At 41.7% G+C, this 1,153,433-nt stretch overlaps 30 protein-coding genes, 4 long non-coding RNA genes and 3 other non-coding genes across 87 annotated transcripts; 21 read left to right on the forward strand and 16 right to left on the reverse strand.

Annotated features, from left to right (window-relative positions):
* The first annotated feature begins 2,667 nt into the window (after positions 1-2,667).
* On the forward strand, positions 2,668-18,088 carry syngr3b (synaptogyrin 3b). Its single transcript, XM_035400746.1, has 4 exons — positions 2,668-3,089; positions 10,440-10,674; positions 12,016-12,161; positions 14,554-18,088. Exons 1-4 carry the CDS (start codon positions 2,988-2,990, stop codon positions 14,755-14,757), a joined length of 687 nt encoding a protein of 228 aa, XP_035256637.1. The 5' UTR covers positions 2,668-2,987; the 3' UTR covers positions 14,758-18,088.
* A 1,010-nt stretch (positions 18,089-19,098) lies between these two features.
* znf598 (zinc finger protein 598) lies at positions 19,099-29,938 on the reverse strand. Of its 2 annotated transcripts, none has more exons than XM_035400723.1 (12): positions 29,591-29,938; positions 27,087-27,199; positions 26,838-26,967; positions 26,367-26,578; positions 25,898-26,115; positions 25,625-25,739; positions 25,306-25,484; positions 25,044-25,149; positions 23,470-24,269; positions 23,153-23,306; positions 21,377-21,521; positions 19,099-21,209 (listed from the first exon to the last, which is right to left on the reverse strand). In XM_035400723.1, exons 1-12 carry the CDS (start codon positions 29,762-29,764, stop codon positions 20,853-20,855), a joined length of 2,703 nt encoding a protein of 900 aa, XP_035256614.1. In that variant the 5' UTR covers positions 29,765-29,938; the 3' UTR covers positions 19,099-20,852. The 2 variants fall into 2 exon arrangements, with proteins under 2 accessions (XP_035256614.1, XP_035256624.1); XM_035400733.1 differs by lacking the exon at positions 29,591-29,938 and adding an exon at positions 28,295-29,094.
* A 7,107-nt stretch (positions 29,939-37,045) lies between these two features.
* Positions 37,046-140,308, reverse strand: LOC118218207 (voltage-dependent T-type calcium channel subunit alpha-1H-like). The gene is made up of 35 exons (XM_035400708.1): positions 139,995-140,308; positions 139,309-139,625; positions 86,341-86,452; positions 85,410-85,543; positions 83,925-84,022; positions 77,273-77,432; positions 74,798-75,113; positions 72,146-72,238; positions 70,938-71,739; positions 68,917-69,311; positions 60,288-60,439; positions 59,578-59,763; positions 59,209-59,326; positions 57,628-57,783; positions 56,901-56,988; positions 56,258-56,466; positions 55,667-56,023; positions 54,867-54,967; positions 54,587-54,710; positions 54,261-54,329; positions 53,067-53,251; positions 52,597-52,723; positions 51,287-51,412; positions 51,107-51,196; positions 50,130-50,322; positions 47,643-47,794; positions 47,029-47,138; positions 46,094-46,227; positions 45,545-45,615; positions 45,231-45,309; positions 44,407-44,528; positions 43,992-44,291; positions 42,411-42,579; positions 42,086-42,258; positions 37,046-41,922 (listed from the first exon to the last, which is right to left on the reverse strand). Exons 2-35 carry the CDS (start codon positions 139,599-139,601, stop codon positions 40,711-40,713), a joined length of 7,206 nt encoding a protein of 2,401 aa, XP_035256599.1. The 5' UTR covers positions 139,602-139,625; positions 139,995-140,308; the 3' UTR covers positions 37,046-40,710.
* A 48,484-nt stretch (positions 140,309-188,792) lies between these two features.
* b9d1 (B9 protein domain 1) lies at positions 188,793-193,410 on the forward strand. The gene is made up of 7 exons (XM_035405144.1): positions 188,793-188,999; positions 189,990-190,058; positions 190,704-190,815; positions 191,033-191,129; positions 191,210-191,272; positions 191,803-191,870; positions 193,032-193,410. The coding sequence occupies exons 1-7, from the start codon at positions 188,937-188,939 to the stop codon at positions 193,172-193,174; spliced, it is 615 nt and encodes a 204-aa protein (XP_035261035.1). The 5' UTR covers positions 188,793-188,936; the 3' UTR covers positions 193,175-193,410.
* Positions 193,329-213,913, reverse strand: LOC118220826 (epsin-2-like). Of its 2 annotated transcripts, none has more exons than XM_035405142.1 (9): positions 213,643-213,913; positions 207,960-208,816; positions 203,633-203,745; positions 201,323-201,424; positions 199,968-200,067; positions 198,895-199,053; positions 198,318-198,404; positions 197,712-197,936; positions 193,329-196,681 (listed from the first exon to the last, which is right to left on the reverse strand). In XM_035405142.1, the coding sequence occupies exons 2-9, from the start codon at positions 208,552-208,554 to the stop codon at positions 196,335-196,337; spliced, it is 1,728 nt and encodes a 575-aa protein (XP_035261033.1). In that variant the 5' UTR covers positions 208,555-208,816; positions 213,643-213,913; the 3' UTR covers positions 193,329-196,334. The 2 variants fall into 2 exon arrangements, with proteins under 2 accessions (XP_035261033.1, XP_035261034.1); XM_035405143.1 differs by lacking the exon at positions 213,643-213,913 and adding an exon at positions 209,814-209,982.
* Positions 213,914-215,375: 1,462 nt separating this feature from the next.
* Positions 215,376-232,207, reverse strand: LOC118220637 (transmembrane protein 94-like). Of its 6 annotated transcripts, XM_035404643.1 has the most exons (31): positions 232,113-232,207; positions 231,000-231,133; positions 229,619-229,824; positions 229,280-229,407; positions 228,243-228,379; positions 227,690-227,886; positions 227,159-227,310; positions 226,724-226,826; positions 226,376-226,462; positions 226,072-226,188; positions 225,876-225,980; positions 225,395-225,535; positions 224,991-225,276; positions 223,109-223,282; positions 222,632-222,734; positions 222,385-222,539; positions 222,005-222,192; positions 221,498-221,627; positions 221,249-221,346; positions 220,873-220,972; positions 220,651-220,759; positions 220,313-220,499; positions 220,033-220,110; positions 219,620-219,705; positions 219,243-219,324; positions 218,857-219,005; positions 218,522-218,619; positions 218,254-218,347; positions 217,781-217,951; positions 217,141-217,147; positions 215,376-216,204 (listed from the first exon to the last, which is right to left on the reverse strand). In XM_035404643.1, the coding sequence occupies exons 3-31, from the start codon at positions 229,814-229,816 to the stop codon at positions 216,178-216,180; spliced, it is 3,687 nt and encodes a 1,228-aa protein (XP_035260534.1). In that variant the 5' UTR covers positions 229,817-229,824; positions 231,000-231,133; positions 232,113-232,207; the 3' UTR covers positions 215,376-216,177. The 6 variants fall into 6 exon arrangements, 5 of the variants coding, with proteins under 5 accessions (XP_035260534.1, XP_035260533.1, XP_035260532.1 ...); XM_035404642.1 differs by having other exon boundaries at positions 215,376-217,147; positions 221,249-221,343; XM_035404641.1 differs by having other exon boundaries at positions 215,376-217,147.
* Positions 232,208-232,390: 183 nt separating this feature from the next.
* Positions 232,391-246,607, forward strand: LOC118220640 (GRB2-related adapter protein-like). Of its 2 annotated transcripts, none has more exons than XM_035404650.1 (5): positions 232,391-232,783; positions 233,124-233,221; positions 234,221-234,340; positions 241,344-241,515; positions 245,404-246,607. In XM_035404650.1, exons 1-5 carry the CDS (start codon positions 232,706-232,708, stop codon positions 245,581-245,583), a joined length of 648 nt encoding a protein of 215 aa, XP_035260541.1. In that variant the 5' UTR covers positions 232,391-232,705; the 3' UTR covers positions 245,584-246,607. The 2 variants fall into 2 exon arrangements, with proteins under 2 accessions (XP_035260541.1, XP_035260542.1); XM_035404651.1 differs by having other exon boundaries at positions 241,347-241,515.
* On the reverse strand, positions 246,600-271,918 carry slc5a10 (solute carrier family 5 member 10). 2 transcript variants are annotated; one of them, XM_035404648.1, is made up of 15 exons: positions 271,775-271,918; positions 271,136-271,207; positions 270,234-270,338; positions 269,359-269,418; positions 268,755-268,859; positions 264,778-264,883; positions 264,155-264,235; positions 262,675-262,880; positions 261,463-261,598; positions 252,472-252,579; positions 252,140-252,290; positions 251,705-251,873; positions 249,365-249,580; positions 248,383-248,488; positions 246,600-247,914 (listed from the first exon to the last, which is right to left on the reverse strand). In XM_035404648.1, exons 1-15 carry the CDS (start codon positions 271,883-271,885, stop codon positions 247,721-247,723), a joined length of 1,926 nt encoding a protein of 641 aa, XP_035260539.1. In that variant the 5' UTR covers positions 271,886-271,918; the 3' UTR covers positions 246,600-247,720. The 2 variants fall into 2 exon arrangements, with proteins under 2 accessions (XP_035260539.1, XP_035260540.1); XM_035404649.1 differs by lacking the exons at positions 271,136-271,207; positions 271,775-271,918 and having other exon boundaries at positions 270,202-270,270.
* On the forward strand, positions 252,518-263,902 carry LOC118220638 (protein FAM83G-like). The gene is made up of 5 exons (XM_035404647.1): positions 252,518-254,167; positions 254,801-254,968; positions 259,301-259,425; positions 259,678-261,088; positions 261,837-263,902. The coding sequence occupies exons 1-5, from the start codon at positions 253,709-253,711 to the stop codon at positions 262,251-262,253; spliced, it is 2,580 nt and encodes an 859-aa protein (XP_035260538.1). The 5' UTR covers positions 252,518-253,708; the 3' UTR covers positions 262,254-263,902.
* A 1,677-nt stretch (positions 271,919-273,595) lies between the features above and the next one.
* On the reverse strand, positions 273,596-289,982 carry LOC118220874 (phosphoribosyl pyrophosphate synthase-associated protein 2). 5 transcript variants are annotated; one of them, XM_035405251.1, is made up of 12 exons: positions 289,864-289,946; positions 286,099-286,203; positions 285,645-285,805; positions 283,040-283,092; positions 279,427-279,493; positions 278,834-279,006; positions 277,959-278,074; positions 276,533-276,588; positions 276,208-276,356; positions 276,012-276,082; positions 275,629-275,775; positions 273,596-275,355 (listed from the first exon to the last, which is right to left on the reverse strand). In XM_035405251.1, exons 3-12 carry the CDS (start codon positions 285,725-285,727, stop codon positions 275,197-275,199), a joined length of 1,074 nt encoding a protein of 357 aa, XP_035261142.1. In that variant the 5' UTR covers positions 285,728-285,805; positions 286,099-286,203; positions 289,864-289,946; the 3' UTR covers positions 273,596-275,196. The 5 variants fall into 5 exon arrangements, with proteins under 5 accessions (XP_035261142.1, XP_035261141.1, XP_035261140.1 ...); XM_035405250.1 differs by lacking the exon at positions 286,099-286,203 and having other exon boundaries at positions 289,864-289,982; XM_035405249.1 differs by lacking the exons at positions 286,099-286,203; positions 289,864-289,946 and adding an exon at positions 289,544-289,846.
* Positions 289,983-296,062: 6,080 nt separating this feature from the next.
* On the forward strand, positions 296,063-382,995 carry caskin1 (CASK interacting protein 1). 4 transcript variants are annotated; one of them, XM_035401258.1, is made up of 22 exons: positions 296,063-296,984; positions 339,237-339,288; positions 350,022-350,119; positions 350,481-350,626; positions 352,108-352,203; positions 352,352-352,482; positions 358,135-358,243; positions 358,410-358,518; positions 359,609-359,703; positions 360,269-360,386; positions 363,767-363,985; positions 366,786-366,890; positions 367,205-367,323; positions 367,536-367,617; positions 369,453-369,556; positions 371,233-371,343; positions 373,072-373,173; positions 373,811-373,949; positions 374,348-375,540; positions 377,280-378,003; positions 378,271-378,673; positions 378,925-382,995. In XM_035401258.1, the coding sequence occupies exons 1-22, from the start codon at positions 296,891-296,893 to the stop codon at positions 379,019-379,021; spliced, it is 4,446 nt and encodes a 1,481-aa protein (XP_035257149.1). In that variant the 5' UTR covers positions 296,063-296,890; the 3' UTR covers positions 379,022-382,995. The 4 variants fall into 4 exon arrangements, with proteins under 4 accessions (XP_035257149.1, XP_035257158.1, XP_035257168.1 ...); XM_035401267.1 differs by lacking the exon at positions 371,233-371,343; XM_035401277.1 differs by lacking the exon at positions 363,767-363,985 and having other exon boundaries at positions 296,064-296,984.
* Positions 382,996-383,533: 538 nt separating this feature from the next.
* On the reverse strand, positions 383,534-398,384 carry traf7 (TNF receptor-associated factor 7). Of its 5 annotated transcripts, none has more exons than XM_035401319.1 (21): positions 398,268-398,384; positions 395,906-396,035; positions 395,571-395,628; positions 395,311-395,402; positions 393,080-393,196; positions 392,590-392,682; positions 391,240-391,273; positions 390,780-390,963; positions 390,425-390,559; positions 390,087-390,304; positions 389,787-389,860; positions 389,626-389,674; positions 389,413-389,540; positions 389,180-389,262; positions 389,045-389,084; positions 388,817-388,933; positions 387,321-387,443; positions 386,182-386,301; positions 385,913-386,044; positions 385,672-385,791; positions 383,534-385,398 (listed from the first exon to the last, which is right to left on the reverse strand). In XM_035401319.1, the coding sequence occupies exons 2-21, from the start codon at positions 395,996-395,998 to the stop codon at positions 385,384-385,386; spliced, it is 2,025 nt and encodes a 674-aa protein (XP_035257210.1). In that variant the 5' UTR covers positions 395,999-396,035; positions 398,268-398,384; the 3' UTR covers positions 383,534-385,383. The 5 variants fall into 5 exon arrangements, with proteins under 5 accessions (XP_035257210.1, XP_035257202.1, XP_035257192.1 ...); XM_035401311.1 differs by lacking the exon at positions 398,268-398,384 and adding an exon at positions 396,800-396,882 and having other exon boundaries at positions 395,311-395,399; XM_035401301.1 differs by lacking the exon at positions 398,268-398,384 and adding an exon at positions 396,800-396,880.
* A 693-nt stretch (positions 398,385-399,077) lies between these two features.
* On the forward strand, positions 399,078-402,062 carry LOC118219557. Its single transcript, XR_004763796.1, has 6 exons — positions 399,078-399,199; positions 400,309-400,394; positions 400,586-400,667; positions 400,876-400,909; positions 401,126-401,159; positions 401,374-402,062. It is a non-coding gene; the product is annotated as an uncharacterized LOC118219557 (long non-coding RNA).
* Positions 400,705-400,792, forward strand: LOC118221962. Its single transcript, XR_004764226.1, has one exon. It is a non-coding gene; the product is annotated as a small nucleolar RNA SNORD60 (small nucleolar RNA).
* On the forward strand, positions 400,955-401,042 carry LOC118221963. Its single transcript, XR_004764227.1, has one exon. It is a non-coding gene; the product is annotated as a small nucleolar RNA SNORD60 (small nucleolar RNA).
* LOC118221964 lies at positions 401,205-401,291 on the forward strand. Its single transcript, XR_004764228.1, has one exon. It is a non-coding gene; the product is annotated as a small nucleolar RNA SNORD60 (small nucleolar RNA).
* A 5,337-nt stretch (positions 402,063-407,399) lies between the features above and the next one.
* Positions 407,400-413,247, forward strand: LOC118220063 (guanine nucleotide-binding protein G(I)/G(S)/G(O) subunit gamma-13-like). The gene is made up of 4 exons (XM_035403664.1): positions 407,400-407,798; positions 408,172-408,177; positions 410,626-410,800; positions 412,176-413,247. The coding sequence occupies exons 3-4, from the start codon at positions 410,703-410,705 to the stop codon at positions 412,279-412,281; spliced, it is 204 nt and encodes a 67-aa protein (XP_035259555.1). The 5' UTR covers positions 407,400-407,798; positions 408,172-408,177; positions 410,626-410,702; the 3' UTR covers positions 412,282-413,247.
* chtf18 (CTF18, chromosome transmission fidelity factor 18 homolog (S. cerevisiae)) lies at positions 413,169-443,635 on the reverse strand. Its single transcript, XM_035403662.1, has 22 exons — positions 443,040-443,635; positions 442,547-442,777; positions 442,311-442,434; positions 442,025-442,214; positions 441,820-441,912; positions 441,631-441,683; positions 441,374-441,524; positions 441,078-441,293; positions 439,822-439,919; positions 438,757-438,880; positions 438,488-438,639; positions 437,841-437,934; positions 437,463-437,561; positions 436,907-437,037; positions 436,326-436,452; positions 435,819-436,043; positions 432,211-432,360; positions 430,070-430,200; positions 422,889-423,033; positions 420,119-420,232; positions 414,473-414,539; positions 413,169-413,661 (listed from the first exon to the last, which is right to left on the reverse strand). The coding sequence occupies exons 1-22, from the start codon at positions 443,125-443,127 to the stop codon at positions 413,528-413,530; spliced, it is 2,937 nt and encodes a 978-aa protein (XP_035259553.1). The 5' UTR covers positions 443,128-443,635; the 3' UTR covers positions 413,169-413,527.
* A 1,351-nt stretch (positions 443,636-444,986) lies between these two features.
* ern2 (endoplasmic reticulum to nucleus signaling 2) lies at positions 444,987-460,817 on the forward strand. Its single transcript, XM_035404235.1, has 23 exons — positions 444,987-445,569; positions 449,181-449,298; positions 449,396-449,429; positions 449,608-449,680; positions 449,788-449,860; positions 449,982-450,104; positions 450,218-450,319; positions 451,353-451,614; positions 452,042-452,120; positions 452,513-452,663; positions 452,806-452,927; positions 453,024-453,200; positions 453,350-453,360; positions 453,531-453,739; positions 454,060-454,150; positions 455,293-455,482; positions 455,589-455,688; positions 455,866-456,065; positions 456,202-456,349; positions 456,971-457,098; positions 457,195-457,318; positions 457,438-457,505; positions 458,828-460,817. Exons 1-23 carry the CDS (start codon positions 445,504-445,506, stop codon positions 459,014-459,016), a joined length of 2,838 nt encoding a protein of 945 aa, XP_035260126.1. The 5' UTR covers positions 444,987-445,503; the 3' UTR covers positions 459,017-460,817.
* A 47-nt stretch (positions 460,818-460,864) lies between these two features.
* plk1 (polo-like kinase 1 (Drosophila)) lies at positions 460,865-465,582 on the reverse strand. Its single transcript, XM_035403663.1, has 11 exons — positions 464,798-465,582; positions 464,179-464,347; positions 463,959-464,103; positions 463,570-463,663; positions 463,261-463,480; positions 463,113-463,173; positions 462,822-462,922; positions 462,636-462,713; positions 462,376-462,530; positions 461,891-462,073; positions 460,865-461,541 (listed from the first exon to the last, which is right to left on the reverse strand). Exons 1-11 carry the CDS (start codon positions 465,158-465,160, stop codon positions 461,350-461,352), a joined length of 1,761 nt encoding a protein of 586 aa, XP_035259554.1. The 5' UTR covers positions 465,161-465,582; the 3' UTR covers positions 460,865-461,349.
* Positions 465,583-470,106: 4,524 nt separating this feature from the next.
* Positions 470,107-471,350, reverse strand: rasd3 (RASD family member 3). The gene has a single exon (XM_035403190.1). The coding sequence runs from the start codon at positions 471,153-471,155 to the stop codon at positions 470,517-470,519; it is 639 nt and encodes a 212-aa protein (XP_035259081.1). The 5' UTR covers positions 471,156-471,350; the 3' UTR covers positions 470,107-470,516.
* An 8,566-nt stretch (positions 471,351-479,916) lies between these two features.
* dctn5 (dynactin 5) lies at positions 479,917-488,359 on the reverse strand. The gene is made up of 7 exons (XM_035406387.1): positions 488,142-488,359; positions 487,777-487,845; positions 487,429-487,547; positions 484,313-484,424; positions 481,610-481,712; positions 481,124-481,258; positions 479,917-480,774 (listed from the first exon to the last, which is right to left on the reverse strand). The coding sequence occupies exons 1-6, from the start codon at positions 488,187-488,189 to the stop codon at positions 481,161-481,163; spliced, it is 549 nt and encodes a 182-aa protein (XP_035262278.1). The 5' UTR covers positions 488,190-488,359; the 3' UTR covers positions 479,917-480,774; positions 481,124-481,160.
* Positions 488,360-488,383: 24 nt separating this feature from the next.
* Positions 488,384-495,887, forward strand: palb2 (partner and localizer of BRCA2). Of its 6 annotated transcripts, XM_035406383.1 has the most exons (14): positions 488,384-488,433; positions 488,592-488,648; positions 488,890-488,941; positions 489,098-489,157; positions 489,304-489,406; positions 489,565-490,920; positions 491,140-492,908; positions 493,180-493,329; positions 493,796-493,881; positions 494,036-494,197; positions 494,367-494,483; positions 494,600-494,687; positions 494,800-494,948; positions 495,120-495,887. In XM_035406383.1, the coding sequence occupies exons 3-14, from the start codon at positions 488,894-488,896 to the stop codon at positions 495,340-495,342; spliced, it is 4,311 nt and encodes a 1,436-aa protein (XP_035262274.1). In that variant the 5' UTR covers positions 488,384-488,433; positions 488,592-488,648; positions 488,890-488,893; the 3' UTR covers positions 495,343-495,887. The 6 variants fall into 6 exon arrangements, with proteins under 6 accessions (XP_035262274.1, XP_035262275.1, XP_035262273.1 ...); XM_035406384.1 differs by lacking the exon at positions 488,592-488,648 and having other exon boundaries at positions 488,385-488,433; XM_035406382.1 differs by having other exon boundaries at positions 488,392-488,433; positions 488,592-488,941.
* A 960-nt stretch (positions 495,888-496,847) lies between these two features.
* LOC118220894 (acyl carrier protein, mitochondrial-like) lies at positions 496,848-498,694 on the forward strand. 2 transcript variants are annotated; one of them, XM_035405327.1, is made up of 5 exons: positions 496,848-497,054; positions 497,639-497,761; positions 497,894-497,981; positions 498,216-498,324; positions 498,595-498,694. In XM_035405327.1, exons 1-4 carry the CDS (start codon positions 496,887-496,889, stop codon positions 498,305-498,307), a joined length of 471 nt encoding a protein of 156 aa, XP_035261218.1. In that variant the 5' UTR covers positions 496,848-496,886; the 3' UTR covers positions 498,308-498,324; positions 498,595-498,694. The 2 variants fall into 2 exon arrangements, with proteins under 2 accessions (XP_035261218.1, XP_035261216.1); XM_035405325.1 differs by having other exon boundaries at positions 498,216-498,693.
* A 558-nt stretch (positions 498,695-499,252) lies between these two features.
* On the forward strand, positions 499,253-511,343 carry si:ch211-14k19.8 (mucin-5AC). The gene is made up of 11 exons (XM_035405324.1): positions 499,253-500,008; positions 500,220-500,594; positions 501,963-504,629; positions 504,887-504,990; positions 505,108-505,166; positions 505,261-505,421; positions 505,719-505,881; positions 506,156-506,347; positions 507,413-507,634; positions 508,851-509,004; positions 510,831-511,343. Exons 1-11 carry the CDS (start codon positions 499,963-499,965, stop codon positions 510,903-510,905), a joined length of 4,218 nt encoding a protein of 1,405 aa, XP_035261215.1. The 5' UTR covers positions 499,253-499,962; the 3' UTR covers positions 510,906-511,343.
* Positions 509,186-609,562, reverse strand: LOC118220891 (trinucleotide repeat-containing gene 6A protein-like). 14 transcript variants are annotated; one of them, XM_035405322.1, is made up of 29 exons: positions 609,403-609,562; positions 606,959-607,061; positions 596,573-596,648; positions 595,472-595,540; positions 566,472-566,542; positions 543,371-543,418; positions 539,170-539,260; positions 538,671-538,692; positions 534,129-534,452; positions 531,570-531,617; positions 526,128-528,881; positions 523,758-523,964; positions 521,040-521,212; positions 520,758-520,835; positions 520,553-520,601; positions 520,309-520,451; positions 519,537-519,707; positions 519,274-519,408; positions 519,042-519,161; positions 518,807-518,881; positions 518,156-518,360; positions 517,233-517,370; positions 516,305-516,466; positions 515,517-515,657; positions 515,175-515,282; positions 514,651-514,866; positions 514,474-514,544; positions 514,118-514,257; positions 509,186-513,754 (listed from the first exon to the last, which is right to left on the reverse strand). In XM_035405322.1, the coding sequence occupies exons 4-29, from the start codon at positions 595,535-595,537 to the stop codon at positions 513,379-513,381; spliced, it is 6,132 nt and encodes a 2,043-aa protein (XP_035261213.1). In that variant the 5' UTR covers positions 595,538-595,540; positions 596,573-596,648; positions 606,959-607,061; positions 609,403-609,562; the 3' UTR covers positions 509,186-513,378. The 14 variants fall into 14 exon arrangements, with proteins under 14 accessions (XP_035261213.1, XP_035261200.1, XP_035261201.1 ...); XM_035405309.1 differs by having other exon boundaries at positions 517,919-518,360; XM_035405310.1 differs by lacking the exon at positions 606,959-607,061 and having other exon boundaries at positions 517,919-518,360.
* Positions 550,176-552,757, forward strand: LOC118220895. Its single transcript, XR_004764029.1, has 3 exons — positions 550,176-550,254; positions 551,911-552,073; positions 552,504-552,757. It is a non-coding gene; the product is annotated as an uncharacterized LOC118220895 (long non-coding RNA).
* Positions 609,563-612,020: 2,458 nt separating the features above from the next.
* On the forward strand, positions 612,021-645,403 carry LOC118217201 (probable helicase with zinc finger domain). 5 transcript variants are annotated; one of them, XM_035399035.1, is made up of 31 exons: positions 612,021-612,080; positions 612,718-612,936; positions 613,078-613,114; positions 613,428-613,552; positions 613,771-613,830; positions 614,590-614,635; positions 614,893-614,974; positions 615,285-615,483; positions 615,601-615,708; positions 616,199-616,499; positions 616,913-617,180; positions 617,590-617,926; positions 618,945-619,075; positions 620,500-620,673; positions 621,240-621,338; positions 622,643-622,824; positions 623,121-623,239; positions 623,506-623,651; positions 627,304-627,442; positions 627,773-627,956; positions 628,769-629,024; positions 629,124-629,328; positions 632,426-632,480; positions 633,321-633,499; positions 633,591-633,849; positions 634,430-634,476; positions 635,005-635,239; positions 635,477-635,675; positions 638,742-638,859; positions 641,642-641,858; positions 644,347-645,403. In XM_035399035.1, the coding sequence occupies exons 2-31, from the start codon at positions 612,727-612,729 to the stop codon at positions 644,496-644,498; spliced, it is 4,869 nt and encodes a 1,622-aa protein (XP_035254926.1). In that variant the 5' UTR covers positions 612,021-612,080; positions 612,718-612,726; the 3' UTR covers positions 644,499-645,403. The 5 variants fall into 5 exon arrangements, with proteins under 5 accessions (XP_035254926.1, XP_035254931.1, XP_035254938.1 ...); XM_035399040.1 differs by having other exon boundaries at positions 641,642-641,825; positions 644,344-645,403; XM_035399047.1 differs by having other exon boundaries at positions 641,642-641,825.
* A 147-nt stretch (positions 645,404-645,550) lies between these two features.
* Positions 645,551-687,645, reverse strand: LOC118219764 (voltage-dependent calcium channel gamma-3 subunit-like). Its single transcript, XM_035403154.1, has 4 exons — positions 686,343-687,645; positions 659,876-659,959; positions 651,555-651,695; positions 645,551-650,058 (listed from the first exon to the last, which is right to left on the reverse strand). The coding sequence occupies exons 1-4, from the start codon at positions 686,551-686,553 to the stop codon at positions 649,553-649,555; spliced, it is 942 nt and encodes a 313-aa protein (XP_035259045.1). The 5' UTR covers positions 686,554-687,645; the 3' UTR covers positions 645,551-649,552.
* An 18,146-nt stretch (positions 687,646-705,791) lies between these two features.
* LOC118220309 (protein kinase C beta type) lies at positions 705,792-826,965 on the reverse strand. Of its 2 annotated transcripts, none has more exons than XM_035404115.1 (17): positions 826,595-826,965; positions 825,990-826,021; positions 781,354-781,436; positions 768,558-768,669; positions 765,600-765,728; positions 756,227-756,383; positions 755,312-755,446; positions 752,467-752,563; positions 745,898-746,041; positions 739,964-740,137; positions 737,533-737,624; positions 733,953-734,015; positions 732,962-733,100; positions 730,055-730,135; positions 729,096-729,203; positions 723,770-723,910; positions 705,792-706,735 (listed from the first exon to the last, which is right to left on the reverse strand). In XM_035404115.1, the coding sequence occupies exons 1-17, from the start codon at positions 826,765-826,767 to the stop codon at positions 706,583-706,585; spliced, it is 2,013 nt and encodes a 670-aa protein (XP_035260006.1). In that variant the 5' UTR covers positions 826,768-826,965; the 3' UTR covers positions 705,792-706,582. The 2 variants fall into 2 exon arrangements, with proteins under 2 accessions (XP_035260006.1, XP_035260005.1); XM_035404114.1 differs by lacking the exon at positions 705,792-706,735 and adding an exon at positions 712,516-715,694.
* A 4,462-nt stretch (positions 826,966-831,427) lies between these two features.
* Positions 831,428-833,475, reverse strand: LOC118220091. The gene is made up of 3 exons (XR_004763915.1): positions 833,384-833,475; positions 833,157-833,264; positions 831,428-831,623 (listed from the first exon to the last, which is right to left on the reverse strand). It is a non-coding gene; the product is annotated as an uncharacterized LOC118220091 (long non-coding RNA).
* A 7,883-nt stretch (positions 833,476-841,358) lies between these two features.
* socs1b (suppressor of cytokine signaling 1b) lies at positions 841,359-852,820 on the forward strand. Of its 4 annotated transcripts, none has more exons than XM_035398209.1 (2): positions 841,359-841,441; positions 852,080-852,820. In XM_035398209.1, the coding sequence occupies exon 2, from the start codon at positions 852,154-852,156 to the stop codon at positions 852,763-852,765; it is 612 nt and encodes a 203-aa protein (XP_035254100.1). In that variant the 5' UTR covers positions 841,359-841,441; positions 852,080-852,153; the 3' UTR covers positions 852,766-852,820. The 4 variants fall into 4 exon arrangements, with proteins under 4 accessions (XP_035254100.1, XP_035254087.1, XP_035254096.1 ...); XM_035398196.1 differs by lacking the exon at positions 841,359-841,441 and adding an exon at positions 845,643-845,883; XM_035398205.1 differs by lacking the exon at positions 841,359-841,441 and adding an exon at positions 850,994-851,289.
* A 30,839-nt stretch (positions 852,821-883,659) lies between these two features.
* Positions 883,660-886,209, forward strand: dexi (Dexi homolog (mouse)). Its single transcript, XM_035406805.1, has 2 exons — positions 883,660-884,629; positions 885,136-886,209. Exon 1 carries the CDS (start codon positions 884,187-884,189, stop codon positions 884,454-884,456), a length of 270 nt encoding a protein of 89 aa, XP_035262696.1. The 5' UTR covers positions 883,660-884,186; the 3' UTR covers positions 884,457-884,629; positions 885,136-886,209.
* A 1,496-nt stretch (positions 886,210-887,705) lies between these two features.
* On the forward strand, positions 887,706-894,922 carry LOC118221589 (Golgi apparatus membrane protein TVP23 homolog A-like). Of its 3 annotated transcripts, none has more exons than XM_035406803.1 (8): positions 887,706-888,420; positions 888,508-888,587; positions 888,848-888,992; positions 892,372-892,461; positions 892,883-893,014; positions 893,189-893,317; positions 894,013-894,083; positions 894,651-894,922. In XM_035406803.1, exons 1-7 carry the CDS (start codon positions 888,412-888,414, stop codon positions 894,037-894,039), a joined length of 612 nt encoding a protein of 203 aa, XP_035262694.1. In that variant the 5' UTR covers positions 887,706-888,411; the 3' UTR covers positions 894,040-894,083; positions 894,651-894,922. The 3 variants fall into 3 exon arrangements, with proteins under 3 accessions (XP_035262694.1, XP_035262695.1, XP_035262693.1); XM_035406804.1 differs by having other exon boundaries at positions 894,013-894,079; XM_035406802.1 differs by having other exon boundaries at positions 887,707-888,420; positions 894,013-894,088.
* Positions 893,009-896,531, reverse strand: LOC118221591. 2 transcript variants are annotated; one of them, XR_004764151.1, is made up of 4 exons: positions 896,204-896,531; positions 895,727-895,868; positions 895,166-895,493; positions 893,009-893,360 (listed from the first exon to the last, which is right to left on the reverse strand). It is a non-coding gene; the product is annotated as an uncharacterized LOC118221591 (long non-coding RNA). The 2 variants fall into 2 exon arrangements; XR_004764150.1 differs by having other exon boundaries at positions 895,166-895,868.
* Positions 896,532-924,615: 28,084 nt separating this feature from the next.
* On the forward strand, positions 924,616-941,016 carry LOC118221119 (epithelial membrane protein 2-like). Its single transcript, XM_035405853.1, has 5 exons — positions 924,616-924,769; positions 938,080-938,185; positions 938,583-938,679; positions 939,079-939,219; positions 939,524-941,016. Exons 2-5 carry the CDS (start codon positions 938,108-938,110, stop codon positions 939,691-939,693), a joined length of 486 nt encoding a protein of 161 aa, XP_035261744.1. The 5' UTR covers positions 924,616-924,769; positions 938,080-938,107; the 3' UTR covers positions 939,694-941,016.
* A 23,178-nt stretch (positions 941,017-964,194) lies between these two features.
* Positions 964,195-1,082,673, forward strand: LOC118221120 (glutamate receptor ionotropic, NMDA 2A-like). Its single transcript, XM_035405854.1, has 13 exons — positions 964,195-964,948; positions 970,046-970,453; positions 1,028,213-1,028,805; positions 1,035,745-1,035,859; positions 1,056,737-1,056,939; positions 1,065,915-1,066,083; positions 1,066,170-1,066,323; positions 1,066,753-1,066,878; positions 1,067,692-1,067,921; positions 1,070,543-1,070,703; positions 1,073,012-1,073,199; positions 1,074,898-1,075,136; positions 1,076,880-1,082,673. Exons 1-13 carry the CDS (start codon positions 964,931-964,933, stop codon positions 1,078,689-1,078,691), a joined length of 4,416 nt encoding a protein of 1,471 aa, XP_035261745.1. The 5' UTR covers positions 964,195-964,930; the 3' UTR covers positions 1,078,692-1,082,673.
* The last annotated feature ends 70,760 nt before the right edge of the window (positions 1,082,674-1,153,433 follow it).

Here is a 1,153,433-nt window from a genome sequence, read left to right on the forward strand (position 1 = left end):
GAGATCTTTCGCGACTTTGTGGATGAGTTGTCACTGCCATCTTGGAGAAATTTTGGCAGGCTAGCCATTCCTAGGAGGATTCACCACTGTTCCAAGTGTTCTCCATTTGGAGAAAATGGCTCTTATGGTGGTTCAGTAAAGTCACAGAGCCTAAGAAATGGCTATATCGCCCTTTCCAGACTGATGTACAGTACAACAACTTTTTTCGTATCTCTTCGGGAATTTCCTTTGATCATGACATAGTGTGTGTCGTATTTGTGTTGGTCACACCTACTGGTGGTGAGAGCACACGCACCTGGGTTGCGTTAGCTAATCAGGCCAGGTGCTTAACGGTGTGTTCTTCTCCACGGTACAGGGCCACGACCGGGAGTATAAAAAGAGAGAGCAGGTTTCTGAGTTTTGTTTGTTAGAGCGCTAAAATACGAAAAAAGAAAGTGGCAACTGAAAAGCTGGCCAGCTGAGAGAGCTGAAAAGTGGCGAGCCTAATAGCTGTCACTATATTTTGCTTTCTTTTGTCTTTGTTATTTTAGTTTATTGCTTTTGCCCGAAACCTGTGGTGGGGAAGGGTGAACGTGTTCGTTCACTTGTTTTTGAATCTAAAGATCTGAAACCATTCAGTGTGACAAATATGCAATAATAGTGGAAATCCAGAAGGGGGCAAACACTTTTTCATGACACTGTAATTGAAAAAGATCAACTGGTAACTGACTTTAAAAGGTATGGTTATATGTTGTTTGAAAGTCACATTAATGCTGAATTTTGGTAACATGATAACCAAACTACTGTAGATGCTGTACAGTCTAGAGGAGCAAGAATGTGAAAGACAAAAAACGCATACAGCAGCACAGCTTTGTATCAGTGAACAGGAGAGAGGCATGGGAAGTGACATCAATAGCAAGATGAAGAGAATTTTGCCTCAATACCTCAGGTGTTGTTCAGGTAAACCTGACATATATCTGCCCGGAACAGATGAGTAGGCAGGGCCAGCCCGTCTATTAGGCAACTCTAGGCGACTGCCTTGAGCGGCAAAAGATATGGGGCGGAAAATAGGTGACACTAGGACCTGGGGCAGAAAGCAGAGCCTGGCCTGCTGCAAAGAACAATGACAGGAGCTATTCACACATTAAAACTAGCTTTCCATCAGTGTTCGTATTTTGTTTAGGCTACTTCAGTTCTAAGGTCATTCAAAACATTCATTGTAACACACGATAAGGCTAGGCTACTATGTGTGCGCATCTTAATAAACCTTATTCTTTTGTAAATGAACAGTTTGTGGGGTTCTACTAAACTTATGTCAGATTTTATTTATTTATTTATTTCTGTGAACATTCATTTATTTTCACATTTTTATTCCATTTATTTATTTATTTATTTATTTATTCATGAATTTATTGACTCATTTTAAATTTTGGTCATCATATTTTAATTTTTGGTCCTCCATAACTATCTCTCTTCTTAGGCAGGGCCAATTGGTGTTAGATTTTCAAAATGTTTACACAAAATTGCAACTGTTTTGACAGTTTCCTGCTGCAGCTTTATTTCAAATATTCAACCTTGGATGTGCAGTGAATAGTTTTTGAGATATTGACACTTTTGAGACAAGTGAAAACTAGGTGAAAATTGTCCTAGTGGGACATAGGGTTAAAGTCTGCCTATTCGTTCTGTTCTTCCAGATTATTTTGGAAATATGTTTATATGAGAACATTTATAATTTAACACAAATGTAGCTAATGATAGCAATGATTATTAGTGTAGATTTTTTTGTTTTAATTTCATTTTGGTCTTGGGTTTTTTCATCGGGCCTAAGACGGCAAACTGATGAGATCCGGGCTTGAGAGAATGGAAATTTGTGTTTTACTTTATCTAGGACTGGCTAAGGAAACTGTATGCTTTAGGTTTGCTACCCATGAATTCATTCACTTAAGAACTCACCATAGATCTCAGAAAACGGCAGATGTCTGATAAATAATGGAAATGCTTATTGCATGACAATTTTTCATACTGTACACTATTCTGTGAATTATCATCACAATACTTGAATGCTGGACTTTATCACTTTTAATATTTGCTGTTTTGATTAATTATGTTTTTGTAGGAATGCATGTGATACAAATGGGATCATATGGAAAGCCGTGCAATTGAGACTAGTGTTTTCAAAAATTCTTACACTATGTGTATACCAGAAGTGCTGTGAGTGGAATATACATTTTGGTGGTGGTCACATTTACATAGCTGGGGTAAAGGAAACAGCAACCAACACAATGTAGAGAGAAATTAGCAAGGAAAACGAACTCTTGCAAATAGGTAGCCTATAAGGGAGAATGCATGATCATTGCTAAAGATAGCGCAGTTAAACACCACGCAATATGCTTGAATTGCAATACGCATGGATATGAACTGAAAACGTTCATTCATCTCTACTTAATCTTTACCTCTGCCTTTCTATTAAGCCAACTCAATGTGCGGTGCTGACTGAAGCGTTATATGGTTGATGATGCTGGGCTTAAATTTGATGACCGTGAAGAGGCTACGCTCGCGTAAGCAGAACACATCCCACTGACCAATTAAGTCGTCAGCTCACCACAGCATTCGATTGTATGGACGTCGGTAGGCAACTACGGCGCTTGGATAATAATGTATTCGCTTTCTGGTGTATCGCTACGAAAAGTAGGCGGAGATACAATACCATGCCACAAGCAGAGACTTGTCTCATCAGGGCTATCTTCTGACCGGGTCGCAAGGGAGAATGTTTTTAATTTTTTTTATTCATGAATCACTGTTATGATTATTATTCCCTATCTAGCACTGTTTCAACCTACCACTGTATTCAGAGCTGTCATCGAGTAACTCCAATGCTGCGCGCGGACTCGCTAGTCTTGTGCACGCCACTGGTAAGCAGTGGGTGTGTACATGACAGCTCCTACCTATCAGTGTAAACGCCGAGCCCGGAGCCTGTGCACCATAGCTGAAGTGCAGAAAGAATAAAGATGGAAGGAGCGGGGTCCTTTGGAGCTGGCAGAGCTGGAGGGGCTTTAGACCCTGTCGCCTTTGTTAAACAGCCACAGACTATCCTTAGAATATTGTCGTGGGTAAGGAATAATTTATACCGTATTTATGTTACAGGTGTTTGCATTTGATTTTTAAACGACTGCCATCAAGTTAAAAAGTCTACTGATAATGTTTGGAAATGTATCCTCCAACCGACGTTTGTTTTCTGTAGATTATATACATTTTGTTTCAATTCTATGAAGAACATTTATAATATACAAGCATTACCTTTTGTCACTAAAACGACGAAATATATTTTTGTCGGATCACCTCACCCGTTTAACCCTTCCCGAACCATAACCTAGCTATTTGTTGTATATGTTGTCAAAACGTTTAGCCTACAGATTAACTTGCATGTGATTATATTTTAAGATTTCAGTTCTATTCTATTTGGCATTTTCTGTTACCGAAAGAAAGGTGTATGAGCTCATCAGTGTTTTTTCTTACATGGGAAGTGTAAGCTAGCGTGCGAGCACAGGTCATGTGTTTATACCCCAATGCATGATTTAAGTATGTTGTTTGTTATGAATTAGGAAATGTATTGTCTCTCAGCCGAAGAACAGACGCTGAATATCAGTTTTTGCCCGATATTTTATAGGCGATATTTTCGGCATCGTCCCCCAGTGGGATTTCTTTCGTGTTCTATTTGAGGGCATTAGTCACGAAGACTATGGTTTTCGTATATAGCTAGCGTACATTGTGATTATGGTTTTAGAACGGTAAACCTTTAAACTGAAAGTTACGCTTAATAGGCCTGTCAAATGCAAAAACTTAAGCTACCTCTATGCCGTCATCACCGACTTTCACTTCCATCATGACTGGATGCGTTCACGAGTAACATATCTTGTTGATGTTTGCAAGGAATTGGTCATAGGGAGCAAGTCCGATACATGTTGATTTGCGTACCTTCATGTACTACCCTTACCCTTTTCTTGATGGTTAGAACCCCGATAGAATGCATCAAATTGTACATGATTTATAACAACATAGGTTATTCTGTCACTATGTGTGACTGATTAAACACGACAGAATTAAATTGCCCGGGCCTGTACATGTTACATTAAGTGTGACATGCACAGATTGTTCTCTCTACTCAGCTTCTCTTCTGCTCTCTATATTGCACTTGTTGAAACAAAGGAAACCGAACACTTCCAAGTTAGACTATTCGAAGAGCAGTAGGCTATGATTTAAGCACTGACAATCGCTAAATCACCCGTAGGTTTTGAGCAGACATTTTATTTATACGGAGAATTATCTCAGATCTGGATAGCAAGTTTGTATAGGTAACGCGTTTAGGATATATTATGATTCCTCTTTTATCTCAGCTGGCTTATGTCCCTATCTCTATTTAGGTTATGTTTTGATCTGAGGCCGTATTTATAGCCTATAAGAAATCAGTGACCACTAATCACATGCCTGGAATCTGGTGTAGCTACTCTTCTATAGATTCCAGTGATTATTCAATGATTGGTTCACCTTCCATGTGGCAATTGTGATTGTAGTTTTACACTGTAAGGAAATGTTAAATTTAGTATGTATTACAGTACTGCTGTCAAATTCCAGTGCTAGTAATGTAAATGTATGTAGATGTTGATGTTTTTTTTTTTTTTTTGTACAGTATATAAGTGATGTTAGTATCTGTGTCCACTTTGTCAGTAATTGATCAAAACAGATGATTCTGATGATTAGATTATATTTGCAAATGGAACCATGTAAAAGGTGAGGAAAACCCAAGGTGTGCAATGCTGCAAACGATGTTCCCTAATTGCTTCTTGGAGTGTGTTATCTATGACACAGGAAAACTATAGAACTATAGAACTGTCAGAATAAGGAAAAAAGGGCTTAATCCAAAAAAAAATTCACATTGAGAAGAATGCTCAGAGCCACTCATCCTGCTTAATGGAAAGAGAAGTCATTGTGAATTGACAGGCGGGGACAGATTCCTTTCTCATACCATATGCCTATGGGCAGCTTTAATGGCAGTGGAGCTTTAGAGCTTTTTGCTGAATACATCTGGACCAATAGTGAATGAAGTTGCAGAACTCATATACTGTGATGTCTATCTGTTTATTCTGGGCTCAGGACAAGCATACACTCCTTCATGATGGGTAGGATGAGGTAATCTAGCAGTTAACTGTGGCCCTCTTGTCCCCAGAGGGTGATAGCACTATGCCTGTCTACCTGCCAGCATTATTTAGGGACAATTCAAACCAGTCTGACATTATTGTACAGGCCAGAAACTCTACTACAACATGTCTTTCCAAAACAGATTAAATGGGAAAGACAATGTCTTCATCAGTGGTCAACTTTTGATTAATTAAATAATTATTGCCCTTTTTCACTCATTAATTTTTACAGTTAATGATTTACCACAGTTAACAAAATTATTCTACTATAGTAGCCCGTAAATACTATTTATGAGTATTTCATATGCTCATAAGATGATAATTGCCATATATTTAAGTCTGCTTACAAGGCCAAGAGAATGCTGACCTGCACAAAACTGGAATTCCTCACATGGGTACAAAATACTGTCAGATGCGTGTCAATCCAGTGATTCATGCACTCACTTAGTTAAGTCAGTACGATCTACTTCAGAAGCCAGAAACAGTTATCTGTCACAACACTATAAAACTACAGAATTTACAGAACCATTAGAACTGCAGTATCACAGACACTGTGTGCACAGTCTGTTAATGTCCCAACACAACACACACATGTATACAGTATATGTTTTGTTTAAATGTGCATCACATAGCCGGAAGTATGTGGACACCTGACATCCAACATCTCATTCAAAATTATGGGCATTAATATGGAGTTGGTCCACCCTTTCTTGCTATAACAGCCTCCACTGTTCTGGGAAGGCTTTATAGGCATTTCTGCAGGGATATTCATCCATTCAGCCTGAAGAACATTAGTGAGGTTGGGCACTGATTTGGCGATTAGGCCTGGCCATCATAGTTGGCCATCCAATTGATCCCAAAGACGTGGGATGGGGTTGAGGCCAGGGCTCTCTGCAGGCTAGTCAAGTTCTTCCACATAATTCTTGACAAAACCATTTTGATATGGACCTTGCTGTGTGCCTGGGAACATTGTCATACTGAAACAGGAAAGGACTTTCCCCAAACTGTTGGGGAGGCACAGAATCATCTAGAATGTGACTGTATACTGTAGCATTAAGATTTGCCTTCACTGCAACTAGGGGGCCTAGCCCAAACCATGAAAAACAGCCCTAGGCCAAGGGGTGTCCAGATGCCTTTGGTCATATAGTTTATTTTTAAGACTCTACAGCAGTTCTTCACAGGTATTGGATAGCTAAATGTTAAAACTTTTTACTGAGCTGAAGTTATTCTGTTGAAAACTCCGTATCTATCCTCAATATCCTCAGTGGTCATACAATGGCAGTTAGTGTACTTTTCCAATTTGTTATTTAAAAGTTTGTGAAGTATTAATGTTTTTTTGGAACCTGTCTTCTGCAATGTTATTCAACATGGTTTTTTCTTTGTCTTTTATGTTTTACATATAATGGAATGCTATTGAAGTGGCTGAAATGAAACATGAGAACAATGGCATATACTGTCTTGTACTTCATATCACTGGAGCAAAATATATCTAAGGTAGCTACATCAAGGGGCACTGAGACCTTTTTATGAATCCAAATCAAAATATACCATTGATATAGGTTCCACTTCTTAGAAAAGTTTTTTAATTTCATTCTGCTGCTTTGTAAGCACATGGCGATTATATTGATCTGTGACTCTCCGTCCCAGGCTTACAGGACCACTGCTGTCAGGGGTACAGTGGGACCCTTGGGATCAGATTTCTCATTCCAGTAACATGGAAGCCAGGAGGTTTATTCTGCTGTTCTCTGTGAGACCCTTGCTGTGTGTGCTGTGAGGACAAAGCTTGAGCAAATAGGACACAGCACTAAGCACCAGTTTCCCATCATGCCACTCAAACTCACTATGTATACCTAGAGATACTATGAAATCCACTGAGGATTCAAAAAGTGATAGTTCTCACTCTATGATTGTTATGCTTATTGGTGCTCTATGATGCCACTTCTACTCTGATTTCATGTTAGGTGCACATAATTTAGTAAAAACTACAGAATTATTATTAAAAAAGGACAGAATTATTGATTCCAGTTCTGGGAATAATGTATCTGGGGGATATTTTATGACCTAAATAAACCTCTGCAAAACTGTTACTAGCTATGAGTGTATCGTGGGACTATCTTTAAGTATTGCGCTGGGCTGTAGGTTGAATGCTTATTTTGCATTTATCTGTGTTTCTAATGATTGGGTGTATGCCACACCATGCATCATAATATTCTGTAGTTAGTAAGTATATTTCTGAAATTGTAAATATACAACTACATATGAACTGCTCCTTTGAAATAAAATTTTAGGAATACTGCAGTAATCTGGATGTGAATATTCAAAATTAAAGGTGTGGAAGATTCTGTTAATTTTCCTTCTGAATTAGAATTTTAATCATGCCATACATGAGAAAGCTTGTTCTCAAGCAACCCAGCCGAGGTATCTTATAATTACAGTGCTATGTGCAGATTGAATAAAATATGTGATGCGTAAATGTGTTCATATTTTAATTATTAATTAAGCTTGTATTTTCAAAAAGCAAGTGCTGTACGTTTTGTTGAATCTACAATACTGGTTTATACAAACATTGAATTTGGAATGTTTAGACTGAGTGTTTGGCCAATCAAGTGCATGTGTACATTACACAAATACAATGATCGAATACCATGAGAGCAGTTTTATGTTGTGTAAGTCATTGACAAACAAGGATTATGGATTAAAACTAATATATTTTATCTTGTGATGTGTATTTCATACAAGTGGTCTAGGCTTCAAATTTGTAGTGAAAGTAATATTTGAACAAACAGTTTAATGCATTACAGTTTTACTTTATGACTGGTATCATCAAGAGAATGACATGGAATGTACTCATGAGAAACTCATTCTTACTCAATACCTGCTTGTAAATTCAAATTAATGTTAGTTTCTAGAAAACAGTTAAAACACTTAAAAACATGAATAATTACAAAGTACATATATTCAGTGTATTTCATGCATGTAACATGGCTATTATGTTACATTGACTGCAATTCTAATGCTCTTTCTAATTTGCTTTGAAATTGGTAACATGTCATTAGTGGGTAACTGAATTTTGGAAGAATCAAGAGTTGAATGTTAATTTATACAAGCGATATTTGCTCATTTTTCTAGTTCATTGCAAAAATATGTTCTGCTGTCAAGCATTGAATGGAGTGACATATTTTAGAGTATCATTGATCTGCACTTGCTGTCTTGCGTGCAGGAAATCTTTCCAATGGTTGGATAGCTGCTGTTTCCATGGCTACAGAGAAGTCTCATTTACGTCATTTTACGGAGTTCCACAGCTAAAAATAGCTTATTACTCATCTGATGCTTAGATAGTATCACCAGCTCACTCCTTCCCGTATATATATATAGATAAAATAATTATCATCAGATATATTCATTTTTGTACAAATAAAAGGAAGGAGGAACAACTGTGTCTAAATGGTTGATGTTCTCTTCACTTCTTACGTTCATGGATGTATTTCATATTAGTATTTAACCATTTTATCATTATTGACATGGGCATGACAAGGCATACATACAAAAAGCACACATTCATTAAGTAAATAGGAGTGCTAACGGTATGGGGTTAAACTCTTGAGTGTTGTGTGTCTTTTCACTCACTGGTTATGCAAACTTGCATGTGGGTGTGACATATAACCATGAGAAACTAAATCTGGAGCATATACATGATGACTTTAAAGTTAAAGTATCAGTTACAAAGCTCTGCTGCAACACAATTACACACTTCAGTTCTGTTTTCATGGTGAGATTTCATAGAAAATGCACCATGCCTGTAATTTTGTATTACTTCCTGAAGGTCAATCAGGAAGCACCCACCAAAATAATGGATCTACTTAAGATACGCTGGCTTTCTTTACCGGGAAAAGCTGACACTAAAAAACCATAATATGCCTACTTAATCCTTTCCATCACAGTCCTTATATTTCCCAGCACAGTTGAACCACAAATAATGGCATTATTATTTTCTGTAATATGTGGCATTGCACTTGTCAGTAGAAACAGTTCTTTCTACTGTACTAAAAGCTTGTCGGTGTAGCGCTCACTCATTGTGTGACACAGGGGCTCGAAAGGCCTGTGTTCATACCCTGGTGTAAATGAAAACATTTTCAAGTCTCCCTGCTAATAGGCGAATGTGATTGTCGCTAGGCAGAATCAGAGAGGGGAAAGCCCCTGGCTTTTCCGTGTTTCAGTCACTGTGTAAATAATATGACCTTATTCTGCCAGTGTGAATTTGTCATCTGAACAATGACTGAATGAATATACACAGGTTTCATTGAAAGGCACAGAAAGGTGCTGAAGTGCATTGATGCCAAAATGGAGCTTCACTTACAGATTCCCCAGATTTGTTAAACCAATAAAAAAAAAATTAAAAATTAACGTTTGCTCAAGGGTGGAAAGCCTTGATGTATGATGTGCTGTGTCCATTTGTATGTAAAATCTTGCGGTGAAAGATAACTGCTGTGATAGTAAATGGTAAGATATGAGAGCAAAATGGCTGCTCTGGTGTCTCTTGTCAAAGCCAGTGCAAGCGAACCAAAAATCAGCATTTCATAGAGTCTATTTAACAGGAGCTGCACATATTTTGCTCAAATGTAGAGAAAAATACGAATAAAAACGAATAATAATAATATAATATTAATTCAATATTAATAAAGTATTAATATAAACAAATGATCATAGTATGCATTATCTGTGCATTTCTGAATAGGGTATTGAAATTCTGATTCATCCATACCTTCTACTATCAGTTGATTATCATACAATTGTAGATTGTACCTATACCAATTATGGAAGTTACAAGCTATTTTCTTGAGATGAGTTCTTATAGGTCAATTTATCATGTAAAATAATGAAAATGCACAGTGTAGATAGAAACCATTGCTTGAGGCTGTTTACAAATTAGGCACACATTAACGACAAACCCCAGTGCATAGTCTTGTATCATTATGGCTTCTGTTGAAAAGTTTTTTGTCTATGTCTAGTGTATGTACTGCATTTTCTTTGCTCTCATAGGGCTTATGGCTAACATTTATCTTTCAAATGTAAACACTTCAGGGAAAAGCATCTTTGACAAGCATACACTATGTGCACCGACTATATTGTTTTTGTGAAGAGGTTGACAACACACAGAACCCATTACTTCAGTTTACAATGCAGAGTTATCAGCCTCCTGTTAAGTGTATACTTTCAGACAATGCCTCCGCAGTGCTTACCCCACTCTCCTCTCTTCCATTGCAGATCTTCTCCATTGTGGTGTTTGGCTCCATTGTGAATGAAGGCTACATTAACAGTGGAAGTGAAAGACTGCACTGTATTTTCAACAAGAACAACGATGCCTGTAACTATGGGATTACCATTGGAGTCATTGCATTTCTCGCTAGCATATTTTTCTTTGCCTTGGACATTTACTTCCCACAGATAAGCAGTGTTAAAGACAGGAAGAAGGCTGTCCTCTTGGAGATGGGGTTTTCAGGTAACAGTAATAGCCATTTGCTCTGCACTGTGGGCCTGTGGAAATATGCAGGGGATACTCCAGATCCGCTAAAAAAATAGATGGGGTTTTGTACATTCACTCTTCAGATGCAAACTGGCATGTTTTCCAGGAGAAAACTGCAATCATGCCTTTAGCAAGGCTTTGGTTTCAAACACTGGGCACATTACAGACATTGGATCTCTGCATAAGCAACAATATTATTATCGATCAGAACACATTCAGGCATGCAGCAGGAAGCCAAATGGAGCAGACATCAATGTGAACACTTTAAATTGACCTCACCAAAGATACAGTTTGTACATAAAGTAGAGCACCTGCCAGAATCCATTGTTTGTGGGACACTTCTATTCAGGGGTGCGATGTTGGTGTTCCGTCCTGGGCACAATGACGATGCTTCCCTGAAATCCTGAAATTCAAACATCAACCTTCTGGCAACCTTCTGGCATGTCAAGTGACCTAATCACTTTGCCACACTGCTGCTCCACTAGAATGAGGTGCTTCACTAGCTCCCTAGACCACCACTGTCCAATTTCCTATCAGTACTGATTGGGTACTGCAGCATCTCTCATCTCACCTTGCCAAGTATATCTCCATTGTCCCTTGAAAAAGAGATTTGTAATCTCAATGGGACCTTCCCTGGTTAAATGAAGGTTTACATTAAAAAAGTAATTCTAGGAAGCAGAAAAGAGGAAAACCATCCCAATTAGGACTGACTTATGAGAGTGTGAACTAATTTACAAGGGGATGTGAAGAGCAGACACAAACCTTCAATTGTTTTAACTGGAATTTAATTTTTCCTTAGCAGTACTGGAAAACAAATAATTACAGACTGATTGCCCTTGTCTTTGAATGCGAGCCAATGTTCTGATTAAGAGATGATTTAATGGATTTAATAATACTTAATAGTCTAATAATACAGCTATGAATCACTGCGCCCAATGGATGATACATGGTTATTTCTCAATTATAGTTCTGAATTTAGCTGCCTCTAAAACAACTAAGATCTTGTTTTTTGTTTTCTTTTTTTATTTTACTAGTCATAAATGCACAATCACAACGTGCAACCTGGAGATATTGTCTAATATTTTTGTATCAGTCTTATCATCTAACTATGGGTAAGATAGCCAAAAAGCAAATTTCGCAAATAGTTGGACTATTCCATTAAAAGCTAAAAAAAAATGGCAAGTGGTAAAATGGAGTTTACAGATGAAGTACATTACACAATGAATAGTGATCATCAAATCATGCTCAAACTCCAGTGAATAGGAGTTCTGTAGGGCATTTTTACCTGCTGTGAGATGGTCTCCCTTTTCATTGCAGGTTTCTGGGCATTTCTGTGGTTTGTTGGATTCTGCTTCCTGGCCAATCAGTGGCAGCGCACCTCCCCGAGAGAGCTGCCCCTGAATCAGGGTGCAGACGCTGCCAGGGCTGCTATAGCCTTCTCATTTTTCTCCATCATCACCTGGGTGAGTGAATGCTCCTCCTGTTCCTCTTGTGAAACCAAATTATGGAGAGTATAAGAGCAGTATATGGACCCCATTGGTTTTCTCTGCACAAACACTGACTGACAGAAAGTTAAACACCTCAGGGGTAAGTTTGGGCCAGTGTGAAGGTAAAAGCTGGTTGAGGTGAATAGATGAGTTGCCTGCTGTAAAGCTGTCCAGATGCTGGAATTACCCATAATGTCCACAGTCAGTTCCCACTTCATAGTCTGCCAGTCCATTTCTTTCAGACCCAGCAGCCCCAGGGCATGATTGGAATTGACAGGGCTCTAAACAACCTTGTATGTGTTCTAAAGTGGTGAGCCGAGTCATTTATCAAAGTGCAGACAGTGCTGCCATCAGGCTCAGGATAAGTCCTGATGCCCTGGTGACTGACCCACAGTCATTGTCCCAGTGCAATAAAGAACAGGACAACTGGAGATGATTACTTCAGTTGAGGGATGCCATGCCTGCCCGTTGCAAACGCATGGGTTTCCATCATGGGTGTTAAAGAGATGGAGTCACGTTATGAACCTACCTAATCTTGACAATAGTTAACCAAGGTGTACATACTAACATTGAGTGTTTTCTATTGTCTTCAGGCTTTGTTGTTTTAATGGCAGTTGTCTGTTTTGTATTTCAGGGGTATCTGTGTCTCTTAACCTTAGGCAGATTTAAAAACATTGCCTTTGTGGAGGACACAGAGAGACTGCTCTCTAAACAACCACCCACTTCTTCTGTGGTGTAGCCAGCCATCAGCACTAATTGTGCAAATGGGGAATTTTATAGGCCTTTCCCCACAACTAACTGCCTAACTAATGCCTTTCCAGATGACGTAATGTAATGACTGCAAATTATTCACAGATTTTTAACCAAGTTAAGGCTATTTCCTAAGCATGCGAAAGTAACACCCAGAATTCCACATGCTCCAGTTTGAGTTTGACACTCCTCTTTGTCAGGAGTATTCTTTTTGGTGTAGTGATGACTGAAGTTCAAATATTGTCCATTGCAGAATTTTGTTATCATAAAAGCTTTAAGTCCTACTCTGAAAAGTGTAGAATGGAGTGCTGTTCATTTGGGCTGCTGGGTAGCTCACTCAGTAAAAGTGCAGATTGCAGTGCATGAGTGAGCACCAAGGCCTTGGATTGAAACCAACCCGGGCCAGTGGCGACTATGGTTGACAGCCGCACAGTAGCAGCGCTCAATTGGCTTCACGCTGCCCAAGTGATTTATGGGAGGGATTCAGTCAGCGAGGATTGCAGTGCTCACTGCTTGAGCTCCTGTTGTCCATCTGGGTGCCTGTGGCTTGCTCTCTGCCCACGTGTATGATTGGGTCTGCTCCGCACCTGTGGCATCTGGCTGACACTGTGTTTCGGAGGAGAACTTCCGAATTGTCTTCACTCTCCCAAGCCAGCAGCAGGGGCTATATATGAATATGCTTGCACATAGTTTGTGAATTGGACATTCTAAATTCAGGTGGGTCTAGAGATGCAAGATTTTTAAAAAAGAATGGAAAGTTGTTTGAACAGGGATTCAGGAGTTAGGGTCCATAACCTGGCTCTCTTTATATATATAATGTGTTACAGTTGCTCACAGATATTCTGCCTAAATCACCTATTTAACTGCTTCCAGATAACAAACACGTAATTCAGTTTTCAAGGTCGCAAACCTCGATCTAGGAGATGGACTATGCACTGGTTAAAAATAATATTGGATGTACTGTCAGCTGAGTCTTGTATGGCACTCAACTGACATACAATACAGCACAGTGGCACCTTTTATTTAGGGGTTGCCATTGTTACAGTGCTCCATTTGATGTGTACTTTGAATACTCTATAGTTAACTGGGTATCTGGGACTGCATGCTGTACAATGCACAAAACTGACAGCACCAACTTCCATTTCCAAAGATTATATTTTAACTGCAGTTCATTTTTGACATGTTGTTGATCGGAGGACTTTCACCATCTGTGGGCTCTTTCTGTGAAGGGTCCTGTCACTTTTCTAATGCAGTTGTGGCTGAAGGTCCCACAGTTAAGAGCTGATTCCCAAATTATCCATCTACTCTTTGCAGTGAAGAACCAGAGAGTGCCTTGAGAAAAACTTACTAAGCCCATTTACCTCAGTTTAACAGCTGCTAAAATGCATACACCAACATTAAGATATCTATCAAAACCACATTGGCCCTACTCTCCCTTTACACGAACAGCATATCTTTGGGATACAGATGTATGTACTGAGCACAATTAAATTCAGGCTAGGTAATTACTGCCCACAGACACACAGACAGGCGAGCATGACTCAACATCTTTGACTAATCAGACAGCTCCAGTCTGACGCACATAGCCAGTAGCACTAACCCATTAATCCTGTTGAAGGCTGGGCTGACTGTGAGGGCTGTGCAGAAGTACCTGTTGGGCACAGACATGACCCTTTTTACCACGGACCACGTCGATGGCAACCCCACCATCCAACCCTACCCCACCGGCACCACTATGGAGACGACCGAAACCTACCAGAGCCCTCCTTTCACCGAGAACCTCCAGACCAGCCCCAAGGGCTACCAAGTGCCAACTTACTAGATTGGTGCTGATGGGAAAGTCTGTCACAATTAAGAAGAAAACAAAAAAGAGAATAATGCATCTGATCTGAGTGTGGTACAGTGCTGTTTCACTGGGTGGATGTCTACTGTTTACCCATGAAGTCAGTTTCTTTATGTAGCTGCCCAATAACCTTGGGCAGTGTACTAGTGTTCATAGGTAGTTGTGCTGTGACATTCTGTACAGGAGCAGTATGTTGGTTGTACTTTCATGTCTGTCCGGATAGGTGGGTAGCTAGGTAGGCCCTAGCTAAATCTTGGGTAGTGGTGCCCAGCAAAGTAATCCATATACAATACAAGCACTGAATGAAACCTGTAGTGTTCCTCCTGTGAACTGGACTTGTTTAATTTTAGTGAGTAGAGACAGTCTCTGTTTTCTTCTATTTTCACTCAATCCAACATGTTTCTGCTATAGAACCCGAAACAGTATGTGGTCAAATACACTTACATGGTTTACTAAGGCTCCTCTCTGTGTTATCTCTGTCAGACTTATTTTCCTTTCCTTTATACAGGAAATTGGAGCATCATGTGTACTTATTTAAATCATTTATTTAGTTTCATTTAAATCCATTCAAGCACAAGAAAGCCTTCCACTGATAGTGGCCCTAACTGTGCTTCATTTGAAAAGAGAATAGAGGCCATAAAAAGTAATACAGCAATTACTTTAGTAATTACTTTGAGGAATAAAAAATATTTTTTTGTTATTTCAAGGGGTGACCCTACGTGTCATGAGATTGGCAATGGCAGGTTTGCATTCATGTATATTACATTTTATCGGTTGCGCTTGGAATGGATTATATTACCAGTTCCAGTATTAAAAATGAACACAGTGCCATACATTATGGATAATGACTTGAAAATACGAGATTCCTATATGCTGTAAATTCAAACACTTTGCAACAAAATGCAAATATAGGCAAAAGAACCATAAAAAATAGCTAAAAGATCAGCAGAATGTCACCGTATAATGAGTGTTCTAATTAAATATCTTTTCTTATTATAAGCTGTCAAACTTTGTCATGCAGTGATTTCTGTCAAGCCAAGTGTTGTCTTTAGGTAAATTTTGAAGTTGTCTTCAGTGAGAGCACTGGGTAAAAATTTATGCAGCTTAAAGACACCTCATTGTAGATAGCTTTGTTCAGTGTTTTAATGATGATTCATATACTCCTTGTGATACAAGCCAATGGCCTGTCTGGTTTGTAAAAGTTTATGTATTAGGTATTCTAGGTCTGTATAAAAGTAAAAAGATTATCAAGAGCAAGTGTTACCCCTGTCTACTGTAAGTAGATGTAAGATCTTGGTAGAATACAGTATATTAAAGATTGTCAAATTCAATGGTGTTACAAAGTGAAAATCTGTATCAGTGTGAATGTAAGCACACAATGCCTACATTGTATTGCATACCACTTTTTAACCAATGGTACTATCAAGGGATCCTCTCAAAAGTTCAGTTTAATCAGCCTCGAAAAGAGAAGAATTTATGGCAGTGGTCCCAATCTTCTGGACCAAGTGTAATATTAGAAACAGCACACTATACTGGTGGTATCCTGTATTAAAATAAAGTTAATTAGATATTAACAGTATTGTCCATAACTAATAAAAAATTTTCAAATATCAAATGCGTTTCTTTTTTGCAAATTCTATAAGTTGACATAATTGTTCTGGTAGCATTTCTTATCAAAACTGTCATATATATTTGTACATTCCATGGGAACACCTAGCAATGTCATTAGCTAGTCCTATTTCAGTTTGTCATTTTATACTGTAAATCATAAATCTATGTATCATTTTATGCCTCAAAATTATGTCAGATTAAGATTTTGATAATTGGTCCTTGTGAATGTATTATGGTTCTAAAGCTACTGTTTGTATTATCAAATCAAAATACACATTATCAGACATGTCATTGACTTAAACTACTGTATCTCTTGATTATTTTAATTTTTTATTCCTATTGTATATCTGTATTTATAAAAGAAACATTGCAAGTTTCTGGCTGGGTACCACTGGTTAAATATAAATGTGATTGATGCATAATGGATCATAATGTATAATAACTGCTTTCAGTCAAGCAAAATAAACAAAAAATGTAATGGAAAAATAAACTTACAATTGAGAATGAAAATGAAAATTGAGACTTATTGTGACTTGTGACTTGTGACTTTACACTGTACACTGTATGCCCAGTTAGACTAACACTGGTCAAGGATTTTAACTGATTTTACAATCAAAAGGACTGTTGCTTGTCAAAAGCAGGTGGGGTGCTGCTGTTGTACACCTGTGTGTTTCCACTGCCTTGTTTCTGAAAATGTCTTAATAAATGTGATTCACTATATTAATGAAAAAGGAAGCTGATGATATATAACAGTAAACCAATGAGTGCTTCATGGCTAAATATATATAATATATATAATAATATATATCATTTGGTCCTCCCAAACAATGCATCCCGCTAAAGCACTCATTTTTGATTAATTAATTCATCAGCATATATGTGTTCATTGATCCATTGGTTCAGAATCAAATCGTGACTGTGCTGTGGGGCAATGCACAATTGGCTAGAGAGTGATGCAGCAGAGAGGGTTTTCCTCATCTCGTCCCACAACAGCAACTCTTCAAGTTATACCTTGAGTCTGCCTGTGTAATCTGCATGAGAGTGCAGTCTTGGTGCAAAATCTGTGCAGATGATGAGACAGTGAAAGGCCTTGTTTGGCAGTAAGTTCTCTGAACTTACTGATGTATTCCTGAACTTTCCCAAATTTTCTGGAGCATGTTGCAATGCTTGGAAAGGCCTACAAACACAATAGAATATATGAAAACAAACGCTGTATGACAAAAAGTTGACTGTATTCCTGAAGTTCTAGGTGCTACTGTTAGTAAAATCTGTGCTTTAAAAGAGTTTATTCTTTATACAGGGGGGGAATGAGCAAGGTGTTCTTTTTGTTCCTCAAATAAAATACAAAAATCAGTTTACCTATGACTGAATTCAACCTTAGCAAATTATGATAATGATTAAAAAATAATGCAGTACAGAGAAATCTTGGAGCTGGAACCTTTTTTCTTTTATCTTATAACATTTGAGATAATCCCTGGCTGGGAGCAGGTTTGGGAGTGCGTGACAGTTCCTCTTAACAGTTCATAGTGTAATCTGTGGTAACACATCCCTAATGTATCTGTACGCTGTGAGATAGGGTCATGTACTCAGTGATATTGATTGTAATTCAGTATATCTTAATGGACTCTGTTTAAACTGTTCAAGGTCGTGTGTTTCCTGTACTGATAATGCACTCATTAAAATACTTGGACCAATTTTACAGCATGGGTTATTTTTTCCTTAAGTATAATGGCCAGTTTTTTTCTGTAGAAGGTATGGTTAGTAAGCACCACTGCTTGTCAAACTGCATTTGTTTAGATTGCACTTGTCTTTCAGGTCATGAAAATAAGCACTGATGCATTTCATTGTAGCAAGATTGTGTGAATTAGACTAAATAATTGCCATTTAATATGCAGCATTTAAAATTTGCATCCCCATTTCAAGATTTGAGGCAGTTGCACAAGGATCGCATTAAAACAGTCTCATCAGACTCATGGCCAAATAAATAATCAAAATGGATATTTTAGACCAGTAAAAGCATTACATTTAATTAGCAGACGTTTTTATCCAAAGTGGCGAACAAAGCCTTCCGATTGACCAAATGTGCTCAACTGTACTTTCTTCCTTGGCTACCCAGGGAAAACTGTCATCACTGAGAGACACAGAAACATCATGGCTGTAATATATAGCTGTAAATTTCTGGTCCAGCTGGGTGCCAAGCAGGAAACTGACAAAAATGGCAGAAAGACATTCCATAGTTTGAAGTGTAATCAAGAGGATCAGCAATACTTAACAGAAATTTTAAAATTATATTATAAACAACATACATGACCATCCCCCCCCCCTTCCCCTTCAATTCAACACCTTTTGTTGCCTTTGGAAATTGTGAAAGCTAATATTTTACCTTGTTTATGTTTACCTTTCACATTTGAGTGTAAGTCAGTGTTTCAGGAAGTCTATAATCGGACACATTGCTTTAAATGTAATTGTGCAAGTACTGCTTGCAATATATTAACACAGACAAAAAGCAAACAACATTTCTACCTGCATTCAGAGTTCCCCGTGGCCGAAAGACTCATTTAAAAGCTAGTTAGAGGGAATTAATCAAGTTAAGAGCGAACATAGTGGCATTACGAGACATCAGAAGGACATGGTGAGTTCTAAATAATGAAGATCAATAACTGGAAAAGTGACCATATGGTAAAAGGATTTAGAAGTACTGACCACAGATAATGATGTAACCACTTTTTATTGGAACTCTTCTTTACAAAATACAAATGGTTGGTTTTGCTTCATCTAAGCAGTTTCAGTGGAAATCGGGAAAATGAACCTGAAGGTTTCTGAAAATGGGGAAAAACTGTGTAAATGTGTGTGAAAAGCAGCAAACCCCACTGTATGACGAACTGAACAGATTTGAATACTTCACAATATGTAAAAGAATTAAAAAAAACTTGATTAGAGAATTAGAGAACTTTTTCTGCCACTCCCAATTGGATCAAATAACAGATTTTACTGTTAGCTAAACCTTGTTTTTGGAATGATGCCACACAATAGACCTCATAACCAACTGATTCAGTCAATACAAAGTTACAACTTACAATTCCGAGTCAACATAGCTGAAATGCTCTACAAACCATAGGCTTTGGTGTCTACTGCAGGGCTTAGGACCAGGCTAACAATATAACCATCTGAATTTAAGATATGGAACTCCCTGCCCCCCCCCCCCCCCCAAACAATCATAATTATATTTTTAAATCTGCAAAGAGTTGAATGTAACTGGCTAAGCTGAACTGGGACCAGAGAACAATGGGCACAGACTGGCAACCATTTTGATTATCTGCAGTACTACACACATTTCCCAGATGTAAAGAGCATCACTGCCAGTAGTTTAAAGCCGCACTTTGATTTTCTAAAAGAAATAGAAATGTAATAAAGCCTAATGCGGAGAGTATCCTACTTCCTGATAGTAACACTAATAACTTTATAGTTATGACTTCATCATATGTGAGATTTTTACTGTTATTAGTGTTGAGGCTATAAGGAAAATAATGAGTTCTGGAAAGTAAGATTTCAAAGACAGGACTGACAGCTTCCCATATGGTTTAAGAATCACTTGCACAAAGATGTAATCCAGCAGTCTGGCCTTTTTTTAATTTGCTCAAGTCCATCCATTTAGCAGAAACCAGTTTGCAGACCCAATATTGGATGCATACATACCCATTTTGAAACTGGGTAAGTTACATGAATCAAAAAGGTAAACTGAAACATATACTTTTAACTAACTTCAAATTTTCTTATTTTAAATTAAGTTCAACATTTACTCTAACATCTTTCTAATACTGAATTTTTTATGTAACATTACAGAATTGTGTCATCTACTCGCATTGTAAAGAGCATTGGTAAGAAATAACTGATCATTGTAAAAAGAAATTAACTTAAAGAAACTCGATTATTGATTCCTAAAAGCCTAGCTTTCAGCATTAAATCATGTTTGTTGCACCAGACTTGCAATGAGTATTAAATATGAAAAGATATTGAATAACGATTTCCTTTTTACAAGCAAATTTACAAGATTCAGGTTCTAAATCAAATATGCAAAGATGTCCAGGCTTCAAACAGGGGAGCGGAAAAAAAAAAAAAATAATAATTGTGACAACTTAACACCTTCAAGTAAATAACTCCTTTTAAAACCTGAAACCTTCCAGCTCTCCTAAAAAAAATTACTAGAACCTACTTGAAGCAGCTGTGACAACCTCTGCAGTCAGGTTTGTTTGCATTGTTATTCTTTAATTGATCAGCCACGTTTCAGAAAAGCTACTTCTGCCCAAGCTCCGTCACACACACCACATACTCCCTCACTTTCAGAAGCACTCTTTACCACTGATTTCAGAGATCTCTTCTCTGGCACTATTTACCCTGAAAAAGTGCTTGTTCCTATCCCACAGGCAGACCTGGCCCCTAGCAGGAATCAGTGTGGCTATGGGCTAGCTGATAATTTTGCTGATGGACTGCAGGGAGGGAAAGTCATCGTCCCCCATGTGCAAGGTCTTATGGGCGCTGAAGTCCTTCTGTGCCACCACCTGTCTACAGGTGGGACACACCTGGCATTCTAACTCCAGGTTACAGTTGGTGGAGCCTGTTTGCCAGGCATTCTTTTTGTTCTTCTTGGGCTTGCTACCACTCTGCTTCTCCAGGACCCTGTAGTCACTGTGAGCTGCCAGGAGCTCTTGCTGCTTGTCTGTGTCAGGGAGGAGAACGAGCAGCTCATTGAAGACCTTCTTGAAGTTCTCTCCCAGCAGATCCCTACAGCTCTTGTGGTACTCGGCTGCTGAGATCACACCCTGCAGAAGCAAGACTAGTCAGAAAAACCTCTACACTGAGCAAATATGGCAAGGGCTTACATTTAGCCCACCACAGCAAAATGATTTAAAAAACTGAATTAATAGTGACAAAAAACACAAATACACTATCGCCATTCCATTCGCTACCAATGGGGAAAAATAATCACCTGTCTAAATTGGCCTGAATAGGTTTTGAACTCATTGAACTTGGACTCATCATTTTGAAGGAAGTTTTTTATGGACTGTATGAGTTCCATATTCCTCTGCTGGAAGTTCTCAGGTATGAGGTAGGTCCCAGGTGACTGTGTCGGTCTGCAATGTAGAAAACAGAGGTTCAAACATATTTTTCTGGAATATTAAACACTAGTGAATGTGATTGGCCATACAAATAAGCCTCACACAGTTAGTACAACTTCAGTTTCAATGCAATTTACATTTACAACTGAAAACTGACTGGCTGACTACTGCCCCCCCGTGGACACGTCTATGTAAGAATGTGTAAATAATACCCTTTTCTCACCTAAGCAATAATCTGGGTAAAACCTGTGTTTGCTGTTGGTGTGAATGGGGTCCATAACTCTGGTCACAACCTGGGTTTTGCATGGTATCAACACAGCTCGGCTTTGGTGGGGGGAACATGGGCTTCTCTGTGCAGATTTTCGATCGAGGAACCTCACCGGTTACCATAGGAGGCGCATATCTGTGTCACCGTGCCAAGGCTCACTATAATAGGCAATGAGGACAACAGAAAGCCCATTCTCCTCCATAGATTCTGGCTGTGACTTCTAGGCCCCTCAGCCATAAATCCTGCTCATATCGATTGCAAATATTCTTGAACACAATGGCAGACCATAAGTAGTGCATTAAGCTTACATTAGGTGATTGAATAAAGAAAAAAAATTCTATGAAGTGTAGGATTACCTGACCAAACACCAGTTCCTCTGCATTGTTGAATCTCCAATGTAAACAAACTTTGAAGCATCAGCTTTTAATGACGTTGAAATGTGACAACCGTGCTCAGCACTGACATGTAAGGAAGTAAAATAGCGGATCTGGGTCTTATTTGAACAGTGAAGACGCGGTACTTATACTTGCCCGTGACCATAGTGTGAATGGGTCAAATGTGGGTTGAACTTGTGTTTATAGGCCTCAGAAGTCTGACGTAATGCAGAGCAAAAACCTCGCCCATATATGGAATTCCGGTTCAAAGGGAAATTTCTCTATGGAAAAAATGAATGGATTTTCACATAACCGTCCCTGTCACAGTCTGTGATTTAAGCTGGTGTTTAAAACTTGGACGTTTTTATCCGGACACATTTCTCTCTTAAATGGCACTGGATCCGCTGAATTCCGATGTCGTTTTCCAACTGAAACAATTATTTTGCTAACAAAAAGCTAACACTGCTGCGCATGTTATTTACGTCACAGCTCTTGCTGTTCCCTGGCAACACTTGTGAAGCACAAGTAGCCTAGTTATATTAAGATGTTTACAACGATATATACAACTGTAAAAAATTGAAAAATGTATCATTTATTACACTAACGGGAAACAACGAGAAGAAAACGGTTTTCGCGTGCGGAAACAGCTCTGTCTGTGATGATGTAATTGTGCGACGGGTCATCTCGGGTGGCTAACCACTTAGCCGTTAGCAATTGGCTTTTTAAAATGACACAAAATTTTTTTAGATTATAAAAAAACGGGTAAAAATAATTATTTTCTCATATACAAAAAAAAAAAAAAAACGTCCAAATGTCATAATTTATTTTAAAGGAATTCGGAAATCGCCGTTCATTTGTCCCATAGGGGTGTCTATTTTTTGAACTGGAAGTCTCGAAAATTCTAACGAACGCAAAGGGAATGACGACACGACTTCTGAGGCCTATTATGCCATGTCAACCCGGGCCTTTGTGTGTGAAATGGGTGTAACGCCATATTCACTTACTCACTGACTGCTGGAACGGCAGGTTCCACCACATTGGCATTCAGTGGGATGCCAGTGAATCCTGGAGGTGGTTTGTTGAAAGAGCCTGCTAACCCAGGAGGAGGGCAGGGCACACTGCTCTGGGTACTCTTCATCGGAAATGCACTTTTGAATCCTGTAATACCATATATTTGCATGTATTAGACAGACACGTTTAAAAAGATTTTAATATTCAAATCCTCAGACAAATGAAAAGGCTTCAGTCGAACAAAGTGTACTTGTCCTCTAAAATGTAAAAAAACATCAATAGATAAAATTTGAACATTTCGTAAGTTTACCTGGAGGTGGTTTTTTGGATATCAAGGCTGGAAATTCTTCCTCTTCTGGAAGTGGGCACAAAGAGGCAGACTGCTTCTCCAGTCCAGGGGGCTCTTTGGGAAGAGCAGGGGTATTGTTCTCTGACGGCTTATCTATATGTCCATTCAAAAACTGATTTGTTTTCGAGGTGGCTGCAGGTTTGGGAATGTTGGCAGGGAGTTGCTTAGTTTCTGGAACGTTCTCTTTTTGGGCCACGCTGGACACCGTTTCCCCGGTGAGGGTGGGTATACCTGGAGTGGCGGAGGTGGGCTGTTTCTTTCTCTTGCCAGCCTTGGGCCCTGGCTGTGTTGAGCTCTTCCCCATCAGCAGGGATGAAATGTCCAGCATGGTGGGAACGCTGCGGATTTCCTGAGTGGTCTTCCCGATCTGGGGGTCGTCCTCCTCAGATGATGAGGTGGACCTGTTTTTGGGAGGGGCCTTTCTGCCACCCCCCACAGCAGACTTCTTCCTGGGGTGGGCAGCGCCAGCAGAGGACAGAGGGGGGTTAGCAGACGCAAAGGAGGGCGGGGCAGGAGCAGGGACAATGTTTGGTGTCTGTGGTGTGTTTTTGTTGCTGCCCTGGGACCAGGCAGAGGTGGTGTTTCCCAAAGGCTTCTGAGGTCTGATTTTGGAGACCAGTGCTGGGAAATCCTCCTCTTGGAAGGATGAGGGCTTTCGTGATTGTGCGGTGTAGGCTGGAGTCATGGGTGAGGACACAGCGGCACTGGACAAGCTGGGGAAATCATCCTCTTTCAGTTTGACGGGAGTTGGTTTGATCATGCTGCACAGAAAGGTATAGAAAAGGAAATGAGCTACTTCACATCAATTATATGCTGACGTTACGCTCAAAAACCAGCATAATCCTTCAGAGGTATAATTACCTCAAACCTCTGCAAAAGACAAGTGTAATTAAAGGCAGAAATCTATTCCTCAGTTCTTACGCGAGAACACTGTTCACACCTGCATGTTTTCTGATTGAGGGACTTATAATGCTGTTACAGTGCCGTGAAAAAGCATTTGCCCCCTTTCTGATTTCCTCCATTATCGCAGATTTGTCACACTGAACTGGATCGAGGCATAGTGTGCTTGTACAGACTTTGTGGTGACTACTTCACTCAGACGGTAAGGTTAAATATAAGTGAGGTTCAACAGGGCTTGCTGTGTTCAGTCAGATGAATCCAATTATCAATCTAATTGAGTAAATAAGGGGACAATTACTATTTCACACGAGCGATGTGGGCATTTGATAACTTTTTTCATTAAATAAAATAAATTTTTAAAAAAAGGTTTGGTGCTTACTCAGGCTCTCTCTGTCTAATATTACATTACCATGCAGTGTGACAAATATGCACCGAGGCAAATACTTTTTCACGGCACTGTAGTTAAACTGTTTACTACAATTGTTCTCCTCTAGTGATGGAAGAGATGTTTCTTGAAACTCATAGCGGGTAGAGCTACTATAATCCACCAGTAGCTTGTCGTAGCTCTGCCCATTTCTTTTTTCGTGATACCACACTCTGCCATCAAAACTTTCAACAAAGTGAAAGGGATCTACCTTGGAATGGGCGTTGGCGGTGCAGCTGCAGTAGCCCCTAAAGCTGGAAAATCGTCCTTCTGCAGCGGCCCACTGGGATTGTGGGGTCTTAGCACATCCTTGGGACCTGAAACATAAACAATGCTGGGATTTATCAAATGACAGTTCTTTATCAAAAGCGCTTGGTGGGCACAAACGGGACATTTAAAACATAATTCCATGGAGTGCATGCTCTATTCACATTACTGTTCTAAACTCTGGAAACTTGAGTCCTTTCTCCTACCTAGAGCTTCACTCAGAGGCTTAGTGACGCTCCTGTGGTTTCGACCTTCATCGGTGTCCATGGTCTCCTCTTTACGGGGCTTTTGGCTTTCTCGCTCCTGGAGCTGTCTCTTCTCCTCCTGTCTGCGGGCAGCTACAGATGCTCTGACTGCAGCCGCGATCTCCCGGTCTTCTTCCTCCCTGCGTACAACTCATTATGTCAGTAATATTGAGCGATCACAAACGTCACAGCTATGCAACAGTGCATACCCTGTCTCTACACAACAGGAATGCAGGACCAAGTAATGCAGTATTTTGCACGGACTGTTCAGAGGCCATACCTGTTGTATCTCCAGCTTCCTCTGCTGTTCTGCTGAGTGCCCCTGGCCCCTCCTCTTCCTGTCCTCCCGTGTCTGTTGAAGCGATCCACTTCTTCGTAGTCATCCCCCCCAATACCTGAGGGCATGCAATCCACCACACTCTCAGCAATGGCTTTTAAACATTCCACACTATATGTACTTTTTTGCCTTATGATCAGTCAGGACTGGTTCAGATGCCTTTTAAATCCAACAGAAACCCGCAGAGGATGGAAAAGTCAGCGCTCATCTCCTTACCGTCGTTTCTTCTTTGGTGCCGGGGTGCGTAGCTGAACTGCAGGTCTATGTGCCGGTTCTGTCGAGCTTCAGCCCGGCTCTTGCTGTGGGCAGCAGCCTTGTGGGCCTTGTAGTCTATTTCACTCCGAAAGGCATGGGTGAACTGCTCGGTGCTGCAGCTGCCCTCTTCACACAGATAATGGCTTTCTCGGAAATGTTCACGAAGGTAATGATAATCGCTGCAATGGAAAAACCATTCTCAGGACCCAAAAAACATTTTGGATACTTTCATCACAGTAAGGAACCACTTCAGTCATTCAGCTGGATTAATTCAATATTACAACAACAAAGGCTGATTCAGATGTCAGTCTAGATTATGCTATTAAGACATCAGCCTTTTACTGTGTATGTCAACAAATTACAAACCTAAATCACATCCCGTGCTTTTAGAGGTTCCAATCATTAGTAAAAATGTAGGTCACTTGAATACCTGTAGTATTCCTGAGCTCCATCAGAGTCACAGAAATGGCAGAAATAGTGATCTCTTCGCAGGTGTTTCAGTAGCTCGTCATTGTCCAGGTAGCGGTCATCACAGAATTTACAGAGGGGATGACCACGGTGAGAAGTGTCATCTGGATCCCCTTGTGTTCGATGCCGGGCCAAATCTTTCCTGTTGTACCATTTTCGCTCATGGGTAAATATCTGTGGTGTGGAACATAAAATCAAGAGGGAAGTTCCAAAAAGCTTCAGAAGACACTTATTTACCAAGTAACAAGGAATTGCATACCAATATGTATTTAAATAACTACAAAAAGATTTTTAACACACATTCATTTAAAAAGTACCATCTAAATAGTGCAGGCATGCAACCTGTAGGCTATATGGTGAAACAAAAAAAACATTGGTTAATTATATGGTGCGTGCCTCCATTCAACAGGATTCATTTAATACAAATAATTACCCTCAGATGTTTTGCACATAATTTACAGCAAAAAAGCTCATGCTGTTTCCTCATATGTTGTTCCAACTCCTCAAATTTATAAAAAACTCTTGGTTCTGGACACTGCGGGCACTCAGACTGCAGAATCCTCCTAGATTTAGAGAAAAGGTAAAAATGAGAGCTGGAACATGCAATAACATAAAAATGCATTTCATTTTTTATTTTTATTTTTTGCCAAACAATCATTGCAGACTCTTCAGCTGTTCATACCTGAATTGGGCATAGATCTTGCCATCACTAAAATAAATATCATGTTTCTTTTCACACTGGAACTGCTGGAAGGGTATTGTTGCAAATGGTTCCAGTTTCTTGACAAAAATCACCTGTACAAAAAAATTAATGTAAGAGTCATACTTCAGGCAAATAACTGAATAAAGAATATCAGGTTTGCGTGCAGTGAAGAGAATGACCCTGAAATATCACAAAATACCAAGGTTCAATGTTAAACACCTGATTGACATTGAAGTTTTTTAATATAGCCTACATATAATTTTCCAGGAGCATATCTCCAGAATATATTATAGATGAGACAAATTAGGTAAATATTCAACCATTCTGACCACCAGCATCATAACATTTGTAAAATGCCATCCCATCACCATACAACAAAAGATTACATACAGTACAGCACTGAAAAAAATTAACTAATTCTTGGAAGGACATTCCTCTTTATAACTGATCAGATTCAAGTGGCTTAAGCATGCCTAAAAAGTTCTCTTCATGAGTACCATTGAGGGAGGGTTGGATTTTAATACCCAAACAGGTGAACCCACTGGGACTGATTAGGATTGGACCGTTGGGAGGGGACAGTCTTTGCACATTCATTAAGAGGCAGAGGTATAGGTTTCCCCAAATTATTTTATAACCAGAAAGTTTTCTGTAGTAATGAACAACCCCCAGAGCTTGTGGCAGAGAATTTGACACATCAGACATAATCTGTCTATATGCATTATGATAACATTAAACCATAGCTCAGACAGCTTCAAAGTGACATCAATAATGGTAAGTGTTCTGTAAAAATATGGGACTTGGTAATTACAAGTACATGCATAACTATGAGAATTAAGATATATCCTCAAAACATTTCTAGTTCTCAAATCTAGAACACAGGCTTAGAGTAGAGGTGGAAAATGTATTGGCATTCTTCCCTCGGTGGTTGTCATTTGATTAAAAAGCAAATACTAACTCCAAGCATAAAAGTTCATTTACATCTCCGTTAAATCACAACAGGTGAGATCACCTGATTATTATTCACTTTCATGTTAAATACTATTTGCAACGGGATTAGTCATATTCGTGACACCCACACTCCACAATGATAAGTTACTATGAATGCAGCAAGAAACTGTTTTAATGATGACAAACTAGCAAGGTTAAGAAGTATTTTAACTAGATCTCTACTAAGTAGCTAGACTAACCAGTTCCGGGTTCCGGGTTCTGATTGGATAACAAAACGGTCCTCATGCTACCGTGTTTGTGGTCACAACAAAACACAGCCAGCAGAGTTGCAAAAAGTTTAAGAAAATCTAAAAGTGGCAACAGTGTTATACATAACAGCAACTGTAGCTATTCCTTGCTGGTCAAGTGTCGCTTCACGCTGTTCCAAAGCCGTATAATTAGCGTCAGCGAATAAATAAGCCAACTAACGTGAACTTGTTAACGATGGACTACCTAACATGCATGCTATGCAATTGAGGAAAGTGATTGATGTGCAAGCAGTTCATTAAGTCCAGGTAGCTATGCTACTGTAGCGGTTGAAACCTGTAAGGTATGGGTAGGTAGCACTATAATATCTAGCAGGTAGCTAGCTAGACAGTTCTCTAAAATGCTGACGTATTGGCGTAGCAATACAAGCTGGTTGCCAGTCGTTGAACGAAATCGCTAAGCAATGTATGTAGCTAGCTAGCTAACAATACATATGACTAACTAGCACAGATCTACAGCTAACTGGCGAACTAGGTAGTGGCAAATTAACATGGTCATTCAAGCTACATACAAGGCCACCATTGAATCTACATTAGCTAGCTCGGCCACCAAATAGCTACACTCACTTAACCAGTGCTAGCTAGCTATCAAATAATTGAGACGAAGTAGATTTTGGTTGGCTTGTCATTTAGTATAGCTACCAGGTGGCAATCTAACGCAGCCAGACCTAGTTAGTTAGGCCAACTGTTCATTTGTTTTTATAATTTATAGTTCATGTGTAACTTTGGGCCATCGGATTTATCCTAGCTAGCCAACTAGACCATATTTAAACATGACAATAGCGATTTCATTACAGCAGGCCCTGAAGTGAAAGTCATTAGCTAGCTAACAGAAGCCGTTGTTAGATAAATTGCTTCTGAATTAAGTAAGTTAACTGACAGTTAACCTATTTACGATTACTATAGCCATCTAAACTGGACAATTTTACAGCCGATGGTGAATCGTTCTACTTAGCTTGTTGGATAGTTAGCTACATATGTACAGTATAGCAAGCAAACCAACGAGTGCTAGCTATATTAGCTAGCTAACGTTAATATCCCCTAATATTCTGTTACAGCTACCTTACTGGTTAGCTACGTGGTGGTCTATTCTTGCTTCCTAGTTGGCAAGTAATAAAGAAGTAAACGCCACTAACGTTAAATAATCGCTAGCTTGGCTTAATACCAAGGAAACTAGGCCTGTTCCGTCATGCTTTCACGCCACGCTTTAGTACAAGGAAGCGAGCGCACCTTGTCGAGCTCCTCCCGGCAGACGGCGCAGTACTTCTGGTCGCAGAGGACCCTCATCTTGGTGGAGCAGCAGTAACACACCGGGTGATCGCATTTACCCAGCGCGAAAATGTCGAGGTCCTGGCAGCATAGAACGCAGGTTCGCTCGGTATCCTTGATAGATTTTGATTCCATAGCACCGTTTATGAACAAACTGTTGGGCTTTTGCTCTCCTTGTCCAGGCAATTAATGTGCTGTATAAGCTCTAACTTCACACCGTCTATCTGTTTCGTTTACGTAATAACGCACACCAGAAAGAGTTGGCCCGACTGCGTGCGTCGTTGAACTCATTTTGTGAGTGAAAGCGCCCCGTGCGGCACTGTACATTTACTCATCACACCGGAATTTTAAATCACAATATACTGTAATCGGAAACATAACACAAACTACACCGCCCATCCTAACAGAAACATTGTTTTGATTCGACCCGAACTCCCCCACCACAAATATGTTGTTCACGTGAACAAAACAGTGTAGGCTACATTCGTGTACATTTTATTCAAAGTCTGTATCACATGCTTTCAACAGATGCACTTATCCTGCATTCACCTGATTAATGAGCAGTAGTGCCACACAGACTTGGTCAACAACGTTCCCAGACCAGGAAGTGCAACATCACGAAAACAAAAATGTAGGCTACGTTAATTATACGAAGCAAGAATCAAAATACAAATTGATTTATTGGGAAAAGTATGTTAGCCCATACTGTCTAATTATGAAATTGTGTAAATATGAGTGATGTTTTGAGGTCTAAATGTCAGCTGGCCTATTGTTTTAAATTGAGAGGTGAGCCGGAATTTGCACTTCGGGGCAAAATATAAACTATTTAGGTTGGACAGGTTGAAAATTAATAATGAGACAGCGCTGTAACTGGACGTTGTGGGAAAAGTAGGATGCATGGTGCATGGTCTCGAGAGCTTTCCAACAGAAAACTGAAATATTTTCGGTCAATATTATCTCTAGGCTAATCCAGAAATACGCACGTTTATTCACCAATGCTTGCTGATCATATGCATTCCAGGGAAGAGCCTGGTCGATTGGGGAGTAGCCACTTGATTTGGAAAATAAGATAAGAGAAAAATAGATATTTGACCCATGCTGATTATTGAACCCTTAAGTATCCTAAAGTAGGTTATATTATTTCATTCTCTCAAAATTAACAAATAAAGGAGAAACGAAAACAAATACATTGTTTCTGGATTGTGGATTAGGCACAGTCTAGGCCTACTTTCAGTAGGCTACTGTAGGCCTATTTGCAGTGTCAACTTGGAGGATGTGAATCTCATCTAGTGAACGGAAACGACGCAGCGTCGTGTGAAACGTTGGCCTAAACCACAGTTCAGTGGCCTAATCAAGTAGGAACGGTGAGAAAAAGACCTTTACCCATGGATTTTCGGATCAAAGGAGAAAATGAATGGAAGTTTCACATAAGCGTCCGTTCCACAGTCTGTGATTTAAATTGGCGTTTTAAACTTGGACTTTTTCCGCATACATTTCTCTCTGAAACGGTAGGCTACTGGATCCACTTAATTCCGATGCCGCTTTCCAACCAAAAACATATTTTGCTAACAGCAAGCCAACAGCTGCGAATGTAATTTACGTCATAGCTACATCAGTGCAATATTTTTGATCCAGAAGTCTTGAAATGCCAAAGAGCCTGATGGAAATGACTACACGATTTAGTTCTGAGGCATTTTGACCAAGAAGCTAAAACCTATGCTAGATACTGGCAGAGAGGAAGATACAAATGCAACTTCAGATTTACCATGCATCAATAAACAATGGGGCTGATCAACGTAATCAGTGTATTGACTACTTCAACAAACAATGCTCTATAGCTACGACCACAGTTCAGAAGTTGTCCCTGTTTCCAGAAAACTTTTGTAGCTAGGTCTGCTCCGGTTTGAATTCCTTTTGGTTTTCATCGTTTTGAATAAACGCAAATTGCTCCGCTTGGTTAGAAAATGGTGGGCAGGGTATACAAGAAAAAACAGCGTTCCCGGTATGGGTCCTGTGTTATGACGTTTGAAGGGTTTCTCCGTAATTGCACTCGTAGGATTCAAGTTCTAATGCGGAACATACATGTCTAATTTTCCACGCATCTGTGGTAAAATATCCTTATTCGAAATTAGTGAAGGTCTAATTTCCATTCTGAAACTAAAGCGAAGTCATATCAAAATAATTCCGAATTCAGAACTCCTGCGTTTTGTGAAATATGTTAAATTGAAACTTCATGTTGTGAACGGGTATCGTTATTTAAATGTTTCTGCAGCTCCTCTGTGGGTGTTGGAGTTTAATAACAATAGATTGCTGACATTTTGCCCCATGACCACTAGATGTTGCTGGTATTGCAGCTCAGACATAGGCTGTTCTTTCCCAAGGATAGCAGGTGTGCTTTTAAGCATCCTTAGTCTGTAAAACAAGTCCCTCCTGATAAGCATCAGCTAAGTCAGTGTAATGTTGTGAAACAGATGATCACATATCCAGATTACCCACATTGAGTGGTATTCATAAATGTAATAAAATGCAACCAGATTATATACAAAAGTTTAAAAAAATAACTTGATGTTTAATATAAATCATTTTTAGTGAACCTTGAGGCTGAAGCTTGACTTCAAATCAGGGTCATATAGAAGTAACTGTTTGCAGGAATGGTTAAAGACAGAAGAGAAGGGGGCAAAGCAACTGCAAGATGAAGTCAACAGGGAAGACAAGTTCACGGGCAGTGTAGTCTGTTGTGCTGAAGCACGGATAGTGAGAACTATTGCGCAAGAATACACTGAGTACCCTGCAAAGGGACGAAGGAGAAGAGACAGAGACTGTATATTGCAACAGGCTGTAAATGCTGAACACTGCTTTCCAAACCATGGTATTTCACAGAGCAGCACTTTTGAAACTGCATGCTTTTGGAACCATGGTAATTCGCAGAGGGACGCTAGAAACTGCTCACCAAAAAAATGAACCACAAAGCAACAGGGGGGTGAAATTTTTAGAAGACCAACTCTGGCCAGCCATCTGAGAAACAGATCTTTGCTTCAATGATACAAAAGGAAGGTAAAAAACAGACTGGTTTTTATTTTATACACTTGTGTTTATTCTTGCTTTAAGATTCATAGAAACGTGCTTAGCCAAAGATTAACCTTCTGGACAGGTGATGGATATAACCTGTTGGAACTATTGTTGCATCTTACCTACCTAGCTGTGAATGCATTCTGATTGTACTCACATAAAATTTAGCCTACTTAATACTCTAAAAAAGAACTTGCTTTGGATGGTGTGTTTAAATGCCAACTTTAAATGTTCACAGATCTCATAAAAAGCATTAAGCCCATTAACCTTGAAGTAAAGCCCTCTCTATACTATGGTGGAACCACACCAAGAACATCTCTCCTCCATGCATAGCAAGTGAAACATGTTCAATTGTACATTAACATAATTATAGTTGGTTAGGAGAGGTTTACCTAGTGTGATTAAGGAGAAGGGTCTTTACCATGTAATACTATTTGGAGAAAATGTAGCTATTGAACCTCCTTTGAGCCATTGAGTCTGTGGTTCATTCATTCTTTGAAAAAGCAGCACCACTGGGGCTTGAGTATAGTGTACTGGAGTGGAGGCTGAAATAGGGCATTGGTTTTACTACCTGAGTGAAAGTGCAGCTGAAGGTTTTGAGGACAAGGGTCCAGAGACCACTACAAAAAGAACAGTGGCCTTTTTTAGGGATGAATTCCTACATATAACACCTACAAAAAGCATAGCAGTTTTGAGGAGGGAATCCCGACATGAAATAACCAGAATAATTAGAAGCGTAGCAGTTTTGAAGGCAGAATCCCAACATATAATCACTGTAAGAGATATTTCAGTGCACACAGGAGAGAATCCTGGAAATATCTAAAGGAGGCATAAGAAAATGGCCTCAGTGTTAAATAATTTATCATGTATCATGTATCACAAGGTCATGTATCAGAGTACTAGGACTGTACAACAGCGGCAGAAGGTGCAGGGAGCACCCAATCCATCTACGTTTAGATATTTATCGGGAAAGCCTGTTAAACAATGGTCCTACATGGCAGACAGTTGTATTTTCTAGATTTGTGCAATAAAAACCAAAGAGCACTGGGAGGCATTTTGTCAGCAATTTAAGGTCTAGTAGAACCAATCTGGCAAACCAGATTGCAACAGCTGGCTCTAATAGAAACTGCATTACAGGTCACACAGACAGCTTTCTTTTGTGAGGGAGAATTAAAGCAAGCAATTATAAAAATCTGGAGCCTACGCCCACCAAGGTGCACAAGAAATGCTGATCATGGTAGAGAATTGCTTTTGATGTATTATGAAAAAATATTAGAAACAGCTGTAACTAGAGTAAGAGGGTGGGGGGCAAGTTGTCACAGCATTATGCTAGTGTAATTTTGGTGTGATTCCAGAAGATAGTTTTAGGGCCTTAACATCTACTATTAACATATTTCAAAGCCAAATAGAAAAGGAAAATTGTGGGAATGTATTATTGTTGAATAGGCCTAATGACAAATTCTGAAACTTTTTCTAAAACCAGACCTTTTAGGAAAAGGGATATTAGAACAATGTCATACTTTTATAATGGAGAAGGAATGGCTAATGCAGTGGGACTACAGGCATGATGAATAGCATGGCCAGAAATGGAGGTCATTCAGCTGTTGGAACCTATGATGCTCTGTCAGGAAAGTCAGAAAGAAAGCTACCAAGTGTCAAGTCAATCTAGGTCAGTGGTTTTTTCAACCATAGGTCCCAACCCTCGGATGGGTCGCGAGACTTTAAAAACGGGTCACCAGAATGGCTTGGGGAAAAATGAATAAATAAATATTTTTTATTTAAACCTGCAGACTCATATACACTACATGGCTAAAAGTATGTGGACACCCCTTCTAATTAGTGGGTTTGGCTACTTCACCCATTGCTAACAGGCGCATACAATCAAGCATACAGCCCTTGCAATCTCCATTGACAAACATTGGCAGTGGAATGGGTCATACTGATGAGCTCAGTGACTGTCAAACTGGCACTGTCACTGAATGTCATCTTTAAGTCAGTTTGTCACATTTCTGCCCTGGTAGAGCTGTCCCGGTCGACTGTAAGTGCTGTTATTGTGAAGTGTAAATGTCTAGGGGCAACAACAGCTCAGCCGTGAATCAGTAGGCCACACAAGCTCACAGAATGGGAGCTCTGAGTGGTGAAGCACATAGTTTGTAAAAATAATCTGTCCTCGGTTACAACGCTACTGAGTCCCAGACTGCCTCTGGAAGCAATATCGTCCAGAGCTTCATGAATTGGGTTTCCATGACCGAGCAGCTGAAAGCTTTCCCAGATGCCTGGAGGCTGTTATAGCAAAAGGGGGATAAACTCCATATTAATGCCCATGGTTTTGAAATAGCATTTAGCCTATTTGTGGATCAGCTGCATTTATTCGAGAATCAATTGCATTTATTTGTGCATCAGCTACATTTATTTGTGGATCTGCTGCATGTATTTGTGGATCTGTTACATTTACTCCATACATTGTGTCACATCGACCCCTTAGTTACATACACTTGGCATTGTATCCAATATGTGCTTATTCATGTAGGACCTGCGTTATTATTATGCTGGCTAAATGGCTATTCACACTACGGACAGTAGACTGCAGGGCGAAACCAGATGACATTTCTTCAACAAGAAAATCATGGCAAGATGGCGCTAGACTGCAAAATCACAGACAGCAGAACGATATTGCCGTTGGGATACATTTATTTACTTCTTTTTACTGTTCGCCGCTCCGCTAGGGTCACATGCTGGTGGAACAGAAGTGGTATGTTTTAAAATGGTTAACAACAAAATTGTGGTAGAGATCAAAACGCGGGAGGAAATTTGGAACCACAAACAAAAAATTTATCAAGATCTTGACAAAAAGGCTGCAGCATGCAGTGCTGTAAGCACTGAAATGCAAATTCCAGTTATACAATATTGCTATTATGTTTTCAGAAGCTTTTCAATGTATGATTTTCGGTGTAGAAAATGTTAATGTTAGCCATCCCACCCAGCAAACAAGAAATCGGGAGTAGGGTCATATAAGAACGATTTATAAAGTTTTGCTTTGTTAATTGTCTTGATGAAAATCATGCTGCAGGACCAATGTGTGTGATATGTAGGGAAAATGAAAGTTTGAAATCAGCAAATTTGGAAAGACATTAGGCCCATCATGTCGATCTGGTGGATTAGCCATTTTCCTTTTTCAGAGGAAGGCTCAAGAAATTCAGTCATCAGCCCAGGTACTCAGCAGAAACGTAACACACAATGACAAATTGTAGCTTCTTGTAAAGTTTCATATCGTGTTGCATGAGAAAAGGCACCCCCCAAATCACAAAGAGATGAATATTTCTCACTGCACTAAACATAGTTAGTACGATCCTGGAAGAAAAGCCTGCTGAAAAGCTCAAACAAATTCCTCTGAGGGACAATAGTGTGTCATGGTGAATTGGGGGTATTGTCCAGAATTTGGGAGATAAGTTCATAGCTAGATTGCAATCAGCTAAGGATTTACCAATAAGCTACAACTGGACGAAAGCACTGTTGTCATGTGCTACGTTTTTAGTTTATGTTCGGTGCATTTGGCAAAGTGAATTTGTTGAAGATGTGCTGCTTGGCATTGCCGTCGAGCACTTTAGGTGCACAGGTATTTAACTCTTGAAAAATCTGTGCACTTCATTCTTTAAGTCGTAAATTTCATTAAAAGGAGTGCTCTTAGCAGCCGGCTTTTCGAGGCCCTGTGTACTGAAATGGGAGCTGAGCACACATGTTTTGCCTACTACAGATGTGAGATGGTTGTTGAAGGATAGGGTTGGTGTTTAGCCGAGTAGGCTACGAATTGAGGTATGAAATAGGCCTACATGCTTTCCTCATTGAGAAACAGTCACCTCTTGCAAATTCAGAGAACCTGGAGAATAGTGATCAATTAGAAAGCATTGAATGCACTGTTTTATTGATGTCTAATAAAGCAAACACTTGGTTAACCATGTATTCTAATATAGGGCTGATGTCAGTTAATAAATATTACTGCTGCTGTGGATTAGGTATTCATAATAATTTGGTAAAGCATCTTAAACCAGCAGAGCCAGTATGTCCTCATACATTGCAACTGTACTGTAACTGTGAGTTCAAAAATAGGTAGGCTATAGCTATGTATAGCTATGTTCTTTATCTTTCACCCTCATTTCTTCACCTTTGATTCACCTTCACCTGATTGCAGAAATTTTATTTATCTACGTTTATCTAGTAGTTACTCAGAAATCTCTTGCGAATGTCCTTCCATAGGGATCAACGTAAGCCATTGTGTTTTGCATGTAAGGAGTAAAAGACCCATTCAAATATATGTATGTGTAGATAGTAACTGTTAGATCACAAAAATAACATTTTTACACCTTTTTCCTTTTAATAATGACAGAGTCATTTGAGTTCCTGTACACATTGAAGCAATCATTTAAATGATCAATAACATTAATAAAATATGTTTGGTATTATCTAGTTGTCAACAAGAAACCCAAATTTTGTACAGAAAGAGACAAGCATTTCAAATTTAAGTTGCAGGAAAAGTTCAACTTCTGTTTAACTGCACCGTCAGAGGTGTCAATCTAACATCAGCTAGATACACTATGACATGCATGGTCTAGCTTTTCTTGTAATCCAGTTTATTTTTTAATATTTAGGTTAACCAGTGTTTAAAACCAGAGGCGTAATGTCAGTCTCATCAAGATGTAAGATCTGCTGCTGTCACATAAAGAGTAAAATGTCAACATATTTAAAATCAATAGTACTGCATAAGGTATTTAAGTTGAAATAAGATGTATGCTACCCAATATTTGCATGAAAGATTTATTACCATGTTACCTCAAGTTTAGGTACCAGATAAACCAGACAAACAAACCAAACCATGAGAAACATTCAGCAATTTAATTTGTAAGGTTAATTAGGCCTAATTGCTTGAATTAATGAGCAATATATTCTTGAGCAATATATAGCAGCAGAGAAAAGTTTGTAAATACAATTCAATGATTTTGATACTGATTTTACATCATTGATGTAGTGATTTAAGATGAATGGTAAAGACCTGAGTGGTTTTATACTGACAACTTACATTTCCAATAGATAATACAACACATGGGGCTCTTGAAGCCATTTTCAATTACAGTGAGCCATCAAGACCAAACCTTGTATTAAAGTAAAAGTTTGGCCAAAATTAAATTGAGATCTAGATGGGCAAATAATGTCTAAATGTTCTGAAATCATAGCTTACTGAGCTTTGCAAGGGCCTCATTTATAAAAATGATCTTGGATTTAAATTTAAATGTAATCTTGAGGTAATTTCTCAAGTTGTGCTTGTGCTTGATTTTTAAACATAGCTGAGACCAAATAAAGTTGTTTTGTTAGTTTAAAGTGCCGTATCAGTATCTTATGTACTTCTCATATTTAAATCAAATGAACTTCATTTTGAACTCCAATACTGAATAATGCAGCCATGACTGAATAGCTTTTCTCACGTAGCACACTATTTATAAGACATCATGTCTTAAATAAAACACACCTGGGATTGATCATGATTCTTGCACTCTTCATGCCTAAAATTGATATTCAGTTAAATTGTATTCTTGAAGCGTGCACACAGATCACTTCGGGTATTCACGTGCAGCCCTCAAACATGCAGTATCTCCATAACCATAACCAATTAACTCACATCTAGTATAAACTTTACATAGAGATACGATCATATCCACATCAAAGTGAGATTTTATAAACAAATAGTCATGCTTTGCTGTGTAAGTCACAATTTAAGAAACAATTTGCTCGCAAGACCATTTATAAATGAAGCCCCTGAGCTCTAAGCAGTCTAAGCCATCTGTCAGGTTCTTTGTCATCTGCACCATCATAGACAAAAAACTTGCCTAATATTCATTATCACTTAAAAATACATTTCATACACTGAAGTGTTGTAACTACTCTACTGTAGGCAGAGTATAGTGACTGTGTTGATTTTTGTATGTTTGGAGGAATGTTAATAAAAACATATAAAAGATCACAAGCTATGAGAAGACCGTTGATAAAATAGCATATTGCTCATGCATGTGGTTCACTGTTTCAAAATAAAATATATAGCTTCTGGCGCTATTCATGCAGAGTTCTCAGTTGGTGTGTATGTCAAGTCTCAATGTGGACTCTTGTTTTGACAAAACAAATTGACAACTGTGCTCTGAAACAAACCACTTTATCTTCCGAACACAGTGAAAATTACTTAGAACACATCTTAAATTGTTACCTAATAATAAGTAATAATTTAAATGTAAAAATACAATTTTTAATGCGACTTCAAAAATCCCCGTTCACTTCCCATTTACTATATTTGTGAAATTATTGCAGAGTCACCTGATCATTACACAAGAGTCATTATTATCTTTTCTATTTAAGACTAAGGTATGGGTTTAGTAAAGGCTGCTACACTATAAATAGAAATAATCCGTTTTTGTGGAAAAGGCGGATTCCCATAAGAATACAATTCTCTAAACGCCACTACGTTTAAAAATGCTTTTCATTCATTTGACCTTCAGTCACTGACCTCAAAATACATAGGGTATAAGACAAAGAAGGTTGTCACCTTGAATACCATAATCATGCAGCAGCTTCATTACATATAATAATTATTTTCCACTATCCTGAGTCCACAAATCCTATATGACTATTTCCAAACAACTGTGTCACACATGAGCCTTTGTGTTTTGTATAAACCCATAACAATTACTCTGAATGAGAGAACACGACAAGTTCATGTCCTGGTTATAATGGAGCCAAATATTAATTATATTGTATATATATCGGCCACTGAATCACAACCTGATAATATTACAGAAGTAGAATCAAAAGGCACCATAACAAGGTTGACAATTCTGGTTAGGAGGGAAGTCCATGAAACCATGTTCCCTTAAAAAAGACTGTTTTTGGGTTTAACTACACTAGCTCTCCTTCTAGGGATAAATCAAGATATCTTTCAATATCGGTGTATAATAATTATAGATCATAAAGCCCTTTAAACATTCATTCTCTTCAGTTCAATGAGTTCCACTCTTCCATCTGAAGTAAGACCACAAAATGATGTCTTGCTCTTCTGTCCAAAAAACTAGAAACACTGCAGAGAGTGGACAAGGACCATAAGTGATTCATTAAGGTCTAAAAGCAAGTTGAGCTCATTTGAACAATATACATCTAATTTCAAAATATGCAATGATGATGACACTGAACACATTATTCAAGAACTCTTCTCAGCAACATTAGTTCTCTTGAAAATGTTGGTCATTATTCCAATAACTGCAATCATTATGGTACAGTAATGTCATGATATATTGACAACATTTTTCATAAATCCAACCCTGAACCTCATTTATTGCACACAGGCTACAGTTAATTTGTAGTTTGGTTCTTATTGGATTACCTCAATTGACACACTCCATGCCCATCCCCCCAGTAAAAAAATAAAAATAAATTTCACTATGTATCAGTAGGTTGTGTAGGCAGGCTACAATTGAACGAGCTGCTGTTAAAACAAAAACTATACATTCACAAGAAGACAATAAAACACCAGCCAACTTGTAATTTAAATTGATGTGTGCAAAACATTACAGATCTCTATAAAAATATGTGCATATGAATACAGCTATTTTTTAAACTAATACAATATTTCCCACTATTTACACTACAAGATATACATCAAATGTACAGTTGTTATCTATTAATGCACCTTACCATACTGTGCTTTCACACAATACAGTGCCAATAAGAAAGTGGATGTCAAACAAACAAATCCATTTTATTAAATACAATAAACATCCAAAACCCGAATCAATGTGATTGAGCTAGGGGCATAAAATGTAGTGTTCCATTTGAAAGACTGAAATTGCATATCCCATGTAGAAAACCTGACTCCTGGGTTTTTTATGAAAGAAGCTTCAGGGTCCAGTGGTCTGCTGTGGCCAATAGTTGTGGGCTTACTCCACTGGAGGCCAAATACTTTGCCTCAAACACTTTGGCTATACAACTGAATCCTCAACGTCCTCCTCCCTTGTGCTTGCCATGCGTATCAGCCCTCTCTTCCTCAAGGGGCTCCTGGAGACGCTGAGCAAGGTGGGACTGCTGCCCTCCAGAGCTTCATTTGAATGAATCTGTAGATGATCTAGTTTACTTAGCTCTGTGCTAGCCATGCCCTCCAGTTTGGTGTCAAAGGAGGAGTGAGTAGATTGGTCACTGTCTGACAGGATGTCTGACATACTGCTCAAAGAGCTCAAGTCCGATTGGTCAAATGAGAACTGAGGAATGGACAGGTGTTCATTGCGGCACATGGGGCGTCTCTCCAGTTTTGTTGGTGGGTCAGCGAGGGGTGGTGGTGGTGGGGGCTCCATCATGTCCAGGGAGTCACGCTGCATGGTGGCCTCGCAGGAGGGTGTCCTTCTACGCAGTAGCATGCTGCTCTCAGAGATTTTGGTGAGGGGCGACACTGGACCCGAGAGCTCAGCATCCAGGGGTGGCTCTATGGAGATGCAGGGAGGGCTCATCTTCTTCTTCCTGTGCACAGACAGGTGTCCAGGGGACACAGATACTCCACGTAGGGAGGGTTGCCTCTGCTGCTCCACTGGTAGCTCAAAGACTGGGTCATCGTCAATGGAAGGGCAGATCTCAATGGAGTGCCGACGGGGGTCATTGGCCCAGGAGGGCTTAGCCAAGAAGCCCTCGGTGTCCACGCTGTAGAACTTCTTCAGGTCCTTCTCCTTGCTGCCAGGGCCCAGAAGATTGGTGGCACTGCTACAGTTCTTCAGCGGGATGGGGAGCTGGCCAGTGGGGGTGGCGTAGGGAGAAAGGGAGTGGCTGCGGACCTCAGGCTGGCCTCCGGCCCAGTCTTTGGCAGAACTGTTAATGTGGCGAACCTCCTCGTCTGCCGGGTCCATGGAGTCGAACATGGAGTTGCCCGGGCTGGCGCAATTGCTGCTGCTGCTGGCCTGGCTAGAGGGCCGGCTGGAGATGCTGTGCTGGCTGTACACCTGCTGGTGTGTGTGCACACTGGAGGAGCGGCCACGGGGCAGCAGTGGGGACGCCGGGGGGCTGCTGGGGGCTGAGATTCTGGGCACAGGCAGGATGCGGTTACCCAGCATGGGCACTTTTAAATGCAAGCTGTCACTGGACTGCCTTTCGAGGTTGTCTTTGGAGTCACAACTCTGCATATCAACGGAGTCATTCTTGATAGCCTCCTAAAACAAACAGGCAAGTCTGAGAATCAGGAGTTAATGCCTATAGACTTACAAAAATAAGCATTCCCTTAACATATTGTTCACGGAAATGGAGAACGACATGCAATTACAAATACAAAGAGTAAGTTTTAGATTCAGCAGGCTGTACTAATCTCAGCTGTACCTGTCTGCGAAGCGGCTTGCTGATGCTGTGGGCAGGGCTAAGACAAGGTGGGGGGATCTTGGGCAAACTGCTGTTCTCATACACAGAACCGGGGCTGGCACGATAAGACACCCCTGGAACTCGCAGCAATGAGCCTCCCTCACAGGGCTGAGAACTCACTGAAGTAACAGATCCTGGACAGAAAGAGGAATCATACTAAAATGTAGCTGCATATTTTCATGTTGGGAGCAACTATAAAATCTGGGAGTATGCACATTTTCCAGAACAAAGCCTGTTCATATAATATACTGTACATGTTGCATCGTACAGGTTTTTCTCAAAGTACCTAAATGCAGGTTTCCTTCATCAGAGTCCACCTCTGGCAGGGGGCAGGGGGAATTAGCTGGCTTCACCGGGCGGAACATGTAGCTGTCATTGGGCAGGGAGTGCATTCTGGACACAGATGTTTTCCGCACGGACAGCAAATTGTCTTGAGCACTCAGCAATGCTTCGTTCTACAAGCAGACAGAGCCACATATTCTTAGATACATGTGTTATGTTTCGGAGAATATAAACTTATATACAGTTATAAAGAATATGAAATATAAATAATATAAAGTTGTGCTTTTCTACTCATATAGATTTTAATGTGTGTACATTATATGGCATGCAGCAAAAACGCAACAAATACTATTTAAGCTGACCGATAGATGTGATTTGTTTTCAAAAATTTAAATATCCCACTGTATGACATCCATCTCCATCTACCACATCTGAATGCTGTGTCTTGTTAATCTCTGAATTAGCCAACAAATTGATTATATGCTATTAGATTTAAATTTAAATATTTATCTAAATAACGTCTTCAATGTGAGATCCATTCATTCATTAAGGTGTTTCAATGCAACAGAGTGCTTCGACTGCTCCTCTTTTCATAGAAATGCAAATTGGAGAAAAACCCTGCATCTAACCTCAGACCAAATTAAAATCACAATAATCTAAAGGGTTCATGTTAGGAAGACTCCGTGCTAACTTAGATTTAAGTGATATGTTTTGCCAAACAATAATTTTTGAAAGAGGCTACTTAACTATAAAAAAGCCCCTTAATGAGAAATAAGATTAGAGCGTATCAAGGACTGGGATAAGCTTCCCTTTCTTTCACTAGCTCTCTTGACATAGGAAATGAAGAGATAAAGCAGATTTTCTCTTTCCCCTGACGGCAGCACAAACAGGCTCAGAACGCTGGACTTGCCGGGGCTGATAAACTGCAATGTGACTTTTCCAAGAAACTTAAACAGTGCCTGTGGCTTACTTTCCTAGCCTCCTAGACAACTTCCCCAACAGGCTCAGAGGCTTATCTCCTGGCCAAGGATTGCTCTCCCTATCCCGCTATTGCACACGCATGCATGGGCTCAATATTCACCCATTCGCATCAGTTCGGACATATTTCACGCCAGCAGGCCAGCCGTTTTGTCTGATGCCGGATTGTGAATTTATATGCCAGCGCTCTATTGATACTTACTACTGACCGTGTCTTGCAGTTGGCAATAGGATTTTGATGCACTGATGTACATGCCAGACTTGAGCAAGTGGGGCCTGGATGTTTGCTAACAGTCATTTCTAAATTAATAAATTTCTTAAATTATTTCAGCAATCAACATTTAAAAATCATTTTGTTCCCGTACACAACATCACAATGCTCATTGTTTGCTGTGAGAATGACATTATTTCCTGACAGTCCTTTTCCAATTTGCAGATGGGACTGTCCAGTCATGCCACTTCACTGAGAAAACATGTTTTGAGGGCCATTCCACTTTTATATTGCATCATCTCCAACGGGAACGAGTTTTCTCTGAAAAACATCCTTCCTCTGGAATATGATGATACTCTCTGTGTAGAGGGAGGAGACTGCTGAGCAGCACGTTACCTGTCCAGGTGAGTCTGGGTGTGGCCCCATGTAAGTGGCCCTGCTCTCAAGGCCCAGGTTCATCCCCCCAGAGGTGGTGCTGAGGCGCCGGCTTAACTCCAGCTCGATCTCGGCGTCCATCTCGGCGTCCTCCTTGGCCTCCTTGTTGCTCTCCTCCAGGTGCTTCATCAGCACGGCCACCACCACGTTGACCAGCACAAACTGGGCGATCAGCACGAAGGTGACGAAGTAGATGGGTGAGATCAGGGGCAGGTAGCTCAGGCAGTGCTTGTCCTCGCTCCTGCACTCCCGCAGGGTGTCCTGAGGAGAGCCGAGGCACAGTGAGCGCTCCCCCTCAACACCCCGTCCCTCCAAGGGGACAGTCTGTTCAGTGGGGCTGTAGTCTGAGCAAGCCGTCAGTTTGACACTAACTCACCTTCATGATGCCATTCCAGTTGTCTCCTGTGGACACCCTGAACAGAGTCAGAAAGGCCATCCCAAAGTTCTCAAATGTGGCATGTCTGCTCAGCCCTTCACAGGGGTTGTCTTCATTACATTCTACAGACAAAACGACAACCGTGGAAAGACACAAAACAGGAGTTAGGAGTTAGTACACATTTAGTCATATACAATTTTATGAGTGGGACAGGTACAACCTTGACTTCTGTAATGCCAAAGAGTAAAAATATCAGAGAACCACATACTTCCATTTAGACATAAATCTGTTAATTCAGTGATACTAGCCAGTTTAACGACTATGAAGAACTCATGCAGCTTAAAGAGTCTATTTTGTCATTTGTCAGAGGGTACCTGTACACCCTAAACTACAAACTATGCTATTGTATTGGGCCACTTACAGATTAACAACTAGAAAGATAATTATTATGCACCTATTTTATAAGGGATTCATGTGACCATTTCCAGGGTTCTCTCATTCAACCTCCTCATACGAATCACATACGTACATAGCTCAAGACAAACATACTGTACAGTATTTTGAGTTGACAATTACTTGATTTATATTGTAATATTTATTATTTTCAAATACTGGTTATCTCTATGGCCAGACAGAGAAAAAGAAGTAAGTCTATTTTTACATGCAGTACTCGGGACATTCTCGGAATTCAAGATACGGTAAATGAGTACAGGACAACCACAAAGCCTAAAAGGACATAGACAGGCTTCTAAAATGACCAGCACAGTAGTGCACTAATGCAAATCTTTAACACAGTTGAAAATGCTTAGGAATGAAGCACTGACCAAGTTTCCCAAAAAGCTCTACCCCAAGGGCGGCATAGATGAAGAAAAGAAGCATGAAGAGCAGGCCAAGATTTCCCACCTGGTGATAGAAGGAATGCACATAGCAGGTTACACACGTGCACACCACACCAAAAAACTACTGCAGAATATTGGGAAACTTACAAGAGCCGTAAGTTAGTTGTTCGGCATATTGAGCACACACCACAAACACACGTCAAATATGGAAAACATACATGATTTAATGAGCCTGCAGGTTGGCTGAATATCTCTTGTTTGTATATCACTTGTCGGAGCCTATGAGGCTGAGCTGTTACCTGTGGCAAGGCTTGTACCACTGTGTCCAGCAGAGCTCTCATGCCCGTTGCCATCTTCAAAAGCTTTAGCACTGAGAGGACACAAAACAACTCAGACACTGCAGGAAATCAAATACCAGTCATCCACTTTCACATGGCTCTCTCACACATCCCACAGCAGCCATATTCATTTAGATGAAGAGAAAGGGAGATAACATTCAGCCAGCTATGCCTGTACGCCAGTCAAGTCAATATGATAACTGTGCAGATTAACTAGTATGGGAATTACCTATTGTTAAAACCTCCATTTCCATGCAAGGATTATTTATGGGTCCACAGAAAATCTGGTATTTTTATATAACAGAAATAATGAATGTAAGAGAGGCTTTCTGAGAACAGGAACCCTTTGCATCCCAATTACAGAACAACCCAGGGGGGCTCTGTTCACTTCAGGATGATCTGTGAACTCGCTGCTTTCAAAACTCAGCAGTCAAAACGTGCATTCCTTACTAATAGGACACAACACATTTCCCCGTCTTTGAAAGCATCACACTGAATGTCCATTTCTACCTCTGGCTATCCTCAGCACCCTCATGATGCGGATGATAGTGGGGTTTATGGGGAGAGAGGCATTGATCTCGATTTCCTCCAGTGTGATCCCCATGATGGAGAGCAGAACAATGGCCAGATCCAGCTGGTTCCATCTGGAGAAGAGAACAGAGTGTTTATATGTGTACTTCATCGCCCTGGAACAGTATATGGCAGTGTATTATGTAAACATATGCATTACAGTATACGCTCCACTCCGGTACACGCACATAGACAAACACACTTTTAAAGTGTTAGGGGAAATAATAAATTTAACTGAAAAGTAGTTTATACTCGGTGGGAGATGCTCTCCTTGCTGCAGGCGTAAATTAATTCAACTGAGAATTTAGACATTGCACACACTTTCTGTGAAAAAGCACCCTACTGACTCAGCAATAAATAGCTTACATCCATACCTAAGGAAACAATAGGATGTAAGAGCATACAATGGATGAACAATGCAATGGATTCTTCTAAATGGTCTTTGTGAATCTTGGAAACAGCACCCTGAAGAACAGATTCCCTGGAGGGCAGTGGTAAGGTGACTTTGTTCATTCTAGGCACTGAGGCCGACAGAAATCCCAGCCCTCTAGGCCGTTTGGCCCCGTTTCTGTCATGGCCTGAAAATGCTTGTCACTTCACTTGAAAGCAGCTGAGCGAGTTTAACAGAGACACTTCCGAATAACACTTCAATGTGCAGTTCACACTTTGGATGAGCAAGCAAACGGCGTCTACTTCTTACAGTGGTGTGGCTGCTAGGAGGGATAAGTGAACAAGGAAGTTTCAGTCAGCACGACCGACAAATCCTAACAACATTCCCATCAAGACATGTTGCGCCCTTAAAGCTTAAATATGTATAACTGTACTGTGGACTAACTTTCAGCCAGACCCATGCTCCTCAGCCAGATTGACTATACCTCTCTTTGAAGAATCTTCGAAAGCCAAAAGCGATGAGCTTGAGCAGAGACTCAAAGACGAAGACAATTGTGAAGAAGTAGTTGCAGTATTTCAGAGCCTCTTCAAGGTACTGTGGAATACATTAACACCATTTCACCGAACAGTCCACTGAATATACACAATGCAGTGATCAAATGTTTTTGTAGTGTTGCAAACGAGCAGTTATTATTTCTTGATGCTGAAAAACTTACTACAGGTTTTTTCTAGACCTAAGTTCATTCAATGTACTTACATTGCTTACAGGTTTGTGTGATTGTGCTGTTTACATTAGATGTCATATGAAATGGGTAGAGACAAGATTATTCAGTTTTTAATTGCATCAGATGAATTAAATATTTTCAAACATATTTGAATATTTCCATATCAATGGAGATGTGAAACCATTTTAGGAATCAACATAGCTGTAGTAGTGAGATAACTGACGTACGCTATTTGTTGCCTGAAATCACCTAATTAATGTTGCTGATGCATTATTCCATACGAATGTGAGGTGACAGTCAGTTGAAGGTGAATTGAAATGACTCATGGCCAGGTTTAGGTTAAATCTGGCTTAAATGTTTTGAGAATAGCTTACCTTGGGCTGATTGTAATGCTCCATGGACATAGTGATCACGTTGATCCCAATGATGCAGGTGATGAAGAGGTCCAAGTAGTGGTTGGTGCACAGTGTGTGGATGTAGAGGCGGGCAGGGGAGTAGTCTGCGTAGTAGGGTCGCTGCTGGGCTTCTGAACACAACAACCACACAACACACAGCCATTAGTGCACCTAAAAATGCTTTTTAATTGCGCATGTTCACTGGCATTAGAAAGCAGGTCTTGCATTACACATTACATACTGTGTGTAAAATGGTAAAGTATGAGCAGTTTACAACTTTACAACAAGCTCTAAGATAATGATGAAAAGTAAATCCTGGATATATTTGTTTAGAAACACTACACCGATGAAAGAATGAGGTGCAATGGTTGTCTTCCTCTCACTTTCTGATTTTCAGTAACTTTACTTCCACTCTTATCCAGAATGGTAACATTCCTCCAGGATTAATATGGATCCTGAATCAATTTGGCTACCTGGCTGAATAATTTGCTCTTTGTTTCATAGGTCCCTTGAAATAATTGCTGGGTTTGGCTTGTCTGTCACTTAATGGAGAAACTTCAGTACTGAATAAGCAATAGCTAACAGGGAAACACGACAACCAAGGAGAACCATGGATTATCTATCAATTACTGAAGCCCCGCATAAGCACATTTAAATTTTATGAATAGTAGCCAGATCAACTCTCTTATTTATTCCCCGCCTATACAAACAAAGAGTAGAACCTATAGGCATTCTTTATATTCTTCTACTCATGCAGCTTCTTCATGCTTTTACTGCCGTCAGACATGCAATAACTCCATATCATGCCCTTGTAAACATGGCCTTATGTGGCTGAAACAAACAATGTGCGATATTTCCATTTTTCTGGGTTGATTATGGATCACATTTTTGCATTGTGTGAGCTTGTTCAATGTAATTGAGCCAATACAATTGAAAACTGCAATGGCAGATTAGCATACTGATCAATGATCATTGATAATAAAAACTATTGTATATGATACAGTCATTAAAATTATGAGTCAATTAATATCTGCAAAAATGTATCTAAAAAAGAGACATTTTCAAATTTGCATATTTACAGAAGAGTAAACTTATGCATATGAGTCTGCCATTTTGATGTTTACTACATGTAACTTACCACATAAGGAGAGAACCACATTTTTGACCATGAATGAGAACGAGAGATTTTGTATTTAGCAAAAGGTTTCATTGCCCTTCAAGCTAACTTTCAATAACTCTGTATTTCATATCATTGGGCCTCTTTTGAGATGATTAAATAAACAAATCATATTCTATAATAAAATCAAATAGTGGCCTTTGCTACTGTGCTGTGAATAAGATATGGCAGCAAGCAATATATTTTCCTGCTATTGGTTATCATATGGACCTTGGATTATGTAAACGTTGTTCTGAAATAAAAAAACTAATTTAATAAGCTGTCAGTCACTCTATCTGAGGAACCAGAGACTCACTTATTCACAGAGGTAAGGCTGCCCTCCTGACAGTGACAGACCGCTCATACAGTCATTACTCTCCTCTCCTCAGCCTCACTTTTCAATTTAAACAAAGACAAGAGCATCACAATTGCCCAAGAACATTTGTGTCATTGGCTGATCCTGAGAGCTTCAGTGAAAAGCTGGTAAAATATAAGAGTAGAAATAAGATAGTGGTGAACACGCTGACCTGCTTTTTCAGTTCAATGATAAAAATGCTAACACTGCATCACCAATATGATTAAGTCTCTGCCCAAATGATAACAGAATGGATTACCCTAAATTCTGTGCATAGATAGAACTGTCAAATTGCATGTTCCACATCATCAATCAAGTGGGATGACACTTCAAGGTGTAAGTGTCTTTGTGCAGAATGAATGCTATTCACCCTCACACACTTCCATTTTAAGAGTTCAGTGAAGACAAACTGTGATTATACTGGAATTTGATGCATTTACAATTCTGTACTGCACATGAGCTGCCTGGTAAAGGCAGTGGACATGGTTAGTAATAGTATGCACATAAATAATGCACACAAGGCAATATGAAGTTCTGTGTGTGCTGGGTGCTCAGAGGAAAGCTTAATTCAGCTTATTTCTAATATTAAAGGGAGCAACATTTTTATTGCATTAATATAGCTGCTGTGTGTACTCTTCAGCGGTGACCCATATGTCATCCAGACTGGGGGTGCTGGGAGGTCTGCCCAGCCCCTCTGTTCACTGATGTTCCGAGCCATTGCCTGTCAAGCAGACCGACTTCTCATGCCCTCATGCAGCATTTGGAGGAGGCATGCAGAGGCATGCTGTGGATTAGCAGCACAACCAAAGACATTTGCCATTTTACTGCCTTCTCGGGTTGCATGGTGCATGGAGTTTTTGTTTCTTTGCTCTCTCGTTCTATCGTTCTCGGTCAGACTGGAAGCAGGCAGGGCTCAGAAAGATAGACTACCGACCGGACCCGTTTTTCTCCTTACTCCTGCGCCTTTTCTCCAGCCGCTTCAGACGCTTCTCCTCCCTGATCCGCGCCTCCTCCGCCTCCTGGTGCTGCCGGCACTTGTGGAAGTTCTCCACCACCACGCCCACAAACATGTTGAGCACGAAGAAGCTGACGATCAGCAGGAAGGAGATGAAGTAGAGCAGCATCCAGGGGTTGTGGTTCCGAATTGGCTGGGGAGGGGGGGAGGGGGCAGAAAGAGGAGAGTTAGACATGAGATTAGAGTACAAGTATGTCCAGAGAGAAGATGAGGCCTAGCTCTTAAAGGCATCAGTTTCACCCACAACATGTTTCACATCTACAACATAAAACCTCTTCTTCAGTGTTTGCATTTGCATAATGCTCTGACGAAGGCCTGCTATTTTAGCCAAGGAATCCTCCCTCACCACCTCAAAGGAGCATCACGACTACTAGCCTCTCGAGGCCTTCTATCCCAGTTCTCTACGCCTGAATTTTATCTGCAAGATGAATGCACAGCTGTGGCGGTAAATACAGTAAGGGAGCGCTTTGGAGCAGTTTTGTCTTGGAATGTAGGTTAAGCTCCAGAGGGAGACTTGTCGGGGATGGCCTTTATATTTTTAAAATGAATATATATTTTTAAAATGTGAAACTACATTGAATGTCTGTCAGCAAAAATAAAATATATGCTGTTTTATAAAGAATGGAACTATCAGAGAAACTGGGCCAACTAATTAGCCACCTGGGGACTGCAAGCTGCTGGAAGGGGCTATATAATGGATTTAGCTCGACAGGGAACCTGCGAGGAGGTGCACGGGTGTGACCAACACTTCATTTGAAGTAGCTGGAAATATCTTGTCAGTACAGATGGGCAAAACAGTGAAAACGCACGGGATGCACCACGAGCGCCTGGCGGTGGGGTCCAGCTCACTGAATTAGCAACGTGATCTCTTTGTCAAAGACTATTCTGCTCCTCTGTCACGGAGCTGAGGGACATACTTGCTGGTCCACAGCCACAGCGTCCAGACCGTCGTACATTATATTAACCCAGCCGTCCTTGGAAGACAGAACAAACAGCGACATGAGGGCCTGGGAACACAAAGACAGGAGGAAGACGTCAGTCCCCAACACCTCACTACTACTGACTGACTGCTGTCCTCCACCAAGACTCTATCTCACCTGTCCAAGATTGTCAAAGTTGTATTTTCTCCTTATCCAACGATAGTTGGCTTGCAGGCAGTTGGACTTGTTGGTGATGTTCCTTGTGTCGAATCCCTCACAGTGGTAGAACTTTCCTTTGAAAAGCTGCAATTTACAGAATGGTAAGGGCTTGTTTGATGAGCTCTCTTGGGAGCAATATGCATTAACTTTACAGAATCCCCAGCACGTGGAACCTAAGCCACAGCACTTGTCTTTGCTCAGAAGAATAAATCAGCATCCCGAGCAAGCAAAACACACCCAGTGGCTTTGAACTCCTCTTTTTTATATCACTACTGCTGACATAATTGTTCCCAGAATGACTCCTGGCCAGCTGTCCATATGGTGAAAGCACTTCATTTCGCTATATGGCCTAATGCTCTTTCGCATCAGTTGAAGTGGATGGATGGGGGACTGAGAGAGGGAAGCAGTCTCGGACCTGTTTGCGATGCCTCAACACCCACATGTGAATGCGCTCTCACTGCAAAACAGTCCCCTAGAGGGGCGCCGTGTGAAAGTAGGTCGAGGCACCCGTCACGGTCCCTTAAATCAAGAGCGACCATCCCAGGGAGCATGGTTAACTGTGACTTGCAAATGGGTTTGAGGTGGAAGGAAGCTATTAGGATTTGTGAATCTTACTGTGCCCAGGACTCCCATACATGTCGTGTACAGGAGGAAATAATTTCTGACACAGTGATATTGGAGAAGAGAAAAAAACTCCCAAACACGTTTTGGAAACAAAACATCTTGAGGGGATGTGGATATACCTGACCTCAATTAGCTCCTCATGAATTATCTTTTATATCTGTAAACTCTTTAGGTACACAGATTTTCTGAGCATGAGCCTGGAGCCCACTCTTTCATCCTCCGCCAGACGTAAGAAAGAGAAACAACAACAGTGCCAAGAAGTTAAACTGCGCTGTTGTCTGAGGCAAGAGGCAGAATCCAAGACATCAGCCTGCCTGGACCGACTCCAGCACCTCCCATTGTTACACTTTAATGTCATTTTTTATTCTCAGACCTTTTAATTTTTACTGCCTGTTTGTTTAGACCGAAGACATTTGGACACTTGCTTTCCGCAGCCAATTTACGGACTTCTCTACTGCAGGGTTTTTCGTCAATGTCTGTTCTCTGCACTGTTTGTTTTACCGGCGGTTTCTCTGTGCTGAGGGGCTCTGGAGGGCTGCCTGCCTGCTGGTGAACACGCTGCAGCGCCGCGCGCTCGGCTGTCACTGCAGTGCTCTGACAGGTGCAGCTGCAGGCCCTGCAGCAGGGCCGCGGTGAGACTTTACCTGCACACCCAGAATGCCGAAGACGATGAAAAACGCGCAGCAGATCAGCACAATGTTGCCGATGGGCCGGAGGGACGTGATCAGCGTCTCCACCACCAGCTTCAGGCCCGGTGCACGGCTGATTACCCTGGAAACACAGACAAAGGCAAAGCCGTCTTACTGGGTATAGGTGGAACATGGGTTTCTGTCACTGCATGAGTCTGTGTCCCTTCAGAACTCTCCGACGTAGAGAGTAAATCTTCACCTTTTGCACCATTAAATGCATATACATATGTGCAACAGCCATTATAACTGCAGCACAAACTGTGATTGGTCAAATTCTAAACTAAAATAAGAACCATGAATATGACACTCCCATGTGATGCGCAAGGCTAATAGCCCTCAGCTACAGCCCTCAGCATAATGATGTAGGATCACAGTGTGCCAGTGAGTGTGACACTGATGGTCTCCTCTGTGAACCTGTGGCTGACCTCAGGGGTCGCAGAGTCCTTAGCAGACGCAGCACTCTCAGGATGCCCAGTATCCTGTTCCCTCCAGCAGACGCCAAGGAGACGATGATGTCCACGATGGAGACAAACACCAGAATCCCATCTAGGATATTCCAGCTGCTCTGTAGGTAGTTGTTGGTCCCATAACAGAAGCCCAGAGCAACCACCTGTAATAATGTAGGATATAATTGAGAGAGCCCCCTCCTGCAACAATACAGCATGTAACTGATGGTGTCACCAGCTCTGACAGTACACTACAGACTGTAATTGAGTCATACTGGAAGGCTCAGACTAAATGAGTGCACACTTAAGCATTAGGGCTCTGACTGAATACACACTCACACTGATAACTATTATTTACTGAGTGCACACTCACACTGCAGTGTTCTGGCTGAGTGCACACATATTGATAACTATGATCGACTGAGTACACACTCACACTGTAATGCTAGGACTGAGAGCACACTCATACAGAAGCCCTGCCCCTCCAGATCACCCAGCTTTGATTCACTGTGTTGAACATAGTGTACCATTGGAAACTGGGTAAAAAAAACTAGAGATATATTGCCATAGGAAAATGAGATACCTCTCATTTCTTTCATGTTCAAGTCATAATTATTTCAGAACCAAGTTGTATTAAAACATAGGTACAGAAAAAATGCCAATGAAATAAATTTCAGCACTAGGAAAATATCACTTTGAAATCGACATAATTAACATAATTAGTCACTTCAACTTTTGGTAACCACGGAGCACATGGCATATCACAGCCAAATCACATCTATTTAATCAAATATTTATAACCACAGATCAAATATGTATAACCACAGGCCAGAGATCTACAGGGATGAGAATAATGAATATGATTATATACCGGGTACACGTAAACCCATACTCATCCTCATTCAATCATATCTAAAATTTCTAAAACTGACTAGGCAATGCCAAACATCTAGGCTTTGGGACATTGTCAGAATTCATAAATACATTTGTACAGCCAAGTGTATTACCATGAGACAAACAAAAGCAGTTAGGCTCTTAAACAGATACTGTATTATAGACTGGTACATAAACTCGCAAGAAAGAATCATCTAAAGATCAATCAAATTCATTCCTGCCATAATCCCGTTGTTACCCATTAACTAAACGACACACCCCATAAAAATAGATTGTTACCTTCACAGTCATTTCAGCAACAAAGATCACAGTGAAAATGTAGTTGGAGACACTCAGAAACACACGCTCCTGAAACAACAACAAAGAAGAACAACTTCCATGTGTAATCATTTGCATAAAACCACTTGGCTAACATCTGTGCCAACTCTTGGCGTCACTAAACACTGAATATTGCACACAAGGCATGTTGTGTTGCACTGCAGGGCTATGAAGTGAGACTGCTAAGAGCTAGTATCACACACACTTTCTTCCCCATTAATCCAAGTTACATTGAGTAATGAGAGCCATTCAGCGGGCTCTCCTTGGGCTGGTGCTGTTGGGCTTACTGTGCTGTGAGGCATGATATCTGGTCTCTCCAGCGCTATGGTGATGCAGTTTAGGAAGATAAAAACCAAGACCACATGGTCAAACATCTTGTGTGCAATTATTTTCTGACACGTCATGCGAAACCTGCCAGAGAGACAGTGAGAGATAGACGAGAGAAAGAAGGAGAGAGAGAGAGAGAAAAAGAGAGGGGGAGGGAGAGAGAGAGACAATGTCAGGGAAGTGCAGCAGATTATTGTCGATTGCGTGAGCATTCAGAAAAAGTGCTGATCGGGTACTCACTCATTCTGAGGGGAGAACAGATACAGGGACCAGTCCTCATGATCCCTGCACCACTGAGGCTTATAGGGCTCCAACATCCTCTTGATTCGGAAACAGTAGCTCTGCGAGTGAGCACAGTAAAGGCTGTGAGCAGGCTGTCTTTTCACCGTCAAGACAGACGGTCATGCCAGAAATAAGGACTTCAATCACGGGCAGTATTCCACACAAAGCCAAAATTATGCAGAACCATTAGCTCCCTGATCATTTCTCCCACTAATTAAAATTAAAAGCCCAAAATGTACTGGGACAGCATACCTGACAGGCTGCCAAAATTATGACCCTGTTTCCCCACTGATAAGGTCGGTTTCGTAATCAGGTGTACATGCAGCTCACACCTGGCTATGTTCCCTCAAAGCACACGCCGTTAGCTGTGCGTCTGCATTTGTCTAATCCTGCACACAGTGAACAGCCAGACGCTGACTCCAGCCCCAGTCATCTGAATGATGCAGGCCATTGTTTCTGACAGGGCTTCTTACGAACGCACAGCTCCTAAATTTGACTGTGGGTGCAAAATGTCCCGAGTGATCCAATCCCTTTCCACCCAGAGAGAAAACACTTGCTGCCAAAGAAGCACGGTGCTGAATAAATTATGACACAAAAATCTGTCTCATCACAAGTGGGTGAACAGGAAAAATAGCATAAGAACAGTGAAGTATGGAATTTAAAAACCACGGTTATTTTTCCTGATGACAGATGTGCACAAGGCTCTGGAATGTAATGTGTAAAGAGATGTTCTGCCCCCCCACTCACTGCCTGCTCACCTCTTCTATGTCCTCTTCAAAGTCGGGGTCATCTTTGTGCAGGTAGTCGGGGGGCAGACGGAAGCTCTTGCCATTGCAGTCATGGTGCTCCCCCGGGGGGCGTAGCATGGGCACCTGCAGCAGCTCCGGGAGGTCCAAGGATTCGGCTCGGTTCTGCAGGGAGGCCCCACTGCCCGTCTTGCTGGACCTCCCGCCGTCGGAGTCCTCCTCCTCGGAGCTGCGCCGGCCCTCGCCCGACAGAAGGGACTCCCGCTCCCCGGACTGGCTCTTCCTCTTCAGGCTGGAGGCCCGGCCGAGGCTGTTCCAGCTGGAGCGGCGGCTGCTCCAGGGCTGACAGGGGGAGCTCCGCAGGCTGGACTGAGCGGCCGAGAGGAGGGTACCGGATCAATACACCCATTACACCCTGTCAATCTGAAAAACGCTCACATCCACTTCGCTCTCTAGACTGACACGGAAGACCATCTGTCATCAAGGGAATGGCTCACAATGGTGATGGAGGGAAATTCCCTCAGATGGATCAATGAAAAGGAAATGCACTCCACTCCATCACGGGTTTGGATCACTGAAGGAAGGGGAGCAGGCTGCACTCACCAGGGACCTCTGGTCGTAGGCGTTCGGGTCGATGGAGGCGCTGCTGCCTCGGCGAGAGTCGCCGTAGGCATGCACTGCGTCCATGTACGGGGAGGTTTTGGGCGTGGGCATGGGCGTGGCGGCCGTGCGCATGATGATGGGTGGGGGCATGCTGGCCCGCGGGTCCATGTGCCCGTTGGGGGTGAGCGTCAGGGACTGCATCTTCAGCTCTGTGGGGCACAGCAGGGGAAGGGAAGCAGTGCTGCTTCCAGCTCAACTACACCTCGCTGATAATGCCTGCTCTACAGTACTCCACAGCAGGGAGGGAATGTGTCTGAAACTGGGGCTCATAAACAGACATTATGATGTACAATAAAAATGAAAACTGAGGGCTCCTGTCAGTAATTTAGTGCTGTATAAAAGTGGTAAGAGATGGACATTAATTTGGGCTCTGAGGAACCATTAATGTCTCTTTTATGGTTAATCATCACAAAGCAGTCAAAACAGGTGGCACAGTCGTCTCCTCTGGAGCATGCACTGGACACTGACAGTTGGGAAACCATATGCATCCACAAGACATCAACAAGCAATGACCATTCAGAGGGGGAAGCAGTAAGTAGTTCTCCCTCCCATGTCCACATAGTCGTGAGAAGTCCATAATCACCTGAGGTGTGAGGCTCCCTCATTTTCTCATCTTCTTCAAAATTTGCAGACATTCTCTCGTCATCTGAGTCCGACCTATTTGCATCCCCCTGCAAAGCACAACGGACATTTGGGGAAGGGTGAACAACAACAGAGCAATAAGAGAGAGCCATTGCGCGAGACAGCCGGTGGCATTTCAATAACCACAAAGGAATATTAATTACAGTGCAGCTGCAAGTGATATAATCCACTCAAGTGGGGGGAAAACAAAACTGATGAAATGCTCAGGCTGTGAACACGAAACTCAGGCCTTGGATATATTCTGCATTATGCCATCAACAAAAAAACAAGCCCGCGCCCAACAATGCATGCAAATGGTCCCGCACAGTTCCCTGGAGGGCTCCCATTCTGTAACCTGTGAACTGGATTCACCCTGCCAAACAGCCTGTGTTCTGTCTCAGGTGCACATGCCCTGGAATGACACCGCTGCAATCCGACAGAGTGGAGTAACATTAAAGGCATGAGAGGCTGTGTTTGCATCACACTGACAGTACGTGTGGCAGAATGGTCTGGGCTTTCAGCACCAATGATGATTGGTGCAGGCAACCTGTGCAGTGCTTCAAGAGCCAATCACACTCTCTCCTTCTCTCATTCCTAGGACAGGACAACATGGGAGACACTGCCTGCATTTTACCAGATGCCAGCAGGTATTCATTTTTTCAGTCAGGAATCAATGAATACTGTCTTACCTCTGCTTGAAAGCCCTCTACCAGAATAGCCACCAGCAAGTTGAAGAGTACGTAATTTCCAAAAGTCATCAAGGCCACAAAGTAGAGTGCAGCCAAAGGGGAGGTGGAAGCCATGCCGTTGTACAAAACCACATTCCAGTCCTCCTGTGTTAGGATCTGCAAAGTCAACAGTTACAGTGAAATGAACCCTAAGGCAGTTCCTAACCATCTGGATAAGACTGTGGTTGGTGAACTAATGGCACTCCACTTTATTTACAGTGCAGACCGAATGCCCCACCCCAATACCTTCAAATTGAGTACAATGGCCTCATGTTATAGATATTGAATAGCCCTATGCTCAAAATGTGAGGATCCTATAAATAATACAGTGGCACTTATTGATCGTAAAGAAAGTTAAAGTGAAAATCACTGAACTCTCAAGGCTCTAAATGCCTCTAGTATATGAGGCACAAATTAGTGCCTAGAATCTTATGAAAAAAAAAACAGTGATTCATTACATTTACTGCAGATGAGCAATATGATGAATAACTTCCTCAGTGCAGTTCAGTAGAAAGGAATACCTAACTAAACTTTAGATTCAAGAGGGCAATTGGCAATATAGCTATCACACTTCATTTAACAACACATTTTCCTTATACAGTATATATGCATGTGTTTGCACTGCACATTATCTGACAACAACTAATCCATACTTTCAATGATCTTAAGCTTGATTGCACATAACTAACCACATGGTGGTCCAGGCTGTGGATTGCTATGGGAAGGGTTTGGTGGTCTGGGATTAGGCGTTACTATGGGAGAAGCTTTGTGTCCGGAGGAGAAATTTAATGCTTTATAGTGAGGAGTTTAATGGCTTGGAGGGAGCAGTGTCATTAACTCATATGTCCACAATTTTTAATCAAGAGTTCACATTAGACCAGAATCAGATATATGAATTTACTGAAGTAAGATCAGTAAAATCACATTTAAAATACAAGAAAACACACTGATCAGATAAATACTTCATATTAAATTTAACAAGATAGATGCCTTCCTTATACCGACTGATAAATTAAACACAGAGATTGGGAATCATGATAAATCCCAGCCTAGATGACCCCCATCTTATCATCACCTCCAGAGTGAACAGAAATGATTCACAAAATCTATCCCCCCATGACCTCATCGTGTTAGTAATACTGAGCGACAGGATGAGATGGCCGCAGAACTTTTTTGGAAGCCCATATTTGCCAGTGGCAGAGGAGTAAACACGACTTAAGGTTATCATTGGATTTCAGCTGTCTGGAAAGCAACCAGACAGGCTGCTTACCTGCAGCTTCCATCTCCCTGAAACAGCCAGCTTGTCTACATCACAGCCCGTCCCTACAGTTGCTATGGAGACTGCCAGCTAGAGCTAACGAGCGTTTTCACATAGCTGGTGAGAAGGATGACAGCGGTCATCACCATCTGCTCCCTCGGGACAAGGGAGGTGATAATCTCCGCTGAGGTCTGCACCTCTAGGTAGTGTGGCTGCCAGCTCCATAGCGACCTCTCACTCCCACCCACACCAGATCGGGCGCATTTTAAACCCACTGCACTGACCTGGAAGACTGTGACAATCGCCCACAGCAGTGAGTCAAAGTTCTTCCTGTCTGGGATGGTGTCTCCATTCTCCATCCTCAGGCTGAACTTACATCCAAACAGGTGCATTCCCAAAATACTAGGAGTAACACAGAAACAAGATTTACTATTAGTTTACTATTAGTCAGGAACCAAGATCATGCATGCCATTGTGTGAATACATTCACATCATTAGGAATTTGTCTGCTCCCGCTCAGTATTGTTCTTATGTTACCCGTGTTCAATGTCTCAAATCTAAATTTGTTTTTCCTTTTTACTTCTATCCACATCACTTTCAGTATTCTCAGTGAGCCTGTTCTGGTGGTGTGGCCCTGAGCTCACAGCTCAGACCTGAAGATGAAGATGAAGAGCATGAGCAGCATGCAGAAGGTGGCCACGTTGTCCATGGTCTTCATCAGGACCACCAGCTGCCTCCGGAGGGCCGGCAGGAAGCGCACCAGCTTCAGCACCCGCAGGAGGCGGAACGTCCGCAGCACAGACAGGCCCCCGTCCGACTGGCCTATGATCTCCCACACGCTGCAGAGACGGATACACAGCGCTCAGCTCCAGACTGTCGGGGGGGGGGGGGGACAGAAGTCCCTTCATCTTTCACACGTCTTACACAGAGGAGAGAGCTCAGCAATTTTAACTGATACTGGAATGAATTAATGTGAATCCTCAATCACCAATGTATCTTATTCCATCAGCTGCAAATGATAACAGCATGAAAATAATAGCAAATGTGGGAAGACCCTGGGTAAACAGAACAGTGACATTATGAGACATTTAATCCTAGTGTAAATGCTAGAATATCACATATTACACATCAGATGCTCCATAAAGAATCATTTAGTTATAGGTTTTTGACCAGGGAAGATGGTTTCCTTTCAAGCACAATTTTCCTGGATAAATGAAGTTCCATTGTTTTGCTAGTAGCTCACGGGTAGTGGCCCCAGTGGACTAGTCTCATTAAGTCCTCAAATTGACCAGAGAGAAAGGTGAAAACAGAGAGGTCGAGAGAACGGGGAAAGGAGGCAAACCAGAGAAAAAAGGAAGAGAACCTGATGACAACAATGATTCCATCAAAAATGTTATAGGGGTTCTTGATGTAGCCGAAGAGGCCGAAGGCGAGAATCTTGAGCAGCATCTCCAATGCAAACATGCTGGTGAAGACGATGTTGCTGATCTCCAGGACATCAGTCAGCTCCTCCGGCTGTTGGGGAGGAGGGGGGGAGAACAACAACAGACACTGAGCTCACGATTGCCTTGCACAGCTCTCATCAATCACTACACATCTATCCACTGCTCCACTGAGACCCCGTTAATGAAGGAGGCTGACAGTCATTATAAACTCCATTGAGCTTTTATTGGAATGAACAGCATTTCAACACCCATTCTAAACCTACCTATGGACATACTGTATTAATGCTGATGACCATGATCCTGTTTCCTTAAACAATCTAAATGATACTCTAATGTCATCAACTTCCTGTGTGATTACATGTGTAACAGCAAACATCTGTCTTTACTGTATTTCATTAAGGGTATCAGCATTAGCTCTAGAAGGTGCTTTGGTGGTCTAGGACAGTTTACATCCCTAAAGAATATCCAGCAGTATTGCTGCAATCAATTGATCAAGAGACTTGGTAGGTCCATGTATTTCCCCTCCTTTCCCAAAATAAGAAAGACTACATCCAATACAATTCACTAAAAAACTCAACATGTAATGAACAAAACCAGGAATTATTATGCTTAATTCTCTTGTAAAAATCAATTGGCAGATTTCTAAGAATCCACACCAAACAATAGCCTGATACAAGAAGCCTCTCAAATTGATTTCAAGATTTAACATAAACTGAAAAAATATCCCTAGGTAAAAATAAATATTTAACATTGTCAATGCGTAGAGCTAATGGGCTGTACTCAAGCTTTGCTCAGCAAAGTCATTTTAAGAAGATATATATGTAGTAAGAATACAGTTCAGTCTGTAGTGCCTTCATTAATGGCCATGAAAAAATATTTGTCCCAAATCAAAAATGTATATACAATGATTACAAAATGGGTTCTATTAAATGACATACCTTTAACAACATAACAACAAAGAAATTGTTCAGGATCATATAGGTTTGTGTACACCTCCATTATTTGTCCCCTTTTCAGCCATATATGTATACACACATATCTACATCACCAAACTGAGACAAAATAAAGAATGTGTGCATTAAAATGTAACCACCAGGGGGCTCTGTGTCTTTATGTAAGTACTGGACACAAGCTAGCACATCACTGGAGGTCCACTGTAGGTTTTCTTCCTGGATCAATGTCAGCTAAGACATCATGACGTTGCAATACTGCAGTAAAAAACCATGCCATGCAAAACAGTATGTACAATACATACACACAGAAATAAACCCATTCCGCAATAACTAAATGACTGTACTTATTCCATCTGGGAGAAGAGAAGGAATAATGGAAAAGAGATATTCTCTGGGTACTCTGTCCTTTTAGACAGACTGGTGATGAACCTACTGCCACAGACCTGGGTGGAGTCTCATAGCATGTCTCTGTCCATGTCCAGCTCTGAGACTGAATGGCGCTGACGCTGCTGCTCAGGAGATGAGTGAAGAGCTCTGCTGTCCTATGGGATATGGCAGGGATGCGCAAATCTGGCCCTCGAGGCCAGTTGTACTGCTGCTTTTCATTCCACCCTAAGCAGGGAGTTAAGCCTAATGCACCAGGTGAGTGTAATCTCTGGCAAGTCAGTGAAACTATTGGACTACGGACTATCAACAGAAGAGAAAACCAGCAGTAGTACTGACATTAGCAGTAGTACTGATTTTGGTATCCATGGGTTATTTGTTTGTATCAGCTTTCCCAAAGGCACTAGTCCACGCCTTCCAACCCTATTCCTGGAGATCTACCATCCTATAGGTTTTCATTTCAACCCCAATTTGGCACACCTGAGTCCACTAATTAGCAGCTCACAAGATCTCTAGCTGTTGAATGAGGTGTGCTTTGTTAGGGTTGGAATGGAAACCTACAGACCGGTAGATCTCCAGGGACAGGGTTGGGCAGCCCTTCCCTAGTCTGTCCTCTGAGTGAAGACTGAAGGAAGCTGTGGGCAATGAGACAAGGGACTGATAGCAGATATGATAGAGGTATGTGTACCACTTTGGCTCCATCCTCAGTGAAGGGAACTCCTTAGAACTCCACAGACATAGCAACTCTAGGCAACTCTTCCAGCAAAGTGACTGCCAAAAAGAAACAGGATCCAGACAATCTGTTAGACCCCTGGCAACTAGAGCAGAAATCACAACACATGGAGGACATCAAAGTTCCTGCTTGAGAATCATTGTCACGACTTTCTGACAAAAGCCACAGCTATACTCTGGCACAACAATCTCCAAAGGCTTAACAGAACCAGACATTAATCTACCATTACTATTTTCATGTAACAAAAACTAACCAAAATCATAATTTATTTGGGTTCTTTTATCGTTGAGATACTCACAATTTCCCTTTACCCTATATTACCTGGTGTTTTCAGTGCCATTTAGACATTGTTTCCAGCCTGCACACTTGTCTCTCACCACCCAGGGCAACAGTCATATTATGAGCTGCATTAAAAGCCCACACAAAATGGCCCATATTATATGGTACAAAGCTGCTACTAACTGAATGATGTGGCATATCTACAACATTATTAACCTATCTACAGTACCGGATGGGAATGATTTGTGGAAATTCACAAGGTATAAATGTGGTTAAAGGCCTGGATTGTGATTGATGGCACCATGCTGAATAGGCAAGGGGTGCTGTGTCTGCTGCAAAGCAGTGCTGCTGAGGAAGGAGAGCACTATAAATCCCTGCATACAACTTCATTCCATTCACGATCTGTGGACAACCAGCCATAAAGTTTTGTGTGCGTTTAGATCACATTTGATGGATTATTTTATGCCAGCACTTCTGTATTTATGTAATACAGTTCACAAATCACTGCAGGTGTTAAAATTAAATTTACCGTGTGATATGTTTATATTGGCTAATGATTTTATTATTATTTTTTGTACCAGAAGTACTGTCTTATGCAAATATATCCCTTGATGGTAGATAAGGCACTGCAGAACTGGGTTTATTAGTAGTGGAAAACTTTATCTTCCAGTGGGCACTCACACACACACATGCACACAGACAAAGGCAATCTTTGGCAAGGACACAGTATGCGGAATATTCTTTATACCGGAGGCAAGGTCATCTCTGAGCAGCTTTAATAACTTTAGAGAAGAAGGAAGACAGCAAGGGAGAGCATTTTTCAACAGTGAAAGACCCCCACCCCACAAACGGAAAAATAGAGAGAAACAAAGGGAGACATTAACGAGAGATGAGCTGGTGAAGCAGAGGGAGAAGCACCCCCTAGCTGTCTTTTTTCACCAGCACATACAGTCCTAGGAGACTGGGGCCACTGTTCCTATGCCAGAGGTTAGTTATCTGTACCTCAGATCCTCAAATATCAGGACAGACCCAATAACAAGATGGAAACATTGCGGTGAAACTAGCCTAGCACAGGGCCATGTTTCACTGACGCAGTAACAATGTGTGGGCATCTCGTAATTCAAAATCAATCTGAGCCTCACAGCCTGTCTTAGGCCCTTAACTGATATACTATTATTTACAGAAACAGGATCAATGCCACGTCTACAGGCTTTCACCGACACTTGGTTAATCGGATTATCTTACAGATCGACTTCAAAGATCTACTGTACTCAAGTGGTGACTGTATTTTTTAAAAACCGTCAACAGACTATATGTATAGGGCTTACAGAACACAAATCAATAGAGGGAGTCCACTTCATTAAGCATATGCCCTTTTGGTAGGTACTTGTATTCTTACTGCCATTGCTGTGCAGCGATGTTTATAAATCTCAACAGCGCTTAAACAGACAAGCTATAATAACTTCTATAACAACCTAGTTCAATGTGGTCAACTTGTTTAGGGTAGTGCATTCGGTATCACATTTAAAATGACTAGGTTGAGATAGAAATATATCTGTATTTATACCTGTACTATGGTATATTTTATATGCATTTTTTTCTTTTCAGGGATTTGAATACTTTCTCTTATATATGTCCTTCTGTGTCATTTAAGTACTGACTTAGTTACTGTATGTAATGGGTGCTAAAGCTGAAATTTAATTAGTTATTTTAATTAAAGTATTTAAATGACTTAACTAACTGTAAATTTAGGAAATAGCCAAAGATTTATCATCAATACAACACAATGTTGTACTGTCACAATTTAACTCAAATGGTACATTCAGTAACAATTTATTACCAAATACGCAGCATTTTTTTAAATGGGCAAAATAATGACATAATATGAACTGCGTAAGCACAAGGCCAAACAGTTATAGCACATGTAACCGGGTTTTCACTTATTATTGTTAAAAAAAACAGTTATTGTTTTTCCTTTTTCTTTTTTTGCCAATCCCCTTTTATCCCCTGACCCTTAGATCAAAATGGACAATGCAAAGAACAAAACAGTGGCAAGGGGGGGTTTGCAAAAAACAGCTTTAAAATGACTCGTAAGGTTGGCGACAGTGTACACAGCGCTAAACGTAGTGCACTTGCCCGATAAGTAGTGCACTTTGCCCTGAGCTCAGTGCTGTGATCTTTGCACATTCTGATCGTAACAATGCATGTAATTAGTTCCTCTGAGAAATTCCCCAAGCAGGGCAGAGGAGAAGGTCACAATCTCTCACCCAATTGTTGCAGAGTATGCCCACGAGAGCTCTATCTGCACTGTGGGGCGAAGCTGAGAGTGGAGAAAACCTTCCATCAGATTATCTCTCTGAGAACCAAGAGGGAGGGAGCACAGCCAGCTATCCTCAGAGAAAAGCGCACTGATAAGATAAGTGAATAAGGCAATGCTACCCCTGCACTGACAATAAAGTCACAGGGAAAACAATCTGTAACAAGCTGATAAATATGTATGCATTGGCAATACACCATACTCGGAAAATACATCCAAAATAAACACTGCTGTCCTAAATAAATACATTCAGCATAAAGAAAAAAATAATACTTTCGTAATATTGAGTTTCACATCATCGTGCCCAGAGGTGTCATACCGAGGGGAATAACAGAACTGACTACCCAGGGCCCCAAGGCATGGTGGGGGGCCTCAAATGGCCTGAACTAAAATGCTTGCTTTGGTCCACAATTTTAAGGGGGCCACAGACACTGCATTTTCACAGGGCCCAGAATTTCATGCCACACCCTTGACTGTACCGTCAGGTTAGTACCATCAGTACGGCTTAATGAGATTCACTTTGACTTTTATATTTCTTCCAATGCATTCAGGAGAAGGTATTATGCAAAATGAAATGGGGAAAATAAGAGAGAACACATAAAATCATTACTAGACTGGCCAATGCTCGGTGCAGCGGGGAATGAAGCTCCGGCTGCACTTCGGAGCACTGCGGTTTCCATGGCAAGATTATCTGCTGCAGTGCGTGAATCCTGGGGTGTTTTTTTCCTTCTGTATTGAACCCCCTGAGCTGAGAGGAGCGTGGTTCAAGAGAGAACGAGCTACTCAGTATGGATATTTCCAGTGTTCACTGTACATGTTCCCAGATAAAAGAGCCTTGTGATAGTAATAACAGTACCAATGCAAACAATGAAAGGTAAATAACAAAGGTAAAAGGTAAAGCCAGAACCTGACTTACAATGAGTACTGACTCAGCAAGAGATAGAGTGGAACCACTGTGAAGAGATACAGTATAAGTTATGCATATAATTATACTTTATATGAGTTCATTTTAAAGTTTTTTTTATAAGTGAAAAAAAAAACTTCATCCATTTAATGACGTGTATTTTACAATTTCCCTTACCAACACTATTATTAAAATGGCATAACGGCAAGAAAGAGAGAGAGGGAGAGAGAGCCCTGGGTTCTTTGGATATTCAGATAGGCAGTCTCATTCTCACCTCTTGCCTCATGTTGACGTGCCACTGTCACATGAGAGATCTCAACACAACTGCATCTGTTCTGACTAGTGGGGTGTTGATTAAAATCTGTGAAGCACGGGAATCTGCAGCATCTGATTGCGGACCTGCTCTGTCACAGCTCAGGTTTTTAATTAAAATTCAATCTTGCACCAAAATGATTCCATTTAGGTCACGCAGCCTGTGCACTACCACTGCAGGTGTGTTCAAGGCCAAGTCACTCACTCCTCAGGGGATCATCATGTAAGTACTTTCTCAATTTGATTAAAATGCTTCAGTCATGTCTTTAGCACATCTTCAAATGAAACAGCAAAGTAAAAATTCATCTGAACTGCGAATATTGGTTACACGCATCTATAACCTCACTCACCAGGGATTTATATGCTCACCTGGCAGAGAGGTCTTTAAACTTGCAGTGGCTGTTTAATTAGAAGAAACTGTAGAAAATGCTCAGCAAGCAAATCTAAGGTCCTAGTGAATGTGTGTTCATGCCCTGATACTGTCAAAGGTTTCTTATTGTTTAACAGAAAGAAACAGGCAGATTGGACACAAATGCAGATGTGCTGGTGACACAACTGTTTTTCATGATAAATCATTTATTTTCTGTGAAAAAGAGTGAGTGTGCAGTTTCGTCTATATTTTTTGTAGAATATGCATGGTTGAAAAATGAGGCTCTGGAGAGTTTAATTACAAGTTTGGAGGATTTCTGGTACTCCCTAGTATTTTTAGTTGCTTTTACAATATCTTTGGACTTGTATCTGTTTTAATGGTCGGGTGATAAAGGAGCATCATGGGAAAGATCTGTTCTATAAGTCAAATTCCATTATGTAACTTTTTACAATTAGTGTTCTGGTAAATGTTCAGCGGATGTGCCTATTCAAAAAGTAAAAGGTGAACAGATTTATCTGCAGCTCCAAAACATTTTTTTTAGTGGCATACAATTTCAATTTTAAATACATTTTAAATACATTTAATGACCATTTTAGACATTTTTTCCCCTCACCAGTCATACATATTATACTCGTGGCATGCTAATGTACATCCCATTTTCTGGACTGTGGACCCCATTGACTGTCCAGCTAATCAATATAGAAACATAAAAGGCAGATCATGCCCACTAATGTACACTCATGCCTGCACAGATTCAGAGGCGCAGTTGGGCTTGGGTGGGAATTTCATTTGTCCCAGCCTACATCATGTGACAAGAGAGAAAGGTCAGCAGTTTTACCTCTAAGAGCCTGAGACATATTGTGATATAAAACCATGCATTTTTCTGGAGGCAAGAGTGCAAAGCTACAATGCCACGAGGACAGGCCTTGAAAGATCAAAGCTGAATGATCCTGTGTCAGTGTTTAATAGCATTTCCTGTTGCAGTCTTGCGGAATTAGCTTCATTATTCCATGTACAAGCCTCACAGCTGATTGTCTGTCACCATTTCACCTCAAAGTCCACCATGCAGCATCTGTGTCTCACCACTCTAGTCTATCTAACTTACACACAATTTGAAATACTCTACTCAGAAAACCTGTCTGAATGTATACTTAACTTATTAAAGAATGCACAATGAATTAGAGTCCTGATGACCATAACAGCCACTAAGGTTTTTGTAATGTATGAGCTGAGCATGTGATGTCTACAACAACTAAGCAAAAACTCTTCCACTTCCAGAAGTCACTGGCATCACATCTGGAAAACCTCAGACAAAGACACATATAAAATCACTCAAGAGCATCTGTAACAGATACAAAGTCTAGTGGAAATGCTGTCCTGTCCAACAAGGCACTGAGTAAGCCCAATAAGGCAATGTTTTATTATTAGAACCCTGACATTTATTATTAAGACCATGGCTTCTTTTTTTAGCCTGTAGTTACATCTGTAAACACTAAGAGGTCAATGCAGGACTTCCTGAAGCCACTTTTTATACGATCAACATTTTGTGGTACCTTAATCGCCTTAATCATCTGGTTTCCACAGGGATGTCCAACCTTATCCAAAAAGGGCTTGTGTGGGTGTGGTATTTTGTTCTAGGCCATCTTTACGACGCCTCATCTAACTAATGAAGTGTTTTTGTTCAAGGCTTTTTTGGATAACTTTGGACACCTCTGGCTTAGAAACTTGTACCCTGGCACCAACAAGGTCTTCTGTTGATCCTTAATTGCATAATGTGTCATGTTTCTTTGGGTGCTTACCACTGATTACTGCAATTAGGGTGCCTACAGTGACATCCTGAGGACTGAAATTTAGGTAAAATGTTTTCTAGCTCCCTTGTTCAGGATGAAAAAACTTGTGGCCATTACACTTGAACCACTAATAACTAAAAAACGAATGGAATTCTCAGTCAGTAAGCGATAATTTATCTGTGCCAGATTGTCATTTATAACCATCCCATATTGAGTAGCACATGCTTATTACACAAATACAATGTTTGTTCATTCTTTACCCAGAATATACACTTATGCAGGTTCACAGAAATCCCCATCTTAAGGTTAAAATAATATAGAATCTGCTGTAAGCACACAGCTCTTGCATGGCAATGAAGCAATACAGTGAATAACTGTACTAATCACTGCTCCTTCTTTCAACTGAAAGGGGAAACACCAAATAAGTCCTTTTGCAGCAACAATACTTGATGACAGGTAATCAGATCATGCAACCTTCATGCCAACCAAAAACAGCCGCCCTCACCTGCTCGTGGTACTCAATGCCCATGCTCAAGGTGTTGATCAGAATGGCAATCATAATTCCACGGTTGAAGTATTTGCTGTCCACTATCCGTTTCAGTTTGTCTCTGAAGTTCTCCCAGCACTGGACCACGCGATTCTTCTCTTTGAGTCTCCTGTGGCGCCTTGATTGGCTGGCCTTGCCCTCAGCGCCATGCCGCAGGTCCCGGGGGAACTCGTACACGCCGTCGGCCTCTGAGCCGGCACTGTCCGAGTCGCTCAGCTCCAGGTCGGGGTTCTCCAGCGCCCTGACGCAGTAGGGGCAGTTCATCAGCTCGCAGGACAGGCTGCTGGGCACCATTCCTGCCATTGGGAAGGGCAGGCTTACGCCAGAGAGACGGCTGGAACCTGGACACAGTCCTAGAACATAAGAACACAAGGACATATGATGATGGTGACAGGTGATTCAGCCCATCCAGGCCTGCCATTTGCCTACAAAGTAAAGTTTCGAATAAAGGAGTAGGTTGAGATAAGGTACAGGTTGAGATAAGAGTGTAAAATGAGATAAAGGGCGGGGGCATGGGGGATTTAAATAAAGTTTAATTAAGTTGATTATACATGATACTTGTACTCTTGAGGTTGCCTATTACTCGTGAGGAGATATATCACATATATATAGAACAATAAAGAAACTACAAAGCCAGCTCTTGCAGGTGAGAATGGATGAGGGTAGCATGTGTCTGCATCTTTAAGACCCATAGCCAGCTCTGGTGGAACCAATTAACTTCTCCACTGACTATAATATTTATGTGTGTGGGGGTGGGGGGGGGGGGGGGGGGGGGGGGGGGCTGGGGAGCAAATGTGTCCTGACTCAGATTCTCTCCTACGCCCCTGGTACAGGCTGCAATAAGGGTGTAGAATGAGATAAAGGTTCAGGCTGAAATAAGGGTGTACTGTAGAATGAGATGAAGGAAGAAGTTGACATGAAATTGCAGGGTCACATGCAGTTACAGCTTATAATAGAGGTACAGGTTGAGATAAAGGCATAGGCAGGGAAGAGTACACGTGAGATAAAGGTGCAGGTCTTCATATTGGTGCAAGTTGAGATAAACCTGCAGACTGGAATCCTATAGACAATTCTATCACAGTCATTCCTCTTTTGCTCATCTACAGAGCGCGCCTGGTTGGACTCATTCCAGGGGCCTCTCAATTCGGATCGATAAGGAAGAATGCAGTTTTGCCACCATCGCTCAGTTTATGTGTTTCCCCCCTGCCTGCGCGCGTAATGCATTTCATCCCGGCACCTTGTTCTATCGAGCTGATTTGTGCAGCTGTCCACTTCTTCCATTTAACATGCCTTCGAGAGTGAATCATGTCCTGAGTCTCCATCACCATCTTGTAATCAGTTCAAGTGTAGGAGATTCCAGTCATAACAAAAATGCGCTCCTGGCCCAGAACTACTGGCACAGACGGGATGTTAGTAGAGTAAAACGGCCTCTCTCTATAATCTTTCCCCAGCGACAGGAATTAAGGTTTTTCCTTGGATGTACAAATGCTGAAATATTACAACACCGGTTGGCAGATGAAAGGAAATTGGCCTACTGAAATGCAAATTAAAAGTATTACAGTAAAAAGAGATATAATAGAGGATTTCTAGCCAAGTACTGTATTTACTGATATCCGTGGAATTAATTAATCTTGAGAGGATTGCCTAGATCCTGAAACAGCATGCTTCAATTCTTTGGTGCACAGTTCTAACCTTTGAAATAGAGCAGTGCTATACCTTTGAAAGCCTACTCACACAATAACATTCTCATTTTAATGAAATGTATTTTTAACCTTTGTGAATCAACAAAGTAGGAATGAAATGTCTTATAAAACACCCGTAGTGCTGCGATTGTATTTGTTTTGCTCACAAAAATCTCTGAATTAATTTAGAATTACTGGAGGAAAGTGTGCTGTAAGATTTACAGAACCCAGCCTGGCTCTGAAGTACTCGAACCTGGTCGTGTGACGTGAACACAGACGGAGGCGGGCAGGTCTTACCGTGCTCCCCCACAAATTGGTGTAGTTTGCTGTAGGGGTCTGGGATACTGAAGCCCGCTGAGGCTCGATTCAGTTTGTGGGCGTGGGCGTTTGCCCGCTTGCCCTTTCCCCTGGTGGTGCTAGCACGGCTACAAACAACAGAGGGCATGATGGTGGGGTAGTTCATACCGCCATTGAGCCCGCCCAGCACCCGCAGGCCCCCCGACATGCTGGAAGACTTGTGGCGGACCTGGGGGCCCTGACAGCGGCAGTCGGCATGATAGACACTGTGAAACGACTTAGTCCCACGCGATGGGCTCGGCAGGGGGGAAGTCAGCAAGAGCTGGGCCCCAGGCTTCATGGTCTTCATCTCCAGCGAGTCGCAGATCTCCGAAGGCCCTGGCCCAGAGCAGGGACTGCCATTGCTGATGTGGTAGTGGTGGTGGTGATGGTGGTGGTGGTGGATGAGGTGGTGGATCCGCCTGGTGCTCCACCGTCGGCCGTGTCCATTCATGCTGCCGCCGCTGCCCCCACTCCCGCCGCCGCCGCCATTGCCATTGGGGTTGACCTTCTTCCTGCGCTTGTTCTGCCAGGTGCTGTAGATGCGTGACACCCGGCGCTTCACCTTGCGGTACAGGTGGCTGATGTACTTCAGCAGCTCCTCGTAGCAGCTGCCCGGCTCCGAGAAGCTGGCCAGTGTGCTGTCATTGGAGAGGTAGCGCGCTCGCTGCTCCTGCATCAGCTGGTTCTCCCGCTGCTTGGTCTCAGAGAACTGCGTCGCAATCACAACCAGGCACAGATTGATCATGAAGAAGGAGCCCACCTACAGAATGCAGGAGCAAGCCCTGTGTTACCCACTTTAATAAATCTACACCCACACTCACATTTTCATGTTGTGCTGGTTTGGTAACATCTTTAAAGCCTATTGAACCACGTGACAGCCTTCTGAGGCTCTGCATCGATCCTTCTCTCCAGCATTGGACATTTTATCATTCTAAATTGCCGAGGTTCCTTGTTTATGGGATTTGTGCAAGGCCTCCATGGTATGCACCTCATTATAGTCAGTCTTTATAAAAGGTTACACAGTGGGAGAGCAGAGTGCATCACTCAGTGCTGTACCAGGATTACACTGTCTAGAGGAAACAATGCAGCGCAAAAGCTTGATAACTCCTACACAGCAGTATCAAAAGCCTGTCTGGAAACAATGAAAAAAAATGGAGCATACTTACTATAATGAGAAATATAAAATATATAAAATTGTAAAAGGAATGTGCATCCATGACATAATACATAATATCCACCCATCCTTCCAGAGTGATCACCTGCAAAACAGAAGAGAGGAAGAGCAGAATGAGAACTGGTCGAGACAGGTCCCTGTATTCCTCCAGGTACGGCAATAATTACTTCAGCTCTTCTGAGGAGCTACACTCATCCCCACCTGAGCACAGTTCCATTAGAGTGAGCTTAAGGTGGGCCTATGAGCAGATACCGAGCCTACCCTTTACAAACATTCATCTCTCCCTGTCTGCTCTGCAGACAGCTGGCAGCTTTAATGCTGCATTCAACTTCTGTGGAGAAATACGGAGGACTATAAAGTCTCGGCAGTCCTTTCATGTTGTTACTTCTTTCTGAAGCCAGTGTGATTGGCAAACATGAAGGTAGCAGCCTGGAGTTGGGGAGCAGAAACCTTGGATAAAATTCCCTCAATTATTTTAGTTAGTCATTCAATGTTATGCTGAAAAAGGAAGGCAACAGTGCAACTGTCCTTAATGTCCTTCCATTAAACAGAACATTTTTATACTTTTTCTGTAAATATAAATACATTTTTAGCAGAGCCTGTGTTGTACTGGGGAAATGACCAGTGGAGGATTCAGTGATTGGCAGCTTCCTCCTGGGAGTGCCCCCACCTACACGTCACTGTGCACCTGGCATACTGCTGCTTCATAGCCCTGCACCTGAGAGCTCTTGTACCCACTTTCTAAAAGCTAGGACTGTACTACAAACCTGCCCAGACAACAATCCTGCATGTTGAACACACTTGTGTATTACTGCATGGCTTCCAAGAACCAAATACATTGCTTCTTTTCCTCAAAATCAAATCCATGATGTGTGTGGCCTGTATTATAATTCGTTCACGGTGTTTACTTTGCCGGGTCTGTCAAAGGGGAATACCTAAAGCCCACTAATTCATGCTTTAGCTGTTCTAAATTAGCTATTTAAAAAAACAGCTGTTCAGTCACATTGCTTCGAGTACTTCAGTCCAACACAAGTGTGCTTCACTGTAGATTTAGTCATTTCTCATTTATGAAGAACAAAATCTGTCCTGGGTTGTAAGTCAATTGAAGACATCACTCTGAAGTGCTACTCCAGACAATGTCACAAGTTCAGTCAGCATTGACGTAACCTAATCAAAAGGCACTCCAATATGATAACCAGGAAGACGCAAAGCTATTACGCACAGCAGTCTCAATAGCCACATCAGATCTCATTACATAAGTGCATGATTAATCATACTCCCAGGGACAGATGCATTTGTCATCAATGAAGCAAGATGCTCTTGTGCCCACTGCATTGATAATCCTATGTTTTAAAGTATAGCAAACAGTCTGTCCACCTTTTTTTGACTTTATGCTGACAGGAAGAAAACAGAGATGGTTACAGATTAGAGATGCGGGATCACAGTACAGAATGTGCCATGGCAGGGAAACAAACGACCAGCTGCACAAGGTTTTGTAAATGGTTTGAGAGTCAGTTTCCCAATGGACTGTGCCACATCTCCTTGGAAATCCTATTTATTTGCCTATAAATCAAAATTCAAAATCAAAATCAAAATTCAAATCTGTGGATGAATAAATGCAATTTAATTAAATGCAAACATATGTTAGACAGCAATCTGTTACAGCTGCTAACTGCAGCAGCAACAGAATTCTCTGTGAGGGTTACTACAGATTGCTGCACTAAAGTGGTGGTGCCCAAGGTGTAAGAACAACGTGGTATTGATAATCCCCTCAATCAGCTGATTGCATATGGCATGTTGAAGTAGTCCAGGGTCTAAATCACTTAGCTCCAATCACGTTGCAGTCTGTTTAACGGACACCTGCGGACAAAGCATCCTGGCCCTGCCCCCTGCATTACCAAGCATCCCGTCCTGTCATTAATCGGAGATAACGGCTGACCTGCCCCACTCGCCTCAACTCCCGCTCCGATAGCAGTGACCTCGCCGGGGCGAGGGTTTACCGCACTGAGAGGGTAATTCAGCCTCTTCACTTATTCAATCTGCTGCCCCTTCGCACGGAGCCTGCTCTCATCACCATCTCTTCTCTGAGACCGCCTGCGCAAATGACTTTAAACAGAGTCCTGGGCAGCCTCTCACGTCCTCAGCGATGCAGCGAGGGCCCAGGCGCAATCAATCGGAAAGAGCAATAATGGGAACTGAAGAGAAACACCTCGCTTAAGAAAAACTGTTTCATTTCAATCATCCCCAGTCTTGCCATTACACAAAAGCTAATCTCCGCCGCGCATGGGGCAGAAGGTGGGGCTGAAGTTACAAAGACAATAAATGTTCTCTCAGTTTAAGTCCGTCACTCGCATGCTATGGAAGAGGAGACCCAATCACTGATGTGTGCAAATGACGCTCTCATAATAAATATTCTGAGTCTCGTTCATTAGGGTTAACTGACTCAGATTGTGATGAGGGCAGTACTTTGTAAGAGCTGATTTATGACAGGCAGATATGTACTAATGGCCACAGAAATCCCTGTTTGATTCTTTCCGGTGACATTACCGCAGGCATATAACAAGTAAAAGCACTGGGGGTACATGAACTCGCTTTAACCTTCTTAAATCGTCCACAACAGAGCAGGGCCTCAGAAGGAACCTACCTGGAAAATAGCAATCCAGGCGTAGCCGATATTATCGAAATTAATAGCCCCTTTGTGCGGGTTGAGTTCCCCGGCCTTGCATACATTATAATATTGGTTCCAGTTGATGCAGCCGTTCTTGCTGGGCCCTTCTAAGCCGTAGTAGGCGTGGCTGAAGTGCTCCGCGCTGAGCTGGCACTCGGCTCCGCTCACTCTCAGCCGGGGAACGTTGCCGCAGCGCAGCATGCCATTGTCCCGGTTGGTGGAGCAGATGAAGGGGTTGTCCTCCGCCTCTTCGTGCTTGTAGTAAGGATTCAGGAAGGACAGGTTGTACATACTGCAGGGAGGAGATGGAGAAGACACAAATTACTCATCATCAGAATATTACTCTGGGTCACTGCAGTGGGACTAAGGCCAAAGAAAATGTCAGCCCAACACAGAATTCAGGCATGTTAGCAACGTTTCACAGCACACAATAATCTAACATTTGTCACACTTCTCCGGAGTCACACCACACATGACAAATTGCAAGCTTACTCTTTCGTCAGGCCTAACTATGGTAAATATGTTGACTGTAAATTATATTTTATATCTATCTATTTATTTCGTACAGTTTTATGTGACATATTTTACTATTACTCACAGGGTGATATAAGTGACATATTAAGTACACTATAGCAGAAACAAGAAAAACAGTATTATAATTACTGAGCACCCAGATTTTGTAAATAGGCTGTGAGCTTATTGCTCCATGATGAAAAGTAAAATAATGTATCAGGGTGTTGGGCCACTATTTCCCATTATGTTATGCTCACTGTTGCCCATTGCTGTCTTTCCCTCCCATGCCTACATATTTTGGCTTAGACAGTATTGCTTGGGAAATATCAGCATATTGAGCTGCCTTGTTCATTGAAGAGCCCTGCAAACATGCACCAGCAATCACTCCTCTTTCAAACTCACTGAGGTCTCCTCTTGGAGCCATACAGCTATAATTGCAGGCAACTAGGCCAGTCCAGCATTTCTATGCTTGACCCTATGCCTGATGGTGCGTTATTTGCTTAATGAACGGAAGAGCTATACCTGTGAAGTAACCTTTGCTCTGCATATACTTCCATATATATCTGTGACATTTGTGGTTCCTCATTAACACAAGTGTTTCCACTTCTTATAACACTTCCTATCTTTATTTATAGTATAGCCATACACACATGTATACAAACATACACACAGACACATAAACACATAGTCCTACATAATTTTATGTCTTTCTTTAACTGCATACAAACTCCTGATTTCCATACCTACTTTCTTGGGTTGAATCAGTATATGACCTGTCTTATTCCATCAAAGTGCTATCAATACAAGGAACGACATGATTTGAGAAATGAAAAAATACAGGATATGGCATGAAAGGCATTTTTTGTAACCAAAAGTGACAAATTGTCTCTTGTGGCCATGCTGAATGCTTCATGTTAATGGGATTGACAGAATTGACCCGTTATGTCTTTAGTCATGGAAAAATTGCTGCTGCTCTCTCGATAAAGTAATATAGTACTTGACAGATGCATTTCTTTCATCATTTCCAAAGTCTGTGAGAGCGACAAAAGAAAACAAAAAAATTTAATTGCCAAGGAAATCTTTTTTTCTTGTTTTGTTTATATCTCTATTTAAGAGGCAATGATTTGTTCTAAGCATTAACTTCAAAGATTGAAATGCATCACACTTCTCCTTTAATGGGACATTCATTTGGACGCCGTAAATAACTCAGGCTGAAGACAACTGCATTTAGCTGGATGAAGATGAGCAGGCTTTGATTTAGAAAAGAGAGTGGGGAAGGAACAGCAGAAATCTGTGATTCCCATGATATTGCGATTCATAAAGGGATGACAGCCATCAGCTGCACAAAGCAGATGTTTATAATCTGAATATGAAACACAAAGAGAAAACAAACATTATGTCACGCAATCAGTCAGTGACTCCTTTAAGTGATAGGTTCATATATGCTAATGTCCCACTAGCTGTAGCTGACATTCTCAGGCTATCACTACATACCCAATTTTCCATTATATTTATTTACCCGAACTACACCAATATTCAGTCCATTTTGAGGCTACCTGTTTTAATAACCTAGCCTGTTTATTAAATTATTTCCCGTAGTATCAATCAAACAAGTGATTGGGGATATTGTTGAAATGCACTTTAATATACCACTAGCATTTCTTGTATAAAAAAATAACTCACACTCGGAACATCTGGAAGACCTATTGCTTATGGCATGTGTGTGCGCATACATGCATGTGAGTGTGTAGCTCTGGAGGACAGTGTTCTGCAGTGTTTCTCTTCCAGAATGGGGTGTCCAGGTTACAAAATGTCCAGGATACAAAATATCACTGCTGCCAGGCACAGTTGGCTGCCACTTTGTTTCGCATCCTTTCCGCCAGCTGTATTCCAGAGATAGATGCCAGTCTACGTATATGAGAAGGGCCAAATACTTACGTTTTGAAATTGTCCTCCAGGAAACACCTGTTCCTCAGAAGACCCGCCCAGAGCTGGACTCCAACGATTCCAAATATAAAGAAGACAAAAAAACACAGGAGCAGGACATTGCCTAACATAGGCAGAGTATCCAGTAGCAGAGTCACCAGTATCCTCATACCTGTAGGGACAAAAATACTTCAGCACACACATGTCTCAGATCATTCATCTACAGTAAAAAACTTTCACAACAACAGCTACAACATTACACTTTTACTACATTTAGTGTTTGCCATCCTGAAAGTATGCTGTGGATTACTAAAAAATAAATGGCATGTGCATTGATGGATTTAGCATGATAAAAATAGACTTTGATAATTGTGGTTTCCACCAATGCTGTAAAATTCAGGTAGTAACAACAGGTACAGTATTATAAATCAGGGTGTGTAAAACCAGCCTTTTGCTTTGCTATTTAGTTTTTTCTGGGTTAAGCTGATAGTTCACATTGCTGTACTAGCTGATTCCGAATTACCCCAAGTGTATTTTCTAGCTGTAAACCACAAACCTCTGAATGCCCTATATCTGCCAGTGTAAATTGGAAAGGTCATGAGAAACCTCCTTAAATATCACACATATCTATTATCCACAAGACCTACCTGAGCTGGTCAAAACATTAAACATAAAGAAAGAGAACTATCCCTTTACAAAATATTATTTTGAAAGAACATATTAGTAATACAATGGCTGCTAATTCATTTCCCTGGTGTGATAAATCTGAACACCATTATGATTTCAGTGCTTTGGTTCATTTTTCTGCAAATATTGAGTTTCACAAATACCAACCAGGCCTTAAATCAATAGAAATGAACGTTCATTTCTATTGGGGTATACATTTGAGTGGATCTTAATCTGAATACCATATTGAAATGAACAGATAATACAGACTTTTTCTTCCCAAAGTCGACCAAAGACATTCAGAAGATAGGAGTAGCAGAAAAGGTGAGCATTAAATGGAACATAACAATTGTAATGTACTGAGCACAATAAAACACGTTTTAATGAATTTCTCAGAGCATCGACAGATGCATTTATTAAAAAATAGTGCAAGATCAACAGAACCCCACCCTCTCACTTTCTGAGCACTGTTGGAGGCCATTTTGTTAGTTGAACAGATACAAACACACAGTGTCTCTGTAAGCCCTACGTGCAGAGACAGCACAAATCAACTCAGGCCTCAGTCACAAAGTCTCAGAACTGCAACAAACATGTTTAATATCAGATTAAAATAGCGCATATGCATGCTTGAAAAAGCATGAGAAATTCTATCTTTGTGCTTAACTAACCAGACTTCATTACGACCACAGGGCCTTTCTGATTGTTACTCCAGCTGACAGCCAAAGCAATCAAAAAAAAAAAGAAAAAAAAGAACTGGACAGTTAAACATGGTTGGCATCATATGCAGCTGCACTCACCTCGATACACTGATCACAGTAACAGTATACTATTTTCTGTATTTCTAAAACTAAAGCAGGGACTTGAAATAGCACGAGCTATGCCTCAGCTCTGAGTATTAAGTCACACAGATGTTGCAATCCAACATACTGTCCGCTTTATGCTCTATTTCTGCACTGTTTGCTGCTCTCTATTAACATCCATAATGTTCTGAATTACACAATTAATAATGGCCTAAGACTAACGCTTGATTTGATTTTAATTTCTGCTAGCTGGAAATACATTCACAAGAAAGCAATTACTTAGATACAATGAAAAGTCAATGAGGGTGCTCTGCTGAATAAATATATAAATTCTTACTGCTCGAGTGACTTTCAAATCCGCCACTAAATTAAAATGAAAAATGCACACCTTACAATTATTGAAGTTTGAGGCAAATTTTTTTATCCTTGAACACTTAGGAAGCTGATATATGGACTCCTTAATGTTGGGATAATAAAAAATAGTAAACTGGAATCACTCAAATCATTGCAAATTTCTAAAGCACTGCATCAGCACAATTGAGTACAGCTAGAGGAAGAAATGGCAATTGTGCAAGAAGAATAATTTGCACTAAACTTTTCGGAAAACCTTTCGTGAACTGAGAATTATCTTTTTCTTCCAGCATAACTTTCTATTCTCCTACCAGCTGCAAATACAGACAGGTAACAAATTAATGGAAAAAACAAAATAAAGTGTCTTAGTGAGGTGTTGGGCCACTACGAGCCACCAGAACAACTTCAATGCACCTTCTCTGGAACTCTATTGGAGGGATGGAACACCATTCTTCCAAAAGATATTCCCACATTTGTCAAGTCACAAGTCACTTAGATCTTTTCCTTTTGCCATTTTGATCCAAAAGCATTTTTATACATGCCACAGAGCATGATACGGATGTTAATAGCTTAACTGTATCATGAAGTACACCTGTGTGGAAGCATCTGCATTGTTATGTTTCTACACTCATTTATTCAGGTTTTTCCTTTAATTTGTCACTGTGTGTCTTCAGACATGCTGAGAGAGTGGCCTTGTATGGGTAATCACCATGGCAACTCAGGGCTGCCTGAGTTGCCCTCCAGGCAGCAGGGCTTCTTGCACAAAAATCAATTTAATAATCAAGCAGGCAGACCCAGGATATGGTCCTCCTCTCCTCCAGGTGCTAAAACCTTCCCCCATGCAATTCAAACCAGTGGGACTAAACACCACAAAAAATGGAAATATGTTCTTGGAGATTTCATACAAAAAAGACAACATATTTCAAACCTTACTTTTTATTTCACAGTATAACAATGTTGTGGCTAGCAAGGGCAAATTGAGATGATTGTGGGCTGGACCAATTTAATGGTTACTAAGTTTAATGAGTGAATGGCTTTTCTAATCAATAATTCACTATAGATAAAGGGAGGTTATGTGTAAATGCATAAAATAAAAGGAAAATGAATTGCAAGTATAAGCATACAATTTGCATAAAATAAAACAAAATAAAACAAGTTTTCTCATACAAAGTGAAGAATTCCTCCTCTCTGTCCAAAGAACCCAGGGCTCTCTCTCTCTCTCTCTCTCTCTCTCTCTCTCTCTCGCTCGCTCGCTTGCTCGCTGTGACAGCACAACACATATCAAAGCAAATGAAGCCTGGAAAGAATAATGGTGAGCAAAGAGGCTGAACTGAGGAAAAATAAAGACCATAGACTTTTTTCCATCTCACTGCAATGAGGTGTCACCCCCAATTTCTCTTTCTAGTCTGTCACTACCTGTTACACATCAGGGTAGGTGGTGTGAGCTGTAGCAGACAGGGTTTTTCTGGCCTTGTAAGGAATCAGACTACTCTTCCTTGGTTGATCAGTATCGATTTGCTCTCAAAGTTCACATTCCATTTCTGTCAACAATTCCTGAAAAGTTATAACTCCTGTTGGGCAATGGCACTGGACTCAAAGAATGTGCTTATTATCTTTTTTTTTGTGTAAAAAAAAAATTTGAATTGAAACTCATTGTTGGAAAACTGCTACTTGAAAATGAATGCTTGAATGACTAAAAGAAAACTTTTAAGCCACTCTCATTTGAAAAGGCAATTATGTAGACAATACGTTGTTTTCATCTGTGGGTTCTGGATTGGACGACTGCCTGTGGAAAGTATCCATAATCGATTCTGTGAAACCGAGTGGGTGACCCTCCTTTCTCGAATGTCTGAACAAGACTGACGGCAATTAGTCACTGGCAGTGGCATGTCCTGGTTTACGAAACGTTGATTCCTCAAACTATGGCTTCACACTTTCAATGCAACTAGCCTCAGCACACAATTGCGGCTGTCACTGTAACTGTTTGTGGGAGTGGATGGGGCCCACTGTTACCCGGGCAGTGATGTGATTACTCACTCAGCTGCCTGTGAGAGCACAACACTCAAAATCATCTGTACTGTGAGGGGCACAGTGTGGAAGTCAACAGAGCACCTCAGTGACTTTTTTTTCACAGCAAATATTCACATGTGCAACTCCTTAAAGTGTGCAATCACTTTTTCACCTTTAAAGTGTACATTTAAGCCATATGTGCTATGTATACAAACCTTTCCAATTGTATAAATAATCACATTTTCTTTTGATGTAAAGTAAAATATTTATGGAGAGGGGACAGTGGACTGAGGGTTCATGTTCTTTCTGTAATGAACATTCACATGTGAACTTTAGACAGCTGACTAAAAAGATTCACACTATGATTTATGAGGTTTGCATGCAGAACATGGAGATGTACATGAAAAAAATATCAAAACTGAATGACACTGAAAAGGGCCAAATCAGTGGCCGGATCTGATCAGTTGCACTGGACAGTGCTAAAACAATGATAGGAACATCACTGCTACCTGTGCCACCTTTGCCTCCAGAGTGAGAAGCTGACAGTCAGGCATCTCAGGATGTGTCAGAATGTTTACTAACACTGTCAAATTTCCAAATTTAAAATTCAAGTTAGCTTGCTAGCTACAGTAGTTTGCTTAATTTAATCTGACAACATACAACTTTTTTTTTAACTTTTGTGACATTGCTTTGTTGCTTGCCCTGTCTTGACACAGAATTGAGCTAGCTTAGCTTGTCTTTCCACAATTAGTTCCTCAATGCACAGCTATATTTTACTTTAGCTACTTAATTCTGACATGACCATGAAGATGCTTAAACAGCAGGCCATAATGCCTTAACGGTCCCAATGGTATAGTCAGTACTAGTAAAGTGACAAGCAAGCACTTTAACATATTTGTATAATGATCCAGTTTGCCATCACTGCTGATTGGTTAAAAAATGGTGCCATGAAGAACAAAAAGACCAACATCAAATCCTCCAGTTGTGGGCAGTGTAAGAAAAATAAAAATAAAATAGTAATTCTCCTCAGGATGGGTAGGATTGCACACAACAAGGAAACATCAGTTGGCCATTATTTGTGAGGTAGGAGAATCTGAGAGGGGCTTTGGTATTGTTCAGCATCCTGGAACCTCCAAGCTTTTCCCCATTGGGGCAGGAGGCAGGATCATCCCAGCCACTGAGCTACACCGCACTAGCCTGAAACAGTACCATCAACAACAAATTGGGGAGGGGGACAAACAAATGCAGCGTGGCCATACTGAAACCTCCTGAAATGGTTCTGAAACTGTTCTGAATCACTGGGCCGGAGCAAGAAACGTGTACCCCAGCTCCCCGAGCACTCCAACCCCCTCCCATAAGACGAGCAGTGGAAATGAGACCTGATCCGTTTCCACGTGTAACCATAACATCCCATAATAAGACTGTGATACACTGATGGAAAATAACTGTAAAGTGTATGAGCTAGTGAATAACTCATGCCTACTCTGAAGCAGAAGCCCCATCATTTCAGACTAGCAATAGATCCCGTGCAATAGAGCTCAGGCTCACAGATAAATCAACTCCCCTCCCCATCGGCATCACAGCAGAGCCATTACAGCTCATGTGGAGGGGGAGAGCAGACTAATTGCTAAATCTTCACCACATTCAAGCCTGTTGAAAAGAACACAGAGTGGATCCTGACTACACTAAGCTGCAGCTCAAGCACCGAACAATGTCAGGGCGCAGTCACTCTTACACTAAAACCCACATAGAAGTTGCCATAATCTTGTTTCTTTCACCACTTAAAATGGCATGGTACATAATAATACAAGACAGCCATTAAGACTAGGGGTTTGTTCAGGCAGTACATACTGTATAACTAAGATGGCTGTTTGAAGGTGGCAGCCCTTTAAAGCATAAAATTGCCTCGCATTCATTAAAAGAAATGGACATCAAGAAGGCCAGGCTAAGTGCTGGAGTTTCAGAAAACCCCTGATTTCTTTGTAAGGTCCACATTGCTCAAATGACATGTAACTCATTTTCTTTCTGTTCATGTTTTTTCCCCCCATATTACTGTCCATACACAATTGCCCATCCAAAATGCACTGTTACAGAAATGGAGTCATCAGGGATAAGGCCTCATGCAAACCAGCACTGAGAAGTGAGAAGTGTTTCAAACAAACTTGCTGCTTATTCTGCTCTCTCCATTCTCACGCACTCTCTTGCTTCTGTTTCTCTCGCGACAGAGACAAAGGCAGCAAACTGTTTACTCAAACACTTAAGCCAAGAAATTAAACATACAAGAGCACATTCCGTCTCGCCTGGGCACTTCAGAAACACCGTCCCGCAGCCCGTGGTATTTCTTTGCCTGAGACTCGCAGCCGCTTTCTTATTTACGACTGCCTGTGCGGTTGGGACGGCGGTAGAAACACACTTTGGTCTCCATGTTTTTGGAACTTGCTGTGCGGCAGCACTGCGAGTCTCCTCTCACGAAACCCGGACACACTAGAGCATGCCAGCTCTAAACACTGCATTTATTTTCAACTTTTTTAGCACATTGTATACAGTGGAATCCTGCAATGTTCCCACAGCCTAAGAGTAATATAAATACAGATCGTCTGCATGACCATTCATGCAGAGACTGCCCGATGACCAAGACCAATCTATTAGCCTGCACAAAGAAGCCTCCATTTTGTGCCTGATGTTCCACAGCAGATTATTTTTTTCTGCATCGGTGCTCAGATGTGTCCAGGCGTGTGTATGTGCCTCTCTATAAATATGTCAGGCAGGTCCCTCTTTCCCCCCCTCACTCCTGATCGATAAGTGAGCAGCAGGCCCACGTGACACGGCACACTCACTGGGCACTCTGTTGATGGCGCGGAGGGGCCTGAGCACGCGCACAGTGCGGATGGCGGAGAGGCTGACGTTGTGGCCGTCCAGCGAGTATTCCATCATCCTGGGGAGAGAGGAAGCCGGGGAGCGGAGCACAGCATCAGTGGCATGAACACAACTGGGACAGTGAAGCTTACATTTCAACTTGACCCCTTGATGGTTTATAGGTGCAGACCATGAATCATACCTTGATGATTATGGGTGCAGACCATGAATCATACCTTGTTCAACAGAGGATAATAATAAAAAAAATAACTAGAAAATATAACAGTTCCATGCCCCCAAACCAATCTATTGAAATAAATGTAATTTATTCTAAATGGTTAGATAAATAACAACTAACTTTGACCTTGGTATTGTAAAAAAAAAAAAAAAAAAAAAACCCAGGGAAATTTTTGGTTGTGTGAACAAGCATTTAACATCTGCTTTGTAAGGACCATTTGCTATTTGCAAATTCAGGTTGTCAAACTGAACACTTTTCCTATAAGTTACTGTAAATGTCCAACACTTACTGACATATTGACCTAGTGTGAGTCTCAAATCAGACTTGCGATGTCAAGTTCTCATTTTTGAAAGCACACTGCATATGGTGTATAAGAGTGTTATTTAAATATTATCAAGGAAGATGCTGCTAGTGACCTGAAGGAGAGCAATGAGGTCAATTTTTATTTTTGAAGGTACAACAGGCTAAGAAAGTGCGGGGCCCAAACGATTGGCATTCCTATGTTGTGTGCTGAGATGCTGACGTGATATTAGAAGTGACATTAAACATGCCCTGACTAGACAGCCATCTGAGACTAGACTGGAGGTGACAGGGCTGAACCTCGCCCCAGAGCACAGCGTGGACTCCTCCTCCTACTCCTCCATCTACTGAAAACCTCCATACGCTCTGCAGGGACATCCACTCACACTGCCCGGTGCATGTGTTTATGGTGCATCGTTTCTATACACATTAAACCTCTATTTGCTGAGGGAGATGCAATGCAAGATAGAGGATAAGTGAATCTCCTTTGGACCCCTGGTCAATGTAAAGCACAAAGTGGTTAAGTGAAATGCATAATTGCTGATTTCCGTTCAGAGAGCGATAGAACAATTTAATGAATAACTCAAGGCTCGTAATGATGTGAACTTGACATTTTGCCGGCAGCTACCAAATCTTCTTGCTCATTAGCGAATGCCTAGATCTGCTTCACAATGCATGTACATCCTCTCAGCTCTGACAACCGTATAAAATATCATACAAAGACGCTGTGACCAACATCTATTAAAATGCATTTTACAAAGGGACATGCTTATCTACTGCTTCCATTCTATGTCTACTGGAAACACAAGTGCAATGTGATGGTACTTATCTTTCAGCATTTATTGTGCTGAGGCGATTATTTAGCTGAGGGAAATGTGTGAGGTGGGTGCGGAGGTGTTTTTTGAGTTAGTGCCGGATAGACACTGACCCTGCCATGACTATGAAGAAGTCCAGACGGTTCCACGTGTCACCAAGGTAACACTTCTGCCCGAAAATCCCCAGAGCTATCATCTTGATAACCATCTCCACAGCGAAGAAGGCGAAAATGAAGTCATCAAATGCCTGCAGACAAACAAAGAAAATGTAGACTTGATAGTTTTCTGACAGAACACCACCACGCTGAGCCTCTGCTGTTTCTCTAATGGTAGCTTCAGCGAGGTTTGTGCCTTCACCACAAGAAAACAAATCAAACAAGTCGATGGTGATTACAGCTTTGTGACTGCAGAGAATGACATAAAAAGCCAGTGTTGTTTATAAACCGAGGCAGTCTAAAATAGATGCCCTTTTGCAGGTGTGCTGCCATAACGTTCTCCAAAAACCAAACAAAATTGAGACCAAGTAAAGCACTACCCTTGGGGAGCTGCAAATATTTTCCTCCCCTCTTCCCTTTTCCCACCACAGATGCCTCTGACCTTCTCCTAAATCCCCCCTGACCCTGCTGGCACTGCCTCCTAGACCAGACTGCTTTTCCCACAGTCCCAGCCACTGGCCCAGAAACAGCCATGTGGGGGTGGAGCAGGACCATCAGTGAGCTGCCAACAGCTCCACAAACATCGGTTGCTTTCCGATAAGTGGAACCAGTTGATGGTCGCCATCACCTGCACTCTGCACTGGAGTGACAGTTACAGGGCACAGTTTAAAGAATGCACAATGCTCTGAGATTGTGAAGGCTGTACTGAAGAAAGATTTTTCCCCCCCCTTTTTTTATTTGATAGGAACAACCGCAGCCACACATCATACATTTATTTAAGAGCACAGGCTGGGGAAAACAGTTCTGCGCAGATTTTGTCTGTGTAGACCCCATGGGTCACAGTTTGCAATGTTCTACATCCGAGAGGGCACTTAAATCTGTTACTCACCTGCAGGATGATGCACCAGTCAGACTGGCACTTGACGTCTTCACAAGGCTGGAACATGCCCAGGGTCACACAGTTCAGGAGAATGACCAGCATGCTCACATGCTCGAACCAAGTAGGCATGAGTCAAGGAGAGATACAGTGCAAGAGACAGTGGCAGTCAAAATGGCAGCTAGAGCACTGAGGGTTTTTGCATGCTTGAGTTTCCGTCCTGCCTGGTCAAAGATGAACAGCACGATGCTTCTCATTAATTACGCATTTTCCAGACTCCCCAAGCGAGCTTTTTTTTTAGGAATTGTTGAGCAAAAACAAAAGATGATGAGAAGATGAGATGATACCACCCTCTTCAAAGGAGGAGAGCCAAAACAAAAACAGACTGATAATTAAATCTTTTTGATGTATCGAGAACATGGGTGCTAAAGAACTCAAGACAGATGAACAACCAATTTCTATTCCCCAGTCATTTTGAATTTTAATTAGAAAGTTCTGACAGAGTATTGAAAAATGGAAAATATGACTTTACACAAGGACTTACATAGTCATTTATTTGTATTCCTGTACTTGGAAATTGGATTAGTAGAGCCTATAAATCGAACACATCTGAGTGTACCCAATATAGTTTTGTCAATCAGTTGTGATAGTGTGCAAAAATACTGTGGAATTATTTAGCAAAGCAAAATACATCATACATAGAACATTAATGCTTTTTTAAAATAATTTATTTTATTTTATAATCAAACTTGTTGAGCTCCCACTGCAACCCTTCCTGCCAACGTCAGGAGGAGATGACTGACACGTGGCTCCTCTGAATCACATGATGCCTATCTTGCTTCTATTAACACTGTAGATGCACCACCAATTATACGCATTGTTTCCTTCATACACAGCAGACAAAATGACTTGCCTCATTCTTTCTGTTCATAACCAAGGCCACTGTGCCATCATTCTTATTGTCCAGTTCTGGCTGTGTCTTCAGTGACTCATTGACTGTTACTGCTATTGATATGCACTTCTTGTGATTTAGAGTTTATACATGATGAGATTCATGGCATGATATTCATGCAAGCACTATGGTGCCTGTTAGGTTACAGGTACAAACTGGCACCCCTTTAGCCTCTACTGCAACTGTAACTGCACCATTGACTGCATACAGTACAAAGCAAATTATTTACATGCACAGTTTAACAAACATCAAGTGCCTCCCATACAGTCTGTCATGTAAAAGCACGCTGTTTGAGCTGCACAGATGTAAGGAGAGACTGCCTGACCAACCATGTGACACCTCAGTCACCTGCAGGCAAGCTGGTGGTCCATGTGACTGCTTCCTGGTTCTGGAATGAGTTCTAATCCTGCTGGGGCTACCGCCTGTGTCTGTAAAATCGACCAGATAGCCCACTGAGCCTGGGATGGACTTTCTCCTCTCTTTGAATCCCATCCCTAAATCCACAGCTATTGCTATGCTTTGAGCTGTGTGGCTGCACATGCAGCATTGATTGTCAGCCTTACACAGACAGAAATGCACACAAACACACAGATACAGAATATGACAGAGAGAGTGTAAGTAATGGGGGTGCTGACCTTTCTCATTAAAAAAAAATCCTGGAAGCCAACTAGCATATTAGTATTTTATGCTAATCCAACTCATCAGATGTGGCCATTTGCTGCAGAGACTGCTCACCTGGCCTCCACCTGGTGCAGTTGGAAAGGCCAATTTCCCAGCACCGCCTGGCCAAATGGTTCAGAAAGAAATTAACCTCCAAAAATGTACATACAGGCTTTAAAACCCTGTGCAGATTAAAAATGTTTATTGGGAGTACAGCATTAAAAAAAAGAAATCTCATCAACAGTATGAATTTTCTCAATAAATGGCATCTCATAGCAAAACAAGGTACTTCCCACATACAGTATATTTTTTTTTCACTGAACTCCTTCCATTCCACCACTGCTGCATGTCTCTTATTTTCTCAGCCTTCATGTACCATACGTTCATTTGATGGTTCTGCACTGCAGAGCAGGAGAATACAAGACAGGCGGAGGCTCCCGTCAAGAAAGGCAGCATCTGACAGCGCTGACTGCGGAAGAAGTCACTTTAGGGTTGGTTTGGAGGGGAGGCTGGTGACACGTGATGCTTTGCCACCATCTCAAAATCACCATTGTAGGAGGTCACAATTGCTGGTATACACTTGACACATGTCCCACTGTTCCAGCGCCTGGCCCAACACCGTGTCCCATCATGACCCTGCACAGAGATCGCTCCTGTCAAGACAATCTGTTCTCTTCCCTGAGCCTGAACTGAGGAGACCCGGCACACAGCCAATCAGAAAGCGGCCTTCAGCTCCCATTATTTCACTTCACTCTGCAGTGAGCTTTGAAGCATCTACACTTCATCCTTCAAGGGGGATACAAGCTTTCTCAAGGCTAAAACAGCAAGCTTGCAGTTAGAGCGGAACCAGCACCACATGTTTTATACATGGCCTACTTTGTTATTAAGTGGTGCATATTATAAAGCACATTGTGAGCTATCCATAGACACAAATTTGAGTAGAATGGCAGAGACTAATTATGAAAGCCATCACAGAGAGGCCTGATTCGATGTTTCCACACTGTGTCCCTTTCACCAACTGTGAATCCTACAGCACCTTTCTGAGGTTATCAGGAACAAAATGCGGTATGGATCTTTTAACTTTTAAGTCATGTTATGTCTGTATGAACCACATGAAAACAAGACAGAGGAATAATAAAACACATTGCAAAAAGGCATTACCAAGTCTCTGCTTTAGAGGAAAAGAAAGAAGAGTCCCAAAGAGCTTGAACATTCAGTGACTGCAGTGTTAAGCCTTCACCTACAGGGCTGGTTCTCAGCCGCCTGCTTATAGAGAACAATATGGATGATCTGTCATATCGGTGCTGATAAAATGGCGCTGCAGGCTGTAATCCACAGGTTGGTGTTATACGAAACACCAGGAGGGTGTTTCACACAGGCCTAACATCCCTAAACATTGCACAATAAACTAAAGGAGTCTTTTGTTGGTAAATTATGACACAGGCTACAGAAAGTGAGAGAAATACACAGCTCCTGAATGGGGTGAGAAGCAAAAGAACCTTGAGGGACATAAGTCACACAGGAGCTGCTGCAAATTCCGATCCATGTCCAGAAAATAAATCTATTTTCCCTTCAGCCATTTGCACCCACACAGCTTAAGCTGCCCCTGGGCCAGGACCGCCCCCCCCCCCCCCCACCTCTTTTCGTTCCCATTAATCTACCACTCTCCATGCCATGCAGAAGCAGGGGTGGACCTCAGGCCCCAGGCAGAATAATTGACACAGATGAGCGGAACGATGACACCAGCTTCTCTAAAACAACACAAATAACTTTTATATGGAATACAATTTAAAAGAAACTTGTGGCCTTTTGGGAGAACAAGACTGGGAGCGTGCCAAGCAAACAAGCAGTGCCATGCCGTGATTTGGTGTGTTCTTGGTACATTACATCCAGCTAAAAACACTTGGGGCTACTTTTCCTAAAGATTTGTTGACTCTAAGCTGAGATGAGTATCAATCTCCAGGTGGACACACACTAAATCATACCTGTAAGGTAATCTATCAATCCCTCTTTAGAGAGCAGCTTCAGGTTCTCCACAAAGATTGCTGGTTTTCTTTAAAATGAATCCCTCTTTCCTCTGAGGTCTCATAGCCAGCAATTTCCCTTTCAACCACTGTGGACAATTATGAATGTTTTTCCCATCCTGCTTGCTGATGTGTGACCATTTTGTTTAGTCTGGGAATGATCGTTGTGTAGATTTTATGCTTCTTTCATACAGTGGGAGGAGTGGGAGAATAAGCACACACATTCCTGTGGATTTGCAGGACTTTCAATAATTCGCTGCTATTATTATCTGAAATGTATCTATTAAAGAATAAGCCCCTTGAAATGACACATCTTGTTTTCAAGGGGGGCCCTATTAGCTGCTGAAGTATGGATGATACCTGCCTTGTCTTCAAAAGCTGCATTTAAAGAAAAACAAGATTCCTAACATGTGATTCTGATTTTTCCCAGAAACATCATTGAATGCAAAGGTACAAATAACTTGCTTTTTTGTAAGATAAGTCAGCATTATAGCACTAAGCACAAAAATGAGTCTCTTTTTACAGAGGACAAATATGACTGATTTTGATTTTGGTTTGATGTTTGTTTTTATTATGCATGCATGTTCAGTCTGCTCAAGATAAAGCCAATGCCGGTGAATTCTGAAGTGATGGCTTAATTATCTCTGAGGTGGTAATTAGAAAGGCTGAAGCTGAGGGCTGGGAGGAGAGTGGGAGGAGAGTGGGGGGAAGACTCCAGGGATATTCAGGAGGTCATCACTACATGTACCGCACTGCAGGGACAGAACACTTACGAAACCCTCCTTCAACACCAGTGACCTTTCTGCTCAGCAAATTTCCCAATCTTACAGTGTTCCTTGACATCACGTCTTTTGTTAGGATCTATCCATTATGACTTAAACATGAGTGCAGACAGCTGTTTTTAAATTTTTGCCAAAACGCTATTTGACTGTGCAGCACGGACAAAGGTCTCATTAGTGACGTGACTTTGTTTTCTGGAAGGAATAAATTTCCATTCTTTAAGAAAACAGGTCTGACCTCACTGGCAACATGAAGCTGTTGAGAGGCTGAGAAGTAGGACAAACCCATACACTTTGAGAACAACACGGTTAGATTACCCTTGTCTCTGGTGACCCTTGGGCTTGTGGCACAACCTGGGTCTTTTAGCCAGGATGTTCTCCCAGTTTGTAAAAGGACAGGAACATATCCTCTAACTGAATGATCTATAATTAAAGAGTGAACATGTGACTCAGCACTATGTGAACAGCACTATGTCTGGGAAGTTGGCTTAACCCACCGTAGACCATGCATGGTTACTTCTCATAAGAGCACTGCAATGATCGGACCATGTCGCCCATCTTAACTTGTTATTTTGCATACAAAATAGCCCATGTCAATAACGATGAAGAAATTTGTGATATGACAGCCAGCCGTAGATGTAATAAATGCAATCCATGGTGGGGAACAGGTAGCTAATATAGCTGACTGCGTTATGCACAAATGTCCACATTAGCTGCGTATTAATGCATGGCTAAAGAATATCTGCATTACCCACATTTTGTAAGGACAGCACAGAGTATATCTGAGAAACAGAGAAAGTGAACAGATGAATATGTGATGAGATGACAATGCCTCTTCAGTGGCCTTGTTGAATGCTTGGAAACTGAAAACTGGAAAATGAACCTTGTTTCATTCTAGTTTCTATTCGAAGAGACATTGCCAGGTGATGTTCCCTAACACAGTAACCACCGGAAAGCTAAATTGCGCTGAAGAAAATATTTCACCAGAGCCCTGTTTAAAAAGATGGAACTATAGGTCACGTCCCTCAGGTCTTAAACAGCGCTGTACTTACGCAGGTACCTCAGTGTGTTGTTTGCATTGTGCTTTCGACACGGGTCTTTGGTTGCTCTGGGCTGTCGCTAAGGTGATTCATTGAAACTGTGTCAGTGGAGGGAGTCTCCACTGTCTGCATCTGTGACGTTCACAGAGAACAAGGCGCCAGAATCTCTATCTTCTTTCATGCTTTACAGAGTTATGTTTAAATAGTAAAATGTATATTTGCACTGGGGGTTCTATCTACTTATTGACATCATAATAATGCATCATTTGTTGGCTTTACTGCCTAGCAGAAGCCAGCCTTCAATATCTAATGAATATCCAAATGTACATAAGCTCCCAGAGATGTGTTATTGCTTTTCTGTTATTCATGCCTCCTGCTTCTATTTGGAAGCCCTTTGCTGATGTAAATTTAATGACAGCATCATGATGCCAAATTATTCTTTTTAGTTTGCATCACTACTGCACAAAGACATCACAGGCAATGTCAGGAGAGACTTGTTATAAGTCTGATACATCTTCCACTGAACACACTCAATAGCTTGTTTTTGTTCACAATTTGTTCAGATTGTTATTTTTCTCACTAATTGTGATTCATGTGGCCTATTTCTTATATCTATCACTGAAAACCTTGAAACAACTGGTATATAGTCATGGCATACTAACCTTAACCAAAAATTATCCAGTCAACATTCAATCTAACATGGGGATTTTTTCTGTACATTTTAATGTATTAATTGTACTTTATTTACCATTATAATGCGTGTATGATGACCAGAGTCATGATAACCATAATCAGTAATACATTTATTCAACAATAAAAAATTTCCTGGGTCAAGAAAATCTAATTAGACCTTAAATTGGATAATAGTCCAATCACTTCTTCACAGTAACACATATTCCATTGCAGAATGTATTGTATATTTCAATATGATCTGGCTTTATCTCTGCATCTGATATTAGATTATACCGAAATATCCTTGAAAGTCACCCTCAATAAATATAAGCTGCATTCAGCTCTCAACTCAAAGGCATCTCATAAAACAGACACAAATTTTACAGCTGTCAGCTCAAGACTCACTGTCTTGGCAGATCTCAAAGACATCACAGGGCTCCTCTCTGCTGACTCTCGGTGCAAAGAATTGGATTAATTGTCCAGCACCTGCCTGGGAAAAATGGATTAATGAAGCCATCTCATTGATTAAATTAGGGAGACTGTCACAGCCTGCCACCTAGACGAATGCGCCTCTCTGACACGGGGTGACTGGATCAGGAACACTTTATCATCAGGTAACCCATCGGGTCCAAGCGCTCACGCACTTTTAATATGATTTGTTCTTATCCCCTCAACTAGGAAGGTAAATTCCTGAGATTTGAATGTTTCCTGGCTTGGGCTCCCTCAACATGGGGGCAGGCGTCCAATCCTCACTTTATAAAAATTACAATTCATCTTCATCTCAGGCATCTTTTGTCAAACACAGTTAAGTGTGAAGTGGTGTGTAGAACCATCTAGAATTTCCCCGTAAAGCAGGACCCAAGCTACGCTCAGGCTTTAGACTTTTATGCACGACATTGTGATGCTGCCATTACTGAACCACACGTTCTGCAGCACTCTGCATAAAGAGGATCTCCTTAATACAGTACTTTGGCTGGCAGCTATTTTTCATGTGTCAGCATATTGCTGTATTTCTGCCATAACAATACACGCATATTAAATGAAAAGGAGGCGTCGATGACTCTTCTGGGAGAAAAAGCAAAAACAGGAGTAGCGTTTGGCTGAACATAGTGTAACAAATATGTAACGCTACAGAATAAATTTGTTTTATATCGACCTGTTCATTACACCACACATGGCATCTCACAAAGCAGTTTTACTGGGTTCCATTTTGTAATACCTATGCAATTATTCCTTTAAAAATGTTCCAAGTTCCAACTTATTCAGATTGACTGGATAATAATATGTGAAAGTGACATGTACCCTTGGGGCACTTCAAATAAATTATACAGCCAGACTTATTCCATAACAACTGGAGTGTGCAGTCTGTCCATAATGAGAATTTCTGAGGAGAAACAAGTCCTTCAACTAGCTTGCATGAGACTGGCATGTGCTTTAAGTGACTTTCGCTAGCATTTGCGCATGAGCCACAACTTCACCATTTTACTGTGCAGTGCTGTCACTGAGACAGGCTACACACCATTGCTTTGCCACATCTGCGCTCCCAGAAACCATGCTGATTATGTTAAAACTACTATTATCTCTTCTTAATCAGGACAATATGCAATCTCTTATTCAATTAACATTTGGCCAAGAAAACCTTGGAGCAAAACCAGTTACAGTGCAGAAAAGAGAGCAATGCAAATATGATTTAAACGTCTTTAAGTGTCTCCAGAAGCGAATCTTTTATGTGGAACGGAGACAATGACTGCCATATTGTGCAGAAAACAGCTGGAGGGGTCAGCAGGGCAGGACTGATGGGGAATATTATTGGACTAGCTTGCATTTAGTATCTGGGAGGTATCTGAGAGCCATGCCATTTAAAAAAATGCTCTCTTCGCATTAACAGTTAGAGGATACATTTAATTCTGAGCAGTCAACATGCTGAATTGAATGGCCCCCGCTGCTGGAGTGAATCCCTGATTTATTCTGTTGGATTCTGTGACAAATTGACACTGCCAATATAATACAGTATCACAAGTGCTGGCCAAAAATCAGTAGAGCTGGAGTTGGCAGGCAATTGACAGTACTGTATACGTCAATGACACTGGAAATGACAAATAATTCCTTTTAAGTTATACATTTGGTTCTTCAGCAAAAAAAACTCTGCTGTGTTTTTAACAACATTTAATATTGAAAAATTAAAGTATGGTTAATGGATAATATAAAAGCACTACAACATGTATCAACCTTATTTTTTCATACAAGTATTTATATAGGATTTTCAATACCTTCAGTAGTGAATTTGATACACACAATTCTTAGAGATAGCAAATGGATATGAGTGGATGGATTTTTAAAATATATAAAAATTGAATATTGTTAAACCATTGTTCACTGCACTGATGGTGTATTAGAAGAATTCTGGAATTCTTCCAAATGAAGACAGGGAACACTCTTAGTAAACATGGGCCATGAAAAACAGGAATGGATGACAGGTGCAGTGATGTCCCTTGCGGTGTTGAACTGGCCTCCACATCCAAGATCCAATTAATCAAATTGTTTCTATGTCGGAGGGAAAGTGGAAGTCCATTGTCACCGTTCTGAAACTCAATTCTTCAGCTAAACAATACAGCAAGCAATTAAAAAAATACACACAGATGTTGTACTCATGTCCTCGTGATGCTGCCCAAGGCCCATCTGCTTAATTTTCCTTATTTCTAACATGACTGCAATGAAAAAGAGAAAAAAACAAGCACGGCCATGCCCGACTTATCCCTCCAGTAGCCCACAGAATGCATGTGACTCAGACATTCCCAGGGCCCCGGGGCGGGACTTTTAGGGAAAGTATGTGAGAATCTGCAGACTCAACTTTTGAGTGCCCTGAAGTGCCCGGGAACAGGGTGGCATCTGGAGGCATTGGCTGCCTCAGCTGGCTCAACTCCGACATGGTCGTCATCTCTAATGCACTGCAGTGTTTACTCAAGTCACGGCAAATGCAAGGAGACACGTCCCAAGTGAAACCCGTCTGCTGCGCCCTTGAACTTAGTTTGGTCCTTTCGCTAGACTGCTGCAGTAAAATCTAACCATGAAAGCAGACATTGAGAGGAAATGCAAATGCGTTAAAGGAAACCGGAATATGTACAGCAATAAAGAAAGATGAGGGCCACTATGTCATATTGACAGGAGTATAACCTTGAAGCCAGTTTCTGAAATTCAAAGAAAGTGGTATCCCAGATTTAACAATCCTGTCCCAAACGTGAATGAATAGAGCCTTTTATTTTTATAGCACTGAACCAAGTGAACCAGTTTCCAGGGTGAGCCATACAAAGTTACACACAAAATTATTTTTTAGAATGATTAACACAACTTAAGAATGTGCTCTGACTTAAAGTGTGAAGCACAGCTAACATCTAGAATCAGATGAGCCACAACTGCTGTACCCAAACTTCTGCCTGTAGAGGACGAAATAATGTGAAGCATTTTGTGCATGCCAGTCAAGTGACTGCCCTGTTGGGGGAAAAAAAATGCTTATGCTGATAGCTGGTAACCACCAACTAGAGTTAGAAGCTGGTAACCAGCTAGATCTGGGATTGTGAGAACAGCAGCCAGCTGAGGACCAACTAGAGCTAGGTGGAATAGCTGGAGTCGAGTTCAAGCAAATTCACCAAGTATGTTAAATCTCAATAGCAGTCAAGAAAACTACACCTCAATATATATTTGCAAAGTTTATTGTCAAGGTTTGAAATGCCAGAACTAAGTAGCAGTTTTTCTTCAAACAAGCCACAGGCACAAAGCTCTAAAACACACAGAACTAAATGTGCGAAAATATGCAACTCAAGATTAATATCAAAACTAAGAAATATCATTGAAATGTGATTCATTGAACCGAAATGACTAAGCTACAGAATGAATACTTGTGTCTTTATGACAGAAAATTGTTCATAGCATAATCAGATCAGCATTTTGATGTCATCATCACATTCATTTTATGCTGTACCGTATTTCCAAATGTGATTTTATGCTTGATAATATGTTGGCAGTACCACTAAATTGGCTTTTCTTTGTGTTGGCATTGATCTGTATCTGGCAATAAAATTGCAGTACAAAGCCTTATCTATCATATGTGTATAGTCTGCACCACTGAATATACTAAGATAAATCCTCCTTTAATTAGGCAAACAAATGTTCTACATCTAAATGAAAACCAAACACTATAAGCTTGTGATCAACTGAGGGAAAGAACTTAAACATATATTGTTCCAATTAGAGATTAATGCAAATTTATCAAACTGAGCGGCTTCACTCATGAAATTCAGCAAGCTGGTTGCCAACTCTTACTGGCATGCCTAACTGGTTCATCAGTTCCATGAAGCTTGTCTGCCAGTTAAAGCCAGCTCAACCAGGCTGGTAAACAGACTCAGCCAGGCTTTTTTTTTCATTTTGTGCCCACCACCACCCCCCATGTAGGAGGTCAACATTACTATGATACAATCCATGAGCCTTGAATTTCTATGTGACCCCCCTCTTGCCACAGGTTGCAGCCTTCCCCTCCCCAACTCACACCACCAACCCCCCCCCCCCCCCCCCCCCCCCACCAACCCCCTCCCCCTACAAGTGGCATAGAAAAGCATAATAGCGATGATAGCAAAAAAAAAAAAGACTGTGATACATAGGATGACGAAGATAATAATAATAATAATATATAATAACTGAATAAAAGAGGCTATGACCTAATGTACTAATACTAATTATATTATGAATGAAACTTCATGGTTCAACTCATCTTTGACCAACTTGACCAGGCTGGTACAAAAGCCCAACTTAACTCGACCAAGCTGGTACTTTACACCAGCTACAACCAGCTTGACCAGGCTGGTACACCGGCTAAAACCAGCTGACCAGGCCGGTACACCAGCTAAAACCAGCTGACCAGGCCGGTACACCAGCCCAGCTCAACCAGGCTAGTAGCCTACACCAGTCCAGCTCTGCCAGGCTGGTGCTAAAACCAGCTGACCAACTACAGTACATTTCGAAGCTGGTCTTAAGATGGCCTTGGCTGGGATTTACACCAGGGTGAACTTGGGCCTGCAAAGATCTTACTGTCAGTGGTTATTCATTGTGATTCAGGTGTTCAGACTCAGGGTACAGTAAACCAACTGCGTCTGTGTTAGCTTCCCTGAATCTTCGGCTGTCTAGGGATATTCAGAAAATCCTCTCTCTCCCAGGACAGGACGTTTTGATGATGTTTATTTTCTCAAGGTGGATGATTTCAGCAACCCCTGCAAAAATCTCCTCTTCTCCATCCTGTTTGATAAAGTCTGTCAGCAGAGTTCCAAAACATGCTCACTTGCCCTGCATCTTATATAAAGTATTCAGTTAGATGGTCTTTGTACAAGTGCATTTAAAAAGGCACCTTCTTAGTACTGTAAGGAACACAGTCGTGCATTTTGCGCATTTGAAATTCACACAAACCAAAGCACTTGCAAATAACTGGATTCAGTTATGCAAGTGATCCAATTTCTTAAAGTGAGCTAATCAGAAATTTAAAATCTTTCATGAGAAAAGAAAGTCAAAACTATCATTATATTTGCTGACAAACATAGTCAAATGGCTGTCAGTGACCATAAAAGTAGAAGCAGCATTAGCCTTAATTTTCTGTGCTCAAATAAAGCTTGATAAACCATCCTATGGCTTAACAATTCTATGCTTGATTAATTTATTGCTCACCAGCAATACACTCACAGCATGATAGCAGGAAATGAGTACTGAAGCTTGCAATGAAATTCAATTGAGGAACACACACATATTTGTTTAATTATGCTGTCCTCTGGAGAACTGAGTGACAAGCCAAAAGCAGAGGAGGAACTGGAAGGAGAGGCAGATGTCAGCCACATGAATTATCACTGGTCACCATGTGCATGAAAGGACAACAGGAGCTGCCCCTTTACTCCCCCTCCAATACCCTGAAAGTGCATGTCTTCAGAACCCTTCAATTAACGTGTGAGATTAATTGGAATAAAAATAATTAGCATCCTGGGGTGGGTAGACGTTTAAATTGACTTTCTGTACCAAGTGAAAACCAGGCTCATTAACGTGCCAACAAAAACTGAAAATGCAAGGGACACTCCTGTTGACAAACAAACCAGATAATGCCAGTGTTCTCTTGTTAGTGAACCTGCTCATAAAATATCACTTGCGTCTGACATCATTATGCAGTTTCCTGGTTGCTAAGTAACAGCTGGGCAGTTTTTCAGTGCAGAGTCCAATGGGCTGCCGGCAGACACAGGCAAGCCGAATGATTAATGTGGAGCAAAGTGAGGAGAAACACAGAGTGACACTCAATTACTGCCTTTCTGAATAACTACCTGGGATCTGGCTGACAGAGATAACACTCAACAACTAGCTCTCTCAGCTAGATAGTCCTTTTATGGAGTTGTCTAAAGACGGGTTACGGCTTTCTTTAATCCACTCACTGATTAGAAGTCATGTTGCTCACAGGAAGTATGCAGCACAGATGAGAACAGTATTGTAATTAAAAGACAAATAAATCAGATTTCCACACTCAAGTCGGAAATACATATTTAAGTAAGCACCAATGCGGAAAAGGTTCTGTAAGAAAAATGAAATAGCGTCTACACCAAATGGAGCGTCTCTAAGGACATTCACAGACATTCCTTTCTTTCTGGCTCGACTACAAGATCAGCATTAGATCTGAATCTCCGGTTAATGTCAGCAGACCTTCATATCAACATGACTAAACTCAAATGTTGCCTCTTGACAAAGAAGCACACAAGCCATTCTGGTTGTAACCGAGCCACATGTAAATCCAACAATAGATTTGTTTGTAATACAAAACTATTTGCAACAATAGACGGCAAGCACCTTTAGCCTGACAAATGATATATCTTTTAAATGCAGTTAGTACACTCCTAAATTCAATGGGCAAGTGCATTGTCAATAAGAAAGCTGTATATATCAGTTAAAGCTAATTAAACTGTATGCCTGCTTGCCACACATTTTAAAATCACTTTGATGAGAGAAAGCTTAATGAACTCTCATTAATCAAAGGGGATAGATATTAAAGTCTCCCTAGAAAAGGGATTATTAAAAATCTTCTCCTTGCTCGTAGTGGCCAACCATATTTTACTTCATCTCTTATTGCTGAATGTCTCATTCTTTATACATAATTAATTTTTATTTTTCTAAAAGACGCTCAATGGCGTAACCTCCTGGCAGTCACTTCCAGGCCATAACGTTTCTATTTAAATTCTAACCCAAAACCTGTTCAACAATCCCTGTATTGTCAGCTCTGAGTACTTAGTGATCCCCTTAACCGCAGCCCAGAGTGAACAGGAGGGATTCATTATGGTCCCCGTAAATGCATGGATTTGGTTTAATTACTCCTGTATTGGTGGTGGCATTGGGATGAATAAGCAGGAAAAACAGAGGTGTCTGGGGCTTTGGAACAGGGATACAGAAACAATCTCTTTCTACTGCCTTTCAGCGCAGGGACAATAAGCACATCCCTTTATTGTGTCTTTATTGTGTTTTCCTGGTTCCGCAGCCAGTGTGAATTAGAACCCCGCACAACTCAGCAAACACATCACAAGCAAGTGTAAATGATCGACCCCAGTGAGAGAGAGAGAGAGAGAGAGAGAGAGAGAGAGAGAGAGAGAGAGAGAGAGAGAGAGAGACAGAGAGACAGAGAGAGAGAGCGAGAGAGAGAGAGAGAGAGAGAGAGAGAGAAAAGCAATTAAATTCACTTCCGTTTCCTCTGTCTCCATAGGAACCCCCTCTCTCTGAGGGAAGATGATAGCCTTGGTCTGCAGTACTCAGCTGAGCCCTTCCACCTACCCACATGCCTCAGCTGCGGAACGCATTTCATAAGCGCAAGTAGTTATCATTGCACTGGACTGAGATGAGGACCTTCAGGCTGATACTTCAGAATTGAAAATGTTTAAATGTAAAAATTACAGTTTTTCTCATGAATAGAGAAGCATAGGTCTATTAAATAGAAATTCTCAAAAAGAAAGTATTTTCAAATGGCGAGTTATTCCCTGCTTCACATGTTGTGCCTGTACTTGTACTAAAAGTCTCAGAGATATGGCACAGTATGCCTTATCTCAGCACAGCTCTGTCCTGACTGATTGTGTGACTGTGTGGCAGTGTTCCTCAGCATTCACAGGATGCTTCTGCCTTCAGCCACTGACATGCAACTGATATCAGACCAATGACCAATGAAAGAGACCATATACAACAGCTCAGTAATCCCCTCTTATGTTCAACCAACAATCAGCAAACTCTACAATCGCTTCATCTACTGCACCAGGTCCCCTATAAAATCCCTACAAGATCAGTATGACTGCATCATAGTAACCAACATGTTGCTACTAAGAAAAAGACCATTGAGCAGAGGGTTGAAACTTATCTGGTGAGCATATCTGGATCAGAAAGAAATCTGGCATAGAAGAGACTTAAGTGGAAGACCCCCAATGCCCTATGCACCAGTGCACTGGAATTGAGTTAGTGAGATTTATCTGGAACATGGGATGAACACACACACACACACACACACACACACACACACACACACACACACCATTTGTGTATTAACACAGGTACATTCCTATATATATAATATTATATATGTAGGAATATAACATACATATTTCTACACGGATCACCTGACATGGATGTAAATACCCTCAAATTAAAGCTGACAGTCTGCACATTAACCTCATATTTATTGTTCCATTGCAAATCCAATGTGCTGGAGAACAGAGCCAAAACAACAAAAATTGTGCCACTATCTCAATACTTTCACATTTAATACAGTACAAACATAAATCTATATTTCACTGATTTCGATCCTTGAACCAAATATCATGCAATCCTATTAATACAAAAATGATTAGAAATACATATTTTTTCATTTAAATATAATAGAAGTATACAATGTATAATTTGTCTGGGTTAGAAGCAAACATTGCTTTTACATTTTCCATGCCTTCGCTTGTTTCAGCTGTAAACCTTGTTTTCATTATTGAAACACATTGGCCACTCTTCCGAATCTTGCACATCGAGCGTTCAGAATTATTATTTACTCCAATGATGCAGTATGCTGTGATGGATTATTACATAAGCAAATGGGATCATATGCAAACATCTCAGCTGGGATTCCCCAAAGGCTATAATTTTAAATAACTGGTCTGTAATCTTGAGTGCTACATGTATTATCCCTCTGTCATGGTTTGGTTATTGTTTGATGCGTTGCTTTTTGAAAATAGATATAATACTTTAGCCCTGATAAAGGACAATGAAAACACAGGCACAAAGGAGCTCTACAACTACGCTTAAAAAAACATCATTCATTATTGAGAGGAACAGACGGTCATCTATTGTAAGCTGCAGCTCAGCATCTTTCAAACTGCAAGCAAAAACACATCTGCGGAAACCGACAAGCCACAAACACAATGCTTGGGAACAGATAGGGAAAGAGATGTGCCTTGCACATAATTCAGTTCTGATCTCGCCACAGATTTGTTGCACATTTCCCCTATCTGATGAATGCCAGAACAAAAACTGTGACTGAACATTTAGAGAGGGGACATATTTTAAAAAACCATAATATATACCATAAAAATGAAAAACTTCTAAACCACCAACTACAATGCAGTGCTGTTGTCTTCACCTCATTTTCATTATCCAAATTTTGTTGCCTATCTCTTTTTCTAGCAAATAAATGGATGAAAATTATATACGCCATATGTCATAGAAGACATAAGCAGTGCACCTATCTACATCCAAATTATACATTATAGTGAGCAGTTAGGGGAACAAAGCCTTTCAAAAGAACTGAATGTATATTTATAATAACATGTAATGGACTTTACACCTTCATTTGCCAGGATATACAGAGGCGGTCTTGAGCCAGCTTGTCAGTGAGACCCATGCATCAGAGGAGAGGAGGGGGGTGGGGGGGCGTGCAGGTGGGCCCTCCCCTCCCCCTCTCAGCAGGGTGGGAACACAGTGGGTCAAGGCCAGCAAGCAGCGGCTGATGAATGGGACAGAGGCGCTTGCCACGGAAGTGCCATCGCTCATCGACGTCCCCTCCCAGCGCATGCTGGAAATCCCCTCACAGTGAGCATGGCATCGTGCCTGCTCAGGGACTGTCCTCCCACATGCCTTCCCGCCCTTGAAGAACCGTCCCAGCATCCTCAGCGCCATGCAAAAGCCGAGCCAACGCCTCCGACCGCCTTCAGCTCAAACACTTCCGACTTAATAACGCAGCGGCGGGAGCCTGCTCTGTGGAAAAAAGAATTTGAGAACGGGAGAGACACCGCAAAGAAGGGGTGCTAATTTGGTCAATTGGTGTCACCAAGTTACATGAGTGGCTTGGCCATTTCCGAGGTGTAAGGGAGGTCATCAAATTTTAAATACTGCACAGCAAGGCATCTTAATGCTGACCTGGCCAACCACTGCGGCTCAGGTAATCAGCCACTTCCCACTTTACCTCCTTTCCAGTATATGAACCAAGCTCTGTCCTTCAGTAGCCCTTAAAGGAGCTGAGGGGAAAGAGGGGGGTTGCAACCAGTGTAGCTCCAGGCAGCCATGCTGCATCTGTACCAATGATTGCACACAGTTCAGCAGGTCATGCCCACACTTTCTTCCTGAGGCTCTAAATGGCCCCTGGCTCCTCCTCCACCCTTGTTGCTCAGTCATGTGGAATCATTGACCACTGACCTGGCCCTTACTTCTCCGCTGTAGTCTGGCCACATAGCACAAGCTCCATTTGTTACCTCGCCTTGTGTCTGCAGTATGTGCTGTTTCCATATGGGGCTGCATCTTAGTGGAAAACTGGAGACAGGTCCACTTTCTGCAGCATGAACTCATTTATCAGTCAGTGGCACCCAAACACACAGAATGATCAGATGCATCACAACAGAACATGCAAATTTAAAAGATACGTACTCCCTCGTCACTACAGTATGTAGTTCAGCACCTTGTTTTGCTTTTCCGCTGAATGATTATCCTTACCGATTGTTTTCAATAATGGCCTTTCAAAGTACAACAAGGCTAAACACAATGCCCAGTGAATTATGACTCACTGGATTTAAAATCAAGGAGCAGTACGTCCTCCTAATGCCTTGGGGAAACACAAGGCAAGCCTTTGGCCTTCAAAGCAATGATTTCTGCCAGCAGTTCTTTCCCTCACTGTAATTCACAAAGACAATATCTTAAAGTGATTCCATTACTCTGAGCACTGCCGTGACCTCTCACTTAGCATTGGTACCGTATGTCTACTGTAGCCGCACACAAGTCTGTCTCCCAGGAGTGTTCCCTCTTATTCCTTCTATGGCAGTTCTCAGTCCTACATTAGCCCATTCCAACAACTCCACCCGTCTGATTTAGATTTACTCATTTTCAAACAAAAATGCCAGCCCTTTCACATTGTATTCAAAAAAGAGTGACCGTTCTGTAATCAGCGATGGTCAGGGTGGCGGTGGAAGAAGGTTAAAATGACAGGGCCTGGCACAGGAGAGCCACGCCCTGCCCTGGTGGCACAGCCAGTAGTTCTCATCTGCTTTTCTGTGCCTGTCAGGATAAATGGGCTTTCCCTGTGGCCCCGAGAGAGCAAGCACACGGCAGCGTGTGGGGTTTCCAACAGGCAGCGTGGAAACCAGGGCTCTCTGTTGCATGGAAACAGTGGCTACTACAGCGCAACCCCTAGCCACGTTACATTAGCGCTTTGTCTTGGGAGAATCTAGGACTTGAGAAAGGCCGGATTTGTTTGAAGATGTGACAAAGACATGTTTGCCTCCAAATACAAGCATTTTCCTTTCTTTCCTTTCAACCAGTTTTTACACCTCCACTTATTCTACCCAGGCAGCCATTTGGTGGGCTGTGCTTGTAGATCAGACAAAGAGGGCAGGATAGCATTGAACTGGCAGAGCGGTCTCACACCTCTACACCCTCACCAGCACATCCGCTCCACCTTCAGACCCCTAGCTCCTCTTCATCAATCACAGTCCGGGCAGGGTCTCCGGGAGGAGCTCATTAATAACAACGTGCTAACACACGCCATGTGGCACTTCCACAGTACATGAGGTTTCCACATGTGGAAGTGTTGTTTTACATCGCATATTTCACACTTTTTGATCCAAATACAGTCAGCTTATACCGCGGATGCATTAATGCACTGTGAAAACAGTCTGGAATACAGTCCCTGTATTATGAATGAGGCCAGAGGCACTTCATTTCATTTTAACCCTCTCTTGCAACACAATGACTCCTTCTTGGCCCTCCCGTACCTCTTTCGATAACATATTCAGTTCATGAAGAGCTGTTGTGCAGTCTCAATCACAACGAGAGCCTGGGTTTGTTCAAATATTTTGCTATACGAAATCAATTACTAATTAATAAAAGCAAAGTACTGAAGCACTCACAGAAAAATGTACTGGAGCACTCACATCAAAATTGCCTCTCTGATGGCACTGTGGCTAGACACATTAAACTGTCCACAGAAAGACGACCATGCAAATAAACTCTTGTCGTACACGCTAGCCTGGCCACCCACGCACAGAAGCCTGGGAATAAATCTGCCCAGAGAAATAGATGAACATTGAACTCTATCCCCTGGAGAATGGACCCTCCAGGTTCCCTGTAGTCCAGCATCCACTTGTCATCCATCTCTCACCCATACATAACAGGATACATAACATTCCCAGTGACAAGCCTCACAGAACTGTTCATGGTGCATTATGACTGACATCATATTCCAAAGCGCACGGCTCTGCATCGCAGATGGTGCTGCACTTTGCTGAAATCCCCCTCGCGCTCAGATTTCTTAGATGCAACGCGGCAAGATGTGATATAGAAAATGCAAAGAAGAGAGAAGAAGCCACAGAGGGTGTCCTTTATTTAAGCCCACGTCAGATCCGCTGCTGTTTGTGATGGTGTCTCTTGGAAGAAGAGCTTTGTGACATCAGAGGCACAGGGGAACCAGCCTTGCCTGCGTCTGCCAGGGATTTCGCTTGGCTGCCAGAGCTGCGGCAAGGCAGGGCCGAGGGAATGTTTGGGGTGGGGGGGGGGGAGGATTTACTGGTCGGCTGGTTGTGGGCTGGCCCATCTGGTCCACTGAGGGTGGGAGGACTCTCTCACCAAACAGCGCACAGAGGGACACGGCTTCGAACAGGGGAGCAGCTTGAGGAAGGATGCATTAGGCCCGCTGTTTGTTTGTTTGTTCATGTTTGTTTATCGCTGAGCTCTAATCGGCAAACAAGCTGATGAAATATCCAGCTCCACAGGCCTACCTTTGGCCAATTAAATCATATTTGGTCATCTAACATGAGACAGGGCATTTCAATCCCTGCAATGGTTACATGTCCCCTTCCTGCATTATAGGAGCAGAGCTTTATAACTGATTCTGAGCCTTCACCTCAACGGTTAGCCCCCAACAGTTAAATCGATTAATAGCCTTTGTAGCGAAACATAGGACATCTGTCATGTAGGAGCGCAATATGCCAAAGGTTATTTCCCCGTGCTGAGTAGCAATGATAACAACTTCCAGAACCCACCAGACACATCCATAACTTCTCTTATTTAATCCTGTTGGATTTCCCTTTCTTTAACTTTGCTCAAAGTTTAATCCGTATGGGAATTAAATAAGATATGTCCTAATTATGAAACCTTTCGGAATCAAAAAAGTTAATTAAAAACTGCACCTAAATGTCATGGAATATTAATGTGTAGCAGCTGGAGGTATATTGAACCAGATCGCAGTCCTATGCAGTGGATGTCTCGATTGTGTAGATACCGAAACTCGTGAACGCTCGAGTAAGAAAATGGAAATCCTCTAGGGTCAGAATATTAATGTGCACAAGCGGCACAGAGCTCCCAGGGAGGAAAGGAAGGGATTGGGGTGTTTTTGCTCCAATTCTGTTACAGTACAGAGTACCCCAGTGTCGCATGCATTCATACAGCTGCCTGGTTAAAGATCTTTAGCTGGAAAAAATCTTGTTTTTTCTGTGGACAGGTGGGGGTTGACTTTTGACAAGCCTACATCATAGAGATTCTACAGACAAGTTTGCAGGTAGAGAGGTGATGTGATGTGCTGGAAGAAGGTGCCCCTGAATTGTTTTTTCAATTATAGTCAACAATAAAAAAGTTATTAAAGGAGAGATTTATCAGCCTATTGCGCTACGTGACAACAGTGAGCAGAACATGGCTGTTTGGCAACAGGCTGAAAGGTACTGAACCACGAGCGTGACAAAGAGGTGCTTTGTGTTCAATGAGCATGCGCACCACTATGCTGCACAGGGGAATCCCGACTGTTCCACCCCAGTGAATCATGGGTACCAGCGCCTACGCAAGAGGCTCACTGACACAGGAGGCTGGATTAGAGCTCAAGCTGCAGCTAAGCCTCTGCAGATGCCTGGACACAGCATTTCTGTGGGATCAGCTTGCAAGCAGAGGGAGAGATGAGTCCAGATCGTTTGATTCTATTAACATTTTCCCCCGTATGATCCCTGTCCCCCGTCTCACTCTCGCTCGCCCTGTCTACACTGCACACCAGAAGGTAAAAAACAAAACGTCAAAGCAAAGGTCACCCCAGTTTAGTGTCCAAAAGCAAATACAAAAAACGAAATTCCTGTCTATGTGGCAGCTAAAACAACTTAAATGCATGTTGTAGTGGACCGTCACATCACACAATGCAAGTCAAACAAATACCAAAATTGCAAACCCTATGCAATTTTAAAGCAAAATGGCATGAGACAAGCAAGAAAAAAACAAGTCAAATGGTAAAACAGCATCCTAAAGTTACAAAACTTTTTTCCAAGGATACACATCTCAGGATTAAAAAGGATTAATTGAACTGTGATGCAGTACAGGATGAGCAGTGTTAGATGAGCACCATGCAGGAAGAAAATTATCACTGAGTAATCTAAGTGTAAAACTTCTAGTAGTGTGAGATGAGTGTAAGTAGGACGAGTGTTGAGGTATTTCAGTAACACTGCATGTACAGCATAGCATTGACTGCATCACGAAGAGTTTTCCTGTAATTCCTCTGAAATCGGTTGTGTTAAACTTCATTCCCTGCTGTACTGTAAAACATAAACCAGCAGAGAAATGGGCCTTTAGGACAGTTTGCAATGGAATCAATCACCTGTATGAGGAAAAACCCCACCAGGGTATATTCTTTTAGAATGAACAGAGAAAAACAACCTTAAATCTTGTTCATTTTTTCCAAAGGTGTCACTGAAAGCCTAATGGTGGTTTATTTGAAATTTTGAAGGCATTTAAGCAGTTGAAAACTCTGCATCCTCCAGTCTCTCTTCTCTTGGGGAGGAGTAAACTATTTCTCATCTGAGCAGAGGCTGATATCTGGCAGCATGTCTTGTCCCGAATTAAACTAACTAGATTTGGGGGCTTCCCTCTTCCCACACTCACAAGATAAAACCACATACTGCTGGGAACCTGGTGGAAAGCTTCACTAAAATGCAAGGGTTCACAAGGTGCTCCCAGGAACATATGCCATTAATGTTCAGCTAATCCTTTTATAATCCATTATTTACCCTTTAACATTGTTTTATTTGGTTTTAAAACTATGCTGCATCACATTAAAATAACCTGTCAGAATTATGGGTACATTCACTAATGTACGGCTGAAGATCTATCTGAAGAAAGGGTACTTCATTAGATGTCAGTTTCAATCCATCACTCAATTTTTTTTCCAAACATTTTTCTGTACGGTAAATCTTAACCATGCACAAGCATTCTCCATTTTTCAAAGTATTTAAACATGTACTGCATACATTACACAGGCTTCTTTAAATTGAACCATTAATAATTCCCGGCTTCTAAAGCTGCAGTCAATCGTTAATCAGGTAACCAGAAAGACTAAGAGCCTACTACAACAAATTAACTAAATTGAATGCAGGACAAAGAAAAATTAACGGCTAATATTTCACACTTTTTTTTCCCAAATAGGCCTGCCTCTTGATAGGGCTTGAAACTGAAATTACATGTAACATGTCAGACAATAAAACAACGGCTCTAATGAAACACACCCATCACAACAAAAAACATGGAACCACAGGGTCTTTGTGCAGCGCTTTATGGTGGTAATTGAAACAATCATTTTCCCTTGTCAGCTCCTGATGGAGGTACTTTTGTGCTTTTGTCGAATATACGGCGACCGTAAATGTATAATGCACAAAGAGCAAATTGGGCACCACAGCCCTGGGATATAAAACACTTGAGGCAGCATCATAAAAGTGAAATACATCGGCCCGTGTGGAGAATCACCAGCAAACGAGATACACACGTGTCGGAAATCGAAGGGAAACCCCGGCGAAGCTGCAAAACTGACAGTATGGCGGCTGAAATAAAATCAATGAATCAGAATGCACCGCCATGACATTTCTTTTTTTTAGCAGACGTGGGCAAAAGATCTTCGCTTAGAGACACTCTGGGATCATAGTCCAGTCTACCACCCTGTCAACTCACAACAACACTGCTGAATAAGAACATGACATTTCTGAGCAGGACTCACAACGCCACCATGCACAGTGGCATGATGGGTTTCCTGTTCTTGTGTTTGTTGCTAGTGTTAGGGAGGTCTGACATCTGGGTGAAGCTTTTCTGAGTGCCTTGCAAATCCTAGTCTGATACCTTGACCCCATGCAGTGAGATCTCTTTAATCTCCACTCAGTTCACTTTCACAGAGGAAGGTTATTAAATAAGATGAGCTCACCCAAGTCTGCCCTTATTTGATCCCTCCATTCTCCTATGTCTCATGAACCATCATAAAAAAATGTGGCACAGCAATTGTTAGGAAAAAGATGACATAGCCAAAAGATCATTTGAAACCTTAACTTGAATGACAGTTTCAAGAATATGAATGAGTTCAGAATTCAGTGTTATTCTAGGCCAGCTAAGGGAGCTCCCAACAGTGTCCATGTGGCAGTGACACCAACCTTCAGAGACTCTGTCTACTTTAACTTTAGTGATATAGCCACTATGGCCATTGCTTGACTGTGAAGACCCAGAAGACTTATCCGCAACTTATCAATGTAATTTCTATCCTACTGTAAATTGCCCATCTTATTGGATAGTTTTCATGTGCTTTCTTCATATATGAAATATATGAATTGGTATGAGGTGTAATGATCACAGAAGGACCGTGTTTCATTCGCTTTTGATTCTCATCTTTCTGTTGTGTGGTGAAACCAACATTAAGTGAGAACAACATGAACACAGTCTTAATTCCTTGATTCCATTCTTCTATCAGTTCCATAGGGAGTATGACCTCCAATCAACTGACTCAGTCCATCTGTTTTATTGAAACTAGCGGGTGGCACAAAATAGTAGACTGATCACTTAAACCTAGAGAAAGGGTCATGTAAAGTGTCTTGAAGTGGAAGGTTACAATGTATATTACAACGCTGTAGAGATGTTGAAGAGTTTGAGGAATGATTGCATGAGTGTATGAAGGTTACCACCTGAGCATAATTTTCGGTGGTTTTCAATCTCAACATGCTAAAAACTTACAAGACTTAGTGTGGGCTGCTGCAACACACACATACATGCAGACATGTAATGTGTGAATCTTTTCATTATAATCAGCCAAGTTTAACTTCATTTTCACTTGGGTGGATGTTGCCTTGGTTACGAACCCACTGACAGACAGAGCAACTGTGCAATGCCCTAACTGTTTGAACCCAGGGCTTCTTGGGCTGCTGTTGCCTAGGGTCCAATTAAGATTGTTTCCTCTGTGATTTTCAGGGAGCAGAGAATCCCCTGTCACAATTAGAGTCAGTTCTGTTCCAGGGCCTGACAGTGGCGTCGGTGTGGAACAAACGGGAGCACTGAAGCATAGCGCAGCCACAGGAAGCTCTCAGAGAGTGGGTCTGCCCGTAGTGAAAAGGCTCACAAGTAGCACTCTATAAACAAATCTCTCGTATTGGTACTGTCATTAAAATATTTCACAGCTATACAAGCTCTTTAACCCTGACTGCTGCTCAGGCCTACAGCAAAGAGTGTGTTTGTCAATGTACAGTCACATGCTGTGTTCCCAAACAGACTCTTTTCTTCTGGGACTTACACCCCCATCTATTTCCCTGTTAATAACTCTTTTTTCTGCTTTATACATTCATGTTAGCTTTGTACTTGACTGTTTTCTGGAGAACTCAATTATTTCCATCAGAGTGTAGAGCTGGAAATCAGCCTTTGGGGAATTGATGGGTCTCAGAGACTTCTCTGTAATTGTCTCAGAGTTAGAGAGAACGTAAAATGTCAGGAATGGGTTCCTCCTGCCTGCATTCTGACCTGAATGACCCTTAATATATTTCTGCTATTTTCATCCATTCTACTCTATTCTCATGCATCAAAACAGGATATTCACTTTATTGGTATTAACACTATTTATAAGTGTGAATCCTTGTTCTATCTCAAACTGTTTGTCCTGGGTACTTACTGAGAGATTGGTCCTCAGCCGCAACTTACTACGATCCAGTACACACTTGTATTATTGAACAGCGGTATTCTTCTGGCTAGGCACAAGAGTTTTAATGAGCAATCTTTACTGGAAGTCAGAGATCACACAATGTGCTGAACTTACAAAAGCTCCATACAAAAGCATTTCTGATATGTAGGTGCATGCATGCTCTACGCCGCCTGCAATGCTAAGGCAGGCCTAAGTCCCACACTGAGCCAAGTTAACCTTTCAACCAAATTACTTCTATTTTGGGAGCAATTAAGCTGCTTAGATCATACACAGAGCAGCAAAGTTAGGAATAAAAGGCACAGAGGAGGGGCAAGCTTCTGAACTTGATTCACTTTTAGTGATAATTACCTAGCAAAACTATGTGATTGGTTGAATTTGAAAACAAAAATTCTCTACAATTTTAGATTTGTAATCATACAATTCACATGTGGTTACAGTGCAGATTCTCAGATTTTATTAAAGGGTATTTTTACTCGTCAACATTATGGTTCCCTGAAATATGAGGGGTATGTATAATAACTGCTCCAATTTCTACAAGGTGATACCAAAGTGTTTAAAAAAGGTGAAAATGCACGCTATAACCACATGTAAATAGTCTGATTACAAATATAAAATTCTGTAGTACAGAGCCAAATCCAGAAAAGAAATGTTTTTGTCCCAAACATTATGGAGTTCACTGTATATAGGTAGCTGGGACTAGAATGAGATGTAAGGGGGCACTCCCATATAGCACTTCAACCATAACGTACATTTTGAAAAAAATATATATACCCATAGCTCAGATTCATTGTGAAGGACAGTATATCAGTATCAATTCATCTTTGAATGTTTTATGATCTTTCAGCTATGTACAATCCCTATATTCTGATGATATATTAAATGCTAAAGAGCAAAGTAATTACACTCATGACAGCACAGCATTCAAGCAGCAGTAAATTTCCCTGACTGCCATAGTTTAACATTTAAAACAGTATTATTTCATGCTTTTATTTCAATACTCCTTGGACCTGCAGCTAAAGGAAATGAGCACAAACCAATAAATAACTTAACTTAATCTCACTGTTTGTACTGTATGACAGAACTCTGATATTACAGTCAGCATTTCATAACACTGAGCTCCTACACTTGCACATTAGTTAAAAAATATTACTGTAATCTCTCTAGTGAGTTCACCCACTGAGTCAGGTATTCTAATTTAACTGGGCCCCTGCAATATTGCACTGCGGTATTTCTGAAAAGGGAAGGAATGACTCCGACTGTGTCAGTACACAACAGATGATATATCTGTATATCATATTGAATACTACCTTTCCTGCTCTATACTGTCACTATCAACTATTTATTTGATGACATTGGGAGAGTGCTTGATATAATTAGGACAGATGGAATTGATCTTTTCACCCTCAGATGAAGGCAATCTTATGAATGTTTTATCTTGGCGTTAAATAAGTCAAGGCTATTGTGAAACAGTATGGTGTCTAATTAGGATAGTGGCTAAACACATCTTGGAGGGAACATCGATGCTGGCCAACCCAATTCTCTGCCTTGCTCAAAAAAGCCCCCTCCTGCACCTCCCAATGCTGCCCAGAGCAAACCAAGAAAACCGTCTGATCTGATATTCTCAGAAATATTGATAGGGACTACTAAAGCATGAAACTTATTTTTCTGTACATAATATATTCAATTTGTGTTTTCATTTTGCTTTCCACATTGCTATCATTACTGACATTTTATCACATAATGGAGAAAAAAACCATCACTTCAACTATTCTATTCTGCCACAAACTCTAAAATGGCTATAGCAAACAGCATTCCTCTGAAGGGATTCTGAATTTTAAAGGAGAGCTATCTTTTTTTATTTTGACAAGTTCCAGAAAGGACATTCTCAAACACGTTCCAAAATGTAACATAACGTGTAACCGCTGGGAAGTTATCCAAGCCATAAGAGGTGCTCAGTAAATCACTGAATTAAAAGGAAAAGCTGGACAATAGGAATCCCAGCATGCTGCCTTGGCAGTGAATAAAATAATAATGCAAATAATATGCCTACTGTGTTTATTTATTTTTTAGTTGTTTGTTTGTTTGTTTTTTGTATGTATGTATGTATATGTGTGTGTGTATGTATGTGTACTTGTGGATTTGCGTGTGTGTGAGTGTGTGTGTGTGTGTGTATATTTGTGGATATGCGTGTGTGTGTGTGTGTGTGTGTGTGTACTTGTGGATTTGCGTATGTGTTTGTGAGTGTGTGTGTATTTGTGGATGTGAGTGTGTGTGTGTGTGTGTGTGTGTGTGTGTGCGTGCGTGCATGTAGTCCCTCATCCCTCACTTGTCTTGACAACGTGGAGAGACTACAGGGCTAGCTGCAGGATGAACTGTATTTACAGAGTTGGATGGAACTCTATTTGAATGTTTAGAGGAAGAAATGTTCTCAACAATAACACTCTCACCCTAGCACAAAAGAATGTATAGCGCTACAAACATCTCAGAGAATTCCTCTACGATTCTGCGCCCAAAACCAGCTTTACATAGTTTACATCATTAATCAAAAAGATATATGGAACAAGAACCTGTATAATATCATAAATCTCAGAACAGCAACCCCCTAATCATGCCAATACTCATGATATAACCTGGGTTCCAATTCTACACTACTTCTGTAAAACAGCTTTTGAAGATCAAGATAGTGGATGGATTCTTGCTTTTGAGATTTTTTGCTTTTATTATGGTTGGCTTACAATTTTTCCATATGAATATGTTTATGTCAGTGGGAGGTGCAATGATCTTAAAATGATCTATTAACATACTATTTAGACATGCTGTATCACAAACATCGGCACTGCTAGGCAGCCTAGTTGACCAATGTGTATCCTGGACTGGAAAACTTAATTCCATAACATATTTAATATTAGAGTTCAGTGTTATGAGCAATTTGGTGATTCTGTCATTATATAAATGAAGCACACCTTGCAGACTGACAGAGTTAGGCTATAGAATGAAACAGCCTTTTATGGGAATTTTTTTTTTACAGCAGCATGATGCTATTCCTGGTGTACAAACAAAACACACCATATTAAACTCTCTTCTGGGTACATGTTAGAAGCACAGACTAATGTGCCTCCCTTCCCTCCTCCTTGCCAAAGCACAAGGCTCCTCTAAGGATCAGCTGATTGATTTGTCTCCATTAGACACTTCCTGTTCATTCATTAGTTGCAGTCACACCATATCAATTTGGACATTACATCAAATTAAGACCCTTCATTATCAAATATATCAGTGTGTGTCTGCTGTTTTACAATCTTTTAGCCCATTTGCTATTATGTAATTATACTCCTCTTATTGGCAGTGGCATATTCAAGCTGCAATGCCCCACCAAACACTTTAGCAAAGCTAAACCTATTAAAATAATTGTTAAAATAATGTTTTAAAAATACATTAAAGTAATTTATTTGCTTACCAATACAAACTCCTTTATCAGGGGGTGCTTACAATCTGTGCAGTTTATGTTTTATATGCCTGTATACGGCTTAATATGTATAGTACCCAAGCAATTCAAGTTACTTGAAAGTACTTCACTCCAAGGAAAGAAATTCGACTTGCCTAACCACTTAGTCATGCAGCTACAACGACGCACAGCCAAGCTTACACAAACACAACAACAGCAGAGGACACACAGATAGAGCGTGACAGCACACAGCCAGACACAGCGTTGCTCAGAGAGCCAAAGACAGTGCTACATGCTGCACAGTAGCACAGCACAGTCTGGTGCACCACTAATGAGCAGAGCATAAGGTTACAGATGCCCTGAGGTGGAAGAATGAGGGCACGTCCATTAGCACAGCCTGCCCTGAATATGACTTTTAAAGTTTCCCTTGCCATCTTTAAGTAGCTGTCTTTATCCTGAATAAAAAAGTTTAGTCAGGTCTCCCACCCTCACAATGACGCTGGATTTAGGACTTAGCGTCACTCTCACCAAGTGAGGAGGGTTCTCGATCTGCAGTATTTTGATTAGTTTTAGTTTGCAAAATTTATATTCGTACTCATTACATCTCTGACTGCTGCTCATCACCCAAGACAGTGTATTTACGAACCCAATGAATTCCACAAAGTGTCCGCAAAGGGGCTTTTGCCCACTAAGAAAGGTAACCTCACTATGAGGGCAAAGGCTGACATTCATCTCAATTGTTAACAGCAGATTGAGTAATACTGAGGCTTTGGCTGAAGTGAGCAGAAATATGCTATTCAGGACCCAGATTTTGATTGTTTCATATTGAATTGATTTCAGGGATATGGGCTGGAACGAATGAGCTCAAAGCAGAACACACTAGAGTGGCCTGATGTTTGCAGTGTGAACAATGTGCTAATGTACCATCTGTTGTACCGGTTACATTACGTCTATGGTCTGTGGTCTCTTTTTATAGATATTTTATTAGAAATGTGAGTGGTACTTTGGCTACAAAAGTACTTCTTAAAATGGAGAAGAAGGGTACTTGACCTACTGTAAAATATACCTATTTCTGAAAGTAAATGATATACAGTATGCTCGCTGGGCCTATAATTTTAAAAGGTTTTTAAAACTTTAAGTGTGTAGCATGTAGTTTGATGAGCAGTATAATAGAAGCTTTTTAATTGAATGATAATAAATATCCATCACACAAAGGAAGAACGGTGTTGCATCAGCATTCCATTGTCACCTTGACAACAATGAATGCGATTATCTGTTTCAGAATTTAAACAGTGATTAAGAAAAGCATTGTAAAATCACTGACCCAGGCAATTAAGCCTTATTATTATCTGTGATTACAACTCTCAAGAATCACTGCCATGCACATTATTTGAAGGAAGTATTTAATGTTTATATAAAATGTGTTAACTGGTGTCTAAATGGTGTAGAATAATCTCAGCCAACGGATGCGAAAATGTACTAAGACAGAACAGTTCAAAACAGCAGCATTCCTTATTGTCAAGATACTGCGGCCCTTACCTGGCTTAACTGAAGTCAACAAAAACGATCACTGAAGAGGGAATCAAAATTCTTAAAATGTAAATATGTATATAGTTAAATGCAGAAGTACTAGTACCTCTGTATTCCATCACATTGTATTTGAAAGAAAACAATGAATACTGAAACTGTAAATTTGTGGGTATTTGCATCCATATTAGGTGATCTATACATAGTTCCCCCAGTATAGGGGATGAAAATAATTGAACAATTGGCTGGTCAGCAGTTTCTCGGCAGGCTGTGTGTCATTGAAACGTTAAAAATCATGTACAAAAAAGCAAGCAAAAGGTCTAGAGTTGATTCTAAGCGTGACATTTGCATTTGGAGTCTGTTGCTGTTGTCTCTCACCATGAGGACCAAAGAAGTGTCAATGGCAGTACAGCAGGCTATCATGAGGATGACAAATCTGACAAGTCTGACAAGTCAAGTCAATCAGAGTCATAGCCAAAGCAGTAGGTGTGTTAAAATCAACTGTTTTATACATTGTTAGGTAGCAATACTGCATTGGTGAGCACAGCAATAGCAAACAACCAGGTAAACCACTGAAGACCACTGTAGTGAATGGCCAAAGAGTGCCTTCAATTGTAAAGAAAACCGTTTTTCACCTTTTGAACAGATCAAGAACACCCTCCAAGATGTAGGCATGATCAAAGACCACCAAGATAGCCCAAGACTACCATAAAGAAAAGACTACACCAGCATAACCTCAGAGGGTAAGTTGCAAGATGCAAACAAGGGGCTAAGACCATGCTTGCATGTATGCCTTTTATGACAAAACAGTTGGCTCTGAGGCTGCAGCCAGGTAGGCATTCCCCCCGGCAAAATTGGGCTACTTCAAAAATGTTCCCACAGGTTGAATTTTTTGTCTGTGGTCTGGGGGTTGGATGTTTTGCATTCAAATTACATTATATATATATCTGTCTGTCTACCCTGTTCCTGCCCCTTGCTCAACTGCCATTGAATTCGACGCCTACTCTGAACCTTGCAGGTGGTGGGCCCACACGTTTGCCCCACGTAGTCTTTTCAGGCTGAGCCCGGCCAAGTTACATGGGCTGCCTGGCCACCAGGTCCTCACCTGCAGACACCACCCCCAGGCCTGATTTGAGGGATGGGTCCTGGTAACCTTATTCTGTGAAGGGTAAACTGAGCTCTGTGTTTGTTTACCATTAGTAGAGGTCAGTTGTATCATGTTCGCTTGGGTCCTCACCCCAGACCTGTTCGCCTTGGGAAACCCTATCGGGGGACATATAAGCTCCCGACGATATAGCTCTGGGGATCATAAAACCTTGCAAGCCCTTCCATCATGACAAGGTCACAATCCAGGAAGGAAGGAAGAGATATTTCGGAGTGGCAGACCAGGGTGGTGGTCCCCTTTTTTAAGGAGGACCGGAGGGTGTGTTCCAATTATCAGGGAATCACACTCCTAAGCCTCCCCGGAAAGTCTATGCCATGGTGCTGGAAAGGAGGCTTCAACTGATAGCCAAACCCCAGATTCAGAATAATGCGGGTTTTGTCGAAGCCGTTGAAAGTTGGCAAAAGTTGCTGGTGAGAGGGACGTCTGGCCTGCTCAGCTTGCCCTTTTGCCGCCACAACCCTGATCTGGACTAAATGATTAGAAAATGGATGGATATATATATATATATATATATATATATATATATGATTGGGCAATTTGCCCTGGCTTGCCATTAGATGTACAACTAATCCCAAAGGTGTTAGATGGGGTTCAGGTCAGGGTTCTTTGCAGGTTAGCCAAATCCATCCACACCATTCTTGACAAAACCATTTCTGTATGGACCTCGTTGTGTACCTGGGGGCATTGTCATGCTGAAGCAGGAAAGGGCCTTCCCCACACTGCTGAGGAAGCACATAATCGTATAGAATGTGATTGTATGCTGTAGCATTAAAATTTGCCATCACTGGAACTAAGAGGTCTAGCCCAAACCATGAAAAGCAGCCTCAGACTAAGAGGTGTCCAGATACATTTGGTCATATAGTCTACATAGACACAACATTTCCAAAAGCATGTGGACACCTGAACATCACACCCATACATACTTGTTGAACATCTAATTCCAAAACCATGGGCATTAATATGGAGTTGGACCCCCTCCCTTCGCTCCTGTAACAGCCTCCAATCTTCTGGGAAGGCTTTCCAGTAGATTTTGGAACATGGCTGGATAATTGGTTCCCTACTGCGCAGTCTCTGGCTCCAATTTCTATAACACAATGTAACATATGTCACAAAAACTGCACTTGCACGACTTGAAAATGCTTTTCACAAGCTCATGGAAAGTTGTTGTCGATATTTTTTTACATTCTATGGATGCAAACTACTGGTAAGCTTCAAGAACAGAACAGCCAGGTCAGAGTTTGCTTAAAAGTATATGAAAAAAACTTGATGACAGAGGAGACCTAGATCTAAGTATTAACCTATACTAAAGTGAATAAAAATGGAAAGTGTGGAGAAATAAAGTTACAAAGCACACCCCTTTTTTGAAACATGGTTGTGATATGGCTTGGGCATGTATGCTATTAGAATGGTCTTACTTGTCTTCCTAGATAATTTGACTGCTGATGGCAGCAGCAGTGTACAGAAACATGTTATTTGCTCATGTCCAAACAAATGCATCAAAACTCATTGGGTGGGGCCAAGGGCAAAAAAGTGGAAAGTTTTTGACTGGCCAAGTCAATTAGCCAAGCTGAGTCCAACTGAACACGCATTTCACAGAAAGCAAAACACCCCAGAAACAAACATGAATTGAGGATGGCTGCAGTACAGGCCTGGCAGGGCATCACCAGGGAAGATACCTAGCGTGATAGCTATGGGTTGCAGACTTCAGCCAGTCATCGAATAAAAGAATTTGCAACTACTGAATACAACTTTATTTCAGATTATGTTAAGTTATCCAATTACTCCTGCCCCCCTAAAATGGGGTGGCTATGTACATAAAGGCCTGAAATTCCTATATGGAGCAATAGATGTGGATGTAAACACCCTCAAATTGACAGGCAGCCAGGTCGCTATTTAACATGATTTCATTGTTTTATGGTGATGCAGTGGGTAGTTCTGTTGCCTCACAGCAAGAAGACCCTGGGTTCAAATCCTGGCCTGGGCCTGTCTGTGTGTAGTTTGCATGTTCTCCCCGTGTACTTTTCTCCGGAGTATCTGGATTCCCACAGTCCAAAGACATGCAAGTTAGGCTAATTACCCATAGTGAGCCAATATTGTGTGTGCCCTGCGATAGATTGGCAACCTGTCCAAGCTGTATCCCTGCCTCTCGCTCAATGCACATTGGGATAGGCTCCAGCACCCCATGCAACCCTGCCCAGGAATAAGCAGGTATAGATAATGGATGGATGGATGGATGTCCCAGTACTTGTGAATTTAACTATGTATATACATATGGTTGATTCAATGTGTATGTTAAATGATAAAAGTCCTTATGATACACCCTAACAGTATGGTAGAATCCAGTATGACAATACAATGTACAATGTAAAAACAGCTATATACATTTTCATGGCTATGCTAAGATGCCTGTGTTAAATCTACTGTTATACCCTTCACAAAAGACACATGCCATTATTGCACAATGCAGGCTTATGGTTTTACTCTTTGGTTTCAGCCTTTACAAGATAGCAGACATACAGAATTTGGAGACAGACTATGGTTTTCAACTCAAATACACAGAAACCCACTGGATTGTCCAGCTCTCATGGCTCATAAACTGTCTTCATGTCCCACAGTCTTAGCATGACTGATGGCCAAAGCTCTCTCCTCATGTGTCATCACTGACACATTCCAAGACAAACCATTCTAAGTCACACCACTCCGTTCAAATTGGAGGATTACAAAATTGCATCAAAAGCAGTTCATCAAGGTTACACCATACCCCGATCCCCTTTGCCCCACAAACACATTATTCATGAATAATGAATGGTATTGACTTGGCAAAAGCATGCTCAGGAGATAACTGGTTTCTACTCTCCAGTGAAAAGTGAGGGGTTTTCACAAGTCTGTTGCCAGGCAACCAGGTGGTTCCTTGTAAGTGCTTTTCCTCAGAGAAATCCCCTCACTCTCTAATTTACTACAAGAATCCATGACTACCAGCCAGATTTCCACGTCTGAAAGCTAGATTTCATCCTTCTTAGCCTTGTGCAATAACTCTGTGCAAACCCAACTGAGTACACATGAAAAATGGTGACCTTACTCAATACGTATATGAATAAATTCACCTTCATAATTATGGTTAGTTAAGGGTTGCAAGATTCCTGATGTACCAAATGCCAAAGGAGAAAATGCGATTGTGACTGTGATCGATTAATATACAGCGGCAGCCTCTGAACTGATACACTGATTTTACTGTTCCCCATATTCTCCTTGAAGGTGAGGATGGGCAGATATCATAGGAAGTGCCTGCAAATTTATGGCTGATGCACAAAGTGGAGCAGATGCAGCTTTGAATGGGGCCAACATCGGCATTGCCATGACAACCTCCACTTCTCACTGACGAAAAAACTGTAGTAGTCTTTTCCTCATGCAGCTTCTTATTTATTCAGTAACGTATGTATTCATTATGAGGTGTAGCACTTCTTCGGCACTGGGCTGGGGGAGGGGCTCAGTGCACTACACTGTACATTGTGGCTGCAGAACAAAGCAAAGACCCCAGTAGAGGTAGGCCAGCCTTCTACTAGGGAAATTACCCTGTGAGAGACAGTTATTGAGTTGCTGTAAGCACATGTCATGGGCGCTTTGTTACACGAGGAGATGAATATTGAATTTTGTTCACCATGTGGCCCATTAACGTTACAGGGATTAGAGCTTCAGTAATTTTTAATACAATTGGTTTTGACCTTTTTCACATAAAATAATTCTATATGTACAGTTGCATGACTCTTTTACATTGCCAAATCAACCATGATTGTTTTCATTAGGAAGTGCTTATCTTATTCAGTCACACTTGGACGCACCATTTCAGACTGCAGCAATTTGTATTCTTGTGTTTATTATTAGTGTGGACTATGACCTCACCCTATCGGTGCATTAAATTATTTTCAAACCAAAATTAGATTATGCATTCCCTTCAAATGAGCTTCCAACAGCTACAAACATTCTTAAGTCTAAGATACTCACAAAAAGGAACCAGTGTAAAATGTACACTCACTGTTCAAAAAGAACAGTGAATAACACAGAAAATTATCTGTGGGGGCCCACCCGTCAGGAAAGTAGTCACTTTCATGCAAACAAACGAGACTCAACACCCAGGATACACATCAGGCTGACATAAGACTAACCATGATTACGAACTGCAAAGAGCTGCTATCATCAGAGCTTTGTCTCAGCCTTCACGCTGGCACCCTGTTATTAACTCTTCACCTTATCTGAGACAAAATACTCATGCTCATTTGTGACGTAGGTGAATCAGCAAAGCCTGTATCACCACCTGGATCAACATTACAGCATCAGTGCTCTCAGAATGAGCATAAGTGTTACTGTACTTGCGCACAAATGCATCAGGAGAATATGTTGTTTTTATCATGCAATGCATTTTAGACACTCCACAAATACTATGGTACATGTGCTGCTTGCATGAGGTTGTTTTTTCTGTTTATGTTCATTGGCCTGGTACAAATCAGGGTTTTAGAACATTTAGAATTAATGAACCTTGTGTATTTTAGTTTCAGAAAATCGATGTCTACATCACAATGAAAGCTAACATGACATGTAACAAAGCATTTTGCGTTTCGAAAATGGGTATACAATAAAACAACAGACCTTGGTGTATAAAAAATAAATGTGGGTCTTCCACTGACATTTTGCCTTTGCCTGAATATACGAGCCATGTCGACTATTGAAGACACAACATTTTGGAAATGCATTCCCCTTACACATCGCAGTGGAAAACTTGAAGCAAACCGGTGGATGATGGCTAAGCGATTAGCTAATGCATTAAGGTCTAATGGCTCTAAAGCTCTACTCCTCCATAACAGTCAGCATTAATTGGGTTATATAATTTCCTTGCGGGAAAATGTAATGTCGTATTCCTGCTCGTGCAGATGCTGCTCGATGAAAAATGTTTTCAGAATCCATTATTCTTTGCTGGGAAAAGCAGCATCGACAGCATTATGTGCTAGTGCAAATAGTTGATGGTAACATCGGAGTCACAGGAGGGGCCTGGAGTGCTTTGTTCTGTCTGCTCGGCAGTTTTGTGAGCTGAAATGCTCTGTATGTTGCAGCACTAAGCATGATCTGATGTGTTGCACTGCTTTGGGTTCTTGACAAACGCTGGTAAAGACATCAGAGGTGACTGACATTGTTATACTTTTTCTGTTCTTCACCTTTAAACTTTTATCTCTAAGATATGGCTTTATTCTTAGGAAACCAAGAATGCAAAAATAAGGGGTCTTGCAGTTGTAAAAACAACCAGAATCAGGGATGTTTGTTAACATTTAATTTTCTTCCTTCCAGTTAATAATTCTGTGCCACTAGTTAAACCTTTTTATATTGTAAGGTTCATGTCATTTGTGCCCCCAAAAAATCAGCATAAATAATGCTGCACTTGTGAAAACTGGGGAACGTTTAAATTGTCATTTATCATTTGGTAATATACAGCATATCTGTTCAACTCAATACAACTGGATTGTCTTTGAGAAGCTACAGCTGGGACAGCCTAATCTACTTTTGCTGGTAGCCTCTCACTGAACTCATTTCATATGGCAGGCTAGTAGTATTGTGTGCATAACTATTCCATCTGTCATTGTCGAGGAAAAATATGTATGTAATCCATCTTCCATAATGATATAGAATTTCCCTTATCATAAAATGGATGCTAGACAGACAGAAAAACAATGTTTGTTGTCATCATAGTCATTACAATTATTATTCAGACAAAGGCCTCTGCAACAGTAATTTTGTAGTTTCAATTGAGAATGAAACTATTTGGCACATTAAATGTTTGTTTAAGGAGTTTGTACATTGCTGTTGATATACAGTCCCCTCCAAAAGTATTGGAACAGCAAGGCCAATTCCTTTGTTTTTGCAATACACTGAATACATTTGGGGTTGAGATAAAAAGAAGAACATGAGACAAGAGTTCAGAATTTCAGCTTTTACTTCCTGGTATTTACACCTAGATGTGTTAAACTACTTAGAACATAGCACCTTTGGTATCAGACCACCCAATTTTTAGGTGAGCAAAAGTATTGGAACAGAGAGTATTTAAGTAAATGAAAGCAAATAACACTTAATATTTGGTAGCATATCTCTTGCTTGCAATAACTGCATCAAGCCTGCGACCCATTGACATCACCAAACTGTTTCATTCTTCTTTTGTGATGCTTTTCCAGGCTTTTACTGCAGCCTCTTTCAGTTGTTTGTTTCGGGGGATTTTTCCCTTCAATCTCCTCTTCAGGAAGTGAAATGCATACTCAATTGGGTTAAGGTCTGGTGATTGACTTGGCCAGTCTAAAACCTTCCACTTTTTCTCCCTAATGAAATCCTTTGTTGTGTTGGCAGTGTGTTTTGGGTCATTGTCTTCCTGCATGATGAAGTTCTTCCCAATTAGTTTGGACGCATTTCTCCGTAGGTTGGCAGACAGAATGTTTTTGTAAACTGCTGAATTCATCCTGCTGATACCATCATGAGTTACATCATCAATAAAGATTAGTGAGCCCACTCCAGAAGCAGCCATGCAAGCCCAAGCCATGACACTTCCACTTGCTTATATGTTTTGAATCATGAGCAGATCCCTTCTTTCTCCACACTTTGGCCTTTCCATCACTTTGGTAGAGGTCAATCTTGGTCTCATCAGTCCATAAAATTTTGTTCCAGAACTTTTGTGGCTCATCTCTGTACTTCTTTGCAAACTGTAATATCGTCTTCCGATTCTTACGACTGATGAGTGGTTTGCATCTTGTGTTATAGCCTCTATATTGCTGCTCTCTCTGAAGTCTTCTTCGAACGGTTGATTGAGATACCTTCACCCCTGCCCTGTGGAGATTGTTTGTGATGTCACTGACTGATGTTTTGAGGTTTTTCTTCACAGCTCTCACAATGTTTCTGTCATCAACTGCTGTTGTTTTCCTTGGTCGACCTGTTCGATATCTGTTGCTCAGTACGCCAGCGGTTTCTTTCTTTTTCAGGACATTCCAAGTTGTTGTACAAGCTATCCCCAATGCTTGTGCAATGGCTCTGATTTCCGATTTCCCCTCTTTTCTAAGCTTCAAAATGGCTTGCTTTTCTCCCAAAGACAGCTCTCTGGTCTTCATGTTAGTTTATCTTTTATAACACAAATGCAGTCTTCACAGGCAAAACCCAAGGCTAAAACCAAGAGTAGACATTCAGAACCATTTATTGTTTAACCAATCAATCTAACAGGACACATCTGGGCAACAAGAAACACCTATCAGTCACATGTTCCAGTACTTTTGCCCACCTAAAAATTGGGTTGTCTGATACAAAAGGTGATATGTTCTAAGTTGTTTAACAAATCTAGATAAAAATACCAGAAAATAAAAGCTGAAATTCGGATCTGTCATCTCATGTACATCTTCTGACCTCAAACTAAATTGTCTTCAGTGTATAGCAAAAACAAAGGAATTGACCTTGCTGTTCCAATACTTTTGGAGGGGACTGTATGTCATCCCACTCTCACACTCAACACTACAACAGCTGTGAGTATTGGTGTTGGCTACCAGTCTATTCAGTACAGACTGTAGATCAACATTTTGGTTACAGAAAGATATGAGGGACAATACCAGCACATTACATTTTGATATAATGTTATGTTAACTTGAAAAAGGTCATAAATTTGAATGTCCTAATTACTACTGATTATAGTGGGCACATTCGATTTGAGTGATATTGCCATTTTTAGCCACCTTGATATAAATGTTTATTGAAAAGGTCAAAGTCAAAACACAAAGACAGTTGCCATGTAACTGAACAAAATTAATTATGGCACTTTTTGACTGACATTATATGACATTAAATTTGTATCAGCATTAGGTCTTTGCACATTGATATTCACTATTTTCTGTCAGTTGTACCCTCACTGTCAAAATACATCACTACAGTAAAAAAAACAAAAAAAAAAACAAATGTGTGATGTAGGCTACATGAGAGTCTGTGTGAAGCTCATCATAATTCATGTAGAGAAAGTACAAATATGGACATCACTTCACCTAAACACATTACCAAGACATTATACTAAAAGACTGCTGAGCTGCTTATGTACAGTAATGTTTTTAGATATATTCAGGTCAGATGTTTTCTTTATTCTGCTTAAAGATGCACGGCTGAATGCGCTAGTAGGTTACGTAAGCTCAAACTGCAAGTAAGAAGGCAATTTTAGAGAAACCAAAGGGTTTGGAAATAACTTGAAAATTCCAAATTGTATCCATGGCGATAATGCAATAGAGACCTACAGTAATACAGTAATATACAAGTAAAGTGATTTTTTAGGACAAGATTGTTCATGCTTTATAGAAACTGTTTCACATCCCCAAATAGAATAGCAATGCAGTGATGTTCACTAGGGGCTAAATAAACCAGTGTTTTGGTAGTAAATTAAAATGTTGACATCAGAGGGGTATAGAAGCCTATTTTTTTTTTCTTTTACTTTGAGGAAAAATAATACATTTTGGACCTCACTGAGTGTAGCATATCCCATCTCAGAGATAGTTTTGTGATTTCCTTGATAAAGACAGAAGGGACTGAAGTTTTACAATAACAATAGAAGTTTATTGAATTAACTATTTTCACTTTATTTTGAGTTTTGTAAGAATAATACCAGGCTTCGCAACAATATCTTAATGTAGCTATGAAGAAGGAAGAACTATGAAGGCAGATTTGTTTTATACTGATGAGGCTATAAAGCTAGAAATCAAAAATAAATGCTTAAACATAATGGGAAAAACTGATTACAGAGAATAAAAATTGATCAAAGAAAATGCAAAATAGTTAAAACCTTAAAAGGTATGCAATTAGCTACTGTGTCTGTCGGCAATGGTAGCTCTTCATCTTTGTTAGACAGATAGCTAGCAATCTGTACAGATGTTGAGAAAGTCCAGCAAGATTCAATCCGTTATTTGGAAAACTACACCTGCCATTGAAGTCTGTAGGGCTATCGGCCCCTTCACTTCTCATTGCAAGTAGTTACATGACTTGTCATGCGATGGCAGTGCCAGTTTCATAGACATAGAGATGTTTCCTATTCAGTCCTATTGACTGAAGCAGGGCATGCAGTTATCTTATTAACTACTGGCAATGCTTATGACTATAATTATAGCCCCCTGCTCTTCATCTCACTACCATTACAGATGCATTGCAGAGGACCCCACTTACTGATTTCATCTCACTAGTTTGTGGAACTGATTAAACCTCAAACTTGTTCAATCCTGTTCTAATCTGCTATGCATGCCATGTATCTTCCCCATATCACAGATGTATCGATTTCCATTGGTGTCAATATCAGCCACATATTAATACACATATTTTCAAAATAAATTAGAAGGAATGTAACATAAATGAATGCACAAGCTTCATTTGAATCCCTTCCCCATTATTTCTGATGTCACAACAGTACCAAACAGAACCCCTAAAACAATTATCAAAGGCTGAGCAGGGCTTATAATTGTGGAGAACAAACAAGGATAAAGCGCTGTCCTTGTGCTCTAAAGCCGCTCTCCTGTAGCTTCCTACTAGAGCTCAGCACATCTTCCCATGCAGCTTCTTTCCTATATCTGTACCGCTCAGCTGGGACACCCCGCTGCACACTGGGGAAGTCTGTCCCCAGCGCCTGCAGCCCCCCCACCCCCCACCCCCTTCCTGCTGAGAATGGAAATGCCATCCTTTGTACTCAGACCCCCCCCAGGGAACTTCATAGAGCCCAGCTACAGAAGAACATTATCTGAGGCTGGTTGGGGAGGTGTACAGATGCCAGTGCAAACTAAGCGATGCCCACCTCATTTTTCAGTTCTGCTTTCAATTTCTCCGTATTTCTGTGTATCGTCGAGAAAAAAATAAGTTTGGCCAGTTTTACAGCACAGAACATGGGCCCAATTGATACACATCAGGACTGAAAATAGCCTGGGAGTTTCTGCTCTCAACATGTCAGATGTCACCTCACAGCAGGCAACTAGGAAATATTTAAATTCCTCAAAAAACTATTATCTAAATCCAGGCAGCCAAACTCATACAACCAGCCCTAGTCTATCAGAAACTCAGAAGAACGAATACGTCAGATAGAAATGAAAAACTGTTTTGAATTTAAAGAAGAACAAAAAATATGAACAAAAGATAAATCAGGAAAACTGCTCAAGCACGAAGAGCTTCAAACACCTGATGTCTGAAATGATTATGTGTTTTTATGAGCAATTGTTTGAATTTTACTGCTTTCAAATTCAAGTCAGCATAAATCACCACAGCTCAATTCTGCTTTTGCACTCTTTAAGGAGCACTCCCTCCACAATGCAAAAATTGGCTCTATTGTGTGACTGACCTTCAAGAACAATTTCTCTCGAAATTGCTAAAGCTGCGCTCTGTTTTTAACACGATGTTTAAGGAATGAGCTTCTCCAATGATGCAGAGACTACTGCAAAACTACACTGAATCAGAAAAATGTTTGAGCTCAAAGGCTGAAACAGCCTTATGCATTACGGAAACATTAATCTCAGCTGCTAAGAAAAAAATGCTTTGTGATCTGTTTTACCCCCAAAGACAAATGGACCAGCCTATGAACAAAGCGTTTCTGCTGATGAGGTTAAATGGCTCCAAACAAGTGGATTTGTCTTCAATTAGAGATACATTCCCACACGTGTCAATATCAAAGTTTCTGGTCCGCTGCCTGACCTCTGACATGGATGCTGTCAAGACCGCTATGCTTGTAGCAGACAAAAAAAATTACATAATCAGTCACACTATGCATGTAAACTGTCATTACAAGCAGAAGTACATGGTCAACGCATGGGATAGGTGAGGGTGCTTTACGAAGAAATCTGTTCCTGATGTTCCTTTATTGAAATACGATTATACAATATATTTAGAATACATAATTTATCTGAACGAGTAGATCCACAGCAATCTGAAAATTGTATGTGTGTGCGCAGTACAGTGTGCAAGCAGGTGCATCCCCACATTCTGCTGCCTGTCATTAAAATCTCTGTTTTCAGAGCAGTCACATTTCATTATGGTTGCATTAACAATGTGCACCATTAAAAGTGAAGCTCACTGCTAGTCTGCTTATTTATTTACAGAGCACAGGCAGCACCTGATCCTTGTGGTCCAATAAGCAACATCATTCTGTAATCATGGGTAACCTGAATCAAGCAGATCCACAGTCAAAACTGAGGGTGAGATACAGCTGAGAGTCTTCTGTCTTTAATCAGTGACCGTCACTCACTCTGATAAATGAAGAAGTGTGGCTAATGAGGAACTACACCAGGGGTTACGTGGGTGCAGCCTGCCTGGGTATTAGTGACTCTTGTTGCCAAGGCAACTGCTGCTGGTACCCTGAGATGCTGCAATGACAGGCAACAGTAACCCTGGAGATTCATTAGTGACAGCAGCTATGACCACAAGAAAAAAAATCCTCTTTTCTCCCTTAGTCACAAAATTGGGTGACCGGGAGCAAGGTGCAGGGTTTCTGTGTATGTACCGTGTGTGAATTTGTACTGTATGAGAGTTGAAATGGGTGTAAAAATGCAGGCCCCAAAGATAGTCTTTACAGATTCTGGAATAACAGCGTGAGTTCGGTCACATCTTCACATGAAAAAGGACTGGTGTTAAAAACCAAGGAGGATGAGACTGCACAGCTGATGAAGAAAAAAAATGAAGATACAAACTGTCAAATATTAGATAGCTCCTTTGTGTCTCTCTAACCTGAAAACTGAAAGGAATAATCCACTAAGGATTAAATCAATCCTCATTGTCTTTCTGAACAGTGTACATATAAATGTGCACAGCTCCCTTGGCCAATCATCTGTTCTCCACTGTGTTTGAGCTGAGAACTCCCTCAATAAATACCACACAACCGCCCACTAAAACAGAGTTGGGTATTCCACAAAGTAAAACTCCTTCCCCTCCCCCTGCCTGATGGGAATTGGAGCCAGGAATGTGAATATCAAGCGCAGAGCAGACTCCTCCACCTCAGCATACCGCAATCTTCTTCTGCGTGGGTGACCCAAGGGGACCACTGTTTAATTGGGGAGTCAGAGTCACGTGACTCACAAGGCCCACTGCAGCAGTTGCATATGTCACAAGCACAGAGCTGCGCACTCGCACCAAGGTCCACTCATTCTTTTCCTGCTCATACGGCAAGCACGCTGAGACAGGAATGCATTTGCAGATTAGAGAGATTCTCGGAGAGATCACTTGCCACTTATTTTAATGCGTTTTTACAAATGATTCCCCTTGATCACCCATTTACTAAGTAATTGTAGAATCATTGCAAAACAAAGAAGATTATGGTGCATGGCAACCTAATGAATTTATATAATGGATGATAATACTTCATCCACTCATTTAGAATGTGGCTGTCAGGCTATATTATTTTGAGAATGCATTATAGCGGTACAGCTCTACAAAGAAGCTTATGATGCAGTAATATGCACGGCAGTATAAGAAGAAATATAATACATACAAAATGTAACTACATGTGTTTTACACGGGGGCTCTTAATCAAGTTTAACAAACTGCTACATGGTTTACATTTATCACATTCTTTCAGCTATTCCATATATTCACAAATGCACAATTTTTCTCATCTTTCACATGAAACCAACCATGTTCAAGCAGTTATGCACATATAGCAAAAAAAAACTGTGAAACTGAAGAAGATTCTGAAAACTCTGGGTCATACTTCATCTGTTTAGATCTTGAAACTAAGATTTACAAATTACATGATCACTTGACATAAAACAAAAACCTCTAAAATTTGTTCTGGGGAAGAACATTAGAACATTTCTGGAATATCTAAATCATATAGTATAGGAAGAATATGCAATCATGCATTTAGTCAAATAATGGCATTCTAACAAGCAATTTAAAATCTCAAAATATCAAAATACAATTCACTAAAAATTAAAAATAAGTAAAAATAACCCTTGTGTTCTGTTAACTTATTAGCACCCGTGAAACTGTTACCCTGGGTCAAATATACCCAGGAAATTATTGGGATTTTTAAGCAATACAGAAATAAAATTTATGCAAGAATACCCTATATTATCTCAAGTCCAAACAATGTAAATGATATACACAGTTAATGGTTTTAATTCAGGCTACCAATTCTAGATCACATTTAACAACTAAAGTGTCATTCATTTTTTGTGATAAAGATGTGATTTATATAAATCTAATATAACAAAGGCACGGGGGGAATAAATGATGTTCATCTGTAAAAAATTATAATTGAACACAATTTTCATGAAGTTTATTATTAATATTAATTGTTTAGAATATTTTTATTTTATATAAAAACTTTTTTATATTCAAAGAAATCATAGAGGTTAAATGACATTAAGCAAATACAGATTATAAACAACACTTGTTTTGGTCACTGGTTATGAAATACATGTCTCAAAAGTGTCATTTCTCTTTTGCTAAAGGTTTATAAAGGGACAATTTGACCCAGACGGAACACAGGAGTTAAAATAGCTATTTTTGACAGTGATGTCCAGCCTGTTCTTATTTGTGAAGTGCTGAAACCAGTAGGAATGAAAATGAATACCAGAAAATGTCTATTGGATGTATGATGAGTGCATTGAACTTATTAATTAAACTCACTGGCTGACAAAAATAACAACAATAGTATAACATTGTTAAAATTAGGAAAATAAGTAGCTTTTAAATATAAATAAATGTAAAACTTTTAGTACTTAAAGTTGTAGGTAAAATGAATATGTCAGAAAATGTGCATCTGTTATAAAATGTATATTGAATAATTATGTTGTTGTTTATATTTAAAGTAGTTTTTCCACTATGACTTTAACTCAATGCTTTTCATCCAAAAATATTCTCCAGCCATCCATAAAACCTTTGAAATTACTGTATTAACAAGTATTCAAAGCAATATGCAGAACCCAAAACTTAATTCCAAAATCAACCTGACAGTATCCTCATATCTCAATCCCAAACCAAACCCTAACCTACACAATTACATTACTTACTGCAGCATTGACACTGGCATATTGTAACACTTAAATATCACTACATACAGTATTACATACTGTAATGTCCATATAAGTCTACAAAAGTTTGACCATATTGACCAATGGAGTGATTATTTAAGTAAACCCAGGTTTTTGAAATGAGCGCAGTGTGATTTTAAGAATAAGTAAATTACATTACTTTTAAATTAAATTACTTGTGACTATTTATCTATTTCCAAGGCCAATGCAGAACATAAAATTGTGATTCATTTAAATTAAATGTGTTCACAGCATTATCCATCCAACCATTATCTATACTGCCGGAGCCTATCCCAGCGTGCATTGGGCGAGAGGCAGGATTACACCCTGGACAGGCTGTCGCAGGGCACACACAATATTCACTCACTACGGGCAATTTAGAGTATCCAGTGAGCCTAGTCTGCATGTCTTTGTACTGATAGGAAACCAGAGTACCCGCAAGAAACCCACGCTGACACGGGGAGAACATGCAACTTCCACACAGGACCTTCTTGCTGTGAGGTGAGAGTGCTACCCACTGCACCATTGTGCTGCCCCTCATTGCATTACATTGCATAAAAACTGACGCAATATAATGTAATGAACATGTATGATGATGAAGAAAAGTTATGCAATATTTGCTTGATGATTTGACGAATGCATGTTTTGGTGACCTATGCTGTGTGTCCACAGTTAAAGAAACGGCCAAATAGCACTATTCTGAAGAGTAGCTGCAGTGGAATACTAAGGGAGTGGAAATCATTCAATCCTCTAAAAAACTGTCAAGGAGAAAATGTAAGTTTGGTGCACAAGCAGAGCATATCACAAAAAATATACATTGGGACTTTATGGCTTTTTGTGATGTATTTCAGTCAATATGAAATCATGAAGTTTCAATCATATGTGCTTTAAATAATGAATAATCAAATGAATAAGTCAAATGAATTTCTCCTGACAGCCCCAGCAACAATGTGGATAGCTGGCTGACAACAGTAAACTAATAATGCAATTTAACAAACAATAAGAACACTTAATGAGTATATCAATATGCTTAGGAGTACACTGGTTAATTTCAAATAAATGTATGTACTGAATATAATAACGGTAAGTAACTGTATTGTAGGCAGCACTGTCAAAGCTTCCAGTAGAGAATACATTGGGAAAATGGTGCCTCAATATACTAAACATACTGTATTGAGGAAACAAATCATTTTAATTTCTAAATATCATTGACAGTCTACACTTCAAAAAGCCAATATACTTACAATGAAGAATAATCTTCAGTATCCTCATTTAAGAAAACGTTTAACATAAATGACCAACATGCACACATCTATTGATTGTGTAAATAACAGCTCCACCTATAATGGCGTTCATCCAGCCTCACTGTCCCATCATTAATAAAAATCACATGTTTGAAGACCTACAAAATATGCGGTGAAGGAAAAACCAAGGGTGTCTTCATGAACTGCAACATAATTACCACTTGAAAAGCTGATAAACAAAGCAATATCACCCAAAGAGATTACTTCTACCACACAGAATGCTTTAAATATTGATTTATGAAAAATAAATAAGAATAAAGAAGGGAACAGATGCAGTAGACAGTGTAAACAGTTATATAACTAACAATGATAATCCATATGGATATACACTAAAGGCACACCAACACAAAGCACTTCATAGCACAGAATATTAATTGACCGGAACGGCTTGATATCAATGTTTTGATTTAATGCACAAGGTGTGAGTTTAGTACAGGAAACCTTAATTTTGGTTGTTTTGGAACAGGAGACATTTTTAAAAGGTACCATTAACATGTGGTCCAAGAAGACTGAGTCCCAAATCCCATGTGATCCTTGAGTACACATCTTGGAAATATATCCTTTCTCAGTTTTACCAATAAAAATGTCTACTCTTGGGTATCACTGGCAGAAAACAGATCCTTTTAAACTGAACATGAGAGTTTCTCCTGACCAAAACTATAGTTAAATGAGGTAATATCGTACTGCACAACAGGAAATACCACATATAATGTCAGATGAATTCCATTAAAATTTGAAAAGATGGATGACCCTTGCATTGATTACCTCCTTTCAATCAATACTAGAGTTTTGTAGTAGCCTATGTGGGAGGAGTAAAGGTTAGTCTGTGGGGAATATTATTTAAAATAGGATTAAGGTTACTCCTTTCTGCAGGGTGAACCAGAGCGGCTATTTTCTCTTTTTATTTTGTTTTTTATGTAAAGGTGGGTGGGGATGTTTGTATTAATTTTGATTTAAAAAATTAATTCCATGGCTGTACAGTAAAGTGCAATGCAAGTACAAGGTCGTGTGCTGTTATTCTATGGATTATTTTTTTCAAAAGTATAGCTGATGTAAAAATTCCCTATTCAAAAAAATTACTGAAATTTAGGCTTTGTACACAACGACACACAATAAGTAGATAAGAAGATCATACTATCTCCATGTTCCAGCATCGGCCTCATTTTACAGAGGAAGAGTCACATCCTGACACAGCCTCATTCGCACAGAACTCTTAATTTATTGAACCAATCCAAAACCGAGTTTTAAATTTAAAATGGTTCATGAATATTCAGTGCACAGAAATTTCCTGTTCCTTAAAAAGGAAGAGTGAGCGTTACGGCCTGTGAGTGAAGCGTCACAGCTGCACTGAATCAGCCCAGAACGCCGAGGAGCAGCCCCACTCGGGGAGAGCCCTGCAGCAGTTGAAGTCTGTTGTCTCAGTCTGCTTTACAGGGAAAGCCGTAATTGGCACTGATGAAAACTGCACACGTGAGAACCAGGAGGGGGGTGGGGTTCTTACGTCACACAGAGAAATACAGTCCTTTCAGTGGCTCTGCAAACAGGCCCAGCCCTGCCTGAAGCACTGAGAAGGTCCCTTTGTGATGCAGTATTTGACCATAGCGCTACCCACCCTGCCAACAAATGATTGTGACATTTTACAGGTTCTCCCTGATGTCAATCTCACCTAATCACTTTGCAGATTAAAGGGATACTATGCAGGATTTTTACCTTGAAAATGTTTTTTAAAATAACCATTCAGCCATCGTTTGAGCACATTTTCTAAATCCACGCTTCTCTGCCTGTATTTCTTCTTCTGAGATGTGTTTGAAATGTTTCAGGGCATCATGCTCTTTTCTGTGTGGCGAGGGGTGGGTGTGGCCACAGAGCCTGGGCGTTGATCAGGGCTGTGTTCGAATCAGTGCATGAGCCTACTACTGAGTATGAGAGTTGAGTATACTTTTATAAAAAGCTGTTAAGTATGTGAAACTTCTGAAAATTGAGTGTACTTAAAATATGAAAATGAATGAAATACTTATTTCAGTATTTTCATTAAGTATATTCAGGAAGTAAACATTGGTACCTTAAATATGACGCACAGCTTGATATCGTATTCCATCAACAAACAAACACAGATGGCTGCAGGAAATTTAAATACCAGTAAGGCGATTAAATGTACGCGGATTGTTTACTTTCTAATGGTACATTGTTAAAACTGACCTCACGCTGTTTAAAGAATAGCTTCAAACAGCTTATTGTCACCCCCGACTGAATCGGAGTGTATATTACACAGGTGGGTGATGATTTATGACACTCCCATAGTACGGTTAGAATAGCATGGTAATAATTTTTGCATACTGCCCATCATGTTCTAAACAGCATGCAGCATGCTAAGCAGACAGCACACCCTTTTGATCACTGTATTAAAGAAGGTTGGTTTTTTAACCTTGCATACATTCTTTTTCAGTACAGAACACTATGACTGTAACACAGTAACCCTACTGTAACACTCCTGGGCCAACACCCTCTGGACAACAGCCTCATACATCTAGTCAAGTAGTGAAGACAGGTGTAAAACCATGATGTATCCCAGAGACACGTGAGAAAGAAATACGTACAAGCAAAAGGTGGTCACAAGCCGAAAAGCCACCAAGTGCTGACATGCACAAGCACACACCCAGTACTGACAGACAGACAGACACACACACACACACCCAGTGCTGACAGGTGCACACACACACACACAGCGCTGACAGGCACACACACACACACAGCGCTGACAGGCACACACACACACACACACACACACACACACACACACACACCCAGTGCTGACAGGCATACAAACACATCCAGTGGTGACAGGCACAGACACACTCAGTACTGACAGGCACACACACACACATCCAGTGCTGACAGGCACACACACACACACACACACACAGTGCTGACAGGCATACAAACACATCCAGTGGTGACAGGCACAGACACACTCAGTACTGACAGGCACACACACACACATCCAGTGCTGACAGGCACACACACACACCCAGTGTTGACAGGCACACAAACACACCAAGTGCTGACAGGCACACAAACACACACACACACACCCAGTGCTGACAGGTACACAAACACACACAAACACACCAAGTGCTGACAGGCACACAAACACACACACACACACCCAGTGCTGACAGGTACACAAGCAAACCCAGTGCTGACAGACACACACACATCCAGTGCTGACAGGTACACAAGCACACCCAGTGCTGACCGGCACACACACACACCCAGTGCTGACCAGTAAACACACCCACACAGTGCTGATGGACTGAATTCCATCTGCTGCTCCCGCAGTCACAGACCACACCATGCTCACGCCAGCTACAGACACAGAGCAGGCACCACTGGCGAGGGGCATGCTCAGCTTCCCATCCATTTTGTTTCCTATCACACCTCCAGCCACACTGTCCTTGAGGTTTCACAAAAAGAGAGAGAGCGCTCCCACTCAGGGCAAATAGCTGATATTTGCCACAAAGATAAGGAAGCAGAACTACAGCAGATTTTGATGTGCGACAAAAAGAATCTGAGTTGAGGAGTATCTGTAGCTCAGGAGGATATGGCATTCAGCAAGGCAGCAGAATACTGTGATAAATTTGACTTTAGACTTTACAGTGTGTATGTAGTCTGAGTAAGGTCGGACATGGCTCAATGCCTGATTCAGCCTGTGCAGGGGAAAATCCTATTCGCACAGAGCCTTTCGACGGCAGCACTTTAGAAGGTCTCTCCACTGTGATAAAGACCACAATTTCAAAAAGAAATAGTCACAATAATGCTATGCAAGCTATTCTAAACCAATTTCACCACTTGATCCCACAACATAGCCTTATCAGGTCTCAGCTGAGAGCTTCCCTCAGGATACGTGGAAACAACATGCTATCAATTACGAAGAGTAATTTGTGATTCAGTGAGTACCCACCCTCAAAATGTACTATGGGCTGCTTAGATTGCACACCCATTATAATCAGAGCACTGAATCAATTCAATCTCTCTAATTCCAGCACAGATTCCAGAGTCACTAGCACACCTACTGGAAGGGACATGTGTCTGTGGCATGTGGGCTTTGATAATGCAGACATGTAACCTTTCTGAACATACAACAAAACAATGTAATTCATGTGAGCACCTGCAGTATTGCTCGCTCGTAACGGCAAGAACACAAGGCCGGGTTCTTTTGCTGCAGATCCTTAATGAGATGCAAAACGCTTTCTAACAGCTCTAGAGTAGCTTCCTGCATCTCCATTTTCTGGTTTCAGATGCAAGGAGGATCCCCTCTTGATGCTTTTTTTTCAACATATGCTACTTACACAAGATATATAGTTATTATGTATATAATCATTATTTCATGAATCCCCTTTAAGAGGGGAACTGACATAAAGGTTCTGATCACTAGTTGCCTGCAAGTGAACTCCAGTCAAATGGCATATAAAATGGTAAACATAAATTACTAATCATTTTGGGAAATATGTGAGCACAAATGTTAGTTGGGTGTTAGGGGATGTGTTTACGTTCTCATCTCAGCATCACTGCTGTCAACATGATACTGAGGGCAACCCTGATGCTTGAGCCAAGATAAATGGGTTTGCACATAAATGCAAATTAGCTCAAATCAGTTATCAAGACATCCTGCAAAATAGCTGCAATTACAGGGAGTTTGAAAATTACACCAATCATTAGTGAATTCTAGACTGAGTCCATGATGTTATAATGATGAGCTATATTCTTTTTAATACAGTCCCTGCTTGGCTAATGGACTGATCAGCAAGTACAGTTGCCAGTTTGTTTGCACATGTAGCCACAATGGTTTTTTATTTGTTTACTATTTAATGGGAAAGTAGTTATTGTAATTATAAGGGCATCATTTCAATGATCAATGCAAATATATGGGGGATATTCTTGAACATTGAAAATGATGGACTAAATGTACAGAATCTATTTTTATGATAAACATGTATAGAAGAAATCTGTTCTGTACACCTGCATATGGGTGCATATCTGAGCTGCACAAAAAACTGCATTTCACCCATCCCTTTAGAGAAGCAGTCTGGGAGCTGACAGAGAACGCCTGGAAAAACTACCCAATGGAATAACTCAGATTCCCTTAATGTGTGTGGTGCCATTCAGACCATGCATCCATCTGCCGATCCCCATAGAAAGAGTGTTCTCTCTAGAATGATTGCGACTGATAACAATCATCTTTCCTCCTGTTAAATAGGAGACAGTTACTGGTGGATCCAGTCAGGTAAACTTTCCTACCCTAAACTATCAGGGGAGGATCCAGAGGTGCCCTTGGAAAAGGAGGTAAGACTTCACACACAATGAAAAACAGCTGACCAATTCAATTAAAAGATGCAGTTCTGCACACAAAGCTCTGTCACAACATTAAAAAGGCCTTAAAGTGCCTTCAACGCAACATGATTTTCTCTGGTTTACAGGAAGGACCATCTTGCTATTCAGAAAGCAATGACAAAGGAGCTGGAACCTGACAGTCTGAATATGGCTCCATAAGTACAATAAAATGAGATGTTTATGAGAGAATACAAAAACCAATGCTAATACTCTCAAATGCTGATACAGCCACTCCTTTCAAAGGCACTGGAATTGGTGGAATGTATATACCCCATAAATATTATGCTCCCCAAGTATGCACACAAATACCAGAAGGTACAGCTATTTTAAACAGAACTAAATTTGTACAACACGAAATATTTATTCTGACCACATCCAGACCACCAACAGTGGAGTAAAAACACACTCAGTATCATTATAATAGCCAGTCAGTAAGCATGACTGAAAAGTACAAATTTAGTGGTGCACCCTAATACAGATAAAGAGGAATCCAAAATTATGTATCAATTCTTTACCCCAGGTGCAGATGGGAACTCTTTCTGAATCATCTCATCTTTTTATTATTAAATCAAGTTAAATAACAACGACATATACTATATCTATTTCAAATGTGCATCAGTATTGCAACAAAAACCAACAGTCAATTTTGTTCTTTTAAGCAATGCGTCCATTTTGTGGAAAGCTGATTAAATTGGACCCCTTCTACTTGCTTCATTGAGAAAAGACAGGTTCATGACACTCAAATTACAGAAATAAAGCCAAATTCTCCACACACAACAAATCCAACACATTTGGAAAGAAATGAACTGATTTTAACTGTGTACCTCTCAACTGCAAATTCTAGTTACAATTCAAGTAACAATGAGAGCCACTATAGCAGCACTCATAAAGGAATCAGCACACATCTGCAGTTGCCCAAATATCAAATTATTTATAAACTACTTCAATTGCAACCTTATCTCGAGGCAGAAAAACATAATCTCCGGGACAGGAAAAGAAATAGAAAAGGAGGGCAGAGAGAGGGGGACACGGCAGCCACATGTATGCCATGGTTTGTCATGGTTCAGCTGAAGCGTTTGCACGCACTTCAAGAGTGAAGGTCTGAGATAGGATTCTCATTTTTACTAAGTCCATTTATCACTTTCTTCGCAAAAACACGTATTACTATGAACCCATTTAAGAAGTAAATACCAGATCCATGTTATTCATGCATTGGGTCTCACCGAATCATCATAAAGAAATATTGCGAAGTGATATTGGCCTAGGTTACCGTACACGAATAGCTGCAGCAGCTATTTCTAATAAGCAATTGCAGATTGCCAGTGTTCACTCCACGCCAGTGTTCACTCCACGCTCTGAGATCAAACTACTTACGTGGTACATCAAGCAACAAGGACATATTGTAGTACATGTTTAAACAATTGTATAAACTAAACAAAAAACAGAGAATGTGTGTTTTAGTGGACTGCGCAAAGGATATGGGTTACAAACCAGCCTGAGACACCAGTTACGAGGTCGAGTTGACTGCTTGAGGCAGAAAAAGACCACGGGCGCAAGAGCTGGGTAAGGGGGCTCTTCCTCGTCATCTGAGGCCAGGTCTGGAGCTGGATCACGACCACTGGAGTCCCGTGATCCAGTACTCCCCTGAGTTGGGTTTACGGTGCTACCTCCCTCATCCTCATCACCCGGGTCCTCGCCCGCTCCCGAAATCGGTACCCTCACCTCCTCGTTCTCCGGGCAGTGAAAGTGCTCTCTTCCCTCGCCATCAGTCATGATAGCGCGACTGGCAACGGGACCCTACGGGGAGCAGCAGAAGTGAGGCTAACTTTAGGTGAAACCCAGCACTGGACGGAAGCATTAAACGAGTGGAGAAAACATTATTTAACTGTTAGTTATATATGCGTGAAAATGACTGAAATCCACATTTTACGGACTTGTCTCAAACATCGCTTGGTTTTTGCTGTAAATGAGCTAGAAGCGCGTTTAATGTAACATTTTTACATTTTTATGCACACAAATCGTTTAAACATGGTAATATACACAAGAGGTCCACAATAATTAATTAGCCTATTTTGCAAAGGAATACTCACAAATATTTCTACTCAGACGCGTAAAATGAATTGAAAAGTAGAAGAAACGCTGATAGAATTTTATAGATTAAAATACCTTATAGTTGCGGAATTAGCTCCCATAAGCATCGCCTCTACTTCCAATGTGCAATTGGCAAATTCTTCATAGAGCAAAACATTATTTTATTCCAATCCATCAGCGTACTCCCAGTGTAAATTCTCTTGACAAATCCAGCACTATTGTCAATGAAGTTAATTAATCAGACGAAAAAAACAAACTCTAAATATAAAGTGATTATTTCCTTGCAAGTGCACGGGACTCCTTCAAAGTATGGACATTAATATCAATACAAACAGCCGGTAACGACAGAAAAGCGCCTGCTTTGGTCGAGGATCTGTGTAGTTCTGAAACGACAAACTTCTGGTTTGCCGGGAGCTCTGTAACACGTGATGCTAAGTCTGAGACCGAGAAGACGCTTGGAGTTCCCGCATCAGCACCGACAGCTTTGTGTAACTCGATCGCCTCGCGGCGCTGGGTATGTTCCAGCGCTTCTTTTCTCAAACAACATTGAAATTGTTGTTAATTTAACCAAAACCTATTTATTTCGACAAGTCGGCGACTTTCATTGAATAACAGAGCACAAGAGGAAGCAACATCCGAAGCATCATTTGTTCCATCTTTAGCATAATTTGTTCCACTACCGTTTACAGTAGCCTACTCAAGTAAGCGTATAGTCCAGGTTTGTAATACATTGGTGAGTTATTTTTCTGATTAACGGTCGTTGACCTTAAATAATGGGGCGACAGCATAATTTGATGTATCCGAATCTCTTTGGCACTTTTATACTTTCTAAAAATCCTTCAAATGGCAAGTAAAATAACCGCATATTCTTGCTGAAAGTCTATATCGCATTAAGCATGAAATTAACTTGTTTATTATGACGAGAACATTCAAATAATTAAAGGAAAGCATGATGAAATAGTTGCCATTCTTTTTTATTATTCAATATTTAGTTTCCAAAATATGAACGCACAGATATTTCTTCATATTTATTTGATAGGTCGGCCTGTATAATTGTAAATATACCGTTTACTGTTGTCCGTTTTCACGAATTATTTACAGTATTATCCGCAAACTTGAACGTTGTGCGTTTGCAGTGCACCGTGGTTCCAACCCACGGATTCCCAGCTCTGCACTGGCAAGGAGTTTCAATTCAGTTTCGAAGAGGCTGTGCGTAAAAGGGCTAGAGATGCAGAACCGTTAAAATAAACAGCATGATTTCATTTTCACTCTGGGTATAAAGAAAATAATGACTATTTGACTGACAGGGCACTGTGCGATGCATTTTTGAAGAATGGTTCACCAAGACTCGCCGAATTTCTTCCCTCTGGATTGCATACGCCCCCGGTTCTGGAGACGAAGCCAAGTTGCAGCAGCATAGCTTGTATTGACATCAACAGCAAATTAGGCACGCTTACGTGGGAACAAAAGTTGATTAATATTTAATTACCGAGGCAGCTTGTTAAATCCGGTCACTCTTAGAGCATTTACTCTGTTATTTATTTTCGGGTTTTTTAGGTCTTAATTGACATTTATGTTGGAAAAATATTAGTGAGATTAGAATGTGAGGAAATGGCAGTCTTATTTTATTGCCTTCATGCACAGTTGCGTACTTTTCTTTGGTTTATGATATAGGCTACCCATTTTACTGCTGCACGCTCATTATTAGGTTCTTACATTTTAAATGTAACGTCTGTACTTTATCATAATAAAACATTTAAAAAACTTTCTATTTCTAAGCATTCAATCATAACTATGTATATTAGGCTAAGAAATTCCATCTATGTTCAAATGATATAGTTCTGCATAAAGGTTGTCAGCCATTACTGTAACCACCCACTGAAACCCTGCCACCTCAGTCACACAGTCGCCTATTTCACATCTTGTTGTAGACTCTGATCTTCTTCGTAAAGGTGCGCCTTTTCAGCTGCTAAAGCATTGTGTTTTTTGCTTCATGCTGGACAAGTAAATATATTTTGTGTGGAAAGGTCTTCTTGCCCATATAAGTTAGTGGACCATGTTTGACATTTGACCTTCCCCACAGCTCTTGTCAGTGACAGTGCACCTCCCATTACCTCTCATGTGTGCTGTCATGCTCTATGAAGGGTCCGCAGGAAGCGTCACAGGAGCACATTATTGAGTGGGATCTTCAATTTCCCAATTCTCCCTTATATGCAATAAATACAGTGCACACTACAGAATAATAAAAACACATGTGCTATCCTGATTCAGGGAACTGAGCAGTAATGGGAAATAAACTCAAAATGCAGAATTATTTATGCTCTACATGACAAATTCATGCAAGATTAAAGAGCAAACTAGATGTATCAGGCATGACATCATTCCTATTTTCATCAGATTCGGCTACCAAGTCAACAGCATTTGAGCCCCTGATCAAACCATTCACAATAAATCAATAGTTTGCTTCCATGCACAATCTGTATAATTTCACTGGGATAGATTTTTGTTAGAGATGTGAGCAAGAGAAAAAATCCTCTAGATTTCTGTAGGGTTTTCCCAGATTAATGCAGTAAACCATTCATGCAGCAGACAATGGTGTTGAAATATGAATAACCTAATCTATTATAGAGGCTGAGTTTCAAAGGGGGTGGATATTTGTTCTCCTCAATGCAATGGAACTATTTTAACATGACTGTGAAAATTGTTAAGAGGAAAAAAAGGATTCACGCAATATCACAATGCAGCTAATTATATTGTCACTGAGATCTGGAGAACATGTAATATTTAGCACAAAGATATATTAAATATGTACGATCTGAAAAGATATTTGAAGTGAAGTGAAGTGCTTTGAAATAATAAATGGTGATTATAAATATAAAAATATTATTTATGGGATTGGCATCTTTTGCAAAATATTTTTAATAATGCTGAATTCTATATTGTCATTGTTTCAAGTGCTGGTCTGTATAATCAAAAGCTTGCAACAGCCACAGTCTCGTATTTAATAAAAATCTTAAAGGGGATTAATTACCTATTCATATAATAAGTTTGTGCTATAATAGGGCCTGATTTTATGATATGATTATAGATTGAACAATATACCTACTGCTCACTCCTTTCTGCTTGGTAGACCAAAGGGGAAATTATTTTGTGTACAATTTTAAACCATTCTATAATCCTGAAGATGTCATTTTCCATTCCATTAGAAACCTAACCTAAACTCCTGACTTCTTTCCTTGGTCCACATGCTCTTTAGCACATTGAATACTGGATTTCAATTCAAAACTGCTATCTCAGAATCTGACATTTGGGGAAGAAATAGAAGAAACAAACTTCTTTGCAGCCTTTGTCGTGTTTCTGGGCTATGTTTGCTCTTCCTCAACTGCCATCTGTCTTTTGCTTTGGAGGCTAACTTACACAAAGCCTGGGAAGCACCCAATCAGAGTCCCAACAGTAATCCTAATCAAGGCCAGCATGAGCAATGCGCCAAGGGATTCATCTTTGAAGTTAAAATATGCAAAATATCCACTGTATATTTTTATCCTCGTTTTTTTTTTTTTTTTTTTTAAAGCAAGACCAAAAAAAGTCCTGGAAAAATTAGATTGGGGGGACAACATAATTGTCTGAGGGCAAAATTATCCATGTTGCAGATTATTATTAGTGCCACGAAGACATGACATTTTGGTCATCAACACAGCAGAAAATATCAAGGATTGTGTTTTATAAACAAGGCCATGCAAGTTCCAGCAGACGTCACAGGCAGCTTGTCAGGCATTGTACTCTGCCCTGATTCTCACATACCCTCTGTCTGCCAAACCCTCTCTTCTCTTTCTCTCCGTGGTTTTGCTGTGTAGTCTTTCCTGAATTATTTAAATTGCTTTCTTCTGTCTAACAACTTGGTGTATGCACAAAGAAGGATAAAGAACATTCTTCTTGCTAAATAGTAATGAACAAACAACCAATAATCCTGCTGGGGAACTTTCAAGAAAATTCAAGTCCATATTCGTGACAGATACAGCCAGTTCTGTATCTAACCATCTTAAATGTTTCAGCTGGGGTGAATCACCCAAGCACTGTTTTTATTTTCATTGCTGGATCTTTAGTATCTGCAGAACAACTACTGCAGTACACCGTTCCAGTGGATGAAGCATATCAAAATTCCCCATGTGAAGATGAAAGTATGTGTCAAACATTTTTATCAAGCAAAGGCCTTAGTTTTCTGTGCAATATAACACTGAAGTCTAGGAGGAGGCATCATTTGGTTAATTCTTCTCATTCCATCAAAAATTATATCCGACAAAATCTAGTGTAGATTTAGTAACTTGATGTTTTTCAGGTCCTTGACTATGGATCCTTCATTTAATTACATTTTCAGGCACATTATGACCATGTCCTTTATTATTTTACCATTTAGCATTTTCCAAGTGAGTAAGCTATATTCAACAAATAGACCAAAAAATAGACAATACTGGGCAGTGTACCACTATCAACGTAAATATTTCACTCATATACCATAGATATTTAAAAATTCCATTATTAGTCTGCATTTCTTCAACTACATTCTTCATGCTACACACTAATGTGAAATTATGTAGACAAAGTGGAACAATCTTGCTTTCTATAAACCAGCTTATAAAGCACTGTTGACATTTCTGAAATAACACTACTTGTCATTTAAGTGGGGGAGCAGTTTTCAAAAGCCTGTGGCCTTTTGGGATCAAAAGCCAAACCAAAATCATGTTTGAAATTTTTTACTGCCCTACACAAAATACCAGAAACCTCATTCTGTGAAATAACCATTCATTCCATCTTTACGTTATTGTAGTCAGCCATAATTTGGCTGAAACAAATGTGCATTGCAATCTGCAAAGCAGCTTTATGCCCTGTACCCTCATATTTCATGTATAGCTCATTTTACATTGACTACCTCTTTGGATTGTGCAAGGCACCTCTTGAATACCTCTGCTGATTTAGCCAAGACTGATGCAAGCTAGCAATAGGGTTTCTTGTCTCATAGTCAGCAGTTAGTGTGTACTTGGAGCCCTGTGCATGCCAATGTTGAAGGCAGTCCTCCTGGCAACTCATATACTGGACACTGATCTCAAGAGAAGAGCAAAGCTTGAATGTATTTGGACATGCAGGTACATCCAAAGAATATGGTTAAGTGGCTTAGCAATTTATTTCTGGGAAACAGAGTATAGAGCTCTGTCACCAGTTGGTACAAGTTATTTTGTGTTGGAAAAAGAATATACAATAATACTTGGGCAGCAAAAAAGAAATCTGGATGTTTTCATGTCTGGTATCAGGCCTGGAAAGGCTTAGACTCAGCTCTTTAAAAAGGCACAGTGGCCTTTGTGTTGGTGGACTACACAAATACGTTCAGAAAAGCAATGGCCCTTTTATAATGATTAACAGCAACATACCATTGATGCACTTACATTCACTTCAATCCCACACTCTCCCTTATCAGTGCTGAAACAAATATTTCTTCTCCTTGCCAGGCAACTTGATTGATTTGTGTCTATTAAAACTCTTTATGACACCAAATCCAAGGTTTCATATTCTTTGTCACCCTTATAAAGACAGCTCTCTGTATTTTGGTGTTTACAGTGAATTTCTTCCTTTTAGGCTGCCTGGTTGTTTCGTGTGCCCTCAGAGGAAGATTCTGCACTGTGGTTGTTCGCAGAGTCCAAAGGAACTGGTTTTCAGCCTCGCCACTGGTGACATGGCGCGGCTGATGAATGGAACCTTGACTCAGTAAATGTAATGGAACAGTTCTCTGCTGAATGCATGATCCAACACTGGCTTCTGTCCATGCCTTTGCCTGCCAGTGTAATCCTTTAGCATGGGGGTGGGGGTATGGGTCATTTTCTATATTACAGGAGCTGTTCAATAACCTTCTGAACATACGGTATTCTCTTTCCAGTTGTGTTAAAATGTGTAACCAATATGCAAACAGACAGATAGACTCTCTATACAATCTGTGCAATCTTTTCTATTAAGCAGACTTCATTAGTATTACTTCACAGCAGATTTTATTAGCCTCTTGAGAAAGCAGCTTTATCCACTAAATTTCTGAAGGTGTGAGATCTTGGGCATTGGACGTGCTCTTTTGCTGTTTTATTCATGAGCTGTGAAAAACTGGGCTATCTACATTATTTTATCCATGAATGATGCACTGCCTAGAGTGAGTTGCCATAGCGACCAATTAAAGCACATAATCTATGAGAAAGCATTTTATTAGGTCTCCAACCAAACAAGCAAATTGAAATTGGGAATCCCTGCCAAAGTAATCTAAAGAGTGAAGGGGAGGGGGGGGGGGAGCAGGCAAGAGAACCTTCAGAGGTATCCTTTGGCATCCCTGGGGAAGAGAATGACTGAAGGTGACTGCTTTTTTCCAAAACAGGAGTTCCGCCTCCTGTCTACTGCACAGTTCCATTACTCCACACATGAAGTGATCAGGCCACTGCACAGAAATGAATTCCACCAAATGATAATGGAGATTATGTTTTTTTGCGTGACAGAATGATTATGAGCAATATAACTTTGTTTCAGCTCTGGTCTGGTTAATTTACTTGCCCTGCATTACCCTGCAATAACACAAACACACATGCATGTATACACACACACACATACACCCACACACACACACACACACACACACACTCACACACTGCTCATACACTTTATGCACGCTATGCAGCAAAGAGGGGTGTTCTATCATGCAGTATGTAATCTACCACATAATGTTGTAAATTCACGAGATATAAGAAGTATAAGGGTTATATGGATAGACAGTCTATTTTCTTGATGTTTTCTAAAGGCTGTTACCAATCAATAAATGACATGCCTGATCAAATGTCAGCTACCTTCCATGTTACAACAGAACTGCATCAACTGCCACCATACTATAGCAGTCATTCTGAAACTAGTCACCTGGAAATTTTGCCTTAAACAAAATTTGCAGCTCCTGCCACACGTGCTAATGTCGCATGTCTGTGATGCCCTTATATGGATCACATAAATCATAGGTCAAATGCAGGTCAGGCCTGGTTCCTTTAGTCAGGAGAACGGGGCAGGGCTACGTCCCAGCACTGCTGCAGAACTGTAATTAAAGAACAGCCACGTTCATTGGCCCAGTAGAAGCAACTCCTGGGGAAACATGAAAAATGGTTTGAGGGCTGCAGAGTAACGCCCTCAGGAGATTAGTGCTGGACAAGGAGAGGTGGAGGATGGAGAAGAGCCAGTAGTACAGTGGAGTGTGGAAGAGCTGAAGTTGCATGGGTTGCTGGGGGGCTCTAAATGTAGTGGGGTACAGGGGGGCTTTAAGTGTAGAGGGGTACAGAGGGGCTCTAAGTGTAGAGGGGTAGAGAGGGGCTCTAAGTGTAGAGGGGTACAGAGGGGCTATAAGTGTAGAGGGGTAGAGAGGGTCTCTAAGTGTAGAGGGGTACAGAGGGGCTCTAAGTGTAGAGGGGTACAGAGGGGCTCTAAGTGTAGAGGGGTAGAGAGGGGTTATAAGTATAGAGGGGTACAAAGGGGCTCTAAGTGTAGAGGGGTACAGAGGGGCTATACGTGTAGAGGGGTACAGAGGGGCTATAAGTGTAGTGGGATACAGAGAGGCTATAAGTGTAGTGGGGTACAGAGGGGTTATAAGTGTAGAGGGGTACAGAGGGGCTATAAGTGTAGTGGGGTACAGAGGGGCTGTAAGTGTAGTGGGATACAGAGGGGCTATAAGTGCAGAGGGGTACAGAGGGGCTGTAAGTGTACAGGGGTACAGAGGGATTATAAGTGTAGAGGGGTACAGAGGGGTTATAAGTGTAGAGGGGTACAGAGGGGCTATAAGTGTAGCGGGATACAGAGGGGTTATAAGTGTAATAGGGTAAAGTTTGCTGTGTTTGATGTAACATCTGGGCATTAGCAGGCAATACATTTGGTATACTAGAAAAAAAAAAAAACCATAGAAGGGTTGAGGAGATTTATACATATTTATCATTAAAATCTGGATCATGAACACCTGCTAAAATCTCCAGGAGAGTAAAAAAAAAAGGGCTTGCGGTCATCTATGCTTATATTTATTCTTTTGAAATATGCTTACAGTGCATTGGACATTGAGGGGTTGTGCCAGCAGGTAGAGCTGGGCGGTGGCAGGATGTGCGATAACTCTTTTGCCCTTGTTGTTGGCAGTAATTGTTTCGCTGCAGTGTAATGCTTTGGAACCACTGGAACTGCGCTCCAAATCAATTCTTATGGAGTTAGATATTTAGTGTTTCCTCACTGCTGCTGTGTCCTTAGTTGTCTGCAGCTTACAATTATGGCCCTTCAACACCAGAACACAGCGGACCTTCCTGCAGGGGAATGAGGCCTGTTTGCAGCAGGGGTGTGCATGGCAGCACTGAGTGAGGTTTCTTCACATGAGTCTGTTGGGTGTGATGAGACACTGCACCATCACACATCATTTTAAACCCTTTTTGAGTCAGTTACATTTTTGCTAGGTCTCTGTATGGTAACAGAGAAACAGGCAAATCATTTTTTCAGAGTGTATGAAGTATCACAGCTTCTTTATATCCACACAATTACATGTAGAGATCAAGAGACATACCAGTCAACTGAGAGAAGCTCAGGTCAGCTTGTTAAAATGTGTGTGCGTGTGTGCGTGTGTGTGTGTGTGCATGTACACATATGTATCAGTGTTTGTGCACACTTGAGTGCACGTGTGTGTAGGGGGAGGGGGTTGTGCGCATGTGTGCACACATGCATGCAGTATATTCAGTGCTCCTGAGACCATTTTATAATTTTTTTTAGTGTGCCCCAGTTTTTCCATTAGAATTATGGATGCACTTTTGAACATGAATATAATGAATAGTAAATGATTTGCAATTAACAGTGCTTGAAATAAGATATGTACAAGTAGGGGCATGGCAGCAGACATACTGAGAAAAAGACTAGTCAAATGGTAACTTGGCAAGGCATCATACAATTGAAGGAGAATGGTACTTGCAAGGCATTTGCACTGCAAGTACAACTTCAGCTAATATACCAAATCCTCATTAGGTATACACTGGGTATTTCCGTCCATAGAGAATTCTAAGGTGGCCCCTTTGATCATTCTCTGTGCCACCTTAACAACAATGTGACCAGTGTTGGCTATGATAAAGCCTATTTCAAAAGCATAGCAGATTACTATCATTTTAACATGCAGTGTCGGGACTAGTCCAGAGTGGCGCTGGCAGTGTAGCATAATCAACGCTAATGCACCTTGGGGACAAGACCATGATGAAATCAACTGTACTGTGCTGCTGCAAAGATCATAGAATGTACAGTATAAAGGAAAATATGTTTATGTAGGTAAAGCTCCATGAAGTTAGTGACCATACAGTTCAATGTTAGCGACAACGAGCCACAATAAGACTGATTTTAGGCTGCCGGTTTGCACCTTTCTACCAAAATAAAAGCAAGTTCTTGTTCCATTGTTTAAGAGATTAGAATTCTAATCACAGCCAAGGCTTCACATTACATTATACTATATTTAAAGAATATAGAATTCTATAGTATAGTATACCCACTTTAAGTCTGATGGGATTTACAAACTTTTTGTTTATTAAACTGTAGATTACCTTTTGCTAAATTAAACAACATTGCTACAGCCAATGAAAATGAGTAATCAAAACTATTTTGAAAAAAAAAAACTATTTTTGATACTTATACAATAAGTTATATAATGAATTCATGTTTATTTAAATTATTTTATTATTAACTATTTAAAATGTTATTTTAGAGAGCTGTGGTAGAATAAAACAGCAGCAGTAAATTGTTAAATGGTGTATGCCCTGCTTTGAGCAAACATTGCCTAAATACGAAAAGAAAATTCCAATATGTGCCTACAGACTGTAGGGAATTCAAATTATTTTTACAAAAACACAGATACTAAATAAATAGAGCTGAGGTGAATCTGCATATTCTAGTTTCTAAAGGAGGAGAGTCTCACACAGATGTTTTATCATACGTATTATTGCTGGGGTATAATTATTACATGGACATCAAAAGTTGGGTAATTTGAATATAAGGCAATACAAATCTCCATGAAAATATTTTTTTCCTGCAAAAACAAAGCACTTTAACTCAGTAAAAGGGGGTGAAATTCCCTCAGAATGGCTCCAATATATATCAGATATGTTTCAGACAATGTATTTACCCCATGTATTTAATTGTGGCTTGGGTTTAACCCCTGTACGCCCACCCTAATTTGCATATTAGGGATCAGAAATCTTGTTCCCCAGTGAAGGAAAAGAATTCTAACTAAATGTAGGGTGAAATGGGTTCCTCAGAATGTTTACTCTATGAATGAGATGAGTTTCAGGCAAGGGATCTGCCCTAAGAATTGTGATAGGGGTTTACCTACCACACATACACCCTTACTTTCATGGGTTTGGGTTAACCTACCATACATTGCACTCCTGTGAAGGCAAAGGATTCTAGGTCAGTAAAACTATGGTGAAATGGGTACCTCCGGATGTCAACTATAACAATATGATGAGTTGCAAGAAATGCATTTGAAAATGTGACAGGAGTTTAACCCCTGCACTGTTTTGGCTGAGATAGCCCCTTCACCTGATTTTGAGCCAGAACAAACCCTGTTACTGTATATCCACTAGGCAGACTCGTGTTCTGTCCTGTTAACTAATAGCCAGGTCACTCCCCTCAACGAGTGCAATATGCACCATGTGAAACTGCTTACAGGGAGCAATCTGTTTCTTTCCCTATACACTCCAGTGGCATAAGTGACTTACAGCCCATGGCAGAAGGGGCACATGCCTTTCACCCATTATGCTTTTACACTTCACCAGACTCCTTTAACATGAAGACACCGCAGAAGGGCGAGGTGCAGAAGTGAAGTGGTCATCTCTCTCCATACTATACGCTGGGGAAAAGGGCAAAAAAATCTGTCATCTGAGAGCCTTCTTCCCTCCCCCTTAAAAGTTAATGGAATGAGAGACCAAAAAGCATGGCAGCCTGATAAATTGTGCAGTTTTATTGCAAGTGCAATTACGTCAGCCTCCTGCAGCTTAATTGTGTTTTATACATCTATTTTGCCAACACCGAGTTCAGGAACACTAATGTAATATTTTCCCTGCTAGAGATCACAGCTACATGGCCACTCAGCTGTGGAACAATGCTCTGCATGTACACTAAATGACCAAAAGTATCTGGACACCACTTGGTCTGTTCCTGTTTTTCATTGTTTGGGCTAGGCCCCTTAGTTCCAGTGGAGGCAAATCTTAATGCTACAGCATTCTATCACATTCTAGAGGATTCTGTGTTTCCCCAACAGTTTGGGGCCAGCCCTTTCCTGTTCTAGCATGACAATGCCCCCGGGCACGCAGTGGTTTTGTCCAGAACGGTTTGGAAGAACTTGCCTGGCCTGCACAGAGCCCTGACCCCAACTGCATCCAACACCTTTGGGATGAATTGGAAAGCCAACTGCAAGCCAGGCCTAAACGCCAAATCAGTGCTCAGCCTCACTAATGCTCTTCTAGCTGAATGGAAGCAAATCCCTGCAGCCATGTTCCAAAATTTAGTGGAAAGCCTTCCCAGAAGAGTGGAGGTATTCATAGCAGCAAAGGGTGGACCAACTCCACATTAATGGCCATAATTTTGGAAGAGATGTTGGATGTCAAGTGTCCATATACTTTTGGCCATGTAGTGTACTTTCATTTGTTTCACTTGTGAGAGTTAAACATAAACTAACATGAGTGACGTTAGAAATAACTGGGAAACCTGTGTAATTATGTATTAACACAGTATGTATTTTAGAATTGGTGTATTATAGGCTTATAATTCAACCCACCCTTATGTTCGGAGGAGCACACAAACCTACATGAACTCCTGTTGGATCTGCACTTTAGTCTGGAGACATAGTGGATTATTTCAAATGAGGAACAGAGAAAATTAAGGAGCTATTGAAAGAGTGCAGTCATATCGTCTTCTCCATCTATCCAACAGGAGCACTGTCAGCTGCGCAACCCCAGGACCTGTTACGCCATGTATCTCCGGCCCCTCCCCTGACCGCCCCACCGCCCCCTCCTCCAAGGGCTCAGGCTCACATTTGTCTCTGTGCCATCAGAGATGCTCCATTACACTGCAATGAGACAGAAAACTATGACACCTCCATCCCATTGTTTCTAAATGAGGCCGGAGCGGGTTCACGCTCTCTTCCTGCTCCATCAATGCCTCAGAAATAGGTCACACATACAGTCAATCAATCCACAGCCCTAGGCCTCTGCTTCGGACTATATTAAATGGTATATTTCATTGCCACCTATGAATCATGTGTGAAAAGATATGAAATAGTAATAACTTTGGTTAACTATCTTGGATTAGGCGGAACCATCAGTCTTGTAAAGGTAGCAATAAAACAGGGAGGCCTTCTGGCCTGAGCTGCAGCAGTGAGCTGGTTTCATTTTCCATCTGACAGAGACCATGTGTCTCTTTTAAACCCCCCATGCAAGCATGGCCATTTGTCACTGCACTAATTTGCTTCTGATGAGTGCATTTACACTGCCATGACTTGGACCAGCATTCTCTCTGAAGTGTTCTGTTTCCCAGTCAGACCTCTCCGCTGACCAGGAGTTTACGTGGCGAGGAAATAACAGATGTTCCCTCAGACAGGACCGTTGATTGCTGAAACTACATTACCACTCAGACCTGATGCTTGAAAGAAGACGAGGCGCTCTAAACGATACACTGTTTATAAAATGCACAGTTGCAGTGCATTATGCTATACATTTGAGGCTGGATTCGGTTTACAAAGACAGAAAGTGGGGGACACTCCCATCCCACCACCTGCCCTTTATAGCCCTTCCATGCTTGTCACCAGTGGAGATAATGCCTGCCACATCATTGCTAATATTTACATGACATTTTGTGTGTTGAGGAGAAAGAAACCGAAAGCGTATTTCAAACATAATAAAGAGGTGACTTTAGAATTTTAAAAAGCATGTGATGGTTGTTTGGGCTCAGAAATATTTCATAAAATATGGCTCATACATTTTCTATAAATTGTCTCCCCATTCCAGGGCATAATAATGTTTGGGACAATTGAGGTCACAGGTGTTTCCGATTAGTCTGGTGTGTTCAGTTGCTTCCTTAGTGCAGGTATAAGAGAGCTTTCAGTATATAGTTTTGATTCTAGCCTTTTGATGGCCTGTGGAGTCTGTTATTGGTGTTTGTTAACACGAGGACCAGAGTTGTGCCAATGAAAGTCAAGGAAGCCATAATGAGGTTGAGAAACAAGAAAAACACAGTCAGAGACATAGGCCAAACCTTAGGCTTACCGAAACCAATTGTTTGGAACATCATTAAAAAGAAAGAGAGCCCTGGTGAGCTCAGAAATCACAAAGAGTCTCTCCATTACCAATACATTACTTTATCATTGTACCATCATGGGTATGCTACTGTTGAATTAAATACGTATCTGGAGCAATGCTCTGTAAGTTAAAGTGCAACTAATCATAAAATACATAGGCATTAGTTAAATGACCTATTGAAGTGATTCATATATATGATTGTTTTGATGATTGACAGCAACATCTTACCTCTGGAAGACCAAATTAAAATGCTATAGAAAACATATGGCCTTACCCCATAGCACAACATTTTGGTATATATTTTAAACCATTGTAAGTTAGGAAACATGCCAGATTAAATGCCTAGTAGTCTTCAGAAGTGTGCATGAACATGTTTTTTTATGTGGTCTATCTTTCTGGTGCATCAATAGCCATTTTTTGTAGACATTTGAGGGACATGGTGCTTTAATGAAAAATTACACACTGTAAATCATTTTGGGATACCACAGCAGAGGTACAGCTCAGTTTTAATATCTCTTTGAAGCTGGCTGTTGCCTTTTCTCTCCCCTCTCTGCTGCTTTCACCTGGTCTACAACTATAGTAATGAAAAGTTCATCCTTATTGTGCAAATAAAATCATAATGGCACTCCTCTAGGGATGAATCATTATTGAGAAATCTTGTTACAACATGCAATAATAATACAGTATTTGAGTATGTGTACCACTTAATTAGTCATGCAGCTCTGTAAAATGCAATGATTTGCTTGAAGGCAGAAAAGTAGCACAAGCATAGGCCCAGGTGGGTGTGGCTGGTATTAGACTTCCAACTGAGCTGAGACACCATGCATGACTGTGATCACAAGCACAATATACTATTATAACTTGAAACATTATTTTGTCTGCAACGACAAAAGATGGATTTCTCTCCTGAAATGTCTATATGCTTTATATGTTCCAGCACCAAGCTGGCCTCCTTTGATGTGGTCTCTGCACTCATGGATGTATGATGTTTATATTACAATATGCGACTGGACTTTATGCCAATGCACTTCAAATATCATTTTAGCGAGATCAGAGATTGCAGTGAAAACATTTCTTTGACATTAATTCAATTTCAATGTGGGAACCTTGGGAAAATTGGAATAATAATGAATAATATAATGATGCATTTTATTTACAGAGCATTCCGGTGTTATAAAGAGACACTGAGTAATAATGGTAAATTACATACAAAATAAAATAAGTTCATAAAAATATTAAAAGAAAATGGGAAAATTATTTTTCAGCTGAGACTAAATTAACAACAGATGAAGCTTCTCTTATTTTTTGGGGCACACTGCTCCCAGAAATGTGGTACATACACAGAAAGGGACTCTTCACCGCAAAATACATAATGCAGCTTTGGAACACATAAGAGCTCTTTGCAGAAAATGTTTTCAGGTCCATTAAGGGCTTTAGAAACAAGTAAAATAGCTGGAAAAATCTATTCTATAATCCAGTTGCCAATGAACTGTGATTTAAATATTTGAGAAATATGTGCTCTACCTTTGATACGGGTAAGCATTCTTGTAGCTGAATTTCATAGAGGAAAGTTTCAGGTATTCTGTTACATTCTTTGCAAGGCCAAAGACAAATCATTACTGTAGTAACTGGCTAGTGATAAAAGCATGAGCAATACAACAGAGTGATATTGCACTATGATCAAAGGGGCAGTTTTGGATGCCATTTAAATGTAATGTAATGTACCCAGCGTGTCTATTTTTATTGCTGAGAGCATGGCTATGGAGCCCCCAGATTGGCTATGTGTCAGGCAGTCGGAAAGGCAGAGGAAAAAAAAAAGATTTGGCTGTATGAGTGACTGTCTGACTCTCAGAATGCAACAAAAAGTTCAACAGAGGCAGACTCCCAAAAGGTGTGTCATTTTGGCTGAAGGAAGTGCGATGAAAAATGGCTGCAACTGTTGTGTTCTCCCATATTACTGAGCAGTGATTAAAAGCCACAGAAGCACAGTCTATGGGAATGATTTAAAATGCTTACCTCAGTTCAGTTTGCAGCAATAATAAGCCACTTGGTATGTTGGTTGTCTATACACCCTTGGATTGACCCCACTTGCTGCAGAAGCAGTTTGTCATTGCCCCCTACAAAATGGCCATCTATGGGATATCAGAGTATGAAACCTACACACAAGGTATAGAAGCTCCTATTCAGCAAGTGGTCTCCAAGGGCAGATTTCTCACCCTGCACTTTATTACATTATATTTCAAATCTCAATTACACAGGATCCCTCTTGTTTTACATTCAAGCCAATAAAACATGCTGTTTGGCTCATACAATTGCTGAAAGCTGTGAAGGTGATGGTTGGCATCTGAAATAAATTTGAGTGGTACAGAGTAATGACGATGCATGATCCCTTTTACTTTTATCTTTTATCTTGCTAAAAGAACGGCGTTGCAGTCTTGCGTTTATCTTAATCTCTCCTCAGCTATGACAAGTCCAGGGACAGCTACAGCTGTCAGAGGAGGCAGCACACCTGCTTACACTCCAGCTATTGAGATGTAACACGACAGGTGATACTGACCCTACGCACCTCCATTTTGTGGATGTTAGTTCTCAAGAGCACACCATTGTGTTTCCAAAAAGCACGCACCTTGTATCACAGAGTAACATTACATGTGATAAAACAGAGTGCTTGTTTATTTTCAGGTCCTCCTCTGGATGTCTTAACACACAGCACCTTTGACATCTCTCATTGGCCCTGTTTATACTGGGAGCTGAGTTTTACCAGTGTTAGTGAAATAAATATGGGCAAACTGGCATTTAAAAGGGAGGGCCATTACCGGTGGGGCCACACTGTTTTCCATTAACAGTTTAAAATAATCATCCTAATTCTTGCTTGAAGTGCATACACCGTTTCGCTTTCCTTCTCCCTGGAGTACACCTTTTCCTCTCGGCAAGCCGCTACTGCATACATTTGATTACATCATTATAATCTCTGACACTGAAACCGCCTCCGGAGCTGGAGGGGTGCCACTGTGCTGCGGTTAACCTCATGATTGACATTTACTGATGCGGCGTAGATGCATTCGCTCTCCTGTCTTACACATCTCCTATCTTTAATGGCAATGCTAATTGGCCCCATTTCCATGGAAATATCAGGCACTCACCTTCCATCGCATTGCAAGTCACACAGGCCACTCACAAAAATTTGTTGGCAGCAAATCAAAATGGCTAATGCAAGTCATCAACAATCTTACTGACATAAAAGAGGGTTTTTCCGATGCTCACCTTGTCCCAAATAGAACAGTGATTCAAGGCCAGTGGTGGCTGGCTAAAAGAAAAGGCTCACAAACAGGAGATACAATGAACAAAAGCAATAGGAGGAAAATAATGCCTAGTTTGCTCTAAAGATTGAGAGGAGTGACCAAACAAAACCACTCTTCACACGAGCTTCTAAACGCACGGCTGGAAGGATAATCACATCCTGCCAGTCCCGAGGGGAGTGAAGCATTTCTGCACTGATCTGAACACAGAGACCACTGAGATTCAAACTCAAATCCTACTGCTGTTGACTTATGACTGTGCAGGTTAGAGCTATTACCCTTTCCATGTGCTGTAGTCCCGTTTATCCTTACATATAGGGCAAAATGGCCCCCTTTCCCTGAATGTTCATTCCCTAGAGATTGTTCTTTTTCTTGGATATCTTTTTGAGCTTTTGGGAAGAAACAGAAAATAGCAGCCGAGGCAGCTGCCAGGTTACAGTAGTGGGTGCTAACTCCAGACACAAAGAGAATAAGTCATGACTAAAACGTTCCCTACATTTGAACTGCCAGTAGCTCCGTACCCTGATTAAATTTAGCGCTGCCCTATGACAGGCTTGAGCAGGTGAAAAAATGTTGAATTAATGCAGAAAGTCGCCTTGAAGGTGAACTGAAAAATGGGGAGTGTCGGGCTAGTGTCGAAAATGTCTCTCGATTTTGCAGAAAATGTATTAATAAGATGTGCAGTTTAGGCAATTTAAAGCCTATGAAATAAATTGGCTCACTCTGAGAGTCTCCAGCTGTTTTGGACCCTTGGAAGGAGGATGGCAAGTACCTGAACAGGCTGTTTTAGAGTTAAGGCATCTTAAATTAACGCTCTTTAGCAAGGTCACAAAAAAATCTGATCCTTCTTTGTGTTTGAGTCAGATATACTGTAACAGGAGGGCCAAACAACCGAGTAGTGGCTTTATGGGAAGGGGGGTGGGAGTTCACAGGACCGGGGGCGGAGCATCCGGGCAGCATTTAATATGGAGATGTAAACAAGATATTCCTGCAGCTCCTACAGTCTGCATGCCTCCCGCGCCTGTGTCAGCCCAGCTGAAGAATGCTTACAGGGATTCTCAGGCTTCCTCTCAGAGAGAGAAGGGAGGGCATTCTGTAAGGAAGCAGCTGTCACGCATGGCCATTCTAAATCACAACCAATTTAAATCCACCGCCCATGTGATAAATTATTTCATGAAAAAAGGCCTCGTCTATCATAAACTGTGATATGCGGAAAAAAATATTTTCTCATACTTCATAAATTACTGACATGGTTTTACATATCATTCAACACAATAAATGCTAGTGTCCAACAGTATCTAAAAATGCTGGTAAAGAAATATTGCCTTTAATTGCAAATAACAGACTCAATGAAGGAATTCCAATGAAACGGAGAGCAGTCGTATTTTCAAGCTTAAATGGCCAACAAACTATCTGATAGAGTCTTCAAAATAAAAAAGCTAGACTGAGTCTCATTGTGGTGTAAGTGAGTTTTTGTCATGTGTTTTTACATAGTATATTTGAGTTGACTAATATAAATTTGAGAAGAAGGCACAAATAAAGCACAGCAAACTGTGTCTGTAAGACTTTACTAAAGGTACTTTTGTAAAAGAAGCCTTGCATTGTTTATGCCTTCCCTTGGGATAGCAGCAGTTCCATAACAACCACTGCCCAAGATCCACACACATGTACTGACACACTCATGCACATGAGACATGCGCATGCATGCACACACAGAGACACAAACATACAGTACAAAATCACATGCACTCATGCACACATTTGCATGCACGTACACACACACACAGGCAACTGCATGGACACACAAACATACACACACGCACACATGTAAGCACATACACACACACACACACACACACACACACACACACACACACACACACACACACACACACACACACACACACACACACAATTCCACCACCTCTTTAGGTAATAAAGCTTGCCAAAAGTGACCCAAGGTCAGGTACACATTATGCTAAAAGGAGATGCTTATTACCTCTGAAGTAATGATGAGTGACTGGAATGGGGAAGCGGTGTTAGTTATCAAGAAAACTAGGCTACCTGTCATTTAACCTTGGCAGTTCATATTACCCTATGGGAGAGAACAACATACACACTGTGGCTGAGAGCTGCAGAGCTCTGCATATTTATAATTTACCTTATTAGCCTTTTTTTTAACCATATTCAGGTCTGCAGAGGACATCTTTTAATGTTTATCACTTAATGCAGCGCCGTACTCCTTCACATAAGTGTGTCACTTGAAAGCCTTTTCGTAGTACTGTATTGACATGAATGAAGTGTTTCAGTTCAATGGGTATCGATTACTCAAGTTTTAGTTAATCACTAAATTGTGTTTCATGTCCTGGACCATACTTGCTTAAAAGGACTGGCTCTACATTGGATAAATAGCCTCCTGTCCAATAATTATGCAAGACACCGATGTATACAGCATTTATATTTCTCTGTGAATATACATTCATAAACTTTAGCTAAAACCATAAAAGGGATGAAGCTATCCAGTTTTTATCACCTCATTGTCATGGTACAGTACATCAGTTAGCCTTAGCGTTAGCCTTAGCTACTTTGGCTCCAAACAGCCTAAACCCCAGCGCTCTGCACAATGCAGAACTCCCGATTTTCACAGGAGGCCAGCTGACCTCCCAAAATGTCTCACTCCTTCAGTGGTAGCCCACCTTCCAGAGCTGTGTTGCAAATGAGCTGTTCATCAGATGCCATGAATGATTGTCATTTCAGCTGCTGCATCATCCACTAAATTACTTACACACAATTTCATGTGCTGATACTTTTACCGTTATTAGTATGCAACCAATGGCCAAGTTTATGTGCGAAACAGAAGAGGGCAGATTTTCAGGATGGCAGCAGGTCTCTGCTGACCTGCATTGTAATGTCTCTATTAAAATGGGGAGTCACGCATCCACAGTGTTAAAGAGTCTCAGCTCCCGGGGTCAGGTGTTACTGTGTGACAGTGAGTAATGCTCAACCCTTATGTTTATTCATTACTTCACAGTAACAAGGACAGTTCTGAAGTTTGCACAAAGAATAATGCATTAGAGGGACTGTTTAATCTCTTCTAAACTCTTAACTCTTCTAAAGAGTAATTCTGGGAAAGCAAATATGATATATGCTCAGAAAATAGAGAAAAAGACCATGGACTGGGTCACGATGGATGCCTGCAAGGTAGGATGAACAGTCGCATCCAAAAAACATTATCTTTGTGAATGTCCCAGAAAAAAATTTAAAATGCAACACATTAATTTTATTTTATATTTTATATAATTATATTTATATTATAATAGTGGATTACTACAGACTGGCAGTTAAACTGTAGACCATTGCAGCTTTAGTTTAGGATTTTCAGAGCTAGCTGTCTTTAGAAATTCACCAGTGTGTCAATGCACCAATTTAATTTAGCCTTTCCTTGTGGAGAAACTCCAAGGGAGGTAAGATAAATTGCATCAATATTTACTTGACAGGGATTATTTGCCAACAAAAGGCCCTGTGAGTGTATTGCAAAGCTTATGATGAAATACTCTCCCAGGGAAGTGCCTGACAGGGGGATGCTCCCTGGAACAGCTGCCCTTGGCCCTGGGGGGAAACTCCCCCACCCTCAGCCGTGTAGAATGCAGCCCTGGTCCAGTCATGGAGCTCAATGAGGCTGAGGCCCACAGTCATGCCTAAGCCACACTAAGCTTTGAGTTTTCTCTGACCGGAGAGCTGTCATATTTCAACATGATGAGTCACGTTTGGCAGGAATCAGGAAAATCTGTCTAATGCCATAGCAGCACACAAAATGCATTGTCAAATGTGTTCACCACATGCTCATTGTTCACCTAGGACTGATCCACTGCGGAGAGACAGACTGCTGCACTGGCGTGACGGGGGGACCAGTCACTCCTCTGGATGATTCTTCCCTGGTCCTCCCCAAGATTCTGTTCTGTTCTGTACATGGATTACAAAAGTAATCTCAATTTAATTTAACAGTAAATGTAATGGTTTTTATTATTCAATAAGCGTCTTAACGCAAGTACTAAAAGGCATACCATGCAGGATTTTTTGCCTTGCTGTAGTTCTGTGTTTACAATAAAATAAGTCTCCTCCTCTGTCTTCCACCCCGCCCACTCTCCCTGAGGACCCGACTTCAGCAATCTAGCCACCTAACGTAGCTATCTGGACTGCCAGAGCGAATGTTACTTACAGGTCCAACAGAAAGCATGCCAACTCTGCATCACTTTTCATCCCCTTAGTGAACTTCAGCTGTTGCCATTGAAGAAAAGCCATCCCAAGGTTGACTCCAGTTTTTGAACAGGCCGTTTCAGGCTGTCGGTTTTCTTCACTGCACTTGCGCTTCTTCATCGCTGCCATTTCAGTAGCTTGCTACAAACGCTCTGCTGAAGCCTGATTCTACCCCACAGGCTCTGTAGCCACACCCTCCCCTCCCCACACAGAAAAGAGTGTCATGCCCAGAAATGTTTCAAACACATTTTAGAAGAAAAAATACAGGCAGAGGAGCACAGATTTGGCACAAAGACAGAGACTGTGCATCATAGATATGACAAAATGTGGTTATTTTATATTTTCAAAGTAAAAATTCTGCATAGTATGCTGTGGTGTGGGGATGGCTGGTTTAAGCAGCCACACCTGTCCTGGGTCAAGCTAATTAGACCTGGCTAGTTGTCTAATTGGTTAGGAATTGGATAATTGGCCAGGCTGATTGGACCCAGGAACAGGGGTGGCTGCACCAGTGCGCAGTGAGGCAATCAGTGCGCACAGGTTAAATCTGCCATCCCCAGCCACACAAAGGAGCCTCGGTCATGAGTGTTTTACATCTGCTCACTTTGGCTGTAACATCTTGCCAACCTTATAAATAAATGTGGACTGGAACATCATCTCCCTGTGTCTCTGTGCTGGAGGGCCCCGTGGAAAGCCACTTCGGTGGCCTGTGGCAGGCTTGTTTGCCACATATGCCTTTACCTAATTCTACATGTGTAACAGGACTATTTTAAGGCATTTGTGTTTCCCACTACTATAAAAGCTATTTCTGCTCACCAATAAGCTTGCAGAAACACAATCTGGTAATAATAATACTGGTCCATGAACAGTGCGTCAAAACCCACTGTTGCTGTAACTTATATATAAAGGAGTAAACAACTATAAACCATGAAGAAAAAGAGAGAAGGGACATTGACAGTAGAGAATCATTTTTCTGTCCACTCAGATTAATGTAACCTACTGTATGATGCAGATCATCTGACTCCAGTTACCTTACAATTAACATGGATTCTCTTTACAGAGAACCTACAGGTAACTCAGATGAGAAATAATCAATAGCGGATGTTAGTAGCATTGTTTTCAATAAGGGGGCTTGGACCTGCATACGGTATGTGCTCCTATTCACGTTGAGATGACCTGCTGTCCTCACTGATTGAGCAGACAGTCAAGAGAACAATCACTGCTGCTCACCATGTGTTCTCATGCCATTTCCTTCCCAGCAGTTTTCTCATAGCTCTGCCAATTACACTGTAATAGACAGCTTGTGTGTCCTTCTCTTAAAAGGTATAAAGACAGGACAAAAATGTTCAGGACAAAAGAAAAATAAAACAGCAGTAGGAATAGCATTAGCTCTTATGTAAGGCTTAAACAAGTTTATTTTCCCATTTGACCCTCTCCCTTGACTTCTCCCTGCTCATCGGCCTGGTCCAGAAGATCCTCTACATCTATGTTCCTTTTTAGAGAACCTATACTGGCAGCAAAAGCACTTTCATTGCATCTCTCCCACAGGACTAGTCACTAATAGGCGCTTTTTAGCAATGTAAGTAAAAAAGAAAAGAGAAAAAGAAAACACATGGCAGGTCCAGGGCAATCATGCAAAGGTTCTGCACTCATCTGCAGTTTATGCTTGCCCTGCACTCAACAGTACTCATCTTTCATTTTTTTTAAAATAGCCCAAATTGAATACATAATTGAAGCTCTGCTTCTCTGCTGATCCTAACGAACCATTACTATGGGCAAAACAGGAGCCTGTCTGCCTAACCCCTGTTCATGCTTTACAAATCACCTTGATTGTGCATTGCTAATCAAACAATTCTGTTTTCTCTGTGGCTTTAGACCCTGGCTTTATTTGCAGACTTCCCCTCATGGGCAAACGGGAGAGAGATATCAGTGGGGATTTTTATCATAACAAGCCAAGCCATCTCTCATCATATGTGACAAGACAATGTGTAGGCGTGCTGGGGGCCAGAGTTTCACAAGCACGGCTGCACTGGCAGGCTTCCCCCCCCCCCCCCACTCTTCCAGGCAGAGTATTAGCTTTGATGGAACTGGAATGAAAAGGCGAAAATAGAAAAAAAGGTGCCAGTCGATTTCAAAAGACCCTCATTAAAATTCTCATACAAACAGTTTCGCTGGATCATTAACACGGCAGCAAAATACCCATCTTCCCTCTTATCCCAACAGAAAAAAATGGAGGTGTTCCTCTTCCCTTCCCTTTCTGAATTCCTTCAAGCACAGGGCACAGCCTGTCTGAGACTGCAGCATAGCTAATGAAGGAGGAAAGCAGTTCCACGCTATTGTGATTCCGTCATACAGGAGCAGAGGTGGCTCCCCGGTTTAAAATAAATTCCTGGGGGACAAGATTCTGAAAGACACACAGCTCACCGGACCTGAGGGAGCATGGAGAAGTGTCTATTTTAAAAAAGGGTGGAGTGGGGGGGGGGACTGTGCAGATGGGAAGACAAATGGGACAACTCTTTATTTAACTTTAATTTAAACAAATAGAAAATTCAGAACTCTAAGCAGAAATGACTCATTTAATACTATTTTTCTTGGCTGTCCTTCTGAGAGCGAGATCTTATCATACTCTTCACTGGAAAAATATACCGCTGATTAACTCTCGCTGCTTCAAACAGGGGTTTCTGTTTGCTGTACCATACACATGAAAACGTGTTTCTTTGGGAAAACACTAAATTAAAAAGCCAGAAGCAATAACTAAACCCTCAATATTGTTCATCTGTGCTTTACCTGTGGTATTGATGCTTTGTCCTGTGCCTTCCTCTAAACAGGCACTATTGATCTGATTCAATATGACAATACAAATCAATAGTGGTTAAAAATATCCCACAGCTGGGAAGAGTATATTAGACTGTGGGCAATGTGCTGTGAACTGAAACACAGCACAAAGCACATTGCACATGCAATTATACAAACGCAGCATCTCAAGCGTGAAAAGCAGTATACATTACCTGCATTGTTGACTTCTTCATTCATAATCCTCTGATGGAATTACAAGTTGAAAACATATTGTTTATATATATACTATGCAGATTGCACATATATAAATATTGATATTGATACAGATGTAATGAAGTATTTTTATCCCAGTCATATCTAATCACCATTGTCTCATTGCTGAAAGCACAGGAGAGTTTGCATAAGAGCAGCACACGTTACGTGCAGCTGGTGTGAGCAGGCTGCAAACACCTAGCTGACCAAAAATGCACGATGACAAGAGTAGAATCCTGCTGACTGGTTATCTCCTTCCCTGAGCAACACTGATTTCAATTATATGTCACCTTTTAGGGGACAGTCATGACTGGCACAGCTAGAATATGATACCAGACTGTGGGACATGTCATAAACTACCAAATGTTTAGCAGGGCACATTCCAAATGTATACTCATCTATGCTTCAAAATCACATATAACATGGAAGGCTGGTGACCGGTGTCTGGATGTTTTTCATGGCATCAATGCCATCAGATTTGTCCAAAAGAGTCTACTCTGTGCAACCTCTGCGGAGATTCCCTTATCTATACATTTGGGACTTTAAGGATTGAGGGCAGTGGAGATGGCCGCAGGGACCAGAAATAAATCTGTGCTCTTCTGCACATGCATGAACTTCACTTCCTCCCATCTGCCACTGTAGCCTGCTGATCTACTGTGTGAAAGCAATGTGAGAGGACAGTGTGCATAGAAAATGAGATGAGCCCATCCAGATAATGCATATTACATCAGAGTACTACATCTGCATGAATACAACACAGATTAGAACACACTTTCTTTTAAATCTCTCTTCAGGGGTTAATTTCTCATGGAGATGAACAACAAAAGAAAATGAAGACAATTGTTTGAAGGCTGTCAGCATAAAATATGAATGTCATTTTGGCAGATGTGTTTGTGTTTACTTTGGCTGTTAAAATCTGCGGTCTGGCTGCTCCAGCAGGACATTACAAATGCTTGGTTTAATGCTACATCCAATGTAGAACAGAGCTTTAAGTCAGATGTAAGATTGTCCAATTAGTCAGCAGAGCTTGTGGTAATCAGTATCACATGGTGCCACGATTCCATGATGATGCTGTTGAATTTACATGCGACATGAAGCCGTTTGATTTGAAGACTTACAGGTTGCCTTGCAGATTGACTGAAAAAACTAAACTGATACACAAATTATCTGATAAAGTTTATATGAGTAGAGTTTAGCATGAAAACAAATGTCCTATAGAACTCAATTGGCAATGAAGCCTCAGTTTACTCCTGTTCTTCACAGTACTCCAGTACTGGCCACACAGAGCAGTGCTGAAGTGTTTTTATCTGAGTATAACAGGTCCAGGCTATTGTGTCCACACTGGCTTTCAAGAAATGGTAACCTGTTGAAAATGCCATGTTGATCTGCTCCTGCAAAACAAGGAAACAGCTCTGAAAAAATGTTATATCATGTTATCGCTGATCATCGGGAATACAGCTCAAAAAATATTTTCCCCCTTCCTGATTTCCTCTATCATTGCATATGTCACGATGAATGGTTTCAGATCTGTAGACAAAATGTAATCTTAGATGAAGGGAATTTTTTAAATGATTTTTTATTTAATGAAAAAGTTATCAAACACCCATATCACCAATGTGAAGAATTTTCTCCTTAAACTTATCTCGCTGCACCACTTTCAGCAGCAATGACAGCAACCAAACGCTTCCTATAATTTGATATCAGTCTTTCACATCACTGTGGGGGAATTTTAGTATTAATTGAGTATTAAGCACTGCTTCTGGTAGTCAGGAAAGATGAAATAGGACACTTTATTAATAAATGTGAATGACAGTATGCTTTACATGTCAAAGTTAGTACAGAATGTGTAGATTTTTGCCCTACATAAAAAATGATGTATATACATATATATATATATACACATTATAGTAATACAGAAAATAGTATGATATAGCAATTTCTCAGCATCAAAGTGCATCTATACGGACTAGTGATTCCACACAGCTTCATCTGTTTGTATTCTGTTAGAGGACAAAATAAATCGATAATAGCAATGCAGCAGATATTGGTGTTGGCACAGAAAACGATGAATTACAAATTGTATTTAGTTGTATTTTTGTTTGAGGATGTTATTACTTTTTCTGTTTTTCAGAACCTCCAAGCACCCAGACGGGGGGGGGGTGCTGCTGCACCTACAGCACCCTAATTCTCACGTCTATGTCACTGGGTGGCTACAGTGTGAAGTGCTAAAGGGAATGGTTTAAGAGATTATTTTTATTTATTTATTTATTTTTACTGGTAGTTTTATGGTTTGGAACAGTAATTGCTTGAAAAATGGAAAGTGGTACGTCATTAACCCCTGCGAGGACCTTTCTTTTCACAAGGACAAACCACTGTTCCGTTGCTGGCTCTAAGATGTGACCTTGGTGGCTTTACCTTGGGCTACCAATTTTAAATCTGTCATTCATGCTTCGTAGGATAAAATGGCTACCCTTTTCCTAGTATGACTGGTCATTTTTTAAATTGTCCTCCATTCTGGGGCAACAATACCAGAGCTTGCTTAGAATGATTCTGTCATTGCCTCTAGGTATCTTCCTGTGAGTACGTTGTGGACAATGAACAAATGGAGTTAGCACATGAGGAGCATCAGCCTGCGTCCTTGGGAACTAGCAGTAAAGCACATACACATGCATGTCACAGAGAACGGAAAAAAACCTCACCCTAACTATCCCCCCCCCCACATAAACACAACTCGTGTACAACTCATACACACATATCAGCCCTGCAATGTTCCTCAGCTTTGTTTGCTTTACAAACAGCAGCTTGCAGCATGAGAGAGCTCCAGAAAACCCTCTGCATGCTGATTATCTAACAGGAGAGACCATAACCAACGAATATCGTTTCAGTGTTTATATTCAAATAGGGGTGAATCAATGATTAATGATCTGGCTCATGCTACAAAACAAATATAAATATTCTGAACAGCACCATGTCAAACATTTACACATACAGTATATGCAATATCAATACAGTTAAAACCGGACCATCCATCTTTATGAGGGAGAGGGTACAGTGTGTATGTTTATTAGTTACGTGTTGGTTACCCGAGCTAACCATGCCATCCATATCACCCCCACCCTTCCCTCACTGGCACACACACTCACCTCAGCCCCCTATGACCAGCCCAGTTCCTGCACCCCTTTGGTCTTTGGGGTACACTGTTACTTATTTGAGAAGAGCAGAGAAATAAATACTATGACAATGCCAAAAATGAGGGTGAAAATTTGTATACTGCACTTGTATTGTTGATCTCTTTACTACACCGGAGCATGAATAAGCACTTTAAAAAAAACACATTTCAAAGATTATAGACTCTGAAAACTGACTTATATTATTTGCTGTACAGTGTTTTGTTAGAGTAACACTGAACAAATCAACAAGAAAATTCTGGGGCATCAAGGCTCTCTTTGAAGTGTGTTTGGTGCACACACAAAAAAGAAACAGCTGTTGCAAAGTAAAAATGACTATTTCAAAGGTTATGAAATTGAATGCCATTCAATTTGTTCTCCTTAAATTCATCTTGATTTGTTGTAGTTCAAACAGTATGTGGAAGGCTGGGAGGTGAGGGGCAGTGTGATAAGTCAGTTGCTATGCAACCAGGCAGGGCTGTTTGGAAGCATTAACATCATCCATGTGCTATCATCCGCCAGAATAAAAGCTCACATCATAAAACACGGAGATAACCATCCTATGTGAAACACATACTTTGTTAGCCATTAAACAGAATTTAATTTCAAACAACTTCCGAGGACATTATTCATGAAAGGAGCACCCATCATTTCTCTACCCTGACTTTGTCACTTGACCACTGTGGTGAGAAACAGTACTGACCAAGTGTGGAGATGGAAAAACCTAACTGTCATAGGCCTTTACTCATACAGGATGTACTTTATGTGATCAATATATCGTTTTCCAGGCCAGTGGTATCAAATGGAATGGAACAAGATGGAGCCTCTGGGTGAACCCATAACATTACTGACTTACCGATACATTCATGTTTCACTTTTTTTGTCCATTAATAAGCACCAGTAGAATCCTTCATACAAGAGTGCACATGGCTGACCAATCAGTATCATTCAGAGTTCTACTTAATGATCTCTGAAACACAGTTGAGGCTGTGCAGATACATGGCATCCATCCACAGTTTGGCAGTTTCACAGTATGCGATAATAAAGTTAATCACAAGTTACTTTTACTTAAAACACTTGAATCTTAAAAAGTACCCTTACAGTAAGTTGACCTATAAGACATTACATAAGAGAAGTTTCTCAGCAATCATCCCCAACTTCCTTATATGCTTGGTATACACTTGCGTCTCTTAATGAAATGGACAACTTATTGGAGAATCATTAACTCTCACAAGGTAAGCATGCCAATTAGACCTTGGTCCTGCAGAAATCATGATGGAGATTTCACAGGAAATAAATCAGACCAGAGTTACATCACTCTCCCATCCTTTTCCTTTTCTTTTTTCCTGAGCAATAGACTTTTTACATTGTTGACCTCCAGCAGCCTGTCTGAAATGAATATATTATGTAACTGTCCTACTTTCAGTCTGTTTGTAAGAGCATTGTTCCTCACACATGTCCTTCCCCATTGTTCTACATTTTTTGTATTTCTATGATGAGGCAATAGACATGAGTTTGCATCAAATAAAGGACTCCCTTGATTTGAACATGGCTATCCATTTATTGTTACGTGATACAGCATTGTGATCCAATACCATTTTTGTTTTCTGCTGTTCTCAATATGATAACTTCATACATCATAATGTGTTACAAGTAATATAATGGAATATGTTGTGTAATATGATGCATGCTATTTGTTATTCATGCCTCAGATGGTTTTTGTTGAAATGTTGTAATATAAGCCTGTGTTGAGAGAAGAATAGATGTTGTGTATCTTTGTGTAGAGGGAGTTATATTGAGTGATGGGCACTGTGGGGGTTGCCAGAGAAGTAATTGTCTGCTTGTTTGGGAAGCTTTTAAGGTCTCTGTTTATTGAGCCAGTGTGAAACTCAGCATCTATGAGAAAAGAAGCTGAAACACTGATGCTGCTTCAGGGGAATATTCTCACCAAAGACAATCTTGCTGATTCCTTCACTACTAACAGAATAGGCACACACCACCACACAGCTCATGCACACACACGCGCACACACGCACACACGCACGCACGCACACACACACACATGCATGCACACACACGCATATGTATGCACACACACACAGGCTCACGCACACAAATGCAAATGAGTACACAATCCGTGGTGGTGCTGTGCATTTAAGTCCCAAGACAACAGAATTTTTCTTATTAGCATTTTTCATCATTTTTTCACATGATAATTTTACCCTCAGAATGGGATTCCTTCAGCCCCACCAGGTATTGGGTACCCACATAGCCTCATCAATATTTTATTGTTTACATTACAGAAACATATCCAACAATACAAAAATGATATTTCACAATATTATTCCTCCAAAAATGTTCAGAAGGACTTTTTATTGAATGATGGTCCTCCCAGTAGTGTACCCCATCTCCCTATGTCTCTGCTCTGTGTTTCTGTAGGAAGCTTCAGTTTCCCTCCATACAGTTAGCATTCCCTGTCTCGCCCTCCTGCTCATCAGACACATTAAAACAGTGGAACATGCAGCATCCCATGGTTCTTTCCATATATACTGCATCCCTTTATTGGCTAATTTGTTCATTTTACATTCATTTTATTTTCATTAGCTAGTCAAATCACAGGCAGGGATTCAATTTATCGTCTGCCCATCTCTCTCTCTCTCTCTCTCTCTCTCATGCTAATCTTTAATGTAAATTTCTCTCTCACTCCCTTTATTTGTCTTGCTTGCTAATCTTTCTCTCTTATTCTCCCTCTCTATGCACAAAGCCTCGGATATACAATCGATGAGACTGCAGTTGCTGTTTGAAATTGGGATGGTATAACTCAAGGAGAACAAATGCACCAGGAGGAAAATAGCAGCTTTCATTACAGAGGAACAAATTTCCAGCTCCTGAATCCATAACTGTGCAAGTTAGGACACAGTGTGTGAAAGGATTTCTAGCAGAAAAAGAGGCAGAAAGCTGTCTCCACCACTACAGCCCTTTCAAAGCAGACGGCCTTTCCATCTTCCAGTACCCAGGCTTCAAAGAATGCGGGCCACGTTCAGTGCATGTGCTACAGCTCTTGAAATATAGATTTTATTGCCAATGGGATACTGCCTACTGCATTTCATATTATGCAGTTCCCCCGTATTCACCTCGGTTGTTTCAGTTGTTCTGAAGATTTTCTTTTTTCTAATAAAGTTTATCCTCAGGCAGTCTCCCAGTCTTATGAAATTTTTTTATTGGTACACCTCCTACTGTACATTGCTGCTGTTTTTGGAGTAAAAAACATTCCTCACAGCCCGGACTCCATCTATCTGCCTGTGTGTCTCTGATAAGCATTGCAGATCTTTTTTTTTCTTTTTTCTTCTTACATTGAAACTATCCTCAAAGGCCTGAACATACATGTTCCTGGAAGAATGTGGTGTGACTTGGAGCTGGCTTTGCCTTTTGATAGTTTATTATGCAGTTTTACACATTAAGGAATCACCGGACTATGAAAAAGCATCGCCTTATCTCATTTACAAATCTATAATATATTTAATCTTTGCACATGATCAGCAATGAATGTTCAGAGTCATGGATGTCTCAGTTTGTTTCTGAAGATCTTAAGAAAATATTCACATTTTAAATTTTAAATATCAGGGACTTAATTCAGTAAACTACTGAAAATTGTGGCTACAGCTAGTTAATTCTAGTTTTTTTTTTTTTTGTAGTTTACTAAAATGCTGTCTTTGTCACCAAAGAGATGTAGATGTGATTTTAAAAATTGCTCAGTTACAAGCTACAAGGTTTTCTTAGTACCAATCACAAAAGCTTCACAGGATCATATATAAAAAAGCTTCACAGGATCATACATAAAATATGTTTGGTTGTTGGACATTACATTTTATGAAAAACTATTTAATGTAAAAACTACAGTTTTTAAAATACAAGAAAATGCAGAAGCATAAAGAAACTCCATTATGTGCTAATGTCCCTTTGGTCAGTTTGTGCCTTTATCTGTTCTGCAGCTACTCCTGGATTTACACAGCCAATACTAAAGCACATCAGGGCAATTACAGTATATCCTTTCATGGATCGATAGCCAAAGACCTCATTTTCAAAAGACATCTCTCACTTCTTTTTCCATGAAGGTGTCCGTAAGCCAGTATCTAAAAATATGTTTATGTTAGAATGTGCCATCTATCACCTCTCTCTCACTGGGTGGTATTTTTGTCTGAAATTAATATTGTGGTATGAAGAATAATGGCATTTTATCTGTGGCTGAATATGACACACTTTTAAAAACCTTCAACTTTAACACATTTCAATCATTTGCAAAGTATATTAACAAATAGAGTGTAAAAGGGCAGTTTCTGTATTTAGCTTTGATTCTTCACAGATTACCAAATTAAATTACACATTTTAATTGGACAAAATTACACTGTGCCACCTCTGACAAAAACAAAATTGAGAAGTCATTTGGGATAGGAGGAGTTTTTATATTCTTGAACGTATAGACCAAGCCTTTAGTTGTATAATAGGGTCTTTTGTCAAGGTACCAGTCACATGTTAGGGCAAGAGTGAAAAAGTAGGCTTGACAACAACATCCATTGTGGTCAATAGTTATCTAAATATTACACAATTGAAAAGTGGAATTCCACTTCACTCCACTTAAGCAAAACCACAGAACAGTTAAAGCAATCATCAATAACTATGTTTTTCGAATGTAGCTAATGAGACATTCAAAGTGGCCGTGGAAGAATGGCTCTTGGGCTTGCCTCTGTGGTTCCTGGGGCTCTCTTCCTGGGCAGGACAGCAGGGAGGCCAACAGTGGGCTGATGTTTGTGTGATCAACTGTCATTGGTTCCTTTGCAATGCACAGCTGACAGGTAGACTGACATTTCAAGTTACTGGACTGTAATCGTCAACCATTGCGAATTAACTTCACCTCAAACTTGATGTCAACAGTCCTCTCTGGGTAGGATATCCGATCTTTACTGAGGCCTTGTGGGGTTAGTATGTGTTACCCGCGTGGTTTTTGTTTTTTGTTTTGTTTTGTTTTGAGATCCTTCATAGCAACAGTTGGAGCCATAGAGAATCGGAAGAAAGACGGAGAATGTTGGCGAGCAAATACGCAGCTAAATGTCTACAATTCCGAGGACAGACTGTGCTCTAACCTATTTTTATACAGTCTATGGCTCGAACCCTGTAGAGAACCTACAGGTGGGATCAACACTGGTGTTTCTCAAAGGGTCGTCTCCAAAGCTGGAATCTCCATGTCCTCACCAATTCTATGCAGAACTTTGAGGGAAGCTGTGAGTATGCTGATCACAGGTGCTCCAACACCGCAGGGGGGCGCTAACTGGGTTTTTTTTTTTCTTCTAATGGGCATTTTTGGATACGTGAAGTAAAATAATTATTCTAAAACTTACCTATGGGTTATCTGATTTTTGGGTTTTGTGATATATATGGGGGCTCGTGTATTTTATTTTAATATCACGGGAGTTAACTATATGATGACTTATTGCCAAAGGGTAGCTCATAGCGAATTTAACTTCTCCATTGCTGGCCCAGGCCTCTAGATATATGAGTCATAACGGGAGTGGAGTTTGGATGTATGATAGCTGTCTCGTTAGTTAAACATTTGTTTTTTATCTCTGCTGGCACCCTTGAGACAGGTGTTACATATGAAACCTTCAAAATATATTTTCAAGAAAGTAGCCTAGACACCGCTATTAGTAAGCCAGTGGTTTAATAATTGTACAAAGTAGTTTGTACTAGTACTTCCCATAGTAACAATTTCCTGGTATTGATAGTCCTTTAAAAATAGCTTTAATTTTTAATTACACAAAGCTTGAAATGCTTCATTCATTTTGAGTACGTTGTGATGATGAAATGCCACACTGTGTGGTCTGTGTGAGTATATAGTGCAAGAAACTTTATCAACTGTCCAAAAGTTGCTGGCTAAAATCAACATTGGTATACCACTTTAAATCTCAGCACTATCTATGAGCACTACCTGTGGCTGAAAGGTGGCATATAATATGCAATCCATTCTCAATCTCCTTCAAAAATGTACTTTTTGATGAATAAATCATATATTGTACAAAAGTGCCATTCATCCAACAGTGACAACTGCAGCTTCAAACAGAGGAGACCAGGAATGTACCTTTTTGCTAATTATCAAATCAATCAATCATTCACTGAAGATAAAGTAAAGTCTTTAAATACAAAGGGATCTTCAGAGATCGATTTAGAGAGACCGACAAGAAAATGGCAGCAGGAAACCCCTGAGACCATTGCGGCAAGCAAGCAATGGAGGGAGGTGTTGAAGTTGAGTGCTGAAGTTAAACAGTAATGTAATAATAATGGTTTCACTTTTCTCTAACCGCTTGCCTTTGTGATAAACATTAAAGCAATCTTGCCGAAACAGGTTCGCTAATATAATGCAAGTAACCTTTTATTGACATTCCTGCCATTTTCTTGCACAAAGTTGTCCCTATAGGCTACTCAGTACACATTGCGTGGTTAGGTTCCTGTGCATAAAATGTCATTGAGTGGTAATTCAATCTTTGTTTCACTTGTTACAAGGGACAGCTGTGGAACTATGTTAGTGCAGCTCAATCCTCCAATCGATTGATGTTCTCAGCAACAATGTTTTGCTGACCACTGGCATACCCTTCCTGAATTTATCACTCCAGGATTGAAAAATAATGTAAAAGATACAAAATCAAATACTTAATATAAGATGAATCTTCATCTAAAAATTTTTTTCCTAATAATTTTTTTAAATTTCTTTAAAAATCTGTAAATAACAGATAAATAGTAAATGACAAAATTGGCAGGAAAAAAAACTATAACACAAAATACCCCAAGTTTGGGGCTTTATTGTGTGGATATGAGAAGTTGTATCTGAATTCTGTGTTTACATGAGGTCAGAAGGTACAGAAGTTAATGTTCTTAAGGGCTGAGAGCCTGTGGCCATTTTTTTTTTGCTCATGGCATACTTGTTTTTGTAGAGATGCTATTTCCCAATGAGGGACAAACAATAAATTATTCATTGCAACAGATGGAAGCCAGACATACATACAGTTACCTATCTTTTTAAATTCCTTGAATAATATTATAACGCAATGGCATCCCCTCTTTCATTTTGATACCAGCTGGGCTAAATATGCAGCTAAGGTATAAAACAAATACATTTGGGTCTGAAAGGAACTGGGATAGAATAATCAATTTAGAAAAAGGTTGGGGGCATTTGGGCTCAGTTGAGATATAATTCTTGTAAAGTTCATTTGATTGATTTCATTAGGCAAGCCCTGGGAGGACAGAAGGACCTCCTGTGTCTGTGGACAGATACGCTGCTGCGCATTCATTTAAATCAGAGGCCCAGAAGCTGAACAGGCTGTTCAGATACCCCTCCCCTCCAGCAATGGCTTTGAAGCCTGAACTTATTCACTGAATCCACCTCCCACTGACTCTGATAAGAAGGCGCAATGGCAGGAGACTCTTCTAAACAACCCACCTTTCGTCATTGGTTTTTAATGATGGTCGGTTGCTCATGACAAGAAACAGTGAGTCTGTTGTGAGTTGTGAGTCTGTTGTGAGTCTGTCTCAGATCCAGTATGACTTCAGAAGTTTTTTTTCCAGGCAGTATAATGAGAGTAAATGACAGTTAAGCCAGCAGTCAAGTAATTCCCCCATAAACATATCAAACTATTTATGTGTAATTTAACAAATGCCCCGAAACCTTGAAAGAGGAGCAGAGTTCAATGAGGCTGAATTTATAAATGTGCATTTAAACAGAAACGTACCATATGGTGGAATGTTAGCTGAATAATTTCTGTATTTGAGAAAAAATAAAGAAATTATTCACCCAAAAGCACAAGCGTTTACAGAGAACAGTTTTCCCACACTCACAAGAGAAACAGTGACATTGATCCCTGTAATTTGGTTGAGCTGATTACTCAATGCTTACATTAACTAACACTCGATAGTGACTTAGGGCAATTTCCTCTTTGGCCAGATTGCCCATTGCAGTAAGGCAAAACAGCCAAGCAGACTGTACAGTATATAAGGGACACTTTTTCCATACAGGAACATTCATAATGAGACAAAAGCAGCAAATATGGGAACCTACCTTAATACATGACATTGACATTTAGCACACCATCTTAGCCAGAGTAACTTAAATAAGTGCATTCAAAAAGATTTTGCCTAATGTCAAGTCATTGGGGCCAAAACCAGTAGTAGCAGTTAATAAATTACTTAGAAGTAGCAGATACATAAACCTACAGTATTTTAAGTGCAATAGTAAGTGCAAGAGGGAAACTGAGAATGTAGCAAATGGGATTGTATGTAGCAAATGATATAGTTTTAGATGTAGCATACATGATATAGATGTAGCATAGGTGGGGCTAGTAAAGCCCTGCCTATGCTACACACTTACATGTAGCATTAGGTGAGCTGATTTACAATTTAGGAGTGTTTTCAGTCTGAGGCAGAAGATAGACAGTGACAAAGTCATAACCATGTGGAAGGACCTTTAAAGGACAGGACACTAGCAGATCCAACAGATGCAGCGTGGGCTGATCTAGAAGGACTGTAAGATTTTATAACTGATTTCAGGTAATGGGTTCCATTCCTCTTGCTACACCACAGGCCTGGGCTAGAGCATTGTATTTTATTCAGGTCACCATTGGTAGCTGGTTTTGCAGATCTGAGTGCTTCTGTGACACAGAGGAGAGCTGTCCCTGTTGAGTGGTTGGCTTTGAAGCCAAACTGATTCAGGTCATTCAGAGGTTATGTAACATGTAAGCTGGGGGGATGCAACCCTAACTTGGGTTTTAGATGGAAAAGGGAGACTGGTAAATAGCTTTGGACTGTGGCTAGGTCCAAGGTTGGTGTTTTGAATCGGCGTCTTACTCGGGCTTACTTGAGTTCACTGGGGATGCACCTAGTGATCAGCAGGGAGTTGGCCATGACAGAGATGAATCGCAGAAGTGCTAGTGTAGAGTGCTGCAGAAGGCTAGAAGGGATGGGGTCAAACGGACAGATAGGTGCTTACAAGTTAAGAACTCCTGAAGATCAGCACTGGGACCATGTAAATGCTCTAGATATGCAGGGAAGATTCCCAGCCAGAACAGTGATTTTTTGGCCATAGGCATGTGCTGGCATAGAGTTACAGATATCAGTGATTTTGTAGTGAAAGTCAGAAGCGAAGTTGACTGCTGTAAGAGTGGAGGGGTTGCCCAGGCTTAGAGGAGAGAAAGGGGAGAAAGTTGCAAATAGATTATATGGGTTGTCTGTAGTGGCTTCATTTTTGTTTTGAAAAAGTATGATACCTTAGCAGATAAGACAGCTGAGAAAATGCCTTGTGTCAGGCTCCTAATTGCTCATTGGTTCAATGGTATGGAAAGGTTCTAAGTTTCTTCATTTCTTTGTCCAGACCTTTCACCTCCCGTCTTAGTCTAAAACTAACAATGATCAAGGTCATTGTGCTAGCCTTTCCTGACTTCTGATTAGTGAGAAAACCTATTTTCCAAACACGAGTCAAGGCTGTAGAGTGGATGGGCTGGGGGATTGACCTCACTTTGTACATCTGCATCCAAGGCAAAGAATATCAGCATTACCAGTTTTTATCTGGCCTGGGATTTCACTCCCCACCAATAACATTAACATCTACACAAAGGTCATATGGATCATGTTCTTATACATTAAATTTTTTTTTTTTTTTTTTATAAAAGCCTTAGAGAAGCCACTTACTCTACACATAACTAATGAAGGCACATGAAAAACTACAGCTGCTACAGGGTGTCTACACAACAGAAGGACATGGTGTTCCACACACTAACTCAAGTTCAGATCAGTATGCTCAACTGGCTAGTGGCTCGCACAGCTACTATTGACATATTGCTGTATTTCATGAAGGGCTATTACAGGTACGCTCTTGCTTTCGATTTCATGGAACAATTTACAACCAAATTATACCTAAGGTTAATTTGACAGTTTACGGGAGTTCTTCAGTAATTGTTACCACAAATCCCATCTCTGCAAAGACTCATTCATTAATGTGTCATTGTAAAGTGCTGCCAGAATGTACAATGTGAAGGACACAGGGGATCTAATCATGACCATGTTGTCAATGTCCTAGCGAGACTGTATTTTTCATTCATTTTGGCACATTGCTTTTAAGTTTTCATTCAAACAACCAGAACGTAACTACTGGAAACAGTAGTTGTAAGTGCTGAATTTCTGTTTATGAATCTTGCTGCTTTCTTACTGTACTTTGTTAATGATTTTAATTACTTAGGCTCTTGCATGTGTAGCTCCTCTCTCTGTCTTAGCTATTGATTACTAGATTACCTGCTTAGTGATATTTTGCTTTTAACAATAGATGCCTGGTGCAGTGGTTTAATATGATGACATAATCTTGTCTGTAAACTTGCCCTGGATACAAGCCCCTGTCAAATCGATTAAGTAAATAGTGCAATGTCTATACAGCTATTTTATTAACATTGCCAAGTTCAGTCATATTTAATATTTCTGTTCCTTGTGTGACTTTGGGAATGGTTTGTTGCAGCAAAATAAGTAATGACTGTTTTTCAGCATAGATTACCATTTACTTGCATTAACACCTAGAGCTTTTTTTTAGTACAAAATGGCAATTTCAGAAGAAATAAGTCGTGGATCAAAATCTGGTCATAGTCATACAGCTCATCACATTTAGTTTTATTTCATTTTTTGATGTGGTGCACATTTGAGAATATTTTTGAGACTGAAATGAGACTCAGAAATGTAAAAACGTAATTCTGCTACAATTATTACAGTTCTGATATATTTCATATTTACAAATGTCTTTGTAGGGTTTCGTCAAACGTTTCTGATGGTGTCTCATGAAGGCTAATGAAAAAGAAATTGAAGACTAAACAGCACAGAACAGACTCCATGAGAACATTTCATGCAAGTTAATATGACACTCAGATCAGGTCATCTATGTCATCTGCAGTAAACACAATCATCTCTGCGTGACTGCAACACAGATGATAGAACTGTTAAATTATACACCACTTGCAACATGCTGAGTAGACCTTCATCATTAATGTCAGCAGTGTTGTATCCAACACTGTGCCTTTGCTCCCTAAAGAGGCGTGATAAGAATTATTCAAACTTCTCCCTGTTATTATGCATGTTTAAAGGGAGGAATCACCAATCAGCTTGCCACAGGCAGGCAGTGAAATAAATGGGATTCATTTCAGCCTCATTAATTTACCTTATAGCAGTTAAATAACAGCGTCCTCTTAATCCCTGAGTGACAGGGCCGCTCTGAGTCCCCTGGGGCACGTAGCTGTGTGACAGCACAGGTGTGGGAGGAGGCTGGAGCTGCCACACTGTCCCCAAACAAGACAGTCCACTTTTGGAGGAGGCCTCGAAGGTCAAGCTCTCAGCCTTTACTCAGGCAATACAGTCTCCTGTGCTGAAATATTTGTGATTTAGTTTCTAGTATTATTGCATAGTGGCTTGTGTATAATGAAAATGAGAGCTGCACCATTTGCTTTCATTTCAGAGACCCAGAATTCAGTTTTGAGTGGGAGGCTTGGAAAGGAATGGCTTCTTAAATGTCTAAGTCTGTGTTCAGGACCTATTGCCATGCCGTAGGGATTGCACCCGGGCTTTAATGCTTCAGTGCCACTAATGAAGTAAAGCCCTCTGCACAAATGCATTCGTTCAAATTCGATTGAAAACTTCAGCCATTAGCAGCACTGGCTGTGGCGCACCAATCAGGATTTGGTTTTGGCTGTGCCTTTTGTCTGGGGACCGTGGACTATGGGAAGGAGTGTAGGGGAAAGGGCCAGTGTCTGAGGGTACTGTGAGATAAGGGCACGGGCTTAAGATCTGCTTAATTGCTCAGACACAGAATGACAGAAATGACATAGGCATTCTACACATACATTATGCATTTTATGACATATGCAACCCATAAGGAGCTGGATCTTGGTATTTGCCCCATACCTGATTAAACTGAATTGCTGCAGTACCATCACAAGGAACAGCCACAAAAGTCCCTTTATTTTCGTAATTCTCTTTAATTTATAATTATTAATTAAGATTTACATTACATTTCAGTACTTAATTCCCTTTAAATGATTATCTTTTTTATTTTCGCGCTTCTTTCCTTTCCTCGTCACCCTTTTCTTTCTTTGTACTTTATTTCATTTCCATCTGAAACTGCAAAGAAATCTCTTGTTTTCCATAAGGTAGGCCTATAGCTTATAAGAGCCCATTACCAAGCTAATGACAACCAATCATTTGAAGGTGAGTATTTTTAAAAAATGTATTTAGATTGTATTAGATGACTTTCATTGGGCCTGACTTTTAAGCCTGAGACTTACCTGGACCTAAGTTAAAACCATTTAAGTTTTTCTGTTATTCGTTGAATGTATTCATACATTGACCTTTTAAGTCTCATTCTGGGAATGTTTAGCACAGGCTTTTTAATAAAATGCACTATTTTTGGTGATCAATTTTCTCAATAAGAATAATCTCATAGACTAATACTGTACATCCATTTCATCAGAAGTTACATTATGCTGCTTCTCACCGCTCTTTGCTTTTTGACAAATATTCACCCTCACGTATGTCTGTTTCAAACTATTGTATTTGTGTGTGTTTTTTCTACTGAAATCTTTGTCCAGTGGTCTCAAGACAAGTTGCAGAATACATTAAATCTGCCGGTACACAATGTACCAGTACGATGTTATTGAACGTATTTGTACACAGTTATCTGTAACAGCCTGATTTTATTGTTCTGCACTGATGAGTGCCTCATAAAGAGTCTCTAATTGCATAATTAGTCACATGTCTTTGCTGACTGCCAAATTACTGCTGAACTCAGAACCTACTCAATACCTACAGGGGCACCTGGAGGATAACTGCTGAAATTCAGGTTGAAAATCTAGATGGCCACATGCTCAGTTATTTCTCTGGGCCCTAATTATTTTTTATAAAGTAACATACCAATCATTTTACTGTGTTAGAAGAAATAACTCCAAACTGACTGCATTCTTCCTTCCATACCAGCAAAGCTTAGTTAAACAACTTACTATGCATTATTAACAAATATGCAGGAAGCTGTTAGGCTTCATGTGTGTTTATTGTATTTAGTGATATGCCTACAAAGTGCAAATACGGACACAATATAGACTAAACAAAGATGTTATACAAAGCTGATGAAATAGGAATATTGCCCAAAGCAACACAGGTTTCCTCTTGCATATAACCAGCACTCAAGCATGAAAAATGGCACTGTACATAAATGAAATCATAAGCCACTTCCATGGAAGCAGAGTTCTAAGTGACAGCCAAACCTGCTTATGCCTGACCCCTAAAAAATAATGACAGAGCTGCATGGCAGGAGCAATCAGACTGAGCGTCCATATCAGATGGAAAAGCTACGCAACCACTGCACCCAAAACACAGGGGGCAGCCACAGGCACATGACATATTCTTGACATTTATTCGTGGAGAGGACAGTTGGTAAATGATCTAGAGATGTCTCTGGTAAATGTCAATAGATGTCAATGAGATGGCAAAATGCTTAGACTAGCTATGCTACGGACAGAGCATTAATTTACCAAACACTCCAAAACAAGAACCAAAATGGATACTTTCCAGAAACAATGACCAGCAGAGATCAGAGATGGGCACAACTGGAGCAGTCAAGATCTCATTTCTGAAAGCTATATGTTAAATCCCACAGAAGACTTTTAAAGTAGTGCAGACAAGTTGACGTCTATTAATAGAGGCTGAGTTAGAGGCCCAGTCCCACAGAGGGACAAACAGCACAACTGGGACAGCTCAAATTGGGACACTATGAGGTTTGCAGTGACAGTTGCTGTTCTATGACATTGAGAGACTTGGCCTCCAGAAAGGAGAAGGGAAGTGCTGCAACTTCTTTATACTGTACATGAGTCATATGAATAAACTATGCAAGGCTGGTTGCTCAGGAAGTAATAACAAACAAGTCTTTACTTATTAAAGAGCACATTTGTAGCCCCAATCTCCTGCCTCATCTCCTTTTAATTGCTGCGTTGTGTGTGTTTTGCTTGGCAGTGCTGAACTGATTGCTAGGCTGAGTCAATGCAGTTGGTGGTCTCAGTGAGAGAGCTGTGCGGCTCTGTCTTCTGGCAGGCAATCCTATGGGATGGGGAGGCAGTGCAGCCATCTGATATTCCTCAGAGCAGTGCAACTGCAATTCAACTATCTGCGGTTTTTTTCTTGCCAGATTTGAAAATATTGGCTTGAAATATTGGAAAGCCATGGAAAATAATTTCATTAATGAAACATTCATTGCATGATTGAGGTAGGAGCTGGCTCATTCACCGATATTCCTTGTTACTATCAGCCTAATTTGTTGTGTGTGGGTGCGGACATTGTGACTCATCCAGTGATAAAAGTAGTTCTGTACATGTTGGGCAGGAATATCTTCTGAAGAAAAGCACTGTGCAAATCAGAAAGTTGTGAAAAATGTATTTGCTTTCATTTTGAATTCATAGAGAAAGGAAAGAGGATATTTCAGTGGAAAGGAAAGACATATTTATGTGTAGGATATGCTGTAGAATTTAAATCAAGAACAATAATAAAAAAATGTTCAGGATGTTTTATCTCACACACATAGTAGCATTCTCTGTGTTCGTGCCAAAGTATTTTAATGATCAGAGTGCAATTTTGTAAACACTTAATCATCATCAAGATAAAGATATTATCTTGAAGTAACAACAAAACCCAGCACCCTCCTGTGATAGACACACATTTGCTTTTTTCCAGAGGAATTAGTTGTATTACTGTAAATTTACTGTTAAGAAAATACAAAAATTTAAAGATTCCTTCAGTATTTTAGCTAATTAAAATATCTTCTATTTTCCGCTGCAACAGAATAGAACCAGCGAAACACCTGAATTTAGCAATTTATGCATTTTACATCAGGTCATGTGTATCTGGTATTTTAGATCAAATAAGTGTATAAACTATATTTATAAATTATAAAATTATAAAACCTGTTATGAAAGGCATAGATATATTGTAAAGCATTTCAAAAGCATTTTCAGAATCCTGACTGAAAAACAAGATTATACAAGCTTACTGTATGTGAAACAATATAGTTAGTGGTGAATTTCAGAGATGTCCTTAACATGGTTTTTTTTAGGATACTCTAATGTATTCCATGTATACATGAATATCAGTCACAATCCTATTTCATGGTGTAAGTGAACAGCTTATTTAGAATAACATCCTAACCAGAATATGGACCATTAATCACAATATTGTGTGCATGTAAACATAGTGTACTTTTATATTCACATGGTATTCGGGATAATGGTCCTTGGTCTGGTCATTTACATACACCATAAAATAGTGCATTATACTGCTGGACACCCCGCATTAGTATTTACATGCTGGTCATTGATTAACTGAACCATGGCTGTCTCAGTGCTGTCCTTTCAGAAACCTGACTGAAATGGCTTATATAAGCAAGTTAGCTACCGATTAGTATGGGCTAAAACTGAATTTGTGATCCATGCCCACATGGATTACCACGTATGAAGAACACCTAAATACCAAAATAATCATAAAACCCAGAGAGCCAATTTGGTGCACCCAAATCTGTTCCCTTGTCCAAATCTACACATTTCAGATTTTCTGAATGACTTTCCTGATATTTGTGACAGGTGCTGGTGTTTTGGTCCTCAAGTAGGGCAAGGTCATTTTTCAGTTTTTTTTTTTAAAATACAGATTATAAACTTTCAAATGATGTGTCATACATTGAAATCTGAAAATAGTTGAAGAAGATATGCTTATTTGAATGTTGGTACTCCTAAAATCAAGTAGCAGAGAAAATCCCCTTGAAAGATCTTGAACTTTTCACACTTCTCACAGGGAGAAAATGGGTGGGAACAATAGCTAGTTAACTCCACCCCAACCACTCCCCTGCTAGAGTACCTGTAAATCCTTGTCCATTTAGGGATTACCCTATTTAAAGCTTTATAACTCCAGATGTGAACACCACAGAGACTAGAAAAATGTCTTAAATTAAGCAATACATTTGTACCATTTATAATACTAGCTTAGATTACTTTATATTCATAATTTTGTAAGAAATTACAAAATTATGAATATAAAGAAAGTGCCACAAATGCAATGGTCAAGGCAAAAAATCTAAAATCTAAAATCTGCTCCTTTTTTAGTTCGCAATGAAATACTGTGAGATTGCGGGTTAAAGTATACATGTCCTGGATCAAAAACTTCTTGACCACAAGTTCATAAAATCTAAGGGTGGATATGTAGAACTACTAAAGATCTATGAAGCAAAAACTAAGCAGTGTACCCAGCATCTCCAAATCTACCCATAAATTATTAACACTGGTCTAAAATAGCTAAGGGTCCAGAAACAAATCCAAAATCTCTCCAAAAAGGAATATAATTCTTTTTTGTCCATTGTAAAGCATATGAGCCCCTTATGAAGGTTTAAGATGAAACATAGATATAATTTAAACATTACATAATACCACTAACCTATTTAAAGACACTCAATTTCTAAAATAACGTATATAACCGAAATATTTTGAGCAGTAATACTTACATAGCAATGATGAAATCTTATCTATGTTCAGTAGATGGAGACACAGACAGTAAATCAATGACAGTTCTATCCGCTTCTGTTTTGCTCCAGAAAACGATGTCAGATAGGTCTATCAGCAAACATATGGCTTAGCTATGCCCAGAAGTCCTCAATAATAATGGTATTTTCCAAGGAATTACGAAAAATCGTTGACAATGTTTCGTTAGGTGCAACGTCTTTTAATGCTACCGATATAGCCTATAGAGCGAATGCCATGGTAAGAAAATGTTCGGTTACGCTAACCTATAAAACGCTATTCCAAAAGAAAAATTAGACATGTTATACATCGTTAGAAAGCTTATACTCTCACCTACTGATTGAGCATCCGCCATTGTAGCAACCTCACAGAGTAAACAAAGTGACAATAGCCAACGAAATCAAACATGCTAATTAAACTGCACCCCCATCACGCCTCCAAAACCCGGCTGTAAGAATCACTAAAACAAGCCGACTTTGCTGACAAATTATAAGTATTTAGTGACCCTAAAAATGTTGTTTATTCTATTGAGTGACTTCTTCAACACTTTAACTTTCGTAATATGAAAAAAAGGAAAACAGTAAAAAAAAAATTAAAAAACCTTTTTTGCCTCCTAGAGCGATTTCAAGATTTGCGACTTGCGGACATTTTCTCCAGCACCCGTCACATTTAGAGACCTCTAAAATTATTTAAAATCGTCTACATAGATGGGCAGTCTGTTTCTTTCAAGGAAGTGGGTGAGATTCACACATGGATGCATGAGATTGTGACTTTCGTATTTTAAGAGAGTGAGTGCACTCACTGCACTTGGGATTGTAATGACCATCTCCATCTCCACAAATATAGTATAAAACGTGGCAGTACTCTGGAGTAGATTACTAAATCCCACATCTGGTTTTCCATAGCTCACAATGTTTTACCATGTCTACAACCTTCTTCTTAAAAATGTGCGTAATTTTAGGTCATCTGTTTTTTCAGTTAGTATATTGGTACAGATCAATGCCTCTATTAGATCATACATGCTCTGTTCTCTCACTGTTCTCTTTTCCCTTATGCCTGTTGACACATATGTCTGCCATTTTCTGGTGTTTTTGTGTTTTAAGTGACAATCTATTGGAATTTTTGTACTGTGGTCCAAGTAAAGTTGTATGATAAATTAAATTCAACAGTATTCAATAAACCAGTAGAATATCATTTTACTTTGTCATCCCTATGTTGTTTGTGCATTCATGTTTAACGCCCTCCAGCCTCACCCATTACAGCGTCTTTTTATTGTTTTTCTTGAACATTTTATTATTTGTAATTAGTTCCTAATTGCATAATTTGTCACACTTCTATGCCAATTGCCAAACAGTAGCTGAACTTAAAGGGCCTCTAGGGACACCTGGAATATAACTGCCAAAATTATACATTTTCTACCAGGCCCTAAAGTATGCTATACTTTGTATATTCTACAGTAATAATTTTTTGTCAATTATTGTACCTAATACACCTAATACACACAATTGCTCCTTTTTAAAATGAATTGCTCCTTTTTAGTGAAATATGATTAAAAGCTTTCAAGTGTGCAGACAATTGACAAACCTCATCACAGTGACCTCAAGTAATAACTGGCAGGGTCTTTTCAATGTCAACTCAATATTTCAGTTTCTGGTTGCATCTTGCAAGCTAATTACAATGAATGGCACAGGTTAATCAGGAGACTAATCCAAAAGTTCAAATTCAATAATGAGTGCATATAATGACACAATAACAATGATTCTATCCAAGAAATTCAATTTTATTTTTAAGACCGCATGGTAGTTCATTTACACTTTGATTGGGTATTGTAAATTAACAATGCATTAAAATTTAAAAATGGAATTCAAAAATTTATAAGATAGAAAATATATATGCAAGATGGACATATTGAACGTAGACTAGATTCTCCTTTTCTCTGGAAACCTGAACACATGGATGTGACTTTTGGTTGTATTTTGTAACTTTTTTGTCTACTTAGCCTTTATGTTTTATTGTGTACACGCCATTTCCATTTCAATCACCTTTCCAAGAAGATATGGGGGCACTGGCAATAATTAAAGAAATATAATAATAGATGACTGAGAAGATGCTAGGGCCTGGGGGCTCCATTTTGTCACATAGTCATGCACCACTTACATAGTCCATTCTGCTCACAGACAACAGAATGGGGCGTACGACTGTCCTCAGAGCGTCCTCTACATCTCCCTATCCCCCATGGGCACCCTCTTAACAGCAAAGCGACACTTGGGGCACATTGGAGAGTTTCTCTAACAGGCTACAGTACATAGGTGTACTGCTCATATTTTACATTCCTAACAAGAGAATTGATTCCTTGTTCATACATCATGTCTGGATTATCAGAGGATACAAGATTTTCAGAAGTGTTGCAGAGAGCTGTGTTCAAAGCCATGTATGTAACAAACTGCTCCATCATGAATTTCTCCCATCACCTCTTCATTCATGATATAGCCAAGTGTTGCTTCTACTGAAGGCAGCACAGTTACTGAGAGGAAAGTCTGGCCATCTCTGCTTGCTTGGCAATCTTTGCAGCTGTTTAAGGGACAGCATGCACTCCTTACTTTGATGGACAAAACATATATCAGGGAGGACATCCGGCAGTGCAATGGCTAATAAAGATCTCTATGTACAGAGCTAGTTGTCAACCACCTGCATTTGCATTGTGGGACTGTACATTGGCCATGTAGAACATTTGTACATTCTTCACTGCAGTGTATTACTGTCCTTCAGTGCAGGAGGTTTCTATTTGTAACCCAACAGTACAGGAATAATTTTGGGTCCTTGGAACAATTAAACAGTAATACGTAAAATACAACATGCACGTAATATATTCAATTTGTCAAGGAAGCAATATTATATAGAAATAACACATTGTTAATTATATTCTATTAAAAACCACTGGTTGTTTTGTTCAAACTAAACTCTTTGAAACTGTACTTTGAGGAACGGCTTTCATGTGTTTGTCAGTATGGATTCCAGACTCACTAAAAGGTTTATCTGTTTCACAACATCTGTCTGAACAGATGTGGAGGCTGGAATGCAAGAATGGGTTGTAGAGGGTGATCTACTCTTCATGTGCTGATGCATCCATTTGCACAGCTATGCTGAGCAGCTACTTTATTCACTGACTTTACTTTTTCCTCGAGTGCACTTGCAGCATGCTGAAAATGGAGGGGTTTGTTTATGAATCCCTTCCTGTAGCTAATTAAGATAAAGCTCCGCAAAACAACCTCCTGGCCTCCCTGTCTAGAGGAAACCAAGATAATAAGACACCAAGGATCTTTGTAGGGGTGCAAAAATAAGGCTGAACATTCCCATCAGCTCAGATTACTGCCTGGAGCTCCAAATATACATTGGACTCTCCACATTATTGCATGATGTCACGGTGGAGACCACATCAACATTCACTCTTCAGAAACTCACATAACACCTCACCATTAACAATACAAAACGCCAAAGTTAAGCACACAAGCATCACTTCCTAGCATTATCCTATCCTGACCCTGTCTTTTAAATCCACCCAGGGCTGTTCCAGTTCTGCCAAGAGCTCTTCTTTCCAGCAGGTCCATGTGACCATGCAAAGAAGCAGCACTAGATCTGAGGACAAGACCATGACAAGGCACCACAGAGCAGACCCCTTCTATTCTCCTTCTGGTCTGCCTTCTGTAGTGCTCTGCAGTCAGCATCTGTCACACATTGTAGCCGTCTGTGCCACCCTAGCCAACCCAATGCACTGTTCTCACAGGCAGTGGGTGACACTAATCCATGATAACGGTACACAGACATTCACAGGCCATCCTGGCAGACCTGTCTCACACCACCTCTGGGGCAGAAACCATTCATCTCCCCTCGACCACCACAGTTCTCAAGGTCAGAATGAAAGTGATAGCAGCTGAAATCACAGATCATCATTCATGGCTACCATGCAAAACAAAGCATAAAGTACCAATCAAGGGAGAGGGGAAATTATTGCATTAGTCTTACTTACTTGGCAAATGCCGTTTTGGAGGGTGGCTTACGTCTATCATTTTTACAAATTATCCATTTATACAGCTGGATATTTGGGCGCAGTTCAAATTCAGTAGTTTGCTTACAGGCACAATGGCAATTTTCAAATTAAATCTTAACAATATCCACACAGCCAGTCTATATTTTGTCGTACACAGGTCATCCCATGCATGCTCAGCCAGAAAATGGGACATTTTTCCGAGTTGGATTTTCAGGTATTTTTCATTTTAAAAATCTATTTTTTCAAATTTCTTATTTGGCCTGTGACCTGACAAATATGAAATTGACCAAGACCAGTACTATTATCCTGAAAACAGGTTGAATGATGTAATCATTTTATCTGTGATTTAATTTTTTTTTTTTTTAAATACCCAAAACCTCTAAGTAATTTTTGCCAAGATTCCATATTAGGGCACTGTTGTCTTTAAAAAATAAATAAATAAATAATTTTTATAATTTTAACCTTCAGTCCAATCCTTTATCTGGTAGGAAAGGATTGTTGAATTTGGACTGCAGTACCTGCAGATATTTGTGATATTTGCCAATAATTTGTAACCAATTGAAACTTTGAAAACAATGTGTGTTTCTTAAGCTAATCAATGTCTTCAGTTAATCATGGTGCTAAAACACACTAAAAATCAGCTAACAATGTAGCCCTCCAAGATGGGATTCTGACACCTGTGTTGTAGGAGATGTAGGTTGTAAAATGTTTACATTTCAATACAAGCCTTAGGTAAAAATCATACTTGAGTGTGCATAGCCCTGTAAATTATATATGAACAATTTTGGCAGGCATTTCATGCATTCCAGCATTACGATTTGAATTGGAATTGTGAGCGGATTTTTCTAGGGTACATAAAATATTAGCCAAAGGAGAATGCATTTTGAATAATGAATAGTATTTTTGAACTTTTTGAGCATACCTGAAAACCTTTTTGAAGCAAACCGTGAAAGGGTTGGGCATGTACGGGTGACATGGTAAGTGTTCGTTTTCCATTGTCAGTTACTACCATCTGGCGGTGGTTTATTTATTTATTTATTTATTTCAAAAACGCCTTTCGTATTTTGGTCCATATAGGGAGCCGTACAATCTTGCGTCCCTAGTATCAAAAAGAGATGTTAGCTAGCAACGAGAAGAAGGGCGTTAGTAAAACTTTTTATGCAAATATTGTTAGTTGGCTCGCAATAGCTTTTTATTTTTATTTTTAAGACCACAGATATGGCTACGAGCAACCCATCGGTGTTTCTTCTCATGATCAACGGGCAAATAGAAGAAGCTAACGTGAGTAACTAACCAGATTAGGAGATTACAGCTAAATTAATTTTCTAGCTAGCTAGGTAAGGCATATGATCTTGATTGTCAACCGTAAACAATCTTAAATATTCAGTTAGCGTTAATGTTAGCTAGCAAGCTACTACTGGTGTTTTTTCTAACAAGAACTGGTAGCTAATCGAATTCGGTGGGAAACCATAGCTATTATCCAGCGTACAAAAATGCCTAGTTACGCATGCTGTGTTTTTTCATTTTACCATCTGAAGAGAATGTGGTCATTCAAACTTTGTCTTATCAAAGCGTGAAATGACAATCATTTATAGTGGAAATAAATTAGGTTATATTTACAAAGATTATACAGCTGTAAAAGCAACCGTTTTCATTTTTGGAATTGCAATTGGCTACTTTCATCATACTGCTAATAGGTCAGGTGTTATTTGGTAGATGTAGCTAAATGTCCAATGGGGAGAATTGTTGATTGTGGACCTGGCATTTGTGATCATGAAATGCAGAAAAAGGAGAAAACGCAAGTTCGGGGCTTTATTGTGAGGACATGTGAAGTTGTATCTGAATTCTTTGGTTACGTGAGGTCAGAAGGTACAGAAGTTAAAGGTCTTAAAGTATTTGAGTCTTTACTCATTGTGGTTATTTCTGTAGAAAAACCCTGAGTGCCAAACTCTTGATGCTGTAGGTATATGCTGTAGAGATATGTCCCGCTAAGCCGTGATTTGGCAGATGACATAGCTAGCTACTTGGCCAGAATCTTGCTGCTAGTTTGTTATCCATTGTAAATAAATAGTAAATAGTAAATAGCATTAGTTAACATAATGCAAGTTTATTTGTTTTAATGGTATGACCTAATGTTGGCTCAATGACAACACATTTTAGTGTGGTTTTTCCCAACTAGTTAACTATGTAGGAATTTAATGGCTACTCATGGCTAATATTTTGTGTAAATGTCAGTTATTTAATGCAAATAACCATTTCCCCTTGAATTAGTTTCCAGAACACGATGACCTGTACTGCAAGTTTTGTTTTGTTTACGGACATGACTGGGCTCCGACTTCGGTGAGTGACAAATACATCCCACTGAAGTGATTCTGTCGTATTAATTGTAGTGTATTTGGGAATCTCTACAGGGCCAGTGCAATGGATTTTGTGTTTTATTTGTCAATAAATGTAGATGGTATTTACTGAGTTTTGAAGCAGGTCCAAAAAGCAAGTAGGTAGTGCGATGAAGATGGTTAACTGAAACTGAAATATTAAACTATGAATGTTAAAGGGGGTGAAAAGTTAAAATAACCACAAATTATCATAGAGGGGTGTATCTACTACACATCTACCAAATATATATTCAAAGTAATATCAATAAATATAACGGTATATTTCAAGTCAGACAACAAATCTGTATTGAAAAAAAGGATTGTATGGGCGTGGTCCAGATCACCCTTCCACCCCACCTCCCCCCTCAACTCTTCCCAAAACAACCAATAGCTCAGTCCCCACATAGAAACAGATGTAAATTTAAGTTGATATTGCGTTGTAGTTGATTTCTCGCACTACTGCTGATGCTTAATGCATACCATAATAACGCCACACAGCGTAGTCTGAAGGTATTCACAGATTTACCTTTACAATAACTTCAAAAAGAGCAGTTAGGTCTAACGAAATGTCCCTGACAAGAGAGAGATCATCTTGTTGCTCTGTCTGCAGGGCTTGGAGGAGGGCATTTCACAGATCTCATCCAAGGGCCGAGGCTCTGTGCAAAGCATTGTGTGGAATTTCCCCCTGGACATCACCTTTAAGAGCACAAACCCCTTCGGCTGTGAGGACTTTGCTCTCGTCACACTTCGTACACTCATCACTAGGGGCCATTTTCTCACCAATCACATAAGACCTTGAGTGCAAGATCACTGACTGTACTTTTATCACTACACATCGATACATCAGAATAATTTGGGCCTGGTGCAAATATGAATTTAAGTACTAGGGCATTAAAGATTAGCATGTCCGCTTCTGCGTTAACAGTTTTCTCTTTGCAGGGCCACAAATAGTGGTGTGTGTGTACGGTGCGGACACCTTTGGGAATGACGTAGTACGAGGATATGGTGCCGTTCACATTCCCTTCACCCCTGGAAAGTGAGTTAATCCATACATTAAAATACTCTGAACAATAACCCTTAATACAACTGATAACAACATAATTGTTTTCCTTCCAGGCACAAGAGAACTATTCCCATGTTTGTTCCTGAATCCACTTCAAGGCTACAGAAATTCACAAGGTAATGTCAAACACTTTGAATGTCAAACACCTGAGAATGGCAGAGCCACTTCATCTGCACTTTGAAAGCTGACCCAATTTTTAAATAGTTTGAACATGACTTTCCAGTCTAGTGGCTGTTTAAAAATAGTTGAAAGGGGCAGTAGGTTTCATCCTATAAAGGTGATTCTGATTTGCTGTGAAAACCTACAACTAGTCATATGTACTTTGTGCCCTTTTGTGATGGCCCTGTAAGTCACTGGACAAGAAAAAAAAAATTGAGTAAATAATGTGTAAAATATTTTTAAATATTTTAAAGGGGGGAGTGCACATTAAACAAACATGCAAGCAAAACCCAAACTCCAGATATCACCTTAAATGAAAATCAATGTCTGCGCTGCATGCTGGTCAGCAAGATCAAGTCACAAGAATAGTCCTCCCCTATCTGAGCACATCTCTGCGAGACTGCCGTCTATCTAAATGTCTACTTTAACTGTTGGCCTGATGCAAGTGGGCCACAGGCCTATAAAATAGATCTGCTCCTGTTTTCAGCTGGCTGATGGGAAGGCGACCAGAGTTCACAGATCCAAAGGTTGTTGCCCAGGGCGAAGGAAGGGAAGGTAGGTCCACTCAGTCTCTGCTCATTGGCCGCCTGCATTCACACCGCTGACATCACGTCGGCTCACCACGGCTCCAGGCAGGAGTGATGGTCTGGTTTGCTTTCATCTCTGGGCACCTGTTGTCATCACCTCTTGTTTGCAATGTCAGCACCATTAATGTTGCATTTATTATTCTGAATCAGAAATGAATAGTCATTTCAAAGCTTAATTATCATAATTGCTTTTAATTGCATAACTAGCTTGCTTACATTTGCTTATGTCAGCTGGCGAAGTAATGAAAAAATATACTATGGCAACATGCGTAAAGGCAGAGTAGAAATGTAAACATGCTGTAAGGCATTTTTGTGCAATTGCTGTTTTCAGAACTAAAATTAACTAGCTAAATTAATCCAACCTCAGTCTCTTGAAAATAGCCAGTTGTGCAACTGTGGATTCGGGTTCTTGACATTGTTAATCGGCAGCCACATGACAAATATTCTGAAGGGTGAATTGAAAAGCAAAGAGCTTGTGCATTATTCTTATTGGTTCTAAATGACTGAAGCAGGATACATACGACGTAGAGACTTTCTAGTTCCATACTTATGCCAGACTGGGTAATAAATGAGTTGCAGTGAATGTCCTGGTGTCCTGAGACCATGGAGACAGACGAGATGGAGAAGCAGACACACAGGAGATTGGAGGGGAAAACTGCTAATAGATTGGCGAGCTCTGGATGGGTACAGACATGGAAAACGGATGAGTAGAGGACCCGGGCACAAGACAACGACAGAGAGGGAGATGAGACCGGCAGCATAGGCAGAGGGGAAAGTGAAAGGACCGAGATGAACAAGACTGCTAGTCATGCAGAGAAGGTCTGAAGCATCAGGGGAAATGCATGAGAAGTCGCAGACAAAATAGCGTTAAAAACAGGCACAGCCTGATACAGGATTCAGAACTTTAACCACTGCTGCTATTATTAGGTTTTATTATTTATTTTTTTTTAGATCACAGGTAATGTCACTTAAGGCCTTTGTTCCCTTCAACCCTTTTCACTTTCATCTTTTTCCAGACTCATGCTCATGTTTTGGGACACTCACAGTATGCAGTGTGAAAATCGTGTTCGGGCCATGTCATGTGACTGCTAAGTCTGGATTTTTCTTTCTTTTTTTTTTTTTCCCCCAGTCACCAGGGTGCGATCTCAAGGCTTCGTCACGCTCTCTTTCAACATTGTGACCAAGGACATGAAGAAGCTGGGCTACGATACCTCATCATCAGAGGCACAGCAACCCTCAGGCGTCCTCACAGAGCAGACCTACACTCTATGATCATTACCACCAGCGCCAGTCCTCCCCTGACAGGCTGTCTCTGCATTTCACGTGTGTTTATGGAAAAGGCTCGCAAGTACTGGAACAAGTCTTGGTTATAAACAATACTTGGTCTACAGACAGACTAACGGCAGTTTGTACACAACTGAAAATATAAATATGCTTGTACCTTTATTGTAGGTAAGAATACATCATTTTTGATATTTATTACAATTAAATTACTCTTCTTTCCTAAACAGTGTGTTCCTTTTATGCAATAACACACGGCTCCTCATCACCAAATCCAAATCTCCTAAGTCCCATAGAACTGTTTAACTACTGTATTAACAAATCCACAGCTCTGCTTACAATACATATTTATTGATTCTTGCTGACACACGAATCTTAGTTATTATTGATTTGGCAGCATTGTAAAATAACTGCAAGCAAAATCTGTAATACATTTAAACTTCTGCAGCTAATAGCTTATCATTTACTGCTGTTAAAATGAGATTTCCTGTAAATTTCCTGCAAAACCCATTACATAAGAATAAAACAGTGTTTTACAAAGTACAAATGATAAATTATATTATACAATTATGTCAACAGGTTGGGCACATATCCATAAAAAGCAGCCTGCTCCCCGCAAGATGAAAGCGTTGTAAATATACAAATAACGTGAAAAAATAGATTATGCTTCACAATGAAAACGTAGACCACAGTAAATGAATGAGTACATGAAGAGAATGCTAGCAAAGTACAAACACAGTGAAAAGGCCACTGACAAGTTGAGCTAGATAACGTATGTAGTTAAGTTTGTTTCTGAGCATAAACCTGCGTATTTCTGCAACACTCGGTACTGTTTTATACAGGAACATGTTCACCCCCTCTGTAAAATCAGATCGAAGTTCATGAAACTGTTAAAAGCATCCTTCCCCCCTCCCTATTTATGCCTGAGTATATGTCTTGGTTATGTGGGTATCATAACTACTACAAGAGTACACCAAGGGTTTGTAACAAAGCTCTATACACGCTGCTATACAAAAGGTCCAGCAGAGGGCACTGGCCAACAACCGTCTTCAAAAAAAAAAAATAATGGCAGGTTGGCAGCGATTTCAAATAATACATTGAGCTTCATGTGTTTCAACACAAGTCAGAATCAACATAGTAATACAAATAGGTGTAATATCACAAATCCCATTTGAATAGATTGCTTGTACAGACTTTGGTAATCACATTTCTGAAAATCTCTTTCGGAAAATATATTTTCAAAACTATGTAATATTCCCCAAACATACTTCCCTATCAAAATCTATTAATTCCACATCCATTTCTTCCAGCAGTTTGGAAGTTAGACTTATTCTGATAACTAATAAAGTCATGTGACCCCAAACACTGTTCCTATAACACAAGATATTCCACTCTAGCTCCAGCATATCTACCAAAATATCCTACAATTTAAAAACAATTGACCCATAAATGTAACATAAGTTTACCTTGGTATTTATTAGAATCATGGGCTGTGAATAAAACTAGCAAGGAGAGAACCTTGTTCCCACCTGATAATAAACAGACGGTTGGATCACATCAGAGATACCACTGCAACCATACTGGTGAGTAGAACACTCAAAGCTTGGGCTCGTGCTTTTACTGCCTCAGTCATCCACAGAGCAGCTGTTCTGCTATCATGATGACACGTCACCATGAGCAGTCCGAACGACTGCTTGTGGAGGAAATGTTCTGACCGCATTAATTAGGTTTTTGTACATCACCGTGGAATCCCCCCACCTACAGCACTGCCTCAGCCACAAACTGCAGGGGCACTAAAGCTCCAAGCACCTCATTTAAAAGGCTGCTCTAACCCAAAGGGATGCCTTCACACTGTATCTGACAGAGAAATGGCAGGCCTTTAAATGTTCCATGTAGTACCTACTTTGTGTACATATGTTGGTTTTTAATGTGAACGTGTGCATATATGGACAGATCCTAAGCAAGCAAGCTTAAAGGCTTTGAAAATGATTGACATGCATAGGAAATTACAGAGCAACAGTTAAGACAAGTAATACTGTTGGTGATATAATAATACCAGTAAGAGGATACAGCAGTAACTACCATTTGATGTGGCGTTTATATTCCCTGGTTCCCTTTGTTCCTTTTTGACATTTGATACATTTTCTGTGTGTAAATAATTAAGAAAAGAAAATGTAAGATTGCTTGATATTTCTTTGTAACAATCTGACCTAAGAGAGCAAGGCAGAGGAGTTCTGCTTCACTGTTCAGCATTGTCTGTCCATACAACGCAGTCACTATAAGAAGAGATGCGCAAAGAGTGAGCACTATGATAGACCTGAATGAGTGAAATTTCCCCCAAAAGTATTTCTCTAAACTGGTAGCCATAAAAAAACATTGTAAAGAAGCACCAGTTCCCTAACATTCCTTAAAACCTATCAACCTGAAATCACCAAGTTCACCTTCTAATGTGGCAAGACTGGAACCAGTGACAAAGTGCAGACTTCTCAATGTCAGACAGCAGTAATAGCACATACACTTTCTTGTAGTTTTTTATGCTTATTACAGATGTAGCTTCATTAAGAACAGCTGATCATTGCTTCTCTTTAGGACACACGGTGAACCTACAGTCAAAACACTTGAGCCATGTGCAAATCTTTTGTTTAGGACACTAAAAATGTTGCAGGTAAAATGAATGAATTCCCTAGGCTGGGTATACCTATGCATATCAAATACAGTGTTCATAAAATAATGTAAAACATTTTGGGTAATGTACGCATAAAAAGTAGTTTTGAGTGAATACGTTGTTTTAAAGACATAAAATAAGAAAATAAAATGGAGCACGATTCACATTCTCAAATCCTGATGAGGATAAAGAAATATAACGTAACATTAACTAGGTGTATAAAGAGATGGCTAATCTGTTTCATGGCAAGAGGGCAGAACACACCAATTGCAAAATTAATGTCAGGAGAAACAATGGCAATTAATGCAGGGTACCTACAGCCAGTGACAGGAGAGCGCGGATAACCATCTGCCTATTAAAATCTGTAAACACTGCAGCTACTCACACAAGTCTTAATAAAACAGCACGCCAATCTGAAAATATAAAAGGTCACTGTGTAGCCGGGTTAAGTCGGGGCGCTCATTTCTGATTAGTAAAGTCAGTTTTTCACAAGAGGAAGGGGTTGGTTGTGCTGCCAGTCTGCGCAGTCGTGGCTGCAGGGGGCAGCCCCGTGCTCATGAGGGGCTGCGGGATGGGCACGGGGGCCGGGATGCCCACGCCCATGGCGGGCACCATCATGCCCATGGGGGCCAGGGCGGGCATACCTGGCATGGGCACCTGCACCATGGCGATAGTCCCAGGGTGAGGCATTGAGAGCACCAGGGGCTCCACACTGCCGAAAGCCTGGCTGGAAGGGCCCATCATGGGGCTCACCCGCAGCTGGTTGAGGGTGGGAGGCTGGGGCTGGCTGACCTGGAACGGGTTGATCTGGGCTATGGGTGCAGGAGCAGCGCCTGCAGGGACGGCACAGTGAAATCACACAACCCGTACGCTTAGCCACAGCATCCACAAGCCGTCCACAACGCTCAGCTCTAATGAGTTAACCGTGTTCACAGATTCACATAAAACATGCACCAAGGAAAAAAAACTGCAATTGATTTTTAAATTAAATTATGTTCAGGGTCAGTTTTGAAATCCTGACCAATACAGAAGTCACAGTTAATTAAATCTGCTGGAAACTCATAGGAAGACTGGTAAGACAAAATACGGTGGCAGTGGTGGCAGGAGCAATCATTCAAAAGGAATTATGTGTTACACTACCTCATTTCTCCTACTTCTACTCAATTTGCACAAAACACAGATGCAATATGAGTCACAGTGCCCATCAAAACTGGAAATGTTAAATATGAGGGCAGGCTTTGCTGAGTGGGCTGACAGTCACCCGGCTGCAAAAACATAGACTAAGGCGTAGGACTATGGAATTAAGAGAACAGTGGCAGATATCCAACTGATGTTAAGCAGGGAAAATAAGAAAGACACCTACATGTATACATTACATTCACATTACAGGCATTTAGCAAATGCTCTTATCCACAGCGACTTACACAACATTTTTCACATAGCATTTACATTGCATCCATTTATACAGCTGGATACATACTGAAGCAATGCAGGTTAAGTACCTTGCTCAAGGGTACAAAGGCAGTGTCCTAACCGGGAATCGAACCTGCAACCTTCAGGTTATAAGCCCAGTTCCTTACCCATTATACTACACTGCTAGAATGCATATTGGAAAAGACATAAGACATAGACATCACTATCAAAAAATGTATACAATTTGGGCATAGAGAGTACAACCACTGCATAAAATTTAATCTATTTTTTAACTGGCTGAGTTAAAGAATATTGCGAGGGACAACTCAATGACCCAATATCCATTTCAACAACTCAGTCCCGGATCACTGAAATGTGGAACAGAGATTCAGACATGGTTCATTTGTCCCATACTCCAGCCAGACTACATTAACAGTGAAGTGGGCTCACCTGCTAACAAGAAGGGGTTGGAGGTGGAGGCGGATTGTGCTGGCTTGCTGACCAGAGATTCCAGGTTGACCAGAGCGGCGTTGGGGCCTAGGAAAGACTCAGGGGTTTTTCGGGAACTGCTGCCCATGCCGTTCTGGGCGGGGCTTTCCAGCTTCAGGTCCATCAAGTCCGGGCTGGCAGAAGCGCTAGGCCGGGAAGGCAAAGTGGAGCTTCCCCTGGCATCGCCTGTGAACCCAGACAACAGTCATCCACCCTGTCACTAACGCACCATGGACCATAACCTGGGTCTTACCTGCAGGTAGGAACACCTGCCTCCATTTTAACATCTTAGAAAACAAGCACAAAAGGTGTAGGGAACAACCCGGTTGGATTCACAATATTTCATACAGTACATCTAGTAACTGCAATGGGAAAACAATGTTTTTCAATGGATAACATCACAAGAGGGTTTTACTTATACTAGTGCCTGTACAGAGGCCAACTGAAGACGTTGTCTATGTGAAGGAAAACCCCTTAGTTCTGATTCTGAACACAATGCATGTTAAGAAATGAGAAACCCTGACAAAATAAAAATTTGCAATGAAGAAGCCACGCTGGGCTTTTCACCTGTTGTGTTGGAAGATCGAAGGCTGTCAAAGCCTAAGAAGTCATCCTTGGAGTTCCCATTTAGTGTACTGAAGGGATCAAAGTTACCTTTAGGGAAAAACAAGTTAGAAATGATTTTTTGCTTACTTACAAATTAACCGAGCGAAAATATCTCAAAAAACACCGAGTCACAAATCATTATGAATTGGACCTAAATCAGCAGAAGGCTGTTGCTGTGATTTACAAAGACTGGAGTTTAAGCGTGCTTTGGGGAAACCACAGACAATTAAGTAAAGAGATGTCTTACTTTTAAAACAACAATAACTGCAGCTTCACAGCTGCACTGTATACCGCAAGACCTGCAACATGGAAATATCCATCAACTGGTTTCTGGCCTGTGCACGCAATCACCTTCACATACATTTCACGTGGGAGCTCCACTGCCTAATAAGTGGCTGAATCTGTTAAGTCAAAGAGTGCATTAGACACACTCCCTGGCCTCACTGTACAGTTGTCTTAACCTCTTGAAAAGAAAGGCGTTAGCATGCAGTGGCCTCATGGTTCACACCCTCGCGCCTGTGAAGAGCGCGATTCTCACCAGTGTCAGGCGCCTTGGGGCAGGTGTCGGTCCCGGATGCCCAGGGGTCGGGGACGGGTTGTGCCACAGGGGCGGAGCCGGTGGAAGGGCCCCAAGGCTCGGCGCATTTCACGGGCGCGGCTGAGGAAGTAGACGGCCCCCACGGATCCACGGGTGGAGCTGCCCCAAAACAACAGAAGTGAGGCCCAACTACAACAGGGCTGGAATACAAGAGAGAAAGACCTCTACAGAGCATGAAGTCAAATTAAAAGCTGAATTAAATATCTGCAGGGCATATATGCAGTCTGTACACTGTAGGGTAAATATGACTAATGAAAAATGCTGTCACTAATGCAAGACAATAATAATGATTTACCATTTACCTTGAACAAGTAAATGACCATTTATCAATTAATGTGAAAAGTTGAAAATAATGAACAGTTTAGAAATATAAACAGTAAAGGCAAATACAGACAATCAAATAAAGGAAACCAGGCATCTACAGACAACCCAGTGGAAAGATGGAGGATCTGTTTTCCTAAATATTCAATAAACTTGAATCTGGTCAGTTATTGACAGAGAGAGTATTAACTACCAAGCAAATCTAAGAGCCAGCATTCCACATTAAAGAATAAAGGGAGCAACTGCGAGCTATTCTTAAAAAAAAAAAAAATCAATAAAAAATAAATCAAAGGCCCAAATTATGTTTGGCAGATCTCCTCCCAAAATGAAGTCATGCCAGTCATTGTATGACAGAAACCGAAATATAAAGGAAAAAAAATATTTCTCATCGAAACAGCACTGCTCAAAATCGGATCATTTTCAACGGCAATGTTTAGTTTCAGCACACTTCCTGTTATGAGGGGATAAAATAGAGATGAGTAACCAAACACTGAGCGGGCTGCTATTCTTAGACTGACGCGAGCGCCATCAGACGAGCAGAGCCCACGTTGTGTCTGCCAGCGGCGGTTGGTGCAGCTGAAGGGTACGGGGCTGGGGTGCGGGCTCAGCTGTCAGGTCCTGCTACGTTCACACCGCGCTGGGCCGCGTTATCATACCAGCGGCGGAGGGTGGGGGGGTCCTGGGGGTCTTACCAGGTAACTGCCAGGGGTCTGGAGCGGCAGCGCCCCAGGGGTCTGAAGCCTGAGCCGCTGGGGCTTCGGGCACCGTGTCCATCAGGTCCATCAGCGCCGGCTGGAAGGGACGAGAGGGCCGCACGCGCGTGAGGACCAGGAGGGGAGCGCTGCGCGCCAGCAGTGGCTCGGCTCACGTGTCCGCAAAAACCCAGCCATGCTGAGCCAGGCTTTGTCAATGTAAAAAACCGTACTGGGATTTTGAGATGTTAATTCAGAGTGGAAAACGTTAATATACAAAATTATTCAGCGATCATCCCAAGGGAGAACAAATGACTAATCCAAACAAAAATGAATAAATAAATAAAAATGCTGACTGGACTACAAGCTGAACCCTTACCCTTATTTTTCTTCGTGAAATTGAAGTCAGAAGTCACAGAACAATCAAGCCACAGGCCCCTCTGGGAACTGGCCGTCATTCCGCCAAAGCCAACACAGCTAAGAAATGACTGAAGTACTGAAATAGTCTACTCAAGTCCCACAAGACGTTTCTGAGAGCGGGAAGGCTCAGCCAGGCTGTGTGACTGCATGGGAAAGTCACAGTCCCCTGCACTTCACAGAGCGCTGACAGCTGGGAATTTGAGGAAACATGACAGTTTACGCTACTTTTGCCCTAGATCATTTCCTGAAGTTCATCCAACAAAGACAAGACCAGTTTCTCTCTGTGGAAGAGGTCACGAGTACTCCCTTCTTGTATCCGTCACCAGGGTGAATTTGAAATAACTGGATGCAAGTTCACAGGTTTCTGACCAAACCGATAATGTGTTCTCAGTGTGTGTCCAGTCTAAAAGTGATAAAAATGTGACTGAAAATTTCACCTCAGTTTAATTTCTGTTCCTAGGTTATCTGGACAAATTCAAAATGACCAAAATTAAACATTTCTACAAAAAATGTAAAGTGGTAAATTGATCATTATTTTTAGCTGATGAAGTTTCACATAAACTAAACAAAAATTTAGTTTCTTTAAATCCCTAATATTTTTTATTGGTTAAGCAATAAAAATTAACATATAAGACTAGGAAAAATTACAACTAAAAACCCACTTTTTTTGCTTAAACTGAAAGGAGGAATCAAAATTGTACTTTATCTATGGCTATTTTGGTCATCTTTTATTGGACACAGTAAAGGCACCAGGCCATTAGCCCACCTTAAGATGAATCATATGACTGCAGTTTGATTGAAATGCTTTAACTGATATTGCATGTGGACCATGCTATAGTTCTAGTGGTTTCCCCAATAGTTTCCCATTGACGCGAAAGCACATCCCCAGTAATAAATATGAGCGCATTCAGAACAGAAGCGGTCTGTGTCCACACCTCTTTTTTCTTCTTGACCGCTGTCCCCGGGCCAGCCCCTTTCCGACTCTCCTCGAGGGCCATCTGCAGCCGGAGGTCATCCCCACGCCGCATCCGGTCCTCCTGGGTTCCAGCAGAAGCACACAAGGGCAGACAGACGCACACGCACAGCCTGTTAGCGTAAGATGTGAGCACGCACCTCCACCTGACCAGACTGGGCAAGGAGTTCAATACAGAACACTGCACTACACTCATGGAACAATGCTCAGGGGATGAAGTCTCTGGTGCACTTCAGGCGTTTCACAACCATCGAGGATGGAGAACAGATACAGAATCATGAGCATCACAACCTGTGGATCAATCTTTCAAAGCAAAGTTTTACTCAGTGCATGTCAGTGTGTTCCATTTCCCGATCATTACATATTGAGACTGTAGATACACAGCAAAAACCCATTAGAGTTCAGTGTGAGGCGCTGCAGTTATCCCCCCCCCCCCTTTTTTTATGGAATTTTTTCTCTCTCATGTCTCTTCAGTTTACTCTCAGATGAATGACTGGCAATCTCCTGGTTTGCATTGATCTACTCTAGTTCTTTACAAAACAGGTAATTACTATTATCATTCCAAACACCATTAGACCAGGTTTGAAGAAGTAGTAATAATTACATTTTATAAGATGCATGTACTGCAGAACCATGGTTAATGAGCTATGACCGAGTCACGGAGAATTCAGCTCTTGCATCCTGTGCTTGGGTCTGCAGCTTGTGATCAGCACTTGCGTGGATAACTATGCGGGTTTACTGCCTGATGATGCAAGGCTCTTCAAGATCTCTGAGATCCACCTCTCCCTTCAGAACTGGCGGATAGCATTATAAAAATGTTACTGACGTTCTGTTGTTGGTTCACCCTCACATTTCATGGTTCACATACAGATCATCGCAACATAACACCAAAACCTCCAAAACAACCTCAGCCACATTTGGAAAAGCAAAGCCAGAGACCTTGGATGACCCGAAGGCAATGTGCTCATACGTAGCAAATAAAACAGATATTTAAATTGCAGTTCAGCTTGCGTGAGTTTAGCCACAGTACATTTCTGTCTTGCTGGTAAGAAAAAAACGGAGTAAGATTCCCCTGCCCTATAGCTCTCTTTGAGCACTGTGCAGTTATGGCAGGTGCTACTTTGTCATAACAGGACAGCAATACTTTCAGTGTCTTCAGGATTATAGATGTACTGTCAATGTAATTGCACAGACACATCAGACACAAAAACCAGGACAGTCAATAACAATGAATTAAATCACCAACAAGTAAATATGCAAACTGCCTCAATAAAGATAGACTTATGTGGAAAAATTACAACTATGCATTACAGCACTTTTGTTTTTACAAGCATAGCCTACGTACAAAAACCAAAATTGCAAAACACATGCGGCCTCTTTCTGAAAAACTGTTTTATTGGCAGGAAATTAAACTGCCGCAAAACATAAACAGGCGAACGCGAGCGGGCGTCAGTGGAAACGCTGCTGAGTAAGAATCTTCACACGGGCTAATGTCCTGTGCGTCTCCACCAACACAAAACACCACCCACTGCCAGTCAGAGTACCCTCAGCGCACACATTTCCTTCTGTCTGGTTGTCCTCATTCATGGTCATACGCATGCGCTCTATATAAGCTTTAGACTTTCCACACCGCACTGAGGTTGAAGGGACTTTTTTCTTTTTTAGCTTTGTCTTCTGATGACTTACCAGCTCAATGACTGTCACTATTAATAGACATGTTTTAGAGCTCTCTGTTCTATATAAAATACAGGCTGTACACATGAGATGTCTTATACTTCATATAGCCTATGACATCTCAGCATGAGTGATAATTATAGTTTCCTGGTCTGATTTGATGCCCAGCTGCATGTTGCTGACAATTCGCTGCAACAAACCCTTTCACAACAGATAATTAAGCTATGTTGTCTCTCTGTTTATCTGAACTGCACAAACCGCTGCAATTTGTTACATTCAATGGCCATCAAAAACCATTTTCACAACAAAAAACAGAACCAAGGGTAAAGCACATTTTACCCAGCAGGTGGGAGGTATTACCCGCACACCTAAAGATGAGACCAAAACATGATGATGTGATTGGTTTTTAAAACTTTCTAAATATCAGGACCCAACTTAAAAATACTTTTCGATACTCGGACCCAAATTTGAAAGTTTCCAATACACATACGAGCACACATCCGGGACCCACCTCATACACTCCCACGACTCACAACCCATTTTGGGTCGCGACCCATGGTTTAAGAAAAGCTGGTCTAGAACCCAGCTGGTGCAGTACCTGCTCAGCTGCCTCTCTGCTCATGGCCAGGGCCAGCTGCAGCTGCAGCTCCTCCTCCCCGCTCGTCTGGGGCCGGGCCTGCTCCAGCTCTGAGGACGCGTGTGGAGAAGTGGCTGAAAGACACACAATATCACCGCTACACACCACAAACCACACGGACCGTATGCTAACATGCTGCAGCAGGGCTCTCAAGGGCTTTACACTTCACAACATCACATGCTGGATACTTCCCATCATATGCAAAAATTGTGTAGGTTCATTACAGGGCTGTACAATGACCACTGTTTTGGAACATTGGAAGTTAGGAATGTGTGTATGCTGTTCCAGACATGTGGGAGAGCAGTGGATGGGATGGGATGGGAGTTTGAGAGACTATTTTTCATGATATTCATTAGCCATTCCACACCACATAAATCAAAAAAAGAGGCACTCCCAAGACCATTCCCGTTTCTCCTGTATGTGTATGCTATGGGTTTTAAGTCCTTGCAACCCTATGCACGATAGAGATTAGGACTGAAGATCCAATTATTCATGTCAAATACAGTATCACTACTCTGTCTGCCTGCCAAAAGGGAGCTTGGGTCTTATGTTATTTTATAAAAGCACTATTCATTAAAAGTGGAATAAATTACATGACTGTAGCATCTACATTGAGACAAGAGTGATTTCTATGGTCAAGGTCCCTTTTAATCTTTGGCTGACCTTTACAAGGTCCAAGACTGAGGAGCTTTTTAAGCTCAGCAGACCTGAAAATCCTTGGGAAAAAAAAGGCTTTTTGTCTACAGCAAACCCAATAAAAAAACTAGATGTAGCCTAGCTCTTATACTTCTCGTCATTCAATTCAGCACACAACAGATAGAATTGCATAATTCACCATTATATTTACCTATGCCATTAGGAAACTATTTTCTGTCCATTGTGTGGAACGGTGGTTCTCTAACTGAGTCAGACTTGGAACCCACTGGTGGGCTGAGAGGTTTAGATGGGTTGCAAAATGACACATGAAAACATAATTTGCTGTACATAACACACACTGACATTCACACAAGTCAAAGAAAATGTAGTGTAGGACAGTGTACACTTGTATAAATTGAGCATGAAGTCTGTATTTGATCATATGTCAAGCCATATTTTATTATATTTATATTTTTAATAAGAAGAGGGTCAGGTGCTCAGAAAGTCTGGGAATCACTGGTATGAGAAAAAAAAGTAAAAAACAGAGAATGAACTGGAATTCTGTTTCCTAAGTATAAGCATTGTTTTTAAATTAAAGTCCAAGTTTTGATCATGACTACTCGTACTGGAGAAGGATCTCAGGTGGAAAAATAACTCACAGTGGCCGATGTCAACCAGCTAGCCACTGTGGCCAGGATTTTTTTTTTCCTGCCATCTGTGCCTGTCCTCCAAAGGTGAAATTTAAAATATACAGCAGCTCACTTGTCTCTTCCTCGCTGCCTCTTCGGCAGTCAGTGTGTTAGCGGTTGGTTACGCTCGAGCAGTTGCCATTTATTTCAGGGCCTGCCAGCACACGGCTGCTCTTAATCCAATAAGTCCCAGAGGAAGTGGCTCTCCACGGCTTTAACCGACACAAGCCTATAATCAGCTCCTGCAGTGTGTGGCCACTGCCCACAAGCACCTTGGCCTATCCTGTCATTCATATTCTCCCGCCGGTCAAGAGAAGGCTCTGCTTAGTGTGCCTGGAACTGCCACGTCCTTTACACTCATAATGCATCTACCAAATACAGGCTGCAATGGTCTGTGTACAGACAAACATTTTTTTAATTAGTTCAGTCAACAGTCAGATCGCCATTAGAGGTCCTTCTGAGCTCTTCCTACATTCATCTTACATCCTCTTCTATCACCGTTTTCACATAAGGGATGAATGTGATGTCTTTTCATTGTTCTCACAAGTGAAGAAAAATTGCTCTGACAGACTGCGTGGCGAGTGTTTTCGGTACGAGCGACTTGAGAATTTGAAACCGCACAGTCATCAGAAAAGTGCGAGCTCACTTTTTTCCATCAGCTGTTCTGTTCACTGCAGAACGTCAGACTGGGAGGTAAGAGCACAGAGCACAGCCCAGGCCAAAGGCTAAGTGAAACGGCATTTGCATTTTCCTGTATGAACAATGATGGGAAACCTCCACAGGAACGTAAAAAAAGTGCCCTCGTTAGCACTCTGGTCGCACATTAAGCCTCGGTCCAGACGGATTTACGCAGAGCGCAATAAATGCAGAAAAGCCTTTCCTCCTTTGGAAATGATTCAACCGTTTGCGCGTCCGCTATAACCACATTACGTCTCCTTCTGAGAAACACACAGACTAATATAGTAACCCCCTACGGTCAGCTCCTGTCAAATAACACTTAGGCGCCATTTTACAAGCGCTCAATCACCAACGCATTATTGGAACAAATGACCAAAATGTGTTCCCACGGAGACGTTTGGTGGAACGTTTGACTTGGTGTTAACTTAGAGGGATTAAAGGCAGAAAGCAGACACGGCATAGTCTTGGGAGACCTGCCGTGGAAGAGACGTAAAGATCATCACAAAGGGAAGTCACGGGTTGAGCCAGAGCAGCACAGTCACGAGCCTGCCCTATCAGCGAGGCTGCGGGCCTACAGGGAGCCTCCTGGCATGTGCTCTACCTGACGCACCAGCCACCAGAACCTTCAGCTGGGGAATGCAGGGCTCCTGATACAATCTGCCCGTACGAACGCAGGCCCCGCGTGGGCCGCATGACTGCATGCATGCGCGGAATGCGCCGTTGTTTTCTTTACATTTACACCCCACCCCCCTCCCCCCCCCCCTTGCTCCGGCCCACGCTCGCAAGCCCGAGTCCACAAAATGACAACTGGGGTATGAGAGCAATGCTTTACAATGGTTTGTTGAATAGCTGGGGAGAAACAATAACAGGTCCATTTACCGTCACTGGGTTCATGTCATTATGTCAGCGTTTTTTTTCCCACTGCGGCTCACGGAAGAATTTAAAGGATGTCAGATGCCTTTGTGAAGATTATCAAATTCTTTTCGTCATGTGTGGGAGGCGGAGGAAGGGAAACGCAGCCCACTTCCTCCTGCTAATGCACTGACATTGAGCGAAGGACATTCCTGAGCAACAGCGGAATGCGGCTTTAAGAGACATTGGGGGGGGGGGGCTCAAAGAAATCTCCACTGGTGCAAAAGGCAGAGATTACGGCAGAACAGCGGCGCCGGTGTGACCTGTAGCGCAGCTGCAGCAATGCGGCTCCCTAGACTGCAGATGAAGGGATTAGCCCAAGTAGCTTCAGTTATAGCTTTGGGCTCCATGGTGAAGGTGCTGCGCACAGGGCACACACTAATCCAGAGAGCTAGACATCCCACTGTGCCCTGCCCGGCAGGAGCCAGCCAAGCTGGAGACCTCCCCCCACCACCCACCACCCGCAGCAGAGCAGCACAGCACTAGCATTCCCCGCTCACGGCTACCAGCTGGGTGATACAGTTACACAAGACGGGGGTACGGAAAATTAGTTGCTCGTTTACAACTGTTCAAATGCATGTGCCACTCGGGAATTGCAGTTGTCTTCCCTCTCTATTAAAAAATGAGAGGAAGCAATTATGAACGCATACGAACCACAGTCACAGAGTGCTAATTTTACTCTTCCAGCAGAGACTCAGGGGGGACCCATCAGGACCATGAAAAAATGTAATATGTCTGGTTTTAATGAAACAATAATTATTCTGGGTTTTTCATGCAGTGCCACTGCACTGCAGTGTACATGTAATGTAATTTGCCACAAAGTGATTTCAAAAGTCTGCATTTCAACACATATTTTAATAAGAAATAAGTCACAGAGATGGTTTGGCTAATTAAGTGGGCAATGGGCTCAGAAAGTTGGAGAACTAGTGGTACGGAACAACAGGAATTGTCCTCTCTCCTTGATCTTTTTCCACGCCGTGACAAAACTGTGACAGGCGTCAGCAAAAATAAATCCCAATTCAAAGGTGTTGTACACAGTGGATTACTGTCTTATGAACACACAACGATGACACTACTCCAGCGTGGCACTATAGCATGAACACTAACCCACTGCAGGGACAAGACAATGACGATGAAGAAGAAAGCTACGATGCTGCTGTAAAGCCCTGTGGACACAGAACTGTTTTATGATGGCTTATATGGGCTCATATGTGATTAATACAAATGATCTGTTGGATTTATAAAAGCCAAACTAGCCTGACATAAAGACATTAATCATTTAATACCAAGCTAGCACGGCTCTTATAAATCCAACAGATTTATAGGAGCGTGGAACTCCCTCGGCAGTGAAAGTAGTCCCGCCGTGTACTTACACCCATGGTAGGACGCCGGCGAGCCCCCGGACTTGCCGTACTCCTCCGAGTAGCTGGTGGACAGGTTGGGCTGGCTGGAGCCGCGGCCGAAGCTGATCTGGTTGCTGCTGCCCAGGCCGGTGGCCACCTGCGCCATGCGCTCCTTGGTCTTCAGGGCCTGGGAGCGCTCCCCCTTCAGCCGCTCGTCGTCCTTCAGCAGCACCACCAGCTGCTTGGACTTCTCCCGCACGTTGATGCCCTGGTCCTTGCCGTCGCGGTCGATGTGCTGGAAGTCCTTGAGCGTCTGGATGGCGAAGATGTTCTCGCGGCACTGCAGGGCCACGCGCTCCGAGCCCGTCTTGATCAGGTAGTCCAGCAGCGTCAGGGCCTTGTACACGTGCCGCCAGTTCTTGCCGTGGTCGTTGAGGCGCCTCCAGATCATGCTCATGATTTCGGAGAAGGCCACCACGTTGTAGGTGAGGTCGGCGATCTCCGACATCAGCGAGCTGGACGGGCCCCAGGAGTCATTGGAGGTGGCCTCCCTCACCTTCTTCTCCGCCTCAGAGTAGTTATTCACAATGTTTTTCACCTGGCGCCGAATCGAAGAACTCTGCATGTTAGCGGTTTGAGTGCCAACTTTCTTTAAGGTATGAACTAGTTATATAGTGTTCGGTTTATTTAGGGTTTTTTTGGTTTTTAAAAAAAATGTAAAATTAAAACAGGTTTTTGTTTTTATGAAATGTCCTTAGCGCAATCACAGTGTTTTCGTTCACAGGCTCTGCCTGCCAAAACCTGTCCTCCAGGGACCAGTAGAGCAGTGCTTGTCAAAAGCATGTCAGCACATCGAGGGTGTTCAGCACAGGTAGTTCCTCCATTACCTGGAACAAAAGACCAAAGTGTTACACAGTGATGAAAGAAAAAAAAAAGAGAAAGGTAGAGCGATCACCTGGATGAATTAAACGGACATCTTTTACCAGTATACTGTGACTTATAATATGAGAGAACACATACACGAACATTCACACCAAAGGCAAACACAGGTTGTACTCAGGGTATTACTTTGATGTGAAAGGGGTATTAATAAATGTTTTTCCACATCAACTAAACCACCAAAATAGCTATACAATCACAGTTGAATGTGAGCCCTTCTAAAATAACTGGAATACGGTTTCCATATCTCAAGAATTCAGGAAAAAATAAATCCATGACTTAAATGTACTTCCATCAAAAAAAATCAATACATCCATTTAAACAAAATAAATCCAATCCAAGCCATGTCAGGTCACCTAACTGGTGGATCAGAAGGAGGTAAGACACCACATGCCACTGCAATTCTGAAAAACCAGACAGATTGAAAAACATACTGAGTGACATGGCTCTTGTGAAAAAGATATTAAATCTAATATCTAATTCAATCTAATAACTAATATCTTTACATTTAAGTCTAGTCATTCTCCAAATACAAACACTAACTACAAAGGTGCTGCTCACAAAACTGTCTTTGCTAGCAAAAAGGTATTGCATCAGATCAAAACAGGCCAGCAAATGACAACTGAAATGGAATATAAAGAGCAGCTATATTAAGTTGTGTTGCACAACTGCTTTAGTGCACTTGTTCCAAAGAGTAAGTCTAATTTTTCTAGCACAACACCTTTCTGAGAGCAAACCCATACCGATATAAAGACATGTCCCTTCGGATTCTGCCAAGTTTGAATGCCTTTTCAGCACCCGCTCCACATCAAATGGAGCCTCTCTTTTCACCTGCTTGTGAATTTCAGCACATCACCCCAAGCTATGGCAGGAAATACCTAAAGTGTCACCTGTTGCCTGGACATAAAAAAGGCTGACGCCAATAAAGCAAACTTAAGAAGTTACCAAAGGTTGGCTAGCGACGCATCCGGTGGCTTGGTGTGTGGGCATGGTGTGTGGACAACAGGGTGCTTCTGGACATTCCACAGAGGATCAAGGGCCTGGGGTTTGAGTAACGCTGCTGGGGCCATGACTACACTCCCCAAGTGCCCATGTAGAGACATGTTACACAGACACATAACAGCTCTACAGCATGCAACTCTAATTACTCAATGTAAAAGACAAACCAAACAAATGAGTGACCTGCCATTCTGCCAGACAGGAAACACTGCCGGGAGAAATGACTGGATATATTTACACTGAACGTCATTAATATCAGCAAAGGTAATGTAGTTAAGCGAAGGAAGCATGCTCATTTGCCTTATTAAACAATGGGGCCTGTAAGAGCTTAACCTCAGCTCCAAGGCTTTTCATATATGCTGATGGCTAAATTTAAACAAGGAATATTACCTGCGTCATTCCTAAACACAAGAGCTGGAGATGTGACAAGATGTCTTTTCTGTAATGGACCACTTCAAGTGCACTTCTTAGGTGTAATGGATCATCAGAAAAAAACCATAGAAAATCAGATCAGAACCTGAACTGAACCTTAAAAGTGACCAAGTCTGTCTCCAGCAGAACAGTCACAGAAATGTAATTCCTGAATTTATGCAGCCCCGTTCTCTGACACTGTATTTTCTTAAATAAAATGATACAGTAGGGCTTTAATGAAATATCTGCTGCTTTAATCACCTACTCAAACCGATCAGACTAGAGGAACAGGATGAATGGTATCACACTAGGAACAAATTGCCACAGCTCCCACCACTGAGGGCCTAGTAGCCCTCATGCAGGAAGCATCAATCATTTAATGTTATGATTGGCACACCACAGCCACAGGAAGGTAGCCATAGAGCGCCACCACATTAATAAATAAACCAGACACATGTATGGCGCAATATCTGATGACCAAAGAGCCCAGCTATGTTGAGGCATCCAAGTGTCCAGTGTTGAAATCAAAAAAGTGATTGGTCAACATCCCATCTGAATACCACTCAGAGATTGTTTGTCTGGATCATTTCCTGCTTACCAATCAAACCGAAACTCTTTGATGGGAAAAGGGATTTCCATTGATATAAATGTAGGCTTAATAAATCAAAAGTTTTTCTGCACAGAACACAAGCGTAAATATACTTGTTGAATCGGGAAACTGGTATAAAGCCAAATGGAAACACAAGAGAGCATAAAATTAGCTTAATGTAGCCTTGTGATTTCCACTTTATTTAAAAAAATATTTAAACTAAAACATTTTTTTAAACACACCAAGAATAGCAAGCACTTTTGTTTGCTACTACACCTTTAAAAGATGCTCCACCCTCTTAAAGCATGCCTTCATACATTTACCTTGTGGAACAATCACATATCAGATCAGAAACTGTTCTTTTTCCTTCTTTTAAGGCAAATTATTTGAACTCAGTTTCTCACAGGAGGGAAGGCATAAAATTTATTTTGTGTCAAATTATAATTTGAATGATATTCCGGAGAGCTGTGTAGCAAAATCCAGCATAGTGCCTGAACAATAAGTAATAAATTATCACATAGAAAGGACCAAAAATGATAAATGGTATAACCACACTCAACTACGGTAATACTGTGCAAACTGTCCCCATATAATCAAAATCTTGCTACTTAAAACACAAATGTGAAATTTACAAAGTTACTGACATACTTTACCTAAAACAAGTAGGCCTATAAGAACTAAATAAAAAGTTAAAATGGTCTACATAACACACTGAATTATAGTTCTGTAAGGCTGAGCATGCTGTAACACAAACCACCACAGGATACTGTACTATGGTGCCAATCTGCAGATTTTGCTGCTTTTGCACTGACTGGAGTTGACGGCAAGCACTGACAAGTCCTGTAAATCACACAAGTGTCTCTGTGTATTGTGGCGAGGAAGAAATTGGACTCTGTAGCACCAGAAAAGGTGCAAAGGTGCGATGCCTCTACTGAGGAGTAATCAATGAAGGCTACAAGCGAAGACCAGTCTATTGTATTCGCTTTAACTGCTTTAGATATAGTCTAGCAGAATTTGCGCATGATTTCTCACTAGTGCCGTTGTACAATGCAGAACATATAAAAGCTGTCTATACACGAAAATCAGTTCCGTAATTATATAGATAACTCAACTCGTTTTAACCCCAGAAAGTACTTTGATATTAATAAATCCCCCAGCAAAAAATTCTTTTGACAAGAAAGTTAGTTACATGTATGCATGTTTTCAGTTTCACGAGTCAGTAAGATTGTATGATATTAGTGGCATTCCAAAATTAGTGGCAGATTTTTTTCCTTCAAAAAATGCAATCAGGCCAATGCATTAAGTAATTTATATAATATAGTAATTGGAGAGGTTATGTGACGTTAGAAAACAAAATACAAGTTCACAAGATCTCCCCACTAACAATAAAACCAACGGATTTGACAAAAAAAACCTCTCCATCCAACCGCCACTTGCTGTGCTGTTTCAGACTGCTCCAGTCAGAGCCCATCCCAAGACAAAGCCGGGTTAAGGAAATAGCTAGCTACACGTCTGTCATGGTCACCACTGTGGTCAGCATGCGTGCATCTCGGAAGTTCGGAATCAAAACCCTCAAAGAAGAAAACTAACACGATGACATCAAAACAACTTGCTAGCTAGTCTGAATCTGAATTATGTTAGCTATTCTAAGTAACCTACAACATTATACTCTAACGTTATAGCAAACGCCAGAACAGTTACGAGAGAAAATCCTGGCAGCCATAGAATTTTGCAGCGTTAGTTGCCTCCAACACAGGCAGGGAGATAGCAAGTTTGCTGACGCCAGTCAAGTTGAATTTCAGTGGACCACTTTTAAGCTAGGCGGGCAGGCAAGCTAGCCAGATGACTATTCATCTGTATCTCACTAACGTTGCCCAAACATAACTAGTCGTTAACTTTTAGTCACATAACGTTACATGTATCACATATCAAGCGGTTTAGACTACTTGTATTACTCCGCCAAATAATATTCGTTTGAGTACTTTTGAGATGCTAGATTTGATAACTTTAAAAACAAATCATTAGCTAGCAGGTAAAGCAGCCACTGTTCTGATACGCTCATTTGCTCTCCTGCGTTACCGTTATCTAGCAAACGAGATCTGCCTAGTGGCTAACAACAGATTTTACTACTAGGAGCAATCGACAGCTATCCTAACTCTACTTAGTTATGCTTTAGCATTAATCACGCTAGCCAGTGCTATTATGACTGTCGCTGTAAAGTTAGCTAGGGCTTCTAGCCCGCCAGTCACATTTGTAAACACTTTCTGGGCTTAGTGAGCAAAACGTTGCACAACACAGGTCATACGTCTTCTGTAGCACTGCTAGCACAAACATGAAGCACCGAAAAATCCGAAGAGAAAAAGACTAGATAAGTGTACCTTCTAGCAACATATTACCATGTGATGCAACGACAACCATCTAACTTATTTAAACGAGACACCGGTTTTAAAAACGTAGCCCTAAGCCATAGACTACTTTTTTTGGTCAAAATATAGCTAACTGGCGCGATATAGATGAGAACTTGATAACTTTTTGTTTTTAAATCTATATTCTGTGCTAATACTTGGTGTCTTGTCTTCACGTTTACTCGGAAACTCAATAGGCCGCCGCTGCATTTCGAGCTGTGCTAACTAAAGTTAAAAAATTAGACAGCTTGCTAGCTTGGTAACATTATTCTAGTGATCGCAAGTCGGTTAGCTAGCTTGCGCCAGTGATGGAGATGTAGCGGTGTTGACAAATCAAAGTCGACGCCAAAAAATCAAAACAATGACTTACCATTTCTAGAGTTTTTGAATGAGTCGCTTGTTTTTCCTCCCCGGGGTAAACGCTGTTTAAGTCACAGCTTCTGGTGACGAAGACTGAGTATAGAATAGACAACTTGGGGTCCAAGTTATTCTAAAACGTGCAGCAAGCTGAGATCTATTTTGATGTAGCTAGCTACGCGTCTACCGTTACACACGAGTTTGTGTCCGTGCGTGACACCCATAAGCCAACATGGCGGACACTCAGATGCACCACTCAGAGGAGCGGATGGCGGGCGCAGGGTGTGATTGGGGGACTGACTGACTGGCCGGATACAGCAATCCCTGTTTCCATACTCTTTCTTCGGAAGTTACCAGAATATCTGATTATGACATGCCCTTATATGTGCTTAAAATACTCATTTTGGACCACATATCCCATAGCATCATAGTGTAACCAAAATAAAATTATTTAACTATTGCATTTCGAACTTTCCCTGTGTTCAAGCGTAAACTTGGTTTACATGTTAAAATGGTAGCCTAGCTATAATAGTCTTCTGATATTGTATGCTTAACGTAACGCCCATGACACGTACTGTCGGTTGTAACTAAATGTTCTTGCTAACCAATTTGCATGCACATTGAGAGCGTTAGCTGTATAATAAATCGGGGTAAATCTAATATCCAAAAGTAAATATCAGTCGTTTAACTGGTCTAGAAAGTTCACCTCCTGCCTTCTATTCCTCAGTAAATCTCCACAAAGCAGGGCCTGGGGACTGAAATAAGCTGTTGAAAGAGCAACAGTATTGTGACAGAAAAAAGGCATCGATTTTGAGGCTCAATTTCTGGGATGTCCATTTAATTTATTTTCGGCAAACAGTGTCTTTAATAATCTCTCATTTCAGAGAAATGTGCAATGGTAGCAGAGCAAGTCGATTACATAAATAGCCTGTGTAACACATCAAACAGCCCATACACATACAACGAAAAGCGTGCAAATTATGCCAACACAATAGAAAAGCTAAAACAGTCATTGAAAGCAAAAAGTGGGTAGGTCCATTTATACTTTAAAAAATCTGACAGACTGGAGCAATAGTGTGGTATCAGGTTTTGGAAACGGGGCTTGTTGCTCAGGGGGTTTGGGTTTGATTCCCAGATGTTGTAGCCTACCCTTAAGCTAGCTATTCAATTAGAATTTCTTCAATAAAAGTTTCCAGCTGTAATGAATAGTGATTTTATTAAATAATAAAAATGGAATCTGTTTAAGTTTCTCTGGATAAGAGCATCTGCCAAATGCCGTGACTTAATTAGACATATGCCAGATTCTGTATCGTCATTTAAGTTGTATGGTGTTCCATGACCTTGGAGCATTATAGCTGAAGATAGAAAGACGGGGGCCTGCACTAAAATAAGAACTTTATGTATTTACTATTTTGGCAACTTAATTCCTTTTCATCGCTTTGTTTTGGACATTGAAGACAAACTTGTTTGTTGAAGAGAAAAGCATCACAGGACATTTACAAGAAAATGTTAAATTTTACAGTTCACGTTCTTTCAACTTAACAGTGATTATTCTATTATCAAAGTTCACATTAGCGATTTGACAATTTTAATATTAATCAATTTAGCAATTATAGATATTCACATAATCCCCTATGTAGCAAGATGCACCCTAATTAGGTGAACGTACATTAAAAACAAAAAAAATATATATATATATATATATTTTTTATTTATTATTATTTATTTTTTTTAATGTACGTTCTTTTGTGAATATCCTGTGACATTCATTTCCTGAGCGGTTCGTAGAGACACTGAGGCTGAAACATATTTGTCTTTAATGTCCAAAATGAAGGGCTGAAAAGGAATTAAGCTGCCAAGATGCTACTGTAAATACATAAAATTTGTATTTGTTTTGTGTGCTGGCTCCAGTATTTCTATTTTTATAAATATTTTGAGCAGCCAACGCATCATGTAATTGAATTTATTTAGGTTGTTTCTGGAGCGTGGGTTGGTCACTTTTATTGGCATTATAACTGCAGCCATCTTTTTTTTTCATTTTGATTTTTGTTCTCGGGACACAGAAAATTACAAGATTTATTGTAAACAAAGACTGTAATTCAGGTAACATTTGTTTAGAGAGTGCTAAAAGACAATCTTGACATTGAGCCTGAGATACTCTACATTGCACATTCTCCACACTGTCCCTAAGGATAACAAAAACTATTGTCAATAAGCTACTGCAGCATGAGATACATACATAAAACTGAAATAAAACAATCTCCTGATTACAAAATCTGATCAACAGGTTCATGCTCAGTTCACTATGGTAGGTGCAATGAGCAGTCGTCCATTGCTATGTGAAAAGACACAGAAACAGAACTCGAAGCAGTCCGCAAGGTCGTGCAACAGGACCTCACCCACTGGACAGAGAGGCTTTATGTGGTCCAGCGGGTCAATGATAAGAACAAGGAATGCCAGTTTTCTCCCTTAGTCCCTGAAGCCTTTGAGTTTGTACATTTCTCCACCTAGTGGCTTTGAAATGCCACTACCTGCTGAATAGTGACGTTCAGGTTTGCTGGGTGTGATACAGAAGCTATGATAAAGACCAGAAAAATACTTTTGAATTTAATTTACATTTTTTTCTATTCAACCCTTGGATTCTGGGAAGACTACCTGCATGGCTGAAACATCAATGAACATTTTACCAGTATTTTGACAAGGAGCTGCACCACAGCGTGGTTTTGACAATTAAGTACAATTATTCACATTCTGGAATTTAAATTACACTTAATGGGATAGTTCACTTTCTTGAGTTTTTGTTATTATTTCAGTATTAGCGTGTGTTTTACATTACTGCCTAATGAAGGATATTTTAGATATTTCAGAAATATCTGATGACAAGCTAATTTAGACTCAAAACAATGGCTGGTATAGAAGCAATTGGGGGTTTATGGTCTAAAGCTGAAACAAAAACCTGAAAAAGTGAACTCTCCTTTTAAACCATAGGACATTGGTGCACAGTCGGAGCTCATCTGTTTTAGAATTAGTTCCTCTTATTTTTTTAAATCAGCCAAATCACTTAATCTGGAATTTTTTATAAAGTCATGAGCTCCGGTATCCTTGGTGATAATGTTTCACCGCATGAGTGAACCATCATTTGTGTTATAGGGCTGTTCAGAAAACTGTACCAGAAATAATTGGTAAGAAAAAAGCAGCATACACACAGCCTTTTGAAAATGGAGTTGTACACCACTGCCATAAGCCTTTAATTATTAAGAATTAGTTATTGATCATGATGGGACATAGGCATATACAGTATACCTAACTGTTTTTGGAATACAGTCATTAATGTTGCGCTCATCAATATCCTTGTATTTATAAACTCACCACACACCAGCACACTTTTTTTGTTTTTAAACCTTAAGATTGTGTAATCTTCAAGGTGTGTCTACAGAATCTTATTTCAGAAAGGGGAATTCATTCCTAACTTGGTGTCAAACTGCAACTTTTGTCTCTTCTGGTATCTCACCTTCATCCTGAAACACAGTATGTCATAGGGGGATAAATAAAGTTATAATCCAGAGCAATACCAGGGAGCAGGATTATCGCTCTTGCCAGTATCACTAGTGATTCACATTTTATTATATCAGGAGTGCCCAATCTTATCAATCTTAAAGGGCCGATGTGGGTGCAGGTTTTTTGTTTAAGCCCAGCTCTAAGACATGTGATTCTACTTATCATGGTTTTGGTTGAATTAGTTGAATCAGGTGTCATAGTGATTGGCTAAAACAAAAAACCTGCACCTACACCGGCCCTTTTCTGATAAGACTGGACACACTTGCATTAGATCAGGGGTGTCAAACTGAATCCCAAGACAGCTGAGTGTCTGCGGGTTTTTGTGGTTTCCTTTCATTCAGCTGCCAATTAAGGCATTGAGGACAAGCTTTGTGGATTCCTTAGCCAATCAATGACTTGAATTAAACACCCCAAAAACCAGCACACACTGCGCCCCTCCAGGACTGGAGTTTGCCCACTGTGCATTAGATGATCAGTATGCAGCAGTTTAACTTCATCTTTTTCCTGCAGAATGCACCAACTTGTGTAACATTGTGACTTTGGATTAATTACCCCCTTTTGTTCTTGTCTGATGAGAAGCAATTAACACTCACCTGATCTCATGAAGTTTTATACCCTCATTGATGCAGATCAAGGGCAGCAGCCATAGGAAACCTAGAAGCCATGTGGCAACAGTGATGTTCGTGATGAAGAAAATGTGGTGTGGAGTGGGGTCATGCCATAGGAGGCGAGATCCCGTTGCTATAGAAACATTGAGAATGGGCCTATGAAGAAATGAGAGAATAGTTTGTTTGAGCACATCCACCAGTCACCATAGGTTTCAGGCACATGTATGCAGATGAACTTGCATTTTTTTAGTCTGATGAACTTTAGTCTGAATAAAATTGATTTTATTTACAGCATATTAGCATTCACCTGACATTACTCCTTGGACTGGAGTGATGACATAGCTGACATGAATGAAATAAACACACCCTCCCCTCTGTTCCAAATACAGAAATACTATTGGGATATTGAAACTGCTGAGCTGACTTATGGGTGTGAAGTGAGTGACAGGGAGACCTACACAGTGATGAGTACGGCACACCAGTAGCGATTACTGAATGGGCTCTGCTTCCACATGGGGACTGAGCGGTGTACATGGCTCACAGATATGCACACTGGAACACAAAACACGCATTAACCCACAGAGGAAGGAGTGTATCACGGAACACACACAGACATGAGAGCAACAATAGAGTGAGCCTGGAAACTTGATAACTTATCATTCCTCAGAATAAACTGCAGAACTGTGATGAATGGTTGGTCAGAGCTGTATAACCTCTCTCACTCACTGGCATTCAGCAAAACGAAGAAGGCAATGACCTTCTGGGCCAGAGCAAGACCATCAGAGTGCTTTCCAAACCAGTCAGGAGAGGAGTCACTGGAGTTCCTGCAACACATAAAATGGCCTATCACTGGGTGCTCGTTCTCTGAGTAATGAAGGACTGCTACCTACGGGAGTGTGCTACAGACTTCGTACTGCGCAGCGCAGCTGAGAACTGATTAATGTCTGAAGAGGAGTATAGTATAGATACATTCATCGTGTCTCTGTGCACTAGCACAGGTAATGTACAGTATGTGCTGTAGTATACCCTCATTCACTCTTCCTCATATGAACACAGCTCACATTAGCAGGGCCACCGGGTGACACAGTGAGTCATCTTTGTGGTTAATCTCCAGACAGAAGCCATGAAGCATGAAGCCGAAACAGGCCAGGTAGGTGCAGACAGTCAGGCCAAACTTCACCAGGAAGTAGAGCACAAAGAAACGCTGAGTCTGTTAAAGAAGAGACAGAAATTTAAAGTTTTTACATCAGCTAGATAATGCCCTGCTCATCAGTTGTTTACGTGATATATTACTAATTTGCCCAGTTAAATTATATTTGGCCTTCCATTATAATTTTCCATTGTTCTCAGAGTTTGCAAAATACTTTCTCTCTGGACAGGGTTATTAAAGGACACCAATTATTATGTGTCAGCAAAGTGTTCTCCCTCTCTGTGAATGATGCATTACCTTCTTTGGGAGGAAGCGCAGATTTTTCCCAGTTGGCACCTTCATAATGGTACTATCTGAAGGCTTGCCCAGAAGGGACACGCTAGAAAGACAGGAAGTCAGGCAGGGATGAGAAATTTATAGGAAGGAAGAGGAAAAGAGTGGAATTATGGTGACAGAGTCTTATAGGGATGCATACTCAAGTCTTTCAGTCATACATGAAATGCAAAAAAATCATGAAGTAGTTGGGTGGGGATGTGGTGGACAGTGGAGATCAGTCACATTTCCTACCTCTCATGAAAGTGCATTCAAATTTTTCTGGATGTTTCTGAAGATTACATAGCACACAATAATAAAAATCCAAGATTACTGAATGCCTTTAAGTGCATAAATCCCACCTGATTAATGGGAAGTGGAGGCAGGAAAGAAAAAGAACATCACTAGTGCCAAGAGGAGGAGGGAGCTGGCACACACAGGCAAGGACCTGTCCAGAGACAAATTCAGTTCAGCACAGGAGAGGATCTGTACAGAGATAAACCTAACTCATTGCAGGTATACCATATAAATGCTATGCATTTGCTAAGCTCACTGACTGCTGAAAATGTATATGTACATTGATCAGCTACAGAAGCTTATGCGGTAGTTACACAATTTGTTTGTCTTTATCTCTTAATGTCATATCTGCTCATTGAAATCACACATAGCTATTTCACAGAAAGGCAATGCACATTAAAGTTTTATAGAAAAGTAAGAGAGTCACATTTCTGAAAGGCGTAAAAACTTAAAAGCTCAGTGACGATGCGTGTCAGACCTGGATAAGGACGACGGACAGCTGGCACTGCAAAAGGAATAGGAAGCATTTCCTGATGCCTGCTGTTGTATGGCGAGCCTGGGTATAGCAGAGAGGGGAAAGGACCAATAATAAAATAGAGGATAACTGTGTGTGCATGTGCGTGTGTGGCTGTGTCTGTGTGTGCGTGCGTGTGTGACTGTGTGTGTATATGTGTGTGTGTGCGTGCGTGTGTGACTGTGTGTGTGCGTGTGTCAGCCTGATTTTTGTGCATGTCTGTGTGTGTAGAGGTGGCTCTTACCTGTTTGATAAGTCGGATGATGGCAGTGTTGTCCTGTGGGCCTAAGTGGACCGTACAGGGCAGCCCACAGAGAGCACTTGAGAGGTGGGCTGGGGAGAAGGGGGTGCAGTGGGACTGTGATGCCGGAGGAACAGGTTTATCTGGACTGGTCCAGCAGCAGGAAGGGAGGAGAGGCTCAAGAGCAATACTACAGATTAGAGAAGGTAATCAGAACCGCAGTAACATCATGCTAACAAAATGTGTTCTTTTTCCTTAAATGACAATTGTGATTGACAGAATGCCAGCCAAACAAACAAAATAAATCTACATGCTCACCATTGAAGAAGGCCATGTGTTACCTGACATCACTCTGCAGGAACACAGCATTGTTGTTAATGTTCTGGCAGCTTCCCAGACAGCAGACCACCTCTCCATACTCCTGCATGATCTGCACCATCTCACACATGGCTGTACACATTCAAAAATATTGAGTCAAAGTGGGTACATGGACCGACACAGTTCAGATATACATGCAACATACATCTTGTACGTGAAACAGTAACTCTGTGAATCATCCTCACTCTGAGAGGTGCAGTCAGTGAAGAGGGGGACGAGTAGAGGTACATTGTCAATGTTCTTCAGGTGAGGGCGTACATTCTCAATTCCCTTAGGAAGCTTTGCCTACAGACACAGAGTACACAGAGAATTATGCAGTGGGGTGGAGCAGTAGCTATAGGTTCAAAACCCAGTAGGGATACTGTTACTAGACCCTTGAGGGGGGTACTCAACCTGAATTGCTTCAGTAAACATGGGGCTGCATAGAAGCGAGTCATGCACTGCAAGGTTCTCTGGATTTAAGCTTTCACTAATGCAGTTGTTCTGAGGGTGAAAGTAGTGAATACATGTGCCATTGAACACAGCAGGGCATGCCTCTGCCTTTAGTGAGGTCTCTCTCACCCTGTTCAAGTCTCCAAGCAGGCAGGCCCCCTCACTGTCCAGAGTTCTGGTGGCTGTCCGCTCCACCTGCCTTGTCTCTTCACCAAGGTGACACTCTTCTGGAGATGGTTACAATTCAAAGATTTACCACTGTCTTAAAGTTATCAAAACTGCGGATTCCACATCCGCTGTTCTTTAATTGAGCTTTAATTCTGGGAAAACACACATGCTTTTCAGTGAATGGAGACCGCAGTCTCACTGTAGACTCACCTTCGCCCTGGTCTCTGCCCCACTGTGTCTCATTCTCCTCTAGACTCTCTGGGTCCAGGGAGAAGTGGTCTGACTGCAGAGAGATGTGGCAGTTCCAGCCTGTTTCCAGACCCATCTTCTCAGCAAATACCTAAAACCCATCCACAGAGAAGATCTGAACACTACAGGATCACTTCAGCACTGAACCCAGCTTGGCACTGCAAAACCAAACCTCCAAAATATCACCATCAACCACAACAATTAGTGCTCTAAGAGATTAGTGCATTTAAATGACACTACTCAAGGTAATTGGACTAAAATAGCTTCTCACCATGAGCACGTATGAATGTGAATGAGCTGTTGGATTTCCATTGCTTTGTCCTTTTTATAATTAACCATATGGGGGCAGCAAAGTTCTTTTACAGCAGAAAGCTGCTTAATTCTGGTTTCTTACAGACTGCACACTTCACAGCTTCCTCTTCCAGGAAGAAAACACATCCTGTCTCATACTTTTTCGTGAGGCCTCACCTTGCTCTTGACCTCTTCCTCTGCAGAAAAATATACAAAGCGGATGCAAGCACTGTCCAGGCCAGCGATGAGCCGAACCATGTCAGGTCGGGCTTGGTACTGGGAGGACACCAGGCCGAGAAAAATGTGCTGTCTCAGGGAGAGCAGGAGATCCTGTGGGCCTGTATGGTGCTTCTCTGTGTCTTCACCTGCACGTCATAGAGCACTCAGCCTTACTGCCAGCACTGTCCACTCTGCGTGATAGTTTCACTCAGTCACCGCTGATTCACAATGGCACCTGCTGTTATGAGAGAGCTGAGAAGTGTGGGGGCAGCAGTAGGAAGGATGTGGTGTGCAGTATGGAGCCAGATCCCTCGCAATATCCTCCTCAGCAGTCTTACCTGTTAATAATATGGTTTCAGGATGTGGGTTATGTGTCAGCTCTACACACTTGCCATCTATTTCTGGGTCCTGGGAGTCAAGAATGGGTTTGAATGACAGGGCCAGGCAGTGACCCGCCATGCAGGACCGCTGGTAAATATCCAGGACCTTTTTCCTGCAGGTGATGAAAGTCATTAATGAATGAGCTCTCACTTAGAAAGACAGAAAGCACTGAAGCTGTGTATGAAAAGATGTGAGGTTGTATACCTGTCACAATCTGTGAGAGGCTGGAGGTCTTCGCCATCCCAGAATTCAGCGCATGCTCCCAGGACTATGTCAGCAGAGCCATAGGAGAAGAGCTGCAGCAGTCCTGCAGAGTGAGCAAACACAGACTGGCCGTTTGCAGCAAACATCCTGCTGCACACACTCTCCAACCACAAGCACTGACAATGCAGCACGCTGCTCACATCTGCAGAAACCATCTGCAAATTCAGAGAAATTCTCTAAATGTGCAATTTGACTGAAAGGAAAGTCCACACAGATTTTGCTACTGCTTACTCGGACTTATCTCAGGTAAAATCTTCAGAATCAGCCACGGTAAAGTTCCCCAGATGGTGTATTTCACAGAAAAATATCTGTGTGAAAAATATATGGAACATGACAGCAGAGCCTTGTGCCCCAGTGACCTTTAGATACGTCCTCACGTCCAGGAGACGTAGAGACTGAAGCGTCAGGGGAACACACCTGAGTGGTTGTCCTGCACCAGGAGACCCATGATGTGAGAGAAGGGCTGCCTCCTCATGGACACAGGCTGGGACTGCCAGGGGGCAGTGTCCTGGGCGCAGGGCGTGGTGGGCAGGGAGTACGCTGCCACGCCCATCCTCTGCTGATAGGGCTCCTGGGCCGAAGACCTGAACCCTGAATCATACACAGCAGAGCACGGAGACAGCAGCAGATGGAGGGACATTTCCACAGGGAGTCTCCACAAGGGGCGCAGTCAACACTGAGGAACTGGCCTAACCAGGATGTTCTGGGATTAAATCCAGACAGGCACAGTACTGTTGTACCACGAGCAGGAAACTGAATTGCTTCAGGACATATCCTGCTGTAAAGCTGTACAATACTGTGTAAAAACTATAAATGACACTATATGGATAATGCCCTTAGCAAAGTAAGTGAGTTAAACAAATTATGACTGTTATCATTTTAAAGTGGGCTACAGTATAACATTACAGAGATCGGCTTTCAGCAGTCTTTATGTATCCTCACACAAAGCCGCATCATGCACAGACAGGAACATGGATATCCAAGGAGCCCAGTGAGTGAGCAAGCTTATGATTCATCAACTACAGCCTCTGGTTGCAATAAGTCATTGGTTCAAGTCAAGATGAATTCCCATAACTGGAAATGCTGATTATAGCTGATTTCACTTTCAGTACCATCTGAGGTGAAAAAATGACCAATCATGACTGAAGAAAAGCCAAAATGGCCAACTCAGAGAGGATATTCAGCCATTGTCTTGAGTCACTTTGTTGGTGGGAATAGTTATGTCTGAATCAGAAATCTGGTGGGATTAACATGTCTAATCATCAGGAAACGCCTGTCCATTATCCTGAGGAACATCCAAGTTCATTTTAGGCTACAGAAAAAGAATACATCCCTGCTTACTCATTATCCTGCCCTCCCACCTGTGCGGTTCTGGCCCAATATGACTTATTACAGCCCTAAACGTAAATTCACTGCTGGTGCTGCACTGGCATTCTCTAAATGAGAGCACTGTTAAAGGTCTCTTCCATTGGACCATATCAAGGCCATGAAAGTTAACAATTAATGGCCATTCTTAGCATAGTGCCTTTTTACCGTTGGTACATATGTTACTTTCTAGAATAAGAATAAGGAGACTGTGAAAATGAGGTTTATTAAGTAGGTATATTTTTGCTAGCTAATAAATGTCTGTGTTAATTGTGCTGCACTGTTAGCCAACACAAAAAAAAGAACAAAAAAATGCTGCCAGCAACAAAGTTGGTTGCCTGTATGAAACACTGGTGCGTGGGGTTGTGCCCAAAGAGGATATTCTAGCTGACTGAAAAACAAGTTATTAAATGCTAAAGGCATTTTTATGCCTTTCAGTGATATTTTTTTTATCCTTATGCATCCTGCTTGTGTGTGATGATTGCAGATAATAGTCTATGGCATATTTACATTTTTAACCTTTTGGTTTTGTTTTTTCACAAACCTTTTGGCTTTCTGCCATCTTGTGTCCTGTGGGTAATGTCATAATACAATGTCCTTTTTCTTTTGGGCGTCAGGACCATGACAGCAATGATTTTTTAGTTGTAATTTAGTTTTTATAGGGTAGTCTCTTCACTAATTGCAGCCAGCCCTAACAAAGTTTTTTTTTTGGTGGATTGCATAATTGCCTTTTCAGTGTAATAACTAATTTAGTGACTTAAACAGAATGCCTAGCTTATTGCAGGCTGAGTTGAGGCACATAAAGGCATAATTAATTCTTAGTGAATTCACCCCTGAGCACTACAAGGTAATTGTCAAGAGCATTAATTTGGTCAAGCATTTTATCCAACTGCATGAAGGGTTCTCGGATATGGAGCCCAGGTCTTGTCATTACCCAGGACCCTGGCCAGCTCGTAAAGCCCCCAGGGCGGGTACACAGGCTGGCACTGCGGGCGGCTCTTCAGCAGCGCTGCGTGGGTCAGGTGGTCAGACTGGCGCCACAGCATGGCCACAACCCCAGGGTCGCACGTCGCCAGCTGGAGGGCCAGACCTAGGGGGCGCAGGGAGCTGTTGTGGCGCTGCCAGTGGGAGTCATCAAACTGCACCCGCGTGTCCATCCCCCTGCCCAGTGACAGGCTCAGCAGCTCCAGCACACTGGAGCCCTGGGATGGGGATGGGGGCTGCGAGATGGGAAAATGTCCTGTCATCACTCAGGGAAAGCGGTCTGGTGTCAGTTGGACAACTGCTTGGTCAGGACTGTAGTCCACTTTCAATCCAAGGGAGCAGCACTACACTCACCTGCTGAGTGCAGTTTTTAGGATCCATTCCAGCTTTCTTTCCACTGCCTCTGTGTTTCAAGGACCCGCTGAAGAACAGGACTTTTTCTGGGTTTGGGCTGGGCCAGGAAAGAATACCCTGCTTGTCCACACAGCACAATACCTGAGCATACACATGGCACATGCACACACACACACACACAAACACACGCACATAGCAAGTGAGGACTCTAGAAACTACTGGAACATTAAGAGAATGAGCACTTGTCGTAACAGTGAGGATGACAGTGCAGCACAATGGTTAGGGAACTGTAAAGTGGGGCACTGCCGCTGTAGTCTTGAGCAAAGCACTTAACCTGAATCGCTTCAGTAAATATCCAGCCGTATACATGTTGTGTATGTAAAGAACGAAAGTCGTGCCAGTCACTCTGGATAAGAGTGTTTGTTTAATAATGGAAATGCAAACATAACAACTGCAGGGTGTTAAGTCTGCTTGGCCTTACCGTAACTGAACCCAGGCTGTGTAGGAGGCTGGCAGTGTGGCAGAGTGCAGGGGATCTTCCACACAGCACTGCTATGAATGCTTGACAGGTCAAACCCCACACCTCCTGTGGCACAGTGACATCACGCTGAGAGAGGATCTGCCCCAGCACACTGCTGAACTGCCCCAGGGTCATTTTAATGACAATTGTGACTCACCCTCCAGCCTTGAGGTTGGGCACCCAGTTGAGTCAGCACCCAGATCTCACCATACAAACTGACTTTCAGCCAGAGGAGGGGGAATGCCAGGGGCAACAGGGGCAGAACCCCATTCACCTGTGAACAGAGAGGGACGACAGCAGGAATCCTCATCGCTGTCACCATCACGGTACTTCAAAGCATTAAACATTTAAGGCAAGTGTCTGATTCTATCTGTGCTGCATGACGTGCGTGTGTGTGGGTGTGTGTGTGAGAGAGAGAGAGAGAGAGAGAGAGAGAGAGAGAGAGAGAGGGAGAGACTCACTGGCAGCTGCAGCAGTGTGACAGGCCAGGGTCCGACACCTGGGGCACCCAGGAGGTACCGGGCCAGATTCAGCAGTAGCAACACCACCTGCACAGGACAGCACTGAAACTGTGGCATGATACACCATGGGAAACTTCACAAGCATATCAGACTGCACAGGGGCTATCCATTAAAATTAACAATATAATAGGAAGTATTCTAATATGGCACACCACTGTCATATATTATCAGATATTAATACATGCATTCCCATCTTGATCTGTTCATGTGATCGCTGATCTGTCATGTATAAATGAAAAGATGTAAATTAGTATGTTGTGTTGACCTAAGGTAAGTAGATAGGCTCACCAGAACCAATGGAGCCAGCCCTCTCTCCAGCAGACTCTGCACAGTATAGCGCTCATTGTCTAGAACTGAATCAGGACGCTGCTCCCCCAGCTCTAAACATCGTCTGAGTAGAGACGTGCAGAGCTTAGTTGCACTGACCTGACCACACATCCACGACCGCATTCACAACACACATTACATTATATTTAGCAGATCAGATAATCTTATGTAGAGTGACTTACTTTTACATTTATGCAGCCTGATATTTTACTAGGACAATTCAGGTTAATTAGCTTGCTCAAGGGTACAATGGTAATGCCCCAGCTGGGAATAAAACCTCCAAATTTGATTTATAAGCCCAGTTCCATAACCATCATGCTACACTGCCACCCCCACACACACAAAAACGCACATACGCAAACAAGCAAATACTTTCTTCAGCTGACTGAGACTCACTGCACAGTGTCCACTGCTGGTGTCTTTGTTACCCTGAAAAGCTGTGGTTGGAGCAGATGGTGTAGACGAGGCCTGTCGCTGTCCAATGGGGAGGGCGGAGAAGAGAGGTGGCTGAAGACGTCACTGTGGGAGAGGACCACATGCTCCTCCTCCTGTTTATCACACAGATCTCAGACAGAGGCAGGCCTGGGGCCTGTATCGCGAAGCAGGATTACTGAGTTGGCTGGATAACTGCACTAAAAGTAAGAGTAAAACCCTGAACAGATGTTCTTGCTTAAGTCCATGTTTCAGATTTAGGAGGCTTCTGGGTTTTACTCAGTGAGGTTATCCACCTAACTCAGTAATCCTGCTTTGTGATAAAGGCCCCTGGGAACTTACCATGCAAATACTTAAACGTTCAACGAATCTGTGCTTTAAATTATTGGATTTACTTAAGGGTGAACCAGCATGAATTCCCTTCTCTTGCAACATTAGTTTGTTGCAGAGTGCTGGTGATATGGATTCCCACAGTGGGCAAGGCTCCACTTTCACCTGGATGCCCCTGAGCTCTGTGGGCGCTTCTGCCCCAGGACGCAGGGCGATGATGTCACCCTCCACCAGCAAAATCACTGGCAGGTTGACCAGGTGGCCATCTCGATAGGTCCACTGCAGGGAGATGGCTGGGGAGGGCTGGCAGAAGAGCTCTACGCAGGCCTGTGTCCAGTCTGCCTGGGGATGTCGCAGGTAGTCTGAAACACAACAGGTGTCTGTCTACTGTGTGTGAAGTATCAGGTATCTGTATACATTGCTAAAACATACTGAATATACTTTAATTTGTTCTTAACGAGCCTTTAAAAAGCACTTTTTCAACTCAGGCCATGGACTGGTTGCCTGCTTGCTCTTTATGTGGTCTTTACCCTTTGTACACATTTTTTGGGCAGCCTTCCCCTTTATTTTTGCTCTAGGAAATATAATGTTTAAATGTTCAATGTCAAACATTAAATTTAGCTGGGGGTTATCTAACATAACGCCTCCTCTCAACAACTTCCTCCCCTGTCTGTAAGTTTGGTTCTTGGAAAGGGAGAGGCTTCTTTGGGAGGCTGACCTTGAATGGTGCACAGGATGGCCTGAAGCCGGCGGGGAATCTCCTCCCTCTTCACCCACTGCAACTGTGCCATGGCAACCAGCCCTGCCAGCAGGAGAAGCAGGAGACTGCAGCCCCCTACCAGAGCTGTCCCATCACTGCAGGAGAGGAGGATGCACAAACACTCCGATCCGTGTGATGACACCTCACATGAAAAAGACCAATAGACTACTGCACTGCTTAGGGCATGGATGAAAGCTTAGTCAAGGATCAGTCCACTTAAGGTTTAACAGTCATGAAGAGTGTAACAATTCCTTGGTTAACTTTTGGCATTTTTCTCTGCCACAAACATTCTATTCTGAAAGAGGGCAAGGTGGATCTAACCAGGAAGACTGAGTGGTTCGGCAGATGTTTAATTTGTTTAATTAGGCACATGCCTAAATTGTAGTATGTATTTTCTACTGTACACTATTTTCCACTTGAAATTTGAATCATCATATTTCTGCTACAAGCTATGGAATCAAATACTGTATATTCATATATTCAACAGCTTTCCCTCAATAGGTATTTTTCCCCATTTGGATTATGGCTAATATTTTGATATATATATATTCCCTGCGGTTGTGGCTTTGTATTTTACCCCTCTATTGTATTTTTGTCTTGCGCAGGATGTTCTGTTCTCACTGTGGCCTGGGCTGTTTGTGTCTGTATTTGTATCACTGTGACTGTGTGAAAAATAAAGCCTCCTAGCCACACCACAATGACCCTGTACTGAAGTGTTAGAAGTCCCTTTACTGTGTGTGAACATTCACTCCGCATATAATTTTATTATCCATTATTTAGTTTCATTTATTTGTGATGTTTGTGCTCAGGGGTGCTGTTGCCTCCTCCTGGATGTCACTGTGTAGATGTGTGCTAATGTGTAGGGCCATGTGATGAGTCATTACCTGGGGGCGTTGTGTGAGTGCGCAGAGGTGTACTGTTACTTAATCTGCTCCACCATGCCCGTGTGTAGAGGTGTGTCGTCGCCTGTGGTGATGTGTTGAAAGACAGCATACCTGTGTGGGAGGAGCAGGGTGTGGCAGCCCAGCAGAGCTACGGCACACAGCAGCATGAGCAGGACGCTGGGCCAATGCAGGCAGGACCAGCGCACAGAGTGATGCAGGAAACTCCGCCGCCATGCACTCTGGGAGACAACAAGACCCATAAATACATTAGCAATGGCCCTGAATTTCCTTTTATTTTCAGTTCTCTTCATCTCTCTCTCTGCAAAGATCATCCGCAAATTTGGGGAAAAGTAAATGTATGTCTTGTGCGGCTGTATTTTGTGAGCTGTTGCCTTAGTGTACATCGCTTGTGCCTCTCCTGCCTTCAGGCCCACTGATCCCCAGCCTTGCCTGCCAGGTGCCCTCTGCCTTTCTCTTCCTCTTGAACTGCTCCAGGGTAGAGGCCAGCTGGGTGTGCAGCACAGACAGGGCCTCTGCAGAGGTCAGGCCCAGCTGTCTGTGCACATGACTCTGCATTACAAATCCACATCCAGGGGGTTTCCTTCCAGATTGGGCACGTCCTGCTTCACCATGTGTAGTCCAAGTCATGTGTCTCACTGAACAAAGATTCACAGAAAACAGCATAAATTCCTGAAAAGCTTATGTGTCCATACAGAATGAAAGCCTGTTGCTACCTTCCAAATCAGTCAGGTAGTGCATTCCATACAATTTTCATAGTATTTTCATTGAACACACATCCTGTGTCATGCACACCAACTTGCAGGTGCAAGAACAAGTGGCCATGCAATGATTCTCATGTATATATCTGCATAAAAGCTCAACTGTGGAGTGTGATTATTAGGCCCTGTTATGGCTTATGTAATACATGGGGTTAAGGGTGACAGGTGAAGTGAGTCATCTCCCACCTCCCACCATTGTAAAAACAATTATGAAAAACACATGAAATGGAAAAATGGTATTTGAACAGACATATTATGATGATGATGATGATGATGATGATGATTATGCAATGCCAATTGGGATTAGTATATGAAATGGTTGGACATGTCCTCAATATTATTGTATTTTTCAGTAGTATATCCTGCATTATCACTTACTGTTAAAAAAATTAATTGTAGTTACAGTAACATTAATATTTTTAGTCTTATCCCGGCAGCAATTTCATGTTTATCATCAAATCTGCTAAACATACCTGTTCAGGTATCAAAAGCTCTCAGCAAGTACAGTCAATAGTAAGATATTTTATTCACCCAGTTTTACTTTCCAGGAACTGGTTAAATTCCTCAGCCTCTGTTCTAAATTATGAATTGCTCTCAAAGTTATTATAAGTTCCTCATAATTGCAGTCTGTGTTTTTAATTTCCTTGAGCTCAAAGGAATTGTAGGCAGTAAGCCCAAATGGACAACGTCACACCTCCACAAGTGTTCCTCTGTCCCACAAGTCCCCGTAGGAAGAACGCAGCAGGGTCAGGTTTGGCCCATGGGGACCCTCAACACAACGTAAGTGCTCAGTGCTCTCTCTATTGAATAGCTTATGCCATAAGACCTTCAACGAGTATAATGGGTAGTTTTATTTCAGCAACAGAGACAAAGGAGAGGGGAACAGCTTTGTCCTTCCAGCTGTCTGAAAACAAAAGCACTTTTTTCCCAAAACACAAAAAAAGTGAACACGGGTATTTGCTCAGATCGCTTCTCATTACGGTTCCTGTCACCATCTCTTGCTCTTCAGCAGGTAAGCACCCTTTTGCAGATGAGAAGATAGCAGCACTTACCGCATCACATTCATTGGTCCAGCTTGCCTTCACAGGGGTATTTTACCGACAGATCTCTGTCATTTCTTCAAAAATCTCGCCACTGAAATGATAGCATGGTAGCTGACTTGCTCAAAATGGAGCAAAGGAAAAACCTGCAAGGACACGCAATCCCATGTCATCTCCAAATGTGCCAGGCAACACACTCAAGCTGTCAGGTGCAGACGGCTTCCTGCAGAACCTACTGCCATTCTTTACTAATGCATTACAATGCTTAGCTGGGTGCAGAGCTTTGTTTCATTTTCATCAATAAAAACAGTGATGACCAAAAGAAAATAACATATTCTCACTTCTTGGGTGAGTTTGAAAAGGAGATTTTTGACAAATACAACCTCATAGGCATTTCTTGAATCATGAAGGTGCCATAAATAATTTTTTTAAATTCTCATATGATGAAAATCATTTTATGTTTGCATTTCATCATTCTTTCTTTCCTGAGCCTATCAAGATGGGAAACAAGCAGAAGTTTCAAAAGCTGCTCTTAGGCAGGCCAGCAGGGTATTAATTAATGTATAATTGAAAGGGGATTATATTTCCACTGTTTTAGTCACCCTAGTGGAACTGCAGGTGTGCAGCTTTCTATAGAAGGTCATCAGAGACCTCCCCTCTCACCCAAAGCCCCAGAGACTCAGTTAACAACAAACGGCTCCCATCAGACCCCTCTCTTTATTAACTAATGCACAGAGTATAACTGCAGTGTCAACCTTGAGCCAGATCTTAACAGCACTGATCAGAGATTATTTATTAAAGAGGTCCCATGAATTAAACACCGTCACTTAAGGATTCTGCGCACTCGTCTTTATGACTTTTATCTGCATTGGGAGTCCAATCTTCAGTTATATTCACACTTACAAGGGTTATATCATTCATGTTTGATATTCTCCAAGATGTGCTGCTCGGAGTATTGTGAATTTTTAATCCTCTCTGGTAATTTATGAAATGTAAATACACATGCACACACAAACACGCAAATGCATACACACACACACACACACAAACATACACACGCACACACAACACACGCATACGCACACACACATGCATGCAAGCACACATCCTCATTGATGTACTCACTGGTGGAAAGGTAACTTAAATGGCTTGAACTCCTCTGCTCAGGGGACGTTTTAAAGCCAAAAATATATCACTCTCGTTCTGGTTTCCTGTTCCTCAGTTCTATGTGCTCTGTTCGCAAAAGCAGCTGCCCCCCCATCTCTCTCTCTCTCTCTCTCTCTCTCTCTCTCTCTCTCTCTCTCTCTCTCTCTCTCTCTCTCTCTCTCTCTCTCTCTCTCTCTCTCTCTCCCTCTCTCTCTCTCTCTGTCTGTCTGTCTCTCACTCACTCTCTCTCTCTGTCTGTCTCTCACTCTCTCTCTCTCTCCCCCCCACTCTCTGTCTCTCTCTCTCAGACACATGGCCGTGCATTGATTTGAGCTGCGCAGCTCAGCTTCACGCTCACAGACGAGGCTCAGCACAGCTGCAAGGAAGTAGCACTCACTCCTCTCTTCCTGCCTCGCCATCAGCACCGTGCTCCGCTTCTCAGAGACACAGAGACCTTCCACTCAGACAGCGCTGGGGATTCTGTACTTATTTTCTGACCTCCCTCACTCTATCTCGCACTCGTTATCTCCCTCCCTCTCTCTGGGTCTCCAGTGCAGCACTGGGGCCACAGGATGGAGGCTCTGGCTATCTACACCTTTCGAGCCACGGAGAGAGATGAGCTCAGCTTCCAGAAGGGAGACATACTGAAGGTAAGAGACTGGATGACTGGTGAATTTGAATTTGACTGGTAGTATGCCATTTTCCTCCTTTGATACTTCCACAATGATGTCCTTGGTTAAACTCAGTTTCAGTGATAATCTGAGCAAAGATCATATATATCCTTCAAAACTTCAGTTCAGGTTGTTCTACAACAAGCTTTATATTGACAATTTGACAACCTGTGCTTGTTGTAGGCTATATATTGTACATTCATGTTAGTAGTTAGTTAGTACCTGTCACAGAGATAGCAGAGTTAACAGTTATAGGAGATATGTGGTCTTGTAGGACAGTCAGAGCTGACTACTGACAGCTTATCTTTTTCAATTCCAGATCACAAATATGGAAGATGACCCTAACTGGTACACTGCTGAGCTTATGGGCAGACGGGGCTTTGTGCCCAAAAATTATATCAATTTAAGGCCCCACACGTAAGTATCCACATCACTGGACACATGCCTACACTGCTATACAGAGTCAGTCATCTTCAGAAGGTATGTCTGTTGCAGAGTTGGATATGGCTGTGTGTGTGTCGTAGGGTTGCCAGATATCCAGTTTTCAACTTTTTTGAATAATTAATGAATATTTGTGTTGTCAAATTATATGAACGGTCTGGTTTGTGGTCCCGATCAGACAGTGTAACATCCATAATTGACGAAAGAAATGCGCCGGAGGTTTGTAAGTGTGACTGTGCGTATGTTACAGTGTGTATATGTTAAACTGGGTGTGACTGTGTGTTGTTACAGTGTGTTGTTACACTGAGTGTGACCGTGTGTTGTTACACTGAGTGGGACTGTGTGTTGTTACAGTGTGCATATGTCACACTGGGTGTGACTGTGTGTTGTTACACTGAGTGGGACCGTGTGTATGTCACACTGGGTGTGACTGTGTGTTGTTACAGTGTGTATGTTACACTGAGTGTGACCGTGTGTTGTTACACTGAGTGGGACTGTGTGTTGTTAAGGTGTGCATATGTCACACTGGGTGTGACTGTGTTGCTACAGTGTGTATATGTTAAACTGGGTGTGATTGTGTGTTGTTACAGTGTGTATGTTACACTGAGTGTGACTGTGTGTTGTTACACTGAGTGGGACTGTGTGTTGTTACACTGAGTGTGACTGTGTGTTGTTACAGTGAGTGGGACTGTGTGTTGTTACAGTAAGTGGGACTGTGTGTTGTTACAGTGTGCATATGTCACACTGGGTGTGACTGTGTGTTGTTACACTGAGTGTGACTGTGTGTTGCTACAGTGTGCATATGTCACACTGGGTGTGACTGTGTGTTGTTACACTGAGTGTGACTGTGTGTTGCTACAGTGTGCATATGTCACACTGGGTGTGACTGTGTGTTGTTACAGTGTGTATGTTACACTGAGTGTGACTGTGTTACAGGGTGTGTATGTTATACACTGACTGTGACTGTGTCCTCAGGTGGTTCGCCGGGCGGATCTCCAGAATCGTGGCTGAGGGGCGGTTACGGCAGCGGGAGTGCGGGGCCTTCCTGGTCAGGGAGAGTGAGAGTGCGCCTGGCGAGTTCTCCATGTCTGTCAGGTAAACCCACCTGAATCAAGGGTGCATAACAGTAGTGCGCTCAATTTCCTTTAAAACCAAAGGTGCAATAGGTTTTTTTCTGCAGTAACTCGTTGAGAGAAACAGTGTGCGAGGGATAATAGGGGGCTGATTGCCGGTTGTTCACTCGCTATGCAACACTGTTTCTGCGTTGCTATTCTGAGGATATGATGTCAACCTTGGGGCTTTTTTTCATCCACAGTGCATATCTGCCAATTAAATATGGCATGAAATCTAATTGGAAAAGGGATTATGTATGAATTTTGCCAAAGGCAGATCTCCAGTCTGCTCCAGTCTCCAGACTCCTGCTATTCTCTGGATTGGTTAAGCCTTGGACGCTGACTGAAGTGTTTTGGTTCAGGAGAGACGGTACTCTGGGTAGGGACACGTTGTCCACAGCAGCAGTCATATTGCCTGTCTATCTTTGTTACACACTCCTGTAGGCCGCAGGTGTGGAGCCCTGCCTTCACACTGATGTGTAATTATAACAAGAGGCAGCTTAAACAAGGGAAGAGTTTCTCCGTCTGATGCCTTGTTAGACCTCTGCCTTTGTAACAAAAAGCTCCTCTATTCTGTGTCCTACTTGACACCTATTTTCTGTGAGTCCATGGCTGAAAGTTTTTTCCTCTAATAACCAGCATAACACAATGGATGCGTGGTTTCTACAGAGGCACTTATAAATACAGTATCTGCCACATTTATCACTAATGATTTTAGCTTTGTGCCTGCACAATGGGAATAAGTGAGTCAGGCCTGAATGCATTTAGTGGCAGGATGTTCACATCAGCGCAGTCATCTGAGTGGGCTGTGTCCTATTTGGGTATGTGAGGCCAGAACTGTCCTGCACTATGTTTAAATTGTAGATGGCATATTCATTAACTGTTCATTTATGCCTGACAGAACTCAATTTCTTACGTTTGATTTAGTGGATCATTTTTTGTGTTGTTGTCCTTTACTCTTTGATTAAATTTGGCCATTACAGAGGAAGCCAGATTTTCAGCATTCACCAGGGAGTTAAAAAATCTACACTTATAAGAGTGTGTATGTAATACACAGGCTCTCTGTATTCTGGACAGCAGGATGCTGTCATCTGATTTAAAGCTCACATATGAGGCTAGCAGGCAAGCTTGTGAATCTGAGGGGAATATGTCCATCCAGTCAAGAGAATCATCTCAAGATTATTCAGGGTGGTTTTGTATATATATATATATTTTTTTTTTTTCCCTCAGATGAATGCCTCTGCAGGGTGTGGTTTTGCCCCCTGGGCCTTTAACTGCTGCTTGGTTTGTAATGTTCAGTACATCTGCATATTTACAAGCCTGTGAATGCCAAGTTAAGGTTTAAGAAGCAGAACAAAACACAATTTGAAGCTATTTAAAACTGTCGCGCTGAAGCTGAGCAGCTCTTTAAGTCAGAGCCATTCAGTTTTCTGTGAAGTTATAAATAAAACAGCTGCTATTATATTAATGCCTCACTGGAGATTGGAATACAAAGTTCAGCGCTTGTCAGCTTACATTTTTCTCTCTCAGCGTGCTAAACACATGTTCTCCTGTAGTTGCTACAAGCATTACAAGGAGTGCACTACTGTTATTCGTTTGGCCAGATCTGATATGCAAGGTGTATATGCACCATTCCCTTCATCATTATTGAGTAATTAATCCTAGAAATCACAGACAACATGACTGAAAAGACTACAGAATAAAATTCCTTGTAAGCTTGTCTCGCAAGGTCAATTTTTGAAGTGATTATTATGTGTATTAAATAATTTTGAACATTATTGCTGATGCTGTCCCCACTAATGTTTTCATAAATCAGCTCCTGTCAGATTCTCAGTCCAGCTGGCAAAAATAATTATATTCTCCTGCAAGGAACTTTTCATTTGGACTAACATGATGTGGTTGTGATACATTATGTGCATGCATTCATATCCATTATGAGCATTGTACACATCCACAAATCATACTAAGCACTTGACATCACACAGACACAGTGTGTTTGTGTAGCACTTTGCTTGGCAGGGTGAATATGAATCTTTCTTCTTTTTTTTTTTTAGTAAGCTGCAAGATTCTAAGAAAACCATCTGCTTCTTCAGAATTGGACTTAGGGGCTTCTGTGAGGAAAGATGTGATTACAATCACAACTAAGTTTCTATACTTGTGCCTCCCAGCAGATGGCAGTACTACATTTTAAGGTCTATTTGTATTTTGTATCAAGCTGCTGTTGAGGTTTGCTTTGTTTTATACCAGGAAATTCTTTCTTTGGCTGAATTTGTTGTTGTTCGTCTTACTGATTGCACACCGAGAGAGAGAGAGAGAGAGAGAGAGAGAGAGAGAGAGAGAGAGAGAGAGAGAGAGAGAGAGAGAGAGAGAGAGAGAGAGAGAGAGAGAGAGAGAGAGAGAGAGAGAGAGAGAGAGAGAGAGAGAGAGAGAGAGAGAGAGAGAGAGAGAGAGAGAGAGAGAGAGAGAGAGAGAGAGAGAGAGAGAGAGAGAGAGAGAGAGAGAGAGAGAGAGAGAGAGAGAGAGAGATGGGGGGCAGCTGCTTTTGCGAACAGAGCACATAGAACTGAGGAACAGGAAACCAGAACGAGAGTGATATATTTTTGGCTTTAAAACGTTTAAAGGTTGTATTTATCCTGTACCAGGTCTGTTTCTCACGTTCACTGAGAGAAAGCTCTGCGTCCTCACTGAGCGGCTGATGCTGTTACAACAGGCGTGTGACCTCAGGCTCTTCTGGTAAAACCCAGTTGAGCCCACAAAGGAAATTTCCAGGTGCGGCTGCTATGACAAAGGGGCGAATCTGTGGGCTGATGGTGTGTGATGTCATATCAGCCCCACGTTTCGCTGTCTCTGACTAACGCACCTACTGCACATTTGTGCAGATTCTTCCAAGTGGAGCTCAGACACACAGAATGGCTATTCTGTCCTAGAATAGCAATGGTGTTATGCTCCTAGCAAGTAAAGGCACCTCTGTGCAGGGTTGCATCTGGGTGTGCTTAACATTCTGGGGAGTCATTCATCTTTGCCCTACCAGACAGCATGCTGATATTGAAAGTGAGGAAAAGTAGGTCAGCGGTAATGACAGTACGCGAGCTGGTTTGCGAGATACAAGCTACGAACGGACATGCACATTCCCTAGAGAAAAACACTCAGCACATGCCTGCACTGAGAGTGACAACACAGACAGAGCAGCCAAGCAACAGCGGCTATAGCAGGGATCCACCCTCCGTATAAGTCAATGAATCTGTCCACAAAATGACATCTGACTTTCTCCTGTGATTCTGGGAGGCGACTGTAATCACTGGAGATTGAAGCTGCTCCACAGGATCAACCTGCTACTATGTGGGCTGTCAAAGTCAACTGTAAGATCTGAGGGATGCCAGGCTAGGGAGTGACAGTTTAACCTGTGAGGAACCACTCCCTTCCGCTTCGTCACAACCAGCAGGCTCAGTGTGACCTTTTAGATTGTGGCAGCACCGGAGGAACACCCTTCTAAACCTACAGCGTTCACAAAGCTTTAAGCCCTCTAATACAGGCCTCCTCATGTCACCGCTGGGGAGATCCGTCCGCTTTGTTTAATTCTAGGAGGAGAAATGCCATTGAAGACAAAAGCCAACTAGCACACACCAAAGGTCAGCTAAAACAGCAGACATGATTTATACTTGAAAGCTGCTTGTTCAGGGAGGGCTTTCCAATTTTAGACAGAATAGGGGTAAGGGTTTTTTTCAGATTCAATTTGCTTAGAATTTGTTTTAATTCTAATTGTGAGAAGAATCATTACATGCCTTCACTGGTGTCTGCAGATATTACTTCTATTTGGTCAAGAAGAGGACCATGTATATAAGGAGTTCTATGTACGTGTGTTACAAGCCTTTTTATAATTTACGTTACCAGTAGATTGAATTGCCATGAGAGGCACCAAAGTATTTATTCTTGTCTCTAAGAATCAAATATGCTGTTACTAGTGTGCTGCTTTTTGAGGAGCCTTTGATATTATCCACACAATTCTTGTAAAGACATGTCAGTATTCATCAAACTAGGCTTCACCACTCTGAATCTGAAATGAAAATTAACCTGGATTTTGACATCCTCTCAAACATGGTAAACATGGGCTGAGCTAATAAATCATGTCAAGGAAGATTTTGAACTGGATCTGTCTCATTTCCATTTGGCCTCCAAATCAAATTGAACAAGACCGGACATATTATAACTGTTAATGCAATAATTATCTAAATATATTCAACATTTTTGTTCTCTGTTCCCTTCGTCACACCCTAATCTCTCTTTAACAACCCTCAGCCAGTGACGAATCATAACAATTCCGTTCTCTTTTTCCCCTACCAGCCCAATTACCTCTGCTCACTTGAGCACAGTCCTTGAGAAAACTCTTGTTGCTGTCATCAAATAATTTATTTAACAGGGGTGCGACACCTTTGTTGTGTTTCATGTGCTTTAGCCTGTCTGATGTGAACCGTATTGATCTGCCAACAGGTCTGGTCCAGGAACAGTACAAGGCCAGATAATCTGTTTTACACCGGAGAGACGTTTAAACCACAAGGCTGTTTCAGGCCAGATAACAGACTTTACACCTGACGATTGGCGCAGCTGCAATTTGAAACATGGCTCCCTCTTCACAATCATGATCAGCAGACAGTACTGTCTCTAGGAACCAGAAATACAAGTTACATTGTCTGTGCATCAATAACTTTGGGGACGCTAACAATGCCACTGACCTCCACCAACAAAAAAAACAAAGATAATAGTAAAAGGCGGTACGGTGTCACCTTTGATTGCCAAGGATTATTTTAGCTCAGGCATATTTGTGTGTGTTGTTTGGGTAAAGATAATATTAGAACTCAGAGAGCTGGCTGAAGTGTGCTGTCCTCTCAGTGAATGGAGCAGTCTTTAATTGCAGGAATTCTAGAATTCAGCCACAGCTACAGTGCCAGACACTAGAGTCCCTTTCACTTGTTTATTTTGAAAAATGCAGTCAAGCCTCTTTTTGAAATCACACCAGACGGGAAAGCAACAGAAGGGAACAAAGCCAACAAATTCCACTCCAGCATATCAATGTCAATCTAAACAGGCAATCAATCATATATAATCACACAGTAAACTAATTATATGGAATACAACGAGATGCCTATGTCAGCTGTGTGGTATTTTCTTATTTATGAATTGTTTATTAATTTATAAATTTAAGATTTTGCTGGCCCCATTCCCAGGTTTTTAGTCTAACTTTTTTATTTAAAATGGTGTTTGTTCTGTCTGCTCAAAACAGCTGGGTATCTATTTCAGGTTGTCTTGTAGAAACGATGAATGAGTCGATGAATGGCCCTGACCAATGCCCCATGGAATCAGCACTGCGGGGCAGTGCAGAGTCAGCTGATAAGCCACAGAAAGAAACCTTTGATCATTCACTACTGGCACACAGAGCGCCCAGTCAAATTCAAGCGCAGATGCTTTCCCTTTCACCCTGTGGGTGGTGTTTTAGCTTGGGATTATATTTGAATAGAACACCATCACACAGAGGACAGTGGGACTGTCAGACACCTGATGCCACATACTTTGTTAATGGAGCGTTGCTAATGATCTCAGCTGCCCTTAGACACAGTGCACATGAGAATGAAGCCCCATGAGAATGGGTGTTACAATACTAAAAAAGATTCCGCTACTAAAAACATAATAATAAAAAAGAGTACTGTGCTAAGACAGCACAAAGTAAATACGTCAGAGAAGTGTTTTTAAGGCTAATGCACATATAAGGCTAACCCATATGCATATTTTTTTCAGCCTTCGGTGAGCCTAGTGTCATATAAAGAGAACTTTGTACATAGGTCCACAAAAAATGTTAACACAGCAAGGTACTGTGTTCAATTAAATTGCAATAGAAAATGCAATCTATAAATTTATCACACTGAGTTTAAGACTGGGGCTTACGATACACTGATTCATTACCCTGATTACATGAAACATATCTATCTTACAAGTAAACACCAACCTGAGAATATAAATCTTGCCCAAACAACGTCATATTTACATGGCTAATCCACCAGCCCCAGGTCTCTGAGCGTTCTGTGATCTCTCTGGAATAATTGGCGTCTGCACCTCTTCCCCGGTATTGATTTCATAGAGCCAGACAAGGAATTGCCTGGCAAACATTACCTCAGCGTGCGGCATTGTTAGAGGCTGTTGTTTCCTGGGAGGGATCTTGGAGATTAGAGAGCTTTCAGAGCCTGTCGCTCACACTGAGAAGGCGATGCAACCTGCCCTGACAACACAGGTGCAATGTGATCTCTGCTCACAGCTTCTCCAGCCAGCAACCGTTCCCATTCTGTGGAATTAGACACGAAACATCAGCTGTAGTTCATGCTTATGGGTGCAAGACAAAACATAGGCTTTGCATGCAGTGCTCTTGGTCTACATCCTCTCTGGGGCAGAATAACACATGGGATTTTCTGGCCGGTTTAAGTGAATATTTATAGAAAAAATGGGCGTTCACTTATAAATGATTATAACACAAAACAAGGTGTTGAGAAGCATAATTGAGGTCAAATTAAGTTAATGACCAACTGTACAGCCTTTGTTATGAGATACTTTCTTTGTTCTGTTGATTTCCCTGAGTTGATCCCTAAAAACAATTACTCAAATGCATGTCTATACTCATTCAGACATCTGACATCTGAGTCAGCTTCTGTAATTAGAATTCAGGTTATTCAGTTCAAGCAATAAAATAACACTGGCAAAGATTCTGGATTTAATGATCACAGACACTAATTGATGTACAGGGTATTGAAAGGATATAGCAATTTCAGTTTCAGTGGATTTGCAGGAATATCTCTGTATCATCATTCCACCTGGTGATACTGAAGTTTATACTAGAGGTCAGGCCTAAAAAGGGACACGAGTGCATCATTCATCCAAACATTTCTGTCCCCTGATGTATGATATCCTCCCCACCCCCCACCCCCTCAATATCTCCTGCTCAGAAGTTATGGGGACCATGTGCAGCACTTTAAGATCCTGAAGGACAGTACTGGGCAGTACTATGTGTGGGACGAGGCCTTCGGCTCCCTCAACCAGCTGGTGGACTTCTACAAGACCAACAGCATCGCCAAGGAGAGGACAGTCTTCCTCAGAGACAGGGATCATTCGCTGGGGGTAGGTGCTTATCCTTTGTCTAATATTATACATAACTCATTCCCATCCATGCCTGAATACAGGACTTCATTTCCTCTGCATTCTTGTGGTACTGAAAGATTGAGTTGTTACATTCAGTGCTGATTGCATTGGATACCAGGTTAACTAATCTGTCCGAAAGCATGACTGAAGCCCACTGTACCAAACTCAACACGTAGGTCCTGCAGAATAGCAGGGAGGCAATAAAAGTTAATAAAAGTCTCCAGATTTTAAAAATGTTATGTTCTCAGAGATTTTAAAATGATATTTTTGTGTTCCCAGAGTTTCATTTCCCAAAGGTGAAAAACTTCTACAGCCAAGCAAAGAATGCGATTGTTTTTTAATTCACAGGTGCTTGTCAATTTTGGGTTGTACATATAAGTAAAATCATTTGAAAATAGAACTTCAAACAAAAGCAAATACAAAACAAAAAACAAGGGGAACCACGGCAGAGAGCAAAACAATATGGCCATATTCATTAGATTGGCTGACAGCCAAATAAGATCTGTGGCAGACGTAACCAGAGTCGTCCCTATTATCCATACAGCCAGTCTTGGTAAGGGAAATAGAAGAGATCATCAAACTCTAGACATATTTTTAGGTTTGAATTAAGTGGAATTACTGAGTTATTAAGCTTCACCCAGTAAAATTAATGTATTTTCAAAATGTAGTTTTTAATTGTGCATCTGAATTTGGATTCTTCTGTCGTATAATGATTTATTTAATACAGAAATGTGTACTATGCCTTGCTCTGTTGGTCTGCCCACATGCTTATTTGTGGAGTCTAAAACACCTGCTTGAGCCTGCTTGACATGATTTCATAATCTCTCACAGACATGTAAAAACAGACTGTCATTGCATTGGACCCTGAAAATGTTATCTCAGCTTAACGCTAAAAGCCTCAGGCCAGCTCCACCTAGGGACGCACTTGCAAGAGCTCCACAAACCTATTAAACCCAAAGGCTTCCTTTGAAAATGTAACTGCCTCATCATCCCAAAAATAAGAAACTTGTTTACTGAGTGCTCTTATCATACATCTTTTAGGCAAATGTTGTTCCTCCCAAAAGACATCATTTTCTTATAACAGTTGGTCAAGAACCAACCCAAATAGTATTTTGGTAGTATCAGTAGTATTATCAAATTCTGAAAACATTATACTTTCAACTCTACTAATCTGTTTTGGATAATTATATTGTTCAGAGATCTATTTGTGGCCAGGTTTGTGCTTCCTGGCAGAGGGAACTAGATTTTTTGGCTAGAATGGCTTGGGACTTGAAGGAATTCAGATTAACTTTCACAAGGGCCCAAGGACCAGCTGAGGCAAAACTCCATAACAGCAAAGATCCACCACCATATTTCACCATATCACATTCATTTCAACATAAGCATCCTTCTCGCGACACCAAACACACCATTGGTGTGCCAGGCCAAAAAGCTCAATGTTGGACTCAAATACTCCAGCTGAAGGTCCCATGCTGGAAGAAACTGCAGATGCTTATTTTTGTTGATTGCCCTCAAAAAAGGCTTTTTTTCTGGCAACCCATACAATAACCCAATTGGCATGGAGGTGGTATCTCATAATATATTTAGATACTTTGCATCTCCAAAATGCAACTGACTTTGTAAACCATCATTTGGCTCATGAGTTTGTCTTTGAGCCCCAAATATCACATGTTAAACGTGAACATGTATCAGTATAAAAGTCTATAATTTCCCATTTTTTAGACATACAATATAGTTTGGTACTTGTATTAATTATTTTACAGTCTTTCTCGTTAATCTTTATTTAGGGGTGAACGATTCTGTTGAGCACTGTATATACATTGCTAATACCTGACAAAGAATTTCCCTAAGGGCAGCAGCTCCAAAAACCATTTAAAGGCATAGTATGTTCAGGTATGCTGACTTGCTGAACAGTATGCATTATTCAGAACATAACTCCTGGATCCTATGACATTTCAACAGAAACTACAATTAACAAATCTCTGTGCCAAAAGGACACATGAAATACACTCAAGTAGGATGTGTTGAAATACTGCAACCAAAATAAATGGTTATGCAAGTAATGCCCCTTATATATACATACATACAGTGTATAGGTTGTGCACTGGGGCACTAATTCAACATTAATGAATTTCTTTTGCTCTTCAAACTGACAAATTAGATTAAGGGAGTTTTCTAAGGAAGGACAGATATCAAATGAGCACCCATTTTAGCTGCTTTCATATAAAACTCACGGTAAATGTAGCGCCACATGTAGGCTGTCTTTTGTGGTATATTTGAAAAGGATCCCTTCTTGATTCAATAAAAAAATCAGTGATGTCAGTGATACAAACCTGCAATTTCTGGAGCATTGCTTCACACTTCAGTCAGGACAACTCGCGTATTTACTTTAAATATATTGGTTTTGGTTTGGCGCTGAATGGATCTGCTTTAGACACTTCTGTGCATGCACCAGCATGCACTAACCTATCAAACAGTGAGCACAATACGCCTCCCCAAATAAACGGGAAAAACATTAAAAAATCCCCCCAGTACCCAGAAGCAGACACAAACAACAGTTCAGAGCTGGGTGGTGGAGGGTGAGTGTAATTCTGTGAGCAGCAGCAAGCGAAGCATGCTAAAAACAGCACTGGAAGATCTGATAGCCGTTTTCAAAAGGCACTCCATTAATGATGTGTGTATATGACTGGTTGAGTGTGAGAACATGCAGTGATGTGTGTATATGACTGGTTGAGTGTGAGAACATGCAGTGATGTGTGTATATGACTGGTTGAGTGTGAGAAAATGCAGTTACTGAGGCCGACCCAAGGTCGGCTGCAGCATGAGTTTCCTGACCGAACTTCCTCTGCATATTTTATGTGCTGTAATCACAGAAGAACCCTGCTCATTTACTGGTGTTAGCTATGAATTATGAATAATTTCCACAGTCAAGCATTTCACCATTTTTCTTTTTCTAAATTCTCAGAACTTATAACTATATCCCTAAACAAATAATGTATTCTGTTAAACACAACAATGCCATGACAGGCTTCTGCACTCTGAACTTAGAGCAAAGAACTTAATTGTGATGTGCTGGAATTGTTTTTTTTTTTTAATGAGACTAGTTCTGTGATCAGACAAAGCAGAGTTGGGAGTGACGCTGTAGTTATGTGGGGGCATGGAGCAGGAAACAGTTGCAGACAAATGCATCATTATTGGAAAGTCAGACGGGCCTGAGACCTGACTCAGAATGTCGGAAGCAGTCCTAGAAGCTACAGCTGGTTTGTGTCTCATAAAAAGGAAAACATCATTCTGTGATAAGTGTGTTTCATATTGGTTCTCAAGGTTATCAGACCAATTTGGTGTAGGTGTTAATCTGAGAACGGGAAAATACTGAGTTTTGTCCAGGAAAAGTGGACAGATGACAAGTCATATTAGCTTGTTCTTTCGCTTGGGCTCTGCTTGCCAACTAGGGCACCAAATGTACTTGTTCAGGATATTTTACACTCAAGAGGTTTTGCTTGAAGAAGGCAGAGCCATAACAAACTGAGACACATTCAAAAAGCATTTATGTAAACTGGATCATTATCTATGTCAAAAATTAGACTGATTTGATCAAGCAATTATTGTGTTCTAATAATGTTTTGACCTGATAATTGCTTTTGAGAGAGGTTGAGAAAGACAGACTATAAGTGTGTTACTTTATTTAATGCATAAAATAACTGTCAGAGGGCTCACATTGATAGTTCATAAAAGACTGAGAGGATGGCTCTGCTGCACTCTGTAAAGTGCTGTAATGTAGCTTTGTCAAGCGAGTTCCATTAAGTAAAACTAGACTAATAGGTGAATTGATGCAATCTGATTGGTTGTTCCTTGTGTCCCCCTCAGCGAGCCCGTCATGCCCATGCTCTCTTCGACTTCAACCCTCAGCACATCTCCCAGCTGCGGTTCATGCGTGGTGATGTCATTGACCTGCTGGACTGCTCCGACTCGCAGTGCTGGAAGGGCCGGTGTCATGGCCGCATAGGCGTCTTCCCTCCGGAGTACGTCCAGCCCATCTACCACTGACCCTTCCGGCCTACCCCCTCTTCCCCTTGCCCAAAGAGGCACCAAAAACAAGGTTGGGGGGAACTAGAGGGTGGTGGTGCAGACCCAGTACCAACAAACACCCACAGTACCATGCTGTTCATTCCAGACTCCTATGCTATTACACAGTGGACCGTCAGATCAGCACTTAGACACGACTCAAAGTGATCGGCACAGAGGACAGTGGAATTCAGAACTAGTGGGATACAATCTGGCATTATAGGGTAATGTACAAATTATGTACAGTAATGTCAGGCTGTGGGGACTGGAAACATTTTGAGAGTACTATAGATGCAAATGAATAGCCTCTTCTGTGTCTTCACTTCTACAGTGTAAATCTTCTCATTCCATAAAAGCAAACTGATGGCTTCACAGGCCATATGGTCTCGAAAGTAACTACTGTGACACAAATAGGACTGTGAAATCTTGGCTTCTAGAAATCTTGTACTTGTATTTAAACAAAGAGACTCACTGTGGAAATCATAAACATCTCTGGGGGGAAAAAGGACTACACTGCTGTTACTAAAAAAGTCTTTCATACACACTAATGATTTGATTGGGGTTTGAGGTCTGAACTGAGGACTGGCTGAAAAGTCGTTTTTAAGTTCTGTATTTTGCGAAATCCCAAACCTGCCAGAAATTAAAGACCCGATTTCCAGGTCAAAGTTATAAATAAGACCCCTGCACAACAAAGTTTCTAAAGTTAGCACTTTCCATGACTTTCAACCAGTCCACAGTGTCCTGCACCTCCTCTTTGATTTATTCTTCATTTGTATTTTTTTTTTTTTGTAATTCTTAATATTTGTTCATACAGTAAAAGAGAGACACTTTCCCTAAATGGCAGTCTCATGTCTATTACTGTTATAAACAGGCACTCAATATATGTACAGTAATACAAAGAAATGTCACACTAGCTACTCATAATGAAGAATCTGTTCCCTTGTTTCCTGTTATTGAGACATGTAAAGATGTATTAACACCAAACTCCAATAAAGATGTAATTTTACCTCTCATTGGTTTATTGGAGCCATCACATTGTCCAATCACTATTTCAAGATAACAACAACAAAAAATAATACTTATCTACCTTAGAACAAATGGATGTAGAGAATCACAATTTAAGCTAGTGAGTTTTCAGGAACAAAGTTAGGAATTCAAAACCTTCAAATTATGATGGGCGCAGTCAAAAATCTCAAAAATGTATGAAGACCAGACAAAACCATGGGAGAAACATCTACCCTCCAAAAACCATTTCACTATAATCTCACAATGCCTCCCTGGTTTGTTCCTGCTGCATTCTACATTTCTGACATTTTAGTCAGGAAAACTCATGTATTTAAATATTTTTATGAAGATGCAGAACAATTATTTAAGTTTGGTGCTGAATGGATCTGATTTAGGTATTTCTGTTACACACACCAACAAGCACTAAATCTATCAAAGAGAAAGCACAGTATACCTCCCCTACTGAGTAGGAAATATACCAAAACCTCCGAGTACACAGAAACAAATCCAAACAACAGGTGGAGGCTGGGGTGGTGGAGAGTGAGTAGCAATTCTCAGAGCATTTATTAGTGCAGCAATTGTTTTAGCAGCACAAACAATGAGCAGCATTGGAGAGGTTTTTAATCTTGGTTTAAAACGGATGCTCCACTAGTGATGTGTGCATGTGATTGGTAGAGTATAAGAACATGGTTGCTGAGGCCGACCAATGATCGGCTGCAGCGAGAGTTTCCAGCCCAAACTTGCTCAGCACATTTCATGCGTGTCACTCATTTATCTGCATCTTTGAAAACTGTTGTTATACACATCCAGTTATCAGTAAAGGGAATAGCTCCCTTTGAGTTTTCAAACATGTCTGCAGTTTTTTTTTTCTGTGACTGGAGGACCATCAGTGCCTTTCCAAAAAGGTAGTAAGCACAGAGTGTCAAGTCAAATTTTTATGATTTAACAAGGAAATGTTTCTTTTCTTGAGAGTATATTTGACAATTCCTCTGATGTAAAGCACTTTGATAATCATCAATAAATAATAGTTAAAAATCAAGATATTTTAAGTACATTTGACATTAAGAGAATGCATTCAGTGTAATCCAGGAGGGATTGAAATGGTTTGTGGAGGTTATGCAAAGTATGCATAGAGGAAGATGTTGACGCACATGAGGATGATGGCATTAACGCAGCAGAATCTGGACCAGAAGGGATTCTCTCTGGTGCTCTGGACGGTGTTTAGTGGAGGGCTCGTGGGTCCATTGGCCCGGGAACTGCAGAATGCAGCACCACGAATATATTTCCTCCGTCGCTGTGGCTCAGCACCTACAAGAGAGGCAGCGAAACAGAACAGGGCACTGATGCAGAGCTCTGGTCACAGACACTTCTACACATCTGAGGGGCTTAGTTAAGCGGGGAGGGTCTTTATCTCATTTAATGTAATTCATTTGTTGTTTGTTTTTTGTATTTGTTATATTTATCACAAATAATATTTTAACACTAGAGATACATTTTATACCAAGTCTACTGTAGGTGAAAACATCCCCAAACAGGTAAAAACAAACATGTATGTTTGTTTTTCATTCTACTGTGCCTGTACAGTACCACCTCCTCTCTATTCAATGCACGCAGGAACATGACAATCAGCCACCCACCCATCATCTGCAGGGCACAGTCAAAGCAAACAGGGTAATAAACATACCCCCTGGGACAATATCTACTGGACACACAGGTGCACACATAATGCAGTACTCCATAATAACTGGGTGTGTTGGGGTAGGAGATCTCCATTACCTTCCGTTCTTTGCTGTGTGTGATCACTCACAGAGGACACTTTCTGCAGAGGGATTTCACGGTCTATATTCTCCTGGCTCAGTGTCCACCACGTCAGGCACCGCACCTGAAAAGACAGTTCCCAGAATCACATTGCATTTGGATGATTATTTCAAGAATTTCAAGAGATAGTCAGGGGATATAAATGGACGCTTCCAATGAAACCAGGCCTGAGATTTTAATAACTTCTAGGTGCCACTTGCTGTCATACACAACTTCATAGCAAATTCTCTCTATATTATCAGAACAGAAATCCCATTATCTTTCCCAGCAGGTCTGTGTCACTCTGTACATGGGTCTGCATTTTTATAGGTGCAAGTGTATGTGTGTGAATGTGAATGTTATTGTCTATACTCAAATGTTCATGTGCATGCGTGTGCTAGCAAGTGAGTCTGTGTGTGTGTGTGTATGTGTGTGTGTGTGTGTGCATGCGTGTGTTTGTGAGTGCATGAGGGAGAGATAGTGTGTGTGTGTGTGTGTGTGTGCGTGTGTCTGTGTACACACCTATCAGCCATGTATCCCTCAATTTGGTATTCGTTTTATTATCACACAAATTTCACAAATCAGGACACCATACCGACAAGGATATGTAATTTCAAAATGGTTCTACTTCAACCATTTTAAACTGCTCACAAAAGCATTACCTGTGCACATACACACAAGCTACAACACAAGCAAAAATACTAATCAGAAGAAACACGACTATAATTGCATTGATAACTGCATTTATTATACTCATCATTCTGACTACAGGGCTGACTACTCAAAAGAGACAGCCCTCCTTGCCATCAGCAAGGTGCTCCACTCCTAACCACCACCTCCTGTTATCTTCCCTGATTACATTGGGGATCTGTAGTTCAGCTCTCAACTGGTTTGTGTCCAGCCCAAGTCTCTTGTGTGTGTGTGTGTGTGTGTCTGCCGGAGTTTGTAGAGCTGCACTGACCTGCTCTTCCAAGGGTGGAGGTGTGAGCAGGCTGATTACCACCACGACCCCAGCGGTCAGCGCGCACAGGATGATGGCAAAGTGGAGGTAGTGGACGCTGCGCAGCACGGCAGGGCGGGGGTCTGGCACACCGCAGCGGGGTGGAGGGTACGCAAACTCCAGGATCATTCGGGCGAGGCCCACCACCAGACCCACCATGAGACCCCAGAATGCTCCCTGCCAACAAAGAAATGCCAAAGATTTACCTCCTTCTACTGCTGCTACTGACTGCCTAAAAACTGTCTGCAAAATGCCATCCCACTCCTAGGGTTGGCAAGCAACTCACTTTTAAAAAATGTCATTAGTGCTTCACACCAAACGCAGTGAGCTGTGAGATCAATCTATTATAAGCTGTCTGAAATATCCATAAAACAAGCCACCCTATTTATCAGCAGACAGATTAAAAAATAAAACACCATTACAGTAGATAAATTATTTGGCCATAGTTAGCTCAACTGTACATTCAAATACTCTGCTTTAATATCCAGCGCGTGCATAGGGACGTATAAGCCCCAAACCTGTTGCACAATACAGAAGAGACAAACAATCTTTCCATCTCATAAACATGCCCTCAGCAGGATGTCAGAAAATATCACTGCACATCAACAAAAAAAAAACAGACTGTCTCCTCTGTCTTAAAAAGAATGCTATTTGGGCGGTTCATTCAGACGTTCCATAACCATTCTGCAACATAGGCAGGCCTCTAATCACTGCTAAAAAAAAACAGCATGTCAAGGTAACGTCCAACAGGAGCTATTATACTTCAACCTTCAACCATCGTCTACAGATGCACACTTTCATTTGCAGATATTTTATGCATTGTTGTACTAGAAACATTCAGCCAAATGTCAGGATTTAAAAGTAAATAGTTTACTCATACATTATTTTTATTTTGTTTAATTATTAATTTATGCATTTCAAGTAGACCACACAGAAAACTTGGAGAAAACAAAAACAGCCAAATAAAGGTGTGCAACTTTGAGACTCAAGCAACTCAGTGGTATGTATTTGTTGCACTGTAAGTGAAAACCCTGTGCACTATTATTTCCAAAAAATGTATTTTGTCAACAGATTGGCATGTTACAAAAGATGTTGATGACTGAGCTGCAGCATTTGCTCAGGGGGTGCCAGAGTAGATGTGGGTCAGGCCAGCAGGTGTCTCTGAGTTGATAATCAGGAGCTTGTGCTGAGTAATGTTGTGACAGGGTGCTTCTATTGTCCAAACAGCAGAACCTGGGAACTGCTGCTCTGAAGCACAGAACAGGGGCATACACAAAGAATAAACCTGTTTCTATCTCACATGCCCCGAAGCTCATATCTTCTATAGACACAAGGCATTACGTGCAAGAGCACAAAGCTTGTGGTTACTCCCAAAGTAATGAGGTTCTCAAACAGGCCTTTCACATTCTTGAGTAAAACACATGCATATGTTCATATTTCAAAAGAAATAAATCTGCCATCTACCTTCACAGGTGGAAATATGAAAACTGAATCATAATCGCTGAAGGGAGAGATTTAAAAAAACTGCACAAGAAAAAAAGTGCGTGCAACCGTTTGCAAAGAGGAACTCATGACAGCCATATCTGGTTCCCTTTCTTTATTAAAGGAGGGTGTTGATGAGATTGGGACAAAGAATGAAATGCGAAACCTCACTGCAGGAAATGCAAGTTAATACAGGATACGTTAGAATGCAGAAATAATTAAGAAAACGTCAGACAAAGTAAAAATGAGTGCACGCGTCTGGTCGACGCAGGAAGCATACAGGGATGGACACATATATCTCACATTGATATCAGCTCTGTTTCATTTCAGAGGAGCGTCTGTATTAGGACACATGGGCAGAGAGTCGTATGCCACAACATATATCTGCTCAGACAGGTCAGCAGATTTACCAGTGATAAATACATCACAGCACTGTGAGGAAAGGGAGGGAGGTGCCCACAGACAGACGTCACCTACCAGAAGCCTCTGACTCCTACCTATTCCTAGCACATACTAATAAGACACAGTTGAAACATCTGGTATTCAAAAGCATGCATGTACAAATAAACAAATGATTACAGCACCACACTGCAATCAGAGGACTGTTCTGCTGAGTGTGGTATGGGGGTAATGGCTGCTAATGTGCTAAGCTGCTCGGCCATAACTGCACAAACTCCTCATACCCTTGCTGTCCCTCTGCTAACACGCCTTCATTTACAGCTGGTGACAGTCCTGTTGCCAAATATCTTCAGTGATTACAGCTGTATTATGTTTTTAATTTCACAAGCAGACAGATTGAGAAACAGACTGCAGGCTCACCGCCTCGTTGGTCCTCTTCCAGAATACAGCAAGCACAAAGATGGCAGTGACGGGTGGGGCCAGATAGCTGGTGACAGACTGGATATAGACGTAGAGCTGCCCACTGTTGGCGCTCTGTAAAATTGGGATCCAGACCACGCTAATGACCACCAGGATCACTGTCACAATCCTACAAAACACAGACACTGATCATTTCACTGATGAAGGCAGTATCATCTTTTTTAAGAAAAAGCTTCATTTGAGTGAAGATATTTTACGAATGTAGACATTAAAATGCTGATGAGATCTTTTTGATCTAAAGGCTGCAAGGCCAACGCAATGGATTTCTGTTGATAGACATCACACGACCCATAATTGTGAAAGGAACGCATAAATAGTATGCATTAAGGTCACACCCAGACAGTTGCTTGTGCGTTTCTCTCCCTGGCTGCCCACCTGCCCACCAGCAGCAGCTCCTTCTCGCTGGCTCCTCGACGGTACTTCTTCCAGATGTCCATAGTGAAAAGGGTGCTGCTGCTGTTAAAGATGGAAGTGAGGGAGGACATGAGGGCAGCCATCATCACTGCAATCATCAGCCCTCGCAGGCCTGATGGGACGGGGCGAGATTGATGTCCATGCGAGAAAGATGAGGGAGGGGCAAATGAGCACAGAAATCATCGGTCAGATACAGACATGTGCCAGCACATCATTTTATCATCCGCCAGAGCAGCCGCAGAAGCAGCATATAAAAGAAGCAGGTGTCATATCTTGCTAAAGAAGGCTCTTACCACTGGGCATTAGATCAATGACCAGTCTGGGGAAGGCAATGTTGGAGCAGCCCACTTCTAGTCCACACACCTTAATACACTCTTCTGGATCCACGCATCCTACTGAATCTGGAGACAAAAGATACAACAGTACAGGCTAACACGTTCTCGGGCTAGTTTTTACAGTCACAACTGCATGCCAAATTCTAACTGAGGTCGTTTCCTTGCAGTCAAAAGGCGTTTCATTTGATTTCAGCAGCGCATGGAATCCGGACACTCCACCCACATTCTAGACCGTGTGAATGCAGTGGACAGACGAGGGTAAAGTTCACAATGAACTTTCTGGTCCCGACGCTTGCTTGTTTTTGCAGTGAGCGAGTCGGTTACTTTCTTTTTATCCAAATGTCGGTCACAACCCACTTTTTTTGTTGGGCTATATGTACTTCAATTCTAAAACGGGACTTCAAATGCGTAAATATTTTACAGAGGAGTTTTATAACATTGAGATGGTTCTAGTAAAGCGACTGGTGACTTGAAGACAATGTTGTCATTTAGCTAACTTAGCTAAACATTAATTTACTCAGAACACTTTTTAAAAGTTTGTGCACTTATCTAACTTGATTTTTGTGTAGCTGCCCAGTTAGCAAATGAGTGGCTCTGTTTTACAACAGCAAAAATGAAACAGGCTATAATTTTGTGCAGTTGTACAAATGTCATTTGAAAACTTAGCATTTGGACGGTGAGGCGTTTTAAATTAGGCTATTTATTAGGATGCAAATATTTTTTTTGATCGAGTCAGCTGAACAAGGACAGACTTGTCCATTCAGCACTGACTCGGGAATTGGGGAATTTGTGCCTCATTCACGTGATTAAGGTGTGGCGCGCACAGACGAGTGGGAGGTCCAGTGTGCCGGAAAGTTCTTTGCCCCGCAGTACTACTGGAACGACTTTTCAAACTGGCTATATGGGCACACGTCTTTTCATAATAAGACGTTAAATGGCGAGAAAGCAATCTATGCTTGGGGAGGAATTTATATGCAGATAATCATGATTTGAAGACAATACAAAAGAATAGACGCCACGTTGGAGTGTAGCACAATGGTCGACGTTTATTCCTGAGGAAGGAGAAAAAAAAACTTTTTAGCATCAAGCCGCTTCGTTTAACGTTGTGGATCGCATAGCCTTTTTAAAAAAAATCTTTTTATTTACACATACGGATGTTTATTATTTAATTTGTGTTTAAATAAGCAAGAACGTGATGGCTTTTTCTCAGATCCAGTGCTTGGATGACAACCATATAAACTGGCGCATGAACGAGTCTAAACCTGAGTTTTTCTACAGCGAAGACCAAAGACTAGCCCTGGAGGCTCTCATTCAGGAAGGTCGAGATGCGTTCGAAAAGTACATCCAGACATACAAAATTCGGGAATTTCTGTCAGAACTCGAGTTGGAGAAGTTGTTAAGAACCGCGGAGGAATACATCCCGGGATCCGAACATTCGAAAGGAGAAGGGGTCGCAGAGGGCGAGGACGGAGCAGTGTCCCTACAGTATTGGCCGGAGCGTTCTGACATCTCGATTCCGGATCTGGACATGGGATGGCCAGACTCCACGTCCTACAGAGGAGTGACACGGGTCAATGTGTACACACAGCCGCCAATTGAGGGACATACCCACATCAAGGAAGTGGTTAGGAAAACAATCGCTCAGGCGCAAAAGGTATAGTTTATAGATTTCATTGCCTTTCTAAGATTTGGTAGTAGGCTGTAGTATTGATAGTACCCTATATAAGGGAAGTACTATATATTATTGTCTTATAATTCATTTTGTTGTCATGAGCTTATTATTTAGTAACAGTTTAGTGGTTATTTGTTTGGGAGGAGTGAAATAGTTGCCTAGAGGTAGGCTACAATACCGGTACATGATTTAATTGCTTTAAAAAAACATTGAAACATTAAAAGTAAATCAGCATATTTTTATAGACCTCTGTAGCCTAGTCTGTTGCCAAAGTAAATATGTATGTTGTACTACATTAAAAACAATAATATTATACAAGATATAGATCACAGCTCACAGTATGCGTCAACCGATCTGACATGGGTAAGCCACGTCTCCCTTTGTTATATCCTTTTTATTTTCCTGACTCTCTTTATTGGCCTGCTAAAGGGAGTCTCAATGCTGTAGTAAGGACCTCAATGCATTGTATATAATTTGTCGTGGTATTCAGTCCTTTTCAGGATGGTATCAAATTTTTTAATTCACATTAATACGTTTTAAAATTTTACAAAGTTAAAAATATAAGGGTTGAAAAAGGAACAAAATTTTAATATGAGATTGCTATTTCATTGACAGGTTATTGCAGTGGCTATGGACATGTTTACGGATGTGGACATATTCAGAGACCTGCTTGATGCCGCTTTCAAGAGAAAAGTGGCCGTGTACATCATCGTGGAAACTAATGGAGTGCCACACTTTCTTAGCATGTGCGAGAGGGCTGGGATGCACCGGGGACACCTAAAGGCATGTCACACCGTCTCTATTTTAACGGTCTTTTCACAGGCCTCTGCGGTAACAGCTGGCTGCAGAATTCTTGGGGCCCTGAGCAAAATTGTATTGTACCTACATTTATGCATATACTCAAAGCTAAATTCATAGCCAGCTAGTTATTTCTTCAAGTACACCGTTCTAGTGAAAAGTTGTCGCTGATTAGCATAACAGGATTTTGTAACCGTTCTTGGGTATTGGCACGCAATCTTAGCGTAGTGTTTACACTTGTTCATGGTCCAGAAATGTCTCCTTACTGTGTAAACACATATTAAAATTATTTTCCATAGAAATGTTTTGTCCTTTAGTAGAGGATAAAATTACATTCTTGGATGAACACCTTTATGATTATGATACGGTATATTTAAAAAATATTTAAAATATCAGCATAAACATGAAATGTTTATTTCAGTTTTTTAAATTTTATTCTATTTTATTTAATTTCAGTACACACAACATTTTGAACACTTTTCAGAGCATTCTGTTTTCTTTTAATGGATAATTGTTAGCCTATATTTCATTCTTATGATTTTTTACAAATTATAACTGCACAAGCACTGGGAAACCATGGCAACTGGATAGTTTACTGGTAATAGGTAGAGCACAGTTGATTGGCAAATTTCCTGATGCATCCAATGGGATATGATTATGGGATGCGATACAACTTTAATGCATAATAGAAGAGGAAATATAAGAATTATAAGCAGTGGGGAGGGTAGAAAATAACATTTTTACACATGGGTGAGTGACTAAACCACCACTGGATGGTGAAAATTATTTTAAGTTATTTGCTCTGCGCAGTTATGGATTTTATGTAGTTCGGTCAAGCAAAGAACAATACTTTTAAAATATAGTATATTGGTAGTTAAGTTTAATTGGTGGCAGAAAGGTGGCTTCAGGTAAATATTTCATATATTGAATTGGAGGTTGGGACATGAAAGGCCTTAGGGGGAGGAGGAGCAGTTATAAACATATAACTAGTTGGTTTCTATATGACATCAGGACGAGAATTGTGCCTGCAGTATCCTAAGACACCTGCACCCGTTAACCCTGCAACAATAGATCAGAAATAGATAATTTCCTCTTGATATGGTATTTATTATTTAATAGTGAATAATAATTTTCTTATTGTAGATTCTTCAAGTCGTAACCCAAAAGCAATGAACAATTTTCTAGTAAAACAACAGAAATGCAAAGAGAATTTCACTTTCAAACGGGAATTTTCAGAATGGTCAGTTGCCTCTTTTCACTGGAGGACATCTGTAGTCATTTAGTAACAACCATCAGATAACAAAGATTCCATAAACATCCCAGCTGATGACGTATCTGGGGCACGGCAGCACATGGTAGAAAACCCTGCTGTGCTAATGATAGTCAGAAAGGAAGGCTTAAATATTCTGATCCACATATATGGAGGTTTTAGTCCTGGCAGTATAAAAAAATGTATAAAAATTAAAAAATGTGAAATAAATACTAATAGAATTTTAATACAAGTGAAAAGTATGAACTGGAAAAATAGAAATCAAATCAGAAATTCCATTTATTTATTATTTGGCTTTCTAAAAGGTGTAATTATTTTTGTAGGGAGCTACAGCGAGCTAGAAAGATAAAGAAGGATTGGACAGGCTAGCTAGTTATATTTTCTTAGTTTTGAGGGACTCTACACGTAGGAATTAATGTATTCATGTAACATTTACATTGTACATATGTAGACATGAGGAGGACAGAGAGATTATAGGTCATGTGACATCCAGATTTTAAGATTATTATTGGTGCAAGAGTTACACAAATATGCTGATATGCTGGTAAAGATATGGTACTGATCCTTGAACAGGGAGAAATTAGATCAGACAGAGTGAGACAAGCTTTTGTCACCTTTAGAAATTGAAAGATTTTTTTTTTTATTTGGTTCCATACTCCACAATTTTAGGTTTGTAAGCAAACAATTTACACAAGGTTAAACTACATTCTCAGATTTAATTTAAGGGTATTTTATACACTGGTCTCACCATGTAAAAATTTCTGCACGTTTTATACATAGTCCCCCATTTCAGGGCACCATAACATTTGGGACATATTAATGTTATGTTAATGAAAGTAGTCATGTTTTGTCGCATATTTTTTTCATGCAATGGCTGCTTGAAGTCTGTGACCTACAGACATTGCCAGGTGCTTAGTATCTTCTCTGGTGATGCCCTGCCAGGCCTGTACTGCAACCATCTTCAGCTTCTGTTTGTTTCAGGGGCTAGTCCAAGTAGGTTCCTGTGGCAGCCATACATGCCAACACCATGTTTCACAGATGAGGGTTGGTGCTTTGGATCTTGGGCATTTACTTTTGGCTTGCACACTTTGCTTTTGCCATCACTATGATACACTACATTCCCAAAAGTATGTGGACACCTGAACATCACACCCATTTTTACTAGTTGAAAATCTCATTCCAAAACCATGGGCAGTAATATAGAGTTGGAAACCCCATTGCAGCCTGCACTCTTCTGGGAAGGCTTTCCAGTAGATTTTGGAACACGGTTGCAGGGATTTGCTTCCGTTCAGCCACAAAAGCATTAGCGATGTTGGGCACTGATGTTGGGCCTAAGGCCTGGCTCACAGTCGGCATTCCAATTCATCCCAAAGTTGTTTTATGGGGTAGAGGTCAGGGCTCTGTGCAGGCCAGTCAAGTTCTTCCCCACCAAACTCAGCAAACCATGTCTTTATGGACCTTGCTTTGTGCATGGGGGTATTGTCATGCAGAAACAGGAAAGGGGCTTCCCCAAACAGTCACCACAAAAGCTCACAATTCTCTAGAATGTAATTGTATACTGTTATGGTAAGCCTAAGGTTTGGCCTATGTCTCTGACTGTTTCTTTCTTATTTCTCAGCCTCATAATGGCTTACTGGACTTAATTGGCACAACTCTGGTCCTCCTGTTGTCAAACACCAATGACTAACTTCAAAGGCAATCAAAAGCCTAGAATCAAGACTAGATACTGAAACCTCCATTATACCAGCACCAAGGAAGCAGTTGAACACACCTGACTAATCAGAAACACTTCTGAAGCCATTTGTCCCAAACATTATGGTGTCCTAAAATGGGTGGGCTATGCATAAAAACCTAAATTTAAAATTGTGGAGTACAGAGACAAATCAAAAATATATGTATATACAAACATTGTGGAACTCACTGTACATATAGAAGGATTCCTAATGCATCACCATGAAGTAGTATTTCCCTTGAGTTTCATTAGAGAAGAGGCTCTAAATGAACTGATAAGTGATTTTCCTTCAAACCCAGACAGCACACTCAGTTACTATGCTGCCACCTTCAGTTGTTCCTCCCTGTTGAAAGTGATTTTTGTGACGAGTCTACAAACAGACAGTTAGTGACATACAAATCATTCTATGAGAATCCTATTTGTCTGCCAAGTCTGTTTGTCTTTGACAATTCCTTAGTTTGACAGCTGCAGTAATCATTAGTGTGTCTGTAAAATCCTTAGCATCTTTCTGTGCTTTACCGGTAATGAACTCATTTCCTTGATTTTATCAGCATTTCCCCTTGACAGGAGAATTCTTGGAATCCAAATTACTCAAACAATTTGCCTGTCATGTGCTGTTGAGCTGTTATAAAATGCGAGATTTTTGAAGCAAATGTACTTCTATGCATGAACATTTTACCATTACACAAAGCCAATGAAATATGATACCACTCTTCACAAATTCTATTGGTGGATTTTTCTGCCACATCGCTCAGTGTTCTTAGAACTCCAAATGAAGCATTCAGTTCTTATGGTTTAACAAGTTATTGTGCAGTTATAAATGCATGCACCAGTTATTGTATTATAAGATCACCTACTTGTTAAGTGCCTTAATGTGCCTTTAAAGCCACACCTCATATCAAGAGGCACTAAATAATTTTTTACGTCAACTGGTAAGGAATGTGTTGTATTTCCTGAAACAAAATAACTTCAACAGAACTATAGAGCAGCATGAAAACTATAAGCCATCAGGGAAAACCATAACAGCATTTACATATACACAGTGTGTGCTTTTAAGAGCTATAATTAAACATCACTGCCAGACTGCACTGGTGTGGACCATACGACTATTGTTTCAGCTTGATTAGTTTTCTTCATACACCCAGAGAGCTAAGTGTTTTAGTATTGAACTACTGAAGTTATTACTGAAGGGCAGTCCAATAAATTCAGTTATGATTAATTCCACAGCAACATTAAATAAAGACATTTAATAAAAACACTGGTTCGCTGGATTAAAATAAAACATCATCATCTTGTTTCCTGTTAACTTTTTCAGAACCTAAGGGTCCGGTGCCTGAGTGGAACAGGGTTCTACACACGGTCATCAAGGAAAGTGCATGGGTCCCTGAGTCAGAAGTTCATGTTTGTAGATGGAGACCGAGCTGTGTCCGGGTCATACAGGTGTGTGTATGTGTTATGGAAAAAGAAAAGCACAAAAAACATAATAATCATGGATTGTATTCAATGGGAGTTTTTACAGGAGGGCAAGATGCGCAGTTCTTGTAATAATCTATACCTAAATATATGTCCATTACCTACCCTTGGGTTCTAAGTTACTAAATGGCAATGAAAGATAGCAAACAAGATTTTTAAAGTGTTTTGTTGAAGTAGCCCTGCCGAGACTGAACCTGTTTTGTGTTCTCTGTCATTTAGTTTCACCTGGACTGCCTCCAGGCTGGACAGAAACCTAATCACTGTGCTCACAGGCCAGGCAGTGGACACCTTTGACAAACAGTTTCGCGAACTTTACCTGGTGTCCAGGGGTGTGAACCTCAGCAAGATCAATCTTGAGGATGAGCCTGAGCCCGAGCCCATCCCACAGGCCACACCTAAACCTCCCCCTTCCGCCGCTGTGGCGCGCAAAATGATCAACCCCAAATATGCGTTGGTCAGCAGCAATGTTGCTGAGACCGGCAGTAAGACATCCTCAGACAAGAACAGTGCTAAAAATAGTAGCTCCCTGAACCCTATGGGAAAAGTCCTGCGACGCCCAAAAGAGAAAGTGGAGGCCCCCCCACTTCATCCAGGGCTTATCCATCTGGAGCGAGCTTACTTAATTCCCTACCTTCCTACCTGGCCTGAACCTGACCCGCCCAGTGATGTCATCGGTTTCATCAACATCCGCGACAATAAAAAGCCAGTGCAAGTGCACCTGATGCGCTCAGAGATGTTTGAAACCTCACAGGCTATCCGATTCAAGGATCCCTTTGATGCTCCCAAGGAGGATCTGCCTGAGAAGGCCAGGCTCAGAAAGCAATCTGAAAATTCCCCAGTCGACGCCCCAAACGTCCAGATACAGCAGAACACACAAATCGACCCCCAGAAGACCCAGGATGAACCAAGGGAGAACCTGCAACCTTTGGACGAAAAGCGAACCCCACAGAACAATCAAGGAAGGGAGGATATAGTATCCCCACCGGTCCCAAAACCCAGAACTGTTCAGCTGGTCATCAATAGCGCTGACTGTAAAGATGGACCCAATGTCACCCTAGTGAAGAAACCCTCCATGGAATCTACAACACCACCAACTCTGCAAGTCCAAAATCCTGATCCTACCTCAGACTCAAATGAGCACACAGATTGCCCTGGCAATGCTCCCATCTCAGTCACAGTGTCATGTGAGCCACCAGCAGAAGATGCAGGGGAAGGAGGCACAGATGAGGATGATCAGGGGTTGGAGATGAGAGCTATCGGAATGGATGCTTACAGCAACGAGGCCGACAGCACTAAGGCAGCCCACGGCCATTCCCCCAGGGCCAACTCCAATGGCTCCACACCATCAGAGGAATACTTTGAATGCAATGATTCCGACAATTCAGAATCTAGGCTTGAACTCCTAGCTAATGGCGGGACTACTGGTTCAGGGCGTTTTGAGGACCACAAACACTCCGATGGGCTGAATGTCATGGCCAGGTTTTCCCAGTCCATGCTGGACTTGCGGCCAGAGGAACAGCTGCAGCAGGAGAAGACACACCGCCAGCAAGAACCAGCAAATTTTCAGTTGCCACTGAAGAGGAGCCAGATGCAGGTGCACCAGAGCATGCCTTTTGGCAATGGAAGGAAGGTATGGACTAGGCCAGATATGCCCACTAATTGTATTGATATAGTTCTAATATAAAGAATTGCAGATTGGCCACAATCTTTTCTGTTGTGAAATATCCATACATACAGCAATATCCAATTATATGTTCTGAACTAAAGGTAGACCCTTGCATCCCTAAGGTCAAATAATGAACATGTTCTAATCATTATATAATCATCAGGAATCAAGTCTGGCAAGCAACTCATCATTCAGCTCAATCAGAGCTGAATGATGGGTTGCTTGCAAAAGGTGCCTCCCTCAGTGTATTGACACTATATCCCTGTTTACAACAGAGCAGTAAACAGGGATATAGTGATATAGTGTAGGCATTAGAGCATAGACACAGAGAACATTACCTGGGTACAGAGCTCTGCTGATCATTCCAGGTAAGATGATGAAGATCATGGGCAGCATCTTCAGATAGCTAGCCAAGATAGAGGCGCCCTTAGCATGGCTGAGGTTCTTGGCTGACAGTGACCTTTGGACAATCACCTGTGAAAAAGAAAGCTCTACAATGAAAAATATTGACTATAACACAAGATTTTCATTATAGCCCCTTAGCGTCAGTTTTTTAAGATCAAATTATACTTTGTGTCAGTTTAAATTTGTTGTGAAAGCTATTCAACAGTGGGAGTATTTCTCCACATGCTAGCTCCTCGGTCGTAGGCTCCTTTCATTCTCATACAGTGTGTCTCAGATCTTAATGAATGCTGTCTTCTGCTTTACACAGATGGATCAGACCGTATCCAGATCCCCAGCCAGCATCCTTCGTAACAACTGGGAGAGCCAGGGACGGGCAGCAGCTAAAGTTGTGATCGCCAAGCCTGGAAGCTTCCACCGCCCCAGAAAGACTGCAGGGCTTGTGATAGGAGGGCACAAGTACTGGCAGGGCAAGCTGTTGAACCAGGACAAATTTCCCGCCAGGCACAGCTCCCCAAGCAGACTGGCTCACATGCAGCCGGCCCAGTCTCGGCCTAGCCATTCCCCCAGCCGCCACAGCTCTCCACACAGGACAGAAGCCCTCCCGACTCTGGCCAGCCAGACTCCCTTTGGCATCTCCTTTGCCAAGTTGTCCCAGGTCAAACACCTGAAAGGGAAGATCTCAGGGAGCCCGCTGCAGAAGAAGACGCAGCTGGGACATAAATGAGCTACGAGCCCTCTCTGCATGACCCTTCCACCTCTCCAGAAACAAACCAATTGCTTGAATTGCTTGAAGCTCTCTCATGTGCTATGATAGGGTATCTACTTTTTCTTTACACAGTGGATGATATTTATACCTTAAGATTTAAGGTGTGTCTTAAATTTCCCTCCTTTCAGAGGGGTGTCCTTTCCAGGCTACCATATTTACACTGCCTTGACTCATAATGGAAGAGTGTGGCCGTCTAAATTGTGGAATCTCTTTACGTGCATAGCACAAATGCTGCGGGACTCATGGAGGTCTCTCCCTCTAGCCTTGGGAGACCTTCTCTTAATGGGTGCTTTTTAATTTAGCAAAACTATTCCCCTCTTCCATAACCCACAAAAGACTGGATATAATTAATGCAGGATTTTTGTAAGGATTCTCTTGCCTGGTCAGTGCACCAGTACCACGTTGCAAGGATGATGAGACCCAAGGTCATGCCAGGCCAGGGCAGGTCTCCCACCACTGGGTCACGGAAGAGATGCATGGCATCAGCACGGGGCAGGTGGCATGTGGTATTGGGGATGATCTTTGTTGGGATGGCCTGCAGGTATACCCCCTCCAGGTTGCTGTAGCCACCAATCTTGTCAAAAGCTGTAAAGGAGAAATACTGATGTATCACAGTAAAATGTGGAAGACCATCCTTAGCAAGCAGGATAGGACCATGTGACGTTGCTTTCACATGTATTTGAAATAATGTTTTCTTCTTCATCGCTTTTAATCTTAAGATCATGCTCAACTAATTAGATGATTAGTTTTATGCACACAGAGCTCTTAATGAGGTCAATTGTGACTCTGGGGGACAGTTAATCTTAAGCAGAAAGTGCAACATTTGAGCTTTTACATCATGGTGCATTGTGGGTAAATATTTCCATTACATTTATATACTGTGAAAGGATTGTTTGTCCAGAGGGAAAAGTTGTTTTCATAAGATATTAGTGAGATATGGACATTAAGTGTGTGTAATTGACGTTATCTTACCTTGCCACGGGAATTTTCAAATAACCTCTAATCTAGTTCTCAAAGCCACCAAGAGGGAATGTAGGCTGGTTAGAAATAAGAGGCTAATTTCTCAATTGGGGCAGTGAAACATGTTGTGAGATGAGCTTGTTTGATGAGAAACAGCCAGCTACAACCATTAGATTATGCTATGTTGCTGTATTTTAATACCATATTAACTTTCCATGGAAGGAAAGCAGAGAAATCAGGGAAAGCCTCTGTTACTCAAACTCATTTTTTTATCTAGAGCAACTGACAGAAAGCCTAACATTCCAGACACCACTCAGGAAATAATCCTTTAGAGTGCCACTTCTCCATAGTACAGATACTGTATTAACCTACTAACATTAATCTCCTGTTTGACCTGCGGTACTTCTAAAGTACAGCGTTGTTGAAAGGGTGTGTCTGCCCTCTGGTCATTTAACCACTGTAAAATGATAATCTGAGGCACACCTTGGACAACTTTCTCAAGCCAAGGTGACGTTAAAAGAACCAAATGTTTACAGTGCAGTTGCTGCAGAGGCAAACATTGGCAGCAGAAAAGTCTTATTTAAAGTTCAACAAGTTTTGTTACTCTTTGATGTTCATATCATGTTAAATAAAATGTGATGCTGAAATTTTGTGTGATTTAATTATGTCTGCATAGTGAATCTGAAACAAAAGACAAAATATAAATGCAACTGATAGAAGAAAATCATAATGATGAGTGAGACCTTAAGAATAGTTGAGGACCATTCATCTTAAACATGACAACTATAGTAAAATAATTAGTTTCAAAGAATCAATTTCTGGATTCATTACTCTTTACTCAATGCTAGCACCTATCATGTCAGCAAGCGTCCCATGTAAATTTGCCTGTGAGTGAGTACCTGTGATAGTCAGGATGATCGCTCCAGCGATCATGATGACAGTCTGCAGGGTGTCTGTGTAGATCACAGCAGCCAGGCCACCTTAAAAAGACAGGGAGTGTTTCTGAAATCAAGGATTCAATTTTAAGTAGTTATAATTCAAATTATTGATATCAATAATGAAATTTTAACTAGCTATAATCCAAATTTTTGAAATTAACAATTTAATTCAAAGTAGCAATAATTTGAATTCTTGGTATGAACAATTCAATTTTAACTAGTTATAATTAAAGTGTTTTTTTCCAATTCATTTTCAATGGGACCTTTCATTTGATATTAGGAATTGTTTCTAGTTAAAATTGGTAATCTTGATATGAAGAATTGAATTCTAACTAGTATATAAAGGAATTATTGATATCAGTTAAAATTTTTAATTTGATTGATTAATTTGATTAATTTGAGTTTTTATTTTAACTAGTTAAAATTAAATTTGTGATATCAATAATTTTTATTTGAACTAGTTAAAATTCAAAAACAAGTTGAATAATAGCTTGAAGGGCTTGCCATACGAGGGAAGGTGAATACTCCTGCAAAGACTGCGAATGATCAAAAGCTTATGGGTTTAATGCACAGGGGAAACACACCTGCAATGGTGTAGAACGCGGTAACCACCAGCATCAGCACTGTGGACAGGTAGAGGTTCCAGCCTAGACACACTTGGATAAACAGTGCCCCAGAGTAAAGGTCTGTCTGCAGGGGATGATGAAGAGAGGTTTGGGATAGCATGGATGAATGCACTCAAACGCAGCCTCATGACAGGGTTAGCTCACATGAGACTCAAAATAAAATGTATTTTTGTACATTTGTTTCCCTTGCGGCAATTACAATGTGATGAAAGTATAATTGCCACTTTTTTTTAAAAAGCACAGCACTCATAAGTAGGGAATATTTTCTAGTCTAAATTTAACTGAAAGCATGATATGAGTAGCTGGAGGAGGGATATATTTGCTTCTCATCATAGAAGTCAAACCCCTTGAGCCATTTCTATGGAAATGTAAGTGGTTGATACTCAGCCTAAAGCTGAGAAATAACTATACTGTGGGCCTGATTGAATCCCGGCATCGAAACCATACATTATTCCCTACAAGCCCGTTTTCACTGGAGCTGCACACGAAACAATCCTTGCAACATGAAATTTCCGGTTGTTCTGGTCCAATCCTATCCAATCAGACATATTAACTTGCACTCTTAGGATCAAATGGTGTCAACTCTTTGAGAATACTGAAAACTGGTCTAACTCAAATACGCCAAAAGAACGTCAAATATGATTTATGCCTTAATTAGAGTCCTTTGAGCAGGAGCCACAAGCATGCTGTGTTTTGATATGTGAAAATGTTAGTTTAATGGGTTGAACTGAGGTGACATGAGCCCAGAGGCTGCTTCAGAGACCGATTTTGAACAGCAGAATTTGGCATATTTACATGGGCAACCCATTCAATACAGAGCGGTAATTGCCCCAGCTCAAAACATACGTACCAATGAATATTTTCAAATGAATTCACCCTCTCACAAGCATATCAGTAGACACACACCTTTCAGTCAAACACAGAAATAAAACTCATAAACATGCATAATTATTTGCGCACTTTCAGTTACAAGTGGAATAACAATCTGAGCACAAATTATAATCATTGACAATACATCTGCTGGCAAGTGTGAAAAGTCTAATTGCATTAGCCTTGTGAATGGAAGGTAAGAGGCTGGAAAGAGTACTTTACGTAGGTACACACAGCATTATGCATGACTCTGGCCCCAGAGGGAAATGTGCTTCACAGATTTGGTTAATCACTTATAAATGGCACAAAAGACTGGAAAGAGATAATGACTGCAAATAATTCATTATTATTGTAGATTAAAATATTTATTCCCCACTTAATCATCCTTTTACCAAATATAGCCTTGCACTATCAATCTTCCAAATTACTACTGAATGGGAGGATATTATTAAGATATTACTATTCATTTGAAAGTGCCTTTTGTCCCAGGGGGACATATTGTCCTGATTTGCAGTTTCTGTATTGGTAATAGGTTGTGAAAGATGCAGCAGTTCCAATAGGTTCAGTAGACCTCTTCACATGTACTACAGACAGACTTGGCTGCAGTGTTGTAGTGGAGCAGAGGAACCTGGCTATTCACTCAGTTGATGCTAACATCACCAAGTAAACCACACAGGTGATTACACACCAGCACCACAGCTGGCCTGCAGTTGAGCAGAATGCCCAGATTGAACAATGGTGCCAGGCCTGGTCACACCCAAACAGGAAAAAACGACCTCACCTGTAAACAGCACAAGCTATGCAAATAATGCAACAACCTGGAGCACCATCAATGTAAAATGTTACAGTGCAAGCTCTAACCTATCATTAAAAACCATCAGCTATTTACAGGAATCATTACTTGTTCATAGTAGTGAACCCTTTACAGGAATAAGGCCAGTATATTTAGGCTGGTAATTATTATTATTATGCTAAAATTCCTCTGTACAGCTTAGTAACCACATGAGCTGGCTCCTCTGTAAAGCTTTGAGGCCTGCAGGCATGTTGCCCGGCTGGAACAGTACAGGGGAATTAGCAGACACAAGGCCAGTCGACACATTTTGACTATGGAGAAAGCCAATACTGCTATACCTCAGGCAGATCTGGATGGCTATAGCTGTTAACACTTCAGACCTCAGCAAACAAAACCAGCCAAACAGCTAACTCCTCAAACCTGCTAATTATATCACCAACAACAGAAGCCAAGAAGTCAACTATACTCTACTATTCGGTAAACACATTAAAATGTATAGCTGCTTCCCTACTAATTACCCCGAGGTCTCTAGATACAGCTCCCCCCCAAATTGCAAAGTGCTTTCCTTTTGTTCTTCCACAAAGCAATTCATAGAGGAACAACTTTAGGTTACACAAACAAACAATCGCGGGAGTTACAGTACGATGGATTGCTTTGGACCTTTACCTTAGCAACAAATGATCTCAGCCCCCCTTTCGCACACTCAGATTACAAGCTAACCAGATTTCTATTGTTAATATATTATCACTGTGGAAACCTCACAATGCTTCTGTATGCCATGGGACCACAAGGTGATGTTAGAGGACACCAGGATAAACTGATTCACTGTGGTGTATGGCTTCCCTTCACTGTACCATTGGTAGAAGTAAAGACAGTGTGGGATGCCAGGAAGGTAGTTTGAGCACTGTGCACCAGCGGGCACCACTGGCCCTACACGAAGGTATGACAGCAGTTGTAACTCATTGTAATCATTGCAGCTTCCGCCCATTACTTATAAAAGGCCTTATAAAAGAGGTCTGGTTTTCAGACATGGTTTTTTTCCTGGAGTTTTTTGGTTGCTAGACTGCTCTTTTCCTTTGTTTTGGAAAGATTTGTCATTTTTGAGTAAAAACACAATTAAAAGGCAGCAAGCCAAAGCTACTGATTGTCTTTTTATGTCTATTCATCAAGTGATGCCAAGGCCATCCAGAGCCATGTATCACAAGATATAGATTGTAGTCCTTCTCTCCTGAACTGCTCTCTTTCATCTCTCACATGTCGGAAGTTATGGGAGCATAACTAACTGACTGTCAAGAACACAGCAGTCAATCTCCTTCCATGTCATTTTGCCATTTAATCATATACAGTGAGCTCCATAATGTTTGGGACAAAGTTTTTTTTCTTGATTTGGTTCTCTACTCAACAATTTTAGATTTTGTAATAAAACAATCCACACGTGTTTAAAAGTGCAGATTCTCAGCTTTTTTTATGGGTGTTTTTATACATTTTGTTTTCATCATGTAGAAATTATAGCACTTTTTATACATCCCCCCCCCCCCCATTTCAGGGCACCATTATGTTTGGGACAAATGGATTCACAGGTGTGCCTGGTGGGAAAGGGTCTGGTGGGCCAAGGAAGATATCTATAGTAGACAAAAAACGAGTGAAGAAAAACCCCCAAACATCTGTCGGACAGATCAGAAACACTCGTCAGGAGGCAGGGATGGATGTGTCTTTAGTCACATGTGAACTGTTTGTGATTATAAATCTAAAATTCTGGAGTACGGAGCCAAATCAAGAAAAAATGTCTTTGTTCCAAATATTTTGGTGCTCGCCGGCTATGAGAACATTTTATGTAATGTAAATGACAAAGCTCCTTTGAACAACTCAAATTCTATGTTACAAATAAAGATGTGAGCCACTGACAGCAGTGGGATGGAGGTGGAAATGAGACAGCAGTTGAAGTAGAGTTTATTGCTTTTTATTATTATGATTTACCTGACCTGTGATAAAAAACAACAGTAATCCTGGCCCTTGCTCCTGGCCTAGCACTGATAGCTACAAATAAACTGTCGACAGGAGCTTCAGATCTATTTTCTGAATAGGGTCAATCAATCAATAAAATGGAAAGATTAGTATATGACTCCAGACCCCTCCAAGTGTGTTCATTTCTTCTCCAGCATTGCCTGATTACTTGCTCCCTCAAGTTTTATTGCTGCTGCCATGAGACTGTGGCATGAGGGATGTTACTCCCTCCTTGACTCTGAGCACGTGCTCAGATGGCTTTACTCACTGAGATCTTGGTGAAGACGGACAACATTAGGGACAACGCTGACAGGTACATGCGGATCCGTTCCCCTCCGAACCGCCTGCCCAAGTACTCCGGCATGGTTACAATCTGACCGGAGAGAAGAGGAGCACCACTTCACCATTAGGGTCACAATACAGCACACAGCACTCTCATACGCAGAGCCAGTCACAGTTCCACTCCCAGCACAGAGTCTCAACCGAGCTCTGGGGGAGTGCCACGCGTTTCACTATCGTGTAAGATCAGGGGAGGTCATTTCAGGCTGTCCTCCCCCCTCTCATAAGTGGCCAAGGAACAACACAGGAATGACACAGTTTCCTTTGCATGCCCATTCAGTGCAGTGGCCTTAATCTGACACTGATCGGCTGTGAAACCATGTTTAATTCACGAAACGGGCGATTGGTCGCACCCTTTCTGGGAATACTCATGGAGCACTGAGCTTTATTCTGCAGTCTAATCTACGTCAGCTCTCAAGACAGGGAAGATTAGCAGGCCTTAACAAGTTCTGTTAGGTAAACATGGTGGGTGTGCCTGTGTTTATAGACATGGCTGGGCAGGTGAGCTTTGGGTGGTGCGGTGGCAGGCTCACCCCAGAGGAGATGTACACAGGAACAAAAACCCACGCCAGCGCAAGCAGTACGTAGGTAGCCTACAAAACAGACAGTCAGAAAAAAAGACAGAGGCAGACATGATATTCTTATAATTGTTCCCTGAAACCACAGCTTAATACATAGCAATTCATAGTCTGTTTCACATGAGTGATAATCCTTCAAAATACACTAGGAAACGTCTAGAAAAAATGAAAACAAGTTATTTACTGCCCCCTGCTGAACTGCTAAAATATTGCAGAATGTCTACTTTTTAATATTAGTAAATACACTTTAAATGTAATCCACCTTTTATATAAAGTACACCATTCCTTGATTGATTAATCTCTCATTTATCAGTGCTGAAGATGACAACAGTGCAAAGACATATAGGCATGATCTGCTAAGTGAGGTCCAGGCAAGCTTCATCAATTTAGTATGAACATAAACATAAAATTTCAGACCTAACCCATTAGTGTCACAGACAGTGAATGGGCAAGTACATACATGCACATCAACAGAAAATTGGCATTGAGTACATAATATGCTATTTTTTAACTTTTTTTAACTAGTAAATGTCTGATATCTACATAAACAAAAAGATTTGATGGTGACACTTCTGAGAACATAAAACAAACAATGAAGTGATAAAATAAGCACCTAACGGTGACCATGCTAAAATGGTAAAAGCTAAAAATGGTAAAAGCTTTCTTAGTAGCGAGAGTCTGAAAAGAGATTACACTGGTGATATGGCTGCTAAGCTGGAGAATCACACTGGTCTGGACGCGCTGCAGCCATGTGCAGTCATGATTATGATGCATTGTAGATCATCCATTCAAACACACCGTAGGAAATAGCAATTTCCAGGCACACTCACGCTCCACTCGAACCCTGCCACAGCAATGCCCCCAGCTGCCCCTGTGCCAGCCAGCCCAATGAAGAGCCCTGAGCCCTCACTGCTGGCAAACAGAGAGGCTCCAATCTGGAAGAGAAGGGAGAGAGATGCACAGACACTGAGCAGAGCCGCACAGACACCTTCTGAGGGGCAGGTGCTCAAAGTGAGAAAAGGGCACACCTACCTAGAAAAATGTTTTACTACACCCAGTTTTTGTACAGAATCTATTATACCAAAAATGAATGAATTAATTTTAATGACAGAAACAATAATAATATTGGTTTTTTAATCAAATCAAAGGGGCACATCAGGGACTTGGGCCAAAAGGGGCAGGTGGCCCCCCCCCGACCCCACGATGCCTGATTGTGAGTACACTACAGCCTTTAAGCATATTTTAACAAATACAAATGTAGGTATGTGCATGTGTCAAATGTAATATCTGTATCATACAGTTCTAAAATAGGAACTGTAACAGCAATGTTGCAGATCTGTTACAGTAAGGGGCGACATAGCTCAGGAGGTAAGACTGATTGTCTGGCAGTCGGAGGGTTGCCGGTTCAAACCCCGCCCTGGGCATGTCGAAGTGTCCTTGAGCAAGATACCTAACCCCTTACTGCTCTGGCGAATGAGAGGCATCAATTGTAAAGCGCTTTGGATAAAAGCGCTATATAAATGCAGTCCATTACCATGTTTGGTTTTTCAGCCCATAAGAGTCGAACAGACAGCAGACATGGCTTAATTAATTTTGTATGTGCATGAGTTGTACCCTACTGGTACAGTATGTGTGTGCTTGCATGAGTGACTGTGCGTGCGTGTGTGTGTGCGTGCGTGCGTGTGTGCGTGCGTGTGTGAACTGCTGCTATTCTGTCTAGGTGTGGGCTCACCGGCCACCATGCCATGTCCCGTCCAGCCAGGAAGTACCCGCTGAGCGTGTTCCTGCTCACCCTGCAGGATGACTGACAAGAACAGAGAGCAACAATGAGCCCCTCAGTTAAAACCCACTCAGATTCTCGCAACACAGATGCAGACAGAAACAACAATCAGCATGTACAGTTCACTTGGCCGAGATCTTTCAGAATCTGAGATGGTGGTTTTCTACCCTTTTACAGACTATACAGACTATAAAGCAGTTCACAGACATCACCAGCTAAGGATTCAGCGCCAACTCAACTCTAAAAGCTTCCGCACTTTTATCTGAACTTTTACTTAACCTCTACAATGGGAGATCAGAGCTGCCTCTGCCCCACTGTTAGTTGTTTATGATTAATAAATCTGCGTTTGGTGAATTTGCGATATTTATCACAACAATATCATGCTGCCATTAACCCATTAAATGTTGCACTCAAAACTCTCTCCAGTGTTTCCATTTGTTCAAGTGAACTTGTCTGGACAATATGTTTACAGTTGCGACTTAAAAGAGACTCAGAGGCTGGACCCCGCAGAACAGCTGGCCTATCCCTCTAAGTATCGGAAGTTTCCAGAACCCTCAGTGCTACTGTAGCCCAGCAAGCCTGCAGACTTACCCAGATTCCCACGGCGACATTCACCAGAAAGTAAACTCCAATAACGGTGATGTCAGACTCAGTGAAGGACTGCGTGCCGTTGAAGTAGTTGCTAGTGTAGTTGCTGGCCATGGCTGCTCTGCTGTGAGAGATGGCAGTGGCAGGAGAGACAGGGAGAGAAGAGGAGAAAAAGAAAGAAAGGGAGAGGGGGCAGGATAGCACTGGAGGAATTGATCATTAAACGCATCAGCTTAATGAAGCACCAGTGTGCACGAGTGAGAGCTGTGGCACCTACATTTGTTTGCTCGCTGGAGGAGGAGAGGTAAGGAGGGCTACATAGTGACAAAAACCATTTCCTCACATGTCCACGAGCGAGCTGAGCTGGAAGAGAGATGTTTCAGAAAGCAAGCACCTGTCTAACAATGCTGGTTTAATTAATCTGATACTGGCATCCTTCAAGAAATTACATTCCAGGCATTTTGGTTTACTGGGAAAGTAAATTATTCACTTTCAAACATGGGACAACCTAGGTGGTTCATAATCATTAGCTTTCTGCTAATAAACAAAAAAGCCTGTATAAACCAACACCACGGCCATGGTTAAAAACTATGACCCCTGTTAGATTTTAAGCAATTTGTAATGTTTCTGGATGAGGCAGATCCTCCTCTTTATGGTGACACAACAGAAACACGATAGTAACCATGTTCCAGCAATTCCCGACTCTGGGATAGCAGGTATTGTTTGGGGAGGACGCTTTGAGGGACGGTGTTTGGCAGGTGGCCCATCAGACAGAGGGCTGTGTTTGCATGGTGTTCGCAGGCTGTAATGGCTGAGCGGGTGGAGACAAACAGCAGCCTGAGAGAGGCGGAGAGGCCTCTGGCCGAGCAGGGGGTCACATAATGGACGGAGGACGGACGTGAGCAGGAACTACGTGTGCCAGAGGAGAGACGGCTTTCACCCATTAACGATCTTTCCCTGCAAGCCGGCGTGGCCAGTGGTAGGAGCGATGAGGAACATCCACTCAAGCCCCTGCAGTCCAATATTTGAGCTCTCCTTCAGTTTCCAAAATTTATGACCTTACACGCACTTCAGAAAGGGTGCAATCAATGCAGCTGACACACAGAGGATATGTATAGATCAGCCTATTGTGCCACCATTGAAAATATTCAATCTACATTTTTGAATTTAGTTTCATCCAATTAGTTATTCTGTACGTTCATAGATGGTTGGATAGGCAAGACGAGAATGGTGTTACTTGGTCCATACAATTGGAAGGCATGGGTTTGATTTTGTTTTTCTGCACAAAATTAGGCATAACATCCTGGAGGAGCAGATGGCAGTGACTGCACTGACGTCAGGCTCAAGTGGCCACTGTCAAAAAAAAAGGAGTGCAATTACCATTAATCTCAATCAACTAATAACTCAAACAAGCCAGGGGACTAAAAGCAAAGGGCCTGCACTCTCCCACAACAAGGATCCGGCCAGAGACCGGGAAGATGAGTCAGCAGCTCTGACAGGACACAGGAAGAGACTAATTGCACATGCTAAGCGCTAATTGCGCTACCCCATCTGATCAGGGAACAGGGCTGCCCAAATGGACATCCTTAGAGAGTGCACATGTTCTTCCCCAGTCGCATGGTGTCCCGGTGATGTAAACGGATAGCACAGCGAGACTTGGTGTACAGGGTACATCCAAAACATCGAGTCATCAATTTCATCCACAATGGTCACACAGGCTCCTCAGCATGCAAGCCCTGTAGAGGATGGTGTAACCCAGAAATGGGAGTCATATGACTAACAATTCTTCAGACATGTCACTAGAAGTAAAAACACAACGTCAAGTCAGAGGAAATTTGACCGTTTTTATTTTTTATCAGTCGCTGAAAATAAATACAAAAGCTAGGGCTGGGGTAATTGCTTTCATCTGGTGTTTCTTTTTTTTCCACTTTAATTGGCCTTAAAATGATCCATTAAAAATGCAAGGAAAGGTTTACAATTCAACCAAAAACAGGTGTCGGGTGTCTGCTCCACACCCACCCACCCCCCACCCCCCCAGCCTTCAGCCAGCAGTCCTGGCTCTTAATGTGAGACAAGTCCTCCCAGTTTTACATCATTCTTCACTTATATTCAACAGTTCTCCTGAGAAACCAAATTTAACACTCAGTGACACCACCTAGTGACAAAAAGAATAAATAAATAAAAATAAATATATTTTTAGTTTTTGCTCATTGTCTTCTAAATTTAAAATATTAATATCCAGTACATTTACAGCCCCGTAATTTAAGGTAATTAAAAAGTATTTTTGTCTCCGCTAAGCGGTGTGGTGTTCCAGGATCAGCTTTTGAAGGCATACGGCCTGTGTTTACAGAAAGGACTGAGTTATCAGAAAATAAATGGAAGCAATTAAATAAACACCAAATCTTACTCCCAGATCATTTAAACATGGGATTACACTGAAAAGTCAGAGCAACACCCAGGGTCACAAGTACAGAGTTAACTAGGAAGCCTGAGGGATTCTGGGGGAAACTGGTACCTCGTAAAAAGTGGACACGCCTTCACGGTGAACAAACAAAGACATTATTTCATTTAAACTTTACATTTGGGTTGTGATGTTATTTCAGGCATCTCTTTCCATCTACTAGAGTATAAAAAGATTTAAGAATAGATAACCATTTTGAAGTGTATTATACCCTGTTTTACACTCTGGGACAGCTATCGTATTTTAGACAGATAAAAAGTACAAAAGAGAGAAGCTTGAGGCAAAATGACATGATTACACAGTCAAGTATAAACTGCTGTAAAGCTTTCGGGCAGTGGAGGTATATGCCTGCCCAGGGCGGCTTCAGGGAAGAAGCCAGTCACATTACAGGTAGGGAACGTCCCACAGCAAATAAAAATAAGTGTAGGACAGGGGAGATGGGACCCTGTGATTATGACAGAGGGCAAAGAGTGTCACTGTACATACAGAGCCAGAAAATGAAGAGGTCCAAGGCTGCTGCAAGGTGCTGACAATCGATTCCCAGCTGTCTGAAATCCCTGGTTTGGCCTTTAACTGCAGTGGGTTTTATAAAAAATGACTAAGCTTCTACCTGCCATTTGAATTCATGCTGCACTGCACAACCATTACCACCCTCCCCTTCAAATTCACTCACAGATCTGCACATTCTGGCAACGGCAGCGATCCACGGACAACCGACCGTACATTAGCAAGCACTGATTCAAAGACTACGTTTGCTTCAAGCGATGGAAACAACTTCAATAAAATAACGAATCCTGGGCCCGAAAGGTCTACCGGAAACGGAGAATTAAAATCTATGGCGTACAGCTTCAGCTTCGGAGCACGGAGTCCCCGCAACACTGAGGCAAAGCGAGCGCACCGAGCGAGACTTGGCCACCGTGCAGCCGGGCGCCGGGGGGACGGGCGAGACGCCCCGGCCGCGCCGTCAGTCGTCCACGCCGATGTTGCGGAACAGGTAGGACATGGACTCCCCGTTGTGGATGCGGCGGATGGCCTCGGACAGGATCATGCTGATGTCCACCGTCTTGATCTTGGGGCACTGCAGCTTCTGGATCTCGTGGGGGATCGTGTTGGTCACCACCACCTGGAGGGGAAGGGCATCACCGCATGAGCGCCTTGACGTGCTGACCGCGCGTCACTGACCACAAAAACCAGGCCCAGAGAACGGACCGCATCACGTGACCAACTGCCCACTCCAGAACCTGAGACACGGTCCATCTGTAACAGACCTACCTTAAAATAGGCCTGGAAATTTTGTACCAGCAATAAAAGCTTCATTTATTCAGCATCGTTTCCACAACAAAATCGCAGCCTGAACTGAGCACCGAGCCTCATTGTTCACAACAGGATGTCTGACCTCATCAATGGCTGACTCCTCTATGAGCCGAGGTGCGTCAGAGGACAGGATGCCGTGTGTTGCCATTACGTAGATTTTGTAAGCCCCTCTCTCTTTCAAAGTGTCTGCTGCTGCCAGGAAAGTGGCCACGTCATCAATGATGTCATCCTGGGGGGGAACAAACAAGGACAAGCAATTTCAGTGACATACTACAGCCACGCACAGCTGAAGGCAAAAGTGTTAATATACTGCTGACTTTGAGAGGGTAGAGATTTACAGTAAACTGCACCAGCACAGAAGCTGGTATCAGTCTCTCAAGACTTACATGGGTACCTCAAAGATCCTGTTCTTCATGTGGTTGTTCTCAAACTGCATTCAAATAGGAGATTGGCTCCAAAACTCACCACAATGATAGCGATCCGTCCCCCGACATCCCCAACCACGGTGATTGGAGGCTTTTCTTTGGGAATCAGCACTGGTAACACATAGACAAAGCTTTAAATCTTAGAATGTCCCGTTAAGTCACATTTAACAATACACAAGCAGCCGCATACAGTATGTAGTGCTAATGTGTCTTCCTCAGCTGCCGAGGGTACTTACAGGGTATCTCCAGGCTGGGGTGTATGGCGCCGATGTTTTTGACAGTGGGAGGGGAGTGCCGGCCATCCACAAGGTCCGACTCGGCGTCCTGCGCCTCGCCGTGGATGACCGCGATGCCCAGCCGGAGTCTCTCAGCGAAAGACTGTGCCCTGTGGGAACAGCACGCTACAGTTCAACTTGCCTGCACCTCAGACGCTCTACACCAGCTCAATTCAGCAAGCCGTCAATCACCCACCGACAAAGACTGGCAAAGACATAATGTGGACAAGAGACTGTAGAAATGGGGGGGAAAAAACACAGAGGAGAAAGAGAGGAGTGAACATACCTTTTTGCAGAAGCCGGAGATTTGGCCACAATTACTGCATTTCTATAGTCAGGAATCTGCAGATTTTAAACACATACACCCAACCCTCATTTGCAAGCCTCACTGCAGGGGCACATGCTTTCACACACCAAGGACGCTTTCACACTCTTCAAGGGGAAGCAAGCCAGAAAAGAGAAAGGAAATTTGTCTTCTCACGAAAGTACTTAAATGCCTTATTGGTCCTTATTTCCCAAAGCAGGGAGCAAGACTTCTGGAGACTGAGAAGAATCGTGCACACCCTGCAGACTGAAGAGAGAGTACTACCGTTTACAGACCCAACATAACAAACATACCAAACATACCCTCATTTTATTAGTCTGTAGAGACAAGTTTTCTAATATGGTTACAAAGCCTCCTGGCTTATTCATATGAATATTTAATTTTATTCACTTGCATAGATATTAAATACTAAAGGAGAGGATTTAACACTTATGAAGAAAAAATTTAATTTGTCTGTAAAATGCCAAAGGAAGAAAATACTTCACCATTTAAAAAAAAAAATATATATATATATCTACCTTTCTAGTTTTAAGAATTCTACATGTTTGTCAGCAAAGACACCAACATAAGAATTGCCAGAATTTGGGTTTAATCATCAAAGCCCAATAAAAGAGTCCAACAGAAAAAAAGAAGGGGGGCCAGACTAGAAATCCTATGGTGACGCACACACCATGAGAAAATAACATATTAGAAATATTAGAGTTTTTTTTTTGGAAGTTGAACAATGAACACATCACTGTGGTGCAAGGAATGTGGTGCAGGGCACAAACGCAATGTCAGCATTTTCAAAGCTGGGAAACTTTCATCAATAGAAAAACAAATCAAAGCATTTATGCAACAAACAGCCTAACTTCTAAAAGCAATAAAATAAATGTCAAGGCATGAGTTGGAATAATTTCAAGTACAGCCCATAGCAACACTAAACTGTGCCAGATTGAACAATGAAAAAGTAAAGCCTTTATTAAAAGTGAAAGTGCCAATAAAACTCCATTTCAATTGGGGAAATGTACAATGGCAAACAACACAGACCAACTGAGATATTAATTTGGAATTTACTTTCCTTGTGCTTCACTCACAAAATCTTATATCTTTCCGCAGGATTATCATTAGAATCGCAAAATGAACAGGCCCTCCTCAAAGACAAAAAGGTTTTTGTTGAATGGCCATTGTTCCAAGCCTAACATATCTGTAAGTTCACGAAGCAGTACACTTCAATTCCACCATCTTGTACTACAGAAATTATTATTAATTGTAGTTGAAGTGTCACAGCCAGCGGCAGCCATTATGGGGTTCCCTAGGCTGCCATTCAAAGCCACTATGGGTCATAAGTGTCACCTACAGGGTTTGTCTGCGTGAGCTTCCTGTGCATCGCTGTAGCCAGGCTTACCTCCTCTTGGATGTACTGCAGGAGGAAGGGGGAGGCACGCAGGTTATCCACAGGGATATTGAAGAAACCCTGGATCTCCTTCTGGTGCAGATCCATGGTGATCAGATGGGTCAGCCCTACAGGGAAATCCACAGAGACTATGCAGTCAGAGCCTGGTGATCAACATTATAAAAGGGCTTCACGGGTAAATTACTGATAAAATGGGTTTTAAACAACTTTAAAGGAATGGCTATACACATTCTTTGAATCAATGACCTCTGCAAATAGAAATTTTAATCTGTCCTAATGAGGGTAGAGTTTCTAATTGACTGTCACAATCAAATTGCACCCATCACAACTTTAGTAGACATTTTGCACTTTAATCTTACTTTTTCCATTTAATATTTAAAACATAGCCACCCAGCTTTCTCACTGCCTCTTTGAATGTAGGTGAAAATTAATTGGCCAGAGATTTAAGGAAAATATCTTAACATAGATCAATAGTTTTTAATGCACCTGCCCTGTTGAGAAAGATAACGAGGGTGATACTAAATGAAGGAGAAACAGGAATACTGCAGGTTAGGAAAAGGAGAAGATGAGAGTGTGTGTGTGACTGTGCGTGTATGCGTACATATATGAACATATGTGTGCACATGCAGATACTATGCACATACTAATTAAATTGTCTTTTACATGGGCAGGTGTTAATTAATGACCTGAAACATATATTATATTATTGTCTGTCCAGAAAGAGTCTTCTTTTCAATCCAAAATTTGGCAAACAATGGAGAACTTGTTGGTAAACAGATCCTATTCCATAATGCACCGGCATGCGAAGACGAGTCACGCTGGTCTGCGGCTAAGGGTGATAGCGAGCGCTCAGCGTAGAGCCTCACCTGCTTTACACATCATGGAGGCGAGGAGCTTGGACACAATGGAGCCCCTCTTCCTCATCTTACACTGCTTGCTGTAGGGAAAGTACGGTATGACCCCGATGATGCTGCGCGCACAGGAGGTCCTGCAGGCATACACCATGATCAGGAGCTCCATGACGATCGTATTCACGTCTCTGCGGAGAGACAGATACGGAGCGAGAGTGTGAGAGACAGAGGGCGTGCAAGCCGGACTGCGGCAGACAGAGAGACGAAGGGCAGGTGGGACAGAATGAGAGACATACGGATGAGCAGACAGGGTGAAGCTAAAATGGCCACCTAGACCACACTGCCAGCCCTTTGCTGGGAACAGCACACGTATTTCTGCCAATCAAGTGCGAGCGGGTGCCCTTCTTTCCCTACCGCATTAAAGTGAGCGGAAACTGAGCATGAGAGACTTCTCACTGTCGCACGATCTGAACAACACATCTTTCTGGCCAATTAACATGTCAGGCTTTCTTCTGTAGCAGTTCTCCCGTGCTTTAATCAACATTCCCTAGCAACAAGTTGTTACCATGCTTCATTAATCCCATCAGGCCTCCTGTGAGGAGACTTACTTAGAGACCGTCTGGATGATGAAGACATCTTTTCCTCGAACAGACTCCTGAATCTGAACTCGTGTTTCTGTGGGGACAGAGATATTGCGCAGTGAGCAAAATGCCAAGGGACCTCCTCCATTTACTTCAAAACAGCAGATACAGAGAACTGCCTCAATGATGCAACGTCAAACAAATAAGTGTCCGTAGCAAGTAAAACACATGCAGTGAGTCTCTGCTTACAGAGAATCAGCACGTGAAGGAAATTAGTCTCCTCAGCAGTTCTCTAACCCCCCCACCCCACATAAAACTAGACTGAAAACCATAAGCCTTGGCTATAAAACTGCCCATGCCTCCCATGTATTAAAGTTCATTCAAAATTCAGCAACCAACATTTAAATTCTATCTATATGCAAACAAATGTGAATCTGCCTTGAAAAAAACACAAATTCTCTTCCATAAATATCCATTTTTAAGCCTTTTCTTTTTGTTTGTTATTAGCTACATTCTTCAATCGCTAGTTTATTTTTTTAAAGGAATATGCTAAAACCACTGGCAGTAAATTTCAAAATGAAACAAAGTACTCCTGTTTATTCCAATAACCGTCTTCATAATACTGCACAGCAGTCATTCAGCTCAGAATTAAATCATGAACCTCCGATATCGGCAGAAACTTTTTGAAATGTATTTGACGGGAGAGGTGCGTAGTGTAAATAATTACCGACACCGTCAAAAGGTGTGTCCACCCTTCACCTTTTGTTGGTTTAACAAACTTTGCATTTAACACCTGCATGACCTCAGCAGCTGTGCATTAGATTCCATGACCATGTGAAATATACAGTGCCCTTATAATCTTATGAAATCATTTTCCTTTCACCTCTGGTGTTTGTGGCCAAAAAGCTCCACTTTTTATGCAATCTGACCATACAACACGCTCCCAATCAAAGTTTGGGCATCTGCGGTTAGACAACTTCTGGAAAGCCTTCCAAATAGCTTGCTAGCATTGCGGTGGCATTGAATTGCAGTTTTAGAGACTTAGTGACCTCAAGATGAAACCAACTGCTGTAAAAAAAAAAAAAAAAATTTTGTCTCATTTAATTTTTTTGTTCTCTGACCTACCACACATTGATGGATGCCAAATGAAGCCCTCTTACAGTATAAGTTCCTAAAGACTCAGATGAACTGGAAAAAATAAAATATATGGAAATATACTTCTATTAGATTAGAATTTCTAGGGGTGACACAAGTTTCTGACATACTTATTCCTTTGAACAATTTTACCTTAGTTAAAGGTTAGGCGTGTCTCCTATTTTGTCTCCTATTTTGAGTGCAATAAAACAGTAAATAGTAAATGCAGTAAGTAGTAACTAAAATAGTAACATTTTAACAGGAGTTTTTTTTGCTCATCTTTAAGAAGGATACCTACAATTCCACAGGGCAAAGCTTGGGAGTGCATGATGACATTCAGAAATGCAAATATGAACTTGGGAAGGGAAATTCTGTTTCCAAAGGGAAATTCAGCATGGCTCACATGACAAGCCAACAACAAGCAGGGGGAAGCCATTCCACACGACTGCCTGTGAACAATCAGGGGACACATCTCTGGCCAACCGCAAAGACACACCATGATCTGAACGCACAACTTCCCTACGCCGCCCACTCATTCATTGTGTTAAAGTCCTGCTTTCTAGTTCCGTACGTCACGCTCGCCAGCGCACACTCTAAAACAAACATCTGAATTCCAGCTAAATTCTTGAAAAGAGGGAACCAGACTGTCAGCTGAAAGTGTTTCCGTATTAAAAAGCATTTTCAGACACCAGGAGGTCAATTATCATACAGCCAAGCCATTATTTTATACAGTGACTGCAAGGAGATATATGAACATGCGTCCTTTTAAAAAAAAAAAAAAAAAAAAAGAGGAAACCCTTCAACTCAGATAGAAGTAAATGGTTGAGCAACTTCACCTCAACAATGGTTGAAAAGCAAGAAAACAAGATCAATCTGAATTGACACTACTGTAATGTAAGTTGGTAATGGTGGTTATTTGTGCTATATTTGTGTTTGGATTGTGCAAATGTATTTCAATTAATTATTTAGATCCTTTTAAGGTAATGTTTATGGTGCTTTAAAAGGGATCCTTTAGTTGTAGATGAAATAAATTTCACTTCAACAGAAATTCATTGCGAAATGAGCTTAATCCAATCAGGGCACTGATATGAGAACACACCTTTTGACTAAGCCCTGCCATAGGTTCATTAGACTGCCACACAAATGCATCACCTACCTGATTAACAATGCAGGTATCACCCATACTGAACCATATTGAGAAACAAATGTTAGCAACTTAATTCATAACCTGAGTGTGTGCACTTCAGCTAAAAAGAGAAGCAAAATGTTCAGTCACTATAGGAAGAACAGACACAGTGGTACACACAGATCTATGACTGGATCTGAATGCAGAGCTGAAGGTTAAATAATCATTACCTAAGAGGGCAGAGGATTTCCATATGTAGAACAAATGCCAGGAGGCATAAAAAAACACACATTTCCAAAAGAAGCAAAGAGAACAGTATAAGAGTTACATGTTTTTATCCATATCATTATTATTATTACTACATGTATAACAGGTTATATAAAATGATGTCCTATAACTCCATTGCTTGTATCTTCTATACGATGAGGGCTGATGAGTCAGACACCAATATATCACAGGCCAACATTTTCCTCCTCCGGGCCTTGAAGAACATTACATTGACATTGCATTTATTCCACTGACGCTTTTATCCAAAGCAACGTACAATAATTGCATACTGAAGGTCACTGGAAGAAAAAGCAAGGAGGGAGTATGCAGCTGGACACTGGGAAAGTTTTACTTTTCAAGCTAATGAGGCGATTGTCCTTGGTACAGACATGCACAGGGGTGCGTAGCCTCTCTCACAGAATATAAAGCATGGGTCTGCAACCCTGGTCCAGGACAGCCACAGGCTCAGCTGGTTTTTGTTGTTACTCTGCACTTAATCTAGTAGAGCGGATGATTACACAGTTAACTCACTTCACATGGTTGCATGGGTCTAAACTGAGTGCAAATTTTAAGATGAAAACAAAAACCAGCAGAGCTTACGGCTCTGCAGGACCAGGGTTGCAGACCCCTGGTTAAAAGGATTGCTGTAAACAAGGCTTTTTTTTTAGTACGGTGTTAACTCTGTCAGCAGGCGTACTCTTTCTGTAGAAATAAAGACCCTCATAAATCAATAAAATGTCAAGTGTTTCCCTGCCTGGATTGCCGCTTCATTGCAAGAGAAGGGTGTTTATTTCCTTCTCAACAACACCACTCAAGATTCATGAAGAAATTAGTCAGTGCCATTTCCCAAATACACGAATATATTCAACGCTCATCTAAACAGCAGCCACAAGGAGTGCAGCAACAGCAAAAATGGAGCAAAAAAGGTTGATTATCAAAATACTGCAATCCATATCAAGCTCATAACTTCCCCTTTCAAACTCCGAAAGTTCTTACATTCACTTTCACAAGACATGACCTTGAGAGTTCCAGTGCCATTGGGGACCAGAACCTTTGTTTAGTGAGAAATGTCCAGTGAGTGGAGATCTCTGTGGCCTTCAGGGCTAAACTCACCTCGATTGGCCTCCTGATACACCTGCACTTTCCCCAGCTCCACTCCGAGGCGCCTGCTCAGGAAGACAGAAACACTGCCATTCTGATACATTCAGAAAATAAGTCACACATCAGTAAGGAAGACCTGGCATCACACATGGAAGCACAAGTGAAGTGAACACTGGAGAGTTGGGCTTTACCAGTGCAGACGGCGTGGTGACAAACAGTGCCGAGATGATTTAACGATTCAACCAATGCTTCATAATTTGCAGTAATACAAGCATGCAAATCATCCAATCCAAAATATTAGATTGCACTACGAAAAATGGCACAGTTCCGCCTTATTTCTTTTAGCTAACGGGCCATTTCCATCTACAGACCCTGGACAATGATATAAATAGTGGTACAGAACAGTGGTTCTCAACCTTTTTGCGCCAAAGACCCCCCGTGTCCATGGAAATATTACAGCCCACCCACATCTCAAAGCAAAAATCCTTCTTAATCTATAGAAAGTAAAAAGGTTATTTTATATACTATTCATTGCTTCCTTCGTGTTATTTATTTAGCTGAATAATTACTTATGTCTTGAGTTTTTTTGCAATTAAAGTTTTCAATAATTTGCCATCATTTCAAGGCCCCCCTGGCAGCTCCCTGAGAACACACACGCAAATGCAACCATAAAAACATGGAATACAAATACAAATGCTGCACCAAATTTAAAGTAATGCAAACTTGTCTGGTAACATAACATCTATTATTTGACTTCACAGGAAAAAGTCTGCAAATGTCCAGATCAGTGGGAAGCTCATTCCATTCCTTTAAAGCTTAAAAAGAAAAAGACTTTGCGAAGGCAGTACATCATTTAGGAACACTAAACTGCCCCCTTCTAGTTGACATTGTAACCCTGCACATCCACCCAGAGCAGAGTTGAACAAAGGTATTCAAGGGTGGAGGAGCAGCTTCATTGATCACCTTAAACACCAAACATCTCAGTACATAATGAGGTTCTCAAAATTAAATGTTATATCTAGAAAATATATGGCAGCGACATTATTGTCGCAATTTCCAATCAAACATTTTGAGAGCTTGTTCGTACAATGACTCAAGTGGTTTCAGTGCTGTTTTGCTCACCTGCAACCTGCATGACATCCAGTAGGAAAAATGCAGGAAAACCATGGCATGCAGAAATGTCTCAACCAATGCCTCAACTGTTAAGGGTTTCTCATATATCTGAGGTTGGCCAAGTTACACTTCAATGTATGTATGTATCTGTATCTATTTATATCACAAAAGGAAGAAGTCTGAAGCACACAGATGTTCCATCTTTTTATATGCTTCTTGAAACTAAAGGCAGGATCCAGTATAACATCCCAAAAAATTTTTACATTTCGATTTTTTTGTCTATCAATGCAAATGTCACTCAATATAGTACTTATGTTTTGGTTTATAGGTGAAATACATGCTCACCGTTTTGCTTCAATTCAGAGTGAGACAGGAATCGTTGAGCTATTTTGCAACTTTCTCCATGGCTTATGAAGTTTCAAAATGGCTCAACGATTCCTGTTTCACTCTGAATGTTGAGTTACATCTTTAATTATGAGGGTGAGTATGCACACTCCGTTCACAATACTCAAATGTCTCATGTGAGTGTATGTACTCACTGTCGTAAGTAAAGATCTAACACGAAGCATTCCACTTAAAGTCCTCTCCAGCATTGAAAAAAGAGCTTTACTGCTCGCTTTAGCAAGACAACGGACATCCAGGCATCAAGAGTAAAAAGAGTCAAAGATAGCAGTTTTTACAGGCTAATTAAACTAGCTAGGTAGCCAAAATGCTCTGGAGATAATATACAAATAACAACGGTTAAAAAACTGGCTGAACATTAAATAGAAACAAACAACAGATACTATAAACACTATTCACAATGGTATATAGAAACTAACTGTTTAAAATGTCAGTGAAGTACAGGAGGCAACCGAAGTGAGCATATGAATTTCTGAGGTAGCAAACTAACCAGAAGTAAACGGACACGGGTCCTAAACTGAAAGTGCATCATACTTCATTGTTCAAGAGGACAGGGCTATGGTTTTAGCACTAGAACGTTTAGTCAGTGTCATGCTAAAAATATAACCTATAACGTAATGTAATAAAAATTTTGAAACAGGCATACAAAATGCAATAAATCAAGAAAAGAAATGCACATAGGTTTGGCATGAATATGCCCCCGTTTCACACTAGGACTAGTAGTGTATTTGCTTTACTGCATGAACTTAAACGTTTGCTTGGCAGATCAACCATATCCAAATTAATGAACATCACTGTAAAAGCATACCTTTATCTGAAACGTTAAAAGGGTAGAAAGGGGCCTTGCCTCAGGCTCATACTGAAAAACTACTCATTTGCTTGAGATGTGCTTCAGCTAGTTTTGTAAGTTTAAAAAACGGTGCAGTAGTTAGAACAGCAGTTTTGTTCCTTGGTAAAAACTTTCATGGACCGTAGTCAGCTACACCTTGTTCAATGAACAGAACGTATTTTTTGTATTGGGTATTGCATGTATTGCTTGTAATTAAAGATTTCACAGGCTTTTTTCAGCAGTGTGGAATCCCATGGTATTCACCAAACTCACTCTGCAATCCTCTTGCCCAGCTCCATGCAGGATGGATTGGAGTTGGCCGTGAAGATGACCAGGCCTCCCTTGGTGGCATTCATATCTGGCTGACTCTTGGTGACGACTTCTTGGGACTCAGGCAATGGCTCCCTGGGCGCCCACGCGCTGCTGAACCCTTCCTGCAACAGCAGGATGACCAGAGTCACTCAACCATAACACACAGCAAGCTTTCATGGCCCACCTCTATGTCCACAGCAGCACGGTCTGGTGCGAATGTGGACAACACTTTGACAGAAAACTTAAAGCACTTTATTGAAAATGATTTTCCTTGGAGATCTACAAACAGCAATGTCAGCACTGACTAGTTAGAGACTGCACAAGGACCCTGGTTCCCAACCACTTAGGGTCTGTGATCCAGTGAGTCCTCTGTTCTGAAGCAGTTTTACAATGCCAGTCGTTAACTTTACTGTACCTGCGTCGCTACCGACCCCCACAGTATAAAGAGAATTACAGAGCAGCAAACCAGAGTCCAGTCCACAAGATTGACGCCAATGACTTCCCGCAATCAAAGAAGTGTCTAGAACAGCACCAAAGGAACATCATGTACAGGACAATGGAATAACACATCTGAGCATGCAGTATTTTACCTTATTTGTATTTCCATGATGTGGAAACTAAAGCACAACAAAGAAGAAATATGACATTGTTTATCTAATATTAATTGGAGAAAGGGTAGGTTATTATCCCCATACCAGTACCAACAGTATGGCCAACAGACTTGTAGGTCTAATTATCCATTTCAAAGAACCTTTGGTTGTGTTGAATGACAATAAGACCTACTGACTGACCACTGTTGGTACATCTGCTGTGAACCTTACACCAATCAATCCCTGTTGTTTCTTTGGTGTGATATTTTGGGTTTTATTCTAGCTTGTAGTTAGGTACTAGAAATGCACTTAAATTGCAATTACCTCTGTACTAGAAAAATCTCTCGATGTTGATCATTCAAAGATTAAGCAGTGAACAGTATATTGTTTATTAAATTATTTGTTTTTCCAACAATTAAGAAATTAATTTCAGTAATTTCATTAACCCTTGGATTGAATAACATTACTTGGCAGTAGCAGAGGTGTTTGGTGGACAAGGAGCTAGATTTATAACTGGTAACGTTCGTTTTATTCCCAAATGAGGATCAGTTCTTCGGTTCTTGAGTAAGGAATTAATTCCATTCAAATTCAAGTTCAATACCAACTTTATGGTCCACGTTGGTTAAAATACAGACATTTGTCTTTGGCTCAAAGACCCAATTACAATACACAATTAAAAAGATGGGAAAACACTGAATAAATAATGAATACACACATTGCATGTTTAAGATAATACTGTAGACCTCCTGCAGTTGACATTCTTGTTTGCATTTAAAGCATATCTAATAGTAACTATAAAACTATTTGAAAAATGACAGTAATGTTAAAAAAGGGTAGCCTATGCATGTACTAATGTATCCTGGAAAGGAGGGACTTGAAAGGAAACGCATTAAAACGCTATGAACGCTTAAATCTGATGTAACTATGGTCATTAATTAAATGTACCGCATTGATTAGACGGCTCGTAGAATAAAAACCTCACGTTAGCCTGTATACACGATTAAAGTAGTGGCTAACAACGACGCGAAAGTTTTCTCTCGATTCGAAAATGCCAGTCCACCTTAAATAGTTTGCGTTATGCAGCTGTATGCTTGCATTCCTCGCGCCGTTGCAAAGGCTCTAATGTATTTTGAAATGCGAGCTACGGCTCAAAGGAGAAATTAAACAATAGTAGGCTAGTAATGTGACTAAATTTTTTATTTACATTTTTACTTCACGCTACGTTCACTTTGCATGTATTTTACTACAAATAGGATATACCACTCAGTGTCAAACGCTATTTTTTCTCCCCAAAATATAATTGTATTAGGCTACGGGTGCATGAGAGAACAGAAACTAATGTAGGCTAAATCTGAAATAGTGTGCATGAAACATTACTGCACCATTTTCAAATAACACTCCAAATTGTATATATGAACCAAAACAGGAATATAAATCTGTTGAAAATTGACATATTGGATTGTAATTTATCCCTGATATTTAAAGGTCACAAACTTTTGATACTTGATGACAGAAGAGATCCTGAAGAAGCAGTGACCTGATTTATGTGAAATATTACTGCGGCGTTCACAAACAATCCCAATCCAAACGGTCTATGTAATCCAACAGAGTCTTATTTAAAAATGTTTTGTATTGCAATTTCTCCCCAAAATTAAAAGTGTCAAAAATTAAATTTTTGACACTTATGACAGAACAGGTACGGAAGTAGCTCTTACCCAATTTGGGAGAAATTTTACTGTAGCATTTTCCAAGAACACCACATCAAACTTTGTGTAATCCAATGCAGGTTTATGTAAAAAAAAAAAAAAAATTTGGATGGAATTTTTACCCGAAATGAAAATATTACTTTTTGTCTCTTTTTTCAATATGCTTGTACTGTAATGGTATATATTGACAGTTTGGAATGTTATTTAAAAACGGTGCAGCGATATTTCTTCCACACCATTTCAGATGTACATTAGTTTATGTTCTTCTCTCATACGTACGCGATTCAAGGTTGAGGCAATAAGATTTTGGGGAAGAAGAAAATTGCCTGTGACACTCGGGTATCTTATCTCTCCATATTACAGCCTTTAAAATATAGGTGAATTAAACGTAGCCTAAAATAAAATATAGATAAAAGAATTTCACATTGTCGTAATAGTTCCATTTCTCATTTGAGTCGTAGCTCGCTTTTAGTAGCTAGCGTATAATCACTGCAAACGCGCAAGCAACACCGTGAAAGCGTACAATCGCAGAAAGCAACCGATTAAGGTGGGCCGGTTATTTGGAAATGGGTGACCCAGCGTCGTTAGCCGTCCCGGGCGACTTCAAATACTGAAATGAATGCGTTTAGCTATCCAGGTGATGGGACATTCTGTCACATAATCACAGATGGATTCTCCTATTAATACTTAAGTGTAAATGTGACACGCGCCTTCATGTACAATTCCATGGCATCAAACAGCGAAATTGCATAAGCACAACAACAGAAAGCAATGCTATCTTAACTTGCCGAGTCGTAGCTACAGCTACGATACAGCTAGCTATGGTTAACGTTATGCAACGAACCCTGGATATATTGTATCCTACTAGTCCCGGTTACGTGTAACCAGTGGCTCTCTAACTTAAAATTTGAAAGTTAGCGTCGTAAACGTGCAGGAATTTAGTCCATAATGTTGGTCAAGTTTCAGCCACACGAACAGGCACCAACTGCATAATGAAGCACGAGGCTGAAGAACGTAGTAGTGAACAACCATTAAGTTTTTGTCTGTTTTAGTTGTGTGAAATAATGAAATGGCCGTATCGGTTGGCTACACGATAACGTTAGAATATATCATAAAGAAACCGCTAGCCAGCGGACGTTAATCAACGTTCGCTATAGCTGTCTTTATTACTGCAACCTTAGTGTTTCCACCAAGTCGATGTAAATGGATCTTTCTATAGAAAATCGAACGATAGCGAGATGACGTTAGTGAAAATTAACATTATCTTTCCTAAACCCCAGTGTGCTTTAAGGTAGTCTAGCTAACTCACGTTGCTAACCATAGGCTACCTATTAGGTGCGTAACAATTAGCTAACGTGCTTTTTTATCTCGCAAAAGGCTAGTTAGCTAACTAAACATTCTGAAATAACTGCTAGCATTTTTGAGAGTTGGCTGTGGGCAATCCCATAGGTCATACATGTTGGTTTCTAGCATGCTTGCTGATTTGGCTGTCAAGTGGTGTCATAGAGCACGCTTAGGTAAAATGGCTATTCAGGTAGTGTGACTAGGAAGCGAAAGAGCTAACCTGGTCTGTATTTTTCTGTTCCGCTAATCTGATGTGAAGACTAGAACAAGGGCTGTGGACACTTGATAAACACAATTGGCCACCTAGCAAGCCACCATACATCATGTGATGACCTTTTGCATCCCTGTCTGCTCCTAGCTACAGTAGCTAACGTTATCTTGCTAGGTCCTTCCACTACTGAAATTGTGTTGTTCCGCTTCAGCTTCACGTGAAGCTTTCAAATGTAGACAGTGATAAAAACCTGCAAGGCATGCCTAGTTAAATAAAACCATACAATAGACGACCACCGTGGCAAATCACGAAAAAATTATTATTCTTACCAGTTTGGTGTTCTTTGTTCAGTTCCTAGCCAGGCCAGTCAGTACCACTCTCTTCAACTAGTTAAACCTAACCCCCTAAAATGATTGACAGCACCATAACCAATGGAACGCATAGATTATTATGACGATCTTCTGGCGAAAGGGGCCGCCATTGTAAACGGAACTAGAGAAGACAATACTCTCAGTTTCTCTGTTCCGCCGTTAGCTGCGTCGAGGTTGAAGAACATGCACCCTTCTTTGGGTTTGAGTTCTTATATGAACCGTGAGTGAGCCGGACATAATGTCTGGTTGTCGTGCAACTACGCCCACAAGAATAACCCGCAACTAGCTTCAAGAAATAATAGCCTACTAGTGTTACGGCAACATTATTTTGAGCCACTGTGACACTCTATAAGTTTCCAGTTTATTTGTCATATGTGCAATAACAACAGCAGAGCAGTGTTATGACGATGAAATGCGTTGGCTCCAGGCATCCCCAAATAAATATAGACCTAAGTAAAAATTAGTAAAAATATATAAAAAATTAAGGATAAACTATAAACAATAATAATGACATATTACTATAAGTAATAAAAAATATAGCCTACAATAAAAACTAACATCCAGTGAGTTGAGATAATAAGTGAAATAATACTCCGTAAAGTAAAAGGTGTACCAGTGCAGTTCCAGTAAAGTGTCTGTGTAAGAGAGAGAGAGAGAGAGAGGGAGAAAATACTCCACAGTCCAGGGATGCAAGATGCGGGAAATACATTTGTTTGTGAGTAGATATTAAATAATAAAATTTGCCGTACTGCCCTTGGCAGATAGAAATAATTATATGGCAATACCCAAAAAAGGTCGGTAAGGTTAGTTCCCAAGTGGTTGAGGCCTTTTTGTAAAATACGTTTTGGATTGCTACTTCTCTGGCTCCAAGGACTTAATTTTAACCTGTTTTTTGGTATCCAGATCGTGGAGTTATCTGATTTTAAACCGAGGTATTCATCCATCCCATGTATACCCGCTTCTTCATGGTCTGGGTCGCAGGGGCTTCTGGAGCCTACTACCCAATGTGCATTGGGCAAGAGGCAGGAGTACACCCGTCAAATTACCGCAGGGCACGTACACTATTCACGCACTCAGACATATGGGCAATTTAGACTCTTCAATTAGCCTAGACACCAGACACAGAGAGAACATGAAATGCCCAGGCTGGGATTCGAACAGAGTTCCTTCTTGCTGTGCACCGCCGCTTCCTAATGCACCATCGTGACGCCCCCGAGATATTTAGTTGAATGCAAATATATTAATACAAACCGACAGCAATGAAAAACAATACTGCGCATGGCCATTCAAAATGGAAAATTATATCGCTAGAGAACCAGCAATCCCATAGTGAATGACTCACTTGTATTTATAACCAAAGGCCACTGCCTTTTTTAAATCAAATAACAAAAAGTAATTTTGAAACGAATCACATTAGATACCTTTTTAATTGCCCTTTCTCTGCATGTTGAATTCATGATTTTTCCCTCCACAGCTCAACAGATATAATTAGTCCTTTGAGCAAAAGATCACAATGAGGCTTTTAAGCTGGGATGGGATCAACTGATGTTACAAATGTGATTTTTTTCTTCTTTAAACTGGTAAATTGGCTGGCTAGGTATGCTATAGAGCACACAATAATTGTGACAGTGTAACAAAACTATGAACCCCAGTTTTTATACGCTCACTGTGTATTGCCCACTATATTTTGATCTATACTAGAACAGTGATATTACGGTCTATATAAAAATGAATGTTTTTCAAATTTCAAATTGATTGCCTTCGTGGGCACAAACAGTATTTGATTCAGTAAAAGATAGCTTTCTGTCAAGTTTACAGTATGCATGGTTTATCCAAGTCAGTTAGGTAACATTTGTTTATATCATAGCAAAGGAAAATGCTGTCAACACCAGGCATATTTATGAGCAAATTATTCAACAATGAACTAAGGAAGAAACAAAAATCAGGATGTATGAAGTTTCTTTCCTTCTTGACAATCCAAACTTTGTCGTGGTAGCATTAGGCCTACCATCGCTGAAGACAGAATTTGTGATTTTAATGGCCACTGGTCAGCTATTACATAGTGTAGTACAGGTGCAGTACGTTTTTTAACCCTTGGCAGTAATTGTGGTGGTGGCAATCCTAACATTCTTTGTGTCTGCTCAAAGGTAACCTTTATCTGCATTCTACTACGTTTGTTGAAATAATTATGGGAACAGTCCTGTCAATTATTTTTAGTGCCACAAGGAGGCGTTGTAGACTGTCTCTAAATACAGTGCAGACACAAACCGTGTTTTGGACCGTTTGAATCGTTGGTTGAAAACGTGCGCATCACTGTAAATTTACGCTTGAATGTCATTTTCAAAAAGGTGATAGCTCAACAGCAATAATACGATGCTGGCTGTGTTGCCAAACCAATGATTATATATTGTTTCATGTCCTTTCACGGTATGAAACATACACACCAGTAGCCTAGTTTAAATGTGACTTTATTATTTAAAAGTAATAGCATTTGATATTCTGCATCAACAATATATGTAGGCTACATGTAAAGTAGACTACACACTCATATTACGTTTTGGCTTCTCAAAAAATTTCTGTTGATTTCAGACGATTGTGGAACAAGAGAGACTTTTAGTAAGAGTAGGCTACAATTTGGTGGAATCTTAAGATATTCACAAAAAAGGGACAAACTTTAGACAAGAGCAGTAAATTGGTTTACTTCAGATTTTGGTCAGCATCACCCCACTGAGTTTCCACTTCCGTCAATTTATTCAGCTGAGAATTGCAATGATATGGCACCAAAAAACAAAATAGATTTCCTGTACTTTTCCAATTCATTGACTGTGTGTAGTTCTCATTATTATCACAACAGCCTACCTAACACAGAAAGTTCATCCTTATCACAGCGAGTTCAACAACCTTACACAACAGATTCATCCTCATCAAAGAAACCTACTGTAATACAGAAAGTTCATCTTTATTAGAGCACATGAATCAATTTCCGGCATTCTTATCACAACAGACCTAACACAGAAGATTTTTTCAAAGCAGACTAATCTTTATCACAGCATACACAGCCGATGCACCCCTATCACAGAAGATCAAACACAACTGATTAACAACAGCAGCATGACAAGTTTATCACCGCACACTGAACACTGGACACAAAACATAGCCACATCCTTATCACATTAGATCCAACACAGCAGACACAGGAGAATAAAAACAGACCTAACACAGCAGATTTAACACAGTACACACATCCTTACACTAGGGTACCTGACACAGTCGACCCATCCTTATCACAGTAGACCTATCACAGCATCCTTTTCCCATCCACTGCTTCTGCTCTCTTCACTTATCATGAGAAAATGACTTGTTATGGTGTTCGCATTGCTTTTGTATTTTTGGTTTGTATGACAGAGTAATCATATAGTACCCTCCCCAACAGTATTCACAGCCTTGTGATGAGCAAAGAAGGCTGTATAAAATAAAACAATATAGGAATATATCTACATTGTTTGCTGTAACAATAAGAAAATTATATTTTCTATAGTAATACAATCACTCAGAGAAAAAGGTTTTAACCATTTTTTTTCCAAAAGGATTGTTTAAATTTACACAGCTAGTAATAAAAAAAATAAAATAAAAACACTTTCATCAGTTCATCTCAAGCTTATAGGAACTGTATTATGGCCTCCCATAGCTTCCTGTTTCACTGAGGTATAAAAATAAGGTAACGTCCATGGCCAAATCCACATGCAATCTGTAATTATGGGGAAAGGAACACACTTTCCACTATCAGGTCATTTTAACAATTTAATAAATTAGCAAATTTAAAACCACTGGGACAATGGTAAACATGTCCGGTAGAGGATGAAAGTGCATCTTACTTCCACACATAATGAGGCAGATGGTTTGAGAGCCAAAGAAATTCAAGGGTTAGCATAGGTTAGGTCAGAGTAATGTTTACTGTGTGAACTAGACTTAATGTGTTCATGGCTATGAATAACTGTACAAAATGAGTATTGTACAGTACCGAACCCGTGTTTTGTAGTTGCTCCAATGACCTTCGGTATGCACTTATTGAACATCACTTTGTAAAGTGTCTGCCAAATAAATGTAATGTAAAATGAGTGTAGACTGTATGTCTTAACAGTATGTGACACATTTCTGAGATGTTAAGAATTCATGAATTGAACTTTATTTTGCAAACAGTATGTACGCAACTTTCAATAAAAGGAATTAGTTGTTTTAAATGTATTATAAAGACAAGCATAATTTACATTGACAGTCTATCTGCTCTCTATAATTCCAGGTTTCACAAAACCAATGATAATTTATGAGAGGCATTGTTGAGGTGGTGCATGTATTTCATCACCTTATATCATTCATAAGCTTGTCCCAAGTTCTCTGGAATGGCTTGCAGTAGTATCTTGCTTGAGGTTTATACTTATGGTGTTCTAATTTTTTTCTCAGAATAAAATCTTTGTTCCCCAGTAGAGTGAAAACTAGGTCTTACAGCTCATCACTTGAGAGAGGCAACCCAGTTGAGTTTCTATTCAATGTCAAGGTGATAAATCTAAAATCAATATACTTTAAGGGACAGTGTTTTGGTAGATCCATTCCGAGATGACCAAAGTGAAAATTCACCAACCTGCAAAATAAAATTTGTGATATATAGACAGACAAATAAAACATAATTTATTTGGATCTTCTTCACACAGTATCACCAGCTTTAATACCAAGTATTTATGCTGCAAGAAATGAATTCTGCTCCTCACCCCCTCACCCCACACACACACAAGTCTATGGAGACAGAGAATGAGAGAAGGAGAAAGGAGAGAGAAAGAGACAGTGGATTGTAGCTGTCAAGGGCCACTGGCTTATGAAAATGTTGCAGGTTGCTATGGTAACATAGGCACCAAGGACATAGGGGTTTTGAGTGAAGAGCAAATGCACCATGCTGCACTAGCACCTACATTCATGCTGATCTTTCCAGCTACACTGAAAATGGGTAGTAGTCTAATACAAGGCCACATGGCCCTCATTCTGAATGTAAATGATGGAACTAGCTACAGACATTTGAAGAAGAAAACTATTCATTTTAATCAAAGGCCTTTTTAGTTTGTCAACCCTTCAGAGTACTGTTTATATTGTTCAAGTGCAAATGTAATTTTGACTCATTTTGGTCATCCTAGCTCCTTAGGTATATGTATGTGCATAGTTTGTACAGAGTTCAAAGGTTAAGGCAATCTACATGCCACTTTTAGTCAAGAAGAGCAGGTATGTCAGAATATAATGCATTTAATTTATATATTTTTTGGCAGTAATTTAGTACGTAGGCTATGCAAGAATTAGCATAAGATCATCTGTTTTTTGTTTATAGGTTATATGGACAGCTTCTTCCTTAGAGGTAAACAAACTTGGCTCTTTGTTTTTTCTATAGTTTGGGGGTACATGTTTTTGTTTCAATCAAACAGTAGCACACATAATTCTACTAAGCAAGATCCTTAGCAAATACTCTAGCAGTTGATTAGTAGAATCAGGTTTGCTACTGCTTGGTTGGTACAAAAGCCTGCACCCACACTAGCCCCTTCCGGATAAGATTGAGGACCCCTGCCTTTGTTGGTAACACAGAGTGAAACTGGCAGAAAAAGATGAATGATATAATTTATTTAAGTGTTGTGACTAACACATACTTTGTCATTTTTTGTGTCATTGTCTGTGTTGCCTTTGGAAGTTATGATGCAGTTCAAGCCAATAGAGTGCTTCAGTCCCTTATTTTAAATGTGAGGAAGAAAAGAAAAGACAATGCATACAGGAGCTGTAAGCTTGTACTTTTTTTTATGAATTTACGTTTGAAATGTAAATATTTTTATCGACTATGCTAGCTACTCGAATTCAAATGCAGTTTGGATTGTACAGGCCGATGACTAGGAATATTATATTTGCTACTCGACGAAAGCAAAGCTATTCGTTGTAGGGATACCTCTAAATTTGTAACATTCATTAGACTACTGTCATAATCTGTTTTGTATGAGAGGCGAAAGAGGTCGAAGTAGATTCACGGCCGCTTTCGTTTATTCTTCGTTTATGTGTCGTGCAATAATCTAATAGTCCTCCTCTGTAGGCTACAGCAACAGTGATTTTTTGTATCTCCCAGTGTTGAAACCGGCAAACCGGCGCTGAGCCCGAGTCGGACTGCCACCTCCATCTGTCGAGTCTGAGAGCAGAATAGGGATGGCATTGAGCTTTGGATCCGCCTTCTGGATACAGCGGGGCCATTTAACATTGCGTTTCAGCCAAACTCTCACGACAGGGGGCATCGCACACTACGGGGATACACTACACAGCAACCGCGAGCTTAGAAGCGGACTGTTGCCTGAATTGAGAACATACAGCGATGGCACAGCTGGTTCATGTTTACCCAGTGCACTTTCCCAAACCTCTGGACCAGCAGTCAGTGCGTCACTGATTGCACATACTGACATTATTTCTGCGTTTTTTGCATTTTTATTTTGCCATTTTTCCGTTTTCTTTGGAGCTATACCTTTCTGCCTCGTGCATAAATCCCTTAAATCTATATGCTTTTATTAAGCAGATTTTGCACTTGCGTTGTTTTTTTTCGAGGTCGCATTGCTCGTTCAGAAGAGAAGACAAATTGTCGATCATAGCCTACTTGCTAATATCTAATATCCGTTCGACTGGAAACCCTATCAAAACAGTTAACTCTATTGCGGGCATCTGTGTCAAATCGAGCTCGAGTTCTCTTGTTGGATGAAACCGATTTGGGATAAATTTTGCTGTTGTCATCATTGCACAGTGTGCACCAGCGCTCCGAAATCTGAGCATCCTCCTTCGGAAGGTACAATTGCGTCCGCTATGCACATTGTCGTAGCTTTGCAATAATTTAGAAGATCCGCAGTTGAAGGCTGGGACGACAAAAACATACAGACAGAGGATGTTTTGGATGTGAAAATAAAAATAATAAATAGGCAAGATGGGGAAAGATCAGGAATTGCTACAAGCAGTGAAAACTGAAGACCTTCTTACAGTGCAGAAGCTCTTGCAGAGGCCCAAACCAGGGAAAGCAAGTAAGTAACATTAAAAATCATTAAGATGTTTGAGGGAATTAAAGCTGATAAATTCACCAAATCGATGAGAATTCGATCTCTCGAAGTGCTTTGCATGGATCATAGTAAGCCACTGTCACCTCCGTGTGTAAGCCAGTTGGCTATATGCTGTTGGTGTAGCTGTGTATTATCCGATGGCTCAATCTGAGATGTGATTAGCGATGTGTTTACTGTGATTCATTGTACGTTATGACTTAATCAAATACCATATCATTCCTTTAAGTGGAGTTGTAACTACTGAATTTAGGTATGAACGCTGGTGTTCAGCTGACGATATAAGAGGACGAGGCGGTGAAAGAAGGCGAAATAAAGCAAATGCGAAATGAAATAAGCGAGCTGTGGATTGCCCTGTGCGATTTTATTGGAACACACACACACACACACACACACACACACACACACACACACACGTTGGTAGTGGAGTTGGTGTGTTGGTTTTCAATTGGTTTGGAGAGAAATGTAAAAGGTCCTTCGTAATGATTTAACAATGTGAGTATAATGTCATTGCTAGTGCATGCACATTGATAAAAAAAGACATATTGAATATCCCCCCATTTGTGGAGTAATCTATGCAATACTGTTCTGTATATTAGTGTATCAGTGATTCTGCCTAGTGTGATAATGATGAAGTTTCTATCTTTGACTACATGCATTACACCTCAGTTGCTCCCAACAGACCTCACCATGGCATCACCTTTCCCAGGTGTGCAACGTCCATTGTTGATCAAATGTCCCAAGGCTGTGTCCTGAAGGTGTGCCTGAAAAACTTTCATAACATATGCTACAACATCTGAAAATATGTGTATTACTTTTACACTAAGGGACTGATTTACTAAGTCTTTTAGCACGTGCAGAACCTCTTAGCACGCGCCAAACCAGTAACTGGTCGTGGTATTTGTTTTACACCAAACATTGGTTGTTTTATTAGTTTTGCATGTGCTAAAGGTCTTAGTAAATCAGGCCCTTAGAGTATTATATTTATGAGTGTCTGGTGTCTAGGTAAATGATAGATGTCTGAATGGCCTATTCATGTCATCACTTTGCATTGTTATTTTCTTATGTTCTTAATGATCTGTCGTGGATTGTCTCTGGATATGTCATGATACTTAGATATCTTTAATGTGTATATTTTTTGCTTTATAAATGAAGCTGTACAATTATCATGCAAGTCACTCATTGTAAGATGCACTCATTGGTAGCGTATCTGGATTTTTGTTTCACCACAATGAAATCATTTTCATTTTTATCTGCAAATCACATATTTTTATTTCCATTAGAAGATTTGAGACACAGTGCCTTGCATAGTACCAGCAGTTCAGCTGGGAGGGTGATAACTGAACTGATATCAGCAGGGACTTGAAGATAATTGCATTTCAGTTAGGTCACACTCAGTTGCGCTACTATCTTTTGGTTCTGCAGTGCTTCTTCTAGAAGAGAGGCCTGGCTCTGAATCTAGAAAAGCTCAATTGTATGTGATGGTTAGTCCAGATCAGCTATCAGTCAAGGTATTCTGTCTCTACAGTTAAACTTACTATGATTCAGTTGTATGCCATGATGGTTGAATTCAACCTGATGCTGAATAAAATGATCTTATAGTCCATTGGGTTTGGAAGGGTTATTTTATGATTCTAGGCAACTCTTATTAACTAGAGAAGGAGATTGAGAATGTGCAAGCATCAGACATTTGTGTCTCGTTTGTGGCGTCACCTGTCCGTAGCTACCTATGCTCTCAGTTCAGATAGAGCGCCATCTAAAACTATAACATTCTGCTCTTCCCTCACTTGATTCGCACTCTGGCAGAACATTTCTTACTCTGTAAAAAAAAAAAAAAAAAATTTAATGACAGAATGAATCACCTCGGAGATGCATTCATGTCAGTGCACATTCACAAAGATACATTCCTCTTGTAGCTTTGTAGTATAAGAATACTATATCCAGAGTGTTTCTAATATTTATGCTCAGAGTAGATGCCCTCCCCACAGAGTAGATGCTTTGACCCTAGGTGTCCACTGTTGTAGTTGGGATGTGTAAAAAGCCATAGTGTTCAGCCAGAATTGTATAAGGACAATATAAAAGATGGCGGATGTTGTTGTAATGCTCATTCATCTCCTTCTGCAATTGGTCATGCATTGGTCCGATGTTGCTTAACAGAGACAGTGCTCTGGAAGGGATTTGTCACTGCATTGCTTGAGATCAGCTTGTGACACTATAGTGGTATCTGTTGCTGTGGCCTTAGCTGCTGACAGCGAGTCTGTGCGTTTGGAATGCTAGGGTTGCTGTGTTGGGGTGTACCCACCATGAAGCGACTGGGCATTTCCAGTGATCATCATTAAGTTTTTGTTCTGGGGGGCAGGGGGTGCAGCTGGTCCTGAGTGGCTGGCATTAAGGAGAAATCGATGTGCTAATCCACAGGAAAGCTGGCACAAATTAAATCACCTGGGCATCATTGATCATAAGTGCTTTATTAATATGCTCGAAAAGAAAACATTTTAAATCCATTTTTAATGTGTTCCCAAGAAAGATGTTGAAGGGCAGGTTCATCCCCTCTGCTGCCCTGCCTACTAATATTGCAGTTCAATAAGGAAGAGTCATTGTTTGTGCCAGGACTGTCTTTAGTGCCAATGTTTGAGGGTTGCAAATCAAATGTGCAGTTCTGCTAGGATTACAAATAAGCAGTCTGGTCTTAGGAAATAACAGAAATCAAATGACTAACATAGTCTGGACAAAGAACACATGGTAGTAGGCTATAGCTGGGATTCAGTCAACATTTGTCCTTAATTTTCACTTGAAATTAAAATGTTGTTTTTTCCTTTATAAACATGGTTTCACAAGGTCAGCAATCACCCAAATGAACTTGTCAAACTATGTTTGTAAAGAGATCAACACTTTCATGAATTTGTGAGTGACAGTTAAGAGCATATGTTGATTGAATTCAGGTCTATGTCTGAGATAAGGAGGTAACACAGTGTGCAGTGAAGGCTAGGTCTAGTTCAGCATCATTCTGTTACGCTGAAAACAGTAATTATTCACTGTCACAGAGGCCTCAAATATCCATGGAGGATCTAAAAAGTTTGTGATGCAGGTGTCTCCAATAAAACATATCACATGGTAATGGGAAGTTAAAACAATGAACAATTATTTATGTTCCACTCTAAGTGTTAGACCTTTTTTGAAATATGTTAATACTTTTAGGGTAGCACTTGAGCACAAGCCTGCTTTTGCTCATTTAATTACAGAAAATGATTTTAAAAAACAGGGGAGTAGTTTTCAGTTGTACTAATAGCTACCTTATGATTTATGAACCAAATAGCAATGATGAAAAATAGCCCATTTATGCATCCAGGAAAGATGGTTGAGACTACTGCCATAACCAGCTGTATGGAAATTTGGTAGCCCATATAGGCTACATAGTTTTGGTCAAGCTTGGACTGACTGTTCGACACAGAAGCATCACACGCACTTGAAGACAAGAGCACTTTACTTCTGTGAAGTGCTTTTCTGTTGTAATGTTAATCTTACATCTTCTCTAGGAAAGCTTTAAGTGGGAGACAAACTTAATGTAATAGGCCTACAAATAACATCCACATTTGGAATCATGGAAATTCATAAAATGATTAGACAAGCCTAAGCTGTCCCACCTATGGAAAATACATTCTCCATATGCATTGGTATGTCTGGATGGAAGTCCAACACAGTCCCTTTGAGCAAAGTATTTCTCATTATGTTGAATTTTTAACAACACAGCACCACTTGTATTCTGTTCATGTTTACATAGCCGTGTGATATAAAAAATGCAAAACCAACAGTGAAACAGTCATTAAAGCTACCTTTTCAGATGATCTCTACTGATTAAATTTTATACGGCCTTGATTAAAATTTTTGATTAAAAAAAATAGTAGTTGGATTTGTGTGCAACCAGGGTCATTTACCAAGGATAATTCCATTTCAGTTTCATTAGCTTATTTCAGTTGTATGAAGTGACTCCACAGAATCACTTCCATTCTTATTGTGGAGTGTGGTGTATGCATGAGTCAGACTGTGGGTTGAATACTAGTGTCAGACAGCCGGCTCACCAGCATCAAAGCTTTGTTCCTAATCCAATCGCATGAAAAATAATTTAGAGGCTGTACTTCATTTTTGCTTATACATGTCCCCTGGTATTAATGCTTCCAGGCATAATGAGAGTTATTTGAAGAGGAAATGATACATTATACTTCTACAGTAATAGTTTCATTGATGTTCCTTTTTGGGCCAGGGTAAAGGTTTGCTTTAGACACTGTCTTTGGTTGCCGTTTGTGTTACAGGCCTGAATGTGACTGGGGTAGAACGGCTGAGAGATGGAGTTTCAGGAGGCCTGGGGGGGAGGGGAGGGAGGTGGGGGGAGTCCCAGTTGTAGCTCACCTCTTAAATATATTCAATCAATATGCGTGCTGAAAATAGGCTGTGGTCTCTGTATTTGATCCAGGGATTCATGCCTCCCTCTGGTTTGTCAGATTATTGAATTACTGAGCAGATGGCAGAGGCTGAGTGATGGTGAGAAGGACAGGCAGGAAGGTGCAGTAAGGCACCCTATCAGTAGTGCAGGGACAACTGTCACCACTCAGTCACCACGTCTTGGGGTTGGACAAGCAGATTCATAGAACTGTTTTTGCAAAACCCTTACACAACGTTCACTGCTCTTTAGTGGTAAATCTGCTCAATTATTGATTTAAAAAAGTAACATATTGGAACTGGCAGTGAATTTGATGCTAGAATGCATATGGAGGGCTTGTTTTGTAAAAAAAAAAAAAAAAACTGAAAAACTTACTAACACTCACCTGCAAGTACTCTCAAATTTCATAATCTTTTTAAAAGGACAAAGGGTATCACATTTTTCCTTTTGCAAAGCAAGGAAAATATGTGCTGACCAATGTAATACTCATTTCACTGAGTCAATTTAGCCAGTGCAAACTATTGTGCCAACCCCTGAACTAGCCACAGTGCTACACTACCTGCCCTGTTCCTCCCTGTAAATAATGTAAGAAAAAACGCAATCAGGTGAACTCCTGCATGGCCTCTTGTGTGCTTATTGCATGTGCCAGGGTGAGCACTGAATCGAGGAGAGTGTCATTTAGGTTTCAGTTGTCGTGATTAACACTCAGGGTGACCTATGTGGTCCCAAGCATTCTAGGCCGTGCAGAGAGCCACAAGGGGAGAGGGTCAGATCCAGGCAGCTCGGAGTATCTGAAGAGAGCTTCTGTTGGGCTGTGGTTCGGTGGGAGAGCAGGCTGGGAGGGGACCATCAGTAGGATGAAACCGGTGGAAAACGCCGTTCTTCCCCGAGACGTAACGGTGGGCTCGAGAATACCACCTCATCCTGTTGTAGCACCAGCAGATCTGATCATTGTGAATCCACACACGACTGGGAAGCCCAGTTCTGGGATAAATTGTTTACCTCCACGCCTGCTTCTGCCCCGCTGCTGTTTGCTACTTTTCCTGCCCCAGCTCAGTTACTCTTTTCAGTGAGAGCCCAGTCACTGTTCCCCTGTCACTATTGTTGAGCTCCTCCCTGCCTCAGGACCTTTGGAATCAGTCATGTGTGTTAAAAGTGGGGAGAGTAACATCTGTGTTGCTTTGGTTTGGCATGTACCTCTTTTTTTGCTTCTGAGCACGTGGTTACACCATGACTCCCACGTAATGTAGCAGGATGTAGGCTTGACGACTCTCTGTTCAGCTCTCCTGACACAGACACACACAGACGCCACTACTGTCCTCCTCTGCTGAGGCGTCCGCCCGCTGTGCAGCGTTTCCTGTGTGACTGGCTGCCAGCAGATAACAGGGCCCCTTAGTCCTCTTCTTGCCTCTGTGGCCCGCCCTGCTTTCCCAACTATTGGTGAGTCTGCGGGTGGATAATGGCAGGATAAAGTAAAGCTGCTTGTAGACCTCTAAATCTAGGTTGAAAACATGCACATCCCTGGCGCGTGTACTGTTCACGTTTATTTCCGTCGGGTGAAAATGGATTTGCTGTCAGGTTCCTTTTTTTGCGGCTCGAGCGTTCAAAGCCGAAATCTGACTGAACGTGTGCCAGACCGTCGGGTGCACTGTATACGGCGGGGGGATGGTGCCGGTCGAATCCGTGGGGGAGCGTGGGAGGGTGTGTGTGCGTGAGCTCACGCTGGGACTGGAGGCAGGGGGGTCAGCAGGCAGGATGTGTGTTAAACTGCAGCTCTCCCCTCATTGGCTCATGCGGGAGTCACCAGCAGATGCAGGAGCAGGATCCTGTGATGCTGGTTACCATGGAGACGTGGATGGAACATCTGGGGTTGGCCCAGTGCGGGCGGGCTGGCACTGTATTGCCCTGCGCTTTATCCTCTCTCTGGCAGTCTGATCACAAGGAGGGCTCTAATCTGCTGGGGGGGGGGGCTGTGCCTTGTACAAGATAAAAAAGAAGCACACTGAGTATTGAGGACAGAATCATCAATATTAGTGTAGTTACCCAGCAGCAAATCACCACAGAGGTAAGACCTGGCCAGGACCCTGGGGCAGCCCCAGGTTCTGCTAAAATGACTCAGGACCAGTGTGATCCTCTGTGTGGGGAATGCAAGTGTCATCACACTTAGTGTGAACAAAAAGTATGGACTTTCTATAAATTACCAGCAGAATGTTGAGAACGTTGGAAATAAGCTAAAGCTAGCACCGGCTTGCTTGAATTAAATTTGAGCAATTACCAGACCGATCTTTATAACATAAAATAGACCTTTGTGATATTGCAGCTATTCATAAATGTATTTATCTGTTCTTGCAGTCACACCATGTACCAGACAGCAAGAAAAAAAAACTTACTGGGTAGTAAACATGCTGACTTAATGATCAGTGTGAGATGTTAAGCTCTCCGCACATAAGAGATGGAATATATTTAGCACGGCAGTAATGCTTTGTTTTTTAGGGTGAGAGCATTTCTTAACTGTGAAGTTAAGTGAAGCCTTTACATGAAAGAGCTCCTGTGTAATCCCAGTCTTTGCTGCAGATCCATACCCAGGCATCCTGGCACAGACACAGTGCTCCATACGAGCTGCTTTGTGTGACCTCAGATAAACAGGGCTGGTTGCCTGGGAAATCTGAGGGAGCCCTGGGAAGTGGTAGGGCAATGTGTTGATCACCTCTCTAATGGAATTTCTGAAGGGGGCTGGCCTGAGGAGGGATTTATCCCCCTGAATTATTCATGTCATTGCCTTCGAGTCATTTAAAGTCAGGCTGCAGGGTATTGCCACCTCCAATTGCACTTGGCAGTATGGGGGGTGAGCTTTTGTCTTGGGAATACGGAACAAGACGCATTCCGAGAAACTGACAATGCATAACTTCCCAGAGTGCCTCAGCTCACGTGTATGGGGCTGTGGTTGTGCACAGAGTGATGTCTGTCTGCGATGTGGTTTCCATGTGTTTGAGCATTCCAAAGGAATGTGTTGTTATCCCTGTCTGGTTACTGAAAAGGGAAAACCCATAGGCCACACACTCTTATTTGACTGCCATTGCCCAGTTTCTCAATTCCTTTGGGTGTTTCAGACCTATGAATGCAATTCTACCAGCTAGTTTCTGCATGCTGTGGGTCGGTATTGCACAAATTGCAAAACAACCACAAATCCGAATGTTTCAGGGTCAAGCTCAGACCCGTTATGGCTGTGGGAGTTGTATGCAAGTAGACAGACGTTGTTTTTCCTCCACACCCATGCTGTGGAAGCGGTAGCATTTGTAGGACCGACAGTCCATCTGCAGCCGGTCCTCTGGCGGGGAAGCGCGTGAGATGTGCGGTGGAGGAGGGGCTGTGCAGCGCAAACACACGGCGCCGAAGAGCGTCAGGAGGTAATTCAGCCTGGAGGTCAGCTGACGCTCTGCTGTATGAGCTTCGTCGGTCTGTTTTCACTCTTCATCAGGCACCGCGCGAACCCCAGCCCTTAATCGCGTTCCCTCTGTAGGAAACGACACGTGGGTGCCGTCAAAGAAGCCATGAAATTGGTTTTGCGGGGACTTCCTGCTGTCTCTTCTGCCTCTTTACTGGTGCTTCTATATTGAAATGCAAACCTTTAGACTTTAAGGCTTATGTTTGTTCATAATTTGTTGAAAGGACGTAGTAGATGGTAGTATATTATTTAATCCTCTCTGCTCCATAATCCCGATCAGCATCAGTCAGTGTCCTGACTGTGGGTCCTACGCATGACTGCACTCCCCTGTGTGCTGGTGGAGCTGTGTCCATGTGTGGGGAAAGAGACGGTGAATTGGGAATCGCAGGCACCCGTGGACACATCCGGCCTCCGAGCCTTGGCTCCTGTGTTCTGGCCTTCCTCGAGGCCTCGTGCTGAATGTTTATGTTGTTGTTTGTCTGACGGCTGAGCTCTTAGCTTCCTGCATAGTCACGTGTCTCTCCCCTGGCGGCGAGGCAGTGGAGCCTTTGACGCCTCTTTGGAGGAAATAGTTGTTTTTTCCTTTCTCTCTCTCTCTCTCAAAGGAGTGTTCCCATTTAAAGCAGCTCCAATGTTTTTTTTCCATTTCCATCAGGACAGGGGGATTGAATAGTTCCACTCCCACATCCATTTGTTTCATAATAAAGCATATCCCGTCCGATTACTACACGTCTGAAAAGGTGCAATCACTAACAAATTAATCTTTAACTCCTCTGGTTTAAGTTAAATTGGGACCTTTGCAGAGGAAAACATCTGTGCCTCAACATTTCCATTGGAAAAATCTCCAAGAATCTCTAAGTTGCTTTAGTTAGAACATTCTGCAGTCTCATTCCTAAAGTCTCAAGTCAGGAAAAGGAAAAGTCTTTGGCATGGACAAAGCGGTTTTTATTTCCCCAGGGAAATTGAGGCAATTGCCATTGTCATTTTTTGGGATTGAGGAGGAGCAGTGAAAAGCACTGGCAGAGGGAGTCCTCTGTCAGTAAACCTTTGGATGGCCTTGACATAGACTGTGGAATGTCTGAGTAAGTTCCTCCACAGAGAGTGGAGCCAACCTGGCTTTTGGGACCAGGCAGGGTCCCGGCTCTGAGCGGCTGGTGCAGAGCTTGTTTGTCCAGATGAGTGAGTATTTATGTGGGTGGCGAAGAGCAGAGACGTAGTCTGATACTGCTGCTGTAGGGCTGCCAGGGGATCAATGCTGGCTGCTGGCCTTGACAGAGCTGATGGAGAGTAAGTCGCGGAATCTCATTGTGTTCCCAGGACCAGTTTTCTCAATGCCCACTCCACCGCTTTCCCTCCCATTGAACCTTGCCAGGCTGAGCCGTGTTAGACCCTAGTTGAACTGGCTTGCAAGGAATGATTATTATTCAATTGGAGTGTTTGGGCCATGATATGCCATGGTTTGAAGGAATGATGTATGCTGTTGGTGGAGAACAAAAATATATATATCCATAAAGTTTGAGCTTTTTTCACTCAAGCTGTTGTTAAACTTAGGTTGTTAGGTAATATGAAAATAGTAAATAAAATTAGTAATAATTTGTACGTATTTTGCTGTTATGAAGGTGCATTAGTAGAGTAGATAAATACCATTTGATAAGAATGAACAAATGTTCCAGGGATTTTGGAGGTGCAGTATTTGACTGCTGTATCATGTGCATGAATCTTCATGTGTACATCATGGTAAGGTGTCCTATATTCATGGCTGACTGGTATAATGCCATTCCACAGTTCATTGACCCCACTCTTGGCCTGATTGCAATGAGGCCAGCACACAATAGATTACAGGAAGGCCAAACTTTCACAGCTGGTTTGTCACCCAGCCAGAAAAAATGGAGTAGAAATCTTTGGACGCCAGTCTGGTTCTAGTACAATGGTGGTAAACAGACTTACCACAGCCAGCCTGTTGTTCGCTCTACAGTCCCAGAGCACCTTCACAATTTCTCTTCAAATGAAACTACTGTTCAACAACACCACAGAAGAGGCCTGGGATTTCTAATGGTTTGCTACTGTGCGTTTATTTAGCTTAATGTACTATCATTTGGTTGTTTTTCTGGTTTTGAAAGGATTGCTCTAAAGCAATTTGTCATGATCTTGCCTTTAGATATACCAAAATAATCTCAACATTTTCCCTTTTTCATGGGTAATTCCACATGGATCTTTTTTTTTTTAAGTCAAATGCGGCATAAACTGTAAACTTTAATCAGTCTGTAATCAAACATTAATGACAGTAAAACAGGCACTGTATGGAGGGTAGGCTACATACAGCACAGAAGGCCTATCATCTATCCAGTGACACCCACCTCTGTTTACTCCACGTACACTTCACTAATGACTCTCAGAATATTGCACAGGCTGAAAATATATCTGTGCCAAAGGCAAGAGACACAAACCCTCTCACTGTGGAACAGGAGGAGCGGAGAATGTAATTGCCTTTCTGATTAAAAACCAGAGAGCAGTAAGATTAATTGTACAGACTGGGCCCACAGTTTGCCACAGGCCCTGTTGACTTTAAATGCATTGTCTGGCTCTGTTCCTCTGGTACAAAACCAGAGAAGAGGTCTCCTGCTGAGATGAGACCCCAACTTTACTTGCCGTAGCACTTCATGGATGACCATCAGACCTGGCCTTCGTACACTGTGAAGTCTCTGTCTGTGTCTGTATGTGTGTGTCAGGGAGGGTGGGGGAGATAATGAACCAGGATGGGACAGAGATGGACAATGTGATGATTTTAAGACATAAAAGAGCTAACTGTGTGGTTGTATGGGGTCTGCTGTGAAGAGCAAACTGGTGCAGAGTGGAGGATGCTATGGTAACCATTACTAATGCCCACCATTGGACAGAAGATCCTGATTGACTCTCAAGCAGAACCGCTCTTGCCCCATTTCCAGTGTTTACTGCATTGGTATGTGCAGCACACAGCCCTCTACACTGCGTTTCAGTACAGCACTCTCCTGCATAACCGCTTCCCGCATGAGCGAACCACTGGATTATCCAACGGCCTCATTTAAATGTTAATGTCAGTTTCTAATCGAGACTGACCGCCTGGCAAAGTGCCAACATTTATGCGAGTGCAATATATTAATGGTATGTCCACAGTTGTGCTCTTGGTGCAAGCTAGGACTACTGGATCTCCCCCATATGTAGATGGATTTTTAGATACTGTTTGGTTTCCAAAACATGCACTAATTCACCTCATATAGCGTAAATACTGTGAGAGCTTTCAACTTCTTGCCTCTTTGTTGCATTTCACATCGGCAAATTCTGGAATGTTGATGACTGAAACAGATTTGCCTTTTTCCCCACTTTATACTATCTATACCATGATACTTAACAATACCTAAGCACACTTTTTTTCTTCAGAAAATGTAACCCTATGATTTATTGTTCTTTTACCTTTTATGAGCATATACACTTCATATTTAAAAATAATATTTAATTATATTTCATACTCAAAAAATTCATACTGTAGCCAGTGAGATCAAATATGGTTGTAATTAAGCCTTTTGAAGCAGTTCTTTGAATAAATTCATTTTTTGCATATTTTCATTCGTAAACTATATCACCTGCCATGCTCTGGTCCCATTGAGGTTGGTTATGTGAAATTTTTTTTACTGTTCCAGTCACTGTCCTAAAAGCAGTAGCTGTCCTGCACTTAGGAGTCTACAGTGCCTAGTGCTTATGATGTACAAGAGCTGGAGACTGAAATTGAGGATTTTTTCCATGTTGGGCACATGTGGTTTCACTTAACAGTCGGCAGGACTTTGTGCCAAATGCCAAACTATCGTGACACATCCAGGCAATAAGGGCTCTGTACATTACAAGAGTCCTATTCTCCCTTTCCGTGTCAAATTCCCCTTAACAGGACTCAAGTGGAAATTCCTGTCCCGAGCTTTCATGTTCCTCTAATAGGCAGCCAAGGGCACCAGAGTCTTGGAAGCAGGAGAAAGGTGTTTTGTTAGAATCTGCTGTACTATATTTTATTGTCCAGCTGTGCCATTACACACATGATGAATAATTATCTACAGCAGGCTGTTAGAGATTATGTGCCCTGTTGCAGTGGCAGATTAAAACACAGTGTCCTGTCAAAACTTGAGGTGGGTGCAGCTCCTGGTTAGTTCTTGTGAACTGCCATTGCTCTGTGTTTGTGCTTGTAACGCAAAGGTAATGGGTGCGATCAGCTGGTGAGTCCAGACAAGAGGTGTTTGGGTAGCACAGTCAAGCAGCCATCCCATTGGCCCTAGAGGCCCTCTTTGGCAGTGGTGCTCAGTGGGAAAGGTAGGAGATGCCCCACTATGAGTTGACCTCGGACCTGCTGTGGAAGGTATTATCATCTTACTGATTCAGAGCATAGAATATTAGCCTCGTTCATCACGGTGCCAGCGGTCTTTGTCATGGGGAATTGCTCTGTTTTATCTGGATGGGTTCAAACGGGGCATGCGATGCTGAGTTATTCTCATTCCGGGTCCAATTTCATGCTGCGTTTGTTTTAAACTCTGCTGCGTCAGAGAGTCTCTCTCGCTCTCTCTCTCACACACACACACAATGGTTTCTGCCCGTGCACCTGGCCTTTCCTGCATGACTTTTGCCCGGGCAGTCAGAGTGACAGTGGCCATGTACACTACTGGTCAGCTTGTCTGGGCTGCAGGGATTGGTCCCTTTTCCGTGACAGTGCAGGTATGGTCTGAACTGTTATCGTCTGTACAGAGACAGAGTCACGGTGCACATCGGTGTCCAGTGTTTTACACCGTGCTTCAGCAGAAAATACAGTTGTACATGTCTGGGAGCAATAACACACTTTATATATATATGTATATACTGCAGTTCTACATTTAATACTGTACAGTTGACTGTATTTAATACTACATGCTACAAAAGAGGCTTTGAAGGTCTGCATGGGTGTGTAATTGTTTCCACATGGGGGGCTGGGGGAAACTGCTGACTGGAGGCAGGGGTGCTCAGTAGGACCTGAGGCTCAGCTGGTGAGTCTGAGAGTGCTCAGGACTGCAGTGCACTGAGGACAGCAGTGAGAGATCTGCTGCAGTGGAACCACAGGCCTGCAAATAAGAGAATCAATGTGACCCTCTACAGAATTTCAATGACATTCTTACCAGGTACTGCTTTCTTATTTAATATATCAGCAAAACTTCAATAAGCCATGACTGCATGGTGATTTAGTGCGGGAGGTGGCGATTTCATGAGAGACTGCGCTGCCCGTGAACACTACCTCATGCTGTTACCATCAGAACATCTGCTCCAGGTAGTCTTGTAATTGGGGGCTGTCAGGGGAGTTATGTGAAGGCCTTAAATGATGCATCTACATGTGTGTATGTGTGTGTATGTGTGTGTGTATATATATATACATATATATATATATATATATATATATATATGTGTGTGTGTTTGTATGATTGTGAGTATGTGTGTGTGTGTGTGTGTGTATGCATCTGTGCCCGTGTGTGTGTTTGTGTGTGTGTATGTATGTGTGTGCATGTGTATGGGTGTGTGTGTCCGTGTGTGTGTGTGTGTGTGTGTGTGGAGACTGGGCCTGGGAGAGCAGTGTGGCGCAGCAGGGTCAGGTGAGGCAGAGCACACTGTCATATCTGAGATGAGGCTCATTTCATTGTGGTGACTGGGAAGGCTGCCGGAGCACAGAGCCATTTGCTGGTGTCGGTCACATGCATGGATAATTACTGCTCATTAGAGATAGTTCCTGCTCTCTTCATGCTGCAGTGGGAAAATTACCGTTTCTTGGGCAGTTGACAGCCCTCCGATGAGGATACCCTTCTGAACATTTTAATCATATCAGACTGTGAAGTGGGGGGGGATTGGCTGGAGAGAGTGGCTCCCTACACTGATATCCACAGCTCACCACCCGGAAATAATGTGCTGGGAAAGGCCGTTCTGAAACGGCTCTAATCGTAGCCACAGACACATAAAAAATCTCTATTAGTAATCTATGTGGTGTTGGTGGTCTCTATGTCACATGTCACCAATCAGGCTCGATCTGAAGACAGCCACCCTTAGAGTCACACTGGCAGGCCGCGAACCAGTGACCTAGGAGATACAGGTTAATCAATTGCCTTGATCAATACATTCACAGCGGTAGCTTCCAGCACAGCATTGCAGTGCATGACACGGCTGACTGGTTTTACATCGCTCTGTTATCATCTGACCCAGAGGAATTTGCTTTAATCCAGCTCTCTCACTGGGCCTCCCCCTTGCTCTGTGGCTTGTGATCATTTGCCGATTTTCATTTAAAAACTGAGGTGATCATGTCCTCTGAAGTTATAAAGCCTTTTTTGGTCTCTGGTTACTGGGAAGAAGGGTTTGTCGCCACGCTTGTGCAGACCATGACCTGGAAAGGTGACAGTTCAATGACATTGTGCGTGTGGAAGTCATTTCCTCAGACCGTAAATCCCTCTTAGGTGTTTACCATGTCTGGCCATATTTCACCAGTTTGCCTCATTCGTTCACTGACAGGACAAAAATAAGTGCAGTGGCTGTTGTGATGTGGTGAGGCAGCTCTCCCTGTTTCCGCGTGAGCAAGCGTGCGGGAGTGTGCTCCTGTGTGTGCGTGTTTATCTGTGGCGCGAGTGGAGAGCAGGATTCTAAGCACCCGGTGACAGATTGTTGTTCGTTTTCTTCTGCGTCTCCCCGCCCCTCCCCCTCACATTCCACCCCCTCCAAACAGCACCCGGCGCAGACAGAAATAGGCCGTGTAACTGTAATACAGTGAAATGGATCTGTTTACTGTCGAGCAGGGTGCTGACAGTGGGTTTGTTAGGGCAGGGCTGGAGACTGTACTGGTAACCGTGACAAGTGCACCAGTGTGAAAAAGCCTTAACCCGACTATATGCTTTTCCTACGCTTCAGTAACTGCTTTTAGTTTCCTCCTTTAAATCCATGACATCACAGGGCCTGCTCGCCAGGGTTTGAGTCTGAGGACTATGAAGCCGTCACTCCCTCTCACAGACCTGGCAGGGGAGAAGGAGGCATGTAAACATGTTTGGCCTGGCAGCTCCGGGGGTGGAACGTGACTCAGGCTGCCATCTTGCTCGCCGTTCTTCCAGAAACGTGTCACATAGTGACGTGCTGTGGTGGCCCTCAGCCCGTGTCCTTCGGTGACACCCCAGTGCACCGTCGCTGTAGTGGGGCAGCGTTCGTCGTTTGTTTTCTGCTGTTCTTCTATGTCAGCGTGACTGTGAGGACTGCCCCTTTTCAGCCTCCTGCTCTTTAGGTTTTCTTGTTTTTCTTCCATGGAACTTCATCAGTATGGCCATTCTGTTTTAGACTTTGACATCCTGCTGACAGATTAATTGGCAGTAGATTTAAGTGTTTGATTCTAACAACCTTATTAATATGCTTATTGAATGACCAATGATTATACTGTTTGTAAATGTAATTACGGAATCATGCAAGGTAACCTGTTCTCAGCGGTGCCGATTAATAGTTCAGCCGAGCATATAATTTGGTGTTGCGTAAGGAAAGCAGAAATGTCGCCAGAACGTGTAATATAGTTAGAGTTCCTAATTACAGTGTACTGCACGGGGAGACAAGCAGAAAAAAATCAGCATCCGTAAAAAAGTGGAGACTCTAGGGAGGGCGGAGTAAGCGGTAGCAGGGAGGTTTAGAAGCCCAATCCAGCGCAAATATGTTTTTATCATTCAAATATTTGACAGGTCTGTTGCGATGAATAAGTGAAACCAGACGCTGGTGCAGCGAGAATTCCAGCGTGACAGAGCAGCCCTCTGCTGGTTTCCTTTCCAGCCGGTGACTCTGCCTCTGTAGAGGAATATATAGTGAGGCTGCAGATGCGAAGCCCGTTCATTTTCACATCAAAGGCGAGTGCGCTCCCTTTATGCCTTTATGGCTCAAGCTGCAGCAGTCATATGAGAACAGGGATCTCATATGTCCATCTCCGGGCAGACCACAGGGTGATCAGCTGACTTGGACAAAACAATAGATTTCTGCAAATAATCTGGTGTGAACTCAACTCACTCAGTTCTTTTGATCTGAAAAATGTGCTTTATTAACTGCCTTGCGAATGTGCGGCAGGCAGGCATTTGCTGCGTTTTTGGTACGTTTCTAAAATGGCGCCCTTTCCATCCCCCCATTCAGCCCTTCAGTCATTTTCAGGCACAATGTTAATGATCCTCAAATCAGTGCTGCCATGGTGTAGTAATTCACACAGTGTCAGCAGTGCAGTTTAGCTTGATCATGGAGGCCTGGGGACACTCACCCCCCACATCACCTTCAAATGTCAGGGGAGAAGGTTGGGTTTTTTTAGAATGCAAAATCGGCACAATCTTCTTTCAAATCATACATAAGTATATAAATAAATAAATAAGTACATGTATTGCTGTTTTTTCAGATTACGCAGTGAGACTGAGATTACTTTGCACTATCGTGAAGATTAAGCGTTCTCTGTGAAAACAGCCGGGTGGTCAGATAAGGCCTTGTGCATCCTATGGGACTTGTTGGAAGAGGGCCGGGTCTTAAATGTTGTCATCCAAGCATGGCGCTGCTATGTTCAGCCTAAAATAGGAGGTCCAGCAGTCTCAAATATTGTCTGAGTAAAATAAACACAGTTCAGCTGTAGATATTATGAAATGTCCCAGCCGACCAGTGAATGTGGCTAATCTGGTAATGGGCTTCTATAATAAGACCTGTGTTGACTCTTCACAGTCGCTCAGAGCTGGTCCCTCCCCAGGTGCGTACAGTGTGTCTTGTGAAAGAGCTTTGTTGGTCCATCTCATTTAATCTGTTTTTTTTTTTTAGTGCAGAATCTGAATAGGGATGATCTTTCGTTGCTGCAGTGAGAAGTCAGTGTGCTCGATTTGATTTTTGGGTTGCATTAGTGTCTTCCAATCAACAGAACTACTTCAGATTCAGATTCACACAAATAGACAGTAACGCCCGCCTATTGCAGCCTCTGAGAATGACAGGCCGTAATAAGCATTAAGAAAGAGAAAACCATCACTAAGATGGCAGCCATAATCTGGTTTGATGAGCTCTCCCAAGAACACATTCCCAGGCATCTCTGGTCCAGAAAAAGGGGAAGGCTGCTTGGATTGCGGCCATGCTTCCAGAGTCTTTCCAGGTTGATCTCTGAGAGAGCTCTGGCTCTCTGGGGGGGCCAGACGCGGTCTGCGCAGCCTTATAAGGCGTCTGCTGCACTGGAGACAGTGTCAGTGACAAAGCGGCGGCGGTGGCCGTCCCAAATAAGGCAGGCAGGCATCTGCGTAGCGGGAGGGAGCGCTCGTCCTGAGCCTCGCCGCGCTCGGCGACGCTCCTCTCATTTCACGCCATCTCAGCTCAGCGGCGCGGCGCGGGCCTAGGGACCGGGCGCCAGAGCGCGTAGCGTCTCACGTTCCGTGCTTTTAGCTGTTCTGCTACTCTTCTGTTAGACCTCCCAGTCTGCCATTTTGTGGTCGCTGTCGACTGTTTCTTACGATTCTGGCTAGCTGTCCTAAGCCACTAAATGACATAAGCAGGGATTACTTGAAATACTTTTTTTTCTCCTCCTCTTGAGCGATTTGCCACCAACCCAGATCTCTCTCTTGCAAATCCACACTTGTGGACCACATGGCTGCGGTTACATGTCATGCAGGGTGAGGCATTTAGAGGGGCACTGCTATCTTGCATGCTGATTTGCACAGCAGTGACAAGTGTGCGTTCATCCAATGAGACAGCCTCTGGCTGCTGTGGCCCCCGCCCTGTGGGATGCTGCACTGTATGATTAGTGTAATAGGCTAAGGCAACAGTGCAAGTGCAAGTGTTCGCTGGCTTGCTCTTGATCTTTGGAACACTGCAGAAATGCTGGGCTCTAAAAATGTAAAAGATCAAATTAGTTCAAACGTGAGGCATGAGAAGTCTTTCTTCTAGCTCTGCGCAAGTTATGAATGTGTACTTTGCCTGATGTTCTCATTTGCTTAGTGTTCAACCTGTTCTAGGAGGTGCACTCGCTGCAACAGAGAGCAACTGCCGCTCTTCCAGCTTCTGCTTCTTTTCTGTGCGTCGGGTCCTGTGCCTGTAAATCAGATGTGTTTGTGATCAGTCGAATGCGCTCTGAGCCCTGCAGCAGCAGTGCAGGACAGTGACATGAAGGGGGCTGTTTTGCTGTCCGTCCTGCCCTAGTTATCCCTGTGGCCTGTGCACCCCCTCGATTCATCCTGTCCGGGGTGTGTTAAATGAGGACAGCGCTCTAATCCGAATGGTCGGTGGATGGGAATGTTCCAGCTGAACGCTCCCTTCCCTCAGCATGCTGTTGAAAGGCGTGCGCAGAGCGCGGCCACTGGTGTCCTGGGCAGGAGTGGCCTTGCCGTCAGCAGAAACCTGGGGAAGCTGCATGCAGTGAGAGGCATTGGCCTTCACCTGTCCGTTGTGCTGTCAAGTTCCCTTGGTTAAGTTATGAGCGTGTGGCATAAATAATATGTATTGCAAGTGCTTGCCCTGGTCCTTGCACACTCAGTCCCTCATGTTAATTAAACAGGAATGTTTTATTTTGCATGGATGCAATGAAGGTGCTTCCTTTGCTTTAAGCCTTTAGACTAACCTTCATTTCGACTCACTGAACATATTATAGATCATTTCACAGCCTATGGTGTTGATTCAGTACAGAATTGGGCCCACAAAGGAGCTCCTGTCAGAACCTAAAATTGATCATAACAGATCAGTGCAGAAACACCCTGAAATGTTTGACAGCTACCATAATCACAAAGCATACCATTGTGGGACAGCCTTCAAAGAGAGAACATATCTTTCCAGTTAATCATCTTCCTGGCAGTACGTTTACAAGCTACTTTTTCTGAATGAACGCGTGCACTAGGTTTCAAACGTAGAGGTCTTTATCATGCCTCCTGAAGAATAATGCAAAATGCAGTTGCAGTTTTTAATTTAGGAATCAAATAGATCCTATTAATGGGATTGCAAAAAATCATAAGCATTCTAGAATGTGTGGTTCGGATTTGATCCAGCCGGTGGAGTCGTGGTGTTGGTCACTCTCTCTCTGCTGAATGTCATATTGATGCAAACAGTGTACTTTCCCTCAGGTAACTTCTACCTGTGCTGGAAATGCCCTGGCTCACAGGTGTTTCCAGTGACCTCAGCAGGACGTGGATGTGATGCATTGACACAATAACGTGCCTAATGGGGACTCACTGAAGTGTCCCAGAAGAGGTCCTCTTTACCCCTGTGACCCCTCACAGATACACAGGAGTAGGGTCTGTCTACAGCACTGAAACACACAATGTGTTTCCCTGTTCTGGGCCCAAGGACGAGGCTCTGCTTCTGCAGGTTTGGTCTTACTGCACTTCTGCACAGATTGCATGCTCTTTCCTGGTAGCACTGAGCCTCCCCATTGCAGAATGGGTTTCTTTATGTCCACTGGATTTAAAGGACTAGTCTTCTGAATGGGACGTTTCTGATGACAGGAAGTGCTTTAAAAAAGCTTCTTGCATCGTGGAGATGGAGACCTGTGTTCCTTAACAGACCCTGACTCTCTCTAGTCTGCACCACACTGCAGTCCTTGAGACTCATATTCTCACCCATAGAAAACTCAGCGAGACACTGATACTCTCACTGGACCCACAGCCCTATGTACTGATACGCTGAGGCTCGCTAGCCTACAGTTGTCTGCACTGGAAAACTGAGATCAGATCGTAGAACTCTGCCACACTGAGACAATGAAACTACCTGCAACCAGCAGTCCTCATGAAGATGTCCGAGCCCTCATCTTTCTCCAGCACAATTAACTTCCTTTTCCACAAGGTCTCCCGCGCTGCGGGTCTAGTATTTACCTGCCACAGTCAGCACTGCCAGGGCCATGTGCTGTGTGTTTGCTCAGCAGGACTTACGGGCCAGGCCTGCGAGAGTCTGCACTGGTGTGTCACCGTCACTCTGCTCCAAAACCAACACCAAAGTCAACACGGTAGAGTCTGGACACCTGGCAATATTCAACAGCGGTAATAATGAATTCACTGGTGATTATTCCATTGTGGATAATTGTGATTGGCATATTTTTCTAAAACTTGCCTTTGTGGTGGATTGTCCTGTTCTGCAGCTGAACACAGAAGGAAGATTACAGCTCCGCTCTCTTTTGTAGGCCCCTTCTGCAAATGAAATATGAATAAATTATGCAAATGTCATCGTGATGATGATGAGTGCGGCCTGTGTCCCGTCGCCGTGGGACTGCAGCTGTGTGAGCCCGCTCTGGGCTGTGATTGACATTGCGGGGGTGTGGACTGCTGCACCGTCTGATCCCTGTCGCTCCCGCGTGCGCGGCATCACAAGACGGGAGCGGCGGGGTGCTCAGGGGGGGGAAAGGTCGCGGCGGGGCCCCAGCAGGGTCCTCCCAGGCTGTTTGTTCAGCGGTAATTGAAGTGCATGGCCCGGCCCGGAGTGCCGGGGCTGAGGGGTCCACGCCTCCCCGCACGCACCCCCCCTCGCCTCCCTGCGCCTGCCACTGCTCTCCAGGAAGGAAGGGGGGGGCCCAAAGGCAAACAAATGACCCCAGGCCTCTCTCCGCTCTGATCTTTTTAACACACGTCTGAATAAACAAACCCCCTCTAAGTCCCGCCCAATCAGCACATTGCTGTGATAGTTATTTCATTGCTTGTTTAAAAAAAAGGAGTAATTTGCACCCTTCCAGTGCGGCCCGTATGTCTTTTTACGGTTAAACAATATCCCCTGGGTGATTAAACCCCGTTGGCTCTCGCTTGTAGGAGTTTGGCAGATGCAGATGTGGAGGACACGCTGTGTGCCCGGCGGATAGCGAGGGCCTTCTGATGGAGCTGCTGGCCTGTCCATTAAAAAGCTGTGCAGGGCCGTGTGTGTTCGCAGTGCCTGGAATGTGGACTTAGGCAGTTGGCTCCTACTGCTGACATTTCATTAGTGTGTCGTTCCGGTGTGCACGTGGCAGTGTTTTGTTTGCACCTGTTTGTAGAAGTTAATTGGCCAGGCGCTCTCTCTGTAAATATGATACGCTAATTGAAGGAGTAGGGGGGTGTTTTGGAGTTAATAGCATGCATTCATACCCCTGATCCATCCACTGTGGACTCTCTCATCACCTCAGTATGAGCAGAAGAACTCTATCTGTTCCACAGGGCTGCAAACAGGAAAATGCTCTTTGGTTTCAAAGGCTCTGAAAGCTCACTTTGAAGTCTGCATCAAGGCCCTGTCAACCAGCCTATCAGCTTTTGATGGGCAAAATGAGGAAAAACACAGGAGAAAGGATTCTGGGAAATTCTGTGTGTAAATTCCCGGTTTTGTGGAATGAATGTCTCTTTGTTTGTCGTGCGATTGCGGTTGTTATTTTGCGCCTTTATTCGGAGCTAAAACGTCCCATTAGTGTTGCTTGTGGTCGTGCCATCCCCCTCTCTCCCGCCCTCCCTCCCTCCCTCGCTTTCTGCTTTTGAAATACGGGGGAGGAGCCTGCAGGAGAAGAGCTCGGGCTGAGCTGTGGGGTGTTTATACATATATAATTTGAAATGTCAGTGTTAATAACAGCAAGGATCCCAGGGGCAAGGAAACCGAGGAAGGCACACAAATAATTATTCATGCCTCGCTGTGGGATGCCTGGCAGCGTGTTCTCCATTTGCTCACAACAAATCACCGCACATCTGCTGTCCGCCTCAACTTCACGTTCCCCTTTATCGGGCGAAAAAATCCAAATCGTCCTGTTTGCTGGGTTCTGAGGGCAGAAGCTGACTTCACGGGGCACGTGGAATTCTCATTTTGTCCACGAGTGCTTGCATCTCGGGACGTGTTACTGCAGGCTGAGTGACTGCTTTCAGAGCGTTCTGGTTCCCTTGGTTCAGTACCTCCCTTGCTTTGCGCAAAGAGGGTTTTCTCCATGGCATAGCGTGTGGCTAGAGGCTAATGAGTCAGCAAGTGTGAGCAAGGGTGTAAGGGGGAAAACGTGAGCGTTCACGAGTAGCGGAATCATTCTCATGGAGTTGCAACCGTCTGAAAAAAGGTTATGCAATGAAATCAAGGACCCTGTGGGGGGCGGCCTCATCTTAAAATGAGGCGAAAACTGGCACTTTTGGCAAAAGGTAATACTACCTCAGTGTCCCTGAAAGTCAAATTGAGTCACTTCCTGTGTGTATTAGAGCATGTGTGCACGTGCGCATTTTGCGTGTGCCTGTGCTAATGCGTCGATTCCATTCTGCCATTTTCATTCATCATGTGCCAACCGCAGGACATCAGGGTTGTTTTGATGAGGCGCCGCTTCGCACGTGCTCAGAATGTGATGAATCGCAGCCCTGTCTGTATAAACCATCCCTTTCATTTCTGCCCGATCGCAGAAGGTTACGAGGATTTCACCTCTCTAATTTCTTTTAGAGCATTCCGAAACAGAGCACCTTTCCTGACCACTTTAGCTGGGATGTAATGAGAGATCTGAGGGAATGATTAAACTGTCTTTCATTTCATGTCGCTACGGCGGCAATGGGTGAAAATTCAGGTCTCTGTCTCAAGGTAATTTTGGATTGCTGTTTGTGTTCCGCCATGTGTGTAGTGGCAAGGTGGGGGGGGGCGGGGGGGCTACTAGAACTGGGGATGGGAGGGGTAGCAGGGGGTCTAACCCCGCATTGTGCAGACCATTGTGCCATGTGTCATTTCAGTAATTGCTCTCCGTTTTGAAATTCAGAGATGCTTTTGTTTGTTTACAGTGAAACGGCATACTGTACATGCTTAACTGGCATGAAATGGCAGCCATTATCGCTGTGCGCGTGCTGTACATAGGCCCTTTTGGATGAGCGGCGCATGCTTTGTGCTCACCATGATAAGTGTGAAATTGGATATGCGACCGTGTGCAAGCACGCCGGTTTATTCATGACGATGAGAGGGTTTGAGGTGGGGTGGGGTGGGGGGGGGGAGAGTGGGGAGGCGGTGTCGCATCAGTGACTCAGACAGATTCTCTCTTCAGAAGTGGTCCATAATGAGAAAGTTAAACAATACTCCGGCAGCCAATCTGCAGGGATTGCTCAGCGGAATGGGGGCATAAAATATTCAGCTTTCTTGCGGCGTGGGGCTGTGACTGATGAGGCCCCGGCTCTCCCGTTCCTCCCGTTCCCCCGCGCTGCGGAGGAGGGCGGGTGCCGTCGTGCCTGAGCCTCCTCAGAAACGCGCCGGGCCTCCCCGAGCCGTCTCCGCCATGCGCGCGGCGTAGCCTCCCGTGATTACGAGCTTCCCGTCTACTTCCCAAACGTGAGCCTCCTACAGTCTGTTTTTCTATCTGAGTGGCTCATGAAAAATCGGCGTCCTCCTGTTTAGCTCCTTGCCCGACTGTCAGGGAAAAGAGCAAACCATAGAAGGCATGAGGCACGCATCCGCCCACAAATGCTCGTGGTGTCCCACCCTCCAGCCAATCAGAAAGCAGGCTCCTCTTTTACGCCCACTTAGAGCATAGAGTTCCTGTTACAGGTGGTCACATCTGTTTCAGTGGGGGTGTGGAGGGGTCCTCACCTCACCTTACCTCACATGCAGGTTCTCCCGGGGGAAGCTGGCCCAGAGCCAGGGCGGTATCGAGCGTGGCACTGAGTGCCCAGTGACGTGGACCGCCTTCCCTCTGGTGACTGTTAAAGCGAACAGCGCCTTAACAGTTACCAGAGTGTGAAATACTGGTAATCATTCAGTAATTCTTTGATCAATGTTTCCTCATTATCAGAAGCTGGGTGGGGGAGCTCATCGATCTCGCTGCGCCTGTCTGCGTGCCTTTGTTGCGCTGCTGTTTGTTGCGGCCCAGCGGGACGCGGGACCGGTGTGGATCAGCGGGCCCAAGGCCCTGCGTGCTGCAGTCAGTGTAGCAGGGGTCCTGAGTAAAACAGACAATGATTGAGTCGAGGAGAACAAATTACCGACCCTGGCTGTATACGTCTGCATCATGTGCAGCTCCTTTCAGAAGAATGCATGTTTGTGAGATCATTTGATCTTCACTGACTTGTGCTGAGGCAATCATGGAGGTACATCTGGTCACCTAGTGCCTGAAGATGTGGAAATGGAGCTTAGGGGTTACTCTGGTGTCTGGGTGTCTAGGAGTAGGGAGTCTGTCCTTCTCCTGTGAATTTGTAGGCATTCTTCATGGACATTCCAAAGGTAGTGTTTGGCAGGCCAATCATAACCTTTGACCTTCAGATCTTAACCACAAATGGAGCAAGGTCTTTTATTATGAGGGCAGATTGGCTTTATTGATTTCTTGTTTAACTCCATAGCTGCTGTTGTTGTTATGACGAAGGTCACCACCGATGTGGCATTGACTGTCCCCCTCCGATATTAGCTGACCCATTGCTCTCGGTGATCATCCACAGTGATGAATATTGATGACCAATGCTGTGGATCGAGGCCTTCATCAAATCACTCAAATCAAAGAAGGACATTCCATCCTGCTCAACAAGCATCTCTCTTACAACTTCAGCAACAGGGCAGCTGTACTTAAAGATGTTGTTGCTAGGAGACAGGGCTAATGCTTTTTTTTGGCAGACGCCAGGAAGCACCGTGCGTTCACGTTCAAGGATCCACGGAAGTCAAGTTATTAATGAGATGATTACAGCTCTTTCGCAGCATTTTGAAACGCCTAATTGATTTACCCTCTGATTCACACATTATATTAAGTTAAGCTGCTCCTAATCACAAAGCAGGCTGGCTGATGAAAGCAGGAACACTGCATAATCCCATCCAAGTCACTGCCTGGGTCCCATTTCCTTGCAGACACAGGGAGCCGTCAGCCTGCTTCAGGTGCCACTGAGAAATGTCTGCACATGTCCGAGTTCATCGCAGATTAAGGTTTCTATCATTGAGAAAGGGTTTCACAAAGGGAATGAAGGGAATTAAGATGAGGAGCTGTGTATGGAGGGCTACAGCAGAGCTGAAGGAGCCCATGCTGCCCTATCAGGCATGATGGGATCAGAGGGAGAGAGCGGTGTCTGGAGCGTGTAGCACAAGCTGAGCCGCGGGCAGCGGCCCCCTGCCTGTGGAGCTGTAGGTATGGATGTGCCGTGCCTTTCTGTCAGCGGTGCATGCATTATGGCGGCTGAAGGCTCAGTCTCCGGCACACAAACAGAGAGGAGACCTCCAGGTCATCAGTGCAAAAGCACAAGTGTGCTAATTAAGAGGCAGAAGGTCCAGCGTCTCCCTCCAGCATCCCCAGGGATGGGCACAGAGCAGTGTAGTCCTGCAGGCTCAAACTGATTTTTGTTTTCGACTTGGACTCATCTTTCCGAGCTAATTCCACCATACTGATTAGTATTGATAATTTTGTCACATCTTTCTTTCTGGAGCTTTGGTCACCCTGAGAACTGCTCTGCTCTGCTTTGCCATGCAGTCTAATGGGGCCACACAGACTAGCCATGAATGTGGTTTTCCACCTGATAAAATTTTGATAAGCCTTTACAAGTGAATTTATTAGATAACCGTGAGCAGTTATTGCTCCAAACTTAAATAACGATGTTCATTTTCAATACTTTTTGCTCTGTCGAAACATTTTCTTGCTTGCACTGTGGCTGGCTGTATTCATGTGCACAGGGGCACATGGGGTGTGTTGGTAGAGTTATTCAGTACAGTACCTTCCTTGGTGGTGCATCGCACACTTGTTTGCTTGCCGTAGTTCTCACTGAGAACAATGTGTGCTCCCACTAAAACAAAGTAGTCTGTCAACTGAAACCCAAACATCCTGGTAATGGACTGATGGAAAATTGTGTAAATGTGTGTCCCCTACAGGCTATGCAGTTATTTTTTTGAGGGAGGTTATTTTATGGGCATTTCAAGACTCGTTTGTGCGGCCCCATTAGACTGCATTGCAAAGCAGAGAGGAGTGGTTCTTGGGATGACTAAAGCTCCAGAAATAATGATGTGACAAAATTATTATCATTACCGATCAGCATGCTGGAAATAGTTGGGTCCATGTAAAAAAACAGTTATCCTTTAAATAGATAGGGAGGAAACAATTGTCTACACTTTTCACTTTGCAGGCAAAGCTCTGAGAGAGATTGCAGGCATTAAGAATCCATGTTTTGATTTGCATTTGGAAAATGGTGTATTACATTTTTTCTGTTTCATTGTCTCACGTTATTATATGGTGTCTTCATAAGATAGCTACTGATATTGTGAATGACTGTTCTTTGATTGACTAGTTTAAAGATATAGTGAGCTCTAATTAGCTGGATATTTGAGTGTTGGCAGTCTACACTATACCCTGCATGGTAAAATGCTAATTATCATGGCCCTCAGATCAAGGAACCACTTCTGTAACCATGGAAACTGCTTTCTATAACAGGAGATATAACATTTGGATTTCAGCATGCATCTAAATACCTGTGGACACACTTGTTAAAACAGTAATTTAACAAAGCAGTTCTTTAGTCTTCAGATAAACATTTCACAACAAGTATACCCTCTTCTAAACACTTTCAGGAATTAAGTGTCTGATGTCTAGCCATATAAATTATCAAAATGATTTACTGTTTTATTATTTATTAACAGGCAATTTATAAAAATGCATCACTTGTCACAAATTAAACTGTTGACTCACATTGTAGACCAAAGGCTAGTAGCAATCCTTCTAATAACAGCCAGTATGTACATTTCACAGTCAGCCATAAATTATGCAACATCAGTGACAAAGCACAGCTGATGGAGTCAAACTGATGGGGAGTCAAGGGACGCCTTTATGTATGAAGAGACATGGATGTTCTGTGAACAAGATAAGAACAAGATAATATTTTTATTTTTGTTACCTATTGAATTATTTCAAATGGCCAGTCGTGTCTAAAAATATAGGGCCTGCATGTCATTTGAATATTTAGAAACTTATTTTTTCTCACATTGTATTTCATTTGACAAAACATTGATCACAGTCCCCGACGCACAGATGTTGATTTTGGTGGAATTAATCATAATAAAATCTTAAGTCAATAACATTGGCAACGAACAGGCCTAGCTGCTTTAGGCCAGCTATTTTTACTGAACATTTTACTCATTCTCTGTGGTCACCATTTGACCTGAGGATGATTTTCTATTCCTGGAACTAAAGGTTTGCTTTGGGCACCGCTGTGCTAAGAGCTAATACAAACATGTTCCAGAGTTAAAATCCCTTCCATTTGGTCGATTGCTTGACTGGCATATCAGGGGCAGTGAGAGTGAGAGGGGGTGTGGATGGAGACGCGTGGGGTGCATCTGTTTTTGCCCCTGATCTGTAACAGATGTGTTTACTTATGGAGTCCAGGGGTGGGGGAGGCACAGTCCTGTGCAGCAGCTATCCCAGGACACACATTACAGAGCCGTGAGATGCATCTGTGCTCCAGCCAGCCAGAGGATTACTTCCTGGCTGGCATAGAGTAAGATTTCAGTGCTTATAAATAGCAGTGGATGATAGCATTGCTTCATAAACAACAAACAGTGCTGCAGCAAGTGAGAGTGTGTTGGATCACACATGCTTCTCAGGCCCCTTGGGACTATGGGGGCCTGTATTAACACGCAGAATGGAGCCGCTGACCCAGTGAGACCCTCTCCTCACATAAAGGACAGAGAAGCCAGCAGCTGCTGTAGGTCTCTGCTTTAAAGGGGGAACAATCAGTAAACAACATGTCAGAGAGGGACATGTGCATTTCACATGGGCAGGAGGCAGTGTACGGAGATTGCAAACACATGCCTGTGCACATACGCATGTGCACTGGAAAGCATACATGCTCATTCGCATGTAGGCACGCACACACACACACACACACACACACACCTATGCAGGGACACACACATACACACACATGCACAAGTGCACACACACACACACAGGCACCCCTTTAACCCTCCCAGCCCCTCATTGCTGCAGGGAAAGGCTGCTGCTGGCCCAACTCCCATTGAGATGTTAATGAAGCCCCGGCCACTTTGTGCCGGGTTCCTGAGGGAGCGGTCAGAGCTTTGTTTCAGAGGACAGCCTCCAGTGACATTATTCACCTGCCCTGCTCTTTGAGAACTGTCCTGCTAATTAGCTGCAGCAGCTAGGCATTTAGGAAGAGTAAGGGCTTTAACAAAGCGTGCTCCCCAGAGTGCCTTTCTGTACCTTCCAAGAAACCAACTGCTTGTGTTACTTGCATGTTGAATACATTTTGTTGAGACACTCATTACAGCCTCCACTCATTATAACATTCATTAAAACATTTGTCTGAGGTTCTGTTTCTCCAAGGAGATTTGTAAGCCTCCTCGATTTCTCCAACTGTTGGTCTGTGTCTCTGAGTATTTTATCTTTAGAAACAAATGAATCAGTTACCTTTATTTCAAGGTGCCCTGCAGAAGCATGTGTCTGTGAGGAAGTCCCTTCACTGAAAAACCTTGTTGTTCGAAACTGTTTTCAAATGTGAATACAGAGAGAGTACAGAGAAAAAGACTAAAGCTCCTTTTTCACACTTTACTTCTGTCCCATTTAAATGAAGTGTTAAGCAGGCATCCTGCGCAGACGGTGACTGTGCTGCACGTCAACCGCTCATCTGTTGGCAAACAATGACATGTGTAATGAGGCTGAAATAATTCATAGTGCATTCTTTAACAGCTTTAAATCATGCTGATATAATTTAAAGTGTATTATAGAAATATTACATTCTGCTGCACTTTGTTTTATTCATTTTTTGAAAGATTTAGCGGTACGCAATATTACGCATGCATTAACTGCCATTGCTAATTAAATAATACTATTACACAGATGAGATGTGTTTATGTGCAATAAGATATTGACGATTAGTTGCGGTGCCTGCTCTGAGGATGTCTTATGTGCAGAGGTGCGTATCAGCGCCCTCCAGATTCACACTAATTTGCACGAACGCATATGGCAGACTGTACGATCAGCAGAACTTGTGCGCGCTTGCAAACCCGCACGTGCAGCGGCTCCTCCCTGGCCTTAACTCTTACTCCGTGCACCGAGCGGCATTGACAGGGCAGAAAGAAAAAGCGCACTTATTTATGAGTCTGCCCGACCGCAGGCCTGATTAAGAGCCCCATTTGCACAGCGGTACATTTGACGGCGGGCAGATTGAGTTGGAGGAGTGAGTGTGGGCAGGAAGTGAGGGAGGGATAGGGTGGGAGGCTAAAGGAAATGTGCAAAGTGCATGCCTCTCTCCGCATCACCTGTGGAGGAACAGGACTTCACAGAGAAAGCAGACCTGTGTTTCCCCTCTCCTCCTTTCATTATTGACAAATTGATTGGTGGAGGTGGAGGGAAGGCGGAGCAGCAGCACTGGTGCAGGTGCTACAGTATCAGTTAGAACTGAACAGTCTCTCTGTCATGGTGTCATTCAGCCCCGTGTGAGTGTCTAGGTTGCCTACCTGTACTGTCTCTCTGGCCCATTCAATCCTACTGTCTGGGTACCTGACAACAGGAGACCACCGGCTGGGTGCTGATGAGAGGAGACCCCCCACCTGTGGGCCTTGGGATGTTTTCTTCTGTGCTGCCGAAGAAATATCGATCACTGGCTCGTTTTCGATCAGCCTTGTCTGCGTCTTGTGTCACTACACTGCCCTGTCCAAACAGAGGTGTACAGGATGAACTGCCAAGCCAGTTCCCAGCGGAAAAGGGGACCTTTAAAGGTGCAGAAGACACACCTCCCTTCCAGGGCTAGTCAGACATCTTGAAAAATGTGCCTTCTGTAAAATGTACAACAATGATGCTTGTTTCAGGAAATCATGCTGATAATTAGGATGGAGCAGAACTGAACTGGAGACCTGGTCTGCCGATGAGTCAGATGGTGGAGAGACTGCACCCTGGAAATAATCCAAATTATCTGCGGTACGCAGATGTGTGGTGCTCTGTTAGCTGAGGAGATGGAGCCAGAATGTGAGCGTTACACATTTAATTAGGAAGGAAGCATTGCACTGGTTGGAGGCGGCAAGATTGTTAGTCCTCGTTTAAATGGCAACATTATGTATCCGCCTTGAGTTGTGCCAGTGCCACCGGACCAGCCCACTCTGTTTAACTCTGTTTACGCATGGGCTGACTGTTGCAGCAAGCAAAACATACAAGCTGAAATAATGTGCGATTGACCTTTTCAATGGGGTCCACATTCTTTTATAGGCTTGTGAACATCCATCTCCAGCATCCTCATAATGTAAGGAAAGACATGTGCATACCTGATGTGCATTAGCTTGAAGTCTTGTGATTAGTTTGGGGGAGGGTCACTGTTTCTCTCACACACCTCATGGAGGATTTCTGTTGACCTCCACTCCATTAAAACTGAGCCCTACTCACTTGCTGCAACACATAGGTGTATTTACTGTCTGCTGTCTTTAAAGGCAAGGTAAATCATGGCTGTTTTTCAGTCTGCAAGCTGCCACTAAGTGGAGGATTCATGCTACCTTTGGACCTCTGAGCTAACCCTAGGAGTCTAACTTATCACCCTCATATCTCTGGACCTGTCGGGGGGAGAGTAACTTGGGATTGGACCACTGTCCCACAAGTGTGATGCAGAGATTGAAGGGGGTGGGATGTTAAGTCGGAGCAATGTGTTAGTCACATATCTCCTTTATTTCCTGTGAGTATCGCCGGTCAGAGAGAAAGTGCTGCATGGCGCAGGATGCGCCAATACAAGTGGCCAATACAATTCAATTTAGCTAAATGTAAGGTTCTACTTTTGGAAAATAATAACACGAGGTAGGAAGTTCTAGGCACTGTGTTGTAGCAGTAAAAAGGTCAACAGGATGCTGGGGTATATAGCCAAAAGTATTGAGTATAAATCCAAGGAAGTTGGATCTTATACAATACATTTGTTAGTCCTCACTTGGAGTATTGTGTGTAGTTCTGGGGACCATACTACAAGAAAGATATACAGTAGAGACTGTGGAAAAGGTTCAAAGAAGGGCAACCAAATTGATTCCTGGGATGAAAGATAAAAGATATGAGTAAAGGCTTAAGATGCTTAATCTCTTCGAACTTCATTAAAGGAGACTTAGGGGTGATTTGACTGAGGCTTTTAAATTCATAAAGGGGATTAACAAAGTGACCTTCAGGAGATTCTTCAGGTTGAGTTCTGATAGTATAACGAGGGGACAATTAGCAAAAGTTAAATGCTGCACAGACATTAGGAAGCATTTTTTAATGCAGAGAGTAGTACTAGTCAATGTGTGGAATATATTGCCAGGTCATGTAGTCAAGGCAGAAACTCTGGGGGGTTTTCAAGACCAGGCTTGATACAGTGTTAGATACTCTCTAACTTGAAAGTAATCAAAGCACCAGCTACGATTTAGTTAGGAAAATGGCAGGCATTGTTGGGCTGAATGGCCTGTTCTCGTCATTATGTTATGTTAATACCTGCGTTCTCCATGTAGACGTGCCCCTTTGCCCTCTGACCCCTCAGCCTTGGGAAGATTGACGGTTGTGTGGGAACCCTCTGAGTACCGGCTTCCTCTCTAGCAGAGTGGTGTGGGAGGAGAGGGTTACTGGGACGGCTGAGCAAGGAGGAGGAACAGATTGTGTGCCAAAGCGGCGATGATACACCACCTCCTCCCCGCTGCCCCCTGACACAGTCTCTCCTTACTCCTCTCCCCTCCAGGGCAGCCAGTGTGTTTCTTACATCAGGGCAGCAGTGGGAGTGTCCACTGGGATTTGTGCTGAAGTCAAGAATCTGGGCCACAAATGATTTGTCTTCATACAGTGGTTGTTTTTCAATCGCCAGATCTCTTCATATTTTTTCTAAATGACCCGCAATCAATTCTGTGTTTTAGATAAAAGGTTTCATATTTATTTTTGAGTAAATAACTGCTGTTCCTTACTTGTGTGCCTTCAGGAAGCCCCTTAGTGTTATCAGATTGCATATGATAGCGTGTGTCAACTCTGAAGGCTTAGCAGCTGTAATGCCATTAGATTGAAAGTTTTCCCAAAGAGCCCTGTTGGGATTGAATCACGACAACTGTGCATTTCTTCAGATTCACAAGCTGGTGTTCACTCAGCAGCACATCCGAGAATCAGGAGAGGAAGCTGTAGTAATGTGTCTATTTTGAAGCAATCGACCACATTTTTAGTAAATGAATCGGCTGGTTTTTTTTAGATGGCTCTGAGTTTCTTGGGCAAGGAGAACAATGCAGTCTCTGTCTGCGTGTCAGCCTCACAGCTATGGGCTATAAAGAGAGCTAGCCATCCATGGCTGAACAGACGGATGCTTTTCCAGACTGTGTTATGAAACATCCTTACAAACGCACATCTGTGACACTGTCAGCACTGTCCTGCCTCCACAGGGGGGCTTTCAGAAACACTGCTTCTTGCTATATTTGAGGGGGTCCCTCAGAGGGGAGGGGTTTTAAGGGGGAGTCTCTCTGTACTTGCAGCCCCTCAAAGAGAAGTACCCATGCTGGAAAATGCTGCAGTTTCATCTAACGTCTGCTCTCGGAGACAAGGCTTGGAAATGTGTCTGAAAATTGGCCAACATATGAGACATCGAAACTAACTCTATTATGTGAGGCAAAAATATGAGACATAACTCAATTGTGACTGGCTAGAATTTGAGACACGAAGGCACACAGTACTATAACAGGTTAACACGAGACACAAAATGTTGACATGAGAGATGCACTCTACAACAACAGGCTAACATATGAGACTTAATGTAATTGTAACAGGCCAACATATGAAACTGTACTGTAACAACATGTAACATCATATTTTCACTCATTGAACTGTAGTGCGTCATGCCTATGTAGTCAGATGCTGTCCTGTATGATTGTTTTTGAAAATGTTTTCATTTAATAAAGCATCTTGCTTCAGGTCAATTGCTGTCTGCACTGGCACAAAAAGGGGTACGGAAGGGGTCCATTTTTCTTCTCTAAGTGTTCCCTCACTGGACCATGTTTGTATCTTAAAATACTAATCTAAAATGGTAAAATGGGTGTACCTTTGAAGGTACTGCTCTAGTGACAAGCCATTGTACCCCAATAGACACGGTCTTTGCACATTTTCTCTGACAGTGTGTGTATGCGTGTATTTATGTATCACTACATTGTTTTGTTTCCTTGTCTGTGTGTTTGTTTGTTCTTTCATAAAAATGGAAACAACATGAGATTGAAGTAGTAGGGTGAAGGAATTCTGCAAACAGCAGTCTCCCAAACCCAAATGCACCATGTTAATTGGTGGGTGCATGCACGTGTGCATATGTGTATGTGTAGGAAGAGCGGGACAATGCTTGTTGCCTAGCAACTGTCCCCACTTCCACCTCCAGCCCTCGTTTACAGAATCTGGGGATATGCTCACAAAGTGACAGATTACAAGCGGTGCTGGCTAGGCTGTTGCTGAATTATTCATGAACCACAGTGTGCAAACCTGGAGCCACCATTATCCTCACTGCCGCACTATTTCCTTCAAATACCATTTGTGACACATACGAATATAGTTCAAATTTAGGATGCTAAAATAAAAAGCGCAAACCGAAGTGTGTCTACACAACCCTTCGGGGTATTAGAAGGTGAACTCCTCCTATACAGATGTGCATGGTAGTAAATGGATAATATAGGTTGTTGTGATCTACCTTGAGGTGAATGTCAGAACAGAGACAGAAGGAGAAGGGAAGAGTGATTGAAGTAGATACTCTGTATCTGCACATACTCAGTATTCTGAAACTTTGACTCAAAATATGAAGTACACCCCACTGTCAGTTAGGAAGACAAATTGCCTAAGGCTGTGTGGGCTATTCTAATGTCTTTGTAGTAAGCAGCATTTTTTATTATATGAACTAAATAGGCTGCTCATACTATTTTTGTGCAAAAGTGTGGGTAGGGCTGTATTCAGAATATTAGAGGGTCAAGGACTATATTAAGTAGAATTCTAATTATCTGTACAAACGCTTATGCTCTGAAGTGTGAGATGGTGGGCTATATCACCTCTTGCTAGTGATAAATTCATGTGTCAGAAGATACATTTGACTGTGTGTTCTAACTTAAAGCTTTGAATACATATTTAAATATGACCTTTCACTGTTTTCTGTGCAGATTGAAATATTCCAAGTTTTTGCATGCAGGCAACAGAATGAGTCAAAATGAACAGTGTCTTGCTTTCTACCCAACAGTGGCTTTGGACTATGTGGACTTAACATCTTTGTCAGCTGAAGTAAATGAATAATCCTGCAGATATCAGCTGTCGGTCTTTTTTGCCTGTTGCATGTTTAGCAGCTGGCCTCAGTATTTAATCTACAGTCTGTATTATTGTTTGTAATCTACAGGCTGATGACATACTGTATCATGATGACAGCTCGGTGTGCAATTTTTTTCTATCGCAAAGCAGAAACAAACGAACTGGCTTTTTTATTGCAGTGTTAAGTGGGCCATATGAGAGCACGACGGCTCTTATTCCGCTCTCTTCGTTGAAGTGGAGCCATTATTACATTAGATAAAAACTGATGTGCTGCTACCTGGATTTCAGGCCTGTTATTTGCAAGCTTATTGCTTTTCCCCAGCGAGATAAGAGCAAACGCCTCGGAGGCGTGTAGGAAATCGGGATGTCGTCCAGATGTCCTACAGGGAGTAATCAAGTGAGGAGATTTGGAAACGCACACGTGAAGCAGCGGAAGGGGTTGTTGAGGAAAAAAGCAAAGGTCTGGCGCACGGCGGGGGAGGGAGGGAGGGGGGGCGTGCTGTCTGGTGCTCGGCCATGGGAGCTGAAGAGGAAGGGACCAGGACGCGGTGCCCGTGCTTTACTGCCCGGCCTCCATGTGAGGTATCACCAGTGGCTGCATTCTCCATTGTTCCTTGCCAGTTATGTGCTCATTACCGTCATTATCTCGCAGCCTCAGATTCGACTGCCAGGAGGGTTTCGGGTTGGACTCGGCCCAGCTCTTAGTGAAGTGATCATTCCAGCTTCTCTCCCTTTTCTCCGGTGAAGTTTCTGCGTCTGCACAGGCACAGACGCCCACGGGGACGTGTGCTTGAGTGGGAGGAGGTCTGAGGGGAGAGAGACAAACAAATGCGCTCTCTGCATGGGGTGTCTGCAATCAACTGAGTGAACTGCAGCTTTTCCGGAAAAGTCTGCGAGTAATTATTGTGAATAATTCTTGGGCAAACACAGACGGGCAGTTCCATCCCTATCTACAAATTACCAAAAATGACAGTCCCCTCATCTTCTCCACTCTTCTCCCTCTTAACTGCCTTGTGGCCACTCACCCAGGGAGTGACAACAGCAGAAATAAAGAGACAAGGCAGGTAGCATTCACAGGACGTTGAAAGCTAGAGGCGAGTCCAGCTGCTCATTCAGTACAGGTCCTTATTTGAGTGTGTGTCCTGTGCCACCAGAGCACTTAGGGCCCCATCCTGGGAAAAGTATGTCATTTTAATGCAGTCTCGCCTAGAAGGAACTGCATCAGAGATACTAATTCTCAACTGAGATACATATTGACTCTGAGATGGGCGTGTGTCCTGAGTTGCACTGAATACAATTCAGTCCTCTCAACCCAACACATGGCTACAGATTGAAATCTGAATTTCCATTCCACTGAATTAAAAAAATTACCATTTATTGGTTATGGATTAACAAATGTGGTGGTATTCAAATATTTATCTTAGACATAAAATTGCATTGATTCAAATAAATTCCATTCTTATTGTATGCAAAACCATTGATATTCTCTTGAAAAATCAGCTGAGCTGTTATTTCATAAACTGGCCAATAGTTTTGCAGGATTTATAGCACCCTTTTGTGTGAGCAAAGGCTGTACAGATAAACCTGGCATGTTTGTAGGTCTCAAGCCAGGGTTGGCATAACGTAATTCAATGGGACACACCTTCACAGAGAGACTCCACTCATGTATCCTTCATATGTCTCCTTAAGTCCCACAAACCAGGATGTATGTAGGGATTAGTGGTTAACTGTGGAAGTTAAAGCTAAGTGTGAATGTCTTAAACCAGGATTGAGCCCTTTGTAGATTTTCATATGACGGGTGGGATGCCACCTCCTTCAAAAGAAAGCTCCATGAAGACAGGAAGGGCTGCAGTGAGTGTACATTGCTCATTCACTGTTGTCAAGGAGTTAGAGTGGTGGCTTGCCGTAGTACCCAGCATGCTTTTGGTACGTGCATTCCAGGCATGTACAGCCACTGGGTCTGGCTGTGCACAGGAGTAATGTGGGCAGATGTTGTGGGCCTGTTCTGTCTGAGGTTTATGAGTCTGGGTTGCCACTTTATCTCTCCCTTACCCAAGGCCCACTCTATCAGCTGAGGAGAACCACCTGCAGCAGTGCACTGATGTTGTCTAGCTTAATGACAAGATCTGCAGATGGGCTGGATTTCATGTCACTCCCATGGATGAGGATGAATGTGATCAGCAGCACCAGATGTCTCTGCAGAATCCCTGTACTCCCAGACTGAGGGGTGAAGTTCAGATAAGGCAGTGTGGGGGTGGGTTTTTGGAATAGCAGTAGCCCTGCGTATGCTCTGTATGTGATTTCTGTGGAGAGGTCAGCTTCATGTACCATGTTTTATTCCTCTGTGCTCCATGGAGTCCCCTGAATTGCACATAGGCCTACATGTAGGACCATAGTAGATTCTGTAAGACGGGATTGTAATGAACTATTGACTGACTGAAATGTGATGAACTGACTATTCGAAAGTTATTAATTCATGTTTTATTAAAAAGCAGTTTAATCATTGGCCAGTTCACTCATAAAAGGGCTATAAGTTGACAGATCACTGCTGTTTGATCCAACAGAGGTAAAGTTTCTCTGCATTGATGTCTTCATGCATGGAAAGCCCTCTGTTAGCTTGGAGTCACATAATTTCTGAAATTACATTTAAAATTTAAATGGAGGCTTATTTAAGTATGGTGTAAGTCTTGTATATGTCAGCTCTACTGTTGTTTCTTAAATCAGTTCTCTAATGTTTTTAAGTGAATACAAAGGACAGAGCCCACACATCCTTCACCTCTGTGTTTAACCAGCAGGTTTTTCTGCCAAGTCCAACAGTGGTATATTATTGGAAGACTACTTCAAGGTCTTTGCACATTCTCTGGTCAGCCATCTGAGCAGACTGTATCCAAAGGCAGTCTGAAACAATTAGCTCTTGCATCACTATTTTACACAGCCTTTCCCTTGAATGTAAAAAGGATTATTAAGTAATTCTGCTGCATGTGATTGAGTGTGCAAAATGTAAGTTATTTTGTATTTGCATGTTTGTGTGTGTGTGCATGTGAGCACACATGCCTCTTTGTGCACATGCGTTGTGTAGACTACATGGGTTCTGTGGACCAAGCATAACTGCATGCATGGCAGATAAATGCAAGACGCAAATTTCCCAGATGTGCTGGGTATATGAGACCCCAGGCATCCCTGACCTTCAGGTTTGCCCTCTGTCCAGCGCTCCTCCCCTGTGCACTGGACTTAATACTCATCCTGTGCGGTGACTCACTGCTGCTTCACAGGGATGGACATCCCTCACGCAGTCACTCTCCTCAGCGCCGCCTTGCTCGTCACCTGTAGCGGTAAATAGTGAGCCCGGGTCAGGGCCAGCTGGGTGACTCAGAGTCAGCGGCCCGAACGGAGAGACTGCAGAGAGTATAAAGCCTGAGTAGGAAGCCTGCTGATATCCCAACCGCGGGCCATTGCACGGTGGATTAGCCCAGATCCGGCATTCGCGTCTTATCAGCACGCCAGCCAGGGGCCCCGCTCATTGTCGGAGCCGCTCAATTCTCATCACCTCTCCTTTTTTAAGACGCTCCCTCTGCCGGCCGAGGGCGAGTCGCCCTGCTGAGGCTTCAGTCGCTCGGCGAGAGGGTGGCTTTTGTGGAGGAGATTAGGGTGGCGGGAGGGTGCCGGGGCCCCGCGGCTCGAGAGCGTGCCTTTGCACTGAGCGGTGGACCGGTGCGGGCTGTACACATGCCGTCTGAAGCGAAAAGCGCTGAGGTAGAGCGTGTGTTCATCCTGACCCACTGCAGTCCCCTGTGACACTCAGCAAGGGATAATGCTATAGACAAGAGGCAGTGTGTGTTAGTGAGAACCATTTTGTTATTCTCCATGTCGTAGCTACATTTCAGCAAAGAATGCCAGGCATTGAGGTCACTGGCAGCCATTACATCAGCATAGACTTGCAATCGGTCGAGAATTGTGATCTTTCAATGGTTAAATGGTCAGTATGAAGTTTCCTGGTTTGTAATCGAATTGCGTTTTACCTGCCGTGCTTGCATTTCCTTTCTCCACCCCTCATCTCTACCTGCTTTCCCTGAACCTGAGAGGAGGGGATGCCAGATACTCTGCCCCCTGCCCTGAGCCTGCTACAAGTTAGGCACACTAAATAACAGTGCATGAGTGGGAGTGGTGGGGGTATGTCAAATGTCATAGTAATTTAATTTCAAAGTAAATGATTTACATGGTTTCTTAAATAGCTGGAATGTTTGGTTTTGCATTTCCTCCTAAGGTTAAGTTTAGTCTCTGATTCGTTCTCCAGAAGATCCTCTGATCATCCATTTCCACATCTCTCACAATATTTGGGAGGTGATATCCAGATTGCCATGTAGGCTGTACTATACATAGTGCATTGTGAACTCATTCTGTGGTGGGAGTTATATAACCTTTAATTTTGTGCCTCACCTCGTAGTGTGGAGTCTCTTTCTAGTCTTCATGTCTCTGTTTTTGATTTAGCTATCTCTCCTCCCAGTCTGTCGCATAATGCGTCCTTCCTGTTGAAGCCTATTGACAGTTTCGCATATGGCCGTGACTAAGCGGAGAGTAATGTGATGCACCAGCGATCCCGGTTCTCTATTGCACTGTATTAATCTAATTTGCATAATTCAAATAATTACTTGTATTGAATTAATGCCATATTGTGCGACGTGCTCATTTGGCATATGGAGTCATTTAATTTCCCTCTTTGGAGTTAGGCTTTCTATTGAGAGGGGCTTTTACCTTCCTGTTCCTAGTCAGATCTGACTGATCAAAGGAACCTCACAATAGCAGCCGGTCAGATGAGGCAAACACATTAACTATGTATTAAGAAATACTGCCACCAGGAATACTGTGCTTCCCTGAGAAACCTGAATAAGTAGAGCAGCCTAAGCTCCGCAAATGTTTGATGAATTTTTCATGAATATCTCCTAATAGAAAATGCATATTCATGTTTGTCTTTACTAGAGACCTACTGATCTTCTGGACTTTGACACCAGTTCTACTATGACTGTGCTGTGCTGCATCATGGTCACAGTTCTACTATCAACAGCTATCAACCAGTGTAGACAGCCATCACAGGATGAACCAAGAGATCTGTGGACGAGAGCCTTGCGCACCATCTGTCCGTGATCTTTCTGAAGAGGAATGAATTCTTTGGTAGTGACAATTGTCAATATTTTAAACGGTGTCTGGGATGCAACTCCTCTGGAATGCAAGTCAGCTAATGAAAATTCCCACTCCCCTCTAAGCCCCTCTGTGGGAGTATCATATTCCAAGCTCTGCTCCAACTCTGATATCTCTCTCTTTCTTAAATAAGGCCTTGCTCCTCCAGAGACCTGTGAGAGCAGGCTTCCAGGGGTAACCCAAGGGCAGGCCAGGTAGTCCTTTTGCGGGGGAGGCGCTGTAATATATCCGAGAGAGCCGCTGAATTGCTTTACCATGGGGCAAACAAGCATTAGAGAAACAGTTGCTCTAGCTGCACTGAACAGACTACACTGAGACGGCTCTAGAGATAGGTGCAGACCTGGGAGCTGGGATCCAAGTACACCCATGTGTTCAGTATTAACGGACTCAGTGTGAGTCTCTCGTGGTATCAGTGATTCAGATAAGGCTTCCCAACAGTGCTCTAAATGCCCAACAGATGGAAGAACAAGGAGTGGGACCAGTGCTGGCAGTGTGAGTGTGCCTAAATATGATTCTACATTTCTAATAGATCCTGAGGGCAGGAGAGAGAATGATTTAGAGATAGAAAGACACTCTGGGAAGAATCATGGCTCATTTATTGCCATAAATAAAGTATTGATACTAAGCCCACCGTTGACGTGTTCTTTCATCCCACTGGGGAGTATTATGTTTTTTTTTTTGCCTCATTTGCTGGTTTTTTGGGATTCAGACACAGCCTTTCCAAATTTTCCCTATTTTTCTGTAAAGCGTCTTTGTACTTTGATAGTGCCTCTGTAAAAAACCAATACAAATAAAATTGAATTGAAAATGGGAAAAATTTAAATCTGTTATGTTTCAGAATGTTTGATTTGGCCCTTTGAGCCAGCGGCTGGTCATGGCACATTGGATTGATGGTCTCCTGGGATGCTTTCACTGTGCTGTGGAGTCTCTGGCTTGAGACTGAAGGTCACACTAACTATACACTAAGATACATTCTAATGATGTTGTATTTGTAAGGCTCACAACGTCCTCTGCAGTGATAGACAGGCAAGATAACTTGAATGAGCCTATTTGTAGCTTAGAACAGTCTATTAAGATTTTGGAAAGTAGTAGATTTTCTGTAGTTCTCTCTGAGTTTTCATTTACTGTGCTTTATATGAGCTGACTGCCAGGGCTCTGAACATCCAGAAAGTCCCGTTCTGTGAACTCCCTGCTGTCCACTCTCTGTATTCTTTGGATCCAGTCTATTTTGGACACAGTATCACGCTTATTCAGTAGCCTCCATGCCCAGAGTGGGACACGGTGGGGGTGCTCTGATAGCCCTGTAGAAGCAGTCCTCTCCACCTGGGGCTGTCCTCACTTGCCTTTGACAGGCCTTTTCTTTGGGCTGTCAGGCAATCCCGGGCTCACAGCTGAAACGCGCCGGCACCGTTAATGATCAGCTCACACGCTGCTCCATCCCCCAGGAAAGAGGAGAGAAATCACACGGGTCAGACTGACAGATGGACTGGAATGCGAAACTGAAGATTTGCTAGTGCAGCCTGCGTCGCTGTCCAAAAAGCACAGCAGTCCACATCACTCCTTCCCTCTGTTTTGTTTGGTTTCTATGGCTGATTCAAGCTGTTGCTCTGCACAGATGGTTCTATGGGCTGAGGCTCAGTCTCTGAATCCAGTCATACACTGAAGTAAAAAGGAAAACTAGGCAAAGATGGGAATTGACTCAATAGGGGAAACTTGGAACTCAGAGAGGCCAAAGGTCACTGAGAGTTCATGGCTGGTAGGAGGGAAGCCAGTAGACATAACATGCTTTGCATTATTGAGTGTTGAGAAATTGAATTCCAAGGGGTGCCTTCACTACAAAGCACATTAAATAGTTTTTAATTTGAAGCTCATTGAGAAATTAGGCCTAGGGTTTCTTTCAACAGTTTTCACACTGGAATTTCAACCTCAGCTGTGACGAGAGCACAGTACAGGAATGGATCTAAAGACAGATTTCAGTAGTATTGAAGTAAAGGCTTTTTATGACTTGAGGCACTTTTGTAAAGATCTAATCTTCTACATAGTTGAGAGATTCTGGTTTGACCCTGCATGTATAGGCCGTTAAACTAATCTGCTGTTTAACTGACAGTGTGTCAAGGTCAGCATACTAGTGTGAAAGAGACTATAGATCAGAGGAAAATGGAAAATGTGCCCCCCGCTTTGCCTGGAGGCTTACCCCCTCTGCATACTTATGCTATCTAACATGGTTTCCTAAATGACTTATGAGTCATCTGTAATCACGCTCTTGTCTTTCGTTTGTTGTGAAGAGGTCTCAGATGAAGTGTCTTTGATTTAAGGCCGGGCCCGGTCAATGATCAGATGCTGAAACCTCCGGAAGAATTCCAGTCCCAGCAGCAAGGCTAGCGGATGTCTTTTCAGTGTGCAACAAAAGGCCGTGACATTTTCTATATGAGATTCTCCAGAGCGTTGTAGTGGCAGAGTTTCTGTTGTGGTGTTCATCGCTTCATCGTGTTCATGTTTTCTCTGTGTGGTCGGTTTTGCTGTTGAAGTTAGCGGCTGGTGGAGGTAGCTGCGGTGCTGTGGGTAGCATTAGCTCTCTGCCGGATTAAGAGGGCTGGGCTCTGCTTCCCCTCATTTTTTCCAGTCTGGTGGTTCTTGGCAAAGTCCGGTTGGAGAGGGAGGAAAAAGGTCTGTCAGTGCTAGCTCCAGCTGCACACGTGGCCGTATCCACGCTCTCACTAGGCAGGCAGCTAGCAGCAGCAATTCAATCATCGGTCCACAGCACCCAAAGAATGCTCCCTCCTGCAGAGACTGCAGGATCAGAGAAAATGTGATTTGAATTTAATGTGACTCCTAAGTCATTTTGAACAATGCTACAAAGTGACCTAAACAATGACTGTGGTAACATAACATGCTGTGATGCACACATATATGTGTCAGTGTTAAACTGTTGAAAAGGCTTGCTGTTTTTAGTTTTAAAACTGTCTCCTTCTCTGTCTCTTCCAGAGTTGCTGGGTTCTGCCAAGAGGGTGAACGTCAACTTCCAGGATACAGATGGGTGAGTGAGAGGCAGTACACAGTGAGTGAGTGAGTGAGTGTTGTAGGCCGTGCATCTGCCAGTCTTTTTGGGTATTGGTGTGTGTGTGCACGTATGTGTGTGTGTGTGTGTGTGTTTGTGTGTGCACTGCATGTGCGTGGGTGTGTGCGCACATAACTCATACGGATGCACCTATGTTCATTGCATTAAAATTCACTCTAAAATCACATCTGCAAAATGAACATAATGCAATGTTCAAGTAGCAAAAAGTAAACGCCCTTTCTCCAACCCCACGGTCTCTCACTGAGCCACTGCTCATTAATTTGAATGGCACATTGAATTAAATATTTTCAGAGTGAGACTCCATCATTAAGTGTTGAGGAATTAACTTTTCTGCTCTGTCAGATGAGTTATTACACAAGGTAGCAGTTTTCAGAGAGGACTTTGCCGTGCCTGACATATCTCTGCACTGAAAGCTCTGATTAGCAAGATCAACAGGGGGTGATGCTGCATTACACGTTTAACTGACATTTGCTCTAATGTCACCTGACATTTTAATATCAGCGCAGCTTTGCTGCAGCGAGTGAGGAGGTGGCAGATGGCTCGGGTTCTCTTGTGAGGAAAGTCACATAAACATAAAAGAAATGTTTGAAGAGTTTGCTGAACAACCGTCACTATTTGGAGATTCAGCTGCTTTTGAGCTGTATTTCACGATAATGCAGGGTGACTGTTTTACAGCCTGAAGGAGACGCAGCCCGGTTGGTTTTCCAACGCATTTCAATTGCCAACTCTTTCAGAACTGAGGAGGGAATGAGTAAGGTATTGTCCTCACAGTGACTCAAGCGGCTAATGGCATGGCTAGAGCTGAACCCCATAGGGACTGCTTCCTGGCTGTACTGCATAAAGGATGGTTACATATATAATGCACAGGAGGCTGTGGAGGCTGAGTGGACCCATGGCCCTGTGCTTTGGAGCTGCTCGCCTACAGGCTTCAGCTGCAAGACACCAGCAGCTCCCTGTAAGAAACCATCATCAGCTGCATTGAGTGGAGAAGGCCCGTGTCATACAGCACATTATGGGTGGATTAACTGTTCAGGGTGGCAAATTGCAGAACAGAAGAGACGGAACAGCCTGGCCCATTTTCCACAGCACCTCGCGAGATCAATTGTGACGCACGTCCTTTCTAGAGGGCAAGGAGCTGACAGAATAGACACATTGGGAAGTAATGAGTGTGTGGTGCAGTGGGGATGCTCCAGCCACATGCTACCCGGTCTTGGAGCACCAGGTCCTGTATTAGCGACAGAAGCTGGACCTGGATCAGATGGATGAGGAGACAGAGAAATCCACAGCAAACAGGGCCAGATGGAGATGTGATTAAGTCAAATCGGGCAATGGGCCTGGGGCCTCTGACTGACTTGCACTGCTGTGAAGGTTGTAGATCTCACTACATGCTATGCGATGAACAGTTTTTTAAGGTAATCATGAATGGCTCTCTAAAAATGTAAATTGTTAACTAATATAATCATTCATTATTTAAATCTGTGCTTGAGCTTGCAGGGTGGGTGTTTCACAGCAGAGCCACAGTAAAGATGGCCTTAATAAAGGTGACTGGTCTGAGCAGAAATAGAAGCAGTGCTCCTGGGATTGTTGGGTAATGTAGGACTGCTTGCCTGGCTGTATGTTCACCACGCTGCCTAAAGACATTTAGAGGTGAATAAGATTGCTCATTGTTTTTTCAGAGGGGCCTTTACAATGGCCTGCAGACAGCAGCAGGAAGCACGAGTTTAGCCGGTGGTGTCTGGGCTGCTTCTTTTATTAACATGCAGATCAGGTCCCCCTGTGACGCAGATGTGCTGTGACATCACTGAGGCCCATGGCTCACTGACGAGGGCCAATCAGGCGCAGGGAGCACAGACTCATTCCTCACTCTGCAGCGCGCCTATGGCGGAACAAGGTGACAGTGCAATTACTACAGCATCACCGATGCCTCACACGGCTGACACTGAGCTGCTGTGAAGGGACAATAAAGGCCATTTATTGCATGCACACTCCACATTGCACAGCAAACTGTCCACAATGGGCTTTAACTGTCTACAATGGGCTTTAATTTCTTGAACTGGGCTACATTTACTTACATTCTGTAATGTTCATAGCCGGACAATGTTGTGTTCATTCATCCTTGCTGTACAGCGACATATGAAAAATTTTCAGCCGCTGTTTTGCTGATCTGTTCTATGAGCTCAGTATTACGAGGGATCATCATTCACAATGAGAGGCGTTTATACTGCAGTATTTAAAAAAAGACAAGTACCAGTGTAAATGTGCAGCTGCCCTGGAAATGTGTTGTATATTTTCTCGCCTAAAAATCAGAACCCCCTCAGCGGCACCTCCCTCCGCAGTGGCTGAAAAAATAGCATCAGTGTGGCGACGATTGCCCGCCCACGAGCTGGCACTGCCACTGTCATTAAAGCTAGCGTAGAACTGCGGTCTCATAGCCCAGATATCTGTCTACTCTCGTGGTCTAGTGGTGCCTGGAGTTCTCTGATGGCATGTGGTTTCATGAACAGAGGAGGTAAGAGTCTCTGTGATGTTAAAAATGCAAATAAACGTAACTGCAGCTATGCTGGCTTGGTTTGTTGGTGGCTGAGGAAGAAGCCGCTGGAATGAACAGCAAACTCGGTCTGAATAAGCACTTTAAAGCAAAGATTTTCCACAGGAGAGGGGAATAAAGAAAGTCTAGAGAAGAATAAAGAAGAAATCTTTTGTTGGAGTGCATGATGATTAAACAATGTTTGTACTCACCGCATTTCCTTTGGGTTGGTTATTTTTGGTCAGGTAATGGTCAGATGATTTTTATTTGTTTTTTCAAAAATTACATATTTCTGTATACTGTAAGCTACCTGTTTTTGTGCTTATGTGGTGTCTGTGTGCTTTTGTTGTGGAAAAATAGTATAATTTCACCTGGGTTGTAGAGGGGAGGACTGTTATCAGTATGGAGAAGAATGAGCTGCTTACTATCTGGCTCCAACAAGGATGTAATTGGTTATGGAAAGTTGAGGTCGATGGTGCCTCTGTTAAGCAGACAGAAAAAATCAATGCAGTGGAACTTGGTATTACAGCTGCTGGACACTGGAAGACATCTTGAAGGTCATCAGATAGCAAGGAGATAGAAATTCCCTGGTGTGTGAGCCATTGTAGAAATGCAGAGCAGTGTGGGTTCCTTTGTGTTTTTGTTTCGGGAGTGCTAGGTTGAGAAATGAGCCAAACAGGAGGTTCAGAAGAGACTTTCACTGTTGCAGTTATAAGATCTTTTTAATTGCAAAGAGCCTTAGTGTAGAGTAGAAGAGAGATGAGTAGCTTCAATCAACCCCCCAGGGCACAACACTACGGTCGCCTTCCTTTGTCGCCCTGATCATCATTCTGGAGAATCTGGAGCTAAGATAGTCTCATGAAGGTCATAGGGGTCATATGCAATCTACACACACTACCAAGCAACCCACTGTGCCAATTGCATGTGCAGCAGAGATGTTCACTGTGAGGGCCCTCAACCAGCCCAGGATTATAAAAAAACCTTCATTTTCAAACCTCCAGGCACATGCCTCTTTATCTGTAGAGCTGTGTTTGAGCTGCAAACACAGAGAATATCATTTTTGTCTGTGCAGTTGCTCAGAAAAACAGTACAGAGCCTCATAGCTTGAGCTTTGTCTTTGTAGTTTGGAGCAGTACACACATACACACACATACGCACACACACAGGCCAGATCCTGCTAATTTCAAGCAAATCTCTGGCTAGGATTCTGCAAATACCTCTCAGGTCTACTGCAGTATTATTATTAAGGAACAGACCCTTCTCTGGGCCAGGACAGTGGAAAACACATTTCAGTGAATGAACTAGTGATGGTCCAAATAAACAAAATAATAAATAGTAAAATGATTTTTAAAAAGTTTAATGTCCATGTACTGGCTTCCAAAAGGATTGTCTCTCCCTCAGATTGTGTCTGAGCTTTTTAAAAAGGAAATCAATAATCCCAGCTGCAAAATGGTGTGCCCTCTGGCACTCAGATTCCATGTGCTAGTATCTGCACTGCTACCGTCAGCTCACGAGGCCTTGTGATATGCAGCCAATTAATATGCAAAACATTATGCATATTTGAAACGTGACTCTACCCTGTCAGAATGTAGTTGTTGATGATTGATGTCTCCTTCAGTAGATGTTAAAAAGGCTGTCCCCACAGAGTGATTGTTGCCATGTGGTAATGAAAGGCGTTCCTTGTAAACAACAGAGCAGATGAAAAAAATCTACATGTACATTTGTTATATTCTGCACAGAGCTGCCCCAGAAGGTTGCATACTGAACTGATTTGCCACTTGTGCATGTTTAAAATACAACGACCCAGGCTTCCCTGTAATCTTTGAATGACAGTCAGTTCTAGTCATTGTAAAGGGATGCTTCATTAATCCCACAATGGGTGGGGAACCCTCAATCACAGGTGAACATGAACTTTAAGCTTTTGCCCTCTGTGAAGCTACTTAATGAGTCACTGATGCCCTGATGTATATAATGACTTTACTTAATGATGCAAAATATTTTCTTCCAGTCTCTTCCATCGGCTAACCTTTTCCTACCTGTAAAGAGGAATGCGATGATGACACAGCAAGCATGTCCCTGGAGTGCTCATTTATTTGATTCTGTGGGCCCTTCCAGAGTAATTACCAAGTGACATTCAAAACACTGGAATAAATTAAGCACTTTTTAGATATGATTAATGAAGGCAGTGGCGGCTGTCTGTCACCTGTAGCAGGCTGCCTTTGTTGGAAATACACTCACTGGCCACTTTATTAGGTACACCTTGCTAGTACCGGGTTGGTCTTCTGCTGCTGTAGCCCATCTGCTTCAAGGTTCAACATGTTGTGCGTTCAGAGATGCTCTTCTGCATACCTCGGTTGTAATGAGTGGTTATTTGAGTTACTGTTGCCTTTCTATCAGCTAAAACTAGTCTGGCCATTCTCCTCTGACCTCTGCCATCAACAAGGCATTTTCGCCCAGAGAACTGCCGCTCACTGGATATTTTCTCTTTTTCGGACCATTCTCTGTAAACCCTAGAGATGTTTGTGCGTGAAAATCCCAGTAGATCAGCAGTTTCTGAAATACTCAAACCAGCCCGTCTGGCACCAACAACCATGCCACGTTCAAAGTCACTTAAATCACCTTTCTTCCCCATTCTGATGCTTGGTTTGAACTTCAGGAGATCGTCTTGACCATGTCTACATGCCTAAATGCATTGAGTTGCTGCCACGTGATTGGCTTATTAGATATTTGCGTTAACGTGCAGTTGAACAGGTGTACCTAATAAAGTGACCGGTGAGTGTATATCGTACAGGTATCTCACACACACCAGGCTGTGTCCCTGTCTAGACTGGGTTATGCCCTTACTATAACAGATATGGCTGCAACTAGACTGTGAAGTTATGATATTTAATTGATGTATTGCTGTGCGCTCACTGTAGAAGCTGCTCTATAATGGATATTGCTGTTAAAAGGCTCTGTCGTTCTCCTTCAGCAGTGGCAGGCATAGTGTCAGAGGCAGGGCATGCTGTACACCACCCTGGCAGTACTAGGAGCTTGCATTACTGACCACACCACGGTCTGATATTGAGCAGGGTGTCTGTGAGTGAGCGCCGCCTGTCCTCTCTGGAGATCCCTTGGCAATGATCCGGTTGATGATCCAGTTACAAACGAGGAGCCGGAGATGCATGTTTCCCCCGTGGAACGGCACGGGCGTGGCCTTCCTGATGGCAGGGCTCTGTCTGGGGATGGAGTGGCGTGGTCGAACCATTGATATCCCCCGAGACGGGGCCCACGGCGCCCAGCCGGAACAGGCCCGGAGCCGCGGGGGACTGACGGCTGCCGTCCACCACACATCGCACCGCACGTGACCGCCTGGGGACAGAGCCAGCGTCTGACGGCGGCCCCTCATTGCTCATGTGCAGAATGTACGGCTGAGTAATTGAAGAGCGGTGCCGAGTTGACTCCCGCTAGCACTGTAGAACGGCTACAAAGATCGATCCGGGCTCCTGGGCAGACTCAGAGCAAAAATAGGCTCGGTGCGAATGCCTGAGTAATGTTTTCACCAGTGTGTTAATGTGCCATCTACTCTTGGACAGGCTGGCTGAGAAGTATGGGGCTGTGTTCCAGGAGGCCTGCATGCTGTGGGAGATTGAGTCTCAGGAGTCGAGGAGCAGGTTGGCTTTTGTCAGTGGGGTTTAGCTTAAGAGCACTTTTGCAATGATAAAACAGACAGTAATTTGTTTTGAATACTCTCAGTCTGGCCAGACATCTGCAGCACAGTGAAATTATCCACTCTTTTGTTAAGTATGCATCTGCACTGGTCGCAGTGACACATGATTGATTTGAGTCTGCATGCATGCATGCAAATTTGAGGGAAGAGATAAATAGTCTATTCCAGGTAGTAATAGAACAGCAATGCATTGTTTTAATCCACACTTTAATCCACACTGCGTTGAATCAGATAGCACACCGCCCTCTAGCCTTCTCCAGTGCTTCAGTGCAGTTGTGAGGACATTGTGCCATAAACTGTGCTGCCGTTCCAATGAGATGTTGAAACCAGCAAGCTTTTTTGAAATAGTAGAGTTATCAACTCCAGAGTCCTGGATCTATCTGTCTATTGGGTATATAGCTGAATGGCTGTCACATGTCTTTGTCACTTACCTACAAGGACCTTGTTCTTTTGAAAATATCTCTGTAACAGCAATGGTAAACCATCCTGGCATCATCCCAGGCATAGCCATGATGATAACATATGATGATGGACATGCCACAAGGCAGAGCACTGAGCAGAACCATCGTAGAGGGGTTAACTTTGTATCAGTGTGTCATTTCACACTGGTGTAGATGTGGGTGCTTGGGGGATGGGGAGTTACCTCGCTGCCTGCTGCTCCCCCCCCCCCCCCCCCCCAGTCCTCATACTATAATGAAGAAGATAACATTGTGAGAGGTATCCCAGATCCTCATCAGAAATGAATAAATAACCGAACCAGTTACTCTCCTTGGAAGATGCCTGAAGGGGAGATCACTTATTAATGAAAGTAGGTCAGGCTCCAGGATGAAAGTAAAATTTGGGCCCTCGGTTAAAGTGACAGGCGCGAATTGGAGGCAGTAGATAGTTGGATGAAGATGCTGCCTTGGCACAATTCACAGAACTCCATGGGGACAGTGGGCGAGCACACAGAGAGACGAGGGTGGGGTGGAGGGGGCGGGAGTGAGGAAGACGTGAATAATGCATGCCGTCTGATTTTACTACTCCAGAGCAGAGCTGGGCTTCCCTCTCCACTCTCTCTCGCTCTCTCACATACACACACACACAAACACACACATATACACACACACATGCACACACGCATACACACACACACATACACACACATACACACACACACACATGCACACTCGCATACACACACACACACAGATGCACACACGCATATACACACACTCACACACACACACATACACAGACACACATGCACACACACACACGCATACACACACTCACACACACACACACACACTCACACACACACGCACACAGAAACTCATAGACACATACACACAGGCACCCACACACTCACACACGCTTCCCTCTACCCAGACTCCTGCTCTGCAGTGCTGTGCATTAGCCCAGAGGCAGTAGTGAATGGTGTATACAGTAGAAGCAGCCAAGCAGGTCAAGTAGGGTTTGTAGTTTAGTATTCCAGCTCTCACAGGATGAATCCGTCCCCACTGACATCATTTTCTGGCCTCTTTCTGTGCTCCTTTTATGAGCGTTGTGAAATTATTTGCATTTTTAAAAAAGACGGATGCTGCTGGATAGTGAAGGCTTCATTTGAGCCTTCACCCTTATATATTTCTACGGCAATTAACGTTTCCTTGAGAATATCAGACACACTAATAAGATCATTAAGAGAATGCCAACATTCTTACCAATGTTTTTCCCTGAAGGAACAGAATTATACTGGAGGCGTTTTAGTAGTATTTTTTCAGGAACAGACATAAGTTTTTCTTATCTTTGAGCTTATTGGTTGGAAACGTCCTGTTAGTGCTGCTTAGAGTGACTGCTTCATTTCACAGGTAATTGAATTTTCAGAAGCAGTCACATTTTGAAAGGATTGCGAGAAACGCAGACCTGAAGTTATGGGTGCTGTCTAAACAAAAGCCTCACCCCAGAGCATATTAAAGGACAGTCTATCAGTGCGGGTGACAGGGGGACGTAAAGAGAAGCGAATAGCCCCGCTCCAGTTCCTGGAAACCCTTCCGGAGTTTGAATCACAGCTCAAAAGGGGAGACGCTGCAACTTTTGGGCACGGTGTTGAAACCCGTCCAGCAGTCCTAAGAAAGACACAATGTGTATCCCACATGACAGGAAACCTGCCAAGCTAACAGTTACAGGAATGGAAAAAGTGTAAAGCATTGACACATCCCAGTAGAGTGCTGTTTCCAGTTGACTTTACATAGCAGTGTTCCTGTTTATTCCAGTCAGTGCTGATAACGTTGAACACACTGAACACATTGAACTGGAGAAAAACATACGTCCAGTATATGGATGTAACCGGATGAAGCCGTAGCCTTCTCTCTGCTGAACTGTATTGTGGTACGGCAGTTCATGGGTCCCTCTGCCTTCTGTAAAACAGACACCAGGCAGCAGGAATGGGCGTATCTCTATTCTGTCCCTTTACCTTGCTTCTGTGGAGTCAGATTCTGTCTGACATCCCATCATCAGAGTGAAAGGTCTTTTAGAAAATGTTAGTAGTAGTGCTCTGCGGGCTGAATTCCTCAGTTAGCAAACTGACAACCGAAACTGGTCTGTGTTCAGGGTGGGGGGGGATCTGCAGACAGGTTGAGAGGTCATTTGAAATAACAAGAGATAGAGAAGGATGCAGTGTGAGGGACTGGAGCAGGGTGGCGGGGTGTGGAGGAACCTGTCATTTACACTAATGATGTGAGCCTTCCAGGAAGCCGTCTGAAGCTTGCATCACCTCTCACCCCTTCACAGAGATATCTGTCAAAACGGATGTCTGATTCTCATTATTCACTGTGCCAATACAGCAGAGCTGGGCTGTGTGTGTGTGTGTGTGTGTGTGTCTGCGTGTGTGTGTTTTACCACTTTCTTTTCTTCCCCTCTCTCATGCCCCTCTCTCTCTTTAGCAGTCCAGTCACATCCCCAGTCTCCACCCATCCCTGCAGACCAACAGGGATATTATCTAAAGTGCGAATCCAGTATTTCACTGGAAAATTGGCTCTACAGGAGCCCATAATCGGGACAGGCAGATCCATCCATTGCAGACTCACTCTCCCCACTCACAGAAACCTCTTCAGTTTAGGTTTTCATGAGATAATGTGTTAAAAAACAGTGTTCAGTGTTCGCCAATTCAGTACGAACACAATCAATTTATCATTTTTATTTCTTGGGCTCAAAAGGATTTATTCTTTATGTGTGGTTTTGAGAGAGAACTCGGATATTAGTTTATCATCGGGTGTACGCAGTGTCCCAATGTTCTGACTGCTAGGAATGGCCTTTCACAGTTGGTATTGTCATGCGTATCTAATTCCATTTGAGAAAGTAGGTTAAAGAGTGCCAGTTTTGGATGCTTGGAGACAGTAGCAGTATTGGTGGTATAAGTGAGTGTGATGAATCCATAAAAAATTACCACAGCAGCTCTGATGACAGCAGGGCGCCTTGTAACCCCTCCCACCCGACCAAAGGGATCACAGAGTTTCTCCACCCTAGCTCCCCAGTGGTGGAACAAACTCCCCGTCCCTCTCCGAACCTCCCCCTCACTACCCATCTTCCGCTGTGGCCTGAAGACTCATCTCTTCAGACCATACCTAGACTAACCACCACCACGCTGTACATTTCACTCTAAATCCCCCCCCCCCCTTTTTTCACGGCACTTGTTACATGTTGCCCCACCCCAGTACTTTTTGGTAATTTGTATTTGTCCTAATACTGTAGCTTATTCTTCTGCCTAGTTGGCTTTGCAGAGGTTAGGTCTGAATAGTGTTCACTGTGTGAACTAAACTGTGTTCTTGGCTAGAAATAGCTGTACAAAATAAATATTGTATCTTACTGAACCTGTGTTTAGTAGTTGTCTATGACCATGAAATGCACTTTTTGTACGTCGCTTTGGATAAAAGCGTCTGCCAAATAAATGTAATGTAATGTAATGATGGACAAATCACCAAGGTAACGATGATAACGCCAACAGTGCTGTGTGACCTCATCACCATTTATAAAATACATATACTGTCTGGACAAGACCGTTTTCTGAAGTTCTACAGTTTACTGAAAATTACTGAAATATATTTAGCTTGACATATAGGATATATTAGGACACTCACAGATTGTGTGATGCAGTTGCCAAAACTGTTTGATTAAAGCTTATTGACCAGAGAAGTGGGTCTACACAGAGGAAAAAAGCCAGAGGAGAGTGATGTTGTGGAAGTGCTGTTAGTGGACTTTGTGATGTCGGCCAGTAGCCTTATACCCTGTGTGGATATGACATGTCGGCTGGTGTCTCCAGCTTGGGTCTACATGAAAAACAGCTGTACAAGTGTCCCGCACTTTGGGGCTTACTTTGTGTCTGGGACCTGGTGGTGGAAGACGCTCTTCCTTGTTTGTTGTTTGGTGGCGGTCTCTGTGTCGGCGCATTGCTGAGGGTCCTCCTGTGTGTCGCAGGTTCGCCGCGCTGCACCATGCCGCCCTCAACGGGAACATGGAGCTCATCTCCCTGCTGCTGGAGTCCCAGGCCACTGTGGACATGAAGGACCAGAAAGGTGCTTTCTCAACACGGCCGCTCACCCCCATCCCTACTGCTCACCCCCATCCTCGCTGCTCACCCCTAACCCTGCTGCTCACCCCCAACTCTGCTGCTCACCTCCAACTCTGCTGCTCACCCCCAACCCTGCTGCTCACCCCCAACTCTGCTGCTCACCCCCAACCCTCTCTTCACTCACTCCCAACTCTGCTGCTCACCCCCAACCGTGCTGCTCACCCCCTACCCTGTATCTTCACTCACCCTCTTGCATTCATTGGCTTCATATAGAACCGTATAGTCTTGGTAAATATAGTAACAGGGTAACGGTAATGGAGGTCGTGCGCACTTTGTAAGTTGCCCGCTGTGCCCTCTTCCTGCAGGAATGCGCCCGCTGCACTACGCGGCCTGGCAGGGGAAGTCGGAGCCCATGAAGATGCTGCTGAAGTCGGGGTCCTCGGTGAACGGGCAGTCCGACGAGGGCCAGATCCCGCTGCACCTCGCAGCGCAACACGGGCACTACGATGTGGTGAGCGCTCCGTCTGTCCTGTGGGAAAAGAAAGCGTCCGGGGAATCAGAATTATAAAAATCCATTGCTTGGCTGCATTCGTGGTAATTGCATTTATCTTTTCCTACTATCAAATGCTTAAATTATCATTTTTAATCTAGTTTTAAAAATCAGTCCTTCTGCTCCAGTGTTCATTTTGCTCAGTCAGAGGACCCATTGGCATTGTGTGGGCAGTCAGAATATGTCAGTCCTGTACGGTTATAAAACTCTAATTTATCCAGATGAACAAGCAGCCCATCAAACCTCCATTAGTCTCGGTATGCTACTGGCCTAGAGCTCATTCTGACCGTTCCATAGACAAATTGAGTGACCCTCCATTTCACTCTGGTGTATTCATTTAAATAAACCTATATTTAGAAGATTAAAGGAAATTTGCATCCATTTCATTCAGCTATTACCTATGGCCTGTAAAAGTTACATGCTTTTTAATGCTCCCGAACACTTACCTCAGAGAAAACTCTACCCCGGACTTCAAGCACTAACAGGTTTACATCTGACTGTGGGCTCATCCAGTCAGGAGACATTAAGGAGCAGGTTGCAGATGTAAGATACGTGCAGTGTCCATTAAACAGAGCAGGGCAGAGTTGGCAGTGGGTGAATATGCACAGATCTGATCTGCATTAATGTGTCCAGTGAAACAGCTGGAGAGATCAGAGCAGCACAGTGCTTATCCCTTCCCACCGTGTGTCATGTGACCCTTAAACAGAGGCAGGCGTGCATGCAGGGCGCTACGGAAGAGCGCCAGGGAGTTTTACAGTAGTGCATATGCAGGGCCCAGCACAGAACGCTGCGGTTAGCCATGTTGGTGTGAAAGATGCATTTGCATTCATTGGGAAGGAGGAGGAGGGCACTCAGGTGATTACTTTCATTATCTGAGGATCTAAAGCGTGTTTCCAATTACAGAAAGGGAACACGCTCACACACATTAGCGTGCAGGGAAGTTCTGCCACTGTCATTTCCACGCCGCTGTGCTCTAAGTTTTATTGAAAGGTAGGCCGCCCTTATCGAGAGAGATATCTGAGAGCAGGGGAGGTCTTTCTGTCGAACTGTTCAGGGTCAGGTATGGCCTTTCTCTCTGTCTGATCAGTTCACTGTAGCATTCTGTGCTCGTACTATCTGAGACAAGCACTTTGAGCTGACTGACATTGTGGAAAAGAGACACAGTCTCTCTCCTGTATTTGGTGATAACCTTTATACACAAACAAATATTTTCTTTGTTCAAGTGCACTGGGGAGTGCAGAGACTGCTGGAAGAGCTGTGGCTTCAACAGGGCATCCACAGAGTCTGACTGGCTTAGACAAGACATACAGATTAGTGTGTCTGCACCAACATCCATCTCTCACCTCTCTCTCTCTCTCTTTAACTCTCCCTCTCTTTCCCCCCTTTCTCCCCACCCCCCTATCTTTCTGCCTTTATCTATTCATTTCTGTCTCTCTCTGCAGTCAGAGATGTTACTCCAGCACCAGTCAAACCCATGCATTGTGGACAATGCTGGGAAAACCCCTCTGGACCTGGCCTGTGAATTTGGTAGAGTGGGCGTGAGTGACCTTACATTGTTTCTATGCCAGCTATGTGGTATATGAGAATGACATAATAAAATGTGGTTAGCCTTTGGCTGTGAGGCAGACAGTGGTGAGTGCACTAAAGAGCCCGTGTGTGTGTCTGCGCTGTGTGGCTCCCCCACAGGTCGTTCAGCTGTTGCTCAGCAGTAACATGTGCGCCGCCCTGCTGGAGCCCAAACCCGGCGACGCCACTGACCCCAACGGCACCAGCCCCCTGCACCTCGCCGCCAAGAACGGTCACATTGACATCATCAGGTCAGAGGTCACTGCAGCCCGAGGGGAATGGAGAGAGGCCAGGATGAAGAGTGGAACCAGGCATTGATGTCACCATGACTGATCATTTAGGGAAAGCGTACAAACTTCTTTAGCATCAGACATGGTGTCACATGTCTGACTCTCTCTTTCTCTTTCTGACGCTACTTCTCTTTCACGTGTAATTCTTCAGAAGTTTGACAGGGGGCCATTACTGTGCAGCTTAAAAGCAAATGAGAGCAAATCAGGTCATGGTCTGTGGCTCCGTAGAAGAACTGCCCTCTGTGAAAAAAAAAGGATTTCAATTCTCAGGGGTGTTTGAATGGGAACATTTTTAAGCAGTTTTTTGAAGATTGTAATATCAGAGACAGAGGCATTAAATGGGAAGCCTTATCACCCCAGCTCTTCAGAAAAAAAAGCCGGGTGTTCAATGTCCTCCTTGCTTGGGAGATAAGACACCCCGCCTCAGACTGGCTTGTAAAGATGTCCTGTGGGTCATAAGATTGCGAAACTCTCTACTTCATAACACTGGTGCTGTCCACGAACGCAGAAGCCTGTCTGATGTAGTCAGGATCGCACCGAGAGATGGCACTGAGAAAGGCATGGGAGGATGTGGAGGAGAGGCGCGAAGTGGTTCTCAGACCTGGCGACAGGTTTGGGAAAAACATCCGTGCCGCATGCGGAGGGCCGTCCTCAGGTTTGATGTGCCGTCTGACACGTTTTGGGGAAAGAGGCCCCGGGGACCCAGTGCTGTCAGTCTGGGATCAGCTGCGTAAGCAGAGTCCCAGAGGAGCCTCAATTGGGTTTGCACTGTCAATGTTCAGTGACATCAGGGCGCTTCAATTAAGATGGGTGAAACACAGAGGAGCATAGGCCTGCAGGTGACAGGAAGCCGCTAGTCTGATACCCATGTGTTATTTACCAACGCAGTTTGACGAGTAGAGCGAGGGAACACAGGGTCTGAGAAATTGAATTCCTGCACACGGCACCCGATGACCTGCACATTTCGGTAATTGAAACGGAACTCTGGCTTTAAAGTCACGGCGAAATCAAAATGAGCTTTTTCAACAATTGAGTCCATTCTCAATGACCACACGAACATGTCAAAGAGTACAAATTCCAAAAAATATTTAAGTTTTAATACTTGTGTTTTTTTAATCTGAAGCTTTTTTCTCGCCACTTCCTGGAAAATGATTTTAATTGTGATTTTATGTCATCGAGTACCAGTGTATGTCGATCAAATGTCTGGCAATTTTTCCGTTCCCCTCCAATCACCATCCTTCACTCAGTGGCACGCATTCCATCCCGTCTTCATTTGACGTCAATCTAATCTACTCCCCACCGTCTGAAGATTCTTCCCTAAAGATTTGTTTCGCTCGCGTATACGTCATTTCACAGAAGCTACTGTTGCTCTAACATCTGTTGCAGTGTGACTTCAAAACCTCCTAGTGGGATTTCATTCAGAGGAGAGAACAGAGAGGAGCACCCATTCAAGGCCAAAGTGGAGGAACTGGGTGGGAGGAGGTTCCTTCATAATAACTGGCAATGTATTCTCTGGTACTGCAGTGAAGACCAGCCTCGCCTTGAGCTTGGATGATCAGGCCCACTGCCTCGGTGTGGTACTGCCCCTCTGCTAACCCACATAGCCCTCCACTCACCCAACGAGACCGTAACCTGGGCCCAGTGAGAACGTCCTGTGGCAGTACCTGGGTCAATTTTCCCTGCATTGCAAAAATGTGCAGTGGATTCACCCTGATTAAATTCAAAGGCCTGAGTACTTCCATCTCTGTAACAGCTTGGGTGAAGTTGTTTGTTTTTCACAGCGCACTTCTGTCTCTCTGCTGTAAGCTTTTACTCTTGGCTTGATTGTGATCTTTATTCATTTTGCTTTGATTTTTAATGGTAATGTGGAGGTGTCAGGTGTAGAGGCGGCACGCACAGAGCAGGAATGAGGTGAGAAGTGCAGCCTTGATGAGTCTCTTTCAATATGCGCATCCTTCATGTGATTCGCTGCCAGAAGCAGGCTGTTTTTAGCAGCAGTGCCGAGAGACATTTCACCAAGAGGCACCGCCATCTTCCTCAGCTCCCAGGGATCAAGTGCTCTTCATCTGTTGTTGCTGGAGTACAGAGCCTCAGACATTGGTCCAGGCTCTATAACTGTTTTTTCACTCATCTACCTCAGCTGTGGGTCAGCTGTACCTGAAGTGAGTCAGAGGTGTTTCCACAGAGCTGGCAGCTCATTGGATAACACCAAGCACAATAGGCATTTGCCCAGAGCTCAGCAGGGTGAATTTGATTTGGGCATATTAGTCTAAAACACCACAGCCAGAAGGAGTTTTTGATACCTTTGATACTTCCAGCTTGTACAGTAGCATGGACTTTTCTTACAATAATATCCACAATAGGGAATTACGTAAAGAACAGGCTGGGCCGCTACTTGAGGCTGTGTTGCACGGCCAGACAAAGTGAGTTTGAGTCAAGTTCAGTATGACAGAGAACCATCACAACATTTCACTGAGGTACTGATATGAAGGGAAGTTTCCCAGCACACTCTGTGGCCTCTGCTTCTGCTTCCATTAGCACTGTTAAAAATCCTGATCAGCATTTACCTAATGAACACAGCCCTGCTGAAAAAGAACAGTGCTCGGTCACATGCATGAAACAAAGAGGCATTGGATAAAAATGAACTAGTTTCCTGTAAAGCATATATCACACATGCTTGAAATGCCAGGTCTTATAAGATAAGATTTTACACATATTATACCAAAGTTCAAATCCTTTTTCAAATTGGGCTGGATTACATGGCAAATAGGAAGGAAAAGACATAAGCACCAATAGTTACCTTCTGGAATCCTGTCAAGTAAAACAACCAGGGACATGATACCCCAGCTTTTATTTCACTTCTGTGTTTTTTTTATTAGGGGACACATAATAAAATAAAGCATTTCCTACCAATGCTAACTAAAAGCTAAGGTGTTTAGCATAGAGGTGTTTAGTCAGGTGGGCACACCAGAGCCCCACTCATATGGAGCATGTAGGTGTTCATGACGTAAATGTGCGCATGTCTTAGTGGTTTTGCTGTTTTCTTTGGCTGCAGGGGCACCAGAACAGGAACCCATAGCAACATTACCGAGAGCCCTGCCTCTGGGAGGGATGGGGGGCTCGCTCTGTTTAGCACACGTCCCAGTTCCCCACAGGAATCTTAAAGTGACTGCAGACGCTTCCTGTGTTGGCTGCGGTCCTGGCCCTCACGTGCGGCTCCTCGCTCCTGTGAAACACATGTAGCTGAGCCCAGTGCAAAGCACATCCTCCCCCTCAGGCTGAGGGCTGAGGGGTCGCTAACTGCGCTCTGCACTGTACTGTCTGAATGGGGAGGGCAGGCATAGGGGGTCACTGATGACTTGTGCGTGGACAAAGGAGATTTTCACCTGCCCGTCTGGACGAGAACAGATGTTCTGGTTGGGAGATATTGCTTTTGAGATAGAAATAAAGAGGGAGAGATAGTGAGGAAGGGATAAGGGAGTCTGGAACTACATAGGTGGGGGAGGGGTGAAAATTGAATTGGGAGGGGGTTGGGGGTTGGGGGTTGAATATAGAGAGAGACCTCTACTAGCAGCCTGCTAGTAGAAGTCATATCACCATACACTTCCTGGAGGAAATGGAAGAGGGATTTATACTTGCTGAGTAACATAAATCTAGCTAGCTCACTCTCTGCATCTGAGCTTCCCCTGTTCACGCCCCCTCCAAGCACTCATGCATGGGTTCACATGCACGCACGCATGCACACACGCACACACGCACGCACGCACACATACACACACATGCATGCACACACACACACACACAGAAACACACATGCATGCACACACACACACAAACACACATGCGCGTACACACACAAACACACACACACACACAGACAGCTCACATTCTCTACTCAAGCTCCTCTCCCTTGACGGACAGCCCTGTCACATAGCGGTGACACGCAACATTAATTAATCCTGGATTCTATCTCCGCTCGCGATAACGCGGCGCTGTGTGCCGATCGGCAGTGACCTGCGCTCGTAATTATAGTGAAGGGCACTGCTGTCCCCGCTCCCCCTGCCAGGGGTGCGGGGCGGACCCAACGCTCCACACACCACTGTGCAAAGGTGGAGCCACCTGTCTCCCCTAGGTCGCAGCCCACCGCAGGGCTATTACAGGGCTGCTAATTGTATACCTTATCCATTACAGTGGGAGTGGAGCTCACAATGTTGTGACACCAGCCACACATAAATTGATTGGAGCACCTCAGCCTGCCGATTAAGTTGCAGCATTAACTAACCTCTTACTCATTATGCAGAGTCTGGACGACTCCAGCACTCACAGCCGAGACCGTATGACCTCGGCTGTGTCTACAGATACAGCACCTGTAAGGGCACTGTGAGGGTAGTGTGAGCACAGTAGTCCCTCAGACACTCAGAGCTCAGTGCGAGCTTCCAAAATGTTTACCGTATTTCCCAAACAGACCTTTTATTGAAACAGATTCATTTTCTTTCTACAGTACCGTGAATAAAGGCTCCCCTATATCAGAAAGCCAGTCAGGAGTCTGAGAACAGCAGTCATTGCTCTACAGAGTGAAATGAATGTGGCAATTATGTAGCAGTAATGTACATTTTTCAGCCGTTTGCCAGTAATCACAGAAAGCACTGCCAGTGTATCCTGCTGGTATCCCTCTGCCTCTGTTTCAGTGCAACTTAACAAACTGGCTCCCTTTTTCGTTCCAAGATAAAAATAAGCATGAATACTGATGCACGGTGGGAGAGAGAAGGAAGGAGTGAGAAACACAGCGAGAGTGAGAGGGAGCACCTCTGGGTTTATATTACTGGTAACAGGAAAGGGAAGGAATTTCTCAAAGAGGAAAAGGCTGCCAGACCTTATTAAATCGTATTCTTTTACTAGTTTTTTTACAGTTCTTTCACCAGAGGTTGGGACTGCAGACTTCTCACTGAATAGAATAAGACTGCAAACCCTGCTAAGTCCTTGGTTTGTGTTGACAGGCATATGTGTGTGTGCAAAGTGGTGAAAATTTAATTTTAGCCCAAATAGATATCAGTACTGTACCGGACATGGACCTGTGTTTAAGTGAATCAAGGCTTGGGTGGCATCTTGAACTGCTGGAGTCTGTATTAAATTAGATTCCTGTGTCTGGAAAAGTGAAAGTAACTGGCTATCATTATACCATGTCACATGAAAAAGGATTAGGAAGGAACACACTGCAACAGCTGGTTCCTGTGTTTTGTTTGATAATTGGTGTTCCCAGACAGTTGGGAACTTTTGATCTAAATAGTAAAGCATGTGTAAAGAATCTTGCAGTTTAATTCAAGAGTAAAATATTTAACAGTGTTGGGTGGCCCCTTCAGAGATGGTATAAGGGATTGTATTGTGTTTCTGTTCATGTATTGGAGTGACATGTTATATGAAATGAATGAAAGCAAGTACTAATGAATCTGAATTAGCTCATTTTTATAATTTCTCTTTTTGTTTTGATTTGAGAGATGTGTCATTATCAATGAGTGACTGAAGGCCAGACCAGCACTGATTTTTAGCTGTGAAATCAATGCTGCCCCCCAGTGGTTAATGCACATTTTCCTCTCTTTTCTTTTATGTGCATAGGCTGCTTATCCAGGCTGGCATCGACATCAACCGGCAGACCAAGTCAGGCACTGCCCTGCACGAGGCGGCACTGTGTGGCAAAACTGAGGTGGTGCGGCTGCTGCTGGATGTGAGTGTTCCCTGCCCGAGAGTCAGGGGATATCTGGGCCAAGAGAGCCGTTAAACGCAACAGTCTTTTAGCGGCTGAGCAAGGGTCTGGAATGAGGAGCGCAAAGTGTTCTCTGGGCGCCTGACCTCTGTCCTTTGAACCTTGACCTTGTCACCTTTCTCTTCAGAGTGGCATCAACGCCGGAGTGAGGAACACTTACAGCCAGACAGCGCTGGACATTGTAAACCAGTTCACCACCACTCAGGCCAGCCGGGAGATCAAGCAGATGCTCCGGGGTGAGAGCGAGAGAAAGAGAGCGAGCACATTTCCTGTCTTTGCATGTTGTGCCCGGTTTTTCATAATTATGTTTTACCAAAAAAAATTCTGTTATCCTGTGTCACTTACGTGGATTTCAAAATAAAAAAAACTAGACATAACAAATATAAGAAAATAAATATTCAAACAAAAACATTCTGTTTAAACCGTACGTATCCTCAGTGCATGGTGTATATGTAACAGGAGTCTAGTCATGCCAGTGGCTCTGTGAATAATCCACCACTGTAGATCTTCTGATTATTTTGGTGAAGAAGATTTATAGAGAAATGACCTGCTACTGAAAATGATGGCACATGATTAAGAAACTCTAACTGCTACCTGCACCCCCTAACTTACAGCGATGCTGAGCCATTGTGCTCGCTGTCTAATAACATTTTGATACAGAAAACCTTTTTTAGATACAAAAACTATGAGAGTAAGAGAGAGAGGCAGAGAGGGAGAGTGTGTGAGAGAGAGCACGAGGGAGGGAGAGGGCGAGATAGAGAAAACAAGTAAATACTTCTCTGTCTTTTTTCCCACTTTTGTGTTTTAGACAAACTTTTAGTTTTATTGCAGTAAGCAGTGTGACTCCTTTTATGCCATTTTAATTACCACCGTAAAGTTAGCTGAAATTGTTTGTGTGCTATAGCAACACAAATGTTTGTTTAGAAATGTCAATAAATCCACTTGAACTGAAGTGAACTGATTTTAGAGGAAAGAGAAAAGTTGGCATGCGTGTTAAAGGGAGAACGAGAAAAGTGAGTCAGAGCTTCTATGTTTCTTGCCTTTTCCCTGCATCTTTGTTTTATTTGTGTCTATCCCACTCTTTCAGGGCACTGTATGGCTTTTTTTCATTGCCTCTTTTAAAGCCTAAGCATTTCCTTGTGTATAACGTGTAGAACATATTTGTGAAATATGTGTAAAATGTGTGTCTGTCAGTTTCCTAGTTTCCCTTTGTGCATAACTGTTTCCCTGCATCTCCCCTTGCACAGGAGTGAATGTTGTCCCCGTGGTGAGTGTTTTTTTTCTCTGATTCTCCCTGAGTGCAATGGATTCTGTGTCATTCTTTAGATGCCTCTGCAGCCCTGCAGGTCAGGGCCCTGAAGGATTACTGCAACAACTATGACCTGACCAGTCTGAACATAAAGGCAGGCGATGTCATCACGGTGAGGGTCTGCTCTAGCCCTAGCATTGCATTTACACTGCATTTATTTGGCAGACGCTTTTATCCAAAGCGGTGTACAGTAAGTGCATACCGAAGGTCATTGGAACAACTACATACACGGGTCCAATGAGGTACAGTTGTGGTCTAGCAGTCACAGCTGTTCTGCTGTTAAATGCTGTCCCGCTCGAGAGCTTAGTTTGTATGACCTCACACAAAAAAACAGAATCAAACAGTGGCTGATTAACACATGGACTGGGTACTTCAATATTGAAACATGACTAACAATATCCTCTGCTCTGTGCATGTGTGTGTGTGTGTGTGTGTGGAGTTATGTCAGATGAGTCACTCTCACACAGCAGCAGATTTCAGTACAGTAGTATGTTTACGATCTGTGTGGAGGGCAGTATTTATCCTTGCCCTCCACATAGGATTGCTGGTGAAGATGCCCTTTGAATTCAAAGACAGTATTTTGTTTTATTGCTTTGCCTTTAAGTCGTTTTTAATGGCCGGAGGCATTATGACTCATGTTGCTGTGATTGATAATGTTCTCTTCCCATTTCTTCAAGGTGCTGGAGCAACACCCTGATGGCCGGTGGAAGGGCTGTATCCATGACAACCGCACAGGAAATGACAGAGTGGGCTACTTCCCCTCCAACATGGTGGAGGTGATCAGCAAGAGGGCAGGTGTGCTGTCACATGACCTTGAAAAGCAGGGGTGTGGGGTGCTCTGTAGAGATGCAAAGCCCTCTTAAATCTACTAGCACAGAACAGAGACGATAGCTGTCAGATTCAAAGCTGAAGGTCAGACGAGATAAAGGGCTTTCCATCAAGGCCTTTTCAGGGGAAAAGGCCTCAGTCTCCAGTGACTTGATGACTCCAGCACAGAGCTTTGAGAACACAAGGCTGGGTTTGGGGAAGTGCAATGCTACAGTTTCATCTTAGACATAGGGGGAATATAGGATGCTTACTGCAAAGAGCACATCTTATTGTGCTCCTCATAACCTGTGGGGCAGAGGAGTCATGCGGTCAGGAGGCACAAGGCTAATGCTCCAGAGTGACATCATCCTCAATTGCGGGAACTGAGTGCTGCATGGCTGACACTGCGAGGCATGTTAAGGTGATCATGTGATGATGGCTGCTGAGGCTCCCATGAGGGGGGGGATGCGTGTTTGGGGAGTAGCCCGCACCCCCGGCGTGCAGAGAGCGAGGGCCACTGAAACAGAGCTGCCCCTCAGATGGCTGGGGAGTAGGTGGGGCCCCTGTGTTTCAGACCACCGTGTCCCCTGGCCGGCCGTGACGTGCCTGGCTGGCACCGTGGGTGGCATGACGTCCGGCCTCGGCTTGGCTCAGCTTGGCTCAACTCATGCTGCTGTACCCCGCTGGCGGAGACGGGCACAGCGCTGCCACACTGGCACACCAGGCTGATGCCTGCTGCCCCCACAGCCTGTTGGAATCGTCTATTCTATTGGTGGGCCGCTTTGTCAGGAAGGAGGTACTTGATGAAGATTAAATCAGGTAGAGGGGTGGGGAGCTTTTTTGTTTGATAAGCTGTGGTAGTAGTCTCCTTATGCCCGTGTATAAGGAGGTGTGTGTTTGACTTCGTAAGTGTTTTGGGCATTCAACAAAAAAGCTCCTGATGTCTGCCCCTACTCCCTCCTGAACTGAAATTGGCATCCAATAGAAAAGTCTTCCTAATGATGCATCCAACAGATTGTCTGGTCATAATGTCTTTAAGTGAAAATCAGCATCTTGTTCGGGAAAACGGAGAGAAACCAGGCCAGATAGCTTCCACCCTGAAAATCCCCATCAGTCTCTCGAACACCATTGGGGGGCTAGCACCATGCACAATGAATCACAGCCAGGGCTCACATTAGTAGTCCTTCTAGCAAACGCTCCGTACTAATGCTGCAGGGCCACACTGTCTTAAGTTAGCACCTTTTCCTTTTCTTAGCAAGTTGGTCATGGCTTTATATAGTCTCTCATCAGACCCTCCTCATTAGCATACATCACACCTCTCTGGAGAAGACAGCAGGAAACGTTTTTGATTATGCGGGACTCGGTTTCCTCCCTAAGTCTAGTTTTTGCTCAGATCTGCTTCCTGTTCTCGATATCCATATTTAGCGGAAACATATGGCATCGCAAGCTGTTTTGGATCACCACAGTCGAAATGCCTTGTTTGTGCTGTTGAAGCAAAGGAGAGTCGATGTGGTAATTTTCTGTCAGCCAGTCACTCATTGATTCTCGACTCTAATAGCTATTGCTAGGCAGCTGAACCATATCACAGTCTGGCTCTACATTTGTACGATATATGCTAGCTAGAGTCCCTGCTAGCTCTAACTGTGCCGGTTTAGTAATTTGAGACCTGGGCTCCTTGTCATATCTCAGGCCCCTGGTCACACGTTGCATGCAGAAAATCCTGAAAGCTCTCCAAAATCGGGAAGGATGCGCGTGAGGGTAGGCTCAGTGCAGTCTGCGTGGGTCTGCGTGGGTCTGTGGCGTGTAGCGACGGGTAGCAGCGTGTCAGAAACTCCAAATGCCACTCCAGTGATTTTAATTAACGCAGTCAGTGGGAAGCCAGCGGTTAGACAGCCAGTATTTCTGCACGCGGAGCAGCGACAGACAGACCCGGAGCGGCTGGCTTCAGACGTGCTCAGCATCGCTGGGAGGGAGGAAGAGTGAGCAATTACCGGGGCCCGGAATGGTGATTTTCCTTCCTCCACAGACCTGCCAGCGAGATGGAGGAGGCTGTTTACAGCACAGCGCAGCCCCCACACTCACCAAACCTGAGGGAGATCAATTAAGCACTGACTATGACAAATGCACCTCCCGTCCGACTCTGATTGGAAACTTTTCTGGCTCAAAAACGGAGGCAGGTGCTCTACCCTGAATGGATGCTCCACAGCTCAGCACGGATGATTTTTCACTGAGGAAATAGTTATCAATTTCTCATAATTTTGAAATTATAGAAAAGTTGAACGCATACACTTCTGACAACACATTTTTCAGCAGGTACTGCTATCCTTTTGGAGTGTTAATTGACAGGCTGCCCTGGGTGCTGAAGGAGCAGTGCCATAGGGTGGTTGTGCTACTCGTGGCTGAAGAATCTCTCGCTGTGTGTGGAGCGCAGTACCGTTAGGACAGAAGGCTTGGGCCTGGTTTCAGGGTCATTATTGTCTTTGATCTGTCTGTCCTCTGTCTCATTTGCACTTTCAACCATTCAAGCCATCTGTGTCTTCATCCCGTGCACCTGCTCAAAAATCACTGGCACACTGAATAGGCTTTTTCTTACACTGACTTTTCTCATAGACTTGTAATATCTTACTGCCCTCAGTACTATTTTATCATTCCCCTCAGCAAAATCTTCCCTTGACCAGTTTTAACTTACTTTCAGGTTTTCAGGTCTAAAATAGCGCAGTGTAATTTAGAGGAAGTATGGCTGCAGAATTCTGTTCAGAATTCTGAGAACGCCCAGCTGTTCTCACACGTAATTACAGAACTCTGCCTTTGAGATGGGAAAAAAACTGGTGTCGGTATTTTTGAGTATTTCAGCGGTGTGTAGTGCACGAGTCATATCACACACATTGCAGGGCTCTAGACCGAAGACTGCAGCCGACATCATTACACACGGTGGAGAGCAGACGGGTGCTCATCCACCTGAGACCACTGGAAAATTTAGCACCGGGTCCGTTGCTCACCCTAAACAGGAGTAATGAGCACATTCACCACCAGAATACAAACACGGAAATATACCAAGTACAGCCACATTTATGCCCTTCTCATTTTGTTGATTCTAATATATATATATATATATATATATATATGTGCACACATATATATATATATATATATATATATGTGTGTGAAAACACCACAACAATCACAATATATGGCGTGCCTTAGGAATGAGGAATGAGGAGAAAGAAAATGGTTCTACCTGTTGCTTCTTAAAGAATTTCAGTTGACTTCCTTATCCTTTGAGTTGTCTTTAATTTGTTGGTTTTGTGTTGCTTTAATTGGTTTCCCCTCTGCCCTTCTCTTATACATGTCTCTGTTGTCGTATCCAGGTTCATGGAACACAGTCATTTGTAGCCAACAGTATCAAACGATACAGCTCTGTGCGCCGGCGTGCGGCCCTGCCGCCGTGGTGAACGGGGACTCTTACCATCAGATCCATATCCTGCCGCCTCCTCCACCTCCGCCACCACATTCCCATCAGCCACTTTTCACTTCCTTTGGCTATAACAGGTCCCAGAGCACCTCAGAAGAGCTGCACTGTGCAAAAGGTACAGGCCCTGGCACTGCCTCTGCATTCCTTTATTTATTATTATTATTATTATTATTATTATTATTATTATTATTATTATTAAGTTGTTATTTGCCTGCTTTCACAAAACTTTAAGGAATGTGTTCATTATTTTTCTAATGATTGGATATGTCCACCAGATTAATGCAAGAAGCCCTTACTTTTGCCTTTGAGCGAATCCTTCCCAGTGTGTTTCGGTTAGGCAGAAAGAACATTCCTTTAAGTTTTCTGGAGGGGAGATATTATTTTTTTGAGCGTTTGTTTTTCTTTTTATGTGCTTAATTACATTTCTGTTTTGTTTTTCTTCAAGCAATCACAAATCTTATACACATAATATACACACTGAAAACAATATTCAGCTGTCAGCCATTGCTACATTAATTGCTACATTAAGTCAATGCTAAAATGCTTTTTACTTTGGCAAACAGAATGGACTGTGTTGATCAGGTTCTTCCAAGGTATTTTTGTTTCACTTTTTTGTTTTTGTTTTTCACTTTTGTTGAGATGTAAACCTGATTCCCAGTGTGACTAACTCAGATACACACCGGCACATCAAGCATTTAATCCAGCAAATGAGACCCCGAGCAAGAGATCTCTCTCAGATCACATAACTTATCTTTTTTATGCTGCATCTGTCACCCTAGCCAACAGCACTGTGTCAACACCTTGCTAGCACCAACACTAGATAAGGCTAGTTAAAAAAACAAAATCAAGCAGTAGCGCATCTTGTTCTTGCCGCAGTCCCTGCAGGTGATCTGTTAGAGTTTGTGACGAGTCTGTATGATGTGTCACTTCTGTCATTCTGTGCCTCTCTGCGTCTGTCCTCACTGCTCTATCTGCCCTCCCCCAGTACTGTCAACATTACCTCCATCATCATACGCTTTTACCTGTCAGTGTGCGTACGTATGTAGTTTTCCATAGTTATTCACCTCTCAATGTCTGGGAAATCAATTCCCCTCATACTTCCTGTCTTGGTGAAAGATGACAGCACGATTGTCCCTAACAGTCCCCTGAAGCGCCCCTTCTAAGTTAATGGGTGTATGGATTCCTCAGAATGTTTGCAATCTGATTCAGCAAGGCTTGTCTGCTCTGTGACATCTTACAGTTTTCAGATAATCTCATCAATTCAAAGAAATGGAAAGAGCTTCCCCTGCCACGGCTAACAAATCAGTTGATAATGTGTGCTCCACGACAACCCTGTCACCCTCTGGGCCTGGGTGAGACAAAGTGCCTACTCCCATCAGGCCAGAGTCAGCCTGAAGTACTTTCAGTTAGCGAGAGACCTCCACAGTTAAGACAGTGCCTAGGCTTTGGGCGCCTAATGGCAGTGAGCTATTAGCCGCCCGTGTTCATACAAAGAGCGGGCTATCCAAGGCTTCTTCCTGAGTTTAAGGATCAAAGCCTTTCTTCCAAGCTGCTGCAGTACCAACAGCTTAACCTCCTTTCCTTCCTTCAGATGCCAAGGTGCCTTTCTATCCTGGTTACTCTCAGTGCCTTTGACCAGCCAAGCTCAAATGCAGCAGCATCAGCACAAAATCAGATCCAGCTGACTGGAATTTGGTTACAGCACAAACCCCCCTCCATCTCCTTCCTTACCCACGCTCTATGCTTCTTTTCCTCATTTGTTTTTCATGGGCTTTGGTGCAGCCCATTCCTCAACTTGCCACTGGGATTAAATATTTCTTTAGAGGCATCGGCTCTCAATACCATAGTGTATAGGTGGGTGGGTGTTTGACACTGCCTCAAAAGATAACTCTTCCAAGCAGAAAAGGAGTTGAAAATACTGCTCTTTTAAGAACAAAAATGTCTGAAGACAAACACCACTTATAAAGCATTTTTTTCCCACAGAGGAAAGTCAAACAGTAGACATGAGCAAAGCAATATAGCCTTGTGGTGAAGGTAAGGTTGTGTATTAAATTCCTGTGTTAATATTGATGCAAACATACTCAGCTGTGTAATATTTATGTCTTGTGTTTCCAAGATTCCTGGCCATTTATAAACCACTAAACCTGCTCTTGTGGTTTATGAAGACCTTGTAATCTCTGTTGTAATATTTTGTTGTAATGCACAGCAGTTCATACTTAAATGTTTATATGTGTAATCATATGTATTTATACACACACACAGAATATGAATGTTTTATATATGTATGTTTAAATGCATATGTATGTACACAGATGTATATACATATTCAAAATCTGTGTACTATTGTATGTAAGTGTACCCACATATATTAGTCCCTTGTGAAAAAATAATTCTGCAAAATTTTGAGAGCTCTGCAAATGTGTAGCCTGAAATTCCTAATAATTTTCACTGTTTCTAAGGTAGAGCTGCTCAAAATACTTTTTATGTCAGTTGTCAAAGGACAATAAAATTTTATTCAGAATAACTTTTGTGAACTTTATGGTTGAAAGCATGACTCTATTGGTTGTATGTAGTTAATTTGCATGTTCTGAAGCGCAACACACTAAGTAAGCCCCACGAGCACTTATCCATGAACATTTTTTTCACAGGGGACTTGCAAACTATATGTTATATATGTGTAAGCACCTCAGTATTCGTGTTTGCACTGGTGTGAGGCCAGCTGTGTCCTGGTCAGCTTTGCACTGGTCGGACTGAGTCTGCTGCCAGGGATTTAGCGGGGGCAGCAGGTAGGCAGCGGCAATCTGAGGCGGAAGACTCCGGAACTCACCTGAGAGCCAGCTCCCCTAGCGCCCTCTCCCTCCCTCCCTGGGATGCTGCACCCCCCCGGGGTGTTAACACTAGTTTCTGTGTTGAAGGTTCCAGAGGCTCTGAGTCCAGCCCCCACGGCTCCCCCACCCCAGCCAGCGGCACCCAGGGCGGCGCCAGCGAGGAAATCTGGGTGCTGCGCAAGCCCTACGCAGGTAACCGCCGGACAGCCCCCTGTCCTGCTGGCGGAGCTGCCCCCACCGTGTCCATGACTTATCCCCGGTGGAGAGCTCTCCCACGGGGGACGGCGGCCCCTCCTCTCAGCAGTTAAGCCCATTGATCCCAATCCATCGCAGTCGGAGTGCCAGAGGAACAGCAGGCCGTGTCTGTGACAGTGTGATCTGCACCCCCCTCACTCACCTCTCACTCGCTGTGTCTGTGGCCCGTGTGCTGTCTGTCCGCTGCGTCCGGCGCGTTGCCGTGGAGGCCGGGCACGCGTGCGCTGACGCTGTGTGTGTTTGCGGCCCAGGTGGAGACCGCAGCAGCATGGGCAGCTCGGGCAGCGTGGCCAGCGCCCGGTCCTCGGGGAGTGGGCAGAGCGCTGGCACCAACGCGCACATCCTGCACGCCCAGGCGGAGGGCGTCAAGGTGAGGTCTCCACACCGAGGAGTGTGTCTAACGGGCGCCAGAGTGTGCGTCCCCAGACACTGAGAGATTAAGGAAGCGGCATTCTCAGTGCCTCAGTGACTCTGACTGATTACTGGGCCTGTAATCTCAGTGAATCCACGACTCCCTGCTTTTTCCAGTCTGGCTTCAGTGGTGTTTACTCTGATGGTGTCCTGCTGCTGTTTGTATTGCAGCTCCTGGCCACAGTGCTCTCTCAGTCTGCGAAGGCCAAGGAACACCTGCTGGAGCAGTCAAAATCTCTGGAGCAGTCCACAGGTACAGTACTTTAACAGGACACTTCTGATATATAGTAGTCACTGAGAACATTTCCAACTCCACGTATAGCATTAGTGCTGAAGCCCAAACTACAAACTGCCAAAATGCGTCTCTTATGACGTAAAGACTTGTTATCCATGCACTGCTTGAAACTAAATCGATTGTACAGGTAATTCAAATATATGGAAGAAGAAGATTTAGGTGCTTAGAGTGCTTTGACTAAAGCTTATTTTTAAAGCACTCTGTTTAAAAAGATATTGACTACGCTTCCCCAACTTTAAAAGTTTCTTAGGCTGTGGGCCTCAAGCCCAAATAAAATATTTTACTGAATAAAACCAGGTAATGCTGTACTGCTTCTAGGACTTTACACTTTTAAAGTTGTGGATTCTGGACAAATGGAGGCTATAAAAATTTAGGACTAGATGGGTCTGAGATTTGCTGATTTATTTTTGAGCAAGTAACTGTTGATTCGCTGAAAACCTGACTATATAAGTGGCTTATTGTGTAAGGTGTGGATGTTGCTGTTGTACCCTTGAACAAAGTTCTAAGGCTCATATAAATTATAGCAGTGTAAATGAACTATACATGAAATATATACCATGTATACTGCTAGCCACGTGTGCTGTTTGTGAAACAGTGATTCAGTGAATTACTGGGCCCCGGAATGTTTGCGCTCACGTATCTGTGATGTTTTGCTATTAACCAATTATTTTTACAATTGTAGCTGCACTTCATGTTCATATTTGTAAATTGTCCTTATGAGTGTTAATATTAATTCATTAATTACCATGTGCATGACGGGGGTCTGAAAATTGTGATTTTCTAGCGACTGAAAGTTAGCTCCTATCCTTACTGTCAACCCCCCATGACGTTATAGTGATACACACCTCTTAGCGTGACGCACCAGACACGGTTTCACACAAATTTTTTGTTCCATCCATCAATGCATCAATTATCTATATTCGCTTATCCTGGTCAGGGTGGCGGCGTGTTTCTTCCCTATTAAACAATAAAAATATTTAATCATTGTAGTATGTATCTTTACACTGGCTGGTTTTACTTGATCCACAGGGTGGTGCTAATGGAACTGAACAGGGCGGGCAGATATTTCAGATCTTTGAGTCATCAGTATTCCCTCAGCGTGGTACAAAGAGTACACATTTACAAAAGTAATGTATAGGCAGAAGTGAGATATATAGCCACAGGTAAAGGAAGGAATAGGCAGTGGTGCAGTATAATGGTTGGGGAACTGGCGCTCTATCTCAGAGGCTGCAGTGTTAATTTCTCAGTGCAGTACTCTTGTTGTACCCTGAGGAGGGTAATTTATCTGAATTTCTTTACAAAATAATGGCCTGTGTAAATTGGACTGGATTCTATGTGTGTGTGTGTGTGTGTGTGTGTGTGCATGCGTGCGTGTGTTTGTGTGTGTGTGTGTGTGTGTGTGTGTGTGTCCCTGTCACGGTCGCTCTGTATAAATACATGTAAAAATAATTCTACTACTATCTGGAATTGGCCTTAGCCTACCCATTGGTATTGATTATTCTATTAAGTAATTGCTTTGTTGTTAGGCAAGGAAAAGAAGGCAAGGAGCGACAAATGGTTCACAGGTAAAATTTCCCCCCATTTCCAGCTCAGTTCTCACCACTGTCAGCAGCCAAACATTATCATTGCAGTACATTTGCCGGCCGGTCAATGTGACATAATCAGATTTTTGACTGTAACTGGGTCAGGTTATTCCTCCAAGGGTCAGGAGTTGATGAGGTCTTCCACGATGCCAGTAAGGCATCTCAGTGCTTTGGTGTGGCTCTCTCCTGACGAGTGCCTGTCTCTCTCAGGCTCCTCCTCCCGCACCCCGAGTTCATCAAGCTGCCCCTACCATGAGCCGCCGTATGGGGAACCAGTGTCACAGCGGAAGGGGGAGGTGCTGCCTGATGGGAAGGTAAGCCCCGCCCAGGTAATCTCTGTCACGTCACCCCGTCACTGCCCCTCACTTCATTCTGCCAGCCGCCGGCACCGCCTCCAGCACACCGGGACTCCGCCCAAACACCGCCTCCTCTCACAGTCAGCCGTGTCTCTCCTGAGGGTGTTTGGGTGTGGCAGGTGACGGTGAGTGTGCAGCATTCTGCTAGGCGTGCACCTTCTCAGTCTCCAGGTCTCACTGAGGATTTCGATCAAGCTGTGTGGGGAAATTCATACTTATTTATTTATAGCTTCCATAATTTGATGCTTTGTTGCTTTATTTTTATTGTTTTGTTTTCAGCAAGTACCCGAAAATCGAAACATTCAACTTGACTAAATAATCTGAACAAATGACAAACAGCCATAGACACTATGGGTGCTTGTTTGATTTGTGCAGTGTTGCGCACAGTGGGTAAAGCCGTAGAGTGGCTGTGGTCTGCAGTAATTAATGATGTGCCATGAGTACACTGCTACTGTTTTTTAGAAACTGTCACAGAATGGTGGCAGTATGTTAGGGTTTTTCAATTATCGCTGAGCAAACGAATCCAGTGTCACCACGCTCTCAAGAGTTCTCTAGAGTATTATATCTCTCTGAATGAGTTCCCACAGTTCATTTCCTGCAAGGTTATGAAGAAGTTCAGACTGCTTTTGAGACCTAGCAATGATGAATATGGTCCTGGATTCAGCTGTACTAAACACCTGTGATGGAATGGATTTGCAAGAATTGCTTATGTGTGACAAGAAGGCCATTTTTCACCGGAGGGTTCCAGGGATCAATTTTATGAAGCTTGTAAAACCCTGAGCTTGTGAATCACTCGTCAGGAAGAGCTCATGGACATTTTCCTGTGCTGTCCCTCTGTCTGCCTGTCGTTCTGTCCACCTGCCTTTTCCATCCCTCCTCTCTCTCTCTCTTTTATTGCCATTACCATTCGTGCAAGGAGTGCTGTGGTGATTTTGACAAGACCTGCTTTGTATGCTGTACAAACATTGGGTAGCATTAGAGTAGCATTGCTTTGTCCAAGATTGCCCAAAGTTTTTGGGGCATCGCACTGGTACTATAGGGAAAATTTGGCTGCTCTTTGGAGCATTCAAGTGGAACTGTTTGGTTGAAATTGCCAAACATTTATATAATAGGTGAGCTATTTGCACATTAGTAAGGGTCATGTACTATATGTAAAAGACAAATGCCAGTTTAAATATATAGGGGCATATCAATCTTTCCGTGACCTCTGTGGTGTTTCATAGTTTCCGCTGCTGCCAGGTGCCATTATGTCTTCCACTTTCTACTGCTGCTATTCGATTGAAATGGATCAGAACCCCGCTTTCCTACAGCGCTATAGTGAGAGTGGCATCCACACCACAGTAGCCTGGCCGGGTAGTTTTCACTAAGCAGAGAGTCACTCTGCTCTGTGCTCTGGTGCAAGAAGCTTGAAACGAGCAGTTTCAGTTGAGCTAATCAAGTATCGGAGTGTTAGGCTTCAGGTGATGAATGCTGCAGCAGTGAGTCCTAAGCCTGAGTACAGTAGGCCCTGCTGCGTTGTGCCTGGACGCAGCCGGAAAGTGGAGTCTTGCGGACGCGCCCCTCACTAAACCCCAGAAGAGGTCTGGCCTCCAGGACAGAGACAGTGACGGAATGCCGCATATCTTTTCTTCTAGAGCTCAGAGGCTGTTATCCAATGGCTGAGCGAGTTTCAGCTGCAAGTCTACGCTCCAAACTTCATCAGCGCGGGCTATGACATTGCCACCATTAGCCGAATGACCCCCGAGGTAAGACCAACCCCCACCCCCCACCCCCACAGTGACCCTAAAACAATCCCAAAACAATCCCCCTACCCACCCCTGCTCACCCCATCAGCCAATCCCCTCAGTGTGCCCCCCGTGACCTCGTCATGTCCCTGAACTCTGACGGGTTCTGGCTGAGCCCCTCCCCCGTGTGTTGTGGGCGCTGCGGCCACTCGGTGAACGCGCAGACGGCCCTGCGCATGTCTGCATGGCTGGAGCCGCAGCAGCGCAGCTGCATGTCTCTGTGAGCTCATAGTGGGAGGGTCCTCAGGTCGGAGAACTTTGCCCTTCAGCTGTTCTTCAGTGCCACTGAGGTCCACCGATCTCTTGTTAGCCCCGTACCAGGCATCGACACACAGCTGTGTGGACATTTTGCTGTGTTTGCAAGCTTCTTTTTCCCCCGGGAAGAAAGAAATGGAGCCGTCAGTGTCGCGAGAGATCGTGCGGACGTCCCTCACAGCGCGTGCTCACCCCTCTCTCCCCACCACATGAAAGACATGACTCGCCCATTGACTCCATGGCTTGTGCGTGTTGTATCTGTGTACTGTACATGTGTGTTAGAGCCCACCTGAGCTCGCTGTACACTTGTGGGTCGGGGGGTGGGGAAGCACTGGGAGCATTCGCTTGCTGGTGAATGCCTGTCTGGTTTGCACTCACCGGCAGCTGATGCTTAATTAACTGAACGGAACCGGAATCGTTTCTGTGGTGAGACGGCGTGTTTGAAGGAGTGCTCACGGTGTTGTTTGTGTAGTCCGGTCAGGTGTTGACACTGATAATGCCATGCTTCCCTTTATCAGTGTCACATGCACCCCTGTTGTTGGCTCCTTGTTTGTGGAGTCTTGTGCTGCCCCCCCACCCCCCCACACCTGACACCCCCCCCCCACCCACCACCCCTCAACATTGTACTCATAGATCGTCACATGTGCCCCAGTCCACACTGTGGTATGTATAGCTGATGTCACAATCTGTGGTCTGGAGAGGTTACTCTGGGACACCTTCCATGCCCATGTTCACCATGTCTTTCCGGGCACCCCACAAAGTGGCATGCACCTTGCAGTGTCTCTCTGTTCGATTAGGGGCTCAATAGGAAGTTGACAATTAAATGGCCTGCCGCCTCGTGTTCGATTTTTCCTCTCTACTGCGATACTTTCTCTGCCTTTCGAAACAAACAGCACTTTATTTTCAAGCTCAGTTAATTTTCTTTTTTTCTGACGTGTCACCGTGTGTGTGCTGAATGCACCTTTGATTTGCAGGACTGCTAAATAACACCCAGAGCAGCTGAGTAGCTAGGTTTTCTGCAAGTGAAAGACGTTCATCACACTAATGTGAAAATGAAGAGAAGGGACCTGCGGACAGCACCCAGCCATCCACTATTTATTGTCCACTGGGTTTTGGGGTACTCTGAAAATGCTGCTGAATTATAGCAAATTTTGTTTCATTTCAGCCATTTTTATTGCACATTATGAAAACCATCCAAGCTTTTTTTTCAGTGACTGTCTGGTGTCTTTGTCCTGGTTCCCACAATATTTCTGTATGTGTGAGTGTGTGTGTGTGTTTATGTGCCTTTATGTGTGTGAGTGTGTGTGTTTATGTGCCTTTATGTGTATGTGTGTGTGAGCATGTTGGCTGTGTGTATATGTGTGCGAGTGTATAAATGTGTATGTGTGTGTGCGTGTTCATCTCTGATGTGGATAGTGCCTGTGTGTCTTACAGGACCTGACTGCTGTTGGGGTGACTAAGCCAGGACACCGTAAGAAGATGACCTCCGAGATTAACAAGCTGAGTGTCACGGAGTGGCTCCCGGACCAAAAGCCTGTGAGTGAAGTCCATTAAACTTGCCTTCACAATCATTTTGGGGTTAAAATAGTTATTTAGCCAGTTTGTGGTTACATTCACATCTTATACATGCACACACACACACACACACACACACACACATACCCAAATTTCATTTAGGATTGGTTAGAACATTTTTCTTCTTATGGTTTGTGTTTGTGTCCATGGGTCCTGGTTTTCCTGTGGCATATTTGTTCTTCTGAGAGCTGAGCGGCTGATGTTGCTGTTACCCTTCATCAGTCCCTCTGGGACTTCTGCCATAACAGTCACCATGTATCTGAGGGTTAACTGAACACAAAAATATGAGTGTTGTAAGAGTAATTTTCTGACACTGGCATAAACTGGCACTGACATAAAGCAATGCAGTTCAGCCTATAGATTATCCATCAGATCAATTATATTAGATGGTTACAAGGCTCCTTTTATATTGAAATACAAGCACAAGTCCAAAGGCTCTTTCAGGAGTCTAGTATCAGATGTCCACTAGGGGTCCCCACTTGGTTTTAACACAGGCGTGTCAGGAGATATTTTTGTTTTAGCTCTGTAAGATCTCTAAGCAAAGGTCAGGCCAAAGGCTGCTGTGGGGTTACAGTCTAAACATGTTTGTCTTCTGCAGGCAAACCTGGCAGAGTGGCTGTCTATGATTGGACTGACCCAGTATTACCAGATTCTGGTCCAAAATGGCTATGAGAATATCGACTTCATCACTGACATCACCTGGGAGGATTTACAGGAGATTGGAATTACAAAACTTGGTAAGAATACAGGACAGCAGCGGCAAACCCAACATTGGAGACTTATGGAAATAAGTATTAATAACACATTTCTGTTCTACTTTTTATTTATTAAGCAATGTGGTGAGAATACTCACAGAAGCAAGATTTATTTCCTTAGGAAAGTCTCTTTTCCTGTAATAATATGTCTCCTTCATCTCAGCCGTGTACCTGCTTCACCTAATGGGGAAATGGTTGATTTCCCAACTCTATCTTATCCAGGCTAGCTAGGCATTAGCATTTTGGACTAGAGGAACTTCAGTTTTGTGAGGATTAGCAATATCCTGTAACTTAGTGGATATGAGTAGTTCTGTGCCATAGCTTGTCCAGTTACTGTGTACTGCCTGTCCATGCCCATCCTCCCCCTCACCCTCCTCCAGGGCACCAGAAGAAGCTGATGCTGGCTGTGAAGAAGCTGGCAGAGATGCAAAAGGCATCAGAGGGGCGAGGCACTCTGCGCAAGAAGCCGCCCCCTGCCCAGGAAGTGATGGCCATCGAGAGCCCTCCCCACGACAGCGCCGAGTGCATGTCCCCCAAGATGAGCTCCTTCCAGGACAGCGAGCTAAGCAACGAGCTGCAGACGGCCATGAACCGCGGCGGGGAGGTGCAGGAGGGGGCGGAGGTCCGGCCGGGCGGGGGCCAGATGTCCCAGCGCATGCGCAGCATGCACGAAAACAGTCTCAGTAAGAGCCGGGATGGGGACGAAACCAGCGGCCCTCCAAGGAAGGAGGCCCGAACTGCGCGGCAGGGCAGCCACGCCCAGGGGCTGCAGAGGGCCAATGTCCCGCCTCCACTGGGCAAACCACGCCCAGCACCCTCCTACACCCCGCCACAGACTCCCACCAAGACCAAGCCATCCTCCCCGCAGACTATGGGGCCTCCACAGGCCTCTGCCAAGGTGAAGCCCACCCCACAGCTCCTGGCCCAGACAGAGCGGCCCATGTCCCCCCGCTCCATCCCACAGTCCCCCACACACAGAGGCTACGCCCACGCCGCGCCGCAGCACATGGAGAGCGTGGAGGGGCCACCGGCCCAGCAGCCGCCCGTCTCGGTGCCCCTGCTGTGCCTGCCCCCGGAGGGGGACGAGTACGAGGAGGACCAGGGCCTGCCCAAGAAGCGTGCGCACAGCCTGAGCCGCTACGCCGCGTTTGACGGCGAGCGGGAGCGTGATGAGCTCATGGTCCCCGACACCACCAAGTACGCCACCATGCAGGCCCGGGTCGGCCGCAGCAGCTCCGTCCGGGCCCAGTTGGACAAGAACGTCAACCGGAGCCAGTCCTTCGCCCTCCGGCCCAAGAAGAAGGGGCCCCCGCCCCCTCCGCCCAAGCGCTCCAGCTCCACCATCTCCAGCACCAACCTGGAGGATGAGGCCAGAGACGGGGGCGGAGGAGACCTGCTGGGGGTCACCTACCACGAGCGGCGCCGCGCCAGCGACTTGGGCGGCATGGTGGACACGGGCAGCGCGGGCAGCGTAAAGAGCATCGCGGCCATGCTGGAGATGTCCTCCATCGGGGGTGGGCCCAAGGCCCTGGCTTTTCAGAGGTCCCTGTGTGGCAGTGGCTGTTACCTGCAGGTAATGCTTCATTAGGCATTGAGTAGCATCAGTGCTCTTTATTTAAATATGTGGTTTGCAAAATATAAACCACATTGAGCCAAAAAAATTCTGTGGGGTAAATCAACAAAATTAAATATCGTCAGTAATTGATAGTGCCGTGTAAAAGTATTTGCCCCCTTCGTGATTTTGTCTATTGTTGCATATTTGTCACGCTGAATGGTTTCATATCTTTAGACAAAATGTCATATTAGACAAAGAGAACCCGAGTAAACACAGAACACATTTCTTTTATTATTATTTCATTTATTTAACAAAAAAGTTGTCAAACACCCATATCACCCGTGTGGAAAAATCAATTGCCCTCTTAAACTTAATTACTGGTTAATAACTTAATAACCACTTTTAGCAGCAATAGCTGCAACCAAACACATCCTATGATTGCAAATCAGTCTTTCACATTGTTGTGGAGGAATTTTGGCCCACTCTACTTTGCAGAACTGCTTTAATTCGGACAAATCGGTAGGGTTTTGAGCAAGAAATGTTCCTTTAAGGTCTTGCCACAGCATCTTTACTGGGCTTAAGTCAAGACTGTGACTAGGTCAATTAAAAACTTTAATTTAGTTTATTTTTGGCCATTCAGATGTGGATTCAGATCATTGTCTTGCTGCATGACCCAATTATGTTTCAGCTTCAGGTCGCAGACTGATTACCAGGCATTCTTCTTGAGAATTTTTTATGGTTCCTTCAATAATGGCATGCCGTCCAGGTCCCGGGGCAGAAAACTTTCCCCAGCAAAGTTGTTCTTACTGTCAAATGTTGTATTTGTTTTACGCCAGACATAATGGAACCCGTGTCACCCCAAAAGTTCCACTTTTGACTCATCTGTCCATAGAACATTGTACCAGAAGGCTTGAGGATCATCCAGGTTTTTTGCAAATGTGAGATGAGCATTGATGTTTCTTTTGGTTAGCAGTGATTTACGCCTTGCTACTCTCCCATGAATCCCATTTTTACCCAGTCTCTTTCTTATTGAGTCATGAACACGGACCTTACCTGAGGATAGAGAGACCTGAATGTTCTTCTGGGATCATTTGTGACTTCCTGGATGTGTTTTCAATTTTGCCGACCAAACCTGGGAAGATTCACCACTGTTCCAAGTGTTTGCCTTTTAGAGATAATTCCTTTTACTGTGGTTCTGTGGAGTCCCAGAGCCTTAGATATGGCTTTTTAATTATTTCCAGACTCATATATTTCAACTTTTTGTATAATCTCTTCTGGGATTTCCTTTAATTGTGGCATAGTGTGCTTTTATAAACTTTGTCAGGACTGCGTCACTCTGATGGTAAAGATCAATATGAACAAGGTTTAGATTGGGTTGGCTGCAATCAAGCCTGGCTGTGTTCAGTCAGCTGAATCTAATTATGAATTAAATTTGGTCAATTGCTTTATTGAGTAACTAAAAGGGCAATTCATTTTTCACATGGGAGGTATGGTTCAGTGTGACAAATATGCAGTAGTAGAGGAAATCGGAAAGGGGATGAATACTTTTTCATGACACTGTAGTTAGATCCAAAGAGCATTCTGTGTCTAAACATCTAACTAGAGTTTCTTTAATTGAGATACATTTTTTACATTTACAACTTTTTTCTAATAGCCTAAAATAGTTTTTCAGCCTCTCAACCCGTTTCAGTTTTCAGAGTACTTTATATAGTGGATAACTTGCTGATAGTGACTCTGGCGTCCTTCCCTCCTTGCAGGTCAATCCAGTCCATGGGAAGCATCGTGATGGCATCGGGCTGGACGGGGAGGTGGTGAACCGCCGCAGGACGATCAGTGGACCAGTGACCGGGCTGGTGACGGCCGCGCGAAGAGAACAGGGCCCCGAGTCGCCACGAGACAGGCTGGCTCCAGAGCCGCTGCCTGGCTCCGCCAACAGCTCGGCAGAGAACCTGCCTTTCGCTGAGGACGGCAACCTTACCATCAAACAGAGGCCGCGGCTGGGAGCAGAGGGCGACGGCCTGGCGGACAGTGTCTACTCCCTGCCTCAAGAGGAGCTGTCCCGCATGGACGCCACGGCAACGATGAAGAGGAGGCTCCGGCCCAAGCACCACCCAGACAGCGTCAAGTTCCAGCTCATCGAATCCAACACCGTCAAGCGCCGACCCAAAAGCAAAGATAAGGACTCGTTGGAGATGCCGGAATTACCACCCTACCAGAACGGCACCAGTACGGTGAAGAGACGGCCGGTGTCGGAGATGAGCGTAATGGAGCAGCCCCGCCCTCAGGACAATGGGGAAGGGCCCCCCCGCAGGGACAGTGCCGACTTCAGCTCTCACACCGTCCAGGCTGAACCCCGGAAGCCCATCAAGCCCCCGGTATCCCCCAAACCTGTGCTCGCCCAGCAAATGAAGAAGCAGGGTCCCCCAATGCCCTCTGCCAAGAGAGTCCCCATCCCTGGACCGGGCGGCCCTGGCAGCCCAGGTACTCAACTTGTGTCTCTTGCTTCTTTGTGCTCTGTGTGTCAGGGCTCATACCTCCTGTATTTGGTATGGGTGAAAATCCTAGAAAATCCTGAATAAGCCTAGATTTAAAACTTTTTTCATTGGAGAACTTCATTGAATTTTTCTTTAAGTCTAGGACTAAGCTTAATCCATGTCTGGGAACCCTGCCTTTAATGTGCTGAAATAAACTCAGATTTCACTCTCCCTCTTTTCTTTATCCCTTTGTATCTGTCTGTCTCTGTTCCAGATGTGAAACGAGTGCCCCCTCCGATTTCACCAAAACCCAGCCCTCCTCCCACGGCTCCCAAACCAGCCAAAGTGCTGCAGAACATCAGCGTGACCCCTCCATCCACCCCCACCCCTGGCAAACAAGCCGCCAGTACGCCCCCTTCGCTGTCTGCTGGCACCACCAGGCCCCACACTCCCCCGACCCCCCAGACCCCTGGAACCCCTCAGACTCCAGGTTCCCTCACGCCGGGCCCCACACCCCCGCCGGTCAAGCCCCCTCGCTCCTCCATCAGCGGAGTGTCCGTGGACATCGCAGGCCCGGTGGAGTCGGCACAGCAGAAGCTGGAGGAGACCAGCGCCTCCCTAGCCGCTGCCCTGCAGGCTGTGGAGGAGAAGATCAAACAGGAGGATGGGCAGAAAGAGTAAGTCCCGCCCCTTGCAAGCACAGGTTGTCCAATAAGATTGTGTTCCTGATGTAGGTCTGCAACAAATAAAAACTCAACAAATTCTGTTTTATTCTTGTAAATATTCTCATAATTCAACTGCATGCACATTTGTTTGAGTTAAAGAATGCATAAAACAATTGTTAGGCGCAAAGCTGTAGTGAATGTATTGATGACACAGCAACACAACGGAAGACTAAATCTCCGGGTCTGTGCCTACTGCTCCACAGCTCGGTAGCCGAAGACAAGAGCACAGTGAGCATCCTGGATGACATTGGCAGCATGTTCGACGACCTGGCTGACCAGCTGGACGCCATGCTGGAGTGAAGAGCACAGTCGGCGCCTTTGCGGCACAACCTCAGGGCTCCGCGAGGGCAGAAGGGCACAAACGACTGCAGGACCCCTCCCGCTCCCCTCTGGCCTCTCTGCTCCCCCTAGCCTGTCCAGCTCCTGTCACAATATTACCTCTCCCGAAGCCACTCCTTCTCTCTCCCGCTCCTCCCTATTGGGTTGCACAGCTGACCAAGTCCTCCAATCCCCAGAAGAATTACCTCAGGATTGGCGGGAGAAAAAAGCGGGAGACAGACAACAAAAAGCAGAGGCAGAGGGTTGGCGAGTGAGTTTTGCAGCAGAAAACGTTACAATCAATTTTTTCTTCTTACATTGGATTATTCAAGCTATTGTAAAAAAATAAAAAAATAAATAATAATACAAAATGATACAGTACAATACTATATGTGTAAATTGTAAGCATGAGGAAAGTTTATATATTAAAAAGTCCCATAGTGAGAATAATACATTAGTCAGTACAGTGATATACATATATATAAATAAATTATTTTTATTTGACTTTTTTGCCAAATAGTATAAGTGTGGTTATGAGTCAGTTGTTTGGAAAAGATGGACAAAATATGAATTTTTACTTGACCAAATTGGGACAAAAAAAACACATTTTGAGATTGTGTAATGTGTGAAAGTGAGTTTTGGTTTCTCGGTGTCTGTGGACGACCCTTGTATTGTGAGCTTGACGTGGGCTTCCATGTGGCTGCACACCTAGCTACTGTGCTACCGGTGCAGGGGCTAATCCTGAATGCAGAAACTTCCAGGTTCTCGCCAATCAGAGAGCTGTCTCCGTACATTCCGTGACCCTGTTCCTTAGCTGCGGGGAACGTACGCAAGCACAGCCCCCATTGTCCACCCACCCCTCTGGTGCCCATGGGCCTTGGCCTGGGACCTCAGTGGTGCTAACCCACAACTCTTAGTCCACTTGCAAACAGAGCCAGATGAGCACTGCACACATCTTACTCGAGTTGGCAGCAAGTGATTTGGTCTAAAATAGACCAGCAACAAGCTGCTTCAGGGCTCACATCTCAGACCACACAACTGTGGTTCACATGCATGCACACACACCCACACACACACACACACACTTATTGAACTGTAGCTCAGTTAGAGTCAGTTACAGCAGCACATCACCCTAAATTCTCAATGAAAGGCCAGGTTTACATGGCAGCCCAGGACAAGCACAAAGATGATCCTCCTTGTCTACATTTGAGCGAAGAGGTGCACAGGGCCAACGGCTCCCCCTGCTGGTGCTGTAAGGCGCGGCCCCTGGGCAAGAAGGACCCGGCTCCCGCTGAACCTGTGCCCAGTGCCAACACCTGACAGGTTCCCACATGACTGTTTTATAGTGGTATACTGCTTCTAAAATGGCACATCAAGAAAACAAATAGTCAATTTTCATAGTGACAATAGTCATTTTCCTTCATTTGGTGATTTGGCATTACTGCTTGAATTGTAAAAGACTGGTTGTTCTGGCTCATGCTGCCACGCTGTGTTTGATTCCGATTCCCATTACCGTCCATGGTGGACCTCTGTAGGTGTTGTTTTTTGCGTGTGTATGTGTATGTGTGCCATTTTTGTGAGAGTGCTGTGTGTGTCTTGTGCTCATCATATGAACAGCACTTGAAGGCTCGTGAAAAACCGTGGATTTTTTTTAAATGAGCTGTATTTGAACTACAATGCAAAGTGTTTTCAAGGTGTTTTTTCCTGTCTTCGTACATCAAAGGCACAATTATGGAGCGTTTGAGAGATGTTTTATACTTCACCAGTGTTAACAGCTGTGCAAGTCAGCAGTGATCCTTAAACCAAAATGGTTGCAGAAAGTGTCAAACCGGAATCAGTTTTACTACACAGGAGCTAAAAGCTTGTGCATTTATATTTTAGTTTGTTGCTGGCAGTTCAGTTGGTTTGAAACTTGCTTGTCATTGGCATGTCTGCTGCGACATCTTCAATCACCAGCAAAGAGACTGATGCTTGATGTTCACATCACAGCAGAATCCTAGATATGAAAGACAGACTGTCATTTCCTGGCCCACCCCTTTCCCTGTGGCTTCTGTTGAACAAGGTAACTTTGCTCCAGTCATTTTACTCCTTCATCCCTGACCTATGTGTTGATGCTGCAGCCGTGCACACCATCAGTGTGGTTGTTTGATGGATCCAAATGTAGTGGCCCAGACCCCCCAGTGCCGCTGCACTGTGCTGCAAGCCTCTTTCACAGAAGGGGTTTTCTTTTGGATGCCCATGCATCAAAGCTTAACAGCAGAACTAACACCACTACCCAGTTTTTTCTATTTTTATGTTAAGTTCCCTTATCGTGATGACATGCATTGAGGTGTAACTGCTGCAGTATTGACGGGGTGTTAAACGGGGCCAGTGATGACTTATAGTAGAGCCTCAGAAGTGCATACTTAGTACCTGTCTGCTGCTACACAGGGCTAGAGGAGGAAGGGTGGATGACTCCTGGAGGCATTCGAATGGAAGAGTAGGGGAATACCCTGTGATCTTCGCCCCATCTTATCTGAAACACCTTTAGCCCAACTGCTTTCATAACTGTCGTAACTCTCTGCCACGTACCTGTTTTCTCACAGTTTGCTTATCTCTGTTACTGTCAGAATCCTTATAGATACTATATTTCTGTTATTGCTGTGTCATTTTGACTCCCCCCCCATTGCCATGACAATCTCTGTGATGATTCTGAGCACTGCCGCTGTATCCAATAAATGAGGGCTGTCACACTGAGGCCCCAAGAGACTTGCAAACCTGACAAATTTCAAAATCAGTACATTTAGTATTTCATAAATATTTTTGTTAAGATGCATATCTTGTTTTTCTTACATTGATGAAGCTGTGTGCATAAGCCACCGATCACTTAGACCTGCTCTTTATTATGACTTTAGCTATGAAAAAAATATTTAATATAACTTAATTTATAAATAATCTATAATTAATTATTTCATGAGATTTCATCTGGAAAAACATTTATTTAAACTGACTTGTAGAACTCAAAATGAATAAGAATTACAATTTTTATATGCTGTATGCTCCAAAAAATAAGACCATTGTAAAATCTAATTTTCTATTCATGATTCATGCTCATTTGCAGATGTATGTTCAGCTATGACATGGTTATTTTACGTGTACTCATTTAGATTATTTTAATTTGTTTCACGTGACGTTACTTTTTTTTTTTTTTACACGTGCCTTGCTTTGTTTTGTCATTTAATCATTTAGGGAAAAACCTTGTTTTGAGAGGGTTTCTCTGCGTTCCATAACAGTAGAAAGCAATGTCAAATCTAATTTTATTTATATGGCGCATTTCATACAGGAAGCAGCGAATGTCACTTATAAAAATGTTTTTAATCGGTTACAGTTTCCACGAATGCTCGTAACTGTATTTGCTAAATTAAGATCTCCTGTGGGCCATTGAAGTACAATAGTGAGGTCACCTGACCTTGTGCTACGTTATGGAAACACAGGGGGCTGCTCTTCCCATGAGTTTGTTGGGTTCCTCTCCATTATGCTAAAGCCTTGCGTCCCTGTGTGTCCTGTGCTTAGATCCCTGTCTGTATAGCTGGATGTTTTTATGGTGATGTAAGAGATCCCTTTTGTCCCTTTCCTAAACATGTTTTTTTCCACTTTACTTTTTTTAGTCATAGTATTCATTTATTTCCTGGAAATAAAAGAAATAGAAAATAGAATCTTAAAATTTATTTAAAGAAAATGAAATATATTAAAGAGCAAGGTACATCTTTAAAAAATGTAAAAAGTTTTATTTTTATCCTCTACATACACACAGAAAGCTGAAGAAAAACCTAGGAGAGCTCCATATAAGCAGGCTGTTTATTGTGTTGACATTCTGCCATTGACTTGTATGATACCTGCTGTGGCTGGCAATGGGACAGTGCTGTTGACTGCATCAACAGCCATCTGCTCTAAATAAATGTTATATACGAATACAAGTCTGTCGTCTTTCTTTGAGCGTATTTATATTTGGAGTTTTTTAATGCTCATGGTTTTCACACCTTCAGAATCAAAGATTTAGTTGCCATGGCGTGGACTGTATAATGCATCACACGTTTGGATATTTTGTTGACATGCATGGATCTGTTTCCATGCAGCAAATAGGCATCGGTAGTATATACATTTTTTTGAATAGATTGCTTGATTCAGATTTGTCCAGAGAAGGTAAAATTGGTACAAATCCCAATCCCTAGAAGCTGGAGACCATAAGAATTTCTCTTACCATTTTATTCTCTTACCATTCTGTCATATATTGCACTGAAGAAATTGTGTATTTGCATTCCAGCACTCTTTTGTTCCCCATAAATGATTACAAACTAATAATCAACTGCAACATACTGAACATTTTAGCTTAGAGAATACGTTCAAGTCGTTCATGCTTAAGTTTAAACAGAAAGTACTGTCCACATATTGAACAGTGTTGAATACTGATAGGTGATCGATACGGCAGGTGAAAAAGAAGAAAACAACCAAAGCTACCAAAGTGTACACTGCTTTAATGGTAAAATCAAGCTTAACATAATGTATACAAGTGAGCGTGATGTATATCACTGCTGTGGGAGAAAGTCCTCTCCCACCCTCCCCCGCACTCCACGTCGTACCTTTTAACATCTTTCCTCCACAGAGCTAGGGAAAAAGCCTGAAATTAACCATGCGCTTGCTTATGGCACCATTGGCACTGCAAATACACACTGCAGTGTACCCTCACAAAAGAGTTCTGCTTATCTCAAATTCAATCAAAGGCCAAGTCAATCACAACTTCGGCATTATGACTTTTAAACCAAGTTTTAGGAGTTTATTTGTTACCATGATTTAAATGAGCTGCCCATCAACAGGATGCCCCAAATTAAAATCTAATGAAAATTAAGCTCTGCTCAGTGCTGGCCAGGACATGAGCGGCACTGCCAGCTTTCTGCCCAATGAGCCAGGCCTACAGAAGAAGGAAAAAAAAAAAAGTATTGAACCTTTTGTAAGGAAACACCGCATGAAGCGTACAATGGGGTTAAAAATATAGTTTACAGGACTATTTTACACATATAAAAAAGGCCTATCTAAAATAGACAGCAGCACTTTAAGTTTAAAAATGCGTCAGCAATCACATTAAAGCAGCGGTTTGGAGTTCTTCACTAAACCAAGAAGGTGAAATGGGCACAAGACACTTTTTTTCTCCACACTGGCAGCTCAGCTCGTGTGACTTTCGTGTGCATAATTCTGAACTCGTCTTCCTCCTCTCTTTCTTTTGAACAGCTGCCGTGTGGAAAAGGTGATGCAGCTATAAAGCATAAAAAGTCAAGCGCTTGACTCGAAAACGCATCGGTCGCAGCTCCTCCGCAGCGATGAAGAAATGAACTGGGGTCACTGATGGCTGAGACTGCCCACCGAAACCACGTTCCCCCAACCTGGCGGGAGCTTCCCCGGCGGAGCTTCCCCCGGCAGCTAACGGGGAACAGCAAAGCAGCACATCCCAGCAAACAGAGGCCCCCTAACTATGAACAAGGGCTAGACGGCTTTATCATCACACCACAACTTCAGGAATTGCCAACCGTGAGGGAATTCTGGCCTCAAAGCAAGGAATGAACCATTAAAAAACCGTATCAGCACTTTGCTTTGTTTCAGACTTGAGTGCAGACACGTACAAGCACGCAGTTTCTCCTTTGTTTCTCTACTTTTTTTTTTTTTGCAGTGTCGGTCAGCCCCGCCTGCCGCATCCCCGGATTACAGGAGAACATTGGCAATACAGTATCTTCATGTTCCTCCACACTGCTCAGCTTGAAAGGGGAGGGGTTTGGCTTCAGCAGGGCCAGAGGCACCCTCTCAGATGTGGGAATGTCATTGGAAGGGGGGTGGAGTTTTCCATGAGGCTGCGCCAATGCTGCGCATTCACATGCTCAGATAAGGCAGATACTTCAGTCTGGCAGCTCTGTGTACCCAGTGTGTGAATACAGCCCTGAAGGTGTGAGCTGAGGGGTGCTCTTCCACCGGTCCCAATCGTCATGGCACTCATAGCGGGAAGAAGAGGCACCCTGTGTGTCCAAGGCGGTGTCAGTGTGAAAGGCTCCAGTGGGATCCAGTACCTCCACTGCACTGACTCTACAGTTGCATTAAAAAAAAAACACCTGGCCCCATAGTGGTGTACAGAATCACAATTCAATCAACCGAGAAATTTTTTTTTTTTTTTTTTGAACGAAGCAACATTTTCGAGCTTGGCGTTGTCGATTCCTTATCATCATTACAATAACCGTGAAAGCAGTCTGAAATTAAACCGTCTCCTGTCATGTGACACTTCCCGGCTGCACCCTGGCAGGGGGAGCAAACCACGGATGGCATTAGCAGGTCCACACCTGAGAGACAGAGGGCAGAAATGAGCTGTGAGGATACTGGGCAGAAAGTATCAGCCTGACCAAACACATGGCAGGAACAAAGCACCTGAGCCTCAGTCACAAGGAGACTGCCAGCTTAAGTCATTGACAGGGAAAGGCCCTACATGGAGCCTATGTGTTAAACTGTAAACTTGCCTTTATAGAGAAGACTGGGAAATTAGATTACATTTGAAAAATATGAAGGGAAAGAGCTAGAAAGTGCAGCAAATATAGCTGGAATGCAGGAGGACACACCTTGACAGTGCTGTCCACAGCCCCAGAGAAGAGGCGCCCTCGGGAGACAGCCAGCGCCGTGACGCTACCCTGATGCCGCAGCAGGGTCTGAGTGCAGATCATGTTGTCCATACTCCACACCTGCAGTGGGAAGACTTGGGTCAGTTAAAAGGGCCACAATCGTCAACCATCAACCATCCCGGACAAGCCCCCCTCCACTTGAAACACGGAGTGATAGAAACTCAGGTGAAGGGTCCCTTACCCTGAGTGAGCGGTCGTAGGAGGCACTGAACACTTTGGTCTGGTCTGGCGTAGAGATGACGGCCAGGGCGTACACAGTGCCCACGTGGCCAGTCAGCGTTCGCACCTGCTCCTTGGACTCAATGTCCCACACCTGCCACGCGCAAACAAAGTATTCACGTTAGCTACCAAAACCAGCATGAGTATGTTAAATGCTAACTGGCAGCCAAATCTGCCCCGTTGTTAGAAGTTCCCTCCAAATTTCAAGTGGCAGTGGATCGGGGTTCTTACATGGATGAGGTTCTCGTAAGTTCCACAAACGATATGGTGGTTGGTAACAGCGATGGAGTACACACTGCCACCAGAGGTCTGAAGCACGTGAACACACTCCAAAGAGCGAATATCCCAGATCTGAGAGAGCAAGAAAGGAGTAAGATTAGGAATCGTTTTTTATTCCCCTTTCACAAAAACAAGTAATCCATTATTTTAATAAAAGCTTTTCACCATCTCTGTGGAGCACCTTCTATATAAAAAAATAAACAAAGCATCTATGTATCTATCAGACCACAAGGCAAATAAGTATTTCTATTGTGGAAATAGGCACATATAGAACCGGAACATTTATAAAACAAATCAGCATAACATTTCATGAGAGGGGCCTCTAGGCCATCCCCTCTTATCAGCTGTGGAAAAACTGAGAAACTCCACAACTGGAAATCATCAGCCACATCTCCATGGCAACAGTCTAGTGTTTATGACATCTGGAGCCCTGTACTACCAATCACAAATACAGACTCAGCTCCACCCTCGCACAGCCCCCTTGCATGCGGAGGAGGGGAGCGGCTAGAATAGAAAATAGAAATTCACTAAGAGGAGGATGATGCAAACCTTGGTAACCAACCCTGCCCTGTTCTATTCTCTCTCTCTCTGCCTTCCTCATTCTTGCTTTCTTTCTCCCTTTTCTTCTCTCACTCTCTCTCTCTCGCAGCTGAGAGGAAGAAAGCGCAGGGCTGCTTGCTGAAATGTAGTCTGGTTCCTGTCTAGTGTCCCCAGGGCTTCAATTAAACAAACTTAAAATGACACAGGGCTTGGCTGTCACAGTTTCCGTCTACGCTATTTAACAGTTTCTCAGCCGTTCCATTATATAGAAGTATATTATATAAGTACATACATAAACGCCTAAAGTTTTATCATAACAACCTACATTTACAGTATTTTTATCTAAAAATAAAGACAAAAGAAAATCATGATATAGCATATAGTATGACATGTATTTGAAAATCAATTTCTGCTTCAAAGGTTGGTAAAACATTAGTTGTTCAATTCTAAATATTTATACTCAGGTTCCAATGTAATATAATCTAATATACATGATAAAGTAGAGTACTTCTGGCAGAATCGTGAGCAACCCTGAGGGTCTGAGCCCGAACCTTTATGGTCTGGTAAGAGCCACTGTACAGGTGGTTTTGAGACGCGACCAGTGCCCGGACCCAGTGGTTCAGTCCAGTCAGCTCCTTCTTCAGCTTGAGCTCCGTGCCCACGATGTCCCACACCTGGAACAACACACAAACCCAGGCACCTCTCAGGAGAGTCACAAACCCGCACTTTCACCCCTCCTGTGGCTGCATGCAGTCACACACACTGCGCACACTGCACTTTTGCACAAGAAGCCTTAGCATTGCCAAGGTCTTTGACATTTGGGGAACAAAAGGGAGGATGTAATCAGAGGAAAGTCCCCGAAAGGAGTGAGCTCATGCTGTACTAGAGCCCTCCCCCCAGCCGACACCGCCGGAACAGTCGGCATGGGCTGTGTGAAAGAGTCTGCCATTATGATCTCCTAACAGTCAGTAAGGGCTGTGTGAAAGAGTCTGCCATTACACTCTCCTAACAGTAAGGGCTGCGTGAAAGAGTCTGCCATTACACTCTCCTAACAGTAAGGGCTCTGTGAAAGAGTCTGCCATTACACTCTCCTAACAGTAAGGGCTCTGTGAAAGAGTCTGCCATTACACTCTCCTAACAGTAAGGGCTCTGTGAAAGAGTCTGCCATTACACTCTCCTAACAGTCAGTAAGGGCTGTGTGGAAGAGTCTGCCATTACACTCTCCTAACAGTAAGGGCTCTGTGAAAGAGTCTGCCATTACACTCTCCTAACAGTAAGGGCTCTGTGAAAGAGTCTGCCATTACACTCTCCTAACAGTCAGTAAGGGCTGTGTGGAAGAGTCTGCCATTACACTCTCCTAACAGTAAGGGCTGTGTGAAAGAGTCTGCCATTACACTCTCCTAACAGTAAGGGCTGTGTGAAAGAGTCTGCCATTACACTCTCCTAACAGTAAGGGCTGTGTGAAAGAGTCTGCCATTACACTCTCCTAACAGTAAGGGCTGTGTGAAAGAGTCTGCCATTACACTCTCCTAACAGTAAGGGCTGTGTGAAAGAGTCTGCCATTACACTCTCCTAACAGGCACTCAGTGCTAAGGTACGACCCTGGCTGTGGAGGAAAGCGGTCTACCGTCGTCAAGCCTCACATCGCCCATCAATCCACACAGCTTGTGTTCCAGGCCTGGAGCCTTGCCAGGCACAGTGCAGCCATATACTAAAAGCTCAGAGCAGACAGCTAACAGCTGGTTCAGCTTAAAGCCGTTATCACTAATAAGACTCGCACTTGTGTAATGAAGCTAACAGTTCTTAAAGTCTCCTTTTAATTTACTTTTTTTTAAATAAGCCAATTTTAAAAAAAGGAAAGCGAGAACAACATTGACTCGCAAAAGTGGAAACCATGCCGCAAGTGTGATTACCAACTCACACATAATCTAATTTTTTTATCTTGTTTGTTAACTGTACCTTTCTCTAGAGAAAATCAAACCACCATGAACACGAGCGTTCAACCAAATGCACAGCAGACAGCGAGTGTGTGACGGGTAGTCCTGACCTTAATGGCCTTGAGGGAGCCACTGAAGAGCATGTTGTGTGAAGACACCAGGGTGCAGACTGGGTTGTCATGAGCCCGGATAGTGTTGACTTTCTGTAGTGTCTGAATATCCCACACCTAAATACAATAATCACACGGAGCAGCGCGTCAGGGAAATTCACTGGACTGGAGCGCTACACAACACCAACCTACAAGTCAACCTACGACTACAGCAGCAGAGAAACTTACAATGATAGTGCAGTCTGCTGATCCGCTGTACAGCTTGTTCCTGCAGGGACACAGACACAGGGCTCATAAGCTATATCAACATCACCGGAGCCAAGAGGAACTCCTGCTGCTGTGATAGGCCGTTGCCGTGCTTACCCTTGAATGCACAGAGCCAGGACAATGCCATCGTGGCCCTCTAATGTCTTCTGGCACTTGTAAGTGGTGCAGGTGTCCCAGACCTGTGAACGGGGGAGCAGAGAGGAAATAATTTGAGAACAGAGACAGGAAAGAGGAAGAATGAAGAGGAGGACGGAAGCAGGGGGCAGGGGGCAGTGGCACAGGCTCGAGCTGTGCAGCCAGCTCCAGCAGCGGCCTGTGAGCTCTCCTACCTTGATGGTTTTGTCGGAGGAGCCGCTGAAGAGCAGATCACCGGTAGAGTACACACACAGGCACCACACGGGGCCCTGGTGGCCCACAAAGGTGCCCTTGCACTTGAATATCTGCTGGGGGTCATAGGCTGTAAAAGACGGAGACACCAGAACGTCACATCCAGCACACCAGGGCACCGTAAAGGAGAAAGACTGAAGAACGGAGACACTCACATCCCAGGATGCCCATATTGAGCCTGGCGTTTATATGAGACAGTTCATCCTGCAGAAGGAACAGAGAGAGGGGGAGAGAAGAGGGAAAAACACATTAAAGCCTGTGGTTTGTGGGCACTGTGCTCTGACTGTGAGAGGGAATGCAGGCCCAGCGCACTTACATTGAGCATGGAGGCATCCCTACGGAACTCCATCAGGTCCTCACTCAGCTTGCTCTGGTTCTCGTCCAGAACATCTGCCAGGCAGACACAGCGTAAGCACCAGCAATGGAAAGTGCAACAGTTTCCAATGGCAACAGAATCAACTGTTGACTAATGACCACTTGGACCTCACATCTGAATGACCATAAGGCAAACACAAATGCTCTCGCAAGGAAAACACTCCCTTGCTACAGTATAGTCCAACCACAATGCCAGTGTATGGTTTATGCTTCCGGCCACGCAGACTGCCGCCTCCCTCACCGAACTTCAGCTCCAGGTTCTTCTCCAGCTGGTCCAGTTTCTCAGAGAGCTTGCCCAGCATGGAGCGCAGGAAGGCGATGTCCTGGTCCTTCTGCGCCAGCGCCACCTGCATCTCGTGGAAGCGGTCATCCGTCTGCTGCAGGAACTCCTTCAGCCCCTCGAACTTGCACACCTCCAGGTGGGTCTCGTACGTGTCCTGGTTCCCGATAAAGGTGCACCTGGCAAAGAGAACGGGGGAGGGGTCTACATTTGCACACAACCCTGCGTCCCGCAATGACTCACAGGCGCTCTGAAATTAGGTGAACCCGATTGGAGGAGGGAGGCGGGGTGCGCTTTACCCATATTTGGAGTGGGGGCATTTGATGTGCTCACACTCCTTCAGGTGGGCTTCCAAGTTCATGGTGAGCAGAGGGGGGCAGTTGGGGTTGTTGGGGCAGCGGACAGGCCGGTAGTCACAGCTCGCTTCGTGATCTCTGCAGAGGGACAGGGGTGAGAGGAAACCAACGTAAGGCTCATTTCCCCTCAGCCCCTCAACTGCTCAAACAAAAGAACTCCAAAACCCTGCACTTTGAAACTTCAAAAATGGCAGGCAAAACTGAAAAGGCATTTGCATTAGATGGCCGCTGTTGTGCTGTCAATAATACAAACAAAGCTAACGGGGTGCATGACAGGAGAACGAGCGAAGGGCCTCACTTCCTGGTGCTGAGCTTGATGGTGAAGGGGCAACCCAGTGGGTCCACCTCAAAGGCACTGGGCTTGCCAGAGGCGGATGACTGGCAGCCGTACTTGCAGTGGATGAAGAGCTCACCGATCTGTTCGGCCACGGCAATGTTATTCACCACCACAGTGAGCTTGGCATTGTCCACCGGGCACTTCTCTACAAAGACAAACAGGACCACAGCACTGACACTTAGATCAAGGCTGGCAAGCACAGGGGAAAAGGGGGAGGGTGGTGATCGTAAAACACAGAGAATAGGGAGTTCCAGACAAAACCAGATCAGGGAGGCCCAGAAGAGGGAACACAGGATAAATTACACTGTGAACCAAACTGAGCTATTGCTGCCTTTCATCCTCTTATTCAGAGAAAGCATGACACAGAGTAGCTACCGAAGGCAAAGCAAACAGACACATAACTGTGGATGAACCCTCCTACCTGAGGTCAAGGCGCATCGTCTGCAGAAGGTGTGCTGTGAGAGAGAAGGCAGTTGTTAAAATGAAGCAATTGGCGTGCTGCAGAGTTAAAGTGTCCTGTGTTCACAGTCACTGGTCTGAGAGGGAGACACACACATGGCTACCCCTGGTGCTAATTTCCGGTTTCCCCATAGGTCCACACTGAACGTTTAGAGCGCTTCACAAGAATGATTACTCTAGCTGAGTAGTACCATTCCAACCGGAGACTTTGCATTAGAATGGAATAACTGCGAGACACTTCAATGCTTCAGTGCTCAAGGAAAGCAGTTAATCGGGCGTAAGGGATGCGACAGACAGGAAATCAATGCATTACGAAGATACAACAAGAGCCTTCATTCTTTCCAACAGTACGCTACGGGTGGTATGGAGAGGGACAGAGAGACTGCAGAATGCTGTAGAGAGGCATAAGGAGACAGCTCAGAAAACTAGAGTGCGATTCAGAGGGAGGGGGAGGTGGTACAGTGGAGCTGGGAGTTGTGTAAAGAGGGACTGGAAAGATGGCAGAGCTAATTTTGGGGTGATGTAGGCAAAACAGAGTGCAATGCTAAGGGGGTGATTCCGATTGCAGCGCTGAAATGGAAGTGTTGTAGACAAGGACAGAGATTGTGGCGCTAAAATAAATGGTAATGTACTGTAGACAGGGACGGAGATTTTGGCGCTAAGATAAATGGTAATGTACTGTAGACAGGGACGGAGATTTTGGCGCTAAAATAAATGGTAATGTACTGTAGACAGGGACGGAGATTTTGGCGCTAAGATAAATGTTGATGTGCTGTAGGCAGAGACAGAGATTTTGGCGCTAAGATAAATGTTGATGTGCTGTAGGCAGAGACAGAGATTTTGGCGCTAAGATAAATGTTGATGTGCTGTAGGCAGAGACAGAGATTTTGGCGCTAAGATAAATGGTGATGAGCTGTCGACAGAGATGGAGATTTTGGCGCTAAGGTAAATGGTGACGTGTTTTAGACAGAGACAGAGATTATGGCGCAGCGTTAATGGTGACGAGCTGTCGACAGAGACAGAGATTTTGGCGCTAAGGTAAATGATCACGAGCTGTCGACAGAGATGGAGATTTTGGCGCTAAGGTAAATGATCACGAGCTGTTGACAGAGATGGAGATTTTGGCGCTAAGGTAAATGATCACGAGCTGTCGACAGAGATGGAGATTTTGGCGCTAAGGTAAATGATCACGAGCTGTCGACAGAGATGGAGATTTTGGCCCAGAGATAAACGATGATGAGCTGTAGACAGGGACACAGATTTTGGCGCTAAGATAAACAGTGATGAGCAGAGAGCGGGGCTGCAGACTCACCCCACAGGTGGTGATGACAGGGTCCTTGAACACGCTGCAGCAGAGCTGGCAGCACAGCTTGACCGAGGGCTGCTCTGCAAATACCTGGGGCTCCTGGGAGATGGAGAGGCATCAGGACCCACTCACACATGAGTGCAACACTCCACACTCTATCGCACACTGACATCCTGTTCCACTCTCACATGCTGACTGACACTTTAATACCAGGGGGCTGTCAGAACAGAGGAGCAACGCACCGATTCATAAAGCGCAATAAGAAATACCTTATTTTAGCTTACAGTATCTCTGCTGCAATAACCTGCCTTGAACCTTTGGTACCAAAACATTCAGTAACACACAGCTAGCACAGATCATATCAAAAGCCTTTAAATGAAAATGGTACAGTAGCTTCCTTTAAGTCAACACCTGAGAGACGTTAAAGATGACACACAGGTGAGAGGGGCGTGAGTAAAGGCGGGGCGAGAGAGAGGAGGAGAGATGGAGCACTGACCGTGTCCTCCTCCTCCTCGTGCAGGGAGAAGGTGGAGCGCAGGGACATGTTGGACTCGGAGTGCAGGGAGCGCACAGAGATGGCCGAGTCGGAGCGGCGGGGGGTGCTGATGGGGGGCTGCAGGAGGACAGGGACAGGCATCAATCGGTGCGCGTGGCACAGTGTTAGAGCACCAGGTCTCCCAGAGTACAAATGTGCTGCTTTTCACAGCTGCTCGCTACAGACCCCGGGGATCATACTCAAAATGTTGCTGATCACTAGATTATGGTTCAATGTAATTACACTCCTTAAATCAAATTTAATGAACTAGGGTGTCAATACGAAAATATTTCTGAACTGGTGCATCGTAATCGAAATAAATTTCTGATTTAACACGTAAACACATCAGTTTAAGTTGAAGCAATTATTAAGAAAAAGAAATGCCCTCAAGTACCTTTCTATTCACAGAATCACAATCCTAATTTGCCAAGCAAATAAAATAATTTCACTGTAAATGTAATGGATTGTACACTTATGTAATCCATTTTTAGTGTCTTCATTTTGAAAGCCTCTACACTTCACCAAATGCTGAAATAAGACAATACAATTCACCAAGTCATAAGCAAACATACATAAATCAGGACACAGATTTTACCTCTCTTCAAATCACTATTCCTCAACTTTACAAAAGCATAATCTGTTTGTTTAGCAGATAAGTATCTGTTAAACTGCAATTCTATTGTGCAAACCACTAGTTCTGCCTCTTGGGAAATGTTCCGTCTTTCTCAATCAAGTTACATCCTCCTTTACAGCAAGTGCAGCATAAAATACTGAATTTTTAAACAACGCCAATTAGACTACCTTCTACTGATATGGTTTAACAAGTGTAAAACATTCAAATATTAGAAAGAATGCATTCTCACAAATAATGTCGGTTCCAGTTAGATTTAGCATTCAAGAATAACCAGGAAATGCTTTTAATAATGCTTTAATGCTTTATTCAGTCCAAGAAACAGTCGTAAGAAGAATATCATAATTACCTCAAATTGAACAAAACCGCACTTCACAGGCAAAACATTGCCAATTAGTCAAATGTGTCCTGTCCAGTCCACAGCAATGGAAAAAAGGTTAGCTATTTTCAATATCTCAATTGTCTAGCCAATGCCACATTCAAAAAGTGTACGTGACACACAGATCCTGCCGTGCGAGGTAAAATTTCCAGGTTTTGGTGAAGGAACGACGGTTGTGCGCTCGTTTTCTCTCGCTCCGCAGGAGCCTGGCCCCTTCGCGGCCCTCGCAGTGGAGGCGCGTCAGCAGCGGAAGACTCAGGGACGCCGTAAGTCTTACGGGGTCCCACTTCTGCTTTCCCTTACGCACTTCACCCTTCTGTCCCGCTCAAATAGTCCCACCAATTTTGGTGAAAACTCCCGAATTTCTCAGGCGCACTCGAGCCCTGCGCAGTCTCATCTGTGCTCATAGTCACTTGTTGTTCCACCGCTGCTCGCTCCCAGTGCCAACTCCACCGCGCAAACCGGGGAGAAGGGCCGGCGAGGGGGGGCTTCCTGCTATTCAATTAGAGCTGAATGTTGCCGCATGATTTCCTGTGCTCTGCGCGTATGTGTGTGTGCGCGCGCGCGCATGTGTGTATGAGTGTGTGTGTGTGTACGTCCTAGTGTGTGGTAAGTGCAGAACGAGGGCTACCAGAGAAACAATCTAGGAATACTAGTAGTGCAAAACCAGACCTTCATTAGGGCTAAAAAAAAAAAAAAAAAAACAACCTAGCTTACTGCACTTGAAAATGCAGCCAGGTCTTTGCAGTAATCAAGGAAGCCCAGGCACAGTATTGTGATTCATCAGCAAAACAGATAGAGAACAACGGAAAAGGATGGCTGACAAAGCCAGATGGACAAAGACAGAACACACAAATGACGGCTGTATTCAAATGTGAAAATGAAAGATAAGGACTGTTTTTCCAGCCAAAATGTCGTGGAGACTGCAGCTTTAATAGTGCCTAAAGTAGTACACATTTCATCTGAAGGGGGAAAAAAAACTATGCCACTAACTTTAAAAAAAAAAATCTTCGCAAATTGATTGCATTTCCATGAATGTGCATTGGCAGGGAGACAATATAAACATGATTGGACGGCCTGCCAAATTCAGCATGCTGAATGTGAGATTTTATAAGGGGAGAGTGCTTTATGAATACACCCTTTGGGATGAGCTAGCATGTGGGCGCAAGTGGTGATGCTTACCATGCTGTCATCTTCGTCGCGTGGGGAATAAGCCAGGTTGCTGGAGGTGGATGGCGTCCGACGATGTTGCTTGTAATTACTGGATGCATCTGCTGGAATTAGAGAGCCAGGCTCCATTAGCAAGTCTGAAATACACTACACTGGCATTTTGTTGTGGCACTGAAATCCACATAATTTTGCTGAGAACGGCTTAGTCATTTCTCCAGAACTTTGACTATGTCTGCGGTAATAATTAAGGATGCCGTCTCTCACAGACTCACCTTTAGCGACGGTGGTGACTGTGGAATATGCTGATCCAAAAGTAGTCTCCATTCTGGTCTATTTGAAAGAAGAAAAAAATTGATTTAAATACCAAATTTATACCCTTTGCCATAAAGATGACAAGCAATTGGTTAAATTAATAGTCATTCAGATGAACTGGCACATGAAACTGAAAAATACTGATCTGATCAGAAAGTACATGCAGGCTAGCCATTATATGCAATTAATCACTGTCCTATGAAACAATTTTTGCCAAGACTGCTTTGCTTTTACTCTGTCCAGCAACATCTCTCCCCCAGAACAGAACTGCTCTTGGCTACCACCCCACTCTCACCCCGTTGGTGCTGTCTGCTGAGGGGATGCTGCTGGTGGGCACTGCTGCTCCTCCTGAGAAACGATTGTAGCGCGGAGTCTTACTGGAGCTCATAATCCACCACAGCCTCCCTGAACCTGACAGCTGTAGCCTGAGAAGAGAAAACACTCTCAGCCCCACTGGTCAACCTCTTAAACATACCATCACCTGATATCCCAATGCATTTTGCAGTGGTCACCCCTATCTCACTGCTGGGGGCAAATGACCATACCACCCATTGCAATCTTTCCTATCTATTTTTAAGATGCATTACAATCCTGAGCTTAACAAATTAGGTGAGTAGATGAGACAGCCCCCATATAAGCCAGGCATCTGAAACAATAGGTAGCCACAGGACTGGCATAATAACGTAGATCAGACAGATAACACAGACAAACCTAAAACCTACAGTACACAAGCAACCTTTAACGTATAGTGCAGGTCAAAAACATCAACAATACACTTAAATGGCATTAAACAACTTAAGTCAATCTGGTTTTATTGGTATTACAACATCATGATGCAGCTGCATGGATTACATTATGATTCAGATGCAGGGATTACAACATCATGACGCAGCTGCATGGATTACAACATTATGACGCAGCTGTAGATAATGTATAATTACAAGGTCAGAACTCATACCATAATACTTTTACGACAGTGTTCACATGATATGTGTATCTTGAAACACTGACGGTATCTTATCTACATCAGGAACGTTAGCTCCGGTAACATCCAAGAATCCATCAACTGTGTGTGACGAATGTGGCTAAAAAGCTGTTCCAACAAAGAAAGAAAGAAAAAAAACAGAATGTGTAACATTCCCAATCTTCATTCTTGCAATGGTAACAGCTAGTTAACTAGCTACCGTACCTGTTGCAATGCCAATATTGTTCAACCTCCATACATAACATAAGCTAGCGACCAGGAAGTTAGAGAAGTAATTTAGCAAGTTAACTAACTGTTCAAGCTAGCAGTCAGATTGAGCTCGTGCTGGTTCGATGGTTATATTGGCTAACTAAGTCAGCTGGCGTTTACTAAGCATCGGCGACGCTCTCAAACGTCATGTGCTAGACTATCTAATCCAGTTCCGCTGCGCTTCACGTCAACAGACAGCCAGGCAATTTGAAAGGCCAGGCAGGCAATAAAATCGTGATACAGAACTACAAGAATACCTGCTGTTCGCAAGCTAAAATAAATGTTTGCTAGTTACAGTAACCTATACACCGCCGGCATTATCAAGCTAACCATAATCACTAATAACAACCGCACAACCATAATAATCACTGACTCCGGTTAATCATACAGACAGAGGATCGGTGTGGTTCATGACAAATTCTCAAACGAGTCAACCTTGACTAATTCGCCAGCTAGATAATGACACCGATAGCTGGCTAACAGTTACCCAGCTAGTAAGATAAGAATTTCCGTGGCTAACTTTGAAAGCCAGCCAATTTGAGAGGCAACGTTATGGCATTCTCCGCAAGCATTATACGCTAGGGTAAGTGTTTCGCTACGTTAGCTAGTCAACTACACGCGTAGCTTGCTAGCCTATCGAAACTAGCGCCAAACATCTAACATTAGCGTGCTAACTAGACATTTACTTCTGTATTTTTGTTGACAGAATGGTAGCAAGTCATATGTTGAAGACGAGGCGATTTTTTTAAGGTTAGCTAGTTAACAGTAACATACCGAAATCTTAATCATTATGAGAACGCCAACTAGCTAATGGTGGTGTTTATTGACTTATTTGCTAAAATAGCTCATGCTAATTGGCTACTCGTTTCTACAGTGGGTTATACTAGGTTCTGCAACGATTCGGTACCTAAGCGCTAGCAGCTAGCAATCAAGAGTTGCTTATTTAGCAAACTAGCTAGTTAGTTACTGTAGTAAACTTGAGACATTCAGGTATTATAAAATGGGCTCGCAAATTAGCTAGACACGTAAGGTTATAGGCTATTGCTGTCTATCTGATTACAAAATGAGACTTTAAACCATCATCTGATAACCATTTCCAAACAATATGCTCGGGTTTGCACGCTAACTGGTTAGCTCTACATGGCTATTATGAAGCTACATTACATTTCACATAACATGGACCGTAACAAGCCAGCTAATATGTTAGTAACGTGCCTAGCTTTTTTGCTTCTTCTGCTTGTTTGTTCGCAACAAGGTTAGGATAGCCATCGCTAGCAACACAGACTAGAATACAGCAAGGCTAAATAATCATCCAGCTTTTTAACCATCAGATATACCATGTCGATACCTAAGTGTCGAAGCAAAATAAATTCGTGTGTTTCCACTGTGTTTGTGATATTTACATAACTGTAAAATCTCTTACCAGAGACGACACACTCAGCCTGCTACAGAAATCCACATCTTCCTCCCTGACAGTCGCCAGATTTTCAGGAAGGGAAGATTCATTCAGAAGAGGGAGTTATGGGAGTTGTAGTTGCAGTGATGCAGATCTTTTCCATCTCCCAAGCGCTGTGGTGTAGCTTAATTTTCAATGGCATTACTTTTCCAGATTATTAAGTAAATCTGAGAACTATTGTTTTTTGTTTATAATTTGTTCATGTTTATTAGCCTGTTTCCCTGAAGGCATGTTACGTAATTTGACTAAGGCCTACTTACTTTTAATTTAGCCTGATTAAATCCTCTCATTCCCTCTGGCTGCTTCAGTCGCTCCGTATTACAAGAACTTTCAGCAGTTAGGGTCCCACTTATTTACCTGTATATATTGCAATAAAAAGTGAAGTCAGTGAAATTTGATCTTCCTTAGTAAAACACGTTTAACTATATTGATTTGCTGACAGAATACGCCGGTAAAACGACTTCCCTCAGACGAATTGCTTTGGTGGCCAGTGAATGCGTGCCGATTATTGCAAAAGATTTGCGATCTACAAATGTTTATTTCCCACCATTGTGAACTTCAACTACAACTGGTGATTCCTTACAACAATCTCCATGATCCTTCATTGATTGGTAACAACAATCACAATCAAATTTCACTAACCTATGAGTAAACCATATGTGATTTTAAGGGGCGTTTCTACTTAGATATACGTGTGATTCAACCAATAGCCTATGCTTGTAGTGTGCTACTCCTTTTGACTGTATCCAATAGGATTTCTATATGCGTAAGCAACATGGTCGGCACTATAAATACTACGGGCAATCGTCTCGCCGACCTTTTCATACCATGAGGATTGTTGTTGAATGTGCTAATATAGTTTAGGAGCAATTTGTGACGAATTACTCAGTTCTTGACAGGTAAGGTGAAGTTTTTGTCCATTATCCACGTATGCGTGCTAATAAACAAATGGGTTCATCCACGCGAGGTGCTGGGTAATTTACTAACATGGTACGATTTTGCAGTTTGCAGCAGTGCGGGCTGTCCATTTGGGCTTATACGCTATCCAACCTTTAATAGCTTTCAGCATGGGGTTAGAAGTTGGGTAGTTATCAGCTTTTGCGGTGTGCCAGGTTTTGGTTTGGATCTGCGTTTTTTCTGGAAACGCACATCTGGTTAAGCCGTTGCCTTCATTTCAAATTGACTTTGGAGTTAGTTCGTGGCGTTGCAGAATTGCAAAGTTAACGTTGGGTCGCCAGAAAATGCATTCTAGCAAACAAGGGCCCAACTTCTTATACACTGACGAGTTATTTTTGGAACAACTTTTTTTATAAATTCATCGTCTTGTCATGCGTGCCTGAGAATTAAGAATTTAATTGCTGAATATAGCCACCCAAAAGCCACGCGGCTACCACGTGGAAGGGTTCTACTGGGACCTCACGTAGCTACCGACGTATGGCAGTGCTGCATCGTGTTGAACAGGCATGGCAGCCATTCTATTCGCATTGGTTGGATAGTTATTTTACCCCAACATTTTTCGATAAAAATGATTAATTGTACTAATTGTAACGTCTGGCTTTGAAGAGCAGGTAAACTATTTTCGCTCTGTAGTTTTCTTCCTCTTTTGTGGAAACGAATGTAAGGGTTAGTCATTTCATGAGCCAGAGACGATTGCAATGTGCTAGTTACCTTAGAGCAGGGGTGTACTGTCTAGTCTTATCTGGAAAAAGCCCGGTGTGGGTGTAGGTTTTTTGCAGCGCCACGATGCCTGATTCAAATCGGTAACTAATCATGACCTTGATAAATAGAATCGTCTGTTTGGTGCTGGACTAAAAGAAAAACCTTCACCCACACGGGCTCTTTTTGGTTAAGATTGGACACCCCTGCCTTAGAGGACGTTGGACTGCTGTAAAATTAAATAAGCCAAGGGCCGCCTTCATTTATTTGCTGGCTAAATTTTAAACAACCTGTTGTCATTTTTAAACGTCTATTTGCATATTTATGATGATTGTTTCCTTGTCTCCTGCAGGATAAAACGTCAAAAGGATGTGCTGGAGGAGAAAATGGCAGTTGGTGGATGGGAGGAGGGAGTTCTCAGTAACCTGAAACTAATCGGTATGTGTTCTCACAGGTTTTAGTTGCATGAATGTAATCCATGTCTTTATTTTTAATGATTGACTTGCCATTTTTTGGACTCCTAGCTAGTAATGGTTGAGGCTATGAATATAATATGGTGCCTGTGTGGAATTTTTAGAGCATGATGAGGCTTACCAAAATCCAATTTCCTTGTATTTTTGTAATTTCAGAAACCTGTTTTGGCAAGTGCCTTCGAGTAAGGTTTTCATAGCATTGGTGGCTGTTGAGCTATGACATGGTGGTGCATTATAGGTGAGCAAAGTTTGTTTATTTATTAAAAAAGAAAACTAGCCTGTGATGACACTTGATAAACTTTTCTGACACCTCGTATGAACGCTGCTATGGCAGTACCTGATTACATTTATTCTCTGAGGCTCATGCACTACTATAAATATGAAGGGTCATATTTCACCTTTCAATAAATATTAATCAACTGTTTCTTCCCCCTCCCCCCTTTCAGGATGTGCATGTATTGGGAGAACAGAATTCCTGAAGTGAGTATATGCGTCTTCAAATGTAACTTGGATTGGAATGAACTGAGCCAGTGATGACACATGATAAACTTTTCTGACACCTCGTATGAACGCTGCTATGGCAGTACCTGATTACATTTATTCTCTGAGGCTCATGCACTACTATAAATATGAAGGGTCATATTTCACCTTTCAATAAATATTAATCAACTGTTTCTTCCCCCTCCCCCCTTTCAGGATGTGCATGTATTGGGAGAACAGAATTCCAGAAGTGAGTGTATGCGTCTTCAAATGTAACTTGGATTGGAATTAACTGAGCCAGTGATGACACTTGATAAACTTTTCTGACACCTCGTATGACTGCTGCCATGCAGCATTTGATTATGTGTTCTGTCTGAGGCTCACTTGTTATTCAGTGGCATTGTTCAGTGTCTAACGATGTACTTGTCTAACAGTGCTCTCTGATTTTGACTGTTTATTTACAGGTGTCCCAGTGGTGGCTCCATAAATCAAGAGCATGTGCTGTGGCGGTTGCCCTACGAATATAAAATTCTTCATCCCACCATCTTTCCTCTTTGTCATATGCAGGTTCACTTTGAAGCAGAAGGGGGTGCCATTTGCTTATCAAAATTAGTACTGCATATAGATGGGAGGTGCTAACCAGCTTTCATACAGACTGGTGCATTTTCACTTTTTTTTTTTTATTTATTTATTTTTTTTTTAAAGCCTGTCTTCTATCCTAAATCCATTGCTTGCTCACTTTGGTAGGCCTGTGTATCTAATGCTGATGGGCAAGGTACATTTCTAAAATCAGCTTTAATACAGATTGACTTGGAAATCGCTTTGCTGGCTGTTCTGGATTATAGTATCCAAAAATAGATGGTTTAAATTTGGCTATTCTCAGCAGGCTGAATTGTGGTTGTTTTGGTCAGATTGCCATTGCAGTCAGCTTGGTGCTGGAAAATGCATGGATGTTCTGTATGCTGCAGTCACAATGAGTAGTATACTGCTGGGAATTGGTTTGTTGACTGGGTTGAGTTTCGGGTTGATTTATAGCAATTGAACTTGACGATAAAAGAGAAATTCCCTGAAAGTGATGCAGTACAACCCTGACCCCAATGCCATGTCTGATTTGAGACTGAAGACATGTTGGATAGATGAAGTTTGAATTGCATACAATAAGTAGCCAAAACGGTTTAGAATATTCAATGCAGTAAAATGTTTGTAAGTAGCCAAAATCAAGATATGGGCTTGCTTTGTGAAGCTTCAAGACCCTTACAGGAGAATGGAATGTTTTAAACTTATTAAACCTTATTCTCTTTTCTCCAAAAATGCCTTGATGTTTTGGAAATGCTAATTATTCCAGGTTTTTTATTTATTTATTTATTTATTTATTTATTTTTATTTTAGCGGCGACCGCAGCTCTAGCTCTGTCTGTGGGTCGGTCGGTTGTTCCACAAAAGTGTCCCACCCCGTAGCGGCCACAGTTTTCGCCCCAGGAGGCTAAGAATTTGGCATGGAGGTTGGTCATGACTGAAGGTAGAGCGGAGTAACTTTCAGGCCGATTGACAGAGGGGGCGTGGCGACGGGCGTGGCCTGTCACAAAAAGGCGCATAACTCCCGAAATGGATTCACAGATTTGCATAAGATTTTGTGGAAAGGTTGGTCATGAGCCAAAGAAGTCACGTGTTTGTGTGAGGATGTGTGTGTGGATGCATGCACACATGATGCATGCGCGTGTGCGGTTGCAGCTATTGCTTGTATCTTGTTGCTTGTACTGGGAGTTGTAATGGAAGAGAATGTGTTGAGCACTCCAGTTGTGAAAGAGTTGAACATGAATAAAAGTATCATTTTCTCTGACTTGAGTCTAAAGTTTGGATCATTTCAACATTACAGTTTTTCTGTAGCATTCATTTTAGCCTACACCTAAATGTTTGTCAAGCTGCTTTTCCACTCCTGTCAAGAGGATGGATTGTCCCAGCAAAAAGCACAAGCTGTTTTCACTGAAATTATTTTTTAGTGATCAGTCTGCTGTATTGTACTGGTCACCTTTTTAAATTTATTTTGTCTGATTAAGCCCCTTTCTTTTTATATTACAAAACATGAGTAATTGGTCTGAAAATGTGGGCTAGTGGAATTTGAAAGTACTGCATAGTCTTGATAGGCACATCTAAATGACATTGGATAATCCTGTATGGTGTGTGCACAGGAATTGAACTTGCAGAATTATACTGAGTTTTGATTCTACCCACTTCAGTGCACCAAGATGACCTCATTATTTCCCTTTTAATGGGTAGCCAAGAGCATTTGAACTGCACTAAATTTATGTTCACAAAAACCATTAACCTATTTTGTATACCCTCTAGGCATAAAGGGTGTTGGACTTGATCGGGAGATGGGTTAAGACCTGTAGTGTTCTTTTGAATTTGCCGTTTATACAGGTCCTCATTAGGGTGGTTACCATAATGGTTTTTCACTTAACTGGTAAATGGTCATTGTATTGGCACAGTTCACTCCAATGTAACTCCTTCCTGAAGAATGCAGAACCTTGATTAATAGTGTAACTTATTTTTGTTCATTTCTAAAGGGGTTTCCCCTACAAAACTCTTTAGACAGATTTTTTTAAAGGAAAGAATGTTCAGTAAAATGATGTTGATGACTTCACTCCCTGTTCATTTTTATTTCTTGTTAATTTGGTTCTATTTTGCTTGATTCAAAATCCTTGCCTTGTAAGATTGCCCACGCCCATGCTTGTTTGATAATATTTGATTCTCTTTTCTTGTCTTGCATGGAAATGCCAAATAAAGGTAATTTTGAGAGGAGGGAAGCTTTTTTCATTAAATACCTGGCTGTTTATGCAGAAATGGTTTAGCCTCTAAATGCTAAGAATGTGTAGTTCTGTTTGAACGGTAACCAAGACCGCATTCAGTTGGATGGCAAAGTCCACTTATTATACACATATTTAAATGTGACTCATTGAGAATATCTATGTTGGAGGTATGCCATCCGAGGTGTAACGGAAGTGGGGGAAAAAAGCTTGTTTTATTGCTGAAAGAGTTCCAGTAAAACATGTCCATTACAGAAGAAATAGGAAAGGATCCGATTAACATTTAGAATTATTTGGCTGGATTTAATCTATATTCTGCACCAGTGCATCATAATATACTAAAGTGCATGCATGTTGGTAGAATTCATTCGAGCTGAGATTTTCTCTTATCCGTTTCCTTTACCCCCCCCCCCCCCCCCCCCCCCTTTGGCTCAAGTGTCTGCTGAGAACACACAGCTCTAAATCCCTTTGAACTCTGGCTTCCATTAACTGCTGTCTTGCACTCCAGCAGTTTCACAGACTGCTTTCCACAGCCATTGAAAGGCCCTTGCGCCCATAGTAGAACTGCTTGGAGCTCATCTTATTCACAGCATCCATTAAGACTGCTTTTCCCACAAGGGTTTTTTCCTCCTTCCTGCTGCAGAATAAACAGAAAGGGGCTGAGTTTGAACCCTTCCTGCCAATAACGGCAGGACAGGGGGGGAGGGGATTGCCTTGTATGGGAGACTTCAGAATTATTTTTGCACAAGGCTCAAAATATCTTGCTTGATATGACTTCCACAAAGTCTAATTACAATTTTGAATCGAAGGCTTCCGTGATTCTGGTCATGAATTAATGATCACTGCTGAGTGGGGGAATAAAGATTGTTCTACTGAATACACTTACAGAGGATGCTAGCTGTCCAGCATGTACATTTTTTAATTGTGAGATCCAATTACCTGTACTGTACAAAATGTTGCAATTGCCCCATTAGCAAAGCAATAATGTATATGGTTTGGTTTATACATACCCTAATTGTAAACATTTTTAGCATACAATTAATCATTTACAAGTTATGGCTACTATTGGTAATTGATTCATATCAGATCGGCTGTGTTAATCATATTCACTATTTGAATACATCTAAAATTACATGTAGATATTGTGTACAGTACACAAAATTCACCAAAGGTTTCAGCAGTATATATACATTACATTTTAAAATGATCAACACTGAAACAAATGACTGAGCGCTCAATCCACAGCTGTCTTCAACCCCTAAAACACTTTAATGGAGGCTCTGTAATCATATGACACCATCTCTAATCCATCCTAGGATTACAGGAATGTTAGCCAACACCTAATTTATAGATCTACGTCATGAATCTGACCTAGGCTTCAATACATTCGAGCCTAAACTAATCTCTCATCCAAAGATAATGACAACACTGGAGTAATTCATTTATAGCTCCAGGTGTTGCCTGTAGACTACAGTACATTGCTAGGACATAAACATCCAATTAGAAGAAAGCAAATTTGACAGTGGTCATTTTACTGCACTTTCTGCAATCCCCTGTGAGATCATCTGTTTTAGTCCTGCCCTTTCCTCAGCGTACACTCAAATTTGAATGATGAATGTCCAACAAGTAAATCAGTGGTGCGCTTGTGCCTATTTGCATGTCTCCTTGCCGAGATTTGGTGCCTCCATCATTTTCATACAGGTGCAAATTTGTCCTTTGTTGCTGAGAGTGTGCGTTCAAATCAGAGTTTCAGGCTTTCTTCCTGATGCTCCCTTCTCTTGCTTTAAGGGGGAAATCCTCAATATTCTGGGATGAAATATGGCGGCCACACCAAAGGGTGTTTGGTTCCAATTTGTGAAGCAATATTTCAATCCCTTGTTTTTCCTACCTCCCAAAAAAATGTAAGCTTCCAGCAAGAAGGGAATCCCACCCTGTAATGCTCCACATGAAGAAGACAGCATAGGGCCATTCAGTTCCGTTTTAGTTGGTTCCTCATCTGTCTTCCCTTGCAGAGCACCTAAATTCACTTGTTGCAAGTCACAAATTTTGTCACAATGTAGCTCATTCGCGGAAAGAGACAAGGGAAGGGAATGTGTTCAAGTGGATCCAAACGCAACCAAAAAGTATCTGGAGAGTGAGTGGAAATCAACACTGGCCTCAGGCCTGCTGGACCTTCTGCTGCTCTGCCGCCTCCTGGGCTCTCCCCAAGGTGTGAATGCAGAAATGGTTTTAATCAAAAATGGTGAAAGCTCTGCAAATTGGACAGATGGCTCTGTGTGGGATTTCCTTAAGGACAATGCTTGATGCCATCCCACCTCCATAGCCAGCAACTGGGTGTGGAGGTATGTTTCATCTGTTTTTCATCTTTCTTTTGTTCACAAATGACCCCCCTCCTCCCAATGATAACATATGAACAGAAAGGGAAAAATTATAACAATTAGTCATGTATGAATAACATCTAATGAGAAACACATAGTTCTATTGTTTGTTAATCTGTTTAAAAAATTAAAAAACATTAATTTTTGTCCAGAATGTACATCATGAGCCTCTATAAGTATACAGAAAACAAGCCCAGATATATGCATAACTCCTTATTAATATTTGTACATCAGTATGCTGTGCTTCACTCAAAAGACAGCAGCTCAGTAAATATTAAGTTCACAGGCAAATCTACTGAACAAATATCGGTTTTCAACTGAGAGAACCATGTAATGGAGATTTTTGAAAAGCTATAACAGCACTGCTAGTTCAATTAAACAATTGTGTAATCCTTCACTGAACTGATTAAAACAGAAAACATCTGATCATTCTTACTTTGAAATTACATTCTGACGTGTCCCTTATCAAGTTATAGTCATTGTCCCCATGGAGTGAGAACAAAATGCAGGTGGTCACAAAGCAGTGCTGTAAGTGCTGCTATACACAAAGTGAAGATATGACAGTAGTTCAGAGCACTAACTATTGTCATATAGTTGGGGGGGGGAGCCTATCCCTGCATGCAATGGGTGAGAGGCTGGAATATGCTCTGGCTGTCACCAATCATAGGTCATCTCAGAGGTCACCAATCCATCGCAGAGCACATACATCATTTACTCACACACTCATACCTATGGGCAATTTAGACTTCAATTAGTATAACCTGCATGTTTCTGGACTGTAGGAGGAAACTGGAGTATGCAAAAGAAACCCACAGGAGACCGAGGGAGAACATACAAACTCCACACAGAAAGGCCCTAGACGGGATTTGAACTTGAGTCCCTCAGTCCATTCAATTAGTTTCAAAGACCAAACACCACTCAGTGGTGGAGGCTGAAAATACAATGGTAAGAAAATTAAATGAAGAGAAATGTTGGTATACTTTATAACTTTACCGGGTGTAAAACAAGAATCCTATCTGTACCATAAGCCATACCCTAAGTATATTAACATTAAATAGTGGGCAACCAACACTGGGCTACGATGATGTATGCTTAAAAAGCTACAGCAAAACCAAAAAAATAAGGTGGAACAGCCGCTTGTGCATCCGTTTCACCCACCTTGCCACAACCACCTGCAAAAAGATGGCACCCCTTCAAAAAGTCAATTGGGGTGCTAGTTTCTGGAACTGCAGTCATCACAGCGAAAAGAAAAGCTGCGAGTTTAAAACGCGCATCCCTGTCGGCTTATCCGCCAAACCAGACACACATTCGCGCGCGCGCACACGCACGCACACAGGACCTCAATACCGGCAGAGAGCGGCACACAGGCACCATTCAGCACCACTGCTCTCACAACCACAGTAACAACAGCATCGCAACCACTCACACTGCAGCAAAAGCCAAACTAGACTTGAATACACCGTGGTACGACACGCAGATAACCGGTTAAATAAAACTATACGTATCGAGTTTTTTCAGTTCTTGTAAAGGAACGGCAACCGAATACATTTACGGTTTTTTTTTTATTTCACGGAAATTCAAAAGAGAAAATTGTAAGTGGTACCCTGGGACAGCTGGTAGTTTCTAAGGAACACATCCTAAAGAAAACCCGTCTCTCCTCCAAAACGGACAACCAGGCTACCGATTTAGCCTACTGCACCAGATAAGGTAAGCAATAAACAGAAAACAAGAGAACAATGTTCTTGTAATACTGAAATGGACAGATTTATAAAATCACGACAGCGAATTTTGCACTGACAGGTATTTTCATGAAACAAAAATAAGAAAAACATAGGAAATAGGCCTATGGTGTTTTAAGGGGAAAACATTTGTAGGCTGTTGAACGGAAGAAAGAAAAACCATCTTGAATGTCGCTTGTCTTTGGGCATTGCTGTTTTAAGGTGTGGGAGAACACTATCTAATGCATAGCCTATCCCCAACTCATACCGTATGATTCGGGTGGATAGTTACACATGAGGATTTGAGCTTAGCCTACCATTTCCCCGTTAACAGGGAAAGAAGGAGCATTTAGCCCGGCGTTCACTCGTTACCAATGCATAGCCTAATTACTGAAAATGCAGTTACTGTTTTATCAGAACTATGTTTTCTCCGATTCTAATTAGACAGACTGTCTTACAGTGCGTTGCCTATAATGCGTAGACTACTAAAGCGAAATTCTTGAAGGCATATCAATTATCTTTTAAAGACTGCCTTCTATTATTGGTTCTCTGGGTTCGTTTTAATCATTCAAGTTCATGTTACTAGACTGTTAGATGATCACCCTAAATGTGAACTCGCATTATGCTAAGTAAATGGTTAAATAATTCTGAAACGCAGGTCACCTTAACACTCAGTTACGGTAGCTTATTAATTGATTCTGTACATTCATTAGTTAAGGACTAGATACCTCTGTATAAGTGGAATCGTTTTCGTCTACACAGAACCACTTCACTTCTAACCCCGGGGGACAATCTAAATTGATCAAGTCTGGGAGTATTGACGAAGACCTGTATAGGCTACTCCACCCCAACACCATAAAGATCAGTCAATAGTGTCGGCATCCACATGAAAAAAATCAGGTGTAATTTCTTAAAGAAGTATAACCAACGGCGTGCTGTAAGATAAGCACAAAATTTACCTCAGAAATCAGGCCCACAAACCGAGTTTCATGAAAGGGTGGAAACAGAAAATAGCGGGCTATAAATAGGCTAGATGGTGATGGTGCCGTGGAACATAACATTTTATGGCAGATGAACAATTACTGTCACAAAAAGATATGTCAATGAAACTAAATAGGCGAGTATAAATGGAGCGGTAGCTGAAATAATCAGAAGAAAATTAATTGGCGATTCGTATTAACGTAAAAAAATTTTTTTTTAAATCGTGTATTTTTCACTTTTTATATTTTCATTGAGATATATATATATATATATATATATATGTGTGTGTGTGTGTGTGTGTGTGTGTTGCACTGCTAACCTAAATCATCGGGCGACCTACTTCTTGTCCTGGACCTGTGCTAAAAACTTCGCCCCTGAAGTGTCGCATTTGGGCAAACAGTCCTGTGTCGCGTCTGTTCCCGAACAGAGCGAAAATCCCTCCGGTCAGACGCCCTCAAACTCCATGTGAACATAAGGCGATGTGAAGCAGATTCCAAAAATAGATCCTATACAAGTTGTACAAATTATAGTAATAGCCTATAATAAACCATCGCGATTCGAAATACCCTGCGTGAAACAAGCTGGTATTTTCCAGAGTACAGGAGGGGGGAAATTTTTGGCCACATTTCCTAGGGCCAACCATTTTTATTAATGTATTTTGTAACAGACTGAAAGTAGCTACTCTAGTCTTACCATTGTCTATGAGCATCCGTCATGCTGACAATGCTGACACAGTATAGCGTGAGGTAGAAGCTTAAACTGTTTACATGGGAATAAAGAAATATTTTGAATGATTATTGTTTAAAGTCTACTAAAATACATAGGGTCTACTTAAACTTCTTTATGTCAGTGTTTCAGTGCTGCACAATGGTAAGACTTGACTTGTTTTATGCTTGTAGAGAAACAAATCAATTGGCATGTTGCATATTTGTTAGAAAACTAGAAAAGGCTGTTACTAGCACAGTGGTATAAAACCTGCATATGTCCATGCTGTTTTTCTATTCCAACAACAGCTGGAATAATTGGTATATACTTACACCTGCACCTTTCCCAAAATAAATCGCAGTAAAAATATTGCTATATGGTGCAATCATATCCCAACAAATAATTTACAAAACAAATGTAACCAACGGGGTGAAACTAAGAAGGGGTTGGGCTAATTAAGTAAGGATGGGAAAAAATGGCATACACACACCCCTGCAGGAATTGAGTTTGACACCTCTGTGCTAGACGCTTCCAGGAGAAGCTGAAACAGGTCTGAACACGAGAAGCTGGCATCTCAGCTGGAGTTGTAGCTATGGAGGGCAGGGCAGGGAGGGGTTTACAGATAGGTTTTAGCTACTTTGCATCTGGAGGCCATTTTCTTGTTGTCTAAGTACTGGTGTCACGTTTCCACTGGCTGCCTGGCTTCACAGGAAGACACTACGCAAATTAATGCAGGAGCAGCAAACAACCAAACGAACTGAAGCCTCCATGTGTGTATAGTTGCCCTGGATCTCCAGTCATAGGTCGTTATCGCCCTGTGGGCTCCCCTCGGGCAAAGAGGATAGCAGTGTGCCAGCAGAGTGAGTTTTTGACTTGCTGCTCCAACTGAGACATCACAAGCAGCCCTAGTCATGCCCAAGGACAAAAGTCATTTATCAACTTGTCAAAGCCTATTTATTTTTGGATGACACCCTTAATTGTGGTAATGTGAGGTTATTGAAAGGTCAGGAATTTTCTGTAAGTTCTGATCCTAATGGTGGGATACCATCTCTTTTGCCAAACAGGAAATGCCTACCTGGTCATAGTCTATTAGACCGATAACAAGAACGGGTCTTTGTGTATCAAAAAAAGTATGCATTTCAGCAGCCTTTTCTGTGATTTACGACGCAGCACCACCCTAACCAGCTTCAACCACGGCTGCCGAAATGGAAGAGATGGACCTGCCCCAGATGCAGAAGGAGGTGGAAAGCCTCAAATACCAGCTGGCCTTCAAAAGGGAGAAATCCTCCAAAACAGTCACTGAGTAAGTGCCTTTCCTCTCTCCTTTATGCAGTGCCACAGCTGCTTCCATACAGACACGCTGCTTTACCAAATATGCGCTCGGCCATGCCGGGGATCCCTTTATAAGGATGGCAGCATTCTGCTGCTCTCTAAACTTGGTCAGCTGTCTCACACTGCAGCAACACAGGTCTTCGGGATCATTCTACCGCAGTGCCAAAGCCTCACCAAAGCAGTGCTCACTCACTCCATCACTCCACTGTGCTGTCACACTCTGCTCATATAGGGAGGGAGGGGGGGGGGGGGTGCTGGGATCCATTTGTCCAAATAGGTTATCTCAGATGAAGGATCTTCTCCCAGGAATTGAATGTACTTAGCGAAGTTGATAATGGGTTATGCAGATTCCCTGTCTTTTTTTCTTTTTTTTTGGCTGCAATGCCAAGGTTTTAAAGCCGTCCGTCACCCAATCATAGTAATTACCTCTGGATTTGTGTGACCTCTGGCGAATCTAATGAGTTAGTTGAGCAAACCCGCCCTGTGGTCTGGGAAATGAGCAGGAGAGGAAGACCCTGTTCTTCAGCATTTACCTGAGTTCACTCTGTCCCCTCTCTCCATCACACCAACGTGTCAGATATCAGTGATATAGTGAGGGTGGGCACACACATTTCTCAACAGACATAAAGTGTAAAGTTGTACCCCCATTTGTATTAGACAAATCGGGAGTATACAGCACAATCCTACCTTAATAGGCACCTTTAAAATAAAGCCATCCTCTCTGTAATTTGCAGTTGACTGGAAACATCAGCAGTGATATATAAAAGCTCCACTGCTCAATGTTAAAGACATTCCAGATTGGTAATCGTCTTGATGGGAGACGAGGATGGGAATTGAAGCACATTTATTCCTGGCAGCAGTGTGCTCTGCCTGCTCCCTTCTGAACAGTTACATCCTGGCAGAGAGCACTATCAGCCCGAGCATCTGATAGGCTCCTCTGGAGTGAGCAGTGGTAGCAGTGCCGGGCTCTTGTCTTGTGCCCTGGTGTAATGTGGCCCTTAGTCACTGTCTGTATCCCAGCACCCACATGTACTCACTCCTCACACTCACACACACAGCCACATCCAAGCACAATGAAATATGATCCTGCTACATCCTCCTAAGCCACAGATATGGACACCACACCTTAGCACACATGACCTCTCACACGTGCGCAAGATTTTTAAATTTAAAGAATGGGGAGCATTCAGCTTGGTGTTGATGACGTTTGGTCTCGCACTGCCTTCGTGTGAAGTTTGAGTGTGCAGTTTTATAAGTAACAGAAATGTCTAAAGAGATCACAGGTGGAAAATGCCTGGAAAATCAACCAGGTACAATGGTGACCATTCTTCCCCTCTGCCACCCAGCCTGGTGAAATGGATTGAGGACGGGGTGCCAGAGGATCCCTTTCTGAACCCTGAGCTGATGAAGAACAACCCCTGGGTGGAAAAGGGCAAGTGTGCCATCCTTTAACAGAATGGCCTTGTCAGAGCAGCACTGCCCCTCCCCCTCCACCCCTGCTCCGACACTGTGCTGCACCCCCATCGCAGGACAGCGCCCCCTTCTCTCACTGCGAATGTACAACATCTGACATTGACATGAAACAACACCAAGACAAATCACGCTGACTCATAATCATTGTATAGCCATTGCAAGAATTGGAAAATGAGACTCCTTTTATGATATACTTATGTCTATATATGCAGATCATAGTTTTATCCTCAATTCTACTTTGTTGTTGTCGCTGCTGCTTGCGCATTTTAAAATTTATAGCGGCGACTCCACACTGCCAGTGATGGGTGTTTGTTTTCCCGCAGCCAGATGCACGTGACGTGATGACATATAGCATATTCACTGAAACACGGATTTGTGTGCAAGTATCAACGCGTTTTAAGTTTTAGACTTATTTATTTATTTATTTATTTATAGACTGACGAACCACTTAAGTCCTTTGGGCTCTGTCTGATTTTAATGTTACTGTAAAACCTTCTGTTTTGACCTCCGCTCCGTCCCTCGTTTGGAAAAAGTTAACTTATTTTTTGCCATTTCACCATCAAATACTGCCTTGTACACTGGTTCCTTAAAGAGAATGTATATGTACTGCTGGAGGTTAGACAGCTGTTAGCAAGCTCTGCACTGTCTTGTGTGTGTGGGGTAGTGGCAGTAGTTGCACACCGGCTATACCTAGGGTCGAGATGTTCAACAGCACAACCTGTCCACTGCTGACACTTCAGAAGAAAGGCAAGACTATGGTTTTAACTCTTGTTTGTTATAAAACTGTCTATCTAGCTATGTATAACTTGATAACTTGTAAGAGTGCTTTGAGAAATTATGCATAAGATCAAGTACTAGTTCAATGATGATGAGCAATAAATGACAATTTTTTATTGAATGTTTTACAAAAACGTTTGTCATATTGAATAAAGTAGAGGATTTTTAGACAGCTTGAACCATGTTATTTGTGTATGAGGTATAAACATTGTTTGAAGGCTCCACATTGTACAAGTTAACCAACAAAACCTTGGTGAGAAAAACCTACTAAGGACATCCTAAATCATTCCCCTTGTTGAAGGCATCCAATCTTCAGTTATTCACTTGCAGTACAATTTACAGCATACAAAAGTCATTAAAAAAAACATAACTAACATTTTCTTGATCCTGGACAAATCTTGTTTATGGACCCATCTTCCTTTTTCCCCAAACGTGAACCGATGTTGCATCACAGCAGGTCCTTGATGTAGACGTTTCGACGAACCGCATTCGACACGCCCTCGTTGAAACGGAACCACACGTCACTGTTGCCCACTGCTTTGCCCATCTGCAGCTCCACACTGACTGCTTTCCCCTCTTCACCTATGGATGAGAATAAGCCACACAGGCCCAAACAGCAAGGCCACCGTGAGTGTCCCCGGCCCCTCTGGAGCAGCGTCCTCCACGCTGCTTCCCAGTGTAGCTCAGCGCAAGGATAAAGAATGGCAGGTGTGACGCGCTGCTGGTCTACAGGGAAAAGAATTTCACATTTGCCCTGGGGGGGTCGGCGCCTCATGCATTCACACTTCCCTTTCCTCCCCGCGGCGTCACGCTGTGATTTTGATCAGCAAAGTGAGCCCAACCCCCACCACGCCGTACTCCTCGCCACCCAGACCAGTCAGATATCAAACTAATGCAGAGGGTAAAAGACAGGCCGTTCCAGTCTTCCTCCATTCACTGTGGGATTACGGCTCTTAATCCAACGGCCCGTCGCCACAGCCCTGTCCGGCCACACACACACACACACACACACAGAGACACACACACACACACACACACAGACACACACAGAGACACACACACACACACACACACACACACACACACACACACACACACACACACTGCTCTCTGCACTGCTGGAGACCCACGGCGGATGACATTTAATCCACCCGTAATAATCCGCTCATTTAGCCCCGCCTCACGCAGCTATGCTCACAGATGCATGCAGGATCACAGTGCACTTTCGCATGCACGCTACCCCGTAAGAAAAAAAATCTTCCTACATTTAAAAGCTGATCTTATTAGAGCTGATCTTATGGAGCACACGCAGGAGAACTGAAAATTTTACATTCACAAGCATACAGATAAAAGGAGGGGGAGGACTCGTGGAATCCTCCCTGGTCTGCATTACCCGACGCTGCAGTGGACACCGGCTTCTCCTTCGGCACAAGAGCTCGTCCAAAGAAGTCCATCTCCGGCTGGAATAAAATTGCAATTAAAAGGACATCAATGACAGAAAGTGCTAATGATAATGTTCCAGTCTTGGGCAGCCCAGCTCAGTCCCAACAGAGAGCCTGCAGACAAGAGTTTCAGAGACTCCAACCTGATCAGCACTAGCCAGGATACTCACAGAATGGCCACCACAACCTCACAGTTAGGGCTGCCTGCCCTTTTAATTTGTGAGAAAGCAAAGACAGGCATTTATTGGCGTGCACACAACCACAAGAACAAATGGGCACCTATTCACACGCATATACCCATACAAATCTGTATGTAGTGGCAAATGCATGGTCTGTTTCACAAAATAAAAAGATTATCTGTCAAATATAAAAGAATTCCAACCCCCCCCCCCATTTCCCAATAAAAATTAGGACACAGAAAGATGCTCCAACTTGTCATCAAATATTCTCAGAAGCATGAAAACCCTAATAATTTCCCAAAGCAATATAAATTCTTTCCGCCGCCAGTGGAACCTGGTGTGTAAACAAACCGGTGGCAGTGGTTCTGTGCTGACATTGTGTGGCATTATGGCACGGTCTCCTAAGCGCCAGCGTTGGCCTTCAAAGCGGATCTGCACGCTGGCATAAGGCTAAAGCCAAGCATCTCCCATTAACCTGATTTCTCTGCGGCGCTGGGATTAGATGGCAAAATCCTGCCACATCACTGCAGCTCCAGCGTCTCCTGCGTCCTCCCTCTCCGTCTCTGTCTGGCTGCTCGCCGCACAGCGTGTGGACGACCCTCACAGCCAGAGGGCGGGGGGTGGGGGTTGGGGGGGGGGGGGGGGTACTGCCGCCTGCTCTGGTAGAGTAGTCCTCTGGAGCTCAGCCAGGAGGGGCATTAACACGTTAAAAGTCTTCCTCCAGATAGGAACAGACGGCCTCTTAGCTCAGCTGCTTGGGAAACCATTAGAGCTCTTTATCTGGCCCGTGTGAGTGTAAACCTGAGAGAGGGTTATCAAATAATGAGTCACATGCCGCCATGCTTTGGGCCAAAGGTTAAACATGGTGGTCGGTCTTTGAGACAGGAGCCTCCACTACGGCTGGCCCAGAGCTCCATACAGGCCAGATGGGGGAAGGGTGTCCCCATGTCCCAGATATTTCTGACCTGGCTCCAAAGGACACGCATGTATGAAACTCAACAGCATAAGGCATCTCTCCTCAGCGCGTTCAACGTGCTGTTCCCATTCATTTCAAATCCCCACTGGGCCAGGATGGTCCAGTCCCCAGACAGGACGTGATCCAGTTCTGTCAAAGAACTCCCCGGGAGTCTGGCCACAGCAAGAAGCTCTCAGTGCTGTTCAGCACCTGCACGTCTCTCACATTTCCTCTACTTTAGTAGCAGGGGAATCAGGTGGAGGTAAGAGCATGCATTAAGGGCTAAAATTAGAACACAGGAAAGATTCCTCACACCTCTTCTACCGGTTCTGCTCTCTGCTAATTAGATTTTGCGCAAATTTGCATTGGATGCTGGGGCTGAGTTTAGATTATGCTAGAAACAGTGTTTAAGAATGCTTGGGATGTTCCAGATGGCTAATGTCTGAATATTATCGGGCAGTTAAGAGAATGACTGAGATTAAATGTCCGTGATGGACATAAAGCGAGTGTTCTGGAGACTGCAGTGTGAGATCTGCAGAGAATGCAGCTGCAGTCAGGAGTTTTCCATTGCCTTACAAAGAAGCCCCAGCCCTAGAGCTTGTTACGCCCATGTAGACTCATTACACTGCTGATCCGTTCCCTGTGGGCCAAATATGTTTGCGTTCTGGTAGCTTGCGTGTCACCCTCCAGCAACTGCCTCCTGTCTGAACCGAGCCAAGGGACAGACTGTTTCTTCACTTTAACATCGAGGCTCATCCCTCCAGCAACTAGCTTCAGCCAACTCGCAGAAATCTACCCTACACAGCGTGCCAATTGCTGTCAATTAGTTAACATGGCATCTAATTGGCACTTTACAAGATGAAAGAAAAATTTAGTCATTCTGACTGAAAATGTAGATATTAATAGCAGCAACACTTCTACCTCTCAAACGGAGATCTCGCACACACGCGCGCATAATCTTGCAGTTGTAAATGAATAGACGGGCAGGCTTTGTGCTTTGATGAGGCAATGGCAGAGCCATGCCTTTTTTGGAGATTAAAGCCTGCAGATGACAGCTCTCTAATCTCCTGTGCTTTGTTAGCAGACCCAGAGGCGAGGGAGCAGCAGCGCCCCACATGAGAGGAGTGGCCAAGAGCAGTGGCCCGGCTGTCACCTCACACAGCGCTCCCTCAAAGTGGGAGTGGCCACAGCTGCTCAAACCATGTGCGCATGCATTGCAGGGGTCCTCTGCTCGGGTCACTAACGAGGAGCAAGAAGTGGTTCAGACAAAGTTTATTACAGCAGGGCTGGCGCTGGCTCCGTTCCAAATAAATTTACAGTACGAGAGTTAAAAAAAGAATGAGGCTCAAATATAGCCAACGGTTACATTAGAAGCCACTTCCCACACTACCCGCCTACCTTCAGAGATTTGGATTCAAAGTATGAAATCTCTCTGCAGGAACACATTTATTTTTTTTCAAAAATGGAAGGCAACAAGAAAACCATGAGGAAAATGTTAGTTTGTATCAATCCCGTTTGCCTTGTGCGGCTAACCCCCCTGGTTTAAGCAGTGTATCACATTACAAATGCACTGTTCAGGAGTCCATGATAAAGTTTAATTCATACCTAAACAGGAATGCATTGTCTTTGGGATAATAAGATGTTAGACTATCCTTAAGCATATTAGGGAATGTTTATGCTGAACCAGTACACTGCAACAAAACCAGACCTACTCAGAATGGCATATAAGGGAAACGGTCAGTCGGTCCTTTTAGCTAATGACTTCTTGCTGGAAGCCAGACCATGCCAGCCAGCTACAGTGCAGTCCATAAGTATTTGGACAACAACAAATTTCTTTTGTTTTTGTTCTAGTACTCCAGCACACTGGATTTGAAATGAAAACAATGAATATGAGGTTAAAGTGCAGACTGTCAGCTTTAATTTGCATATATTTACATCTTAATTGGGTGAAACGCATAAGATTTGCAGCCCTTCTTATACACAGTCGCCCATTTTGGGGGGCCAAAAGTAATTAAACAAATTAACATAATCTTAGTCGTCATATTTAGTACTTGGTTGTAAATCCTTTGGAATCAATGACTACCTGAAGTCTGCAACCCTTAGACTACATTAAATTAAAGTTGACAATCTGCACTTTAACCTAATATTCATTGTTTTATTTCAAATCCAAAGCGCTGGTGTACAGCGCTAAACAAAATTGTTCACTGTCCAAATACATACAGACTGCACCTGCTTATACCCCTCAGAAATCTTAAAAGCCATCTTCATCATCAGTTGACTGGGTATGACATTATGACATTATGTCACTAAGAACTTAAGATGGGAAGGAGGGGCATCTCCATCCTATAATGTTCTCTTTGTAACACATTTCTGTAAAAAAATTTTTAACTTTGGCCAGGCCACCCTGGTGATAGTATTATGATTTGTATATGGTAACTTAGCATTCTCAACATTATTTTATATAAAATGTATTTATGAAGTCTGTAATTTTGATGCATAGGTATCTCCATAATCCATCAATATCTCAGAAATGTGGCTGGAATGTCACAATTCTAGTCAACAAAGACTGAAAGGGCATTTAGTCGATTTTTTTGTAGACAAAAACTCATTAAAGTTTCATGAAAAAGAAAGTATATTTTCAAGGTGTTTTAGTCAACAGATTATTGCTAAATCAAATAACGTAGTCAGAAATAAGAATGTATGCTCTGAAAGGTTCTCTTAGAGTCAGTCAAAGCTTTGTAAAAGCTTTACTGTTCTAATTACATACTGTGGGACCCTGAAAATGTCTCTCATTACCAGAATGTTTTGGTTAGCATGGACAGCACAAGAGCACTCAAAACAGCATTTCCCTCCTGTAAGACGAATGGTACAGCAGTGTAGTGCCAAAGAACCAACCTTCTAACAGAGGCCTAGAGGACGGGCACCAAACAGGCCTTGTCCACACCATGCCAATGCAGCTGGCACCGGGCACAGGCACAGCAGAGTCTAACTCTGCCCTGGCATCTGCAGATATTAAGCTGTAGACAGGTGACCATTAAGTATGGGAAGTCAATCACCCGCACCACTGTAATCATACCACTTATGACAGGGCTGAGAGTGAAGCCCACTGCATCATACCTGAAATATCAATCCACCACTTTTATTTTATTGACTTAACCTAACCAAAGTAGGTCAACTGAAAAACTCAATTGTCTTTTGCAGTGAGGACCTGGGGAATTAATGTAGGTAGGATTGTGTGATGGATTTTGCAGGCAGTCAGATGCAGGGGATGATTAGGTGGCCAGATGTAGAGAGCCAGTCTTTTTGTTGGAAATTCACCAGGATCCTGGGGCAACACCCTTACAGTATCAAAAATTGTCATAAGACATTTAATGACCAAAGTGAGTCAGGAGCTTGGTTTACTGTCTCATCTGAAAGATGGCACCTTCTTTAGCACAATACCCCTCACACTGCGCTGGGACACTGGATTTATATTTAGTCCAGAGGGAACTATGCCCCCTACTGGCCCACTGACACCTCTTCCAGAAGCAAATGAGTTTTTCCAGACCTCTTTTCCAAGTGCTAGCTAAGTCCACACCTGCTTAGCAGCAGGGAGAGCCATGAGAAGGCTACAGGGTGCCGGCTACGAGAAAAGGAGCTGCAACAAGGTGTATCATTTACACCTCCGTTTTCCACTGAGAAAGCACATTTATTCAATTATCGTCAGCATAATTAATGAGGCAGGTGCAAGCTACGATGAGAAGTGTCTCAAGTGTAATGGTGTAACGGACTACCGTGGAAGAACACTAAAAAAAAACACTAAAGAAAATATTTCAACTACACTTAATCACACCTCACTTGTCAGTGTGGTAAGAAACATTCTTCGGTCTGATTGCACATTTGGGAGATGTGCAGGTTCCAGTTCACCCCACTGATTTCATTTCCACCCCGCAGCCGTTGCGGTACCGGCTGCGGGCGCCCGACGCCTCTGTCCGCAGGCGCGAGATACGCCGCCTGTCCGCCCTCGGGGCGCGGCAGCGCAACGCACCGTAACCAGGGCCCATCCGAAAGCAGGCCACGCTGCGGCAGCTGCGCCCCAGCGCCCTGGACGTGGACCAGACCCTACTTCACAGCGCGCATTACTCTCCCAGAGTGCCGTGCGATCAGGCCCACTCAGCACTCAAATTATGTCTTGCGGCATGAACGCAATCACCCTTTTTTTTAACTGTGGTTGTATAAAATGGGCATTAATTAGGGTAGCGTTTCCACCCCAGTCCAAAAAAAAGCTCCTTCTGTTACTCAAGAGGGTGCGGGTAAGGAGTATGTGACAGGGAAAGATGACAGACGCATCTGTGCAGGAGAGGCGCTTTTCCAAAGATCCAGAAAATCGCACTGATTAAATAGACCATTCAACCAAATGAGTGCTCCTTGTTATGCAAAGCCTTTTCCAAAGATTGAAATGAAGAGACTGAACAGGGGCTTACCCTGGTCTCCACCACTGTCTGCTTCACAATGTTTTCCAGTCTCTGCTGGTGGTTCCTGGCAGCTGGTTTGAGACTTCCACTGTGCTTGGCGGTGTTCTTCTCCTCCTCATTCCTCTTCATTGACATGGAAGCATATGGTCAGAGACACACACAAAGCAAGAACAAATCACACAGTACAGAAATGTCCACATGTTCAGGTAATGATTACAGAGGTTCCCATAATGGGGTACACTTCCTATTAAAATTCCCCTTCCAAATCACCCAGAGCACTGAAGCCCAACTACTCTCCAAATTCTGAGTGGTCGAGCTAGCCAATGGAATACTGTGTCTTTAGAATCAGGACATTTCAAAACTGATGTTTTACACTAATTCAACGGCGTTTTTATAAAATGAATTATTTTTCCCATAATTCTCATAATGAACCATAGGAGTGATTTCCATTTTTATTCACTCATGTTAGCGAAACCATAACATCTGGTTTTTCAACTTTTCATTAAAATTAAGCACCTTCTCTTTCGTTCTCAATATGCTACAAACGGCTGCGTAAATATTATGATCAATAAACAATACAAATGTCAGACACCAAAAGATGATTGGTTCAAAGAAACAGGAATAACTATTTTGTTGTGGTTCAAGTCTGGGTCATTGGCAGTTGTAATCTTTAAAAAAAAGACCTCAGAATATCTGCATTTTTTCAGAATTCCACATCAACACGACCGATTCTCCTCTGTACGAGTGTTATCCACTTCAAACCTTATATAAGGCACTCTCAAACACTTTTCTCCTTCATCTGACCCCTTACTTCCCTACTCTGCATTACCTAAAATACCGAATGGCAAACTCACCATGTTCTGTTACCTTTAAAACTAAACTGTCAAGGTGATTCAAATTAGTGGTGGTCTAATTTGATCCTGTTTAACTGGAATGAGTCTACTGGACTACTCAAGCATGTAAACGGACAAGGATTGTTTTAAACAGTGCTGTTAGCTTGTGGGAATTATTTTGAACAGCCTGGTCAATTACCATTTGCAGTATTTTAAAATAAAATTTTGAATGTATTGGTCCCCATATCTACTTGCCCTCTGGATATGAATAATTATAAATAATAAGTACAGTAAAACCACATAAACTTCTAAGCTGCAACATAGCTGGCAAACTTGCCATTAATTGAAAAGGTCTGGTGGCATGTTGGACTGTGGATTTGGCCCCTCTAAGGCAATATTTGAAACGGATGAATAATCTGGTCAGTTAATGTTCATCAAAGACTTGTATCCACAGCTGAATTGTGGCTCTGATGTGACGTGCGAGTCTCCTCCTGTAAAAGACCGGTCTACCATATGCTCAGTTCCAAATAGCCTGAAGTGATCAGACACCTTTCCATTGAAAATAAAATCAGAGCAGCAGACAGGAGGGGGAGACTCATCTCTGGGGCCGGTGAGAGGAGGCCCTTCCATCGCTGATGCAGTTATTGATACACATTTTACGGCGCGCCAGGATATAGATTTTGAGCGGCCCTCCGCCCATCAGGCCTCAGGGTGCGGCAGCTGCGTCTCCCGTCAGAACGGGCGGCGCCGCCCGCACCTCACCTGCGGGCTCTGTTTATCCAAAACACTGCGCAAATGGGCCGGTCTCGCAGGAGCAGCCTTCTCCCCCAACTCCCTGCCTTGGTGACACCACCCCGCTCTCCTCTCTCCATCCTTCCCTCTCTTTCTCCCTCTGTCCCCCAGGCCTAATTAACCAGGAGAAACTCAGCAAAGCGCAGCCAGGCAATCCACAGGCATTAACAATTCATGGACAGGCATTACAGAAATAACCAGCCCCTCTTCTCCGCATACTTTGAGGGGAGAGGAAAGAGGGAAGACAGAGTGAGCGATGAGGTAATCCTTCCCACTCTCGGGAAAGCTTTGAGCTGCAGAGAAGTGGCTCATCCTGGCATGCATGGTCTACGCGACTGGGGCAAACCATACAGGTAGGGTACTGCATTTCCTCATGAAATCATTACGACAGAAAAACTTTTTTTTTTGTTTCTACTCAAAGAAACAACGAAACAAAAAAATCGGATTTTTTGCTGAAGCAGAATTAATATATATTTCATGGCTAAAAATACATAAATCTGGACAAAACACATCCTCTCCAATAAACTGTTCTGTCTATGTGAAGTGTGTGGCCTAAAGTGAAATATTTACACCTAAAGTTTGAATATGATAGTTGAACATCCATCGAGACTATTCTCTGCACAACATACAGTACATCTGAGATTTACTTCTCATGTTTTGTCAAGAACTGACCTCTGGGCACTTTTCACAAGAGAGAAATACAAAGTCCCATCCCTTTCCTTCCTCTCTACCAGCCCAGTAAATGCTGCTTAATAAAACATGGTTCTCCTAATAAATCTTTAATGGACGTCTAGGGGAATTAGCTCACATGAACACACAATTCCTCCTTAGAAGAGATGACTGACCATAAAGACCCCCTTACAAACAGTGGAACAAATTTATGTTTTAAAAAAACAAAAAACATGAACATGTGTACTGAGGGGTAAGAAGAGGGGTATGAAGTATGCTGGCTTAAGGGCTCCATTAATTTTGAAGCACCGCAAGGATGAACTGCAACCTGCTTTAGTGTGTTAAATATGTTGTGCGCGTGTGTGTGTGTGTGTGTGTGTGTGTGCGTGCACATGTGTACACAGTGTGCCTCTCTCTCTAATGAAAGCCTGCGACAGCGCACGCGTCTGTCCTTCCCTGCGGCGTCGGCGCAGCGTCTGTCTCACCCGCTGCGGGTTGCGTGCCTGCAGCACAGCCTCGGCCCGCCTCATCCTCTCCAGCTCGATCTCCCTGGCGATCATCTGCTTGGCCTGGTAGGTGAGCTGCCGGCGGGGGGGCAGGCCCGGGAAGCGCGCCGCCTCCTCCACGTTCCTGCGGGGCCAGAGAGAACCGCAGCGGTTAGCCTCCCCCCGCCCTGCTCCCCATCGCATCGCATTCGTGCACACAGGGCCTCCGTCCGAGCATCAACCGCGATGGAAAATAACAACACGTGCGCCTCCAGTGCGGATAGCACATTCGGCAACAGAGGGGCAGAATTGAAATGCATTGACTGTACACAGAACGTGTGGTTCGGGGACTGTGTGAAGCTCAGTCCTGCCCTCTCTTCTCTGAGAGAGAACACAGAGTGTGCACTGAGCACGCCTCACAGCGACGCTGGCTGAGCAGTCAGGGAGATAATGACAGGGATTTAACTTTCAGCTTGTCATGCGTCGGGCATCAAAATAAAATGGGACCTAATGGAACAACTTCTACGTAAAGTGGTTAAATCAGCTTACTTGGCTGCCAAATACAACAAAAAGCAACAATCCCAGAAACCCACTGGATGTCTTCAGGGGTTCAGGGGAGGGCCATACATCATTCCACAGTGACGGGACACCATACACTAAGGAGCTTACATATTCAATTTGCATATTCAATTCTGCAATTTGCTGGGAAACCTGCTATTTCAATAACTGAGCAGGTCATGTATAATCACTGGCTGAATAAACAGACTGAAACTATCACGATATAGGAGCGCTTTCCCTGCAGTTACGCAATCCTTATGAGATTATCGACCTTGTCCCCAGTGCATAATTATCAGCCCTCTTCCATGACTTTACAAAGGAGCACTCTGCTCTCGCACCATTATAAAATGATCATTTTGTGAAAATGCAATATCATAATGCGAGATTTGTCCTGGTCTTTGTGTAGCCACTAATGTCTATGCTGAGTGGGGGAAAAAATATCTACAATCTTCCCGTCAGTGGAATTTCTGAGTAAATTTCAGCACAATGTGACACTTTGGATTAGAGGTGCACAGCCTGTACAAACAGATCCAATAATGATTCTCTGTGGATACAAACAAAGATGCTTAATGCTTGATAGACATTTCCATTTCAATAAAGGGCACGCACGCACGCACGCACGCACGCACACACACACACATTTGCCAGTTTAAGAGAGCACATCCACACAGACATTGTTTGTACATCAGAGAGTGAAATATTATAATTCTGAAAACACAGGTGTTCCATTCATGTAATTGGTCCAAAAAGAGCATAAACAGACTGACATAAACATCAAAATTAAAACTCTCAGCAGGTGCTGGGGGGGACTGTACAAATTGCAGACGCTGGAATAAAATGGACGCAACCTGTCTTATGTCACACTCTACTGTACGTTTTCCGCTGTGTGTGTATTCCAAAACGACTTCCTCTGCAGATGACGGAAAATGGCAAAGAGGATAAGGCGAAACGTGCTCTGGACCATGTTAACAATCTCCAGATTCCACTCTCAGGAGATCTGAGAGCGACAACAGGCTCCAGCGTGGCGGCAAATCCCCCTGCCCCCAGCGCTTCTAATTAACACTCATAAGGGCCAGAGCGGATACGCCGCGCTGGCGGCTCGGCGAGCGAGCGGATGAAGCAGGCCTCAGAGAGCCTTACGCTCTTAAAACTGGAGCAGCGTCTAACCTCTCACAGAGGCCCTTCGCTCTGCTGCTAGGTTTCCTACAGTCTAGATAAACAACCGATATTTGGTTAATCACCAAAGTTAAAATTAAAAAATTTCATTAATCTACATTCATTTCAACCTCGTATTGATGAAAATAAAATGCTCAGAAACACCAGCATTCAGCTAAAACCAGAGCAATCAAGATAATCTTTAATCCGAAGTGTTCAAATACAAAGCGCGAGGATTAAGTCAAATGTTGCACGATAAAATGACAGCTAAAATAAATGGCCTGCAGAATAAGAGCTTATGAAGGACGCTGGATGTGTTCATTTGAAGAGGTGTTTCAGCCATTTTGACAAACTAGCTGAATATGCTGCTAATTTCCTTTGAGTGAAATCTCCAGCACAGCAGAAAACAGGAATTCTAAAAGATTATTCACAGCCCCACTGAAGAGTTAGAATGAACCAAAACACAAATGCACACAAGTGCACAAATCACCCATTTTAAACCTAAATTGCAGTAATTTTGCTAGGACTAAATACAGTCATTGCCTTAATAGTTGAAAGAGCATATTTCAAATAAAATAAGTCTATATGCTTCCAGATTGAAGATATATAACAATAGTAACATTAACAGCAACAATTTATTAACCATACAAGTTTATGTATGGACATATTTTGATCCATGAATAAAAAAAATAAAAACGCATTTAGGATTTTAAAAGCCTATGAAGCATCTCTTCATAAATGTCTCACATTTTCCTCTGACTCGGTAACAAAATTCCACACTGTATGGAATCCAAGGTAGAGATGCTTTTCAATTTTTGAAAAATGATTTTATCAGATACAGATTAGGTCAAAAATAGAATTATGTTTTAAAAGCATGCAGTACATCTCATTTCCTAAAGCACTAAAAAGGCACACATGTTCAATACATGTTTCAATGGCTGTATCATCTTGTAATAACATTTTTTAAAAATTATTAATATGCAGGTTTCAGTAGTTGAGGTGTAGATCTGTAAATTATCAGACGCTGAAGAACATGAGCAGATGCAAGGCTGTACACATAACGCACATACAGGGAACAGACAAGCAGCAATCATGGAGGCTGAACGGCACACTCCTTTCCCCTGCCAGTTTAGTAGTGCTGGATGCGCGTCTTGGAGGTATGTCTCCTGTACACAAGCGGCGGGGTGAGTGTCGTGACTGTTATGAGCTCATCACGGCGGTCAGATTGGAAGTGGTATCAGGCAGAGACGGCCCCTCCAGTGCCCAACCCCCCAACCCCCCCCCCCGCCCCCATCCGCAGTGGCGAAGTGGAATTCCTCCATTTAACACAGAAATACCCTTCTGTACAGCAACAGCTGAGGGGGTGCTTAGCAACCGTTGCAGCATCAGCGAGAGAGATGATCTCGAAAGTGTAAAAATAGGCAGGCGCTGAGCAGGCTTGTGCTGCACCACGGCTCACCCATCCTCCAGTCCCCAGCGCGCCGCGTGCCAGGAACGCCGTTCAAACGCAGGAGAGGCTCAGCCAAACCAGGGTGAGCCAAAACAGCCAGGCCAGGCAAAATGGTAGCCAAAACATGCCGGAAACGGAAGGCTACAAAACAAAATGCTGCCAGGTTCCATGTATGCACGCTGGCATGTTGGTGCAGTTTGCGAGGTAAGCGTAGGGGTGTTGCCGCAGTGCCGCCTCCAGTGGTCAGTCAGTTCCTTTGAACGTATGGCGACGCCCACTTTACGCTCAGTCGTGGCTGCCAATCTCCCAATCGGAGGTCACTGTGTTCTCCTGGCAGCAGCTGGAGAAAGGACTGCTGCACGGCGGCCAGTGGCGGAGGAATAGAGGGGAGGGACGCGGGAGACCGACCGCCTTCAGCGCCCCCCTCCAAACCCGTCCGCTGCGCCCTGATCCCCTGACTGCCAGCGGCTGTGTCTGCCTCAGGGCAGCAGACCTGTAGCCCAGCGGCGGTGGCAGAGAGCACGCCTCCGTCCCCGCAGCGAGGCCAAACCGAGAGCCCCAGCAGCGTCCCCACAGGGCAGGGCCACGCTCCTCTGCTTTAAACAGAGAGTAATGGAGGGCAGCGCAGGAAGCCGAGGTAGCGCAGGCAGGGGGGAAAAAACAGTGAGGAACTAGGAGCGAACCAATGAAAGAAGCACATCGAAGCATCGAGAGGGGAAAGCCTTTCCCAGACAACGATGAGAACAGTTCACGCAAGTAACCAGCGGGAAATAAATAAGGTCAAGACAATGCAGCGTCCCTTCATTCCCACATCTGTTATGCAACAGCGTCCAATGAACAGCACACTGGACAAGTATAAATATCCCATGCCACACTCCCCAGTACTAAACACTGCAACTCCCCCCAGACAGTGGATAAGGAGATTGTGTTCATTCCTTGTAATTCCATGTAATGACAATTACATAGCATGGCTTATTGAATTCGCAACAATATCATCATCATACAACCATTCCTACCCAAAAAAACTTCAGAGGGCATCTGGTTAAAACAATCAGTCAATATTAAAGAGTAATCTTACCCAAAAATCATATTTTTAAACTCACTAAAAAAAAATCTATATATGTGTGTGTGTGCCTGTGAAAAAATAATATAATTCACCGTAACACTTCCTTAAATGTCATATCAGCAAGTTCCAAATTTAAAAAAACCCAGCATCACTACCATTCACTCCAGCAGACAGACCAAATGGGGTTCAGAGCCCAAATGCAATACAGTCTCTCGTAACAGGTGCACATGGCTGTCCTGCACATATGAAGCTATTGAATTTAAGATAAATCTTTTAAAAAATGAACAGTGATCATTATTTTCTTTTCGCTCACTGCCTCATTTTCCCAGACTACAATGCTTGCCTTTAGCATTGCCGTGGGCAGGAGGAAAAAAATGCATTATGAGAGAATGTAGTTTCAGTAAGCTGAACAGGAAGTAGTAGATAAAGACAGTATGTCTTTTCATTTGTTTTAGCTGGAATAATATAATATATTGTAATGTAATGTACAAAAAACAATAAAAAAACTCCAAGAATCTGACTTCAGGTAGAATTCTAATTTTGTTCTAAATAATAGCTATTCATCACAAAAAGCTGTTTTTTTTACTCTGATATAAAATCAAGGCATTTTATTGGTACATCAAGGCGAGAAGCACTACAGGTGAACTAGCTACATGCCCTACGATGCACTTGGCTGGGAGCTAGTGACCATTTTCCACACAACAGGCTGAATTTCACCACGGGGAGCTAGTACCCATCAAAGAAGCGCCACATCTGTCACTAAAGACAACCAGGATGAACATGCAATGTCTAAGCTACGGGACACAGCCATAGCTGCACTCCTCAAAAGCACATAAACACTAGATCCTAATAGGCAAATAAATAACAGCAACAGCTGCAAGTATGACCCACCCAGCACTTCACAGTTAAGGTTCAGTGATCGTTAAACTGATGAATGTCTTCACAATTCAGTCACTTTTCATTCTCGGAAAAAACGCTGTCTGCAAGATATAACACCCTCACGTACTGTGGTGGGACAACACAATATTATCATCGTAGGAGCATATGTGCCCAACATAACCAATGATGTCAGTAGTCATATACTGCAGTGTCGGCGTTGTCTTCACCATCAGTCATGGACTGGCAGCATAGGTTTAAACAGTGTAGACTTCCGCCACTTGCACATCCATCCACTCTTTGATCATGTTTAGATTGCCCCTTTGAGTGCCTGGCTCTGTTCCCATGCGCTTCTGGAAAGCTTTGCCAGCAAACAGAAGTGAATTTTGTTGTTGGCACAATTGCAGCGCAATTTCAGTATAAAATCCAACAGACATCCAATGATATCAAATAATAGCCTACTACCTTTTGCTCCCATCACAGCCAGCACACACATTGACAGCAATGCCATGTTTGTTAGCGCTGGGATTTTGGTAACTTTCAGTGCATTGCGTTCCTTAAAAAGTTCAATTTCTTTCTAATGAAAAATAGTCCCACCATATGTGCATGTTACCAGCAACATAATGCAAGTGTAGTTATCCGTGCTTCTCTGCCAAAGCATGTGGTGTCGCCAGCTGCTTCTTTTCACACCGCAGACTACAGCTAACCTCGCAGAGTGGAGCCAGAGGAAGACCTTTCATATGCAGCTTTAGCATGCTGTCCACGAGCACCTGACTGACCAGTGGGGGTAACCAGACAGAGAGGAAACTCAAACTCCTAACCAACGAAAAGCCTCCCACTGTCTGGGCGATGCAATTGTCAATTGCACATCGCCTTATGAAGCTGCCAGTCACAGACGGTACTGGCCCAATCTGGATTCAATCAAAGATCATGTGACTCATCCATGCCTCACAGCATGGTGCCTTAACCAAATGACCCACCCAGCAGCCACATCAATGGTTTTTACAATTCAGTGGACAGTTTGTCCAGTTTGACCAGTTAACACATTCTGATATATACATACAATAAAACAAAAATTATTGAGTGTAAAAACTGGACAAACACAATTTTCAAATGCTATTTAAAGTATTTAAAAGTTGCAGCAAACTTTAGCCTATATCAAGCCCAAAAATTGAACAGGCTAAGCTTCAAACACTAAACGGAGCATCTGAAAAAGTAATTGCATAAGAAATTAAGCCATTCAGCTCACTCGAGAACACCTGGGACCCAAATATAGCAAGACTGTTAAAAAAAAACACACATGCCTCTACCACCATACAAACCTGCACCCAATCCCATATGTATATATAGTCTCCTCAAATAGAGGCTCTGTCAGCTCACCTATGAAAGGCTGTTTGCAGTAAGTTGTCTTTCATTGCTTTGCAACTCCCAGCAAGCACAGCGCTTTAGCAGTAGAAGGCAGCTGAGTACACGAAACTGCGCTGCAGAGCTAAGAGCCACGTACAGAGAACAGGGCCGATCTGAATTATTCAGCAAGACAGTTCAGCCTTACCTCAGCTTAGAACCGTTTTGAACCATAGTGGGAGGAAAAGCAGGTCAAATCACTACAATGTTCTGACTTTGAATTGGTAGCAAGATTTACTGGTTACTTAAAATAGAGCCTTCGAAATGATAAAGAGGTAAAATGTTATTACTTAGAATCAACAATAAAATACTGCTCAGGCTCAAGTGAACAGCATGTAACTTCACCAGTGCATCAAGACCAAAAGTATGTTCACTCTGTGGGGTGTGGGAAGTAAAAGAACTTGGGGATCTTCCTGGCTTTAATATGTGTGGAGTGCATCATAAATCCACCCTTCCCATGATTCCAGCCATGTGGTTACGGGGTTTTATCACATTGCATAGATCACAGAACATGCAGGTTAACGATGCACTCTGCACATACAGTATTAAACCCAGGAAGATCCCTGATGTATACATGGGGCAGGACTTGTCGAACAGCTAGCCTCCACTCCCGAGCGGTGCAGCGTTGGCTGTGCGACTGGGGCAGCTTCACTCTGTCACTCAGGTACTCACGGCTCCAGCAGGTACATGTACTGGCCCTCCGGAGAGCGGTCCTGGCGATAGGTGAGGTTGTAGGACAGCATGGTGTCAACCAGCTCTACCAACTGCTGCTTCTCCCGCATGCTGTACAGCTGAGGGTTCACCTGGGAGGGGAGAGGTCTCATTAGCGAGCGACGGGTGCACACAAACACACAGACACAAGCCCGCTGGGATCCCTGCTCAACGGCAGGCTTAATTCGCTAATCATATTCAGCAAACCGAGGCCTGGCCAGGACTGAGTGCACTCAGAACCCGCTCTGATTAGAGCTCGGGTGCAGGGGGGCTCCTCAACCAGCACAGCGTGTACCGGGGCCTGGAGGGAGCCAGACGCAGGCCATCGCACATGCCCAGACGGGAGAAAGGAAGGCTGAGGCCGACCAGCTCAGCGGATACGGCGGACAGACTCGGGGATGGGAATCCTGCAGTTTCCTCTTCCCTCTGTCTCTGACGAAGGCTGGAACGAATCATCCTGACGCACTGGAGCCTGACGCACCGGTGCCTGACGCAGCGGTGACTCGCTCTCCGCTTCCCGTAACGATGCGCAGTCGCTCGCCCACAGGCACGGGGGCCGGCTGCATTATCCAGCGCCCTTCAGAAGAAGGCCTTTCGGCCCCTGAGCACGCGCACCGCGCCGGGCGGTGAAGGGAGCCCACGCGCTCCTCCCTAAACTCCTCCCCTGGGCACACACACCGCCTCAAAGCCGGCTCCTCTGCCTTTCATCTCAATCGTGGAGGACTGGCGAGGGAACGCCAGGCCTGGAGCGGCTCACAGAATGCCCACATAGAGAAGTGGCGACAGAGCTGAAGTTACGCAAGACGCAAGCCTGTGGGAGAGGAGTCGGGAAATTTTCACGCGCGCGGCCAACGAGACGTGCGCCAAAGGCGTTTTCAAAATGGCCGATCGCTCAGCCTCCTTGCGGACGAGCGCTCGGAGAGGGCGCGGCCAGCGCTGCTCTCGTGTGACGGCCGACCTCACTCCGCTCCCCTCTGCGCAGAAGAGTGGGCCTGAGGCTGCGCAGATCTGGCGAAACTGCCTCTTTTCAGGAGCGCGAAGAGTAATTATAAAGGAGAGCGCTCTGTACTTACGGCGTGAGGAGAAGTGATTCAAAAATAAAAACAAAGCCTGGGGATTTTCTGTGTGGGTCAGCCTGCAAGCCGCTGCGCAGCCCTGCTCCTGCAGGTGCTGCTGGGAAAACGGATTAACTCAGGTGTGCGGGACGGAAAGTCGGGGTGCCGCTGTCTCTTTAATTACTTCCACACTCATGCTGGGAGGCGTCTGATTACAAGTGACTTTAGATCACCTCCACCGGCGTGCCGGCGTCTGCTGTTACGAGCACCTCGGCCCTTGATTTGCTTTGCAATGGCCTGCGAGTGCCCTCAGGAGATTTGCACATCTGAGAAGAGGTCCGCAAGTACATCGGCTGGACTAATCCCAGACTGGGACAAGACATGCTTCCGGGTCTCAGCAGGCCTACCATAAATGTGCGTTATAGCCTAAATAAAATACAACAGGGAGGACAAATCTCTATGATTAATGAACAAATGCAAATATGCAGCATTACCAAATACTGTCAAAGGATCTGCTCAGAATAACCAGCACTCTAACTTCTAAGACCCCCAGTGTATTTAGCTCTGTTACATGGATTCATCATTGTAATTTATTCAAAGTTTCCGCAAGGGACTCATTGCATGCACGTGCATAGTTTCTATGATTCTTTAATGCAATTTATACGATAAGTGTTATACAAATATTAAAAATATTTAGTATAATTTTTATTGTCGCACTACACAAACAGGGGCAGATTAGCATATGAATTTTTTTTACAGAAAACTGTATAACCCCAATGATAGAAAGCTATTAAGCCAATTTGTTAGATGTATTAGCATACCGTCACTGCAAGAAAGACAGGCATATCCAACCGTAAAAAAGTGTTCTACCGCATTAGGGCCATTTTCCATTAATAATCAAAGACATCTGAACACTTCGCATGATTTTTTTTCTCAACAAAAGAACATGAAGGATTTTTAATATGGGCCATGGGAAGGCATCACATGCAGGCAGACAGATGGACAGACAGACAGACGGAAGGACAAAGGGACATGGGCATGGCGTACCGGCCGCAGCTTGGGGCAGATGACCTCCAGCAGCAGGCCGAGGACGTCCAGGGAGAGGCAGAGCACGCCCACTCGACTCCGGATGGAGGGGTGGATCTCCGCCAACATGGCCACCAGCGCGTTCCTGGTGTGCTGCGTCCGCGTCAGCGCCTGGACAGGGGAGAAAGGGGTGGAACAGCTGTGAGCTCGGAGTCGGGCCAGAACCCAAAATGCCGTACATACTCCGACTGTCCCGCGCTGACCAGGCCGGCGCCCAGGTGGCTCAGCAGCTGCACCCCGCCCGGGGAGGACTTTCAAACACACACAGGTCTTGGATCGCATTGCTTTGATGTGCTTTTGTGCTTCTTTTAATCTTCAACTCTTTTGAAAAGCCTGGACTGTGCACACCGGATCAGCACTCCGCTGACCATACAAAGACATCACTGATCTCCCCGCTCCAAGGGATGGAGAGGCAACCCCATACTTGGTCAAACCATTACATAAAGACCCAAGGCATAAACATCCCATTCAATCCAATTAAGGTAACTATGAAGGCAACATGTCACAGTTCAGTGAAGGTTCTCAGATGCTCTAGACCAGGGCAGAGCAGAGCCAAGCATCGCTGGCCAGTAATGATAATGGGAAAGGTGGGCAGACCACTATTACGTACTGCTACATCTTTCAAGCAAGCAATCAGAACATTTTAATTATCTGAGGCTGAGGTCTAAAGACTTGCTTGTCTATGATCATCTCTTAGCGGAGTTCAGACAGAGGCTGGCTAGTGGCACAGTTAGATATTCCACTGGAGGGAGCTCTGATTGGGGCTCCTGAGTTTAAAATCATTAGGTTCATTTGTGCCATTTTATGTAAGCACAGATCCTCAGACTCCTCTGAAACACAACTGGGGTGCTTAGTCTCCACAGTGAATGAGATTCACATAACAGTCAAAGAAAACTCACACTTGCCTGTCAATTTTTAAATGTAGCACCAAGATCACAATAGCAGTTACCAGTCATCCGGTAATAGACACGCAGTCAGACAGCAACAGCTTATACCAGGGCTCCATAAAGCTGCAACTCACTGCACATTTGTATATATTTCAAATAATAAAGAGATAAACGGGCAACGTGTGATTAGCCAACGACCTACCAAAGTGTATACTACGACCTTATGAACTTTGTCCTGTCATTCACTGAGAAAATATTATCACACTCTATGCCGTTAACTATCAACAACAAAGTTCAGAGACTTACAGCAAACAACTTTCAGTCAAAACAAATCCTGAAATAGTGATTGCTTGTAAAGTATATTCTTTAATGTCTACAGCTTCCCCAAGCCCTGCAAAGTGAAGCATGCCTAATCTACCCTTTAATCAAAAGAGGAGGAGCAGAGAACGAGCACTAATTGGCTGGCCAGGCTCTGTCTAGTTCAAGGACAAAAGACGATAAACACAGTCACACTAACTCTTCAGCATGCTAACATCAGGGCGCTGTCTGTGCCAGCAAGTGTGACTGACAGGAATCACACGAATGACAGGGGTTCTTAACACAAGTTGATTATTCTTAGCACTGTTACCCCACCCAGGCGTACACAGGGGCATGCTATTAATTTTCATGACATTTCCATCTACGGTAGCTAAACCACAACATGATAAAATGGATGATGCTGGCAATTATAATTTTAATAATTATTTGTACATATTTTGGAACTGTTTTGAGGATTTACTGGTAAAAATGCATTCTCTAAGTGTTATGAGATGAATAGAGTGAAACCTTTTGGTAATATAACAAAGGGCTTACTGTTCTACTGGATGTGGGAACATTATTGTCTTAACATCAGACATGCAATGTGTAAAACAGTAGGCTGTGTGTTGTGCTGAGGTTAGAGGAAGACAGCAGAGGGCAGGGACACCATTTCCTTTTAATCACCCTGCTCCAAGAACCCTTTGACCACTAAAGGTCACTATGAATTTACACTGAGCTTCCAAGAAGACGAGCTCAGGTCAGAGTTTCTGGCTCTCATGAAAGAGTCTTTTCTGGCACTGTCGCTGGGGTGGTAAGCTGCTGAAGAACAGATGGAAAAGAAATCTTCTGATGATGTAACCATGGCAATGGAGCAGAAGAGTGTGGGTGAGTCAGCGAAGCAGGAGGGAGATCAGAGACAGACACGGCTCAGTCAGCTAGCTCAGGTTCACACACAGCTTCAAGACTCAAGAGCTAATGACATGATTTCTCTAGTTAGAGGTGACACCTGCTCAGCAGTGGCCAGCCAGAAGAACTTCATCCTGATGTGCGATTTAAATTTAAATGTGACCACACACAGGGCCCTCCAAGCCTCCTTCTCATATATGATAGCACATGCTGGGGGGCTGAAGAAGCCAAGACTATCGTGATGGATGTCACAAAAAAAGCGAAGCTGTCTTCCAATATTTTTCACTCAATTTGGAACGGCCAATCATATTCATCAGCACTCATTACCTCAATCACCTCTATCAATTTGGGAGAGCAAAACCAGGTGAGGTCTTTCACACTGCAGTCCACTAGGTGAGCTTGCACAGAGTCAGAGGAAGACACTTCCTGTGCAGCTCTAATAAGCAAACAGTGGTCATGTGATTCACCGATAGGGAGCAATGAGACACGACCAGCCTGCCGACTGAATCCCGCCCATCCTGGGTGACCATGCGTGGGCCTGCAGGGCTGCCAGAAAGACCACGGGGCCCATCCATGTGTGACTGTATTTGGGGGTGTCAGGTACCAAATCACACTGCCATTATTAAAAATCTACATTGCTCCATTTTCAATTTGTCTTAAATATATGGCTAAAAAAATCTGTGGTAAAAAAAAGAAAAAGAAATAATAAATCTAACCATCGCACCTAACCATCTGAGCTAGGCAGAGCCCGCTAGTGTCGCATTGTTCTGATTTGGGGGTGTGAAACTCATCAAAACAGTCATTTGATGGTAATGTGTGAATTGAAGCTAGAAACCATAGCCTGCTAATTACAGAATAATTACGAGATAAAATGTGATCATTTGTACTGATTTATCATAAAAGCCATTCTACTGCACGCAGACTCGATTGTATGAAGTAAATTTCACAAAAACCTACTATAATTCAGGCATAATAGATGGGTGAACTGTATAATCAAAGCAAATTGAAGCACAAGACACACTGGCAATGCTTCTACATTTGGCTTAAAAGGAGTCATTTATCCACACTTTTGTTTCTACCAAATGCCATCGTTCCTATTTGCATAGCGCATTCATTATGCTATTCTCAGTGTGAACACACATTTTTTATTATTACTACCTGTCCCAGTAAAGCAAAAAATGAAGGAAGGGCAGACCGTCTGCTCTTTATTTAACATTTTCTTGTTATTTTAAACGTTTTTTTGTGTCTTCCATTCTGCCCTCCAACATGCCTAAACAAAACAAATGTGTTATTTTTGCAGTAGTAAGTACTACATGGAGTAATCACACTGTTTAACATGCAATGCTACAAGGTGCCACCTGGCCCAATGCAGACTGTGCAAAATGGCAGCCAGTGGCCTCCAGTAAAGGCAGGCTTAACCCCGTCCCTCTCACCTCATACTGGCTGTTGGGGTAGCAGGATTAACCTCGTCCCACTCACCTCATACTGGCTCTTGGGGTAGTTGATGCGGGGGACGCTGGTGGCAGCAAACAGGAGGTGGAAGGCGGCTGGCAGGAAGGGCAGGTATCTCATGAGAGAGAAGTTCTGGCCGTGCATCATGGTCTCACTGAGGATGTCGGAAAAGCCCAGCCACTCCAGGGCTGAGCACACGCCCCTCAGGCTGGGGTCCTTCAGCTTCATGCTGAGAAAGTTATCATACAGCCCCTGCACAGAGGAAAGGGGGGAATAGAGGAGGAATTAAAAAATAGAATGAGGAGGTGGCACAGAAGAGGACAGAAGGAGGCAATGAGAAAAGCGTGATTCAGGGGGCAGGGGCAGACAAAATGGTAGAGGGGGCATATGGCGAGGATGGTGAGAGGGAGCCGAAGCGAGGGAAGACAAACAGAGAAAGGGAGGAAGAGTGAGGGAGAGCGTATGGAGAGGAGGCCACCAAGCTGAGGCCGCGCGGCGGAAGACGGCGGTAATGGAGGGGCGGTGCACGAGTACCTGTGTGAGCTTCTCGTGCTCTCCGCTGGAGGAGGCCAGGTGCAGGATATGCTGCAGCCTGTGTGCCGCTGTGCTGGACTGGCCACCGTGATCCATTCCGGCAAAGAGCTCCTCACCCACGCGCTTCCTGCAGCACGACACAAACCCGCCTTTCACTCGCCACCGACAACCTCACAGAGCCCTGCCCTGCAGTGCTCACCCAGGCTTTCACAGAGCATTCGCTTTAAATAGAGACAACAGGAATCAAGAGGAATCCGTTCATGAAGTTCACTCATCTGTGAGAGAGAGTCTTAGGTAATGAGAAAATCAGGTACCTTCACGGAAAGGACTGATGATCTAACAACAGATCAATAAAGTTCAGTCAGTGACGCACGGCCCTGGATGCCCACTGTGTAGCTTCTAATATTACGTGGCAGATGTGAATACAGGGGGATTACAGAACGGTCTTACACAACACAGTGACCTCAAAGCACTTAGTAATGCTGATCTGCCTGCAGGTGTGGGAACTCACACACGTCACACACTTACTTTACAGGTGTGTGTGTGCTGGGCCCACTGCAGGCCTGTGTGGGGTCACATACCTCTTGACCCTTGGCAGCTGGAAGATCTCCTGCCACACGGAGAACAGGCCCTTGTTCTGGTCCTTCAGCCCGATGGTCATGGATTGCACCATGCGCTGATCCAGCTGCTTCTGACCTCTGCGGTGCAGGAACTGCGCACAGTTGCAGCACACACACGGGCGTCAGGTGACTGGCGCGGCAAGGGCACACGCCCCGGGAGAGCGCGCCTCTGCCTCGCTCACTTCTCTACTGGCGCTAATTCAGAACGCCAGCGGTTAATTCCTCTGTTGCTGGGCGACTGTCCTTTCCATTTTTACTACGCTCGGCGGGAAGGGCCACGTGTGTACTAAATTTAAACATCAACTGCCCTCAGACAAATGAAAGGCCAACAGGCCACTATTCAATTAACCTTCTTGGCCAGGAGAAAGCCCTCTGAGGGAGAAGGAGGAGTCAGGTGAAGAGAGCTGAGCAGTAATGCAGAACAGCCCCACAGAGAAAAAGGGGGCGGGGGATGGCCTGAGCGTCCTATCAGGCAGCGGCTCTGGGGCTGAGGGCCAGGGAGAGGGAGGAGCCCCACCTGCAGTGTATTGATGCAGGAGCGGATGTCGTTGTCCGTCTTCTCACACAGGGCCATCAGGGCCCCCGTGTCCACCTTCATGTCTTGACGCCTGGAGATCTGTCCGTCCAGGACGAGAGAGAGAGAGAGAGAGAGAGAGAGAGAGGGAGAGAGGGAGAACACGTGGGTGGTGTTCACAGATATATTTTGGTCATGTGATATTCTTTTTATACGTGTTCATTTTTCTCCACAGTTCGGAAACACCCAATCACATTTCATCAGCACTCGCCGCTCACTGCCGCAGCCTCTGCTACTAATTCTGGAGAGAAGCAAGTGCGTGATGTCAGCCGTCACGCCGTAGGTCATAAGTCAGAGTCTGGGTGCGTGCGCATTATTTACCTCAGCAAGCCTCTGGACCAGGCGGGAGGACTGTGTCGGAGGAAAGGTAAGAAGGAAGGCTTGTTGGCGTAGCTGCCGCAGAGCGGGAACATACCTGCGGGACACAGAGTCAGATCTAAACCTCAAGCCGAAGCTAACATCATAGCCTGCACGCTCTGTATGCATGTGCCCGTACACCAAAACCTGCATCAGCAGCCACTGTTCTACAGGACAGTTGTGACCAATGCATTGTCACTGCAGTCCTTTTATGCACATTCATGCTCTTTCTACATAACATTTCAATAGTTCAGGCAGAAGGGGTTTGTAAATAAACCAAAAAAGGCTTCATTTTGCTACTGTGAGGACACAGGACTAATCTTTTGAACAAAACCAGTTCTTAACTTTACATTTTTTATTTAATACATTCAAATAGAGGGGACAAGTCTGGAATGAAAATTAGGTATGAAAAAAAAAACGTCTGAGATGATGATGAGCCAAGGACAAGGCCCTGACAGGGATGATTTATAACTGTTCAGTACTTCCAACAAAACACTTTCAATGCCTTTTATTGTCTCTCAGAATAATCCCAGGTGACTCTGAAGGCTGATTCAGACACATGACTGCATTATGATCCGAGCAGACCTTCTCAGGCTCACGGCGCCACCTACAGGTCATTGCAGATACAGATGATGGGTCTCAGCAGCACCGACTCGGTCTTTCTCTTCTTCTTCTTCTTCAGCGAGCCGATTCCCGCCGTCTCTGCGTCCGTCTCACGGCTCTCCTTTCGGTTCAGAGTGGCCAGGAGCACGTTAATGGCGGCCTTGGTCGACGCAAAGAGAGAGAGCGAGCAACAGAGAGATGATTAAATAGAGAAACAGCAGGAATCACAGGACAGTGAAGATACGGGGAACGGAGACTGAACTCCCCCGTGACTCACAGTGGGCGCGCCGTCGATCTCATCGATCACCAAGCAGTTGGGCTTCTCATTGGCTCCCAGCACAGACTTCATCTGTGTGGCCGTGTCGATGCGCTTCTGAAAGAGCTCGGCACTGCGGTCGTCACTGTGGGGCAGAGACAGAAGCGCTGGCAAATATTCACCTTAGAGTTCCTGCTGTACAAATTCCACAGACAATGCAAAGTCAACCAACATGCTTCCACACCAGGCTGCTAAATTTAACTAAACCCAGCACACACTCTTCCCATAAGGAACACCGACACTTTTCTTATTTTATATGAGCGGTCCTATCGCGTACAAAGTCTGTTTGTTAGACTAGACGGCAAGTATTTTATGTTTCTGTTTAAATTACCATTTAAATACAATGCACTCTTTAATTAAGAGCATTAAAATACAAATGTAATACTATAATGTTATATATACCACGACACATTATTATGCCCCATATATTTCAAGTATTCATTTCTGATAACATGCTGTTTCCCTTAACGGCAAGTTAGGCAGAATGATTTCTTGAATTACATTGATTATTCCATTAACTGGGTCATTAACTTCTTTACAATAATGAAATCTGAACCTGAACAATGCCTGACTACCTCACATGCCGCAGTACAACATTTACATTAAACATGCCTCAATCTCTATTTTGACATGTGAATTAAAGTGGATCTCTGAGATAGAATCAGCAGAAAAGATTACTTTCACGTGCTCTTGAGTTCCCCTTGTAAGCCTAATATAATCTGAAAGAGGGTTATCTACAGCTGTGCACTACTGAAGACATCTTTGAAACAATTACAGGGATCGGCAAGGCGGAACGCTCCATAAATTGGTTGGCTGTGGGGCCTTAGGTTTATGCACCTCCGACAGATGGGAATAACATGACCGTGATGCCAAAGGAGTCCCATTTTTAAGGTAAGTAATGGGATAAATAACCAAAACTCAAATCAACAGTACATGCATCCACATATATATATATCACTGCATAATGTACAAATATTCCCAAAATCTGGCAAAAGAATTAAGTAATAAAAAAAAATACAAGCCCACCTGGCATTCATCTCCACCACATTGTACCCAGCGTGTTTTGCAATAATGTGTGCAAGAGTGGTCTTGCCCAGGCCGGGGGGTCCGGATAGCAATGCCACCTGAAAATGCAAATGTGAAACAAGCAATGAATATATCAGTCACAAAGCAGTGAAAAGTGCCCATCTGCATTCCCAACTGAAATACACTATGTCGTACAGACATTTGCTTTGCATCACAGCTTGCATGCCTTTCAGTCACAGTAAAGAGCAAAAACACATTTACAACAAACAAGGTTATAAAAGACAAACGGGTAAATATATGATGATAAGTTTACTGTATCTCATTAAGCCCAGTCTTAACCAAATATCATCCAGGCTATAAGTCTGTGTGACTACAATTTTACAATTTAAAGTGTATAGCAGCTTAACAGCAAATACCTTAACAGAAGGCATACTGGGGGAGGAGAGGATATACACATAGAAAGCAGTTTAAACAGGAATGGAAAAAATTCATTTTGTAAAGATTCGATTAAAGAGGGAAACAGAAAGAGATGTGATCACCTTTGCAGAAAGGCGGAGAATCAATACCCCGAGCAGCTCAGGGAATTCGTACTTGGGTTGAGTCAGCTGTCTGTGTTCTGCCCATTCCTCCTCCTCGCTCTTTGAATGCTTTTAACACCTTTGTATACTCTATTTTTGTTTAGTTTTTCCCCAAAATTTGAAAAATACAACTGAATTTGTAGGCCCATCCCATCTGTCCTTCGCCTTTTTGAGTGAGCACAGAGTACCTTAAACATCCTTAAAATAAGTGCAGCTCTCTCCTGCTTCTTTTCACTGCCCAGTCTGTCTGCTGAACGAGACGGTCACTACAGCAGAGGACCACACCACTTATGCGTCTAGCCTGCAGGCACCTAATCAATCAGACAAGCTGGTGCTGCATAACGAGGCAGAGTAATCTGCCAAATAAACACCACCAACCCTGGGGTATGTTATGGCAAATTATGCACTGGCAGTCAGAATTAGATTCTGGACCATAGCACACGCAATCTATGAGAATGACAGCTTCAGCTGGACATTACAACTGAAAAACTACAACAAACAGTTAAAAAAAAAAAAATTATAAGCAATCACTTGTATGTGTTTTAGGAGCAAGTTTCGGTTTCAGCTGTCAGTTTCTTTGGCCAGTTTGAGAGGATTTATTAATATCTGCTAGTAACGTCCAGTATCTAGTAACTTTCTTCGTTTTTGTTCATTTCAGTTTTAATCGTCTCCACACACCTTGTACTTTGGCCTTTGGTACTGATCCAGCTCAGCTTCGAGGATCTCTTCTGTGATTTGGATTTTGGTCTTGAAGCGTGGGTTCTGCTGGTCCTTCTGCTGAAAGGACAGCTTGTTGTCCGGCTGCGGCAGCTTAGGCTTCTTGGTGGGTTTCTCCCGGCCGAACACCACGGTGTCCCACAGCTTGAGCCACTTCAGCAGGCAGCGGTTGGTGAACTGTGGACGGACACCCGGGGGTTAGAGAGAGGGCTGCCTTACACTGTTCACGCGAAGGACACGCTGTCCCGCTAACTCACGTCATCACTGAGCAGCTCGGTGTAATGTCTGGGAGAGAACCTGTCCACCCAGAGCCGTGAGGCAGTGCCATCCTGGTCCTCATCCATCGCCGCCTGCTCGTCTTCTTCTGGCTCCCCGCCATCCAACTCCCCAAACTCCTCATCTATACGACTTGTAGAAAAACAAAGTTAGAAAAAAGATGCAAGCGGGGTCTACTAACAAACTCAATCTATTTGTGATTTGTTTGAGATGCTTTGGAAACGCATGAAACAAGTACCTGTTGAGCATCTCAGTCAACCTCTGTGACTCCTCAACCACCTGCCGATGACGCTGTTAAACGAAACACAGAAAAATACATCATGAATTCACATCTTTGCTAAAGTTCCACAAATATAAACACATGTGTGTGTGTGTGTGTGTGTATATTCTGGACTCCTTGTGGACACAAGGAGAGGCAGAGCCCTACCCTCTCTGCCACCTGCTCCATTAGCACCTCGATGGGCACAGACAGTAGGCCCAGCGAATAGTGAGAGTTCCGCAGTGCCCTGCTATCCACAGCCTGCAGATGGACACAGAAATATCAGCACACATATACACACTGCTGTGGAAGAGAAAACTCCAATGGTCGCTAGCACATCCTGCATCCTGGATCCTGCTCTCGCCAAACCTACCCTCACTGTGTCCTCGTCCTTCTTGGCCAGGTAGACTCTACTTCCAGAAGAATCTGTGACTGAGATATAATCTCCGGAAGCAGGGGGTCTGCGGAGCACGTGCGGCGTTGCTACGGTAGCTCTCCGGGGAGATGCCTGTAATTCTCCCAGTCCACTGATATCCAAGGTGCTGGCAGGCACAGCTTGAACACTTAGAGAGAGGAAAAAAACAATGTCTCAGAGTGTCAGTTCTATAAAATGCACATAGAATGTAGCACCATTTTCAGGTTTGTTGTTCAGTCTCTACCTGTTGCTTGTCGACCTGCTGTAGTCTTCCGGGGAAGATGGAGGAGTAATGTCATGTCCACCATCTGACAAACCAAACTTAAGCTTTTTGGCCACATCCTGCCGACACCTTTTGGATTTTGGACCTATGGAGAGAAAATATAAGCCCCAACAGTGAGGCGTAGCAGTTATTGTACAACATTCCAATTCCCACAATAAAACAAAATGCACACTAAGTGGTAATTTCACTGAACTCACTATGAAACGAATCGCTGTCCAGAAAATGCTCTGGGAGTTCACTGCCATCCAGAGCTTCAGGTAGCAGGCTGGCAGGTTTGTGAACAGAGCTTTGCTGAGAAGCAGAACACTCAGGAAGGCTGACTGCACCCTGTTTTTTTAGGATAAGGTCCCCAGAGACGAGAGCATCTTCAAATGACAGTGGCTTCTTGTTCCTTAACTCGGACACCTTTGTTTGCCGAGGAGGTTCGTCTGTAGGGAATCAGGTAGAAACAAGGCACTGAAGACACACATAATATTTGTATCGAAACTGAGGCTTTACTAGCCTACTTCGAGTAGAAAAACTATCAAAACGGTTCACCATCATCCACAAACTAAAATAGTCCATGCGCCGGCAACTTCAGACATGGTTAACACATTTAAGTAATAAATTCAAAACGTGGCTTTCAACTCGCTTGCTTGCGAGCAAAACCGTGCCTATACATCAACGTTAGCGGGTCGATACCCAACTTACAGTCAATCTCAGCCATGACTTCAAGCTCGTCCGCGAACTGCTGCTCAAATTCATCTTCAATTCCATACATTTCATCATATTCATCCATTCTTGCGATCGGCAGGTTTGCCGTATGATTTATATACTTTTATTTAAATGTCTTATTTACAGAATTATTCTCGAACTTTCAATTACACCATTTCAACTGTATACGCAGTCGCTGACCAGCAAGCAACATTTCGCGCAAAAAATTTGTGTGCGGTAAAATATTTCCGGGTCATGTTGAGCGTTTAGACCCACCCCTGTGGCCTTCTGATAGGAAATGCTCTATGGTTGGTATGGTTTATTGGTTAATGCTGCTGTCTATCATGGTACGGCATTGTCAGCAGCTCTACATTTGTTTGGCTGTGATAATTTCTCAAACGTCAGTCAGGCGTTTTGTGTGTTTGCGTTATCTGTGAGGCTAGCTACGTTAGGTATCAAAACAAAAATATATATATATGTTGCAAACTTGGAAAACAGTAAAAGAATAGTAACAAAAAATAAAAGGAGCAGAAATTACGAGAATTACTGTTCCGTTCATTTCTGGTCCCTCAATCTGGCAAAAGCGTGGAAGTGCAATACATTTTTCTGTTGTATTTGTTTATTATTATTATTATTATTATTATTATTATTGACAGTATATTTTAAGAACATACACCACAGTAATAACAGACATACTAAATGCTACACAACTTCACAATGTCAACCATGGAGTTAACAGTGCAGGGAATCATTTTGAATAATAAGCGCCATTATTCAAGAATAAATTGAAGGAGGATGAGCAAAATAAATAAACAAATAAATACTTTTTAAAATAAATTTCCTTTTTCTTTCACCAGTGATTCAGTTCAGTTAGTCATACATAAACACTTCATCCGGTCTGGGTTTAGTGTATTATAAATCTTGTCAACAGAGTTCAAGCCTCTGAACAGCAAGATGTTTTCTATTTTTATCCCAAAGATATTCACAATATATGCCTTTTTAGCCAGTTTATACTGGTTAAGTAAGTGAATTGTTCATTGAAATTTTTCATAAACTCGAAATAAATTGAATTCACATATACCACAATATTGCAGTGTATCAATACATTATGGGTATTTTCCACTTCATTGTAAGTAATATTTATATAAAGTTTGCAATCATACAGTTTTCATCTATATTTAAATTTCAAAAGAAGAAGAGTTGCTAAAAGAACAAGGCACAATTGTGAAGAAAGAAGTGCGTGATATGTTCAGTTTTGCCACTGATTGGCCTGTAGTGTTTCCAGGCTCTGTATCATGCCTTGCAAATCTTCACAGTACTTGTGGGTATTATAGGCAGAGCTTCAGAACCAGTGTGAATTTAAAGTGTAGCCTACACCTTATGAAAATATGGCAGCAGCATCTGAGAGGAGGCAAATTTCACTGGCCTTGTACAGTTCAACCACTCTCAGTGGAGCAACAAAAATAATTCATAAGAAACTTTTAATTTTCACTTTTGTGGATAATTATTCAATTAAACATCGACTTCCTCATTGTAATTTCCATAATTTAATTTAATGCAGGTCAGCCAGAACAATCGCACAATCGCAATCCGTGGCAGTAATAAAAGTTAAATGGCAAACCAACATGCTCAAAGCAGGAGAACCAGCCATAAAAATAGTCGCACGTTTTAAAGAGTTTTGTAAATTCAGCCGATCAAATGACTTCAGTGTTAAACTATAATATTTCTGCACTTGCGCGTTCCATAATGCTGTTTGTAAGCCTTCAATTCAAATTCAAATTAATATTCCGCTTTTGCTATCTAATTAATAGTCCCTATAAATCTTTAATCAATGTTGTATTTCTAGTATGGTGACCAGGCCAGGGGTCACACACATGCGTATTTGAAGGTTGCAAAAAATGAACACGAGAGGACTTCCTCTTTCTGTTGCAATCTCTATTATCATCCTTAAATAGACATTTCCCTCATACAATGTAATGTATAAACATCTGACAGTGTTGTTACACGTGTCTCAAAATGACATCGAGCTCTTTCGAAAAGCCCACCCCACGTCCGTGTTTAGATTGCCCTCCCCCGGATCTGAAACTGTTATTTGCAGCGTTTTCTGTCATTTACACAAGTGGGCTTGTCCTACCGTTTTGACAGTTGTCTGTTTAGCGTGAGTGACATCACTGGTTCCGTCCCAACACGGAAATGAAAGATGGTTGTTGTGATCCCGTGGATTGGTGTGCCGCCTCCTGCGTGGGTAACCGTACCTGCTGTACATGCCAACTTAAAAGTTGTAATGTCGAGTTGAAGAAGGAATTATGCACAGTAATTTGAAATGGATTCCGTACCCAGACGTGTAGTAACAGTTAGATTTCGGTTTTAATGTTGAATATACGATTGCTGATTAGCTACTTTATTAGCTATAGCCTATTTAACATAACGTTATATTACATAAAGGACAAACTTTTGGAAAATGAAGGACTGGAGACGATTCCTACTGTTACTCCTGTTCACATTTCTCGGGGGAAGCGTTCTTCAGGTAAGGAGGTCTTTATGTATTTAGTTTGACTAGCTACTGCGCCCGTGTGGAGCACGAATTATCTTGCTGGCTACAGTAGCGATCAACTAGCGCTGCGTAAAGTCACAGTTCGTCTATTTATGGAGCCGTGAAGGGAGGGATAATATCAAAAGTGCATGGAGCAGTGCAATGTAGTAGCTACCTTGACAGATCGTTTGCTAGCTACTCTGGGTGTCTTGTTGGAAATAACCCATAATGCATAAACTTCGATATAGTTTTAAAACTCTGAACCGTGGCTAGCCATGACGGATATTAGTGAATGGAAGACATTTCTTTCTGTTTTGCATTTATTTTACTTCACGTCTGCTTTAAATGTAATGGTTTCATGTTTTATGATTGCAGGAAACACACCATTGAAGAATTTTTAAGTATCTTAGGAGGTATAATTGAGTTCCCAGCACTTTCTTGTCCTATGGTGTCATTTATTCCAGGCTTTGACGTTATAGGAATACATTTGGCATATAGCCCATGTTTGTGCAACTGGATGCATACAGAAGCTATTGGAGGGAAGTACTTCTCACAACAGAAGTTGCAACTTTCTGGTTGTAGGTCTGCCTTAACATCTACACCGTTGTCCTCTCCACTATGCAGTGTGAAAGAACATTTCACAGTTCTCCCACTTTCTCTGGTACGGAAAGCATTTTGCAGAATTGACCCCACATCATGCGGATTCAAAATCCAATGAAATGGTTGAGTCAGTGGGCCTGTCATGTTCGTTGCACTTTTGGCACATTCATTGCTATCACTCTGAAGGCGTTGATACTGCTTCAAACCTCTCTTTGCAACGGTTGGTTGCTGGCCTTGCAGTCCTTTTAGCAGGAGGCTTTGTGAATGGGAGGGATGCTGGAATCATGGCTGCCTGGCAACAGACAACAGGGCTTTGTCACACTTTCTTTGTGGCAGTGAGCATTAGTGAATGCTTTTGTCACCTGTGTGTGTATGTTGTGCACGTGTGTGTAAAAGAGGTGTTGTGTTCTGTGTGATTTAAATCTTGCCACAAAAGGCAGCTGTGTAACTGTGATATTTTCGCTCAAATAATTCAAATGCGCCTCTATGTCTGCAGGTAATTTCCCCTAAACTTATATAAAATTCCATCATTCATTCATAGTGTGTCTGCTTTTAATTGATCTGTGGAAAGATCAAATTCATTTTGACCTCGTTTTATCAAAGGTTAGGCTACAATTTTGATAAGAGCCGTGCACTCCTTCTCTGGTTGCTTAAACTGGTTGCGTAAACAAATGAAAAAGGTGGTGCACAGAAACACTACCACCAAGCTACACTCCATATAGGTTTTGTACATACATACTTTCATTAGCTGTAGCTGTAGCTGACAGTTGGACTTCTTTGGGGGGTAACGAAGCAGCTTGTTGACGAAGAGAGTTAAGTTTGGAACCAAAAAAAAAAATTCTAATGTGTTATACAGGATGGGGTGAAGCTGAGCTGCGACTGTGTTTGCCAAAAGCACACCCTGTGCTGTGTGCTGTGTACTGTCCAAATGCTGGACTGATATTGCCACCCCTTGGTAAGTAAATATGGGTGCGGTAACTTCCAGGGGTTACAGGCTATATTAGACATTTGGCTGTGATGTTACTTCAGCCACTTTGGCTTTGGCATGGACACTGGCTCTCTAGCATGTGTCATGTGCTCAACTCCATTTTACATATTAGCATAATACTCACACCAGACTGACCAGGGCTGGTTTTATTTCAGCGCCTGTGTACTTGCATGTCTCCAATGAGCAAGCAGTTGTTATAAGAGGAAGTGAGGGCTCACCCATCCAGGATGGGTCACTCGGATTAAAGAGGGGAGGTCATTTATAACTTTTCCTAGTTTGCTTACTGGTTACTCCTTGAAAGCGCATTCCTAAAGTTACAATCCAGCGCTGGCAGAAGGCCTGTATCTGAGCAGCTGGTCCTGCTGTCAGGACAGCCAGTCAGTCACACTCAGCCAGCTGAACTGTTGGATGGGCAGCTGTCTTTTTCTGAAATATGTAGTAATCTCTCTCTCTCTCTCTCTCTCTCTCCCTCTCTCTGTTACTAAATATCTCACGCCCCCTCTCTCTCAGCACATTTAGGCTGTCTTGTGTGAGTGTGGTAATGTGGTGCAGTATGTAAATAAAAGGCTTAGCGATGATGGGTCTGTATGTAGATGGCGTGAGCAGGACTGTCAAACTGAGAGTACTAAGGTCTTGTATTGATCTCATATGAGCACCATCTCCCCTTCTTACACTTCCCTTACTGCATGCTGCACATGGTCAATAGCAGGTAAAAGCTAAATTAAGAGTATTTGACTTCTGGACTGGTCGGAACAATAGGCTGTTAAGAAACAATGTCAGTTAAATATCTGATGTGGTTTACACACTTCTTATCATAGGTGTCTCATGCATGCTTTAACATCTATTGTTCAGAGGTATATTGGAAATGGAATTCCACTTAGCCTGAAGGATTAATTCTTTGTGACATAAATGGAATGCAGCCAAAGGTGTGCCCAACCGCAAACTTTTTCTGTTTTTGGCGGCACCAGACAGCGAGGAAATTTCTCATTCTGTTAATAAAATAGATTAAATAAATCTTTGATTGATAATGGTTTCTTTTGGCGTGTAACATTCCTGTGTTATCACACATTAAATATTGAATTAAATGTAATTTGTTCTTCTTGAGGATTGGAATAGCGTCACCAATGCTGGAGCTGCTAGATGAGTTACGCATTTTCTGAGTCAGGTGTGTTACAGTCAATGTTTGACACACATTTTTCAGTTGAAGGATGAAAGCGATAAAGTGCACCTGTGTGTACTGGCCTTCACTGTGAGTTTAGACTAGGGTGCTAATTGGCCACTCCCAGCCCAGGGGGGAGGGAGATAACGGGCCTGAGATCCAGGATATCCTGCTCACTGTACGCACGCTGCCAGTAACGGCTGCGCACGTAGCAGCATGCCGCGGTTATCCACCACGAGAGGCTCGGTCTGGCCTGGTCATTCCAGACCCAACTGTCTGATGACATGGTGACCTCTCATCTGGTGCTATTGTACAGCACAGCGTGGCACAGCTGGTTCTGAGGGGTGTGATTATAATCGATTGGTGTCTGAGATATTCCCCTCTGCATGGAGTTCTGCAGCCTCTGGTTCTATTTCAACAGTGTTCTGAATTCCCCACAGTTACATAAGCCATTTCTTTCAGTGTGAACTCAGAATGTAACTGTTGTCTAAATCTCACACTCTAAGAGCAGAAAGTGACTCTCCAGTTTAGCTGGAAATGTGAGGAGCGTTGTGATGGAAAAGGCATTTGAATACTTCAGGCAGCCAGAGGCGATGCAGCCGAATTGGAGGTTTTTACTTCAGACGGCCGAGTTGAGAATTTCTGTTCAGAACTGGCACTTCCTCTTTGTCGCTCCTCCTCAGAGTTGCTCGACGGGTGAGACCAGGTTGTGCTCTGAGCTGTCGGAGACAGCAAATATTTGTTCAGGCAGCAGAAGTTCAATAATGTGATATTGAGATGAAGTCATGCTTTGTCTTCAGCACTCACAGATCTCTTCTCCCCCCTCCGTCCTCCCTCCCTCCCTCCCTCTCTCCCCAGTGTCAGGCGGGCAGCTCGGTGACCCTGCCTGAGTCTCTGCTCTTTGTGTCCACTCTGGACGGCAGCCTGCACGCGGTCAGCAAGCAGTCTGGGGACATTAAGTGGACGCTGAAGGAAGGTGAGCTCATGGGCCAGGGACATTCTCAGTTGTGTAAAACAGTTAGCATCAACCCATCACTCTCTATAATTTTGGGATTGTCTCATCTCTGTTTCAGACCCCATCATTCAAGTGCCTGTCTACCTGACTGAGTAAGTGTTTCTGCGCCGGTATGCTAGCACAGCAGCTATGGCATGCCCAGCTGAAAGAGAGCTTTCCAGGCCTTGATGTTCATAGCAGTATTGACAGTATTAACTTGCGATACATTGATAACAGCAGCAGCAGTTGTGTGGGCTGTTGTCTGATGGGAACGTTCTGTACTCTGTCCAGACCAGGGTTCCTCCCAGACCCCAATGATGGCAGTCTCTATGTGCTGGGGGGCAAGAACAAGGAGGGTCTGATGGTGAGTGGTACCTGGTGCTACATGGCAGCGTGGGGGAGGGGGGTCCTGAGGTGGTCTCAGGCGAGGAGAGAAGCTCATTGTGACCTGCACCTGCTCTCTCTGTGCAGAAACTGCCCTTCACTATTCCAGAGCTGGTACAGTCCTCTCCCTGCAGGAGTTCAGATGGAGTTCTCTACACCGGTGGGTATACCTAGGCACCTTTCCGTGTGTCCTTCTGTGTGTTTAGAGTATCGGTGCGCATAAATGTGTATGTTTATGAATGCGTGTGTGTGTGTGTGTGTGTGTGTGTGTGCGTGTACAGGGAAGAAGCAGGACACATGGTTTGTGGTGGACCCTCAGACGGGAGAGAAACAGAGCAGTCTGACCACCGGCTCTTCAGAGTCCATCTGCCCCTCTGCACCTCTGCTCTACATTGGGCGCACAGGTCAGCCCTCCTCTCTGCCACTGCTCTCCATCTCTCAGCCATCAGCGTGTGACGTCCTCCTGCCCCCCCCCCCGTGTCCTGACCGTCAGTGTGTGTCTGTCCCCGCTCCACAGAGTACATGATCACCATGTACGACACCAAGACGCGGGAGCTGCGCTGGAACGCCACCTACAACGACTACTCTGCCCCTCTGTACGACGACAAATACGACTACAGTACGTTCTGAGGGACTTCAGCCCGCACAGTGTGGTTAGGGTGTTAGCCCCGTGCTTTAGCTGTGTTGCATGGAGTGTGTGAGTTTTTGGGTGGGATTTTGGAAGGGTTAGGGTTAGGATCTCAGTGTGGATCTCAGTGACTAAGCAGTGGTTGAAGCAACAGTTGCTAACTGTGTCGTTTGCTGAAGGAAGTGTCATGTGTAACTGACCTCGCAGTGGTTTGAGGGGCTGATTGGCAGTGATGATAAGGGAGCAAGGGAGTGCCAAGTTTCAGAGGTGCAATTCTATCCTGAAGTATGTGTGTGTGCTTGTGTGTGTGTTTGTGTGTATGGCTGCTTGTGTGTGTGTGTGTATACGTGTGAATGTTTGTGCATGTGTGCGTATGTGTGTGCGTGTTTGTGTGTTTACATGTGTGCTACGTGTGTGCTGTGTGTGTGTGTCGTGTGTGCTGCGTGTGTGCATGTGTATATGTGTGTGTGTGCATATGTACATGTGTGTGCTGTGTGTGTGCATATGTACATGTGTGTGCTGTTTGTGTGTGTATATGTATATGTGTGTGCTGTTTGTGTGTGCATATGTATATGTGTGTGATGTGTGTGTGTGCATATGTATATGTGTGCGCTGTGTGTGTGTGCATATGTATATGTGTGCGCTGTGTGTGTGTGCATATGTGCATGTGTGCTGTTTGTGTGTGCATATGTACGTGTGTGCTGTTTGTGTGTGCATATGTACATGTGTGCGCTGTTTGTGTGTGTATATGTACATGTGTGCTGTTTGTGTGTTTATATGTGCATGTGTGCTGTTTGTCTGTGCATATGTACGTGTGTGCTGTTTGTGTGTGCATATGTACATGTGTGTGCTGTTTGTGTGTGTATATGTGCATGTGTGCTGTTTGTGTGTGCATATATACGTGTGTGCTGTTTGTGTGTGTATATGTGCATGTGTGCTGTTTGTGTGTGCATATGTACATGTGTGTGCTGTGTGTGTGTGTGTGTGCATATGTACATGTGTGTGCTGTGTGTGTTGGGAGCAGAGATGGCGCACTTCACGTCCAGCGGGGACGGGCTGGTGGTGACTGTGGACAGGGAGACGGGGGACGTGCTGTGGATGCAGAACTACGGCTCGCCAGTAGTGGGCGTGTACCTGTGGACGCAGGACAGCCTGCGGCGAGCTCCCCACATCAACCTGGCCATGGAGACCCTGCGCTACCTCACCTTCTCCTCCCACAACGTTCACACCATGAAGTGGAGCTACCAGTTCGTCAAGGAGCAGGCCAGCGCCAAGACACAGCTTGTGTAAGACACACTGAGTCAGACAGGGGCAGTGGGACACTAAATGAGCAACAAGGCCACATGTGTCCCTGAACCATATCTATAACTGTCAAAATGATAAATGATAAGTATCATTAACCACCTATTATTTAGTCTGTCATTAAGATTATTATTACTGTAGCATTTGCAGTGTGAGTGGTACATTATAAACATACCATTTATGTTATTGAAAAAAATATGACAAAAATAATAACAGTAATATGATTGATTTTACACTCTTTTTAGTTTGATGAAATACTTATTTTGGTAACAGACTGCATTGTCATGGCACTGAAGTGTATCTGAGCTGAACAGTGTGCATGTGTGAGTAGAGAGTGTTTAGCATGTTAAATCCTAGCAGGAGATCAGCAGAAGGCTGTGCTCAAGGCCTTGTCCTCTCTGTCTCTGGCAGGCCTACGCTGTATGTGGGGAAGATGGACTCCCATTTCTATGCCTCCACGTCACTGGTCCACGAAGGCGTGTCTATCGTGGTGAGTGTGGCTCTCTCTCTCTCTCTGTCTCTCCTGTCTTCCCCCCCTCTCTCTCTCTCTCTCTCTCTCTCTCTTTCTCTCCTGTCCCCCCTCACTCTCTCTCTCTCTGTCTCTCTCTGTCTCTCCTGTCTTCCCCCCTCTCTCTCTCTCTCTCTCTCTGTCTCTCCTGTCCCCCCTCACTCTCTCTCTCTCTCTCTCTCTCTGTCTCTCCTGTCCCCCCTCTCTCTCTCTCTCTCTCTGTCTCTCTCTGTCTGTCCTGCCCCCCCCTCTCTCTTCGCACTCTTTAGCTGTCTTCTGTGAGTGTGACGTTGTGGTAAAGAGCAGTCTGAGTGAGGGTTCTGTATGTAGAGGCTGTGAGCAGCGCTGTCAGACTGAGCGTTTCTTCCCCATAGCCACGCGGGCTGACGCTGGCCAGGATTGAGGGGCCAACGACAGAGGAGGTGACGGTGAGGGACACGGCCGAGTGCGAGATCACTCCCAGCACAGACGTCAAGTACCCCCCAGGCACCACGCAGAGCCTGCACAACCATTGGCTGCTGATTGGTATGCCCCTCCCCACCCCCTCACCCCCTCAGGGAGACGCTGCTCATTAAAAGAGGGGGAATTTAAAAAAAATCATGAGAAATTTCTCTGTGTAACAGGGCCAGTGGATGTGAAGCGCTCACTGTATGTGTATGTGTCCCAGGTCACCATGAGATACCCCCTGTGGCGCACACCACTATGCTGCGGGAATTCCCTGAGAGCCTTCAACGTTCCGGGGATGCTGTGATCCCGCCCCGGGCCTCACCACGCCCACCATACCACCCTGTAAGTCCCCCCCCCCCCCCCCCAATTATTTAGATCTTGACGAGAATCATCATCACATTCACCTAATCCGTGACCGATGCGTGTGTCGCTCCTCAGTTCGTGGCAGGGAGTAAGACCCGGGAGCCCCTGCCTGTCAAACAGGATGCCCCGCCTGTGGCCACGCCCCCTCTGATGGCCATCCTGCCTGAGAGCCTGACCCAGGACCCTCTCACCCTGGTCGTGCTCACCCTGCTGCTGGGCGGCTGGCTGGCCTTTGTGTTCACGTACCCTCGGGTGAGTGTGTGTGTGTGTGTGTGTGTGTGTGTGTGAGAGAGACGTGTACAGCACCTGTATGATCTGTGTTTGTGTTATCAACGTGTGTCTGTGTGTATGTTTGTGTGAAATTGTGTGTGTTAACATGAATTGTGCGTGAATGTTATCAGTGTTGTCATCAGTGTGTGTGTTTTTTTGTATGTTTCTGTAAGGGATGTGTGTGTGTTACCTGTGTGTGTTATCAGTGTGTGTGTGTGTGTGTGTGTGAGTGAGAGAGAGATAGACATGTGTGTTACCTGTATAACCTGTGTGTGTGTGTGTGTGTGTGTGTGTGTGTGTGTGTTCCTGCAGCGCATGGCCCATCAGGAGAAGGTGCAGAGGCAGCAGCTGGAGGAAGCTCTGGAGTCCAGGCTGCAGAGGCTGCAGACTCAGCAGAGCATGCCCCCCCCCCTCTGACTCTGGGCCCCCCCGAAGCAGCAGTGACTCTGCCAGAGATGGCATCTCCAATGGCTCCCCACCTCAGGGGCCCCCACAAACTGCAGAGCCCCTACACACTACAGGTGAGAGGAGAGGTGTGTCTGTCAGTCACTGTACCTGTCTGTGCGTTAGTCTGTCAGTCACTGCACCTGTCTGTGTGTGAGTGTGTCAGTCACTGCACCTGTCTGTGCGTGAGTCTGTCAGTCACTGCACCTGTCTGTGTGTGAGTCTGTCAGTCACTGCACCTGTCTGTGTGTGAGTCTGTCAGTCACTGCACCTGCCTGTATCTGTCAGTCACTGCACCTGCCTGTGTCTGTCAGTCACTGCACCTGTCTGTGTGTGAGTCTGTCAATCAGTGCACCTGCCCTTTTGTGATGTCACAGTGGTGGTCTCTATGCTGCAGATGGACAGCCACAGGAAGTGGAAGTGGGGAAGATCTCTTTCGATCCTGCTGAGGTGCTCGGACATGGGGCAGAAGGCACTTTCGTCTTTAGGTCAGCCCTGCTGAGGCGGCATAAGCCTGCATTTTCTGTGTGTGTGGAGGTGTACTTTGTGTCAGTAACTTCTTGTCACAGCGATGCTGTGTGTTAACCAAAATGTGAGCATCCTTTCATTTCATATTCTGCTTTGTGTTGTGTCAGTCAGAATACACTTGGGTGACAGCCTTTTTATGCGTGGTCGATTGAATTTCCATTCTCGTACAGTTGTGTTTTTTCGATTGTGTGTGCATATCTGTCAGTCAAGTAGTGAGTCTGTGTCTTAGGTTGTTTATGTATCTGTTTGGCAGTCAGGTTTTCAGTCTGTGTTTGGGTGTTCATGTATCTCTCTGTGAGGTTGTGAATGTGTGTTTGGGTGTGTGTATCTGTCTCTGAGTTTGTGAGTGTGTGTTTGTGAGTGTGTATCTGTCTGTGAGGTTGTGAGTGTGTGTTTGGGTGTGTGTATCTGTCTCTGAGTTTGTGAGAGTGTGTATCTGTCTGAGGTTGTGAGTGTGTGTTTGGGTGTGTATCTGTCTGAGGTTGTGAGTGTGTTTGGGTGTGCGTATCTGTCTGTGAGGTTGTGAGTATGTATCTGTCTGTGAGGTTGTGAGTGTGTTTGGGTGTGTGTATCTGTCTGTGAGTTTGTGAGTGTGTATCTATCTGTGAGGTTGTGAGTGTGAGTTTGTGAATGTGTATCTGTCTGGGAGGTTGTGAGTGTGTTTGGGTGTGTGCATTTGTCTGTGAGGTTGTGACTGTGTTTGGGTGTGTGTACCTGTCTGTGAGGTTGTGAGTGTGTTTGAGTGTGTGTATTTGTCTGTGAGGTTGTGAGTGTATTTGAGTGTGTATTTGTCTGTGAGGTTGTGAGTGTGTTTGAGTGTGTGTATTTGTCTGTGAGGTTGTGAGTGTATTTGAGTGTGTATTTGTCTGTGAGGTTGTGAGTGTGTTTGAGTGTGTGTATTTGTCTGTGAGGTTGTGAGTGTGTTTGAGTGTGTGTATTTGTCTGTGAGGTTGTGAGTGTGTTTGAGTGTGTGTATTTGTCTGTGAGGTTGTGAGTGTATTTGAGTGTGTGTAATTGTCTGTGAGGTTGTGAGTGTGAGTTTGTGAGTGTGTTTCTGTCTGTGAGGTGTGATGCAGTGAGGTTATTCAGCGTCTCTGCGCAGGGGCTGTTTTGACGGCCGCCGGGTGGCTGTGAAGCGGATCCTGCCGGAGTGCTTCGACTTTGCCGAGCGGGAGGTGCAGCTTCTGCGCGAGTCCGACGAGCACCCCAACGTCATCCGCTACTTCTGCACCGAGCGCGACCGCCAGTTCATCTACATTGCCATTGAGCTGTGCGCTGCCACGCTTCAGCAGGTGAGGCGGGGCTAAGCTCGCACTGTACCGCTGACGCACGCTAGCCTCCTCCTCCCTCCCGCTCCTGTTTGTGTGCTCATTGTGAGGTCCTGTCTGTGATCTGCAGTTTGTTGAGGACCCAGAGTGCCCACACTCCAGCCTGGACCCCGTGACCCTCTTACAGCAGACCATGTGCGGCCTGAGTCACCTGCATTCTCTAAATATTGGTGAGCTGCATTCCTGGATGTGGGGTAATAGGTGTTCCGTCGAGTCTGCCCATTTACTTCACACTGATTTCATTAGGACACATTCAAATCCGGACTCACTTAGACCCCAGTGCATGCAGTAGGTTTGGGTGAACACTGCCCTGGTCCTCAGCTGCTGGTTTGGTTTTTCTCCCATAGTGCACCGGGACCTGAAGCCTCGGAACATCCTGCTGTCCATGCCGGGGCCACGGGGCCGGGTGCGGGCGCTGATCTCTGATTTCGGCCTGTGTAAGAAGCTCCCGGCGGGGCGGCACAGCTTCAGCCTGCGCTCAGGGATCCCCGGCACGGAGGGCTGGATCGCCCCGGAGGTGCTCCTGGACCCGCCCAAGGACAACCCGGTGAGGGGGCGGGGCCGTGACACGCAGACAGGCAGGCAGGGGCCGCCCGTCGCCGTGAGCTCAGACACTCCTAAGAAATGCGTTTCCAGGCAACAGAGAGTGTGGTGCTGACTGATATGGCTTGTGTTTCCTGCAGACCAGTGCGGTGGACATCTTTTCTGCAGGATGTGTTTTCTACTATGTGGTCTCTAGGGGGCAGCATCCGTTTGGAGATACCATTCGGCGGCAGGCCAATATCCTGTCGGGAGCTTACAACCTTGAGCACTTCATGGATGACCTGCACGGTGAGGGAGATTTACCATTCTTCCCTAATTCTTCTTTGCGTGTGAGCATGACTGAGAACTAGAAATGAGATGTAACTCTGTGTTGGCTTATTTATATAGAATGTGTTCTGCAGACAACTAATGAGAATAATCATAAAATTCATCATCACCTTAAGTGGAATAATAATTGTAATCAAGTTTGAAATTAATCAAACTTAATTATATCCTTTATGTATTTAAAGAGGGATTACATCCATTATTTCTCATTGATAGGCATTGTAATTATAGACCATTCATGTATACAAATCTGAATGGTATAGTGAGACCACATAGCCAATTAAATGGAAAACTGGCCCATAAATCATCAGTCCCATTTAATATTACTGACAGAACTGGTCTTTAATACCTAATCCCAGGGACTGAACAGGAAACATGCCCCCTGGTGGCCCAACTCCCAACTACAATTCATAATTTCTTTTTAAAATTGCAATAATAACTATTGGAATTAAATCATTTTCTCTTTATATGTTTTGATTCTGCCTTTATGTTCACCTTCCAAAATAAATGCCCTCTAGTTGCCTAATGGAGTTAGCCCAAGGGAACATGTTAGCATGTGTCACCATGTCGCTCTGTCTGTGTCAGATGACGTGATTGCGAGGGACCTGATTGAGAGTATGATCAGTGAGGACCCGCAGTCTCGCCCATCGACAGCCTGCGTTCTTAAGCACCCCTTCTTCTGGAGCCCCGAGAAGCAGCTGCAGTTCTTTCAGGTGTGTGATCTGCTCTGCGTGACGAGGCCTGCGGGCGCCTGTGCTGCTGTGTGTGTGTGTGTGTGTGTGTGAGCTGTGCGTGTCTCTATGTCGCAGGATGTGAGTGACCGGATAGAGAAGGAGCCACCAGACAGCCCCATTGTGGTGAGTCTGGAGACAGCGGGCAGAGCGGTGGTCAGGACCAACTGGAGGATGCACATCTCTGTCCCTCTGCAGACAGGTGGGTACAGTGGCACAGCGCGGCACAGGGGCGTGGGCGGGCGGGCAGGGGCTCAGCCGGGCGGGTTGGGGCACAGCCGGGTAGGCAGGGCCAATCTCATATCCTCTCTATCCCCACAGACCTTCGGAAGTTCCGCACCTACAAAGGCAACTCAGTCCGGGACCTGCTGAGGGCCATGAGGAATAAGGTCAGTTGGGTAATTTCACACGCATGCTCATTTATTAGCAGTGGAATATACGATTGTCCCAGTACAAGAGTATTAGACCCTAAGGAGCCCATTATCCAGGCAGTCGTTCAGTATTGTGACTTCAAAATAAGGATTCTAACAATAGTTACAGTAAGCAACAAGCACATGAATTTGAAGTGTCCAAAAAAGTAAATAAACCCATACATTATGTTCCAAATGCTTACACTCTCCTGTAACATAAAACAAAAAGTACAGGTTATATTTCAAGAATATGTTTTATTTAGCCACAGTAGTGGAAAAGCAGTCCACTTCATGTATACCTTTTGTAGAGTCACCATTTCCAGTGTTGCTAATAGATGGTGCCCACAGCACCACTGAAAACTGTGAAAGGGGCAGTTCACCCAGAAATGAAAATAAAGTATGTTTCCACTTACCCACTTACCTATCCATCCAGATAGTTTCGCTGAGAGTCTTCAAGATTTGACAAGTTTTCTAGAAGCAGTTCACCGTAATACAACAAACCTCTATAGACCCATATTTCTGTGGCACTCAATTCGGCATAAATTTATATATGAAAAACTTGTCTCTTTGCAAATATAATGCAATGGTTACTCACGAACATCCAGTAGTTCCCATTTTTGGAACGACTTCTACTGAAGTACGCCAACCGTGTATTTCAGCGAAGTTTCACACAGGAGGACTACTATGAAACTTGAGTGGCGGTGACGTGACATTGGTGGAATTATTAGTTTCAAAAGCAACTTCTTAGCAGCTTACTATACTATATTAAAGCACATAACAGTTACAAAATGCATGGTTGAGATTAACAGGTGTCATTTATGTCATGAAAACAAAACATGAAGGTCGCTTAGACTTATGTTAATTACACAGCTTATTTTCTGCATAGGCCTAAATCGAAAACCCTCTGGGAAAGAAAGCATTGGAATTCTGCAGAGGGAACCTACGGCTCAAAAATGCTAACTCACTTCCGAGGTTTATGGTTTAGGTTTACTCTATGGCATACTTCAGTAGAAGTAGTAGTTCTTGATGATACTGAGCACAAATTAAGCTCTGTGGATGTTCATAACTGTCACATTATATTTGGAAAGATGTTGCTGATGGGTTTTTCTAATGTCCATTTTTGGCACATTGAGCACCAGAAAAAATTTGGGTCTGTAGAGTCTCAGTCTCAGCAAAACTATCTAGATGGATCGATAGTACTCCAAGTATGTGGAAACATACTTTTATTTCATTTTTGGATGAACTGGGACACAACCTAATGTGTTTCATTAAAAGTTTCTGCCACTTCTTGTGTCGAACAGAAGCACCATTACCACGAGCTGCCTGCAGAAGTGCAGGAGACACTTGGGGAGGTCCCAGAAGGTTTTGTGCAATACTTCACCTCACGCTTCCCTCGCCTGCTGCTACACACACACAGTGCCATGAGCTCCTGTGCCCACGAGCGACTCTTCCACCCCTACTACCCTCCTCCAGACCCTGAGCCCCACTAAGGAGCAGCACGGGCAGCCCCTGGGGGGACGGACACTGCAGATCCCCCTAAAACCAAGACTACCCCATCACACTCCATGATGAGGGAACGGCGCCGCCCGTCTGCTCTAACCCAACTCTCCCTCTGTGAAAACCCAAACCTTTGGACGTCAGTGGATGGACTGACTCGCACTGTGAACATGGTTACACACACTGGAGATAGCCCAGTCAAAGGGGCACATGAAGAGTTGCACTAAGCTGTTACTGTCCTTTGAAGACGCCAGAGCCAAAAGTGTCTCCTGGAGAATGCATCCGTTTTGTAAATTATTTTTGAAAAGTATTGTATTTTTTAAGTATTTTTATCAATGGAACGATGGAATCACTGTTTTTAAAACTTTCATTTATCTAACAGAATATTCAGCCAGATGAGGATAGGAATGATTTTTACACTGGCTAGGGTGAGCAATGAAGCCTGTAATGATCCTTAAGCCTGAGAACGTCCAATAGAGGCGTGTGTGTATATGGCTGAATACGTTACAAGAAAAAAATCTTTCCCACTTTCCTAATGTGTCAGACAACTATTTCTTACACCTAAGCAACCACCACGTAAAGAACTGAAATGCTGTCATTTTAAGTTCGGGCACCCCTCTATGCATTTCAGCCAGCCAACTGGTTTACCTCAAAATTGGAGGTAATGTAATATGCTGGTTAGCTTATCCAAGTCTGTGAGCATGTGCTTTTTAAGTAATGTGGTCCTATTAATGTACTTGTTTCACGGGTTATAAACACAAGTTGAGATACCAGTTGGCTACTGCCACCATTCGTCTAGAAAATATGGCAGCACACTTCCTGGATGAAAAGTGATTTGATTGGATGCATACAAGTCATGAATCTTTTATTTTTCACTAAGTGGAGAAACAACACTATTGTGTTGTCTTGGTAATTGGATCATTTAATGATTTTTAACTATCCATTTACTTATATGATGCAAGACTTGAATTCACATCCATTATACTTACTGGCCTGCATATCTTATCCATTGACAGAAGTAGGAAAAAACATAAGATTTTTCTTTATTTGGTGCTTTTCATGATTATAGGGATTATATACCATTTTAGGCCACTTTGTCAGAAATAGCTGTGTATGCCATGAAGAATGAAAGCCCAGTGTCCACATTGTTGCATATTGCGCTACACTGCAATTACATAAAGAGGTGACAGCTTTTTAACTGAGCAAATATGAGTCCAGTCTCCTGATTTTTTTCCCCCTTAACCTTAATACAATGCAGATTTGGCTTATTTGCTTTGTCTTTGAACTCTTGATCTACAAATGGTTAGAATTAGTCATATGTCCACTTTCACCAATTAGGAGCCTATTGATTCCTCGGTCTTTTATTTGATCAGTTCAAATATTTTTACCTCTTAATGTAATTGATTGCAATATAGAACAATGTGAATATGGGACTTTTATTCTTCATGGCATGCATAGCCATTTCTGAAAATGACCTAAGAGGGTAAATCATCCCACTAAACATGAGGTGTAATCAAGAAAAACCTAAACCAAACTTGCAATTGCAGCTGGAATGAAAACCAGCAGTGGTACCCCCTGGACCAAGTTTGAGAACCACAGGTTTAAAAATGGAAATTTTCTTCATAAATCCCAGCTGACCTTTAACTTTGGAAATATTGTTAATCAACGGTCCAGGATGCAGAAAGGGGTACATTTGCTACCCGGCTGAACGGAAAGGATTTTCTTTTGTAAAAGAAGATTGAATGGCACTGGGGACACTTTTATACTTATTTTTGGAATAAATGTTTCAAACCTTAAAGAAAGACAATGACTCATTCTGGTTGAGGAGCCAAATGGTCTTAAACGTTCAAGAGGGTCTTTATTTACTTGGGATATATCAAAATTTAAAAACACATTTTGTAAACATACAATTCTCTCTATTCAGGATTTTGTACACAAGAGCTTTGTACAGAAGACAAAAGCAACATTTAAAATAAAAACAATTATAACTCCACACACAAACAAAATGCTTACACATGATAAGATTCCACACCCTACTGTCTTGATTGGCACAGTAAATTTGTTCATTTGCCCTTAGAACCAAGAATACGCAAATACAGTGGTGCACTGAGCAAATCAAAGTTCTGCATTGTAAACTTGCTTCCTACATAAAACATTAATTTTAAAGACATTTTAGGGGGAGCGGGGGGAGCAAGAACCCTTTGGCCAAGCAGTTACATTGTAGACACCAGTAGGGGTATAAAACAAGTAAAACTGAGGTTGACGTGTATATTTACAGGACATGCAAGGAGCTCAGGCATCAGACACAATATGGTTCTTCCAGGGTCTAGCGAGAACCACTGGATTTACAAGCCAACAGTTTATCCAGCATGGTGCGAGCGTAGCGAAGGCGGCTGGCCAGCTCCTTGCAGCAGCCGTACTCCTCGATCATGCTCATTTTGTAGGTGCGGAACTCCCTCTTCTCGTCAATGTACGTCACCGCAGCCATAAGAGGGCACAGGATCAGTTTTGTGTGATCCTGCATAGGGGCAAGAGAGTGAGACCAAATCTAGCTCCATGACTAAAACAAAATTTGCAAAAGTGCTTTAACCCAAAGACCCCAAGGAGAGACAACACGACTAAAGGCTTCCTCGCGACAAAGTCAGTCATATCTTTCTGTGGTTATTGTACATGAACAGGCTTTTCCATGCCTTCACCGTGTGTAACAGCATGATTTACTGGAATGATAATACCACAATATCCTTCAGAACACCCATCTGAGAAGAAGCTCATTTAAACTTTTCAGATTAAGACTTGGTCTAAAATTAAAAGCGTGAAGCTGGCACTGCAATGCCAAATCATTCAGTCAGCTAGGAACATGACATCACCTGGAAGAAGTTGATCTGCACTGTGCCATTGCTGAGGTGAAGCACGATGGCGCTCTTGGTGCGGAACCAGTTACGAAGGTAGGGCAGGCGCGCCAGCTCATCGCCGTCCCGCGGGGTGATGTTGGCTCCAGCCTTCAGCAGGTGCTCACTCATGTAGTTACGGAAGTATTTCAGCAAAGTGATCTGAGGAGTAGAGGGACAGAGATCAGCTCGTGCCAATAGACTAGAGAGCTAGCAAAGTTATGACGGGGACACGTGAAACGAGAGAGTACATCTTCGAAGTAAGATTGCTTACTAGTCATTTCAAATACACAGATAATCCGAACGCAAGATGTCGGTAGCAAAAAAAAGTGGGGGGCAATCTGAAACCATCTGTAAGACTACATTTTAGTAGGTCAGGACTTTGTACCCAAAGTATCAGAGATAAAGTTGTACATTAGTCATTGATAACCATTGGTAACCATTGCTGTGTTTTCAGAACTGACCTTCTTGGAGAGCATGGAAGGGTAGGAGCGCACACTCATATAGGACTCTACAGTGTTCTTGTCAATATACTGCAGGCTGTCCCCGTCGTCATACATAATGAGCCTTGTGGAATCATTGAAGAGAACACCCACACTGTTGTCACACAGCTGGTATCCTGTCAGAACAAGACTTAAGTTAAAGACAAGCTAACTGTTACACTGTAATTTCGAGAATGTCAAATCACTTCATGCTGAAGCATCAGTAACGAGGCTAATCATACCCAGGCCGTATTTATCAGAGTAGTCCACCCATTTGCTGATCCAGAAAATGGGAATGCAGGCAGGATCTTCAGCTTCCTCTACAAGACAAAACAACAATTGGGAAATTATTTACAATGAAGTAAACAAAACACGCCCTTTAAAACGCCAATTAATTATTTAGCCTAATTGGGGGAGCTTTTGATTACCTTGCCGAATGAGAGCCCTCTCTGAGGGTTTGGTAGCATTAACACTGTTGAGCTGTTGGATCATGTCAGTCAAATGGCAATCCACAGGCTCTGCTCCTTCCCTAGAAGAAAGGAAAAGTTTTTCAATGGTCAATAACCTCCAAGTCTCAGAAAACACAGGTACAAAATTCATAAAATGTTCTCAGGGACAAATCAAGATATGCTTATGCATAGTGCTTAGGCAAGTTCCAATGTAATGAGTGACAGATTAGGCCCAAGCAATAGAACCATCATGCAGTCTGACAGACTCACCTGACTTGGGGTTCCTCCTTCGGGTCCATCTTACCCATCTTCTCAATGGGACTCTCTGTTCCTGAAGGGAAGAGCACATTTGATAGTCAGTGAAGATGCCGACAGACCCACTGAGTAAAACAAGGTAAGGAGCAGTGAACGGATGTACCTTTGTTGAGAGCAGTCAGGGGTCGGCGCTGACTGGCCTCCAGGCTGCTGGGTGCGATGGAGAAGCGAGGAGGCACCGTGAGACAGGTGGTGGGCAGGCGCAGGGGGATGTAACCAGATGTGAAAAACTCATCTGTCAGCAGGTCACCGATGGTGGGCCGAAGGGAAGGGTCAGCATGCAGCATCTTCTTAATCAGGGAAGCTGCCACTGGGCTGATGTGCTGATGGTGGGGGCAAGAGTAAGGTGAGAACTGAGGAGAGGGGACATGGCAAGGGAGTTACCACCATTACGCAATATGCCACAGCTCACCCGTGGGACAGTGTAGTCATTTTTCTTGATTCGGATGTACGTCTCCTTCAGGCAGGACGTCTCAAAGGGAGGTTTACCCACCAGCAAAGTGTATCTAGCAGGAAAGGAGTGTCAGGGGAGTTATGTTTAGGGCACAAGTTATACATTGCAAGTAACTTCACAATAGCGAACACCTCCAAACATAATCTTCTGAGTCATAAAATTAAATCGGGCAAATAAAATTAAGCCGTTGGACCGACAGCCCAATAGACAGTAGCTAAAAATGCTAATTAAGCCTTCAATACAGATAAACCTTGCATGGGCATTAAAACTACAGTACTAGGTTTGAAAAGTAAGAAGTCACACAGAACACATTTGCATTCCCTAAAGCCCACATTGCCCATGCTTACAGGATGCATCCCAGTGACCAGATGTCCACCTCAAAGCTGTGGCCCTTCTTGCACAGCACCTCTGGAGCAATGTAGTTAGGGGTCCCGCACAGTGTCTTCTTCCTCTCACCATCAAACTCAATTTTAGTAGCCAACCCAAAGTCACCTGGTGAGAGAAACGGCATGTTTAACTAACTGAAAACAAAGGGAAAGAGCAGAGGGAGGTTGAAAAGGCCTTTACCGATCTTAACTTCCATGTCATCATTCAGAAAGAGGTTTCCCAGTTTGAGATCCCTGTGGATGACTCTGTTGTTGTGCAGATACTGGCATCCCTGAATGGTCTGTCTCATGTAATACCGTGCCTCTGGTTCAGTCACAGCCTTCCTCCTCTTGTGCAGCTCCAAAAGAGACTAGCAGAAAAAAAGATGCAAAAACTTAACGAGACTTATGCAGTTCGTCTTCCACTAAATACCTTGGCATTTAATAAGTTTAAAATTTTTTAGTTAACAATTAACTGAAAATTAACTGTCCCAATCAAGCATGAAACCTATGCGGGATTGAGAGCAGTGAGAATGACCGGAAACAGGACGACAAGTAGCTAGCTAGCCACATTTAAATAACACAAGAATGCTGACGCAAATGTAACCAACTACGTAGAAGCTGGTTGTTGCTGACCTTGAAGCACACTGAACGCCACTAAAATGTCAAACATTTACATTAACAGCTAAGAAAGTTAGCTTGCGATCTGACGCTTGCGATTGCGTTACTGAACTAGAGTACGTTAACATGTGAAGTAGCCAGCTATGCTGACTACGCTAGCAACCAAGCAAGCCACTAACGTTACTGATCATTTCACTTACCCTCCGGCGGCAGATCTCCAAAACTACGAAAACAAAGTCGTCGTCTTCGAAAAAGCCGTGAAATCCTACTACATGCGGGTTATCAAGGCTCTTGTGGATAGTGATTTCCATGGACATTTTCTCCTTCTGGTGAGCTTTTAGAAGCATGGATTTTGGGACTACTTTCCCTGCGAAAACCTCTTTAGTGTCCATATCTGTGATTTCGTAACATTTAGCAAATCCTCCTTTTCCAAGAAATCGGCCCCTCATGTACCTCTTCATGGTTCGAGGATCCACCAAAATATCAGGGATCTCTTTCAGAGGTGCAGATTTAGGATCAACGTGTGACGACGGCTTCGCCACCTTTGCAATTGCTGCGCTCATTTTGAAGAGAAATAACTCCCTTCCGTTAACGTAATCTTGCAACTAAAATAAATCCAGCGACAAACTTAAAAAAAAAAAATAGATAAGGTGTTGACTAGGTTTCCAAACTTAAAATAAATAAATTACAAATGTACGTGCGACTTAGTTTACCGGATTAGTTTTTCTCTTCAGTTTAGAAATGCACTGAATTCGAATCAAAACTCGAAATAACAGCAAAAATGAAATCGTTTGGAACACAGATATACTACAAGTCCCTCTAATGTGCCTCATAAATAACCATTCCCTATGCGGCAAAATATGAAATTAAATAAAATAAACTCCACAACTTTCTTTCCGACACAGCTCCGTCTGGCCCTTCTTTCTCTCTGACAACACTGCCTACTGCAACATTTCAAATCCAGCTCCGTTCGTTACAAGCTCGTATGATTGGTCCACTCGATTTGAATTCCAAGCCGCGGCTGCAAAGGACCATGGGAGCATAAAAACAGAAACGATCAACCATATGTGGGATACATATACGAACACAACTTCCTTGCTTTCTACAAAGTAGTTCCGTTTATAGAAGTAATTACACGAGAAATGTAAGTTCCGGTACTGCAGAATATAACCTTCCATCGACGAGAGAGGGTTTCAGTGTATAACATAGAATCTTAATACAACAATTACTATTTAAAGATTTAAATGTCCCATGCTTTGAAACAACTTTATTGGTATGCGGAAAAAATTAAAATAGAATATGAAAGCTCGCATAGTTGGAAAGCTAACTTTTTACAATAACTACACTCTTAAGTTTCAGAGGAAAGGGACGACACACACACACACACACATTTATTTTCTTTTTCTATATATGCGCGTGTGACAAATTAAAGGAAAACCCTGAACAGATGAGCGGAAAAACTTAAAATGCTTCCATAAAGGTGTACTGCATGATACAGTTAAGCAATTCACATCCTTTCATACTGTACTCTGTGGCATATATAAAAATGCTGAGCTGGCCCATTTAGCCTGAATTTTGTCTCAAGATGCCAAGAGGAAAAGATAAAAAAAAAGATTCAAAGTGACTTTGAAAGAGGGTTCATTGTGGGGGCACGGATGGCAGGAGATTCAGTCACAAAGACTGCTCAACTGGTTAGTGTTTCAATAGGAATAGTGACTAATGGTTGAATGGGAAGGGTCACTGCAATCAATTGTGTGGTGTAGCATTAGAGAATGTGTGTGGGTGTGCAGAGATGATCTACACCAATTGTCTGCCTGATCGATCACATACACAGCTGTTGAGAATTATTACAGTACTAACCTACCTGTAGTATGCCTCATAAGCCTGACAGGGACTCTCTTAACAGGGAGTCACCCTGTCAGGTCTCCTGTCTCATATCACTGGCTACTAGTAGGGGCCAAGTCAAAATACAATTTTCTAGTCCTGGGCTATGGTGCAGCAAGAGGAACAGCACCCTCTTATGTGCAATCTTATATCAGACTTTTTCTCCTGCCAGGCCTCTGTGCTTAGCATGCACTGGCCACCTTGTCATCCCCTCACCTGCTAAAAATTCCAGCTTAATCCAGCCTAAACTGGTCAAGCTGGTTTCAGCTGATCTCCCCACTACAGTCAGGACAGTACTGTGAATATCTTCCACCACAGTTTGAAAACCCACCTATTTACATGGCTCATCTAATGCTGAACTCAAAACATTTTGTGTGCCATTACTAGAGTAAGGCTGTTTATTGTCCCATGGAATGTCAGAACTAAGAGTAGCCAGAGTGAAGTGGTCTTCAGGCAAAAACAAATGTCTGAACTCTTAAAGGTCTGTCCTAGTAATTGACAGGTAGCAAAACTGCTGGGGAGAGAGAAGAAATAAATTTAAAAGACAGGACTTCTGACATGTAGAAGTTTCTAAACATATAACTAAATATCCAGAACTATGTACACATATCCATACATGATTGCATCATATCTGGCATGCTGTTTATGAATTAGTCTGTCTGGACACATTTGTTAAAGGTTTCTATCCCAAATAGAGGGCTACAGAATACTTGTTATGGATCAAAAAAGGAACTGGTCAGGGGTGTGACTGTATTGCAGAAAAAAAAGTGTATCAGAGGGGTAGGAAACAAATAACTATTAGCTTAGATTTAAGAAAAGTGCAGCTTAAGGAAAAGTGCAGCATGCAGATAATATTTGCATGCAGGAATGGATTTTTGCAGGGATTCTTTTGAATCAAATGGTTCTTGTATATTGCCTATAGTGTCCTACATTTTCTTAAAATAAGATTTAATCATTGAGATGTTAGTTGAATTTGGGAGTTACATGTTGTTCTTTTACAATGGGAAAGATATGAATGATTCTTTCTTTTGCTTGAAGTGTCTCTGTCTACTTTTGTGATTCTGGAGCACTGTTTTGCATATATAATACCCTTGAAAGAGAACCAGCTCTGCCCATTGTTTTTATCAGCATTTTGAATGGCCTCAGTCTGGGCTACACGTGAACACATTGTTGAAATTAATGTTGGCCTGAATACAAGCATCACATGCAGAGAGATAAAATACTAACTAGCACAGCTTTCGTTGATAACAACTGTGGAAGCCAGAGGTGCATATCTGAATTTTCTACAGTAGACTGGCCAGACACTTCCTCACCCACATTTCCCACGTAACAGCAGTGCATTTCCCAAACAAGCTTAAATGTTGAATGAGGTTATTATTGTATGTCCATTTGTTTGACCACGTGTTAGAAAGAAAGGCAAATGAAGCTTTGAGATACAAATAAAAAAATAACTAAAATATTGAAAAGCCCTTTAAACTGCTTTTAATAAAATCATATATTTTTATTTTGTCACAAGTGGATCATTGAACCTATGTTGTAAAAGATATTATTTGTCTTCAACCCTGTGTCATCATCCAACAATCCCTCTTTTTAAAAGAATACTTGAGTTTCTGGTCTCTCAGTTTTGCTAAAATACATATCGTAGGAGGAGAACCTTGTTTCACTGCATAAAGACTGAAAATAAACTTGAGCTGGAAGTAATACCTGAAGTAGTATAAAACAGGTAAGGAGCTTCTAAGCTTTCACTATCGGATATTCAACTTGGGCATCTGCAATAATAACTCTAGAAAAGTGTGTAAGATTTCACTATCAGCTGTTTTCCAGTTAATTCTGTGGGTTTGATAATTCTGTGGGTGGTCACTGTAGAAATGGATGGCCTTGCTATGCTATTTTTGAACAACAGGAGTAGGGGAGGGTCCACATGTTTGTCTACTCAAGTGGTCATGCAGTGCTTTACCTCACAGTTCTTTCCTCTTTATTCAGAGCCTGTGATCCAACCAGTGCTCCAGAAATGTTCACTTGAATTTGAGCACATCCTATTCTGGCCAATGATGCTGCTTAATCAGCATTTATTTTTAGAAATAATGGAAAGGTGGGTGTTTGTTTGTTTAGTCCCTCATAAAGATGAATAGGCATGGAATGTTTAATGAGGATATGCGTGGGCAGCTTTCCCACTGGGGAATAATCAGTTAATATCTTGAATATATTCCAGGTCTCTAAGTGCACCCACCACTGAGAACACTAAAGGGAGAGGAAATATACTGAATTAATGTAGTAGATAAAGAAAAACAAATTCAACAACCAACTGTCACTTCACTTCCTGTCAGTTTTATGCCCTTATATAATCTGTGTTTACCATGAAAAAAACAACATTTTTTCATCCACTAGTGAAAGAATTAGGGATTACCATAGGTTGACTCTGGATTAACACTGACATCACCTGACAGTCCTTTGTTTTTCAGTAGAATTGTATATATCATAGACACTGATGACACTGTTTTTTTCCCCCTCAGTTCCAAAATGCTATTTTTCACATGCAAGATAGGGGAACAGTTCAGTGGTGCCCCACAAGGCACATTGCCTTTAATACTCCTGTGCAAATTTGTACACGTTCTACTGTTTGACACCATGTGGATGGGCATTTCGTGCTCAGTTGTAAGAATGAAGATAATGGCAGGTGTGGCTCTAAGCAGAGTAATCACACTGTGTGCAAAGTGCAGCACTGTATAGACAAGGCAACAGTCCTGTTCCATGTAGACAAACAGTGCCACCCCCTTCACTATTCACCACTGCAGCAGTATTATGTGTAATGATAGTTTGTCTCTAGTCCAGTTTTCAACATTCAGTAATATACATCTGATCAATGTATGGTAAATATACTAGTTTTAGCTATGATAAATGTGAGATATAAGATATAACGAACTGCATTCCCACTACACAATCTGTAGTGCATTTTGTTGTGACTAGTTAGCAAAGCAAATGTGTAGAACATGGACTAAAATGTAATTGTCACCAATAAGCTTGTCTTTGGCGCAGTATTTGTTCTTAATACAATGTTTAATTAAAGTAAATGAAACTTTTGCAGTTGTGAATATTAATAAAGCAATTATTTGACTTCTTGTACCCTCAGCTCTTGGTGCCCACTGGGGCTGACATTTGCACCTTGATATCATTGCTGTGCAGTATAAAGGGATTCAAGAGAACATGTCTCTTGACCACAATGAAACACTATCAGTGTTTTTCCTTTTTATGTAGGTATCAGTGCTCTGCATTAAATCACTTCCTTAAGCACATGCTACTGATTTTACCTTTACTGGCTGTAGATAACATCAGCTAATGCACTCATATCTATGAAACTTTATTTGAATGGAAGTATTTATTGTTTGGTGAAACATCCTTGAAATCATTCATGACTGTTAAATAATGTACTTTGATTTAGAGATATGATGAAAGTACTTAGCTGGCACAAGTGAAGGTGTCTAAGTGGAATAGGGAAAAACTCAAAATCAAAACATGAAACTAATATAAATGCTTTTAAATTTGAACACCCAATGCTAAACAAGACTTTAATTACAAAATGTGAATGAAGAAATTAAGGAATATAAACAATTACCAAACTACAGTCTGGAGACAACCAGTAAGAGTCTGATGCCTTTATTGCACTTTTTAAGTTTAACTCTATACAGTCAGTATCATGTGAATGAATCACTGTACATTTTTATCTTCTCATTCAAGAATTACCATGATTACTCCAATTTGGAGTTAAAAAGGCAATTTTACTGTCTTTTCTGTTCCTCGGAGAGCACCATTTCGGCTACTACTCAAACACCCAGTCCAAATTCGATTTGTTTTCAGGCGCACAGCATTGCATGTGCAACAGGTGCACCTCAAGTCACCTTTTTCTTTCTCCATCTCCTGGCCGCGACTGTCCTGCTTCTCCAGCTTCAGTTTCAACTTCACGAAGCTCAGGCTGCACAGAGCTCAAGATAGATGCGCAGATACAGAAATGATGTCATATTTGCATTATGAGTCCAATTATGACAGAATGCAGCTATTGGTTTTTTTCATCGGCGGCTTTTTCCTGACTCCAACATTGTCCTTCGGAATGGTCTCTCTACGTCTCCGCAGTGCAGGGCTAAGGCGACTGGGCAGATTGACCTGCTGCAGCAGCTCCTGGAACACCCCCATCACGTTTTCGCTGCTCTTTGCAGAAGCCTCAACAAAGCTGGCGTTCCAATCCAGCTCGACAATTGGCATTATCTCGCCTGTAGCCAGCAGTCTCTGGTTCTCCAAGTCAATTTTATTGCCCACCACTGTGATAGGAGCGAACTTTTCACCCTTTAGTTCTAGAATCTCTTCTCGCAGTCTCTGCACCTCCTCGAAGGACTCTGGATCATCTATAGAATAGACCAAGGCGAAAGCATCACTGTTAAGGATGCATAGCTTTCGCATGGCCGGGAAGGAGTAGCTGCCGCTCGTGTCCATGATCTCGATACGGATTTTTGCTCCGTCAGTGTTGTATTCTCTGCTGTGCAGCTCTTCAACTGTACGTGTATACTTGTTTTCAAACCTGTCTTGTAGAAATCTCTGGATCAGCGCCGTCTTTCCAACCCCCGCCGCACCGAAGAACACCAGGCGGACTGTGGTCTTTTCCTTCACTGCCAGAGACGACATGACTGCGGTAAAGTTCTGAAATCTGGAAACTTGCAGAAACTGGCTAATAAGAGAGAACAATTCTTTCCGCCTTTCAGTGATTGGATATAGACGGGAAAATATAACGCCGTCTCAATAGCTCGAACTGTCTGCTCTCTTGGTGCGCTATCCCGTTTACCAAGATTCTCTTAGTTTAGGTATCAGACCTTTCTATCCCTCTGCCACAAGTTACAGGTATTTATTCCATCAACATCCTGCGTCAGTATCACCTATATCCAATGATAGCGCAGGGGCGTGTTTAGCCTGCTCATACCCTTTTTTGATTTGATGCTCTTTAAAAATGCATTACAGCATAGTAAATAGCCTACTCTGTAATATTCAAAACCACGCACGCACACTCACACACGTAGCCTATACTTAGATTTCTTCCGATTCATTATTCATTATAATTATGTTGATTGCTAAATTAGATCGGCTAGGGTTAGATAGATAGGCAATGTGTCATGTTTCCCACGTAGCCTACTATATTGTATGAGTTTAACAATTTTTAAAAGGACATGTCCCAGTATCAAATTTAGTCGATTGCCAAATGTATTGCTTCAGCAACAAAATTGTAACAAAATATTGATTACGTCGCCGGAAGTTGCCTAAGCGGCCATCACTGATAAACATGCATTATTAGACTTTTTACGTATGCATTATTTATTTTTTAAATTTGTATTTCTATCGGCTCAGAGTAGGCTACTATTGAATAGCTATAGTTACCATCATAGCACTATCTTTAAATGACTTTGTCATGCCCTGTTGCTTTCCCTTTCAACCAGAGGGGGGAGCAGATAGACCTTTTGCCCACAGCGTTTACCCCTTATGTATTGGTAATTTTACTCCCAGTCTGAGCATTAGTTACATTCTTAACACATTGATGACACCTTGGGTGTCGCTGTACTCCTCATCCACAATCAGACCTTATCCTGAATTAATTTTAGCATATCTCGAAGTTATTATTATTTTTTAAAAATCGTATTTGTTTATGAAGTAAAGGGTTTTACATACAGTAAGCGTTTTTTCATACACTTTGGTTTCACCATGCAGAAATCATAGCATTTTTTATGTATAGTCCCCCTTTGTTTGGATTTCAGGCAGTTCCTTTTGGCCTGCACACTTTGCTCTTGCCCTCACTCTGATACAAGTTAATCTTGATCTCATCTGTACACAAGACCTTTTCCAGATCTCTGCTGGCTCTTTTAGGTACTTTTTTTTTTTTTTTTTTTAGCAAACTCTAATCTGGCCATCCTGTTTTTTGCAGTTAACAAGTGGTCTGCATCTTACAGCCTCTGTAGTTCTGTCTAAGTCTGCTGCAGACAGTAGTCACTGACACATGCATCTTGAAGAGTTGTTTCTGAGCTGTCAGGCCAGTGTTTTTTGTTATTGTGGTGAGAATTCCTTAGTCATAAACTGTACAGCTCTTTCTTAGCCTACCAGGCCCTTTGCAACCACTGAGTTCACCAGTGCTCCCTTTCTGATGTTCCAAATGGTTGATTTTATTAAGTCTAAGGTTTGACCAATGACTGGCAGTTTTTTTTTCTTTTCTTCATATTTTTGAGCCTCATAATGGCTTCCTTGATACAACTCTGGTCCTCATGTTGACAAACACCAATAACAGACTCCAAATTCCATCAAAAACCTATATGCTAAAGCTCTCTTATACTTGCATTAAAGAAGCTTGCACTGATGCATCTGCAGTGTAGGTGCCTTCTCACTCCTGCCACAAAGCACTCAGTGTCCTTACTTATGTCCAGAAGCAATGTTTAGTTTAGGCTCTTTAATGGAACATGTTTTCTGAGGACCTGCTTTCCACCTTCAGGCATTTTTATTCTTAGATAAGATCATGTTTGTTCTTTCAGTAGGTGTTTGTGTTTGACGTGTAATCCCTTAGAGACAGCTACATTTAAAAAATATAATAGGACCATAGATATATAAATCATTCAGAAATGGTATCATTTGGAAATTGAAAGTGAAGTGAAAACAGGCCAATTTAAATTAGAATTCTTTTTTGGAATATTTATTACCATTTGCCCACTCTAGCATTATTTTTACACAGGCTCTCATTTATATAAATCATTATTTAATCAAGTTAATAATGAATAATCAGAATAACCTTTCTAGCTGGCAATTGCAAGCAAAACTGTTACACATCTTGTGTTCTCAAAAATGAAAACATTTCAAAATGTGATTAATGTCATGAATAATGTAGCCAATGTGTGTCCACTACAGAGAAACAAAAAACTACTGACCTTGAAAAACACTAGAAGTAACCTGTATGCCTACATGAAGTGAAATGCAAGTTCATAGCAAGCTCAAGATGGCTTTTGTGGCATCCTAATAGACATTGCACCAGTGAAAGAATATTAAAGAGGAGATGTAGGCTGTGAACGCTCAGGCAGCTTATACCCAGCTCAACCTGAACTGCTGAACGTAGATCTAGCACTGCTACCTAATAATGCATCTGTCAATGTGTCGATTAACATGTTAAAATATGTTTTATTAAACCCGAGAAAGTAATGTTGTTTTAATATTGTTTGCACTTTTGGAACCTTGCTCCAAACCGCAGCTATGAAGCCAGAGGTATAGGCCTGTTTCCTGTTTCCTGTTTTATCTGCGGAAAATCAGACTCGTTTATGTTTAGGTTGCTTCTTTAAACAGTGATTGTACCAAGGACAATCTAAGTATTGTCTAGTATGTATTTTGAAAAGGTATAATTACCTGTCATATGTCCAGGTTTATATCCTGTCCAGTTGAGGTTCCTATCTCTGAGTTTCGACTGTACATACAGTAGATGTAACAGATGTAACACGCCCACAAATTAATTGGCTTACTACTGGCATGTTTGTAAGCATAGTAACTTTTCTTATGCTAGGATTTTAGATATTCATGAGTAGAATGATATAGTCCAAGTTTTGTGCAAAGATGTCAAAGCATCTAGGAGGAGATAGATTTTAAGTTTAAAATACACAAGAAGGAAAATCTAACCACACATACTTTTTTGTTCTATGAGAAGAGAGGAATCAAGAAAAAAAAGATTATAGGTCAAAGGGTTCAGGAGTTATCACCTGTCAAAGTTTGGATTTTCAACCGTTTGCTGCATTGCCACCAAGTGGCCACCTGGGCCAAAATTGCTCAATCACCATTTTGAGTACTCCTCAATCAATATACAAAGTTTGGTAAAAACCGACCTGGTTTTGCCCAAACGACAAAAAATTGTAGAAGAAGATAATAATAAAATAAAATAAAACAAAATTATACAAAAGAAAACAAAAGGGTGTTTGCCCCCCTAATAATAATAATAATAATAATAATAATACAAAGGAAAACAATAGGGTGCCTTTGGTGCTTAGCCCCCTAAATATGTCTGCATGGGCAGCAATCAACTGAGTTCCAGAGCAATGCTGAAAATTGACAAAATGGTGAAAAAATATTGGTGGACCTTGTTGGTCCTAGTGGAAAATCCTTCACCATAGTGCTATTGAAGTAATGGATGTGTTATCCCAAAATGCTTCAAATTGACATGACATGACATTTCACCAATGTACCTTGTTTGACAATTCTAGGATGGACTGGATGATGAGGCCCATCCCCGTAATGGACAACTCATGCCGTTTCTTATGTCCAGGTTATGCATGGCCTGTACTGTTTGTGAGCCAAAATGGACAAAAAGTTACCAATGTTTGGCCAGGTTATTTGACAAAATAGAGGAGAGATAATAATAATAGAAATTTCAGCCATTACAATAGGTTTTCCCTGCTTCTCAGTGGAAGTGTAAAAATAAGTGCTGCTCAAAATGCAGTCTATTGGAATATTCAGACAATCAGTTATGTTTTGCAATTTACTTTTCAGTTTCATGTTTTTTCCACTACTATTACGAGTTATGTTATACATATATGTATTATATATTTACTATCTTGAAGTGGCATTGCCAGCTTGCTAATGTTCAGACAACTACACAACTATCTAGGTTAACAAGTGACACAGAAAAATTATTGAAAAAGATCAGTTCTTACCATAACACATGCTCTAATGTCATGCATGTGTCCTTTGATGCCTTCAGCATCCTGTACAACCTGTGACTTCCTTTCATTTAAACATCAAACAAAATGGTGTAATTACCTTTTCTGTTGTTAATGTCAAATTCTGGTATGTGTAGATAAAAGCTAACACTAACTGTTTCCCGGTAGTAAGAGATGCAGCACGTAACATGGGCACAATGGAAGGGCGATGGAAGCCAACAAAGATAGCAGTGACAATGTCTGGTAAACAGTGATAGCTCTTTTCCAGATAGCTAAGCTAATACATTTTCAGGAAAGGCAGTAAAATCGTGACTGAGTGCTGAGAGCACACACACATCATTGTCATTGTGCAATGCCGCGTACTGCTGCTGCTGCTGCTGCTGCTACGTGGACAAAACATAATAAATGTGATGATGCCGTTCCGTTTCAGAACTGGTAAATGTAGTATGCATCTGATAATAACAAGTAGAATCCAATTTTACTGTAAACCACAGTTCTTGTCTGGACGCAGGAGATATTTGTGTCAGCACTGTCAACATTGTCCAATGGCTCTTGGTATCTCTTAGCTTTTCCTCTTTGCACACTCCTCAGTGTGATAGTGGGCTATGGCTGTGTGCAGTTAGATGGGTCATCTAGTATGCTCCACCCTCTGTTCTGGATAAAGTAGCCTACTGTGAAGCTAAGTGTTTAATATATGAAGTAGATTGTGTTCTTTAAATATTTCCAGCTTTTCAATGTGGACATAAAAATATTGCTCTCTGGATAGGGTCTGTACATTGTGTTTTGTGTATTGTTCTGGTGGTTTTAGGAGGAAATAAAAATTTGATTTGGTTATTGTACAAGGATGCTTGTAATTATGTGCCTACCTACTGAAAGCAATCAGTAGTAATCAATGTCTGGCTAGTTTTCGGTCAATTCCCTGACTTGATGCAGTCAGTATTCATTTCTAGAACAAATTCCATGTTGTGATGTTCGTGATGTAGATCGATGTCGCACATATAAAATTCACTAATTACCTCGGTTACATGACTATTTGTGGAAACGTTTGAAATTTGTTTTCAATTTGGCTGAATCAGTTTCAACAGGCCACAAGTCTGGATCACCATTGTAATTGAATGCTTGCTCACAGACAGAAAGTCAAGCAGAGAGACAGAATGCCAGACACAGTGGGCTCTTATCTCTGTCTCTCCTGTCCTGTCCTCTCTCTCTCTCTCTCTCTCTCTCTCACACACACACACACACACACACTCTCTCTCTCTCTCTCACACACACACACACACACACACTCTCTCTCTCTCTCTCTCTCTCTCTATCTCTCACTCTCTCTCTCTCTCTTTGTTTGGGGTTCTCTTCTGCTTTGCCTTGGATTTTGTATCTAAGGTTACCAAAGCAGAAGTGTTCATAAAGACTCAACTATTCGAGCACAGTTTCCAGGAAATCTAAATGGAGGGAGGCAATGAGGTGAAAGAAAAAACAGCACTGGATAGTTGGCTGGCTGAAGCACTGCATGTGGGGAAACTGCTAATGGCAGTTTCAGGCAAAAGGCAGGCCCTTCATTATCAGCACATCATTTAGCTATTTTATCTGGCTTCTGTTTGCTATTTGTAATTGTTTCTCGTCAACTTCACACAATTATATTGATTTGTTTTCAAACTCCTAGAAATTATAACTGCTTGTATGACAGTCAGAGTTCCACTTGCCTTTCAGGTATTCATTAAGTTGTGGAGTGGTCGATGTTGGACTTATGGGGGCATTGTTGTATTAGTGCCATGCTCTATATGTATGCCTTTGAAATCTCAAAGTTCAGAGGGACACTGATTCTAAGAATACATGGAAAGGCAGCTGTACCTATAAAAGATTGCATATACACAGAAGAGATTTGATTCCATTCCCTACATGTTGGCTATTGTAGCCTTTGTACAGTATGTGCCATGAAGTAGCATAGAAAACATTTTTATCCTTATGAGGAAAGTTTCAATCTTTTTAACTTCTATGTGGAATCAACTGTTTCAATTAAAGAAACAACAATTTATCGCTGTTAAAAAGTCACTGAGTACTGGGCTAGATTACGGTGCAAATAAACAAAGTAATATGGCGCTGTTATTGTTTTTTGGGCAACACTGTTGAATGACATCACTTGTGTCAGGAAGGTGAGCTATAAAACATGTTTTTTTCATTCTTTCCCGTAAATACACCCCAATCATCTGCTGTTGCTATTTGTTCTTTGTAATGGTCATTGATTTTGAAGTCAGACACGTGTATGCAGCTAATCTCTTCCAAAGCCTGAGAATGTAAATATGAAGCATGCAGTGTTATTACTGCCATTTAAGCAGTATGCATATACATAGCAGGAACAGGCCCTTCACTTACCCAGTACAGCTCAATATGAGACTGACAGCCCCCCAAAGTGGATATAGGACCTGGCTCGATACCATGCGCATATGCATCAGTTCCCCCACCCCCAGTTTTGTCTGGCCCCACAGTAAAACACTTCTTGAGCCAGGAGTGCTTGTAGGCCTGCTCTCCTTCCTTCCCTCTCTCTCCTCTGTCTCCCCTGCTAACTCACTAATGGACATGGAGTAATGTACACAGTCTGGCCACTGGGTCAACATTAGTTTAAGGTGACACGGTTTTGTGTGTCAGGGTTACATATGGGAAGTTTTGCCATCATAGGAGAAAGGCTGCCATCAACATGTTTTACTATGAAAAACAGGTGAAGAGCTAGGAGGGCATTTTCAAGCTCTTTTAAAGCGTTACAGTTCACCTAGGTTCACTTATTTTCAGCTTGATTAAATTATGAATTGTTTGTTATTTTTCCAAGAGATAGGAAACTGGGTGAAATGGACAAGAAAACTGGAACAGCCACTAGCCACAAATATTGTGCTCCTCTCACCTATTCAGCAAAGGATATAAATGAGCCACTAGCTCTCAAGATGGGAACTCATTAGAGCATTATTAAATGTTGATAAAGGAATGACTTCTTACCTTTTGATTGTTTACGAATGTATACACTTTATTACACCTTGGGGGTTTGGGATGTGGCTCTTCATCCGTGCCTCTGTAGGATGGCATATTCAGGTTTGGATTTGTTGGAAGGAACACGAATGCAGTGCTGCACGTTTCCTCTGGTTATCTCTCTCTTTACTGTACTCCTGGTCATGCAGCTCTGGCAGAGTAGCTGCTGGGGTTTTATTTGAGTTGTTTTTTCAGCCTGAGAAGAATGGCTCTATTGTGTCGAATGTGCCAATATCTCGAGCCACAGTCAAGGACTGAACATTACAACAAGAGGTGCATTGGTCACACCATGCACGACATATGAGTTTGCAGTTGTCTTGTTAGTTTTTGTGATAAACCATTTGCTGGTATCTATTAGGTCAAACCAACTTAAGCAAACAGTCTGTCCTGGCTGCTTTTGGGTAAAAAAAAGTGGGTGACGAAAGTGTCTTTCAGTAATCTGCACTGTAACACATGATAGGAGGCCAGCTTGTCTTTGCTGTTTACCGTCTTTACTGAAAAAATTGACCGCGGATAAGATAATTTTATTGCATGGCTGAATTTTCAATAGAAAGACTAAGCCAGGTGGAATTGGTATAACTGTACATAACTTATTGTATAATTTTAGGGTAAATCAGTTTTATTGCGTATGATTTTATGCATAGTTATTCATTATTAGTTATTAGTATGAGACATGCAACAGGACAGAAATTATATCACCTCCCCAATTTCCATGAGGACTATAACTCAAGACATAATTTCATTTTGCATGAACAAAAGACAATTTAATACTGTTTAAAATTATGAATGCAAGAATCTTAAAGAACTCTGGCCCATCTACAATGATTACAATTGCAGCCAGGTGCTATAAATATATTTGCTTATTAAGCAGAGAATATAATTTGCTTCCTCTACCCCCTCTACGCACTTTCCAGAGGGTACAATATAATTAACACTCGTAAAGGTGACTCGTAGAACAACAGCACTTGTCATACTGTGCAAAAAAAAGGTGTTTGTCTCAAATGGGTCACATGCTGCAGACGTAGTAGTCTCCTCTATTTACTGCTATTCATTCTGAGATTAAAAGCATCAGGTAAGTGGGTTTCACAAAACAGATTAAGTGAAGTTTTGGATAGCACGCTTGCACAAGGCGTCTAAATGATTCAGTTTCATATGTTTACAGAGGATTAAGAAATGATGTGAAGCAAACATGTTTTTTTAAACAAGTGTTTCTCTTCATGGGTTATTTAATGAGACATTTGTTATGGACCACAGCACAGATGCAACGGGGCCTACTGTTCAAACACCCTCGAGTGTTTCTGACACTAAGCCTCGGGCTAAACACAATGTTCCTTTAATGCGTTTCGTTTCGTGCCTAAGTGTTTCTGAGTCCCTCCGCGGACACCAAAAAACACAGCAGGAGTGAACACTTCGGCGAGAAAGCAGCGAAACGCGGAGGGTAACCTCTGAACAAACACGGCCGGGGACTGGGCTCCTGCCAGCCCATTTCACCCGAAGGGCAACGCAGCGGCTCTGAACGTTGCTCAGCAGCTGGGAGCCAATTAGAAAGGCGGTGGGGAAGTGGGGAACCGCGGCAGCACGTACAGCACGTACTGTCCCCTACGGCACTGCACACCGACTCAGGAGGTCTCACTGCTGCGGGTCCCTGGCAGGCTTCCCAACAACACTCGGCCACTGAGAACTGCTAAATATGACACAACACGTAGCCTTTCCATCTTTAATAGAATTTATATTTTCAGTACGCTGTTGACATGTTTTCTCTGGCTCACCACAACCGTCACACCTGACATTTTGGCAAGCGTGCAAAAGCCTACTTTTATGGTCAAACACATTGTTTGCAGTGTTATGAGGAAGAGTACAAGGTTTAAAATGTAATGGTGTGGAGAATTATCAGCATCTGTAATTACTGAGAAATGGTTCCCAATCATTGACTAAAGAAGCATTACACCATACACTTATATCATATGTGTCATGCTCCAGCAGTGGCTGCTGTTCATTGATTTTGTATTGACTTTTCTGCTGATTGTTTAATTATGATACACCAGATATTAAGCTAAAGGTCTTTTATCTAGAGTGCCATGGCCATTTTCCTTGGTGCCGCACCTTTTTTTTTAGTTTAGTCACTTTTCAGAGGCAGTTTCTTCCACAGAATTACTGTTTAGTGTTTGCCTGCCTGTCTTACCAGCAAGCACCTGCTGTTCCTAGATCCAAGCAGTGCTTTCTTTTTTCAGTTTTTTGAGTTCCAATGACAGGACCCTGTTTTTAAACAGGCATTTATTTGGAAGAGCTCACATCTGTTACTGTTCTAGAAGTCAGACGTCACAACAGCAACGTTACACTTGCAAGACTGCGAAGGAAACAATGCATTTTAAAAAAGAAAAGAAATAAATACTGGATTTAAATAAATGCGGCGAGTTTGAACGGTGGTGGTATGAGGATGTCCTTTTCTTCACTGCTCACGGGACGAGTCTGCGGTCTCATGACAGTCCTTGGCCTGTGTGGGCGGGGCCCCCCTCGGGGTGAGTACGTTCTGAGATTCGCTGGGACAACAAATAGGGGAGCTGGACAAACACAGAGATGTGGAAAGGGAGAGAAACAAAGCACTTCATTGAGAAACTCAGGGACGTGAGGGATGCAACCAGAGCACAATATCTAGAGATGACTGCATGGTAAAATTAAGCAATAATCTGTGGAAGTAGCCCAATGTGTGCTAAGGCAACATTAAGTAAACAGGGCTGGAAACCATGCCATGGCTCACGTCCCAGCCTTTCACTAACTGAGAGAAGTCAGTAGACACACATGTCAGGCGTGTCCTTATTGAGAAGTACTGTGCAAACTATGAGTAAGCGCTAGTAAACACAAATTATGTATAAGCACCAGCAAAGATGTGAAGGGAATGTTCTCACTTACTCTAGATTGGTCCATAGTAAGCGGGGTGCTGGTGGCCTTAAATCTGGCTGAGAGGGAGGAACTTCTGGTAGTAGCTCTTGGTGACATCAATCATGAGCTCCTGTGTGCACTCAGGCAGCTCTCCTGAAAACAGGCCTGAAGCACAGAGACAGGGAGAAGTGCAGCATGGGAAGCACCAGAGCTGAGCTGTGACCCTTCACTTTCACACAGTTTTTATTGTCACCCTTCATTTGGAAAGTGCTTTGAACGGCTGTATGAAGCACAGCACGAATAAAATTATTTTTGAAAAATGTTTCTGAAATTATTGTGCATTTTTGCACAGTGGAAGGCCAATCTTGTATGTTGGAAATGTGCGCACTGTACAGTTAGGTGTTCAAATGAACAGTATCTATGTTACATTGCATTACGATCGCTTAGCAGATATTTACACAGCAAACAGTTCATAAAGCAGCACCAGCAGGTCACTGTGTCCAGCCTTTGTCTTACCTGGACAACCAGAGAATACTGTGAAGGGAGGGACCACTGTCTCAGGTGGGAGGACCGTGTTGTCCAGAATCTTACAGCAGTCCTTCAGAACACACCGTCGCCCCTGGTGGAGAAATGCATTATGGGTAATCTCACTTCTGCCTCATGAAGTCTAGGAATGCTGTACTGTGATGGGACTTGCAGCTGCAGTCTAAATGCACAGTGGACTACTGGCACATTGTTAAAGCTCTACTGTGACAGCATAGCCCAGACAAAGCACAAAAGGAACACCGCTCACTGTGGGATCGCTAAGCCACTGAGACTCACTGTATTTGAAGTATCAAGTCCCAAGGTTGAGGTGTGGTGAAGTGAAGCCACTTTGTGAAGCACTGTGTCAGTGAAACCTGTTCTACCGTGGGTTCAGCTCAAGCAGGTTTGACACATCATTTGGGACAGTGTGTAACACTGGAGTCTGTACTTCAGTATCTACCTGTACCCATGTCTGTCACTGACATGCTGGCTGGAATCCTAACCAAAAAGTGTGACTGCCAAAGTAAACTACTTAAACCAGGCCAGACTCAAAGAAAACAAGCTACAGGAACTACTTTAACCCTTTTGTTCTAAAACAATATTGACGTCAGTTCGGGAGATATTCCTGATATGCTTATAGGCCTATATACAGTAAAACATTTTATAAAGCATCTGGTCACATCGTTGAAGGCTTTCATTAGTGGAAATATGTGCAGACTACATTCTGCTCCTAGATTAAACTCATTATTATGGGGTTATTGAGTACCTTTATTGAGTAACAATTGAGTACCTATTGGTTTTCAGGGTGCAGCTATATACTCTTGTAATACCACATACAGTCATACAGGCAAGACACTCTGGGCTACACACCAGCTGGGGCAGATCTGCCTGTCGGAACGTTTAGACCAGGGCTGTCAAAACCAAATCCTGAAGGGCAGCAGTGTCTTTGGATTTTTGTGGTGTCATCCCAATCAATGAAAACAGTGTTAGGACACTTTAACCAATCAGAATTTAAGTATTGAAACGCACCATAACCCAGCAGACACTGTGGGCTGGATAACTTATACCACTGATTTAGACAGATTGAGATGGCCCAGTATGACCGGCCTGTCCGAATTATTAGATGGACAGATGCACCACAGCTCAAGCAGGCACTAGTGTTCGAAAGCAGCCTACAGCTCTGCAGAAAGCACATCATGCCATTGATAGTTTTTTGACACAGTTTTTTGTTTTTTAATTATATGAGTATGTAATTACTGAATTGAGTGCATGAAGAGGATATCAGCAACCCGTTATTCCGCTACCTCAGGTGCCCTGTAAGCCAATATGAAAACAGTACATATAAATGGCAGATGCTAGGATGTACAGGGTTTCTAGTTTCTGAATTATTAAACACTGTGCTCCTGAGTGTCCAAACAGGCAACGCACGGTTCCAGAGTGATTGACTATTTTCCAAGCGAATGCTGAAGTAAGCTTTTAAATGAGCCCCCGTGCCTCTCTGAGGGCTTTAATCAATGTGTGGGCTTTTATGCAGCTCACTTCCACTGCCGGGTATTGTCAGGTGAGCCTGAACTGCACTGATAAGCAGCTTTGTGCTTGAAAAATAAGCAGCGGGGAATTTAATATGAGCAATAAAGCAAATCACAGGCACTCCGGACCCGTTTCTTTCATTTTCCAAAATTCAGGAAAGACCCTCAGCTAGGAAGCCTAGACAGTATATGGTTACAAAGACTCTGAGTAACCATATATTGAGCACGAGAGAGAGAGAGAGAGAGAGGAGGGAGATATGAGGAGATTCGAGAGAAAGAGGGCAGGAGAAACAGAGATAAGAGCCCACTGTGTCTGGCACTCTGTCTCTCTGCTTGACTTTCTGTCTGTGAGCAAACACTCAATAACAATGGCAATGCAGGCCGCTGAAACCTTGAGCAGATGCAGCCTCTGATAACGGCCCCCTCCAAGCCTGCCAGCACCCGCGTGCCCAGGAGCAGAGGGCCACGGCAGGGCCCAATTACACCGCAATAAGCACAATACGGAGCTGTAAAGTCATTACTTCAGGCCCAGTGAGGGCCCATCACCCAAAACACCACCGGGTGGGAGACAGGCGATGTTCCAAACCGCTCTCCGATAAGCATTTGTGTTTTTCTGTGACTGTGACTTGAAGAGATGGGGAAAGATTGTGTTTATGATTGTTTTTGTCAGGAGTGTCCAATTTCATCCGAAAAGGGTTGGTTTGGGTGCAGGTTTTGTTTCAGCCCAGCAACACCTGATTCAACTAACTGACTGAACCCAGTCTTCAGTCAAGACCTTCACAAGTAAATGGTAAATGATAAGTAGAGTCAGGTATCTTAGTGCAGGTCTGAAACGAAAATCTGCACCCACACTGGCCCTTTTTCAGAAAAGATTGGACACCCTTGAGTCACATGATTATGTGCAGCTCACTGGTGACAAAGTGAGTTCAAATCCATTAGATGAAATGTAAAAGTGAATTAAAGCATTTCTGAAATGGCTTTGATAGTTCACTCGTTAGTAAAATTGATCTGATTCACTGAAATGACAAAACAACAGTAGAGCAAACAGCCGACAAAGTTGATTAGCCTTACGGACGTCAGGAAACATTCCACAAGAACATCCAGGGTGTCACTGGGCCAACACGCTGCAAGGAAGAGGAAATGGAAGAGGGCTTTCCTCACTCACAATGACGCAGTTTTTCCCTATGTGGACGTAGGAGCCAATCTGCGCTGCGTTAACCACACAGTCCTCCTCGATGAACACGTGATCTCCAATGTGCAAAGGGAAGAAGGCCACACTGTGAGGGAAAAGCACAGCACAGGGCAGAGATGAACGGACCTCGTTACCAATGCCGTTCTCCACACACAAATAGTCATACGTTACCACATCTGCCAAGTGAGTTTGTAGCCCAGGCGCCAGTTCTCAAAAGGGACCTGGGAAATAGAGTCTTTTCAAAAACTCACTACAGAGAAAGTATTTATTTATGTTGTAGTTTTGGGATGTCCCTGGAACAAATGTTAACGAACAGCTGCAGTGGAGGGTCAGCACAAACTCAACGCTCAAAGGCCAAATGCATTGTGGGACTCCGGCAGTCTCACTACTGGCACACGTGGCAGCTGTAGTACCAGACAGAACAAATAATGAATTTTGCTGACACACGGGTAAAAGATTGTCACATTTACTAAACATAAATATAGACAAATTTCTATAGTTGTAAAACATATTTTGACTATACTAGAACTATATTATGGAACAAAAAACTGCACTCAGTAAACAGGAATTGAATTGCTCTGTAAATAGAAATTGGATCGTCGTTTTTCCTAAGAACAGGACAGACGTCTTCTGCATTTGTGTCTAATTTATGGCCTCACTAGAAACAGATGAGTTGTCCAAAGCATATCTGGGATCGGTGCAAGCCATATTTACACTTCAGTGGGGACACCGTTCGTATCGGCTTCTAGTGAAACCATAAATTACACACAAAACCAGAACACTGACACCACTCTTCTTTCCTATCTGTTGTTAGGAAAAACGATTTCAATTTCTATTTACAGAGCAGATTTCCTTGTTCTCTTTCAATGGTGTAACAACTCTATCATGTTCTCATGTCTAACCAGGCAACAGGCTATTGCAACAATTCCAGAATAATCAGGTCAATGGCAAAGGCTGAGGTCCTTCCCTGATGGTACCAGTCTATTTGCTCTACTCTCTCAGTGCAAATGAGCACATCAGCATTTCTGCAGGGCTTCGACTCACTGCTGATCACCCCACTGCCTGGGTGAATCTAAACTGGTGAATTTCTGCTGTTTTATTAGAAACAAAGTACATGCCTATGATGCTGCTCTGTACTCATCTCATGGCAAACTGCTGAAGCCAAGCAGGTGCGGGCTTGGTTAGTACATGGATAGGAGACCTGATGTTAGTTGCCCAGTAGGGGGCAGTCTTCCTACAGAAACAAATAACTGGGGTCCCTGGGGTCACTACGCTGTAAAGAGGTGGTCCTTTGGATAATAATTTTAACAAAGGTCCTAACTTATCGGTTATTAAAGATTTCATGGCACCACTCAAAAGAGTAAGGGGTGTCCTGTCCAAATTCCCATAAAAATCCTCCTCCTGCATTAAGGGACTGACTATACAATCCCTTACATTTCCTACTCACATTTCTCGGGTAGAAGGCGCTAAAGAGCTGTAAACTCTTAGTTGACCTATCCAGCTAGAAAAGTTTAAAAAATAATACAGTAAGGTAAAGCACTGCTCTACACGTCTGTTTGGGACACCTCAGTTTTGTATGGGTGAATGTAAGCCCTGTGCAGTGTGAAAAGGAAGTGTACACACCAGCACAGCACAAAGCTGTGGGTTATTTTAGGAATAATTCTCTCCCTGTACCTGACTTTGTACAGAAAAGGAAAGGAGCGGACCATGGATCTGACCATTAGTGAGCGTGGGCAGTCAAGACACTCACCTTAAAAAACTTCGCTCAACACTTCCGAGAAAGACATTTTGCACTCATTTCAAATTAGTCCTGCATAAGAGCAGTAATTTTCTATGCCCAATCCAATTACCAATCTGACAAAGAAAAGCTAAATTTAATTTCACAAATCTTGGAACTGCACTGCAATGCTGGCTGAGCAATTTCTGAACCTCACTGAGGCAGCTGCAGGTCAGGCTGATAATGCATCTCTGGTAAATACTGCAGACTGTACACATGCTTCAAGTAGTTCTTTTTTACCACATTACTAATGATAATATTAAACACAGAATTGAGCACTTAAGAGCAGGCCTTAATCACCGAATGTACAGACAGAGCAGGGGAAAACCAGCTTCGTCTTTCACAGCTGTTCAGCAATGCGCGTGCCGTGGGCATGGCAACGGGCACCGAGCCCTTGGGATAATTACAGCGGCTCTAACTGTAACATGTAAAGTGGGAAAACGAAGGCCGGCTGTTTATTTTTTAATAAGCTCTGATTCCCTGCTCCACCAACTGAACTTCCCTATCATAAGCGATCTCAGTGGAAGGACTAATCCCGCGACCTTCTCTCCAGGCGGACCGGGATTAGCCGTGTGATTCCCCGGCAGGTGAACATCCTTCGCTCCCCTCAGTCACCTGCCGACGGCGCAACGACCCTGCTGCCCCTGAGCAACAGCAGGGCAGCGTGTCATGTCAAAACCGCTTATTCATCCTGGCCCACGAATGAATATAGTCATCAAGCATTACGATTGGTATTTACCGCTGGCCCGATTTCACCCCAAGGACACTGGCAGAAACACAGGAACTGATGATGTGCGCCGTAGGGTTTGTGTAAGGGCACATATATGGAGTCATTAGCCAGTGGTTATGCTTTATACAGAGTTCTTTGCATCTTCTAATAGTAGCCAGGGTCCATATTCTAAGTGTCTCAGAATAGGACTGCTGATCTCGGTTCAGTCTGCCTTGTAGTTCATGTCAGAATATGGGCAGGGGAAACCTGATCCTAGAACATCACTCAATTTGGGATGCTTTATGAATATTTACCCAGGTTTTTTTATCTTTTATATTTGCCAGATTTATAGGCTGCCTTGATTAAAAAAAGTATAAAATAAGGCAAATGGGAGAAATTAATTGGTTTCCTCTCAGACAAACCTCTGAGAAGAGACTTTAACCGGTACTTTGAGACATGATTACCAGGCGACCTCTGGTGGTCACTTGTTTAATTAATAGCATATTTTCCCATTGTCCTAGTATGGGGCAGAAAAATATTTTAGTTACCTGCACTGCTTATCTAATGTAAAGGACTTATGTAGTCACACGACAACATACTTACCCTTTGCTGAACTTTTTGAATGGCGGACGAATCACACTGCGGCTTTTGATTACACACTGCCTTCCAACTCTGACGTTAGCAAGATCCCCTCGAATTATACAGTCATTCATCACAATGGTCTAAAATGAGACATTAACACATACAAATATTAGCTTTTAACGTTCGTCTAATAATTCAATGCAAGTGAAGGCGATAAACTCGCACTGTGGAATTGGTTAATTGCTACAACCTGCCAACGGTTTTACAAAATAAATGATAATATTTGGAGCTAAAGTACAAAACTTTTCAATGTATGCAGAAGTGTCGCGTTAAGACACACGTTTCATGACAGCCGGCTGCACTACTTACTTTGCCATTGAGAACAATATTCTGGCTTCCACACAGCACAGACTGCCTGCTGACCTTGTTACCAGAGGCCTGGGAGAAGATGAAATATTATTTAGTGTTAATGGGAGATTGTGTAGAAAATATACCAAATTGCCAATGACTGGAAGGGAGATGAAGCAAACGTATAACTAACTTTTCAGATCAGGTTATCTACATTTTATTTTACATAGCCCCACAATGAAAAACAACAGGCAACAAGATACGCAGGCAGAAATAATGGTTTGGTAGATGACTACAGCCATTCCGTTAGCTAAATGAAGGAACAACAATAATGAAGGACCGTCAACTTGAAGCAAGCTAGCTAGCTGACTAAGAAAAAATCATACCGTTTCGATGTATTCAGCTTTGTTGTACAGTATTTCACACAACTCCATGTCTAAAGCAATATACTGTATACAAATTTTAGATTTATAAAGACACGTATCAATCAATTGATGGCAACCTAGTATTCTACAAAAATATCTTTGCTATTTTGCTTGCAGTTGTCACTGCCTGCGCCTCCTCCCTTACTTCCGGTCTCTCCAGGAAAGGCTTTCCCTAATTCAGACTATTCGTGTAGATTACCGATCAAATTTCCTTTAGTCTTCAACACTACACCTCAGCAGCACCTACATTAAAGTAAAGTACATTAAATTACTTTTGCAGCTTTTTTGTACAACTGTTTTACTATATTATTCCATTCCAATGTACGCCTTCAGCTCAGCTTTCAATTCTGAGACGATGTTTAATGTAGAAGCTCAAACACGCCTGATATCGATTAATTGTGCCTCTTTCAGAAAGTTGCGGGAACATGAAAATCTACACGTCTCCCATAGAAACATTGCGAAGAAGTTGTACGTTTCTGCTATAATTTCCTTGTCTGATATGTCTGTTTGTGGCGTATGACCTTTTCGTTATGCTCGCGAACTTAGTACTTTAAGTTACCTGAACTGAATGTAGTTTCCAGCGATGTCATTGATAGTTGGCTAGCTGCCTTTAGTAGTCGCTATTTAATGTATGTGGTAAATAGGCGCTTATAAAAATCGCGTTCGTCTGTTTCATAAGTAGTCACCCGATTCACATGCTGCATTTTAGGACGATGGAGGAGAGTCTGAAAACTATGCTACATTGCGATGACAAAGAGAAGGTGACTGTGTTTTTTTCTCTTTTTTCGTTTACACAAATTGGCCATGTTTGGGGAAGTTTTTGCTAGCTTGCTTTGGAGGTTGATTATTATTCGAAAGCAAGTGAGCAGTTCGTGTGTCATTTTGAACATTCTTTCGTGTTGTATATTATTTTTCAGCTTAAGGAAAGGCTGGCTATATTACAAAGGGAGTACAACAGAACAGTTCAAAGATTGAAGGTAAGAATATTTCTGGACCCTCGCCCTGCTCAATGGCTCTTCAGTGGAACTTAATACTTTGCTGTCATGTATTGTACTGGAGAATACATCCTGTATCCAAATTCCACCTCGTCAACACGCGGAATTGTTTTTATTTCCGTTGAAAGCGGGCTGAGCGATCTGAGGCTGTGCGGAACCATGTGAGAAGCAGACTGGCTGAGCAAAACCTGCGTCAGGAGGGACACGACCCTGGCGGCCCCTCTGATCCCTGTAAGTTTCTCCCAGTCTTAACAGCGATGGATTTAGCTGGATATTTGGGGATTCAGAGGAGATGAACTGTAAATGAATGGGTGCTTATGGAATGGGGACTGAGTGGGACAGTTAAATCAGACGTTTCTACGTTCATTTATGTACCCTTTCGCCCTCAGGTGAAGCTAAGGGGAGAAGACAGTGTTCTGTTAACCAGAGTGTCCCTGAAGACCAGAACCGGAGCCCATCTGTCCGCTTCAGTCTTCCCCATGACGTCTTTGGGCCCTGTGCCAGCCCAGGAGTGACGGCGGGCTCGTCCGCGTCCTCTCGGCTCTCTGACACCCCGCAGGCCCGCAGCCCCGGTCGGCATGGCGAGAGCCCGGCGCCGGCTCAGGGTGAGCGGCGGCGCTCTGTGCACCGCCTGCGCTCGCGACGGAGCCGGCTGCGCTGGGAGAGGAGGGAGAGGGCCGACTCCGGGGTCTCGGACACGGAGAACAGCGAGGACGGGCGGGACCCCGCTGGAGACGGGGAACGGGTGAGGAGCGGCTCCACCCAGATCCATTTTGGTACCGGTTCATCTGAGGCCATCTGCAGTGGCGTTGCAGTGGGCGGGGCCGATACTGAGCATGCACAACACCAGGGGTCTCAAACTGTGCCAGCCTCAGCGCACAGGGCAGAGGATGGGGACGGCAGGGTGGCATGTGACGCACCCCTATCAGACATTAGGACAGCTCCGGTCCTGGAGCCTCTAGAGAGCAGCGGCACGGCTGCCACGCCCTCCCCCTCCCTCTTGGACACAGCGGGGACTCCTCCCAGACCGGTGAGCGAGGCCTCCGTGCTGGAGCCAGAGGCTCCCGCAGAAGAGAGCCCGCAGTCCAGTGTGGCCCGCCCCACTCTGGGTCCTGATACTCCTGAGGCGGGGGGCCTGGGCTCCTGCACCCTAATTGAGGGGCTGCTGTTCCCGGTGGAGTACTACGTCAGGACCACTCGGAGGATGTCGGCCGCTCAGAGCAGCGTGGACCTGGGGGCGGTGATTCAGAGTCAGCTGAGCGGCGGGAGGGCGGGGAGAGGGAGGGGGAGGCGGGGTCGGGCGAGCTCCGCTGCGTCCCGTAGCCCCGCCCCCGGCTCTCGTACGGCTGCCTGTAAAGACACGGACAGCGTGGGCCACGTGACTCCAGAGTCTGAGAGCAGCTTGACTCCATGGTCTTCCCCTGCGGCCTCGGGTACCGAGCCCCCCAGACCAGTCAGAGGCGGGAGGCGGAGAGGGAGGAGGAGTGGGCGTGGCCAGGGACGGAGGAGGGACCACGCCCCTCCAGTGGCGTCTCCGCTTGGCATTGATCCCCCGACACCAGAGTACCTCAGAACTGACGCTGTGCTAACTCCTGACACAGACGCCCATTGCAGACCGGCTGAAAAGGAGATGTATCCCATTTTCTGCACTAAGAGTCAGCAGATGGAGAGCAGCAGTCCAAAAATATCTCCATTTCCTTTCAATAAAGAAAGTTCACAGAGCAGTGAAAAAGAACGTCTCAGAGGTAGGGTAATGATTATTATAATTTTTTTTACTGTATTTTAGTGCCACTATGGCACGTCTGCACATTTAAGCTAGCTAACGTCATTATTAAATTATTAACACAATGAAAATCACAATTGATTATAATTATAATTAGTATTCACTGTTTGAAGATTGGAGGCCTAGTGAGGTCAGAGGTAATGCTTGTGTGTGTGTGTGTGTGTTTGTGTGTGTCTCATAGCTTCACACTGCTCCTCCACAGGGGGAGTGAAGTGTGAGACCCTTCTCCTGCGCTCCAGTCCTGCACCACAGCGCCCCCATGTGTTCACCCCGGGAGGAAGCCATCCCAGCCTGCGCTTTCTCCTCTCGCACTTCGATGCCGAAGACTTCCACCTTCCCGACGACCAGTTCGGCACACTGAAGCGGCTCAAGCTCCTGTCTGCCGCCGGGGACCTGGAGTCCTTTGTCCCTCACCGCTCTCCGTACGCCACCCGCCAGAGGGCGCTAGGAACGCCGTACGGCGGGGCCTACAGGAGGAGACCCCGTGCTGCCAGGGGCCTCCCCCCCACAGACGGCCCACTGAGCGCACAGCCTGATGGGAAGCCTGCTGGGCGTGCCTCTTGCACCTCAGACCAGACTGATCTGGGATCAGACAGGGATGCACCCGAGTCACTCACTCCCAGCCTCACACCTCGTGAGGTCACGCGTAAGGAGGGCTGTGATTCGCTGCCTCTGGGGAGAGCAGATGAAGCAGAGCGAATAGCTGGCAGGTGCGCAGCACAGGAAGAAGGCTTGGGGGCGGGGCAGGAGGAGGGCTCAGCAGTCAGAGGTGCAGATGTGGCTGCAGGGCCGTCGTCTCCCTGTGTTCCGAATCTGAGCCTGACCCCGACTGCCCCCCAGACTCAGAAAAGCACCGCTCTCGCTCTCCCCTCATGGGGGAGCCCCGCGTTCCCCTCTCTCGGGGTCACCCCTGCCGTTCCTCTCCAGTCCAGCCCCCCCACACAGGACTGCACGCCCCCCACCCCCACGAAGGCACAGAGCCCCCACAGCCAGCCCACCCCACAGTGCACAGCGCTCCCCACTCCTTCCCAGGGCCCCGTTATCTCCTGTGAGCTCAGCGCACACACACCCTCTCTCTCCCGTACGTCCAGCGCAGGTGGACACACTCAATCCCACAATGCCCCCTGCGCTGCCCAGGACGAGGCAGAGCCGCGCGAAGCTGAGGCACTCGCTGATGGAGATCAGAGTGCAGCTCGTGCACCGTCTCCTGATGCCACGGAGCTTTTGGTGACCGACTCGCTTTCCTCGCTCTCTCGCTGTGGAAGCGCCTTTCCTCTGAGCTGTAACCCTGCCCTCTCTCCCGCTGTGGAGCACGGGTGTAATAGCTCCTCCCCCTGCCCTCCCGACCCCGGCGCTCCCTCCCCCAAACCACCCGAATCACCCTGTGTTCCCCCTCTGCCTCCCCCTCCGGAAGGTGAGGGAGCAGTAATTGACGGAGCTGACGTATCCTCCAGCGCAGAGGCCACGCCCTCCACATGCCTGACAGACAGGCGGGGTGAGCCTGTGCAGCAGTCTCAGACTGCTGCTCTCGGCCTGTCTCTCCCGGGGGCGGGCAGACGGGGCTGCGCAGACGCAGGTGCAGATGCAGACGCAGGCATGGGGAGTATGCCCATGGCCGATATGGGGGAGAAGAACTTTACTCAAGGTGCAGACCCACACAAACCAGCGCAGGACTCTCTCAGTGCAGCTCAGCTCTCAGGCTGTCCAGCCCCACCAGGCCCAGATACCCTGCCGTCCTCCTCTCTGAGGTCAGAGCAGGGGGACAAAGACCTGGACTGCTACTTCACAGACTCTGCCTGGTCCCGTGGGGTACAGACGCCGCCTCAGTCTGGACACAGCGCCTGGGGACAGAGCCCTGCAGAGAAGAGGCTCGACACACCCCCTCAGTCGCCCCTCACTGTGCAGGACGGCCCTCTCTCCAGCAGCCTGAAGCTCACACACACGCTGAAGGTAACAGTCCCTTCCTCACTTTGCTCCTCAGACTGCGGGGCTGCCCTGTCTCTGCTGTGATTGGTCGTTCTGTGTGTTATGGGTCGGGCATTTGTTTTCTGCAATTGGTTTGTCTTTGTTGCAGTTGGGGTGTTTGTGTCCTGTGACTGGTTGGTCAGTGTTACGGATGGGGTGTTTGTGTCCTGTGATTGGTTGGTTAGTGTTACATGTTGGCTGTCTGTATCCTGTGATTGGTTGGTCAGTGTTACTGATGGGGTATTTGTGTCTGTAGGCCCCTGCAGATCGCTGCCTGGTGGACGTGTGCAGTGTGTACGGAGCTGTGGGCTGGTGTGTGGTAACGGCAGAGGAGTGGAAAGTGTGTGTGTGGAAACAGAGCTCCTCCCAGCAGTGGAGTCTGCTGCACACCTGGACATTCACAGAGGTACTGTCACAGCTCGAGTGACTACACGTGAACACAGCAGACGACAGTATCTTTCACAGAAATAGAGTTCAGTCTTTTGTAGAATAAAAGGCGTCTGTCAGAATGAGAGTTCTGTCTTTTGTGGATAGAGAAATATGTCAGTGAGTCATCTTTCACAGATTAAAGATGTCTTACAGAATGCGTTGCCTTTTACAGAAGATTTTCTGTCAGAATGAGACTTGTCTTTTTCTGAGAGAGACGTCACAGTAACAGATGTATGTGTCACATAATAAAGATGTCTTCAGCAGTGAGTGGTCTGTCTTGTGAGTGATGTGCCTTATCCGAATGACAGATACTATATGCATGTATTTGTTTGGCTATGGTCCTTACGCAGGATGACTCTCCGAGCATTAGAAAGCACAGTGCAGAGAGCTGTGTCACACCACTCACGTGTTCAGTAATGGATTCTTGCGTGTGTGCGTTTCAGCACCCAGTGATCTCCCTGCTGTCAGTGCCCGACTCCCACAGCCAGCTCTGCGTCTCTCTGGGCAAGCTGGAGATCAGAGAAGCCAGGTACAGGAGAACTGGAGCTCTGTTCACCACCTCACTAAATGCATGAGGGAAAGAGATCATTCTCAATGTGGAAGGGATTAAAAAGGAGAACATTGCGTGTGTGTAAAGAGCACATTTTGCATACCCCTGATGGCTGTGCACCGTGTGTGTGCAGGATCTTGTGCTGTGCGGGTGCCGCGGGGCAGCTCTCCCAGTCGGTGCTGTGCACAGGGGAGGTGCAGGCTGTGCTGGGCGTGTCTGGGGCCAGGGTGGCCTGCTGCGCCACCTCTGCGTCCGCACAGACCGTGCAGGTGTTCACGCTGACCGAGGACGGCAGGTACGACTCCTTTCCTCCACACGGGTGTGCGGTGGAATTAATCACTTGCACAAGGATCTGGGTTGTGTATCATTTAGGTTTATTGCTGGTGATGTTGCTTTGTGTTGTTGCACTGTATGTCATGTTTTCACTGTAACGAGTAGTGCTGGATGTTCGCCTTGTCTGGCAGGCTGGAGGACTCGCTCTCTCTGGTCTCTCCTGGGCAGTCTGTCCAGGCGCTGGCTGCTGTGGATGGACAGAAGGATGCTCTGATTGGCTCCACAGACTCTAGCCACCTTGTCCTCTGGTGAGAAATGGTTCCAGCTTTTAACCGTATAATTATCAGTGTCATATAAATGCCTCCTAGCCCTTGTTACAGTATAAACATTTTATGAGGATGAACGTGTGTATGTGTGCTCTCAGGAATATGAGGACTGGGCATCTTCTGCAGAGATTCGCTCTGGGGGAGAGTCTTTCAGGGACCGTGTGTCTGAGAGGATACTCACAGAGCGTAAGTCTGATTGCATTTAAATTAGTTACTAAGTGCAGCTCAGTAGTTTTACAGCAGATGCTGGGCCATGCTGGCAGCAGTATAAAAGTGTTCCTCTGGGTCTGTCCTGCAGGGGGTGCTATTTCTGCTGCTGCAGCATCAGTTTCTCCATCACATTAACCTGGATGAAGGGGCACCCTTCTCTCTGATCGCCACCAACCCTGTCACTGCCAAATCTGTGCTCGTGCACCAGCTGACTCAGCCTTCGCAGTGCGTAGGGAGGTAAGGTACAGCAGACTGTGCTGCTAGTGCAGAGGCGGACTAAAACTGTGCAGATTGTGTCTCACTGTGAGCAGTCACAATGTGCTGCTAGCACAGAGGCGGACTGTGACTGTGTGCAGACTGTGTCTCAGACTGTGAGGGCTTACCCTGTGCTGCTGTGCCTGTGTGCAGGTTCACAGAGGGGGACGTGTGGGAATCGGCAGTGCTGGGGGTCTTCCAGTCGGGATCCCTGGCCGTGTGGGACCTCAGGGACAGTGACTGTGTGGCCAGGCTGGCCCGGGGGCCTGAGGAAGGGTGCCACATAGCCCGCTGGGGGGGCCCCAGCACGCTCCTCACCGGACACCTCAGTGGAGACGTCTTCCTTTACCAGTACACGCCGCTTGGGCTGTCGTAGGGCTCCTGGACCACAAGAACCATCTCAGAAAACACAGCTGGCTCAGTCACACGCAACCAATGCGTCAAATCCTTCCCAGTGCCAATAACACATATACAATACAAGCGTGAACTCAGAGTCATATAAAACACTGTAAAAATGCCTGTATGTATGTTCTTATCTGTTTTTGCTGTGTCATGATCAAGAGAGCCAGCACAAATGCAGGCATGCATATTGGAAAATGCTTGTGCTAGATGATGGATTATGGTACCCTCCCTATTTTAAGAATGCAAGAAGAAAGTTAAATTCTGAGTGATTTTAATATAGTTTTGTAAAGAACATTTTAACAAAATGAAGAAAGTCAAAATGTCTGCTGGAGGTAATGATTGAATTGAGCTGAACCCAGAAAGCTAATTAATATGTTTTGGCTTTCCTCCTCTTAAGTTATTTGGAAGAGAATGTCGTTCCCTGTTCATCTTAACAAGCAATCCAACCAATGCATATCTGCTCATTGTACAAAGTGTGGCATTTCATGTGATTTACAGGTATAAATTCTGATGATTTCACATTTCAGTCAGAGGTGTTTATTTTTTACTTAAACATTGTTTGTTTAATGTTCTGTTGTTAACATTTCATTTTAATTGGTAAAAATAAGTACAGTTGAAAAGAAAATGGTTTGTATTGATGAAATATTAAAAAATTGTATCACAATTTAGCTACAGTTTTAGCAGTCAGTATTTTCAAAATATTACATTGTTAACCTGTGATTCAGGCTTTTATTTGAGTTATTACACTAAAGTGATTAACTAGTTGTTTAAATATATATTATATATAATGGCACAGTATTGTATTTGTGTATTTTTCCCATTTAGCTAGCCATCTTACAACTTTCCCAGGCCACAGGGCTTATTTGTGGACCCCACCCTCACTTCAGATTAGGGGTTCTCAAACTTGACCCTGAAGCACCCAGTGTATGTTGGTTTGCAATCCAATAATTTACACTAAAAATGGAGGATGATTTACCTTTATAAAATTTAGTAAATTATGTAGGAAATAGCAAAGTGTATCATGAACAATTAATATAAGGTCAGTTATTAGCTTTTCATGTTTTCTCTGATGGGATACATGGCAATTGATTCCTTTGGAAAGAATATTACTTTTTTAACCCATCAAATTATAGACAAGTGAAATTAGTGTTCTAAGTGCTGCACGTGTGGAAACCTTTAGTAGAGTTCAAAGGTAAATGACGAGCCAAACATGCTTCGTCTTATGTATAAAAATATATTTATTCAAGAATCTAGGCATGTGTTCAAATACCTTTTACTGATTTTTAAACTTATACCAGCATACACGGTGGTACCCCAGGACCATAGACCGTAAAAATATCCCTGCGTCAGACGAGGCAAAGCGTACATCAACAACCCCCAGGCTCCACACGGTCTGCGCCTTCCCTAAATACGAACAAGCAGGTCACTACAATGTTAAGCGTCTCTGTGAATCAGGACATGCGCATTTAGAAGTGCATCTTTGCACTGCATTGTGGGATTTTAACTGAACTCACAATCATGGCGTCTCGTGTCCTAGCCAAATGTGTCCGCTCGGTAGCCAGGCAGTCAGTGAAGTTAAGCCAAGGTAGTTTTGCAGTGAAAGCTGCAACGGGAGCACGACCCATACAGCATCCATTCTCCGTCCTTTCATGCAGCAAAAAAACACGACAGAACGATCTCATATGGGTAACACCTATTGACAATGTCTTGGGACTATTGCCATTGGCCTATTTGGCACTAGCTTGCCGGTCTGTGGTGTGTGATGTGTGATGCAGCGGGCTACCTGTCCCGTGTGCTTGAAATTATGCGTGTGTTGGGGTTGCATGAATTAATGAATGGGTCGCTAGCTGTAGCTGTGGTGCGAGTTTATTGCTAGGTAGTTTACATACCATTGCTAATGTTCTGCTAGTGTTATTTTCATCTTAATAAAATTAGCCATGAGGTCATCGTAGCTTGTGTTAGTATGATTGTCCTTGATAACTTGGATGGCAAATGTATCGTATAGGCTAACAAACTGAAATTCAATCTAATGAGAATACTAAATAATTCTAATATTTTTTATCTGGGGTCTTGATGTTTGCGAATGTATTTCAGACGAAAACAAACAAATGACCCTGCGACCCTTAACGACTTTATAAATCGAACGAAAAAATAATCGCTTAATTCTACATTATACCTATGTAGAGTGTCATCCAAAGATGCGCTTCGACAGCCCTTGCTACATCTGTATAGTATGCATCCCTTACCAGCCCAGTGACTTCTGCTCACAGGTGTCCAGCTCACAGCTTCAGCCCTGTAGACTGTATGGAGATTTGCCACCTCTTACTCTTGAAACAATCAAGGATCGGGTCCTTTATGTGCTGAAGCTGTACGACAAGATAAACCCAGAAAAAGTAAGAAAACAGTTATTGTGTTTATCAGTGCTTTTACTGAACCAAACTAAGCATGTGTTGACCTGATTCATGCACACAATTATGATTCACGACTTAAGTGCACTTGTATCTTGCATTGTATTTTTTTTTTAGCTTGAAACCACATCTCATTTTATGAAAGATTTGGGGTTGGACAGCTTGGACCAGGTGGAGATTATTATGGCCTTGGAAGATGAATTTGGTGTGTATAATTTTTATCTTTGTGTTTCACAATCTACCAAATATGTTAACAAAAAATCTGTAAATATATTAAAAGAAATGAACGTGAATGAGATAAATGCTGCAGTGAACACGTAAACACCTTGTGAATGAATAGATATTTAGTTGCACGTTACAATTAATAGAGAAGTTGATCAAATAGAGTATTATTCTGAAAGCAGTAAAAACATATTTCCCACTTTCCTCTGTTTTGCAGGGTTTGAGATCCCAGATGCAGAAGCTGAGAAGCTGATGTCTCCTCAGGAGATTGTACATTATATTGCTGATAAGAAGGATGTGTATGAATAAAGGAGCTTTTGCCTGTAGTAAGATATTTTCCACCTCTTTGTCTGCTCAAATTTAATGTCATTTTCAGTATGTTACTTTGTGATGGAAAGTTCAGACACCACCTGAAATCCATTCAGTGTAATATCTATGCTGTTTTTGTGAATACTAATTATAGGTTTGAATATAAAATATCTTGTGAATGTGGAAAATCTGTCTGTATGGTGCAGTTATTTTTTGAAAGTCAGTTTTGTAGTGTGGCAGTTTTTTTTCTCATGCAAATGCTATAACTGTATTTCTTTTAACTCCAGATGGGTAGATGTCACCCACCCAACCCCTCAATATGACTTGGCTCTAAAGCAAATGGATCTGCATTTATGTTTAAGTTTAATAAAAAATAAATAAATGGTGTTATGCCTCTGCTGCATTTTGAATAGCCCAATATGTTGAAGCATTGAGTTCAGAGATCGCCTGGTGACCCTGACTTAGTGCATTTGTCCCCACCTGGTGGTTGCAGGGTGTATTTGCATCCATGCCTGTGAAACTCACCTTGACCTAGATGAGTTTTCTCAAAATTCATTATCCTTGGGCCAACCAGCAGAGCAGTAATGTGAAGCTGTGATAAAGCAGCATGTGCTCGGAGACTGCAGGGTTAATGAGAGGGGAGACATGTCTGCTGTATGTCATAGCCGTGGGCCTTCCTCTCTCCAGAGCAGCTTATAACTGGTCATCTCCTGTCTGAATCTCCCTCACACAACCTGTTACTGTTGCTGTCTGATTTAAAACACACATGCTGCTTTTACATGCTCCAACCTTGAGCATTGAAAGAGAAGGTTCATGTTCTCATGTTATATTTCAGTTTGTGTACATGCCATGCCAAGTTTTTTTAATGCCCAGCTATCCCTGTTAAAATTAAATTATAGTTTTGAATTTCCATTACTGTATGAAATCATTATTACAGAATGAAGTGAGGTTGATTTAACTGTGATAGAGGTGAGAGAATATATACATTTAAGCTGTATATACAAGTTATTCTGAATAAGCAAAAATATGTATTTTAATTATTCAGGTTTACAGCATCTAAATGTGCAATCACATTTTGAATAAATGTATCACTGTATGTCCAGTGTCCCATTCAAACGTGGAACTTTGATACACTACTTATGTATGCAATATCAGTTCTAATTGTACCTGAGGTCTCTTTCATGTGTACATTTCCCATAAACACTGATTATTTCCTGACCACAATTTTTACGCTATCATAACCTAAGTAACACGTGAATGGAGTAATTACTGAAGTCCAGCGCGCTACAGGAACTGCCGCAGGCTATGGATAATATAATTCAGATGGTCAGGGCAGGGACGCCGTGTCTGTTGCCTATATTCTACCGCCTTTTGAAAACACGTGTGTCTCATTTAGAGTAACGCACTCACACTGTCAACAGTGGGATTTCCTTTACAGACCAGAGAAAAAGAAAGCGCTAAGAGGATGGGGAGGGAAAGTCCGTTAGTCTCGACTAGAACGTAGATGATTGGGAAAATAAAAAGTAGCCGTTGTTTGTCTGATGTGGACGTGTTTCTTATTGTAATTCCATATTACCCTCAGTAATTGATCAAAAGCTTCTGTATGGAATTGAAAAAGCTGTCACATTTTTTTGTGGGATGTCTAAAAACGCACAATGTTCCAAACTATTTATTATCCATTTCTTTTTATTTTCAATACAGGTAAGCCACACGTTTGAAAACTTTTTCAGTTATTAAAATTATATAGGCTATGTCTGAACGTGTTATGAAAGCTACAGTAAAAATAACAACGTGATGTGATTACTACTTTGTGATTCCCTTGATTTCTTAAAATTTTCTTAAAATCTATTAAACCCGCTCATGTTTTTATTTTATTTTTCCATAATATGTGGATGCCATCCACTTTTTTCAGGTTATCTTTTTGCCTTGGAACACCATGACTGTGGAGGAACGATAGACATCCGTCAAGAGAAAAACGGTTGCATACGCTATTCCTCATTAGCAGGCCAAGTTGATTCAAATAATGTCACTTTCAAAAGGCCAGGACATTCGGACACAGAGTGCATTTGGGTTATCGATGCTCTCCGTACTCAAAAGGTACAATTAGAGGTAATTTCCATCGACAATGTGTCGCGTGTATGGGTGCATTTTGAGAGTAATGGGGAACAGAGGGATTATGCACTTGAAGAATCCTCACCGGTCTCGGCCATGGGCAGGATCATCATTACCTGGAGAGCAAAAAAGTATGCCAACTCGCTACAGTCCATAAATCTCTCCTTCACTGCGGGTAAGTAGGCTATTCATAACTCTTGCTTTCTTCAATGATGTCTTTTCATTGAGGCGACCTTTTTAAAAATCGGATGAAAATGGCCATTTTGTTAATTGAACATACAGTAAAAACGGCATAAATGAAAAAGCTCCAGAAACGAACCCAGCATACTCAAAATTAATATATGATTATTAAGAACATATTAGACCACACAATCATTTGTAGGATTGTATTTTTTTCGCGATTGTTTTAACAGAAATCGTCGTTCTGTTGTTCGCATCAATCGAATTGAATGAAAGCAAACGACTATTTCAGTTACTTCTGCTCATCGTTTCCCTCGTAACAATTGTGTTGGCTAAACGTAGAAACGTGAGCAGCAATGTTTGTAGTACAATTTAAGTTTTAGCGTCAGCCAAACTTGTCAGTCATAAACATTGCTTTTGACAAGCTGAGGTATTGTACCTCTTAGATTTCACATCTTTTTTCTTTACTTTATAGGAAAACAACAACTTATTCTAAATGACTAAAAATAAAGGGTTGTGCTATATAGTGACTCTTTCTCTGCTTGTAGAGAATGTTCTTCTCTTCTTTTAAAATACACTGGACTTGTACCCTAGTAGAATGTGTATTAAAATGTGTCTATTTTTTACAATGCGTCATGATTGAATGGCAGAAAATATCATCTTATTGCGAAAATTCAGTGTCATGGAAAAACACCTGGTTATCTTTTTAAAAATCTTAATATTGAGTTGTTGAGTTTGCTATTCATGTCATGCTATCACTTATTTAATATCATTTTGTCAATGTTTCTTATCCAGTTTTTAATTTTCATTTGAAATCTTACCCACATTCCTTCTTATTTTGTCATTACATCTTTCTTTCCCCTGTTATCTTTCTATTTGTATCATTCTTTTGATTGACATTTTTCTACTACTACCAATATGACCTCTTAAATATTGTCCTTACAATTTTTTAGAGGTACAAAAATATATGCAAAAAGGTTGTTTAAGCTGAGTTTTGTTGATTGAAACGATGTGTTTACATTGATCATTAAAATAAAACACAAATTATTTTCATTGTCTAATATAATACTTTATTGAATTATGTGTGTGCTAAATTATAGGTAGGCTTCAAGTATTTTAAAACCAAAGAGTATTTCTTGCAGTGAATATTTAAAGCCTTGGGAAGTTGAATATAGAACCTTAAAAATGTATTTGTTTTAGTCCATAGTGTATTAAAGCACTGTACTGTCAGTCTGCTTGTGTGTGTCTGTTGGAGATTTCCCATCTGTGAGTAAGAGGCAAGGACCTTGACCAGCAGCACTGCTTCTGTCCAAATGCTCCTATCAGTAGTAAACACAAGAACTGTTTTGTTTTTCCTTTCGAGATTGGAAAGACATTGGGAATTCCTTTGAGGGTCAAAAGGGGAAGTCAGCTCAGACAGAACCTGCCATACTACTAGGGACCTCCTCTCCCAGCATCTCAGCAGCTCCCAGAGTTCGAAGGAAGTCCTGGCTCCTGGGGTCTTCAGAGCCAGCCCTGGGCAGCAAGGGCAGCACTCATCACCCCACTGGGCTGGGGGGGCAAGGGTTGGGCCATGGGACAGTTGGTGCATTCCACAGCCTGACCTCAGCCCCCGCCCACTGGCTCAGCCCCGACGCGTCTGCAGCATCTGATAAGGAAGTGCCCCCCCTCTCTCAGGAAACATCGGACAATAACCCGGACACGTCTGGCGCTGCTCTCGCCGAGGCCAAAGTGCAGGGGGCGGACGCCGTTGCCCTGCAGCGCTCGGAGATTCGGGCTGAAGAAACCAAACCAGAGCCACCTCGTTTCCCGGGCACACCCACGGATTCTCCGGGACTTGCCACCACCACTGTCCCTCCCACGCAGGGCCTGGACTCCATTTTCCCAGGGCTGCTGAATGTTCGAGTGCCAAGGACTGCAGCTGCTCCTCTCTCACACACTGATGCTGATTCCTCTATGCCCCTCTCTCAGATCAACACCCTCCTGCCTACTCTCCCCCCTCATGGGACTGCTCCTGTCCCTCCCTCCCTGGCCCCAGACCAGCAGGCAGAGCGGAGCGGGGATACTCCTTCTCACACAGACACCACATCAGGGAGTCCTCAGAGCAGTGTAGCCTCCCTGTCCCTCAGCAGCATCTCCCAGCTCTCAGGGGAGGTTGAAGCTCACAGCTTGGTTTCTACTGTGGTGAACTCGCCACCAGACCTCACACTCCCAGACTCCAGAAATCCACCCGTGGCTTATGTCTCCACAGCTCATACAGGGGTTCCCAGGGGAAAGGATTATATACACAGTTACTACCAGCCCAGTTTTATAAGCCCTTTTCCTGGCACAGGGGGGCAGGAAGTAACTGAAAGGCAGTCTGCATTCGACTCTTTATCCGACAGCACCCTCGGGCTGTCTCAGGGGAGGAGCGCATTCCCAGAGTCAGAGGGAACTATGGGTAGGGACTCCTGGAGTGTCTCTGATCTGGTGCCTCCTGCAAGCTCCTTGCCTGAGGACACCACAGGCACACAGCAGGCCTTAAAGGCAAACGGGAGCACTGAAATGATTCCAGGCTCTACTGAAGCTGAGGGGAACCTCAGGATCTCCCCTTTAGTCACCAGGAGCCTATCTGAAGATAAGAGATCTGATGTCCCTGGTGTTCTGGAGGACGTCTCTGCTTTGTCAGCTTCCACAGTCGGGCCCAGTGGTACTGCTTCCCCCTCTCTGGACAGCAGCACTATGGAGGAGGTGGCAGTCTCTGTTCTCCGTGTTGATCCAGGCAGCTCCCTCGGGCAGGTGCCTTCCATCTCTCCCCCTGTAGGAGTGGACACAGAAAAACAGGTCAGCACAGTCGTTCTGGGGTCCTCCGACCCCTACACTGCCACCCCTGTTCCAGAGCTGGGTGAGAAGGCCGAAACTGACTTCACTGTATCAGTGCCGCTCACTGAAGCGCCAACTCACAGCTCTGTCTCTGCTGATCGGGATTTCACAGAAATGCTGACCGAGAAGCCAGAGCTCAAAGACTCAGCGTCGACACACAACGATCACGTAAGCTCCGCCTCAGCGACCGCAGTGTCAGAGGTTTCCTTGGGGCCTGAGTGTGAGACAAACCCGGCCCATGAGTCACAGAGCTCAAACTGTGCCTCACACCCCCATGTCCCCGTGGAGGCAGATGGTACAGGCCCTGTGCCAGCCGTCTCCACGGCGTCCACAGCCCCCACCCCTGCAGGACCGCGGCAGGAGCCCACTGTGTCTGAGGACCTCTCTAGTGCTCCTCCCATCCACAGCACTCCTGACCACTCCCTCACAGGAGTAACCACAGCAACCCTTCTCCTCACGACATCGTTTGCGGAGAATACCCAGGGGAGGCGGAGGCCCAGAGGCACACAGAGTCCTGAGGAGACTGTTCCTCATAGCAGGAGGGGGCATTCTGAGAGCACAGCAACCAGTGCTGATGGGTCCACCTTCCATTCCCACACAGTCACACCTGGCCCTGTAGACTCCAATACCTCTCAGAGTGCAGAGCCCGGGTCTCCCACCTTGACCCCTCCCTTAGCGGCGAGCAGCACAGCGGGGAGCAGCACAGTGGCGAGCTCTGTCTGTTCACTCCCCGCCTGCTCGTCTGTGCCTCCTCACACTCCTGAAGGGCTGTCCCCCTCAATACAAGTTGGGACGGAGGGACCGCGGAAGGCGGGCTGTCCCAGCTGCACCGCCATCCCCTCAACAGCAGGGGGAAAATCCAGCCCTCCAGTCACCTTCAGTCCCACTGTAACCGTGACCACACGACTGACCAGCAGCAGTCCCAGCAGCAGTCCCAGCGGAAAGACTCATCCAACCACAGCGACCCCCTTCCCCTTCACACCCCGGCCAAGGCCAACGTCTCAGACCCCTGGCCGAGAGACAGTCCCTCCCCCTCCCTCTCCCCGGACAGACCAGTCCACCAGCACATTATCCACGCAACCAGCCAATAGCAGGGCTCCCAGCTCCTCTGCTAAACCAGTCAGAGGCAGAGTATTCATTGTGGAGAATCAGCCTGCCATCATAAAAGGTCAGCCCTACCTGTGTGTGTTTGTGCGCGTGCGTGCATGTTCATATTTGTGTTCTTATTTCCCATCTGGTCACATTCTTAAGGCCAATTTTCAATTAGTCAATCAGTCATTCAACAGTCATTTGTCATGCTTTATTACAGGATATCACAAATGCTGTAATAATTTTGGGGTGAAATTCATATGGAAATGAGAATTTTACATTTTATAAGTGATTCTTTTATGTTACCAAGTAGCCAGATTTCTCTATGATTTCCAGAAGAAACTGTCCAGCTCCTTCTGCAGATGGTTCTAGAAAGTGGGTCTCCTGGGGAGCAGAAATCTCCACAGCCTGAGAGCATCAAAGAGGATGTAGTCAATAAGGTAAGGCAAGCATCTGGGACGCTCTTAAAAATTTACGAGACAAGGATGGCCTGTGGTTGGGAAACTCCATTTATTGCATGTTATCATATATTCCTGGCTGCTTTTGCTGTGCTGCAGGTGGAGCCGCTCTTGCAGAAGGCTCCTGGGTATGAGGGACTACGGGTGTCATGGACAAGGTAAGGAGAGACATGGACACATCGTACGTTTGATATGCCTGACTCGACATGCCTTCTCCAGTAAGCTCTTGTGTGTGTGTGTGTGTGTTTGCAGTGGGAATGCGGTCGTGCAGGGTGTGCCTGTGTTCAATACCGCGAGGGCGCTGTCCTGGCTGGGGGCCCCTGGGGGTCTTCTGGATGTGACTGGGCTGAGGGAGAACGTGAGGCGGGGGCTGTATGTCGGTGGGGCCAAGGTGGCGAACATCACTGTGGGTGGTGAGTGAGCTCTTACGGTGAATAGTGGTTAATGTGTTCATGTCTCTCACCATGAGGGGGACTGTGTGACTATCTCTAATTCTGTAAGCACAATCGCTCTATGTCTCCTTACGCTAATAGTGTAGAGCTTCACTAAAAAGCCACAGCTCAGTGCTGTATCCTACTCTCCACGATGCTCTTCATTGCTGCACTCCCCTCCGTACTCTCCTCAAAAATTCCACATCAGCATAAATTTTTCTCCATCCTTTTATTACTGGCTCACTCTCTCTCGCCCTCCTCCCTCTCCTCCCCTGGCAGGGCTGCAGCCGGAGCTGTGTTCGTGGCTATTCCTCTGCCCCTCAGGGTTCCAGTGTGTGCCGACCAGCCTGGGCAATGCCAGCTGTACCTCCCTGTGCCACACAGACTACTGCAAGAACAGTGGAATCTGTACACACCACCATGGCCAGCAGCCAATGTGCCAGTAATTAATCCTGTTGCTTTCTCCTTTCTCTGCAGTCACAGGCAGTGTAGGGCATGGCATATGCTGAACTAATGATGCTGATCTAAGTAAATATGACGATGATACCGTAACTACATTTCAATATTACATATTGTACAATGTATGCGCAAATGAGCGTAAGCAGAGCTGGGAGGTTAGCGCTGTTACAGAACTGTTCTGGGGCCCCGTGCTGGTGCCCTGTGCTGGTGCCTATGCTGGGGCCCTGTGTGTTAACGCTGGCTCTCTGTTGGTGAAGGTGCCCAGTGGGGGAGGATTTCTGGTACATGGGCAGGTGGTGTGACTTCCGCATGACACGGCAGAGGCTGGTGGGCGTGTGTCTGGGCGTCCTGTTCACTGTGGCCGTGCTGATGGCCACCCTGTCCTACCTGATCATCCGACGCTTCAAAGCCATGCTGATCCAGGCCAAGGTGGACCAGACACGCAGCAGGTAGCGCACGCCCAGCCCTACACAAAGACCCAGCGCTGAGCTGAGAACGCTACGCTAAGCGTTACATCATGTGGATTTCAGTGAGACGCGGCTCCCACCGAGTGTAGAAACAATCCCACGACCACCTGATGGTTTGGCTGTGTGGGCTGTAACCAGGGCCAGACTGAGATGTTATTGTTGAATGGCGGGAATAGCCATGGCGCCAATGAAAACAGGCTGGGGGTGCAGATAGCGGAGCTCTGATGGAAACACTGGGGCTCCGGGGATATCGGGTCCCCCTGGAGCTCCAGGGAGGAGACTGTAGTGGGTAGAGCTCAAAAACACACCGCACACAGCACTGCATTCAAACGCTCAGTGAATTGTGCATGGAACACATTTACACATTTCTAAGATGTTATCTGAACTCTTCACAAAGACAACGTTGGGAGAACATGACAAAAATGCTACACCAGTGGCTCCCAGATTGACCGCAAAACAAAGCACCGTGCAGTAGACTTTTAACACAAATCATTTTACGTTTCCATTGACTGTAGAAAATGCGTAGTGAGAGAAAGAGGAAAAAGCTGCCCGTGTGTGTGTGTGTGTGTGTGTGTGTGTGTTTCTGCTCTCCATTTCCTCCTTACGTCAGAGAAGGTCACATATCAGGGGCAGGAGCCTGAGACCCAAGAGACATTCCCTCTCCGTCTACGTCTCTATCTTCCTCCGTTTCCAGGCGACAGGAATGAGACGGCAGCCTTCTCACACTTCCTGATTGGTTCATTCCTGTCTTCCTGTTTCTGCTTTGGGAGTGTATGACGTGCCTGCCTGTTGAAACTGGGCCAATCTCTGCCCTCCGCACCTCACTTTACACATCCGGTGTTTAGGAAAGGTCACATTTTAAAATGGAACATTAAAGTTGTACATTGTTTACAGTGAATAGTTCAGGTTGGCACAGGGAATATATATATATAGTGAAGTTCCAGCATTGACAATGGAAAGTAGTGGATCAGTGTGTGTGTATTTAGAGGTGATGTATGGATTACTGATGCAGTTTTGACTAATCTGGCCTGTCTTCCTTGTGCACAGCTATCGAAGGTTCAACCACTTTGACGAGCTGTCCAGTAGGTTCTGGCTGCGGTCTTGGCCGGGCTCAGCGGACTCCCTGGAGAACCCAGCCTACAGCCGCTCTGACGAGCTGCTGCACCTCAGGGCTCTGGATCGAACCTGCTGTTACCACGATGACACTCTCTCCATCGCCTCCACCTACCCGGGTAGTGGAACACACGTGAACACAGTCTACGCTCATGGGTGAGAGACACCAGTACGAACAAACTATCTCATAAACGAAACTTATCTGATCAATACAACCAGACTATTCTGCACCGAGGGACACATGATGCGTTAACAGTGGGTCACAAAAACATGACCTCCCCAAGCCGCTAATTTAACTGGGAAAATAAAAAACAGTCTTATCAGGGCTTACTCTTTAGGGCCGGTTTCCTGTTTCAGCAAGAGGTATAGAGCGGTCCATGTAGAATCCAGAGGTTGTGATTATGGCCTAGATTATGGAGAGACGAACGACTCCACAGAGGACTGTAGGTAGAGTGAGCTTGTAGTGCAAAGCGTTCAGACCAGAAGTGACCCTGGGGACGCAAAAGGAAAACAGTAAAGTGGCCTGATGCGTGTTATTCTCCAACTGCCCTTTCCTCTTTCGCCTGTTTGCATGGCTGTGCGAACGCAAAAATATTTTTGAGATATCTGGACAATGGGTATTCATCGCTTCAAAACCACATTATTTCAACACCACAACCTCTCATTAACCACTGGTAAGCTCAATTTTAAATATCACACATATAGATACTTAAAATTTGATTTCCCAAAAGTGGTTTACATTTATTATAGGGAATGAAGTGCTGTACAATACTGCCACCTACTGGCAAAATGGCATAATTCAGCAAGCCTTTCACCTCAGGCTTGCAGAGTTAAGTTTTGATATAAAAGGTAAGGTCCATGGCCTAGCCTAATGGTGAAAGGTAAAATGTAAAAAGGGCTATTTAATAAGCATGCATTACTTGTTTACTGCACCACTGCTTGAAAATATTCAACATTCCTGGATTTTCTTCCAATTGGGTCACAAAAACACATGACTGTTGAAAATGAAGTTAAGGCTTCAAAAAAGTCTTGACTAGTTTGCTAGTGTTAATAGTCAAAGCAACTTTGTTCCAGTAGAAAGTATTAGAGTGGAGATGTTTGACAGTAAAGATTTTTAGTTAAAGAACCTTCAGCCTGGTTAAAAATGAATATGATCTAAGGGCTTTGATTAAGAGTTTTTGCCACTTCAAATGTGGGGGTTCTTTCTGTGTTTGATGCATTAAGGATAGAAACATCAGTATAGAAAACCCAAAAGTAACCCATGTGAGTCGATGCTCTACTCTATTCGGACATTTTCCACCATGGACCACTCAGGTGTACTCCCAGCTTGTTTGGTACTGACACACTGGGCTCCGTATGCTTTGGTCCGCAGCTCCCACTACAACTGGGACCTGAGTGACGGCAGCATAAACGAATGGATCGCGGACTCTGGGAAGGCGAGCGACCTGTCTGTGTGCAGCTGGCCCATTGAGCCCATCCAGTGGACGCCCTTCCCCCTGCTGCAGCAGCTGGGCATCAACAGAGCAGTGAGTCCGTCACATCAATGCCCCATTACACCTGGCTTATTAGCAGTGTGTACGGATCTGTATAATACACCCAGATCTCTGAATGCCTCAGTGGCCTTACATGTCAGCACTATCCATAGGCAAACTTTCTGATGCACCATTTACACACAGAAGCGGGGAAGAAAAAAACGGCAAACGTGAATAACTGTTAGGATTTTATTGTGGGTTGCACCCAAGTTATACAGCTTTGTATTCTGATGCAGAGATCAGCATAACCTTACAAACAGTAATCAGTCTACAAGTACAGTCAACAAAAGACCTAATATCTAATCTATTTATTATTACATATTAGCACTAAAATTTAAACGCAAGCAACACAGAAGAAAAAAAGTTAAAATGACAGCATCAATGGAAACATTCATCACACAATTGACAGTTTCTACCTTGTATTACTTATTCTTTAGTCAAAATGTATACCGATACAAATAAGGATTGTCCTTCAAAAAGTGCAGTTCCCCAAGATAAAATTCTCAAATGATCCCAAGAAGACACAAAAAGGTACTTCCTGCTCATTTAAGTAGGTAAATTAGACGTATTGTTTTCTATACATTGTTCAAACAGTCTACCAAAGCAATGTGCATAAGTTATAAGTGAGCACTTCAACCTTTTCCCCCCCAACATTTGATATATTTATTATTTTTAAAAAAAGGTACATTTGCCGTCCCAGTCTGGCTTAGGGGAATCTGTGAACAATACATCGCAAATGCTACTACTGGCCAATTTTTCAAAATACACTTTAATGGCACATGTTCAATGACCTTCTCAATCCTGCTTTTACTAAAGGATTGTTTAAAGCAAAATGGACACAGCGGCCTTTGTTACCTTCACACTGCATAGACTGACTTCTAATGGAACTTCTCAAAAAAAAGTCCAGGCTATTTTTGATTTTATTGTTCTGGTTCTTTGTGCTGCTTTCACTAAAGCTTTTACAGGGTTTATAAAAGGACAAGACGGCAATGCTCACAGTATGAAAAGTAAATAGCCTCAGCACATTGTTAAACAGTAGGAACCATGTAAAAGAGGGCTGTTTAAAATTCACTCAGAGGATACATCAGTAAAGAGTCACATTTACTTAATACAAAAGTAGAATGTCTGGCCAACCCTTATTCCTCCACTTTGACATGGCGATACAAAAGAACTGCAGAGCAGCAATGGGGATTGTACATTGCTCATTTTTTTTTGTTTCTTCATCACAGTAGCTATTTGTAGATGACATTTCAAGCATATACATTGTCCAGATTTGTACAAAATAACCAATCCCTCTGCCCCCATCCCTCCCTCTCCCTCCCCAATTTGGCATAACAGTGGGTTTTACACAACATCCCTGGGAGATATTGTCCAACATCAACAGCTCTACATAGGTGCACAATAAAGCTGACAGAAAACCAAAGGCCAAAAAATAATAATATAATAATCATAATAATAAGGTAAAAGTAGAAAGCAGGGTAGATACAACTGGCTTTTCCCTACTCTACGTCAGTTCACTCCAATACAGAACAACATAAGCAATTGGGGGCAGGGAAATGATATATACATACGCCTGTGTCTGCAATCAGCACAGCTACACGAACCCAGACCTGCGGTTAGAGTGTTGCACACCTTCAAGATGGTGCACCTCAAGATTACAAGGAACAGAAGTGGCTACCCTGGTCAAGTAAACCCCTCAGAGCAAAGCACCCGAGCCACTTGTAGTCAGTACGAGAGGAGCAACGAGGGCGTTCCAAAATAATCCAGCAGGCCCACCGAGACCCGCAATAATGCCTTATTGGCGTCTGCTTATTTTCCAGGCTAAGACACCTCGTCCTCACTCCTACTGTGAAGGAATGGAGCTGGTCGACATGGAGAAAACCCGGACTGCCTGAACACCACAACCAAGGAAAGCAAAGTACATGAAGAACTGAACACGACAAGCCTACAACAAAGCCAGCCACCCAAGAACCTTCTCCACATCCATCGCAATGCTCCTCCCCGTTTAGGAAGCATACACGTACCATGTACAGCGGAACAATTCTATACATATATATATACACACACCAAGTGCAAATCCAAGGCTTTTTGTCTCAATATCTTATTATACATTTCTAAGATCAACCTGGTTTAAATGTTCAGTAAATTGTTTTAACAAAATGAGAAATGCAACATCTGGAGAAATCGTTTGATTCATATTTGGTAGAGCATGTACTTAACAGATCAACACTGGCATGCCTCTATGAAGTCTGGGTAATACTCAATGTATTTTTTAAGCAATGCTTTCAATTTATCAATATGGACAATTTAACTTAAAAAAAAAAACAAAAAAAAACAACAACAAAAAAAAATCTAAAACAATAATAAAAAAACAAAATTAAGGTCCATGGCTTAGCCTAATGCTGAAATCTTTCTTTGAAGCTTTTATAAATTGTGCATCATTGTAGTAACTAAACAATCAATATTGTATATATCGTTTGTATGTAAATATACACACATTGTTTTCTGTATGTATTTGAACTACCAGCAAAGGATTACATTCACCACTGTTCTAGCCTTCCCAAGCCTCCCTATGATAGAGGCCCAGCATTTCAAAAGACAAACCAGCGTTCAAACAACAACGTACTGAGCAGCCAAAACGTCATGATTTATTAATATTGAGGAACTTCAGATTTCAACACAACCAAACTGTACACATTACAATCACATTCTATTTGTAAACAGTTAAAAGCCACTTGACTTGTTGCATCTTCGGACACAATTTAAATCAAGGCAATGAAATGTGGGCGACTTTTGCACTGTTAAAATGTCAATCTCGTTTGTCTCTGAATGACCAAACAAGACATTCTCTTACTCTTATAGAACACCATTTGTGGCAAGGAGAAAGGTTTTGCAAACAAAGCATTTGCAATTTAACATTTAAAACATTTTGAACAAAACAAAAATGATTCCGTAAGCCAGATATCTGGTTACAGTATGCATAGTTACCGATTTCCACTTGTCTTTTTTAAAGTACAACAATTAAATCTGACAGTCACAAAGAGCAAAACATTGAGCCACTCCATAATGGGAATAAAGGGAAGGAAAATGACAAATATAGCGATTCAGCAAAACCATCTCCACTCACTGATAAAAAGACAGCATTTTTCAAAGCAGTATGTAGAATGTCTCCAGCTTAAAGCAGTTATTTGGCAGAGAAAAACTTACAGAGCTATAAGTAGTTTCAGTGCTAAAAGTTGGATTTTCCTACAAGGAGTTTCTACTTGGGGAAACTGGGTATATTTCCTGAGAACCATGCTCGTTATTTAGCAGACGAGAGTAATAGATTTAAAAACAAACAACAAAAAATCAAAACAAAAAAACAAAAATAAAACAAAACATGGCCAAACACTGATCAGTATTCCCAGAGATAGAAAGCTTCGTCTTCATCCTCAATATACATTTTTAATTTTTTTCCTTTTTTTGCATTTTTGTCTTTTTTTAAAGTACTTTTTCATTTTATATTTTTTTTGTTGATTTTTTAAATATATTTTTTTATTTTAAAATGAAGGAAGAGTAAACACTTTTTTTCCTCAAAAAGTCTGTAAACAAGAGGGCACAACGGTGGCACCTCCAAAACAAAATTGAAAGCCTATTTGAAAGTGCTGTTCCCCCTGGCTTGCAGGTCGGGTTTGCAAGTCACAGCTGTGGCTACAGTTTTTTACACTGCAGAGCTAAACTCTTTAGTTTTAAACAACAATTGGTGCAATACTTATTTCTTTAATATTGTCAAATAGTCCTAAGTCAGCATTTATATCTTGATCTTGAACTCCACAATACCACAATAAGGTAGGCGTACATCAAGGCATAGTAGAGCGCACGCTTCTTAAGAACATCCTTGAGTAAACAACTACACTGGAACTGTGGGCTCCCTCTATATTGCGGATTATACTGAGAAATACCACATTCAGTGCAAAGTTAAAAGCTCATACTCCAACATTGTCAGCAAACAAACGCAATAAAAAGAAAAAACTGGAATTCAAATAAACATGATGAATAAACAAATGAGCTCATTTGAAGCATTTTTTTCCATGAAGAGCACTACCTGGAAGTGTAAATATATCCTTTTCACATTATAATATTGGCCTGCATGATTCAAGTATTCAAACTGATATGTTTTGGGCTAAAAGAAAGAGGAAAAATGTGCAGAAAATAAGTAACTTGCTTCCACAGGGTGACCCCGTTTTTTTTTTTTTTTCTTTTCTTTTTTCATAGGTGGGAAAAAAGTCAAACTAGTGCCATTTGTTTCCTTATTCTAATTATTAGGATTACGGTTAATATTATTACACACTGAGGTCACAGTTCCTAAGTCAGAGGGTGAGAGGTGTGTTACATGGTATCCCCACCTCCCGCCAAGTGGTCAACAGGGAGGAAGGAGTTGATGGGGGATGGGCTGCTGAGTCCGCGGCCCTCGCTGCTGCTGGGGTTCCCCCACAGGCTGGAGGAATAGTTAGGGGCGCCCCAGAGAGAAGTGCCATGGAGGTCTCCGCTGCCAGCTCCCGACAGCCCAGCACCGTTCCAGTGGTTTGGATCATTGCGGTTGGGGAAAGGGTGGGAACCCTCGATGGATCCGATCCGATTCTGAGAGGAGCCCAGGGTCTGCCAGCCGGGCGAGGCAGTCATGGACTGACCTTGTGCAAAGAAACGGCTGATTTCCTCTTCACTAGCAAACTCAGCAAGAATAGTAGTGTTCCCTAAAACGCACCTGAGGACAAAGCATTCAGAAAGCACGGGTTAGTACCTACAGAGGGGAAGCTCTTCAAACAAGTAGAAACTGAGCAGGGCAACTCTCCCACTGTCTACTACTGTGGGGGCTGTGGAGCTGCCAGATGTGCCATGCTCTTGCACTCCGGGCCTGGTGACACTAAAGGTTGAGTTCAGTCTTCTTCAGGCCTTCTGGGACGCAGCTGTGCAGCAAGCGCCTTCGCTAAGCGACGGGGAGCCGCACGGCCCCGCCCCTTGTTCTGGTCTGTTCTACACGTGCATTGGACGTGCCCTCGTCCTCATGTCAGACCTCCTCTGGGAATTAGCCTAGCGGTTTCAAACGCAGAGGTTGCCGTGTACTCACATGTGCAGAGATTTTTGTGCCTTGGCCGCCTCCTCCTTTGAATTGTAGCAGACTACAGCGTTGCCGTGCGGCAGGTTCAGGTGGAATGTTATCAGGGGGCCGTGCTGCATGCACAGGGTTCGCAGGGTGGAGCCGTCAATCTGGGGAGCACACACAGAACGGCACTGAGTCGCAGCGCAGGGCGCTATGGAGACGGACCGCGTCACGTCTGTCGCACGCTAACTGAAAATAACCGACGCCAGCGGAACTGCTCAGATCTGTAATATTTCATGTGCACAGTTCAGGACATTCTGGCACAGCACTTTTCTCTGGCAAGCAACAATGAGAATGTAGAAGTGAAAAGACATTATACCAACCTGAGGTGTGAGATTTTTGAGAACAAGCCATTTAGTTGTTCTCCCTGAGCTGTTGTCGCCCCAACTGGAACCTGGGAATAGTGAACACAGGCCCTTAAGAACGCTGGGCGCCAAACACCAATCGAAAGGCTGATTTCTTGCAAATGGAATGTGGACGGCAGGCACGCGTCCCCTTACCAGGGGTGAATCTGGAGTCGGAGCCACCCCAGCCCCCCAGACGCAGAGAGTTGTTTTCCCAGGACGACGGGGGCTTCTGGCCTGTCAGGCCTGGGGGTGGGCGGGACGGAGCAGTGATGCCTTTCGGTGGCAGAGGAACCTTCCACAGCTCGTGAGCCAAAGAGGTGTTTGTGACCGGACCAGGGGACCAAGTGTATTTGGAGTCACTGTTTCTGGCTGTTGAGGGAAATAAAGGGATACCATTACAACACACAACTAGCAGACCATCTGTACATATGCAGTCCCTAGAGCCCTGTTACTCAAATCACAGCCCTGGAGGTCCGGGAACTGCTGGTTTTCCCACCCTCCCTTAAACTGGGAGTCAGGTGTGAATATAGCCTGGCCAATCAGTAGCACTAATTGTTCAGCTAATTACCCGGGGGAAAAGAAAACCAGGGTCGGATTTCAGTTTGAGGCCCGGTTTTGAGTATCCATGCCCTAGAGCCCTTGACTTGCTGAGGAATGAAAGAATTTTTGCGACTCGCCTGAAGTGCTTTGTGCTGTACTGCTGAGGGAACCACTGTAGTTGGAGGCACGAATGGATGACCAGGCACTATTTGAAGGCAGCGTGGTGTTCAGAGATGAGGTTGACCCTGGATGATCAAAAAACAGGAGGATAAATCCAATGTGCACCAAGTGCAAAATCACATCTTATTATCAAAAATCAGCTACTAAGTGGGAATGAGCTCTGTAGCAGCAACTGTATTCTTAAAACTATTCCAGCATTTAAAATGCATATGGGAATAAGATACTTAACCTCAAATTAAAGGGCCTTGTTGAGAAATTATTGTTATTCTCGTCAGAGCGAATGCGAGTATGTCACCTACCATTGTTCCTGTCCCTGAGGTGGTCAACATCCCGGACAGTATTAATGGAGAGATTATTAATCACACTGCCAGGAGTGACATAAGGGTCAGTTTCAGGGTCAATGTTTGGATATCCTTTCCAAGGCTCACCAGGGCGAAATTCTGAAGTGAAACAAAATGTTCAACAAAGCGTTACTTTCTAGATGACACATTTGCGTTTCTCACAAAATCTTTTAAATTTAACAGCACTAAAGCTCGTCTCCTTCCAGGAACTGCAGTTTCACCCATTTCTCTGAGGGTGCATGAAAGCACCTGGGCTGTACTGGTATTGGCTGATCAACTTTCCTGCATCGGCCCCGATGCCAATTATGGACGCTACGAACGAGACGAAAGGCGTGCATTTGACGCGCCTCTGATGCTGTGAAGTGAAAACGTCCCGCTCAAAAGCAGCGGAATCATAATTATCTAAACTTTAGCATTTTCACCAGCCAAGCTCACAAGCAAAGGTATAGAGAAACTTCTGAGCTCTAAACTCATGCTACCTGCTTCAAATGTTAAGCAAGTCCAAATATTTGGTTATGCAAATAACATTTGTTCCTTTTTTTTCTAAATATGCAGTTTGCATTTGTTGTTTAATGTAAAGAAGAGAGGGATCAGCATTGGTCAATATGGACAGACAGCCACAGGTTATTCAGATTGTCCCAGTATTTCCCATATTTCCCATACATTTACCCAACAAGTCGCCCGTGTCAGCAGTGATACAGTGAGGAGCTTTTAAGCACAATGATAAAAGCAGAAGAACTGCCCACCTGGAGGCCAGTTGACATTGCTGGAGCCATGTGGCGATTTGGCACGGTTGGGCCAGCCGTCCCCCACAGACCCAGGCGGGCTGACAGGGGAGTTACTGGTATTCATGAAGTCATACGGACCAAAGGGGGAATCTTCAAGCCTCAGTCCAGAGGAGATAGCACCTGTTCAGCAAAAGGGCATTTCATCATCCTATTAGTATTTCAAACACTTTCAACCTTCTCCACCCCCCCCACCACACTCTGCATCAGTCCAACTTTCCTTCTTCAGTTCCTGTATCAGCTCAGTTTCCTTCAATAAGAAACACAGCTCATATTCTTTAAGGGCACCCAAACTTGTGGCTTTATAACAAGAACAATATCCTTACTGAACTGAAACACAATGTCATACATAGCAGAAACAAACAGGCTTGCTTCAAAACCTTTGGAGTCCACATAACACATTTTACATCTCAGCACATAATGATCGGTCAAAACTTCATACAGCTGAATAATAACAGAGATTGCAACAAAGTAGTGATAAGACCATATTCAATCAATATAGACCACATGAAATTTGGATGACAACCCAGGTTGACATTAACGATGATTAAATAGTTCTTAGGATAGAGGGGATCAAGGGAGTGTATGTTTTTCCACCTGATACAGACTCCCTGCAGTGATGCTGCAGAGTCCAGGGTGAGATCATTGCCTTACATGGCCTGCATGCTAAATGGTAAAAGGACTGCATTTCTATCAGGCTTTTTTCAGCAACTGCAGCTACAAAAAGCACTTCACAATTAATGTCTCTTGTTCACGCAGCCAATAGCGAAAGGCAGCCATGCATGGTGCCGAGCAGCTCATCGGGAGCAATTACGGGTTAGGTCTCTTGCTCAAGGACACTTAAACACTTTTTTTTTTTTTTCCAGCCACTGCTGGTGGAATTACTTACCAGGTTTGCCGGAGTTTTGTTCAAGTGGTGAGTTAACGGAAATGTCCAAGGCAGTCCATTTCTTCAGCCGGGACTGGGGCTCTTTGTAGCTAATACTGCCAATGTCCAGATTGATTACATTCATGTTTGAATTCAAGCCTGGAGGAGGTGAGAAGGGGAGAAATATTTGGACCGTGAGACAATGTAAAAATATCTATGTGGGGCAGGGAACATCAAGCTTAGCACATTCTGTCCGTGTCAACTTGACCTCAGCTCGCCGACGGGTGGAGGGCCGGACCCATGGAACAGGGCCCAACACCCAGATCAGGTTTATGTTGCCAAGACATCATAAAATGTGAAGGCTGGCCCCAGTTCAGCTTGACAGGCAATAAACTGGACTATCAAAATGATATTCTGAATTGCCCGCAGATTGCTACCCGACAAATTATAATCACTTGCTTTGTTAGGAGGGGGAGACATGCTCACTATTGCCGAGCTACATGAAAGAAGAAGCACAACACATACCTGCAAAATAACAGTTCCATCATAAAATAAATATTCTCAGGAAAAACAAAATCTTATTTAACAGACTCAAAATGGGAGAGACCAAGACATGACTTCTGAGTAACTTTTTTTTCTGCGGTTTTTTTTTAGATGGGGAAGGGTTGCAGTGCAGTTATACTGGGAGTAAAAGCAGACTTATTCACCTCTTGCTGACACACAGTTGCTTTCATGGCTGGCAAACGTCCTCCCAGCCCGGGGGTGGATGGGTGAGCCCGGCGCGGCGTGGCCGTTGCTCTGGGGCGGGCTATGGAAGCTATGACTGTGATTACTGCCAGCTGGGGGATAGCCTGACGCGTGCGGCGCAGGAATCATGGGGTGCTTCGCAGCTTGGTGCAACAGAGAGTCGCCATGCCCTACGCTAGGAGGGGGAGCGAACCCACCTAAAGGGAAGTTACTGAATGAACCGGGAGCACTCTGCTCTTTCTGCAGCTCTGGCGCGTTTGGGGGCATGAAGTTCTCCAGGTAGGACTTGAGGCCCGACTGGTGTAGAGACGGCGGCAACGGGGAAGGTTGCGGTTTCATTGCGGAAGGGTCCATGTGGCGAGGGGGCTGCATCATCTGCTGGGAGGAGCCCAGAGGGCGGCCCTGCAGGACACAGGCACTGACAGTAAGCACGGCGCACAGGCGCTACACAACACCAAACAAGCAGCCTGCTTAAAGGCATACTATGCAGGACTTCTCTCCTTCCAGAACTATCTTCTGTGTTTCTACTTAACCTTTTAAGTGCGACTCCTGAAGTTCTGTTGCGCTTCTTAAAATGAAGTGCCTAGACCTGGACTCAATATAGTCTAAATGTCCACGCTGCATTTTTACTATATATGCCAGCATCCTGTTTGGATTTTTCCCTGTTTCAGCATGTCTACCTACCCAAACCCTCAGCCCTGGTATTCTACCCTGAAGTGAATTTTCAATCAAATCTGAGGCAACTACTACAGATTTTTGTTTTTAGTTACACATGATATATTCTTTCACAGAGAGAAGTGGGGACAGAGACACAGGGAATGAGAGACGCAGGAGACTGAAAGTCCTACCTGGTGCTCCTGCTGACGCCCACTGATGGGCATGTTCCTCTGGTTCTGCACTTTCTGCTGCTGCTGGAGGAGGCGCTGTGAGACAAGCAGAGGCAGGAGCTTAACGAGGCTAACATGGGCAACCACCAACCTACCACAAACAACAGATCCTTAAGAAAAGACATGCAAACTACCCATCGGTGACACACAAGGGATATGACTTTCCTCAACGGATGTGCAATGGAAAAAGCCGTACCTGCAGCTGGGAGAGCTGGTTTAACTGGGAAATCTGGTTCAGCATGGCAACCTGCTGGGGCCCAAACAGAGGATTCAGGCCGCCGTTATTGGGGGGATACTTCAACAATGATGCGGGAACCTGGGGAGACAGGGGGTGCCCACAGGTTATCAATTACGCCCAGTGAGGAACCCCCTTGGCAAGCAGAGTGGCGTTCAGGCGGGGGGCTTCATTAGTGAAAGGTGTGCACTACCTGAGGGGAGAGCAGCGGTGGAGGCACTTGAGTGCGGAGATTAGGCTGTGACGAGTTCAGAGGTTGTGCTGGAGGCTGCTGGGTGCTCCTGCCTTGTGCTGCTGCATTACTGCTACTGAACATGGGATTAACATTCTGAAAGGAGAGGGTCAGAACCGTTAAACCTGCCAAGAAGGAACTCAGGATGGAGCTTACCAAACACACGGCACAGGGGGCATGCAGCATGCATTCTCCAAACACTTACAAGGGCTGTCAGGACTCACCTGCCTGACCAAATTCAAGTTCTGATGGCTTGCCGCTGGCATGGAGCCAGGGCCTTGATTAGGTAGTGTACTGTTTGAAGGGGGAAGCTTCACGTTTTGATTAGAGGAGTACTGTACATTTTGGGGCTCTTCTGCTACAATGCCATCTTGAACAGACAGGGACAGAGACAGCTGCAGCACGCCAGCCAGCAAGCAAAGAGGGCAGCGAGAGAGACAGCAACGGCCAGAGTGGGTCGAAAGAAACCGGAGGAATAGCCAGGATCGCCACCAGCAGAGAAAGACCAAGACAGGACAGTGGAAAGGAGAGAAGGGCAAAGTTAGACTGATCAGCTCATAACTACTGAGGCTCAAAGCTGCAGCGCCCATGACTCATGAATGTGCCTTTATTTCAGCTGACTGACTCAATTAACATGAAACTATTTTAATTGTTCAAATGCCCAATTAAAGCCTGCTAGCACGGAGGAATTTGTGCACAGTGGTTCGCATGAAATCCCAAGAACCCTGCAGCTTTGAAGAGCTACAGAGAAGAGTAAGAAGAGGACAGTAATTCTCAGGGGCCTACATCTCCTTTGACCAAACGTCATTCCCTGCCCCTTGGGTGGAAAGATTCAACCCAAGATCAGAGTGCAATGTTCTGATCTCTGATAAAGCAGATGAAACGCATGCATTAATGACTAAAGATTTACCCCTTTTTGGTGGTGGGGGTGGGGTGGGGTGTTACAAATAGAGGACAGAAGTGCACAAACCAATTTACATTAGCTGTACTACTGACCTTATCAAAATAGGGGCTTCGCTCCATGGAAGACTCTTTGGACATCTGATGGCGTGATCCAGGGCTCTTTCCAATCACACCGTTGTATTCTCCCATATTTGGAACAGGTTTGTCTACCTCCATGCGCTTATCCGCCAACATCCCTGCAAAGAGCGCCACCCCAGCTGTCAGCAAATCGAGCACAAGGAAGTACTTTTTCTAAAGCTACCATTATAACAGATAGAAGTTACAATAAAAAACTCACCGCCAGACATATCCATCTTACTGTTCTTCATAGTTTCTTCAGATTCCCTCTGTAAGAGACGCATATGCATTTTAAATAATTAGCATATTCCCAACATGTTCTTTCAATTGGTTTAATTTTAGCTAACAAAAGTAGGCTTCCAAAAAGAAGCCACAGAAATGTAAATAAGCCCTGAATGACCACACAAATACAAAAAGATGTTTACCGTGAAATTCATGTTGTTGAACTGCTTCACAAACTGATTCATCCATGCATCATCTTGTTTGTTGCCTCCTTTATTGACCTAGAAGGAATCGAACAATACACAAAATCACAAAGAGAGATCTGCTTTATGTATTTTAGGAGCACCACTGGTAGCTTGTGTGCACAAAAAAACTGTCCACAATAAAAGGCCATTGTGGATAAACAATAATGATTTGACTGTTTTCTAGTGCGCTTCCACTCCATTGAAATGACATGTCACAGCAGAGACCCTTTCCTTCCCCACCTTTGGAGGCATCTTCTTCATATAGGACCAGTTCCCGGGCTGGTTCATCTCCTGAGATGGGGTATTGTTCCACATCCCGATTTCCACCTCCTCCTCTTCCTCCCAGTTTTGATGGCGTGTTCCCGACATGGACGTCTCCTCACCACACCAGTTCTCTTGCATAGGTTTGGGTCCTGTTACCCAAAAATAAGATAAAATGCATGCTTATTAAAGTCATCCCAGGGAAACACTCATCCAAAACCCCTGTCCTAGAGATAAGGAATCAGTAAGTGCAGGGGCTGTCACTTTTTCCAAAAACTAAGTTGGAACTAAATCTCATAAGAGAAATTAGTTTGAAATTCCGACAATAAAAATTTCAATAAACCATGGCCCAAATGTATAATTATAGCCCAGTTTTAATGTCCCATTAAATCTGTAGCTAAATAGCTGAAACATGCCAGACTATAACTAAGAAATAATGACAACAGTATATTTAAGTTTTATTAAACAAAATAAAACTAGGAAGATCATACCAATGCCAATGATGCCATTCACAGCAATAAAATGACTTGGATCAATGGTTACTCAAACGAAAGAAAAAAATTACAACACGTCCATTAATTCACAATAGTGGAATATCTTAAACTAAGCTTAACTGACCAAGCTCCTTCGGAGAGGAAAAAGTTGTCAGCCTTTGCAGGGTTATGCTGCTTGCATACCTTACAAACAACTTTCTCCTTGATTATTATGTTGTCTCAAATGGCTGAGAACCCATAATACTTCCGAATGGCACCTCAGACGTGCGGTGGAGTTACAATTTGTCTTGGCTACTCCTACAGGCTACACGGAAAGCATAACCCAGACATGACCTTTATTTTGAGGCTACCCAACAGCCTGTCCTCCAGACAAAACAATAACATAGCTTTGTTGTTTACCCTTCTCTTTGATATTGAGCACAACCCACATGAGTGCAGAGTGCAGCTGGGCTCCTTATTTTGCCTAAGCAGCTGGATTACAAGTTCAAACACTGAATTACATTAGGGGTGTGCGATGTGACAATCGAAGATTGTGAAATTTTATGTTCTCCATGATCTGCCTTTACAGAGAGATCGGAAGTATTGTGCTCAAGAGCTACTGTGCATTCTATTGCAACAGTTGCGCTGACAACGCTGCTTCCATACTTTACTAGCCCGTCCCACCCCATCTCTACACCAATAAACCAATAGCATTATACATAGTATGTGGCACCTTTAAAAATGCAAACCTGGACTGGATACCTGTTTACTTGAGTTGCATTATTTTCTAATTCCCCTCTAACTTGAAAACAGGACGCGGCATAGCTGACGCCGATGGTGAGTTTAGTTTGCAAAAAAAGTTCCAGTTCAATAATACAGAACCGGTTTGGATTTGGCAAGTCCAAATATCTTCCAACTTGTGTCCTGTCATTTAAATGAATGTGCACTAATTTGTACAATGTATACATATTTGTGAATACAAAGGCAATTTTCCCTTCTGCACAAATACCTCATACTTTGTATACGAAAACCAAAAATATGTTCCCAATTTCCACGTGTATTTTTTGCAATAAGACACAGTAAAATTGGCTTGTGAAGTGTTGAACCTGCATTTGCCAATCGAGAGATGTGTCTACATTCAGTTATGCAAGTCTGTGAGTTTCTTTATTTTCTTGATTTTGAGACTTTTCTCTGGCAGTTCTTTCGCTCCGATTCACACAAAGATTGCTCCCGATCCACACACAAATAACTGGCTGTCATTTAAATGACAATTTACGAGACAAGTTTAAAGATATTTGTTTGTGGATAGTAAAACACATTTATGGATCATGGTACATGCGTTTGTCAATAATATTGAGACTAATCTCTCTCCATAGAAGCGGGTCGTTTCAAACTAAATGTTTTTTTTTTTCTGAGAATACTGGCACAGTTAAAGGTGTTCAGAAGACTACTTTGGTGATCTGTGTTACAACATGAACACCGCTATTCCACGTCTGTACTTGGAATGTCACAAAGAGATAGAAAAGAAAACTCAAAACGTCAATAATTTTTTCCCCCGACAACTGATGTATGGTCTAGTCAAACTTTAGAGTCCTATTTCATTCTCATTATTCACTTCATTCTTGACTGGAAGCTGCACTTTTTGAAACTGGTTTATTTATTAAAATCCCTGGCTCAGAATTCCTGCCATTTCAGACTTTTTTTTGACTGTTACTGTTTTGCAGAATGCACGTTTACATTTTGAAGCAGGTGTCGTTTTATGAAAATATGTTTGGGAAAAAAAACAATGTAGTTACCAGTTTGGTTGTACAGTTCAGAAACTTGCACAATAGTCTTAAAAGGCAACATGAAAACAATTGTGATTCATATTGTGAATCGTGATATCCTAAAAACATTGTGATATGATATTTTGGCTGTATCACACCCCTCCCCCCACACACGGGGGCGACATAGCTCAGGAGGTAAGACCGATTGTCTGGCAGTCGGAGGGTTGCCGGTTCAAACCCCGCCCTGGGTGTGTCGAAGTGTCCTTGAGCAAGACACCTAACCCCTAACTGCTCTGGCGAATGAGAGGCATCAATTGTAAAGCGCTTTGGATAAAAGCGCTATATAAATGCAGTCCATTTACCATTTACACACACTTACATATTCACAATTTTCCATTATCCAGAGATTTTGAACAAGTTTCCAAACAGCCCAGGTTACGTGCTGACCGTAGACTCACCAGGTTTGTGTTGTGCCTGCTGTCCCACTGTGGGGCCGCCCCAGCTGCCAGCATTGGCATTCTGCCTCCCAGGCTCTTCCCAGCTTGCCCCTGCGTCTACAGGTTTGCCCCAGGCTGATGTGCCGTTGTCCACAGAGACAGGGGGCCCCGCAGGCTCACCCCATGAGGACTCGGATTTCTGTGTGGCTCCATATGGCTCTCCCCACCCTGCAGACAAGAGGAACACAGCTCAGAGCTCGTAGGATACACCTACTGTTCATTTTAACATATTTTGTACACCTCCCCACTGCTTATGTTATGCAGGGCACACATCCTACGGACGTTTTAAGCACCTATTGTAAAGGCTTGGATTCTTATGCAACTGGGAGGATAGATACACTTTAGGAAAACCAGGGCTGAAACATGGTTTTGAAGTGTTGTCAGGAATATCAGGGCTCAAATTACATGCCATCATCCAGCCACTGGCATGGATGCACTGGATTTTGGCCTTAATCACCTTTAATAAAATAATTACTGTTTGGTCCCTGTCCTTAGGCTAGCTTATGTTAATGTAGCCACAAAGGTGGTGGAAGATTTAAAATTACAATGAGTAGCAACAGCAGGCCTAGAAAAACATTAAGCGTGGACCTGGGCTAGGGAACAAAGAAGAATGATCAAACTGCACATAGCAAAGTCTGTGTTATGTGAAATTCACATGGTGCTAGAAGCTCAGAAAATTAAGACAACTAATCTGATTTACTACCTTGCCCCACTGACTACAATCACCCCACTGTGCAGCGTACATTCTTCAAAATGACAGGAAACGCTCAGCTGCCATTTCATATAGCCTATAAATAAACAGATCCACGAAAATATGGAGTCATTTGGGTTCTCAGAAATGAAGAATCATAACAAATCAAGTGCAGAGCATTAACGTAATACAATTTATTGCACAGGCCAAACAGAAATTTTCTTCAAGCATTTCAAATGCTTAATGATACAAAAATCCAATGTTCACTCAAGACAGCTGGATATTTACAGAAGTAATTCCACTTTGGACTTGAGACAACTTCCAAATTACAAGCCCAGTTCCCTAAGGAGTATGCGCCACACTGGTAGTTGAATCTGGAATTCCCAGTTCTGGATGCACATGAAAAGCACTACGACACACTACGAGGGCTGAGGCATGCATGTAATTGACACAACTGACAAATCCCTACCACTAAATGGACATACTTCTTACTGGGCGATACAATTATAATTATTAGAATTGTTGACAATTAAGTAGACACAAGAGTGCTCTCTCCATCTCCCAGCACTGAGGAACAAATGACCAGCTGGCAGTGGCTGCAGTATTGGTATTACAGTGAACCTGGATAAGGTCACAGTCCTTAGCCATACATGCATGCTTGTGTAAGGTTTGTTTACTTGTACGCTCTGCTGAAATTTCAACCCAACTTTTGCTCATAGAAGTTTTTCACTTTCATGCTCCAACTCATGCTCTGAATTCTTATTTTAAAAATAGCCCTGTTCCTCTGTATTCTGCTGCTCATGTTCCCACCATATGACTGCACCATCAGCTGGGATGAAACTCAAGTCTCTTTCCCTGTGCTGTTTGGCTGGAACCAATTTCTATGCAAGCACTGTCTTTTCTAGAAACTGCATTTATAGACTGGGTACACCCCTTTACGCTGCAAGCTAAAACTATTAAAAAGCTACAGCTACAGTTTAGGGTAAAGAACTTCCCGGGGTATAAACTATCAGTGGAACACCGATTTGTCCTTGAATTTTCTCAAGTAATCTTTTTTATTTATTTTTACATAAAGCCTGTTTTACAGCAGCAGATCCGCTTAAATGCATAACAGAGCATTTTCTCCGGGGTAGGCTAGCCCACATAACAATGCCGTTTCATAATATGAAAGCTTGTTGCGAGTCATTACCAGGCTCTAGGCTTTCTACTGCCCCTTGGTCCGATTGCGGAATGGGGTGGGTTAAGGGTAACACGTAGGCTATACATGCTTTCAACCCAAACTTTGCTGATTACTTTTGAAAGACGCAAAACAAAATATTAAAATAAATATTTTCCAAAGATTTTCCCTGATTACATTTTTTCCCCTCAATGTTCAAGAATCTCCTGGCAAGTACTCATTTACTTCAGTAAACGGTTCCACCCCTAGTATAAAGACTGTAAAATAACTTTTCATTCATTGCCAAGGTTCCAAAGACTGGCTCCAAATATTCTATTTAGCACATTTTTTTCATTCCATCTACAAGTATGCACCATATTTTGGATTCAAAACAGCATATACAGCCATAGGGTGACTAGTTTGCACCCATATAGGACAGTGTGAAAAGCACAGAGAATAGACATTTCTCCAGAGGAGCACTTACCCAAGTTACAAGTCTTGTCCTTGCTGGGCCCTGCATTTGGGGGTAGGACAGGCTGAGGTGGGTGTGGCTGTGGCGGGTGTGGCTGTGGCTGCGGCTGCTGCTGAGGAGCCATTGGTGCTTCCTGCTCACCCCCGCTGTTCTTGTTCCACATGTTTACATTGTTGTACCTGTACTTGCCGGGGTCTCCCCAAGCTGAGGTACCATCATCGATCTCCATTTTGCGCCTGACAGATTCAGGTGAGGGTTCTTCCCAGCCTGTAGATTCCTCCTCTTTTAGGGTAGATGGCATTGGGCCCCCCAGCCAGCCAGAGGATTTGTTAGGACCAGGGGCCCCAGGCTGCGAACTAGTGACTCCCCATGAGGACGGCCCTGTGGGGGCATCCTGTGGCTTGCCCCAGTCTGGGGCATCGCAGGGTTTAGTGGAGTCACCCCATCCTGAACTACAGTGACTGGGCTTTGGAGGCTCTCCCCAGCCTTGGCTCTGATTGCTGGTTTTAGTAGGTTCTCCCCAGCCTTGCTTGTGATTTGTCTTGGTAGGTTCACCCCAGCCAGTTGGGCCACCGCTGTTGGGAGTGTTGCTCCCTCCACTACCGCACCAGGTGTTGCCTGTGCCGCACCTGCCTTGCTCACTCCAGCCAGACCCCGAGCGGTCACTGTCACTGTCACAACCTGCGGATCCTGGCTTTGGGGGATTGCCCCAGTGATTTCCTTGCGGGGGGTCTGCTCCCCACCCCTCGCCGCCAGATGGAGCACCCCAGCTCTGGTTGGACTTCTGTCCTTCCGTCCATCCCTGTTTGACCTTTTGTGCATCGTTCCAAGTAGAAGCTTTCTCATCCTTGACGCTTCCCCAAGACTGATTGCTCTTCCCTACTGCTGTGGCAGCAGCATTGTCCTCCCAACCTCCATCACCACTGGGGCCTTTGGCTTCTCCCCACCCAGGGTCAGGCTTTGGATCTGCCCACCCAGATACTGATGAGGAATCTTTGCCGTTGGTGCCAGGCCCATCGCCCCACCCTCCTGAGTTAGGTGCCTGGGAGGTTGAGCTGCCCCAGGTGTCTGTCCCATTGTCACCCTTTTTCTCAGAGTTAGAGGCGGGCATAATGTCCCAGGTTGTGTTCTGCCGGACAGGGGTCTGACCCCAACCAGTGTTGGAAAGGACTCGGGGGTCCAGGTCAGGCCTGGTGAGGACGGTCTGCACCAGGCCCTGGGTGTTCGGCTTCCTGCGGTTGCTAGTGCGCTGTCCATCTCTGTCCCCACGGCTGCTCTCGCTGCTACCCTCACTGCCGGTGGATTTGGCCCACGTGACGCCCTGATTGTTTATTTGGGACACCTGCCCGGCTCCCCCTTCACCCAGAGCATCGTCCTCCAGGGACATCCATCCATTTGTTCCCTTCCTGCTCCCGGTTATGCCTTCATTGGAATGCTGATTGTTGCTAGGCAGAGTGTTCCATTCCCCATTTGAGATCTTAGTGCCAGTGTTTGAAGAGGAGGAGGAGGATGATGAAGACGAGGATGATGACGCACTACCCCAAGGGCGAGGGATCCCTGTGGGGCCGACGCCATTCCCTGCTCCCCATGGCAGATTTTGGGAGGCTGTAGGCCCAGAGCCCCACCCTCCACCACGCACCGCCATGCCATTATTATTATTATTCTTAAAAGTAGCGCTTGCAGTTGCTCCATTCACCCCAGACTGCATTAGAGTTGCATTCACAGTGTCGCCAACAGTCTGGCCTTTAGGGACAGAGCATTTGTCTCCAGAGTAATTGGTGTCTTGTGGAGTTCCCCATGCTGTGCCATAAGACCCGCTGTTTATTCCCTCGCTGTTGCCATGCTGAGAAATGGAAGTGCCATTAGAAACTGAAGAGGCCTGGAGCTGAGGCGAGCTCCCAGTACCCACGTGCCAGGCTCGGTGCCCTGTGGGAAGTTCATTCATCTGCATTGAACCAGTAGAGTTTGGTAAACTAGAGGTCATCATGTTAGTAGTGTTATTTGGTCCATTCAATTCAGTGTTAAGGTTTTGAGGTTGCCCGTTTAACGAAACCTTACTTGTACCATTGACTTCAGACTCTGCATTGTTGTCCTGGAGGCTTCCCCAGGGTGTGTGGGTAGAGAGGCCCATCTTAGAGTTAATACTCTGGCTGCTGGGCGTTTGACCTATGGTGCTACGTTGAGTATTGGTGCCGCTGTTCCCATTCCCAACAGGCCCATGTGGATTATGCCCACTGTTTTCCAAAACAGGCCAGGCACCATGGTTGGCATTTGGGTTCAAAGTGCTTGGATTTATACCTCCATTGGTTGAGGAACCTAGGGTGCCCCATGCATTTAATTTACCATGGCTACTTTCGGTTAATTTGCCATTGGGACTCTCCCCAGGGCTTTGACATGTGCTTAGCATCGAGCCATGGGATAAGCCCCAGGGTCCCTTAATACTCCCATTGCCCACATTATTGCTGCCATTTGCAACCATAAAATGAGAACCATGTCCATTTCCTTGTCTATTGCCATTGCTGTCACCGCCAGTGCTCCCAGAAGCCATTATACTAAGGTTTTTCTCAGGCCCAGAGCTTGAGGCAGAGTCAGCATCCATACATTCTGTGGCTAACTCTGGGTCACTACCAGTGATAGAAGGCCAGGCTTCCTTGTCGCAGCCGTCTACAATAACTTTATCCCAAGTGGTGTTTGAATCGCTGCCAGGTGAACCAGAACTCCAATGGGAATTTTCATAATGAGAGCCAAGAGCACTGTGATTTAATTCTGTGGAGGCAAAAAAGAAAAAGAAAAAAAAGAAAAACATGTTAATTCAGCATTTTGCTCTGTAAAAAATTAAAACAGCAACAGAACAACAATTCCAAGAAGGAAATTAAATAGCTGAGGTGTAACATGTTACATGATATGAAAGCCATTAGAAGTAGCCTTGAGTACAGTGATCCAATATGCAATGGCAACAATCCAAATAACAATCCAAACACTTTCACTTGGTCAGTATTCTATGGCAGAGGAAAAGGATACAAAAATATGCAAAGGGAAAAAAAAAAGGTGCAAAAAATAATGTACTCAAACAAAAACACTTGATAGTCTATCATTAAATATTTGTGTTTGCTCAAATTCAAAGTTATCACGATGCATTTCTCCATCTGCAAACGGATGCGTGCCACTACAGTTACTGGGAGACACAGCCTGCTGATCTACGGGCCTTCCACTGAGCCCGTGCCAGGTCGGCACTACAGCGCAGCTGTCACCATTTTGTAGCAGCGGCGTGGGCTCTGCTATGTGCACAAGGGGGAGGGGGGAGAGGGAGCAGCAGCCAGAGAGCTTTCCCTTCCCAGACTGCTATCCTCACAACTCTGCAGCAGGGCTTTCTCCCAGAGACGCCCTCGTCCACAGCGGCCGGACCTTCACACGCCGCCTTTTCCCTCAGTCCTCTGACATTACTCCCATACTAAAAGCCTCATTTCTGCTCGTCTTCGCTCGCATTTCTCTGAGCGCAACAAGATGGCTGCCAAGGTGCTCCAAAGCACACCCTCCTGCCAAGCCTGACATTCTCCTTCTCCGACTCATTGAGAGCTGAAACTTCAAGCCTTTACTGCCAAATCCTGCCTTGCTGATCAATGACCAAAACTCAGTGCTACGCGTACATATGTAGATGTAAAAAGGGACGTTTAAAACTTCCCAACATATCATTTTTACTGAAAAGTATAACGGCAGCCACCCTAATTCCTTGATATTTTTACACCTCACCAAGAGAAATCACAGCAACCATCACCAAACTACGATGTACAGACATGTACGGGTTGCAGCAGGAAGTGGGGAAGATTCTGTTCGACAAATGCCTGGAGGAGTGCTAAACATTTTAGCACACAATTAGCTGCAACAGATGCTTTTCATCTCCGTCATAATGTCTGCGTAGCTCGAGGAAACATGCCAAAGAACAACTGCTCCACCCACTGAACATAACACAGACACACATTATGCTTCGCACAGCAGACTGTCTGCATCAAGCTGGCAGCGCTAAAGCCTCCTGCAGTCTTCGCCTCCTTTTTTTTGTCATTCAGGATCCGCACTGTTTTGGTATTCAGCTCACGCGCTCTAGCCTATGCAGCAGTCTGTGGTGACTCACAGCAGAGGGTGCTGAAAGCCGCAGTAGAGCAGGCCAACTCAGACACAACAGGGTGCGTGCTTAGAGGAGGGCCATTACAGCCTGCTCTACAACCTGCCAGAGCTGCTGGGTTCAGGACACATTAGATTAGGATGCACTCAGACTGTATGTCCTGAGAAAGGAGGGACGCAGCACCCACACCGCACACACCTGCATTTAAAAAGGACCATCAACCAAGGGACTACGATGTTGAGAATTAGCTCCTTAGCTCTTGTCTGAGTGAAAAGAAGCTTTCCCTTTCAAATGAGACCTTAATTCTCCTCAGCCCTGACCACACTGTTCGTAGATACAACTTCAGATCAGGGATGACTCGGACGGATATACATATTTAATCCTCAAGGAAGGAGTTGGATTCAACAGTGGATTTTAACATTGTTCAACTTCTAGTTTCTGGTACCATGCCAGTGTCACGAGCACTGCCTTTTCACTGAAATACTAAACTGCACTGATACAACAAGAAATCAGAAATTGAATAAGGGTAAACCCTAAGGGAAGATTCTCCTCTAAAGGTCTGGCTGTAATGTATATGCAAGCCGTAATGAATGTAGCTTCAGTTCCATATCACAATAATGATGTCATTTGACATATTACTCATCCATCAGCACTGAAAAAAAAACATTAAATGTTAAATGCATTAAAGTAATATTCGAAGCTTTCTTTTTTTACAATGCACACCATCACTTCTGTACACAATCACAGATCAAATTAGATGTATATATATACACAAAAGAGACACGCATCTACGCTTGAAGACAAAAACACCTATATTGTTAACTGTACCATCACTTCACTCTCTCTTTCTGCAGGTAAATCTGAACAGACTCAAGTTACTCCATGCTAAACAACAGCCTGAATGGTCCCACTGCTGTTGCTTATCAAGGCTTCCGCTACTCACGTGGGTACTCCACTAAATGCGACAAATGATATTCAACAGTAAGGGGCTGTTAATCACAAGGCAGTCACATCTACACTGTGACCGAAACCAGCATGGCGAGAGTTTGCACTGCATCAATGGCAAAAATGTGTTGCAACCCATTTTTACTCAGAAATCACACCAATTTTCAATATTCATTTTAAATTACAAGAACTTGCCAGGATCTGCTACAACATCAAACTAACTTAGTGCAGGCACAACAATCCGCCAAAACCTGGTTAATTTGTCAGTAATTCAAGCCGCTTCCCCATCACCCATGCATACAACACAGCAACAACCCATTAAAGGACAAATCACACGGCACTGGGAAAACCAAGCCAGAGAATGGGGTGAAAATAAAAATCGTAATCACCTGTCTGGTTAGGGGAGTGGCTGGCCAAATCCCGTATGGGAGGCATGCCTAAGAAACAAAAGAGCAAGACCACAAGAGAGTGATATGAGATTTGGGTAGTCGACTTTCTCTCAATGGGAAAACGTAATCGGCCAGATATCACGCATCTATAGTTCATGACCTCATCAACTCAAAGACAGAAGACAGGCTTTAGAAAATGAGAGGGGGGGGGGAGAGATATCTATCTACATATGCCTTTCAGGACCACATTTTCTGCTGGACTTGAATGAATACTGAAGAGGCAGCAACTAAAAATGCAGTTACCATAACTCTGAATATCTCCACAGGAAAGAATTTACTCAAGGATGTTGATAAGTAATGTTTCCCTTAAAAACATATTTTAGGGAATGGGTGTGAACAAAAACTCCAGTTTGCTGGGCATACAAGGAAATTGAATGCATGAAGGAATATGAAAAAACAATGCAAATAATATTTTTCCCACAGCTGCACATTGGTTCTATCACTGTATTTGGTCGCTGGGTGTGGTAGAAAACTTCCAGGCTGTACTCATTCAGGTGCTTCTTGAAAGGCAACATAGCATTTCCATTTCATAAGTTACTGGAATTTATGCCAAGGCACTTCCGACCTTCATGGAAAATTGAAAGCAGTGACAGCATTTCTGTTCACCAACAATTATCCAACATTTACTGAATGAACTAACATCCACCTGTCATTTTCATGGACAAGAAAATGAATGTGACCAATGACAAGATTATGCTGTGAGCAGTTGTGACCAGTAATGACAAAGCACTGGATGTGTGCTGAAGCTTGCTTGGCACCCTTCAATGTAGCTTAGAACATTGAAATAATCTCTAACTCTTAATATCCCACTCAAATGCACAACAGCAACAAAAGCACCACCAGAAAACAATGAACAGACCTTTTTACCACGTCTACTAATATCTAAGAAGCATCTATGTGGAAACCCTCATTTACATACAGCAGCAGCCAGGTAAAGGTTTGTGATCACCCAAAGCTGCATGCATCCTTTTATGCTTTTTCTTGGTCAACAGCTTTTAGTCTTTGTGCATTTCACATAGAGAGGATAGATTCTTTTTGACATTAATTTAAAAGCTTGCAATGTTTTCAGTATATTACACTGCCGTAATGTAATCAACTGACAAATTAGATCATTTTGATGAAAATATTTCTGCTTAAATGCGCACACAGCACGCACGCCCATGTACGCACGCACATACACACACACAAATACTTGTTTTAAATAGACAGTGAGATAAAGGTCATTCAGTAATTTAAGTTGGAAGGAAACTGAAGAACTTCAATGATCTGCATAACCTGCCAGCCAATGAAGATGCAATTATGTCAGAACAAAACGCATCCAAACCCAGACTAATTTGATAGGACAATTTTCCACAATGTTGAACAACTTTTTGGGAAAAAAAAAAAAAAAAAGTTAAGATTTCCATATATAGCATAACACTTAAATCTCTACATGATTTTACAAAAATGTGAGTACAGTGGCAGCTGAGAGGCTCCGCAGGTGAAGTGCTGAGCCAGTATGTTGCAGGTTCATGGGACTAGCTAACCAGAGCATGACCTGTAAGTGTGGAGAACAGTCACAGGCTCACAGGCAAAGGAATGTGACTATTCTATTACTGAATGTGATTTTATGACAGAGAGCTCTCATGTTCACGGTTCTAATGGTGCAGCAACACAATTGAGGCTGCAAGGCAGTACTCAAGAAGCAGCAAACAACATTTTTCAGCATGACTGAATGACAGATCAGACAGACCATTAGACAGGTATGGTTCTACATAGATTCACGAGGAATGTCTGCAAATTCTAAAGAGGATTCAGAGCATAGCATCGTCTAAGTATTCCATATCTTACTTGTATTTGGTATTCTGGCAGATCTTAAGTATGCAATTCTAGGTAAAATGTTCTTAAGATTCCAGTCATATTCACATTGAATATTCCAGGTCAGGACATTGGAACACATGTAAAGGTAACAGTTGAGCAGGAGAAAAATTTTGCATTGCAAAATTAAAATGATTTATCTATAGCATTGCATAGCATCAAAGATGATTAAAGCTGACAAACACAACTGGCAAAAACATCTTTCATGTTTTGTAGTTATTGGTGCTATATGATGGTTCACAGTGAATACATGCAATGCATTTACTTTTTTAGGACAGATCACGTTTTATATAATGTGTGTATGCACCATCCTTTTCAACTGCATACGGGGCACAAATCTCACACACCCATGGGACCCTTCGGATGCACTATTTTAACAGACCAGGGTGAATTGTTAACAGTCACATATATAAATAACATAAAGCATAAATAAGAGCACCAAAGTGCATCTGTCATGCAAGTCATCAACTGCTATGCCTTCCACTAAGAGAACTACACTGTACTATAGTAATGCTGGCTCTCAGCACAGCCATTTTAGCCAATGCCCCTGGTTCTAAATTATAAACCTTGGGGATGGAAAGCACGGCAGATGTGAGCTACGGGAAGCGGCAGGCTGATGACGCAGGCTGATGATGCAGGTACCTGGGAGGTTGCTGTTGGTGCTATTTTGGAAAGGCGCCTCGCAGGCTAGTACAGCGCCCCCTGGCTGGGCGGTGGTGAGCGGAGCTCGAGATCCCAGGGTGGCAGCAGGAATGGGGAGAGGCTGTCCGCGTTTCAGCAGCTGCTTCTGCTCGTGCTGGCGGAAACGTGGCGGAACTTCGCGGGGCGGGTATCGAGGCGGGACTTGCGGGTGGCTGCTGGCTTGGGCCCGCTTGGCATTGCTGACGATGCTGGTTACAGTGGAGGCGTCGCTCTTCGGGTTGGCAGGCTGAGGCTGGCTTAAACTGGACTTGATATGTTCTGGCACTGGAGACAGAAAGGTAAACAGCATTCAGATTACAGAAGCTCGACATCAAAAAGGGTTTCATTAAAACTACAATGTCCTGCACAGCCCTTAGTAGAACAACATTTCTACAATGACAGAAGACCGACCTACAAATCAATCTTTTCCCCTTCCCTTTAAACCTATTCCATTATTTTCAGACGCAGCCAAAACAAAATTCAAATCCTTAAAAAAGATGGCATTCTCTGCGAGGCAAGAGAGCAAGCACACTCAGACATTAACAGGAGTGGCTTACAGCAAAAAAGAAACCTGACACCACTGTATCAGGAGACACCGACTGGCAGTGGAAAACAGAGACAGCGAAAATCAGTATTGGTTTCAAGGACACAGAAAATGCGTATATATTTCAGCCTTCTGCTGCAAGCTTAGCCTAGCCTTACTGATCCCCCCCCCCCTCCCTCCTCCTAACTCTCTCTGCCACAGCAGCATCCTAATTCTACTCAATTTCACAGATGAATGGAGGCTGACAAGCAGAAGGCAGCAAAATGGCCCAGACAAACATCAGCTCCCAAGCACAGAGACCAGGGAAGAGGATCCCTTTAATTAGAAAACCCTTCAGGAAGCAAACGAGTTGATCAGCTCAGACCACTGCAGCGCAACGCAGCCCACAACGTCCTTGAGGAAAAGCCTGTTAGAAGGCGCAGAGGAAGCCTACACAAAATGTAGAGAGTACTATGTCTCTGGTGAAGTGAATAATCCGTCTCAGGCACCAAACACCCAGTGTGATGCCAACAGTAGACGGCTGCTAAACGGTTTGGTGGTCTTCACATCCAATTTAAAGCCAAGAAGACAGCCACGAAAAGAAGCTCTGTGGACAGAAAGCCCTAGGTCACCTACAGGCGGGCACTTGTTCATGCATTTGTTTTCAGCGCCACTGTAAATGCTTAAAAAGGAGCGTTTAAACACATTATCCCAGAACGAGTGCAGGAAGAGCTCCTCCAGCTGCCGTTCTTCAGAGGAGCAAAACTGTTAAAAGGTTAAGGAGGAGCTGAGCATGTCTGTTGCCAGTGGCTTGTTGTGGAAACGACAGGCCCATTAATAATACTTCAAAAGGCTGGGGTGCTGGGGCTTTTTTTAAACGGTTTTGGTTCAAAAATGTTTTTGTTAAATGCCATTAAGGTTGTATACAGAGCCTATGTGGAGCATACACTTTAAATATTTTACAAGCTTTAACATCAGCCTCCAAAACACACAATAAAACAAAGTAAAACAAAAGATTTTCAGTTTACATACTGAGAGCTAAGACAGAAAACTTGCAAGTCTAGAAGTCTGACTTGCTCTGAAGTTAATCTCTCGTTTATTCAACATAACCCTGAGGTCACAAAATTCCTCATTTTTATGCCAACTTTTGCAAATAAGCATGCAATATTCATATTCAGTATGTGTTTGAATCACGGTAATGTCAGTGCAGAACACAGTACCATCTCCAACAGGCAGCAAACTAATTACAAGCAGTAACAAACCATGACCCCAATTATACCCACACAGATTTTCACTTCAAGTTCTCTCTTACTGTTTTCTTTAAGAATGAGCTCACTCCACAGTAATGCGATTCACTCTGACACTATAGCAAAGAAAGGCTACAAAACAAAGATCTCTCATTGAAACTTTGTGCAAGTAATCCTCCGTGAAAAACTGTCCCGACCTTTCAAGAACACATCCACCCTCGAGCTCGCTTTCAGTGCAAGGTGCCAATGTAAAACAGCATTTTCTGAAGCTTTACTCCAGTCACGTCACACAGCTCTAGACTCTGCCCAACGATTTTTTAAGTTTCTGAAAAATGAAAAGCCCCTACAAAGCGGCTTGGCTTTCACAGTGCAGCACACGAGGAGCATGAGCAAGCAGATATTCTGGCATACAAAACAAACCTGAACAATTATAGCCGAGGGGTGTATTATCCCCAAAAAAAAAAAAAAAAAAAAAAAAAACACCTCACAGTAATGCAGGAAATATTTCTTTCTTCTTTTGTATAAACTCCAGACAATTCTCAGAAAAACATGCCGATCGTGGCCACTCAGCTTCCAGCTTCTGTTGTGTTCCCACTCGGCAGATTTCATTAGAAAATGGAGGAGAAGTACGGTGTCATTTTACTCCTTCAAGAGTGAGCCTTGCTCTCTTCAGGGCGGAGGGACAGAATGTGACGGGGGTGGAAGGAATCCTTTCTGCAGCTGCCCGAAAAGATCTTCAAAACATTAGGCACCATGCCTTCTACAAGCTACCGTTCTCAGTTTCTCTGTTCCACACACTGAAAAATGTGCAAAGAGTACACGTGCAGGGTGTTTGTGTTCTAATTTTGCTGTTAGCCACTTCCTGTTCAAGCAGCACAAAACTGTCAGTTGTGGAATGTTAACAGGAAAGCACAGGAAGTAGAGCCTTCGTGCTGCTACACGTTCACAACAGAGCTCCTAAAAGCTGGTTGTGCTCAAGTGTCTACAAATGGAGAAAAAACGAATTGATGGCTTTTGCCCCATCACTAGATTTACATCAACTTCAAATCACGCTATGCATTCTCCACAGCTGAGAAAGTGTTAACCATTTGCCTGCATAAATGGCAGGATTTTTCAAAACCTTTCAAATTTTACCTTTTTACTTGAACGTGCAAGCTTATAAACTCCACAAGCATCATCTGTTCCCCCTGTAGCCAACGTTTATATAAGCTGATCCATGTCCTGGTACTACTGTAGTACACCATCCCTAGAAATGTCTGTGTATGATTTTCTTACTGCCGGTTATTTATTAGTCAGCTGTGTAGTGGCCACTTTGTGCGTGTGCGTGTATGTGGCGTCTTATGAACTCAACCAAATACAGTACTTCTAGTTTTGATCATGTCCTACAAAGTAAGACTTTAAGAAATAAGTTTCCACACTATCTGTCGTTAAATTGTATTTTAAATGATTGCATGGAATGCTTCAATTTGGACAAATATTTTGCTCAGGTCAAATTCTTTTTGTCAGGTTCTTTAATAATTTGCTGAAGAGAAGTATGCATAATAGGTACAGAAAAGTTGCTGAAAGACAGCTTTCATAACTGGCCCTGCTCATATTTTTATGCGTTTGAGTCTTTTTCCCTGGGCCAGCACTCAGCAGTGGTTTTAGTCACAATACACAAAGACACAAGTAACTGATAGTGTCCCATAACAGCAACAGGCTACACTGCTTGTTCGTTTAGATTAAAACTGAAACAATAACATTACAGGTAATGAGTGGTGTTTCTGATTACTGCTACCCTAGTATTTTTACTGAACACCGAGAAAAAGTGTCAGTAGAAATGACACCTGAAGCATTTCAGCATGCATGACTTAAACATGATGTTCTTCCACAGTCTAAAGAAAAAAAGGTTTTCACTCCAACCCTAACAAAGCACACCTTATTCAACAGCAAGAGATTTTGCTGAGCTGCCAATTAGTAGAATTAGTTGCATCAAATTATAGTTGAAATGAAAACCTTCAGGACAGTAGATCAAGGGGGAAACGGTTGGGCAGCCATGGTTTATGGCAATCTGAATGTGCCGTCACTGCTGTAAAAAAGAAGTATCCATTCACCACCACAAATTAGGCTAGCTGTTCATGAAATAAGGTGCCATCTGCTACGATGTCTGCTGCGCAGAATTTTTGAAAAATGAAATCCAAAAGCAGCCCTATGGCCACTTGCTACATTTGCAATGCCAGGGTGTCAAGGGGTGGCATTAGCACAGCTTCTTACGATACAATGAATTTGGATAAAGCATCTGAAGAATCACCACCACTCAAAGGAGAATGGAAACTTTTTTCACGTTTTCACTGACAATGTTAAAAGTTTTTTTTTTTTTTTTAAAAGACTAAAAGACTGCACAGCACCAGGACCCAGAAGAAATGTGTTCAAACTGAACCCACTGAAAAAAAAACTGATCTACCAAAACATGAAGCTGAAGTATCAGAGCTAAGCACCAATTTGGTGCTAAAAAGCAAACAGCAGAGCAACCCTGCCCTTCACTGCTACTGTAGTGTTTCTCAGCTTTCTTGCCTGTTGAAACATCAGTCACACAACTGGATTCACTACTAAGCCACTGATACGGAGAGAGGACAAGGTCGAAGATAAATGTTCTGAGCTATCTGGCTTTCCTTATTACTCACTGGAAAAACTATCCGCTTTACAATAGCAAAGCATCAGAAAAACTAAGCGAACGAATGTCAAGCTGCCTACCTTTGTTTTTTTGTTCAGAGGCCTGAAACAGAAAGGGAAAGATCAAGAAGAGAATATTAATGAATGTACGCAAAAAATTATTGTATGTAAACCTCACAGAACCATGCATGACCCTTGCGTGTGTTCACTTTTACTCAGAATTGTTAACAAACTGTCAACAAAGATAGGACGGCAATGTTATTTATTCAAAGTGGTATGGAGCAGACCCATGCGTGTTCTGGGAAAACACAGCAAATGTGCATTATATAGAACACACAATATTTGTATGTACCAACTGGTTCATTTGCCTATAGCTGGAGTAAGCCACTACATAGCTTAAACTCAGTATACCAAAACTCAATTCATCCTGTGGATTCAGACAAACAATGTTCATTAGCAGCATATACCATGAACAGAAAACAGCAAACATTCATAGGATCCCCTAACCATTCTACCAGAAAAACAAATTCATAACTAAATAATTCACTTTCAAACTGCAGACTGGAAGTACAACCCCTACCTTCTTTAAACCAGCTTCCTTCTTTTTCTTCTCGTCTTTCCGCTTTTTCCTTTCTTCCATCAACTGTTCTTCCTTTTCTTGCACTATATCCCTGAGGAGGGATGTTAAATAAAGTTAATATATTCTCTGAACAGGCTTCATGTTCACAAATATTAAAGGAATCCTCTAGCCCCCTTGTATGCGCTTGCAATTTCCCTTTTTGTATAACAAAGTACATGATGCAGTAACGCAATTAGAAAACAGAAGAAAGCTCTAACTAATCTCCTTAAGGGATTACACTACTGTGAACTGCTGAATTACTTCTCTGTAAACAACCTCTTCAGTGGGGCAGCCTATATCAATGATTTCACTGAACAGTTTAACTTGCCATATACTGTAGATTAACCACATCATCTAATAAAATATCCTCTGTCTATTTAATATTTTCAATTTGTGAATTTTCCTCAAGGTATATTGAAAATGTGTGCCACTTAATTTAAACATCTCAAACGTTCGGAAGAATCATTGGTAACCAGAGGCTATTAAACTGCCTGAAGAAAATACAACATAAGTGGTGCTATTTAATACATTCCTAATGCTATCATCTGCAGTACATTTACTTCGCTTTCGTATGTAGCCAGTGTTTTCACAAATACATCAGTCAAAATACCAGTAACATTTAGAATTAAACCTCACAAAAAAAAACAAATGTATTAACTATATCATCTGCAAGTCTATGACTTTAAAAAGTGACCACATTGTTGATTATTCTGCACTGAGTGCTTGTGAACAAAAATATCATGAGAAACAATAACACATTCTCTGAATAAAACGAAAGCAAAATTAACTTAAAAATACAGCCATTTACATTTGCTATATTTCATCAAATAGTTGGAAAGACTAAATTATCTTTTAACAAATGCTACACTCCACAAATTTTGGCTTCCATTACTTGGAAAAAGATACCATACAGATTTCCATTTTTGTAATCACTACGCTTTGTCCACTGCTTGACAATTCTTTCACTGTAAGGCTCATGAACACTCATGGCTAAAAATGGCAGAGAGAGCCTGGATCACGCATTAGATTAATGAGTTCAGAAAATGAATGATTAAGGATAAAAATTTCAACAAATCTAAATCTACAGATGTCAGATTGCCATGTGGATTTTGTGGTATCCTATAGAAAAGACCTACTTAATAAGTCTCGGATGAAGATGAAAATCCCAAAAAATCGATGTGAATGAGCTTTGAGGCATTTGGTTACTCCCAATATACATGCAAGTATAGGGCTACCTTATTAGTCATAAAACCAGTGGTACATAATGAATACCCACTTCCACATTTAAAAGATGAAAAACTAACAGCAATGTTTTTTTTATATAGCATACCTGACTTGCACAGGGTACCCATTGTCATTAGTGAGACATACGAATGTCCTCAAACTTAGGATGTAATGTACGGAAGTCACTACAGAGAATCAAAAAAACCAGTGAAATCTGTCCTTAACATGTACCTGTATTACAACTTCATTTTCTGACCAAAGGCTAAGGACAGAGAATCAAGAGTCTTGCTTCCTGATACTCCCCCTCAATAATAATCTCTCAGTTAAGTGTTAAACCAGATGGACACATCATCAGCAGGAGCCGCTCAAACAATGGGCGAGACATATGTTCATGAGTGAGACACAATGATCACAGGTGACTCCACCAGTCAAAATCAATCGCTCCACTCCAAAGGACACGCTCAGGCAGACAACATCCCAAAGAAGCATAAAATTCACAGCACGCTAGATTACATTTCAAACCTGCACTGCAACCAACAGAAATGCACATTAAAAATTATATTCTCAATTTATTCTCAAAAACAAATTGTTGGAATCAAAGTCAAACTTCAGGAAAAAAAGATTGGAAATAAATTAAATTTCATGTATTAGCATTCTGGAAAACTGCCATTCAAGATGAGTCATTACCAAAAGGGATTTGATACTGAATACATTATTGTGCAGTAACATCAAGCAAAGTAGACTGCCAATTTTCTGGTGAAAGCAATATTTGTCACATTCAATAAAAAAATTTTAGGCTATTTTATTGCAACTTTGGAGAGGGAATGGTTACATTTACAGATGCAACAGAGAACCAAAGACACATGCTTTAGGTAAAAAAAGAGACTCATCACATTTTACAAGGATTTTATTCACATACTAGGACTTAAATAGGGAATGATAAGACCTCTACGGTGATAAAGCAAGCTTAAAATAATTGAACTTAAAATATTATTTTCAGGACATTAAATGCAGGTAATGGAGTACAACAAAAACTGTAGCCAATATCTTCGAGATTGTCCTAAACAGTCTACATGCTAAAATACTCAGTTTCTAATACATTTAAGTTAAGGCATACTACGCAGGATTTATTTCCTTGATTCACTCCTGTGTTTACAATCAAAAAATGTCTCCTCCGTTCTCAAGCCTGCCTACACACCCAAGATGATGAAGCTCATGCACCAAAAAAAATAAATAAAAAAAAATTGATATTTTGCGCTGACCAGCTATGTCAGTAGCTTTATAATGTTGTATTGCAGACTGTTAGAATAATGTCACATTCAAAAATACAGAAGTAGCTGTCTTCATACCAGTCGGGCAGTCACAAGCATGCCAAAAATGCTCAACTGATATCTGCTAGCAAAAACTCCCACTTTGCTGTCATAAGCAGCAAAGTTACCGGGCAGCAAGCTTTAGATTAGTGGTGATGGACCGGGCCTACACCAGCCACTGATAGCACAGCACCAGCAGGTTTCAGTCTTCCCTAGCCTGCCTGGAAGCATGGGAAAATTCTGTAACGAAGCACGTATATTCAAACAAATCAATTTATTATCGCCTCTATTTTTATTTATTTGTTGTATCTTTATTTATTTAATTTAGTCAAAAATGCAGTGTGTCTCCCTGACCATGGATTTTGGTCTGTAGTGGCCAAACTGCAATTGTATCCAGAAAAACACACCTAAATTGTAAGGGATAGTAGATTTTCTGACTGGTGGACTCACCCCTATTACCTAGTTAATGATAGCTAGCTAGCCTATATTAGCCTAGAGAAGTGGATTGGAATCTTATTCTGCAACCTTAAGCGAATTCTCAGGCCATCATGGCCAGCCAGCTAATATTGTCAAACATAATTGAACTGAATTATCTAATAACAGCAACAGCCCATGTTACCAAATGCCGAAATAATACTTGGAAATACAATGTGTACTACACCAAAGGGCTGTTAAACCAACCAGAAAAAACATCTTCCATTGGCAGGATATGATATGGAAATGATAGGAAATGAAATGATAATTATATTCATGACACAATTATGTATATATCTAGCCAACATGACAGAGAGAAACAGGAAAAATGGGCCTTTAAAAAAATTATGTACTTTGGCGCAAATGGCATGGTTTTGGTCTCTTCAGCTTTTGCAAGTGCCTCTGATTTAGAATACATTGAAAGACTTTTAAATCCATTTTCACATGATGAAAACAAGCTTTGTACAGCAGTAAAATCATTAAAATATGACTCAGCCATTCATAACAAGCTACGTTACAATAAATGATCATTATAAGTATTACATAAGTTAGCTTGCATGAACAAGTCCAGTACGGCTACAATCACATCAATCCAATGTATGCCCTGGAAAAATACACTCAAGATGGTGGACATCTACCTTCACTATTAATTAGTTTCCATTTTTACAATATTTAAAGATGATTGTTGGATTTCTGAAGCACTAAATGGGCGAGATCTTCAGCACAGACAAAATGAAGAGCCATTTCACTGGCTCCAATTCACATTGCCACAGGAAGGCCAGGAGTGGGGGGTTGAGGCAGCATTCAGGGCTATTGTTTTTGCCCATTCAAACTTGCATACTGTATTACTACAATGAGCTACACAAACACCGCTCAGAAAGGGCCACCATGGGTTTCGTAGAACTTTATGAAGGCAGTGACTGACTCAGCATTCTAGATCTCTAATTCAAACGGAACTGCATATGCTTGCACCAGCAACAGCTGCTGTGACCAGGGGTTTGCTAGTGATGTCTAGCACAGGGGCACACAAACAAAAGAAAAGGTCAGAGATGAACGGTCAATTTAAGCTGGACAAACTGCCTGAACATTGGTACAGTAAAATATAGCGGAATTTTAAACACATACACTGACCTGACAAAGATAAAGGAACTGACCTGTTTTGCTTCTCTTCAGCTTCTTTGGTGGCTATAGCTTCCAATTCTCTATAAAGACAAAACATCAGACAGAAATTCTAAATTGTCCAGTTTTATCAAAGGTTAATTTAGCTCTACTGACCGTTAGCCAATGAGTAGTACAACTCTTACTAAACTTTGGGTTCCTAATCTGAAAACTGGTGTTGGGATACCATCTCTGCAAACAAAACCAAGTTACATTGAGTACATCTGCCGATAGCCAGCTAAAATTCGTCAAAAGTTTAAACTAAAAAAATCTTTCCTTATAGCTGAAATATTCAGGGTCAGTTGTTGGGATACCATCTCTTCAAACAAAACCAAGTTACAATGAGTACATCTGACGTTAGCCAACTAAAAGTCGTCAAAACTGTACACAAAAAAATCTTTCCTTATAGCTGAAATATTGAGGGACAGTTTTTGGTGTACATCAATCAATAAAAAGCGGTACGTTGGCCAACCAGGCAGATGTTAATGTTAGCTATTTACCTCGCACTGTGTCTACTTGCTTGTTGCTAGCTAGGCGAGCAATAACACATGTTAGGATGGCGTTGGTTTAACTACGGAAGCAGCAATGAACGACGTCCACGTCTGCTTGAATTAACTTTAATTTAGACTCACGCTAAAACACACGTCAAGTACGTGTGCTGTAATGGGCCAAGTTACAACGAACTGGGTAATTTGGGATGGTTAGCTACTGTTACCATCAACACGCCGACAAGACTTGGTTAAAAGCCTAAAATTCCACAAGCAATAAAACCGTAGCCAATTCGTTTGTTGCCTGGTCGTGCGCAATGAACCCTAGCGCAAACCAGTTAGATTGCTAGCTAGCATCACCCACCTAACTAAGCGACAACGTTATGCCCAAACATTAGACTATGTCTAACTAACTTAGTTAGTAACTAACAGTATCACCACCACAATCGAAAGTTAAATTTTAGTAGTTGACTACTTGTAGCAGCACTTTATCGATCCACGGAGCTAGACTAATGTTAGCCAACAAATATGGAGCGGCCTTGCGTAACGTTTGCTAGCCAGTTAACCGGAACGTATACATACACTAATACCGTACGATAAATAAAAATACAGAATAACGTTTAACTGCAAGATATTTTTGCCCATGGAATTTACTGGGCAACGCCGTCAGAACAAGCAAGTTACGGACAGCCAGCTCTAAGGTAAAACATTCACTGGCTGACAAGTAAGGCAACGATCGGCGTTAAGATTCATTTCAATGTTACTAGTCTAGATACATTAGCTACGAACGAGTCAGTCATTAGCTAACGTTAGTCTAGCCAAATAGCTCAGCTAGTTCATACGATAATCTTACATGAGCTACTAATGCATTATAAACAGAGTTTTGTTACCTAGCTAGTTGGTATCATTTTAAAATGGCGCACAGCCTGTTCGTTTCATCTAGCGTTGACTTGAAAATACAGTACATCGTATTTTGCGTTTTTGTCAAGCTTTCGGGCATTCAATTTACAGCACAGCCGGTCAACGACAACTCTGCGGTCCCAGCTAGCTAGGACTACGGCATGAACATATAGTTCGCTGTACCGGGAACTCAGCATTTCATGTAGCAAACACAACGAAGGAATCTTTTTATTAGTCGACTGGAGAACGATATATGCCCAAATCACACGCTAGGATATGATAACCAGCAGCAAACCGGGTCGGTCGTCGACAGCTTGGCTGCACTTTCGGCTAACATACTTAGCCGTAAAAGTTAGCAACTGTAAAGTAGCAACCTAAACGAGTACAAGCTATATTCAAGTTCAGAATGAAATATAACGATGCACTTACCTCGTGAATATAAAGTGCAAGAGAGCGAATATGGAAGCCGGTAATAAGGCTACAGGAATTCAATGTGTTTGCAGCATTTAGGAGAGACACAGTCAACCTGCACGCCCGCCATTTTCTTCACTCACTAACCTCCCTCTCTCCTCCTCCTGAGTTCTGTCCCACAGGAAGAGAATGTGAGCGCTATCGACTGGTAGGACCACTTCCTCCTCTGTCCGCGAGCAAGTACTAGACCCAAAATGGTTGCCATTGTGTTGTTTAGTAGCGGTAGCAGAAACAAGGTACCTTGTTGTATTTTGGTGCGCTCTTGTATTGTGCGTTGCAATTGCATGTTTCTTTATTTAGAAACCTCGTACACTAAGTTTCTGTTACACTTAGTGATACCCACATTTTAAGTTGCATTTAATTCTTTTTCTGTTGCCGTCATCGTCAGGATAGCAACCACATACTACAGTCCGTTCTAACGTTTGCTATAATCTCAACCAGCGTTTGGTGGAAGTGAACAAACTCACCACAGCATATAGATTTTAAGCAAATATATATTTGAAATATGAATGCAATATATATTAGGCCATATAATTTGTATCTGCAATGAAATATATTTTAGATGCAGTTATTACAACTCGTTGACTCAACAATAGCTGGTATGGTGGAATTTAACAGTTCGAGATCTTGACAATGAAGAATAAGCAGGTAATATACACTTGTCCAGGCCCTAGATCAGGGGGTCCAAATTCAGCCCTGGTTTTCTTTCTGGGTAATTACCTGAACAATTAGCGCTATGGTTGACCAGGCTGTCTTATACTTGTAGGTAAAGGTAGAAAACCAGCAGTTCTCTGCCCTTGAGGACTGTGATTTGGTGATCTCTGCTCTAGAGCCATAATGTCACCCCATGTCCTAAAGGCCCTTGTAAAGCTGACAAGTTCTGTATAAAATTAAACATAATTGGCTTTCCCAATCAACATACAGAGGGACTGGGACGTTTGTTACCATCAAGGAAAGATGGATGGAGCAAATACAGGCAAATCCTTGAGGCAAACCTGCTTCAGGCTAGAGGTCTGGCAAGAGATCTGAATTTAGGCCAATAAATTGTGTTCCAACAGGCCAATGACCCATGGGGCACAACCAAAAGCACAAAGGCTTTAAAACAAGGTCAGTATTTTGGAAAGGCCCAGCCAAAGCACAGACACAGACTTAAATCCATTGACAATCTCTCATATGACCTGAAAATTTATTTCCACAGACTTTCTAGCTTGGCTGAATTGGAGCAAATTTGCATGGGGAATGCACAAAAATTCCAAAATCTAAATGTGTAACGCTCGTTGAGACACTTGAGAAGACTCATAGCTGTAATTGCTACCCTAGGGGGATGGGAAATGTACTGTATGTTGACTTTAAATAAAATATTTAAATTTTGTTCTGTAAGAGGTTGAAATATATATTTATGTCACTGCGAATCCCATTCAGTAAAATAAGTGAATGTGAAAATAAGTGCAACCAGAGCAAAAGAAAGAGCTAAAATTAAAATTCCTGACACATTCATGGTGTTCCCAGTATTTATGTCAATCTGAACATGCCCACAATGTGGTCTTTTACTGAACCTTTAAAAAGGACTTCGATATCTCTGCCAATTTGAAATTCTTCCTGCACTACCAAACAGGAACTGCATGTCATCCCTGTATGCTGCTTTTAAATACAGACTTAATAATGTAACCAGGCCACTGGTCTCCTGGGTGACAGTTTGGCTATGGAAGGCAGCCAGAGCAGACAGGCCAATTGGGACAAGGTCAGAGGCCCTGCTCTCAGTTCTCCCTACAGCTCCAATCCTTCATTACGGTCATTTTCCCCTAAACCTTCTCAGATTGAAACTTTGTGTGAAGAGACAACAGAACCATCAGAAATTAAATGTCACTTTATAAATTAGATGATCGTTTCCCTTCCACATTACAGTGAAAGTGTACAGTTCTTGTTTTTGAGGGGTATTTGGAGCAGTCAAAATTTGTGTTGCATGTTGACCTTCAAAATAAAAACAATTTTAATTCAGTCATTTAGTTGGTTTCACTGCCTCCAAATATAGTGAAGTCACTTGTTTACAACATTATCCCTTGTGCAAGGATCTCGATTCTTTCAGTGCAGTCCACAAGCTGATACATCAATGATTCTGTCATCAGCAACCAATGATGATCTAAAAAACCCTCAACAAATAGGTAACAATGTAAATACAGTTCAGCTTCTGTTCTGGAATTTGCCTACGTTTTAACTCTGCACTGAACAAGCAAAACAAAGCAGTGGCACAGAGATGTTAAATGGCTCAGCACTGTTAACTACATTAACCCTTTTGAAGAAAGTATTTCTGCCTCAGCTGGCAGACACTTTTGTCATAACTAACTATTGTGCTGCTTAGCGGAACATCTTTCGCTCACAGTATTCCTAATCACCTTTGCCCTGATTATGTACCAACAAAATAGTTCCTAGTGAGAAGGAGTATATCCCTGTCATTTGCTATGATATAAATCCCAGTTATCCAATTTTCACCCTTTCAAGGGTATATTAGTTCTCTGAACAGCAATACTGACGTTACAAGGGAGATTGAGAAAGCCATTTCTTTTAATGGGCAAAAAGCTTTTAAGTAGGAAATTCCTCAGCTGGCAACCTGGGTCTTGCAATTACAGGATGAAAATGTATTCTGTACACACATGTACGTGTCCATTTGTGTTAGGAACTCCTTCAAATAAAATTCCCACAATGCTACACAAGGTTGTACTTTTTATCTGTTTGACAAGGTCTTGCTGCTGAAATCTGTATTCACATTTGTCAGTTGTGAATAAAGGGCAAACCGATGTAACTACTTCCCGAATTGAATCATTGCATTCCAGGCCCTAATTCACATACAAGTTTATGGAAAAAAAAAAAATATATGTATGTATGTATATATATATATATATATTTTTTTTTTTTTTTTACAGATTTTGTACAAGATAATATGTCCAGAGTGTGTTATAATGTTTGCTCACTCTGCTAAACCTGTGTTCTAAGTACCAGCGGAGGTAATGCTGTAACAGTGTTTATGAGAGGCTCACAGAACAGCCTAGATGGAACAGAAACAGGGCCACACGTGCCGGTGCGGAGTTCTGGCCTGGGCACATTCCACAGCTTTGAGGTTGGAATCTGAGGGCGAAGCCTGCAGTTGCAATTTCAGGCTCTTCTGTTTCATAATCCAAACATGCTGCCCAAAGCTACAGTGGATGAGAGAGCTTTTTATCTAACATATCTAGGTGCACTGTCACCAGACCAAGATAGCTTCACATTGCAAACATGAAATGGCTGAGTTAATGGTTTTTTTTCTGTCATTATTTTTTATTGCTATATTGGGTAAGTTTTAATATTTTAAAAAATTACACTGATGTCCTCATCTCACATATCATCATTAAAGCAGTATTACGGCACAACAGTTTAAAGTGTAAATAACTACATCTTTGATATCCATTTTGAAATGATCATATTCTACACTCACATCATAATTAGAAATTCCATTTAATGCTGTTGTCCCTTTACCTACTGGAGATCTCCACATACAGAAACTCAGCTTTAAATATAAATAATTGGGTGAAATACTGATAAGTGACGGCTGCTTCATGACCCTGTGTGTGGGTGTTTCATTTTTCTTCACAGAGGAGAGTATTAATTCAGATACCTCATTGATTTTTATGTTTCGGTCATGCTCTGATTAGAATTTCAGCAGAAAGACATTGAAAAATATCCAACAGCAACCCTTCCCCATCTTTTTAATTTGCATCCTGATAAAGAGAATGCCAAAAATGATGTACAGAGATGTACTTCTTGATGTCCATGATGTGATATTTCACATTAATTCACAAAGTTCCCCGTCTCATCTTCCCTTGTGGAGGTGAAAATAATTTTTGTCTTAATGATGAATACTAGTGGAGGAGCCCAGGGCTTTTGATGCGAGGGCCCCTATATGGGCTCGGCTTGGTGGTGTCTGAGTGAATGAGCTCACTGCACTGAGACAGAGGTCATGGCCTGTCAATACCAGTCAGACCAACAGGCTGCTCCCCCTCAAAGCCGAGGCAAACACGTTGCCTGGGAAAATGTGCTACCCCATTGTGTGCAGGCAGACAAGGCAGGAGGTGGGGAACGGCTTTGCATGACAAGTACTGCGGGACCCAACTTAGTGAGATTAACACAGGGCAATCTCACACATTCTTGCTCATAAAAGCAGACATAAAAATGCACAGACAGACATGCCATGAGCAAACACATGCACATATGCCAGTGTGATAACCACTAAGAGACAATTTATTCAACTGTACATTCAAAAGGGAAACAATTCTCAGACTCACTTAATCTTACGCCATATCTATGTATGTGCGAAGGACTGTACATAGAAATAAAGCCTCTATTGAATACTGTTTCATACAGTGGATATTCCCACTGTCACACTCCAAGACACAGGGATGTCCTTGCTGTGGGATTAGTGTCATTAAGGGATGGATAGAAGTATATCTAGAATTCCTGGACAGAACATTGTTCAATTGCAGGGTCATCATTTCCAGTCCATCCCTGTAATGCTGACTACCAGTCAGAGAGAAAATGCGCACCACGTTTAGATAGTTTGGTATTCACTGTACTTGAACCGGCAACATTCTGGTGACGTGTCACGTCATAAATGTGAAATTTCACAAACCCACCCAATCTCTGCCTGTCTGTGAAAAGACAAGAGTTTGCATATGACCAGCATTGAAACTACAGGTAAAATCAGCTTCCTAAGTGATGGAAAATTGCAATTACTTCCTTCCTTTGAGGCACCGTCATAGAGCAGTGCCTGTGCTCCCAGGGCGGCTGATTGCTGTTTACCTCACAGTCTCAGGTGCTGTCAGTCAGCAGGGACTGAACTATAATGAGAGCCATCCTCAAAACAAGAGCCCTATGTACTGCTCTGCACTCCCGATAAGACCACTCAGACTCTGCCACCTCACACACAAACACTCAGCAGCACAAGTATGCAAGCAACCTACACAATGTGAGGATAAACATGCAATTTAAAGGTAAACATGCTTATAAAAATCTTATTAAACTGCATTATTCCACACAATATTAAGTAAACAGTAAAACTTGTGAATATTACAAAGGTAGCCATTAAGGCAGCCACAAAAGATGATGGAGTTGATGAAATTGTCTGTTTTCATTCAATACTCTGTTGAAAAAAGTTTTTTTAATCTGCAGGGTATTTCATACTATACATCTAATGTTATTATGACAGGATTGTAGTCTCCCCTTTACATGCAATATTGATATCTGTTTTTCATGTTATCCATGCCCATGTTTTCAGATGTACAGTCTCTTTAAAGTACTTAAAGTATCGTGTTTCTACACAGTACACAATATAAGTTAATTAGTTATAAATATATTAAGTTACAATGAATAACAATTGGTTTTTAAAACACATGCAGATTTGTATACATATTAAATTAATATTTTATTGCATTCATAAGTTTCATATTGTCGGATCTGTATGAAGAATGGCACATACAGAAATTATTTTCATTTATGTAAAAAGCAAAAACATTGGAATTTCAATAGGGTGAGGCCACACAGCAGTACTCCTACTATAGATAACTATGAAGTACACAAATATTATTTTAAATCCCTATGCATGCCCATGTCTTCTTTTGAGGAAGGCATTGCTTGAAGTGCCCATTTCCTGGCTTGTGTTGCAATGAAAACACTATTTATAAACATGCTTGGAATAAGAGTTCCTCAATTCACAAATTGCCATTTAACAAACAGGCGAGGCAACCAAATTCAAAACTGAAACTGAAACAATAAAATGAAAATGAAATAAAATGTTATAACACATACAATGTGAAATCTGTGTGTGCACCTTTAGGACTGTATGTAAGTACATGCAAATATATATATATATATATATTTATATTTATATATATATATACTCTTATACAGTATATACCTATTTCCATAGCCCTTTGTTTCCTATCAACAGCTTACCTTTACATAAATACCGCACGTCCAAGTCATGCATAATTCATCTGCCCCCCATGGCAAACACTACTACAGCACTGCAGGGGTGTGCTAGACTTCATTTGATCAGAGTATATAATAACACCCCTAGCAGATGCACCTCCGCTCTAACACTGGGGAAACTGCTAGAAAATAGAGACTTTAATGAAAAGGATCCAGCTACAACTCCAGCTCTCAGTCTTTGAAACCCCTGTTTACGGTACAGTATGACTGCTGCAAGACATATTTATTGAGATGACGTTAGAGGCCTGGATGGACTTTCATCTGCCCTAAGAATGAAAGAAAAGCGGGATGGCTATATATCTATAGTTCGGCTGTGAACAAAAATCACCGATTCATTCACAGACATTTGGCACCTGAGAAGGTACCTGGAGTTTCCCATTTCTCCTTCATCCCACCTCATCTCTGTACACTATCAGTTCTCAAACTCAGGCTTACATGGCTGACGAGATCCCTAACCAAAAACATTCTGCTTAGTTCCCTCCTTAGTCTTCCACTTACACCATATTATTCACACCCCACCCCCATTCCCTGTACTCTCTCCCACTCTCATTTTCCCTTATATCCCCCACCAACTTGCATTCAATCTCAATCTGTCTCCCCCCGCCCTCCTCATCTCTGCTCTCTGCCCCCCCCCCCACCCCACCCCCACTCATTCTCAGTCAGGGTGGAAGAAGTGGGAAATCTGCCAGCTGTGAAATGGATTTATTGAGGCTGAATTACACTCGGCATCCAACCAATTACCTGTCCAGCTGTCTCCGCGGGCCAGCATGCCCTGCCATGTAGCGTGGTGCGCAAGCTTCCAGACTCCAGAAATTTATCAAGGTACCATTTTGTGGTGGATTTATCATTTTCACACAGACCTGATTTCTGTCATTTACAGATTTTAATGCATTTCACTGCAGCGGCAAGAAGGCCCTATCCCCTCTGCTACTGATAACCTCTTTAGGGATTAGAGACAGGCCTTTTGTTTGTTTTCGCTTCCATGCGGCGTGTGAGAAAAACACAGTTGGACAAGGACATTCGCAGACACACATGGGTGTGGGACCAAACACAATGACAATGTGTGCGGTATACAAATTTCACCAAACAACATGGAGACAATTCATTTATAAAACATTTCATATGTAGGTAATAACGATAAGCTGTTACTGAGCAGCGATGTTCCCTGATATTCATATACAGCGGGGTCAGTCTCTCTCCCCCCCCCCCCCTCTCCTCCTCCCCCCCCCTCTCTCCCTCCCTCCCTCCACAGCAATGACAGGAGGGCCAGCACTGGAGGGGGAATACATCTCCTTAATCACAACTGAAGGAAACAGATATCGCTCGCCTCAGCCTATTATAAATGTCATGCTTCGCCTTTCCTTTAATGCACAAACCTGGAGTGCAGAGATGAGGTAAAGGCAAAACAAAAAAGAGGGGGGAGGGGCAGAGTGAGAAAGGAAGAGAGGTAACCGAACTCATTGTACTCAGATACAGGACAAATTTCACATCACACAGATAAAGGCTAGCTGGCTGTCATATATATATATATATATATATATATATATATATATATATATATATTATATATTTTTTTCAATTCATGCCTCTATGATAAACAAACCTTCATATACTTGTGAGTGATCTGATGGAAATGTTCTAGAACTCTCGTTCACTGCAAATTAGACAGCCTTACGGGGTAGTAGAGGGCAAGATGGGTGATGCCTTTGGGCATCTGCCCACTCAATCATCAATGTATTATTCTGTTTGGTAGAAACCACAAATCATTAGAAGTCTCTTCATCTTACCTAAGCTAATTGTATCCCCCCCCCCCACCCATAACTTCCTGGAATCTGGCAGCTGCTCTTCACAATGTACATTGGGCTGAGAGCATTTCTAACACTGAGTCAGTCTTCAGGGGAGTAATGTGTAATATGTAACCTGAATTGTGGTGTCACACACCTAAAATAAATCTCTCCATTTTACCATTAGGGCTACCACTAATTGACTCCCTGAACTGGCTTCTTCCTAACCTATTTGCATGTGATAATTGGTGTGCTGCGTGAGACGTGTGTTTGCGTGTGAATCTAGGGACTTAGTTGCAAAGCTCAATTAGTGTTTCCATGTCTAGCATGTGCACACATGACTCTTGTGTGCATCTTCTCTGTGTTTGCAACCTGCATTTGGGGAGACATATCTCACTTCAGTGTGCTGCTATATAAAAACAGCACCCTCTCTTCAGTAATCCCTGCTTGTTTGTGTGCGTGTGTGTGTGTGTGTGTGTGTGTGTATGTGTGCAAAGCTGACTTGTCCCCATGTGGCACACACAACAACAGCTTGGCAAGACTGGTCTCTGCTGCTTTGTGGATAAATTAAAGAGACGCAGAAAAAGAATTCAAAAGGTTATCACTAAAGGAGAGGAGAAAGAAGCACAGAAAGCTTCAATGGGAAAGCTAAACACAGAAGATCCCTGGCCTGCACTTATAACTCTGCATTGAGAGCAGCTGAAATGGTGTCTCTGGGGACAGTGTGAGGAGGTAATGAGAAAAACCATATGTTCATAACATACAGGATAGTTAATAAACACAGAGCACTTGATGCTATTCATGTTATTGATTTTCATCTCTTAATGTTTTTGTATTAATTAAATATATTATTTGAAATTACAATTATCCTCCAAGTAATGTGATGGATCTGCCTGGCAATCCATCTTTTCTATGTAAGCCAAATCTTTCAAATTATATGCATATATATTCAGTACATGTACAGCAAAAATAACTCACCAAATGAAAGGGGGAATGAATCATCCCTTCTACTCAGTCAAAATAGATTTACATGCTGTTCATTATGGATAGGCAACACACACTGGCTAGCCAACAATGATCATCTGTATCAAATATATGCAAGTAACAAGCACAGTGGGAGTGATGATGGTTCATCCATACAGCTCTCATGTCTGGAAGACACACACACACACACACACACTGTAGTTGTTATATGGAGTGATAAAATCAGACACTCTCACATTGCCCTGCATATAAGGACAGATGCTATTCTGATGACAGCATTTAGGAGAGATGGCAGCCAGTAATAACAGAATTCTTGGTCCTCACATGCACATTGTAGCAGTACAGTGCTAGCAGATGACTGCATAGGTCAGGCCAGGGAAAAGAAGATGACCTCGGGTCAGAGTGGAGAGGATAGGAGGGCCCAGCGAATTACAATATTGATTTGCAGGCAAAGGAAAGGGAAAGCAACAGAAGCTTAGCATGGGCTTGGTAGTAATGGGGGTGATATGGGGCCCAGGAGCGTGGTCTCCCTTCTGCTTAACCCTCAGTGCAGGGTGTCTGGCAAGGCGGCGTTAATGCTCTCGATTATTTGCACACTGCCTCCTCTCTGCACAGTACAAAGCCAACAGCACATGAGAGGGTCAATGTAAGCAGCATGGCTCTCAACCATGGGCCACATTGGTCATGAGAATTAGTGTGCCCTCTAACTAATATGAGCCCACTCCCTTATCCACTGCCTGATGTAATGTACTGATCTTCACAACTTCCTCTCATAATTTTAAGCACGGGACAACATTTCTATGTCACTTTCACCACAAATGAATGCAGCAACCACTAATATCAATAAATGTAATGATATTAGCAAATGAAAGTGGTGACAAGACAGTAATTAAAAATATGGGTTCATTATCAACATGGTGACTCAAAATTATTGACCATGATAAGTACTGTAAATACCTTACTCAGCCCACACAGAGGTTATATGTCCAATGGGCAGATTGCTGATTATAGCAAAGAAAAACATTGCACAGAATTATTGCAATTAGAAAATCAGTTTTGATGTGCACTTATAAAAATTACCTTTCTGACATGTCCCAGTTATTCTTTCTTTTGATGATTGGAAATGCATCTAAATGAGGTTAAATTACGTTGCTATCTCGGAAGCCTGGATATTGACCAAGGGGGGCTGATTGTGGGAGGCTGAAATGTGAAAAGGGATAAATATAGCTTCAGCGAGCAGCAGTGCACAGGGCGGCTTCTACAGGACTGTCAGACTGCCTGAGCTCCCTCTGGAAGCCATTATCTGCTCCTTCATCTCTCCTCTCGTCATCCCTTCACTCTCCTTCCGCTGTCCTCTTTCTGCCACCTCGGTTCTACACCGTCCTTTCCGATGCACGCCCTTGACAAGTGGGAATCAGATACAAACATATAAAATAAAATGTTTGCCTGTAGGCTGCTCCAGTAGGCTTGTGTGATGGAGGGTACGGTGTATCTGGAATAGGTGGGGAGCGAGGGCTGCTGAGGACTGCTCCCTGCAGATGTGCTTAAAAGAAAAGTTCCCACCATATCGTATGTCAAGGGCAATTCAATGCCCAGCCATTGAACCTCATTGTTAATTTACACAATTAGTAAAACACCACCGAGAGAAAGTCCATATGGAAGACAAAGGACTTCAACAATAACAAAAAAAAACCACCACAATTCATCTGGAACTGTACTAATACTGCTAAATCTGTAGAGAGTCTGAGTAGCTACGAAAGCTGTGGAAGCTTTACCTATGCAGAGTGCTCCAGTGAGTCCAGTCTATTAGAATCCTTGCGGCGGCCTCAACGGGACGGGGACAGGGCCACCTCGAGGTTTCGCACCTCGTGTTCCTGGGGCTCGGGCTCCAGCCGCACAATTACGGGCCTTTTTTCCCCTCCCAGCGCGACCCCCATTTAAATCCTCATCACTTATTCATTTAGGCTGCGACTCTCCTGAAGGCACAAAGGAGGCTTCGCAGCGCCATGTGCAAATCAGTGGTCAAAAGGCCACACGTATACCTTTCTTATTGTCATTCATATATGCCATACATATTTCACGTGGTTACATTTCAAACGGCCACCGCTCAGTTAAGGAACTTTCATCCGAGCGCAGATGAACCTAATCTGCATGCAGTGATCCCTCCCTCTGCTCAATAATTCACAGACATTCTTTTTCCCTCCCTCGCTTTGTCCTCAGCACAGAATGCACCTAAATTTAGATTCCTAGAATATTCCCTCTTTCACATTATAACCTCCCTTTTTTACACTAAGGATCATGCCTTTGCGTCTGTGTATGTATATGAGTGATAAAATCAGCGGCTTTTGCACGAGCCTACAATGTTATAGGAAATGAAAGCGGGGATCCTTAAGACTTGATAAGCTCTGTTTGTTGTACCTGAGAGACACTGTCTGTATACCACAGGGATTCTGCAGATCTCCAGTTTTGCAAATCTATAGCTTTGATCAGGCAAAAGCTTTAAACACAAGCCTCCCCAAAGATGAGAGATGATCAAGAGATTAGATTAATCCCAATCCAGTTCTCTTCATCATTATTAAAGATGTTCTCTTCTGCTTCCTGCGCAAGATTTGGCCCAAAATAAAGGGCATTGGAACGCAATGACTGAATCCAGGAATTTTACCCAAGACCTGCACATTGTTTTGACTGTTAATGATAATGATTAAAAGAAACAGACACTTTGAAGTGCCCCCATACACATATTTAACATTGGAATAATAAAAATAATTCAATGAAACTCAGTGATCATGTTTCATTTTCTTTCTACTGTAAACGCTAGAATATTGCATGAACTGCTCAAGGGATTTAAGTGTACTCCCATATAACACTTTGAAAAGAGTACTAAACAAGACCTCTTCAGCTCCAGAGGTTCGGATTCCAATACAGTTTGAAGTTGTTTATGACAAATTGTTCTCTGTAAATGAAATCACATTGTGCTCTATCATTTAATGTGGCAATGCCACCATCATGACACCACCATTGTAATGGTAGGCATGCAGATAAACTCCAAGTCTATGTCCATATAATACAGACAGACGTCCTGCTCTTTCTCTTTCACTCGCTGGCTTTTCTCTGTCCTTCCCACTCTCTGTCCTCTTCGTCCCAAGGCCTCGCTCTCCCTGCTATTGTTTCCCTCACAGCAGGGGCACCTTTATCCCAGGGGAGCACTAGTGGGAACAGGGGAGCGGAGGAGGGGAAAAGGGGGCTGTGAGGTGTGGGGTGGTGTTCAAGACCAGTAATCCAAGAACAATAGGCCACTTGTCCTCTAGCATCAAAAACAGGGCTGAGATTAAGTCAAAATGCTAACACAATCACTAATTGTTAATTACAATACATAACCCTGATACCATCTTGCATTTGTTTCCCTCGAAGGAGGCTCGGCCTACGGTGTGTCTCTAGATCATGCAGTGCTTTTCAGTTGAGAGACTAAGTACAGCAGTACCCCCAGGCTTGCCCCTGTTAAATAGGCAGTTAAGAGGCAGAAGTCTTTCATATTGGTAAAAACTCAGGGGAATGGTGGGCAGCACGGACCCAATGTGAGACTATTTAGCTGATTACCAAACAGTAGAATTCTATCAAAATTCTATCAGCTCTAGTTTTGTGGCTGCAGGAAATAACTACAAACAGTAACACTGAAAATAATGGGTACAGTTCACAGCTCAAAATTCAAGCCTTATCATTCTAATGAACACCAAGATCTATTATCTACCTATCTATCTATTTTTAAGGTAGCTGAAACCCCCTCATTTGATACCAATAAAATCAATGGTTACATTGAATAAAGGGCTTTGAAAGAAGGGGGTCAATGGTTTTGTGTATGTGTGTGTATATGGTGTGCAAGGGTGTATGTGCTTGCATGTGTATGTGTATGTGCAAGTGCACAGGTAGATTAGAGTGGTGCACTATACACAACACACACAGAAAACACAAACACATGCGAACACACAAACAAATCTCTGAGTAAAATCATTCTCCCCCCCCCCCCCCCCAAACACAACAGATAGCGTGTCCTCTGAGTCTCTGCTCCCCCCATTTTTCTCCTTGAGAAGGTTGGCATTTGAGGGCAAAAGGAGAGTGGGAGGCAGACAGACAGAAAGAGGAGACAGAGGAGGGGACTCTAATGAGACCTCTACCGAGGCTCTTCGGAGGGGTGCAGCCCTCTCGCTGCTCCTAATGAGCAGTCAGCCTGCCTGCACCATCCGTCTCCATCTCCCGGAGAAAAACAGCGCACCCGCTCTCCCACCGCTCCGCCAGCGCCAGGGAGCGCCCATGATAAAGGACCGTCAGCTTTATTGCCGACTTTTGCATATTATTCTGCATATATGCATTTTAAAGAGGCGCAATATTTAGATACTGGCAATCAAACGGCAGCAGAGAGATAGACGCTCGCTTGTCACTCCGCCGACCCAATATTACCATGCGGGAGAATTCCAATCTGGTGAGTATGCAAATGGAACCGAGCCCAGCAACCACTCAGACGGCAGAAGACAAAAAACCTATAAAAGCGGCCACATAAAAAAGGGGGCTAAATGTACCGAAATAATGTGATCTGGGGGTTTTGTTTGCTTTTCGATTTATTTTTCAGTCTCCCCCTCTGCCCAGTTTGTGCTGGGGGGGGGGGGGGGGTGTTTTGCACCGGAGCAAGATGGGTTCTCCTTCTACCTCCTTCAAAAATTAATGAATGATCAATAATGCGTTTGGCGGCAGCTCTCATGAATCTTTCATTGCACGCAGGTGCGTTAGACAATAGCGCTGGCTCCCAGCAGAGAAGCATCGGAATGTCAGGTATCGGCCAGGCCAGGGCTCTACCCGCTGCCCCGAGTTCTCTCACGGAACACTGAAACCACATTTCTCATTTCATCAATACACAGAAACGCGAAATGTTTGCCTTCACACTTCTTTGATCTTCCCTCTTGCATCATTTTAATGAACTTCCCACAACTCCACTTACTATATTAATAAGCAACTCATTTAAATGGAGGAAGAACTTTGTCCTCTTGGAATATGCCTGGCCTTAACATTCTAAAAGGGACCACACCTGACTATGACTGAAAAGCACAAAGATAATAGCGAGAACACTTGGTTTGACCACAACAAGCGATAACTTGAGAGAGAGAAACAAGGGAAAGAATCAAAAGAGACAACTGACTGCGGACAAACACACAGCAGCAGAGGCTTTTCTATGCTGAGATGAGGAGGAAGGTTGGGTAGATAAATGAAGACATAACAGCTGACAAAACCACAACCACAGTGGGCGACTGGGCTGGAGCACTGAGAAGCAGACAGACAGAGAGCAAGGAGGGGGGAGAAACAGGGAGAGAAAAAGAGAGGGAGAGAGCAAGGCAGGCGAGGCAGAGGCTGTCCTGGCACCATGCCAAATGCTCATTAGTAGAGACGAGCGCGCTGCACAGCAGGCCAACACGATGGTCGTTACCCTGGCAACAGCAGAGTGGGCTCAAGACATGATGCATCATCTGTGTGTTAAAGAACACAAGTTCCAGCACAGAGACGTATTTATCCAGCCCAACTCAATTCACCTTCCACAAATTCAATATGCTGTCTTAGTGCATATGAGCATGTGTGTGTGTGTGCGCGTGTGTGTGCGTGCATGTGTGTGTTTGTGTGCGTATGAGTCTGGGTGTGTGTTTGGCAGAGGGGGGCGGGGTAAGCACTGGGGAGTAGATTGTCAGGAGACCTTGAGGATGGCATGCAGATTTTTTTTATTGCTTTGGTGAAACATTAATTTAAATATTCATGCTTCTTTCTTCTCTCATTTTTTTCTTTTTTTTTCAAGGGTGAATTTATTGCATCCACAGGGCAGTGCCTTTCTGGCTGCTACAGCCTGCTGGAAAAAATACTGTGTGGGGCAATAAATAAAACATAATTCCAGCTAATCTCATTGCTGATATTTTGGCTCATTCATATAGAAATTTGATTTATCAGTGGAGTTCTTTCATTACGCTCCTCTTCCGCGGGGTGACTGATTGTCTTAGCCTGGGCTCGTGAGGACCCCATCGGAATCCAGCCTCCTCCTTTTCTCCACCATTCCATTGTCTTTCATTTATCCTTTCTTTATTGATGTGGTGAAGGTGGAGACACTGGGCAGAGTGGCAAGACTGTGCACGGAGGCTTTGTCCCTGCTGTGCAGATACCAGGAGTAATAAAGAAATAAAGTAACAATATGGGAAATAAAGAGGATTTTCACATTTACAGATCATTCAGTTCCGGTCTCACTTAGGCTATTTTTCTGGTGTGTGGTGAAATATCAATATCCCATCTATACAGCTCAAAGATCATCCAGCTGTGTGGAGATAATCTGAATTCTAATGATGACTGCCAGATTGGACTGTTGTTGAAATTGTTAGAGACCTGAGATATTTTTCTGACTTGGTCTATTTTTGTATTTCTACATCCATTTCAAACAAATAACTACGCTGAGCTCCAAAACACTGAACACAAATCTCATGCCCCCTGTTCCATAAGATACCTCAGGAGTGTCAGGTATTTGAATGAAAAGGAGTGTAACTTTAGTTACATTCTTAATTAATGCATCATACAAAATACAACATGCTAAACTGAATTTAATTAAATATTATATCTTAGAGCCTTAACTGTCTAGAACCTGTAAGAATCAGATTATTTATACAGAGCATGGCCAGCCAGTGAATGAAAATGATTAGGGGAGAAGTAGGTAGGCTGTATGCTAGTTTCTTCACCACCTGCATAGCCACATGAACCTGCCACTCTTCAGGTGGTAATTATTAATCATATTACCCAAGAAGTTCATAACCCATGCTCTCATTATTCACATTCTTTTTGTTGCATGCTACAGCTGCTACTAATTTTTTTAACTGAAATATTCTTGCTGTGTTGAGGACAAAGACTCTCATGAAAGCTCCCTAAATTTTTCCAAATTAACTTCCACTCAAGTCAAACCTGCTGATCTGGGAGCAGTCTGGGGCCACCGCTGCTGTCCTGTCCAAATATCGCCCTGCTAGTCGAGACACAGTCGCTGCTGCGAACATCACAGGCGGGCGTGATGCCCGAGGGACGGAGTGCGACAGACGCTGAACAAAGTCCGCAGCGCTCCGCGGGCTCGGCTCTCTCCGGGGGCGAGGCAGATAAAGGTGATGAAAAGGGCTCAGCATTTACATCACCCCCTCGCAGCCCGGCGCCTCAAAGCCTTCCTGGCGAAGCGGGATCCTCGTCCCGTGATCCCTCTCCTGGCAGGGCTCTATCAAGCTGCCCTGCAGCATTGGCCCCCAGCGCTCGCCCTTGATTGAGCTTGCCGACGGGCTTCGCCCGCGGAAAAGGCGAGGGGTCTATTAATAAACAAGCTGTCTGTGCTCAATAACTGGCTGGTCTCCCAGCAGGCTGCAGCTACAGCCTTTTTCACAGAGGACATTTCCTCACTGCTGGATGAGGCGGTGCAGGGGTCAGCTTTTGGATTTAAAGATATTATGCTTCTGTGGATGTGTGAGTGTGCCTGCATATGTATCCACGTGAAGGGAGAGGGTACAGAGACATATGCGCATCACTGCTGATTCACACGAGCTATTTACATCATAAGAAGCAGAAACACATCATAGCAAAGATTTTTGACAATTACCGCTCTTTTTATCTCACAGAGAGGCAGAGAGAAAAAAGGGAGAGACAGAGGGGGAGAAGACAAGGAGAGAGAGACAGGGAGAGAAAGACAGTGACAGAAAGGAATGGAGAGCAACAGAGGTCTGGACACGGTTAATTTATTTTAAAATGGAATTACTGCTCTTCTGGAGGGAGGCATTTAATTTACAAACATAAAGACTGATAAAAAAAAATACAAAAACACAATCTTTTTTTTCAGAAGCTTAATTTCAATTAAGACTCAAAATTACTGGAGCAACGGTCCCTGCTAGCTAATGACCGCTTTACGGTAATTCATATTTAAAATGGTCCCTATTGAGAAAGAACTGTCAGCCGCATGCTGGCTGTGAATGAAAGCCCGGCTGCAGATGGGTGGGAAGCAGCGCTTAGCGAGCATCCACTGCACACTCGTCACTCTCATCCACATTTATGTCTGAAGCACCAAGAACAGGACCGTCTGATTACACCTCCCAAACGATGCTACACACGCCTGCGTGAGCTCTTCCACCGCTGTTGCTCAGCATAATGTACTTTTGTAATTGGACCATGTAGGTGCTTCCAATAATGTTAATCATGACTAGTAAAATAAACCACTCAGCTGCCGGAGCTAAGCTGAATATAACAGGCCAATAAAAAACATTTAATTACTGCGTGATTAAAAGAGATGCGGTGGGGTGAGTTAATGTGCATGTGTGCGTGCGCGGTAGAGTACGCTAGGTTCACTTCTCTTGGTTACCTACTTTGCTAGCTTTTATTAAGGAAATCGTGAAGAATAAATCAATGCCATTTAAGACAGATGCTATATAAACAGAATCATCCATGTGTGTTCTTTGTAACCCTAGCAATTTTTTTTGTAATTGTTGTACCTTTTTTGTGCTTATGTGCCTGTCCCTCTGTCCATAGTGTTTAGCTCTTTGTTCATGGTGTACTACTGGTGCACAGAATGGAGGCGGGTGAGTGTGAGGGCTTGTACTCAGTGGGTTATGGAATGTGAGGGCTTGTACTCAGTGGGCTATGGGGTTTGAGGGCTTGTACTCAGTGGGTTATGGGGTTTGAGGGCTTGTATTCAGTGGGCTATGGGGTTTGAGGGCTTGTACTCAGTGGGCTATGGGGTTTGAGGGCTTGTACTCAGTGGGTTATGGAATGTGAGGGCTTGTATTCAGTGGGCTATGGGGTTTGAGGGCTTGTACTCAGTGGGCTATGGGGTTTGAGGGCTTGTACTCAGTGGGCTATGGGGTTTGAGGGCTTGTACTCAGTGGGCTATGGGGTTTGAGGGCTTGTATTCAGTGGGTTATGCTGTGTGAGGGCTTGTACTCAGTGGGTTATGGAGAATGAGGGCTTGTATTCAGTGGGTTATGGAGAATGAGGGCTTGTATTCAGTGGGTTATGGTGTGTGAGGGCCTGCACTCAGTGGGTTATGCATGCTTAATTACACCAGAATGCTATGTGGTGATTAACGACCCTAAATGAATTACACATGCTTCACCTTTTTGTAATTGATATGCCGCGCCTCCCTCGGCAACTGGCTGACTTGCCATTCAATCTCTCCTTGAGGCCTCCCGGCATCCTTGTCTCAGCAGACACCCACTCAATATTCTATTTATGCAAATTCAAAGAGTGTATATGGCCATAACATCCATCTATCTATGATGAAGGGCCTTGTTCATTGCATGGCATCAGTCATGAATGACTCCACTCCATGGATCTTGTGCCTGGCTTCCTGGCGGCTGCGTGCGCAGGTGGGGTCTGTACTGTACTAATGGCTCTGGTGCAGGAGGACCCAGGCAGGGCGCTAGGCTAGACTAATCTAATGGCACATTGTTGTGAACAGATCTAGTTCTCCACTAGAACCCCTTCACCATCCTGTCTGCCAGCCATTAAAACCAGATGGATTGTCCAGTAAGGTTCAGAGCTATCATGAGCTGTTCACCTGCACTGATACTTTCCCCAGGCTGATTATGTCCACATGCTTCCAAAACCCCAAGCAGTCAGCAAAAAGCTTCACTGCTTGCGCCTGACCAGACTAAGAATTATGTGCTATGAGTGACACAGAAATGGAGAGTTCCCTCCTATTTCTGGTGTGGCTGGTTCACTGCCCTAAAGACCCACTGGCGAGATTAGTGGCTGGCCTTGGGCTGGGGAGTCTGAAGGCTGTGCAGCCGTGTCTGTGCTGCAGCAGATGGGGCTGAAGTGATTACAAACGCATTTTGTAATTACGCCATATCCTCCCGGTCAGCCCCCCCATCGTGACAAGGGGCTGTTTGATCTGATGCTTCACCGAGTCCAAATGACAGTGGGAAACAGGGGCAGGGGACTGGATGCATGCTTGTCATTCTTGTGAAAAGCAGCTGAAATGGACACAGACCTGTTTGCTCAGATCCCCCCCCCCCCGTGACCATGTGCCCTGTATCATGACCTCTTTATCCCCTTAAAAAGATAAGGAGGAAAGGATTAAAGGACGGGCCAAAAATGCTTTGAGAAAAACAATGCCAACCATGAGCTCTCCAAGATTTTCTCTCAGCACTATTTAATTAGCCCCGTCCTTGGGGAGAACCTATTAGCACATTGCTGGTGCTAAAAAGTTTTGCCACTTCTGTGCTATTTTTGACTTCTGGAGCATGGGGTTCTACCATCTTAGACAAGATGGGCTCTACATAGTAGGCCTCAGCCTTTGAAAGGAATGTACTAAATTTGAGTGTGTGCTTCGATGCTTTTGGCCTTTTTAGCCTGTAGCCCCTAAGGCCAGGTTTACGAGCCAATAACGCCTGAGGTCATGGACTCCCTGTCTGTCAGAATAAGTGAGCATTTTAGCATCATTCTGGACCGACACAATACCCAATGATTCCTCTCACTGAGTCTGCAAAAGAAGTCCAGAAAGAACATTGTGATTGACCTCTTGAATTAAGTTTTTGCTTTTTGAACAGCAGACAATGGCCAAATAGCCATTTATCTTCTTGTTTCTTTTCCAATTGGCTTTCAATTAGCACATGTTCATAAGTAAACCATCTTCTTTTTCATCCATCAAAATATTTATCATTTATCCACAATACAAGCACAGAAATAAACTACTGATTTAATGAACTGAACACAACTTCAGTTCCATGTCTCTACACATTTACTTTCCATTGCTGAGATTGGAATACTAAGTCCCAACCCACATACACATGTCTTAGGTAACCCATGAGTACCAAACATCATTGATTTAGGCAGAGATTCTTGAAGTCTTCAGGATTGCAGATGTAAAATTTTGGCAGACGGGTTCCCTAATATCCAGCTTAGTTCCAAATATTTAATTGCTGGATCATGTCCAAACAATTCCTTACAGGGGAGTCATCTGATTGGTGTACTCTCACTGTAAATGGTCTAGAACACCCAGCTGAATAGACTGGGTGCCGGGGTCACTGGGATCTGACTGATCAATGTCAAAGAATAATTTAATGTGAATGGGAGATGATGAGAACAGCATGACACAGGCTGGCCATCTTCAAGCCAAACAGAGATGCAAAATGTGTGAGTGGTGCCAATAAAATGGATATTACTGAATATAACATGCAAGGAGGAGTTACCATTCAGAACAACTATTACTCAAAAGCATAACACACAGTATCGCTCAAATTATGCATTGATATTTATTTTCTGCAAAAACAGACAGACAGATGTTAGGGAAAATGAGCTGGAGGGCCAGATTTAAATCCCAGGGTGGAACTACAGTACTGAGACATAAAACTGCCATTCGACTTGTTCAAGGCCAAATGACTGTTTTATAGTTCAATAACTAGTGGAACTGAAGAAAGCCATGGAATTAGTGTTAGTTAAATTTGTCTTATTCTTTTTCATATTCTTCAAAATGAAAGTAAACAGGAAGTCTTTCAAAAATAAATCCTCTTTGTTATTTTAGTTTTTCACAGACACACAAAAGACGCGCTGGGAATGTTAAGGTATAATATCTCCATCCTGGATGATAGCGAAATGCTAAATTGCCCTAATAAAAAGCAGTCCACAGAGTTTCCGCTAGTCAGCATGATACACTGTACAAGAGCAGCTCCCCAGGAGCCTTTCCCATCCACTCCAGCGCCCCTCACTCTCTCCACCCCCGTCCTCGTGTCCTGCCATGCACTCCCCATGCTGTTAACCGCCTGCCCCGCAACTTCAAAGTATAATCAAAAGCATAATTATTTACATTTACTGTGTCTGCTGTAATAATCCCACCAGCTGGGATCTATCAGCGCTCTGAGCTTGCATATTAATGATGGCTGGATCTGTGGACATTCTATGCATATAATGAACTTAAATGATGGCGAAATAGTCTTTTTTTCCCCATGTGAAGGTATTCCTGGCAAGTCAGGAGTCCAGCAGACCCAATTATTTCTCTAGGCGCCTACACGGGAAATGTTAATGTCCTGTTACACAGAGGATTTTCAATACTACAGCTCGGCTCACTCTATATGTATAGACAACCACACTTAAAATATATTTTCATGTTTCAGGAGAAGGTTGTTATTTCTATGGTATATTCCATAGTATAAGACTTGAGTTATATTTATGAAAAAAAAGCTTAATTGTTCATCACAGTGACTGACGTTCTCTCCGTCAGCTGCCGTAGTTTCATATACAAATTTCATTTGTTAAATCAACTTGGGTTTAATCTCCCCAATAGTCTCCTGCTAATCAAGAACAGAACCGCTTTTTACGCTGTTGGACAAGCAAGACACAACGCAACAAGAGAGCACAGACAGGGTGTGCAGGACAAACAGACAGATAGACAGTCAGACAAATAGTCTACATACCGGTGGGATCCTGATGGGCTGGCAGGGAAATGATGCTCCTTGAGGCAGCAAGAGACCGTGTCTCTTCTTACCTGTGGGGCAAATCGAGACTTAGATTTGGCAAAGAGTTCCAATCATTCGCTGGGAAAACAGGCAGACACGAGTAGAGGCACAACACAAGGCTCACAATGGCACATGACCACAGAGTTCGAAGGGTCAGACACCAATGACCTCTGGAGAAGCATGCCACACTTGACCTGTGACACAGGAAGTAAATAAAACCACTTGACAACAAATTGTAGTGAATTCACTACTAATGTTCTACGTGGTTTTTCTGTTGCGGCTGAGAGAGAAGCCTGTATGACTGCTCACTGCCTGACGGGCACCAGTGGTACAGCAGTCTGCCCGCCAGGGCGTGTCCCAAACAGCGGCCATGCCCTGCACATCCTCCCAGCCAGCTGTGCGCTGAGCTGGGTGTGCTGCCCTTCTTTCCAGGGCCAGGCTGCCTCTGTACAATTTCAGGACAACTGAAAAATCAATTTCCGCCTCACGTAGCTGCTGTGCTGCAGTGACTCATGCCTGCCCTGCTCAGTGTGAGCTGGGCCATCAGGCAGCTACCCCATACAGCACCATGGCATCATGCCTCGTTCTCCGGGCACTATCGCCATTACGATTTTAAAAAAAAACCCCTAGAAGTTTAGTCGACCTGAAACATCATAGATCGTTGCGCATAAATTATGACGTGACAGTCACTTCATGGTAAATCAATGTGAAGGAAGCCTAAGACTTAATTAGTGGTGCTGATTGCGGTAATGGATGGGCTCAGGGGCAGCTCTTCACCTCAGTCAAGTGGCGGAGGTGCGGGGCTCGAGAGCCATAGAATCCTGACCCACATTTCACACCGGCTCTGGATAAGGGCAGCTGCTAAATTGCTTAATAATAATAACATCCTCCCATGTGTCTCCACAAAGGATGACAATGTATCGCTGGTAATTAAACTCTATCAAGATGGACAGAGGAAATGTCCCATTACTCATCTATCATGCCATGCATTAGGACCTGTCAACACACAAACCTTCAACAATGTGCACGTGCGTATGCGATTTAATATATACATGGTATTGCGTATGTGTGCACTGCCATCTGGCTCACATAGTGCTTAAATAAAAAAGGAACATACAGTTTTATGCAAATGTATTTTTTTCTTCAACTTTTCTATGTGTTAATACCTGAAACAACTACTTGATGTGCATAAGTGTGGATGAGAATGGCTTTGTGTGTGTGCGTGCACATGTGTGAATGCGTGTGTGTGTGTCTGTGTGGGTGGTGCATCTGCATCTAAATGTGCATGTTTCTATACAGCGTTTGTAACTACACAGGGGGACGCATTACAGTTAATTATAGATGAGAATAAAAAGTTGCGCGATGAATGAAGACACATTGTTACATCATTATCTGAAGGTTCTCTCCCCCAAAGGTTTTCAGAAAAGGCATAATAGCCTCCAGAATACAATATTGTCTAGCGCACTTGTGAGACATACAGCAATTTACTATCTTTAGGTATGCCTTTGTGTAAATAAAGCTGTGCTAATGAATAAGCTTTATTTACGCACAGAGAGGCTGGCTCCCACTTAATGACCCGGTGCCTTTATGTCTTTCCCCCTTTGTCTCCCTCTCTCCCTCTCTTCCGGGCGGCTCCTTTGTTGTCTTTTGTGTTTGACTTTTTTTCACGAACGAGCCAGTTTATTTATGTGATTTTTTTTCTCCCTTCACCCGCTCGCCATGCCCGACATGCCCGGTGAAACGCGGGGAGCTGCGGTCGCTCTTCGATTCCGGGGACAATGAAACGGGGGGTGGATTTGGGGGGGGTGGGGGGGGTGGCGGCGGCGATGGTGCGGCTAGGCGGAGCGTACGCCGCAGAACGGGGCGTGCTGCAGCGCTGCTGCCCTGATTGCTGCTCGGCGAGTGATAGATGGGAGCTAGCGCCCTGAAACTAATTCCTCCCTCGCTCGCTTCCTGCTGAAATGCCCTTGTCACGCGGGCGCCATAACAAACAGCCGCGCTCCCTCAGACTGCGTCCGTTTCACGCTGAAGGAGATGCATGTGCACAGTTTAGCGGGCTCGCCTGCTCGGATGTCTCGAGTGACACACGTAATGATATTTAAAATATATAAATATATATATATATGGTGAGGATATTTGCTTGTCCTCCCTCTTTCTTGGGGGAGGGGTGGAAGAGGGGGTCTGTAATGAGATTTCCAGCCTTTTCCGTGGCTCACCTGCTCGAACCTCTCTCATTACACAAACCGACGGGCGCAGGACTCTGAGAGCTGGCGCTTGGGGTTGGGGGATGGGGCTCCTGGCTACTGTCCCCATCCATCACGGCGGACAGCAGCTAAACCACTCTGACCCTGACCAGCCCTGCAAACATCGGAGCTGCAGTGGGCTGCTGAAAGCCTTCTATTTGTACAGCGTCGCTTATATATGCATGAGTGAGACACTGAAATGAGAATATAAATAAGGTTGACTTGCATCTTAGATTGCTCCATATATAACCTCCCCCCCCACCCTTCCCCCTTCCCCCCTCCCTCCTTCTCAGTCCCCCTCACTTCTCCTGACTGCTGGGGAGGTGGAGAATAAGGCACAGTGGTGAGCACGGGTCAGTCATTGTTTCTGCTGTGGGAACACTGCGCACACACCCTGGACAATGGAGGAGAGCACTTCTGGGGCTAATTATGAGTGGAGCTGGATAACACCCTTGATATGAGTCTAAATGTCAAGTGTGTGATTAAGTAAGAAAGAGCGGAGGCGGAGAAAGGGGGGAAAGACACAAAGGAATATTCACAAAGTAGCTAGGATTTCTCTCCTTTTTTATCGACAGCTTGTCTATTTCTTGAAACAGCCCTTTTTCTTAATACGGCAATAACCTACTAGATACCTGTAGAACTGGTGAAGTCAATGAGATATTCAGATGTACAGTTAGGGTGCATACACAATGTGCCTTCGACAAAGGCTTGCTCATAAAGTCAATTAATCTCAAATGCACAACCATATATGGTCAGTTTGATTGTTCCTACAATTTTATTTAGGAACTTCCCAACTGGGAGTCAGACACTAAGAAAACAGAAAACACAATGGATGTATTTAAATTCACCTGACACCGGTACATTATAATAAGACATGACAACCTGAAGTTAATAATTCACAACAAAATTCACATAGCAAAAACATAATTTGACATTAAACCGCCAATTTAGCACGGTATTATGGTCTGGAAAACGTTTCACACAGGCAAGCTGAATAACCTCTGAACAAAACCTGTGACTTAAAAATATGTCCAGTCTTCAGAACTAGAGGAAGCCTGACACGTCAGGATTTTTCAGGTTGTAACGGTGTGCACCCAGCTAATACTGGTTTATCAAATCCGTTTAGATGAATTGAGTCCAGATTTCTGGAGTGGGGCTCTGTGGTGGAGGCTTAAGAGCTTTAAACCAAGAGAGCACCAAGAGCACAGGCAGTGCAGCAGATACTGGTCCAGAGCCCTTTCACTGGCCACTTTCATCATGTGCTGAAAGACGTGAGTCTCAGCACACTCCAGGGCATTCTGGGAACGCTCAATAACAAACTCACATTTTATGTTCTTTTTTTAAGGCTACTTTAATGGAATAGAACACAGGACAAACACTTTCCAGCAAACCCCTCAGCTGCGACACTGTGATGCTTGTTTATCAATCTCCACCATTTTTATCAGCCTCAGTTCTTATGCTGTTTTATACAGAGATTTTGTGATAATGGTAGTATGAACTCACTGCTCTTATTGGCAGCAATAAAACCTGACAATTGGCTCTCTGGTGGACATGGGGAATTAGAAGAGCAATATCATGCTGTAAATGAAACCCTCACTGATGTAGCATCTGCAGGAAGTGCATTGCTGCTGGACATGGCTGAATTACTGGTGCGGGGCTGAGAGTGAGCTGTTCAGCACAGCCCCTGCCTTCTGTGATCTGCTACCTGCTCAGGGAGGAGGCCAGCCAAATGAGCTCAATCTAGCCCTATCATTTATCAAGGCTTCAAGTGTGCCCATTTGGTAGTCATTTGAGGGCGATTAGAGGTGGCCTTATCTCCCTGGTGCTGCTGTCTTAACACTGATTAACTGAAGGTAGTCATTACCACACATTCTCGTCTGGGCTAATTCAGAGACTATTCCACAGCCGATCAGTGGGAGAGCAGCGATGGTCTCTCCTGCTCCTGACATCAGCGGTCAGCGGGCTAGCTCTCACTGTGCAAAAAACTGAACACACCCGCACGCAGACAAACAACACATCCACACATACACATGTACACCCCGCTGTAAAAAGTTGGCTCTGAATCCTTGAACTCGGGGCTACTGGTGCAGAATTAGTCACCATCTCCACAAAGGCTTTTTCTGAGGTGTAATTAAGGGCAGTGAAGCCTCTCTCTCAGCTCCACCGGCGGAGCTGAAGCGCGAGCCGCGCCAACCGCGGCTCAGCGGCCCGCCGGCCAATCAGAGCCAACGCTCCAGGAACAGAGAGGGACATCAGGGCTCCATTATCCCGCCATCACTTTCCATAATGAGGGTGTCACTAAAAGACATGAAACCCTTAAAGTACTATTTTCATTTGAGTTAATCTGGCTCATGCAATATTAAACCTTCTGACCACACAAACTGTTCATCATCTGTATCAATGTCAGTTCGCCGCTCGAGACCCACGATGATTGCAGATCAAACTATTTTCAATGAATGAGAGAAGGGAAACTTCAGGAGCTCATGCAAAGAGGAACAATCTATTTAACCGTTTACAAAGGAAAGACTGTAGTAAATAAACCAAAGGTTTAACACATTTTATCATTAGTTTTCTATCCAGAACAAATTCACAAGGTATCGCAATAACATATTTCTTCACTATTCTATCCCACCCACGGAACAAGCTGCGAAATATTCAAACACACGCAACACTGAAAATTAAGTTAATTAATTCCCGGTGGCAGTTAGTGGATGTGACTCTCTGAATGCACATCAGTATTCTGTGAGGTATTCCGGCTCAATCTGAAGATATTTGAAGCTGGGGAGCCTAGGAGGACCATTCCTCTGAATAAAGCGACTGCCCATTCAGCAGGGTGAGAGCAAGGCTGATGAATAGTGTGAGAAAAGAACGTCAAATCTGCAGGGCTCTCCAGAGCACAATAGCGCTGTGTCTCTCTGAAGGAGATCTGCTGCAATCAAGAACATGCCTCTATAAATATTCTGTCCCACTACCAGCTTCAATAAAAACGCTTCCCATTTCAAAGTGATTCATTCCAAACAGCGACCCTGAAGTCTATAATGAATGCAGTTCCCAGGCATTAGAATTCTTTATTGTTAAGGACAGGAGAGGTGTTCGGCTATCTACAGTAGCTGAAGAAAGGAAAAACATCAAAGAGCCTGCACATGGTTCTCCAGTAAAATAGAACCATTCGGAGAATGGATTATTAGCACGCAAACTGCAAACTTTCGGTCTATAATGAATATAGGAACAGTTAATTGCCATGTCTGTGCCATCATTATATAATACATGTCAGTTTACATTACATCAATCAATAATGAGGAACTGGGAACAGTGAAAAGGAAATTGCTGACTCCTGTAATACCAGGGACATACTTCATCATCGTAGATAAATTGAGTTTATGAATGATATTTTATCAGAGGTCTGCACTTTGTAAACATCACACAAAGCGTCGCAAACAAATGAGACGTCCGCCCTGTCTGTAAGAGTGCAAAGAACCCTGGAAAGAGCCGGCACTTCATCAAACGGGAAAGGCCGTAAAAGTGGCGGCATTTTCATTACAATGGGACGTGGCAGACAGCCCTCCTTTGTGATGCTAATCAGCGCCGCGCGCGGTGTCTGCCGGGCCGAGACACGGAGGGCGCCGTCCCGCGGTCCGCTCGCTGCACGGGAACATCTGCGGGCGCGGTGCCGCACACGCACACGCACCGCAACACGCCACGCCAACTTCCATATGCTGACAACATCACACACCTGACTGAACAAACAAACCCCTTCATTCACCAAAGCTTATGCCTCAAGGTGCACTTAACTGGATGAAAGCAGGAAAAACAAACCTGGGATATAATTATGCAGCAAAAGACTGAAGCATGATGAAATGTGTTACCCATCTTATTCATTCATACTTTTGTGCATCAGGCCTAGCTGGCCATATAAGTTGCCTTGGATAAAGCTGTCTGCAAAAACTTATAAATAAGGCAACAAAAAAAAAAATCCAGATATTTGTCAAAATTCCATTCTATGTATATTCGGGTGACCGTAAGAATACAGAGTCTCAGGTTTCTACAAATATCATAAATTAGGGTGTAACATACTTGAGCAGAGAAAAACAAGAGAGTAATGCTCACATCAATATTCCCCACCTCACATCACATGCTGCATGCCTCTCTTCACTCAGCTATCCAATTAGTCCTGAGTCAGACCAAAATAAACAATCCCTGATGCACAAAACAAATAAAGCAATCATTAAACGATAGCGCCACCTGTTCCGTCAGTTATCTAACACCGCTCTACTCTGAAAATGTGAGCATACGAGCAAATGTTTGCTTTCACAGCCCCGCGGTAAAGAAGAGAGCGGCACTCTCTCTGGTTCAGAACTGCTCGTTAACTACTGCTCAGACTTGTCAGCAGTGCCATAAAGTGTCCATTATTCACTTATCAGGGCCAGTTGTGTCAGATTCAGGCCAGTGCATGCCTCCTGAAGATGTGCACTTGCGTGCAACTGAATGGCTCTGCTGTGGCAAGCGTACAGGGCTGTTCGGAATAATAAAAGCAAATCCTGTAGGCACAGAGGAAGTAATAACACAGACAGAAATCACTCTGCAACATGTCCAAGGGTTTTCTTTTTTAATATACCACCGCTTCCATAATATGGACGTCATTATGAAGTGACTCTCTTCCCTGCACCCCCGGTGGGCTGAGGAGGATGGCGGATATAGATCTTCATTAGAGTCCCCTGTAAGGCAGCTCTCCTCTCCCTAAGGGCCTGGAGTCTCAGCAGGTGACAGGATTGCATCAGGCAGGCAGCAACTCTGCAGCCCCCTCCTGTGGGGGGACAGTGACCTGCACCAGGACAACAGGCACCCTCACCCCTCAAGCCAAGCCGACTGCCCAGCATTCAGTACAAACCACAGTAGGGCTCCAGCAAATACATATATAAGTACTGTCATATAAGAGTTATTTTTAACAATCCAGCATCCAACACATGCCCCCACAAGGGTTTAATATTGAACAGTCATTTGCAGTCAGACATATGCCGCAGTTATGACTGCAGTTAATAGATTACAGTAGCTAAGTGGACAGAGTCATAACAGGTTTCCATTAAAACCAAGGTCTTTCATTCCTGGAAGTTCCTTGTTTTGTGATTTTTACGCAAGGCTGGTGCTCTACTTGTGAAGTACCTCCCACAGGTCTGTGAGATGTGATCTGAAGAAGCATTTCAAGAGTGGGCTGCTTGCCAGAGCTGCATCAGCATGCACGTAACCAGCATCTGTCACTGTACAAAATGTACTTGCTGTGCTTTTATGAGTGTGAAATATGTCCATACAATGGGCAGACAAAAAAATACAGTACAGTTTATTAACAAGCATGCACAAAAGGCAACATCCTAGCTAACGTCCAATAACACCTTTGCTCAAAATGAATCAAAAATTAAAAACATGAATCCTAAAAAACTATAGGGTGTAAACCCTTAAAATGCACTGAGAAAATGTCTTTGTATTTAATCTTTGCATTTAATCAATTTGTCTAGTTGAGGGCAATGAGCAGATATGTAGCTATTCAACTGACCATGCTAACCACTACAATGAAATTTTAGAATCCCCATCATTCTAGCTCCACCTACCAATTTTATAACTCCACCCACCATAATTATCACCCCACCTGCCAAAATCATCATCCCCTCCTAAATCCATCAAGATTATTGACAATAGACATGACATGTTGATTTTATATGGAAGTATACGGTAGTAATGTAAAAATTAAAACCACAAAAGAGCACACACATTGAACATCAGAGCATGCCTCAAAATAATTAGAAATGATATCCTCTGTGAGTGTGTTGTTTCCTAACTGCCAGTTTCATTTACTTGCAATGCCTAATAATATGCTGTTTCATGTAGTAAACAAGAATGTATTCCACAGGTGCTCAAAACACTTACAGAATGCTATGTATTATTCTGAAACAACTTGCCACAGAACACTAGCTAAATCAGCTTGCTAGCTATGATGTGTGCACACCTTAGAAGCAAGTTATTGACCTTGTAACATTGCCTTAACAGGGTTACAATGAAGTGGTAAGAAAGCGAAAGGCGTGGTACATCATAAATCCTGAGATTTTTAAGATGCCACAAGGCGTAACTTAGTAAGTTACCTTCAAAAAGGATTAGAAGAAACCTACTAGCTATTTGGTATTTTAAAAAGAAAACTGGTACCAATTGAGTATGTCCACACTTTCACTTGAATCACTTTAATTTGAAATTCAATTTGAGATCAAATTAAAAGTGTTCTTTTTTATTTTTTGTTAATGAGTTGAATAGTAGATATAATTAGTGTAGTTTGAAAAATGTATTCATATATGTACCATGTGTATCTCAATGAGAAAAAGCTTTTACATTCTACTCTCTAGTACACAAAGATATGCAGCTTGTACACATAAGCCTGTAAACACAACTCACACTGCAGCCTGTAAACACAGCTCACATTGTAGCGTGTATACACAACTCACACTGCAGCCTGTAAACACAACTCACACTACAGCCTGTATACACAACTCACACCACAGCCTGTAAAGACAACTCACACTGCAGCCTGTAAACACAGCTCACATTGTAGCGTGTATACACAACTCACACTGCAGCCTGTAAACACAGCTCACACTACAGTCTGTAAACACAACTCACACTGTAGCCTGTAAACACAACTCACACTGTAGCCTGTAAACACAACTCACACTGCAGCCTGTACACACAACTCACACACTACAGCCTGTACACACAACTCACACCACAGCCTGTAAACACAGCTCACACTACAGCCTGTAAACACAACTCACACTACAGCTTGTAAACACAACTCACACTACAGCCTCTAAACACAACTCACACAGCAGCCTGTACACACATCTCACACTGCAGCCTGTGCACACAACTCACACAGCAGCATATACACACAACTCACACAGTAGCCTGTAAACACAACTCACACTACAGCCTGTAAAGACAACTCACACTGCAGCTTGTAAACACAACTCACACTGCAGCCTGTAAACACAACTCACACTGCAGCCTGTAAACACAACTCACACACTACCGCCTGTAAACACAACTCATACTGCAGCCTGTAAACACAACTCACACACTACAGCCTGTAAACACAACTCACACTGCAGCCCATAAACACAACTCACACTGCAGCCTGTACACACAACCAAAACAGCAGCCTGCCTGAAAAACAACTCAGACTGCAGTCTGTACGTAATAAAAACTCGCATTGGATCCTGTGCAGTGTACAGGTGAAGAGAGCAGAGATACGACACCGCCATTACACTGTGGACTTACAGAGCACATTCAGCATGGGACACAGTTTACCCCCTGGACCCAGACTACGCATGCAGAACTCGACTACCTCACCACTTCCCACAGGGAGCCTGATGCACTCTCCAGACACACACACGTGCACGCAAATGCACGTACATGCACACACATACACGCACACACACGGACACGTACAGTCACACGTGCACACGCACATACAAAAAAACACGCACCTAAGCGCACACATGTATAAACGCACACGCTCACACTCACCCACACAGACGAGGCGTAACGCGAGATAAACCCGAAAACGGCGCAGCGGCGGTAAGCGACGGTACCTCGTGAGCTCGGCGGCGGACGCGAGAGAGAGGGGGAAAACCCCGGCGGTAGCGAAATAAAAAAAGGAAGAAGAGACGCGCCGGGGAGGAGAACGAAAGAGGCGGCGGCGGGATCGGGCGGATGTCCCAGTCACGGCGCAGTCGCGTCAGCGGCGTGCGGCAGCCGGCTGTCTGTCTCTGCAGTGGTGCTAGGGAACTCACAGCTCAGCCTGGGCCAGCTCCCCCACGAGCTGCTCTGCTCTGCTCTGCTCTACGCTGCTCTGCGCTGCTCTACGCTGCGCTGCCATCCCTGCCCAGGGCTCCCAGCCCCCATCCCCCTCGCCGCCGCACCCTCTCCCCGCTCCCGCTGCACCCACAGCCATTTTCCCCCGCCGCTCGCTTTTTAAAATTCATCTTCGCGCTGGAGAGGGAGTCCTCCTCGCCTCCTCCTTATTGCTATTCTTTTCCCCGCTCATCAAGAGCCGCGCGGTGTATTAGCAACCACAATAATAATTTTGCAGTTTCGAGCTGCGGCGATACGGCAATCAGCCCCTCCTTAGTGCATTCTGTGTTAAATAAGTAAGGTTAATTTGATTTGATGCACCACTTCATTATCATAAATAGCTCACCGAGTGTCAGTCCTGTGTAATTACAGTCTGCTGCAGCCAGCGTCTCGCAGCCTGCCCGGAGTGGTACGGCCGGTCTGGCGCTCTGCGCCGCATCGTTCTCCGGCTCCGCCGCGATTCGGACGACCTCGTAATTAACCGCCACGCCGTTTCCCGCAGCCTCCGTCAGGCGCCAGTTCGAATAACGTAACGCACGCGGGTAATACTGGCAAACGTGGGATCAGTGTCTGCACGGCACCATGGGATGTACCTCTCTCACTGAAAGCAATGAAAGCAATACTGTCCCATGGACGATATAAACACACCGTCTGGAATCACCCCCGTGATGAGTAATCAAAATAATACCGGCGATTAAAAAAAGGGGGTCAGCGCTACAACGGTCCCCTGCTTTCACAACGCCATCGCACCTTAACGCAACAGAGCCGGTCTGTTAATTGCCTGGGTGCACGCCGGGTCACTGACCTGGATGTCACTTTGGACTGAGTGGCACTGGCGAATAAATGAACCGATTGTTCCCCCCCCGTGCAGGAGGACGGGGGGTGTGGGGCGGGGGGCGGGGGGAGGGTGGGGCCGCCGGAGCGGCGGGGGCAGGACACGCGGATCAGGGCCGTAATTAGCAGGTACTACGCCAGGATCACACGGCTCAGCGGCAACCTCCTCCACCTTTCCCAGGCGGTCCCTCAATTCACAGCCAAAACAAGAGAGGGTGAAAGAAAAGCAGCGAGAGAGAGAGGTGGGGGGGGGGGGGCATGACATTTCATCACACTGAAGCGACCATCTGTCTCTGTCCATTCCCAGACTTTCTGGGCTCCTCTTCCCCTTTCTCCTGCGGCGTTGCAGGGGTCTGTCTGCACGGTGTGATCAGAACCCAGACGCAGCAGAGGTTAAACCGCAGGAAAAAGGGGGGAATTATTCTGCGCCATCGCAGCCGTTTAACATGAAGCCGCTGCTCCTCCACAGACTGCAGCTCCGCCTCAGCACCAGACGCTCGGCTCTGGGCTTTATGAAGTGCTGGTTACTTGAGTTCATTTCATTATGGTAACTGGGTTACATTAAGCGTGCACAGCTGCAGGCGCGGCCCCCCCAGCCCCCGCCCAAGCCCACCCCCATAACGCCAGCCCGGGATTCCGCCCCCTCCTTCTAATTTAATCTCCCTCCATCCTTGACCTGTGTCCAGTCAAATCTAATATTGAACATGTCGTACGTGCTCTAAATCCAGACTGCTATTATGGTCATACATACCACACACACTGTCACACACACTGGCAAGTATGTATGCTGGAAGATACACACAAACACACATGGTGGCATGCACACACACACGCTTGCACGATCACACATACGCATGCACACACACACACTCAATGGCACACACCAAAAATATTAAACAAGAATCCCTGAACAATCTACAAATTTATGATGAAATGAAGACAGAATCATTCCTTTTGTTATGTTAATATGGAGTTATCGCATACATTTATATTATTTCTTATCTATTTCATTTTACATACTACGGCTGAATATACAACTGGAATAGAGGTGATATCATAGAAGCAGAGAGACTATACTTTTACACAAAACACTATTTGCAAAAGATGAGGAGCAAACTAAATACTATTAGTACACAACTAAATTGGACAAGGAATAAACCTAGCCAAGCCACTTCCTCCTCACAATAGGTGGAAACATTCAGACATTTAGGCATTCATAGAAAGTGTGGAGGATAAATATGTAGGCTCAGCACTTCCCTCAGTGTCTGAGGCTGTAGCCTTTTTCATGTTGGCTGGTGCTGTGATGAATTTTAACTTACAACCTTGACAGTACATTACAGCAATCCAACCTTGTGAAAAATGCTTACCAGCAGCTCTGCTCCAGCAGGTCCCTGAAGACAGACTGCAAGCCCAGAGCCCTCACCCCAGCATCCGAACCCTTACCAATTCTGCTTAGACTATCCATAACCTGCGTGAACTCAATTACCCGTGCCATTCGGGCTCCCTCCAACATATTTATCTCCCAGTGATATTTTATTAGGCTGGCAGTAATAATCAAGATCCCAGAAATCCCAGCTGCAGCACTCGCCCACAAAATGGCTGTGCAACTCAGAGGGACGGGGGCACACTGTAAAGGTCAACGCACTGAACTCAGGAGTGAATATGTCTGTATCACAGGTGGAATGCCACTTTTGCGCTTTGGAGCAAGGCACCTGCACTACAACCTTCCGATGAAAATATTCAGCTTTGCAAATGAGCGGCAAAAAGGTGTCATTTATAATTCAGAATGCACTGTAATTCAGCTACATATGCTCCGAGCATCACTTCAAAAGTTGCAAGTTCACATCCTTGAATGAATTTTCGAGGTCCTGTACACACTCCCTGACACATCTTTCGGGTGTGCAGGTGTGTGAGAGATCTGGGTTATGATGTGATGACAGAAGCAGAATATGGAGTTTCTTAGGAAAGTACCTGACACTCCATGTAAAGTGATATTCCCATCAGAGCGCTCCCTGGCTTGCTTAAATAAACCAACACTCGCGTATTTCGCAGCTTCGGTGTCAGTTCTTACATAAAATTGCCAAGAATGTCATCTGTATGCCTTTTTAAAGCCTGGCTGTGAAAGCAATGATTGCATTCAAAATGAGTAGTTATTTTCATCACCGACAAACGCATAAAGTTAATTCGTTTTTTTTGTCTGCAGTCTAGTAACACTTGCTGGGCTTTGTACTGAATAAAACAGGAGTGGATAAAATAATTAAACCAACGGATAGCAAAACAGAGGGTCAGGTGGTTGTCAATAAAGGTTTGAGCAAAGACATAGAAACACGTGTTTCCAGTAATCAGCACTTTCATACCATGTCAGTTATCATACTACGATACCGCAAGATTAATGAGCTGAAAGCCACGGCTTTATTGTCCCCACTTCCATCTTTTGCTTTCCTTAATGAATGCCATATTGAACCAAACAATGGGGCAGCGGCTGTCATGCGAATCCTCGGGATGATGCATCGCTGCATAATGAATATAATTAAAAGCTTCCCCCGCCTCGCTGTCTGTCTTTATTGACCCTTTACAGCAGCTCTATGTTGCAGCTGACCCAGGCCTTTCTGGACTCCTCCCCCACCCGGCCCTCACGCCTCACGTCTGGGTACACATGACCTCTCGTCCCTCTTTACCTTTAGCAGCCGTACCCACATATCATCAGCACCGTTTTACGCTGCGCAAATAATGGCCTGTTCGGACGCTCGCAGATTTGCACCAGTAGACTTTTTCACTCACAGATTTTCAGGGCTGTGGCTTGGATCCATGCTTGCTGAATGCGTCCTGCCATTACTGACGGTGCTAGCAAGTTAGAAACCGCAGAACATCAACCTTGAATATGAGTCTGTATTTGTGCAAGAGGGCAACATCCCGCCTTTTGTTCGGCACAATAATACCCTAAGCGCACGATGCACACAGTTCCCTCTTGATTTAGCTTCATGTTATGCATGAAAACAGCACGCGTGCATGCATGCACACTAACACACGTGTGCGACAGGGACAGACAGTGAGATAAATCACAGTCCCACTGCGGTGCCATTCCGGCTCTCAGCTCAGAGCCGCATTAATGAGAGCTTTCAGCACGCTGCAGGAAGAGACTGCAAGACGAAGGCCAGCTAAGCACCTCATTCTGTCCCACGCACACCACACACTGTCCCACTGAGGCTGCCCAGGCTACAGTTTCAAGCTTGGAGAACATCCTTCATTCCCACATTCCTGTGAGGTTTATTTAGGCCATCACTAGGCTTGTTTTATAGGCATTTTCAGCGATAAAGTTTTTCTGAGCTGGAAGGACAAGCACGCATAAAATAATGTATCACAGATGTAATTTATCAACAAAAAAAAAAAAACAGAATTTCAAAAATGGCTGCAACTGTAGCACTGTAACTGTCCTATTCACACCCACACCTGCACATAAGATAACGTAAAACAAAGAGCACTATGCAGAATAATTATCAGGTCTGTGAAGAATAACACAACGTAATACTGAACATACAGACAACAGTTTATTTGTTCCACTGAGAATAACATTCCCCTGTGCGGCCCTCTGCACTGTATTGAATACCCTGAAGGTGTGTATGGGGATGAGTGTCCTGGGAGATATAAAGGAAAGGACAGTTAAGAGAATGAGAGCTGGCTGGTGAGGTCAGTGTTGCTAAGAAATGAGTGCACTCCAAGATCGCCTCAAAAATCCCCTTTCTGAGAACAAGAGGCCAATTTTCTCTACTGCCTGGCCAGCAGCACAATGCCAAGGGCCTTTCTGTTCCTGCCTTTGTGCGTAGCTCAAACCTTCCATCGCCACCAAAATAATTAACGTCTGTGTGTGGCACATTCCCTTCTGTCCAGGAAACCACACTGAACTATCCGGGCTTCTGTGAACAGGCTGCCGGTTCAGGTTTGGGCACCAGCAGCTCCTCCTGGCTCTGAGTCCAGGAAGAAAGGCCACACTGCGAGCTCTATCTGGCATCCAAAGCAAACCCCATTCAGCCAGCCTCGGTCTTTCAAAAATAAACACCCGTCAGAATTACTGTTAAATAAATGAAAATATACGAGTACAGTCTAGGGGGGGATGCACTTGCTTTCTACTGTTATTTACTAATGCGATCAATTTGCATCTGGCGATGAAACTCATGAATCATTATGCAGAATTAATGACGGCGTTTAGCCGGGGAAAGTGGAGAGACTGGCCGGGATGGAGGAGGTGTGGATGAAAGGGCTCTCTGTGCTGCGAGCCTCAACCTGGAGTCACGCCAAGCTGCAATCAGCTCGTGTTCAGAGAGGAACAAAAGAGCAGCACTGCCTTTATGCCGCGCAATGAAAACATAGGTCTGAGGAAGGCAGCCGCTCAAAGGCTCGTGTGCAATGTTTATATGCCGGGCAGGAGGACAGAGTCAGATTCATCAGCTCCAATGTGAATGTTATTCGTCGCCCTGACGCAAAAACTGCTACGCAAATATGCAGGAATATTTTTTAAAGAGCAGGCTGTTCCTGCAAGTATAGCAGTACCTCATGTCAGAACTGTTGTACTGACAATGGTGATATGATTAGTGCTGCTGTTTCCTCTTAGTTACATCCGGACAAAAATGCATCTCTGGCCAAGGACTACCAAGGTTAATGCTGTTATGAGCATTGTGGAAATCCTGGCAGTCGCTGCTAGTAGAAATCACAGTGGATGAAGCAGAGCATAAACACTCCACCCTCTTAGTCAATAAGAGGCACCTTCACACAGTACAGGCACTGTAGTATTAAGAAATACCAATACATTTAATCATCAGCAAGGAGTCACAGAAGTGCTGCTTGACAATATTTCCCAAAGCTCATTTTCCACGCCAACTTTAAACTTGCCAAAGACAACAGATTTCAGGGATTCATTGCTTGTCAAATGACTGATATAGGGCAGAGTGTTATTAAATTTTCATTTCTACAGCTTAGGAGCACACAAGATGAAGCTGTTATTTTAACAAAAAAAACAACAGATACATTATGTAATCAATCCTATGAAAAGAAGCTAAATAAATATTCACTGCATGATGGATGACAACTGAGCCTTTCTTTCTTTGTATTGCTGTCTGATCAGAAATGTCCAATCAAACCAAACATCTACTGTAATTCTCTGCTTGCAAATGAAAAAAACCTGCGTGTACAAGTCCGTTCACACAAAGGAGAAAATAGCAGGCTTGATTGCACGGGAAGAACATTTCAAAGGAGAAAGGCACCAAAATTCTGACTGGTGGAAAAAAAGGGGCACAAAGAGGCCTCTGCAAATAAACACAACAACAAAAAAAGGCTGACATATTTCATCATGTGCAATTAACATCTCACGCCTGCTTTGACATTCTCCCCTAACAGCCTGCCACGCAGGGACATGATAAAGTGTCGGAACTTTTTTCTGCGAAAATGAAAAATCATCAAGTCTGGAAAATAAATGGAGTGGAACAACCATCAGCATGCATTTGTTGAGCTATGGAAAATGACCCGCCTTAATATTTCAGCATAAATGTTCATATTTCTGTCAGTTGAGAAGAAAAGCTATTTGGTCAATATACTGTAAACACAGACACACATGCACATAAGTCTCATGTGTGTATATAAGTCCATAAATCAAGTATCATAGGTATGTGAAATGTGTGCACACACAAACGCGTGTGGGCTTGTTACTATTTCAGTAATTGTGCAAACTTTAGTAAATTCAACAGAACACATAATCAGCCACACTTATAATATCTCTGCCTGTTATTTGCATGATCCTTCCTTAAATGTAGGCTATATGCATTAAGGAGAGAAGCGCACTGTATAATGACACATACTGCATTTCCAGCCCTGTGCGCCTGTTTGGTGCATACCACATGTTTCTGGGGCAGAATCTGGCCCATTATCCACTTAAGTTTTAGTAAGTCTTAAATATGTTTTTAATTAATGGAAAAGATTAACACCTAAAATACTGTTTAGGGACTGGATTCACCATGCACACCCTACTGCTTTTGAAATCCGTTTTCATGTAAACAGGGAGGAACAAACCCACCAAAACTCGCAATACAATAATAGGTAAACAAACAAAATAATCATCAATAAAAAGTTATATGAATTAAGGCAACGTTCATATTCATATTTATAACCTTGCCATTCATCTATACATTTAATTTTCAGTTATTTCTTGCTTTATTTATTGCCACTGCTGACATGCTAATGACTGCACTCAATCAAAACCACAGTGGGTGGCATCAGGCCTCAATGGCAGATGGAAGAAGGGCAGGATTTCATATGCGTAATATAGGAAAGATACTTCACTATCTGGAGCTATTTTGCGAGATGGGTATAATTTAGTATTTTACTTCCATTCTTCTGATGACCTGGTAACAAATTTTTCCAATATCATTTCCCAAAGCTGTCGTGGTAAGCTTGCCGCAGACACACGGGGGGTGGTATTTTGTAGTATTTTGTTTTAGTTACATGCTTTGCTAATAATGACACAATAGTTTGGGTTTCTCTGTCCACTGTCTTAACAGTACAATAAATAGCTACAGCAGCTTTCAAAAATGTTCTTACTTACTGTATATTTACACTTGAACTGTATTGTGTGTTTGTGTGTGTGTGTACGTGTGTGTGTGTGCGTGTGCTTGACTGACATATAAAACCTAAATATTTCACAGAACATTGTCCTAATTATCCGTGGGGGGTGGGGGAGTGGGAGGTTTAGATGGATTGGAACCCCCCCACCCCCCCACCCCTCAAATAAGCAGCGGTGGTTTGAATTACATTTTAAGTAAACTATAATTCTAGGCAATATATTGTACATGTGCAGTATATAACCACAAGTGTACAACTATCTGACTCAACCTGTTAGCAAATTTCTACCAAATAATCACTTGAAATAAAGTTTACACAGAATCCTTTCCAAATCATTATTATCATTATCTTTTCTCAAATAAATGAATAAAAATATTGATTAGTTCATTTCTGCATGTAATCTCAGTCATTTGCAAACATATTACTGTTCTGCAGATGGTAGCACTACTACACACACTGCTTCCATTTATCAATTAGAATTCATGTCATTCACAGTGGTTCTCACAGGAAATATTCATTCGGTGTTAGCAAGTGACAACATATTAATGGAGAAGCAAACAGAATTAAACAAACCAATTTTTTAAAAACCTGGATTAGCATATGTATTATTTACTTATTTACAAACTGTGTTATACATTGATTTATTACTCCTTTGTAAGGTTTGTTCTCTATGTAAAATAACCACTCATATAACACTGAAATAGTATTTAAAACATAGAGTCTGACAGAATTGTAACTGAAAAGTAAGGTTGGCTCAGGTACAGACAACTCATGCATGCACCTGTGCATGCTCTCTCTCTCACACACACACACACAAAACACAAATATACTCCCATCTTGATCGTGGTTTGGCTACAGATGTAATTTGCCATTATCTCCCTGCAGTGCCCTTAAAGTCTGCCATCTCATCTCACACACCTGCAGTCACCCCGCCAGGGGAAATGGCCGCTCTGCCTCCACAAATAACATTCTTTCACCAATTACTCCCGACAGCTTTCTCTCTTCCGCTTGAATCCCCGGATGTGGCAGAAAAAGGCCAAGTGACAATATGAGTGCATCTCACTCAGCCCAACATGTTTTCATGCACACAGAACACAACACATACACCATGACGAGAGGCTCTCCAGCGCACAGAGCGAGGGCGATGCCAAGGCAGCTGGCAGTATTCCACAGCTGTCAGGAGAGAAACGTATATATATAGAAACCAACACACTCTCACGCACATGCGCACACACACCAGAGACGCTCCAGTCCTTCCTGTCTACTTCCTCTTGCACATGGCAGAACTCCCTCATGTACGCATAAGGTACACACTATTTACCTCTGAGCGATTTCGTGTCTGGAAATCTCTGATAGGGAAATCGTCAGGCAGGAAAGCAGGACTATTGCAAAGGCTAAAGAAGAAAACAAATGATAACAGAGGGAAGAAATTCTCAAATAGTCAAATCCAGCACCTTCTGCCCAACATAAAGGCACATGCAAGCACACACACGCGCACGCAGAGACACACTCACACAAACACACACACATGCATGCACGCACACATGCACGGCAAGCTGGCATGTGAGCAGACCACAGGACCTATGGCCTCGGCTTAAGTCAACGGTGCCAGTGATTGGCTGTCTCATTAGGGACTGGCTATTTGGTAATACAGCTTGACAAATTGGCTTCTAATTCTAGCTGATAATCAGTGCGGCTTTGTTCTGGTGCATGCGAATGAGTACGGATTCACACTGAGTTGGGCACACTCCTGAGAGAGAGAGTGAGAGTGAGTGAGAAAGAGAGAGAGAGGGGAGGGGGGCTGGGACACCATTACACCTGCCCGTGTGACATTCCAGCAATTGGGAACAGCAGGGAGACACACAGGGATGAAGGCCAATTTTCATTCAAATCCAGGGATTAAATCAGCCCCCTAGCTGCTCCCTTACAAAAAGGTTCATTTCACAACCCCATGAAAAAGGCCATTACTTCAAACCCAGGAGTTCCTCTCTTATAGGCTGATGCTGGTGAGATAGTCTCTCCTTTATTCTTCACATGGAAATGGAATGCAACATAATCTTCAGGACAAATCATTTCATAATTTCTATTGCATCGCATTGTGACACTGAGCATGTTTCCGCGTGAGTGACATATTTACATGACATAAGCCCATCATACATTTTACACACAATGTAGTGTGCACACATTTTGCAACGGTGACATGCAAGAACAATTAATTTTTCACATAGTCAATGCATCTCACCATATCCTTTTGCAACATGAAGTCACAAATTAACCATTATGTTCACTGCATTAGTCTGCATTAAACTGCATTAGTCTTTCAAATCACTTAACTCCTTGTCTGTATGGTAGACATAACCTGAACAATATAGCTAATAGCTGCACTTTTCAGACCCATAAAATGGCTCCTCCATCTGAAATGCCTTCTGGTGTAATGCAACACTCCCTAAAGGTCTGCAACTAAGAACTGATGGGGGAAAATTTAATGTTGTGTCAACCATGGAGCACAGGCACCTGTGCTGACAAAAAAGAATCTAACTCATTGGTAGCATGTCCATAAAATGGTTCCTATTGACATATTTTTCCTTGCCAAACAAATCTTTCCTTCAGAACATGCAATCTGGATACACCCCTTGCTTAATTTCTACCCACCTCCCTTTTAAACTCACTAGCTGTGTTTCCCAGTAAACCCTTTTAGTGCCATGTAATTATCTTATTATCACCTTTTCAGCTGTTAATGCTCTGCAGCTTCTTTTAAAGCTAATACTTAATTACTTCTGACTGTAGTTCCAGAATTTATTTCGTGAAGCCTGTTCTTTTTAAAGCTATTAATAGCTCACGTTTCATGCTGCTGGGCATAGACCTCAACATCTCAGAGTTTGGTATGATACTGAATTATATGTTTTTTAAAAGACTAATAAATTACTAATTACAAAAGAAATTCAATACATCATGCTCACCTTCAAGAAAACTGAGTCATTTTCATTATATTTTGTAGTTTTTGACACCTCTGCATTAGTAGCCTTCTCCATAGGCATACACTGTGCTGGATCTGTTGATTAGAGCAGGGCGTGAGCCCAAAACCCCATTTCCATTCATCCTCTAAAGGCAGAAATCTCAGGTGTAGCTCAAAAACAAACATGAAACAAGCTTTTACACTGAATGCAATTTCTGCAATCATTAGGACATCTATGATTGTCATAATTATTTTAAAAAATGATTATTTTACATTTAAATATAAACAAAAAGATTATTCAATTTTAATCTATTAAAATAACGTCTGGACACTTAGAGGGTCCCTGTTTGTTCTATGGATATACACAACATATGTTAGTGTTATGCATGATGTTAAAGGGGAATTTCACTTTATAACACTTCTGGGGTCATTTTCCACACCTACCCGGGCTTTTGTGTGCAATGATATGCATCCTCGAGTTCGACACTAAACTGCCTGGGTCTACTTCCTGCATTTGTAAAGGAAAGCAACAAAACAGCGTAAAATATTAACATAATGACATAACTAATCGAAAAATGAAGGGTGACATTCGTTAGAAGGACAATATCAGCCATGAGAAGCAGGGACGTGTATTTACAATGAGTCTAACGTGGAGTTTGATGTTCAATGGGCTTCTATTGGATTGGGGGGGGGTTTGCTTACATGGGTATATCAAAATATCTAAATATCTAAATATTGAAGCAAGCAACCTAAAAACTGTCTAGGGTGCACACAAAAGCCCGGGTAGGTGTGAAAATTGCCCCGGAGGTGTTATAAAGTAAAATTCCCCTTTAATGTTAAGGCGGTTCATACCTATTGTATGGTTTGGGCTCTCCATAACGTGCCCAGCTAAATCAGTCTTTCTCATGCAGCGAATGGGATCCTAACCATGGCAGCGGTGGCCAGAGGCCCACAGTGCTACACGTAACTCCCATAGCGCCACCCAGGGAGGAGAGCTTCAGTCATCAGCAGAGTACTGCCCTGCCTCTTCACGCAACAGCAGCTCCCTTGGTTAATTGGATGCAGGCAGTTTGCCTGCAGCAGCTACAGTGTGGCCTTTTCAGTGCAGCACCTGCACAGCTCAGTAATACAGTATCGTGTTTTTGATTAAAACCTTCTCTTTGGCTTTGCCATAGGGAAGCATATGTTTAAAGAACTGGCTGCGATGCGGTGGGAATGTTAAGCAGATTGCATTACCATATTAGATAATTAAATAATATGAAATATCAGCCTCATTCGGTTTCTCTAAAGGTCAACAGAACCACTGAACAGTTTCACTGAATTGCAAAGGTAATGTGTTGATTTGGAAAGTGTTGCCCTAAACAAATATGATGGATACAACACCTAGAACACAATTCTATTTATATTATAGCGTATGAATCAAACTGCATGTTCTTGTGTTATTCACACATTTCATTATGAATAATATCATCAGCAGAAAGTCTGATTTTCATTCTCACATTTCTACACTCACAAGTACTTAAATTAAACAATATGTGAATAAATCCCACTGAAATGCTAGCTTTGTAGCCTGATTAAAAACTGGCCATAAGAGCTATAAATCAAATAAAACTGGATTACAGTGATAATGAGAGGATTCACTTTAAAAAGTAACAATCCAAAAATGATCCACATTTAAAATTAATAAATGTATGAATGAGTATATATGAAGTCCGTACATGGAGACACTACAGAAGGGTTAATTTGACATTTTAAGCTTTTTCAGACTTTTCGCACAGCACACAGGAACGAATGTGAATTGCGTTTGGAGAGAAAACGAGGGCATGAGGTGCAGAGATCTGCTGCTCTCCTCCCAGAATTCCGCTCTGACCCCTCATCAAGCTACACACGCGGGAATAATAGCCTCTAATAGAGCCCGATTCATTCCATTTTTCACGCTGATTCCTCGCCAGACTGTGCATAAGGAGGGGGGTGGGGGGTGGAGGTGGGGGGGGCGCCGTGGCGACAAAGGACCGGGCGCCCCTCGTTCCAGCCAACCCAGGGAGGAGCGGCTGCCCCGCACAGCCACACAGCCGCCGGAGCCCCGCGCTCCCGCCCCCCCCCCCACCCCCCCCCCCCAAACCTCCCTCACATCCCTCACTCCCGACCTGCATTCTAATCACCGCTCCACGCCGCTCACAGCACTGCGGGGCGAGACACAGACGGGGAGGGAGGGAGGGAGGGAAGGAGGGAGAGGGAGAAACGGGGAGAGGAGGTAAGGAAGGGCTAGCCGAGAGGTCCAAACGGTAAACTGGGAGAAGGAGAAGGAAAGATGACGCAAGGTTTGTTCGCCTAGAGAAGAGAGGGAAGTGGACAGTTTTGTGTTCAGCTCTTGCAAAGAGGAACGACACATGGAGTGGATGAAGCAGGTGAAACCCATTTGAAGGCGGAGAGAGAGATGGTGTTCTGTCCATTTGGGCTCTGAATGGTGCCTCATGACAGCTGGTGCCGCAGTACAGTTGGCATCACTGGCATCACTGGCAGACCCACACACGGTACATGAGCCCATGCCCTCTCCGGAGAGGGCATCAACGTGGCTCAGCCCGGTCGTCCTGCATTGGGCACGAAGACTTCCATATCGCGCCCTCTTTCCCTAACAAAACACCGCACTGGCCCACGACTGTCGCCTCATAACCCAAAATCTGCATGTCAATGCAGAGGAGACAATTAACAGAACTGCACGCATGGGGCCGTGGCAATTGTTCAAGGGGTATCGTTCCGTAAACAAAAGTCCAACTTTTCGCTAACGTCGCCTCCACACCCCTTCGTCCGTTTGCACGCGACGCTTTCGCAGTCCTTCTCAAAGCCGCTTTCTGCCACTTACACAACTGCAACAATAGAGAGGCGACTCGGCGCCTCGCAAACACACGCCGTATTGTTTCTGCGTTCGGAAAACGGGGGGCGCGCGGGCGGCTCGAAACTGGCACAAACAGAAATAAAACGCGAGCGCAAACGCGGGCGAAAACCCGTCCCCGCGAACGCGGCACAGAACAAGAGAACAAGAAGAGTCAAAATTCAAATAACACCCGAAGAAAAGAAAAGGAAAAAAAAAAAAAAAACATTGCACGCTTAGCGCATTAATTACAAAAGGTCGATCTTGGGAGGAATATGTGAAGTGCCCGAATTAAAGTATGTCTGTGCGTTCCCGGCTTGACAGCAGCCCCTATTGATAGCGCGCCGTCCCATTTATTTGATGAAACTGCACGCGTATTTACGCCCGCCCTGCGCTGTGCATGCTAATGAGTTACACTGGGAAAGCTGCGCAAATTAATTGCCCAAAGTATCAGTTAACTCACCAATTTGGATGCGGCGGCGCGGAAGCAGCCGGCTGTCTGCTCCAAGGCTCAGATCTTGTGACAGGCTCTCTCCTCCAGCTTCTCACACACTGTGCTATGGAGCTTTTAAAAAAACCTACCTTCCAACGCTAAGGTAAGAATAATGCTGAGATAGGGCAGGTGAAGGAAGGAAGGAAAAGAGATTTTTTTTTTTGTATTTCAGATCTTTTTTTTTTTTTTTTACCCACTTCGCGTATCAGGAAAGGGTCACATGTTGCCGTGAGCATCGGTCCACATTGTCACATGACCAAGGTCATGAATCACATGACTGAGTCCTGAGTCCGGAGACTCCGATGCCTCTAAAGAGGAGGAACCTAAGAGAGGGGGGAGCGGGGAGTGAGGAGCGGGTGGGGTGGGTGGGGGTTCAGGGGGGTGGCAGACCCTTAAGAATGGTGCCGCCGCTGCCAGTCACATTGCAAACCCGTTAATCTAGTGGCTGAATCACAGTGCAGGTGGTTACAATGTATGCAAATGAAAACATAGTGGGGGCAAGAGAAAGGGAGAGGAGCGGGAGAGCGGGAGTGGGGGGAGAGGAAGAGAGAGCTCTGCCGTGAGAAAGCTCTGCAGAGATGCCAGGATTTTAACGAATATTTATCACCCCTGCCTGCCTCCTATGAACCTGCCTGACTTGGAACAGTGCCAGCTTCATTTGAATGCGCTCCTTTGTTAATGACTAAATCAGAGCGGCTGTGTGCTGGTCCTGGGCTGTGGCCGGACACACACTGCTGGCTCCCGAACACACACACTTGCGCACGCACACACACACACACACACACGCACACACGCCCACGCACGCGTACACACACACGCATGCACACGCACGCGTATATATACACACACACACACAGAACATGAACACACACACACAAACACAGATGCACAGACACAGACATACACACACAGACCCCCCCCACACACACACACACAGACCCCCCCCACCCCTCCCCACACACACACACACACACACACACACACACTCAAGCACAACGGGTCCCCGCAAGCCAGCATAGCCGGTCCTCCATTCCGCTCCTAATCCAGCAGCTTGACGCAGGAGACAGACGCATCCTCCATTGTGTCTATGCTGAGAGAGAACAGTGGCACCACCGCTCTCTTCAGCATGCGCCTCAAACAACCTCCAGCATTTCCCACCATTTCACTTTCAAATAACCCTGCAGTGACTCTTCCCTCATATTCTTTTCAGCCTTGCCCTTGAAAGAAAAGAGAATTTACATTATTCCACGTGAAAAATGGACTTGGTAATCATGGAATTTGATCAACTTCATCAATGACCATTCCATACAAAATGCACACAAGAGAGGAGGGTGAAAGCTGAAGACGTGTTTGCTGCTGTTTTTCGGCGCGCTGTGTAGTTTGCCTTTGTTGCCGTGGTAGCTGCAGCTCTGGCACTGCCTTGTGATAACTGTGCCTCACTCTCAATTAGCCCTGGAGAAGAGACAGGTTCACAGGCAGCCTTGCTCCAATCACTGAACTGCTAATTGCTTGCATTAGCAGACAAATATAATTTGGGGCTTACTGGGAAAATAAAGCCTATGAAAGCCCTCCCAATAGTCCCAGAGCCCCCCTTTGCGTGCACAGAGATGCACACACACAGACCCACAGGCCCACACACACATATACAAACACACATAGGCAATCACACACACACACATACACGCACCAGGACACATACATAAACACACACACTCACACATACACTCCATATACACTCACACAGGCACATATACAAACACACGCTCACTCTTTCACCCAAACGCTTATACAAACACACACACGTACACGTGCGCACACACACACACACTCACACATACGCTTATATGAACATACACATGTACACGTGCACACACACGCACACACTCACCCATATGCTTATACAAACACACACACACAAACTCTTTCTCTCTCTCTCTGAGACACACAGATCCAGACACACACACACACATGCACACATGCACACACTCACCCATACGCTTATACAAACACACACACACACTCTTTCTCTCTCTCTCTCTCTCTCTCTGAGACACACAGACCCAGACACACACACACACACACACACACATGCTCACACACACTCTTTCTCTCTCTCTCTCTGGGACACACAGACCCAGACACAAACAGGCGCTCTCAGGCGCACACACACACACATGCACACACTCACCCATACGCTTATACAAACACACACACACACGCTCACACACACTCTTTCTCTCTCTCTCTCTCTGAGACACACAGACCCAGACACACACACACACACACACACACATGCTCACACACACTCTTTCTCTCTCTCTCTCTGGGACACACAGACCCAGACACAAACAGGCGCTCTCAGGCGCACACACACACACTCTTTCTCTCTCTCTCTCTCTCTCTGAGACACACAGACCCAGACACACACACACACTCTTTCTCTCTCTCTCTCTGAGACACACAGACCCAGACACAAACACACACACACACACACACACACACTCTCTCTCTCTCTCTCTCTGAGACACACAGACCCAGACACACACAGGCGCTCTCAGGCGCACACACACTCACGCGGCGGAGCTCATTGATATTCCGCGCACAGCGCTGGTCACAGGGGGGCCAGCCAGCAGTGATGAGAGGCGAGATGGAACACACAACTCTGCTCTCCTCAGGCGGCACTGCGGCGGGAAGCGCAGCCCACAGCTCGCGCCGCAGCAGCAGGCACACACACACAATGCTGCTGCGCGCAACGCTGCTGCGCCACGCCATCCGCATGCACGATCCCACCCACCCACAATCACCAGAACATTTCTCCAACGCATACACCGCCACTCGGTGTACTTAAATTACCCTGTTCTGTTTTAGCAGAACTCAGTAGGAGTGCATTCTCCTTGGTAGTTGAAAATAAAACAGACAATTAAATTTTGAGAAAAATAAAAATGGATCATGGATGTTGCCTTCTAGACCCATTTCGACAGTTTAAAATAACAAATGATAACTATATATTGACATGTTTTTTGTCTGTAGCACTGTGAGCAGTCAGTCTACCAGGCAGTGGCATAATTCCCTGAAGCCTGTACATCCACAAACTGAACACTAGAAGTCGCCAAAAAAGGCATTTACAAGTCCTATAATCCTACAGTCTTGCGAAGAACTGTACTAAAGCTGTCAGAACAAATTGCACAGTTCAAACATGTCAATGTTTGTGTTTCAAATGTGTTTCCTTCAATAAAAAATAATGTTGCTATGTAAACAAAGAGCTACATACATGAAATTGTGCACTTTCAACCTTTTTTGCCTCCGGAAAACATATATTGCCATTCTCACATAATCCCAAATTTATTCCCCTGTAATAGTTATGTTTACAATTGAGTCATCGTAAACTGAAAACTGTCAAGGAGGAGACTCCTGAACATCTAACAACTAACATTTTGTAAGTTTCCAGATTCCAAGCAGCTCATAGGAAGACTCAACAAATGGACCCAGTATTTTGCCGAATTTGCAAAATATAGCTCAGATATCACATAATAACTAGCAATCTGAGGGTCTACATGCAAAATCTGCAGAGATAATGGAGGCACCAGTGTCTGATTTTTACTACATGTAAATATAATATCACTGAATATATTTCAATAGCTACATTTTTAGGGAAATAGTTTTAAATGCATTACCAACACTAAAACTGTAAAGATAATCCATTTAGAATTTTTGGGTATTGGAGAAAACTATAACAAGATAGAAATTAAAGCAACATCAAACATGTTCTTATGCAAAATACACCATAAGACCTGGGATGGTGAACTCAGTTCTGTTTTGAAGTAATGACTGTGCAAGCGCCCGACATGATATAAACTTACATAAGAACTACACACCTTCATATTATATAAACATAGATATTCATGTCAGCTGACAAAGCAGGTCATGAGTTGTGCAATGCCACCATCCACATCACAAGAGGCATCATGATATTCTGACTTGGTACGTACAGTAATAGTGACATGCACACTATAACATGCTGGCATGAATTTGTATGAAACTTATGCATGAAAGAGAATGTGAAAATTGGTTGTCTGTTGGAACCTTGTTGGTATGCTGTTGCTGTTTACATTTTTTAATCAACGACAAAATTGCAGGTTGTAGAAGTACCAGAGATAGTTCTAACGGGAGCACACAAACCCAGGGTTGGGGAAGGACATCCACGTTTTCAACCACAGGAAGCCAGTCCAGGCAAAGGTTTTCTATTCGATTGATAATGATGCACTGTACAGAGCAGGCCAGTCATAGCCTGAGGACGGAGACTGCTAGTGACCTCAGGCCCTGTATCTGCTGCTCTGCAGTCCGTCTCTGCTGCTCAACTTTCATAAGCGGCATTTCATTAGCCTCTCTGCTATTTGGTAATTCCGCATGCGTTACAATGTCTGTAAATTAGTTTATGGAGGATGTAGATTACATGCCTCACACTCCGCAGTCTGCTTCATATGATGGGAGGTTCTAATTATGTTACAGCTCACCCAGTTTTCATTGTAACTCAATCCAAAAACATTGCATTAAATGTACATGGGTACAGAGAACAAGACATGTTGAACCCAGGAGGAATATGCATGCATGTGTGTGTGTTTGGTTGTGTTGAGGGGAGCGATGCTGAAAGATAAAAAAAGTGTGAATATGCATGCTTGTATAATTGTGGTATGTGTATATGGAAGTGTGCATACATATGCAGACATGCATGTCTAAGATTGTATGCACATTTGAGTGTAGGACCCTTTTTTGCCCATTTGCAATTTCCAGTTGAGTAGAATTCAGACAGTGGTAAAACAGTAAGCATGAGTGATGAGGTCTATTTGTAATTGTCCCATTAGCATTTTGTCTTCTTCACATGCCTGTGAAAAATGTCAGCAGGCTGTTCCATCTGTGCCAAAAGCAGCATGGTGCCCAGAGTAGATGTTGTTTTCAACAGGACACCAGTAAAAGCAGGTTCCTCAGCAGAGTCAAAACAGACCCATGAAATTCCTGCTGTACAGAGGACCCCACACAACCATGAACACACCTGCCTACCTGTGCACTTTCAGAGTCCGCCCTGCCAGTCACATGTTCTGGTGAAGAGCAGGAGCTCCTGTTCATAATCTGCAGAGAGAGAGAGAGAGAGAGAGACGCTACTGTAAGAGCAGAGCAGAGCAGAGCGGGACTTCAGCATTACCACACAACACATGACATCACTGCCAGGGACACCTGCTAGGGCCCAGGGAGGAAGAGAAGTGTTTGTTTGGGCTGGAGGTCAAACAGGCTGTCCTCTGTTGAAAATGGGAACCGAGGATCGCAGGGCTGCCAATTACTCAGGCAAGGTGAGGGATGGTCCCTGAGGAGCGGCCATGACCGAGACAACGAGACAGCCATGTCCCCAAGTTGTTCATTACAGCGGAGGACACACACAGAGACTGTGTCAGAGCAGGGAGCAAGGAGAATGGTGTGTGTGTGTGTATGTGTGTGTGTGTATGTATACAGAATTTATGTGTGTGCATGTGTGTGTATTTGTATGTGAATATGTGATATGCATGTGGCGTGTGCACATGCATGCATGTGTGTCATTCTATGGTTGGGTGTGTGTGCATACATGCATGTGTTTACATTTGTGTGCATGTTTATGAGTACACGCTTGTGTTTTTGTGTGTTTATACATATGTGTGTGTGTGTTAAAAAAGAAGGGCCACTGCACCTCAGACCAGCTCACAAAACATATGGAAGATAGACGTTCTCTGATGTGGACTTTTAATTTACCTTACTAGGGAAACTTCAAACATACTAACCGTTAAGATCTAATTTCATTGGTACTATGTCTTTGTCAGGTCTGGCAGCACGTGTGTAGGTGTGTGTGTGTGCGAGTGTGCGAGTGTGTGTCTGCTTGTGTAAGACTGTGTGCACATTTGTAAATGTGCGGCACTAGTTTAGCTGTTAAACAGAGAGTCACATAGAGCAAACACAGCAGTGTGCCTTACAGAACCTTCTATTTTCCGCTGAAGTAGCCAGAGTTGAATTTACTCAGATAATCCATTAATCAGATGAAATATTTATGCATCTCTGAACATGACTGCTCTGTTTTGTGTGTGTGTCTGTGTGTGGGTGCACGTGTGTGGAGTATTAAGGAGAAGTGGTACTCACAGGCTGAGCACTTTGTGGGGACAGAATTCTTTCTTCTCACTGTCTGGGCATTAGATTGCTATTCAGAGCACAAGGTCTAGATGGAGACAGAGCAGCAGTTAGTTTGCTTTATAGAGACACATTTTACCATCTGTGGTGCAGGTGGTGGGATACAGAACAGCTTCTCAGTCTGAGACACCCAGAAAACTACTAATCACATGGCACTCATTAGGTACAGTCATGTTTCACGGGCTATGTGTATTACTGAATAACCAAAAGGACTATCTACCATAGTCCTGGAATCAAATGCTTTCTAGCACCATTAGCCAAAAGAACAGCATTATTTGTCACATATTTTCTTTGCTTATAATAATAACACAAGAATTTATACCATATTTTCCTATTACATTTCAAAGTATTTGATGTTATACAATTAATTTTAAAAGGAAAAATTAAAAAATAGGTTAACAGTGAAATAGGTTAACAGACAAGGTGTACATTTGTGTATGAGTAATTGTCAAGGTCAATTTAAGGTCACTGAAGAAACCTAACTGATTGCCATTAAAATCTGGCATCATCTCCCAACAACGGTGCTTACAGAAAATGTTTGTATTAGTCTCAGTTCACACATAGTCACCTCCCTGGATCAGATCTACCATGAAATCATGTAAAAGTCTAGCACATGGTAGCAGGCACACTATTTTAGAATATTAATTAGTTTGCACATCCTAATCTCCAATGTATTCAGATACTCTCAAGTACAATGTATTTGAACAGTGCTAAAGGTGAGTAGATATATAGAAATCACAAAGGGATTATTGTTATTGCTGTAAATTAAAAGACATAATCTGGCAACCAGGCATGTCCAGGCTTCTCCAAAACAAAGCTCATACAAAAATCACCTGTGACAAGTGGCCTTCTGAAAGCAAAGCAAAGCATAAGATCCCATGCTGTTATAGGCAGTGAGGCAGTTATGCTCCCTTGGGGCTCTGTTTTCCAGAAGCAGTGTCACATGGCCCATGGGCACACCATGTGAGCACACTGAATGTTGGTATTTTCATGACCAGAGGTGAGGAGCACACAGCTCATAGCCCAGGACACAGGTGAAAAATGTGCTGGATTATGCTGAATATTATTATCAGTGGGTGTGTTGCAGCTGGATTCATGCAGCCAGACCTCTCTCCATTCCCTTTAAAAGCTACGCACTTTGTGCAGGGTGTGCTGTCAATTTCCACAGTTTACCACTGCAGTGGAAGATGAGAATAATCATATACTAATCAGACATTTTTCCCAAGACGTTCTTTTGCAGGAGGTGCAGAGTAGGGCTGTCACTTTTTTCAAAAATTGAGTTCGAACTAATCTCATAAATAATAGAAAATAGTTTGAATTTCCATCAGAATTTCAATGAATAATTGCTTAGACGTTTTTTTATAAGCCAGTTTTAATTTCCCATTACACCTGTAGCTAAATAGCTTAAACACGCTACGCTATAACAAAAAAATAAAAACAACAATATCCTCAAGTTCTATTAAAACAAAATAAAACCAGGAAAGACCATGCCAGTGATTCAATTCACAACAGTAAAATGACTTGGTATGAACTGATGCTCAAGCAGAAAAAAAAAATTGTGCATGATTCCATCATTAATTCACAATGGCATGGCTTAATTAAACTAAACTGAGCTATTTCCTTTAGAAGGGTAAGCCTTTCAGGAGGGTAGCTGCCGCTAGTATATATTGCAGGCAACTTTCTCCTTGGTTATTATTCTGTCTTCACAGATGTTGACCCACATATGAACTTTATTTTTAGGCCACCTAACAATATACCCTCCAGACAAAACAATAACATGGCTTGTTGTTTATCGGTCTCTTTGATATGGAACTCCACCAGATGATGCCAAATTAGTTTGGGAGGAGATAACTAATGCAGTTAATGTATGTTGCTTGCATATACAGTACTGGCACAAATTATGGAAACAATGTTCAGTTAAGTTTTTCTGTTGTTGTTTCTAGGAGCCATTTTCATCCGTGAAATTTATTCAAAACAGTTATCATCTTGGCCACGATTGGTAATGACGTTCAGTGATCATCAGTAATTTGAAATAAATTATACAAATCAAAAACATCTTTCTTTCTTTGCATTAATATGATCATTTTATGTAGAAAAATACTCAACAAAGAATACATGCTCAAGCAAGACTGTAAAATTTCTAACAGTAAGATACATTAGACTGCTCAGTTATGTTGGTATGAACTAGGCTAATACTAACTAAACTAATACAGGAAGGTGTAAGGATTATTACATGTTAAACACGAAGGGTCATTCTTTCTTCATTTTTGTTTTATGATGATATTACATTTATTATATATTACATTTATTATGCCAAAAAGAGAAATTGTTGTGAAATACTACATTAATCTTCAAACTTTGTTTATAAATGCAGTCTATCAATAATTTGTGCCAGTATTGGAGCTATAATTTAAACTACAGTCACTTAATTTAAATGAAGATTTTTCAGGTTGTGTTTATGGTTATTCTTCTCGTTACAGATGGTTGTAAAACAAAAATTTAAATGCATTACCACAGGGACCACACTGTTGTATAAAAACAGTCACAAACAATTAAAATCAGGAATAAATGCATGAATACAAATTATTAAAAAAAACTTTTCCTGCTAGTGGGAAAAAGTCAAATTGTACAGCAAATTATCCATGAAAATGGATGAAATTATAAATAATCCATGAAACCCACTGATTGGCTTTTGAATAGGCTATGATCATGCCTGGACCGCAATGGAAAGCCCTGAAATTAGCAGTTGGCCCTACTATGGACTGCAACTTGCACCGTAGACGTGCTTTGAGCAGATGGGAAGTGAGACTGACACCAGAATTGCAATGAGTTGCACTAAAATTGCAGTGCGCTGCTCATTCTTGCCTGATACAACCTCAGCAGCAGCTCTCTTCTATGGGGTATTATTGTCTCAATAAGAAATAAATTAAACTGATCCACAAATAAATGTAACTGATCCACAAATAAACGCAGCCAATTCACAAATATGTGCAACTGATCCACAAATAAATGCAGCAGATTCACAAATAAATGCCGGTGATCCACAAAAAATGCAGCTGATTCACAGATAAATGCAACCGATTCACGAATAAATGTAGCTGATCCACAAATAGCCTAAATACAGCTGGTTTGTGCATCGCCCATGGCTTGCTTTTATTTCTGGATTTTTGAGACAATCTGAGCAGCAGGGTTTATTAAAAACACAAATAGGTTTCTTTTTCACAAATAGTCCAGCCAATCAGATTTTAAGACATCCTTTTGCTAATGCCCACATTACTTCGAGCAAGCACAGCACATGTACAGTTCAGAATTGTATTGTGGAACGACAAGACAACTGCTCGGTTGAGAAGATTAATGTAATGCCTATGTCTTTGATCAACAAATGAAGCATTCATGAACCAAAGTGAAACCACATCATCTTATATTTTTACTATCCTATTAGTTTTGTAGAAGGGCTGACGAAAAACGCCAAAACATATTCTCAACATGGCTGCCAGTAAAGACTTGCAACCCAACTTATTTTTAACTAGGTAGCTTTCTTACTGTAGGCCCTGCACAGTAATTTACAAGCATAATAGGCTTGTGTCACTATAGTGCAGAAAGCAACAATAGGTAGAAAACCACAGCTTTGCAAACACTAATGTTAGCTAGTTAACTGCTGCTGGCTAAGTATGTAAGCAATATGTTATTTGCGGTACTTCACTGTGGGACGTAACTCCAGCTAGGATTGTATTCAATAATTGTGCTAATTAGCACACTAACTAGCTAGATAACTAGTTAAATATAAGAAGTTGTGATGAGCAAAATGACGGCAGGGTGGTCTGAAAGAGGAATGCTAAGCAGAGACAGTAGGTTTCTAAGCAGAAAAGAATCAGAGGAACATGTTGTCACTTGTCAATGCTGACAGCATCATTTACAAATGTTATTAAATTATCATTATTCAGCTTTTATCAGTTTTCTTCACTTGCGCTTCCCAGTTAAGATTAATTTTCATGCAGCATCTATGCCCACTCTTCCACAAAGCCTTGCAAGCTGACGCAGAGCCACCTCAAAATTACATTTAATTACCAAACCCTGTAATTTAGACAAATTAAGCACCCACTTAGAAATACAACATTTATTGAAGATACCCTAATTGCAGTGGCCAAACAGAGTAAAATGAATTCCTTTTTTGAATTAGTCTGCATGCAGAATAAATCCTGCATTAACTAGGAAAGGTGTCCTTGAAATTTCACAGATTTGCCAAGACCTGGTCTTGCTTAATGTGTGCATTCAATCTGTGCTTCATGGAGAAATACGTGTATAGCATAATAGTTCATAATTGTTAGTGATTTTTTAAATTTTGCCTTCAATATCCAATTTACACATGGTCATCAATAGCAATGTGGAATAGGAGGTAAATTAATAGGTTTTTGGATTGAAATCCAATTTTACATCTACTGAAAATCACTCATTCATTTTGGCATGGCAAATGTTGAAAATCTGCTTCAAGTTATATGCACAACCAAACTACTTTCTGTGTCCCAAAATGGTGGCAACAGGCACCAAGAAAGAATTCTCTCATGTAGTTGCACATTTTACAGCTCTGAAGGACCAGACAATTGGATGTGTGCATTATTGGCTGCTGGCAGGACAGACATATGGAGCCATGTCGCTGTCATTTGGCCCAGTCTCAACCATACGGTGCTGGGCCTGGGGAAGTGGGATAAAGCTGTTTACACACAGGCAGGTTAATTACCGCCATGGCCTTTGATCATGCGCACAACCCCTTTCTCCTCACTAGGGGAGCTGTTGAACACTGATAGATAGTGGTAACCAACCCTGTTCCGGGAGATCTACCATCCTGTAGGTTTTCATTTCAACCCTAACTTGGCACATCCTACTCTATTAATTAGCAGCTCAATAAGATCTCTAGCTGTTGAATTGGGTGTGCTTTCTTAGGGTTGGAATGAAAACCTACAGGAGAGTAGAAAACCAGGAGCAGGGTTGGTTACCACTGTTCTACAACATGTAGGCTGAAAGGGGCTCTCATCTCATTAACTAAGCAAAATTAGACTGTCTCATGATTTTTTTCCATGTTATCTCTCAAGTATACTGTCATTGCATGTACTATTAACAAGTTTATGTACATCTGAAACTAGAGCAAACTACATTATATATTTACAAAATTGTGACTACATTGTCCAAGCTGTACTCTCAGCAAATTACTGGCAATACACAAAGAAAACCACATCATGGAATTTTTTCAATCTACGATGACACAAAAACAGACGAACAATCTCAAAAGACTGGGAAAATAACACCTTACTCCTCAAGAGAACCACCAGAAATATAGGCGGAATAAACAAACACACCGGAAGAAATAGCACAAGAAGCTTAGCAAGGTATGGCTTTGCAGCGAACAATATGCTCCCAGTCTCTATCGACTCTCCTCACAATGGCCAATCTGCAGAGCCCAGGGCAGGCATTGTTTCAGCTGTGGTCTCAGCCTCCATGACTAGACACCGTTTGTGAGAACTCTTTCCTCAAGGAGACGAGCTTGGATATGTGCCAGCCGTTAAACAACAGAGGTTCTGGGTCTGAGCTGCGAAATCAGGAGCTCCTGTTAGGGAACCGCGGGATCCGAGCCTCGCTTTTGGCACCGGTACACTCGAGGGAAACCCGTCCGATGAGAGCATTTTTGGTTATCAGCTCAGCTGGGAGCAGAACAGACCCCTGGAAACCCTTTCGACACATTTGTGACACAAACACACACACACAAACAAGTAAAAAGGGAAAAAAGACTGATGTAAACAAAACAAATCAGCCCTCTCATTAAGATTGCTTTAGGAAACCCAAATAGCAACAGCCACAGTTCCTCTCTACAAACCTCCCAGTCTAACTGTAACACCATCTGCCAGTGCCAAACACCCCGCCCCCCCAAAAAACAACCCGTGAAAAACACACAGACACCAATGACTGCATGCTGGCTCTTTCTACTTCCACAGAACCTACAGTACTATGAAATGATCACATTTAAACACATTCAGACCAGCCATGTCTGTCTGAATAACCCACATTTCAGGAGAAAAACAAGATGACATATACACAACAAACGCATTTACGCACGTACAAGCCTGAGAAAGCGGAACTATCCAATGGCTATCCCTTCACCAATCAACAATCAGCAAGCATGACAAACAATTGTTTGCAGCTGTCATTAGCTGAAAACAAGGCAAATCTGCATATGCTTAATCTTAATTAGAGGGACTTGGCACAGTGCCTCTGCGGCAGTACCAAGCAACGTTCTCACAAAAGGAGACGAAGCTCAGACTGGGAGGAAGACAAAACAAAGATTCTCCAGCAGGCTGCAAACGAAGGGTGACAAAAGGGTAAGGCAAAAAAGGGAGTAACACACTGACGAACAAATAAATAACACCAGTTAAGGGCAGAAACGACGCCAAGATTTCCTTACGGCGGTGTCCATTCCCACTGGCTCTCCCTTTGTGCCGCATCCCAGCCCCAGCAGCCTCCTCAGACAGCCGCCTGGGCCAGACGCAATGCCGCAGCACTGGAACTCACACACATTACTGGCACAGGATTCTCTTTAATTCAACGCTGTCGTAGCTATTTGCAAAACAAAAAGGCATCCGACACTCACTAATCGCCTCTGATTTGCGTTTCTACCGCGCGGGCATTGATCGTCGTCTCATTTCCGTTCGGAAGGACGAAAGAGAACAAAAAAGGAGGGAAAAACTGGAATGAACGAACTGACAGTTTTGTCTTTTTTCCTTCTCAGATATTATTTTGTTTTTTGGGACCACGGTTCAGAAAGAAGGAACCTTTCAACTACACAAGGAAGCAGAGACAGATCACAGATTCTGCAATAAATTATGTGCAACCTGCATGCTGCAGAAGTGTTCACTGTTGCCCAGACAAGTCTGACGTCATTCAGACGCTGCAACTTCGCGAGGCGACATGCACCTTTCATTACAAGTTTGCTGTGGAAAAAACAACAACAACTGTAACCATAAGCAACAGCAGTCAAAAAATCTGGAGGGCGAAAATCAACGAGGAGAAAAATCACCCCACCCAAACCTTTGTCTTCAGACAGGTGAAGGTGGAGGACAGACAGTATGGGAAAGGCGCTAAGGCGAGGGAAGCTCGGCTTTCCCTGTTTGCCTGTTGCTCCCGGGCTGTCAAGGGGTACCCCTGACCCAACGAGACATGGCATGGTAACCAAAGAGAGCGGCGAACAAAACACCCAAACAAAAACAAAAAAGGAGCGACGGCAAAAGTGTTGGAAGCCTGCCACCCCTTCACCATCACGAGCCAACACTTGGACAGCCTTCAAGGACTAGCACAAGCTGCACAGCATCTGTACCCATTGGCATGCGGGCATGTTCGCCTTTTTTTCTCTCCCTCCTCTATTTCCCCCCCCCTCTCCCGCTCGGCTATAGCCCTAACTTGTGTAAACTGAACAACAATTACCCCCGAAACTAAAAGAGGCGTAAGCGGGGCGATTTTTCGCCGTGTTTTTCAGTAAGAGTGGAAGGGTGCGGATTTCTCCTTACCTGGCATGTAGCAGAGAGGAATGCCAGAGTGGAACGAGTGGCGGCAGCCTTTAGCAGACCAGCACACTCAGCACACACAGGGAGAGAGGAACCAGACATGGCGGCAGGGGGAGATTGGAGGTGAATTAAAATGTCGGCGTTCAGACTGGGGTAAAGACAGCCCCCTCTCTGTTAGGACAAGTCTCCAACTGAAACGGCAAAGAGTCCGAAACTTCAGATCTGTACCAGCCCCAATCGCCGCTACCATCCACCCCTCCCATCAAAACTGGGCACAACCTTCACAGACTCGGCTTTATTTGAGCTTTTTGTTTCAATAAGCAGAACACAACGCTTTTTCTTTCTTCTTTTTTTTGAAGATTTGATTCATTCAAAAATATTTTTGTGTAATCACTTATCTGCCATTTGTACACATTTTCATTTTTTATATTCTTTTTTTTCTGAAATATTATCAATTTGTGTTGGTGCAGTAGTATAAAATAACCATATTTATGCTTACAATGCCTACAACCGTACAATGCTTACATGTTAAAAAAAATTATTGCTGCAATATTCTGATGCTGACATAAAATCACAGTAAGCTTCCAAAACATTCGAGTTGCACCAAATTAATTTGGCTGGGCTGTCTGTTCATGTTGAAGTGGAGTAAACACCCTTTATCACGCTACAACTGCTACTCAAATTTGCAGAAATAAGGCAGGAACTTTCGTCCTAGTTTAAACCCAAAGCAAAACGAAAATCTCTAAAGCAAACAGCAGGTTAAAAGTATTATTTTGATGAGGCTGCAGCTCATCAAAGACAAATAGCATTCGAAGGCATATGCCTGGGAGGGCTCTGCACACAGCAGAGAGCCCATGGCAATAAAAATCCATTCACGCCAAACAGTCAGTGCACTGTTAAATACCACTTAAATACTTCAGCACCTTCATATCAATGGCAGAAAGTAGCAACTGCAGCAACTATATCATCAAGTGATTAATACTGGAGAGTGAGCCCCTCAGTGCGAGGGTCTCTTCACAGACTGCTGAAAGGAACAATAAGGGGTTACAAAGCCATGAGTGAGTAATGTGTGGAGCCCGACATTGGTAATGGAAACGTCTAAACATGTGCAATTGTGTAATTAAACAGCAGCGGCATAAATTAACGAGACTGGGAACTACTCGCACAATGGCACAGAAAATGATGACAACCAAACAATAACACAGGACTGCTGGAATTTAATTAATTTGACGATTAGAAACAGCACTATTATTCTCAATTTGGTTGTTTTGTGATAAGCACGCTCCTTTGTAGGTGGTACACTCAACACTGAAGGATGATATTAGCCATGTCAACTATATTTTATATGACACATTTGCTAAATTAAAACATTAACTGGGAGTCTGGTTTAATGTAGTTATTGCCAGTGATTGTGCAATGTTTAACAGCTAATTTATTGGCATAAAAACCAATAAAACCATTTTGGTTCTATAAAATCCAATCAATAATTACAGTAAGTGTACGCTAGGCATAAAAATGCTCTTCCCATCCATGTGATCAACTCTATATACCGCAATCTGTTCTTGATTCCCTTTAATAAAAGCATTCTGATCTGTAAATCTGATACAATATTATTATCAGAGAAAACAGTTAATAATGTAAGGCAATGTGTGAAGGAGCGGCCCTTCACTAGCCTGTTAATTATTTAATTGATTGTATTTATTGTTTAATTGATTTTATTTAATTGTTTAATTGAATGTAATTTGTTAATTTGAGGCGATTGAAACCAGGTGCAATTGACTGGCTCAAGCTATTTAAGGACTGTCAGTAGGGGCAGAGGGGGAGGTGAGCCACAATGATCATTTGTACCGCTGGTGTTTTTAAAAATAAATTATCTTGGTTTACGCTGTTGTTTTTAAGCCTTTTTACACAATGAAAAGAACATGATGCATGAATCAGTGATTCAAACCCATAATTTGGGAAAAGGTGATAAATGGTTGTTTCATTAACTTTGGAGGTTTTGTGAACAACACTAGCATAATATCAACTTCTGTACAAGCCTGAATGTGTGAGACTGCTTCTCTGTCAACTTTGTTTAATTGGGGTGACTTCCTGTGCATTTTCATCAGCACTAAGTACAACCGACATATTCTGGATATACGGTCACCTCCAAAATTATCTGGACCCTTGGGGGAAAAAAAGACTGTATAAAATAAACATAAATAACAAGCTATGTTTTATGATCATACATATGGGAAAACTACATATGTTCAATTTATTATCCAAAAATAGAGGTGTCAAAATTATTGAAATCCCTTTTTCAGTGCTTACGCACCCTCTGCAAGGATGATACAACTCTGTTGTCTGCTATAATGATTTATGAGATTTGTGGGGGATATCTTTGACCATTCCTACAAACAGAATCTTTTAGGAACCTTCAAAGCCTTAATTCTATAAAAACAATTAATACTCTAAAATCTAAATACAAACTTTTTATCCAGTTTAAATTTTGAGACTGAGGTGGCCATTACAAAACAGTAATTTTGGAGTACTTTTCAGCCAAATGTTTCTTGGCTGATTTTGAGGTATGCTTTGGATCAGTATTTTGCTGAAAGATGCATTTCTGGAAGGGGAAAATTATGACAAATGATAGCTTTTTTGCTGAAACAAATTAATTATGTTATATGATGTTCATAAGATGTGACCTGCATTATATCATCTAGCTTATTACACATCTAAATAAGACACAATGACATATTCTATTAAAATGAATTCCTGTAATTCCGAATGTCGGAGTCTTACTATGTACCCAGCAGGAAAGAGATAAGATCTCCAGTAGTTCTCAGGCTGCTGACCAGCTGTTCCTACAATTCAGCAGCTTTCCAAGGGAATCTTTCTTGACAGGAACTCAGCTGGGAGGCCATGCAGATGCAATGCACCAGCCGTGCATCGAAACCAACAAGAAAAAACAACATAAAAGTGAGTTGAAGTTCCACCTGCACCATCAGTCATATCTGATACTGAGTCAACACAATGGGACATGAAAAAAAGTGTTTTGCCTTGAACCACATTTGTGTTATATCTGCAACACCCCTTAATGTCCCCAAAGTTACAGGGAGCTTGTATTAGTACATGTGGATGAAACCAAGAACATATCTTAAAATTAAAACTTGGCTGCAAACAGCCACCTCTGCACATCGGCTACAAGTCCTAGCATTGGTGCAGACAGGCTCTCTGCAGAGCGTGGAACCATCAGAAATGAAAAACATCACACTTAGAGTGATTACTGTTTATGACACACGGAACGGGAGGGTAAGAAGGTAGATAGCGGTCTAATCCTTAGAAAGGAATACAACCATTTTTTATGACAGAATGCAATTTGTCATAAATGGAAATTAAATCAAGCACGATTAATACAATTTGATAGGGCATTATACAAGTGGAAGACCAAGTAACATATCTCACGCACCTCTGTGTCCTATTTTACTGTAACAAGTATGCGTTAACATCATACTTACTTAAAAACATTTTAAATACATTATTTATGTGGCTTATCAAGGAATAAACGGTAAACCTGCTTCATTCAGATTAGCAATGGAACCCACGTTGGTTAAAGGAAGTTATCCAAGGGTAGGATTGAAATGAAATGATAAATGATATGGGGAGATTAAGAGGAACATATTTATAACAATTTTATTAATACAGCAGAACGGACCAACATGTACGTATTTCCAATTTTCCTAAAATTGGTAGGCTTAATCTGAACCTCAACCGCAATGTCAATATTCTATTTAGCTACAAAATAAATGTGAATTAAGTTATTATAACATTTACATTTTTAAAAACATAAATTCTATCGATGACTTCACAATTAAAGACAGACAGACATGCTTAATTAAACAATACACGATCACAAAACGAGTGCGTGTCTTGCGTGCAAGTACACTGCCATCTGCAGGGAATAATCGCAATCGTCTGCAATATTCCTCTCGTGGTAGTTTCAGAGAGAGACACTGCATCAGGCATGCGGAACTCCCGGCTTGGAGGGCTGATCTGCGTGCTGGTTTTTGTTCCAACCAGTTACCTAAGTTTTAGTTTTCTGGCAGCTAAACTACGCTGGTTCGCTGCAGTATTTGAACACAGTGAACTTTAGGATAGGCCACACTTGCAGTGTGCTACTATAGCTGGTGCCTATGCAAATGTCAGATCAAACCATGATTGAGCTAATTGATTAATTAAGAGCAGAAATCGGCACAGAATCCTGAAACGGATCGGCCCTTGTTGCTTGTCCTGCAACATAAATCAGAACATGATTCTAACATTCCCTTTAACTCCCCTTTCGCCAATCGGTGTGATCGTGTGTTCCGTATCTTTTAAGGTTGGACATGCACGCCTATTTAGCTTGATTGAAGTCGGCTTCAGTTAGTGAGATCACGTGAACCTAATTAGGTGTGAGAGCATGACCGATTTGCAGTTGGCTAAACCTGGAATTGGCAACCATTTTCGTGAAATATCCGTCACATTTCTCACGCCATGCTTCCAATTATTAAACCCATACAGTCTGCGTGCGCCACATGATATAGCCTAGCCTATAATCTGTTGTTTAACACCTGCAACGGATAACGCATATAGTGCAATATGCAATCCTTAAACACAATAAAGTATAAATTATTTTTAAGTTTTTCACAGTTCAAAATATCATTAGCAAAATGCCTTTCCTTCTCCATCCTACGCATGCCTTTTGACTGCACTTGCATTACATTCATTGAGCAGTCACGCTTACCCATGGCTTGCAAGTGCCTACATTTGATATATAGGCTGCAAGAGCAATGATACTGGCCTGTTATGCCAAACAATAATCCCAGGCTAGAGAGTGTACATGAAACTTAATTTAATGACTGATGCAAATGAATCGAAATACTAATCCTGAATAGGTTTACATATTGCATCCATAACATGTAGGCATGCAGAAAACGGAAAGTGTGTCGACAACCGATTTCGGTAGACAACAAATTACACGGCACCGAGGGTAGGCTATTTGGTTGATCTAGCCTAGTTAGAAGTAAATATTAGGCCTACACCATGGCCATGGAGAAGTGCACCGAATCTTCAATTGTTAGCACAAGATTGGCATAGGGTACCAAAATGTAATAAGACATTTCTTGCCTAGTTTTACTTTTTTCGTATAATTTATTTCAGTCACATCTAATTATATCTCCTATTGTTCATAGAAAGCTCATATTCCAACTTTACCTTGGAAAGTGCTGTTTGGCTGTGGTATCCCTCCTGCAATGCTTGCACCAAAACAAGTCCGTTCCTCTGTCTTTGAAAACTCGTATTGTTTTTGCAATAGTGTAGTCATGCGTCTACACTACTTTGGCTCCATCTACAATTTACTGTAGGCCTGCTAGCGTCCATTCGTTATGGCTCGTTTGGCGCCAGGCAGACGGACGTCACGAGCCCAACACAATCGCATTTGACTGACAACGTAAAAAAACAGATTATTCTCACTCACAAAGCATATGATATGATTCTTTAATTTACAAATCCCATAATGCAAAAAATGTCAGTCGACCAAATTATTTATATCAATGCCAAGTTGCAGCTAAACTTTCACTAAAGCCAACTTCGTGCCGAGGATTTCCTATAGGCTATTTATGTAACAGAAGAAGATGAAGTAGCCTAGAATAAAAAGATAAAGAAGAAACACAATAATCAATTTGTGACTGTGAAGATTTATTTGAATCTGGGACATGCATAGAACGGTCGTGGGCAGAGATTTGATTGTAAATTGTGCGCACGCCGAAATCCAGGTCAATGTTGAGATTTAGAAACCTTGAAATTGTCTGAAATGTGGGTGCCTCTATATGCAAGATCCAGACCATGGATACGACCTATTGTGGCTGTTCAGCAGCATTATGGGCATGAGACACGTTTTCCTGATTTCTCAGCTGTCATGATACTGTATTTGAAGAGCACAAAGTGCCACTGGAATATGTGAATATGGGCAAAATCCCAGCAAAAATACATGCCAGTAATGTAGGTTGTGTCAACATCCATAAACACAGTACAATAATAAAAATGCAGCTCCTGAAACAGGCTAACATTCACATTTAAAAAAAGCGAATTCCTTTACAGTTGTGAAATATTAACGAATTGTAGAAATGACTATGAAAACCTAATGGTGGAAAACCTCTCGAACAGATCTGTGAGGGTTTTTTGGGTCCAGACAGATTTCTTTGCACATGTCTATGGCTGTAAAGTTGTAGCAACCTGTGCATGCTGTACTTCCACCTGCATTCTCTCCATAGCACCCAACTTGTGCTGCAAGAGCATGGGCAGCGTGGGGGACATGGGGGTCCCGACGGAACCTTATTAGCGGTGCAATAACGCGCTGACATGGAAGTGTCACGCACATGTAGAACCATGGACCGTCTCTGCAGTGCCCCTATGCCTCATGCCACCCGGCCTTGCCCCTCTGTTACTTCAAAGTTCAGAGTTTCAGTCCTCATTAGCGAGTGGAGCAGCAGGACTACAAAGTGCTGCAACACCAAGACCAGAGTCAGTGTGTCTTTTGTAATTCAGAAGTTTCTCTGATATCCATGAAGGATCTCTATGAGTATAGGCTACTCCATGGTTAATTCCCAGCTGATCATGTTAGAAAGCACGACATCAGCTGCAGATCTGAAGGGCTATACATGCAAGAAACACACTCATGATGAACACAACCCACAAAATAATTTTTTTTTAAATCACATCTGAAAAATTGTTTTATATGAGGCCTTTCAAATTTTTATCATGCTGCATTCAATTATCTATTTTGTTTATTTCCATTTTGCAATGTGTGTTTTATACAAAATTTATATACTGAAACTGAATTATTGCTGGGTTGTTCTTTTTTATTTTTATCATCTTGCTGGCACTTTTTAAACTTTTTTTTGACGATTCCATTCATTGAGATAAAAATGTGTCATCTTTTGTTTGCTTTGATGAAATTTCTTGTTTTATTCTGACATAATAAGCTTGTTTATCATGCATTTCATTTTCACGCATTTGACATGGACTCATGCCACACTTGTAGTTTCTACCAGATTTTAATCTAAATTTTGTGAATGAAAGTGATACTGAACCAAATCTTTCATATCTATGTTTCCATTTGCTACAACACTCCCCTGTCCTGTAATTGAGCTTGATTTGCAAGAAGAGCTTGCAAGCGTACTTGTAATAAATTACATTCTTTCCAAATCCCCAACTCCACCAGTAAAATTAATATTTGGCCCCAATCTGACAAATCTGATCTTTTGTCAACCCTGTGTTTTGAATGATAATATTTCAATTTACACACTATCCTTGGTGAACACTGCATATAACAAAATGTTTGGATCTCAAGATAATGAACAAGATGCTAAACTTGTGTAAATATTCTGCTGTATAAATTAACTGTGCATATGCATTCTAAAAGTATTTAGGCTCTATAAAGATGACTTGCAGCATGAATATAATACAGGATAACAGCAAGATATAAAAAAACTAAAGAGCTCAGATGATAGCAGACTGTAAGGGATTATAGGTAAGTGGTCAAACAAGTTGCATGTGCTTTTTTATGAACAGAGTTTTATGATACTAAACACAATCTACATGTTGCAACTGAAATAAGGTCATAAAACCCATTCCACATATTTAACACAACAAACTATTTGTAAAAAAAAGAAGCTATATTTCATATAAAAAAGATGGGGGAAATGTTCACAGAATTTCAACTGTTTAATTCACCATTCATCTATTCTGCCCATCGATGTTTCACCTGTCTACCCCCCTCCCACCCACTCATCTTTTCAGGTGCGTCGTTTGAGAGTGACGTCACGCCAAATGAAAGATTTGCGTTAACACGAACTGTCCTGAATTCCAAGATGGCGTTGCCCTGAGCTGAGGTGGGTTCTGCTCCTTTCGGTGTCTCTATGTGCATGCTGTAGATATATGTGTGTATCACGTTGTGGTGGTGTTCATTCACGTAAATAACTGAACTGTATTTGCCGCCGGATGCATATAAAATTATTAGTACCGTTATGCTGAGTAAAAAGAGGAAATACGTGAACTGATATCAGATGCCTGCGAATGATCCACTTGCAAACGCAGTATTTTTCCGATGGTTGGCACGCGCAACGCTGTCTCCTCCTCCAAGATGTGCGCGTGCATATGAGCATCACTCAGACACTGGAAACTTGGACCAAACTTAAGCACATCCTCCCTCATTCACCCTGTCGCACTATCTTTGGCAGCTAATACAATGCCATCCGGGAGAAATGTTGCTTATTTGGTTGTGATGCAAAGAATTCCAAAAAATAACTACTAAGCAAAACTGGTGGTACTTTCTGATTCAGTATGATTTGTTGACATGACAGGCTTCTTTGCCATGTTTATTCAACGATCATGAATGTCATTAAACATTTAATGAATTGTCAAATGAAGTTCTGAGAGGCAGGACTGATGAAATATTATTCAGGTAAGGATGGAGATACTTTTTGGCATGATTTGCACTGTTTGCCATATCTCCCTCTAATGCAACAGCGGCGAGGTATGGGTGAGAGCGAGCCTGATGTCGTATGTGCCCAAGTGTGCGAGCACCTCAGCAGGCAAGAGTACCACCTGGCTCTTTGTTGCTGTGATGAGGTACTGGCCGTGCCACCTAGTCCCACCACCTCCTCCACCGGAACCACCACCTTGCCTGAAGACCACTGTGTCCATGTGCTGGCACTGCTGTGCCGAGTCTCTGCCCATGTTCAGTTGGTAATACGCTGCCCGTTTTACCAACCCTTACTCACTCATCTCATATATTCAAGATTGTTATAGTTTGATTGGTATTTTTTACATTTTTGAAATTTCATTTAGTGACACAGCATTTTTTTAAAATATTTTTTTCCGTTGTAGAAAAAATTCACAGCAGCTGAAGAGGACAGCAAAAATGGTACGGAGAGATTGCGTTTCAAATCAGTATTGCTTGGGTGAATGTGGTACTGGAATTTATTGCTTTTCATGCAAAGCTCTTTATATGAAGTTCACATATTTCGGGAGAAATGCACGTTTCTTCCTTGCAGACTGGTTATTGCAACCCTTAGTTTCAATGTTATATGCACTAACAACCTATTCATGCATCTGAATAACAAAATCTAAAGAGTATATCCTGTATAGACTGTTTATTGCGGGATGAACTTGTATACAATTTTCACACTGCATGGGATTGTATAAGAACTGTATCTCTGTTCTTCCCCTTTGTACAGTAATGTGCCTGCAGGAGTTGCTGGGAGACGGGACTCTGAAAGATCTGCTGGTCAGTATGTTACTGGATGGCAGGCTAACAGAGATTTGCCAGGCTTTGTTCAACTGTGACAGTGAAGAATGGAAGGTAATTATGTAAATCAATGAGATGGATGAAATTGTGAACATTCAGGTTTTGATTTCAGTGTCTCTGGATACATACAGTAAATGTGCCCTCTTTCTGTGATGATGCAATTTGTCTGTAAGTAAATTTAATAATACTTCTTAGGCTCCAAGTGACTCACCACTTGCAATAGAATGTGCTGGAATTAGTTTACTTACTCAAGACTTTTTCATTTGTCACAGGAGAATGAAGGTAACATGAAGTATTTCAGGCAATTGATGCTACTTTTGACAGAATCACAGGTAAGCATGCAACCTTGTCATTTCTAAGGCAAAATACTGTCAGATCTCAAGTAGTAATGTTGCATGTCAAGTGTTTTGCAAGTGCTTCGATAAAGATGACTATAAGTAATTCAGAGAGGTTTCTTAAGTCTTAAGTCCTTTTCATTTTCTTTCCCTGTAAATTAGCTTAATGTAAATTTTGTGGTTAAGATTTTCTAATGTATATATTTGATGCTTATGGAAGTTTCAAGTACCCTAGGGTTTCTTATAAACTGGGATCATTTATAAATTTGAGTTTGCAGTCATGGTTATGGAATATGGAAAAACTAATTAAATATTAAGTAATTCCTTCATTTAGTCAGTCAGTCTGTTAGATAGCAAACATTATTGTATGATGAAATACCTGATGCATATTTTGTCTTGTACTATTTATATCTGTGTGTTTGTTTTTGTTGAGGTGCGATTTCACAACCATGACTTCCACCTTGAATAAATGGAGCAATCAGTATGTCGATAAACATAATCACAGATTGAAATGCATATTTATTTATTCTGGGAGGAGTCCTTTAATAATGATCTTGGGACATATTTTTAAGGAGCGCTGAAGGCCCAGTTTACATTCAGCCAGCTGTCATTGGCGGCGCTGTCCTGGGCCCGGCATAGAAACGTGCTTCTTTTATAACCGTGCCATCCTGATGCCTTTTCTCTGTGCTCTATTGATCAGCCTGAGCATGACCTAGCAGCTCTGGAGCCAGTTACTTATTTAGAAATCTCCTCCAGGTGTCCAGTAGTGCTGCTAGAGTTTCGGAAGAGGATGGCAGGGAAGGTTTGTGGCTTGTTTTTCCCTCCCCACCCTTCCCCACTCCTGGCTGCTTTCTGGCTGTAGTGTAGTGGGAGCGGTGCTTCTCTTGTGGCTGAAGGATGACTGACACAGTGGGGCTGTTCACTTGTTGCCTTGTGTACCGTTTGAAAATGTGTTGCAACCGCGTGAGTTTGGCAGAGCTTGTCGCCCCTTCAGAACTGGCACTCCAGCCCTGGCCAGGCCTCCCTTGTTACTCGCTTTGCACACCTTTCTCCTCTCAGGGATTCTGGTGGAGCGACGCTGGAAGCACAGAGCCCCTCCCCGAGGTGTACTGGGAATCGATGAGTATACCTTATGTCTCAGGTGCACATTCCAGTAGTGATGCTGAGCTTCTGTCAACTAATAGCAGACACAGGACAACAGTATTGGAGCTAAGTATGTACAACTGCATTCTAAATGGCATAGAATTGTTTTTCATTTAAAAAAAAAAAGAAAATATGTATTTTTAGATTAGCGCACACACCTTTCTTTGATGTATTAAACATTAGCATTTTTTTAACAGGAAATGGAAATATGCTTAGTCACTGTAGTTTTCTCGAAGGCGGCTGTAGTTCTAGAGGCGCTGTGAAATGGCTGCGTTTCGGCTGTTGAGCCGTTTGACTCCGTGTCCCAGGTTCCTTCACGGCGGCGAGTGCCCGCTGGGCGAGCTGTGCGTCTCGGCCCACTCCCACGGCGAGCTGCTGGAGTGGCGGCAGAGGCTGCTGTTCGGTCGGCTGCAGGGCCAGCGAGCTCGCCGCGCCCGCGATCCCGCGGACAGCTACGGCGAGAGCCTGGTGGAGAAGTGGATGAGGAATCCGCTCCCGCACACTGTGGTCAGGTCCCTCCCCTCTGCTCGGTGGCAACCATCCATCTTAGGAATGTTAGCGGCCCTTGATCTTTCTGCTGTAGACCGTGTTTCTGTGGGGCGTGACACGGTTTGCTGTGCGCAGGTGAGCTCCAGCATGCTGGGGGTGACTGTGGACTGCGTGCCGGACCTCCACCAGGCTATTTGCCAGAAGCACTGCTCTGTCAGCTGGACCCTGCGGCTGGACTGCAACGTGAGCACCGCACGCTTCTGTTAGGCCGGAAAAACTTACCCCACGCAAGTACGCGAACGCAAACGATAACGCCAGGCCGACGCACAGCAAACGCATGTCCCGGTTGTGCATACTCATCATGCGTTCTTATGTCCATGTGGAGATAATAAACCCGAGTCCTCAAGGGGGCGATGCAGTACAGTTGTGAAAGCAAGCTGAAAACAAGCAGAAATCCTGTTGTTACCTGCTATAGCGCCCCTCGCTGTAATGCTTGAAACTGCAGCTTGCGCTTGCGTTGCATTAAGAATTTCAGGTGACACGTTTCAGAACGCAACAACGCATGAGCCTGACTTTGCGTAGCTCGAAGTGTCTGCGATCGCGTGCTTACATAGGGTATGTTTCCGGCCATAGACCTGAACCCCGCACGTTCGTTCAGGTGAAGTGTGAAAAGCGAAGTGTGTTGAGCCGATGCTGTCTGCCTGTCTGTCCGTCTGTCTTTCCCTCTGCGCAGCCCCCTCGACCGCTGCGTCGCGTGGCCCTGCTCAGCGAGCTGCACCGCGCCCTGTTCCGCATCGCGGGCGTGGCCGTCGGCGGCTCCGACGGCGGCCCGCAGCCCCGCCCTCCGAGCCAGCCGCAGCAGGAGTGGAGCTGCGACGGCGGTGGGCGGGGCCTAGCGGCGGAGCGCGTGTACCAGGTGACCCTGCTCCTCACCGCGCACGCCTTCGGCAGCTTCCAGCAGACCGTGGTGTTTGACTTCGGCTCGGAGCCCGTGCTGCTCCAGACGGTCTCGGCCGAGTTGGCCCCGCCCACAGGTAGCCTTCTTCTTTCATCTCACACTTTAGGCCCATCGCATTGCACCTCTGAGTACTACTGATACAGGAAATTAAAGTATTATTAATAAAGGAAACAAAGTTCACACTTAATATCACAGTAACTGATATCTTTATTTGCCAATTTGTATTTCTGATGAAGAACAAAATCTCATCTTTCTCAAATCTCATGTTTGTAAAATCAAGAAAAAAAAACATTCAATTTTTGTAAGTGTTTTCAGATTTATACCTTGTAATAAAATGTGAACTACATGGAATCATCTATAAAACTTACATCCAGGAAGTTGTTTGTAATTTTATTTGAGAGTAGTCTGCGGTGAGCTGTGGCAGTGTAGAAGGCCGGTGTAATGGCGGCAGCAGTCGGGCTCTGTGGTGCTGGATGTCTCTCCTCTCAGACCTGGCGCTGGAGCCGCAGCCGCGGGGCGCGGTGTCGTCGGTGCGCTGGGACTCCGGCTGCAAGCAGGTGACGGTGGTGGGCTTCCTGCCCCGAGACGAGGCCCCGCTGGACCAGTCCCTGCTGCAGGCCTACCAGATCCCCGCCGCCGCCGACCAGCTCTTCACCCGCTCGGTCCTGGACCGGAGCCTCACCCCCCACAACTACCGCTCCCGCCTCCACGACCTGCTCTACATCGAGGAGAACGCGCAGTACATGGAGCTCAGCAGGTCTCGCGCCCGTCCCTAACGTGGCCCAGGTCACCTGCTCCTGCAGCACTCCGCCACTCTGTTCTCTGTTTAAACCCTGCTCCTGGCTCTGACCTGCTCCACATGACACTTCCGCTACCTTCAGTATTCTGAGCTCTGCTATTGGCTACTTTAGATGAAAGTGAAACAGTTTAGCACACTGAAGAGGGCAGTTGCTGAAATGTCTGCGCTCATCGTACTTCATGCATTCCTGTAATAAATCAGCAGTTTTATGTTTTCTAGAACGTAATGTCTGTGTTTCTCTCTGTTGTACACTTTTTGGGATTCAGCACCCGATGACTAACAGCACGGGGTTGAGTTGAGCGTGTTTTATTCTTTATTCATTCCTGTGAAGCCGTTGTTTCCCCGCTCTCACCCTGACTGCCCGCAGGTTGAGCCTGCAGACGTCCCTGCGCCTGGTGACCGCTCCCACGGTGCCCGGGCTCCAGGACGGCGCGGGGCCCCTGCTGCCCGGCCAGCTCTTCGCCCAGATGGGTCTGAGCGGCACCGGGGTGCGGCGGGACACGGCGGGAGGGCGGCTGGTTTGGGACACGGTGGACAGCGTCCTCGTCCTGCCCGCGCTGGGCCAGCAGGCGGGGGCGGGGGCGGGGGGCAGGGAGCGGGTGTACGAGGCCCAGGTGGAGGAGCGCCGTCCGGAGTGCATGCTGCTCAGGCTCTCAGAGGACTGCTGCCGCGACCTGAGACTGCAGCCAGACCAAGACCTGCAGGTCAGCCCCCTGTGTGCGCCTCTGCCCTGTTTCTCCAGCGCTCTCTCACTACTGCCTCTGGTACATCACACACCAGCCCCCTGTGTGCGCCTCTGCCCTGTTTCTCCAGCGCTCTCTCACTACTGCCTCTGGTACATCACTCACCAGCTCCCAGTGTGCACCTCTCCTCTCTTTCTCAAGCGCTCTCTCACTACTGCCTCTGGTACATCACTCACCAGCCCCCTGTGTGCGCCTCTGCCCTGTTCCTCCAGCACTCTCTCACTACTGCCTCTGGTACATCACACACCAGCTCCCTGTGCGCCTCTGCCCTGTTTCTCCAGTGCTCTCTCACTACTGCCTCTGGTACATCACACACCAGCTCCCTGTGCGCCTCTGCCCTGTTTCTCCAGTGCTCTCTCACTACTGCCTCTGGTACATCACACACCAGCTCCCTGTGCGCCTCTGCCCTGTTTCTCCAGTGCTCTCTCACTACTGCCTCTGGTACATCACACACCAGCTCCCTGTGCGCCTCTGCCCTGTTTTTCCAGTGCTCTCTCACTACTGCCTCTGGTACATCACACACCAGCTCCCTGTGCGCCTCTGCCCTGTTTCTCCAGTGCTCTCTCACTACTGCCTCTGGTACATCACTCACCAGCCCCCTGTGTGCACCTGTGCTCTCTTTCTCAAGTGCTGTTTCACTACTGGCTCTGGTACAATATATATCACACACCTAAAGGCATGCTAGATAGTTAAAGGTGTTTTAGATGCTTAAAGACAGAGAATACTATAGGGTATTAGGACTGGTAGAAAGACAGCCTTGCAAAACTCTTTGTTGCAGCAATGTTACCTTGTGTTTGTCCTTTTAGAAATTCTTGTTTCTCAGCATTTTTTTAGTTAGCATTTTTTAAGTCTAATGTAATTAAGTATTGGATTAGTCATTCTCAGTTTGGTTATGCTGTCTGAATTTTTATTTTCTATGCGTGATTCATTCTGACAGAAGACAAAAACCCTTAGGTCACTGCCCATTTCCCCCCACTAGGTGGAGCTGCAGTTCCAGCTGAACAGGCTGCCGCTGTGTGAGATGCACTTTGCTTTGGACTCCCTGCAGGACTGCTGCACCCTGCTCTTTCCAGAGCCCCCCTCTGCTGGAGCGCCCCCCTCTTTCTCCAGGTACCTGCAGTGGGAGTGCCTGACTGGGGCGGCGTCTCAAAAGGGACTAGTTATTGAGAGGCTGCATGATCAGAATGTACATGCGTGTGTGGCTATGATGTGTTACCACGGTGTGTCTGTGTGCAGCTCTAGTGTGTGTATTACTACGGTGTGTCTGTGTGCAGCTCTAGTGTGTGTATTACCACGGTGTGTCTGTGTGCAGCTCTAGTGTGTGTATTACCACGGTGTGTCTGTGTGCAGCTCTAGTGTGTGTATTACCACGGTGTGTCTGTGTGCAGCTCTAGTGTGTGTATTAGCACGGTGTGTCTGTGTGCAGCTCTAGTGTGTGTATTACCACGGTGTGTCTGTGTGCAGCTCTAGTGTGTGTATTACCACGGTGTGTCTGTGTGCAGCTCTAGTGTGTGTATTACCACGGTGTGTCTGTGTGCAGCTCTAGTGTGTGTGATCACTGTGTCTATTTGTGTGGGTGTCTGTCTGTATTTTGCTGAAGTGTGTTGATCGCTGTCTGTGTCTGTATATGGCTGCAGTGTGTGAACGCTGTGTCTGTGTGTCTGTACATGGCTGCAGCGTGTGATTGCTGTGTCTGTGTGTCTGTACATGGCTGCAGTGTGTGATCACTGTCTGTGTGTCTGTATATGGCTGCAGTGTGTGTGAATGCTGTGTCTGTACATGGCTGCAGTGTGTGATTTCTGTGTCTGTATATGGCTGCAGTGTGTGTGAACGCTGTGTCTGTACATGGCTGCAGTGTGTGATCAGTCTGTGTCTGTATATGGCTGCAGTGTGTGTGAACGCTGTGTCTGTACATGGCTGCAGCGTGTGATCACTGTCTGTGTGTCTGTACATGGCTGCAGTGTGCGTGATCGCTGTGTCTGTACATGGCTGCAATGTGTGATTTCTGTGTCTGTACATGGCTACAGTGTGTGATTTCTGTGTCTGTGTCTGTATATGGCTGCAGTGTGTGATTTCTGTGTCTATATGGCTGCAGTGTGTGATCGCTGTGTCTGTGTTGTATATGGCTGCAGTGTGTGATCGCTGTGTCTGTGTGTCTGTACATGGCTACAGTGTGTGATTTCTGTGTCTGTGTCTGTGTATGGCTGCAGTGTGTGTGATCACTGTGTCTGTGTGTCTGTACATGGCTGCAGTGTGTGTGATCACTGTGTCTGTGTGTCTGTACATGGCTGCAGTGTGTGATTTCTGTGTCTGTATATGGCTGCAGTGTGTGTGATCACTGTGTCTGTGTGTCTGTACATGGCTGCAGTGTGTGTGATCGCTGTGTCTGTGTGTCTGTACATGGCTGCAGTGTGTGTGATCGCTGTGTCTGTGTGTCTGTACATGGATGCAGTGTGTGTGATCGCTGTGTCTGTGTCTGTACATGGCTGCAGTGTGTGTGATCGTTGTGTCTGTGTGTCTGTACATGGCTGCAGTGTTGAGGGGATGGATGCCAGGTTGAACGAGCAGCAGAGGGCAGCCCTGGGGGTCATCACCGCACCCCTTTCCCTGCAGCTGCCCCCTGTCCTGCTGTGTGGTCCCCCTGGCACAGGAAAAACCTTCACTCTGCTCCAGGCCACAGTGGCACTGCTGGGAGAGGACATCAACAGGTACACCTTCTGTATTACAGTGTGATACACCCCGCACACAGGACTGTATGCTTTGTGTTTATGGCTGAAAGTATGTTCAAGGTGAACATATTTGGCTATGCAATAGTATGCACGGTACAGAGAAAACACTCCCTGTTGTATGGGAGTGGGAATTTGTATCGATTCTCTCCTCTTTCTTTTTTTCCAGTCATGATGTCATCACAGCAATACTGTTTGCACGTTGACGTTAATTTCTTGTTCTCCAGGCATGTAATAAGTACCATTAAGTTAGAAAGTATTTGATTGGCACCTCTAGTGCACCCTCCCACACCAGTTGACCGGTTGACCCTGTGCATCCGGAGGAAGACCTTCCATGGAAAATGGTCTCAGTATTTCTCCATTTCAATGCAAATGTGCATTTCATCAGATGCTTGCATAGTCATTGACTGCAATGCATCCATTGTAAATGTAAGAATACAGTTTCATGCAGTGTGGCAAACATGTTCTTGTGAACATACCATGAGAGTGTTGATTAGAGTGGCACATTGTAATCCTCGCTTTTTGTCTCCACTGCCTGTTACTCACAGGGTGTTGTTGTGCTCACAGTCGGAAGCAGCGGCTGACGCGCTCATGAATGAGCTCCAGATTATGCTGGGGCATTCCACCTCTGAAGACTGGCTGCTCAGGTAACCACTACAGAACTGTCACAGACTGTGCTTGATCCAAAGGGAAATGGCTGAAAAATCCAGCTGGCTCCAGATGTAGCTGTGCAGGGTACACTGTGTTCATGCCCTGTTCTATAGCGTAGCAGTGTGTTATTTCTCAGTGTGATGGTGTGGTGTGTGACTGTGTGGAGGCAGTGCTGAGATGGTGTGTTGTGTGACTGTGTGGAGGCTGTGTGTGATGGTGTGTTGTGTGACTGTGTGGAGGCTGTGTGTGATGGTGTGTTGTTTCTCAGTGTGATGTTGTTGTGTGTGACTGTGTGGTGGCTGTGTCTGATGGTGTGTTGTTTCACAGTGTGATGGTGTGGTGTGTGACTGTGTGGAGGCTGTGTGTGATGGTGTGTTGTGTGACTGTGTGTGATGGTGTGTTGTTTCACAGTGTGATGGTGTGGTGTGTGACTGTGTGGAGGCAGTGCTGAGATGGTGTGTTGTTTCACAGTGTGATGGTGTGGTGTGTGACTGTGTGGTGGCTGTGTGTGATGGTGTGGTGTGTGACTGTGTGGTGGCTGTGTCTGATGGTGTGTTGTTTCACAGTGTGATGGTGTGGTGTGTGACTGTGTGGAGGCTGTGTGTGATGGTGTGTTGTGTGACTGTGTGTGATGGTGTGTTTCACAGTGTGATGGTGTGGTGTGTGACTGTGTGGAGGCAGTGCTGAGATGGTGTGTTGTTTCACAGTGTGATGGTGTGGTGTGTGACTGTGTGGTGGCTGTGTGTGATGGTGTGGTGTGTGACTGTGTGGTGGCTGTGTCTGATGGTGTGTTGTTTCACAGTGTGATGGTGTGGTGTGTGACTGTGTCTGATGGTGTGTTGTTTCACAGTGTGATGGTGTTGTGTGTGACTGTGTGGTGGCTGTGTGTGATGGTGTGTTGTTTCACAGTGTGATGATGTGGTGTGTGACTGTGTGGAGGCAGTGCTGAGATGGTGTGTTGTTTCACAGTGTGTTGGTGTGGTGTGTGACTGTGTGGTGGCTGTGTGTGATGGTGTGTTGTTTCACAGTGTGATGGTGTTGTGTGTGGCTGTGTGTGATGGTGTGTTGTTTCACAGTGTGTTGGTGTGGTGTGTGACTGTGTGGTGGCTGTGTCTGATGGTGTGTTGTTTCACAGTGTGTTGGTGTGGTGTGTGACTGTGTGGTGGCTGTGTGTGATGGTGTGTTGTTTCACAGTGTGATGGTGTTGTGTGTGACTGTGTGGTGGCTGTGTGTGATGGTGTGTTGTTTCACAGTGTGATGGTGTGGTGTGTGATGGCGCATTGTTTCGCCCTGTCCGCAGGCTGCAGGGGTGCAGCAGGCCGGGGAAATATGCCGTGGCCGCAGCGCAGTGCTGCAGTGGAATCGCTCACAGCACCGCCGCAGAGATCCAGCAGCCGTGGAGGGAGGAGGTGAACAGGAGCAGGGTGGTGGTCTGCACCGTGCGCCAGGCCAAGCATCTCATCCAGCTCAGGCTGGACACAGGTAGCACCAGGCCAGCGCTCCATCCTTTTAGGAACAACTGGCACCTTTACACGCTCCAGTTATACAGTATTATGCCAGAATCCTGCCTCTTCTTTACTGTTATGAAATCATCTGTTATTCCCACATTCGCCACCAGATGGCAAGCTAATATTATTTCCGGGTCTGAATTTGATAACACTTTTAAAAGAACCTTATTATTCAGTGTTTCCTGTGAGGTGGAAAGGTGGTTGCGGTCATATGTTAAGTGGTGTAAAGGGCTGACCGTGGTGGTGCTCGGTTCATGTTGCTCCTGCCAGGGTGTTTCACTCACGTTCTGGTGGACGAGGCCTCGTCGGCGCCCGAGTGCGAGACCGTGATGGCGCTCTCCTTGGCCGGCCCCTCTACCCGCGTGGTGCTGGCGGGGGACCCCGCCCAGGTGAGAGAGAGCCTCTGCTTCGTCAGGACAATCACCATGGTGTGAATTCGGTCAAAAATCCATGTAACGCATTAAGAGTCTCAGTGGGTTCTAACGGTTTGGCTCTTTGCTTTGATTTAACCTTGACATTCGATAGCTGTTACTGGTGTGTTCAGTTTCTGCACACAAGAGGGCAGTCTGCCTTCGTTCTGCCTGCCAGTGAATTGTGCAGTGCGTGGTTGCGACACAGGGAATTCTCATGGGTCCCTTCTCTCTGTTATCCAAAGCTCCCACCATTGGTGTACAGTGAATTTGCCCGTGAGCGAGGTCTGCAGCGCCCCCTGCTGGAGCGGCTTTCTGGGCTTTATCCTCAGGACAGTAGCTGTTGGGTGAAGCTCACTGAGCAATACCGCTCACAGCAGCACATCGTCAGGTGAGTGTTTAACTACGTTAGCCCTGTGGTGACTAGTATGTATTTAAGCTACAAACATTCCACTTTTCAGCTCCTATAGAATACATATTCCAGATAATGGGCAAAGCCTTCTGTATATCCTACCTTCTATAGTGATCTATAGCGTTTCCAGATTACGCGCTGTTTGTTCTGTAGTTATTGCCATGATGAACCTGGGAAACGCATGTGCCGTTGTCTACTGGTGATGCGTATGGCTATTGTGCAAAAAGACAATACTTAATATGGGGTACGAATACATGAAATTATGTATCATAGTGCACCGGGGCTAGACAGCATTTTAAAAAGTAGTAAATGTGATTAAGTTGTTACTATTCACTGGTCAATCAGCATTACCTTTAAGAAGTGAGGGGAATAAAATGATTTACAAGGTGCCTGGGAAAGCCCTCTTATAGGAGAGATCAATGGATGGGCTGTGCTCCATTTCACTTAGCACACAGTTTGACACGTGTGATGACTACTGTCAGTAGTATTGCGTTTCTGAACTGAGACGGCATTTGTAACTGTATTACTATTACGGCTATGTTACATGATGTGTGATACAGCATGTTTTACATTGTATCAATGAACTGATAGCTAATTTCTTTGAAAATGTAATATAACAGTGTGTAAATATAAATTTAAGCACAAATGTATATTGTCGAAATAGTCTGTTGTATCCATGACTCATTGGAATGAACATCAGGAATTATTTCTGAGTTGGATCCAGCTTACACATTTTAAAAATACATTTACCTCCCTATTTATTCCTATCACTGTAAAATAAAAACAATCAAAACTACACAGCGCTCAGATATTTGAATTACTGCTTCGTTGTTCCTGGTTTTGTCTGTGAACTACCTTCATTGACCTTTACTTTAATGTTAACAAAGAAACTTGGACCAGAAGACATAAAACACCTCAAAAGTAAAATCTTGACAGCTTGTAAACTTCAACGAGGGTTGTGCGAATTTATTTCTCAGGACTGCCCGATCATGGCTGTGCATGCTGTGTGTAATATGACGGCCCATTACCAGCAGGTGTGTTTCTCTCTGAAGCACACAGGCTGTTATCTCCATTTCATGCCTGGATCGTCTCGTAATGCACTGGACACATACGCACGTTCATTAGGCTTTCCTCTGTCTTCTTTGGAGCCCTCCCAGATTTGTCCAATTGGCCAACAGCGTCTATAGGCCAGTACCACACCCCAGCACATGCTCAGTGTGGTGCGTACAGACCTGTCTCTCAGAATGTTAATGTGTCCTTCACGTGCAATATTTTGCATTTTTTTTTACCTATTGAAAAAGGTTCAGAATGTTAACAGCGCTGTGTATTTTTATAACCATGCCTTGAAATATCGAACCATTTCCCATCAGTCTCCTGTCCTGGATAAATTCTAGATTGATCCGGATGAAAGTCGCAATTTCAGCGCTAGTGTCGATTTCAGGGTTGTCAGCAACAACTGTGACGTCACTTACTATATGCTATTGTGCACCTAGAACTGGGCCCATAGATTGAATAAAGACACAAAAGAGCCGTAAAGCTGACTGTGCAGGGATATGCGGATAGTATTTTCACTCTTGGGGAAAAATAGACCAGAGGCAGTCTTTACTGTTATATGCTACAAGCTATGTTGACAGCTAATGTTCTGGATACAACTGATATTTTTTCATTCTGACAAAGCTGTGAGCACGTGTTTGGGCTGACAAATTGTGGGAAATCAAAGATAAATGCTACATGTAAGAGTAGACATTTCTCCAAGAATAACTATTTAGCTTTCAGGGCTTGCACTGTAGAATATCCACTGTCTTGTTAAAGTAGTGTCAGTATGGCAATTATTGAACGTGTTTCTGCCACAAAGCACAGCAGAGAACTATAAATTTGAACTGTGTAAGTATTCAAATTTGAACTTTGAAGTTCTGCAGGGGAATATCCGCACCTCTTTCACCTCTGACCTAATCTTTATATTGAAGGTAATGGCATATCTCCCAATTCTGTGTGATTATGTTTCTTTGCACGCACATTTTTAGTGCTGTTAAATATGCTGGAAAAATGTCTGGCAAGAGCCAGGGAAGGATCTGCAAACAGCAGCGGATTGCTTTTAAAATGACATGAAGTGCCGTGCTATACATTCACATTTGCACTCTTCACATTCAGGAGAATCTGTAAATTTGTTCAGCTTTGTGGAGCAGTGGCAGAACCTGATTCTGTTGATTGGAGTAGTATTGGAACGAATTGAATTAAGGAAAAAATCACCTTTACTTGAGGCTTAATTTTCCAGGAAGTAGCCGCCTTTCAGAAGACTGTTAAGGAATTGAGGAAAATGATTTGCCTATGACAGGATTTCTGCTTAAAACTAATTTCCTAAAATGTTTCACGGACGGAGGAAAGGCGATGACAAGCACGGAACCATGGCGACGGACAAAATTAGGGCAGCAGAGGCCATTACAAGAGCCATAGCTAACAACCGGAAAAACACAGCATACTTTTTACTCACTGAAGTATAATATTGGCTAGTCAATTACTTTAATGATGTGAGAATTATATAATTTACTTTACTGAGTGACTGCTATTAACCACAAAAATGTGTAATAGTACAGGTCTCAGCCTCGTCCCTTCATGCTCCACATAATAATGAAAGAAATCTTAGGAAAGTAAAAATGGCCCCTTTTTTATGTTTGCCATCTCATTAAAATTTAAGACTGTTGATGTTTAGGATTTTCATGGAAACTCATTTCAATGTGAGGTTTCAACAATACTTTTTCCATAGTCAACTGAAATGAATTTGCTCTTATGTCTATAGCTCAGTTAAGGAATGTTAACTGAATTACTTGTAGGCTTGTACGCCATTTAAAGGCTTGTGCTTTAACATAACATCCTCTCTTAATTTGAATGAGTACACTAGCACAGTGGTAACCAACACCTGTTCCTGGAGATCTACTGTCCTGCAGGTTTTCACTCCGAATCTGACAAAGCACACCACGTTCAACAGCTATAGGACTTGTTGAGCTGCTAATTAGTAGAATCGGGTGTGCCAAATTTTTGTTGAAGTGAAAACATACAGGATGGTAGATCTCCAGGAACAGGATTGGTTACCACTGCTCTAGCTTATGTTCATCCCAAAACATGTGCAGCCAAACTACTTCTTTTCACTTTGCGGTCTATGCTGCGCAGCCATTGCACTGGAGGACTGTACTGTTTGCGCAGTTGGTGCAGGCAGACTGCAGGTGCATCATGGGCTTGAGGAGGTGCTGAGACATGATGTAGTGGGGGGAATGCCTGCTGACTGAAGCCTTTTCTGGGCAATGTCATGGCCAATTAGGCATTCTGTGGGACTCCAAATGTCGGTTTCTGAATAGGATAGTGTTTCTGAACAACCTCACAATGTTACCGTGCCAAGTTTTATGCAAAACCGTTTAATTCTGTTTCTACATATCCATTCCACTTGGATTTCCACGCCATTATATTCTAAGGTCATTTTTGTGTTTCCAGCAATGATTCTGTCATTACAGAAGTCAGTTCTGTGGAAAAGCTGGGGTCCTTGAAGTGGAGATTTGCATTAACCTGCGGTGGCTTTGATTATTGTGGTAGTGGAGAATCGGTAATGTCTGTGCGTTTCTTTGTGCGCTGTGTATAGGCTGGTCTCTGAGCTGTTCTATAAGGGGGAGCTGAGGGCAGGCAGCAAACAGCCCGTCCACAAAGACTTCTTCCCCCTCTCTTTCTTCGTGGCGTGGGGGACGGACAAGAGCGGCTGTGGGTACCTCAACTACGCAGAGGTGAGGGGGACTCCCTCTGCATCTCTGATGTCACAGAGTTCCACTGTATCAAGCTCAAGACTCTTATCCATACGCTCCTTAACAGGCTGGGTTTAGCTATGAAGGGCTGAGCTTTTTCCAGAGGGAAATGATTATCTACACTACATGGATTCACATTAATCAACTCATCTTAGGGAATTAACTGAATAGTATTTACTCTTAGTAAGCATTTACCTTTGGAAGCATTAGGAAGTCAATTTGAGTCGTATCAAAGTATGTTTCAGTGTATTGCATGGTAATGCAGTGTGTGCTGTGCCCGTGAACGTTAGGCTCATGCTGTGGTGTGCACAGGTGTTGGAGGTGGCGGAGCAGGTGGAGAACCTGTGTAAGAAGTGGCCGGTGTCGTGGGGCAAGCTGGAAGAGGGCAGCGTGGGGGTGCTGACGCCCTACCCCAGTCAGGCCCTGTGCCTGCGCTCAGAACTGCAGCGCCGCAACCTCAGCTGCGCAGCTGTGCAGACGCTCGTCACCCTGCCGGGTCAGCCTGCGCTCTCTGTCCAGGCCCTCACCGCCATAGTTACTGCACGTGTCACAGATTGCACTGTTCCCATTGGTCACCACTCCTGCTGAATAATCACTGCTATTAGGCCCTCCACTACATTGCTGCTCACAGAATTTCCACTTCTATTCAAGAGATAGCTAATGGATAAAAATGGGTAAAAAATAGAATCAACCGGGAGAGAGACCAATGAGATGCATGGTTCCAATGAAAACAGAGCCTATGTTACAGCAGGGCTGATTAAAAGCCTGCCTCATTAACTCCTACTCAATGTACTCTCTGTATGTTTACTTCCTTTTCCTTCTCTTGTAGTTGTAGTTACCTTATCTTTGTTGCACACTTAACACTCATTCTCACATGCACACACACACACACACACACACCTATGCATGTTCTCGCTCTCTCTTGTTAGCTGTTCAAATGCACTCTGTAAATGTGCCTGCCTCTCTGACCCCTCTGTACTATTAATACCCATCCTTTTATTACTGTACCTCATTCCTTTGTCCTGTGGCATCAAGCAGAAAACCATGTGCGTGTAAACCACAGGTTACTGTTGTGACTCTGTGCTTTTATTTTCTTTCGGATGTTTTCAACTGTGAATTTTTTCAGGACCTTATTTGCTTCACGTTTAGTCCACGTCAGTGGACCACAAAGAGCACAGTATGAGCTACATCTTCTGACATGCATGGCTATTAATAATGCATGCGACAGGCAAGATGCATAAGGAAAGTACTCTTCTCGGCACCTTTTTATCTGGCCGCTTGTCTCACGCTCTCCTCCCCCAAATCCAGGGCGCTACTTTCGCGTGCTGTTCCTCAGCACCGTTCGGACGCGCCACTCCCTTAAGCAGCAGGTGGTGGGCGGGGCCTCGGGCGCCTCCGGAGCGCGGCGCAGGGAGGCCGCCCAGGAGGAGGAGGAGTCTGTGGAGGACAGGGAGCTGGGCTTCCTCTCCTCGCCACGGGCCCTGCGCTCCGTCCTGCTCTGCGCTCAGTCCCTGCTGGCCGTGGTGGGAGACCCCGTGGCTCTTTGCACCATGGGGAAGTGCAGGTCGGTCTGGCCCTCCTTGCGACCGTCCGCACGCGTGCCACACGGCCGCGTGTGAGGATGTTCGGCCGCTCCCATTTCCCTTTTGTCTCCGCGTTCCAGAAGGATCTGGGAGCGCTTCCTGTCCGCGTGCGCCTCCGAGGGGAGCCTGCACGGGGCCACCCTGCCCGGCCTGCTGGAGCAGGTGGACGTCGTGGAGTCCAGGTGCGGCGGCGTCCTCAACCCCCTGGCGCCTGAGTTTGTGCCCCGCGGGCCCGCCAGCCCCGCCCTGACCCGCCGGCTGCCCGCCTCGCTGCCCCGCATCACGGTGCGTGCCGCCTCTCCTGGACCCCCGCGGTCACCGAGCACGAGCATTAGAGCGGGCTGGCTTAAGCAAGCGTAGCATGCGGCAGCAGGGCCTAGCTAATCTTGGCATGGCTTCCTTCAGCTTATCCATGGGATGGGAATGCTAATAGTGTGAAATTAGCATTAAAACGGAGTGATGTCATCACATCACATTCTATGACAGGTAGTCGATTGGCCCTTTGGTTTTGCTGGCAGTCGGGGGAGGGCGGTTTTTGTGATGCGACGTGCCACGCCCTCACTTCTCTCCTCCAGCGCGCGTCACCATTAGTACAGGCTGCTCAGCGCTGGGACTCTTTCACAGGCGTGTTGCGCTCTGAAGAGAGATAATAAGGATGAAAGGGAGCGGGAGGGTTTCTCTGTTAGATGTTTGTGCGAGCGGCTCACGGGAGAGCGGCGGTGAGGAGATGTTTCTGCGGCTCCGCGTTCCCGCCGGTGTTTGCTGTTGCGCGCGGTCCCCGGGCTCAGAGGAATCCTGTGCACACACGCGGTCTGACTGCGTCTGTCCCGTCCAGCGCTCTGTACTCTACAGCTTCACAGGCTGCAGGTCTGCCAGACGGGCCTGTGGGGAGAGTGAGAGAGAGAGAGGGGAGGCGCTGGCTGCCCACTGCAGGCTGCTGAAGCTCCCCGTGCTCCCCGTGCTCCAGAGGAGCAGGGTAGGGACCTGCGGCTGGCTGATTCATGCCGGGCAGCTCAGGTGCGCAGTCTTGCGGACGGGCACGCTTGTTTTCTGACCCATGCGGAAGGGCGGCGCCTCTCCCTCAGTATTCCCGCCAGGGTGATGTCAGCCCGGGGTCTGAGCGCCGGACCCCCCGCAGACGCAGAATCGGGTGTGGCCGGTTCTGATGAGCTGTGAGGGATGGCGGGGTTCGGCTGGCGGGGCGTGCGGTCTTGAGTGAAGTGAAGTGGGCACTGACAGGGGCGGAGGCAGCTTGGGACTTCTTTAGCCTGCAGCCGCGTGTAAACACTTTACAAATCTCCCTTACTCAGGATGCGTGATCTCATTCTGTTCATCTCTCTGCCAATACTGCTCATGCTTCTCAGCCCTCCGTATCGTCACATCCAGGATCGTCCCTAAACGTTGTCACTGCCTCTGGCCCCGGTTCCGTGAGCTTGGCTCACGTGAGGAAGAGGAAGGCTGGGAAAACAGGCGGAAGGTGTGAATGATCTCCGATGGGGACTTGACCTATTCCCCGTTCTCCTTCCGTGTCTCCCTCTCTTTGTGGCAGTCAGCGCTCTGAGGCCTTTTCACACCGCGGCAGGCCAAGGCTTTCCCTTCAAAAGCTCTTCTCAGGATTGCTCTGCACTTTACCCACTTAAGGATCAAGTGTTCTTTAGCTGGATTGCCCCTGTGGATTTGTTTCCTTTCGCTAGAGTTGGACACCCCCTCTGCCTGGAAACGTAATTCTGTTGCTTTGACACATTTCTTGTTGTATGATGGCTAATCATTCCCGGAGCAAATCGTTCGCAGGGCACTCTGGCTATGAGTCCGCTTCTTCTCCTGTTTGCAGTAGTGGCAGTGTCACCGGGCGCTCTGTTGTTCCATATGGCTGCGCGTTCGCTTGTGGGCGGGAACTGGCTCTGGCTCGGTTTCTGTAGCGCGCTGTAGCTCTGCTGTTAGCACAGGGGCTCTGAATGCAGAGACTTACTCAAGAAAAGGACGAGCTGCAGCTTTAATGCCTGCATTGCCACAAAAGGCTGCGCCAGGCGCCGCGGCTGTGCTGCGCCCGGTGACATCAGTAGTCCCGGCCATCCTCCCCCTCGGCGGAAACGTTCCGGAACGTTCCGAATGTAACCCTCGGAAACATCCTCCGAGCCATGGCATTACGGCGAGACACAGCGAGTAGAGGCAGAGGACGACAATAGTGAAGTGCAAAATGGAACCCGTTTCTCTGGGTGTCTCTAATGGCCCTGTCAGTATTTGAGAAGTCTGATGAACACAGTTGAGAGGGTCGCAGTGGGGGCTCGGTGTGGGTGCTGAGTGATGCCAGTTTCTTGTAGGGCCTCCCACACTCAGTGCGTCATGTGCTTAGCGCTCTCTGCATGGTCATCATGGGTCAGAGGAATGGACACTTTGGAAAGGCCTTACAGTGGAGCAGCGCAATTAAAATTCCCAATTAGAAGACAAAGCCCACCTCTGCGTTAAACTGTGCGCTCTTGAGCCAGATATTGAGCAGCGAAGGTTTCCAGCTGTCTGTAGCACTAATAAACTAGTTAATTAACAACGAATAAATACTGCTGCTTATTTATTTGCTCTCCCTTGGCTGTGTGGACAGTTGTGTACATACCAGGTGTAAGAGACTGTTTGGTTGATTTTGGGCCCTGTTTGAATTCTGTCATATTGAGTAGTCATGTTATGCCAGCGTAGCAGCACTTGTCGCTGCAGTGAAATTAAAATGTTAAGATATGATTAAAAGTAATGCTTGCTTAAATTCCAAATTTCGGAGACAAACTGCAGTATGGACTGTAATGTTTAATCAAATAAAAATAAATACATTGCTCCAGGCTCTCTTGTGTCTGGTTTAGTAAATTGAATTAAATTTCACTGGAGTTCACTGGAGCAAAGGACCAATTGCTGCTGTAAATCATACTTACAGTATGCTAAATGTTTTCACTTTGCTGTCTGGCATTCCACATGCTAGAAAGACTGATTAGAGGGAGGCCGCCTTGATTGACAGGTCGGACTGTCCACAGTCAGCCTATTTATTGTTCTTTTTTTTTTTGGTCATTCTTTCCATCAAACCTTGCTGGCAGGTTAGGGGAAGTTGCTGTGGCCGCTGTTATGTGGCAGTCTTACCAAGTTCAGTCCTTTGAATTTACCACATTTTAATTATGATCTAGTGAAAGATCATTAGGATCTGTCGTCGACGTGGGCACGTGCGCATGTGTGTATGCTTGTGCACACACGTGTGCGCCTGCATGTCTCCGCCTGTTCGTGCTGTCAGATGACACACAAATGACCCTGAACATGTCAGGAGAACCTGTTATGAACTCCTTGTTTGACACAGGGAGGACCGTTTGTATGGTTTTCATCACCCGCACTTTTCCATTTTTCCTCTCAGGTGAAGCGGTCATCTTCACAGCCCTTCAAGCAGCCGCTGCAGAGGGAACGTTACGGTGAGAGCGGCCGAAGTTCTGCGTACAACAACGCGACACCGTCGTAGTTCTCTGTCTGTTAAATGGGTAACGTGTAATCGTTCGCGTGCCGCGTGGCAGAGGATGCGGTGCGTTAGAGCTTTCCCGCTGTGAGCTCCTCTTGCTTCCCCGGCTTTGTCCACACCTCTCTGAGGTGCCGCTGTGAATGGAGCTAATGCACGCCATCAGGCTTCCTCCCGGGCCTTTGATTGGGGTATTCATTTCGGCACAATGTTGAAAGATGCAGGCAATATGATTAACATTTAAATCCTTATTGTGGGTTTTAAAAATTAAAATGGGAGACGGCACTCTGATTTACTTTGGTGTTTGCCACAGTGCCTGTGCTTTATCTGAAGGTATTACTTTTTTTATGAAAGAATCAATGAAGCATCTACTTTGAAGCTTTTTAAAAATCAATCTCTCATTGAGCCTTTATAATAAAATCTAGTCGGAAATATAAACAATCGGCGCTATTTTCCCGTTTTAAAATGACTCTTTATGAGGCTATCTGAATAGAGCTGGCTCTCTCTGCCTCGCACCGTGGAAGAGCGCTGGGATTCTCTGGCAGTAGATCACAGGCTTTTATGAACAGCACTGAAATTATTCTACGAAAATTATTCTACATTCACGGATCAGACCGAAATGCAAAGCAAACCACTGCCCCTGAAACACGCAGCACTCCCCTATTTCATGCTATACACAGAAGCTCCATTTGTGTCCTGAGGTGTAGCCAGCGCTGTAGCGGTAATGGTAGAGTGGCACTGAAAGTGTGTAACTGGGACACGGCCGCGTGTGGGGCGCGGTCTGCTTTGTCCTTCCCAGGTCAGGTGGGCCCCTGCGTGCCTCAGGGCGCCCCGCCCTACCTCCTGGCCCTGTCCTCGGGGCGGCCCTGTGTGTACGGGAGGAGCCCCAGCCCCCTGCCGCGCCTCGGCCCCCTCAGCAGGACCGGCCTGGTGTGCGACCCGTACCGCAGCCGCCTGCTCGTGCCCGTCCCCCTGTCCGTAAGTACCGCCGCTCGCCCCCCCCAAACCCCCTGCCCCCCCCCACTCTGAGTAACGCGAGCGGGGGGCCCTGTCCTCTTCCGCGCTGCAGCTCTCCTGCTCCGGCTATGCCAACCGCGTGCCCGTTGACCCGCGGGTGGTGGCGTGCCAGGCCGCCGTGGCCTACAACTTCAACCTGCTGCAGACGCCTGCCAGCCCAGCGTCCACCGGCCTCAGCCCCCGCCTTCGCTCTCCCCCACAGTCCTACAGGAGCCCCACCGACAGCAGCCTGGATCCTGGGAGAGCAGGTGCGGATTCTGGGAGAGCAGGTGAGGGTCCTGGGAGAGCAGGTGCGGATTCTGGGAGAACAGGTGAGGGTCCTGGGAGGTGGAGGAAGGCACCTTCTCTCTAGACATTCCACTAACAAGTGTGAAATGTCTAGAGACGTAAACAAGTGTGATATATTCAGGCAACCCACCCCAATTTTCATCTTTGATTTATTAAATAATTTGGGAAATGCCTTTGCAGGAAGTGGTCCTGAAAAACATGACCTTATCTTTCACGTCTTAGTTTCCTCAAAATTGCAAGTTGTGTACAAACGACAGTCCTTGTTCTCTCCTGCCTCTTTCTATTTCTTTAGTTTGGGAATTGAGTAGAAATGTGGGGTCTATATTTAGCTTGATGGCTAGGGAGGGTTCCATTAATCCTCAGTATTGCCGTACTCCTCCGCTCTATTTGCCAGTCACTCCCTTAGCCCGTAATGAGCAGTGCCGTTTTCCGTGGACCTCACTGAAATGTCAGGTCATCGGAGCCATTATTCTGATTACAGCCATGCTCTGTGACCAACTCGCACATCCCGCTTCCTTTTTATTCAATTTCATTAAAAAGCTGCAGAAAGTCAATTGAGCGGCTACGTTTGTCTAACACCGTGTGCGTGGCTGTGCCTCTCAGGTTTGGGGACCCTGTGTCTGTGGCCGGAGTCCGAGGGAAGGGAGCAGGTAGGACTGTGCGCCCACGCTCAGATATGGGCCTGCTTTGGGTCCCCTCAGCAGTGTGCCTTCTGGCTGAGTCACTTCCATTTCAAAGGGCAGGGGGCCCTGTAATACAGTGCTCTTGTAGCTCTTTGAAGATGGTAGTCAATCATGAGTGGCCAGAAACTTCAAAGCCATTCCTCCCATTGTACCTTGCTGGATAGGATGGTTCTGACACACTTATGGCCTTGTTTAGCCTTTGCCACAAAATGGGTGATTTACTAGCCTGACCATCTGATACAGTGCGTCACCCTTTATGGTGTGTGACCCAGATTTTTGTGATTACCTTGAACTGGTGACATTACGGACTGCGGTACAGATAATGACTCCTGATGTTTGTTCTACTTCAAACATGCCAGCTGTTATGTACATGTTATGTACATATGTACAACTGTAATCAGGCTGTTTGTTTTTTGTGTGTTTGATTTTGTGCGCGTTCTTCCTGTTGTCTCACCTTGTGCGCTCTCTGGCGCCGCTCTTGTGTTCACGTGTCAGGTTGCGGGAGGCTTGGGATTCCGGCGGAGCCGATCCCCGGGGCTGCCTCATTTGGAGCCGTGCTCCACCCCCACGCTTCCCAGCTCCCGGCCTTACTCCAGCCCCTCGCCCCCCCCGTTCGGCCGCGACGGCTCCCCCCCTCCCTTCAGAACGTCCCCCGAGCTGGGCCACCCCTATTGCTCTCGCCTTCCCGGGGGCGGCCTTTGCCACCCCTCCATGCAGAATGGAAGCTACGGTAAACAGCAAATAGGCACTTATGCTTTTGCAATTGACTTCTATTACAGTTGCTTGCGATTACACAACTAAGCACCTCTTCTCAGGCTTTGTCATTACACTATTTTTGGTTGAGCTTTTTTTATTTTAATGCTCCATGCTGCGTGCTGCTGTGTTTGTGCAGTTAAATTATCAAGGCACAGCAGTTCTGTGTTTCTGTTTAGCTGGCGTGGCTCAGACCTGTTCCCTCTCGTCGCAGGGAGCGGGAGATGTGGAGACGAGGAGCCCTCCGGGTACTCCCCGTGGGCAGAGCAGAACAGCCTGCCGCTGTCCCCTCTCCTGCACAGCGCACAAACATCGCCGTTTCCGCCAGGGGACTCCCCCCTTCACTCGCCAACCACCAGCCCCGGCAGCTCCCTGGGGTACGGGACCGAGGACAGCTGGGCCTCCCTGGGAAGGTGAGGCCTGCACTCTGAGAGAGCGTTGTGTCTCCACATATAAAAAAATAATCCTGTTGATTTTGTCTATGAAGAGCCTAAATGACCTTTATTGGACATAGATGTGAATTTCTCTATTTATCTGCCTCGAACCCGAGTTTCCACTGGAGATTTATTAAATCAAAGCCGACACACAAAGGCCCGACGATATTAATGAGCCACTGGAGTTCAAAGGAAATGATGGTGGCGCTGCCGTGCATTGTGGTGTGCGCTGTGTACCACGGCACTTTGTTTTTAATTCAGGGGAACAGCACAGGGACTGGGAAGCGCAGCGATGTAAATAAAACAATAACCACGGGGAATGCTGCTTGAAATGCTTCGTATGCTGAGATGTAACACCCCTCACCCATCGCTGCTCTCTCTCTCTCTCTCTCTCTCTCCGCTCCGCCTTCACGTGATCCGGGTGAGGCTTGAGATAGTGATGGATGCTCGCCCAGAATCCCCTCTGGTACCACGGATTCCCTTTGCAAAGGCCACCCATGTGGCACTGCTGTCTCGGGGGCACCTCGAGTCCCCGCTGATTTAACTAGTGCAGGTGTGCGTTGCATAATACCTTCACATTAAAGGGCCCGATTACCAGCTGTGGATTTTTTTTCTCTCTCTCGTTTCACTCAAACTGCATTCAGAACAGCTCAGAAATAAAGAGGCGAATGAATCTTGTGGAAAATGACGCGCAGATGTTTGCAGAGACAAACCCCAAACTTTCCCTGCTGTGCGCCACACACAAACTCGCCATTCACGCGAGGTAATTACAACAAACGCTGTCATTATATGTTTGGAGAAGCGCTCTTTAGGCGAGAGGACGCACTTGTGCTTGATCAGAGAGGAAGCGAATCATCTGCAATTGTGTATTCTAGCCCCTCCCTCCTTTCTCCTACATAGGTGCATTTTTAAAAATCGTTAATTTAGTGAAAGGTGTAATGGTTATTGTCGTAAGCTTATCGTAAAAATAGTATTATCAGTAAAGCTTAAAACCGTTGTATAAAAATAAGCTTTATTAGTAATCACTAATAAAGTACATAAAGAAAATGGTTGCATGATGCACTGCTTAAATCCGTGCCCATTACAGCTTAAACCTTATATGCATTCAATGATATTGAATAAAAGTAGCTTTTTACTGTTGGCAAATGTGACTGCCACTAACAAATAATGACATCTCTTTATTGGCACCTTGGATATTTAAGTGCAATGTTCCTATAGATTTAATTGTATTTAATTAGGAGGATAGGCCTGTCATAGTAAATTTAATTATGTCATGCAAAATTATATTAATCTACTTATCTCGCTAGTTCATAATAGGGTGAAACTTGCACATGAAAAATGAATAGTGCTGCATTCATATTGCTACAGGTTTAGTTCATTAAAAATGGATAAAAACAGCATTTCCTTGACCGTTTTTATTTAAATAAATATACACTGAAGTTAGATTCTTTGAGGAAGGATTGCTGTGTGAATTCAGAGGATAGCAGGCACAGCTCAGATTATTGATTTTATGCAGAAACTGTGGGGGGAGTTTTTCCCAGTCATCCTCTGAAGCTATTTGTGTAGTGGTAACAGAATATTTAGGATGTACAACTGCAAGACACAGAGAGGCTAAACTTGCCTCTGAGAAATGTTTAAGTCTCTCTGGATAAGAGCGTCTGCTAAATGGCTGTAATGTAATGTAAAATTGGAAAACAAGTCCAGTATCTTGGTGTACATAGACTGTACTAATCACCAGGCAGTCAGATTACCCTTATAGCAGAAGAGGGGAGTACTCTGCTGTGCTGGCTGTTGGTTTTTGAGAAGGGGAGGGAGGGGGGAGGAGTGCCCTGTGGAAATGAATCAGGGCACTGGGAGCTGGCAGATGGGGCTGAGTTCAGGCCCCTGGTGTACACCTGGGGACTGTCTCCTGCTGTCCCCTGCTCAACCCCACAGGGGCTTCTCTGGTCTCCTGACAGTTGTTACTTTTAAACCGTCCCCCCAGGAAACTTCCACAGCTTCCGAAACTTCCATTATTTTCAAAAATAGTTCTGTTACCAAAATATAAATTTAATTTAATTTTAATCCCATTTTTTCCCTCATATAAGTCATTCTCTTAACCAGAATTTTGTTTTTATTCAGCAGGGTTGCTTTTACTCTGAAGTAAAGCGTAAATGTTGTTATAAGAATAGATTTAAGTGCATCTCTCTGGTCCTGTGGTGGATTTGGAGCGAGGCCCTGGCTGTTTGCGTGTGTGTGGCGAAGCCCAGTAAGTGGCGATGCTAATTGCACGGGGAGCCGTGTCTGTGTGTGATGAGGGATGACTGGCAGGCAGGCTGGCTGGGCCACCGTGGCCTCTGCTCTCTCATTGCAGTCTAATGAGGAGCAGCTGAGCTCCATTAGCCCGACAGTGTGGCACTGGACTCAGGTGCCACCTTCATCTGCCACGGCGCACAGATTGCCTGCATTCATGGGGGAGGGGAAGTAATGGCGAGGGCATGTCTGCTCTTTGTTCCTTTGCTTTGCTCATATGTTTTTTAGATTTTTAAACCAGTTTGCACAGTGATTTAACCCATAACACATAGAAACTGTGGTGTTTTAAAAGACACCAAAAACAAACAAAAAAAACAAGATGTAATTTTTCAATAAACATTTATGGGGCAAAAGCTTTTCTTGAATTAGTTTATTTTCTCAATCTGACATTATCAGTATACAAAAATGCCAAGTTACTCACACATACAAAGCACTGTCTATAATACCTGCCATCCCAATATTCTGTAAAATGGTCCAGAATAAAGGTGTCTTCCAAAAATTATTGATTTATTTTGGGTTGTATTATATAATATACTAATTAGTAGGAGTATGAATGTGAACTGTGTTGAGTTTCATAATGCACTGTGATCTCACGGAATCTCATTAAGGACAGGGAACCTTCCTCTTGCATCCCTCAGTGTGCTTGATGTAGAACCCAAAGACCATCCCCCACCTTTGCAGTGCATTCTCTTCACTCTCTTCGCCACACATTAATTCCCTCTCTGTCCCCTTCCTCCTGTGTCCTCCCTGCAGCTTCTCCTCCTCCGCCCAGGCTTTCCAGCATTCGCCCCTGGAGCAGCGCACGCGGAGCGGGCCCGAGCTCTACTGCAGCCCCAGGCCCAGCCCCAGGCCCAGTCCTGCCGAATGTGCGGTAAGGCGGGGCCACCTGAGGTCAGCCACCTCAGAGGGAGAGGGGAGGGGTAGTGTGCTGTGTTAGCGCCGGGTGTACCCAACGCAGAACAGGAACATCGCTGACCTCGGGGGATTTCCGCGAGGGTATCCAGGGCCACGCGCTGCACTGAACACAGGTGTTACCCTACTTGCGTACCTGTGTGTTCAGCTTGGTTTTGGGGCTTTTTGGAGAGTTGGCTACTGGAGCTTGTTGGGACCGCTGCGTTGTGTGAGAGTTCTGGGATTGTGAGTTTCCGTGCGTCCTTGAGGATTGTGGGTCCTGAGAATGAGGCTCTTGCCTGGGCTGCTTTCAGACGCACGGGCGAAGTGCTCCGGACGCGCGCGGCCTCGCTGCATGCTAAGAGGCTTTACCGTTGTAACCTTGGAGAGGTGCGGAGTTGGAGGGTGGCGCAGCCGTAAAAGTGATGTATATACGGAGTGGTGTCCGGCTCTCCCGGCCGCCGCAGGGACAGAGCCACTCCGCCGCGCGCTTTTAATTGCCGTCTCCAGCCGATCCGTCTCACGCTGCGATGCCGGTGCTCCCCGGGCACGGAGCAGGCCGTATATTACGGAGAGGGAAGCCAGCTCGATCATTTTTATCTTTTAAAGGGACCATTAAGAAGAAGAATAATTTACCATGATTAAATGTTTAGCCTCGTAGATCAGCCTTCACAGTTTAAATTAATTGGTGTTAACTAAGCATTTTAAGTTACTGCTGTGAATTAGGGATGTTGGTTCCCGTGCCCAGCTGGAAATTCAGAAGACAGAGTGCCCGACTTCATTAGCTCGGCTGGGTAGAAGGTTCAGACAGCTGTTAAGCCCATTCCACTCGGAGCCTCCGAGGACAGCGCCACTTGGCTCTGCCCTCCCCTCTTCCCCTTTCTCCTCCTTCCCTCGCTCAGTCGGCGTGTTCTGTCCACTTCTTCCTCTCTCAGTTCTTCCCTGTCCCGCCCTCTCCTCCTCTCCCCCTCCTGCTCTGGTCCCCTTTCACAGTAAGAGTCTCTGCCGTCTCACGTCTGCCTGTGGTCTCGTGTCCTCTCTCAGGAGTCCTGCCTGGTCTCCCAGCACCTTGTAACACACGTGGCGTCCCCCCCTTCCTCATCGCTCCAAATAAGAGGATATAAACAGTCCTGAGGGCGCCGATGGTCTCTCCCCAGTAAAAGATGTCGGTTGCGATGTTGAACACGTCGCTGGTGTGTTAGCGCGCGTCCTGTCTTCCCGGTGCTGTTTGTTTTACGCGTCCGAGCAGCGTACACCCGTACCGGCTCCACTCACGGGCGTCCTCTCATCGCCGACGTTGCCAGGACGCGCTGATGCTTTCAGGGCCGTGCGAAACCGCAGCACGACGACCGCGGACGAGACTTCATTTCCCGTGTCGACATTAAACGGTTTTTGAACATATATTTTGGGACGCCGAGATGAATTTGTCCTATTCATCTGGGTTATTAATCGCTGCCTTAAAGCTTGTGTGTTATTTTTATATGATCCCTGTAAGAGCGCTGTTAATGCATGCGCTACACTGCTCCCCGCATGTATTTTAAGCAGCTCTGCAGCCACTGGCTCAGCCATTATCTGTTTACACCAATTGACTCCGCCGTTTTCTCAGCCCCTTATCTCCCTCCGAAGCAATCCAAGCCAAGCGCGTATGAAATTATTTCGCTGGTTATGAATAGCTGCTCAGAATCTTTTGACTCGAACCAGAGGAAGCCTTTTTTTTTTTTTTTTTTTTTAAAGGAAATGTTCAGCTGTTTCTCGCACGGCTTGTCCTCGAGTTAAATAAATAAACGAAGGAGAAACGTAAATAGAAAAAGGCAAAGGACACCGGGAGAAGTGTGGCTTGATGGGAGGACGGGAAGCAGGGCCGCCTCGGGGTTTGGGGGGTTGCGGAGTCTGAATGCATGCCACGCTGCACTCAGGGTTGGGGGGTTGCGGAGTCTGAATGCATGCCACGCTGCGCTGAAGTAATGAGCAGAATCTGTACGGTTCAGTTTCCCCCTTTCTTTCCGCAACAGAAGTAAAGCGCCAAAAATTGTTTTCACGTTCATTTTGGAAAAATAATTAGTCAAATTGCCTTCTGACCTGCAGATGACATGAAAGCCTCTGTTTATTTGGAACCGGCACATATTGACAATTACTCTCACTTAGGTCACTAATATTGAAAATAAACAAAAACAAACAGACGCTGTGCAGAAGGCTGATGATCAGTTATCTTCCTGCAGTTGCAGTGGTGCCGCTTCTTCCCTCTCTACCCCTTTCAGTGATGTCCAGGAAAGAACCTGGGGAGGAATTTGTGATGTGCCATCTCTTCTTCTCCTTAAAATGTATCCGAGCGCAGAGAGAGATAAGGCTTTTTTGTATTTCTGAGGTAGGAGTGTAATTTAAAATCGTCGACATAGCGGCTCAGATTGAAATCTCTGCGAAGGCCCGCATTGTCTCTGGCGGGTGATAACGGCGCACTAATTTGTTGTGATGAAGTGTTGAAGATAGCAGGGCCATGTGTCTGCCTCCTAATGACGGGACTACTTGAGGGTACAGTGCGCCGTGCTATTTAAAGTGCTCTGGTGTATGTCAGCCCTTCCCCGTGAAGCATTTGGAGCGGAATGCGCTGAAATGCGGAATGGAAAACAAATAATTTTTACGGCCGTTGGATCGCCCCTGTTCACCTCTGTCAAGATACTGAAGCTGTTTGTTGTCACTAAGCTCCCTTTCAGCAGCCGGCCAGTAAGGATCATCGCCCCGCCTCCTCTCTCTCTCTCTTGCAGGAAGGCGAGTGGATGGGTGGGCGGAGGCTGTACCAGCGGAGCTCCTCCTCTCTCTGTACCACGGGGGCGTCTCCCCCGTCCCGGGCTGACGGAGACCCCAGCCCCCCCAGCAGCTTCTCCGTGTGGGCCCAGGAGAGACAGAGCACGCACCACGAGGAGAAGGCTTACCCCGCATCTGGACCTGGTGAGACCGGGCGGAGCGGGGAGACAGGTGGAGGCACGTTGGGCTTACACCATTTACCAATTCTAGAAATCACTCCAGACTCCAAATGGCTGGAGAAGTTCTCCTCTTTTGGTGGTCTTGTGTTAGCTTCTTTTTTTTTGTGAAATCCACATTTAATTGATCTTTTTAAAAACAGCTTTTCCCAGAACTGGTGTCCCACCCCCCACCCCTCTTCTTTCCCTTACATGCTGTAGGATTTGCCCCCCTTTGAAGGTGGGGCTGTATCTCCTGAGCTCCTCCTGTCTTCAGTGGCAGCCTGAACTGAGGCAATCTGTAGGCTGCGCGCGCTCGTGCAGATAACGCTCGGGATGAGTCATCAAAGCCCGTGTAAAAGGCACACATTCAAACGTTTTTCTCTTCCCTCTCCTGGGCTCAGAAACGAGGCTTTTCCGTATTCTCTTATTTTAATCTCCGTCCTTTCTGATGAGCAACGCAGCGGTCTGAAAATAGCATTAGATTTATTTTTTTGTATTAATGAAATAACATTGTTAATTAAATGCTTTACAGTCTGCTTAGTTGTCAGGCGGATTAGAGAGCAAAAGTGCAGGGGGGAGGAGGGGGGTTCTGGTGGGGTGGGGTGGTGTGTGTGTTTGTGTGTGTGTGTGTGTGTGTGTGTGTGAGAAACGGCGGAGAAGGATGACCTTTCTGTGATTGCTATGTGGTTGCTGCTTGGTGGGAGAGTGGGCGTGTCTGCCCTGAAGGAATGGCAATGTTTTAATTGGTAATCACTGCGTGGTCGCTGACCTGACTGTCCTGTGCTCTGGGTGTGACTCAGATCCCCCTATTTCCACACTCTCTGCCAATATAGGTTACCTTATTGCATGTTTGTCTCTCTCTGAAGGCTCATGAAAGGTTATCAACTTAATGATGGTGGATTTATGTGGTGGCTGTAACCAAAGCTGACACCCCCCCCCCCCCCCCCCCCCACGAAAAAGAAAATCAAAGAAAATAAAAAAAACCTGCACCTGCGTCAGACATTCAGAGACTCCGTCTTGCTTCCTGTCTACCCCTGCAGTTCTTATATCTGTATCTGTGTGACAGAGACGAGCAGACAGACTCCAGCATTCCTCCCCTCCGCCCCCGCTCGCTGCTCTGTTGCTCTGATGTCCTCATATATTCATCAGTCTCAGCCTCTGGCTCTGTCACCCCCCCCCCCCCCCCCACATCCCCCATCCTGTGCCTGTGGTTTCCCCACCCCCAGATACACAGCAATCAGTGCTGACATCTCCCAAATCCAACCATGCTTCATTATTGAAGGGAAAAAAGCAATACCTGTAACTCATACATTAGAGACTGAACACATATTGATTTTATAGCACAAGCCGCTGGTAAGCTGTGTTCTCTCTGGCATACTAAATTTCTAGCCTTTCCGGGAGCCTGATGAACCACCCAGATTGCTCTCATTCATCCCTCTTGTCAGAGCCCATTACGCACAGTGAATTAGATTGTCTTTCTCATTGAACCCCGCCCCCCCCCCCCCCCACCTCTACTTGTTGTTGGAATGTGCCATTGATTAGAGCCCTCTGTTGGTTACATTTAAGAGAGTTTATGAGTGGTATGGGACCTGTGGACGAATGTCCTGTACCCTCTTAGCTGCCGGCCTTCTCTTGATGTCGGTAATCATTTTTCAGCTGAGGCTTGTCTAAATAAGGTCTTCTGCACTACGGATTACTGGCTTTTCTGTTGTTTACCATTAAGTGGTGGAGCTGAAACCGCCACTGTACGTTAGTGGGTATGATACCTCATGTAGTCATAACCCTTGAAGGAAAATTATAGGTTGAGCTTCAAGCTACTGTTTGTGGAAACCAAACTGCAGTGGGATTCAATTCAACAAATGCTTAGTAATAAATGCCTAGTAATAATAATGTCCTTTCTCTCTCTGGCTCTCTCCCTTTCTCTCAACAAAATTCGAAACAGTGGGCATATAAATTTAGTGAGCATGCTGAAGGGGGTTATCTTTGTGCCCCTGAGGTTTGAGTTTTGAATTTTACAAGCTGAATAACAATATAGATATGTTTTGTGGAACTTGGTGTATTGGGGGTGCAGTTTGTGTGGCTGATGAGGAGGGTTGTGTAGGGGGCAAGGTCAGTCAGAATAATTGTATTGATTGTGACTAAAGTTTTTTTTTTTTTTTTTTCCTTTTTGGTTTAATATTGTTTGTATTGGTGGTTTTTTCCAGTTGTTCTTTATTTTATCTTTTATTCTAATGTAATGAGAATAATTGTCAATGATGTGCTAATAAAGGGCCATGAAAGTCAAAGTCTCTCTCTCTCTCTCTCTCTCTGTCTATCTGTCTCTCTGTCTCTCTCTCTCTCTCTCTCTCTGTCTCTCTGTCTCTCTGTCTCTCTCTCTCTCTCTCTGTCTCTCTGTCTCTCTGTCTCTCTGTCTCTCTCTCTGTCTCTCTCTCTCTCTCTCTCTCTCTCTCTCTCTCTCTGTCTATCTGTCTCTCTCTCTCTCTCTCTCTCTCTCTCTCTCTCAGCAGAGCTGGGTGGGGTTCAGTCCAGTGAGGTCCACCTCCAGAGTGCCTGGGCGTGTGCCAGCCAGGTGCAGCCCAATGACCCCCTGGCCCTGCTGCAGGAGTTGGGCCGCAGGGGCGACCAAGAGGACAGTGCATACTACTCTTACTTCCACTGAATGCAGCGCTCACTGCTCTGGGTCCCACAGTGCCTGTCTTTCTGTCCTCTTTTTCTCTTGTGCCGTTTCTTTTTTTCTTGATATGCACATTTGATTTGTTTTATTACTTATCAATGCACTTTTTTGTTTATAAATGTGGTATGCATTTTTTATGTTCTGGGGGAAATTATTTTGATAGAGGTTTTCAATGTCTTTGACAAAGGGAGGGTTCTTTTCTGAAATGTGGGTGGGTAAGTTTGTGATGGTAAAGGGATTATTTTTGTTTAATTTTTTAAAAATGAAAAAGCATGTAGTTTTGAGGTAGATGGCCATCTCAGTGTAGTGGAATAAATGTGAGCCTACTGTCAGACATTAAGAAATATGACTCATCTGGATATACCCCACATATTCATAACCATCATACCATGTCATGCAGCTGTAAACCCTTCACCTCCATCATGGAACATTGAATGATAACGTATTGTCAAATCATAAATCAATTCTTACTTCCCTGACTTGTACCATTACATATGAAATAAAAATAGGGAATTAAAAATTATGCATATTTAATACTTTATTTAAATGTTTTTTTTTGTGTTGTGAAAAATACACAGAATTAATATCAGTATATTTAAAATATAAAAATAATTTACGTTGGAGTGTTGACTGATGAAATGGATGTATAATATTTTGTTGTGTTAGATACAAAAATGCATTTGTTATTTCATAATCTTTCATGTAACACTGCACTCAGATGGCTCTCTCTTTGTTATGTTGATTTATTTATTTATTTGAAGTGTGTTTGGTTGCCTTTAAAAGAACAGTTTGGAGAATAATGATTGATCTTTTATTTTTGCTATTTTGTGGCTTTTGTTGATGAATGGATCCTGATGAAAAAGCAGAAAGTAAATATTTTGGTGAACAGAGATAAGGCTCTGTGATTTATTGTTTTGCTCAGCAGATACTCGGCGTTCTCATGCCTGGTATAATTGAAGATTTTAAGTGAAAAGAAATTCAGACAAGCATGTTTCAATTACATATCAAGCTCTCAAAGGAAGCACAAACACAAGGTGTCATTGTCATGGCTTTTAAATGAGCTTTTATTAGTGCTAATATTCTCTTTACAACTTCTTTTAAGTAAATGAAAAGGTGTGCTTTTCTACTGCATTTATTAAACTAAATTGCTGGCGTCGTTGAGAAGTCACATGGGTGATGTCACTGGCCTCTTGTGCCATGGGGGCCTACGATTTGTGTGCTGTGTTGCTGATTCGATAACAGTCTTCATACAACACAGAGCAGCAGCTTGATTCGATGGGTAATGAGACAATATCACAGCTTGTCCTTTTTATTTGAACACAGTGAGGCCTCCACAGAGCTCTCTTCCCCCTCAATTGAGGTGAGGAAAAGGTCTGTCCAGATCAACTCAGATGGCAGTGACCATGAGACAGGAGAAATGGCTTGGTATAGATTTTAAAATCTCGAAAAACAGACTCATCGAACAAACAAAGCTCATAATCCTACGGACTCTTGCCTTTCCGATAACCACAAACATATACAGAACCTCTTGGAAGTAATACTCTAATGAAGTAGATCTCAAATATGGTACATTCCGACTATTTTGTTTAACAGCAAACTTAACATTAGCTTTACAAAATGGCAGGTACACAGCTAACAGATAACAGCACCGCAAGTGTTGGAAAACCAATGGGTGTGACTTGTGAAGAAATACAGTAATGTGCATGAGAGTGATGCAGATGGTCACTGTCAATGAACATGAATATTCATAAATGGAATGCTTTGGGGTTTGAAGTAGTGGCTCAATGACAGTATCCAAAAAAATAAAATGTTAAACTGTAGTTCAGATATTTCTAATGAAGTTGGGTACAGTCTGATTAGACTCTCGAAGGACAGAAAGACAAATGTCACTGAATTTATACCAATTCTAAATGGCCTGAACAAAAATGAACTGTGCTTGCAAAATATTTACTGTGAATTTAAATCTAGCAAGTCAAAGCCCTTGTATGTTCAAGTAATAAAAACAAAATTGAAGCCCTTAGGTAAAATATGAGCTAAAATCACATCAAATAAAACTGTAACCATACTACTGTTTCTTTATGAATCATACCAGTGGGATAAATACCACATAGGTATGTATGTGGGGGTGTGGGGTCCTTGCAACTGAATCACAATAATACTGATTCAGGACCAGGATCACAATGATACTGATTCAGCACTGGGATCACAATGATACCGATTCAGTATGATACTGATTCAGCACCGGGATCACAATGATACCGATTCAGTATGATACGGATTCAGCACCGGGATCACAATGATACCAATTCAGTATGATACTGATTCAGCACTGGGATCACAATGATACCGATTCAGTATGATACTGATTCAGGACCGGGATCACAATGATACTGATTCAGTATGATACTGATTCAGCACCGGGATCACAATGATACTGATTCAGTATGATACTGATTCAGCACCGGGATCACAATGATACGGATTCAGTATGATACCGATTCAGTATGATACTGATTCAGCACTGGGATCACAATGATACTGATTCAGTATGATACTGATTCAGCACCGGGATCACAATGATACCAATTCAGTATGATACTGATTCAGGACCGGGATCACAATGATACTGATTCACTTCTTTTATCACAGAGTAAATCACAGCATAATAATATGAATTATACAAATACTTTCAAAAGGCCTTTATTAGATCAGGGTATTTTCAACTTGCTGTGCTGTGACAAGACAAAGTTGGTACCATTTTATAAAGTTGTCTTGTACTGCTGTCCAACTTTCCTGACAGCTTCACCTTGAAAACATACACCACATTAGATACTGTGAATGCACTCCAATTTCACTCTCTATCCTAATACTCTGGAAGATTTTAATTATTTATTAGTTTTGGTGCAAAACTGCCCAAAGGTGGTCTGTTCTCTCTACAGCTTTGGCGTGTAACTTTGGGGGGGACCTGTGGCTGTATTTAGGATGCAATGAGTAGAACCAGCCAGAATATTTTGCTGTTGGCAAGATGGTTGTCTGACCAGTGGGCACTAACCCACAGGACAGAATTTTGACATGCTGGGAAACTCACACATGCAGCCTGGTGGAGACTATGTCACTGCAGAAAAGTCGCACTCCTCCTCAGACAAACAGTGCAGGCATACACAGAGGGTACCAACTGAAATCAACCTTTCTGCTCTCTGCACATGGCCTGCCTTTCTTCTACTTTATAAAGAGGATTGATGACTATTCAGCACTTATCCAGACATGGGATTGGGTGCTCAGGTGAAATCTCGCACCGGATTGGCTGGCTGACACCAAAGGTCATGGAGCCACAACACCAGAAAGAGGAGCTGAGGCATTTCACTGGTTGAAACCATTCCACACAGACAGGACACCACACATTAATTTGAAACAGAAATTATTAAAAAAAGGTTTATATATGTTACACTCTCCTAGCTGCTACTCCAGTTTGATTCAATATCTTCGTATTGAATGCAAAGCAATGTCATTTGCCTTTGTAAATGGCTATTCAGGCTGTTACATGGGAGCAAATGGGGCCCAGGTCAAGATCTTGGGCACCTTAAATTTTAATGCAGTATATTTCAGCTGTACTATTCTGTGACACAAAGACTGATCACCAAAATTAGTTGAAAGAAAGATGCTTGAAAAATGTATCTCTATCAACGTCTAGCACTTGATATCCTTGAATTTTCATAATAAAATTCTGTATGTGACCTTCATTTAATTTTCCAAGGATATACATGTGAGTAATTTGAATAATTCAGAGACTTTTAAAATATTCTTTCTGATATATGTGACTATATATGTGCCCAAGTGAACATTTTGCAAGGGAGTAAAAAAAAGTGGGCTGGGTGTAATGCTACTATACACCATATGGCAGTGCCCAAAAAGATGCAAATATCTTGGAATTTGAAAAAAAGGTTTACAGAATTAACAAGATTAAATACCCATGTTGTTCAAAAATGCCATTTAACATGCAAATGTCTACTTTCAGTGGGAGGATTTTAAGTGGTTAGGCTAATCTCTTAGCATTCTCTTGCTCCTTCAAGCAGGTTCTCTGAGCATCACAGAAAACATTGTGTTCCATGTGTTTCAGAGAGGCTGCCTTTATTACACTATTCTTCAGTTACATTGTGTTTCTGCATCAAATGATGTTACTGATGTGGAAGAGAGCAAAATGGCTTTAACATCTAGGCATTGGAAACATTAAAAAGGTTCTGCAGCCCCGGTGACGAACGCAGAGCCCCGCCGCAGATGGGAATGCTGAAAGGTGAGGGGAGGAAAGAGCACAGTGAAAAGGGAAAAGATGCAGAGATGAAGGCCCCCGCAGGTGGCGGACAGCGGGTGCGGTGCCGCGGAGGGTGAGGTGCACAGGAGGCCGCACTCACAGGGTGGAGATGAGAGCGGCAGAACAGAGGACAGTGGCGCAGAGTTTGGAGTGGAGTCCAGACCACCGGGGTCAGCGCAGCACGGGGGAGGGGGGGGGATTGGTGGGGGCGCTGTGTACAATCATCTCAGCGTGACGCGGGCGAACTTGGCGGTGACGTGGGGGGGGAGGGCAAATGACAGAGGAGAGAGAACTCGCTGCTCTCATGCAAAATCATGAGCGCAGATACCCTGACCTCCTTTATTCCTTGGTGTGCTTTTGAACTGAATGCTGCCGAACCTCCCAGGCTGTCACACGAGGAAGGATACTTTTTTAGATGTCCTCTGCTTTCTGTGTTGAGTGCTGTCAATGAAAGGACTCTGGTCTCTCCCAGCAGCCTGCCTTTGGGGGATATCTGATTGCAGATGGGGGTGGAAAGAAAACGCAGTGACTAGAATAGACAAATAAAAGGAAGCACCAATGATCTAACAATTATTCTATATATTTATAGTGTTATAGAAAGAAGTTCCAGCCTAGCAGGCTCCTCCCGTCTCCTGGCAGCTGAAAGGATCTTGTCAGTCCTTGGTTGTACGTCTTGACGTTGGCGCTGCTGATTGTGTCCCCTCACCACCTCCTCCATCTTTGTCTCCTCTCACACAGGGGTGGTCCGCCTGTTCGCTGGGTTACTGTGCAGGGTGTCCTTGAAGTCCTTGGGGATGGAGTTGTGCGCCTGCAGAAACTCCCTCTCGGAGTTGAGCAGCGAGCTCATGGCGGCCTTGGTGGGGTCCCGGGTCAGGGTGTACATGGAGATGTCGGCGGCCGCCGGGCCCGTGAACACCTTGCCCATGGGGGAGGCGTCGCGGGAGCGCGGCTCGCTGGAGCGGCAGGACGAGCGCCGGCGGAAGCGGTAGCGGTAGCTGGGGATGCGGCCGAAGGCGGTCTTTTTCAGCAGCTCGCTGCGCGACTTGGCGCGGAGCTGCCGGTGCTTCTCGATGAACATGTGGACGGCCAGGACGCCCACCATCTCGGCGATGATGAAGGACAGCGCCCCGAAGTAGAAGGACCAGCCGTACGAGTAGCTCTTCTTGGAGTCGCTCTGTCCCGGGTCCCCAGAGTTGGCCGATATGTACACTATGATCCCGATTATATTACTCAGGCCTGTGATGGAGAGAGGGGGAGGGGGGGCAGAGACGATGAGTGGGTGGGGGTTTATACCCAGCAGCTAACACTTCTGACATTCTTTACCATTTACTATTGTGCATATCCTATATGCGTATGTCACAAATTTGTCTAATGGATTAAGGACAAACAAAATTTTTCAGCAAGCGATATGGCTGAAATATGGATGTTCCCATGAAAACTGACCACTGTTATTGCAGTTGGTGAAGATTGAAGGACCAGCACATTTTGTACTGTTGACTAATTGATGTAATGTTTTCTCAAGTCACACACTGTTTCAGCATAATGGAATTTCAGTCAGACACATCCCTCCATTCCAACTGTCTGTATGCATGTCATACTGCAAGTGTGCAATAAAGATGCTTACCACCTGTCACCCAATCGTGGGCAAAATCCCTCGAAGGGGAGAAAGTTAAGGCATTTACTGTAATTGCTTTCCCATTGTATTTCTTGAATTTGTTGTTAATTACCATCCATTTGAGTCTTTAGCTAATCATCCAATTTTATTTATGTAACTGACATGGTGAACTGGGAAGGAGTAGCTATAACTTGAGCACACTGGTGCATGCACGTTCATTACACAGTCATACGGCATGAAATTTGAAAATGTCACAGGGGATCCAGCATCAGAGAAAAAGCATTTTGAATACTACTTAAAGGGAATTGTACTTTAAAGATGTTGTATGCATATGCATAAAAGTATTTGTTGCATGTATACCCAAGCTCTTTAACCCCTGTGTCCTGTTAACTTATTAACTGTTACACTGGGTCAAATTTACCCAGGACATTATTGGGATTTTAAAGCAAAACAGAAATAAAATTTACGCAAAAACACTCAATATATATTATCTTCATCTGAATTCCAATATAAACAGTATATGTTGTTAATAGTTGTTAATAGTTGCCATTTACCTCTGCTAGATTACATTTAACAATGATGTCATTCATTTGGGATAAAGATATCTTTTATATTTTAAAAACCATATCTGTCTATGATAAATTCAAATGAAACAAAGTTTTACATATAGTATAGTATTGATATTATTGTTTAGAACTACATTCTCAATTATGTTTCATTATCTTATATTCAAAGCAACCACACAGGTAAAAAGACAACTACAGATGATGAACAACAAATAAAAACACACAAAAAAAGAATAAAATCTACACTGGTTTTGACAATGTTTATGAAATACATATCTCAAAAGTATCATTCCTCTTTCACTAAAAGTTTAAAACAGGCCAATATGATCCAAACTGAACACAAGGGTTAAATAATGATCCCATGCGAAGCTTTTGGGTAACTTTGAACTACTTAAAGTCTCTGTTTCTTTTTGCTTGGCGCAGAATGTTTTGAAATAACACTTGCGGCTCATTTTCATTCCTTCAGAACAAATAAGTAGTGTCAGTGAAGACGGGACATGGATATTGAAAACATTTCTTTCATACATCACTCCCCGAAGAGCGTTTCTCACCAGCAGACACAAAGAAGATCCCGGCGCTGAGAATAACGTTGTGCCGGCTTTTGTAGAACTCGCTGGCGGCCACGCACAGCCCTCCCATGAACAGCAGCCCCACACTCAGGATGGGGAAGATGCTGGACGCCCTCACTGCACCTGTAGGACATATGTGCACACCTCCAATCAGTGGCAGCTGTGCCTTCATGGGTGGTAACTGTGCTTACGTGGTAACAAGGGCATTGAGGACATTAGTCAGTAGTAAGTTGACGTTCCTTGATCTGATTATTTATACTTACGTGGTACCTCAGAGGTATCTTATGTATGTTATTTCTAATGTTTTCACTATCTTGATTGTTGTGAAGCCATTGTTGTGATTATTAGCAAAATGTATAAACAAGTTTGTGGACTGTTTAAGTCCACAAACTGTGGACTTAAAAAGCTAAAGACTTCATTCATTTTAACTAATTGCCTTTGTCTTTTGTATTTTTGGGGCTAAGCTACCAAGCCACATGCTAGCTAGGCAGAACTCTGACTGTACTACTATACCTAGGGTGAGCAAATCTCATGCTATTTTTTGGTCTTTAGTAACCTCCAAATAAAGGGCACCCATACAAAAAGACATGCAGTACAAAAGGGTTTGATTGCAAAGTAATTTGTAATGTAAGTGTTTAATGTGACTGAAAATGTACCAAACAGTATTCTTACAGGAGGCTGCAGAGGCCTATCCTTTGAGCACATTGATAGAGGAATAACGTTAATGATCTCAACAAAGTATTTGCATGGCAGATGTAATGCAATTACCTTATTGCACAGCTTATCTCTGACATATTGTGTCGTTACACATCAAGATATATTAACTCATTTATGAATACTCCTGGGATTTTGGCCCCACCACACCTGTTGTATCAGGGCTATTCTCTCAAAATGTATTTCAAACCCCTGACCTCAGCTTGTCCTGGGAGGGAACGTGGTGGTTGGGGTCTGCTCTTCCCAGAGGCATTGATCTTAGCTGCGAGTAACTCAGGCTTCACAGATTACACACAGTGCAGCAGACCACATCTGAGCCCAGGTCCACACGCACACGCCTCTCTCCAATTAGCTCCAGACCACTTGGAGCAGAAGAAACCGCACTTGCCACACATGAGGCATCTCCAGCTCAGTGACCTGACAGTGGCAATCTCAGTCAGATCAAGACCAAACGGCTTGATGGAAACAGGACACCCAAACCACAGAATCGACACTTCACACGACTGTGATCAACATCTGCATGCTGTACCGACTCTCCTCGCGACCTCGTCATGGACCTGTGGGTTGCCATGTGTTGCTTAATGTTTGAAATTATTTCACTATTTAGCTTTCTAACTAAGAAACCTGTTAATTGTATCAGAAATCAAGAGAAAGTTAAATATTCAAAGAATTACTAACTACTGTATCATAAACAATTCACATGTTCTCCTGGTTCACATTGCAACAAGCACACAATTACAGTGAAATCCTGAAAACTGCTCATGGAATATTAAATCCAAAAGGAAGATAGTCATGCATTATGTGGATTGAAAAATCTGGCCAGGAACAATCAAAGTGAGGACCATTGGTGATTACTGACACGGAACGTAACTATTACCCTTTTGGAAAAAAAGGTACTGCAGACCTTTGATGTAGAAAGAGATAAAAGACCACCTTAACTCACTTGCAATAATAAATTCCTCATAGGGATCCAAGTAGAAATTATCATTCATAGGCATTATCAATTCACTTTGTATCCGGCCTTTCTACAAAGCTGGTTATATCTATTGACGTACACATGCCCATTTCCATATCTAAAGTGAACAATCTTAATGCATATCATTGACAGGCTTCATTGAGAGGCAGCACTTGAACGGCGATTTTTGGACGTGCGTGTCTTTGAAGGTTAACACTTCCACTCTGTCTGGGAAAGAGCAGCCAGTTGATTGTTATTCAGACGTGCCTCCTCTCTCCTGGGGTCGAGGAAGATTCTCACCTTCTCATCTGCCCCTTATCTCCTCTCCCCTGCACCCCTCCGCCTCCTCCTCTATCTCTCCCTTTCTCTCTTTCCTTATTATGTTTTTCTCTTTTGAGGATAAGCAGCCTCCCATGGTGCACTTCATTAATAAATCGGACCCTGGGGGGAGATTAAATATTCCTCCGTCTTCTTGTTTTCGTGCTATTGTTGGTAATGTATCACTGGCCAAACAGCCCGTGATTACATATTGAAATTGCGGGTCTCCATTAGCGGGACATGGATAGCAGCCGTGCCGCGCGGGAGGAGTGATTGCGGCGTCGCAGGCAGGGCGAGGTTCTCAGAGGGGCCGCAGCCATGCGGAGAGCAGCTATCGCTCACGTCCCCATCTCTCCTCTTAGAGAGAACAGAGCAGGATCACTTCTCTTAGAGAGAACGGAGCAGATCACTCCTCATATAGAGAGCGGAGCAGGATCGCTCCTCTTAGAGAGAACAGAGCAGGATCGCTCCTCTTAGAGAGAACAGAGCAGGTTCGCTCCTCTTAGAGAGAACAGAGCAGGATCACTCCTCTTAGAGAGAACAGAGCAGGGTCTCTCCTCTTAGTGTAAATGGAGCAGGATCTCTCCTTTTAGTGTAAATGGAGCAGGCTCGCTCCTCTCACAGAGAGTAGAGCAGGATCTCTCCTCTTAGTGTGAATAGAGCAGGATTGCTCCTCTCATAGAGAGTAGAGCAGGATCTCTCCTCTTAGTGTAAATGGAGCAGGATCTCTCCTCTCATAGAGAGTAGAGCAGGATCTCTCCTCTTAGTGTAAATGGAGCAGGATCTCTCCTCTTAGTGTAAATGGAGCAGGATCTCTCCTCTCATAGAGAGTAGAGCAGGATCTCTCCTCTTAGTGTAAATGGAGCAGGATCTCTCCTCTTAGTGTAAATGGAGCAGGCTCGCTCCTCTCACAGAGAGTAGAGCAGGATCTCTCCTCTTAGTGTGAATAGAGCAGGATTGCTCCTCTCATAGAGAGTAGAGCAGGATCTCTCCTCTTAGTGTAAATGGAGCAGGATCTCTCCTCTTAGTGTAAATGGAGCAGGATCTCTCCTCTCATAGAGAGTAGAGCAGGATCTCTCCTCTTAGTGTGAATGGAGCAGGATCTCTCCTCTTAGAGTGAGAGGAGCAGGATCTCTCCTCTTAGAGTGAGAGGAGCAGGATCTCTCCTCTTAGAGTGAACGGAGCAGGATCTCTCCTCTTAATGCGAGTGAAGCAGAAACGCTCCTCTTAGTGTAAATGGAGCAGGATCTCTCCTCTTAGAGTGAGAGGGGCAGGATCTCTCCTCTTAGAGTGAGAGGAGCAGGCTCACTCCTCTTAGAGTGAGGAGAGCTGGCTCGATCCTCTTAATGCGAGTGAAGCAGAAACGCTCCTCTTAGTGTGAGTGGAGCAGGATCACTCCTCTTAGTACGAGTGGAGCAGTGTGACCCCAAGAAAACAGATCGGCAGAAACAAAAAGAGACATAGAGTCCCTCCATCCTGCAGCACCATTTGCAAGACGAGTCTGGGAAGAGGTCCAAATGTACCCAGTCCATTTTCCATCACAATCACAATATGTTATAATCAGAGTTATTTTGAAAATGACTATCTGTATTTCCTGTCTACAGAATGTCAGTGTGTATGTGCTTAGAGGAGAAAAAGCCAAAATACTTTTTTTATCCAGTTTTATTAGTATTGATACTAATTGATGAAAACTCTCTTCCATACTTGTTCCTGTGTTCCTGCCCTGCCACTTGTTTCTGGCTACTGAACATCTGGCTACTGGCATCTCCACAGAGATTCCCCTTGTAGGTTGCATGTAACAAAATAATACATTTGGATATAGATACCAGAAAAACAAACAAACAGAACGAAACATTATTTTATTCCCTCTATCCTATAATGTGCGACTGCATGACAAACATGCAATATACATTTAGTTATATTTAGAGACATACATATGCTGAGTAAGAGAGGACTAAGGTGGCATCAGTCCTGGACTCCAGCTCAAAGAGGGACCAGCGACACACAAACACATATAAGTTTGGACAAAATAATGGAAACACCACATGAAAGAGACTTTGAAGTAAATAAATCACAGTTACAAAGGCAGCTGCACAGATGAGTCACAGTACTGTATGTTGAAAACCAATCAGCAGTATGTTCCAGCTAGAAAAGGTCTGGCAATCAGAACTTTGGCATATGATTTGGTTTCCAAAGCAACATGCAGTAAGGCTAACTAACAGAGTTATAAGTGGCCCAAATAGTCAGTGCCTGAATTGCAGGTATATTGGTCACTACATTAAAAAAAAAAAAAAAAATTATTTGATGTGTTAAGCGGAGCAGAATCAAAAATTATGACATTTGTGACAAAAAGTATATGCCAAGCACAAACTGCATCGGTAAAGAGGTCACGGTAAACAGTGGTCAAAGCTCACCGACTTAAACAGATGGACACAAGATAGTTGCTAAAGACCCCAAAACTATGGTCTCAAAACGACTACAATTCTCAAAATACCACAGAATCGAATCTCTCTGTGACCCAGTCTCAACAGAAGCTGTATATCATGACCTTCACAAAGCTGGTTTTTATTCAGGGCTGCCATTGTTTCCAAGGCTAATGCACAAAGATGCATGAACTGGTGTAATGAGCACAGCACCTGGGCTTACACAAGGAGAAAGCCATGGGAAGCCTTGAACCCACAATGACTGTGTAAACACTCTGAAACATGGTGGCAATCTGTAATGGTATTGAAGTCACTGATAGATCTGCATGGTTGTATAATGGACAACAGCCATTTTACAAGACGCACAGACACACACACAATATCCTCAGAAAATGATTGTGAGAATGAAGGCTGAAAACACCAAGGAATGTGAAAATTCATCTAATAGCATGGATGGCACTTACTGGAACTTCTGACAGAACTACTGTACCTTCAGTGCAGCGAGACTCAAAGTGGGTCACAGAGAGAGCGATTCGTATTACAGCACAGCGCTTGCAACTGAGCTGTTAAACCAGGCTTCACTAACACTGATTTTGTTTATCGTGCCATGTTGAAAAAACAAGGAATTGAAGTGAAACGCGGAATATGTAATGTGCGAGACCCTATGACCTTATAATAATTGTTTATGTTATAGGCATCCATGCATACTGGTAAAATATATAGCATTTCCCCAATTTTTGCTGAAGATAAATCCCATAGTGTTTCAAGCTTCTATGGCTTGATTGTTACTGCAAGGATTTTATTTTTTAGGTCACATCTACCTTATTATACAGGGCAGCTATCATCCCATACAAGACAGGTAATTTTTGGTCAAATTACAGGGTCAGCATTATTCAAAATGTCTTTATTATATACTGTAAATTAATTTTAGCTCTGTCCTCAGCATTCTTATTGAAAGTGTGCTTTAGGTGTCTAAATATTACATATTCTCTGGAAAATCTAAAAACTAGACTACTAGATTGACTTACTTCTTTCATGCAAACTAAGTGGAATATTGTTGGGCAAATCACATAGTACGTCACTAGCTGCCATTACTGTACACTTACGATAGACTGGATTTTAATTTGATATTTAAATTTTGGATCTGGCCATTGTGATTCACAATTCACTGTGGTAGCTAGATTTATTCAACCATACATGATTACAACATAAATAATGTTACGATCATTTCTATCCTTTAGAAAGGGGTCAATATATTCTTGTATCTTATGCAAAATAAATGGACGATGTGAGGTTTAATTTCTCATGTTTGTTCGGCATGTGTGTGCGTGTGTTATGACATTTAAAAAAATGTTTTCTCCATTTTCTATTTTGCATAATTTTGATACTTAGACTTGATGAAAGTAGCTGGTCTCTGGTTATTAGAGCTCAGTGTTGCACCACAGGTCATTTATTGTCCATGAGAGGTGCATTGTAGCTTTGCCATGTTGAAGCACAACGCACACTTGCTTAACTTGGAGGAACTTTGGAATGGGCATGAGGTTAATTTGTTCCCTGCAACTGTGCTTCAATGGCAAAACAATCCAATCAGTGGCTGGAAGAGTAGGGATATCTGCATAGACAAGCATGGCTCTTCTCTGAAGCATGTGACATCAGCCACCACTTCCTTATCACAGTTTGCAAGTTGGACTCACACGAACAAAGGAAGACACTTCATGTGTAGCTTCACAGATGGACCTGCTGACACCTGATCAATCAGTGGCTGCTGGTGTGCCATGAGAAGCTATGATCCCATCCGACTGAAACCCTCCCACCCCTGGGCGATGTTTGGGCCATGTGTCACCAGGCAGGGCTGCCCGGCACAGCTGGCACTGGCATGCTCCAGAATCAGAACATTGCCCTACCTGGATGAGCCACCCAGTATTCCTTCCTGTCCAGTTTTGATTGATGTGATCCATAACACTCCCAAAAATGTGAACTCCCTTATTTACCAAAAGCTTGTTCCTGTAATGATTGATTGGCTAAAGTCATTACCCTGAATAAAGCAGTGTGAAGGCCTCTTCCTCCGAGAACCAACACATTATACAACACACTGTAAAATGTAGTATAGCCTGATTGCAGAAGACATGTAATGCACATGTGGCTTCAAGGAAAGTGACCATGTCAGTGAAGCAGACCACTATGATGAGCACAGCTGTGTGTTGGGAAGCTAACTTCACTATGGGGCGGCTATCGGTCTGAATGCATCCAGGTTTGTGCTAGTGCACTAATTAACACAGTCTGCTGGGGGTGCACATCCTTACCAAATACCGCTTCATCCTGAGTCTATTCTGCACTCTCATCTTCAGATGGTAAAGAAAGAGTCTCGCTCCTGCTTGTCTCCAGCCTCGTCAGTAACAGCAGCTCGTAATGAGTTTAGCTGTGAGCAAATCACCACCAGCCATTCCCAGATGGGATCACTCAGCCTCAGAGGCTGCAAAAAGCTGCCCCACATGGATATTTCCTTATTTTCTGCCTGCCTGCTTTGTTAGACATGAGGGCCAAGCCCGGATTTTAAAAGACATTTTCTGTTTACAGGTCATTCTGTGCCAATTTTAAAACTTGTCCATTTCATTTTTTTTTCTAGAAAATTCATTGGATAGAGTTCTGACTGAGTCCAAGGCAAAGTTTTTGTATAGAGATAAGCATTTTCCAGAGTGTAAAGGGAATTTATAATTTGATTAAAACTATGACCTCTTCATGTAGAAGCCCAAATGAACATTAGAGATATGTTTCGAGGAGCCCTGTGAATCAATATATAAATCGAAGGAAATTAATGCAAGGTGCTGTACGTGATGATTACTACCTTGCTGCTAGAAGCCCTGGCAATTAAAAAAAAAAAAAGTATATTTCTGTTTTTGACTTCCCTTTGACTGGTCACAATTTAAAGGTGAAATGGGAAAAATGCTAAATGAAACGAAATGTATTTTTTGTAGCACCCACAAGCCAACTAATGAAAGGGAAAGCTGAATGGAAAGGCACACATGATCCCTATATCTTATCTAATTTAATGCTCCTCTCTGCCCCACTATTTTCAGAGGTCTGATCAGCAGATCCTGCCAAGGCATATGTGGCTTATAGCCGGTTGACATCATCCCAAACCCAGCTCACACAACACAACATGCCACAACACCCGAGGAAGGGAGGAGGGGTCCCTAGAGATCAAAGATTGTGCACTTTTCAAGAAACACGCCACTGAAAAGGATGCCACTGAAAACAGAGAAGATAAATCTCAGTTTTACGTCCATGTCAGTTCTTACATAACTATCCAGTACGTCAGAGGGGTGTAATGTGGGTCCTTGAGGGCGATTGCTATATTTGTCACTGAGCTAACTTCATGATATGCTTGATTGGATGTATCTAGTGTTTCACCCAGATTTTATGCAACATTCAGTTGCCAAACAATTTAAAGGCACAGAGAGAGAATGGTCTAAATGGCCGTGTTCCTTGTTCTAATACAGGAAATTTAGAAGCATCAAAAAGTGAGAAAGACCTCACCCGTTTAACCACCCTTTTTTATTTATACTGCTTGAGAGATATCAAGAATATCAAAAAATAAAATAAATAGCAATTTTGTCTGATTCAATGTCTGGTTCAAATTTAAAGTTAAAAACAAAGCAGAATATTGCTACCCGGGCTACACACTATAATGCTCATGCCGGACTGCAAAATTCAGTAAGGATACACTTTAGCGACACAGTTTCTGTGTATTTTCGAGTAATGGCGTATAGTGGCAGGTGTGTGAATCTGTGTGTGTCTGTGTGTGCGTGCGTGTGTGTGTATGTATGCGTGCATGTGTGTGTATTGCACGCGTGCGTGTGTGTGTTTGTGCGGGAAGGGGCCGACACACTCACGTAGTAGGTACTCGGCTGCGTCCTGCTCATAGTCGGCGTCCTCTAGAAAGTGGTCGATTTTCTTGCAGACTCCTCTGAATGTTCCTGTGGCGATGAAAGAACACAGACGCACACAGCTGCTGTTAGCCTCCCACTGCGCGCTCAGAGTCGGGGATGGGGGGGCGGGGGGGGGGGGGGGGGGGGCTCACCGTTTCAGGGCGTGCGCCACTGCCAGGTATAAAGTTTATAATCAACCCCGTGTGCCAGCGAGGCCGCTTCGTCCCGGAGACCGAGGTGCGGAGCGTCTGTCAGCTAACGCGCAACGCAAGCCCCGCGCCCCCTGAATGTGCGCACGGCCTGTGTGTGCGGATGTGCACGCGCGCTTTAGCATGTGAGCCTGTGTGTGCGGATGTGCACGCGCGCTTTAGCATGTGAGCCTGTGGGTGCGGATGTGCACGCGCACTTTAGCATGTGAGCCTGTGTGTTTGGATGTGCACGCGTGCTTTAGCATGTGAGCCTGTGGGTGCGGATGTGCACGCGCGCTTTAGCATGTGAGCCTGTGTGTTTGGATGTGCACGCGTGCTTTAGCATGTGAGCCTGTGTGTGCGGATGTGCACGCGCGCTTTAGCATGTGAGCCTGTGGGTGCGGATGTGCACGCGCACTTTAGCATGTGAGCCTGTGTGTTTGGATGTGCACGCGTGCTTTAGCATGTGAGCCTGTGGGTGCGGATGTGCACGCGCACTTTAGCATGTGAGCCTGTGTGTTTGGATGTGCACGCGCGCTTTAGCATGTGAGCCTGTGGGTGCGGATGTGCACGCGCACTTTAGCATGTGAGCCTGTGTGTTTGGATGTGCACGCGTGCTTTAGCATGTGAGCCTGTGGGTGCGGATGTGCACGCGCACTTTAGCATGTGAGCCTGTGTGTTTGGATGTGCACGCGTGCTTTAGCATGTGAGCCTGTGGGTGCGGATGTGCACGCGCGCTTTAGCATGTGAGCCTGTGTGCGCGGATGTGCACGCGCACTTTAGCATGTGAGCCTGTGTGTGCGGATGTGCACGCGTGCTTTAGCATGTGAGCCTGTGTGTGCGGATGTGCTTTTTGTGTGCATGTGCACTATACCATGCGTGTATCTGTGAGTGCGTGCTAATACGACTGTACGCAAACGTAATATGGGATACCAGTCAGTCCCTTTAATTCTGTAATTGAGCACATTCCTGAAAAGGAAAAAAAGAGCATATACACTCTGACACTGTCAGGAGATAATGACAAATTAAAAAAGAACATTCCTGCCCTCAGGCTTAATATGAGACACATTACATGTGCAGTACATGCTTTTTTCATTCCCCACCGACAGTTCCATCATCAAACCTTTTCAGTTTCTGACAGCCAATCAGATTTGTATCACTGAGCCCAAGTTGGCCGTAAATTACATCAATTGCCATTTTAAAGAAGCGTATATCCCTATGGTTTTATACCCAGTGGTAGCGGGATAATGAAGGAACTACTTAGTATTGCACATCAAAGGAATTAAAGATCATGGCGTGAAGCCTATGGAATACATATCTCTATCATGGCAGCAAAAAACCGCCAACAGGGTGACAGAAGAATAGTAGCCCATGTTATGGCAAGCCATACTGTTACCCACAGCTACCTTCATCATGCGTGAGACAATGTCACAGTTTTTAAATAATGACTCCAGATGTGGAGAAAGAATTTTTTTAATCTATGGCAATGGGCATGAACATAACATAACACAGGAGTAATAAGCTAGACAGTGGAAAGACAATCCCACCAATCAGTGCACACCATTCATCCATTAGACTATTTCAAGAGTCATACACAAATAAGTATGACTTATCTACTATTGCACTATTTGTGCAAATTCCAATGAGTCCAACACATTACCAATAAAAAATCGACTGGATGTGCTGAATTTCCCCTCTTAGTTGTCCCACAATGGACACTACAATCTACCTCTACATGTTAACAATACATCGTACGTATAAGACTACATTATGCATAGAAGAGAGACATTTTTAATGAGCTTGTTCATTAAAAAGATTTACTCAGACTATTACAGAATCTAAGGGGGAGAATCAAAAAATAATATGCTGGGCAAAGGCAAAAATGTCTTTGGGAAATTTTAATCTGAGTTACGCTAGGATCATGTGAAAACCCTTCTTGTGTCCATAAAGCTTTTTATATTTTAATAGTTTGTTCTTATACATTGTACCAAATGTTTAACAATTCATTCTACTTTACCACAGGGTCAAATTCTATGTTCACAGGAAGTCAAACAGTAAAAATGGTCATGCTGTACTGATGCATATGAAATATTTAAGATGGCATTAAAGAAACATACATAGTGAATTTAGTCTATCTCCGTCTTACGGAAGCCTCTGCTTATAATATGAAGAGAGAAATATGCTGTAAAGCGGGGCATCTCCATGAGTTCATCTCCAAACCGTAATTTCTACATGTTCACTGAATGCTAAAATTCAGGGCACACTGCTGCCTAGCACTAATCAGCTCCTTTTCTGGTAGCTATAGCTGACTGAGGTGGGAGAACTCAAGGAAGAAAATAATAATAACTCTTTAATCTGTTCATCAGCTAGCGGCTAAAATTAGTCTGGTAAGGTCTGGATGAACGTTGGGCTGCTGGGGTTCTCCCCACTTATGTGCGATAAACTTGAATTTCTGAAAAGCTGAACACTTTCTTCCCCTCTGCACATCCTGGAATATGATATATGTGTGCTTTGGGTGGAGTCTCGCTGAAAAGACGATGTGTCCCATTGAATTGTTAAGTGCATTCAGGTTTGAGATAAATGCACTTTTAAAATCTGGTTTGATCTATGCAGCCTTTGCCTATCGGCCAGCGTGTGGAATTACAGCTCAATCACTATTTAAATGAACGACGTGTAGGAAAGCGGAATAAAGCCAAGAGTTCCCAAAAGGTTGATCATATGAATAAAACACAACAAAAAAGTTGGGAAACCACTTAGGTACTGAAACAAAAAAGTAGATTTATTAAGCCCTTAACACACAAACCGAGTATCTAGCGCTGGAGCAAAGGAGGCTATCTGCACTGCTGACTATGTGCTGGTGACACGTTTCGAGCCCAACCTCTTTCCTCAAGCAGCATTCACTCCCCAACTAGTTACATGCAAATATCCTCCCTCTCTGAAGTACCCTGAGGAAATACATTATTATCATTTTTTTTTTACTTCTATTGATTTTATATATTGATTTTTAGATTAGTTTACTGTTTTGAAATTATTACAATGCAAAGCCACGACTTGGATTTCCATGTATCAAATTCTGTCTGTACTGAACCTCTGTGACATGATATTGTCTTATAAAAAATCTAATTCGATAATAATTAGGTCTAATATGCTCATTTGGCTCATGGACACAGTTGTATATAATTTTAACTGAAAAAGTGTGAGAAAACAGGTATAGTGAGAATTATTGTGCTCATTATAATAATTAGCTTGTTGCAAAAATGAGAAAAGAAAATTGATCTTTGCTGTTAAGTGTTAATTGTTAATGCTGCTGCCTGCCTTACTCAGTACATTATTCATATGCACCACAGACTCCATACATACATTATCATGTTACCTATCTATACATCTGTACTGTAGGCTTATGCGTTTTTGTAACTAGTCTATGCACCTTGCTCAAGGGTATAACTACAATGTCCCATTTGGGAACTGAACACACAACCATCTGGTTACAGCCCCAAATCTTCAGTCTGCAGCTTGTTCATTACAGAAAACACTGCTTCAGCCGGAACCCCATGTGAATGTACAAGCCACCTACCCCAACACATGACACCCCGTGTGCGGAACATACTGACTTTTTCCAATTCAATTGACGTTTTCATAATCTCATTTCTTATTGGCAGGACTTGATCGCTCTCTTTCACGTTTTCTAGAACCTACTCTGTTTCACTGTTTTCTGTTTCACTTCAATTAAGCAGTGAAGATATCGATGCATTAGAATGAATCCCAGCAATGGCTGTTTAGCATGACGCAGTTTGATCTGCATTGTGTGAGGGAGGTGAGAGAAGAGGAGCCGCAATTACTGAGCCCACCAGCCTCAAGGTCACGACTCAGTGGAACAAGCAGAGCTGCCTTAACAAGGAAAAGAGGGAGCAGGAAGACAGATCAATGAGAGACATGCCACTCACTGTGTATGTGTGTGTGTGTGTTTGTGTGTGCACGTACGTGTGTGTGTGTGTTTGTGTGTGTGCGTACGTGTGTGTGTGTGTGTGTGTGTGCGTACGTGTGTGTGTGTGTGTGTGTGTGTGCGTACGTGTGTGTGTGTGTGTGTGTGTGCGTGTGTGTGTGCAGTGCAAATTTGTGCATTTCCAGTCCAAAGGGTGACAACAGCCATAACAGAGCATCACAATTTAAAGACCCCAGCCAGAACAATAGAACACAAAACAGAACACAAGACCCCCTTGCCTGTCATGGTATTGTTTCCCTTTAAAAAATGAAATAAATTAATAATGTTCACACATGAACAAAAAAGAACAAACTACTAACTCTAGCAACAGCTTTCAAATTCTTACCAAACTCAGCAAGAAGAATTCAAAGACAGGAGATAAAAAGGAACAGGCTATTCTTTAAAAAATAAAAGAAAAACCTGTCTCTTGAAGTATCTTAAAGTCAAGATGAAGCAGGAAAGATTTGGGCTCTAATTAAAGTAGCTCTGTAGAAGCATGCAGCCACAATCACAGAAGGGCAGCAAGCAGCCTTCCCAGATCTCTGGGAAGTGGCTCCACCTAATAGGCAATTAAAGGGAAGTTCTGTGCGTAGACGTGTGTGTGTGTGTGTGTGTGCACGTATGTGTGTGTGTGTAGGTGCACGTGCACATGCATGCATGTCTGTGTGTGTATGCGTGTGTGTGCGTATGTGTGTGTGTGTACGTGTGTGCGTATGTGTGTGTGTGTGTGTGTGTATAAGTGTGCATATGTGTGTGTATGTGAGTGTGCATTTGTATGTTAATGTGTATATGTGTGTGTGTGTGTGCGCGTGTGTGCGTGTGTGCGTGCGAGTGTGTGTGTGTATACAGGAGGAAGGGGCATGCATCTCCTTATTCCCACAGCATCAGTCAAGAGGGTCGAGCTGTTAATAACTGCTGTCACCTGCCATTTGCCTCCAGATCCCTCATGCACAGGGTGCTATTGCTCTCTATCCTCTTGTAGCCCTCAGTGGATTGTACATCACTGGTTTGTAGTGAGTAAAAACAAAATTGTTTTTTTTGTTATCTTGACCTGTTGGTGTCACACAACTACCTGTGAATGGAGAAATTACATGATCCGTATTTACACAGATAATTAATCCATTCATCAGCCCATCCATTATCATTCACCAGTAATGCTTTTAAGGGGTCTGACTGAGCTTGGCTATTACAGATCTATGCAAGACAAACCACAGCCTGGGGAGGAGAGTAATACATTCCTGGGCATAGACAAAAACACATATGTTGAGTTGGACGGAGCACGGAATAGACATTTAATTTAACCCAGACAGCATGCATAGATGATAGGAAATGTACTTGTTAGCTCCTGTTTTATGGCAAAAAAATGATTAAATATCAAACAATATTGGCCATCTGAATATGAAACTGCATAGGTAGAAGAAGCACAACATTGTTTAGAGCTATGTATTACAAACCAAAAAAACCCCAAAAACAACAGTAAACAGTAAAATCATGCAGCATATGGCTGCTTTTAGAATCTATCTGATGTGGTTAGGCATATGTTTCCATTTTAATAACCCAAACTACCAAAATGCAGCACTTTACCATAATGACAGATGCAGTGGTGTCCAAACTGCTCCAAAGAGGGCCTGCTACATTAAACAGGAAAATATTTAATTGTCTTTTATCTGTCCACTACTCTGCTGCGATCACTGTAAACACTCTTTCAGTAAATAACCTCTCTTTTTAAAGTGAGACACGATTATCCTCTTAACAGGAAAGCTAATGTCATTATCTCATTAGTCCCTCGAGAAAAAAGAACACAGCACCCTTCATGAAAGAATTTATGATGCAATAAAGTCGTTTTCATCTTAAAAACTTTTCAGTGCCTTTGAGGAAAAAGATTAAATATTTCTAGAAAGCATATCTTAAACCTAAAGTTGGTTCTAATGAATAATGGCATGTTTAAAGAATATTTTAAGTGAATATGAGATAACAACGGTTATGTTTTTATGTGTATAAATAATTGATTGTATATACCGTGCTCAGTATTGGCCAGATCCTGACTCCAGTGCTTTTTACATACTCCTATCTTCACAGGATTTATGTGCATCTGAGACATGCTCACCCTCACTTGAGCTAAGCAGGTGCTTAACTCCAAAATGGCTGATCCATGCAGAGCTGCACTGAATATAGTTAAATTAGTTCATCCCAATCCGCACCCGCAGATGGACAAAATGAATTTGCCCAGAGCTCCCATTCCAATTCCATTCAGTTAATAAACCCCTCTACTTGGTGCTGCAAGGTATTTGCATTAAAAAGTGGGAACATATGTGTTGATCGGATTCTATTTTAAGGAGGACGCACCTACATTTCAATGAGATGCCATCCCAAGTGTGCATCTCCCATGCTTATCCTACCTAAGAGACCCAAGCCAGGATGCACAGAGGGAAAATAAGTGTTCACAAAGGGATGTTAAGCACACATATCTCAAGCCAGGATCATCTATATGAATGGGATGCACTCATGAAATGAGTGACTCACTGATATTCTTCCTGGGGCATGTGAGCTTTAGATTGGGTATAGTGAGGAATAACGGAAGCCCGATCTAGCCTCAGCCACGGTGACATTATGTGTCCTGGAAATCACTTAAAACAACCAGACACCTCGGCATCTGCATCTCACACCAGGGCTAATGGAATAGGACGAATGTCCTGCTGTTGATGGAGGGAGAAGGAGAGGGCTTGTAGGAAGAGGAATTTTCAATTAATTCCAGCCTTTGGACTGCGCCACATCTTGTCCGTTTCTATAGCTTTAGTTCCTCCTAGTGAGCAAAGGGCAGGAAGCCGCTCCTGGGCATTAGACCTTTCAGCCGAAGAAAACAGGCCGCACACAAAAGCCACTGGAGTGAATAATTCAACAGAGATGTCTTTAAAATACGACAGCTTTGCTGGGGGTTGGGGGGGGGGGGGGGTGGTCTGCGGGGTGGAGGGGGTGGGGGAACTCACAAGATTAAATGTGCACAAATCAGATATCCTTTGCCAGAGCTGCACAAGCCTCCTTCCTATTGCTTCCCAAACCTTTCCCCATGCAGGGACACAAAGGAAGAGAAAGGCAGAAATGGATAAAATAAAGAGAATGTTTGGCAAAAGGAAATGTATTATTAAACTTACTGAAATGTATTCTGCCATTTTTATTCAATCTGTTTTTCTCTGTCTTTCTACAAATGTTAACAGCCTGACTTTCAAGGGGAACAAGTGCGGAAATTGACAGAGCGTTCGGTGCTGCAAATAAGCATCCTTATGAGAGGAGTGTCTGTGCCGTCTCTAAGATTATATGTTCCTGATAGGAGTGGTTTAAAAACCTTCTCCCACCGTTCTCCTCAGCCAAAGCAGAGGGCAGTCATTTTCCCCACTCATCCTTAAGGGGAACTCAGAGAAATGCAGGAGCAAACTGCTCAAGCTGTAATCTTCTCTGTGCTACTCAAAGAACACGAGTCGTGTCTTCAGAGGACATATTTGGGTAGTCCAGACTCCAACAACGCCCCTATCATGGAGAGCTGGAAGTTAACATGGGACCATTAATGGTATAGACACTCTCTCTCTTCTGGAGCCCAGAATGAGCATAAGTGTTAAGCCACACACGGCCCTGAAGCTAAATTCAGCCTTTTCACCTATAAGATGCCAAGTTCATTCATTTGGGTGGGTAAGAATGACATGTTAAAAAAGATCCTCAGTAAGTAACTGAAGTAATACGACAATGAAACAGGAGCGGCGAGTTTTAAAGTGTAAGTGAAAGCATTTGTACTTATTAGACAGTTTTATAAACCTGCTCTTTTAGAGGGCCTACTGGCTTTATTTCATTACAGCAAATTCAATACAGAATGGGTAACGTAGGATGTATCAGAAAAGACAGCACCTTATTTCTCCCATCATCAGTCTACAGCCATGATCTTCAGTCTCTACCTCCAGCTGTTCCAATAGTGACCCACTTTCCGACCCTACTGTTAAATCAAGTGCAGCTGTGCATTACTTTTTCTGTTTAACGTATTATTTTATGAAACATTCTGTACATCTCAAGATCTATCCAATGCCTTAATAGGATATTTCTGTAGCGATAGCCATGACATGAGGTTGGAAATGGTGCATTTTTTTTGTTCTTGCATGACAGCAGCGAGCGATAAAACCACTCCCTCCTCATGGATGCTTATTCTTCCGCTTGAAAGATTAGCTTCTAGTACAGTACTTGGTGCATTTTGTTCCACAAACAAACACTGTCTGAAGTTGAGTGAATCGATAGGAGTGAGGAGCAGTGCTGGCTGCATTGCATCCTTCATTGCTGCCCTGATGTTTAACGGTCAGTGCTCAGCTTTTAGCCTCAAACACACGGATGTTTTTGTTTGATGCCCTTAATGTTTCAAAGAATATCTTCATTGTGCCGTTGAAAGCCCATTGGTATTGGTTTTTTGCACCATGCGTTTTAAAGATTACTGTCAAAGCTGTTCACACAAATATGCTGCCAGCTTTGCTTTACCCTGAAACAGTGAAAACCTGGCAGCACTTTAAAATACAAATTAGAGAGAAAGAGGCAGCAATAGCATGGATGCCTTGTGGAAACCAAGCTGTTTTTCGCCAGTTCCTGAAATTCTTTTCCCCATAATAGTGGGACGAGTCACAGAGCTAAAAAAATGATTCGTTTCAAGCTTTTGACACGGCAAGCCATGCATATTCATCAGGGCTTTGTTTTAATGGTCTCTAAAGAACACGGTTGTTATCCAAAGTCTTCATCTAGATATTAATCCTCCTGGGATTTTTTTCTTTGTGCCTTGGGATTAACTACCCTCTTCATAATTTAACTAAATGCTACAAGTATGAGGAAATCTTTGGTAAAGCCATGTTACCAGTGCAAATTTGAGAGTGCCAGTTTTTACATTCAGCTCGGCAGCTCTGAAGTATATTATCATAAACCTATAATCTGTAGTGTCAAACAATGTGCAGGGGGGAGCCAGGCAGCTATGACTTAAACAAATTCATACTTCATCACTGCTTCAGCTCCCTTCAGACATGCACTGTACTGCACATTCCTGCAGTTATGTGCACATCAATGTTTTCTCAAAGGGGAGGTGTCATTCCTTTTAAGACAAATTCAAATGCGTTTGACTTTGATTGCTTCCACTGAAAACATTCCTCAAATGGGAATTAATACCCACACAACATCTTACAAAACCTACATGACATGATTACCATATAGGTTTTGATAAAGAGAGTTTCAAAATATCACTGTCTACGCCACATGGCCCAATAGCACAAAATAAATTACTATCATATATAAGCACTTTCATCAAAGTTGCATGCCTCACCTACAAACACACGCTCCTGCAAGTTAATACGTGAGAAGAACTAGGGCATGAGGCCGAGGCATGAGACTGTTTTAGGAATACGTCAAAGTCATGGCTATTTGTTCAACCAACAAAACAAAAAAAAGTCTTTCACAAAATGGCTGCCGTACATCACCCAAATGGGTGTTGCTTCCGATCTTTACATAACAACAACCTACCTGGTTGATCTAGCACCTGCAGAGTGAAAGCATCAGCTAAAAGCAGGTACATGCATGCACTAGCCGACTCTTTCCCATGTTCACAAAGGATACTGCAGAAATGGGATGGGCCAAAAAAAAAAATATTACTTGGAAATTTCAAATTAAGGAAAAAGTAAAATAGTGGAAAAGTGCTGCACTGAACACTGGGTAATGTATGATTAAAACTGCGGTATCTTGCTGCCAAACCTTCAATTTAATTTCACTTCAAAAGTCAGCAATGCATATATACAATTCCTATACCCCTCTACAAATGAATGGAATATTGATATGATGAATCCAGCACTGACCTCAGTCTATGCACCGAAAGTGATCATTAAATTTGTATTCTAGATATTATGTGTTTATGTGTGATTAAATTTGTGATTAATCACAATAATTATTTTGTAATAGCGTATTATTTATCACAATAGATTCCTGAAATCATTTAACAGCCCTACTCATTACACATTGGGGAATCACACACTGTGGCATTGCACATTTTCCTGACACCACTGCTGTCGTACTCAATGGCTGTGCAGCTGATCGTGGAGGTTGTACAGTCATGGCTGGCAAATGCAGTTATTCAACATTAGTCACTACTGACACTGAAATCTGTTTGATAGAGAGCACTAATAGCAGCCTGGTCATTTGGGCATAGAAGAGCAGAGAAGCCCTCAAGGTCCAGGTCCAAGGTCTGTCTCTCTCTCTCTCTCTCTCTCTCTCACACACACACATGCACAGACATACAGAATGATCGTTGTCACATCAATGTCCTTTAAGGCAGGCATCATGCTTCATTTAACTTTCCATTAAAACACTTTTATGCGGAACTGTGCAGGAGAATGCGATATAGGTCACCCAAAGAGAGCTGCTGGCTCTCACCAAAAGCCCAGGCCTGATCTCCACAGAGAGGCCGTCCACAGTTGCAGGCAGTTCTCTCCAGCATGGGTTTAATTGAATTACGTGCGGGTTTGTTACCCCCACAGAATGTGGTCCAGCTGCACTGCGGTGTGTGGTCTGCATTCAGCCAGCATTGTGGCTGCAGAACAGAAGACAGCCACCGCCTTAGAGGACTGAGTGACTTTAGCTGCATTATAATCCCTGCAGCACTCTGGTGGTCAGCTCTTAACTACCTTCCTTTAAGACATCAAGACACATTCTTAATATGGGACCCAACACCTCCACAGGCGTGTGGCCTGAAATTGAAATTTTCCTACAAAGAGGCACAGCACATGTGGTATCCCATCGATCTGATGCCTAAACCACAGCATCCTTGATATTTTATCTGAATGTCTCCTTGGTCTGGGAGATGCTATGATCAATCTGATCAATCAAAAGACTGAGAATTCCCCTCACATGCTGGGATCCAGCTTTTAATGGATTATGAGTCACTGGAGAATTCTTTGCGCCAACCCTCAGTGCTGACAGATTAGCTAATAGAGAAATAACCGGTTGTGCTATGCAGATCTACAGCTGTGCTCCAACCACTAATATACACTAAAAAGAGTACAAATTCTGTGTATGACGACAGTAAACAGAACCAGTACCATGTATTATGGGATTAAACTGAATGCAAATATATGAAGCCTACCTGCATAGACATACAATATTGCAATTATAATTGTACTGACCAAAACTATTGAAGGGTCTTCACCAAAGCATAATTATACTGTGGGAACCAGAATTGTGGTTCAAGGTTGTGCAATATAATTACATACATAAACACAAAGAGATATTTCGACAGTATGAAATCTAAAAGTATCATTAAGAAAAAAAGCTAATGGAAAACACCAATGCCCTCCAGGAACCCAATGTCATGCTGAGTTTTCCTCTCCAGAACTAGCCAGCTAAGTATTGGCAGGAAATACATAAATAAATAAATAAATAAATAAATAGTCACCCAAGAAAAAACCAAGATATGTACAGGTTCAATATTTAAGGGGCTATTTTACTTTCTGGGGTTTCTGATATTATTTCAAGTGTATGCTATTGATTGGCCCTGACAGTTTTTGTGTGTGATTAAGGATATTTTAGATGCTTAGCGAAGTTTCTGATGCCAGGTATAGGACATTTGAGGATTTGTGGTCTAAAGCGAGAATATCGACTTTAAGTAACGCTAAAGCAGCTTTTAAAGCAACATTATGCCTCCAGAGTTTATATATAAGCATATTACTTGATAATTCTTCAAAACATGCATTTAATACTATTTTGCTTTGGGCCTATTTTATCCAGCACACACACCCTGAGACCACTGTAGAAAAGAAGTACTGGCACAATATAAAAACAAGTACATATGGCAATAGCTGTGAATGAACTCTGTCAAATCAACCTGGTCAAATATTTTCTGTTCCATCCCTGAATGTCAATACCTGCCAATGCAAATCTGATAGGTCATCTGAAATTTTCCTGAAGTCGAAAATATACACAAAAACTGTCTTTGCCAATCTGAAACATACAGTTAAATTGCAGTAATATAAAAACCCCAAAACTATTAATTTATTCAGTTCTTTATTTACAAAAAAAGTTCCAGTACAGAAATAAGGTCAAATACAAAAGGCAAAAACAACCACTCCCCTTGCTTTTCCTACAATACTACTACAAAAGCAGTATGCTTGTGGGAAACAGCCATGATTCAATCAACCCTGAGATGAGCGTGTCCCAGTAGTCTGAAAGACTTGGTGGGAGGGAAAGTGAGAAAGCATGTATGTATGTACATGGGCTATCAGTTAGCATCGTGCTATGTGTGAAGAGGCAGTAACACATCGCCCCCGAGTGACAGCCAGAACACAGCACTCTGACCCTGCCATGAGCACTTAGCCATTTAACAGGAGCGCAGAGCCTCATCTCCGCTCACCATGGTGCCTGGCAGGGTTACTGCTGCAATCTGAAAACATTCTGCCACTTCAAGTCCCCTTATTGCCAGGCGGACACTATTTCTGCCATACAGGCCAGGGACTGAAGGACCTGCTGTCGCATACCTACTGACACAGCATTCTCAGTACTGTTTACTCAGACTCAATTAGGTATCATCAGTCTATCAGGGATGATCAGAACTGTCCTGTGAAAAACACACTGTGTATTGAGTGTATTAATCTGATCGTATGCACTCAGTGACCACTTTATGAGGTGTACCTATCTAGTACCAAGTAGGACCCCTTTTTGCTACAAGAATAGACTGAATTATTTGCAGCATGGATTCAACAATGTGGTGGAAACATGGATTTTTCATCCCAATGGTGCTCTCTTGGGTTATCTGGTGACTGGGCAGGTCATTGGAGTAAACTGAAGGCTTTGATGCATGATTTGTGACATGGCACATTGTCCTGCTAGGAGTATCCATTTGAAAAAGGTAGATTGTGGCAATAAAGGGATGCACATGGTCAGAACAAAGCCTGCCCACTGTAGCATCATCTTCCTGTTCTTAGCTGACAGGAGTGGAATCGGCATGGTCTTCTGCTGCTGTAGCCGATCTGCTTCTAAGTTCAATGTGTTGTGTGTTCAGCGATGCACTTCTGCACACCACTGCCTTTCTGCACACTTCTGTTATAAAATGCCCCTATCCATCTGTTAGTGTGAACAAGTCTCCTCAGGCCTCTTTCATGTTGTTTTTAAATGTTTCTAGTTTATCATGCACAAATGTAAACTAGAGACTGTAGTGCATGAAAATCCCAGGAGGGCAGCTATTTCTGAGATGCTTATGCTGGAGCCACCACATCTGGCACCCACAATCATACCATGGTCAAAGTTGCTCAGATCATGCATCTGGCCCATTGTCTTGCCCTCAAGATTGATCAAACAAAAACTAAAACCTGCATGGTTCACTGTTTTGAGGAGTAGTCTATTTGCGTTAACGAGCAGGTGCACCAAGTGGCCACTGAGCGATTAAAACACTATACATTTACATCATTTCAAAAGTTTTGGTTGATTCCAATGAAACATTATTAAAATATTATATTTTCCAAGTTTGAGTATTAAAATATGCTTTTGAAAGGCACCACATATGACCATACCTGGTACTGTGTGGTTGATGTTTGACAACTTCAATTTTCAGGCCACTGTTCTGTTGTTTTGGGGTAGGAGGATGTAAATGACCACATTCATAAAACACCAAACAGCCTTTATTTCCGAACTTTCTTTGAGGGAATATAACTGCAATCTTTCAGGTGCTTCAGAACTATCCTCCACTCATTCATAGCCTCACTCACACATGCGATACCTGCCTTTAATCATACTTTATTCAGTGAAGTATTGCGCCATAAAGTTTGATGGAGATTGATCACACAATATGTGAGGAATGTAGTGAGCAGTTTCATGTTTTGTGTAACAAGTGCTAAGCAGACAGGAACCATCAGAGTGCTGTGAATTGGCAGATTCAAAATGTCTGCCAGTAGTGATGACTGCACTGACCATATCACTCATATGTTTTGTGCAGATAATCCTCAATTTATGAACCTAAAAATTGGAGCATTGTATGTGACACATTTTCACTATTTCACAATTGTTCCTACTACTCTATAATAATAATAATAATAATAATAATAATAATAATAATAATAATAATAATAATAATCGTCATCGTCATCGTCATCGTCATCATCATCATCATCATCATAATCATCATCATCATCATCATCACCATCATCATCATCATCATCATAATTATCATCACTGGGTTTCCATGTGGGTCAGCTGTCACAGTGGTCCTGTGTCATTACATAACTGCGGGAGTGGGAGTCAGTGGGAGTCAGCGATGGGTTGGTTTAAGCTGGGCAACATTTCTGAAGTTACTGTTGTCATACCAGATGTCTACAAGTGCCAGTTGTTCTTGATGACATATATAATTCTCCTCCGTTTGGAAATAGCTCTCTCCTGTAGTATTGTGTGCCCTCTGGCATGGAAAACAGTGAGTGTCCCATTAGTCTGCACATCAGAGGGGGGCATGCAGGTCAGCTGCAGAGCTCTTTGTGTGGGTGAGACAGGCAAAGCAGTGACTCAGTATAAACAACTGCTGATTACAATGTCTAAAGAAATAGGGGGTGGGGGGGGGGATTAAAATAAATAAAATGCAGAAATGAACATATATATATATATATATATATATATATATATATATATATAAAATTAATGAAAACACAGATAGTTGCCATGAGTAAGAGAAGTACAATGTAGATTCTTATGAAAAAGCATGTGCATCAAACTCTACACACTATACATTATGATTACGCCATGAACTAGAAAACCATTGAAAAATATAATACAATACTCAGCAAAGGACCCAGAAGATTAGGACAATTATTTCCTCTGTTAAAACATTGCTGATCAGTACTCACACATTTATATGCTATAGCAATACAATGCACAGTATAATCAAGACCAAGCCTTTTCAATTAGACCCAATAACACAGGGCAGTTCTTAGTACCGGTTTTAATAATCAAATTGGTCCAATTGCCAATTCAATAAAAATACAATAAAGTAAAAGTAAAAATAAAACAATTAGAAACATGAATTAACAGAGCAAGTTATGTACATTGATGTCAGTGACTCATAATAGAGATAACTAGCCTTTGGATTTTTAAAAGAAAATTGTACAAGCAGTATTTGAGTTATTAAATATGTATCAAGCAGTATTTCAATATAAAATATGTATCAAATTAATTTGCGTGGACATGTGAATATAAACTGGCAAGCATGGTTCAGCAAAATCAGAGATTATGCAGCTTGCCAACACTACCTAGTTTTCCAGCTTTTTAAATTATTTTAAGCATTTAGAAAAATAATACAATTTCTGCATTATAAACTTTGTGATAAAATATGTTAAAATACCAGAATCACAAAAGCCTTCCTAGAGGAACATTGGTTCGACAGAGTAAGTAGTTGACATTGCTATAAGTAGCTATCAAATCACTTTGATGCAACAGTTGAAAGTAACTGAAAAGAAAGAAAGGGTATGATCTCATTTGTTTGTAAACTGTGTGTTCGAATTCCAAGAAATTTTCAGCATTCATCATTTTTTTTCTTATCTCTATTTGTTCACGGCTGTTTCCTTATGCTAATTACATGAACAGGATTGCGCAGAAAATGTGCAGACAATTTAACAGTCAACATTCATCACTTCAAACACCTATGCATAAAAACAAAGGTCTGCATGCCGTGAATCCCATTTTGGATTTTTGTGGGAACATTTTTAAGAACAAAAGTAAACATAATATGAGAAAAGTTTTGTGAATGAGGCCTAATGAATAGGTTTATGTACAAACCAAAACACTACAAAATAACATATTTTTTAACTGGTTTCAACTAAGCTGCCCCATGCTTAGAGGATTTAAAACGGTAATGCTAAAAGGTGGTCTTAAAAACGATTTAAATAATATTTACGCTATCACAGAAGCTTTGAAACAACAACAAAATCTCTCTCTGTCAGAAGAAGAAACACAATAAACCATATAATGGCCAACATATTCATGAATGATGATTCTAGTTCTTCATCAGACACTTTGAAATTAGCATACTGCCCAGCATGCAATTTTGAAGAAAAAAAAAGAAGAAAAAACGCTGCTGCAACCCAGTACTTCCAGGGTATAACCTAGATGCATCTTAAATATTTCAGAACATAATTAATGTAATGTGTATTCAGTAATCATAACCTGCTCACACAAAGCCAAGATCACAAAACAAGCATAAATGAAACAATCTCTATAAAGAATGCCAAGCCAAAAAGTACATTGATTCAGATATAATTTTCACCAATTACTTCAGAGCAAGGAAATATTTTGTTTAAATGAGTATTGCACAATTGCATGTGAGAAATAAAAGCTTTAAATTAATTTCTGAAAATCTCACAAAACACATTTCCACAGTTTATGATGGATAATATTTAGCTTATACCTAATGTAAATTGTTCGGGTATGGCAATTAATTTGAATGGATAAAATGCTCTTATTAAACTATTTTAATCTGACAATGTTGCATGCATGCTTGATACGGTTATATATTTTCAATTGAGGTTAATTAAAAAATCCTATTTATCACTACTTTTCATGTTTCAGAACACACAAATAAAGTATAAATATTTTTTCTTTTGGCAATGTGCAGCACACTCATTTTGGTGTAGTTTATTCCACTGTAATGGTGCAAACCAGCATAAAATAGCTATTTATTTGTGCATGGGAACTCAAACAAAAACATAAAATGTTCTAAATAAAAACAGCATCAACAACAATAGTAATAATAATAATAATAATAATAATAATACTAATAATAATAAGCAGCGATGTTGAGGGTTGGGCACAGAGGGTTCTTGTCTTTCTGCCTGTCCTGTCTTGCAAGTGAACATGCAATGTGAAATGCAAGTAAAACACTCTACTCCTAAGTGAAACATCTAGACAATAGATTATAATTAATATCCCCTGGGTTCCGCCACAGTTGGTTATGCTGCACGCACCACTCAGTGCACTCAGAGACAGTCACTAGTGCTGAATACTGTATGCACTTCATTACAGCCTTTCTGAATGCATTGTATGGCGGTAACTTGGTAGCAAACATCACAAATATGTAAATTGTTTCACAAATCTGTGAATGGGGTTTCACTAATATGTAAACAGCCTCACAAATATGTAAACAATTTCACAAATATGTAAATGGTTTCACAAATTCATAAATCTGAATGCCCCCACCAAAGTGTTTGCATTCGCACAACTGCGACTTGCATTTCACATATTTGTGAACCCAGTCTACATATTTGCAACTCACATTTTACATACATGTGAACCCATTCTGCATATTTGCGAATTCTTTCTACATATTTGCCACTTGCATTATACATGTTTGTGAATCCATTCGACATATTTGTGAAACCATTTACATATTTTTGAAACCCCATTTACATATTTTTGGAACCATTTACATATTTGTAAAACTGTTTACATATTTGTCAAACCGTCTACATTTCTGTGAAAACCCATTTACAGATTTGTGAAACCATTTACATATTTGTGACTTTTGCTACAAAAATACTTCCATAGCATTGTATCTCTAGCCTATATTTAGTGCAATGGTAATGGCGTTTATTGGGAATAATCCCCTTCCCCATGTTGGTCTAAGATAGAGAAGTGAAGCTGTGACCAAGATGCTATGAATTATTTATTTATTCAATGGTATCTCTTTGTGTTTACAAAAGTTGACCTGCATAGAAATTTAAAACAAGTCATCTTACAGTTTTTGCAGTAATTTGGTGGTGGATGAGGTGAGCTCCCACTTATCACTGTAAAGCACTTTGAGCGTTCGGAAAAGTGCTATATAAATGTAAGGATTCATTCATTCATTCATCTGTACAGTTATAGCACACCATGCACGCTTTCCATGGTAATTAGATAGTTTCAAGTTAACTAGCTTACAGCCAGCTGCTGGGAAATAATTTAATGTCATTTTTTACATGGAAGTGTTTTAAGAAATGTCTTAGCCTAATTAATATAGAAACATCAATATTGTTATTTTGATGTTATCCAGGGGTCAGGAATGTTTTTTTGAACAAAGAATGAAACCATTTGAGGCTGTTATACGTGTAGAAAACATAATATAGCTTTATATATAGCTAGGATATAGCTCAGGAACTGCACACTGAAGTTGAGCTTGTGTGTGTGTTGGGGGGGGAGGGAGCTTTTTAGGGGCATGACATTGGTACACATGATCTACATGGGTCCCTTTCCAATTTGTATTTTATCCAAATTTGAAGAGTAGTTGGACTTAAAGGAGCTGTGGTCAAATATATTCTCCACAAGTTTTGCATGGTTATATTTGATATATATTGGGGGATGTACTTCTTAGGGCTGTTGGCTGTCAGGCTTAGGGCTTTGAAGGTTCCTTTCAAATTTTGTACAATTTGGCTTGATGGAGCCTTTGGAAATGAGTAATTTGCTAAAAGAACCCCCTACAGGCCATATTGCTCTATAAAACTCTGAGCCTGGGCATGCTCATCCACGCTATGGCTATCTATCATACCCGAAGTTCACCATTGTGGTAACTGGTGTAAGTATTTTGGTGGTACACATATTTTGGCCATGGTTATACATTTTTGCTAAATTGAAAATACAGTCCTCCAGCCAACTTTTACAACAAAATTTACCGTATAATTGAACATAGGGACGTGATATAGATAACATGTGCCTAATAGTGAGAATCGGGTAAATTTGCCCATGAGAATCGGACAAATTGTCAGAGAATTAGGAAAACTTCATTTAGCAAAAGATTTTAAATGGTGGAAAATCCAATATGGTGGACAATGTGGGTTCTAAGTGTTTTTTTGATCAACATGAGAAGGTAAACATTTGCAGAATGTTTGCTGCATATATATGTAAAACGGGATGGTCGTAATATTTTTTTCAATGCTGCAATTCAGGAGGTAGTAGAAGAAGAAAAATCATCCATTCCTTTACAATAACTGAGTTTCTCATTACACTAGAACTCTCTTTGCCTGTTTGGAGCGTGCAGTTTAAATACCAGTTTATATTGGGATTCAATTTGGAATAATATTTTTGCATCCTCCAACAATATGGCTCACCAACTGGTATGTTTTAAGTCAGCTATTATATTCTTTGTTCCGCTATACACCAGATTTCATATTTAATTAATGCACACCATATCTTTATATGAAATTCCTGTTAGGACCAGTAGGCCCATACCTGCATATGTGGTGGGAATTCCCTCCCATAAACCTTCTTTGAAAATATGTGTTATAGACACTCAGGTCCTTTAGACACACAGATTGTTGCTACTTGGGAATGACTCAAATATTACTCTCGACAGACAGACAGAAGTTTTATTTGTGGAATTGGTTGGGTAGACAGGGAGATTCCACTGAAAGATACTCAGTAACATTGCCTGAATACTACCTGGATATGTGTATTTTAAAAAAATGCCCAAGTTAACATCACATACAAAGTGATTTCTGATCACATCAATAGCACACAAGCAAATATGCTATTCATCTAGCCAATAGTGTGCCAGGAATAAACCTACACGACAGTAAGCCTGTTGAAATACACTCAAAAACGTCAGTAGTTGGTGAGGAGTAAGCACATTTGTTAACTCAGTAGTAAAATTGAGTGAAGACAAAAGTTCAAGTGACCACAAAGGAAAGGTTCACACCGTAAGCTCCAAGCATGAAGAAATTGTCAACAAAAAAGGCCAAACAAATTCTGACTGTTGGAAGTGGTTTGGCTTCTTAAAGTCTGACAAGATACAGGGTTGTTTTTCTTGAAAATTATCATGCAGACCACTGGCAACAAAGACAGGCAACACCACAAATCTTTTCCACCATCTGAAACACTACCATCCTTTAGAGCACACATCCTTTAGTTCAAGGTACCAAAAAAGTATTAGTCGCTTGAGCACCAGCCAAGGCACCAGTACAGCTGCTGTGAGAGATGTGAGAACCAAGCAACAAACAATTGATGCTGCCTTATGCCTCTAACGCTATGCCTTATGACAGGAAATCAAAACCACACAAAGATATCAGTAGTGCATTATCATACTGTCTAGCGAAAGAAATGCTGCACATCGACACTGGAAAAGGAAGGATTCAAGAGGCTTATACAGGTTATTGGCCCAAGATATCGGGACCCTGGACAAAATTTTTTTTTGCACACCACACTGCCACAGCTTGCTGAAATTAGGGGAAAGATGATATATATTTTTATATCAGCTTTTATCATTATAAACTGATATGATCTTCATGATTTTAAGATTTTTGTCCTTATTGCTCAGTCCTACCCCCATCCTTTACCACACTGACCTATGTTCTCATCCACTCATAATGACCAGTGCTCTCACTCTTTATCACACACTGACCTGTGTCCTCATCCACTCATCATACTGACCAACACCCTCATTCTATCACACACTGACCTATGTCCTCATCCACTCATCATACTGCTCTCACTCTTTATCACACACTGACCTATGCCCTCATCCACTCATCATACTGCTCTCACTCTTTATCACACACTGACCTATGCCCTCATCCACTCATCATACTGACCAACACCCTCACTCTATCACACACAGACCTACGTCCTCATCCATTCATCATACTGACCAATGCCTTCACTCTTTATCACACACTGACCTATGTCCTCATCCACTCATCATACTGACCAACACCCTCACTCTATCACACACTGACCTATTTCTTCATCCACTCATCATACTGACCAATGCTCTCACTCTTTATCACACACTGACCTATGTCCTCATCCACTCATCATACTGACCAACACCCTCATTCTATCACACACTGACCTATGTCCTCATCCACTCATCAGCCTGTACAATGCTCTCACTCTTTATCACACACTGACCTATATCCTCATCCACTCATCATACTGAGCAACGCCCTCACTCTATCACACACTGACCTATGTCCTCATCCACTCATCATACTGACCAACACCCTCACTCTTTATCACACACTGACCTATGTCCTCATCCACTCATCATACTGACCAATGCCTTCACTCGATCACACACTGACCTATGTCCTCATCCACTCATCATACTGACCAATGCTCTCACTCTTTACCACACACTAACCTATGTCCTCATCCACTCATCATACTGACCAATACTCTCACTCTTTACCACACACTGACCTATGTCCTCATCCATTCATCATACTAACCAATGCCCTCACTCTTTATCACACACTGACCTATATCCTCATCCACTAATCATACTGACCAATGCTCTCACTCTTTATCACACACTGACCTATGTCCTCATCCACTCATCATACTGACCAATGCTCTCACTCTTTATCACACACTGACCTATGTCCTCATCCACTCTTCATACTGACCAACACCCTCACTCTATCACACACTGACTTATGTCCTCATTCACTCATCAGACTGTACAATGCTCTCACTCCTTATCACACACTGACCTATATCCTCGTCCACTCAATGCTGACCAATGCCCTCACTAAAACTGGCAAATTCCACATGTATAGCTCACAGTATTTCTCTTTGTTTACTTATATTTGAATGTTCACTTATAAGTGCAACACAAACAATTATTCCTGCAACCAATTATTATTCATAAAAAAAGAATAAATGTATTTTATAAAGTATGTAATTGGTTTAGTTCTGCTTTGGCCTGTTGACCCAAGGGGACATTAATATTTCAAGCTTGGAGTCCTTTGTACTCGGTAGCGAGAGTTGGTCCATCAAAGCCTATTTGTTCCAATGTGTTTAATGGTGGGGGCACTCAGCCGTTTCCCTTCCCGGTCTGCAGCCAAGCAGCACAAAAGTGCCGCTCCACCGATAACAGGCCGCTTAATTAGCCCATATTACTCTGTACGTACTTCACAGCTTGTGACTGAAAATATGACAAAAAGCACAGCTTCAACAACAGAGGGCTGTCATCACCTAAGACACCCATTATTGGGACAAGGGCACATTTAAATATGTGTAAAACTGAGGAAGCATCCTGTCCCTGAAAGTCAAAATTCAAAAACGGCAGACATGCAGCATTACTGTGGCATTTATTCATAATTTAAAAAAAGCATTTAAACATTTAAATGTATTCAAATGATGATAAAGCCTTCATTATCTGATAGGATATGGGTATGCTTCTCCCACTATCTGGCCAAAAAGCTCATGGCTCCATAATATGACATGTGCACTCTATGCAAAATAGTGAAAAACACACCCAGGGCACGTGTGCAGTGAAAAGCTTTTCAATATGCATTATCTTTTTGCTCCACAATTTTTTTTTTTTTGCGCAGACCGCTGGTCGTAGTATCTCCCCGGATTCGGCAGAGAAAGTAGGGGAAAAGCACTGAGTCGCAGCGAAGGCCTTCTAGCCAGGCCAGGGCTGTTGGTTGCCTAGGAGCAGGCTGATGAGAGTACATGAGACAGGTTCTACTTGAGTGCACACAGAGGGAAGAGCTGTCCTATTCCTCACCCCCTCCCTGCTCTGCTTTTCTCGCCCTTTCTCCTCTGCGCCTCGGCTTCATCATTTATCCTGCACTCAGCCAATCCTTCACCTGAAACACACTTGCACCTGTAGACGAACATCATCAATTTCACGCCTGGGCATACCTGTAGCGCCCAATACAAATGCCATTAAGGAACAATGCATCCTGTACACAGCAGCCTCTCACGATGTTCCCGTCTTTGATCAATGGTGGCTTCCGAAGATCAATTTTTGCCACATTTTCAAAATGTGAATGTGAACTGTTGTTACATTTGATAACACACAGGACAAATATTTTCAGATGAAAGAAATAGGTTAGAAAATGCATTTCTCTGAACATGGACATTGTCATTTAATGATAACCTCTCACTTTTAATCTTAATACAGATTCCTCAAATCCTGGTGATCATTAATCTGACTACCAAAGATTGATATTTATTAAGGGTGACATAAATGATCAATGCATTAAATATCAGTTCAGAATTTATCATAAAATGCAATTTCTCACCAAGATATTTTCATCTTCATTTTTCACTTCCGGAAAGCTACCGTTTAGTATATGATATTTAATGAAGTCTCACTTGGTTCATTAAAGCTGAATTTAGAAAATACAACTGGTTAAAGGAATCAGAGTGAGGAAACACTCTTCGATACTTAATTTGTTTCGATCTCAACATAACCCACACAATGCATTGATAAAATATACATCTGCTTTTTTGATGAAGACATTGCGCAATATAATGCCCAGAAAAACCTTGATCTTGATTCTCAGATAAGCAATTATGTGGTTATTGCTTTTTGCTAATCTTATGGGAAACAACCCTTATCTTGAGCATTAGAATATTTTACACAAATACTGCTAAAATCATTGCTTTGATTTGTTAAGGTTTTCTAGAATCACACCTACTCAGTGATTTCACATACCATACATTGCACTTGGCTTCTTTGGTGCACACAAGTGTGTAACTGTTTTTTCTTGCTAAACAACTATTGGCAGTGTTGGGTAGTTGCAATGCCAGGTTTGAGGGAATATACATGCATGGATTAGCCATCCCACATATGCATATGTATGTGTGCATGTTTTTCTATGCATGCATATGGGTGCATTTTTTGTGTGCTTGTATGTGTTTCTATATTTGAGTAACCAAAAACATTATACAATTTGAGAGCACACAGTGTATATGATGCATACATGCTCATCTCCAGTTTGAGTAATAGTGATTGTTTAGCCATGATAATGTGTAACAAGCACACACCTTCATAACCATATTTTTTAAAATTAAAACAATCAAGCAATGACTATGCCTGGACATATTTCCTGAATCTCACTAATAAACATACGATATGAATTCTATTTATCTTCTCTTTGGGTGTGGAAAGCAAACGTGTAGATGATAATAATTAAACCCACTTAACACAATTAACAGTTAGCAGTAACAGAACTGCTGTGTTTTAAAGCCTTGTTAAATCTGGGCCAGCCCTTTATACCAAGTCACATACATTTATGAACTGAGTACATGTCTTGGCCCATTGGTTTCTTTATTCCTTTCATATGTATATCTATTGTACATAGAGAACTTACATTTTTATGAACACAATTGCCGTATTCATGGATGAAATACAAATGACTATTGCATAGGACTTCTCATGTTAGCTCATGCTCAGCAGCACCCAGTCGATTCTATCTTTTTCATGGGTTATGATCTTCCCTAGGCTTGCGAAATAACAAAAATAAACAAATAAAGCTGTGGAACTGCAATGCAGACCTGGCAGATAATCCTTTATTTTGATCTTTTAATATTGGCTACATTTATTCATAGAACTGCTAATACAGAGTCACTGAATGACTGCGGTCCTTACATTATGAAAATACCGGGCAGATATCTCCTATTGCATCTCTCCGAGAACACAGCGAACTGGCATGGGGCTCTGTCATGGGCAGTGAGTGCAACAGCAGCAATCCAGTAATCACTGAGACATTGTCACCACTGGGAGCTACAGGGGGCTTTTTTAATCAAAAGGAACATCGTTCGATGACTGCTAGAGTTTTGCGTTTGCATCATTGTATGGCGCACGATAGTAAGCGATGACATATCAAAGTTATGACAGCAGGGTAAAACCAACCTGACATTGTATTTTTGTGAATTTTTCACATTAAGTAAAAGGGGAAGGTGACCAATGGCTGTAAGTGAGAAACTGAGGCATTATCAAACGCATCATTTTAGTTTAGGTTTTAAGCTGTTGTAAAATTGAATCACTCAATTGTAGTGAAATAAATACACAAATGTGATATATGCTATAACTACTGCACATTTAGCAATCGGCACACGGCTGTATGTCTAAACCTAAGCCTAAACTGAATGCACTTGATTTCAAATCAAAGGACTGGCAGCATTCAATTAAAATTGCCTATGCCTATTTGGTAATGTTTTCTGATTGAATAGATGGACAAACAGAACTAAAGAAAACGAAATAAATAAACCATATAAAATGCTGATGCATATCTCAACCCTGAGGTATTAGTACATTAGCGTTTCCTTTTAAGAAGGTCAAGGCCACCAAAATGAAAATCATGCAAAAATCAAGTCCGAAGTCACACATCAAGGTTTAAGAAGGCCTTTTGTTTTACAGAACAAGTATATTTTACCACAGTATTACACATATAAAGCCTAATCATTTATATAAACTCCTGATGACAAACCAGCACCACATAATTGGGTAATGTCATTAAAAGATGTCGCTGTGGCTGTGGTTTGTGGTATGAAAAGGACAAAACTTCCTCAATCATGAAACCTTGGGTATTGGTAGAATATCTACTTAGAATATTTTCAGATTTCTTTTAATGGGTCTGATCATTAAGATCCTCTTGCGCAGTATATCCCTGATCCTACTGCAATGAGTGAACACCTTCAGATATATACAAAGCATTTAAGTAACTCATCAGTGTACAGATTTATATTTGTATTCTAACACACGCACACACACACACACACAACACACGCACTTTATCATACAGCACACCATTGCTGACATTATTCTAAAACAAAGGATTCAACAAAACTGTTAAATAAAATTTTATCTCATTCACATTCTACCAGCCAGAGGAAATGTTTCTAGTCCTGTTTTTTTCACTTGCGACACAGAAGTATCTTGTATCTATCAAATTTATAATATGATTCAAGGTACAATTTGTTCATAATACAATGCATTGTATGTTCAAAATAGATTGAAGTTTCTTCAAGACATAACCGTTCATTTAAATGACGTGAAAGCACTGAATGCCTTAAATCGTGTATCCTATCTTTAAAAATAATAAAATGGTGCTTCTAATACTGTGGTCAGCTATATCTCTTTTTATATCCTGTATTCAAGTCCAATGGTTATTCTTGTTTACCCTGTTAACAATTCACTGGGACAAACTTGTAGAGAACAGAATTCCACAGGTTATCTTAAAGATCAAGACGCCGCTGTAACAATTTTGTATTAGACTAACAGTCGCACGAAATACCATACCACAGGTAGCACATATCACAGACATGGTGAAGAAAAGAACGGAAGGAATGAAAAGAAAACCTTTTCTAGGCCAAAATCAAGTATCAACCACTGGAGAAAAATAATAAACTGTTTAATAAAAATAATATGGAATTAAACTGAAAAAATTAGGGAAAAATAGGAAATTAACGATTTATTTGGACTGCCTTCAATAAATTGATCAATAAGCAAACCCATTACCTTCCAGACAGCAGGTCCTCCACAGTCCCGAATGGGTCATCACTTCCTCGTTCTTCCTACTAGTCTCGTTATCGTTTGCCGTCTTAGTCCTGCACACGCCTCTGGAATACAACCAGTAGTCAGTTCCCACCGCGATTGTCATCAAACTGAACGCGGCAAAAGCCCCCACCGTAGTAATTAACATCTGGACTCCTCTATCACACATCCTCATTATGCTTTATTCCAGGGTGGGAACAGGCAGCAAGGGGCAATTCACAGGTCTCCTGGCCCGCGTGGCATGCCGGCTCCCGACAGAAAACTCCGGTCCACTTCAGTAAAGAATACCATTATCTTCAACTTTTCACAGGTGTTGGTATAATAGTGGTTACAGACGGTGCTGTGCTGATTAACTTCCCCAGCTTGCAGACATTTAATGACCGCGTGTCACACAAAAGCAGGAACACTGTGTCCAGCTCCTGGAAAAGTCTCCATTCCCGAAGCCGGAGCAGCAAGCGCCAAGTAAAGAAATCACATAAGATGCGTGCTTCTTATAGAGTAGAGAGAGCGACGAAATGGTAGAGCTTAAAATAACAGTAAGAGTATCTACCATTAACATCATAAGGATATTAATCTGATTAAAAACAAATGCAGCGTTACATTATACTAAACAGCAGATGCATCTGTATTTATGATCCTAAATCGTTCTTATCCCTTTAAAACAATAAATATTTCGAATAAAATAACACAGTTTCTAGCCCACTTACGTATGCAATCCCTCATGCGCGCAAATTTCACAGAATAGAAATCGCACATGGGGTAACAGGTTTAGTTTTTAACATGGATAATTAATACAGCCAGGAAAAAAATGTTATTGCTGTTAATCCAAGGTAGCTTTCCCCCTCCATCGCAAAAGCATCAGCTTATCTTCAACAATATTACACAGCAACGAACATCCGAGTTGGTGAGGGAGTTGCATTCTACCGTTGCTCTTTAATAAATACTTGAAAATTCTGTCTTGTCTAGAAGAGCAAGTGATATACACGCGTACATGTATCTTAAAATTCAGCGGGCATACAGCCAACCACTTAAAAGGCACCTGTCCAAAAATAATAAATCAATTCAAAAGATCAACATTTATCATTTTTGTACTTGCAGCAGTTGTAGTATTGATGCTGGCTCTGGCAGTTGTGGTTATGAAATGACAGCTCCCACGTTCTCCCCGAATCTGCTCAGCTGAAACAACGCCCACAGTAGAACCGGGGGGGAGAGTTGAGCGTTGCAAATGTAGCGCGCTCGCTGCTGTCCGTGGTTCTGAATGGACGAGTCAGTTCGTAATCTCCGGATTTCTCCCCACCACCGCCTGAACAGCGCTCGTGGGCCCTCCAATGTACTACTTAAGCCTTCATATGCAAAAATATTGACAAGTGATGCATAAAGAATTGGACCCTGGAGAACAGAAGCATACTTAAAGAGCCACTAACATCTTCTAAGATTTCTTTGAGGAGGGCATTTCACATAGGTTTACGTACTGTCCTATACATCTTCTAAGGAAAAGTGCAATGAAATATAGAATACGGGGCAAAGAAGCATCATACGACGAATGTAATAAATTACACGCGTGTTTAGTGTTTCTGGTGAAAAGAGAGTTCGCGGTCTCTATTTCTATTAAATCATTCTGATTGAGAGGTATTTTAAGATTAAAGTATATCGACAGTTCCCATTTAAAATAAAACATGAGCGAGACATTTTTTTTACAGTGGGAAATACGTTACCATGTTACTTACGTTCACACACGGCTTATGAACTGTTTACACACGAACTATCCTCATATAAGTTCCATGTATCTTGGCAAACAACCATGTAATTGGAAACTTCGTAAATCAGTTCACAACACATTCATATCACAATGGCCTTCTGTCTCCATCATAAGTAGTCCCACTGTGAATCTTCATAATCTATTAAAATCATACTTTTCATTCAATAGACAGGGTTCAGGAAAATGTTGTATCTGAGACAAAAGCGACATTTGACCATTAGCAAAATGCTATATTTGGTGACTTTGAAACATGATTGGGTCAACGCCCTTACAAAGCTGAAAAGTACATGTCCACTGGCATACGTATCTGTCATGAATCAGGCTGACCCAGTATTGACCCCCCTCTAAATTCAAAGTGTATATTTGAATTGCAATAGGAATAAAGGAATGCATTATTTAAACATAAATCAAAATTGATACCAAGCAAAGGGATGTGTTCCAAGTTTCTGAAGCCATATTCCTAATGAGCAGCTACTCTCTCTACCCCAGTTGTAATATTCACAAAATGTCTACACAGGCTTTTCATCCCTCTCGAACAGGGAGCGCAAGACTAAAAATGTCATTTGGCGGTCCTTGTCAGAGTACATGTTCCATTCTCTAAAGATGAATGGATTATTCTTGCTCTCTGTCAGAAAATCAACCCCCCTCCCATATTTCACGCATTAGAAAAATTCCAGTTGCATCCAGATTAGACAGAAATAAATACACCCTGCACGCACCACCCTTTTTATTTCCTTGAACTGGACTGGAGTGGCCAAATTGAAGATGACATCATAGCCTTGTACAGTTCATGATCGACAGAAAACCACAAAGACATTCATTTCATCTAGCTTCTGGAGAACAACAGGATCAGGAAAGAAAAAGAATAACATTCCTTTCTTTGCAAATGTCTAAATGTTAATGCTAATGTTTGTTACCAAGTGAGCTACCAAATATGTTAAAAGCACACACTGATAATAAATAAGAAATACCTATAGAAGAAAGGAAGTTAAGTTGATTAAATAAATAGGATGTGAATTTAGGTTAGGCAGAATATATTAAATTTGGTTCCAGAGCTGAGGTCAATGATGTAAAGTGAAAGTTCTGTAAAGTGAAATGAAAAAAGAATAAAGGAAACATATTCTGTTGGATGTGAATGTGCCTGGTTTTGGTTAAACACATGGAATTGAATCTTACTGCAAGGGCTATCTCAAGGAACACATTTTTAGAAAGAATATTCTAATAGCTTAACAAAGATGCCATAAAGACATTGGTATCAGCAATGGTACAATCATTATGATCATAACCATAACGCATGGTATAGTTCAACTACCAAACAACTCAAGAACAAACTTCCAATATAAGAAAACAAACTTCACCTCAACCTCAGGACATATATTTGTTTAAACGTTTTACAGAATTACACTGACTCCCAGTATATTTAATGTTAACTTTGCATTATTTAAAAAGTTGTTAAACCAGCTACATGACTTGTTATTTCATTAGAGACACCCACAGTTGACTATTTAAAATGTTTTACTTTGGAAATACTGCTGTAGACAAATGTAATTCTTTGCAGAAGTCACCTCTTCATGGACCAAATAAATCATGAGGAATTCATTTTCCAGGCCCTTATTTTACACTTGTTGTCATTCTCATTTAATTAATTCTATTTAAGCACATAATGATATATGTATGTATATGTATATACAGTGCCCTCCATAATGTCTGGGGCAAAAACATATTTTTTCTTGATTTGGCTCTGTATTCCATTATTTTAGATTTGTAATCAAACCATATGCATGTGGTTAAAGTGCAGATTCTCAGCTTTTATTACATTTTGGTTTCATACATTGCCCCCCAGCTCCATTTCAGGGCACCATAATGTTTGGGACAAATGGCTTCACAAGTGTTTTTGATTACCCAAGTGTGCTCAGTTGCTTTCTTAGTGCAGGTATAAGACATATTTCACTATCTAATCTTGATTCTAGGCTTTTGATTGTATTTGGAATTTGTTATTGGTGTTTATCAACACAAGGTCCTGAGTCATGCCAGTGAAAGTGAAGGAAGCCATCATGAGGCTGAGAAAAAAGAAAAAAAGTTTGGAGACATTGGCCAAACTTTAGGCTTAACAAAATATATTGTTTGGAACATCATTAAGAATAGAGCACTGTTGAGCTCAGTAATCACAAAGGGCCAGGTAGGCCAAGGAAGGCAGTGGATGACTCACCACAATGAAGAAAAACCCTCAAACACCTGTCCAACAGATCAGAAACACTCACCAGTGTGAAGGCATGCATGGATGTATCGGTTACTATCATCTGGAGAAGACTGCACAAGCAGAACTACTGAGGCTACACTGTATGACACAAACCACTAGTTAGCCACAAAAACACGAATGCCCAGTTACAGTTTGCTAAGAAGTGCCCAAAAGAACCCGCAGAGTTATGTAAAATGGTCTTGTGGACCAAAATTCACTTGCATCAGATTGATGGCGAGAGCAAAGTGTGGATAGGAAGTGCCGAAGATTCAAAGCACTGTCCTCATCTGTGAAACATGGTGGAGTGTTATGGTTTGGGCATGTATGGCTGCCACTGGTATGGCTCACTTGTCTTCATTAATGATGTAACTTCTGATAGCAACAACAGAATTAATTATGAAGTGTAAAGGTGTGTGTGTGTGTGTGTGTGTGTGTGTGTATTTATGTAGATGATCAGGGATATGTGTGATTCAGTTGCTATCAAACAAAATTAATAAAATAATAAATCAAACAATAAACTGCTGGGAATACAGCTCCGCCGAAATCCAGAAGATCCAGGAGTCAAGAAGAAGAAGAAGAACAATAACAACAATTTGAAAGAAAGCACAGCAATGCAAAGCAAGGCCCTTTGTTCTCACAAAAGCAAACAAGGCCTTTAAATCTTCATGGATTGTTAGACCCAAAAACGGCAGTACTAATTCTGGGGTCAGTGGAAAAACAATGTAGAGCTCATTTGCAGAATCTTCCAATGAATGAAAATAGCAGCTATTCAGTCATGTGTTGTGCTATGAAATCTGCTAGCATGCTGCTCTGTAAATTACCAAACAGAAGATGAGACTGTGCAAGTGGAGAAATATATCTGACTTCTTTACAATACAGTAAACATTTCAAATCAAATGTGAGACAACGGCTCACATTGTACAGAAAGAGCAGAACATATTACTGCTAGCTACCTCTCTGACCTGCAGTGTTCCGAGGAGTATCTTTTCTATCAACCAATCCCTTTTATGAGAATCTCCTCTGCAGGTAAATATCAACAGTCAATTTTTCTTATTCTACTCTTATTCCTTACCTTTTGCTGTTCGATTTATAATTGCACCCGTTTTCCTACTCAGCATATTACCTCTGATATTTCTATTTCTACTGTTTGTGATAGGATGTGTTTTCCTAAATATTTATGGATGCTTTAACAGGAAAAATACAAATAAGTTTCACAGCAAGCAATCACAGTTTGTCAAAATCATGGCAGAGGATCATGGCACTTACCACAAATTCCCTTGTGTAACTGGTGGGTCTTCAAAAGAACTGCTTTAGCTATCGTGGATGTGAACAACTGGCAATGAACTGTATTGTATTTATTTTACAATACAGTACAGTTAAATATCTATTTCAAATTTCAGGCACAAGTACAACATTATAATGATACACAGCATGAAAAGTGTATCTCCCATTACTTAGTGTTTGTTTGAGAGGGAGGGTGTTTAAATCATTCTATTCTAAATTACATGTGTACATACTTTGTGTATTTAATGTAAATCAAAAAGATATCAGGGTTAGGGGCAGCTAGTTATTTGGAAACCTAAGGAAAAGGCTATAGAAGTACATGGTCTCATGGTACAGACTCTCTGCCTATCAATCTCTGGTCTGCATTGCACAGTAGCCTGCTATATGATAAGCTGTAAGGAAAGAAACTATTGATTGTAAAACATGATGACTGGCCTACGGCAGGACGATGGACAAGTGACAGCTTAATAACTGTCAAGCCCTGTTCAGACCGAATATCGTGAGAACAGGGAATCAAGACACATAATGCCTTTCTTTACCAGGTCTCATCGGCACAGGCAGGCCTGCAGCTATGAGCATGAGACGCTTTGGTTCCTTAATCAAATAAGAGGTAATTAAAACAGCAAAGACGGATGACCGTTTTTGAGGCATCGCAAACTAATTCTACTAATACAACTACTGAACATCTTTCAAGTCTGTTTCAGTGATTCACATCATGGTAAGATCCACCCCCCCCCCCCACCCCTGCCACCCTGTGCAAGAACCAAAGACTAAATGCATGTTCCATAAACCACAGAATATACATAATTGCATTTTGTAATTTCAACATGCAATAAGAGAATATATTGCAGAGTGTAATATTTATATGCAAAATACGCTCTGCAATTAAACAGAAAAAGCATGCAAATGATAAAATACTGCATGGGGCTGCAAGTGGGAGTGATGTCTCTTAATCTTATCTCCCAGTACTACTTATACCCTTTTGTGATTTTGTTTTTCTGCCCTGTACCTCCACTTGCAAAGGCTCCTCAAATTTGATTGATTCCCTCAAAATAGTTTGAATGGAGGCGGGCGAGGCGTAATGAGGCCGGGAGATTGTGATGCAAATGAAAGGGATGAGAGCTGGCCCGAGGGAGCACTCTCCTGAAGGTCAGCCTGCGCTCAACCGGCGCTCAGCCGCGCTCCTGGTCAATGTTTGGAGCTTTAATGAGGCTCAGCTTCACGCTGAGTCTTTGATGGATGGAGAGATGGGACTAGCCCGGGAAGCTAGTTTCTCCTGCCCGCCACAGCGTCGCTTTGTTCTTCCACGTTTACCTTGATGTTATTGACCAGGAGGACAGGAGTCCTGCCTTTAAAACCCGAACGAGGGAGGGGTGCGAGTTGTAGGAAAGGGGAGGCGCCGGGAGAAAATCCTCGCCGGTGCGTTCGAGAGAGCGGGGCGGCGTCCATTAAACCAGATTAAACGGTTCTGATGGGACGCTGACGTGGATTAATCGCGTCTCCGACTGAATGATTTTTTGATATCGTTTGGGAAGAGGACTGGAAATGTTCCAGCGCTGCGAGGGGAGCGCCTGTGCGAGATTCACCCGTCTGCCACAGTAGCTGTTTGCCGAGAGACGAGTGTGACAGCATGTTTGATATCTTAAAAAATCATTCATCTTCCATTTTCATTTTCCATGCTGGCAATTTCTTTATTATTTGCATTCATTGAAATTCTCCTTCCCTCCCTCTCCCTCTCATTTGATCATAAACTAAATGCATTTTAATTTAGAGCGCCATGCTCAGATGCCTTTGTATTTCCAAACATTTAGTCCAACGTGCATATTAAATCCTTTAAAACTGACATAATAGGCGTGAAAGGCGGTAGTAAATCCCAAAGAGTGGCTCTCATCATTGTTTAAAGCACAGCAATGCAGCCTGCTTATACCACTGACGTGGGGTTTCAGTGCTGAGTAATGCCACCTGCTATGCATCGTTTTACGACTTGTGGCAGATGCGTCATTGGCAAGAAAATGGTTATGGAGACAAATTATGAATTGATAAAGGAATACAATAAAGCACCCGATGTATCCCGTCGTGCTTTATCTTGGCTCTAAAATATGTCTCGGAAAAAAATTAAACTTACATGAAAATGAAGAAAGTGGAGTAAGAGAGGGAAAACCACTGCTTGACAATGTGATTTTGAAATCTGAACATCAGAGCTGGGGTGGCCACGGATGCCTCTGTGGGTGAATCGGTGCTCTTTGTTCCTTTGTATAGAATACTGTTATCAGACCCTTTTTTGACAGTGGGGCAATTGTGTAATTGCACTGGGTGTCTGCTTTAAAGTGAAGATAAACAAACAAATAAAACAGTCCTAATAAATAAATAAATTGACAGATACAGAGGGCACAAAAAGCCATTTTGAATTCTGGCAGCCCTCCCCATCACAAAGCCTGTGCCAGAGAGGCAGCTCTTCACTGGCTGTCTTATCTTATTGAGGGTCTTATTAGCATAGAAATGACTTTAGAGGCAGAGAAGCAGAGCTCTTTTGCCCTTGCACAGGTAACTCTTACAGCTACATTAGCATAAAGGGTGAGAGTGAGTGAGAGAGAGAGAGAGAGAGTGAGTGAATGAGAGAGAGAGAGAGAGAGGGGGCGGGTGCAAGGAAAAGTTTGTTCCAGGTTTGACAGACAGAGCGAAAGACAGAAGTTAGAAACATTGCCCGTTTTAGCTGGAACAGTGTTCAGCTTTAAAAAAAAAATCCCAGCTAAGCATTGAGAAACTTTATTATCCTTCTTTTCACCTGTTGAAATGGTACAATAAGCAAGGAAACTCAATGAGCCCCTCATCCACATGGCAGTGAGTCTCCTTCCAGACAAATCTGGCTCTGTAACCACTCTGACAGGACAATCTTTGAAGTTTCGAGTTACCTGTCTCAGCCAACATGGAGACATTTGGGGTGTGAAGGCATTAGTGGAGGGGAATTCAGCAAAAGCAGAGCAAAGCTGATTTTAAAGCTCCAAAGTAGTATTATACCTCTTTTAGCCTATAAAGACTGAGTCCTCACTGAGAACAGCACAATAAATACCAATTATCCCACAAAAAAGTGCCTGATAACGAACACAAACAAGCCCGAATACTATTAGCTCTGATAACACGACAATGACTTAAAAAACAATAAAAACTATTACTTTGGTGAACTGAGGGAGGGTGTTCTTGTCTTGTCAAAATCTATTCATGGAATGTCACAGTGATTCATAAAAGGCAGTTAAAATATACAACAAATATAGTAAAGCTGCAGGCAGGATTGACTGCATGCCAAAGAGCAAACATTGCAGCTACATTTTCTTTGTGTTCCATTAACCAATTTACTTATTTTAGTGTTGAGAATTTAGAGTAAACTTGATGAGTAAACTATTTTGAACAGCCGCCATTTAATTTGCATTTAGTTTGTTAGTTTGATTATTTGACTGGCTATTTAGTTGGCTGTCTGAACAGTTCTTTAGATGGCTACATTCATTTTCCAGAGATGCTTTATCGCAAGTTTGGGCTTTATGGAAACACTTTTGTCAGCTATTTGTACTTCTTGTAAATAACTTCTGAACAAAAAATGTTTTTAAGGTACAAAGCATTCAAAGCTATGCTATCATTTTTACTATTTTTAAGTATAAGCCCGTTGAATTTCAGAATATTTCCACTATAAATGATTGCCATTTGACATTACGATGTGACACATAAAGTTTAAATGATCACGTTCTCTTCGTAAAATGAAAAAAAAAAACATAGGGCATAGTTACATTAAATAATTTAGGATACATTGTGTAGCGTTGCTTTGGAATGGAGCTTGTTTAATTTGTGTGAGCTAAAATAGCCAATATAGTTTGTTATAACCTGGCCTCATTTTGATATCAACAATTTTAACAGTAGTCCTAGATTTTGTGAGGTTCATATTGAAATGGTTTTGTTGAGAAAGGTATGGAAGAACTTGATTGACCTGCACAGAGCCCTGACCTGAACCTCATCCAACACCTTTGGGATTAATTGGAAAGACAACTGCGAGTCAGGCTTAATTGCCAACATCTAGTATAAAGCCTTCCCAGAAGAGTGGAGGTTGTTATAGCAGCAAAGGGTGGAGCAGCCCCATATTGATGCCCATAATTTTGGATGAAATGTTGGATGTCTGGTGTCCATATACTCTTGGCCATGTAGTGTATGTGTCCCTCTCCTTTTACACTCTGGAAGGGTATGTCTGACATTATTTTATCCAATTAAAACAAGGCAAGAGATATTGATGCAGCCATAAAGTAATTCAAGATCTTTAAAACAAGGAGGCACTCAGAATGATTACCATTTACTTTTTATCCCCTGTGTAAACCTACCTACACCTGACAGGACTCATGGAACGTAACACAAATTAATCTGATATAACACAGTCCTCATAAACAAGACCTGAATTTCAATTGCTATCATTCCCTACCAAAATATAATCTCTCTTCTTTTTCTCTTGGGAAATATATTACCAAATCTCAGCTAAAGGTGAAATTCTAAACCAAAATATTGATTTGGTCGTATTAATCTGCCAAGACCCTGCACACACTTGGAATGATAACGATACCTATAAACACAATGACATGTTTTATTAAAGTCACATTGGAGAACATTTTATTGTTCAACACACCTGTCAATCAAACCCCTTTTTTCTTTCTCTCCAGAAAAGAAGAGAGCCAAGTGCTAAAGGGCATGGAGAGAGAATGGATGAAGTGGCTAAACTGCTAATGTATCTTCTGCAGTACTCCAACAGATCCTCTGTACCATCTACTTTGACAGCCATGTGACATGGGCCACTTGTTACTGCAATTAGCTGGGCCCTAATCTGCCATCTCCTGCATGTTACTTATCATAAATTTTAAAGCTTCCAATGGGTTTTTAAATGAATTTTGATAATTGCACCAGGTGCTTCCTGTCTGATTGGGTGCATACAACAAAGATGGCATGGTTTGGTCAGGAGTGTGTGGCATGCATGCCAGTGCTGCAATAGTGCCTCTCAGGTTGGGTGATGTCACTAGGAAGCACTTTGTAGCACAGATCCCTGCCTCTTTGTAGTGTTGCTGCAGACTGGAATGGGAATCAGGGTTTGGTTTCCATCTCATTAAAAAAGAAAAATGCCTACAACACCCATTGCCATTGTTTAATCTCATTTCCATTTTTTGATCATTTTGGAGAGACCTACTTTCACTTAAACTCAAGAAAATCATTATTTACTTTAATAGCGGTCATTATCATTCTTTAATTGTTATTCTTATCATTCTTATGACTGGGGCTTAAGACACTTGCTGTGACTGAATTTGCACTATAATTAGGTAACATGTCTGTTGAATCATTTGAGCATTTTTACACATGCACACACGTATACATGCACTTTGCAAGCATGACAAGATCCCAGCTATAATGCTTCAGCAACGAGAACAGCCTGCTGTTCAAGCATCCTTGACAACATCACATGAAGGGACATATATGTGTTCATGAGCGAGACCCACCGCTGACATATAAAAATGTCACAGAGATGTGAAATCACATGAGAGAGTCGTGGAGAACAGCGCCGCGCGGCTGGGCGGAAGGCGATCGGAGACGCAGCATTATCCACGTCTCAGGAGCAGAGAGCGATGGAGGAGAACAGGCCAGGCCTCCGAGGGACTGACCGCTCTGCAGGACCACCGGCGCTGGCGAGCACGGGCGTGACCAGAGACCTGTGCCTGTGCCCTGGTCACACTCCATCACCGAGCAGAGCGGGGTCTCCATTACAAGCTGAAGACGACCGCACGAAAACACGCAGACGAGCGCTTCCTGCTTCACGTGCAGAAATTATACAGAAAACAGATTCCAAACGTATTGAGTTGTTGATTCCTGGCTTAGACGTGTCCTCCCGAGGTATAAAAGCGAGGAGTGGTTCAACTACGGCAAAATGGCAAAATGCCAGGAGACAGCGGCTGCCGGTGGGGGTGCAGAGTGACATAAATGAAAAGGGTAGAAGGGAGGAGAGCCCGACAGTAAGGCAGAAATATGGCTGTGGCAATAGTTCAAGCCAGGGGGGATCGGGAGATAAATGCAAGCTAATAGGAGATACAGATTGCAGCACATGCAAGCTATGACAGTGAGTGACAGCTAAAGGGGAGAGAGCCTGCGAAGATAGGGTGAATGACTATAACAGAGCCCAGGGGACGTGGGAGTGAGTTACGCGACAGCAGAGGAAGAGAGGAGGCCCGGAGGGGAAAGAGGCCAGAAGGATCGCCACAGATATTGTTTGCGGAGCAGACATTCGATGCGCTTTTTTGAAATGGAAAATGTCCAGATATGTTGTCTCATTATGTATTTTCACGAGAATGGACAAAGAAAGACTATGCACAGCACATTAGTAGTCACACACTGGACTGGACAGCACTGAAATCCCCTATTACAAGCCTGAGCATTCTAGAAAAAGCTTCATTTTCAGAGGGAATGCAGAGCTGCTGTTTAACAGTCTCTGGAATCACAGAGAGAGGCCTGTGGAAGATGAGAAAGAAGATGCACACAGAATAAACATTGGGCTTCTAATACAAACTGAAGACTAGGCATCCAGGTAGGGTCAAGATGGATGAAATGAGTCGAAGAAGAATCGGCATAATATTGAATGAGTTTAGCCCAAAAACGTAGATTTAGGCATGTTGTGGTTTTTAAAATAGTACATACATATTGGTACACATAGAAGCAACCTAGGAATTATAAAATGTCATCATGCTATTACCACAGTAAGGAGCAAACAGTATGCAGGGGAACTTTTCTCACTCATCCCATATGTGAAAGAACCGTGCATAACCAAGTCCTTCACATCCCACTGATTTGCATACCCCACCCGTAGTTCTCCTTCCTATAGATGAAGTATAGCACAGAAAAGAAAAGCTAAATTAGAGACTACATTGCATTCCAGTTGACTGCACTGCCCCTTCAAAGCGACCAGCCGGCTTTGTGACGAGCGTGGACTTGATGGTGATCAGCGGTTGATGAATTAATTGGTGACTGTGGTATGGGTGAGAGGAGGTACACAATGCAGGTTAGAGCACCTCCAGAGACAAAGCCATGGCCGGAGCTTAGAATGGGAGCACGGGGACGGGGGACACCTCCACCTGGGTGTGATTAACGTGTGACGAGACACGCCGTGTCAGTGAAACGCGGGGTGACGGGATCCCACCGGCCTCCAGATCAACGAGGAAAGACGTGGAAGGAAGAAGAGCACAGTCTACAGCGACATCTTTAACCGGGGAGGAGAGCTTCTGCCACTGTCAAGTCAAGGACAACTGCTACAATGGACCAGATATGGGAGAAATGGCATAGAAATGATTTAATATCTATCTCTCTACAGGATTAAATTAGTCATGTCCTTTGGGAACAGTTAGAAATGCGGCATTTGTTCAGATATGCAGTTCTTTTAATGACGCTTTATTTTGCTACATTAGATTAAAATCGATTTCAGGAGAAATTAAATGGCGCTGCATATGACTGTAGGACAATTTTCATAAATTGTTTTACAACTTGGATGGAAAACGATTTTAAAATATTGCTGCTGCAAGTGACTTGTTTTGGATTGCAAAACATTTAAACAAAAGGAAAGTCATTTTATTCTTTTGACAGAAGACTATTTAGTGATTCAGTTTATGCCTACATTTACAAAATGATCATTGCATAAACTTTTTCATTAGATGTTAACATGCAAACTGTATAAAATGTGCACATTTGGTACATTAACTCAGCAATACATGAATTGTGACACATTTATAGTAACTGACCATTACATAATCAACTTCATTAATATAGAAGCAGTACTTAGCTGATCACTGTAAGTAATGGTACAGATGTTATGACATTTAGCAACATAATTGGAATAAATTCTTCCGGTTCATTTGAGGCAAGTAATTGTGGCTGTGAGACTCAGGCTTTTCTGCTCCTCCCTAACCTGAATAATTGCAGACAATGTTCAAATCCAAACAGCAAACCCTTAAATGTTTGATTACAGCACTGAAAATTTAAAGACACACTTGAAGAAGGTGCTTAGCGAGGTGAAGAACACATGCCCTGCAATAAGAAATAAGAGCATTTCTATTATGCAAAAGATGGAGGGTTAAAAGGTCACCATCATCTCTGTTACATTGGATGTAAACATTGCTGGCTGTGAATAGGTGGCACAGTTCAGAGTTAACAAGCATTACCACTATAATAATAATAATGATAGTGATTATGAAATGATGATGATGATGATAATAATAATAATAATAATAATAATAATAATTAAAAAAATACATTTCTGATGACATAACATGTGTATACTGCAGTGCACTCATAGGAACAAACACTGGCCAAATGCATACAAAGAATAATAAACAATAAAATACCAAGACAACTCTGCTATCATAATTTAGGGCACCCATGTGAAATAAAATCACTGATTATTTAGGCACCAGTCTGACTATCCATTCTCATCCTCTCTTCTTACAGTTCAAACCGCCATCTTGCTTGTCAGGAACAAGAATGAATTATTAAGAATTATTATTATTATTCTACTAGTTGCTTTTGTGGCCTCTTGTATGACTGTATGCAACTTTACCATAGTAGTGGTTAAAATATGCACTAATCAAATCAAAACAAGAAGGATTAAACAGTGTAGCTTAGCTTATTTACAGTACATGATGTATATATCTCAGTAAAATGGACAGATGGGCAATTTGACTGTTACTTACAGAAATTCAATATTCAGATCCTTCATTTTCATGATGCATGTTGCACACCCATCTGCTTTCCATATAGAATCCCCCCCTGGCTGAAATTCACAAACCACTGCAATGTCAAGCAATGACAGACTGAAAAAGTAGTTTTTCATAATTAATTGCTTGGTGAAGGTGTTGACATAAATAACCAATCACAATGCTGTTCACTGGCATGAAGCAAAAAAAAAAAAAAAAAAAAGGTGAAAGATGAAAAAGGAGGGATACCGTTTATATTTTTACCACTTCTAATATATAAAAAACCTGAGATTACAATAGTGGATTATCTACAAGATTTACACAGAATTAAAAAATAGGGAACACAAAATGTATGTGTGGAAAAATAGAATTTTGGCAGGTCTTTGGTGAGTTGATTTTGAGCTTGGGCCAAATACATATTTAGGGTATTTTCTAATTGTCATTACAAACATTGTGTATTCGTACTTGAATGTGCTTGAGAATAAATTCATTATATATTTCAGTATTTTACCAGCAGTACTTTGAAATAAATATTATTTGATTTGGAGAATGTACTTGTAAAATATGTGTATTATTATGGAAAACATAATGCACCTGTCCCAATATTTACATACAAAATCTGTATAATAATCACTGCAAAGCAATGTTAGTTCAGTTACACTTCAAAACATTGGGTTGTTGCCAAAAGACTGTCAGAGTAAGCAGTGATTGCACATACTATATATAATGGAAAAATCTTTTTATTCATGAAAATTAGTTTTTAAGCCATTGAAAGGTACTTTAAATGTATTATGAATGTATATTCTTTTAAGGTATTTCAGTATTTAAACAAAACAAGTACCTTTTCAGCATTGTGTAATACTTCAAATACCTCAAATATACAATTTGAAATATAAATAGAATAAAAATTTTGGAGGCAGACAGATGCTACCTGTTGATTACTGCAGTGATCACATGAAAACTTAAAAACTTGGAAAGCACAAGCTCTCTCTCCCTCTCAAACTCATGCACATGCATGCATGCACACACACACACACACACACACACACAGAGGATATACAATTCATCAATATACCACTTAAACATTAACCCACATGATTTATTAGAAAGTGAAAATCAAATTTTCAACATACGATTTAAAGTCCCACAGCACCTTGCAGCAGTTAACAAAAAATCTTAGGATGAGCAACAGATCAACAAACCCCATATATCCTAAAGAGAGCCATTATATACCATTTTCCAATGCACTGGGAATAAGGGCAGTGAAGCAAGCATACAGTGAGGATGCCAGTCTTGTAGAAATGCCCCTCCACGCATCCTCCATGCAAGCTCTGACAACACAGCCCAAAACCCGAGGTGCGAGTGTGCTGTAGCTGTGTGAGTGGCCACCCTGGCTGCCAATTCCGGGAGCCTGGGTTATAACTCACCAGTTTTCATTAGCTCACACCCAGGGCTTGTGCTTGTTTTCATTATAAAAGGAGATTACATTTTAAATGGTTTCGCCTCCATACGCTGTGATGAGAACAGCACTAGTCACAATTAAAGAACAGACAAATGGAAGGGGGAGGGGCTGATTAAATTCTCTAATTTCTTCTGCGACCCTTTTCAATCAAAAAAACCCTTTTCTATCATAAATGCTATAAAAATAGTCCAGTAAACAATGGCTTTTCTGGCTTGTTTTATGTCTATAATTTGGCTTTTCAGAATCAATGAATGGTACCTGCGTCCGTCCCTTGCTTACAGTTATGCTTGCAGCATGAATGAAAATAAACTGTAATTTCAGCTTATTATGGATCTCTCTTTAAAAGGGAGAAAATAAAAAAATAAAAATATCCTTAACTTCATTAAACAGGTACAGGACAAAATGCAACAGCTTTTTGTCGACTGTACTGCAGGCTGAGGTCAGGGCTGCTGTTAGATCATTTTCCAGGCTTTCCGCAGCGACACAAAGTGAAAGACAAGAGCAGGTGATTTGACCATAAAATAAACCTGTGGTCTATTTGCCCTGAAAGAATCTCTGCAAAGCACCAATATGTCATAGCTGTGTACCGTAATGGACAGTGAGCTATGCCGGCACTCTCCTTGTGGCCTTGTGCACGCCCAAATGTTCACTCCACAAAGCAAACATAAACTCTGTTCACGGCAGACTCTCCTTTCGCCTCCACCTGGTGCGAATGTGTCCGTTGTACTTCACCCAATCGGCTCCTCCAGTCAATTGCGTCGAAATCAGCTGTCAGACCAACTCCTCTCGTTCGTCAGCGAGCAGCGAGGCAGTGAGCTACAGGTTGTCATCCAGTCACGTTACCGCCACAGTTCAGAACATCATAGTAAGCCGCCATCCCGAGGCCCAGCCCACCATTCTCATAAAAAAGTACTCACGTGCACACCTGACAGTGGCTAAGGAAAAACCCGACACGTTAAAGTAAGAGGAAATGGCGGAGCCAGAAAGTGCCTCTGAGAGGTATAATTAGCCATTGTTAAGAGTGAATAATCCCAATTTGATTAGGCGTCACTAAGTGGGTTGTGGTAAAGCAGTGTGTGCTCAGCACTTCGCTCCAGGGAAGGCAGCATACTGGAGACGAGCGCTAAGAGGAGCACAGCCGCACTGTGGCGCAGGTGTGCAGACGTAGATGCTCACTCACAGGCATTCCCTTAACTCCCGCCTAAACAAAAACACACTTCTGCATATTCCTGTTCTAAGCGCATTCCTGCTTGTGACGAGCCCAGATGAAAGTTGGCTGTACCTATGCAAGCTGTTGAGCTGCGGGCACACGTTCAAGAGCTCATTCACAAAGGGGTCATAGCCTCTTGAAATCAGGGTGGGGTTGGAAGATCCGAGCTGTGCCTCAAGAGTCATTTTTCTTCTCACTTGCTTTGGGGCCAAACACGTCTCTTCATTTTCAAAATAGCAATTTCTCCATCGGATAAGATGTGCCTTCAGACCAGGAAAACACAGCTCTTAGCATAGATATTGTGGCTTTTGCAAACAAAAGCTATGTACACTAATGCGCATGCACACACACACACGTGCAAACATATTTACACATAAGCACATGTAGGCATGTACACACAAACACACATGCAAACATTAAAATATCCACATTCTCAAAACACGCACATTTGTACACACATACGTATCGTTTACCACTTCCCTTTCAACCACTGTGAAGCTATACGTGCACTCCTGGTCAAATCACGCAACACTCAACACTCATCTCCACATAGTGAATGGACCCAGAAGAAAGACACATCACACAGTCTTTGGCAAATGTCAAGTGTAATATATAATACACCACTAACCACAGAACATGCAACATATTTCTCAGATCAGGAATATGCAGTTCTTATTTATCCTGAACATCCTTTCAGTACAACAGCAAATTCTTCATTGCTATTTATTTTTTGCTAAGATGCATTGACACAGAAGGACCCCTATCTTGCATAGTAATTTATTTCCCCCTCTTCCATATTTATGCATATTTGTCTCATGGGATATCCATACAGCTATCATGCTTTCAACAGTCCTGATAAGCAATAGATGCACGATTTCTTTTTAAAACACTACACAGTTTATGATGATATCCCAACCTTTTGATACTTTAAGTGAACTCTGTAATGTTCTTATCGTGGCACACATTCCATACTGTATATGTGTTCTGATCATGACAGGGCACACCTTTGTGTGCATGGGATGCACAGAGAATGAAGCATAAGAATGTACAGCAAGACGTGCCTGGTGGGGTTGTGGCAGTGCATTATGGGATTACTGTCATATTTGCCCAACCTATATATACGGCCACAGAAGAGGGGGAATTCAGGATGGGAAAAAACAAAAAAACAAAAAACATTTTTAGTAATAATAAGTAACAAGAGGCTTAGATATATATTTATATACAGTGTGTTTGTTGGCTGTAATGTGATAATGTGAAATATTCAGTAAATAACTAGAGACAGCATTTGGCAGAGATCTTAATGGAGCACTGTTGGCTGATAGCAGTGTTTGTGTTCAATCAGTTTTCTCTTTCAAGGTTTTTGGTCCAATTCAAATGGGAACGACCGTTACTGCTAAACGGTTCAGATTCCCTTTTCTTTATTGGAATTTTCTTTAAAAACAGACTCTAAAAAGGCTTGGGGTCCTCGCCCCAAAGAGCCAAACGGTAAAAACGATATGCAAATATGATCTCATCGTTCATTGTGAAAAAACACGGCTACATTTTCCCATGCCTAACTGGAAGCACGAGTTCACAATGGCAAATAAAGTGTCATACACTGTCAAAACCTGAACCTCGCCTGACGCGCGGTCTTAAAAATTAGTTTTCTTTTGACGCATTATACTCAAGTGATCAAGTTTTGTTTTCTTCAGTGTACATTACAATGGCAGAGCCTACCACCCCGGGCTAAGAAAATTTGGATCAAGCGCTTTGCTTGTTTGTTCCTGCGTTACGAGTGGCCGTTCACGCTGTCAGTGTGACCAGCTGTCCTCTTCTCTGTAAACAGTGGACGAGCCTCTGATGGTGCTGGCACGCTGCAGAATGCCGTTAGCTGCCAAACACAGTGGGAGTCTGGGAAGGGTTTTAGCCAGCCTGCTGCTCCTCCCCCCCTGCATCCCCCCCCCCCCCCCCAGACCTGATTTATCAACTCACTTTACTGAAAACACGGTGACTGCCCCTCTCACTTTACAGGACAACTGCAATGGCCACAAACAGAGGGAGTGCACAAAGGTACAAAAGAGCCCACCTGCCCTCCTACACAGAATCCATTAATCATCAACACAAAATGCTGCTGTGTATTTTTAATTTTCAAACAAGTCATAGTCATACATGTTTTAACTGGAAGACTTCTAGATACATTTGAATTATCTTTTAAATAAATATATATAGCCAACCAATCCATCTCTGTCAGTAGTAACATTTGATATACAGTACTAACACTAAATATCAGTGTGAAAACCAAACAGGCATGCATAGAATAGCTGCAGCACATCACTAAAGATAGACACCTTTTTGATTCAGATAGATTATCAGGTCAACTAAAATATATTCCATTTAAGGAGTCCATTCTCTAACAATAACTGAGGAAATTGAGCTCGTTTTCACAAGTACTCAAACAAATGTTGCTCTAACATTGCACAATACTGTACCTGGCTGTATCTTATAGAAAACACCGGAATGAATGCGTAATGATTTTCTATTATATAACCAGCAGTACACACTGAGGAATGCAAGGGCTAGATGTCAGCACACTTGTATGTCTTCTTTTAAAACTTCCCTTGCCACAGAGTGACAGAGATTAGACGGAATGAAACATTACATCCTAGCTACCATGCACAAGGAGAGCCATTCACTCACTGGTCAACTGTGGAAAAGTAATGGCCTGGCTCTGTACATTATTCACTGGGATACAGCACGTGTGTGCCCAACACTGAACCCTCTTCATGAATGGCTTTGCGACATGGACTTAATTAAAATGGACTGGAGCCAGTGAAATAAACATTAGCTCCAAACATGACCGAAAAACCAAATATCAAATGAACAGAAAAAACAAACAAACATTAAACTCAAAGAGTAAATTATTGAGGATTGCATCGGCGTGTTTTTAAAATCGAAGTTGGGGATTTGTGGTGTTTGTTGTGGTTTTAAAGCATGGTAGGACCGGCTGGTCCTGGTGGGGCCATATAATCAAACAAGGCCCAACAACAGAGCAGTCCATACAGATCTTAATCTTACAAAAATATACCGGGAGAAAACAATGATATAAAAACTGAGAGGAATAAACATGATAGACGTGGAGGCTATGAGGTCACTCCTCTTCCGCGCACTCCCACCTCACAGAGGCCATCTGAGAAGCTGGATGTTCAAACCTGGCAAGACCAGCTTTGTCCAGGACCGGATCCGATGAGAACCAGAGAGCAGGAGATGTGACAGGTAGTGAATTTAGGCTCTCGGTCCAGCAGACAGACCCAGCACACAGGGGTAATCACTTGAGTTGGAGGACAGGGCAAAATATGCACCCTGCACCAGATGCAGAAACCCCCATGAGCCCTCCCGGAAGGTTCCCGCCAGTCCACAAAGCTGCAGAGTGAGGTCATAGCCACCTGAGTATAGACATGCACACACACATACAGACGTAGCCTCCCGTGGGGAAAACGGCATGCGCGCTCCAGGCAGCGCTACACCTGGATGACGAACTCCGGGTTGGTGTAGGAGAAGCCCTGGAACTCGTTCTGGTCCAGGTTCATGATGAAGAGCTTGTCGGTGGGCGTCAGGTCGATGGGCATCTTCGTGAACTCCCTGTCGAAGTTGGCCGTGTCGCGTCGGTTTTTCTGGTTGGGCAAGAATGAGAACAGGGAGAAGGAGAGAGAGAGAGAGAGACGAAAGCCATTTAGGACCACTTCAATCCTCAAAATCCAAGATTTCACATCGGATGACCATCTTTATTTGCGAGTGAGCGTGCGGTTCAGACCGCAAATGAATGCCTCTTACCATTTTCAGCTTGTTCCACGGTTCAAATGGAGCGTGTGTAAATGGCGGAGCTTCTGTGGGAAAGAGGGGCCCTTTGGGTAGAGCCCTCTCCGGAGCGAGTGTGAGGGACGCTCTGCAGAGTGTGTGCGTGTCCGCAGAGCGCTCCTCTGTGTGAATGGGATGCAGGCAGGCAGAGCGGACCGAAGCTAAACTAAAAGGGACAGACGGTTTGTCAGGCCCACGGGCCAGTTCTTATTCTGAGAATTCCTCTCTGCTGTGATGGTGCGGCCCTGCATGCCAGCCTGCCTGGGAGCGCAAGGCAGCAGAGAGAGGAGGTGTGTGTGTGTGTGTGTGCGTGTGTGTGTGTGCGCGCGCATGCGTGTGGGTGTAAGTCTGTTGTGTGTGTGTGTGTGGTGTGGGGGAGATCCTTCTCTGAGGCGAGGCATTGTTAATGCACTGCTTGGCAATGGAAATCCACGATGGGAGAGGGAGCTCTCTGGACTGGGGGAGGGAAGGGCTGAGGGGAAAAAAAAACTGTGCTACAGCCCTGAGGAGGAACATGGCACTTGGGTTAATGCTTCAAAATGCTCGAAACCTCCATAAAAATATGGCCAATGCTGAAGTGTAAGAGCGTATGCACACACGTGACCAGGTTTGTGGTTTTGCAGCAGAAAGGTGAAAAGACTACGGTGGCTTGTAGCACAGTGGCTAAAGGAGCTGGCCGGATAATCTTAAACTCGCAGGTTTGATTACCAGACGGGCCACTGCTGCAGTACTCCTGTAACCTGAATTGCTTCAGTAAACATCCATCTGTACAAATGGACAATATGCAAAGTGTAAGACAGTATTGAATTTGCCCTGGATAAGGGTACCTGCTGAGCAAACAAATAGCAATAAAAATGAAAATGATTTGAAGAGATTGCCACAGGAACCAGAGGTTTATTTTCTCAAAATAATGGATGAGGCCAACAGACATTAATAGATTACGACAAGAGTGAGTGTCATGCTTTCTGAGGCACCAGTAAGTGCACCTACTGTAGGATACGTTCCTCAGCGTATGGAAATATGGGTAGAGTACAGATGGAAATGCCAACACAACATTTAGGGATTTACTATGGACTGCGACCATTAACTAAAAGGATGTTTAGAGCCAAAGACAGAACACCACCTACACATAAGCGGAGAGACAGCCCGGAATGTCACACAGCAAGAGAGAAACCAGACTGCAGCAGACAGGGATATTTACAGCACAGCTAACAGTGATAAAACCAGAGAGGTGCTACAATCAAAGACTGAAGACAAAGAAGTGAAGAGCACAGAGGTGTGCACCACTGAGAAGATTCAGGGACAGGGACGATTAAGAGTGAAGCTGAAACAAGGGCACTTTTCCTACCTTCTGCTCCATCTCCCTTGCAGGCCGGCTGAGCCCCATGGGAGGGCTGCACACAAGGCCCACCTCCAGTGAAGGGCCCTGGGCATTGGCTCCACTCAAGTGCCCGGTTCCAAGGGGCCTAAACAACAGCTGCTTGGTATGACATCACCCTTACAGGGCTTGAACACCAATCGGGAGTTTTTATTGGGTTAAAACAACTTGCATTCCATTATAGTCAATGGTGGCTTCCAGAACATCCCTGCATCTCCATGTGATGATGCTAGAACGCCCTTTGTCTCTCTCTCTCTTTGATATATAATCGTCCAGCTCAATTTGACTTCTGTCTCATCACTACTACAAAGATACTGATGTGACAACCCACGAACCCACCCAAAACTGCTCAAAGTTTGTAGTTCTAATGCAGACAGAAAATGCAATAAACGTGGGCCTCACACTCCAGACTCCAGATGAACCATCACAGGTGAACCATTTTTAATTAAACGCAATACATATTGTAAACCACACATATGCACTCTGTTTGACCTTTCTGTTATCATTTAATGTTACATTACATGATTTGGGGGAAAAATTTATTTTGACACGACTGTTCCAGCTCTAAGGCCTTCATTCACACGTACCGTTACATGAAATCCACACTGATTAAGCTAAAAAGTCAAGTTTCTCTACAGTTCTTCTTGTATTATTTGTGTAAATTGTATTTGTGTGTGTAAATCCTGATGTCAATAATTGATAAGTATTCATGTTCACTGCTCCCAATACAACTGGGAAATCCACTTGTCTTTTACACAAATAAAGATCCCACTGTGGTACATGGGATGCATCGCACTGTGAAGTGGCTAATATGGCATTAGACAAGCTAGGAAAATAGTTAAGTTTGCTTCATTTTGTAGATTTTTCCTGTATTAAAAGGACCCCAATGGGATTAAAGAGGAAGGACAGCTTGGCCACAAAACCCAACTGCAAGAAATTTGGCCAACCTTCATGACTGGTTAATTTTATTAAGAACCGAGTAATTACCTTTGGGAGAAGTGAGGAGTCAAAAGGTTAGAGCGCTCTGCGTAATTGGTTTTGAAGCACACAGATCAACTGCAGGGAGAAGGCAACAATAAAGCCTCAGCCCAAACGCAGAGCTCTGAAGATCTGCATTTGGGTGTGCATGTGCGTCGCGCCTTTGTGCGATCTTCCCTCAGGATCCTGGTGCAGTCTGTGCCAGCTTTAGTCTCTGGGTTTGGCTGTAGACCAGGAGCACAGAGACAGAGGCTTCGAGCAGTACGGCTTAGCGCTCTTTCTCCCCCCCCCACCCCCCACTGAGATGAGGGGGAGAGAGTGTGTGGGAGGAGGGACAGACCACTTACAGCGAGGTGAGGGGAAAAAACCACTTTGCCATGGAGAGAATGAGGGGGAAGGAGGACACATTTAAAAGGTGTGAGGGAGGTTGCGGCGCACCGCTCCACGTTGAGCCGACGCAAATTCAAACAGTTATTATCTGAGGAACAGAGCCTCTTTCCAATAAGCCGCTGCCCTTCCTTTCTGAGTGGCTTCAATTCCCTCCTTGATTGTGCGATCAGACAAAGGGGCAATCGAGTCGACATTTGAGCCATGAACTGTGAGGCGCTGGACAGCGAGCTAGAAACGGCAGCCGACGGGTCCATTGCGCTCGACTGGCGTGCGAGCCGGAGAACAAAAACGGAAAAACAAAGAGAAGGGAGCTCGTGCAGCGCTGGAACGCACCCGGCACAGGGGCTGCCGGAGGTGTAAATATGATGGAAATCTATTGCCGGCGGTTGTTTAGAGGTTTGGAGGTCAGAACAGCTGAGACTGTGAACAATTTCAAACGACGACTGAAGACCCACCTCTTCAGGCTGCACCTCTCCCCATCCCTCCCTTCCCCCCCTGTAAATGACTACACTTAGGGGTGTAACTAGGCAGCTGTTTAATAGGTGACTTAGTTGATGCGCCAGTCTTAATGACTACTTGTATTTTTATTTTTTATTTTTCCATAGATTGCGTTGTTGCCGTTCTCGTTGTTAGTGTTAATCAGTTTAACCACCAGGGTCCAAGTTGAACTATGCGGTTGTTCCCTGTACTTGGACCGGTACTTCTCTCTAGGGGTTTCGTCATACTTGTTCCTGGTTATGGTTATACACTTTGTTGTACGTCGCTCTGGATAAGAGCGTCTGCCAAATGCCTGTAATGTAATGTAATGTAATGTTTATTACAGTAGATGTAGAGCAGCGATAGGGCCGGGGGAGTTGTGTATTAGGAACGTCCCGGGGGGAATAAGACGCTTAGAGACGCGCGCCTTCCACTGAATCGCCAGAGCGAACATAACCGGGGTTTAATTCCGAACTTGATTCTTTAATTTCTTCCTCCATTAAGGCGTGGGGCTTTTCAGGAAAGAGGGGATTAGAGCGAAGCTGAAGTCAGCGCCAGCACACGCCGCAGAATAGCAGTATCAAACGGTGACCTGTTTTCAGCAGATAAGCCTTCCACGCTCATGCTAACTGGCTCATTTTTAATTTGAGGCTGTAACGTTCAGAATTAATTAACATTCATGTGCTAAACGAAGGCACCAAAGTACTGAACACGCAGCCCAGATAAGGCGCAACAACAAAGTTTAAAAACATGGCTCGGAGTACAGTGGCTGCCATACAGTACGTAAAAAATCATAAATAGCAGTTATGATAATCGTCAGCGCTAATAGTCGTAATCACAACTGTAACTACAATCGTAACCATCACAATGCTTGCAGATAGCTGTGGTTGCACTGCTCTCTGTTCCAAGTTATTGCATTGGACTGAAGTGACAGGCAATAACAAAGGTCAGGTAGTGTATGCCTTGATTTTAAATATCAAGCCAGCAAGAGATATGTAAATGTACCCAGTAAAGGAAATGGGTATGAAATATTCCCTGCCTGGTGTCAGCTTCAATACCGTCCAAATGACTTCTGGGAAAAAAAGAGGTTCTGGTTGTGGCTCCTCATTTACTGACTATACTGCACACACAATAGACTCAGATATTTTAGACCAGACAACAAAGACAAGAGGCACCAAAACCATTTGGCTCAAACATCCACATAGACAGGAGGCACTGATAAATTTCAGTGCAAATTATCAACCAAGACAAGAAGCATTGATACCATTCTGTGCAAAAATCAAAACACAAAGCAATACCTTTCAGTTGAAAAATGAATGCAAACATGATGCACTGACACCTCTCGCTTCAATCAGCAAATACAGGAGGCACAGACACCTTTCAGCTCAAACAGAGACAGGAGGCACTGACATGCTTCAGCTGAAACAGAGACAGGAGGCACTGACATGCTTCAGCTCAAACAGAGACAGGAGGCACTGACACCTTTCAGCTGAAACAGAGACAGGAGGCACTGACACCTTTCAGCTGAAACAGAGACAGGAGGCACTGACACCTTTCAGCTGAAACAGAGACACAAGGCACTGACACTTTCAGCTCAAATAGAGATAGGAGGCACAGACACCTTTCAGCTGAAACAGAGACAGGAGGCACTGACACCTTTCAGCTGAAACAGAGACACAAGGCACTGACACCTTTCAGCTCAAATAGAGACAGGAGGCACGGACACCTTTCAGCTCAAACAGAGACAGGAGGCACTGACACCTTTCAGCTGAAACAGAGACACAAGGCACTGACACCTTTCAGCTCAAATAGAGACAGGAGGCACTGACACCTTTCAGCTGAAACAGAGACAGGAGGCACTGACACCTTTCAGCTGAAACAGAGACACGAAGCACTGACAGCTTTCAGCTGAAACAGAGACAGGAGGCACTGACACCTTTCAGCTGAAACAGAGACAGGAGGCACTGACACCTTTCAGCTGAAACAGAGACACGAAGCACTGACACCTTTCAGCTCAGAGACACGAAGCACTGACACCTTTCAGCTCAGAGACACGAGGCACTGATACTTTTCAGTTCAAATATTGCAGACACAAGAAAAGGATAGCTTGCAGTTCAGACATCAAAATTGACAAATGGCACATAAATATTTTGGATCGCACAACACCAAAACCATTCAGACTGCAAAACACAGGCAAGAGGTGCAAATACCTTTTGCTTCAAACACCAAACAGAAGGCCCTGACACTTATCCTCATCATTTCTATAACCTCCACCCAATCTACTTAACTACTTGAATTATTTTAGTGTTGACTGACAGAGCCATACTCTGTACCTCCTGCTATTGATCAGAGATCATAAAAAATAGTATGAAGTAGCTCATCATGTAAAGTTTTATTTAATATATTCTTTTTTTGGAAAATACTTTGGCACATTAACAGCATCTGAGTTAAAGTGTACAAAGCCCACACAGTAGCAATGAAGCACCCACTGAAGCACAAATGGTCAAAAAGAACATGACATTACAGCTGTTACTTAAGCACATGCACAATTTCTTGTTAATGAAAAACTTTGATATCATCAGTTTAGAAAAGACACATATCTTAACATTAAAATTATTTTTTTTTCTTTTTTTTTATACAATACTGTAAGGCTCACAGACAGAATCCCGACCACATAATATGCAAGAACTTTACTAAACATAATTTGACACATTATTTATGCACACACTATACACACTGTTGTGCAAGAGGCATTTTGCCATTGTTATACTTGGACATGGAAACAAAAGTTTGCATTAAATGTGAATACATCTGAAAATGTACAATTTCCAAATAATGCACACTATACCTTATATCACATTCCTCTACCCTACCTCTTAAATAAAACCAAAACTAATTAAGGGAAATCTAGCTAATTTGGTCATAAACATGGTGGAATGGTGTACTACATTTCTTTCAAACATCAAGCTCCTTGATCCCCTTTCTTCTCCATCTGAAAAATCTGACTGCTTCAACCATATACAAAGATTTGAATTCCTTATGCATCTTAGTATGAAAACGCAAAATGTCTACGACTCTTGCACAGCAGTGTGTATCATAAGAATGTTTATGAGATGCTTACAAAAATATGAAAGCCCTGTAATAATCTACACACCAGTTTTGGCAGAAATTACAATTCTTCTATATCAATGTAGATAACTAAAGTAATAAATCTTCTTAATAATAATCTAGTCTAGAAATAAAAAACAAAGATTATTTATTACCAGACAATAATTATTGGAAAACTCTTATAAACAATATTATTTTAAGTTTAACACTCCTATAGTGTAAGGTCTGATATGAAGAACCAGTAGTTTTCAATGATGGTTAAATTTACTAGTACCCAGTCATTACAACACAGTTGTTGAGCTGCACTTGAGATCATTTGAGAGGATTCCATCAACTTAAACTGGCATACATGTCGACCCATTCATATTTAGAATCCTCCATATACCTTGTATGTGCTTTAAATGCGGTGGGAAGGGATTGCTAGCCAGTGTGGACACTGCAGGAGCTACAGGGTCGAGCCCTTGACAGCACAGAGGAATCTGCCGTGCACCATTGACCACAGATTAGCTTCTGTTACAGACAAACAAAATGGCATTTCAGGAAAGAAGACAGGCCTTACATACCAACTGAATTATCCCGCAGACAACTTATTTATTTATTTGTCGGCCCGCATGGCCAGCATTTCAAATTGTGCATGACCTTTTAACAGTGCTCTTTGTCTCAGGAACTTGGAAACTAGCGGTTGTCAACAAGACTAACACTGAAACAACTACAGACACAAGTTTTAACAAGCATGTTTTCACTGCTACACTGTAATCTTAACCCAGTGAAAGGCTTGTGCACACTGTTTACACTAGCTATTTGCAGTGAAGGTCTCCACACGTAATAATTAAAAAACACAGTATCCCTATATAAATTTTAATTACTTAAAAGTGTAAGGAATGTCGTCTTTCAGAAAATGCCACCATCATGTTTCTCCAGTAAATTTTGGCTATGCTGGTTGTTTGCTTATAAAAGCAACATGCTGCCAAAGGTCAAAGTAAGGTGAAGTTGCTGGGCAACGGCCCACGAATCTTTCAGGTTGCTGTCCAGTGCGCCGCCTTCCGGCCCAACCTCAGCACAGTGCTGAAGAGGCCTGGCCTGACACAATCGTGCACTGTTCCAGGTGAAGTGTGCTTTTCCTGTGCCCCTGATGGCAGCTGTATCACCCATAACATACGACACAGGCCAGGGAACCATTAACAAGCTTTTCATCACAGGTGGACATGCTTTTCTTCAGAAATGGGCTCTGTTGATACGGCCACTGCGGTTCAAAATGGTGCATTTCCAAATTTGCACAGTTGCTGCAGTGTCTGAGTGTGTGTGTATGTGTGCTGGGTGCAGGGGGTATTCTGGTTCCAGAGGGAGTGGGGTAATACAGAGCCACTCTATGTACAGGCAAGAGTACCATAGCACCACTACGGAGGAGCACGCTGACAGAAGCACTAATGTTGGACCAAACAAACCGCTGGATTGATTCATCCTGTAAACATGTTTTTCATGCTTGGAAAAAAAACAATTTGTTATTGTAACTATCATATGTATATATGTATACATGTATGCATTCTATATTTGTATGTATATAATATCTGATTTCAACTATCTTACTAACTATTGTTCTGGAATTGCTATGAAAAAAGCACATGCACAATGACGTAATTTGTTGTATGCTCTTCCTTCAAGATTTGGTTTGGGACTGGAAAAATCTTCCATTACTAGAGGGAAAAATACAGAAGCAACCAGAAGCAAAAAATGACGTAATCTCAGATGTAGATCAAGATCGGAGTAGCTATAGACAGAGACTCATTCATTCAGTCAGAAATCAATGATTGTATCACATGACTATCACCAATATTGCAGAAGGCAGGTTTGTTGAGATGAGAATCTGAAGGAACAAAAATGTCTATGCAACACATTATTGCATAGGCTGGAATGGCAAGTTGGCAGGGAGAGGAGCTGTACTGGGTGCAGCAATGAAAAACTAATGAAAGCAATATATATAAAAATCCAAGGTCATTTTAGAACTTTCTGGAATCACTATGGACATCTTACTGGCTGATTTCTGATAAGGACATTCAATAGGCAATGCAATGTTGATAAAGAGGTAAAATAACGGTATCAAATTTCAGGAAATCATTCAAGGGAATTTGCACTAATTGATTTAACCCAAAGGGGTAATAAATTGTTTTTCCATATTTTTGTTTACGTACACGTACAGCTGGAAACAGTACATATACATAAACAAATAGAAGTGGTTACAGATATTGTATCTAGGAGATTTTGCAATAAGCTTTTTTTGATTGTCCTTAACTCTTGATATCCATAAGAGGATAATGAGGGTTAATGTAGGAAAATCCCTCAAATTCGGCCTGGTCGAGGTTCATGATGACCTCCTGGTCAGGTGGAGTTAAGACGGGAGGATGGCGGGTGAAAAAGCGGTCAAAGTTCTCAGCGTCCCGGCCACACTGTAGGAGGGAGAAAAAACAAAAGAGGCATGTGGTGGGTGGAGTGGAGAGAAACAAAACCAAGGAACACAGTGAAAACAACCGGTCAAACCATATGGAAACGTCCCCGCCACCGCCTGTACATCCAAGATGCACGCCCAGGAGCTCCACCTACGTGTGCACTGTGGAATGCTGGAGGGGAATGCATGAGGTAGCGGTGGTGGTGGTGGTGGGGGGGGGGGGTTGGGTTTATTTCCATTGATTCACAAATCACTGAAGGAAGAGGAAGACCATTTTAATTCCCACGGTTTTGGTACAGGCACCAGTTTGTGTCAAATGACAGGGGAAGGTGGAGTCTTCTCCAACACTAGTCACCGGGAGATGCCATCCCTGGTCCTCTGCAGGAGAGGCTGAAGAATAGGAGGTCCAGGTGGGATGCTTGGCACACCGGGTGAGGCGGTAAAAATGACCTTCATCTGTCTACTCAAATATAGCTCACCTCACTTGGCAGTGGTGGCTGCATTTCTACATGTCTGCACTTGCACTTCCTGTCTAAGTTGGGTTTGTTGCACACAGCATGAACAGAGACCACATCCCCCTGTTGCTTCTGTCCACAGTGTTCTCTATCACGCACATGGATGGAACATGATGATGACATAATCAAATCTTCAATAAAGCAATCATTCGGAAACACCAGAACAGCATAGAGGTTCAATTTCACTTACGGAAATACATACTGCATATTCCATCAGCTACATGCATTTGATTCGTTTTGACAGCAAGTAATTTGGCACCGAGGCGTAGACTTAGCAAACTGAGTGTTTCAGACTGGAGCCCCAGTTAGGAAGACAGGATATGGGGTGTTAACTTACTCCACCTGTTTCGAACCACAAACTTTCATCCTCTTCCGTCTTTGGTAGAGGCACACTCCAGCATTTCATTTCATATTCCAAACCCTCAAGTTCTGCACCGAGATACTTTGAAAGTGAAAACATATCTGCATAAAGGGGCCACAGAGTAAGTGTGTCACTGGGTTGAAGTCTAAATCTTCAGTGTGAAGGCTACCTTTGTGTTGTGAGAAATGCATATACAATACCCAGAGAGGCGCTTACATTTTGAACCCTTAAACACAAACCTTCAGCACAATACCACAAATGCTTATCCCAGCTTCCAGCTTACTCTCATACATCACAAAGACGTTTTTAAAAACACAAGCCTGCAGGTGATGTTTCCGTTTAAATAAACTACAGGTTGCTGCCAGTGAAAAACAGACACAATAAAAGATCCTGCATCTGTCTCATAAATTTCAGATTTCCAGTTGGTACAATATCCTGGTTCTGTACACATTAGCAAAGCTAATCAATCATTAAACCAATAAAAATCAACAAAAAGCAAAAATCAACACGATCATTTAGGCATATGCATGTTTCAATAACACACAATAAAAAATGAAATAACGCTACCACCCCGCTTCTAAAAATACAACAAGTTTGTACAAGCTTCAGGGGTCACTCTAAAGCTATGGCAGGTATATTGTATACTGTACTTCCAAACCACAAATTTCCTCTTTTCCCCAAGAGGGTTCCTACTCTTTTAACTTCTGACAGGCTGTAAAAATTGGACATGTTTTTTTTTTTTTTACTGGGAGGAACAGTTTCTCATACTTCTCAGAATTTCTCATATACACTGCAGCTGTCTGAAGCTGTGGCTGATTGTAATTTGAGCATGGCCAGTCTTGAGTAGCATAAGCATCTGCTTATGATGTCTGGCCACTGTGCTGCAAGAGTCTGTACCGCAATCTTTCTGTTTAAGGTGCTATGGTCAGTCTTTATATTCCACAATTGGCTGATGATTAGTGTGATAACACTGTCTATTGCCCTGTACTGAGGCAGCCTGCTCTTGGAGAGAGGGAAGTGAGCTTGAGGATCAGCTGTACGGCCAGATTCTCTCCACACGTCTTGATGTTCAGTGGGGGTTTAAATATTTTTATGCTTCCAGAAAGTGATCTCATTTTTGAATTGCATTTTCCATGCTTCTACCTCTCAGTCTCTCACTCTCTTCCCCCCCCCCCCCCGCTATCTCTCTGAATCCCCTTACCACGGCAGATCTCCATTGCCCTTGAAAACTAACAGTAACAGCAATCACCTATTCCAGGTGGAAACAACTCCACCAAAATAAACAGACAAATAAATAAATGACTCAAGCAAACACTGAATCTTCATTTAGCTCCTGGTCATCCAATAAAAGATTTAGAGCACAGAAGCCCTTTATGGCTATGACACTGCATGGCTATCTCACAGCGCTATAAGCCTGCCTTCCTCTGTCAGGTTTGGTTTTGAAACAAAAAGCCCCCTTTTTTTTTTACTCATCTTATTTTCCTGCTCAAACATGGGAGTCTGATTAGGTGTCCTGTGCACAGAGAAAAATAACAAGTCATCGAGGGATTCTTTAACAAAATCTGGGTTGTTTTTTTCGCCTTCCTCTGTTGCGCTCATGATTAGAATTTTCATCTGCTAATGAGTGCGATTCTTACACTCGCAAATTGTGTGAAGTCAGCACAGACACCGAAAGCAGCATTTCAGAAAGGCAAACGTAGGCATAAATATTGGATGCGTGCACACTGGAGGTGAAAACAAAGTTATGAAGAGGTTAAGTAAATCTATTAACTCCAAATCCAGCGTTGAGGAGAACAGACAACACGAAAGACTAAATGAAACAAATTAACATATTTGCCTTTACATTTCTGAAGCTTCTCCCATTGTAAGGCCATCGTACCCAACCCACAGCATCGGTGCCCAAACCCTTTGGCACTGCCGAACTGCGTGCCCGATCAGATTCAAACGCACATCTGTGCAGACCCCCCTGCCTCTCGCGGTGGGCGTACGAGGCGCTATCGAACCCCGCGCACACAGCGACGCAGCCCTAGTTTCTGCAGCCCGTCGGTAATGATCGGCACGCTGTCTTGCATTAGCTGGAATCTATTGGGTGGCGGGGGCTGCTTAGCTATAGGCACTGTGCCTCGCATTCCATCAAAGCCTGAAATTGAGGCAAAAGCTTTTCACTGTCCTCACAGATACACCTGTCAGGACTGATTAGCATCACGGCGCTGCCGCGGTGCAGGGGAACAGGCTATTAGAGCTACACGTGTGACAGCCTCTCCTGCCCGCCAACGCGGCTGCTAAACACTGCCCATTTACCGCACGCCGCCTCCTTTCTGTCCCCCTCAACCCAAGGACGCAGATCTCATTTCAACATAGGGGGGAGGGGGGAGGGGGGAGGGGGGGACAACGCACAGGAAATTTTCTTCAGCATTGTTTTTTTTAAAGGGGACACAAACAATACCCAACATGATATTATTCGGTGTTTCCCCAAACTGTCCCCCCCCCCCAGGATCTACGTCCATGCCTCGACCACTGCCCCACCCTCTTGACGCCTCTCCCACTCCCTGCTGAAGAAGGTTTGTCTGTCAGCCCTACTGTGTGACAGGACTGGGATCAGAAGACGCTGGCGCACATGGGTGTGTGGGGACTGTGATGGGTGTGGCTTTAGCCTGCTGCCCGCTCTACCGTACAGTGAGGCACACGAGAGCAGAAATCACAGGCACTGAGGTTCTCCCCTCTGGCTTGAGCATAACAAGCTGCTTTTTTCCCTAGCGCTCTGTCAACTGCCCTTACTCCCCTCTCTATGAGAGTAGGCGGGGCTCCGCGGGGGGGAATGAGAGACTACACTGAAAATAGGACATTTTCTCCGGGGTCTGGGCCTGGCTGAGGTGGGGGGCCAAGGAGGCTCCTCCAACAAAGGCCTGATTGGTACAAGAGCCCCACTGCGGGCAAGAGACTGGACATGCCCGGCCCCAACAACAGAAACCTCTGCCGGCCCCAACAACAGTAACCTCTGCCGGCCCCAACAACAGTAACCTCTGCCTGCCCCAACAACAGTAACCTCTGCCTGCCCCAACAACAGTAACCTCTGCCTGCCCCAACAACAGTAACCTCTGCCGGCCCCAACAACAGTAACCTCTGCCTGCCAATCCCAATTCCACTTTTGGGGACCTAATCAAGGTTGATCTTCTCCTCTTTTTGCTGTACCTTATCTCAGTGACACAGAAAATGAAAAATAAAGACCACAGAGAAAATTGGAGCTTTCATTATTTTAAAGTGGCTGCACTAATCTTTGCTCTCGACTCCGATGGCTTCTCAGATAGGCCCTCCATCACTCCCATATGAGAGTGTTATCCACTTTATCGGGCTGGGCCCGGGGTTATCAGCTGCAGTCATCCACGCTTGCTTAATAGCCTGGTTTTAAAGCACCACACAGTGATCTCTGAAGGATTTGTTAGGGAAAAAAACACTTTTGTTCAAAATGATCTGTTTATCAAGGATTGCCATCTTGAAAAATGGACACAGACATGGTCAGTATAGTCATCGGTGAATACTGTGGACACAGATTAAACAGAATCTCAAACATTGCTTAAAAAATACACTGTTGAATGTCTGTGCCTGTCTACAATCGCATTAAAGAACATGGGGGACATCACCCAACCACTAGCAATGCCAGTAGTTCAACAGCGGAATGAGAGTTTCACAGCTGCTATCTCCACTAAAAGACAACAGCACACTCACCAACCACTCTCTGCACTAAGTGGGATGTTCAGTTCAATGCTATTCCCATTTTTACTTCACAGAACATTACAAAAGACTCTATATATTTTCTGATACAATGGGAGTTTATGTCACCACTGTGCAACAATGTTACCGTAAGTCAATGAAAAGTCATTGTGTGCATGTCAACTAATAAACTGTCCATCACTTTCACTGTATACTACTCTTTGAAAAACTAGTCATACAGAAATGACTCCCATGTTTATTCACACTGAATCCTCCTGACTAGCTCCTGTGTCTCCATAAGAGGAGAGAGCAGAGTGCTATCACAAACCAGACATGTGGTTTAACGCGACAATATTAATGCATAATCCAAAATCAGTCATCAGCAAGAGGCATCATCACAGGCAAACAGACCCATTCAGCGCTTTCCTGAGCTAAGCTGGGTCTGTGTAAGTGTGAGTCAATTCAACACACTTTTGGACCGCATCGTCACAGACTATAGAGATTTGGCATGCTAATTTGGTTTTATAAGAAAACCATGAAACTAAAATTACACTTACTTCAGATCAGATCATTAACAGAACTGGAAATGACCTTTAAAATAATATAAGAACCATTTCTCTATGACCTATAGTAATGTAGATCGCTGGTCAAAGTCTTGGAGGCATGCTAATTTGTCCAAACTTTGCCTATATCTGCCACAATAAAGATCTGAGACGTGTAATTTTGGTTCCAGGGGCTTCTTATAAGACCAAATAATCGCACTGAATCTCATTAAAATCTGTGATGAAGTGGTCCAAATGTGTGTCGAACTGTCCCAGCTGCAGCAAGGGAATTATACACTCTATGGTACATGCTTGTTGGGTTATTACTGAGAATGAAACAATATTATTGACTAAATACATCATTGGCATTAAACTGGCATTAAACAAGCCTCAATAAACACCAAACCCTAGCCTTAGCACATCTTTGAACATGAATAATCAATACTAGGCGACCTTGCCTGACGCTCTTTGGGGACAGCACCTCTGAACTTTCCTGCCTTTAGACAAGTGTGTACCAAACCTTACTTCAACTAAACAGCTTCCACTGTTATTATACAAGACATAATAAAAGTGGTGGGAATTATTTCTGTCATACCCATTTCTGTAGAATAAACATTATTTCAGCCTGCACAGCTGTGCTTTCCCATACAATATATACAGCGCAGGCATTGTGTTTTGTGAAGTTGGTAATGACATGCTTCTCTGACGGCAAATGCACGGCAACCCTTCCCAATTCCTGAGCATGCACAGCACTGCTAACAAGGCAACTTCTCTAGCATTCTCCAACAGTGCAGCTGCACACTGGAGCCATAACAATAAAGCTAAATGCCAGTCTCTTCTACTCCTGCCCCCAAGGGCAACTGCTATCAAATTAGGGCCGTTATTATTAAATGTCTGTATATGGGGGGGGGGGGGGATTAACAGGCAGATGACGGTGTTAATGAGAACGCTGATGCAAAGGGACAGGCTGAGAATGTCACTTCGCACCCCCACAGTGCCCCGCTCCCTCGGCGCCCAGGCCACGGGACGCCACCAACGTCCACAAACCGCTCGCCGGACCCATCCGCAATGTCATCCGCAATCTCGCCGTCTCACCTAATCGCGGTCTCAGCCTCGTCAATGAGTTCAGCTCCACCATGGCAAACCAATCATTTCACCTCAATTGATGTCTAATGAGGTCTGCGCTCTTCCACCGCTCGTCGACAAGCCCCCCCGCCCCCATTACCCCCCCAACAGTGAAAACTCATCAGCGTTAATTGGTGCTCGCTGATGACGTCCTCTTTAAAGGGGATCTACGCCAAAATCAGAACCTATTAATGTCAAAGATTCATCCTTTTAGCACACAAAAAATGTTACACATTTTTATATCAGCAAGTCAGACTTCACTGCAGGAGAGCGAGCAGCAGCCCCCCTCCCCCTCCACAACGCCCCTAAGAGGCAACCTGGTGTGATGACACAAAAGCTATGTTCTTCCCATCAGGTGATTTAAGGGCAATCTTTGACATTCATGAGATACCATTCCAGAACACTTCAATGCAGGGCAGGGCTGTGTTTTTGAGGAAGGGAGTTCACATTTTAGCTAAAAATGCATGAAATGGAGAGCTTTTCATTCAAAGAGTGCCGACTGCTTTAGAACAAAATAATTCCTCTTGTACAATGATGATGCCTTTGAAGGGCTCAAGCTCCCTTGCATACTTAATCAGATGACAACAAGCAACTTCTGCACTTTACAATTGCGTCTGAGAGCACTACGAAGCACAGTGCACAGTATCATTAATAACAGGCCTAGCCTTCATCACACTGGTGAAAAAGGACAAGTTTCTAAACACCCCAACATGAATACAAGACAAGAAATTAATCAACTGTAGCACAGAACAGGAATATAGTGAAGGTACCGTAACCTTGAAGGCATCATTTATAGTTGCTGTCATGCTTTCTTGTTCAGATGTAGCACATGAATTACTGGATCCCCATATGAAAGCATCCTGTCCACAGCACTCAACACCAGACCAGAGTTTTTCATTGAAATCTCACTTTCTCAAGCAAAGCACTATATTTCATTGTACTATACTATACAATACATGTGAACATAGTGTAGGACACTGACTGCCACCCTTTCATATTAATAAGCATGACCGTTCAGAGCATAGCATAATGGATACCTGAGTGCAAATATGTAGAAATAGAGTTCACATAGGTGAACTGCTTTCCATTTGTGTGTGTGTGTGTGTGGGGGGGGGGGGGGGGGGGGGTTCTGAGGCAGAGGGAATAGTTTGGGTGAGGTAGAGGGGGAGGGATATAGGTTAGATAGATGAGGGGGCTTTGGTTCTGATGGATAAAGAAATTGTGTTTGGGCCAGACAGTGAGATTTGGCTCAGAGTGGGATTTGGTGTGGTAGAGTGGGAGGGCATTATGCCTGAGAGATGGGTCTTGATTCTGAGAGACACAGCCTCCCCTTGGAGGCATCTAGCTCTTCGCTATCAGCCTGCAAGGGAAATATGCCCTGAACTGGACAGAATTGCCCATATCTGGGGAGGGAAACTGCTGATCCATGTCACAGTTGGTTTAACGCATCACAGGGTAGGCAATGTTTCAAACAAGAAAATAAACTCAGTGTCACTCTAAACCGAGAGCACCATCTAAACTTTTTCCATAGCCAGTCGGAAGAAAAGCTGAAGTCTCAGGTGGAAATTTTTTTCCTTTTTCTTTTAAAAGCTGGTTTTCTTTTACCAGAGTGAATACTGAACACCGCTAACAGAAAACACAAAATATACTCATAAGTAGTCAGATGACTGTACTGCACTAAAAAACTATGCATTTCTCCCACAGACAGTGAGCTGCAGAAACTCAAGTTTGTAAGGGAGAGAGGGTTTTGGTCTGAGGGAGGAGTGTGGGTCTGTGGGAGAGAGGAAGGGATTTTATTGGGGGGGGGGGGGGGTAGACTTACTGATTTTGGTTTGAAAGGTGGCTGGACCTCCTTGTTCTCCAGCTTCTCCCAGTCCATGTAGCGGAAGAAGGCGTGTTCCTTGATGTCACGCTCTCCCTCTGGCCCACAGCCCAGACGCTTCCCGGGATGCTTGGTCATCAGCTGGAACAGAGGGAGAGGTCAAAGGTCACTGTGTGCCTGATATCAATTGAATGTGCCACCCATTTTCTATCCAGTTCGAAGAAAATAAATAGGTGACTTATGGATGTGTGAATGAAGTTGTATTAGTAAATGTGCGGCGAGATTAAGGAAGGTGGGAAGCTTTGTATTTCAACACATCTTCTGCACCATGACCCTGTTGGACGCGCCTCAAACGCAGCCTGTTGACCGATTCATTTATGGTGAAAAAAAAAGAGGGGGGAGGGGATTATAGATCAAATGTACTCAGCACTGCCAAGATCAGTATCAATGCGCAAAAAAATATTTAAAAAAACAAAAAAAGACAGACACACACCATATGTTCCAACAGAAGATAATCGCTCGGGCTGCATATTTCAAAGAAGACCCACACAGGAGCATACGCTTACTGGCTGGTTACCTCTGACATTTCATACCTTTCATGTCAGGAGATAGGGGAGATGTGGCTAACAGATGATGTTCTGGTGAGACAGCGGCGCCTGGAATGCCAATGAGCGCTATAGAAACGGCACGGCGGTGTAAACGCGGCTCTCTCTGGCTCTCTGCGCTCACTCGGCTAAGGAAGGGATCTGTTTGGCATCAACAGCTGCAAGTGTACTCTAAATACCACTGAACGCAAAGAGCCAGAGCTCTAATTAATGGCAAGCACCATAGGATGGCAATAATTACAAAATGGACGTTTTCAGAACTCGGCGATGAAGGGAGGAGCCGGAGGGGGGCGGCTCCCCGGTGGCCTCGCTGAGGGCGGAAGAGCGGGGGCTGCTGGGAATGAGGGCTAGCGGAGTGGGGTCTGGGCACGGGGACTTATTTTGTTTTGATACAGCACCTACCAAACACAAACTGAAACTAAAAGAAAAGGGCTCTGGAAAGCTCTCAGTCTCCACCGGCATCCCCAGGCTACAAGTTAATGAAATCAGACTGTGCGTCTATTTAATCGCCTTCTCCAACACTCCTGGCTTCTTCTTATTTAATGAAGACACCGTGGGCCATAGCTTTTCATTTCCACTGAGTGAGCGAGAGGGAAATGTGAGCTCTCTTTTGGTTGCGCTGACAGAGTCCCAGCGTGAGAGCGCTGTGCTCTCCTCTCAAAGGGCTGGTGACAGGCGAGGCCACATTCCTGCGAGGTAACCCCACGTCTAGTCCACACGCATTATAGCCGCTCCCTGATTGGCTGAGCCGACGAAGCCCTTCAATTAGTCTGGGTATTTCAGCCAACGCGATTTCAAGGAATACTTTAGCTCTTAAAGGCTTGGGAGCTCCTTTAAGTCTGAAGAAAGGGGCTAATACCCATTCCCCCTGTTTCAGTTCTGTCGCCTTGGTTTCCCCCAGGCCTTACTGCTTAGGCTCAGATTAAAACATTCAAAACTTCAGGGTGCCACATGACAACTTCCTGCTGTCTCACTCTCCACAGACGCACCCTGTCACTTCAGATTAAAATACTCATTTGAATTCAAAAAACGACACAAATGATTTATTCTTAAAAGTTGGTGTTGCTTCAGACTATAGTTACGTCACATGGCCATGCTACTGAAACAGTAGCAGGGCCAGTTCATCTGTGCAAGAGTGTCCCAGCCTTCCAACGTAAAGACACGGGGCTGAAAAGCTGGTTTTCAGTGTAAGCAGATCCCAGCTCCATCCCTTCTCATCCCCATGTCCTCCACCACACCTGCACCTGGGATTTGAAGTCCGCACGGCCGCTGTCCGCTGCTGTTTAATTGGCTCAATCAGCCATTCGGCCTTATCTGGAATCAGCATTCGGCCGGTTTGTGGCTGAAGAACACAAGCAGGTTGCTGTGAGCCGGTGCTCAACGGCATATTGATCAGCTGCCTCCCGGCAGCGACTCCAGGTCAGCTACCGCACGTGCGCGCACTTAAAAAAGCACTCACACACACACACACATACAGAAAAACATGTTCACGTGCACACACACTCACACTGACACACACACGAGCACACACAAACTCACACAGATACGGCGGCAGTGTAGTAAAATGTATAACATCTAAGGAGTTGATCTTGCAACCTAAAGGTCGCAGGCTCGATTCCCCGGTAGGACACTGCCGTTGTACCCTTGAGCAAGGTACTTCACCTGCATTGCTCCGGTATATATCCAGCTGTATAATTGGATACAATGTAAGTCGCTCTGGATAAGAGCGTCTGCTAAATGCCTGTAATAATAATAATAATAATAATAATAATAAACAAGTTTGCACGTACATACGCACACGTGCGCACACACACACACACACAAACTCACACAGACACACATAGCTGCCCAGTCTGTCTCACTGAACAGGGCCCATGCGGCGACCCTGCCGACAAGGAAAGGAAGGCCAGCGCAGCTCAGCCTGGCGTCACACGGCCCGTCATTCCGCTGGCACCGACGCGCCCCCCCCCCCCGCAGCGGAGCGTAGCGTAGCGGACGCGCCGCGGCGCCACACATGGCGCTACACACGGCGCGGGGCCTCCGATCTGGCAGCGCGTGCGAAAACACCAGGCCCGCCGCGGTACGGGTACGAATGATTCATCCCCCCCAGCGCCCGGCCGCCGCGCGCGCATGCTGCCACACGGCGGCCCGCTCGGCGGGGGCGGCTCATTACCCGCGCGGCCCCACCGCGTTCCGCAGCCGCCTCCTCCTCCGCGCGTCGCGCTTCCCTCCGTTCTTTATTTATTTATCCGGGGGGGAAATCTGTTGTTTACATTCGCCGTGCGTGAAGGTGACACTCAAAATTCATTCACATCGCTTCCTCCGCCTAATTGATTTATTTATTTCATTCCCTCCCGTGAGTAGCGAGGCCCGGCTCTGCCCGGAGCTCCGGCCGGAAAGACCATCCCCCTCTCCTTCGGCGCGGCGTCTCTCGGCGCGTTTTAAAGCTGACCCGGCGGCCCGCCGTGGGCATCGCAACGGGCAAAACCACGGCAGCCCACGCGCCGGACGGCTAAGCCGAACACGCTCACTACAACACATGTTCGTGCCACATTGGCTGAATGAGTCATTTTACAAAGAGATTCGCCCAGTTCACTTGTATCAAAAAAAGGGGAAAAGACTCGTTTTATATTTGATGGTTTGTGTTCCTTGGAGCTCCAAGCGCTCCGGATGGATGTTTAGGAAGCGCTTCTCTTAACTTACATGCTTTTCCAATCTGGTTTAAACATCTAGCATTCATTAAATATTCGCAAGCTATTTTCAGGTTGTTGAGGATGGGCTATTGGGATCTGAGGATTTCACAATGTTCCCATCCACGTTCCCAGCCATCCTTCCTTCCTATTGGCTGAACACATCTCTTTCACAACAATGAATAGAGCAGACAGGAGGGACAAGAAGTGTCCAAGCAGGGGGAAAAAAAATCTTTTGTCCGCAGGAATTCGTATATTACCACGCTGCATTTTCATCAAGGTAGTCAAACGAAAAAGAAATGGCATTAAAATTCAGGCCGCACGACAGTCGATTCATTATTTAATGCATTAGCATGAATCTATTAGAGCACGGGACCCAGAGACCTTTCCATCATTCTTTTCTGTCCTACCGTGCATTCCCTGGGTGAAACCGTTCTCCTGCACCCACAACACACAAGGGAGTGAGATCAGCAAAAAGAGGACACTCAGAGAAACTTCAGGCTACATCCACTCTTTAAAACAGCCAGTGAACACATGCAGTATGCTCCTTCAGTAGCTTGTGCAAGGGCAGGAACACAAGCCTTTCATTGTTATTTATGTGCATATGTTGACATATTCATAAGGTTACCTGCTCCAACTGTGGAAAGACTATTCTCTGAGGAGGACAACCAAGCATCTATCTACACCCTTCCCACTGCCTGCACGGTGACCTACACTGACTGCAGTATGAGCCCCAGACTCCACATGTCTTATGAAAGGAACACAGGCTTGGGCTGACATGCCCATGCTAATACATTAGCGTCCATCCTACTAAAACACTGCAGTGGCTCTCAAACAGGATGGAAAAAGAGAAACAGGGAAACAGTGGGAAGAATGAAGAACACTCCACCAGTAAACCCTGAGGTACGGCACAGAGAGAGCCAAGATGCCTTCAGACAGCCTGGGAATTTCCCTAAACAAGCTGCATTAAAAATAATGGAGATCTCAAGCCCGACTGAAGTTGGCTCTCCTAAGAGTTTCTTCTCTGGCTTGGGCTTTTAAAAGTTCTGTGTTGTACGACTGCAGGAATGTTTTAATTATGATCCCACAGCCGCCTGCCTTCCTGCGAGCTCTCCGTCGAGGAGAAGGAAAATGAGAAGGGGCCTGATTGATTGAGCCTGCAGCCTTCCCCATCTTTCACAGCCGAAACCTCGGAGATCCCTCATCCCACTTCCCGTGCCAGAGCCTCTTCTGCATCGAGCAGGGAGATAAGTTTCCAAACGCCCTCCTCGGTGGGGGTGTGGGGGACTTTGCGGAGAACAGTCTTTTAATAAGAATTAATGCGCGCCCTACCAGCCTACCTGCTGACAATGAAATCTGACGCTTCATTGGGTAACTGAGACAAGGCAGCACAGACCAAATGAAAAAAAAAAGCCAGACTTTGATGTGAATATTAATGAGGGCGGCGAGGGGTTAGGGTATTCACAAGGCCGCGTCGAACGGCTCACGAAGGCGGCTGCTGGAAAAGTGACTCACTCGCACGCTTATGTTTCTGGAATATTAACATTCGTTTTCTCCATTTAAACAAACAACACAAAAAAAAAAAAACCTCAGCCCCTTTAAGCTCTGTCTGCAGTCTGAGACTGTGAACTGAGTGCTGTCAATTAGGCAGCTTCAGTAAACACGCCGTACAAAAAAAGGGAAAACAAAACGAAGGAGGAACGGAGCTCTTCTCGGCAGCGCGGGCGGCGCCGAGCTCTTCTCACGCGACCGCGAGACGAGCCTCCCGCGGCACGCGGAGCCACGTCTGGACAGAACTCTGCCTAATTTGATTTAAATCGACAGACGACTCAAAGTCAGTGGGGGTGTGATTGTTCGTCACGCGGAGGGAGGAGGCGGGAGGAGGCCGTCGCAGAGGTCGTGACGGGGTTTGCACGGGGACGTGAGGCACTGGCGGACGCGCCCGCGGCCTCCGGAAACCCGTGCGCACGCGTGCCGGCCGGCGTCATGGAGACCGGCGCAGCCGCGGAGCGACCGGGCCGGGTCACCTACCCCTTTGCAGATGGCCACCGCCTCCTTGGTCATGGCTTTGTGGTAGGACACGTGGTGCTCCATGATGGACTGGAACAGCTCGTCCTCGTCCTCTCCGTCGAAGGGCGGCTGTGAGGGACAGGGAGGCGCACCTGCGTCAGTAACACCCCCACACCAAATCTGCCCGTCCCACACAGTCAGGGACTTAAACTCATCATCATCCATCTCACAGGTGCCAGAATCCGGTCCTGGAGGGCCGTAGTGTCTGCTGCTTTTCAGTGTGTTTCAGTACCAGGGATTCATTCAACCATACTGATTCGGTAAATAATCCACACAACTTTCTCTCAAGGTCTTAATTGGCTGCTGATTGAAAGAAAGCCACAAATACCTGCAGGCAGAGGCCCTCCAGGCCTGGAGTCTGACACCTCTGATTTAGCTCCTAGCTGGCTTTACTCTATCATTGATAACAACAACAGCCTGAACCCCATGACTAAACCCCTATAATCCACCACACCTCAGTTACTGTACACACTGTGAAGAAGAAACGTGAGTAGGTCTCCCAGAATGCACTTTAGAACTCCATTACCAAGAGACCACAACATCAGGGTATTGCTTTTTGAATTTATTCTACCAAAGATTTTTCAGAATGACTTAGTTACTACACAGGTAAAATAAGGCTCAGCACTGGTGTAATTCACAAAATATCTGTAAGGGTTATTTACATAGCCCTAAACCTACCTGATTTATATACTTTACCTACATGCCTACATACATACTTTATAATTTTTTTGACAAAAAAATTCTTGAAAGCGTTGGATCTCAAGAGGTCTGCCTATGGTTTATAAATGAATGAGAATGGTTATTCTTGCCCTCTGAGATTTAGCGCATGGGAATAAATCCTTGTCACCAGGATCAGCTGAGGTGCCTAATTCAGAGGGAGCGTCTCGGTCCCTCGGCTAAGCCCCAGCTGTGGGCCTTACCTCTCCCGCCAGCATCTCGTACAGCAGCACGCCAAAAGCCCACCAGTCCACAGACTTGCCATATGGCTGGTAGGCAATGATCTGGAGGAAACAGGAAAGTGATGTCAATACTGATGGTTTCAACAGGGTCCAGGCAGAAGTTCTCAACAGCGCTGTCGTGGACCTGGTGCAAAATAAAAATGTTAAAAAAAACTGCCCTACCATGAAAAACAGAAAGTTGTGATTGCGGTGTGCACATTTTACCCAACTGCCTTATGAGAAGAGTGATAAAGGGCAGTTGCCATGGTTACATGTTGTACGTCATGGCTCAGCAAAAGACAACTTCCTCATTTGCTTTCATTGAACATAGTGTGTGTGACATGTGAATGAGTGAGAGTGTGTATGAGAGAGCACACATGTACAAACATATATGTGAGAGTGTGCGAAGTGTGCACACACGTGGGTGTGTGTGTGTGCGTGTATGTGTGTGTGCGTTTGTGTGTCTGTGTCTGTCTGTCTGTCTGGCTGCCTGGCTGCCTGGCTGCAGTGAGGGACATTAGTAAGCTTGAATTCAGATGGAGAGAAACCGTTTCTTCTACGTGCGGTTTGGTCTGGTCTGTGGCGCGGCTGTGCTGCAGCACTCCGCTGAGGCCAGCGTTACCCTTCAAGTGTGTAGCCGAGTGTATCCGGAGGCAGGCCGCGGCGCATGCTAATCGCTGCAGAAAACCCCGGAAAAATTGATTGTAATGAATGTACTTCATTATTGTGGATTCTTTATTTTTGACCTCAGGGAAGCGGCATGCATGTTCCCAATACCAATTATCAGGAGCGTCAGCGCAGAATGCAGAGGCAGCCTTACGCGCAGATGCATATGCGCTGTTCAAGGCCTCCATCTTACAGGACCTCATCACTCCGAGCCAACGGCATACGCTCTTGTTTTGATTGCAGAGCATTTTTAGCCCCTTGAGTATTTCCACAGAATAAAAAGCTGTGTGCGTGCGTGTGTGTGAGTGTGTGTGTGTGTCTGTGTTTGTGTGTGTGTGTGTGTGTGTGTGTGTGTGTGTGTGTGCGTGCGTGCGAGTGCACGCATGTGCACACTAGTGCGTACATGCGTGCCTGATTCCAATCACTCTGCTCCTCATTCTGGAGCTGCTAGACCTCAGGCGACACCATCTGTTGTTCCGTCAGAAAAAACGTGTGATATCTAATCAACTTAATTACCGCAGTTCTGTCACTGCAGCCAGGGCCCCTGCCCCACATCAAAAGCATCAGTCCCCCAGCCCGGCAGCATGGTGCCCTCCAGTCCCCATTGCACCCCACACCCCACACACCCGCTTCACTCCTACTTTGGTGTGTCATCAAAAATAACACACAGTACATCTTTCACTCCTAATTCGCACTATCACTCCTATCACATTGCTGCTGAAGAGGTCCACGCGCACCTCCTGTAAGTGCAGAAGGTATTTAAGACTCTTCAACTCTGTCTTTACACCATCAAAATATCCACTCTCTGGCCACTGTTGCTTATATACGAGACTGAGCGTGCCTGGATGCAGGTTTGAAGTTAGTTAGGAGCCATTGGTTCCACCTCAGTCCCATTGGACAGAAAGGTGCCAGCCTGGCGTGCCTGTGCAAATGGCCGGGCACATGTGTGTGAGTGGTCAGGGGAGGGTGCCCATGGGCCTCTGGATCAGAAGTCGCTGACGTATCATGGGGATTAACGCAGGTTAAGAACGGAAATTGACGTTGTGCATTATGCACATTAGTGCACGGTTAAGCCAATCAAATACGAGGATACAACTTAAGCATTAGAAACTATTCTATTAATATTTGCTTACATTGAACTGCATTAATTTTTAAACTAAGTCGGCCCCTGCATATCTGCTGTCACATGTATGCTTAAGTGACTTCAGGTTTTCTACCTGCTTGCAGAAAGGCTGAAGCAAAGCAGCTGTGGGCTTGGTTGGTACTTGGATGGGCGACCTCCTGGGAAAAATGAGCTGCTGCAAGAAATGGTGCTAGTGCACCAGCAGGGGGCAGTCTTCCCTCTGACCCAAACAACCCCCAAATGCTCCAGTGCAGCGACGGATACCGTGCTGTAGGAGACGCTTTCTCGCGGACGAGACATTGAACCGAGGTCCTGACTGACGGCCATTAAAGATCCCATGGCACTCATCACAGAGTAGGGGGTTCCCTGGCGTCCGTGTCGCATTCCCGAATGGCTCTCTCACCCCGGCCACCTAATCATCCCCAGTTTAATTAGCTCCATAAATTCCTCTCTCTCAAATGCAAATATGTGGTGAGGGCCCTGGTGGTGGCAGTACGTCACCCAGGCAGGTCTTACACCGGCGGTGGTTGGAGTGAGTTCCCATTTCACTGTAAAGTGTTCTGATATATATATAAACAAATGCAAAAATGCAATCCATTTAGATTTAATTATTTACTTGAAATTGGAAGTTTTTAGAAGATGAATGTTAATTAAATTCAGTGAGGACATGACATGCATTTACAGGTTTTTGATGAATTAAGCTGGTTGTGGGTTTTAGCTGCATTTCCTTCTGCTGTTTGGAGCCTGCTGAACTGCCTCTCTCCGCACACCCTATAGCACACATTAATAATACAGCCATCATATATGTAGGCCACCAGACCCACTCACACTCACCAGCAGTGACTGCTCTGCCTTCACTCCACGTGGCCCCTTTAAAATGTTAATGAGTGCCAGGGAGTGGCATCTGTGCTGCCATAACACTGACACTGACAATGCAGGCAGACAGACACACACAGACACACACAGAAACACACAGACATGCACCTGCGCGTGTGCACATGCACACACACACACACACACACACACACACGCATGCCCACACACACACACACACACACACACACGCGCACACACACGCAGACTGTGAAGACGTTCCTCACCTCAGGAGCGATGTAATCAGGAGTGCCACAGAAGGTCTTGGTGGTCACGCCGTCCCACATGTTCTCCTTGCACATGCCGAAGTCGGCGATTTTGATGTGTCCCTCCGAGTCCAGCATCACGTTATCCAGCTTGAGGTCCCTGTGGCAGAGAGCGCAGTTTTAACGGCTGCGCTCTGAACTTATCACCGCGCCGAGGAGAAAAAGGATGACAGCCGTGCTGCGTGGAAAATTCTTATTAAATCAGAGGATGTGGGCACCGCGCGTCCGTTTCCCCGCTCCAACCAGGAGAGCAGCGCAGTGGGCTTGGGGAAAGCGAGGAAAAAAATGACCAAAGCCTGTCTCTTTCGTAACAAGCGTAGCAAACAGGATTTCAGGTGTGTGAGTCACCCCTCTGCGCTTGGTACCACGGTTAGCCGAGCTTCACCGCTCTCTGTAATACCACATGGCAGGTTCTTCACCAACAGAATGCTTTAATGGGTCAGGTTTTTGCTTCTGAATCATAAAGCATTGTTCAGCATCCTTTTGTACAGGGCTGCATACTGTATGAGGGAGCATGGCAAGGTCAGCCTCTGTTTAGCCAGGTAACATGATGGAGATCCCAACGCAAACCTGGTGCGGGTTTGCAGCGCTGAGTGAGTGGAGAGAGGGGCAGGGCCTGAGAGGGGTTGCAGGTTCCAGGCAGCAGAAATAAGGCGCCTTTCTTTCTTCGCGGAACATCTGCCAGGGCGGGGCGGGATGGCCGTGGCCGGCCGCCTCCTCGGTGCCAGCGCCCGTCTCTGGCGAAGGGAGCGGCGCTCGGTGACAGCGACACGGCTCCCCGAGAGCGTCCCCGCGGCGGCGATGTGTCACCCTGACAGAGAGACGGCCTCCCCGCCGCCCCTCAGCTGGCACTGCCCGTCTGTCACGGGCTGGCACGGCACCTGGCACGCAGCCCCCGCCCCCCCCGCCGCTCACCCCCAAAGTGTCACAGCCGCAGAAGCGGAACACTTACCGATACACGATGCCCTTCGCATGCAGGAAAAACAGGCCTATGGCGATCTCGGCGGCGTAGAACCTGCAAGCACAAACGAAAACGCAGTTTTTGCCAGGAGCGCTCCAAAGAACACCTCACACAACTCAGAGTAAGCACGCGGCTAAACCCCTGGACAGCTCCATACAGACAAGTAGCGGGCACGTCAAGCCAGGTTATACAGATCAGTTTATGAGTGCGTAATAAAAAAAAGACTGTCCCTGGGCCTGCATAGCAGGCTTGCTGGTATCAGTGAGCATCTTCTCCATGTAGAGACAGCGTGCACCGGAGAGGCAGACGGGCCGGGCCCCTGCTGTGACACTCCTATTGTTCTGCCGTTGCCGCGGAAGGCAGGATCCCAAAGGGGAGCGTGTTCCGACCTGACAACCCGCGACGCAACATTAACCGCGCCTGATGGGGCCAGGGAGCGGGCGTGTCCCAGAACAAAGGGCCCCGGGCGAGCGGGAGGCACGCCGGACCCCCGGATCGCCGGCCCCCGCCTCCGCCACGCTCCGCACGACACAATCACCGGCCACCGCGGCCGGCAATACCCCGCTACACGCATCGCCGCCCGGCTTTATCTGGGAGAAAAGCAATTGGGGGGAAAAATAGGAATTCACATACTAATCAAAGTAAAAAAAAAAGGGAAGTGACTGCTCTGGGCGGCTCGTCTAACTAGCGGGGACCTTCAGCGCCACCTGACAAGAGGCCTTCGCTGGGAAAGACTGTGGACCACTGCAGCCAGCCGGGCTCGGCTCGTCTGAGACAGCTCTCCTGCCCTTTCCCAGAACTGCGCTACTTCAGAGCACTCAGCATGCCAGTCAGGGAGCCGGCTCCAAAACCAACACCGGAAAAATAATAACAAAAGATGGAGATGAATCATTTTTTTTTCCTTCAGGGCACAGGGCACGACAACACCTCTCTTCGTCTGGACCTCTGCCACTGGATTTAATCATGCAAACTAGTCACTTAACTGTAAATAAAGGCAGGGTATCCGGGACATAACGCAGAATATGCCAAATATTCCCACGCTGATGCATACACCGTACACACAGACACACACATACATGCACATCTGCGCATATAAACACATACACACAAACACACACTCACACATTCAAATACACAAATCATTAGTGGATGCACAAACACATACACAACATGCACACAAGTGTGCACACTTACATACTGTAGGTGTGCATACATGGATGCAAATGCACAGACACAAAGTAATGCATGCACACAAATACGCACAAGGTTCACTAGGCAACACATGAGCACTTACACAAACACAAACACACACACAGTCACAAACAGACAACAGATTAGAGACACATGCACGCAAAAACACAATTAAGACAAAATGCTACTTTACACACTATTAAAGTGTGCTAATAATTGCACACTACTCAGCGCTAAGCTCATACAGTGAAGCATGTGAGGGAGGCCATGCCAAGATCTCTGCCCTTCATACAGTAGCACTAATAATGAACTTTCATTTTATCAACACATTTTAGTCTTTAAAAAAAGCACAGTGCAAGACTCAACACGCCAGACGGCCAGTGGTACTGGAGCAAAGAAATGTAAGCAATGCTCATATAAGAGTGGAAAAAGATACAGACATGGCACTTTGAGAAAGGGTGAAATCTTTGTTTGCGGAGGGAAAATGTCCACTGTTTTTTTTGTAGAACAGAGAGAAAGGTCAGGGCAGTCACTGCGGAGCTGGATATCCGCTGATAAGATCAATAGGAGGTGTCAGATTGAGCTTCCGGGTGCCCGAGCGCCACCCACTGCCGCCCCCACGCCCCGCCCACAGCACCCAGCAACGCCACGCTCACACTGGTCCAGTACAGCAAAACGCCATTTCGTCTGAACGCGAGACGAGCAGAAGGACAGATTCAAAAATTACCACTGCAGGGCCGTGGCCCAGAACACACTGCATTTCTTTCCCCATTCCGAGAGTAATCCTTTATTTCTATGGTCAGAATCGCAGGTAAAAACGCTGGAAGTAAGACCGCAGCGGAGAGGCGGAGGCTCGCACAGACGACCCGTCAGACGCCGCTCGCGCCGCCCCGCCGTTGACATCTCTGTACGCTTTCCGGGAGAGGCCAGGCCTTGTCCCCCTCTCCGCTGACCTTGTCTTGACAAGGCCGTCCGGCTCCTCGACAGAGCCTTAAATCTGCTCCGAGCGCCGAAGCCCGGCGGGACGCGTCCCGGGAGAGTAAGACGCCTCTCTCCTTCCCGTCCTTTCTCAGGGACGGGGACGGGAATAGACCGACGCAGTCTCACAGACGTCTAGCGCCCGGGTCCTGCAGCCTGCGGAGCTGGCTGGGTTTCTCTGAGCGCCCACGGACGTGCCAAGACAGCTAGCCTTTCCGAATCAGCCTAGAGGAGGCGCAAACATGGCCGACGCATCAACTCGGCAGTACTGAGCTCATCTGCCTAAATCAGATCATTCAGAAACAGTTAAAGCATTCAGTAAACAGGAATAATACTGCTGTAATCATAGTTCAAATAAGTCCACACGCACATGATTTCCTCACTTTCAGTGATTGTATTGACTTTAATGTGCAGCACAATCAAGCAGCAAACACTGAAGTACAATGTTTTCTTTCCACCATTTTGTGTACCCGCATTCGGCCAGATCGTACAGTATGTGGCACTTCCAGGGTGAACAGCAGTAATGGGGCAGAAGGAATATGTGGCAGACCACACAAAGGCAATATTTCACAACGTGTGATGTCACCCTGCCTACAGGGATGTACAGGGTTGGGAAAGTGAAGAATAAATATTCAAACGGAACGCGACTCCTTCACACAACCTGCCTGGCAGCAAGGCGACATGTAAATGCACAAGCTCCCTGGCACTTCATTTCTGTAGGATATGAAATGCAGCCAGGACATTTACGATCACTGACTTTTCGGGAATGAAGAGGAAATGAAAAATTTAAAAAACAAAAATTTAAAGATCACTATACAATCTTGAAAACATATCTTGTAGTGTTAAGTAAAGCTCGTGGAGAAGTCTGGGGGATTTTATTGATGTCGCCACGGGGTATTCAGATTAAGATAAATTAGGAGAGAGCTGCTGAAAATAGGGAGGGAGAATGAACTGTATGTGGCTGGTATTCACTCACAGGGCTGTGTGTGTGTGTGCGTGTGTGTGGGGGGGGGGCAGGTACTGGTGTACTCTCAGAGGGCTGTGTGTGTATGTGTGTGGGAGGGGTGGTGTACTCTCACAGAGCTGTGTGTGTATGTGTGTGTGGGGCTGGTGTACTCTCACAGAGCTGTGTGTGTGTGTGTGTGTGTGTGCGTGTGTCAGTGTGTGTATGTGTGTGTGTCGGGCTGGCGTACTGTCACAGGGCTGTGTGTGTATGTGTGTGTGCGTGTGTCAGTGTGTGTATGCGTGTGTGTCGGGCTGGCGTACTCTCACAGAGCTGTGTGTGTGTGTGTGTGTGTGTGTGTGCGCGTGTGTCAGTGCGTGTATGTGTGTGTGTCGGGCTGGCGTACTCTCACAGAGCTGTGTGCTCACCCTGAACGCGTGCGGTGGGAATAATACTCACACAGCGTGCGGCTCCTTGAACTTGCCAACCTGCTGGATCTGGTACATGAGGTCTCCTCCGTTGATATACTCCATCACAAAGTACAGGCGGTCCTGCAGGACAACAGGCAGCGCTGTCAGGGTTCTGTCCAGGCGGGGGGGGGGCACACAGCCCCGTCTCAGCCACACTCCAGGGAGGACCGCGTGTGGTGACTCATCACTTGAACTGCATGGCACCAGAATTTCACATTCCGAAAACCTGCGAACGATGACTGTCCACAGGCCACACTGCAAGCGGCCTGCGAGCCAGTGCAGGACTACTACTGACCAGGGAGCAAAGAAGATGTAAGCTAAAACACCCCTTTAACACTCAAACGGACTGGGATGAGACGACAGAGCAGAATTATGCTGCTCTGTGACTATTGTCTGTAAGAGGCAGCTTCTTTGTTCTCTGTCTGCTTGCTGGCGTAGTCAGCAGATGTGATGCATCGTGGGGCTGTGCCTGACTGTCAGACCCCCCCCCCCACCCCCCGTGCTGCCAGGAGAAGGCAGTGGAGCGTGAGCAGCCTGGGGGGCAGAGGTGCCCCATGCCCAGGCCCCCCACGTCCTCCTCACCAGGCCCAGGGCTGTGGAGATGGATCGCCTCCTTCTCTAAGCCTCCAACGCTCCCTGCTCTCATTTACTCTGGCTCCTTTTCTCTGGTGATTAAGCCGCTAATTTTGTGGAATTTAGAAGCAACTGCTAATGTAAATGGGGCAATGTGTTCCAGCATTAATGAACTGTGTGCACAATGTCAGCTGGCTAATGTAAAGCTATCCAGTCCAAACGCACCCCCTCCTCCTCCTCCCCACCCCGCCTCCCCAGTCCACCCTCCCCCACCGTCCTCATCGGCTAACCCTCCCCAGATTTCCCATTTTTCCCCCTTGAGAAACCACACCCCCAATTGTGACAAAACTGCTGTCAACCTGTCACAAACAGGAGAAAGCTGGAAACACAGGGATATCTCAGCACGATGCGTGTGGCTTTAAGTTTCTTAATTACTTTTTTGCTGAGCCGTGCCAATAAGTCTTTTTTTTTTTCTCTGCCTCTTCCTCTTCTTGGCTCTAATTGGAATTCCTCTGGTTGGTAAGGGCTGGTCAGGGGATTTAAAGCATGAGAGGGATTACACTCCTAAAGACCCTGAGCGCCTGGAGGAAAACTTCTGCTGTGGTCTGAGGACGTCCCCACATTGCCTGTGTGTGTGTGTGTGTGTGTGTGAGGAAGACCCAACACTGTCAGTGTGTGTGAGGAATACCAAATGCTCTCAGTGCGTGTGAGGAAGACCCAATACTGCCTGTGTGTGTGAGGAAGACCCAACACTGTCAGCGTGTGTGAGAGGACGTGTCCCCCCACTGCCAGTGTGTGCGGTTGCTTTCGACAGTGAGGACCTTGTATGACAGAGCAGGAAATGGCAGCACATGTCATGATGGGTAGAGCTGCAGGAAGGAGTGGGGGAGAGCGGGGGGGGGGGGGGGGGTCTCTCCACAGTTACCTCCAATGACAGGATGCTTTCAGCACACAGGTGCTTTTACACCGGGTCTATTTTGTGCTGACGGCTGGGGTCTCAGTCTCCGCAGAAAGGCTGCGGTTCGCAGTTTGAGAGATTTTCGCTCAAAGACCAGAATCCTCTACCTTTCTCTATTCCCAACTGTCGTACTTTCATAAATGTGTCACAAGACAATGCGCCGACTTGAAAACCAAATGCAATTCAGTTTTCTTCACGGCGACGACAAGAAGAAAAAAAAATCCAATCTTCCTTCCTCCCTTTGATAGCACCTTCCTGCACCCGCCGCGGCCCTCCCGCTAAGACGAGCGTCTCTCTCCGCCGCCGCTCGTCTCGCGCCCCGGAGCGGAGGGGCCCCGCCCGCCGCGTTTTCCCCGCTCGGCCCCGCCTCCCGTCGCTGGCCCGGCGGTGCGCGACGCGGGCCTGCTGGCCGTGTCCCAGATAAAGAGCGGAAGCGGGGTGGGAACGTGAACGCGCTGGCGGCGCGGTCCTGGTGTCGGACGCGACGCGCTGGCCCTCCGCGCGCTTTTAATGCGTCCGGTATATACAGCCGCCGGCCTGCAGGGCCGTTTGGAGGATCTGTGTGGGATAATGCGGGGGGGGCGAGGGGGGGGAGGGGGTAGTGCACGTGCACGTGCTCAGCGCCGCGGGTTCGGAGGGGGCCGTCCGTCTCGCTGCGCATCTCCTCCGCCGACTGTCAGCCCCCCCCCCCACACACAGCGGCCGCTTGTCAGATAAAGCGGATGTTCGGCTGCGGTTGGGAAATGCGCAGCTGTATCCATGGTAACGCGTGCCTCGCCCTTTAATGCACTGATGTTAGAATGATGTGTACTGACAGCAATGTGTAACCGCGAATGGCTGGGTGAGGGGGGGAAGGGGTGTGGCAGTGGGGGGGGACACGTGGTCTTACCATAGTCTGGAAACAAGAGTGAAGCTGCGTGAGGAAGGGGGGCTTTCCGGACAAGGCGAGGACCCTCTTCTCCACCATGGTGCATTCCACATCGTCGTCCTGGATCACCACGTCCTTCTTCAGGATCTTGATGGCGTACAGCTCCTCAGTGCCCTTTCTCTCTGCCAGCATCACCTGGGCGGGGCCAGAGGGAGAGAGAGTTACAGACAGGGCCAGAGGAAGAGAGAGTTACAGACAGGGCCAGAGGGAGAGAGAATTACAGACAGGGCCAGAGGGAGAGAGAATTATAGACAGGGCCAGAGAAAGAGAGAGTTACAGACAGGGCCAGAGGGAGAGAGAATTATAGACAGGACTAGAGGGAGAGAGAGTTACAGGACCATGCCAGCCTTCACCTGGTGTCTGTAGAAAGCAGATCTACTACTATAGTAGCAGAACAGAGAGACCTGTCTGTGTGTGGTGTGTACAGACTGGCACAGTTATGGCAGTGTGTGCAGGCTGGCACAAGCAGAGTGGTGTGTGCAGGCTGGCACAGGCAGAGTGGTGTCTACAGGTTGGCACAGGCAGAGTGGTGTGTGCAGGCTGGCACAGGCAGAGTGGTGTGCACAGGCTGGCACAGGCAGAGTGGTGTGTGCAGGCTGGCACAGGCAGAGTCGTGTGTGCAGGCTGGCACAGGCAGAGTGGTGTGCACAGGCTGGCACAGGCAGAGTGGTGTGTACAGCCTGGCACAGGCAGAGTGGTGTGTGCAGGCTGGCACAGGCAGAGTGGTGTGCACAGGCTGGCACAGGCAGAGTGGTGTGCACAGGCTGGCACAGGCAGAGTGGTGTGTACAGCCTGGCACAGGCAGAGTGGTGTGTGCAGGCTGGCACAGGCAGAGTGGTGTGCACAGGCTGGCACAGGCAGAGTGGTGTGTGCAGGCTGGCACAGGCAGAGTGGTGTGCACAGGCTGGCACAGGCAGAGTCGTGCGTACAGGCTGGCACAGGCAGAGTGGTGTGTGCAGGCTGGCACAGGCAGAGTGGTGTGGCCGGATGCTGTCAAGGACCCAGTGAGGTTAAAAGGTTAAAGCAGACAGATCGTCTTTACAGATGGGAAATCTATTCAGTGGAACAGAAGAGACACACAGACCTAAAAAGGTTGTTGAGAGCCCCAGGCAGGTCTGAGCAGACATGACTCACAGGTGACCCACAGAGCTCAGAACTAGGCCAGAGCAGAGCTCCTCTTCCCATCAACGCCATTAAAGCATCCCACACACACATCAGAGGCAGGCAGGCACGCACACACACACACACACACAGGCGCGCAAGCACATACACACATCACACACAGGCGCGCACGCATGCACACACACACACACACACACACACACACCACACACAGGCGCGCACACAGGCGCGCACACACACACACACACACACACACAGGCACACACACAAACCACAAATGCAGGCGCACACACACACATACACCACACATCACACACAGCTGAGTGCACACACACACACATCACACACAGGCGAGTGCACACACATGCACACATGCACATCTTCATATTTTAAATGTAGGTCAGGCACATAGTTAAGTTCAATACATAGTGCCATTGTATCAAACTGACATAAAAAAGCATTAATACATGTTAAATCTAGGAAATCTCAGCCAAAATTATTAAAAGCCACAGAGTGGTTCAAAGCTACATACACTGAACAAGAAAATTCTCACAGCAATTCTTTAATAAAAATAACATGACCAAGAACCATTAACCATGTTTTCACACTGTTTCCATTCAAGTAATTGTGCACGAAACCTCAGAACAGGGTAATGATGAACTAACTTTTAGAATACAACACACCAAACAATAAGGAATAAATAAAAATCTAAGTGAATGAACAGAAGTCATAAAGAACACTGTAACAACAGAGGCTATGTACAACACTACTGATGACAATAAAATGTGACTTTCCTTAAGCAAGTTAGCACACCTTGCGTCAGTAAGATTCTTGCCACGATCAACGCCACCACTGCATTACCACAAATAATGAGCAGTAAAGGTAAAACAAAGCCAACCATACTCAGGCCAAGATGCTTAATTCTGACTCAGATGACCACTTTAAAGGAACAGTTAAAGTTAAAATACATTAATAAGTATCAAAGACATAACTTTAAAGTCTCAAATTTACATTTCCTCATCACTTAAAACCATATGCTTTAATATGCTAAAATTTTATTTATCTTAGCCTATTTCAAATGCTTTCTGTTACATAATAAAGTACATATATTAGGACTGTCTATGTTATTGCGTTTACGCCTGCAATTAATTAAAAAATGTTAAACAAATGAATTCATGTTGCCCACAAAGTCTCATTCTTGACTCGAAACTCTCGCATCGCCACTCTCTATGATCTGGTGTGAATAAATAATGAGTGTCGAGACACTAGTAGACCCACTAATAGACAAATGATGTTTTAACATACTTCTTGATGGATCCTTGGATAAGACCAAATTATATGCACATACAGCAATGACGAACTGTCTTCTCACTGGAGCACTATGAGTTTGAAATATCATATAGGCTATGGGCCAAACAGCTTTGCCAGTGATGCTAGCATGACTAAACAAAGCAGTGCTCATCAAACTACACCGGGGAAAGTCGGTCAACAAAACAGCATTAGCTAAGCTGACATTCGGTTAATTCAAAATTCTTGTTATTATTCTTTACTACAACACAACAAAAGGTATTTCAGTTAGTCATTTCATCAAAAGTGTGACATCAATTTTATTATATTTTAAATCTTATGACTAATCATGGCCAATTCTTACAAAAAATAACTGCAGTTCAACAGCAATTATAATGTGTAAATATATTCAATCTGCATGGGTTTCATGTTTTAATATTTATTGTCCATATAGTCCATGTACAGCATTAAATATTCTGTATTATATTTTTTGACATTTCTCTCACTGTATCTATTGATTTTTAAAAGCTACTGCAATGGCTTTTTTTTCGATTTGTCAATAGTAAGTAAAGATACCGTGAATATGTCAATATTTCCTGACGCTACTGCAAATTGCAGGGCTCGGGAAACAATTGCCTACCTAGTGTTATGATGATAATTCAATCTTAAATAAACCACGTTAAATAAATCACATTCTTACTAGATATTAAATGTTGAAGTGACAGTGCAGTGACTCAAATGCTAATCTCACACCAATTTATTACCACAAGTCAGTAAATCCCCATGCTATCAAATAATGTTACTCAATAAAATCAAATATTTGTGAGCTTATTATATACTTCAATTATGGCAAATTACATACATTTGTAAGATGAATAGTTTTTATTAAACCTACATGGTATTCTGGGTCAAAGTGACAGGCCTTACAGACCCTGCTTCCTCCCCCCAAAAACACTTCCTTTTTCCTTGCCACATTTCCTTATAAAGACATACAATTTTAAAAGACAAACTTGCCCTGGTGGGCAGATGGCAAACAGATTAGGGTGTCAAACAATGGGTGGGCTGGAATAAGTGCGAGAGATGGGGCGGCAGATTCTGACTGTGTTCATTTAAAGCGGGAGCCCGAGGCAGAGTGGAGAGAGAGAGCGGGAGATAGGAGGAGGAGGACATGAGATTGGCAGATAGCAGTCAGGCAATTCAAAAACATATTCTCCGGTCCGGAGAAATCTGCGAGCACATCTGTCGCCACATGTCGCCCAAGTCCTCCGACATCCCCCCCACCTCCAAACACAAACGCCGGCCTCAGCCAAATCAGAGAAGCAATTTCAGGGAGAGCGGCGCTAAACGCAGAAATACAGACCTCAGTGCTAAAGGTCGCTTTCAGCTCGCGGAAAAGATTCACACTCGGTGGCTGAGGGCCAGAATATTTTAAATTTGACAAGTTTGATATGGAAGAGATGCAAAAACCTGGTTTTTCCACATGCTGTCCTCATCCACTTTTGTATTAGTGTGTATGTGTGCGAGTGTGTGCGCGCGTGTGCGTGCGTGTGTGTGTGTGAATGTATGTGTTAATGTTAGAGGGCCACATGGTGGGTGGACATAAATAAAAATCAATAACTACCCTGCAGCAGAAAATATGTAAAATACCCAAAGGTAGCCAAAAGTCATTTCAAGAAAAAATAATGATGAATAAGCCCACTTTCTCTATTAAACATGCTATAATGCAGTATTTCTACATAACTGTATGCTATATGAGCAGAACCGGCTGGACCCATTAAGTGACAATCAAGTCTCGTTTTGCAGAGACAAAGCAGGTGGATGCCAGTTAATTTACTTTTCTTCAAGGTCAAAATTAAGCAGTAAATGCAGGAGTGCATTTAAACCGTCCAAAAATGCTTCCCCTGCCTTTTTAAAATGCACATATTTAAATGAACATTATATGCTTCCTCTGTCCTCAGAATGTATAGCCAGTTCTGCTTTTGAGATTCAAGCTTCAAGGTCGCTTGCATTAAATAAATGAATGGCAGCATATTGCTTTTGAAGATGCTTGCGCAGGCTCAAGACTCGAGCGCAACGACTTTCAGACTGAATATATTCACTGAAAACTGGAAACGTTAGCATCAGTGAAGGAACCATCTGCTTCTCGCTGAGAATGAAAGCCTAAACTGAGGGGGAACGATCCAAAAAGCCTTCCAATGCGGTACCACTGGGGCAAATTACTGTCACCAGACCTCATTATCTACCCACTCCATGTAGCAACTACAAAACAACTCAATGCACGTGGAAGCACAAAGGACCAAGACGTGAGACGGTGCCGCCGCATATCAAAAATTAAAATCAAGGGCTGAATTTGGCTGGAGCGGCTCCTCCAAAGCCACAGACACGTTACAACAAACACTCATTATCACATTTATAATATTCGGCCTAGTAAACGACTTCAGTGACACATCCTGTTTTACTGGCTCTAACAAGGCTTTTGCTAATACTCCAGTGGTACAGTCTGTAAACAGCCTTCTCTGCACCCGGCGCTGGGATTGGGTAATTAACAGCTGCCGGCATCCAGTGTCAGCTTTTTATGTGGGTTTAACAGCGCGGCTGGAAACATGCGGCAGTAAGAGCGGTAATTAAAACAATAATAATTCATATATAATCAGAACATATGTCCAGCAGCAGCCTGATAGCCAATATAGGGCGTTTGCTGCCATTCCAGATTTAATTTTCAAGGTCAAGGTGGGCCAGATTGGATTTCAGTGACGGAAATGAGGCGTGCTGCTTTCGAAGAAAGGGTTTGTGAGCTTGGGGGTGGGGGGCAGGGATCCTGGTGTGACCCGCACAACGCCATTGTGTGGTTTAACTCCCTATGAAGATGCTGATCTTACAGAGCCCGTGGTTACATACGTAACTCATCACACGTATGCCGACTGACACGTGCGCTGATCTGTCATCAGGCTTCATGCCAAACCGCTGCCATGGCGACAGGAGGACAGCGCAGTACCTTGCTGAATCAATACTCTGCTCCCAGCCCGCATGGCACTCTGCTCGGGTGTTAACTGCAGGACGCACAGCCGGCCATAGTGACAGGTCAAAGTGACAGGTCGCCCTGGCCATAGTGACAGGTCACCCCGGCCACGCCCTGCCGGTGTGTGGGCTGCTCAGAGTTCAGACTCGACGCGGAGGAGGTTATCAAAAAAAGCCCAAACGTTTTGATTGTTGCCAAGGCAATAGTGTCAGCCAGGACTTTGAGTAATGAGCCAAATGAAGGTCTGCCAGTTTGAATCAACATATCAATAATATTTTAAATGCTTGTCACTATGGAAACCGTGTGTGCCTGGAGCCTCGCCTGTCAATGCCAGTAGATGCCTTTCTGTAACACCGTCTGCAAACTAATGCCCAATGCTGTCCCTCTCATTCACTCTCTCTCTCTTTATTTCTCACAACCACACGAAGAGCCAGGGGAAGATGAAAAAGATGTACGACAGGCTTTACCTTTCCAAAGCTGCCCTTGCCCAGCACCATGAGGAAATTGAAGTCAGTCAGCTTCATGCGGTCCTGGTTGCCATTGTTGTCAAATTTGGAGATGACGTTGGTGCCGATGTCTGTGTTCTTATTTCCAGGTCCGATTTTGGCTCTCTGTGAATAGCAGAATAATGGGTAATGAACAACCTTAACTGTAAACTAAACATAAGGACAGCATACACTACTAGTCCCCAGGCTTATTCAAAATTGATACATCTAGCCCCCTTTCGCATATCACATTGGTTTATCATAATGCACTGCACAGCAACATTTTGTCTTTAATGCAGAGGAGTCAGAGGAGACCATGTTTTTTGGATTGGTGTGCACCGTCTACCACATACAGGTGGATATAATGGCCTGTAAACTGCGGGGTGCGGCTGTACGTTCACAAAAAACACAAATGGAATCCTGTGTAATCCTGCGAACCAAATCCATATTTATGTGCACAATTTAGTGATGATGCCCTAACTGCTCAGAGACATTAAGAGAGAAAGAGAGAGAAAGATATATATATATATATATATATATATATATATATATATATATATATATATATATATATATATATATATATATATATAAGAGAGAGAGAGAGAGATTTTAAAATGATTACACAGGGAACAGTAGCTGAAGAACACTGTGCATATTTCCCGCTCTACACTCGATGTGTTCCGTAAACAGTGACACTAAGCATGCCATTCTTTCCACAGGTCCTGAGCAGAGACCGGGGTGGACATCATCAGTCCAGCCACTCGCATTATAAATCACAGCGACTTCGGTCACAGACTGTCATTATGTTCCCAATTCCGCTCAAGATCGAAACCTAAGCCTTCACACAGCGCTCAGTGTCGCCCTGCCAGTCAGAACAGCCCCCAAACCCCCCCGCCCCCGCCCCCACCCCCCCCCCACCCCCACCGGGGCCCCTCAGATCATCGGTGGCGGCGGCGGCGAAGGGAGGCGTGCCAGTCGCGTGCGCTTTCGCGCTCTCCCAGGGCGCCCGCTTTGCGGCTGGCAGCCGGCCGGGAGCCCGGTCTGGCAGGCGGAGAGACGGCAGCCGCGCCCGCGCCGGGGTCTTATTAATCTTCATTCATTAGCACATTTGGCAGAGGAGCGGGGGAGAGGCGCCACGCTGCTGCTTCCCTTCCTGGCTGCGCTCGCTTTCTCAACGAGAGGAGCGGAGTCAGTCTCACGCCGGTCTGGGCCCCCTCTCTCCCCCTGACCCCGTAACCCCCGCCCCCGCCCTCGCCCCGGACCCGTGCTCCACCCGGGTCAAACCCAGGCTAGCTAAAGCGAGCGTGAGTATCTGCGCGGGCGCCCGTGCACACCGCTCCACGGTCCTGGTGTCCTCTCAGCCTTCATTTCCCGAAACATGCCATATTGTGAAACGGGCACGGGGTTCAGCCTAGCATAAAATTCCATTAACCCGCTTCCCGCGGTTCGGTTTGAGTGTTTCACACAGCCGGTCTCCGAGCCCAGCCTGGCACCGGGCCTTTTGTTTTTGTGCCCCCCCCCCTCCCCACCCCCCCTTCTCCTCCCTCCTCCTCTGTGTCGTTCCCCACTCAGCACAGATTGTCCTGACTCAAGGTCACCTGCAAGGCTGAGGAGAGCAGATGCAGAGGCAGAAATGTGTGGCGACAGACAGATACAGCAGCCCTGCCGTCGGACGGACCGGGAGACAGACGTACGGACAGCCAGCAGAGAGAGTGATGCGGAGAGAGAGCGAGAGAGAGAGAGAGAGAGAAGTACAGAGATAGAAATAGCAGGCACGCAGACACCCAGAGAGAACAGACTGATGCAGAGATTAGAGAGACAGAAGCAGACAGAGAAACAGACAGGTGAACGCACTGAAATGAGCAGAATTAAAGAGCTCAATAGAGTCTCCAGCCCAGCGCTCACAGATATCCATCCTGCTCCGCCAGTCTGAAAGTGTGTCCAGCACAATCACGGCAAATCCTCCGAGTGCTAATTATTTTATTATAATATAGCCCATTGCCCTTTGACATTTCACAGTCATATTCGCATAATGAAATACATCCAATTGAGTTGTTTTTGGTTTATCATAAGGATAAAAAAGGATGCTAACAGCTCAGAATTGAGAAATACATAAAGTGGACAAATGCTCAAAGATGTCCTCTGACTGCACCACTTGTTTGGATGTTTTCCCATGAGACTTCAGTTCCCCCAGCATTGCCACCTGAGAGAAACACTTCTTCACAGTGCTATTTACGAAGGCGGATAAACCTAGAAAGAGGCTACGGCAAGTCGGGCTCAGACAGCATTTAGGACGGCTCAGAAGCCAGAAAATACAAACACGCAAGCAAAGCTGGGCCAGAGTTAGGGGAGCCCTGTTTACTGGGCGGTTTATTTCCCAACCCGGAACATACAGAAGAGGCTGATTTGCGCTTCAGTTCAAATTGTACATTTGAGCGGTACGAATTCTCCACTGACATAAAAGATAAAGAAGTGCTGGAAAAGCACTACTTTTTTTATTCTGGCGGAGGCAGATCAAATGGAAAGAGAACATGAAGTGCTTTGTGCAGGAAGGAAGAGAGAAACACTTGATCACCGGTGCAGCACAGCCGCTGCACAACCACAGCAACGGATACAAATGAGCAGACTTCTGATGGCTGATGGCTTCCGTGCCGCGGAGGAGCAGCGATGAGGCGGTCCGGTCGAGCCGGCCGGCGGGGCGGAAAGAGCCGGAGAGCGCGGGAGAAATAAATATATAAACCACCTCCTCTAAAAATCCCATATTCCTGCGGCCCCTGCCGGGGCCCGCTCTCTGGGGGCCGGTCCCTCCGCCTGGTTTCTTGCCAATTAGGTGGCGGCCGGGCCGGCCTGACAGCGCACGCCGCAGACCCCGCGCTAAAAGAGCGCGGCGCTAGGATCTCGCCGCTCCCTCCGTCGAGCGGAGGCCGCGAACCTTCGACAGCGGACCACGCTCCCCTCCCCTCCTCGGGCTGCCCTCGGCGCCGGCCCCCGGGAGAGAGGGTGGGAGGACGGGGCTCCGCCGCCCCCCCACCGCGCCCCGTCTCCCCGCTCCGCCTGTTATGTACACCTCCTCGGCTGCATCGACGGCCTCCATTTTCTTTCCCCAACCCTCTCCATAAAGGAAGGGTGGAGGAGGGCGGCGGCCCGCTCGTGACGTGCGGCGCGTCGCGGTGTCGCGCGGCTCTGGAGACGCCGGCGGCCGTCCCGCCCTCACGCCCCGGGTCTTTAACACGCAGAAGAGCGGGGCGTGAGGCCGACTCAGAGCGCGGCGCTGACGGAAACGCGCCCCCCACGCGCCCTCTGAGCGAAGGGGAGCGGGTGGAGCTGCGCGCCGCGCGGCGGTGAGAAGGGCCCTGACAGGGGCCGCTGAGAGCACCAAAGGTCAGACCTATCGATCGGCAGCCGCGGTGGAAAGGGCAGGGTTACACAGCACTAACGCACATTGATTGGCAGGGCCGGCGGTCCGCTCGTGGGTCTGCTCCGCTGGGAGGAAAGGGCACCTCCGCTGTCCTTGCCATCCCAATTTGAGCAGAGAGGTGAAGGGGGAATGTGTGCGTGAGTGCGTGTGTGTGTGCGTGCGTGTGCGTGTGTGTGCATGTGAGTGTGTGCGTGTGTGTGTCTGTGTGTGTGTCTGTGCAAGTGTGTGTGTGTGTGAGTGTGCGTGTGTGTGTGTCTGTGTGTGCGTGCGTGTGTCTGTGTGTGCGTGTATGTGTCTGTGTGTGTGTGCGTGTGTCTGTGCAAGAGTGTGTGTGTGTGTGTGTGTGTCTGTGCAAGTGTGTGCGTGTGTGTGTGTGTGTCTGTGCAAGTGTGTGTGTGCGTGTGTGTGTCTGTGCAAGTGTGCGTGTGTGAGTGTGTGTGTGCGTGTGTCTGTGCAAGTGTGTGTGTGCGTGTATGTGTCTGTGCAAGTGTGTGTGTGTGTGCGTGCGTGCGTGTGTGTGTGTGTGTGTTAGTGTGTGTCTGTGCAAGTGTGTGCGTGCGTGCGTGTGTGTGTGTGTCTGTGCAAGTGTGTGTGTGCGTGTGTGTGTCTGTCTGTGCAAGTGTGTGTGTGCGTGTGCGTGTGTGAGTGTGTGTGTCTGTGCAAGTGTGTGTGTGCGTGTATGTGTCTGTGCAAGTGTGTGTGTGTGTGCGCGCGCACGTGTGTGTGTGTTAGTGTGTGTGTGTGTGTGTTAGTGTGTGTGCGTGTGCATGTGTGTGTGTGTGTGTGTGTTAGTGTGTGTGTGTCCGTGTGTGTGTGTGTGTGTGTGTGTGTGTGTTAGTGTGTGCGTGCGTCTGAGTGTGTGTGTTAGTGTGTGTGTGGTGGGCAGGAGGGTGAAGAACAGAAGTGCCCCAGAACAGGACGTGCTGAACCGGCCCAGGCGCTGAAGCTCAGAGCCTACAGCTGGGCTGTGACAGGGACGCACTGGGGCCACGCTTCTCCCCACCCTGTCACCCACATTAACGAGGGCACCTGCCTCATCACTAACCACAACAGATGGAGGTCCTCCTCCACGCTGTCCAACGGACACAACATGGCAGGCAGCGAAGGACAGGCCAGCGAATTAAAAACCAAGTAGCAAGCAGAGGCTCTTGGGTGGGGGGGGGCAGTGATCCATTCAGCACATGTGTGTTTTTAAAACAGTGTGTGACCGAACGCAAACCCACATCAGCACTTTTCCCGAGTCTCACATTTACAGAGCACACCTGTGGGGGGGCTGAGGGGTTGCTGGGTTACTGTTAATGAGAACTTGAAGAGAGACATTTAGGGCAAGTGCCCAACATATTAATGAAACTTTGCTGGGAAATTCAGTTTGCGTAAGCATGATTTTAGAAGGCCCTGCTATCGCCGAATTGCAGCGGTTGGAGAGGTGGGGACTGTAGCTTTTAGGAATGAAAGTATAAACAAATGAAAGTATAAACAAAAAAAAGCGTGAATAATTTGGCCGGCTGCGCTCCCAGCGGTTCCGCTCAACAGTGACCTTTGACCTTGGCGGGTTTCTGACGGCGTGGCACGAAGCGCCCGAGAGGCAGGAGCCGTCAGAGCGTTCGCTCGGCGGGGAGCACTTCCGTTCCCCGCGCTTGTTTTCACATTATTAAAGAAAACTGCAATTTGAAATTACATACAGCTAGAGCAGCAGAATCCTTTCTCCTGCAATAATGCCACAATGCTGGGGTGGATGATGAGGTTACCCCAGCTGCTGCATTATTCATGAGGGGGGGGGGGCATGGCCTGAGACTATGGGGGTGGGGGGGGGGGGATCTGGCTTCTCAGCTGTGCATGGGGTTTGAACCCGCCTCTGCACGCTAGCTAGGAGCACACACACAGGCACACACCTCAGCTTCAGTGAGGGCCCGCTCTGTGCATTGAGACTTCCTGTGGTACGTGCAGGTGTTGTTTTCCAAAGTTACTTTACAACAACGCCATCTGTCCTGCCACCGAAGGCCGGGGGTGAATTATTCAGCAGTGCTCTTGGTCAGCGGAAAGACAAATCTCCCACCAAGCTGGAAATGTCATGTTTGGGAAAGAGAAGTTTCCGTTGGAAAACCCATGAATTACTTGCACGGTCAAGGTGAAGCGTTATTGACTAAACAGAGATGTACGCAAGGGAGTTGCGGGCTGAAGCACATTTACAGTCATTGGCTAAAAAGGTCATTTTAGCACAATGTAAAAATAAAAAAATGAAGAGAAATATTTTCATGGAGTAAAGACGTGTGTGGCTGCAGACACAACAGTAAGACCGAGAGTACAGCAGCCAGGCCAGTACAGCAGAGGGAGGTCGTGGACGGACTTCCAGAGCAGCTAAAAGTGGAACGCTGCTCATGTGTCAGGATGTTCTATCCCTGGAACGGGGGCTTCCGCCCCCTGGAAACAGAAGTGACCGCCGGGCTCCTTGGGGCCCCCTCTGATCCGCCAATTACCATACCTACCGCTCCGTGCCTTTCTCTGACTTTCATGCTAGACTGAATTTGTTTATTGTGGCTGAGCTGACTTTTTTATTCAATTCATAACTGGGCCACAATGCCTTCTGGCGACAATAGAGCATTACTCTCCAGCGAACACTCATGGGTATGTAAAATAAATGACAATATTCAAAAGGGAAACCAATATCAACTGGGGGACAATTGTTCTCCAGCGTAATTTGGCCAATGTCCCCATTATTGAGCATTTTATGAATTATTACGGCAACAGGGCTGTGCTCTGACAGCAGGATAACAGGTATGCAAATGAGGGAGAGAGAGAGTTACAGAGAGAGAGAGACAGGGACAGACAGAGATAGAGATAGATAAAGAGAAAGAGAGAGAGATAGAGAGAGAGAGAGAGAGAGAGAGAGATAGATAGAGAGAAAGAGAGAGAGAGAGCGATAGAGAGATAGACAGAGAAAAAGAGAGAGAGAGAGAAAGAGACATGGTAAAGGACAGACAACCGGCTCAATTTGTTCCTCAGGGGAGAGATTTTTTTGGATCACACGGGAGCTCTGAAATGGCACAGTCCAGTTAAAATGGCCCCTCGTGGAGCAGAGGCTCGGGAGCGGGGGGCCCGGTGTAACTGGGGGACAGACGGGACGCCTCACCTCAAACTTCTGCCTGAACTCCTCGTTGCCTTCCTCGCCCTCGGGTGGGACGGGCACATTGAAGTACTCCCCCTCCTCCTGGCTGAGCAGTTTGTACCTGTGAGAGAGAGAGAGAGAGAGAGAGAGAGAGAGGGCATTAGAGCTCCTCGGCCCCTCAGAGCGCATTGCAGAGTGCACTTCAGAGTGCACTTCAGAGAGCCGCGACGCGGGACACTTGCAGCTCACTGCATCGGAGGGAATGTCTCTTTTTAGTGCCGCTGTGCCTTCCGTAGCAGGTCGCAGTTAGCACGGTCTCGACTGCGTACTGCGTTATTACGGAAAACAACGAGAGACCAAAGCGACAGACCTCGATGGGCCGAATGGCCTCTCGTCTTCATCAAACATTCTTATGTTCTTGCCACTTCCGCTACTGAAGCACAAGGTGATGTCACTGTTCTTTCTACCGTTTGCTCAATTTTTATCCCAGCGCAGTCTTTCATATGCACGAGGGGATTGTATTTTAGTTGAATCAAAGGGGGGATTTGTTCTACCATTTATTTAGAAAATTACAGACGATTTCTGTCCTTTTATGTTTAGAGGGGGGTGCTTTTGAGCAGTGCATTTAATTTCCCAGGTTGTGGTAAAAAAAAAAAAAAAAAACATCACACAAGTTCCACATGTGACCCAGCAGATATGTGAGACCTTGACTAAGAAGGGGGCTGTTCACACACGCAGTTATGCCACTCAATGCACACACAAAGCCTTTGGCACATGCACATATTCTGAGTTGTTGAAGAGAACTGGTTGTGAGTGCATTAACTGTGGCAATAACATTTGTGCATTTGTTTTAATTATAACTGAAGTCTTGTATTAAGCAAGCAAAAGAGGGCAGCTGGGAGAGCAGGGAGCTAATTGCCATTTATAGAGCAAAGTGAATTCAGTGCCCATTACATACTGTAAATACTCAACTCCGATACCATCCTCACCACTCAGTTTAAATTGATTGCTTTCACACCGACGGTAATCCTCTAATCAATATGAATAAAAGAGATGTGTTAATTGGCAAGTGCAGGGATGTTCCGGGTGATGAAATAATGGATAGCATTGGCATTGCCTAATGGCAGATACATGCAGTAATTACCTACATACCTCACAAAAAAAAAAATATATAAAAAATCAACTCCGAATTGCAAATGTCTTTGTGGCAACTGTCAAACCACCCACAAATTATAAGTGACTCAAGAGTGCCAGCATAACTTTTGAAGACACAGAAGAAACAAGTGTGGGCTGCAACATTTACGTGTGAACTGAAATCAGTCTGGCTGCTATTTTTGAGGTGGAAGAAAGTGTCGTTCCTCTGCAGTGGGGTGACACGTACTGTCACCGTGCCATAATTTACACGCACCGATGATCTAAAGACACTGCCTACATCCACCGTGCTGCACACCCCCAGACCCCACCCACAGAGTCCTCCCTGTACACCACAGCCAAAATGAACTTATTTCCACCCTCCTCTTCTTTTGACTTCCTCCACTCCCCCTCTCCCTCTCCCTCTCCCTCCCTCCCTCCCTCCGTCCTCCTCTCCTTTGTGTTTTTATAAAGCAGTGCGCTTTGTAGTGCGGGCTGAGGGAGCCGGCTTGCTGCTGCAGCACATTAGCAGACTTTTGTGTCTCTTCCTTTTCTCCCTCAAACGCGGGCTTCTCATTAAAAGCGCACGGTTTGGTAGTGTCAGCAGAACGTGGGGGGGGGGGGGGGGGCAGGCACTTCGTTGAATAACTTCAGTGTGATAAGATGCACGGCAAAATAAGAGTCTTTAAAATAAAGGAGTGCGAAAAATAATTAGAGAGAAACCGCAGTCTGTGTGCCAGAAATGAAAAGAGCAGCTCGTCAGAATGGCGGTTCTGGTCCGCGTGCCTGTGGGCAGCACAGAACTGAGGGGAGAAGCTCGTCAGAATGGCGGTTCTGGTCCGCGCGCCTGTGGGCAGCACAGAACTGAGGGGAGAACCTCGTCAGAATGGCGGTTCTGGTCCGCGCGCCTGTGGGCAGCACAGAACTGAGGAGAGAAGCTCGTCAGAATGGCGGTTCTGGTCCGCGCGCCTGTGGGCAGCACAGAACTGAGGAGAGCAGCTCGTCAGAATGGCGGTTCTGGTCCGCGCGCCTGTGGGCAGCACAGAACTGAGGAGAGCAGCTCGTCTGAATGGCGGTTCTGGTCCGCGCGCCTGTGGGCAGCACAGAACTGAGGAGAGAAGCATCGGGCGCTAGACCTCGGTTAGCTCGACTAGCCCTGGATCAGGTCGGTTCGTCTCTCTCTGCCCGAGCGCAGACAGCGGCACTGGGCCCGGCTGAGTGGGAACCGTGAAGCACATTGAAGCACGCTGTCCTGAGGGTGGGGTTTAGCCTGCTCGTCACATGACAGGATCCTGTTCCACAGCGATAACATTATGCGGAATGTAATGAAAAGCTTTCAAATAATTATTTGATGAAGGAGAGCCTGAGGCAAAGCGCCTTCTTTAAGGCGGCGCTGTTCCACACAGCTACTCAGCACGAGGCCCACTGTCTGCCAGGGAGGGGGTGCATGCAGGTAAAGCAAAACGACCGGTAGCTCAAAATCATTCAGGAAGAAGGGCCGGGAAAAAAAAATAAGGCCGGCTGGAGCCAGATATTACCCAGTAAAGACTCAGGTCTGATAAAACAAAAAGATTTGCCGATAAAAACAAGAGCACCGAGCGTCAAGGAAAAGATCTGGAGCGAGTGTCCTTCACTGTGCGCTCACCTGCAAACAGGGCCGCATGAAAAAGGGCCCATGTGAATCCCCCCCGACGCTCGGGCACAGTGATTTTTGACATCGAATCATTCGGTCTCTCACCATCCATCCACCCCCATCTTCTGCAGCTCAGAGATCCCGAACGACAGCGATCCCATGAAGTCGTTCCGGCTGGTCAGGTCCCAGTCCCAGATCTCCACAGACAACCTGCGATCCTTGTCTGACTCCTTCAGATTGCTGGAGAGGGGAGGGAGAGGCAAGCTTCAGTGCGGTCCAAATGTTCTTTAAACAAAAACAACCCAATGCAAAGCAGACTACACAGCTTGAAATGAACTTTACTGAGAACCAGCATGAATGATGAAATTCACTACCCACTCAGAATCATTTCCAGACACTATTTTATCTAGAATATAATATATATATATATATATATATATATATATATATATATATATATATATATATAAACTGCACTGAGTTAGACACTTTCATTTACACTAAGCATTTAAGAAAAAAAAACAGACAAACAAAACACTACAGGCTATCACATGAGGTCAAACTGAGAAAAGTTCTATGAAACTGCAATGATGGGTAGGGATTTATAGTAGTTTCCTTGACTACAGCAACCAATGAAGCAGCCTGGTAATGACCATGTTGCTGCCATATAATTCATGCTTTGCTCAGGGGTATAACTTGAACAGTGTGGTACTGATATACAGCTTCATCGCTACAGTATCCACATACATAGCAAGCTCAAAACAGTATAGCTCTACTCATTTGCGCAAATCTGTGACAGCTCTTCCCTCATGGATATGGCAGAGGATTTTGGGCTGGTAAGACAGACGGAATTACGGGCCACATGCAACTTTTACCCCTCTTTGCTGGCTGGGCGGATGCTAACGTCAAACCTTGAGAGTATCTCAAGAGCTCTCCATAAATCAGGAGCCCCTGCACATACACATGCCCGGACAAAGCTATGTTTTATAGGGCTTTTGCACTGTCCCTGGTTTTACTCACAATGTAAAAGTTTCATTCCATGTAGGGTTGAGGGAACACTTGATGGTCTTGGTCTTCTGTTTGCTCTCACTCTTGGGGTCTGGGATGAGTTTCAGCTTGACATAGGGGTCAGACAGACCATTGGGATCCATGGGTACCAAGTTCCTTGCCTCTTTAACTGAAAAGATGAAGAGGGTAGAGAAAGGAAGAAAAAAAGAGAGATGTTATGGGGTAGAGAGACAGCCTCTTCTAGAGAACCAGTGAACTTTAGCAAGTGGAGTCTATGAATGTAGCCATCACATTACAACACAAAGGCAACAAAAGCTTGCTCTTTCCTTTTTACCCACCCTTTCTCAACACTACCAGCCTCAAAATTACATTCTGTTACATGGGAGCTATTGAAGATCACCCCAGATTTCATTTCAGACACTTTCAATCAGCTGCAGCCCTACAGTCTGGGTGTGTGGAATATCTCCTCACAAACTGCAAAACTGCTAGGTATTCCTGGTGGAAATTACCTCCAGCAAGATCCAGCAATAAATCCTTTAAAAGCTCAATAGGTTTTGGCTGAGAACGCCTTCGCACTCTGTGATTGTTTAGCCATTATTCCTGGAATAGGATTTGTTTTCATTGCGTTCCTTCCCCCACCACTTGACCAACGCAACAATTTGCATTTGATAATACATCTAATTAATCAGACAAACCAGCTGCGGCCTCAGGATTTCTTCCTGGTATGATTTACGGTATGCCGGTGCATGTGACTCCAGGGGTGTAGGTTAGAAAGGAAGGCCCACCTTCCGGCAGATAACAGCCAGGGTCCACTCATAATTACATTTGTTAACAGGTTTTGAGACTGGGATTCTGATTACTCCACCCAGTGTTTTCTGCTGGGGAAAACCTAGTAACCTAGTTGGTCTTTTACTTACAGAAAAGCCCAAACACAGTGAGGCAAGCCACCACTGTCAAACAGGTTAACACCCCCATAACCATCAGATTCAGCCGTGTCATTGTTTTACCAGCAGGTACAGTACAGGTGTTTCTCTGGATATTAAATTAACTTAAGGCTTCCCTTTGCTGGAAGAACAGCCCCTCACAGGAGAGATCAGATCAGACCAGATCTTGCACTACATTTATAGCTGGGATGCCGTGCAGGAAATACAGTCAGAAAGGGTGCCATAACAGGCACCATTATTGGGCCTCTGTGTGAGAAGATGATCTCCTCCGGTCCCACACGAGGAGCACCAAATCCTACTCCACAATACCCTTTCTGTGGAGAAGCAAAGAACCTCAACTACCACTCCACATTTCCCAGATCTGACTCAGACAGTGAAGCCTACCCATAGATACATGGAAGTCCATAAATCGGCTTTATTGCTTGTGGAATTAAACCAGTGAGCAGAGAATGATGCAAGATAATAGCCTTTGACAATGCACTCACAGCAAGTCACTCAAATGCAACTTGCAACAATTTCCTCAATAAATAAGCCTTAAAATGCTTAAGAAAGAGGAGGGAATGGACCTCTCAATCTGGGAAATGCAGTTTTCAGGATGTATTTAAGCATTCATTAGGTGTTAGTGACAGGGCTTTGCGCTGAATAGGGAGAAACGCTTCCATTCATCTTGTAGTACACCGAACAGACCCGCAGTGCTTTGAAGTGACATGAAATGATAGAGGACAGCATGATGGATGAAAAATAGCTGCAGTCAGAGGCTATATGCTGAATTCAACATAAGAGGTCTGCAATTGCCCCAGACAGGAAAGATTCCCTCATTAACTATTCAAAGGCTAAGAAAATTTAATTACATTCCCGGGAAAAAAAGGAAAATGAAAAATGAAATGCACAGAGTGTTGGAGCGCTCAAACCTGTGGCAGAGAACAAAAATGCAGATAAGAGTGTGTGCTGTGGCAGGTGTGTGTCAGGCAATAACGCTCTACTGAAAAACACCAGAGCTGCATTATGCACCCGGGCTCTGACTCACAGGCAGGTTCAGATCAGGGCTACATAGACTCCAGATCCCTGACTTTCAGTGTTCTGCGGCTGCATAAGAGCCTGCGTGTGAACTTCAGCATGCTAAGCACTTGGTTCTCAGCCACGCCGAACACAGCGGTGGAACACATGGACCTGCTCTATGGCCAATCAGCCACAAAACTCCAGGGCGCTCCCTGCCGCTCTCTGTGTGAGCTACCCCGCGTGGGAAGGGGGGAGAATCAATAGTGGGGAGGCCCCATCATAAATTTTCCCTAACTGATTAAAAGTCTAAATGCTACATTTCCCCTCAGGGACCCTAATGCAATATAAACAGTGGTTTCACGATCAATATACAATATAAACTAGTCACTGGCACTCCACCTAGCTCAGTGGAGGGGGGTGGTCGGGATTTCAGCCAATCAGAGAGGACCTACGTGACCATATTCTCATTCATAATATCAGTGGGTTTCCAGGGAAGGGGAAATGCCATGGACTGCAAGTAAATGGTACAGAAGGCTGGATATGAATGTTTAACTAATGTCCCACTTCAGACAAATAGCCATAGAGTTTTACAAATCAGCAGACTAAAAATTCTCACAAGCAGTCAGAATTTGGGTTTTTTCAAATACAGAAACTGGTTCCTATATCTAAACAATTCACTCTTAAAATTTAGAGGACACAAAGACCAGTTGCCACAGCAGATATAAATGAATGAGCATGTCCTTCAGCATATATTATTTATTTGCTGGATAGTAACATAATATATGATGGACACAGTATGCGAGGAACAAAAATGAGATTATCCTTTTCCGGAACACTCTGCTGGATAATGCACTGTAATATTGTTAATTCTGATTATGAAACAACACAATTACAGAGCTGGCATCCTGGGAATACTTCAGAACAACACAATTATACCAGGAATATGCTCGTTTCTAATTAATTGCCTAATTGTGTGGAGTCCATTGTGCTTTTATGTGCGAGTTCTTATTGTTTGCAGAAAAGGAGCTGATGAAATAGTAATGCAGGTTTTCCTACCTTGTTCCTATGGCTTTCTGGTGAAGTTTGACTAGGGAGTAGAAGACATTTTTTTGCAGGAATACAGGGTTTCAACAGCATTGAGCCAAACTTCATTTTCAAGACCAATTAAAAGCCCATATATCATCGTGTGGAATAATGCCACCAAGCTGGTACTAATGTAGCTATGTCTTGACTGATAGTGTGGAAAATAAACTGGAATTATTCAGTTCAAAATATCATTATTGAGCTTCCAGATAAAGAATTATAAAACCTGTCGAAAATTAATGATGTGTTCAATCTTGGGCAGACACAATGTATTAAACTCCTGTTTCATAAACATTTAAAGTTCCACTAATGACCTCAAATTAATATGTGCCTCGTTGTCTCGCTGTGCATGTGAGCAAAACATTGCCTATTTAACTCTCTTTCTCGCTTATGAGCCCAGCTTGAGACAAACCAAGACAACTCGAGGTTACTGCACTGTAAACTCCATTTAACTGCTGTGCATTCAAGTGAATAAACAAAGAGGTAAATGGCTTTACTTACTAAAGTATGTACCAAATATTTTACAAACAAAACAATCAGAAGAACAACTCACTGTTGAATCCTAAAAGAACATATTAATTCCACATATAAACTCCAATACTATATCTGCACTATACCATATCTACACTAGGTTGAACACCACCATTATATGATTATTTTGAATAAGAATAACATAAAATAATAATGTTAACAGAACCATGAAAGGAGTACTTCTTGGTTAGTGACCAAAAAAAGGCTAACACTGGTATAAAAGACCAGGAAACACAGGAAATTCACATAAACCCATACTACTACACAGACGGAGAAGGACCAATTGCACAACAATAGTAATCTTTAAGAACTTTTTAGAAAAATCTGAAGATGCCAAATCTATCAAAACATACATGAAGCTTCAATTGGAAAGACAATCATATCTCATAAAACAAATATCTATGCCAGTTAAAAAAAGTCCCCTGGCATCATCACTCCATTAAAGTCCTTCCTGGTCTCACACAAGCTCTTTGACCATGAAATTCACTGCACTGGCTGTTGGTGCTTTCCGATGGTTTGCCCAGGACAATCCAATAGCCAACAAATTGATATCGGTTTGTCTCTCTCTTCTCAAGGATGTAGGTCAATCGTTGTGCTATTGATCTTCTAATGTACTTTCCACCAGTGGCCCAACAAGCACGTTGCCAACCTGTGGAGAAGCAGCACCGACTCCAGACACAATTACCAAGGAGAGGTTCCACCAGGCCAACACCAGAGGCAAGGATAGAGAAGGACTTATCAACACTGACAGAAGGTCCAAAACTACATCTTACTTTATATTCAATACCACAACACTAGTTTGCATTGTGAAAGCAGATTTCAAGTTAGTGGTACAGAGTCTAGTGGAAACTGCTTTGCTGCTAACCTGGCCTCGGTCTACAAACAGACCACATGACTGAGTAAGGAGGAAGTGGGGGCAGTTAATATGTAATGTATTAGGGGCTGCTGGGTGGCTCATTCCATTAACACGCTGCTTTAGCGGCATCAAATCGTGCCCTGCAGGGCACCGCACAATTAGCATCGCCCAGTGACGGCAGGGTTTCAGTCAGCCAGGACAATCGCCTCTCATCGCACACCACCCACCCATGCTGGTCAATCAGGCACCAGCACGTCAACCTGTTAAGCTGCATGTGAAGTATCTTCCTACATCTCATGTCCGCAGAACCCTGACTTGTGAACTGCAGTGTGATAAGAAGTTGCAGCTGACATCATGTGACACCACAGAAGCATATTTGCTTGTCTGCATCAAATCTACAGCGGAGGTTGGAGCAATGAACGCTGAAAAAACAACCATCAAAACTGAGGATAAAACCCTAAAAAAACGCTTCACATACCATATACATAACATACAAGCCTGCTTGTGGGTATCTTCACAAATGTAGCAACAGTGCAATATGTGTGGCTGAGAGAAAAACAAATGCACTGCAGAAGCCAACAAAACTGGTACTGGCTCAACAAAAACTGGCCAAACACACATGGAGCCACTACTTTTTTCACTCAGCAGTCCCCCAGTTAAGGTTGTTGAGATATTGAGGCAGAGGAGGACACCTCATGTGCAGTCAAAGCAGGAAGACTGTGGGGGCCGCTTAAGGGGGTTGCAGGTGCATGATAAAACACGGCAGCCTCATGGACAGAAATCCCTCCCCCAGTCAGAGACGGTACAGGCAAGAGTCAGCACTGTCAGGGTCTGTATTCCATACGAGACAGTACAGACCAAAGAGTAGAAAGTTTATTGCTGTTTTGACACCATGCTTTTAATGTAGACGTCACAGAGCAAAATGTACAGCAGCGTAAAAGAGATGCATAAACCTCATGGTCACACACCTCTCAGCCAACGGAAATAAGTTATGTTACGAAGAGAGCAGGGACACATGCCTACCAACAGCCCTCAGTTTGATATATAACTATATCACTGAAAATACTGATTACAGGAAGATAAAGGAAGAAGAGGATTAGCATAAAGCAAACATTAAACCTAAAATTAGTTTTGGGTTTAATGTTTGCTTTTCACCCCTCCCCATAATGTGTCTTTTGCATCTCTAATTTCATTAGGCAACACCTTCTTGCTAGCAGACAGATGTGTGGAGTTACAGCACGACAATGTGATAACGCCATGGAACACTAAGGTGAAAAATATCCAGGGCCTTCCCCTGTTGCACTGTGAAGAAGAGACTGCAATCCACTGAACACCACTGAACCACACAGCATAGTCATACTGCCCCCCGAAGGAGACTGAAATTACTGCAGTCCTCAACACGCCCTCAGAATTATTCTGGGTACTGCAATCTTTCATCATAATTAAGCTAATCTTTCACACACCTCGTTCACGAGAGAAATGTGAGTTTGGAACAGTTCAATGTCAGCGAGTGATTTCAATGCAGTGATTTCATCCTTTGTGAAGCGCGGCTTCGGAGACACGAGCAGTGTGTCCTCCCTGCTCACTGGGCTCAGAGGGATCCATCAGAGCTGGAAAAGGGAGGAGCTGATGCGGCAAGGCTTTCCCTGTGCACAACATGAGCTGCTGCTGCCACCTAGCAGCAAAGGGCGGTATTACATGATGAGCTGGGAACAGCCTTCCACAAGTCTGCCCACATGTGGTCATGGGGAGCCCGCCAGTGTGTGCTGATTTTTCATTATGTAAAAAGCTATTGCTCAAGTGCAATGAGATACGTACAGGACCTCAAGCATGAATTAGCTTCTTTCCAAGGCTTCCCCAAAAGGCCTCATTATGAAGGCTCTGTGAAGCATGTTTAAGGACATGCAAATCAAATTTGGTTTTTAATTTCTAGCTAATATGATGCCGCGTATGACAGTTTCTTTAGAAGGAATTTTCATTTTACAGATAAAAAAACCTAATGTCGGAATCTGATTTCTCAGAGAGAGAATCACACTGGAGTCCTAACTGCTGAAAGCATGTAATCTATGTAATCTGGTTACTGAAATTGAACAACTGCGTGCACAAAAAGAACACCAACGCAAATTGTAATGAGTTAAACCAACATTCTGTTAAAGGAATTTACATTATGAAACACTTAAAGAACTCCACGATTACCTTCACTGATTAATCACACAGTGGTTCTCCAAGATTTTGGGCGGCTCCATTTTATTAAAATACTATTGCAACTCTTTGGTGAGAGGGTGCATTAATGATTAGGTACCACTAATGCACCCCATTTACACAAATTCTCGTGAAAATATCTGTAAAATCTTAGAGAGCCACTCTGGATGCATTAGAGCCTGGTTACTGGCAGTGAATTACATTAGCCAGCTTCGGTCAGATTAATGGTCTCACATCATTTCATCTCCTGCAGATTGCCTGCAATGTATCGTATTTTCCACTAGAAGGCAGCACTGGTATAGGATTTGACCTCAATTTGTCAGGTTTGCAGATCAACCTTCAAAAGTAAAAATGAATGGAAGTCGATAATAGAAGAGGCGATTTAAGATGGTATGGGGTTAAACTCTTGAAAATATGTATGGGAGTCAACTGAAGTTGAAAGAGTTCAGAGATATTTTAGGGAATGTCAAGGTCTGAAAGTTACCAGCACCAGACACTGTGCTGTATGATTTGTTTTACCTAAATGGTTTTCAAAACTAAACATGACAATTTGTACAGGGATCATTAACACTAGGAAATATTTACAGCTATCAGCTTAGTCACTTAGTTCACCACTGGGTTGGAGAACTCAGCTACAAGTTTTGTATGCTAAATTACATGTTTTTTAAACAAGATGTACAGTACAATCTAATTTATAATTTAATGACAAATTGCACCTGGTGATATTGCTACAATTGCTATAATGTAACAGTTATACACACAAATTCAGAAGATAAAATATTAGAGGCAGGCCAAGTTTATGTTGAGCATTTTGTACTTAGCTTGTTTGTGCAGTTTGTGTTATATGTTATTGCTGTAAAAGGTATAACTAACAATTCCACTGAGTTCACCTTACAGTATATTGCAACTTATTAATCAACACTTAAGTTAAGCCTGTGTTAAGGTACAGGCTTAATCACATTTATTTAAGAGCACTTCGTTCCTAGTTAATAAGTAAATGATCATCAAAGGGAGAGAACTAAACTTGGTATCTAAAACGGGCCTCCTAAGGCTGAGAGCATAAAGACTTTGTTTTATTCAGCCTCTCCTTTCAACCTGCACCTCTGGCAGGTTCAATTAACCAATCATTGGGTCAAGCCCCTATAGTTACTGCTGTTTGATTTGACGGCTTTGTCAAACAGCACAAATGAAATCGGAACAATGACTGCAGCTTTTGTCATATTCCCCCCTTCTCCTGTAGAAATATGCGGTATAATTAACTGAAATATTCAGCTTTTTAAAAATGATGCAGTTATTATTCAAAAGAAATATTGGCCGTCTAATTAGTGAAATTCATATAAATTACATATAAATACAAAGTATAGCCTCAAAGAATTATCAAGGATAAATATGCAGTTTAGCACCACATATGCAAAAATTAACCACCAATAAGACTACACTTTATAGTGCAACACTGTCTCCAATATACTGGCACCTGCACCTACTGCTATAATCAAAATGGTAATTAAAAACTGCACGCACCTAATGCAAATAATTACGCATTGTTGCATCGAACAAGACCAAAACATGCCAACGAGAGATTCTATGCGTGAGAGAAGTGGCTTAAAGCTTAAAGGTCAGAATTTCACCGGGAAGCCACCACAAATGCAGGTTTGTTGACAAAAATTGCACTACTCTTACAAAGAGTTACAAATATAACTGTTATATTAATATTAAAGTTTTATGTTGTTACATTGGAGTGTGGACACACAGATGCATGGGAAACTGTTGGACCATGAGGGACAAGCCAATATTCCCTATAAAATAAAATGTCAGTGGAGTTTGTCAATCATGTTGGAGTAATTTACCCCTGTTAAAATATAATAAAATATAATGTAAATCAAATTTTAATAGGAATGGTTTGGGAACAAGGACAAGAAAATCAGGGCTCACAGTGAATAAAAAGAGAAATTTTCCCCTCTGTCAGCAATCCACAACTAAATATGCACTTTTGAGCAAATGTACATGCATTAATTTGGCTAACAATTCAACGCAAAAGCGATTCTCAGTTTCTCCGTAATGGAGCGGATGTTGGGGATTTCTCTAACTGAGTTTATTGCAGCTGCATGTTCATTCTGGCAGATGTCAGGAAAACAGACTGACATGCTGTATGTAGATCACTTGCCCAGTATCCTCATGCCTACAGGGGACAGAACGTGTCTGAGGCTTGCAGTTGAGCAAACATGCAAAGCAGGCATACACTACATCAATGGTAAACAACCCTGTTCCTGGAGATCTACCAACCAGTAGGTGTTCAGTTCAACCCTAAGTTGGCATACTTGACTCCTAGGCAGCTAAAGGTCTCTACCTGTTGAATAAGGTGTGTCTTTGTTAGGGTTGGAATGAAGTCCTAACAAGACCGCAGATTTCCAGAAAAAGGTTTGCTACCACTACACAACATTAATAAGTGAAGTTATTTGTACATTTCTGTTTACTAATTATCAGTATTGAGGTATGATTAGGCATTTCGGTTTCCTGATTGTACCGCTGCAATCACTTGTCAGGAGTTAAAGGTCAAGGGAGAGAGAGAAAGAGAAAGAAGAGAGAAAGAGAGAGAGAGACAGACAGAGAGGGAGAGGGAAAGAGAGAGAGAGAGACAGAGAGGGAGAGGGAGAGAGAGAGAGAGAGAGAGAGAAAGAAAGACAGAGGACAGAGAGACAGAGAGAGACAGAGAGAGACAGGAAGAGAGAGGGTGTGTACAGGCAGTATCAGCGTGACGGAGGTGACTCACTGGAGACGGTCAGCACATTGCTGTTGATCGCAGCGCTGATTTGGATGCGGCCCCTCCGCTCGGTGTGGTCAGTCCCACAGAGGCTGGGCACGTTGGCCACACAGCGCTTGTGGATGTTCATCATGCAGTCTGCGCACAGGGAGAGAGCAGATGCTCCATTAGCAGCACATCACAGCACTTCCACACCCAGGCATGCTACCAGAGCTATACAAACCAAACACAAAACACTAGCCAATCAAATCACAGACAAAATACTTACTGTACCATAGACAGGGACTCATTCACCCAGGCTTGGGAGGTGGAAACAGATCCTGACTAGTGAAGTTGGGACATCTTATAAGGGACTGGGCTGAAGAAATATCTTAGCTTCTCAATTGCCGTGGAAACTTTAAAAGGCACGCCACTTATTTCTGCAAAATGCTAGCAGCCCCACAGCCTGTGAGAATGGAGATGGAACCATTTGATGTTCAGGCACCAGGAGACTGCAGTCTCTTAATCATTCATGAGCAAGATGGAGGCACATAAGACAGGGAGTTGCAACTGATAGTCTGGGGATTGTCTGGGCTGGGGAAAAAAGAACAAAGCACACTGCAGTCCATCTCTCATCCCTGCAGAGTGTGCTGTACAATGTCCTTTCACTGAGGAAAGAGGAGCAATGAGAGGTCTCTCTATTGCTCTCGCTCTCTCACTCTGACACACACACTCACACACAAACACACACATGCTGTACACTCTCACACATAAATACACACTTCAGCACGCACCCATACAACACACACATTTTTGCAAACGTACAAACACACACGTACATACACACACAAACTTTCTTGAACAAACACTTGCATTCACACTCACAAGCAAACACAAACATACGAATAGATCCAAAGATGCAAATGCCAAGACAACCATACAGGCACAAACAAACATTCAACCCCCCCAATCCCCCCAAGCACACATACACCCCCACAAAAGCACACATATCCAAATGCAGATGAAACAAGCAAATTTATATGGACACAGGGACATAGGCACACATACACATGGCCCAGCTCAACTTGCACTGAGAGACAAGTCTGGGCAAAGAGAAGGGCGATTTGATATGGACCGTGGACAGACATTTAAGGCCAGTTCTGTCTCAAATACACTGAGGAGAAATTCCATCCATCCAGGTAATTATAGCTCCCCATGGTGTCAGCAGCTATAACAAAGCTGTGTTCTGTTACAGGTATGAAGTGGGAAATGGAAAAATGGGAGGGGCTCTTCCAAATAATTCCTATGACTTTATTTACTTGGAAATGAGCAAGAACAAAGCACGGCATTGCTCACAAAAAATATATTAAATAAATACCACAACAGAGGATTTTTGAAATTTATGGAAATGAATTCGAAGGAACTGTTGATTTATGCTCCGGTTTAAGTATACATACCGTCAGCAGTTTCTCATTGAAATAATATCCTGATTCAAAGTATTTTTATGAGGGTTGGGGTGTGTACTCTAAAATTCTCACAGCATTTACATCTCTATATTCTGGGTCATACTGGTATCTCACAAGTCTAAACTTGATAGAGTTTCGCTGGTTGGCTGTGCTGTGAAGTGTTTGATGACTGGCTGCAGGCCAGCACAAATATATACATTCTGCACTCCCTTCACCACATGTCATAGGTCAGATAAATGTTGCTCGTTATGGGAAACCTTTATGTCAAGTTTTGGGTCATCAGAAACATTAAAACCTCTTATAAATGATGAACGTGCCCTATGTTTTTCTCTGGGCTATGTGTAACAAACACTAATTTCTGGGGTAGGGGGAGATCTGTGTAAGCATTTAATCTCACAAAGTATTCGCTGGAATGCAGTTTGACTGAATGGAAATAACACAGACCTTATTATGGGGTTTTCCCTATTGTCACTTGTTTTGTTTTTCTGCTGAGCAGTTCTTTTGCAAACGTAAACTAAGAAACCATGAAATAACCTTAGTGACTATCATTGACAGTATAGAGCTCTGCTTTGGAATGCATTTGCATCCAGGTGAAGTTCCTACCTTAATCAATGGATTCAAAGTAAATCTTACAATACCATTTGATTTAAAGTAATACAAGTGAAATTATATCTGAAATTATAACTTAAATAATAATCAGATATCAGTAGAGCTAGAGGAAGGTGTGGGGTTCCCTCTCTGACTAGATGTACACGCTAATAATATGCAGTAGCATAAACTGCAATGAATGAGAGATATCTGGCTTTCTTTAGGCTGTATATTGCATTTGGAATGTTGGCAGACCTGCGGGGCCATTCATGATTCTATAGACACCCTTCTATGAGCAGCTTCCTCTGTGTGTTAGAGGCTACAAGATCTACAAGTAATACCATACTTAACCCAGAAGAGGGCGCCGCATAGGGACACCATTTATTTCTAATTTTGAATCTGAAAACCCAAAGAACAGTGCCCCCTAGTCGGTATATTCTACAAAATATACTGACTAGGGGGTATATGCAATTTTCTTGCATTGTGTATTAAATAAAAGCAACATAATTACTCAGAAAAATATCCTGAGACATGTATTCCTTCTATTTGTCATTATACAGTTTCTGATATATAATTTGTAGAAATTGCACTGTATATTACTGATTTAACGAGTATGCACGCTTTCAAATTTTACTAATACTAGTGTTACCAATACCAGTAGAACTAATCTAAATATAAAGGTGTTACAAGCCAATGATAATGTACTACAGACTCCCAAAAGCACCAGAGCCATACAGTATCAGTACAGACTTTAAAATGACAATCAGTACTGCACACTGGACATTAGATGTCACTATAAGGCAAGTTCTGAAACCTATATCGCTACCGTTAGCCTCAATTTCCTTACAGTGTTGACAGCCGAGACACGTGTGACCTGTTCCTGGCAGTGTGGAGGTAACGGCGTTACGAGGTCAAGGTTAAAGGTCATACGTACGGTCACATTTCATGCCCTGGTGGATGAGGCCGTACAGCAGGGAGCCGCAGTGGTCGCAGAAGGTCGGGCTGGAGTACGTGTGCACCTTGAACTTGTGTTTACTCCGTGGGTCCTGCACGATAAAGCAAAAGGCACTGACCTCAACAGGGAAGCAATTAACACCGATAGCATTGCATAACATCACATCAATAACAACGAAACCCCTGATAGCATTACATCACCACAAACACTCACATGATGACAAAATAATCATGTGAGAACGTTGCATATCAGAAACAGACATGGTGATGGATGAACCATCTCTGTAGGAGCCTGTGGTTCCGGCAGTTCCAACCACCAGTTTACTGTACATTCAGGCCTACGTGCACGCATTGCATCGCTTTCATCGAGAGCTTGCTTCCTGCCTAGCATGTATCCATTTTGAATGGGCTGTAAGCCAATGATGTCAGTCCACCCTTGTCTATTTGTGTCCTTCCAACACAGAGTTGTGAGCGACTTAATGCCACTACCCTACAGTTCAAAACATTGACGGTAAAAAATATTTTAATATCGCCATTTTACCAAAAAGAAAAAAGCGCTCCAAAGGATGCAAGAACAGACAGAGAGAGAGAGAGAGAGAAGAAAGGGGGAAAGAGGGTGGACACTAATGCACAGGCTACAAAAATAAACATTTTTAGTAAGTGCATAACTCTCAAATATGCAAATATAAGTGGTACAACAGCCCTTTGCTAATGTGGTACAGCTGGTTGCCTCACTACAACTAGAAAATTGTAATTAAATACCATTTGACAGCCTAGCCATCCTCACAGTATGCAACACAAAGTGAACAGAATTATTTTTGTGTTATAGAAATAACACTGCATGTGATTAAACTTCACACACACAAATGCTGCCACGAAGGGAGATGACATGACCTCCTCCTTTTATAAGTTCTTCAGCTTGTATGTGAACTTCTGTGATGAAAGTACCTACTGCTACGTCGCCGTAAAATGAATTTGCATGACACCACAATCCGAAATAGTGAACAACTGGAGCGTAACAGTGCAGAAATGAGAATATGAACCAATTAACGAGGGGAACGAAAGCTGTCACCTGCAACATCTGGGCCATGAGCACTTTCGGGGTGGGGGGGGGGGGTGGGGGGTTGCACTAACACACAGTGAGGGCACAGCTGTTGTATCCGTGGCAGAGATAAACCTGAGGCGAATAATGAACGAACCAGGAAATATGCTTTTTTCATTCCTCCTCGCAAGGCAGCTTTTCAGCAGACAATACAGGCAGAATAAAAGGCACCCCAAAAATAGCCAGGCCCCTGATCGACTGAAACGGGGGGGGGGGGGGGCGTTTCTGTCCAGCTGGTGGAGGTCATGCTTTTATTTATGTGAGCCGTGTGTACAGAGAGGAGCACCCGCCTTCAGGTCTGGGGTGAAGGAGGGAAGGTAACTGGAGGGGCCTTGGAGGGGGGGGGAGTGTCTCCCACACACATCACTTTACGCCCTCCATTATACTCATCATTAATTTTGCGGTTCATAGCTTATTCGTGTGGAGATTCTGATTTATGGCAGAATGCTTTTGAACACCAATGCACCCGAAGAATACACTCCATTAAAATGGTTGGCTAAATTACACAGAAGTTTGGCAGGCATGTGCTGGCAAGAGGCCCTTGGTCAAAGAGTCGTCCAAATAGGAAAAAAGCATGAATAATTAAACAAATGAGTGCATACACACACACACTTGCGCAGAGACAGACAGTCTCACACACACACAAACACACACACACAGACATACAGACAGACAGACAGTCGGTCTCTCACACACACACACTTGAAGGAGAACACTCCAAGGTCATTGCAGTGCATTACACAGCTTTTCTGCAGTGAAGGCTCGGAAGTACAGGAATGGGAGGAGAAGAGGAGTCTAAGAGAGTAGAGACTCGGTTGCCATGGTGCAGTGTGTGTGCGCTGTGCCCCTGCAGTGTCCCCTGGGAGAACGGTGCTGGTGCTGGTCCTGCCATCCCCAGCGTCACATGAAACTCTCACATTCCGCATGAAAAAATTCAGCCCCCAATACTTCACCTCCCAGGATTCCTGCACACCCAACAGCTGCGCATCAAAATGGAAATCCAATAACCAAAACAACCTAACAGAACAAAAACAATCCCATTATGTAAATGCTGGAGGGGTCCTCTAGATGAAATGGATTGAATGACATTTTTGACAATTTAATTTGTAACCGGATGAAGCACTTAATCGCCTAAAAAGGGAAACCTAACGGGACTGAAAAAGAACAGGAAAATCAGGCTTGGGCTAAATTTCTCATATTGCCAGACTGCAAAGCCAGGCACTGTGGTAGGATGCCCCCTGTAAAGGCCGGAAAATGGACATGATGCCAACCCCTTGCGGGTGTTGGGGTTTGGGGTGGGGGGGTGGGTATACACTGTACATAGGGATAGAAAAACTAGCCCTATAGCCCAATCTGCCATTCTTATAGTCAAGTCAGATTAATGTGCAAAGGTCACTGCAAAACAAACAATACTGTAAATGTATGTTTTTATAAAAATACATATATTTACATATATATTTACATATACCTCTGCCTTATCCACAGTTTGACAAAGGTAGACATCCTTTTCATACTCTGCTCATTAATATGAACATAATTCTATGCAGGAAATACTGAATATCTGCCAGTAATCAAATACATACGAAAGTAAAGGACATGAAAAGGCGCTCATGCTCTCCCATTGCACTGCAGCAGATTCCTCAGGCGGAGCATCACAGCAGGGAGATGGGCCAGCATTTCTCTATCAAGTGCTTATCTGAGGATCGGTGGAGGATGTGATCAGTGCTTATATGGGAAAGGGCTTTTACGGTGCAGTATACAAACAAGGAATCGTTCCATGGAAAGTAATCCAAGCAGCTTGCGCAATTCGGGTTTGACTGAGTCACGCTGGGTTGGATTTTTGGGACAGCCCTCAAACCTGGGTGCCGAGTTTGGCGGGTGCTGGGCGTGGCGGTGCTCGTAGGCAGTGGGGACGTCTGTGACACTGTCACAGGGGTGTGGAGTGGGTGTGGCCATGACCAGACACCAGCTTAGCAGGGACAGGGCAGGAGAAGTTAAAAGGCCCACCAAGACAGAGCTCCAACACTGGCAAGCCACTCCCCTCAAAAGGTTATGCCCCATCAAAATTCACAATCCTGCATGCCACGTGTGCCTTTTTCTCTTGACTGCTATGCCAGATCAGGGACATGACAAGAAAGGTTCGGTGCTATCTGTTCATTTTCATTCAATAGCCATAATGACTACAGTGAGGATGGTGGTGCCACTGTTTAAGACGAAGCTGCAGCCGTACTCAAAAGGGCACCAGCACCTCTGTTAAAAGAGGTTTGCCGTTGACTTGAGTCACACATGTGGTCACACATTCCACAGTTCTGCATTACACCAGACCACAGAGCAAGAGCACCCTCCGGTTCGTTTACTGCAGGCAGGCCACATCCTGCACTTAAAATCTGCTCTTCCTCCGAACTGCAAGCATGGGTGACATCCTCAGAAACCGTGCCACACAGCAAACCTTCAGCCTTAACAGGGAATCTGCAGATGCCAGGCTCTCTGTCTGAGCAAGCGAACGCACCGCCAGGCGAAGCCGCGCTGCAGGCGAAGGCTTTTCAGTGAGTTCAGCGGCTGAATTTCATAAGAACCCGCTGGTATTCACAGCGTGTTTGTGCGTACCATGGAAAGGCAGCAGGAAATGCATGACTGCATCTGTAAGACGTTGCCATAGTGGAAACCACATCAGACGACTGTGTTTGTCGTGTGTGTGTGTGAGTGCTATGTGTGTATGTCTGTTGCGTGTTATGTTTGTGTCTGTGTTTATAACTCTGGTGTTTAAAGAAAAGAGTGGTTACAGCTTGTATTTGCTGAAGGCTCACAGTGTGGGAGCTTTTGAGTGATTAGACCTGCCTCCCCAATCTCCGTAACGAGCAGACAAGGAGGAAGTACTGCTGACCGGACGCAGCTGCTGCTACCTGCTCATTTGCATAAAAGTGACATTTTTAGCACAGCAGATTGACCTGCTCGCTGTCAGAAAGAAGCGAAGCCATACCTTCATAGCATGCTCGAGTAGAGCCATGCTCATCGGTCGGAAACGTGCTAATGACTTCACACATCGATGGCTCTGATTTGGCGCCATCCATTTTCATCCTGTGTCTACACGAAGTCTCCTTTCCAGAGTCTGATTCAAATAACATCACATAACGCAGCACCTGTGAGGGTCTTAACTGATGCTCGCCATGATTGCTGCCTAACAAATTATTGGCAGAGTGAGTTAAAAATGTGAAAATAATATGACGTTAAATGATTATGGATCTATTTATGTCATTTGCAGACATCATTATGCCAGTCACTTTGCCTAGATTTCACACTCTCCACTTATAGTGCTGGACATATTGAGGAAATTCAGGTTGGGGGCCCCAGGGGCTAAGCAATAGTAACTCAGATTCAAACCAGACATCTTCTGGCTCAAAGGCTCGAACAACTATTCTACATGTTCCCCAATTTAATATAAGGAAAAACAACAGTGACCGACATGGTCAAAGCGATAGCTTAAGGACCAAGCAACAAATTAACTGATAGCGCACCTGAAATCCAGTCACCTTGTCCAATCCTTCACAGATCCGGTTTCCAACACTTCTTAATACTGCTAATCCTTTGAAATGCGCGCTCAAAATCATGCTAATGGGCTGAGAGTTACAGAGGGCGAGTTTCACATTACTTTGCTGGAAGTATGCGTTTAATGAGACCATTCTTCATTCAGAAACTGACTCAAGTTTGTCTTTTTCCCAGCTACTGTAACACTTTATAAGTAGTGGGGCTTTCGATGCATTGTAGTATCATACAGAAATTAAGATGAGAGTAAACATCAAGCCAGGTGAGTAAACTCCTCTATACATGAGTGGTGGCCTCTTGAAGAGCAGAACCTTAGATTCTAAACATAGAAGAATATAGGGAGATGCCGCGTCTCGCTGATAGCGACAGTAAAGCCGGACCGACCACACTCGCCGTCACGCACAGCCGCCGCACAAGTCCAGGCAATTTCAAGCCAGGACAAAATGCTGGCAGTCACCAGTTGCACGCTCACCAAGATCATCATTTTACAGAATAAATGTCACGGGGCCCGTAGGGCTGCAGAGGTACATCTGATGTCTGACACAGTGGTCAGATGTATCTGCCGATATTCAATGAACATACTGCAACTACCCCAAACTGCTCAGAGCCAACAGAGGACAGGCCACATTCACTTACATATTTCCCTCCACACCGGTGACTAGATCTATTCTATTACAGTTTGCAATGGTACAAGGAATGAAAATGCAATGCATATTCATATAAGCACCCCCAGGAGACATCAAACGAGGAACATAATGAGGTGCAAGTGTACTCCAATGGGTTAGCAAGCATTGCTAAAGCTATAAATATGTAGAATGAACTACGGTGCTGGCAGACCTCTTATTAATCATTAGAATATTACATATATTTGCAAATGCCCTTGTCCAGGGTGAATTACACTGCTTTCAGCATAACTCATTGGCATAATTTTTTCTTCTTCACCACCTACGGTATATATTTAAGCAAAAGCACTTCTTTGTGGGAGACGGTTGGGCTGTGCTTAGAATTTGAGAGAATACTGAGTCGCTCTTAATGTGGTGGACATTCAAACCAGAATTCCAATATAAATTCAAAAGAAATGTTTTCCAGACCTGCGTTCAAGGACGTTAAATAGGGTGTGAAGCTCTGTGGTGATTATCCGTCAACAGAACAGTAGGGGAATTACTCAGTATTCTGTGGATATTAGGGCACGTGTCGCATACTGAGAGGGGTGGAAGGGGAAGTGGATGTGGTGAGCACCAATTCACCTGTGGTGCCATTGCTGCCTTGCACACGTTTATCTCACCTTTTGCCGTTTAGCAGCTAGAAATGGCTTCAATGAAAAACAGAGATCAAATATACAGAGCATGGCAATGGCAATCAACAGCCAGAGGGGAAGGAGGCATTCAACCAACCAGAACATCAAATAAAACTGAACTTTTCTTCCTTTCCATTCTACTACTTTATTTCCTATTTTAAACTACTAAAAATAACCCAAGAGTGATAAACTACTATTTTGTCTTCAATAAAAATTAAGCTTTAATTAAAAAAAGTCCACTTTACTATCAATGCATGTTCTGCAGTCAGTTGTTTTGCTGTGCCCCAGTACTGCGAAGGCTGATGCTTTTCCAGAACTCTTGGTCGGGGGGGGGGGGGGTTGGTGGTGGTAGAGGCTGCGGTCATGACGATGCCATCAATTTCTCCTCCAGTTCGACAACACGCTCGCGCTCGGAACCGTCCAGCCCTGGATACCGTTCTCTGCAGAACTAACGCATTCTGACAACCCGTGATGTTGAGTGGGTCTGCAGAAATGGTAAATAACTGAGTTGGCAGGCAACAGCTATGAAGGAAAAATCTCACGTAGACAGAGCAGCTATATTTACATATAATATAAATAGGCTGCAGAAAAAAGTGGGAAGGCTGTGCATTCGGGCTTATGCACATTATCATCGCAGACACACTGCCCATGACAGGCCCAACGACCGATGATTTACTTCATCACGCTACTGTTGCTTGAATGGATATGTCTGAGAACACCACGGAGGGCCCTGTTCTTATTAAATCAGTCCCTCATGAGTGATGAGAAGCAGTGTAACGACATCATATTTATAGTGTCACCCACTCATAACCTTGCGCGCACGCATGAGTGGGCCGTACCCATGGTTTTAGTGACGAGGGAAAGAGAGGCAGGGGACAGGGCACTGATTAACGTAACAAACAAGCTGAAGGGGTTAATTATAGGGTGGTTGGGGGGTGCCTGGGACTGCGAGACAGGCCTGTCCTTGGATTTTCCCTTGCCTTTGTGTTGCAGGAGCACAGTGTGGATTCATAGGTGCAGGGGAGCGGGAACAGGGCCTACAGAAACAGAAAGAGCACACTGTGGTCCGGGTGGCAGGTCGGGCCAGGTGCCAGAGACTCCTTGGACAGAAATGGGCCATCTGCATTATTATTCCCCTGCCGTTTCTGAACCCCGGCGCTGGGGAATGCTGTTTCCTGGGGGAGGTGACAGAGGACTCCTCTAGCCTGTCACTCACTCGGCAGCCCCGACCCCCCAACCCCCAACCCCCTACCCTCTACCCCCTGCGGCCGGGTCTGGGGTGAGTGTCAGATGCTAACTGAAAGGCTCCTGTGAGAAGCTCTGGGGCCCTCCTGTGGCCTCGCTGCTGAACACGTCAGGCCCGGTTTGTGTTGGGGAAACAGGAATATGTAATCACAGCTGGGGGGCACAGGAGCCCACAAGCACAAGTAAAACCTGTTCTGGCAACAAATGCAACAAATACAAAAACAACAGCAGTAGCAGCAGCAGCAGCAAATCATGCACTCAAGAGCAGAGGAAGTCAAATGAAAATAAACAGAGAAAGAGAGAGAGCAGAGAGAGAGAGAGCGAGAGCGAGAGCGAGAGAGAGGCAGAGAGGGAAATTGAGCATAAAAAGGGAGAAAAGAAAGAGCGAGAGAAAAATAAATAGAGTGGGGGGAGAGAGAGAGAGAGAGAGAGAGAGAGAGAGAGTCAGAGCAGTCCAACACCGCCCAAGAAGAATATTTGACTAGAGGCTTTTTCACCGTGTGAAAGCTGAGGGTTTCGGCAGGTCAGGTTCTTCTCCTAAAGCAGTGCACATGCACAGATTCCCATGTTCACACATACCACACAAGCACATACGTGCACAGACACGGGCAGTCAGACAGTCTTTATCTGCAGTGCAACTACGGTTCCAGTCCGCAGGCTGCCACCCCTCCTGCCAGCACAGCCGAGTGTGCTGCCTTCAGCGCTAATCCCCCAGATCTCCTCTTCAGCCTCACAGGAAGGAAAACAAGCTCATTTAGCATTGCTGTGTTGCACAATCTACCGCGCTTTTCAAAATCCCTGCTTTGAAAACAAATACAGGGGCTGCAAGGCACAATGGTCTTAAAGGCATCCTCTGAATTGGCTTCTTGTGAACCTTTATCACCTTATAGAGACACGATGAGGCCACAGGAGGCATTGAAACAACTTTTTAGTTGTTCATTTAGGAGCCATTTAGAATACACAAAACTGGATGAAAACCTTAGACAAGCATTAAAAATGGTAAAACATGGACAGACGCACATGTTACATTAGACACACACCTCAGCAACACAAGGCGCGTCCAAGAAATATACTGCACATAAAACACCCACTAACATAACAATGCAGTATTCATGTATTGCTGAGATATACATCTAATGTGGCTGTATGTATATGTCTGACTTTCTGTAGACCAGTCAGACAGGACAAACTGTTCAGTGACACCAGCATACACTGCAGCCCTCTGCATTGGGTGTCTGAAGGAAAGGGAGAGATCACACAGCCAGCACAATACTGGCCATGGCACAGGAAATAATCATCTGAAAGACTCAAGGCTGTTACAGAGTCAAACCATATTAGTTGCACACGCTGCAGACCCTAATTTCAGTTGAAGTTATGGAGATGTATATCCATGGCCAAGAATTTAAATCCTCATTCAATCCAAACGCAGTACATTCTTTTCGTTCAACGCCCTGGAAGATACATAGTTTTACAAAACCGGCGTAATCTAGTTGTAGGATTGATAACAACGAATAATAATCTTCCCTGAATAAAAGTAAAATTATAATTCACCATTTAGCAGAAAAAACTGAGATGTGGACTGAAATGAACTGAACCACAATCAATTTAAAACACCAGCAAAAGGGCATAATCTAAGAATTTGGGAATAAAAGAGCAGCCCCACAACATATGCACAGAAGGACCAGGAGAACTGTTCTGATAAATTCTATGATGATGGCTTGGGATCACTTTAATTTAAAATCACCTGTGAGAAAAGAGCTTAGGCAATAAATATGAGGGAAATGAATTAGTCATTTTACAGGCGAAGTTTTAATTGGACCATACTGCTTTTCAAGTCAGGAATGCTCCCTCTCCATCAAGCGCTATCTCTAAGAAGATCATTTGATTTTCGCAGGTACATTCTAATGAGGCACTGAATATATAGCACAGCATCTTGAGTTTAAGTTGTAGCCATCCCTGACGTGTGGAAGTGTCAATGCAGAAATGCATGAGCCCTAGATAAAAGTCCCATTGTAGATTCCCATTGTTGACAAGTAGCCAAAGTGGAGAAAACCAGATTTCTCCTCCCCTTAAAACTAGAATCTGTATTGGACATGATTGAGTGGATTTGAAAAGGCTGTCCTTTACATGCTAAGCATTATGCCTTAAATTACCTCACACTACTTCCTCGAAGCACTGAACATAAAACTTAAACACCTCCACAATGCTCAACAGTAAATCTCAAAAATATATGGACTGAACAAAGCAGCCTTCATCCATGCAAAATACAGCGGCCTACTTTAAAAGCCTTACAATACCGGCTCACAGCATTTCAGTCCTACACAGGCAGACTTGTACTTCATCTGGAAGTTAGGCCCACTACAACATAGATAAACAAATTCTTAAAAGCCTGCATCCACAAATAAACAGGAAAATAATGTGTGTGTGCAGCTTATCAATGCTTTTCAGAACACGAGGCTAACACAGGGTAAGACTTCCCCTTTCTTTAGTGTAACTGTATCCTGCAATGAGATCAGTTAAGCAAGCCATGCTAGCAAGTCAGCTTCAATCCACTCAGACACAAGCCAGATGATGTAAAATAACCATTAAACGTGTACAGGAGGGTCTTACAACCCAGGTACAGTACACAATGTGGTATTGTGGGAATATAAGCTGATAGCTCCGTTTTTTGTGTGTGTGTGAGCTGGCTTTTTTTCAGCAACAGCAAAAGAACTACCGGCTTGGCTTATCCCTGGCTCTACCTCCAACTTTCATTTTCATTTCAATGAGCCAACAATGCAAATCATGCAGATACACATCCTGAAATCCCGGCACTCTGACACTGTGGCACAGCAATCCTTCAGCGCTTCTAAACAAGTCTGCTCCAAAAGAGCCCAAGCAGTAAGATCCACTGGGTCTGAAAGACTGCATTTGAGATTGAGTAGTTCAGACTGGCGGTCCTTCGATGCATCTCCAACGCCCAGAGTCTTTTGAAGCAAACCAGCCCATTTACATTTCACACAATAGGCCTATTCAAGGTGCAAAAGGCTAAGATTCATTTTGCAAAGGAAATCGTCTCGAATTAGACTCTTATCAAAACCGCTGTCCTCACCAGGTTTTAATAGAATTCAATTTACTAGTGACCAATTAGAATCAGGCCAACGTGTCGAATTAGCAAGAGAAAAATCTTCCTTTCATGTAACACAAGAAGGATGAAAGGACGCATTTCTGTTTTGATTATTAAATGCGTCCGTTGCAGCACATGGAAAATGCGCAGTGGAGAATATCAAAAGGGGTCATTTGAATAGATACAGCCCCAGTGGGGACAGATAGCAACAGCCCAGCCAGGTGCACACGCTGCGGTGGAATTGGAAAGCACCAAGTCGGGCTTTCTTTCATTCAGAGGGCCTGCCAGCGAGCAGCCCCCCCAACACTCCCCAACCCTCCCCACACCCCCTACCCACCAGCCACTGCAGTACAGCCACCTCTTTGTACGCACGAGTCTTGGATTATTGGTATCAGCATGGATCATTTAGCACGGTTTAATCAGTGGCCAGCAAATAAATATTTAACCGGCTCATTCACTGGATCTCCTCCAGTCGACCGTCGCTGCACCCCCCCTCAGCCCCCTCGATATGGGCATAGTTTTCATGTGATTAAAACCCCTGGGACCTTGAACCCCAATTACTGACAAACACACTGACCCAAATAAGCGTTCAGTGCATCTGGGCAAGCGATGAACATACTGTAGCAAATAACTGCTGAAGCCTGTGCACAGTGCGTTCTCCCTGAGGAAGCCAGGCTGCCAAACGGGAGGGGATGGGGTTGGGGGGGGGGTCTGCAGGGCACAAAGTCTCCTCCTGTGAAAGGACAGGAAGAGGAGCAGCAGCTGCAGGAGCGACTGGACCCCTGGACACGCGGGCGGAGGTACCCCGTCCCCTGCGCGGTTGTGACGAGCGATAATGGAAAAGCGGGAGACCGGGGGGCATTATCTTCGGGGAGCAGAATCAGGGAGGCACTAAAAAACTACAAAAGCCACGTCAATAACGCGGCCGCCCCTGCTTTCTGTCACCTTATCTGCGCCGCGGACGCCCCGCTGCTCCGGCCAATCTCCCCGGGAGAGGCTGGAAACGGCGAACCGCAGGTCACCCCAGAACAATGCGGCCCCGGCCCCTGTTCCCAGGCCAACCCGCTGAGTGACAGCATTAAGGATTCCTCACAGCATTGATCGCTGCGCCCTGCTTCATTACCGCGCTCATCTGCTCGCAGTTCTGCGCCGTGAATACCTGCAGGCCAGCGTCCAGGAGAACGCATGACTACACCAGTGAGCAAGACGTGCTCATAGGTCATCCGGCCACAGAAGGGCAGCTCTCCGCTCATCTACCAGCAAACAGCCTCACGGGCACAGATTAATAAACATGGCAGTAAATTCCCTGGCTTTGTTGCCGTGGCAGAGTGAGTACTGGGCGATGAGTGAAATTTCATCAGAATGGACGAGAGAGCCTTCTGTTGGTGGTGAGTTTGCAATGTTCAAGCAGGAATGAAATTCCAACACAGCACATTAATGACACTGTATGTGTCCACCTTGAATTAAGAGTCATTTTAGCGAATCTGATCTGAGGGCCTATGAGCACTGAGGGGGGGGGGGGGCTTCGTGGGGTGTGCGAGGACAGGAAGGGGCATCTGCATGTCCTGCAGAAGCTCAGACCCACGGCCTGCAGGGAAGGCCACTCGGCTGGCACAGGCAGGCCAGCAGAGCTCAGAAAGGCCATGCCAAATATGACACCGGCTGCCGTGGGGATAAGGGGACAGTGCCTTGACACAGTCTCCCCACAGCTACTGCAGAAAGGCCCAAAGCACCAGGCATTAATGGGTAAAACACGTAAACACTGAGCCTCGCATGGCAAGCTGTAAGTCCGCAGAGCCGGTGGACTACAGCCTGGCTAAAGACGCAATGCTCTGTAAATTTCCACACTGCTCTCCACTCCAGGGCTGCCTCCGCTCTGCTGACTGAGGTCTCCTCTGCTGCAGGTAACAGAACAGGCCCTCACAGGAGAGAGAGAGAGAGAGCTGCTTTTTAACCCTGTGTGGGTGCTTCCTGAGGCTCCACCATGTTTCCCACACAATTCAGCACACCTTCACCCCAGCAGCCTTCAGCAGGCGGAGACACGGTGTCTCTCCTGCAGGAGGGGAGCGCCGGGCAGGCATGGGAATGGTGTTATCCCAGCAGCAGGCTTCCTGGCAGGACGCACATCCCACAGGAGCCGCCGACCCGTAATCTGGAACCGATTACACATGACGTGGGAGCCAGGGCAGGGCGACAGGGACACGCCGGGCCGGGAGAGGAGTGGGTGGCGGGGGGGGGGGGGGAGCGCCGCTCCTATCCTGGCATTACACAGCGGGAGGTGGGAGGGCACGGCGCGGAACGCCACTCAGGGCAAATTTCGTTCCAGCGCCTCGCCGACTGTGCGACGGCTAGCCCCCGGTTTCCTTTCAGTGTTGTTTCGGTGTTTGGGCATGTGACCCGGGTCAGGCATTAAACACACAACGGCTGCTCAGCGGGGGGCGCTGCAGCAGCCCACGCTCAGAGGAAGGCGGCGCTCTACTCACGTCTGAGGCGGGACCCTTATCAGCGCCGGGACAGGAGAAGGTGACGAATTCATGGCAGCGCTTGTGCACCACGAAGCAGCAGACTGTGGAGAGAAGAGGGGAGAGGAGACGAGAGCCGCCCATTAATCAATGCCAGCTCCTCGCCCGGATCAGCGCGTTCCCAGAGCGCGGTGCACCACCGACCCGTCGCAGCAGAACGGGGACCAATCAGCGCGCACCGAGTAATAACAGCAATTATCCAGACCGACAGCGCAGAATGCCATTCACACAAAGCCTGAAATCTGAGCATGAATTATGGCAGAGGACCCGAGTGTCAGAGTAAGATCCTGATCTATGCAGCAGTGACACGATGGAAAACGTTTCATTTAGACCCCCCCCACCCCACCCACATCATTGAATGACTCGTTCTTTGATACTGAAGGCTGGGCACAAGGGGGGTTTGTGTCTGCAACAATATTACATGAAATCCAATGCACTTCCAGCTCGATATGATCAAAACAAAGAATACAAAAGTGATGCTTTAAAAATTCATGTCTAACCAACAGACAGCGATGCAAATCCTTCTCTTCTACAGCCTCCAACAAAACAATGCCAACATGCGTCTGTAGCATTGAGAATAACCTGCCGCTGTCTGGATTCGACAGAAATCTGTAAAGCAATAGGATTAGATGAAGAAATCGACACATCCCACTCCGGATTAAAGTGTCTCCTTGGACAGAATAATAATGGGAGTCTGTGTGCTTGCCCTCGGCACGCTCAGCGCCTACAGTGCTAACGCTCTTGCCCTCCAACATTGTCCACACCAACGCAGAACCACCCACGCACCGCACTGATACTACAGCACACGAGTGCGGGCAGCTGAGAGAGGCAGAAAGATACAGAGACAGGACAGAGAGAGAGTGAGAGAGAGCAAGAGGGGAGGGGAGAGAGAGAGCTGAAAAAAGCTGAGACAGACACAGAAAGGGGAGTATGGAAAAGGGAAGGTAGATAAAAAAGACTTCTAATGAGGCTAAGTCTGTTTTCTTTTGACTCTCTGATGACAGCAGTTCTTAGACCTCTTTATTAGCAACAGAAACTAGAGCAATCATTAACCTTAAAAAATGTAGACCTCAAAAATAACACTCCACCTTTTGATCTTACTTGCTTTTCACCTTCCACAAAATTAAAGCCTTTTGGGCTCAGGCAAGTTGTGGACAAAAGTGTAGCTAAATAAGAGCACTGATAACACAATGCTGAAAATCAAGCAATTTATCAGATGCTGATCTGATGAGCTGAGCAGCTGATGAGAAATATATTTTGGCTGACCTATGGCAGCCTTCGTTTGAAAGAACTTGCTGGATTCATCAACGGTACTTTTGTCTTCAAGAGAATTACAGCCTTCATGAGGTAAGGCTTCCAAGAAACACTCCGCACATTTTAATCTGCCCAAGTACCACAAGGGGAGAGGCCTTTTACTGCAAGCTTCATACCCCATTAGCGAGGAGTGCCCAACTGTGCTGACTTCATCTTTGCTAGGTCTGCCAGTAAAAAAAAAAGAAGAGACTTTAATTAAAAATGTTAATTTCAAATCATCAACCTCTGATAGTTGTCTTGCCTTGCTTTCAGCTCCTTCTCCAGAAGTTCTCTGCATTTCTGACAACCATGCAGAGTTACCTCTCTGTTACCTGAGCTTCCTCTGAAATTGTATCACTGCTATTTAGTGCGCTCTTGAATGAGAGCCAAATATCTACAAGGTCAATTATACCTACCAATTAATTTGGTACAATTTTCTGTTTGTTGATTTTAAAATCAGCCTGGGTAAGTAATCTTGCAATATCATTTTACATAAAAAGGTGCTTTCAGATTTGCCCTGTGGACTGATGAGCTTCCATGATCAGTTGGCGCATTCATGTATCCAGCTTGTTGATATGTATAAACAGCCCGCAGAGCTGTAACCTGTCAAACCTGGTCACAAAATGGCCTCAAAATGAGCTCAATCTGCGTAAAGTCGGAACTATTCAGGCAAATTCAGCCTCAGCAAATATTCACTTTTATTTTTATTTTTTTAATGGTCACTGGATTTTTTCCACTCTTGCTCACCAAAGCTTTCTTTAGGCCTTTTTCACTCTTGCCGTCTGCACAAGGACAGCACTAATACAGAACATAATCTCACTGTCAGAGCAGGCCTTCACTTTAATGACCTTGAGTCTAATGCACATTTACCTCGCTCCTGTAATGGAATTTCTGCGGGGCATAAAACCCTCGGCACTCCGTTTCCGGAATTCCACGAGGCCTGACACGGGAAGCCCTCCGACGCGGGGAGCGGCAGTTCTGCACTGCGGCTCGCTTAAGGGCGCTAGCGCGGCGTACGGAACGATCGCAAATCAGACCGCGCAGCCAATCGGGTCCGCGGCCGAATGATGCAATGCCCGCCGGTGCCTCGCTCGCCAATCCTGCCCATTTTCATCACGCTCATTCAGGCCGGAGCGACGTATCCGTCTGACAGAATGACTGAGGTTCGAAAACGAGCCCCGCATGCAGCATTTCTCCTCTCGGAAAGAGCTGAGCACGCACTCTGCGCGTGTAAGGAACGGGGCCACGCACCATATTGCCTCTCGAGGTAATTGAATGCAGCATTATGCGCGGCCCCGTAAGTGGTATTGGGTCTTATTAATTTAATTAAAGTGCTGATTGCTCGTTGGCATCTAAACTGTACCATGATTCATCTTCCATTCATGCTTGGGAAGCACGGCTCAATCTGAATAAAGTGATGGAGGCAGCAGCAGGGGAGCTCTGCTTCACCCCAATTCTAATTAATTTAGGCCCAGTAAGTCACGTGGACAATTCCCCAGTTAGCTTGTCAACGCTAATACATAACACAGAAGCACTTAATGCCCCACTTCCAGTTTAATAACTTGCATCATCGGTGGCAGTGATCAATGAGGGTGAGCACGTAAGAAAGTGGTGAGATGGAAATGCTGCAGTGAAAACGAATGCTACACCCACACCAGGACCAGGTCAAAGAGCGTTCCTGAAACGGGGTTGACGCTGTAGCGACAGGACGCGGGCCAGTCGCGCGGCTTCGCCCCGCCGCGTTCGTAGCCACCAGGCTGGACCGCGCGGAGAGGGGAAGGGACCGGACTTCACGAAAGGTCAGCGTGGGTGGCAGGCTCACGCTGCAGCCCGATCGCAGCAAGACGGCTCCCCCACTTCATTATTCAGCGCTTCATTAAATATACATGCATTTAACAGCTCACCGGCTGCTGGCGGAGCCTCCACCAACTCCACGGGAGCGGTGGGCAGACACGCTGCAGGAACCAGCTGCAATGACTCATCTGAACACTGCATCTCCAATTCTATTTTAAAATGTCCTCTATTAGCTAAATGAATACCTGTTCTTGCTTTCTTTCTCCTTTGGCAAGAAATACAAGAGAAAAAATTTTTTTTTTTTTTGATATGGGCAATTGCAAAGTTATATAGTAAGTTTCATAATGAATGGGACAATACATATGTTTCCTTGGTTGGCTCTGCACTCCGCAATTTTAGATTTTAGCGATCAAACAATTCACACGCGCTTAAAGTGCACAATCTCAGCTTGCATTAAATGGTATTTCTTCATACGTTTTGGTTTCACCATGTAGGAATTTTTTTCAGCACTTTTTATACAGTATACCCATTTCAGGGCACCATACGTTTGGGACAAACGGCTTCACAGGCGTTCCTGATTAGTCAGGTGCGTTCAATTGCTTCCTCAGTGCAGGAATAAGAGAGCTTTCAGTATCTAGTCTTGATTCTTTTTTAAAATTTACTTCTGATTATTCCCTGTTTTTCTCCCAATTTAGTGGCCAACTGTATCCTAGAACTATTCAATTCCCCATGTGCGCTCAGAATCTGCCGCTACACAACCCCATCGGTCAGCAGTAGGAAGGAGGTTGCCACATCTCCAAGACACGATTGCAGCACTACACAGGGCCACTTTATATGCGATTAATCTCCCCACAGTGACCCTCCCACCCTCTCTTGGAGCGGCCATCCAATTTGCCGCTCCCTCAATGCACCGGCCACATTCGGATCTGGCAGGACCTTTGTGCAACTGCATGGCCTCCAAAGCCAATTGTTCGACTGCTGCACCACCGCAGCACTTACAGTATTTATTTGAGGCTTTTGACTGCCTTTGGAGTCCATCATTGGCTTTTGCCAATATGAGGACCAGAGTTAAATGGTAAATAGATTGCATTTAATATAGCGCTTTTTATCCAAAGCGCTTTACAATTGATGCCTCTCATTCACCCATTCACCCATTCACACACACACACTCACACTCACACACCAACGGTGAAAGTCTGCCATGCAAGGTACCAATCAGCTCGTTGGGAGCAATTAGGGGTTAGCTGTCTTGCTCAGGGACACTTTGACACGCCCAGGGGGGGGGATCGAACCGGCAACCCTCCGACTACCAGACAATTGCTCTTACCTCCTGAGCTATGTCGCCCCTATTGTGTTGTGCCAATGAGTTAAATAAGCTATTATGAGGCTGAGAAATCAGAAAAAACTGTCAAACATAAACTAGATCTTAGGCTTACCAAAATCACCTGTTTGGAAGATCATTAATAAGAAAAAAAGTAATGGTGAACTCAGTAATGGCAAAGGGCCTGGCAGGCCAAGTAAGACCTCTAGAGTTGATGACAGAAGAATTCGCACCATAATACAAAAAAAAACCCAAACACCTGTCCAACAGATCGGAGAACAATCTTCAGGAAATAGGCGTGGATGAGTCAGTGACTACTCCCTGCAGGAGACTTCAAAAACATAACTAGAGGCTACGTTGCAAGACGAAAAATTAAAACCACCTGCCTAATATTGTGTAGGTCCCCCTCGTGCCGCCAAAACAGCTCTGACCCATTGAGAGTTTTTAAAGTCATGTAGAAATAATTCACCCTCTAACAATATCTTTGCTTTTCATAGCCCTGTAGCAACTAACAATGTAATAAACTACCAATAGTGTAATAACTCCCAATAATGTAATTTATGTAATAAAAACCACTAATATAATAAGTAGTAGTAGTAGTGTACTTTATTGATCCCTGGGGGGAATTTGCACTGTTGCAGCATCAAAGACAACAAAGTAACACAATCAGATACAAATTTACAGCAGATACAAAATATCAGATACAAATATACAGTAGGACACCTTCAGAGGTGGAGTCCATGCATCGACGGGTCAGAGCTGTTTTGGCGGCATGAGGGGGACCTACACAATATTAGGTAGGTGGTTTTAATGTTGTGGCTGATCAGTGTTTATATGTATTTGTCCCAAACATTATGGAGCTCACAGTACATACTTAATGGCACGTCAAAATTATACATAATAAGAGAATATAGTTTAAAATAAACTGGGACAGCCCAACTAGAAAACGGGAAAATAATGGGAAAAGATAGCTTTGAAGGTGGAAAATGTGTCTCCCCTGTGGTCAACAAACAGTTGCCAGCCTGGTCCCAAGTATGAGGAATGAAGAATGATAATTTTGATGTCACTAAAAATGGTTACATAACCTTGGGCCTAAAAAGCAATGTACTGAGCATGAAATTGTTTGTTGATATAGTATGTCAATCTTTCAATGCTGCTATAAATGATGTGATAGTGATATGACTGTCAGTCATCAGACCCTGCTATAAACATACCACCAAAAATGCAAAAAAATAAACTATTCTATTCTATTCCATTTCAATTCAGTCTATTCCCACCAAGCTGTGAATTATTAAATATTAACCTGAACATTCATCTGTGTTTTGTATACAATCAGAGCAGCATAATTGTGCATGACAAAATATGAAAGCTTGACTTACACGCTGGAACAGCTATAGTATAAAATACTAATGACACATCTACTAATACAAATATAAATGACAATGAGAAATTAAACTGAACTATAATAGCCTATTGTATAATAACAATTTCAGATAAATGTGGATATGTCAATAACAATAACCAAAAAACCAAATCAAATGCATGCAATAGAAATTATATTTATTTTATATTTATTATTTAAACATAATAAAAGGGGTTTGACAGACATGGACATATGGGTAAAACATTCAGAAATTAGAATTACCACATAAGTGTGAGTTTATCAAAAAGTGAGGGTTTACAAAAAAGTATGGCCTATCCCATAGATTCACACATTTTTCAAGTTTCCATAAACAGGCATATGTGAATTCTCATTTATAAACGGTTGCCTTTATAAAACACAAAATACTTTTCAATTAGGTACAATAATGTACTGCTTGTGCCTATATGTAGTATATGGCCTCTCTATACAGGCAAGCTTTCCTCAGACATAATTTGTAGAAACATATTTAACCCAACTGCAGTGTTATTATTAAATATAAGTAACAAACTGAACCAAATGAGTCTTCATCTTCCACAACATTTTAAGTAACTACTCAGTGTTCTGTTTTTTTAATGGTGAAAATGTGCTTGGTTGAAGACCAAACATGCTGCGGTTAGATTTTACAGATGCTAAAATTAGAAAAAAGGAAATGGCTGTGTGTGCACTCAACTCCAGTAACTTCGAGAGAGAGGCCAATAGTTTGCTCGGATTACAACACAAAGATTCAGTTACTAGCTAGCAGTAGTTTTTATGGTGATTAAAGAAAATTGATACACTTATTAAAAGAACAATAAAATAAAATTTCACTACAAGGTGAAATTTTACTTTATTTTAGGCCGCCTGGTGCCAAAATATTAAGTTAACCAAGAACATTTTTGTTTCTTTATTGATTTTCAAAGGTGTTTTGGGTAATTGCCTGAGCTTAATTGTTGTTTATGCTTGCAAAAAGGAACGGCACTAAAAGAGTGATAATTTGAATGCACTCTTTTTTTACTGACTTTATTCTTTCCATCTGAGGAAGAAAGCCACAGACAGCTGGTTAACTGTCATATCTGAATGAGGAAAGCAGATACTGAAGTGTGCTCCACACTGGAAAGCAAACCGGGCCTTCATCTCTTGCTCCACTGAAATAAGTGTTGCTATCTGACCCCATTTCACAACTGGGATTTTTCTTAACCATTTCACTGTCAGTGAAACAATGATAAATCACTATGTTCTGGCTTCTAACATCTAATAGTTCTTTGTCACTGAGAAATCATGACAGGAAAGCTATCAAGTTGAGCTGTCCAACAGTCTGTGACTGCATTCCTTGTGTTCCAGTGGGGAATAGGATGTTGTAGTTGCAAGAAAACAAAAAGAACATAAAGAGACAGAGGACAGCCATCAATCTCTTCTTACTGAGACGATGGCTATCTAATGTATCAGCTGTTACAGTTCCTGGCTATACATTGTAAAGAAAAAAGCAACTGTATTTATTATTGCTTTATAAAAACACAGTCATGAAATATGACATAACTAGGGCCTGTTCCTTCTGTCATTGAATGTAGTGTATATAGCACTTATTTAATCAAAGTATGAGGAGAAATTCATACATCCAGTATGTATAGAACCCCTCTACTAATTACACAGGTCATTTCATAATCAATAGTTTAAACTCACATCTCAAATATGAAAAAGGAACAAATACTTGAAAACATGGCAAAATAATAACGTACTACCATCGGAAGGCTTTTCATTCAATAGCATGAACACACAGAGGAACAAGGTAACATTGTCGTTGATATTGCTAAAGTTGACCAGAAATGAAGGAACTTATTTCACCCTGGATGAGATAGTGCTAACACATGGTGACAGGTGCTTTGCATCTCTTTTCATTGCAAAGAAGTGGGAGTTCCCTGGTGTCCTGTCCAAATTTCTAATCAGGTTATCTCAATCCGACCATGTTATACTGTAACACCCCTGTTTAAAGAGCCACACAATTCCTCTCTCTCTGCTTCAGCCGACAAGTGATGAGTGTCCTGCCACAAAATGGCTTCCACTCACTACCCAGGTCCAGGAAGGTGCCACACACTGATGCTAAATGAGCATCTCCTGGGACAGCAATGAAAGGTTATGTATGAATGCAGTTCATAATCATTATTATTTTCAGAGTGATTATTTTGTGCTGCACCACCACATTCTAATTAAATGAAGGTAGCTCAATTCATATCAATATTCCTCCTTAGGACAAGTGTGATAGACCCTGTCATAATGATTGTTTCTGCCTTTCCTGTGAGAGGAATGTGATGGAGCTTGCACGGCCATTTTAAGCTCTCCTCCCTACTTCCAGCGCTTTAATGAGTACCCGTGTGGCAGACAGCATGGGGGCTGGCTTTTAAAATCCGCCTTTAAACGTAACACTTTAATCTGGCACAGTTGCCTCCTCTGCGCATTTGAAGATGCTCATAATGCTTCTTTTTTTTAAAAACAATAGTGACGACATGTATGTGTTCAAAAGTTAAAATGTAAAAAGAGGCGGCAGAAAGCGCATCAGGTTCAACTCCGGTTGCAGACTAGCAGTGCTGGGGCATCCTGGGAAGGTCTACAGCAGAGTACTGCAACAGCAGAAAGTCATTTATAAAATACGTACGCACACATGCTCAACCCACAAAATCCGCTGATGCTTCAACACACAAACACCAAAATAAATTTTAGGAACTACACTATGTATCATGTCTTACTGTGCTAATCTTCCCTTGGTCAGTGGACCTTCCTATAATTGACAGCCGTCATGCATATACTACTCTGAATAAGGTAGGCCTCGGTCATGGGGTGAAGCGATATTTTTGTCGTTCCGGTGGTGGGCAGCTTACATCCCAAGGGCGTGGCAAGGAGACTCTGTCTCCTGACGGCTGCCGTGTCAAGGAGAGCTCAGGACCGCAACACCACCTGACAATTATTTCCGTCACACCGTCACAGCAGACCGATGGCCAGAGAGCGAGAGGAGCACAAGACTGCATCATAATGATCGCCCTTCATCAATCAGTGGGCTCTGTGGAACATCAAAGCAGTTAAAGAGGTCTCTGAGAACAGACATCAAAGTTCCTGCGCTCACACATGAGCATGCACCTGTGTGTGCGCGCCCTTTGCAGTCGATGTAAGTGCACCCAAAGGGTAAACACATTGCTCTGCACACGCATTCGTTTGCTTTGGGTAAATGGTGACCTGTGAGTCTACCAAACTGTCCCTGTTCCAAACTCAACTACCACTTTGGCAACAAGGCAAGAAATAAAAACAGAATTGCAGTAAACCAAAAACACAGAATGCCTTTAAATTTACAAGAAATGTGTACAGTACATTATCCTAATCATACTTCATATGGCATTCTAACCATTTTAAAGTTACCTGTAACGTCCTTTGTATACAGACTGACTGAACTATAAGAAGGGGCAAGAGTATTTGAGCACTGAACAGGAAAAACAGCTGTGTTATTGGGTGAGTAAATGGCCTACTTGCGAGCTGATTAGATTTTGCAATCCATTTAGATAAACATTTGCAATTAAAAATGCGTGTAGTATGATGATACACAGCAGCATATTTTATTAAGGGGAAGCACTTCGGAACTGCTAATAGCTACAGTATCTAGAACAGAAGGCCTGATATTTTGAAAGATCTGGGGTATGAAACCATAGCAACACAGTCATTTTTCCTAACTGCATGAGCAAGGCTTCCCCAGTGTTACAGAAAAGAAACGTTGCAGACTTCATATTAAAAAAAGGCAGTAGCAGAAAGAAAGATTTACAGTCTGAATGCTGCAAACATGTAACTGAACCCATACACACAAAGACACTGAGACAAACAATGGAGGAATAATTTATATGTGACAGCATCCACTAGCGCAATTCTGCAACGCTGCTCATTCTGAGAAAACGACTGCACAAAATGTTTATGCTAAATATAGTTTAAATATAAGCATATATATTTTCTCACAGGAACTTTGTATTGATCTGAATATAAAATGCAGTGCAATGAAATGTTACATTGAAATGCAGCCATCTTAAGGTTATTTTACAAACCTGCAACAGATTTTACCTTCAGGCATGACCAGGCTAACCAGCTTCTACCACTTTGTCAGTTTATTTAAAGAATTTGCATGTGGAAGCTATTAATTTTGACTACTTATTGCTACATTTCTTCATTAGGGGTCCAAGCACGAATGGCATTAATGGCACATTTGTAGTCTGCCTGTTCGGCAACATACAGACACAGAAACATTGCTCTGAAACATTATCAAACTCTCAAAAAATGTGTGGACTTCCATTTTATTTATTTATTTATTTAAAACATCTTTTAATTTGAGAAAAATGAAGTACAACCGCCAGCACCAAAATAAAAGTACACAAACTATTCTATATCCCCCATCCCCCGTATTTGTCCTAATACTGTAGCTTATTCTTCTGCCTAGTTGGCTTTGCAGAGGTTAGGTCAGAATAGTGTTCACTGTGTGAACTAAACTGTGTTCTTGGCTAGAAATAGCTGTACAAAATAAGTATTGTACCTTACTGAACCTGTGTTTAGCAGTTGTCTGTGACCATGAAATGCACTTTTTGTACATCGCTTTGGATAAAAGCGTCTGCCAAATAAATGTAATGTAATGTAATCTCTTCCCCTGTAAATGTACACACACACCTGCAAACGCAGTCAAACACACACATCCATGCGCACACAGATCATATATAACAAACACAGGCACACTCATTCACAAACAAACATTTTATTTATTTTAAGGTTTGACTAGTTGGTGACTTTACACTCGCTAAAGATAATTACAGGAGATGAGAATGTTCTATAATATTCTGATGACAACGGAGCAAGTGATGGGGTCAAAGTTCAATAAAATTTAAGTTTCAGTTACGGGCACAAGGATGATAGAGATGACGGAAAATCGTCCGTTGCTGTAGCATAAAGTCACTGTGAACGACCATTAAAATCTGATAAGCATTGGTGCAATAATAATACATTGCCAAACTGTACAAGGACCTTAAGTGATGAGGCGACTGACCTTCGATCTGTGATTGGTAAGCTTTATCATTTATATGATGCAGCTATTATTTTGCTGCCGTGTCAGAATGACATCATGTATGTACCCCTCATAGGTATGGTGCAGACCTTTCTGTCTGCTTCTCTCTGAAATTGAAGATCCATTTTTTTTTGTTTACAAAAATTACTTGATATTTCCTTCCATAGTTCACATGCTTTAATTGTTGAGAATGCCTTGTTTGTTTTGTCGGACACAGAAAGCTTGACAGAAATAGCAACAGTAATCAAGGGGGGTGGGGCTAAGGGAAGGGTGAATTGGGGTTGGTGTTGGCTTTGAAAATAATGGCGGTCTGTGGCAAATGCCAGGGCCTTTTTTTGATCCCCGTCCACCCTGCCGATCACACTGAACATTGGCATATACATGCAGCAGTTGCCTGTTACATCCCAGTGTATTATTTAGAACACAGTTATTATTAAGGGATGTTACTGTTTTGGGTTTTTGGCTGGGTATTGCTGGTTGTTTGTGTTCCCCTATACAGGTGGAGGTAAGCATGCATCCTGTTGCCGGGTGACCGGACTTGGAGGACGCTGTTGGGAAGGACGCACCGACGACTGTCGCGGAGGAACCGTCTTTTCATCTGCTGCTGAAAGCCCTGCCTGTTTTCGCTCTGCTCTGAGAATTCTATCCAAATTGAAAATAGAGATGAATAATTTGTAATCTCTTGCTTGATATATATTGCATGTCTATCATCCAAAGTGTCTCTTTTTATACTGTAGGCCACCACTAGCCTCCTTGCACAGCCATTGCACCAGAGGACAATAGTTCTTGCACATCGGGCATAGGCAGAATGCAGATGCTTAACCAACCAGAGGGGTCACTAACGTGTCGCGAGGCAGGGGAAAACGGGCCACCCTGGCCTACGCTACAGTATTACGCATTACCCTTCAAAGCTCCCAGTCAAAGTCAGAATTCCTGTGACACAGCAGGACGTTTCCACATTTTCTCAAATATTACTTGTATAAACACGTTTAAACAAATTAAAGAATTGTTTATTTAACTTTAAAGGTGCCGATGTGAACAGCTCCAATACTCCCATAAAAAATGAATGCGAGCGAGATCCTTTGTTTGGGTACAAAGAAACTGTTGCATTGTCTGTTGCCAGGAAAGTGACAAAATGATTTTACCAGGGCATAATTATGGGGCGTCATTGGTATCGGCAGTGGAAAAAAACTGTCATTGCACATTACGCTTGAAGCTGAAGATTAATACTCAGAATGAGTTAACATCAACAGTATTATTTCTCAAGTGGGACAGAGCACCTCAAGTTATTTCCTTTCAGTCTGCTTAGTATAATCAAATGTTGGATGCTTTACAATTCTCTAAGACTTACAATGATGGAAATCAAATATAATCTAGTAAATATTGAACCTCTTGATGGTGACTAATTACTTAAAACATACTGGGAATGGCCACCTAAAAATAATACTAAACAGTGGCCAGGAGGTTTATTTATTTCTGTTTGTAGATTTACATGGACACTCAAATATATTTCTTTGTGCATGTTTCTGACGGTAAGTGATAGAGGATTGAGAAAGAGGAATGGAGTAAGATGGGGGAAAGTGTGTATCAATCAGCTCTGCATAGCTCATCAAAGACTGATGCAATAATGTGCCCAAATTCAAACTTATTTCTCCATTTCAGATTCTTGGGAGTGAAACAAACCAGTGTGCACAATAAGCCATGGTGCACAAGGAAGGATGCAAGTCTGTTGCCAAGACAACAATTCAGGGTATGATCTGTGCTTGCACAGGCTATGTACTGCGTAAATTCATCTGTGGTATACAAGCTGGGCATCGTTACAGTAGCTGATATAATATAATGCAAATCGCCATGCTCCTTACTGGATGTGAAGGCTCTCAACTTCGTCAGCCTTACTGGAATGGAGTGGCCCATTCAGACAGACCAGCCTCCTTATCGTCTTAAGAGAGCCTGCTCTAGTGGAATATCAGTCTCACTGGGAAGCACACTATCAATTTCACTGTGTGTGTATGATAAATCCAACCATGCATTTCATAAGCTTTTTCTTTTCTGAAGCCAAATCTAGTAGCTCCAGAGAATTAAAACTTCACTCAAAGATCTAATCTTACCACAACGCACAGCCTTTAGCCAGACAACGGTGACTTTCTGCCTAGCCTTGAAGGTCATTTGATGCATGTAAGAGCCATTTTAAATGATAAGAGTAATAAATCACTGTTGATGTGCATCACCGTGCATAATGTCCCTCTCTGTTTGCCCCCTCTCTTTCTCCCCATCTCCCTACTCCCTCCCCTGGTTCCCCTCTTTCTCCCCAGTGTCCCTCCCCCAGTTCCCAGTCCCTCTCTTTATGCGATAGCCCACTGTTTAACTGCCCAGCTGTGCTGCTTCCTCTCCAAGGATCAGCATGCCCTTTAACACTGAGCAGGGAGACACACAACACTACCAGCAAGCAGCCATTAGCCTCAGTGCAGGCACAGCCATCTTTACTACATTTGCTTCCTTTCCATTCTGACCTAGTGGGGCTGCAGGAAACATATTGCATGGAGCAGTAATTCACCTCATTTGAAAGATATTTGAGTTATATGTAGTGTCTGTGTTCTTTTCAGTACGAACATTGCTTTTTGTTAATTAATATTGGTAGTCAAAGTCATAGACCAGTTTGGGTTTTGGAGATTAATATCTACCTTTATCTTGCAGCTTAACCAGATGCAAATATATAAACATGAGCCAGTGACCTGACTGCTAGATAATGCCTCGGGTTAACATGTTACTTAAACTGGAATGTGCCCCAACCTGCTGAGCTTCAGAGATTTTTTTTCTCAGCACACCCCCTTTCCCCTACACAGCTCAATATCGCCAATATTTTGTACTCAGGTCGCCGCTTACTGTAATGTATTAACTATGGTCACGGTTCAGAGCCTCAACCTGATGCTACACAAACCTCTCCCTCCAGCAGGATGAGAAGGCAGGAGTGGAGAATAAATAAATATATATCCATGCAGTGTCCTTACGGAAAGAAAAGTTCCAAGAACACTGGCCCTCTCGTCACTGTCCACACTGCAATCTGTGAGTGCTAAATCATCGGAAACTTGTGCGAAAGCACTGCAATGTATCAGGCATAGCAACCTTTAATTGGATGTGACCGTTGTGTTTGGTGTATTGCAGTGTGTCCAGATGGAGGTGAGTGAAGTATACTTGCTGTATTGATGCAAATGATCTTAGTGTTTTGCTATGCCCGCCACAGCTGCCATTACAAAGACAAAACTTCAGGAGTAAGGGCCTTTCTCAAGCTGCAAGTCTGCCGCAAGACAGCTGCAGTGTCTGCACCAAAGCCAGACAAACAGGAAATATTGGAAGCGCGGAAAATATATTTTTATTTCTGCAATTGCCTAAGCCTGTCTGTGTTTGTGACACACCAGAGCCCACATCACACAAAGCCTTCAATTGAGCAGCTGTGAGCCCGTACAATCATCAGCTCAAAGCCAGTTTTAACCATTTGAGCCCCAGATATTCAACGAGAAATCAGTCAATACTCACAGGTTTTGACATACCATTAAACGTGCATTTTTTGACATATGTATGTTATGAAATGTTCAAGGACAGACTACAAATCAATCTAAAAAATCTAGCATACACCTTGTTATGCACTCAAGAATATCAATATGAAAAACATAAGAGAGAAATATATTTTCTATTAAATGCGGGGGAAAAGAAGTACAGCAGAGGTATTTTGATAACCCATTTTCACTTGAAAAGGTGGAAATATAAAGTTAATCTGTTATTTACACAGCCATTTGTGACAGTTAACCCCAACACCACTCTCTGACACTATTCAGCTCCCTCCATTGACTTGAACAGATGACGCAAGAAAAGAAAAACCCACATGACTTCAGTGGAAACCTCCTGACCCAAACAGGTTTTGGGGAGTGGCAACATGTGCTAAAGGAAATCCATTGGAAATCTGTTGGTGCAACATCGAGCACACAGCACCATATTAGAGAAGAATAAAATGCATGATAAGATATCAAATGTAATAAATGTGTTGTTTTTGACTGAAGGACTATGTTTCTACTCTTCCCTCAAACTATAACTATATAACACAAAACAGGTCTTCATTGTCTAAATAATTGTACACACAATTAGACACGTCCACAGAGATTACAAATGTTGAAAAACCTGAAAAAGCATTAGTATATATTGCTCTGTTCAGACCAACTGATTCCACTCAAAAAAAAGAACTATCATATATTTATAATATTAAATTATGGAAAATATGTATAAAATTCACTTCTGAGGCCAGTCTTATTTCTATTATTTTCTAGATTTTATAATTAATAATGAGAAAACAGGTTACGCACACTACCATATACTGAAATCCTATGAAAGAAAATATACTTTTAAATGTCAGTAGTAATCATTCCAATCACCTACATGACAACATTCCTTTAGACCAGTTTTGCATCTGGAATTAAATTGTTGTAATCCGCTCTTCATCTGTATACACTGGCATACAGTATCCAACAAGCAAAAGTCACACTCAAACATATTTCATATCGGTCAAATTGTAATCCCCATTTTACCACTCAGAAGAGCCCCTTCAGTTGGAGACACTCTGATACACACATCTGTTGAAAACAACACACAGTGTCATGGCACTGCCAACAACACAGCCATACCAAGTATTTTACACACCCGCTCACAGGGGAAAAAATCTGATTCAGCAGAAGTTCTTATCCACAGTGACTTTGTACTACTTTTTTTTTTACATGAAGTTAATTTATGCAGCTGGAAGTTTTTACAGAATTAAGTTAGGTTAGGCATCTCTTCACAAAGCCATAACATTAGTTACAAGCCCAGTTCCCTAAACATTATAATACGCTGATACCTAACATGTAACATAACAACATGCTATGTTATGGTATGTTATGTTACCTGTTTACATGCTGACTGGCCTTTATGGACGTGCATACATTGTGCAAGTTGCACTGTGAAAGGAGCACCTCCAAAAATATGCTTGCATTTGTCATGCTTCAGTCAGCCACAGAATGAATGTGCCAGCATGAAGCAATTCAGTGCATTCATTTTATTTTTAGATGTGCGGCCTTAATACTGTTTTTTCTTTTCGTTACTTTCTCCTTTGGGTTAAAAGAGAACTACAGTATGTACTGTATGAAAGCTGGAATCCAGTATCAAAAGTGCCAGCTAAGCTGATCCCTTCCTGAACCAGAGGGTACCTCTGGTTCACTGGGCAAATTTGGAGATGGGCTGGATTTATCCACTGTTTGAAAAGGGGTTAATGGTCAACCTCTCCACAGCATCACTGGTGGTCACCCTCTCTATATTCCAGGAATGCCAAGCCCTTTCCTCCCTTTTATTAACTTCTAAGGAATCTACAGTTAGTGAGTCAGTTTTCTTGATCTGATTACATATGAGTCATCTGCACGGCAGAAATACACCCCAGCACACCCCAGCATGTGCCAGGGATGGGGGGAGGTTATGTTTATATCCATTAACTGATAAGAGCTAAAGCCTAAAGTTCCACTGTGTGCCTAACCTTGCTGCTAATAAAAAAAACCCCATGAGAGGTTCAAAGCAGCGCAAAAAACCTAACCACCGCACCCTTTACACTGAAAGTGTATACTGCTGTATAAAGCAAGCTTTTATGTTCTTGTGATGTGGAACAGTGCCACAGCCAGCAACTTTACTGCATTTAGCACTGACATTGGAGCCTATATAATACCTGAAAAAAAGATGTGTAAAGGACGCAAGGCATGTATGGTGTGATTTTGGTTGTCATTGACGAGGCAAGCTGGCTGCCAGCTCCACTCCCAACCCAGTATGGCCTTCATACCCCATTAGCCTACTTCAAGGTGTGTGCAGCTTTATTTAATGACACTTCACACTTGTGACATTTGTCTGCAGACCAGCTGCACTGGTTATCCTCCTACAAGGCAAAACCGCAAAAGCGTAGAATCCTCAAAAAAAAAAAAAAAAAAAAGCCTAAGCAGAGAACACGCTGATCTGAGGTTGTTACGGAAGACAGACATCTTTCATTATCCTACTTGACAAGTGGAACAATTATTTCAATTTTAAGAGATCTGGATATTTTTTTGTTCTCCACTGCTGGCAAAAACAACTGGTGAAAATGAATGTGTCACTGTTCATCCATTTGAATGAAATGTCTGAAATTTCTCTCTCACTCTCATTAAAAAGAGACAGACATGATGAATTAGGGACCTATACACATAATAAAGGGAAGTTACACTATGTTACCACTGCTAAGTAGCAGGCGAAAATGCATAGCCATTCAACACTTGTCAGTGTTCACCTTTGTTCATCTACATTTATTTTATGGCACAACAGATGGAAAAGGCAATAAAAAGCTAAGCTCTGCTATGGACACAGAGTGATACTACTGACAGACAAACATAGCCACTGTTAACTATTGCTGTTCACCAACTGAGTGTTCACCGACTCACCACCAGCACATAGTGAATCTACATGCTCTCACAGACGACAGGGAACTAAAACACAGTGTGGAAATTCACTTAGAACGCAGCTTCTTTCATTTACATAATTACTCTTTTTAAAATAATAAGCGAAGGGTGTGGTCGGTAGTAGTCTCAATTTCAGACGACCAATCTCTGACCGAGAGTCCTGAAAACATCAGCACTTCAGATTTCCGCAGCTTGTTTTGGTTGGCTGAGGTGGTTTAGCATTTCAAGCACCCATCCCAGAGACTTCCCTCCTAGAATTAGCTTGAGTGGAACACAACTGGTTGCTTTCACTAAGGACTTCCACATTCTGTAAAACGACATAACGACTACTGGCCAGCACTTCACAGTGGATAAAACTGAACGCAAATTGCGTCCACTATCTATATTATAGAGGCAAATTTAAAAAGTTGCTTGGCTACACTATAACTTTCATTAGTCTGCAATTTGCTATTGTGGACCAGAAGTGCATGACAGGCTTATAGGCTACCTTTCTAAGCAAGGATGGCATTAACCCCTTAGTGCACAAGCCAAATCTTACCAATCCTTGCCCCTTTAGGGGGTACGCTACTAAAGCTTTATAACTCCAGATGTGAACACCACAGAGACTTGAAAAATGGCTTAAATGAAGCAAGACATTTGTACAATTTACAATACTTTGTAAACGCAGATTAGTTTATATTCATAATTTTGGAAGAAATAAAGTGCCACAAACGCAATTGTTTTGACAAAAAATCAATATATACAGCAGGTTCAACTATACATGTGCTAGATCAAAAACTTCTTGACCACAAGTTCATAAAATCTAAGGGTCGATATGTAGAACTACTATAGATGTATGAAGCAAAAACTAAGCAGTATACCCAGCACCTCCAAATCTATCCAAAATGTCTAAATTATGCATTGCTGTAAATCACAACATGTTCACGTATTTCACTACAAATCAATTGTTTTGACTCAAGAAAATCACTGTTGCATAATTTTCAAGTGGGAATTACAAGCTTTCAGTCAGTACAGTGGTCTAAAATATCTAGGGGTCCAGAAACATATCCAAAATCTCTCCAAAACTGAATAAAATGCTTTTTGTTCATTATAAAGAATATAAATGAGCCCCTTATGAAGGTTTAAGATGGAACATCAGATCAGATTAAAAAATAATGCAAAAATATTGTCACACAATGCGGTACAGTACCTAAATGTGCAATAATTAACTCTTGTATGTATTTCTATACTCTGTGCTCTCGTATGTTGTCTTGTATGGGTATGGGACGACATGAAACAATTTTCAACCGTCCACCATGTTTTGGCAATGTTCCAACTCTTACGTCATCACTGTTGCATGCTTCACAAACACTACAGTCCTAACTAACGCTTACACTACAGTGTGAAATATCCACATTATATAATACCACAAACCTATTTAAAGACTCTCAATTTCAAAAATAACGTATATAACCGAAGTATTTTGAGAAGTACTACTTACATAGCAATGAATTAAATCTTATCTATGTTCAGTAGATGGAGACAGAGACAGTAAATAAATGATACTGTTCAATTTGCTTCTGTTTTGCTCCAGAAAACGATGTCAGCTAGGTCTATCAGCAAACATATGGCTTAGCTATGCTCAGAAGTCCTCAATAATAATAGTATTTTCCAAGAATTTACGAAAAATCGTTGACAACAATTTTGTTAGCAGTGTCTTTGTTTTACTGCTACCACAGAGAATGTGTAATTGAATGCGATGATAAGAACATTTTCGGATACGTTGACCTATAAAACGCTATTCCAAAAGCAGATTTAGACATACATCGTTAGAAAACTTATACTCACACCTACTGAATAAATGAATTGTCAATCAAGCCAGACTGCACTAAAAAGGGTGACGACGCCGTAAAGAACAGATGTGGTATTACGCACAGCTATTTTGGAAGATACCCAGGCGTCACAAATGCCAAGGGATTGTCCAAGACAATATATGACCACGCAGTCTCAAAAGGGACATCTCTACACGTAAAACCAAAAGTAAGGTTGTATATTTATTCAATATTTACTCCCAGATATTGACTGTAGAATGACATGGTATCATTTAAAAAAAAATTCACTGCTGTATAGGCATATCTTAGGGCTATTGTCGGGTTTATCTTGTTGCTATGACGGAATATGATTTTTTAGTGGTGAAAGAATATTTTTATGAATGCCAACATAGACAGTATTGTCCATTATGTCAAGGGTGGGGGTGTTTTGTAGATGAGACTGCAGGGAGGGGGTGCGTGTTAAATGAACGACCAGAGCGATAATGGTGGGGCAGCGAAACTCGTTTTCGGCATAGTTGTCGCGTATCGTCTACCAATGAAACTAAAACAATGCGTTTCTGTTTTTAACTCATACTTTGGTTGCAGTAGCACCGAATGTCTGAGTTTAGTAATCTTGGGGCCACTAGGGGCTTTGCGCTAAGAGGTTAAACTAGCCATGCAAGCCAACTAGTTAATATTACCATGCCATCTGAAAGCCAGCTAGCTGGCTAAGCAAGATGGTTTTTAGTGAGAAAAGCAGTCATAAATATAGGTATAAATAATATAGGTACCATAATGCTTACAAGCTTGCTATCAGGCAAGCTATTGAGCTAGCTGCAAAGGCTAACTACCGTAGCACTGTAAAACTGCTTGAATACATTAAAAGCTTGAGAACTGAGGCTAGGCCAGCAATAGACATGGATGTATTTTTGCTTGTCACTGTTCTTAGCAGGCTCACCCCACGGATACAAACGCAGCACAGAGGCCACGGCCATGGGAACAGCACTGTTGCCGACCAGAGGAGGATGGGCTTCCCCCTTGAGCCTGGGTCCTTCTGAGGGTTCTTCCCATCTGCCACAGGGAGTTTTTCCTTGCCATTGTTGCCTTAGGCTTGCTGCTGTAGGGGTTTAGGTCAGGGTTGTCTGTAAAGCATATTGTGACAACTGCTGTAAAATACGCTATACAAATAAAATTTGATTGATTGATTTGATTGACGTGCATCTCCATACCACACAGGTCTCTTCCAGGATATGAGAGCGAGAGAGAGACAGAAAGAGGCCACCACATAGTTGCTGCAGCTGTTTTCCTCAGAGTCTTAGACAGATGGAGCTAGATGAAAGCACAAAGATATCTGGGAGGAGGACCAAAAGGAAGTGAGTCGGGGAGAGGAAAGAGGAAGATATAAAGATATAAGAACAAGCAAAGGAGACTGAATCTCTGCATAGCATCATTAGCATTACTCCAGCTGTTGTGGAGCCTCAAGAATGCTTCCCCATAATGCAATGTGTGCACAAGCACAGGACCAACCCGTGTTATACAATTCAATCATCCCAGATCTGGAAAAAATGATCAGACAACTAATCAGGCAGTAAATATTGACAGGAGGCCATTCAGCAATTCAGCCTGAAAGCATTTTCTGATATAAATAGATTTTCAAATTCCTTTAGGCCCTTTAACGAAGTTGAAAATTCCTTCCCTGCGGGGTAACTCAGTCCTAACAGCCTTGTATGAGAATTGCCCTTATGGTAAAATGCAATAGCCTCCAAGTGACCACAGCCATCTCTCCATTAAAGCTCTGTGACAGTGGTGGGGCTTTAAGAGACAGAGGTGCTTTAACACACCAGCTTTCCTTCCTGGGGGGTGTGAACCGTGGGGCTAAACGGATTAGGGGGCCTGATTTAATCCCGGGTTTCCGTCTGTACTTGGGAGCAGGGCCCTGTTGAGTGGATTATTCCAGCTGATCCCGCGATGGAGGGAGATAACGCTGCCTCAGTGTGTCCCCCACCCACTGACAGCACTAGCCTTAGCCTTAGCCTTAGCCAGCGACGCCCGCGCCGGTCACCCACAGCTCACTGCTCATCAGCGGAAAACTCCACCACACAAATGCAATTCTCCTGCTGGAGTGCGTGCGACCGGTAAAATGCCCAAACCGCGCCCGCTAATGAAATAAATCAACAGGGGAAAATCGGTTTCTTGTTTAGGGCCTCATCGTACATAATTTCGATTTTTGACCTACAGCAATGTGCCAATCCTGTCAAACTGTATTTGAAAGCAGGAACGAGTCCTCTGACATGCAAAGTTTGTCATACGTTCCAGAGAGGAATGTTGACAGTTGGCAGCCAGCAGCCTTTTAAGACATCCAGTGAGAGTTCTGCAGAGAAGAAAGAGACCGGCTTGGACAGCAGCCACACACCTCCTCTCCGCATTTAAAAGAAAGCAGGAATCGGGATCAATACCTACTATGGCTGGCTCCCCAAAGCACTGCCTGGTGGCCAATGAAGCACACATGCACAAACACGCAAGGAGGAATGCCTTGTACAGTCATAAATACGCAAATATTTAATATCACGAATAATCAAAAACAGTCGCGTACACATGCACACACACGCACGCACGCTGCCATGCATACAGACACACAAGCATTACCCCATTATACCATTAATTATTACCATTAATTATTCCCAGAACACAGCAACAATGCCATTTACCACTTCAGGGCCACTTATGGGGTTAACTAAAACACAGCCATTTTACTAATAACAGATCTAGAATTGACTGGGCAGCGGAGTGAAGTTTCCTATTACATCAATAGGCTTCACCTCACAAACAGCAAAATCATTAAAACTGATCACTTGAAAGCTGTGAAAACCAAATGAGTTACTTCATTGTGATCAATACACATTTCTTATTTCGAACCGTGGTATGGACGTTTTACACACCAGCGGGGGATGTCCAGGAGCGCACCTTGTATAATCACATGGGCCACTGTACAATCACAGCTTTAGCAAACAGAATCAATGAAGGTCCCTTGACAGACACCTTAAAGCAAATTCTCAATATTCACAAAATTGGGCATGTCCAAGTATTCATATTACGCCAGTGTGTAGCACAAACACCACAGAATATGCTTTTTCTGAACAAGTTCATACCTGCCTCAATCTCTGCAGCTAACTTTGGCAACTAAAGTCACTGATCCATGAATATGGCATGACTATTTATGTAAACGAAATATAGCTTCCATCAAGTGGGTATGACTGTAGTGAAATAGCCAATCAGCTTGCAGAAGCAGCTGCCCAGTTCATGCTGAATCACTTTACACTGCAGGAGTGGACTTCGGTGCTGAACACCTCAGACCGATGAGGCCACACACGGCATGCAGGGGACTCTGCTGGGGCGGCTAATGAACCGTGGACCAGCAGCCAGAGTCCAAACTCAATTAACTGACTCTTCCTGCCAAATGAAGCGCTGCGAGCGCACAGGTAGTCTGGAAGCAGGCTCCTTGAAGTGTAGAAAGCTATGAAAGAGGATACAGCCGTGCGTGCCAGGAAGGCAGAATGAACGGACAGAGGAGTATCTGCAAATCTGAAATATGTGGCATTGTGGTAGAATGCCCGGTGGCACAGGGCAATGAGACAGAGCGGCTTTAACGCGATTAGGGTTCAGCCTGGCCCACAGAAGGAGACGCTTAGTCACTATGCGGTTTTTGACTCTGAATGCTCGGGATATCTTGAGCCGCGCTGCTCCACATGACATGTCAGCATGTAACCAACCCCTCTCACCTTTGACCCAGCCTATTGAACAGCCTGTTCTGTTTTAATGTGCTTTCAAGTAAACCGGTGGCTCTTAAAGCTTAATTGGTACTTGGCAGGTAGAGGAGAGAGAGAGAGAGAGACACACACACAGAGATAGAGAAAGGGGGGATGGTCGGGGTGAAGGCCATCCATGCGGAGAATGGCGTGGGTGTTCTAGCAGAGCCCTGAGACCCTGACACAGAGCCACTCAGACAAGGGTCTGAACCTCACACAGTCGGCAGGGCAAAGCTCCCAGGCTCACCAACTGCCAAGATCAAAGATCACTCTGAGGCGAACGAGCACGGAAATATAATCAAAGCGTGTTGATATTATACTGAGCAAAAGGTGTTTACTGAGCACAGCCTCTATGCTAAACACCACAAGTCTGCCAGGTGGAGTTTGCGTGTTATTACATTTGCAGGTCTAAAGCCAATAAGCAGGAGAGTAGCTGCTGTGGGGGCAGGAGGGACTTTCAGAAGCTCCATCACACCAGCCTACATGTGCAGTAGCTACCACCTCTCTAATGGGTCTTCACGCCCCCAGAGGGGAACCAAAGTTTCACTGTCACTTTTTTTTCTGGTGAGGCTGAGCCCTGTGGCGCTGTGGATTAAAATAAACCCCTTGATGAGTCTGTAATGAGATAATTAAGCAGAGGGAGGGGAAGAGTGTTGGGGTGCACGGATCCTGAGACAGATGCAGACCTCAGTGGGGTGACTAGAGCTGCCATTTCAGGGCAGAGGCACAAAATGAGAAACCAGTGGGACAACAGGCGTTTAGTCAAAAACCAGAAGGATTTATAATTTTGGGTGCATCTGTATCACATGCCGGGAGAAGAATTTGAAGACAGCCATCTTCAAAGAGATGCTTCTGTCACATATGTAAACATTCTAAGAATATGAAAAATTGTACCCTTAAAAAAGATAAAAGAATTTCCACAGGAACAGAGTCTTCATGGAACCCATCTTCCGTACAGTTTAAATGAACTGAGATGTATTTTGAGAAGTTCTAACAATGTTTACCTGCTATACTTCAAACAGGCATGTTCCTGCCTTGGGATTTTTCTTATTTTAACAAGAATGGCATCCTATACCCAAGCAGTTTGCCATCTGCTACCTTGACTACTGAGTCCATACATGCACCAAGTTTCCCTTCCCAATACAGGATATTTGACACATACAAATAGACTTGTGTTGTTTGTGTCCAACCATTCAATGTATAATGGACACCTGAATTTACACAGGTAAGACAGCAAGCAAAAAAGGGACCACAAGGGAGGTCCTACTGTTGCAGCTTCTAGAAATAATGCTACAGTTGCCTCCAGTTTTATGGTTGCTGTAATGAAACACACCCTGAGCAACAGTGTGGAAAATCCAGCCAGGAGTCTGTTAAAGCTGCCTTGAGAAAAGCAGCTATAAAAAGCAGCAATATTCTGTCTCTGTCCTCGGTGTTTCAAAGGGATATACTCCAGGATGAATGAGCAATGGGGAGCCCTTAAAAAAAGACAGAAAGAAAGACAGAAAAAGAAAGAAAGAAAGAGTTATCATTCCTAGCCCTCTTATGACCTGTTGTTACTATATCCAGTCTATTACTTCTCTTGTCAGGCCTGCGGTGGAAGAGCCCAAAGCTGAGCCCTGACGGACACCTGCAGGCAACCTTTCGGCACATGAAAGGAGAGCTTAGAGGCAACTGGCATGACAGAGGCACTCACAGAGGGTATAAACAGCGCCCTGTTCTTCAGGCCGTTTCAACATTTACCGGCCCTTACGGCTCTCTCCTCTCTCCCTGCAGGTAGAAGGACTGTGCTGTACACACCTGGAGGCAACGCCGAGCTGCTACAGTACCACTACAGTTCCACAAATATCATTACGATGCTACGATTGCTTATAAACTAACAACTACAGTACCACCACTAATGACAATAATGACCCCGACAACAACTCATCGCCGTCGTGTTTTGCATTGACAAAATGAGGGGGAGGGCAAGCCATTAGCGGTTCATTAGAGAACTACATTCTACAGGTTTCACACTTTATATAAATGAGGAATGCAGTGGTCCAACCCACAGTAAGCTCCTTGTTAGCATTAGCCAGCTCTCCAGAAAAGATGACTGTCCATGCTGAACACGTATATTTTAATAACTGCCTCACCTCCAACACTGCCAGGCAAATCAGACACCAAGAAAACAATGCAGAAGCTCCAACAAATTAAAAACATTCTCACAAGTCCACCGGACTTTCCAACCGGAACAGCCTAACAAGTGGGATCAGGACCAAATCCAGTCAGTGTCTCACGGTAAGTTTGCAGCCTTCCACTGAAACCAAACTGCCTGTAATCGCTGCCTGTAATCTCCAGGGAGTTCACATACAGATGAGCTGCATCAAACCTCTCCATGCATGACAGAAGAGTGCATTTTGTGACTGGGGCCCAGAAATTATGCTCGGCACGGTGCCACAATGACACCTCCACCAGAGACCCCCCCCCACCAGGGAGATATGAAGACAGTACGCCAGCTCCGAATCCCTCTGTCTCTTCCTCCTCACTTGTCTTTTTAATCTGCCACTGCACTGCCGGAAAGAGACACGGGAGGCAGTATGTCCTGCTAACAGCCCTCAGCTCAGGCACTTCCCATTCTTGCGGCGACCATCTTGAGCGCGGGCTACCTTCACAGGGGGCCACTGAACTGGGAGCTGCGTTTTAGGACATTGCTGTGGTTACAGTTAGAGATGCTCCACCAATTTACACCACGGCTGTGAGGCCCATAGGGGGATCTTCATTTGGACCTTTCTCCCAGCTTTACTGGGTTATACCACCAGGAGGCTGTTTAACAAGAGATCTGTATAGTTTATCCATGAGTGGGGACTCACTCAAAATCTTCAACAAGCAAGGTGCAAAGAAATTAGAAAGAAAGATACTCAGTAATGTTAGTGGGGGCAGAATTCACTGAAAATCTTTAAGACACCTAAATACCCAGTTGTCCTTTGGCTTGTTAGCACCTTCCACCCCCGTGATTAGGGCATTCACACAAATGAAGACAGCTACCGAAAGCAGGAGATATTAATCTTAGAGCCCTGCTGTTGCGCTCATGACTTTGTGGAGGCACATGGCGGGGGTGAGTGTGTCACCCTCGGATAAAAACCATTTCCTTATTCCCTCCTCTTAATTCGCCGACACCCCTTCCTGCCAGATATCAGATGGTACAATCAACTCATGAAGCCCAATGCACCTAAACAGGTTCTAGTTTCCTCATCTATGGGCATGAAGCTAACTGCCATTGACCCAAAAAAATATTGTACATTGGCGGGTCTCAAGCTCAGCTCTGTGGCCCTCTGTGTAGGTTGGGTTTTATTCCAACCGCAACTGCGGCCCCTCACTTGTAACAAGCTGTTTGTTGTTATTCTCCTTAAATGTCTGTTGAGGTATTAAAAACACCAGAAATATCCACACAAAAAATAACGGCCCCACAGTCATACCCTTGGAATTTGAACTGTCAGACGATTTTATGCAATGTGCTATTTGCAAATGATTAGTTTACAAATAGGTTAAATATTGAACTGATGAAATTAGACTGACAGGTGAAATTAGTTGGGCCCTAACTGATGAAAGTCTGGAAACTAAACCACTAGTGAAAAATGTGTTCAAACCTGTACTGTGTTAAAATGTGTTTGAGTACAAAATTATGGATGGCTTCAACATGTTTTCAACGATCTTAATTAATCAACAGATTGCAGAAACAAAAATCAGTATACTCAGAATTTGAGATCACCTGATTTAGATGGAGAGAGCTAGTCATTTTCAAACTCTTACCACTCCTTTCAGACAGCAGACCCACAGTTGAAGTATTATTATTTTTAAATAATACTTCGACAGAGGCCATGATGAAAAGCAGTAAGGAGCTGTAAACTACCCCACCCACTACCACAGTGACAGGTACAAAAGGTTTACCCCTCAATTTATTTAAAATAAATGTGAGGTCCAACACTAAATTACACCATGACAAATCTGAACAACATTCTGAATGTGGTTCAATAAAAGTAAAATTCAACCCTTCAGAACTCAACAGGCAATGTAATACTGTCAAGTGCCCCGTTTTCACAGGTAATGAGCAATCTCATGTAACTTCATTATTAAAACACGCCCGGTTAAAAAAAGAAGGATATTCTGAAAGCTGGCGCTGCCCAGTGTCACTGCTGGTGGAGTAAAGATGGGACATATCAGCTCCAACCTCCTCTCTCCCCCTCCTATTGAGCCCTCAAAAGCCCTCCAATCCCCCTTTCAGCTCCCAGTGAAGAGCCTCTCCATCAGCCCCTACACTACCCACACAATACAGAACAGAGAGAGAGAGAGAGAGAGAGAGAGAGAGAGAGCACTATGTAGAGAAGAAAAAAGAAGAGAGAAAAGAGGAAGACTGAATGAAACACCAGGGAGGAGGATAACAAACAGGGTGGGACAAGGAGAAGTGCAGTGTGTGCCTGTGTGTGCGCGTATAAGAGAAGTACACCAAGAAATGGACATCAGAGAAAGAAAATGAAAGCGAGAGAGAGAGAGAGAGAGAGAAAGACAACATCACACGCAAACAGTCCAGTGCCCAGGCACCATTAGAATTGCCATTCGGCCATGGTGTCGGGTTTCATGGAAGAGTTGTCCAGATTTGAATGAGGGTGAGCTGTGGATACACAGGTATATGTCCTGACACACAGGGCAAGTACACACAAGGATTAGGGGATTAGGGGAGAGGTGATCCTAAGTCTCCGTGGCTCTGCTATCTCTTTGCACTCGCCTCCAACACATGCACATGATGGCAGCCATAAAAAATTGAAAGCATTAAGAAATTAGTCTGGGTTAACTGATCAGAAAGGGCACCATGCTCCATTTCTCACTGACTACACTTGATCACGGAAAGGGAGAGGCTTCCAAAATGGTCTGAACTGTAACCCCCTGCGTGTCCGGACGTACCACCTCCTACGACAGCCTCTGGCCAGGCTAGTTTTTCCAGATAAGAATTCTCTCACATGGTGTTTGGAATTCTCTCCATTCCCAAAGCAATGGCATGCTGTGCTTGTGAAAAACTTTACCAGAATTTACCACTGAAAGCATGGCATTTACAGAATGTGGTCATGCTGTTTGCTAGAGTGAACCAGATGCTTCTTGTGCCATTTGTGACAACTACTTTATATTACTTTAAGTTTCATTAGTTTCATCTCTTCATTCATGGCACACAGACCTGATGTGCATTTTCAATTTCCACATGCTTGCCGTGTGCTTTTTAGCTGGCCACAGTAACCGTTCTTCTCCAAGAATGCCTTGTCACCCTGCATTAAGCTTGCTGAAGAACACCGATTAGTTATGATTACGTATTCTGTTGAACAGGGGACAATCACGTATGTAATCAGTCTAGTGAGAACATTCTTCCCCTGTCATGGCATTTATAATCTTCAATGTCGCATGGGTGTGAGGAAAGGGTTAGGAAGACAGAAGGAGTCTCTGCAGATTGACGTGGTAAGCAGTGCTGATAGTACTACTGGGTGAGTCAGGCCCAGGATCGCCTCCCTGAGCACTGGGAGAAACATGAAGGCTGCAAGCCCAGAGGTCCATGTCCTGTTGCTTAGCAACCAGGCAGAACCCTCATGGGTTAAAGTCAGTTCAAGAGCACTGCAACACAATTATCCCAGCCGTATATTTTTCACACAAACAAAACAAATTCTGATGAACTCTTCTAAAACTAGCAACAGGACACTGCATTAAAAGCCCAAACCTTTTTTTTTCCTCCAGGGAACATGATATTATTTGATGGAGATACTTTTGGGTTACCACCCCCGTATGCCCCCTGGATATTATGCGCTTACTGTCGGGGAAAACATAACTACACACCACTGTACAGCAGACAGGAGGGGCATTTCACATTTCCGTGCTCAGGAAAATGTACACAGGAAAACTTCAATCACTCTGTCACTGTAATTCAGTTGAGTGGGGTGCAACACTCCCGCCATGTATTTAATATGTGGATGACAAGAATCTGTGTATAAACCATAAAACATTCAAGGTATTTATTCACATAAATATGATCCATAAATTCTCAAGGCACTAATTCTCACATGCAAAAGTGTACATTTATTTGCAGTTATTTACTGCAGGAAAATGAGGGAATCCACTGGATGGCCGACAGTAGGTGTAGGGGGAAAATCACTAGCGTTGCAGAAATTTGGGAATCAGTCTATTAAAAAAGTACAGAAGGGTGTATACAAGGAGCTGAATAAAATAATATTGAACATATTAAGAATATTCAAATGAGCACTGAAATGTAAATAAAGCATGCATTTGCATATATGCTACAATGTGTTTTTTATTCAGGATCTCAGATGCCAATTCAATCATCATCATGGTCGAGCAGTTTGCTGCAGTAGCTTAATTTAAAGTGGAACGACATCGTATTTACATTGATTATGCCGATACTGTCGGATCCATATCCAGCAGTGATCAATGTCGATTTCCTGCCAGTTTGAGCTCAGATTGGGTCCCAGCAGTGTGGAGCACTGGATATGCCCTGGGGACGAGGCCCATTGAGTTCTGGTGCGTCAACCCATATATGACCAGGTGTGGTCCGCACAGTATCGATCTCCAGCTCCACAGCTCATTAGCTACCAGTATGGAGAAATCTATACTTCCCACATGCCTGACTGGACACAGTCAATATGCACCATGAAGAGCCGCTCAAATCCTTCCCTGGGTTAACATAAAAAAGAAATGGCTTTACAGGCCTTGGCTGTGGAGTTTAACCACAGTTGGCTGACTGAGGTTATGTTCAAATAACTTAAAGCTGCAAACAGCACCACTGATTTGGAAGCAATTCAGGGACCTTCTTCTTAGCCACATAAAAGATAATTTCAAGAGAGACACACAGTCCCTCCCATGACAGACAGACGCACGCACACACAGCCAAATATACTTGGACTGCAGTTCTTCAAATGCCTGTGCTCTGAGAGGCTGCTACCTCAATTAAAAACCAAGCGAAGCCTGGGGAGACTTTTAACCTGCAGGGCTTCTGATGTCTGTCTGCTGGGGGAAATTGAGGGAGGGATCCCCATGGTGCTCCCAAATTACCTGTGGGCAACTGGAATAATGCTCTCGCCCCTTTCTACTTCAGCTAAATGCATTTCTACCCTTTTATTATTAGCTCTCTCTTTCACATGCTTTGGGAATAATGAGAACCTGCGACAAGAATGCTGCACAGGATCAGTGTCGAGTCAGACGGAGAGTTGTGTTGCATAAGATGACCTTACTGGGTCGGGTTTACCACAGTTTTCGGTGTCACTGGAGTTATCAAGTTGTCGTTTGCGTTGGCTCAACAGTCTCCAGACAATTCCACAAGCCTTTTTGGGCCTAATCTTTTGGTTTTTGAATATAATGGGCCTTATAATAGGGATAAAAAACTATTCAAATCAGCAACAGACAATGAATCAGTTAATGAAGAAGCAATACAGTTGCCATAAACAATAGTTCCCCACAGAGCACTCGGAGTGCAAGTGCAAGGCCTGATATTTATACTCTTGCGTGTGTTAATGCAGTCCAGAAGAGGACAACCATTTCCTCTTAAAGCCTGGTTTAAATCCCAATCCAAAGAGCCCCTGTCAGAGGGCTGTGCATACTCATCACTAGCTCCTGCTCCATCACTGAAAGCAGCTTTTAACACCGTAATAATGCCGTCATTAAAACACAAAGCTGCCGGCCCTGGGTAACCGCCAATCCCGTGGGAATGCTATTGAACTGGTGCCGGAGAACTGTAGCCATCACCGTCAGGTGAACATCTGACCCGCGTGTTATCTGACTCCGGATTGATTCAAAGTCCCAGCAAAAAAGTCAGGTCTTAGAGCGCTGGGTGAGAGGGCAGGGTGCCAAAAAGAGGGGGGCTGTGGGTTTGAATTTTCATTCCCACAATTCCAAGAGTGACAGTTGGCCTGCCTGGGGAAATACTCAGACAGGCCCAATGTAAGCTAAAATGTAAAACTGGAAGGGGATGGATACGCAAATACAAACACACACAAACACACATACACACACACACAAACACACTACTGAAGCGCTTCTCTCTCCTTCACTGCACTGTGATGTCACTCCAGCCAAAACTCCAGATTCAGGAATAATAACACAAATCCCCTCTCAGCTGCCAGAAGATATCATTTTATGCATTCGCCTGCTGCGAGTCAGAAGGGGATATAAACGCACAAGCACCTGCAGCACGTGAGAATAAATGAAAAACGCTGTCCTCAGTGAGAACCTGCAGCACGGGACGGCCTAATGCCTTCAAAGAGAATAGGCCGTACAACATTAAAGCCTGTATGATGCTCTGAGGATGTGCTTCCCACTCGCATTAAAACTGAGAACCCCTAGGTTCAGGCACCATCCACATCATGCAATGTTTCAACATGTCCCCCGAGGAACAGCACTGAGCATCTTCCCTGAACATCACTCAGGCTGCAGATCAAAAGCAGCACAACTGAAAATAAACCGGCTGTGTGCAGCGTGGCAGTCCCCGCTCTCTCCCAAACAATACCTTCAGATCCTAAATAAAATCTTTTTCCGAGGACTCTGGAACTGGATTTTCACACTGGCCACAAGCCTCCCTTGGTCCCCGAAACGTTTTGGCGGGGAATCAAGCGGAAAATATGTTCCGCGCGCGAGGGAAGATGAATTCCCCGCGGCGTTTCGGCAGCGAGCTGCGCATGTTTGCATACACGTGCTTCGCCCCTGCGTTAATGCTTCACTGGCAGTTTGTGACCCTCTGCACCGCCTCGCCCTTCCGCTCCTCTAAAGAGACCCAAAATCACACGCTCGCCCCGCAGATCGCGTCACCTGGCTGCAGCTGCTCAGTCAGCTGCAGCCAGTCGCAGTTCCATCCTCCACCCACCCTGCCTGCGTGTGTACTGTGCACACACGGCTAACCAGGCCCCGGGCCACAACTCCAGCGGGGCTGCAGGTTTGACCTCACGGGATAAACCGTAAAAGATCAAAACGTGACATTTATCCCAGGGCGACTAACTCAACAACTTTTGGGGTAAGACCAAGACCAAATTCACTGGACTTTAAGGAGCCCTAGCACAAAGCATTCATCTTGAGTGCTCAAGAGAGCTAAAATCAAAGGAGGTTAAAGTCCCTATTCAGTCTATATCTGAAGCACCCTCAAGAGATCTAACATCATGGTCAGACACTGAGATTCTATACTAAAGGAAACCAGTTATACCTAAAACAACGCAGATATTCATGATATTTTGGTTTAATTTAAATGGACAGTTCAGAGAAAACAGAAGTCTACGACACAGACAGAAGAGAGAGAGAGAGAGAGAGAGAGAGAGAGAGAGAGAGAGAGAGAGAGAGAGAGAGAGAGAGAGAGAGAGAGAGAGAGAGAGAGAGAGAGAGAGAGAGAGAGAGAGAGAGAGAGAGAGAGAGAGAGAGAGAGAGAGAGAGAGAGAGAGAGAGAGAGAGAGAGAGAGAGAGAGAGAGCTTGTTTTAAAATGCTATTCATACAGTAAGTTACAGATTATTGAGGTCTGTGTAGGAAGATAGAGTACTCAGGAATACAAACAATTTAAGAAGTTTTATTTGAAAATGTGCAAGAACTGCATTACAGAGACAGAGATACTTCATTAAGCATGATGCCTGAGAACACTGCTCTAATGTTTCACGGTTTAGTTCTGTTACCATGTTTTTAGACTGCAGTATCACTTGATAGGGTGTTACTTCATAAGATAATAAACTATTTTATACTAAAACGAGTGAGACATTTTCCACTCCTACAACCAAAAACTATTCCTTACATAACATAACATAACTCAGAACAAAATGGAGTAGCCTGTTTATCCAGACCAAGGCAGACTATAGTGCTAGTAAATCATACGCAGCTGGAATTATGTATAGAAAATAAGCCTGGGTGACCTTTTACAATGGACTACAGTGAAGTGAAAACAAGCTCTGAGCAGCAGTGAATACTCAAATACTAGTTGTTTCCATAAACATACTGCAGATCTGCAGCTCAGTTTACATCTCCGCTCTCCGTCTGAGAGGTTCCTTCTCTGCCAGCTACAACTTCTCCATTAATTTACAATGATCAAATACTTTACTGTAACCGTGTCAGGCAGACTCAAGTTCCAAACTGACAGCAGCTAACATTTGTTATGAAAGCCCTGAAGAACCCGGCAGAAATTATTTTTATTGAATGACCTTGGGAAACCTGGGACTAATAACTCTCAACCGTGAACAGCCTGAGAAAAAAAGAATTGCTTTTTCATGTATTGGTTAGTGGTCACCTTCGGAGAAGTTGTGTAATTTCCACTGAAGCCATATGTTACTGTGGTTTTGCAACAATCTTTAGCGTCATCAATAATGCAAGACTTAGCATATAATAACAGGGATCAAACGAGGATGCTAACCTCCAGCAACATAATGTTGTTACACTGGATGCTTGATAAAAAGACATCAACAACGGAAGCAATAGCCATTGCATGGAGGAGAAGGGATTTGGTCATCAGCACAACCTGTCAAGGGACAGTTCACTTTCAGGAGTTTTTGCATTATTTTATATGTTACGCATACAAAACCTCTGGAACATAACATCACTGTAAAAGCTGCTTTGGAGTAACCTGAAGTGTATTTTCTTGCCCCTATATACACTGTAAAGCCAGCAGGTTGTCAGATTGTGGAGGTTGTGAGAATCAACAGTAACCTTCAATAGCACTCAGTAGGCCAAAAAAAAAAAAGAAAACCATACACACAAAATCTGAAATAATATCAAAGAACTCTAAAAGCTGAACTACCCTGCAAACGCTCCCGGAGCGTGTTGGGGACGGTCGTGCTCAGAGCGCACTCGAGGCTCGTGAATGAGAGATCTACCGTAACCCTGAGAGAGGAGGCAGCGCGCGGGGGGCCACGCGAGGCGATAAAATGTCTGCGCCGCTGCCATTAGGCGTGCGCTGATGACAACCGATCGCTGCTGTCGCGAGCAATAGCCATCTTAACGGCTCTCCTCCCTCCGCGCGCGGAAGTGAAATATGCGCCGCTGCATTCGCCAAACCATCACTTTCTCCGAGGGCCATTCTGCTCTGAGAGCACGAGATTACGAGCTGCACGCTTCCCCTCCGGCGGCCCTTGTGATTAGCACGCCGCGAGGAAGCCCTCCCTCCCTCCCTCCCTCTCCGTCATCCGCAGAGACCGCGACAAAGTCGCGCCCTGAACGAGAAACGAAAACAAGGTGGCGGCTCGCCTCAGCCTCGTAAGGACCCTAGTGCTGTAGTCTCCCCACCGGACCCATTTCCACTCCACAGCATGTAGCCCAGACAAACGACCCCAAATGACTTTTCACAATAGCAATGTGCATTTGATACCGCATATACCGGATCAGGATGCTTTCAATAATTATTAACAGCCAAAAAAATGTTTTTATCAAATGTATGTAACAGAGCCTTACCTACACGACTGGCAAAACATGACAACCAATTGACCTTTTACAGAGTTAAATGCAAAGGTACTGGGACAGAGGCACACCTTTTGTTTTGGCTCTGTTCTCCAGCATATTGGAATTACAGTCCTTTTTGTTTCACTGTCCCAATACTTTTGCACTTTACTTCAGCTATACATGAATATATAAGTGAATATTGTTTTAAATAATTGAAAAAAGGAAATTCCCTGATCTGCAGTAGTATTCGCAAATTCAAAAGCAGTAGACCCAGGTCTATACATATACATTTTTCCCAATTGACAAGGCACATTTTGATGAAATAGTAGAAGTGCAGCAACCAATTGATGTACTTAAAAAAAAAAAAAAAAAAACAAATACACCAAACTCCCCTCAGAAGATAGGCATCAGCTGGAAAGTAAACAATTTTCATGCAGAGCTTGGGATGTTTACTTTGGCCTGTGACCATATTCTTGTGTGTAGGAGAGACCATTAGCATGCCACATTCTCTTTGTTGCCTCTTAGTTGTGACACATGTCACAGTCGGGCCTGGAAGTGAATCAGCTCCCTGGAGTAACCGCACTCCAAAACCAAGCATCTGCCGCCATGGAAACAGACCCCCAACATCAGCACTCTGAACACCACAGGCAATATTTATAACACATTATAGGACTTCTTTACCAACAGTGCTGTGAGGAAAGTTTTTCAAAAACCGCTTTTTGCTTTTCCTTTGGTCTTAGCCTATCCATGGCGTATAATCTCGCAAGCTGTCCATCTTTACAAACAGTAATAGATAACATTTTTTCATTCCAATGAGTGGATGAGTGTTTGCATGCCGGCCTGTGTGCAAGTGTGTGCTTGTTATGCATAATGCTGCAAATGCATCAGGAAAGGCTTATTAAGCGACCCCTTGAATCTGTCCATCCAGACAGTTCATTCAGAGTACTGTCACATGTAATGGAACAATCAGTTCTGATTGCCTCAACAGGTCCCCAGCAAAAAACCATCAAGGTCCATTCAGCTGTGGAAAATGAAGGCCTGTGTATGATGGTGTCTGTTTCATAGCAATAAGAAGAAATCCATCTCAGTGCTCTTTCACCTGTTGCAACTGCAATTTCTCTGAACAAATGTAAATGTGTCAGTGAACCCATCTGAACCTAAACACAGAGGAGAAAGCTGTTGCTCCTTGGGTACATCTTATTGTAGGAGGAAACTATTACTATTATAAAAATAAAAATGAAGTTCAAGGTGAACACCAGAACTGGCATTGATATGTCACATTAAAATATGTTCACGCAAATGGGCTGCCATTGCCCATCATGTGGTGTTTTATCGGAATCAGCCCAAATGCCCATGTACCTTCAAATTTCCCTTGGTACAGTGCATATCTGCGTGAACACCCACACAACCACCCCCTTCCCCCATCTATCCTTTATTCATCCTCCACAGAACACTCTTCCTATTTATACACCCTTCAAAGGGCCCACTGATTTCGAAAGGCGCTCATGCAGATTGCTTCATCAAACCAGTACAGCAGCTCAATCAAACATGGATCCCCTTGGCGCCAATTGCGTTTCAAAACTCCTCAAAGACGCAGAAGAGTGAAGGTAAATGGGAACTAATCCACTCTCTCTGTGCAGACTCCTACCATTAGTCCAGACAGACATGTTCCTTTTGCCCTTAGGAGACATGCAGACTGGTAGGAGCCTCTGCTCTTACTTCCAAGCTCACATTATCCCAAGTGAGCAGTACTTTTACATTTAACACGTGAAAGGCCATTTTGTGCCTTCAACAATTAGAAGGCTGGTTAACTTGTGTGTGCCAGGACGCATTATATGCAGAGGAGTATCCACACACTTAAGAGTTTCTTGTTTCACTAAGAGGATTACCCTTGGCCCTGCAGACAAGAAAAAATAACAACCATACAAAAAACTTTTTCTCTGACTTTGCTGGTCATGGGCCTTTTGAAGGGAGTGAGACACTCATCATGAAGTCAACTGACTGGTTCTCTCCAGAAGTAAAGATGCTCCAGGGCTTCTACACATTAACATGCAAGGTCAGCTAGGATTGCAGCGATCTTTTTCCCTCAGGTGAAATAATGCTACAGTACCATGACTTAAGGGACTTTTAATATTTTTGCAAAAATAGTTGACTTCATTACAGTCAAACAGGTTTTATTCACCACAACACAAGCCTTGCAACATGCCCCTTATGCACAAGCTCTATCTGGGGCATGATTTCTAAAGTGTCCACTGCATGAGAAGGAGCATTTATGGGGCAGACACAAATCCAAAAACTGATACTTCCTGCCGTTAGCAGCATGTGTCAATGTCCAAAACCACAGTACTGCGTTGGAAATAGAAATAATACATGCACCGAGGTCTTCTTTTCCAGACACTGGGCATAAACTACCAGACATGGCCATGCATGTCTCAGGACACGCCATGAGATTTCAGTGTGGGCAGAGTTGACGAATCAGAGGGGAATATCAGAGTCCAGAAATCCCAGATCACAGACGTTGCCCGGGAGTGTGCAGTAGTTTCTGGAAATACATGTGTTGACACAGGAAATCTCTCTCTCACAACCAACACACCGCAAATTTAACTGACATTTAATACGGCAGATATCTTCCATTAACTCCATTTTTCATGCAGTGGTTCCTTAGTGATTTCTCTGTGACCCTACTGAGGTATGAATCCACCAACTGACCAAGACACAGACCCATGCACTTGTCCCATGCCCTGGCAATTGCAGATGAATTAATTACTGAATCTGATTTGCTGAAAATATATCACTTGTTTCTTTAGGGGCATGCCATAGTCTCAGCTGCCATACTTTCAAAATGTAGAATCTGCAGTGCTTCACATCATTTAGCTGCCAGCATTTCTCCTCTCTGTCTACAGAGGTCACAGGTCTCCAAACGCACATTGTGCATTCTCTTCTCATCCTGCCTATATTTTCATAAACATCGCTGTATGAGTGTGCTGTCTTGCTTTTGCTTCAGTGTCGTCCTCTGCCTTATCGATAGAGAAGCTAAACAATCGAATGATTCTCCTTTTTCAAGCTTTACAGAGCGCCTTTGGCGATTTCGATTTGTTTGCGCATCATTAGCAGTGTTCTGGACGTTGCCGATGGGAGTGAACAGGCAGAGTCAGGCACAGTGGCCTGGAAGCCTCGATTCGCAATTTGGGCTCCTCGCCCTACATGTCGCTTCCCTCTCCTCATTGCAAACCCGTCCTCTCTTCCTGCTACACTACCTTCCAACTGCACTCGTGCAGTGCTTCAGCAATACCTGCAAATCCCTCCTCCTCCTCCGCCCCCTACCCCTGCACAGATTTCCACTCTAAGGCTTCTGCAATGAATGGCAGCATCCCTGCCTATTTCCGGCATCTTACTCTGCTCTTTATTCGAGCCAAATAGGGGTGATTGAGAGTTTGGATGGCGCGTGTTCGTGTAGGAGGGCGATGATTGTCCCTCTGTCCATTACGCCGACCGCTGGCTGACAGCCTCCTGAATCAGCGGGCGTAGTGCGCCTAAGAACGCAGCAGGCCCGCATCACACACGGCGCACCCCGCCCAAGAGCAGAGCGCTCGCACAGCACGCCGCTCGCCCTTCTCCCCTCCGGCTCCACGGATGCCCGGGCTGCAGGGGATCCCGGTCTCCGCTGGGACGGAAGGAAATAAACGGCCCTCTCTCCCGGGAGACCGCGCGCGCGTGAAAGATTTGTGTCGACGTCAAACTCATGATTGTCCGTCCTCGCCGCTACGGGCGCGTACTGCCGCCGCCCCCTCCTCCCGCTGGCGATTTACAGCCTGATGTTGCGCACCCTAATCCGTCTCAGTCCCGGAGCTGGAGCTGGAGCTGGAGCCGCAGTACGGCCTGCGGAAGCAGCGCTGGGGACGCGCGCAACGCCACGCGCAGACCGCGAACACACGCCAGCGTGAACGCGGGGGCTGACGGCAACGACACACACCTTACGGGCCAGCGCCTAAGCCGTCTCACCCTGCGCGCTGCATCGACCACTTTCATAATCCCCCTCTGCCTTGCTGATACATATTAATAGCATGAAGAGGTTATTATGGCTATTAGCAGAGGCATAATTAGAGTGGTTAACTGCGCTCGGTGTGAAATCGAGGATGCGCGTCTCCCTCGGCTGGACGGGAGTGGTGGCCGCGCTGGTCCCAGCATGTTGGGAGTGGGCGAAGCACGCTCTGCCGGCTGTCCGCTGCCATCTGCGGCGTGTGAGCCACAAACGGAGGGCTGTGGCGGCCGCTCGCGCAGACTGGGAGAGAGACAGCAGGCAGCTCGCATGCGCCGCGGTGCTTGGAAGCAGCAGCGCGGGTCCCACCGCCTCACCCACTGCCTGCAACCTCACACGCTTTCTTTGGAAAAACACGCACGCACACAAACACACAGGCGGAGCCAAATACAACATGCTTCGACTGATACCTCTCTTTCCTTACAGCCCATGAAAACAAGTCAGAGCATGACAGCCAGGTGTAATACCCTCTCAGGCAAGGACCCCAGGAATGTTGGTATCAAATGTCACAGACCTCAGAGTCTGCTGACTCTGACACACAGTCAGTATCTAAACAGCTCATTGTTTCTTCCATGGCATTATTACTGCTTCATAAACTTGCTTTATCGTGAAAGTAAAATACGCACCCATAGGTTTAATAATCTATTTGGACTGCATAAATGAATGCTAAATATATTCTGTTCAAACTGTACTGCATATAAATCCATCATGAGGGTCAGAAAATTTAAGCAAACTGCAAAAATGAAAAATAATAACAAGCTGAAATTACATACCAAGCGCAGCATCTACAGTTCAGCTAATAGCGCTGATACACTACTCTTAAGCAGCTGTGACAAGCCCAGAGAGCCCATGAATAGTGAACTTTGGACGGTGCCAACATGGGGCCAGTAAACACATGCAGCTCCTTGGACTTCCAACATAACCCTCAAACTGTCTAAAGGAGCGCAGTAAAGGCGGGCCAGGCCACACTTTACATTTCTCCTCACGCACCCAATGGGAACACATGCAATGTGTCATCTCCTGGGCAGGGGCACCCTAGCCCTTCTGTGAACAGTTCCATGAGCCTTACTCAACAATGACCATCTGCCTCCCTTCATTCTTCAGTTGATTCATATTCAGAATTGAAATAATAGTTAACACTTCTGTCACTGCAAGCATTTAAGTTGTGGGAAAAGGAAACACTTACTATGACTACCCGCAGTATAGTATGTCTATTTAAAAGCGCTATGCAGTTGGTAGAGACTGTGCAGACCTCCACCATTACTCAATCCCAGGCTGATGTTGTATTTGTCAATTATAGACGCTACATTTTAGGGAAATAAGTTTTGTGATAGCCAATAGCCAAATAGCCATTTTAATCATTTTAGCGATGTACGAAGCCCATCTTAAATCAACGAGCTGGCCTCTCCCATTAATTACTGTAAATTGGGAAAATGCTACTCTGCGTACAGTCATCGGCCATCTATAGCTCTAAACATTCATCCTGTAAATCTCAAAAGTAGGAACAATTTATTCTTCTGTGGCCACATTTCCATATATTTAAGCACCATGTCAAAAGACACACTAGAGACTGACAGGCACTAAAATGTACTAAAGAGGGGTGCTGGCAGGTGTAATCCCTGTACACCACCACCGGCAGACATTCATTCTGGTGCACTTGTAATTACAACAAGTCCTTTTCCCTTGAGGTGTACAATCATGGAGAGCTGCAACTCACACAGAACCACTGACATTCCATGACCAATAATTACTTTGTCCTTTAAGAAGAAAATGTAGTTTCTCATCCTCAGAGAGGGGGGGAAAAGCCCCGGATGTGGTGTGAAAGCACTGTAGGAGTAATGGCTTCATTCTGAAATCCCTTCCTCTACCTGCAGTACAGTTATTCCTTTTCCACATAAGCAGAATGCTCAAACACTAGAGGCCTTTTCTCTGGTCAAAGCACAGGGAGGAAAGGTGGAACAGAGATGGGCACTGTGTAGACGCGCTGTGCGCATATGAGTCTGACGAGATCTGGCAGTCAATGAAGCTTCCACTGGTGCAGGAGGTATTCCAGGGCCCCAAGAGATGCAGTGCACAATGTGTCCCTCGCTCACTTAAAAAAAAAAAAAATCGAGCCCTTAACAACAGAGGTTGAGAAGGGTTTAACTGAGGTCTTCACAGCTGGACCCTAACCAGATGACCAAAGCTGTTCTCCAGGAAGCATACAGCCTCTTTAAAAAGCCACCAGCTTGACATCAGATTGGCATTTTATTCCTGTCCATAAAGGACAAAAGTGCTTGGTTATCCTGCCCACAATGAGGCAGGATAGAATCTAATCTTCTATCTCACAATGATTTGTTCACAACCACAAAGAAAAAGGTTATAGGTTGCTAGCCAACCTACTATAATTCTATATTATTATATATTACTGTGCTGCACTGCACTTATTGAGTTTTTGTCCATTCAGAAACTGTAAAATGAAGTGGGGGAAAAACCTCCACCATGAACGAGTAGAGACAGATTCCAATTACCTCTGTCGCCTGATTTAAGTACCGTCAAACCAAAGCCGTGATAGACACAAATCAGGAGACATGGAGGAGAATAGCATGACAAGCACAGCAAATCCTCATGAGAGATGGTATTAAACATGACAACATTCATCTAGTGAGAATTTCTGAGAATATGGCTGCATTTATGCCCTTGCTAGGAACACAAAAGAACAGGAGATGTTTTACCCACAAATACATATTCAGATTAATCAAACGGCATCACACCACAAGCTAGTCAGAAGAAAGCTCAAAATAAATCATACTGGCTAGAAGGTCAGCTTGCGCCTCGGGCCAAAACCTTGCACACATCACCCTAAGTTAATGTTCACTTAAACACATAAAACACATCTGCTTATTGGATAAGTAAGATAACAAGTAGTAACATTAATGAGCGCCCATAAAACTGAAAAATGTGCCAAAAAGGTTAGTCTAACTGCAGGTCCCGTAAATTCAAACCGAAACCAAATTTGGAGTCAGGTTAATGAACGACTCAGCTGGCATTACTGAGGGAGGAGTTCCCTCGGAGTTTCACCTTAGGTATGGTGACCAGCTTGCAGCAATGGGCTGACGATCAGTTGGAGAGCACGAAGATTACAACCAGGCAAGGCTGCCTGTGGGCCCCTCTCCTGGGCACCAGAGAGGTGAAAGACAAAGGCCCAAGAGGAGCTGCAAGGTCAGTTAGCTGAGATGCCCAGAGCCGAATTACAAACACAAATATAGACCTTCGGCTCACTCCAGCAGGCGTCTGCTTTGCAGGCGGGTCAGTTAACCAGAGCCAAATGAGACAGCCCATCCACCACACATTAGAAAGGAGCACGACCAGTTCACCACACGGTTATATAAACAAATGCCTCCCCACAGACACAGAAGGGCCTTAAAAACATCACCGAAATGTAAACATTTAGCACGCGCTTTCTTAAAATACATGTAATTCTTGAGTCATGTCACTAAATGTTACAAGGACAAGCCAAAAATTGTATTCTCTCACAATTTTCACATCATGTGGAGAAAATATTATTTTAGGCTTAAAAACAGAAATTAACAAAATCAAACAACATAAATAGTAACTTGAATAGGTTACATGTACAGGAAATCATTTACTTCTGCCTGTTTCCATGCAATGTCCAAATATTATTACACTGAAGTGTTACAGAAGAGCATACAGTAGTGTTAAAAGTATATTATGCTGTTTTGAAAAAAATCATATGCATCTTAGTTATTTTAATCAAACGTGGTTCATATGAACTTTCACATCATCTATAGAATGAGAAATAAGCAGAAGTGTACTCAGTGTGAAATTAAAACAACTGATAAAGGCCTCATTACGAAACAAAGCCATCAACGCATTTTAAACCATGTTTCAAGATGCACAAATGCATGTTTTGTTCATTCTCTGTCTGTTTCCCAAATGGACACTGACTGATTGATTTGCACACACTGCACCCCTGAATTTAAACTCAACTCCAATTCGAAGTGCAAAATGAAAAATATGCTCATCAAACCCTGTCGCTCTTAACTTAGCCACAACATAGAAAACAGGAAAAGGGTGGGTTTCTGCAGACAGATGCTTCATATCTGTCACTATTGTATGACTACAGTGCTTGCCCCTCTGGTATACAGCTTCAACTCACCCGACGAAACTCACTTTCGTTCTTACAGTAGCTGCAAGGGAAAGATGAGGCTTGCAAGGAATTGTCCTTAGGTGTGTCATTTACCATAAAGGTCAAAGGGGAAGTGAGATTTAGTAAGGGCACTAGGGTTAACACACTCAGCAAACAAGGTTAAACACACTCAACATACTTACAGTATGCACTGACTGCCCCTACATTTTCTTCATTTCCTTACCCTTTTACAATTCAACTTTACTGGCATTTAGCACTCTTATCCAAAATGGCTTATAATACAAACACAAGTGCAAATATCAGGATCAAATAAAGTCTGGTATAGTAAATACCTTTTCTTAAATTATTTTACAGAGGGGGAATCAAAAATGCACTACAGTGAAGCATAGTTTTGCGATAATCTCCCCCAGAAACTGCAGCATCAATACTTTACATTTCATTCTACCATTCTTAAATTTTAACCATTTAGATGTGTGCATATAACACTTATAAAACAAAACCAGACCAGTTCCAAACTTTGTAGTACATCACTCACATAAAAGGCCTGCTTACAAAGAATGCTTCATTATGGCAGACTTTGCACACCTTTTCTGAAACATGCAAAACACAGGAAAAGTATCACAAACAAAATGAACCCATGTAACCATACATCTAAAAATAAAACCAGACACTTCCTCAAATTAAGAATTCTAACTCAGAAAATTACACTGAGCTTGTGCCAAGCAATAGTTTCAATTTCCCTTGGTTTCAACTGGTTCAATGTGTTCGACTGTAATCAAAAGACCCAACCTCAACAGGTTGGACTGGTACACTTATGTAACATTATGTACTCAAATTTTGGCAACAATTAAAGATTATGGAGCATTACGTACAGATTCAGGTGGCCTCATGAGAAATGCTGTCTGCTTTAACACAATTTTGATGCTAATATTTGTGTCTGTGCGTGTGTGAAGAGGGCATACTGAAACAGTGATAAAGGGAACTGAAAGTGACCCTCCATTCAAACGCAATTCTTTTTGGCATTATAAATCACTGATAAAGATACATAATTAAATAAATAAATAAATAAATCAGGATATTTATATTGAATAACCATGGTCGTATCATACACCATAGCCTGCTGAACTGCTACTTACTGAACACGTGCCTACTTCACAAATAACCGTCATTGTAAAATCTAGGGATCAACAGACATAAGTATTCAAATGTAAAAGAAAGGAGTTGCAGTTTAAAGGCAAACAGTATTCCATGGTAGCAAGTCTACATCACTGCTGTAAATTGTATATTCATTATATGTTTAAGTTACGGTAAGATCATGTTTCATTGATCTAACCTATTTAACCGGTCTTTAACACTATGTTTTATAATGCATGATGTGCATGAGTTGCTGAAGCATTAGAGTATATTGGTATACGGGTGGGATAGGTTCTACACAACATCGCCGATTTATCGCCGAATTTAAGATTTCACCACCAGGACACTAACGACCAATCTGACTGCATTTTAACTTGGTTCACAGAATGCTGCCATTGCACGATTAACTGCCATCATTCCGCAAATGAGGCGACGGGAGAAGATGCAGCACGCTCAAATTTTGCATTGTGCAGAAACTGCATTCCAGCTTGTTAATACAGCATGCAGTATTTCCCCCCGAGAACACATACCGCACTGCATATCATTTCAACAATCGTAAACGAAAAGGTACAGACGCAAAATGACACTTGAATATCCCCCCAAAAAATGATGAACCAAATACTTCAGGAAATGTCTGCATTTAGTCAACAATCACCATTCCTAAAGCGATTGCGCAACATCGGTGATTAAACGGGCAGTCATTTTGTTAATGGAGCAACTAAGGACAGTCGTCCTTAAATATTATCAGGCCAACACTCATAAATAGCCAATAAACAATTAAACACATTGTATGCACCTTATTTCAAGAAAACTGGCTCGATTTTAAAATAGCCGCAACATGGACAATGCTGTCGACGTGTGCTTACCTTGACACTGGAATCCCTGTTTACCGAATCCCCTAAAAAAGAATGGAAATGACTATTTTATTTTTATAGATAATATATTTATGGAGCGCTTATATGTAAGCGAGCTTTATATGGGTGGTCGCATACCCACTAAATCTAAAATTCCTATGGTGCAATTACCTCGCTTCAGCTATTAGTATCTCAATCAAATCATTCTAAGACGATTTTATTTAATTTGTTAAACACAGATTAGCCATATACAAATCCAGTCTCTGTAGTAGACTATACATATTATACATAGCCTGTCGGAATATTAACCATTAAACCCCCACACTTAGTCAAAAATATATTTAATTGCTTAGTAGCCTATATTCTTGTTTGCTAATAATCTAATTAAGTTTGCATTCTTGGCTATGCACCACATTTTGATATATGTGACATTTCACTTGACTACGCACGTTCTCAATTATTCATATGAGACACCAAAATCCCTTAGGCTGTTTTATTGACAAGCGGTTTTAATGTCCTGAGCAGCAAGTGTGTCACCTGTGTCCTGTGCCACAATAACACTATCATTCCAGTCTCCTGCTTGCTGCCATGGCAAATTCACATCACAGTTGCCTCACCAGATAAAGTCCGTGCAGTGGCTGCAGAAGGTCGGCTGCTTGAAGAAACGGGCGATAAACTTGTGATCCTTCACTTCGTGTACATTCTTCTGTCTCAGGGCACCTTGCCTTGCAAACCCTCTCATATTCTCGGCCCCTTCTCCGTCGCTGCTCAGTTGCACGGGGTCAGCCATTTTGAACACGGAAGTATTAAAAGAATAAGTTTTGTTTTTAGTTGAGCGTATGTGTGCCTGTACGCAATGCGAGTCTGTTCGCAGTGCTATACTGTAGTTACAGGACTGCGCTTTTGGCAGCGAGTCCGCTCTTCCCTCTTCACACACCACACGCCCGCCGCCTCTGCTGCTACAGTGTGATGTGAGTTGCGCGCTTGCTACAATCCCACTCTATCATGTGGTGTTATGAAACCCCGCCTCTCCTTTTTTTCCTGATTTCTGCCCATTTGGGATGAGACGTTGAAAATACTCTGTGTGAAATTACGAATGCCGTGAGATACAGTTTTTATTCATGTTTGAAGCAGCTATGCAGAATTTTACAGTCACACGTATGTCGGTTTTGGGTGGTGAGACTGTTGCGTTGCGGCGATGATCGAAATATGATATGCTGCCTTGCATGCACGAGGGAAAAAAACAGGGCGGAAACAGTTTTCAAATTTCTTGTGAATTTATAGTTAATATAAAACAAGTTATCCAAATTTAGGACACGATGACGAATATTTATTTATATATATTGCTTTGTAATAGTAGACTAGCGTAAGTGCTGGGCACATTTGGCAATTTTACGGAGTGATTCGGAGGATTCCCCATGTTGATCCCCGTGGAATGTGAAAATAATTGCTCAGGAAAGTAGAGCAAGAGAGGAAGGCTGCCTGGTCAGTATCCATAATATAAATCAAAAACGGTAGACTTCCAGCATTGAAAGTTTCTCCTACAATTGCATTGTGGTCATTATAATGTAGTATAGGCTGTCAGAGGACAGTTTAAACATGAATTACATTGCCCATGATGATCTAACAAACACAATGAGACTTAACTTGCAGGTCTCACTGGTTTGTGGTTATTCGCTCATTGCGATCATTCACTTAATGATACAGTTTGGAGATTTCAGCACCAGCACCAGCACCAGCTGCCCTATCACTAGTTAATTCATATTTTAAAAATTGTTTTCCAATTAACTACAAAAGCATGGTGTGGCTCATCTTCGTTGACCATGGCCTCGATTAATCACACTTACAAAGCAGACTGTGGTCAATTCTTAGACTCACTGTCAAAATGCATCAAAGGGAGAAATTGTGCTGGAGGACTTTCTACTACTGCAAAGAGTTCAGTTTGCCCTGCTATTCCCTCCCAAGTATAGAGAACTGTTATAATTGATTATACTAAGCATTGGCTCTGTTATATTTCAATTCTGTGCTTCGCTCTGCATGTGGGTATCAGGCAATGATGCAGCTGGCAGCAAGTGAAAGCAAGCCAAGATGAGCTTGTTCCAAAGCTATTGGAAGCCACTGTTCCTGCCACAAAATACTCAGGGGAAAAACATAACTCTCAACTTGAACCTAGTTACATCATAAACCAGGGGCGTCGCAGTGGGGGGAAAAGTGGGACTGACTACCCAGGGCCCGAATGGAGGGAGGGCCCTCGAAAAGCCTGGAATGATGCGTGAGAGACATGGATCAAGAGAGGAAGGGGGCCCACAGAGACTGCTTATGTATAGGGCCCAAAATTTAGTGCTACACCCTGTCATAAACTGTATACATAATTTTAATACTTTGCTTATGAGAGGAGTTACCTTCCTCATGGAGAAAGGGGAGCCTATTCTGATTTCCTTTCAGGAGAATTAGCACTCAGGGCAGTTTTAAGAAGGTACTGCAATGTGATGAAGCTTGCTTAAAACTTTTCATTAACTTTGATTAGCAGATGCACAGATCCAGGATGAGTTACAAAGCCTACATATATGTTTTCTGCCATTGTCATTTTAATCAGCTGGACATGCTAAAATTTAGGTTAAGGATCTTGCCCAAGAATTCAGCAGCAGTGCTCTGTTTTGGACATGAACCAGTGACATTCTGGTTAGTCTTGTTTCCACAACCATTCTGCCTTACACAACAAATGAGGTAACTGGGTCACTAAGACCAAACTACTTACAATACAAGGTGAGATAGAAAAAGAGCCCCTCTTTGTTGAGTAGTATACATTGTATGCAGTCATCAACCATTATGACCTGAGTCTTGTATCTGCACTGTATGTGGGAAGCAAGGTTGTTGCTCATTACTTCATTACCTAACAGGCAGGGCAGGCCTTTATTCACAAGAGGTGTTTGCTGTTTATAGGCAGCAGTTCTAATAATATATTTAATTTCAAATTTCAGTACCGGGAAGCACTACGAACACAAATCTTTATGATGCCGACTTCATATGCTGTTAAATTATCTGGCTTTTCTCAACCCTTGCGTGGCAAGGTAGTTAGCTCTTTAGTACAGCAACAGAAAAGCTGTCAGTGGTAAGGCCTCCCATCCAAAAATAAATAAATAAATAAATAAACAGTTTTTTAAAAAGTGGTTGCATATAATATTGCTACAATCCTCAGATGTAATACATGGAAATATTCCCCAGTTCTAATAATGCAAGTGTTTCATATTCATTGATATATAAACACACTTTTTAATTTCACAATTATGGAATAAACTGATGGAAACTCATTCACTGACAGCCTGAATACAAATTACAACAACTTAAGTGTCTTACCTTGGATACACAGTGCCATGAAAAAGTATTTGCCCTCTTCCTGATTTCCTCTATTATTGCCTATTGTCACACTGAATGATCTTTGGACAAATTGTAATATTGGACAAAGGGAAACTGAGTAAATACAAAACACATTTTTAAAATTATTATTTCACTTATTTAATGAAAAAAACTGTCAAACACACCAATATCACCCATGTGAAAAAGTAATTTCCCCCTTAGTTACTCAATCAAATTTAATTTATAATTAGATTCAGCTGGTTGAACACATACAGGCTTGACTGCAGCCAGTCCTGTTGAATTTAAACCCCACTCATATTGAACCTTACCATCAGAATAAAGTAGTCACCACAAAATTTCTACACGTGCACCATGCCGCAATCAAAGGAAATTCCAGAGGGGATGAGAAAAAATTTTGTTGAAATATATCTGTCTGGAAAGGGTTACAAAGCCATTTCTAAGGCTCTGGGACTCCACCTAACCACAGTGAGAGCCATTATCATGAAATGGAGAACACTTGGAACAGTGATGAATCTATGCAAGAGTGGCCAACCTGTCAAAAGACTGAAGATTGGTCCGTTGCATTTGTCTTGTAAAATGCCTCTTATTGTGGGAATGTGAGAGTATGTCATGTCAGGATTTCTGAGACTGAGCAGTTTGGGATAGTAACCGTAGATGGACCTTTGTTGAAGGATAGCCTGGTCAATGTGATGTGAAGTGGCAAGAAAAAACAGGTTAAGGCAATAGAGCTCACGTGAGCTCAGCACCACTCCATGAAAACAGATTTATGTATTTATCATATTTTTATTTGTTTATGTATCCAAGTTAAAATAAATACATTAAATTTAGTCATACTTAATAAAGTAACATGGAACTTGCAAAATTATAGAAACATGTTTCCACATTATCTTCACTTTGGGAGTGAACCCCAGATAAATTCTAATTCACTTGCAGTATTAATCTGGACTATCAGCTTGTGTGTACCCTCTATATTACATTACATTACAGGCATTTAGCAGACGCTCTTATCCAGAGCGACTTACACAACTTTTTACATAGCATCCATTTATACAGCTGGATATATACTGAAGCAATGCAGGTTAAGTACCTTGCTCAAGGGTACAACGGCAGTGTCCTTACCCGGGATTCGAACCTACGACCTTTCGGTTACAAGCGCAGTTCCTTACCCACTGTGCCACACTCCGTCCTCTGTAACAATAGTAACCACCCCTGTTTCTGGAGATCTACCATACTGTATGTTTTCATTTCAAACCTTACTTGGCACACCTGACTCTACTAATTAACAGCTCAACAAGATCTCTACCTGTTGAATGAGATGAGCTTTGTTAAGGTTGGTGTGAAAACCTAGAGGACAGCAGATCACCAGGTATAGGGTTCGTTACCACTGCTCTATAATAAATAGTTTGTCAAAAACTTGTGGCTGCATGGAAAGGGGGACATTAAATGGATCTTTCTGTTGGGACATTATCCAGGTCCACTGGCAAGGTATAATCCATGTGACCCTTTGCAATAGCAGTAGCATTGCTTGGAAAGTATTTACTCCAAACTTATGTACTTTTCGACATTGTGTACCTTGTCCGGCCATAAAATTTTAATGCATTGAAATATTTTCCTTTCAATGCAATACATTCAACAATACATTCATTTTTTTAAATGAAAGAAATTTCAAATTTTAAAAAGTATTTACCACCACGCCACCCTCCCACAACTCTGAGTCTTCTTGGATATGTCTGTATCAGCTCTTCACATTTAGATTTTGGAATGTCTGCCCATTCCTCCTTGCAAATTTTAACCAGCTCTGCCAAGGTAGACAGAGAGCATCTGTGGAGGAGCAATTGAAGCAATTTTCAGGTCATATCACAGATTTCAATAGGAATTACTTCTGGGCTTTGGCAGGGCTATTCCAGAATATTGACCTACTGGTTTTTGAGCCAAATGCAGATCTTTTGAGGACTGAAACAGATTCTCCTCAAGAATTTGCCTGCATTTGGCTTTATACATATTGCCCTTCCTGGCAACAGGCTTTCCTGTCCCTCCTCCTGAAAACAACCACATAGCATGATGCTGCACAACTTTGTTTAATGGTAGGGATGGTGTCACCTGGATGATGGGCTGTGTCAGGTGAAGACCTCACTTTCAGTCTCATCAGACCACTAACCTGAATCTTCCAGAAGGTCTCAGTGTCTGTCTGGAAACCTCCAGACATGACTTAATGTTGGCCTTTCTCAGAATTGGCTTCCTTCTAATCCTTGCCCCAAAGAGACCAATCTGTAAATTAATAAACAGATTGTTGATCTCTTGACAGTTTCTTCCATTTCAACCAATGAGCTCTGCAACTCCACTATGGTCTGAGCATGGTTCAGAGCTTTGTCAACATGTTTATAACCTTCTCCAGTTTTTTTGCCTCTAAGCAACTTTATCTCAAAGTTTAATTGGCAGTTCACTGGTCTTTATGACAGTGTAACTGATCTGATCAACCTTTCAGTTTTGAAGGCTCACAAATTATTCTGCAAACATGCAGCATATCATAGGTGGATTTGAATCGAATTCGGTGGACCTGATTAAAATATTCAATGTGATCTCTCAAAAAAGGAATATACTTGACATACATGTAATTACACAGCCAAATGAGAAATAATCACTGGGGGATGAAAACTGTATACACAAACACAAAACACACTGCGATGGTTTAATGGACTGTGTACTGTGTATGTATGTGCATATATTATTATACAGTATATAAAATTCCCTATTGTTATGTAAGCATTAGGTAATCAACGTCCTGAGAAGGCATAGCATTTCATTTTAAGAGGGGGTTTGACTAACAGACCTGAAATACCCAGATTGTTAACATCACAAACATAGCCTGTCTTCATGAATCAGTCAACAGCCACCATGTCCTGGAAGAATTTAGAGTGCATAATACTGGTGAACTTTTCACAGTACACAGCCCTTATCACAAGGCATAGTTCACTAGAAAATAGTTTTCAAATCCTGGCCTGTGAGTTTGCATGCTCTCTCTGTGTCGATGTGGGTTTCCTCCAGGTACTCTGGTTTCCTCCCACAGTCCAAAGACATGCAAGTTGGCTAATTGAAGGCTAAATTGCCCATAAGTTGCCTATCTAAATTGCCCATGAGTGTGTGAGTGAATGGTGACTGCACCCTGTGATAGATTGGCAACCTGTCCAGCATGTATTACCTCTTGCCCAATACACGCTGGGATAGGCTCCAGTAGGTTGATGCCCCCTTGAGAAATATATGATCAAAAGGTACAGTAATGTTTCCCATTTTAGGTAACTGGACGACTTCAGGCATCATATTTAGTACTTTATTGCAAATCATTTGCATTTAACAAATGCCTGAATTCTGCCCTTTTCATCCACTAAAATGGAGGAACTAGGTATAAAATTTATAGGCTGTAATTCCTACAAGAATCACCCAGTATGAAGATAAATACCCTCAAATTAAAGATAGCTGTCTGCCCTTTAAACTTATATTCATTGTTTCCATTACAGATCCAATGTGCTGGACTACAGACCTAAAATATCAAAAAATGTTTTACTGTCCAAAAACAAACTGTGGTGTATGAATGTGTGTGTGTTTGTAACATAAAAATATCACTGAGCAATAAAAACAATACCCATGTTGAACACTATTCAAACTATGTATTAAAGAAAGGGCAATGAAGGGTGAACCTGTGCACAAACATTTTATGCTCTTACACTATTCTTCACTACTTTATAGTCTTCCAAAATGCCAAAAAATGAACAGAATTTTTCTGTAATCAGATAGTTACAACACCTCCAAAACTGAGACATGGTCATGTTTCCTCTTCATGGTTGCTTTCACCCTGCCAGCCCCACTGCATTGGAAATGCAAGGTCGCAGCAACCCGCACTACAACACTCAACTGTAACGAAGCAAATGAGGTGGTTACAGTCGTCTTTTGTAAACCAGATGAATGCACAGTGGCCCAGAGTCCACCAATGCGCATGGATGCAACAGAATGAGGGTATGTCAACAACTTACACTTTGCTGATGGTTATGTTGTAGATGTCCCTTCTTGCCAAATTTCAGCCCTGCTGAATATTTTAGGGACAAATGCATATGTGGTATCTATGACACAGAGATAAGAAACAGGTACAGACATCTACGAGTCAGCATTTGCAAACTGGTGTGAAACCTATCAAGTCATTGGCTGCAATGAATGGTAGGCCACATATTGTATTAGCCTGTGACAATCACAACAAACGTCATTCATTATATTAAATGTACACATGGTCATGTCTGTAAGTATCAATGTGCATGCTCATAAAAGTTTTTCATAATTTTCACTTAGAATCTTTAGAAATACACAAAATATACCCAAACAAGTCTCCGTTTGTTGTCAACGCATACCTTCATTGTAACAATGAAACAAAAGGAAAAACAGGTTTTTCAACATCACTCACAATATATCTGGGGCAAGTTTCTAGGCAATATTCTCAGACCAGTCAACCTCCTTTAAATTATTCTTCCAGACTGGTGTCTTCTAATTATTCAGTGTTGCATACCTCTGGGCACCTGTACAATTCCTTCAGTCCCTGTTATTCAGCAGTAGATGGTGCCAATGTACCTTTGCCTACTAGCCTTTTAGTGTTACAGCATAGAGTTCATTATGCAATATGCAATTCCACCATTGTGTCCAGGTAGATGGAAAATGCTTTGAACAAAGAGAAACATGTAATGTTAGTAAACCACTGACTGTCGTTTCTTTGTAATTTCTTAACAAAATTAGCTGTATCTAACAATCTGAAAGGTGTTGACATATATAATAAAAAAATCTGTTTTTTGTTGTTTACAGTGACCCCTTAACTAATGCAAATTATTATTTTCCATTCAACAATAATTTATAATAACACACTGCTATTAGAAATGGCACATTCCCATAAATGCATTGAGACACACTGTTCAAAGCCATCTTACAATGGCTTTAAATTGTAGCAACAACTTGCACAGTTTAATACGCATTTAAACCACCAGAATTCTTATGGAGCATTCAGATATATAAAAACAAAATCACACTATTTTCTCATGTCACATTTAGCACCACATACAAACAGAACAAAGGTGAATGATAAAACAGTTTTGTTGATGTTGAATGTGTTTTTAATAAAACTGAATAAATTGCACATGTATACCCAAAATAAAATTGTAGGCTAATACAAAATGATGGATAATGGCTATGAATAATGTTTGAGACATTCTACAACACTCTAATATTCTCTGCTCACAACAGTTGTGATGCTTGGGAAAGATGCAGGGGGCTTGGAAGTATTTCTCGAGGTTGCCATGGAAATGTCCTTAGGAAAACAATGCTATTTTTATATCCTGGTACCCTGGCACTAAACCACAGCACATCCAGTTTCTCAGATAGATGGTAAAGGGGTGATTTTATTGATGGATCGCAGTGAGAACACACACACACACACACACACATTTGACAATCACCAATATGCATCGAGACTTCTCTAGCTTGACAGAAATGTGGGGAAAAGCAAAGCAATAATTAGCGAAAGAGTAGCAGAAAATCCCCTGAAAAATTTCAGTCTTAGTCATAAACACTGAATAAATGTATTATGGATATTTCTCATCAATTTGTGTGTTAGAAGGTACTTCAATGCTGACAAATTAATGCACTTCTGACTGTTTATAATTAAGTGGAATCAATAAAATCAGTTGGATTATAAAGTTGGTTGCATACTATTAAATAAAACAGAGAATACAACTACCCAACAGGAAATTATCTAGAATTCATTTGCTGTTCCCTACTGTCATGTTGTAAGGGACTTCACGCCTGTCAGGGTGTGGCTTGGTGCATCAGACAGATGGATCACTTATTCACTCTAGGTTGCACCCGTTATTTTTATACCAGCAGCTGCCTAGCTCAGCCAGAGGGACAGTGAAACACCAGGCCACAATGCGCACACACAGACACTCACTCACACACACACACACACACACACACATTTTTGTTGTGTGGCTCTGCACTGGAAATTAAATGAAACAATGAATATGAGGTTAAATGCAGATTGCCCGCTTTAATTTTGAAATTGAAATAAAGCCAGTATATTTAGTACTTGATTGCAACTCCTAGACTGCCAGAAGTCTGTGACCCATAGACATCGCCAGCTGCCGGGTCTCCTCCCTGGTGATGCACTGCCAGGCCTGCACAACAGCCATCTTCAGTTCCTGCTTGTTTCTGGGGCATTCAGGGGCATTCTACCATCAGTCTTGTCCTCAGCAAGTGAAAGACATATTCCATTGGATTCAGGACAGGTGACTGACTTAGCCAGTCAAGAACTTTTCACTTTTTGTCTCTGAAAAACTGCTTTCTTGCTTTATCAGTAACAACCTTTAGCAGTAACAATAGCAAACAAGCTGGTAGACCATGGAAGACCACTGTAATGGATGACAGAAGATACTTACAATTGTTAAGAAAACCTATTTTCAACTGTTAAACAGATCAAGAACATTCTCCAGGATGTAATCATAGATGTGTCAAAGACTACCATAAAGGGAAGACTATACCAGCATAACTCAGAGGTGGATGGTTTACAGAAATGTGCCCCTTATCAGATCCACAAAGGAAAACAGACTGTATTTACGGTTGGACACATATAACTCAGAATATCTGCACCCCACAGTCATTTGCCTATACAATTATGCTGTTGCAAGATACACATAGTATCCATGTAGGCTACACAAGCCAGAGGCACGTCCACATGTACCAAGATAGATAGCGATTCGCATAGAACCACATTACTGCCAGAAAGAGGCTATAGTCTCTCATTTGGAGTCTCCTCTTATGCACAACTCTTGGCACAGAGGAAAGGTTAAAACATTATTTTGGAGTCAGATAAGCGAGATACCATTAAATTAATCCCCTTCCAGTAACACTGCTTGTCACACTCTGGACCTACGTAGATGGTTTGATTCTGGCAAAATGCAAGAAATTCTCTATTCTCAGAACTGCTAACAACTGTCATGATGCATGTGAATGTCGTGGTTGTATTGGTTTCTATGCCTCTTTTTCGTTTATACATCCTGATCTGGTTTTCAATAATTCAATGGTCTAGGAGTTGTAGCAAAGGACCAAGTCATCGGGTGAGACCAAATCACTGGTTGCATGATGGTTAACCACACACTCCTGCAGCCATTAAACTGTTAGCTTTATTATCTCAATGTGTAACACACTGCAACCTATGTCTATCAATGACACCAAATTGATAAATATACAAACTGCCCATGGTTTTGCTGATGCTATCCAGGTGTCACACACTTAGTAATGTGTAATCAATGAAAAGGCTTCTTTCAGTTATGGAGGCCTGACCTGAGCCATAAACCACTCATTCTGTCTAGAGGTGACAGAGGCCTTCATGACGGGCCAATTAAACATCCTGGGTTGAGTACTGAGGGGCACAGAAGTCTCTCCCTGGCGAGAGGACACTTTCAATGCAGACGGTCACTGACACTTTGGAACTGGTCCAGCGATTGATCCAGGATACCGCATACCATCTGAATCAAGCACAGGTGGAGGTCAACCTTGCTAGATCATCCCGGCAGTGAATCCCAGCAGGTGTACCCTTCTGGCAGATGCAACAAGACAAAGTTATGTATATTGTACCAAGAATGGATGATTAGACTATTAGTGGCAATCATGTATCTGTGGCAGCAGAAGCTGAAATTCAGCTGCGAAACAGCCATACAGTCTCAGACTGGGTTGACTCTGTTGTGTGTACATCACCATGACTGTCATATATATGAAAAGGCTGTAATTCCTACATAGATCACCCAATATGGATGTAAATACCCCAAAACGTTCACGTGTACAGTGCACTGTAAGACCTACATGTATTTTCTTCAGATAGATAAAGCCAATTATGGTATAATTCAAAATAACCAATCTGTCTGCTGGTGAACAACAGTTAGATCATATTCCATTTGCAACATCTGAATTCACAAGGGCTTTTACAACGATTTAAGATCATTACAGGTTCTCTCTATCATGTGCACTGAAATAAAGGATTTACATTGCCACAGCAGGACTGTACAATGTAGCAATCTGCAAAGCATGGTAAGACAGAGCACAAAAGGCTGGTTATCTTTGACAGCTGAGTGGGCTGAGGTGTGTATCCTGCTGCACTCTGGAGTTCCCTCCTCACCCACACAGGCTTGCGCACGGACTGCACCACCAAGAGCAGTTAGTGCTCTATAATTATATTAAAACCCAGTGACTGGCTGCACACTGGCACCTAAACAACACTGCCCCTGCTGCTCTGTGAATTCTGTGCCTTTAGAACTCTTTCAGAATCTGCTTTAATTTCTCCAATCCTCCAATTAGAATGCTGTATAAAATAATAGGTAATAAGCTATATTTATGCAAAAAGAAAAAAGATAATTATTTTATACTAATTCGCAGAAAGAGTTTCTTTACAAGTGATATTTCCCAAAAATACGGTAGTTGTTAAAATTACCACCACTTCTTTTTCATTACTGCACCCTCCCAACTGAGTCTTCCATAGTTTTTATGAGAGAACATTGGGTTCTTTCTGGAATTCATGAATCCATCAAATGTCTTTGTCCTTCGTGGAATTCATAATTTTATTGATATTAACAGGAGTGGCCTTTCTTCAGAAAAGAAATCAACCACAAAATGGTTAACTCAAAATTATACGAAATTACCATATTGCTTTAGCCATCTCAGTCTCGGAACTTCAAACCAATCAAAACTGTGTAGCTTTAATTAAAAAGGGCTGTCCACAAATGCAAAAACTAAAGGATTTTTAAAGATTCTGTATAGTGGAATGGTCAAAGATTCCCCCCAATATGTTTACAAATCTCATAAAACATTATAGAAGAGTAATTATCCTTTCAAAGGGAAAATTTACACAGCACTGAAAACAGAAATTCCAATAATTCACCCCATCTTTTTGTGTTTACTTGTTAAAAAAACTTTTCTGAATAATTTATTTTGAATAACTTAATATAAGTTTTGAACATAAAACATAGCTCATTAAATGTTTCATACATCCTTTTTGCTAACCTCAAGGGGGACAACATTTTTTGTATTCTGACTTTAGATTAAAAATAAATGATAAAATCGTAAAAAATTACTTACGTTCCAATAAATAGGTACTGCTCCTGTGTTACCGAAGGTAGTAGCCTTCTGTAGGAGAAAAGCAGAGGACCCAGAGAAAGCCCATGGAAATATGAGGAGAACATGCACATCAGAGCATTTAATCAAATATGGGGAGAACCGGCACATTACATTCACACAGAACCAGGATAAAACCTCAAACCTAAGTAGACCACTAGTCATGTAATTAAGCGGACGCAAGAAAGTTTCCGGATTTTAAGATAACATAACTCTAATGCATGGATTTCTTATTTCTATCGATTGATGGATATTGATGGATATATGGATAATCTTTATATCATGACATAGTCATTGTGAGCCTGCATCATATGGTAGAAACCACTGACAGTCATGGTAATATACACACAACAGAGTCAATCCAGTCAGAAACAGTAGCTGTTTCACAGCTGAATTTCAGCTTCTGCTGACATGGATAGATGATACCACTAATGGTCAAATAATCCATTATTGGTGCAATATACATAACTTTGTCTTGTTGCTTCTGCCAGAAAGGTACATCTGCATATTTGATTCACTGCTGGTGATACAACCTGTAGCTGCTGGAAAAATCTAGCAAGTCTTGGTCCTGGGCACCCATCCAGGGAAAAAATAACAGTAGTAATTATAAAGCTGAGTTGCTCACACAGAAACAGCATAAATCATGCCTGTATGTTTAGGCTGCTTTTAATGCTCATTTATGTGGCATCAGGTCATTGCAAACAATGAGACCCATTCATGCATTAGTAATATTAAATGAAAAAGTGTTGTACAAAGAGGTAAGAAAGCCAATATTAGGATAGACACCACAGAGATGTCCTCATTGAATGAAATAAATTTGTGATTAAGAAGTGGGCTAAGCGCTGGTCCTAAAACTAATAGAAGGGACTGAAAAAGGTATGAAACGAGAATACTGAAACTCAGAGAGGTCCTTGGGTATCAACTCCAATCCATCCTAAGGCTGATAAACCAGACAGATGAGCTATCCTGCACTGCTGAATGGTACCTGGAAAAAATAGCCATTTTTATCACAAATGGTTAAAACTAAGTTCCGCGTAAGCAATGACGAAGTCTTTGCGGTTGTGTTCTACACCGGATAAACATACCTAGATCTGTTAAACTTCTTTGTTCTCCAGACTCGTTGCAATCCTGTCTGGGTAAAGAATGCATTCTGTCTGTCCAGAATAATTAACTCTGGAAATACTCTAATTTACCTCTGGTGAGAATGCCCTCAGGCAAGGTTGAATCAGTTGAAACACAATTGAACTGTCACTTAACTCCACCATTCTGGATGGCCTCCAAATCAGGGCAACAATTGAATTTCTCCCTCATCTGTTCTTACTCCCATACCAGGAACTCTTACCCAACCGCCAGCCCTTCAATCCCCCAAGAGAGAACCCTTTCTCCCCGCTTCTCATCACAAAGGCAAAAGGGCCGCAGCAGCATAGCATGCTGCCAGCAAAGCCCATGAGGCATGATGAGAGTGCACAACGGTGTGAAACTGTCACTGACAAATTTTGCAAGAGGTGAATGATCACCTCTTGCAAAATGTTTCTTAAATGATCAATTCAGAGTGTAGTCTACACCACACCTGACACCTGAACCACAGGCTTTTAAAATATTTTACCTAGATGGGCCATGGGACTATTAATTGTTTAAAGAATAAATTGGCAGGCACAGAAGGTTAATCAATTATGTTGTCAATAATATTCTCATGCATATTCTTGACAACATAGACATTTACATTTTTAACTACAGTTCTGTTACTAGAAGGATTGTACCTGTAGTTTTAAGTCTTGAATCAACAGAATACCTGTTAGTAATGTAGGATTACAGACTAGAAGGACTGAAGGACAGAAGTAGCTGGATAGCTAGGCTTTATCTACAAGTTCTACACATACAGTATGGCTGGAAGAATATGCCTGAACAATGAAATATGCAGTTTGATTCCAGTTTGACCTGAAGTGAGACATTTTAGGAAATGTTTTTTTTCTCTCCTCAGTTTGTCTTATTTATCAACCATATCAATGTCAGGTCAACCAATCAAACCATAAAGGAAAGGTCATTTTTCTGAAAGGTTATTTTCAATGAAACTCGACTGGAGCAGCTGAATCCAACCGATGATGTTTCATTGACGTAATTTATAGAGAAGGAAATCAAGGAAGGAAATATAAAAATAAGTAAAATATGCATGGAAAAATAAATGTAGTAATAAATTTAAAAAAGATAAATACCTACATTTTGAAGCCATACAACAGTAAAAAAAAAGAAGTTTCATTTATTTACTTGGACCATTATGTAGAAAACAATGTAGGGTATATAGCGCCCCCTTGTGTTTGTCCTGAATGAATTACAAAATGAACTAAGCACTACCTTCTACAATCATAGTTTGCGGATTTGTAACGTCCGCAGAAGTGGTGCTAGAAATTCATTGTTTCCCAAGGAGATACAATGCTTCGGAAATGAAGGGTCGATTCCTATAGGTATTAATTAAGAGTACGCCACAGTTAACAATTCATAAGAAACGGACGTGCATATTTGGGCGATAATCGTAGCGTCTGCTTGGACTGGAAGCAGGCTAAGCATCGATAAATAGCTCTCTGCAGTCGTATAGTATAAGATTAGTGTAACCGTGAGTCGCCTTCTCTAAATCGAATCCCTTGAACAAACGGGTGCACATTAGGCAAGTGGCGACACCGGTCGCTTTAAATTACTACTTGCATAACTAGTTAGGCTACACCCGCCTTACTGCTGGAGAGCGGCTGATTGGACATTAGTCGTCGTAAACGGTTGTATTTGATTGGAGGAAGGGTATGTTTTTACCGGATACATCAACGCGACCGTTCGTGGTGTCCTTGCCATCTCGAAAAGAAAAATATAGCCGCCACCCCAAGACGGTGTAAATATTTGATGTAAGTAAGGACAATATTGATTTGTGTTTCGATTTAGAGATCAGTTTTATTTCAAGGCACTTTATTAATGATAACTGCAGATAATTGATAGTGAAATGAATTTCACAATTGAAGTAAATTCATATTTACTGTAGACATCACACTTCCATGCTCTATTGGCACGGATGTCAGCCATGAAGTGAGTCATATGTAATATCTGAAGGCCATATAGTTCTGATCTAGAAGTACAACAAGGATGTCTGGCTCCTGAAATCTGGAAACATGTTAATTTGTCTGGAACTGCATGATTTGTGTTGTATTTGTGGCTATTTTGAGTTTGTGTTTGGGGGTTATTGTTTTGAAGATGTGATGACATATACTTAATCTGTTATTCTATCTTCTGTCTAAAAACTTCATTTGTGTTCTCAGTTTGTTCTAGCAACCTACTGTGCAATGAGGGAAACGTGTACATTTATGCAGTGAAGCTACCATATACAGTACTGTGCAAAAGTTTGAGACCAACCCTTTCTTTTATTTCCTTTCCAGTGAAAACAGCCATTAAGTGCAAGTTATTTATTTTTTCAGTGTCAGAAAACAATTCAGCAAACATATGTCAAACCCTACATGCCAGCCAGATCCCTCCGTTCTGCTACCTCAGGACGCCTGGCACCTCCCCCTCTTCACACCTGCGCTTCCAGAACACGTCTCCTGTCTGTTCTGGCCCCACGATGGTGGAATGACCTCCCCGTGGAGGTCAGAACAGCTGAGACACTGACCCATTTCAAGCGACGACTGAAGACTTACCTCTTCAGGCTGCACCTTTCCCCATCCCTCCCTACCTCCCTGTAATCTCTTAAATGACTGTAAGCTTAGGGTTGTAACTAGGTAGCTGTTTCGTAGGTGACTTAGTTAATGCACCTGTCTTAACCACTGCTTGTATTTTTCCATAGACTGCGTTGTTGCTGTTCTCGGTGGGTTAGTGTTAATCAGTTTAACCATCAGGGTCCGAGTTAAAACTATGCGGTTGTTCCCTGCACTTGGACTGGTACTTCTCTCTAGGGTTTTCGTCATACGTGTTCCTGGTTATGGTTATACACTTTGTTGTACGTCGCTCTGGATAAGAGCGTCTGCCAAATGCCTGTAATGTAATGTAATATGTTTAACACAAACTTACACAAAAAACCTCATCAACTATGTACATCAAATCATTCAGTATTTAGAGTGTAAACACCTCCAAGAAGTCTTAGAAGTTGGTTGCATTTTCTGCTTTGCTCGGCCCAAGTAATCACAAACACATTCAGTGATGTTGAGGTCTGGACTCTGGGGTGGTCAGTCCATTGTTCTGAGAATACAGCTTGATCTTCTTGGCTGTGTGCTTGGGGTCATTATCTTGCTGTAGAATAGATTTTCTCCCAATCAAACATTGTCCAGAGGGCATTGCATGATATGTTAAGATTTGTTTCTATTTATCAACATTAATGTTTTTCTCTTTTTTTAATGTAAAGATTCCAACATAACGTCATTGAAACGTTTGGTTTGTTGACTGGAAGGATGGAAAAGCTGTTGTAGGGTGCCCAAAAGAAAAGTGGGCGAATACAGATAGATTTGATATTATACAGTATGTAGTGGTGGAGGCTTTTCTGTAATTTTATGTTAAATATGTTAATGTTTTGCATTATTGTTTGACACTGAAATAAAACTGAATGGCCAATTTGCCTGGTAATTGAATAAATGAAAGAGTGGTCTCTGACTTTTGCACGCAGTACACACACACAGACACACACACAGAAAAATATCCATCCTGGTCGAGGAAACACATATTACACCATCAGCACAATTTGTCTAAGTTTATACAATTGACATTGTGATGTACGACGCAGTAGCATCTTGCCTGGTTCGAGGAAGTTGATCCTGCTGGCTTTAAGCCCCAAAGCAAGTTTTTACAATTCATGTCACTGCACTGATTTCATTTAAGTGACTGTCAGATCAGTTGATTGATCAGATGATACAAACTGTACTTTACATTTATGATTGGCTTGAGAGAATTGGGTTGATTGCGAGGGCCAACAGGTTACCATGGTAACGGGATATTCACTGCAGATGTTTGCCTTGCCACTATTAGGTTCTGTTCTGCTCTGTTCTGTGGCTCACTGAGCTGAGGTTTATGCACTCTACACTTCATCTTCCTAATAATGGGAATTTGTCATCCATGTTAGGTGTTGTATGATGGCATGTACCGTATGCCATAAAATGCCTTCACACAATTTACTTGCTGTTGCTGTTTCTGTGCTGATTCTGTACTTTCACCAGTGAACTGAAAAAAAAAACAAAAAAACATTTGACACACAAAACTAATAAAATCTCCATCACACATAAACAGTTACATAATAAGTACAAATAACTTGGGATACTTTATAATATCTGTGTGGTTATAACATAATGTATTTGACTACTGAATGCATTCACACATGCATGTTGTATTGCAGACAGTATTTCAGACTTTTGCACATTTAAATTGATTTCTTCAGTTGATATCCATCCTATCCTATACAAAGGCGTTGTGTTGAAATGAGATCGAATTTTCAGTCAATTCAATTTAATTGTTTCTGATATTCATAAAACTATACCTTCAGTAACCACCAGAGGACACTCCATAATCATAACCATTATGCAACTCTCGTCCTCGTTAAATAGGACCAGCTGGATCTTAACCTGAAAAATGTATTTCTTATTGCTGACACAGACATTTAATTTGAAATGTTCTGTACTGAATCTAGCCATCCATTACTGTTTAAAATAGTGTATGCTTTTATATAATTATACTGTCTCTCTCACAGAGAACTTTATACTAATTTATTAAGTACTGTAACAAACATATTTGAGTTCTTTAAATAAAATCAGTTTATAGCAAGAGAAATCACCGCGCGCACCCGTTTTAATTTGTTTGGTGCGTTGAAACCAGTGAAATATCGTCAATTGAAAAGAAATTGGTTCGCACTCAAAAAATGACTACAAAGCTTCAAAAAAAAAAAAAAAAAAAGTCGTTATTTATTTTTTTAAAATTTGTTTTATTCAATGCACAATCATGCACAAACGTTTCGGCATGTTGCCTTCTTCAGTACATGCATGATTCTCTGCATAAAAGAAAACAAATTAAAAAAATAAATAAATAACGACTTTTTTTTTTTTGAAGCTTTGTAGCCGAGTGCGAACCAATTTCTTTTCAATTGAGTTCTTTAAATAAACAACTATTGAAGGAACTTCATGCACAAACGTCCACTTCAGAATAATGAATTACACAATTCAATAAGCGAAGCCAGTAGGCTACATTAGAGCATGGTCTGAACTGCCGAACAAATCACCAGATATAGCTGCAGCCTGGTATGAGATGTGAGCTGGTATGCGTATGTACGTTTCTGTTACTACACTGTTTACAGTTTCACACTGCACATGGTAGTGATTCTTATAGCAATGGTTTTTCTAGAATCTACAGGAATTATTGGCACTGGTTCAGCTGTCATTGTGCACTGACTGCAGATCACATGATTTCTGGGAATGAACCGTTGCTGGCTGAAAGTGAAAGTAAACGTTTATACTATCTTGGCCGAAGCTCAATGTTTAATTTGTTTCTTGTATAACTGGGTGTATATCATTGTTGACGTGTCAGGTTAATGATTTATCTATGGTAATGGCGCCATCATATAATTATGTTGGAGGCTTAGCAGAAGCAAACCGCTGCATTGCAACAAATACAAGACAGTTCATGCTCAATAATTTTGAGAAGCATCTCCAATGCATGCTGCACATCTTTGGTCAAGTTCTTAACTTCCACCCTTTGTTTATTACCAACTAGATAAGTCAAGTCACTATACCTATCTGGAGGCGCATTCTTTTTCTTAGGAGACTTGCAGGAGAGTATCAATCCCAGGATACTCTAGTAATAATATTGAACATCACAGCATACTAAAATGGAAAAGAAATTATATGGACTTATAATTCTGGAGTTACTCTGCAACAATTCAGCAATCAGTACTTGTATTCATTTTGAGGTATTAATAAAATCAAGGCTAATGAGAAAAGAATGTAGATTAAAATATGAAGCATTTAGTACAGACGGGAAAAATCATTTGCAAATAACATGAATTCTGTCTTTACTAGCAGTGTACCCTGCTGCACCATATGCACCAGCTGACAGGGCACACTACTTTCAGTTTCACTTTCCTGGAAACCTAAGAAAAGGAGACTCTATGTGGTGCTGTTATTAAAGAAACGTCTTGGTCACGCACAGAGCTCAGCTGTAGATTCTTTCACTTCTCTTTTATGAATGAAGTAGAGTAACCAAGAAAGAGAAGAATTCCCAGCACCTGGCCCATCAGTCTGATCATTGTTGTCCTTGATGTACAAAGCCTGATTCCAGAAATTTTGACAAATTTTCCAGGATTTCCAGGAAGCTGTTGCAGAAGGTGAGAGAGCCTGCCTCTGCTGTATGTGTGCTATACTGTTTTATATAAGGCTTCCAATGCTCCAAAATCTTTTTTTTTAAATGTGGGGCTATAAATGATATATACCATGTCTTCCTAATAAACATGACTCTTTAAACATTGCCTAAAGAACAGGAGAGGGGAGAGCTGGTCTGGTAATTTAAACTGCCATGTTTGACATGCATTTGTGCTCTTTCCTCTCATTACACACCCCACATTCAGAAATATTGTGTAATATTTTCATTATGTTTGCATTGTTCACCATTTCATTAAACTCAAAATTTATCTAGAAAACTGGCATGCATGGAGAATGATCCACCCATCAGATTTTTTGTCTATGTACAAGATAGATGCAGATCTGACACTGTTCTATGATTACAGCTGACTCTAAAAAAAGAGTGAGACAGGAACTATTCAATAACTTGAACTACTTTGCTGGTCTTTAACTTGAATGCATTTGGTAGTATAGTTTGAGGATATTTAAAGTTTGATCAAATACATTTTGGAGTAGAACGATGGACGAGAAAGGTCAAAAAGCACAATTTCTGGAGTTACTGATACCAGTTCAGTTTCAGTGATAGTGTTTTGTGTATTCTGGGAACTGGGTGTAGGCACAGTTTGCTATGTGCGGTAGTCTGCTGGCAAGATATAATTAGAGTCCCTATTATCATGTCAGATTAATCAAGGGGACATTCAATCTGAGATTATGACACTAGTTACAGCCTGTCTACTTTGTCGAACAACTTGGCTAAGAAAAACTAGTGCGGAGGTCATCAAGATACCTGCTATAGAGCTCAGTGGTGTACACAAGCCATAAGATATGAATGGGTGATGTCATTATTACTCGGTCGACTTTTGTCTTTGGCAGTGTCTCTCAATCCTGGTCCTGAATGGCCACCGGGCCTGCTAGCTTTTGCTGTAACTCAGCACTTGAGTAGCATAGCAATTTATCAGTTAAAGCAGTTGATTACAAGGCTAACTCAGGTTACCTGGTTTCTTGGGTCTGTATCGGTTGCTGACCCTAAGGTGCGAATAAAGAACACCAGGACCAGGATTGAGCTATGGACATGGTTTAGATTGAGATGGTGATTTTGTGATGGCTATTTGCTGCTTACGAGTGTCAAGTGCAGTCGATCATCAAGTGTACAGAAGTCGGCTATGTCAGTGGGTGGGACAATTTGACACATGGTGATATGTAAAAGTGTCCTTGAATTGATAAAAGTGGTGTTGAAAGCTACATCAATTTGATGAACATAATGATGAAAGCAGCAGTGAAATGATAAAAGAGGTTGTGATTGGATTTGTAGTGCATCAAACTGATTAAACTGCTAGTGAATAAATGACAAAGCGATCAAATAAAATGATTAAACTGATTTGTAAATAATTTTATCACTCAGTGATTATTTAATTTGATAGCATTTTAACACTTCAATAGTTAATTTAATTTCAGTCCCCTATCCCTCCACCTTCCAACCGACCCTTCTCCATCCAGTAGCACACACACACACACAGGGGATAAACTGATCTTATTTTGCTAACTCGCCTAGTTTTGCGAAAGGCCTATAATAGGCTTCATCTTCAATATGAAACTAAACTGCTATCAAGGTGAGCTTGCAAAAATGTTCATCTCATAATTAAGCAAAATAGATGTGGGCCAATAGCCTACAACCAAAAGTTACTCTACTTGTTATAACAAGATGCCCCATCAATGCTAAAACAGAAACATTGCAAACGAGCATGCACAAATATGCACAAGCTTCATTTACAGCACAGTTCAAACATATGTTGTATCCTTAAAGGTTTCAGAACCACAGCTGTGGCCAGTGCTGTAAATACAATTATAGATAAACAAATATGAACAAAACAGAAAGAAACTATATTTCCCAGCTTGTGTTAAACATCCACCACTACATGTTATTTGTGGTTTAGTGCATGACTTAACTTGATAGCCTACCACAAGATGATAATGTTTTCAAAACGTGCCCAATAATGCTTATGTGATTAATCCATTTCTGCAGGTAAACACACAGCATCTTTATACGATGTGTTAATATCCAACACGCTTTTTGTGTTACTATCAACACATTTTGTGTCAGTTACTACTTAGCCTATGTGTTACAAATATACAATGTATGCGTTACTAAGGGATTTTTTTCTTTAACACAGACTGTGTTGAAAGTAACGTAGAACGTGTTTACCTTAACTAGACATGGAGGTTCCAAACGGGAGGGCGAACACTCGAACTGCAGGAGGTGCTGGCTGACAGCAGTCAGATCATTAAAAATAAAAATAAAGCCACAATACCATTTATTTACCAAACATTTACCAACGTTTTGGCACATAGTGCCTTAGTTAAGGTGTGATATTGTGGAGCATAAGGAGTGTGCAGTTCTCTTTTTCTTCTTAATACGTTTTATCATTCTATAGTAACAGCTATTTTTGTGATGAGTCCCCCATGTTTCATTTAATGTCTCATCAGGTGCTTTTTTGGGCTCCTGTCCAATGTGACCACACGTGGCCTATATGTTAAACCAGGCCAGAATTAATTCAACATTAAATCTGATTGCAGTTCAGCAATTCTTTTGTCATTTTTGCTACTTCCACTCCTCATAACAGCCTTTAATTTGATGTGCTTGGATATTGTCATCTATTTAAGTGCCATTTCTCAGCACTGGGTGTCATTACTCTGACTGGGATAAGGGGTGCATTACAAGATGTCTATTTTATGTAGACAAGTGTAGAAACCTTAAAATTAATAATCTATTAACATGTTGTACCAAAGTAGACAACCTCCAAGATGCAGAAAACTGTTTGGGGTACATACTGCATATCTGATTGTACCCCTTGACACGGTGTGGTCTGCAACAGCAAAATCCAAGAAAGATAGAAAGCGTCCGTTCTGAAAATAAAAGCTGATAAATGAGGGCCCAGAACCAGAATTCAAGGAAAGTTGAGGAACAATCATGTAATTTGCGACTGCTTCCTGAAGCGAGATACGCATTCTCCGAAGCTCTAAAAGTGATATTTTAGTTTCAGTATTGCGGTCGTTTCCCCGAAATCTGCACAGATAGAGACCACAGTTTCACTCTCTTGAGCTGGAAGACAACCCACTTTCAGGAAACACAGTTACCTTTGATAGTAAACTGAATCTAGACAAATATGTCATCACAAACCTTTTGGGTTCAATTATCAGTGTCAGTGAAAGAGGAAGATGAATAGGGTAATATCTACAAACTTATGCATTACAAAAAGGAGGAAGTAAATGAACCAAGCAAAGCTTCACTGGTCTGAGCAACAATTCTGAACCATATCCTTCTTAGAGGACCTACCCTTATCTCAAACCTGTGCCAACCTCCATCACATTCAATCCTGGTCTGGCTATACTTAAGCGATAATCAGTTAAAACAATTAATTACAACTGCCCCAATTTCACAAAACAAAACAGTAGGCCGAGCAAATACAATCAATTTTTCATCAATAATAGCCAACTGTAGGCCCACACTTTTACTGTTACATAAAAAGGCAAAGGCTGAAATGTGTACACCGAGAGGTGTTACTGCACAACCTGTTGCCGACTGCAGTGACAGGTGTCACTGCAAACCTGTTAAGGGCTGCAATAACGGTTGCCTTCCGCTTCTGGTCGGTTCCAAAACTGGTGTCATGTGTACATACCAACATCTTAACTATTGGAAACAACACATGCTTAACTATGTGGTCATTCCCGTAGGATCTGGTTTGGACAGTCTTACCATTATTAGCCTGCTGGCTAGAACATTGTAAGCTAAATAGTTAGCTAAAGCAAGTGAACTGTAAAAATGCCAGTATGGTATTGCTGGCTAAAGCACTGTAAGCTAAGAAGTTAGCTACAATAAATTAACTGTAGAAAGGTCTGTAGCCATGGTAGGCCTAGAAAAAGATGAAGCCGGCAGTGCAGCACATTGCCAATCTTACAAACAGAAGCGCAACCGAATATTCACAGTGCACTCAAAACATAAACATTACACAAGTACGACATTTCCGTGATATAAATTGAGTGGATTTTAATGTGGCTTCATAGGTAATACAGATATGTGCAGCCTTAGTGAACAAGCGTACCAGTAACTTGTAGCTACGTACACAACATTCTACTGAGGTTTCATCTTTACACTAGGCCTACCAAGGCCAACATAGGCTATTGAGTGACTTATGTTAGCTGTTCCTGTCTGCAATTGCTTTTCACAAAAACGCATTTTGCTTGAGACTGGGATAACAATGACTAGGAATAGCTAGGAACCATATGGAGTACCCGTTATACAACAATTGAATTACCACGTTACCAATTTAGTTAACTAGGTAACTACAACTTCTCAGTGCATTTCAGTCTCGCAAGCTCACGTACCAGCTAGCTTTTCCAAAAACAGGGACTACGTATATAGCCACATGCGCCCGCCAAGGCGTAACTTGGCGGGATGGCATACCTGCCATCCCAATCTAATGTAATGTACAGTGAAGTGTTGCCAAAAACCCCATAGTCAAACACGGCAGCCTCCATGAACTGGCTCCATGCACCATTGAGCAGCTCCCATAGTAATCCATGAAACCGGTATGGCGGATGCTGTCTTCAGTTCTTGTGTATCTTGATCTGATGAAAATAACGTTTTCAACGTACAAAAATGCCAAGTTTCTCACACATACAAAGCACTGTCTAAAAGTCATTAATTCAAATTGGCAAAATCTAGGTCTGCCATTTTTATTGATATAAAAATGACGCCAAGTTACAAGAAACAATATTGGCTATCTTAGCTCAAACAAATTAAACAAGCTAAGCAATGCTACCCAATGTTTCCTAACAAAATTCAAAACTCAACAAAACTCTTAAAAATGAAAAACACAGTTTCATCGTCATTTCTTTTATTTCTCTCCGTCTACTTTTATTACTTGCAAGGTGAAAAAGCCCTGCTGTTCTCTCCCATGATCTTGAATCTGAACAGTTCTTTTCCTTTTGGCTTCTTGGAATCAGGTTCTGTTAATTTTAAATGGAGAGGAAAGCAGAATTTCCAGGAAACCCTCTGTTTCTGAAATGGGGGCGGAGCGGGGTGGGGAGGAGTCTCATTGTTCACATGAATTGAAGTTTATAAACTTGTCTGAGCAACGATGACGGCAATAATTCGAACCGCACGGAAAGGTAGCGTAGTTGGTTTGTGCTCCCTGTTTCTGGATACAGTCAAACACCTGTGGATTATTAAACCTCAGACTGTGAAAAAGCAATAACCTGGATGATTTTGCGGCTATGGAAAGACTATACTAACTAAATCTCTTCGGTCATTCTGTCGATGCCTCTTGATTAAGTCTATTTTAATCGTGGATTTGAAGACATTCCAAATTCGAAACTAATGTGCATACGGTAAGGTGAGATCCATTTGGCATGCAACGCAGTGTTGTTTTTGCTCCTGCAAATCTTGGTATATATTTTCAATTATATTTTCCATGTGAGCTAAATCAGCATAAAGTGCACGCCATGCTACTCTCAAGTGCTACAGTGCAAACAAACGGCAGGCAGCCACATCTAACGTTCGTAAATTAAATTCGGAAAGGAAAGAGGGCGCATGGTATAATAATAGTCTGTTTCCCCAAAAAGTAGTAGTAATTTGAGTAGTCGATTTTTGATTGTTAATACATGCTTTCGGTTTTGTGAGGAGGTTATGGAGGATTATAGACCAGTTAATAATATTAGCTCATGCTGTATTTGTAAGAAATTCAATTTGTCTTTAAAATAGTTAAATTGTACACTAGAGCATCATATAGGTCTACGGTATATCACCATATTTCTTTTCTGCCACACGTCCTCAAGCTATCAACAATGATAACGTTGTTAGTACAAAGAAATATTAAATTGAGTAGCCAGATAGCGGTTTTGTCATTTAATGAATACAACTGTGAGTGCACATATTTCATTGATAGTTTTTGGTAGATTAGTTAATAGATAATGGTCTTTTTGGTTTGATGTTGATTTAACATTTTGCATTTTCTTGGTATTGGCATACATTTTCCAGATAGCCATTTATGTAGCCAGTTTAATTCCTGTGTTTCACAATCCACTGCCCTTTATATTATACCTGTCAAGTAATGGGGGTAATCAAACCTGTGTGCCTGTTCTTAAAGACTGTAACGCAGTTGTCTCTGTCTTTGTTTGTTTCAGATCGGAGAGCTTTGTCTGCATCACCTTAATGGCCGGTGATATGGAAGACCCCATAGACTGGTCTACACTGTAGGATGGTTGCACATAGTAACGTAGGCAATGCATTAGCAACAGATAACAGAGCAAGGATTGATCTTTCAGCACCTGATACCTTGCCTCACCAGCACAGGCAGCGACAAAATGTAGCTCCCAGCCCAGAGAGCCAGACACGCTTCAGACCTTTTCGAAATCAGAAGGACTTCCGAATCATCACAATGACTACCTCTTTGCTGGAGAAATGTGGTTTCTACTGGGGTCCCATGACAGTAGAGGAGGCACACTCCATACTGAAAGAGGAGCCCTTGGGAACATTTCTGATCCGAGACAGCAGACAAAAAGACATCTTCTTCACACTCAGCTACAGGGCTCCGTCTGGGCCCACTAGCATCCGGATCAATTTCCAGAACTCGCGTTTCAGTCTGGTCGGCAGTAAGGAGTCGTTCGACTCACTCTTCAAACTGTTGGAACATTACATTGCTTCACCCAAGAAGAGTCTTGTTCGTCCTTATAGGAAAGTCAAATTGCTATCTTTGCAAGAATTGTGCCGAAAAAGGATTATTGAAACATGCGGTGGAGAGAAAATAGACAGTGTCCCGGTAAACCCTGTCCTCAAAGACTTCCTAAATGCCTTTCCTTATCGGATATGAATACACGTCCAAATGCATTAAATCCTTTGCTTGATATGTGGGAGATACTTGATGGTTTATGTATTGCTGGTTTGCCTTGTTTTTATAAACATACTGGTTCAATATTGCGGTGTACTTGCAGCTGGAGTTTACACCTCAGGTTTAAATTTCTAGACCACAAAACTGCAGTTCAACTGGAATAAGTCATCCTCATTCTGCAGCTTTGGACAGTTGCTCCAGTTGGTATGCAGTTCTGTGGTCTAGAAGTTTAAACCTGAGGTTTAAACCCCGACTAAGCACACTACAATTGACCCATTAATTTTTGTAGCAAACTAATGTATTTTGAAATAAGACTTGAACACTCTACATTTTTTTTATTTACACCGCACATACATGTTTGCACTATACAGGGGTTTTTCTCTTGTTGTATTTTATCTGCTATGCAGACATTCATTTAATTTTATATAGAATATTGAAAATAAATTTTGTTTTGAAAATTTAAAACATTTTGAAATTGTGTTCTTCTAAAAAAAAAAAAAAAAAAAAAAATCTGCTCTTGCTGATGACCTAAGCCAATTAACATGTACTTGTCTTGTAGGCGATACAGCATTTGGTATAAATGGTTAGTTTAAAGCTGAAATATTATTGGCTGCTGAGGACATAATTGGGTAAGAAGTTATTCTGTGAGGTCATTAGGCTGCTGTTTACTTTGTATGAATATTGATGAGAACACTTAATGAGGTCTCACAGATATTAGGCTACTTCTACCAGTCCAGTATACTGAGAAGCAATCACACACCAGTGTAGCAAAATTAAGATGACTATGCTTACAGCAGTACTACAGTACTTTAGTTATTCATTAAATTGCATTTCATTTCTGAAATATTGTTTTAAAAATGGCTTAACCAGTTCCAGATATTTAAGGTAGATGCGAGGTGTGCACATACTCTCTCTCACACACACACACACACACACACACACACACACACACAGTGGTGGCATTTGTCTGGTTCTGTAGAAGTGCTATAATAATCTTGTAAAGTGTGTGTGTGTGTGTGTGTGAGAGAGAGAGAAGGTTACCTGTGTGGGTAATACATGTGCAGACCATGACTGTGCTGAGGAATGTGCTGAGCAGACAGTGAGGTGTCTCTCTGGCACCAGAGGTGGGGCTCTTGTAGTAGTAATCGCTGTACAATTAGTCATTTACAAGAAATTAATTGTCACATACATTATAGTTAAAGGGGCAAAATGAAGAGGACATGGACAAAGAAATGTGATTAAAAATAACTTGTACCATAAAATGATTACTTATCAAAGAGTTAGCTCTTTTTAACCAGTTATTCTGAAACACATCTCACATTTCAACAAATACATACATGTATCTCATACAAGAATACATTAATTGCCGTTTATTCCACCTGAAGTTATGGCATGTTCATTACACGTGACTTCATATTGCAGCTTCCTATAAGAAAGACAAAGGCAATAAGCAGCTACTTTTAATCAGTGTAAAATGCAGTTCCAAATGAGTTAGAGTGGAGGAACAGTCAGATCACTACTAGAGAATTTATATGGAAACAGCTGGCATGGATCCCAGACAAATCAAAGTTCACCATGACTTCTAACTTCCTTGTTTCTCTTTTCACATTCATGTGCAGGAATTGTGCATTTTACAGGAAGGAGTATCCATAACAAAAGTAAAACCATTTGATCACAGTGGTAGGTGTTCAAAACTTTTAATTAATTACAGGAACCACTCTTGAATTTAAGAAACAAAAGAGTTATTCAAGATATTATTTCACTTGGATAATGTTTTTGTTAATGATGTCAAATAATTTTCTGGTTTTCTGCTCTCGCATGGCCTGCATCATATATCACAGTAAAAATATTAAATAAGCTGAAAATACAAGATATTACTAATATTGTTTCCAAAGAACATTAACACTGGACAAACAGTGCTGGGATTCACTAAAAACTGGAATATTTACTTTCAAGAAAGTAACTCAACAGTTGTTACTGGTAATAAAAACAGGCATCTCCCACAAAACGAAAGTGGTCATTTCATCACTGATTGATTGTATGGTTACTTTGCTAGTTACAACAGAAAAAAAATGAATGCAAGTAATCAACCACACTAAATGTGATTGGGTTGGATACAAAAGAAGAGTTTGTTAGAAACAAAACTTTAAGCACAATTGCCAGCTGATGACTGATATCAATAAAAATTGTATTGTAATTTAACTGGGAAATTATGCAGACCTGCTTATTGCTGGTATTTACATGCAAAAGTTGCACTATAGACAGTTTGTAAGATGGCATATTGATATGACCCACCCAATGTCCCATATCAGAGATAAGAAAGCCACAAGAGAGGTTTCAGCATGTTGATCTGTTCCGGGAAGGGAGGCATTTGCATTTCTCTGAAAAGGCTTGCTCTCCTCAGTGCCTGATGTCTGTTCAGCCATGCTGCAGGGTGACCAGTAGTGTAAACCAACCAAAGCCTGATTGAACTATGCTGGCTGTTACCTCCACAGGCTTTACAGTAGCATCTTTCAATCAAGGTTTTAATCCTGATCCACAAAGTGAACTGGACACATGTGACAGTGTAAATTGAATTTGTTATATAGTTTTGCACCCCTTCTATTCTACCTCAGCTGACATAATCTGTAGTGAGGAAGTACCGTAAAACCTGTGTCTTCAAACAAATATTTACACTTTGCTTCTGGAAATATGTTTCTCAGTTGAGGAGCTATTTAAAAATAAATAGAAACATTTGATTCACCTATGGTCCACCTTGACCCCAATACTAAAGTGCAGACCCCGGTGTGTCTGAAAATAAAATGACTCTTAAATATATTACATCAGATAGAAATGCCAGTAGGCCACTGTTCCTCTGAGGTTTTGTCTGTTGTGAGGATGAGCCTCGGAGAAGCAGATGTTCTGTTGCATTCTGTCACATTTCACTCTTTCGTTCAGAATTTTATCTTAACCCACAACAACGTGCTCTTAAAAACTTGTTGATAAAAACAGCTTTATAAGGATCAATGCACCATGTTATTTCCTCTCATCATAGTGCGTTGACTAGTCTGTTGTTGCATGTATTGCATGTGGTTTTTATTTCTCAGTATTGATTCTTTTTCAAAGCAGTCAGAAACGATGCACGTACAGCCTGGCTAAACCAAAACGCTAAACTGTATCATGCCAATTCCTGGTGAGAACTCTCTGAGGTTATACAGCATTACCTCACTCTTGTTACAGCTAAATGGAAGCTATTTGAATCACTCCTGCTGCTAACGAAAACTAGATCTGTGAAATGGTTGCTGCTGGTATGTACAGCTTTCAGTGTGAGAAAGAGGTTCAAACCTGTCTGATGCCACCACAGAGCTTCTCACAGAGCCGGTTGTGGGACAGCAAGGAAATGACACTATGAGAGTCAGCGAGGTGTAGCCCCACGTCACGCCAAATGCATCTGCATGACTCAGACGGCTGCATTCGCTGCCACATTATTTTCCGCCAAATGCAAAACATTACCCGGAAATGGGAGGTGGGATCTATACAAATAGGCAGAGGACAGAACTGGGAATCCAATTGATTGTGAAATAATAAGACAAAATAATGTTCTGCATTGTGACTTCCTTGTCCCTTTCAGGGAAGGTCACTTCCTACTGTAAATTACAAAGAAGTCAATTTGAATAGTGGTTGGAATAGTTTCCCGTTACTGTTAGTTATGGATAATTTCCTGAGCATGGCATGATCAGGTGCTCTCAGGGAGTGTGATTATCCACACAGCACACTCCACACAGAAAGGCCCAAGTTGAGATTTGAATCCACAACCTTCTTGCTGTGAGGCAACAGTGCTGCCCACTGCACCACCATGCCGCCCAATAACAATACAGAAAAATCTAAAGGTTACTAAAACTATAGGATCAATGTGTACACAGTCTTATATAGAACAATGCTTATATAGTACTTTACACTGTAATCAGAATTTATTCAAAGCCATTTTCTCTAAAAGATGCCAGAAGTGACAGCTCCTGTCATGTCATGAGGATATATTTCTAACACAATTACTGTGCATTGTCTGTAATGCTCTGAACATGTACAATGCTTTGAGATGATTATTCAGAGATTAATATTCATGAATTTTTCTAAAGGAAGCATTATGAGGGCACAGTAATGCCATGGAGCAACACACCCATTGTAGATAATTTGCTTCCATTGTTGAGGACAGGAAAAAACATGAAGTCATCGTACCACAGTTTCACAATCATGTTACTTTGTATTCCTGCAATATCACATATGCTGCATTCAAATGAGAATATGCTAGACATTTCACAAAAGGAAGAGTGGAGTGGAAGAGTCATCAGTTCCAAAATTTGATCATTGCAGAGTCAATGGACTATGTCTACCCTGGAGACTAGCACTTGATATTAGTTGTAATAGGAAGGTGGTGAAGGGAAACAAGGAGGGGAGCGAGCATGCTTGGGAAATGTGTAGACAAGTTATTCAGCAGCATTCTGGATAGCCGTAGGGATCTAATGGCACAAGCAGGGAGACCAGCGAAAAGGGAATCGTAAAAGTCCAGGTGTTTATTGCTTATTGTTTATTTATTTGGATCCCCATTAGCTGCCACTAAAGTAGCAGTTACTCTTCCTGGGGTCCACACAACAAAAACATAGCATATATAACAAGACACAACACATGTAACAAGTCTAAATAAAAACATGTCAAGACAAGTAAAAGTTAAAAAACATCACACACGTAAGAGTGGCATGTCTTTTCTGCACTGTTCAATGGGGCAAATCAGCCAATTCAAGTCAGGCAATTTCCTTGTTATTCATTAAGCTTCTGTTTTACTTCACAGTTTATGATAATTGAACCTTGACGCACCATTTCTTTCTGACGGATTTTAATGAATAACGCTGGGGGTATGGGTGGCAACAAACAGTTACTGGTTCTTTTCTTAGGATGGGAGCATGTGAGCATTAGGGATGGTTGTATAAATGTAAAATTTTTTTATGCCTTTTCATTTTGCTCTTGGGTACACTCACAACTTTATCTGTCAAAATTTAAAGACTTTTCCCTCCATTTTTAAACTTCTGAAGGTTTTAAATATATATTTGTGATTTCTGTTGAAGCTTGCTAGGATACCAAGGATGGGATACCAAGGAAACAACCTCAATATTAACTCTCATTCTGGGAGCCAACAGTACTTTCCAAGTTGAAGTTGAATTTCAAAATTTTTATCTTAATCATCTACTGATTACGTCTACAAAATATATATTTTAATGTACAGAGACACAATAATACTGTACCATACAGATACATGGAAAAGTACTGGGACATGGACACAATTTTTGTTGTTTGGCTCTGTACTTCAGCGCATTGGATTTGAAATTAAACAATATTTAGGCTATGAGGGTAAAGTGCTGACTGTCAGCTTTAATTTGTGGTAAATTACATCCTTATTGGGTGAGCCATGGAGGAACTGCAGTCCTTTTTATATGTAGTCACCCCCTTTTTGAGGGACCAAAAGTAATTAGCAACTGGCAGCTCAGCTGTGTCTTGTCCAGCTGTGTGTTTGTTGCATCATTAGTTCATGCATAAGAGTGAATTACTGCATGCAATGAAAGCAGTGACACTTTCAGGTGACTATGAGAAATTGTGGATAATGGATAATATTTTAATGAGATTATTCTATTGATAAAGGAAGTGCATCTAGAACAAATGCTTGCTTAGCCAAAGGCCAGAATGGAATATTCTCTATCTCATGGCTGCTGTTGTGATTCTCCTGAAACTAAAATAAAAACAATTGAATATGGATGAATGTGAAAATGCATTAGAAAATAATTAATATTGGCTTAAAATCTGTGCTGCTAGTCATACTGTATCTGAAATAGAGAAGAATTGAATGATTTTTTTAGAGAAAAACCACGATCTAGCATCATTTGGCTTTTCTGTGCCTAAGTTTGATAAGGGGTGTTAATTGCAGTTTAAGCCTACATAGAGATTAATACTTAGCAGTATGATGAATGAGGACAGGAGAAGAGAAATTGAATTATTCAATGGGACTAGGCTTGGCCTGTTTCTCAAAATCCCTTCATTTTCAATATACAGATCCTTTCCGGGCACAGCCACCTGGAAGGAGACCAAGGGGCAGACCGAGGATATGCTGGAGAGACTATATACACCGTCTGGCCTGGGATCGCCTTAGGATTCACCGGGATGAGCAGGCCAGCTACAGAGCAGGGAACTGAAATAGTTGTCACTCTGTTTTACTTTCTTTTGTCTTTGTTATTTTAATTTGTCGTTTTAGTTTATTGTTTTCGCCCAGAACCCATGAGGGGGAAGGGTGAAGATGGCCATTTATTTAATTTAGTCTTTGTGTGGGTGCGCTCTCTCTCTCTTTCCATGCGGCAACCAACGCTGGTTCTCGGCACTGCCACATCTCCCTCCCAGGGGTGTCAAGCTGGCGTGTGACGCTAGTATTATTGTCACTGACAGTGACATTAGCTATTTTGCTAGTTACCTAACTTCATGTACCTAGAAAGTCCAGTCTCACAAGGCTAACAAAGAAAAACATAATTAAAATGAGTAAAAAAACAAATTAGAAATTAATTTTAATAACTACAGCGATACAACTGTCCCCTTGCCGATTATCTTGTAAAATTATTGGACCTAAAATGCTTTGTAAATTCATGGTAAATAATGATCAACTCATGCCATTTCTTTTGTAAAGTTTACACGTGGCTTACTGTGTGGCAAATTAAACAGAAATATTTTTTTAAAAATATATTCTGTAAAAGGCATTGCACTGAGCAGACACTGCAAGGGTTGCAACAAAAACAAACATGCACTGACATGTCCAGGTTCGACATCACCTGAACGTCCAAGCTTAAAACTCCCCCACTGCTCAGTTCACACCCTGTTTGAGACAGATTTGCTATTGGCTCCAGCTTATGGAAAAGGTCCAACACACATTTCTGAGAACCAAACGAGCCTTACCTGAATATCCATCAAAGGAGGAAATCCCAAATAGACAACTGAAAGTGGCAGATTAGTCAATGAATTCCCCATCAAGGTATTCTCTCTGACAGCAACCCAGCCCACGTCAGAGACCATGTGAAACATTTGGTCAAATCTGCAACACCCACATCACATCTTGCCTCACCCCAGCTTTTTACCTCTCACTAGTCACCACAGTAACACTGTAGTCATTCATGGCAACAGGGGATCCCTGAGGGAGTTCAACCCTAACCTATATTTATGCTTTTGTCTTCCACTACAAGCATCATCACACATATACATTATTTTGTGTTAAAGCCTCGTTGATGGCAGCAAGCTTTAAAACACTATATCTCCATTTGGTGCTATTCAGACTAGTCAGAATAAATCTACAAGCAGTCAGTCTTCAAGACTCCAGATGATTTCTCTAATACAGTTACACAGTCAGCATTGTTTGAGTTGATCAACTCTATAATTATCATCACTAAAGGGGATCTGAAAAGTAAACCAAAAAACTGATATGTATTGACTATTGACAGTTATACTGGTACTATGATGACCATAGATGACAACTAATGTTGTTGCTGGCTGAATTAAAAGGCTTGGAGGTAGGGAATTGCAAAGGGAATTTATTATTTATTATTACTTTTTAGAGACTAGGGAAATGGGTTGGATGACCATATGAAAATAATCAACCTCTGTTCTTAATTTGTTACAGACTACACTCTCCTTTTTCCACCCAGAATTACAAAAAAAAAGAGAACATGGCTTTCTCCTTCCGCTTCCTCCCCTCCCTACTCCCTGCACCCCTTCCCCTTATTTCTCTCCCTATTGAAGGCACAACATTGACCTACTGCTACTGCATCTCCCCCAAACTCAAAATAAATGCAACTTCAACTGCATGACAGAATACACAAGAGCTATGACAGCAAGGTTATGACAGTATTATTCCTTCTGCTGCAAGACAATGGATACTTTCAGTCCAAGTACAGTACAGAGTACTCAATGGTCTCCATACTGCTTCATACAAATCATGATGATGTCATTCAGCAGCGCTCTGTCTCAGTGACGTTATGCCATTATATGTGCCATTACATCACTGAATCAGATACTTTAAATTCTTTAAATAAGCAACCATTTCTAAAATAAGCACACAGTCATGTGTGAGACATACGTATTAGAGCTATTAATGGCTCTAATTTGAGCAAGGCCCAAGGAAAGCACACATGCAAATACCTATAGGAACAATGGCCTTCCTTATTTTTCAGCTTGTTCTGGTTTTGTCCATAGTTATTTCTCAAATTTCAACACGTAAAACACATTTTAGTCTGTATTTCTAGCCAGCAACCAGGCTCTATATTTAATCAAAGGTCAGGAGTAGAGGACATGCACATCCCGTAATAAGAAAAGAAAGAAAGCCCAGCACGTAACATTATGATTAGCAAAAATTTGGTTATTTACATTTTTATGAGACTACTTTAATAAGAAAATATGTTTTTATTTTCTTACAAAGGTATCACACTTTTATCTTAACCTACATGTCTAGGGTAGCACCCTGGCTCAGTTGCTTGTTCAAAAACATCTTCACATATAGCCAAATCATGAAATTAACACTAGTATAGGTGAAATGAATAGAGAATATCAACGTGTACAAGAACTGCACAAGTTTAGCTACCAAGCAGATGCTGAGGAATTCACAAAGCCACTTCTGTTGCTTAGAGTGTGCAGTGTCAGGTATCCGGATTACCAAGTTGTTTTCCATCGCAAAATGCCTTCAGGGGCCTTCTCACATGACACAGTATTTAGACTCCTGACAGTGAAATCTACTTCACTGCCTACTAATGTATCTGAGTTCTGAACTTTTCTGCTATTCTAAAATATTAGAACACATTCTAATAGATTCCATAACATATTCACACATTATATTGTAAACAAAATCATCCAGTGGACAATGGGTCTGTGTGCAAGTTACATTACTTAAAGAAAGATTTCTCAATGGTTAACAAAGGAGATTTCCATATGAAGAAATATTTCTATAGGAGCTCAGCATGATAGGTCATAGAGATGGAGCAGAAGGTTATGCAAGCAAGTATCCGCACTGAAACTGAAGCCCAGGATGCCAGAGGAAGGCTAGACAGGCAGATTCTGGAGGACAGAGACATAGGAGCAGTGTATATGCATGTGCGAATTAAGCCTCATATGGCACCATATTCATTTTCCACAGTGCAGAAGGTTTTAAAGCAGGGTTTCCAAAACTGGGGCCTCTGAAGACTTGAAGATCTTTTCAAAAGCCCTTAGCATTTTTTGATGGACCACACTTAATGAGCAAAGTCACAGATTTTCAGAAGAGCTGATCAATAAGTCTGAGAGTCAATTATAGCCATGCACTTAGAGGGTCCTGACTGTGGTGGAATTTTATGAAAAGTTTATAAGCCCACTGTCTCCACTGCTACAGGGGATATTTATGAATCATACTGTATCACACTGCTCCCTGCTACCTTAAATCATCCTTCAATTTCACTTTTACTCAAAAAAGTCTCTGAATCATATAGACCAAAGTCTGGTGCCAGGAAGGTACACTTCCTCATTTGATTTCCACTAATCAAACAGTTTTCATAAAAGACAGTCACTCAGAGATTTTTAAAGTTTATTTATAACTTCCATTGCTTCCATTTTATTGAGATGTTTTGCACCAGAGTGTGAATTACTCCCTAATTGAGACTTGAACCCTTCTGAAGGAGATAAAAACAAAAGGTTGGAGGGTTTCTTAAATATTTACATAAACTAAGTAACTCTAATGGCCTGGTAAATATTTAAATATGTTTCACCAGCCCTGTTTCAAGTAAAATTGCACTATAATTTGCAAACACTGCCACGGTGGGTCAAATAAATTCTTAACTGCTGAGATTGACTGAGCGAGCTTGACTGTATCAGCACATCAATTGTTAAGACAGAATGTACCGTAGGGTTTGAATTACAGTATGGGAGAGCCAGGGGGAGCTTCCCCCAAAAAGTCCTGAATCTCGCAGTCTAAAGACATGCATGTTAGATTAACTGGAGAGTCTAAATTGCCCATAGGTAAGAGTATGTGAGTAAATGGTGTGTGTGCCCTGCGATGAACTGGCGAACTGTCCAGGGTACAGTATATTCCTGCCACTCGCCCAGTGCATGACCAGGAATAAGCAGGTATAGAAATGCATGAATGGATATTATTATTATTATTATTATTATTATTATTATTATTATTATTTCCCAATTTTCATCACCATATGTGGATAATGACTACCCCATTGGGATATTTGTGGAAGGGGTATGTTTTGCTCTCCTATGAAACTGAAATGAATGTTTCTTTAAACCGGTCATTTATGATTGCATATATTTATTTTAATTTAAAGCAGATAACATTTCACTGATCTATTCGATTTTGATATAACTTATTGGTATATACAACATATGAAGATGTTACTGTATATACTGTATGTAGTCAATATTGAATTAATCAGTTAAAAAAATATTTTAAAACCATGAATATAGTTACTTTGCATATTTATTTTCATATTTGAGTGTTTCAATGACATATTTTCACATAGTGGATTGGGACATCCATATTTTCAAAGGCTTACTACCATATTTTTGCAATAAAAAAGCATTAACAGGGTTGAATCAATATGAAATGAATCTATATACCAGTTGGACCTGTGTGTTTCTACTTCATGTGGTACTCCATCAATATATAACAGCCTACTCTGCAAAAATAAAGATTATCAATGCAGTTCTGAAAATAAAATGGTAAAGAAATTTGTTGAAATCAGTAATAAATAATGTTACTGCAAAAAAACCTTATCAGATGTATGCATAAATGAGGTGCATTAGTTCAATGAATGGAACAATGTTTTACCATGAACCAATGTACTTATTCCTGATAAAAACCAAAAGCTGATTTCACTGGAAACCAGTTTCCCTCTTAACCCAGAGACCACAATTGTAAGTAATGACTGCACTATAAAGATTAATGATAGCTAGCAGGCCACAACACATTAGGCTTCAATCTCAGGACAACCAGTCTTTGTTGGAAAAGGGAACCAAATCTGTATCATGTCAAATAAACTGGAACTTCTTTTACTTGGCCTGTTTCATTTTTAGCTTGGCCATGTACATCTACGGGTAGAGGAGGTGGTAACTGAAGGGAACTCTGGCTGTAGGCCAGAGAGTGCTGACTTCCAAAGAATCGCAACCTTGCAGCTGCAGGAGAGGAACAGAGTGAGGTCAGAAGGTGAACACTGAGACAGAGCAGTTCTTGGTGATAACTGAGAAAACACAAGGCCTGACTGAGCAGGTGTCAATCCGTTGAATTAATAATCAAGATGGTGCCGTGGACGGCTGCCTTGGTGCTCTTTGTTTGTATTTGTTTGTGGACATTTTGTAATCAAAGTGGTGAGAAGCCTATCTAACATGTAACATTTTTTTTTAATTAACCTATTTTACAGGACACAATAGACATTTTTTTTCAACTATTGCTATTTTCTACCCTTCTTTCAGTTTCCAATTCTGAATTATTTTGTGGTGACTTCTCTGTTCCTGCTGTGGATGCAAGGAACATTGTAGCTCAGCACTCCACCCATGCCCACACCTGTGAATTAGTGAGCATTCCACACCCTACAGAATAGTACCACAGAGCAAAACTGGCACAGATTGGAGCAGGTGACATCCTTTACTGAATAATGTGTCTAGCATGTGGTTGGGAGGAACTAAATTGCAGAAACCCAGAACACTATCCTTGAATCCTGTACTGGAACCAAATCAAAAATCTATGGAATTTGAACAGAAGAGGGTAGTCCATAAGACCAAATGAAAGGATCTGAAGGACCTTGAAAGATTCTGCATAAAAGACTGGTCAAAGATCCCTCAACCCAATATGTTCACCAATTGCATGAAAGACTATAAAAGGGTGTAACTATTTGTGACATGGAGGAAATAAATATATTAAAATGTTACTTTAGATTTTTTAAATTAAAGTGGAATATTTCCCACATGTTTGTGAATTAAAATATAGCTCAATAACAGTATTTATTATATACAGCTGGGTATGAATAATCTTGGAGGGCACTGTAGATGTTTCAAAATCTCCATGACATCTTTATTCAAGTTTGAGATGAGTTTTCAAGTCCACATACTGAAAGTACACAGCATAAGTTGACACGGCAAAGTAGTCTATCACAATGAGCTGTTTCACGAAGGAATGCCAACACTGTGGGTGTCATTTCCTGCGTGTTAAAATTACCCGAAGTGTAGACCACCTGCTTCCCTTCGGCGCCCACTGTACTTCAGGAGAGATTCAAGTCACAGGAGCTCTGAGGTCACAGACACAGTAAAGGAATGAGTACAGCGAACTATAAAAAGAACCCATTTTTCCACACAGAGACACCCAAGTCATTAGCAAGGCATTTCTTGACTGGTCACATACAACCTTCTGAACTTTTGCATCCATAATATTAGATGCACAAAGACCATAGTCTCTGAAACTTGGAGTGCTGTTTTTTTTTCAATTCTCCAAATGTTTTTTTCTAATGCACGAGTATCAGTTCACATATAGGTTGTACAACAGGAGAGTCTAATAAGGTTCTCTCTGTCAAAGACCAGCATCCATGTTTCTGAGTGATTTGATACATATTTAAGACAAGACACAAGATCCAGAAGGTAAAGTGGGAAAGGGTTCTTCTCATAATAACATCAGCGCAAGTGAACTTTGAAATGCGTTTGCTTGTACAGGAAGCTGGGTAGACTAGTGTTGCAGAAGTACACGAAGTGAGCCGCCTACTAGGCCATGTTTCCAGTGCATATAAGGAGTAGGTTCATTGTGTTGAAGATGTAGGTGTTGCTGAAATGCTTTACTGTAAAGCCTCCTGAGCCATACTGGAAAAGTACAACCTTCAGTTCCACATTGATTGCTGCAGTGCTTTACAGCTACATCTATTGCATTTAATGGCATGTTTGACTCATTACAAAAAATTTAAGTTTAAATTTAATAAAAGTTCAAATATGGATCTGAAAGGGTACACAGACATATGTGTCTCTTCCAGTTCCAATACATCTGTGAACAAGAACTTCACAATGATTGTATACTGATTTTTTCATAAGGAACTTCAAAATTAATCAAACAATATAATATAGGAATTTCTTGCTTTTAGATTTTAGTTATTGCTCTGCTCTGCTGAACAGCCTCGAGATTATTAATATGCAATTAACATGAAAATATACAGTATCTGAAATACAATTTCCGCAATATTTTTAAACTTAACTTAACAAGTTACTCTGAATAAATGTAGAAAGAACAAGCACATGCAGTATGTATTTAAGTTCAATGAAATGCTGCATCAGAGTAATTTTAGCAAACACATCAACAGTGTCCCACAGGACTGCAGCAACCCTGTCCATTTCAACTGGTTTTCTGGCCAGAGAGCTTCCTTCAGTGCAAGGTTAGATCTATCGTCTTCTTCTTTAGAATTCCCAATAGTTAAATCATCCGAGGGGACAAAAAAAAAAGAATGAATTCCATTTTTGGCCTGTCTATTTCTTATTGTGAAGTCATAAACAGTGACCTTAGATGAGGCTAGAGGGACCTGCAGTTCTTTAGATGTTCAGGGATCTTTTGTGACGTCCTGGATGAGTTGTCACTAAGCCCTTGGAGAAATTTAGGCAGGCTTGCCACTCCTGGGAAGATTCACCACTGTTCCAAGTATTCTGCATTTGGAGATAATGCCTCTCACTATGGTTCAGTGGAGTCTCAGAGCCATAGAAATGGCTTCGTAACGCTTTCCAGACTGATATGTTTCAACAACTGTTTTTCATCTCTTCTGGAATTTCCTTTGATCATGGAATAGCGTGCTTCCAGAAACTTTGGGGTGACTACATCAGTCCGATGGTAATATGAGTGAGGTTCAGTTTCAACAGGGCTGGATGCAATCAAGCTGGGTTGTGCTCAATCAGCTGAATCTAATTAACAATTAAATTTGGTTAATTGGCTGATTGAGTAACTACTCAATCACATGGCTCATATAGGTATTTGATAACTTTTTTTATTAAATAAATGAAATAATAATTTGAAAATTGTGGTTTGTGCTCACTCAGTTTCCCTTTGTCTAATATTACATTTTGTCTAAAGATCTGAAACCATTCAGTGTTACAAATATGCAAAAACAGTGGAAATCAGGAAGGGGGTGATACTTTTTCATTGTACTGTAAAGTAGGCATAGAAACACATTTACAGCTAAACAAGCAGGAAACCGCCCAGACCCATGGCGCACCTCCTGCGCATGCGCCTACAAAGGTCATCCATGAGTGAGTGAGTGAGTGAGTGAGTGACCACAATTTGCAGCATATAGCCCACGGCGGCAGTCCTGTGGTGCCGTCGGAAAAAGTGATCTATGGTGTAATTAACATTTAACACAGGATTCTGCATAATACATATATAGGAAGCAATCACAGACCAGGAAACCAATTGCCACAGACACATACATAACAATACTGAAGAATTAAAAATGTTAAAAATAAAAAAGGTTCAGACTTGGGATAACACTTGGATTCTGTGGCCCAGGGATGGTCGTAGCCCTAAACAACTGGATGTTTGTGTTTATGTCATCAGCTGGCTCTGTAGATATGAGATTGGCAGCTATCCAACAAAACAAATCAACATCCCTGTTACAGTGCGTGTCAGTGGCCTCTGTAGGAGACTTGCAGTAGAGTTTAGACAGTTTGCAATTAATGAAGGCTCTCTTGTGCTCTCTTGTGTATGATTAACAGGCTAGAGTATAACATTTGTCAATTATAATGACAAACACAGTGCTGTCTTTAAAGACAGAAGCAAAAAAATACTACAACTTGGCAGATGTGTTTTTGGTACTACTACAGCAGAGTTCATTACAAGCAGGGCTATTTAGAACACACACTATATGACCAAAGGTATCTGGACACGCCTTGGTCTATTTCTGTTTTTCGTGGTTTGGGCTAGGCCCCCTAGTTCCAGTGAAGGCAAATCTTAATGCTACAGCCTACAATCACATTCTAGATGATTTTTTGCTTCCCCAACAGTTTGGGGAAGGCCCTTTTCTGTTTCAGCATGACAATGCCTCACAGCACACAGCAAGGTCCATATAGAAATGGTTTTCTTAAGAACAGTGTGGAAGACCTTGACTGTCCTGCACAGAGCCCTAACCTCAACCCCATCCAACATCTTAGGGATCAATTGGAAAGCCAACTGCGAGCCTAACCGCTCAATCAGTGCCTGACCTCACTAATGCTCTTCTGGCTAAATGGAAGTTAATCCCTGCAGCAATGCTCCAACTTCTAGCATAAAGCCTTCCCAGAAGAGTGTAGGTTGTTATAGCAGCAAAGGGTGGACCAACTCCATATTAATGCCCATAATTTTGGATGAGATGTCGGATGTCAGGTGTCCACGTACTTTTGTCAATATAGTGTATGTACACATGACTGTTTAGAGAAAATTATGCATAAAGATTGAGGACAGTGCATTAGTACAATAGATTATTGCTACAATGAATCTTCAGTAACCAGTCATGTCACACCATACACACAGCCAAACCTCTGATCTGTACCAGACTGGCACTCATAACAAGGAGGGTAGAATGGAATAGTTCAAATCTTCAGCGATAAAAAAGATTCTCAGAATGTTTGGTAACTGATGTAAATGTTAACAATTTATCAAAGTTCTCAGAACCACAAAGGGAGCAGCTTTAATCAACAAAGAGCCGAGCACTTCCTTTTCACAAAAGAAGCCCTCACTTACTGAGCACTGAAACACAAGTGCACAAAACGAATCCTTTTCAAATGTCAACCAGGACAAAGCCACAGACTGTGGAGCAACTTGGCTTGTCAGAACGACAAACAGAAGTAAAACATTTCCTATATACTTTGTCTACTGTCTTACTCTCTCATATGATAAAATACCCTGGATCTTATCATAAACAAATACATCTGAAAATGCTCTTAGTCCATATTCTAGTAATTAAACACAAACTGAAGGGCAGGAAAGTCATGTCATATTCATCAGTATAGGAAATGTTCAGCTTTGTAGGCCACAAAATTCTGTTGTAGAATGTTATTATAAGTAGTGCTGGCACAGTTATATTTACTCAAACACATTAAATGCTAATTTTAATATATTTCTCAGTATAGTTGATAAGACATGTTAAGAATCTAACTAAATGGTTCCATATACAAGTTATTTAAAAATATATTTACTGATAAACTCACTCACTCACAAAGTGCGTGGTTGAATGGTTCCACATTTGTGTGACTTCCTTAAAACTTCTGATATGACATAAATATTTCACAGAAGGCCTAACAATACACCACAGTACATCTTCCAGAGAATTTCAGGTGACTAGTCTAATCTAAAGAGCCATATAAAAATATTGCAGTTCCACAGAAAAGGTTCTGTAGCACTCTTGGGTATTATATTAACTTAACACAGCTCTACTTGTGAATGATTAAAATAGCAGTGAATAAGTACACTGCATAATGCTTACTGGTATTAATGAAGCCATGGGCTTCACAGCTGCTTTCTCTTTATTTGTTTTACCAATGTGAATAGCTATTCCAGGAAAATAGTGTTCATGGCTTCCTGATACAAAAATTACAGATGCAGCTGAATCCAGCAGAGGAAACTGACCAGCAAAAACTGTCTGGTTTTGATATAAATCATTTAAAAATGCAGACATGTCTAAAACATGAATGTTATGGTTATTGATAATAATCATAATCTTTTTTTGATGAGAAAAACAGTATTTGGCAATATATTTGTGAAAAAATATATAAGTTCTTGTGTAACCCATTTAATAAAATATCTACAGTATCATGAATCCAATTTCGTATAATTCTATATATAGGGGCTGTACTGTGGCTCATTCTGATAACATTTTTGTTTCAGAATGAGATGCGTGCTATGCCTGGGCCCAGTGACCATTGTTAGCCTGTTCTATCACTAACATCCTTAGGTGTGCAGAAAACTGCAGCAGCTTTTCACTCTGGTGCAGAGAAACTGCCATAAGTCTGAGCAATGCTACCACCGATTAGGCATTGCTCTGCAAGACTATCGGTTACAGTGAGCAGTGGCACAGTAAGCATTTGATTCTTGGCTATGGTGCACTTTACCGAACCAATGACTAGTACTCAATCCAGGAGGGCCCTCATTACATGAATGGGCAATCACTAGCTACCTAAGGAAGTTGAATGTGCAGTAAATATGTGATTGTGGCTAGCTAGGGAGCTACAGGTTATGGTTCACCAATTCGCAATCGTCACAGTTTTTAGCCCTGACAATTTTGGTAATGCTACAAAAAATAATTCTCTGCCCGTCTTTGTGATCCAAGAGATCAACTAACCATTTAGCTATGCTTGAGGAAGAGTTGACTGGAGAAATCCAAGCAGCAACAAATAATTTTCTATTAAGATAATAAAATTTTAGCTATATTACAGGCATTTAGCAGACGCTCTTATCCAGAGCGACTTACACAACTTTTTACATAGCATTTTACATTGTATCCATTTATACAGCTGGATGTATACTGAAGCAATGCAGGTTAAGTACCTTGCTCAAGGGTACAACGGCAGTGTCCTTACCCGGGAATCAAACCGGCGACCTTTCGGTTACCAGCCCAGTTCCTTACCCACTGTGCCACACTCCGTCCTATGTGGATTGCATACAACATATAGCTATATACAATTGCATTCTAATAAGGGAAATACAGTAAGATGGTTGTCCATTAGCTAACAATCACATATTTTCATTCTTTTTTGTTATAAATAAAATTTCTTTATTTCCATTCTACAGTTATTACAAAACAGGGTGAAGCTGCTTCAAATCCCTCCACCAACTCCCCTCCCCCTTCAATCAAAAGCCCTGGCTTCCCCTCCCCCCTCCACTCCCCTGCTACCCACTCACCCACTATTAGGGCTGCTAATGATTTGGTCAGAAACATCAAACATATTTTCATTCTGGTAAATGGTAAATGGACTGCATTTATATAGCGCTTTTATCCAAAGCGCTTTACAATTGATGCCTCTCATTCGCCAGAGCAGTTAGGAGTTAGGTGTCTTGCCCAGGGCGGGGTTCGAACCGGCCACCCTCCGACTGCCAGACAATCGGTCTTACCTCCTGAGCTATGTCGCCCCTGAAGACCATTCTTAATGCATAATATGAAATAACAAACTCTTAAACCTGACAAAGATTAATTTGGACAGAATACTTGCTGATTATATTGCAATCTACTAGACTTTGATAGTGGAAGATAAAGATGCTCCTTGGATATAAGAGACAGATATCACATACAGTCCCCTCCAAAAGTATTGGAACAGCAAGGCCAATTCCTTTGTTTTTGCAATACACTGAATACATCTGGGGTTGAGATAAAAAGATGAACATGAGACAAGAGTTCAGAATTTCAGCTTTTACTTCCTGGTATTTACACCTAGATGTGTTAAACTACTTAGAACATAGCACCTTTGGTATCAGACCACCCAATTTTTAGGTGAGCAAAAGTATTGGAACAGAGAGTATTTAAGTAAATGAAAGCAAATAACACTTAATATTTGGTAGCATATCCCTTGCTTGCAATAACTGCATCAAGCCTGCGACCCATTGACATCACCAAACTGTTGCATTCTTCTTTTGTGATGCTTTTCCAGGCTTTTACTGCAGCCTCTTTCAGTTGTTGTTTGTTTCGGGGGCTTTTTCCCTTCAATCTCCTCTTCAGGAGGTGAAATGCATGCTCAATTGGGTTAAGGTCTGGTGATTGACTTGGTCAGTCTAAAACCTTCCACTTTTTCTTCCTAATGAAATCCTTTGTTGTGTTGGCAGTGTGTTTTGGGTCATTGTCTTGCTGCATGATGAAGTTCCTCCCAATTAGTTTGGACGCATTTCTTCGTAAGTTGGCAGACAGAATGTTTTTGTAGACTTCTGAATTCATCCTGCTGCTACCATCATGAGTTACATCATCAATAAAGATTAGTGAGCCCACTCCAGAAGCAGCCATGCAAGCCCAAGCCATGACATTTCCTCCATCGTGCTTCACAGATGAGCTTATATGTTTTGGATCATGAGCAGATCCCTTCTTTCTCCACACTTTGGCCTTTCCATCACTTTGGTAGAGGTTAATCTTGGTCTCATCAGTCCATAAAACTTTGTTCCAGAACTTTTGTGGCTCATCTCTGTACTTCTTTGCAAATTGTAATCTCGTCTTCCGATTCTTACTACTGATGAGTGGTTTGCATCTTGTGGTATAGCCTCTATATTGCTGCTCTCTAAGTCTTCTTCGAACGGTTGATTGAGATACCTTCACCCCTGTCCTGTGGAGATAGTTTGTGATGTCACTGACTGATGTTTTGAGGTTTTTCTTCACAGCTTTCACAATGTTTCTGTCATCAACTGCTGTTGTTTTCCTTGGTCGACCTGTTTGATATCTGTTGCTCAGTACGCCAGCGGTTTCTTTCTTTTTCAGGACATTCCAAGTTGTCGTACAAGCTATCCCCAATGCTTGTGCAATGGCTCTGATCGATTTCCCCTCTTTTCTAAGCTTGCTTTTCTCCCAAAGACAGCTCTCTGGTCTTCATGTTAGTTCATCTTTTATAACACAAATGCCGTTTTCACAGGCAAAACCCAAGGCTAAAACCAAGAGTAGACATTCAGAACTATTTATTGTTTAACCAATCAATCTAACAGGACACATCTTGGCAACAAGAAACACCTGTCAGTCACATGTTCCAATACTTTTTCTCACCTAAAAATTGGGTTGTCTGATATAAAAGGCGATATGTTTTAAGTTGTTTAACAAATCTAGATAAAAATACCAGGAAATTAAAGCTGAAATTCAGATCTGTCATCTAATGTACATATTTTGAACTCAAACTCAATTTTCTTCAGTGTATAGCAAAAACAAAGGAACTGACCTTGCTGTTCCAATACTTTTGGAGGGGACTGTATACAGGAAATTAACTACAGCATGTACCAGACTCTGTAATCTGCTAATAATAATAACGCTCACATTTATACTGCGCTTCTCACACACTCAAAGCACTTTGAGTTTTGATGAGCGGGAAAAGCTCCTCAACCAACGTCAAAGTGCATCACCCACCTGGGTGATGTCCAGCAGCCATTTTGCGCCAGAACACTCACCACACATCAGCTGAGGTGGACAAGGAGAGAATGATTTTAGCCAATTAAACTGGGAGATGATTACCTGGCTGGTGCTACTGCCTTAAAAGTTACATGTACTGTAAATTTCAAGTTCAAAGTTCAATTTAATTGTTACTCAACATTGCTTTAAAACATGTACATTTAAAACATGTACATTTATGGTGAAACTAATTTAAATTTAGTGATGAGTACTATAGTATCTAATGTCCTATAAGTAGGCTAATAATGAAGCTGCACACAGGTGGCAGAACCATCCTGCTCTTAATGACCTAGGATATCAGTGAGTTTTCTGGTAATACGCATGGATGTCTAAGTTTCACAGGTCTTACGGGAAAAGAAAGTAGGTTAGAAGACAAAACTCAGCACAGGTATTTCACCACATCTCTACTAGTCAGGAAGCTCACAGTGACCCTGCACCATGTCGGAAGGAAACTGAAACCATATCATAGCTAGCATGAGATAAATCAGCCTTCCCCCACTTGACAGAACTAACAGCATTTATGATAACCTGTGTCTCTTATCATAAAAGGTCATTTACAATTAACATTTATAACTGCTGCCTGTGTACCCACATTATTATGACACAAATCATCATGCAAACCGATAACTAATTGTATCAGCATATGGCTTACCTATGCCAATGGTCTTTAAAGTTTATATAAGCCTTATAAGCCTTCAGTTCAGTCACTAAAACCAAATGGTGATTTACTGCCTAGATTTTAACTATATAGCTGGTTGACTAGAATTTGTCACTTCAGTTGAAAATAGTTAGCAAAGCATATTAAGAGGTACAGACGTACCATTATATGAATAGAAAAAGAGTACTTTGCAGTGCCCTCCAAAATGATTCATACCCATTATAAAGATGGAAAAAGAGACTATATAAAAATAAGTAATGCAAGTACTGAGCTAAATTTTAATTGCAGTATTTTGTAAACCCTCCCTTCACAATAGTATCACTACTGAGTTGTCTTTTACTTGAGCTTCATGGCAGAAGGAACCGGTTTTTGGGCAATGAGTTCCAGTACTTACTGGAGTTCTTCATTATACTGACCTGATCGCAAGAGCCTCTATAGTACATGCCTGCCTGTGTTCCAAGCAAATATGAAAAGTCCATCAGCAAAGTGGCTCCAGGTTCTCTTCTGCTTGGGGAATATATGCAATTTAGGGTGTGATGAATGTTTGTACACCTACTTAGTATGGTATCATGTTTTGTTCTTTCCTTTCAAATGAAGGGATATTAAATATTTCAACATTTTTATTAAATATTCTTTTATTGAGAAAATAAACCATGTGTAGTACTAGTTTTATATAAGCCAGAGAATGTATAAACACCCATACATCCTACAAGCACACAAGTCTCATATCCCACAGAACACTGGAGCAAGTCTGCTGAAGGACTGTGCCACAGGAGTTTCACAACCACCTACATACTGTACTGACAAATCTTTATGTCTGGTTTGAATGTCACTTCAAAGGAAAAGTAAACAGCTCTGTCTCAGTATAACTAGCTGCTCCCATTACCTCGAAAAAGACAAAGAAACAAATGTCATTACAGCAATGACAAGCTAACAAAAAGCATACACTTCACAAAATAACTAAAGCCATATACATATTATACAGTTAAACAATTCCGCAGGCATACATTTATTAGTTTGATCTATTGATTTGTTTGATTTGTACATATAGACACAGGACGGCCATCCATGTTATACAGGTCTCACAAACTTCTGGATTCATGGATTTCATAAGACTGTCTTTCCAAATATACTTCTGCATGTTCTATTGATTCGACCAAGAACGTAGTTTGTTTTTGCTGACAAAAGGCATGAAATTCACCATTCAGTGTTGAGTTACAAGAAACACCTTGTGAAAACAATGGAGTATGCATTTGGCTATTAGGCTAGTCTCACTAGTCTCAACAGGTTTATTTAATCAGGCAATGTAAGTTAGTAATTACTCCTGCCCCACAGAACCACACCATTCATTTAATGTGTTTTAAAGAAAGAGGAACCAAGCTTTCAGATTCCTGAAATAGGAGATACAGCCACACCTAGGAGTTTTTTGTACACTGTAATCCTGTCTGAACTGTTAAGAAACAAAAGAAAACTCATGACTGGTCAACATCATGTTAGTCAAGCTCAATAAAGAATAAGTACACATATTGGCTGGGTCCATAATATCCAAAATGCACATTTGGGGCCTGGAGATTACAGTCTAATCAAAATGTGACAAATGTTGACATAAGGAAAGGAAATCATTTGTGTGTTCTAAGTTGCACAGTATATTTTGTTGGTACTACACTGCAGTGCTGCATAATTTTTAATAATTGAAGTATAACTGCAACCAATACTCTACCATTCATGTTATACATGTAGAACAGTTAAAAATCTGCTGCCTCGTTCTGTGAAGATACCGATTTCACAATGTGGATGAGCCCCATGGCCTAGTATCGATATAAAAAATAAATAGAAGTACTGTAAATTCACAACTGTATATCAATTTATTGCTTTTTATCCACAATAAAATTTGCCAGATCGTTGATTTGTTGCCTAGCCTTGAACCTCGCAATCCTCACCTAAGCCAAGCCTAGCTTCTATTCTCCATACCCCGATTCTCAGTACCTTCCTTGTTTCCTTTAGATTGCACCGTTCTCCTGGTCACTTTTAGTTCTTGTTTCATGCACTTTGTTTCAGTGTTCCCCTGTCTGGCGAGTCTACGTGTTTGTTCTCATCGCGTCTCGTTTGTGTTCTCTCTTTCTCCCGTTTACCTCCCCAGCTCCAACCTCCCGGTCCAGCCCGTCCTTCGCCGGCCTCCCAGTCCCCAGTCCAGCTCCGCCGCCGAAACCAGAGGAATCCCTTCCAGTGCCACGCCAAGCCGGATCCCGGACCACCTCCTCACCAACCGTCACGGTCCCTGCTTCAAGCCTGCCCTGGTTCCTACCGCATCCCTTCTAGCCCCCCGCCAAGCCGGATCCCGGACCACCTCCTCACCAACCGTCACGGTCCCTGCTTCAAGTCTGCCCTGGTTCCTACCGCATCCCTTCTAGCCCCCCGCCAAGCCGGATCCCGGACCACCTCACCAACCCTCATGGTCCCTGTTTCAAGTCTGCCCTGGTCCCTACCGCCCCCTGCTGTGTAATCAATAAACTTCTCTTTCTGAATTCCATTACACTGCTATCTCTGAGTCCTGCATTTTGGGTCCGGCCAAGCATGGAACGTAACAAAAGGAGAGCTGTGTGAATCTTAAGGCAGTGAGCTGACAGTTTTTACCACCACGATCACAGGTTATAGTTAGCAAAACACTGAATTCCATTTGATATCTCCAGGTCAAGATGCAGAGGAAAATCTAGTCATTCTTTAAAAAAAACAAAAAAAACAACAGAAAGCCCCAGCCCTGTCCTCAGTCAGGAGTTTGATAGTGCAAGAGGTAGGTTATCTTAGGTGATATTTATAGTGATAGGCTATTTTTCCTTCATGGAAATGTATGCAGATTTAATTGTGTGTAGGTGTGGTTACAGGTTATATTTACTTAGGCTAGTGGTGATGATGGATCTTCCAAGGAGGCTGAGCAGTTTGGAAAATAGGTTACTACTGCTCAGTCTGAGCTTTTATTGGCAATGGAGCAGACACTGCTATGTGATGGCAGCACAGTCTCACCTGTAGTCATGCTGCTTCCTATGCATTGTGTTTGAAAATACAGCTATTACCACGTTGGCAGGTTCCTTTCATCTGTAGCTTTATTATCTATGTTCTCTAAATTAATTTGCATTGTGCATATAGTCTTTTTATGTGAATGTATGCCCATTAAAATTTTTGGCTGAAGCAGACAAGATTTAGCTCTCTTTCAAGAAAAGTGGCAGCAGTGTAGAAGCTAGTGTAGAAGTGAGTGAATAAGTGAGTGCCATTTTCAATAACCATAACAGCACAAATAATTGACATGAAAATCTCCAAATAAATGTACAGTATTTACCCTAATATAAAGTGGGAGATTACTGAGCTACAAAAACTGATTTAGTGACGTTTTAAAATAATCTGTTTGAATATATATTTGTCAAATTGCAGAAAATTGCATCATTTTCTTTTTTTCTGGGGAAGGACCCCCATGCCCCGTGCTCTAATTGTACCCCCTCCCCAGAATTTTGGATTGCATGACACCCCTGATTGACACTACTATAAAAGAAGAGGCTGAAAGGTATGCAGTAAGCAGCTGACTGGCTGTGTTAAGGGCTCAAAAAAGGACAAGCCTGTAGCACCCCTGGAGAGCCATAATACTGGTCACCTGCTGCTGACCGGCCGGTGAACATACACAGAGGTACAGGGAGAGATGGCTGAGGAGAAAGTGACCGAGTACTACTGGCATATAATCATCACCATGCTGTTGAGGTTCAGCAATGAAGATGGCCCAAATGTTTGTCCTCTCTTGTGTCTGTGTATGGAAAGGCCACAAGGGAGAGACTGTAAGGCATGTCAGCACCACCCACAGAAACTGTCAACTTTGCAAGAATGACAAAAATATTTTGAAATGTCTGCTGAGTTCTCATGGCAATAGCAATGCACGTCATGCACCGTGGAAGTGAATTGCTGACATAGCCTACACTGACTGTAGCAAGCGAACAAATAAATGAACCTGAACAAACCCCTTTCTAGATGACTAGCACTCATGTGTAGGCACTCAGCAGCCTTACATTATACACTGACCTTATGCTGCTGGTGCAAATAGACTGCGACACATGCTAACACAATTCAAGAAACATGTGAAAGGAACAAAGGGTTCACTGGCCAAATGCTATTGTGCAGTTTTACTTTAAATGTATCATCAGAAAAACCATTGCAAAAGAGGGATATACTGTAATGTGATCTGTTGCAAATCAGGGAAATGAACTGTGACAGGATACAGCTACAGATGCAGAACAGCATATGCAGCTGCAGGATAGCCTGGGACATGGCTGATAGAAAAGACCCATGACAATATAAAAACACCATGCATGGAAGTCTACACCCTTCATTCCAGAAAAACAAGAAGCCATTGACCTATGTACTCATTTTGCCTATATTACCTAAATTCCACTCCATTCTCTGTATCCCTATAGCTTGGTGCAGAAGAACCTTGTCTTTCAGCTCATCTGGATTACACAAACTCTTCAGAATGCAGGTGACCTTCTCAGTTTCTGACTGTTTAGCATCAGGAGAAGACGATTAGCACCAAGGGTGACCTCTCCTAAGACCCAGCAATTAATTATTGTAGAGGACATGTGTCTCTGATCTCTAAAACCATACATTATATTATGCTGAAATCTACACTAGAAGGGACATTCAATAACAAGATTATATTTTTTAAAGTATTTTCACTCCAACATGGTTTTTTCGTCCAAGACACTTGCATTATGTAAAACATTTAAATACTTTACACTTTAAAACTTTTTTCTACCATAACTAGTGGGGAGCCAGGATAAAAGCATGCATACACACTTGCTCACCCCTAATTGAAACTGCATTTGAAACACTTCAAATGCTTGGAGATCCAAGTGCACAAGACATTGTGGCACATTGTGGTGAGCCTGACATCTACTGGACATTAATTGAACTGACAGGTATTGGTTCCCTCTTACTGCTCCTATCATTGGGAATGTCACACACTTTAACTGTAGTGATATGTAATCTGAAGGAAGTAAATTAGAAATTCTCTTATTTTGGTCTATCAGCTGCTTTATCAACTATAATAATATGGCTCAGTATGAACCACACCAGGTTTAAGAAGGTTTAGGGATACAGCAGTTTTTTTGGATGCACATGTTGAGGATTAAGTCGCAATTTCTGATGGGAATTTTGAAGTTTTACCAGGATATTCAAACAGAAATTGAAAGGGCAGTTTTCCAGGAAAAGACCCACAGCCCTGGGAAATAGGGAAATATAAACAAAACTTGCTTGTGCTTATCTCTGATTTAACAGTCAAAGTTAAACAGGTGTCTTTACAGTGCTTATCGTGCAAGCCAATAAAGGACTACTGTATGTACACAAGGTGGCACAAAACTCTATGAATGAAATAAGTGAAAATGGGTACTTTGGTGGTCTTCCTAGAAAACTAATATGCACAATCAGTAACATTTACATGTTATTCAGTATTGTTATTGTTTAATATGGTTTTTTTCTACATATGACATTGATTAATACTGCACAGAACTATTTATTTTAAATAAGCATTTCCTGTCTCAAAGCTACTTGACCTATTCTTTGTATTATGGTATTTTTATTATTGTGGCATCCTCTAATATATTAGGCTAATAAATACAGTGCCGTGAAAAAGCATATTTGCCCTTTTCCTAATTTCCTCTGTTATTATATATTTGTCACACTGAATGGTTTCTGAATAATTGTATATTCCTCACACAAAATTACTTTTTCACATGGGTGATATGGGTGTTTGATAAATGAAATAATAATTTTATGGATGTGTTCTGTGCTCACTCAGTTTCCCTTTGTCTAATATTACATTTTGTCAAAAAATCTGGAATAATTCAGTATGCCAAATATGCAATAGAGAAAATCAGGAAGAGGGTGAACTGATCCTTTTTACGGCTTTTTATTTATTAGCTTAATATATTAGAGAATGTCCCTGTCCCTTCTTAGTAAACTGGTGGAGGGAAGCAGATACTGTGGCAACGCCAGGGACAAACTTCCTGTAATAGGAAGCAAGTTCTATGATAGCCCTCAGCTGCACAAAACCGGCCAGTCACAAACAGCTGATGTCTTCTTACCCACTGTAGCCACACTTACTCGATGAACCAGAAATGTGACTTATGGCAGGATGTAAATTTAGCTCTGCCTGTGCTATTCTCATTATTACCAAATCTAGTGTGTTGAGTGCAAACCGAAGTCATTCCCATGAATCAGCATATCATCCAAGTACACCGTGTTCTTTTCGTGTTCTGCAGCACATGCTTCATTAGCCTCCTGAACATGGCTGGGGCATTGAAAAGGCCAAATGGATAAACTGCCACAGGTCTGACCCAGTCATGAAGGCTGTCCTTAGCTTTGTGTCAGGTGCCAGGGCTACCTGATAATAACCACTGTGCAAATCAAGGGATTTAAACCACCATGACACATCTATTTGATCAAAACAATCTTAAATATGTGGCAGAGGGTGAGTCCTTGATAGTGGCATCATTCAGTCGGCGATAATCCACACAAAAACACCAACTGCCATCCTTCTTTGGGACTAGCACCACAGAGGAAGCCCAGCGGTTTTCAGACGACTCAATGATTCCAGCTGCTCTCATCTCCACTAGACTGTTCTTTAGCCACCTGACGAGTAGGTTGCAGGCGTCACACACCTTGGCAAATATTTTTCGGTGATGTGTCTGCTGTATTGATAAGATCAAGTGAATTTGCCCCACGTCACTGGGTGAGTTGACAAAGACGAATGGTGGTGCTTCAGGGAGGCCCACTGCAGCTGTTTCTGGGACACACTAAGGCTATTGCTGCCCTCTCTCTGAACAGACTGGGCTGATTCTAACATGGTAATGGCCACATGGATGACAGGTCCCCTGTTCTACTCCTGGAGTTTGGCTCAAACAGCAGAGGGGGGCCGATGACAAGGCAGTGGTCCTTCCTGACAGGGAGTCCGTAAAATGGTGGGGGGTGTCGGAGAACCAGAAGCGACTAATATAGGGGAACGAAAAACTAACGCCACAAAGTCCCAAAGGACAAAGGAAAGGGAACACCAGAAACTAAAACACAAAATAAGATCCTTGGGAGAGCAACTCCCACACACACAGGATCATAAACCAAAAGAAAACACGGAGTAAAAAACGACTCTGAAGGACGACCTCGTCCAGCCGTAAAACTGGCTCGAGAAACCAAAAACTACCCGTACAAACCAGGGCGAAAAAGAAAGGGACCAGTGGTACAGAGGCGAAGCTCTGGTGCCAAACCCAAAACTAAAATAAAGTTTTAGATAAAAAATAAAGACAACTGAGTAGAAAAAATACTTAGCGAAAAGAAAAAACCTGAGACGCAGCTCAGAAAGAGACAAACAAAATACAATACCAGGGACAACGTCTCAATACCCAACAGCTCATACGAGCTTTAAAATAAAAGTATAAATATCCTAAGGCATCAGAATGCGCTCACTGCGCTAAGAGACTGAACGCCTTTAAAAGAGGACACAGAATCACCCACAAACACAATTCTGTACGGAGTCCACCGAGCACCTATACCTTACCGGCTTAGTGAAAAAGGGGTTTCACACAGAAGCGCTGATTGCTGTTCTGTCAGCGCTTATAAAGGCACCTCCCCAGGTGAAAATAATAGGGAATCAAACACCTGAAACAAATTAAGAAATTCCCAGACGCCGGGTGCCCTCTAGTGGCAGGCCACTGCACCCCAGACCCATGACAGTCTGGCAGTGGTTAGCTGACATAATGAGACCCTAGGCCCAAAGGACTGGGGTTATGATGCAGGGGCAGGGTATAGTCATCAGCACTGGATAGGCATTTTAGCCTCTAAATCAATGATGGGAGCAGTGCGGAGAAGGAGGTCCAGGCCCAAGAGGCAGCACGCTGAAATGTTCACCACCCAAATAGACATGACTACCATGTTGTCCAGCCACCTAGATCTCAACCTCACAGCTGCCAACCATCAGGGCATAGTCTCCCGTCACAGTCACAAGTGGAACAGATGTGGGGAGGACAACCTTACTTGGTGCAAATAACTTGTGGTGGACAAAGGTAACTGTAGACCCTGTATCAATTAATGCAATTACCAGTTGCTTGTCCACTTTCACTTCTACATGGCAGAACTCTGCTGGGCCAGGAACGAAAGCCAGTTCCTGATTTTGAGGTGAAGCTGCAGAGACCTCAGAGGCCAGAGAACTACCCATTACTTTGATCATTTACCATTTCCCATTGCTGTGGTGATATGGCAACATCCAACTTGGTGCACTCATGGTGGTGGGTGGGGGGCATCCACAGTGTTACAATATAATGAAACTCACACTGGGTTCTTCTGGGCTGTTCGTTTCATACACTGCTTGTAGCTACTTTATGGGCAATAGCTGTAATTTAAATTCTAACATGTATCGATTTATTAAGTGTAGTCAACCCAGGCTATGACCTGTATGTGGCATCATAGCAACACGACAACCCTGCAGCATGCTGACACGGAGTTTATGACACGGAGTCATGGAGATGGAGATCATGTCTACAGAAAAACTTTAAAACTGGAAACAGTTTTCAAAAGTTTGGCTGAGCCAGAGACAGTTTTAGCAGACTGATCCAGTGCTAGCATTAGCCTTGGACTCTGGACTGTGGATAGTAGGAGAGAGTGGGGTCCCCCTTTTCCCCTTCATTTTCCCTTTGGATTTGAATGGGCTGGCTTTGTGTCAATTCCATGCTCTGGTCACTGAATGTCATATTTAAGAAGGACATTTTTTTAGTCACCGTTATTCTTCAAGCTACGGTCATGTGTTTAGCTGTGAATGAATCATAACACATATCATTTTAAAGTACAATCTGCGTATCATCAGTTGATATTAGTATTGACTGTCAAAGTTATTGTCACAAGCTAGCATGACCCGGCAAAGCATGGCCGAACGGGCAGGACAATTGTTACACATAGCGGGGATGACTTGCACAGGCTACACTTGACATATCATACAGCCAAACTAAAAACATATACAAATTCAAACCATATGGTTACTGAAGTATCAGCCACCAAAAGTAGCCTACATTAGACTGTAGTATGTTCTATTTTTATTTATTTTATTATACAAACTTTGAATTAAAAAAAGAAACAGATATGAACTCGTATTAACCTCATCATTACCAGTACGATGATGAAACACGAACCTTAATAAATACAATTAGTTTGAATTAGTTTTTTCCAAAACCTTTTTTCCCCTTCTAAAGAAACTGTAACAACTGACCGCACCTAACAAATGACCACGTTGGCGGGATTACATCGAAAGTTTTTCATTTGAAGTCAATCGAATATAAAAACATTATAAATAGTTGGTAGAGAGATAGAATATATTCAGTACAAATTTGTTATGCAAGCGGGCTCTTAGTAAAAGACTAAACGTGTCACAACGGGCCCATCTATTGCTTACAGCAATGCTCAGCCTGTTTCGCCGGAAAAAAAGAATATAAGTCAAACGGGAACTTCATCAAGGGCGCCAATTATATCCTGATAACGATTGGAAATACCCTAGCCTATTTCGTTCCCCCTTTTTCTTCTTTATGCATAAAAAAACTTGTCTACCTCAATGTATGGTGAATCATGAGGCGTGACAACTAAAATCGATCCAGATAAAAAAGTTGTTTTGACATGATTTTCCAAAGAGAGTGGATGGGCCTAGATGCGAAGGCTTCGCGTCTTTTTTCCCCCCAACCCACTTTAGCGCAAACCACGCCCCGTAGTTGCAACGAACGTACAGAATCGATTCCATTGGTCAATGCGAGCAACTCCGTGTAGTTCTTTTTCCGGACACCAAACGGTCCAATAGAAATGCATAGATTGACACATACAAGCCAATTAAATGTGAGAATTTAGGAGGATCTTCTAAAACTGCACTTACATCCGTAGTTAATCGTCAGCGACGTTTGACCCGCAAAGAGGTGGGATTTGTATGACTGGTGTCTCAATTGACCACTCGCATCAGTGTATACAAAATGGATAACGAATAACGATGCTAGACACGCCCACAACATATGCAGCAGTGATGCAACCAAAACAGTGACAAAGTAACCACTCTGAAAGTACATGTAAAGGAAGACGTTTGTTTATCTTCAAACAAATTCCGACAGTCGAGGTGTTTGAGTTCAGTGAAGCTTTGTTTATTAGCCTATTCGCTGTAGGCAACCTGATTGTCGGTTAGCTATAGCCTACTGACGAGTTCTGCCATGTCAAAAATTCCTATGCAGTGGATTTTTCGTGTGGCTTTAGACAGAACATACATTTATTTCGATGTATGTATCTGCGTTTTGTAGAATTATCCGGTTTATTTGCGAATCAAACTGGCGACAAAGGATTTTGGGAGAAGTAGCCTACTGGCTAGATATTGCAGCCTAAATCTGCGATTGCGAACTCAACGTTCAGTATTCACAGCGCAATGGATTCTTCAGTAACTTCACCCAATACCTGCAAAAAGCTCTAGTGCTTACAAAATGTGCCGCAGCGATTGATTGCATTCAGTGCCTTGCTGTAAAAATATTAGTGTTTATGATTCTATGATCCCACCAGTTTACGCTCAGCTAGATTCGATAGAATCGCTACTTAATGAAATTCCCTATATGTTTTATCTCGGCCTGTTTTTCGTGAACGTCTTGATCCTTTACTATGTTTTTTTGATGGAATACATAGTTTTGAACGTTGGTATAGTCTTCCTACCAGAGGATATGGACCAAGCATTGGTGGATTTGGGCGTCCTGTCTGACCCCGGCTCAGTTCCGTATGATACAGATACTGAATTGGACGTTTTCGAGGGATACTTGGACTAAGCAACAATGAGGAGCAGAACATTGTTTAACCTTATTTTAGAAGAACAGACTTCTGTTGGTCATTCGAAACGCTGTGCCATACATCGATCAGTTATGAAGGGCAATTGGTTTACATGGACAGACTGGCGGAAATTTGAGATGCCTTCCAAGTACAAATGGTCACGCATTAAAAAGTAAGTTTAACACTATTGAGTCGCGCTGCAATCACACGTTTCTTTCATAAGTAGGCTACTGTTTATTTTCTGTCGCTAAATGAAATGGCAATGTATTTTTTGCATTTTTATTGGTTTTGATAGTAGATTGTTGTTGTAATATGTAGGCCTACTATTAATAGTAAGCCTACGTATGTAGGCTACAGTGTTGCACTGCCACTTCAGTTATAGCCGAAACAATAGCCTACTGTAAGCATTGTCATTTCTTTAATAAGTCAACTGGGGTAATTTGGCCTGTGTGGGTATTTCTGTGGACATAGATTATTATCTGGCCAGGGCTCCGAATAAAAGCACACATAAGATATGTAGTCACTTCTACTTGTGCATTGTGGAAAAGTACACTGCCCTTCAGAGGTTTATCCCCAGTTTAAATGCACGTTTTCAACTTGAGTTAAAAAGCAATGAACTGCTCTGGCCACGTTATGTGAAACATTCTTACTTAGTATGTCACTGCTTGTGTTTGACAGGTTTTCCAGGATCAAATCCGGTGGATTTCCAAAGACTGGCTGGTCCTGCATTTTATAAGGTTGCCTTGGAAACATGAACTAATGGGAAAGTCTGAAAATCAGTGCCCCCCAAGTCATCTGTCAAACATAAACAAATCAATTCACATAAAACTAGAATGATAAGCTATATGTATATTTTATGTTTTTGGACTAATTATATTGAACACATGGGAGAAGAGTAACATTTGTTCACAGTATTAGAAATTACAATTTAGTTTTTAGTGAGAAATATAGGATTCATGTAAAGAGTGCATTACCTTATGTGGTTTTTTTGGGTTATACTTTTTAGCAGGGAATACGGCAGTTTGATGCAAACCTGCCTGAATCTAATTTACTGTGTTGGTCACTCTAATGTTTAGCAGTTGCATTACAGTAATTGCCTCTTGATATAGTGTTTGTTTGGATAGGCAGCATCCAGTTTTCCTCACTGTATATTTTTTTCTCTGTCTCCGCATTTTGAATGATATGCTAAAGTGACCTCACCAGCAAAATCCATCAAAATCAGTTTTTAATTAAAAAAAAAGAAAAAAAAAAAAAAAAAAAAGTAATACTTCAGCAGTTGTTTGCTCCAAATAAATGATACAATGAGGGATTCATTATTTATGCGCAATGAAAGGCTTGACTGTGTTTCATTGCACATCTATATTATCTGATGATGAAAATGTAATAGTTTGCATCTCTCTAGGGATGGAAACTAGCTGTGAGCATTTTGTATGAAACAAATTGTATGAAGAACACACACTAAAATTTCTTCCTGTTCCCTGCAGACATATTACAGATTTCAACACACTGCAACACTAAGCTTTTAGCACAAAATTAAAAGGGATAACTCACTTCTGACTGCAATAAAGCTTGAAAATTATGTGGGCATGCAACAGTTTCAAACACTAATGCCTTGAAATTGCTAACACTTGCAATGTACGGAAACGCACACAGATGCACACATGGAGAAATCGACTTCTGTATCTTTGAGGAAAATAAAGATGGACTATTCCGTGGTTTATACCAGAATGCTTCACAAAAAACCAACACGTATAAGAATTGTTGTGTTGTGTTTTATATTGTTGAAAAAATGTACATCATACCTGGTGGAATGAGGGATTTGGTGCAGTGAGAGCTGGGGGAAGATGATTTACACGTCTGATGTAATTTTCAGTCACCCTTACTGGGTAAAAATATTTCAGTCTTTTAAGTTACATTAATGAAAACATAATTTCTACAGTATATGTGAATGCCCGCAACTGATGAGCTACTGCTAAATGCACTTGTTCACCTGTATGTCTGCATATATTATCTGTACAAGACTGCTGAATTGGCTTGTTGAAAGTACTTTTGTATTTCAACACTGCTCTTCAAAAGTATTTGTTTTTCAGTTACAGAAACCATGTTCCTGCTATTTGGAGGAAATATTTCAAAAGTTTAAAATGCCATGATGATCCACAAGAAAGACTCAATCTGTTTACTACTGTGTGATGCCAGCAGGTGGAGAGTTTTCTGCTGAAAGTTATACTCAAAATATGCACTTCACTGCTATTATTCTGTGGAGAATTAAGGCTACCTAATAGTTGAACAAGGAATCAAATCTGTTTTTCAGTCTTAATCAGACTCTGCACAGAGCACTACCAATTCCTAACCTGCAGTTTAGACCCCTGAAATGGTTTTCATCAAGCCTTACTGTACATTTTAGGTCCAGACAAACTGGCTGCATAAAAGTTCATTTGCATTTTCAGAAGGAGTGGCAGACATGATGGTTGCCATCTGTTGCAATATTAGGGGGTGAAATAAATATGGAGTTTTATTGTGTGTATGAAAATCAAGGGGCTTCTTTAACTCTTCATGCATGAATTATTACAAAACAGAGCTGTAATTTTTTTTCCACATCGTTTTTTTTATTTCTAAGGACATGTAAAAGGATATTGAAAAATTGTTGGCTCCATGACAACCTTAGGACATTACAACTCTTAATGCATGTTGTCCACTAGAGTGGACAGAGGGTTTTTTAATGCACAGTACAATAATTTACAGTGCTCCTTATATCTTACCTAACAAGAATATATTTTGTAACCTGCTCTGTTCTCTGTGAATAGAAGGTTTTCACAGTTACACCAGAGGTACTTTGAACGTTTCCACCTCCACCCACCATTTTGACCTTTAATGTATCAAAACTAGAAAAGCCAATCAAATGTAACAATATGGAGCATATCAAAATTAAAAATTAAGACAAAGGTCCAAGGAATCTGCCACCAAGCATTTTTGAAATAATAAAAATAGACTTTGAAAGCCCTGTCCACTGTACCGGACACAATGCATGAAAGAGTTAAGAAAGGACAGTACACCTGCTAAAGATAAAGAAATACAGCACAGAAGAGTGCAGATGAGCATATTTTAAATAAATGAAATTTCCATCTCTAAAGAAGCTCCATCCGAGCTATTTTTATTCCCAGAAATACCTCTGGGTATTAACAGAAGTACACCTCATAACCTCCTCTTGAATATGACTGGTTAAACTAAAGCATTTATCAGAAGACACCAACACTGGTCACCAGTGGTGAATTTGGTAATGTTATATTCAAACGAGTTTAAACCCTTGTTATGCCATGAAGTTTAACTTTTTCACTCATTCATTGTCCACGTTGTGACATTTATCGCGCTCCGATAAAATAATGCGTGTTCCTTTGTATTTTAAAAGATAATAATGATTCTTCTTCGTCTATCCGCAACAACAACAACCATAATAATAGTAATAATAATTACTATTATTGTCATAATTGTTATTGCTTTACGATGGAACATGTCTGATAGAAATAGGTGGTCGTGAAAAGCAGAAATCATTGCAGCCTGATATCTGCATACTTGGCAGTAAATTGCACCGAAATGAAGCGTTCGAAAGAATTAGTTTTAGAAGGACCATTTTTTTCACCAGCTCTTTTGTATACAATTTTGTAAATGTGCAGCCATAAATGCACATGGCAAAACAGAATACGCATTTGTTTCTAGGTGTCTTTTTATATAAACGCCACACCTGCTGCAACGCTGTATCTCATGCGACAGTCCATGACGCTTTGTAATGGTTCCATTTTCCATATGGTGCAGTTGCTTGATTCTGACGAGTTGTGACTCGGAAACATTTAAATGCAACACACAGATTTTTTTATTATAGTAACCGTAATAGATGGGTCAAATTATTTGTGAAGAAACAAAAAAATAATCCAAATTCATACTCACCGCGCTCGTGAAATGAAGCAGGTAAGACAGATTTTATCATACATTCATAATTTAATTTCAGAAATGATTTTTTTTTTGGTTTTGTGACTTACTCACTACGGTTTAAAGGCATTGGATGATACTGAGGATGTTTCGCTGGATTTCGGAGCAGAGGAGGAAGAACGGGCGCTAAGGACTGCGAAAATAAGGTAAATGTCAAAGCTATTCCTTATTTGATTCAATATAGATGGCCACAGTAAATGCAGCACGTTTTTAGCAGTTGTTCTGAATGATTTGAAACGATACAGAGTAAATGCATGGTAAATTTAAAATGGATTTTAACATGCATGCAAATGTAAACATGTTACAAAGCCTTAATTGTTCGGCACATAAGGCTATCCATCTGAAACAAGCTCTCAACATCTTAGATATGTTTACCATTTACATATTCGTCTTTTCTCTTCGGTAGACACCCCATGGCTACGTTTTTCCACTTGTTTTTTCGCGTAAGTGCCATCATTACTTACCTGTTCTGTGACTGGTTCAGCAAGAGTTTCGTCGCCTGTTTCGTCATGATCATCACCCTTCTCTCCTGTGACTTCTGGTCTGTAAAGGTAAATAATATTTAGGCCTACTCGCACATTATAAGAATACTTGTCATGGTCACCCAAATGAAATGGATCTTCAAATTCAAGTTTGTCAATGAAGGTGTTTTTATGGCTGCCATTGGAGCTTGCTCACTTGTCCTCATTGATGATGTGACTGCTGAAGGCAGCAACAGGATGAATTGTACAGAAACAGCTTATCTGCTCAGATACAACCAGATGCCTCAAAACTCCTTGGATGGCACTTTACCTTGCTGTAGGACAATGACCCTAAACATACTAATAAAGCAACCAAGGAACTAAGTAACCAAGCAAGCCAAAGAGTAGAATGTTCATGACTGGCCAAGTCAAACACCCATCCTGAACCCAACTGTGCATGCATTTTACTTGCTCAGCATCTGGTGATCTCTATCGGTCGCAGACTTCAGGCAGTTGTTGCATGAAGATGATTTATATTATGCTGCATCTTTCACTAAGGCAGCATAGAGGGAATACATTTTCTAAGATTCAGCTAATAGCTTTGGAAGACTGTATAAAAAGGGTTGTAATTCCTGCACAATCACCTGATATGCACTTTCATTCCCTAAAAAGCTGACAGTATGCAAACTCTGTACTTTAACCACATATTCATTGTTTTATTTCAAATTCCCCCTGTACATACACTGAGCTACATAATGTTTGGGACACAGACTTTTATAAAACTGATTTGACTCTGTACTCTGTACACATTTTTAGATTTGTAATCAAACAGATCACATGTGCTTAAAGTGCACAGTCTCTGCATTTATGTAAGGGTATTTGTTTTATACATGTTGGTTTCACCATGTAGAAAGTGCAGCAGGTTTTATACATGTACCCCCCTATTTCAGGGCAACATGTTTCGGATATTTTAATGTTAAGTAAATGAAAGTACTTGTGATTAGTACTTATATCTTGTCACATATCCTTTGCATGCAACGACTCCTTTCAAGTCTGTGACCCAGCTGCTAAGTGTATTTTCTAAGTATATGTTCAGCCAGGCCCGTACTGCAGCCATCTTTAGCTCCTGGTGGTTTTGGGTGCTAGTGGTCTTACTTTTTATTTTCAGCATATTAAATGCATGTTCATTTGGATTCAGATCAGGTGACTGAATTCAGGAATTTTGCAGTTTTGGCTTTGGAAAATTTTCACTGAACTTGATCAAATGCTTCTGTAGACTTTAGAATTCAAATGTAAACTTTAGTCACATGTGAATTGTTCAATTAAAAAAATTGTGGAGTACAGATCTAAATAAAGAAAAAAAATGCATTTGTCACACACATTATGGAGCTCACCATATGCTGGTCTAATAATGAACAACAGAACTGAGCTACACCATGGTGCATGGTATCGTCATAAAAACGGATGTAATAGCTTTAGATGTCCACTTGGTGGGGCTAACATTTGTATAGAAATCCAGATGGGAAAAGTAGTTATCAATTCTGGATCATTCGACTTGCCGTCTTGCATTAAACCATTACTATTTTAATAAATACTAATTTCATGTTTTCAGTTTTCTAAAATGTTTCACTTCACTAAAGTATGTGCTGGTTTCATAAATATTTTCAGAGTTCAGAGATGTGTTAGCGCAAAAAAGAAAAAGATCTCAGCAGGCTGATCCTATCGTTTGTTGTCCTGATTGCATGTTAGGATCTAAGACAAATGACGCCTTCATGTTAACAGAACAGCTGCTTCAGTAATGATATTACTTCTTTAATTCTATATTTTATTGAGGCATTATTCACTGCCCAAAGTAGAATAGAACATGAGGCCAACCGTACTTCTTGCCAACATACCCAATTTATCCTATTCATCAGTTCTTAAATTCCCTTAACCCTCCTGTTCTGTTCATTTTTTAGGTACAGCAAAAATGTTCCCAGTGATATAAACATACAGGGGGGGTTTGCAAATACATGAAATGAACCATTTTCATTTAGAATGTTGATTACACTAATTAAGGCCAGTAGAAGAAGTTTCATACTGAAAAAATAATTTTAAGTATTTTTCCTAGATTTTCAAACTTTAAAAAGGGTCAATTTGACCCGCAACATAACAGGAGGGTTAAGCATGTCATGCATCTCCCTTTGCAGTGTTGTTAGTTCCAGTATACAGAAATAAAAAAGTGGCTGCATTGGCCATATTGGATCATCCAATATGAAAGTAAATGACCTCAAATCTAAGCTGACAGTCTGCTCTTTAACCTCATATTCACTGTTTTATTGTTTCATTGTTTTATAAATCCAGTATGCTGGTGTACAGAGCCAAACCAAAAACAACAATTGTGCCACTGTCCAAATACTATTCAGACGGGTGATGAATTGAAGGAAAAACCAACATGAAGTGTCTTAGTAAGGTGTTGGGCCACCACAAGCCACCAGAACAGCTTCAGTGTGCCTTGGCATACATTCTACAAGTCTCTGGAACTCTTTTGTGTTATGTAGGATCTCTCAGAAAGCCAACACAGAGAGAAAAATGCTTTCTAATAAGATCCAGCTTACAGCTTGTTTATTATAGTTTCATAATTTCAGAAATAGTTTATTACTCCAAACAGAGAGCCCTTAAAAATGAGTAATCGCTTAAATTTGAGTTCCTTTGGTCATATATCTTGTGCTTTAAGATGCTGTTTTTGAGGCTTGCTGCTTCACAAGGTATGTGTTTAGCAGTCCCTGCAGATCATGTAGCAGGGGACTGTTAAATACACCTAGTTTACATGTGTTGTGTGGTTAAATCCTATATGCTTCAATGCTTCACATTCCTCATGAGCTGATCTGAACTGAGCCTTTTGCCATTTTTCAGAATGTCGCAATAGAAAGTATGTTTTTTGAACAGGTTCAGAACAGACACAGTTCAATTGTCACTGCTTTTTAATGTGTTGTCATGCCACTGATTGGATCTTCAATGTGCCTGCTTAACCCTGCTATTCTTCTGTAATTTCATCCTCACTGGTTCATAACTTTCCAAATGTACTCAGATGCGCATTGTTGGTTTTGTACATTTCTTGGGTATGTGTTTGACAATAATATTTTTCTCCAAGGGCCTGCAATCAGTTTTACATTACTTGTTTATTAAAATATATGAACAATATTTCACATGATACAGCTTGCTGTTCTTTGGCAGATTTTCTGGCTATACACCTTTTCTTTCCTCTCAGAAGTTAAAGATTTGTATTTTTTTTTATTTTTTAAAAGGCATCTCCAAACCCACTCAAATTTGGAATGTCCAGTGAGAAAATATAAATCTCCTTTAACACAGAAGCCATCTGTGACTCTATAATCACCCTACTGGGCTCTTTGAATGTTCATGGTGTTTTCCACAGGCATGCATTAAATATGTGGTTAACTGGTCAATTCTCTTCCTTTGTGTCCTAAAGAATGTGACTGGGAGACTGCTGGTGGGCCTTCGCTGGTGGAATCAGATTGATGAAGATGGGAAGAGTCATTGGGTGTTTGAAGCCAAGAAGGTGAGTGAATTTAACTGGGCATGCTTTTCAGACAACTGATAGACCAGACTCTGAATGAGTCTGGTCTATCACTGAGTTACAGGTCAGGGAAGTGGTGCTGGCCCTTTGACCCAGGGACTAGCATGTAAATGGTATAGCATTACAATGTAATAACCACTACCACTGGGTCTTTATATTCCCATCATTTACAGGTGTAGATGAGAGAATAGATTCACACTTGCACTGCACTTTAAAGTTTCAGTTCCATTTAGAGTTGTGATCTTGTGAAAGTCGCAATTCACAAGTACTCTAAAATGACATAACACAGAAGTCTTTGCTTAAATAGAAAAGGTCAGTCTGCTTTTGTCTTCAGCTGAGTCACTTCAGTTAAAGCTTGGGGTTGAGTAAAGTGTTGGCGTTTGGCTTGGCCTTGTCCCCGCAGCCGTGTCTGCAGAACAAGACTACAGCGACCGAGGCAGAGGCCAGGATCTTCTGGCTGGGGCTCATCATCTGCCCTCTCATCTGGACCGGCTTCTTCTTCAGCACACTCTTCTCTCTCAAGCTGAAGTGGCTGGTAATGCTGAACATGAAAAAACACTCAACTTGCACATTATTATTCAATTTATTTTGAACATAGCAGCTGGATTTAATGCATTTCTTTAGATTATTAGCTCTGTCCTGAGCGGGCGATCCATAATGCAGGACACATTACAAGGTATTCACTGTCTCTGACTCTCTCCTTTCCCAGGCCCTGGTCATAGCTGGCATCTCTCTCCAGGCTGCGAACCTTTATGGCTACATCCGTTGCAAGGTTGGGGGAGAGGAGGGTGTTCCCAGCTCTGCTTCCTCCCTTCTTGGACAGCAGTTTCTCCAGAGGGTGAGCAGAGCATTGTTGCCCTTCAAGCGATGTGAACACAACTCTAATATATAAACCAGATGCAATACACAAATGAACATCCTACCAATGTGCATTATTAGCATCGCAGACTTATCATTGTGGCTTTAAATCACCAGGCTTTTCATCCATTCCATTAATCTCACATGATGAAAGCATGAATACAGCTAGCTAAAATAAAATGGAGTTCAATTCATTAAAAGCAATGGCATCATTTCAAAGTATAGGCAAAACGTATGTAAGCATAGAGGTATATTCAAACATCACTTATATAGTGTATTGTACTCAAAGCTAGCCAACAAACTTCTGCACATGATGTACAGTAAATTCCAAGAGAGATTTCTACTTGCAGTATTGTGAAAGCACCACAGATCTCTCATGGCACATCTGAATGTGGCATGGAAATGATTGGTCACACACGCATTATGCGAGAGATGCATAAAACCAAACCTCTATACATAAAACCAAACCATTCATGAAATGTGCATTTTGCCAAAATGTTTTCCCCTGTGGGCAGGCAAGAGATGAATGGATAAACAAATGGGGATAGTTGTATTGACACCATTTTCAGTTTGATTGAAAAACAGACACTGCATACCAGGAAATGATAATGACTGTAGTTTTCATTAACAGAATGAAAACTTCAGTTAATCTTTTGTCTTTTTTTCTCATTTCAGCCGGATATAATTTTTGGCGTGCTATAAAAGAAGGTTAACAGTTGGAGACTGTGCAATGTGTCAGTGTGTAGGTGTGGTAAGGGTGCACATTTAAAATTGTGATTTGCTGGAATGTGGTGTGTTCTCCGAAAATAAATTAATCTCCCATTTTGGCTTAGTAAATAGGATTAGTTAATTAGTTATTTAGGCTCTCCCAAATACAGTCTAAAATGATTTAGAACAGGAAGGCAGCGGACAGTTCTGAATAAGTCAAGTTTCCTGCCGCTTTAGTAGTTATTGGCATTAGAATTCACAGTAAACTACAAATTGCTCGTATTGTAAACAGATCGACAGTAGACAGGTTTGAAAGCATTGCCCCAGTGGTGATGTCATTTGCATTCATTTTTACAACCAAGTGTCAAAAATAAAAATAATTCAATATCTACTAAAATGGTTGATAAAATGAAAGTAAGCTTACATACTGTAAACATTTTAATGTAAACTAAATCAGAATATGAATACTGGCTGCAGTATTTTGTGTTATTTAATTTGCTAAAGAAAGCCCCCAATTGTTCCAAACAGCTACAGGCAAGTAGTGGCAGAAATTAGCATTTTTAAAAACCAAAAAAATTTCAACTGTTATTGTTTATATTTTGCAGATGGCTAATATATGACATGGACGCTGTCTGTACTGAAGCATCAATTTAACCAGGCTGTACCGCTTCAACTTACAGTATGCACTCTAGTGTGGAAGATAATCCCAACAGGTTTTACCTTTGCAGAAAAGAACAAATAAAAAAAAAATAAAAAAATTATGCTTATAATGAAAAATAATTAATTGAGAATGAACTTTTATTTTAATGCCTGGAACGGGCAGTATATTCAATGTAAGTTTTGTCTGTACACAATAAATGCACCTTTTTTCTTTGCACCTCTGCTTTAATGAGAAAAATAGAAAACACACTTTTATATGAAAAGGATATATATGTTATATATACTGTATACGTATGTATGTATATATATATATATATATACATATATATATGTGTGTGCATGCGTGCGTGCGTGCGTGCGTGCGTGCGTGCGTGTGCGTAGTCATGGCTTTCACAACAACAGGTTAAGACTGACTTTTTCCAACACACTTAATCCATGATATTTAATGAGTTCCACTTACTTGGTTTGAAGAACTTGATTGAAGATCTGGGTCTTGGTTGAATCAGAATGAATGAATGAATGAATGTGCAAGTGCATGCGAGTCTGCAAGCATTTAAATCAAAAGTTTGATGTGTGCATTGAAACCACAAAAATGTGGATTTCAAAGATATTCTAATGAAATTCCTCTTCAGTTCAACGCGACAGTACTTAAAGGAAATGAAAATAAATGTGTGTGTGTCTAGTTTCTAGTCTTGATTCTAGCCATTTGATTGCCTTTAGTGTCTGTTATTGCCCTTTGTCAACACAAAGTTTTGCCTATGACAGTCTAGGAAGCCATTCCTATGAGGCTGTGAAAAAAACAGTCAGAAACATTTACTGCACATTTACTCTGCTTCCTGTGGAAGGACAAGCTATTCTCATAGACTTTATCCAACAAGTACTTTATCCAACAGAATCAGTATTATACAAGAATAGACTCACTACAAACTGTGAAACCTAGATGTGAAAATTATTGTGGCCTTGTGAAAACCTTCCATAATTGAAACTAGACTAGCTGCCTTACTCTCATATTCATACATACCCATGAATAATTTAGAGGGAGATCAGGCTTATTCAAATTTTTCTGCCATGTGTTAGTTCACAGCTGTTCCCATTCCAGTTCCAGGATGTTTAGAATAGATGAGCGACAGTTATGTACTTCACAGTACACCCAGCACAGGGACCTGTGATACAATGAGTGGGAGTTACAAGCCCTCTACAGCAGAGAGGCAGTATGCCAGAAGCCTGGGTAGGAGGAATTCACATACACTAGGTCAGCAGCATAGAAAACCGGGATCTGACTCATACCTAATGCAAACCAGGAGAAGATATGCAAAAAAAAAAAAAAAAAAAAAAAAAAAAAAAACTGCCATCACTAGTGCCTTCCTATGCATCATTTCTTGAGTATGATTTGTATTCCATATGGAATCAAAACAACATTTATTTCTTTGGTTTATCACTTCTTAGCTGCAGATAAAAAGAATGCATGTCACACTTGCAGTCAAAAAGAATTGCTCACCATATATGAAGGCGCTTTCCGACGCACAGAGGAGGGGGTGAAGTTATCTGTTTGCCGCCACAGTCATCTGATTTAATACCCGCTGAGAAAATCATTTGTAACCAGATCGCATAAGCAGAACATTAGGACCCTGCTGAGAGCCTGCTCTGCACTGCTGCAAACATCAAATGAGATGCACAACTGCAGGAACGCCTCCAGATCCTGTTCAACAGCACGGCAAGGAGGGAGTGGCTTTCATTAAAGCCAAGGGGGATGTACAGGACATAAAAATAATAATATGTTTGATATCATACATATCATAATCAAATTTCCATGATCAAAAAAATAATCCTTCTGGCAAGTACTTGCCTTTGATGGTATAACTGTTTATTTCGGGATGCTTTTGCTTGCCAGTTTTCCCAGCATTTGAAACAGATTTGTGGCTGTTGCCATGTTTACAAGAGACACCAGGGGGCAGCATTTCCCAATAAAACATTTCATTCAGCCACATCAGGACTCACTCTTCAACAGGAACTTGTAGGTGTGTCTGCTCCTCTTTGACAGGAAGCCAAGCTGTAACAGTCCTGTCAACAAGGCTATGATGCCAACCGTTGTAGCAAGTCAGAGTATGCAATAGTGAGTTGAAAACAAACATACATTTTGGATAATGTTTTTAGGCAAAGCGCACAAATTGTTTTGCGAAATGGGAATGAACTGGGTTGCAAGGCTGTTCATTGTGCAGTTGGAAGTCTGAAATGTACACTGTAGCTTTGTATTTGAGAGGGAATTCTGTGGCTCTTTGGCACAGGGGAGTTACTGACAGACCCAGCCTGATGGGGCATTCCTGTAGATAGTTAAGCCTAAACCCCCTTTGCTCAGAAGCAGAATGTAAGAGGGGGAGGAACCCTTAACTAGAGGAGAAACCCTTCACAGTCATGACTAGGCTAAAAACAGATCGTTCACATTTAAGAAAAGTGTAAGAATTCAGTCATGGAACCGACCCATGCAGTGTGCTTTGTTGTTGGTCAATCATTCATCCACAATCTCATTATATAAGTTTTGACATTCTTGTGAAAAATCTATTTGAAGCTATTTTAACTTGCTTTAGAACCTGGTTAAATGAGAGTGGAGACTTACATCTAATCGGCTCTCTGGCAAAAAGGAGAATTTAAATTGGTGAAACTATCTAAACCATTTGATTTAAAGCTTAGATACTAAAGAAAAAGACATTAATCTTTTCCACTGGGCCATCTGAATCCATGTGCATGCCTCTGGAATGACAGAATTTGCTCCTTGCAACCAGATGTTTAGGTGATCAGCCCTGGAGAGCACTGCTAGGAGGATTTCAGAGAGTGCAGTCATGGGTGAGACTGATGATAAAACTAAAAAAAAGACTCTAAAAATTGATGAGGGTTGCCCTACTTATTTATTTGGTAGGACATTAAATCAAAGTTGTCAAGGAAAGGATTGAATTAATCTGTGAAAAACAACAGAACTCATCAGCTGTACAGCAGCCATGTTATACTGCTGATGTTATTGTGCTAATACTACTGATGGCTGAGGGGTGGAAATGTGACCTAATGTATTATTCAAGTAGAATTGTCAACTCACCTAACCCAGCTACAGGTGCAATATTTATATTCTTGTCATTCTTGTTGCATTTTTACCCAAAGAAACTTGCATTTGACTTTCAAAAGTACAATATTTATTATCTATTTTTGGAGGTTTATTTGCAATTTTGAAAAAAAAAAACAAAAAAACAAGCATAGTCAAGCCTCTCTGTGGAAGAGATATAACAAAAAAAGCAAAATAAATAAGTAAAAAAAAAAAACCCTGGGCAGACAGACATCAATAGGAAAAAGACTGAACAACCAGAATAAAAGACATAGACTGACATAGACACGACATGGACTCAGCAACAAGAGGGAACATACATAGACAGACGGTGGACAGACGCTGTATTTTGTTGTTGTTCTTGTTGCTGTGGTTGCTAATAACAACCACAACAATAAGAATATTAAAGAAATCAGCAATGTAGGTAGTTGATGTGTGGTGTCCTGGTTTGGTCAAATTTGGCAGACAATTTTTCCGTTGAGATATAATCCATCAGTAGGTTTTTACATTGTGTGAAATTAATGGTGATTTCCTGTTTGTGAAGATCTGGCAATAGTTAAAGCTGTGAGAAGTGTTCTACTGGTTTCCTTAGTTAAACTGATTATAGATATGTCTCCTTGGAAACAGAGCGATGGGTATAGTGGGATGGAGGAGCTTAAGAAGAGAGATATTTTGTCAGTGATTTCTCGCCAGAAGTGTTTTATGGGTGTGCAGTACCAGATGGCATAAAGGTAGCTATTCAGCTTGTTTTCTGTGCATTGTGAACAGATTTCTGAATCCCATTTTGCCTCGTAAAGTGTGCTCTGTGAATGACCTTACACTGAATGAGATGCATGTTCAAGTTATTATTAATTCAGAAGAAATTTTTACAGATTTGGGCCCAGAGGTTGGCATTGGGAGCCATCGATCGGTCTTGATCCCATTTTATTGATGGTATTAATATTGTTAAGTCAGATATTATTCTATATATTTTTGACAGGACTTTTTTGGGAGAGGAGAAGTTAATCAGATTTGACTCTAATGGGGGAGAATCTAGATTGTTTGCTTTTATGTAGACTTTGGTTTGAATGGAGAATTTAAGTTGTAAAAACAGATCAAAACAGACCTAGATTCATTTTTCTGGCTACTGTCTGCCATCAACCATCTTTAATGGGACTTTAGTATATCAGCTTTGAAACTCCTTTGTTTACAATGTTTTATGAGCCGCAGACTATGTACAATTTTTCATATTATTTTTGAGATGAGTTGGATTAAGTGGACAAAGAACTTAATATTTTAATGTGCATCTGTGCATGCGATTCAGTGAATTGGCCCAGAGGAATTTCAACCATAATTCTGAATGTGAAATGTGCAGCCACAGAATATTGTATTTAAACCTTAGTGAGCTATTTCATGAGGGTAGTCGACAAGAGTGGGGCATAAACAATTTCATTCAGCCAACTAGAGAAACTAACATTCCAGTCAAATTTGTTTTTAAACTTTAAATAAATGACGAGTATCATGAAATCTACATGATCAACTACACTAACTCTCCACTACAGGATTTACTCCTGATCTGCTGGGGAAGTAGGTCTAACTGTGTTTCCTGTTACTATTACAGTATGATTATTTTGGCAAAGTGCATGCTGTCTACATCTTTGTTCCCTTACTTAAGCCCACGAATGCTTATATGGTCTGCTTCTTGCCAATTTCCAGAGATTCACACAATTTTCACAATACCCAGCTTTGCACTCGTAGGAATTGTGACATAGGAACCACAGGTTCACAGAGGGAAATGAAGGTCTTAACCTTTTAAAGGAATGTTAAAAATTCCAGCTCATTCCTTTGGGTGTTTTGAACAGCCTAACAGAGCTTTACTGTTTGGCCCACTTGCAGCCCTTCATCAGCTGGCCATCACGTCATAAATATTCTGCTAATAGTTATGAGCTGTTAGCAGCTTTTATTTCAGCTAATTAAAAATGTATTTATTTGAATTTAGTATTGCGCTACTGAATAGACAATTGTGTGACCAACTGACCCAGCAACCTCCGCCGCCCCCATAAGGAGGAGGAAAAATGTCATATAATCAGAAATATTTGCAATTCTTCAATCTAAATAGCCACGGATAGTAATACAAATTCACAACTGCATTTATTTCTAAAGTCAGTTGAGGAAAATTCAATTCATCAACCTTGGATCACAGAGCACATAATTCAAAAATATGTATTTCAGCAAGTTTTTCCTATAAAAAGGGGCTTGTCTGTTGAGCAGTGTAAATAGGAGAGAGTTCATCCAAAGTCTCATTTGGATTTTTATTAACTCCATCGGCTGCAGTTTACAAAACATACATCTTGCGGAAATACACATCTTGGCTATTTAAACTATATCTCTCGAAGTGTCAAACCTTTGCTGCCAAAACTTAAAATGGTTCACATTTTTTGAGGATGTGCTCTAGATCACCAAGTTCCAAAGCTCACACCAAAACCAGGGAACAGTAAACTGAAGTTGGGAATTTCAACAGTAATACACAGTATGGAAAAGAATGGAGCTACCTTAAAAGTCTCTGATAAGTCCTCAGTTCCAGGTCAAGATTTGAGAAAGAATCAATATCCCTCACTATTGTACTGATCAATATTAGTCATGCAGGCAGTCAGTTCTTTCATTTGAATTTTGGTCTCATGGCATGGATGCCCTTTAATTGACATTATAACACATCAATATGAACTATATTTAACAAGTGACATTGTTCAATGGCAAAGAACATATTGCCTTTTTCTAGAATGTGCTTTCTGTGTATACAGTAGTTGGCCAGCTAAAGTTCAAACGGCATGTGTTTGAGGCCAGACAGGATGCTGAAAGTACTGTCTTAGTAGTAGTAGTAGTGGTAGTAGTAGAAGCAGCAGCAGCAGTAGTAGTAGTTTTCTCCCAGTCTGAAGTGCTATTCCCCTCTTGAATGGGGACTGCATCTCTGGAGTCCTTCCTTGCATTGAACCAGCACTGATTTACATTTTTGGCATTGTTTTTTCAGATGCAAGAAAAAGATTTGAAGACACAAGGTTGTACTTCCTCAGAGAAAAGGTCTCTCATGAAACTGTAACCTATATTAGCACATCTTGGTAAAATATGGTCGAGTCCTTTCACCCATTCCCTTCTGTACTCAAAATCTGCAAAATAAATTTAAATTTAAAATTTAAATTATTTGTATTTTATTACATTTCCAATTCCATGTTCTGACATGAAGTGTATAGGATATGGACAAAATGAAATACTTAAAAAACTTAATTGGCATTTTGCAGGTCCTCTTTCCTATCAGGACTTTCATTCTTCACTTTTCAGATTTCTGCCGTCTGCCGTAAACAACTGTTTTTAGTAGTATCAAAAAGAAACACCACTGAACTGAGGATTCAACATTTGACACATTCCAGTTTTGCTAACTAATAACCATTTTGCACAGCTCGATGCCAATAGGCCTACTTCATTTGGAGATTCATTAGAATAAAATTTTCTCACATTGGACGGGAAAGGAAAGGAGTTTAACTGAAGCATCCTGTGCATTACATTAGGAAAGATAGATGCATTTAATCTTGGGATAGGAGTCTGGAGGCAGGGTTGCATCAGGCCATTGGATCAGGTTGTTGACCTCCCTGGACATCAACAACAGGGGAAGAGGAGACTAGTAAAAAATAAAAAATAAAAAATAAAAACTGGGAGAAAACTAGTCTAGCAGGTTTAAGGTAATAGCTTGAGGGAAGCTGAAAATTTCTTTCCCTAATCTACATTTTTTTTGCAATAAAAATGTCTAATAAATTGCATCATTAATGCACAGTCTATTTATATTGAAGACTATTTTCGAGTTTATGGTATATTTTTATACTGAAAAAACATTTTTTTCTTTTCCATTATGTTTGAAAAATACATAGAAATTCCTGTTGATATTCATTTAAGCTCCTCTTAAAATATTTAATCAAATGAATTGTGATAGGTTGGATGTAACATTTATCAAACAGCTTCAGCCCCTTCCAGTTGTTATGGCTATTATTACTTCCAGCAAAAAGTGTGAAATACATTTTGCAAATGTATGAAGATGAATACAGCTTTCAAAAGACCAAACTGAAAAAAAACAACAGCAGGGGCAGTGGAATGCACCAAACTTGACCCATGTTCTAGAACCACAGCACGTACACATGGTGTGGAATTTATAGACCCATCTTTCATTGTCACCTCCACTTCCTCACATCCTACTCACTTCCTGCCATAGAGCCTGTGGGACATCCAGCCTCTTAACACTAACCTCCGCTCTGAAGTTTCTGTCTGGATCCCATCCCCAGGCTGTGCAACTAGTCTCCAGGCAAACTCTGATCACTGACAGATGCTGTAATCTGCTTTGATGCCAGTTAGTTGCCTCTCATTGGAAGGGTATACAAGGAATTGCTATAGATTTTTTCAGACATGGGCAGAGAAGGCAGGCAGTGAGTAAGCAGGAGAATGCTGGTTGAGTTTGAAAATATTATTGTAGGTTTGCAAACTTGCTGGAGCCCCCTGTGTCCCTTCCACTCTCTTGTGGGCTTCAGCACTGCAATTACTGCAAGGCAAAGTAGGCCACTTTCTGCCACACTAGGCTTTGTCTCAAAGAAAAACACCGGTTGCAGTAGCATGTTCGTTTCTGCATTTAAATGGTATGCAAAAAAGCAGTGAACTGTACACTAAATCTCGTGTGGGTTCCCTAGCATGAATGAGCCATGTGTATGTGATGTTTTACTGATCTTAATGTAATTTCAGAGCTCCAACACCATTGCTATGACTGCAGAGGATTAAATATTTTGATTAAATGTTTTTTTGTTTTTTGTTTGCAGATGGGTAGATCAAAGAACATGGCCACAGGGGCAGCTTTAAGCTTTTCTGCGTTAGCTGTGAAGTCTCACAGCCCTCAATGCTGTACTTCTTCAGGAAAAAGACTCCTCATTTAGGACGTGGGGCTTCTGGAATAATGCAATCATAGCAATGCCTTAAAATCATGTTTTCCTTTATTGATTATAATGAAATCACAGTCCTTGTAGGCTTACATTTTTTGTTTTGTAACAGCAAACAATTTCATGGAAACTTCATACAATGTTTGCTTCACATTTTGAGGAATGTGCTATAACTGCATGATACATAGAAAGAGGGGTGTGATGCATTTGAAAACTCCTTTTCCACAGGTGCCACACAACTCAGTCAGTGTCATCAGTGGGATTCAGGAAAACGAAATTCCACAAGGTGGAATTCAGAAGGTGACAGACTGATTTTGTCCAGCTATGTACGAAGAAATTCCTCTAATCTCATCGGCCGATGTTTCATCCTGCAGGAAGATAAAGCAGACTGCAACCAAAGCATTAATCAATGGAAAAAAGTGGTACATTTTGGACTGGCCATGTCAGTCACCTGATTTAAATCCAAATGAGCATGTATTTCACTTTCTGATGAGGAGACTGAAGACAGAAACCCCCCAAAACAAAGATCAACTAAAAGCAGTTGCAGGAAGGGCCTGAAAAGGCATTTGCAACAAAGCTACCAAAACATTTGGTGATGTCAGTGGGACATAGACTTGATGCAGTTATTATATTTAAGGGTTATGCAACCAAATATAAGACCTTATTGCTTTGATTTACTTTTAACTCCATCCGTTAATGGACTTACTTTCGTACAACTGAAAATGGGGGGACTCAACACAAAAACAGCTGTTTCCAGAGGTAGAAAGTCCATGGGTCAGAAAGTAAAAGTTTCCCATAAACTCAGTCAGGTGATTTCCTGGCTGAAGAATTGTGCTAATTTGCAAAGCCAGACAACTGGAATAAAATACTGCAGATGACTTTTACTTTTTGAACCTGGATTTTCCACCTCTGGCTGTTTCTGCAAAATGGTAAAACACATATGCATGTAAATGCCATGAAATAAAAGCTTATTGTCCACACGTTTGATCTCAAATCCAAATGCCTTAACTATATAGCAAAAATAACAAATTTCACTCTACCATCATCATACTTTTGGAGGACACTGTATTATTCTACAAAAACACTCAAGGCTTTGAGTGGGAGGATGAACAAGCAACCCTGAATGTGGTTCAGTTTTTTACTTCCTGAATGTGTGAGTAATATTAAAAATTAGTCATGAAAGCCTATTCTTCCTATGAAGGAAGGACTTGTGAACATTTAGTTTCAAAGGACAAAATATTTTTCCAAGAATAGCACTGTGAAATGCATTTCAGTTTTATAAGATTTGGGCATCCGTCAAACTGAAGACAGATCTGAGGAGATTATTGAAAAAGCAAATACAATCTCTTAATTGGCTACATTTTATGTCCCTCTGAAATTTTGGTTGTCATGTCTGACATACATCACATCACAAGATTCAAACTAAACCATGGCAAGTATCTGAAATTGCTGGCATGTTTGCTTTCGACAAGATTCTTGAGTGAAAATTGCCTTTCTCTGTATATTATTCAAGGAATGTATGGGGACTGAAACTTAATTAACAGGCTCATTGGGTATCCATAAACTAAAATCCATTAACTGCTCCGCACATGCTACTCACAGTACAAATTCCCAACGCAGCATTGTCTCTCACTGTTTTCATCAACAGGAAGAACGAAACAAAACGATACAAGAGAACACAATCATGTCGTATGCTAACAAGACCAGTTTTTTTTCAAATTTCCTCACTAATCTGGTACAGAACAATTAAAAATGATCCCAAGTGTAATACAAGGTGGGCTAGATGGGCTAAGCCAAGATTCTTTTTCTAGATTGATCTGTGGTTTCACAGTGTAACATAAAATTGTTATGATCTCAATATAAGATGTTGTTTCAAAACTCAGACAGGACAGTTGCAGGATACATGGACCATTACACTCTTATAACATATGACAAATGACCTTGGAAAAAAAAGAAAAAGTTTTTTGTTTGTCACTCATTTTACACGTAACAAATTTAAAAATTGCAATTGTAAACTTGTAAAAACTTGTAAAATGTAATAATATTTGGGTAGGAATTGTGGAACAGTAAACAATTTTCCCATCTGGTAGACTTGGTTCCATAAAATACATTTTCTCTGTAGAATCCTTTGTTTCTGTGAGGTCACTATAACACAACAATTTCAGCTTGCTTTGTAGTTTCCTATAGATTTATTCTTAGCGTAATTATGTCTTAGATCATGATCGTGTTTGGAAAACAAACACATACATTCAACATGCTCAGGAACCAATGCAATTATTCTGATAAATCTATATTTTGAGTAGAGATAATAGTGAGCTATTAACAATTCTCACATGCAGCCTGTACCCCATGTCTTCACATTCCATTCTGTCCCAAAGGAGACATCACAGCCTCTTTTCCATGTGTGTGTTGAACTTGGTTATATTTTCAGCACATTTTCTCCTAAATCAGATTGTCTCCTAAAGATTTAATACTGTTGTGTATTTCAAGCTTGTGCTTGCAACTGAAGTATTTCATGCTCCACGACTCACTGCAACTATTTAATTCAAAATAAGAATACAGTACAGTACTGTAAAATAGCCAGGAGAATCAGGCAAGCTGTGTACCCTAGTCTCTCAGTTCCTTCCATCAGCATATTCCACTTTCACATTCCCCTTGTAAATTGAAAATGTTTTCATAAATAACATCACCTCCTTATTATGCTATACAAAATACAGATGAGTAAACACTGATTACGTCAACAGATTAATGCATTTTCTTTGTTGTAAAAATGTAGTGTATATTATACATTTCTACATGGGCATTTAACTGGAAACTGTTCTTTGGCACTTTTCCAACAGAATAAAAATCCAAGATTGTATTCAACATATTTTCAGAAGTCAGAACAAAACACATTATGCTGAATTATTATTTTAAATTAATATATGCAATAATGCATATATTCAAATGATGCAAGTTCAACAGTGTATGATTTTTTCATGTTGTCATGAAATAATGATGATGAAGTAGAATGCAGGCCACATTCTCACATCCTTCACACATAAATTATTATTATTATTATTATAATTATTGTAATTCTTCTTCTTCTTCTTCTTCTTCTTATTATTATTATACTGAGGGGTGGAGTCTAAGGCGCTTCAGATTTCGTGAAAAGATTGAAAATGATTCTGGTCCATGAGCTGCTCAGAGCTATACTGCCTGCTGTCTTCAAACTGACAGCAGTATCAGTGCTGCAGCACTCTAACATGAAATCAATAAACACTCCTCTTGGGAAGTGCAGATAAGTGAGAGATCTACTACATATCCTAGTGAGGTATCTCTGAGGAATCAACTTGATGAAAGTGACAAAACAATTTGCCTCTGTATTTTTATGAAAGTGACACATATAGCAAAAACATGGCTACAATGTAAAAATACAGACGGGTGACAAATTAAAGGAAAAACCTGAATGAATGAGTGGAGAAACATTACAAATTCAGATGCTCCCTCACAGGTGTACTGCATGATACAATTAAGCAATTAACACCCTATGATGCTCTGTGGCATGTTTACAAATGCCGAGCAGGCCCAGTTATCCTCAATTTTGGATTGAGATGGCAAGAGGAAAAGATTTAAGTGATTTTGAAAGATGGTTCATAATTGGGCCATGGATGGAGGGAGCTTCAGTCACAAAGACTGCTCAACTGGCTAGTATTTCAATAGGAACAATGACTGAGCAGTGACTCAGCATTTTGAACTATGGGAAAGACATCGGTAAGTAGGGCTGGGAATTGTGGTCAATTTGATTACCATGATGCTTGTGCATTAGTGTGATATGTAAGGAAAAACAGAAGAACAACTCTTCCACAGATGGCTGAGAATGTCAATGCAGGACGTGATCAGACTGTGTCAGCAAGAACAGTTTGTTGACAACTACACAAAGAGGGATATTATAGTAGGGTTGCAGCGGATAAACCCCTCATTACAAAGACGAATGCACATTGAAAATTCAGTGGTGCAAACACCACATACACTGGTCTACAGAGATGCTGAAAAAAGTGATATGGTCTGATGAGTCATCCTTTACCATATTCCCAACAACTGGGTGAGTGCATGTGTGGCGTACACCAAGAGATTGGTACTGGTCTGAATGCCAGACCCCTACGGTGAGGGGGTCCTGTGGCTCTGTTATGCTGTGGGGGGAATTTTATGAGTATGAAAATGATATGAATCATATGCAATGGCCTTCGCAGCCACCAAATGTAATTGCAATTGAACATCTATGGGAGATTTTGGATTGATGTGTTAGACAGCACTCTCCACCACCATCATCAAAACACCAAATGAGGGACTATCATTTGGAAGAATGGTGTTCCCTCCAGTAGAGTTCCAGATACTTTTAGAATCTATGCCAAAGCATATTGAAGCTGTTCTGGTGGCTCATGGTGTTCCAACACCTTACTAAATCACTTTAGGTTGGTTTTTCCTTTAATTTATCACGTCTATACCTCATGTACATTGCAATAATACTTTTTAAAATTCCTATTGGTTGAGTGTGAGCAATATTAGTTCATTAGTTCAAACCGCTGAACTGCAACAAAAGTTTACGCACACTGGCACTTCTTGGATAAGACTGGACACAAATGAAATGATTAAGGTTCTTCAGTGTGATGGCTGCTTAGTAAGTGTGTTGATATGTGAATAACAAGTGGTTTCAGAAAGTTCATAATCAATTAATGTTTGAAGACCAAACGCAAAAATAAATAAAAAAACTCCATAATCATAATGGGTATTTTATAATGATAACTTACAACATCAATTATCTTGCCATAAGATGCTTCATGGCACAAATAAATGTATGTCTAAATGCCATGTTGTTATGACAACTACCAGAATTTCCAATAGACATCAATGACATTTAGATGTATTAGTACACATCATGAATTAGTATGAAGGGCTTAAATTATTGCAATGATGAGGTTTATTAGCATAGTGTCAATTAATGTGATACAAAGTATTTTGTGAACACAAATCAAATTATTCTATTGTTTCTTGTATGTCATAGCACTGTGTTCTAGTTAAGCCATCAGACCAGAGAGTATAATTTAGAATAAACAGGTTTCTCATTATTTTGTTTTGCTTTTCTACTATATTTTCTCAGTTGGAGGTAGCGGTAATTGCATCTTGCCAAGAAATGTTTGAGGGAGTTTGGGACAAAGCAAAAAGTAACTTGAGTCAGTAGTATAAGAGCCAGAGGCAGTCCTATAAAAGGTTTTAAATTCTTATTATTTCTATTAGATGAATTTTTAAACATGTTTGCCTCCTGCCACTGTTAAGGTTGAGCTGGTTGAAGCTTTTTTTTTTTTTTTTTAATAATAAACACTTGCATCCCGAAGCTGTTCTTTAGAGTGCTATGGGGGAAAGATGAAGTGTATAATAAAATATAATGATGGAATATGAAAACTGAAACCATTCAAATAGACATATTGTAGACATTACCTTTCTTAAAGAGTATCAATTAAATTATATATACATTGTCAAAATATTTCTCTCCTTGGAAATATATGTAAATAGATGTAAATTCAATTTCTTGATTAATTTTGTTTTGTGCATATCACATATCAAAAGGTCATAATATCAACTTGACATTTGGCATCATAAAAACAGTGCTCTGCTTCTACAAGGGTTTTGACATATTAGGTCAATGGACATCAGAAATTAATTTAGCCCACATAAGATGGGTATGCAAAGTGTGGGAGCTTACTGTGGAAATGGAAATGCAAATGCCTGGGAGGCATATAGCCATGAAATGGTTAATGTTGTATAGCATTTCTCTCTGGAGGAAGCCTCTTTCAAGACCAGGCAGCTCTGAAATGTGTTTAACTCTGCACCCTCCCCAGGGTTCTGTCACAGTGGAGGGTGGTGCATTGTGGCTGAATTTCCCTTCTCTATTCTGAATGCCTTTTTTTCTTTTCTCCCCCCAAATGTCAGAGATCAGCATGAAAGGCAAAGTGATTGGCTCAGTACTCAGCATTTGTCATCCATGCTTCTGACCTTGACAATCATAGGGGTATTTTCTGACTTTAGAAATGGAGGGAGAGTCAAATCAAATTAAATCTATTTTATTTGTATTGTGCTTTTTACAGATAACTATCACAAAGACACTTTACAGAGTAGCAGAAAAACAGCAAGAAACAGCAAAGGAGCAAAAGAACAGGCCTGGTCACCCCAGAAAAGCAAGCACATGAGGTAAAAAAAAACTCCCAGATGGGAAAAAATCGCACGAGGAACCTGGCTATGGAGGGGGAGCCTGTCCTCCACTGGATGGCCTGCTGTAAAGCAGTGGTAGAATAGAATGTTACAGGAATATAATAAGGGATTACAATGGGTTGAGCAGGTTAAAGTTGAGGTAATGAACTATAAATTTACTGGAATAGCAGAAGTCCAAATTGTATAGTTCAGTATAGCGCAGTTTAGGTGGGCTGGATAATACATCTGAAGCTCCAGGCTGCATGAAGGCATGGCCAGGGGATGAACAGGGCTTCAGTGGTCTGCAGCCATGGAGTCAGGGACAGGGCTGGAGCAATCCTGTGCACTCAGGGCAGAGAAATAAGGCAGGAGCGGTCTGTGAACTCAAAGTGAGGGAGTGGCAAGAGCCCCAGGGGATTATTAAAAAACAGAGAAGATGAGGTTAGGCACTATAAAGATTGTCAACACACAAAGTAAATGTACTGGAGCCCCAGCTCGATTATGCTCTAACCATGCAGGGCTAACTTCAATCACACATTCATGAATTAGGCTGAACTACTAAGTGAGTCAGCTCCGTTAAGTCCAGTTTGACACTTGATGCTAATCTACCGAATGTGTCAGCTCTGTAATGACCCGCTTGACTCCTCAGATGTGTGTAAACAGCCCATTAACACGAGCTCCTTAGATTTGATAAGAGGGAGATCTGAAGCGCAGGATTCAGTCATACTGTACAGTACATAAAATGGTGGAATCTGCTTGCTTGGGCCCAGTTAGTCTATACAACAATCCCTGTACAATATTTAGTGGGCCGGAATGTTTTTAAAGTTGTTCTCCTTGTCTTCTGGGACAATGTGTTTCAATATCACAACATCATGGAAAGATGTTTTGCTCTGAGCACTTTCACATCCCTAAATCTCTCCCTCAGAACTGTTCTTCCTTACAGTGAGTGGGAATAGCATATTTCTTAGGTCTCGGGCATGAAGCTGCACTTGCTCCTTATTGAAACTCTTATTTTAAATTCAGGGAGTGGTGGATACCCAGAAAGATTATTGTATCTAGAAAGAGAGTAATATGAGAAGTCCTCTGTTTGCCCTACCTCATATGATTTCTACTACAAACCACTCTGAGCTTAGTTTTTAGTTTTACTATAGTTCTAAAAATGTTATAAAAATAACTGATTTAAGTTTTCAACAAACAGATTACCAAACTGCACCATTTTACTACAAGAATGGCTTACATAGAGCAGGCCATAAAAAGTTGGCTATTTTAAAGTGTTAAATTCGTAATGCATTTACCAGTAAATTTGTATTATACAAGTATTAATCCACATCCCACCTACTGTCACCCCAGCTTCCTCAACTATGTCGGGCACCAATTTACTGCAGGACAGATTAGGAGTGAATATTATTAGAGCTTTGTTTGACTTGTATAAGCAATTTATAATCTGTGCTATTCACTGTGTTTTATTTTCAGTAGTCATTTATATTATGTATTGGAATATTAATTTCCTCCGCAGTTGAAAATAGGCTATGTCAATTAAACTTGCTGCTGTGTCCACTGCCATTATTTTTTATCATCTTGTGAGCAACTATGCTTTTTTTGGTGTGCTTTTGTCCAAATGTACTTTGTATTGCATATGCCATTAATTCCCCAATTCCTATTTAATTTCCTTCCAACTATATCTACAATGAAAACTTGCAAAAGGATGGTTGTCATTTGCCACCTCTTTGAGTGCCGAATGCCCATAAAATGGAAAAGAAGACAATAGTGTTGTTCATTTCCGCCGTAACATTTAATCTCACTCTGATGTCTGCATCTACATATTAAAGAGATCAGCTTATGCTCCTCAAGAATCCTGCAGCCCCCAGAGTGAGTCATTCTTTCTATTTCGAAAGATTTCAGCATACATTAGTGCCTCTCTCGAAAAGAAACATAGCATAGTTGTGTTAACTATTCACTGTGAAGTGTAATGTGAAGATTAGTAATACAGTAAATGAATCACAAAATGGAAGGTCTCCAACAGTGTTGAACCCTGTTGTTGCTTTTGAGGATGATGCATTTTTAACCCACATGTTTGGCATTCTTCATTATTTTGACTCATAGTGCCATATTTACAAAAGATTAGCTGGGCTTTTATAGACACTAACGAGACAAATAGCATTTTTCCGTACTAACTAAGGTGGAGCTCCCTAGAGGTTTGCGCTGGTAAAATGAGAGAAAAACAGTATCCCTAAAATTGGGTAAATGCATACTCTATGTATTTTAGGGAATTCTGATGTTGGACCATAAAAAAAGACAGCATGTTGTGAGGAGACATCATCAGCCTGGTAGAATACATTCGCAAAAGGAGAGAGTCTTTCTAGATCATGTAGCCTAGTACTTTTTGGCATGCCAGAGAAGAATGTGAGAATGTCCTACGGGCTCAGATGTCATGCCATATTCCAGTAACTGGATGAGCTGGGAGATGATCTGGTGCCAACAACAAAATGAAGCCACGCCATCCCTGCAGTGACAAAACACCTTTCCACGCTGTATTTCCTGGCTTCTGGTTCTTTCCAGCGCACAATCATGGCATTAGCTCGCATTTCGCAAGCCATGTTTTCAAATGCACTGTCGCTGGTGCTGAAAGCCATGCTGCGTCGAATGTCTTGTTACATCATATTTCCAAACAATTGAGAAGCCCTTCTGGAAACCAAATGGGGATTTTGTACCATCGCTAATTTCTCAAATGTGCTATGTGCAATTGACACACGTTCAACTGATGCCACTATCAGCAAAAGGGCATGTGTACAGGAACAGAAAGTAGACACATTCTATCAATGTTTAGGTTGTGTGTTACTACCGAGACATCATCAAAAATGTGGTTGCAAATGCATACGACTCTTTCATCTTTAGGAACAGTCACCTGTTCGAGAAGTTTGTGATGGCTATGGAGATGGCTACTGGGTATGGAATTAAACAACATGAAATATTAAAACAGTTCTGAAGTTTTCACTAATGAGGGGTGTTAACATTCTCTCTGCACATTTAAAGGTGACAGTGCCTGTCCACTGCAAGCACAGATGCTGAAACGTGTCCAAAACCCGACTTCATCAGAGACAGAGTGGTACAAGGAGGCACACATCCACACCAGAAATATGAAACACACATTCTGCATCCTTAAGAGCTGATTTTGTTGTCTGGATCATACAGGTGGTGCCCTTTTGTCCAGCCTAGAGAAAGGCACAGGTGTTTGTGGTCTGCTGCATGTTCCACAATATTGCGGTGCACAACGGAATGGCAATGGAACTGTTTGAAGTGGAGAGAGAGAGGAGGAGAACGGGTCCCGTGAACCCATATGTATGGGGGATGGGAGACAGAAGCATGCAGAAGTGATTCGCAATTTTGTTTTTCACATTAGTTTTTCTGGCACCAAAATAAGTCCAATTTAAAGGCACAGTTCACCCAAATTGCATAATTCTATAATAGTTGTCTGTGGACAGTAGCTTCCATAAACTGGCCCATCTACTTCTGCTGCTATGCTGCAGCTAGTAATGAATTTACATCAATTATAAAATTATGCAATATAGGTGAAAAATCCCTTTAATTAATGATCTTATTATATATCTTTACTTTGATGCGTCGCCTGATGTCTTGTCAGCGTCAATTTTAGATCTTTTCACTTTGCTGACAGAAATTACTTTAGCTGCGATGTCCTCTCATACAGCTTTTATTTTTGCTGGAACAGCTTAAACACCGGCAGTGCATTTCAAGTCTATTTAAATAATATGCAGGTTTTTTTCCCGTGGAAATATTATGAAATAACTATGCTAAGGCACATCTATGAGGCAATCTCTGTCTTTATGCATTTTCACTGGATTCACTTACCTATATTTTTTATTCTAAAATGTGTTCAGGAAGTTTCTGGGTGTGGCACTGTTTTTTGTGTGGGGAGGGGTGGGTGTGGCTCTTGAACTAGCTAGCAAAGAAGCCCAGATACAGCCAAGCAAAAAGACAAGCCAACAGGGCTCGTTCAAAAACAAGAGTTCACCTTTTCCTCGGTGGTGTCAGCTGAATTTCTCCAAGGGGATTAAAAGCGACACAGAGTTGACTCGTTTTCTGTTGAACCTGTAAGTAATGTTACCAGGGGTGTGAAGCTGGCATCAATAAGGACTTTTGCGAGGTTCTGAAATTTTCTATTTTCAAGTTCCAAGGATAAAACCATTATTACATTCAACATAATGATTATAATCGAATTTGCCTTCTTACTGTCGCTCACTGTCGCTCATTTCACAATACTAATATCACCTCCAGCTATCCAGCAAGCTACGTTAGGTGGGGTAACTTACTCGGCATTAGTGGGTGGGGTTGAAGATGGAGGAGTCGACTTCTTTAATCTTTTAATTGTAAACACAGGCTAAGCAATTGCGTATAGTATGCCTTTAATTTAACTCACTTTGGCTGTGCTCATTTGCATAACCGGTCTTAGTAAACACCCCGCTAAATTGCAATTATGTGGCAATGCAGAAGTTTGAAGTGCTGATGGTAATGTGTGGCATGCTTAGTAAATATGGCCCATAGACCGAATTATAACCCAAATTAAGATCACTGAAGCTGCTTGGATTTTTGGCACATTATATTGTAACGACTGCCCTTTAAACTTGTGCTTGTCTTGTGCCCCAGCCAGCTGAATCTGACCAGAAAATGACTAATTCATATGTCTGTATAACATCATTTTATTGATTGCCTTACATAGTGACAGTACAATGCTGTGGCCTAAACTAAGAAGTGAAGGTCTGTGGCAACAGAAAATGCCAAACATGCCTTTGTAACCTTAGAGGACATAACACCAGTTGTGAAATAAATGTTGGATTCCATGCCATTGCTCAAGGAGAGGTGCTGTCACTGTTCTTCTGCTCCTAACCTTCTACCATAATGCCTGTGTGTGTGTGTGTGTGTGTATCTGATGGTATGTATTTGGGGTTATACAGTTATATGTGTCTATGATACATGTGTGTGTAGGAATGAAAATAGTAAGAATGAGTGACTAAAATATTGGCAGGTGAGCAAGACACCTGTTGCTATCTGGTAAGACACACAAAACAGTGTGCATTTGAGACAACCTTAATTACTTAGTGATTTACTTCCCATGGCCCTTTTCATCCAAGTCTATGATGCTTCAATAAAGAACACAGATGTGACAATTCAGGGTTTCTTATATGATCCTGACATGTTCACGCTTTTACAGCATTTCAATTACCAAAAATATGAGCAGATATTTCAGGGGTACAATGCCAATCCCCAAAGTATGGCTGCAAAGTGCTGGAGCAGGATGTTGCAAAAGAGGAATATACTAGTTTTTGCTCAAATAATGCTAGAAGAGATCATTAAATTGACTGTTTCCCAGTAGGCTTCTGATATCTCTATTTTGTTTTTTTATTGGCCAGAAGTATTTATTTTTAATTAAATCTGACCAATGGCTAGAAATAGTGTTACTCTCACATAAATGTATTAAATGTGTTTGACAAAGATACATTATAGCCACACATGCATTCTCAATATTTTTATATTCAATGAATTTTTAAAAGAGAATGAAAAAAAACCTTTTCACAATATGAAAAAAGGATCTACAAAAGTCTAACGTGAGGACGATCATGCTATACTTGTGTGAGAGATTACTGCAGTGGCGTTTATATTGGAGTCACAATTTTCCTTGCCCTCTTTTTAAAGTCAATTTCTGTAATTTTCATTATGGGAAATATTGACCCCACTCTGATTTATTATAACCTGAAGGGACTTCACAAAGAGCTAGTGGGAGTATTTCTTAGTTACTCATGCTCTAATAATGTGCCCTAATAATGAAGAAAAAAAAATTAATAAAGTAAAAGTAAAGTATTCACAAGAACTCGAATTGACTCTATTCAATACACATATGAGGAGCTCAAAGCCTGGGAAGCTCCCTGGATATGTATAGAAAGTGATAATGCTGGTGGTGTAGATATGAGCCCTGTCAACTGATGCCCACCAGTGATGAATGTTTGTGCTGCAGTGTGTGTGATCTGGCTGGTCCCTGAGTTTACAATATCTTTACAATACCCAGATTTTGATTGGAAAACACAATCTACACTAGTTGGACCCAGTGACCACCTCTTTCCTGAATAATTGATGTTGGAGTACGTTATGATGTTTGAGTTAGCTGTCGCGATATGTATCAAGATACCACAGACTCCACCCATCGATTACAAGTATTTGTTTATTATAGCTTGTTTGCAATTTTTTGATGCATAACTTGCTCTATGATCAGTATTTGGGCCAATAATCAATGTTCATGTCTTTGCAATTACAATGGCTAGCCTAGATATCTAGTAACTTCACATCATCCCCAATTCAATAATCCTTAAGTTTAATAGTAAGGATAAGAATAATAAGGTTTACTTGCTCATTGCATTTTAACTAAAGGAAATGAAGCATGTTTATGACAAGCATCATTGAAAATCAGAGTTGAGATTCCCCAAAACCCTAGTTGCACAGATTATTGACTTTGAATGGCGTGAGATTATCTTATGATGAAATGGAAATGGAAAACTACGCCCTGATCAATTGTATTTCTCTTGCATATAGAGCCTTGTTTTGTGTCAGATAAGAAGATTATACTTGTAGACTATGTTATTATGTTTTATCTTTACAAAACTTGGCACGACATAAGAGCAGTTATGTGATGAACTGCATACCGTTGTTTGATTAACAAAGCCTCTCCCATTTCACCAGGATGGGCAAATATTTGTATTCTGAACTAGCTGGAAGTTACATGAAATAATTTTGTGGTCTTATGCCTTGCCCAACTGAACACTATGCTTTTCAAGAAATGTATTTTTGCATTTTCAAAATTAAAAATACAGTATTTTATTTTGGCACTATATATATTTTATTTTATTTTTTAATAACATTTAAATGAATTCTAAAAAGGATTTGAGCCAATGTAGTGTAGCAAGAATCTTTGTTTTTCGAGGCTCACTCTTTCACATTCAATGTCACCTCATGATCTCCAGCAAGCTAGCTCACTATCTGAGCTAAATCAGCCTATTTATATCTGTATACCCTATGGGACAAGCCACAAAGCTTGAGGTTTTTACAAGGAAAACAACCTGTATTTTTATTTTGCAGCTCAGCTTTGTTATAGCAGCCAGACTCACCAGCATTTATATGACATTATTTTGTTTTCCTGTTGGAAATCATAATACTGAGCTACTCGTACACACGCTAGCTTGCCAACTAATTATTTGGGGTTTTTGTTTAAACATTTTGAAATTAAGATAATTCCATTGGTTGGTGCAGTTACATCCTGCCCATAAGCCTCTACACAGGGAAAGGGTTATAGATCTTCTGGTGAAAACTTGAGACAGTAAAGAAAAATGCCAGGGAGAATAATAAACCGAATTGAGTATTTGATTCTCTCCTGATATGTTTAAAAGGGGCTTTTTAGTTTTCTGGGCACGCGTGTGCAAAATCCTTCCACAGACTTCATAAACTTTGTATTGTTTTCCAAAGATACTCCCTCTTCAACTGATCTATGTAACTGCATGGAGTGGTGAAGGGTCTTGTGTATTTATTTATAGTAAAAGTCTGGCTTCTGTCAAGCTGTCCCAGACAGAAGCCCCAGGCTGAAGTTGATGTTAGTGAAGGAGGAAGTCTTTCAAAGCCAAATTGATTCTATTGTCATGTTTGAGTGTGGCAGTCTACAGATTAGAAGGAAATGATTCACTGTCAGACTAGATGTCAGAGAGATATTTGCAAAGCCACGAGAATGAAAATTTCTACAAACCCCATAACAACAATGACATGTAGCCCCCCACTTGTGGTCAAGTCAGGTCACCACAAGGATATGTGGAATTCACTTACATGGACAGCATAAGCCATCTTTCTTGCACCTTTGGGCTCCTCAGCAAAAAGACCAAATTCTTCAAATATCGTGGATGGATTCTTGCCACAAAAGCTGTGACTGCAGATCTTGAAGATCCATTGTCAAATGACCACCTTGCCTAGGAGAAGCACTACTTACTTGTCAGTGCATAAAGGTAAAACTGTGAAAATGGTAGGAAGTGGTGGGGGGGAGGTTGTACATTTGTGTTTGTGCAAATTCTTGAGAATGGTGTTGTACTGGGCCACTCACCTCTGTGTCTTAGGCTGAACAATAATAACTTGTAAAGATATAATAGTTTGTGAATAGATCAGTCTGTTTTGTATATTGTGGGCTTTGTTGCATACTCAGTGCTTGTAGCATGTTTAAAAATCTCATAAATTCAAGGAAAGACATGAAAACATATCAACATGAATTATTCAAGTGTCAGAGGAAAGGCTTGTTTTCCACTTTAATGAAAACTTACCACTGAAAATAGTTCTTAATATATGGAAATGAGAAAATATAAAGGGCCTGAAAAATGTGTGAGGTTATAATGATTTCACATGGTAAAATCAGAACAAACCCATTCTGGTAATGTTTATGATGTGCATAAGATGATAAAATCACTTAAACAAAATAAATCAATGATGCTTAATTTCCAGTTTACTGTGCCGAAAGACCCTGCAGGAGATTATTCATATAGAGATCACATATTCCTGACCTTACAATAATGAATATTTAATACCTCCCACAAGTCAGATTTTTCTTGAAAATAATGCATTGGTTTTGCTGACCACTGCTGCACATTCATTTAGCTTTGTATGAAGCACTTTTGACAGGAGAAGAGACCTTTTGACAGCAGTTGTAGCAAAAAAGAAATTGCTGCTTTTCACTCCACATACATAAATGCAACCATATGTCATAATAGAAGGTCTGCGCTCATTTGAAAAGAAAAACTTAACTCATTAATTACCTCAGCAAAGTGAACTAAGCAGAGAGAGCCTGGGGGAAAACACTATTTCTGATCTGGACTCAGTGTCTTTCCAGCAGTCACACTGGGGCCACAGGGAATAATATACCTCTTGAAGAACACATGTGCTGTCACATTCTCAGCTGTTTGCTGTTTGATTTACATGCTGAAAATTTCAACACTGACATTTCCACCTCTGCCATGGTTTATTTTTTCCATTGGTCATTTGTGACATTAGAACCCAATTATACATGTGTACAGAGAGCAAGCCACAGATGCCCTAACAGCTAACAGGGATTGCTCGAGCAATAAACACTGCTATCCGCAATAACAGGCAACATCTGAAGCCATGGTGCTCACTCATGCACTATCAGCAACACTTTTACCGGGGGAACTACCCAGCAGCCCCAGCCGAACATCCTGTTTGATAAGAATCTTCACAGATTGCTTATGTATATCATCCCAGGCTAGTATTTAAGACTGCCATGCATTATAGGGAGAAACAATCTGTTCTGTGACATTCCTGTCTGATTACCTTTCATTAGGCCTCAACAGCTCCCTGATTGTTTGCAGTTTCATACAGTATACAGTTGAGTTTCAAAGTAACAATAAGCTATTTTGCACCAAATAGGAGCATTTCCTACCCCTTTCCACTGACAACGCAAGACAGTATTATTATATCATATGAGCATACAATTATTTTTATGGAGAATTTAAAGAAGACAAAAAGACACTATCGTTTCCTCAGGCTGTGAGAACTTTATTGTTTTGGTTGTACATGCAAATAAATGTGTAGTATCTAATGAGATATCAAATAATGCAAAATGCATTGTGCAATGCAATGTATACAATTCATTGTGAAGAACTTGGTATGTATAGTACACCTATTGGGCTATGGTGGTAGTTAACACTGAACACAATTTCCGCTATGAATGTTCTAAAATTACTTTTAGATCTGTACTGGCCTGAATTGACCATGTCCAGGAAGTGTGATGATAAGTAAATCTGCAAAAATAAATACACAAACAAACAAATAAATAAATAAATAAACAAATACAAATCTGGAAGTGACATTGCACACACAAATGATCAGTTCCTTACTTACTTCAGCAGCAACAACCATGTACAGCTGATTCTAATTATAACACGTTTTAAGGATTTAAAGTGAATGGCAAAAGCTATGAACAATGGCAGTGTTGCATTAGCCACACTCAGCTTAGAAAGAAGGGCATAATGTGAGGACTTGGTGAAGTTCCAGATGGTGAATTTCTCGTTATTGTTTTTTCCAAGATGATTGCTGGGGCAGCAATGTTCCAACAAACAATGGTTTACTGTCCCTCAGCCCACCATATAGAGTCATCATTTATCTGAAAAAAAAGAAAAATGGAACTAAGAAGAGAGTGGGGAGGGTATTTGTATTACAGCACATTTTTGGCTGGACCGCAACAGCAGGGCCAGCCCTGCAAACGCGAATGTCTGTGACTGACTGAGTGACTGAGTGAGTGATGAAGTTACACCATTGGTCGGCCGAGTTATGATGTCACACCATTGGTCGGCCAGTCCAGCCATATTCTAGGTTTTGACCTGGTCTTGTTCAACCAAGAAGGAAAGATATTTTGGTCTACTCCGACAAAATGCAAGAAAATATACTTTACTGCAAGTCTTTAAGGAAACTGAGCTTAATTTCCAAATTTTCTAACAGAGGGGCTTGGACAACATCGTGCTGACTTACCTGAGATATCAGAACAGCTTACAAACAAAATGAGAGTTACAAATATAACTGTGGTTCTATTAATCCTGGATTACTGCCAGAGGCAGTGGTTGATACTGAATATCTTCTTCCTCACACTAGTGCATGGCCGAGAAACTCATACCAACAAAGCCACCCATGACCCAGGATGACATAGGCAAACTCATAAGTAGCCCCATCATCTGAGAATCTTTCCTGCGGAATCTTCTATACACAGTAGCAACGATTCTGAGTGACAGAGAACTCTGGTGGCCATCCAGGATTCACCGCAGTAACAACTGTAACCCTCATTCTATTTCATTCTTCCTGACCGCCAGAGGCAGTGCTTAATACTGGATGACTTATATCAACATGGTCACAAAGAATCTGAGCACATGCCTCACAAAGCTGGAGCAGAGGGGCTCAGCAAACAGACTGCACCAAATGGATGGGAAGCAGTGACACTGACCCGGTAAAATCTTGAAAAAGTGCAAGGCAATGACCACGAAGCCACAGCACATATGATGCCCAGAGGCACTCCCCTCAAAGCTGGTGACACTCCTGGTAGAGTGGTATTTCACCTTGGAAAACTGAGAGATTCCTCACTCCGTACGCGTGGGAATTATTTTAAATTCACCCTGGCTAACAAGACGATACTATACCTGCATAGCGAGAAGATGAAAAAGGACAGATGCTTGGATGACAGGGTTACTTATGTGTTCACCTGCATAATCCTAGGTCATGGCTAAATTTGTTAGAATAAGTTTCTCAACCTGCACTAGCGTTATATAGAAGATATTCTGTATTAAGCATTGCCTCTAGTGGTCAGGAAGGATCACCCAAACAGTAATACAGCACTGAATTTCTAAATGAATCCCTTTTCCAAAGTTGTGTTTTTCAGTAAGCCATAAAATGCTTTTGCGTCCCCTAATAATAATATTTCTATTACACAACAGAGTCTTTCTCTTAATACATTAACAGAAGATGTGTAATATCTTGGTGCCTGTTTTGCTTTTATGTGGTAATCTGGCCAATGCAGCGATTAACTGCTTTTGTCACATTCCTAGCAAGGGGAGAAGCAATTACTTCTTGGGTTTGAATTCTGGGCACAGAGCCAGAGGGTTAAAGATCCAAACCCCAGGTGAGCTATTGCTGCTGTAGCTTTCAGTCTGATTGACTCCAGACATTGCTTTTGTAAAACTCAGCAGTATACATTCTATAAAGCATATGTTAATAAGGATAATTTCCAATAATTACTCTCTTTCGTTAAAGAACCCCTCCAGATGTATTTTAAAACCATTAAAAATATTCTAAACTGAATAATTTTTAACACTGTTTAATATTGGTTTTCTACCAATATATGATCTATGAACTACTAAAAAGGACTTAGTAGCATCTCTACACCTTAATCGTCATTGGGAACGCCAGAGTCCACACTATAAAAAGATTGGCTATAAATTCACATTAAATGAGGAGAACTCATAAGCAACCTTACCTCAAAAGAGAAGGATAAATGACTTAGACAGAAAAGATCATTCATTTGCTCATCCATTCACTGATTTTATGATTTTAGATAGTTTGGCTAATGTGAAGTTAACATTAACAGTTACCTAAATAATCTGACAGAATCAAAATTTAAGCAGTGTACTCTGTTGTATCCAAATCTATCCAAAATGCCTATATTGTGTATTGCAATAAATCATAACATAACCATACATTTCACTACAAATTAACTGTTTTGAAACTCACTTGTGCACCATTTTCAAGTGGGAATTTCATTGGAATAGGTGTCTAGAATATCTAGCGGTCCAGAAACCTATCCAAAACCTCACTAAAATAACTCAAATGTCCACTATAAAGTATGCAAATTTGCCCATTATGATGGTTTAAAATGAAACATTGATATCACATTGAAAAATAATGCAGAAATATTGTGACACACGGTGGTAAACATCTAAATCGTAATCATTCAATCTTGTATGCTCCAAGCTCCAACATGACATCCTTGCCTCTTAAAAACGTAAAAAGCACATGTGGCACTCTCTGCATGTAGCCTTGCAACGAATAGACTGCTTTTAATGTACTAACATGGTATGCTTGTCTGATTGGCATGAAAATCTGTTTCTTATGGTCTAGCACCCTTTACATAGCAAACAGATTCTTCACATTCTTGGCTCTGTTTATGTGGTTGTATCAGTGTCATGATCAATGACAGTAATTGTGAACGGAGTGCCTTCTTAGAGGACTACATGCTGATAAAGAAATAAAACAAATAAACAGGGAAATAATATAAAATACATTTTAAGACTGGCGAAAAGTAAGATACATTTACTAGAAAAATATGTAACTGCATGACTAGATATATAAAACATACAAAGATGCTTCATATATAAAATTGGGTTGTCGGATAATAACTGTACCAATTGCTTGTAAACACACTGCAGAGCTAAGAACAATACAGTTTTATTGTCACATAAAGCTTAGAGTCTTGGCATCCTCAATATTACATTTTCACTCTGCCTGGTGGCCAGCGCTACCATCTCCAGTCCACAAGGTTTTGCACACATGCTGTTCTCAATGCATATCCCAGCTAACACTAAATGATCTCATAATGTCACTGGAATGTTTCGTCACTGTTAGAACATCGCCACTATATGGCAGCAACTTTGTGTTTTGTCTTAGCTGGATAGCACCTTGATGCACAAGATCTAGCAACAATTCATGTGCAGGAGTTCAGAAGTTGTCCTCCATGACCAATGAGCAACAGTTTAGATTCCATGTATCTTTTTGATATCCTACTTGGTAATAGATATCAAAAGATTACTGCATACATACATAATTACTACACACATAACATACATAAAATATAACTACATACAGTACATTCACTTTTTGTTATTGTATGTAGAAGTGTGGCTCTTCTTGTCAGTGGTTTTTGTTACATGTTATTGTCCATTGCTGTCCCTGGTTATTGCAACTCATGTTGACTTTTGGGATGTAACTTATTTAATTGTATTTATGGTAAGCCTAATGTGAAGTACATTACAGCAACATGCAAGCTAAATGCCGCAACATTTACAGTAACTTGAGGGCAGCAATTAGCTTGTAAGTAGCTTGCAAGTTTCTGTAGTACATTTGACCGTATACTTTAAGTACAATATACTACCCATCTTAGTACTGTAGTTGTAATTACAGTAATAATTCCCATATTGTAATTGTTATTACACTATTTATAGTATTACAGCATCTTACAAGCTAACTGCTGCCAGCAAGTCACTGTAAATTTTACAGTAGTCCTTTTACAGTGCAACATTGTATTAAACTGGCAATATGTTCATCACGCAGTTATAGTAAATGAATTGTCATATAAATGTATATTTTTTGAAGGAACTTTACATGTAATCAATAAGTAATAAGTAAACCAATATTAAAAAGAATAGCTACTGTATTTATTTGGGTTTTTTTAAAGCTAGAATAATCCAGTTCAATATACATTGAGCACCATAATGTTTGGTACAAAGCCATATTTTTCCTTGATTGAGCTCTGAACTCCATAATTATGGATTTGTAATCTAACAATTCATATGTGATTAAAGTGCAGATATTTCTACATGGTGAATCCAAAATGTATGTTACCCTTTAATAAAAGCTGATGTGAATTGTTTGATCACAAATCTAAAATTATGGAGTAGGCTACACAGCTAAATCAAGAAAAAAAACATTGTGCTCACTGTATATGTACAGGGGACTGTAAGTGACAGGAAATAGTTCTCGAAAAGAAATAAAAATATCTATCGTCATGGTGACAAATGTCAGCCTCAAGACATCTTATTAATGAGAGGGCAGTGGGGGAAGTCCTTTCCAAGTAACACTTCAGCTTCAACCACAAAGCAGAGCACACACTCAGTAAACAAAGGGAAAAACCTACAGATGAACTTGCACAGGAAATGAAGTCTCATAAATGCCCAGGGTTCAGATAGATTTCTCTGTTCTGGGTAAGGGCATGAACCAAGAAAGGAGGGAAGAACACCGCACAAATTTAGTAAAATAAATCAATACACAGAAAAAGAATATACATAGTTACTGTATGTTATTTTAGGCTATGTATTAAAAGATTAAAGCTACAAGTGTTCGACCTTTTGAAATATAGGCTGTGAAAGGAAACACCAGCACAACATACATGCTGGCGGGAATGTGATGATAAATTAACTCTTGAGGAAAATAGGCAACTCCATTCATGTTGACATCAGGAGAATCCATTCATGCCATGGAGGAAAGCCTTTTTAGAGCAGACTGTGTGGGACACTGTGGTGAGATTAACAGTTTCCTTTGAGAGCAAATCCCCTGCAGTTCTCTTCCTGTTGCTTGTCTCTCTAAGCATAGCTTGGAAACAGGATAAGACTCAGTTTTCTTCATAGTTCAGGCTCCTTCTCTTTTGCAGTCTAAGCTTCTGAAAAAGCTCTTTCATTGCAACGCAATAAACCCTTTGAGGATGGTAGAGTTCACCACTGTTCAATAAGGAACTGCTCACAGATTATTCCAAGGAATTTTATCACATCAGTTCAAGTATATTTTTTCCTGCTAAACAATAAAGCATACCACAGGACATATTAGAAATAACCACGATCAGTGGCTCAGGACAGAGAAATTCCAATCTGCTGTTCTTAATTACCATTAATATTTCTCAAAGACACAATAGGGGGCTTTAGTTTTAGTACTTTGCCCATAATTATCAACACTTCAAGTTTTATATAAATATTTGAAGAAAAAACAAACTAAACAAATAAATCAGAGGTCATAAACAATGCAATAACATTTTAACGTTTTCAAGAACACGTCTATTTTCCATTAGATTTTACAAATAAATGCAGTGCACTGGCATTATTCTGACACATTTACTTCTGATTAATTGTCGTAGCGTCTTTTTTTGCGGAACTTTTTTTGCAGTAGACATTACCTTAGACCACAGTGGTTTATTAAAACTTGGAATAGCGAATGACCATTGCTTGAATTTGCCTTCATCTCCGGCAAAACAGCTATTATATTCCAAACCACACCCAATTTCATTTCTGGGACGTCACTGGTGGGAGGAGGAGCGCGATGACTGGGTTAAAGTTACTTACAACTGTTATACTTTGTTCTAGGCACGCTTTCTGCTGTTCATCGCTCGGGCTACGCGTCTGGCTTGAATAAAACTTCAAGACTACGTTTTGCAGCCGTGAGTAGGCCTATTCTGTTTTACAGTAGCCTACATAATAGCATTAGCAAATATGCTGCTTTATATTGGCCTGCAGTGACTGGTTAATTAAGATAAAAATTCCGCAGTTCAATATTGGTTAGTAAATTACTTCTAACTTAATTTAAAGAGTAGTTCGCCATGCTCCCTCTGAAGTAGAAAAGCGAATTACCTATTTTAAGTCCTCTATCTAGACAGATTTTGAGGATATGAAATATAGCCAGTAATTTACAAGTCCATGATGTCTACTTTCGTTTTAATGATGAATAATGGTGGCGACATTACGTTTTTTACTATTATTTATTAAATTAAGCTATAATGTCTAATATTGCGACTTTTTATGATACCGTTTGCATTGCATTTTATTATTTCGGGGGCGTGTCTGTGGTACTTTGAGAAAGAAATCCTTTTGTTAAAGTTTTGTCGTTTCTCTTCTGGTCGCACACAGGACGCCTCCTGGTGTTCTTGAGGGAACTGATGTTGTTTAATTCCAGTGGAATTGATGCAGCAAGCTGCACAGCAGGGTTTGGGTTTGAATGCCTACAAGAAACAAGAATTAGAGGTGCTTGCTGGGAATTAGTTGCGAAGCAGCTTAATCACCGTGTCAAACTACTTTGCATAATATAATCGTTGGAATTTTGGCGGTATTTAGGTTGCAGATGTTTATGTGTTGAGAAAATAGGGATTTGGTATAGGAACATAGAAATCTAGGGCAACATTCGTCTGTAGCCTCACCTCAAATGGTACCGATTACTGTAGAAAGAGAGTTTACAATAATTTAACTTGAATTTTTTGCAGGACAGAAATATGAGATAATGGCCCATGAAATATGACAGGTGGTGGAACACTGTTAACTGTTAAACAGTTGTACCCTGCATAATGAATAATGTGAATGACACGATTTATATGAATAGGTCTACATGGTTTGTACAGAATCATGGAAAGAAGGTACCTTTTTGCACAGCAAAAGAAATCTACCTTTTTGCTTCATTAATTTTGCCAATAATGACATTGTTTTCATGGGAAAATATTTTTACTGCATTTCTCTACTTCGGCAACGCATTTGCACAATTTGTAGTAGGCCTATGCTTAAGTTAGGTAAGAGTCAAGATTTCCATAGAAAAAAAAGTTGACTGGAAAATCTTGTTTGTAATTTTGTAAAAACACATGGGCTCAAAAGCAGTTTAATTATGCATATTTGGTCACATTTATCTCTCCATTGCTACATATTGTAATGTTGACAGTTGCATTAATTTGCATCAGTGCTGCTTGATGTAAATATCACATTAAAACAACCACATCATGTAAAAGGTGGTGTTTTCGGCTTTTTTCACAATGTTAAATATGCTGCAATGCTATTGCAATTGTTGTCATTCTTCAGTAGCTTACTTCATGACAATGTACAAGATGGATATTAGACAAATAGTGTGAGGGCATTGTTTGCATTTCTTCTTTGAAAAAGTCTCAATCAACAACAGAACAATTTAATTATATTTATATCTTCACTTTGCATTCATTGACTCTTGAGTCATTTGTACTGTTTCCCCCACTATTCCTTGCTGAATTTCTATGTTTTGTGCTTTTGTTGCACCAGAGTGATTAGACAATTCACTCAAGTCATGTTAAAATGAAACTAACAGGTCATAGATTCAGTATTCAAGATTAAGCATTTGGATCATTGCGTTGTGTCCATCACCAAGCAAAAGAAATATAAAGTTACAAAAGTGATAAATATTCATATGATTAATAAATGTGAGGTTATATGAAAGGAGGATTTTGACAAATCTAATATATGAATACTAAATTAATTGGTAAAACAACTGTTAGAAATGTTTCTTTTGGGCCACAGTTCTATGTGGTTTTTGGACTAACTGAGCACATCTTGGTGGTATGCTACACTTCCCATGTGTAGCATCAAAAGTAAGAGCATGATGTCCAGGAAATTAGACAGAAAATAAAACAGGTTATTGTCTCAGCTGGAAAGAATAAAATGGCTCATGGCATTTTGGTACATTTTGGATATGTCCTGTTTGTGGCACTGTTCTCAGATCAGATAGGAAATGAGCCCCATGGAACTTTCAATAGAACTGATGTTGTCAAAGTCTAGATCAGGCATCTCTCTTTGGCTGTGGGAGAGCTGGCAAGTTTTTGTGATTTTAAAACCCGATGGAAAACCAGTGTTCAGCTCATTGCTGTTATCTTTAGGTTTTAGGTCAGTCATGCTGTAAGTTCAGCAGTGAAAGTGCCAGAGTGCATTTTGTTTTTGCTGCTCTTTGAAATCCAGAAATGAAAGTCTTGAGTGACACAGAGGCACATGGGGGAAAGGGACTTCCTTTCTCAGCTTATCCACCTCAGCCAATCCTTTTTTGTTTTTGCCATTTACATGAAGAATGTAGGCTAATCAAAAACATCTGTCTTTAATGTGTGAGAGCAGAGTTCACAGAGCTTGTGTTTATGTTTGAAACCTAGGTAGTCTATAGCAGTTTAATCTGCAAGAATAATTTTGAGCAGGCTATTACTGTTCTGGGGGTGAGACAATAAATTGCAGATGCCTCGGGTGAGTTTACTGGAGTGAGGCTGCATGAAGGTGAAATTCCTCAAGTGAAACCTAGCCTGCTGTGTGCTGGGCTCTGGCAACCTTGTTGAGAAGGAGGACCGTGACATGTGCATCTATGCTGCAGAGATCACACAGTGGCAGGAAGGGAGAGGAGCATTTACACACACACACCCACACCCACACACACGTGTGCACACACACACAGACACACACAACACCAACAGGCACATATGGCTATGACATTAGGAGCACTGCAAGCAGAAGCAATTGGCACACGGAGATTGTAGACTTTGTGAAATCTGGTATTTGCATGAGGAGGCAGAACAAACCAATTCCAGGCATAAAGTCAATGACAATGAAGAGGGGAAAACAAGTCTACAAGACTAGCATAGCTGAAAATTGTCTTGATGCACTGCGTCATGGTCAGGGTTCTGTCATGGTTTATTTTCTGCACGATACAGCTTCCAGATGTGTGGGGGTTTAACCAGTTTGGTTGTTATAAAATCACACAGGACACAAAGCTCATTCATGATGTATAAGGAAAATATAAAATTAGGATGCCTGTCCTTGTTATGTAATAATTCAGATGAACTCTTGAGCAACAGATTCAATTGAAATCCAGTTTCACACATTACGAAATAAAAGGAAAAACATGAAATTTCTTGAGGGAAAATTAAATTTTCCTGAAAATAAATGGCGTAAAACATTCCATGTAGAAGAGAGAAGTAGGCTCATGGTTTCATACTACACAGATGAAGATGTAATTTTTCACTCACTTGGAACTTCACTGTGGAATTTGTAAAGAAAGCTATGCTTACAGCCCTCAAAGACTATTTTGTGGCAGACATTTGGACAGTTTACTTTTCAACAGGACACATCTCAATTCAACTAAATGCAGAGGACATAAATTAGATGTAAACACTGTCTTTACATTAAATCAACATATTCCTTACATACTACAGCAAAAGTAGGCTACATTCAGACATGTCAGCCTAAATACTACCAACAAGGCATTTCAGGGCGTGAGCAGATTCATTTAATTAAAGATTTACCGCTTGACAGAAATACCACAGATTATTTTATGTCTAACCAAATAATTTAATTACTTGTGGAAAATTAATGTGGCTTTTAATTATATTATAATCCTAAATCAGAACACCAGTATGTCTAGCACAACAGCACTGAAAAATGATAAGTTTGAAGCTGATGAAAATTAATTAAGTTATATTTAGTACATATTATGACCACAAACATCTTAATTAACAATATGCATTTACAAAATCGGGTGAATTTGTTTGAAATTAATTTTCATCAGCTTTAAACTTAATTTTTCAATGCTGGCGTGCTAGACATACTGGATTTCTGATTTGGGATTATAATATAATTCTTAAGCATTTCACAACAGTCTCATAAATAACATAGACAAAGTCTTGGGTGCTAAGACTTGAACTATGGGAGATGGGGTAAAGGAAAACACCAAGTTCCAAGTGCACGAATTTTCATGTACATATACTTTTCATAGTAGACAGGGGTAAAGTTCTTCCCAATTATGTGATCAGGACTAATTTATGTAACCTTTAGGTACTCTAATCAGGTCATTACATGTGTAATTGTGCAGTTATTAGTATTCTTCATATGGTAAAAATATTTATTTTTCATTCTGGGTAAATTTTATCCTTTGCTTGTTAATGCTATCATTTTTATGATAAATGTGAAAGAGGTATTTTGGTTCTGAGGTACTTTGGTTAATAAGGATAATTTCCCTGTTTACCCTGACAGCAGCTATGTTTCTGTTTGCTTGACCAAGTGCTCATTAGAGTGTCTCTCAAGCTTGTCTCTCGTGTGGACAGAACCCGACTAGCACTAGCACAATGTCTAAAAGCATATCACGATATCTGCCAGAGAAGAACTTGGATTTTGTTGTTTTCTTAAAAATAAGCTCTGATTCTGCAAAGCTGTACAGAAAGGGAAGGAAAGAGCTGGGCTGGTCCATTGTGTTGCAATAGATATGCTAATGCCAAAGTGTAAAACACAAGGGTAGTACAGAGTACACATCTGGACAAAGGCCAGCTAAAAAATTATTTTGATTGTACTCAGTATAATTACTTTAGGCTGTTTTGCTCATGGTGTGGGTGACTCGACAGCGAATCTAAAGCTTTATTAACACAGGAAGTGGAATTTGGAAGATGTCACACTGATAAAAGCAATCATTGGCTGGGAAGCTTGCAACAGCTTTATGTTTGGCTGTTTCACTGCATCCTTTTATCTCAGACAAGTTTCAGATTTTTATCCTGGATTTGCTATTGAAGTGTTTTACTTATTTTTGTTTTGTCTGTGATCTAACGTTGAACACCCTGGTGTTCAAGTGTGAGCCCGAGAACTTTGAGTGAAAGCACTTCATTACAGTCTTTGTGCATGCACTGTAGCTCTAACTTACATTTAGTGCAACGTATGGCAATGGCAATGATTGAGAATAATTCTCTCCCCCAGGTTGTTTTAAGATAGAGAAGTGAAGTTGTGATCGTGATGCTGGAAATAAATTATTTAATAAAGCTTTGACACATTTATAATCAGGACCATAATTGTGTGAATGTGGGGGAGGGGAGGGGAGGGGAGGGGTGCTGACAGTGGCAGAAGGCAGTCTGTATTTGAACCGAGTTCTGTCAGAAAAGTAATTGTTGTTCAGCCAAAATTTATCACGGCAACTTACATTTTGTGATAGGCTGCTAACCATATCCAAAGATCATCTATCGCAGCTTTGAAGTGTATTGGATCTAAGGGTACAGTACATCTGTAATAATGATTTGAATAGTGCAATTTTGTGGTGGTACTGTAGTGCCACCTTGGGTGGTAGGTGCATGAAGTATGATACACATGATCTACATGGGTCCCTTTAAAAGTTGTATACTTCCAAAATTTTAACAGTGACTGGACTGAAAGGCTCAAATATCTTTTTTACAATTTTTGCATATTACATTACATTACATTACAGGCATTTAGCAGACGCTCTTATCCAGAGCGACTTACACAACTTTTACATAGCATTTTACATGGTATCCATTTATACAGCTGGATATATACTGAAGCAATTTCGGTTAAGTACCTTGCTCAAGGGTACAACGGCAGTGTCCTACCCGGGAATCGAACCTACGACCTTTCGGTTACAAGCCCAATTCCTTACCCACTCTGCTACACTCCGTCATTCATATTTCATTATCTTTAAGAACCTTGGACTTAGGGGAATGCACTTCTCAGGACTGTTAGAGGGAAGCTTCTGAGGGTTCTGGTCAGATTTCATACAATTTAGCCTTCAGGAGCCTATGCTTATGAATAATTTGTAAAATTCAGACTATAATATAACACTGCGAAGCTGTGCATGCTCGTGCACAATATGGCTGTCTATCATCCCCAGAAGTATCATTGCAATCGGTGTAAATTTATGGCCATACACATATGTTGGGCATGGTCACAACAGCTCACAACAGCTCTTAATATATCTCATAAATTATATTTTATATCACTGTGAAGGAAAAATGGAAAGTGAACATGGCGCTTATTTATAAGTAACACGTTCAAAGCATAAAATGGAAACGAAAAACCATCTCAATAGCTTTTCCATATGTTTCCCCAGAGAAAGAGAGGAGAAACAGAGAAACTAAACTGGGAATTAAACTCTGCTTCAGAGTCTATTGGGCAGAGTACAAAAGCTCATCCTGCTTCCTGAAGATCCTGAAAGACACAGATGGTGTTTAATTCATGAAGAAGTTACTTTTGAGTGTTCTTTCTGGTTCAATTGTTACCATATTATTGTATGTTTTTTAAAATTAATTAATAGGTACAAATTAAATGATTATTGGATTGTAGGTACACTATATGACCAAATGTATCAGGGCAACTCTTAGTCTGGGGCTGTTTCTCATGGTTTGCACTAGGCCCTTTAGTTTCAGTTATGGCAAATCTTAATGCTTGATGATTCTGTGCTTCCCCAACAGTTTGAGGAAGTTAGCATAATGCTATAGTTAGATTATTGGATTAAATACAATTTGTAAAATTCCTAAGAAATCTCACATTGCATTTCTATCGTCTTCCCTTGGAATCTGTATTTGTCTGCTCCAATTTAAAAAGCAGTGGAAGTGTAATGGCAGTTTATGTTTACCTAACAACAAACTATTGTGTTTATCTGTCTTGACTAGAAATAAACAGACCTTGGACTGTTAATTTATCTTACATTTCTGAAATCTTAATAGGCAACTTTGGACAATGGTAGCTTTTCCATATTTTGCTAATTTGGTTCACATATTTACTGTCTGAGAAGGTGGTTTGAACATTTTTATGAAGTACAGTGATTGCTGGCTTTTGCTGTATGAAAAAATAAGTCAACATTTTCCACTAAGTTAAGTAATAATCTTGAAGATTTTCATTAAAATGAATGTCTGTTAAGTCACTATCTATCGCCGAATTAGGTAACACAATGGTGATTGAGCCTATTATTATATTAATTTATATTATTATTATTATTATAATTTATGATTAAAGAACTGGGTGTCTGTGGCGACATTCCCGGGAAAAAATCACAAGCGGCGCATAGTTAGTGACGCGTTTTCCATCACCCATCAGTGGTTTGTCCGTCAGAGAGGGTAGGTGGAGCTAACGCAACAGGCTCGCTCTTCAACTCACTTGTGTGTGAGTGGCGTACTGTTTTTTCCGCTGTCTGCTAGTGTTACAATAACAGAGAAGGGGGGGGGGGGTTATGATGATCGGAATAAAGCCGGGGTATAGGTGGAGCAGAGCCGGGTCTGATTTCTGTGTAAAGATGTCAAGCCGGAGAAAACTAAATAAAAGAATACGGAAGTATGGATTAGCGTTGTTATTATTTTATTATGCTTCCTCGTATGTTCCTTCAGCCTTGATGCCCTTTTTTGATGAAATCTCCTTTGTTTTTGTTTTATTCTTCTTGTTCTGATTGCTAATTTAACACCCAGTTCAGCTTTATTCTTGAACAGTTTACCTAGCAAATCCAAAACCAGAAACACCACGGGTAACATTTTCAAAGGCAGCTGTTTCAAAAATACCACACAATAATCATTCACAAAAAAGACTGTTTACTGTGCGCGAGATACATAATTGCACGAGCCACAGCGAAGCCCGCAAATTCTTCTCTGCAGTGTAAATATGTTCATACCGGGCAAAAGGTGGATAAAGAACGTTTGTGGAAATTGACCATCACTAATTCTACCCCAGATCTGCTACAGCATTTTAACCCGGCTCGGCAGTGTAAAGACAGTTTAAGTTAGCCTAATGTTAGACAATGAACGAGTACATAACGTTACTTTTATAACAACAATTTTTTATTCAGTAAATAGTAAGTGTTGTAGTTGGTGTGGCCCAGGTGCCAACTGACCGACGTCACACAGGCGACACTGGTTGGATCCGGTTGGATCTATGGGAAGTGAGGTCCAAAAACACACCTGCAATTACCATTCTCGCCATTGGTACCGCCAAAGAGAACGAAACGGAAATCTTCGAGATTGTAACTTTAAGATAACTGGGCATTAGTTTTTTTGGCTCCCCTCCACTCCCATCCCCACTCACACACAAAAAAACTACATAAAAATATGAGTGCAAATCATTTCCAATATAACTTGATTTAAATATTTTATAGGTGATGGAACATTGAGGACTTGTCTGAAGAACCTACATGATTTTAGACAGAGACGTTGTATGGAGTGAAAACACTCATTAATACGAGCAAAAACAAGGAAAGTGTACAGAAACAAGAACTGTGCTCTTGCTTCTCAGAGTGCTCAAGTGGAAAATAGTCCGATAAATTCCAAACTGACATCAGGAAGTTTTTATAATCTCTATCGTTTAATTTTTTTTTAGTATTGCTTTTTCTTTGTGTTTACATTACAGTTTACATTATGGGAATTTAGCAGACACCTTTATCCTAAGTGACTTACATCACTTTTTTTTTTTTTGCATAGCATTTACATTGCACCCATTTATACAGCTGGATATACACTGAAGCAATGCAGCTTAATTACATTGCTCAAGGGTACAATTGCAGTGTCCTACCCAGGAATCAAACCTGTGATCTACAACACCAGTTCCTTACCCATTATACTACACTTATTTTGAGACATTGCTCTGATCTCTGTTGGAGTAGATTAGCATTTTTGTTTATTGATGAAGAAGCTGTCTGTATCTAGGCAACACCGAAGCATTCTAACCTTTTTTTCACCAGCATCACATAGCATTCTGACCCTTTCATTGTGGAGGAGAACTGACATTACGTCACCACCCAACGGCTTCCAGGAGCAACCCCCTAATGTGATGTTCAGGTTTTATTTTTATTTGCAAAATATGTGTGTTATTGGGGGGAAAATAACATCACAAAATCACATCACTTTGAGGGACAAATGCGTTCAGGGGGTCTCGAGAGCTTGATTATGGCGCCGGGTTCACTGACTGTCCGTGTCTGAAAAAGTTCTGATAATTAATTCCATTACATTAGCCAGTTAGCTAATACAATGATGTTAATCACCCTGCCTTATTTGTTAACCATTCCCTCATAGGAGAGTTGACATGGATATTCTGCTCATACATGTACGTGAATACATTTCAATAAATTACCTGACACTCAGGTTTAACGTATTTCTCTCTGGTTTATTCATTCAGTTCAATTTCAGTTTAATTTCTCTTGAACTGAGAAGCAAGCACTCACAGAACTGAGAAGCGAGCACTCAGAGAATTGAGAAGCAGTGCTCACGGAACTGAGAAGTGAGAGAGCAGATCTTGTTTTTGTATGCTTTCCTCATTTTTGCGCTCATATTAAAAGACAGTAATTTCACTCCATAAAGTTGTTATGCAGTTGCTTCACCCTGACTTTTTCAGGGACAACTTACTAAATATCACATAATATGAATTGAGAACTTAAATTGTCACTGGCATAATGTCTGATTTAAAGATTGTCATCTTTAAATTTTTAGTATGATGGAAACATCAAATCCCCAGTCAACTAGTCCCAACTACAGAAATGGCACGGAACAATGCACAACTATTTTAATTGGGATCACTTTGCCTTTTTTGCACAGTGGTCCAAAGGCAAATATTGAGAAATTGACCAATTATATTTTTTTTGCGATTGATGAAGGAGCTGCGACAGAGGTTGAATAATTGAATTAAGTGACATGAGTTGAATGGAAAAAAGCCCTCAGTGATAAGGAAAGAAGTAATCATTTTTAAATTTAAAGCTTGGGCTTTACATGTCACAGTGTTTTAAAGGCATATTTATGAACAGTATACTGCTGCTATTGCATGGATGACCAGCAAGAGGTTTTATAGGTTTTATGATCAACTGTTCTGCGGTGTCCACTGTTTGATTTCTCATTACTGATGTTGAAGACACCCACTGAGTTCACAGAATATGTTCTATGCTATAAGCAATGATGTATTCTTCCACCGTGTGTTTGATGGTGATGGCTTCTAGCGTAGGCTGACGTTGTGTAGAAAGGATACTGGATTTGATTTCATGCTCTTAAATAGGCATAGCGGAACTCCTACAATGGATATCTATTCCCACACAAACCTTGAGGTGGGAATAGATTTTTATCTCAAACAGTTGCCAAAATGCAGGCATTTCTGTGGGCGATCAGTCATGTATTCTGCTCATGTTTTGCAGTGCTTGGTGTGAGTGACATAGCCAGTGTTTAAATTTGGTTCTGCCTGTACAATTTCACCTGCTCTCTCCTTTCTTCAAGGAGCACAGCAAATAATAATTTTATATTTATGTTTGAAAAAGCTGACATTATCTCTTCTTCATTTTTCAAATTTATTTTCAGTACCCAATAACCATTTCTTATTATTATTGTTATCATTAATTTGGTATTCAGCTCTTTGCTAATTTATGATGATCTTTATAATTTAATGGTTATTTCTGTGTTCAGCAATAATCGGTACTTGCATGCTTCTATGTTTTATGCTGTCTTCTTGAAATTTACTTTACAGATGTTCCTCCATTGTGTTTCACTTCCTGTCTCCCCTTACTTTCTCTCTTTTTGAGAGAAAGGTAGCTGTGCAGTTATTTAAAATCGTTGTGCATGGAGACCACCATGAAACATATTATTTTCATGAAAAATATTGGTATAGACAGTGTAGGCATTTAAATATTGTGGGGGTTAGAGCTTTTTGAGTTCATTGGCAATATGCCTGAGAAACACAAATTGTATTCACAACTGGAAATGAGGGAAGACACTTTCCACAATTTGCCTGATTCTGATGGAACTTACTTGCTTTTCTTGGAATCTGGTTATTATCAGGGATTCTAGAAATCCTACCACAATCCTACCTAAAACTGAAAAATCCTAAATTCTGTTATTCTGTAAAATAAGTAAAGAGAATTTCTCCTTTCAGATGCTAAAATATTATTTTCTGTCTTAGAGATTATTGTTATGAATGTTGCTCCAGGAACCTGGTTGTAATATTTGACCCATGTCTGAACTTTTAGACACACAAAAAACTTATTAGAAACACTGGATAACTAGATGTGACATATTTTAATTTAGGCCATTTTTCTTTTTGGCGATAGTAACATTATTCAAGCTTTAATCTTGGCTTGACTATTCACTCTGTACCTGTCTAAACCAAACCAAACCTCCTCAAGGCTGCAATTGGTATGAAATTTTGCAGCCAAGCTTGTAACAACAGGAGAACTCACATCACCCTGAATTGTACATCACTGCACTGGCCTTGAGATGCAGTTTGACCTTAGAAGAAATTTCATAAGTTGCTTTAATGTTAGGCATAGGTTAGCCCCCAATTATACCGTAGAGCTTTTAACCCCCTACAGAAGAAATTATTGGTCTAATAATATAGACCTTCTGACCGCTCCAGAGACTCACTAAAGAGAATTACAAAATGACCTTGCATTATCTGTTCCTAGGCTCTCGAACAGTATTCCTGAAGAGATGAGAGCAGCAAGATGGTGTCTTATTTTAAACCTTTCAAATATGTATAATAAATTCATTTTAATCCCATTTAAGCTATTATTGTTCATTTATTGTGGGTGCTAAATATTTTACTATTATTTTGATTTTTATTTATTTTTATTATTATCATCAGTCATTGTTTCTATTCCTGCTGTTTGGTCCATTAATATTATTAGCATGTAATTACTGTACTATGTCAGTAAAGTGCACCTGCAATAGAAGTGCTGAAAGTTGTTATTATTTTAAGTAGTAGTACACATTCATGTGCTATACAGATCTCTTCATCTGTTCAGAAGGAATTCAAAAGCAATAAGCCGGGTGACATGAAATTGTTGTGCTGGCTTATTACATGTAACTAGGTTTCTCCAAAAATAAAAAGTGCGGGTGTAGTGAAAGCATATGAAATTCAATTTAGTGTAACAATAAGCCGACAACTACTTTCGTGCAACCAAATGGTAACTATTGTAATTGTTTTGATACCATACTAACCACACAAACAAAAATTTGGCCTCTGGTCTTCTTTCTTTTTTAACATTGTTACTTTTCCTTCTGTCTACCTTGTTGTGAACTAATAAACTGAACTGATTAATGGTTTCTTTTTAAGGAGAGAAAAGCATCCAGTGGGACAAAATCATATTAATTAAATTTAGTTCTTCAGGTGTATATGTGTCATTATATTTAGGAAATAGGGAAGCATAATAACCTAATAACCATAATAAGTGAGGTAAATACATTTGCTTAGTAAATTGGTAATGATTAGATCTCATTCCACAATGCTGCCTTCAGTTGTCTCTCTTTTATTATCTCTGTATTTGGTGGTGCACTGCAACTCTGACTAGTGCCCATTCTTGGCTATGCACAGAGGGGGTGGTCTGGTTTTATGGAACTGTAAGCCTTCATTTGTTGTCCTATGCATACATGGTTACGCAGTGCTTAAATGTAAAAGACCATTTTGTGGAAAGTGCTTACTTCGCACTGAACCAGTGGCTATGTACTGTACAAGCCAAGAGCTGTGACCCTTGGTGAACTGCTGTGAGCCTGCTGTAGTAAAAAGGATGTGCTGGACTGGAGAGCACTGTTTCCAGACAGAACCCTACTTTTTGCTTACATTTAGACCTTTTGATGTGCATTTGACAGCTTTTGCTACAGAAAGACGCTGTTATTGTCAAAAACAAATACCAAGCCCTTTGTCAATCAGTCAGATATCAGTTACATGCCTGCACGTTCTGTGTGGCACATAAAGCAATGCCACTTCATCTTGCTGTTTTTTTTTCAACCCCCATTCAACTATGATGATGTAATTTTCCTGAAGGTAAACAGGGAGATATGGAGGATATGAGTTCAAGGCTCAGCAACTTAATGTGTTTGGACAAGGGAAAGGAGAGGTCAGTGGAACTGGCAGTCAGTTTTAAGTTTTATGAAAACTGCCATTTGAGGAAATATTTGAAGGCCTTGAATCAAAAGCTTATTCAATCAAAAGGGACTGGGGAAAATAGTGACTTAACTTATTGGCTTAAAAGCAAAATAAAAAAGTAAAAGCAAAACTCAGATTTTTGATTAACTATTATAACAATTACAGTGTAAAGTGTACATTTTTGTTATTGCCGACTTGCACGTAAAGTCATTTCCTATGTATGTTATCGTAAGAATTCTATGGTCAGTGCAATAGCCTAAGTCTTATGTGAAGTCTACAAAGAAACATAATTGACAATTATACTTCATGTGAATTTTTCTGCTCTCTTTTTTAGGCTCTGTGTGACCTACCATCTCTGAGCCATGTTGATAATCCTGGCTTTCATCATCCTCTTTCATGTAATCTCAGCTATCCTGCTCTTCATTGCAACGCTACATAATGTAAGAGAATAACAAGGTGTTTCTCCAATGTGATCAAAGTGACATAATATATATATTTTCTACCCTTCCATAAATTTAATTCATTGTAAATGATGTGCATATTTTGGTAAATACAATAATAAATATATTTCAGAACAGTGTTCTTAATAGCCTAAAAATGTTACCAATTTCATAATTTCATTTAACACAGACTCGTTACAGTTTAATACATCTTTGTGGTTTCAAAATCCAGAGTTAACAACTGAATATTGGCCGGATATGATGTGTGTAATAATGTTAGGCACTCAAAATTTTAGAAACATTTTTTCTGTGGTGAAAGAACACACTAGAGACAAGCGACGTGAGTAGCTTCCATTTGTGTTTCTGACAACATTTTGTTGCCCACTTCAATTTCTAGGCCTGGTGGGTATCAGGAAATGTCTATACTGATCTGTGGTACTCCTGCAATGACAGTTCTTGCTATCCCATTGAGAACAGCCACTCCAGTACAGCAGGTAACCTCCCACAGGACTATAGTACCTGACATGTGATGTCAGTTGAATTAAACCAATTGTCCTTGTGCTTCTGCTGATGTATTACATTTTGTTTTGTATTGTCATAAGGACTGTATTATGGAGAGGTCATGCATTCATGAATATGCTCTGTAATCCATGTCAAAATAGCATCATAATGTGCTATATGAAAGTATTATAGAACTGGCTTACACAGGATTTAATGCCTCTAACTTTCAGCCTCAGTAACGGTTTACATGGTACGGATTTTGACAATAATGATTCCAGTAAGCATTTTATGCATAGCGTACCAACACAAGTAATTACATTGTTGCACGATGTGCTGACAGACAAGATATGTTTTAAAGTAAATTTTGTTAACATTTTATTTTACCAATACAGGCTACCTCCAGGCTGTCCAGGCAACAATGATACTGGCCACTATCCTATGCTGTGTTGGTTTCTTTGTGTTCATCCTGCAACTTTTCCGTCTGAAGCAAGGAGAGAGATTTGTCTTTACTGCTGTTATTCAGCTGATGTCTTGTAAGTTCTTTGCATGGTAAAGGTGTATAACCAATATCACACCCTCAAAACAGATGTGTTAAAAACAACACATAACATTTTTAAAACACTTCCATGTCCAGTTAAGCCAACACATTATGTGCTACTTTTGTGTTAAAAAGTCTCCCATGTAACAACACAAAATATGTTGAAAGTAACACAAAAGTAGTAAAAAGTGTATTGGATATTAACATATCCTTTTTGAGACTGCAGAGAAAAGTTATTTGTTTTATTCCTCAGTGAAGTCTTAGTATAAAGTCTTTCTCCTATGTTTTTCTTTTTCAAGGTCTTTGTATCATGATAGCAGGCTCGATTTATGCTGCTCAGCATGAAACCTTCCAAAATGCGGATTTCAAAGACGGAACATTCGGCTACTCCTTCGTCCTAGCCTGGATTTCCTTCCCCGTCTCTCTGTTTGGCGGGCTTATGTATTTTATGCTAAGAAAGCGCAAATAAATCACCTCAACCAAACACCTCACTTGGAGTAACAAACTGCGACTAAGCAAATTCTAGAGACAAATGAATACATATTGTACAGTATATACTTTCAATGTATAATGAAATTAGTGTTAAAAAACAAAATACATACTACAAAATACTGATTTTTAAAATAGTAGCATACCGGAAATATATTAAATGGTAGGAATGGTATTATGTAGAATAGCAACCCTTAAATATATTTTTACCCCAGTCTGTGAAGACATGTTATGCTGTGATGAAAAGGCTTAGAAGTTGTGGAATGTTATGAAGATTTGTAAACAAACACACAAATGTTATGATGGAAAATATATTTGTTTAAAAAACAGATGTAACATTAAAGAAACTGACACTCTGTTGCTTAGTTGATTGGGCCCAAGTTGAACCTAAGCTGATGGGTTAGGTTGTGTAACAAGGGCCTGATTTATGATTATATATTCCCAGACAAATATATGGCGGTAATTCATTATTTCCCAAAAAAGTACAATAAAATATGCTGCCACATTTGCAGATCACTAGATCTTTCACTTCCTTGAAAATGACAGTAAGTGCTGATGTTTTGTGTTTTGTACATTCTGTACAACTTTTATAAAAATTAGTTCCATTCCATAAATCGTACGTATGTGAATATTGTCAAATTGTTCTAGGCCAAGTTAATGTAGCTGCAATGGTTGTACATATTTCATATGTTTGTTTTTTAACCTAGGATGGTTGTGAAGATATGTGAAGTAGGTTAATTATTGGCTTAAAATAACACTTTGGATTATGTTTTTAGTGGGCATACTTGTATCCCAAGCCATTAAAAGGCATCCAAGTGAGTGCAAAAGCAGTGTGTGTGTGTGTGTGGGGGGGGGGTGGGAATTATACAATTGGAAATTATACAATTACACAGAAAGACCCCTTGGAAAACTTTAAACGATGTGAAAGTTGAATCATTTGGAGTCGTTATTGATTTATTCAAATATTTGTAGTCTTAGTCGGATAGTGGATTTATGGCAAAGAAAAACCCTTACATATATTTATTTTGTAGACTGAAGCAATATTTTGCTGCTGATATTTTTGTAATGAAGTATTATTTCAGTAAGCTTGAACATTTTAAGAACTGATATATGCCTGTAAGTTTTTTATTTGTTAACTTTGAAGTTTTCATAGTTGGAAAAATAAAAGACATCTTTTCAATGATTATATTTCAAAATGGGTCCAGATGTGTACCACTGCATGCTTATCAGAACTCTGACAGTGACCAAAACTAAGGTTTGTACATTTTTGTGAATCAGATTAAAGTGATTTTTATGACAAGGATTAACATTCTCCTTTCTTGAGTTGCCATGGCTTTCAGATTTACATAAAACAATACATTTAAATTAAGAAAAAAAAGCACTGTCACCTCACAGCAAGACGAGTTTGAATCCTGGCCGAGGCCTTTCAGTGTGGAGTTTGCATTTTCTCCCGGTGTCCGTGTGAGTTTCCTCCAGGTCCTGAAAATATATCAAAGATAAAGTGTAAGGTTTTGATTGGCTCAGAAAGTTATTGTGTGCAATGGAGGATATTTTAGATACTCACAGAAGTTTCTTATGACCTGCCGGCTTCACAATGGCTAGCATACGGGTAGAAAACAAGAAATTACACTTAAAGTAATTCCAAAGTAGCTATATCCCAGGGCAACTTTGGTAAAAGCTTCTACCATTTTGAAAATGACAAAAAACCTGCTTCCTAGGAAGTAGAACCCCACTGGTCAATGGACTTCTACTTCATGATACATTGTAGTGAAAGTAGAAAGTTACCATGCTGTCAAAAGACAACAATGCAGAAAATTGTTGCTACTTCTTGCATTATATTATGCCTTGCTTCAATAGAAAAGGCTGTTTAAAATGAATGCGCATTTTTTAAAGCATTCATCATGACAGAGTGTAAGCTCCCTTAGATGCCTTCAAATGTTTGATGAGTAATCCAATCTCATGGTTAGAAGAATAAACTTTAAAAGGCTAAACTCACAAATGTTACTTATTGGAATTTTTGTCTATCACTGTTGCCTTCCCCAGCAGTGAACTGAGCTGGGTTACGTCAGGTATAGAATCAGGGACCTGATGATGTTTGTACTTGTCTGTACTGTCCTCCTACAATGGTCAGGACAGTGGAATAATTTCCTATAGTCCAATGCCGACTGAAGACCGAACTCTTCAGACTACATTACGGTTCCCTTCCCATCTCAACCTCCTAGGACTCCCTCCTTTGGTACTAATTTAGGGTAAGGTATTAGGGTATGGTTTTAGGCTATATTGTTCTATGTTTTTATGTTTATCCTCCATGGGCTTGTTATGGCTGTAGTCTGTAGGTGTTCAGAACGAGTACTTTGGTTCTTGTTTATGTTTTGTTTAACATGGACTAGTGCTGCCTCTATACTTACTGGTCAGGGAATGTAATCAGTCATGTCTGGCACGGCTGCTCATGTTAATCATGTGAATATCTTATATTGGATAGGATATGTATTATCCTGTATTGTCAATCATTCTGGATAAAAGTAACTGCTAGATGAATGTAATATAAAATAATGTCATGTAAATTCCAGGCTAGACTAGAATTTGGGGAAATGTATGCATTACAGTAAATAGACAACATATTACTTATTATATATCATTATAATATTTTCAGCATAGTTCAGTTCCATGATGAATCTTTAATGACTTATTTAAAAGTATTCATCCCAGTGATGCAGCATTTTACACTTATTTAAATATACATACAACCATATTTGTTTGTACAAATGTATTTACACATTTAAATATAAATACAATTCACATTTATATATATTTATATTATATATATATTAATCCACTGGAAATTGGCAAAAATGAGAACCGAATTCATCAAACTGAATACATAAAACTAATGAATTTTCAATGTTTTATTGCTAAGATCCCGCAAAAAGTTTTGTTATTTTAACTAAGTGAGGCATCCTTGCACACTATAGCAAAATAAATCAAACTACGCCTTGCTGTATTTCTGCAGAATAACCTATCTGAAAATAGTTCCTCTATTTATAGCTATCCTTAACCAGCTGACAAAACAGATACCTTTCATCAAGTAAAAAAAAAACATTACATTGACGTATTATCCTCTGTGGTTAGTTTGTGTTAATTAAACTATTCATTTCAGCGAGGACCAGAAAATGAATGGGAGTGATATAGCTGGGAGGAAGGGTTATACTGTTAACGGTCTGCAGAGACAGCTGATGTAGGCTGTCGTATTCATGCTTGCAAATACGATGTGGTAGGAATCATAAAATTACTTAAGTTATAACAAAGTGAAATATCCCTTTAAGAAGTAAATGTTGAGCCTTTTTCACAAAACATTAAAGCTTTGTGTTTGTTCATCCATTTACAACTGGAATTTTGAAAAGCTGTGTTTAAAAACAAATATTAAATGTCCATTGAATGGAGGTTGTGCATCACCACAGCTTTTGGGCAAAGGAGGCACAACAGTCTGCGGAATGTAAAATATTTTTATTAATCTATAAACAAGCTTTAAGAAATTAAACATGTTTCTAGAAATAAAAACCTGGTACAAAATATAACATTTACATGCACAGAGGGCAGAGCTGTACTTGGAAATAAAAGATTTCTGATTTAGGCTGGCTTCATTAAACTGCCTTTACCCAACCCCCACCTTTTTTTTTTTTTTTAACATAGACTGATGACGGACTAGTGAGCTTCAAATTGGACTTGCTGGAAACATAAAGTAGCCTACTCGCCTCTGGTGAGCGGGTGAGCTTAATTACTTGTGGGCACTTGAGTCGCCTCGGCTGGTCGGGACCGGTTTCATTTTTGACCGTTGAAACTGCCATGACACACCTTTACCAACAGTGATGAAGATCCAGAATGTAAATGATATGATCATCTGTACTGTAACAAAAATAAGAAAACATACCAAGAGAAGATGACGCTTGCAAATTCATAGAATACCTTTCTTCTCAATGTCACTAGATGGCACTGACGTCTGGAAAATGTTACTGTGGTACACTCTGTAAGAGGTGTTTATATAAATTTGTTGATATTTACACCAAATTGTAGATGGCATCATAGAATAAAAGAATAGATATAACCATGTTGTACTGAGCTTTTAATTACGAATAAAATGATTGATTGCACTTGATTGATTTACATTTATTCTGTATATGGAGAAAATATCTTGATTCTGTCCTCTGCAATTGGAGGTGCACACCGCTGCCCTCTACAGCAGAAATAGCAAAACAGTTGACACACAGCTTTTAAACTCTCAATGTAAAAATATCAACCCTATCAAAATAGGCATCTGTCAAAAAAGAGTCATATTAGTAAATAAATATGAAATATATCAAACACATAAGGTTCAGTGATTACTGTAATTCAGTAACCAACAATGTTCCTGATCTTCCAAGATCTATAGCTGTTGAATGAGACGTGCTTTGAAAGGATTAGAGTGAAAATCTACAGGACAGATCTCCAGGAACAAGGTTGGTTACCACTGCTGTAATTGTTTGAATTCATTTGCATTCAGTTTCATAGTGTGAATGGTTATTTATCAATGTTTATCAAGAAAATGTTCACATTCATGGGCATCCATTAATTTACAAAACTCGGGCTTTATAGCCAATACAGTAAGCCTACTGATGTCTTAACTCAGTTAACACTCAGGAAGAAAACTCACAAAAATGCTATAGGCATGAATAATTTATTAACATTGTGGTAAAATCCATGGGTATGGACAAAGATAATAAATCCCCTGGCTTAGCAGTTCATGTCATGCCTATTTAATTAGTAGATGCACAGGAAACCTGATTGCAGAACACTTGAACAGTTTTTACAGTAGGCAGACAAGTTAACATAAAACTAAACTAATTTGGTTCCACAGTTTTACTGTGCATCCTAACAAATGAACACCGTTTAATAGCCTGCAAGCAGTAAAGTGCAACTTTTAGAGCCCCCAATGAAAAAAAATGTGTGGGAAATGATAGGAACTGGATTTCATACATTTTTAAATGACACTCATAATTGAATCTTGACTTGATTTCATAATGTCATTAGCTGCAACTCAAAACATGGTTAAGGTGAAAAAAAAAACCATGTGTCGTCCATAAGGTAGTCCCTATGGGCCTGAAACTCGCTACAACACAGCATTAAACCAGAAAGATAAATCCCAATGTGGAGACAAACAGACATGACCTATGAACAGAAAGGACCATAGCCACACATTTTTGTGACTGAAAGAGACCATGCGACCAGGAGGAGAATTAACAGTGATTGTCGGGAAATTGAGATGTGGTCTGAGATGAACCTGTGGCGAATTGGGCAGATGTCTCGGTGAATCACCGTACAGCAGAGACTGCACAGTTGTGTAAGTTAGCTAGCTGATTCTACATTTTGAATCAGTGTGACGTACACTAGGTAGCAAACACCCAGGTAGCTGTTGCTTATAATATCATGAAAGCTGTGATACTGATTCTGAAAGTGCATTAATCTCACAGTTTGTTGGCTAAATGGTAACTATTTTGCCAATGATAATTATAAAGACATCATTGCATATACACCACTGCCAAAATTTCACAATTTGCATATTTACACATAATGTTACTGTAAAACAAACAACATTTCCAGTTAGCTTTTGTAAAGTTAAAACAGTATACATAATTTATGTTCAGGTTAGCCACAAACATTCTGTTCAGTTTCACATCTCATGTTAGTCCTTACTGCAAGCTGTCCATTGTAATTCATAATATGTGTGCTATACTGACAGAGAGGAGGAAGAAGTTGGTGAGAGGTAAGTGCAAAGTCTCTGGGGTGTGTGCTTGAAATGACAGCCTACACCAGCCAACCTAATTAACAGCAAAGATTGGCTCCCATCAATCAGATTACAGCAAACCTATGCTATAAGTGGTATCTATGTTTTACAGACGTTCAGGCAGAGATTGAGTGTGTGGAAAACAGAAACTGCCCTCCTCTTGGTGTAAAAGCTTAAGATTTCTTTTTGAGCATTGAAATGTTCAAAAATCTAAATGATCAACATCTGAGATCACTCATGCAGTCATGTCAACGTAGTCGTGCTTTGACCGTTACGACAAAATATAGGCATACAGCATGACAAGCTTACGGAGATGGTCAAATGAACAATCACACAGAGTTGTCAAGTGAAACTATGATGTCACGCAAAATCAATAAGTTCTGTATGCCATAATGTTTCAGCGTAAAGGTTGATGCATACGATCTAAGTATTGTCATTTGTAACACGGCAGACTGAATGTGTGAACAAGCTTCAATAACTTTCTTTAACAAGTAGCCTGTGAAGCTCTGTTGCACGCTCACAAGCAGTGGCACTGTATAGGGGCAAAGGATGATTTCAAGGGCTCTGACTGACAGGGGCCTGCAAATGATTCCACTGAAATTGTGCAAGGATGAGGTGGCCTGGGGAGGTGGGACTCAAAGTGAGGTCTTTTCATGGGGGACAAAATCCCTGGAGGCACCCTTGCTCATTGGAGATCAGGAATGTATTCATCTTGTCCTTTTTCCTTACCTTTTCTGTGAGGATGGCAGCTGTTGCATCACTCCATTGCAAATACTCAATATCCTTGCTATCTTATTCTTTACAGCTTCCATGATCAAAGTGATCAATTTGCATGTGCATGGCAGGAATTACAGGACGCCAGCCAAGTCTATCACACAATGCGCAGCAGCATTCTCTTCATGCTTGTACAGGTCCTTGCTATCAGGAGTTAGAACAGCAGCACAGCTTTCCAAGCAGTGCTTCCAGATCCCTTCTTGTGAAACAAACTGCCAAGATTTAATTTCTCCTTTCTTGGCGCAGAAGACCTTGTGATGGAGCTTGTTCACATCAGTAGCTGATACCAATGCATTGTACAAATGAGATGTGAATGCTTGCAGATGGAACAGTTCGTCAGACAGGAACCATTCCGCTCCAAGTACTGTAGCTGGAAGGCTTCTTAATCTGCATGTGCTGTGATGATTTTGAAGGCAGCTACCTTTTCCAACACAATATGTTAACAATGCCACAGCTGGTTATCATAAAAAGCCTAAGGAGCTTTCTGCGGTTCACCTTGCCGAGGATATTTTCTACTTTATGGATATAGGTTTCCTCTTCCTGTGTTCCACCTTTTTTGTACGTAGTATGTAATGTCCATTTTGAAGGCTACATAAACCACAAAAATATATTGGTCATCAGAGAGACTCATTACTGAAAGAGATCCAGTTGATTTTAGTCATCATGCAAAAAAGATGGAAGACTGATTTGAAACAAGGGGTTACAGCAATAAGGTTCTAGAATGAGAATTTAATAGGGCGAAAGAGATAGGGATAAATTATAACAAAGAGCTTTGTCTACTATGAATCAATGAGTTAATTCTGTTACTAAGGTTAGGTCAAATTTTTTGTCCCAGTCATTCCTCCATAAATCCTAATTTGCTGCCCGTTTTCCTAGATAGCTAGCTATAATCATTTATCTAGCTACCAGATTTGCCCAACTAAGTTTAGGGATTATTTAGGGGTTATTCTATACATTTAAAGGCGGTATTATCACCGGTTTAAACTCATATCGTAACGTTATTATTGATCCACGTTGTGTGTGTGTGTATATATATATATATATATATATATATATATATATATATATATATATATATATATAATAACGGTACGTCAATTAAATTACTAAGGATAATGACACGCTTCCGTTTCACCAAAAACTATGTTTGACACATATGGTAAAGTGACTTTGAACAGCTCCTGCTAGAAAGCGCATAACTTTACAACAGGCAACTTTTCCATCTCTGTTGGCATAGGCGCGCAATTACCGCACAGACACGATCTTTAGTCTTATGCCCTACTCTCGTCTCCTCCAATCTTCACCGTTTGGATTTATTTTATGAGGGCTTTCCTGCTGTGTCCCGCCAGGCCTCGAATCGAAAAAGGCTGAAAAGACATTTTCAATGGTGCTCTAGAGAGATTTGAAGTGTGACGCCACTTCCGCCAAGTTCAGGGCCAGAAGAAAATTTCCCTAATAAATTTCCCCGTTGGGATTTAAACAACCAGCGATTAAAAAAGAGCTCCTTTTTAGTAAAATTACAAAACTTTTGATATATTGTACATCTATGCCCCTTCTCTCAAGGGTGGTATTCCCTGGGATATTTGGTTAGAAAATGCACAAATTACATTAATTTATATAAAGTTACAGCTTAACAAACTACATTGAACATCCTGTCATATTTTATTTTCCCTATGTATACACTACTTGCTTTGTGTGTTAGCTCGATTGTTGACTATGCCCGGTTTTCGACTGGAATACTGACTTTCAAATTATTTGTATAGGTTGTCATTACATTACATTACAGGCATTTAGCAGATGCTCTTATCCAGAGTGACTTACACAACTTTTACATATTCATTATTTCTACATTATTTTGTAGCCTTTATCGGACAATAATATGTACGGCCTGAGTAACTGGATGAAAAAATGTACTGTTCGTTTGGGAATAGTTGGCCTAATGTACCATATCAATTTAATCCATCGTTGAAATTCTTCTGCATTCGATGGAAATGCATAGAACTGACAGGACGTAGGCCTACACCTGACCTATTCCGAAAATCCGGCGCAAAACATTGTACCATCTTCTACCTAGCTAATAAATGTTTACAAGTAAAATTATGATGTAAAAAACTGTAAGGAATCTAATGTTAGCTAACTGCACGTAAAAAAATGGGGCCAGTAAATCTGTCTCTCGTTGACCTCTCCCCGCTGACCGAGCACTGTCCAATCAGTGGCGTTGTGATAAACGCGACATTACTGTAGTTTGTTTGTCGCACAAAAAAATAGTCTACAGTCTTGTACCTTTAGTTAGCCTAAATGACAATAGATTTGTGGTTGCTTTCACAAATTAGACAGTTTTGGTGTTAGATAGTAATGTTATGGAAACGAAAAGCTGGTATGATCACTTGGTTTGTTATATATGTTGACAGGAGAAAAGTCAAAGGGAAAATGAATATGGAAATTTCTCTTCCGGAACGGAGCACCCCGGCCGTGACCCCAGCGACAACAGACCGGAGACCCGAGAAACCATTTGACGTCACTACTCAGAACGCATTGCGACGGTAATAACGGTAATAGCGACCTACGAGTTGAAGGATTACATTTTTTTTTTAAACAACTACAATCTTTCATGTGGTTTTAATAACATATTTACATAACTGAAGGCATTTACACCATATTAAGCCCGACAAGCCTTAACAGGAGGGGTTCCCTTTAAGGGGTCGGATTGTAAGTGTCTTTCGCGTGTTAAAGTCTCGCTCACCGCAAAGAACTGACTGGACCTAGGACGTGGTTTGAAACTAGGGCTGTCAATAATGCAAATTAACGCATGTAATATTATTTAATGTTTATGTAGTTTATGTACCGATGTTACTGTAAGTTGCTGCGTGTTGAATAACACTAGCTACCTATATTGCCAAATAACCCAACCGTCGCATTTTGCCACACTGTCACTCAGCCATTATGTGGTTCAGACACTCTGACAAACCGGACATTCAGCTGGAGCGGTCGGTGTGGCTCTGAGCCTCTGAGCGCAGCGCTAATTTCTAAGCAACAAGAGAGCACTCAGGGTGCCACTGACACCACCGGAGTGAATTTACGAACGCAACCCTCTGACACTGTGCGTCGCACAATTCCAACCGGTCAATGCCTTAGTTGTACATGTAAATAGCATGTTAAATAGTTAAACAAGCACGAAACCGTCCAGACCCACGGCACACCTGTACAAAGTGTCATGAGTAAAACTTGGCTAACTATGTAGCTAGCTATGGCATGTCCTCACCTCTGTAACGTTATTTGTTGTCCTCCGTGTGTCCATAGCCTACATCTGTATCGGTGGTACGCGCTAACTGGGTTAACTAAAAGTAGGCGAAACGCGAACATGTTATGGTTAGCTAAAGTAACGTTAGGCGATAAAGCTGTGCTTAAAAATCTCGTGCCGTTCGAATTGGTGATTTTGGGAGATGCACCTGCGCATGCGTCCTACTAAACGAAGCACCATCTGCGCATGCGTCCCCGTCGATGGGTGACCACAATTTGCCATGCATAGCCCACGGCGGCAGTTCCTGTGCGACGTGGCATAAAAAAACTGTTATGGCCACATTTTAGGCTAAGTGATAGGCCTATGTTCAATGATAAAAAGACATGTATTTGGAAAAATGATTGGAAATAAAACAATTTATTGATTTCTAATTCCCCCTTTTGATATTTCTATTCAATGCTTTACTCATGTGCCACAATAATGTAATGTTTTTGAGTTGAAATATCTTCACAAGCAAATATACATATATATGATTAATTGCAATTAATTCGATTAATTAATCAACATATCATGTTATTAATTTGATTAAAAATGTTAATCGATTGACAGCGTTATTTGAAACACTTCTTATGAGTAAACAATTATACAACCTCTTTCTCCAAACATGGTGGTTTGCATGAGAGCTGACTGTAAAAAATAACGTAACAATGTTTTTAGCCCTGATTTACGATATTGACAAAACATAAAAAAAGAACTACACAACAGACTACATCAGAACTTTTGGAGTACCACTGATACAACATTTCTTTTTTCTGTTCCTTGCAGTTTAACCCAGTATGCCAATGATAACGTAGTTCTCCTTAAGTGTAGCAGCAATTCATTAGTACTGTATTTTTATGGGGACTGTTCTAGTTGCACCAGTACTAACTTAGTGCTCTGTACTGTACTCTGTCAATTTTTCCTAATGCAGAGTTTGTTGCTGTTCTCCATCATTAGCAAGCTAGCTGTGATACTTCATAGTTCACTGAGTATGGGGCCTGCTCAAAGAAACTGTATAAGAACTATACGTTTGGTAATTTTGGTAGCAATGTGATATACAAACAAAAAATAAAATACAATAAAAAGTTTTTGGACAGTGGTTACACATGACAGTATTAAGAATACAAAAAATAATTGCTGCATCATAAAATGAAAAAAGTGGTTTTGTAAATGGTAAATGGACTGCATTTATATAGTGCTTTTATCCAAAGCGCTTTACAATTGATGCCTCTCATTCACCAGAGCAGTTAGGGGTTAGGTGTCTTGCTCAGGGACACTTCGACACTTCGGTTTAATCCTATATTATTAAATTATCACTCTGGATGTATTTAAAAACCTTAAAATATATTATATATTGAAGAATAATTTTCAAAAATGTTGTTTTCCACCAAAGAATGTTCAATACACTACTGAAAATGGCTTTGTAGCATCTCTACACCTTTATCCATGACATGTTTGGCATATTTGTGATGTCACAAATTTTGCTTGCCAAACGGCCCCAGACTAGTTTGCAAAAGTAGGTTTTGCAAAAAATTCAAAATGGCGGAAAATTTTGGACTATGGAAATGAAATCAGGAAAATACATTCTGTTCACCATAAACCACAATCTGTGGAAAAAAGAATTTAGATTCTAGACCACATGGTTCAGGAGTTATGGGCCAAAATGTAAATCACTGTGTTACAGTGTCACCATCTGGCCACTGGTGTCATTGCGATAACCTGAGTAGTGGGGAGGCACAGGAACGAGTTTCAAAGCTCTACGATTTACGGTTTTTGCTGTCCATTTTGTTTTAGGTAATAATTATAATAATAATTTAAAAAAACGAATAATAAAAAACAGAACAAAACAATAGGGTTCCTTCAGCTTTGCTGCTTGGACCCATAATAATAATAATAATAATAATAATAATAATAATAATCCGATAGGGTTCCTTGTTGCTTGGACCCCTAATGAAATGGAATTTCATCCTTGTTTGACTCAGAAAAGCTTGTGATATGAGTAGCAAGTTTTCAGCTTCTCTTAAATTATCAGTATTGTTCATGATCTCAGAATTATTCAATCTGCCCTACAATCCATTATTTAGAGTCAGCAGTAGAACTCTCAGTACACTCCCCTACTTTTTCAAACCTACTAAGAAACACTTGCTCAACATGTACATTTATTTGTGTTATAACTAATTCATTTTCTGGAGGGGAAGTAAGGTAGTTTAGCTTCACTAAATGGTGTATACCTCCACAAGGTTTTTGCACATTGGTCTGCCTGTTTACAGTAGACAAGGGATATTCAGATCAGGCCAGGAAAGGCCAGTAGTATTCCTGGTTTTCGCTCTCCCCCTTTGATCAGTGACTGAGGTAGACCTTGGATACTAGGTAAATGGTACACTGGCTAATCAATGAGTCCACTTACCTTTGCCACAAAATTAAGCCACATTTCTGTGAACTAGCTCAAACTTTTTTTTAAACGGTCAGGATTTTTGGTCCCAAATAAGTATGTAGACTGGATGTCCCTGCCCTCCCACTTGACTCAGTGTTAATAAAAAGTGTTGATCTATGCTGGGCAATTACAAATAATTTGGACAAGAAAATGACACCGTGGGTAAAATCACAGCTGAAAAAATACTTCCAGATCTACTCAAAAGGACAAAAAGATATTTGTCCATTGTCATTAGAAAGATGCATTTCTCTTCATTTGGACATGTTTTCTCCAAGCATTGTCAGAAGAGATTTTAAACAACCGAGTTTAGAATTCTGTTAAAACTTTAGAACTGTCTACATGGCATTCACCTCTTTTTAATGTAGACAAATATTTAAAAAAATAAATAAGACATCCACAGAGCTTGCAGAAAGATACAGGGTAAAAAATGATATTGAGTGTGAATTTGTAAATTAATGTTGTGTTTATGCCTGTCTGAAACACCAGATACTGACTTTACTGCCTCCAACAATGCTCCTGAGCCTGTAGCATACCCGTCTTTTTCTGAAGAATTAAATGCACAGCCGGTTGGCATTTAAACATGCAGTGAAGAAATGGCTGACTTTGTTGGTAAGCACATGGCTCCACCAGAGAGCCAGTTAAGCTCAAAAACCTAGAAAATGATTATCCAAGCTGTATTGAAGAATACTAACATTAGCCATCAAGCTATCTTTCTGTCACAGCTAACGTTAGTCTACGTGCATATCGAACAACACCGCACACAGCTAGCCCTCAGCAATCTGTGTACCTAATGCATTACTATAATATATCACACTACGTTCAGCACTGTACCAACACCACACACAAAGACACAGGTTGTGAGAGAAACTGCCACCTACTTGTAGGGGTGGAATTTTTATCAAGAGAAATTACTTTCTCGTTTTACAATATTGTTGTGATTTACGCATAAAGATTATAAATAGGCCTCTGTGCCTTCTTGATGGTATTGCATTTATGTATTCCTGAGAGTAATTCTGATGTTCTCCACTGTATATTGCTCTGAACAGGAGTGTCTGCCAAGTAATTGTAATGTAATATCCTAAAATAATTGTATGGATTTAGTGGGGCTTGTTAACATCACTGTCAGTCATTGTCTGTGCTTAATTAGGTAATTATTTGATCAACAAAGATGATTGGGGTGCAATCAGGATAACTGTTAGACACCAGATTTGACATGACAAAAAGGCTATGAATCTCTTGTTAATGGAGGACTGAAGTGCATGTGAGAAAACAAGCAATGTCCCAGCTATGACAACAAATTTTGTTTAATGGTTGACTGAATTGGTTGGCATGGTGGTGCAGTGGGTAGCACTGTCGCCTCACAACAAGAAGGTTGTGGGCCCGAATCTCGGCTTGAGGCCTTTCTGTGTGGAGTTTGCATGTTCTCCCCGTGTCCGCGTGAGTTTTCCTCCGGTTTCCTCCCACAGTCCAAAGACATGCAGGTAGGCGATTGGTGACCCTAAATTACCCATAGGTATGGTGTGAGTGAATGGTATGTAGGCTATGCCCTGCTATAGATTGGCAGCCTGTCCAGGGTGTATTCCTGCCTCTCGCCCAATGAATGCTGGGATAGGCTCCAGCACCCCGTGACCCTGCTCAGGATAAGCGGGTATAGACAATGGATGGATGATTGACTGAATTTATGTTCGGCTTTTATTTTTATTTACTTTGCAATTATTTTTCTGTTGCTATAAGCTTTGTTCATGGTTGCATACATTTTTGTCCAGTATGGCTCTTATGCATATGCATTCATTGTGATTGACATTTACAAAATGTTTCTTTCCTTGATCCTTCTCTCTTTACTTACAGCTTTACACCAAATATGGTAAATGGTAAATGGACTGCATTTATATAGCGCTTTTATCCAAAGCGCTTTACAATTGATGCCTCTCATATATATGTCATCCTTTCAATTACTTGTGGTACTAGCAGTCATGTATAGCTCAAATTGCTTTAGCAAAGGATACACTGTTGTATCTTTCACAGAAGGAGGTGGATGAGGATAGAACATCTTCCCTTCCTTTGTTTATTAAAAAAATTGAACATTCCTTGTAATTGGAGACAATTTAGCCTCTTCTGGGTATCAAGGAGACAGAGACACAAAGGAAAAGATGCATTTTTTAAAATGTCATCATTAGTCATTATACTTGATTTCATTACACGTCTGTCTATGTTGAATTATAGAGAACTCTGGAAAACTGTATAACTATCTATAAAATCATAAATAACTTAAACTATAAAGGTATGATGTATGTTAGTGACACAGTTTGGTCATATATTCTACCTTGACTGAGGATGATTTAAATCTCTAGGGTATCTATCTACATTTTTAACTTTCTTCATGCAGCTTTCAGCTTCTCTCATTAAAATGTCTCCTCTTCTGCCACCGCATTATCTTCTCTTTGCTGTGGCTATTGTGTCCTGCAGTTAGTCCTAAGATGGCTCAGTGGAGCCCAGATATCATCCTGTCATTGAGGATTCTTAAAAATAATGGGTCCTTGAAACTACTGGGATGTGAAAATGTGTAGCTTGTTAAAGTTTGAAATATGTCTAGTGTGGTCTAACACTTGATCTCAGAATCCTGTGTGCTTAGAAGGCACAATTAGACATGCTGAAGTGAACAGCTAGGAGGAGGCAAAAATCAGCTTTATTTTCATGAAGACAAAAGGGGCTGGATGACATTTGTACTCCTGGTGATAGTCTCATCACTTGACAAAACTGTCAACTTTTAGCCAGTTGGAATTTCCTCACTGTGCTTTACTGGTCATCTGCATATTTCACAATGAAAAGGAAATTGTGGATGCACTTCAGGATGGTGGTTTGTTATATGATTACAAATGGAAAAGAAAGGGGTTTTGGGAGAACGCACAACTGTAGAGCAAACGCATGACTTTTATTGCTTTCTTGCTGAGAAAGAAATTATTTATTAAAAAAATATGTGGTTGGCCTGCATAGATAATTTACCTTCCTCTTCCTTAGTCCTTTCGGATCCTTGAAAGGTATCAATAATTGCATTATCATCATCATCATCATCATCATCATCATCATCATCATCATCATCATCATCATCATCATCATCATCATCATCGTAATTCTGGTTGTCGGGTTAGGTTTCATATCCTTAACAGAGGGTTTTGAAACGTGACAGAGCGTTTCCATGTATGAACTGAAAAAATGCTATTTCCTTTTTTCCAAATATTAACCCCAATAGCTAGATTTATTACATATAAAATACAATGTTATTTTAAAATTATAAATATTTTTTGAATATTCTTTTGGATGCAGCAGGTCCATTAGCAGTAGTCCACTGTTCCAAACACTGCTGATTGAATTAGCAATTGAACACGCTCTAATGATCGTATGCCATTGTTTTAACAGCTGATAAGTATTGGCAAATCTCAGGAAAAAGCACATCAGGGAACAGTAACTTTCCTATTGCTTACACTCATTAATTTTTTTTCTATAAAAATGAATTGCATCTGTCATTGAGCAGCAGGTTCCCATGGTTGGCATTTGTCTGTTGTGAATGTGTAAGATTTCTTATTTGCTAGATGACTACAAGCTATTGTTGAAAGATATGCACACAAATTAAAGATCCTGCAAGAATTCTTTGAAAATTTGGAGATATCCTTTTTTCAAATTTTCATCTTCAAAATTCAGTATCGTTTTCAGGATCCACTTCCAGATTAATATTTGTTCTGAAATGTTTACATTTAGAGTAAATAATCCCTCTAAATATGAAAAGCGCCTAATTAAGAAAAATGAACAAATGTTTTTTGAAATTATGGAAAGTTTGGGGACCACTGTGCTATGTCATTCACCATTTCATTTGCTATTTCTTTCACAACTAGCTCCCCTGCAGTTAGCTTCGCAGCTAGCTCAGTAATTAGCTCAGCAGGTAGCCCTGAAAGTAACTCAGCAAGTCACAAAACCAGTTGCATTGCATAATGCAAGTAGCTGAGTAAGTAGAAAAGCCATTGCACTATGCAAGTCACAATCATCAAAACTGATAGCAGCACACAATGCAAGTAGCAAGCCAAATCACATTGTAAAAACGGATATGTAAAGCTTTTGGCCCTAACCACTGTCCATACTTAGGTCCACCGTTGCATGACAATATCTCCAAAGACAATTTAGATTCCTGCTGCAAAGTGAAATTTCCTGTAGATTGCATTTCAGTCAGGACATCTCATATATTTAGATTAAACATATTAATGAATGTGCAAATAATTATTTGGTAATTATTTGGTGCTGAATGGATCCGCTCTAAGTACGTCTGTGCATGCACCAGTGTGCAATAACCCATCAAGTAGGGATCACAATACATATCTCCTACTATACGGGAGAAATACAAAAAAACCCCAGTACCTACGAGCAGATCCAAACAACATGTGGAAGCTGGGATGGTGAAGGATGAGTGCAATTCTGTGAGCTGCAGCATGCATAGTATATGAGCAGCACCTGAGAGGTCTGATTGTTGGTTAAAAAGGCCCTCTATAAGTGATAAGCGTGCATGCGATTGGCTGAGTATGAGAACATATGAATCCTAAGGCTGACCACTGACTTTCCTGACCGAACTCTGCGTATTACATGCACATCCCTCATTTCCTTGGCAATCTCTCATTTAACATATTTCCAAATCTTTTTCACTGTTGAATGTCTAAGTGCTACAACCTGAGAGAGTAGGGAGAGACTAGGAGCAGTTAAATAGATAAAAAACATCACAGCTCATGTGCTTATTATTTTGAATGGAAATATTGTATCCCGCTCAGTACAGAGCAAGCTACTTGCAAATGTGCCTTGTGTGGTGGTGTAAAGTTCAAGAATGTTCATACCTGTAGAGCGTGTTTCGCACCCACACCATGGTTAATTAGCCAGATTATGCATCATATTACATTGCTCCTGTGATCTGACTGGTACTTCTGAGAGTGTCCATGAAGGGTGGCAAGAGGGCAGTCAGGTTTATTCACGACTGGCAATCTTCCCTAAGCTGGATTTGGCACTCGGCCACCTGGAGGAGGCTTCAGATGTTCAGTACAATGTTACATCAACAGAACACGGAGGCAGCACTATTGGGGGTGTTCCATTTCAGATTCAAGGCGTGGGTTCACAAAGAGGATAGGAAAGTAGGCGTGTGTTCAACCAAGCTTTGAAAATATGTATGCTGAAAAATGTTTCTTCACCATGCATTAAATTCTATTTACTTTATGTCAGTAGCTGTGGGCCACTGAAAGGTGACCTATAAATGAACCCATTACCCTTTTAGGGACTGGACATTCTTAATGTATTTTATATAAAAATTCTTGTCTGCACTAAAGACTTAAGTCTTACACATGGGCACACAGTAAGAATGTTTTTCTTACACATACCGCAAAGCCCCCTGTTTGGCAGGCTCTTTACTTTTAAATTTAGCAGACTTATCCAAATTGCTTTGCACATGCTATCCATTTGTACACTTGGATACTGAATGAATTCAGGTTAAGCACCCTGCACAAGGGTACAAGACAGTGACAGGATAGTGCAATCAAACCTGGGCTGCATGACCACTTCCCAAAATATTCTAATTGTCTGTTCCCACAGTTTATGTTGTCTATAGATTTAGCAGAATATCCCTTAAAAAAATAATCAACAATGAACAAGGCTAAACAATGGAAATACTTTAGATTATACTATCTTTGCCTATCTTCATACTATCTTATTATCTTGACGGACAAGGAGATGATCCTATGATAAGATCATTCTTTGTTGTCACAAGTAATTAAAATAAAATGCAACCTACATGCTATTTGCTTGAGTGCACATGTATGGCATGTACATTCAGAAGCAAAGAATGTCCTCTGAATTTGCTACAAACATTAATATTTACAGCACTGAGGTTGTTTGTAAAAGCAGTAGAGGTTACACTGCTTTACTACGAAAAAGCAAAATCAATATGTGCCTGGATGTGGAACAGGGCTGCATGGTGGCACATTTGTCAGCACTGTCGCCTTGCAGCAAGAACTTGGTTCGAGTTTGCATGTTCTCCCCATGTCCGCATGGGCTTCCTCTGGGTAGTCCGGTTTTCACAAACAGTCCAAAGACATGCATGCAGGTTAGGCTACAGTAATTAGAGAGTCTAAATTGCCCATAGGTATGAGTGCGTGAGTGACTGGTGTGTGTGCCCTGCGATGGACTGACAAACTGTCCGGGGTGAATTCTCGCCCAATGCTGGGATAGGTTCCAGCACCTCCTGCGACCCTGACTAGGAATAAGCGGGTATAGATAATGGATGGATGGACTATATAGTGTCTACATGGCTTATGGCTTCAGAAAAGGCAGTAACCACAAATACCACTCAAATTTAGTTTACTCCTAATTTTAGTTTAGTTTAAATTACTTGTTGAACCAGTTTTGAACATTGAACACTAATATTGTTGCCATTTTTTCATACCAAAAAAAAAACATTTCTTTGCCATCAGAAGATTACTTTTATTATCCTTTTGGAATGCGACCACTCTCCTCCAAAGGTGAAAAAGAAAGGACCTCACCTAAGAAACACAGGAAATTGTATTAGGCAATCCTGCAGCTTTGAAAGTAGGATGGACTTCTGTCTCATTCTGAGCCAAACAGCATTGATTGCACAGATGGATATAGTCTTTCACAGGAGGAAATGAGGGGTGGCTGATTTTGAGTGGTGTGAGTTACAGTAGCTCTAAGCAGTATAACCCTCTCCTCCTTACAAGAACAGAACAGGCCCAAGAAAAGCCAGGCCTGTCCCTTCTGATGAAATACACATCATATGATATTTTGTCCAACAGACTGGGATTTGCCTTTGAAATCAGGGAAGCCTCTCTTCATGCAAACACTTTCAATGGAATATTCTGAGTAAGCCTGAGGTTAATTCTTTAAATGTCACTCATTTAAATAGGTTATGAAAAAAATATTTAACCAAAAATGTCTAACAATTGTATAACTTCAGCTTTTAAAAAATGTTTTTTAAAAGAAATTGTAGACCTCTACCATACGGTTGAGATGTGAGTTTATGCTTAAAAAATGCAATTCACAAGCTATTACATTTATGAACATTTTTCCTGATACACAATAATTAGACCTTTAAAACACTTCATTGCTTTTCTACACTCCATCAACATGTTTTTGGCCTGTAAGTTTATCATCATTTACTATGGCTGTGTACGCACATCTGTATATAGTGACATATACTGACATATACATATACTCATATGGCATTTCTCCTTTAAAATCAGGGACTGTTCTTCATTCTATAAGTTTAAACTATTCTGTTTATATGAATTATTATTAACATTCCATCTTGAACATATTAACTATGGCTAGTAACACACACCTGTGCACGTGTATGTATATTGCACTGTATAGCATTTCTGCTTTAAAATCAGGTTATAGAGATGCACGAGCATGTCAGATAAATGTATACCTCTCATATGCTCATTGTAGGCCTTGATGAATGCAGGACAGGAGACTGGTATCTTCCTCCCTGCCTCCTTGCTGCATCTTGTGACCTCACAAACTGGCTCCACGGCACATGCGTTGCTGAGGAGAGTGACAAATTTGTTGTTATGCCATTTTACAGCAACAACTCCCCCTGAGGAGCAGTAGTCAAATGCTCCCCTTCTTTCTTTTGACAGCTGCTTGTCACTCTTCAGGTGGTTCTCTGCTCCTGACATCCGGTTGCTCCTCACAGTGCCCAAACACCTTATCCCAGTGGTGTCCTCCAGACCATGCATAAGGTTGAAGCTTGTGAACAAGTTGTCAAAACAGACAACCGTTGAATCTGGTTCCTTCACTGCTCACCTTCTGACAGTGGGACATTAAAAAATGATGTCTTTCCCTGGTACAGAATGAAATCTTGTACAACTCCAGTGGACCTAGCTTGGCAAAACAGTTTAAATCCCCACTTAGCTGGCTTGTTGGCAGTGTATTGTCACAGATTTCCTGCACTTGCGCCTTTGTAGGCAATCATGAACTTGTTAGTACTTTGAAAGACACTGTCCAGCCACACAGGACACCATTCTCAAGGTGGACCAGTGGAACCGTCGACCAAGCCTTCAGCCACCAACCAGACAGACCAAATATAATCATAAAAGAGTAAGATAAGCATTGTGTCAGAGCATGATGATATCTTTATGTAATAATTCTTCTATGTCATTAATAAATTAGTTGAAAATGCATGTTTTTGTTACAAAGTGAGTTTTATCTTTATCACAATATTTTATACTTTATTGGATGATACCTATTAAAATGAACTCAAATTAACAATATTGGTAGTTTACTTATAATGATTATAGACTTATATACTTATATGTCAACTAGTGCCCTTGTACTGGAGGCATTAGTTGGCATCTTTGCTTCCTTTCTGTATGTTAGTTTTGCACATTAAAACTTAAAAAAGTAGAAAAGTAGAGGGTTTGTATTCAAATGTAAAAATTTGTGACTGTTTCTCTTTAAAATAAAATCCAGTTTTTGGTTTGATCATATCTGTGGGAAATTCTATTGCAGAAGAACAGTTTTCCTTTGCTTCAAGTAGCATGGTGTCAGATTCCTTCAGATGTGGACTGCATGGGGGTGTGCTGCCTCAAAATCAATGGTAGGGGAATGGTAGTTGAAACAAACAATTGTGCCTAATTATTGATAAACTTTTGATCAGTGCATGCGCCCATTTCATGCAGGTTAGCAGTGATTGCACTCAGTTTGAAAATAGGCTGCATTAAATGTAATTTTGTTTTGCATACTGAAATTTGCTGGGAGAAAATGGACTGCAATGCAACATAGTGCATTACATTTAATGGAAACAAGACTTTTCAGGGACAGAATACCATGGCAACTATCATGGAATATTTAGAATCTAATTTAATCAGAGATTTAAGGTTGGAGATATTCCACAGTGGGGATTAACAATTTATTTTAATGTATTTTAGGGACAATAATGCTTTTTAGATGTTCTGTTAAATCACTATCATGTGGCTAGAGGTCAGAATGGCTGTGACAAATTCTGTTTAAATAATTAGCTTGCTAAATTACCTATCTAGCTAACACAATGATTAGAAAATGATTCAGCAGCCATACTGCTCTATACCCTTCTCATGTAAAACTGCTGAAACTAAGGCTGTAGGCTCGCTTCGCACTGGATTAGAGACCTACTGGGTTTCTACTGGAAGATGTGAGCTGCCTGGGGCTAGACCAAATAGAAATACTCAAGTACTTCAATAGGGGAGATGAAACTTTAAAACACAGATACATATTTATCATCAAATGATAAAATGAAAGGCTGATGTTCACTGTCATAATAATAAATATTAAAAATAAAGGTTGACAGTTCATTTATGTCCTGCGGTCAACTGAGTCACTTGAAAAGCAATGCTTTATGCACCCTTATGGGCAAATTAAATGGCTTACCTTAGGACTTTGATGACTACTTTCTGTCTCGAACCGTGAACATGATTGAGATCAAATCTAATTAGTTGCGATTTGAGACATGTATCATATTTATATCTTATTTTATCATAAATTAGCCACTCTAAATACCAAATATCACACATCTTTTCCCAATCTGTTTTGGAATCATAGAGGAGCAATAATAAAGATATATTGGAATTGTTAACTAGTTTTAATGTGTGCAATTTTAAATTAAGAAGGCTAAAGGAAGTACAAAGAAAAGAATGACATAATTTTGCAGTCAAAATGTGCTTGTTCTTTCTGATTCAATAAAACCTGCCATTTCCTCATGGAAAATGCTTTCCCCAACTCAGCATCTGAAATTATTGCAAGAAGAAAACAAATGCATAAGACAATGGGAGATAAATTCCATAGCTGTAACAGCTTAATCTTTCGAGCAGCTCAAATGGATGATTTCCTGCCCATCACATCCAAAATTAGCCACGTCTCAGATGGGAGCCATGTCTCACAGCAGGGAGATGCAGAATACATTACAAATATGTTCAGTTTGATTAATGGCAATATTAGTTAACCACAATTATTTGTTTTCTGAATTTTTATTGAAAAGCACATTTTTAAAATACAACCCTGTAATTCAGTGCACTTAAGTTTTTTTTTAGACATTGTTATGTAAAAACAATGAGAGAGAGAGAGAGAGAGAGAGAGAGAGAGCAAAAAACAAGAGCATGGTAAAATTATCAGTTCATTTAGCTCTAACAAAGTTTACTTGAGTCCAAGAGGGATCAAAAGCACCATATCAGCTGATTTATCACTAAACATTTTACAATGTATCAAATCCTGGCCTGGGCCTTTCTGTGTGGAGTTTGCATTTTCTCCCCGTGTACATGTGGGTTTCCTTCGGGTACTCCGTTTTCTGCCGAAAGTCCCTGCACCAAGACACCTGATTCTACTTATCAAGGTCTTGATTGAAGACCGTGATTAATTAATTCGTTAAATTGGGCATTGCAATGTTGGATTTTTAAAAAAAAAGTGCACCACATCGGCCCTTTTTGGATAAGATTGGAGGACCCTGGTCAGTATACCTGTATTATGTCTTGTACTGTGAATTCTTATTCACCATAGCTGACTGAGCTACCACAGACACTGACTTTTAACTGAAAACAGGGTAGTTTACGTAGCACCATTTTTTAACATATGCAAAGAGTTGATTTAAAAAATGAAATAAATATAAGTGATAAAGTCTGTAAACATCCCTCTGGGAGCCTTCTTGCCCCAGGTAGGGGGCATCTTGGCCCAACAGTGAGGCAGGAAGCCCCTTCATATTATTTTATTTCTGCACTATGAAATAATTTTCCCACTGTTATGGTTTATTTCCCCTAAAAGCATATTGGCTTAAGGATGAGCCGCGTTATGTAAATACTAAACTGATATCCACATATCTTATAATATATATTATCATTTATCAATACATTGACATTGTCCTTAAGTCTCCCCAATCTTACCATATATACAATCAAAACATGGCTTTACTCGGTATTATAGGCTTCGTGCTGTAGATGATATTTACAGTAATACACTATCATAGTGGTCTAGTGCTACGTGATTACAGAAAATGTATGCCTTTTTTTAAACACACATACGCCCCCGTGGAAACAGAATGTTCTATAGCACAACTACCAGGGATTAGTACAGCAAAATCCGCTTCAAAACAAAATATGGCGATTAAATCAGTAAAACTGCTTGATAGAAAACACAGAATTAACAAAAGTGTGTCATGTAGCAAACCTGTTAATGTATTCGCCACGCAACGTTTTTAGGCGAAGATTTGAAGTTCTTACACGAGCGTGGGGGCTGAGAGGACAGCGACCCCTCGGTCAGCTCGGCGCGAATACTTCAAATTTGGTGAAGGATGGAGATCTTTAATCTTTGTGATAGGTTCACATTCACGTAAACGAATGTCTCTTTTGTAATTTCTTTATTTGAACGACACGGGGATTTACTTGCAGTTATGTAGTTTGCTGCCAAATTAACTATGTCACGTGACCATCAATTGAAACATTAGAAAAACCTGCAGTTTTTACACATTCATTACATAACTTTTGAGGTAACGTTTGACTATAGTATTCCCTCGCAATTATCAGTACAATACAATATTGCGGTGATTACCGAAGAAGTGCATTACCTTGCTATAAATTTCATAAGAAGATACGTTTCTACTTTAAAAAATGTAACCGTATACAGAATAACGGTTTACAAACAAGTGATTCCTGCGCCTTTAAGGAATTGGCTATACTGGGTATGCAGTTCTTACTGGAAAAAGACACAAACATAAAATGGCATGTATGTGTACGTAATGGTCCATGGGTCTCACATAGGCTACGGCAATCAAATCCTATTGCGCCCTTTCAAAAACAGACATAATGAATTGAATATTGAATATCTTAAATGTGTCCAGGTCGATGAAATCGTACTGACACCAGATTCTGCAGCGAGTCATGTTTTCTCATAATGATTGAAAGAAGAGTGAAGTGGATTTTTCCAGACAATATTTTGTTATTTGCTATGAATGGTTATAATATATGCTGTTATTAAATACAGATTAAATAGACACGTACATATGCATTTTCCTGAGATTTTCGCTTACCCTAAACATTTTAACTGAAAACGAACAGTAAAGTTGGAGCAGCCGCTATTGCTTTTGCATGGGCATGTCAAATTTCAAATTAGATAACCACGTCATCGATAGGCTAAAACTCCCACCAAAAAGATTCCACTGAAAACAATACGATCAGGATTTAAAGATTCCTCAACCAGACGAAATTTTGAGTGTAATCTTAGCCTTGTTTAGCCTACCTGTAAGAAAACGGTTTTGAAAATGATACCTGCATTATTTATTGAAACGACCCCCGTCCGCCCACCACCACCTCCTTTTGGAGCTCAAGACTCGATAGCGCCGGAGTGAGTTGTATTGTGATATTTACATACGTGTGATGGCCAACAGAGACCAATCTGGGCAGTTGTTATGTTTATTTGATAAGAAGTTTACTGCATTGCTAGTTTGATCTTTTCCAGAGGTTTACTGAAACAGGGTGCAATTCTCCTGTTCACCTTAAGGATGTGTTACTTGAAAGAAACGCTCAGTTCCCAATAAGCTGCAAGGAATGCAGAGATATACTCGAAGCTGTCCAGCAGTCCTACTGCAGAATTACATATTCCAAATATATTAGCGGATTCATTATCATTCTCTTACAACCGTTCTCAGTGTGGGAAACTCGGTGATGCAGGACTCTGACATGCTCGTGGAAACCCAGTAAAAATGAAGACTCTTGGATTTATGTAATACTGTGTTTTTGGGAAGAACTTGGAGGATTATTCTGGGTTAATTGTTATTCATATCTATCACAATACTGCCTAATGGAACATTCGGTTGAAATGTCATCTCAAATTACAGTCTTGGAGCTATGTGGAACAGCGATGCTGTAAGTAATTTCATCCATTTACTGTTTCTGTTACAGTTACTTGTTTTGCACAGTAGGAACTGTCATATTTTTCCATTTCACTCCTTTAGCCTACTCACCAAAGTACCGTATTCTAAACAGAAATGCATCTTCGAAGAAGTGCTATTTTTCATGTTTTGTGCCATAACGTGAAATTTATATTATTGCAGAATTCCTCCTTGTGTGCGTTTTATACTCTTTCAGTGGTTGAGATGGTGCGTTTAGACACATTTTCATGTGATTATTAATTTATTTTGCTGTTTTTTATTATGTTAATTTTGTCAAGGCTAACTATTTTTGGTTTAAACATTATTTGCCATAATACATATCAGAATACAATTTCTTTCATGTGAAAACACCGATGATTATTTTACCTACAACTCGTGTCGTGATCATGTGAATACCAAATCTTTGAAGCCACTCTGCCTTCGACGCTGCTTCTCCCTACGGGTTTACTGAATTATCGCATTGGAAAATGGCGAAAATGGTTAAGGATTTTACTAATGGACTGCAATGTAATGTAATTATTAATTTCCAACTTAATCATGTTGGATTTTAACCCGTTGCGATTTTGTATTTCTTTGTAGAAGAGCAACTTTGCTTACTTTCCATCTTGGTTAGTTGCTTACATGGAGGGATCTGATCGAGAATGATCATTGGATACGAGCTTTTCTGCCTTGAGAGTTATATGGAAATAAACCTTACTCTTCGATGCCAGGATTCACGACATGCCAAATCTTCAAACATGACAATCTGCAGATACATTTTTTTGACATTGAAGGTATGTTCTGATAATATGCCATTGGAACAAACTACTTACTTACGATCAGACGGAAACCCTGCTCAAGGGGGCGCTGTTGTATAAAGATTATCCCATGAAAGTACTAGCCTCAACAAGAATCCACATCCAAATTTTTACTCTTTATCATGCTCAGAATGTAGTCACGGTGTAGAAAAGGAGGTGTACATTAAAATTATTTCTTCAGTTTTTTATGGTCCGAATATTCAGCTTCTTCACATGTAACGTTGGAGACTCGGAGTAAAAATGCAGCCACTTTGAGGAAATATGAGGCATACACGTGAAAGCAAGCACACACCAGACTATATGTATGATTGCATATATGACGGACTAATTTATTTCTAGGCGAAATGTAACTGTATTTCGGAGGGTAGTTGCCTAATCGGTATTGGAGACATCTTTTAACAGCAGAGCATAGTTGTGCGCAGGTGCATAACGTGCGTTCAGATTGAACATAAATTGTATTATTTTAGATTACATTTAAAAGAAGAATTACAACGAATACATGCATACATACGTGCATACATACAGACATACATACATATAATGTTGAAAAGCTGAAAAGCATGCATACGTAAGACGATGGAATTCGAAGCATAAAATACAGGCGAGGACAGCCCAAGCTCACGCACGTACGCGCGCGCGCACACACGCATACACAAAGCTGGGAATTCTGTTTGTATTTTCAAAGTGTAATATTTAGAAGCAGATGTGTAATAGACTGCCACAAGAATGACTTGAATAACCAATAATTTAATTAGTCCTGCCCTCCACATTCCAATCATCTCAACTTATTACAATGTCGATAATCACTTAAGATGAAAATGTGTTTGCAGTAATTCTCTGACTAATCCATACACATGCATGGTGCGGTGGTGTTTTTGACTTATTTACTCGTGTTTAAACGTACTTTAATTTTTTGAGTAGCCTATATGTAATTTCATAGTGAATGAACGAATGAGCGATAATATCGTTTGAATATAGTGATTCCCATACCCATAGTCATGCACTGGAAGTCATTCAACTAGAGAAGCTATGCCGACGTTATAACTGCCGTGACGCCCCTGGGAAAACATTTCTGCAGAGCGATCTGGCCTTTGAGGATACTGATCCATGGCCTAATTGTAAATATCAAACCAAAAACCAGTAGCAATTACTGAGCTACATTTCATTGTTAACATCAAACGTGTGAATGCAGTGGTCCAGCATCGTGCATATAGCCTACTGTAAAACACACACAAATGCTTTCGTCAGTGTGCCTAAAAATACGTAATCAATTTTTGCTGGATCTAAGAATCCATACGTGTCAAATTTTATTAACGATTGGGTTTAGCTTTGATGCTGTTATTGAAACCTTTAGGCTATAATACAATAGGTGTTCGACATTAACCAAATATAACTTCCATAGTTCACACTCAGGCGCAAAGGCAGGCGAGTCGAGAAGCATCATCTGCACTGAGTGTAATCATTAAACTAAAAAAAAAAAACACTTTTTCCCCTTTTGTTATCAGAATGACAATATTTTGGACGCAAAAATCAATGCATGTTTAATCATAATGTAATCGACACAAAACTAATTTGGGCTGTATCACTGATGCAGAATTTTAAAATATATATCTTATTTTCCCACCAAAATAATACCCATTCGATGGGAATTCAGTTTTAAAAATAATAAAGTACAGTTAATGCATAATCGGATATGGCATGTTATCACTTGTAAGTATGGCTTTAAATTAAGCAATTGCATTTTAATATTCTATCTTGAATTATGCTATTATTTAAGCAAGAATGAGGTATATACAATGCCATCCAAAAGTATGGTAATGGTGGAGTGACATCTGTTGTGTTTGCTATATACTGAAGGCATTTGGATTTGGGAACGAAATATTCACCAACCGGCTTTTATTTCATGGTATTTATGTGCATATGTGTTTTACCCTTTTTCAGAAATTTCTGTTTTTGTGTTGAGTCCCCCCATTTTCGGCTGTGCAAAATTAACATACAGTGCTGTGACAAAGTATTTGCCCACTTCCTTATTTTCTCTATTATTGCACATTTGTTGCAGTGAATGGTTTCAGATGTTTAGACAAAATGTAAAATTAGACAAAGGGAAACTGAGTAAACACAGAACACATTTTGACAATTATTATTTCATTTATGTACTGAAACAAGTTATCAAGAACTCATCACCCATGTGAAAAACAAATGCCAAATACTTTTCACAGAAATCGGAAGCATACACCGTCATGAAGTCCAGAGAACTAACTATGGCTAAAAAACAACTAATCTGTACGTTGATAGAACAGATAAATTCAATAAGAAGGATATGACAGAAAGTGGGTATATCAATTACAGCCGTAAGTCTTTAAAAATGAAGAAACCACTGGTGGACCTAACCATATAGGTCAGCCAGGGAAGACATTTGCAGTTGATGACAGAGAAATCCTAAGAGCTCTGAAGAAAAAGCCAAAAACACTGACTAAGTGACATCAGCAGCAGTCTCCAGAGGGCAGAGGTAAAAAATATCATAAGCCACAATATGCAGAGAAGAATTATAGAGGCTACACAGAAAGATGCAAACCTCTCGAATCAAAAGGCAAGATTAGAATTTGCCAAAGAATACAGAGATGGTCCAGAAGAGTTCCAGAATAGTTTTATGGACTATTGAGAGAAAAACCTTTACCAAAGCAATGGAAAGCTGAAAGAGTGGAGAAAGGAAGGAGCTTTGTCCTGCAGCAATCAATGACCCCAAACACACCTCCTACACAACCAAAGCATTTATAGATGGGAAAAAGTGGAAAGTTTTGGAATGGTAAAGACAGTCGCCTGGTTTAAATACAAATACAGCATGCATTTCCTTTGCTGAAGAGGAGACTGAAGACGGAAACCCTCTGAAACAAAGATCAACTGAAAACAGCTGCAGTGGAGGCCTGGAAAGGCATTTCCAAAGTAGATACCCAATATTTGGTGATGTCAATTGGCTGTAGACTTGATGCAGTTATTGCATTTAAAGGCTATGCAACCAAATAGGCCTACTTTATTTACATTATACTTTATCAAAATATCTGGACACCTGCTTGTCTGAACATCTCATTCCAAAATAATGGGCATTAATATGGAGTTGGTACCCCCTTTGCTGTTATAACAGCCTCCACTCTTCTGGGAAGGCTTTCTACTAGATGTTGGAACATTTGGGGGATTTGCTTCCATTCGGCCCCAAGAGCATTAGTGAGGTCTGGCACTGATGTTGTAGGTCTGGCTTGTAGTCAGCATTCCAGTTGGTACCAAAGCTGTTCAATGGGGCTGAGGTCAGGGCTCTGTGCAGCCCAGTCAAATTCTTCCACACTGATCTTAACAAACAGTTTCTGTATGGACTTTGCTATATGCATGCAGGCACTGTCATGCTGAAATGGATAAGGGCTTCCCCAAACTGTTGCCTCAACAGTGGTACCTTGACCGAACCATGAAAAACAGCCCAGACCATGGGGTGTACTGATACTTTTGGGTGTACTGATACCAGGTTTAGAAGAACATGGTAACATTTATGTAATTTACATCCATGCCCACAAATGCTAAAATGTTGTATCTGCTTTTCCTTCAGTATGCTTGTCTGTTTTCCTTGTTGAGACTTGTTTTCTGATATGTCAGGCACATGTTTTACAATCCCATGTAATCACCACTTTAAACTGATGGACATAAGAGACTAAATACTGGTCTGTAATTATTCATTCCAAGGCAAGTCTCAAAGGAATGCCTTACTTTTGGGCATGCAATGATTAGATTTGTATAACATTTGTATAACTACTTACACTTAATTACTTAAAATGGTTTACTTTATGTCTATCCATCAATCCATTACCTATAACCACTGATCTTGGGCAGGGTCACGGGGGGTGCTGGAGACTATCCCAGCATGCATTGGATGAGAGGCAGGAATAAATCCTGGACAAGGCGCCAATCTATTGCAGGGCACACAAACCATTCACTCACCATTCACTCACACATTCATACTTATGGCCAGTTTAGTCTCCAGTTAGCCTACCTGCATGTCTTTTGACTGTGGGACGAAACCAGTGTACCCGGAGGATGCCACGTGGACACGGGGAGAATATTCCACTCCACTGCACGATCGTGCCACCCTCTACTTTGCATATACATAGTTTAAAAAGTGGCACGGCATAGGTACAAAAGGGACATTGCTGATGCTCAGTCATAAAAAATGTCTCTGTGTTATGTCATGTTGCTGAAACTCCCCTCTGTTTGTGCCACTCTTTCTGCAGGGGATGAAGTTGACCACTATGGGGAATTTAGTATTGGCACTCCTGACACTCCCAGTTCTTATTTCACACATCGACGTGGCCTTTGGAGCAGAGAAAGTCCCGATCCTGAACATTGCTGTGATCCTGGGACGAACCCGCTACATCTCGGAACGAGACATTCGAGCTCTGTGGAGCAAGGATGATCCCATTGACGTGAACATGGTAACGCTGCTGGTGAATGAGACTGACCCGAAGAGCATCATAACTCACGTGTGCGACCTGATGTCTGGGACTAGGATCCACGGAGTGGTGTTCGGGGATGGCACAGACCAGGAAGCCATTGCCCAGATTTTGGATTTTATTTCATCCCAGACATTTATACCCATCTTGGGCATCCATGGAGGGTCTTCCATGATCATGGCAGATAAGGTAAGCATGCAGCATATTACACAAAGATAAACCATAACATTTTTAAGGTAAAGGTAGGTATAAAATAGAGCAATGACGTCACATATTGTCTCTATGAAAGCCTTTGAAACCAAGACCTATCTACTGATGACAAATATTAAAACTTCACCTTGGGTTGCTCAGTGTTTACTACAAAGAAACTCAATTGAAGAAAAAAACAATGAACTGTACAATAATTTTCTCTCTGGTAAAACTATGCTTGAGAGTCATAATTGTGTGAATTGCAAGTGAAACACCACTTTGTTGACTAAAGCACTTTGTAATTACCCAGAATCAGGTGGTTCATTGTCAACTATGTTGAAAATCAAGGTCCTTGGGCCATGAAAAAGTTTTTTTCTCATATCCAGCTTGTTTAATTTTCTTTTTATGAGAGACTGAGGCAAGAATGTTTCAATTCTTTCTTGAAGTGGGTTATATACTGTAAAGATAAAGTAATAATGTCGACTACATGTTGGATTTACGTTACTGAACCTGTAATTATAGCCAGTAGTTTGTGTTGATATTTTCTATTTCATAGTGTTGCACAACTGAAACATTAGCTTTACCCATTGCATAACTCACAGGAATTATAATAGTTGCCTAGGCAACAGAAGTGTTTGACCGGCACCTTTTTCCACAATGTTTATTTATAGCTTTTGAAGGGAAAACTTAAGCTTTACTATTTTTCAGCAAGGACAGCTTGGGCTAGTTCCTCCTTTTAGGTCTGAATGGGGGTATCCAGAATAATTTAGCTATGCATAAGGCTGATCAAATCAAATCAAACCTGTTTCTGAGCAAGTAAAACCTTGAAGAATGTGTTATTTTGGATTTCAATGCTGAATGCCCACACTGAGTATGTGCTCAGTTGCCTTTACCAAACCAAGCATTTTATGTTGTTTCCTTTTGAGAGAAAATCCCACTTTTGAACAATTTAACAACGCAATGAAAACAAATGAATAAACAGCAAAAAAGTGAAAAAAAAAATGCTAATGGATAATCGTACAACAATGTATATTGAGTACATGTGTTATCAAGTCCTTTGCACACTTGGTTTTTGGATATTCTATTTGAACATGTCCCTAATGGAGTTTTTTTTGGAGCATAGTGGTTTGCTCAGTGTGGATCTGCTTTAATGACAGATAGGTGGGATGTAAATGCTAACATGCACAATTGTGAAGACACCAAATGTCAGAATTCTCTATTCTTCACAATAGCTCTGCACATTTGCAGTTTACGTAAGCTGTGATGCAGATTTCTTGTCAATGATGAGTGGGAACAAGGAACAGTGCTGCAACTCAATACTAATTCAGCTATTAACTGGGACCTTACAAGCCATCTTTTAATCAGGACTGCTTGTGGCATAATACGCTTTGGCAATTCCCCTCTCTTTCAGCAGCTGACTTTGAAAACTGCAAATCCTGCACTTGTATAGTCAGAGAGATTATGTTCTCTCTCATTCAATTTGCCAACTTTCTTTGTTTATAACTTGTTTTCTGTTGTAATCTTCACTTAGGCAGGTTCACAGAAAACTAATGAAAGTATGTAAACAAGCAAATCTAATGCCTTTTCTGGGTGGCCCTTCTAACAGAGAGAACAAATGTAGGGGTTAATATTAAACTACAGGTTCTGCTGTAATATTCCATTGCCAAGTTTAAGTGCAGTTGAAAATGTAAAGTATTAAAGAGATTATCTGAGCTGTCCATATTTTGATTGTCCATTAAAATGTAGGATATGTTTGGGGACCTCCTATATGAGGCAAGTTACACCCTATAAGAAGAAAAAAATTAACATAGGAGGGTCCCCACATATTAATCATATTCTTATATGGCTGGGACAAAACTGATAATAAGAATAGATATGTGAATTACTGTAGATATGTATGTATCTAAATCAACTTGTAGCTGTTAAGCGACTGTCTCCCTGTCTTGTGAAGTGGCACAGACAGTCACACTACAGACAAGGTCTGCTATTAGAGTGTGCATAGACCTGATCAAGGAACAAGAACCCACAAAGCACAGCCAAAACAAGTCTGTGGAACAATCTACATTAGACTTCAGATGGTGACCATGTATCAACATGTAGCAACAGTTTTCAGTTGTACAAATATGATTTCTTGTACTTTATTTCAAAGCACAACAAACTCTATATTTAAAAAAATGATTAAAGGGGAATTTCACTTTCAAACACGTATGGGCTTATTTTGTTTATATTGTCCTTCTAATGAATGTGTCGACCTTCATTTTTCGATTAGTTATTTCATTTTAAATGTCTAACGTTAGAAACCAGGACCTATTTTTTTTTAGCGCAAGTCCACATAGTAGTACGGTTTCTGGTTTTTTCTTCTTCTTCAAAGAAAAGCATGGTGGTGAAGTCGCGCAATGATATGCTGCCTAGGTCTACTTCCTGAATTTGTAGAGGTAAGCAACAAAACATGATAAAATATTAACAAAACAAAATAACTAATCGAAAAATGAAGGTCGACACATTCATTAGAAGAAAATTAGAAATAAAATAAGCTCATATGTGTTTTAAAGTGAGATTCCCCTTTAAACTAACATTTGGTGGGTTAAATTTTTGTCCCAGTCCATCTCCGAAAACACTGTAATTGACTGTTTTGAAGACTGCTTGTCCAAGAATTTCTTGTAGGGGGGCCGCAGCCCCCTCTTTACATCCCCCCTCTCTCTTCTGCTACCTGTAAGTCTTCAGTTAATTTGAGCACCATATAGTGGGATCACTTAATCATCCTAGATTTTTAACTAATTTCCTTCTTTCTTCTGTAGTGCCCCCTTTTTAAACACAAGCCAGGCAGTGTACCTTTAAATTCCATACTGTATGTGCAAACATGTTTTAACTCCTGCACATCAACAGCATCCTGTGTTCTGACTATAAAAGTTACATGTTTGGGCTAATGCTTTGCTACAACTAAGCCCACACTCACAGTTGCCTTGCATCAAATATCAGCTACTCTGTCTGCTTTCCCTGAACATTGCCTGATTTAGTTATCATTTTGAGAAGGAGGGCTGCATATATTTAACTCTACAAGCAGCTCAGATAGGAAATACAATGAGCTCCATAACGTTTCTTAATTTGGCCCTGTACTCCATAATTTTATATTTGTGTAAACACCTCACAGCTAGACCAATGAGGGTTTGTAGCTGGAGGGGAAGGTATCGCGTGTTCTCCCTTGGCTGGTGTGATTCAAAACCGAGATGTTAGTTATTTTTCCTCTGTTCGTAAGAACAGGGCACAATTATAATTAAGAATGCACTGGTTCCGTTGCCACGGGTTAGATATGAAGGCGCTGCTTCATATCCCGCTTAAAACTGGCCTGAAACGGATCAGTAGCATTCAGGTTACTCTCCGTTCGCAAACGGGGCTATGCTGTCATCAGAGATATATCCGATCTGTCGCCGGACTGTCAATATTCCAATGGGAGCATCAGAATATTCACAAATACGCGGAACAACACACCCGATCTATCCGTGACTACAGCAAGAAAGCGTAACAGTTACTATGTTTTACTCTCGTATTAAATCTGACTCCATTTTATATGATAATTTAAAATTTGGGTTTAACTATACGTGGAACTTGGGAGTGGTTACACTCGACTCTATCTTGTGCCATCATTCCTCAATATATGCTCCCGGGTTTAGCATTATTGTTAAATCTCAGTTCGGTGAAGAATCCAGAGGGTAGGAGGCTGACCACCATAATACATGCCTTCCATGCCTGGCTTACATGGATAGTGCATAGACAGTTATGAGCCCAGGGCGGTGAAGAATCTATCGGGCTCCTTAAGGCGAATTTGGGGAGAACCAGCGTACTACGCCCATGGGTCCTCTTATGCCAAACAACACCAGAACCGATCCCACCAATCCCTTAACAGGCAGATCGTGGTCACCTATCTAACTTGAAGACCCCACTACAGACGTTTACTGTACTAGACCCCTGATCAGTAGGTCCTAGTCAGAATTGCCCCCCTGAGTATTTAAACGGAATTTCGGCTGAAAAGAAGATAAAATGGATTAGAGTCATGAAGACCACGCAAGTTAAAATCAGAAGAATTTATTTAACAGGCAGGTAGGTTGTTATCTTTAAATTCAAATCAATTATAAGGTTTAAAAAACATAAATACAGAGGAAAAGAGTTCTTACCAGCCTGTTTAGCTACACACAGAACACATAGCCTAGTATGTGCACTGAGGGAAGTCGATTACGATCTTCCTTGTCTGTCTACACGCAGCGCACATAGTATGTGCACGGTGGGAAGTCGATTACGATCTTCCTTGTCTGTCTACACGCAGCGCACATAGTACGTGCACGGTGGGAAGTCGATTACGATCTTCCTTGTGAATCTACACACACTACACCGATTATGTGTAACGTGGGGAAGTCGGTTACGATCTTCCCCGATTGCTTTGTCTCCCTTCCTTTTAAGCCAAATCCCGCGTTTGGTCTAGGCGGCATTGCCATAAATTAACCTGTCCGAATCATAAATCTCTAATTCTGGCCCCCACCATTTGGAGGAGGTTGTTAAAACAATTGGTGGGGAAATGGGGAAAAGGAGATGATTACCAGAGAGGACATTCCATTGTGTTAGGTTTTTCCTGAGTTATTGAAACTATGTTTTTTCAAATCCTATTTGGTATGAAACATATTTCATTCAATTGCTATAATTTTCCTGAATATGTCCATACTAAACATGTCAAGTGGATGTAATATTATGGTGCAGTTGTCATGAAAATACCCTTTTGTTTACCCATTGTACATGCAATCCATGTTATTATTACATAATGCATACTACAATAATACAATGAAAACATGTGCATGGTTTGTAAGGTTTTCCGGGATTTGTAAATAAGATATACAGATGGTTTATAGTCCAGATCCAGAAAAGAAATACAAAGTGTAATGTCAGAGGGGTCCATATGTGGGCAGTGTGGTATTGTCCCGTGTAGTGCCCCCACCAGGTGCCGGTCGCTTCACCCTTTACGACCCCAAAACACCCACACCCACAACCACAGACAAAGAGACTAGTTCCCCTTATCTTGGTTGTGTCCAGGTGGTAACATTCCAGAGCCAAATGGCCTGCCCATTCAGAGGAAGTCCGAGTGACTTATTGTTTTACCACAAGGCTCTCGGGTCCTTTGAAGTACACGCTGCGTCCCAGCATGCTGGCTCGTTCAAATGTCAGCCTTTTCTGGGTCCCAGTATAATTTCCCTCTTACATTTGTAATCACACAATTCTGCTTTTATAACAAAATTGTACATTCTACCTATAACTCTTAGCCCAGAGGAATTGTGACAGATATACTGACAGATAACTTCCACAATGGATACTGATGCCCTTTTGTAGAAAGGTAAAGCTCTGTCGGCTATTTACATGCTGTAGTAAAAATAGGGCCCTCAATTTCTAAAGAACCTGTACTTACATAAGTGGAGATGGCTTTCTAGTGAATTTAATGAGCCAATTTTATGAAGTGCACAAATGAATCTTAATTCTTAATACCTTTCTGAATTTAATGTTCTTTGTCCATTATGAAACACACAGATATGCTCACGTGGGCACGAGCCTAGTTCAAATGGGAGGACCAGCCTAATTATTGGAATTTTTCCCCTGGGCAACACTGGCATTCGTCTGTGCAACACTCCCTTAAACCTCCATTTTGTTTACTGTCTCATTTGGCTCCAACTGTGAACATCAAAAACTGTTGTCCACCACATGCCACTGGACGAGGAAGTATTTTGCAAATTGTCTGGTTAGTGGTTGTACAGTTTAAAACAATGATGTCATTCACACATCAAGGATGATGAATATTATCAAAATAAGTCCACTGCTGAGGGTTGTAGTGTACTTCATAACTTTGAAGTAATTTTGATCACTTCAGAACAGTGGTAACCAACCCTGTTCCTGGACATCTATCATCCTGTAGGTGTTCACTCCTACCCTAATAAAGCACACTACAGCTGAAGATCTGCATTGAGCTGCTAATTAGTAGCGACTAAGGTGTGCAAAATTAGGGCTGAAGTGAAAATCAACAGGATGGTAGATCTCCAGGAGCAGGGTTGGCTACCACTGCTTCAGAACATTTGAACTCACCAAAGAAATGTCTTTAAGAATAAGTGAATAAATTTGTAGTACGTACCTACACTACCAGAAGACTGATATTTGTAGAATGGCATGACTGTGATGACTCCCATCCTGTCAGAGTATCAGGTCATAATGCTGGTTTATTTTTGTATTGTATTTGTTTTTTGGGTTGAGAAGCAGAGAATATACAGATCAGTTTTTGCAGATCATGTTCCAAGACAAAACAAAAATCTCTACATAGGGACTTTAAAATATGAAAAAAATGGATGATTCAGATTGGAACAGCACAACAGATCTTTTTGCATCCCCTCAGGACAAATAAGGCAGACAGCGTTGCTTGATTTAACATGATGTTATTTGCTTTTATCTCTTGCATTGTTCAGGTTTAAATGGACTTTTTAACGACCTTGATTAGGTTCCAAAGCAGTAATGAGAGTAATGTGGTGCAAGGAACTAAAAATGAAAGGCAGTGATTCGGCGGCTGGTTTCATTTATATATCGGAAACAATCCAGTGTTTTCGATGGCTCTATGGCACAGAATGCAACCGTACATTTTTTTAAACATCCTGGTGGCTTATCATGATCTTCAACATATTTAATCTCAGTGAAACATCACATTCCTTTAAAGATATCTATACAAATCTATATTTATCTGTAGTTATATGTACCAACTATGCTGATAACTGATAACATAGGTTTATATGGGACTGTGTAGTATAATGTGTTAGTGTCTTGTAACCGAAAGATCACAGGTTTGATTCCCTGGTATAGGGCACTGCCGTTGTACCCTTGACCAAGGCACTTAACCTGTGTTGCTTCAGTATATATCCAGCTGTATAAATGGATAGATGGATATGATGTAAATGCTGTGTAAAAAAAAAAAGCCTGCTAAATGTCTGTAATGTAATGTAATGTAACACCTAGCTCTCAGGTTTTGGTATCAAGTTCAGTGTCCTTGACAGCACATTTATTTGAAGAGAACTACTTTTGCCATTTTTATTGATTTGGCAGATGCTTTTGGCCAAGGACACTTACAAAATTCATTTCACATAGTAAGAAAATACCACTAGAAATCGGCAAAATTTCAGTCATTTATGTGCCACCATCAAACTGCATACCTCAAAACCTGTGAGATAATGAGGTAATTGCTAAGGATTAGTTTGTTTTTTGTTCTGTTTTATTAAATAGAAAAATTGTGATGTGGACTGAAGATATTTCAGTCCATGCCACAGACTTCTTGAGGACACTTAACAAAAGAGTAAGACAGAATTATGTCCTTCAGCGGGCAGCATGGTGGTGCAGTGGGTGTTGCCTCACAGAAAGAAGGTTCTGGGTTTGAAGCTAGGAGTTTTCAAGTTTTCCCCGTGTCTGTGTGGGTTTCCTCCCATAGTCCAAAGACATGCAGGTAGTATTCCTGCTTCTTGCCCAATGCAAGGCTGGGATAGACTCCAGACCCTGGCCAGGATGAGTGGGTATAGATGATGGATGGACATCCTTCAGCTTTTGATATGAATTGACTAATATTCTACATGATATCTTGGACACTTGAGTAAAAATACTTGCTGTATTGTTATAATAATTGGAAGTGGCTTCAAAAATGGACAGAAATGATATGTGTCATTTGGAGGAGGGAAGCCTATTATGTACTTTAGCAGCAGTTCATTAGTAGTTCATTAGGGGCGACATAGCTCAGGAGGTAAGAGCGGTTGTCTGGCAGTCGGAGGGTTGCCGGTTCGATCCCCCGCCCTGTGCGTGTCCCTGAGCAAGACACCTAACCACTAATTGCTCCCAATGAGCTGATTGGTACATTGCATGGCAGCCTTTCACCGTTGGCATGTGAGTGAGTGCGTGTGCGTGTGTGTGAATGGGTGAATGGGTGAATGAGAGGCATCAATTGTAAAGCGCTTTGGATAAAAGCGCTATATAAATGCAGTCCATTTTCCATTTAGTTGGTCACTCGCTGTACTGTTCATAAACTGACATGGTGTAGTATATGGTGTATTCAGTAGGGTTACAAAAATACCGTACACTTACTCAGATTTTTTCAAGGCTTTTTCACTCAATATTTCCGTTACATTACATACCTTGTGAGCCATTTTTACCGCATAACAGTGAAGTAATGCTTGCACATTGTATGTGCTGCAGCATGCCATTTAAGTAGCTACATGTTCATTACAATAGATTTACTTGGAAGTCTCTTTTGCTCAATGTCTGATATCAGAAATATGACAGAAGCAGCTAAATTGGTATATGCTTTAGTCATGGTGCCTCATTGCTCAGCTGTCTCTCCAGTCTCTCTCAGATTCTGAGCCCTCTGAGCCCCATTTTCAGTAGGAAGAGTCTAATTGGTTTTAGCTTTAAATCTCACAGTGCATTGACAGGCTCTTAATAAAAATAATTCTAAAACACTTTTAGTCAATTATATTTCAGTGCAGTGTCGGCCTGAGGAGATTTATTTGGTTTCTTTCAAGATTGAAATTAGTGATCTGTAGGGTATTGTGCCCTCTATGTATCAGATGACATGACAACTGTGCTGTGTGATTCTCAGGCCTGTGTAGTTTTTTAAAAATTAGAACTGAAATGTCTTTTTGCCATAGTCTAATCCTAAAGCTAGTGTAAAGTCACAATCGCTATCAATCACCAATAGCTTGCTGTTAATACCCGTGTTTAGTAACTTTTCTATACATTATATGTCTTGAGCATCTGTTACATTGAATAATATATATTGAAACATGACTTGATCCACAAGCTGTTTCTTAGTAGATCAAATAATACTCTCCACAGTCTGTGGAAATACATATGGAACCAGCTATTATGTCGACCTAAATATATTAGAATTACTTACTGTGGTTATATTTTTTGGAAGAGATGCCAAAAGCGCCTGACAATATTTCAGTTTTTGTTGATGAATCTGTCTAACTGTAGTTTCACATGAGGAGCTATTTCATATTTTCTTTGAAAGATTGAAATGATGGCACACTGCAAGAAATTCTACTATTGAGGCATATCATTTGTAACAATCCACAGTATTTCTGTTTCTAAGGGGAAAAGGGAATATTTCTCTTCCCGTTTGACTCTTTAAAAAAATGAAAAAATGTAGAATACAATTGTGATTATTGAAATTCCTTTTTGCCGTAGTTGTGCAATTTTGTGTTGAAAGCACTGGAGTATGCTAAAACACAGAAAGTGGAGGAGGCTGACAAATTGCATATCTATCCCATTTGTGTACTGCATGTTATTAGTCTCACATTTATATTATGTACGAAGACCTGGTGGATCATGAAAAAAAGTTAATTGCTAACAAAAGCAGGATGCAATTAGGAAAGAAATTCACGCCATGTCTCTGGGTGGTACTCTAGGCAACATCCAATTTTGAAGATGCTGTAGTGCTCAACAAAAATGATTTGCATGTGAGTTGAAATTATTAAACTGATCAGCAGGTCACGTGATAACTGTCACTTAACTCAGTGTGGTTAAATGCTATCAAAATGTTTTTGTGAAAAGAATAGCTTCTGAGCATGACAATACTTGGCTGCTAAATAGCAACATTCAATATTGGTCCTACACAAAAAAAATATATGTTACAAAAAGGCAAAAAAGAACAATATACTGTATATTTTTAAGCTCTTCTATAATTACTTTAATCTGCTACATATATTCTATAATATGATGGTATCAGCAGGGTTTTTGGGAAGTATCAAAACAATTACAAATCAGCCTATATCAAAGAAAAATTATGTAACCTTGTTAATATAGCTTATATATCCATCCATCCATTATCTGCACCTGCTTATCCTGGTCAGGGTCACGGGGGGTGCTGGAGTCTATCCCAGCGTGCATTGGGTGGGAGGCAGGAATACACCTTGGACGGGTCACAAATTTATTGCAGGGCACACACACCATTCACTCTCATTCACACACTCATACCCATGGGCAATTTAGAATCTTCAATTAACCTACCTGCATGTCTTTTGACTGTGGGAAGATACTGGATTACCCGAAGGAATCCCACACAGACACGGGGAGGACATGCAAACTCCACACAGACAGGTCCAGGCCGGGATTTGAACCCAGGACCATCTTGCTGTGAGGCCTCAGTGCTCAATAAACATGTGGAGAAATAACGAATGCAGATGCTTCCATACAGATGTACTGCAAGTTACAATTAAGCAATTAGCATCATATCATTCTCTGTGGCATGTGTAAAAATGTTGAGCAGACCCAGTTGACCTCAATTTTGGATCAAGATGGCAAGAGGGAAAGACTTAACTGACTTTGAAAGGGGGTTCATTATTGGGGCGTGGATGGCAGGAGCTTCAGTCACAAAGACAACTGGCTAGTGTTTCAATAGGAACAGTGAATAAAGTGACATCTGCATTTAGATCCATGGGAAAGACATCAGTAAATAGGATTGGAAATTGTGGTCAAACTGTGCTTCTTGTTCATTAGTGCGATATGTAAGGAAAAACAGAAGAGCAACTCTTCCTCAGGTGACTGTCAATGCAGATTGTGATCAGACTGTGACAGGAAGAACAGTCCGTCGACAACGACATATAGAGGGATACTGTAGTAGGGTTGCAGTGCATAAACCTCTCATTACAAAGAAGAATGTACATTTGAGATTTTGGTGGTGCATAAACCATAAGCACTGGCCCACAGAGATGTGGGAAAAAAATTATGTGTCAGATGAGTCATCCTTCACCATTTTCTTGACAAGTGGGCAAGTGCATGTGTGGCGTACACCACGAGAATGGTGCAGGCCTGAATGCTTGACCCCTGCAGTGAGGGGGTCCGGTGGCTCTGCTATGCCATGGCATTTTCCTGGCGTGGTTTGGGTCCACCTGTCCTCTTAGAGTGAAGGGTCACTGCAAATCAATACAAATTTATTCTGAGTAATCATCTAATCAACAATTTTATCCTGATGGGAGTGGTTTCTTCCAGGGTGACAATGCCCCCATCCACAGGGTACGAGGGGTCACTGAATGGTTTGATGAGTATGGAAACGATGTGAATCACATGGTATGGCCTTTGCAGTCATCTTCAACCCAGTTGAACACCTATGGGAGATTTTGGACCGACGTGTTAGACAGTGCTCTCCACCACCATCATCAAAATACCAAATGAGGAAATATCTTTTGGAAGAATGGTCTTCCATCCCTCCAGTGTAGTTCTGAAAATATTTGTAGAATCAAGGCACATTGAAGCTGTTCTGGCAACTTGTGTGAAGGCACTTCATCACATTGGTCTGTTTAATATTTATGTTGAGGACCAAATCGTTGGCATTGTTCCAGCAGAAACAGTTGTGTGTGTACTGTGAGTGACAGCAGACAATTTCATCTTCATTTGGTTTTCGCTTTTCTAACTATCATACTAGATTGAAATAGTTAGAAAATGTTTTGAGCATCATTTCCATTTCAGAGATAAGTAAACTCAGTCATTAAGGCTGACTAAAAATGGGGCATTGTTTGAAATTGTTGGTTGCCTGATGACTGATTTAGGAAAATAATTTAAACTGAAAATGTAAAATGTTAAACAGTAAAAATTTTAATTGAGAACATGTCAGACAGCAGGTTGTTGCATTACTGTAGGCTTGACAACATCCAAAAGTGAAAGAGCAGCTGACAGGTAAGTTTCATGCCTCAGGGCATACGAAAAAGCCAGAGCAGCTGGGGAGGAGGCGTTGTCAGGGGTCAGCTATGTCACTGTGAGCTCCAGCAACAGAAGCAGCAGGTCAGAGAGGAAATCTGTCTATTTTAGAAGTTGATTGACAGTTGCTGATATGCCCTGCATGTTAGAAGTTGATGATGTTAGAAGACAGTTTTTGCTCCTTGAATTTTATAGCAGAGTTCCACAATATAGACTTTACATTTTGGTCAGTTTGTACTGGGTATTGCCGTTACAGTGTGGTCATTATAAAGAAAACAACTTTGGTGGTCTACTCACAAAAATCTTACTATGATTGCATTATAATTTGATGCTTTCTTTAGACTCTACACAACTTAAAGTTTTTAAGGGAAGTATACACAAACTAAGTCACACTATAACAAGCCTTGTCTAATCCCAGAAATACTGTAGTAATTCCACAATTCAGAAATGCTCTTTTCAAATGTCTCACATTGATACTCAACAGTGAAAGCATTGGCATTTCTTCATTTCTAACTTTGGAGCTTTTCTTTTGACTGGTGTAATTAGACTTTGGCGTGAATGGTTTCAATAGTTATTCAGTCATTTAATTAAATTTGTATTGAATTCAAAATATTATTGTGTGGAATCACTTTAGGGGTCTTAGAAAATAATGAATTTTCAAGTTGCTACGTAATATTTTGCAGTTTGTTGATTTGTTATGCTAAATGTACTGTGCATTTTCAGTTTCATACCTGAGTCAAATTTAAATGAGTGTATTTATATAGTGTTAAGGAATATTATGCATGACATTACTCAGAATTGTATTGTCTAAATAATGAAACATGTAGGAAATGCTGCTACTGACTAATAATGAATGGTAACTATAATTCAGCTGTAATTAATACATGGAAGCTGCTGCTGTGGCAGCCCTTATTTAGCATGTGTATTCTGTGGTGTCTGTGTCCCCTTGCCCATAGTCACTCATCTATAGTGTAAACCAGTTCTTGTTCTACTTCTTTTATGGGGATCTTTTTTAATCTGCAGACACTTTGTAAAAATAGGTCTAAAGGTAGGGAAGATAAATGAGAAAACATCTGCTATTTTCAGGGTCAGCTTTGACAAACGAGGGAGTGGAGCTGGGAAGCTAGGGAGGGCTTCACAGTTAGGTCAGTGCTCTCAGGAGGCTAAAAGAAAGTTATTGTTGTTGCTGTCCTGTCTAAGGCTGAACATACCATGAGCTTAAATAGGGACATTTCACACAGGTGGGGAAAAAAGTTACTCAGACCCAAAAAAACTATTTCTAAAGTAAAGCCACTGAACAAAGTCCTGAATTTCATAAATTGTGAACAATCCCAAGCGTCACTGATTTTGCTGAGTACATTTATTTATCAGTTTTTGTTCTGTGCCTGTTTTGTGTTTCTTACATGCCAGTTTTACACCTTCTGCTTTCCTGTCACTTGTTAGCTTATGTTATACTACAACATGATATTCACTACTTGGCATAAACTCAAATGGAATAAAACCATAATGCGCAGAGGAAGTTGATGTCCAGGAAACTGGTGCTCCTCTGATTTTGCAGTACTCACAAGGGCTGTGTAGTTATTTAGCCTGATGCTACTGTTGTGGCTTGGGGCTATGAAGCCTATCAAAGAAATGGATGGTGCAATCAGAGAATGTGGGGAATTTGTTTGCAGGCTAGAATTGCTGAATTGCATGCCCTGAGTAAATGAACACTAAAATTTATGAGAGCTGAATTGAAAATACATTAAAACATATAATTGACAATGTTAAATAGACGGTCATTGCAAAATTAGAAAATCTGATGAAAAAAATATAATACTTTAGACTAATTTTTTGTTATACTGCTAGCAATGGTGAGTGAATACTTGGCACAAGTGTAGAGTTGTTAAAAAATGTTAAAGTTGAATTAACACTGGACATTTTACTGTATATATATTTATAAATGGGTTATTCATTTATAAATAATTTCTATTCATAGAAATTACAACACTTTTTTAACATTTCAGAGCACCATAAAACTGTGTGATTGGTGGTTCTGACTGCAACCACTATCTCTGAATTTCAGATGTCTGAGTTTCTACTGCATTTATCTCTTCCCAGAAGATTATTTTTTGTGAAAATTGTATCATTCTGATGATATTACTATTTCATAGTATTTATTCTGCTGAGTGTCATCTGAAAATCTTTGAAGTAATTGTCAGTTTGGTAAATCTCCAACATTTTTTGCATTGTGTGCTCTAATTAGAACACAGTGAAATGCACTGTCTAATTTAAGTGAATATGTTTAAAAATTCAATAACGTTATTATGCTGCATAATCCTTCAATAGAGTCGGTATGAGAATATGTGTTTATAAGTTTTTAAATTTTCATGTTCCTGAATTTTTCAAATCTTTTTTCCAGATTTGTAGTATTTTAGGATTAGTTCTGAGTTCTGAGAGGAGCAACAACACATTTACTGCAAATTCCCTTTCCTGTTGCAATCATTTTAACACATTTAGACTCGTAATTTTCAGTTTAAATAAATTATTTAAATTATCTGCTGTTAAAAGTTGAATTAAACAGCCTGATGAAGCAGTATAAAAGCAATATTTTGGAGGCAGTTGATTCATTGCGAGCATTCATTGTACCGTCCATCCTGAGTAATTTGAACCCCATGAGGAGATATGCATTTTTAAAATAAAATAGTAACATGAGGTAAGTTTTTCTGAGATGGTGCCTTCTTAGCTGCGAGTCACTCATCATACTCCCAATGCTGTGTGGGCAGATTGATGTATAAATAAAGCAGATGGTGAGCAATAATAGCAGTATGGCATTGCAGAGTTGACACAGAGAGAGCACTGAGTGGGATAAGAGGTGCAATATAGGACCAAAAGTCATTCAGTGACTCACTGCATTCACTCTCTACGTTAACTCTTTGCATCTTTAAGGGGATGCTTGCAATATAATATCATTATGAAATTTGGGGTAAAGTATTGCCTCTCAAAAAGCCTCACCTGCCTTACCTTTCTGGTTTAATCAACCATTTGGCTTTTGCATCATCTGCCATGATCCCTTACTGCAAACAGACTGTAGTGAACATTTCCATATTATTCTGCAGTCAAATGAATCTGATTGGTATGAATCTGATTGGCATTTACATTTAGGTGTACCGATCCAGTCGGCAATGTACTGTGATAACCAGAAGAGGTAACTGACTGTCTTGTCAATAAAACTACATTGCCTGAATTGATCTGCATGTTCACAAAATGGCAGATCCTGTTGTTGCTGTTTGGCATTTACTTATGGGAAGAGAAGAACAGGTTAAGTGTATGTTCAATTGATCACGTTTGCTATAAAAAGACATTGGATGGCCATAATGACCTTTTAAGGCATCTTACAGCAATTAAGTCAGTTGGGTTTCTGCTTTTTATGTCTGCCTTCGGTCATCTTTGTGTTTGAATTACTACTGCTTCTTGCTCATTGACTCTTCCAGGGACAACAACAAGCCAGCCTTGGAAATGCACATCGATTACAGTGTAGATTTGTTCACTGTTTACCAAAATGGCTTTCTTCCCTTTCTCCCATACATTCTCAGTATACCAATTATGTGCATCTGTTTGCTGCGAAGATTAATAACCTTTGGAGCGCTGCCTCCCTGGATTTCTCTTGCGCTTCTCCCATAAGCCACATATTGAACCTTGGATCAATGGTTCATCCTTTAAATGATAAACAAACTGCAGACAGATTGCAATTGTGTTCTGTGTGGCACAGTTCACTGTTAATAAATATAATTAAACCTTACACAATTGTTTAGGGTTACAGCCATCTGAGTAACTCTTTGTAGTATGGGCAATGTCAAAGTCTAATAACAGTTTTGCCCTTTCCTGGGTCAAACATTATTTATTGATAATACTGACTTTGAAGGGCAGGCAGATTACTTTGGGGAAATTAAGAAATATGCCATTTCATGTTGTAAGTGAAAAACATGATTATTGTTAAATAAAAACTTCTAAATCAATATTAATATGCTCAGAGGCAGCCAGCTTTCCATCATAGCCCAGACATTACAACATTGTGCTTGCTGCATCAAGCAGATGGTTCCAATAGACTGAATGCACTTCTTAAACAATTTATACAGTAACATTTTAGATACAGATTTTTTTTTTCAACTTGTATTTTATATAAAGCCTGTACTTCTGAGGGTGAACTGGGATCACAAAGAGTTCTGTGACTAGTCATTGAAAACCGTGGTCTCAAGCATCCTGGCAGGATAATGGAGGGCCTTTCTTTGGCTCTGCTGACAACAGCACAGGCACCATTTATATTACTGAAGAGTTTTTTCCTCTCGTCATTATTATTCTCCCTGCCTCCCCACCCCCATAATGCAACTGTTTTATCTTGGGGCAAAATACCATTAGGAAATTCAGGAACCATGTCGGCTGTGTCTGTGGCTGTCTCGAGGAAAGGGCAATGATAAAAGTGACGTTTTCCAACTGGTCAGTATTTTTAGAGCTGTGTGCAAGCTCAAAGAAGTCTTGGCAGCCCAAAGAACTGTACATGCTTGACTCTTTGATGAATAAGAAAGATCCTGGTTAAAAAGATGTCATTTGGGAATTTTCTATCTAGCTGAGTGTTTCACTATTCAGACTATTGGACAGGTTCATTGGTCAAGAATATTTGCTTCACAAATCCTTCATTCTGTAGAAAAAAAATATCAACAATATAAATACATTAAAAATGTTTTATTAATATAAAATTCAGTTATACTTTTCTGGGAACAGGATTAATTTAAGTCCTCTTGTCATCTTGCTCTACACGTATGCCTGTTTCATCCCTGAGCACAGTTGCACGCATGCACTGTCAAGCATGGCCCGTCGGAGGTTAGTGTTCCTTTGGCAGGTCTACTTGATCGAGGTTGATCTGGCACCAGGGCCTTTGTCTTGGGGGTCACAGAAGGTACTCTACTATGAACTCACAGCTGTCAGCTGCAGCTCTTGTGTTACCACAGTGTCATGACCAGAGCCTGTTTTCTCACTCAGCCAGCTCAAACAACCCCACATCCAAACCCAACTTCACTGTATGTACCTACATCATGGAACAGAGCAAGAAGGGTATAGAGGGTATGCATTGACGTCACTTTCCCACCGGAATACGCCCCCTCAGTCAGGACTGAGTGGCAAAACATGCTGCGACGTGGCTGCTTTTAGTAGAGGAAACTGCAAAACCGGGAGTAAAACAAACGATTATCTGCTTAAATTAAAGGCAGTTGGACTCGACAGTGATCCTTACAACTTACCAAAGAACCAGTGGTCCATGGACATTCAACAAGAAATCGGAGCTATCTTTTTACAGACTGCTGAAAGCTAAAGAAAAGAGAAGCAAATGCATCGCAACTCAAATCCAGGCATCGAAACGTGGATTTGCGGTTGTTATTTTGTGTCAGGTATGTTGGATTTTTGGGTAAAATCATACCTTAATAATTTATATGCTTGGCTAGCTAATACTATCTAACCATCCCCCCCTTTGTTGGTAGAACACAAGGCTCATCATCATGGATGTTTTTAATTAAATGCTGACAAAAACTTTACAGTTACACAGAATATAAATGAAAAATGCTAAATATTTAATTGATGAGTAGTCAATACAGTACATAACTTAAGGTATGAATTTAACCAAAAATCCAACATACCTGACACAAAATGACAACCGCAAATCCACGTTTCGGTGCCTGGATTCCAGTTGTTTCCGCAAATTGCAGCGATCCATTTTCTTTAGCTTTCGGCAGTCTGTAAAAAGAGAGCTCTGATTTCTAGTTGAATCTATTTGTACAGTCAATCGCACAACAACTCTTTCCCATTTTAGATGTGTTTTTTGTGTTTTCGCGGCATTCAAACTGAATGCTAACGCTGCCACTCAGTAGTCTTTCTGCGACTCAGTGGGTGTAACCGCAGTGACTTCCACTTACTGTGACGTCATGTGCATACACTCTATAGGCTTCTACCACTGTTTATTTTCCTCTGAATCCATAGTACAGCACATCTTGGATATTATTGTGCTTCTGTTTTGAACCACAGAGTGAGGGACAGTACCTGCCACACCTTGTGCTATTTTTACAGGTTATAGTATTTGGTCTGTTCAAATTGTATGTATTTTGTGTGTATTCACATGGTATAGAATAACAGAGCAACCTGTCATGTTTCCAATAAGCTCCTACTCTAAGTTCATCCAGGCACCTAAATACGATAGTATGGTCTTAACTGAATGGTGGCTATATTAATGTGAATTAAAGGCACGAGTGCAATTTGCAATTCTGTGTGGATGTGAAGGTGAATATGACAATGTGAAGGGCTGAGCCCAACTGCTCTGTAGAGGCCATATGCCCTGCATCTATGAAACATCTTGGCAACGGTACCTATGGGCTTCCACCTTACACCCCACTTTTCTTTTGTTGTTGCCATTTCCCCCCCATTTTCTTCCCAATTTTAGTCTTTATACCAATTCCCCGTGTGGACCAGCCACAGTCCTGGTCGATGCGCTATCCCCTGTCGGTCTGGGGAGGGTGTGGACTGCCACATGCGTCCTCCGATACATGTAGAGTCACCAGTCGCTTCTTTTCACCTGACAGCCTGGAGTTTCACTGGGAGAGCGTAACGCGTGCAGAGGTTCACGCTCTATGGTTTACGGGAACCTGGGGTGGATGTCGCGGGTATCTATCAACTATCATATGGCTGGTGGGCGGCAATTTCCTTTTATCGCTACACAGAGTGGCCATCAAAGTTGCCAGGATGTGTAACACCGAGTGAATTTGTTTTCATTTTTCTAGCTGTCTCAGTGCTTTTCAGGGCCAGCCTCATGAGAAGAGCGTGTCCATTAGTCCCCACCAGGGTCTTCTGACAGCCCAGGCATTCCTGTGCCACCCTAAAAAAAGAAAAAAAATAGTCAAAGTCTCTGAAAGCAGTGATTTTATTCTTCCCTTCAAGGCCTGTAGTCCCCAGCGAATAGAATTATATTTAAAATATTTATTTTTTCCAGTTTGATTCTGGACATGATTTTCCCTCTCTGTATAGAGACCTGGTTCACATTTTGATTCTATGTATTTGTTCTGTGTCTTGCTGCTTTATGAAAATAAGATTCAATTCTAATTCAATTCTTTCTATCTGAACATGTTAAATCTCTAATAAAATAAACATGCAATCCCAGTGAGAGGAAAAAGAGGCAGGTTATAGAGAATCAGAATGCTCTGTAGAATTAGCCTTTTCATAATTGATAGTAATCCACAGGAAGTGGCTTGCAGTACACAGAACAGTTTAATCTTTTAGGAGTGTATTCACAACAGCCTTCTGTTACTGCAGTATATCTCACGTGCAGAGGACACTACAGTTACAGTCAATGTGGCAGTGTACCGTATGTCATGAATTGGCTATGAATGGACTAATCATATGCAGACTTTTGGTGTGAATTAAAGTCAAATCTTCCCATTGTTTATGCTCAAACAAATGGTTGATAATATTGAAGGTATCTCCTATTTTATGGATTTTTATGAATGCCAAGATAATGACAGAAAACCCCACACAGTGTCATGGATTCATTGGGCCTTTAGGTAATACTGTTTCTGTGGTCCTTTCTTTCAGTAATGTTCAGCCAAGTATTATCAAATAAGAAAGAACTGGGCCACATTCCCTAACGATTTTCCAAGACTGTGATCCCATGTTGCAAAGATTTTTTTAAATATGATTTCTTCTGCCCTTTAAAAGTAATTATAAATTTACTGAAATTGTATAATTCCATAATTAAAACATTCATCTTATTATATCTGGAGGCTGTGTAACTAATGGATATTGTATTAAAGACTCATAACTAAAAAGAAAACCTGAGTTGGATGTGTTTGAAAAGTCTCTGAAACATATACATTATGTATTTTAAAAGACATTGTATCTAGGAAAGTGATACAGTGATGTTAATTATTGAGTTGAATTTATTTTTGAATTTACTGCATGAATTCTGACATTACCGTACAATCAGATAATTGAGATGATGAGGACTAGGTATGCAAACAGTGACCACACTGAAAGTCTCTAGTTAACTATGACTGCATTACAAACAGTTTGTTGAGCTAGCAACAAAGACTGACGACAGTGACCAAAAGTACCTAATGCATTTATGATCTTCTTGGACTCGGCTTGAACTGTTTTTTTTTTTTGAGGGAAAAAAAAAAAAAAGCTTACCTTGGCTATGCCACTGTAATGGCAAAATGGAAATACACCCAAGATTAAGACACACACATAAAAAAAGTTAAATATGATGCATCATTTAGGCCACAGAATAATTAACCTGAATAATTAAAAATGACTTAATTCCCTCAACTACCCAGTGGAGTATTTGAAGCCATAAGTTTGACCCACATATTGCAAATAGAGAAATACATTTTTTCTGAGAAGTAGCCTATCTTGGTGTAGAACTGTAATGGAATCTGTATTGGAGAAAGACCTTCAGGCATTGGATACAATCATAAAAGGTCTCAACACAAAAGCGGCTTCAACATATCTGAGTGCAGTGCCATTCACTGGTACTGTACTACTCAGGGAAAGCTTCAAGAAGCCTAATGGATGGAAGACTGCAATGAATGAATGCGCTAATGTTCTAACTAGCTGGCAGCAAATACCAGACATAATCAGACCAATGCAGAGAGGACATTTCTCCAGGTTACAGGAGAAGACCATTATCTCAGTGCAGTGTGGCTTCTGATTGGCCAATAGTCCAGAGAGTCCTAGGAAATGCCAGCGTATTGCTCTGACCTTTAGAGAGATTACATTTCCTTTTACATTCCTGAATATGTTTTGGTTCATTATTTTTCAGGCTACTGAACAGTTTATTAAATAGTTTATAAAATAAACAGCAGGCATGAGGATCATGCAGGCAAGACAAGAAAACAGCTTCTCTGGCTATTTGTAAAGTCAAAACAAGAATAATTGGTTTCTACAGTGATGTCTTGGCATATTGTGATTCTCACTGATAGTACACAGTAAGAAAATAGCACAAAATAAATAACATTTAAATGAGTATTCACTTGAATTGGCACTTTAAATGTGAATGATCAATTTAAGGTTGATAAATTGCGAGAGAGAGAGAGAGAGAGAGAGAGAGAGAGAGAGAGAGCTGTTACACCACTGAGTATAATGGTGACTTCCAATATGACCCAAAGAAGCACACTAAGAAGCTTCAACTGTTGTGACCACACAATGAAATGCCCCATGTTAATTGAACTATAACAGATAACATTTGGTCACATTCTGGACTAGGGTTAAATTAACACTGTCAGAGTTGAATTAACACTGGACATTTTACTATGCATATACTGTTAAATCCAAAAGTATTCAAACAGTTGTGGCAAATTAGTTTTTTTGCTTAGCATATTTTGAATTACGTTACAACAGTACCATTCAATGAGATTATTTGAAGTATTGCACTGAAGCTGACTGTTACAACTTATAAAATGAATATTTTGCATGTGTCAGCAAGTGTTTAGAGAGAGACTGCTAATTAAAAGGTAGAGAAACACCGTTGTGAGTCTGAATGGGAACATTGAGGAGATATTGTGAACATTAGGGGTGTGAACACAAGACACAGGAGAACAACACAAGCATAGAGAGCTGTGAATTGTTCTTTTTCTATCAGGAGTAAAACAGGGAGAAGTCCCGTGGAGAGTGACAGGGAGGTGAGAAAGAAACAGATGAACCAGGTGATGGCAGTTTAATGAATCTCTCACTGAGCACCATGTGGTCAAGTGAATAATGTACCAGCAGATGTAGGGATTTATAAATCATTACTGCAGGAGTGGTTTTAGGATGGGCTAACATGCAGAGAGCAAAGAGCTTTGAGATTCCAAACCTATAAGCAGGAAATTCTGCCTTCAAGGTGCGTCCTAGATTCGTTGCCTTTTGAGGTTCTTTTTCTGGTAGGATGCTATCTTCAGAGGGAGCTCAATGATGCAGGTAGTGAGTTTGTTGTAATAACAATACCACGGCAAGGTTTGTCAAAAAAAGAATCCAAGTAGTCCATGTTTGACCTAAAGTTTGACCTAACGTCTCTCACTACTTGTAGGACTATGCCCCATTTATGCTGCGAGATATTGAACCTACATAGCCCAATTAAGTACATTATATACATATTCTGAAAGCTCTGTTTTACTTACTTTCTTATCTATCTCATCTTTTCTTATTTTAGTGTATTACTTCTTCCATTGTTTTGCCGTGTTTTCACTTCGCATACACAAAGAGGCTCGAGGCTAACATTAAACAGCCTATTTGCTGCATTGTTAACTGTGCATTTGACAAGGAAACTTTGATTTGATTTGATTTAATCACTCAGTTAATTTGGTAATAGACTAGATATGTTATCTGATGTTATTAATAAGCATAATTATAGCTTACCTTCAAGAAAATGTATGTGTCTAGATTAAGGTATTGGCATTCATCTGCGAGTGTGATCGTCCACTAAGGCTGTCAAAAGTGCCATGAAATTGAGTTCGAATATTTGCTTTTGTAATTAGTTAGAGTTTGAATATATTCGAATATCATTTGCATATAATTCACAAAAATAAGCTGCTTATTGTCGGGTGCAATATGCAGGTGACACTCCCTCTAAACTGGCCTGCACGTTATTTTCCACAAGCGGGCAGTGGAATAGAGGACATTGTTGAACTTTCATACTAGGTTACTACATCTGGGGCCTCATTTATAAAACATATTTTAGATCAACTGTGTTGCGCGTACGTAGAAAATCACGTCAAAGTAGTGATTTATATAATTTCAACATGACTCGATTTTACCGTGGAAACGGTTGTGGCTCTACGTCAGGTCTTCACTTGACGCATGCACGCAAGTTCGTTTTATAAATGAGCCCCCTGCAGTTTCTATAGCCTAATGCGCAAATGAATAAAGCACTTTCTCGTGGATGTAATTTGCCACAGCTCGGCATTTATTAATCACAATAATAGGGGAATGATTGTTTATAGGAAATCCCTGTTTATTTGTTAACACAAAAACTATTCAAACGGCTAATACTTGTTGCCTAAAAAACGTAAATTACTTGCTCTCTTTAGTTTGTTTAACTTCTTTCATCATCCAATTTTATCAAAATCTTCAGAACAGAAAGGAAACATAGTCTGCCATGGGAACATTATTTAGCCTAAATTGTTAGCTGACCAGATCTGTTGAACGAAGTGAAAGAAGAGGCTGGCTCGCGAGGCTAGCTGACCAGTAACGTTAAGTGTCCATGGAGCTGAAAGTATCACCGGAGGTTATTGGCAAGGAAAACCAGACGATCCACTTGCTCTGGGTCCAGGGCAGAACGTTTTTAGTTGACAGAGGAAGCAACGTTAGCACAGGAAATGAACTTTGCGTGCATGAACATGATTCGCCGTATGAAATTAAAGCCTGTATATTCATGTTAATTACAAAACGCGGGATCCAAAACTAATATTTGAATGCTCAAATTTAGGTTCGAACTTAAAAAAAAAAAGATTTTCGAATATTTTTCGAACTTCAAATATTTTTTGACAGCCCTATCGTCCACAAGTTTCATTCACAACAAACACTTCTTAGTCTTGGGCTTGGAGAATGGAATAAAAATAACACCCTACCTCCCTCCAGATGTTTTGGCTTATGTGTCTAGTTTGCAAGTTCCCCAACAACACTTCCATAAGAAGCTTCGTTACTTGTAGCTAAAGTTTTTCCTGCTTTCAGATATGTTGTTGCAGACAATATCGACAGTAGATGTCGGAGAAAGTGGTACATGGAAAGCAGGGACTGCAGTGTCATAATTTGGTAATGGTCAGCTGGCTACTTCCATCAGATGACTTTAATCAGATGTTGTTATATGTAGATGTAGCTAAATGCCCAATGGGGATAATTATTGACTGTGGGACTGTAGCATTTGTGGTGATGCAATCGGCAGGAAAAAAGAAGAAGGAGAAAAAAACACAAAATAAGCTTAGGGCTTTATAGTGTGGACGTGTGAAGTTGCACCTGAATTTCGTGTGTTTACATGAGGTCAGAAGGTACAGAAGTTAATGTTCTTAGGAGATGAGAGTTTGTGGTCATTATGGTTATTTCTTTAGGAAACCAGACTGGGTGCAGTATAGGTATGGGACATGCCCTGCCAAGTCGCAACATACCTGCCATCCCAATCTGGGCATGATAATAAAATATACCAGTCATGAGTACATTTAACCTCTACCTTTCATGTCACAGACCACTTATTTGGACAGTCTTTAATATGTAGCAGGTACACATACATTTGATTTTGAAAATGTGCACCTTTTTAGATTCAGTTTCAATTTTAGATTTCACTTTCTTCAGTCATGCTGTACAAGGAATGATCTATAAACTATTCATAAAATTCTGTAGACCTGGGCCAGAGGTTCTGATCAACTCCTCTGTTCTGAAGTTACAAGCCCTGGGTGTATGCTATTATGTCTCCTGTGAGCTGGTTAATGTGAGAGAATAACCTCGCTGCCCTTTTTGTCAAAAGCAATATTTGGTCTGTCAATACCCTTGGTTTGGCCTGTGGTAGCAATAACACAATATTAAAAAGTTATGTGAATGCAGAAAAAATATCATTACATTCAATTCAAATGCAATTCTTAAACAAAATGCCACAAGAAATGATATAGATACAAGAATAATCTTTCTGCAGTCAACAACCGGGTGAGAAATATGCTGTTGAGGGGTAGACCTATAAGCACGAGGTTAAGTATCTCTAGTGCACTGGAGCTGTAGCTTCCATAAAAAATAGAGGATTTGACAAGAGTCACAAAGACGATACATAATGAACAGGAGACATTGCTAGTTAGCAGACTTGAACATAATGTTCACTTGCTATTGTCTGTTTGCTAGTAACTTGGATCTTAGATTTCAGAAAAATCCAAATTCAGGAGACATATAGATTGCTGATTGGGCTGGGGATTTGTAAGATTTTTCCATTTTGAAGTTTACCAATTTTGCCTAATTTCAATTTCTCATATAGGCCTCTGAGAAGCCAGCATGGTCACATTGATTAAAATATGTCAGATGTGTGCTGAGCATGTGATGGGTGAGATTTGAGGTCTGTTAGCTAGCATGTTAATGCTACAAATGATTGCCATTTAATTACAATGGCTATAAACACAATAACGAACGGTAGCATTTTGAGTGTTTGTCGCTATCTTAATTAGTCATTTTAGTCATTTTTAGTCATCATAAGTGAGGCCAAATTGTTATTTTAGATACGTTTCTCGTGATGTTTAGCTTTCTCGATAGCCAAAGTTTTTTGTGGCTGTTTTTATTTGCATTACTTTTACAGGTGCCCCAAGCATACCTTTAGACCATATTTGGACAATAATTATCAGTTTAATTAATCAAGTCGTGACATAGTCAATGATCAGCAACTCTGATTGCTGCGATCTGATTGCTGTCAAAGTTAATTAAAAAATAATAAACTGGCTATGCAGTGTAATGGTATAAATGCCGCAGACTAGCACTGAAACATACATAATGTTTTGCCTATGTGTCATTACTTGAATTCTGTATTCACCCACTTAGCCAACAACATTGAGAATGCCTGTTACAGTCACTGTTACCACACTTTTCACCTGTTACCAGCACAGCTGAATGGAGTGGCTCCTTCTGTCACCATGTTTGCTTACTTACCCTTGGGCTCCTTGCAAACAGACACTTGAAACTGTTTATGCTGACTTTCCTTTTTTGCAGTCCCTTTTGTGCTAAATAATTTACACCACACATCATCTACGTTTGGATACAGCGGGACCATAAAATGCCAGGAAATGATTTTTCTCATTGGATTAAGAATTTAAGGTTTTATTAAATTGTTCTGGTGAGGAATTGAAGTTTATGGATGCCAATATTGTTTGAGAACTTAAAAAACAATATTTGTCACAAATCAAAAATTATTCTGTGATGAAAGTTGGTCTGTCTTCTTTTTGATAAATAGATATACTAGAGGACATACTCAGCCTAGAACAATAATGTGCACAAAGACGTCTGCTTTTCTGGAGTGTATTCAGGGCTCTACTTTCATTGTGTTGTACCACTTAATGTCCTCCAGTTTGCTGCCCATTTCTTCCCTGTTAATATATTAATGATTAAAAAAGATTGTACCCTGAAAAACTTAATTTGGAGGAGTCTCAACTGTAGAGTGTACTCAGAAGACTCCTTTCTATCAGCTTATATATTATATATAGTTTTTCAGAGGGAAGAAACTTCTTGAAATAGGAGTACTAAATTTAAAACTAGGACAGACATCTCCTAATTAATAAGCAATAAGATAATAAATGATAAACAAGTCAGCTTAAGATCAATTTCATGTCATGTCAGTAAGTTCACAGAATACAATTCATTCATTAAAACAACCCATAGATCATTTCAGACATTTTTCAATTCTTGAATTAAATTTCCATTCACCTTCTGAATTGAATAAATTAAAATGTACATAACTCGTATACTGTATAAGAGGCTTTCCTCATAACAAACAAAAGACAAAGATCCCTATGCGCACATAGAGAGAGAGAAAGAGGAACATTACCATTAGCCCTAGAGACCGGCAGGTTTAATGCCACTCAGGGGAGGACAGACTTTGTTTGTTGTGTGAGCTAGATGAAACTGAGAATGAGGTTCATTTTTTGTTTTACTGTCCTGTCTACGAGGACGTAAGGGATGTACTTTTTAGTAAAATGTCCTCCATTTATGTTGACTTCTTTGAGCTGGATGATTATGAAAAACTTGAGTTGTGCTTCAGGAAGGGAACTTTCTTTGTAGCAGATTTTATTTGCCAAGCTTGGGAGAGAAGGCAGAATATTTTGTTTAAGACCGAGCTGTATAATAATCTGTAATTTTGTAATGAAATGAAATGTAATGACATATTTGACAACTGCAACTGTATTTTTGGTGTCTTATAAACCCATAAGGGTTGGGCACTTTGTGTGCATGACACGAAAATAAAAGGAAGTCAATCATTCCTCATGCTTTTATAATCACATTATATTTCTAAACTTTATGTTCCATTGCATGTACTTTTGGCAAGACATCTGGCAAACTGGCCTGATTACTTTCTCTTTCAATTCAGATATATGCTATGAAGTATGTTGTGATTATTTTAATACACTATAATGGTAATAAAGTTTGAACTCTAATAGGATGCTGTAATTAAAGCCCAAACCCCATGGGCTTTCTAGTTCGTCCTCCCACCTTAATGACTCCACATAGTATTTTGACGGCTGCACAAATTGTAAATACTAGGTTTGCATTTGTACTCATAACAAAGAGGCATGCGGTCTTTGGTGTTCTGTGTCCTGATTCCAGTGTGGTTAGTGGGCTGAAAAGAGCAATAGGTTTTATCCTGTGCTAATGATCTCCCTGTAGGTCAAAGGAAACTTTCCACTAGTCTGCGAAGCTGCAGACTGAAAAGAATCAAGGCTCCTTTTGGGAATTTCAAAATACCTTCATTAATTCCGCTGTCTGATTTTAGAATAATAAGCCTAATTATATACCCAGAATCAATTTCACTGGGGTTGCACTTGAAACATGGGTGTAGGGGCCTGAGCCCCGTCCATCTTAAGGCGTGTGTGGTGGGGGGGACTCGCTTTTTTTCCATTACATTGCCTGTTTGATTGAGTTGTGTCGAAAAACTTCTAAAATGGAGCGCCTAAAATGGAGCTAGCATGGCCTAAAAAATTTCTACAACTTGAAATTCCCTAATTAAAAAAAACTAAAATAAAATGCTGCTCTTGTTTTATATACAAATACTTATGGGTGTGAGCCTATATCTACTGTACATTATTATTTACCCCCCCTTAGATACCTACAGTATGTATTTCATTTCCTCCTGGAGATCTGGAGATCTCATATTTTAATGCAGCCTGATCTTAAAAGTTGCTCAGCTTCTGATAAAATTAATTCCTGTATAATTAATAATTATGGCTCTCAAATTAATGCATTAATTTTGATTAATTAATTATAAAATAACATGTTAAAAAATAACGCAAATTAACACATATAATAATATTTAATGTTTATGTTAATTAATTGATGTACCGATCTTACTGTAAGTTGTTGCATGTTGAATAACACTATATATCTTTCAAACGACGACTGAAGACTCACCTCTTCAGGCTGCACCCCTCCCCATCCCTCCCTACCCCCCTGTAAATGACTGTAAGCTTAGGGTTGTAACTAGGCAGCTGTTTCGTAGGTGACTTAGGTGCATTAACTGTCTTAACTACTGCTTGTATTTTTTTTTTTCCATAGATTGCGTTGTTGCCGTTCTCGTTGTGTTAGTGTTAATCAGTTTAACCTTCAGGGTCCAAGTTGAACTATGCGGTTGTTCCCTGCACTTGGACCGGTACTTCTCTCTAGGGGTTTCGTCATACTTGTTCCTGGTTATGGTTATACACTTTGTTGTACGTCGCTCTGGATAAGAGCGTCTGCCGAATGCCTGTAATGTAATGTAATGTAATCTATATTGCCAAATAACTCAACCGTCGCATTTTGCCACACTGTCACCCATTATGAGGTTCAGACACTCTGACAAACCGGCCCTTCAGGTGGAGCCGTCGGTGTGGCTCTGAGCCTCTGAGAGCAGCGCTAATTTCTAAACAACAAGAGAGCACTCAGGGTGCCACTGACACCACTGGAGTGAATTTACGAACGCACCCATCTGACACCGTGCGTCGCACAATGGTGCGTTAGTTGCGCATGTAAATAGTATGTTAATAGTTTAACAAGCACGAAACCGTCCAGACCCACGGCGCACCTGTACAAAGTGTCATGAGTAAAATTTGGCTAACTATATAGCAAGCTAGATATGGCATGCCCTCAATTCTGTAATGGTATTTATTGTTCTCTGTGTGTCCATACATCTGTATCGGTGGTACGTGCTAAGTAGGTTAACTAAAGTAGGCAAAACGCTAACATGTTAGGGCTAGCTAAAGTAACGTTAGGCGATAAAGCTGTGCTTAAAACTCTTGTGCCGTTCGAAGTGGTGATTCTGGGAGATGCACTTGCGCATGCGTCCTACTAAACGAAGCACTACCTGCGCATGCGTCCCACCAAACGTCCCTCTCAGGTCGTCCGTGAGTGAGTCAGTGAGTGACCACAATTTACCATGCATAGCCCTGTTAGCCCTGAAAAGACTGCTATGGCCACATTTTAGGTTAAGTGATAGGCTTATGTTCAATGATAAAAAGACATGTATTTGGAAAAATGATTGGAAATAAAACAATTTATTGATTTCTAATGCCCCCTTTTGATATTTCTATTCAATGCTTTACTGATGTGCCACAATAATGTAATGTTTTTGAGTTGAAATATCTTCATTTGGGGGATTTTACAAGCAAACATTGATATATGCGATTAATTACGATTAATTCGATTAATTAATCAGCATATCATGTAATTAATTTGATTAAAAAATTGACAATTGAAAGCCCTATTAATAATCTTAATTATTTACGAGCATAGAAAGAACACTCTCTGTAGTAATAAATCTAGAGAAATGTCTTGGATGGGCATGCATGTATTTTATGTATACATATGTTTCCATTACATCAAAATATCAAGGAAAGGAAATAATTCATGTATCTACTGATTCCATCCCATTCTGGCGTGCATTCAATCAACATTTTTCCTTTGCTTGCCAAACTGCCTGAAGCTACAAGCACTTGCTTTTATTTCAAATTCAAAGGTAAGGACAAATGTTGACTGAATCCAAGTATCAGAGTAATTTTGGAAAGATATCTGCAACCTACGTATTTGTCGGTGCCATGGTAACTACACAGCATTGCCATGGACATAATTACTCACACAAAGTTAACATCCAATGGCTTCCCTCACTGTTGCATAACATCAAGCATAATGCAGAAAACCTGCAGCATGTCTGATCATGATGTAACCACAACCCAGAGACATATACGAACATACACATACACAGACTCAAACATGCAGCGACAACAAAGGCAGCGAGATCTTGAATTTCAATGAATTCATGGTTATTGAAAGCCATGGCATTCTCACAGTTCTCCATGAGCACAAAGGATATGTTTCTTTCAAGCATAGGAACCCTGACACTTAAGTTGACTAAAATCCTTTCGTCCAATTTATTTTGCTGCGGTGCAAGAGCTCAGCTGAATAAGGTTTCTCAGAGATTGCTCAGATCACACTTGACTATTGAACCGAATTTCATCAATGGTAGTTTCGACATAGAATAAATGCAGTAAACTATTGAAGTAGCTTTACTACATAATGCATAAATTTAAAAGTCAATGTGCAATAATAAGGTGGAAATAACCAGAGATTGTATTTGTTGAAGTTTACTTGCAGTTTTGCCTTTACGCGGTTTCTCTTCTTTCTCCGTATGACACTCAGTCATGTAACTAATAATGTTCAAGCAGTAAAGGTAAAATGAAAGGTATGCGCACATGATGCTGAGCACAGTCTCACAGTGAACGGAGTACATGCTATTCAAAGTTTATTAGTGGAAGTGGTTCTTGGACCGGTGTGCTGTGCAGAGGGTCAGTATGGACATGTAGTGTCTCTTGGCTTGGCTGGCGTAGCTGCTTCAGCATGAAGCTGCAGGAGGCTGGCCAGTAGAGGGCTGCACACATCTCCAAACAGCGCTGGCTCTGCACCCGGGCTCTGTGCTGTGGCGCTGGGGGAGATGGCCTATAAACGCGGGCTGAATGCTGAATGTGTCACGCTGCAGCAACAGCCCACTTATCTAAGTAACCTTGTTAAATCCCAAAACTCCCCACACATCCCCGCTGCTTCCCTCTTTTATCATTCAGTTTTTTCCTCCCCTCTTCTCTTTCTCTCTCGCTCATTTGACTGTGAGGCAGAAGGTGGATCAGTCCTGTCCTGTTTCTTTTTTTTTTGTTGAACAAGCATGAAGCAGTAGCTCCTCTTTGCATTTTTGGCTGATGTCGTGTGCTGAAATATGCTTGATGGACGAGGTTTTTTTGGCGCCGTCCAGGGCAGATGTTAATGGCTAATGACTGACCCTCCGCTGTAATTGCTTGGAAAGTGGGAGATACTTGTCGAGGCTTGCAGTAATGAAAGTCATATAACATCAATTTGTGTAATGACAGCCATAGCCCTTGGCTCCTGGCAGATGTACACCTAGAAGCTTTGAATGTTAATTTTACCTCTGCAAAATATGACAATACAATATAATTTTTATAAGGTAATATGTAACTGGTCATATTTCAATAATCAGAAATTGTTTGTTTATTTATTGTTGAACATGCAGACAGCAGGCATACCACAAAGGGTAGGTCTATGTTTACAGATCGCACAGTATTGTAAACGATTTTTTATTCTTCCCTTCTGGCTGATATGTATTTTTGCTCTTTGCAATATAAATTGATTTGTAAGAACAAAGGCCTGCAAGATGCATATCTATGTACAAAGGAAACTAGTATTTCTCTGAGGACATGCCACAGTGTGGAACAAGAAAGAACAGTCTGATATTAGAGCTATAAGGGATGTTTTATCATGTCTGGAGATTTCTTTCAGATAAGGTTTGTTTGAAAATCAGCTGAATACATTGGATATGTACTAGATAGAGACATATGCACCTTTTTGATTGAACTAGATTTATAGCATACAGGATACATTGCCTCTTTAATGTTGTATTATTAATGATTTCCAAATAGACTTCATATCCAAAATGCATTTTGTATCGGTTGTTCCAGGCAGCCTAATTATTTAGGTATGTGCTCTATTTTGAATATGTTTGCTGAGAGAAAACTATCATTGTAGTACTGTGGTCTTTGCTATTTCCTGGGACACCTGTAATCATATTTATTGTCACAGTGTGGTATTATTATTCACTGCCTTACAGTAGATATGGTACTGGGTGTAGAAACAAGTAGCAGGATGCAGCAAAAAGGTGCAGCCAAAAGCCCTTTCATTATTGATGGCACAATTAATTTTGTCATTAGCAGCTGAATTGGTCACCATCAGTTTATCATACTTTACTTACTTCACTTGCTGTAATTAGAAAGGACTGCCAAAATATAATATGGCAGCAACAACACAGAAGCACATGGCTGCCTGTCTGCAGTAATGGACAGAAGGCTTGTAATGGTGCACTCATTAAAGCTTATTATATGATTTGCTTTGCTGTCAAGGATCTCACTTCTCATATATTCTCAGATACTGAACTGTTTTTGTCCTGCCGAATGGAGGTACCTGATTAAAAAGGGCAGTATGAAAATGTCTAGGTTATTATTTTTTCAAAGACATAAGCAGTGTTATGCAGCATCATAAAGTAAACATGCACAACCTCCTTGACTTTGCTGCTGAGCCCGATTATTGGGGATAAGTTGTTCAGCACTGTGACAGCGAGTTGTCTCGAAGGCTGCAGTGTTCAGTGTGAATTGGCATTTTAAAATCTCATACCCTTTCATTCACACAGCCTTCTTTGGAACACAGTCAGATTGCATCAGATCAAACACATTTGCCCTCAGTTTCTATAAATGCACTGTAATGAGCACAGCCCCAACCTCTGCCCATACAGGCCCAGGCTTCATTTCAATTAGCCTGTTGCAGTTAACAACCATGAAATCCGATTTGGTCACCCACTCGATCTGTGGTCAGCTGCACTCTACAAGAAGGATTAAGGTCATCCGTACATTTTTAAGGCAATCAAAAACCACATAAAGCATGACGGATTTTATGTATTTCTATGTGTCAATACAAACTGATTGCACATTAACTCTGATCCAAAAGTATGATTTCTATAAATATTAGATAAGCTTTTGATTCAGGGTCAAATAGTTACTGAGAACCTGGATACAGGTTGATATGAAATCCACATAGCAAGCAAGAAAATTCCATGTCTCATTCTATGTGTGCTGTGGGACATTGAGGATTGTGGTCCTTATTATTTTACATATTATCACAATATTACAGCCCACAATCTTTTAATGCCGCTTTGCTACTTATAAAAGTGTAAGAATAATTTAACACTGTATGTTACGTTTGTAGCTAGTCCTTATTTTTTTAATGAAATGTTACTTCAGCATTATTTCATTTTGCATGTGTGTACTGTATCAAAATCAATACATATTTTTAAATATAAATAGTACTCCATAAAATGAGATAAGGACCACACCACCATAAATATTTTTATATATCTTTTATTTGCCGGAACTTTTCAGGCAAAATTCCCTTCTTCAACATGTCAAAAGTAGTGGTTATAAGATATATAAAAATATTTTATGGCACTGCAGCTGTTATCTAATTTCAGCATATTTAACATTGGCACCCAAAACGGCACCCAAGTTCACATATTATTGAGTTGAACGTGTTTCTTTTCCTTTATTCCATAATTTGGGGACATATCATCCTGATACCAACAAGTGAAGAAAAAGAATACAGTGAATGATTTTTGTCATTGGCCATTGGCCGTGATGTGTTCTTATGTTCACTACAGCTAGCCAATATTCCATGATAATTTGGTTGCCAACAAATTTGGAGCCTATTGTGGGAGCCGACAAGCACTCACATGGTGACTATATGGTGGATGTTGAAAAAGAGGCTATCTACGAAGATGTCAAATTGTGAATGATGTTCATTAGTTAAATATGTATGTAAAGTATAATCTGAGACACAGAAGCATAGGATATTATGGTTGATTGGAATTGATGTTTCTGTGGTAACTTATGATAATGGTACCAATTTCAAGAATTCTAATCTGTCAATTTAAATTATTACTTACATAACTGTGACCACATTTTTAATTAAGTTACTCTCATTTTAGCTATAAACCTTAGTTAAAATGAACCCATAATCAAACCAGCTGAAATAAGGATCTCATTAGAACTGCTTCTTCTATTTCTGCTTCCCGAACATACATCGTTTCAGGGACCTTTGCTTTCGTTTGCGAACTGTTCGATTTTTTTCTGGTCTTTCTTTATGTCTGAAAGCAGTGCAGTGTAGAGTTTATTAATAGCATCTAGTTGTTAGGTACGAAAGAGGATTACACAGTGACACTATTGTGCACAATGAGAAAAAAAGAACATACATAATAATCAGATGCACATAAACACACTAAGCAGAAGAGAAGAAAAATGGATTTCAACCATTGCAGGTCTTCTTCAGATACATTCTGACCCTCACTTCTTGCTAAACAGTCCAGTTGCAGAAGATCAGCATATTAGCATATACTTCTTTGCTTAGACTGTCCATTTTGCCAGCTAATTTTGTGTCTAAGGCCATATTCTGCCCAGTTACTATGATTATTTGCTTTAACAGAACCCCCATTACCTCCCTTTTACCATTTAGCCTACATTTAACTATTGATACCGAGCTGGCTAGTGGAGGGAAGGCTCCCCTCTATGGGTTCCTGCTGAGATTTCTTCCAACCAGGGAGTTTTTCTCACCACAGAGTCTTTGTTCTTCCCACCAGGGAGTTTCTGGTAATCTCACTGGCTGTTTTTTGGGGGGTGGGGGTGGGGGGGGTGGGGGGGTGTTCAGCATTTGTCTTTCTCAAGATTCTTATTTCCTATTTTTCTCTAAAGCTTCTATGTGACATAATTGCAAAGGAACAATATCATATAATCAAGTTTCAGCATTAACCTTTTTAGGCAAAGTCCCAGTACATTGCTTAAGAGAATATCCAAAAGTACAGAAGTTTTACTTTTCATAATGCTGAGTTTATTGCATATTAAGAACAAATCTACCCTAGGCATATCCTTGGTGGTTTCACCAAATTACTTTCTGTGATCAAACCAATGCATTAACACAGCTGCACCTATCACGTACATTGTCTGGAATGCATTACTGGTCAGATGGGAACATTTAGATAATTAGCATGCCTTCAGATACAACTATTGTGTGGGGAAGGTGAGGAAGAAAATCAATTCTGGCAGAGACTCACAGAACACAATTCTGTGGAGGAATTCTGCCTGTGATTCTTTCTTTTTTTGTGGGCAAATATATTTGGAGCGACTGTGCTCTAAACCAGCATGAAATCTGTGCATGCACGTTTATCAGAATCATTAATCAAAATGTAATTTTATCACTCTTTTTGCAAACAGTATAAATCCCATATGCTTCTTTGGGAAATTAATTGAACTTGATGCCAGAATGATGAAGATTATCTAACAGTTGCATCATATTAAACCCAAAATACTTTACTGCAGCTCGTGATATGATCTGCTAAAAATGGCACATATGTCTACATAGCGCCAGCAGCCATACCACCATGTATTCTGCTCCTGCCAAATGGCTGAAGAAAAGCAAGTGTGGGCTTGATTAGTACTTGGGTGGGAGACTAAAGTTGCTTCCTGGGAAACTAAGTTGCTGCTGGAAGTGATGTTTGTGGGATACTTGGGGGTCTTCCTTCTGGTCAAACAAACCCCAATGTCCCAGTGCAGTGATGGGGACACTGTGCTGTAGGAGATGCTGTCTTTTGCATGAGATGTAAAACCAAGGTGTTGGCCAAATTCCCAACCTGACTTTGACAACCTGCCACCTGACCATCCCCCAGTGTAATTGGCAAAAACAGTTGTTCTCTCCCTCTCCACTTCAGCTAATTTGTGGTAAGCGTTTGGGTTCAAAATGTAACTTACCTTTTTTGCAGAAATACACAATGCTATGTTTTGGGGGGAAAGGCCCTGCTTATCAACACCAAAACCTCATCCCAACTGTGAAACGTTGTGGAGGGACCTTCATGGTTTGGGGCTGCTTTGCTGCCTCAGGGCTTGAACAGCTTGCAATTATTGAAGGAATAAAGAATTCAAAATTGTATCAATAAATTTTACAGATGTCAGGGTAGAGAACCTAAAGCTTAATAAAAGTTGGGTACTGCAATACAATGACCCAAAACACATGAGTAAATCAACAAAAGAATTGTATGGGAAACATCTGGTGGATGTCATTGCTGCTCAAGGGTTCACAGACTTTTCCAGCCTGGACTGTTACAATATCATACTCGCAACAATGTTAATGATCTCCAAATCACATCTCACGAATAGGTTGCATCCAGCCTCTGCCAACTTATCCAGCATCCAGCCACTGTCTAGTTATAAACTGACAATGATTATAGTTTAGCCTTTGTTTATGAATATAATTCAATTGTTGGCTAGCTAGCTGTCTGTGATATCAAGCAGGCTATGAGACCATTTTGACCAAATACCAAAGTGAATTTTAATATTAGGTCAAGACAGCGTACCTCACATAATCTAGCTTGCTATTTAACCCAGTTGAGAGAGGAACTAGAAAGAAGTGTTTGTTGTTAAGTGATACAGGGTTTGGGATATTTGCTAGAATACTTAAATAACATTTACATTGCAGTAGAATCACATATTTTGAAATGCATGTTTTTATGACAGTTGTGTTTTTTTTGGTAATCCGTATAAGTGGGATAATGAGCTTGGGGTTGGAAGCATTACGCAGTTTGAACACCCTTCGGCTTCACCTCAGGCAATTTAGCACTGCTGTGGCATTCAAACCGCGTAATGCCCAGCTCCTCGGTCATTATCCTTTATATCCCTTGTGTGTGTGTGTGTGTGCGTGCGCACGCAAGGGGCCCTATGTCACATGTTCTCATGGGGTCTGTGATTCCTGGCAGTGTCAGATACAGCTAAGATTCAGTAAAATATTCACTACATTTTTTATAAATATAGTAGAAAAAAAAACTGCTTACCTTACAAAACACTTAATAATTTATTGAATTTATTTGGATAGTCTGGTAGGTGAAATCCAGAGATGTATGTACTATGCTAGTCTATACTGTATATCCTTATTATAGCAACTGCATCCATCCATCCATCCATACATTACCCGCTTATTCCAGGGCAGGGTCACGGGAGCTGCTGAAGGCTATCCCAGCATGCATTAGGCGAGAGGCAGGAATACACCCTCGACAGGTCGCCAGTCTATTGCTGTACACGCACACTAGTTACTCACCATTCACTCACACTCTCATACCTATGGGCGATTTAGAGTCTCCAATTAACATATTTGCATGTTTTTGGATTGTGGGAGGAAACTGGAGGAAACCACAGACACAGGGAGAACATGCAAACCCCACACAGAAAAGGCCCATGCCGGGATTCAAACCCTCCTTGCTATGAGGTGACAGTGCTACCCATTGCACCACCATGCCACCCTAGCAACTGTATCTCCATCTTAATTTTTCACCTATGTGATTTAAATTTTTTTTTTCATTTCTATGCGTAATTATTCTGCCTTGATACTTTTATACAGAAATACTTTCTCATGCCTGTGTCTTTTTTGAAGGTTGCCCCAGCAACTAAGATGATTTCATTTCAATACCTGTATTCCTTTATTTTGAAATTGAAGGTATACCCACACTATTGAAACACACTCCAGGTGTCCTAGTATTGCGTGGGCTATTATTATATTTTACAATACTGAGAACTGGGTTTAATGATAAGCATCTGATAATCTTTCATGATTGTGTCTTGGTTTGAATTTACATCTTCCTGCTGAATTTCCTTCATTGTCCTGTCCAGTATATCAATGCTGTACGTAATGTAGCACTCATATTCAAATGCTAATTAGGAGGTCCATCTGTTTGCGGCTGAGTCGAATGATTGAAGCTCTCTATTAGTGAAACTCTCAAGACTGTACTGACATCATTTGTGGTTCTGCAAATACACTGTTATATTCTGTTGCCTAAATATTCTTTTTGCAGCTCTTTCTTGCAGTGACTTACAATTTTTTTTGACTGTTCAGGATTAAAAGCTAGTTTACCTTGAACTACGGTCCCTTGACTGAAATTCCAGAACATTTATAATGCTATGATTTCACCCAACATCGACTAACATTGTAATTGTTTGAAAAAGTTTAAATACATTCCAGTGACATAATAATAAAATAAAATAAAATAAAATAAAATAAAATAAAATAAAATAAAATAAAATAAAATAAATAATGTTCATTTACAGGATCATTCAAAATATTGCTAATATACTGCTCTGTTATTGCTCAACACTACCATTTTTCATTACATTTAACTTTTTATTTTAAGTTAGTTTATGAAATCTTATACCAATCAACTCTCTCGGGCTGTGATGGGAGAAAAGCACAACGTAAAGCACGATAACAGTATACATAATAGAAATCAGAATGAAATTAACATTATTTGACATTATATTCTTGGAATATAATGTTAACATGAACATCATTAACTGGTGCTAACAAGAGACATTTCACCCTAATGAGGGTGGTGTGGAAAAGGGTTCGCATTGCGATACAGGGAGTTACTCCAAGTGTCGGCAATAATGCCAGTTTTATAAGATGTGCTGCTCTGCATGCTATTGCCACTTGGTTAGTTACCTAGATATAGCCAAATGAACTATATAACTAGCTAGTTTGCTAAGATTATTAGCTATGTAGTATGTTACTACTTATTGCTTAAGGGAAGTGTTTGCATTTTTAGCAGCTGCTGACTAGGCTCTTTTTTTGGCATATTTATAGTCACCGCATCATAGAAATATTGCAGTAACTATATTTTACAACTTTTGCACAAATAGTCGATCACCCACTGTAGATAGCTAAGTGGTCAGTGCTAGCAGCGCTAGTTGGGGTTAGAACAGGGCTGTCCAAGACGATGTTTAACCTAACACTGGAGCCAGTGAGCAAGTCAGAGTTCAATCTATTTCAACTCTGAGTGGTGTGATCAGTGACCATCGCTGTGGGTGACTGTAACCCAAAGTATAAATCAAATTCTGCTGTGACCAGTGACATCATTAGGTGCCAGATCGATTCTTTTCCTGCATGACCTTCCAGTAAGATCACAATAACATTTTTGAATGTGAATGGATAGTTTTATGAGTTTATATGGACATAAAACATATTTTTCCACAGCAGTGCATGAGTTTTGCTATGGATCCCTGTTAGGATAATAAATTCACTTGTCCTTGAAACACAAGATTACAATGGCCCAAGGTATAATGTTGTAAATGTGCCTTTGTGCAGACATAACATATTGCTTGGTTGTATTGTTTAAATGTTTTTAGAATGTGGTATTTCTCTATGTTTATATGATGTCTTGGATGAGGTGAATCATTGCTTGACTGCAAAGGTTTTGGAATACCAAGCACCCGGGTCCCAAAAGTGGTTCCTGTCAAGGCAAATTAATTTTTGTAAGCCTTTGTCGCATCCCCTAAAAGCTGATGAGCTTCTCCTTGACCTCATGCTATGAGGTTCAACTGTCTCTCTGATTAAGTACATAGGGCGCGCCAAAGCAGGGCTGACACTTCATTCGGTGGAGCAGTGATGTGGCGGAGCAGAGATCGAGACACATAATGTCTCAACAAAGCAAAATCCCATAATTAAATAAACAAACACAGCATACACAAAGAAAGATGCAGGGCTGAGTCAAATGCATCATATTGCAGAATGATTTAAAGTGCAAAGTTGTTTTGTGAGATAGATTTTTCCCCAAATGGGAGAGAGAAGGTTTATGATGCTTCATTCATTTGGATATTCATGGAATGTGAAGTTGTTTTGTTTTGTAGATGAGTGGATCTCCTTCTTGTCTTGCCATAGTACCTTTTTTAGCCAGGCTGCCATAAACTCACCAGTGCCACTGTTTTTTACAGACTTAGTTCCTCAAAATGACTGCCAGTCTCCCTCAAATCTTTCAGTTTAAGAGGCGTAAGGAGAATATTTTCACTCTTGGAAAGAAAATGTTTAACAAAGATCACCACGAGGGAGATGAGGCGGTAGAACTCCATGATTAGGGTTCTTCCACCTCTGGCATTACAGCGAACTCCTCCATCACCTTTTGACGTCTAGGTATCTGTTCCACATTTGTTTCAGAACGATTGTAAAATGCCTCCCATGAGAAACAAAAGTTGTCTGAAGCTCAGCAAGTGTGGCGATGACCTTCCAAGAACTCTGTGTCCTCTTCCCACTGAAATGTGGGTGTGCTGGTGTGGAACCCAATTAGATGTGGGGTCAGCAGAGGGTCAAGCCTGTGAAGCTGTGATGAAAGTGATTTTGGATTACAAGAAGCCGGACAAACGTCAGACGAGGATTATACTGGCCAAGTTATGAAAAAATAAGCCAGGGGGGAAGACTTAAAACACAGAAAAATAAGTGACGAAGTGACCATAACGTCCTGCACTGAAAAGAGATAGCTCTGCTATGTTTTTATTCAATGTCTATATATTTCAGTGCTGTATCTTTACCCTCTCTTTTAAATAGACTCCTAAATATAGCTTAGTATGTTCAATAAAACTACAGAACACTACATTAACAGAGTCAATGTCCAGCTTGTATTCATCACCATAAGTGACAGAATAAAGAATGTGCAGTGCTAAAATAGTAATTAAATGGGTCTGACTAACGCTAATGCATAATTAATGAACTCCCCTCTTGTAATATTTCTTTTCTGTCACAGCAGAGGATTTTGATCCCATAAAAATACTTCACCCGATTCTCCTCCGGAATCCAAGCCTCCTAGCAACAGCCTTAAATAATAAAAATACACATAATTGTGAGGCCAGTGGGATATGTCAGCGTGCTTGCATTGTTTCACTATTCGTCAAGGATTTGTTTTCATCTTGAGCTGATACTGCCAGGATTTTCCTTTTTTCCCTGTGGAAATCTCCATTCTGCCACCCACTGACACACAAGTACAAACGCTTCCTTTGCTTGAACAATTCTCCAGCCTTTAATGGCAGGCCTCTTTATGAGAGTGAAAAGGTTGTCCCCAGTCAAGGTCAATGTGGCTAACTCTCTGTTGTGATGATATCCTTTTGTACTGACAGCAAGATTCCAAAAATGTAGATGTCAGCGGACTACAAGAACGAACACAACACAAGAAAGTGGGATATTTTCCCCTAGGCTGTTTTGCTATAAATAACTGACTCGCATTTCTTTGATTTGCAAATTAGACGGGTTTTTTTCCAGTCTTCATTTTTTTTTCTTCATTTTTCTATGCTAACTTTCTGTGGAAAAACGGAAGTCGTGACTGTGGCTGTGTCATTCATTTTACACGTGGGTGTAATAAAGAAAATTAATGGCTTTATCCCTCTGAAGCAGCACAGCCAAAGACTTATCTGTAACTTAAAAGAAAAAAAACACAGCAGTGTAAACTGTGACACACTGAATAAAAAAAAAACTGGAATGACAGCACTGCAGCAGATAAAAGTGAATTGTGCATTCATCTAAATAAAAAGCACTTATAAATAAGTGGCATAAAGCATTAATAAAATCAGATGTTTTCAGTGCAGTTGCAGTGCTGTTGTAACCTTCTATAAACAGCTGTGATTATTGAGAAGCCTGTGTATATGCATGTTATTCCAGGTATACACAAGAAAAGGCTTGGCTGTAGGTCTGATGTGCTATTCTGTCTATGAAGCTCATTTAGTGGCAGTATTTGCACCTCTGCACCTTGAACTAATGCACTTGTTGTACGTTGCTCTGGATAAGAGCGTCTGCTAAATGCCTGAAATGTAATGTAATGTAATGTAATGTATTAATTAGCGTTTAAAAGGAATGTAAATATTTAACCAAATATCCTGGACATATGGCAGAGCTTTTGCACATCAACTTTCTGGTGATTTTGTTTATTTTCCTAGCATACGTGCTGTTTTCCATCCAATGATCCCCAACCCCCTCACCCCAATATGAAGATGAACCATTTTAATCTTGCTTCAGATGAATGCATCTCTGTGCTGGCACTCGGAGACAAAGTTGAGACCTGGTGTCTAATCCATAGCATGTAGGCAGCTCCACACTCAGTCAGTACAGATCACAGGGAATGGATTCAACTTGGACCTCTAATCTTTCCATCAAGCTTTTAAAGGCCTTTCAGAAGAGAGGTTTTTAAAAATTTAAACATATTAAAGTAGGTCAGCAGCTTTTCAAGTTCTCCTGTATTCAGTTCAACCTTTTGATGTTGCTAAAAAAGGTAACAAAGGCATGTCTTACTTGAGAATGTAGTGAAATAGTATATTACTCTTTCATGAAGCTCAATTGCTTATTTTTGTTTTCAGCGTAGGCTGGTATTGCATAAAATATTTTATTAATTTTCATAAGAATGACCCAAATTTGACTTAGCTATTTTCATGGACATACAATTTAGACTATTATGTAAAATGTGTTGCATTAAAATGGACGTTCTTTCGGCTTTTGAACAGAAGCTGATGTCATCATCTTACGGCTTTAAGGAGAGACCGCAGAAATATGCATACATCAAAGAATATATCTCAATACTCCTCATCGGTCCTCTAGAACTGCCTGTGTACTATAGTGTTGATGAATTTAAACAATCAATACAACTCATTCAATGATTTAGACAATTTTAAATATTCTCTTCAGTTGTTGCCTCTTAATAATTTGCTTGCCAACACACAAGGAAGATATTATTGCTGCTTTAATAAATTACTGCTAGTTATAACAAACAGGCTTAAACAAACATCCAGAGGTTATGGCTAACTTGTTTTGCAATAAAATAATTCTGACCGAGGCTAAGGATAGAGAACATGAATTTGGCAGTGATATTTGGATGGCCACCAGGGTGAAACTGGGGCACTTTCATATTTATGGATATACGTACAGTACAGTAGGAGTATGTATCAGTATTTTGCAGTTACCACTCCCCCCCAACAGCCCCCCCCCCCCAACCCCAGTACAGACTCAGATAATTTGCATGTATCTGTTGTTTCTCCATATTGGCCTGCTATCTCTTAAATACATCTGTCAATGTGTTGAGAAAAACACATTTTACTCACAACAAATTACTGTTTTATTTTCAGTTATTTTATCTTCCAAATATCTTATGAATATGACAGGTCAACTTTGATAATTAAGAAACTGAATACACCATATTAACTTTGCATTTCCAAATAAGGTATTTGGTTTTGAAACATACCAACAATGCAAATAGTATGTTCTTGCTCCTCATTGAACATGTTTTAACCTTTTTAAAAACCTTATTGCATATAAACAGCCAATAACAGGTCAAAATCTCGCAGGCAGCAACACCTGATCAGTGCTATTTTGGTATGGGTAAAATTATACAGCCATATGCATGAGGTTTCACAGCATGTGCTGGAATCAGTGCAGACCCAAACAGTATGAAGTAGCAAATGGGATCAGTGATGGATGGGGATGCTGAAACTTTGAACTCATTTCTATATACTGTATTGAGTGTGAAAGTCAAGATTTACTGATATCTCTCACAGCATTGTGGGAGATATCACTTATCGCATTCCATGGACAGTTACTTGTGATTTTTGCTTATTTCGGCTTTTCTTAATTACATGTCTTTGGCATTTTATTGTTATGTCATGTGAGACAATCTTACCACAATAATTTCAACTAGTTCCATGTTTGTTGTTCTATTTATAATATTTAAATTATACAATGTGAGTGGTGACTAAAGTCAGTGTCTTGGCCAGTTTTTTGATTACATATGACGTATTTTCCCAATATGTTGTATAGAACCAGCATTTCCTCTGGGCTAGTGTTAAATTACAACTTGTATCATGTTTTGCCCCAGGATGCAAATAAAAGTCCAGAGATAACTACAGGTAACTGCAGGTTAACACCCACCCACCATAGTATCCCTCTCAGTGTTCTTGAACTGTTCTTGATGAAACTGCTTGATCATGCTAGCCCTGCATTGATATTTGTAATCAACTGAATTGCTTGCCTGTTTTGCCGTGCATCTGTACTAGTACACGGGGAGTACTGTATGTGCTTTCAAGCACACGTTTACTGTAAATGATGATGTCTTTCCCTCAGACGTCCATGCCAAAATCAAATCACCTTAGATACTGTTCCCTGTGAAATATCTGAAAGTTCTTCAGTCTTTATCACTGAAGCTCCTTCTGAACATTTACCGACAACCAACACTTTTTCAAAGTCACTCAGATCTTCTAGCCAAGATAGCTAAAATAATGGGCACTGGATATGTGAGCATTTTAGTAAGTTAATTGCCCAATTCTGGAACCACACTCTTGTGGAAGCACCTGCTTTCAATAGACTTTGTATCCCTTATTTATTAAATTCTTTACTTTATTTTGTCAGTTCCCTTTAGGCTTGCCATTGAACAGTCATTCATTTATTTTGCCTGCCTTACAATTATTGTTGCTTATAAATAGTCTACTAGTAATTAAATCCAGTATATTTCACCATAGGTTTTTTCTCTCTCGCAGTAACCCCAGTACTACCACTAAACTTGTGTGCAAAGGTAAACTGTCAAGATGGTAAATATCAGGGAGTGCTTTTCTGTTTCTCTTTCAGGGTATTAGTCATACTGTAGGTGGAAGATTAAAACTGTTCTTAATTTTGCACCACTGTCAACAGATTGTGAACTGACATCACAAGGAATGTTCCAGATCCTCATAGTGTGGCAGTGTGTCCTGTTTTCGTCCCCGCCACCTCCAACACCCGTCCCAGGCATATCATCCAGACACAGCCCAACCTTATGCGACAGCTTGCCCTTGATAGATCACTGATAATTTTCCCATACTTTTTTTAGCATGACTATGTGCTGTCACTGCAATAAAGCCATGAATTATGAGCTGACATAATTGTTAATGAGCTGGGGCACCCACCTGCTCGCAGCAAAAGCTCTTTCCTACCACCTTGACCACTTTCACAGTGCCTCCAAGTTCGCCCTACCTTTGTCAAATCACACACGCACAAAGCGTCTACTCCTGAAAGCTGTTACAGATTCAATTTTCGCTCTTCATTGGTATAAATTTCTTCAGAACAAAATCATTTTCCTTGCATGAAGCAATTTTTTAAATATTTATTTTTAATGGAATCGGTTCAGAGATGGTGCTCATATTGTGGCATAATGTCCTGCTATTCAGAATATTATATCATTAATGGAACGGTTTTTTCAAGAAAACAGTTAATGTCACTGTTTCAGCTCTGTGGCAAGTCTAATAAACAAAGCATGCATTTTCAACAGCAGCTTTCAGGTACTACAAGCTTCATAAACAAGGTCAAGCAAACTGGCGTATGGCATTGTCAGCTTCAATAAAATCAATGATCGAATGGAGGAGGGTGAAGGGGAACAAAAACATTTCTCATGGAACATCACCCTGGGATTTGCATTGTAACGCCATAGACAAAAAAGGTTACTGCACATGGATTCACGCAAGAGCACACAACGGAATTACCTATTTCTCCACTTATATACAGTATGTACTGCGTAGGTAATGTTAAAAGTTTGACCTCTTGAACTCAGGTGAGATTGTCGAGGGCTTTCCTACCACAGTAACTCCTACCACACAGGACCTAACCTCACTGCATCACCACAACCTCCAGGCCACTATGGTGTATTTATGTTTCCCAGCCTCAGGTCTAGCTGAATAGAGTTGTCACTGAAAAAAAGTGCTTGATGGAAACCTCCCAGGGGTGCCGTTTGTCTAGTGAACTATGGCAAGCCAAAATTACTCTGTACTGTTTCCTGGCAGCATGTTAGGTGATTAAACAGGAATACCCATCAGGAGGAAAAAATAGAATATCTGAAGAGATCTACTACCTTTATATCTGCTCTTTATATAACATTTTATTGAAGTATATAAACTTGATAACAGCTGATTGATTATGTTACTTAAATTTTTATTTTCCTTTTCTGAATTCATATTTCAGTATTATCAGGTACCACTGCCAGCAAGATATTTTTCAAATACAAAGAGAAGACAACTGTCCCTATATTGTTTATTTCCTACTGAGTTTCTCAGACTTTGCAATATTAATAGCGTGAATTCTTGTGGAACCAATTTGATTAAAATAAATCAGAATGTTGCAGTGCTGCTGGGAGCATTTGCTTTTACATAATTTATCTGGCACTCCACACCATGTACAGCCATCCTGAAATACTGCTCTCTATGGTCTAAGCAGGCCTACAACTAAATACAAAAAGTCATTCTCATTCTCAAAAAACTCTGGATTAAAGGCAAAGACATTTGGATGCTTGGAATGTTTTACATTTGTGTAGTGCCCTTTTTTTGTGCTGGCTAAACCACTGCATGATGAGAACTGCGTGAATCTCATTGCACTGTACCTTTTCTGGTACATCATTTCAATTGCAACTGTTACCTGTAGATGCGCCTGGTCAGACCACACACACACACACACACACACACACACACGAACACACCCAAAAAATGATGATCTGATTTGTTATGTGTATACAGCAAGTGGCTGTATTTCAGTGGCTCAGTTGGGCGTTTATCATGATTATGATTTATTCCCTTTAGTTTCTGAAATCTATGACAGTTACATGACTGACCAAATATCAAGCCCAGTAGGAAATTTGATCATGAGTTAAACATGTTAAGACATATTGACTTCTTAACATTGGTTTCTCCTCTATGCAGTCTTATTTGAAGTGAATGATACGGATTGCTGAAAAGCACTGGCGGACTGTCAGGGCCATCAGGGTATTCTCTGCTAGCTCAACCTAAATTGAATGTTCATTTTTATGATGAAATCGGATTGTGTTTATTAACAAAATCATTATTTCCTTCTGAGTTCATAAATAGCCAATTTTATTGGCAAAGTTGAATGGTTTCTTTCCATGTCATTGGACTATTGTTCAAATCTGTCTTCCGAAGGTGCATCACAAGGAATTTCCTCTCTGAGTCCAAGGCAGCCATTCCTGCTATTCCAGCCTCTGGAGGGCAAGCAATGGTCTGACTGCTTTAATATGGATTCAGACAATGAGTGACAATGCATCAGCCAATGAAATGTTGATGTGTAGTGATTAGAACATCCCACCTACTCTGTTTTGGCTACCCCTGTTTGATCTCATTATGTTTGCACCAGTAACAGTTGTTCAGACAGGTGACTATATACAGTTCTCAAAGACAATGGTAGTGTCACAACAAATCTGATCCGGGCTGCGAAAATGATCCGGGTGATGTAATGACATTCTAAAACAGCCAATATAGGCCCTTGTGACGTTCTTAAAGTTCTATAACAGTGTCCGTTGCTATTCCAACGCTACCTGCTTGCTACAGTCTATGGAAACAAAGATTCTAAGACAACTCATTAATTTCTCTGGTTTAATGGGTTATTTTCTAGCCTGAAATGCAACGATGCAAACTAAGATACATACGAAGAAACAAAAGAATACAAAATGTGGGCCATTCAAGTCAAATATGTACTGGAAAGCAGTTCCACATATTATCAATTCTGTAAAAGAATAAATAAAAAAATCTTCCATATATTTGTGACAAATTTACCATTGCTCATTTCCATCCAGCATCACCTTGACAGAACTCAACCTGAAGTCAAAACTCTTTGGTAATTCGCTTCCTCAATCCCTTTTATGAATGTAAAAACCTATATCAAATCCTCCTTACTCTTCTTTTGTCTTAAGTCTGAAGGTAATGAGTATATTAGCTATTTCTTGTTTCCTTACATTTTACTTCTACTTTTTCATACCAGAACCTTATTTAATTGCCCATCTTTGTACTTCTCCAGTTTCCATCTTTTAGTGTGGTGCGCAAAACCGCACAGAATATTCTTTAGTGTGTTCTGACAAAGGCATTATATAGCTTCAATGTAACCAGGTTTTCACATACGACTGGTCTCTCTTAAAATCTTTTGAATTGCATTAGTGGATTCCAAACTGTTTACTAAATCTCAATTAAAGGGATTTACACAATTAATTTAACACAAATAAAGGCTTGCATATGTCAAGATATGGACTTGGAATATGAGGACCATTTTTGGGACCAAAATCTCAAATATACATCAAATATCTTCCTCCTTATTATATTAGGTAAAACTGAACAGCACCCATTTAACTCAGATTACGCTGTTGCCGTGCAATAGATTACTTGGCTGGCAGTAATTTCTCAGCAAATGGAGGACCGCTCTGCAATCTATAGTAAATAAATGGACTTGATTGTGGCTCTGTCAATCTTGAATGAGAAAGAAAAAAACCAACACCAACATGGAACATGGCAAAAAAAGAAAAAAAGCACAACCAACAGACGCATTGAATTTATATTTCAACTGAGGATTACATTTGCATTGCTATTGAGAAAAAATTTCAAAAATGTCTTTATTCTGTTTTTTTTTTTTTTTTTTTTGCAGTAGGTAGTATTATTATAGCTGTTTAGCATTCACATGTTTAACCTAATAGCTTAGCATACATCACAAAATTTCAAGCTGGCCTGTTTATACAACAAGGTTGTAAAGTTAGGGTGTGCTTGTGCTCAAGATTATAAAACATTTTCATGTTGTTTTCATGCGCTTATCTTACTTCTCACACAGGGATGAGGATCACGGGGATTCAGGCCATGAGCACCAGTACGAATATGAGAACTAAGCAGTGGGAGATGCACTTCAGAGGCCGATTACTAAGAGTTTCTTTGTTGCCCTTAAGAGTCTGTATTTTTGGAGCAAGTCTACAGAGTGCAGTTTCTTGGACTGCACACAGCTTCTGAAATGCATCCCAAGAGGCTTTGATTTAGTGTGGGCAATTTTGGTCATATATTTCTATTGTCTCTCTGTTACTAGTGCCAAGTACACTTTAATTATTTAAGCGATCTCTCATAGCATGTTCAAATAAGTTATTAAGTGTCAATTAAGATCACTGGTCTGCAGAGTACTGTAATGTTTGTGTTATAAGGCCCATAACATTTTTTATATGATGACTTATTCACATGATGATACTTATTTTGTAAATCCAGGCTATTTTAAAGGTTTTTTTTCCGTTTTGATTTGTGACTTGATTAAGGTGTTATGCATTTATGCATACAGTATGACGTATGTATCCAAGGCAATCCATATTCAACATAGCCAAAAATGTTAACAATTTAATTCTAAGTACTGCGCAGGCACTATACTAGTCCAAATACTCTACTCTGCCTGAAGGATACACTGTGCCTTATTGTAGCCTGAATTTACAACCATTGGCTCTGGAGTATAGTGTGCAATAGTCCACTCAGCAGGTAATTGGTAACCTGAAGCATACAGGCCCACCATCATCAAACAGCATTACAAGTTGCAACACACCATCAGCTTCTGTCATTTAATCAATGAAGAAGCATCTAAACCCAGCTCTGTTGTCAAGTGCTCTCTTACCTAATCAGCCAGCTATCCACTTCATAATTTGGTAAATGAGGGGTAAAGAGAATACTATTTCTCATCTTTCCCTGTACACCAGAAACACAGAATCACTCTGGGTCAGGCTGCAGATGTGTAATACGATACGGCTAAAATAAGGACAGGTTTACAGAGAATAAAAGACTTGATGTGATCACACCTGATGTAACTTGAAGAGCAGCCCAGTCATAACGACAACACACTGGGTTTTCAATCGAACTCTGCTTCATTAGTCAGACTGGCTTTGCTCTCTCGGACTTTTGCCACCTACCCTCCTTCTCCATCATTTCTCTTTCCATTTCTGTCTCTCTCATGGGTAAAGGGAAGTTCATTAAATATTGATCAAACTGTCCAAAAAATGATCATAAATCTCGATTTTCCCAATCATGACAAGCTGAGCAATGAACCTATAAGTGATTAAACGTGATCGGCTTTTTTTTCCAGGATGTACATCTATAACTTTTTCCAGAAAGGGAACAGCGATCATTTGGCTCTTGAGCAGGAACTGTAACTAACCAGGAGGAAATTTAGGGCACAGTTTACATAATTGCTACGTTTACTGTCCCGGCATGAAACTTTTCATGGTCTTAACACAATTGGTCAAAGGAACAGTGCAAAACAGATGGGGATGCCTTTTAATGGACACGATATTCTGGCAAATATCGGAAGGAGCATTTCATACTTGGCAGAATGTGGTTGATAAAAATGCAGCTCCTTCTCAAAGACAACAGATGAAGATCTGGCCATCTACTGTCTATCAAAGGTGCAGCCATATTACATGTAGCATAATACATGTTGTCATGTAATGTTGCAAGAAACCTGTTGAGTTACATTTTAAATAAAGGAGGCTACATATCATCCCTATTACAATGAAATATCAGCATAATTCAAATTAAACATGCCTGACTACTGAGTAGAGCATTGCATTTTTAAAAAATGATGCTGTGATTAAATTGGTGAAATTCCCTTACATTATACTTCAGCAGCCTGATAGAGTAAGATGCTATAAATGCAGCAGTACTTCAGTCCTATCATTATCTTCTATACTCGTTCTGTAGTGCTGGCAATCACCTGCCATTTGATGGTGTTACCCAGGAGAATTGCAAATAGTAAATAATGATGAGTGTGTTGTAATTGTTACTTCTAAACTAAGGACAATTTTGAAAATTGATGACAAAAAAGCTTGTCATGCCCTACTTTGTTTCTTAATGGAATTGGATGGGATATATTAGAGTAAGTAAAATAAAGATGCATTACCCAAAGACAAATAACCTGCTGAATCCAAGATTTTATCATAAAATAATATATCATAGAAATATAAATATCCTAAAAGCTGAAGGTTCACACAGACATTCTATATAGTGAAAATAAAGGCTAATTCCAAGATCTATAGTAATGTAAGGTTTAGTAAAGATGTCTTATTGCAATTTATTTGCGTGTTTTCTGTGTTTCTGCACATCTTTATTGAACAACTGAAATCAGTACACCCAGAAATATGCATATGTGCCAGCTGAAAGAATGTGTACAGTCACAGGTGCTAAGAAAGTGACTGTAGATGAGCATAATTAGTACTCAACTAAGGTTTGGTTCGGCAGTGTTGATTCTGAGCAATCAGAACTCCAATCTCTAGCTAAAGCCCAAACACTTCACTTGTGCAAAAATACATTGGTGGATTAATTTGGTTCATTAATATTGTAATAAAAAGTACGGCATCATGGGAAAATTATCCTTGGAGTGAACTTTTACAGAGTTCTTCTTTAAAATTTTCTGTGCCTTTGACAGTTTGCTATTACAGCAACTGCTCCTCACCATGACCTTTTCTCTTTGGTTTACTAATTTAATTTCTTGTGTATTATGTATTTATGCTTTACTATCTTATCTGTGTTGTATCTATATTATGAATTAATAGGAATGAACAAATATCGTACAAATGTTGTCATACTGTGCATTTTAAATCATCGACTAGTAGAGCATGCACAGCAATGCGGTACCGTGAGTGTTAATTTAACACAGATGGAGATCATTTATTTCTTTTAGACTTATAAAATGTTAGGTTTGAATCAAAACGTTCTATTGTCACTCTAACTTTTAGATGCCTTTGTTGTTTGGGAGTAAATGGGAAATAAGCATGACTCCTGCAGCAGCAATTTGTGTGCTGAGTTTGGGAAAGGTTTTATGCTTCTTCTGCAGAATCCAAATCATGAGCACATACAAAGCACAGTGCTAAGAAATAGGTTGCCATCTTTCATTATTTAATAGTCAATTTTCACATTTATGAGATTGATCCGATTTGCAGGCCAGCTTTGATGGCACTGGGCTGTGCAGTGACTTGAGGAACTGATGGTTCATTTATAGATAGCTATGTGGTTACTATAGAGACCTACTGTGACTGTGGAATGCGATTGCTTTTGATTTTCACTCTCATAAATTTTATCCTCATTCTAAGATCGAATGATTTATAATAAATCACTGGGCTTCTCCTGCTGGGTTAACAACAAAAAAGAATTGTTCATTTTTACATGTGAATACACAGTAAAATGTCCAGTGTTATTTAAACTCTAATTATGTTAATTCATCTCTAACAGCGTTAATTGAAGTCTTAACAGATAACATTTGGTTCCATTCAGGAATGTGGGACCAAATGCTATCTATAAAACGTTGAATTAACACTGGACATTTTACGGTGTACATGTAGAGTTCTGCAATAGTTTAGCACATTTTGTCTTCCCATATGTGGCAAACACTGTGAGTGGACATGGGGGGAAAGTCAACCTTGGCACAGGGTTTGTGTGTTTTGAAAGGAGCCTTATCAATTAAGCCACCAAACAGGTTCAATCTGGGGCCCTTCAGCTGTATTCCCTTTTGGCAGGAGAGGGGTTCTCTTTGAGAAGGACAGCATTCCCTTCTGACAGGGGCCAGGAGCCACATTGCAGTAGCTAGGTGCTTCTACTACTGCCAGGAGCCTCTCTCTCTCTCTGGTTTTATTTGCATGAAAAAATAGCAATTTATCACTACAAGACATATAATGGACCAATCACACATAACAACAGAGAGAAAGGGAAATACTAATGAGTGATAAAAAGTGATTAATCTCAACATTACATGTTGGAAAACAATTAAAATAGTAAAATTACTCATTTGTATACAATAAAAAACTATTGTGCCCTACTTTTCTCTATCTTTCCATTTTTACAAGAAGACAAGCAGTGAGATGCTAGCTTTGTATATGAAGTGGATATTTCAGCAGGATATCCTAATACATAGGATATATCTATGTATTATAAATGAATAATTTCTAATTAATAATAATAATAATTACTAATATTATTATTATAAATGAAGACAATTGATTATCTGTTTCTGAAAAAGTATTTTAAGCATGTGAGTAAATTGCAATTTAACAAGGATCATGGACAAAAAGCCTCTATTTTGTCCTTCACAGTCACCAGCTTTACTGTGCAAATAGACTAGTGTGCTGGTATTGATGATGATCACCAAAAATAAGATTTGTTCCAATGACATGCCTATTACCACTGGTTTGAATATTGGTTAATTTCAATGTTTTATAGCTGCGAAATAAGAGTAGCCTCTAATGTAACTAACAGATACAATCGATCAAGGATTCTAATAATTAAAATGGGTGACTGTCTTCACTTTCAAAGTTGCAAGCATTTGAACATTCTGAACGATTTACATTCCCGATGCGTTCATATTTCAGGACTGGTATTGTATTGTTTCCTCGGGCATGTCTCATCTAGTGGCTCAGATGCATAACTTTACATTTTTTCCTCCCACGTTTTTCCAGTCTTTCATTTGAAGCTTCTCGAGTTACTTATTCGCAAGAAGGAGCATTGCTGCCACTGATACCAAATGCCACAATTCTGCAGGCACTAAAACTTCTGCTGCCTGCTGAGCCTTTGTAAATCTTCCCTATGACTTTTGAAGATCTGCATGTGTTAGCGTGGTGTTTGTTTTCAAAATCTATATTCCATATGGCAACATATGTAATTTTATGCTTTTTTAAAACGCATTTTGATGGGTTAAGCTTGTTGATTGCTGAACTCATTTCCCCGTGTGAAAAACAAAAAGACATTAAACTGTGATAAGTTGATTGAATCCAGGCTTCACACATGACTCCACTGTCCCTCAGCTCACTTCTTCCACGCTGTCTGTGCTGCACTGTGCCACCCTTGGCCACAAATTCTCATCACAAGTTGGGAAATGCTTTATGAAAGTAAGACTTAATTACCTCAAGCCTGCTCCAGCTGAGCTCATTTTTAATGAATGATAATTAAGTTAAATCCAATTTCAATTATAACAAGGCATGTTATTTAACATGTGCAAGACATTATCTCAGACTTTGAGGAGGGGTTAAGTGGTCCTTAATCTATGCATTTATGGAAGGCAGGGATGAAAGTCTCACGTGAATTAGATTTTATTTTGTATTTCAACGTAATTCAAATAATTACATTGTATGCAAAGAAAAAATTGTTCATAGAATTTCAATTCATAATAAAAAGAATGACTTCTTGATCCTGCAATTAAGCTTACTGTACCTCAATAACATTTCATGCACTGTACATTTCATGTACGTTAAAAGGCAACTATGGGTTACTAATTGTTCTACGATACAATAAAATTAAAGTGCTTTGTTGGTCAAACCTAAAGAATATTGTGATTCTAGGTAAATCACATGTTAAATAGGAACTGAATGGTGACATTATGATAATGTTTTCTGAGAAAAGTCTGTCATTCTAGATGTAAGCCAGCTGCTGAATGTAAATGACCTCTGGTAGATGTTCATCAATATTAGAATAGGGATGTCAGCGGTGGAATTTTTGTTTATATATATCTAGGTTTTTAGGTGTTTTTGAGGCAAGCCCTCGCCAAGCTTGATAAGCCATCCAGGAAGGGGGACATCATTTTGTCTGAGTGACAGTGATATACTGATGAGATGATAGTGAATCCTTTTTCTGTCTTCAGTGATATCAAGTGTCACACTTTGCTGTAACTCTTTGAGCCCTAAGGTGAATCTGATGTTTTTCACCGCCCTCAGTTTTTTTACTGATTAAACAGGTTTATGTAATAGATAACTCATCATGCAACCCCTCATTTTTTGTTCACAAGACTTGTTCCTATCAGGAAATGTCAAGCTGTAGGTCTGGAGATCATATGCATTAGTTGGCATTTAAAAAAACAAAAAAAAAAACACACACATTTTGGCCTACTAAAAATGTGTTCCACAGTATAAAAACCAGTAGTAAGTATCAGTTCAGGTATATCATCACATTACAAGAAGAGGTGTAACCACATCATGTCAGTAACCACTGCCTTATAATGTATTAAAATATTGTGATATGAATCCCAATGTAACAAACACAGTTTGAGAATAACTGTAGTTTTTCTATTCCCTTTAAAACAATGGTTATATTATAATAGTTATAATAGTTAATACAATGTGAGAATTTATGAATAGCTAGTAACTTTTGTATTTTTTTCACACAAATAGCAAGCTCAACAGGTAAACAATTGCAATAGCGTAATTCATGTTGGTTTCAGCTTCACTTTGTCCTCAATTGCACATCATCCTCAATTGCACGGAAATAAATCCTCATCCCCAGAAAGTCTGGAAGGGGTGGGTGCAGGATTCTGGGTTTCTCATGAACAGGTCAGTTATGCAGTTTGCAGATTTGATTAATCGAAATTGATTGACTAGTAAAAGTCAGTCAAATTTGTACTTTTTATTCAAATGCTATTATTAGGCTATAATTATACAGGCATCAGAGTTTTTGCTAATGTTCAGCCATGGTGCTGTACCACAGCAAGATTTAGAGTGTCATGGTAACATAAATCCCCCGAAATCAAATAAATTTAAACATGATCACTGACAACACTCGATACAACTTTTTGAAAAATTATCTGACCACCACAATGCATGAAATACTCAAAACTGGCATCTATAATACCGTATGCCATGTATATCATCCAAAGTTTGAAAAAGAAAAAGCCCAACTAATCTTCCATACCTCATCCCTCCAGCTGTGTAGGCTGAATAGACTTCTTACTAATGCTATGATAGCACTCTCCTACCCTGGTCCAGCCCTGCCAGATGAAAAAGTTGCCAAAACTGGACAACATGCACAGATGGGAGCTTAATCATGAACAAGGTGGGCAGTTGACAGATCCGTTTGCGGGCTGCTTTGGGGGGGGGGGGGGGGGGGGGGGGGGGCGTTGAGCGGCACATTCATTACAAACTAACGATACATTAATTATTCAGACTGGATATTTCATTGTCTAGTCAGGGCCACAAACTGGACCACACTATGATTTGAAAATGCATGCATGTGTGTTTTAAGTGTTGGACTGTGTATGTGTATGCATGTGAGTGTGCGTTTGAGCAGAGGTGAGGGAAGTGTGGATGAGACGGAAAAGATAGGGGTGGGATGTGTCAAAAGGCAGTAGACCACATTCAAACCTTAGGAAGCAGTGGCCACAGACATGATACTTGGCATTAATTAGATATGAAATCAAATAAGTGTGTAAGCTCAGGGAGCTTGTCCGTATAAGTGTCTGTAAATGCCTATATGTAAGTATAGTTTGTCATAATTGACCTTGCTGCCTGTAAATATCTTTCAGAAAATTATACTGTCACACCACACAAAAATACCCCCCTCTGCTTGTCCAGTGAAGAAGCCAGGCCAACAATGAAAAACATTTAAATTTAAACCATTGAAAAATATTTTTCAGCACACCACAGGGAACTGCTGTTGTATTGTCTTAATTATTTACCATTTGTTTTATTTGCACAGTCTGTCAAAACCTGGTATGTTGCAATCAGTTATAATAGGACTCTTCCAGGTATCAATATTTAAGGAATTCCTTTCTCAGCAGTTTTTTTGCAACATAATTCTTGTCATTACTGTGTGCTTCTTTCATGACTAGAAATGAAATGTTTTATTTCCCATTGGTTAAAAATGTACATTTGTGCATTGTGAATTTGAATGAATCTTAGGGTCTATTTGATGCTTGGCCCTCATAAGTAAAGTGCGAGTCTTTAGTCCGAGGGCACTTGGCTGGAAACAAAAAGAAAATGTTGAAGAAAATGAGCAGGCTCAGTAGCAGATTTTGAAATCCATTCAGTCAGCCACCATCTGTTGAAAGGAACAATCAATTACTGCTGCTTCAGCTTCAATATTTTATTAAACAGCTTAGACCAAAATAGATGACTGAATGCATGCTTTTAATGAATGTTTAAAGTTTGGCTCTGCAAAGAACTCTAATTAAGCTTGGTGATGGGTTTTCAACAAATCTGCTGAATGAAAGTGTCGAAGAGATTGGGAAAAAATAATGTTTAGAGAGCAAGAGGGTTCAAAGGCTACAGTGTGTAGAAGTTCATTAAGAAAAGTGAGTTTTAAAAGTGGAATGTATTTGTATGCTTTTAAATCCTTTATGTAGGCAGCTTATGGGATGTTAAGCTTGTATGAGCCTTACCTTACTTTGGCTTTCACATAAGCTTTCCAACAGGCCAGGTCCTGTATGTATTGAATACACAGATGTGCAGTGTCATCAGCATTTCACCTTCATTATTCTTTATTTTTCACCATTTACTGTTGTCACATTCAATAGAATTGCTGGACAGAGTGAGATTGGCGTTCACTGGGGTTTTATTAGTGTGAGAGTGAGTTCATTACACAAAAACAAACAAAAATCTTCACCTTTCCCTTCTTCCAAGCAAAAATAATAAACTACTATAACAAAGACAAGACAAACAAACAAAAGTTTTTAACTTTCCACTTTTTTAGTTGTCCATTTCCTCTGCTTGGTCCTCTTGTACTTCATTCACTGACGGAGTCTCTCTCCCTGGCTGTGCGGGTTCCCAGTCTCAGCTCTCTTCTGTGGAAAGTGAGCACACCTTTAAGCTTTGGGCTGATTCACCAATGCAAACCAGGTGTGTGTGCCCACTCAACGAGTAGGCCTGGCTCCAGCCTGCCACAGCTGTTTTTGGTGGCTTTACGTGATTGGCATTACCAAGGAAGGTATTACTAAATTATGATTAGAAACAAATTCCGTTTTACATCCCAGGATGAATTTATATAGTAGGTTAAATCATTATCTTCTGGAGTGTTTAACATGAAGTCAGTCGTGTCTTCATCTGTTCCTTTTTTTTTGGTCTCAAGTCCCATATTCAGAATGGTAATGGGGTGCTCCATGAGGAGAAAGAGATTTGGCTGCTAATTCTTTCATTTCTTTATTGTTACATTGTCCTCAAGAAGTATGGCATTCATTGACATTAACTGATTAATTTATCTGAAATTACATTAAAACTTTCTCATGCTGTAAGATTTCTTTCTCATGCTTAACTTCACCATTATAAAGCAGTTCAGGCTTACTTTTGTTTCCCTTTAAAGAGAGTCCCTCCTTACTCTGGTTTATTATTAGTATGTCACAATGAGAAGACGGTAACAATACAACCATGGGATGACTTTGGATGAAATTATACTTTTGGAGGGCATATCTAATCTGTATGAAATTAAAGAGTCTTCTGTACTGAATTTTATTCTAAGATATAATTATTGTGAATGATTACTCTCACAAGCCTTTGTATATGACTATAATGGAATTACACACCATAGTGTTTAATCAAGAAGTGTTCATGTGCCTATTTTATCTTATATTAACTATAAAAATAACCATCAATGAATTTGCAAAAGCAGAAACAATACAACAATGAAGTATATTTTATAAAAACAGTCATGTCTAAGAGATTCTTTCTCCTTCAACACAATAGGCCTAAAATCTTTGTGTTCTTTTTATGATGTATTATTTGTTCTCTTTATTTATATTGTGCATGAACTTGAGGTTATTGCATTTTTTTTAGTAAATCACTTTTCTTATTCTCTCTGGTAGGATGTGAAGTCCACTTTCTTCCAGTTTGGGGCCTCTATCCAGCAAGAGGCCCTTCTGATGCTGAACATCATGATGGAATACGACTGGCACGTCTTCTCCATTGTTACAAGCAAATATCCAGGCTACCAGGATTTTATTAGCGTCCTTAAATTTACGGTGGACAACAGTTTTGTGGGCTGGGATTTACAGAACATCATCACCCTGGACGCCGTAGATGGGGATTCAAAGACTCAGATCCAGCTGAAGAAGATACAGTCCTCGGTCATCCTGCTCTTCTGCTCCAAGGATGAGGCAGCCTACATCCTGGAAGAGGCACGCTCCCTTGGCCTGACAGGCTTTGGTTTCATCTGGATTGTCCCGAGCCTGACAACTGGCAACCCGGAGATCACGCCAGAAGAGTTTCCCTCCGGGATGGTCTCGGTGTCCTATGATGACTGGGACTACCCCCTGGAGGCCCGGATCCGAGATGGGCTTGGAATTATATCCAGCGCTGCTGCGGCCATGCTGGAGGAATTTGGGGACGTTCCAGAAGCTAAAACCAGCTGCTATGGACAACTGGAGAAAACCAAGCTGCCACCCAGTGCATTGCACAAGTTGGTCTCTCACTTTCCCTGTTGCCATTATGTCTACCTGTCTGTCCTATATCTGTCTCTGTGTGTATGTCTTGTCTCTGTCCATGCCGACACAATGCATTTCACGTAGCCTGTGGCCTATTTCCGTTTTTGAGTCCTCTCTGCTGTATGACAGTTGGTGATATGACTGAAGGTGATTTGATGTCAGAATACATAACGAAGCTTGGAATGTTGAGATGCATGTTGAGCTGCACTTCAGACTGCAGCAGACCTGCCTAGTAAATGATGTCGGCATGAGCCTGACTTTGCTCAGCAGTCCCCCAAGGACTGTGCAGCTCCATCAGAAAACTAATGAGTTCAACTCTGCAACGTCTTGTGGGAGTACCAGGGAGAGATCTGAAAGGGCTTAGGTGAGCTCTCAAAATTTAAAGAGCTCTAGATTTGACCTACCCTTTTGTTTTGACTCTCTCTATTGCTTTAAATTCATCTCCAAGTATACACCTCCGGTAATGTGCTTAACTGGTCCTGTATCTGGTTATGGGTCTGCCTGGTCTTATTTCTAGCATCAATTTTTCCAGTATAAGTCCAGTATTTTTCCAAGTGTTTTCTAAGGAAAAGTAACAGTAGTTCAGTAGTATGTTTTAATGTTTATCGTCAAATAATGTAAGCCGTTTCCCATGAGCTGTTCAACATGTATCACTGTAGCTTAACTAAAATATCTTCTTATTTTTTAAAACAATATTATCTCACCTTGAATGTCTAGTCTATAGTATGTTAATATATGGGGACACAATCAGGTTGATTAAGTTGAATGATTTCTTACCAATCCTTTTCCTTGGATTAGGCCTGTACAGTTTTCCAGAAAATGCACCCTGTTGATAGTTTTCATAGAAAACAAAGTCAAGTCAAAACCCTTTTTCAAGGCTATATGGGGTGTAAAAGTTTTCAGTGCAAGCAGAATGTTGCTTTTGGACAGATTTATATGTCCTAGTTCAGTGCACTGAAAAATAGACCTGTACAAAATGTGGCCCATTTGAGTGAATAATGAATACTAAAAATGCCTGTCATTAAGGAAAAGTCATAACAGAATCCTCCAGCTCTCAAAGTATGTGGGACCATGTAGTATGAGTGTGGGACTTGTCAAGTCTGCGAACAGTACACAGCAAACATTCACACAAAAAGGTCAAAGGTCAGCTCCATCCAAGTTTTCCTCATAACTAAGAAAATTTAAAATCTCAAAAACAGGCATCTTAAATTTGAGTATGTGAAAACAATGAAATGAAAACAATGGCTGAAAATCAGCCAATGAAAGCTTAACTTTACTGATTGATGGCCATGTGTAAGAAATGCAGAGAAGATTTGACAAAATGTTGCAGTAGCCTCCTGCAGAGTCCAGAGATTTACATATGCTGCTTGCCACTGCCTGTAAGTGACAAACTGAAGTGAACATATGAGGTTTTAGTTCATAGGGTCACGGTGGCACTCTGTGCTGTGAATGGTGAAAGTACTGGGCTGTAGCAATGAAGTCTATCTTCTTTGCGCCATTATCTAATAGTACACAGATGAGTCCGTTGTTATATAATGCACACAACTGCTGTCTTTTTTTCCACTCTGGTTTTACAGGGTGGAATTATTTAGCAGGAGAGGTGATATGTTGATATGTTATGAAGAATGGTGTTTGAAAATGTAAGCCATAATGACCATAAAACATTGTAATGGACATCTTAATGGAATTAATTGTTCTTCTGTTATAGTGATGTTGAAGCAGACAGGTAAAAATACATTTTGACTAAAATTTGCTTAACAGGTTCTGAATATTCCAGCTTGTACAATTCATTTTTAAATGTATTTTTGTAGACTAGAGGATAATTGGTCATTGTTAATTCAAAGTGGATTGAATCGAGTGGATTTCATTTTATTGCCCTTTTTAATTCCATGGGTGAAAAACCAATCACAAGCACTTTAACGTCCTGTGGATTCATTGCATTGTTATATTCTCAAATTCTGCTTAAGAACCATTAGTGATACTTTGTAAGCAGGAGGAAAATACATATAAATATCCTGCTGCTGTTTCTAATGGTAATCCCTGCATATTTGTGTCAGAGTTAAATGACTATAATTTTCACAGCAGGTATGTAGGCAGTGTGCTCTGTAGTGAATTTGATGGAATAGCATCCATATAAATCTTACAAAAAACCTTGTAGTTCTCACGTTGATTCAGCACATTGTAGAAATAAGCAGGCAGTTTACAGTTTCAAAGGAAACATGATGGATGAGAACGTGCTTTTGTGAAAATAGCATGTTTTCTAAGAAAGCAATTTTACCATCAGTACCGTAAGTGCTGATGTAGCTTCATGATAATATCATGGGCATATTCTGTTTCACAAGGCAGACACTTCAAAAATGACTGGGTACACAATTTGCTAAGGCAAAAATGTGTCGCATAGAGTGAATCATTGTGCTTTTTATTGAAAACAGCACTTAAAAATGATTACTCTGTAAGACAAAATTGATTACTCAAACAAAGAATCATCTACACAAAGGGTGAACTACTATGGAAAGATTGGATTTAGGTCATGTTGTCCAATTTGTCCATTGAATATAAAGCATCAGAACAACATCTGTGCCCAGACCAGGGAACACTCGGTACAATCCAGTGTAATACTAAATACATTATACCTATACAACTCCCACAGTCAGCGTGGGTCCTTAAGGTACGTTTCTTATAAGAGACAAAGTCCTGGTCATAGATGGGTAAACCCTTGGACAGTGAAACATTGCAAGTTTCCTTAATTGTATCCAGCACTGCATTGGCAGCCATTTTGGTTTCTTAAACTCTGTCCGATATTGATTGGCCTCTGTGTTGCCATGTGCTAATTTCCTTGCTCGTGTTCCTCTAGTGGGAGGTTTTGGAACTGAAATGCACAAGTCTAGAATGCTGCTGGAAATAATTCCACTGCTTAGCTCACTGGGCTCTATCACTCTTTGAACCTTCACCATTATCTGTTGCTGGCAGGGTTTGATTCTGAAGAAATCAATGCATGGTGCACTCTTTCTGAAGCTGCTGCCCACCACAAACATTCCCCTTCTTCTGTGAGGCATGAAATATTGACAGCAAGCACAACTGATTGATGTTCATATGAATAATGGCAATTTTAGTCTTTTCTTTTTAATCACTTAAATGCAGTCTGCACACAGCAAATTGCTATTTTTTGCTCTGTGGTATTCCATCACAACAACTCTATGACATTAAAGGACTAAATACATTATTCAAAAAATATCCAAACTACATGGGATCCAGAGGTGCTTTGTTTAATTTAGGAAATGACTGACATGCCAATGAAAAGCATTTCATTGACCTAAATGTGCCTTCAGCACAGCCAAAGCTATTTTTTTACTGCATCACTCCCACGCACATCGTCCCTCAGATCCTACATTCTACTGCTGCACTTCTGGAGCACTCGCTGATGCCAAAGGTTCTTCTGCCCTACTTTGAATCACACAAGCTTAAATCTACAGCAGTGGAGCACGCGCAACTGCTATTGTACCAGCTCTCTATCTGAGCCTTTTGGAAGCTATACAGAATATTTGTGAAACCTCAGGGTACATTCTTTTCACTGCACCAGGAAACAGCATCAGATTTACAATTGACTTGGTGTTTGCAAGCTTTTTACATAATGATGCCAGTCCTTTTTGTGGTGTTTATACAGATTTCCCATGGTAGACTGTCTGTACACATTTCTCAGGCAAATACAGTGGTACAGTGGGAGCATGCAGACATAGGAAGGATGCTGTGCAAATAAAATTGACCACACAGTAAACATTTAAGTGTTAAATCGACTCTTACAGAGTGCACATGGTCCCTACTGGAGTCATATATAACAGTTGAGGTAACACTGGCCATTTAAACATGCAGGATAAGTAGCCCAGCTGATAAAAAGATAACACACCGTAAGCCTCTGTACATATAATTCAACACAGATTTTGGGGAATAAATAAACACATTCTGCTACATACTGCATGCTGCTCTGAGCTCATTCACCTTTTAAAGCATTCCTCTGCCTGATATTGTAGTGCTAAGTAGAGCGAGTGGATTTAAGACTCGTACAGAATATAAAAAACATCTTGCCTGCATGCACACAATAATGAATGCATCCTACATGCAACTGATGACTGCCTGCCCTCATTTTTTAATTCTTCATCTCTGCAGCAAAGTTTTTGTATTTATTTTATAATTAAAGACCATGTTCTCTTTCTGTCTGTCTAACACCACTATATAGTACATGGCCGCTCTCGAGAGTGACGTTCATTTGTTATGTACAGCCTCCCCTTGGCTGTCTGCATATACTGTACTATTCCATGTGTATGAGCATGGTGTCAAAATGGCTATCATAGCACACAAGGTTTTCCCCCTAAAATCAGAATTCTATTTATTGCAATAAGTGTGGTACTGCATTTAGTTTTCCAATTATTATCATCATTACTATGTATTATTATTGTTTATATTTGGGGGAAGAAGTTATAACTTCTTAGGGGGAAAGGTTCTTGGAATTGATTCCCAGGGCTGTGTTCAATCCTATTCAAGGCAATCAATAAATAAATATCAATGCATTTCTGCTATAGTACTACAATCAAAATAACTCATAAAGTACATAAAGGCATATCATGGAAATATATATGTGGCACTTGTAGAGAACAGAAAGTAATACAGAAAGGATATAACATAAAGTACTAGAACATAGTCCCATGGTAAACAAACAACCAGCTGGAAACAAGTGTATGTATAATGTGTAATCCTCTTTAATAAATAGACATAATGAAAACTATTCAAGTTCAAGATTTGTGGCAATCATGGTAGTAACATTCTCGTAACCAGCTACATACGCTTACATTATGCCAGTTTACAAATAATCATTCAGCATCTGCGACACTATAATTCCTAGATCTGGCACAAATATTTGCTTGGTTAGATTAAAAACTTTTTGCTTTCAATTTGATTTTGTCCTTAAATGACTCATAATTAATCATAAACATTTTTTGTTTTTATTCTCACCTACTCCTTCAAGTACAAAAGTACCTTTGCCAAACTATGATTGTGAAGAAAAACAAATCATATCATTTTTATTGTAAGCACAAAAATAATTTTAATTGTCAGCTAAAACTGATGACAAATGTGTTCAGATGTTGTGCCTGGTGCCATCAGCTGAATATATACTGTTTTCCCTTTCACAGAACTGTTTGCAGCTGATGCAGGCTTGCCATGCCCCTATCCCCCCAATGTTTTTGACAGAGCTGGAAAAATAGTAGTAGTAAAATAGTAATAAAATATGCTATCCTTTCAATTGGACACCTTTTATTTTTTATGGAATCTTTCTCTGTAGATCACTCCATGTAGCTCATTAAAGGAATGATACATGATGATAGTTTTTATATCTCATACTTTTTTTGTATACTAGAGTTTAATATACTGGAGTTGAATTGATTCCAGAAAAGTCCCAGATATTTGTGGTTCTGAGCACAGCACAGCATTACAAAGTGGCATGAAATCTTATCTTGGCATCATCACATCTATTCAGAAAGTGAGGTCATTTGTCTGTGTATGAAATCTGTTTCACTACTTCAGGTCTGGCACAGTTCTGGCCCGTGGGGCTGGGGTGTCACAGTGTTTCCCTGCTGATTAATTTCCTCTGTCTTTCTCTCCCTCTGTCTTACACAGATGCACACACACAGACACAGACACATGCACACACACCAGAACCTTACGAAAGATCAGAAGGCAAAATAATCCTTGCCTATAAACTCAATACACAATGAATGCTGTACAGTAAGTTCCTAACGGGTTCCAGGCTGCGGGTCTCCAGAGGCCTCTGGGCTCCTCTGATGCAGCAATGGATGAGTGTTTCGTGGTGACACAACGGGGCTGGTGAATGTGATAATGGAGCTTAACCGGCTCCAGCAGGTTGGGCTCAGCCAGTTGAGCACTGACAGTGAGGCTATTGGCAGCACCACTGTGACTTCCTGTTGCAGCCTGGACAGCAGCCCAAATGTGGCTAAACAGAGCGTAGTCCTCGTGATGGTTTGCTGCTGATTGAGCTCCTCTAAATCTGTGGGACAAATGTCTGCAGGCCAGTGTGCCAAGGTGATTGATGTGTGACCACCCCCTCTTTGGCACTTCAAGGAAAGGACTGGTACAGACATTGGTGGAAAGAATGTAGTAGCAAAATAATGAGGTCAATCTATGCCGTGGCAGAGCTGGTCATAGGAACCTCTTTATCCATATAGTACTCAGGAGCTTGTGAATCTGATTATGGTTAAATTACCTTTTTTTATGGGAATAATCAGTCAAACAAGCCATTAAGCAAGCCGCTAGCAGTCCAAGAACCTTTGAATAAATTGATCAACCGGTTCTACATATATCGGTGATATCACTCATCAATTTGCATCACTAAAATATTACAATGATTGAAATACATTTTTGTACCACCAACGCTTTAAGGCAGCTGAGAGGAGTTGTGGAATTTCCAGCATGGTGGAGCATTGAATTGCCATTAGGAGCAGGAAACAGAGTTGCAGTACTGTGCCCTCTTGTAGCTCTCCTTGGTGCATTCTGTTTAAGAGGTGGAAACAGTGCACAGTGTGTTCACTCTCACACATAAACCAATATGACAGGAACAGGCAGACTTTGTGAAATGTCATGATTCATGTTTCCACAAACCGCTTCATCCGAGCAAGAGACAGCCATTAAATCCCGTGTGATTCTGCTTCACAGTTCACATCCTGGGCCCATCCTGCTCATAAGCAGAATTTGTGCCACTAAACAACAGCTCCCCACCCCCATCAAAAACAATCATACTGCACACCATGACTTATCATTGTCCCTAGGCTTCATGTTGGTTAATGTATTGGGCAGGTTTTGATGACCCAATAACTAGGAATCTCATAAATGTTTTTGTCTTTCAGATACATGATGAATGTAACCTGGGAAGGCAGGGATTTGTCCTTCACAGAAGATGGGTATCAGGAAAATCCCAAGCTGGTAGTGATAGTTCTCAACAAGGAGAGGGAGTGGGAAAAGGTAAGATGTAACACACGTTCTGAAAAATAACCAGAATTGCATTTACTGCAAACAATCTATTTTTAGCAGTACTATGTTTTTATGTGCCATTGGGAGTAATTCTGTAATATTCTGGTCCACAAACTTGAAATTACCGGCCCTCCCATGCTGTCCATTTTACAGTATCCTAAGGGAGCCTGGATTGTGGCTCTACTGTAGCACGGATTGTCAGTGCTACATTTCTGTGCCTCAGCAGTGCATCCTTGTTGCATCAGTGTCAACCCTACTCATTGTCTCATTTGTACTACAAAAAATACACTGCACTCAGTCTCAATGCCACCATAGAGCAGAAGAAATCATCACATCTTGATCAGCAGTTTCATCATTTCTGAAGATACTGTAAGTGACCTAGTACTAGCCATGCCCAAACCATAACACCCCCACCACCATGTTTCACCAATGAGGGAGGGAATGGGAGGTGCTTTGGGTCTTGGGCAGTTCCTTTTGGCCTCCACACTCCACACCCAGTTTTTACAACTATCTAGTGGTTTGCACCTTGTAGTGTTGCTCCATAGGTCCTTCAGGCAAGCTGACATCCATAGTGAAACTGGAGTGTCAGAATGAGGCAAAGAATGAAAAGCATCAGGAAAAAATGCTTCTTTCAAATGCATTGTATGTCTAAGCCTACAAAATTACAATATATTGCGGTACATTGCATAATACATAAGAACTATTCAATTGCCGTGTCCAAATGCAGCCCACTGTAGATATACTCTTGGCCCTTATATTTACAGCCTAAGATAAACTTTGTTGCTAAGCAACTACTCTGCCAGCCAATACTACAAAATAAACAGTTGTCAATCATTGTTATCAATACGAAATGACAGGATCACAAAAAAGCAGCCCCCAATACTGGAAAATAACATGCTTTAAAAACTATTTCTATGCACTCCCGAAGGATGGTTATTTTCACACGCACTGTGATGATGAAGGGTTGTAACAAACATCACTTCATTCTCCTAATGATAAGTGAGCACACTAACAGATACATAGTTTAAGAAAAATAACCAAGCCTGAGAAAGATCACAAGTGAAAGATAATAAATAAGACAGCCATATTTGAAAGGCATTGCAAACAAATCACCATTTTCTATAACATGTAGCCAGAACTTCTAAATGGCATATAAACAGCCATACAGGTGCAGAAAGTATTACCTAAGAAGCAAATTATTGAATTACATCAACAGAGTAGCAGATAATCTTTTAGACTCAGCACCTCCTCATGTTTATTTTTTAATTTATTTTTGTTCCCTTACTATTTTCTCAGCACTTGTTCACTCACACTCACATACAATCAGTCATGTCACATGCCGTTACATTTTGACTCCTGCCTGGTAGCCACTGACCATTACTGAAGCTTCACTTTCACCGTGATCAGTAAAGGTGAGAGCTTCAAAGCTCAAACTGTTTTCATACAGTTTTGAATCCATGAGAAAGCTATTATGTAAATGAATTTAATTTTATTATGTAAATTGTGCCTGATGATGTTGATGATTATATTGTTTTAAAAAAAATTCTTGGTTGGGTGCATCGTTCTATCCGGGCTTTGTTTTTTCTCCTCTCCATGGTCTGCAGGGGAAAGAGACAACAGAAAATGTATCCATTAATAGCTCAGACATCAGTGCTATATTTATCAATGTGTAGGAAGCAAATCCTAGAACAATATCAAATGAATCCCCCTGTTCTCTGGATTATTTGGAACATAGTGTAGCTGCTAAGCAGGGACAGAAAATTCTACATACTTATCCTACTTTCAGGTATTGTAAGTGTAATTTCCCAGTCATTGTGAATGGAGTAGTTGGAATGCTCATGGGCAAGTGAGTTTGTAGAATTTTAACCAAAATATATTCTTTCTTATAATGCAGCAATCCTCAGACACTATATAGATATAGAATATGTCACCTCTTCTGGTGTTAAAACCATATACATTTAAAAAGCAGATTACTTCTTTTGGCTGCCACTAACATTGAATAATTTAGAAGAACCATTTGACAGTTGCATTGTTCTGGGAATCATAATGGGAGTGTAATGAAGTTCAGCTTGGTACTTGGTTGATATTAATCTGACAGACTCAATACATCAGCTTGAACTTTTAACTCTGAAAAACATACATTCAGAGAATTGGATATGACTTACTGCAGCTAAGGTGTACACTGACAAACCCTCAGACATTGTCATTGCAGCCCAGGGAGCCCTACACAGAGGCTCTTATGACTTACAGCGTTTCGTTCAAAGATTGCTTGGCTTAACAGTTAAGTCTTGAGTTTGAAACTAAGACTATGAGGCATGTATAATGACTCAAATTTAAGCATGTAAAGTATATGTGTTGTAAACCTTTTCTTAATTTGTCAGACTCATACATACATTCACCAAATATAAAGTAAAGCACATTTTTTATATGCGTGCCCAGTCACAGCTACAACAGACTTTGATCTTTGATCGGACTTTGAAATTTGGTTGGCTAGATGTAAGTTTGCAAGGATAAATGAATTCATCCCTCCAGAGAATTAAGAAAAGTCTTTACCCATTTGTAAGGTAGGCAAGCGCTTTGTTGGTAGGCAAGAGTTGTTACTGTAAACTAGCTAATTGCTAATTGTAATGTGTTGCTTTACTGTGTTGAAACCAACCAACATTTATTGTTAACTGTATACAAATATCTTTGATCAAGCTTATGCTGAGTTCTGCATTTGTTTGTGAAATTGGTAGCGTGGTCACATTGCGGAATGGATGTTTATATTTTCCTTATGGATTCATGGCAAGTTTGGCTAGAGTTAGTAATAGTTAGCTGATCTTATTATTTCTCAGATACCTAGTTAGTAGAAAGCAGGGGTAGGCTGCTTTGTTTATGGTGATTCAGTCAGTGAGTCTGCTGTCAGTCTTTCTGTCAGGTCACTGGTTCAAGAGTGCCCATCACTTGTGCAAATGTTACTTATAGTTTGTCTTTTTATGACCAAATAATGCCACCTGTGATCTGCATTTAAATGTAAAAATGATTGTTTATAATTCCAAACATAATGCAAGACCCCCCATCTTGATGCCAAGTCAGAGCCCCATCTTGATGCCAAGTCAGAGCCTATGACTGTGGGTGAATCCTTTTTATCTTGGTCATTTTGTCTACATGCACTGAACTGTGCTTACTCCTACTCTGAGTCAATATTGTGAGTTCTGACTGGAGCCATGATTTGACCAATGATATCCTAACTGACCTACTGGAATGGCCAGATATTGACTAGGATTAGAAATGGAAGTATGTTTCATACATCTAATCGTTTTCTTCAAGAATGCACTGGCTGTTCACTTACCAGTGACTACAAATGCAAAATTGGCTGAGGAGCAAAAATCAAGATTTTTGTTTTCCATGTAACCCTGAAAAAACAGAAGAATGAAGATGAAAGATGTGGTGTTGCCAACTCAAAACTATAAGCCACCAAGGTACCATACCACTTGAGCTAGAGGAAATGTGAAAATAAAGCAGTATTCATATGGAAGCAAGGGCGTGCTCGGCCATATAAATCAAATAGAAGAGCACACTCAGTGTCCGTAATCTACTTTGAAGCCGAACAAATGAGCATTCACTGATGTCACACAGCCACGAGTGAACCGAAATGAAGTGTCTGCCAAGCCGGTCCAAGATTTATGACAGGCTACTAAAATGTCAAATTGACCCTTCTCCAAGTTGTCTGCCAGCATTTTCTGTTGCTATTTTGGAACCACCAAACTGAACAATAGACGAGCATCTCCTCTTTGGAGGGTTATACTCCAGCTGTTGGACTGCACCACTTAAATGCAATAGCATCAGCATTCAGAAGCTACAGCTAGATTTAATTTCCCAAACTGGTTATGAAGGAGCTGGCCAGAGGACTGAGAATCACTTATTACAATGCAAATGAGAGAAGCAGTCAGTGAGCAGAAGCCAAATATCAAGCTGCAATGGGAGGCATATACTGCTAATTGAAACAGATGACGTTTAGGAGAGCACAGGTGTGTCATTGGGCAGTTACTCAATGCTGATGTAGCAGGTGGGAGGTGGCTGCGTGACCAAGAGGGGAATCATTGCCAGCTGATGACCTACTGTATGGAGACCAATACCAAGACTTTCATTGTCTCTGACTTTGATGTTGTGCTTTTTTTTATTGTTAGTGTATGGACCTGTTAGTGTTAGTGTATTATTAAATATGATAAGTATCATCCCAAATACAAGTATCACCCCAAATAGAACTTATAGTAAATGTTATTACCAATATTTATTAATCATACATTTTGGATGTAAAGGGATTAATTAATTAATCAATCCTTGATATGTGTGTGGATTACAGTTTTTGCCGTCAATCAGTTCTCAAAAGCTGTCCTCCACTCAAAGTTTGCCTTTAGAATGCAATTAATGTCCAAAAGCTGGGGAATATTAACCTGAGATTCTGAGTGTCGGTTGTGAAATAAATCTTGTCCCATCTGTTCCCGTAGTGATAGGGGATTGACAGGTAGATGAACAGCAACCCTTTGAATCAAGGACAGGCCGTGAGTTGTGGTAAAAAAAAATCCACCTGAAGCACAAAACCAAGCATTGACAATTAATATGTTTGAGTTATTGTGAGCAGTGCATGCTGGCACCATCGGGATACGCTTGCACTTGTGTTATACATACATGCCTTGAGAAGGTTTTAACCCCTGATTTTTTTCTTCATTTGGCTGCATCACAGTCAAGCTAAAATATATTGAAATGGAATTTGTGTTCTACTCCTATTTAAGCAACTCTTTATATTTTCAAAATTAAATTAAGTGTTTGCATATGTTCAAAACTATATTAACAATAAAAATGTCTTCATTGATAATTATTCAACTCCTTTGTGTTAACCTAAATTTGGCCAGATGTATTCCGTTTTCTTGTGATATTGCACTAAAAATGTTAACAAGGTCCCCCATGTTGATTTTGGATCAATCTGTATTCACTTGCATGCTTGTAGAATAAATATCACTGGCTTTGTAAGGTCTCACAGCTGATACAGCAGGTCATATCAGTTTCATGAACACATGTCATGAACTGTCATGAAAATCAAGGAACTGCCTGAAGAATATTGAGATGAAGTTGTTAATAGACAAACACATGTAGAAGGATGTAAATAGATTGGCAAAGCTTTGAGCCTTTGTAGGGGCACTGCTCTGGAAAAGAAACATGACACAACCCAGCCAATGCCACGATCAGGTCAATTTACCTAATTGAACTATCAGACAAGGAAAGCACCAACTGCCCAGCGACAACACCGACAGAGTTGCAGTGCTCATTAGCTGTAATGGGAGAAACTGTCCAGAGCTCAACAATCTCTTCAGTACTTCACAGATTTAGCCTCTTTTGGTAGAGTAGATAAATAGAATACACTTTTGAGACAATTTTCCAGAAGCCATGTGACCGACCCTGAGATCTTCTGGAAGAAAATGATGAGACTAAAAGTCTTTTTACTTAAAATAAAGCATTGTGTTTGATGAAACCAAAGAGCAATGTTTACTCAGATTTAATATGAATGCAACTTTGGCATCAAATCCTCTCCTCACTCCCTGTTTATAAGCCTGCTAAAATGATAACAGGGAGTGACCACTACAAACCCCAAAACCGCTTGAGCCAACAGAGCTTGACCTGGCTATGCTATCTGTCTGTGAATAGTAGAGCGCCCACTGTACAACTGGGCTGATATCCTACTTCATCTCCAGAGATTATGTGACAAAATGACTGGTTGACAAGTCAAATGACTGAAATGCATTTACTTATGATCTGATAAATATTAGCTATTTATTATATAGAAATATGTTATTTCACACAAAACAATTCAATAACTGCTGTTAACTTTTTGGGAGATATGCGTGTTATACAGTAGCTCCTTATGATTCGCATCCTTATGATAAGCTCTTACAGACATACGAGATAGACATGTAATGTTAGACATGACAGACATTTTATTTATGCCATAGGCCTTTCTATGCATCATTGACTTTGGGCGTGAATGCTTCGGTAAATGAGTAAGTAAAAAATTGTTGACTAAGAAATTGTGTTTATTCTGGTGATAAGAATAATAAAAAGAATAATTAAAGAATAATTTTGAAAGGAACCATTATTCCTCAGCATTTATGTCCTTTGAATTATATTTGCTATGATTCAATTTTGTAATTCAGCTCAAAAGAGGTTTTTCCAAAATTGAAGCTCTGTGACCATCTGCACAAAATTCACCTTCTATAACCTCCCTCTAGGTATCCATGATGGAGGAAAAATAGGATGGTAAAATATGTTGGAACCCACAGCGGTAAATTTATGTTTCACCAAGGGGTGCAGACAGGCTTTAATGTAACAACTCACCCGCTGTTCTCTCTATTGAGACTGCAGCAGGTGGAAGAATGCAAACTATTAAATGAAGATTGCCTTCTGAAGTTTAGTGTTCATTTGAGAGATTGGATGAAGGAAGGCATGACAGTCTTAATCAACTGAGACCAAGCTTTTCAGTGTGTTGTCTTTGAGAAAGGGGGCAGGAGGCCTTTCCTCTCCTGTTTTGTATGTCTTATGGGTATGAATCTGGTCTTAGTCAGCTGGCTATAACAAACCAGTGGCAAACTAATCTTGCTCTGCTTGTCAGAACCAAGGACTTCAGATCTGTTAGTTAAAAAACAAAGAGCTTGCAAAGCTCTCAAATACAGCGTATCCTAAATTCCTTAATACTGCCAGGCCAACATAAAAAAGATTCTCTTTAAAAATAAGGGGAAAAAATTCTTGAAGGAAGGGAGCAGGCACTGCCAGTTTTTTTCTATAGGAGCACATGTTGATGGGAGAGCTGTGCAATTGGAGAAAAGCTGACAATACAAATTGATACCCTCAGAAAATGGAAGTAAATGTGTTGATGTGACTAATCAACTTATATATTCAGTTCTCCAGTAATGTTCTCTGGGAATACACTCCACAGATATAGCCTTGAGGATTCATTACAGCATTGAACTGCTTATCAAGTGTTGTTCAAATAAAGAGGATGTTCAAATACAACACATTTGATATTCAATCACAAGATATTCAAACCCTACATGCCAGCCAGATCCCTCCGTTCTGCTACCTCAGGACGCCTAGCACCTCCCCCTCTTCGCACCTGCACTTCCAGAACACGTCTCCTGTCTGTTCTGGCCCCACGATGGTGGAATGACCTCCCTGTGGAGGTCAGAACAGCTGAGACTGTGACCCATTTCAAACGACGACTGAAGACCCACCTCTTCAGGCTGCACCTCTCCCCATCCCTCCCTTCCCCCCCTGTAAATGACTAAACTTAGGGTTGTAACTAGGCAGCTGTTTAATAGGTGACTTAGTTGATGCGCCAGTCTTAACGACTACTTGTATTTTTATTTGTTTTTATTTTTCCATAGATTGCGTTGTTGCCGTTCTCGTTGTTAGTGTTAATCAGTCTAACCACCAGGGTCCAGGTTGAACTATGCGGTTGTTCCCTGTACTTGGACCGGTACTTCTCTCTAGGGGTTTCGTCATACTTGTTCCTGGTTATGGTTATACACTTTGTTGTACGTCGCTCTGGATAAGAGCGTCTGCCAAATGCCTGTAATGTAATGTAATGTAACAACAATAGAGATAAAGATTGTCTAAAGAAAAGATTGTCTAAAGAAAATGTTCTTCATGAATCTAGGGTGCCTAGGATTTCACATCTACCGAGGAAGATTGCATTATCAGAATTCATAAGCAAATTACTCAGATTGCACAGACTGAGTCCAGATTGGTTTCAAATGAAAGGGATAGTCTGATTGCTTTTTAATATTCTTTGTACATCACTTGATCTCCCTGCTCTCAGTATGCCATGGAAAGGTGTAAGGTGCAGTGGTGGCATGTTGTTTTGTTGTGCAAATGAGTTTGGGGCCAGTGCTTCCTTCAAGAAGCTCCTTCTGGGGGGTCAGTGCTGGTCTACTTGTCAGCTCTGAGAGGAGGCTCTTGACATTGCACCTTAAATCTTAGCCTCACCAATGATTTTGATGCTATTGCCTGGGAATGTACTGGAATGTCAGCTCAGTCAAACTAATCCCTGTATCTCTCTGACCTCCTTGGGGCCTGCAGAAAATTGGCTTGGCGACTAAGCCATGGACTTTGCCTGCATGTTGTGCATCATAGCTGATATTTCTCCCTGTTCTTTTTATTTAAAAACAAACAACAAAAAAACATGAGTGTACAAAGCTAGTCAGTATACGTTCACAACCTTATATAAGCAAACGTTTCAAGGTTCTCATTCAAAAATCCTTCAATCAGTTTTGCACCTCCCCATGTATCTTGTGTAATGCGATTTGGAATGTGCAAATTCCCTTATGAAAAAATAATGTATTCAAAGACACCCAACATGTGAAGAGTACACATATAAACTATAAAAATAATCCCACTCATAAGGCCCGAATGAATGAATGAATGAATTTATTTGATGATTAAAAAACACATATAACACTGCACTGCAGTCATTACATACATTAAAAATCACCGAGGATGAAAACACAATAAAGCTCAAATGCTTATTTCCATTGTGGTCCTCTAGTATAACACTTAACACACCACAGAGCAGGGAAAGGTAACCTATGCTATTTCAAGACACATGTTTTGTTTTCACATGTGAAAATTGTAGTTCACATTTCAAAAATTCACTCAGGAATTTCTCGTGATTTCATATCACGTTTCGTTCTCGCATGTGTACATTTTCATTCACTTGTGAAAAAAATCACGTGAAAATGTTTAATTTTTTGTAATGGTTAATGGACATTAATACCATTAATACATGAAAATAATAACTGTAACAGCTTTTGGGACTATGTTCATGGCTGTGTGGGGGTATTTCATATGTTTTGATGTTTGGAAGGTTCAGTAAATTGCCCTTAACTAAGAAACTTCTGAAGTAATGTTGGCCAACATTTAATGGAAGACACTTACCTCTCACAGTGCAATAAATAATCATGTCAAAGGCTTGAATTTTACCTAAGGCAAACTTAGGCCCTTAAAAATTTAAAGAATAGGTTAGCTTCTTTCAAGAAACAATCATAGAAAGTACTTTTGTGATTAAAGAGGGCTGACTGGATCCAAGGGCCTTTAATCAATCTTGCCTTGTCTACTTTTCTTTTATTTTTTATGTGTATTTATTTTCTCTCAGGGTGGACAGTGAATAGGTTTGTCGCTACACTTTCTGGTAACAGGACAATGTTAGTTGTGGATGACTGCTACTGAAAAACAAAAGGAATTGCATATTTTAGAGTATTTACTGTTCTGTACTAAAGGACAGCACAAACTTATTTTCATTATATTCATAATTATAAGTCAACATTTTTAATCAACAAATTTATGAATAATTGTTTGTGACTTTTGTAATAGCCCTCACAGTGATTCCTTCAATCAATCAATCAATCAATCAAATTTTATTTGTATAGCATATTTTACAGCAGTTGTCACAATACGCTTTACAGACAACCCTGGCCTAAACCCCCACAGGAGCAAGCCTAAGGCAACAGTGGCAAGGAAAAACTCCCTGTGGCAGATGGGAAGAAACCTTGGAAGGAACCAGGCTCAAGGGCAAAACCCATCCTCCTCTGGTCGGCTCTGGGTGCCGACTGGTGACCAATATGTCAGTCAGTTTTATAAGGTTTATGATGTGGCTCAGATGATGGGTGGGGCCAGGTGGCGGTGATGGGGAACAGCAGGTGGCAACAGATGTGGGCAGGGTGGAGGCAATGACGAAAGAGGGGCTGGATCACAGAGGTGGGGGAGACCAGAGGTGGGGGAGATATTCCTTAAATATTGACTATGAAAATTAAATCCGGCCCAAAATTAAACTGCAGGTTATATATTTCTGGAAGTTTCCTATATAAAATACTGTTGAAACATATCTGTATTTTAGTCCAGTTACATATGTTTGTGACATAGTCTATGCTGTGCTATGTACCTGATGAAAGGTGTGCATCATATATCTTGCATTTTTCTTGTTCTAGTTTGATGAGATTCATTGATCAATACATTTCTTTTAAAGTAAGTGAATGATGCAAGCTAGGGCAGTTGACCTTCTCCTCCGTAAAGCCTCTCTGCTACAGCACAGCTGACTGGAGTAGGCAGATAGCGAACTCTGTAAGATGGCAGGATCCCTGGGCAAGTGCCTCTACGGTCTGTTAGTACAAGCTGCCTCCTCCTCTACAGCCTTAATCACAGAAGCCACAAATAATCCTTCTTAGAAAATTAGTCATATATTGTGTCTCTTAATGGATTTGTGATAGGAGCAATCTAGCCTGAGCTCTCCACTCTTGGCTTTAGAGCATAGAGCCATATTCCTCTCATATCTTCTCTAACAGAATGAGGAACAGTTCCTATGTGCTACTGATTTAATGTTTGTTGCCTGCAGGTGAGAGTGGTACAGGTAGAAGTATAGATTTGTGTAATCATCTCTCAAGTGAGATGTAGAAGGACAGAGGAGGAGGTTGAAAAGTGCGACCAGGAAATCTGAGCCATTAAATTGCCTCTGGACAGCAATGGGGCTGACAGAGCCAACAATTAAACTGCTTATTTCTGTGCCTGTGGTGACATGAAAACAGCCAGGTGTGCCATTTTGTACAATTTTCTTTTTGGTGCAGGTGAAATATGTAGGGTTGAAACCAATTAGTTCCATTTAGACATGCAGAATAAATTAACAACTTTCATTATGTCAAAATGACATTCAGTTCAGCTGAGAAATGTCTAACACAGACTAGAGGCATCCCGTTATGTTATGTCTACTATACACTTGGTTCCAGTTCCCAAATGTTCGAGCTGTCGGTGTGCATTTACCAGCTGTTATTCTTCACAGCATCTGGATAGAGGAAATGCTGAAAAACTACTCTGGATCCAATGACAGATTCCAGTTATATATACCTCCCTGAAGAACAATAGCTCTCTTTGGGGGGTGGGAGGTATAATTGTTGACGCTGTTTCTTTGGTTTAGTCTGACAAATTTAATAGGTGTAATTAATTAAATAAGTAATTAAACTGTACAGTACAATTCACCATGTCTTTATCAAGCCTCAAGACATTCATTCAATTTATTTGTCACCACTATCAGACTTGGTGTCTATGCTGCTGGAGCTGGAGGTGTGATTAGTATGTGCTTGCTACACCCACGGAAATGCTGGCTTGCTGAGGAGAGCTGGGGAGGTCAAGAGCTGGTCTGTTTTCCATGTGAATACATTACGTAGGGTACCATGGGACCTCATACAGCGCGGTCCATAAATATTTGGACAGTTATACAATTTTATGGGGTTTTTTTTCCCCTCTGTTCTACAGCACACTGGATTTGAAATGAAACTATGCATATGAGGTTGAAATGCAGTCTGTCTTTAATTGAAGGGTATTTACATCCACATCCTGTGATCCATATAATAATGTCAGCCCTTTATATACGTAGTCACCCCATTTGAGGGTGTCAACGCAAGTAAAGCAAGCCATCATGGGGTGGAAAAATTTCAATGAATCACTCAGAGACATAGCCAAAACATTCAGACAGTCATCGAATGCAAATTATTTGCAACCAAGTACTAAATATGATGACTTCATTTAAGACTATGTTAATCTCTCCAATTAGTTTTGGTCTCCTAAAATGGACTATGCATAAAAACAAGTGCAATTCCTACATATTTAAACCAATATGGATGTTATTACCAACATTTAATTCTGATAGATGACAGTCTTCACTTTAACCTCATGTTTATTACACTCACATACAATTTGGTGGAGTACAGAAACAAAAACTGTCAGTTGCACAGTGCATACCTGTCTACATGAGTGTTGACCCATAGATTCAGGCATTTATGTGAAAGTGAGCAGCTTAGGGAAACCCTCAGCCTATGACCCAGTGCCAAAAATCATGTAACACACATAAATTCCACAAACATACATACATGGTTGTTTTCTGATGCTGGGTGGCTTCCCTTCACTGTGAGCTTCATGTTGACCAAATGTGTGACTAACATGAGAAAGGTATGGAGCAATAAAATAGAAAGCTAGCCTGAAGATGCAGCCCAGCAGCATGTGGGATGAATGTAGCAGGCAGTGCTATGACTGATAAGAGGGCCTGCCTCACAGACCTGTGTAGGAGTCAGAATAGAATGCCAAGATTGGCGGGGGAGCACTGAGATGAGAGGTATGATGTCACTCACTGAAGGAGAAGGAAATGAAGCGCTGTCATCTGGAATGTCACTGGCGACATCATCTGTGGGCACGGGGAAGAGGCAAGGTGTGGTGACTCAGAGGAAGGACTCTGTAGTGGACCAGAGAACCACCCGAACATCTCCAGCAGGCAAAATCTCTTCAGTCACCCTTGTCAGCTGTCAATCTCCCATCAGAGATTTTAGGGAATCCAGAATTTTTTGGTGAACATTGACCATTAAAGCAGAGCATTCCTTGCAAGAGTTGTGATACAACATATTGCCAAGGGGCAGTCTGTAGAAGGGGAAGCCCTTTTTTCCCCAGAGCGAAGATATTCAGTCAGTGAGGTAAAAAAAAAACAAATGAGCTGTCTGAGAAAATGCTCAGTGATGTGTCAGGAAGTAGCAGCAGGTCCTGACACACAATTTCATCTGTTTGTGCCAAGGTGGAAAGAGTGAACCAGAACTTACATTCATCATTGACTGCACACAAAGGGCAAAATCAGCTCTCAATGCATCATTAGAATAGTCCGGAAAACATGCGCCATTCTGGTATATATTTAGTTGGAAATGGTACTGATACAACAAGACTTATTCCCAGGAGGAAAAAGTAAAATGAAAAATATCAAACCAAACGAAGCCAAATGTACCTGTTAAAAATGCAAAAAACTAAAGAATGGGGGTTTATGCACTGCAGCTGTACCATAATATCCCTCTCTATGTAGTTGTAAACAGACTGTTCTTATTGACATAGTCTGATCAATTTATGACCCTGTTTACTGATTTCTTTCCCATAGATATTAATGTTGATGTCCCTTTAGTCACTGTTCCTACTGAAACACTAGCCAGTTCCGTCTTTGTGACTGAAGTTCCTACCATCCGTGCCCCAATAATGAACCCTTTTTCAAAGTCTCTTGGATCTTTTCCTCTTGCCATCCAAAATCGAGGTCAACATGAATGCCACAGAGCATGGTAAGATGTTATTTGCTTAATTGTATCATGCAGAAGCATATGCATTTGTTATGTTTCTCCACTCATTTATTTGGTTTATCCTTTAATTTGAAACTCTGTAGTGTTAAGATGCAATACACATTGCTTTTGTTCAGTATGAGGACTGATCTCAGGCTTTTGATATACCTCCAGGCCCATCCCATAGCCCACAGACTTTATAGCAGCAATCTCCAAGAACCTTATGTATTTTGGTGTACCATTCCTTTCTGCCAGGGGTACTATTCAAGATCTTTTACTATTACATCATGTTACATTACATTCATTTAGCAGATGCATTCACTTTATTAATATGCGCAATAGTACCCGACCTGGAAAATAACAGTCTCTGACCAGTTACTATGGATACAGCATCACTAAAGCAACAAGTTAGTTAACTATTTTAACCAAGAACTGAAATAAAAATTAAAAGTACATAAAGATAATTATCTGTATATTATTCTCTATCTATATCAATAACAAGCTCTAAAAAGATAAATATAAAATGATAAAATATAGCCTAAAATCATACTATAACCTTAATTAGTACAAAAGGTAGAGATGCTTTGGGGTGGGGATTAGAGGGAACCATGATTCAGTCTGAAGAGGTTCAGATTGCACTTCATTTGCATTTCTCTCCTGTCTGGCTTTAGTATTTTATTGGACTCCAATGCCACATTTACACAATGAAAATATAAACCTATTAAAATGAGAGGTGTTTTTATATTTTTCTAGTTTTTTTTTTTTACTTCAAAAAGAATTGAGAACTGCTCACATTCAGAAGCCACAAATAGATCACTTGAAAAGTCTGGTTCCACAGGCAGTGTTTGAAATGATACCCAATGTACAGTAATTATGTTACTGGTTGAGGTGCACTGCTGTATAAATATTGTTAAATGCAAAAGTATTGGGACAGTTGTGTAAAATTGGTTTCCCCTGTACTAATCAAATTTGTATTTTCAAATCAAACAATGACATTCACATTGTCTGCATTTATTTCATGTGTTTTTTTTAAACAGGCATGAACTATATTACAACAATGCCATGCAATGAATCTGGTCATACTATTCCAAGTATTAGTATTTGGACAAAGTCATTTTTGACAAATTTAATGACCTGTAAGGCCAATATTTCATTCCATACCCCTTAAATCTGATGACTGCATTGAGTCTGCGACTCATGGACATCACTAGAATCATGATATGATCTTTTGATATACTCTGCCAAGCTTTTACCACTGCTCGTTTCAGCAGCTGTGCTCATGGTGGGGTTTCAAACTTCAGTTTCCTTTCGACCAAGTGAAAAGCATGTTCAGTGAGGTTTAAATCTGGTGACTAACTGGGCTAGACTGACTGGACGTCAACCACCTTCACCTTCTCTTGCTGTTTAGCACCTTGATTATGTCCACTGTATGCCTCGGGTGGTTTTCTTGCAGAGCATCAACAGGGCAGATACCCAGTGTCTTCTCTATGGGTCACAGACAGACAGTCATCAAATGCAAAGGATTTGCAGCCAAGTAATAAATATGATGAATTTATTTCAGATTATTTTAATTTGACTTTTTAATGCACTTTTATTCATTGTGAATATACAAGGCCTGGTTGTGATAAATCCCCTCATGCTTTATAGACCTCTCCGTTTGAAATTCCATTCCTGCATATTCATGTTCTTAATAAACTAGAACTTTTAGAGTAAGAATTTGAGCTCTGCTTTCTAAGGAGCTTTTCATTCATAGCTTTGTGTGAGTCACTGGATCCATTTAAATCACATCTTTTTAAAATAACCTGTTCTAATGCAAATGTTCTTTGTCAAAGGTGTCCAGAATTACCAGCTTGGAGGGTGAGGTATTCAGCATTTCTAAATTTTACACCGGAGGTCCAAAGGGTCCCAGTCTTCTCAATTCACCCATATGGAATACCAGAAATGCTAAGTGAAAATAATTAGCATACATGTTCATTCCAGGGAACGCAGTCTCACTGAAATAATTAATGAATTCATATTTCAGGGTGTTCCTGTTTGAAATCAAATGTTATATTATTTATAGGACCTATCACTTATGTGTGAAACCAGATTCATAAAATCAATTTAATTTAAGATTTTTTGATGCTGTTTTTATTTTTTCATGATAAGGGTGCCATTCTAAGGATTACAAATCAAAACGTGAAAATGTCAAAACAAATTTGACAAATAAAAAGTGAAAATTGACATGTTGATGTGAGCTGTGCCACTGGAAAATTGAGAAGGAAAGTATTACAAGTACTGTCTGGGACAATCAGAAACATACACTAACACTGAACTATTAAAAAAGTGAATTGTGACTTTAACATTGAAACTATCTGCTACTCTTACTATGAAGCACTTTTGATTTCTTCTCTTTGGTAGTCTCTTCCACATGCCCTAAAAGTAATTCAAGGCTCCTTCAAAATGATGAGCCCATGTACTGTATGATGATACTTTGTGCACAAGGGCACTTTTCAGACACTTGTCTGTGCTGCTGGAGGTTTCAAAGGATGATGGTCCTTGTGTTATTTTACGGATACATGTCTATAAAGTGCCCACAGATTATGCTTATCTTTGTTAAAAGGCACAGATGTAACAAAGCTGATGGGTTTGCAAATATGTAAATTGGTGGTATTACCGCACTTCACAAGTCTAATTGTGAGGAAAGCAGTGCAATTAAGCACTTGACTCATGTGCAGTGCCGTACAATGAAACTGAATTCTAAGGATTTTCACATATCAATAACAGTGTCTGACACAAAAGAAATTAGTATAAAGAGAAATCATGTGTTGACTCCGGTAACCAGAGTATGTGTTAAGCAGAAACTTTAAATTCAAATGCTTAATGTAAGCATCGTATGATTTTTAATTATTCAAAAGAATTATTCAAAAGAAAATTGAAATTGATTTTAATTAAACAACAAAAAAATTGTTGTGCTCTACCATAACTAAATTTATGGTATGAGGTCATTTCAGTTACTGCTTGCTCAGGTACTGCACTATACACAATTATTATACAGTACTAATGTACCTTATATGTTTAAAACATGTAAAACATAATTTCTGGTAGCAGCGAAGGATCTGATCCAAAATTTGTGTGTCATGTGAGTAAATCAATATACAAATTATGTATAATCATTTACTTATCGATAAATCTTACAGATTCATGTAGAATCTTCTTCAGGAAATCAATGCAAAATAATCAGGGAAGTACAAGAATGAAAAGGAATTATAAGCATTCAAAGCAAAATTAGAGGTTAAACTTGAGATGCCTTTTTCATATCTTTACAAATTTATGGCTGGAAGACTCTCTTAACCAAACCTAATCAGAATTATAGTAAGCACTGGGTTAGGGACTAAAATATAACACTTTTATATAATAGTTCTTGATTTGAGGGTGTATTTTAATGATGAGAAAGGGAAAAATTCCCAACAAATGGCCCTATTGACAATGAAAATACAAATGCACCTCAAAGTGGAATTACTTGTTTCATCTGATGCAGACTGAATATGCACCAGTTATGGTATTATGGTCTACAGTAAAACCATTTGTGTGAACACAGGCTGGGCAGTGCAAGGGAGGGTGCGTCTGTCGAGGCATTTGGCACCATAAAAGTTTGGTCTTGAATAATGTGTTTGCATTTAAGCGCAGACCAGGCTTTTACTCAAACTCTGACGCACTGTACTATTTGGTTGACAATATGAATGTGCCACACATACAAATGCATGAAGACATAACACAGACGTATTCAAGAAATATTTTATTATAATTTGAATCCTTGCCATGCAACCTATGTTCAGTTATGCAGTCCAAATTCAACTACACATCTTGGATGTGACATGGACCTCACAGAGAACATATGACAGGACTTTCATATTGACAGTGGCAGAGTTGCATGTAACAATTGTGATGGGGATTACAAGGGCAGATGTACAGAGTACACAAGAAAGCAGGGACTGCTAGGCTGCCAAGCTGTTTCCCTAGTAAGTGTACATTCAGCTTATAAAAATGTGTCTGAAATGAATGAAACTTAGTTAAAGTGGTGCAATAGTTTTGTTTATTTTAAATAGTGGTATTAAACAGAAATTGTCAGCAGAGAAACAAAAAAGGCTATGTCAAATTCAAACGAAATGTGCTGTTTTCTTTCCTGTCACAACCTGTTCACAAACGTGATGCCTGCCAATTTGAAACAGTCACGGCAACAGCACAATGGGGAGGCCGACTGGAGGTGATCTGATTGGCAATAATGAAGCCAATCCCCCACCAGAGCAACAGTTCATTTATTCTTATTGAACTAGCCTGTTTTACAGCTGGGCTGCAGTTGCACTAACGCCTGGAGTCATGAAATTACTGAAACTGAGTTGGACATGCCCTAATTTGACAGCGTTTTGAATTACCGCTAGCATTTGCAAATTGTGCCTTGAATGTGAAAATAGGGCCCAAAATCTTTAATGCTAGTTTTCTCAGAATTGTGTTTTGCAACAGCACTATATTCATATCTCCAGAGATATTTACTCAATCCTATAAAATGATACCTCATTTTGTAACTCAGAGGGGGGCCATAAAAAGATTTTAAAATATTATTTTGTAACATGTATCCAAAGTATGTTTGGTCACATATGGAATTACTAGTTTCTGAATGCAAATTTTCAAAAAAAATGTGAAAGTCCATGGGAATTTAAAATGTTGCCATAAATGAAATGTCAAAATATCAGCCCATAGCAGCATACATCACATCCCATTGGACATTACAATCACACGCACAAGATCATGATGTTAATTCTAACATTCTGCTATATGATCTGAATCACTTGCAAACACAAAACAAAATGAACCTTTTTGTATTTTTTAATATTTCAGAATTCATATGGTTTAATTTACAATTTGTAGCACTGCGTGCAAAAACAAAAATAATCAAAAAAGTACTTTCGAATTCTGTTTTGTTGATTGGTGTTCTTGATCGTAATTGAATCTCTGTCAGTGCTAATCTACATGTTCCATCTGCTTTAGAATGGTTTTGTCTTTTTAAATTGATTTGTTCTTAAATGCTATAGAACACCCTGCCATTCTGTTGAGAATGAATTCAATGAATGCTGCAGAACTAGGTTGGGACTAAATCAGCAAAACATGATTTTAAAACTGACTTGTTTGTTTAAATTCTGACCTGGACATTTTAACATTTGAACATGTTGGGATTTGCTTTACATTGAGAAAAATTATGCATATTATTTTCACTCTGAATGTTCTGTAAATAACAACAACATATCTTTGAGAGGTGCCTTTGGAAAGGGGTTATAAATCCTTCAGTGGAGAATTTCACACATCCATCTGAAAGAACTTGCGACTTTGTGTGTAAGGTTTTCAAGGGCATTCAAAGACCAGCTTCAGAGGCACCGCTTTGTGTAAAGTCAGCTTTTGCATCCTTCAAAGGAAATAATGACATGCATGTGCGAGAGGAAGAGAAACTGAGAGAAAAATGGGGCAGGGGGTGGTGTTATCAGAAGTTAAAGAAATGTGAGTTATTACATTAAGTATTTATTGTCTAAAGTCCACATTTCCTCCTAGGCTGCTTGACTGCTGGCTGTAGGTTTCTCTGTGGTGTCATCTAGGGGAGGTGACGATGCCATTATTCTCTCAACCAACATTAATTATTTACAGGTCACTGTACAACTAGCCTTGTACCAGTGAGAGAACATGGTGAAATTTCCCCACTTCATCAGAGCACTAAAGAGGAACATGGCCCTCTATATACAGTAGGACCAACTGCGCTTCCTCCTGCTCACTGCTGCTTCACACATGAACATCTCTATGTAAAGGAAGAAATCACAATTTCCAAAACTTTTCCCTGTACCATATAATGATTTAGATTTAGCTGGGAGCGAGGGGTACACTCCCCCCCCCCCCCCCACCCCCGTCGACCATAGACCATCTTTGTTGGAACCCTGCATGTGGAGTATCGTACTATATGTGAGTGCATGTGTGTGTGCTCATGTTGGGGTGGCAGGGGTATTGGTAGCTCAAGATAATGATCAGAAGTGTTGCTCCCAATGTTAAAATAAATACCTACCTGAGGATGATCACTGAAATATATTACATTCAGAGGCTGAAATAATTTTTGACCACCACTTTATGTAATAAACTCTTTTAAAGGCAGGAGCACTTGAAAGTCTTATAAATAGTTTAACTTTGCAGTCTAAGGTTTCTTCACTGTACCTGTACTCGTTATAGCATATCACCGTGCCCACACACTTTTGTTTAACATGTAGAGAGTCTATTAAGCAGTGGTTGGATTTTTTAAAATGCAGTATGCCATTTGTTCATCTTACTTACAAACTTGAATAAAAGCCGAACTGATAGTGATTGCAGATATTTTCACAGTCTGTATAATGCAGTAATGTTTTTGGTGGTAATAAACCTGTTATTGACATTTGTTGTATGTCCTCTGTTGATGACATTTGCTGCCATTTGCTGTCTATATATAGCAAATGCAGTAATTTAGCTAAGCCTTTAGTGCTGTCTTGCCATTTGCTGGAAGGCTGATTTGCTACTGCCGCTGTATGGCTTGTCAGTATTTCAGTAATGACGCATAAACATTTGCGTACAAGGACATTTGTAGAAGTAAAAACTAGGTTGAAAGTGGCTGAGAATTAATTTGGGTTGTGTATTTCTAGCTTTGGACAAGAATCACATGCTTCTGCAGTGTATAAGATGGTGGCCTCATAGCAGAAGGCGCAGCACTATTTATAATTTTGAGAGCAGGTCACCCTGGATATCCGTGTGTTGGGTTGGGTTGCTATTGTGTTCACCTACACTGTAGAAACTATTTCAGAGGGACTTATACCCCTCAGTGCAGAATGTTTGCATACAGCACAACTTTTTTTTAGTCCCATCGGAGGCTGACGGTATAACTGACATTAACCTCCATTGCATTTGATGCAGGTTAGTACCACTTGAGCTGCAGCATTTCACAAGTCGCCATTCACTGGTGCCTTTACCCAGCATGCTGAATATTCATCTGTCTGTTAGGCTTCTTCTCAGAAATTGTGGAAGTACGATATATTTGTGAAATCTTTCTCCCTTGAATATTAAAACACGTCACACACAGTGGGCACTAAAACAATGTTTTACAGCCTTCTGCAGGAATCTGTTTGATCATGTAATGACAAAAACTCAATCACACTGATGATTCTGCTGTGGATGAAAATAGGATTTGACCATTTTCCACAAGAAAATATGAACATATAAGCCATGGTGATATTTTACTCTTTAGTTACCACAGTGCATTCTCTTAGATCCTCAAGCACGGAAAACAGTAAATCGACAGTAGTTCAAGACCTGATATATACAGACTATATGATGCCTCTGACATTTTGTCTCAACCACAGATGTAAATATTTGATCTTTACTGTTAATTTGATATCTATCAGTATTAAATTACATTCCTCTCATTCTTATATCAGGGCATACACAGATTTAAAAAATAACTAGTTGAAAGGCTCCTTGCATTATATTGAATAACAGAGGGCCATACCAGGGCATGTCAAGGAAATGCTACCTGGAGTGTAGGGGGATGCATGATGGTTTGATACACAGCCTGGCTTTATCACCCTCTGGTCCTGATGTTCTCCGAACATCATGCCTGGTGAACAAGCAGGCTGATTGAGTGCTGTTGTGATTTGTGTTTCAGATGGGCAAATGGGAGAACAAGTCCTTGACCTTGAAGTACCCTGTCTGGCCCCGCTTCAACTCCTTTGGTGATGCGGAGACAGACGACAACCACCTGAGCATCGTGACTCTGGAGGAGAAACCCTTTGTCATTGTGGAGAATGTGGAGCGCCTAACAGGCACTTGCATGAGGAACTCTGTCCCCTGCCGCAAACACATCAAAGAGTGAGTCCACCCTCCCCTCACTGTGCTCTTTTAAACACCTATTTTAGGGTTGCTCCCTCTTGACTATTTTGGTGCTGCATTCAGCAGTTTTGTGCTTCACATTCCCAAGCTAGCCCTTTGGAAGTTTTCTGTGCTACAAATTTCCATAACATGAAACAACCAGAAAGAAGAACATTTCATGTAAAATTCATCCCATCTAATAACTCACAGGTCACTTACTTAAGGCAGTGGGTTTTACAATCTATTATTGGCACTGGGAAGTGTAAAGCGGAGAGAAGAACAACCAGCTCTTACATGATTTTATCGAGTGACCATTAGAGGAGAAAGCTGGAGGCCTTTTGATTAAGTGGGATGTTTCTCTGATTGGCAGCCCTGCGATGCGCTGGCACACTTGTTCTCTTACACATGGGCTGGTATTTCCCATTCCATTACTCCAACATCACAATTCCTGCTCAACAATTCATTTTGCATGCTCAGATAGGGACTGCTGAAGTGTGCTTAATGAAGTGTGCTGAGACATTGGCAAGAAGTGGAGCATGACTGGAACCTCCATGAAAAAAATAATAATTTCGTAGGACAAATGATTTCTCTGCCTTTGGGGAAAAAAAATATCTGGAGACTGTTTGTCCAACTTTCTAACTAAACTCAAAAGTAAAGTGTTAGAGAAGTAAGTTACATTTGAATTCAATATCTAGGTCAGTGGTCTCCAACTCTGGTCCTGGAGAGCTACAGGGTCTGCTGGTTTTTGTTTTCACCGTAGAATCAGCACCCAGTTGAGACCCAAGACACCAGGTGAGTTGCGTTAACTGTGTAATCAACTGCTCTAATTGATTCATAAAGTGCAGAGTCATCATGAAAACCAGCAGACCCTGTAGCTCTCCAGGACCAGGGTTGGAGACCACTGATCTAGGTACTGCTGATAAATTGTTGAAATCTGGACTCATAAGGCATGTGCATCCAAACGTTATCAAGGGCTTAACGTATGCAGCACAGATCGGAACGGAGCTGGAGTAGCCTGAATAATTTAGTGGTGGGTGTGTTTCAGGTGAATTCAATCATAGCCAATCAAATGACAGTTTTTTATTCTTTTTAAGAGCCCTGCGCTTTGTGTCCTGGCATGCTATAATACTAGAAGATGAAGATATGGATATATATTAATGAGATGTTTCTCACAAAACGTTCTTTTGTGGGAGGTGCAGAGTTTGGCTGTCACTGTTTTTCAAAAATTGAGGTCAAATGAATCTCATATACTTAAGTGAACACATATATGATTCTTTACTGCTGAAGAGGTTAACACATTTGTTAATAATATGCTCAAATTGTTTTATTTGAATGATTATAATAGGGACTTCTATCTATAATACAGTACATGTATGTATGTATGTATGTATGTACGTACCTATGTACGTACATATATATGTCCTTTGAGTGTTAGATTGGCATGGTTGGGAATTTGGAAACAAAATGATTTCACAATTACTGGGATTGGAGCTTTTGATGATGATGTATTCTAGAAATATCTGTGCACTATATAGGATTACACCATGCAGAATGCTGGAGTAGATGATTTGATTACGTAAGAATACATATAGCTAGTCCCTTGGCCTGAGGGTAATCCTGTCAGTGTAGTATGACATGAAATTGCAGGGAGAAGTTTTGCTTCATCCTACTGAGACTGGGTAGTGTTCAGAAAGACCATTAGAGAACTCCATGACTGGACATCTTGCCATTCGCCTGAGCAGTCACATGGAGCAATAGCTCTCTAATTAACTTGAACTTTCTAGGAACTGGACAACGTTATCTCATTGTTGTCAATAACATAAATGCAGCCATCCAGTTTGAAGGAATCTCTATGGTTTACTACACATCACTGTATCAATAAATAAAAAACATAGACTAATAGTGTATAGATAGATTCTTCTAGTGTTAAATTTTAACATCTGGCTAACAATAATATCTAATTAACATCAGCCGGCTCTCCATCAAGGTGTAACAGCACAGAAGTACATATGTCTACTGTATTTCAAACAACATGTAGCTGGCTTTTAACTAACTGCCATCAATCTTGATACCCAGCTCTCTTCAAATCACATACTTCACAAACATATTTAAGTAATGCTAATATCCATTTGAGTAATCAATGCTAATATCCATTTGAGTACTTTATTTGGTACACCTGCTCGTTAATGCAAATAGCCTGCTCCTCCAATCGGCAAATCTGCAGCTGCAGCTCAATATATAAAGCATGCAGACATGGTGAAGTTTTAGTTGTTTTTGCAGTGAAATGGGGAAGGCATGTGATCTAAGCAACTTTGACCATGTTATGTTTGTTGGCGCCAGATATGGTGGTTCCAGCATCTCAGAAACAGCTGCCCTCCTGGGAATTTCACACGGTGAAGCTACAGTGGGTACATCATCACTAAACCAGGATGTTTGAAAAATAGAAAAATGTTGCCTGGTCTGACGAATCTCAGTGCAGATGTGTCGGTCATAATTTTCCGCCAACAGCAAGAATCCTTGTATCAATGGTGCCGGCAACTGGTGGTAGTGTAAAGGTGTGAGGAATGATTTTTTGGCACACATTAGCCCCCTTAATATCAACTGAGCTACATTTGAATGCCACAGCACACCTAAACACTTTTTCTGACCATGTGCATCCCTTTATGGCCACAGTGTACCCTTTTTTAAATGGATACTTCCAGCAGGATAATGCACCATGTCACAATTCAGGCTGTCCTGAAGACTAAGTTAGGTCCTACCCAGTACTAGTGGCCACTGACTGTAGTTTCAGTTTTTATTTTTATTATTACAATTACTCTTTGGCAAGTATGGCTTTCGTGAAAAGAAAACCCTGATATTTAATCGTGAATGACAGTTAAAGACAAATTTTGAGGAACAGTGTCGCTTCACCGAGGATTTAAATATGTATGTTGTATATAGTGCAGACATATGGCTTAATAGTCCAGAATCTAGAGTTATGGACGAAGCATCAGTTGGTGTTGGAAAGAAAAAAGACAGCATCAGAACGATCCATCTACTGCCCCACAGAGAAACACTGCAAGGGAACAGATTTTAACCAGGATTTTGTTGTGGCAGGTAATTGAGCATCCCTCTCACTTTTTAGAACAAAAACAGAAGTTTATATTCTGGGTAGAAACAAACTCCACCCTGTTTCAGGCAGGTAAAATGTGGATTTTCATTATGAAATCAACAAACACAGTGGTTTCCCTTTGAGATGTAACCATTTGAATTTTTTTATTGTATCACTTTTGAGACAATTTATTTAAACTGCTTATTAAATGCAGAAAATGTATGTAATAAAAACAAGTCATACAAACTTATAATTATATTCCTTCAAGACTGGATGATTGGCTCATATCTCAACTGCAAATATTTTCAGTTTCTCAATAGCTGCGTTTTCATGCAGAAAATTTCATCATTCCGAATACATTCATTCTGAATGAAGATTCCAAATGAACTGTTTACATGCATGCTGAATAAAGTGATCTGAATAAGGTATGCATTTACATGCCCCAAGAATGCAATCAGAACAAAACTTTTGAAATGTGCAGAAACCCAAGCTCTTGCAATAACTTTTTTTGACATGTGCTGACTGATCTCTTGTTCGAATACACAGTACACCTTTCCAGTATAAATCGGCTTATCTCCAAATATGTGTAATATTTATGTTGATACAGTTCTTACATATTAGTGTCAGTAGAATATAGTTCCTCTGCAATCATTGAACAGGAGAAGGCAAGTGCAAGAGCAGTTTTGCTGCGATAGCTACTTAGCAAGATAGCGAAATAGAGCGAAAGTGGTCCTTATAGAGTCGCTACCATACTGTAGGCTTACAAGCAAGGCGGCCATGCATCCCCAAGTGTGAGTCATCTGAAAACAAGATCAGAATATTTATTCCATGCAAAGAAAGTAGTTGGTTTAGCATTTACATGACTAATATTTCCTATTGATCGGATTATCAAAAGGTTTACACCATCCCTTTCAAACTGAATTAAATTTCAATTAGAATGGTATCGTCTGTTCCAGCTGAGGTGGTTACATGACACATTTTTATTCTGATTGGGTTGTTAATCTGAGGAGTCAAGGAATATGAGGGTCCATGTAAACGCAGCCATTGAGAGCATTCATACTATTTTCACTTGCTGTCTGGGATTAAATTCCTTTGCTTCTACAGTTTTAATTTTAAAGGACTGTTATAAGTTGCAATATAGCCTTTTGCCAACTGCTGTGTTCCAACACAGATGGGAAAGCCTCTGTGTGCTCAGGAATAAATTGATGTTTGGTCTCCATGCAGTTTTAAACTGTTTTTCAAATAGATTTAGAAATCTTGGCTTCCCACAAGTTGATTCTTATATAAACTCTTCAACAACCTGCAATTCACAGATGGTTTGTCAACTGTACATTTTGCACTCTGTTTTCTTTCGAATACACAGACACTGAAAGGGGACACTTTCTTAATAAAGAATTTTGCACATTTCGATGTGTAAATGGTGTGAGAGAGATCTTAGCATTCTAAGAGAAATGTTTAAAATTAGGCTTTATCTTATGTCTGAAAGCTTATTAATACGTTTCAAAAAAAGGATATTTTCAGATTTCTGTGCCAATAATTGAGTTTATAAATCTGTAATTAGTTACGTATTGATAAAGGTTTTGAATTGGCCTCTTTCCCTAATTCTTCAATGGGGTTGAAAAGCAGATTTGGGCAAATGTTTTGTGGTTGCGTTCTTGAGATTGTTCCACGGATTGAGACCAGATGAAACTCTGGGACAAGTCTGATTAAGGAATAAATAAAGCTATGTGAGACATACTGGCATAGAAGTTAGGTGCTGCTGGCATGAGGCACATTGCATGTATGATGCATTGTATGCCGTACCAACTAAGGCCTGTGATGCAGACACATGCCAGGATTTTGGCAACCTTTAATAAAATAAGAAACTTTATTTCCCTGTAAATAGAGTGATGTTCTTTTTCACTTGGGGAGACATAAGAGCATGTGCAATTAAGGCTGTGCAGATTGGTTGCTGTCTTTATGAGGCGTTTGAAATCTCAAGCCAGCAGCCGTTTTTGACACTGGTTGGCTTCAGACAGAGAAACAGATAGACTGGAGGCAAGCCATTTATTCATTGTAATTAAGAAATTGTTCAAAGCAGATATTTCCTCCCTCCAACAGAACTTTTAGAAGAAGCTTTTAAATGGAACATGATCTTTTTTTAGTGAATGAAGTTAAATGTATCTTTGAAGAGCGTTTACTTTGATGATTTAATGAATTTTGGAACCAAATGTTATAGCATTTGGGATTACAACAGTTTTTGGGCTTATGTACTCTCATAGTGATTTATGCAGTCTTTTGTTCTTCAAGTAACTACAATAATTTGGATAGTGTTTAAATGAAACACTTGATGATTTCATAGGTAGCTATGATTGGATGAATTTATATAACAATAAGAATTATCTGCCCTGTGTAAGAGCACATTGAAATGCCATTGCCTGTGGAACTGAGTTATGAATAGGAAAATCATGCATTAATGCACAAAGTACACTAAAAACCTGTACAAATGTCCAATGCCTGAAGACATTCTCATAAGAACTTTGAGTGATTGCTTCTTGTCAGGCTGGTACAAAGTAGCAGGACATTTTTTATGTAGCTGTATTGGGGAAGCATGTAATACTTTTAAATCAATTATGTATGCACTGGGCAGAAGCACTTCATAAAAGTAGTATCAGGCCTCCATAGTGGCTCACTCACCAGTTTGAGCTTTTGCCATGTCATTAACTGCCGATGACCAAGAGTCTGTAGCAGCCAGACACAGCAGCTTTCTCCCATCAGGAGTAGGGGTGGGTTTAAGTCAGTTTGGGTTCAGTGGATTAAAGCAGAATTACAGTAAGCTAAATACCGGGACAAAGGAAGCAATTGAACACAATAATGAAGACTAAAGACTAATGAAGAAAACCCCCCAAACACCTGTCCAACATATGAGAAGCACTCTTCAGGATGCTAGTGTGGATGTGTCAATGAATACTGTCAGCAAAACACTTGTCAAACAGAACAACAGAGGCTACACTGCAAGATGCAAACTACTAGTTCGCTGCAGAACGGGATGGACAGGTTACAGTTTGCTAAGAAGTACCTAAAAGAGCCTGCAGGCTGAATTACTGTGATCTGGTTTTTGCAATCTTTGTAAGCACACTTTCCTTTTTTCGCTTCCTTGAAATCAATAAACATTCACTAATTGCAATTCCATCTCCACCATTGTTTATATGCGTGGTGTGCATGTATGGCTCAGTCATTTATGTCTACATGCTTGAATGAATATTCGATTCTGATTGGTTAATAAGCATGTGCATAGAACTAGTATTAATGGATTTCAGTCACGTAACCAAATGGCTGAGGCCACCACCTTGGTAAATGGTAAATGGACTGCATTTATATAGCGCTTGTATCCAAAGCGCTTTACAATTGATGCCTCTCATTCACCAGAGAAATTAGGGGTTAGGTGTCTTGCTCAGGGACACTTCGACACGCCCAGGGCAGGGGAGCAAACCGGCAACCCTCCGACTGCCAGTCAACCACTCTTACCTCCTGAGCTATGTCGCCCTAATGACCTAATTGATGACCTAATTGTGACTGCTTACTGGTGTTGACAGCAGACAATGGTGAGCAAACTTCTGAACAAAGATATAAACTAAAAATTGACATTTTCGGTGGATGTGACCCATATAACTTGCCTCTCAAACATTTTACCTCCCTCCTGATTGCTGACAAATTACCTGACTTTTTCTTTTCATAAAATTTAGGCTGTTTGCCTGATCCAGTGTTTCCCAAAGGTTTGGAGGTCATGTAACATGTTGCACATATGGGCAATTGGAATCATCACACTTTGCTGAAGGTGAAATTCGGTCATATACTGGTCATAATATGCCAACTCACAATAACACAATACATGTATGCCGTTTATAGTTTTATTATGACACACATAACAGAAGCTGGATGAAATAGGATTAGTGGGATAAGAATGAGATGAGCCAACATTACATGTTTCTGATCAAAACTAATTTTTGCCACATAGGCTAGTAATATATAAAAAAAATTCTGTTTTAATTTATTCATGTTGAGCCAGCTAGCCAGAGCATGACATCTTGTTTTTGACTTTTCATTCATATTAAGCACATTCTCTTTGAATCTCACAATGTTAGATATGGCTGTAGGTGTAATATTATTAGGCCCGTCACAAATGTCAGATGTCGAAAGATGACTGGTTTGGAGAAACCGGAGAAATTATTTTGTTGTGGTCTGGGTCATTGCCCAATGTGAACTTAAAAAAGAGACTTCTGAATTCCAACCTTTATTGAACGCAGTGTTTTCCTGCATTGACACAACTACTGAAAAGTTACATCCCATTACCTCGTCATGGATTTTTGCAATCGTTCATCTGTAATGATTGAACTGTACTGTCTCCAAATGTGCCTTTGATAAATAAATCCTGTTATTGACTGACTTTTTAATGTTGCAGCAGTTCCCCACAGATGAGTCAATGTAGGGGAAACGCTGACCTGATCCACAGTCCGTTTTCTTAATGGAGAGAACCTTAAGGTCTTTTATTAGGCTACTGATACCTTCCATGCGAGCAGGGGACATGAACCAGGGATATGGCATATAAAGGATAAGATCGCTGAACTAACTACATGTAGCTGGGTAACATTAGGCCTAGACTAAATTCATAACAGACGGCATTGGTGTCTGAAGTTGTCTGCGCATCACCCAATACAATGCATCGTTGTATTAACTTATTATACATGTTACATAGGCTATTTAATGTGTTTTAATTCATACATAAGCTAATTTACTACCAGACCTGGCTAGCAAACGCTGTATTTATTTATTTTCATGTGATGAATGACTGTAACGTTAATCAGAACTAATGTTAGCTAATCCATTGGTGTATTTTACCTTCATATGCCGCCTAAAATGCGGTGAATAATTGACATCCGACAGCACAACATATTGTTGACTTTTTTAAAATTTACAATTACACCCTATAACTAAAAGCAGTCGATTAGCTAAGCTAAATGATAGTCAGAAGTATGACTGCTGGTGCTGGCTGACAGAAACGAAACTAGCGTTTTAAGTCATCAGTTTGGCAGCTAGCTGTTTTATGATGTTAAAGCCATGAATACTGCATGGTAAAATTAATCTGAGTATCTTCGCTGATGATGCTCTGCCAGGCCTGTACTGCAGCCATCTTCAGTTTCTGTGTGTTTCCAGGGTGTTTTGCCTTCCGTCTCATATTCAGCAAGTGAAATCCTTGTTCAGTTGGATTCAAGACAGTTAATTCACTTGGCCAGTCAAGAACATTCCACTTTTTGAAAAACTCCTTGATTGCATTTACAGTATGGTTTGGATCATTGTTCTGCTGCAAGGTGAAGTGCTGTCCAATGAATTTTGAGGCATTTGGTTGGAAATGAGCAGATAAGATGTTTCTGTCCACTTCAGAATTCATCCTCAATTCTAGATATGTTGTCAACTTTCTTGTGCATGAACTACTTATGCAGTGACACGCATGTGGCTAAGAAACAGCTGGGCAGGCGAATGTCCAATTGGTTTTTCTCCCGTAAAATGGGAAGACTGAATAAAAAAGACTGTAATTTGTATGCAGAACACCCAATATGGATGTGCTTCAAATTAAAGCTGACAGTCTGCAATGTAACCTCATATCTATTGTTTTATTTAAAATCCAATGTCCTGGAGTCAGAGCAAAAAAACGGTATCAATCATGTCACTCTTCCAATAATTTTGCATTTAACTGTATATGCAAATATTCAGAGATTTGCTTAACAGTTTGTTACAGCGTGGTCAGTGAAACTCAGTGTGACTAGTTTTACATGACAGTTTTGTTCATCTAATTAAAATGCTGACATTAGACACCAGCCTGAAAATCATACTTTGTATTTGTCAGCAATTCCACTGCAGAGGGAACGTACATCAAAAAATGTTGCAAAGGCTTCTGCATTGATATCCTGAAGAAGATCGCCAGGAATGTGAAGTTTACCTATGACCTGTACCTGGTGACCAACGGCAAGCACGGAAAGAAGATCAACAATGTTTGGAATGGCTTGGTGGGAGAGGTGAGGACTGCTGGGTAACCTACAGTTCACTTCATCTCTTAGGCCTGTACCCTGTATACTTACGGTTTTCTGACCTCTTTCCACAGGTGGTATACAAGAAAGCAGTCATGGCTGTTGGGTCGCTGACAATCAATGAGGAACGTTCTGAGGCCATCGATTTCTCTGTTCCCTTTGTGGAAACAGGCATTAGTGTCATGGTTTCAAGAAGCAACGGCACCGTCTCTCCATCTGCATTTCTTGGTAAATAGCTAAGGGAAAATTTATTTGAGAGCAAAAGTGTTCAGCACAATTGGAAAAGCACAAAGCTTTAATTTTGCTTGATGGCATACATGATCGCTTGCTCCAAGGCAAACAAAAGCTTTGTACAGAGAACAGCACACTGTGACGTTAAACATGTTTGTGGCCCCATTAGCATTATATCAATAGTCTGTTCCAAGATATTTGATAGTATTGCATCCACAAATAATGTAATTAACATAAGGTTGATAATTACATGGCTTTATCAATGAAACCCCACTAATGGCCTGATGCCAGATCCTCATTTACTTCCCAGAGTAGAAGTACCCTAATCCCCCTCAGATTGTCTGTAATCACTTGTGCTGGCAGACGCAGTGTGCTGGGATTTTAGCTGCTGACTTTTCCCCCCCCTATTCTCTCCCCTCTCTGTAGAGCCCTTCAGCGCTTCCGTGTGGGTGATGATGTTTGTGATGCTTCTTATTGTGACTGCTATAGCCGTCTTCCTCTTTGAATACGTCAGCCCTCTGGGATTCAACAGAAACCTTGCACAAGGCAGAGGTGAGCCAGAATGTGTGACATTCTTAAGCGACGCACCCTTGCGGCTTTAAACTCAAAGACCTTTGGGGTGCGTCAGATGCAATAACCCTGCAGCTGGTGGCACACTGTGTGCATCTGTTTGCAAACTGCAAAGTCTCTTGGGGAAACATGGCTATGAAGCTCTACCCCATCAGTAGATTAATTTAAGGTGATAAAATATTCAGAGTGAGACATTTTAGTAGGTCTTTAGCAGAATGTCTGGGTTCACAAATTATGTGCATAGCTCAGATGTGAACACCTACACCGACTGTTACTCAGAAAACAAGGTTGATTTTTTTCCTAGTTTTTTTTACAAGTCCAATATTATTCATAAAGTTGCACTGCCATGACTCATCTTAACATTTTTCTGACTTTTGTGACATCATCATTCCATAACAGAGATACAGTACAGCTTGCAGCACACTGAACACTATCACTGGTAGCTATATTCAAATTTAGAACCAAATTTGAATATAGTGATCAGTTACCATTTGAATATAGTGACCATAATAACAATGCATGGTACCCAGTGTCATAATGGACTGATTTTCATTTGTAATACAGAACTACAGACCTGATTTTTTATTTCTGAATGATATGACTTCGGTGAAAATAGATTTTATACAAGGTGGTCAATTGTCTGACTAAACCTGTCTGGCCCACAGTGTATAACTGGAATTGGAAAATGAATGTACATTATCTACTTAACATATAGGTGTGTCAAAAAAGGAAAAAAAAAACAACACTTTCTTAAGACCTTTTGATTGTTAATTCTTCTGTTTAAATTCTCAACAGACCCCCATGGACCCTCCTTCACAATTGGAAAAGCAATATGGCTACTGTGGGGCCTGGTTTTCAATAACTCTGTGCCTGTTCAGAACCCCAGAGGGACCACCAGTAAATTCATTGTGTCTGTGTGGGCCTTCTTTGCTGTAATCTTCTTGGCCAGCTACACTGCCAACTTGGCTGCCTTCATGATCCAGGAGGAGTTTGTTGACCAGGTCACTGGACTTAGTGACAAAAAGGTCAGTTTTTTATGTTTGTATGGCTGTTTGCCTATATGTTTATGCATTTGTTCAATGAAAATGCATTACATCAGATCCATTGATTTTGTTGGGGAAAATATGAAGTATATTCAGTTCAATGTCTTAGTTGGTTTTGAGTGGAGCTCATTTGTGCTGTGAACAGAGTCAATGCAGAGTCAAGGATGCATTATTTGTCTGGGGCAGTTACAGGATTCAATCAAAATGAAAAAATGTTTAAAAAGATTAAAAGAAAACAAAAAAAAACTATGCTTAAAATTACATTGGAAATCTTCCTTTTATCCTGATGTGACAAAATGGAATTGTTTGGTTTATTCAGGGTTTATTCAGGTTTTTTTTCTGTAATTGTTTACTTGTTGTCTGAAGTCTCTAAAGCTTGGCAAAGCAATTAGATCACTGACCTGATGTCAACACCTGTTCAGGCAAGGCAAAACAAAATGAAAAACTAATGGTTAATTCTAAGTACTTGTTTAGCTTTTTTTTGACAGGCTGATGGTGCAAAGCAGTCTCTTGAAGGATAGCTCAAGTTCACCCCTAAGATTTCTTATTATGTTTAGATGACTCATTCTTATCATTAAACGGAGGCAAGCTAAATAATTAGGAATACTCTTGGGCCACGTACTGGATAGGATTAGTCACTGTGGAAAGAAATTAATTGAGTTACCTGGTTTAGCACACACATCTGCATTGTATACTTTATCTGGCAAGTATAAAGATGCAACCTGAATATACTGTCACATGTACATACACATGTTAATGTTAACAAACTGTGCAATGTACAAGATAATACATATGAAAAAATACACAGTGCATTTTTGCCCAGAAATTCAGTGGGCTACAATATGTGTGTGCCATAATGCCTTTCGAAGTTTTAAATATCTCAGAGGAGAGGCTTTTATGTTTGAACTGTGTACTCATGCAGTCAGTTATGTAACAGCAAAATACAGTTGTCCTAAAAGGCAGAATATCTGGAGTGATTAAAGTGTGAAACTGTGACAGACACATAGATCTCTAAAGCGAGAATCTGCATGTAGAAAAAATTGTGAGAAAAGGAAGTGTGTTTGAGAGATGTCATTGGGGAGATTCAGGGAGTTAATTTAGCATTTTATTTTTCTTTCCACTCTCATTTTCTCACTTCATACCCTTACCCCTAAATAATTAGAATTCAGCTCATGCATAGATGATGCCATGCACAATTTGAAGATGTGACATAATGAATCAAACTAAAATAATAAGCCTATCAAAAGCGTTAATGCAGAGAGTTAGAACAACCAACTAGAGCATGTCTATAATACTAGCTGTAGCTTATCCAATGAAGCTATTTGTAGGTTTTGATTTGGAAATTCTAAAAAGGGAAATTATGTTTTGATATAGAAATAATCATAATACAATTTGCTATGGCGTGTGTGGTATTCCAATGATACTACAACAGACCACATCTGAGTTTTAATGTGTTTTATTAGGTATATAATTGTGTCCTCTCTCCTTTCTAATGTACTGAGTTCCATGCAGTATGTTTATAGAGACCAAGAGAAATCATGTGTTCTATATGGATGTGTGCAGCCTATTACAGGATGCTATGCACATTGGAAATGTAAACTTATGTGGCTGTTTACTGAGCATATGTGTCCAATTTACAATGTAGAAAATCTGTTGTTTTTTCAAATCAAGTAACTATTGAACTGTATGCATTTTTTCATTATTCTAATCACCAACAAGTTATCATTACTGTGTACAACATTCTTAAGCAAGACTGTTTAAGAAACTTCCATTTTAATAGATTTGATAGGCTTATTTTTTGTCCATGTCCTCTTAATATACTGTAAGTTGAGGTTCATTTGGAAAATTATATGTTTACATTGCATTATACAGTGCTTTGCCAAGTTAGTATTAAAGTACTGTTTGTTATTTTTGTGTGTTTTTTTTGTTTGTTTTTTTTTGTTTCATTTTCATACGGTCACATTTAAAGTATTATTGGCTGGAACGCAACAGCGGGGCCAACCCTACAAACGCGAATGTCTGTCACTGAGTGAGTGACTGAGTGAGTGAGTGAGTGATGAAGTTACACCATTGGTCGGCCGGATCACATGTGTTAGGTCCAGCCATATACTAGGCTTTAACCTGGTCTTGTTATTGTATTCATTGTGTAACAAAGTGGTTCCAGTAACAAGCAAAATAATCCTAGTGTCCACCAGAGATAAACTAAATATAAGTGGTTTTGGCTGATAAATGGTGCTTTAAAAACAATGTATTCATAATTTATTTACCCCAATCAATTATTATTAATATTATTATTATTATTATTATGCTGATGGAATCTATACTAGTGTGTGTGGTTAACATTTTAAAAAAAAAACTAAAAGGATGCTATTTAAATTTAAAAAAAGATGCAGTTTTTTTATTTTATTTTATGGGGAAGATCAAAGACACTGCAAGAGCAACATTTTCAGATCATTGCTTTGAGCTATACCTTACATATCATGCCCTGTTATTGCTTCGCTTTAAATATTGTAGATGTTTATTTTACTGAAGCCTGCAAGACCTGACTGTGGCAAACGGAGCAGAAAATCTGTTTTCTAATTGTTTGTTATTCCTCTCCACAGTTCCAGAGCCCACATTCATATTCACCCCCATTTCGTTTTGGAACAGTTCCCAATGGAAGTACAGAAAGGAACATCAGGAAAAATTATCCTGACATGCATCAGTACATGGTCAAATATCATCAGACTGGGGTGCAAGATGCACTGGTCAGCCTCAAAACTGGGTAGGTTTTCTAATCTTCCAACACTTTTCCTATTGAAAGCAATACAAATTTAATGCCACAGCATAGCATCATAGCATATATTGTGGTGGAGATCAAAGTGGTATTTCTCCCCATTGTAATAGGCGGATTGACAAGTAGAACAGCATATGTCCATATCTGAACCTTTAAACAAGGAGATGTGTATGGTTCTACAAAATAAAAATATAATCAACTTATTACAGTTAGTTACATGGTAATACAATTAGATATACTTGTAGTGAGGTTTGTTTAGGTTTATTCAGAACAAATTAAGCTCAACAACAGAATTATGTAAATCTGTGGAGCCCAACTTAGTGAAATAATGTAGACAAAACAATGGACTCAGAAAAAAAAATATATTTTATTGGCTATGATATTTAAAGTAATAATTTTGAAGATTTTCATTTAACCTTTCTCCAGTGTTCGTTGCTCCCCCCCTTATTATAGTGTTCGCGGCCAAATAAGTCATAACCCCGGTTAACAGCATTCAAGAGCACCACCTCCCCACCGCCCCCCCCCCCCCCCGATCGACAACATCCAACAGCACCGCCCCGTCGACAACATCGGGTGACACCAACGGTCGACCGCACCGGGTGTCACCAACCCTAGTGACGCCACTGATAGATATGAAGTTTAGCATAGCTAGCAGCTTTGAACTACAGTGCAACTAGCGTATATAACGGGATAACAGTTCACATTTGTTTAAACTGATGATAAATACAAAGTACGATAGACATAAGGCAACGTATAGCTAGGACTATGGATGGCTACTGGCTATCATTAAATTTGTGACAACGTTCACTCTCTTCTTTTACATATATTGAATATTACCCGTAATTCCACCAGCAACGTATTAAGAACTATAGTTACATTCGGATGCAGACATACAACATATCTAGCAGGGAGTAAGATGATACAGCATACAAGTGAATATCCCCATTTTCATTGGTGAAAAAACTATTGCTAGACTCACCTAGACTCTCTGGTGCTCAGATAATTAGTAACATTAGACATGTTCATGTGCTGGGTGCATGGGCTATAAATAATTAATCCCAAAGATCATGCATCTACCTTGTATGTCTACCCAGTTCAGTACAGTCTAACTTGCCTGCATGAACTTTGAGACTACATCGATGCGATTGATGTGTAACAAATGCAAATAACCAAACTTGGCAGAATTGATATGGCTGCAAATTCAGAAAATAATTTATTTCATACACACCCCCTATTAAGTACTCTGGTATTGTCAGTACATGTTTGCATCTGGATATTTTTCTGGTGGCTGAATTTTCAGACTCTTTACTGCATATTATATTTACACCAACCCACACCTCCAAATGACAGGCCTTGTGCTAAAAAGGACTAAAAAACAGCGATGAAAGTACCAACCTCCATGATAATGTCCTTGCACAGGCCTTTGCCATTCAAAAATATTCACTTCACACCAGTGAGGTGTCCTCATAATATGGGGTCATCTTTCCCATTTCTGATCTTTTCATATTACAACACTAGGAAGCAACCTTTGGGTTTAAAGGTTAAGTGTCATCATTTCAAGCACAAAGCACAGAGAATTTCAGACATGCTTTACCATGGCCTTCTATAGAAACATATAGCATAATGTCAACAAGGTGAGGATTATGTGAAATATGTTTAATTTTACAAATTCAGCAGTTTTAACAGCCAACACCCTTGTTTAATGTCTGGCACTATGAATACCGAACACAAGTGCATCAGTAGATAAAACACCTCACTTATCCTACATGTAAAATATGTTTATTTGATTTAATTTGGCTATTATTATCAAATATATCAATTATCCGTTAAATCACTAAATTGTATTAACCTTCATGAAAATGTACAACTCACAAAAAGATTAAAATTAATACATTTATTAAGTTACAACAAATATTCACGTCTCATCTAAAGACAAGGTTCAACTACCTTAAAAGAATAATAAATGCTGCATACATGGACAAGTTCACTGCCATACAAGAAAGGAATGAAAGAAAATAACCAAACCACAGCATGTCTGTCCCAAAGTAATCCAAAGATGTGCCAAGACTGAAGATCAAAAACCAAAAAAACAGCAGGGTATTCCAAAAGACCAGTGGTCTGGAGGCTAGACCTAGATGCAGGACTCAGATGCCTGCTTCCAATGAATAGTTGCAAAGTTCTAATTGCCCAAACAGACTGCTGTCTAAAAGAAAGCTGCATCCAAGCACATTTTGTGTGCCCTCTCTCTTGTTGGGAAACATTTTAGTGTAAACCATTGTTCTGGTTTTTTCGACAGGAAACTGGATGCCTTCATTTATGATGCAGCTGTGCTAAACTACATGGCTGGGAGAGATGAGGGGTGTAAGCTGGTGACCATTGGGAGCGGTTACATCTTTGCCACCACGGGCTATGGGATTGCTCTGCAGAAAGGCTCATATTGGAAACGTCAGGTCGACTTAGCAATCCTGGCCATCATTGGAGACGGTACACACTCCTTCATTTTGGAGAAGGGTAGATGGGGAATTTGTAGGTCACAGTCTCAGTCAAAGTCCTTCTTTCCTATATCCCTAGCAAACAAGTGGACAAATGTAATGTCATTTTTCTTATGTCAATCAAGGGATAAGAAAGGTGACAAATGAAACAGACAGAGAAGCAGAATCCACATTGAGCATGCTAGCTTGCTAAGAAACAGTGAATGAAGTGATTAGCTTGTCATGATTCTTTTTCATTTAAAAAGGCAAAAAGACACTGTACATTGTGGTAACCTGTCAAGTTAAAATTATGAAACTGCTGCAGTATATGAATTGTTCATGTTTATTGGACTTTTTATAGAAATGCAGACTCCTGTCAACCTACAGGTATATAATTTATTCATCTGGCAAGTACTCTAGATTATTGGAAAGGTTATTTGGAAAGGGTGGTGAGGTTATTAGTCACAGCCTATGTTGCAGATGATTGTGGGAGATCAGCATGAACTGTACACATATGCAGACTCAAAGACAACAAAGAAAAGAGATCACAGTGGATTAGAGAATCTGCTAATGTAATGTAATGAAGCCCTCCTGTCATTTTGTGTGGATTGTACTGGCCCTTAAGATGGTGGCCACAACAGTACTGCATCTCATCCTCAGGGTTTGTTAGCTGGAGAACCATTTGGGATGCAGCCTTAATTATCTGCATAACGGGATGTGTAGTGTGGGAGCCAGAGGCAGAAACACATAAGAATCAGTGCAGGCAACAGAGAACTAGTAAAATAACATCATGCTACCACCCACATGCACTTGATTTGGCCTCCCTTGTGGGAATTGGAATGAAGTTAAAATGAATAAACATGGCTTTTTAGCATTGCATTAAATGTTGGAGGGGGGGGGAAAAACAAATTCTGTATGTATTTCTTATCCATTCCTTTCTCCCTCCAGTTCTTCTGTGAGCCTGCCTGTCAAATGGGTAGCATGTATCCAAGCAGCGTAGCTGTGTCTGTCACAGCTTGTGTGATTATTTCTCTGTTCTTTTCCATACATAATTAGGCCTGTTTTGAAGTGTGTGCCGAGACAAAAAAAATGTAGAGTAGGAAAAGTAAAGCAGAATTTGATGACACAATTGTCACCCTCCTACATTATAGTCACTGCATCTGAGCTGAATAGCGCAAATACTGAGGACTGAATGTACAAGTGAATGTATCGTACGTTCCATGAATATTTAAAGCATATCTATTTTCATTTGATGTGTTTTACTGAGATCTGAACTACAGTAATAGACTGTTATAAGTAAATATTTTGAATTTCCTTTAGAAATTTTGTGTTGAAAAATACCATGTATACCACAGGCAGCATTGCCATGTCTTGTAATACTCCCTTTGATTTGAGACTATAAGTTCAGGCCAAATAATTTAGAGGTTTACATTAAGTGCCCATTTAATGTTTGGGCAAACAGTGCTGTTCACATGGAAGATGCACCTCATACAGCAATGTGTTTTAAGGACATACAGTAAGTTACTGTTAATGCTGGAAGGAGGCTGATTCCATTCTGTACATTATGCACAGGATGCCGGCTTACATTGGATGATTTTTAAAACCAAATTACATTAGAATTTAAAAATAAAGTATTATTATTATTATTATTATTATTATTATTATTATTATTATTCATCTGCATTGTAGTGAATTTCTAATGTGTCCCCAGGTGAGATGGAAGAGCTGGAAGCACAGTGGCTGACGGGCATCTGCCACAACGAGAAGAATGAGGTTATGAGCAGTCAGCTGGATGTTGATAACATGGCTGGTGTCTTCTACATGCTGGCTACAGCCATGGCTCTCAGTCTCATTGTCTTCATCTGGGAGCACCTGTTCTACTGGAGGCTGCGCTACTGCTTCACCGGCATATGCACTGGCAAGCCTGGACTGCTGTTCTCCATCAGCAGGGTATGTTCCTGCCTCCTCTGTCCTTATCAAACTGAGACACAATGCTATCATACTGTCGTTATAAAACTGCACTGTGAGACACAAGTGCACTAAATGGTGCCCCTTTCCCCCATGACTGTTGGGGGATGTCAGTGAACATTTAACAGGTTTGTTACAGAGTTTCAGGTATGCTATCTGGAGTCAAAAAATTTAAATTATGAAACTACTAAAGTGCATTTGAAGCAAGCCTTCATTTGTTTGGCATTTATTTTAAAATATAAAGAATACAAAAGAAAGCCACAAACAAATTTGTGAACAGAACAGAATATTTGTTGTATTTGTATATTTATTATTTTAATAATATTTTTTTTGTAATATTTGTTAACAAGTCAGACAAGGCACAGATGTAAACGTGTTATATATGGCACGTTATGCTGTCCAAAGTGGAACTTAATTTTCCTATTATATTTTGAGGCAAACATAGTAACAGCAGTGACTACCTTGGCAGATTCAGATTTTAGAGGCGCCACTATCTACAAAGTGAAGCAGTTTTGTAAACAGCAAGAAGTAAATATGCCTTTAGAGCACAGTAGAATTTCCTGCAGAGACAAAACTTGAGCAAAAAGTTGTGCAAAGATGGTTTCAAATATTTGTTGTTTACTAAAACTTAAGAGATCATCTTCAATTTGTCCCTTGTAGGTTTACCTTAGATGGTCCAGGCTCTTTGCTATTAAAGTGCATTAAGGAGAGTGCATTCACAGTACATTCTCACCTAAATCAATTATGTTAGTGATCATTCTTGTCATATCCAAATATAATTGCTGTATGTAGCTAGAGGTAAATTAACGTTGACATTTTTATAAACATGTCATATCCTATGGTGGTGTAAATAACGAAGTAAATTAAATGTAAAGCAAATGAACAGCAACATGTTCACTAAACTGTCATCCAACCATTTATATAGTGGCATCTAGCTAGCTAGCCATATACTGTGTAGGCTTGTGAAGTAAATTATCATTAGCATTTTCTCTAACTGGTCATGTCTTATTGTGGCATACTAGCTAGCTCCAAGAACTGGCCTCATAGGCTTTGTTAGGTAAATAACATTAAAGACACCTATTCTGTTTATTCCAATCTGAAAGACTTGAGCCATGAGCTGTCTTTATATATTTTTGGAGATGTACTGAACAGTGTGTACTTTAACAGACCTTGTTTGAAAATACAAATAACTGAAAGCCCTTTTCTCACATTACACCTTCTCCTATTGGTTGACACACTATTAGGTCAGACTGTAGGGCATTGAAAGTTCGACTTCGGTCAGCAGACAAAATTGTATTTCAACTTTTCATAGCAACAGAGCATTGCTATGACGGATTTACTCACACTGGTCAATGTTATCTGCCAACACATTCCTCTCTCAGAAAACAATGGCAGTGCATTTTTTTGATGAATACCAAGTTGGCAGTGTTTACACAGCCTTTGGTGATCAGCTTTGTTTGAATCAAACTGCCAAATCCAACCGGCTTATCATTTGTATTATTTGCATTGGAATGTAGTGAAGTACAATTGCTCTTATTATCAAATGGTTTCTGACAGCTAGCTATGAAACCAATCTGTGATAAAATTCAAGGGACATTTATTTTCATACAAAACTCAAGCTAAGTTATTACAAAGTCTCTTAGTTCAACATTGAAGTGCTGGGATATATTACATATAGGGCCATCATGTAATAGGGCCACTTTAACGCACTTGTTTCTTTTTCAGGGTATATGGAGCTGCATTCATGGTATCCATATTGATATGAAAAAGAAGTCCCCTGACTTAGACTTCAGTCCTCAGGCTAACATGCTAAAGCTTATTAAGTCAGCCAAACAGATGACTAACATGAGCAATCTCAACACATCAAGGATCAACTCCCCTAAGCGTGCCACTGACTTCATGCATTCATCTGGACCCATGCTAATGGACATGATGGGAGACAAAGGGAATTTTGTCTACACTGACAATCGCAGCTACGCCCCAAAGGAGATGATTTACAGTGACTCCAGCGACTTCCAGGCCTTCCTGGCCAACCGCCACAAGGACCACCTGAACAACTATGTGTTCCAGGGCCAGCACCCCTTGACCCTGAATGAGGCCAATCCTAACAAGGTGGAGGTGGCCGTCAGCGCCGAGGCCACGCAGACCAGCTCCAAGCCACGGGCGCTGTGGAAGAAATCGGTGGAGACGCTGCGGCAGAACCAGGGCGGTGCTGCTCCAGACCCGCTGCCCCCTGATTCTCGGCTGACCATGAAGAGCCAGCGGTACCTTCCTGAGGAGGCAGCTCACTCCGACATCTCCGACTGCTCCAGCAGGGCCGCCTCTTACAAAGAAGCCGACAATAACCAGAAGCACCTGAAGCCCAAGGATAACTTAAAAAAAAGATCGATGACATCAAAATACCCTAGGGATTGCAGTGAAGTAGAGTTGTCCTACTTAAAAAGCAAGCAGGTAGGGCAAACCCGTGAAAAAATATACACCATAGACTCAGACCGGGAGCTGAGTTTGCACTCGGATTCGCTACATTACAGGGACAGCAGGGGGCTGCCCGAAGATTTGGATTACCCCGAAATGTATTCAGACCACAATGACAACTACAGAAAACCTGATCAGCCAATCATCCATCTCAACAGTAGTCCCCTCCATCACACTGACACTGAACTTGTCCCCTCTAAAGAAAACAAATACAACCAGTACACCAAATACTACAGCTTGAAGGAGAAGAACGTCACTCCACACGAGACAAATGATCGCTACAAACAAACTCATTGTCGGAGCTGTCTGTCTAAGATGCCAAATTATCCCCCCCACTACACAGTCAGATCCCCTTATAACCGCTGCGAAGCCTGCCTACACATGGGCAACTTGTATGACATAAGTGAGGATCAAATGTTGCAGGAATCGGCCAACCCCTCGGTACAACCGAACGAAATGTTCACTCAGTACTGGAGCCAGACTGATGGGCCACATGCAGATAAAAGGAATAGACTGCGACTTAGCAGGCAGCATTCCTATGACAATATCCTAGACAAGCCCAAGGACGCGGACCCGGGCCGGCCTGCGCGCAGCATCAGCCTGAAGGAGAAGGACCGCTGTGTGGACGATAGCGCTTATGCAAACATTTTCAGTGTCAAACAAGACAAACTGTTCGGCAGCAAATCCATGCTCTTCAATCACAACCTGGAGGAGATAAAGAGAAGCAAGTCACTTTACCCTGACCACCCCACAGAAAACCCCTTCTTCCATTCCTTACGGGACGATCAGCGCCTCGTCCATGGCAGGAGCTCCTCTGACATTTACAAACAGTTGGCCCCGATCAAATCAAGGTCAAGTGACAACAATCAGAGGTCCTCAGTCAAGTCCACCACCTCCTACTGCTCTAGAGATGATCGAACACCTAATGACCAGTACTTTTCAGAGCAAGTAATGCCTTATGTAGCCAATAAGACGAGTGCATACACAACTCCCCGGGTTCTGAATTCTTGCAGCAATAGACGAGTATACAAGAAAATGCCTAGTATTGAGTCAGACGTTTAATGCTCTGTTTGTACAGCTTAAATATTAATCCACCTACATGTAAGTCATGTAACCAAGTACTTTCTTGACAAAAGAAAAGAAGAAAAGACTTCACTTCCAGGTTATTTTTTGTGTATCAATAAGTTTATCATATGGGGCTTGCTGATGATTTTCAGTGTTTATTTTGTCTTGGTAATATTTTTTAGACTTAAAGTATAATTCAAAAACAGGTCTATGCCAGTGTCATTGGGAATGGTTGGTTTCTGTCTGAACAGTCTTACTTTCTGGTGCTGGTTGTCTCTCCAGCTGGATGAAATGAAATGATGATACCTTGTCAAAGCTGGTGGACCATTCTGCTTGAGACTGGCATTGGGTAAAATGTAAAATGCAAAAACAAAAATTAATTTAAAAAAGAAAAAAAAAAGAAAAAGAAAAAACAGAGGCACTAGTTATAATGATATCATCATCATGATTGTGCATATAGGCATGGTAGATGGATGGAAGCCAGAGACATTTGTCTTCATTCAGAAAATCTGGCCAAAAAGTGCTCATGTAGTGTGGTATTCACTCCTGGTACTCAGATATGAACCTCATGAAAGCGAGGGTATATGATATGCAGTATTGCACTTATAACATTTTGCAACATTGCTTTTGTTGTATTACTATAGATGTGGGATTTTGGCATTCTAATCCCTACTTAAAATGGTTGAGCATTTAGCTTATTTAGTAGCACCCTGAATCCATTAGTTAACATCTCATCTTTGCTTTAAAAAAAAAAAAAAAATCTAATTATAGTCTGGAATAGACTATTTTGCATGTATTATTTTGGTATTCAAAACAAAAATAATAATTTACATTTGATGGAAGTGGTCTTGCTGATTCTAGGTGGATGCGTGTGCAATCAAAGCCTGAGCAGTAATTAGAAACTGAGACTAATGATCATGGTGTGTATAAACAGAATAAAAAAGTCTGGTGAATATTTGATAGGGAATCATGGAATATTGTATGGATTCTCAATCTGAAACAGGGTAATAAAGATTTCAAAGTTGTTCACAAAATCACAACATTTGTATTACTTATCCTGTACAAACATTCAGTACTTCACTTTGGGGTAGTACACTGATTTTGGCAGGATCATTTTAATTTGCATTCTGGTATGAATTTATTAAGAACATAATTGCTCTTCTAAATATGGTTGTGTTATAATATTTTACTTTGTTTTGTGAAAAGAATAATGAATTGAAAGGCTGTAATTAAGAGTTTGTCTCCGTGTTGCCATCAAGTCATATTACAGTACTTAAAAGGCAAGTGTGAAACTTTGGGTAAGTTAGAAGTGTTAAACGGAATATTAATGTTCATTGATGGCCATAACAGAGTGAATAAACACTGCATCAGCAGCAAATCGCAATTATCATTTTCAGCACTATAGAACATTAACATTTTTATTCAATAAGATAATATAATGAACCAATAGAGATTAAATAAATGGTCATAATCAGTTTAATTTACAGTATTAGGGGAAATACACTATACACGTTAAACTGACATTATCCACTCTTTACTTTGTGTGACTATGGAAAATACCTCAGGAGACTGAATGCATAGTGGAAAAAGTGTGACTGATTCATTGATTCAGTTCATCAAAAGGACATACATGCATATATCATGTGTAACATTATGCACAAGCGTAGAATGCAACAGTGATGCAATAGCAATGAGAGTCAGACTGTACATTGCATTGTTGAAATTAAGTGGTTTCAGGGAAGACTGGTTTATGAAAATTCATTTATTCTTTCATTATGATTGTAATCACTATGGATATGCATTCAACTGATATCAGGCTTTTCAGAACTATATTTTCCAGTCCTGCCTGCTCATATTTTTATTTTATTTTTTATTTTTATAGAGTGGCCATCAATGTAACTCTCTTAGAAGTACGTTAAACTCTCACCAGCACAGAGTTTAAGATCATGCTTGTGATTCTCAGTCTCTGATCACACTGTTAAACATGCTGCAGAGATGTGAATATATAAGACTTCCACACAGCCTGGGGACACAGCCTTTTTTTTTTACACATGACATTAATGTTTGGGTGTGATATTTTAAGATGTTTTTCAAGATTTTCATATTTGTGTGCAAATATTTTCAGTATATTTTCCAGAATGGAAAATACTTATTTAAGCTTGCCCATTGTTTTGAAAAAAATATTTTTTGTGCACCATTGCTTACATGGTATTATGTACTTTGCAGGCCATTATTTATTTATTTATTTATGGTTATCAGAGCATTTTTTCTTCAACCAGTGATATTAAATGTAAGATGCTGCCAAAGGAAGCTAACGTTTGAGCAATATCCACATGTATAATATCAAGTTGCAATATAAGATTGATATTGAGGAATTAATTATTTTTTCTTGGTCACGCATTGATTTGTTTATTTTGATTAATTTGGTGTAAGTACCCTTGTCTTATTTTAAACAAAATAAAAGTTGTGAATGCATTTAAAAAGATGGCATGCTAAAAATCTTTATGTAATACACTAAATAGCTTTCTTTTCTTTGATTTTGTGAACACTAATGATTTTTGTCTGGTTGAAAATAAATGTACAAGTATGCGCATTTGAGGAGAAACATTCCGAACTGGACTTGAATTAAGTACTGTTGTTTTGGAATACAGCAAGAGAAGGCCTTCTGCCCAGTCTATTGCTTGATACTCAGTATGTGCCTCTGTACTATAACCTTTTCCCCTGTATAGTAAAGCAGTGTGTTTTACCATGTATACAATGCATACTTTCTCTTCCTTGGTTGGTTAGTTAAGTGACCAGCAGTCACCCCATGTTTTTCTTTCAAAGTACATTCAGATATAAAATGTAAAAAAAAAAAAAAAAAAAAAAAAAAAAAAAAAAAAAAAGAACAATATGACCTATTGTAATTTTTTTTTCATTGAAGAACCATTTCGTCTTTTATTTAAAGGAAATATTTACATTTTAGGCCCAGAAAATGTTTACTAATTGGAGATGCATATGCTATGCATTCATCACTTATTTCTTTATGGGGTATCATTGCGGTTTCATGAAAGTGTGGCTAGCTGAGCATTTCAGTAGAATGGGGAAGGAGAAAATTTGGGTTTTGAGATGAAATTCAAAGAAAATGCAAAATGAAATTACTGGTATACAGTCAAATCATGGGTGTTTAATTTTGTATTTTTATCCTATATTTTAATCACATTTCACCTATTTCATATCATACTTTCCAAGCAAAAAGGACATATTATTGAAGGGGAAATTAACTTGGATTCCTCTTTGTATGCAGTACGTAAGCATGCTTCCAATAGCAGCTGCAATGCCCTGATTTATTGTTTTCTTTTAAATTCATAATTGAAGGTTAAAACTATTGAGAAATAGGGACAGGCAATGGGACAGCAGACAAACTTGTATTTGAAAGCATCTTCATTTATTTAACATATTGTATGATTCTCAGTTTTGTCCATGATGTAATGTGTTAGGCACAGACAGAATTACTTTGGTTGACATTATAAACTGGTAAGGTTGACTTGAACAGGTATTCAGTGCTAGGATAAACAGTGAATATTAAAACTTCTCTGCTGTCAGCTATAACCTTTGCAGACTGCATTATGTCCTCCTCAAGAGTCAGCTGTTCCATTGATCTGGAATTGGCTCAATAATAGTATATTCAATAGTACATTCTCAGGCATAGCCTAATGTGAATTAGCCAGCCCGTTTTATGCAGACATGAACTTTGCCTTGAGGCAGTGAGGACTTGGTAAGAGCACAGTACAAACTGGATCTTAAGCACCTTTTGAGAGGGATGAAAATATTTAACCATACAACATATACAATGTTTTAATGACACCAGATTTTTATTTCAGGTGTAATGTACAAACCCATGTACAATGAACAATGCAATCCATGTTATGTCACAAAGTTATTGTGCCATGATTTTGATATATTAGTCATTTCATTGGAAAGCACACACACAAAAAAATGATAATAAAACATGCATATGCATTCACATTAATTCCTATGTTCTTACATGCCCACAGCAGTGAAGTATTTATTTAACTAGTGCATGTTTCTATAGCATTCATAATTTTGTTTGATACAATAAATTCTTTGTCATTTAAGCACTTGGATGTATGGTGCAGAGGGCCCAAGAGATGGCAAAAAAGTGGTCCATTGTGACCACTATAGATCGCATTATAATGGATGCTCTGCTGAACATTCTAAACTGTTGTATGTACAGTATGTGCACAATGCTGCTGGATTACTTGCACTTGTTAAAGGTGAAGGAGCTGTACATTTGGTATTGTGTAAAAAATGTATAGATCATAAAGGACTTGCATTAAAGGATTAAATTGTTTGGAGAAAAGTCACTTGTGGTTCCTGTTAAATAAGAACATTATTTTGAGTGCACTCTATTCATGATTTATGTGTTGAAGTAGGAATTATTTTAGAACAGTATTTACTGTCAGGGGAGGGGGTCGTATGATTGCGATTAGATCATATCACTGAAGCTATGTAACCATCTGCCAAAAAGAGAAAACAGCATTATTACTTGTGTGTGTAAAATATCTTATATATAAGATCCTATCTTTATACTGTATATACGATCAGATTTTCACTTGTAAAAAGCTGATACAAACTGGCATCAATGAATAATTATTGCCATTGGCAAATTGCATGAGAACACTCTCAAGTAATTAAGATTTAAATATATATTATTCTATCTGAAGTACATTTTTTCAACATCTTTTTAACATAAGTTGAGATTGGGTGCCACAGTTGTCTTTTAATGAGTAATGTGTTTCCATTTTTGTATCTAGAACAATAGGGGGGTGCGTTTTGGTTGTCAAAATGTAAATACTGCCACCGAAGAAGTTGTGGAAAGATGTAAGAAGGTAAATACGTAAAAATGTCATGTTTTATAATAAAGGCACCTTCTGCCACTTTATATGAATATTGTACAATAAATGTTTATCCAGACAGTATACTGTATGAATATGACAGCTTTGATAATAATTATGATATGTTATTATTTCCTAATGTGATGTTTTACCCGGTAGTACACCTCCTCACACTTAAAGACATTGAAATAACACTAGTATATGACATGTCATTAGCTATTAATTAATTGGATAGTTGACAAAGTGAAATAATGAACTACATTGTGCTTCCTTAAAAATATGTCATTGATTTTAGCCCGGTGTGAAAAAATATTGATGATATGCACAACATAGAAGCAGGGCACAATCATGTTTGGGACAAATGGTGTCATGGGTGTTTCTGATTAGTCAGGTGTATTCAATTGTTTCCTTAGTGCAGGTGTAAGAGAGCTTCCAGTATCTAGTCTTGATTCTAGGCTTTTGATTGTCTTTTATGGGCGTTTGTCAGCATAAGGACTTGGGTTGTGCCAATGAAAGTCAAGGAAGCCATTATAAGGCTAAGAAAACAGTCACAGACATAGGTCAAACCTTAGGCTTTGGAACATCAAGACAGTTGAAAGAGAGCACTGGTGAACTCAGTAAACCCAAAGGACCTGGGAGGCCAGGGAAGAGCTCTATAGTTGATGACTGAAGAATTCAAACCATAACAAAGAACAACACCTGTCCGACAGATCAGAAACACTCTTCAGGAGGCAGCTAAGATGTGTCAGTGACTACCGTCCACAGAAAACTTCATGAACAGAGTGACAAAGACTACACTGCAAGATGCAAACCACTAGTAAGTCACAGAAACAGGATGGCCAGGTTACAGTTTGCTAAGTACATAAAAGACCCTGCAGAGTTCTGGGGAAATGTCTTGTGGACAGATGAGACCAAGATTCAGTTATATCAGAGTGATGGCAAGAGCAAAGTACGGAAGGCAAAAGGAACTGCCGAAGATCCAAAAAACCCCACTCCTCATCTGTGAAACATGGTGGTGGGGGTGTTATGGTTTGGGTCATTGTACTTTCATGTATGGTTGCCAAAGGTACTGGCTCAATTGTCTTCATTGACGATGTAAGTGCTGATAGCAGCAGCAGAGTGAATTGTGAAGTATACAGAAGCATTGTCTCTGCTCATATTCAAGCACATGCCTCCAAACCCATTGAAAGGTGCTTCGTCCTACAGCAAGACAACAATTCCAAACATACTGCTAAAAAAACAAAGAAGTTTTTCAATGCCAAAAACTGGAAAATTCTTCACTTGCCAAATCATTCACCCAATCTGAATCCAACTGAACATACATTTCATATGCTGAAGAGACAACTTATGGCCACTAGGTTCCAAAACAACTAGAAGCTGAAGGTGGCTGCAGTATAGGCCAGGCAAAGCACCACAGAAAAGATACTCAGCACCTGGTGATGTCTGGGTCATAGACTACAAGCAGTACTAAACATGACCTCTTTATTTTATTCAACAGTAATATGTCCGAAATGTTTTGGTGCTCTGATATAGGAGGTTAAGTATAAAAAAATTGCTGTAAATTCTACATGGTGAAATCAAAATATATAAATAATACCATTAATTAAAAACTGAGAATATGGACTTTAACCTCATGTGAATTGTTTTATTACAAATCTAAAATAGTGGAGTAGAGTCAAATCAAGAAAAAAATATGTCTTTGTCCCCAACATTATGGTGCTTGCAGTATATAAATAACTGAACTGGCAGCTACATATTGAATGTCTTATATATGCTGTAGTATCAAACATTTCATCAATGAAAAGCACTGGTCTTCTAGATAACCATATAAATGTAAATCAAAATGTGTAAGTGATTTTCTATGCTTTCCTTTCATGCATTCCCAATAACAACTTTCTTTCCTTCATAATGTCAGACTGTGTTGATGAAATGTGTTGTACAGTACCAACAATTGGGTATCAGCACTGACCCATACACTGACCCCTAGTAATTTGCATTAATAGGTAAAAAGGAGCGTGTGTGGTGGCCATGTAAACTGTTGTACCCATCACATTAACATATCTATCATTACGTGATTCACCATTATAGTTACCATCATGTCATTTGTGTTGTTAGCTTTTGTGTAAGAAAAGTTTTTTTTTAAGTATTTGTAGCCAGTAAATCTTGCTTTGGAGTTAATATTTTCATATTTTTCTACAGTTTGATAGTGTTGATACATTACTTTCATGTTCCCATAAATACTTGTGAAATTAGTTTGAATGCCCCAAATATTTTTTCTGTTTCTTGTGAAGAATAAAAAACATCACTTTTTCAGCTATTGGAACAATAAAGCTTAATCTGATGTAAGGGGAAGCTATTGATGTGCATTGCTCTATGGCTGAAATAATAATTATTCAAGGTTATTTCCAGCTCACAAAGCCACCCAATTCCCAAAGAAACCAGAGCTAAAATTACAGAGGATCAGGCTGAAATATTTTTAGGCACTGTTCTACTTTAGAAATCCTTATTCTTCATGCATCTTATGCATCTTCTGTAATTGAGCAATGCATTCCAATGCAGTCTCTTAAACCTTTTCATTAAAGATTTTAATTATTTGATAAAATTACACTTACTTCAGAGATAATTCAGACATAGATATAGCTTTGATTCGTGTTTGGCAAATATTGATTCTCTGTCACATGTTTTCACATGCTGATTTTATTACACCGTAAATGTTATATGTACATGTATTTGTTAATGTAGATGTTAGCGGATATGAGGTGCAATATTTTTTGAAGATCTGGTGGAACTTCTAACAGAATTTTATTTTATTTATTTATTTTTTTGGAGCAATTTTATGACAAGAATGTACACCAAGCATTATTATGACATTATTCCAATCAAGTCTTGAACACACATATTTAAGGGTATATCTCATTGACATAGGAATGTTCATATCCACTTGTCCATTGCTGTCATGATAATAGTAATATTCAGAGACATCCAGAAGTATTCCCAGTCTTGATGAAAATGCACACAGAAAACAGTATAAAATAAATAATAGTAGTACTAAGCTATATTCTCAAATTAAAATATTGTACGTTAATGATTCAATAGAATCAGCTAAAATAACAGTTTTCTAAAATTATACAGATAAATAAATAAATCTTGCTTACACACAGAATCTTTTAAGATTTCAAGATCAAGATCCTTGTCTTTGCTTTTTGACTGCCCTCAATTCAAAGCACACATTTCTGATTTGTTTCAAGCCTGGAGAGACTGAGATGATCATTGTAAAAGAGTAATTTTGTGGTCAATTGACCATTTGTTTGTTGATTACGTGCTGTGCTTGGAATCCTCGTCTTGCTGAAAAATCTGTTTACAGCCCATTTCGTACCTCCTGGCACAGGGAATCAACTTTTTTGGCCCAAATATCTTGTTACTTCCTGGAGTTCATGATTCCATTTCCATGAACAATAGCTTCAGGAGCAGGAGATGCAAATAGTCCCATAACATCAAAGAACCACAATAATATTTCACCATTAAGTATGATGGGTTTTTTCCCCCCCAGCATAAGCATCATTCTTCTGATGCCTAATGTTGATGGGCAAAACTGCTATTTTGAACTCTTGACCATAAAATCTGGTTCTAATTGAAGTTCCAGTGTTGTTTATTTTCGCTCATTGGATATCCAGATTCTTATTTTTGTTGATTGTTTTATTGCCCTCAAATAGATAGCTTTTCTGACTACCATCCCAAAAAACCGATTGGCATCTGATGGTACATTTTGGAGACATTTTGTACCAAGATGCAACTAAATTTTGTAGATCTTGAAATGTGGCTTTTTACATGCCCCTTCCCCCCAATTATCTGCCTCACTGTGCATTGGTGAAGGGTGCACTTGTGTTCTCTACCAGGCAGGTTTACCACTATTCCAGTGGGTTTAAACTTACTCATTGACTTAAGAGGAAAGTGGTCTCTTTCTCTTCTGAAGATCAATAACACCACACTTTGGGTCATATTTTCTTAGTCAAGGCACAGCTTTCAAACCACTGAAGTATAATCAAAGCAGACAAGTCACAATTTGCAGCTGTATTTTGGGCTCATGAGGAATTCTATATTAAAACAAAACCTTTAAAAATAGTCATTACTCCAGTCAGGCACAAAACATAAACAGCATAGGTGTTGGACAAAACAGGTCTGGCCAAAGCAGGACCTACTAACTACTAACGCTGATCTACTACGAATAGTTATCTGTCTCCCGATGAAAAGTGGTGAGTCTTCTGCAGGTTTCCTAGTCTGACCGAGGCCCTAACCAAAAACACGTGCATGAAAGAAAAATAACCTTCCCTGTCCAACATCACACAAATAGATGAAGAGATGACCAAACAAAAGCCACAAGTCTGCATCATGGTATAGGGTCCAGTCATAAAACTGCTCAGCAAAAGCATCTCTTCTACTTTAGCTGAAGTGGGCTTATGTACAGCCACAGGCAGGTGTAGCCAATCAGACAATCAGCAGCTCATTAAGGAGGAGTCACCGGTAGAGAGAGAGAAGCACAGATCACCTGCAGTGGGTTAGTTTAATCACCAGCACGTAACACAAAGTAATTTTGAGATTTTGCCATTATTTATGTTGAAACCAGGTTTATTTCATTAGGTTTGGTGATTATGTCAACACCAGGCAGTATTATTTGTTACACTAATTTAGCTGGCGAGTTTATATTCTGTCAATCTGCGTAACATAGTTTTGAAGTTCAAGCAGTTGAATTCATGTGTGGGAAAAACTAGAGCCATCGGCTGGTGATGCTTTATGATGCTAACTAAAAGTCTGAAGTAGGCTATTGGTGAAAGCTGAATGAATGAAGCAGATTAATGTTATGATCAGGCACTGACAATGTCTTGATGCTTCCAATTCATCATACAGTACATATATTCATTGTGACATAACATATAGTATATGGTGGTCCAAGGTGATTTAACCCTTTAAATGATGCCCTGAATACATACCTGTATTTGGTGCCATATGTATGTAACAAGTTTAGTCTCCATTTTATACAGATCTCGTTGGGCCAGGCTAAGTTCAAATTCACAGTACATGCGTACATCATGAAAATATCATGTGGATATTCAGGTAAATGAGCATTGCATACCTTAAGTGACACAGCATTGATTATTGATGAATTCCTTATTTTTCTTTTGTTGAGCCCATCACTATATACAATGTGGCAAATATAGCAAGCAAGCTCCATTCAGACGATGTCAGTAGATGAAAAATGCCAATAATGCCAGGCCAGCAGAAGTCCTACATATGCCAAACACTTGCATGCCAAAAGGCTAGCAAGTAACAGTTGGTCTACCATCCACGTGCCAGTAATGACCCACAAAAGGAGAGTAGTCAGTAGGATAACAGATGCAAGCTGATGGAAATAATTTACCTATATTTTTCTCAAACAGGGAGCCAACCTGCGTGAGTCAATTGTATGCATGCATGAGTTATCCAGCACATAGTTTACTGTCTACAGTGCCTGGATCAGATGGGTTTAGGTAGCCTATATTGAGTTCAAACTTAAACTTTAAAATTGTTAAACTTAAAAAACTTGAAATAATAAATCTGTGTTCTGAAGTTTTTATTAATGTGATAACATTTAAAGGTGACAGTGCCTATCCATTACATCCTTGGACACTGACAGCTGTCCAAAACCCAACTTCACCAGAGATGGAGCAGTACAGCTATGTTGCTTTCTTGCCATATGTAAGACACATCTTAAACACCAACTGAGCATTCAAGTGAACTAGTTGTGGCTGTGCTTGTTTACATAACCAGACTTAGCTGAACTGATGCTGCGACGCAGAATTTTGCAGCCCTGAGGGTAATTTGCAGCATGCTTAGTAAATATGGCCCTAACTATCATAAAAGGGGATTGCAACCAGCTCCTGGAAGTCTCACAAACATCCAGCTCCTGGATGTCTAGCAAGTCATTGTTGCAGTGAGACAATTTTAGCTTAATAATAAGAGCCTTGCTCCCTAGGTTCTCAACCAGCTATCAACAAACAGATGAAGTCATCTAGAAATCCATCTGTATTCGGAAATGCATTCATTCATTCTGCTACAAATAATACACTGCATTGGTCACATCTTGTAACTCCCAAGATGGACTTTCCCTGAGGCTGTGCGTGGTGTAGCTAATACTGGGATATGCTCTGCAGTTGCTCTGGACAACCAGAAGCTGAAAGGAAAAAAAAATTGCTTTAGTTTGCTACTTGCTGATATGAATATATACATCTACTTGAAACAACAGGGGTAGGGGAAGTAACCTCCTATAAAGAGTTATTTGACTGTATTATTGTTTGGTTTGAACCACTTGATATGTTGCCCTATAAAAGGATTTTTAAATATAATTTATTATTTTCTTTGAGATAAATTCTCTTTTATAAACATTAAAACAGACATTGATAGTCATATGAGCATAAGAGAACACTCACACATACACACGCACACACGCACGCACACACATACTGTACAAGAAAAGAGGAAATTACTGAAGTTTCCCCAAGATGCAAGCATTCAGAACATGATATAAATGATATGATACTGTAGTGTGCTGCCAGATGATCGAGGTAACTGAAGCCAAATCACAAGTGTAATATTTTTTTCTCTCCAACAAAAAGGAGTGTAATGCTCTAATTGTGCTCTAGATTTGGTGTCAAAGATTCACTCATACTCTCATTGTATAAGCTTGTATTCCCCCCATGATTGTCTATTGTGCCCAGGATGATAAAATGCTCTGGAACCTCCATCTGGGATCTGTTTCTGATCTGGTTGATACATGCATTATTGGATGTTACCTCTTTTTTCCACAGCGCACAGGAACTGGCGCCATGGGCTATGCCTGGCAAATTGTGGTCAGTGACTCACTCACTCACTCACTCACGGGCAACCTTTTAGGGAGGTTTGGTGGGACGCACGCGCGGGTGGTGCTTTGTTTAGTAGGACGCATGCACAGGTGGTACGGCACGACATTTTTAAGCACAGCTTTATCGCCTAGCGTTACTTTAGCTAACCCTAACATGTTTGCGTTTCACCTACTTTAGCTAACCTAGTTAGCGTGTACGGATTGCCTACTTTAGTTAACCTAGTTAGCGCGTACGGATGCTATCCTGCACGCATGAGTAGGAGCTAAGGACACACAGCTACAACCACCGATACAAATGTATGGACACACTGAGGACAACAAATAACGTTACAGTGGTGAGGACATGCCATAGCTAGCTAGCTAGCTATATAGTACGGAGGGCAAAACGGAGCTTTACAATGTCGCCAGCAGTGTATGCGCGTGAGCTCGACTATGACATTTCTCATAGAAAAGGTTTTTAGCCTTTTCTTTTAGTTCATTACAGTGGTGGTGGTACAAGTGACAAGAAGTAAGTGGTACTGTGCTATTAGCCTTTATTGATCGCCGTACAAGGTTCATGTAAAGTAGCTAGCACAATCTGACAGCACTAACCCATAAAAATGTACTGCGAATGGTACTTGCTCAATCAAACGGTAAATGTGAAAAACATTCGATTACAGTCAGCGGCACTGCAATTTTCTGTCACACCCTCAATAAACGGCAAAAAAAGTAGAAAATTGAATTAAATCTTTTAACGTCATATATTTTCTGAAACGTTATCGATTCCACTTGGCCACAGTGAGTGAAACTAGGCAATCTAAGCAAAAGTTTCTATGTAAATTATGTCACAAGGATTCCACCTTGCTACCTAAACTTCACAGCATGTGACGTCATGATTGTAGCATGAAATTTCTATTTTCAACCAACTGCCATAAATGAGCGCGTAAAATCAACCAAAACATATAGTTCGCCAAGTTGCGACGTGGGTCTGGACGGTTTCGTGCTTGTTCTTGTTTGCACTTCATTTTGGTCAAAAAGAGGATTCCAACAATTTATTTCTGAATAAAGTTTCCTTACTATGGTTTACAAAAACCAAATCTTAAGCAAATCTATTGAAAAGGCCTGATGGCCTTGTTTTTCTTTCTCACAAATTATTAACATTCACATGACAAACTTTGGTCTGGATTAATAACATACAAAAAAGAGTATATCTGAATTGTCCATGCAACTTCATATTCCATTGTGCAGGGGAAGTGCATGGGCATACAGATAACTCTAGATTTACAGTAGCTTTGCAGCTGACTTAAAGAAAATGAATTGCATTACATCACGTCAGCAGGTTAAATGTGGAGTATCTGCTGCTTGAATCACTTAAAAGGTTGCAATTAATCATTACATGCTCTATCTTGGGTTAAGTAGCATTGAAGCTGTAATTACACTACAAACTGTCTGAGGAAAGTTTACTTCAAATGTATATGTCTTTATAAAGGATATACACAGATAAAAATGTATCTAACCCTTTGATAAATGGTTTAAACAGTACAGTGTACTTATACTGTTAACATGACATTTCGGCTGATGTACCCTTCCTTTTCTGAAAAGTCACACTTAATAATGAAGTCAGTTTTTTTAATTTTTTTTTTTTAAAGCAAGATTTATTTTTTCCAGGTTGTTTATTGTCTTATTATATTGTCCTGTCTTGTTTATTACTTTAACCCCTAGTTTAGCTGCCATGTTTAAATAAATATGAGCTCAGTTGTGCTGTCAAACTGATATTCTGTCTTCTCTCATTACTCACGATGTCATCACCATCTGCACTACATGATTATGTTTGGTATGGATGAAACTGATCTTTTATTAAGGGGATAATCATCACAGTTGTATGTGATCCAGAAATCTCATTGCACGGACTCAGTTTAGTAGGCCTATAGGTTACTAGAAGTGTTGCTACAAGTGCATTGTGTATTAAGCAGTTCTGTAACAATGTAGCAATAGCCGATTGAGCAGTTAGCTAGTCAGTATACTGATTGGTAGATCACGTTGTGCTGGTCATTGGAAAAGTAGACTACAAGCCAAAACAGTATGGGCACCCCTGTTCTATCCCATTCAATAAAAGCTTTTTATCTATAATTTCACCTGGAGTGCCTTGGTCTTTTTCCTTGGTGCTGCATGGTCCATGTAGAAATGGTTTTGTCGAGAATGGTGTGAAAGAACTTGACTGGTGCACAAAGCCCTGACCTCAACCCCACCTAACATCTTTGGGATCAATTGGAAAGCCAACTGCGAGCCAGGCCTAATTGCTAAAACAGTGCCCGACCTCACTAATGCCCTTCTGGCTGAATAGTACAATATTAATGATATGGATTGACTGACAGGTTAACTGACTAGCAGACAGATTTGCTGACTTTATTCCTGTTTTAAGCTGTGGAATCCTTGGGAGTGCACAAAAGACAGGAAATGGAATGTGGTAAGTAGGCGTAAGTAGATTGTACAGTATAAGTAACTGAAACCAACAGTTGGTACAAAGTATTTCTTCATAAAATAGAATGTTTTCTAAGCATAAATGCGTTATACCAACTTCTGGTTTGCCTTGATTATTTTGGGTGGTCTGTGAAAGAAGGAAGTGCTTTGAGGTTTACAGACTCCCAGTCAACAATGCTGAATCAATGCTAGACTTGGAAACCTAATGTAACACAATAATGACAGTAGAATATTCTTTGGGTCATGTCCCTGGGATCTCCCCTGGTGACTGTATTGAAAATTAAACTATTGAAGCGCATGTATTTGGGTGTCTGGTTCATGTATTCAAATACATGCCTCCCAGGGACGGTTGTGAACTCTTAATGAAACCCATTGTTGGTTATCATCAATATTATTGATGTCTTTTGGTTCATATCCCCCATACTCCTATTTGGGTATAACATGCCATTGATCACACGCAGACACATGTGCATGAGAGGCGAGTACTCTTATTATTTTGTAACTAAATTAAATTCCACATTCCTGCAGCAGACAATGGCCCTGGCCATGTTATTCACTTGGTTTCGTCTTTCACGCTCCTGTTGTGGTAAACCAGCTCTTTCTCTTCTTCCTTGCTGCTTGGGGGAAAGGCACTGCACTCAGAATAACAATTCTCTCAGCAGGAAGGATTAGAATAACATGCATTACCATTCACTCAAGTACAAATTATTTCCCTGTCCCCATTTAAGTTCCCAGCGTGTGCTTCTTTGCTTAGCCCCACCAGAAAGAAACGAGTTCAGTGTTCAGTGAAAAGAGTTATTTTACCAAAGTACTTTATTTTGGCTAAAGATAATGGGGAGCACTGCTGCTGCTGACATGTCATATAGAGCTAATTACCATACCCAGAGCATTCAAATCTACGGAAGCTCACGGTGATTGACTGGATGAATGGGTGCCATAATTTTAAAGTACCTTCAGTTTAAAGTTAAATATGAATGGATGATGATTACATTCTTTTCCCCACCCTCATCTCCATAAGACTGATGAGAGTGACTAATCTTTGTTATCCAAAAAAATGTTGAATGAAACATATTTGGAATGGGAGAAGATTATTACTGAATAAGAATATTTTATTTAATATTTTATTTAAATAATATTTTTTTTGCAACAGACATTATGTTCTGCCAGTTATTAGTATATTATACAAAAACAATGTGAACATGAGCTTAAGAACCTGATTTTATCTGGACATTTAAGTGCCTTCTTTGATTCTACACCCCATTAAACTAGTATGATTTACCATCATTTGTTATTTGTACTGTAACTATTGTTGGAGGTCCCTTGTGACAAGGGATCAAATGAATACCCACATGCAGTACTCCAGGTGTCAGTTACTTAGGCTTATTAATAAGCTATGCATTATCATCTCTTATACATCCATATTTTCTCTTTATTAGCTACCATGTTCATGAAGATTTGAAGGGATTTGTTTCTTCATAGAAGTATTCTGAAAACAAGAAGGGAGAGGTAATGTATTACAACAGGACTGTCAGTTTTTGCTAAACTGATAATTCTGTTTATATCCATTTTACACAAGCCATTTTGATTTAAGCACATTTACTGTAAAATAGTTTATGGTCCTGATTCAATCAACTTTTATCCTTAAATTTGCCTCACAAATAGTGCAAATATGCATGTTTTTTCTTCACAAAACAGTTCAACTCAGAATGTTTTTCTACGTTTTTTTTTCATTAAAACCATAACAGTTGCCATACACGTACGAGTCAAAGATGTTGAATAAATTCAGGCCAGTGCTGGGTTTGAGACAGATTTGTGTGATGTAAAGGCATTGGTATACTTTTTTGTTGCTGCAATGCAGTGCTATGAGAAAGTACTGTGTACCTGAATAAACACAAAACACATTTTTAAAATTATTTCATTTATTTAATTTTGCTGCTAAAGGTGGTGCAACCCGTTATTAAGTTTAAGGGGGCAATTACTTTTTCACATCCGTGATATGGGTGTTTGACAATTTTTCATTAAATAAATGAAATAATAATTGAAAAATGTGTTTTGTGTTTACTCAAGTTTCCTTTTGTGTAATATCACATTTTGTATAAAGATCTGAAACCATTCAGTGTGACAAATATGCAATAACAGAGTAAATAAAGAAGGAGGCAAATGCTTTTTCATGGCACTGTATATTGTGCTAATCTTTCAATGATGGTAATGTTTTTTTTTTGTTTTTTTTAGAAATACCATGGGTATGTGCATTGGGCTGTGCAGTTTTAAATGACTGACTTCCTTAATAATTATAGTATGCCATTTGGCTATATCGGTTGTGTTTCCTTGTTGACAAGTGTGCTCTTGAGGGGCAACTGGATGGCTTGTCCTGTTAAGGCACTGCACAAGTACATGGATGAGTCCCATGGTCTGGCTTTGAATCTTGGACCACGGGTGGGTGGAATATACCTTGCAATTTACTTTTAAACTAAGAATGAATTATAATTGTTATGTTCTTTGATTGACACTTATTGACATGTGATATAAACCTTGTTTTGTAATGCTGGTCTTTGTTGATCTGGTGCCCAGTCTTTAGTCACACTTATAATCAAACCTGATATACTGTACCTAGATTTTACATTTGGACGTTTTTACATTCTGCGTAATGCTGTCAAGTACTTCATCTTATTGTGGCTCACCCACTCTACAGTACACTTTAACACAGCAAAGGCATCCCCAGAATAACTCCCCAGAATAAGTAAAACATTTCATCTGAAAATGAAATTCTGTGACAGCGAGGCTGTACTGACACTTTGATGAGTAAGTCTGAAATCCTTATGCAAAGACTTGGCAATACAAAAAAAAGTCATTTTATTTGAAGTGTATCTATATACTGTATTGCACATTAATCTTGTTCTAAAATTAAACATATTTATCCTACCAACTCCTACCTCTTAAAAATGAAATTAAATAAGTTTGTGGATCATATAGATCTATTGACTTAAGTAACATGTTGCCAACTTCTCAATTTTAATTGAGTTAACTCAGTAAATGTTGAGGCAACAATTATAGTTGCTGCACTCAGTAGAATTTCCATTATCCCCCTTTGCTTCATTCTGTCTCTCTACAGTACCACATTCTGAAAGCAACAAGAATACTTGGCACCCTAGCCTCAAGATAGCAGGAGGCCAAGAAGATAATTAATTCAGCATTATTGGACCACCCTGCTTCAGTGAATCAGATGCCCAGGCAGGCACTTGCCCCATAATCCCTTGGATTACAACGGCAGCCCCAGCCATAGTCTGCTTTAGGCCACCAAAGGCCATGCCTCGAGCAAATTGAGAATTTAGTTGGCTGCATTAATGAACTAGCTGCCATTTTTTTCCATCTTACTGTTTTCTTTCTATTTCACTACTTTCCTGGAAAGGACATTGTCATAAAAGTCTGTAACCATGTATTGAACATTAGGGGGACCAGATATGACTGGGTGTGGGTGAGTGTTAAGGGGAGCATTAAAAAAACGAAATATATTTTTGAGGTTTTAGGTGAATGTTTAGGACAACATGTCCTCAGTAATACTGTGAGGATATTTTTTCAGAACTTCTATTGATTTAACCCTCTATTACTTGTCATTTGGCAACATACCATTTTTCTCCACTTCCTTGCTACTCAGGGACAAAATCACAATCATCAATTATCTGATATCAGAATAAATTATGATATGAGATAGAAAAAAGCAGATAATTTCTAAGAAAATAAAAATTATTGGTGATTTCCATTGTTGCTATATGTAACGTACCCTAAAGTAGCTTCCCCCCCCCCCAAAAAAAAAAAAACCTATTTTTTCAGTTGTCAATTTGATGTCATTTTATATGGAAAAAACTAATCAAACTTTTTTTTTTCTAGCACAGTGAAGACAGTAGTGGTTTAAATATATGAATTGTACAAATTCGCTGATAACTAAGGGGGAGCGGGGAAATAACTAATGGTTTTTGTATTTGGCTCAATTATGAAAATATCACTAGAGCTAGATTAATCATTTTTAATACAAACAACCTACATCCCTTGGAGTGCCACATTTGAAATATCACGTTTTGGCAAACCTTCATTCAGAGAATACAAGTCTGACCAAGAATTAATATGAGTTAATGAGTTAATATTTCCAGAATACAATTGTGAGTACAGTCATCTCTCTATTACTAACAATTACAATGGCATTCATAATTTTGTTTAATTATGGATGGTGAAAGGAGGGAAACCGTGTTGCTTGGGATCGTTAACAGAAAATAGACTTTGCAAGCTGATGCCTGTGTCTGGTTGGATGAGCTTTAATCTTCGCTGGAGGCTTTCACTGTTTCATAACAATCCTCCATGTGCTCCTCGGTTCACTCACATAACCTTTCCTAGGACTTTAGTTTGTATGAAGGGCTCAACCCTCATTTACTTTCACATCTCAAGAGAGGAAAACAGTTTGAATAATTATTTCTGCCCTCTTCAGGGCCCCATAGGTAATGGAAATATATTTTATCTTTTAATAAAATCTTTTCTTTACAGCATTTGTAAATTTCAGGTTATCCACACTTCTAAAGCATTCATATCAAGCAAGCATCCAGCTGTTCAAAGAGTCAAGCTGCCATATGTCCTTGTAAATCACTGTCAGGCAAATATGTTGAAACACATCAATTCAAATGGACAAAACATATGGTTTCCTCCTACTTCAAAATAATAAAATAATCCACACATGGCAAAACGCTCCCTTATGTCAAATTTATTTATTACCAAATGTGACATTTCAAGCTACCATGCTTTCTTAAAAAATCAGAAATTATCTTTTATTATTCTGTTTTATAAACTTTTTAAACTTTCTATTCTTCACACAATACTGAACCAATGGCAATCTGAGAAAATACCTAATATCTTGAATGTATCTGTGGATTGTTATTTTATATATGAACTATTGAACTATTGAACTATGAAAGATGATTATCATGCTTTATGAAATCACACTTTACACACATTAGTCAAGCACACATTAGTTTAACACTAAATGAAGTTTGAATAAATAAAACAGAATCCCATGGTGCATGGATAGCCCTCCATTAATATGTAGAAAAGGATAGTGGTAGTATTTTTTAGGAAAAATATCACACAAACACTGGTATTCCTGGAGCTCTTGAGCTGACTTGACTTGTCAGACCTTCTTCTGCTCTCAAAGATTTGTCCCATGTTCCCTCTTCTGGCACTGTCACTGACCCACTTTGATCAAGCACATCTGGAACATTGTTTAACACATGGATGGAGAGCTACATGGCACAAAACAGAAGGCAGAATGTATTAATTATATTTCCAAGAAAATGCAAACATATGGTAACTCGCACATATGAACAGCACTATGAAAAGACATACAACATTTTAGCTGTCTGACTAATTTTCTACTACACTGGCAAAGAGCTCTACTACATCAGAAATGAGCTCTACTATTAAAATAAAAGTAATTAGGTGTAATTAATAATGTCATTATTCTGTGAACAACAAATACCTTCTAAAACCGTTCATACGTGGCCCTCAAAGCACTTTCCAAATCAAAAGACCTGTTAGTAGCCAATGAAGAGGGGTGTGACATGAGCATGCTTGGTTAGACTGCATCCAGGTTGTGTGGCTGTTTTCTGAATTAGCTGCAGGAGTTTAATGACTCAGGTAAGAGTAGCAAGAAGGGAATTGCAATAATCTAGGCATGAGAGTACCAGAGTCTTGACTAGAAGCTATGTAGATTAGGTCATGAGGAATAGGTGGGTTCTTAGGATGTTGTATAGTTGTATAGAGGATGTTGTATGTGTACACTCAACTCACAGCCACTACTTGGAGGCAGAAAGAGAGTTAGTGATCTATGGCTACTTCTAGGCTCCTTGCAGTAGAGTTCTGCTGTAGCACCCAGGCTTAGAGAGACCTGGAGTGTGGTGGTCATCCAGCATAAAAAATGACCTTCAGACAAGCTGAGATGTGTAGTGAGACATGAGGGTCAGATGGATAAAAGGAAAGGAAAGGAAAAGATGAGCATCATTAGCAAAGAAGCGGTATGAAAAACAATTGGATGTGATACAGTAACAGGCCCTGGAAACCTGTAATTGAAAAGAAAAGTGGATAAGGCCAAGTACTGTGCCATGGGCGACACCCATGGAAGGTCATGGGGCTGAAACAAGAATTTAAGAGCTATGCCTGAGATACCTGAGATGGTCAGAGTGGAGAGAAGGAGACTGAGTGATCAAAAAGCTGCAGACAGCTCAAGTATGATGAAAACAGAACAGAGGTTAGGTGCTGTTCTTTCCAGGGCATGGACTGTAATGTTTAGTAAATCATTAAGACAATAACTAAAGTAATTATTGTGTCTTATTGCTGACAGGGTGCATTACCATGAAGGGCAAAATATTGCTGCATTGCAATGGGTTGATGTTGACATTGTAAGAATTTCAGTCATTTCATATATGTTTAAGGGATTTTCAATAAAATATATATGATGGATTAAAGGTCATTGCATTCACTAGTATAATAGATTTTCACATGGATCATGTCAACAATGGAAACAATGAATTAACTGTAAGTGAACTGAACATCTAACAAAGACATTTTGAACATTTAGAAGGTATGTGTAGTAAGTGCAGATATTATACATTATTAGTAGTAATAAAATAATATATTTATTATTTTTTAAATGCACAAACACACACACACACACACACATTGCAACATTTTCAGTGTCAAATCAACTCTGATAGTCAATTTCACACACATAATGTCCATCTGATCTATCTTTGACTCATACACTCTGTTAGTTTAATTAATGGCAAACATATTACTGTGTAGTATAAAAAAACTTTTCACTTGGCAGTGTTCGTGGGTCGGGAGCCGATGAGGATATGAGTCCTGATCGTTGCATTAGTGACTCCTACTAGTTGGTCGGGGCGCCTGTTCAGCGGGGAGGGGATCTGGGGGAGATAGTGTGAACCTCTGCACGCGTTATGCTCTCCCAGTGAAACTCCTCGCTGTCAGGTGAAAAGAAGCGGCTGGTGACTCCACATGTATCGGAGAAGGCATGTGGTGGTCTACACCCTCCCCAGATCAACAGAGGATAGCGCATCGACCAGGACTGTGATTCACACGAGGAATTGGTATGACGACTAAATTGAGGAGAAAATGGGAGAAAAATGGCAAAAAAAACCAAAACTTTTCACTTTTATTTATGCCATACACACTCACACAAAACACAAACACACACACACACACACACACACACAAACAGAGGCTCAATAAGGTCAATTTGTTCACAAGCAACATGAAAATTTGTGTATGTAGAAAAACCAGGTCTGGAAAAAAAAAACAACAAATGCAATTTCAAATTGAAATGCTGAAATGTATTAACTGCATTTAAATCCAGCTGGAGCAGCAAACTGCAATTCTGGTGCAGTTCATTGCAATTTTCCAGTCCATCTGGTCTGTGATTTGTGCCATCTCCACCCGCTTGCTCAGACCAGGGGCTCGTTTCACGAAAGCAATTCGCGAGGATTTTCACTTGCAGATCACAATATCTTGTCAAAACAAGTTTCACAAAAATGTGTCACTTACGAATCACAAATAAATCTCAAACAACTTCAGACCTATTGCACAACCAATTTTCCCCTTACAAATAAAGCATTTCCTCTGATAGTGCTGATATGGAGGCAGGCTCCAGAAAGAATCTTCTTGATTGGGCCCACTCTTTAGATAACTATGGAGATGATGAGATGATTGAATGATTTATATTTCCACAAAATATTACATTTATGCAACCTTCATGGGTCAGTCACTAAAAGGTCCTTATACTAGTCTCTCTTCAAGTGTCCCCTTACAAAATGTAGTACATAAACATTTATTTGTTGAAAAGTGTAGATTACTTGAGTAAATCAAGGTTATTTTTAAAGTATATATATTTAATGGGTTGTTGGACAATGTAATGGAGTACAAAAGAGAAATCATGCACATTTTCCCACCATAATACAATGAGACAAGAAGCCTGGCAGAGGACATACGTAGCACATAAAAGATGGAAAGCACTGATCTAGACTGAGACACAGATGCAGAAAACACACTAGAGTATACATGTACTACTGCAGATATGTACAGTGACCAGCAACGGGTGGTAGCTGGATGGATAAGATTTTAGTTGAACCCCCAAAAAATGTGTTAACACACTGTAAACATCCTTGACATCCTAACTGATGCAAAATCTTCCCAGTGCAATTACGGTCCCATTGAAATGAAGTCTATAAACACTTAAAATTATAAAGCCAGTGGCCTAGTTTATCACCAGTGTTTATGTGGAGTATGCACAGAAGGGCAGTCCCCCCCCCCCCTTTAGAATAGCAAAGCATCTGTGGTGAGAGATGTCACTGTTTGAAATTAAGGCATTAAATCCTTTTCATATATTGATTATTGTGTCAGGATCTGGTGGTATTCACCATAATATACTAAACTATTCTGCCAGTCTATCATAAGTGGTGAACAACTTTTTTTCTGTTTCATTATTCTGTGTACACTTGTGTACTTTCAGCTTCTATGCCTGCAATCACAGCCTAGCCCAGCATTTGTTTTTTTCATTTTATAACTATGAATGCAATTATTTTAGGATAGGAATTGGGCAAAAAAATAAGGTCCTTATATTATCCATAAACAGAAAGCTATACAGTACTGTATAAATAATTGCCTTTTTCCCTTATTTTATTTTGTCATCTTGCCTCTTTTTCCTGAATATACAGTGAGCCCCATAATGGGGAAAAATACATATTTTCTTGAAAGAATTTGTCTTTGTCCCTAACATTATGGAGCTCACTGTATTTTGGTGTGCTTCAGTTGTACATGTATGTCTTGTGGACATTGTTTTTCATGTCTTGCGGTTGACTTGGTTTTTTTTAAGATTACTGTAGCAGCTGGCATGTTAACAACTGTATGGTCAGGTTTTAGGTAACCCCCTTCCCCCTTAACAAAATGTACTGCTGATGATAAAGACAGTGAAAATGTAAAGTAATTGCACTGACCTTTTTAATTCTGTACATTTAACAGAAAGATCAGCTACACTGAAGACATTCCTATGGTGTAAAGTTAAATGCCTTAAATGCCCATGGGCATAAGCCAGAATTATGCCATGGAGCTACAGAGGTGGAACAGAAGACAGAAATATTGAGGCCAGAAAAGGCCAAGCCTGAAAAGAACATAATGCTGCAGGGAAGGTGCTGAATATAAAATTGGTTGTTGTTGTATGGTCATGTGCTACTGAGACGTTTAACCTCAACACTTGTGGCAACAACAGAACAGAACAGTACTTCATAAAATATATTTTTCTTATATTCCTTTAACTAGGAATTTTACACTGGGCAAACTTAAAAAACAAAGGTATTTGCAGGGAAAAATAAACAAAGCATGGCAATAATCCATCCATCCATCCATCCATCCATCCATATCCATCCATCAGTTTTCTAAACCGCATATTCCTGGTCAGAGTCACAGGGAGCTGGAGCCTATCCCAGCAGAGATTAGGTGGCCAGCTGGGATTCAAACTCTCATGCCTGTTTAATGGCCAATTAATCTCAATTCACCCTTAGTCATATGATTAAATTTCAATTCACTTTCCAATTCTGATAAAAGTTGCTTATGTTGGTTTAAAGTGGCATATTTATGCACCTGTGATATACAAATCAAATTAAACAAATCAACATAATTAGCCTGTCTTGTGAATGTGGCCAATAGCAACTTATATCTAGTATAAACTTCACATAGAGATACAATGAGAGTTGTATCTTAAAGTTGGATTTTAGAAATAACACCTAAATCATGGTATTCTGGTAAACTGCTATTTTGGATACAATTTCATCATAACACAAACACCTTTATTTTTTAGGCTGGTCCAGTGGAAAATTCTTAGTTATATGAACTTGGTCATTTTTGGATTTGCATTACAATGGAGGAATACATGTAGTTCACATAACTGAAAATATTTTACTAGACATATTAATCTTGTTTGCTCAATAGCATAATGTGAGTTAACAGAACTTATTTATGGTTGCTGTGCCAACATAAAAGGCTTGTCACCAGAGCATAGAATTTGTCCACAGAACCGAAGTTGAGAACTTAAAAAGTGCTTTGCAGTCAGTTGCTTGCAATTTTTTAGTTGAGAGGGAAAAACAAACAATTTCATTTTTCCACTAAATTGAAGTTAAGGACAAATAAAAATTGGTTCAGAAAGTAAAAGTCCTCCCCAGTATTTGGGGTTAATGATTTTTAATTCCAGTTCCATGTATGAATGCCTTTCAGAGTTATACTTTCCAGTTTACAAGTAATTTGCGAGAAAGAAAGGTAATTTCCCTTTCTTAATCTGACAATAGGGCCTCAACTAAATAACCAGAGAGAATCTCTCACAAATCCTGCATAAAGGTCTTCTAATTCAATTGAGAATGTACTCTCACACAGGTTGGAGGTCTTCCAGCAATAGTTAGGCGAAACCAATGGGGAAAGTCCCTCTGAAAAAGAGCCTCACTGTGCATTTTATATCGTTTTACCATAGAGAAATACAGATGAGACTTCTGGAGCTGGGAGATGCAGCCAGGAAGAAGCATGCGCTTTTTGCTTCTGGCCTTATCAGGTACTGACAGCTGCAAACACTGTCATTCCTGTAATTTGGCGGGGAAATCCTGATTTTCACCTGAACTGTGAAAGGAACAGAAAATGTTTGCAGTTCAACATAAATTTAATAATGTGAGCAAATATTTATTCAGTTTTTTGCGGACTGTGTTATTATTATTATTGTTATTTATAATAATAATAATAATAATAATAATAATAATAATTCTGTCTAATTGCATAGTGTGAATACTGAATTGGCACACATTGACCTTCCTTCAACATTACAAAAACAAGTTCTAAAACAAAAATACTCGATTAGTCTTTATCTAACATATGCTTTGAGAGACCCAGGAAGCATGACGCCTGGTGTAAATAGCAAGGGCGAGGATAAAGGAAAGGCCAAACTCTTGGACTCATAGAAATGTATAAGAGAGAGAGAAAGAAAACACACATACAGAGACACACACGTAAATACAATATTTCTAAAACTTCTTGTTGTCCTTGGGAAGTTCTGTGCCTTGAGTCAGAAGCCCTGGTGGAAGGACTGAGAATTTAGCATAGTTCATGCTTCTAGTTGCATTTTTGGTGTTAAATTATGTCTATCCAGCTAAAAAAATAATAATAAATATTTTAATCATTCACTCTGTTAGAGTGCAATTAATGCAGAACATTCTACTTTGTAGTTTTAAACATGTATTTAAATTTATTTATGCCATACATGCAATCTGAACCGAAGGACATATCCTCTGTCAGTTCAGACAGGATGTACACACTTTCATGCACATCTTTAGGAAAGTGTTGGGTTGAGAAGGAAACATCCACCCTCCTCTTGGAATAGAGAGGTAATCCGGTCAGGAAAACAATTCACACTTGATCCAATTGTAAGGGTCTTTCTACAGAAAACGCACACCTGCTGACAACGTCAACACCGCCCTGAAATAGCATTATTTACAGCGATCCTTTATACCCACTCCGAGAGGCTGTGCAACCGTGTGCATGTCAGTACCAAGGACAATCACCTCATTAGGTCGAAAAGAAAAACTCAGTTTCCCACCATCCAGCTGCATCCTGCTTTTTTACTCAAGGCTTATAAGGGTTAGACATATATAGGCGTCTGACTCACATAGTTATTCAGTCAGCTCTTATTGTACCGAAGATAACAAGTTTAACAGGATAGAATACATCATTATATATAACCGGTAAAATAAAATGTAATAATAAGATGGATAGAAATGTTTTAGCCCTTGAATGCATAACTTCAACTTCTTTTTAATTCTGCAATTTGCAAGCAGACCTGCCACAATTACTGAAACCAGTGCAGCTGCCACAACAGATTGCGATTGCTTGCCACTAGTGGAGTCACTACTGAGTAATGAGGCAGGGTATACAGCGAGATCTAAACTTCTCTTCCCACAGGTAACACTCCAGCCCATTATCTGCCATCTTGTGGAACCGTGGAACAAACTGCTGTTGGCACTGGTACAAAGTCAATACCATAGTGGTTAAATTCACTTTTCCATGACAACTGTAAATTTCCTAATAGACTACTATACAATTTACTATACAATTAAAAATCTTACACATAATTTGTTGTGCATTGTAGCTGCTTACCTACTTAAATAGCTATTGTACATTTTTTAATGCTGTTTTCAGCACAGTGCTTTCAGGGAGAAGCAGGCTTCTTCAAGACATATTGCTGAATTTAATATATTTTTAACACCTTGCAGTAGTACAGGGAGAGAGGGAAGGAAGATACTGTAGCTGATTGAAAATAGACAAGCAGACATAAGAAAGGGCTTGCAAATGATGAAAGTCATGTGTTCTTTACTCTATTCAATGTAGAGTAATGGCAAATAAATCTAGATGTAATTACTGTACAGTGACACAACATATTTTTACGTTACTTCCAAAGTACAAATATTTAATTGTTCTGGACAACCTCCATTCCAGTGCACATTTCAGTTTGTCTGATAGAAATGAAAATAGAAACATCGTCATCACATCCTGTTTATGTTCATGTTGCTTTTAAAATGCAACAGCCAAACCTGTTAACAGGTCAGGGAGTAATTTAAAATATCAATTAGGACCCAGAAGAACAAAAATAGAGGATCTGACATGAGTAATAATGCAGATGAATTTAAGAGGCAAATATTAAGGTATTAAATATTAATGTGCAATACTCTAGATTGTCTCATTAAATCTACAAATAGAAATGTACTTCAAAATGTATTACTAACTCTTTTTAATTAATCTGCATATATTTATGCATACAGATTTAATTAAGCAAAATAAACACTAACCTGAATGATTGTTATAGAATAGTGGTTTAGTGATAAGTAGTGTCATTCTAATTTACAGTGTCATTCATTTATTTCCTTTGCCATATCAACTTGGATCTCAGGAAAGAAAATTGACTGCAATGAAAAAAAAGTTTGAGAATTCAGTGAAGCAGGGTCATCACCTTCCTGCACTTTTTCCTGTCTTGTTATCCTTTTTTAAATTAACAATGGTGTGCATTTGATCTGAGACATTAGTTGTGGTTGGATATCTATATTAGCACTTCAAAGGACATAGCTCCAACTCCAATCTCTGATGAGGCAGACAGATTAAAATAAGGGTTTGCAGAAACTGTGTGTCTTCCAGATCCCAGGCAGGAAGCACACTTGACAGCATCCTGTTTCTTTGAAGAAAGTATTGAGGAGATTTAAGGCTTTGAAAAAACAAGGCCCTTCCACATCCAAGGTTTTCCTTCAGTTCAGCAAACTGGCATTATATTGAAATGCATCAATATACTGAAATTTTAAGAAAAATGCAATAGTCTTAATCAACTCAGTACATACTCAATAATATTATTAATGAGGAATGTGAGAAATATTAAATCAATTTCAATTCATGCCTGTAGACTGTAAAATTGCATGTTTATATTTAGAAGTAGTATAGTATATTTACACCAATATTCCAGAAAACATTAGTTAACTGTTCATGAATGTCAACTTCTATAGTATTACAAAGTGAATCTACAAGATGTGTTAGATCAACAGAAACATTTTCAACATAAATATTATTCACATAAATCATACATACAGATCCACAGATCCAGCAGCAAAGCAAGTTCTTAACACATAGGGATGGAGCAATGCAATTACTTAACACATAGGGATGGAGCAATACAAATTCTTAACACATAGGAAATGAGAAATTCTTGACGCATGGGGATGGAGCTGGGGTGGTGGAGAGGATTTACGAAGCAACGTGCAGCGCTTGCATGCAGGAGGAGCAGCCAAATGAGTAGAGGGAGGCTGTTTAAGTAGACCGCCCTGTTAGTGAATGTACTGTGATAGGCGAACATCACTCAGCTGAGCCATCAGCTGATTCAGCCGGAGCGCTTGACTCTCGTGGCCTGCCAGAACTACGCGATGCTCCATTTTCTGAAATTTTTTTTGACTAAGACCTGCTGGTTTAGTTTTATAAATCAAAACCAGCTGTTTGACATCAGATGTTATTGCAAGTATTGAATAGAAGGAAAAAACTTAATTTCTGTGGGAAGTCCCAGCCTATTAGATAGACCTCTCCTATGATGCAAAATTCATCACAAAAGACAGGCCTGTAATTTTCCAGGGCATAGGCGTCTATTCTTATCAGGAACAGATGTGAAGAAAAAAGAGAACAGAACTATGTGTACTGTGATCCTATATCCATATGATAAATTATTGCTGATTGGCTCACTGAGAACAAGAGGTTGACACCACTGAGAATTGTTGATCAACTCATGACATCACACAGCTGACGAATCACCTCAGTTAGGTGGTGGCTAGTTCCCTGAGGAGGTGGTCTGTGCAAATATTTAAATATAGTTAATCAATGACTGTAACAAGGAAATTATGAATGTCAAATTTCTAAGGCTATGCAAGCATGGACAATTTGATTAGCTTTTCAGGCACTTCACAGTTGTGATAACCTGTATGTGAATCTCTTTTTAGACTCACCACAGATATCCTTCTTAGGGAATAAGAAGTTTTACCAAAAAGTGGCATTGCTTCATTATCCTCAGTGAGGAGGATAATGAAGAGGTGAGAGGTTTGGTTTGCTTTGGTTTTTGCCTTTCTGAGCTGATGACCTAAGAAATAGTGTGACAGATCTTCAGAAATTTAGCCTGGCCAAAATTAATCATGATCTGCTTCAAAAAATTGCATACTATATCAAATCAAAGGAACTTGAGGAAAATTACACCCACCCTGAGAGTTAAACATTTATTATGCAATTGGTGTCAAACATTGCACATATGTTTGGTTAATGTGAGAAATTATTAGCATTTCTTAGCTCTTGTCCTTTTCAAAGTAATGCTTTTGCACTTTTTGTACATTTTTGAGTCTATTACCCATTATAAGGTTGAATCCCACAAGAGTTAGCTAGCTTCAAATTTCTTCTATTTTTGAAAAGACAAGCAATTATACCTGCAAGACAACCACAGAGGAAATATAAAGCATTCAGAGTGTGAAATTAGACTTTGTTTACAAGGTTGATTCACTTCTTCACCTTCCATTTGACTTCTGATGGTCTTTTTTGTTTGTCATTATAAGAACTGAGAAATTTAAGAATTGTAATATTAAAAAAGAAGCAGGAATCCGCCACTTCTGATTTCAAAACATAATTTTGCACGGTTCCAATATTCCACGTTCCATTATAGCATCAAGCCCAATCATCTATTGTCAGTCTTGATAATCGCTCCCAGAAAAATAACATAAAGGGCTACAGGGCTCATCACACAAACTGATCCTTTACAGCATGCAGGAAATGAGACCAAATTAAATGCCAATGAGCCTGCTCAAAATAAATGTTGTCATTCCACTGCAGCTTAGTAACACAGGCACCAAGCTTAATTTCCTGCTGTATTTCATTGCACTCATTCCCTTTAGAGATACATTCAGTTCAATAGGGCCAATTGCAATATTTTTACATACCATTGGCCAAGAGGGAGAAAACAGTTACCAAGGTGAATATTTTTGCATAAGAAGGCAAAAATAAAAATAGCACTAAAAATAAATTAAAAGTTACATCATTTCTACTTCAGGTTTTATTTATTAATTATGTGGTAGATGCATTAACCCTTAGGTTTTATGCGTCAGGGCCAAATACATTGAGGGCATTATTTTGGCTGCAATTTGATCAAATTAATTATAAAGCAGTTTTTATTACAATTATAATTTGAAATATTCAAATTGTAATGATTGTTGCTTTATTATAAAGCCTCAAACTTGGGTGATTTTGCATCTTTTTATTCATCTTCTGCTTTTTCTCCTTCTTGCCAATTACATCATCACAAATGCTCCAGTTCCAGTGTCAATAATTCTCCCCACCAGGCAAAAGGACGTTGTAAAAACTTTGTGGTCACCGCCTTGGTTTTGTCTGAAAGATAGCTTTCTTGCTAACAAATTATTGCCAATTCATTTTTTAAATTTTGTTTTTAAGGCTGTATAATGTTTGTGGGAAGCTCATTTATATTTCATTATTTGAATTTTCAACCATTTCACATCCAAACCCCACATAATATTATTTCATGAGTCAGACAGCTACATGACTTCGAGGTAGGCCATAAAACCTTGGGTTGAATTTGCAACCGTTTGACTTATGTTATTACTCTTTAACCAAAACGTTGTGTAGCCAGCAACATAGCCATGTTTGTTTCATTCATACAGCTGGCTGGCTACTTTGCTACACAGCTTCCTTAAACCATGAAGACATAAAAATCAGATGAAACCCATTAGCTTGTAGCCGTGAAAGCAGCTGTCTGGCACTGTCTTCTTACGTTTAAAAGCTTCAAAACTATATTTTTACTCTGAATTAGGTATTAAGACATGCAAATTATGAAAGCCAAGATATTGTTCTGCTAAAATAAATGAAATCCTTAAATAGCCAAAAATTTGCATTTCTGACATGAACATTGATTTATATGAAATTTGCCACAGCGACTTGACTGATGAATGGGTAACATATGTCCTCTCCAGTACTCAGATGTCAGGCAGTGTACATGCATGTTTTTGGAGGGAGGGGGTTTGGAGGGAGACCTGAGGGGAGGGGGTGGATTCTTATTTTCAAAATCTAGCTCTTTCTTGCTCATTTCTCGAAAATAACATACTGGATGCTGTTACAGATTTTGTTTAATTTAAAGGGATAATGTTTTGACTGCACTGGCTAATCAAGATGTATTCAAAATTACATGTCATTTTTAATTATTCTTCTTTGTTTTCACCTTGATCACAATAGGGCTGCATAGATGTATCACATGACCACCCATTAGAACATGCCGTGCTTCCCAAATGTATGTTTAATTACTAACAAATTAAAAGCTCATCTCCTTGCTATCACAGGTACAGTAGGTTACAGTGTATGGAACCATTTGGATATTTATAATGGGTAACTATTGTCCTCTACTGAAGCATTGACCCTTTCAGATGCTCTTCCCCTCAGAAAGGCTGTAGAGATTACAGTTTGCCAGAATGAAAGAGACATTTGCAGATCCAGGATCCTTTTCTAACTGATGTGCTAAATATCATTTTGCCAGGAAAATCACCTAGACAATTTGATATACAGTAAGACATAGTAAAATCTCCAAATTGAGCACACAGATTCATAAGAGACACCATAGCTCACAGGAATTTGTTTCTGTTTATTTATTTCATGTCTCATGAATATCTCAGCTAGTTAAGAGATGAAAAGTAATCATAGATTATTGCCCAAGTGATTGCAGTAATAAACCCAAAAAGTTTTGCGCAATGAAAGAGATTCCAGGGAACACTGATGTGCACATTGTTTTATTAGACCAGTGAATAGTCTTTTGTTAGTTTGATGTTTTATACTTGCCAAACTGTACAAAGTTAAAAGCTATTCAATATACAACAGTATGTCTAGGTCTGACATGCAGAATAGAATGACGAACAAAGGAGTGCGACACAAAGAAGCTTCTGCTTCACTAAATACAGAGCTGCAGATAAGGCATGCCTCAATTGGCTCAGAATTATGGAAAAAATGTGTTGGTTCCTAATTCCAGCTGTAGGTTTCAGACAATGTGCAGCTGTATGAATATTTGCAGCACTGCATGCCTGATCATTTTCAACAAAAAAGCTGTTTTTGTCTTATAGAGAGAACTCCATTGGAAACATTATTTTGAAAGGGCATCCTTTTCTGAATCTGTATAAATAACAGTAACAGTAACTTCCATGCTTCATTTGCACTTACAACAACTCCTATGATTTTATCCATTGGAGAAACAGGCTATACCCCAAACATTTAACATGTTGAAATTGTTGAAAATCATGTACAATGCAACTGTCTAAAATGACATATTTGCATACATTTGATATGAAATGAACTTTGGAGTTGATGAGTGGTATAGGGAGAGGACATTTTCATTTAAGGTTATTATGGTAAATATGTGGTAGTGTGTATCAAGTGATGAGTATTGGAAATAAATACAGAATAAGGAATGTGTTAAATTCCACACTGGCAAAAGCTGTTCCATTCATGAGAACATTTTAATTAAGCAAGTTTATGAATTAGAAAAAAATATATTCTTCCCTTCCTTTGGTTGTCTCGGCACACTTACTTGGGTATGTACCCTGTCTTTAACTGCATCTATTTGAATCAGTATGTGTCAGCAATGCATGGCCAACTTCTGTCTGATGGATTGAAAAGCCTTCTAATCTCCATATTGATCCAGAGGGGCCATGATCGAAGTACACTGTATAGAAACTAAATAATTACCCCATGAGTCGTCTGTTTCAAAATCTAATTTGTTTCAGGGACAAGCAAGTCATAAAAGCAGAAAATAATTTTGAGGCCCTCATGGAGGACTTGACAGATGATGGTTCTTCAGTAAAAGAAATGAAGAAGTTGCATCTACATGCCTTCACGTAGTTCATTTTGATTGATTCCTATCCGGAAAGATCATGACAGACAGATGAAAGAATGTTCTTTTTTCTAATCTTTTCTCTTTTACGACCCTCTAGATGCTCAATCACATTTTACATGCTTGAGCTTTTATTTCAAACTCTCCAATTTATATTTATGTATACATGTAATAGATATGACACCGTTGGTCCATCTGCAGATACAGCATACAGTAATCCTCAGATAATACTAAGCAAAGATAGTACAGTACTAGTAACAGTATTGTGCAGCTAAAAATACACTGAATGACATTATAAGTAGCATTGCAGCACAATATTGATTTTGTTTGTATTAAGAGGATAGGGCTGACCACTTATGTTATTGTAGGTAGCCTGAAAACGGCTCAGTTTACTAATCAAAGGAAATTCAGCTTTAGCACACTCGGCCTCTTTAAAGACATATGCAACTGAGTTTAAGATTATTTAAATGACGCAGGTCTTTCACTCATGACTCACGTGTCACATCAAAATATTCAGAAACTGATCACTTCTTCTGGAATTCTTATGATACTCATATATTATTTTGCATGTGCGATGGTGATCGGTAGCATAGCCCACTCATATACTCTCATAGAATGACATCATGGCGTAGTTGCTCTATAAGCTGAGTTACACCAATGGTCTAACCTGTATACTTCTGACTTTGTGGCCAGCCCTGTTTCCATAAGTTTGCCTCCAGTTTTAGTCCAAAGTATGTTAAGAAGCCAGTCTTCTGCACATACTTCAAAGTACTGTCAAAATGTCTTGCATTTAGGTACCTATAGGTCTGCTCTGTGAAGTGGCTCTGTGAGTAATTCGCAGTTCTGAGCTCAGTCTACAGGTGCATGCCATGTTTAAAATGTTTAAATAAATTTCATGTCCATTACTGCTAAATGCAACTGTGCTATGGTTTGTTAACAGGTGTCCACAGGCCAGTGCATATAATTCCCAAGCTGCTTTGTGCTGGCTGAGGTATAGTCTTGCTCCAAATGCCAAATATAAACCAGATTAATCGTATGGTAGGATTGTCTTACGATGTTCAAGTTAACAAGTTTTGAGTGCTGCTTACTTTTTAAAATGGGTTTTATGATACTAGTTTCTGTTTTGCCAGTAGAATGTTATATGCCGCGTGTGCCTCATTGGCCCGTTTAGCGTGCAAACGTTGGGTTCTTCCAATGGGTGGTTTTGAATGCACCAACTCATTGTCTCTATGAACTGCTGTTTTGTAATCTGTAAAAAGGAAAATCTTGTTCTCTCTAGAATATATCAGTTCAAAATTGTGATAAACCAATGGGTGCTTTAACCATTTTTTTAAAATCTCTATTCATGTTGTATATTACTATGGTTCTTGCACCCTAGGTTCCTGTAACAGTGGATTAGACTATAATTCTGGGGAGGGTAGTCTAGTGGATGGCCCCTTCAGATTTTCATGCATTCTCAAATTAATTGCACTAGATGTTTGCCACTGATCTGTGTTTCACTTGTGGTGGTAAGTCATTGGCATGTGTGTAGATATCCATAGCTGTACAGTGCCCTCATAATGACTGGGACAAATACATATTTTTTTTCCTAATCAGACAATTCCCATGTGATTAAACTGCAGATCCTTTGCTGGCATTAAGGGTATTTTTTATACATTTCGGGTTTCAACCATGTAGAAATTGCAGCACTTTTTATACATAAGCCCCCCTAACAACATTCAACAGCACCGCCCCCCCAATCTGCAAAACAAAAATACAAGCAACATGGAGAGCTGTAAAGGTGATTACTCACATGCACTTTAATGCAGCAATACATCTTAAATCTTTTACCTTCTTACCATGCTGTGACAAGCTCTTTCTCAATATTTTGTGCCATTGCATAGCTTGTCTGGTGGAAGAGTTTTTGGCATGAAGAGCAGATACCATCAAAAATCAAACGAATGCAAACGGTGAACAGATTTCATAGATACAATTGTAACTAGCTTTGTCACAATATGTCAGAGCAAATAATGCTAAAGGTACATTACTGCATTCAAAACCTTGTAGAGCTATCTCTTTCCATTTTGACGGGTCATTTTTCAGTCCTGTATTCTCAATTTTCCGGTCATTATTTTCAGGCTCAGGGCAAGCTACTTTGGCCCTCAGGTCACTCTCTGGTTCAGGAGCTGTGGTAAGCAGCTGATCCAGGACAAGAAGGCACATTTGTGTTGAAATCTGTGATACTGCCAACTACAAAACATATGTTACATTCAAACTGCCATTACTTTAACTGGTAGGTGCTAAGGATTCAGTGCATTACTTCCACTAGAGCCTATTACCACATACCTGACTGCTCAATGTCGCTTTCAATGTCATCATCATCATCCCGGGGGACTGATTTTTTTATTCCTTGTCACTGTAAGCTCCATACTTTTTCTTGCTGACGGCAGTTCATTTGTCTGCGCCAACAAAGTAACATAATTTGAGAATGAATCTCCATACAACATATTCTTGCTGAATTCATGACAACCTACAAGGGAAATACTTATAATACTACTAAAAAATACACCTTGGAACACAGGCTTCCCATTTCAGGGCCTTTCCTACACTGCCATTCGATACAAGGATGTGTGGCCTGATCCCAAACTTTTGGTGCAGGATTTCCATCTGATGAGAATTTGGAGAATCATGGTGTTGTGTGTTTTGATCTCATTCAGGTTTCCTGCATCGATCCCTCCTACCCATCTCACTACTGCAAACTTGCACACAGGCTGCATCTCTACAAATCTGCCACAATTCAGTTTTGACTGAATTAAATCAGTCAAAACTTTATAGTCAGCAACAACACCACTGACAACTGGTTAACTATTGATGACAATTCAGCCCACCATTTAATATATTATGCTGAATTATACCTAAATCTGTTCAAATTCATGTCAGTTCATATTTAATTTAATTGAAATGTGTACATTTATGTTGTAAGCTGTTGAATATATTCAAAACTCATTCATAATTTAACTGCAGTACAGTACTCGAATGTTAAGCTATCCTTAACGTTCAAAAGTTAAGCTTTTCTTGTCAGTTACTCTCAATTGTGATTGTAACTAGATTGTATCCATGATGAGAAGTCATTCCCCTTAAGCATTTTAAAGCTTTTTGTTGTTTCTTCGAAGTTGAACACAATGAAATGATATCAGAAACTGTGCCTGTAGAGACATCCCGTTCTCTAAAAATAATGTAGATATATGTGTGAGAAATTGAGGAAACACTGAAACAGTAGCTATATATTACTTACAGTGGCCGAGACGTGTCAAACAAACTTGTCGAACGAACTGCATATCCAAAACACAAATGCAAAAGCATTTAGAATAACAACAGACACTGCTACAATGATAGACAACATATTCACAAATACAATTGAAAGCAAAATAGTAGGTGGACTACTCATAAATGACATAAGTGACCACCTTCCTGTTTTTCCAATTTTTCTGAATTTTTTAAAGATAAAAAATGAAAATAGGTCTAACACTTGTAAACTGATTTGACACAGAACACCAGAAGCCATCGCTGCTCTCAAGGTGGACCTAAGGAAACAAAACTGGAACGAGGTTTATGCTAATGATGATCCTAACAAAGCCTATGAGGCTTTTTTGTCCACATTAATTGTGCTCTATGAAAAAAAACTGTCCGTTAAGAAAACTCACAAGGAAGCACAAACATGTGGACAAGCCATGGATTACCAAGGGGATAGAGAATGCACGTAAAAAGAAAAATGTATTATATAGGAGATTTTTAAAACATAGAACAATAGAAGCAGAAAACAAATATAAGATATATAAAATTAAATTAATAAGTATTATGAGATCTAATAAGAAAGAGCATTATCACAAACTATTGGAGCAGTATAGGAGTAACACTCAAGGAACATGGAGAGTGCTTAACAGCCTAATTAAAAAGGGTACTGGAAAAACAGACAAACCAAATTAATTTGTAAAAGATAACAATACAATTATAAATAAAACAAGAGAAATTGCCAATGAATTTAACAATTATTTTGTAAATGATACAATTTAGCAAACAAGATTGCGGAGCCGAGAAATAGGGATGGTTTAGATGAAGACATTGTTCATAAAAACTCCTACTCCATCTTTATTAGAGGTGCTGATGAAAAGGACATACTTGACATTATTAAAAAATTTAAGAATAAAAAGTCCACTGATTGGACTGAAATTGATATGTCGTTAGTAAAAGATATTATAGAATGTATAGTGAAACCATTGACACATATCTGCAATCAATCCTTCCAAACAGGTATATTTCCCAGCAAAATGAAAAGAGCAAAAGTCATTCCCATTTATAAAAATGGAGATAGACATCTATTCTCCAATTATAGACCAAATTCTCTGCTTTCCCAGTTCTTAAAAATTTTTGAAAAACTATTTGGGCAAAGATTGGATAATTTCATAGAAAAACACAATTTATTGAGTGACCATCATTATGGCTTCAGCGCTAATAGGTCCACCTCAATGGCAGTGATGGAACTGGTAGAAGATATATCTACTGCAATGGACAACAAGGAATATACTGTGGGGGTGTTTATAGACCTAAAAAAGCATTCGATACCATTGATCATGACTTATTCATGAAGAAACTGGAGAGAAATGGTATTAGAGGAATAGCACGCTCATGGCTAAGAAGTTACCTCTATGATAGACATCAATATGTACAAATAAATAACGTCGAATCTGATTTGTTGAAGGTTACTTGTGGGGTTCCACAAGGTTCAGTGCTAGGCCCTAAACTGATTATATTGTATATAAATTATATTTTTAAAGTGTCTAAATTGTTAAAATTTGTTTTATTTGCTGATGACACTAATTTATATTGCTCTGGGTAAAGTTTGGAAGGGCTTCTGAATACAGTGGAAAGGGAATTGAAAGCCTTAAAGAAATGGTTTGATATTAACAAGTTATCACTGAATTTAAGTAAAACAAAGTTTATAATATTTGGTAGTCGGCAAATCAATAATCAAGTAAAAATTATGATAAATGATGTTGAAATAGAAAGAGTGTATGAAAATTAATTTCTGGGCATGATAATTGATCATAAATTATGTTAGAAACCACACATAAATAATGTGAAAACAAAAATGTCTAAAACCATTGCAATATTATATAAAACTAAAGATATCTTGAATCAGAAATCACTATATATACTGTATTGTTCGCTCATAGTTCCATACATCACCTACTGTGTGGAGGTATGGAGAAACACATACAAAACCAGAACTAATCCAATTTTCATCCTACAGAAGAGAGCTATAAGAATTGTAAATCGAACTGATTATTACGAACCAACAAGCGCACTATTTAGTAACTTACAGGTTTTAAAATTTTGAGATCTAGTTGATCTTAAAACTGCACAGATAATGTACAAAGCACAAAATAATTTGTGTCCTAACTGTATTCAGAGGTTGTTTGAAATTAGAGAGAGCCAGTATGAAATTAGGGGAATAGGCATGTTTAAAAAATCAAGGGTAAGGACAAATATAAAGATTAGATGTATATCTGTCAAAGGGGTTAATATGTGGAATATTTGTGACAAGGAATTAAGAATGTGTAGTTCACTTTGCAAATTTAAAAAAATGTTTAAAAATAATGTAGTAAACAAATATAAAACAAAGTTATGATCATTATTGTGTATGAAATGTTTGGAAATTTTGTTTTTGTTTCTGTTCTGTTTTGTTTTTGTATAGCCTAAACCTAGTAGTGAAAGGGTTGCCTATTAGAATATGTTATGTAAAAAGGGTAGGTATAATAAGCTAAAGTTTCAGCCTACGCCTTTTCGGTCAATATTTTTTTATTTTCCTTTTAATTTAATGCCTTATTGTTATTTATTTATTTCTATGTGCATTCTTTTTGGAAAATTGTTAATAAGGACCAAAATAAATTACTACTACTACTACTACTACTACTACTAAAAGCCACAACATAACGGAAGTGAGCAGCAACGGATGTCGACAATGAAATGGGCCGACTATTATTACCGGCGGGCTATTAAAGGCTAGCAGACCTATCAATCCATCATTGAACCATGTGCAAAGGATTAGCAGATAGGGAGCTCGGATTTGTAACATTACACTTAGTGTACCAAGTATGGAACACCAGTTTTCAAATTAAATGGCTGAGTAATTTCCTTGATAAAATATTAGAATAGAAGTCTCAATTTTTCAATCTGATGTCAAATTACAGTTGTAGTCAACAGGGCAGCATGAGCCTAATGCCATGATGAACAAACAAGATTTAAGCAGTGTCCACTGCAAAAGAGGTTATGATTGATCGCCACAATTGGTTTCAATAGGTAGGGTAGATTTAAGCTGACTTTGTATGTTAAGCACACAGCTGCATTTACTGTGATTTTATTGTAATTTCCTATACATAAGTCACCAAAATGCTGTCTATAAATGTCTCTGAAACGCAGAAATGTTCACCCACTTCAATGATGGATTGACAGTAGGCTAGTCTAGCCTACATGCCAGGTCTGCTAGCCCTTGCTTGAACGTGTTTAAAAATACACAACATTTGCATAGAACGATCTCTACCGTTAATCTACTTTCGCTTTAACGTTAGCCTAATATCGCTATGTCTCCGTACACGGGTACAGCTTAGGTTACATTAATAGTCCGCCAGCAATAATAGTCGGCCCGTTTCATTGTCAACATCCATTGTTGCTCACTTCCGTTATGTTGTGGCTTTTGCATTTGTGTTTTCCATTAATGCGCTTATGTTTTTCAAATTTGCAAAGCGTTTTGGATATGCAGTTCGTTCGACACCTCTCGGCCACCGCTTTTTCTGGTACTGTGCACTGATTCCAGGGACAACATGGGATGGCAGAGTACCAGTCATGCGCAGCATTTGGAAGCTCAGGTGGGGATAACTCATGTTTGTAATTCAAAGCCTTGATAACATCCTAATAGAAATTGTAGCAGAAGGAGGTCAAAGTAAAACACTCATATAGATTCAATTTAATCATAAATGTAAGATGTCTGTATTGCATTTTTTAGCAGTGGCAATTTAATAATTTCTATTTTTTTATCCTTGATTTAATGATTTAATACATTATTGACACACACATTTCAATAACATGTAATTATTAGGCTAATTAGCCACATGCATTACTAACTTTTTAGCAGGATTGTTTATGAGGATTTTCTAAAGTATTCCATATTGTACAGTGGTACACAGTAAAAATGTCCACTTTTAATGCAACTCTAGCAGAGGACATTATGAGTCCAATAGGGACCATATGTACGCCATAAGAATTGGTTTAAAACTGAACATTTTACTCTGTTTATACAGTGCCTTAACTTCCTGTTTCTTTGTGGTATAAGAATGAGGTGACACAGATGCCAAATTCTCTTAGTCAGCCATTAATATGGAGAAGGTAAGGGAACACACAAATGCAATGAGAAAACAGGTTGTTGACCTTCCAAAATCAGGCAATGGCAATAAGAAAACAGCTAAATGTTTGGAAATAACCATGTCCACTATTAGGGCAATAATTAAGAAGTTTAAAGCAACTGTGATGAATTTACCTGGAAGAGGACAGAAGTACATTACCCCCAAGCAGGGATGGTTTGAGAAACAAAACAATTGTCCACAGATCACAGTTAGAGAATTGCATGTGGTTACTAAACTAAAACTGGACAATACCTCTATGCCCACACCACCCAAGTAACATTGTCCCTACCATCAGGGATGGACAGTATTTCAATTACATTTATGTGTAATTAGCTTGTTGCTATCAAGGGCAAGATGGATGTCAAATACAGGTAATCCTTGAGGAGAACCTGTTTCAGTCTATTAGAGATGTGGTTTAAGGTGAAGAATCTTCCAGTGAAGAATATTCCAGAATTAACATGTCCAGGATCCGTGGGTTCACCTGTTATTTGTATGAACTGCAGAGCCCATAAATGCACCGTATTAGTCTGCTTTTTGCCCTTGACAGTCAAGGATGTATTTTAGGATCCCTCTCTGGAGATTGTAGGATCTAAATATGTAGCTCACTGGAACATCAATCAGTCACACAGCCGAGCACACTGCACATCTGAGGAGGGAGATGAAAGTATTTGTGCCTTTCTAACAGTTCCCATCCCAGTGAAGACCCCTCTCTGGCAGAGGTTGATCTGCACACTGACCTCTGCACAATAAAAGCAATTCCATAATAACAGCATGTACAGTGAGCTCCATAAGGTTTGGGTCAAAGACTTTTTTTCTCGATTTGGCTCTGTACTCCACAATTTTATATTTGTTATCACTTCACATGTAGTTAATGTGCATATTCTCATCTTTTATTTTATACACTTCAGTTTTACAATGTAGACATTCTAGCCCTTTTTATACATAGCCCAGCCCCCCCCCCCCCCCCTTCCATCAATTATTCATGATTTAATAAATCACATTTTAATCATGATTTAATAAATACAAGTATGTACAAGGATATAGAATTACAGTCCCATGATGCATGTCACACTGAAAAGTAGGTTTACATCACAGCTGGAAGAGACTGTCTACAGGAAAATGAATATTGTCATTCAAATTTTGCAATACAGTGTTATGACCCGAAAAGAGGACTATTGCTTCATTCATTTTCAGTAAGGTGGTAGAATTGTTTTTCAACCATCACTTGAACACTCTGCGGTGATTAGCCTAGTAGTTCGCCACTAGAAAGATCAAATGAAGCACTGAGGGGGTTGCCTCCCCCACAGTAAGGGGATATATTATTGAGTAATCTAGGCAACAGAATTACTCTTGTGAAGCACTGTATGAGCACTGTCATTGGAAAAAAGAAACATTTCAAGAGCAGAAAATGCATTTATTCTTTATGTCAAGACGTTTACTTGCTCTCATAAAGTGTGTGCTGCATCACTTTGCTTTGACAAAATATGCTGTCCCTCTGACAAAGTCTGGCTGTTGACTGTAAAAATGTCATATTTCTAAGGGCTGGAGCATTGGCCTTCTAGAGGTCCATTGCCAAGTGACCAATATTAATCTAAATACAAATCTGTATTTTACCATAGTGAAGCAATATATTTATATAAATAATATTTCCATTGTCCCTACTTTCCACAGCAGATTTGTTCACTGTTTATCACATTTGCAGTTGTCAAGGGTATAATTTACAGGGGGGATTGGGGGTTACACCCCCCCCCCCCCCCCTCATATTATAAAACAGGCCATATACTTACTGAAGTCTGTCATGATCCGCCAGCTTCACAATGGCTGGTAGAGAAGCATCCATGGGTTTGTGGTTTAAAGCTAGAAAATACACATCAAGAAACTCTTAAGCAGCTTGTACAGTGACACTATGCATACAGAGGGTGTATGAGTGTATATTACCTGGTTATTATTATTTTTAAATTACATTTTAATGTAATGTCTAGATAGAACTATTTCCTATAACACAGCAATGAGACTACTGCACTCAAGAGAAGGAGTGGCACACGTTTCTTATATTACCCTATAGCTTCTTATATCCCCTCTATATATATATTGCACTTCCGTCAAACGGAAAGGTATGATTTCGCCTGTCACAGACTTCACCAAAGTTTGGGCTATATATGCCATTCACTATGTATTCTGTAGCTGTAGGTAATTCATTTTGAGCTTTGTCCCTTTTTCCAAAACAAAATCTATTCATATAGCTAGCTATATCAATTTTACGTCAACTGCTCATTTGACGTAAATTGTATATTGACGTAAAGATCTCATATTGAAGCTTACCATCAAAGTAAAGTAGTCACTAAAGCAATAAGCCACAAGAGGCTGTGGTTTACAGTGATTTTAGAACAGCTAAGGAGCGTTGTAAGGCACAATGCGGAGTGGAGTGCCTAAAACCCCCTTAGCTGTTCTAAAATCACTGTAAACCACGGCCTTGTGTGACTTTTGCTTTTATAAAATGGTTACTACATGTTCCTGGCAAGGTTTCATAAAATAAACACACAGCAACAAAAAATGCAATCATTTATTGATAACAAATAATCATTCTTCCGCCAAGCAATGTAGTTCTTCAGCGACATTTAGCAGAATGGTTGCCAAGCAACACACAGACATTTAAAAATCAATAGCCAGATCTTTCTCGGCACACCGGGTCTGAAAACAGCGAACGGACCACATAGTCTGTTTAACGGTCCCGGCTTCGTTTCTTGACTTTTCCAGCTCTTCAGTTTCTCTCTCATTAATTTCAGTGTGTTTCCTTTCTTCTTTATCTTCCTTCTCTATCCTGTCCATCTCTTTCCACCACTCATCCACGCTTAGCCCACCCAGTAAATCAAAATTCACAACAAAATCTGACATTTTGAATTTGTATACAGTGCTGCCAGATCAGATTGACAGTTTCCAGCCCAATCACAACTTAAAACCCTCCCAAATTGTAACCTTGCCAGAAACCCGTGTAAAACCGTAAAACCATTACATAGGCAATAGAAAACACATCATAAGCATACAAAGCTTCATATCTGCATCAAATAACCAAAGATAAAATGTTAGTTAAATAGGCTATCGCAACCCACAACGAGTGCAGTCAGACAACCAATACACAAATTGCAAAATGCACCTCTGGCATTGTAGCGCAACCACAATAAAGTGATCAAATACTGCCATGAAATGTGAGCCACAAAAAAACACCAAAATCCAACCTATTTAAAAACTATAGGATGGCAGGCTCTCTCTTTAGCATGCAAACGCACGCACACACACACACACACACACACACAAAGCCACAAGAAACTAGTTTTTAAATTGATCAGTAAATGGCTTAGAATTAATCGGGTACAATTAACTAAATCAATCACAGTGCAAATAGGCTACATAAAAATTCCCTTACCTTTACGCAGAATCAACGTCTTCTCTTAAAGTTGAAGAATGTTCATAACTTGAAGAACTATGTACAGTCACTGCAAGCCAGGTCAGCTGGCTAATACATGGATGAATCAAATCTCCCCAACAATTGGGAGGTTTGAAAGTAGCGGATGTCCATTCACTCCTGCTCAGGCCAGATCGCACATCTATGAGGCTGGAACATTTCATTCACTTGCTGTACATTTCATTCAAAATCCTGGCTGCAGTGTTCCTCATCTGATACCAAAATTGAAGTGTATCTTCAGTGCATCTTCTTGATCTAAAATTCTTTCGATGCAGTCTGCGATCACTAACCAACGGGTTGAGCTGGGTGATATCAATTTCAGCGGACAGCCTCCGTCATTTATAGTCTCGTAGATATTCTTTTAGTCACTCTGGCGTTTTGCTGAATATGCTAACCAGTTATAAGTTTCTCTAATCATATATTCAAGATTGCTTGGGAGAAGTTGCATAGATTTATTAGCAACGATATCCAGGGAGTGGCAAACACAGCGAATAAGCTGTAGACGAGGCTGCTTTTGTTTGAGTAGCGTGAAAACGGAGTGATTTTTTCCGACCATAACACTTGCCCCATCTGTAGCAATCCCCACCATGTTTTTGATGTCGAGGCCACACTCTCTTAGAAAAGCAAAGATTGCATCCGATATGCCAATAGCATTAGCGTCGAGAAGCTCAACAAGCCAGACAGGTACAGACAAACTTACTGTGTTTCTGTGATCGGTACTTCACACATATACACAGGAGCTTGCTCACTGTCAGTGGTTTCGTTGAGGTAGAGAGAATAAGGAGACTCACTAATATCTTCCTTTAACTCCTCTCTGAAGTGTGGTGCTAGGACAGACTTTATAACGGCTGTACACTTGGTCCTGTGCATTTTGAATGCTCCCATCTCGTCTTGTAGTATATCCGACAGGTCATCCATGACATTGATGCAAGTGTGGCAGGCAACGTAGGTTGCAATCCTAAGTTCACAACATTTTCGGTCATCTTTGATCGTGCCTTGACCCACACCAGATCCCATCGGTACAGCAAAAGATTTGACGCTGGGCACACAGCTGAACTTGTGCTTTTTTGTGGTACCATGTTCTTTCAAATCGTTAAGTTGTGCTCTGATGTCTATGTTACAATACTTCAAACAAGCTTTGGAGCTATCTTCTGGGACAGGGGCGATCCAAGTTTTTAGCTCAGGATCGGGCTCCCATTCCTTCCTGTACAATTTCTTGTATTTCATGATGCTAGCTAACTAGCTAACTCCAAAGTACGAATTATACAATGACAATCGGGGGGGTCAACTTTTCCTCCAGGGCGTAAAGGGAACTCATGTGCTTCAGTGAACTGAAGTCTTACATTCCTTAGAGTATCTTGCTTGTTTAACGTAATATCTGCAGTCTGTAGATGATGATAAATCAAATCCATTACACCAGCTCATGGGGCACGTACCACACAACACATTTTGTAGTCAGGGGTCACCCACAAAGTATTCTAGATCAAAACTGCCGGCAAATCAGACCCACACACACACACACAACAGCAGACCATCATTTCCACTCAAACACAGACCCACACAATGCTGTACCAGAACCAAAGACACTATCAACATGCCAAAGAGGTAGGCAGATGTGTTACTACCATACAGCATCTAAACCTGTGCCTGACTAACATTAAAGGCATAGACCACAGTCTTTGAAAACAGTCTAATAGAAAAAATAAATCAAAATTCCACATCATCTCATTCAACATTCCACATTGTAGATCCTGTACTGGTCCCAATACCAAAATGAATGGATAAGATAGGACTCAGTCTATAGGCTCAAAAGCCTAAGCTAGAGTGACTCCTAGCTTATCCATTAATACAGCAGTGAGAAACATATGGCTCCTATGGAAAAGATCCTGTAGAATATGGATTTATTTTTTCTCTTAGACTATTTTCAAGATAAGAAAACAGCTAATGGCTAATGTTTCAGTCTTCAAAGTAGCCTAATGCAAAAAATTCTATCAAATCAGTCTTACCTTAAAAAATTGACCACAGAGGTTTGGGTTGACTCTCCTGGGCTTTCCTCCCTGTCACCCACGATGTTGAAAGACGATGGCCAGCTTTCACCCAGGACGTCACAAATGGAGTAGGGTCAAAGATCTCCAAAGGTGGTTCATTGATGTCCACAAAAAGAAGGGAGGACGTGATGCAATATCTCTGTGTTTGTAAAGTTTCTTTGCCATTGTCTTTTTTTTTTAAACGTGTCTCAAAGTAGGCTAGCCAAGGCTACTATTTTATCGACTACATTTTATGAGAAAACGATCTATCTACTTAGCCAACGTATATCAGCACTTTCTCTTTCAAGCAGCCGTTAGAACAAGTCACGGTAAAGAAATCAGCATATAGGGCTAAAACAACCCATTTTGGGAAATTTAGTAAAATAAAATGGCCATATCAAACACATTCTTTCAAACTAAATTATTTAGAATAAAATCGAAACAAAAACATTTTATTTAAAATCGGGAAAGAAAGTGTTTGGTTCTTTGGATATTAAATATTCTGTGGGAAAATGCTCTGTCTATAAATACTCTGCCCCCCCCACCCCGGTCGACAACATCCCACAGCTAGTCAAAGTCCTGACTTGAACCCAATAGAGATGCTGTGGCGGAAATGAGCATGCTTGAAAGCCTACTGTACAAATTTGTCAGAATTAAAGCTGTTCTGCAAACACTGGGCTAAAATTCCTCCACAGTGAGGTAATTGTGTGATATCAAATTATAGGAAGCATTTGGTTGCAGTTATTTTTGCTAAAACTGGTGCAAGCGGTTATTAACTTTAAGGGGGCAATTACTTTTTCACATGGGAGATATGGGGGTATGGGGGTTTGATAACTTCTTTCATTAAATAAATGAAATAATAATGAAAAATATGTATTCTGTTTACTCATGTTCCCTTTTGTCCAATATTAAATTTTTTTCTAAAGATCTGAGCTATTCATTGTGAAAAATATGCAAAAATAGAGTAAATTAGGAAGTACTTTTATACTTTTTCACGGCACTGTATATACCATGGCATAAAATACTGAGTGTTATTTCAATGGTGTCTGCAACTGGAACTGGTCTATGTGCTCTCAAGCTGTTCCGAGTTTGCAGAGTCAGTGAGTGGATTGTGTCGAAACCCTTAAGGTTTTTAATTAGTGTGTCAGTCCTTGGGGTTGTAGTATCGTAAAGCTCTTGAGTGCCCTTTTCCTCAAACTGCGGTACTCAAAATGAATAATTGTGCTGATACACTAAAAGAGGGTGGTTGAGACCACTTCTAATTTTAGAAGGCACTGGCAATTAATTATCCAAGACTGTGTGGGGAAAACACAATTTGTACCTAGAACGTGTACTACTGTGTAAGGAGTACTAATATTGCTGTTATTAGACTGTTAACCACAAACCTAGTAGAGTCAGCATGGCTTACAACATCATTTCTACAGAAAATATAATTGCTTACTAACAGAAGAGGGTATGCTGTTTTCCCCCCAAATTATTTGGGACTGCCATTCAATCATTTGGATTATCTGCATTATCCTTGCACCATTAGCACAATCACATAATTTCATGTATAACAGATGAATCCGGTATCCGTCCTTCAACTGGAATGAACCTTTAGCTTGATTTTTAGATACAAAGCACCACATGGACCTGGCTAGAGTAACTCACTCTCTCGCTTCCTCACACACTCACTCATGTTTAGCAGGCTGACGATTCTTCACAAGTGGGACGTATTATCACCCAAGTAGCTGAAATTGATGAGAGTGGTGCTTCACATCAATGGCATTGTGTGACCTTATTCATGACCTCGAAGCAGTTTACAGCAATTTAAGAAGGTTCTTGGTTAGGTAGATAGCTCCCTTATAACCAGTGGTGTAGTGCTTATTTTTTAGTGCCATAGCGCAGTTTTGTATGATGTCACCTTCAAAGTTAGCCAATTAGTCGGAATTCGTTTCGTGCAGTTTACTAAGGCCCTAAACTCGCTCACGCAGTCAAGAAAATCTCGATAAGCATTAATTGTGGACGTGTACGGAAGTCTTTTTTGCGGGGGTTAACATGAATATAGTACATATGAATATAGTAAAATCATTCATAAGACCATTTATTAGTCGAGGGATATAGGCCTAATATCATTTGTTGGTTTTATTCGGTGCATTGACAACATGTTGACCATTTTTAAAAAAACCTTTTTTTTTACTATTAAAAATAAGTGCCGGAGTGGCGCTCCGGTGCACTCTTATAGCACTACACCCCTGGTTGTAACATGAAAAAGCAACATCCGCTGTTTCAAAAAGTGAACCGAATGATTTGTTCATGGTTCGTTTACTAACTAGCTATCAGACCAGTATTATAGCTAAAGTAGGTCTATACTAATATCTTGAGCTTTTTGTTTAAATAGAAATATGTGAACACCAGTGGATTTTCTGTCACTACTTCATGATACAAATAGAAATGTTAACTACATTGTGTTAAACATGGCTTTATTGTCCTATTGATTTTTGTTGTGCACTGATCATTATAAGGGGAGTAAAGGATTTGGTATACACTATACTATATATATATACTAAGATACCACATAGTATACTACTATTCTAGATAAAATGCACTGTGATATTCTATACAATGCAGAAGATCACACTTTGCTTATTGATTTAGCAAGAGGTAGATCAGCCAGCAAGGAATAAAAAATCTCTGCCTGGGGTATCTTCCTCTCCTTTTCTGTCAGAAGTGTGCAGAAAGTTGAATCCTGATGTGATTTTTCACCTGCTTGAGGAGCTATGCTGAGGCAGGCAACAAGACTTCTTTAGATAGCCAAACCATCCTTTGAGTTAATTGCACTGTCTCAAACCACAAAATGAAATAGCAGTCCAAATGAAAGAAACCATGTAAACCATGTTTGATGGTATTATAAGTTTGCCCATGCCACACCAAAAAATAGCACTCCTTTGATGCAACTGTTTTCTGATCAGTAGTATAAACGTTTTGTGTAAATGTTTTTTCAAATTTTCCTCACTTGATATGTTTGTATTTGAGAGTAATAGCCCCCCAGTTAGTGTCATGACACAATCTTCTGTGATCTCATATGCTTTTTTGTTTAATTTTTTATTTATTTTTACACAAGCTACAATTTGAATCTAATATAAAGAGAGGATATTGCTCGAGCTCAATCACATTCTTGAGCAAATACAAGCTCAAGCCTAAAAATAGTGTATGTGACAAGAGTTATTCATCTCCCCATTCTGGTACAGTCTGTGCTCAGTGTTGCAGACATTGTCTGGATGCACGGGTCAGTTCAGCAACAGCGAAGAGCAGTTTGTACTTAACAAGCCCTTTGGGGGGATAGAGTCTACATTGATAAAGTGAATGTTGCTGTTGCTATGGGTCATTATAGGAGGTTCAATCAATATATGGGGAAATGGATTTGACAGGGACCTGGATCCTCACCAAACCCCATGCTGAGGAGGCAGCACGCAAACTAGTTACAGTAGGTCTATGCCTGCGACAACAAAGAGTTCCTCACTCTACTGGGAAAAGGCTACCTCTTGCTGAATCAACAAACAGGCAAAGTGTGATCTTCTGTGTTGTCAGTTTCATGTAATGCAAGGAAAAGCTTTACTTTGTTTTCCAGCTATATGTAATGTACTGCATACTCCTTCCTGGAAGTGATAAACAGTTAGCTGTCTCAGAATAACTACTCAAGGATCAGGGAACTTAAAACAAGGCTAGTTCTCCATGTCTGGCAATCTTTAGAAGTCTTCAAAATGATATATAAAAGATTTTAACACTGTTCATCTGTGTTATGAGTTTTAACACTACTCCACACCTTAGGTATTCTTCATCCAGGAAGTAAAACAGCTGAGGAAAGAGTGAAGACTACTACATTAAAACGGCACTTAATTATTCAGAATATATTTGCACATAACTAAATATTGCCTGGAGAATTGTAAAATAATATAACAGCCAAGCCATTATTGGGGAAAAAACAATTTCATTTCTACTGATGTGCTCATTATTCAAATGAACCTTTAGTGTAGAATATTTTCACATGTACCTCAATTTATTTGCATCTTCAAACCCATGGAATAAATGGCGATTCAGAAATGTGTTTCAAGCAAGGCAATATATAATTCTAATGTACAATTTATTTGACACATTGTGGTATCTAGTTATATGCCCTCACAAATTCATTTAAGAGTAAATGATTTATAGTTTTATAATTAATATTTCAATAACATTTTTTGTAATATGGGTTTACCTTTGGACACTTAAGATGCTAAAAATTTATATGTTTTAAATGGTACTTGACTTTATCATGAGCCACAATAAAAACTTTGGTGGTTTACCAAAGGAGAGAGTACAGAACCACTCGGTTTCATAAATTTCAGAGGAAAAATAGCACAAACCACTTTTGTCCCCTGCACCTTTTGCAACATTTTCACTGGCCTACATTGATGTGCAATTTATCAAGTATACATCTGTAAAGCTATCAATGTATTTAATGTACCCGTCTGTAAATCCAAATGACAAAAATCCAAATATTCTGGTATGGTTCAAGTGCACAGGTAGGATGCACAGGATTATATTGTTTCTGTGTACAGCTCATTTCCTCCTCATACTTCCTCATGTCAGAAATCCCCGGAGTATGTGCTGCATGAGGTTGATGGCTGGGTGCAGCAGAGCAACGGTCCCCTTTTCAGTGCTGCCGTGCAGTCGCAGGTCTGCCAGGTTAGAGCGTGTTCCAGGACACTGGGCGTGCCGGGCCCTGATCTAATGGAGTGGTGAGGGTTGATTGCTGCCATCAGGGTGATTAGCTCAGTCCTTGGAGGGTCATCTGATTGTGACCTGTGCTAATGAATGCAGGCAGAATGAGGAATGGGAGAAGGAAAAACAATCTGGCCTGCAAGCATATCTCACTGCAGTGTCTGAGCTGTCAGCTATATGTGGGGTAACTGCACAGAGAAACCACTTTTTTTCTCCTGTCGTCAAGAGACGTATCTGCTTCGGTGCAAGTGAGCATAGATTAGACCCCAAATATTGCATGCATCTAATTATAGAAACGCACTCTTTTAAAGGTATAGTCAGTATAGTTCTTTGATAAATACCGAGGTGCCAGTCATGTCAAAGTTTTTATCTAGGATTCAGCCACTCATGCATTATGCTGTAGGCCATAAGCATTGCCCAGAGGTAAAAGCTGCATAAAGAGGTCCTGCGTTGGCTTACTAGTATATTTTCATACAAGACAACACATTGCTGCCTAAATTATTGCAATTGTACTTGAAGGTGCAGGCAGTAACCAATAAGGTGGAGACCCCTGGGTAAATGAGGGACCCAAAGTATTACTGAAAGCAAGTGTTTCCACATAGAGCTAATCGAGCAATTGGCATCCCAGAGTCAGGATCATGTACAAAAATGGCCTCAGTGATTTTGAAAGAGGGATAAATGTTCAGGCATGTTCTGCAGGAGCTTCCATGATGAGCATGACATTACAGTTCAATTTGCTGATTCATAAGGAACAGCGGCTAAGGTGGGGTCGCAAGTCTACTGTCCATATGCCGCGACTCTCTGTCACCATATCAAGTCAAGCAATTATTGGGGATTCTGGAACTAGTTCTCAGTGTTTTACACATCCCAAGCAAGGCATGAGCTGATTGACTTTCTCATGAAGGAACAGTAGGACATCCTTCATGCAAAATTCCAGATGGAAATAGATTCTACACTACATCTGATACAAGCTGTGCTGTTTTGAAAGCACATGGTGGCTGAACACCATATTTGAAGTGACAGTACATTTTTACTGAGTCCAGTACCAGTATATTCATCTTTCAACTGCATATTCATATGGTCTGAAAGAGTTAAGCACATGTGTGTGTCTGACAATGAGTGGATGAATTTACAAGCAGAGCCCTTGTTAAAAAGTATTTTTGATAAACATTTGAATAATAAATTCAGCTAAAGCAATTTTCTAGACAGTCCCAACTTGACTCACCGTGTTTTTACCCACCTATTAATAGCAGATTATTTGGATGGCCGTGATGATTCAATACCCAAGTGAAAAATGACTTACAAAAACAATATTACAGAAAGTAAAGATATATATGTATATTTTTGGCGCCGTCATCCACAATTTCAGACAGAAATTTTATATCAGAATAAAACAATACTTGCTTCAAAACGGATACGAAAATTTGCTACCCTGATGTCTACTTACCTTGTAGCTCACTGGGTAGCGCATTTGCATTTGGAACTTTTTGGACAAGTGAGAGACCCGGGTTAAAATCTCCCCTCGGACTCAAACAAACCTCCAACTCATTATACTGACTTGCTGGCTAACTAAAAATGAAACATTTAAACTATTGCTTTTGCATCTGTAAAATCTTTCTGGGAAACTAATTTCTTAAATCCAAATAAAATACACCCACACTGTAGACAGTTTCGCTTTTGATATTTTCACCAGTCATGGCAGAATATAATGATTTCTTCATGACAGGTATAGCGATTTTTTAAAATTAAAAACAGTTCACATTCACCGCTGCACCTGTACTGATTACTGATTTTTAACTAGGCTACTAGGGTAGTGTTGAAGGGTAGCTTCCCTTCAACACTATATTTATAAATAAAAGTTAGCTAGTCCTACTGATCCTCAACCAACATACAAACAGATAGTAGGTCTGTCATGCACAATAGCCCATTAAAAACACTTTCAAAATTTAAAAATATGACATATACTTTCATTTATTTGTCATTCATGGTAACAGAAAAATAATTGAATCCATGCCTGTGTGTTTCTTTCAGAATGTAGGCTATGTGGGTTTCCATGCATTTATGTTTATGCATGTCTGTCATTGCCTACATTTGCATATGAATTACTATTATCATTTACTCATAACAAACACAGGACAGAAAGAAATGATATCTGATGAAAAACATGTTTTCAACATACAAAGATACCAAGTGACTCACACATACAAAGCACTGTCTATACTTCATTAATTCAGACTGGAAAAATCTAGGTCTGCCATTAAAAGTATTGATATCAAAATTACATCAACTTCAAAGAAACAATATTGGCTCTTACCTCACACAAATTAAGCAAGCTTTATTCCAAAGTAATCCTACCCAATGCTTCCTAAATTGTTTCAAGTAACTTGGCCTGACAACTACTTCTGGATTCATACCCGTTTGGTTAACCAGTCAGTCAGTACCACAGGGGTTAATTAAAAACATTCAATTTGGGCATTTAGAAAACACTCTCATCCCAAGGGATTTAAAGGGATTACATTTTACATCCATTTATACAGCTGGATATTTTACTGAAGAAATTCAAGTTAAGTACCTTGTTCAAGCATACAACAACTGCATCCCAGCCAGGAATTTATCCCACAACCTTCAAGCCCAGTTCTCTTGGGTTCTTGGGATTTCCATTGTATGCACAGAACATGTGTTAGTGTAAGAATTAAATATCTCATTGAATATACTGTATGTAAGATGAGAGTATTGTATTATTGCAGTATACAGATTCTGTGCATGCAATGGAAAGTCTACATTAATATCTAACACGATCAGCCATGAAAAGCACTGCCATAATTCACTTTTTCATCCTACAGTATGCATATAATTAATCTAATTAATTCAAATTTATCAGAGATAAAAAGGCTGCCATCTGCCGTTTCCCTGCAGGCAAAGTGATGATTCTGTCTTTTAAAAAAGAAGCCACATATTAACTAAAAAGAAAACATTCTCCTCAAGGCAGACTAGCAGTTTCCTCCACTTCAATGCACCAACCATGTTTCTTTTTCTGTTTCCTTTAAAGACTTTGCTGTAGCAGTGGTGCTTTTTACTATTCCTGACATGGGGACATGAGAACATTAAAAATGTATTCATTTTGTTGGGAGAGTGATGAGCCACAGAAGGCCCACTGAACTTTTTTGATCTTTCATTACTGCACAAATCCATGAGAGGTGCAAACCTTTTATAAAGGAAATTTTATCAGTGTAGTGTATGGTGTTCTCGTCAACTATTCTTCTGCACTCTAAATACTTGTCTCATGACTTGTCAGAAGGCATTGTTTTTCATTTTTATGTATTTTTTTTGTTCTTGGCTATGCTCAGAAATGTCAGAAGAAATACATCTTTCTTGAGCTCCTTGTAAATGTTAGAATGAATAATTTGTTTTTTATTATTTGTTTATTTAATGTTTATTATTTTATAAGCGCTATGTTTATAATGTGTGTTTTTTAATGATTATAAATAAGACTGAAAAGTACTGAGAAAAAAATAGTACTGAGAATATAGCTGGGGAAATTCCACTGCTTCAATGAACATATTGTGCTAAACAACTCAGCACGTGCCAATGTGTACTATTTTTAATTAATTTATTCAGTTCATTAGACTTCTTTTTACATCATTTGCCCAACGTGCAATCTAATTCTAATGCATTATTCTATCAATCCATCCATCTATCCATCCATCCATCCATACATGCTCACATACCACTTGGTTCCAAGTCAGGGTTGCAGTGACAACATTGCAAACAGTGCTGCCCAGTCATCCCTTTCCCCAGCAACTTCCTCTGTCTCCTCCTGAGGGATCCTGAGGCAATCCCAGGCCAGTTGGGAAATGCAATCCCTCCAGCATATCCTGGGTTGGCCCTGGGGTCTCTTCCCAGTTGGATGTTCCTGAAACACCTCCAAAGGGAGGTGCCCAGATCCCCAAACCACCTCAACTGGCTTCTCTCAATGCAAAGGAGCAGTTACTCTATTCTGAGATCCTCACAAATTGCTGAGCGCCGTACCCTCTCATGGAGAGTAAGCCCTGACACCCTGCAGAGCACCCCCATTTTGGCTGCTTGTATTTGTGATCTCACTCTTTCAGTCACTCCCCAAAGCTCATCTCTATTCGTGCGAGTAGGAACAAATATTGGAAATAATAAGATCCTCAAAGTAAATTTAGAGAAATATTTTTCCGTTTTCATACATCTGTTGCCAATAAAAAGTTACGGCAGTCAGGTATGGTGTCCTCTAGTTAATAACCTCCCCTATTTAATGACAGTTTGCTATCTGTGCCCAGTTTCAATTCAAATAAAATAACTAATGCCTTTTCAGATCGAAAAGAAGATTCAGAACTCAGGGCCATTTTGTCATATTTCAAAGCAAATAATTCACACCAGCTTCGAGGGAAAACCAACGTTTCTTTATCTCCAAAATAACTGATCATACTTTAACATATTTAATGACTGTTTTCCCACACCTTCCAGGCAATAAATGTTGATAAACTGTAAGATGTAAGTAAACATTTCAGGAATCCTTAGTATTATTGTATGGTATAATATTAAATATGTTGTAATAATTTGAATAAATATTGTTTCAATATTACTCTTTATATACTGCTTGTTCAACCTAATTTTCAGAACTGAAGTAAAGATAAACTAAGCCCTTTTATATTGACTGTTTCTAATGATAATGTCATGTATCAGTTTTATATGTACTTTATTATTTGAAAAGTGTGTTTACTTTTTGAACATTGCGTCTATATCTTGTTTAAAAAAGATGCAAGAGGCAGGTCAGCCTACACATTGAGAAACTCATAAAAATTCATGAGGAGGCAAGCTATGCCCACTCAGAATTGCTAAAAATAATGAAGAAAGTTGTATGAAAGGATGGCTGCAAATATATCTGCTGTAGATGAAAAACAGAATGTACATGACTATGACTGTGAATACCAAGGATTTGCTGTAACTATTCAGTTTTCAGTTTAATCTTTTGAAGCGGAATAATAATTGGCCATGCTATTTCAAAGACATCATGCCAATCTGAGCTCCAGGAACACTGAGAATGTTCTGCCAAAAAGTGAAAAGGAAGATTTGTGTATCCACATTTACAATATATGATGTTCAAACTCAAAAAGAATGCAGATATATGAAAGGAATCACCTTGCTTCGTTGCTCACTATGCTGATACATCCGTTTAGAACATAATACAATTGTTCAACATTTATGAGTCACAGTATGACGCATATGTAATATGTCACAGAATGTTAATTTTAATGATCCAATTCATGCAGACAAAATACATGAGGGAACAATCTGTGGATACTGCAGCATTTTGTATGTATAATGCTTAATATTTTAATAAAATCATCACATTATTGAAGTTAAAGTTTGGGACATTAACATTGAGATCTTACATTTTTCTGTTACGCTCTTTGTTGATGACATGAAAGTACACGTAAGCATACTAGATGGGTATTTTGAGGTCAGCCTACATGAACATTGGGCACTATTTTAAAACAAGCACAGTAAATTGTTAAACTGCAGTGGTAACTGAAGACACTGGCTAATTAGGGTGTGTCCAACTCAATTTCAGTTAATTTCTTGACACCAGGCTTTGACACAACTATGGCAGAGTTGCAAAAAGGCTGGCTCGATAGGAATAAATTAGCTGTGGGTGTGATGGGGGTTTGGTTTCATTATTGTAAATCAAATTGCCCCATTTCTTTCCCCTTTAAAAATAGGCACATGGTGCCACTTGCCCACAGATAAATTTGATTGTGCCACCATATACACTCTGTGCACCCGTATTTAACAGCAAGAACGCAAATATAAACAAACCTACACGCAAACATTTACGGATAAAGCATGTGAAAGGTTGCAATGGTCTTACTCAACACCTTATTTCTGGCACAATTTCTTAGATACTCCGCTGAATCTGCCCTTTCAACAATTATAGCACAAATCATTACTAATAGAAGATTAGCTGCATTGTTATTTTATGTGGGAAATTTGAACATGTATTGTAGAAATGGAATAAACAATGTCACTCCCCCTGCTTGACACTCATTAATAGGCTGCATATTTACCCATTTCTATGCAGAAACACTCCATTGATATTTAGAAACATTAGCTAAAACTTTGACCTTCAAAATTATTTAGCCTGTGCTCCCGTATTTTTCCAGAGAATTCCCATCACCAATTTCCATAGAATTAATGCTCATCTGCCCCCTCAGTTTACAGCAATATGGATTTTTTATGGATACATAAGCGTGTTATCCAATATTTAGTTTTACTTGGACCTTTTCTGTCAGGTCTATGCTACATTATGTGCCATACAGTACAAAGGTTCAACATGATCAGGAGAGAGAGATTAACTTTGTTGGTGATAGTGTGCTGGCTGCTACTATATCCAACATAGCTGTAGAATGTGATCAGATTCAGACCGTTGCTGGACAGCTCCCCTACATGCTGCTGACAGGCTGTGGTGGTGGAATTTTCCAAGGTGCTAAATAAAATTGGTGATTTGTGATTATGCCACTGTAATATCATCTTTTCTTTACATCTGTCCCATCTTGTCAAGCAACAAACAAATATAAACAATAGAGTTCAATAACTGTGACCTGTCTACTGTAGTTATTGATTTTTTTTTGTCAGGGCATGTAAAATAGGAAGAGTGTAGTCTTGGGCTGCTTGTCACTCCTGGCGGGAGCTAATATGGCTATAACCCAAGGTATCCTGGCCATTTTAATCCTACACTGCCACATGCAGAATGAAGCCAGTTGTTGCTGTTGTTGCTCATGAGATGTCCATTCAGTATATCATACTACAATATCCTGTTACTTTGGATGAATTTACAATAGTTACACAACAGTTAATAGACATTTAGGAGATGATTTTTTCCAAAGTATCATCAAAGAAAGAACAGATACTAGTGTCTACCCCATAAATAGATAAAATAATAAATGATTAATACAAATATTTTACTGGTTATAATTATCACCAGTGAATGGGCCTCTAATAACTTAGCATTTTTATAGCAGGTTGCATTTCTCTGCCAAATGGATTTCACTTTGGGTTGGCTCATCAAATGTTTTGTTCACATACAGTACTGTCACACTGCAATAAATATAAAAGTAACGTATGCAGCACATAAATATTTCCCTGTGATCCCTTTCTGTTTTTTTGTGAGTTATATGCTATTGTATAAGCTGGCTTTTCATTCATTGTGAGCTCTGATTTGGCTGATGTACACGGACAGATTTTGTGGTGCTAAAACCATTGGCAAAATCTTCTCAAGCTGAGCCTGAAGCCTGTGAAACCATAAAAAGATGTAATTCATGTGCTACCGTCTGTAGCCTGAAGAACCTGTCCTTCACCTCCCACAGTCCCTATGCAGCCCTCTTCTGTCCCCCGGCCTTCTGCCCAGCACAGCTTCAAATTGGGGAGTGTGCTGTTGCCACTGTATGGAATGATACACAAGTGAGTGTGAATTGTTATTTTAAGAAACTGGCTGGTCTTGTGGCCTATGATTTATTCTAGCTGTGGCCTCCAAATATAAATGAATTCTACTGTGGTTCAATGCAAAACCAACCCAATTTGCTTCACACATGTTGTAATTACATAATCACTCAGAACGTCACACAGTCTGATTCACACAGCAGGAGGATGAAAAAAGGTGAGATAATAAAAAAAAATGTTTTCAGGCCCTTGAGGTTTTGGCAATGTAAGTGTTTAAATTCATTTGGTTTGTTTCAATTTCTTTCTCGCATTAATTTGTCGTTGCAAATTCATCCTTTCCCTTAATGAACTGACTAGCATTAACAACACTTTTTTTGTAATTCAGTTTTTTTACTTGTTTACTCATTATGAAAACTTTTCCCTAAAATGCTAGTAGTAAACAATCTGTTCTTAAGGAACACATGCTAATTATTGCCACAAGCTATTGAATAACATTCTACAAGTTGACTGTGGTATGTTTTAATCAACAGCTAGTGATTATCTCTTAACTGTCCAGGCTAAAAGAAATAGGCAGCATTCTGGAATGGCTATACAATGTAAATTTTTATTGAGAGCGGTGGGACCATTCTTCTGACCCAACAGAACTTTTTTTTTTTTTTTGGGCCTCATGGTGGGTTTTTAACGATTGTTCATGGTCCAATTTTGGAAGCTTTTGAAGTTGAGAAATATCTTACACTCATAAAATTTAAAAATGAGACATAATTGCTAGTATTGGATTTTGAATTATGTTTTATTTATAGTAAAATGCATCACCCCAGAGACCATATTCACATTTTCATAATATTTCAAATGTATGAAGAGTTTATTTTAAAAAATGCCTGCCACCAAATTTACAGCATTTTCATATGATATTAACTAAACATTTTCAGTGTTCAAAAAAAGCCTAAATACTCACATATAGAAAGGATATACTTTGAGTCTTGTAAACACACTTTGGGATTTGTGTGTTTGATATGGCAAAGACAAAGACGGAAAGACAAAGAAACAAAGGATTACTTGAATTAACATAGGAAACCATGGGTTGCACATATTTTTCATAATGTCGCAGTCTTGTATTGAGTCAAGCTCATTTACATAGCTTTTTAATGTAGTTTACGGCATCCTACTAGCTCAAATTGTGGCTTAGTTATTCTGCTGCATACCACATTACTTCCACTTTCCATTTTCACATACTGTAGCTCACAAGTGGAAGCTTAGAGCATGCTTTATCGATTGTTTATCTGAGCTTTGTTTGTTGATAGGACACTGCGATAGTGATGAATGGCATTATGTTATGTAAAATCATTTATGATTTGATTTAATATTTTTGTAAATAGTTTAAATTGTGCGTGTGTGTCTGTGTGTGAGGCTGTTGGTGAAAGACATGAGTTACCTCACTTCACACTTCCCTGTGAAACTCCTTTGTAAGTGTAGGTTAATCAAGATGTTACCAAAAACAAGTAAAATGACCGTTATCCCAGGAAGAAGCAGATCAGAAGTTCGTAGTAAAAACAGGAAGATTTATTACGCAGCTGGCTACGGGAACAACTCAGAGAGAAAGTTCAAAATAGTACTGGTGGGTGATTAGATTTATACAGTTTAGAGTGGGTACATTTTGCATAATGTCAGAACTGGAGCGCTGCCTCTGATTGGTGATAAGATGCTGTGCTTCCTTCCGATTGGACCATTCAAATTCAAACCCATCCTATCTATTCAAACAGGTTCCATTCACATTTAAATTGAAATACAACAGGGGGGCTCACCCCCTTCCCCCCTGGGGCCCAGCGGAAACTTCCCAAACGCAGAATACACAAAACTGTCTGTTTCCCAACATAAGCTTGGATAACTAATAAAGGGGTTTTGGGAGGCTCTGTCTCATTCCATAGAGGGACTGTTTGCATATGTATATTACAGCAGCCTATTTACTACTTACAAGACTGACTTACAGCAACCTGAGAGCTGAGCACAGATCAGAGTGCACAGCAAAGTAGAACCAATTGGTGTGATTGTTTCTGTGGTAGGGCTCAGTTTATGAGGGAGAATCAGGGCGATCGGAAGACCACGCCTACTGGTTAAGTAGGCACACACACCTGGATTACATTACTAATCAGTCCAGGGTTTAAAAATGCGTTCTTTTCCCAGTTGGTGTCTGAGACCGGGACTTGCAGATCCTTCAGAGAGACAAAGAGCGAGACTGAATTGGGGGTTGGCTGAAAAGCTGTCGGTGTACATTTATTTTGCCTTTGGTGTTTTATTTTTTACATAGAACCTGTGAGGGTGGAAGGAGAAGGATTTTTCCATTTATTTAATATATAAATGGAATTTTGAAATCTCTCTCTCTCTCTCTCTCTCTCTCTCTCTCTCATTGTTGGATAAATTGCCAATGAAAGAATTCAGAAAGAAATCTCTGTGTCCAGCTCTTCTGTCCACTTATGGGTGTGGCCAATGGGAGAATGAGTAAATAAAGAATATTTGTTTTTTTGGAGGGTACCACCCTCAATAGAATTAGCTTCTGGAAGTGGAATATGGCTGGGAAAAAAATATACACGCAATGTTCCAATTTGGAGAGCTATCCTTAGGCCAACCTTTGGGGAAATGCATGTCAACCTTTACTACTTTCTTCAGTCCACTCCAAAATTTTATCCTGGTGTTGTATACATCCAATATCATCCAATATATGGTTTCATCCAATATCAGAAGTACAAGTACATGTAATCACTACAGAATAAATAAAATACAAAGCTGTTTCTGGATTTCTGTTGTTTTTCAGAAAGAAAAATGTCTCGATACTGTGTGAGATAGTTGTATTATCTGGAGATTTGGACATTTTGGTACAAATGTGCTCTTTAATGCAAGCTTTTAACCATGTATGTACTGTATGTTTTGGAGATAATGGGGTTTATTTAAGACAAGGGGGGTTCTTACAAAAATACCTGGTTTTTAAGGGGTTAAAGTAGAATGCTTTTGTTAAGAAGTATTTCAAATCGGTGTACTGTGTCATTGCTCAATGCACCTGGTCTGGAAAACCCCCCAGACTCAGGAGACAAATGCTTTAAAAAAAGAGAGTGTGGGTTGAATCTACCAGATTTTGAGTTGTATCATTTAGCTAGTCAAGATTTTTATTTGTATCATATATTTAGAAACCCAAAGGACTGACACTGGATTAATATTGAGAACCAACAGGTTTATTCAAACAATTTATGTCTGTGTTTGTTTTTCAAAAAATAACGGCAAATGCATAAAAAATGTGCTATTAGTAAAATTGCATGGGGCTTGTTTTCATGTTCTCCGTGCATGGGTTTCCTCCAAGTACTTTTCCCACAGTCCAAAAACATGCCAATTAGGTTAATTAGTTCATTAAGTATAAGTGTGGGAGTGAATCGTGTGTATGCTTTGTGATGGATTGGCATATTGAAGCTGTTTTGATGGCTCATGGTGGCCCAATACCTAACTAAGACAAATTTCTCCTTTAATTTGTCACCCGTGTGTGTGTGTATATATATATATATATATATACATACACACATACATATGTATACACTCACCGGCCACTTTATTAGGTACACCTTGCTTGTACCGGGTTGTCTTCTGCTGCTGTAGCCCATCTGCTTCAAGGTTCAACATGTTGTGCATTCAGAGATGCTCTTCTGCATATCTTGGTTGTAACGAGTGGTTATTTGAGTTACTGTTGCCTTTCTATCAGCTCAAACCAGTCTGGCCATTCTCCTCTGACCTCTGCCATCAACAAGGCATTTTTGCCCAGAGAACTGCCGCTCACTGGATATTTTCTCTTTTTCGGACCATTCTGTGTAAACCCTAGAGATGATTGTGTGTGAAAATCCCAGTAGATCAGCAGTTTCTGAAATACTCAAACCAGCCTGTCTGGCATCAACAACCATGCCACGTTCAGAGTAACTTAAATCACCTTTCTTCCCCATTCTGATGCTTGGCTTGAACTTGGCAGATCTTGGCAGATCATCTTGACCGTGCCTACATGCCTAAATGCATTGAGTTGCTGCCACGTGATTGATTATATTGTGAGTGGCATTTGGCTAGCAATTGGGATGTATGAGTTTCAGAAGTACAGAGATAACTGAGTCATGGCATAATGTTATTTTATAATTCTGGGCATTGCATAATTCTTTCAATAAATTAATTATGTAGTTGCAGATACCATCAGAAGCCTTTACAAAGATTACTACAGAATGAGTGGTAATTTCACGCGGTCATTTCCACTTCCACAACGTTTTCCATCATTCCGTCACAATGTTGTCTGTGAACTGTTATCTAGAACAGAAAATTGGCCATTGACGATTGAATGAGCTCAGGTGACATCTCTGGCAATACACATTTGTATGATGCTGTAGCCTGCATAGAATTGGTAATGTAATCAAAACAAGCATTCATTGTATTGCAGTCTGCACAGAGGGCACAGAGTACTTGTGCACTGGTGACATTAACTGCTGGATTACGCAATTGTGTGCTTACTGCAAATATTGGGAACATCTGCCTCTCCTAGCAGCTGTGACATTATTACCCCTCAAGCACCATGTGAGGCTGCATTGTGACACTACAAAGCTCTTCCAAGCAAAGTCAAGCTGCCAAGCAGCCATGGTTCTTTTTCTCTAGGTCCTTTCCTTTTCTTTCTTATTGGGCCATTTTTTTTTCCATACGTTATTTGTTTTTCGACAGCAGTATACTATTGTCTCAATGTCACCTTTTTCTCAATGGCCAGACTACATTGCAGAATCTGTATTTTGATGGGATGTTTTATATATGTCATTTCTAACATGTTCAGATAGTTATTGTTATTTTCATTTTAAGGGCAGATAATGTCTTTCCCAATTCTGTTCAGTTTTTTTAATATGTAGTTCCAGTACTAGAATATATGACTTTTCTCTCTCAAATAAGCAGAAAAATCTTTTTCATTCTCAAAGTGGGACGTTGAGGGTTGTCAGGTTGTGTGTTTGACATCCACTTCCTCAGAGTAGGACATTTTGAGATTCACTATTCCTCCTATGTTCTTCTGTATTGTTTATATCAATTCATTAAATTGTGACCCATAATAGGAGAAAAACTTTGATCATGATGTCCTACCTTAGCACTTGACTATTTTGCAGAACATGTGCATGAATTTGATCAGCTTTTGTTTTTATTTCTTCTCATATTTAATGAAAAGTATACCGTGCCCTGTTCAGGTCATAACAGTAGAGCTCAGGGAGCGTACCTTTGTTGGTCCTACAATGCCACTGTCACAGGGTCCAGAATGTGAGAACCTGCCTGCTTCGTCATGAAAAGGGGGCAGGTGCACAAAGTCTGGAGGGATGCCCCAGAGAGGCCGGGCTCAGATGAACTATCATGGAGTCTTCCAGAGATGGTTGAACTGGCTTTTTCACTGTCATCTCTCTATTTCATTATCTGAATTTCATACTATGAACATCACTAACCCATGAAGAATGCACCTTGTTTTTTACAGGCTATCTAGTCCTTTTGGAGACTTCCTTGAGGAGGTTTTAACCTTCACCTGGATAGCAGCAGCAATTCAGATTCATCCTCTTCCACTATTTTGACTTCACCTTTGCACTGTCAGCCCCTGTGCACAAGGCAAGCAATCAACTGGACCTAATCTTCCTGCTCCATCACCAACCTCACAGTCACTCCCCTCCTGCTCTGACCACTGCTTTGTATCATTTTCTGTTCCCTCCTCTCCCTGACCTTCATCTGTGACTTCCTTTGTCACACTCTGCAGTAACCTCCATAATTTGTCACCCCAACCCTCTCTTCTATTGTATTTACTTCTTCCCCATCACTGGAGTCATTCATTTGTCTTTCTGTTTCCACTAAATTGCTGTCTTCACTATTGTCTGTCTGCCTTTCACACTATTTGCCCTCTTACCTTTAAACCTTCTTCATGTTTGTGACTTACAGATACCCTCTACAACAGGACCACACTTCATGATGTGGAACAGAAATCAAATCCAACACCCCTGCAGACCTGTCCACCATACTATGCTCTACTCTCTATCTGCAAAAGCCACAACAATCAGCGAAAGCACCTTCTCTCTCTTCTGGCATAACCCTACTGGTTCTTTCTTCAGCTTTCTGATATCTCCTCTCCCATCTGGCCACACTCAGCATCACAGGTAGAGCTCTTAAGTGGATTGAATCCTATATCTCTGGTGGGTTTAATGTTTAGTTTAGTTTAGTTTAGTTTAGTTTATTTGACAAAATTAAAACACATGTATCAAAAGACTTGCATGTGAAGAAATTGTCAAGGAAAACACAAAAAAGTCCTGGACTTATTTCCATTGTGGTCCTCGATGTTCCAAAGATCTATACTTAGCCAACACCACCTCCAATCTATTGGGTCTTTCACCTCCTCCCGTGGATTCCTATACCATTTATGCGCTGAGAATACTCAACGTTCCCTCTCTTTCCCTCCATCTGACAGGTTTTACAACTTGCTTGAAGGACATCTCCTGTGGGATGGAGGACTGTCATCTTAAACTCAATTTGGTTAAGACTGAGGAGCTCTAAGCTGCATCTAAATCACTGAGAGATCTTTCACTCACTACTGCAGGATCTCTCATTTAATCTAGATGATACAGGAGAGCTCCTTCACAGATCTTCTACTGCAAGAAGCTTAGGGATAACTATGGATAACTAACTCTCTTTCTCTCTCCATACAGAAACAATGAGTCAGGCATGCAGATTCTTTTCTTACAACATCCAAAGAATCTGCCGTCCTCATCACCTACTCCACGCAGTGCCTACTCCAGGCCCTAGTACTACTGTATCACGCTAAGTTTATTCCACTTCCTTTCTTGCTAGTCTCTCTGCCTGTGGCACTAAAGCCTTGAAGCTAATACAAAATGCAGCCATATGACTGATCTACAAGCCTCCTAATCATGCTCATGCACACCCCTTCACGTCATACTTCACTGGCACCTGTTCTCTTGTTGCAGGAAACTTCAATTTTATAAACTAACTAGCCTACAGGGCAGAAAATATAAACTCCACCATACCACCAATAAATCTTCAAGCCCTACATCTAAGCCTGATCTCTCCATTCCTCAGCCTTGAGGTGACTGCCTCTCCCATTTCTACATGGTTGCTTCTCCTAGTCATGAAGCCTGTCTGTACTTGCCCCACAGAAACAAGCTTGTTATGGATGTCATTTGTATTTCTGTTTTTGGTTAGCATAGTTAACTTTGGAATGTTGTAACCAGGTCTGGTACTATTGCTCATATTAATCAGGTGAGTGCACTTATTTTTCACCTACATTGTCCCTCTGTATGAATGCAGAATAAAGAAAATTAATCATTCAATTTGCGAGTGTTGTTCATTTCAGATTTTAAAACATATATGTCCTTTGCAAAAAATAAAAATATGAAAAAAATTCAAAAGAGGAACAACACATATTTTAAAGGGTGTTCATCATTAAATATTTTTGGCCTTTACTAAATGAGCACTGCAATTATATGATTCTGCTGGTGCACATTTCTGTAATTCTGTAATGATTTCTGCTAATTCATCAAAACTCTTTCCCTCTGCCCGAACTTGATCCAGAACTGCTGCTGGGGTTAAGAGATATTGCATTTGTGTAAGACTCTCCATTAATTCACAGCACCCATTCAATGAGCACTCATTAAGATTAACATTTGTGAGTTAGACCCTGGACAATTTTAGATGATCTTCTTTCAAACAAAATGGATATGCATTTACTAATATCTGAGCTGTCGAAAATACACTGCAGTAGTTCTCTTCAGGACCAAAGCTAGAAACATATATGCAATGAGTTTAATGGCATAAAGTTTGAGGGCCATAAGAAGGAAATTGTGGGACAGAAATAGTATGGTTCCACATTTGGAGCACATGCACCTTTGTTTCAGAGTGATTACTCAAAGCCCAGACTTTGACACAATGAGATCATTCCACTGCTGAGATGGAATACATTAAACATTCTAGGCCAGCAGCTCTGGGAACAAACACCAGATCATGTGCCTGCATTATTGTGGAGGAGGATTTGTGCCACATGGAATTCCTACTCTCTGCCTCTCATGACATTGTTCCAGAACACAATAGAAGAAAGGTTAATGCATGCAAAGGTGACAGGCCTGAATAGTACCAGTAAATACTACTGATAGATTTTTTTTTCCTTCCCTTGAATTACTTATCATTGACCAAACAGGCACTTGGGGATTGACGTTAACGTCTGTAATATAGCAAAAAAACATTACATTACAGACTTATCTAGAGCGACTTACACAACTTTTACATAGCATTTATCTTGCATCCATTTATACAGCTGTACATATACTGAAGCAAGCAATGCAGCTTAAGTGCCTTACTCTAGGTTACAATGGGGAATTGAATCTGTGACCTTCAGGTAACAAGGCAGCACCCTACCCATTATACTGCACTGCCACCCAAAGATCTTGTGCTAAGATTTAACTGCAGACCTGGTGCACACTACAGGACCTTTCAGATCCTAACCGATATTGAAAAAGCAGGAGACCCCACACCTAATGACAGAGTGCACAGATTTTATGTCTTTCAGTTGTCAGAATGCAAACACTATATGATTTGGCCAAGAGTATCGCACAACTAGGGCCAGATGTACTAAAAGGAAATAGTCGCAGCACAAAATATTTGCTACATTGTGGCAATATACGAGGATACTAAGCTAACTAACATACTGGTAACTTGTATATACCTATGTGCAAAACAATGTGCCAAAGTACGCAATCATGTGATAGCCTCACATCAAATAAGGGGTCCACACGTCCAAATGACACAGAAACAAATTGATGCAGGTTTTGCGGGTCCATCATCATTGAAATTACACCAGCAAAGATGTGTGCAGACAAGAGACGCCAGCAACACACGAGCAAAGAGAAACTGGCACCTGACCAACCGTATTTTGAAGCAAAATTTGTAGTTAATTTAGTATTCAATGGTTTTTACTAGTAGAGGTAAAACAACATGTGTCTGAAAGTGTGCAATGATTTTTAAATGGTATTAAATAATTTATTTATCGTTTTTCTTTAAAGTAAGGTCAGGGCTTAAAATTCTCATTTTTTGTTTGAGGGGTATTTCCCCCCTATTTTGGGGGATTTCAAAGGTTTGGGGGGGATTTGAGTGAGGGATGGGTGGTGGCAGAAGCAGCAGTACGTATGAAATACATGACAGACATAATTACGCAATATACTATTCTTAGCTTCATTTTCTTTTCTGATTGCCATTTTACTTCATGTAGAAGTCTGAAAATAGCCTAAACCCTTTCCCTTTTTTCACAAGCTGCTTTAAAACTATCAAAATAACTTAAAACTGCTCAGGAAAACTGTCCAGCACACTTAGTTAAAAAAAAAAAAAATATTGAGCAGATTCACTTTGAACGTTCGATTGAATAAGTAACATTAAAAATGTATTTTATGGGTTAGTACAACTGGCTTGTGCTACATGATGTGGTCAAAGGCAGTAACTCTCACTTTGTGGAAGTTTGATAGCCACTGCAGTGAAGTAAAAAATGTTGACAAACAAGGATTTCTGTTCCACGCCATTCATGTGCACACACTGTCAACAACATTCTAAAGCTCCAGCTCCCTACTTAAAGTGTACTTAAAGTACACTATATGACCAAAAGTATCTGGACACCCCTTGGTCTTGAGATATTTTTCATGGTTTGGGCTAGGTGCCCTAGTTCCAGTGAAGGCAAATCTTAATGCTACAGCATACAATCACATTCTAGACAATTCTGTGCTTCCCCAACAGTTTGGGGAAGGCCCTTTCCTGTTTCAGCATGACAGTGCCCCTGGGCACACTGCGAGGTCTATACAGAAATGGTTTCGTTGAAACTGGTGTGGAATGGCACTATATAAAACATGTTTCTGTTTGTCCCTTATGAAAAAGTCCTTTCTGCTTTCACACTTTGTTTTCCCTCAACATGATTTTCAGCTTTCAAAGAATGTGCTTGATATGAGTTTCATATTAAATTGCCATTAATTTGTGGTACTTTATAAGAGTCTAAGTCAGTGGCAACCGACCTTGTTCCTGGAAATCTACTGTCATGTAGGTTTTCACTCAAACCCTAACAAAGCACACCTCATTCAACACCTAGAGATGTTGTTGATCTGTTAATGAATAGAGTAAGGTGTGCCGAATTAGGGTTGAAATGAAAACCTACAGGCTGATAAATCTCCAGGAGCAGGGTTGGTTACCACCTGCCTGGTAAACCAGTAAACACTCAGCCCAGACTAATTACAGTGGTGGCACCGTGTACGGCTAAGATTTGAAGCCCATGTGTATGATGATGAATGCATCAAAGTAGATGGATGCCTTAAAGCAGCCCCTTGTAATCTTTAATCCATTCTTAGAGGCCATGGTATGGGCGTAAAGAAAGTACATACCCATTTCCTAAGGCATTAGCCCAAGGAAAATGCATGGAGATGCTATAGAGATCCACATAATTTTATAATTTTGTACAACTTGTTCAAAATTGATGAAAAATCACTATCCTGCAGAGATTTTAAACACATATTGCAGTGACATATATAGCATATGGCACTGAAGCACTGAGGTAGTTTTTAGCCTGTGGCTAGAAAATATTTGCAACTAGAGAAAGAATGCACTGAGTAGATTGCAGACGTCCACCAAGGCACAACAATCTCCCCTTGCATGAATGTGACAGAAAATGTCTTCTTAATCCAATCATTACTTTTCAAGATATGTCTAGCCTGATGGTGGAGCTAGAAAAAATGTCATGGGGTCAGCAAAATCAAAAGCATTCTTCCTCTTGGGAACATGGATGTGCACAGCAAATTTCACGGCAATCCAGCCATTACTTTTCGAGATATGTCTGTCACGGACAAATAGACAAACAAACAGACGGACAGACGAATGTCATTACATAACCTCCTTGGCGGAGGTAAATATTACGAGAATACAAGACGACACTTGTCTGTTCCAATTAACACTGTCAATGCAAAAACATATGTCTCATCATATGGACACAGTTACACAAGGAATTTCCAAGCATTGACAAAGGACACTGCTAAGAAATTGACTAAGACTGAATTTAATCATAAAGTTTAAATCTTACATTTTCATTTAATTACAGCTAATCCATTTTAATATATGTAATGTTTTATTTGCTTATCCCTGCTGCAAACCATTTCAATATTAAGTACTGCCTTCTATCCATCTTTGTTGTGGTGATATAAGGTGATAGCCACAGTAGTACTTCCCACTGATTTAGAATTCTGACAGATCCCATAGATCCCATTTAAAACATAAATGATATAGCTCAATACTAAAAAATGTTACTGCTATATTTCTGATGTGCTAATAACTACACTGAATGCAGCATGTGACTGTGTGGGAACACTGCTGTCAGTTATGGATAAGTGGCAACAGACTTACCAATTTGGATGACGGGGGTGTAATGTGATAATACACTAAAGTCTGATTTGAGTAAATTACAGTATACCTTCAATTCATTTCTCAATCAGTATTATGCATAAGAAGGTCAATTATGAATACAGAAAATAATAAAGAGTACATTCTCTTAGAATTTGTTATTCAAAAAGACCACCATGTGTAAATGGCTTGGTATAACTATTAACTCCTCATTCTGAATCAGGTTGAATCAGCGGGGTTTAGGGCACCATGGACCAGCAGCAGTGTCTTGAGGGGGGTGCAGGTGATGCTAGGCGGCTAATGATGGGAGCTGGGATCTGGGTTGGTGTGGGAGAAGGGGGGGAGGGAAAAGACCAGACGGTCAGCAGAGTCTGGACAGTTTTGAGCAGTCTGATAGAGTTGGCTGAGAGAAATGCCAGTTGGTGAGGACTGGGTAGAATCTCAGGATGCAGGATACAGAGAATCAGCAGGAGTGAATCAGTGCCACAGTGTTCTTGCTGCAAATCAGACATTTGGTAGGAATTAAACCAAGGTTTTTGGCAATATGGGAGGGAGTCAACTTGATGTTTTATAGGTAGAGGGGTGAAGTAATTGACAAATGAAGACTTATTCACCAGGGGATCTGGAAAAGTCACAAAGAAATAAATCTCTTTGACTTGGAGAGAACTATATTCACTAAGAAAAATGACAGCCGGAGAAACTTCTCAGTGAGACATTTGGAGAGTTCCGAGGAGGCATGCACATCAGAGTGTGTATCTGAACAGAGCTAAACATTTAGCTATGTGCTAGCTGGTGAGAGTGATGCTGGAGTATGGCAACCTCCCTCCAAGGCTGTGGGAGTGCTTGTGGGAGAGACTGGGCCAGGGGCCGGGTTTAGAGAGATACCATGCTGAGAAAAAGGGTGATATCTTCTGAAAATGATATTTATGCCAAGCACAGTATATGCAGAATGGCCTCCTCCGTTTCAGCATATAAAAAGTACATTCACATTATACTTCAATTAATACTAAATATGAAATGTGAATACATTGAAGGTGGACTTCACATTTAATCAGATAGCTGTTCAGCAAAATATGTATACAATGTTTTTTACTAAGGGTTCAAAGGCAAGGAGCTTGCCTGAATGTTGAGCTCAGTTGCCCAAAAATAAAAATGGATCACGCTATATAAAGCATATTTCTGTTTCATTATTTCATTTTGATTATTACATAGTTTATTAAATGTGTCTCAATGGTGGCAACATTTAAACATCTACTTTTTTATCATTTATATTATTTGCACACTTGATTCAATTTCACCTATCATGGTAAAATAGGAGTAAAGTAGCAGTAGTTTTGATTTGAGTAGTTTTTTTTGTAAATTTGACAAATTCAAATATATTTATGAAAGGCTAAGCGGTAGCTCTGTTATGCTGCTGAAGGCATTTTCCCTTCAAAGACTAGCCAGGTTTTGGTAGTTTTGGAAAGGTAGTTAATCACAGAAGTTACTTGTCAGCCTGCACCAGGCAGTTCCATTACTGATTCCCTACTCATTTCTCCTTTCCTTTTTCCTGTTACGGTCTGACCAAGACTGAGTTGCAACACCTTTTCTCAAAAGAAGCTGTCATGAAATTGCATTAGTTGTTGTATATTGAAATTAATCTTTCTTCTGAATTAAGAAGAATAATCACTAACTGAATGTAGATGAAAAAAACCTTTTTGGCTAATAAAGAAAAATTTTAGTTTTTCTTCACAGCAGATGGCCTTTCTGACTTCAGTCGCCAATGCAGAATGATGCATTACAAACAAAAAAAACATTTAAACAATAATTTTCTGATCATATCAAGCTCTTCTTTATGCCTATGTATGTTAATTAAGGTTAAAATTGACCTGCTGACTCAAAACTGAATGGCTCATACAGTAAATTTATTGTATCTTCAGACATGCCATGTGACATTCTTCTCCTGCAGATGGCTTCTTGGTGTGGTTTTGATCTGACAGAAATCGTTGTTTTTTGCCTACAGAGCCTACTAGCCTACTGGAGGGTGATTTGGAGTAATAATGATTTGCTGCAGCTGCTCTTGTTTTGAGAAAACATAAGTGAAATGCATATTTGAAATTGTAAGAGCTATTATTTAGACTCTATCATATAAATATTTATTTATTATTCTTATTATCAAGCATATATTTATTTATGTATTATTCTTATAATTATTTACTAGAATGTCCAGATGGTTTGGAGTCTCTCCAAGTAAAATTTCATTTAGATAACAAGCTAAACTGTTTGCTTCCAAACAAATGATTTAGTACTTAGTGATATGTTTCCTCAAATTGACAGTAGTGTCAGCAAATGGGACTGGAATTTTACAATGTTGTTTCAATTATAGGCTATATAAGGTATTCACTGCAAATCCCACCAGCATCGGAAAGCCCCCGCGGGCCTCCCAGGTAGTTTAAAGCCTTAAGTGATGAATCGACAGTGTCAGCCTTTCTGACATTACTATGTCTATTTGCAAAGTATACTGCAGTATGATTCAGACAGAAAGGTAATAGTAGCACTGGTTTCACATTACTGTATTATTAGTAATTGTAGAAACATTTATATCCAAAAGCAAGTATATAAGTTTTTTTGAGCACCAATGTCATTTTTTTACAGAAAGAAAAGTGTGGATTCAAGAAAGTTAGTACATTACCAAAAAAAAAATGACTTACTATCATCCATGATGCTACATACATATTTGTGATTTATGCTTGGCAGTCATTTGCATGGTTGCAGTACATGATTACCATATTCACCGATGATGACTTGGCCTGCATAACTACATTGGATCCTCATTAATATAGACAGAGTATTGTGTGCATTTAATGTGTGTAAAGTGAGCAGGCATGAATACATTTATAAGATTTCCACAACAGTTCCAACTGCCAAATTAGTGGTCATTAGACCAGTTCCTTCTAGAAAGTTGGATCTGACAGCCATAACATGCTCACAATGAGTGGTTCCTAGGGTCCATGCCCATTTTCATGCCCCAGACAGTTACTGTAAGTGAAGCCCCCTACAACATGACAAATAAGGGCTGTTTGAGTTTTCAGATGTTTGAGACTTGCTGATTGATATGCACACACTGTAGTTGCACTTTCAATCAGCTTCATAGTTCATTTAGTCTGTACAGCTCAGCCAGCATTGAAAAATGTAACACCGCAGGTGTTTGATTTTTATGTGAATGGCACCCCATTTGGGTGGACAGTAATTTATTAAGATGAATGAAAAAACAAAATGTAGGGAATAGAATGCTAGTTGTTTTTTATATGGAGTTTGCTAGACTGATAGTAATTATTTTAATTTAGGTGTTCAGGGTAAACTCATATGATTTATATTTTCCGGTGTTGGACTGTAGTAAGCAAGGCAAAAAGTTTGGCAGCTTTTTGGAGAAGGCAGGTAGTTACTCAGCGAGAAAACATTTCCAAGCCATCAGTATTTTTACGATGTGATATACTGTGATATTGTTTTGTAAAATTATATGTTTTATTAAAATAATATCTAAGAAATGGACAAACTAGTTCCATTGTAATTAGTAGAAATCATGAATGGACATTCCATGTTGTATCAATATGTCGAGACTGATCAAAACAAGAAATGAAGATGCCCACCTTAGCAGTTGTCTTGGGACCACCATTTTTGTAGCTCTATTTGAAAAACAAGGCTCAGATTAACTGGCTCTCTAGTGGTTCAGTGTGGTTCCCACACTGAAGCTGAGTCCATATAGTGGAGTCCATATATTGGGACAGTATGGTATATTTCAAGCACCAAATTTCACACACAGGTAGAACAAGTGTCAAGGAAAACTCTTACTTATTCGGTAATCACTGCAGATTTTGCTATGGTGAGATGAGACAAAAATAGAGTGTTTTGGCCACAAAGACTGGAGGTAAGTTTTTCAGGCACAGTTTGCTAGTATTCTAAAACACAGTGTCCTGCCAAATATTCATTTATTGGCCACCAGAAAGTGCTACAAACAATGTCACGTAGTGTTGACACAATACACTACTTTTTTATTTTCTTCTGATTGAATTATCTCAAAGAAAGGTATATTGTACACAGAGGGAAACAAAGGAATGAGGGAGAAAACATCTCTTCAATTTCCTGGATAAGACCTTCTGTTATTTCCCAAAGGTTTTCAGAACAGTGCTTGTATATTTTGAAATTTGATGAAAGTAAGAGTAAAGAGATATTCTCCTGTCTGTGTTGGGTCAGACAGACAGGAGAATAGACAGTGCTGAGCAACACATTAGGAAGGAAACGGAATTTAACAATAAACAACCATGTGTCACTAATTCTCTTAGAAGGAGCCTTTTTTATGAAATTATTGTGATTAGTGTACAGGACTAGACAGTTGCAGGTTTGTATTCTGGGTGAGTGTGTCAACTTCCCTAACAAGAAAATATGGCACACCAGTGGTGGTGGCTCAGACTAAGAACAAAATCCAAGTGCAACAGGTGTAGAGTGTATGGAGAATTAACCTCATTGCCAAACTATGCCACCTTGGGTGCCCAGGGAAAGAGTTTTTGTTCTCTAAGAAAAAAAAGAGAATTATTCTAAAATAAAAGAAGGTTCAGTTTATTGAAAATAAATCAATAATACAAAGGGAAGATGGTAGGCCCTAAAAAGGAAAACCTTGAGGTCAGCTATTAAAGAGACAATTAAAGAACTATTTTATTATCAATGCAAGCAGTAACATGAAGAATATGCCAACATTGACACAAACTTTAGTTACTCTACTTTAGTTATTGTAATGATTGCTAAAAGGGGATTAGGCACACTAATTACTGCAATAACAACTGTAACAAAACAAAAGGGAAAAAGCTAAATGGAAAAAAACAGTACCACCATAGGTTGCCAAAGGAAAGAAATAAGTGCGCTAAGGGCTGCTTGGAGGAGATATACACACCACTAGGGGGTTATCCATGTGTACAGATTACTCACCACTGGTGCAACTTCATGGTAATCCAGTGCAAAACAGGAAAACAAAGTTACCCTTTGAACATCTGCAGGCATGCAATGCAGTGCCTTATATCCACCCCCCCCCCCCCCCCCAATCAAAACACTCCACTAGGGCTACACAAAATTAAATTGAAAATTTATCAAAATGTGGTTTCAAAACCATAAGACGTACATTAAAACCTCTGTATCATAATGCAGGCATAGGTGCATAAACAGAAACAGGTGGCAATGCCCATAAACAAAATCAACAGATGAACTAGCTAAATCTAAATGAACTAAATAAGCTAAATCAACAGAGGATGAAAAGGCAAAACAGCAGCAAGTAATGCCTCTGAAATATAAATTCAATGAATCATCATATTAAAAATCAGGTAA

The sequence above is a fragment of the Anguilla anguilla genome, chromosome 2, assembly GCF_013347855.1.
Source record: "Anguilla anguilla isolate fAngAng1 chromosome 2, fAngAng1.pri, whole genome shotgun sequence".
Classification (NCBI taxonomy): Eukaryota; Metazoa; Chordata; class Actinopteri; order Anguilliformes; family Anguillidae; genus Anguilla; species Anguilla anguilla.

Excerpts from the sequence above, each read along its gene's own strand:
- palb2 (XM_035406380.1), top strand. The coding sequence starts at position 488,536 with ATGTTTAATGTAGAAGCTCAAACACGCCTGATATCGATTAATTGTGCC. Across the intron at positions 489,158-489,303 it reads GAACAGTTCAAAGATTGAAG|CGGGCTGAGCGATCTGAGGC; the intron begins GTAAGAATATTT and ends TTCCGTTGAAAG. Across the intron at positions 494,198-494,366 it reads ACGCTGACCGAGGACGGCAG|GCTGGAGGACTCGCTCTCTC; the intron begins GTACGACTCCTT and ends CTTGTCTGGCAG.
- LOC118220637 (XM_035404641.1), bottom strand. The coding sequence starts at position 229,816 with ATGACTTGGACTACACATGGTGAAGCAGGACGTGCCCAATCTGGAAGG. Across the intron at positions 225,981-226,071 it reads CCCAACCTCAAGGCTGGAGG|GAGGTGTGGGGTTTGACCTG; the intron begins GTGAGTCACAAT and ends ACTGTGCCACAG. Across the intron at positions 218,348-218,521 it reads CTTCGTTTTGCTGAATGCCA|TGTGCATATCTGTGAGCCAT; the intron begins GTGAGTGAGAGA and ends TTTGTGTTCCAG.
- LOC118221120 (XM_035405854.1), top strand. Across the intron at positions 1,028,806-1,035,744 it reads CCACCCAGTGCATTGCACAA|ATACATGATGAATGTAACCT; the intron begins GTTGGTCTCTCA and ends TTTGTCTTTCAG. Across the intron at positions 1,035,860-1,056,736 it reads AGGAGAGGGAGTGGGAAAAG|ATGGGCAAATGGGAGAACAA; the intron begins GTAAGATGTAAC and ends TTTGTGTTTCAG.
- LOC118219764 (XM_035403154.1), bottom strand. The coding sequence starts at position 686,553 with ATGAGGATGTGTGATAGAGGAGTCCAGATGTTAATTACTACGGTGGGG. Across the intron at positions 651,696-659,875 it reads CGCAGCCGAGTACCTACTAC|GTGCAGTGAGGGCGTCCAGC; the intron begins GTGAGTGTGTCG and ends TATGTCCTACAG. Across the intron at positions 650,059-651,554 it reads GATCTTCTTTGTGTCTGCTG|GCCTGAGTAATATAATCGGG; the intron begins GTGAGAAACGCT and ends TCTCCATCACAG.
- LOC118220063 (XM_035403664.1), top strand. The coding sequence starts at position 410,703 with ATGGAAGAGATGGACCTGCCCCAGATGCAGAAGGAGGTGGAAAGCCTC. Across the intron at positions 410,801-412,175 it reads TCCTCCAAAACAGTCACTGA|CCTGGTGAAATGGATTGAGG; the intron begins GTAAGTGCCTTT and ends TCTGCCACCCAG.
- LOC118217201 (XM_035399035.1), top strand. The coding sequence starts at position 612,727 with ATGGGTGAGAGCGAGCCTGATGTCGTATGTGCCCAAGTGTGCGAGCAC. Across the intron at positions 612,937-613,077 it reads TCTCTGCCCATGTTCAGTTG|AAAAAATTCACAGCAGCTGA; the intron begins GTAATACGCTGC and ends TTTCCGTTGTAG. Across the intron at positions 614,975-615,284 it reads GAGTATACCTTATGTCTCAG|GTTCCTTCACGGCGGCGAGT; the intron begins GTGCACATTCCA and ends TCCGTGTCCCAG.
- LOC118220638 (XM_035404647.1), top strand. The coding sequence starts at position 253,709 with ATGGCTTTTTCTCAGATCCAGTGCTTGGATGACAACCATATAAACTGG. Across the intron at positions 254,168-254,800 it reads CAATCGCTCAGGCGCAAAAG|GTTATTGCAGTGGCTATGGA; the intron begins GTATAGTTTATA and ends TTTCATTGACAG. Across the intron at positions 259,426-259,677 it reads GCTGTGTCCGGGTCATACAG|TTTCACCTGGACTGCCTCCA; the intron begins GTGTGTGTATGT and ends TCTGTCATTTAG.
- LOC118221589 (XM_035406803.1), top strand. Across the intron at positions 888,588-888,847 it reads CTAAGGACTGCGAAAATAAG|ACACCCCATGGCTACGTTTT; the intron begins GTAAATGTCAAA and ends TCTCTTCGGTAG. Across the intron at positions 893,015-893,188 it reads CTCTCAAGCTGAAGTGGCTG|GCCCTGGTCATAGCTGGCAT; the intron begins GTAATGCTGAAC and ends CTCCTTTCCCAG.
- znf598 (XM_035400723.1), bottom strand. The coding sequence starts at position 29,764 with ATGGAATCAAAATCTATCAAGGATACCGAGCGAACCTGCGTTCTATGC. Across the intron at positions 26,968-27,086 it reads AAGATCTATGCCCAATTCAG|GAGGATTCTGCAGTCTGAGT; the intron begins GTATGAACAGCT and ends CTCTAAATCTAG. Across the intron at positions 23,307-23,469 it reads ATCCAAAAAACCACCTCCAG|GATTCAAAAGTGCATTTCCG; the intron begins GTAAACTTACGA and ends ATGGTATTACAG.
- dctn5 (XM_035406387.1), bottom strand. The coding sequence starts at position 488,189 with ATGGAGTTGTGTGAAATACTGTACAACAAAGCTGAATACATCGAAACG. Across the intron at positions 487,846-488,141 it reads AAGCTGAATACATCGAAACG|GCCTCTGGTAACAAGGTCAG; the intron begins GTATGATTTTTT and ends ATCTTCTCCCAG. Across the intron at positions 481,713-484,312 it reads TAGGGAAAAACTGCGTCATT|GGGCGACGGTGTGTTCTGAA; the intron begins GTGAGTGAGGAA and ends TTTCTCCACCAG.
- chtf18 (XM_035403662.1), bottom strand. The coding sequence starts at position 443,127 with ATGGATGAATATGATGAAATGTATGGAATTGAAGATGAATTTGAGCAG. Across the intron at positions 442,215-442,310 it reads AGCAGGTCGACAAGCAACAG|TGTTCAAGCTGTGCCTGCCA; the intron begins GTAGAGACTGAA and ends CCTCTCTCTAAG. Across the intron at positions 432,361-435,818 it reads ACCCCAAGAGCCAGTATGAG|GCGCTGACGCGGACGCAGCA; the intron begins GTGAGTGGGACG and ends TCCCCTGTCCAG.
- LOC118220826 (XM_035405142.1), bottom strand. The coding sequence starts at position 208,554 with ATGCAGAGTTCTTCGATTCGGCGCCAGGTGAAAAACATTGTGAATAAC. Across the intron at positions 201,425-203,632 it reads GCAGAGAGGCAGCTGAGCAG|GAGGACCGGATGCGGCGTGG; the intron begins GTACTGCACCAG and ends GCTGGAACCCAG. Across the intron at positions 198,405-198,894 it reads CCCCAAGGCGCCTGACACTG|GTAACTTTGATCCCTTCAGT; the intron begins GTGAGAATCGCG and ends TTTTCCCTAAAG.
- LOC118220874 (XM_035405249.1), bottom strand. The coding sequence starts at position 289,648 with ATGATGTATGGTGGCTTGCTAGGTGGCCAATTGTGTTTATCAAGTGTC. Across the intron at positions 283,093-285,644 it reads CTGGGCAAGAGGATTGCAGA|GCGCCTCGGAGTGGAGCTGG; the intron begins GTGAGTTTGGTG and ends CTTCCTGAGCAG. Across the intron at positions 275,356-275,628 it reads AGGAGTCAGCCATTGATGAG|GTGGTGGTGACCAACACGAT; the intron begins GTCAGACATCCT and ends CTTCCCCTCCAG.
- slc5a10 (XM_035404648.1), bottom strand. The coding sequence starts at position 271,885 with ATGGCCAGCAACTACACTAGCAACTACTTCAACGGCACGCAGTCCTTC. Across the intron at positions 271,208-271,774 it reads ATGTCGCCGTGGGAATCTGG|TCATCCTGCAGGGTGAGCAG; the intron begins GTAAGTCTGCAG and ends TGTTCTTGTCAG. Across the intron at positions 264,884-268,754 it reads CCGTCTTCACCAAGATCTCA|ACAGACCTTTACTCTGGGGC; the intron begins GTGAGTAAAGCC and ends CATCCCCTGCAG.
- ern2 (XM_035404235.1), top strand. The coding sequence starts at position 445,504 with ATGAAGGACTGGAGACGATTCCTACTGTTACTCCTGTTCACATTTCTC. Across the intron at positions 449,861-449,981 it reads AGATGGAGTTCTCTACACCG|GGAAGAAGCAGGACACATGG; the intron begins GTGGGTATACCT and ends GTGCGTGTACAG. Across the intron at positions 453,740-454,059 it reads AGAGCCCCTACACACTACAG|ATGGACAGCCACAGGAAGTG; the intron begins GTGAGAGGAGAG and ends TCTATGCTGCAG.
- plk1 (XM_035403663.1), bottom strand. The coding sequence starts at position 465,160 with ATGAGCGCAGCAATTGCAAAGGTGGCGAAGCCGTCGTCACACGTTGAT. Across the intron at positions 464,104-464,178 it reads TGACATGGAAGTTAAGATCG|GTGACTTTGGGTTGGCTACT; the intron begins GTAAAGGCCTTT and ends TTCTCTCACCAG. Across the intron at positions 463,481-463,569 it reads ATGACTACACTGTCCCACGG|CACATCAGCCCAGTGGCAGC; the intron begins GTGAGCTGTGGC and ends CCCCACCATCAG.
- LOC118220894 (XM_035405327.1), top strand. The coding sequence starts at position 496,887 with ATGGCGTCTCGTGTCCTAGCCAAATGTGTCCGCTCGGTAGCCAGGCAG. Across the intron at positions 497,762-497,893 it reads ACAAGATAAACCCAGAAAAA|CTTGAAACCACATCTCATTT; the intron begins GTAAGAAAACAG and ends TTTTTTTTTTAG. Across the intron at positions 497,982-498,215 it reads GGCCTTGGAAGATGAATTTG|GGTTTGAGATCCCAGATGCA; the intron begins GTGTGTATAATT and ends TCTGTTTTGCAG.
- LOC118220309 (XM_035404114.1), bottom strand. The coding sequence starts at position 826,767 with ATGGCTGACCCCGTGCAACTGAGCAGCGACGGAGAAGGGGCCGAGAAT. Across the intron at positions 746,042-752,466 it reads AGTTCAGGCAGAAGTTTGAG|AGAGCCAAAATCGGACCTGG; the intron begins GTGAGGCGTCCC and ends TGCTATTCACAG. Across the intron at positions 723,911-729,095 it reads CGGTGGCCATCTGCAAAGGG|CTGATGACCAAGCATCCCGG; the intron begins GTAGGTGACCCG and ends CCTCTGTTCCAG.
- socs1b (XM_035398209.1), top strand. The coding sequence starts at position 852,154 with ATGGTTGCACATAGTAACGTAGGCAATGCATTAGCAACAGATAACAGA.
- rasd3 (XM_035403190.1), bottom strand. The coding sequence starts at position 471,155 with ATGTCGTCTCTGGCAGTGAAGGAAAAGACCACAGTCCGCCTGGTGTTC.
- LOC118221119 (XM_035405853.1), top strand. The coding sequence starts at position 938,108 with ATGTTGATAATCCTGGCTTTCATCATCCTCTTTCATGTAATCTCAGCT. Across the intron at positions 938,680-939,078 it reads CAGCCACTCCAGTACAGCAG|GCTACCTCCAGGCTGTCCAG; the intron begins GTAACCTCCCAC and ends TTACCAATACAG. Across the intron at positions 939,220-939,523 it reads TGTTATTCAGCTGATGTCTT|GTCTTTGTATCATGATAGCA; the intron begins GTAAGTTCTTTG and ends TTCTTTTTCAAG.
- b9d1 (XM_035405144.1), top strand. The coding sequence starts at position 188,937 with ATGGCTACGAGCAACCCATCGGTGTTTCTTCTCATGATCAACGGGCAA. Across the intron at positions 191,130-191,209 it reads ATTCCCTTCACCCCTGGAAA|GCACAAGAGAACTATTCCCA; the intron begins GTGAGTTAATCC and ends TTTTCCTTCCAG. Across the intron at positions 191,273-191,802 it reads AGGCTACAGAAATTCACAAG|CTGGCTGATGGGAAGGCGAC; the intron begins GTAATGTCAAAC and ends TCCTGTTTTCAG.
- LOC118220640 (XM_035404650.1), top strand. The coding sequence starts at position 232,706 with ATGGAGGCTCTGGCTATCTACACCTTTCGAGCCACGGAGAGAGATGAG. Across the intron at positions 233,222-234,220 it reads ATCAATTTAAGGCCCCACAC|GTGGTTCGCCGGGCGGATCT; the intron begins GTAAGTATCCAC and ends CTGTGTCCTCAG. Across the intron at positions 234,341-241,343 it reads GAGTTCTCCATGTCTGTCAG|AAGTTATGGGGACCATGTGC; the intron begins GTAAACCCACCT and ends TCTCCTGCTCAG.
- dexi (XM_035406805.1), top strand. The coding sequence starts at position 884,187 with ATGATCCCACCAGTTTACGCTCAGCTAGATTCGATAGAATCGCTACTT.
- si:ch211-14k19.8 (XM_035405324.1), top strand. The coding sequence starts at position 499,963 with ATGTTCCAAACTATTTATTATCCATTTCTTTTTATTTTCAATACAG. Across the intron at positions 500,009-500,219 it reads TCTTTTTATTTTCAATACAG|GTTATCTTTTTGCCTTGGAA; the intron begins GTAAGCCACACG and ends CACTTTTTTCAG. Across the intron at positions 504,630-504,886 it reads TCAGCCTGCCATCATAAAAG|AAGAAACTGTCCAGCTCCTT; the intron begins GTCAGCCCTACC and ends TATGATTTCCAG.
- LOC118218207 (XM_035400708.1), bottom strand. The coding sequence starts at position 139,601 with ATGACTGATGGCGAGGGAAGAGAGCACTTTCACTGCCCGGAGAACGAG. Across the intron at positions 53,252-54,260 it reads TTGCTGAAATGACTGTGAAG|GTGGTTGCTCTGGGCTTCTG; the intron begins GTAACAATCTAT and ends ACATTATTACAG. Across the intron at positions 47,139-47,642 it reads AGCATTACAATCAGCCCAAG|TACCTTGAAGAGGCTCTGAA; the intron begins GTAAGCTATTCT and ends TGTATTCCACAG.
- traf7 (XM_035401301.1), bottom strand. The coding sequence starts at position 396,840 with ATGTTATGTATGGAGGTTGAACAATATTGGCATTGCAACAG. Across the intron at positions 386,302-387,320 it reads GCTCTTACCAGACCATAAAG|ATCTGGGATATTCGCTCTTT; the intron begins GTTCGGGCTCAG and ends TTGCTCTCTCAG. Across the intron at positions 386,045-386,181 it reads CTTACGAGAACCTCATCCAT|GTGTGGGACATTGAGTCCAA; the intron begins GTAAGAACCCCG and ends TGCGCGTGGCAG.
- caskin1 (XM_035401258.1), top strand. The coding sequence starts at position 296,891 with ATGGGGAAAGATCAGGAATTGCTACAAGCAGTGAAAACTGAAGACCTT. Across the intron at positions 352,204-352,351 it reads GTGAATTTGGTAGAGTGGGC|GTCGTTCAGCTGTTGCTCAG; the intron begins GTGAGTGACCTT and ends GCTCCCCCACAG. Across the intron at positions 366,891-367,204 it reads GCTGCGCAAGCCCTACGCAG|GTGGAGACCGCAGCAGCATG; the intron begins GTAACCGCCGGA and ends TTTGCGGCCCAG.
- syngr3b (XM_035400746.1), top strand. The coding sequence starts at position 2,988 with ATGGAAGGAGCGGGGTCCTTTGGAGCTGGCAGAGCTGGAGGGGCTTTA. Across the intron at positions 3,090-10,439 it reads TCCTTAGAATATTGTCGTGG|ATCTTCTCCATTGTGGTGTT; the intron begins GTAAGGAATAAT and ends CTTCCATTGCAG. Across the intron at positions 10,675-12,015 it reads CTTGGAGATGGGGTTTTCAG|GTTTCTGGGCATTTCTGTGG; the intron begins GTAACAGTAATA and ends TTTTCATTGCAG.
- LOC118220891 (XM_035405310.1), bottom strand. The coding sequence starts at position 595,537 with ATGAACAGGAGCTCCTGCTCTTCACCAGAACATGTGACTGGCAGGGCG. Across the intron at positions 566,543-595,471 it reads CGGACTCTGAAAGTGCACAG|GTAAGAAGAGACACGGTCTC; the intron begins GTAGGCAGGTGT and ends TTTGCCCCACAG. Across the intron at positions 519,162-519,273 it reads CACCGCTGCTCTCCCCTCAG|GTTCCCGCATCATTGTTGAA; the intron begins GTAGTGCACACC and ends CTGTCTCCCCAG.